Source organism: Bubalus kerabau, chromosome 10 (assembly GCF_029407905.1).
Source record: "Bubalus kerabau isolate K-KA32 ecotype Philippines breed swamp buffalo chromosome 10, PCC_UOA_SB_1v2, whole genome shotgun sequence".
NCBI lineage: Eukaryota > Metazoa > Chordata > Mammalia > Artiodactyla > Bovidae > Bubalus > Bubalus kerabau.
The window spans coordinates 44,770,522-45,923,954 of record NC_073633.1 but is presented as its reverse complement, the minus strand read 5'-3'; the positions used below and the strand labels follow the sequence as shown (position 1 = coordinate 45,923,954).

The 1,153,433-nt window shown below is 36.9% G+C and overlaps 2 protein-coding genes, 2 long non-coding RNA genes and 1 pseudogene across 4 annotated transcripts; 4 read left to right on the top strand and 1 right to left on the bottom strand.

Annotated features, from left to right (window-relative positions):
* Positions 1-220,952: 220,952 nt before the first annotated feature.
* On the top strand, positions 220,953-1,140,120 carry MDGA2 (MAM domain containing glycosylphosphatidylinositol anchor 2). The gene is made up of 17 exons (XM_055537535.1): positions 220,953-221,232; positions 602,292-602,431; positions 700,732-700,906; positions 767,323-767,519; positions 782,532-782,664; positions 812,362-812,631; positions 871,703-872,032; positions 906,686-906,979; positions 1,002,314-1,002,583; positions 1,045,419-1,045,567; positions 1,082,982-1,083,159; positions 1,088,040-1,088,060; positions 1,095,499-1,095,654; positions 1,096,218-1,096,376; positions 1,125,947-1,126,077; positions 1,136,794-1,136,899; positions 1,139,571-1,140,120. The coding sequence occupies exons 1-17, from the start codon at positions 220,953-220,955 to the stop codon at positions 1,139,657-1,139,659; spliced, it is 3,078 nt and encodes a 1,025-aa protein (XP_055393510.1). The 3' UTR covers positions 1,139,660-1,140,120.
* Positions 223,556-265,126, bottom strand: LOC129621291 (uncharacterized). Its single transcript, XR_008699184.1, has 4 exons — positions 265,007-265,126; positions 262,864-262,902; positions 244,363-244,595; positions 223,556-224,182 (listed from the first exon to the last, which is right to left on the bottom strand). It is a non-coding gene; the product is annotated as an uncharacterized LOC129621291 (long non-coding RNA).
* LOC129621289 (thymosin beta-4-like) lies at positions 292,116-292,235 on the top strand. The gene has a single exon (XM_055537536.1). It carries the CDS (start codon positions 292,116-292,118, stop codon positions 292,233-292,235), a length of 120 nt encoding a protein of 39 aa, XP_055393511.1.
* Positions 336,748-385,723, top strand: LOC129621290 (uncharacterized). Its single transcript, XR_008699183.1, has 4 exons — positions 336,748-336,842; positions 339,414-339,611; positions 385,235-385,389; positions 385,550-385,723. It is a non-coding gene; the product is annotated as an uncharacterized LOC129621290 (long non-coding RNA).
* LOC129620716 (14-3-3 protein epsilon-like) lies at positions 963,266-993,518 on the top strand (annotated as a pseudogene).
* Positions 1,140,121-1,153,433: the final 13,313 nt, after the last annotated feature.

Genomic DNA, 1,153,433 nt, shown 5'->3' with positions numbered 1-1,153,433 from the left:
GTGTATCACAGGGAAGCCTGGAGTCCTACAGTCCATGGATCGTAAAGAGTCAGACATGACTTAGAGACTGAACAGTAACAACAACAAGGTTGATTTCTAGTATGTTCCAAACACTTGTCTAAATTGGAGAATAGAGCAACGAAAAGGAAAACAACGAGAGAGAAAAAAATTGCCTATTTCATTATGACACTGTGAAGAGATTGAAGAGACAAAACAAGGACTCAGAGAAAATGCTTGCAAAATACATATTTGATAATGTACCCATATCCAAATATAAAAAGCACTCAGAATTTGACAATAAGAAAGCAATAATCCAGTATCTTTCAGAGCACATGAATTCATTTTAATGAAGTCCAGTTTATCAGTTTTTTTTTTCTTTCATGAACCATGTTTTTTATATTGTGTCTGAAATCTCATCAATCAACCCAAGATGTCCTAGAAGTTTCACGGATTTGATTTTATATTTGGGTCTACAATCTGTTTTGAGTTAATTTTTATGAAAGGTATATCTGCATCTAGGTTCAGTTTTGATAAATGGATATTCATTTGCCCCAATGCTATATGTTGAATAGGTTTTCTTTTCTAGATTTTCAAGGAAATTTCAATATCCTTGAGTTGATTTTACATGGTGTTATGGCCCAAAATGTGATCTGTCGTGGCGAATCTTCTAAGTGAGCTTAATACTATTGTATTATGCTCTTATTTGAGGAAGTATTCTATAAATATCATTTAGATCACATTAATGATAGTGCTACTAATGCTTTTTATATCCTTACTAATTTTCTTCGTGCTTGATCTATCAATTCTGATAGAAGAGCACTGGAGACTCCAACTGTAATAGTGGATTTGTGTTCTCCTTTCAGTTCTGTCAATTTACTTTCATATATTTTGAGGTGTGGTTATTATATTTATGTACATGCAAGGTTGTTATTTCTTTTTTGAGAATTGACCCCTTTATTTAAGGTTCCTCTTTAGCTCTGATAATATTCCTTGCTCTAAATTCTACTTTGCTTGAAATTAATATAGCTACTCCAACTTTCTTTTGATTAGTGCTAGCATGACATCTCTTTCTTTACCACTTTACTTTTAATTTATTTCTGTTTTAAAGTTAAAATTGCATTTCTTTTGGACAACATTCAATTGAGGTCTTGTCTTTTTTTTTTTTTTTACTCTGATAGTCTCTCTCTTTCAATTGGTATATTTTTAGCAATCCCATTTTAAATGACTACTGATATTATTCTACTTTCATCTATTCCTTGTCTAATTCATTCCCTCCCTTTCTAAATACAAATTTCTGACCTATATCATTTTCCTTCTGTCTAAATAACTTCTTTTAACATTCTTTTCAGGGAAAGTCTGTTAGGCATGACTTCCTACCACTTGTGTTTATCTGAGAAAAATATATATTTCCCTTTAACATGTGAAATAATTTCACCCAGTATAAAATTGGTGTTTAAAAACTATTTAAATAAGTTATTCCATTCTCTTCTTGCTTGCATTGTTTCTCATGAGAAATATGCTCTTAAGTCTTTTTCTTGTTCATTAATTGGTAATATTCTATACCACTCCTTTCTGGTTTCTTTTAAGAATGACATGCTTAAGTGTGGATTCTTAGGTATTTAACACACTTGGTCTACTATGACCTTCCTGGATCTGTGGTTTTACATCCTTCCTTATTTTTCAAAAGTTTTATGTCATTATTAATTTGAATATTTTTTCTGCTTCAGTTTCTATTGTTTTTCTGTCATTCTGATATTGTGTTTGTTACATATTTTGAAATTGATCTATAATTCTTTGGTATTCTTTTTTCATTCTCTTTCCTCTCTACATTTCAGTTTGAAAATTTGCTATGGACCTCTCTTTAAGCTCATGAATTCTTTTCTGATCTATGTCAAGTCTACTGATTACCCATAAGATGTTTTTTTCATTTCTCTTGCAGTGTTTTCTGATTTCCAACATGTCATTTTTATCATTTCTTAGACCTTCCATCTCTATGCTCACATTACCCAGTTTTCTTGCATATTGTACAATCTTTCCATTAGAGCCGATTTGTTGACATTTTAAAATGTTTCCCCAGTTGTGTACTTTTCTCCCCTTTGTTATCTACTTCCATCTGTGACTGCAGCATTCTCAATCTATTTCCTTGAAGCCCAGGTAGCTCTTTACTATGTTCCCTGTGTCACCTGTTAAGACAAAAAGGCTAGAGGAGAGTAAAATGGAAATGAGTCCCTTCCTCCTGTTGAGATAAGGCTCTAGCAGCCTTTTCTGCTGGACATTAGTCTTTGGTTAAGCAGAAGTCTCCAGGATATTTAACAATGGTATCTGTTTCCATCTCTGAGATATTTCTTGAATCTTCACCATGAGAATCTGTTGAGGCTTTTTCAATAAAACCTATGAGAGTATACTGCGTTCATGCACACTAAGTCACTTCAGTCATGTCCAACTCATTTAACCTATGGACTGAAGCCCACCAGACTTATTTGACCATGGGACTCTCCTAGGCAAGAATACCAGAGTGGGTTGCCATGCCCTCCTCCAGGGGATCTTCCAGACCCAGGAACGGAATCTGCATCTCTTATGTTTCCTACATTGACAGGCGGGTTCTTTGCTACTAACACCACCTGGGAAACCCGGTGAGACTGTAGGGGCCACCCCAAAACTGAAGCCTATGGAAGTTTCTCACTACCATTATAGCCTACATTAGGCCTCAAGCACATCATTAAAATTGCCATTTCAATTCAGTTCAGTTCAGTGGCTCATGTCTGACTCTTTGTGACCCCACGGACTGCAGCATGCCAGGCTTCCCTGTCCATCACCAATTCCCAGAGCTTACTCAAACTCATGTCCATCAAGTCTGTGATGCCATCCAACAATCTCATCCTCTGTTGTCCCCTTCTCCTCCTGCCTTCAATCTTTCCCCGGACTTTTCAAATGAGTCAGTTCTTTGTATCATGAGGCCAAAGTATTGGAGTCTCATCTTCAGCAGCAGTCTTTCCAATAAATACTCAGGACTGATTTCCTCTAGGATGACTGGTTTGATCTCCTTGCAGTCCAAGGGACCCTCAAGAGTCTTCTCAAACATCACAGTTCAAAAACAACAATTCTTTGGTTCTCAGCTTTCTTTATAGTCCAAATCTCACATCAGTACATGACTACTGGAAAAACCATAGCTTTGACTAGACAGAACTTTGTTTGCAGAGTAATGTCTCTGCTTTTTTTTTTTATTTAAATTTATTTAATTGGAGGCTAATTACAATATTGTATTGGTTTTGCCATACATCAACATGAATCTGCCACGGGTGTATCCTGTCTAAATTGGTCATAGCTTTTCTTCCAAGGAGCAAGCGTCTTTTAATTTCATGGCTGCAGTCACCATCTGCAGTGATCTTGGAGCCCAAAAATAGAGTCTCTCACTATTTCCCCATCTATTTGCCAAGGAGTGATTGGCATCTTAGTATGCCATCTTAGTTTTCTGAATGTTGAGTTTTAAGATGACTTTTCACTCTCTTCTTTCACTTTCATCAAGAGGTGCTTTAGTTCTTCTTCACTTTCTGCCATAAGGGTGGTCATCTGCATAACTGAAGTTATTGATATTTCTTTCAGTAATCTTGATTCCAGCTTGCGCTTCATCCAGTCCAGCATTTTGCATGATGTATTCTGCATATAAGTTAAATAAGCAGGGTGACAATATACAGCCTTGACATACTCCTTTCCCAATTTGGAACTGGTCTGTTGTTCCATGACCAGTTCTAACTGTTGCTTCTTGACTTGCATACAGATTTCTCATGAGGCAGGTCATATGCTCTGGTATTCCCATCTCTTTAAGAATTTTCCACACTTTGTTGTGATGCACACAGTCAAAGGATTTAGTATAGTCAATAAAGCAGAAGTAGATGTTTTTCTGGAACTCTCTTGCTTTCTCGATGATCCAGCAGATTTTGGCAATTTGATCTCTGGTTCCTCTGCCTTTTCCAAATCCAGCTTGAACATCTGGAAGTTTTGGTGCACATTCTGTTGAATCCTGGCTTAGAGAATTTTGAGCATTGCTTTGCTAGCATGTGAGATGAGTACAATTGTGTGGTAGTTTGAACATTTTTGGCATTGCCGTTCTTTGGGATAGGAATGAAAACTGACCTTTTACAGTCCTATGGCCAGTGCTGAGTTTTCCAAATTTGCTGGCATATTGAGTGTAGCACTTTCACAGCATCATCTTTTAGGATTTGAAAGAGCTCAACTGGAATTCCATCACCTCCACTAGCTTTGTTTGTAGTGATGCTTCCTAAGGCCCACTTGACTTCACATTCCAGGATGTCTGGCTCTAGGGAAGTCACACCATTGTGGTTATCTGGGTCATGAAGATCTTTTTTATATAGTTATTCTGTGTATTCTTGTCACCTCTTCTTAATATCTTCTGCTTCTGTTAGGTCCATACCATTTCTGTCCTTTATTGTGCCCATCTTTGCCTGAAATGTTCCCTTGGTATCTCTACATTTCTTGAGAGATCTCTAGTCTTCACCATTCTATTGTTCTTCTTTATTTCTTTGCATTGATCACTGAGGAAGGCTTTCTTATCTCTCCTTGCTATTCTTTGGAACTCTGCATTCAAATGGGTATATCTTTCCTTTTCTTCTTTGCCTTTATCTTCTCTTCTTTTCTCAGTTATTTGTAAGGTCTCCTTGAATAACCATTTGGCCTTTTTGCATTTATTTTTCTTGGGGATTGTCTTGATCACTGCCTCTTGTACAATGTCACAAACCTCCATCCATAGTTCTCAGGCACTCTGTCTATCAGATCTAATTCCTTGAATCTGTTTGTCACTTCCATTGTATAATTGTAAGGGATTTGATTTAGGTCGTACCTGAATGGTCTGGTGGTATTCCCGTTTCTTCAATTTAAGCCTGAATTTGTCAATGAGGAGTTCATGATCTGAGCCACAGTCATCCTGGTCTTGTTTTTGTTGACTGTATATAGCTTCTCCATGTTTGGCTGCAAAGAATATAATCAATCTGATTTTGGTATTGACTATCTGTTGATGTCCATGTGTAGAGTATTCTCTTGTGTTGTTGGAAGAGAGTGTTTGCTATGACCTTTGTGTTTTCTTGGCAAAACTGTTAGCCTTTGCCTGTTTCATTTTGTCCTCCAAAGCCAAATGTTCCTGTTACTCCAAGTATCTCTTGGATTTATGTCACCAGTGGCATCTGCTCTAGGTAAGCAGATCCTGACTGACTTTCTGGATATGTCTGTCTCTCCAGATTTGGGGTGATAGTCTTACTTGTCCACTAATTCTCTTATGGGTCCAAAAAATATTGCTTTTCAGCTGTCCAAATTTTTCATATTTTAAGGATGGCAATGAAGACTTCCAAGTTTTTTAAATATCAGAACTGGAATTAGAATTTGTACTATTTTTAACTAACTAAAAAGTGTCTAAACATTAAGTAGCTCTTTAGTGATAGATTTTATGGATGTTTTTTACTTGGTAATATACATGTTTAAATACAGTCCCAATTTTCTTCACTGAGTATATAAAAGCATTAACAATATTGAGGCAAATAGCACACATTTATCAAAATATTATAATATGACAGTATCTCTGGGAGTGTATTTGGAGCAAATTAAAACATAAAAATAATAATATGCATTTTCAAAGCAAGATGTTTTAACTTTTTATCCCTTACATAAAAATAAAGGATTTTACACCTTAATTTCTCTCTACTTTTTGATTAAAAGAGACTATTATGCATGTGTTCTTAGAGTTTGTTTCTACCTTTTACCAATTAGTCCCCAGTTAAAATGTTAGTCAGTTTTTTCCATAGATGTTGTTTCTTTTTAAACTTTTTTTCCAGAAAATAAAACTGAGGTCAAAGTTACTACACATACCCACCCAATACACAATGCAAAATATAGAAGTATAGAGCAGAAAGTGGAAATCTTATAAATTATTCTATATACATTTTGAAGTCTAATGCTCATCTTGGCTTCTGCCAGTGACCCTTTTTCTTTCCCATTGCCTTTGGAGATATTTTTTTATATGATCATGCCATTTTGAATACCTGATTCCATATTTTACTAGCTGTTTAAGACTCTCTTTACTAAATTAATGACTCTATTTATTATTTCCCACTAGTGATAATATGACTATCAACACTCCCTAACTTTTAATTCATTATAGGGCTTCTTTCAAACCAGAGTGGAAAATTAAGAACAGCCATCTGTTTTGGCATTGTGTCATAAGCAGAGTGAACCTTCTAAGTATGCATTATACTGTCATGTGGCCTATAATCCAACAAGTTTGCTCAAAGGGATGTTAGTGAAGGCTGCTTAGCCATGTCAGACTCTTTGCAACCCCATGGACTATACCGTCTATAAAATTCTCCAGGCCAGAATGCTGAAGTGGATAGCCGTTCCCTTTTCCAGGGGTTCTTCCCAACCTAGGGATCAAACCCAGGTCTTCCGCATTGCAGGTGGGTTCTTTACCAGCTGAGCCACAAGAGAAGCCCAAGAATACTAGAGTGGGTAGCCTATCCATTTTCCAGCAGATCTTCCCAACCCTGGAATCAAACCGGGTCTCCTGCATTTGCTGGCAGATTCTTTACCAACTGAGCTATCAGGGAAGTCCCAAAGGGATGTTAGGTTTCATGTTATGAAATATATTATTTCTATGTCTACCATTTACAAAATAAGGCAATTACCTTAGATAAGTCAGATAAAACATTTTATTTTAAATCTTAGAGAAGTAAGTGAGTCTGCTGAATCAAGCACTATTGTTCCATTTGTTACTGACTCAGCTAATTAGCAGGATTGGATTTTGTGAAAGTGAAGATTGCTTAAAATTTCGAATCTTAACAGCCATTTAACATGAGGTAGTATTAAAGATATATATGTAACAACACACTTTACTGGTATTATATTTGTCCCAATAATTGCTTTAAGGTGAAAATTTTACCATTTATTCTTTCGTCTAATAAACACTGATCATCTAGTAAGTACCAGGTAAAATAAATTGAGGATACAATACTTGTCAAAATCAACATAACCTCTTCCCTCAAATTTTATAGTCTAGGTTGAAAACACATAAAAAGGAAATAAGCAATTAAATTAGTCTAAATGATTTTAGAGGATAGATAAGAGCTCATCTACATATGACTTTAATTTTATAAGCTATTCCTAATGATAAAGACTATGTAAAAAAAAAAAGTCACAGAAAACCATATGGAAATCTTTTCATCTGCAAAAGTGAAGATATATGTACTATATTACACCAAAATACAAAACATATATTAGCAAGCCAATATAGATTAAAATATGTTATCATCTCACTAGATCTTATTTAATTACATAGAAATGTTTTAAAGTAGCAAAATAAAATAATTACATAAATACATAACCTAGATATATGAACATAGTTTCTGTTCTGAATTCTGTTAGCTAATGCAAAATGGAAGCCAAAACTAGTTATATAATTTAAATCATTAGAAGGCAAAAACTAACAAATGCTACCTAAAAAGATTATTATATTTTAGGACTAAAAATAACACATCATATACTTTTAGAGGACAGGTGTTTGGGGGAAGAAACACTGCACTGAATTTTATATGCTTAATGTTTAAACTATATTTACTGCACATTGGTAAGTGATATAAATAAACTTTAAAATAGAAAAATATTTGAGACATTTTGTACATTCATAGATACTAAAATTAACCGATACAGAATGTGACAAGCTGATAGAAAGAAGTAAATATTGGGCCATAACTGAGAAAGACAGGAATGTTGGTTGTTTGAGGCTATTCCATGGAAGTGAATTTTAAACAGAAATTCAAATAAGAATAAACTTCTCACTGGGATAAGTGATGTAACATATTAAAGAGTTTGTACATTACTGGAAACTAACAAAAAAATTAAAGCAAAAGGGAGAGTCATAGGAGATGAAGCCAGACAAGTACAGGGACTTCATATTATGCAAGGCAATCTAGGGCATGGCAAGAAGTTTAGAATTTTTTATGAATCATAAATAATTGAATTAGTTTAAGTAAAAGTATGACTTTTATGAATCTTATTCATATATTCTGACAAATAGAAGAATGATGGTCATGGGGAGGTAGTGAGGAGAAGAGTGGATGAAAGGAAGTCAGATAGTCCTGAGGAGAGATGGTGGCTGCTTGAAGTTGAGTGGTGTCAGTGAGGACTGAAAATAATTTTAAGAATTTTAAATGTATGTGAGGGAATTCTAATGTTTCTGGCTTTAATAACTAGATAGAGGTTAGTTCCATTAATTGAACTATGAAATCTTTGGAAAGTGTAAGTTTGGAGGTGAGAGAAGGGAGACTCAAGAGTTTCAGTCTAGGTCAGATCAGATCAGTCGCTCAGTCATGTCCGACTCTTTGCGACCCCATGAATCGCAGCACGCCAGGCCTCCCTGTCCATCACTAACTCCCGGAGTTCACCCAGACTCACATCCATCGAGTCAGTGATGCCATCCAGCCATCTCATCCTCTGTCATCCCCTTCTCCTCCTGCCCCCAATCCCTCCCAGCATCAGAGTCTTTTCCAATGAGTCAACTCTTTGCATGAGGTGGCCAAAGTGCTGGAGTTTTAGCTTTAGCATCATTCCTTCCAAAGAAATCCCAGGGCTGATCTCCTTCAGAATGGACTGGTTGGATCTCCTTGCAGTCCAAGCGACTCTCAAGAGTCTTCTCCAACACCACAGTTCAAAAGCATCAATTCTTCGGCGCTCAGCCTTCTTCACAGTCCAACTCTCACATCCATACATGACCACAGGAAAAACCATAGCCTTAACTAGACAAACCTTTGTTGGCAAAGTAATGTCTCTGCTTTTCAGTATGCTATCTAGGTTGGTGATAACTTTCTTTCCAAGGAGTAAGCGTCTTTTAATTTCATGGCTGCAGTCACCATTTGTAGTGATTTTGGAGCCCAGAAAAATAAAGTCTGACACTGTTTCCACTGTTTCCCCATCTATTTCCCATGAAGTGATGGGACTGGATGCCATGATCTTTGTTTTCTGAATGTTGAGCTTTAAGCCAACTTTTTCACTCTCCACTTTCACTTTCATCAAGAGGCTTTTGAGTTCCTCTTCACTTTCTGCCATAAGGGTGGTGTCATCTGCAATCTAGGTATTTTAAGTTTAAAATGCTTTTGAAAGATCTGAGAGTTTAGGGAGGCAATTGTACGTAAGGTCTACAGTTTGAGGGAGACACCAAAGCTGAAGAGATTAAGGTAAAGTAATTAGCATGTCATTACTACATACAGACTTGGGAATGGATGATAATACCTAGAGAAAGAGAGTTAAAGTAGAAAAGAGGATCCACAAATAAGCCTTGACATACTCCATGCAGAGGTCACATGGGATTGGAAAAGAGAAGAGATTGAGAAGTAGTTGAGAGCTAAGAAGAAAATTAGAGTGAAGGGTATTACAGAGAGAAAAGTATTTCATGCACAAAAAGAGTGGACAAATATGTCAAATGTTCTTTAGTTATTGAGTAAGACAGGATCAAAAGTACACAGTGGATTTAGTAACATGGAAGTTTTTCAACTTTGTATTCCTCAATGGAAGAATAAAGCTTTAATAGAGAATATAATGGGTTGAAATGATGATGGAGATAGAGGTTCTTAAGAAGGCATTTGTTCATAACTCTCTAAAATGTCTTTCTCTCTAAAGGGAAGGGAGGAGACATTATATGAATGAGGATAAAGAATCAATGAAGTTTTTGTTTTAAAGATTTTTTAAAAGATATTCCTACTTCTTGTAATAAGGGCTCCATGCAGGCTATTATACAAATGTCACCCTTAAACATTATTTTAAGGGATAGATATAACATAAAGAGATTGTAATTGAAATTCTTATATGACAAAATTTGTAAAATATTGAGCTCCACTATCTCAAAGTGAACTATTTCCATCCCTATAGATTGACTAAATTCATTACAAAATGAGGTTTCAAGGGTATCAGACTTCTGTTTATAAGAAGATTAATTCATTCAGTCAGCAAATATTTATTGAGCATCTACTCTGTGTGAGCACTGTTCTGGACACAGGCAAACATGCCATCAAGTAACTGAACAAACAAGAAAGATACGCTTATCACCTTAAAAAGTTATACATTTTAGTGTCTGAGTAGACCTGAAGGGAGGTATATAGTTATGCTCAGCCAGTCTACTTTCCTAAATCACTGCTGCTGCTGCTGCTAAGTCGTTTCAGTCATGTCCGAATCTGTGTGACCCCATAGATGGCAGCCCACCAGGCTCCCCCGACCCTGGGATTCTCCAGGCAAGAACACTGGAGTGGGTTGCCATTTCCTCTCCAATGCATGAAAGTGAAAAGTGAAAGTGAAGTCGCTCAGTCATGTCCGACTCTTAGTGACCCCATGGACTGTAACCCACCAGGCTCCTCCATCCATGGGATTTTCCAGGCAAGAGTACTGGAGTGGGGTGCCATTGCCTTCTCCCAAATCACTAACACTCATAAATCCTTCAGTACTGTAAAAATGTCATAAATCTACAATAATAAAAGGCTATGATTGTTATGCAATATTGATTAATAGAATGGAACATTTAGGCAATAACCAATAAAACATGATCAGTGAAGCAGTATATGTAGGCTACAACCAATAAACAAAATATTTACAAATATGCCAAGTACTAAGAAACAAAAATATGAAAAGAGAAAACAATTTATGGATGAGGACTTCCATGGAAGAAGCTATTTAAGTAATATGTTTAGGAATCTGTTCTTAAAATGTCCTTTTGCTTTACCTAGTTAGGAAATTACAGTGTTATTTCCTTTTGATCAAATTAGAACTTCACAAATAATTGAAAGAGCATATGTTATACATATATATATATATACCCAAAGGGAAGAGGGAACATCCATTACTTCCCAGCCATATGAGTGAAAAGAATAAAAGACAGTTACACTCAATTTAGTATATACTAACATTGAGTTGTGGTCACTCACAGATCAAGCCTAACTGAAAGATGTTCTGATTAGTGTTGATAGAAGCACCATGCATAGATTGGTATCAGCTATACAACTCATAACTCAAATTTAGAAGCAAACTTTCAAAATTATATTTCAAAGATGTGGGCATGTCTGAAGAATAATCTGTTCCAGTACTCAATGAATATAAACATCCCTGAATTAATATAATAACAGGATGTTTTATGGCTTTTCAGGCAGTGCAGTGGTAAAGAATCTGCCTGTCAGTGCAGGAGATGCAAGAGTTGCAGATTCAGTCCCTGGGTCGGGGAGATCCCATGGAGAAGGAAATGGCAATCCACCCCATTATTCTTGCCTGGCAAATTCCATGGACAGAGAAGCCTACTGAGTTAGAGTCCATGGGATCTCAAAACATCCAACATGACAGAGCAACTGAGCACAGAGCAGCACAGGATGTGATATGGGACTACAACAAAGTAAAAAGCTTCTGCACAGCAGAGGAAATCATCAACAAAACTAAAAGACACCCTACTGAATGAGAGAACATATTTGCAAATGATATATTGACTAAGTGGTTAGTATTCAAAATATGTTACAAACACATACAATTCAACAGCAGAAAAACAGTCCAATAAAATTTAAAAAAGCGGGGGGTGCAGAGGAGCTGAACAGTTTTCCAAAGAAGACATACAGATAGCCAACAGGTACACACAAAAAAAATGTTCAACATCATTAATTGTTGGGAAAATATAAATCAAAACCAGAGTAACACTTCACACCTGTTAGAATGGTTATTATCCAAAAGGCAGGAAATAACAAGCATTGGCAAAGATGTGGAGAAAAGGGAATCTTCACACACTGTTGGTGGGAATGTAAATCGGTTCAGTGACTTTGGAAAAACATTGGAAACTCTTCCAAAAATCAGGAGTAGAACTACCAGCTGGTCCACCGATGTCACTTCTAGGTATTTATCCAAAGAATATGAAAAACAATAATTCAGAAAGTTATATACATCCGTATCTTCATCGTTGCATTATTTACGATAGCTAAGATATGGAAACAACCCGTGTCCATGAACAGATGCTATTATACACAGACACACACATATGTATACACATCAGTTCAGTTCAGTTCAATTGCTCAGTCATGTCCAACTAGGCCACCCCATGGACTGCAGCACGCCAGGCCTCCCTGTCCATCACCAACTCCCGGAGTTTACTCAAACTCATGTCCATTGAGTTGGTGATGCCATCCAATCATCTCATCTCTGTTGTCCCCTTCTCCTCCTGCCTTCAATCTTTCCCAGAATCAGGGTCTTTTCAAATGAGTCAGTTCTTCACATCAGGTGGCCAAAGTATTGGAGTTTCAGCTTCAGCATCAGTCCTTCCAATGAATATTCAGGACTGATTTCCTTTAGGAGGGACATACATACATATAATAGAATACTACTTGACCATAAAATGATTAAATCTTCCCATTTGCAACAACATGGAAGGAACTTGAGAAGTACTGTTCCTGAAGCACAAACTGGAATCAAGATTGCTAGGAGAAAATATCAATAACCTCAGATATGCTGATGACACCACCCTTATGCCAGAAAGCAAAGAACTAAAGAGCCTCTTGATGAAAGTGAAAGAGGGGAGTGAAAAAGTTAGCCTAAAAAGTTAGCTTAAATAAAAGAAGTCAGAAAAAGAAATACTATATTATTTCACTCTTCTATGGAATATAAAAATAAAACAAGCAAAATTTAAAAAGAAATTAACTAACTAAACAGAAACAAACACATAGATACAGAACTTAAAAATATTTTACTTGAACAGATAATGACCTAAAGTAAACCACCAACGTAACAAAATACAAATAATTTAAAAAGTAAGTAAGTAAGCCATCAAAATTAAAAATCATTGAGTCATAACCACATATCAGAAACTGTGATATCTTATTTAAATTAGTATAAGTCTAGTGTGCCAGGCACACTCCTGAGTCTTTTATGTATTGCTATAGCATCACTATGACCAAAGCTAGTGGAGGTGATGGAATTCCAGTTGAGCTATTTCAAATCCTGAAAGATGATGCTGTGAAAGTGCTGCACTCAATTGCCAGCAAATGTGGAAACTCCACAGTAGCGACAGGACTGGAAAAGGTCAGTTTTCATTCCAATCCCAAAGGAAGGCTATGCCAAAGAATGCTCAAACTGCCACACAATTGCATTTACCTCACACGCTAGAAAAGTAATGCTCAAACTTCTCTAAGCCAGGCTTCAACAGTATGTGCACCAAGAACTTCCAGATGTTCAAGCTGGATTTAGAAAAGGCGGAGGAACCAGAGATCAAATTCCCAACATCCGTTGGATCATCGAGAAAGCAAGAGAGTTCCAGAAAAAAAATCTACTTCTGCTTTATTGACTATGCCAAAGCCTTTTACTGTGTTAAATCACAGCAAACTGGAAAATTCTTCAAGAGATGGGAATACCATACCACCTGACCTGCCTCTTGAGAAATCTGTATGCAGGTCAGGAAGCAACAGTTAAAAATAGATATGGAACAACAGACAGGTTCAAATTGGGAAAGAAGTATGTCAAGGCTGTATATTGTCACCCTGCTTATTTAACTTGTATGCAGAATACATCATGCAAAATGCTGGGCTGGATGAAGCACAAACTGGAATCAAGATTGCTAGGAGAAAATATCAATAACCTCAGATATGCTGATGACACCACCCTTATGCCAGAAAGCAAAGAACTAAAGAACCTCTTGATGAAAGTGAAAGAGGGGAGTGAAAAAGTTAGCTTAAAATTCAACATTCAGAAAACTAAGATCATGGTATTCGGTCCCAACTCTTCATGGCAAATAGATGGGGAAACAGTGGAAACTGTAACATTTATATGTTACTTTGATAAAAAATAAGGTAAAAGGTATTGAAATTTATAGCATATTTAATGAAAAATAAGCACTTAGAGAATTAAATACAATAGAAATTAAAAAATGATAATATTCATTATAGGATAGAAGTGATAAAAGCTTGAAAATCTCCAAAAAGATAGATTTTTGAAAAGTTTAAGATAAATAATAAGAAACAGATGATTATATCACAAAGTTCATCACATAAATTCCAGAACAAGCAAAATAAGTAAAAGGTAAGAGAATATAGATGTCAAAGCAGATAAGGTCATTCTGAACCAGTTTTCTTCACAGACTCATCTATTGGAAGCCTTCACCCTTCTACACACAAGCCTGTAAGTCAATCTCATCACTTGTTTGGTTTTGTTCATTTAATTTCTGAAGATCTTCATGCTCTTTGACATCTGGATCTTCTCCTATGCCCTTTTATTATGCCTAGAAATTCAACTCTGGTTACCTTAGGTCTCAGTTTTGATGTTTCTCTCTGGAAAATTTCACTGGTATCTTCCTACTTTTCTTCTGGGCCGGGGTTCCTCTTGGCACTCTCCCCTATTTGAGCAGTTGTTAAGCTGTCTTTTTTATTCTAATTTATATCCCAATCTCTGCCTGTTATCCTCACAAAGGCAGGAATGTGTTCATATTCTATGCCATGGCTGTGAAAACAAAACACATTTTGTTTTCCTTTAATAAATGAATATTCTAGTTATAACTATGGAGTAAACTTCTCTTAGAATCTGAGATGATAGACAAAAACAAACAAAGCTATTCTAACGTAGTCTACTTTGCTTGCTGTTCCAGTTGCGAGAAGATCAAAGATTATTTTGCATACCTTCATAGTGTTGTCAGATGGTCTGATATCTTGCTTGAAATGTAAAATCCACTGTGATGCTTAATTATCATAATATTACTACCACAATCCTAATTTTCTCAATTTCTTATATAGATGTTGCCATAATCATATCGCATTCCTCTACTACAAACTTATTTTTCCACAATACAAAACAATTTGTTTAAAGCTTAACTTTTATGAATCCTTTCAGAAATTTTTCACTTTCATTATGTTTGCCTCAATAGGTTCTCTGTGCTATGTAAATAAAAAAGTAGGCTATAATACTATTGAAAGTTAATTATATATGTGATATCTGTCCAGTGTTTATCAACTCCATGTATGTTTATAGGTGCCTTTTACAGAACTACTAAAGGGCATATTTCCTGTATCATTCTTTAATGTAAATCAGTAGTTCATGACCATTTCAGTCAGTTCAATCACTCAGTCGTGTCTAACTCTTTGTGACCCCGTAAGCTGCAGCATGTCAGGCTTCCCTCTCCATCACCAACTCCCAGAGTTTACTCAACTTCATGTCCATTGACTCAGTGATGCCATCTAACCATCTCATCCTCTGTTGTCCCCTTCTTCCACCTTCAGTCTTTCCCAGCATCAGAGTCTTTACAAATGAGCTCGTTCTTCACATCAGGTGGCCAAAGTATTGGAGTTTCAGCTTCAGCATCAGTCCTTTCAATGAATATTCAGGACTGATTTCCTTTAGGATGGACTGGTTGGATCTCTTTGCTGTCCAAGGGACTCTCAAGAGTCTTCTCTAACACCATAGTTCAAAAGCATCAGTTCTTCGGCACTCAACTTTCTTTATAGTCCAACTCTCACATCCATACATGACTACTGGAAAAACCATAGCTTTGACTAGATGGACCTTTACTGGCAAAGTAATGTCTCTGCTTTTTCATATGCTCTGTAGGTTGGTCATAACTTTCTTCCAAGGAGAAAGCATCTTTTCATTTCATGGCTTCAGTTACCATCTGCAGTGATTTGAGAGCCCAAAAAAATAAAGTCTGTCACTGTTTCCCCATCTATTTGCCATGAAGTTGTGGGACCAGATGCCATGATCTTAGTTTTCCGAATGTTGAGTTTTAAGCCAACTTTTTCACTCTCCTCTTACACCTTCATCAAGAGGCTCTTTAGTTCTTCACTGTCTGCCATAAGGGTGCTGTCATCTGCATATCTGAGGTTATTGATACTCTCCCAGAAATCTTGATTCCAGTTTGTGCTTCATCCAGTCCATCATTTTGCATGATGTATTCTGCATATAAGTTAAATAGCTGGGTGACAATATACAGCCTTGACATATTCCTTTCCCAATTTGGAACCAGTCTGTTTTTCCATGTCTAGTTCTAACTGTTGCTTCTTGATCTGCATACAGATTTCTCATTTAAAATAACAGTTTGTTAACTGATTTTAAAAGTATAATATTCATGCATAATTACCAAGAAAAAAATATCAGAAGTGACAATATCACCTACCAATGAATTACATTTAGAAGCTTATTCTTCAACTCATAAAGTAAAATAATTTAAGAATTTTTCTCATAATTTATACCCAGTTTTTTTGTTAATTATTCAGAAACTATACCAAAAACCCTAAAAATAGGAAATTTATTATAATTTTTCTTTTAGCTGATAATAATTAATATTTTTGTGTGTGTTAATTTTTTTGAACAAGAAAAATGTACTTTTGCACCTTTGTCAAAGCTTTTTTGTCTAGTAAATCAGATTTAAATTCAGATGAAGTTCTTAGAATGTTTGCTTGCCACCTGGAAATGGTCTCCCTGTGGATACTGCAGACACAGAGAGATTAATGCCACGATAAAGTACTCTGAGAATCTCAGAAAACATTCTTGGATGGAAACAAACAAACAAAAAAAGATAAATAGTACCAATTTTGAAAAAAAAGAAAGAAGCCGTATTGAAAAACACATTTATATCTGAGCAAGTAAAATATACCCCAATTATCTAGTATTCTTGAGAATCACTATTTCAACAGTTGAAAGAAAACTCAAACGTGAAATTCCATGATTATTTTTCATCAATATATTTTTAAAATAATTACCGTCTTCATTTATCTCAACAGTCTGGAAATTTGTTGCTCACAGTTCAAAGTGTTTCCTAACATGAACATAATATTTAAAAGAATAGTTCAGAAATTGAATATATTTGCAACATTATCATTTTTAAGATCATTTCTATCAGAAGACACAAGAGTTTACACCATTTAGTCATGATATTAGTTTTCTATTGATTTGTAATGTTGATATACTAGATTCACATACTAGGAGTATTAGATTCTAAATAGTTTATGTTTTAAATATATCCAGGTAACAGATTTGTTTCCAGGATAAGCCACACATTCAAAATGTTTTAAGATGGTTTTCATCTATTATTACTAATTTTTACTGAAAATAAATCTATGTCACTTCTTTCTGCTATTAAATGCATGGATCACAGTTAACATTGTGATGTTTTCTGAATTTAAATAAAAATATATTAAATAATTTTGTAAGCTCTTTCTTTAGGAAATTCTGACTAAAATAAACCATATAAAACCTTATATATTTTTAGATTATCAGAGCCTATCACAATTATCTATTACTGCTATATTTTATAAATTAAAAAAAAAAAAAAGAAAAATCTAGATTTCTGGAACTTCCCTGGTGGTCCAGTGGTTAAGTCTACCACACTTCCAATGCAGAGGTAGCAGGTTCCATCCCTGGTCAGAGAACTAAGATCCCACATGCTACAAGGTGCAGCCAAAATAAAAAAGCAAAGAGAAATTCAAATTCTTAAATATGCTTCTAGCCCTGTGTATTTATTTGAAAGGCAGTGCAAAATACAAATTGAGTCCTTTAAAGGAATCACTTGGGAAAGTAACAAGGACTAACTCCAAGTAATATGAGATCAAATTCTGATAAGAAAAAGAGTTTGCTAGTTTATGTTTTAAAAACTTCTTTTTAGAAAAACCTGTTAGATAGGGGAGCAAGTTAAGTGACATGTCTGAAGTAGAACAGAGAGCAGAGTCAGAGAACAGTCAAAGGCATGTGGTGAACTGTGACTTCAACATATTGTGGATTGATATGAAAGGATGCTGGCATCACAACCTGCATCTGCTGCCCTGACAGGATGCAACATTCTCAAAATGCTTGAAGTACCCACTACAACACTTAATGTCAGTGAGGAACGCTGAATTGCTGGAAAACTTCTTTTTCTTATTACTGTGGGACTTTCTCAAGATTTTGCTTATTAGACTATCTTTGAGTTTAAAAGAATCTCAAACTTCAAAATGCATGTCCACTTGTTAGGTAGGAAATTAGGCATGAGCAATGAGGGGTGGCCTAGCTGAAAAGGATGCAAGCTAATCTCTGAACCCCATCCCAATACACCCAGAAGAACTCATAGATATGCTACAAAATAACCACAGAGGCTTTTCCAACTCCTGCACTTGTACCCTAAGGACACAGTGGATAAACTAATCACAGAGGTTTTCTCAAATAACCGTAGGCAGCTAGAAGCTCATTAAATATTCTAAAGTTCATAAATATTCTACACATATATACATCTGATTATAACAGATTGAATTATGGGAAGACATACACAATAGAACCTGTTGTATAACTTGCAATTGTCATCAGCCTTGAGCACATGCCTATTTGCATTCCTTATCTTGATTGGTGGTGGGTAAAAGCCCTATTTTGCACTGGGCACAACGAAAAGGAGGAGATGGGAAGCATAAAAAGGGAGAAGCCAGGAGGGATTAGCACAACAATGACTCCTTTGGAGTCCCCTGTGCCCATGTCTTGGGAGTGTCTATCTAACAAAATATCTGTTTTTAACTGATCTGAGCTGTAACTTGTCTGTTGTTTTAAACCCTGTAGTCTGTTGTTCCAAATTTTTATTGCAATAAGAATAAGGGAAAAGAAATAAACCAACCTGACACACTCATATCTTATATATAGATGATATATCATATATCAAGTCATAATTAGCCTACAGTTAAGACAGTATTTTTTCATTTCCAAAGTTACCTTTATTTATTTATTTATTTATGTTTGCTTATTTATTTCCACACATTTTGCTTTCCTCAAGGTTTATAATGCTTTCAAAAGTGTTTGGTATTCATGTATATGAGAGCAAAGTAACTTAAGGGCTAAAATTCCAACACTAACTGGCTCAGCCATCTTTTTGCATATTCACACATGCGGTCTTTCAATTAGCTATATTCAGGAGGACATTCACTATCAGATAGATTGCTAATATTATTTTGCTCTTTAGCCAATTGTTTTATTAATACTGATATTCATTTCATTCAGTCACTCAGTGGTGTCTGACTCTGCAACCCCATGGACTGCAGCACCCCAGGATTCCCTCTCCATCAACAGCTCCTGGAACTTACTCAAACTCATGTCCATTGAATCAGTGATGCCATCCTACCAACTAATCCTCTGTAGTCCCCTTCTCCTCCTGCCTTCAGCCTTTCCCAGCATCAGGGTCTTTTCAAACAAGTCAATTCTTTGCATCAGGTGGCCAAAATATTGGGGTTTCAGCTTCAGTATCAGCCCTTCCAATGAATAGTCAGGACTGATTTCCTTTAGGATAGATTGGGTTGATCTCCTTGCAGTCCAAGGGACTCTCAAGAGTCTTCTCCAACACGATAGTTCAAAAGCATCAATATTATGGAGCTCAACTTTATTTAAATGTTCAACTCTCACATTCATACATGACTACTGGAAAAATCATAGCTTTGACTAGATGGACCTTTGTTGGCAAAGTAATGTATCTGCTTTTTAATATGCTGTCTAGGTTGGTCATAGCTTTTCTTCCAAGGAGCATGCATCTTTTCATTTCATGGGTGCAGTCACCTTCTGCAGTGATTTTGGAGCCCCCCCCCCAAAATAAAGTTTCTCTGTTTCCACTGTTTCCTGAACTGTTGGCCATGAAATGATGGGACCAGAGGACATGATCTTCGTTTTCTGAATGTTGAGTTTTAAACCAAGTTTTCACTTTCCTCTTTCACTTTCATCAAGAGGCTCTTTAGTTCTTCTTCACTTTCTGTCATAAGGGTGGTGTCATCTGCATATCTGAGGTTATTGATATTTCTCTTGGCAATCTTGATTCCAGCTTGTGCTTCATCCAAGACAGCATTTCACATGATCTATTCTGCATATAAGTTAAATAGGCACGGTGACAATATAGAGCCTTGACGTACTCCATTCCCAAATTGGAACCAATCAGTTGTTCCATGTCTAGTTCTAACTGTTGCTTCTTGACTGCGCACAGAATTCTCTGGAGGCAGGTTAAGTTGCTCTGGTATTCCCATCTCTAAGAATTTTCTTTTTTTTATTTTTTTTAATTTTATTTTATTTTTAAACTTGACAATATTGTATTACTTTTGCCAAATATCGAAATGAATCCACCACAGGTATACATGTGTTCCCCATCCTGAACCCTCCTCCCTCCTCCCTCCCCATACCATCCCTCTGGGTCGTCCCAGTGCACCAGCCCCAAGCATCCAGTATTTTCAACAGTTTGTTGTGATCCATAGTCAAAGGCTTCGGCATAGTCAATAAAGCAGAAGTAGATGTTTTTCTGGAATTCTCTTGCTTTTTTGATGATCCAACAGATGGCAATTTGATCTCTTGTTCCTCTGCCTTTTCTAAAACCAGCTTGAACCTCTGGAAGTATATGTACTGTTGAAGCCTGGCTTGGAGAATTTTGAGCGTGTAAGATGAGTGCAATTGTGCAGTACTTTGAGCATTCTTTGGCATTGCCTTTCTTTGGGATCGGAATGAAGACTGACCTTTTCTGGTCCTGTGGCCACTACTGAGTTTTCCAAATTTGCTGGCATATTGAGTGCAGCACTTTCACAGCATCATCTTTTAGGATTTGAAGTAGCTCAACTGGAATTCCATCACCTCAACTAGCTTTGTTCATAGTGATGCTTCCTATGGCCCCTTGACTTCACATTCCAGGATGTCTGGCTCTAGGGGAGTGATCACACCATCGTAATTATCTGGGTAGTGAAGATCTTTTTTGTTCAGTTCTTCTGTGTATTCTTGCCACCTCTTCTTAATATATTCTGCTTCTGTTAGGTCCATACCATTTTTGTCCTTTATCGAGCCCATCTTTGCATGAAATGTTCCCTTGGTATCTCTAATTTTCTTGAAGAGATCTCTAGTCTTTCCCATTCTGTTGTTTTCCTCTATTTCTTTGCATTGATTGCTGAGGAAGGCTTTCTTATCTCTCCTTGCTATTCTTTGGAACTCTGCCTTCAAATGGGAATATCTTTCCTTTTCCCCTTTGCTTTTCACTTCTCTTCTTTTCACAGCTATTTGTAAGGCCTCCTCAGACAGCCACTTTGCTTTTTTGCATTTCTTTTTCTTGGGAATGGTCTTGCCCCCTGTTTCCTGTACAATGTCACGAACCTCCGTCCATAGTTCATCAGGCACTCTGTCTATCAGATCTAGTCCCTTAAATCTATTTCTCACTTCCACTGTATAGACATAATGGATTTGATTTAGGTCATACCTGAATGGTCTAGTGGTTTTCCCCACTTTCTTCAATTTAAGTCTGAATTTGGCAATAAGGAGTTCATGATCTGAGCCACAGTCTGCTCCTACTTGATTTCACATTCCAGGATGTCTGGCTCTAGGTGAGTGATCACACCATCATGGTTATCTGGGTCATGAAGGTCCTTTTTATATTGTTCTTCTGTGTATTCTCACCATCTCTTCTTAATATCTTCTGCTTCTGTTAGGTCCATACCATTTCTGTCCTTTATTGTGCCCATCTTTGCATGAAATGTTCCCTTTGTATCTCTAATTTTCTTGAAGAGATCTCTAGTCTTTCCCCTCTATTATTGTCCCCTATTTCTTTGCATTGATCACTGAGAAAGGTTTCTTATCTCTCCTTGCTATTCATTGGAACTTTGCATTCAAATGGGTATATCTTTCCTTTTCTTCTTTTCCTTTAGTTTCTCTTCTTTTCTCAGCTATTTTAAGGCCTTTTCAGACAGCCATTTAGATGTTTTGTATTTTTCTTGGGGATGGTATTGATCACCACCTCCTGAACAATGTCATGAGCCTCCATCCATAGTTCTTCATGCATTCTGTGTATCAGATCTAATCACTTGAATCTATTTGTCACTTTCATTGTATAATTCAAGGGATATGATTTAGGTCATACCTGAATGGTCCAGTGGTGTTTCCTAAAATTTAAATTTCTTCCATTTAAATCTGAATTTGGCAATAAGGAGTTCATGATCTGAGCCATAGTCAGCTCCCGATCTTATTTTTGCTGATTGTATAGAGCTTCTCTCTCTTTGGCTACAAAGAATATATTCAATCTGATTTTGGTATGGACCACCTGGTGATATCCATGTGTAGAGTCTTCTCTTGCATTGTCGGAAGAGGATGTTTGCTGTGACCAGTGTGTTCTCTTGACAAAACTCTGTTAGACTTTACCCTGTTTTGTTTGTATGCCAAGGCCAAATTTGCCTGTTATTCCAGGTATCTCTTCACTTCCTACTTTTGCATTCCAGTCTCCTATAATGAAAAGGACATCTTTTTTGGGTGTTACTAGAAGGTCTTGTAGGTCTTCATAGAACCGTTCAACTTCAGCTTCTTCAGCATTACTGATTGGGGCATAGACTTGGATTACTATGAGATTGAATGGTTTGCCTTGGAAATGAACAGAGATCATTCTGTCGTTTTTGAGATTGCATACAAGTACTGCATTTCAGACTCTTTTGCTGACTATGAGGGCTACTCCATTTCTTCTAAGGGAATCTTGTCCACAGTAATAGATATAATGGTCATCTGAGTTAAATTCACCCATTCCAGTCCATTTTAGTTCATTGATTCCTAAAATGTCGAAGTTCACACTTACCATCTCCTGTTTAACCACTTCCAATTTGCCTTGTTTCATGGGCCTAACATTCCAGGTTCCTATGCAATATTGTTCTTTACAGCATCAGACTTCATGTCCATCACCAGTCATATTCACAACTGGGTGTTGTTTCGCTTTGGCTCCATCTCTTCATTCTTTCTGGAGTTATTTCTCTGGTAGCATATTGGGCCCCTACCAACCTGGGGAGTTCATCTTTCAGTGTCCTATCTTTTTGCTTTTTCATATTGTTCATGGGGTTCTGAAGGCAAGAATACTAAAGCAGTTTGCCATTCTCTTCTCCAGTGGACCACATTTTGTTACACCTCTCCACCATGACCCGTCCATCTTGAATGGCCCTACATGGCATGGCTCATAGTTTCATTGAGTTAGAAAAGGCTGTGGTCCATGTGATCAGTTTGGTTAGTTTTCTGTGATTCTCCTTTTCATTCTGTCTACCCACTGATGGATAAGGTTAAGAAACTTACAGAAGCTTCCTGATGGGAGAGACTGACTGAGTGGGAAACTGGGTCTTGTTTTAATGTTCAGGGCCATGCTCAGTAAATCTTTAATCCAATTTTCTTTTGATGGGTAGGGCTGTATTCCCTCCTTGGTCATATCAAAACATAAGTGCTTCACACAACAGTGTAAATCAATTATACTTCAATAAATTTAAAACAAACAAACAAACATAAATGCCTTTAACAAAAGGCAATTGATGAGTTTGAGCAAGCTCCAGGAGTTGGTGATGAACAGGGAAGCCTGACATGCTGCAATCCATGAGGTCCAACATAAATAAGCAACTGAATTGAATAGTTTATACTGTCAAGGTTAATCCTTTATTTAATAAGGATATCAGGGATATGAATGTGCTGGTTGATCCTAGTTCTTCTCTACTATGAATTGCAAATCATGAGTAGACCAAATGTTGAGGCCTCACTAACATATGAATAAATATAAAGTCATGTTTCCATATTACAGATATTTGTGTTTCCTCCTCATAATGCTGCATCTCAAACCAAGCAAAACAGAATGCTCTCTTGTTATTTACTTTGAATCTAAAAAGGAGAACGTCCTTTGTTCTCATAATGTAGTGAGTTCTCTGTAGTTGCGACTCAGGGTCTTCCTCTGCTGCTGCCCCAGCTCCCCCTGTGCATTGTCATTGCCCCTTAAATCATCCCAAAGGAATGTCCTATTTCACCTGCCAATGGAGTTTCTTAAGAAATAAGTAATAGCCTCATCAGGGATGTTTCTCCTGATACTGCAAAAAGGTCTCACTCTCTGTGATACAAGAATAGGCTGGGTTGTGAGTGCAGGCAGAAAAAAAATGACTACCTTTTCAACTCTGAGCCCAAATTGTTCATATGTTCCTCAAACCACAGTATGTGAATCCAAAATTTCAAGAATATTCTCATAAAGTAAGTTTTTCTGTCTCTTCTCTCAATTACTTATAACATGCAAGCAACTCTCAAAAGTAAAACTGAACAACAAAAGCCACCCATGAATAAAAATCAACAGCAAAACCACTCATGTCCTAAGGAAATAAACTCTCTCCATTCAAGCACACACAAAAATGTATTTCTCCCATTTTCTCACTTCACCTCACAAACAAATGAAGCAAACTTCCTTAAACATACAACTCCAGTACATGTACACCTACAATATATATTACTTCTGGTATAATTCCTGGTTAACAGTGTTCCTAGACACTGGCTAAATCCAAAGTCCATTAAGGTGATTTACCTAAAATGAAGGACCTTGCTCCTAATATAAACTGAAATCTCTACCTCAAAAGACAAGTGAAAATACAACTTTTAAATTATTATTTTTCCTACCTTTTGTATAAGAAATAATAGGTTACAGTCTCAACCAGAGTGCCCCATTGCATATGAAATCCAAATGCCCCTGTGAAACTTTAAACAACTTTATTGGCTATGACTACTCCTGGTTAAACTCTAGGAGAAGCCTGCCAAACAAATGTTTACCCTTGGATTAGTAAAACACTAGTTCAAATCATGTGTTATAAATTGTTGTATTGCTGTACAACATAGCTAACTACTTTCCCCCCGCCCCCCCCTCAGGAGGATTTCACTAAAGAAATTAAATAGCATGCATCAAATATTTAAGCATGTGTCAAGCACTGTGATTCCCTAGGGGCTCAGATGGTAACGTGTCTTCCCGCAATGCAGGAGACCTGGGTTCAATCCCTGGGTCGGGCAGAGCCCCTGGAGAAGGAAATGGCAACCCACTCCAGTACTCTTGCCTAGAAAATTCCATGGATGGAGGAGCCTGGTGGGCTACAGTCCATTGGGTCACAAAGAGTTGGACACAACTGAGCAACTTCACTTTCACTTTCAAGCACTGTGTTAACGGCTTTACATTATTATGAAAACTCTTTAGCATGATGAAAATGAGGATTTGCAGAAACTGAAACGCAGAGGGTATGTGAAACTGGAGGGAGAGGGAAATGGCAACCCACTCCAGTATTCTTGCTTGGAGAATCATGTGGACAGAGGAGACTGGTGGGCTGCCATCTATGGGGTCGCACAGAGTGGGACAGGACTGAAGCAACTTAGCATGCATGCATGCTTTGGAGAAGGAAATGGCAACCCAATCCAGAATTCTTGCCTGGAGAATCCCAGGGACAGAGGAGCCTGGTGGGCTGCCGTCTATGGGGTCATACAGAGTCGGACACAACTGAAGCGACTTAGCAGCAGCAGCAGCAGCATGAGAAACTGGAAGTTCTTAACCAAGAAGGAGAAAAAACACACATGGAATTACCAATGAAACCAACAGAAAAACAACATGAATGTGAACTCGTGATTGTTGCCTCTAATTCATCTGCACCAACAGCAATCTTGGCAAGCCTGACATAGGCTAATGCCCTTCTGTGATTGCTTTTAACTTAATAAACTCCAAAACATCTCCTTCCTTGAAGCACCATCTCGGAGATACTCATCTTGAAAAACTGCTTCCAGTTTGTCTCAGAGCTCTCTGATGCACTGCCGTCTTTCAAAGTCATTTTTTCCTCCATGTTTTAGATAAGTTTTATCACTGTTTTCTACTTTACATTTTTCCACAATGTCTAATTTGCCATCAATCATATCCAGTGTATGTTTTATGTCATCCATTGTAGTTCTCTTTAAACCTTCCGTTTCTCTACTTACCATTTTTGATCATTCCTCAAACTTCCTGAATATATAAAACACAGTCATACTCTTTCAAAGACCTTTTCTACTAGTGCTATCATCATTATCAAAGTCAGTTGACAGATTTTTTCCACGTGAAGGTTATCATTTCTTTGATTTTTGCATGGCTGGAACTTTTTATTGGATCCTAGACATTATAATAGACATGAATTTGAGCAAACTCTGGGAGATAGTGGAGGACAGAGGAGCCTGGAAGGTTACAGTCCATGTAGACTGTCAGACACGACCTAGAGACCCAACACCAACAACAATAATACATTTTAAATTTTGCTTTGTTAGGTGTTGAACATTTTTGTATTTCTATAAATATTTTTTAGCTTTATTCTGGAATATAGATACTTGGAAACACTGTAATCTTTGGGGGCTTGCTTTTAAACTTTTTTGGATGGTAATATAATAGCATTTATTCAAGGTTCTATTTTTTTTTTCTCTCTCACTACTGAGTACATTACAATATGCCCCATGAATTATGAAGTTCTCCACTTTCACGGATGGAAAATGTACTATTTCTAGCCACGTGTGAGCTCTGGGGACTATCCATCGAATTCTTTCTGCCAATTCTTTTCCATATTTGGATAGTTTCTTCCTATGTGGTTCCTGAGCAGTGCTCAACTAAACATTTATGGGGTATTGGAATCTCTGGAGTTTTCTCTCTATTCCTTTCTCTTCTTTATAGTACTCTGAAAGAAATTCTAACTGGCCTTCACAGACACCCAGTTCTATCATTTGTACTTAAGGAGACTTATCAGGCTCCATCTTGCTTCCTTTCTCTGTTCCAACATCTGATATCTGCTACAGGCAGTAAACTGGAGTAATTGTTGGGTTCGCCTCATTTGGTTTCCATCTCTGAGAGACCATTGTTCTCTGTTGCCTATTTTCAAAGTCTTGAGAATCATTGTTTCATCTATTTTTATTGTTTTTAAAATTGTTTCAGCTAGTGTTATAGATTGAAAAGTGAAAGTGTAAATGTTGCTCAGCCATGTCTGACTCTTTGCGACCCCATGGACTATAGCCTGCCAGGCTCTTCTGTCCATGGGATTTTCTAAGCAAGAATACTGGAGTGGTTTGCCATTCCCTACCCCAGGGGATCTTCCCAACCCAGGGATCAAAGTGGGTCTGATTGTCTCCTGCAATGCAGGCAGAATATCCCTTCAAATTCACATGTCAAGGTCCTAACGCTTAATGTGGCTATATTAGGACATGGGATCTCTAAGGAAATATTTAAGTTTGAATGAGGTCCTGAGAGTGGGGCCTTTGAGCCAATAGGATTAGTGTCCTTATAAGAAGAGACATCAAAGTGCTTTCTCTCTTCCTCTTTCTTCACCCCACAGGAGCACAGAGGAGATACGATATGAGGACACAGCAAGAAGGTAACTATTTACAAGCCAGAAAGAACTACCTCACCAGAAACCAAATCTGCTGGCCCCTTGATCTTGAACTTCTGGTCTCCAGAAGCTTGAGGAAATAAATTTCTAATGTTTACACCCTTCAGTTTGTGGTATTTTGTTATAGCAACCCAAATGGATTAATACAAGTCTCATTCCAGTCAGTCTATCTTGGCTAAAAGCAGAAGCTGCAGGTAAGTAGTTCTAACTGCTCCCAGGCACAAAATCCATAGGCTATAGTGATACAGAGAACACGGAGGTGAAAGCACAGAGCTTGTATCAGCAAGGCCCAGTAATATTAGCACTAATAACATTCATCAAGCATCTAATCATGCATTAAGTACAGTGTTAAAAGCTTTACTTTTATTATATAATTCCTTTCTCTTCAAAAATCTAGAGAAGTCTAGAACTTCTACTCAAAGTAACATTAACTCTCCCTAGACATCTAAACCTCCATAGGCAGTGGTGGGAGGATTTGTGTGACCCAGTTACCTGGCAGGATCCTTATGCTTGATTTATCTCTCATTTTTGACACCCATTCTCCCTTGATATATACAAACTGGTTTCATTAAGTATCCAATTTCACCAAAGTGTTACAATTTATAACAAGTCAAGTGAATGCCAAAATTAATATATTTGGAATTAGCTAAAATTAATATATTTGGAATTAGCAGCTTAGCAAGTAGAACAGTAACAAATTAAATACACCAGAGTAGTGATTTAGAAAACCAGAAGTCATATCAATAGAAAATATTGAAACTGCAATAAAGAGAAAAAGTATGAAAAATGTAGAAAAAGTCATAAGAGACTTGAAGGACATAGTAAACATTCTATACGTATGTACATGGATGGAGAGGTGGAAGAGAGTAAATTAAAAGAATTATGTGAAGAGAAATGTCTGAAAATGTTCCCAAAATCATGAATGACATCAAGCCACAGATTCAATAAGCTCTGAAAATCCCAAAAGATAAACAAAACCACTCTAACATGTATCATAGAAAAACTGCTAAAAACCAAAAGCTAAATGGAAAATGTTAAAGCACCAAGAAAAAAATGGGTATCTTATCTTCAAAGGAGCAGCAATAAGAAAGAAATTTTTCTCAATAGAAATTATGAAAGGCAAAGGATAATGGAATGACACTTTACAGTGTAGAAAAAAAATAACGGCCATTCTAAAAAGCCCATGATCAATGAAAACAATCTTCCAAACTACAGGTAAGATAAATATGTTTTCAGACCAACAGAATGTAAAAGAACATTTTTTTTTTTGCCAGAAAACTTGTACTTAAAAACAAACAAACAAAAACATGCTAAAGTGAGTTCTGTAGGAAGGCAGGAAGAAAATAATCCAGATGGAAACAAGGAAATGAAGGAAGGATGAAGAGCATATTGATAGGAGAGTAAATGTAGAAAAAAATATCATTAGGTATATATTGGTCACATTTATTTATATTTAGGACATCTCTGGAATGAGCACACACACATCAAATTTTTATTTCAACATCCCTTATTTCAATTGACTATACATCTCAGACTCAATGTGTACACAGTAGAAACCATGGTCTTCCTTCCAAAAGTACTGCTTCTTCCATAACTGTCAGTATCCTGGTAAATGGTAACTTCATCTTTCCAGCTATTCAGGTAAAATAGCTTGGAGTCAACTTTTACTCCTGTAATTTTTCTTTCATACATATTTATCTCCAAACTTTCAATAGGAAGGCTATCTTTACACTACTTTCAGAATCAAATGACAGCACCTCCACTATTAGCAGTCTAGTCCATCTTTTACTTGGATTGTCTTCAGTTCAGTTGCTCAGTCGTGTCCGACACTTTGCAACCCCATGAATCGCAGCACGCCAGGCCTCCCTGTCCATCACCAACTCCCGGAGTTCACTCAGACTCATGTCCATCGAGTCAGTGATGCCATCCAGCCATCTCATCCTCTGTTGTCCCCTTCTCCTCCTGCCCCCAATCCCTCCCAGCATCAGAGTCTTGTCTTAATAGCATCCTAAATGACATCCCTGCTTCTCCTTTCCCTGTACATATAGTTTATTCTCAAAACACAGCTAGGGACATCTTATCCCAAACCTAAATCAGATCTTGTCACTGCTAAAAACTTTCAGCAAGTTTCCATGGCATGTGAAGTAGAAATAGTTTTTCAGTAATGTATAAGGTTCCCCTAAATATGCTTATTTTCTTGCTATCTATCTGGCTCTATTTTAAAATATATCTGTCTTTTGCTAACCACTCCAACCACAACGTTCTCTCTGCTTTTTTCTCAAAACTCCAAGACCATGCCTGCCTTTGCAATGTTCTTTGCTATTTCCCCTGCCTAGCATGTTCTTCCCCCAGATATATGCACAGCTACTTACTTCAACTCCTACATCTCCCTTAAATCTATTCTCGGATACCTTCCTATTGGTCAAGTCTCCAGACCACATCATTTTCAAATGTAACCTCACTCAGCACTCACATTCTTCACTGTTTTATGTATACCAAAACACTTCTCACTGTCTAAGAATCCATGTATTCTACTTCCTTTGTTCTTATTTGTTTTCCCCAAATGAAACCCAAGTTCCATGTAGGTAGGTATTTGATATATATCTTATTACAACTAGTGTATCCACACATGGAAATAGAACCAGGGAAAGTTAGCCTCCCAACCATATTTGTTCAATGAAAAGAAAGCCTTTAGCAATACTTGAAAGTATTATTTTTATAATACACATTTCACAGATGTAGAAAGCAAGGTAAATAATTTTGTTAGGTTCACTAGTGAAGAACTGAGATTGGAAGTAATACCCAAAATAATACAGCTCATATTGCTTTACTTTGGACTGTATATCTCCGCTCTTGCAGAAGGAAATGGCAACCCACTCCAGTACTCTTCTGTGGAAAATTCGATGGATAGAGGAGCCTGATGGGCTACATTCAGGGGGTCGCAAAGAGTCGGAGGCGACTGAGCAACTTCATTTTCACTTTCATATATCTTCCCAAACCTCACTTCAAACTTCTGATAAAGAGGATTTAATCAGACCTTGTTTTCCAACTGAGGAGAATCTGAGCTAATATCCACACACACGGAGTTTTTAAGACAGCAGTGTAGTACCCATATAAATATTTTTTAGTACACTTATTCTGAGAGAGCTATTCTCTTAGACTATCTAAGCTGAAATCAGTGTCTATTTATTGGGCCCATTTAAGAAGAGAGGCAATAAAAGATATTTGAGGGACTTCCTGGTCTTAAGTTGAATTAATCAGAACACTCACTGGGATTTTTGAACTTGAGATGTAGTTAATGGAGTCTAAAATTTTAAGGGATATATCTTGAAAGATATAGTAGCCAGCTTACTCACAAGAGAAGCAAAGATGGTCTTCAGAAAGAAAGCTAAAGATGAAGCAAAACCAGGGGAGCCGAGTGAAAAGAGTGAGAGTCGTTTAATCATGTTTCCAGCGCACTATTTTCCTTATTGATTGTTAGCAAAATGTTATAAAGACTTTTCCCATAATATGACATAAACATTTTAAAGGTTCTTTACATTTAAAGTCTGTCTTCATTTGAAATCTATTTTTTTCCATTGTGTAAGAAAAAATATAATTTTGTATACATGTGAAAGTCAATTGCCAAAATATAATTGTGCTCAGTCTCTCAGCAGTGTCTGACTCTTTGTGACCCTTTGGACTGTAGTCTTCCAGGCTCCTCTGTCCATGGGATTTTTCAAGCAAGAATACTGGAGTGGGTTGCCATTTCCTTCTCCAGGGGATCTTACTGATCCAGGGATTGAACTCACATCTCCTGCGTCTTCTGCATTGCAGGCCAATTCTTTAACTGCTGAGTCATCAGGGAAGCCCAACTGCCAAAATATCATTAATTAAATTGTTTCTATTTTAACAATATGACTTGAAATGATATCTTAATCAAAACAATTTCTACAATACAATGAGTTTTAGACATTTTAATATGATATGCTTTCTAGATGAGAGCTGAAGTATTGCCTAAAAAGAACCATAATAAATTTCTCAATATCCTTGGGCATACCTATGACTATTGCCTTGAGAACTTAAAAAACACATGTGTATCAGGGGAAAATGTTCTTACTTTTGACCTGTTTAATAAGTACATATTATGGTTTAATTTATCCATCAATAGCAAAATATTTTATTTTTAAAAAATTGCATTGCAACATTTATGATATATTCTCATACAAGTGGGTAAAAATTTAACATTTATTAAAAGTGTAAATTAGTCAATAATTATATAGCATTGACTGGCATGTTTCCATATGTGGGATTTCTGACAAAAATCCATGTCTTCTTCCATTGAAAAAGATTAGCTTATTTCTTATTAACCCAGGTGTGAAATTTTAAGGGTAATAATCATAGAAGTAAATCACAGAGTAGCATATTTCTACATTTCTTCAGTACATATCTTATGATTTGGGGGGAAATAGTTGAAATTTACATGAATATTTCCTAATTTGATAACAATTATGCTTTATTGGAATAGTATTTTCTATTGTTTAAAAATAATATCACTTACTAAGAAGAAAGTATTTTTCTAGAAATAATATTACCTCCTAGAAATCATTCAAGAAAGTATTATCTGAATATACACACAATAAATAGATGATAACCAATATGTGGTACCAAATAGAATAAGACACAGCTCAACTATAGTTTATCTCCTTACATTGTACTTTTGCCTATCTATATTTTAAGCATTATAGAAATGTATTCCAATGTTTTCAATATGAAGGGTAATTGATAGTCCTTATTGTGTGATGCTTCTTTTCCTTCCTTTCTTTCTTTATTCATTCTTTAGTTTTAAAGTTTTACATTTTTGTTTATATGCCAATAAATGAATCACTTTTTACCTAAAGATTTAATTATTTTCCATATAAATCATTTTTCAGATCATTAATGAAGCTAATGTTAAGATTGATCCCTAAATCAAGTCCCTCCAATTTGATGGTCTGTTATTTTTTCTTATTCTTTGCTTAGTCTCTTTCATAATATTGTCAATCTTGCTGAAAATCCCATTGGGCAGGTATGACTTAATTTTTCAAGCAGCATAATATGAAAATATGAAATAGCTTTAAGTGCTTTATGATAATTGGATTCAGTTCAGTTCAGTTCAGTCGCTCAGTCGTATCCGACTCTTTGTGACCCCATGAATCGCAGCACTCCAGGCCTCCCTGTCCGTCCCCAACTCCCAGAGTTCACTCAGATTCACGTCCATCAAGTCAGTGATGCCATCCAACCATCTCATCCTCTGTCATCCCCTTCTCCTCCTGACCCCAATCCCTCCCAGCATCAGTCTTTTCCGATGAGTCAACTCTTTGCATGAGGTGGCCAAAGTACTGGAGTTTCAGCTTTAGCATCATTCCTTCCAAAGAAATCCCAGGTCTGATCTCCTTCAGAATGGACTGGATGGATCTCTTTGCAGTCCAAGGGACTCTCAAGAGTCTTCTCCAACACCACAGTTCAAAAGCATCAATTCTTCGGCACTCAGCTTTCTTCACAGTCCAACTCTCACATCCATACATGACCACTGGAAAAACCATAGCCTTGACTAGACAGACCTTTGTTGGCAAAGTAATGTCTCTGCTTTTCAATATGTTATCTAGGTTGGTCATAACTTTTCTTCCAAGGAGTAAGCGTCTTTTAATATCCTAAAGCAGAATTCTACCATTGCTTACAAAACTTATTTATAGAATTATTTATCATTAATATAAGGAGATTATAATACTTATTAATCTAATCTATTTTAGTATTTTCTGCTCTAATAGATATATAGTAAAATAAGTCAGAACATGATTATAAGTTGCACCAAGCCTTTTAAAGCTTTTTATGAAAAGTCTTAACTCATTCACTTGTACTTATTGAATAAAAAGCTGGTTCTTTTTTTAAGTTTCAGTTCAAACTATCCCCAACTAGTTCAATATGATTGTTCAATTCACCCAAAATATTCATGAATTTACTAATTGTCTCTAAAAAATCGTGCAGCTCATTTCATAGAAAGACACACAAACACAGTCCTCTAAACATGGGAGATCTTTTATTTCATTTAGAAGAGGGAAGATATTTAATGGTTAATGCATTATCAATTTTCTCTGGACACTTCCTATAGCCTATAATCAATGTTCAGTAGGTTTGCCAACATCCACTGGCTCATAGAAAAAGCAAGGGAATTCCAGAAAAACATCTGCTTCATTTAGCCATGGGCTAAAGCCTTTGGCTGTATGGATCACAACAAACTGGAATATTCTTAAAGAGATGGGGATACCAGACCACCTTACCTGCCTCCTGAGAAACCTGTATGCAGATCAAGAAGCAACAGTTAGAGCCAGACATGGAAAAACGAACTGGCTCCAAATGGGAAAGGAGTGCATGAGGGCTGTATATTGTGACCCTGCTTATTTAACTTATGCAGAGTACATTCTGTGAGATGCTGGGCTGGATGAAGTACAAGCTGGAATCAAGCTTGCTGGCAGAAATATCAAGAACCTCATATATGCAGATGATACCACTCAAATGACAGAAAGTGAAGAGGAACAAAAGAGCCTCTTGATGAATGTAAAAGAGGAGAGTGAAAAAGCTGGATTAAAACTCAACATTCAGAAAACTAAGATCATGGCATCCGGTCCCATCATTTCATGCCAAGTAGATGGGGAAAAAATGGAAACAGTGACAGGTTTTATTCTCTTGGGCTCAAAAATCACTGCAGATGGTGACTGTGGCCATGAAATCAAACGATGCTTGCTCCTTAGAAGAAAAGCTCTGACCAACCTAGACAGCATATTAAAAAGCAGAGATGTTACTCTGCCAACAAAGGTCCATATAGATAAAGCTACAATTTTTCCAGTAGTCATGTATGGATGTGAGAGTTGGACTGTAAAGAAGGCTGAGCACTGAAGAGTTGATGCTTTTGAACTGTGGTGCTAGAGAACACTCTCGAGAGTCCCTTGCACTTCACAGAGATCAAACCAGTGAATCCTAAAGGAATTCAACCCTGAATATTCACTGGAAGAACTGATACTAAAGCTGAAGCTCCAGTACTTCAGCTACCTGATGCAAAGAGTTGACTCATTGGAACAGACCTTGATTCTGGGAAAGATTGAGGACAGGAGAAGAAGCGGACAACAGACGACTAGATGGATAGGAGATTGAGCAAACTGTGGGAGATAGTGAAGGACAAGGAAGCCTGGCATGGTGCAGTCCATGGGGTTGCAAAGAGTTGGACATGACTGAGAGACTGAACAACAAATTAGGTTTATCAGTCAATTTTCTTTCATTGATAAATTTTTCCTAATATCCCCTTGTCTTCTCAAAGACAAGTTTTGTTAGTATAAAAGTAGGCCTTTCTTTTTCTCTTTATTGATGTAAGTTTTGTACGAATTTCTTTTATTTTTCAATAGATAGATATTTCTACTTTAACTTACCAAAGAGAAGAAATTGGTTTTATATGGTTTAACTGCATTTGAATAACAAAGCATATAATCTTATAGTACTATTGATTCACAATTATACAACAATTCCTCAAATCTAAATTAATGACATTAGCCCAGGCACTGTCAAATATTTTTAAGACATAGAACATGTTTTTCAAATGAAATCACAGGAATACCTCAGGTTATATATAGTTAAAAGCAGAATATCTCCAAAACAGATTCAAGGGAGTAGGGGTCTGGAGGTCTCCCAATGTTTGTCTCCAGACTTCCATGCTTCTCAATTCCACACATACTAAGGGCAACTCCAGAAAACTATAATATGGTGAGAAAATCAATTTATTGAGAAAATGGGTATGTATATGTATAGATTAAGAGATACATATTCAGAGATAGATGCATAGCCTATGCCAAATGTTAATAGAATGGTGGTTAAACATCCATGCACTCACATGCACACACACATATTTATTCCGAAAATCTGAAAGTATTGTATAGATACAGAGCTGCTTCTATGGAAGATTCTACTCTATTAGCTGGGATGTACCAAATGTAACTTTTCTAAGGGATCTGAAAATCTTCTTAAAACCTGTGTGTGTCCTTCAGTTCAGTCACTCAGTCATGTCCACGTGTTTGCGACCCCATGAACCATAGCACGCCAGGCCTCCCTGTCCATCACCAACTCCCGAAGTTCACCCAAACCCATGTTCATTGAGTTGGTGATGCCATCCAGCCATCTCATCCTCTGTCATCCCCTTCTCCTCCTGCCCCCAATTCCTCCCAGCATCAGGGTCTTTTCAAATGAGTCAGCTCTTCGCATCAGGCGGCCAAAGTATTGGAGTTTCAGCTTCAGCATCAGTCCTTCCAATGAATATTCAGGACTGATTTCCTTTAGGATGGACTGGTTGGATCTCCTTGCAGTCCAAGGGACTCTCAAGTGTCTTCTCCAACACCACAGTTCAAAAGCATCAATTATTCGGTGCTCAGCTTTCTTCACAGTCTAACTCTCACATCCATACATGCCCACTGGAAAAACTATAGCCTTGACTAGACGGACCTTTGTTGGCAAAATAATGTCTCTGCTTTTCAATATGCTGTTTAGTTTGGTCATAGCTTTCCTTCCAAGGAGTAAGTGTCTTTTAATTTCATGGCTGAAGTCACCATCTGCAGTGATTTTTGAGCCCAGAAAAATAAAGTCAGCCACTGTTTCCACTGTTTTCCCATCTATTTGCCATGAAGTAATGGGACTGGATGCCATGATCTTAGTTTTCTGAATGTGGAGCTTTAAGCCAACTTTTTCACTCTCCTCTTTCACTTTCATCAAGAGGCTTTTTAGTTCCTCTTCACTTTCTGCCATAAGGGTGGTATCATCTGCTTATCTGAGGTTATTGATATTTCTCCCGGTAATCTTGATTCCCGCTTGTGCTTCTTCCAGCCCAGCATTTCTCATGATGTACTCTGCATATAAATTAAATAAGTAGGGTGACAATATACAGCCTTGAAACTCAGTTATGTCTGACTGTACTTGTAATTAATTTCATATTGTGATTTATATATGACATATGAATGATTTTTGTGTTGTATTTATTTTCCAGTTGAATTTAATGTGCTTGACATGATAATAGTTTTGATATATCATTGGAATAAACTCTTATTCCAAGATGCTTTGTGACCAAAATTTGTTTTTCTCTCTTTTCAATCAGTTGTACTGGAAAATCTTAAGTGAATACTTGAGCTAATCCAAATAAAGAAATAAAGCACACAAGAAAAGGCCATTTGTGAGAGAATTTCTCCAGAATCCTTTGAAACTAGAAATATGGAAAATAAATTAATTCTTCATCAAAGTAAAACTAAATCAGAAAATGTATTTACATAATGGTATTTTACAAAATACAATTCATTCTTATATAAAAGTAAAATTACATAGTTATTAAATAGTGGTATACTCAAAGCCTCTTTCAAAATATGTCATCAATTTCTGGACCATATAGCTTCACAAATTTAAGTTGCTAAAAAGTATATTTCAATATTAACCAAAAGTTAAGTACAGAAAGCTTGGCAAAGTAAAATTGTTCTATTACAACCCATGTCATTTTGTATGTTTCTTTTTTGGAGACTTCCTTATATATTCGATAAAGTTTTAAAACTTGGTGTATTGTAGGGACGTCCCTAGTGGTCCAGTGGTTAAGACTCCATGCTCTCAATGCAGGGAGCATAGGTTCAATCCCTGGTTGGGGAACTAAGGTCCTGCATACCACAAGAGTGGCCAAAAAAATATAGTGTATTATCTGTATAAATGCACATATTAGACTAATGATTTTAATTACTCAGAAAGAACAGCCAAAAAACTTTTTCCTCTTGAATATGGTCAAAATTTGAAAGTAGAACAAATATAATCAATCACTTGGTTGAGGGTGATGTGATAGTATTGTTAAATCTAAGACTTTTAGGTTTGGTATGATCTGTGCCTCCTATCGGAGAAGGCAATGGCATCCCACTCTAGTACTTTTGCCTGGAAGATCCCATGGACGGAGAAGCCTGGTAGGCTGCAGTCCATGGGGTCGCTAGAGTCGGGCACGACTGAGTGACTTCACTTTCACTTTTCACTTTCATGCACTGGCGTGCCTCCTATGGGCTTCCCAGGTGGCTCTAGTGGTAAAGAACACACCAGCTAATGCAGGAGACATGAGACGTAGGTTTGATGCCTGGGTAAGGAAGATCCCCTGGAGGAGGAAATGGCAACCTACTCCAGTATTCTTGCCTGGAGAATCCCATGGACAGAGCAGCCTGGTGGGCTACAGTCCATGAGGTCACAAAGAATCGGACTTGACTGAAGTGACTAAGCACACATGTGCCTCCTTTGGGCCCAGAGAATATAGGTTCCTGGCCGCCACTGGGTCCATGCCTTAAAGGGCCCAGATCAGGCTCTCTTTCACCCATGATTTTTGTCATGTTCCTCTCTACAATGTAAAAAGTCTTAAGTGTCAAGGAGATGACATTCTACCTGAAGTCCTGTTCTTCCTTTCAAAACACTATGAATATCCAAAAACCTGGAATTCCCTGCCCCAAAGCATACTGACTACTACAAGCCAGGGTATTCTGACTACTGTAAAGGTTTGTATACCTCTAAATTTGAAAGTGGGGCTTTCCAGGTGTCTACTGGTAAAGGACCTGCCTGCCAACGCAGGTGACATAAGAGATGCAGATTCAATTCCTGTGTCAGAACAATCCCCTGGAGAAAGAAATGACAACCCACTCCAGTATTCTTTCCTGGAAATCCCACGGACAGAGGGGCCTTGAAAACTACAGTCCATAGGTTTGCAAAGAGTCAGATACGACAGAAGTGACTTAGCATGTATTCATGCATGCAAACTTGAAGGTAGTTAACAGGTAGTTGTAGGGTCAGGGGTGAGGTGATGCAAAGCCATGAAGTGAAGTGAGTAACTCAGTTATGTCTGACTCTTTGTGACCCCATGAACTATACAGTCCATGGAATTCTCCAGGCCAGAATACTGGAGTGGGTAACCTTTCTTTTCTCCAGGGGATCTTCTCAATCATGGATCAAACCCAGGTCTCCTGCATTGTAGGTGAATTCTTTACCAGTTGAGCCACCAGGGAAGCCCAAGAATACTGGAGTGGATAGCCTATTCCTTATCCAGAGGGTCTTCCAGACCAGAAATTGAACCAGGTCTCCTGCATTGCAGGTGGATTCTTTACCAGCTGAGCTACCAGAGAAATAGAGACATGGTAGAATTTCAGAAGCTTTTTTTTTTCCTTAACATCACATTTCAGCATAGAACTCTGAGTTCAAGAAGTGCAATTTCAAATATGAATTTCTAGGATTTTTATGAAGATTTTATCAATGCAAAACCATAGAATATATTTTATATTGTAGACAGTTGCTGCAATTTGTTATTTTCAAATATTTATACATATATTATGTGAACCTTTCTCCATACTCTGGCCTTGCAGCATAGGCATCTCAATATTGCCCATAAACCGAAAGCAAGTAAAGGAAGAAACACACTAAGAATAAGCCATTTTAATTGACAACAAATTTCAATGGTTTAGTTTCCAAATATTTGGCTTTAGTTTGTTTTCCAATTCTGGGTGTGCTAAATTGGCAGTTCACATGGTCTAATGCAATAACAATAATGGATCATTGCTCAACTTCCCATTGTATTTTGGGATGGATGACAATTAAATGTATAATATAAAATTATTCCTTTTTTAAATATTCACAATCATATTTTATAGCATATTTATCATACATTCAGACAGTATATTTTAAAATAAAAATTTTCAAAAAATTTTAGTGCAAAATTCTAAATACAATTACCTTGATCTGAATGGTAAATGACACTGAGGAAAATAAATCACACTTTATGTGAAGTCTTATATATGAAAATAGAAGACATAATATCTTACTTATTTGTGCCGCAGCAGATATTGAGTTACTCAGAAAATTTTAAAATATTTTCTTAGAAATTACTCATGAGGTAAATATATTTTATTAACATAAGAACTCTGAATGATGATATAAATGCAAAAAGTATAGAATAATAGGATTTTGATGATCATGACTTACATATGATTATATTTTCATGGACATTGTCTCAGCACCAATTTGATGTGTGATTGATATTTAAAATGTGTTGAATGGAATATATTTTCAAGGTTCATTTATTCAAGATGAGGTTCAAGTCACATAAAATATAATTTCCTGTGAATTATAAAGGCAAAACGGTCCCCTGAAACACCAGAGTTCATATAGATTCGTATAGTAGAGTTCTTTTATTAAATGATAGTATATTTTTAACCAGTTCTTTTACAGAGCTAATAAAAAAAAAGGTATACTCTATAATCTGATTATTCAACTTAATCTCTTCAACCAGCACCAAGGGAGGATGGATATTTTTTCTCCTGAGCTTTTCTGTACTGGATAGGTGTAGCAGAGAGAAGGAATGGAATTATACTGCTTGAAGGCTTTATGAGGCAGAATAACATCATTTGAAAGTAGACTGTAATAAGTTAAAAATACATATGTGTGTGTGTTATTTGTGTCCAGTTCTTTGCGACCGCATGGACTGTGGCCTACCAGGCTCCTCTGTCCATGGAATTCTCCAGGCAAGAATAATGGAGTGGGTAGCCATTCCCTTTTCCAGGGTATCTTCCCAACCCAGGGATCAAATCCAGGTCTCCTGCATTGCAGGCAGATTCTTTACTTTCTGAGCCACTAGCAAAGCTCTGTGTAAAGATACATAGGATAAACCTAAAAGAAACCACTAAAATGACAAAAGAGGCCTTCTAGCTAATGCACTAACAAAGGAGGTAATTACAAAATAGATTCTATTGAATTTTAAAAACGTAGGCATCCAGGAAGAGGGAAAAGCAGACAATGAATTGATAGGCTAAGTACAAAACAAATAGCAAGATTGTAGATTTAAATATAATTAATTATATTGATAGTTATTTTAAAGGAAAAAAAAAACTGTCAAACCATCACACTTGAAAGACAGATATGATCTGACTGGATTAAAAAAGATAAGACCATTGATATTTGGCAAAACTAATACAGTTATGTAAAGTTTAAAAATAAAATAAAATTCAAATGCAAAAAAAAAAAAAAAGATAAGACCCATCTATATGATGCCTAGTTAAAAAAAAAAAAAAAACTTTAAAGACATCATTAAGTAAAGTGGAAAAGCAACATATATTGCTGGCTCCTCTGAACTGCAAATGTTTAATAAAACTTGCCATTTGGGGGCTTCCCAGGTAAAGAACCTGCCTGCCAATGCAGGAGACATGAAAGACTCAGGTTGAATCCCTTGGTCGAGGAGATCCCCTGGAGGAGGGCATGGCAACCCGCTCCAATATCCTAGCCTGGAGAATCCCATGGACAGAGGAGCCTGACTGGCTTCAGTCTATAGCATTGCAAAGTTGGACAGGACTGCAATGACTTAGCACACACACACATGCCCTGTTTTTACCATGAAAGACAGAATCTGCAGTTCACTCTGGAACACGTTCCCAGGGGGTGAATGTCAAGGACACAACTGGCAAGCAGACAGCATTGGCCCAAGTGGATTTAAATGGATTTATGCATATCCAGGTTTGGCTCTGCATATCGAGCAGTTGAAGCCAGTACAGCATATACTATAAAGGACTGAAACCAAAAATGTTATGCCAGTTGGAACTCTGGTGCATTTCACCACATCAAGTCACTCACTTCATTGCCTAGTCAGGGCAACTATATCACAGTCAATGGACTAATCACGTTCCTTGTCACCCTCAAATCAATGGGTTAATAGGAAATTGGAATAGACAAGTAAAAATCTGCTATTAAAGCTAGTGGGGAATGGTAAGGAAAGACAAAGAAAAGAGTTTTTTTTTTTTAATACAACCCTCTAGTGTTGTGCTTTCCAACTTAGCATGAAAGTGACTACATTATATAAATTATAAGGAAGATTTACATTATATAGAGTGTTATTCTATTCGGTGAAATTGGAGATCAGGAGCAAGAAGGTGATAAAGGATCTTAGGAGAATTCTCCCCTACAGGAGCACATATTCCTTTGTCAATGTCAGATGCCACATTCCCTGGACCAAGCTACCATTAAGGATCCCAAAGCTAGCAATTTTTCAAAATAAAATACTTTGTCTACAGAACTGAACTTCTAGCACTCTAGTTTTATCTTATTTTATAAAATACGCTATTTTCATCTTTGAACCTGATTATATACAACATGATCAATGAATACCAAGTAAAGAAATATTAATCTATCTCACAAAATGTCTGACAAAAATCATAACCCTGAAAATTTATATGAAAATTGGCCTGTGTGTATGAAACAAATTAAGCATTTAATAAAGTAAAATAACATGGGCTTTGGGGTACCAAAAGCACTGAAGATGGTTGCAAGTCCATTACTCAATAGTTCTTTTAATTAACTTATAAAAATTAAGATTATGATATTTCATTCCACCAATTTTACATTCCATGTGTAGTCACAACTGAATCTCACATCATTCTTGCTCTTTTGCTATGTGACTCTGCCATTCTACCTTTGAGAGGTAGAGAGAGAAATCCCTCTCCCATGAATATAGACTGGCCTTGGTGACTTGCTTGTAACCAATATCAGGCAGCAGAAGTGATGCTACATGACTGTTGAGAATGGGTCATGAGGAAGCCAATGGCTTCTGCCTAGGTTTCTCAGAAGGCTTGTTCCATCCTTGTGAGAAGCCTGAATCTCATGGAGAAGGTACACATAAGATCAGTGGACAGCCTCAACCAGCCTGTACTCCGACTTACCCTAGACCAAAACCACACACCTGAATGAAGTCCCTAGATGATTTTAGTGTCCAACAGTTCAAATCACTCCTGCTATTCAAGTGGGAAGCTGTCCATCATGGCTGCAAACATTGTAGAACTGAGACAAGCCCCCATCCATACAATATGAATTCTTTTTTTTTAATTTTATTTTATTTTTAAACTTTACAATACTGTATTGGTTTTGCCAAATATCAAAATAAACCCGCCACAGGTATACATGTGTTCCCCATCCTGAACCCTCCTTCCTCCTCCCTCCCCATACCATCCCTCTGGGTCATCCCTGTGCACCAGCCCCAAGCATCCAGTATCGTGCATCGAACCTGGACTGGTGACTCGTTTCATACATGATATTATACGTTTCAATGCCATTCTCCCAAATCATCCCACATTCTCCCTCTCCCACAGAGTCCAAAAGACTGTTCTATACATCAGTGTTTCTTTTGCTATCTCATATACAGGGTTATTGTTACCAACTTTCTAAACTCCATATTTATGCATTAGTACACTGTATTGGTGTTTTTCTTTCTGGCTTACTCCACTCTGTATAATAGGCTGCAGTTTCATCCACCTCATTAGAACTGATTCAAATGTATTCTTTTTAATGGCTGAGTTATACTCCATTGTGTATGTGTACCACAGCTTTCTTATCCATTCATCTGCTGATGGAAATCTAGGTTGCTTCCATGTCCTGGCTATTATAAACAGTGCTGCGAGGAACATTGGGGTACACGTGTCTCTTTCCCTTCTGGTTTCCTCAGTGTGTATGCCCAGCAGTGGGATCGCTGGATCATAATGCAGAATGTATGAGTATAATATAATGGTTGTGGTTTATATCATCAAGATTGGAGTGGTTTTGAAGATGAAAGAATTTAACATAACATGTAAAGAACATCCCAGTTGTTAGGCTAAGGGTTAATTTCTTTCTTCTATTTCTCCTTAGCACAAAAGTTCAATGAACCAAATTACAGTTGTTTATACACCAAAACCATAAAAAAAGCAAAAGAGGAATGATAAAATAATAAAAATATACACCTTTGGATAGAGCACTGAGTATTTTTAATTACTGTTTTAATAGCTTATAAGCATGTTATTTTAAGGTATATAAAGTATATATAGTGAATGAAATAAAAATTCAATTTAATTTAATATATATTCAATTTTTCTATGTAGTTTTTTTCCTTTTTTAAAGGAAAGACTTGTTTTCTTTTGAATGTTAGCACCCAGTAATAATGATGACTTAGTTCCACAGTGAAGTAACTAAGCCTTGATTTATAGGAACACAAGTTAAGTAGGAAACCTGCAGTTTTCTCAGCATGATCCTTGCATAGTGAACACTTTGGGACAACACGCAATTTCATTAAATCATTCCTCTTCCAACCAGTCTAACTACTAATTCACCACAGAGCTTTCTCTGAAAATGTAATCATTTGGTTACTTTCTATTGTGCATACTTCCAAATACATAATGTGTTGAGCTTTCCTTAAAAAAGCGAATTAGGTAGCACCAATTTGTTCAGGATGGTGCACTAGTTCTAGGAAAAACATGAACTGACCTTTCAGTGAAACAGGACATAGTAGCCTTCACTTTACTCCATTTTTGTATTCTGGAGCCAAAATTAAGTTTTCACTCTCTAGAAGCATATTATAACAGATGTGAGATTTCTGTTTTTATATCTGAAGATTAGAATTTATGCATATTAAAAAGGTTTCAATTTCCTAAATATGAACCATTGGTGCTGCAATTTAAAAAATCTTTTAAATGCTTTCTTTCCTTCAAAGGCAGAGAATGACTCTAAGTATAGGGAGCAGACTCCTGTCCCCATGGTTTATATGTTTGTCTCTCTCTGCCATCTTAGGTTGGCATGAGCCATGGTACCAACATGCTAAGCCCTTTTCTGTAACTGACTCCCTTTAGTTCAGTGGGTAGAGTTCCTAAGGCAAAAACTATCTTCTGACTTGGGCTGGGGCTCGATCCCTACTCTTGTTCTTCCATTGTAAGAGACAGGCCAAGCTTGTGAGTGCCCTGGGTCATGCAGGATAGGATCTGTGGTCAAAGGATAGGTGAGGAGCTGTGGGCATGGGTCCTACCCCCACTACCTCCATCTTCTCTCTTCCCCATCTTGCCTCTGTAGTGCCAGAAAACTCTTAGCATCTGGCAAAGGGGGTACTCAGTTCTTTTCCTTTTGGTTTTGCTGTCCCCCAGCCTCCTTTTCATGTTTTTATAACTGTCACCAATTTAGCCACTATTTAAATTGTATATGTTGTTCCAAGGCACCTGACCTGTCCCTTAAGTGAGCAATGCCTGCCCTTGCATTGTAGTGAGAAGCTATTGTCAAGGCTATCCTTCTGTATCTGAAATTGCTTGTTTCAAATAAAGAGTTAAAATTGAAAAAATAAATTCCTAAACATAGATAACATGAAATGATAAAAAGACTAAAACCCTGATGCTGGGAAAGATTGAGGACAGGAGGAGATGGGGACAACAGAGGATAAAATGGTTCGATGGCATCACTGACTCAATGGACATGAGTTTGGGTAAACTCTGAGAGTTGGTGATGGACACGGAGGCCTGGTGTGCTGCAGTTCATGGGGTCACAAAGACTCGGACATGGCTGAGCAACTGAACTGAACTGGACATTGAAGTATATAATGATTGCTAATAAGCATTTCCTAGCCCACTCCATCTTCAGGATAAAAATCAAATCACCTTAATTTTTTTAAAAAGTATCTCTCAAAAACTTGTGGGAACTTTAGTCATCTTAAAATCCTTCCAAATGATCCAGAACAATTGAAGGCTTTCTGGCTATGATGTGATATCTAACTTTATTCCTTAATCATGTAATTGTAATTGTGTCATTTAATTATCCTTCCCCCTCATTGACCTAGATTTTGCATCAAAATAGTTTTCAACATACCTAAAAAAGAATTTTTATTGGGAGAATATTACATTCTCCATTCAGTTCAGTTCAGCCCAGCCACTCAGACCTGTCCAACTCTTTGCAGCCCCATGGACTGCAACACACCAGGCCTCCCTGTCCATCCCTAACACCCAGAATTTACTCAAACTCATGTCCATTGAGCCAGTGATACCATTCAACCATCTCATCCTCTGTCAGCCACTTCTCCTCCCTCCTTCAATCTTTCCCAGCATCAGGGTCTTTTCAGATGAGCCAGTTCTTCCCATCAGGCGGCCAAAGTATTGGAGTTTCAGCTTCAGCATCAGTCCTTCCAGTGAATATTCAGGACTGATTTCCTTTAGGATGAACTGGTTGGACCTCCTTGCAGTCCAAGGGATTCTCAAGAGTCTTCTTCAACACCACAATTCAAAAGCATCAATTCTTCAGTGCTCAGCTTTCTTTATAGTCCGATTCTCATACCCATGCACCCATACATACTAATGGATAAACGATAGCCTTGACTAGATGAACCATTGTTGGCAAAGTAATGTCTCTGCTTTTTAATATGCTGTCTAGGTTGGTCATAACTTTCCTTCTGAGGAGTAAGCGTCTTTTAATTTCATGGCTGCAGTCACCATCTGCAGTGATTTTGGAGCCCCCCAAAATGAAATCTGTCACTGTTTCCATTGTTTCCACATCTATTTGCCATGAAGTGATGGGACCAGATGCCATGATCTTTGTTTTCTGAATGTTGAGTTTTAAGTCAACATTTTCACTCTCCTCTTTCACTTTCATCAAGAGGCTCTTTAAGTTCTTCGCTTTCTTCCATAAGGGTGGTGTCATCTGCGTATCTGAGGTTATTGATATTTCTCCCAGCAATCTTGACTCCAGCTTGTGCTTCATCCAGTCCAGCATTTCTCATGATGTACTCTGCATATAAGTTAAATAAGCATATTGACAATACACAGCATTGACCTACTTCTTTCTCAATTTGGAACCATCTCCGGTTCCAGCCATCTCGTTGTCCCATCTCTGGTTCTAACTGTTTCTTCTTGTCCTGCATACAGGTTTCTCAGGAGGCAGGTAAGCAGTCTTGTATTCCCATTTCTTGAAGAGTTTGTTGTGATCCACACAGTCCAACGCTTTAGCCTAGTCAATGAAGCAGAAGTAGATGTTTTCCCTGGAATTCCTCTGCTTTTTCTATGATTCAGCAGATGTTGTCAATTTGATCTCTGGTTCCTCTACCTTTTCTAAATCCAGCTTGAACATCTGGAAATTCTTGGTTTATGTACTGCTGAAGCCTAGCTTGAAGGATTTTGAGCATAATCTTGTTAGCATGTGAAATGGGTACAATTGTATGGCAATTTGAAAATTCTTTGGCATTCCTTTCTTTGGGATTGGAATGAAAACTGACCTTTTCTAGTCCTGTGGCCACTGCTGAGTTTTCTGACCACTCCCAATTCAAGACACCATTGGATTTAGTTCCTGGCAAGGACTTGCTTCCTGGGTTGCAAATGGCAATCTTCTATTAATACTTGCATCTTCACATGGTAGAGACAAAGCAGAGAGAAAGGCACAAGTTCTCATGTCTCCACTTACAAGGGCACTAATTGTAAGGGCTCCACCCTTCTGACCTCATTACCTTCCAAAGACCCTCCTAATACCATACTACCACCTTCTAATGCCATCATCCATTACTTTGGCCATCTCATGCTGAAGAGTTGATTCATTGGAAAAGACTCTGATGCTGGGAGGGATTGGGGGCAGGAGGAGAAGGGGACATCAGAGGATGAGATGGCTGGATGGCATCACTGACTCGATGGACATGAGTCTGAGTGAACTCCAGGAGTTGGTGATGCACAGGGAGGCCTGGCGTGCTGCGATTCATGGGGTCGCAAAGAGTCGGACACGACTGAGCAACTGAACTGAACTGAACTGAATGCCATCATATTGGAGCATATTAGAATTTCAACATATGAATTTTGGGGCACCCAGACATTAAATTCATGGTATATTAATTACTTAAGCAGCTATTTGAAAAGAGCAAAGTTAGCAAGTGGAATAAAAAAGAATAAAGATGAGAGTGAAAAATCAAAGAAATGGAAAACAAAAAGAATAGAGAAAAGCAATGAAAATAAAAAGCTATCTCTTTGAAGAGACTAGTAAAGTTGATAACTTATTAACAGCACTCAGGAAGCACAAAGAAAAGACTTTTTTACTAATATTAAAATTGAGAGTTTCTTTAAACATCAAATAATGATGTGTTAATATTGTGAACAAATTTGTGCCAATTAATTAAGAATGCTTGATGGCTTGCAAATTTCTTAAAAGACAGAAATTAACTATGATGGTTTAAAAGAATCAGAGAATCTGAATAACTCTATCAATTAAAAGTATTTAATTCATTATTTAAAAACTTTTCCACAAACAAGGCATGGATATCTGTTCATACTAATCTATTTTGCATTGTATTAGAGATTCTAGCCAGTATAAACAATAAGTAAAATACATAAAGGAAATAAAAGGGCATGCAGAATGGAACAGAAGTAGTTAAACTGTCTTCTTCACAGGTACATGGTTAGCTATAATATCCCAAAGAATAGACAAAAAAAGCTTCCAACCACTAAGTCATGAACTTAAGAAAGTCATAGTGGGCATGATCACTGTGTTTGTGTAGAAAAAATGAAATATAATATTTAGGATAGAATATATCTTAAGCAGTAATATCAAAAATATACATTGGAATAAATTTAACAAAAGGCTTGTGAACTCCCAAATTTAAACACAGACAATTTTGCTATGAGAAATTAAAGAACATTTAAATGAATGGAGGCTTATACTATGTTCATGGATTGGAAGACTCAATCATTGATGTGCAAATTCTTCACAAATAGTTCTGTGGTTTCGGTACAATCTCAATTAAAATATCAATAGGCATATTTGTAGGCAAGCTGACTCTAAAATTTATTTGACTGTAAAAAGAACCTAGAATTGCTCAAAATAATTCTACAAAATAACAGTGTTGGAAGACTTACACTATCCTACTTCAAAAGTTAAAGCTACAATATTTAAGACACTGTGAATTGGTGAAAGTATAGACAAATAGATCAACTACAGAGAACATTAAGTCCCTAAATGAATCTCTACATATAAAATATGTAGACTTTTGACAAACATTCCAAACCAGCTGGGGAGAAGCTAGGGAGAAAAACACTTTTCAACAAATGTTGCTGGAGCTAGACTTCTTGCATAAATACAAAGTCATAAACTTTTGCTCATCAGAAGTCACCATAGAGGAAATTTTTAACAATGTAAGTGACAGAAATATTTATATATATGTGTGTGTGTATATATATATATATATATATATGACAAAATACTTTCATCCAACATGTAAAGGACTGCAACAAATCAAATTTAAAATCAAACAATTTTGGACAAAATATTAAAAAGATACATATTGAGTCTTTATCATCTAACATACTACTGCAGTCACTGAAGTTACCAACACTAATTTGAAAACTGAGGGGTACTTTTTTTGGCACTCTAAGTCAATTTCATTCAGTAATTAAGGGGAAAGTTGCTCTCCATGAAATGAATTCACTCACATCACAGTATGTACAATTACTTAGAAAAGGAAGGAAAGTAAATATTAGTCTCTACACTTTTCCTCATGTTAGAGAATGTAAATTAAATTAATACTAGTATAATGAAAATTTACTGGAACATCTACTCTATGTCCTTCAGTAAAGTTCAAAAATATTTAGTTTCAAAAGCATTTCACAAAAGTTCTTTACACTTTCAGTCATGGTTTAGGCAGTGGTTGTATCTAGTCTCATATACCTTAATCTTTAAATTCCCCTAACTCCTCATCAGCATCCCCATTACAAATAGTCTCTTGGGCACCAACTAATAACCTAAATGTTTCAGGAAGCAAGCAAGCAAACTGACATTATTCTAGAAGAAATACTTAACATATGTGCTGTATGGATACTTAAAGGTATCAGTTACAGCAAAGCTGTTTTCTGTGAGAGTAAAGTTGTTGCCCCTTTCAAAAAAAGGAAAATAAATTATTATACTTGGTCAGAAATAACAGTATGCTCTGTTAAATAACATGTGTTCACTATGGAGAATAGTATGGAGATTCCTTTAAAAACTAGAGCTACCAGATGATCCTGCAATCTTACTCCTGGGCTTCAGAGAGAACCATAATTCAAAAAGATACATGCACCCCAATATTCACTGTAGCACTATTTATAATAGCTAGGAAGTGGAAGCATCCTAAATGTCCATTGACAGTGAATGGAGAAAGACGATGTGGTACATATATACAATGGAATACTCAGTTCAGTTCAGTCGCTCAGTCGTGTCCAACCTTTGCGACCCCATGAATCGCAGCATGCCAGGCCTCCCTGTCCATCACTAACTCCCAGAGTTCACCCAGACTCACGTCCATCGAGTCAGTGATGCCATCCAGCCATCTCATCCTCTGTCGTCCCCTTCTCCTCCTGCCCCCAATCCCTCCCAGCATCAGTCTTTTCCGATGAGTCAACTCTTTGCATGAGGTGGCCAAAGTACTGGAGTTTCAGCTTTAGTATCATTCCCTCCAAAGAAATCCCAGGGCTGATCTCCTTCAGAATGGACTGGTTGGATCTCCTTGCAGTCCAAGGGACTCTCAAGAGTCTTCTCCAACACCACAGTTCAAAAGCATCAATTCTTCGGCGCTCAGCCTTCTTCACAGTCCAACTCTCTACTCAGCCATAAAAAATGAAATAATGCCATTTGCAGCAACATTGATGGGCCTAGAGATTATTATACTAAGTGAAATAAGCTGGACAGACAAAGACAAATATCATATGATATCCCTTATAGGTGGAATCTGAAAAAAACTTACACAAATGAACTTATATACAAAACAGAAATAGACTCACAGACATAGAAAATAAAGTTATGGTTACCAAAGAGGGAAATGGGGAGGAATAAATTAGAAGCTTGGGATTAAAATATGTACACACTGTATATAAAATAGATAACTATCAAGGACTTACTGTATAGCATAGAGAATTATACTCAATATTTTATAATAACCTATAAGGGAAAGGATTCTGAAATATATGTATATATATATACATATATATATGTGTGTATGTATATAACAGTCATTTTGCTGTATACCTGAAACTAAAGCAATATTGTAAATCAACTGTATTCAACAAATAAAAGACAAGAAAAAAATAAACAATAAACGTATTCAGTACTTTACTAAAGCTACAGTAAGTTGATTGCTTTAAAAAATTAATACCAGGTATTAAGAAATCTTATTTCACATAACTATGAATTGTAAATATGTATTTATTTGTACTTTTATCATTGCATGCCTAATACAATTACTTATCATTTCTTAAGTTTATAATATTCACAAATATCTCAAAACATTTCCAAAGATATGAAACACATTGAACTTTCTTATAATTCAGACCTATACAAAATTCACTTTATTCAGGGTCTTTCTGCCTCAGTTCTTCAGAATATGACCATAATCTCCTATAATTATGAAGTACTTCATACATTGAACAAGTTTTACAGTCCACTAAAAAGCTAATTAATGTTAAGTTCAAATTGGTTCTCTCACACTGACATTGCTATGAGTAGTTGGCTTGGCTCAAATATAAAGTGCACATTCCTTTGACCTTATATAACCAAATGCAAGGGTAGCTCATTAAGAGAATTTTAGCATTTTTCTTGCATGGTATTTTACTAATGCTTGGCTTCAAAAGCAAAAAAGAAAGGTGGAGGAAGGGGTTGCAAACTAGAGAAAGTTCAGGCAAGGTCAAATACCATATGCAGTTTAATGCCTCTCTTAGTTTGCTCTTGACATTGGGCAGGAAGCAAATCTCCAGAAGTCAGATGTCATAAAGAAAAGTGCTTACATTTTCTTCCCTGTAGTAATCTTTCTAATTTTGCCTTTAGAGCATTCAGCCTAAGATTATTTAACTTTACTGAGAATTTGCACAAAGCAATGGTCTTTCCATGTCTTCCAGTGAAATGTGTATTTAAGTATGTGTATTAGATAGTGAAATGAAGTGAAAGTCGCTCAGTAGTGTCCTTCCTACTCATTGCGAACCTATGGCCTCTATCAGTTCAGTTCAGTTCAGTCGCTCAGTTGTGTCCGACTGTTTGCGACCCCATGAATCGCAGCACGCCAGGCCTCCCTGTCCATCACCAACTCCCAGAGTTCACTCAGACTCATTTCCATCGAGTCAGTGATGCCATCCAGCCATCTCATCCTCTGTCGTTCCCTTCTCCTCCTGCCCCCAATCCCTCCCAGCATCAGAGTCTTTTCCAATGAGTCAACTCTTCGCATGAGGTGGTCAAAGTACTGGAGTTTCAGCTTCAGCATCATTCCTTCCAAAGAAATCCCAGGGCTGATCTCCTTGCAGTCATAGTCCATGGAATTATCCAAGCCAGAATACCAGAGTGGGTAGCCATTCTCTTCTCCAGGGGATCCTCCCAACCCAGGAATCGCACCCAGGTCTCCCGCATTGCAGGTGGATTCATCACTGCCTGAGCCACTAGGGAACCCTAGATGCATCTTTATGGCCACTTCAAATCCGCCTGGCCTCACCTCCTCCTCCTTCTGGCCATCACTTCATTGCACACTTTGACTAGCTTGTGAAAATGCACCTGGCAGTGCCTTTCCTCACGCCAGTGCTCCCTGCTGCTGCTTTCCTCCTATAAGATGCGTGAGTTACCTAGAAGTGTGGAGACTTCGCATCCATGAAACAACTCGTCCCAATGGTAAAGTTTTCTCCCATTCTTCAAAGTGTAAGGAGTCATGAGCTAATTTCATAAGACCCCTTAAAAGGTCCACTGGATAGAGATCAGGTGACCAGTAACAAATCCCAACTTAATTTTGTATCCTTGGATAGTTTTCTCATTTTTCTATCTTATTTCTTTACTCCTGTGTCCTGGAATCATTTTCCAAATAAAACACCTATGTGCCAAACTTTCCCTCTATCATAGCTTTCACGGACTTCAGATAAGACACTGAGCAATGGGCACATAGAGAGTTTTCATTAAATATGATTGTCTCATGCCTTATGATATGATAAATGCTCTGAGAGTAGTTTCTAAGTTTTTTATTTCACCAAAATGCATTTTTTTTAATGCATAGGACTACAGAGTATCACCAACTTTTAAAAATAGGTATGGATATTTAAAAACAAAACAAATAACATACTAGGTTCTAAAATTTTGCATATACCTGAATCTAAGAAATCCCTACCTGCTGGGGTATGACTTTGGCAAGTTGTTAACATCCCCAAATCTCAGTTTTCTCATCTATAAAATGGGTATAATAACAGCATACCAGTGACACAATAGATAATGAAGTGCATTAGATATCTCTTGTTGCATAACATGTTCACCCCAAAGTAAGTGGCTTAAACTATTAACCACTTCATATCCTCGGGATTCTGCAGTCTGGGCAGGGATCAGCAGAATAGTTCCTCTGGGACTCCCTGTCTTTGGATCATTCATGAATTTATCATCCAGGAGCTTCACTAGATCCAGGTGGTTCAGGATGGCCACCCTCACATATCTGATGGTTAGCTGGGCTGCCTTGATCTGTCTTCTCCTTATGGCCTCTTTGGAGGACACTTAAATTTTCTTACATTGAGGTAAAAACAACCCTCCAACTGGGAAACAGTGGAATCTTTAAAAACACCTTGAGGCTGAGGCTAGGAGGTAATAAAAATGTTATTTGTGCCACTTGCTATTGGTCACAGCAAATAACAGAGCTTAAAAGGAAAAGGAATAAACTCCACGTTTTTATGAGAGAAGCAAAATAAATACGTGGCCCTTTTTTAAGGCAGCCACCATAGGAGTGGCATATGTAAATAGTGCTGACTGAAAAAATATGGTCCAATGTGAAAGTTATGAGGTAAGTTTTATCTGGGGCAAAATAAAGACTATAACCCAAGAGACAACATTTAAGATGGTTCTGAGAAAGTGGTGGGGGGGAAGGCCAGTATACATGTGATTTTGGTTAAGGGGGAGTAAATGCAAGCCCATATTTTTCACAGGTTTCTGCTAGTCTCATGAAGGTTACTTGTAGTCAGGAGAAGCAGACTTCACCATGAAGGACTTCAGTGCTTTTCTAGATATGAGAAGATACAAAAATCGAGCTCATAAAATCTCCTGAAAACATCTATTTGAAGACCTGTGCTTTCAGTTTTTTCCAGGGCGGAACGTACCTCATCACATCTCCACTGTGAACTCCTTTCAGGTGGTGGTGTAGGTCAGCAGTTGCAGCAGTTCATTATTTAACCCTTCTACCAGTAGATGACAAGTGCCAATTTGTAGTGATAATAGGTAAGAACAGTGCCTGGCACATAGTCTCTATTAATTAAAAAAAAACAAAACTATTTCACTATAGTTCAGTTCCTTTATAATTATTTTACAAAAGAACAATTAATTTTTCTTAAAAATGTGTGAATTTCATTATCTGAAAATAAAGAATAATTCTTTATATTTAATCAATTTAGCTTAAAAAAGCATACTTTTTTATCTCATTTCACATAAAGTATTAAGTACATATTTATATGCATATGTACGCATGTGCATGCTCATACACACACACACACAAATAAAAGCAACCCTAGTGCCAGTATCAGCAGCACCAGTTTAGTAATTACTAGTCAAAAGTATCAGTTTTCCTTTTAAAATTCAGCCAGAAGGAGTCCAGCTGACCTACTTTTGCAAAGAAACTCTTATCACAACATGACCATCCCAGGATTTCCATAAAATTTTCTGCCTCATCAGACCTAGAGAAGCCAAATACAAGGAGAGTACATCTATTCTATTTGGGAATTGAAACAAATGGCAGGGTTGGAATTATGTAGTTTCTTATTCCACAAATGTTCCTGAGCTTCACGTGTGAGTTCAGGCATTAACACAGTGCTACTAATGAGCACAAGCTCCATCTGAAACATTTTCCTCAGAACACATGGCCAAGTGTCAAGTTCTTGTGACTTCCTAGCACCTGCCTCGATGTAAAAACGACATTTTCCTTTGGGGGGTTTCAATATTATATGAATCAATCAGGTGTGTGAAGACTTTTAACACATTTTATTATTCATGAAGTACTTATATAAAAGTCTAGGCTATTTTTACTCTGCAAAAATAATACACTCTACACCCAGCCAGAAGCTGCTGACTGCTCGGACTCTTGACAGGAGACTTTGACTGACCAGGGAATGTTGGTTCACCAGCGCCTTTGGTGGCATTTGATGCCATCACTTGGTTTGCTGAACTTCATACTTCATCTATGTGTGCCCAAGTGCCTGACCACTTATTCTGTAGAACTGACCTCCTGCCAAGATAACCTATTGTATCCACTAACTTCCCTTCCCCTCCCTGACTTTTCCACTCCCACCATGTGACCCTTCCATTGTTGAACTATGATGAAAGGATTCAAGTGACTGTGCAATCAGGGCAGTTGACCTTGCTGTTCTACTACTTATCTATTAATATCTATTTTCGGTGACTAGGATCAACTATACAAAGATTGTCTCCAAACAACAATGAAAGTCCACCGGACACTCTAATTCATATCCTAACATGTACATTATGATCTTGGTTGCTGCTACTGCTGCTAAGTCGCTCCAGTCATGTCCGACTCTGTGCGATCCCATAGATGGCAGCCCACCAGGCTCCCCCGTCCATGGAATTCTCCAGGCAAGAACACTAGAGTGGATTGCCATTTCCTTCTCCAGTGCATGAAAGTGAAAAGTCAAAGTGAAGTTGCCCAGTCGTGTCTGACTCTTTGCGACCCAATGGACTGCAGCCCACCAGGCTCCCCTGTCCATGAAATTCTCCATGGATCTTGGTAGGATGCAGCTAAAAGCTTCATTAACATGAAGAAATCACCTTTCAAGTATTTATGATCAGAATTTTTCCAGGACATTTGTACCTGCCTTCCAGAATTGATATAAAGCCGATAATATATAAATGCCAAATTTTGTGCCCCTAAGAGTCAGACATGAATGAACAACTAAGCACAGCACAGCACAACACTGCGCCTAGGTCTTGCAAAAGGAAGTGGAAAAGCCATACGACTCCAACTCCAAACCAGTACAATATTTTTGAAGGCACTCTGCACTTTCTATTCTAAGTGGTTACTTAGCAGAATTAGCTTATTTAAAAAGTTGAACTCTGTGAAAAGTGTTTAGAATTCCTACAGTTTTCAATGATTCTTATTTTACCTGGTATATATTTTCATGGAAATCAAATAGATCAGATTTTTCTAAGTATAATTTATACTGGTAAGGGAATTTTTTAATATGTAAGGAATACCTATAAAATAATGCCTATTCTATTGTCGTTACAAACTACAAATGAAGAAAGAGATGGAAGAGCTAGCAATTATTATCTAAACACTCAGGTTAAGAAATCTAGCTATTTACAAATTATTCTTAGTTATCAATAGGTTCAGTCTTAAATGGACTTTAGTTATTGAAAGCAAATTTATTTAACAGTTTTGTATTATTTTCAAAGCATCATCATCAAGGAAAAGCACATAGTCTTAGTAAAAAAAGGTGAACAAATGTAAATGCAGGTGAATAGCAAAGGATTAAAAAGCAAATTCAGCAATTCACCAAGTAGGAATTTCTGTTTAAAAACCCTTGAACAATGTCACTTATGTAAATGTTTTTGCAGCAGACGTGGCTTAAATTTGAGAAAGAAGAAAAGCAATATAAGAATATTTGCATTGTTTTTGAGAAAATTTGATTTCTGTCACTGGGCTTGCTCAGGAATAAAATGTTTTCTTCTAAATATCAATGTTGTTAAAGAAAGGATTATTGCAGGGTAAGTGGGAACAAAAAGTAAAATTCCACTATAGGAATTAAGGTTAAACTAGAGGCAGATGTCTATAGAATGGAAAAGAAAAGACGAAAGTGAATCATGAGTTGGATAGGAGAAAAAGAAAGCAACATGAAAGAAATTATGCAGAAGAAATAAAAATCAGGGAAAAATGAGTCTGGAAAACTATGTTGCAAATGTTAAGAAAACCTTACAAATAGTGATGATAATACAACAGTGAGGTATTTGTCAAAGCAGCATTTCAGCCCTCTGAAACAAGCCAAGAGGAAGATTACAGATAAATCAAGACAGTTCTTGAAGAACCATTACCACATTTCCAATGAGCTGCAGTTGGAGGCCAAAATTTAACTCACCACTGAGTACTTCTGTAATTGGATTTGGAATATTTGCAGTGATAAATAGTCTAGTAAAAATATTGATTGGAAGAACAGTGCAAAATGGAAAGATCTAGGAATGTCACTATGACCAAAACCTGGGGCTTAAATTCCAGCTCCAGCTCTTAATAGCAATGTGACCCTGAGCAAATTATTTCAATGCTATGCACCTCAATTTCTTTATCTGTGAAGTGACATTTTAACTGTCTCATTCTGTTGTGAGTAAAATTATTAAGTCTAATAAATTTTAGTAATTAAAGATGCCCTATCTAGGCACTGCTTGGAGGAGAAATACTTATTCTTGAGTGACTATAATATCCCTTTAAATCAGTACTGTAGTGTCCATCTCCTCTTCCTTTTTGTTTCTTAAAATTAGGAAAGCTTAAATAAAAGTTATGAAAATGACTGAATCTAATATGACTAACATTAGAGTATTTAAATTTGTAGAATGATAATTTTATTATAGAATTTAAGAGTTTTAGGAATGATAGGCAAGAAACTACTTAAGTTTATTCCTTTTATAGCTTAGCCTCTAATACAGCAATTAGGCATTTTATTTTCTCTGTTTTATGCAGTATTCTTAAAAGACAAGTGAGCAATAAAAATTCTATTAAAGAGTTGCATAATTAATTTTTGAAGGTTATAGTCCCATTCACTACTGTAAAACTTTTAGAATCATAGCAACTTAAATTAATTACAAAAAGGCATGTATTTTTCAAATTCATATACCAGATGTTAACCTTATGGAGAATTTCTTAGAGCTTTTCTTTTTATTCATTAATATAGAATCATCAAACAGCCCAGAGATTTTCCTCCAAGAGAATGTACTTTTTTTTTATTTATTCACCACCCACTTTTCAACACTTACAGTGGAGACAATAAGAACCATTAACTTTAGAACTACTTACACACCATTTATTCATCCATAATGGAATTTTGGTGATTCAGGAAAGGCTCATGTAAAGATTATTAGGATGTGACATGATCAGATCTATTTTTTGCGTTGTAACTGGTAGTTAGTCTTTCAGGATTAATCAGACTGGAACAAAAATGGGTAAAAGGAGGCCAGAAAGTAGTTGACACAATAATCAAGGAGTGAGGTAGACTAAATTATGAGATCATTCACAGCATAAGCAGCATACTACTCAGCCTGGTATTCTTTTATAAACATTCAGTATAACAGTTCTTTAATTAATGTAGGAAAAGACTGAACTAGGATTACTTGAGAAGGATTGGTAGGTGATTTAAAACATCGTAGAAAGCTTGCCAGCAGCATCTGAAAAATAACTGTCTATAGAGACTCATTGGAGGAGGCAGTGGCACCCCACTCCAGTACTCTTGCCTGGAGAATCCCATGGATGGAGGAGCCTGGTAGGCTGCAGTCCATGGGGTTGCTAAGAGTCGGACATGACTGAGTGAATTCACTTTCACTTTTCACTTTCATGCATTGGAGAAGGAAATGGCAACCCACTCCAGTGTTCTTGCCTGGAGAATCCTAGGGACGGGGGACCCTGGTGGGCTGCCATCTATAGGGTCACACAGAGTCAGACACAACTGAAGCGACTTAGCAGCAGCAGCAGAGACTCATCAAATGGGAAAGACAGAACTATGAAGGTTCAGGGCTAGGAGAATCAAGTTAATTAAGAGACAGACTAAGAAGGCACAGTGGTAAAGAATCTGCCTGCTAGTGCAGGAGATGCAAGAGACGTGGGTTCGATCCCTGGTCAAGAAGATCCCCTGAAGAAGGAAATGGCAACTCACTCCATTATTCTTGCCTGGAAAATCCCATGGACAGAGGAGCCTGGCAGGCTACATTCCATGGGGTTGCATAGAGTCGGACAGGACTGAGCAACTGAGCAGGCAGGCAGATTAAGAAAAAAAGTAGAAGTTTGGGGTTGGAGGATAACTATTTTTACAGGTTGAATTTGTCCACTCGTAGGCATATACCTGGGCTTCTCAGATGGCTCAGCTGGTAAAGAATCCACCTGCAATGCCAGAGACCCCAGTTTGTTTCCTAAGTTGGGAGGATTCCCTGGAGAATGCATAGACTACCCATTCCAGTACTTTGGGGTTTCCCTGGTGACTCAGATGGTAAAGAAAACTATAATTCAAAAGATGCATTCACCCCTATGATCACAGTGGCACTATTCACAACAGCCAAAACATGGAAGCAACCTAAGTGTTTATCAACAGATGAATGCATAAAGAAGGTGTGGTACTTATACAATGGAATACTACTCAGCCATAAAAAATAATGCCATTTACAAGTTGAATGTGAGGTACTGTCAAGACATTGGGCAAAAGTGCCCTTCGGAAAAAGTCGGAAAAAGTTAAGACTGCAGAAATGTCCTTACAAAGTTAATTTATCTGGCACTAGTGACTTAAGCTCCTTTAATATGACTCAGTGCTCTTAAACAATCTCCTCACCTGTCTTGGGATTAATTTCTATGTCATTATGATTTGTTTCAGATTACCAGTTCCTAGCAGAAATTGAAGGAAAATGGGAACTTAGTCTAAAATGATATAATGTGGACAAGCCTCAAACCACATAATTTTTTCCCTGTATGTTTTCTTCTTGAACCATGTCCAAAGCATAAACAAGACTTTTTCAGTTTAACACTATCACTGTCTCACTCAAATATAAAATACCTTATCTGGCCAAAGCAAATGCTTTTTTCAATATAACGTGTATATAATATTTATGTCTATTTCTATAAATACTGCTTGCATTATCCCTCTAATAAATTTTAGCTTTATTGAGATATAATTAACAAAATTGTAAGATATTTGATTTTATATTTTTGGCCCCAAAATCACTGCCAGATAGTGAGTGCAGCCACAAAATTAAAAGATAGACACTTGCTCCTTGGAAGAAAAGCTATGGCAAACCTAAACAGCATATTAAAAAGCAGAGACATCACTTTGCAGACATAGGTCATATAGTCAAAAGCTATGGTTTTTCCAGCAGTCATGTACAGATGTGAGAGTTGGACCATAAAGAAGGCTGAGCAGCAAAGAACTGATTCTTTTGAACTGTGGTGCTGGAGAAGACTCTTGAAAGTCCCTTGGACAGCAAGGAGGTCAAATCAGTTAATCCTAAAGGAAATAAACCCTGAATATTCATTGGAAGGACTGATGCTGAAGCTGAAGCTCCAATACTTTGGCCACTGATGAGAAGAGCTGACTCATTGGAAAAGACCCTGATGCTGGGAAAGACTGAGGACGAGAAGAGAAGGGGATGACAAAGGATGAGATGGTTGGATGGCATCACCAATTCAATGAACATGAGTTTGAGTGAACTCCAGGAGATAGTGAAGGACAGAGAAGCCTGGCATGCTGCAATTCGTGGGTGGTAAAAAGTCAGACATGACTTAGTGACTGAACAAAAACAACAAGATATTTGAAGTATCTATTATGGTGATTTGTTATGCATATATACTGTGAAAGGATTCCCACCATGTAGTTAATTAACATACACATCACCTCTATACTTGTCTTGGTTACTGTTGATGAGAACATTCAGTTCTATTCTCTTAGCATATTTCAATTATATTATACAATACAGTGTTACCGATTACAGTCACCATATTTTACATTAGTTCCTCAGACCTTATTCATCTTATAGCTAAAAATGTATATCCTTTCACCAACCTGTCTCTATTTCCTTTACTCCCTAGCCCCTGGCAATTACTTCTTCATTCTCTAAGTTTGACTTTTTTTTTGTTTTTGAGAATCCACACATAAGTGATACTATACAGTATTTATTCTTTCTTCTTCCCATATTACTGTAGATTCAGTTCAGTTCAGTCGCTCAGTCATGTCCAACTCTTTGCGACCCCATGAATCGCAGCACGCCAGGCCTCCCTGTCCATCACCAACTCCCGGAGTTCACCCAGACTCACGTCCATCGAGTCAGTGATGCCATCCAGCCATCTCATCCTCTGTCGTCCCCTTCTCCTCCTGCCCCCAATCCCTCCCAGCATCAGAGTCTTTTCCAATGAGTCAACTCTTCGCATGAGGTGGCCAAAGTACTGGAGTTTCAGCTTTAGCATCATTCCTTCCAAAGAAATCCCAGGGCTGATCTCCTTCAGAATGGACTGTAGATTAGCTACATCCAACTGTGAAAGACTATGGCTTCTGTCTGGCACCATTCATATAGTTACATGCACTAGGTCCCAGTAACTCCATTTGCCTCTTCAAGTCTAGTGTTGGTAAAGGCCCCCTGCTGTGATAGTCCTATGCTATCAATACCCCTTCTTTAAGTAGGTTCACCTCTCCTTACATTATTTGTTTTGAATATGCCATTACTTTCCTGTTGGCACACAGAGAGCAACTGAATGGATAAATGAAGTTACAAGTGTCAAGTGCCTGGCACAAATTAAGTTCTACCAAAAGAGTTACCTATCATTAATATCCCTAGATATTTGAAGTACTTCTACAAAATAATTACAGCTGATAAGAAATAAGTTCTAAATGATTAATATAAAATGACTAATTTAATACCATAACTATATGAGGTAGCTTCTTTTATTATTCTTTAGTAAAGAGTAAATTGAATAATAGAAACTAAGTAATTTGCCAAAGAATGTACCTCTAGTAAGTGGCAAAACCAGAATTTAACCTGCCCATCAGGCTCCAAAGTATTTGCTCCTAACACCGCCTATCTTGTCTCGTGTAAGCCCTCAACCGAGACATTCTACTGGAGATCCCATGCTGGTTACTGCAAGCCCCTCCCCCCTTGTCTTTCACCATCACTTTCCCAGGGGTCAAGCCCAGCAGATTCCCTAGTGAGCCCCATGGAGTGAGAGTTAGTGGGGACTCCCAAAAAGTGACCCACAGCACTGAAGAAGACCACCCTGGGCTCTCTTTTTCCACTGGAGAAACTGTCACTGTGTTATGCCAGCGCTGTTGGTGTGTAGCTGCTCCTCTTACCCTTATCGTGGCATCCACCTTGGTATCTGTAGTTCAGAGGGTGCTTCAGAATCACCCTGTGTTCTAGGATTCTTTCAGTGGTGGTCTGTCCATGAACAGTGGTTGTTGGTTGTTCTTCTTGTAAGGAGAGCAAATTCACAAATGACTCATATAGGCATTTTAGTGCTGCTGAAACTATAGATAATCATTAGTGAAATGCATTTCACCTGTAACCTGTTGACCCTAATCAAGGTCGTTTTAATTGTAGCTACAAAAGACTTGCCTGTCCTCCAAGCAGCACATAACCTAAATAATATTTGCTGAGTTGTTTTCCAGTAACTTGGAGTCAGCTGTGTCTAGTTTGAGCCACAGAAACTAGACAGAGCTGACTATAATAGTTACACAATTGTTTCTCCCTTTCCCAACACATTTACACACGTTTCCCCCACCTCAGACCATGCTGATTCTTTATTCTTTATCCCCAAAATACCCCTGAGCCCCTTGCCTTCAGGGAGGTGGATCTGAGAGTTATTCTCCAGTGTTCTTGCTGAACTGGTTTTGGAGTCAACCCAGTCTTTGCTGTAAACCTCAGTGTCCCAGCATTTGGCTTGCTGTGCATTGGACAAAATGAGCCTAGTTTGTTAACAATATTACTCTCCTCTGAGACTGTGGTTTTGAAGTCTATTTTCATTCTGATATGTCATTAGTTCAATATAACCCTGTTCCTCTCTTCACTTATCTACACACACATACGTATACAAATCTGTCTTGTTTCCATTCACCCTCGTAGTTGATTTTTGTGCTGATATAAAATTTCTTGACCAAATGGTAGACTATCTTGCCTCCTAAAATATCAGTTCACATGAAAGTTCACAGGTATGCACAATGCACCAAGAATGAAAGCAAAATTAAGAACTTAAATGTTCATGTTTTAGTAGTACAACTTGAATATAACAAAAAATCAGATATTCTTAAATGATGCTAGTACAGAGAAAAAGTGATAGTTACTGAGTTAAATCAAGCATCTGATAAAAAATGTATTAGGAAAAAAGATCTCCAAATATTGAGCATATATTGTCATTTCAAATTATTAAACACAATAACATAATTAGAGACATAATCTTAAATCTCAATCCTATGTAATATCTGTTTTGAAATAAGGATATCTTTTAATTTTTATTGGATTTAGTTTAAATGAGATATAATTATAAAGTAACAATATATTGTACATATTCCGCATGTTATTAACTTTAAAATATATTTGTCTTATTTCCTATGTTTACTTGTACTATATTCATGTCTCCTAATAATAGTACTATTTGTTTTTCTCATGAGGAAAGAACTTGACATTTTGGATATTAGGAAATACTTGCTCTAATGAAATAATACTTCTCTAAAATAGAATTAATTTTATTTATCTTACTTTAATATTCAATGCATATAAAATATAACATAATCTTTCATGAAAATTAATGTATATTAAAGACCTTTTCTATGAGCCAGATATTTTGCTGGTTACTGTGATTAGAAAAAATGAGATTTAGAATCTGCTTCACAAAGCTTAACACCCAGTAGGAGAAATTCCAGAGAAAGCAATGGCACCCCACTCCAGTACTCTTGCCTGGAAAATCCCATGGACGGAGGAGCCTGGAAGGCTGCAGTCCATGGGGTCGCTGAGGGTCAGACACGACTGTGTAACGTCACTTTCCCTTTTCAGTTTCATGCATTGGAGAAGGAAATGGCACCCCACTCCAGTGTTCTTGCCTGGAGAATCCCAGGGACGGGGGAGCCTGGTGGGCTGCCGTCTATGGGTCACACAGAGTCGGACACGACTGAAGTGACTTAGCAGGAGAAATTCAATATGAGAATAAAACATCTCAATAAAGGAAGAATGAGACATCCTGAGGGTCCCCTACCAGACAGAGACATGAATAGAGATTAGAAATTATCCTAGAAAGTTAAAAGAAGAATTAATCATTTGAGCTGTGTTTTTAAAAGATTTCAAGAATGGGAGAGCATGAGAATGAAGAGAGAAGCATTTCTAGTGTAAAGAACTGCTTAACCTCAAGGACGGTGACAAAGAAATGAAAGACATGTGCAGCCTCACCAAGCTCACCTTCCTCTAGGGCATGATGCATACCAAGCATGATAGGGGAGAGCAATCCATGAACAGCAAGGTCTTGACAACTGTGTAGGGTCTTGAATGCTAGCCAAGGAGTTTAGATTTCTTTGTTGAAAAGCCAAGTGTTTCTGCTTTAGAAAATTTTTAATGTCATTAGCGTGTGGAATGCATTGAGGGTAGAGGAGAATAATGGCAGAGAGACCAGTTTAAAACACCCGTGGTGGATTCATGTTGATGTATGGCAAAACCAATACAATATTGTAAATTAAAAAAAAAAAAAAATCCAATCGTCAATGTAGGGAGTAATGAGCACTTGAATTCTTATAATGTCTTTGTGAATGTGAAGTTGGAGAAATATGTAAGAAACATTTGGTATGTCCAGTTTAAAATCCATAGGGACTACATAGAATAGACTAGCCATATTCCCTCTCAATAAAGTGTTTAACTAGGTGACTTTCTACTTTTCATTTGAGACCCTCTATGAGTAAATAGTTTGTTTTTACTAAGGCAAGAGAAAACAAAATCTGGGTAAGAAACAGAGAGCAAGAGTTTTAGGAACAAAGAACAGGTTTAAGTAAAGGGGCAGTTATTACAAAGAAGAATTGTGATGGAATTTACCTGACAAGTAAAGAGCTCCCTACAAAGAAAGGAAGACTACCCTGTAGGCAAGGCTGCCTTTGTATTTATAGACACTGACTAGCCCTTAGGCCTTGAGAGCACAGCCCCTGGAAAGTTGCCCCTCAGGCTCCCTATACTTCTGTAGGACTGACCTTTCACCTGCAGACAGCCATAGTGACCCTGACCCACATGTTCCGCAGGAGCCTCACTGCTGGCTGCCACATTTATGTCTGCTTTCAATACCCATCCAAAGTGATTTTCCCAGACTTCCAATATCTTCCAGCATTTAAGGAGTTGAGGTTCTTTATGTACCAGTAAATTGTTCTGGTTGTGAATGGCTTGCTCTAGACAAGGCTTAAGATAACTTGGAGCATAGCAACCCGAGATCCCTTAAAAACACAGAGGGCAAATAAAAATAGTAGTTAATGTTGTTAATGAGCAAGAGCATTCTTGGCATCCAAACAAGTTTGTATTTCTTAGGAGGGCAGTAGGCTGTGGGAGTTTAAAATCTACTATAAAAAAAAAACCACCAAGCTGCAGTGCTATTATCTTTCTATGCAAATTTTTTTAATTGCCCAGAAGTTTCATGTTTATGGAAAATTTGTTCTCATTTCTCTATATTCATAGTAATATGAAATATCAGCTGTTTATTCATTAGAGACAGTTGGTTCGTGATCAGTTTGAAAATAAATGTGAAAAATCATTGAGCTGGTTAACAGCAATAACAAAAAAAGAATATAACACATAAACTAAATTTCTGATAAATGTATATAGTTTTTTCTTAAATAGTTTAATTAGTCACTCATAATGTAAGAACATTTAACTTTCCTTTATTATGGAAATATTCAATCAGAATATTTTCCATAATTTTGTAAATAACTTCTTATCCTTAAGTAAAAGTATCAAAATCTCCAATTGAGTTATTGGTTTAGTAGAGTTTAAAATTCAAACAGCACTCTAAAGATGATCTTATTCCGTAAAAACAAAAAAAATTGTAATAATATTTTATTCTTACCACTATTGTCAAGATTTAATTGCATATATTAGGATAGATGAAAATAATTTGTCCCAAAAGATAATTCATTTTGAGCCAAAGAGGAGACACCATTTGAGACGAAAGATCAAAGCATCCCTACCTACCAAAAGGGATGTATTTGCTAAATTAATAAAATGATAGAAAAATAATTTTTATATCAATTTTTATTCATCATTCTCAAATTTACAGAAATCTGAGGGTAGAAAATGGAACATAAAAGTTGTACATAAACAACTTTTAGATATGTTTCTTAAAAGAGATTAATATACATTAGAGTCAAACTTAATACCATCTTCCTCAGAATCTTACACACACAGTATAATCATCAATAGTTACAGTAGAAACATAAAAATAAGGTGATTCTTTAGGACTGGTATACAAAAACAGAAAACTTCATATTTTGTATTTCTAATTTTCTAGTGACATATTCTATGACATTGGATTCTATATAAAAATTTATGAATATAAAAAAGTTTTACTAAAACTCTTCAAAAATTAAAAGGGCTTACATTACTAAATAAGGGAGAGATTTTTAGTGTATAAAGTTTCATTTATTTCTCACTTTCTAATGTAAATATACTGAGGAAATCCATCTATTAATTCTGCTTTTCCCAAATGCCCTTTGTATGAGTTTGTCTACTATATGAGATTTATATAATTTCACTCACTATAAATAAGCTAGGAAGAAGAAAGTAATATATGGTTTTAATTTTATAGAGAAAAAATTTCAGGAAAATAATTTAAATAATGATACTTTAAAATAGCATAATGTAGCCACTAATAGAATATCTTACAAATCACTTGAGGGTAAAATAGAAAAGAAAATTAATACTTATAGTAAGAGAGAGGAAATGCAAGAAAATTAAAAACTCAAATACATAAAATGACAGGCCAACATCAGTTATAGCAGTACATGTAAATATGTAAGAATCCTTTGCTTAAAAAGTTCTCACATTGATCTAAATACTAAAGTTATACACATTATATAAGAGGTAGATCTAAACAGTATAGGATCATATCACTATGAAAGAAAAGGAAATTAAATATCTAATAAAATGGGATCAGTTGAATTCATTATATCTCCACAAGATATACTCATTAAAATAGTGTCCTTGAAGAAAATACAAGGTTATAGGAAAATGCCAAAAATGTAATGAATAAAAAAGATATTCTAATATTATGTGGATAGTCTAAATATAATATAAATGTGTCTAGATATTATTTGTTGCTGCCTTTGTTTAGTCACTAATCCTGTCTGACTCTTTGTTACCCCATGGACGATAACCTGCAGGCTCCTCTGTTGATGGGATTTCCCAGGCAAGAATACTGGAGTGTGTTGCCATTTCCTTCTCCAAGGGATCTTCCTCACCTAAGGATCTAACCTGCATTAATCTCCTGCATTAGCAGGCAGATTCTTTACCACTGAGCCACCAGGGAAGCCAAGGGTAGCTCAATATAGAGACAGATTATAAATTGTTCAATATAGAGACATAGAGATATTATATATTTACATAAAAAAGAAAACAACAAAGATACACACCAAAATATTAATAGTCATCAGATATGATTGGTGGTAGTTTTCTTCAGATTTTTGGTATTTTCAAAAATATGCTTTCAACAAATTTTGTTTGTATAACATAATAAAGGGTGAGGAAGGTAAGACACATTTGCTTTGTTTCCTTTTTAAAATTTGTATGCAGGTCAGGAAGCAACAGTTAGAACTGGACATGGAACAACAGACTGGTTCCAAATAGGAAAAGGAGTTCGTCAAGGCTGTATATTGTCACCCTGTTTATTTAACTTGTATGCAGAGTACATCATGAGAAACGCTGGACTGGAAGAAGCACAAGCTGGAGTCAAGATTGCCGGGAGAAATATCAATAACCTCAGGTATGCAGATGACACCACCCTTATGGCAGAAAGTGAAGAGGAACTCAAAAGCCTCTTGATGAAAGTGAAAGAGGAGAGTGAAAAAGTTGGCTTAAAGTTCAACATTCAGAAAATGAAGATCATGGCACCTGGTCCCATCACTTCATGGCAAATAGATGGGGAAACAGCAGAAACAGTGTCAGACTTTATTTTTCTGGGCTCTAAAATCACTGCAGTTGGTGACTGCAGCCATGAAATTAAAAGACGCTTACTCCTTGGAAGGAAAGTTATGACCGACCTAGATAGCATATTCAAAAGCAGAGACATTACTTTGCCAACAAAGGTCCGTCTAGTTAAGGCTATGGTTTATCCAGTGGTCATGTATGGATGTGAGAGTTGGACTGTGAAGAAGGCTGAGTGCCGAAGAATTGATGCTTTTGAACTGTGGTGTTGGAGAAGACTCTTGACAGTCCCTTGGACTGCAAGGAGATCCAACCAGTCCATTCTGAAGGAGATCAGCCCTGGGATTTCTTTGGAAGGAATGATGCTAAAGCTGAAACTCCAGTACTTTGCCCACCTCATGCGAAGAGTTGACTCATTGGAAAAGACTCTGATGCTGGGAGGGATTGGGGGCAAGAGGAGAAGGGGACGACAGAGGATGAGATGGCTGGATGGCATCACTGACTCGATGGACGTGAGTCTGGGTGAACTCCGGGAGTTAGTGATGGACAGGGAGGCCTGGCGTGCTGCGATTCATGGGGTTGCAAAGAGTCGGACACGACTGAGTGACTGATCTTATCTGATCTGATCTGAATCATATAAAGAAAGAATTTGAGTCATCTCTTGGACTCAAAGTTCATCGGCTCTATTTTGTTTGTTAGAAAAGCATTAGTCAATGTTTAAAACAATTAGTAACAAGTTACATGTTATTTTGTCCTAAAATTTTATTTGGTAATATTTGGCAATATTTTATTCCATTACATAGTCTACATTTTCTATTTCTGAGCTTAAACATGTCATAACATATTTCCACCATTATTTGTCCCCATCTATATGGATCATTGATAGATTCTCTGTTTCAAAATATTGTTTTCAACATTCTAAATTTCTTGTGTTAGAACATATTTCTTCAGTCCTAGAAGACTGAATTTAATTACAACAGTTTATTAAACTATCATATGCATATTAAAGGATCATTTAGTAATGGTTTATACTTTATATTACACTCTTAACTTTAAGTAGAGTCATTCCTAATTATAAATATCACTTTAAACCAGGGTTTTCCAACACTGATACTATAGACTTTAGACTGGATATTTCTTGTTGTGGGCTGCTGAGTTAAGGAAAGAGTGATAAGATTTGGAAAGGGTTTCATATACATAAAAGATTATGGAAGAAGGATTTGAGAGCATTGTAATTTGTGTCATTTACTGAACCATGTCACTGTTTCAAGGCTTTGAATTGTTATTTAATCAAACTAATCTAGGTGTTGCTATGAAGGCACTTTGTAAATGTAGTTAATATCTACAATCAATTGATATTAATCAATCTTCAATCATTGGATAGGCTTCATCGAATTAGTTGAAAGCCTTAGGATGGAAAATTGACATTTTCTAGGGAAGAAAATATTCTGCCTCAGGACTGCAGCATTGACTCCTGCCTGCCCTACAGATTTCAAACTTGCCAGTCTTCATAACCCACAACCCAAATCATGTGAACCAAGTCTCTCCCTCTGTGAGTGTGTGTGTGCCCTATTGATTTCGTTGCTCTAGAGAATGCTGAGTGATACAGAATTGGTACCAAGAGCAGTGGTTCTAGAGGAACAGAATCTTAAGAATGAGTTTTGTTTGTTTGTTTGTTTTAATTAGTTCTGTGATTTCTGGAATAGGTTTTCTAATCAGATTAGCTTTAAAGGCACTCATGACTGGATTTCCAGTGCTAAAGAGGGTACTGATTAGATGTAGATAGAGGTAGAGGTAGAGTTATTATGGATAATGTCCTATTTTTCCTGGTTCTCTGGAGAACACTCACTGTTACAGTGAAAGTGACGTCGCTCAGTCGTGTCCGACTCTTTGCGACCCCGTGAATCACAGCACGCCAGGCCTCCCTGTCCATCACCAACTCCCAAAGTTCACCCAGACTCACATCCATCGAGTCAGTGATGCCATCCAGCCATCTCATCCTCTGTCGTCCCCGTCTCCTCCTGACCCCAATCCCTCCCAGCATCAGAGTCTTTTCCAAGGAGTCAACTCTTCGCATGAGGTGGCCAAAGTACTGGAGTTTCAGCTTTAGCATCATTCCTTCCAAAGAAATCCCAGGGCTGACCTCCTTCAGAATGGACTGGTTGGATCTCCTTGCAGTCCAAGGGACTGTCAAGAGTCTTCTCCAACACCACAGTTCAAAAGCATCAATTCTTTGGCGCTCAGCTTTCTTCACAGTCCAACTCTCACATCCATACATGACTAATGGATAAACCATAGCCTTAACTAGATGGACCTTTGTTGGCAAAGTAATGTCTCTGCTTTTGAATATGTTATCTAGGTTGGTCATAACTTTCTTTCCAAGGAGTAAGCGTCTTTTAATTTCATGGCTGCAGTCAGCATCTGCAGTGATTTTGGAGCCCCGAAAAATAAAGTCTGACACTGTTTCTGCTGTTTCCCCATCTATTTGCCATGAAGTGATGGGACCAGGTGCCATGATCTTCATTTTCTGAATGTTGAACTTTAAGCCAACTTTTTCACTCTCCTCTTTCACTTTCATCAAGAGGCTTTTGAGTTCCTCTTCACTTTCTGCCATAAGGGTGGTGTCATCTGCATATCTGAGGTTATTGATATTTCTCCCGGCAATCTTGACTCCAGCTTGTGCTTCCTCCAGTCCAGCATTTCTCATGATGTACTCTGCATATAAGTTAAATAAGCAAAGTGACAATATACAGCCTTGACGAACTCCTTTTCCTATTTGGAACCAGTCTGTTGTTCCATGTCCAGTTCTAACTGTTGCTTCCTGACCTGCATACAGGTTTCTCAAGAGGCAGGTCAGGTGCTCTGGTATTCCCATCTCTGTCAGAATCTTCCACAGTTTATTGTGATCCACACAGTAGGTTCGCACCATCCTAATATGCCTTCCTACTTCATTCCCCCACTCTAAACTTACGCACAAATGTACCAATCAGGGGTCATTCTTGAATCCATTTTTGCTCTTTTCCTAAAAAGAATTTGTGTGTGTGTGTGTGTGAGTGTGAAGTCGCTCAGTCATGTCTGACTCTTTACAACCCCATGGACTACAGCCTACCAGGTTCCTCCATCCATGGGATTTTCCAGGCAAGAATACTGGAGTGGGTTGCCATTTCCTTCTCCAGATCTTCCCGACCCAGGGATTGAACCTGGGTCTCCCACATTGTAGGCAGACACTTTACTGTCTGAGCCACCAGGGAAGCTCAGCAAAAAAAAAAAAAAAAAGAAAAAGAATTTAATCTAACAAAAAAAACTAATGGAACCTTTGAAGAACACAAACCCTATAGAAAAAAGTCAACAAACTGAGTAATAATAAAGCATGAAGAAAAATTAATGAACCTGAGAGCATAATAATTTAAAATAAGCAAAATAAATCTCTTCCTCCAAGAGATCAGGAAGTCTACTGTAACATAGAGTGAAGCCAGATCTTTATAAAAAGAGATTGTCCAACTGTTAAATATAAAATGCAGAAAATCTAAAATGAAAATATCAAATATGAATTTAGTGGTAAAAAAGCAGGTTGCTAAGTTAAAAGATCAAAAATTTCTTTTAGAAAGTACTAGAACAGATAAAATAAGCAATATGAAAGAAAGTTAAGGATATAAGTAGTAGAATAAGATGCAATAATATCAAAATGATTGGTGTCTTAATATGTGAAGAAAAAAACATAAAAGGAAGGAAATCTTTTAAATAATAAAAATTCATAGTATCTAAGAATTAAGGAAACATAAATACTTCAAAAGAATTTCTCACTCATGCACGCACACAATCTTGATAAATAACAGTGAAACTCATGAATATCTATAATAATGTGACAGTTCTCCTAGTTTCTAGGAAAGAGTGGATCTGACTTAAAGCGAGTAACAGTTTGCTTTAGGTTTAGATTGATTGAACAGGATGAATCTGACACTGAAGCAAGAAAACAGTGTAACAGTTACATCATTATGAAATTACTGGGAAAAAATAAAAGTATTTAATGGCATAATTTTACACTAGCAGATTCTCATGTAAAGAAATACAAAAAAATCTCAAAAGTTTAACAAAATAAACCTATGTGAAATTATACATGGAGAAAATAGCCAAATAAGGACAAAAATAAATCCAAAAGGATGCTAATTAATACATGTTTATTAACATTCTTAATAATGTCAGGTTGAGAAAATAGGATACTGAACTGAGTACTGTCTAAATATGTATTAAACAAAAAATGTTCAAAAAAACAGATAACAAACTCAAAATGATACCAAAATTGTGCTTTGGGAGGTTGAGGTAAAGAATGAACAATCAGGAAATAAATGCATGCCAGGTATATGGAGAGGAAGAAAAAATTATGATATCAAGAAAGTTGTAAAGAAAAAGTTTTTAAATGAACTTAATAAATTAGATACCAAATGAGGCACAAAATATAGAATTTATAAATTCTGTATACCTGCAAAAAATTGCATCTATTCACTTACTAAAATAAATGTAAATGAGTTAGGATAACTTACCAAAATAGAAATTCTCAGAATGGATTTATAAAACCAAGATCCAGCATTATATGATAAACAAAAAGCTTAGAAAGAGGTGGGAGGTGGGTTTTAAAAGCTTGATAGTAAAGGAATGGAAGATGATATGCAAGAAGAAATAAACCAAAGAAAGACAAGAATAGAAATTTTAATATTAAATCATCATGAAAGACAAGTAATATGATCTCTTAAATATAAAGTATCTATAAATGGAGAAAATCTTTTTTGACCTTGGAGTCACAGTTTTCTCTGACAAGCCACAAAAATCACTAATCATTCAATTAAAACTTAGATTATATAAAGAAATTTTGCAATTCACTAATAAAAAGACAAACCCAATGAAAGCACATGAGTAAATTCTTAAATCGGCACTTCAAAAAATATATATATAAAAGTGGCCAGTAAGCATATGAAATATGTTCAACATCATAGCAATCAGGAAAATTACTTAAAACTACAAAGAGATGCTACTTCAGACTCAGTAGAATGACTAAAAATTTAAAGACTTGACAACACCAATTGTTGGCAAAGATTTAAGCCAACCAGACTCTTAAATTGCTCTAAATTGCACAACTACTTTCTAAAGCTTTTTGGCAGTTAAGTACCTATTATATGACCAAGCAATTCCACTCCTAGATATTTATACAAGACAAAATGTCAAAAGAAGACATCCAAAATGTTCATAAAAGGTTTATTCATATGTCCCCAAACTGAAAATGGCCCAAATGTCCATTAATAGGAAAATGGATAAGCAAATTGTAGTATGTTTATTTTATGTCATATAATTCAGCAATACACATGATAAATTACTAATACATGCAACAACATATAGATGATTCTCAAAAATATTATATTGAATAAAAAGTCAGATACAATAAAGAATGTACTGTGTTACAACCGATTACGTGTCAAGTGACTCAAGAGACAACTTCAGACAATGAAGAGGCAACAGTATCAGAGAGGGAAGGCTTGTCTCTGCAGGCAAGGCTCAGTGAAATTAGACTTCAGACACTAAAATGTATCTGAATGCACCAAAGTATCCCACTTCAATTTTTAGAGTCTCACTGTTTTCCACTAGATGCCCTAATATTTTTTTTTTTTTTTATGCTTACATTTTACTGAGTTCTGCTGTAAACATGGTATCAGTTTTTCATAAGATACTTTAAATTCTTCAGTTAGGCACCAAAGTCCAATAACAGAAAAATCATTAAATTAATTGTGACAGTCTATTTTGGTGATTGTTAGTAGATAGTAGTAGATGCCCTAGATTTAAATAAGATATTTAGGGAACCTATAAATTCAGCTTAATTTGTAATTTGGCAACTCAGAGAATCAGACTGTGTTTCTGATTTTTGTATGTTAACATATGCCTTCAGGGATCAGATTCTATTAGGGGAACCATAAGAGATATCTTATCTTCTGATAATTCAGTTAGCAAGGAATTGTAAAGCTCTAAGCTTATCATTTTATTTTCCCTATAAATCCTGTAAGGAAGCTAAAAATATCTAGCTCAACACACAGTCTCTTTATGACTTAATAAGTGCTTATTTATTCTAAGTGACTCCAGGCAATAATACAAGTAGATCTTTCACAAATATGTGTCATATATTACCACTGCATTATTCTCTGATCTTAAATTTAAGTATCTGTAGGGAAATTTACTATTTTTAAGCTATACCAGATCAATTTAACAATATCAGCCTTCTCTTTTCTTTAGAGTCTGACCTTTAACATCTCCAGGTAATATTTCTGTATTTAGTACAAGAAAAAATAACCCATTCCAGCTAATTAAACAGAAGGGGATTTATTGCAGGGTATTAAGTGGTTTAGAGAATTTCTGGAAAGACTGATGAGATTGAAATATGCTTGAGATGGTAGTAATGGGCCAGAGGCCACCCCAAAGAATTGGACCTCCAACTGCTCATCTAGCCAAGATCAGGTGGCTGCCTGTCAAATTGGAAAGCTGCCACAACAGTATCTCTTGCTAAATGCATGTTGCCATTGCGTGAATTAGTTTATTTATGAGGGTTAATAAGATAATAAGAAGGGTAGTATAGAAATTGCATTAGTTTGTAAGAGTTTTTCCCAGTTTGTCAATCCTTCACACAGAAAAAAAGGGTCATGAGGGACTTCACTTTCACTTTTCACTTTCATGCATTGGAGAAGAAAATGGCAACCCACTCCAATGTTCTTGCCTGGAGAATCCCAGGGACGGGGGAGCCTGGTGGGCTGCCGTCTATGCGGTCGCACAGAGTCGGACACGACTGAAGTGACTTAGCAGCATATGAACAGTCTATTGCAGGAAGCACCATTAGGTGGCGCTCTTTCCCTGAACATAGTACCACTCACCCCGACCCTTCTCCTGGGCTCAGTTTGTCTGGTATTCAAAGGGCTTAATATGCGGTTTTCTTCCATCTTTGTGTACGTTGTCCTTACCTCAGTAAAATAGCATAACAAGGATTTTGAGGTACACATCTATCACCTTATATCAGAAAATTCTGTTCAATGGCCTGTTAGAAACTGCATTTTTTTCAAAGGCATTTTACTAGACCAACCACTCTATCCATTGTTTGCATTATATGTTTCTGATTGCTGCTGCTACTGCTAAGTCGCTTCAGTCATGTCTGACTCAGTGTGACCCCATAGACAGCAGCCCACCAGGCTCCCCCGTCCCTGGGATTCTCCAGGCAAGAACACTGGAGTGGGTTGCCATTTCCTTCTCCAATGCAAGAAAGTGAAAAGTGAAAGTGAAATCGCTCAGTCCTCTCCAACTCTTGGCGACCCCATGGACTGCAGCCTACTAGGCTCCTCCGTCCATGGGATTTTCCAGACAAGAGTACTGGAGTGGGGTGCCATTGCCTTCTCCAAAGTTTCTGATTACAAGATCCTAATTGTATCCAGAGCATGAAAAGCAAGAGAGTTGGGCTAAAGTGGTTTTAGGTTTTCTTAGTTTTAGCATACTAGAAAGCAGTGGGAATAGCTGTTGGTTCAACCAGTCTAAACTATCAAAGAACAGGCTGTTGGCAGCTTAATCAAAGAAACACAAAGTCACAAGAAGTGAAAAAACAGAAATACACAAGAGAAAAATCCCACCAAATGCTTCACAATTAAAAAAAAAAAAAAAAAGGCAGGAAATTCTACATTTGCTTTGCAAATAAATCTGATGCCATGCTATTACTCTGCTGCTAAGTCACTTCAGTCGTGTCCGACTCTGTGCAACCCCATAGACGGCAGCCCACCAGGCTCCGCCGTCCCTGGGATTCTCCAGGCAAGAATACTGGAGTGGGTTGCCATTTCCTTCTCCAATGCATTAAAGTGAAAAGTGAAAGGGAAGTCGCTCAGTCGTGTCCGAGTCTAGCGATCCCATGGACTGCAGGCTACCAGGCTCCTCCGTCCATGGGATTTTCCAGGCAAAAGTACTGGAGTGGTTCCTCTACAGGTCATGTAAGATGTTCTCTCACCTCTTACTCCCCCTTCTCTACTCCCACAAATTCTGAAAGAGCCCTCCCACACCCCTGCACTGAAGGCTGGCAAGTAAAGAGAACAAATGTGTCAAGAAAGAGAGGTGTCAAACCTTAACTGTTCCTTCTATTGCAGACTTCTAAGTCCAGAGTAGACTTTTCCCACTAAGAAGGGGGAAAGATTTGAATTAAGGTTTAAGTTTCCTGTTTAATAATCTTAGGTTGACCAAAAAAGGATGGGATGTTTCACTCAGGGCCAGGAAAGAGGTTTTTATATAAGGAAATCACAACACCTGAAGTGGGGAAAATAAGAATTGGTCTTTTGCTTGACTCCTACTGTGTACATCTCATTCAAGAAACCACTTATGTTATGCTAGATGACACCTAGATGCTAGACTGTTTCCAATTTTTCACTTTTTGATAATATGATCACACAACTATGGCCATGGTATAGCTTTATTAAGGGCAAAATATACTTGCTCTCATCTTGACATTGACTTGAACATGGAATTTCTTTGGCCAGTGGGATGCTATTGGAGGTTATAAATAGAGACTTGAAATGTAGTTGTAGAGCTTGGCTTGCCTTCTTTAACTCTGATGATTCACTATAAAAAGAAAATACCTTCAGAAAGTCCCCTCTCTTTTGGACTGGACTGCACAATAAGACACGTGGAGATGGCCACATGCACTGTGCAACTGCTAGACCCAAAAGATTGATCGTCATAAGGTACAGACCCAAGCCCGAACCTGAATTCAGTCTGTAATCTGGAGCTGGGACCCTGGAGCCTGGCTTCTGAAATACAGCCTACACGAGTCACGAGGCAGTCACTCTATAATTCATGACTATGAAAACTAATTTTTAACATTTTTAAATGACTGAATCTGTGAGTGGTTTGTCATATAGCATTATTGCAGCACTAGCTGACTGACACACATCTAGAGTTCAATTAAATAATTTTACTCTCGACTATAATACATTGCTATATCATCTAGCTTAGGAAAACTGACAATGTATTTTGACTGAGGAGTTGTTGAAAAATGTTAAAACCACTGTGAGAGAAATAATTAGAAAATGATGATTTTCATAATTTAAAGTATGGAGTAAGAGTTTTTAGCACACCTGAGGATACATTTTCTAAGCTTGCAGAAATCTATCTTGTGTTTGCACAGTATTTCTCTTTTTTGTTATTTTGAAAACTAGGTGAAAATATTTTAATGGATGGAAAAAATCTAAACTACTAATAAATTTATAGGGGAAATTCATCATTTTCTAGAAATTTTATCAAAAGTAGCATTTAAATAGAACTCATATTAATTATACCAATCACCAAAGATATTTATGAAATATAATACATTCAAATTTCATATATAAACTAAATTTCACATATGATTTATTTTGACCCTTATTACAAGGCTGAGAAACTCCTGTTTTAATAATTATTTTTCTTTTACAGACAAGAAGACTTAAGACTTTGCTAAAATGTTAAAAGATTCAAAATTTATTTATTTACTATTTAAATAAAATATGCTTTTAATATATTTAACAGATATACTGAAAATATTTAAGTTTTAGAACTGACAATATTATTTTTCCTCACCATTTTAAAAGCACCTATCTTAGCCACTTTCCTAAACATCAGTACTCTACATGCGTCCAGGTGATAGTGGGTTAAATGTAAGCCTAAAGTTAGCATCAGAGAATTCCTTAGACAAATCCTTCAAAGTAAGACTATAATCCCTATTCTTTAAAATAAAGAGTACAGTAAGAGTAATCTATTAAAATTGGTCCCCTTGAAAGCATGAGTGTCCTTTAATGTACAGAGAACATTTTGAGGAAATACACTAACATTTTTTATTTCCCTTAATGCAAGCTAACTGAACTGAAAAAAATAAATAAATAAACATAGTTTATGAGCTAGTTGCAAAATCTAACAAGCAGATTACTCCATATACCAAGAGTAAAGTAACAGCAAAGGGCAACAAGAATGGCAAATTATCCAGGACCAACGTAATGGTTGTATGTGAGCTGAGAACAGTGAAGTGCTTTGCTTTTGAAACGCAACTACAACCCCGTCATGCTCTAATACCCCACAGGCAGCAGAATGATTGAAACCAATATTAAATCGGACAGTTCTGGGGAGTCTCTATTTAGCAACAGCTGTATGACTAGCACAAACCTAATATTGTAGAACTAGATAGATAGTGAAACAACACATAATCTTTTGGTCATGGGGCACTGTTACATAAATGCATCTGTGTTGTTCATTTGAGTGCTGCCAGCAATGGTTTATTAGATTAAAACAAAGGGACTAAAGTAAAAACTACACAACATGCAATTGTAATAAACTTCCACTCTACACAGGTGTGTTAGTGTGGTGCTTTCATCTGCTAAAAGCTGTATCTCCTTGTGAGGCAAGATTAGGATTTGGGGAGTTAAAGATCTGAGGGCAATTCTCAGCTCAACTCCTTACTCCTAGTTTGAACAAAGACAAATATTAACTTCCTCAATTGTCAATTCAGTTCAGTTCAGTTGCTCAGTTGTGTCTGACTCTTTGCGACCCCATGAATCACAGCACGCCAGGCTCCCTGTCCATCACAAACTCCCAGAGTTCACTCAGACTCACATCCATTGAGTCAGTGATGCCATCCAGCCATCTCATCCTCTGTCGTCCCCTTCTCCTCCTGCCCTCAATCTTTCCCAGCATCAGAGTCTTTTCCAATGAGTCAGCTCTTCGCATGAGGTGGCCAAAGTACTGGGGTTTCAGCTTTAACATCATTCCCTCCAAAGAAATCCCAGGGCTGATCTCCTTCAGAATGGACTGGTTGGATCTCCTTGCAGTCCAAGGGACTCTCAAGAGTCTTCTCCAACACCACAGTTCAAAAGCATCAGTTCTTCAGCACTCAGCCTTCTTCACAGTCCAACTCTCACATCCATACCTGACCACAGGAAAAACCATAGCCTTGACTAGATGAACCTTGGTTGGCAAAGTGATGTCTCTGCTTTTGAATATGCTATCTAGGTTGGCCATAACTTTCCTTCCAAAGAGTAAGCGTCTTTTAATTTCATGGCTGCAATCACCATCTGCAGTGATCCTGGAGCCCCAAAAAATAAAGTCTGACACTGTTTCCACTGTTTCCCCATCTATTTCCCATGAAGTGATGGGACTGGATGCCATGATTTTCGTTTTCTGAATGTTGAGCTTTAAGCCAACTTTTTCACTCTCCACTTTCACTTTCATCAAGAGACTTTTTAGTTCCTCTTCATTTTCTGCCATAAGGGTGGTGTCATCTGCATATCTGAGGTTATTGATATTTCTCCCGGCAATCTTGATTCCAGCTTGTGTTTCTTCCAGTCCAGCGTTTCTCATGATGTACTCTGCATATAAGTTAAATAAGCAGGGTGACAATATACAGCCTTGACGAACTCCTTTTCCTATTTGGAACCAGTCTGTTGTTCCAGGTCCAGTTCTAACTGTTGCTTCCTGACCTGCATACAAATTTCTCAAGAGGCAGATCAGGTGGTATGGTATTCCCATCTCTTTCAGAATTTTCCACAGTTCATTGTGATCCACACAGTCAAAGGCTTTGGCATAGTCAATAAAGCATAAATAGATGTTTTTCTGGAACTCTTTTGCTTTTTCCATGATCCAGCAGATGTTGGCAATTTGATCTCTGGTTCCTCTGCCTTTTCTAAAACCAGCTTGAACATCAGGAATTTCACAGTTCACCTATTGCTGAAGCCTGGCTTGGAGAATTTTGAGCATTACTTTACTAGCATGTGAGATGAGTGCAATTGTGTGGTAGTTTGTGCATTCTTTGGCATTGCCTTTCTTTGGGATTGGAATGAAAACTGACCTTTTCCAGTCCTGTGGCCACTGCTGAGTTTTCCAAATTTGCTGGCATATTGAGTGCAGCACTTTCACAGCACCATCTTTCAGGATTTGAAGTAGCTCAACTGGAATTCTATCACCTCCACTAGCTTTGTTCGTAGTGATGCTTTCTAAGGCCCACTTGACTTCACATTCCAGGATGTCTGGTTCTAGGTCAGTGATCACACCATCATGATTATCTGTGTCGTGAAGATCTTTTTTGTACAGTTCTTCTGTGTATTCTTGCCATCTCTTCTTAATATCTTCTGCTTCTGTTAGGTCCATACCATTTCTGTCCTTTATCGAACCCATCTTTGCATGAAATGTTCCTTTGGTATCTCTAATTTTCTTGAAGAGATCTCTAGTCTTTCCCATTCTGTTGTTTTCCTCTATTTCTTTGCATTGATCGCTGAAGAAGGCTTTCTTATGTCTTCTTGCTATTCTTTGGAACTCTGCATTCAGATGTTTCTCTCTTTCCTTTTCTCCTTTGCTTTTCACTTCTCTTCTTTTCACAGCTATTTGTAAGGCCTCCCCAGACAGCCATTTTGCTTTTTTGCATTTCTTTTCTATGGGGATGGTCTTGATCCCTGTCTCCTGTACAATGTCACAAACCTCATTCCATAGTTCATCAGGCACTCTATCTATCAGATCTAGGCCCTTAAATCTATTTCATATCTGAATGGTCTAGTGATTTTCCCTACTTTCTTCAATTTAAGTCTGAATTTGGTAATAAGGAGTTCATGATCTGAGCCACAGTCAGCTCCTGGTCTTGTTTTTGCTGACTGTATACAGCTTCTCCATCTTTGGCTGCAAAGAATATAATCAATCTGATTTTGGGGTTGACCATCTGGTGATATCCATGTGTAGAGTCTTCTCTTGTGTTGTTGAAAGAGGGTGTTTGCTATGACCAGTGCATTTTCTTGACAAAACTCTATTAGTCTTTGTCCTGCTTCATTCCATATTCCAAGGCCAAATTTGCCTGTTACTCCAGGTGTTTCTTGACTTCCTACTTTTGCATTCCAGTCCCCTATAATGAAAAGGACATCTTTTTTGGGTGTTAGTTCTAAAAGGTCTTGTAGGTCTTCATAGAACCATTCAACTTCAGATTCTTCAGTGTTACTGGTTGGGGCATAGACTTGGATTACTGTGATATTGAATGGTTTGCCTTGGAAACGAACAGAGATCATTCTGTCGTTTTTGAGATTGCATCCAAGTACTGCATTTCGGACTCTTTTGTTGACCATGATGGCCACTCCATTTCTTCTGAGGGATTCCTGCCTGCAGTAGTAGATGTAATGGTCATCTGAGTTAAATTCACCCATTCCAGTCCATTTCAGTTCGCTGATTCCTAGAATGTCGACATTCACTCTTGCCATCTCTTGTTTGACCACTTCCAATTTGCCTTGATTCATGGACCTGACATTCCAGGTTCCTATGCAATGTTGCTCTTTACAGCATCGGACCTTGCTTCCTTCACCAGTCACATCCACAGCTGGGTATTGTTTTTGCTTTGGCTCCATCCCTTCATTCTTTCTGGAGTTATTTCTCCACTGATCTCCAGTAGTATATTCGGCACCTACTGACCTGGGGAGTTCCTTTTTCAGTATCCTATCATTTTGCCTTTTCATACTGTTCATGGGGTTCTCAAGGCAAGAATACTGAAGTGGTTTGCCATTCCCTTCTCCAGTGAACCACATTCTGTCAAATCTCTCCACCATGACCTGCCTGTCTTGGCTTGCCCCACAGGCATGGCTTAGTTTCATTGAGTTAGACAAGGCTGTGGTCCTAGTGTGATTAGATTGACTAGTTTTCTGTGAGTATGGTTTCAGTGTGTCTGCCCTCTGATGCCCTCTTGCAACACCTACCGTCTTACTTTGGTTTCTCTTACCTTGGACATGGGGTATCTCCTCACGGCTGCTCCAGCAAAGCGCAGCCGCTGCTCCTTACCTTGGACCAGAGGTATCTCCTCACTGTCGCCGTTCCTGACCTTCAACATGGGATAGCACCTCTAGGCCCTCCTGCGCCCCGCAGCCACCACTCCTTAAATGTGGGGTTGGTCCTCCCGGCTGTCGCCCCTGGCCTAGGGCATGGGGTAGCTCCTCCTGCCTCGCCTCTGACCTCGGACACAGGGTAGCTCCTCTCGCCGCCACCCCTAACCTCAGATGTGGGGTAGCTCCTCCTGGCCACCCTTGACCTCGAACTTGGGTAGCTCTTCTCTGCCGTTCCTGCGCTGTTGCAGCCTGGCACTCTCGGCTGCTGCCCCTGACCTCGGACGTGGCGTAACTCCTCTTGGCCGGCGCCCTTTGGGCATGGGGTCCTCCCGGCTTCTGCTCCTGACCTCGAATGTGGGGTAGCTCCTCAATTGTAAAAGAAGATAAACAATTGTGCATTCTTAAAAGAGTGCTTTGAGATATATCAACTAATATATTTATATTAAGCTCTTAACACAATGACTAGGACATGATAAGTACTTGAATATATTTTATCTTTTTATTACCAATAACCTGTTTTCTTACCCACTTTCTTAGAATTTGATATTTTCAGTTTATGTTTTAGATCACTTAATTAGAAAACACATATTTTTAGTGTGCTTAGGGAAAATGTCAAATAGGCAGAAATGATAAGGAGAGGAGAGAGATAAAGAAGAATCCAATAAAGAGGAAAGATCAGTGTAATAGCCAGTAAGGTTTTGCAGTGTTCAGAGAGTTGAGCTGGTATGGTAGTTTAATAAGCCTAGAAATCAATGAGCACAATACCCTCATTAAAACCCAATAAAACATGTCTTGTTCTTCCTGACAGAGAGAGACAAAACCACCATTACTGTATTCATGTAGATCAGTGGCTCTAAACCCTGTAACAAATATTTTCTAAAGTTCCCTTTACTGCCTGCTGCTGCTGCTGCTAAGTCGCTTCAGTCATGTTTGACTCTGTGTGACCCCATAGACGGCAGCCCACCAGGCTCCCCCGTCCCTGGGATTCTCCAGGCAAGAACACTGGAGTGGGTTGCCATTTCCTTCTCCAATGCATGAAAGTGAAAAGTGAAAGTGAAGTCGCTCAGTCGTGTCCGACTCTTCACAACCCCATGGACTGCTGCCTACCAGGCTCCTCTGTCCATGGGATTTTCCAGGCAAGAGTACTGGAGTGGGGTGCCATCGCCTTCTCTGCCTTTACCACCTAAAAAGGCATTTATAGAAAATATAACCTGAAACCACACATAAGAATAACTAAATTGCACATTATTAATGCAAATTTATACATTATATTGATTCTCTTGAATCAATATAATGTCCTAACTGTAAAGGAAAGAATAAGTAGCTACATTAAAAACCTAATGAAGTATTGATAGGTTCTTGTACCTCCTTATAGTAGGTTTGAACTTAAGATGTGCTTACCATAAGTGCAGGAAAATGGAAGAATGGAGATATGTATGGACACTAAAACAAAAACCAATGTTAGGTTAACTGATAGTTGTTAATTGTTGATAAGACTATTAACGATGATAATTGCAAAGACTGTAGTCCAGCGATATCCAATATGGTAACTACTAGCCCCAGATGGCTATTGAAATATGGCCAGTGCTACTAAATACTGAATAACTAACTTTATTCAATTTTAATTAAATTAGGTTTTTATTAAAAGCTAAATTAATGTAAAATAGCACAATGATGTTTACAGTATTAAATACAGGTTGAAATAATTGAGGGATATAGTATGTTAAATATAATATATAATTAACTTTAACTTCCCCTGCTTTTTTCTCTTTACAATATGACTATAGAAATGTTGAAATCACATATGTCGCTCTCATTTGCAGCATGCATTGTGCTGCTATAGACAAACTGAGTGATAAACCTCTGGGGACAGAAGCAGAGTAAAATTGATTTTCAATAAGGAATACCCCCAGTTTGTTTCCATATATAATTTCTATCACCAAGATGAACTATTTCAATAGTGATTTCTAAAACGTAGATTTATTTCTGCATTACAAAAATTAAATTACTTATATATACAATCTAAAACAATCTTTATTAATGAAATTCAGGGAGAAACCTAAATTTTATCTATGCTATTAAAGGTGTTCAAAGGATATTAAAAGGAAGCTCATGTTTCCTCTGCTAAAATGTGTGTATTGATATTGGTACTTTTGCACTACAGCTCTGGCAACCCTTTCAACCAAATATGTTGTTGAAAATCTAGAGTAATCATTTTCTTTCTGAAGAAGTGTGTTTAAGTTTTAACACCATCCAAACTCCTTCATAATTAGATTGAATAAAGTATGACTTGGCCCCAACAGTGGTTTACGGCTCAATTAAATTTTTCTGAAAATCTTGGCTAAAATGTTCTTCATTTGTTTCAAATGAATTTATTACTCAATCTAGTTTTGTAAATTAAACTGAAAATTTTAAATCTAACCACTCTTTCTAGTAGCCATTCAGATGAAAGCAATCTATTTGCATGTATCTAACTTCTGCAAAGATGAAAGCTATAAAAATGTTTGATGCAAAAGCTAATTTTAAATAATAATGTTTGTTGACAAATCCTGCAATAGTTCCATTCACTGTGAGATTGATATTCATTTCTAGAATCTTCTAAAGGATTCTATTTAACTTTGCAAACATAAATATGTCCTCGATATATCATTTTTGTGATATCTGAATTGTGATACTTAATTTTTCATTTAATGAATTCTTTGATAATTTCAAATAATAAAAACATTTTTAACTTTACATTGAAGTCAACTTACTTTCAATTTCAAACTCTTTTTATTACCATGGCATGGTTTACTCTTAATTTTATTAGTAACATTGAATGCAATCTTAATTGATTTTGAAGTATTTCTTTAACATCCCTGATGTCAGTAAATAATATTATGAATTATTAAAGTACCTAGAGCTATTAATAATCAGCTCTATATCCACTTTGTAGACCCATCATAGCTGCTATTGAAGCAGTGACATTGGAAAGCGAATAGGTTTTCACATGAGAGTCTTAAGAGCTTTGTGAATTTACAATCTCTTTTTATCCATTATCAGTAATTTTGAAAGTAACATTTCTATCATTAATTTTTAATCCTACAAACCTGACATATATAAGCAGTAATAATTCATTTTCACATAGGATGTTTCATCCGTTGTATGAAAATTTCCTTTACTACAGTTCATTACACAGTTGATCAACATTTTTCACAATCTCTTCAAGCCTTCTTGATACTAAATCATTGCTAAGTAAAGCACAAGATTTTTTTTTTCATTTGAACTTCTTTCTATACATAAAACAATCTACTAAACAGCTAGACTCATTTTTAAAATTTTCTTGGTTTTACATACTTGTAATATATTGTGCCATCCTGTAAGAAATAAATAAAACTTTAGTCCTATGAATCAGATATATTTAAAGCAATCTGGTGACATTAATATAGTTTTCAAACTTTTCTATAAATTTTGGAAGTATCATATATCCCTGCTAACATAATCAGTGTGTTTCTTAGTAAAATTTGTATGAAATTTCACTAATTTTTATTGCTTCATTTAAAAATGTGTTCACAGATTAGAAATATAAGAAATTGCTCAATTATTGGACAAACTACAAAACACAGTGTTACATAATAACCTGAATACCATTGATATATTTTCTTCATATAGTTTTAAACAAGAACTTTTAGAAGTATATTTACGCTTACTGACCCTGAATATTCACTGGAAGAACTGATGCTGAATCTGAAACTCCAGTATTTTGGTCATCTGATGCAAAAGACGACTCATTGGAAAAGTCCCTGATGCTGGGAAAGATTGAGGGCAGAAGGAGAAGAGGGCATCAGAGGATGAGACGACTGGACTGTATCACCAATGCAATGAACAAGAAATTGGGCAAACTCCAGGAGATGGTGAGGGACAGGGAGGCCTAGCATGCTGCAGTCCATGAAGTCACACAGAGTCAGACATGACTGGGCAACTGAACGACCACAAAAAGCGCTTGCCAGGCGGTGCTAGAGGTAAAGAATCTGTCTGCCAATGCAGGCGATGCAAGAGATGTGGGTTTGATCCCTGGGTCAAGAAGATCCCCTGGAGTAAGAAATGGCACCCCACTCCAGTATTCTTGCCTGGAAAATTCCATGGGCAGAGGAGCATGGCAGGCTACAGTCCCATGGGGCTATGAAGAGTTAGACATGACAGAGCAACTGAGCACACACTTATATAAAGAATCTCTAAAAATGTAATAATTATAAATACAAACTGAAAAAGTATGTTACATTGGTGGCTCAAATATCACAAGCAACATTACCATTCTAATATAATTTTCCAAAATGGAAAGTGACTTTTGGCAAAATTCAAACAAAACAATGGACAATGTCCCTTTGATATATAGATGAAATCCAGGAAAATTTGGTATATATTACAACTATGAAAAATATTTTATATATGCCTATAGAGTTATTTCCTAGGGTCAGGTAATTTTAAGTGGCAATGAGGGACATTCAAAATTTGTATCCAGAGAATTTTTTAAAATATACAGTACTTCTCCATGCTTTGCGGGATGTCTAGCATTCTTGGTCTCTATCTACTAATGCACCATCACCTTTAATGATTTAGCAATTAAAGAAATGCCTCAAATAAATCTCCAACAATTACCAGACAAGGTGTGCTTGTGCCCCCAAAGAGAGCACTGAATAAGATGTAAGACAGTGAATTCTGCTATCCATGTAATAACTATTGCCATGTTTGCCTCTAATCTACTGTTTAGTGTTCTTTTATATTCAGTAAGTAAATTTGCTATATCTCAGCCTCTTTCATAGCAGGTGGTATTAAAGTTGGCATTATTAAAAATTCACTCTTTGAAAGAAACTTTTTGGTTTGTCACAGAAAGATATTGGGAAACTTTTTATAAGTTTATAAGAATCAATCATTTTTTAGCAAATTTATAAGAATGACTTATTTTTTTCATTTCTTGTATGCAATGCTCTCTGTAATGCTATTTTCATATTTTTATACCATAACACCTAAAATGTGGGTTCATCTTTATATATCTATTTTACAAGAAAAACAATTTTTAGCAAATCTTAGAATGACGACTATATATTTTATCATTAAAAAAATCAGTGTAGCATTCCTCCATGGCACAAATATAAAAAGGAATCATTGGCTTGTTTCTGCAGCTAATATTTGTGTCTGTGCCTCAAATAGAGGAAGGAAGCTAACATTTAATATGTACCTAATACTGGCAAAATATTAAAATGATTAATCCTTGCAACAATCCCAGAAAGCTATTTTAAAATTAGGAAACAAATCTCAGGAGATTGAATTGCTTTCACCAAGCATAGTCAAAGTCAAGTTTAGTGAAGTCTTTCTACTCTACCATCATGGAGTGCTCCAAACTAATCCTCTTAAAAGGATACCTTATAATAAATACCAGAAAATTTCCCCAGACTATCAAAATGATTTTGGAAGTTGTGTTTCAGTGCATCAATTATTATCATAATGCATTATCATTATTATTTTAATGTTCTGCCCTCTTTACTTATTGTCACTCAGCTTGTCTCCTGTTGAAGCATCCTGCTAGTCTTAATTATGCGCCCTTCAATGTAATGAGCATGGTGGTTATGGCATATAAGTGATATGTTAATACTCTCCCTATGTTTCTTAAAGTCTAGATTAACAACGTGGATTTTGAAAAAAAAAATAAGCCAAGGTTACCGTGTTTTATATTTATATGAAAATACTTATTTTCCTTAAGCCTGTAAAGTGAAAAGTTGCACTATGATAAGTTTTAAGGATCTTGAGGGTTTCATAATTAGAACCGTGGGAAAATCCCATTTCTGAAGGCACATCAGACCTATTGGTGTGAACTAAATCCATTTACTTCCTTTTCAACTAATGCTTTTCAGTATTTTATTCCCCTAAGATTCTGTCTGTAGCCACATTTTCTTTTGAATACCCATAAATTATTCCACTCACATTGGTTTCATTGAAAAGCAGTGTTTATAATGGGATAATTTGGAAAGCTATTTATCATCTCACTCAGGCTTTTATCCTTCTCTTACTTGTATCTGCATTTCTTCTTCCCTTTAAAGAGAGAGTTCCAGCCCAACCAGGATATTCATTAGTTATTAATATAAACTTGTTTAGTCCATTTGCTCCTGTGATGATTTATACACTTTCTCCTGCAGTTTTACTTTGCTAATTGGTCCAGTCAGTCTTTCTTCCCACTGTTTCTTTTCCAACCACCTTCCCTCAAATTTCTCATCATGGTGTGATTTTACAGTGTTAGAGAACTAACCATAATGTTAGAGAGCTAAACCTTCTCCTGCTTCTGCTGTAAATTCCCCAGTAATTAAAATAGTCTACATTATATTGGTAGGCAGAATTCTTATCCTTCAATTAAAAAATAGATTTAGGGACTTCCCTGGTGGTCCAGTGGCTGGGTCACCGTGCTCCCAGTGCAGGGTGCCCAGGTTCAATCCCTGATCAGGGAACTAAATCCCACATGCTGCAACTTAGGAGTTCACGTGCCATAATTGAAAGAGTTGAGTTCACATGCTCGTATGTCACAACTAAGACCTGGTGCAGCCAAATAAATAAAGAAAATACATGTTTAAATAGATCTAGACCCTCTATGAAGGTAAAAATTAAAGATTCCTGATTATCATCATTATCATGCTCTCTGGTTTCTCATTTTCCCCAACACTTCAACAATATCTCAAACCCACCACAGAAATAAAAGTTCCTAATATTAATGAGGAAAAGCTGCATAAAATTGCCTCTTTTCCTCATTCTTCATATTGAAAATCTTTAAATGTGTGTTTGTATATGTGAACATATGAAGCCTTGATTCTTTATATTCATAAAGTTCTTTCACTCAGTGGATATTCAATAAATGTTTGATTTTTATGAAGCAATTAGTTTGTAGAATAAATATTGATAAAACTCAAAAACAGTTGTTATTTTCTACCTGTAAAATAAATAAAAACTTATAAGTTGGATGCTGTATATATGTTTTGGCTCATGTGGTACTGACTGTGATGAAAGAAGGTGATAGGTAAAACTTGTAGGGGAAAAGGCAGTCTCTATGATTTTTAGATATAAGAGGAAATTTAGATATAATTGGAAAGAGAATTGATGAATAGATGCTGCCTATTTTGACCATAACACAAAGCAAGTAGCTTAATTTAAAGGGAGAGAGTAAGAAGAAAATCAGATTACTAACCTTATAAGTGAAGTATAATATTAAACTATTTAATAGGAACACAGTATCATACTTTTAAGATATGCAGCAAAAACAGGTATCAAATTTTTGAAAATCAAATTCACATTTATTATTAAAATCTGATATAAGGAAATTAAAAGCAAGAATCCAGAAAATAATAAGTTTTGCACATAGTACAAGAGTAAGAAAAACTAGGGGAAAAAAAAGACCATAAGTACAACTCAGTTTATATTTGCAATATGTATATTGGAATACTCACTTTTGTATAATTAGAAATAAGACTGAAAGCAATTTTAAAACATTTTATAAAGGACTCTTCAAAAAAAAGACCATAGGAAAACAAACATTCCAGTATAGATTCTCCAAAAATATACTTTTACTAAATCATTTCCAATCCTTGTATTCAGACTCCTTGCAGTTTTCATTGATGTCTATGGAATAGAGAAACCACATATCTGCCTGTTAAGGCACAATTTTACAATGACTACTGGAAAGTAACATGCTTGAACAAACATACACAATATGTTCAAAATGTTTACCCTCACTAGAAAGATAAAACAGAAAAAGATTCACTAGTATAATTAATGAAGATATAAATATTTAATATCACAAATAAATGCACGCACATGAAAACAACCATAGATGCCTTGGTTATCTCTGGGCTTTCTGTCCTATGATCCAGTTGTTAAATGTTGTCAACTCACTTTGCTTGTATGGAAAATAGGGATAGCAAATTTATTTCCAGAGCTATTATTTGGATTGAATGAAATACAGTGTGAAAGCACCTGGAACAGTATCTGGTGTATAAGAAGAACCAGCAGTTGCCATACGATTACTAAGTGCTCAATAAATAAAAGTTATTATTAATATTACCTTAGGGACTTCCCTGGTGGTCCAGTGGCTAAGACTCTAGCTCCCAATGCAAGAGGCCCAGGTTCAATCCCTAATAAGAGAACTTGATCTCACATCCCACAACTGAGACCTGGCACAGCCAGATAAATTGAAATCAATAGCAACAACAAAAAACTACCTTAATTATTCCACAGTGATATTGTTCTATGACTCAAAGTTTATTTTTTTTTAATTTTTTTTTTTTTACTTTACAATATTGTATTGTTTTTGCCATACATCAACATGCATCCGCCACGGGTGTACATGTGTTCCCCATCTTGAACCCCCCTCCCACCTCCCTCCCCATACCATCCCTCTGGGTCATCCCAGTGCACCAGCCCCAAGCTTCCTGTATCCTGCATCGAACCTGGATTGGTGATTCATTTCTTATATGATATTATACATGTTTTAATGCCATTCTCCCAAGTCATCCCCCTCCTCCCTCTCCCACAGAGTCCAAAAGACTGTTCTACACATCTGTGTCTCTTTTGCTGTCTCACATACAAGGTTGTAGTTACCATCTTTCTATTTTTTTTTTTTCCCCCTTTGGATTGCATTTATTTATTTATTTATTTTGTTGTTGCATTTTTTTATTTTATTTTATTTTATTTTATTTTTAAACCTGAAACACTATATTAGTTTTGCCAAACATCAAAACGAATCCGCCACAGGTATACATGTGCTCCCCATCCTGAACCCTCCTCCCTCCTCCCTCCCCACACCATCCCTCTCCATATATATGTGCTGCTGCTGCTAAGTCACTTCAGTTGTGCCCGACTCTGTGTGACCCCAGAGACGGCAGCCCACCAGGCTCCCCCATCCCTGGGATTCGCCAGGCAAGAACACTGGAGTGGGTTGCCATTTCCTTCTCCAATGCATGAAAGTGAAAAGTGAAAGTGAAGTCGCTCAGTCGTGTCTGACCCTCAGCGACCCCATGGACTGCAGCCTTCCAGGCTCCTCCATCCATGGGATTTTCCAGGCAAGAGTACTGGAGTGGGATGCCATTGCCTTCTCTGAGTAAGTACACTAGGAGCTTGAAATATGAGCAGATGTGTGAAGTACAGGTGATGACTAAGCAAGCAGCTTTAGTATACTATATTGGTGTTTTTCTTTCTGGCTTACTTGACTCTGTATAATAGGCTCCAGTTTCATCCACCTCATTAGAACTGATTCAAATGTATTCTTTTTAATGGCTGAGTAATACTCCATTGTGTATATGTACCACAGCTTTCTTATCCATTCATCTGCTGATGGACATCTAGGTTGCTTCCATGTCCTGGCTGTTATAAATAGTGCTGCGATGAACATTGGGGCACACGTGCCTCTTTCCCTTCTGGTTTCCTCGGTGTGTAAGCCCAGCAGTGAGATTGCTGGGTGGTATGGCAGTTCTATTTCCAGCTTTTTAAGGAATCTTCACACTGTTCTCCATAGTGGCTGTACTAGTTTGCATTCCCACCAACAGTGTAAGAGGGTTCCCTTTTCTCCACACCCTCTCCAGCATTTATTGCTTGTAGACTTTTGGATCGCAGCCATTCTGACTGGCGTGAAATGGTACCTCATTGTGGTTTTGATTTGCATTTCTCTGATAATGAGTGATGTTGAACATCTTTTCATGTGTTTGTTAGCCATCTGTATGTCTTCTTTGGAGAAATGTCTATTTAGTTCTTTGGCCCATTTTTTGATTGGGTCATTTATTTTTCTGGAATTGAGCTGCAGGAGTTGCTTGTATATTTTTGAGATTCGTTGTTTGTCAGTTGCTTCATTTGCTATTATTTTCTCCCATTCTGAAGGCTGTCTTGACTCAAAGTCTATATGGTAGAAAGGATCATTGTTTTATTCCTGTCTTTGTTTATTTCCTTCTCTTTAAAATTCTGGAAGAATATTAATTTTTTAATGTAATTCTAATATATACTTTTGACCAGATTATATATAATATATTTGTGATTAAAGATTTAATTAGATCAAAGTTTTTATAAAAATCAATCACTACTTTGGTTATGACCTTAATAACTTGGCCCATAGCAGGAATCTAAAAGGTCAGCTTTATAATTATTGTGACAAATCAATCAATATTTTATTTATATGCAATTTTAACACACTGGCTTACACAAATCCTCTCTGTCTTTCATGTTCAACATGACCTCAAAATTGCAATTAAGACAATTAATCTCTGAAGTTTAGGGAGTAAGTATGGAACCAAGTAGGAGTGCCTTTTGAGAAATGAGAAGCCCCTAAAGAAATGCTGATTAGTTCATTTATAACATCTAATCATTTTCATGCTTTCCCTGACAAACTTCTCTCCCAGCTATTGAGGTAATATAAATCCCACTCCTCTCCTGAGATTTGTTTTACAGCAAATTGAATATATCCAACTCACTTTTTTCTTTCTCCTACACTAGTTTCGTTTATCACTGAATTTTCAGTATTCCATGTCAGATATTCTATATGTGACAAACCAGTGCCCGTTTTTCTTACAAAGCTATTTAAATTCTCTTATTACTCTGTGTGGTCTATTTTGCTTCCCCAAAACTCTTCTCGTATTTTGAATGGGCTCTTTGAAACAAAGAATCCCAAAGGTAATTTTTTTTTTCTTTGCTGTTTTCTTTTTACTACAAAAGTATATAAGTTCTAGATGGCAGTGTGGTAACTCTTGAAAATCTCCTCTATATTGGAAGAGTTTATGTCAAATTATTTTGTCAACAAAATCTGGCACCACCCAGGGCTATGTTGGGCGTTTGTAGAGAGATATAGTTCTGAAACGTTCTGGGAAAGCAATCACTTCTGCATTGTCTAGCCTGAGGAATCTGCACTGCACTTGTTTCTCCAGCTCACAGATCTCACCTGCCGACTGTCATTTTTGGAAGGGCCTTGATTGCAAGTGGCCTAAGCTGTGGAATAGCTCCTGCAATTTATAATTTTCTCTTTTTAGTCTATTTTGTCTATCTTTAACTTTTTCTCCTGGGATAAAAACTTTTTTTGCTTTTGTTGACTCCTGGGAACAAGAAATACAGATATTTACATGGTATTTTATTAGGAATTTAAATTATCACTTGTTTATATGATCACTGAGATTTTACTTTTTTTCCCTAATCTCATAAAGCCAATGTTTTATTTTTATTGATCCTCTTCAACCAGAGTTATTTCACTTTTAAAATACATTTAGAAATCACAAAGCTTTCCAAATCTCTCTTAGCAGTGTTTCAAGATTTGTGTATAGAAAACACACTCAACAATTGCAACTAGGTCAGATAGAAACTCCTGGAGAAGTAGGAAATATATCTATCATTTTCATATGCTTATTACTAGGAACCCATCTGATATCTTATTAGTGTTGAGTTTGGGGTTTTTTTATTTCCCTTTCCCTTAGCTAATGACTTATTTATATATTGACTTGCTCCATGAGATTTTTGAGGGGTGAAAAAAAAAAACAGTAAATGAGCACTTAACTGGAGAATAAAACAGTATTCAAAAAATGTACTCTTCTTATGACTTATTTACATATTGACTTGCTCCATGAGATTTTGGGGGGGTGAAAAAAAAACAGTAAATGAGCACTTAACTGGAGAATAAAACATTATTCAAAAAATGAAAGTCCTTCTGTTGAATTAACAACTTTGAAATAATCATTGTGTCATGAATTAATTGCCAAATGACATATGGCTCCTTAATCAGCATTGTTCACTGATGACTAGACCATAGAGCCATTGGACTTGCAGATGCAGGTTTTGACTTACTGTGGCTTATAATGTATGAACATCAGTGATAGGATGTTTCAAACCACAAAATTAAACTCTGATTTTACATGCTTGGATAGTACTGGTCTGCATGGGAAAATGAAGTCCATTTTTCTGGAATTTGTTTTGGATTTTTAAGTGAGATTTTATATGCAATAATAGATACATGTTAAGCCTTCTTTTAAAAATTCTGTATATTTAAAGATAACGCTGCTAATGATGTAGCTAAGATTATTATAGTGCTGATCCTAAACTACATCCCTCATGTGATTTACTGAAATGCATCTCCATCCAGAAAATACCAGCTCCAGTACTGGTGTGCTACAATTACTAAGGTTTTCATAAATAAAATCACTATTTTGAGTTAAGACATTATCTCCATAAAAATCAATAAATTTTAGAATAAATTAAAACATTATCCATCTCTAATAATTTGGAACCAAATGTAATAATTTGGTAATAAATAAGTGTTATAGGCTTTTAATAGCAACTATATTGCCAATATCAATGGACTTTATAAATATATATTATTGATATAAAAGATGGATATAACAAAGTTGCCTAAACTGCAGTGAAGAAACAGCTTTTTGAGATAACCTGAAAAATCCGATCATGTACTTTTTTCACCTGTTTATTTTACTTGAATTTTATTTATAGCATCCTCAGAGAATTACTTTCTAGTGTATGAAAAATTAAAATAAGTCTCACAGAGGTAAAGTGACTTTCAGAACTTTAAACAACTAAGTCAATAAAAGAGCTAACATTATAATTTAGTTCTTTTATCTTCTATTATAGTGCATTTTCCATCAGTCTTTTGCAAATTGAAAAAAGTAAAATCAACCCATGGTAAGAATATATTTTAGGTATATGATAAACAAAGCCTGTATTTCCATCATAATCTCTAAGAAAAGTATCTTTGTAGAATAAGACAAATTCTGGCTTGCTGGCTTCCTGATTCTTGGATTACTTTGTTGAAATGGATCTCAAAATCACAGTTCATTGCCACAGATGAGAGTAACATTTGGACATATCTGCTGCTCCCTGGATTTGTTTCAAGGCTAAGTTTGGCAATCTCAGGACTACCTGAGACCTGTAATAAATCAAGAATGCCATCATGGTAAACCTTGCTCCCAAACTTAAAGAAGTGGAAGAAATAAGATAAGAAGCCTATGAACTCTTACCCTTACACTATAATTCTACTTATTATTAACTAGTGATCTCCCAGACATAATAGTTCAAAATATTTATCTTATCTTCAGTGTCACTTGTATACACATATCATGCAGCCCTTAGTGATCATGTGCCACTATGAAACCTCTCTTTTTATATGTCTTTTAGCTCCTCAGAACATCCTGATACAAGTGATATGTATTTATGCCTATGTCATTCATAGTACAGCAAGGCAAAACCTTTACACAGATTTTGAATTATTTTATGACAGTTTTTGATAACTTGATTTATTGGATTTGATTTAACCCACTTAACATTTGAAAACATTACCAACTTAGAAACATTGCTTTTTTAATGTATATCCAGATAACATCTTTTAAATAATAGCACCTATTTTTTTTCCAAAGATGATGCTTTACATCTGAACTAAATACTGTCCTCTGGTTGTTTCTTACAGGGGTGTGGGTTAACAAGTCTGAAAAGACTGAATATGTATAGTACAGTTAACAAATAAGTAAATATTAATAGATGGTGAATGTTGTGAGCTAGGTTTATCATTATTGGAAAGAGAGTCACATGTAAGCAAGGATAAGGGGGACTAGAATGAACCATATGGGATGGATTAGAGTGAGAGACAGTTGTATGAATCCATGTTTAGCTTGGTTCTTCCCTGACAGCTCAGCTGGAAAAGAATCTGCCTGCAATACAGGAAACCCTGGTTTGAATTCTGAATCAGGAAGATCCCCTGAAAAAGGGATAGGCTACCCACTCCAGTATTCTTGGGCTTCTCTTATAGATCAACTGGTAAAGAATCTGCCCACAATGTGGGAGACCTGGGTTTGATCTCCTTGGGTTGGGAAGATCCCCGGGAAAAAGGGAAGATTACCCACTCCAGTATTCTGGGCTAGAGAATTCCATGGACTGTATAGGCCATGGGATTGCAGAGTTGGATAAGACTGAGCAACTTTCACTTTCATGTTTAGTTTGATATAGATACAGATATACAGATAGATAAATAATTATATATATTGTACATATGCAAATTAGTATGCTAATAACACCTGATACAAAGAACTGACTCATTGGAAAAGACCCTGATGCTGGGAAAGATTGAAGGCAGGAGGAAAAGGGGACAACAGATGATGAGATAGTAGGATGGCATCACCTACTCAATGGACATGAGTTTGAGTAAGCTCCAGGAGTTGGTGATGGACAGGGAAGCCTGACGTGTTGCAGTCCATGGGGTCACATGTCTGAGTCGCACATGACTGAGCGACTGAACTGAAGAAGCAACAATGATAGGGAATTAAGTCTACCTAGCTCCCAGATCTTTGTTTATCAAACCATTCTCCAATAAAAGGTATCAGGTCTCCTGGGAGAAATGGCTTAATCGAGGGGTGGCTTAGGCAATATACAAAATGAACCTGGAGCATCTTGTAGTGCCAGAAAGGAAATGATTAAAAAAATAAAAGAACAGAAGTGTTGGCAAATGCCAAATGGACACAGGAGCCTAACTGAAAGAGCTCCAAATGGCCAAAGCTACAGGAACAAATTGACCAATTGCTCAAAGCTGGAACTACTACGTAAGTCCGTATTAACTTAAGTAATTGAATGAATAAATGTGAGAGAAGAGATAAATGTACTTTACTTAAGAATTCCAAATTATGTAGCTATTCCTTCATCAAGGAGGAGGAGCTTAACTTCTTCACAATCCTTGAACATTAATTGTACCAAATAGTGACTCACTTTTGATAGAGTATGGAAGAGTGGCGTGACTCTGGGGTGGAGAAACCTGTCAAACACTACTTTGGCCAGGTGACAAAGGTCAACATCAACAGCACTGGTGCATTGCATGTGCCTTTAACACAATGTGAACAGAATGACATTTCACAATGTGATACTCTTTTTACACAATCCATTTTCTTTATGGTATTGACTATACTTTTGTAACATGAAGGCTTTTCTTACACATTCCTACTGATGCTCCCTTTTATTATTTATCACAAGTGTTTCATGAGTAAATACTTTGAGCTTCTAACTCTGTCTTGGATAAACTTTCTGGAGGAATCAAATGACATTACTTTTAAAATAATAATTAATACGTTTCGGTTTAAGTCTACTAAAATGGTATTTGTTTTCTATTTGCATGTCTGTTCTCTCTTAATTGTCCATCTTTTCCTGATATCTCCAGAATAAACTGATATTTTTAGCATTCCATTTTATCTCCTCTGTTGATTTTTAATCATGTATTTTTGTGTTATTAATTTTGTGCTTTCCTTTATGCATTTTTAATTTATCAAATCTAACTTCAAAAGTAATCTACTACTTTAAAAACTATGTAAGAATCCGACAAAAGCTTACTCCAAATTATCACGCTCATGTTCTTTGTGTCCTTATACTTAATTCTGCATATGCTATAGATCTCAAAATCCATTGTTGTTATTTTACTTTAAATTGTCAATAGTGCCTAAGAGAGATTTAAAGAGATATTGATATATATATAAACATAGGAACATAGATGTAGATATTTAGAAATATATTCACTTACATATTTGCTTTTTCTGGCATTCTTCATTCATTGTATACAGCCTGAGGAACTTCTTTTTACATTTCTTGTAGTTCAGTTTGCATTAGCAGAATTCTTCAAACTTTTGCTTATCTGAACATGTCTTTATTTCACCTTTATTTTAAATATAGAAATATAGAAATCTCTGTGCATGATTTTTATTTTCCCACACTGCTGCTGCTGCTAAGTTGCTTCAGTTGTCTCCAACTCTGTGCGACCGCATAGACAGCAGCCCACTAGGCTCCTCTGTCCCTGGGATTCTCCAGGCAAGAATACTGGAGTGGGTTGTCATTTCCTTCTCCAATGCATGAAAGTGAAAAGTGAAAGTGAAGTCATTCAGTCGTGCCCGACTCTTAGCGACCCCATGGACTGGAGCCTACCAGGCTCCTCCGTCCATGGGATTTTCCAGGCAAGAGTACTGTAATGGGGTGCCATTGTCTTACTTCAGTTCAGTTCAGTTCAGTCGCTCAGTCATGTCTGACTCTTTGCGACCCCGTGAATTGCAGCACGCCAGGCCTCCCTATCCATCACCAACTCCCGGAGTTCACTCAGACTCACGTCCATTGAGTCAGTGATGCCATCCAGCTATCTCATCCTCTGTCATCCCCTTCTCCTCCTGCCCCCAATCCCTCCCAGCATAAGAGTCTTTTCCAAGGAGTCAACTCTTCCCATGAGGTGGCCAAAGTACTGGACTTTAAGCTTTAGCATCATTCCTTCCAAAGAAATCCCAGGGCTGATCACCTTCAGAATGGACTTGTTGGATCTCCTTGCAGTCCATGGGACTTTCAAGAGTCTTCTTCAATGCCACAGTTCAAAAGCATCAATTCTTCGGCGCTCAGCCTTCTTTACAGTCCAACTCTCACATCCATACATGACCACTGGAAAAACCATAGCCTTGACTAGACTAACCTTTGTTGGCAAAGTAATGTCTCTGCTTTTGAATATGCTATCTAGGTTGGTCATAATTTTCCTTCCAAGGAGAAAGCGTCTTTTAATTTCATGGCTGCAGTCACCATCTGCAGTGATTTTGGAGCCTCAAAAAATAAAGTCTGATACTGTTTCCACTGTTTCCCCATCTATTTCCCATGAAGTGATGGGACTGGATGCCATGATCTTCGTTTTCTGAATGTTGAGTTTTAAGCCAACTTTTTCACTCTCCTCTTTCAACTTCATCAAGAGGCTTTTTAGTTCCTCTTCACATTCTGCCATAAGGGTGGTGTCATCTGCATATCTGATGTTATTGATATTTCTCCTGGCAATCTTGATTCCAGCTTGTGCTTCTTCCAGCCCAGCGTTTCTCATGATGTACTCTGCATAGAAGTTAAATAAACAGGGTGACAATATACAGCCTTGACGTATTCCTTTTCCTATTTGGAACCAGTCTGTTGTTCCATGTCCAGTTTTAACTGTTGCTTCCTGACCTGCATACAAATTTCTCAAGAGGCAGATCAGGTGGTCTGGTATTCCCATCTCTTTCAGAATTTTCCACAGTTTATTGTGATCCACACAGTCAAAAGCTTTGGCATAGTCAATAAAGCAGAAATAGAATGATGCTATTCCAAAATTTGGGTTCAGTCATTTCTGGTAAGTAATCAGCAGCACTCTTAATGTTGTTCCACTGTATGTAATGTCTTTCTTTCTAGATGTTTCTCCTTCCTGGACTCCAAATGACATGCTGCATGCATGCTCAGTCACTCAGTCGTATCGAACTCCACAACCCCATGGACTGCAACCCACCAGGCTCCTCTGTCCATGGAATTTTCTAGGCAAGTACACTTGGAGTGGGTTGGAGTGGGTTGCCATTTCCTACTCCAGATGATCTTCCCAATCCAGGGACTGAACCTGTGACTCCTGCATCGGCAGGCAGATTCTTTACCAGTGAGACACCTGGGAAGCCCCAAATGACGTGCTAGACTATTTTATATTGTCCTATATCTTGAAAGCTCTGTTCTCTTGCTCTCTCTCTCTCTCTTTTTTTTTTTTTTTACTGTTTTGACTTTTGCTATTTAAATTTGAAAAATTTATTTGCCCTATATTTAAGCATACTGATCACTGATTCTTTTCTCTGCTATATGCAGTCTGCTGATAGCTCATAGGAAGGATTCTTCATCTCTGTTACCATACTTTTCATTTCTAGCATTTATATTTGAAATTGTACAGGAGGCAGTGATCAAGACCATCCCAAGGAAAAAGAAATGCAAAAAGGCAAAATACTTGTTTAAAGAAGCCTTACAAATAGCTGAGAAAAGAAGAGAAGCTAAAGGCAAAGAAGAAAAGGAAAGCTATATCCATCTGAATGCAGAGTTCCAAAGAATAGCAAGGAAAGATAACAAAGCCTTCCTCAGTGATCAATGCAAAGAAATAGAGGAAAACAGTACAATGGGAAAGACTAGAAACCTCTTCAAGAAAATTAAAGATACCAAGGGAACATTTTATGCAGAAATGGGCACAATAAAGGACAGAAATGGTTCGGACGTAATAGAAGCAGAAGATATTAAGAAAAGGTGGCAAGAATACAAGGAAGCAATATACAAAAAAGTTCTTAATGACCCAGATAATGATTATGGTATGATCACTCACCTAGAGCTAGACATCCTGGAGTCCAAAGTCAAGTGGGCCTTAGGAAGCATCACTACAAAACTACTGAGGGTGACGGAGTTCCACTTGAACTATTTCAAATCCTAAAAGATAATGCTGTGAAAGTGCTGCACTCAATACGCCAGCAAATTTGGAAAACTCAGCAGTGCCCACAGGACTGGAAAATGTCAGTTTCACTCCAATCCCAAAGAAAGACAATGCCAAAGAATGCTCAAACTACCGCGCAATTGACTTATCTCACACACTAGCGAAGTAATGCTTAAAATTCTCAAAGTCAGGCTTCAACAGTACATGAACTGAGAACTTCCAGATGTTTAAGCTGGATTTAGAAAAGGCAGAGGAACTAGAGATCAAATTGCCAACAACTGTTGAATCATGGAAAAAGCAAGAGAGTTCCAGAGAGACATCTACTTCCACTTTATTGACTATGCCAAAGCCTTCGACTGTGTGGATCACAACAACCTGTGGAACATTCTTAGACAGATGGGAATACCAGACCACCTGACCTGCCTCCTGAGAAATCTATATGCAGGTCAAGAAAAAACAGTTAAAACCAGACATGGAACAATGGACTCGTTCCAAATTGGGAAAAGGAGTACATCAAGGCTGCATATTGTCATCCTGCATATTCAGCTTCTATGCAGAGCACATCATGTGAAACACTGGACTGGATGAAGCAAAAGCTGGAATCAAGATTGCTGGGAGAAATATCAAAAACCTCAGATATGCAGGTGACACCACCCTTATGGCTGAAAGCACAGAGGAACTGAGGAACCTCTTGTTAAAAGTGAAAGAGGAGAGTGAAAAATTGGCTTAAAACTCAACATTCAAAAAATGAAGATGATGGCATCCAGTTCCATTACTTCATGGCAAATAGATGGGGAAACAATTGAAACAGTGACAGACTTTATTTTTTGGGGCTCCAAAATCACTGCACATGGTGACTGCAGCCTTGAAATTAAAAGACACTTGCTCCTTGGAAGAAAAGCTATGACCAATCTAGATAACATATTAAAAAGTAGAGACATTACTTTGCCAGCAAAGGTCCATCTAGTCAAGGCTATGATTTTTCCAGTAGTCATGTATGGATGTGAGAGTTGAACCATAAAGAAATCTGAGCATAGAAGAATTGATGCTTTTGAACTGCCGTGTTGTAAAAGACCCTTGAGAGTCCCTTGGACTGCAAGGAGATCAAACCAGTGCATCCTAAAGGAAATTAGTCCTAAATATTCATTGGAAGGACTGATGATGAAGCTGAAACTCCAATACTTTGGCCATCTGATGTGAAGAACTGACTCACTGGAAAAGACCCTGATGCTGGGAAAGATTGAGGGCAGGAGGAGAAGGGGATGTCAGAGGATGAGATTGTTGGATGGCATCACTGAATCAATGGACATGGTTTTGGGCAGGCTGTGGGGGTTGATGATGGACAGGGAAGCCCGGCTTGCTGCAGTCCATGGGGTCACAAAGAGTCAGACACGACTGAGTGACTGAAATGACTGACTGAATCTTTTATAATATCTATTCCTCTGATGATACATCCCATCTGTTCATTCTTGCTGTTTTCTGCCTTTTTCTCTAGATGCTATGATGTATTTGTCATAGTTACTTTGAAATAGCTGGTCTTTTCCATGAAACCCTTTAACATTTTTATCATGGTTATTTTTAAATCACTGATTGATAATTTCAATGCTTCCTGCCTGATTCATTGTTGATTATTAATCTAGTTTTCTTTCTTATTATCTAATAAATATCTCTTAAATGTCATAAAATTGTTAAAAAAAAATAGAGTCCAAAATAAATAATACATATGTGTACAAAAAAGCATGCTCCTTCTTCTAAATCAACCCCATCTGCATTTGAGCCTTGCCTAGAATCTGTTGCTGCTTTTGTTATATTTAGTTCAGTAAGGTCTCAAATTATTTGAAGGTAAATTCAGAACCTTTCTTTTAGTAGACTTAGGTTCTGAATGCCTACAGCATCTCTGTTTCTCTGTCCTCAGACTTCATTAGACTCCATGATCAGGCACCTTGGAGAGTTTTATATCATCTCTGTTTCCCACACCCAGACACACATGTCTTCTGCCTCAAGCTCACTGTAAGATCCAGAGTGTCTATGGAAATTCTGTCCCTTCGGCATGCTTCTCAGCACTCAGGTATCTTTGTGCACCTGCATCTGAAAGCTTACTCTCAGCTCTCCTTCAGAAATAAACAGATGCTGTCTCCTACTCAGTAGAAGGTGTAGAGGCCTAGAGATTTTCTCTCAGTTATCCCTCCCTGCCTTCACATTTTAGCAGGCCATCACACTATCATACGATGAGTTCCTTAAGTGCATAAGGATTTCTCTTGGTGTACTGTCCTCCCCTCAGACTTCAGCATTCTCTACATACCTGAATCCCAGGTGGAATCTGTCTCAGCTCTTCTGTGCTGGGCACAATTTTCTCCTTAGTGCTAAAAGAAGCTTGTGGAAAAGATGTGGCAGGTAGTTGCAAATTTTCTTTGTTTCTGCCTCCCTGGGATTCTAAACTGTCATACCAGCACATTATCAGTCTTTAAGAACTTATTAAAGGGATCTGTTTTCTCCTTAGTCACAGCTATGATGGCTTCTTTCTCCTCCTGCTGTTTCACCAGGTAAAAAAGCAGACACGGGTCACTTCTCTTCTAGGTCAAGTCAATTACTCTGTGCATTATAATTCAATAGGTAACTTTGCATGTTCATATCTCTGTGAGTGTATGAAACTCTGACTTAAAGATTCTTATTGCTAAGGTGGAGGAACATTCTCTTGCAACTCTTTCTATATCCGAAGTGGAAGGAAACAGAAATCCTCATCTTTTATTTCTAATGGACTCGTTTCTTCAGTAGTCTTTTTGAACAATGACTCATGAAAGATGCTTTAAATTTTTAAAATTTTTAAATTAGTTTCTCTTATTCCTAGAAGCTTATTATTTTTAATTTCACTAAAACTTTTGAGATACCCAGCGGTGGGATTTCTCAGAAGAATATACAATTTCTAGGCTCTAGATTTATCAAGTCTCAAGTCATGAATCCAGTGCACAGAAGTTGAAGCAGTATACACTGCTCAGAAAATATTCTCATTCCCATAGGAATCACAAGAAATATTTCCCTACATGTGAAACTAGAATAATATTGCTACAGAACTAAAAGAAGATTATGAATTTTAAAATGTAAGTACAAAAGTCCATGAGAGACTAAGGTAATTGCGGGGACATAAAAAGTCGTGTTGAATACAAAGATTTATTGCTTATGCCAAATCTTCAGAGTAATAGAAAACTAGTGCAATTCACTGAAATAATAAAGGGTCCATTTATCAGACTTTACATAAAGAACTGTTTAAAGCTTAAAGGAAGCAAAATAATGTTCTTGACATAACTGGAAAATAAAATATTACCTGCATTTTAAAATATAATCTCCTTGAATACAAGTTTGAAAACTTCAAATTGATTTTTTAAAAATTACTGATAGATGGTTTTATCATCAAAATAGATATTCAGTAAATTCCAAAATGCATATAACTATCCCAAGGTATATGCATTCCAAGGAGGAGAAGGGGGACAACAGAGGATGAGATGATTGGATGGCATCACTGACTCAATGGACATGAGTTTGAGTAACCTCCGGGAGCTGGTGATGGACAGAAAATTCTGGCATCCTACAGTCCATGAGGTTGCAGAGTCAGACACAACTGAGCGACTGAACTGAACTGAACTGATCCCAGGGTAATAAATAGATGGTACTGTATTTCAGTAATACATTTCTAATTTAAAAAATACATGCTGCTGCTGCTCCTAAGTCGCCTCAGTCGTGTCCAACTCTGTGCGACCCCATAGACGGCAGCCCACCAGGCTCCGCCGTCCCTGGGATTCTCCAGGCAAGAATACTGGAGTGGGTTGCCATTTCCTTCTCCAATGCATGAAAGTGAAAAGTGAAAGTGAAGTCACTCAGTTGTGACCAACTCTTCGCGACCCCATGGACTGCAGCCCACCAGGCTCCTCTGTCCATGGGATTTTCCGGGCAAGAGTACTGCAGTGAGGTGCCATTGCCTACGAAATCAGTAACGTTCTGAGTTTGCAAGCAGGCAATTCAGAACTAAAGGGAAGAGAAACAAATACTTTAGTAAATATTAATATAGATAGATAATAAATGTTGACTACAAACTACATTTTCTATTTAAAAAATCTCTCATGATTTAATCATGCAGTACAAAAAGACTGATTATAACTGCAATATGGGTAACTGAAATTACTCTATTTCTGAACTTAACCTGAACTTAAACTATTTACTATGTCCTGGCACTGGCACTGTTATATCATAACTATTTACTTATCCCAAAGTGCATCTTACAGAACTTGTGACTCAGAGGTCAGCATCTTGGCCTAAGACAAATACTAGTAGGGCATAGTTTCTGAATCAAATGTGGTTGACTTTTAATTCTATGTTCTGAGAAAATAAAATTTGGAAGGAGTAGGATCAGAAGGGTAGGTAAAGGAGGCCTGACTTCAAAGATAATAAGTTTTCTGTGAAACCACAGAAAGCTGACATAAGAATGGGAAAAGCCTCAAACAATAAAATTCTCTCAGGAACCATTAAATCTATTCTTGGCCACAAAGAAAGGATACAAATATTCTGGCAGCTCTCCACACTAGTTATCTAATAGTAAAACAACTTAGGCAGGGATTTAAAATATTACCAAATCACTAAGGGCCATGGCAGGAAGCATCAATCAAAGGAGGCATAAAAATGCCTCATAGTTGAGCCTAGGGGCTCCTTATAAAATAAAGTTTGGTTAAAACATAGCTAGAGATCAGCAAATAGCTTGAATATCCTCCAGCAATGCTCAAGGCAATGAAAGAGTTGACTCTGTTCATATACGCAGAGCCAAGATATTCAAGCAGTAGTAAGGCTGACAGTTTAAAGACACAGAATGAACCTGAAATACAAATCAATTGAAAAAGGAAACAACCTTCTACTTTTCTGTCTTCCTCATGGTACTTATTGCTCCCAGAATATTCGTTATATTAATTAAGGATTAACTTTACACGTGTTAACTTTCTAAACACAACCCACTAGTCACAATCTTTATAATATACAGTGGCTCAAAAGAATGCTCTTCATTTGTATCAAAGCATTTATTTATGCCATTCTTACATAGCTGTTTGAATGAGAAAAATTAAGAGCTTTGTATCTGGGCTATATCATGACAAAGGGCATAACTGAGTGGAAATAGAATTTTGAATATTAGAATTCAAACACCTAGATAAATATATATATATATATATATACACACATATACAATATATGAAGTCAATTATGAAATTAAATGGATATTATCATATCATGATGAAAAATATGTAATATAGCTATGAAATGTTGAAGTTTAAATGCTATCTTATAGGGAAGAGTATTTTCTCTTTAAAAACTCTGCCTATGAAAACTAGCAGTGTAGGTCAGTAAGTATAATGTTGTTTCAAAATGTATCCCAGCAGAATCAAATCTAATAATAAATTCTTTTTCTCACATAGAAAACTTGTTAATATAGACAATAGTCTATGGATATATATGTGAAGCTTTAATTTTTAATCATGGTGAATGATTTGTCTTCAAGTATGGCTCAGTGGTAAAGAATCTGCCTACCAATGCAGGAGACACGGGTTCGATCCTAGGTCCAGATGATCCCCTGGAGAAGGAAATGGCTACTCAACGCCAGCAATTTTGCCTGAGAAATCCCATGGATAGAGGAGCCTGGCAGGTTATAGTCCATGGGGTCACAAAGAGTCAGACACAACTTAGTGACTAAACAACAACAACAACAGAAAAGCCAACCACAAAGTAAGAAAATATTTATTACTTTACTTAATGAGAACCTGAAATTAACCAGTTACCCTTTCCACTATGTGACTTGAAAATCAAGAATCTGGATCAGGATCAGTGTTAGTTTAGTTTGGGATTTAAGGGACAGGAAACTCCAAATTAAAATAAGGGTCAATACATTGAAATTTAATTATTTATTACATAAACGTTCAAGTGCATGGTCCATGGCCAGAAAGATGCTCCACAGAAATGGAGATCCGGTGTCTTTCTATCTTGTTACACTATTTTTATATTGCTTCCATTCCTAATTCACCTTATAGCATAGGATTGCATTAACTAAAGCCATGTTATCTTCATCACAACAATAGGAGAAAAGGGAGAGAAAGAAGCTATTGGAATTTGCATATCTTTAACGACCTGATAGCAAGTAGCATCAAGAAAAGTTGGTATATTTTAGCTTTATTTCAAGCATCCATGAGCACAGCTAAAATTCAGAAAGCCTATTACAAAGAAAAGCGTGAAAAACCTGTTCCTTCTGTAGTATTCCTGTACTGTTCTTGTTTTTCCCTAAGATATCAAGTGATATTGCCACAGCGGCAGCAGTCACATATTTAAAAGATTTCCTTGAATGGCATAAATGCCTTGCACACTATTGTCTAGAAGGAGACCCCTCTTCCCAGTGCTCCATCAGGAGACTCCCAACTATAACTCATTGGTTAGAACTATGTTACGTGTCCACCTGTAGTTATGTAAGGACAGTTGTGAAAGCAAGGATCTGTCCCAGAGAATAAGACTGGTTTGAATGATCAGAACCAATGATAATCGATCCTCTTATACTAGGAACATTGGTGTCAAAAGAAAACTAAAATTTTGTTAGTAAGCAAGATTGGAGTATAGCTATTGAGTAAGCCATGGTGTTTGTCACTATGGCAGTGTTTTGAGTGTCTGGTTAAAAGTGCAATGACATATTAAAGTCCAAAACATACATTTCAGTTTTGGAAAGTAGCATTAGTGAAATTAGTGGAACCGGTAGGGAGGAAAAAAGGAAGGGAAGAGGGTAAAAAGGGAGGGAGGGAAAGAAAAAGAGGGAGAGAGGGAAGGAGGAAGGAAGAGAGAAAATCAATTTTTTTATTTCTAAATATTGTTTTGGTTAAATAGGAAATGTAAAAATAATATAACATATTAGAATTGACTGAAACTGGGAATAAAACATATAAAATAATATTTGATGTTGCTGAAATTTTTCAGAAAAAGATTTTCTGAAGTATTTTATGAGAAAATAAGAAAGATTGAAAAAATATTTATTCAACATTGGAAGCAATGATAACAATATATCAACTCAAAATAAAAGAAATATGCAAGATGAAAGTGAAAATTATGGGGTAAAATTCAAGCAAGTTTTAGAACTAGACATCTAGTAACCTTGGTCTTCCCGGGTAGTGTTAGTGGTAACGAACCCTCCTGCCAGCTCAGGAAATTTGAGACAGAGGATCAATCCCTGGGTTGGGAAGATCTCCCGGAGGAGGGCATGGCAACTCTACTCCAGTATTCTTGCATTTAAATCCCATGGACAGAAGAGCCTGGACGGCTACAGTCCATCGTGTTGCAAAGAGTCAGACATGACTGAAGTGACTTAGCATGCACTCATCTAATAACCTAATATGCTATTACATTAAAAGATAAAAGTATATAAAAATTTCTTTAGATACCAAAGAAGAATTGGAAACAATAAGTATGCATTCTTTATTTAAAAAAAAAAAATCAAATGACAAACTAAGACTAGAAGAAAATGCCTTTAACCTATTAAAGACTATCAGGAATCAATAAGAAACTCCTTATTAAGAGTGAACAACAACAAAAAGCCCCAAATCATCAATTATTATTCACATTATTCTTCTAATAAATTTAGTAATAAAATTAGAGAATTTAGTAATCTGAAAAATGAAAAGTTAATGCAAATGATAACAATCACTATCATTGATAGAAAATACAAGTACATAATCTAACATAGTACATTAACTCTAATAGTAGCCAAACTTATGAGAAAACTCAGCAAGATGCAAGACAAAGTACAACATTTGTGTTCAGTCATATTCGACTCTTTTTCACCAAATGGACTGTAGTCCACCAGGCTCCTCTATCCATGGAATTTTCCAGGCAAGAATACTGGAGTGGTTACAATTTCCTCTTCCAGGGGATCTTCTCGAACCAGGGATCAAACCTGTGTCTCTTGAGCCTCCTGCATTGGTAGGCAGATTCTTTACCGTGTGCCACCTGGGAAACCCTAAAATATACCATACTCTATACCATATCTTTGCTGTCTATAATATTATCAGAAATAGCCAGCTTTTAAAAATGGTAATGTAGAAGTATTTTATTCACAACAAGAATAAAATAAATAACAGTACAACAAACTAAAAATTAATCAGCAAGGCTTTCATAAAAAAAATTAAATCTTTACTTGAGAAACATAAAACATGGCGAGAGTAAGTAGAGAGAGATTATATTCCCAGAGAAAAGAATCAGTGTGTAGAGAGCTCACTTCTTTTCTAACCTACATAAATATAGTACAATTAAGCTTCTTTCACCCAGTAAAATCTGGATCAATGGCTGTCCTTAGAATATAAACTTTACAGAGTTCCTAAAATTCAAATTGGAGGTGCTGGAAAAACCTCAACAAACAGTTGACCTGAAAATCAGCAAAAAACTTTGCAAGACTTCCAATTTCAAAAGATATGCATGAAAACATCATGGTTAGATTTAAAAAAAATTCATGATTTCAATTATCACTCTCCCAACACAGAGCAATGAAAGCCACAAGTCCAACTGGTTCATATTCCAATTGGTTCATAAAACTGCTGCTTATACTAGCATGCTTCAAGTTGAAAAGCCAAGGAACTTATTTTCAATAGTGGTTAATGGTTCCACTGAGCCAAAGAGATAAGCCAAACCAGTGACAGTAAATTTAATGTAATGCCAACAGCAATCCCAAGGTAATTTTAAGTTGAAAAAACAAATGATTCTAAAGTTAGTCTGAAAGAATAAATATACCAATGTTGAAGAAAAATTAAATTAGGTAGTTATACCAGTTAAATTTTAAAGTATATCTATAAAGACAGTATTGTTAAATAAAAAGATCAGTCACAGCACAAGACAAACTCATCAATGGGATAAAACAAATTACAGAAACAAATTCACAAGGAAATACAGGATTTGATGAAGCATCAAAGGTTGTGATATTTGTTCACAAAATAGTGTTGGGATAAGTGAGTATAAATTTGGAGAGAGAACATCTTTTATATCTGTGCCTCATACCATAACCAAAACAATCAATCAAAAGGGTTAAAATTATAAGCACTAAGATTTCAGAGAATTCTAGAAAAACATCTACTTTTGCTTCACTGACAATGCTAAAGCCTTTGGCTGTGTGGATCACAACAAACTGGAAAATTCTTAAAGAGATGGGAATACCAGACCACATGACCTGCCTCCTGAGAAGCCTGCATGCAGGTCAAGAAGCGACAGTACCAGACATGGAACAACAGATTGCTTCAAAATTGGGAAAGGAGTATGTCAAGGCTGTATATTGTCACCCTGCTTATTTAACTTTTATGCAGAGTACATCATGAGAAACACTGGGCTGGATGAAGCACAAGCTGGAATCAAGATTGCTGGGAGAAATATCAATAACCTTAGATTTGCAGATGACACCACCCTTACGGCAGAAAGTGAAGAGGAGCTTAAGAGCCTCTTGATGAAGGTGAAAGAGGAGAGTGAAAAAGCTGGCTTAAAACTCAACATTCAAAAAATGAAGATTATGGCATCCAGTCCCATCACTTCATGAAAAACAGATGGGGAAACAGTGGAAACAAGTCAATCCTAAAGGAAATCAATCCTGAATATTCATTAGGACTGATGCTGAAGCTGAAGCCCCAATACTTTGGTCACCTGATGCGAAGAGCTGACCCATTAGAAAAGACCCTGATGCTGGGAAAGATTGAAGGCAGGAGAAGGGGACAACAGAGGATGAGATAGTTGGATGGCATCACCGACTCAATGAACATGAGTTTGAGCAAGCTCTGGGAGATGGTGAAGGATAGGGAAGCCTGGAGTGCTGCAGTCCACAGGGTCGCAAAGAGCTGGACTCAAATTTACGACTGAACAACAACAAAGATTTCAGAAATGCAAACAAAACACAGGTAAATTTTTAGAAGGAATATCACCATATATTCTGGTGAAGTTTTCTTGTAGGCATAGGTAATCAGAGACAACAAAAGGAGTGCAGTAGATGGATATAAATTACCAGATCCTCAGCACTCTGTAAGAAAACTCAGGATAAATCCTTGCAGGAAGATATTTCATCCCTATTTTTTTTCCTGAGCACAATGATTTGAAATTCTTGTCAACCATTTAAAATATAGATAACCTATTCTATAATATTCAGAAAAGTTATATTCTTTTTCATCTTGAACTCATATTTCCATTTTAGTCCATCACTAAATTTCATGTTAATACTATGTTGCTTTATCTTTAAAAACTCTTTTATTAAACACCCCATCTTAATTCTGCCACAAAATATGTACACAAAATAAAATTTTACATTTTGTTACACATTTTGTTATATAAGGCTTTATCAAAGTGTTTTTCTTCTAAATTGACTTTCATTATAATTATTACTAGTAATTGATCTTGGCATAAACATATTACTCATTTAACAAGCAAACAACATAAAATTAACATTCAACATGCATATCTCAATGAGATTAATAAAGCAATTTTTAATTACTAAACTTATCTATGGATAAATGTGAGTTCTTTCTAGAATATGACAGTTTAGGGCTCACCTGATGGCTCAGACAGTAAAAAATCTTCCCACAGTGTGTGAGACCTGGGTTTGATCCCTGGGTTGGGAAGATTCCCTCGAGGAGGTCATGTCAACCCACTCCAGTATTCTTGCCTGGAGAATCCCCATGGACAGAGGAGCCTGATGGGCTATGGTCCATGGGGTTGCAAAGAGTAGACACGACTGAAGGACTAAACACAGCACAGACGGTTTATAATCAACCCTACTGATAGCTTTCATTTTATTACTTGAAGCAGTAAAGAAACTTATTCATCTGTATAAGTTGATAAGAATGAAAGAGGTTTTATTTTAACAACATCACTCAGTTCTTTGAAATTCTTCAGAATTTCATGCCAAATAACATGAAAGTCTATTATCAAAAGCTATTATTAATTATAAATCAGTTGATTAGGTTATGGTTTAGATTTGTAGAAAGCAAATAACATGAAGCAACCTAAATTACAAAATTTTTATCCAGTAACTAGTATCATTCACTGTTTTAGTTGGGAGGAAGTGAACTTAATTATATGATCAACTTGACTGAGGTAAGGGATGACCTGATAGCTGATAAAACATTATTTCTGGGGGTGTCTGAGGGTGTTCTCAGATGGGAATAGCATTTGATTGATATACTGAGTAAAGAAGAGTGCCCTCCCAAAGGCAGGTGGGCATCACCCAATTTGATGAAGGCCTAAATAGAAAAAGGTAGGAAAGGTGAATTTGCTGAATTTTCACTTGGGCTGAAATATCCATCTTCACCTGCCCTCTGGTATCACTCTCCTGGTTTTAAGGTGTTAAGACTAGAATTGGGATTTACACTATTAACTCTCCTGGTTCTCAGACCTTTAGACTTGAACTGAATTGCACTGCAGGACTTCCTAGTTCACCAGTTGGCAGATTTTGGATCCTGGGACTTCTTGGTTTCCATAATTATGTAAGCTAATTCCCATAATAAACTTCCTTTTATACATATCCATACATATCCCATTGGTTGTGGTTCTCTGGAGATCCCTAAAACATCACTATAATCAATCTAAGTTTAAAATCACCATTAAAATGTATGTCAAAAAGGCATTTGGTTAAATTTTTAACCATGTAGATTGGGTAAGTTAGCAGTTGGAGAATCAACAGGAAAACAACATCAACAACCAGAAACAATAACAACAAAAAGTTTTCATTAAACTGCATCGATTTGAAATCAATACTCAGTAGTATTCTGAACTGTGAAACACGGGAGGCATTCTAATTAAAACATGAAGCATATTATCACTAACACTTTTCAGTTTTCTAAGGCAAGTTCCAGCCAATGAAATCTCACAAAATGGGAGAGGTGGAGACTCACTACTATTGGAAAAAAGCAATTAAAATCATCAATATAGTAGATTATTTGTTCACTCACTGACTGATAAACTAAAGACAATCAAAGAAAAGGTAAAATAGACCTAAGAAGCAATTTCAGCTGGTTATCGAATGAAGAGATTAGCATTGACTTGATAGACTGAGTAAAGAAGATTGCACAGACCAGTGCAGGTGGACATCATTCAGTCATTCCATCAGATGGACTGGCAGAACTAAAAAGTCAGAGAAAGGTCAAATTTACTCTTTGCTTGAGCTGGACATCCATCTTTCCCTGCCCTCAAACGTTGGGTGTCATAGTTCTCGGGGCTTGCAATTCAACTGAACCTAGGATTTATATCATTGGCTTCCCTGGTTCTCAGGCCTTCACGTTTGAACTGTTCTACACCACCAGCTTTCCTTCAAGCTCCAGCTTGCAGATAGCACATGATAAGTCTTCTCAGCCTCCATAGTCATGTGAATCAATCCCTCATAAAGAAATCTCTTTCTATATATCTGTATCTATATATCCATATGTATATCCTATAGATTGTTTCTCTGAAGAACCTTCATTAATACAAGATGGACCACCAAATATTAAAATAGGTAAATAACAATTGATTCTACCTGTTATTCTCTCTCTTTAGTGCATCTTGTTTAACTTGATATAATAAGAAAAGTCTTGTATTAGGTGCTTTTTATGTACCCCTCCAAATTAATTCTCTTTCCTTCTTTACCCTGCTCTCTGCTCTTGTATGCTGCCTTGTATCAGAAGTCAGTGGGCTTTGAAGCCTCCTGATTTCTCTCTAGCTTCAGCTATAGGAAGCCCTAGCAGATTATATGGAGGAGAGAAGTGAAAAAAGTCTGGGTTTTTATTCTGGATCTTTATTCTCATGGATCTTTCTGCTTTAAGACAGCTCAGACTGGCTGTCCCAAAACAAAACTGCTCATTTCTAAGCAGCCTTGTCTACAAGATTAACTTTACTTCCAGGGCTCAATAAGTCCTCCCTTCCCTTGTTCCTGTGGTTAAATGGTAATGTCAGCTTCTTGGCCCTAGTTCTCATTTCATTCTTTGTGGTTCTTCTGTACTTCCAACATTCCCCTTTAATTAGGCTCTTTGTAAGTAAACTGTCTTCAAAATTTCTAATTTTAGCATGTCATCTGCTGAATCTTGACTGAGACAGAATTGGAGTTATGAGGATATTTTAGTTCTGTTACAGGTTTATTAATTTAATGTTTTTACATGTTCTTAGCTTGAACTTTAAAGATTTATTTGTCAGATGATTTCGAGCTGCAGATTAATTTCATTCAATTCATGAAAAACTGTCCAGAATACTACCAAATTAGCAAAGTCAATTCTCATTTTCAAGTCAAACATCCAATTCTTTCTCTTCGTCTCATAAGGTCCAATTTAATTTATCAATTTGCATAAATATGTGTTTCAAGGAATATTATTAAAAAGATTGAGAAGCAAATAGTGACACACATCTTGAAAGACAAATTAGTAAATGCTGTGCATTCAAGATTGAAGTATCATACATCTGACATAATGATTTTATTTATTTTATTTAAAATTATAAAAATTACATGCTGTAAAGAGCAATATTGCATAGGAACCTGGAATGTCAGGTCCATGAATCAAGGCAAATTGGAAGTGGTCAAACAAGAGATGGCAAGAGTGAATGTCGACATTCTAGGAATCAGCGAACACAAATGGACTGGAATGGGTGAATTTAACTCAGATGACCATTATATCTACTACTGTGGGCAGGAATCCCTCAGAAGAAATGGAGTGGCCATCATGGTCAACAAAAGAGTCCAAAATGCAGTACTTGGAGGCAATCTCAAAAACAACAGAATGATCTCTGTTCGTTTCCAAGGCAAACCATTCAATATCACAGTAATCCAAGTCTATGCCCCAACCAGTAACGCTGAAGAATCTGAAGTTGAATGGTTCTATGAAGACCTACAAGACCTTTTAGAACTAACACCCAAAAAAGATGTACTTTTCATTATAGGGGACTGGATGCAAAAGTAGGAAGTCAATAAACACCTGAAGTAACAGGCAAATTTGGCCTTGGAATACAGAATGAAGCAGGGCAAAGACTAATAGAGTTTTGTCAAGAAAATGCACTGGTCATAACAAACACCCTCTTCCAACAACACAAGAGAAGACTCTACACATGGACATCACTAGATGGTCAACCCCGAAATCAGATTGATTATATTCTTTGCAGCCAAAGATGGAGAAGCTCTATACAGTCAGCAAAAACAAGACCAGGAGCTGACTGTGGCTCAGACCATGAACTCCTTATTGCCAAATTCAGACTTAAAATGAAGAAAGTAGGGAAAACCACTAGATCATTCAGGTATGACCTAAATCAAATCCCTTATGATTATACAGTGGAAGTGAGAAATAGATTTAAGGGCCTAGATCTGATAGATAGAGTGCCTGATGAGCTATGGAATGAGGTTCGTGACATTGTACAGGAGACAGGGATCAAGACCATCCCCATGGAAAAGAAATGCAAAAAAGCTAAATGGCTGTCTGGGGAGGCCTTACAAATAGCTGTGAAAAGAAGAGAGGCAAAAAGCAAAGGAGAAAAGGAAAGATATAAACATCTGAATGCAGAGTTCCAAAGAATAGCAAGAGGAGATAAGAAAGCCTTCTTCAGCGATCAATGCAAAGAAATAGAGGAAAACAACAGAATGGGAAAGACCAAAGATCTCTCCAAGAAACTCAGAGATACCAAAGGAATATTTCATGCAAAGATGGGCTCGATAAAGGACAGAAATGGTATGGACCTAACAGAAGCAGAAGATATTAAGAAGAGATGGCAAGAATACACAGAAGAACTGTACAAAAAAGATCTTCATGACCCAGATCATCACGATGATGTGATCACTGACCTAGAGCCAGACTTCCTGGAATGTGAGGTCAAGTGGGCCTTAGAAAGCATCACTATGAACAAAGCTAGTGGAGGTGATGGAATTCCAGTTGAGCTATTCCAAATCCTGAAAGATGATGCAGTAAAGTGCTGCATTCAATATGCCAGCAAATTTGGAAAACTCAGCAGTGGCCACAGGACTGGAAAAGGTCAGTTTTCATTCCAATCCCAAAGAAAGGCAATGCCAAAGAATGCTCAAACTACCGCACAATTGCACTCATCTCACACACTCGTAAAGTAATGCTCAAAATTCTCCAAGCCAGGCTTCAGCAATATGTGAACCATGAACTTCTGATGTTCAAGCTGGTTTTAGAAAAGGCAGAGGAACCAGAGGTCAAATTGCCAACATCCTCTGGATCATGGAAAAAGCAAGAGGTCCAGAAAAACATCTATTTCTGCTTTATTGACTATGTCAAAGCCTTTGACTGTGTGGATCACAATAAACTGTGGAAAATTCTGAAAGAGATGGGAATACCAGACCACCTGATCTGCCTCTTGAGAAATTTGTATGCAGGTCAGGAAGCAACAGTTAGAACTGGACATGGAACAACAGACTGGTTCCAAATAGGAAAAGGAGTGCGTCAAGGCTGTATATTGTCACCCTGTTTATTTAACTTATATGCAGAGTACATCATGAGAAACATTGGACTGGAAGAAACACAAGCTGGAATCAAGATTGCCGGGAGAAATATCAATAACCTCAGATATGCAGATGACACCACCCTTATGGCAGAAAGTGAAGAAGAACTAAAAAGCCTCTTGATGAAGGTGAAAGTGGAGAGTGAAAAAGTTGGCTTAAAGCTCAACATTCAGAAAACGAAGATCATGGCATACGGTCCCATCGCTTCATGGGAAACAGTGGAAACAATGTCAGGCTTTATATTTCTGGGCTCCAAAATCACTGCAGATGGTGACTGCAGCCATGAAATTAAAAGACTCTTACTCCTTGGAAGGAAAGTTATGACCAACCTAGATAGCATATTCAAAAGCAGCGACATTACTTTGCCAACCAAGGTTCGTCTAGTCAAGGGTATGGTTTTTCCTGTGGTCATGTATGGATGTGAGAGTTGGACTGTGAAGAAGGCTGAGCGCCGAAGAACTGATGCTTTTGAACTGTGGTGTTGGAGAAGACTCTTGAGAGTCTCTTGGACTGCAAGGAGATCCAACCAGTCCATTCTGAATGAGATCAGCCCTGGGATTTCTTTGAAAGGAATGATGCTAAAGCTGAAACTCCAGTACTTTGGCCACCCATGCGAAGAGTTGACTCATTGGAAAAGACTCTGATGCTGGGAGGGATTGGGGGCAGGAGGAGAAGGGGACGACAGAGGATGAGATAGCTGGATGGCATCACTGACTCGATGGACGTGAGTCTGCGTGAACTCAGGGAGTTGGTGATGGACAGGGAGGTCTGGCATGCTGCGATTCATGGGGTCCCAAAGAGTCGGACACGACTGAGCGACTGATCTGATCTGATAAAAATTACATAATATATCAATATGCATTTTCCCATTATTAAGTTGTAATAAGTCTATGCTATGCGTATTGCTAGAATTTGTCATTTATGAAGCAAGGAGTATGATAAAATACATAATATTTCTTTATACTTTTGGCGTTCAGAATAATTAAATAATCATCAAGAATGAAAATTAGAATTTTTTTTGGCTTTCAGAATAAGTAAATCATAATCAATAATGAAAATTAGAAATAAGTTCATTCAGTTTATTATACATCAATCACAGTGAGAGTGTAACAGGAAGGAAGGACAGGGGTCTCCAAATGGAGGAAATAGGCTGCAAGTGTCAGACATTTTTTATCTCTCTCTTAAGTGGTAGGAGGAAACAATCTAGTGATAGATAGATGGATAGATTTTTTTTTTTCCCTTCTCTATACAAATTTAAAAAGAGGTTTCTCTTAAAATACTGTGTTGCCAATACTGGTTCCACCTAAATTTAACTATTCTCAAATCTTGAGTTAACCAATGCATTTTTCTTGTGGAAATGTTTGTCTTAAGCTATGTTACTATACTAGGCATTTACCCGAGACTCTGTCTTCAAGTCGGTTCCACCTAATGGCTCAGAACAGACTTGACAAACCAGTATTTTATACTTAGACATTGTTTCCCTAATCTGTGTAAATGAAACTATTTGTATGGTATTCTGCCTTTCTACAAGATTCAAGTCAATCATTTTATGGCCTGGGATGACTCATCTGGTGCCAAGATTATCCCAAAATACATCTTATGGATGAGGGGCCTGGTCCCATTCTCTGAGTTTTAAGACATTCCTTTCTTTCATTAACAGAGTGCTAGTGACTATATATGGAGAAGGCAATGGCACCCCACTCCAGTACTCTTGCCTGGAAAATCCCATGGATGGAGGAGCCTGCTAGGCTTCAGTCCATGGGGTCACAAAGAGTCAGACACGACTCAGCGACTTCACTTTTACTTTTCACTTTCATGCATTGGAGAAGGAAATGGCAACCCACTCCAGTGTTCTTGCCTGGAGAATCCCAGGGAAGGCAGAGCCTGGTGGGCTGCCATCTATGGGGTCGCACAGAGTCGGACATGACTGAAGTGACTTAGCAGCAGCAGCAACAGTGACTATATAACATCCAGCTAAAAACTAGCAGGGGGGTACTCTTTCTGCCCCCTTCTGATACCTATGTCAGAAGCTTTCTCCATCTCCTTTATACTTTAATAAAACTTTATTACACAAAAGCTCTGAGTGATCAAGCCTCGTCTCTGGCCCCAGATTGAATTCTTCTCCTCTGGAGGCCAAAAATCCTGGCATCTTTTAATGGTTCAGCAACAACCTTTCAATAGTTTCTTATATATTTAATGAAAAAATTATCTATTGCTAAAACTAATATATCTTATAGTCAGAATACAATTTGAAAATTAGAGATATAAAATATTTAACTTCTTCTGAGTGTAAAAAACTTGAGTTGACTGTCATTGGAGATATCACCTTTGATATGATTTAATAAAATAGGTTTTAACTTCCTTATTAAATGTAGTGAAACTGCAAATCAAAAATAAATTTCTCTCTCACACACACAAACATACACAGAGGTTTTATATTGAGACCATTTGCCTTGAAAAATTTGATGTACAGCATTCTAGATACATTTTTAAATATTTTTAACAATGGTGACATTTATTCTTCAGTTTGAAAGTGCTTTTGAAATGGAGCAAGACCAAGGTCCTCAGCCTGTCTTCTGTGTGTGGAAAAAAAAATAATAAATAAATAAATAGCCAACAATGAGTTTAATCAGACAAGTGAGAAAATGCATAAACAAAAGAAAACAGTCAACCGAGACTGAATAATAGTTTAGTCATTAAGCAAAGTCCAGGATCTCAAGGACCTCCTCCTCCTCATGGGCTGTAGGTAATATTCTGAGCCTTTTGAACAGCGAGCAGTCAGACCCCACTTTTGATAACACTTTCATTATGAGAAAAGTATTGAGAATAGCTTAAAGAATTGCTTATGTTTAAATACCTGGGGTTAGAGAGGATGGAAGATGCTGTTAGAATTAAATAATTTCTTTATGCTTTCTCTTGTTCTCAGAGAATTCTCTGTCAAGTGTGATACATTTCTTGCTGGTAGTCAAAGCTTAGAAGGTGTGTCATTAAAAGAAATCTGTCATCAAATCTACCACCCCACTATCCAGTATATCAGATTTGTTATTTGCCTGATGTCAAATATCACCAATCAATGAGCATGTTTTATATGATTCATATACTTTGCATAAATGATAGAAGCAGATATTAAGCCCTATGGGTTTGGGTGGCATTAACTAAATCATTAAAAAAACTAAGATCATGGTATCTGGTCCCACCACTTCATGGCAAATAGAAGGGGAAAAAATGGAAGCAGTGACAGATTTTATTTTCTTGGTCTCCAAAATCACTGCAAACATTGACTGTAGTCATGAAATTCAAAGATGCTTGCTTCTTGGGTATGAGAAACCTAGAGAGTGTATTAAAAAGCAAAGATATCACTTTGCCAACAAAGGTCTGATAGTTAAAGCTATGGGTTTTCCAGTAGTCATTTATGTATGTGAGAGCTGTACCATAAAGAAGGTTGAGCACTGAAGAACTGATGATTTTGAATTGTGGTGCTGGAGAAGACTCTTCAGAGTCCCTTGGACAGCAAGATCAAACCAGTCATTCCTAAAGGAAATCAACCCTACATAGCCACTGAAAGGACTAATGCTGAGCTGAAGCTCCAATAATTTATCCACCCCTAGTCAAGGCTATGGTTTTTCCAGTGGTCATGTATGGATGTGAGAATTGGACTGTGAAGAAGGCTGAGTGTCGAAGAATTGACGCTTTTGAACTGTGGTATTGGAGAAGACTCTTGAGAGTCCCTTGGGCTGCAAGGAGATCCAACCAGTCCATTCTGAAGGAGATCAGCCCTGGGATTTCTTTGAAAGGAATGATGCTAAAGCTGAAAGTCCAATATTTTGGCCACCTCATGGGAAGAGTTGACTCATTGGAAAAGACTCTGATGCTGGGAGGGATTGGGGGCAGGAGGAGAAGGGGACGATAGAGGATGAGATGGCTGGATTACATCACTGACTCAATGGATGTGAGTCTGAGTGAACTCCGAGAGTTGGTGATGAACAGGGAGGCCTGGTGTGCTGCGATTCATGGGGTCATAAAGAGTCAGACACGACTGAGCGACTGAACTGAACTGATGTAAAGATGGGTTTCCCTTGTGCCTCAGCTGGTAAAGAATTCTCCTGTAATGCAGGAAACCTGGGTTGATCCCTGGGTTGGGAAGATCCCCTGGAGAAGGGAAAGGCTACCCACTCCAGTATTCTGGCCTGGAGAATTCCATGAACTATACAGTCCATGGGATTGCAAAGAGTCAGACATAACTGAGCAACTTTCACTTTCACTTGATGCAAAGAGTCAACTTACTAGAAAAGACCCTGATTCTGGGAAAGATTGACAGCAAAAAAAGAAGGGGACAGCAAAGGATGAGATGGTTGGATAGCATCACCGACTCATTGGAAATGAAATGAGCAAACTCCAGGAGATAGCAAAGTGTACGGGAGCCTGGCATGCTGCAGTCCTTGGGGTTGCAAATGGTTGGACATGACTTAGCAATTGAACAACAAAGACAACATTTGGCAGAATGACTTAAAAGTATAGGTAAGTCAATGTAAGTTTACAAAAACAAAACAAACTTCAGTTTAAATTACCCCACTTTCATGATAGAATGTGAACAGGTAGTGCAGTCTTTGGTGGGTCATGTTTAACTGTTTTCCCAATGCTTGATTTTCAGTAAGAAACATTTCGTTGTTATTTATTTGCTACATTGTATCTGGCTCTTTTGTGACCCCACAGACTGTAGACCGCCAAGCTCCTCTGTCCATGGGATTTCCCAGGCAAGTATACTGAAGTGGGGTGCCATTTCCTTTTCTAGACAATCTCCTGACCCAGGGATCGAATCTGAGCCTCCTGCATTGGCAGGCAGGTTTTTCACCACTGAGTAACCAGGGAAGCAGATGAAGCAGTTTACTTTGAGTTTAATGGAGGAATCAAAATGCTCTATCAACAATAAAAGATAGGGTTCCACTGCTGTAAGTGAGGGCTTCCAAGGTGGCTCAGTGGTAAAGAATCCACCTGCTGAGCAGGAGACACAGGGTTCAACCCCTAGGTTGGGAAGATCCCCTGGAGAAGGAAATGGCAACCCACTCCAGTATTCTTGCCTGGAGAATCCCATGGACAGAGGAACTTGGTGGGCTACAGTCCAATGGCTCGCAAAAGAGTCAGACATGACTTAGTGACTAAACAACAACTGTAATAGAAGTTAAGGAAATTATGGGAAAACACATTAAAATATGTGCATTTAAAATACATAGTAATAACTCAGGCAATGCATATTTAATCAGTTCAATGTTTTAAAATTATGTGACAGTGAATTTCTTATCATTGGTTCTGTATCATAAGGTATACCTGTGCCAATGTTCCCAATAAACTTCTGAAGTGTGGAAGCATGGGATTAAAGTCTTTTTAAAAATATTACACAAGAATCCCCAAAGTGGCTGAAGGGGGAAATTTAGCCACCAAACATGGTACTCAAGGACCTGTCAGGAGGGAAAGAATAAAAATATATTTATAACATTAAGCAATAATTGATCTCTGGTTCTAAGCTAAGCAGATTTCTACCTCACAGGGGGGGGGGAAAAAAAAAAGCTGTTGTCAATAATGATGAAGTTGTTTCATCAACCTGGTGAATTTCTACCAAAGTGGTGACCCTTTCTACCACTCTCCAGCAGCAGCAAGGTGGGTGAACAGTTTGTATTTGCATATTTAAGAATTTTCAGGGGAAACGATCTGTCTTTTGTTAAAATTAAGAACTGTATAAATGTGTGCGATGCTAGGGATTGCAACTATCTTTCTTTGGCTTCTGAAAAGTGGCTTATTCTAATTGCAAGATCAAAACCAGGTATAATATATGTTTCTGAATGGTCATAGTAGATTTTTGCAATGTTCTCATACTTAGAGATATAATGCCATGTATAACAGCAGAATGACAATGTGGCTAAAGAATAGCTCACCAGAAACATTCAAGGCAAACAACTGGTGGAGAAATGTGACCCAATATTTCCACCGGGTTCTTAAATCATTGCATGTTGGCAGTAGATTAGGGAGAAGGAGAGAAAGAAGAAAAAAAAAAAATAGGTAAGAGAGATAACCCAAGAGCTAGAAATAATGAAGCTATAGGCATTTCAAGTGACTTAAATAACTCCTTTTTATCAAATTTCACCTGTGTGTGCGAGGCAGTGTTGTTCAACATAACAGTTGAGAAGTAACTGTGTATTATTGATGGCTGTTCAGGCTCGTTCAGAGGGAGGAAAAGCTGAGCACTTCTCCGGTGCGGCTTTATCTCCGTGAAGCAGCAGCTTTGGGAACGCAGGCCCTCCATCCGTGTTATAGTCTGATCTCAGCAGCTGAGGAACAGCAGGTGATAGATTCCTAATCTCTGGGGAGCTGGAACAATCAGACAGCAAAGAAAAAAATACCTGGCACAAATAACTCATTGCATCACCACTGTTTACCTACCTAGAGCTCTTTGGAAATTATGCATTATCAGTTTCGAATCATACAGCTGAAGCTGCCTGATGTTTGAAGCTGTTGTAGTGTTTGGCTGGTAGCCTGAATTTTAGTGGGTTATAGATTCTAGGTGTTTTATGAATATTGTGCCTTTGATGCTTGTTTTATTTCATTATAATGGACACCACTTGTGTTATTCTGTGCATTAAATTTTGCACAATTTGCCCTGTATGAGTAAACATGTGGTTTGGGTGAATATTTTTGTACAAGTAGAAGGAAGAACTTTGAAAGAATTCCATTTTTAAATGTTCAGTTGTTACTGTTGCTTTAATGAGCTGTTTTGTTTCTGCCTATCATTCGATCTGCTTAATGGGAAAGGAGAGCAGGAATTTGTTTTTTTCATATTTAGGTAGTCTGATACAGCATCTAAGCTGGAAAAGGGAACATATAGAATTCCTTGGGATTGATCAGGGGTCTGCATAATTTTTTTAGGTATTCCTTTTTACTGGTCTTTATGTAACATGTAAATATATTCAAAACTTTTTAAAGGGCTGCAGATGGTTATTATGAGATTTTTTTTTTTAAGTTAAGCTTACCAAGTCATGGAAAATTGATGAGTTAATGAAAGAGAGAGAGAGACAAAAATTGTCAACTATGAATTGGTGATGGTGAGTAAAAGATTTAGAAAAGTATACTATAAATGTGATATGTCGAGCCTTTTTCCCAGCTGAGTATATGTCTCTCACTGGTTTCCCTTCATATGCTACTGTGTGAGTGCAAGTTCCATAATCTATATATATCTCCCAGTTTCCTCACATGAAAAGTATGCAAAAGAAGATTAAATAGGACTATTGTGAGGAGTAAATGAGATAACCCATATTAACAACTTAGAATCATGCCTGGCACATGGTAAGTGCTTAGAAAATGCTAGCTATTATCTCTACCCAATTCCCTTCCCCAGAGTCACCAAATAAAAAACCAACTTATCTAAATTATAAACTCAGGAATTCAACTACAGGGATTTAGTCACTGGACTATGGTTCAGTAAAGTCTATAGAATACCTAACACTCTATATTCCTTCTGGTTTTCAATGACAGTTGTGCAGGTTTCAGGGAGTATAATATGGCACTCAAGAGAGGCATAAAATTCATGCTCAAATTGGGAAACAGTTGGCAGATGAAGAGACTTTTGAAGTCTTTTGTAGTGTTGGCACACATTGCCTATTTTGGATTTAATTAAGACTTCAAAAATTTAATTTTCTTAGAAGTAGTGTCCTTAATGTTCACATCCAGATACATTATTTTTGTAAATAAAATTCTTGGCCTTGTAGAGTAGCAGAGTATGTCACTCCAAAATGCTCCACTTTGGCATAAGGATTATTTTGAGCTGAAGGCAGTTGAGAGACATTAGGTACAGGAAAATCTCTCTGCACTACCCCTATATGTCTGAAAGTATTAACAGGACATAAATTTGCAAATACGTCTCCTCTCCCATCTCTACCAGGCAGGACAGATGTTAAGTACCAGGGACAACTTTGCAGGCGATGGTTTAGTCACTTGTGTCCAACACTTGTGACCCCATGGACTGTAGCCTGCCAGGCTCCTCTGTTCATAGGATTCTCCAGGCAAGAATACTGGAGTGGGTTGCCATTTCCTTCTCCAAGGGACAACTTTAGACCTCTGTCAACCTGGAGACTGTAACAGTGGAATCTCCATAACAAACCTTGCTAAAAATAGTTCTTATCTAAATCATTAATTTTCATTTTCCATATATCTGCTTTCCTACAATTTGCCACCCTAGAAGCTCAAAGTCCTTTTCCTTTGTCTTCCTACTTCTCTAGAACTTTACTGTCTTCTGTTAAGGTGCTAGTAAGCCCAAGTTCCAACCAGCTCTTGGAGTTACTCATCTCTAGGTGTTCTCATGTGTATGCATGATGCAAAAACTGTCTGGGGAGGCCTTACAAATAGCTGTGAAAAGAAGAGAAGTGAAAAGCAAAGGAGAAAAGGAAATATATAAGCACCTGAATGCAGAGTTGCAAAGAATAGCAAGAAGAGATAAGAAAGTCTTCCTCAGCGATCAATGCAAAGAAATAGAGGAAAACAACAGAATGGGAAAGATTAGAGATCTCTTCAAGAAAACTAGAGATACCAAGGGAACATTTCATGCAAAGATGGGCTCGATAAAGGACAGAAATGGTATGGACCTAACAGAAGCAGAAGATATTAAGAAGAGATGGCAAGAATACACAGAAGAACTGTACAAAAAAGATCTTCATGACCCAGATCATCACGATGATGTGATCACTGACCTAGAGCCAGACATCCTGGAATGTGAAGTCAAGTGGGCCTTAGGAAGCATCACTACTAACAAAGCTAGTGGAGGTGATGGAATTCCAGTTGAGCTATTTCAAATCCTGAAAGATGATGCTGTGAAAGTGCTGCACTCAATATGCCAGCAAATTTGGAAAACTCAGCAGTGGCCACAGGACTGGAAAAGGTCAGTTTTCATTCCAATCCCAAAGAAAGGCAATGCCAAAGAATGCTCAAACTACCGCACAATTGCACTCATCTCACATGCTAGTAAAGTAATGCTCATAATTCTCCAAGTAAAGGCTTCAGCAATACATGAACCTTGAACTTCTGATGTTCAAGCTGGTTTTAGAAAAGGCAGAGGAACCAGAGATCAAATTGCCAACATCCACTGGATCATGGAAAAAGCAAGAGAGTTCAAAAAAAACACATCTATTTCTGCTTTATTGACTATGCCAAAGCCTTTGACTGTGTGGATCACAATCAACTGTGGGAAATTCTGACAGAGATGGGAATACCAGACCACCTGACCTGCCTCTTGAGAAATCTGTATGCAGGTCAGGAAGCAACAGTTGGAACTGGACATGGAACAACAGACTGGTTCCTAATTGGGAAAGGAGTATGTCAAGGCTGTATATTGTCACCCTGCTTATTTAACTTATATGCAGAGTACATCATGAGAAACACTGGACTGGAAGAAACACAAGCTGGAATCAAGATTGCCGGGAGAAATATCAATAACTTCAGATATGCAGGTGACACCACCCTTATGGCAGAAAGTGAAGAGGAACTCAAAAGCCTCTTGATGAAAGTGAAAATGGAGAGTGAAAAAGCTGGCTTAAAGCTGAACATTCAGAAAACGAAGATCATGGCATCCAGTCCCATCACTTCATGGGAAATAGATGGGGAAACAGTGGAAACAGTGTCAGACTTTATTTTTTTGGGCTGCAAAATCACTGCAGATGGTGACTGCAGCCATGAAATTAAAAGACATTTACTCCTTGGAAGGAAAGTTATGACCAACCTAGACAGCATATTCAAAAGCAGAGACATTACTATGCCAACAAAGGTCCATCTAGTCAAGGCTATGGTTTTTCCTGTGGTCATGTATGGATGTGAGGGTTGGACTGTGAAGAAGGCTGAGCGCCGAAGAACTGATGCTTTTGAACTGTGGTGTTGGAGAAGACTCTTGAGAGTGTCTTGGACTGCGAGGAGATCCAACCAGTCCATTCTAAAGGAGATCAGTCCTGGATGTTCTTTTGAAGGAATGATGCTAAAGTTGAAACTCCAGTACTTTGGCCACCTCATGCAAAGAGTTGACTCATTGGAAAAGACTCTGATGCTGGGAGGGATTGGGGGCAGGAGGAGAAGGGGACGACAGAGGATGAGATAGCTGGATGGCATCACTGACTCAATGGACGTGAGTCTGGGTGAACTCCGGGAGTTGGTGATGGACAGGGAGGCCTGGCCTGCTGCGATTCATGGGGTCGCAAAGAGTCGGACACGACTGAGCTACTGAACTGAATTGAACCAAACTGAATATGTCTCTGGTCAGTTTAATTTCTGGACTTTAAAAAGTGGGTCCAAAAATTTAATTTCTGGAGAATCTAGGAAGGTAATTCAGTTCAGTTCAGTCACTCAGTTGTGTCCTATTCTTTGCGACCTCATGAATTGCAGCACGCCAGCCCTCCCTGTCCATCACCAACTCCCAGAGTTAGGAAGGTAGAAGGGAAAGAATTTTTCCTCCTCCCTAGGATAATAGGTAAAGATGTTATGTGTTTCTAGTGTGTTACATTTTAAAACTGCGTTTTTGCATAGTTCAAGAAGAGGTAATTGTTACAAAAAATTAAGGAGCTATAGTAAGGCTCCATTTGTTCACTCACTAGTTAATATTTAATATTTAGTGTTTTAGTTAGCAAAACTTTGATTTGTATACAACAGAAATTCCTTCTGTGCAGAGTATGTAGAGACTGCTCACTCAGCTGATTTCAGTCTTTTATATTTTAGAGTGAGTTTATTACACAAATTCTTTTAATGTTTAGAGATGATTAAAAGGAAAAATACCATGAAAAAGATGAGTGTCACAAATTGGAAAGGGGCATAGTTAGGAAGTATTAGGCAATTAGAATATGAAATAGGAGTCCAGAATGGCTGTGGCTAAAAGATAAGAAGGGGAGAGCCTGTGAAAATAGAACAAAGGAAGGTCCGAGGACTGGAGTGAGGACCTCAGATAGAACAAACAACACTCCTGGCTAGCCCAGTTTACATAGAGCAGGCCCAGGGAAAGGAAAAGACATATAAAAAGAGGAGCCAAAGGGCCGGGGGTCTCTATATCTCCCTCACGCTGGGGCGCTCCCTCACTTTCTTCTCTTCACGTCTTTGAGTCGGCATGCCCTCATGCCTCGAGGATGGATTTTCCGGCTATTTTCTAAGTAAAATAGAGCTGTAACATGGAGCTGTAACACTGATCTGTCTAAGAGCTATAACACAGTCCATTCAAGACCTAAGAGCTATAGCATGGTCTGTCCAAGACCCAGGAGCTGTGATGTGCCAAGGGCTTTAATGTCTGTTACTCCAAATCTTTGTTGTGACGAGACAGAACCTAGGAGCATACACTCGCCTGACAGAAGTAAGGTGATATAACATGGAAATGTGAAGTACTACAGAAACTTTTTTCCCTCTTTATAATTCTCTAGAGTCTGCCCTTCTGTACTCAAAGTCAGGGTGAGGCAAGGAACCCCCAGAGGCCACTGCAAAGGGACAGTCTGGGGGAAGGAATGAAGTCCAATAAATCTAGGTCATCATAATTTAACAGAGGGATCATGAAGGTAAATCAGAACTGGGAAAACCCAGATTACATAAAAAGAATAAAGCTCTTCACCAGTGCCATTTTGAGCCATGTGTGATCCTGGGGCAAAAGCATAAGTGTGCTCTCTAATATGCACTTATCTGAAGTATCAACGAATTCCATTTTTTTTCCATGGAAAAAAGTTAATAAAAGCTCTGCTGCTGCTGCTGCTGCTAAGTCGCTTCAGTCGTGTCCGACTCTGTGCGACTTCATAGACAGCAGCCCACCAGGCTCCCCCATCTCTGAGATTCTCCAGGCAAGAACACTGGAGTGGGTTGCCATTTCCTTTTCCAATGCATGGAAGTCGCTCAGTTGTGTCCGACTCCTAGCGACCCCACGGACTGCATCCTTCCAGGCTCCTCCGTTTATGGGATTTTCCAGGCAAGAGTACTGGAGTGGGGTGCCATTGCCTTTTCCGAATAAAAGCTCTATAATAAGACATTTGTAACTAGATATAAAGCCATACATTGCCCAGTTGCTCCTATGCTACTGTCCATCCTCATTAACCCACTCCATGCGATGTGACAGAAATGCAGCCGTGCCAGGAAACCAGGCACTTGTTAGAAATAATTCTTTAATAAAATAAAATAAAAACTATTCTTTCTACCCAACACAGGGTCTTAGATCAATGATAATCTTTCTTTATTTATAATTATGTTCACCATAGATATTTTTTGGCATTGACTTTTACTTTTAAAATATTGCATTAAAAAATGTTATTTAACTGCTAGATTATTTTGGTGCTCCCTCACATTTTGGGCTGAGATAAATGCTTTACTTGCCTCACCCTAAACATAACTCTTTTGCTCATACACAAGTTTCCAGATCAGTAGAAGTAAGAGTAACAGAGGAGGACAAAGCAATTATAGAACTGGGACAGTAATATCATAATTACATAGAGAGAATTTTATGTGTGGTTCATGTTTTCTTCCTCATCAAGCCTGTTGTTTGTCATTCTTTTTTATTATATTTCCACAGAGATTAGGACTTCTATCACCATGTTAATTTGAAGTAAAGACATTCTGCATCTTTGTCATATTTGTGGTATTAAAGGAAATGTTTCTAATGTTTCACATTAGGAATAATATTGCTCTAGTTGTCAGTTATTGTTTATCAGGTTAAGGATTTATCATTGCATTTTTTTCAGCTATTAAGTGATATTTCTCTTTAATCTGTTGTCATATTATTAATTATATTAATTGATTTTCTAATATCAAACTATCCTACCATTGTTTTGATTCGCTGCTAATTAGATTTTTCTACATTTTGTTATAGGATTTTCTAAGTTTATCATTTTCTTTTATCATGTTATCACCTGAAACTTATATCAGTATTATACTGGATGGACTCAAAAAGGATTCAGAAAGCATTCTTTCATTTTTTTAGCCACTGGTGTTTTATACCGAATTTAAATGATTTATTCCTTAACATTTTGGTAGACTTCACCATAAAACTATTGAAACTCTAATTTTCTTTGTGGAAAGATCTTTAAATTCTGGATCTATTACTTAAAGGCATTTCAATTATTCCTTGTAAAATTTGAAAAGTTATGTTTGTCTATGTATTTTTTCAATTTTTCTGCTTTCAAATTTTTTAGCAAAGTTTTTATGGTTCTATTTCTTCTAATATCTATTTTGCTAAATTGTGATCTTCAAGAAATATGTCCATATCATCAAAATTTAATTTTTTGGTGGGATAAAGTTGTTGATAATATCTTCTTATTACAGTTTTCACATTTTCAAGATCTGTAGTGATATCCCCCTTCCTTTCCTGATATTTTAAATTTTTGATTTCTGGATTTGTTGATCAGTCTTACTTAAGGTCTGTCACTTTGGTTAATCATTTCAAATAAGGAATTTGTTGCTTTGTTGAGTCTCACTTTTGCATATTTGTTTGCAAGTTTTTGATGTTGCAGGTCATGCTCTTTGGGAAGCAGACCACAGTGAAATTTAGCACAGGAGGTTGATTAAGCAGTGTTCTTAGAATTAACTGCTGCAGAAGGGAAAGAGTTAAAAGACAAAGGAGGTGGGTTATTTACAAAAAATCTTCAGTGTACTCCACAGAGAGTTTCAAATGGCATTTTAGAGTTCTGAGATAATGGGACTCGGCCGGGACTTTATACCCTTGCATCCACAACTGGAAAAGACCCTGATGCTGGGAAAGAGTGAAAGCAAAAGGAGAAGGGGGCAGCAGAGGATGAAATTGTTAGATAGGATAACTGATTCAATCGACATGAATTTGAGCAAACTCTGGGAGTTAGTGAAGGACAGGGGAGACTAATGTGCTGCAGTCCTTAGGGTCGCAAAGAGTTGGACATGATCTAGTGACTGAACAACAACAAAACACAATTGTGCTTCAGGGAAGGGAGAAGAACTTCCAGAAAGACAGTTCCACCACTCTGTGAGCTCACAGAATAATAGCTAAGTAAATAGGTGTTAAAGTACATGTCCACTTTGGAACTTAAAATACCAATTTTTAAATTCTACTCAAATCCACTTCCACACATGTGTTAGGAGTAGCAGCTTCTCCCTAACTCTGGTGTGCTTCTGTTTTATTTATTTATTCATTTTCCTATTGCAAACTCATGGGAGAAAAAAAAAACACAGCTACCAACTGTGTAGCAGATCTCCAAGCTGTGACTGATACTCAATATCACCCTCCTTATCATGGACTGAATGTTTGTTTCTCCAAAAATTCATATGTTGAAGCCCTAACCCCAACCTGATGGTATTTGGAGTAGGCACCTTTGGGGGATAATTAAATTTAGATAAGGTATTGAAGGTGGGGCCTCCATGATGGGATCACTGTCCTTATAGGAAGAGAAAGAGAGACCAGCGCTCCCTTGTGCTCTTTCTCTCTATTAGATACGACCCTTATCTTGTGAGGACATAGCAAGTTTATGCAAACTATCTGCAATGCCAGGAAGGCCCCTCACCAGGAACTGAATCTGCCAGCACCTTGATCTTGGACTTGCAGCCTCCAGAACTGAGAAAAATAAATGTTTACTATTTAAGCCACTTAGTCCAGAATACTGCATGATAGCCACCCAAGCTGAAACACATTCCTTAACTACGGACTTCCATTTCCTTCAGTCTTAAATAGCATCTCTGTTGGTTTCTATGACCTAACTTTGGATAACTCAGACCTTCATTCATGAGGCTTCTACAACCTTAGTCTCTATGCCTTCTCAGGCACCAGCTGCTGTATTATTGCATTTACTCTCAATATTGGACAGTGAGAGACATTCAAGTGGATCAGTTCAGTTGCTCAATTGTGTTTGACTCTTTGCAACCCTATGGACTTCAGCACGCCAGGCTTCCCTGTCCATCACCAACTCCTGGAGCTTGCTCAAACTCATGTCCATTGAGTTGGTGATGCCATCCTACCATCTCATCTTCTGTCGTCCCCTTCTCCTCCTGCCCTCAATCTTTCCAAGCATCAGGATCTTTTCCAATGAGTCAGTTCTTTGCATCAGGTGGCCAAAATATTAGAGTTTCAGCTTCAGCAGCAGTCCTTCCAATGAATATTCAGGACTGATTTCCTTTAGGATGAATTGATTGGATCTCCTTGCAGTCCAAGGGACTCTCAAGAATCTTCTCCAACACCACAGTTCAAAAGCATCAATTCTTCAGTGCTCAGCTTTCTTTATAGTCCAACTCTCACATCCATACATAACTACTGGAAAAACAATAGCTTTGACTAGACAAACCTTTGTTGGTATTGTCTCTGCTTTTTAATATGCTGTCTAGGTTGGTTATAACTTTTCTTCCAAGGAGTAAGCATCTTTTAATTTCATGGCTGCAGTCACCATCTGCAGTGATTTTGGAGCCCAAGAAAATAAAGTCTCTCACTGTTTCCTTCGTTTCCCCATCTGTTTGCCATGAAGCGATTGGACCAGATGCCATGATCTTATCTTGTACAAGAGCTCTACCTTTTCCTGAAGCTCAGATCGACTAGTGTCTCCAGTATGGTGAACTTCTCACCTGGCTCGTTGGAAAAAATTGCCCAAAGTACTCAGGAAAAAGTCATAGCTTAAGTTTGTCCCAGGGCCAAGTGCATTCTACCTTTGTTAAATAACTGGGGTGATGTTGAGTTATTCCTATTTAAAGATCTTGCTTTTTGACTCATGTATTCTAACTATTGAGAAAACAAAACCAGATTAGGTTGTTGATTTAGAATAATTACAAATCCTAGAAAATGACATGCCATCTTTGCATGGTCTCATGTCTGAGCTAAGCACCTCATTGGAAATGTTAACTGCCCATGTCATTGTTGTACCCTGTGACTGATTGCTCTCCATGCAGAATGGTGCTATTAGGCTATTAGGGAACTTGGTGCTTGTCTCTGTATGTCTGGATGTCATGCAGTGGCAATAAACATACTGGTGTTGGAGATAGGGAGCCCATACCATGGAAAGCATGCATAGACTCCTTCATACCAACACAGTTCCCATTTTCACATGCCCATCATGCCAGCACTTTGAGGTTGCTGTCAACTGAGCAAGTCACTCTGGGAACCAAGGGGGCTTTTTTGTTTGTTTGTTTGCTTTTAGTACTTTAATTCTTCTTCCAGAGTTAGTGTGCACTGAAGAATGTGAACATTTATAACATCTAATATATAGGTTGGAGCAGCATCCTCAGATGTAGAATATGCCGCCTCCTATATCCAAAAATTCTACCTAATGTTGGGCTTCCTTCCTGATTGTGAGCAGTGCAATAAGTAACCATTTCTCCTTTACTTTTAGATATCCCATGATACCCCAAACCACTGAACTCCTAAGTTTCACTAATCTGGCAGCCCTTATTTTTTATTGTACAGGAGAGAGATTAATCTTCTTTATTAGTATTCAATTGTTCAATTTACCATTTACCACCTCATCTTCGTTAAGTTACATTGGCAAATATGATAAAAACCAACCGACTACATATTTTTTGCATACATTTCTGGATTACATTCTCTTTCACTAATTTAAATACCCACTGTCACCTATCATACATCTTAAAATCAGGAACTGTGTGTTCTTCAACATTGCTCTTCATTTTTAAAGTCACTTTGACTATTCTAGGTTCTTAGCATTACATAGAAATTTTAGAATCAGCTTGTCAGTTTCTACAGAAGTCCTGCTAAAATTTTAAAGTATTAAAAATTCAGTTTCATTGTTTTCTGGATGGTAGTGTTTCAGATGTGAAATGTGCTAATATTCTTATTTTGACTCCTCAGTAAATAACATGTTATTTTTCTCTAGCTGCCTATTTTGCTGGGTTAAATCTAAGGTTAGGGTTACTGTCAGCTTGATACTTTTAAGCTTTTTAGGGTAGGTTTAGAGGATTCTTTACCTAAGGATTACTTTAACTGAGGTACTAAGGCATGACCCCTCTGATGTCTCCACTGGATGTTCTGGCTGGCTTGAAAGCAAACATTTGAGCTCAAAACAGCAGCACCCTGTTTGAGCTCTAGAAATTATTCACCTAAAAGCTGCCAGCTTATTAAATTTCTTCCATGCAAGTACAACTTAGTATTTAGTAACAGACGAAAGGAGGCTTCTTTGTGTGTTCCTGAATATCCTTCTCCGGATATTTCTTTTTCTTTGGTAATCTGCTTTACATATGCCACATTCCAGGTATCTCAGGATCCCCTTACTCTGATCTCTGAAATCCAGTGAGATCATGTCAGCGCTCAGCCTTCTGCAGCACAGTTTGGAAAATACTTCCAGGCAGATCATGGGGCTCATCTTGCTTATTTCTTTTTTCCTTGGACTACAATCCTATGTTGCCCATTATCCTATATCTGAAAGTATTCGGCTAATACATTTTCTAAGTTTTCTATATGTTTATAGAAAACTCCAGTCCCTGCTATTTATCTTGACTAGAGCAGTGTTCTGTATTTGCTCATTCTTGATAACATTTTGTAGTTTACTGATTTTGTGACCCACCTATTATTTGCTTAAACATTTTATATCTGATCTTTCTACATTCAATTTCTAATCATTCCAATATCTGATGCCATTAGGAATCTAAATACTTATTGCTTCTGGCATCTCATTCACTATGGCTTGATTTATTTAATTTCAACCTTTGGCTAGTCTAAAATCAATGCTTCACCAGGAGGTATAAAAAATTATTTCTCCTAGGAGCTTGGTTTTGTAAGAACTGCGACCAGGCTTCCTAACATACTGTCTGGTTCCAAGATCAGCTCTCTCTGGCTTAGTCTTAGAGCACAATGCTGATAGCAGCGTTTATCTCAGACTAGCTCTGTCTACCTTTCCCTTTGTGTCTTGAAGGTAGTTTACTGTTCCTTGACTCTTTCTTAGGATTCAGGTCATTTTTTTGTATGTTTGTTAGGTTATTTATTCAAGGGATGCTTAGAGATTTATCTATTTCCCTTTAAGCACAGCAATTCATTGAAATGCAGATTTTTTAATAAACAATATAGACTCTTTTCCCTCAGTGGGTACTTATGTTGATTTTAAAAGTCTTTTTTATATCTGGTTTTACTACAATATATCAATGTGTAATTTTGTTTTATCTCACTCCAGATTCAGTGTGCTTCTCAAAATTAGGATTCATACAATTTACCAATTTTTTAAAAAATTCATAGTTACTATCCTTTCCCCATTCCATCTATCCTATTTTATCATCTTTTTTTCATCTTTTTTCTCTCTCAAACTCACTTTAGCCTATGCAAAATCCTCAACCCTTTATGTTTGTTAATGGTCTCTTGGGAAGGGTTTTTGTTTTTTTTACCATTGTGTCAGAAGCTACAATTTGTTTCCTCAATATCCACATTCTCCTTTTAGTAACACAATTCTTAAATAGGTAATTGTCCACCCACATAATATTTTCCAGGCTTAGGTCTGAACTGTTGTGTCCTCCCCAAACCCATATGTTAAAAACCTAATGCCCAAGGTGATTAGGTCATGACAATGGAACTCTCATGAATGGGACCAGTACCTTCATAAAAGAGGCTTCACAGAGATCCCTTGTGCCTTCCACCACAAGAGGATACAGGGAGAAGGTGCAGTCTGGGAAGTGCGTGTGTGCTAAGTCACCTCAGTTGTGTCTGACTTTTTGCAACCCCATGGACTGTAGCCCGCCAGGCTCCTCTGCCTATGCGATTCTCTAGACAAGAATACTAGAGTGGTTTGCCATGTCCTCCTCCAAGGGATCTTCCCAATCCATGGATCAAACCTGCATCTCCTGCTTTGCTAGCAGATTCTTTACATCTAGCACCACCTGGGAAACCACATCTGGGATGTGGGTCCTTGCCAAACACCTAATATATCAGTACCAAGATCTTGAACTTCCTAACCTCCAGAACTTTAAAAAATAAATTCTCTTATTTATAAACCATCCAATATAAGATATTTTTTGTAGTAGCCAGAACAGACTAAGACAGAAGTCTTCAGCTAGTTCCAGCAAGTCACCCTCAAGTCTTCCAGCTGATACCACAAACAATGTGGAAGCAGAGACAAACTATCCCATCAGAGACTGAGTTCATAACCCAAAGAAACCATGAGGTAATGAGATTTCTGTAATGTAAGCCACTAGGCAACAAGGAATACAGTCTTTAGTTCTTCACACTCCTTTGACTGGATCATTTTTTCTCTTGCTTTGTGATTTTGTATTTAGAACCCATTTTGGAGGGATTTGACCTGAAAAGACACCAGAAGAATGTTAACACCAGATTGTTTGTATTTGTTATTGTCAGGTGAGTGCAGGGATTCATTGATCTGTGTACAACTCGACATTGATAGTTTTAGCTTAAGAATTCCCAGATCATAATTGTTATATAAATTTGAACCCCAAGTTTACATGAGGTGAAAAATCCATTGTCTTTATTTACATTTCTCTGAAAGCATTACTTGATACAATGATTTGCATATAGGTGTTCTATGTTGGGGGTGATCCCAAGAAATCAGAATGAGAGAGTAAAGATGATAAAGCAAGAAAAGATGTGATACCAATAAAGGGCAGGCTATTGCGCTATAGTCATACCTGGAGGTAAGTGGGGCTCAAACTTCCAAAGGGTCTTCTGAGATACAATGTGGGATGTTCCTCAGAATCTTGCCTTTGAGGGAGGGAATTGAGAAATATTTTTCCTGATTCCCATCTTCCACTGACTGAGGATTGTTCAACAAGTGCTATGGGCTTCAGAAAAAAACTGGGGGTAGAAGGTAATAACTTGAGATGGGAAGTCTGCTAAATGCACAGAAAGTATCACCATCACTGGAGCTGAAATTGAAGATGGTTCTAGAGCACATGATATAGAGAGAGCCCCTAAAGCATCTGCTATACATATAATTCCAAATACTAAGGGGGATATTTTTTACTCTCCATCTAGAGACCCATGTGAATGCAGAGTTCCAAAGAATAGCAAGCAGAGATAAGAAAGCCTTCCTCAGCGATCAATGCAAAGAAATAGAGGGAAAAATAGAATAGGAAAGACTAGAGATCTCTTCAAGAAAATTAGAGATACCAAGGGAATATTTCATGCAAAGATGGACTCAATAAAGGACAGAAATGGTATGGACCTAACAGAAGCAGAAGATATTAAGAAGAGGTGGCAAGAATACACAGAACTATACAAAAACGATCTTCACGATCCAGACAGTCATGAAGGTGTGATCACTCCCACTCACCTAGAGACGGACATCCTGGAATGTGAAGTCAAGTGGGCCTTAGAAAGCATCACTACTAACAAAGCTAGTGGAGGTGATGGAATTCCAGTTGAGCTATTTCAAATTCTAAAAGACGATGCTGTGAAAGTGCTGCACTCAATATGCCAGCAAATTTGGAAAACTCAGCACTGGCCATAGGACGAGAAAGGTCAGTTTTCATTTCAATCCCAAAGAAAGGTAATGCCAAAGAATGCTCAAACTACCGCACGATTGCACTCATCTCAGACACTAGTAAAGTAATGCTCAAAATTCTCCAAGCCAGGTTTCAGCAATATGTGAACTGTGAACTTCCAGATGTTCAAGCTGGTTTTAGGAAAGGCAGAGGAACCAGAGATCAAATTGCCAACATCTGCTGGATCATTGAAAAAGCAAGAGAGTTCCAGAGAAACATATATTTCTGCTTTATTGACTGTGCCAAAACCTTTGACTGGGTGGATCACAATAAACTGTGGAAAATTCTGAAAGAGATGGGAATACCAGACCACCTGACCTGCCTCTTGAGAAACCTGTATACAGGTCAGGAAGCAACAGCTAGAACTGGGCATGGAACAACAGACTGGTTCCAAAAAGGAAAAGGAGTTCGTCAAGGCTGTATATTGTCACCCTGCTTATTTAACTTCTATGCAGAGTACATCACGAGAAATGCTGTGCTGGAAGAAGCACAAGCTGGAATCAAGATTGCAGGGAGAAATATCAATAACCTCAGATATGCAGATGATACCACCCTTATGGCAGAAAGTGAAGAAGAAATAAAGAGGCTCTGGATGAAAGAGAGAAGAGAGTGAAAAAGTTGGCTTAAAGCTCAACATTCAGAAAAGTAAGACCATGACATGTGGTCCCATAACTTCATGGCAAATGGATAGGGAAACAGTGGAAACAGTGCTGAATTTATTTTTATGGGCTCCAAAATCACTGCAGATGGTGACTGCAACCATGAAATTAAAAGACGCTTGCTTCTTGGAAGGAAAGTTATGACCAAACTAGACAGCATATTAAAGAGCAGAGACATTACTTTGTCAACAAAGGTCCATGTAGTCAAGGCTATGGTTTTTCCAGTAGTCATGCATGGATTTGAGAGTTGGACTATAAAAAAAGCTGAGCGCCGAAGAATTGATGCTTTCGAACTGTGATATTGGAGAAGACTCCTGAGAGTCCCTTGGACTGCAAGAAGTCCATCCTAAAGGAGATCAGTCCTGGGTGTTCATTGGATGGACTGCTGTTGAAGCTGAAACTCCAATATTTTGGCCACCTGATACAGAGAGCTGACTCATTTGAAAAAACCCTGATGCTGGGAAAGATTAAGGGCAGGAGAAGGGGACAAAGGAGGATGAGATGGTTGGATGGCATCACCGACACAATGGACGTGGATTTGAGTGGACTCCAGGAGTTGGTGATGGACAGGGAGGCCTGGCGTGCTGCGGTTCATGGGGTCACAAAGAGTTGGACACGACTGAGTGACTGAACTGACTGACAGAGACCGTGTCATAATAATAATAATTTTTAAAAAAAGCTTTTGGTTTATCTTAGTTGCTGGTGGAAGGACTATTTTTAATTCCATCACTTCATTGACAACTGATCACTTGTGGATCCCAACTTTAGAGGGAAGACTCAGTTACAACTCATTACCAGCATCCCCACTTCCTCTTCTATTCTGATGTGGACACTGGAACCAAGCTACTAAATTAATTTCTTAATTTTTTACTGTTCCCTGACAGTAAAGCTGCAACATCAGCTTATAAATTTACCACTCTACTCTTCCAACTCTTCATCAATCTGAAGCATAGATATTCTCTTCACTGAAAGTTCAGCTTTATATTTAAAATATTTGTTTTCTAGTGTTTTCATCCAGTATTTTAGGTGTTTACAACAGGAAAGTATTGAATATATCTAGTCAAACATGTTAGCAAAATGGAAACCCCTATCTTCTTGCTTGATTGCCATATGGAAATTGTTTGAGAAAAGAAATACTAGCCTGTCTGTCATCAAATTCTAATCATTCTCCAATGATGGAGAAAGCATTTTGAATACAAAGATCCTAATAGTATTTCTAAAATAAAATTTGGGACATAATGAGTCTGGGGGTAGAATGAAAGGGGATGGGACTGACATGCAGGACAAAGTCATTTTGTTTTGGCTGTAAATGTAATTCCCTAATGTTTAGCCTAAGACTGAAACCATACTTAATTTCAGGCTAAATGAATAGAGCATTGCAGTGATCATCTAAATAAATCATGCCAAAATAAGACATAAGTGTGTTTTGCATATATTATGTAGCTATTCCAGGATACTATTTATTTTCAGAGAATATTAGCACAGGGTTAAAACTGTCTCGTCATCCAAAATTTCTACAATTATAATTTAAGTATATTGTAGTATTTTATAGCCTTTTATCCGGAGATGAGAGAAAAAGGCATTTACTCGTCTCCATTTTATACTTCCCCGGGCTTCTTAGCAAGTGTCCATTTTCACCTCTTCCTTCTGTTGCTAAGGAAGCTTAGTTCTCTTTGCTATCTCTGACAGGTTTTCTTATCTAAATTGTTAATCATAGTTGAGGCTCTCCTTTGACGAAGTGCAACTCCTTGATACCATAAATTAATGCAAATCTAGTTATCAAGATTTTTCTAGTTCTTACCCTTTGCTTCTAAAGAAGTCCTAATGTTTGAAAATGGCCAGTGGTTTGCAAGACTGACCACACATTAAAAATCAGCCCAAGGGCCTCCCTCGTGTCTCAGTGATAAAGAATTGTGCCTGCCAATTCAGGATACATTGGTTTGATCCCTGACCTGGGAAGATCCCACGTGCTGTGAAGCATCTAAGCCTATGCGCCAGAACTATTGAGCTCTAGAGCTGGGGAACAATTACACATAAAGTTAAATGTTGATGACTTTTTAAAACTGAGATATATTTATCATACAACATTATGTAATTTTAAGGTGTACGATACATTGATTCCATACATTTATATTGTAATATAATTCCTCAGAAAAAGTTCTAATAAATGAAAATCTAGAAACCAGGAAATGTCATTTAACAATTTGTGCCTTAATAAATTTGGTAAGGAGGCAGTTTAGGGAAGGCTTATAGTATTTGTAGTATTAAGCCTTAGCAGGTATTAATTTGATAGCTAAATAGAAATTGAGGAACATCCATGAGAAAACTCTGTAGAAAGCAAGGCAAGAAAATGTAGACAGCTGACAGAAATAAATTTTAGAAGGAGATTTGGAAGCACATTATAGTGTTTCAGAATATCAGTAAGATTTTTGGTACTGTCCTTTTCTAGTAAAAGGGAAGGGAAAATTTGAGTAATTCTCAGAAGTTCCTCATATCTGCATATTTAAACTATGCAGTTCATAAATTTGCTCAATGTTCAACTCCATGAGTAATCTCAAAGTACTGTAACAGTTCTTAACTTCACATGTAGCATAAGATTATTTTAGCTAGGAATATTCAAAATTATGAATATGACATTATAGATTCATATAATCATCTGATATTATGTTTTAACGTTAAGTGGACACACTTTAGAAATAGAATATTATTGTTCATTTAACCAAACACTGAGCTGATTGGTTCATAAGAAAAAAAAATCTCTTCATCTGTTTATTTGATATCCACTACAATTATTTTTTATTAAATGGAAAGGGAGCTCTATAATGGGATTTGATTCATTCTAACTAAACTTTTCATGCAGCAAATATTCAACATATTTCATGCCATTAAATTTATTTGGTCTTTAATTTTTCTTTATATGCCATATAACCATTTCAACTATAATTCTTTTTCTCCAACATAATTTTTCTCATTTGAAGTCATATGAAAGTCTAGACAATATTGAAAAATATAAGAACATGAAATATAAAAATATATAGAACAATGTCAAAACCAACCCCAAACTCACAAAACATAAGCAATGTTTTTAACAATTACAATGACATGTGCAGAGCCAAGTATGTGTTCAGAGTCATGTGTTTCTTTTAAATAACTTGACCTTAGTGCTAAGCCTAGCTAAAAATGTGGATGTCTCCTTTTAGGGTGATTTTCTTCTCTTGAATTCCCTGCAGTCAAGCACATGCCTTTATAATTATAAACATCAGATGTAATTTAATATATTTGATCATCTACTGGGATGCAAAGGAATATCTGTTTTCTGGTCCAGAAGCCTCTTTACCTTCGCAGATTCACAGAGACAAGAAGAGTGCCTCCACGCTTTACTCAACAGGAAAACAGCCACCTAATCCCACCTACAAAGAGTATGTTTAGCTCATACCTGGGCGGTGGTGAGGAGGAGAACAGAGGGGAGAGCCAAGCACTGGAGCCTCTGCCCTCTCCCTCTCTACCCATTTCCATCCAGTACTAACAATACCTGAACTTAAGTCATGGAAAATTTTTAATGACTTTGAGAACAAACATATTGTAGGTTGCAAATTTGAATATTACATTTAACAAATAGTTTCATGTATTTAACAAGTATTTTCCTGAAAAACACCACAGTGGAACAATATTCATTTTCTTTTACCATCTTTGAATGATAATTTTGAACATAAAAATCAAGCTTTCTAAATTCCATATATATGGAATTTAGAAAGATGGTAACAATAACCCTGTGTACAAGACAGCAAAAGAGACACTGATGTATAGAACAGTCTTATGGACTCTGTGAGAGAGGGAGAGGGTGGGAAGATTTGGGAGAATGGCATTGAAGCATGTAAAATATCATGTATGAAACGAGTTGCCAGTCCAGGTTCGATGCACGATACTGGATGCTTGGGGCTGGTGCACTGGGACGACCCAGAGGGATGGAATGGGGAGGGAGGAGGGAGGAGGGTTCAGGATGGGGAACACATGTATACCTGTGGCGGATTCATTTTGATATTTGGCAAAACTAATACAATTATGTAAAGTTTAAAAATAAAATAAAATTTAAAAAAAAAATCAAGCTTTCAGTTATACCCTGAAAGTCAGTTTTCCCTAAAGATGTTTATTGTCTTAGGAAACTAAACTAAAGGGATCTTCCTCTTTAGCTATATACATAAAATCTGTTATATAATTTATATTGAATTTAACAAGGAATTAGGCAATATATTATAACATAGTCTGCTTGTAATAGGGAATGGCAGTTTTGTTTAATGATTATTAAATAGCTTTCTTGTCAAAATACATCATCAATACACATTATTAAACTGTCATGGAATTTGAAACACAAACTACATTGATCATTTCCTTTTCATCTTCCTCATATTTTCCCTCTGCATCATTGCACACAAGTGACACCTACAGAAATCTGGTTGCAAAGTTACTCACTACTTTGAAGCGGATGCCCACCAGAGCTTGATGGGCACAGCATCACTCAGGTTCCTTCACATCTCTTATTCCAGAAATTAATCACAGAGAATGGAAAAGCAGATTATGTGTTTTTTTCTTCCCTGGAAAATTTAAGTTCAAACTGAATGCCAATTCTACCATCGTGCATTATCCTCCCAACTACGAGGGAAGGCTAATAATTAAATACAACTTAGAAAGTGAATTGATCCTGCCCTGCAGCATAACTTCTGTCAAGTTGGAGGAAACTATTTCCAAAATATGGGAGTCAGGATAAAATGAGTTGAAATACAAATTTCATCCTTATTTCTATTGTATTATTGCTACCCTGTTTCCTCCCCAGGACTGTCATACTTCTATAAAATGAAAGCAAATATGATTCAATCGCAATAGAATAAGCACAACCACAAGAAGGAAGCTAAAATGACATATCAGGAGTGACATGAGATATGATTTAAGGAAAAAATCTTACTTGCTTTTAAGAAGTCATTGTAGATGTATTAGCAAATGATGACAGCTTTCCAATGCTTTTCATGGCTCTCATTATAAACTTTATCTTAGCTCTCCAACACGCTCAGTAGTTCTTTCCAGTTATTGTTACTCAGATTTCTTTTTTACGGGACAGAGGTTTGAATGGATACCATTCTTTATTTTTCCTGAAATACAAAAGTGCAATAATAAAGTTACCTTATAATTTTTTAAAGAAAATTACAGATATAAAAATTGAGAAATATTTCCTTTGAGAATCTGAACCTAAAATCTTAGGACAAAAAATGAAGTCTAAAGCTGATTGCTGGATGATGGAGAATTATGAGCTATTTCCCAGTGTGTGTGTGTGTTGTATAAAATTTTTATAACTTTATTTTCATTTCCATATTTCCATTAAAATGAAGTAGTATTTTCTCAGAAGACTCTAGTTTGCTAGGAACTCATAAAATTAGAAACTAGAACTAAAAAAGAAATGGAGGGAATCACATTTAGCTCCTCTTTATTGCTTATATCAGCATGATATAACAGTGATGAAGCAGTAGTTCTCATTTTGATCTTTGAACTCCTATATATGTACGGAATTTCAGCTTCAGCAATCAAAATTGTGTTTGCTAAGGATTCATTATATTCTTTTGAGTAAATATGTACAATAATTTGACCTACAATGTTCTTTTATTTGTATTCAACTCTCATTGTCTTCAGTGATATGCTAAAACCCAAATGGGAAGCAATCTATCTCTGGGTCAACGGATGCCCAAATGACAGTACAAAACATATCAGGCACATTTGGACATGAGGTATAGCTCAGTGATTATTATATTTCAGAGTGCAATACTCCTTTTGTGCATCAGGCAACTCATAACTTATCAGTGTTCTGAATATTTTTACAGTTAGGTAGCTTGATTATTTGCCATTTTAGACCACTGACAAACAGACACATTTCTGTCTAAAAAAACTAAACTTTGTCATCTTAGTTTCATATAGTAATAGAAATAAAACTAAACTATCGCTTGATAAATAGATAAATTAGGTAACAGGGCCTAGCAATTGACCTACATATTAAGTTGAACTGTAACCCAGTAAACAGTTATCTTTTGTTTGCCCACGGCTGCTTTGTTTATGATTGGTGCCTGCAAAAGTGAAATCTTGCCTTGGCCTCAGGAAGTAACTACTACTGTGTTGAGAGCACAACTTCCATGAGTGAGTCCTGCAGAGCCTGTTGCGTGATCTCTCTTGGTTTAACACACGACTTGCTGTTGTCAGCACCTGCTCTTCTTCTCTCTGCCCATTTTAAGTATATGCATGGTGTCTACTGATTGCTTTGGCCAACCCTAACAGCTGAGATTCCAACTAGAGTTTACGGTTCTCTTCCCCCAGAGACATACTCTAGATTTCTGTAAGATATTTATATTACCTTTTCTAATTAACTTCTCTGGAAGTAGTGAGTCTTGTTCTTTAGTGATTTCTACTCTATGCCTTTTACACACTTGCCAATTGAGCCTCGATTCTGAAAGAATTTGTTTTTTTGACCTATGACTATGCTTGTTGTTACAATATCTTATATAACAAAGGTGTCTGCAAGAGTAGATCACAATAATGAGTGATCCCATACAATTCACCCATTTAAAGTATACAATCCAAAGGTTTCCAGTATATTCATAATCACTATTCCACTTTCTGCCTCTATGGATTTTCCTATTCTGGATATTCATATAAATGGAGTCCCATAATATGTAGCTTTTGTATCTGATTTCTTTCATATAGCTTGATGTTTTCAAGATTGGTTTATGTGGTGTGTATCAATACATCATTCCTATTTATTGCCAAATGATATTCTGTGTTAATATATACCCTATTTAACTTTTCCACTTAAAAAAAAAGAATGTGAAGGGAAATTATGTATGTCAATTCAAGTCACATTTTTAAAGGATATGAATAAAACTTTCATGGTAAAAAAAATAATGAATGTGTTAGCCTTATTGTTTTAAACTATAATTTATTTTGAAAAAAAGAGCTTTTTTGAAGGTAGAATTCTATTGCAGAAACCCTTACTATGTTGTTATGCTTTGTCTCCATGTTGTACTCCCCCAATTTAAATAAAAACACCTTCAAGGAGGAGACCATAGGAGACAAAGACAAGGAAAAAAGACAAAAACGAAAACAAAGGTTTTGAATTGAGTAGAATAGAAAGGCAGATGGCAGCTCACATAAGAATGTACTTTGTAATAGTCAGAGCTACTCCAAATGGAACAATATAACTCAAGAACAAGTAAGTGAGTTTGAGAGATGAAAATACAGATTAGCCAGTCACTGAATGGTGGTGCTATATGTGAGTCTTAAAATATCAGAGCTAGAGTGGTTTAGGATATGATCTATAAGATAATTCCCAATTCTATTTTATAATATCTTGCAATGGTAAAAGCAGAACCAAGATTATAATATCCAGGTCTTTCCAAATGTCATAGACCCTTGCACAATGTGTTAAACTTTTCTCATCCTCAATACACTCAAGCGTTAAAAAGATAAAGCTTTCTTTCAGTTCTGTGGTGAGGATTAAAGAGAAAGTTTATAAATATCTCAAACACTTTATTTGTAGGCAATGTTATAATTTCACTATAGCTTACTAAAAGTGTTTGATAAGACCCTAAAGGCTACCTAGTTCAAGTGCTTGAATTTTCTTTACAGAAATTTTATTGCCAAGTGACTATGTAATTCAGTAGTTGTAAAATTTTAAAGGCTTCCCAGATGGCTCAGTGGTAAAGAATTCTGCTAATGCAAGGAGAATCAGGAGACACAGGTTTGACCCTTGGGTTGGGAAGGTCCTCTGGAGGAGGAAATGGCAACCCACTCCAGTATTCTTGCCTGGAAAATCCCATGGACAGAGGAGTCTTGGGGGCTACAGTCCATGGGGTTGCAAAGAGCTAGATGTGACTGAAAATGCACACGTACACAACATTTAAAACATAGGAAAATTTTTGTTTTAATCTTATAAAAGCTGGGTCAATAAAATATATAAACATGAAGCTGTTTTTACTGAGTTAGAGACAGAGATTACTTATCCTACCAATTTGCCTCCTTTCCCATCTAACATCCTCTGAAGTTGAAATAATAATCACTGATTATTAATACATCTTTACAGCAACAAAAGTCTCACTATTTTTAAAGACAATCCTTTTTTTATTATTTGAATAGCTGCTAGGATCAGAAACCTCTTTCTGACAGGCATTCTCAAACATTTGAAAACAACAAAAATTAGTTTCTTCCAAGTCTATCGTTCAAAGTAAAGCTCCCCAATCTTAAAGAACATACTTCATACACACTTTTAAATGTCTCTAAATCTATCGAAACTCTTTTATATTATTTTAGTTATCTTTTTTTTTTTAGGCTGTGCTATGCAGCATGCGGGATCTTAGTTCTCCAACCAGGGATCAATCCCACACACCCTGAATTGGGAGCATGGAGTCTTAACCACTGGACTGCCAGGGAAGTCCCTATCTTGTTTTAGTTATCTTAATGCTATTACTTTAATATCCCTGGTTATTCTGGAATAAAGCATAATAAGACTATGTCCTCTCTTATTCTCAAAATATAACATAAATATGTATGTTTTTAGAAATGATATACCACTATTGACTAATTTTAAGATTTCTAACTAAAATTCCTAAGACTTTTAAAATATACACTGCTGCTAAAATCTAGCTGTCTCATCTTGAATAGGCAGGTTATTTTTTTCTTTTAACCTAAATTTATTTGATTCTCTTGCTAAATTTGTAACTTGTATAAATAAATATGATAAATTATTAATCCAAATTCTTGATTAAAAGTATGGAACAAGATGGGTGTAAATACAAAGCTCATGGTGGCAACCTCTCTCCAGGTTGACAATGAATGATTCATTAGAACTTTAGTCTAATGATTCATTAGAACTTTAGTCTAACAGTCTTTGAACACTGTTATTTCAGCCCAACCAAAGCCACACAGCTCCTGTGTGGTGGCTTTTTTTTTCACCACAGATGAAAAAAAAGCTTCTATTTTTCATCTGATACACAAAAAACATAGGCAGGCATGTTCACAAGTTGATTTAAAAAATGTTCCTGTATGAAGTTCATTGTGCCTCCATCTTCTGGTATTGTAACTGTTGAGGCAAAAGGTAAGTTTAAGTAAATAGTATCTACTAACTATTTGTTACAATTCATATCTTGGACTAGCACAGAGTCAGCATATTTGTTATATGAGTAAGAGGTAAGGATGCTTAACTTTTGGCATACACAGAATATGAGGCATGGTCACTGAATGATGGTACAAATGTGTACTTCATATTACAACAGAACATTTAAGTTTAACAATTTACTTTGTAGTGATAGTTATGATGAGAAAGGGATGCTCTTTATCACAGAAGAGAATGACCTTGCAATTTGTATAACTGCAATAAAATCTTCATGTGAGACAACTGACTTGTTAAAAAGCATGTCTACAAAATATCAAGAATAAAAGTTTTGACCAGTAAAAGGGATTAAAAATTATAGAGAAGATGGACAATACAGTGTATAAAACAGCCTACAAGTTAGCTTTAGCACTGATGAAAATATTAAGTGTCAGATCTTGATTCGAGAATGAGATAGGCTGTGAGGACAATGGTCAACATTGAATTCAGATAAATAGACTAGTTCTGAAAACATCGTGAACACGTAGAATATTTCCACAGAACATCATGCTTCACATTTTGAATGACAGTCATTCTCTTCTTCAATGGGAAGTTAAGCAGCCTATTTCTAAAGAAAACAGTCATTGGAATGGAAATATGGATGTCTGGGCTAATACAAAAATACAGGTCAAAATTCAAGAAGGAAAATTGAAAGTGTCTGATGCCCAAAAGGATACATGCTTTAAAATCATAAGTGAAGCCAATACTTTATTTCATCTGCATTAATGATGATCTTTATGCATAATTCATTTCATAAGACCAAAATGTCAATCAAGCTTAGTATGTAGAATCCCTCCATTGTTTCTAAAATTCAAGTTGATAAATCTTGAACATCTTTGAATCTGTTTTAAAAAGAATATGTCACAGGTTTTGAATATAATTTCAAAGAAAACATTTAAAATTGTTAGATCAACATCCTTCTGCAAACGCATTTATGTATAAATACCTGTATTTATTCTTGTTTCCTTTTCCAAACGGTCTTTAAATACAGGAGGATCATATTTTGAAGAAGTGACTAGCCTCTCTAAAAGGCTGATAACTTAAACAGCAGTTATTTTTCAACGGTACAAGCTTCTGGAAAGTTTATTTTTAAAAATCATTGGCATTAGTTCCCAAAAGTATATTAATTACTTTAAATATAATTTCAAAATAGTAAACACCATAAAGAGAAGGAATTTTTATGGTTGAATTAATATGCATACACTCATTATTATATGCATTAATTTATGTTGTCAGTAATTTACTTGCTCTTATATTATTATGAAATTAACAAAGAGTGTTTTCCACTTAAAAATCGTGGGGCTTTGATAAATGTTTATCTCCTTTTATTTAAATAATTTCTGAAATGGAATAAACTTTTAATGGACTTCTATAAAATTAGCTTTTAATAACCTGTTTTTAACTATAACTAAAGGGCTTTATTTTCCATTTTATTTTTTAATAACCCACAAAACAGACAAAGATTTTAATATAGTAATTATTCATCTGGCATTTCATTATAAATTCCATTTTATAGGAACTGGCTGTTTTATTCTGATGGGTTATTAACATTAGGGCAGATAAATTGAGTGTTATTAATAAATGTGTATATCTCCATGAAAATAGTTACTGTGGGTTAAGGAAGAAAGAGTTATGACTCAAATGTTTGATATTTTTATGCAACAGTTCCAAGCAAATTATTTTATAACCAAACGATTTTAAACTGCTGTACTTCGTGGTCTATTTAATCCTGTAAATTATCATATAGTAGAATGGGACATAGAGAAATATTTGAATATTAAAGTTCACTTGTCTTGAAATCATATATTATTGTGCTAATTTTTTAAATTATTAACAAGATTATATTTTTAATTTTTTTGACAAATCTTATCATTATCTACTCTGCAGGCAATGATTTAGGCTCTGGAGCTACCCCATGAAGAAAATATCTTAAAACATTCCTTTCCTCAGTCGTACACTCTAGTGCATATATTTGAATACATGGGTTGGAAGTGAATGTCAGTTCACTTCCTCATAAACCATTAATATCTTGATGCTGTTTGACAACTCCATCTTCTTGATTTAGTCTCTCTTGGCTCTACCTCTTTGCCAAACTGTTTCATGGTTCTTTTCTACTTGCTTGCTGTTAGTCTCCTATGTTAGCCCCTTTTTCATTACCTTAAATATTATTGTTTCTAAAAATATATCTTTTGGTTCCTTTGTCCTTGTATACTGTTGCTCTGAATATTTCCATTTACCTCTGAGGTCTCATAATATCTTTATGTACGTTGTATCCAATTCTAACCTCTGGTCTAGTCAATAACTTTGAATTTCAAATTTACTGCTTCCTGATCATATTCAGCTATGTACTTCAAAGTAAAATTCAAGGCAAAAGCATTGTGTAAGGCAAATAGGGTACCTTAAATAATACAGGATCGAACCCGAGTCTCCCACACTGCAGGCAGATTCTTGACCATCTGGGCCACCAGGGAAGCCTCAACTGATAAACAGTAAGTTTATCAATTGAAACTTTGGTAGCTAATAATGTTTTAAATGTTAAATGCAAGATTATCAGTATGTACTGCTGCTGCTGCTGCTGCTGCTAAGTCACTTCAGTTGTGTCCGACTCTGTGAGACCCCATAGATGGCAGCCCACCAGGCTCCGCCTTCCCTGAGATTCTCCAGGCAAGAACTCCAGAGTGGGTTGCTATTTCCTTCTCCAAATCAGTATGTACATATATTAACAAACCCATGGCAGTAAAAATAGCCTTTAACATATCCCTCCATCTGTAATGTTGGCTTGGTAAATGAGCAATACAATTATAAAGCATCTGAATACAATAAATAATTATCAGAAAGATACAGATTTGTGAAATGTTACAATCAAGAATCTAGGTTTTTACAAGAATATCCATTGCTTTTACAAAATTTCATATGTAGAAAATGTGTTCAGGTAAAAATCTGTAATTACACCATCACAAAAACAGAAATTATATGTAAAATTAATAATAAAATTTTATTACTTAGAAAGTTTTATATATTCTTCTGAACAATATCAAAATCATGTTTAGAAAACCAAAACCATTAATATACAGTTATAAATTGAATACTAGATGATTTAACTCTGGAGTAATTTTTAAATATGAAGATAACATTAATAGAGTTCATTATTAAATTTAAAATATATGTTAATATTATTCATCATTCTTTAGTGAAAGTAGAATAATTATGTAATTTTTAAAATTCTGAAAATCTTTGATTAAACTGATCATCTATTTCTGATAAAACTCTTGACCAACTTAATATGGAAAGATACTTTCATAGTATGACAAAGAATAAAATTTAAGACAAATTACTAACATCATGGTTAATGAAAACAATTTTAAGATATTTTCATTAAAATTAACAGAAAACTGAGCCCCTAAAGTTCTGCAAGAAAATATAAATGAAGTTAGTTTTCTTTTCCTTTTCTCTTTCTTTGGCCACTTTTATTTTATTTTATTTATTTATTTATTTTAATTTTATTTTATTTTTAAACCTCAAACACTGTATTAGTTTTGACAAACATCAAAACAAATCCGCCACAGGTATACATGTGCTCCCCATCCTGAACCCATTGTATTGGTTTTGCCATATATCAACATGAATCCGCCACAGGTGTACACGTGTTCCCCATCCTGAACCCCCCTCCCTCCTCCCTCCCCATACCATCCCTCTGGGTCGTCCCAGTGCACCAGCCCCAAGCATCCAGTATCATGCATTGAACCTGGACTGACAATTCATTTCATGTATGATATTACACATGTTTCAATGTCATTCTCCCAAGTCATCCCACCCTCTCCCTCTCCCACAGAGTCCAAAAGACTGTTCTATACATCAGTGTCTCTTTTGCTGTCTCACATACAGGGTTATCGTTACCATCTTTCTAAATTCCATATATATGCGTTAGTATACTGTATTAGTGTTTTTCTTTCTGGCTTACTTCACTCTGTACAATAGGCTCCACATTCATCCACCTCATTAGAACTGATTCAAATGTATTCTTTTTAATGGCTGAGTAATACTCCATTATGTATATGTACCATAGCTTTCTTATCCATTCTTCTGCTGATGGACATCTAGGTTGCTTTCATGTCCTGGCTATTATAAACAGTGCTGCGATGAACATTGGGGTACACGTGTCTCTTTCCCTTCTGGTTTCCTCAGTGTGTATGCCCAGCAGTGGGATTGCTGGGTCATAAGGCAGTTCTGTTTCCAGATTTTTTAAGGAATCTCCACACTGTTCTCCATAGTGGCTGTACTAGTTTGCATTCCCACCAACAGTGTAAGAGGGTTCCCTTTTCCCACACCCTCTTCAGCATTTATTGCTTGTAGACTTTGGGATCATAGCCATTCTGACTGGAGTGAAATGGTACCTCATAGTGGTTTTGATTTGCATTTCTCTGATAATGAGTGTTGGCCATTTTTATTGATGTATAGTTGATTTGCAACATTATATTCATTTCAGATGTACAGCATAGTATTCACTATGTATATAAATTATATTTCACTTAAAGTTATTAAAAATAATGGCTATATCTCCCTGTGCTATACAGTATATTCTTTTTGCTAATATATTTTATGCATAGTAGTTTATAGTAGCTCATAGTAATGCAATACTCCTAACTTTTCCTTCTTTTCTTTTCTCTCCCCACTAGTAAGCACTAGTTTGTTCTCTATATCTGTGAATCTGTTTCTGTTTTGTTATTTACATTTACTTGTTTTATTTTTTAGATTCTTTTTTAGATTTCTTATATAAGTGATAGAATATTTGTCTTTGATTTATTTCACTAAGCATAATACATAATGCAGCATCTCATTTTTATGGTTGTGTAGTATTTCATTGCACATGTCTATGTATGTGTGTACATATATACATATACACATATATACAAATATACATACACATACACACATGTGTGTGTGTATCTTTTCAAATTAGGCTTTTTGGTTTCTTTGGATATACCCATGAGTGAAACTGTTGGATGATATGGTAACTTTATTTTTAGTTTTTTAGAGGAAACTCCATACTGTTTCCCATAGTGCCTACATCAATTTGCATTCCCACCAACAGTGTACAGAAGTTTCCTTTTCCCCGTATCCTCTCCAAAACCTGTTATCTGTGGTCTTTTGGACAAAAGCCACTCTGACAGCTATGTGGTGATATCTTATTGTGGCTTTAATTTGCATTTCCTGATGATTAGCAATGTTGAACATCTTTTCATATGTCTGTTGGCCATCTGTATGTCTTCTCTGTAAAAATGCCTATGCAGGTCTTCTGCCATTTTTTTTTTTTTTCATATTGAGTTGTATGAGTTGTACATATATTTTGGAATTAACCCCTTATCAGCAATATCATTTGCAAATATCTTCTATTCAGTAGCTTGTCTGTTCATTTTGATGTTGGTTTACTTTTCTATGCAAAATCTTTTAAGCTTAATTAGATTCCATTTGTTGATTTTGGTTTTTGTTTCTTTTGCCTTGAGAGATAATCTTTTGCCTTTTTTGCCTTTGTCTTATTTCCCTTAGTATGATTGTCTATATGTATCAAACAAATTTAAAAGTTTTAAAAATAATTAGAGAATTTTACAACATATCCCTTAAAGCATAAATATACAAATATCAGTGCTTTCTTTATTATCAGCAAATTTGATAGAGAATTAAGATAAATGATATATATGGAATTGTAAATAAATTTTAAATGCTTAAGAATAAATTTGAAAAAAATGAGTAAGATCTTTGTAAAGAATAATTTAAACTTAATATAAAACATTCTCAGTAGTCTTTATACTTCTATCTCTATCTCTTTTCATAGTTCAGATCAGCTTCTGACCCAATCATTTTTCTTCCTGATTTTTTATTTATTGGCATTCTCTCCTAAGTACAATATATTTTCCATGGTGTCTGGGATATTTCTTTTTCTATTTGCATGCTGTTGAGGTATCCTTGAACTATTTTAAAAAGTATTTCAATGTTGAATGAATGATCAAATATATATATGATTTTATTCTTATGAATTCCGGTTGTTATTGCCAAGATCCATCATCATCGTCCCTACCATGATCAGTGCAGTTCAGTTCAGTCACTTAGTTGTCTTCGATTCTTTGTGACCCCATGGACTGCAGCACTCCAGGCTTCCCTGTCCAATCACCAACTTCCGGAGCTTATTCAAACTCATGTCCATCGAATCAATGATGCCACCCAACCATCCCATCCTCTGTCATCCCCTTTCCCTCTTGCCATCAATATTTTCCCACATCAGTGTCTTTTCCAATGAGTCAGTTCTTCGCATCAGGTGTCCAAAATATTGGAGTTTCAGCTTCAGCAACAGTACTTCCAATGAATATTCAGGACTGATTTCCTTAGGAGAGACTGGTTGGATCTCCTTGCAGTTCAAGGGACTCTCAAGAGTCTTCTCCAACACCACAATTCAAAAGCATCAATTCTCTGGCACTCAGCTTTCTTCCTAGTCCAATTCACATATTCATGCATGACTACTGGAAAATCCATAGATTTTACTAGATGGATTGTTGTTGGAAAAGTAATGTCTCTACTTTTTAATATGCTGTCTAGGTTGGACATACTTTATCTTCCAGGTAGCAAGTATCTTTTAATTTCAGGGCTGCATTCACCATCTGCAATGATTTTAGAGCCTTCCCCTGACAAAAAAAAAAAAATCTGTCATTGTTCCCACTGTTTCCACATCTATTTCCCATGAAGTGATGGGACCAGATGCCATGATTTTAGTTTTTGAATGTTGAGTTTTAAGTTAACTTTTTCACTCTCCTCTTTCACTTTCATTAAGAGGCTCTTTAGTTCTTCTTCGCTGTCTGTATAAGGGTGGTGTCATCTGCATATCTGAAGTTATTGATATTTCTCCCAGCAATCTTGATTCCAGCTTGTGCTTCTTCCAGCCCAATATTTCTCATGATGTACTCTGCATAGAAGTTAAATAAGCAGGGTGACAATATAAAGCCTTGACATAATCCTTTCCTGATTTGGAACCAGTCTGTTGTTCCATGTCCAGTTCTAACTGTTGCTTCTTGACCTGTATACAGATTTCTCATGAGGCAGGTCAGGTGGTCTGGTATTCCCATCTGTTTCAGAATTTTCCACAGTTTGTTGTGATCCACACAGTCAAAGGCGTTGGTGTAGTCAATAAAGCAGAAGTAGATGTTTTACTGGAACTCTCTTGCTTTTTCGATGATCCAACGGTGTTGGCATTTTGATCTCTGGTTCCTCTGCCTTTTCTAAATCCAGCTTGAACATCTGGAATGTCATAGTTCATGTACTGTTGAAGTCTGGTTTGGAGAATTCTGAGCATTACTTTGCTAGAGTGTGAGATGAGTGCAATTGTTCAGTAGCAATCTCAAAAATGACAGAAAGATCTTTGTTTGTTTCCAAGCCAAACCATTCAATCTCACAGTAATCCAAATCTATGCCGCAACTAGTAATGCTGAAGAAGCTGACGTTGAACAGTTCTATGAAGACCTACAAGACTTTCTAGAACTAACACCCCCAAAATATGTCCTTTTCATCATAGGGGACTGGAATGAAAAAGTAGTAAGTGAAGAGATACCTTGAGTAACAGGCAAATTTGGCCTTGGAGTACAAAACGAAACAGGGCAAAGGCTAACAGAGTTTTGCCAAGAGAATGCACTGGTCACAGCAAACACTCTCTTCCAACAGTACAAGGGAAGACTCTACAGATGGACATCACAAGATGGTCAATATCAAAATCAAATTGATTATATTCTTTGCAGCCAAAGATGGAGAAGCTCTATACAGTCAGCAAAAAAAAGTCCGATAGCTGACTGTGGCTCAGATTACAAACTCCTTATTGCCAAATTCAGACTTAAATTGAATAAAGTAGGGAAAACCACTAGACCATTCAGGTATCACCTAAATCAAATCCCTTATGATTATACAGTGGAAGTGACAAATAGATTCAAGAGATGAGATCTCATAGGCAGACTGCCTGAGGAACTATGGACAGAAATTTGTGACATTGTATAGGAGGCAGTGATCAAGACCATTCCCAAGAAAAAGAAATGCAAAAAGGCAAAATGGTTGTCTGAGGAGGCCTTACAAACAACTGAGAAAAGAGAAAGGAAAGGCAAGGGGGAAAGGAAAGATATACCCATCTAAATGCAGAGTTCCAAAGAATAGTAAGGAGAGATAAGAAAGCCTTCCTCAGTGATCAATGCAAAGAAATAGAGGAAAGCAATAGAATGGGAGAGACTAGAGATCTCTTCAAGAAAATTAGAGATACCAAGGGAGCATTTCATGCAAAGACGGGCTCGATAAAGGACAGAAATGGTATGGTCCTAACAGAAGCAGAAGATATTAAAAGAGGTGGCAAGAATATACAGAAGAACTATACAAAAAAGCTCTTCATGACACAGATAACCACAATGGTGTGAGCATTCACCTAGAACCAGATATCCTGGAATGTGAAGTCAAGTGGGCTTTAGGAAGTATCACTTTGAACAAAGCTAGTGGAGGTGATGAAGTTCCAGTTGAGCTATTTCAAACCCCAAAAGATGATGCTGTGAAAGTGCTAAACTCAGTATGCCAGCAAATGTAGAAGACTCAGCAGTGGCCACAGGACTGGAAAAGGTCAGTTTTCATTTGAATCCTTACCACAGTGAACAAATACAAATATCTTATATGCATATTTAATATTACCTTATGGACCCAGGCTGCTGCTGCTACTGCTGCTAAGTCACTTCAGTCGTGTCCGACTCTGTACGACCCCATAGACGGCAGTCCACCAGGCTCCCCCGTCCCTGGGATTCTCCAGGCAAGAACACTGGAGTGGGTTGCCATTTCCTTCTCCAATGCATGAAAGTGAAAAGTGAAAGTGAAATCGCTCAGTCGTGTCCGACTCTTAGTGACTCCGTGGACTGCAGCCTATCAGGTTGCTCCGTCCATGGGATTTTCCAGGCAAGAGTACTGGAGTGGGGTGCCATTGCCTTCTCCGTGGACCCAGGCTATATGTGCTCAAAAAATAAAATTGATATAACTGTTTTAGAATGAAAATATATGTTTGGTTCAGTCTTACCATGAATTTAAAACTCTTTATCTGTAAAGTTGGGCCACAGCATACCACCACTAAAGAAACTTATTTACATGTTTGTTGAAACAGATAAACTGGACTACAATGCACTCTGACCATGCAAAACATCTATTCCAAGACAAGAAATAACTATTATTCTTACAATTTTAAAGACAATAACTGGGTGATCACATATTGCCTATATTTTCATACACTGGGAAATCCTTATAGAACAGTGTTCCAGGCAGTTTTCTTACAGCAGTGAAAAATATCCTTGGACTTGTTTATTCCTTATAGATAACAGAAATGAGACCAAAGTTATCAAAAGCAGAAATCCTGGAATGGCAAGTTGAGTACAAAATTGTAATAAATCTGTGGCACAGGATAGCATTCATCTGAAAATTCTGAAGTACAAACTTCTCACTCAAATTAATAAATATTAAAATGACCCTTTTCCAGAATCACTGAAAGTTGTCTAATTTGTCCCGAACTTTAAAGATGTCTGTGTCTATACACGGAATTATGGACCAGTAGAACTTGTGTTAGAAGTCCTTCCTCCCTCAAAAAAGTCACAGGTAGTTAAAAGAAAAAAAAAATAATGTAGCCATAAAATACATAAATGAATTTAATTACCCATGAATAATTCCTTATGTTTTCTATGAGGCCAAAATCTTTGGCCTGCATAGGTGAAAATGAGCATACTGGCAGCCTCAAAACTGTAAGATATATTTGAAAGACATCAAAATAATAATGCATCAAGAGAGGAAAGTTAACCTTTTAAAAATTAAAAGAAAAATTTAAATTTCTTAATGACAAGATGAGAAAATAATTAACCATGCCATTACAGAAAAAGTCATAGAATAAGTACTGACAGCTGCAACCCAAAACTAAACAGTCATTACTCAAACTGAAAAAGAAGAAACAAAAGGTTACACTAGGGCAGTAGTGTCTATCTTAGGGATTTAAATGCAATTTTAACTGCTGTGTACTACTCTATTATGTATATTATATTCTCTTAACATATATTGCAATATTTGTATAAAGATGTAGATACAATTATATAAAATCATCTAATTTTTCTTTTGTGCATAAAATTATTATACAAAGTTGTGAAAATAAGAAGCTTAAATATTTTTAAGTGGTTATATAAAGGTCCGTCTAGACAAGGCTATGGTTTTTCCAGTGGTCATGTATGGATGTGAGAGTTGGACTGTGAAGAAAGCTGAGCGCCGAAGAATTGATGCTTTTGAACTGTGGTGTTGGAGAAGACTCTTGAGAGTCCCTTGGACTGCAAGGAGATCCAACCAGTTCATTCTAAAGGAGATCAGTCCTGGGATTTCTTTGGAAGGACTGATGCTAAAGCTGAAATTCCAATACTTTGGCCACCTCATGCGAAGAGTTGACTCATTGGAAAAGACTCTGATGCTGGGAGGGATTGGGGGCAGGAGGAGAAGGGGACAACAGAGGATGAGATGGCTGGATGGCATCACTGACTCGATAGACGTGAGTCTGAGTGAACTCCGGGTGTTTGTGATGGACAGGGAGGCCTGGCATGCTGTAATTCATGGGGTTGCAAAGAGTCCGACACAACTGAACGACTGAACTGAACTGAAATAGGTATGGTAGGCAGACTTTTAAGATGGCTCCCAAGCATTCCTGCCTCCTGGCATTCACATCCTTCTGTAATCTATCCCTTTGAGTGTAGGCTAGAACCAGTGACAAATGGAATATGGCAAAGGCAATGGAGTGTCACTTCCATGACTTGGTAACAAAAGAGTATGACTTCCATCTTGCTAGCTGACTTTCTCTCTGTTGCCTTCTTGACTTGCACACTTTGATGAAGCAAAATGCAACAAGGAACTGAGGACAGCCTCAGGCCACAAGCAGCAATGAACAGAGGACTTTAGTCTAACAACCCCGCTGCTGCTGCTGCTAAGTCACTTCAGTCATGTCCAACTCTGTGCCACCCCACAGACTGCAGCCCACTAGGCTCCACCATCCCTGGGATTCTCCAAGCAAGAATACTGGAGTGGGTTGCCACTTCCTTCTCCAATGCATGAAAGTGAAAAGTGAAAGTGAAGTCACTCAGTCGTGCCCAACTCTTAGTGACCCCATGGACTGCAGCCTACCAGGCTCCTCCATCCATGGGATTTTCCAGGCAAGAGTACTGGAGTAGTTGCCATTGCCTTCTCTGGTCTAACAACCCAGGAGGAGCTAATTCCTGCCAACAACCATGTAAGTGATATTGGAAGTTACTCCTTTCCTAGTCAAGCCTATACATGATTCCCCAGCCCTTACATTTGGAATGCAGTCTTGTGAGAGAAGAAAAGGACCAAGCTAGACTGTGCAGAAAAGCCTGACTCACAAAACTGTTGCTTTAAGGAACTAAGTTTTGGGGAAAATTGTTATGCTCCATAGATAGGTAATACAACAAGAAATATTTATTTAGCACTTACAATGTGCCAGACATTTTTCTAAGTGCTTAGTTAGCATCTATTAAATTAATCTTTTAACCTGCCTTATGAGATTAATGTGATTATTATCACTAACACATGCAGATACAACATCCTCAAAGTTAAAGCATCCTCAATTAGCAAGCAGAAGATATAATCTTTGTTCATAAAAAATACATATGCTCTTAGCCATTCAGTACTGCCTTCCACTTAACTCTAACAATAGCTGTCATTTGTAAAATTCTTGATGAGAGAGAAAATTCTCTAGCTTCTTTCATTCTATCATTGAAGCAACTATTTTTTAATCTGGTTTAAAGAAAGATCAGGACCTATCCTACCTGATTTCAAAGTTTATTTTAAGCTACTGTAATCAAGATAATTTGGTAATTTTCTCAGGATAGTTAAATAGATCAGTCAGAAAGAGAGAGTACAAAAATGAGTCTATGTGTATATGTTCAATTGATTTTTCACAAAGGCACCAAAGGAAGTTAATAGGAAGAGGAAAGCCTTTCTTAAGGAAAAAAAATTTGAATAACTGAATACATTATAAAAATATTCTCACTTCCTGTCTCATGCCATACCTAAATATTTATTTGAAATGGATCACTGACCTAACATATAAATTAAAATTATTAATCTTATAAGAAAAAAAATATTAGAGTATTTTCTCACAACTTGGGTAGGAAATGATTTCTTAGAACACAAAAAGCATTTACCACAACAATAAAAGCTGGTAAATTGGACGTATTCAATGTGAAGTCTGCTTATCAAAAGATATCTTTAAGAAAACCAATAGTGGAGTCACAGTCTGAGAGGAAAATATTTAGAACACATATATTTGACAAAGGACTTATATCCAGGATATGTAAGAAAATCCTCAGTTCAGTTCAGTTGCTCAGTGGTGTCTGACCCTTTGCGACCCCATGAATCACAGCACGCCAGGCCTCCCTGTCCATCACCAACTCCCAGAATTCACTGAAACTCTTGTCCATCGAGTCGGTGATGCCATCCAGCCATCTCATCCTCTGTCGTCCCCTTCTCCTCCTGCCCCCTATCCCTCCCAGCATCAGGGTCTTTTCCAATGAGTCAACTCTTCGCATGAGGTGGCCAAAGTATTGGAGTTTCAGCTTTAGCATCAGTCCTTCCAAAGAACAGCCAGGGCTGATCTCCTTTAGAATGGACTGGTTGGATCTCCTTGCAGTCCAAGGGACTCTCAAGAGTCTTCTCCAACACCACAGTTCAAAAGCATCAATTCTTTGCACTCAGCTTTCTTCACAGTCCAACTCTCACATCCATACATGACCACTGGAAAAAACCATAGCCTTGACTAGACGGACATTTGTTGGCAAAGTAATGTCTCTGCTTTTCAATATGCTATCTAGGTTGGTCATAACTTTCCTTCCAAGGAGTAAGCGTCTTTTAATTTCATGGCTGCAGCCACCATCTGCAGTGATTTTGGAGCCCAGAAAAATAAAGTCTGACACTGTTTCCACTGTTTCTCCATCTGTTTCCCATGAAGTGATGGGACCAGATGCCATGATCTTCGTTTCCTGAATGTTGAACTCTAAGCCAAACTTTTCCCTCTCCGCTTTCACTTTCATCAAGAGGCTTTTTAGTTCCTCTTCACTGCCTGCCATAAAGCCCCCTAAATTTAAAAATGGGCAAAACATTTTAACAGAAACTTTACAAGATGCATGAGTGACTAACAAGCACAAAATAGTGTTCAGTATCATTAATAATCAAAAACATGTAAACTAAAAGCCATTAGATACCATTCCCTCCTACTAAGTTGACTAATTTTGAAAAGATTGAAAATACCAAATGTGTCTGGGGATATATGGTCCCTTGAATCCTTAAATATTGTTAGTGGGAGTTTATAATGGTATAACACTTGTACAAAGTGGCAGTTCCTTAGAGATTCAAGCCTACGCTTACCCTGTTAGTCAGCAATTTTACACATAGATATATTTTCAAAAAAACATGAGTCCATATGACCCTCCCTCCAAAAAGTTGTAAGAATGTTTGTGACATATACACATTTAAGGTCTGTGCATTGTTGTGTGTGTTAATGATATTAAAAAGTAAAAAAAAAAACAAAAAAAAACAAACAAACAAAAAAAACCCTTCATATACAGAAGAAAGAAACTCATAGATTAAATAATTTTTGTTATCTTGGTTTCTGCTATACAACAACGTGAATCAGCTTTAAGTTTACATATATCCCCTTCTTCTTGAGCCCCATCCTCCCCATTCCAGACCTCTATGTCATCACAGACCATGGAATTGAAGTTCTCTAATGGGTTTTAGAATAAGCATTCTTTCTTCAAATGAAGAGTTATTTTAACAGTTTTATAATTTACAGTGAGCTTGGAAGGAATGATGCTAAAGCTGAAACTCCAGTACTTTGGCCACCTCATGCGAAGAGTTGACTCATTGGAAAATACTTTGATGCTGGGAGGGATTGGGGGCAGGAGAAGAAGGGAACGACAGAGGATGAGATGGCTGGATGGCATCACTGACTCGATGGGCGTGAGTCTGGGTGAACTCCAGGAGTTGGTGATGGACAGGGAGGCCTGGCGTGCTGCGATGCATGGGGTTGCAAAGAGTCGGACACGACTGAGCAACTGAACTGAACTGAACTGAATGAGTGTTAACTGCTGACAGCTGAGTAATGCAAGGATTCCATCGTTTTCAGAAAATTTGTAGAGAATGCTTTCCTTGGATCTATCTACAAAAGGCTCTCAGAAGTTAACCTGGGAAGAAGTCTCTCTAGAAACACAAAATCAATGTGTACAGTATCCTGCAAGGTGAGTAACTGATCAGTATTAGGGACAGTTATGTGGAAATAATTCCTAATAAAGGACTGTCATCAGTGGCCAGTCATATCACTTGGCTTAGCCCCTTGTGTTCTTGCTTGAATCTTAGGGCAAAAAGGATACAATAAAAACACAAGTAAAACTATTTTAGTCTGCTATTGTGAAAGCAAAGTAAGTGACAACACTGCAGGCAAGTAGCTTCTGTGAGAAGAAGTGATGGTACTGGTAGAATTTGTTTTGAAAGGAGTGTGTCTGAAATGACCAGCACATCTAAGCCTCGGTTATGGACAAGCAACAGGCATGATGGCACCACCTCTGATGGGCTTAGGCAAGAATTGCCATTTCTTTCATCATCAGAAATGGAAAGCATCACTATACAATGCTGGATATGAGAAGAATAGAATGGAAGGTGCTAAAGGGTAATTAAAAGTGCACATCTGGAAAATTTAAAGATTTAAGCATCATTGCATGATGAAGAATTAAAGACATACAACTATAAATATATCCCCTTACTGTACATAAATAAATAGAAATCAGGGAAAGAATAGTATACAATATACAAAAATGTTAAAGATGAAACATTTGATAATAATATAAAAAAATAATAATTTTACAGAACATAGGAAAGAATTTGCTCAGGGCTTGTAAGCAATAAAGCATTAAAGAGTGGTGGTATTTAATGGATATTCATTATATTTCTCCCAAATAGACAAAGCTTCAAAGTTAAGGTTAGAATTCCTGAGGTTCTGGCCTCCTCTTTCTGTACTCCTCACACTTTCTGCACAGGAATACATCCATGTCCCAGCTTCATTTTCTGTCTCTGCTATGACTTTAAAATGCATATATTCATTCCAGACCTCTCCTTTGGTCTCCAGACCCATGATTTCAAATATCTATATTTTGGATATCTAAAAAGTGACTTTGGATGATGGGTGAAATAATTATTATGTCTCCTAGTACCTTTTAGTCTGTTGTCATGAGTACCTCCTTAACCTAAACCATTATCATTTCTCACTAAGAATCTTTCTCCAGACTCCTAATTCATTTCCCTCCATCCATTTTGGCCCCGCTCACCAATTTGTTTTCCATAAAATGTAAGATACAGAATGATATCTTCAAAATGCATATATAACCATGTCACTCTGGTGTTTAAAACACATCAACAGCTTCACACCACTTCTAGGATAAATAACCTGGCATGAAAAGTCTTTCATTGTCTGGCCCCTATCAGGTTTTCAAGACTTGCCATAACTGCCATAACTTCCTCCTTATCTTGGGGCTTGAGACACGTTGGCTTTTTTTCAGAGCCTTATATTCAATACTTTCTATTCACTTCAAGACTTTTGCTAAGCCCTCTTCTCTTGCTTGGAACCTTTTTCCCTTCTCCAACCCCACTCTTGTCCCATCCAATGCCACTATTCTGAATTAACCCTAAATCCTTTTCATAAGTAACCATATTCATTGAGCCTCTCATTTTAAGCTAAATACACTTTAGTTTATTTAGTGTATGTATAACATACACTTTCAGAGAACAACATAAAACTTCCTTTTTGAGAACTGGTGTAAGTGTGAATTGTATGTTTATTGACACAATGATTAGTTTAATGTGTACCTTTCCAGTAAGACTGTAAGCTCCACAAGGGAAGAGACCCTCCCCTCACTGGTGTTTATTAAGCAATTAATCCCCAACATTGCCTAAAAATATTTGCATGTAAATTTTGGGAATATATCATAGAAACTACTTAGTAGTAGCCCTCACAGCAACTATAATCGTGTACTGTCATGAAAACAGATTCTCTCTCTTTGAAACAGGGCTACACATATCCATTGCCATAGAAACTGGTGCTTTTCCTTTTTTCCTTTATGTGCAAAAATAATAATAATAATAAATAAATCATTTTTTGTTTAGATTTAATTCAAAACAATATACCCACATAGGATAATTTAATAAGAATGGCTCAGCAATTCTTAAAATTTAGGTAGGCATTACTCTGATGAACAATTCATAAGCAACAGGCAGGAGGGTCCTGATGTTAGCTTTCACTAGACACAACCGGAACAGCTATCATGGCTCCTCAGAACAGGCGAAATACTTTACTCGCTTCCGTGACATTGGACAGTGTACAGCTATCTTAACGTAGCTCAACTCCCTGATTTGAGCAAAAGCATGTAGAGAAACCCCACAGTGCTGACTTGGACTATCTCCATAATCTCTCAGATCCAGTCACTTTATTGCCCGCCCTACTGACCATGCAGTTCTTTCCTCTTCTCAGGCTGGATAATGCTTACCTACTCTTCCTGAGGTCAATGTTGTCTAGATCTTACTCCATCCTAATATTCAATCAGATAATCTTATTTCCTCATGTTCCTCTGATCAAATTATTTTTTCCTCTGATCAAATGCTTTTTTTAATCAACAGTTTTGACTTTCAGAATAACTATACTGATCTGGCTCTCAGAGCCTATCTTGGAGTTCTGAGACAAAATATTGACTGGATCTTTATCTTCACATTCCTGCCATAACAATTTCACTCTTCTGTAGATGGTGTGTCTCTAACTGCACAGAGAAAGAGAAATGCAAACCCAAGTGTTACAGTATATCATCTCTCTTCACACGTTGACTAAGCACTTTCCCCTCATGCCAGAGGAGTGAGACACGCATCTCAGAAATTCCTCTCAGTAAGTCTGTCTTCCTTCGCTCACATAGTCAATGAGGAAATACTTCTGTGAATTGCTTGAAAGGTAAAAACAGCCAGTCCTCATTTGCCGCTAGTGTCACACTTACAGTATGAGTAAATGGAATATATTAAAAGAATAGTCCTCCAAAGAGAAATCTAAAGACCATTTAAGGTACCATAAGGAGAAATAACTTTAATCACAAAGAGCATTATAACTAGATTATGAGGTACTGTGCTTTATGTTTTTTTTTTGTATTAATCTCATTTTAGGTTTCATTTTATGTTCCTGCCTTTGTTTTTTTTCTTATTTTTCTCCCATCTATTCTTATGCTATTGAATATTTTATGTATTATTATAAACTGTAAATTTCCTTTATGTATTTTTGGAACAAAATAGTGTATAACTAACTAGGCATTTGGTACATAAATAGGCTAGTTCAGAAAACGTTAGCGATATATACATGCATGCAGAGAGTGGAGTAGCAGATTGGTAGCAAGTCAAATTCAACAGATCTTTGGTAATATTTTACCTGAGTACTTATTGCCCATGGAAAATACTTTTGACCTTTCACAAGATATATTCTCAACCAAAAGTTCTTCATATGCATTAAAAGCAGGTGTTTTTACATGGCTGTGAAAGTCACATGGGTGTGAAAACATGAAATAAACCGAGAAAAAAATATCTCCACTTTGGGAATGTGGCATCACAGCTGCTATGAACATAACTCTTTGCATGGGCATATAGGTCATAGAGAAATTGAAAGAACTATTCATATCAAATAATTAGCAAGAGAGACATTAATTTCAAAAACATATAGGAAAAAATAAAATGAGATTCCCAAACTTTTGGCCAAAAGGATGTACAGAATCAGAATACAAAGAGCAAAAAATGAGAAGTGAGAAGACTAAAACCTCTATTTCTATATATTAAACTAAATGTCGGGAGAGAAAATACAAGGTTAAAAAAAGACTAATAACAAAATATAGCACATATCATAGCTCAGACTGCTATGACAATATACTACAGAGTGAGTGTCTTAAATGAGAGGCATTTAGTTCTCATAGTTCTGGAGGTCGGGAAGTTCAAGATCAAGGTACTGATAGATTCAGTTTTTCGTGAGGGCCCTCTTCCTGGCTAGCAGAAGGACACCTTCTCATTATATCCTCACACAGTGAAGAAAGGAAGCTCTTGTTGTCTCTTTCTTTTCTTGGAAGGGCACTAATCCTGTAATGGAGCTCTACCTACATCATCACATTTAAACCATATTACTTTTCAAATGCCCCATATCCTAACACCATTACATTGCAGATTGGTGATACAATACGTGGATTTTGAGGGGACATAAACATTCAGTCCATAGCAGAGCATGTTTCAAGAAAATGGAGAAAAGAGGATGCAGTCAAGCAGAGAAGCCTGTAGGACACACACAGGAAAGAGCGTGGGATAAATGCCAAAACACGGAAGATGTTATAGGATACTGAGAGTACGTATTTTCATAGAATCAAAGGTCTGAGAACACTGTGCTTCAGTTAGCAAAGAGTTCAAGAATGAGACCTTGAGAAGGCATCAAAAGCTTACTTCAGCAATAATAAATAACTCCCCTGGAGTGATGCAGGAAGTAGCCAAACTGAACAAAATCTATAACTCTGACAGAAATTTAACAACACACAGAAGGAAGATAAAAATGGAGAGAACTACTATTCACTGAGTAACATGTAGATCCCAAATTCTAGCTAAATACATTGCTTGTGTTCTCTCATCCAGGGCTGCAAATATTCTAGAAATAATAATAGAGTAAAATAATAAAACAAAGATATTTATAGCACTGTCACAATCAAGATATGTTTCAGTCATTTAAAATAAACTGTCAGAAACAAGGTTGAGGATTTACCATACAATTAGTTGGACTCTCCAAAAATGCTAAGATTACGAAAGACTAAGATAGAGTGAGGAATTGTTCCAAATTAAAAGAGACTAAAAGCACATGACAGCTAATAGTAACAGAGTGTTTTATGGAAATTAAATAACAATACTGATATTTTCTAGATTATATGAAATCTTAATGATATTTTTCAACTTTTTAGAGTTTGTGGTTTGTATGATTTAATTTTATTTCTAAATAAATATTCAGTCATGTTTTTACTTTGTAATGCTGTATTCTTTTTCTTCTATGGGACCCCTGAAATGTATGTGCTTCAAGCCCTACAATGTCTTAATCTTCTCCTAGAAAAGAAATAAAAGGGGAAAAAGTTTTTATAGAGCAGGCATGTGCTCTGGTACAGTAAAGAAAAGAAGTTGGGGTGTTCATCTAAAATATGCACTAATGTGGCTGAAGTGAGTCCAGATTTTTAGATAAATACATTTAAGCTTTAATCTTGAAGATCAATACATACTATTTAAATGCTCAATTAATGTCTACAGTGAATGTATACACACAATAGACACAAACTAAAGACTTAGTTTAATAAAGCAAAACTTAAAGATCTATATTATTAGAATTAGCTTTACAGAATCACTGGCATTTTCACTAAAGTAGAGTGAATCTTTAGGACTGTTCTGGAATGTTTAAACTGTGATAGGGAAAAACTAATTTAATGAATACAAAAGTTATGAACAACTAAAAACTGGATTACCCTAGATATTTGCATTTAATTTTCTAGGCTCCTTTTTTATCCTGTTCATCTGGTATTAGGCAATTCTGTGATGACAATGTAAGTATTTGTACACACAAGCCCAAGAAAAAGGTTTAGGCTTCTAATGTTTAAGCAACTAAAAGTTTTCATTCATGGGCACAACTATATTGACTTTCTTCTTTTACACAAGTAATCCAAGGAAGAAGACCTGGCTTTCTTCAAATGTCAGTTGTTTTTGAAAAATCAACATTCATGGTCTATAACCATTCTGATTCTAATATTGCTCAATTACTTTTTGTCCATTTGGATTCTCAAGCTATTTCTTGGTTCTGTTGTCCAAAAACTAGGCAGTATTTATTACTCATTGACAGAAAGGCATATTATAACCCCATTCACTCCAAGAAATCTCGGTAATGAAGTCTAAGTTCAGTTCAGTTCAGTTGCTCAGTGGTGTCTGACTCTTTGCGACCCCATGAATCGCAGCACGCCAGGCCTCCCTGTCCATCACCAACTCCCAGAGTTCACTGAAACTCTTGTCCATCGAGTCGGTGATGCCATCCAGCCATCTCATCCTCTGTCGTCCCCTTCTCCTCCTGACTCCAATCCCTCCCAGCATCAGGGTCTTTTCCAATGAGTCAACTCTTCACATGAGGTGGCCAAAGTACTGGAGTTTCAGCTTCAGCATCAGTCCTTCCAATGAACACCCAGGACTGATCTCCTTTAGGATGGACTGGTTGGATCTCCTTGCAGTCCAAGGGACTCTCAAGAGTCTTCTCCAACACCACAGTTCAAAAGCATCAATTCTTCAGCGCTCAGCTTTCTTCACAGTCCAACTCTCACATCCATACATGACCACTGGCAAAACCATAGCCTTGACTAGATGGACCTTTATTGGCAAAATAATGTCTCTGCTTTTGAATATGCTATCTAGGTTGGTCATACTTTCCTTCCAAGGACTAAGTGCCTTTTAATTTCATGGCTGCAGCCACCATCTGCAGTGATTTTGGAGCCCAAAAAAATAAAGTCTGACACTGTTTCCACTGCTTCCCCATCTATTTCTCATGAAGTAATGGGACCAGATGCCATGATCTTACTTTTCTGAATGTTGAGCTTTAAGCCAACTTTTTCACTCTCCTCTTTCACTTTCATCAAGAGGCTTTTTAGTTCTTCACTTTCTGCCATAAGGGTGGTATCATCTGCATATCTGAGGTTATTGATATTTCTCCCAGCAATCTTGATTCCAGCTTGTGCTTCCTCCAGCCCAGCATTTCTCATGATGTACTCTGCATATAAGTTAGATAAGCAGGGTGACAATATACAGCCTTGACGAACTCCTTTTCCTATTTGGAACCAGTCTGTTGTTCCATGTCCAGTTCTAACTGTTGCTTCCTGACCTGCATACAGGTTTCTCAAGAGGCAGGTAACGTGGTCTGGTATTCCCATGTCTTTCAGAATTTTCCACAGTTTATTGTGATCCACACAGTTAAAGGCTTTGGCATAGTCAATAAAGCAGAAGTAGATGTTTTTCTGGAAATTTCTTGCTTTTTCCATGATCCAGAGGATGTTGGCAATTTGATCTCGGGTTCCTCTGCCTTTTCTAAAACTAGCTTGAACATCTGGAAGTTCATGGTTCATGCATTGCTGAAGCCTGGCTTGGAGAATTTTGAGCATTACTTTACTAGCGTGTGAGATGAGTGCAATTGTGTGGTAGTTTGAGCATTCTTTGGCATTGCCTTTCTTTGGGATTGGAAGGAAAACTGACCTTTTCCAGTCCTGTGGCTAGTGCTGAGTTTTCCAAATTTGCTGGCATATTGAGTGCAGCACTTTCACAGCATCATCTTTCAGGATTTGGAATAGCTCAACTGGAATTCCATCACCTCCACTAGCTTTGTTCGTAGTGATGCTTTCTAAGGCCCACTTGACTTCACATTTCAGGATGTCTGGCTCTAGGTCAGTGATCACACCCATTATGATTATCTGGGTCGTGAAGATCTTTTTTGTACAGTTCTGTGTATTCTTGCCACCTCTTCTTAATATCTTCTGCTTCTGTTAGGTCCATACCATTTCTGTCCTTTATCGAGCCCATCTTTGCATGAAGTGTTCCCTTGGCATCTCTAATTTTCTTGAAGAACCTACTAAAGCAGCTACGCTCACTGCCTGTCACAGAGAACCAGTGCTCTAGAGCAAGGCTTACAGCTCTCCATTCTTTGATCAAAAAGTAAGCTTTCCTAAGCTTCTGAGGGGCTTCCCTGGTACCTCAGTAGTTAAGAATCCACCTGCCATTGCAGGAGACATGAGTTCAATCCCTGGGTTGAGAAGATCCCCTGGAGAAGAAAAAGGCAGCCCATTCCAGTACTCTTGCTTGAGAAATCCCAAGGACAGAGGAAACTGGCGGGCTACAGTCTATGGGGTAGCAAAGAGTCAGACACGACTTAGTGACTAAACAACAACAACAGTGCTTCTGAACTGAGCCCTGTCTTGGCACCAGAGACATCTGGGCAAAACAAAACAAAACAAAACAAAGAACACTTGTTGGGGACCTACACCAGTAGGTCAGTAACAACAATAGGATCTGTAAAAGTAGGTATGTAATATATTTTATTCAATTGCATATTTGAATATAGACTTCTGTTTTCCTTACAAGTAAATAAATATTTTGAATTTCAATGCTGCTGCTGCTGCTAAGTCACTTCAGTCGTGTCCCACCCTGTGCGACCCCATAGACGGCAGCCCACCAGGCTCCCCCGTCCCTGGGATTCTCCAGGCAAGAATACTGGAGTGGGTTGCCATTTCCTTCTCCAATGCATGAAAGTGAAAAATGAAAGTGAAGTTGCTCAGTCATTTCCGTCTCTTAGCGACCCAATGGACTGTAGCCTACCAGGCTCCTCCGTCCATGTGATTTTCCAGGCAAGAGTGCTGGAGTGGGTTGCCATTGCCTTCTCTGTTGAATTTCAATACCCATTTCAATTCTTCCAAATGATATGTAAATCCCCTTCCAAAAAATTCTCCCTTCATATTGTGTATTTGCCACCTGCAGGAGTGTTCAAAAGATTTGAATATTGTTTCTTAGTAACAGTCACTCATTATCTGAAATACATGATGCTAAACTTTAAACTCATTAGCCACTCCATTAAAGGGGTCTTATTTAAAGGATATCTTGTTCCTGGCTTTTTTCCCCTGGATAAATAAGATACCAACAAGGTATTAGTTGGGACTCCCTTGGTGGCTCAGACGGTAAAGGATCTGCCTGCTGGAAATGTGGATCAAGAAGATCCCCCAGAGAAGAGAATGGCTACCCACTCCAATATTATTGTCAGGAGAATTCCTTGGACAGAGAAGCCTAGCAGGCTAAAGTCCATGGGGTTGCAAAAAGTTGAATAAAACTGAGCGGCTAACACTTTCACGAGGTATTAGTTACACTTATCTGTGACATCAGCCATCAAACTCACCAACAAACTGTGACTATGAAGCAAGAGATGAGCCTTTAGAAAAGAGCACTGAAAGCCTGTCAAAGTTCCATTAAGTACTGATTCCTCTGGGAAGGCTGCCTTCTTAGCATCCACTCCCTGACATTGATTAGAAGCTTGGGATCTAAGAGCAGCTCACTGTTAGTTAGCCCTGAAATTGCACCCTGGAAAAAGATACACAGCATCTGGCTGAATTCTGTCAGAAATTCTTTCAAAGCAGGGCCAGAGAGAAAGATTCTGTATCTTATTTCTGTGGCCAACACACTGTTAATTTCTAATCTGCTGCAAAGATCTGATTAGTCAATGAACATATTTTGTTGATGAAAGTTCCAGAAAACAATTAAAATGCAAACTACTTTGTTTTGGAAACTATTGATGCTGTCTAAAAGACTTGCATCTGGCACCCTAAACATTTCAGCTTTCATCAAATGCTGCATGTGCCAGTTTTTGGCCATCCCAGTTCTTGATTATTCTCAAATTTTTTTGGAAATAACCAAAGGACTAATTAGGTCACTTGTAGCTTGGCTTCAGTACCAGGTCCAGGATACCAGCTGGAAATGAAGGCACTTAGGAGAGCAATCACCATGTCTAACGCTGCTGCCTGGCTCTGGGGATGATTGACATTTCGAGAGCTGAACAAGCTTAACATTGAATGAAATGCATTGAGGCAGAGCTGACACTAAGAAATGAATACATTTGTTCTACAAATATTTGCCAGGCATTTGCTATGTGCTATTCATTGTGCTAGATGCTGAAGAGAGAAAAGTTAACATGAAATTCCCCGCTGAAAGAAATCATAGCCTATGGATTTAGACAAATATGTGATTTACAATATAGTATGATAAGTGCCACACTGAGGCCAAAGAGGGGGGTGGTTTATTGGAATATAAAGTAGGAGCATCGAATTAATTTTAAAAGAAAACGGAATGCTTTGAGGAGAAATATCATTAGGCGTAGAGGGTGGCTAGGAAAGAAGAGCACATGGAAAGAAGCATGACGGTAGAAAACATGGCAATTTCTGGGAAATTAAAAGTTTAGAGTATGGGGTACAAGCACCTTACTGTGGCCTTTGTGTTGTGTGCTCAGTTGCGTCTAACTCTTTGTGACCCCGTGGACTATATATAGCCCACCAGGCTACTCTGCCCATGGAATTTTCCAGGCAAGAATACTGGATAGGGGTGCCATTTCCTACTCCCAGGGATCTTCCCAACCCAAGGATCAAAGTTGTGTCTCTTGTGTCTCCTGCACTGGCAGGCAGATTCTTTACCACTAACTAGCACCATCTGGGGAGAAGGCAATGGCACCCCACTCCAGTGTTCTTGCCTGGAGAATCCCAGGGATGGGCGAGCCTGGTGGGCTGCCGTCTATGGGGTCACACAGAGTCGGACACGACTGAAGCGACTTAGCAGCAGCAGCAGCAGCAGCAGCACCATCTGGGAAGTCCAACCATGGCCCTTAATCCTCTGCATTATTTACTTGCATCTCACTTTTTTAGCATCCTTTAAGTGATTATTGTTTCTCAGTTGCTCAGACTTTTGTTCAAATCCTCCAGTACTCCAGACTCTTCCTGACTCAGTATTTGTCCACGTGGTTCTGCTGTGATTGGGTCAATCTTATTGTTCACTTCAGCTTAGATATCACCTCCTCGAAGTAATATTTGAGTGATAACATCTCCCTTATTCTCCATCATGGCAACCTACAGAATTCTCATATTAATATGTATTTCATTTAGTAATTGCTTCATTTTGCATTTGTTTACTGCCTATTTGTTGAAAGTTTTAACCTTGGCCTCTTTCTTTTCATGCCTCTAACTTAGTTATATTTAGATAAATTTTGGAAATTGATTTAATGGTCCCAGATGAAAGCAATCTAATGTTTTGTTAAGTTTGATAAAGATGATATTATTGTTGTATAGTTTACTTAATATTATGTGCATTTCATCATTCACTATGACAAATAATAATGATAGATTTCCTGAAGGTTTATTAATTTTTAGTATCTAGATAAGCATGGAAATCCCATAGACAGAGGAGCCTGGCAGACTATAGTCCATGGGCTTGGAAAACAGACACAACTTAGCAACTACACAACAACAAAAGCATGAAGAGAAAGTCATAATACTCTCAAACACTTGTAATTTCTTCTCAGGAGACTAGGTGTATACCACTTAAGGGCAAAAATGACCAGAGTTTCATAGCAAGTCAACATTAGAGCTCAGGTTTGAAAGGGTTATACCCATAGACTTTGGTCTGAAACTAGGCTTGGTTTATTTTCATCACTCTTTGCTTAATATCTTCACAGGTGAAGATATTTCACATTAAAGAAAAATACATGTCTCTCAAAGCTATCCTTGTTCAAAGAAGTCCTTTTTGCATTGCAGATCTTAAGTTCTTATTATGAGCATCCTGTACAAGCTGGTGCCTGATCAAATAGTATCAGAATTATGTATTTATAAATTTCATTGTCTCATAAAAATTTATGAGTCCTCAGACATGATTAGAAAAGACCAGATACTCAAAGAAAGAAAATTTAAGTAAACACTAAGAAAAAGTGACATAGTAAATGGCCAATAAGAATAACAAAAGAGAACTGGACATTCACAAACTCAAATAAGGTAACATTTAAAGCATCTTTAAGAAGATAATGTTCTTTTATATATATATATATATATATATAATATTCTTATATATAGTATATATGTATTTATTGATGTGGATCATTTTTTAAGTTTTTATTGAATTTATTGAAATATTGCTTCTGTTCTTTATATTCTGGTTTGCTTCTGTTGTTTATATGGCCATGAGGCTTGTGAGATCCCAGATCCTGGATCAGAAATCAAACCTGCACCTCTTGAATTGGAGTACCATTGGAGTACCAGGGAAGCCTCCTGAGAAGATAATATTCTTAACAGCTTTTAACTGATAAAAATCTTCTGGTAACAAAGGATATTTACTCATTTTTCTAGCTGTGCTCATATCAACTATAAAATTGGAATCTGTTTACCTTAAGCTAAAAAGAAAGACATGAGGGCATGCTGATGTTATGACTGTGCTTCTTTGATGTCCTATAACCTTAGTAGAATACTCTGATTCTGAAGAGTAATTTTTTTATTTACTTCTATTTTATGCATATAGATTTTATTTATCAAGTTCGTTAATAGAAATCTTTGCATGATGTCTGATCACTCCCTAAAGAATACAACCTGAAGTTTACCTCATAATTCTAACACAGTGCATATACAGAAAAAAACTGGCCTTAAATATATAAACGTCTTTTCCAGGGATAATATATCATGAGAGAGTTTTTCTTGGAGACCAGGAAATTATCTATTGAAGCAAAAAGCCAGCCACATCCCAGTTCTTTACAGACATTCTGTATTTTATTGTTTATCCAAACATCACAGAAAACATAACTGGGATTGGTGTAATGATCTATTTTCTTATTGCACTTAATTTCTGGCTTTGTATGGTAAAATATGAATTTTTAATTCTGCTTAAGGAATAATAACTTTCTAGCTATTTTTAAGAAAAGCATAACTTGCCAAAAATATTAAGCAAGATAGTGGTTTTTGTTGGATAATTGTTTTATGTGTCTCCTATAATCTTCAGTTTTTGTTATATATTTGATTATTACATTTCAAAGATATTAGGCAATTCAATTGACAATATGGTTTATTTGGGGGAAGGGATAGTATTCCTAAAGCCTTTATCATGAATTTATTTTTATACCACAATAAAATGTTGTGGTTGATTCAATACTTACAACTGCTGGTAGTGAAATCTAAAAGGCCAGAGGGAAACAACTGGCCCTCGGTCTTCACTGTGGAGTATAAGCTCCATTCTCTCCCAGCAGAGAGGCAGAGCTAGACCACAGTGGTGCCTCATTACTCATACTCTGGGCTTACTTCATTCTCGGTTTCTCAGCCAGCAGAGTGCAGTCAAACACATCAATGTTGATAGCACTCTCTAAAAAAAACTGACATATTTCCACTGTTTTCACAATGGCTGGATTTAGACAGTAGAATATTTAGAAGGTGTACTGGTGGAACACAAAGCAGGTTTTTGTTTTTTTTTAAACCACAGGAAGTATTTAATAATATTACTTCTACATTTCTTAATATGGACATATATTCTCTCCTACCAGTCACACACATACACACACTCATTTTTTGGCTCATCTCAGGTCCCATGAGTCAAAATTTTCATAGGTTAGGCTGAAGAATCTGCAGCTTTATCAAGTAAATAAAAATTTCAAAATCTACTCTAACAATCTCATAACAGACAGTAAGGCTATCTGTCCACATCAGTTCAAGAATTTCAATGATACTTAAAGGGATATTTACTACCAGACATAGAGGGGAAATATCTTACTTGCCTAGTTAAGCTCTGAAAATATTCTAAATTTACTCAATTAATGAATAACTACAACAATTTAAGCTATGACAGACCTAGTCTATTATATAATCTTAATAACAGCACTACATGTATTGTTTTTATGAAAATTTTCCCCAAATATTAAGATTTAATTCCATTATTTTAAGTTACTAGAAATGTGAATGTTAATATCTGTCCCAGCTACTAACATCTACCAACTGGTAAGTGTATGCAATTTTGCATATTGCACATTTAAATGTGAACCTGTTCTTTTGTCTATTCACTATCCATCATCATGCAATACTCCAAAAGGAGCAACCTTAAATTTTGTTTAAGGTATGTTTTGGGGGTGGATATAGAAATAGCTGCTAGCAGAGATTCAGAATTTCATAAAACACAGAGCAAATGGAAGAAAATATGGTTTTATATTTATTTGATTTGACTTGATTTAGATAAATTGGGTAGATTGAAAAAAATTTAAGTGACTTTATGTTTCTGTGAATTGACAGGAGAGGTGAAAGGAACTGGCCTGTTTAACCACCTTTGTAAGAAGATTGATAAAATGTTGTAGTTAAAACTAATACTTGGCAGTAGCAAGAAGCTCATAAACCTGGAATGACTTGAGCTCTTCATTTAAAAAAGGCAAATGGTTAAAAAAAAAAAAAAAGGCAAATGGTAAAATGGACTCATTTCAGCTTTTAAATTTAAACTATAAAAAAGAATAAGAAATGAAAAACACACATTATATAGAAAGAGAGCAAGAAATGCATTCAGAAACAGTCTACCTCAAGGTGAAATGAGTAACCGCACAAAAAAGCCAGATAATAATTCTTATAAATTGTGATTAATCAAATAACACTGTATATTTTATACTTATATAATTCTACTTTATTATATACATTTCCTATCAGTTAACCTGATCTGTAAAATAACTGTCACCCAGTATAATTCACCATTATTCCTTGATTGTTTTTGTTTGTGCAACAGAGGAAAGTGAGCAGAAATTCAATAAAGGAACTAATAGTAGAATAATCTTTACTCTTAAGAGTTTTTAAAAAATAAATCCCTAAAAAAGTCAAAATTTGGAAATTATATAATATAAGTATTAAAACATATCTTTTTCTGAATTATAAGATCTTAGATATGACAAAGAATAAAAGTGATGCATGGCTTCCCACAAAGTCATGTGCTACAGCAATTTTTGAGAGGCTCTAAATTATAGCAAAAAGTACCCAGCATAAGAGTTATGTTTCAGCTTCAGTTCAGTTCAGTCACTCAGTCGTGTCTGACTCTTTGCGACCCCATGAATTGCAGCATGGCAGAACTCCCTGTCCATCACAATCTCCCAGAGTTCACTCAGACTCATGTCCATCAAGTTAGTGATGCCATCCAGCCATCTCATCCTCTGTCATCCCCTTCTCCTCCTGCCCCCAATCCCTCCCACCATCAGAGTCTTTTCCAATGAGTCAGCTCTTCCCATGAGGTGGCCAAAGTACTGGAGTTTCAGCTTTAGCATCATTCCTTCCAAAGAAATCCCAGGGCTGATCTTCAGAATGGACTGGTTGGATCTTCTTGCAGTCCAAGGGACTCTCAAGAGTCTTCAACACCACAGTTCAAAGGCATCGATTCTTCGGCGCTCAGCTTTCTTCACAGTCCAACTCTCACATCCATACATGACCGCTGGAAAAACCATAGCCTTGACTAGACAGACCTTTGTTGGCAAAATAATGTCTCTTAAAGGCCTACAATTTATAAAAATTTCCAACAAAGATTCTCAGTAGTCTATTTGGTCAGCTAACTGTTGGTTGGGGGATATGCTTCAGTGACACCACCTGTGATTCTAAGTCCTCATCCTTTCATGAATACAAAATAAATTGGGTTAGTCATTAATCCTACTTTTTGTACCTTCATAACTACAGAGCTTCAGCCCTCTTCCAAGAGATTCTCCCCACTCCAGAATCTACAGACCATTGGATTATATCCCCAAAGAGGCACAAAATCATCAGAACTAAAGCCAGCTCCATGCTCTGTTTAGCCCACTCTTCTATTTCCTAATTAGGTATCAATTCAGAGCACTACTCAGGATAATTAGAAAAGACCCTGATGCTGGGAAAGATTGAGGACAGGAAGAGAAGGGGGCAAGAGAGGATGAGACAGTTGGATGGCACATCAAAACAATGGACAGGAGTTTGAGCAAACTCTGGGAGATGGTGAAAGACAAGGAAGCCTAGTGTGTTGCAGTCCATGGGATCTCAAAGAGTTGGACATGACTGAGCTTTTGTACAATAACAACTTGGGCTAATGCTTATAGTACTGCTAAACTGCCTCAGACAATGGTGTCATCTCCATTGTCTGAAGAAACAATGAAATGTCTTCTTAATCTTTATTCTGCTTCTATACAGTAGAGACTCAAATTAATACAGACTTAAGGGACATGGCTTTTTTCAGAATTTCACACAGTTGTTTACCCCCACAGCATACACTGCTTCCAGCATGTCTAGGTCAATGCAACATGCAACACAAGAAGCCTCAGAATCTGTTGTTAAGGCTGCCTCATCAATTCACACTTCATCAAGGTAGAGGTCTCTCTAAAAATTCTCAGTCCCACCAATTGTCATAATTCTCAGCTCAGTCTTTTCATCCTGTATGTCTACATGTGCCACTCCACTATTAAGCATTCAAACATATAAGTGAGAAGATATAGATAAACTAATTGTCAGGAAGATGGGGTAAAGCAAGACATTCCCTATTTCTATAAGCCATGGTTAGCATTCAGTTACCATAGAAAACTCAGTTGCTACAATGTATAGATAATTAGAAACAAATAAGTAGTATCTACTTAACAAGTGTGTTCAACTTAACTTGGGTTGTTAAATATCCAATTTCATAATCTCTTATGAAAAATATATTTACCTTTCTCAAAAATTTACCTGGAAATTTTCCATGGTACATTGCCATGATCATGATTTTGATTATCCTCTCCAACAACAATATCAATACGAAAAACAAGTTCTCAGGCTTTTCTTACATATTGTTTTTTCCTGCATGGTACTAACATTTCACATGCATTTCATGTTTCCCAGGATGCTCTCCTTTATTCAATATTTCATCCCCAGACACTAGGAGCATATCAGGAGTAGAGTGGACATTTGCAGTAAATATTTTTTTGAACAAATAGATAAGTGACCCCATTAGTTTGTTAGGGCTGCCATAACAAAATACCACAGACTGGGACACTTAATAGCAATTTCTTTTTTCACAGTTCTGGAGGCTAGAATCCAAGATTAAGGTGATAACAGGTTTGATTTACCTGGAAGTTTCCTCTCTTTGACTTGCAGATGGTCATCTTCTCATAGGATATTTTCTCTGTGCATGCATCCCTCATGTTCTTTTGTGTGTCTAAATTTACTCTTCTTATGACAACATATTGGATCATGGCCTACCCTAATAGTCTCATTTTAATGGAGTCACCTCTTAAAAGACCCATGAGGTTTGAGTGAGTGAGTGCAAATCATTCAGTCATGTTCAACTCTTTGTGACCCCATGGACTATACAGCCCATGGAATTCTCCAAGCCAGAATACCAGAGTGGGTAGGCTTTCCTTTCTCCAGGGGATCTTCCCAACCCAGGGATATAACTCAGGTCTCCCACACTGCAGGCATATTCTTTACCAGCTGAGCCACAAGGGAAGTCCAAGAATACTGGAGTGTGTAGCCTATCCCTTCTCCAGGGAATCTTCCCAATCCAGGAATTGAACTTGGGTTCCCTGAACTGAAGGCAAATTCTTTACCAACTGAACTATCAGGGTTTAGGGCTTTAATTAAATTCAACAAGAATATTAGAGGAACACAGTTCAGCCCATAGAATGAGCTATGAACATTTAAATCACTCATCTAAAACTCAAAATTACAATAAAAGAGACTATGGCTAACTTATGTGTAAAATGTTATTACTATCTATTGACATGTCAGTATTCATGCACATACTACAAGAAATCTAAATGTTTTATTAACAGAGAAAAAGCTTTGTAAATATAATAAATTTTAATGGAAACAACCAATAAATTAGCTCAAATGTCAATGTGTGTATCAGGAAACTAGTTAACAGCTTGCAGCAATTCTTAGGGAATCTTTTACAAGTATATTAAGTAAGGAATTCTGAGAGAAAGTGTGATGAATGAAGAGTGTCAGAGATGACCAGAAAAGTGAAAACAAAGCTCTAGAGTATCTACACCCAAGGGCAATATTTATAGTTAATGTTAGGCAGTTAGAATAGTAAACAGGAGTCCAAAATGGCGGTGGCTAAAAGACAAGGAAGGAAAAAGCCCGTGAAAATAGAACAAAGGAAGGTCAAAGGAAGGTCCGAGGACCGGAGTGAGGACCTCAGGTAGAACAAACAACACTCCTGGCTAGCCCAATTTACATAGGGCAGGCCCACGGAGGGAGGAAAAAACATAAAAAGAAGAGCCAAAGGGTCGGGGCTCGCTCTCTCTCTTCTCTTCGCGTCTTTGGGTTGTCATGCCCTCACACCTCGAGGATGTATTTTCCTGCTATTTTCTAAATAAAACTGAGCTGTAACATGGAGCTGTAACAGTGATCTGTCTAAGAGCTGTAACGCACCAAGGGCTTTAATGTCCGTCGCTTCAAATTTTTTTTGAGACAAGACAGAACTGAGGAGATTACACTTGCCTGATAGTTAAGAACTTAGTTATATAGATGGGTTCTGTAAGAACTTTTAATATAAGCATTATAAAAGAGAAGCAAAATCCTGCAGTGGTTAAAAGCAGAGGCTAGGAGCAAAGCCAGTCCGTAGCTGGGTCCCTGCCTTGCCACAGCCTGGCCGTGATTTGGACAAGTTGCTTCATCTTTCTGAACTCCTGTCTTCTTCTGTAAAACAATAATAACTGGAGATTAAAAGAAATAAGGTAAGTGAAGAGCTTTCCACAGTGGTTAGAGAATAGTAAATATTCTATAAATGACAGAAAACAGGATATTAAGGATATAATTAAACCAAATGCTAAATATTTATTTCACATTAACATATGATTAAGAATATGTGGTTCATTTGGCACATATTTAGTTCCCAGCTCAGAGCAAGAGATATAAGAGACTGAATCATCATCTTTTTCATCATCATTAGCTATGTTTTAGAATTTATATACTCTGTGAGACAAAATATGCTTTAAGTTTTATGTGCATGATCTCATTTAATGCTCCTTCTACACACACACACACACACACACACACACACACACGCACATATTATGGGACAGGTACTAACCTCATCTACATTTTTCAAAAGAAGGAAAGCAATTTTCTGATCATATACTTACTTATAACTTAGGCCTTTATGATTCCAGACTGAACTTCAGTCCAGCAGTTACTGTCAATTGTTAATAATATTTAGATTGAATCTGGAGAAGCCAACTGCAGAAATATGTTAATAAGATTATTAAAAATGTTCAGTTAAATATGTATTAAGATTATCTATTTATTGGATATCTGATCAAACAAAAAAGTTAAAGGTTTCCTCTGTGTCCTATTTTACAAAGAGGACATAGCTGCCAAATAGACAAGTTGACTTTGGACATATGCTTAAGAAGGCAACCAATCTACAGGTTCTTTGACTTAACTGGTGTGGGCCATGAGATGATCCTCCCCGAGTAACTGCCTTAACTATTCACCATGAGGAAAGCCTCTGCACTGATAAAGAGATAATTAATTGAAGGGAACCCATGCCCATTCTTTTTGCTTGCCTTCATCATTGATGTGGAAAGACAGGATGCTTGAAGCAGCGTAAATGATCTTATCACTACGACAGTAAACCCAGGAACTTATCAGAGGTGTTGGATTCAACAATACTGGAATAACAAATATTAGGGCTTCCTGTTATCATTCTTGAATTAATCATCCCTATGTTAAGCCAAGTTTAACTGAGCTTTCTCTTATTGGAGACTGAAAGTCTCCCTGAATGACCCAAGTTTGCTATATTGTGCAAAAATCCTGAATAATCAAATAAGTTAACTGTGATAGCTCATTATATTCATCGTTTTCTCTTCAGTTTACATCAAGATTACTATATTCCTTCTTTAGACTATGGAAAGTTGCTCTTACAGAAAAACTATTTTTATGTGTGACTAAATTAACATAAATGCCCTGGGCAAATGAAATATTTTAGCAAAAATAATTTCACAGATGATGTGAAAATTTTCCATGCAGTGCTAATTATGGTTATATTGCCCATAAAACAATTTTTTTCTATATTCAGATCAATAGTGTGTCAAAAAATTTTAAAAAATAGAGAAAAACTACTTCTTGCCATGACTGTAAATGATAGTTTGGCTAAACAGATTCATTTTGAATGAAGTAGATTTTGTCTGTACTGTTTCATCATCAATAATAAAGAATTCACTCTGTTTTTCTGCAAAATTTTCACATGATATATTCTAAGTACAAACTTTTCAAAATTTGGAGACTTGATGGCACATACACTGGATGGAATACTTTTGCTGACACTGTCCCTGGTACTTCCTATCCCTGAAATACTTTCTGAACTTTTGAAGTTATCATCACAGAGTCACTAACACTATGGCCTCCAGTCATCTGTACCATCATTGACATTCCTTTTAAGGGCAATAAAAGAACAACAGAAAACATTCAGAAGGCAAAAAGACACACTATTTCCCCTAAGAGGTATATAGCACAAGATTCTCAAGCAGAACTGGGTATGTATACAAAAACTCAGAAATGCATCTCAGATTTGAAGTATACCTTTACCCATAGCTAAATAAATAGTTATTTTTTAAATGCAAGCAGTTAATACAGACTAGACACCCATGAGACTATGCATAATGAGTTACTTTCAAAAATCATAGACTTTTTTTTCCTCATACCTTCACAAACCCTGCGTAGTATATACTGTAACAATCTGAAGATAGGTAATGTACTGTAACATAAAACACTGTGTGTTAACCAATCTCCACAGATGTTTTAAACTTTTAGGCTACACAATCTTATATCTATTAAAGTTTGACAACTCCTTATTAGGAGGAATTTTCCATTATGCTATGTTTATATTTTTCCTGTTATGTATTCAAATGTAATCTCCTTTATGTTAATTTTGGCAACACTAGATGATAGTTGAGGAAATTGAGGCCTGCAGATAACCACTTGAGTGAACTTAAAATCTCATTCTTTAGCCCTAGTCAAGCCTTGAAATCTAGCTGACTGCTTGAGTATTGAGAGACCCTGAGTCACAATCATTCGGCTAAGTTGCTCTACTACTGGAAGTTCAAAAACTGTATAATAAATACAGTAAGTTGCTAAGTTTTGAGGAATTTGTTACACAGTAATATACAACATATATGGATATAGACTGAACAAAAATTATTTTCTTGACCATAATAGCTAAATTAAAAAGGACTTAAAGACTGATAGCTGAATTCACTTTGTGGTATTCAGAATCCATGGTATTTGGGTATTTGGTAATAGTGCTTATTTCAGACATTTTTTTTAAGTCTGATCATTAAGGGGTTTTTTTGCCTTTTGTGCAACAAAGTCTCCAGTTAATACAGCCTTATAAGTCTGTTTATCCATCTAATTAGTTGCCTGCTTATATATTTATCTGTCTATCCATTCATTGATATATTTCTCTATCTAGAGATTTGGACCAAGTGAACCCTATCTGAATATTAACAGCCAAGATTATTAGGTCTAGAGACAGCAAAATCTTCTTGCATGACTGATTCTATCTTCAAGAGTTTAATTTATTTCTTAATGTGCTATTCATTATACACATACTTTATGGTCTTAAGTGGTGAAATTATAGCATACAGTCTCAGGCAAGGAAAATGAAAATAAAATATTTGAAGGCAAGAAAACTCTAAGTAAACAATAAAAACAAGGCAATTATAGTCTAATCAATCTCTACTGAGGCAGGTATACTAGGGGATTTTTGTTAAAATAGGAGGTTTCACTTTATCCAAGTCACATTTTATTAAAACTTTTCTTGTTTGGACAAAGTAAAATGATAATTTTATATTTATTAATGTTAAAAGTGCAGAAAACCAAATACTGAAATTAGGAAAATTTTCCTTACAAACACAGAAACTTTTTCAGGAATGCACAATAAACGAACCTAAAACTTAATAGCTTAAAATAATAACAAAATATATATTATTTCTCATGATTCTGCATGAGATGTATAAGGCTGGATGTATCTGGATTTTTGTTGTTGTTGTTGTTAGTTGTATTTTGGTCCCTGTAGTCTTCATCCAAGATGACTTAATTGTTTAATATGTGTGGAAGAGCTGAGAATAGAGATACTCTCTTTTATTAATATCCTGTAGCCTCTAACTGTGCCTAATTTCTTCACACAATGATGGTCTTCACACAAGATTTTCTACATGGTGGCTAACTTCTGAGAGAAAGGAAGCAGAAGCTGTCACTTCTCTTAAAGGCTAGATCCAAAACATACAGATTTATTTTCACAGAATTCTATTTGTCAAAGAAAGCTACAAAACCAAACCAAATAGAACGATAAGGGTAATAAATTTCACCTCCTGATATGAAGGGCATCATGTACATGCCCGAAAGGAAAAGAATTGATGGCAAATTATCTTAAGAGGATATCTACTCCAGTTCACCCTCTGGCCACACAATTAACAATCCTCCCACATTTGAAACACATTCTTTGTATGCACACGTTCAGACCTCCAAAGCCTCAGCCCATTGTGGCACCTGGCTCAGACATGGAATCCAGTTTCTCATTATCTATGTCCTTCTAGAAACACGAGTGCAATTCCCCAGGATCAGAGACCTGTGAAGAAAGACGTTATCTTTCCTCTATGTACCCAATGCACATTAGTAAAACAGCATTTTAATTTCTAATTTCTGCTATAACAAATCACCATAAACTTAGTAGTTTAAAACAACACAAATATATTCTCCTACCATTCTGAAGAACAGAAGTCCAAAATCAGTTTCTATGGGCTAAAATAAAGGTCTTGGCAGGTCTGCACTTCTACTGGAGTCTGTAGAAATCTGTTCCCTTGCCTTTACCTGCTTTGGAGGCAGCTAGCTTTTCTTGTCTGCTGAACTTCTTCTTCTTCAAGCCAGCAGCGCGATATGTTCAACCATCTCTCTTTCTCTCACCAAAATCCCTGCTTCTATTTTCACATTTTCTTCCTTCTGACTTCGACCCTGTGGCTTCCCATTCAGAAAGACTCTTGTGATTATACTAGGCCACAAGTCTAATCCAGGATATTCTTTTCATCTAAGATTCTTAAGTTAATCACACCTGCAAAGACACTTTTGCCATGTGAAAGAACATAAGTTGCCATGCGGTGAATAGGATGAATCCCATTCAAGAAGGGGTAGACAGATGGCTAATATCAGACATTAGTCCATAGGAATTCTGAAATCCAACAGGGAATAGTTCCCCTTGCCTCTGGAGAAGGTATAAGGTATGTTTCTTGGCTAGAATATATGTGTGCTCTTTGGAAATGATTTTACATGATGCTTGAGTTCTTTCCACAGTCTCTTGTCCCTACTGTCTGAGTTATTCTTTCTTTTTCCATTAGAAATGCCTAGTATTTTCAAGTGAGTAGCCTTCTCAGTCTGCTCTCTGCCCATAGACATTTTCATGCCTTAAAACCTCTCTTCCATTTGTTTTTTTGGTTTTTTTTTCCTGACTCTGTTTCCTTTTAGTCCACCATTGATGGCAATTTTGACAATAAATTCTCTTGAAAACATTGTCGATTTCCTGTGAAGCTTCTTGGGGGTTTATTTCATTAGATCAAAACCATAATTATAAATCTTTTTCTGGTAAAGATCCTTTATGTCATTTTATGAGATGGGGTACTGTGGCGCTACGCCTTTATGACCTTAAGACTGTTAGAAATACTTTTGTCTAAATACAAGGCTCTGATTCTAGGAACTGCCTTAAATATTCCTGAGTTCTTAACTCTCACTTATAATTGACCTTGAGTCCATGTTTTACTAGCAGTACCCTGTATTTGGTCTTTGCCCTGAGGACATTTTTACTTTGAAAATCTTTTGCTGCTTGGAGGAACAGGTAACGTAGCTCCAAAATTCTTGTGTAGTCTCCTTGAATATTACAGTATTCCTTCTCTGTTTCAACCTTTTCTTGCAATATCTTATTGTAGACAGTCAAAGAAAGCCAAATTTACTTGCTAAATTCTGCCTGACAATAGATGTATCCATAACTTCATTAGGTCCAATTTTTATTTTCCATGTCAGTAATTGTTTTGATGGGAAGCCCTGCTGGTTCAGTGGTAAAGAATCATCCTGCAATGCAGAAGATGCAGGTTGCATCCCTGGGTCCATAGAGTCATAAGAGTTGGATATGACTGAAGCAACTGAACACACATGCATGCACTTTCCCATATGTATATTTTACCTCAATCTTATTGGGCTTCCCAGGTAGCTCAGTGGTAAAGAACCCGCCTACCAATGCAGGAGATATGAGACATGGTTTTGATCCCTGGGCCAGGAAGATCTCCTGGAGGATGGCTTGGCAACCCACTCCAGTATTCTTGCCTGGAGAATCCCATAGACAGAGGAGCCTGTCAGGCTACTGTCCATAGAGTCGCAGAGAGTCAGACACAACTGAAGCAACTTAGCACAGCATACACAGCACAATGTGAGAAACAAACCCAAAACTTGGTTGCTTTTTTTTTAAAGCACATTTATTATTTCCTATTATTTGGCAAAATCAGATGGGCTAAGATGTGCAGCTAGTTTGTGTTACACTGTGTTACTCTGGGGATGGATCATGCAAGACAGCTTCTTCTTTCCCAAGTCTGGTGTTCTAACTGGAAAGTATGATATAGTTTGTGATGTATCCAACTTCAAATCATGGTCATAATTTTTAATAGACTATTTTTTAGATCAGTTTTAAGTTCACAGAAATAGTCAGCAGGAGGTACAGAGATGTCCCATATTCTCCCTGCCCACAAAAATGCATAACCTCCACCTTTATCAATATCCTCACCAGAATGTTACATTTGTTACATTAGATGAACCTACACTGACAAACCACTATCACCCAAAGCCCATAGTTTACATTAGGGTTCATTCTCCAGGTACCTTCTGTGGATCTGGACAGTTCATGATGATATATACCCATCATTACAGTATTACACAGAGCAGTTTCACTGCTCTAAAATTCCTCTGTGCTCCATGGTACACATTTTTTTCAATGTTTAACAACTTGAGGTTTTAATTTACATCTGAAAAATATTTGACTCTAAAAAGCTTTATGGACTAAAAATCACAATTATTTACTGATTCTAAAATCACCATAAACCATATATGAAAATAGAATATTTTACATTATCTTAATTTCTTACTTTAGTAACTTATTATAGAGGGACCTGGAATATATGATCCTCTAGTTTCCACAGCTTCTAAATTCCTTATACTTTATTTAAAATAAATATACATGGTGTATGAATAAAACCAAAAAGATGACTAAGCCCTAAATCCACTCTATTGATGGTGATCACAGTGTTTTTAAAGAAAGTCTGATTTGCCATCATGACTCTGTTTCACATAATTCATTAAGATGATCATTTTATAGCTGCCAGGTGGTAATTTTTTTATTTAGCTAGTATCCTGGAGTATGTAGGCCACAGGTGTTGAAAATAAATCTGAGAAGTTGCTTTTATTTTTTATTTTTCTACAATGTGAGTTTGTTGATTTTGTTTTGAGTTAAACAACATCTGGGCACTCTTCCTATTTTGGATGAATCTTCTTGAGAAGCAGGAATTGTTATCAATCAGATATTTCCACTTGGGAGTTTGAATCTTGAAATCATAAACCAAAGTTGCATAAATGGTAAAGATAAATTCTCAAGCAGTGGGCATTACGATGACAACTCCAGGGATATCATGATGGGTTTAAAGCAGCAATGTCTTAACCAAATAATTTATGTGACAGAGCCTTTTAAGCATGATCTCTTCTATTAGTCTTGACTGATTTAACCTAATTTCTGAATTTAACTCCCCAATTTTTTTTCAATTTTACTAAAAACAACCCAATAATCTTTCAATAAACTGATTTTCTGGGTTAATAAGGATCAGTTTTTTTGAGCTTACAATCAAACACTCTGATTTATACACATGGTTAATCAGTTTAACCCAATTTTGTATATTAATATATAACCAGAGTACACCCAAGCTATTTCTTTTATTAGCTACACATTGTCCTCCAAATACTGTTAATATGTTCTCCAACAGGTAGTCTATTGTATCAGCAGAGCCATTGTTAAATTGCCATGAAGATTTTTTTAATCTCAATGATTTTATTTATTTTACAGTGTTCTTAGATGAAAAGAGCTCATTGTTTTTGTAAACTAGTGATCAACAATAGAATTTAAAGGAGAAGCAGCTATCCTTTGGCAAATCACATAAATTAAAATTAAAAATTCTTGTTTATTTAGATATTTAGGAAATTGATCACTTGTATGAGTAGAAACTTCTAGAAAGCTGAGTATTCATCCTTTCAAAAGTCAAAATATTATTTCTATCATTTTTACTCATTATTTATTTTCAAGTTTTTATTGAAAAGTATACCAATCACAAATGTTTAGGTCTGTGACTTTTCACAAAATGATCACATCTAAATAACCAGCATCAAAATTATAAAGCAAAATATTACATCCACATAGTCCTTTCATATAATCCTTGGTTACTTCCATTTGTGTGGCTTTATTTCTGAGTTTGTTTATTTAACTTTAATTGGTTTTGTTTTCTTCCCTGCTTGACTATATGTGAGAAATTAACATTTGCTTCACCAATGTTTTCTTCACTGCTTGTAAAACAGAAAGTTTTCAATAAATGATCTGTAACTGAGAAAAATAATAAATACATTGGGGAATGAAGTTGCATGAATAATTTAAATCCCCTATAACTGTTCAAAGAATATCTGATTCCTAGATTTCTCCTGAGTCCCTAGTAATTAATTGATATTTCAATATTTTAATCCCTGGTAATCCTGTTTCTCTAGTGATCACAGGCTGTTTGTTGTTATTTGTGTGTGTGTATGTTTATGTGTGTGTTCAGTGGCTCAGTTGTGTTTGACTCTTTGTGACCTGATGGCCTGTAGCCTGCCAGGCTCCTGTACATAGGATACTTCCAAGCAAGAATACTGGAGTGTGCTGCCATTACAGGGGATCTTCCCAACTCAGGGATCGAACCCAAGTCTCTTGAGTCTCTTGCATTGGCAGGAGAATTCTTTACCGCTGGCACCACCTGGGAAGACCTTGCTGCTGTTTGTGGACAGGTTTAACTGGTATGAGATCCTGTTGTCTCTTGGTCAGTGGAGATGACTTTCACTCCTCCAGCAGCTCCTCTAAAGCTGTACAGAGTGGGCACATTGCAGCTAACTCTTTTTAACCTTCCTCCAGAAGTCAATATTTTCTTCAGACTCCAAGAAGTAGCTTTCTCTGAGGCTTTTTTTTTTTTTTCTTAATCCCTAAGAAATACTTTAATTGAGAAGACTGGACTATAAATTAGAAAGCATGTCTCACAGGAAACTCATTCAGTTCAGTCGCTCAGTTGTGTCCGACTCTTTGTGACCCCATGAATCGCAGCACGCCAGGCCTCCCTGTCCATCACCAACTCCTGGAGTTCACTCAGACTCACGTCCATCGAGTCAGTGACGCCATCCAGCCATCTCATCCTCTGGTGTCCCTTTTTCCTCCTGCCCCCAATCCCTCCCAGCATCAGAGTCTTTTCCAATGAGTCAACTCTTTGCATGAGGTGGCCAAAGTACTGGAGTTTCAGCTTTAGCATCATTCCTTCCAAAGAAATCCCAGGGCTGATCTCCTTCAGAATGGACTGGTTGGATCTCCTTGCAGTCCAAGGGACCCTCAAGAGTCTTCTCCAACACCACTGTTCAAAGGCGTCAATTCTTCGGCACTCAGCCTTCTTCACAGTCCAACTCTCACATCCATACATGACCACTGGAAAAACCATAGCCTTGACTAGATGGACCTTTGTTGGCAAAGTAATGTCTCTGCTTTTGAATATGCTATCTGGGTTGGTCATAACTTTCCTTCCAAGGATTAGCGTCTTTTAATTTCATGGCTGCAGTCACCATCTGCAGTGATTTTGGAGCCCAAAAAAATAAAGTCTGACACTGTTTCCACTGTTTCCCCATCTATTTCCCATGAAGTGATGGGACCAGATGCCATGATCTTCATTTTCTGAATGTTGAGCTTTAAGCCAACTTTTTCATTCTCCACTTTCACTTTCATCAAGAGGCTTTTGAGTTCCTCTTCACTTTCTGCCATAAGGGTGGTGTCATCTGCATATCTGAGGTTATTGATATTTCTCCCAGCAATCTTGATTCCAGCTTGTGTTTCTTCCAGTCCAGCGTTTCTCATGATGTACTCTGCATATAAGTTAAATAAGCAGGGTGACAATATACAGCCTTGACGAACTCCTTTTCCTATTTGGAACCAGTCTGTTGTTCCAGGTCCAGTTCTAACTGTTGCTTCCTGACCTGCATACAAATTTCTGAAGAGGCAGATCAGGTGGTCTGGTATTTCCATCTCTTTCAGAATTTTCCACAGTTTATTATCATTATTCAGATGTTATTTTCTCTGGTGCCATTATATTTCCTCTAATTATTTCCCAAACTAAATGGTTTTAATTTTGATAACAGCAGATAAATAGTTATATATGTCAAAAGTAAGAGTACAAACCAGCATTTTACACTGTCCACAAAAAAATACTCTGATTCACATTGGTATTTCTAAAAATAAAATATGTTACAATGTATCACCCTAAATTATTTGGAATTATATTACTCTATTAATTATTTATCTAATAAATCTCTTTGGTAATCAGAACAGGTAGACTAGAACCCTATTACACAGTAATTAAATTACATGTTAATAAAAAGTGTGGTTAAAAGTTTATCTGTATTTTGTCATTTGACTAATAAGCCCTTACCTTAGAGATGTGAATAGCATTTGTTCAATATTTCTGTACAATTCTCTTCCAAAATAAATATATTACGTGCATAACATTTGATATTTGAGGAGCTGCTAGTACCTGAGCCCTCTTCCTTTGTTTGGAGATTTCTCCATTTTATGAGTCTTGATTGCAAGTAAATTCCTACTCCAATTACAAAAGCTGAAAGTGTCAGATTCTGAATTACCCATTTCTTCTGACAACCTTGATTCAGGAATATATCTAGATTTGGCCAGGTTTATAAAGCTCCTGGGTGTGTGAGTTTTGAAGTAATAGCCCAAAGAAGTAGACCTAGTAGAGAATTCTTGAGAGGTGGCAGGTCTAAGGTTCTAAGAACAACAGTGTTCAGTACCCAGTGTATCACTGGCAACATGAACTGTGGAACTGTGTTTCTACCAGAGTAAGTAGTAATTTTGTTTGGAAAGAATTTAGGCTGTGGGCATAGCTTCCTTTTCTTTTCAATTTCAAGAGTGTAGGCTGCTCCTTTCTTGGTATTTCTGTGAACAATTTGATATCCTATCAATAAAGGGATTTTTTGTTGTTGTTTGCTTAAGTTGCCAAAATCAGCTTATGATGGCTGTATATAAGGAAACCAACTGATAAATTAGTACCTAACATGGCAGCAGAAGTCCAGAAAAATGAGAGCATTTGGGAATAGTATAGGCAAAGTATGGCAGAAGTAACACCATTTTAGGCATAGTTCTTAACTGCCTTGGTATCTTTCATTTCTTTCCCTTTGAACAGTTTGCTTTTAGAGTAATATTTCCAGGAACCCACTTTCCATTCCAGGAGAAACCCAAGACCTACAGGGAGGCCAGAGGCCAGTGTTGCAGTTGAGAACCCCAGGGGTAGACCCAGCACCAACTACCAGCCATATGAGTAAGCCAACCTGGACCTCCACAACAGTAAACCTTCATGTAACTGCAGCCCACCTGACTCAGTGCTACAACAGCAGGAGACACTCAGGAGACAGTCACTCAGCTGCCACTTAAATTATTACCTATTAATACCTGTACTTCATCCTTTCTAATCAGAATATCATCAATTTATGGAGACTGTGTGTGAGGATACTTAAGATATTTGCAAACTATGTTATGGCAGAGAGCAGAAGAGTAGAAATAGTTCTAAAGTATAAAAATGAGGATGTATTATTGATTGTTAGAAAAGGTGAACTTTTAGTGGTCCCTGTAATTTTTTTGTGTGGCGAAAAATGAATAGGCCAGATCAATATTTGCAAACCAAGTCCCAAGGGCTGTTTTGATTTACTCCAGTAAAAATACTATACTTGCATTATTGGCTGCAAAGAGTCACCAAAGTTATTCTCCAAGATCTATCCAGGTTTTGCACAGGCCAGTCAAGTTAAATGAAGATGTGATAAGTATAGTTTCGCTTTATCTCTACAGTGTTTCATAACAGTACAAATCTTTGCAATTCATTCAAGGATGTACATGGCTTCTGGCTTAATATTTGACTAGGAGGGAGAAATCTAGGGATTTTTACTGTGGTCTTTATCTATGGGTCACAAAGTTGACCCAGGGATTCTGCCAGTTCCCCAGTAAATCTATTTCAATTACATATTCAAGAACTACTGTGAGTTAAACTTGGAGTAAGACTCTGGCTTTCCCCTACCTACTGTCAGCTTCTGCTTTGACTGGTGAGCCATAGCGGCACTTTAGGTGGAAGAGAAATTACCTGGAGAATACTGATTTAAAGAGAGTCACAAGGGCTGCTGCTATGGAATGGAGAAACTTTTCAGAGGCATGAACTTCTAGTCTATGAGACTTGGTACTGTGGTGAAGGGTACCAAGCCTTCTGCATACCTATCCATTGGCTGTCATGTGAACCCAGAACACCCTTAAAGGAAAAGAAGTCCCTTCCTCGTGCTCTAATCTTGCAATGGCCTTCCAGTGCCCTCTATTGGTGAAGTCTAGCATTAAGTTACCTGAAAGGAGAAGTGTCCAGAAGGTCCAGGGTCATTAAGCAAGGCAAGACAAGATGGATTTGGAGCTCAGAAGTAATAAATAAATAACACCACTGACAAGGTTAACTAAATGAGAAGTGAGTGAGTAGAGCTCTCAAGATGGATTTTAGAGGGTAAGAACAGTTATATCCTTTGTAAGAAATAACAAAAATTTCCCATTGCATTAATAATCAAATACGGAAGGTAAATTCTGTGAATGTCATTTGACCTCTCTCCCCACCAACACAAATATTTTTGCTAAGTCGCTTCAGTTGTGTCCAACTCTTTGTGACTCTATGGACTGTAGCCCGCAAGGCTCCTCTTTCCATGGGATTCTCCAGACAAGAATACTGGAGTGGGTTGCTGTTTCCTTCTCCAGGGGAATCTTTCCAACCCAGGGATCCAACCTGAGTCTCCTGCCGCTCTTGCACTGCAGGTAGATTTTTACCACTGAGCCACTGGTGAAGCTCCGACACAGTATTTTATGAAATTTTAAGTTGTTGGGGGGTACCAAACACAAATAGAATATCTTTTTCAATCCTTTAACTTTCAACCAATCTATCTCTTTGTATGTAAAATGAGTCAGTTCTAGATAGTAATATTTGGATGATTTTTTAATCCATCTCTGCATTTAATTTGAAGCATTTAATTCATAAATATTTACTATTATTACTGATAAAGAAACATTCCTACCATTTTGCTACTTGTTTTCTATAAGCCTTGTGCTTTTTGCTTTATACAATTTCTCTTTTACTGCTTTCTTTTGATAAAACTGACATCTTCTAGTGTATTATTTTAATTCCCTTGTCACTACTCCTGCTATTTATTTTTTAGCTATTTTCTTAGTAGTTTTACTGGGGATTACAATCACTACTTATAACAAGGTTACCAGAGAGGAGTGGGTTGGGAGGTAGGGCAAAATAGGTGAAGGGAATTAAGAGGTACATCCTAGCAGGTATAAAATAAATAAATTACAAGGATGTAAGATACAACACAGGGAATGTAATTAATATTTTATAATAACTCTATATAGATTGCAACCTATAAAATGTCAAATTGCTGTGTTGTACGTGTGAAATTAATATTGTAAGTCAACTATACTTCAATAAAAAATTTATGACAGAAGGAAAATTTTTTAAATTCACAAATATATAGAAGTTAAACAACAAACTCCTAAACACCAATAAGTCAAAGAATAAATCAAAAATTACACTAGAAAATACTTTTATATGCTTGAAAGAAAACACAACAAACCAAAACTTATGAGATAAAATGAAAGTACTCAAAGGGAAATTCATAGTTGTAAATACCTTCATTGAAAAAGATTTTGAGTTAATAACCTAAACTTCAAACTTGAAAAACTAAAATTTAAAAAAGAGCAAACCAAACTCAAAATAAGCAGAAATAAGAAAACAAAATTAAAGAATTAACAACAATCCTTATCATATTCTACCCTCAATCCCTCCCCCAAAAAAGAAGAAAACATTTTCTAACTCATCCTATAAGACCAGTACTATCCTGATATCAAAGCTAGACAGACAATAAAAGAAAAAGGATCACAAATAAATAATTCTTATTATGACAGTCCAAAAATCATCAATAAAACTAAACACAGGATCAGTGGTAAAGAATTTATCTGCCAATGCAGAAGACACAGGAGATGTGGCTTTCATCCCTAGACTGGGACGTTCCCTTGGAGGAGGAAATGGCAACCCACTCCAGTTTTCTTGCCTTGGAAATCCCGCGGACAGAGGAGCCTGGCAGGCTACAATCCATGGGGTCGCAAAGAGTCGGACATGACTGAAGTGACTAAGCAAGCACACCACGACCAAGTAGGATTTATCCCAGGAATCCTAAGATAGTTCGACACATGGAAATTAATTAGTGAAATACACCATATTAATAGAATGAAGAAAAAAACCCACATTGTCATCTCAATATTTACAGAACAGCATTTTACAAAATTCAACTTTTAAAAACATTCAACACACTAGAAATAACATGGAACTTCTTCAGTTGTGTAAAACACATCCATGAAAATGTTCCTAACATCACTTTTAACAATGAAGAAACTAAAGCTTTCCTCCTAAGACTGGTGTCAAGACAAGGACATCTGCGTTTACCACTTATACTTTACAACATTATAGTAAATGTTCTAGCCAGGGAAATTAGGCAAGTAAAAGAAATGAAAGACACCCAGCTAGAAAAGGAAAGAAAATCATCTGTATTTGTGCTTGATATGATCCATGATTTTATATATAGAAAACTCTAAAGAAATCACACATACACGCACAACTAAGCCTAATAAATGAGTTCAGCAATTTTCAAGACACAAGATCAATATACAAAATTTAATTGTATTTTTATACAATTTTAATTAACAAATCTTAAAATGAAATTTAAAAAAACTTTATTTACAATAGAATCAAAACAATAAAAACTTGTGAAAAGAATTTAAAAAGGAAGTGCAAAACTTGCACACTAAAAACTATAAAACATAGTTGAAAGAAATTAGGGACTTAAGTAAATGGAAAGACATCCCATGTTGTTCCTGGATTGAAAGACAATATTGTAAGTTGACAGTATTCCGCAAATTTATCTACAAATTCAGTGTAACGCCCACCAAAATAAAAATCTGGTTCTTTTTTCTAGAAAGAGAAAAGTTGATCCTAAAATGAATATTAGGACACAAGGGACACTAGGCAGTCAAAACACTCTGAAAAAGAAACACAAAGGCTCACACTTCTGATTTCAAAATTTACTACAAAGTTATAATAATAGAAACATTGTGATTCTGGCACAAGGATAGATATATAGGTCAATGGGATAGAATTAAGAGTCTAGAAACAAACCTATAGCTCTCTGGTTAGCTGATTTTCAAGAAGGATGCCAAGATCATTCAATGAGGAAGCATATTCAGCACATGGTGAAGGGGCAACTGGCTATTCACATTCAAAAGTATGAATCTGGATTCCTACCTAACACTATACACAAAAAATTAACTCAAGACGGAACAAAGACTTAAAAGTAAGAGGTACAACTATGAAAACTCTTAGTTGGAAACATAGCTATGAATCTTCATGACCTTGGATTAGGCATCAGTTTTTAAATATAAGACCAAAAACATAAGCAACAAAAGGAAAAAATAGATAAATTATACTTCATCAAAATTTAAAATTTTATGCATTAAAGGACACTATTAAGAAAGTGAAAAGACAAACCACAGAATAAGAGAAAGTATTTGTGAATAATATATCTTTCAGTTCAGTTCAGTTCAGTCGCTCAGTCATGTCCGACTCTTTGCGACCCCATGAATCGCAGCACGCCAGGCCTCCCTGTCCATCACCAACTCCCAGAGTTCACTCAAACTCTTGTCCATTGAGTCGGTTATGCCATCCAGCCATCTCATCCTCTGTCGTCCCCTTCTCCTCCTGCCCCCAATCCCTCCCAGCATCAGAGTCTTTTCCAATGAGTCAACTCTTCGCCTGAGATGGCCAAAGTACTGGAGTTTCAGCTTTAGCATCATTCCTTCCAAAGAAATCCCAGGGCTGATCTCCTTCAGAATGGACTGGTTGGATCTCCTTGCAGTAATTATTCAGAATAAACAAAAAATATTAAAACTTAACAAAAGATCCAATGAAAAAGCAGGCAAAGAATCTGAATAAACATTTCTCCAAGTTAAAAAAAAAAAACTGATGAAGGTAATTTTGCAATATACACAATTATACCAAATTAATAAAGTTCTTTCTTTACATATGTTTATATCTTTTAAAAGACTTAATTTTTTAGAACAGTTTCACAGTTACAGGAAAATTAAGGAGCTACTTACAAAGGAGGCTTCCCTGGTGGCTCAGTCAGTAAAGAATCTGCCTGCAATGTGGGAGACATGGGTCTGATCCCTGGATGGGAAGATCCCCTGGAGGAGGGCATGGCAACCCAATCCAGTATTCTTGCCTGGAGAATCCCCATGGACAGAGGAGCATGGCAGGCTGCAGTCCATGGGTCGCAAAGAGTCAGACACCACTGAGTGACTAAGCACACACATACACTTACAAAGGGTTCCCATATAGCCCACACCTAGTCTCTCTCAGTATGAACGTCCTACGTCAGTATAGTACACTTGTTACAACTAAAAATGAGATTAACACATTAAGTCCACATTTTATTCAGATTTCTTAGTTTTTACCTAATGTCTTTTTTCTATTTCAGGAACCCACTCAAGATACCACACTATTGAGCTGTCATGCTTTCTGAAGCTTCTCTTGGCTGTAAAAGTTTCACAGACTTTTCTTGTTTCTGGGGACCTTGGCAATTTTGAGGAGTATTAGTCAAGTCTTTGGTGGGATGCTCCTATATTAGAATTTTCTGAGGTTTTTCTCATGATTGGAGTGGCAGAATTTCTGCTATATAAGAATTCCAAGAACTTTCTGTCACTGTGTATGTCACAGGAATTCACTCTTTAGACTATTAGTCTCATCAAGAGACTTTTTTTAATAGTGAAATATAACTGACAAATAAAATTGTAATACATTGAAAGTGTAAAGTGTGATGATTTGATATACATATACATTGTGTAAGGATTTCCCACAAAAATCTTATCTAAACAACCCCTTCTTGATTTTTGTTTCTACTGATACAAGACTCTGCCCTCAAGTTTCCTAGAAGATATTTTGTTTAACTGAAGGGATTTTTGAGTCATACCTTAATCTCTCAAAGAGATCTTCTGAGGTTCTTAGGAAGGCTTTTAGGGTCACACCATCAGCATTTTCTCCAGAGTATTTTTGTGATAGTGAATTTCTGAACTTCAATATTCTTTTCCATCTGGGTGGACTGATAGTTTCCTAGATCATCAGTTCTGGTTCTCTTTTCTTTAATAATGTTTTCATCAGTTCATTTATCTCCTCTCAAATTCTACTATAAACAGGAAAAATAAACCAGGTCACATCTTCAACACTAAGCTAGGAAATCCACACAGCTGCCCATAGTTTACATAATCAGTTCCTAATGGATAGAGTTGCATTCTGTTCTTTTGCTATTACAAATAGGACTACAGTAGATTTTCTTGTGCATATGGTTTTTCATGTATTCTGTTAGTATGTGTCTGAAATAGCACTAAAGAAGAACTGCTGGAGAAAAGGGAAAATACCTATATCATTTGCCAAATTACCTAATTTCTCTCTTTATTTTTTAAGTGATTTTTGTGCTATATGAAGACGCCTGTTCCCCAAGTCTTGCTGAGACAGTATTTTCAAAATTCAGCGTCTACCACTCTGATAGGTGAGAAATGGCATTTTAGCACAATTTTATTTTGCATTTGTTATCATAGGAGAAAGTATTTTCCCCTATTTTTAACCTTTTCATTAACTTTTTCAAGACTATTTTCTGGGTATAGGATATTTAACTTCTTTGAATACTCTGAAAATAGTATTACATTGTCATATGGCTTTAATTTTGCTTTTCTGTTTGAGGACTCTGGCTTTTGTCCTATTATGACCTCTGTGACGGTATTTATCTTTTTTCCCTTGAGATGTTTTTGTCATTTTTATTTTGTTGTTGTTGTTATTTTTAGCACATTTACCTTGTTATGTGTGGGTACATTTTCTTCATTTGCTTTTTAATCTGAGGTTTATGTCATCATCAGTTATTTAAATTCGAAGCTAGTACATCTTTAAATCTTTAATATGTTCCTTTTTTCCTTTTTGGACCTCAATTATGTTTGCATAGGCTTTCCCGCTCCGCCCCCCCTTAAGCTGCTATCTCATATGTTCTCTTCTGTGTTTTTCCACTCTTTAAAACATTCACATTTATTTTGAAAAATTTCTTCTGATTTTTCATCCTGTTTAGAAATCTCTCTTCATCTGTATCAAATGTATTATGAAACTCTTCTTTGATTTCTTGATTTCAGTTTCTGAATTTTTCAGTTGCAGAAATTAAACTTGGTTTATTATAATAGTTACTATTTCTGTATCAATTATCCTTTCATTTCCTTGAATGTATTAAGCATAAATACTGCATTTTTTTTTTTAAGGTCAGTTTACAATTGGTTCTGGTGTGCAGTCTATGCATCAGCAATTCTGCTAAGCTAAGTTGCTCCAGTCGTATCCGACTCTGCGTGACCCCATAGACGGCAGCCCAGCAGGCTCTCCCATCCCTGGGATTCTCCAGGCAAGAACACTGGAGTGGGTTGCCATTTCTTTCTCCAATGCATGCAAGTGAAAAGTGAAAGTGAAGTCACTCAGTTGTGTCCGACTCTTCGCGACCCCATGGACTGCAGCCTACCAGGCTCCTCCGTCCATGAGATTTTCCAGGCAAGAGTACTGGAGTGGGGTGCCATCGCCTTCTCCTCAGCAATTCTAGACTCCTTTAATTCAATGTGAGCTAGAGTTTGTTGTTGTTGTTGCTCAGTAGCTAAGTGGTGTCTGACTTTTTGCTACCCCATGGACGGCAGCACGCCAGGTTACCCTGTCCACTATCTCCCGGAGTTTGCTCAGATTCATGCCCATTGAGCCAATGGTGCTATATAACCATCTCATCCTCTACCACCCCATTCTCCTTTTGCCTTCAATCTTTCCCAGCATCAGGGTCTTTTCCAATGAGTCAGTTCTTTGGATCGGGTAGCCAAAGTATTGATTCAATATTATCATTTAGACCCAGTGAGGGCTGGTTTATTTTAGTTTAATCCTTACTCCTAACTTACATTTATTTGGTGTTCTGGTTCAAACTTGGTATTTTACTAGACTCTATGATGTGGTAGGCCTAAGATCACAAATTCTGCTCCTCCAAGTCATTGAGTATGTTGAAAATCTTGCTTCTCATTCTCAGCCACTTCTTTACGAATGTTTAACTCTTGTTGGGGATAAGTGGCTACAAATTCTGTGGTTGGTTGGTACACTGGGTTTTCAACCACTGTCAGATATTGGCCTTGCAATTCTCACTGCACTGTTAATTCTCTTGTCTATATCAACAGAAGAGAGAAAGACAAAGAGATAAATGTAGATTAAGGCGCAGATATACAGAAATTTATATTTGAACTCCTGATTGTGCTCTCATGGAAGTGTTGATCAAAATTAACTAGATTGTCAGTACCAGGAATGAAGTCCCCCCCTCCCCCCCCCGGTGATATTTCTTAACAGGCTCAAATGAGCCATGACAGCAGTGAGATCTGAGAAAGAAAAAAATATATTTAAAATTAGTTTTGTTTTTTTCATCTATATATGATTAACATACTTGGAATTATTTTTCGAGAGCCAGATTAATGCTAGACAATTTTACTGAATTACTATTTTGGGAAAATTCATGCTCCTAATTTTAAAAAAAAATTATTGATGTATAGTTGATTTACAGCATTGTATCTAATTTTTGCTATACAGCAAAGCAATTCAGTTATACATGCATACATATTATTATATATATTCCTTTTTGTGTTCTTTTCCATTATGATTAAAAAAAAAAAAGATTGTGTGACACAGAATTACAAAGAGTTTTGGTTTTTTAAAAATATTTACTTATTTATTTTTGGCTGTGCTGGGTCGTCATCACTCCGCAGGCTTTTCTCTAGTTGCGGTATGCAGGCTTCTCATTGCAGTTGCTTCTCGTTGTGGTGGCTCCTCTCGTTGTGGAACACAGGCTCTAGGGCAGACAGGCTTCAGTAGTTGCCCGAAGTGGGCTGAGTAGTTGCAGTTCCCAGGTTCAAGAGCACAGGCTCAGTAGTTGTGGCACACAGGCTTAATTGCTCTGTGGTGTGTGGGATCCTCCCAGATCAGGGATTAAACCTTTGTCTCCTGCATTGGCAGGCAGATTCTTTATCATTGAGCCACTAGGGAAACCCTCCATTATGATTTATCACAAGAGTTTCTGTTTGTTTGTTTTGGCCATGCTGTGTGGCACATGGGAGTTTAGTTCTCCAACCAGGGATCAAACCCATACAGCCTGCAGTGGGAGCTTGGAGTCTTAACCACTGGACCTCCAGAGAAGTCTCTGTCACAGGATATTGGATTTAGTTCTCTCTGCTATATAGTAGGACCCTGTTCGTACACCTTATGTATAACATTTTGCACCTGCTGATCCCAAACTCAATCCTTCCTGATTCCACACCCCCCACCTTGGCAACCACAAGTCTGTTCTCTATATTTGTGAGTCTGTTTTCATTTTGTAGACATGTTCATCTGTGTTATATTTTAGATTTCATATATAAGTGATATCATATTTGTCTTTCTCTTTCTGACTTACTTCACTTAGTATGATAATCTCTAGGTCCATCCACACTGCTGCAAATGCTCCACATTTTTGTTATCCATTCATCTGTAGATAGACATTAAAATTATTTCCATGTCTTTGCCATTGTAAACAGTGCTGTTATGAACATAGGGTTTATGCCTCTAAATATTTTGTTCAAAACTTGATTTAGATGGATAGACTGGACATCTGCAAGGAATGAATTTAGTAAAAACATGGATATACTTTAAATGCTTATTAATTAACCTCCAATTAAAATAGATAAATTTATATTAAAAAAATAAAAATAAATGCTTAAATGGCAAGTATTTGCTACCTGCAGAATAAACTATGTGGACAAGAGAATTTTCATTTCTGCATGCTGGAAGTTAGTGTTTCTGAGAGTAAAGTCTTTAGGTAGTTTGAAAATTAAGATCAAAATAACAGAAACAATATTTTCAATACATTATCACAACTGTAAGCTTCTTATATGCAATATCACTTTGTACTTAATTTTTAACAGTAGATAAGATATCAATATTTGTGTTTACTTGAATTTTTTATTAACTAAATATGATTATGTTACTATTTGAATTTTAAGAATGTATATTTGTTTCATATTATTAAAGGAGGAAAAACATTAACATTTTATTTCAGGCCTAGAATTTCTCAAAGATTGATGATTAATCAGATAGTTTTTATCAATTTCCTATTTACAATTCAATTTTTCTTTTTAAAAATTATTAATTCAAAATGGAAAAGGAACATAAAAGGCAAGCATTATCCTGAAATTGAAATAAGTAGCTTGATGAAGTTCACTATCAGTTCTTTATTTCTGTGTTAACAAGAAGAGGACTACATTTTAGCTGAAAAGATAGTACACTGAGTCAGACACTGCAATAATTGTCTCCTTCAGGCATTTGTCTGTCAAATAAGGAAGTATCTAATGAATATGGAATTACTCTACACTGTAGGGAAAGGCTGTTCCAGAAATACACTGCATTATGTCACTGTTAAAATTAATTACTTGAAGTACTTTATAAATTCAAAAATAGTCTTTTAATCAACAGATGTATCTTAATAAAAAATTTGCATTCCAAAATGCCTCTAGTCATCCTAAAATATAACTTTCAACATAGATTGTGACTTAAATCCAAATAAAGCAATTACTTGCAGACTGGGTTAAAGTTAGAATATAATGCTATAATAAAAGGATACTCTTAATGTAATTATTGGATTTCTTAACAAAATAATCCAGTTCAGGCTGGGAAAGAGTAGTCATTCTCTAAAAGCTAGTATGTTTTTTACATGATCTTTGAACACAGGATGCTGCCTTTCCATTTAGTCCAAAACCATATAGTGAAAATATGCTTTTTTATTCCCTTATTATACATGTCTTTTCAATTCACTAAATCCAGGTTTTAGTTCATTTCTAAATTGAGAAGAGAAATTTCCAACAAGTTTTAGAAAAAATTATTTGCATGTTTGTATGTTAAGTATGGTAGAGCTGGAGAGCAGTTTTGCCTTTTGATTCGACTTAAGAATATACAATAAATCAGGGTAGATGTAGAGGTAAAATGACAGAACGTGTGTTATTTGCTTAAAAGACTCCTGCAATCTAGAAGTCAGATTGGTATTTAATTCTGTTAGTGTGAGCAGTAATTGAAAAAATATATGTGTGTGGCAGGGATGGAAGTTAGGGATGACGGTAATATTTTATTTATTTTATCTGGATTCTGGTTACAAGGATATGTTCAGTTTGAGAAAATCCATTTTGCTATAAATTTAGAATGGTCATTTTTTGTGTGCATATTACAATCTATGAAGATCTTAAAAAACAAAAAAATAAAATAGGATATGTAAAAGTATAGTAAATATGAATATTTATCAAAATTGGATGGCAGTTGCAGAATTATTCACAATAGCCACGATATAGAAATGACCTAAATGCCCATGAAAGGGTGACTGTATATATATAACAGAATATTATTCAATCTTAAAAAAGAAGCAGATCCTGCCATTTACAACAACCCCAGAGGACATTATGCTAAATGAAATAAGCTAGACACATAAAGAAAAAATATGCATGATCTCACTTGTGTGGAATCTAGAAAAATCAAATCCATAGAAACAGAAAGAACTGTGGTCAGCAGGAGCAGAAGGCCAGGGAAATAGATAGATATTTGTCAAAGTGTACAATATCGCAGTTACATAGGATGAGTAAGTCTAGAGCTCTAATGTTTAGGCGTGACTATCGTCAGTAATACTGTATCAAATATGGGAAGTTTGCTTAAACAAGTAGATTATAGGTGCCCTCATCACACAAAAACATGGTAACTACGTGAAGAAGTGAGATGTTATTTGATTGTAGTAATCAATCACTATGTACACGTATACCAAATAATCATGTTGTACATGTTAAATATATGGAATTACTATTTTAAAATAAGTTAAAAGACACTAAAAAAAGAGACTGGATGATAGTACATGTGAATTTTTATATTCTACATTTAGAATTCTGAGATATTTTCAAGTTTTCAAAATAAAAAGGTTTTCGAAATGAAGTAAAATAATACAAGGCAGACAGCTGATTCAGCAACCACTGTTGACTTCTTGAAACTTTTACATGGAAAACTAGCACTATTGTAACTGAGAAAAACAGTGGCTTGGAGCTGTATTTTATTGAAGTGTTTGCTTGGATAGATCCATTTCTAAAAATTAGCACTTGCACTATATGCCAATGCACTGCACATATACCCTCTGGGACTTTCCTCCTATCTTTGATGGGGTTCCCTCCAAAGCAGAACCAGGTCCTAGGAAGAAATAGGATTAAGAAAGGGAGGTCAGGGAGGGAGGAAAGCTGACACAAGATGCAGTAATGAATGAACACTACTGTGGGCAACTGGGGTTTAGACTTGTTTTCTGCTGGGAGAACTTTTCCACCAAGGAATGAGGAAGCCAAGGCATTTGTCTACCAACAAATGTCCCTTATGGTTGGAAGGTTGTTTCTGTGGGCATTAATTCCTGTGCATTTCTGGCCTGCTCCTTGACCTACTATTTTTCTATAGCTAGCAAATATCCTCACACTGAAGTGCTTGAGGTGGGAAACGGATTTTGTATCCATGAATTCTTTATTAAAAACACAGGTGACCTCCAGAGTGGACCAAGAGAGAAGGCCAGAGCCTTCTACTATTGCTATTTGAAGTGTTAGTTGCTCAGCCATGTCCAATTCTTTGCAACCGCACGGACTGTAGACCATCTGGCTCCTCTCTCCATGGAATTCTCCAGGCAAGAATACTAGACTGGGTTGCCATTCCCTTCTCCAAGGGATCTTCCTAACCCAGGGATCGAATCCAGGTCTCCCATGTTGCAGGTAGAATTCTTTACTGTCTGAGCCACTTTCCTATTTATGGATTTAACATATACTAAAAATGAACAAGGGCTTCCCTTGTTGTTCAGATGGTAAATAATCTGCCTGCAATGCAGGAGACCTGGGTTTGATCCCTGGGTTGGGAAGATCCCCTGGAGAAGGAAATGGCAACTCAGTCCAGTATTCTTGCCTGGAGAATTCCATGGAGAGAAGAAACTAGTGGGCTATATAGTCAGTGGAATCGCAGAGTTGGATAGGACTGAGGGACCAACACTTTCACTTTAAAATGAACAAATGCTTAAAATGAATGAATATTACTACTCATCTAATGACTTTTAATCTATAGTTTGTGCTTTAGATTCCTTTCCTTTCATATAAAGTTGATGATAGACAAAATAGGAATGTATAACATATAGGGTACAAGAACTTTGTATGCCCTCATGGTTCTGAGCATTTTCTCTAAGATTCTGAAACAAGAATTCTCTTATTTTCAACACTGATGACATGTGTTGAATCCATCTCAGTTTCATTTCTATTTCTCTAGAGTGAGATCTGTATTATAAAAGATTTCACCTGTGGTTCCATCATTCTCTTTATAGATCTCTAGTAAACAATAAGGACAGCTTAACAGAATTAAAAAAAAAACAAACTAAAGAATAAAACCCATGGAAAAATGCTTTATAACTACCAGGTAACAATATGAAGAATGATACTACTTATTTTGGGTTGTCTATAGAATGGAAGTAAAGAGAATAAATAACTTAATCTAAAATAACTCTAGGGGCTTCCCTGGTTGCTCAGTGGTAAAGAATCTGCCTACCAATGCAGGAAACACAGGTTCGATCCCTGATCCAGGAAGATCCCCCACAGAGCAACTGAGCCTGAATGACAACTCTTGGACCTGTGCTCTAGAGCCCACAATGGCAACTACTGAAGCCTAGGGTCTATGCTCTTCAACAAGAAAAGCCACTGGAATAAGAAACCTGAGCACCTCAATGAAGAGTAGTATCCACTCATGACAACTAAAGAGAAGCCACATGCAGCAACTCAGCATAGTTAAAAATATGTTAATAAAACTATAAATAAATAACTCTAGAAAAGTAAGTGTGATAACCATTTAAACAATATGTGGCTAATAGACCATTAATACAGCCCTCTGTATGGAAAAAAAATGTGGAAAAAGTTAAAAATTAATAGGTAAGTAAGCTCAGTTCAGTTCAGTTCAGTCATGTCCGACTCTTTGCGACCCCATGAATTGCAGCACACCAGGCCTCCCTCTCCATCACCAACTCCTGGAGTTCACCCAAAGTCATGTCCATAGAGTCGGTGATACCATCCAGCCATCTCATCCTCTGTCGTCCCCTTCTGCTCCTGCCCCCAATCCCTCCCAGCATCAGAGTCTTTTCCAATGAGTCAACTCTTCGCATGAGGTGGCCAAAGCACTGGAGTTTCAGCTTTAGCATCAGTCCTTCCAATGAACACCCAGGGCTGATCTCTTTTAGGATGGACTGGTTGGATCTCCTTGCAGTCCAAGGGACTCTCAAGAGTCTTTTCCAACACCACAGTTCAAAAGCATCAATTCTTCAGTGCTCAGCTTTATTCACAGTTCAACTCTCACATCCATACACGACCACTGGAAAAACCATAGCCTTGACTAGACGGACATTTGTTGGCAAAGTAATGTCTCTGCTTTTCAATATGCTATCTAGGTTGGTCATAACTTTCCTTCCAAGGAGAAAGCATCTTTTAATTTCATGGCTGCAATCACCATCTGTAGTGATTTTGGAGCCCAAAAAAATAAAGTCTGACACTGTTTCCACTGTTTCCCCATCTATTTCCCATGAAGTGATGGGACCAGATGCCATGACCCTAGTTTTCTGAATGTTGAGCTTTAAGCCAACTTTTTCACTCTCCACTTTCACTTTCATCAAGAGGCTTCTTAGTTCCTCTTCACTTTCTGCCATAAGGGTGGTGTCATCTGCATATCTGAGGTTATTGATATTTCTCCCTGCAATCTTGATTCCAGCTTGTGCTTCCTCCAGCCCAGCATTTCTCATGATGTACTCTGTATATAAGTTAAATAAGCAGGGTGACAATATACAGCTTTGACGTACTCCTTTCCCAATTAGGAACCAGTCTGTTGTTCCATGTCCAGTTCTAACTGTTGCTTCCTGACTTGCATACAGGTTTCTCAAGAGGCAGGTCAGGTGCTCTGATATTCCCATCTCTTTCAGAATTTTCCACAGTTTATTGTGATCCACACAGTCAGAGGATTTGGCATAGTCAATAAAGCAGAAATAGATGTTTTTCTGGAACTCTCTTGCTTTTTCGATGATCCAGTGATGTTGGCAATTTGATCTCTGGTTCCTCTGCATTTTCTAAAACCAGCTTGAACATTTGGAAGTTCATGGTTCACGTATTGCTGAAGCCTGGTTTGGAGAATTTTGAGCATTACTTTGCTAGTGTGTGAGATGAGTGCAATTGTGCGGTAGTTTGAGCATTCTTTGGCATTGCCTTTCTTTGGGATTGGAATGAAAACTGACCTTTACCAGTCCTGTGGCCACTGCTGAGTTTTCCAAATTTGCTGGCATATTGAGTGCAGCACTTTCACCGCATCATCTTCCAGGATTTGAAGTAGCTCAACTGGAATTCTATCACCTCCACTAGCTTTGTTCATAGTGATGCTTTCTAAGGCCCACTTGACTTCATATTCCAGGATGTCTGGCTCTAGGTGAGTGATCACACCATCATGATTATCTTGGTCATGAAGATCTTTTTTGTATAGTTCTTCTGTGTATTCTTGCCACCTTTTCTTAATATCTTCTGCTTCTGTTAGGTCCATACCATTTATGTCCTTAATCGAGCCCATCTTTGCATGAAATGTTACCTTGGTATCTTATTTTCTTGAAGAGATCTCTAGTCTTTCCCATTCTGTTGTTTTCCTCTATTTCTTTGCATTGATCGCTGAAGAAGGCTTTCTTATCTCTTCTTGCTATTCTTTGGAACTCTGTATTCAAATGGGAATATCTTTCCTTTTCTCCTTTGCTTTTCACTTCTCTTCTTTTCACAGCTATTTGTAAGGCCTCCCCAGACAGCCACTTTGCTTTTTTCTATTTCTTTTCCATGGGGATGCTCTTGATCCCTGTCTCCTGTACAATGTCACGAACTTCCGTCCATAGTTCATCAGGCATGCTATCTATCAGATCTAGTCCCTTAAATCTATTTCTCACTTCCACTGAATAATCATAAGGAATTTGATTTAGGTCATACCTGAATGGTCTAGTGGTTTTTCCTACTTTCTTCAATTTCAGTCTGAATTTGGCAATAAGGAGTTCATGATCTGAGCCACAGTCAGCTCCTGGTCTTGATTTTATTGACTGTATAGAGCTTCTCCATCTTTGGCTGCAAATAATATAATCAATCTGATTTCAGTGTTGACTATCGGGTGATGTCCATGTGTAGAGTCTTCTCTTATGTTGTCGGAAGAGGGTGTTTGCTATGACCAGTGTGTTTTCTTGGCAAAACGCTATTAGCCTTTGCCCTGCTTCATTCTGTATTCCAAGGCCAAATTTGCCTGTTACCCCAGGTGTTTCTTGACTTCCTACTTTTGCATTCCAGTCCCCTATAATGAAAAGGACATCTTTTTTGGGTGTTAGTTCTAAAAGGTCTTGTAGGTCCTCATAGAACCATTCAACAAAACAGACACTTAACCTTAGGCTAGAATCTGGAAGTCATTCAGTTCACTTCAGTTCAGTCACTCAGTTGTGTCTGACTCTTTGTGACCCCAAGGACTGCAGCATGCCAGGCCTCCCTGTCCATCACCAACTCCCAGAGTTTACTCAAATTCATATCCATTGAGTTGGTGATGCCATCTAACCATCTCATCCTCTGTCATCCCCTTCTCCTCCTGCCTTCAATTTTTCCCAGCATCAGGGTCTTTTCAAATGAGTCAGTTCTTTGCATCAGGTGTCCAAAGTATTGGAGTTTCAGCTTCAGCATCAGTCCTTCCAATGACTATTCAGGACTGATTTCCTTTAGGATGGACAGTTTGGATCTCCTTGCAGTCCAAGGGACTCTCAAGAGTCTTGTCCAACACCACAGTTCAAAAGCATCAGTTCTTCAGGACTCAGCTTTCTTTACAGTCCAACTCTCAAATCCAAACAGTACTACGAGAAAAACCATAGCTTTGACTAGATGGACCTTTGTTGGAAAACTAATGTCTCTGCTTTTTAATATGCTGTCTAATTTGGTCATAACTTTTCTTCCAAGGAGCAAGTGTCTTTTAATTTCATGGCTGCAGTCACCATGTGCAGTGAAGTCATTGACATAAAGAGAAGCAGTTTGAGGAAAGAAAAAAAAGAAAAGAAGAAATCTACTCTGGATTTAATCTTTAACTAAAGTCAAGTGATTAAGAAAAAAAAAAATAAGAACTATGCTTTGTACATTCCCCAACTAAATGGTACATTTCAGGTGCACACATTCTGGAAAATATAGCTCTACAACTGGACACTGAAGAAGGAACAGATATAACAAATCCTGTTGCATCATGCTGGGAATTGTAATCTTCACCCAGTATCTTTGGTTAGAACCAGATATGCAAGTAGTAGAAAAATACCTTGAAGTAATAAATAATTGCATGGCCTGTTCCTTGTAAAGGCTATATCAGTCTACTCCCTACTATGACTCTCAGAAGAGAGAATTTCACCATTACTTATGTAAAGAGAGAGTAGGACCCAAGACAATCCATATTTTCTATTAACAAAAATTAAATCCTGATAAATCTAAATGTTCATTAAATAGAAAAATAATCAGCATTAGACTAATAAAAAATTATTGCAGCAAAAGAGAAAGGGAATGGATGGAGGGAGTACACCTTCGACAATAATTTATTGTGATATCTAGAAGGAAATCACAATTACTTATTTGACAATTTTTGTAGCCCCCTAAGTGTCAGGGGAGGCATAAGAGGAAATAGGATGAGGTAAAGAAAGCAATAAATGTATTATCAAAAGACTTCAATGATGATTATAAATTAATGATAAAGTTAAAGTTCCATTTGACTCTAGTGTGGATATCCACTGCTGCGGGCAATCAAAGCAGTGATATGGACCAGAAGTATGTGAAACTTTCTAAAAACACAGAGGAAAATAACAAATTTGAAATAATAAGAAAATTAATATACACACATACTATCAATCTTGGATATATGAAATGTATATATTGAGAGAGAGCAAAGAGTAAATATAGATCAAAGTGTAGTTGTTCCCTAAAGAATATAGCCAGAATAAACAGAGAGGATATTAGTAAGAGAAAACATTTCAAAGGTGAGAAAGGAATTACTGACATTTAAGGTATAATTGCTGGAAAAAGTCCTTACCTAGATACATCCTGATGAAATATGTGAATCATAAACATGAAGTAAAAATACTTAATGCACTTAGGGAGAAGAAGCAAATATCTATAGCAAGTGAAAAGTCAAGCTGAACTCAGACCTTTCCTCTGTAATAATATTGACAAATCATATTGCCACAGCAGGTATCAAAATATCATTAGGACATAGTAGGTAAATGATCTAATTAAGAAGGTTGTTTTGTACATTAAAATCTACATATACAACTTTGTGTCTTACATTGAAGATTACATTGTATTTCAGAATCCATAAAATATTAACTCAGAAGAAAACCATCTAAAAGACCACAGGGACCATTTCAACAAACATAAAATAACTAAAAATTGTACAGTCTACATTTCTCATTATGAAATAATTAGCATGGAAGGTAACTAATCACAGCAAATATTTTTAAAATTCTTCCTGGCAGCTTTTCAGTTAACCAATAATTCAAAACTACAGTTAGTACAGTCTGTATTCAAATTAACAAGAAGGACAGCATATGTCAAAAATACAAACAGCAAATTCTATACTGAAGACGTATAAATCTAAATACTTTTGTCAGTAAATAGGTAAGAATAAAAATAAATGAATTATTGAATCTAAGAAGCTATAATCGGAATGCCAAAATTATCTCAAGTAAACTAAGATAGGAATAATTAGAGATGAAAACTAATATAAAACTTAATTAGGAAGCATGAACTAGTGTGATTGACAGGTAAGTCTGAAAGCTGGTTGACTAAAGAGACAATAAAAGATGAAACTTGAAAACTCACAAAACTTATAAACTGATATACATACACACAAAAAAATTAAAAGTACTAAGTTTTGAGACTAAAAAAATTGATATAAACACAGATCTAGAGGAGATGTATATTACATTTTAAGACTACACTACTCAAAAAACTGTAAACATTAAGAAATACATGACTTACTGATACCATAAATTGAACAGACTAACAGAAATGCCCATCAAAAACATGCAGGTCCAGATGACTGTCACAGACCTTTCTGTAATAATTTTTATGATCTTCTAGTACTCTTGCCTGGAAAACCCCATGGACGGAGGAGCCTCGTATGCTGCAGTCCATGGGGTCGCGAAGAGTTGGACACGACTGAGCGACTTCACTTTCACTTTTCACTTTCACACATTGGAGAAGGAAATGGCAACCCACTCCAGTGTTCTTGCCTGGAGAATCCCAGGGACGGGGGAGCCTGGTGGGCTGCCGTCTATGGGGTCGCATAGAGTCGGACACGACTGAAATGACTTAGCAGCAGCAGCACTCCTAATAATTAAAACCTTCCCAGTTACCCTACTGATTACAAGTTACCCTAATGATGAAAAAAGAAATTTCAGATTAATTTTAAATGAGTATAAGTACAAGAAGATTCTAAATAAAATTATTAGTAAACCCAGAACTTTATTTAAAGCCATAATACATTCTTACAGAAATATACACAGAGATATTTCAACATAATAAGACCTTGTGCTTCAGTTTCCTAATCTATAAACTGAATAATGATAATTTCTACCTCATAAAGTAATTTCAAAGATTGAATGTATTAATAAGTTTAAATGACTTATTTTGTTTATAATTTCTCAATGAATATCTATTATAAATATTAATAGCAGTTAAAATTGATTGTACATCAAAACTCATAAAAGTGGTTTTAGATCAGATAGATTTGTATTCAAAAGTCTACATCTACCAATGAATTTAGCCTCTTTACATCTCAGCTTTCCTCAAGTGTAAATGGATAATGGTATGTCTTCTAGCTTTATTATGACTAAATGGTATAATACTTAGCACGTTGTCTGTGTGTGTGTGTGGCAAAGTCGTGGGCAATGCTTTGCAACCTCAAGCACTGAAGTCCACCAGGCTCCTCTGTCCTGGGGATTTTCCAGGCAAGAATACTGGAGTGGGTTGCCATTTCCTACTCCAGGGGATCTCCCCAATCTAAAAATCGAACCCGTCTCCTGTGTCTCTTGCATTAGTAGGTGGATTATTTACCACTGAGCCATCTGGGAAGTCCAGCATATTACAAATTTTCATGGTAATTGTTATTGTTCATTTGTGATGGTTTATTTTGTGTCATTTGACTGGACTAAGACACTTAGCTAAATCTCTGGTATTTACCTGGATAGCTGGTAAAACATGATTTCTGGGTGTGTTTGTGAAGATGTTTCTGGATGAGACTGAAGTGAAGTGAAGTTGGTCAGTCGTGTCCGACTCTTTGCGACCCCATGGACAGTAGCCCACCAGGCTCTGCCGTCCATGGGATTTTCCAGGCAAGAATACTGGAGTGGGCTGCCATTTCCTTCTCCAGGGGATCTTCCCAATCCAGGGCTCGAACCCAGGTCTCCTGCATTGCAGACAGACGCTTTTACTGAGATTAACACTTGAATACATAGACTTGGTTAAAAAAAAAAAAAAAAAAAAAAAAAGATTGCCCTCCCCAGTGCAGGCAGACATCATCCAATCCTTTGAGGGCCTGAAGAGAATGAAAACGCAGAGGAGGGGCAAATTTCCTCTCTTTGCTTGAGCTAGGAAATCTACCTTCTCCTGTGCTCCAGTATCAGCTTTATTGGTTCTAGGGCCTTAGGATTGGGACTGGGACTTACATTATCAGCTCTCTTGGGTCTCAGGCCTTCAGAATTGGACTGAATTACACCGCTGGCTTTCCTGCTTTCTAGCTTGTAGACAGCAGACCAAGGGACTTCTTGCTCTTCATAATCTCATGAGCCATTTTCTAAAATAAATCCCTCCCTGTGTACATCTATATGTATCCTATTAGTTTTTTCTCTGGAGAACCCTAGCATATCATTACAATAAACTTAGGTTTAAAACAATCACAAAATGATTACAATTTATGCCAAAAAGTTATTCGGTTAAATTCATCAGCCATGTAGACTGGGTGAGTTAGGTGAGAGAAAAACACCAAATAACACAAACAAGCCTTTCATTAAACAGGGAATTATGCATCCATTTGAAATCAATACTCAATGGTATTCTAAACTGGGAAACACTAGAGGCCTTCTAATTAAAATCTGAAACATGTTATCACTAACATTTTTCAGTTTTGTAACAGAAGTTCCTGCCAATAGAATCTTACAAAACAGGAAAAGTGAAGACTCATTACTACTGGAAAGCAGCAATCAAAATCATCATTATTAGCAGATTAGATGATTGTCTCCCTAACTGATAACTCAAGACAATCAAAGAAAAAGAAAAATAGACCTAATAAGCAATTTCAGATGGTTATCAAATGAGTATACAAAAATTAAATAACTTTTCTACATACCAACAATAACCAATTAGAAAATGTAATTTTTAAAATTTCTCATTCATGGTAATGAAGTACAGTTTTACAAAAGTGTACAAGGCATACACGACCAAATCTCCAAAAAAGTATTATGAACTTGAAAAAGTCTTAATGAATTCAGAAACAGTTCATATTCCTGGGTGTATGCAATTTTTTTTTTTCCTGAACTCTGAAATTGACTGTAAATTTCATATGGTCAGTGCCCAGATAGATTCAGTCATAATTAACTCAACATATCTGTTGAATATAGGCTCTTTTGTCTCTTGGGATAGTCTGTCTTTCTCTCATCTGTCTCTCTCTTTTTCTCTTTGAGTTGCCTAGGAGCTTTCAATTACACTGAGAATAAAATCTTCTTTTTCTACTGACACATAAAGTTCTTCATGAGTTGGTCCCTAATTACTTCTCAGAAAGTCTTCCTTCTCTTCCTTCAAGGTATTAATCTGTAAAAACTCTTGGTTTTCTTTCTATCTGTAGATCTCTTTATATGGTGGACTTTTTATCCCTCAGGTCTAGCTCAAAATTACTTTCCTAATGATATTATCTACTCGAATCTCCAACCCTTTAATAGTCTAACACAGCACTGTTTTTTTTGTTCGTTTTTTTTTAAGTATTTGTTAAAGTGAAAGTGTTAGTCACTCAGTAGTGTCCAACTCTTTTGAGATTCCATGGACCGTAATCTGCCAGGCTCCTCTGTCCACAGGATTTTCCAGGCAAGTATATTGGAATGGGTTGCCATTTCTTCCTCCAGGGGATCTTCCTGACCCAGGGATTGAACCTGCGTCTGCTGTGTCTCCAGCACTGCAGGTGGATTCTTTACCCACTGAGCCATTGAGGAAGCCCAAAGTACTTATTGCAAAATTATCCTAATTGTTTGTTTGCTTGTTTGTTTATTGTTCAATAACAATATATGAAATATATGTCTCCTCCCATTAGAATGTAAGCTTTTGAAACAAACCAAATGTCCAACAGATTTGAACAATTGTATCACATTCATACATTGAGATGCTGTTCAATCATTAAAACTGTTGCTGAAGATTATTACTACCATGGAAAGATGTCACTCTATATTGAATGGTGAAAAATAGGATACAAAATAGGTAAAAACATTTATCATTCAAAATACATCTTTAACAATTATCCCTCCCATAAGCCTAACCAAGAGATTTATTATCTCAGGGAAAGAGAATTAGGGTATATGTTCTTTAATTTAAGATAGAGAAGTGCCTTTTTAAAGTTAACACTTCAACATGTCAAAAGCCAGGCATTTGCACTCGATATGATGCTTGACACCCTAACAGGTTACAGAAGAAATTCAATACAGTCAGACCACACTTTTTAAAAGTAGAGTGACATGGAAGAGAATGAAATGGAATGGAATAGAAAAGAACACATCAAAATACTCCACTCCTGGTAAGGGTAAGCCTTTTATGAGAAAAAGATGCATTTTGTGTGTGTTTGTGTGTATATATACACTGAGTCATCATATTAAATGCATTTATTGCTGTGGGCTGAGGTTTAAAAATATGGAAAGAAAAGAAAGTCTGATGACTGCTGCTCCAAGTGAGTTTCATTTAAGGTAGATAGACAGGAAGAAGAGGCCAATTTCCCTCTTCCGGTCACAGGAAAGTAAGAAAGAGAGAAAAAGACAAAGTAGGAGGTTTCCTCTTTCCAGGCTTTTGCTAAATAGAGGGTGTCATTAGAGAGATGCAGGGGAACACACACGTCTCTGTAGACTTGTACTTAAATTCTTCTCTCAACAGCACAGCCTCCCCACCTCTTTCTGGGGTGTGCGGAAGCAAAGTCAACTTGGAACTAGGACTCCTTCAAGTCCAGGTTCCATGGTCCTTTCTAGTTCCCTGAGAAAGGACATGATAGCCTATATCTTAATAAATATCATTCCGTTTAACTTTCACATTTTCCTCTCAGTGATATAGTTTACGGATATGGGAAGTCATGTGTTACTAAGGCTATGGTTATTTGATTTGTCCAAACTTGGAAAGTGTGACCCATAGTGATTTAGAAGAATACTTCCTACAGAAAAAGGTTTAAGATAGACATTCCAGAGGCTTCAGCCAAATAGCCTTTGTGTAGCCTGTTGCCCAAGGGACACACATGAGTTCCTCTATTAGTTTGCTAGGGCTGCTATGACGATGCACCAAAAATTGGATGGTGTATAGTAAGAGAAATTTATTCTCTGGCATTTCCGGAGGCTAGAAGTGTGAAATCAAGGAGTCAGCAGGGCCATGCTCTCTCTGATGCTGGGGGAGAACCTGTTCCTGCCTCTCCCCTGGCCTTTTGGCATCCCTTAACTTGTAGACGCATTATTCCTGCCTCTGCCTCTGTTGTCACCTGGTATTCTCCCCTGTGCGTGTCAACTTCTGTGATGTCTTTTACTAAGGTCATTAGTTATGTTGGATCACAGGCCGACCCTACTCCATCATTACCTCACCTTAACTAATAACATCTGTTACGACCCTATCTCCAAATAAAATCATGTTTTAAAATTCAGAGAAGGACATGCATTAGAGGGACACTATCCAACCCACCACAGCTCCCTGTGCCTCTTCTCTTCCCCCCATCTATTAATATTTTGTATTTTCACTTATTAACTCTCAGCGGGAAACCCACTTCAGTATTTCTGCCTGGAGAATCCCATGGACAGAGGAGTCTGGTGGGCTATAGCCCACAGGGTTGCAAAGAGTTGGACCAGACTGATGCAACTTAGCATGCATGCATGCACGCACCCGTCAACAACCATTATTGTTTGCTTGGCTGCTCTTACTTTGCCAGTTTGATGGCATACTGGGTTATATGTCTCTCCAATCTCCTAATAAACCATCTCCTACCTACATGTTTTGTTTTGTTTTCTCCCTCCTTCAAGGATCTTCCCTCTGGAAACTCTCCACCCCACCCAGCCCTGCATTCCTTTGGATCTGCTCCTGAACTTAGAACTTCCATGGGATGGTTTGCCTTCCTGAGTTGCCCCAAGTAGGGTCACCTGGTCCTATTCCCTTAGTAATTTATTTATAAGGGACCAAATTGTACAGCTATAACTGCTGTTTTGAAATATTATCCCATAATCAATTTGTTTCTGACCTCCTGTAATTCTTGCTGCTCCAGGATTCTACATTTACTGAAGTTGAACATCTCTTCAGAGAAAAGGCAGAAGCCAGGGAAAAAAGAAGTGTCAGACATTTGAGAGGAAAAAATGTTTTGGGGGGAACTCCTAGACCCAGGCTCTAAATTATTAAGCTTTAGCTTGGAAGATTCAGACCACAGCAATTTTTCTATGAACCACAGAGTAGGTAGAAGGCAGGACTGAAAGGAAATCTATTTTTCCCTTTAGAAGGAAGGTGAACACTCCTCTGCCTTGGGGATGCAGGGAGAATGGAGGACCATAGAGAGAGATGAAGGAAAAAGAGAGGCGGAGTTGGAAGACAGGTCTATGCATGTCTACATGTGCCTGAGGGCCTCCTTGTCCTCTCATGGTAGCACAGGGATTAGCCACCTTCTTATACTTTAAGAATTCCATCATATAGAAAGCTTGTTTTTTGAATCTTTTCCTAACTCTCGGAAGACAATGCCTCATAGAGTGCAAATCAGGACTTCTACAAATGAGTAGAAATGTCAACACAGTATATTCAGGTAGAGAGAGAATGAAGAATAGCGCCATTTGATTTCCTAATGTGGGTCATGGGTGGCAGATCCAGACAGTCCTGGTGTCTACAGCACAGCATGGGTTTATACTTCCACGGCTAAAGGTCTGGGAGAAGTTTGAGGTGGGAAGGAGGTAGGAGCTGAGTCCTTATGACTCGGAGCCAATGGGGTCAGAGCACTGGGTGCAGCAGGGTAAGTTGCAGACACCCAGTGATGAAGTGGAGGACAGCATCACTGAACGGAAGATATCTGTCCTTATTATCAGGACAAAACACGAGCCAACCACTAGTACGGTAAGGACAGGGAGAAGAGCATATAAGAGAAACCCTGGAAAATAAAGTAATTATCTGAGAGAGACTAAGTTTTAACCAAGAAGAGACTGTACTTCCTTGAGTTTTTCTAATAGCTAGTTGATATGAGTAGCCTGTTTGCTATTGAGTTAAAAGTTGGTATTATATTGATTTCAATGTTGTAATGACAAACTGAATCTACCACCTGATTATGCCACAAATTTCCTTTCCTTTATTTCCTATTACATACATATCTGTAAACTGCTCCAAATACAGAATCTTGGGGGGTAGTTTTTGTTCTACTCTCTTGTGGTCCTTGATATCTTTGTGGCTTAATCAAATCACTTGTCAGAAACAGTGGGTTTCTTTATATTTCCACCCAAATTTTCTAACCCAACATTGATGTTGATCTTTAATCTGGTCTACTAGATGTGTGACCTTTAATCTGGTCTTTAATCTGGTGACCAAGATGTGTAAGCATCACTTACTAATCTGTTTTTAAGACAGTAAAGCATGCATAGTGATAAGCAGAAGCTTCTCTGCTTTAATATTTAAGCTGTTGAGTTCTCCAAGGATACATCCAGGGATGCAGCAGTTTCAAAAAAAAAAAAAATCTTGAAGTAGAATTGTACTCTCAGAATTTCAACTTATCAGCTATTCTTAAGTACTGAAATGCCAAACTGTTACAGATAAACTGTGGAAAGACTTCAGAGTTCAATGTGACTGGACAGAAATGGGACAGATGAACTCTGAATAAAAGCAAGTGAAGTAATGCTTTTAGAGAAAAGCATTTCATCATCCTTATGAAACCAAAGGTTCCAAGCTGTCAGCTAACCTCAAAATGGAGCCCATTCCAGTTCAGTTCAGTTCAGTTCAGTTGCTCAGTCATGTCCGACTCTTTGCGACCCCATGAATCGCAGAACGCCAGGCCTCCCTGTCCATCACCAACTCCCGGAGTTCACTCAAACTCATGTCTATCGAGTTGGTGATGCCATCCAGCCATCTCATCCTCTGTCGTCCCCTTCTCCTCCTGACCCCAATCCCTCCCAGCATCAGGGTCTTTTCCAATGAGTCAGCTCTTCTCATGAGGTGGCCAAAGTACTGGAGTTTCAGCTTTAGCATCAGTCCTTCCAATGAACACCCAGGAGTAAGCTCCTTTAGTGCTCTCCAACAATTAGCAAATGTTGATGAAAAATATTAACAATAATCAAAATTATAATAATGTATTGCTTAAGCCAGGTGCTGAGCTATGTAACACTCATGTATTACTTTATATAAAACTCTTAGTAACCTCTTGCCCTTTTCATTGTATGGGATACGGGAAATGTCAAGGTCACACTGACATCAGAAATTCAAGCTCAGGGCAATCTGATGTCAAAGCTCAGACTTTTACCTACTGTGTTACATACCCGCGCACAGAACATCTGCTCTGGAACAAATCAGCATTGGGTTTGTTCCCTAAATAGTATCAGAATTATAATAATAGTGCAAGGGAGACATGTCAGAATAAGAGTAAATCTAGGGCAGAGCTACTAAAGTCAGAAGACTATGGTATATTAAGACAGACCTTTAAAACTAGTTATGGGTTAAAGATACAAACTGTAAAGAAAACATGAATGTTTCACAAGATCCCGGAAATCTACAACTAGAAACTAGCAGACACTTCTTTCTATCTTGAAAGAAGGAGGGCCTATGAGAGGGAATGCTCTTCACCAAGTGAGTTAAAAACTCTCAGAAGTTTGGTATTTTAAGCTGATGACAAGAGTACTAAGAATCTCAAAGACCTTGTCTCATGCTTTCTGTCTCTGCCTCAACTTTCCTCTGTTTGTCAGGTACTCTTCACTGGCAGCTACAATATACCTGAGACCTTAGCCCCATCATCTGGCAACAAATTACCTTGGCATCCTCTCAAAACAATCCTCTTCTAATCAGCCTCTCCTGGGCATCTCTTTTTTTTATTTGGACCCTGGATTTGTTATTTCTAGGGATTATTCTTTGAGTACCTTGCTGTTTCCTTGAGTCATAGGTCTCCTTGACTTCTCTCAGGCCATACAAAGCAGATCTGATGTCACGCCTTATTTCTAATATTAGCAGTTACCGGTTCTCATTGACCTTTTCATTCTCACTAAAGCCCTGTCAAGGGATAATACTATTTCCCAAAGTGAAATCCTTGTCTCATACTTGTCACCAGTGTCTGGGTTCTGCTTCTTATGAACGATTGCAGCCACCCACCCTGTCTCCTGGAAATGACGTGCGCGGAATCCCTAATGCTACGCTCTATGTCTCTGATAGAATATCTATCATCTGAAACAGTCAATTCCATGTGATGCTGCTTAGACTTCGAAGCTTGCATGCTGGAAGCTATTACTAAGTAGGAAATAAACCAGGTGAACAGGCATTTGGCTAAATAAAATTTATCAGCATAGAAGACTATGCTCTACAGAAGTTGTTCTAATTTAGGGTTAATCAAACTTTGTTGTCATCTAGGTTAACTTTAAAGAGAGCTGGTCCATTGGGCAGAGGTTGAGGAGGTGATGTTTCATGGTCTCAGGTACAAGTCTGGGCCATAGAACAGTGAGCTTGTCTTGACTGACTTTGGAAAATATCATAAATATATTTAGCTTCAAGATTAAAGGAGCAGGCCAGGGATACAAATATGTAGCTAAATGAGGAATGACTTAGGGAGCTTTATATTCCTAACAAGCCATGATATGAGCCAGAAACTTGTGATCATGAAGAATAAAACAAGCATAAAGAAGAATGGAGCAACAGGTCAGGATGCACAATTCCCCAGAAATTACTATATACCATTGATAACTTTTACATTCTTTTTTGACTTTATAAACTAAAAATGGAATAATTTGTATGGGAGTCTAGGTGATTTAAAGATCCATAAGGGCTTCCCTGGTGGCTCAGATGGTAAAGAGTATGCCTGCAATGCAGGAGACCCAGGTTTGTTTCCTGGGTTGGGAAGATACCCTGGAGAAGGAAATGGCAACCCACTCCAGCATTCTTACCTGGAGAATTCCATGCACAGAGGAGCCTGGCAGTCTACAGACCATGCATGGCATTGCAAACAGTCTGACACCACTGAGCGACTAACACTTTCACCTTCAAGGGAGTAGCCATAAATAATATAGAAGACCTGGTATTTGCTCTGTGGGAAGAAGCTAGATTAAAAAGAACAGATACATTTGCTACTGTTGGTCTGATTTTGCCTACTTACCTGTTTCTCCTGAGTTTTTAGTTTTTCCCATTTCTGTCCCACTATCTTGAGTGGATTTTGTGTCAAACTGTGACACCCTGCATTACACTGCCTCTCTCATGCTAACCAGGATGGAACATCTTGCTTATACTGGAGGACAGAGATAGAAATTTAAAATGACACTATAGTCAGTAAAACTTGAATGGGTTATTAAGTTAATTAGGGCTGTCAGAGGAGAGACCCTAAATTTTCCTGGCTTTGTCATCATAAATGATAAAGTGTCCATTGTTGCTCCTGTCAGAAACAGAATAGTAAGTATTAGTCCCTGGTAGTAATGAAATGTGGACTCCTCTGAGGTTCTATACAATTTCCATATTCACTACGCAAAATCCAAGAAGCTGGTGATTCTTAAAGTGTAGAAGAGTGCACTAATTGGGCCACAAAGATTATCCTGGTCCTGATTTCATTACAGCCTTCAGATCTGCCTTCTGGAGCATCTGTTCTTCTCTCTGACAATACAGCTCCCTGATTGTCCTTAGACTTAGCTCAGGCTCACCACCTGGAGGCCTTCAACAGTTGGTGCTAAGGTACGGCTGGATACATCCTGATTATTTAGTCAGGGCATCCTCAACACTGTTAACTTTTAAGGAAACGAACCAAACAAAAACCGTGATTGATTTAACTGGCCCATTGTGTAAGTAATCAATCTAGTAAATTCATAGGAAAAGAAAAAACAACATATTAGGTACAGTGCCATTTTTATTCTGTCATTTAGCCTAATTAATGGTCGCACGTAAAATCTGCCACCATTTGCCCTGGGAGTTTCTTTATATAGCACTTACAGTGTCAGGACTTCCCTGGTGGCTCAGACTGTAAAGGATTCGCCTGCAATGTGGGAGACCTGGTTCGATCCCTGGGTTGGGAAGATCCCCTGGGGAGGGCATGGCAACCCACTCCAGTATACTTGCCTGGTGAATCCCCATGGACAGAAGAGCTTGGCAGGCTACAACCCATAGGGTCACAAAGAGTCGGACATGACTAAGCACACACATATAACGTTGACAGAAGTAGTGGTGCCTGCGTGACCCTGCCCACTAGATAGTGTCTTTTTTGAAGGGATTCTGTCCTGTATATCTTAAAATGTTCAATATCCAGGATAAGACTTGTCCCAGAGTAGCTATATCTGGCTGTTTCCTCAACCAAAGTAAACTATAAAATGACTGGGTTCTCTAAGTTCTCTAAAAGCTCCAAATATCTCAGTCAGGAATGCTGGGGGCTCCATGGGTGTTTGGTCCTTCCCTAGGAAGAGGTATGCATTACATGGAAAAGAAAGGCACTAAATTCCTGAAGCTTCCATCCTGATGTGGCAGGTTAAGCAGTGTCATCCCCAGTAGAGATACTGACTTAGTTTGGGGTTCCTTTGTTAAAGTGATATACGGACTTTTGGGGATGATAAAATATTTCCATCTAGAGTCCTGCAGTCAATCAAATAGCCTATGGTTCCATAAATAAGAGTCAAAAAAGGACAGTACAAATATACAGGTGAAGTAGTATTTCAGAACACGAAGGCCTAAAATCTGGAAATGCCTCATGGACAAGACACATTATTAGCAGCCAACTGAAAGTGGAGTTGCACTTGCGACTACCCTGGAAGCTGCTGCAGTATGCAGGAATCACCTACTTCTAAAAGACTGATATACTGAAACGGAAGACAGTCCCCCTCGGCTGACCCCTGAGCGGACCTTAGCTGACCACTCACTCCCCTTCACAAATGCCACACATTGAGTTTTGCTTCTAGAGTGATAATTAATTACATCTATGTGAAAGTGGCATTTCATAAACAAGGGGTCTTAACACTAAGGCATCCTTTGGGATCTTCTCAACATTAGTCCTCTTAACTTGAAAACACAGAGCATAAACAGTAGCTCACATTCAGTAAAAATAATATGCATAATTCACTTATGTGAGGAAAAGGACCTTGGTGGAAACAATGGGGACTATTCATTTCCTAGTGCTAGGAGGTAACACCCCCATCCCCCGCGCCCTCACCCCTCCCAGCCTGAGCAGAGGGAGAGGGACCCGCAGTGTGTTATACCAGTCTATTATGGGAGCGGATAAATGAATACTATGCTCCAGATTTTCCATAGCAATTACTTTTTTTTAAAACACATGTATAAATGCACGTTTTTAGCTATTTTAATCACTTCCCTATCCATATGTTGTTTGAAAAGTGAAGAATATATTCGACAAAGTGGACTGCGCACAGGAAGCACTAATTATTGTGGCTACAGAAATCACAAACCACTACTTATATTCCCAGTTTTCGCCTATTAATTTTAGGTGAACTATTTCTACACTGGTTCCAGTGTAAATACAGGTGCTTTGCATTTCCTGAGCCTTTTGTAACTATGAATTTCTTAAGCTCCTCCAACATCAGGGCTAGCTCTGCCCCAATTAGAGAGACTCCGTCTTTCAGAGAAAAGATTTTTCAAAGCGGTTAACTTTCGTAGGCGACATTGCATATTAAACATACTAATCTCTGAACTCTTAGGTGTTTTTCCCTAAGAGCCTTCATTGCTGTGATGGCCATATTTCTCTTTAAAAGAACAGATATAGGGAAGAAACGGTGCCGTTCCCAAGCGTGGTGGCCTGTTCTGCCCTCTAGTCAAGCAGAACGGATCCTGGGAAACCTTGGGCGGCGAGGAGGGGACGGTGTGTCCTGTAGTTACCCGGGGTCTAAGGTGGTAGCCGGCCTTTCGGCGTGCAGACGCCAACAGCGGAATCAGCAATGATAACTGGCTTCCTCGGCCGCGCAGGTCCGGGAGGTGGGGGCGAGGGGCTCACGGGGAAGGCTGGAGGCCGGATGCCGCCGGCCTCGCGGAGCCTCTCGGCGTTGTCCATACTGATGAGCTCCTGGGCTGACACAGGAAGGCAGAGCTGAGGAGGAGCAGAAGAGGCAGAGGAGGCGCGGAGGAAGGCAACCGAGCCGCGCACCCGGCTTTGACGTCGCCCGGCTGCGGCTAGCAGCTCGCGCTCTCAGCACGTAGCGCACAACGTGACCACACACAGCCCTCCTCTCCGGCAGCCTGGCAGCTCAGCAGCCCGCTCTCGGCTTCGCCCTCCTCCTCCGTCTCCTTTCCGCCTCCGCGGCGCGCACCCCCGCGCACACCCAGGGATTCCGGCCGGCGTCGAACCTTCGGCGCTCCGCCGCCCAGCCCGGGCACCTCTGCCGCAGCTGGGGCCCAAGCGGCGGACACGCAGCCGGGGTCCTCCTCAGGCAGCTGCTCTCGCGTTCACCTCCGGATGCCAGCACTACGTTAGCTCAGGCGGGGAACCCCTTCTGCGGCTCCCTCCTCTAAACTCCCGCCTGTCCCGACCGCCCCCATCCCTCCACCTGGCGGGGGCAGCGCGGAAGCGAAGAGGACGCGCGCGGAGCCGGTGGGCACGCGTAGACGTGTGTGCGATCCGGTCTCTTCTTGGCTTTCTCCCTCTCTTGCAAGTGGCGGTGCCTGGACTCTGCTTTCGGCTCCCGGAATTGGTGCGGCGGGCCTGAGACCCCTCTTCGCTGGCTGGGCGCTCAAGGCTATTTTGGAGAACAGTGGCGGCGGTGGCAGCGGCGGCAGCTGAGGCTGGTGCCCGAGAGAGCTCCAGACGCACACTCTGCGCCCTGCCGGTCCCTCTCCTCCTTCTTCCCCCTCCTCCCTTCCCTTTCTCCCCACCCCCGAACCCCTAGTCCCACTCCTCCTCTTCCTCCTCCTTCTCTTCCTCCTCTCCCTGCTCGGCGATGCGAGCCTGTATCGTGTAACAGGATTGGCGTTGCAATGGCAACTGATGGAATGGGGGAAGGCAAGACAGCAGGGCTGGGGGCTCCGGACTGCGGACCGGCGGGCCGCTGCCGCCGCTTGACGCTCCTCCGGGAACCTTCGCGAGTTACTTTGTAAAGGCGAACCCAAGCGAGGAAGCCCCTGCTCGGTGCCCCGAGTCAGAGGCCACTTCCTGCTCCCTGGCTGCCCGCGCCAGGCTCGCACCGCTCGGCACACCCGGCCCCTCGCCCGCACCCGCCGCTGGCCCAGCGCGCCGCCGCCGCCGCCGCTGCGGAGACTCGAGCCGGCTCCCCTGAAGAACCCTTCGCCTCGCGGCTCCGCTTCCCAGCACGCCCCCCTGCTCCTCCCCGGCGTCTGCGATTTTCCCAGGCGCCCGGTGTGAGTGAGGCGTGCGTGGAAGTCTGTGTCAGGGTATTGTGTTGTGTGAGTGTGTGTGTGTCTGTGTGTGTGTGTGTGCGTGCATGAGTGTGGGGTGTGCGGGGCTCCTGCGTTCCGCTTTCGGCCGCCGCCAGGAAAGGACGGACGCACAGCGCTTCTCTCTTCCGCGAGCGATTCCCGGGCACCTCGTCTCGGCTGAGGCGCGAGCGGAGCGCGCCCGGCTGGCCGCCGGCCTCCAGAAGATCCCGCTGCGTCCCCCCCGGGCTGGATATGTTCATGTTCACGTGAAGATGGATTTAGTGTACGGTCTCGTGTGGCTGCTGACAGTCCTCCTGGAGGGAATCTCTGGCCAAGGAGTGTACGGTGAGTGGAATCGCGACGCTGTCGTGACCTTGTGATTCTTAGGTAAGATAGGCTGGTGAGCGAAAATGCACGACTCGCGCCGTTCCGGGGCCCCTCCCGGCGTGGCTTTTGATTTACACTTCATCACGTTATTGGGAGCGATAAGGAGGCAGCGAGCGCGCTGCGGATTGGGCTGCGAGCCGCTCTCCCAGCGCCTCGGTTCGGGTTCAGTGTTGGGTCGAGCCGGCAGCCCCGCACTCGTGCGAATGAGTGACTTTGCACTTGATTTATCCCCTCTGGGGACCGGAGCTCTAGCGGTCTTGGGTTTAATGATGATTGGGCTCCTTGCAGGCTTTGGCGTCGATGTCGCCGTTTCCCCCGAAGGGAAGCTTGGAATGTGACCCTAGTGAGCTTCCCATTGCTCTCTGCCCTCCATCCCCCTCCCCCAGCTTTCTCCTTCCCACCTTTTCCTTCTTTGAGGGGAGAGGGGGGAGTGGAATGCCTCTTTGACTTGATTTTCCGGCTCAGGAAGTGGGTTGACAGTCGAGTTACATCCTGCACCAGCCGTTGCCATGAGCACTGACTTGGGAGGGGAAAATAGAAGTCAAGATTCTCGGTGCCAGACGCAATTAAGGAACATGTTTATGTGAATGGATGAGCAAATGCATGAATGAACGGACAGCCAAGTCCGCGCGTCTCGGCTCCGGGGCAGGACGCAAGCTCATTGCAACTGGAACACAATCTCAGTTCTCTGGAAAACCCAGGGCTGGTCGGGCTAGGATCGAGAGAAGGGCAGGCTTGTTAACTCGGATGTTTTTAAGTCCTCAAGAGCAAATCCAGGTTCCTTTGCCTGTCAGCAGTTGGCATCCTTGCTTTCGGGATTGAAAGATATACACACACACACACCCCCTCAGGCTTTGGCTGAACTGAAATGTACGTCTTCTCCTGGGACAAGCAGGCGGTGACACAAAGGAAAAATAACTTTTGTATTCTCGAGGTATGGTGGAAAGGTTAGGAGAACAGCCCTTGAGGGGACAGTAGGCCGAGACTCCCCCAAAGCATCTAGGCTAAGGCCGACATCCAGAAAAAATGAAATTTGCACATCAACACACCTCCCCGCCCCCAACCCGACCCCCGGCTTGTGATTTCCATTTCCCTAGGGGCCGAGGCCCCAGCACCACAGAAGCTGCCCGGGGGTAAAGGGCATGAGTGTCTGTGGCAGCGCGGACCTTAGAAGTGACTTCGGAGTGGGCGCAGATGCCAGGGGACCTTGAGTCCTCGAACTCTGGGAGCCTAGAGTGCGCAGTGGGCAGCTGCTTGCGAACCGAGGCGCGAAATCCGACCGAGCTTTGACTCCCCTGTGTCTGGTCCAGGGCTAAGCCGTGCTGGGGGTGGATGGAGAGGGTCTGGAGCGGAGAGCACTGGTCTGTGCTGAGCTTCTGCGGCCACTCCCCTTGCCTGTCTTCCTGCCTCCCTCCTTGGCTCTAGTCAGGAGATCCTCACTCTCTCCCAGCTCTAAGCATCTGATTATCTCCTCTCTCCGCACTCCCTCTTTCCAGAATGAAATTGAGAGCTTTCTTGGTGGTGGTGGTAGCGCTGCTCTTGCTGGTGGTGGTGTTGCATGTAGGAGAGAGTTGCCGAGACTCTCCGGAGATCTTACCCGCTTGGCTGATGGCAGGAGGTGGGGCCTTGACTAGCAGGAATTCATTTAGAGCTCTTTTGACTTTTGCTGGACACTGATGTCTGGCATCTGAGAGTGGCTGGGATTGTAAGGGCGGACCAATGTTGCAGATAAACGATAGAACCTTCTCAGGAAGCTGTTCCCTAGTCTGAGAGAGTCTGAATTCTGCTTATCCAAGTCTTTATTTCTCTCCCATTGGTTCATATTAACCCAAATAAACAGAGGGGTCTTTTTTTTTTTTTAATGTGTGTGTGTGTGTAGGAGATAATGAGAAGTGAGACAGTTGGGTGGGGGGTAAGGGATGTTTTGGAACTGTCTGGATTAGAGAGGCAGTGTTCCATTTTTCTGTCACTTTTTGCCATTTAGATTATTTGCCCTGGCAAGTTTCATATTGGGTAGTGGCAAAGCATAAGATCTAGGACCTAGAACAATTGCATCAAAATGAGCCTGTGCTCAAGCTGATTGACATTAAGGGGGGAAGCATTTCTGCTACTGAGCTGATCTTAGTTATGAAGATAGTGGTCTTCTTCTTCTTCTTTTTTTTTTTTTTTTTTTACTGTTGGTGTGGTTATTAGTCACTTAGCTAGGAATAGAATTGGCTTTGTGTGAAAATTAGGCAGCATCTCTAGTCGTTATAAATGTCATAGCTATTAGATGGGTGAAAACTATATTTATCTATTATTTTTCAAATCTGTCTTTTGTGTCACAGAAGTTAGATTCTCAAAGTGGGTACCCCTAACCTTCAGCATCAGTGTCCCCTGGGAACTTGTTAGGAATGCAAATTCTCGGACCCCTCCCAGGCTTTCTAAATCAGAAATTCAGAGTGTGGGACCCACATTCTGGGTTTTTCACCTCAGGTGATGATTATGATATAAGCTAAAGTCTGAGAACCACTGATAAAACTGCAAATTCCATTGCTTTGACTTTGTAAACCATGACCTTTCTTAACCTGAAGTAGCTTTATTTTCATTTGTGGAAGCATTTATGGGGAAGAGAAGATTTTATTTTTATTTAGGCTTAAAACATTGATCAGCTGTAAAATAGACATAGATAATAAGAGTTAGTGTAAGATTACAAAAAGTATGTTTTGAACATTTTACATAAGGAGTCTTGAAAATAATTTAATTTAAAAAAGCAGGACAATTATAAATAGACACATCAAAGACTCGGTAGGAACTTTGCTAGCATAAAAGTCTATGCCCCTGTATACCTTTATTTACCTGTATTTGCAGATCTAAAACCATCCATGGTACACACAAAGGATTACTTCTTAATTTTGTCTTCCAGTAGCTAGATTCAAGAGGAAATAAAATTATTTTATAGGTAGTTTAGGCAAAATCATTTCATTGCGGTCTAAAATTAATTACAAGATTTAAAAATATATCACTGTGACTTTTCTTCTTTGAAATAGCTGGTCAGTCCCTCACTCTTCTACTGCTCGCCTGGAAAATTCTGAGCATGAAATTCAGATTTTTTTAAAGTAATTGGGAATATTTGTTTTAATGCATAGTTTATATTGTCTCGAGTTAACTCTAATTGTCTTCCTGTTGTGCTTGATCTGTTTGGTCCTTTGTGAACTACTTAAGTATAGAAGTTTCTGCTATGGAACTAGGAACTTATCGTCATTTATCTGGGAATATTGCTTAGCAGACTCAATTCATAGTAGCTGAGATTTGTGGATATGTGGCATATGGGTAAGGAAGATTATCCTTTGATTTATATCTGCCTGTCTACCATTCACCAATGATTCTGATGTTATTAAAAAGCAGTTTTCGAAATGATATTTTTCTCTGTAGATATCTATATTTGTGCAGTCTTCAGAATCAGTTTCCTTAATTATATATTGTCCCATCTTGAATTTAAAAAAGTTATTTGTAGTCAAACCTTTTTAGTAAAATAATCTTGGAATTGTAAAGTTTTATTTTAATATTCTTTTTACTATATTAAACATCACTGAAACTAAAAAGTCATTAAAGAACTGTGAACTGGTACCCGTTTTTGACATTGTGAATTTTGTTGCACTAAACCCATTGCGTTAAGCTTAGGAAAACTAGTAAACATAGCATTCAGGGTCGAAATGCAGACCCCAGTTAAGTGTATACTAGTGCAATACTTAGAGCAGAGTGATCCAAAGCATTTTCCTAGTTTTTAAAGCTTTCTTTGTAAATTATTCTGTGGATGTTTTACTTGTTTTTTAGAGAACCTGTTGATGATTACATAATTTTGAGAGTCATATCTCTTGTAAACTTCACAATTGTCTTCTTTAAGAAGGAAAAAAAATACTATATTTTTTACCTGTGACCTATTATACTCAGAATTTCCAAGGAGGTTAATAAAAAATTATAACTGCTTTGTAATCACTGTTGTTGTTTAGTCACACGCAGTCATGTCTGACTGTTTGCAACCCCATGGACTGTTGCCCATCGGGCTCCTCTGTACATGGGATTTCACAGGCAAGAATACTGGAATGGGTTGCCATTTCCCTCTCCAGGGGATCTTCCTGACGCAGAGATCAAGCCCTCATCTCCACAGATTCTTTACTTAGCCACCAGAGAAGCCTTATAACTGTATTAGTGCAGGACAAATCCCCACTGCAATTGAAAAACCAAGTAAATGACTTTGAATAGTTTTTAAGGGGAGCCAAATCGACTGATGACTTGGTGTCTTAATATAGTTAATGTACTGCCCATAAATAGCTTGCAGGATGTGCTAGAAACAGTAAATAGAATAAATTTATCAACACATATATGACAAATTAGCAAGCTATATGCTCTCAATTCAAGTAATATCAATTATTCTTACAAATTTTAAGAATGACACCTCAGGCAGTAGCTGACAGAAAAGATTGGTGGAATTCAGAACCAAAGGATAAGGTAGAGAAGAAGGATCTGGAAGATATTTCACACTGTCAGTGGGTTGAATCTATTATGTACAGCTTGACCCAAAGGGATAAAAGTGCTTTGGAAGGTCAGTTGACCATTACATCTGGTCCCAGAATATTGCCATCCTCATGGCAAGATTATCCCAAGGTGCAATGAATTGTGATTTTTAGCCCGTTTGAGTTTGGAGAAACCTTGTGATCAGGTACTGCTTTTTGACCAAACACATATTTAGGGTGTCAGTCTATGGGAGGAGGGAGGATGGACTTTACTGAATGTTGTTTAAAAAGTAACTCTGAAGCTCTTTCGTATACAGTTAGCTTTAACCTTTTCTCTTCCCACTTCTCACTCCACTATCCCTATGTACACCTGAGAACACACACACACACACACACACACACAGCACATCCTTAATCATCACCACTTTGGTCACCATCACAAGAAAAAGTAGGCTGTCCTTTGTATCTCGAGATGATTTTTGTCCATTCAAAGTTGTCCTTACTGTTATGTTACTGAAAATTCACATGCCAGATGAGCAGATTATTTTATACAGTATTAATTACTCATGTCCTGTTTGTCTCCAGGAAGCCTCTAAGTGATTTATTAAGTATTTTAGATTGACCAGGTTGCACATCAAGCCTAAGAAATCATTTTCTAGTGAACAAATCAGTGAGGATGCCAGGGTCCTGACAATTAGGAATCAGAGGTTAAAAATTTAGGGGTGAAGCAATGCTGGTAAATAGATGTCATAAAAGAAATTCAAGGAATGCATTTTTCTTCATCATCTTTGCTTAATTTTATTGCCTCTGATACCAACTCTTCTTACTGATATTGTAAAATTCTTTTCGTTTTTGTTTTGTAAGGCAAACTACCTTGAACTGATTTTGAGAAATGGGGTATGAACAAATTCTTCAGGAAAAAATGTGCTCTGTATTCTTAAAATGTACTGTTTTAATGTGACTAGGGTAAGACTCATGTGGATGCAGCTAATTGCATTAGCCTATGGGTTCAGTTTATGTCTTAACACATGTATACCTGTGGCGGATTCATTTTGATATTTGGCAAAACTAATACAGTTATGTAAAGTTTAAAAATAAAATAAAATTAAAAAAAAAAAAAAGATAGTGTTAGGAACCATGATCTTGGGTTGCTTTCCATCTATACAGATAATTCATCATTCATGTTCTCAGGCCTGGTTCTCATGCTTTGGGAAGAGTCTTGGAAGAGATAGGCTCAAGCCTTGCAATCAACAAAATCTAAGGCAAAGAGCCGGTTATACCCTCCTAGTCCTGGAACTGAGCTCTTGGCAGCTGCAGTGAACTAAAGGAATGTGCTATCAGCTCCCAGTTGAATTGGGGAAGATCTTACTTTCCCTTTTGGCTTTTTGGAAGGACAAGCAAAGTATTATACTGAATGCATTTCAAGTATGAATAGGGTGAACGTTTTTAGCTTCACTGTAATTGCCGTTAACTGAATAGTCCCTCAAAATGAAATTTCATTTCCTTGCTTCAGTGACTGTCAATGTAAATATATTACTTCGAGCAGACTGAATAAATGATTTCATTCATAGAGCACTGTATCCTATTTTTATTTTCAAATCCAATTAATAAACTTTTGGTTCTGTAAAATCATAAAAGTTGCAAGTAAGAAGAGACTTTATGATGTCATTAAATCATCTCACTAATTTATGACACAATAGCTTTGTATTATGCTCGTCAGACAGTGGTCCTATGTTCTTTGTGACTTTTCTTTACAGAAAGAAATTTCACAACTCTTTTTCCACAGTCCAGACTCACTCACTGGAATGATACTTTTTGCCATCTTGCTAAAATTCCTCATCTTCTTTATTGGGGTATGCACTTAGTTATTTCCCATTTTATGCCAGTACAATTCCATTTTTGTTCTTAACTATACCACCTTGAACTGATCCCAGTTAAGCTTTTTTATATTGGTTTCTTACTACTCTTCCAAGATACTATTTCCAAGATACCATTTCTAATCTTTGTTTTAAAACATTTTATTTTCTTCCCTGTTGATGTAATTGATTAATTCAAGAAGAAAGATGATTTCCATTTCATAATCCAGATCATACATTTCCCCAGGAGTTCACAGAAAAGGATTTCAAATATTAGGAACATTTTTTTTTCTTTGGCTGTTACACATTTACCATAAATTTATCAGTTAAAGACATATTATGGTAGGAGTAAAGGTATTGGAAATTATGATGTAACTTATTCTTTCTTTTAGTAAGTTACCTCTATGACTTTGCATAACGATAGGAGACATCAGTTTCTTATTGTTCCCCGACAAAACTGTACCAAGGACTATTATGTGGTTAGCAGATGGGGTCAGATATGTGACATGCTACCATCGCTGCAAGCAGCATATTTCTTGTCCTGTTTTGTTGTAATGAGAGTGGGAGGGATAAAAAAATAATGGAGTGACTCTGTGGAAAGGGAAATACATATATATATATATCTGAGAGAGGAAGGGTTGGTTCATAGCTAGGCCTCCCACAGTACTAAAGGACAGTATAAAGGGCACGGACATCTCAAAGAGGTGAGCAGGAAATCAGATGCTAGCCTGAAAACAGTATCGGAAAAGTGTATCTGCCCTTTAAGTGGCAGCAAAAACAGCAAAAAAAATTTTTTTTTTAATTAAATAGAACTTTATTCATGCATGTCAAACAGAGGAAGAAAAAAATGGCTACCATTTGACATAAAGGGGTCTTCAGGGAGATTTTTCTGTTTTCCTGAATGGGAAAAATGAAGAATTCTTAAATAGGGCCTAGTGGACCAGATTATGCTACCTGCTAATTGATTGCACATAAGGAGAGATAGACATAGATTAAACACTGGGACATTCTCTCTGTTATTTCTACAGAGCTGTGAATTGAATCCAGGCCAAACCTCAGGTCCACTTATTACTGAAGAGTTGGAGGCCCCCATGAACTCTGAGTTTGCAAGTTAATTGAGGAGATAAAGCCAAGTGGAAAAACAATCAAGACTGAGAAATACACAAACATTTGTGCCAGGATAGGAGAAAGCACTGATAGCTGCCATGGTTGGAGGAAACTTGAAAAAGCTGGTACATCATGATTTGAATCTTTCAAGTAGGTTGGTGGTACATAGGTAAAAAGGAAGGAAAGGGCAGTGCTACAACATGGATTCCAGCTGTAGGAACGGGGGGCAGAGAGAAAAATAACCCTGCAATTTTTTGTTGTTGCTCAGTAGTTAAATCGTTTCCGACTCTTTGTGACTGCATAGACTGTATGTGGGGTTTTCCTCCTGGCATGCCAGGCTCCTCTGTCCTCCACTGTCTCTCGGAGTTTGCTCAAATTCATGTCTGTTGCATTGGTATTGCTACCTAATCATCTCATCCTCTACCGCCTTCTTCTCCTTTTGCCTTCAATCTTTCCCAGCTTCAGGGTCTTTTCCAATGAGTCAGGTCTTTTCCAATGAGTTGGCTTTTTGCATCAGGTGGCCAAAGTATTGGAGCTTCAGCTTCAGCATCAGTCCTTCCAGTGAATATTCACGGTTGATTTCCTTTAGGATTGACTGAATTAATCTCTTTGCAGTCCAGGGGACTCTCAAGAGTCTTTTCCAGCACTTGTCTAGTATTAAGCCTAAGCAGTTTCTCCAAAGTTTACTCCAACTAGAAAAATGTGTCCATCCTTTAACCTTTGGTAACTCTCCCTTCCCAAAGCTTGTAAATCTGTGAAATAAATTTTACTGGATAATACCCTGAAACTTGCTCAGGTATTTGTGTCCACCAGATTCCTAGATTTGTGTCTGTTCAATGTGAAGCCACCTAACCTGCTCATCAGAAGATAAGACAGTTATCTCATAAGTTCCTGTAGGATACTGAGCCCTCCCCAATTCCAGGCAGCCTTGGGAAGCTTTGAACTTACGTAGGGGATCCTTTTGGAGTTAAAGTCAAAGACTTATCAAAGCTTTTTTAGACTGTCTACTACTTAGAAGCAGTGAACTGTGAGTCCAGAATGACTTAAAACATCATGTTCTTTACAAATGTACAGCCACTGAGATGAATTCATTGCCCTTAAGAAAAGAGAGATATGTGCTTTTATTATTATTTTTAAAAATTCTCATTCAGAGAAGGATGATGTAGTTGAAAACTCTTGGTGAACTTGGGCTTTCTTTTCATTCACCTGCTGCTGTACTGCATGACCACAGGCAAAAAAAAATTTTTTTCTTAATCTTTCTACCTCTCAGTTTCTGTATCTAATAAACTTTTAGGAAAGTGGACTGTTACATAAGGAAAATATAAATAACAGCAAAAATAAAGTATGGTTGCATTTTATATCTGGAGGAGAGGGAGAGTACATAGCGACTGTCCTCTGTCTTAGAAAGGCACACTCAGGGGTGCAACAATTGGACTCTAGTAGGAGTGCCATTTGGTTCTCAGAACACAGTAAGGGGGCAGGAAGTAATAGACACCAGGCAATTATAATCTGGAAAAAATAATTCTCATTTGTCAAAGAGAAAATAACTCAGGTGGTATATTTTAAATAGTGCACAAGAATGCCATTTGATAGTCTATCTTGTATACCTCTGTGTTTGGTGTTGCTCCTTGGGCTATTCTCTGAATTCACGTAACCTTGGAGTTTGTCCTTTTGCTCCTTAATGGTGGGGGTGGGGGTCAGGGTGGAGAGCTGGTATCCCTCCTCATTTATGAGCTCCAGAGACTATTAATGTCACCCTGACCTTATCATAATGAGTATATTTATATGTGTTCAAATATGTGTATAAATATCCCTTTTGTATCAAAGAGTAAGGATAGTCTCCATATCATGCCATTTTGAGACTAAATGAAAAATAGCACTATAAAAATGATACATCCAAATGGGAAAAATAGGGATTTATTTGTAAGAATACAAGTAATTGATAATTTAAAAATAAAACCAGATAAAGTGAGAATAAATCATTAAATGAAGCTATCACAGATTTATTGTGTATTTGCACAATTGCACTCATCTCACAGGCTAGCAAAGTAATGCTCAAAATTCTCCAAGCCAGGCTTCAACAGTACGTGAACCGTGAACTTCCAAATGTTCAAGCTGGGTTTAGAAAAGGCAGAAAAACCAAAGAACAAATTGCCAACATCCGTTGGATCATCAAAAAAGCCAGAGAGTTCCATAAAAATATCTACTTATGCTTTATTGACTATTCCAAAACCTTTGACTGTGTGGATCACAACAAACTGTGGAAAATTCTTCAAGAGATGGAAATACCAGACCACCTAACCTGCCTCCTGAGAAATCTGTATGCAGGTCAAGAAGCAACAGTTAGAATTGGACATGGAACAACAGACTGGTTTCAAATTGGAAAAGGAATATGTCAAGGCTGTATGTTGTCACCCTGCTTAATTAACTTATATGCTGCTGCTAAGTCGCTTCAGTCGTGTCTGACTCTGTGCGACCCCATAGACGGCAGCCCACCAGGCTCTGCAGTCCCTGGGATTCTCCAGGCAAGAACACCGGAGTGGGCTGCCATTGACTTATATGCAGAGTACATCAAAAAACTGCTGAACTGGGTGAAGCACACGATGGAATCAAGATTGCCAGGAGAAATATTAATAACCTCAGATATGCCGATGATGCCCTTATGACAAAAAGCGAAGAAGAACTAAAGAGCCACTTGATGAAGGTGAAATGGGAGAGTGAAAATGTTCGCTTAAAACTCAACATTCAGAAAACTAAGATCATGGCATCTGGTCCCATCACTTAATGGCAAGTAGATGGGGAAACAATGGAAATAGTGACATTTTATTTTTGGGGGGCTCCAAAAGCACTGCAGATGGTGACTGCAGCTATGAAATTAAAAGACACTTGCTCCTTGGAAGAAAAGTTATGACCAATCTATACAGCATATTAAAAAGCAGAAATATTACTTTGCCAACAAAGGTCCATCTAGTCAAAGCTTTGGTTTTCCAGTAGTCATGTATGGAGGTGAAAGTTGGACTATAAAGAAAGCTGAGCACTGAAGAATTGGTGCTTTTGAACTGTGGTGTTGAAGACTCTTGAGAGTCTCTTGGTCTGCAAGGACATCAAACCAGTCCATCCTAAAGGAAATCAGTCCTGGGTGTTCATTGGAAGGACTGATGCTGAAGCTGAAACTCCAATACTTTGGACACCTGACGCGAAGAACTAACTCATTTGAAAAGACCCTGATGCTGGGAATGATGGAAAGTGGGAGGAGAAGGGGATGACAGAGGATGAGATGGTTGGATGGCATCATTGACTCATTAAACATGCGTTTGAGTAAGCTGTGGGAGTTGGTGATGGATAGGAAGGCCTGGAGTGCTGCAGTCCATGGGGTTGCAAAGAGTTGGACATGACTGAGCAACTGAACTGGCCCAAAAGTGAGTGACTAAAATTGCTGTTTCCCATCAAGTCACGTAGTTATTAAAAAAGAAAAAAGTATCTGTAGAATTAAATGATAAGTCTGGGACCTTATACACCATTGAAAAATGCATTTTTGTATAGAATGGATTTAAATTGTCCTTGGTAAACACTAGTTTCTACTTTTCAAGGGTGAAAGATAATTCAACTCGATAATACCCATTCACATAATTAAGTACATAGGAGAAATTCTTCAGACTAGTTTTATAAGTGTCAGATTATTAGCTCTATAATGGCTGGGAATGTTGGTAAGGTTCTGTAACCAAACCAAAAGGTCATCTTTACTTAAGACTTTAAACAGACAACAAAATTATTAGTTGAAAGTAATTTTGCCCGTTATATGGAATAAACAATACTAGCTTTGCTAGGCATGTCACTTAAGCGTATGCACACAAGTGGATTCTGTGACACACACAGGTTTAGTAGATGTGTAGTTCTGTAGTTGTCAGTCTTATGTTGGTATATATCAGAATTAGTGAAGTTATTATCAAGAAGTTGTATAGTTATGGTTTTTATCCTGGTTCTGAACTTGTTTCTTCTTTTTCATGGCTTATTCTTCACCATTGCTGTGATTCTTCTCTTATTCTTGTCAGTTCAGTTCAGTTCAGTCACTCAGTTGTGTCCAACTCTTTGGGACCCCATGAACTGCAGCACGCCAGGCCTCCCTGTCCATCACCAACTCCCGGAGTTCACCCAAACCCATGTCCATCGAGTTGGTGATGCCATCCAACCATCTCATCCTCTGACGTCCCCTTCTCCTCCTGCCCTCAATCTTTCCCAGCATCAGGGTCTTTTCAAATGAGTCAGCTCTTCTCATCAGGTGGCCAAAGTACTGGAGTTTCAGCTTCAGCATCAGTCCTTCCAGTGAACACCCAGGGCTGATCTCCTTTAAGATGGACTGGTTGATCCTCTTGCAGTCCAAGGGACTCTCAAGAGTCTTCTCCAACGCCACTTATTTTCTTGTATTCACTTATATTTTTATTTAGTTCGTGTTTCACACTGGACTATATTACCTGTACCCTTTTTTTTTTTTGGTTCAGAGCTGCTGTATTAATATTAAAGTTCTCTGTTTTAGTCCATAATTAATCAAACCTCATTTGGGGCTAATTTTGTTCTTAGTCATATGTAGGTTTGTGTAAGTATAATTTCCTAAGGAGGCACAGCTCTATTCCATTTTGACCATTCCCTGCCTTATTGCAATGATATAATGACAGAATCACTGTAAAGTTTGGGATTTAGAAACTTACCCCTTTTTACCCAAGACAAGAATAACTCCCAGTGGGCTGCAGGCTTTTCACTCAGAGGCTCTTTATCCTCTGATGATTTCCTGTGTCGCACCAACAAGCATCCCTCCAGTCACAGCAGCTGGGATTCAAAGTGGCCTTCTTCCTGCTCCCTGTGATTTCATGATTTACTGTTGAACTCAATTATAATGATGTGATTTTGCTTGATATTTCAAAAAGCATTTAAGTTTTTAATTTTCCGTCATCATTTGAAACTCACTGGTTAATGTCTTAACTCTCTAAGTTTACTTATGCAAAGAAGTAAATACTTTGAAACCTTTACATTTAGTTACCTCTCCAGCTTCAGAGAAAGTGTAAAGAAGATATCCATCTTTCTATCTACACACAAACTACACCTATATTTGTATGTAGAGTATATATGTATATACTGTAGACTATATACTCATATACGGTAACTCTCCATGTGAGTGTGGGAGTGTATGTGTCTCTGTTTTCTGAGTGTGTCTTATGGAGCAGTGACTAAACTTTAGGCTGAGCTTGAGGGACTGGATGTCTTTCTTGCTTCCCTTACAAAGCTGACTCTGATTTAGTGTTGAGTTCAGGATCTCCTCTAAGATTCATTTTGTTTTTAAATATCTTTTGTGATAATTCCTGTTTGTACTATTTCCAATTTGCCACATTACCTCCAGAAAATCCCATTACTTTTTTTCCTTCTGTATTTTTGCAATTGACAGAAGAGAAGTGTTTCTTAGCTGCATAAGAGCAATACATGTGAAGTTTATTTAACCGGCAGTATCAGATCAGATCAATCGCTCAGTCGTGTCCAACTCTTTGCAACCCCATGAATCACAGCACGCCAGGACTCCTTGTCCATCACCAACTCCCGGAGTTCACTCAGATTCATGTCCATCGAGTCAGTGATGCCATCCAGCCATCTCATCCTCTGTCGTCCCCTTCTCCTCTTGCCCCCAATCCCTCCCAGCATCAGAGTCTTTTCCAATGAGTCAACTCTTCGCATGAGGTGGCCAAAGTACTGGAGTTTCAGCTTTAGCATCATTCCTTCCAAAGAAACCCCAGGGCTGATCTCCTTCAGAATGGACTGGTTGGATCTCCTTGCAGTCCAAGGGACTGTCAAGAGTCTTCTCCAACACCACAGTTCAAAAGCATCAATTCTTCAGCGCTCAGCCTTCTTCACAGTCCAACTCTCACATCCATACATGACCACAGGAAAAACCATAGCCTTGACTAGATGGACCTTTGTTGGCAAAGTAACGTCTCTGCTTTTGAATATGCTATCTATGTTGGTCATAACTTTCCTTCCAAGGAGTAAGCATCTTTTAATTTCATGGCTGCAGTCACCATCTGCAGTGATTTGGGAGCCCAGAAAAATAAAGTCTGACACAGTTTCCACTGTTTCCCCATCTCTTTCACATGAAGTGATGGGACTGGATGCCATGATCTTCATTTTCTGAATGTTGAGCTTTAAGCCAACTTTTTAACTCTCCACTTTCACTTTCATCAAGAGGCTTTTGAGTTCCTCTTCACTTTCTGCCATAAGGGTGGTGTCATCTGCATATTTGAGGTGATTGATATTTCTCCTGGAAATCTTGATTCCAGCTTGCGTTTCTTCTAGTCCAGCATTTCTCATGATGTACACTGCATATAACTTAAATAAACAGGGTGACAATATATAGCCTTGACGAACTCCTTTTCCTATTTGGAACCAGTCTGTTGTTCCATGTCCAGTTCTAACTGTTGCTTCCTGACCTGCACACAAATTTCTCAAGAGGCAGGTCAGGTGTTCTGGTATTCCCATCTCTTTCAGAATTTTCCACAGTTTATTGTGATCCACACAGTCAAAGGCTTTGGCATAGTCAATAAAGCAGAAATAGATGTTTTTCTGGAACTCTCTCGCTTTTTGCATGATCCAGAGGATGTTGGCAATTTGATCTCTGGTTCCTCTGCCTTTTCTAAAACCAACTTGAACATCAGGAAGTTCACGATTCACATATTGCTGAAGCCTGGCTTGGAGAATTTTGAGCATTACTTTACTAGCGTGTGAGATGAGTGCAATTGTGCGGTAGTTTGAGTATTCTTTGGCATTGCCTTTCTTTGGGATTGGAGAAGCTCTATACAGTCAACAAAAAAAAGACCAGGAGCTGACTGTGGCTCAAACCATGAACACCTTATTGCCAAATTCAGACTTAAATTGAAGAAAGTAGGGAAAACCACTAGACCATTCAGGTATGACCTAAATCAAATCCCTTATGATTATACAGTGGAAGTGAGAAATAGATTTAAGGGACTAGATCTGATAGAGTGCCTGATGAACTATGGAATGAGGTTTGTGACATTGTACAGGAGACAGGGATCAAGACCATCCCCATGGAAAAGAAATGCAAAAAAGCAAAATGGATGTATGGGGAGGCCGTACAAATAGCTGTGAAAAGAAGAGAAGCGAAAAGGAAAGATATAAACATCTGAATGCAGAGTTCCAAAGAATAGCAAGAAGAGATAAGAAAGCCTTCTTCAGCAATCAATGCAAAGAAATAGAGGAAAACAACAGAATGGGAAAGACTAGAGATCTCTTCAAGAAAATCAGAGATACCAAAGGAACATTTCATGCAAAGATGGGCTTGATAAAGGACAGAAATGGTATGGACCTAACAGAAGCAGAAGATATTAAGAAGATATGGCAAGAATACACAGAAGAACTGTACAAAAAAGATCTTCACGACCCAGATAATTACGATGGTGCGATCACTGACCTAGAGCCAGACATCCTGGAATGTGAAGTCAAGTGGACCTTAGAAAGCATCACTAAAAACAAAGCTAGGTGAGATGATGGAATTCCAGTTGATCTATTTCAAATCCTGAAAGATGATGCTGTGAAAGTGCTGCACTCAATATGCCAGCAAATTTGGAAAACTCAGCAGTGGCCACAGGACTGGAAAAGGTCAGTTTTCATTCCAATCCCAAAGAAAGGCAATGCCAAAGAATGCTCAAACCGGCAGTATAGTGATGTATAAACTTGAAGCCCAGTCACTTGCATACCCAGAAGACCATCCCTCCTGCTCTGGTAGCCAGGTCTTTATACTGGTCTTTCCTCTTTTCCAAAATGGGATTTTAGAGCAACAGACAGATCTGTCTTCAAGTGTGGATTCTAAAATATATTTTTAAACCAAGTTTAATTTACTTGGATTATCTATCTTCTTTTTCCATCTATCATTGAAAAATAATCAAACATTGGATATCATAATTTTTTCATAGAATAACTGCATTTTACAAGTGCCTCCTATATGCCACACCTTCTACTAGGAGTTTTATGTACATTATGCCATACTCTATAATCTTTAAATGAGGTAGATGAGAAATCTGAAACTGATCAAGTTTAACTAACTACCATATAGTTACTAGTGGCTGAATTTGAAATCAAATATAAAGTGGATATCAAAATAAATATTTGTATATATCCTTATATGTATTATCAAATTATATTCACATATGTGTGTGTAGACCTACTATGACAGAATCATACAAGTTACCTGAATCATTTTGTGCCATTTATGAGACATTTCAAACACTCTATATTTGAAATGCAGATTGGGTATAAATTCTAGCTTTTTGGCCAAGAAATATATATATAGGTAGCTCATGTCAGCACTTCACATCACAATTTTCTTACTTAGAAAAGGAAGATATGATTTATAATTTCATTTTTTTTAGAATCAAAATGCCCATACTGAGGGCTCTCTCTGCTATAATTTATTTTTGGAGTGGTAGGATATTTTAAGCACATTCATAATTAGTGACCTGTAAAAATGAAGACATGGCTCTACTAGATATTCTGCAGAAGTAGTTATATTCGTCCATGTAAAATAGGAAGCGTTGTGCTTATAAAAACAACAACCACTGTCAAGTGTAGCTCTTACTTCCCCGCAGGCTGATTAACAGTCACTGGCCTTGGTAAGATTGAGAGTTAAATGTGGTATCTGGCCTGATTTTTGCCTTGAATTCCCTCCGGGTATTGCTTAGGCATTTTTTTGCAAAGTTAATTGAAGAGACTATATCAACGGGTTTCTTTTCTTGAAAATCTTGTGCTCCAGAGGACAGTTGATTGCAAGCTCTGCCCTTCTCTTAGCTGCCAGGGAGTTCCTCAAACCTCAAAGCTTACAAATCAGTGCAGTTTAGTGATTTGTTTTAGGCTTTTAGCTACAGCATTTGCTACTATAAAAGTGATTTTTTTTCTATGCTTTTTGAATGTGGTTATTGTGTCATATAGTATAACCCTGTACCATTCTGGCTATTGTGTGATTGATACAGAAACTGCTTCGATAGGAAACCATTTTAAGAGAGAACAGGAAAGGTATTATATTCAGCTGTAGTGCCATGCATTTCTAAACAGCTGATGTTTTCTTTAACTGATCACCACCCCCCAAATTTTCAGAGGCAGTTGAGGCTTTAGAACTTTAACTCTTAATTCGGTCTGGTTGCCAGAGAAGTGCCCTGAAATTCATTATGCACTCGCAGTTCACAATTGGGAATTCATTAATTTTTAGTATAACTGTGTTATGATTGTTGCGTTTTAAAGTCAGACCTCTTTATTTGAGGAATATGGAGAAACATCGGTTTTGTGAATTTTTATCTGAACAGTGCTTCTTCATACTTGAGCCAGATACTTGAAACTAGTGGTCTGTGACTATCTGCACACTGGAAATTGTGATAATGTTGTTAAATGGAGTGTGCCATCATTTCTTTTGAAATTTAAAAATCTCAAATTAAATCACAAACTTTTGTAAAGGAATATAGTGAAAGATGAATGAAATCATTGTTCAAAAGTGTTTAAGCATAGATTGTATGTTTTTACTGCTTCACATGTTTAATGCTGTATTTCAGAGTACTTACAAAAAATAGTGCTCCCTGTTTTTGCATCTTTCTTTTCTTCTTATTTTTATGTCTTATGATACTTTGGAGGCAATGGTCTGTTTTGGATGAAGTTGCACAGTGTCTTAATGATTTGGTATAAAATTATATACCTAAAGATTTAAGTTTGTCTGTATGTTATGGCTTATAATTTAATCGAATATTATATATATTAAGGGCTTCTCTGGTGGCTCAGATGGTAAAGAATCTGCCTGTAGTGCAGGAGACCTGGGTTTGATCCCTGGGTTGAGAAGATCCCCTGGAGAAGGGAAAGGCTACCCACTCCAGTATTCTTGCCTGGGGAATTATATGGACAGAGGAGCCTCTGTGGGCATGTGTATGTTATGGTTTATCATTTAGTTGAATATTATATGTATTAACAATATTAATTCAGTTGAATGTCTAAAAAAGCTGGAATAGATATTCTTAGAACAAAGGATGAAATAGCTTATAAAGTTGAAAATCGTATTTAAATATCTTTAGTTGTGTCAGAAAGTAAAGTCTATATATTTTTAAATATTATTTGAAAATTGCTTAAGAATCTTTTCTGGTGGCTTAACTATCGACTGTTTCTCATTCATTGTACATAACTGTCATCCTCCCAACAATTATTGTGATATCCCAGAGGTTTTATCATTATCTTTTTTTTTGGTTTTATCATTATTAATGAAAACTCAGCATTTGTACAAATGGGAAGTGTTTGATAAAGCAAAAGATGAAAACTGGTAAAGCAAACTTCCAACATAGTATTGTGTGTTGCTCTGAGGGGATTGAATTTGAAGTTGCAAGTGGAGAAACAACAGGTGAGTTAGTCTGATCATGATATTGGCCCCCAAACAGGGAGAATCAGCTGGAATCACTTGATCACTATTACAAGGAGATAGGCCTGCATCATGGGAATTTGGAGAAGGCAATGGCAACCCCTCAAGTACTCTTGCCTGGAAAATCCCATGGATGGAGGAGCCTGGTAGGCTGCAGTCCATGGGGTCGCTAAGAGTTGGACATGACTGAGTGACTTCACTTTTCACTTTCATGCATTGGAGAAGGAAATGACAACCCACTCCAGTGTTCTTGCCTGGTGAATCCCAGGGACGGCGGAGCCTGGTGGGCTGCCGTCTATGGGGTCGCACAGAGTCGGACATGACTGAAGCGACTTAGCAGCAGCAGCATGGGAATTAGTGGAATGGATCAAGGTAGGATAAGGTGTCTGCTTGTCGGGGGTTGAGAGGAAGATTAATGTGCAGGTGGTTTCCTGGGGAGTATTAGTTGCATAGTTATATCTGATCCTGTGCGACCCTGTGGACTGTAGCCCACCAGGCTCCTCTGTCCATGGGCTTTTCCAGGCAAGAATACTGGTGTGGGTTGCCATGCCTTCTTCAGAGGATCTTCCTGGGGAGTGCTCTCTTGGAACTACCACTGGAAGAGAGGGAGGGAGCTAGCATTCAGCAGACAGAGAAGTTGAGCTGTGACTCAGTTACAGCAGAGTCTCAACTGAGTGAATGGGATACTGTGAAGTTGGAGTAGACTTCAGAGATGTCCCAGATAGAGGAAAACCCCTTTTCACCCACCGCTCCTTTTAACCAATCACTGGGTGTGGACTGCCCCTGGGGAAGACATAACATATCTCAGGATGAGATGGCTCCCTTGGATTGAAGGTGAATCCTAGGAGGAACTCAACCGTGAAAGCTTAGGAGGTAACACTCTTGGGAGCTGGGGGAATGAGTGTCTTCATGCAGAAAGGGTTCTGGACAGTGCATCACATCTTCTATACCTGTCCCCTTAGGGAGTTCATATTTTTTTGCTTATGAAAGTTCATCACATCTGGTACCCAGTCCTCTAGAAGCAGGCCTCTTTTCTCAGTGATACATACAAGAAGAAAGTCTGTGGAATGAATTTCAGTCCCTGCTGCTATCCCTGATCTCAGAACCATCATCATCCTTGATCTCTGATATTCATTATATCTTATTTTTTAAACCACCTTTTCTAGATCTCCCTTACCCACAGTGAACAACTCTGATGGGCTGGATATCAAGCACAGAGAAGTGACCCCAAAGAGCTTTGGATCCTGGTAACTGTGTCCTTCTCAAGCTACTTCTGCAGCTGTTACATTTGTCAATTTGCTTTCAGAATTAGGAGGGAGCATTGACAGATATTTAAGTGGGTCACCTGGGTGCCTGCTGTCTTCTTCCATCCTCACATTAAATTTATAGTAGTCTTGCCTTCTCTTAACAATCAGGGTTAATTGTCCTTGCCTGGAAGGTAAGGTAATTTTCTTGCCTGCTTGTCTTTTGCATGGGAATGCACAGTGGCTAGGTGGCAACTGTCACAGGAGTTTGAGATCTTTGTTCTTTTGTGGAGGTTTTTGTTACTCCTCTGGAAGCTAGGACATCTTAGCCACTTAGAGTCTATACTTATGGGGAGTAGAAGCACAGATACCCCAAGTGGATTACTGGGAGTGAAGGTAAATTGGACCCTTGGACTTGTGTGTTCTACTTGCTAAGGACACAGCTCCACATGATTGTGTGCTAAGTCGCTTCAGTCACGTCTGACTCTTTGCCACCCCATGAACTGTAGCCTGCCTGGCTCCTCTGTCCATGGGATTCTCCAGGCAAGAATACTGGAGTGGGTAACCATTCCCTTCTCCAGGAGATCTTCCTGAGCAGTGATCGAACTTAGGTCTTCTGCACTGCAGGTGAGTTCTTTACTATCTAGTCACCAGAAAAGTCCACAGCTCCATACGATGGTCATTAACTTAAGGTTATACTACTCCTGTGGGTGTGGTGCCTGATCCACTCAGGGTATTATCCCCAAGTTTCTCTCTCAGCTGCTCTTTTAAAAGACTGTTTCATCATTCTGTCAGATCAACAGCTTTTGAATGGCAATGGTGTGATATAACCAGTGGATTATATGATCATATACTCACTGCTGTACCTTTTCTGTTTTTTTTTTTTTTACTCTTCAGTGGGTCCCCATGTTCAGTGCAAGGTTATGAGGGATCCTGTTTGGGTAGATAACATATTCTGTAAGTCCCTGGATTAAGGTACTTGCTAAGGCCCTGTAGGCAGTAAATACAAACCCATACCCAGACATACCCAGAATATGTGTCTGTTCTTTCATGTCTGAATGGAGTCCAGTGTAGTCAATTACCACTGAACAGCTGGCTGGTCTCCTTGAGGAATGGTGTATATCAGCGTAGGATGGGCATTTAGCAGCAGCAATAGCTGGATAAGCGTGATGAATGGGAGCCTGTGCTGCTCAATCTGCTCATAGTGTCCGTACTTTTCACTGTGGCTGCTTTCTTCTTGCACCTCTCGAACAACACTGAGGTGACTGACAGCAAGCTGACTGATGTCAACTGATCAAGTCATTCTGTCTATTTGGCCGTTAATTGCTTTACTCTAATTACTATTGCTCTGTAAAAAGCTATCCAAACTTAGCGATTGAGAACAGCCACTTTATTATGTTCATGGATTCTGTGGGCTTGGAATTCATACAAGGGACAGTGAGAGTGGCTCATTCTTGTCCCATAGTTTCTGGACTCTTACCTATTAAGATTTGAAAGCAGAGGGTGTCTTGACCTCTCAGGACTGGAATCGTCTGGGGATGTCTTTATTCTGGCCGAGAGCTAGAACCTCAGTGTGTTGGCAGGTGGAATGCCTACCTGTGGTGTCTCCATGTGGGCTTTCCCATTGTTTGGGTTTCATCACAGCGTGGTGGCTGGATGCTAAGAGCATGTGTGCCTGGAGAATAGAAGAGGTCTTCTGGGATGTTGCTTTGAAAACTATGTGCATCAATTCTATGTGCTTTTGTGTGAAGCAGAGACTAACGTCCATCCAAGTTGACAGGCAGGGACTATAGACCTCCCTAGTTGATGGGAATAGTACCAAGTTCACTTTGCAAGAAGTTCACATTGCACATTGTGCAACTAGAGAAATTGTTGCAGCCTTCTTTAGAGAGTACAGTCTGCAACATGACTCATGGTGGATGCTCTATTGAGGGCAGTAACATGGTAGACAAAGATCTGTCTACTTTGTGCCCACTCTAGGTCTCCAGCCAACCAACCAGCCAAGCTATTCACTGCCAATAAATACACAAGTAGATAAGTATATATTCTTACCTCAGCAACTTCTCTTTGCACACACAGTGTATGATCACTGAAGTTGTGTCCATGGTTACATTTCTCCTCACTGCTGACTTTGAATGGGCTTCCCAGGTGGCGCTAGTGGTAAAGAACCTGTCTGCCAATGCAGGAGACATAGAAGATTGGGGGTTTGATCCCTGGGTCGGGAAGATCCCCTGGAGAAGGGAATGGCAACCCATTCCAGCATTCTAGCCTGGAGAATCCCATGGACAGAGGAGCATGGTGGGTCACATCCCATAGGGTCACAAAGAGTCGCAGGGGACTAAAGCAATTTGGCATACTGACTTTGAAGGCACCCCCTAGTGGGGCTTTAGGGCAGGTGCAGTGTCTTTTTAGTTTGTACCACATATCAAGCCAGTGTTCCCTGGTGGCTCAGAGTCCACCTGCCAATGAAGGAGACCTGGGTTCGATCCCTGTGTTGGGGAGATCCTCTAAAGGAGGAGATAGCAACCTACTCCAGTATTCTTGCCTGGGAAATCCCATGTGCAGAGGAGACTGGAGGGCTATAGTCCATAAGTTGGACATGACTTAATGACTAAACAAAAACAACAACATCACATAAAGCCAACCCATCTAACCACCATTTTTGGACTTGGTGGTTAGAAGGGACTTCTCATGTTGTCACAGGTGTGAGTTGTGATTAGTGAGCCACTGTTCATTATTCAGGTAGATGTAGGGGTCTGGACCACCTCTGCATGTAGCTCACTTATGCATTCTCTACTTGTGCTCATTCCTAGATATTCCATTTTTATCTAATAATGGATTATTTCTGGGCTTGCTTGATCTTGCATGGCTTGACTGACAGAATCCAGCTTGTAATGGACATTTTTGGCTACAATGTCTCTTAATAGCCTATGATCAGGCACTCTGCCTAAATGAGGCTCAGGACATCATACACTGTTTCCAAATTATTTTTAATTCTCTACTGCAAATGGTTTGCTGCTGCTACTGCTAAGTCGCTTCAGTCGTGTCCAACTCTGTGCAACCCCATAGACGGCTCTTTAGGTGTCTGTGTTGTAATTCTCTTACTGGGGTTTGTCATAAATTCTATATGGTATTTTCTCCCACGACAGTTGTCTAGTACCATGGAGTTTTGTGGAATCATTTTGCTGAAATATCAGGATTTCTTCCATAAAACCTGTACTTTCTGCAAAGCCTTTGACTTCCCTATGGCCCATTCCTACCCAGCATCCTTCTGTCACACATAGTCAAGTAGATGAGAGCAGTGTTCTTAGAGTAAGACATGTTCCCTCCTGAATGGAAAGAGGCCTGATAGGGATTTTACTTCTTTCTTATTGATGAATAATGTGAGATGCAATTGTTTGTCCTTTCCTTATGCAGAGTTGTCCTCTTATTACTCAGATATGAGAGCCCTAAAACTTTCATTGTTAAGGTGTTTATTTTGCATTCTCTGAGCACATGTGTTTTACTAAGTTCTTGAAGTATTATACTTGCTATTTTTGCTTATCTGGCTCACTTAGTAGGATGTTATTGATATAATCAGTTCAGTTGTTCAGTTCAGTTGCTCAGTCGTGTCCGACTCTTTGCGACCCCATGAATCGCAGCACGCCAGGCCTCCCTGTCCATCACCAACTTTCAGAGTTCACTCAAACTCACGTCCATGGAGTCTGTGATGGCATCCAGCCATCTCATACTCTGTCATCCCCTTCTCCTCCTGCCCCCAATCCCTCCCAGCATCAGAGTCTTTTCCAATGAGCCAACTCTTCGCATGAGGTGGTCAGAGCACATGGACCAGGGTAATACTTTGTATAATGTCCATTAAGTTCATATCCTTATGGACTGTATTATGGCAAAGGATGAAAAGCTTACTATGGTCTTGAGTCAGGATGGTAGATACATACTGCTGTTTGCCCCATGCGAGTGAGAAGTGTTTCTGGTTCTTCTTCTTGATAGAGATGGGCAGGAATGCGTTTCCTAGATCAGTTGTCAAGTACCATGACCTAAAGTTGTATCAATCTGCTCTAGTGAAGATACTGCAACCAGCCACACACTGCGATTGATGCTACTACTTGGTTGAATATCTGGCAGTCCACTCTCATCTTCCATCATCCATTTGGTTGTTGTGTTTACCAGACTAGTGAATCAAATTAGGACATAATGCCTCATTTCAGGTTTTAAGAGTGGCATTTATATCATCCATTCCTCCCAATAGACGATATTGTTTGTGATTTGCTAGCTTGGTTTATGGAGAAGGCAATGGCACCCCACTCCAGTACTTTTGCCTGAAAAATCCCATGGACGGAGGAGCCTGGTAGGCTGCAGTCCATGGGGTCACTAGAGTCAGACACGACTGAGTGACTTCACTTTCACTTTTCACTTTCATGCGTTGGAGAAGGAAATGGCAACCCACTCCAGCGTTCTTGCCTGGAGAATCCCAGGGACAGGGGAGCCTGGTGGGCTGCCGTCTATGGGGTCGCACAGAGTCAGACACGACTGAAGCAACTTAGCAGCAGCAGCAGCTTGGTTTAGGGCTGAGATAATAGACATTTTAGAGAATCCCTCACCCTAGCTACCACTCCGCTGCTTTTTATGATTAACTGTGCCAGCATTGCTACTGATGCTTAAGTGCTTCGATCTGGCCTCTGTTATTTAGAGATCCTATCGTTCCTACTGCTGTCAGGGAATCCAATTCTGTAACGACATCTCCTACTGTCAGTTCTGACCACAGCAACGTCAAGACCCCTGGTACAGACATAGGCAGTTGGTGATTTGTCTGGCTTTAAATAGAATGTGCACTCAAGCTTCCCCACTCATTTAACCTTTTAGAAATATTCTTTTTTTAGTCACTCTATGATAAGAGTATAGTGTTTGGTCTGGTTAGCCCCATTTTCTGGAGAACCCAGAGATAATGTAACCCCTATGTCCTTCCTCCAAATAACCAGTAGTTTCAGTAACATTTAAACATACTCCATTGTCATATACTGTATTTTTACATCTGACCAATTACACATTTCTTGGTTTCTAAGATAATTGTTATGGGACTAAATTGTGTCCACAAAATTCATATGTTAAAGCCCCAAACCTCCAGTGTTACTTTGTTTGGAGATTAAGCCTTTAAAATGGTAATTAAAGTTAGATGAGATCAGAGGATGGGACTCTAATAAAGCAAGAGGACTGCTGTGTGTATGTAAGAAACCATACCCACACACAGGTATGGACACAGCAAGAAGGTAGCCATCTGCAAGCTAAGGAGAGAGGCCTCTGGAGAAAACAATCCTACCAGCACCTTGAACTTGGATCTCCAGCCTTCATAACTGAGAGAAAAGAACTTTTTGTGGGTTAAACCCCCCAATCTGTGTTATTTTCTTATGGCCGTTCTTGCCAACTAACACAGGGCTCAGTAAAAGAAACTACTGTGATAGCACACGTCTATCCCCCTTACGAGAAATAAATTTACTCTGTCTTTTGATCTACTTTTCCATTATATGCTATGTTTCTGGCATTTCTGTAACCTCTGTGTGGGTGTTTTCTTGGTGTTTCTTATTCTTCTTACAAGGACAAAAGTCCTCTTGGTTTACAGTCCCATCCTTCTGATTTAATTTTTTAATGACCTTTTTAAAAAATTTAATTTTATTTTAATTACCTTTTTTAAACTTAGTTTATTTAATTTTAATTACCTTTTTTTAAAGGCCTAATCTCCAAGCAATGTAACATTAGAGGTTTAGAGCTTTAACAGATGAATTTTGTGGACACAATTTAGTCTGGAACAATTCTCTTGGAAACCAAATGTATAATTGGTCAGATGTAGAAATACAGTGCATGACAATGGCGCATTTTTAAATGTTACTGAGACTACTGAGTGTTTGAGGGAAGGATAAAGGGGTTCCAAGGAAATGGAAATGGAGAATCCATTTCCTTGATATTCCCAGCTTCTGGAGGCTGCCCATATATCAACCCATGGCCCATTTTTCCATCTGCAAAGCTAGCAGTGTGGTGTCTCTCTGTGCCCTTTTTCCATAGTCACATCTTCCTCTGGTTACCTTGGATGAACCCTGAAAATCCAGGGTGTTCTTAGTATTTTAAGGTAGCTGGTTGCAACTCTAATTTCATCTGTAACCTTAATTCCTTTTTGCCATGCAAGCTAATATAGTCAATTTCTGGGGATTAGGATGTGGAAATCTTTAGGGATGGGGCAGTGTTCTGTGAACAACAGTAATAAATTGATGCCAACCTTCCATTGTTTTTCTCAAATGCATGGGTAGTCCCTAGCAATAACCATCTGAATCTGCACTCCTTATAATTACTATTTATCCCAGCCTATCAGTACCTGAGACACTGCATACTACTTCCTCTTGCATGTCATTATTTCTGTTCGTCTAGGTAAGAGAGAGATAAAATCACAAAAAGGTCAAGCAGTCCTCATCACAGATCTCAGCAAATCTCAGCAAAGAACTGTTGCTTCTGCAGTATTCCCGTGATGAATTTATTCTATGAAAGTAAAACTCACTCAATTGTGTCCAACTTTTGTGACCCCATGGACTATATAGTCGATGGAATTCTCTAGGTCAGAATACTGGAGTGGGTAGCCTTTCCCTTCTCCAGGCAATCTTCCCAACCCAAGAATTGAACCCAGGTCTCCCTTATTGCAGGCAAATTCTTTACCAGTTGAGCACAAGGGAAGCCCAAGAATACTGGAGTGGGTAGCCTACCCCTTCTCCAGCAGATCTTCCCAACCCAGGAATCGAACTGGGATTTCCTAAATTGCAGGTGGGGATTCTTTACCAACTGAGCTATCAGTATAGAATTTATTCTATACTCCTGGGATTTGTTACTACTGTTTCTTGTTTTTTCTATGTCTTATGTTCTCTAGACAACACATTTTTTATTTTAAAGGACCTTAACTATGGCAATTTCAGGTTTTCTTATGTTGAATTTTTTTTCTTGCCATCTAATAGTCTTACTGGCAAATAAGGCTCTGCCAGGATAGCACCCATACCCACCAGTGCTCCATGAATTGGTTGTTGGAAGTAAGGGGGTGAAAATGGACATTACATGGTCTGTCCGTCAGTATCATCTTCTCTTCAGCTTGGATCTGGCTCTGACGTCTAGCTACCCTCTGTGGTAATTTTGATCATACGTCCCAACTCTTTAGGTATTTTGAGATCCTGATTTCCGAGTTTTAATCCTTATTCTTTTGAAAAAAATTTAAAATGGTATCTTTTGTTTTTCTGTGAGGTATGTGGACCCTTAGTTCCCTGACCAGGTATCAAACATGCATCCCTGGAGTGGAAGCGTGGAGTCTTAACCACTGGGCCACCAGGCAAACCCCCAAAGTGATGTATTTTTTCCACTCTAAATTATCAGTTATTGGAGAAATATGTGTGTGTGTATGTATGTATATGATACTGAAAAGGTACTTACAATTTTAAAAATTATTTAAAAAATTATAAGGTACTGATTTCTTATGCAACCTCCATTTTTCTGGTTTGCCAAAATTTTCCAAGACTTATTTTCTCTCAAGAAATAATTATATAAACCCAAAGTGACTTTCATGGCATCTTCATAAGTTTTACATTGTAAAGTACAGCCTAATTCTATTTTAAAACATATATATGTTATAAGTATGGGATAAATTAATATTTTCAGATAAAGGAAAATTACTTTGTGAGTTTTCCATCATTGAAGTTAGTCCTGTTTATCCAAAATTTAAGAACAGTTGTATGTCATTTGATACTTTTATTGATAGTTGTATATATATAATGAAAGTTCAGGTGACTCTCTAAATAATTTATTATGTTATTTTAGAAGCTTTATACTCAGAAATAATAGGTGAGATGAATATTGTCTATATTAAGTTTTCTGTAAATAACTTTCTTTATTCCAAACAGTTTGAGATGTTCCAGTAGTACTTTGTAGTAAAGGAAAATAATATTTTCTAACAAGGAAATCTTTTTCATAGATAATGCTTATCAGTGTGTACCCTGTGCTCAGTCACTCAGTCGTGTCCCACTCTTTCTGAACCCATGGACTGTGGCCCGCCAGGCTCCTCTGTCCATGGAATTCTCCAGGCAAGAATACTGGAGTTCGTAGCCATTCACTTCACTAGGCGATCTTCCTGACGCAGTGATCGAACCCAGATCTCCTACATTGCAAGCAGATTATGTACCATTGAGCCACCTGGGAAGCCCCAAAGCTTATCTGTATCCTTTGCTAATTCCTCCTCTTCTCGGTTTCCAGATTTTAGGGATTCTCAGAGTTCTGTTCTTCTCCCTCTTTTTTCCTCACTCTGCACCTTCTTGCCTTAGGCATATTGCACACCATCTCTGTCTGATGACTTGCAGACCTTTATTCCATATCAGATCTCTGATCTGAGCTCCAGTAGGTAACTGCCTCTTTCACGATGCCACCTTAATTCCTCAAATGCAACAAACTTAATATGTTGAAAGCTATACTCTTGATCTTTGTCTAAATCTTTCTCCTCAGTTTTCCTGTTTTTATTAAAGGTCACTCTCATCTACACAATAGTTCGTATCATCTGCCTGGAAGTCATATTTGACACTGCCACTTCCTTCTCTCCCGTTTAACCAGGCCGCGGGCAGGTCTCAGATGTGCTGCCGCCGTCACCCTGGTCCCTGTCATTGTTTGTCGCTATAGATGCAGCTCTTTACGTTTGTCATAGAAGCAGTTGTTAAAATCTTAGGATAGTGGACAGTAGGGAAGTTTTCCAGTACAAAGTTACCATTTTCTTATTCATCCCTTAAGAAAAATTTACCCCATAAGCTTTTAGTGAGCACTCGAAGTTGCTATGAGTCATTTAGGACTATGGAAATAATTTTTAGGTTATTTTAGCGAGTATACAGACATTTTACATAATTAATTTTAGAAATTTTCTATTGCACTGATGTTTCCAAATAAGTAAGTATGCTAGGTATAAGACATGAGGTAGAATACATAGATAAACCATCATCGTTGTTAACATAGTACCTTCAGGTACAATAATTGTTATTGATATGATTTTAGGCAAAAGTAAATGATCTTTCTTCCATTTCTGTTAGCATTTTAAAGAAGATATATGTAAAGATGATTTAAAGAAGTTGAACTCACATGAAGAGATCAGAAAATTGAGTAGCCTATTTTATGTACCTTCACTTAGGTTAAAATTTGGAAATATATTCTGCTGAGAACATTGTGTGATTTTATTTATTTAGTCTTGCTCTATCTAGAAAGGGTATCACTTCCCTGTTCTAGTCCCTTGTCTGCCATTGATCCTTCCCTGACTACACCAGCCCATTCACATCACTGTGAAGCTGAGCTTTCCTTGCACTTGTATTTCAGTGCTTCTGATTTAGTACTTAATTGTTCTCTATTTATCTTTGGTTACAGTTGTTCATTGAGTGAATCATTGTTAGATGTTATGTACATAGCCTAGTACTTCCTAGACATTCAGGAAAATATTCAAACAGTTTTGAGAATGAACTTTGTCCTCAGAAAACAAACATATACTCCCATTGACAAGACAAGGAAATTCATAACCATGCCAATGATACCATCATTTACTGAGAATGAACCTTGTGTTAGAAACCATATTTCATAAATTCTCAATATAGTCTTTTCAGAATATCCAAATTCAGCAGAGGAAGCCGAGTCTCAGACAGATTGTATAGTTTTGAAAAGTTATGTAGCTAATAAGTTCCAGAGTCCAGATTAGAAGCCACAAGTGTTGAACACCACAATCTGTATTCATGCCTCTTAACAATATAAAATTGCAGGGAAAAATATCAATAACCTCAGATATGCGGATGACACCACACTTATGGCAGAAAGTGAAGAGGAACTAAAAAGCCTCTGGATGAAAGTGAAAGAGGAGAGTGAAAAAGTTGGCTTAAAGCTCAACATTCAGAAAACTAAGATCATGGCATCTGGTCCCATCACTTCATGAGAAATAGATGAGGAAACAGTGGAAACAATGTCAGACTTCATTTTTGGCTCCAAAATCACTGCAGATGGTGATTGCAGCCATGAAATTAAAAGACGCTTACTCCTTGGAAGGAAAGTTATGACCAACCTAGATAGCATATTAAAAAGCAGAGATACTACTTTGCGAACAAAGGTCTGTCTAGTCAAGACTATGGTTTTTCCTGTGGTCATGTATGGATGTGAGAGTTGGACTGTGAAGAAAGCTGAGTGCTGGAGAATTGATGCTTTTGAACTGTGGTGTTGGAGAAGACTCTTGAGAGTCCCTTGGACTGCAAGAAGATCCAACCAGTCCATCCTAAAGGAGATCAGTCCTGGGTGTTCATTGGAAGGAATGATGCTAAAGCTGAAACTCCAATACTTTGGCCACCTCATGCAAAGAGTTGACTCATTGGAAAAGACCCTGATGCTGGCAGGGATTGGGGGCAGGAGGAGAAGGGGACGACAGAGGCTGAGATGGCTGGGTGGCATCACCAACTCGATGGACATGAGTTTGAGTGAACTCCGGGAGTTGGTGATGGACAGGGAGGCCTGGCATGCTGCAGTTCATGGGGTCACAAAGAGTCGGATGCAACTGAGCAACTGAACTGAACTGAACTGAACAATATAAAATAGCACATCGTGACATGGGCAGAGAATTGGAGGTTTTTCATGAAACATAGTTTGAAGTTGTGTGTGTTTGAATACTTGAGAATACAATTTAATTGGTAGGCACACTTTATTGTTGTTTTGTAAGCTTTTAAAAATGTGTCCATTTTAATAATAATTTCTTTATAATTGAGAAAATAAAATGATAAAAGATGCTATAAGGTATATAGCTGGTTTTGTGTTTTATTATATTTCATTTTTAATTTTCTAAAGCTTTTAAAACAGTTATACAGCATATATATATATATATATTTGGGACATATGGATATCAAATATCTATGTTATTTTGTGGTTCCACATCAGTATTACTCTACTGCATGGAATAGTGTAAATTAAATGTTAAAATGAGGAATATGATTACTTTTGTGCACAAAAGGAGATCATATTTTATGTAGTATTTCTTAAAGGCTAAGATTTGTTTATCCAGTTAAGTTTTTTTCATTCAGGATAAGAAATCTTATACTCAGTCTCTAAGCCAAATGGGTACTTCCTGGGTGGCTCAGTGGTAAAGAATCCTCCTGCCAATGCAGGAAGACATTGGAGATGTGGTTAAGATCCCTGGGTACTAGGTTAATGAGAACTTAAAAACTGTGTAATAACAAAACAGACATGTCTAACAAGTCCTTGAAAGCAATTTTTTTCTGTTTAGAATTTTCACTTGCAGAAGAAAAATAAAGATTGATCACTCAGAAATCCTTACAGGTAGAAGAGAGGAAAAAGATAGTTCCTTTTCAAGAATGATGTAGTAGAGGCTACATTATTTTTGTAAAAGCAGCGCATTTATTTCTGATTACTGCTGTAACTAATTACTGTAAACTTAGTTGCTTAAAGAAGCTCATATTTGTTATCTTAATAGTTCTGGAGGACAGAAATGTGAAATGGGTCTTACAGGCCTAAAATCAATGTTTTCACAGCATTCATTTTGGAAGTTCTAGAGGAGATTTTCTTTCTCTGCTTTTTCCAGCTTCTAGAGTCTGCCTAGGTTCTTTGGTCCATGGCCTTTCCTCCATTTTCAAAGCAGGTTTAGTATTTTTCAAATCTTTCTCCTACTCTAGCACTCCTAGCTAAATCTTATGAGAAGCTTTGTGATTCTATTGGATCCTTCCACTGGAAGATAATCTAGGATAATCTTCACATATCAACATGTATAAAGTAATCACATATGCAAAGTTCCCTTTGCTATATAAGGTAACATAATCACAGGTACCAAGAATTAGGATGTGGACATTTTGTGGGGGGGGGGGTAGTTATTCTGTCTACCACAATCAGATTCTATAATATAGAGTAAATTATTGTTTTTAATATGAAACCATATGTTCATAATTCTTACTGCATGTGTATAGATGCTCTAATAAAGTAATTTAAAATTAGCCATGAGAAAACTCACTTGCTTTATGCTCTGATCCATTGAATGACCCTTTAATGACTCATTTCCTCCTTTTCACTATGTAAATTATACACAACTAGGAGAGTGCTTGATAATGAGCTTTTAGCAGTTACTGCATTACAAAAAGACTTAGTTTTTCTCACAGTTTTTTTTCTATTCAAATAAAAAAAGAGTGGAGAATCCTAACCATTTTATTTTTATTTTAGCACTGGTTATCCCCAAGTTTACCATTGCAGAGTAAATGGAAGAGATTTACTAAAAATATTTTCGTTATTCCAGTAAAAAAAGATTATTATTATATAAAGAAACTGCCAGTCAAATTATGACTTCTTGATATTTTTATGTGCACAACAGAGCTTTAAAGGAGAGATTAAGAGCTTCCATCAGGTATGTTAGCAGTTGGTACCTTCTTGTTTTCCAATAGTTTGAATGCTTGGTGATAAAAAGATGCAAGGTTTTATTTCAGTAACTAGGATGCCATTTCCTTGCATGTTAAACTACTTCTGGAGATGAGTTTTGAGGAATTATTGGGAAGAAACTGCCATTTCATATTTACATCATTAGTTTCCCTACAGCATACCTGATGGGCTTAGAGAAATCAGTGATTTGCATATGCATGTCCAAAAATGGTGAATGTTAGTGATTTCTGCATGATTTTTATAATGATTGACAAGAAGAACCAGAGATACTAAAACATTCTGCTCATTAAATATCTTTTCAACTTTTGATAGACATTTTGTTAAAATCGCATAATGTAGTACTTTAAAATATTTTCCTTTTTTTTTCCTTTGCTTCATGAACAGAATTTGAAATAAATGAACATGCACAGAATTCATTATTTGTTTGGCTGTTTCTTTAAGAGTAGAATACGTTTCAGCATAGGAAAGGAGTATAGTCATTGTGCTTTATCCAGAATAACAATAATAATAATAAAGCAAAAGCTTATATAATGCTATTTGCCAGATAATAGTCCAAATGTGTTGCACATATACATATGTGTGTGTATATATATATACATATGCATATATATGTACATATATGCCTAATTGTTATCCTCATTTTATAGATAAGAAAATAACACAACGATTAAATCTGAATTACATAACTGTTAAATATCGGCTGGGGTTTGAACTCAGTCAGTCTGTCTCAACTCTGACAATCTGAGTCTGAACTCAAAACAAATCATTATTGTATTTTAAAAATATTATTAAACAGTAATCCTCATGAATATGCAAATAATTCACCCCACATAGACATCTTCTGGAAGTTAAATTTACAAAGTTAACTCTTTAGGTTAACAGATTGGAGTATAGAATTTACAAAGTTAACTCTTTAGGTTAACAGGTTGGAGTATAGAATTTACAGTTGGGCTTCCCTGGTGTTTCAGATGATAAAGAATCTGCCTTCAATGAAGGAGACCTGGGTTTGATCCCTGAGTCTGGAATAATCCCTGGAGAAGGAAATGACAGCCAACTCCAGTATTCTTACCTGGAGAATTCCATGGACAGAGGAGCCTGACAGGCTACAGTCTATGGGATCACGAAGAGTTGTACATGACTGAGCAACTAACATATACGTACACGTTTTAATGTAGCTATTTAGGAGTTGTAGCCTTAGGAGCCCTATGGCTGCTATACCATATTGGTTTAGAGGGACATTGGTTGATTGAAAAGGATATGAAGCTGTGTTTGCCTAGTAATGTGTGTGAAGTTGAGAAAATGTTGATTTTGATTTGAGAATGAGTGGGAGCTAAAACTCTGTACAAGTTCTCCTGCAGAATGGCTTATTGATATAGGTACTTGTCTGTTTCTCATCTGTTGGAAAAACATGTTTTTGAGCTTATTTTGTTGTGTTGAAATGCACACATGTTTAGTGTACACAGTTATATAGTGCTTACTGTCTACCAGATATTTTATACAGTTCACGGGGTTCTCATGGTGAGAATACTGCTGTGGTTTGCCATTCCCTTTTCCAGTGGATCACATTTTGTCAGAACTCTCCACTGTGACCAGTTTGTCTTAAGTGGCCTTGTATGGCATGGCTCATAGCTTCATTGAATTATGCAAGCCCCTTCACCATGAAAAGACAGTGATTCATGAACGGGCAAGATGATTGCTTCTTGGCAGGAAAGCTAGATAGTGTATTAAAAAGCAAAGATAGCACTTTGCTTACAAAGGTCCGTATAATCAAGGCTATGGTCTTTCCAGTAGTCATGTATGGATGTGGGAGTTGGACCATAAAGAAACAGAGTGCTGAAGAATTGATGCTTTCTAACTGTGGTGCTAGAGAAGACTCTTGAGAGTCTCTCAGATAGCAAGGAGATCAAACCACTCAATCCTAAAGGAAATCAGTCCTGAATTGGACTCATTGGAAGGACTGATACTGAAGCTGAAGCTCCAATACTTTGGCCACCCTGATGTGAACAGCTGACTCATTGGAAAAGATCTGATGCTGGGTAAGATTCAAGACAGAAGGAGAGGAGGGTGACACAGGATGAGATGTTTGGATGGCGTCACCAATTCAATGGACATGAACTTGGACAAACTCTGGGAGATGGTGAAGGACAGGGAGGCCTTGGTGTGCTGCAGTACATGGGGTTGCAAAGAGTCAGACACGAGTTGGTGACTGAACAAACAAACATATATACCAGATTCTGTTCTAAGTGCCTTGAGAATAATGATTTATTTAATTCTTATAACAATACAGTGAGACAAGTACCACAATAATCCCCATTTTTCTGATGAGAGGACTGAATAGCAAACTGTCCAAGGTCACTGAGATAATAAGTGACAGACCCAGGATTTGAATCTGGGCATTCTGTCTCCAGGGTCCATTCTCTGTATGTAAAGTAGTTCAAATCTGTGGGAACAAGTTTCTCTTGGGAGAGGAGCCGCCGCCTCCTAATTTAGCCTAGTTCACACTTGTTCATACTTTCCTGTCACAATTGGAATGAGGTAGCTAAAAGCTATGACATCCCACTCCTACTCCTTAACCCTTGGGTTCTCATCTGTAGATTGTACCAATTCTCTTCTGTTCTCTCCTCTCTTCTCTACTGTCCTTGCCTCTCCTCTATCGTTCAAATAAGTTGGATAGACTAATGGACTGGTAAATGAATTTATGTATGTCTAAAGGGGCATTTTGTGTAAACTATCTGAGAACTTCATGGACAGAGAATCCTGGTGGGCTACACTCCATGGGGTCCCAAACAGTTGGACACAACTGAGCAACTGAGTATGCACTCAGGCACCTGAGAATCTTAAAGCTAAAATTGTTATGTAGGAGTGAAGTATTACAGTAAAACGTTCTGATTATTTCATTTTAGCTTGGAAGGTTATCATAGTATTCAGCCTAAATTGTTTTGTAAGAGGATTAAATCCTTACAATGACAAATAACTTGTTAGAGGATTGCTGCTGCTTATCAGTCTTTCTGTTGATTTCTTGTTGACCATTGTCTGGACTTTTGAACTCTTGGTCATCATTCAACTCTCTGTTCAAATACTTTCCTAGTGGCTCAGACAGTAGGGAATCTCCCTGCAATGCAGGAGACCTGGGTTCTATCCCTGGGTCAGGAAGCTCCCCTGGAGAAGGGAATGGAAATCCACTCCAGTATTCTTACCTGGAGAATTCCATGGTCAGAGGATTCTGGCAGGCCATAGCCCATGGGGTCACAAAGAGTTGGACACAACTTAGTGACTAACACTTTCACTTTCACTTTGGCATCACTTTCCTCTGCTGGAGTTTCTCTCTCACTTCTCTTTTTCTCTCATACTTGACCTCTTGTTGTAGTGTTTTCATTAGTCAAACTTTTACAGTCATATTTGCATTTAGAAACAAGTAAAAGAAGAAATGCTGAGATATTTCTAGAGACAGTTATTGAATCAGGGATTACAACTTTCCAGAGTGAGCAAAGTTGATAATGTAAGTGAAGAAACTATTGGTTATGTTTTGGAATCAGATTTGCATACACTTGGCAACGGGACCTGTTTTGTGCTTTAGACCAGGCATCAAAGTAGGTATCTGTATCCCTGGTTAGAATATAAATTTCTTGGCCTGACTCCAACTATACCAATATTAGACATATTTAATTTGCTTTGGATGCATATAGATGTATAGGTACACATGTATATTTTTGCAGTTTCTTAGTTGAATGAATAAAACAAAATGTTGAATACCTACTTGCTGTGTTTCATTCACTGGGAATAATGAGATGGATATTTATTCTTGCCACTGAGGAGCTACTTGAGTAGGAGAGACAGAAAAGTAAAAAAAATAATTGTACACTTAACGTCTTCAAGAAATGTTTGATACATACTTCCTAAGTGTGGATTATACTAACCTCTCTATGTGTAGTTGTAAACCAGAGAGGTGGTGCTCCTGCCTCTGTTAGGCATATGCTGTGGTCTTATGTGATATGTGCAATGAGAGAAATGCACAAAGAACCTGATAGCTCAAGACAGGAAGACTTCTTAGAAGAAATGATGTCTGAGCAAGTCTTCATAAAACTATCAATAGTGTTGAGTGGGGTGTGTGTTTCAGGTGGAAAGACCTGCATGTGCAATAAGTCAGCCCTTGGAGACAATGAGTGGAAAAGTACTGGGGAGCAGATGGATAGGGATGGGTGAGAGCAGGAAAGAGACAGAAGAGGCTAAAGAAGACATGGGGTCCGTATGATGTGAGGCTTTATGTGATGTGGTAAAAATTGATTTGTAAGCATTTTAGAAGAATATAGGAAGCCCTCCACAGATTTCCAGCAAGTAATATGACATAGTTTAACCTTAAAAGACAATAGCACCTACAGCAACATAAAGGCAGCCATGTGGAAGGCTATTAGGATATAACTGCAGGCAAGGAGGACACTTAGTCACTGCAGTAAACCTGCTAAGGAAAGACGTGCACTGACATATTTGTGTCAGTGTTAAACAAGGGAGGATTTACTGAAGAGGCAATTAGAAGAAGGAGCCCATAGAAGGTAAGAGCTGGATATACATGACGACGTGATTCTCAAATGCTTGGCTTATGTGGGTTTCATTTTTTAAGATTTGGAATATAAAACAAGGGAGCAATTTACAGTTAAGGGTGAGGGAAGAAAAAAAATAGGGAAATATTTGATTTACTTGTGAACATGTTTTTTGTACATGTTCAAAGAACCTCAGAGTCAAAGTGAACATACCCCATTAGAGCTTTGGCTTTGGAAATCTGGAGAGAGGTCTGGCTTAGAGTTGTGCATTGCCTTGGGGTCATTCATTTAGCATATATTTACTTACCATCCATTCTGTGCCATGTACTATACTTAAAGCTAGCAATTCATTGATGAGAAGGCAATGACCCTTTTCCCCCAGGAACTCAGAATAGAAGAGCCAATAAGGATGTCTGGGAGTCAAAAACATGTAGATATATGGGGTGATCCAGGCAGTGTTTCCACTGAGAAAAAATAAAATTACACTATGGAATTTTAGGAAACACTAACATCTAATGGATTGATGATGCTGGAGAGTTCCTTGAATAAGACCAAGAAGCAGTATTTTGGATGGTAGGAGTTGAACCAAGAAAGTCATGGAAAAATAAAATAGTATGCTATGTGAACTATAAGGAAAGGTTTAACGAGAAGATGAATAAAAGCTGACATTTTTATTCAGAATTTAAGAGGTGTTATATAATACCACAACGAGAGGATTCACAATATCATTCAGCAGAATTCAGCTTTGCAATAGTTTGGGATGAAAATACAAATTAGATTGGAGCTCATCAGTGATTATGAAAGGAGAGAGTGTATTTAGTTGTATTCAAAGGGGAAGAGGGTAGACATGAGAGAAAGGATTTATCCATGTCTTGGCCAGAGTAGACCAGATAATGAAATACTTTGAGGGGATGATGTATGGAGATGGTGTCAGCAGTACTTGATAATATGTTTCCTTGTCAAGTTTTTAATTGAATGTCATCCTCTAAAGACATCGTTATCATAGTACCTAGTCTAGTGGTGCACCTAGTCTAGTGGTGCAAAATAGGCAACAAATTTATATCTGTATCTATCTATACAGATTGAAAAAAAGTGGAAGTGTTAGGCACTCAGTTGTGTCCAACTCTTTGTGACCCCGTGGACTGTATCCCGCCAAGCTCCTCTGTCCATACAATTCTCCAGGCAAGAATATTGGAGTGGGTAGCCATTCTATTCTCTGGGACATCTTCCCAACCCAGGGATTGAACCCGGGCCTCCTGCATTGCAGGCAGAATCTTTACTATCTGAGTCACCAGGGAAGCACAATCTATACATATACATAAATATTTATATTATCAGCTGGTAACAGTACTACAAAGAATATAAATTAAGATGGGAAAATAGGGAACAGTGGCAGGAGGTTCCTCTTTAAAGTACAATAAACCAGGGAAGACTTCTGGTGGTGACATTTCATCAGAAACTTGAATTACATGAGGAAGCTAGGGCAGAGAATTCCAGGCTGAGGGTACTCTAAGTGCCAAAACCCTGATGTAGAAATGCCTCGTGTGTTCAAAGACTATCAGGGAACTGCACAGACCTGCAGGAAAAAAAAAAAAAAGACCAGAGAGAGAACCAGGGGCCAATCAAGTAAGCCTTGAACATCATTAAATGTGTTACACATAATAAAGACTGTTAACTATTATACAAAGCATATTCTGACTGAATGTAGTGGAGATCATGGGGCCTGAATAGAAGTGTGAGATAATCTATTACAGTTTTTAAAGGGATGACTCTGGTTGCTGGATATATGGTAAACTGGAGAGAATTGAAATTGGCTGAGAGAGGTCCATTAGAAGGCATTTGCCATAGTTGAGAAAGATGATGTAGTTTGGATCAGAATTGGAGATGGTATGAAGATTCACAATTTGACTTTCTGTTTTGAAAGTAGGGGCTAATGGGATTGGTTATTGCACTGGCTGTGGGTAGGAGAGAAAGAGTGGAGACCAAGAGCTCCTTGGGAATTTCAGCCTGAGTAATTGTGCAGAATTAGGCTGACTAAATTTGAGGATGAAATTTGGGAGTCTGCAGTTCTAATTCTTACCTAGTTTGGGGAATTGCAGGTAGGCATTTGATGAATGTTTCCCTTAGACTCAATTTCATATTCAAGGAAGCACAGAGGAAAGGTTCTATTTAAGATGCTAAGAGTCACTCTAGGTACTGTTTTTTGCTAAATTTTTTTCATAGCAGAACCAGATTTCTTATTTATCATTTGCCTTTGAATCTTCTCAGCTCCTCCTATTGCTCAAATTAAATTTATTTTTAATGATTTTAGCTGCAAAATGGATTTTACATTCCTATCTAGAAATATGCACACATATCCATATGTACGGGCATCTTTTGTGGAGGTGCCCAGGTTTATTGGCATTCATTTCTTCACTACTGAGTGTTTCTGCCTCTGGATGTCAGGGGCTTCATCTAAATTCTTTGTGTTAGGCATCATTAGGCCAGCTTCTTTGACTGTTGTAGCTTTGAAGACCATAATCACATGCTCAAAGCCTGGTAGGATTTGATTGAGAATGATGATGACGAAGGAGACAGTAAGCAAAAAGAATCATGGTTATGTCATTTCATCTCCTTGGGTAACCACATAGACATTTAATCTGAGCGTGTTGCTGTTTGCCTTGCCAAGGGCAGTGTAGGAACAGAGCTATGCAATTAGCATGATAGTTCATTCAAGAATAACAATGAAATGAGACCAGCTAGAGTTTAGGATTATATATATTGCATCTGAAGTCTGACATTTTGCCGTATTTAAAACCATCTTGCAGTGAAATCAGATAGCATTTTCTATAGTCACTTGATACTAGCTTATGTTTTATTTAATATACTATATAAGGATACTTTTATGCAGAGCTATACACATTTAAAGGGCTTCCCTGGTGGCTCAGATGTAAAGAATCTGGCTGCAACGCAGGAGACATGGGTTCAATCCCTTGGTCAGGAAGATATCTTGGAGAAGAGAATGGCTACTCACTCCAGTATTCTTGGCCTGGAGAATTCCATGGGCAAAAGAGCCTAGCAGGTATAGTCCATGGGGTCACAAAGAGTTGGAGACGACTGAGTGACTAACACTTTTCTATACACATTTAAAATCTACAGAATTTTGATTTTTTTTTTAGAGGTAGGACTGATGTGATCTTTCTTGGGAACTTTTTAACCTTCAAAATTCTTTCTGTAAAGTCTCTGTAGGGATATCATTCTTAGAAAATTTATTTAAAATTATAACCTGTAGTAGTTATTTTAGGTGATTATTTTGCTGTGTTGCTCTGGAGAGAACTAAACCATTAAAAAGTTAATTTTCTCTCAAAATATTTTTATATTCTACTCAAAATCATTTTATTTTATTGATATTTTTTGTGTTAGTTATTTTAACTAATTTACTGCCCAATGCTAAATGGTTTATTCATAAATTAAAAATTTTGATACCAAATTTTTAACTGTGGGCATTATAAACACAGACATATTCTCCTAGTGGATAGAGTTAGACGTTCTGGATTTATTCTACTTGTATTTGAAGCATGTTTGTTTCTCTGGCCAGCTGAGTGATCTTGGGCAAGGCAAAATCAACTCTGTATACATATCCATATCCATGTAGACAGGTATGTTTTATGAGATCTTGTTTCTGCATGTGTAAATGAGGATATAATACCAGACTTCCAAAAGTTGAAGGTTAACATGAGAAGAATGCATGTACCATACATCTTATGAGGCTTAGCATGTTGAAACACTTTTTTTTAATTCCTGAAATTTGTTGGGTGTACACTTGTATACATTCTTTTACTAATGCTGGTTTCTGGATACTATCCGTAAGCTATCTTCAACTGATGTAACTGTCTCTAGCCTTACAACAGTTTTAGTAGATTTTGCTCTTATGTTTGATTCAAACCTAAAACCAACAGAAGGTGTCTTCTTCATTTGTATTCAGGGAAGGCAGATTAGACTGCCTTTTGGTTTCGTGTTTTCTTTCCAGTTATACTTAGACATTGTTGCTTTTAATAGTAAGATTAATATTCCATGTTATCTTTTGCTTAAATTCAAGTTATACTTTTAGAAGGATACCTTTATTTAAGGAGTTTCTGAGTCTGAGGGGAACAAAGTGCTTGAAAGTACTGTGTTACCATGAATAGATCAGACGTAGTAATAAAATATCCCTGTTGTAAGAAATTATTGTCCTTTACCGGCAAGCCTTTTCCCTCAGCAGCTTTTTGAAAAATGTTCCGATTTATCCTGTTCCCTCTTAGTTGCTCACTGAGAATTTTAAAGTAGGCGACTTTTTGAAGAAAGATTTGCTAGGGTCTTTACTTTTTGTCAGCGAGTTGAATGTCCTTCATTCGCTTAGATTGTGTCTTGCATAAGTGTGTCTACTTTTACCGTTTCTAAATTAATACTTTTCTACCATATTTTTGAATACCTCATGCACTGCTTCGGATGAAACCTAAGCTCTATGGAAAGTAACAACAAGGCATGAATTTTTCTTGACAGAAGTCAGCATTTAAGGGCCTTTTTGTCCCTTAAAGTTTGAGTTGCAAGATTAGAAAAATTAGCACTTCTGATGTCAAGGACCACTGAATTTGGGGATTGTTTTCTGTGAAGATAGATTTAATTAAGGTAATAACCATAGTCCTTTCTGTCCACACATTGATAAGGTGTTGTCACTCTGGTATCATAATACATTTGGTAAGTAAGGAATAATGACATCTCATGACATTTGACCCATTGATGTTATATTTATAAATGAATGTCCACCTCAGAAATTATTTTTTGTACAAGTATATCTACTTTAAAAAATTATTATTATTTGTAAATCATCTGTTTTGTGTCAGATGCTATGCCAAGCCATATGAACTTAGAATACTAATAGTCATGTGTGAATGTGAGAGTTGGACCATAAAGAAAGCTGAGTGCTGAAGAATTGATGCTTTCCAACTGTGGTGTTGGAGAAGAATCTTAAGAGTCCCTTGGACTGCAAGGAGATCAAACCAGTCCATTCTAAAGGAAATCAGTCCTGAATATTCATTGGAAGGACTGATCCTGAGGCTGAATCTCCAATACTTTGGTAACCTGATGTGAAGAGCCAACTCAGTGATAAAGACCCTGATGCTGGGAAAGATTGAAGGCAGGGGGAGCAGGGGACAACAGGATGAGATGCTTGGATGGCGTCACCAACTCAACAGACATGAGTTTGAGCAGGCTCCAGGAGTTGGTGATGGACAGGGAAGCCTGGCGTGCTGCAGTCCATGGGGTCACAAAGACTTGGACACTACTGAGCAATTGAACAACAACAGCTTTTATTGTATTGCACTGATTCTGTTATTTGTCTCATGTAATCCTAAAATATAGATACTAATCTCATTTTGTTAGTGGAGAATCTGATGCTCAGAGAAAAAAGCGACTTACCTTAGGTCAACTTCAAGATGAAGAATTTCAGGACTTTCTCTTAGGAAAACAGAATGAAATTCACTTCTTGTACTGTACTTTTTAGAGAACTTTAAATAAGAAAAGAAAATGTATAAAACCTAGCTCTGATTAATATTGAGTGATTATACTAACATTTGTATGTTGTATACTATATCTCTTCCTGTTTTAAGTGCTTCTCATCTGTAAATATATGTAATGCTTACAACCACTCTATTCAGTAGGCATTATTATTACTCATAATAATAATCTAGACAAGAAATTTGAAGCTCAGAGATGTTAAATAAGTTGCCTGAAGCCACACAGTTTAGTACATGAGGCGTTATGATGTGATTGCACAGCCTGTTCTTAAATTTAGCTCTTTCACATTAATGGCCTCTTTTAAAATGATTCAGTTAAAGGACTGGTACATAATAATAATTAACACGGGAGAATCTAAGGACATTGTGCCTTTTACCTAGCATTCTACATAGTCTTCATTTGTGACAAATAAAAAAATAAAAATATTTTTCATGCCAGGTAAACTGTGGCTGCATAACTCACATAGTCAAATTAAGTGGTATTGAAATCAGTCTTTCTAATTGAAGTCCTGTGCTTTGGACTTGAGACATAGAAGTAATCATTTTATTTTACTAAAAATACAGTTTATAAAAGCCCTTCTTTTCTATTGGAAACCAGACTCACAAGCAATTGTTTTTTTCCAGAATGATAATACTAATAAACTTCTAGGACTGATTTTTACATTTGGGAAACTTTAAAAATGGACAGATATTATAATAAATATACATGTTTCCAATAATTTATTAAAAAGTGACTTCACAACTATACAACTCTTATAAATTATTGCCTAGCCATACTCTCATCTATTCTTCAATATGAACATGCAATCAAACCTTGGAGATATTGTGAGTTCAGTTCCAGACCATTGCAATAAAGCAATATAGCAATAAAGCAAATATAGTAATAAAGTGAGCCACATGAAATATTTGGTTTCCTAGTGTATATAAAAATTATGCTTATAGTATACCATAGTCTGTATTAAGTGTGCCATAGCATTATGTCTTAAAAAACAATGTACACACTTAATGTAAAATACTTTACTGCTATAAAATACTGACCACCACACAGGGTTGGTTGTTAGAGAGAGACATTCAGTTTGCAAAAAACCCCAATACCTGTGAAGTTCAATAAAATAAGTTATGCATGTATCATTTCCACATAATTGAAATCAGTATGCTTTTATTTGATATTATATAGCACATAAAATGTTTATGATATGATCATAGTTTTAATTTTAATTTTAAGGGGTACATATGATCTGCCTTAATACACTAAACTCTTTCCTAATTTTGAATATAGTTTCCAGTTTTTCCTTTCTATTTTGAGAAATACTACAATAAACTTCTTAATGCATTTAGCTTTTTTCTCCTTTCAGAATATTTCTTAAAGTGAATTTCCAGAGGGAGGAATACTGGGTCAAGCTATACAAACATTTTCCACATTATGTTCCAAAAGACATGTGCCTTATTTTCTTTCCTAAAGGATCCATTTACTGGTTAGGTACACATTGCTGTGTATTTCATCCTAGAAAAGAATAATCTATTTTTCAAGCCTTTCATCTCCTCAGTATTTCAAGATTTAGAGTTTCTCATCTGAGCAATCTTTATCCAGTTAATACTGTTGGCACCAACCCTTAGATTACAAAAGCCCAGGGATCTTATATCTAACCTACAGGGTTTTGAAGGTGATTTGGTTAAGAAATAGATCCAGGGACAAATATCTGCCTTACATTTAAGGTGGATTACCAACTGAAATTTGTAGTGTCTTTGTAGTATTATCAGTAGAACTTTGCAGCTTTCACATGGCCTTTGTAAAATAAGCACAATGCTCTGTATAGTTTACTGTTGAAATTAGTGATATGACACCAGTATTTTAAAATATATCAGAATTCCTCAGATTAAAATTTGATGTTTCTTTTATATGTCCATTTAGCATTCTGTCAAAAATTTATCTATGTAATTATTTATACTTTACATTTACTAAAATGCATATAACATAAACTAGCATCTCAAATTAAACATATATTTTAAAGATTATTACTTAATGATTTAATTAATACACATACACGCACTGGTTATTATTTCCAGAAGTAGCAAGAAGCTTTGAGAAGCACACAGTCCATGCAGTTGGAATGGTTTCTTTTTAATTCTGAACCCCCTGCTCCTTTATTGAGCTAATATTTAACTGGTACTGTTACTGGCTTGTCTCTGTGCCAGATGTCAGGACTTCAGTATTAAGTAAAATGGACATGATCCTGACCCTCAGAGGCTTCCACATAGTGGGAAATAAAAAGATAAAAGACTTAGTCATTCTACATAGTGAGGTCAGTGATAGGAGCAGTACAGAGCATGATAAGAATACTTAGAATACTGACCGAAAACATTTCTGGGGTCAGTGGAACCTTTCCAAGAACATGTGAATAATAATATTTATTGACAGTTAACATGTGCTGGGTAGTGTGTCAACCACTTTATAAGCATTCTTTCATTTAAATTTTATGTAGTTCTGTGAGATGAGTATTTCTATTATCCTCATTTTAAAGATGAGGTGACTGTGTGTTGGGGGCCGGCATGAGGCACTCCGCCCATGGCAAAGGTCATGAGGAAGGAGGCTCGACATACGCAAAGGCGGGATCGAGCCTCAGGAGTCCCCCTGGAAATCCTCGAGCATCTACCCCCATAACCAGAGCCTGCCTACTTTACTACTTTGTGCTCTCACCTACACCTCTGACTTTACGGGGGGCTGTCCCCCACCACCTCTTTCGGAGAAGGAGTTAACTTAAAGCTCCAGTTGATAAAAACCCCTGGGAGTGACAAGAGTGTTTTAACCTACAAACTCCTCTGAAGGTTCTCTAGCCTGCCTGACAGGCTTGTCCGGCCACATGTGATTGCTCACAGCCTCCCAACCATGAGAGGCACAAGATGCTTTGAACCTTCTAAAAACAGGTTCCTTAGAAAAGTTAGAAAATTATTAGTATAAGTATAATGGGCTGATTAGAAATCATATTGGTGAAGGGTTTTTCATTTGTTGAGCCAATGTTTACTGCTAAGTCTCCACATCCCCTGCCCTTATACACATTAATGAATATATAGAAGAAATAAGTATTAACCTTTGATATTAATCACGTTAGACCTTAGGCTAAGTAAATTCTTTCCTTAACTAAAACCCACTACACCCTCACCCTATAGGAATGTAACTTTATTTGGGTGGCGTCTGTTTTAAGAATAATCACCCCTGGAGAAATAAGTGTCCTGGTTGACTGACCGCTGTCACAAGGAGAGGGTCGTAAATTGTCAGCAGGCCCCCTGGCCAGAAGATGATGTAACACCCCGAAGACCTCTGTATACATTTGTATGAAGCACCTGACTTTGATAAAAGTCAGGACTGCTGACCCCGCGTGACTTTTGCATAACATCTCAGTGTATAAAAGTAGACCATGGAAAATAAAGAATTGGGATCAGTTCCTCGAAAGACTGGTCTCCCCATGTCTCTCTCTCTCTCACTCTGGTTGAGTTTCCATCTGGAGCGCGGAACCCACCATGCTTACTAATTATGCCTGGGCTTCTAAGATCCGACCAGGGAGGCCTCAGTGTCTCCTCTCCTTCGGGAGAACGGAAGGACGCCTGCGGCCTACGTAAGTGGTGCAAGCTTCTTGTCTTGAAGTTTTATTGGTCCCCTGCGTAAACCAAGCTACTCAGCCTCTTTTCTCCACTGAATTTTCCTCACTGAGCTATCCTTATTCTATTCCTTAATTAACGTTTAATTAAGCAGTTGTTCCCCGACCCTCGCCTAGCCGTCTCTCCTTCGAATACCCTGGATCAGCTGGGGCTGGTCCCCGGCAACTGTGAATTAGGGAGGTTAAACAACTGTCTTATATACACTCAGTATGAAATGTTAGAATTCCTACTCAGTCACAGCCTGAGTCTGAGATGTGAACACCTACTGTAGAACTGTCACCTGAAAGATGAATGAAGCGTTATCCATAAGGGGAGACAGACTGGGGCAGTGAAGAATGAGAAAAGAAGTCTAGGCAGAGAAAAGAGCCTGTGCCAAGCTGTAGAAGCCAGAAAAGACATGACAAATTGAAGGGACTTTAATAAGTTCATTATAGATATTTCTTTGAATATTAAAGAGAAAAAACCTGAGATGGAGCTACAAGGAAAGCAGTGATCAGTTTATGAAGGATCTTCTAAATGAAGGCAGTAAGTTTGAATTTTATTCTGAGGAAAATGTGGGGCCATTGAAGAGTTTCCTCAAGCAAAGTGCCATGATCCAGTTTGTCTTTTACAATGATTCCTATGATGACCATGTGCAGATTATACAGTAGAGGGAACAAAAGTAGAAACAGAGGGGACAGTTAGGCGTAGTCATCTAGGTACGAGATAGTGGTTACCAGGTAGGGGAGTGGCAGTAGAAGATGATGTCAAGATGGTATCTTTGAAAGTCAAGAGGATTTAAAGCAGAGACATTATTTTGCTGACAACGGTCCATATAATCAAAGCTTTGGTTTTTTCAGTAGTCATGTAGGGATGTGAGAGTTGGACCATAACGAAGGCTGAATGCCAAAGATTTGATGTTTGCCAACTGTGGTGTTGGAGAAGACTCTTGAGAATTCCTTGGACTGCAAGGAGATCAAACCAGTCAATCCTAAAGGAAATCAACCCTGAATATTCATTGGAAAGACTGATGCTGAAGCTAAAGCTCCAGTACTCTGGCCACCTGATGGAAGAGTCGACTCATTAGAAAAGACTCTGATGCTGGGAAAGATTGAAGGCAGGAGGAGAAGGGGATGACAGAGGATGAGATGGTTGGATAGCATCACCGACTCAATGGACATCAGTTTGAGCAAGCTCTGGGAGATGGTGAAGGACAGAGAAACCTGGCGTGCTGTAGTCCATGGGGTCGCAAAGAGTCAGACACAATTGAGCTACTGAACAAAAACAACAACGATTGGTTTAACGTTTTTATATGGGAGAGAGGGTTCAGGAATGTAGTTATGTTTCTGGGATGAGGCCACATCATGGCACTCTTCATTACCAAAGGGTAGGATGCATAAGATAAGAAAGAGTGTTGGGAAGATTCTGAGTTTAATTTTGAACATACTAAGTTTCCATAGCTTGGAGATGTTTAATTTATAATAAGGTATATAAATCCACAGTTGAAGAGAGATTCGAGCAGGGTATCAATACTGGTGATTCACTTTCCTAATGGTGTTTATGTGGGATTCATGTCTATGTAATATATAGGGTGAGAGAAATACAAGGAGGAACATCAATATATGGGACAAGAAGCCTTCAGATTGAGAAGGACCTTCCAAATTGTAGGCAAAAAGCCCAGAAAAGTGCAGTGTTGCAAAGAAGGAAAGAAACCAGTTGAAAAAGGGAAAGATTAAGAGTCAAAGGCTGGTAAGATGTGAGGTATTGGATGAAAAGGGAGATCTATAATTTGGGTAAGAGTGGATTTCATTGAATGTTGTGGTAGAAATCAGACTGGGACATGAAGAGGAGAAAATGTCAAAAGCCCTTTTGGATAACTTGGTGAAGAATTTGGATGTGATGGGTATAATAGAATAGGTTAGAATGGTTTATGGTGACAAAGAAAGAGGCTTTGGGGGCTTTGTTTTAAAAGATAGGAAAACCGTGAGGATTTTAAAATGGATATAGACATGAGTTGACCGGGAGGGACAAGTTGAAGTTAGAGAATAAAGAGACAACTGTATATTCAAGAAGCTTCCAGGGAAGGAGTTGAAGGTGGGGCTGGGGAAGAAGGTGCTCTCTTGCACTTAAGGGAAAAGAACTGACCTTAGGGGTGTGTGACATTAGAATTAGAATGAATAATCTCTGATGTAAATTGGGGGGAAAGTGAAAATTGGGGGAAAAGAGAATATTATTAGAGCTCAGTATCAAGATTATAGTTGTGACAAGCTGCTGCTGCTGCTGCTGCTGCTAAGTCGCATCAGTCGTGTCCGACTCTGTGCGACCCCATAGACGGCAGCCCACCAGGCTCCTCTGTCCCTGGGATTCTCCAGGCACAAGTTGAGGCAGTCCCTATTTGATAGAGCCTACTTTCCTTATGAAATAAAAACTGAGAAATGAGGTCCTGTATTTACACTGAGGGGAAGTGGATGAGGAAAGAGGTATTCAGATGCTCCAGAACCCCGGCTCTCAGCTTTCACTGACTCATCTAAGGGACTTTTACACTCACTGTGGGTTTGATCCCTGGGTTGGGAAGATCCCCTGGAGGAGGGCATGGCAACCCCCTCCGGTATTCTTGCCTGAAGAATCCCACGGACAGAGGAGCCTGACGGGGCTACAGTCCATGGGGAAACAAAGAGTCGACATGACTCAGTGACTAAGCACATGAAGACCAAACACCTGGCTATTTAAGTTAGAACCTCTAAGAGTGGGATCCAAGAATTAGTCTTCTTAAGAGCTCTTTGACTGATTCCATTGTGTAAATGTGATCGACAGCTATTAACAAGATTTACATATCTTTACAAAGAAAAATAGGAGCTGTCTTGCTCTGTGACCAGAAACATTTGTTTCATTTGTAGAATGGGAATAGGACCTACCACACAAGTTTGCCTTTTGGAATGGATAAGCACAGGGATAAAGCAACTAGTATAGTCCTTGGAATATGGCACATCCTCAATAAATATTGTTTCTGTTCTTTTGTACCCCAAATGAGGACTCTTAGAAATGTGTTTCATTTCTAATACCTGACTGTTCTGCACACTTAGGACATGATAATAGTTGTCATGACTTCATTGATCTTTCCCGATAGCCCACTGGGTAAAGAATCCACCTGCAGTGCAGGAAACGCAGGGGACACAAGTTCAATCCCTGGGTCAGGAAAATCCCCTGGAGAAGGAAATGCTTCATTGGAATGAAGGGAATAGATGTTCTGGATGTTCCCTTTTTCTTTAGCATTATCACAATAATTCATTTTCAGACAATGTACACTAGCCTGTTTTCATGTTTGACTTTGTTTTTAATATTAAGACACATGGGAGTATTTATCTCCTTTGAAAGAAAGTTCTCTGTTGTTTAGATAATTCTATAAGCAAAGAAAATTTAAGACTTTTACTGAATAAAAAGACATGAAGCAAGGATAGTGTATGGATCAACTGTATTATCTGTCATTGTAGTACATAAAATTTGACATACAAACTTTGATTTGTGTATGTGTGAGATGTGTGCACATACACACACAACACAGATATGTATCTAATTTCATCCTGAAAATGTAGCTTTTGCAATATGAAAACAGTCTACTGAAATTATTTATTGTACCATGTAATTCACAGTTACAAAAACACTGAACATTTTGATGTTTGCATTACAGAAATGATTTTCACTTAACTCCTCTCAAGCAACTACTCGTTAAGGTTGACTAGGCTTTTGGTATACTCATTTTATAAAGTGCAATTAAAGTAGCTGAGCAACTTTTTTTTTTTTAACATATGCTTGTGTGTATAATTTTTTTCCTTCAAAAGTGACATATATCTTTTCTTTCCCTTACTGAACAATATATCAGAAATATGAGCTTAAATCTAGATCATATTCTGTGAGCTCTAGTTACATGTTCTTTTGTTTATTTATACCCTTGCTATTCAGGGTATGGTCCATAGATTGCTAGCATCACACTTGGGTGCTTGTTAGAAATGCAGGCTCCGTGATCTCACTGCGGATTTCCTGCATTTGAATGTGCACTTTATTTATTTATTTTTTTTTGAATGTGCACTTTAATAAGATCTTTTGGGTGGTTTGATTCATAATAAAGATTGAGAAGCTCAAATGCCTCAAAAGAAACCTGTCGTTTCCCATTAGACATTTTCTAATGCGACACAGAGGAAGGAGAATGCATATTTCTTTAGAAAAGGGTAGGTGTTTAATTTAAAATACTTAACTATGCAGTATGCAAAACTGAGATACAAGAGAAAAAGTAATAGGGTTAAATGTTTGTTGGTGTAGTATGCTGAAAAGCAACTCCCAAAGTCAGGTGGATAATTCCTTTATTCTAAACAAACATACTTTAAAAAATATCTATTTATTTAGCTACACCAGGTCTTAACTGCAGCATGAGAAGTCTTAGTTGCAGCATGTGGGATCCAGTTCCCTGACCAGGGATTGAACCCAGGCCCCCTGCATTAGAAGCATGGAGTCTTAGCCACTGGACCACCAGGAAGTCCTTATACTTTTTTCCTTTTGCATAAGGCATCTCTTCTTTCTCTGAAACTAGTTACACTTTTATCCTACAACATTTACGGTCTGGACCAATGCTTATAAGGATTAGCTCCCGTTTTCTAGGAAGACAAACAAAATTATCATGGTGTTGCACAAAATGTAGCATATTTACCCTCCATCATATTCTCTCTTGACACAAAGAGATCTTCAACAATGTACTTGTTCTCTTCAGGCAAATATGGACCACAATACTAATATTAAGAAAAAGAAACCTGGACAATAACACCAATATATCTGGAAACATCCATTTAACTCTAATTAGAATTGCTATTACATATAATGCTATTGAAAAAACTACATGCTTACATCTCCACAACATCAATGTGCCACAAGTCCTTTATCTGTCACTTTTATCCACATAAATGCTAATTTTTCTTCTTGTCACAGAAGGGTTTGCCGTGAAGCGGACCCTGAGATGATATGTAGCAGTCAAGATGTTCATGAGGGAAGGCTCCTCAGGTCAGCATCTATGGAAGTGAAGAGAAAAAAGCAAGAGTGGGTAAAGGGAGAAGCTGAATGATGATCCAGTCCCTGGCCTACTTCTGTGGATCCCATGGAGAGCTATATACGATGTCCAGCATTGTCTCCAGTCGGGGTGAGACTGGACCTTTGGACACCAGAATGAAAATGCCTCTGTAGGTAAATGAGAGTCAAAACATACTGGTTTTCTTCAGCTGAGGCCATCCCCAAAGTGAGCTGATAGGGAGAGTCATCTTCCTGCAACACTCCTACCAGCTCAGGGAATGTCTTCACTCCTAAAAGGACATCCTTCAGCATGTATGGATAATCAAAGAAAGGTTGATACTGTTCAGCATAGTTTTAATAGTAAGATTTTGATCTGTCTTTGACAACTGCCTGCCTACTCATTGATCCAATATTAAGTGAGACCCCACTATGGGTAGTTCTGCACTGTACAGTTAATTGGTGTTATAAAGTCAGATAAAATCATTCCTCAAGAGTGAAGATACTTAGTAAAAGAGGCTTTGAGCTCATTCAAGAAGTATTCTCGAGCCTTACTCTGCACCAGCCACTGGGACAAGCACTGAGTCTGGAGTGATGAGCAAACCCAACATAGTCTCATTAAACAAATGGTCATAGAGATAAGTACATGATGGCACATTTTGATAATTACTGTGAAAGAAAAGCAAAATATGAGAAGGGGTGAGAGGTGAATTTTCCTGAAAATGGGATTTGGGTAAAGACTCGGAGGAAGTGTCATGTAAGATGAGACTGGAGATAAGCAAGGGCAAGGTGGGGAGAAGAACACTTAAGACACCGGAAGAGAAGATGCTAAACCTGGGAAAAAGTTCAGGTTTTCTTCTTCTGTCCCCAGACTATGACAGGGACATAGTAGGCAGGAAGAAATATGTTACCAGATCAATAAGGATTGAGGCTTGGGCTGGGCAAGTCATGTAGCACCCTTTGGAGGCTGTTGTCCAGAATTCAGGGGGCAAGTCTGGACTATTTTTTTTTAGTAATATGATTAGATTTACAATTTTTTTTTTAAAAAAAGTAATACCCTAGCTGCTATGCAGAAAATAGATTTAAACATAGATTACTGACTGATAGGATGTGACAGTTAGGAGGATGTGGTGAGAACACACAGGAGAGCATCTAATCAGACTGAAGGGCAAACTAATGCATGAGGGAAGCTTTTAAGTTTCAGTGAGCTCTGCTGTACCAGCGAGGAACAGACAAGGATCCTAGGTGAAGAAACAGTGTATTAGAGTTTTACAGAAGTTTGAAACTCGGTCTCCAGTCCTGGGCTCCTCTAATTAACTTGATAAGGATGGCAGAAGAGTCTGGGGTTAAAGAAAGGATGGAAGCTAAGTCTTACGAATTCAGAGGTTGAGGTAGGAATTTTTCTTCTATTCTGAAAACTGTGAAACACTAATGAAAACTATAAAGCAGAAAAATGACAGTCTATTGAGCATATTAGAAAGATAACACTGATGGTCATGTGGACTAAAAATTGGAGAGTGGTAAGGTTATCAGTAGGGAAACGGTTAGAGAGATGTTTCAGTAATCCAGATAATAAGTGAAGAAGTCTTATTTTAAGACATTGAAACTGAAGAGGAAGGAACAGAACTTAGAACTCTTAACTCTGAGTGCATGTATGTCTCTTTTCAATGACCAATTTAATAGCCAAAAGTCATTGAGCAATTATGATAGTTGCAAACCACAGTTAGCCCATTTCAGACCTGAAAACACAATATAAATTTTGTGTATCATTGCTCTTAGGGGTATATTATAGATATTAGCATTGGTATGTGAGTACAAGGTACAAGGTAGTTTTAAAATGAGACTAAGTAGAACATCAAATTGCCAACATCCGTTGGGTCATATAAAAACTGTGGGGGAAAAAAAAAAAGATGGGACTATCAGAGCACCTAACCTGCCTCCTGATAAATATGTATGCAGGTCAAGAAACAAAAGTTAGAACCGGACATGGAACAACGGACTGGTTCCAAATTGGGAAAGGTGTACTTCAAGACTGTATATTGTCACCCTGCTTATTTAACCTCTATGCAGAGTACATCATGAGAAATGCCAGGCTGGATGAAGCACAAACTGGAATCAAGATTGCTGGGAGAAATATCTATAACCTCAGATATGCAGATGACACCACCCTTATGGCAAAAAGTAAAGAACTGAAGAGCTGCTTGATGAAAGTGAAAGAGGAGAGTGAAAAAGCTGGCTTAAAACTCAATATTTAAAAAAAAACAAAAAACAAAAAACTAAGATCATGGCATCTGGTCCCATCACTTCATGGCAAATAGATGGGGAAACAATGGAAACAGTGACAGACTTTATTTTCTTGGGCTCCAAAATCACTGCAGATGGTGACTGCAGCCATGAAATTAAAAGATGCTTGCTCCTTGGAAGAAAAGCTGTGACAGACCTAGATAGCATATTAAAAAGCAGAGACATTACTTTGCTGGCAAAGGTCTGTCTAGTCAAGGCTATGGTTTTTCCAGCGGTCATGCATGGATGTGAGAGTTGGACCATAAAGAAAGCTGAATGCTGAAGAATTGATGCTTTTGAACTGTGGTGTTGGAGAAGACTCTTGAGAGCCCCTTGGACTGCAAGGAGATAAAACCAGACAATCCTAAAGGAAATCAGTCCTGAATATTCATTGGAAGGACTGATGCTGAAGCTGAAACTCCAATACTTTGGCCACCTGATGTGAAGAACCGACTCAATGAAAAAAAAAACCCTGATGCTTGGAAAGAGTGAAGGCAGGAAGAGAAGGGGACAGCAGAGAATGAGATGGTTGGATGGCATCACTGACTCGTTGGACATAAATTTGAGCCAGCTCCAAGATTTGGTGATGGACAGGGAAGCCTGGCATGCTACTGTCCACGGGGTTGCAAAGAGTCAGACACAGCTGAGTGACTGAACTGAACTGACTGAAGTAGAAGATTGTTATAAAGTCATTTAGTGCAACAAAGAATCTTGCATCCTGTAGTTAAATTAACTTTATTTTTTGCTTATACATTATTGAGGATCATCTGTGTTCTTTGTCTATATCTTTGCAGCAGATATAAGAAGTTTGATCAGGTTTTCATGGAGACTACTGTAGTACTCTATAATAAATCATTCCAAGATGAATAAAAACCTATTGCAGAAACAACTGTAGTATAACTTGAAAAGGAGTCATAGATTTCAGGAGATATGGCTTGAAGTTCTTAGCTGTCACTTGCAACAAAATCTTGAACAAATCATTTAATTTTTAGGACCTAAGAGTTGGTCAAGGCAAATAAGTTCACTTACTCTACAGACAAGGAAACCTAAACCTAAAAAATGAGAGTTTGAGTGATTTCTTTAATTTCACATGTCAAGGTCATGGTCAAATCAGATATAAATGAGTGCTCCATTTAATTGTGATTATAATAGAAATATATACACACACACATACACACACACACAGGCAAAGGTAAAATCAATCTGTACATAATCAACTTATTTTGCATTTGAAAATACTTTTATATGGTGCCTACCATACTATCCCCTTATTTATATGTAGTACAATCTTTGTTTTATATGAAAAGCATTTATTTGATATAAAGTAGATAAGCAAAAATGTATATATCCTAGTTTGAGATCAAAGAAACTGTATTGGTTCTGACTTCCACCACTTCAATGTGACCTTGATTTTAATTTAAAATTAGAAGCACATAGGAAGATTGTTTACCATCTATTTCATACCCTGGAGCTGTTTTCAGCTGATTGAATATAAGAATATTCATTTATTTTTCAGGTCCTGGAACCAACCATGTGGTTCTATATATATCCTTATAATTGGATAAAATGTATAGTTGTTATTTCTCAAGGGTGAATAAAAAGATCTCCAAAACTAAAGGAATAAGGGCCTTCAACCTTACTAGGTTGAAGATGTAGCCTTTAAGGTTTACAATGATTAGATAAAACTATATTTATATCATAAATGTACACATTATAGCAAAAGCAATGCCTCAAAAATGAGGATAAGACTGACATAGTAACTTCCTACAGAAAACTGTTCTCCCTGGAATGACCGGGAGGAGCCAGCCATTGGCCTATGGTTTGGAAATCACAAAAGGAGAATGAGATGATGGGTAATTTCAGTATATGCTGGTATTATATCATATAGGTAATCTGCCTCTGTTTCTGAGTTTTCTGCATATATTTATTAAGAGGCACATATCAAAGGAGTAATAAGCTAGGTTCTGTTATAATTCATCACAAACTCACCTTGGAACCTAAGGCAAGTTTTAAAATTTGCACAAACCTCAATTTTTTCCAGTTGCAAAACAAAGATATTAATAGTGGTTTCCCATTAACACACATGGTAATGTCAATTAAGTATTTTTAATGAATATTAAAACATTCAAACTTAAGTGCTTGCAAATAAAGTAATAATAGAGTGTTAGATCATGTAAGTTATCAGAAGGAAGTGTTTAGTATATCCTGGTCATACCTGTAGAGAGCAGTTCTGTCAGATATTGCATGGAACCTAAATTTTTTACAAAGCCATGCTTTTGCTTCATTGAGACCTCCAGTTCCTGGAAAACATATGTTTTTGATGCATGTATCTATGGAAGCGCAATCATCCTTTTATTTTCCTGATGGAATATTATCTTCATCGTATTCCATAGCAACATCCACATCCTTGCCAATATCCACAATTCCATTTCCTTGTTGGCTTCAGTGTACCCATCTGGCATCAGAAACTACTCTGGCACAAACCACCTGTCTACTTTCCTGTGAGCATAACCAGTCTGAGTATCACTGTAGAAAATCACTGCACTCTGAGTATCGATGCCACTCTACTGCTATGCTTTCCAGTAAGTCAGCAATAGTGCCTAGAAAGCTTCCGAAGTTCTGGTCAGCTTCCTCACTCACTGTCTGTAATGGCATCATCCGTTGTTACCTAACTCCCTAAAGGTGGGTTTTATTCCCTCTGCTCCTTTCAGTTTAATGAAGAAAACTTCTCAACAATTTCTGTGTTGTTTCAAAGTCACTGTGCTTTTCTACATGGGAGGACATATAATTGCTACTTTTCATTTTTTTTCCTTCTCTGGAAAGACAGAATTGCCTCATTCACAGTTGTTTCCTTAATGTGTATCATTATGTCTGACTCACAGTTAAGTGTTCAATAAATATTTATTGAGTGAAAAAGAGTGATGACATCATTTTCTCCCCACTCCTCTAAATCTATTCTTCTGCCTGTTATTCTTCTCCCTCTCTTCAGGTTACCTTTTTGTTACCTTTTCTTTTGACTTTATTTAATACATATTTATTAGGTACCTGTCATTCTTCTAGGCATATCAGGAGTTACTGCTTAGAAAACACATAGTTCTGTTATTTGAAGAATATAAGAAAATGAAACAGATAACCTGTGGAATAATGCCGACTTGACAATGGCTCACACGTATAGAATGTTTCCTGTACCAGCACGGCGCTAATCACCATTCACATTCTCTTATTTAAATTAGTTATCACTATAAACCACGATGTATTGTACTACTTTTCTCTGAGTTATACTGGGATAGCAGATAATCTCAGAATGTCAGGGGCTTACAATAATATATGTTTATTTTTCATTTACCTGTGAGGTGTGCTTTAGTTGTGATTGTGCTCTGTATTCTTCTCACTTTGGGAACTAAGCAGAAGAAGCAGTTGCTTATGGAACATTCTGTTCTTGTGCTCACATTCTGTTGTCCAGGGAAAGTCACATAGTCAAGCCTGAAGCCCATGTTTGGATATGTTCTTGAGAGTCCCTTGGACAGCCAAGGAGATCAAACCAGTCAATCCTAAAGGAAATCAGTCCTGAATATTAATTAGAAGGACTAATGCTGAAGCTTCACTACTTTGGCCACCTGATGTGAAGAACTGACTCATTGGAAAAGACCCTGATGCTGGGAAAGATTGAAGGCAGGAGGAGAAGGGGACGACAGAGGATGAGATGGCTGGATGGCATCACCAACTTAATGGACATGAGTTTGAGCAAGCTCCAGGAGACAGTGAAGGACAGGGAAGCCTGGTGTGCTATAGTCCATAGAGTTGCAAAGAATCAGACACAACCGAGTGACTGAACAACAAATACAAATAAATGCTATCAGCTAAGGTGCATGGTCAAGAAAATTAAACAAAAGAGGCAAGTATTTGTGACTAATATGGAGTGGGCACAGGAGTTCTTATGGTTGTCTGATTATTATGAAAAGATAGAAGGAAAAAGAAAATAATCATTAAGAACTAGATGTTAATGCATTTAATAATTTGGGGATTTGTAAAAGGATTAGGGACTTTGAAAAAAGGAAAATATAGTTCTAATAAGGCAAAAGTGTAAGTGGTGGTAAAGGGGGTTGGGAGTTCATGAGATTGGTCTGTGATGACAAATGTATGTATTCAGAGATAATGATTGTTGCATTGGTCAGGTAGTAGGAAGGTGACTGGAATTGCAAAGTAGTTGTTCCATTTAAGTAATATTCAACTATTTGCTACATTAAAGTATTTTAGAGGTAAATGACTGAAACTAATTTTCGGCATTGGGGATACTCAGTGATTACAATTGTAATTAGGCTTCAGGTGACAAATAGTGGGCAGTTTTTCCTGTATGTGCTTCACATTGCCTTGATTAGACTGGTGGTGCCTCAGCCAGCCAAACTCAGTCAGAATGAACACAAATATCCAATCATGCATTTCCAGGGGATGTTCACATTTGCTGTTCAAAAGACCAGAAGCCACTGACTTTAATTGCCCTGCTCTCTCCTCAAACCCTTATCCTGCAATCAAGCCATAACATGGCAACCAGATTCTTACTTTCTTGGTAGATGTTTTGGACACTTTGAAGGGTTAACTGTATATACTAATTTTACTATTTAGAAACTAAAATGTTCTGAGTTTTGGGGACAAAATTTATGGTACAATTAAGCAGCAAGTAATTAGGTTCTTCTGATTTCTCATTAATTGAGGAAAGAGGAAAAGCATTTGTAAGCATATAACATATACCTACAATTAAATGAAATGTATTTACATGTCATTGGATCTTTATGATTTAAGAATTTAGAAGTCAGATTTAAAAAATTAAAAAATATTGCTCATATAGAATCAGCAATGGTTTCTATTTCTTTTAGGGAAAAAGTTTATGCGGTGTTGATTTGGTATGATATATTGGGAAATATATAACTGGTGTGTTGCTGTTCATGAGGTTGCAAAGAGTTGGACACAGCTTAGCAACTGAACAACAACAATTGGGAAACTGAGAACTACATGCCTTCTTTTTAAAATTTAGAGATGTGAACTTCATGGGATGTTTTAATTTGTACTTGCCAAATATTTTCCAAAATAAAGTTTTTTTTTTTTAATGGTACCTTTATATATGTTAACAGCATCACCATGTAGTCCACTAAGTATCATCTTGTTCCACATGTCCTTGAAGAGGCTACAGTGTCTTGACTGCTACCTATTGTTGTAATTCAGAAACTCAGTTATTTTTCTCTTGAATTAGAAATAGTGATGAATGACTTATTATATTGATATTAGCTTCCTGATGATTCATTTATTTATAAAAGTTGGCATCTATTTGGTGCCTTGGATTTCTTGATATATGTACTATTAGATCTAAATTCATTTCATTCTTCAATATTTAACTCTAGATCTCAAATATCAGCATTAAGCCAAGGATTGTATGTGTATCTAGTCTGGAGCTTCCTGTGACCCTTTTATCGAGGTCTCTTGTGGAGCCAAGATACGAAGACAGGTCTGTGCCAGCTGAATCAAGTAGATGGCTGTGTGCTGTGATGAGGACAGCAGCAAATCAATCTCTGGGTCAATCATGCGCCACTGTTGAGAGTGGAGCAGCTGTGGCTAACAAAGTAATAAGTTAAATTGCAATTGCGTTTAAGATCAGTGTTGAAAACCTGTTCAAATATTGACTGTGTGGGGGGAAAGTGTCCAATCAGATGACTGCATTTGTCAGAGGAAACAAAACATAAAATCAACAGCCTTTTTAAATGTCAGTCCCCAGGCTTGAAAAGGGCACTGGAGCTCCTTATGCTCAGCTTGTGAATACAGGCAAGTACCTGTTCATCTGTGAGTTGTGCTATGTGGTCTCTTGAGAGCCTTCCGGGCTCTGTCATTCTGAGATTCCATCTCTGCCATCGGAAGGCTGGAGAGGTGTTTCCTGGAGCTCTTTATCCATGACTGAATATATGGTTCTAATTCTTGGCTCCTTCCAGCCTTCATTTGATGTTTGGTTCTAGAGAAGCCTTTAATTTACATTTGAAATTACCAATATCAGTTTTAATGTGCTTAAAGCTCAGCTTACTCATTAAAAAAATATCAATCAGCTAGTCTGTGAGCAGTCTACTTCATGATATTGACAATGCACCTGACACTATTCTGTGAAGAGTATTGTTTTATTCATATGACTTATATATTGAGTATCATTGTTAGGCACAAAAATTTGTAGGTACTATGTATGAATGTCTTCTTAGTATCTAACATAATGCTTGATGTGTTACTTACCTTGTTTTCCAGCAGAGAAAGTATTGCTACATCTATATAAAATTAGGAAATTGTGGCTTAGAGATACTATTATGTTAATGCATCAAAAGCAATGTAACCCAGAGATTTCCACTCCAGGGTTTTGTTCTTTGAGCTTTCAGACCTGAAAGGAGGGGCCGAGGGAAGCTAGAGCCCCTGGATGGGTCCCATCTGACCACCATGAAAGGATTTTTTTGTTCCTTTTAGTGTACTGTACAGATGTAGTCCCTTATATGATTGCCATCAGTGGCGAGTCTGGAAAGCTCCAAAGCCTTCTAAGTTGTGGTAACTGCAATTTCAGCTCTAGCCTACTTGCGTTCAAAGCTGTATTATTTTGCCTTTTTTGGGTGACTTATTTTGTTTTTAAACTAACTTTGTTCATGCTCTGTGTTTAAGGGTTCTTTCTAATTTTGTGGCTGTTTAAAAGTACTAGAATAGTAATTGCAGCAAGGCAAATGAAAAGAAGAAATCCAAAGTAGATAAAATAGAATTTTGTTTTAGCTAGAGGGCTTACTTTCACCAGACTTGGAATATATATACTGCAGCAAGAAGAGTACCAGTGGAGAATTTTAGAGAGTCTCAAGAAAGGATGTGTAACTTTCAGGGAAGGATGAGTGGTGGAAACATACTGATAGATAACTACGCATCCATGGGGGGAGGGAAGGGAGGAGGGATAGAGAGCAGAATAAGAAACTATCTTGGAGAGTGTCAGCCAAGACACTAAATGTATATTAACATATAGTGCTTCCCTGGTGGCTCATGGTAAAGAATCCGCCTGCAGTGCAGCAGATATGGGTTCAATCCCTAGGTCAGGAAGATCCCCTGGAGAAGGGCATGGTAGCCCACTCCAGTATTCTTGCCTGGAGAATCCCATGGACAGAGGAGCCTGGCGGGCTACAGTCCATTGGGTGCAGAGTCAGACGCGCGACTGAAGCAACTGAGCACACATGCATGCATATTAATTATATATTTATAAATTCAGTGTATATTTATAAAATCAATATAATATATATATATGTAGTCTTGGTTTTTTATGAAGTCTAAGAACTGTAGTGAGCGGGTAGCTTTAGTGCAGAAATAATTTAAACTTGTAGTGGTTATTGATAGTAGTATGCAAATTCACTTATTTCAAAAAAGACTGATAAAATTTAAATAATCTTAGAAATGCTTTATTATTCACCTCGCTTATCAGATTATATCTGCTCTCTACTGTGTAGAAAAAGATTAGATCGTATGGATGCATATGAATTTAATTCCTTAAAGTCCGTCATTTAACGATGAGTTTATTCCAAAAGTGATGCCGTAAAATCAGTGCTGTCTGATGATGGATGTGTTTTTTATTGTGATGTCCAGTGAGCATTCCATATATAAGCTCATACAAATGTGGAAATAAACTTCCATTGGCAGTCCATTATTTTAAAAGTTGCTGTGTTGTCTTTTATGATGACTTTGGTGAAAATTTTAGAAATCAGTGGGGTTTCAGTTTTCCCATTTATGTAACAATCTCCAAAGTAAGAGAAGTCGCTGTTTGGCCCATTATGTTATACTTAGAGCAGACCCAGTAATTAGCAGTAAAAATATAGAGACAGTGTTTGAAAACTCAAACATGCCTCCAGCAAAAGGTTTCTGAGCTAAAGAAGTACTTGCTTCAAAACTACACAGGCAGGTGGGGAAAGAGGAAGCAAGAGTTTAACAGCATTATAAAATCTAGATTTTTTTCTTGTTAATTAAATATCTATAAAATAATAAATCACCTGTTGTCTCAAAACTTATATGAGTAGCATAAATGACAAACAGACAGTGTTAAAATAAACCCTCTAACAGGCTAATTCAAGGTTTACTGCCAGGTACAAAGTAATCTGGACATTTTAGCAGAGATCAGATAGTACACGGATACTCACTTTGATTCTTCAGTCAAATTTAACAGTTACACTCCATCATATTTTACTGTCTGCTTCAAAACTGGAGTCAAATGTATTTTAGTTATAAGATATAACCTTATAGGGCTTACTGGTCTTATGCTGAGGTTTTAGTGATCTTGATTGCTCCTTGTCACTCTCTTATCTCTCCTCCCAGGGGAGATGCAGTGACTTTTCTGCTTGGTAAGGTTGGGAGGAGGAACAGGGTCTACTCTTCAGTGTTTCCAGTCCCACTTGGAGTAGTGCCAGAAAACCTACACAGGAGGCGAAAGCTCAGATCATTGTGTGCAATCTTTGTGGAGCTGGTTAGTCCATGCAGTTCTGGGATCAGTATCAGAAAACCCATTTGCTCACGGATATCAGCCACATTTTACAGTTTCAGTTTTATCAGTTGTCAAGGTGAGATTTGGTTTTATTTCCCAGTTCAGAACTCAGACTGGGGAGAAGGGTGATATTGATTAGATTCCTTTGAATTCTAATAGTTCTCACCTACACTGGGAGGAAGGTGGCTGAGGGTTTGAGATTGTCCACTAGAATCACTGGAATAGCTTTTAATAAGTGCATTTGGCTTTCTCTGTCTCTCCTCTCTCCAACTGACCTCACTCCCCTTCAACCCCTGTAAATACCCACACTGAGAACCCGCTTGTTGAAATACCCACTTATGATTTTGCTTAGTGTAGTCTTGCACAACCCCCATTTCATTCTCTGACTATCCCAGGCTCTATGCTATGAATGTCTTGTCTGTTAGCTCACGCTAGAGTCATTCACTTTAGTGGTATCTTGGACAGTCCCTTAATGCTCTGTGTAGCCACTGATCTGGATAACTGGAATTATCCTTAAAATATTCATGAATTTAAAATGTTCCATTATTTTTAATAAATATACATTATTATAGAGTGGTTGAAATAGTTGTTTTGGTGGGAATCAAAAGCACCATTAAATCAAATGTTATTTCATGTTCTGAATAGTATCATTTTTTTATATTACTTTAACATCTATTCCTGAGGAGGTCAAGAGAAATAAATTATATTTCCTCATCTTGTTGATGGCCGTAGATGTATGAAAGAGCCAAATCCTTAATAGGTACAATCTTTTAAAAAAATTTAAACCCCACATGTAGTGAGTACTGTTATTGGCACCATTTTATAGAAGGAGGGACACGGAAGAACTAGGTCACTGTTAAGCCCTAGAAACATATGTCTTACTTAACATCTTCTGAATGTTTTGAATGAACTAGTTGATGTTTGAGATATATTTTAAAAATTGCTACGATTCTTGTTTAGCATTTTCTTCTTATTTTACCTAGTTAAAATGATGAACCAGTAGAGATTTAATCTGATTAGGTAGCATTTTAAACCTTGCTGTACTGGAGGGTTCTAAACTAGGAATCTTGACAGGTTTTCACTTGTAGGTATTTCTGAGAATCAGTTAATTGTGAATACATCTAATTAATATGAATTAATTAAAGAATGTTGTATGAGAATTAATCCATAATTATTCCATTGGTTAGCATAATGGATATAAACATAAATAACATGAATACATGCAACAAGGTCAGTAGTTGTCTTAAATAGGCTTTCTGATCTGTAATTGAGTGGAGTGTATCTGAGGGAAAACATTGGTTTAAAAAGTGAATAACCTGTTTCTGGACAGATTTAACTTTTTTTTATGAGGAAAAGAGGTTTTTAATAGGTTAAAGTTTATGACTTTTTTTTTTTAAGTTTATGACTTTTATTTATACACTTTAAAAACCTTGTATACTTTATACTATATAAAAAGTTTATATATTTTTAAATTGATATAGTTAATATACAATCTTTTATTAGTTTCAAGTGTATAGCAAAGTGATTCATTTATGCATACACACACATGTATATATATTCTTTTTCAGGTTCATTTCCTTTATATGTTATTACAAAAAATTGAGTATAGTTCCTTGTGTTATACAGTAGGTCCTTATTGTTTACCTGTTTTACATATAGTAGTGTGTATATGTTAATTCCAACTCCTAATTTATCTCTCCCCCTTCTCCTCCATTCCCTTTGGTAACCATTAGTTATTTTTTTTTTTTTTTTATGTCTGTGAGTCTGTTTCTGTTTTGTAAATAAGTTCATTTGTATCATGTTTTTAGATTCAGCATTTAAGTGTTATCCTATGAGATTTTTTTTTCATCTGACTTACTTCACTCAATATGATAATCTCTAGACCCATCCATGTTGCTTCAAATGTCATTATTTCATTCTTTTTGATGGCTCAGTAATCTTCCATTGTTTATATGTACCACATCTTCTTTATCCATTCATTAGGTTACTTCAATGTCTTAGCTATTATAAATAGTGCTGCTGTGAACACTGGGATGCATGTATATTTTTAAGTTAGAGTTTTCTCCAGATATAGGTCCAGGAGTGGGATTGCAGGATCATGTGGCAACTCTGTTTTTAGTTTTGTAAGGAACATCCAATTTTTTGTTGATGGGCGGGGCTGTGTTCCTTCCCTGTTGTTTGCCTGAGACCAAACTATGGTGGAGGTAATAAAGATAACTACTACATCCTTCACAAGGTCCCATGCATGCATGGCCACACTCAGTGCCCCCAACCCTGCAGCAGGCCACCGCTGACCCACACCTCTCCCAGAGACTCCTGGACACTCACAGGTGAGTCTGGGTAAGTACCCAGCCAGACCTAACACAGCTCTGGTTCAGTCTCTGTGGGGTCTCTGGGTCCTGGTCAAACAACAGGGAGGGAATACAGCCCTGCCCATCAACAGAAAATTGGATTAAAGATTTAATGAGTATGGCCCCACCCATCAAAAGACCCAGTTTCCCCCACAGTCAGCCTGCCCCATCAGGAGGCTTCTATAAGCCTCTTGTCCTTATCCTCTGAGGGCAGACAGAATGAAAACCACAATCACAGAAAACTAATCAAACTGATCACATGGACCACAGCCTTGTCTAACTCAATGAAACTATGAGCCATGCCATGTAGGGCCACCCAAGACGGACAGGTCATGGTGGAGAGTTCTGACAAAAGATGGTCTGCTGGAGAGGGGAATGTCAAACCACTTGAGTATTCTTGCCTTGAGAACCCCAGGACAGTATGAAAAGGCAAAAAGATATGACACTGAAAGATGAACTCCCCAGGTCGGTAGGTACTCAATATGCTACTGGAGAAAAAGTGGAGAAATAACTCCAGAAAGAATGAAAAGACGGAGCTAAAGTGAAAACAGTGCCCAGTTGTGGATGTGACTGGTGATGGGAGTAAAGTCCAGTGCTGTAAAAAGCAATATTGCATAGGAATCTGGGATGTTAGGTCCATGAATCAAGGTAAATTGGAAGTGATCAAACAGGAAATGGTAAGAGTGAACATCAACATTTTCAGAAACAGTGAACTAAAATGGATTGGAATGAGTGAATATAATTCAGATGACCATTATATCTACTACTGTGGGCAAGAATCCCTTAGAAGAAATGGAGTAGCCCTCATAGTCAACAAAAGAGTCTGAAATGCAGTACTTGGGTACAATCTCAAAAATGACAGAATGATCTCTGTTCATTTCAAAGGCAAACCATTCAATATCACAATAATCCAAGTCTATGCCCCAACCAATAGTGCTGAAGATACTGAAATTGAATGGTTCTATGAAGACCTATAAGACCTTCTAAAACTAACACCCAAAAAAGATGTTCTTTTCATCATAGGGAACTGGAATACAAAAGTAGAAAGTCAAGAGATACATGGAGTAACTGGTAAATTTGGCCTTGAAGTACAAAATGAAGCAGGGCAAAAGCTAACAGAGTTTTGCCGAGAGAATGCACTGGTCATAGCAAACACCCTCTTTCAACAACACAAGAGAAAACTCTACACATGGACATCACCAGATGGTCAATGCCATAATCAGACTGATTATATTCTTTGCAGCCAAAGATGGAGAAGCTCTATACAGTCAGCAAAAACAAGACTGGGACCTGACTGTGGCTCAGGTCACAAACTCCTTATTGCCAAATTCAGACTTAAATTGAAGAAAGTAAGGAAAACTACTAGACCATTCAGGTATGACCTAAATAAAATCCCTCATGGTTATACAGTGGAAGTGAGAAATAGATTTGAGGGATTTGATCTGATAGACAGAGTGCCCAAAGAACTATTGATGGAGGTTTGTGACATTATACAGGAGGCAGTAATCAAAACCGTCCCCAAGCAAAACAAATGCAAAAGGCAAAATGGTTGTCTGAGGAGGCCTTACAAATAGCTGAGAAAAGAAGAGAGGCTAAAGGCAAAGGAGAAAAGGAAAGATATATCCATCTGAATGCAGAGTTCCAAAGAATAGCAAGGAGAGATAAGAAAACCTTCCTCAGTGATCAATGCAAAGAAATAGAGGCCAACAATAGAATGGGAAAGACTAGCAATCTATTCAAGAAAATTAGAGCTTCCAAGGGATCATTTCATGCAAAGATGGGCACAATAAGGACAGAAATGGTATGGACCTAACAGAACCATAAGATATTAAGAAGAGGGGCAAGAATACACAGAAGAACTATACAGAAAAGATCTTCATGACCCAGATAACCATGATGGTGTGGTCAATTCACCTAGAGCCAGACATCCTGGAATGTGAAGTCAAGTGGGCCTTAGGAAGCATCACTACAGACAAAGCTAGTGGTGGTGATGAAATTTCAGTTGAGCTATTTCAAATCCTCAAAGATGATGCTGTCAAAGTGTTGTATTCAATATGCCAGCAAATTGGAAAACTCAGCAGTGACCACAGGACCAGAAAACGTCAGTTTTCATTCCAATCCCAAAGGAAGGCAATGCCAAAGAATGTTCGAACTACTGCACATTTGCACTCATCTCACACACTAGTAAAGTAATGCTCAAAATTCTCCAAGTGAGGCTTGAGCAGTATGTGAACCGAGAACTTCTAGATACTCGAGCTGGATTTAGAAAGACAGAGAAACCAGAGGTCAAATTGCCAACGTCCATTGGATCATATAAAAAGCAAGAGAATTCCAGAAAAACATCTACTTGATTGATTACTGCTTTATTGATTATGCCAAAGTCTTTGACTTTATATATCACAACAAACTGTGGAAAATTCAAGAGATGGGAATACCAAACCACTTTAACTGCCTCCTGAGCAATCCATATGCTGCTCAAGAGGCAACAGTTAGAACTGGACCTAGAACAACAGACTGGTTCCAAATTTGGAAAGGAGTACATCAAGGCTGTATGTTGTCACCCTGCTTATTTAACTTATATACAGGGTGTCTGTGTGTATATGTGTTTATTTGCTCAGTTGTGCCTGACTCTTGTGACCCCATAGACTGTATCCTGCCAGGCTCCACTGTCCATGGGATTCTCCAGGCAAGGATGCTAGAGTGGGTTGCCATTTCCTGCTATACATCTTCCTGACCCAGGAATTGAACCTGGGTCTCCTGGATTGCAGGCGGACTCTTTACTGACTGAGCTACGAAGGATGCAGGGTACATCATGTGAAATGCTAGGCTGGATGAAGCACAAGCTGGAATCAAGATTGCTGGTAGAAATATCAATAACTTTAGATATGCAGATGACACCACCCTTATGGCAGAAAGTGAAGAGGACTGAAGAGCATCTTGATGAAAGTGAAAGAGGATATTGAAAAAGCTGGCTTGAAACTCAACATTCAAAAAACTAAGGTCATGACATATGGTCCCATCACTTCATGGCAAATAGATGGGGAAACAATGGAAACAGTGACAGACTTTATTTTCTTGGACTCCAAAATCACTGCACATGGTGACTGCAGCCATGAAATTTAAAGATGCTTGCTCCTTGGAAGAAAAGCTATGACCAACATAGAAAGCATATTAAGAAGCAGAGACATTACTTTGCCAACAAAGTCCATCTAGTCAAAGGTATGGTTTTTCCAGTAGTCATGTATGGATGTGAGAGTTGGACTATAAAGAAAGCTGAGCGCCAAAGAATTGATGGCTTTGAACTGTGGTGCTGGAGAAGACTCTTGAGAGTCCCTTGAACTGCAAGGAGATCAAACCAGTCCATCCTAAAGGAAATCAGTCCTGAATATTCAATGGAAGGAATGATGCTGAAACTTAAGCTCCAGTACTTTGGCCACCTGATATGAAGAACTGACTCATTGTAAGAGACCCTGATGCTGGGAAAGATTGAAGGCAGTAGCAGAAGTGGCTGACAGAGAATGAGATGATTAGATGGCATTGCCGACTTGATGGACATGAGTTTGAGTAAGCTCTGGGAGTTGGTGATGGACAGGGAAGCTAGGAGTGCTGCAGTCCATCGGGTTGCAAAAAGTCGGGTTGACCGAGCGACTGAACTGAACTGAACTGAAGGAACATCCGTACTGTTCTGCATAGTAGCTGCAACAATTTATAGTCCCACCAACAGTGTAGGAAGGTTCCTTTTTCTCTACACCCTCTCCCGCATTTTGTTTGTAGACTTTTTAATGATGGTCATTGTGTTCATTCTGACTGATGTGAGGAGATACCTTATTACATAGTTTTTACTATTTAATCAAGTTTATATACTTTAAAATAATGTATATGAATTTCTTTCAGAATTGCATAAATTCTGTTCATAATTCTTCAGAGTAGCGAAGCTATATTTAACACAATTCCAAATATAGCTCCATATATATATATATATATATATATATATGTGTGTGTGTGTGTGTGTGTGTGTGTGTGTGTGTATGTATAATACATATGTTATAGATATGTTCTTATCTGGTGAAAGAAATTAAAAATATTTCATATAAAAGTACAAGTAAAATATCCTAATAAGTGCCTGAAGTTTGATTTTTGGTGACATATGGAAGTTAGTTATATGAGATTGAAACCTTTTCCTAATAAAGAAAATGATATGATCATCTTGTGTCATTCACAGCGGAAGTCAGGAGAACTATATATAAATGTATGTGCAGAGAGAATGTAAGTCTGTATCCTAGGCTGTTCAGTTAGGATTGACCCTCACAGTATGAAAGGAATCCCTCTTTCATGATAAACAATATTGTAGGAAGTTCACAATTTGTCTTTTGAAGTGTGAGTGTGTTTGTACATGCGTATGTAATAAATTAGGTAATGTATGCAGAGTGTGAATTCAGAACCTCTCCCTCAAAATATGCATTCTCATCTCTTGGTGAATATCTGAAACTACATTACACAGCGTGCACATTTCTTTGCTTTAAGACTTCACTAACGGGTTAACATGCAACAATTATTTCCTTGGGAGATATTCTAGGCGGTTTGCCATCTAATGAAAAACAAGGCTATTAGGACCCAACAGAGCTGGTACTGACTCTTGGTGGTAGTTGGCTGAGTGGCCATAGGCAAGTTATTTTTACTCTAAGGTCCTAATTTGCTCTTCAGGAAAATAAGGTAACAGTGGTTACTTCAGAGTTGATGTGAAAAAGAAATAAGAAAATTATAGCAATTATCACAGTAATTGGCATATTGCTGTTGTTCAGTTGCTCAGTTGTGTCCTACTCTTTGCGACCCCATAGACTGCAGCATACCAGTCTTCCCTGTCCTTCACTGGAAGATGCTTAAAACTCAACATGAATGGCTGCCTGAAGCTCTTCCCTGACTCCCATTTTCTCTTATAGGAGAAAACATGGTATGAGTAGGTCTTCAAAGGATGCTGAGAAAGGAGGGTCTGCGAGGCCCAGGAGGAGGAAATCCTGCAGACAAACTTGGTCCACTTTTAATATGGTCAGACTTAGATTTTAGGAACGTACTTGCCTAACAAGTCATGAACTGACCCCATATTTTAAACTGGATATGAATTTTACTTTGTATTTTTTTACCTGAGGAAGTAGAATGTTTAAAGTATACTCCACTTTATGTGGATAATATGTTTCCTGAGCCAGAAATGTTATTTCAGCACTTATTTCAGGAAAAAAAACAAAACAAAACAAAACACCTTATACAGATAGCACTTAAAGGGCATAAACAGTTACAAATTACTTGGAGAAGGTTGAAGGCTTTTCAAACAGGAGCACATCCAAATAACTTTGCATGGCCAAAAGTGAAAAGTATCAGATGATAAATGCTGTATAAGATGCTTAAAGACAATTCACTTTTTGGGGTTAATGAAAGTTAAAATGCACATGCCAGTAGTTATAACCTTGGGCGTCTAGAACTTTGACAAGCTTAAGAAAGTTATAGAACCTATTTTGTGGTTGTTTTAAAGCTTATATATATAAATGTTTTCATTTTAAAGTAGAGTAAAAAATAGTTCTTTTATATCAGTGGTCTTTCCATGAGGGTGCATAACCTCCTAAATTACTTACGTGAATTCTCTGCAGTGAGTTTTTATCCTGCACCTAGTAAATGTCACTCTCCATTCCAGAGACAGGCATTTGATGAAACACAGGAAACAGGTACAATATAGAAACGTATAGTTTAAATATAAAATAAATGTAGTGAGTCCTGTAGAAAAGTAATATTGGGGTACAGATTAGGGGAAACATATTTCTTGGATTAAGTATTTATTTTGACCTGGAAAATATTTCTACATAAGATGGCCAGAGTTTTCCCCTCTAAATGCTGTACTCAGGATCTCCAAATAATTGTTTATATTATAGTTCTGGGGGCTTCCCTGGTGGCTCAGACAGTCAAGAATCTGCCTGCAATGCAGGAGACCTAGGTTCAATCCCTGGGTCAAGAAGATCCCCTGGAGGAGGGCATGTCAGCCCACTCCAGTATTCTTGCCTGGAGAATCCCATGGACAGAGGAGCCTGGCAGGCTACAGTTCCATGGGGTCACAAAAGGTCAGGAACAATTAAGTGATTAACACACAAATGGATTTGGTGGGGTCTAAACAGAAGTTGTGGAGAAGGCAATGGCACCCCACTCCAGTACTCTTGCCTGGAAAATCCCATGGATGGAGGAGCCTGGTAGGCTGTAGTCCATGGGGTCGCTAGGAGTTGGACACAACTGAGCGACTTCACTTTCACTTTTCACTTTCATGCATTGGAGAAGAAAATGGCAACCCACTCCAGTGTTCTTGCCTGGAGAATTCCAGGGATGGCACAGCCTGGTGGGCTGCCGTCTATGGGGTCGCACTGAGTTGGACACGACTGAAGCAACTTAGCAGCAGCAGCAGCAGGAGCAAACAGAAGTTGATTAATCACTTGTCTTACTGCTGCAGGAAGATCAAGCTATATTAAGATGATTAATTTCTCACAGTTTTGTCCAGAAGATGGTGGGGAGGTCTTCATGAATGAACTACTAGCACCTATCAACCATTCCTGAGCCAGCATCCATAAGGAGTGGGTACAACTGTGCTGTTCAGTGATGCCTTCTCCACCGTGAGGTATAGATATTACTTGATTTTATATGGTTCACATTGAATATCTCAAGCCATTACCACTTGTGTGGTCACAAGATTGCAAAACAAGCTCATGGTGATTTTTTGGCAAGATTTTTAGCTTTTTATATTTTTCTCCCATTGGGGGAAAACACTCAATGCTGTAAGTAGATCAGTACTCGATCTTATCACATTATAAACATAATTTTCCCAGGGGGCTGGATTAGGCCATTTCCTATATACGCAAGACCATTAACCTGTTTTAAGTAATTGAATAGCTATTGACTACTAATTTGAACATACTGAGTTAAGTTAGCTTATTAACCAGTTTTCTGAAATGCAGTCTCACATCCCTTCTGGCCTACACAGTACAATCAAAACCACTTCGTCTGGATGAAGGACCCTTGCTTCTGTGTCTGTGTGTTCTGATATCCTTTCCAACCTGTTCCTTGCAGGGATCCTTGTCCTTTCTGCCATCCTCGTTTGGCTCCTTGATAAGTTGTTACTGATCAGCGCTGCTACCTCTGACCCTTGCTGCCCCACCATACAATGATGTGAACCATTTCCTGGCTACAAATGTTAGTCTTAGGCTCTTGGCAGTGGCCACAGTGCAAACCAGACTTCACTCGCTCACAGCTAGCTCCCCTCCCTCTGCAACCATGTCTGACAAACCCCATAAGGCTGAGGTAGAGAAGTTCGATAAGTTGAAATTGAAGAAAACACAAACACAAGAGAAAAATGCACTGCCTTCAAAAGAAACTATTGAACAGGAGAAGTAAGCAGGGGAGTCATAATGAAGTCACAATACCTGCACTGCCAGAATGCAATGTACATTCCACAAGCAATGCCTTATTTTACTTCTTTTTGCTGTTAACTTTATAAGATGCAAAGAGGTTGGATCAGCTTTAAATGATTGTGCTACCCTTTTTCACATCAAAGGAAGTAGAAATACTAACAAGTGTAGGCCACTTCTCTCTCTTATCTGCCTGTCTGACTAAAAAGAAAGGAAAAGTTGGTGAAAGAGGAAGCTGGGTGGGACCACAGTGAACTTTAGAGTAAAAAGCAAGCTGGTCCAAGATGCCCTATGGGCTGTGAAGTACAGTTTAGAGTGCCATTTCCTTTTTGTTAAGGTGATTTTAAATACTGGAACGTGCACTTTTTAAATACACAAATAAAAAGTTTTAGAATGTAAAAAGAAAATGTTGGTCTTAAAGGGCACAGAAGAGTGTGTTAAAATTTTTATTTTGCCTAAGCTAAGTAGTTCTGTTGATATATAGCAACTAAAATAACTTTATTCTTTTCCCACTAACAGCAGTAAAACTGAAAGTGAAAAATAAGTGAACAAAGTTTGTATATCATAAGTTGTAATGTCCCCTTGTTCCATAATCAACAGTGAAATACCTGTCTTTATAAAGATAAACATGAAGATAAAAGACCTATCTTCTTGTGCTTTGTTTTCTCCTTTTTCATACTCCAGTCTCTATTATCAGAGACTAAAGCTACACAGATTCAGAAACAACATATATCTGGAGACAAATGTCAAGTAATTTGTTTTCTCCTGAAATATGCATTGTAATAGAGAAATGCATGCTTATTTTCTTGGACATGTATTTCTTTTTTTTTTTTAATTTTATTTTATTTTTAAACTTTACAAAATTGTATTAGTTTTGCCAAATATCAAAATGAATCTGCCACAGGTATACATGTATTTGTTATAGGAAATCTTAACATTAAAAATAATTTGATTCTTGCTATTACCCAAATAATCTTTAGCAAACAATAACCAAAACTTTTTGAAATTCAATTATTCTACAGTTCCTGGGCCAATTAAAATTTTGGACGATTTGGTTACTCTAGTGTATGCATGTTTTAAAAAATTTAAAGCTTCCTAGTTTTACAACCTCTTCAATGCATGATATTGTTTGTTAATATTCTTTAAACTGGGCTTCTCCGGGGCTCAGTGGTAAAGAATCCGCCTGCAAAGCAGGAGGTGCAGGAGATGTGGGATTGATCCCTGTGTCAGAAAGATCTCCTGGAGGAGGGCATGACAACCCACTCCAGCATTCTTGCCTGGAAAATCTCATGGACAGGGGCCTTCACCTTCCAATGCAGGGGGTGTGGGTTTGATCCCTGGTGGGGGATTTAGGATCCCACATGCCTGACAGCTCAAAAAAAAACCAAACATAAAGCAGAAGCAATGTTATAACAAATTCAGTAAAGACTTTAACAATAATTCACATTAAAAAACATTAGGAAGGATTATAGCCCTCCGGAAGCCTGGAGGGCTGCAGTCCGTAGGGTTGCAATGAGTTGGACGTGACTGAAGCAACTTAGCATGCACACATTCATTAAGCTATTGATAAAAGTTTAAGCAATAGAGCAAATTGGTGAATTATTATTTTTTTTAAAAGCAAAAACTAAAAACCAATTCTTTGTTGTTCATGGAGTGAGACATTTCAGTTTTGCACAAGAAGCATGCTTTCTGACTCACAGCAGCTCTTTTTGTCCTACAAACTGTTTCTTCTCAGTGGGAAGCACATCATATCATACATCTTTATAAGTGTACTGTGTGTAGTAGGAAAGGGTGGTGCCTTGTGAAAGTGGTGTGGGTGGATCTGCTTACACAGGCAAACTGTACCTGTAGTATTTAGCCTCAGATGTGAGGTTGAGGCTGGAGGCTGCAATTCTGGGCTCACTCTACACAGTTAGGTCTCAATTACCTCTTCTGATGAGGAATAGCAGATATCTCGTGCCCAACATGGTGATTTCTAAAGTACATTTTTTAAAAGATATTTTTTGATGTGAATCATTTTTAAACTCTTTGCTGAATTTGTTATAATATTGCTTCTGCTTTATGTTTTGGTTTTTTGAGCTGTGAGGCATGTGGGATCCTAAATCCCCAACCAGGGATCAAACCCACACCCCCTGCACTGGAAGGTGAAGTCTTAGGTGGCTCACACAGTAAAGTCTGCCTGCAATGCAGGAGACCTGGGTTCAATCCCTGGGTTGGGAAGATCCTGTGGAAAAGGAAATGGCAACCCACTCCAGTATTCTTGCCTGGGAAATCCTATGGACAGAGGAGCCTGGCAGGCTACAGTCCATGGGTCGCAAAGAATCAGACAACGACTGAGCAACCAATACTTCTAATCACTGGACCACCAGGGAAGTCCCCTAAAGTACATCTTGAACATACAGAATATGTATTTAGCGTTTGGATTAAATTAAGTTCCTTTCTGTTCAGTTTAGCAGTCACTCAGTCATGTACGACTCTTTGCAACCCCATGAATTGCAGCACACCAGGCCTCCCTGTCCATCACTAATTCCCAGAATTCACTCAAACTCATGTCCATCGAGTTGGTGATGCCATCCAGTCTTCTCATCCTCTGTCGTTCCCTTCTCCTCCTGCCCCCAATCCCTCCCAGCATCAGAGTCTTTTCCAATGAGTCAACTCTTCGCATGAGGTGGCCAAAGTATTGGAGTTTCAGCTTCAGCCTCAGTCCTTCCAATGAACACCCAGGACTGATCTCCTTTAGAATGGACTGGTTGGATTTCCCTGCAGTCCAAAGGACTCTCAAGAGTCTTCTCCAACACCACAGTTCAAAAGCATTAATTATTGGGCACTCAGCTTTCTTCACAGTCCAACTCTCACATCCATACATGACCACTGGAAAAATCATAGCCTTGACTAGACGGTCCTTTGCTGGCAAAATAATGTCTCTGCTTTTGAATATGCTATCTAGGTTGCTTATAACTTTCCTTTCACGAAGTAAGCGTCTTTTAATTTCATGGCTGTAATCACCATCTGCAGTGATTTTGGAGCCCCCCAAAATAAAGTCTGACACTGTTTCCACTGTTTCCCATACCATTTAAAAAGAGTTTTGTGGCAAGATCTAAATTTCCCTTTGTTTTCTGAGTCCTGGTTTTGATAGAAAAGGAAAGTGATTCCAAATTGTGTGATGTGTCAGGAAAAAGGTACATGGTATGAGTTTTTGACTGGTGAGGCAGTCAGTTCTGTACTCGCTGTCTGTGTAGTTCCTTTGCCAATTCATACTTTATGGTAACATATTCTAGGTGCTAAGGACATAGTAGTGAGCAAGAAAAGGAAGGTCACTGATCTCAGAAACTGCATACTTTAGTTGAGAAAAATAAAAAGTAAAAGAAGAAAAATATTAAAAATTCAGTTAGTGATTTGAGCTATGAAAAATTTTATAACCTTGTTAATATGTAAAAGATTAAATGGGGAGGGGGCACCATTAAATACAGTGATTGGAGACAACCTCACTGAGAGAGCAACACAGAGAAGAGACTTTCATGGCAGTCAGGAGACAGTCATGGGCGTGAGTTGAGCATGTTTGAGAAAAACCAAGACCAAAATAAAGGAGAGAGTTGAAGGAAATGATGAGAGACAGGAAAGAAGATAGATTACTTAGATACCATATTATGAAATACACTAGTACTATATAATCAAATAGCAATAGTGATTATTGGAACCTACTGTAAAAGCTACTTCTTTTGGGGAGAAATGCTTACTCTTCTTTGACTTGTGAGAAGGAATTTCATAAACCTGCCTCAGAATTCATGTTAAAGTTATTTTGAGGAGTTCTGATACTCATTTCTTTCATTGTAACCATTGTAAAGGCACTCCCCAAGTGGCACAGTGGTAAAGAATCCACCTGCCAATGCAGGAGACTCAAGAGATGGGGGTTTGAATACTAGGTTGGGACGATTCCCTGGAGGAGGAAATGGCAACCCACTCTGGTATTCTTGCCTGGAAAAATTCCATGGACAAAGGAGCCTGGTGGGCTACAGTCCATGGGATTGCAAAGAGTTGGACATGACTAAGCATACACACACACACACACACAACCACTGTAAAGCTGATCTATGAGAACATTGGATATTACCATAATTTTGTTCCCTTGAATATTTGCTGGGCTGATTTGATGTGATTTTCCCCGTCCCTGTAAATGATGTTATTCTATCTATAACGTCTTATAGAAAAAGTTTTTAATTTCCTCTTTATCTACTAGCTGACTCATCCATCCTTGTGGGTCCATATTCTTCTCTTGTAGTTAGGACTTCCTTGTAGTTATAAGAAAAAACGTGTGTGTATGCATGCATGTATGTGCACTTACACAAAGATACAAACACACGTGTTACCACTGAGCTCTTTTGTTTCTTATCTTTGGATCAGATCAGATCAGATCAGTTGCTCAGTCCTGTCTGACTCTTTGTGACTCCATGAATCACACCACCCCAGACCTCCCTATCCATCACCAACTCCTGGAGTTCACTCAGACTCACGTCCATCGAGTCAGTGATGCCATCCAGCCATCTCATCCTCTGTCATCCCCTTCTCCTCCTGACCCCAATCCCTCCCAGCATCAGAGTCTTTTCCAATGAGTCAACTCTTCGCATGAGGTGGCCAAAGTACTGGAGTTTCAGCTTTAGCATCATTCCTTCCAAAGAAATCCCAGGGCTGATCTCCTTCAGAATGGATTAGTTGGATCTCCTTGCAGTCCAAGGGACTCTCAAGAGTCTTCTCCAACACCACAGTTCAAAAGCATCAATTCTTTGGCGCTCAGCCTTCTTCACAGTCCAACTCTCACATCCATACATGACCACAGGAAAAATCATAGCCTTGACTAGACGAAACTTTGTTGGCAAAGTAATGTCTCTGCTTTTGAATATGCTATCTAGGTTGGTCATAACTTTCCTTCCAAAGAGTAAGCGTCTTTTAATTTCATGGCTGCAGTCACCATCTGCAGTGATTTTGGAGCCCAGAAAAATAAAGTCTGACACTGTTTCCCCATCTATTTCCCATGAAGTGGTGGGACCGGATGCCATGATCTTTGTTTTCTGAATGTTGAGTTTTAAGCCAACTTTTTCACTCTTCACTTTCACTTTCATCAAGAGGCTTTTGAGTTCCTCTTCACTTTCTGCCATAAGGGTGGTGTCATCTGCATATCTGAGGTTATTGATATTTCTCCCGGCAATCTTGATTCCAGCTTGTGTTTCTTCCAGTCCAGCGTTTCTCATGATGTACTCTGCATATAAGTTAAATAAACAGGGTGACAATATACAGCCTTGACGAACTCCTTTTCCTATTTGGAACCAGTCTGTTGTTCCATGTCCAGTTCTAACTGTTGCTCAAGAAGCAGTTCAGGTGTTCTGGTATTCCCATCTCTTTCAGAATTTTCCACAGTTTATTGTGATGCACACAGTCAAAGGCTTTGGCATAGTCAATAAAGCTTTATTTCTTATCTTTAAGCAGGAAAGTAATGATTGCCTTCATTCTCTCTCATGGAGGTTAAATAAATTAATGTGTTTATAGGTAAATGCTGTTACTCATTAAAAGTTTTGGCAATAAGGAGTTCATGATCTGAGCCACAGTCAGCTCCCAGTCTTGTTTTTCCTGACTGTATAGAGCTTCTCCATCTTTGGCTGCAAAGAATATAATCAGTCTGATTTCGGTATTGACCATCTGGTGATGTCCGTGTATAGAGTCTTCTCTTGTGATGTTGGAAGAGGGTATTTGCTATAACCAGTGCATTCTCTTGGTAAAAATTTGTTTTGTACTCCAAGGCCAAATTTGCCTGTTACTCCAGGTATCTCCTGACTTCCTACTTTTGCATTCTAGTCCCCTATGATGAAAAGGACATCTTTTTTGGATGTTAGTTCTAGAAGGTCTTGTAGGCCTTTATAGAACCATTCAGCTTCTTCAGCATTACTGGTCGAGGCATAGACTTGGATTACTGTGATAATGACTGGTTTGCATTGGAAATGAACAGAGATCATTCTGTTGTTTTTGAGATTGCATCCATGTACTGCATTTTGGACTTTTGTTGACTATGAGGGCTACTCCATTTCTTTTATGGGATTCTTGCCCACTGCTGCTATATAATGGTCATCTGAGTTAAATTCACCCATTTCAGTCCATCTTAGTTCTCTGATTCCTAAAATATCAGTGTTCACTCTTGCCATCTCCTGTTTGACCACTTCCAACTTATGTTGATTCATGGACCTAACATTCCAGGTTCCTATGCAGTATTGCTCTTTGCAGCATCGGACTTTACTTCTATCGCCAGTCACATCCACAACTGGGTATTGTTTTTACTTTGGCTCACTCACTTCATTCTTTCTGAAGTTATTTCTTCATTGATCTCTAGTGGCATATTGGGCACATACTGACCTGGGGAGTTCATCTTCTAGTGTCCTATCTCCTTGCCTTTTCATACTGTTCATGGGGTTCTCAAGGCAAGAATACTGAAGTGGTTTGCCATTCTCTTCTCCAGTGGACCATCTTTTGTCAGAACTTCCACCATGACCCTTTCGTCTTGGGTGGCCCTACATGACATGGCTCATAATTTCATTGAGTTAGACAAGTCTGTGGTCCATGTGATCAGTTTGGTTAGTTTTCTGTGATTTTGGTTTTCATTCTGTCTGCCCTCAGAAGGATAAGGATAAGAGGCTTATGGAAGCTTCCTGACTAACTGAGGGGGAAACTGGGTCTTGTTCTGATCAGGGGGGCCATGCTCAGTAAAATTTTAATCCAATTTTCTGTTGATGGGTGGTGCTATGTTCCCTCTCTGTTGTTTGGCCTCAGGTCAAACTGTGGTGAAAGTAATGAAGATAATGGAGACATCCTCAAAAGGTCCCTTGCTCCCACTGCCACACCCAGTGCCTCCAACCCTGTAGCAGGCCACCGCCGACCCATGCCTCTGATGGAGACTCCTGGACACTCAGGGGCAAGTCTGGGCCAGTCTCTTGTGGGGTCACTGCTTCTTTCTCCTGGGTGCTGGTGCACACAAGGTTTTGTTTGTGCCATCCAAGAGTCTGTTTCCCAAGTCCTGTGTAAGTTCTGGTGGCTCTATGGTGGGGTTAATGGCAATCTCCTCCAAGAGGTTTATTGCCATACTGAGGTCTGCCACACCCAGAGCCCCTGCCCCTGTGGCAGGCCACTGCTGACCCGTACCTCCACAGGAGACACTCAAACATAGTTCTGGCTCAGTTTCTGTGGGGTCTTTCAGTCCTGGTGTGAACAAGGTTTGTTTGAGCCCTCTGAGCATCTCTGGTGGGTATGGGACTTGATTCTAAACACAACTTCACCCCTTCTACTCTTTTGCTGGGGCTTCTACTTTGCCCTTGGACATGGAGTATCTTTTTTTGGTGGGATCCAACATTCTCCTGTTGACGGTTGTTCAGCGGTGAGTTGTAATTTTGGAGTTCTTGCAGGAGATGAGTGAATGTCCTTCTATACTGCCATCCTCCACCGTCTTTTGTAGATTTGATGTGAAGATGGTGCCAGTGTGAAGAATCCACCTGCCAATGCAGGAAACAGACATGTGGGTTTGATCCTTGCTTTGGGAAGATCCCCTGGAGAAGGAAATGAAAACCCACACCAGAATTCTGTCCTGGACAATGCCATGGACAGAGGAGCCTGGTGGGCTATAGTCCATGGGGCTGCAAAGAGAGAGACATGACTGAGCACACACACATACACAACTTACTGCCAAAATGAGACTTAAATTGAAGAAAGTAAGGAAAACCAATAGACCATTCAGGTATGACCTAAATAAAATCCCTTATGGTTATACAGTGGAAGTGACAAATAGATTCGAGGGATTAGATCTGATAGACAGAGTGGCTGAAGACCTATGGACAGAGGTTTGTGATATTGTACAAGAAGCAGTGATCAAGAACATCCCCAAGAAAAAGAAATGCAAAAAGGCAAAATGGTTGTCTGAGGAGGCCTTACAAATAGCTGAGAAAAGAAGAGAAGCTAAAGGCAAAGGAGAATAGGAAAGATATATCCATCCGATTGCAGAGTTCCAAAGAATAGCAAGGAGAGATAAGAGAGCCTTCCTCAGTGATCAATGGAAAGAAATACAGGTCAACAATAGAATGGAAAAGACTAGAGATCTCTTCAAGAAAATTAGAGATTCCCAGGAAATATTTCATGCAAAGATGGGCACAATAAAGGACAGAAATGGCATGGACTTAACAGAAGCAGAAGATATTAAGAAGAGGGGCAAGAATACACAGAAGAACTATACAGAAAAGATCTTCATGATGCAGATGACCATGATGGTGTGGTCATTCACCTAGAGCCAGACATCCTGGAATGTGAAGTCAAGTGGGCCTTAGGAAGCATCTCTGTGAGCAAAGCTAGTGGAGGTGATGGGATTCCAGTTGAGCTATTTCAAATCCTAAAAGATGATGCTGTGAAAGGGCTGCACTCAATATGCCAGCAAATTTGGAAAACTCAGCAGTGGCCACAGGACTGGAAAAGGCCAGTTTTCATTCCAATCCCAAAGAAAGGGAATGCCAAAGAATTCTCAAACTACCACATAATTGCACTCATCTCACATTCTAGCAAAGTAATGCTCAAAATTCTCCAAGCCAGGTTTCAACAGTATGTGAACCATGAACTTTCAGATGTTCAAGCTGAATTTAGAAAAGGCAGAGGAGCCAGAGATCAAATTGCCAACATCTGTTGGATCATCATAAAAGCAAGAGAGTTCCAGAGAAACATCTATTTCTGCTTTATTGACTATGCCAAAGCCTTGGACTATGTGGATCACAACAAACTGTGGAAAATTCTTAAAGCGATAGAAATACCAGACCACCTGACCTGTCTCCTGAGGAAGTAACAGTTAGAACTGGACATGGAACAACAGACTGATTCCAAATTGGGAAAGGAGTATGTCAAGGCTGCATATTGACACCCTGCTTATTTAACTTATATGCGGAGTATATCATGCAAAATGCCGGGCTGGATGAAGCACAAGCTGGAATCAAGATTGCCGGGAGAAATATCAATAACCTCAGATATGCAGATGACACCACCCTTATGGCAGAAGGGGCTTCCCTGGTAGCTCAGATGGTAAAGCATTGGCCTACAGTGCGGGAGACCTGTGTTCAATCCCTGGGTCGGGAAGATCCCCTGGAGAAGGAAATGGCAACCCACTCCAGTACTCTTGCCTGGAAAATCCCATGGACCCAGGAGCCTGGTAGGCTATAGTCACAAAGAGTTGGACATGACAGAGTGACTTCACTTCACTTCACTTATGGCAGAAAGTGAAGAAGAACTAAAGAGCCTCTTGATGAACGTGAAAGAGGAAAGTGAAAAAGTTGGCGTAAAACTCAACACTCAGAAAACTAAGATCATGGCATCCGGTCTAATCACTTCATGGCAAATAGATTGGGAAACAATGGAAATGGTGAGAGACTCTATTTTGGGGGGCTCCAAAATCACTGCAGATGGTTACTACAGCCATGAAATTAAAAGACACTTGCTTCTTGGAAGGAAAGCTATGATCAATCTAGACAGCATATTAAAAATCAGAGACATTACTTTGCCAACAAAGATCTGTTTAGTAAAAGCTGTTTTTCTCAGTAGTCATGTATGGATGTGAGAATTGGACTATAAAGAACTCTGAGCACCAAGAATTGATAATTTTGAACTGTGATGTTGGAGAAGTCTCTTGAGAGTCCCTTGGAAAGCAAGGAGATCCAACCAGTCCATCCTAAAGGAAATCAGTCTTGAATATTCTTTGGAAGGACTGATGCTGAAGCTGAAAGCCTAGGGCTTTGGTCACCTGATGCAAATAACTGACTCACTGGAAAAGACCCTGATGCTGGGAAAGATTGAAGGTGGGAGGAGAAGGGGACGACAGAAGATGAGATGGTTGGATGGCATCATCGACTCGATGGACATGAGTTTGGTAAGCTCTGGGAGTTGGTGATGGACAGGGAAGCCTGGTGTGCTGCAGTCCATGGGTTTGCAAAGAGTTGGACATGACTAAGTGACTGAACTGGACTCAAAATATGAACCTGAGGAAACTCTTGTTAGTGGGCACATGCCAATAGCATTGGTAGAACAAAATACTTTAAACTGTAGAGAAAAAATGAGAAAAAAAAAGTGGGATGAGAATCAGAGTATATTTGCTGTGTTTTCCTCTATAACAAACTATCCCCCAGGTGTTTAGTAGCTTAAACACAGCTATTCATTGTTCCTGGGATGTTGCGCCTGGTGCAGTGGTTCTTCTGCTGCTCTTGCCTGCACTCTGTCTTACAGATGCGTCAGCAGGGGGTCACGTGGGACAGGTAGTCCTATCTTCATGTTGTCTTTCTACCTCCAGGAAGCCAGTCCAGGATTCTCTTGCAGTATGATGATCTCAGGGTTACAAGAGGATGAGAAAGAGTCTTTCTTGGAAATTGCTGGGTATCATTTCCATGAAAATCGCAAAACCTGCCCAGGTTCAAAAGGGATTCTGCTTCCTGAGGGAAGGAAATGCCCATAAAGTGTGACTATTTGTAATTTGAGAAAACTAGAGTGAGATCAAGATTCTGGAGAAAAGAGGAGCAGAGATGAGAGTAGTGATGGGAAAAGGGGAAAACGGAAGGAAGGAGGTGCATAGGAGGAGAGAAAAGTGACATCTGTAGTATCCAAGTAAAAGTTACCAGTATTCCTTTCACATTTTACTCCCATTTGACTCAAGGACTATCAATCAATTACGTGTATGTGCAGCAAAGTTTTCCAAGGATTTAGAGACAATGAGTATGGAGTAGGGAAAGGAAGAGAAAGGAAGGCAGCAGAGAGAGACTGTAAGAGATGAATGGGGAAGAGGAAATAAATCCATTTCTAATTAGCTCAGTCTTTGGACAAGTCAAAGCATTTTCTAACCGGCATCTTGCAGAATGTAGATCTCTTATTCCTTCAGAGGAGCAACCTGACACGGGAGCATTTTCAGCATGACATCAAATAACACCCGTTTTTGAAGCAGCACTTCTTTGAGCAGTGATGATTTTATCTCCACTGTACGTAATTTGAGGATGTACTCCATGCTTTGGACTAATACATCACTGTGAGGAACGAGTACAGACTGATGTATTAGTTTAATAATGCATTCAAATGAAATCGAGTAGTTTCATTAATGACTGGGAAAAGATTGTAAAAGCAAAATCAATTAGTGGTAAGACAGAAAATTAGAATCCCTTTATTTAAATCATGAAGATGGAAAAAGTAAAAATATTGCTTGTCTCTGTTTCTTGGCAGACAAACTGTGTTGTTGGTTAAAGAGCCATGGTCCTGTTTCTTATTGGGGTAGATTTTATGTAGGCTCATTAATCTAAGCCCCTAAATTGACCAGATGAACTTGCAAGGATAAGCAGGCTCCTGTGGCTTTGTGTGGGCAGTAATTGAATGAAAGTTCTGTATAGGCTCTATTTAATGTATGACTTATAGCTCATGTTGTTTCCTTTTTCACTGATAGCCTGAAGCTTTCAGACTTAATAAGTACCTCACTTGGACTCCAGTGATATATATCAGAACAAAGTTCAAAAACATGCAGCATTCAATGTAACCTTCTGAATTCTTGGGCCACTTGTATCCAGTACATCATGTCATCATGTTTCATAGTCCTGTGCAAGAGAAGTCCTGAGCTCTGTGCAAGGGAAGCATGGGTGATGGGCTAGTTTTCTCCCCAAGCTCCGTCTTCCATCAGGTTTATATACTACAAACAGATGGTTACATTTTCTTGCCTTTGGAAGCCTCAAGCAAAGAATTTAGGTGCTTATAATTTTCCCCTTTCCCCAAAGATATTCCTCTTTAAAGTCTTCTTTGCTGGAAATAAGTTTTCCATAGAGATCTAGCGGTAAACTAAATATATGTAAATTTCAACCTAGTAAGAGAGGAAATATAGGTGGTCTCTTTTTCCTGCCGTTTTTAGAGGAATTGCAATTGTTTGTGTTTTACAGAGCTTCAGAACTGTGTAAACACCCTCAAAAAAAAAAAAAAAAAAACTAAAGTGGAATTATTCTATACTGCTTTAATGAGTGATGCATCTGTTCAAAGTTAATGCTGCTCATTCCTCTTGGCACTGTCTGATCTAAAAGCAGGCACTAATTAGTGCTTTTACTGCACTCACTCTGTGCCGGACCTCTTGGTCTCAGCTGTCTCTTTGGATTTAGACTAACTGGTCTTCATGGTACACCTTTGTGATTGGGCCTGTCAGTTCGTTGGTTAGTTGTTTAACATTGTCATTCCATAAAAACATTAAGTTGCTGGTATAAGATGGCTCAGTGGATAAAGAATCCACCTGCAGTGCAGGAGACACCAGAAATGTGGGTTCGATGCCTAGGTGGAGAAGATCCCTGGAGGAGAAAATGGCAGCCGACTCCAGTATTCTTATCTGAAAAATCCTATGGACAGAGGGGCCTAAAGAGTTGCAAAGAGTCGAACATGACTGAGCACACACACACTTTGATAAGATTGAAGTAAAATGCATGCTACTTATTTAAAAAATAATTCTGTTTAGGTTTAAAGTAGTCATAGATTTCCATAGTCCTGAGAGGAGCTTGCTTAAATTAAGTATGTAGCATCGACTGTGGCATTCCTGTTCTTTTTAAATGAGTGAATTTCCTTTAGTGCTCTTACCTAAAACAGTACATAGTATCTCCCGGAAAATAAACCTAAACCAGAACTCCAAAGCTAAAAGAGAGAATATAAATTTTGTCTTTGTATGGATTCATGAGACTTTCTTACATTTAAAAGAGAGTTCAAGTTTTACTGAAGAATATCTGTTAGTATGGACCCAGATACACACAAGCTTGCTTTCATTCCCAGAGCTACATATACACTGGGTTAACAGATCCAAACACTATTCACTGATGGAGCTGCGTCATGACCTATGGCCTTGTCTCAGATGCCATTGAAACTGGAACAAAATATCTTTTACCCATAGTTTTTAAGAACAAAATTTGAGTTTCATCTCAACTATGCATGTAATTCTAACAGAGTCTTATCTTTCTTATTTAAAAAAGAAAGAATATTTTATTAAACCATTTAGTTGCAGTACAGTGCAAAAGGAAGTGAATAGAGTTGTTTCATCCTAGACTATTGACTAATAATAGAATATAGGTTTATATGTAAGAATCCTTTATAATTTAAGGGCCATACATAAAGCTCTTGCTTCCTGACATTTTCTAATCTTCCAGAAAAATAACTACTTTGAATCAATGCACTTTTTAAAAAATTCTGTATCTAGGATGCATAAGACTATTGGAGAAAGTCAGAAGTGTTGATTTCTAGCACAGCAGACACATAGCCTGTCACCTCAGACAGGTCCTGAGTCTTGCTCTGAAATTAAGGCTGTTCCAGTTTCTCCTCGTTACTCTCTGAAGCTCTTACCAAGAACCAAGATGAAGTCGCTCAGTCGTGTCCGACTCTTTGCGACCCCATGGATTGTAGCATACCAGGCACCTCCATCCATGGAATTTTCCAGGAAAGAGTACTGGAGTGGGTTGTCATTTCCTTTTCCAGGGGATCTTCCCAACCCAGGGATCGAACCTGGGTCTCCTGCATTGCAGGCACACGCTTATCTCTGAGCCACCAGGGAAGCCCCTGAAGCTCTTACAGACCTTCAGTATTGCTTCATACCCTCTGTAGGACTCCTCAGATTTAGCTGATGGTATCAACTAGCATTTATTCTGCAGAGTAAAAGGAGCTCATCAACCTATAACCTAGTTGATGCTCAAAAATATTTGTTTAATTAAATGGTTAGTGTTTCTGTTTGAGTTGATATCAAAATCAAATATTCCATCAGCTTCTACTGTCTTTGGAAATCTTGTGATAACAGACTTGTAGATGCTAGACGTTTTGTGGCACATTTCTCTTCATGTTGCAAGAAGATGCTAGCAATAACAGCATGTAAATCTAGTATCCCTAAATTAAAATTCCTTGTTAAAGTTGTTCATTCAGTCAGGGGAAACTTACTGGTTAACATAACTTTTCAGTGTTTGAAAATGAGTTTTATTCAGCTATCAAAAAGACACTTAAGGCTGCCTTTTAGCAACATTGATAGATTACACCAATTTAAGTGAGCTTTTTCTAGCTTTTTTTTTTAATGATCTGACATGCAGGCACATATTTCTGAAGTAGTTATTAAGGACAAGAGTGACTGAGGCTGTTACTCTGGACCATAAGCATCCCCACCTGTGGGTTTGGGTGCATTTCTTTGGTCCCAACAGCCTGACACTCCGAGGAACCAAGACTCCTGAGAGCCCTTGAGAAGTAAAACAATTCTATTACATCCAAAAACAGTCAGTTCAGTTCAGTTCAGTCACTCAGTGGTGCCCGACTCTTTTCAACCCCATGAATCACAGCACGCCAGGCTTCCCTGTCTATCACCAACTCCCGGAGTTCACCTAAACTTATGTATATTGAGTCGGTGATGCCATCCAGCCATCTCATCCTCTGTCGTCCCCTTCTTCTCCTGCCCCCCAATCCCTCCCAGCATCAGAGTCTTTTCCAGTAAGTCAACTCTTCGCATGAGGTGGCCAAAGTGTTGGAGTTTCAGCTTCAGCATCAGTCCTTCCAATGAACACCCAGGACTGATCTCCTTTAGGATGGACTGGTTGGATCTCCTTGCAGTCCAAGAGACTCTCAAGAGTCTTCTCCAACACCCCAGTTCAAAAGCATCAATTCTTCGGCGCTCAGCCTTCTTCACAGTCCAACTCTCACATCCATACATGACCACTGGAAAAACCATAGCCTTGACTACACGGACCTTTGTTGGCAAAATAATGTCTCTGCTTTTGAATATGCTATCTAGGTTGGTCATAACTTTCCTTCCAGGGAGTAAGCGTCTTTTAATTTCATGGCTGCAATCTCCATCTGCAGTGATTTTGGAGCCCCCAAATATAAAGTCTGACACTGTTTCCACTGTTTCCCCATCTATTTCCCATGAAGTGATGGGACTGGATACCATGATCTTAGTTTTCTGAACATTGAGCTTTAAGTCAACTTTTTCACTCTCTTCTTTCACTTTCATCAAGAGGCTTTTTAGTTCCTTTTCACTTTCTGCCATAAGGATGGTGTCATCTGCATATCTGGGGTTATTGATATTTCTCCCGGCAATCTTGATTCCAGCTTGTGCTTCTTCCAGCCCAGCATTTCTCATAATATACTCTGCTGCTGCTGCTGCTGCTAAGTCACTTCAGTCGTGTCCGACTCTGTGTGACCCCATAGACAGTGGCCCACCAGGCTCCCCCGTCCCTGGGATTCTCCAGGCAAGAACACTGGAGTGGGTTGCCATTTCCTTCCCCAATGCATCAAAGTGAAAAGTGAAAGTGAAGTCGCTCAGTCGTGTCTGACCCTCAGCGACCCCATGGACTGCAGCCTTCCAGGCTCCTCCATCCATGGGATTTTCCTGGCAGGAGTACTGGAGTGGGGTGCCATTGCCTTCTCCAATATACTCTGCATATAATTTAAATAAGCAGGGTGACGATATACAGCCTTGGCATACTCCTTTTCCTGTTTGGAACCAGTCTGTTGTTCCATGTCCAGTTCTAACTGTTGCTTCCTGACCTGCATATAGGTTTCTCAAGAGGCAGGTCAGGTGGTTTGGTATTCCCATCTCTTTCATGTAGTCATTAATTCAATAAGAGTTAGGTAAAGTATTAAACTATCCTCCTGAGACAATTGTACAGTATTAGAGAGGAGAAAACATACCATAGCCATGTAGCCAATACAGCTGCAAATCAGATATATCTCCTTTCCTTGTAAATTTGAATTACATTTATTTATTCTATATGGTATAAACTGGAAACTAAATCAATTCTTATTTTCCATCTCTGATAGTGATACTACTGAGTATATTCAGAACATAAATAGGTTGTCCGCCTAAGTCTGTATTATGTTCTAAATCGCTGCAGATGTGTCCTATTCTTTGCGACCCCGTGGACTGAGGCAAACAAAATCAGATACTTATATAGAGCCTATTCTTTTTTATGGAGTTAAACTGATGGATGGAGTTAAATGAAAAACTCCTGACTCCATATTCTAAGCACATGCCACTTTCTGCTACTTCTTGGAAGAAATATTGAATGCAGTAAAATTCTCAGCTGTGTGTAAGTGATTTGAGTTCCCTGTATTGCTTTTTCTTTCTGTGCCTAAGTTTACATCAGTAATTATCTTAATTTGATTTGCTGCCATTTGAATAAAATAGAAAAACAAAACAAAACAGGACTTGTCTTAGTTTCCAACTGACTTCATTCTTTCCTGCTAGCAGATTTTCTGTCTAGTTATGTTTCAGATGGAATGATTTGACAGATTCCTTTTAAGTTAAAAATCATTGACTCAATTATGGAATATCCTCCTTGTTCATAATGATACTGTGAAGCATACCAGAGGAGGACAGACATGATGTCTTTCCCAAGTGATCTTATTATCTAGTTTAGGAGATGAAATAAACTGATGGGAAACAAATAGAGAATGACATGCTGTTGGTGTTGCGTTCCAGTTTCATGATTCCTTCTACTAAGCTATATTCTGTCTAGGTATTAAAAATAACCCTTTCTTATAATGCAGCAGTCCCCAACCTTTTTGACACTACAGAATGGTTTCATGGAAGACAATTTTTCCATGGATTGAGGGGAGGGGTTGGTTTCAGGATGAGTCAAATGCAGTAGGGTTTGTGCTCCTATGAGAATCTAATCCGTCTGCTGATCGGATCAGAAGGTGGAGCTCAGGCAGTAATGCTAGCAAGGGAGCAGGTGTAAACACACAGGAAGCTTTGCTGGCCTGCTGCTCACCTCCTGCTGTGCAGCCCAGTTCCTAATAGGCCATGGACCTGTATTGGTCTGTGGCCTGGGTGTTAGGGACCCCTCTTATAATGTATTTGCAAAAGTTAATTCTCCTAGTTCATTGTTTCTGTGGAGAGAAGCACTGAACTACATTGAGGGCAAATAATCTAGAGATGATTACTGCTTTTTTCCTTTTAAATTATTGTTATCATTTAAAATATATGTAACATACTATTTATCAGTTTAACCATTTGTAAATGTACACATTCAATGTCATTATATACATTCATAAAGTTTTATAACCATCACCACTGTGTACACTCAAAATTTTTTACCTCTCCCAACCTAAATTCTATATCCATTAAATAATAATTCTCCCGTTTCTTTTTCTACTTTCTGTCTTAATGAGTTTGTCTATTCTAGATTCTTTGTCATAAAATATTTGCACTTTTCTGTCTGACTTATTTTACTAAGCATGTTTTCAAGGTCCATTCATACTATAGTATATATCAAAATTTCATTCCTTTTTTGTAGTTGAAAAATATTCTATATGTATACATCATATTTGCTTTATCCATTTCATCTGTTGATCGACACAAGTTATTAACACCTTTTTGCTATTGTGAATAACTGATGAAATTTGGTGTACAAACATCTGTTTGAGTTCTACTTTCAATTATTTTAAATGTATACCTAGGGGTAGAATTTCTGGATCATATAGTAGTTCTATGCTTAGCTTTTTAGAAACCATAAACTATTTTCCACAGTGGCTACACCGTTTTATATTTCTACCAACAATGTATGAGGATCGTAATTTCTCAACATCATTGCCAGCACTATTTATTTATTTTATTGTAGCCTTCCTAGTAGATATGAAGTGATATCTCATTGTGGTTTTGATTTACATTTCCCTAATGACTAATGATGTTGAATGCCTCTTTGTGTGCTTATCAAAGCTTTCTTTTCCAAAATATATACTAACACATACTTTGTGTCTAGACCTTATAGACACAGTGTTTGTTAAGCTTTATACATGATGTCCTAGTAAATCAGTATCTGTCCTTTCCCAGGGCTTGAAGAATTATACCTGGAATGGCAAGTCCGGACCCTGTTCTTATTTTATTTTAAATAAATCTTCATATATGTAACATTCTTTTTGGCTGTAATCTACTAGATTTTAAAAGAGGAAGCCATTGTAACAGCTGTTGAACCCAAGCAAGGGTATATGAAACTGTTTTAAAGTTGTTACAGTAATGATGATTAGGGAGAAGGATGTTAGCAGAGATCATTTTGATTCAAATAACTATTAACTTTTCATTTTTATATTTATAAAATATCTCTTTTGAAAGGGAACATAAAGTTATTTTTAAAAAATTAATTTCTAAGATGTAAAAATACAAGGTTAAGGGTCATAATAAATTCCAAGATATCCCAAAGGTTAGTCATATTATAGTTGGAATATTTTACTGACATTATTGTTTTTAGTTCATTGAAAAGTGTTGGTGAATTTGCTAGAAAAAAAGAAAAAGTTTCATCTAGGATATTTTCCCTATTGAGTTTTACTGAAAAATAATGTTTTCTTTAAAAAAAATGGCCAGACTTCTACATAGAGGTCATTTCTTGACTATGGAAACAGACAGTCTTAGTCAGTCTGTGAGAAATAGTTCTAGAGAATTTGTTTATTTTGATGATTCCTTTATCTTTTCTTTAACTGACTACCTACTAAATTTAATCTTAAAGGAAAATTTTTCGTGACTTCAGCTTCTTAAAGAAAGGTCTCTTGATTGCTCGAGCACACCCATCTCTCACAGAATAACTCAGTCTTCTACAAGAAGACTTTGATGGGATTTTGAATGTGTGGCCTCGGAGTGGTGATACAGTGACTCAATAACACATTAGCACAAATGCTTTGTTTGATGTGTTAATAGTGAAAGAAAGTGAAGTCGCTCAGTTGTGTCCAACTCTTTGCGACCCCATGGACTGTAGCCCACCAGGCTCCTCCGTCCATGGGATTCTCCAGGCAAGAATACTGGAGTGGGTTGCCAGTGTTAATAGCTACCACTTAATGAAGAGCGGGACTTTTACAGAATGTCCTTAGGCATCAAAACATATTGGTTTTGGATACAGTCTCTTGATTGGGACTTGAATCAAGACTCTGAAACCTACTAATTTTTAGAACTTGAGAAAATTGCCTCATCTCTACAGGACTAGTTTTGCATCTGTAAAAATGGTTAAAGCAAAATACTGACATCAGAGGGGATATTCTGAAGATGAAATAAATGATCCAAGTAGCAAAATGTCTGGGAAATACTGTGTTCAGGAAGCATTAGCTGTTGATGATATTGCTTGTAATTTTTGGTAGGAATATGAGGCATAGAAAAATGAGAGGACAGAATGTATTCCTGGGAGGACACAGAGTGGGGAAAGTAATGCTGAAAGTGGAGATGGGTGGGTGGGTGAGAAGCAAACTGCTTAATAATTGTATCATGTACCTGAATATAGGAGACATAAAAGAAAACATAACCAAGAAAATAAACCAAAAAAGATAACTTTCAAGAATGAATCAGGAATACCTTTGGAAAATAATGGAGAGCTAATTCCTTGTGTTCTTAGGTTTCAGTTCTTAGAATGAATCAGTTGCATAATTAAAAAAAAAATTCTCATCAAATTCTACTTCTTGATTCCAGAATTATTAGCACCCTAGGCATTGGAGAAGGAAATAGCAACCCACTCCAGTGCTTTTGCCTGGAGAATCCCAGGGATAGCGGAGCCTGGTGGGCTGCCATCTATGGGGTCGCACAGAGTTGGACATGACTGAAGCGACTTAGCAGCAGCAGCAGCAGGTCCACCAGAACTTCCCTGGAGGCTCAGGCGGTAAAGTGTCTGCCTACAATGTGGGAGACCCAGGTTCAATCCCTGGGTCAGGAAGATCCCCTGGAGAAGGAAATGGCAAGCCACTCCAGTACTCTTGCCTGGAGAATCCCATGTACAGAGGAGCCTGGTGGGCAATAGTCCACGGGTTCAGAAAGAGTCTGACACACTGAGCGACTTCAGTTTCACTTTTTAGAGTCCTTTTGGGTTTCTTTTTTAACTTTTAAACAAATTTTATTGAGGTATAATTAACATACAATAAAATGCATCCATCTGAAGTGTACAGGTCAACAAGTATTGACAGAATATGTGCACGTGTGTTAATACCCCTATATCAAGGTATAGAGCACTTTCACTGCCTACCCTCCCAAATTATTTGGTTTTTCTCGGCAGGTCCTCCACCTTAGCCTCAGGCAACAACTGATTAGGTTGAATTTTTGTTGTTGTTTTAGAATTTCTATAAATGAAATCATACAGGATATTCTCTTTTTTTGCATTCAATTAAATTTTTTTTATATTGCACAAAAGACACCAAGCACAAAGTTAAATGATAAACCATAGACTGAAAAAAAGATACAACACGCAAATTATTTTTTCTCTACTATGTAATTAATAAGAAACACCCAGATAGTCCAACAAAAATATGGCCAAAGAATTTTGACAGGCAACTCACAGAAAAGGATATCCAAATGGCCAAAATGTTTAGCATCATTAAAAATCAGATAAATGCAGATTAAAATGAAATTTTAATGTCACATTCTTCAGGAATTTCAGAAACTAAAATCTGAAAATAATAAATATTGGTAATAATGTGAAGAAAACAGAATTCTCATATACTACTTGTGAACATTAAGTCCTGGGCAAGGCCTTATAAAATTTTAAATGTATATATACATTTAAAATATATATATATGTACATATATATATATATATATGTACCAGGAGTCTTGCACAGGATACTCTTGGCAGCATTGTTTGTATTACCAAAAAAGAAAAAAAGGAAACTTGAACAAATAAATAGAGGCATTGATTTGATGGCTTTTAAAATTAATTAAATCTATAAGGGAGAAACTATAGTCCATGGGCTAAGTCAGTTCTATGCATGTTTATGTATAATCTGTAAGTTAAGAATGGTTTCTGTATTTTTGTTGAATGGAAGGAATATTTTAACATTTTCTTTAAATACTGGATTGGCCAAAAGTTTGTGTTTTTTGGTACGATATTACAGAAGACCCAAACAAAATTTTTGACCAATCCAGGTTTATTTCTGGATATTTTACCATTTTATATGATATGCTTTTTAATAGTTAAATTATTTTGTTGAGCAGGGAAGTCCTATAAAGTCAGACTTGTTCTTATAGAAAAGGCATCATATCTCATGCAGACCATCAATTTCTGGTTAGGGCTTTGAAAACTACTAAATCATACAGGAAAAATTGAGTTAAGGAACAGAGATTGCTATATGTCTACATGCCTCTGCCTAGCATGGGACCTATCTTGGCAACTCATTTCAGGTGATACACATTTAAGTTGCATGGCTGAGGATGGCGCCTTCAGGGTATAATTAATGCCTCTCACTCTATTAGGCTGTTATGCCCTCGAGTGAATTCTTCACTTGGATTCAACTCAGAACATAGTAGGATGAGTTTATGTGAGTTGCTTCTTTTTAAAATATTTCTTCGAGTACAGTCATTTCTATATGTTCCTTCAGTGCTAAGGATCAGCAAAGAAACTTGGTTGAGAGTGTCTAAAGGTTCATCTTTTGTAAATTCTATATATATGCGTTAGTATACTGTATTGGTGTTTTTCTTTCTGGCTTACTTCACTCTGTATAATAGGCTCCAGTTTCATCCACCTCTTTAGAACTGATTCAAATGTATTCTTTTTAATGGCTGACTAATACTCCACTGTGTATATGTACCACAGCTTTCTTATCCATTCATCTGCTGATGGACATCTTATGGCAAAACTGATATAATATTGTAAAGTTAAAAAATAAAATAAAAATTAAAAAAAAAGATCATCTTTTGAACATCCCAGTTATTGCTGTTGCTTATGCCAAAAATCATCAGGGTTCTACAGTATGCATAAGTTATTGTTAGGCACTTTCAGCAAGTGAGAGAAGCTGAAGTTATGGGCCTTGCTCTAGAAGAGTGTGTATTTGTTGGAGTGGGATTTGTGAAAGAATCTAGGTATTTAGCTAGACCTTGAATATAGATAATGTTTTAATTGTCAGGAGTTAGGAGGCATTCTCAGATGAAGGAGGAGAGTACCAATGAAAGCCAAAAGGTTGGAGGATATGGAGGAAATTGACAAGACAGGTAAATGTGATGTACAACTTGTAATCGTTCTCATCCATTTCACTAGAAGTAACTTGAGAACAAAGAGGCTTCCTTGCCCTACTCTATTCTTAGCAACTAGCACAGTGTTAGGTATACAGTAGGTACTCAATAAATGTTGGCTGAAAAAATAAAAAGGGTACATGAAACTTCATGGTGAGCACAGAGACTAGAGGGGCCTGGCTCTGTCTCTATTGTGCTTACAGTCAAGAACCACATCCTTGTGTATAAAATGAGCACAATTGTTTCTGACATCTGAGAACATGAATGCCTAGGAGGTAGCTTCCCCCTTAAGCCCTGAGGAGCACTGAACCTAAAAGTCTATTTCTAAAAAATGACAAATCCCAGTTTTACTCAACCTGAATCTTAATGTTTCCATTAATTGGTATTTTTTGATTGAAACAACTATGGCCCTTCAGAGGAATCTGTAGAAAAATCTACCCTCTTATTGGAATGTTGAATTTATTTACAAGCTCTCAAGGTATTTTACTTTCTAACACTTTAAGCTAAAAATTAAAATAAGATTAATCATCGAAACCAGAGTTATTCTAGAAGTATGTCAGAAAACAAAGTAACATAAAGAAAGTGAAAGTCACTCAGTCGTGTCTGACTCTTTGCCACCCCATGGACTTAGTCCATGGAATTCTCCAGGCCAGAATACTGGAGTGGGTAGTCTTTCCCTTCTCCAGGGGATCTTCCCAACCCAGGGATCGAACCCAGGTCTCCCAACATGGCAGGCAGATTCTTTACCAGCTGAGCCACAAGGGAAGCCCATTGCATACAGAAGGATATCTATAGTCATGTTCTTACCAGAGTCCCAAACTGGCTCTTTAAAAGTATGAACATTTAGTCTAATGTTTATCTCAGACAAAACCTGAAAGAGAGCGAGCCTTCATGTAGGAGTTAATTATATTTTACAAGGACTGTTGTTCTCAAGCCACACTGGATCTGAATTCCTTAACTGAGGAAGAGAAGTGAACTGATTGATTTTTGAAAAGTGTATTTTTTACTTTCTAAAATGCCTTGAGCGCTTTTAAATATTTTACAAATTGTTTTATGGTTTTTATTTCGAAAAATACAATTTTACTTGGATGAGGAAACTGCAACCAACTCCAGTATTCTTGCCCTCGAAATCCAGTGGACAGAGGAGCCTAGTGGTCTACAGGACATGAGGTTGCAAAGAGTCAGATGTGACTTAGAGACTAAACAACATGGATGTGTCAGTTTCTGTTATGAGAGTACTATAAGAAGCTAAATAATTAAAAGCATTATTTGTGATAAAAATTTTATTTCATAGTTTTTATTTTGAAAAATGTTTCATTCTAAAATACTTCTGGCAATTTTATAATTTCACTAGTATTTTCAGTTTAATTAGGTTTTAAATATAATTTAAACATGTATGTTCAGTCAGGGCCTTGACTGAACTGTCTTTACATGGCACTGGCACTGAGCTTTCATATTGATTGAGCTGGTGCAAAAACTTAACAGGTAAGTTAGAGCATGAAAGGCAGTTGTCCAGTCCTAGCAGTCAAGCCTGGGAATCTTCACGCCAGAGATTAGCAGTTTTCCATTGCCACAAGGAAGCAGAGCAAAAACTTTCTTTTGTAAAACTGGCACTAAATTTAATGAGTCCATAGAAGAGAATCATTCCTTATGACATATCAGAGTTTTGTCTGTTGACAGTATAAAGATGAAATGTCCTCTCCTGTTCCAAAATTAGCCTATAATTGGGTTAAATTGACATTTTCCTTAACATTTCATCATTATTTGTTTATTATTCATCAAATTTCAAAAATATTGTTTGGTTAAGTCAATTTAAAATTTTCTTTGTCTAATGGATGGGCAGTGAACAAATTACAAGATACCATTTGATATTGTTGCTATAATTGTCCTAAGATTCATACTGCATATAAACATTTTTTGGTTTAAGTGATCTGTATTATCTTCTTTGCATTTTAGTAACTAAATTCACAATAATGAAGACATAACTTCATTTTCTGTGTAAAATATTCAGTTACACCTAGTGTTCATAATCATGCCCTCATGAATTCATCACATCTTAAAGTCTCCATCTCCAAACACCATCATCTTGGGGGTTGCGTGTGCACATGCTAAGTGTCTTCAGTTGTGTCCAACTTTCTGTGACTCTATGTGAGTTACTTTCTTTAACTCACCAGACTCCTCTGTCCATGGGATTGGATTCTCCGGGCACAAATATTGGAGTGGGTTGCCATTTCCTCCTCCAGGAGATCTTTCTGACCCAGGGATCAAACCCACATCTCCTGCATTGACAACTGGGTTATTTACCACTAGAGTTACCTGGGAAGACTATCCCACTGACCATCCAGCCTCACAGAGATTGTACAAATTGAGGCTAAGAAAGAGAATATTTCTTGCCTCATGTTTTGCTAAGTTGTTTGCCAAAGCTGAATGATGCAAGCGTGGAGCAATGGGGCTGATGTTGGCTGTATACAATTGGAAAAAAAGTGCAACAATGTGTGTAGGAATAAACTAAAGAGGGAAGGATAGAAGAGGAGTTGGGAGAGAGAAATTGATTCTGAAAGTCAAAGTGAATTAATGATTTATGGCAACCTTTTAGGCACTTTATACTTCCTAGTTACGGGAACCAGTCAGTCACTTTTGCTGTTATTGTCAGTTGGCTTATCTTGGGTCTCTCGGTTGTAAAAAAAGAGCCCTAAGTATCAAACAGGTCTCTTTCCTGAGCACTTACTATGGACCAGACCCTGTTCTAAGCACTGTGTGTATATTCTCAGTTAATCCTTACAGTAGCTTTATAAGATGTGTTCTGTTATTTCCATTTTATCGGTAAGAAGACTGAAGTTTAGAGATAAATAATTTGCTCAAGTTTAGATACTTGTTAGTGGTGGTGGAAGGAGACTCTTTAATGTGAAGTATGAGTTCATTCATAACCTGGCCTTGCTCTGGAAGCTGGTGGTGCTAATGCCTTAAAGAGAATGTTGGCAGACCTACATCTGCAAAGTTGGAGAAAAAGCAGCCACCACCTAGCATACACAGTTTTGTTCCCTACAGCACCTGTATACTGTCTTTCAAATAATCACTTATTCTTCAAAGATTTTCTTTGAATGCCAAATTACCCATTTAGAAAAAAAGATTCTAAACTTCAATAGATTATGTTCAACCAAGGAGAGATATCCCTGTGTACATATATGTTTCCTAAAGTATATTGGAATCTGGACATTATGATTTTTAAGTCTAAATGAACTATTATAAGGGACCATTAAAGAGGGAATTTGTTTTTACTAGAATAGGGAAATAAGATTCAGAAAAAGCTGTGCAGAATGAAGTCAGTAGGAATACATGTGTGCTCTTTGGGGTGAAGAGGAAGGCATTCCAAGGAGATGGAGCACTTGCAAAGGCATGAAACCGAGAAACAGAATGCACACCATCAGAACTGAGAGTCAGCTTGGCTGAGTTGTGAGATATTGATGATTAATTTCATGGAAAAACTTCCGTGGGAATCTAAGAAGTCTGAACTCTGTCCAGTAGAAAACAAAAAACCATTAAAAATTATATGCACAAAGATAACATAAGAAGACTTAAAATGAAAAGTGATTTTAGTTGAGGCAAGTTGGGAGGTCAGGAAGGCCTTGAGGAGACTTTGTGATAATCCAGACAGGAGGCTCTAAGTTTCTAGGCCAAGGTTGTAGCGGTGGGGATGGAGAGGAGGGGATGGATAGTAAGAGACACAATAGGACGTTGAAATGCATGCTTTTGTTTCTGAAGTGTGGTTTTTTTAGTTGTCTGTACTACAACGATAGAACAACACCTTCCTCCATATAACAGTTGTAAACAAAGCTATATCTTATATGTGGTTTTGATATTAAGATTACATCTACACAGCAAAACATTATCAGGTAGCAAGTATTGATTGAACAATCATCATATGTACAGATTAAATGTTAATCCATAACAATTAGATGATTATCCATGGGTGTGATTAGGTTTTATATTTTCTAAAATTAGATTAAAAATTATTGTCAAAAGAGACCACATTTGATTCATTTACGGTGCACTCAATGCCAAGCACTGTCTTTGGAAAATAGGAGGGGCACAATTAAAGGTTGCTTAGTGAATGAAAAATGAACACATATCAGGGGGTTAAAAAATGTGAAAAGTTTTATTTAAAAAAAAGATGATTATTTTTTAAATAAACATCTATATGTTTCTCAAATAGCCAACCTCTTGTCATCAGGAAGATAACTAGCTAAGGTGATTACTTTTTATCCTGACACTTTGAAACCATGAAAATACAGACTACAGGGTAATCAAGAATAAGTAATTTAATTGCCAAGTGCCTCAGTTTACTAATTAGCATTGTAAGGATAAGGTTGTCTTCCCTCTGCATCACTCAGATGTGTTGAGGATTATGTGGGTTTAAAGTAATTAAAAATAAAAGTCTGAATGGACAACTAAACTCTTCAGAGAAAGTGCTGTTTATACACAAGGTAATAATTTCAACTTCTAAAGACAGCTGATAAAGAATTTGTCTGAGAAAGTAATCACATATTATCTGGGGATCTTATTTTGGCCTGACAACAGAAGCAATTTTATATTATTTTAATCCAAGACCTAAATACAAGGATTTAAATAAAGAATAGATAATGATTAATAAACAGGTATATTTAAAATCTATCATTTCTCCATCCCCTTGAGAGTTACAGGCATGTGATTTTGTTGATGGGACATAAAACTTATATCAAATTTTCAAGGTAGAGAGGGCTCAATATGTATATAGTTGACATACATACATATAGACATATATATATATATATTTCAGTAAAATCTTGTTTATTCACCACCCCAAAGTCTGATACCCTGATGCCTCTGAAAATAAATTAAGAATCAATTACACAATTTTAAAGAGAATTGTCAAGATGAATCAAAGGCTCTAATTCATATTTAAGCCAGGAATTGTAAAGCTCTCTGGTTCCACTGGATAGCTGCTTCTTGTCACTTGGAGCTCAGCATAAATCCCACCTCCTGAGAGAGGTGTTTTCCCCAGTCATCCAGTTTAATCTGACTGCCTGCTCTCACGTCATTCTGTCTTAAGTCTCTGCATCACACTACATTTATTCATTTATTTACTTGCACATTATCTGTTGCCCCTTAAGCTCTGTGAGGCTGTTTTTGCTTTACATCTTTCTCTCGGGTTCCCAAAACAATGCATTGTGGGTTCTTGGTAAAGATTTAGTTCAGTTCAGTTCAGTCACTCAGTCATGTCTGACTCTTTGCGACCCCATGAACCGCAGCACACCAGGCCTCCCTGTCCATCACCAACTCCTGGAGTTTACCCAAACTCACGTCTGTCGAGTCGGTGATGCCATCCAGCCATCTCATCCTCTGCCCTCCCCTTCTCCTTCTGCCCTCAATCTTTCCCAGCATCAAGGTCTTTTCAAATGAGTCAGTTCTTCTCGTCAGGTGGCCAAATATCAGAGTTTGAGCTTCAACATCAGGCCTTCCAATGAACACCCAGGACTGATCTCCTTTAGGATGGACTGGTTGGATCTCCTTGCAGTCCAAGGGACTCTCAAGAGTTTTCTCCAACACCACAGTTCAAAAGCATCAATTCTTCAGCACTCAGCTTTCTTTATAGTCCAACTCTCACATCCATACATGACCGCTGGAAAAACCATAGCTTTGACTAGATGGACCTTTGTTGACAAAGTAATGTCTCTGCTTTTTAATATGCTGTCTAGGTTGGTCATAACTTTCCTTCCAAGGACTAAGTGTCTTTTAATTTCATGGCTGCAGTCACCATCTGCAGTGATTTTGGAGCCCCCCCAAATAAAGTCAGCCACTGTTTCCACTGTTTCCCCATCTATTTGCCATGAAGTGACAGGACTGGATGCTATGATCTTAGTTTTCTGAATATTGAGCTTTAAGCCAGCTTTTTCATTCTCCTCTGTCACTTTCATCAAGAGGCTCTTTAGTTCTTTGCTTTCTGCCATGATGGTGGTGTCATCTGCATATCTGAGGTCATTGATATTTCTCCCGGTGATCTTGATTCCAGCTTGTGCTTCCTCCAGCCCAGGGTTTCTCATGATGTACTCTGCATATAAGTTAAATAAGTAGGGTGACAATATACAGCCTTGATGTATGCCTTTCCTATTTGGAAAGATTTAGTACATAAATGAATTATGAATAAAAAATATAGGTGGGATGGATAGACTTGAGAATGAATATCTGAAGTTTTCATGAGATGGTGTTATTTTCCCATCAAAGAGTGTTGTCGCAAAATAAGATACATATTTGGTCACTTTCCATAGTTAGACATTTATAGAAATGATAGACTGAGTTGAACATATCAAAGCAGTTGAAGTGGTTACTAATTATGAATTAGGAGAAAATACTTGGCAAACAAAATATGATCTTATTAAGAGTATAAAATAAGAGTATAAAATAACTTCAAGGAAAACTGGTTAATACTTGGATTTGCCAATCTGTTTGAGGTAGGACAGTGGTCCTCTAGCTAAAGCCAAGCAACTATACTTGCTGCACTCACTCTACCTTTATTTAAACTAAGCAAAGGAGAAGATGCTATACAGATTATATTTAGAAATGTAAGTTGTAGTGTTTATCCTATAATCAGTATGGATACCTCAAATTTATATTAAAAATGCCAAGTGGTATAATTATTGAAAAATAAATAAAACAAATATAGGTTCGTGGAAAATGCTTAAAAATTGAAATTTGTATACAGAAGAAAGGCAAATCAGCATGAAATTTGGAAATATTTCCATCAAAAGGATTTAAAATAATTTCAGTGTGAAAGAATTCCTATTCAGCTACATGAAAAAGTCATTTATTCTCAGCATCACAGTTTTAAAACATGAACTTACCATGATTTCTATTTTGATGTTGCATTTTTTATGAAGATACACAGTTTTATGAAAGCATTTTCACTACACTAACATGGGAGACTGGCCATTGGAAAGATGTTTCTTACCTGGGTCTTTAATGGCAGCTTGTGAAATGATAGAGTGTCAATAATGAAGAGTAAATAATGAAAAAATAGTAAAATCATAGCTAACAGTGAATGGTTGCTGTATACTGAACATAGTACTATGGACTTTATCTCATCTTATTTAGTCTTAACAGTATGAACTAGATACTGTTGTTATGCAGGTTTCACAATTGACTGTGTTTGCAGAAGTTAGCTTACTGAAGGTCTATTGAATTTCAGAGCTTGCATGCTTAACTGACATTGTTTTGCCTAAAGTAATGAATGCACCTGTAGGCAGAATGAGGGGAATGAAGATGGAAAGTAATTATTGAAATACCATGCTCATTAGTCAGGTATATACAATAATTAGCCCTAACTAACAGCGTTCAAAGACTTTTAATAACAAACATTTATTTTTCCTCTTAGGTCCAAGCCACTCCACTGTGTTTTCATTTTGGGACCAGTGACTTCTGGGATAGCTTTCTCATGAAGGAGCAAAAGAGCAGACAAATTTTGTGTTAACTGTAGCCTCTGTTTTAAATAGCTAAATTGTCATTTCTGCTCAGATTCCAATGATCAACACAAGTCATGTTACCAAGCTCAGAATCAAGGAGGTGAGAAAGTGATTTCCCCACACAGAGTGAGAATCATGAGTGGGACCATGCCCTGTATGTATTCCATATGATAAACCTTCTGTGTTCTTCCCACATTTATCAGCTAAGTGGATCCCGTAGACTTTCTAATTTCTTTTTGAGAGACTATATTTAAACATATTACCCTACAAACTTAATTATTCACAATCCCGAATTATCACGTGTGTGTATGTGTGTGTGTGGGCTAAGTCCCTTCGGTTGTGTCCAACGCTGTGTGATGCTGTGGACTGTAGCCTGCCATGCTCCTCTGTCCATGGGATTCTCCAGGCAAGAATCCTGAAGTGGATTGCCATACCCTCCTCAAGGGGATCGTCCTGACCCAGGAATCGAACCCATATGTTTTCTGCGTTGACAGGCTGGTTCTTTACCACTAGTGCCATCTAGGAGGCCCAATTATAGTCTTCAACCAGGGGCTGAGTTATTGGAAACTTGAGGATTGAGGGAAATTAGTGGGCAGAGGTGGTATGGAAATACTACCTCCACAGTTATATACTGCCCCTACCACCACATTTTGTTGAGGACTATTGAATACTTTCCTAAAAATATTGCTAACCTCCAGTAGACCCTAGTGAAGAGAATAACACAGGATGGGTTGGAGACAGGAAAAACATTTTTTTCCTGTGTCTGTGAAGATAAATTCTTAGAGCTTTCATTAGCTGGAAAACTGAATTAAGGAATAAAGGTTTTTAAAAGCAAATTGCTGAAGAAACTAAAGGCACTGTGATAACTTGTGTTTCCTGATTTCAGATGATTAAAACCTTGCCTTGCCCAGTGATTGAGTCATCGTGGCTTTAAATTTGTTAGCAATCATTGTTCTGTTCTAAAACAGTGTGAGTTGGAGGGAAGTCTGTGACACCAGGCAGCCACTGTTGACGTGTCCCTTTGATGTGTGGCCTGTGGAGAGCAGCATTGTCACCAAGTTGACTAAGAGCAACAGGCATCATGTTATGTGGCAGTAGCATTCTTTCTCATAATTGCAAACCGTGGGGTAAGAAAACCAGTGCCTTGTTCTGATTTAAAACCTCAGGAAAATATAAATCCGTATTGTTTCAAAGAAAAAAAAATATTTCCAAGGGATATGCTGGCATTTGTTTCTTTGTGTTCTCAAATGTGTAGAAATAGCATAATTTCTACTCTTTCAGAGATCACTTGCAGGCAACTACTTCTTTTCTAGATTCCTTTTCTACTTATCTCATATTGTCTCCTCTTATGGTTTATAACAGCAGGTTGAGTGGAAGCCTATTTATATGATTACAATTTATGACAACTAACTCACATGTAAAAGCTTGAGCCATAAAATAAATAAATAAACATAAAATAGAGTAAAATAAAATAAATGGAAATAAAATAGAGTTGGGTTCAAATACTTCCTCTAATACGGGAATTAAAACTCCTCTCTTTTGGACCTACTTTGTAAACTGCCGTGTGCTTGCTCATTCGCTCAGTTGTGTCTGACTCTTTGGGACCCTTTGGACTGTAGCCCACCAGGCTCCTCTGTCGATGGGATTCTCCAGGCAAGAATACTGGAGTGGGTAGCCATTTTCTCTTCGAGAGGGTCTTCCTGACCCAGGGATCAAACCTGTATTTCCCGTGTCTCCTGCATTACAGGTGGATTCTTTACCATCAGGGGAGCCCTACTTTGTAAATTAAATAATAGTATCATGCCTTGAATATAGTAATAGGTGCCCAGTAGTTTTTAGTGATTTCTATTTCTTTTCCTAAAAATTGTTTTAACTAGAAAATGGACATGCAGAAAAAACTGTCTACCCTACATACCATGGGGCCCATTGGATCTAATTTTTTATTTTCTGAAACTCTTTGTAAGTCTTGATATATTATAAATGTTATTCTTAGAAGTTTTCCAAAGGACAAAGAGAACATTTACTTGTTTATTTAATTAGGGTAGAATTCATCATGTCTTATAATTATCATATGGGTCCATTGGGCCCTTTTATAAATCTTAGTTATATTATGGAATATAGTGATATTATTTTTCCCATATCCTAAACATTTTGCTATTTAATTATCATAAGAATTAGTTAATTTTTCATCTTTGATTCCTAACTATCCTGAAAAAGACTTAAAAAAATAAAATTAAGGGAAGATGTTTCACAATTATTAAATGAATCAAAAGATGAATGGAAAGAGACAGTAGCACTTTAGACTTTAATGATGTTGATGAAATTTCTTTTTTAAGTGAAACCTCAGACCATGAGTCTTCAGATTATGATAGTCTAGATGAATTTTCCCCAAATCAAGAATAAGTAGATGAATAATGCATTTTTAAGGACAAAAATAAATGTAGCATTTTCATTTCATTTGGCATTCAACTGGAAAGATTTAATCATGTAATACTTTATTACAAAAACCTGATTCACCCCATTTTGATGAAAGTTTATCTTTTAAAATATTTTATACAAACATTCTCTTTAAAATAGAGGTTGATATGTTTAAAATCTTACGACAAATTGTAATAAAGTTTTACTGTCTCATTACACTTTTGTCAATTATTGATAAAACTTAAAATATATTTATATTTTAAAAATTGAATGAAGATGGTAAATGGTAATGATTAGTTTTTTCTGGTATGTTGAGGGTAAGCACTTCATAGACTTTGACCTAATATTGTACTCCCAAAAATTTGTCCTAGGAAAATATTTCAACCCAAGGAAAAAGAAATTCATTGTGGCACAAAAATGGAAGCAAGATTAATGCATAACATATAAAATCCTTTAATAAGTTATGATATGTCCTCTAACAAGGATAATTGTGAACACCATAGAAATTTAGAAAACTATTTATGATGCTGAGTAAAAGCAATAGCATATTAACTGATATATAATGATTATAGGTGAATTAAAAGGAAAATCATGAATTATGGTGTTTTTCAATTATAAAAAAGAAAGCAAATTATCAAAATTAGCTAGGCTGAATTCTTCCCTACCTTGGTCATGTCTTATTATCATTGCTTGTTTGGGGATCTGAACTCAGATTTTGATAATTTCCACAGAGTAAGGTGGAAGTTCACCTTGCTTTGGGGACATTATGAAGTCATTTTGCTTAAACAGGTTATTTCTATTCTTCAATTCCATCCCTTGTTTCTGTTAACTTTTTGCTTCCTAGAAATACGCACAATAAGATGGAGGAGGAAATGGCAACACACTCCAGTTTTCTTGCCTGGAGAATCCCATGGACAGAGGAGCCTGGCAGGCTACAGCCCATGGAGTTGTAAAGAGTCGGACATGCCTTAGTGACTGAGCACATGAGTAACGTTACAGTTTTTCTTCAAGAACATTCTGGCTAGGCAAGAAAGTGAACTTTCAAAGAAGACCAAGACGTTGTTTTAAATTTGAGAACTCTCCATATTTTATTTAATGCTCAATTATAAATTCTGGCCTATTTTCCCCCTTTATAATTAGGTTGTAAGCTTTCTGAAGGCAGGGATGGTTTCCCAGTTCATATAGGACCTGTGATAAAAATCACAAAACATGTATCACAGATTGAATGAACCTAAATGCTTCTGTGAGAATAAACCTGGTTTGATGAGAACAATGTATCTTGAGATAAGGGGAAGTGATTAAAGAAAACTAAGTCTTCTTAAGGAACTGTAATGTGCTGATCATGTAGATGAAAATTCTACAGCTATTCTTAATGGTAGTTTTCACTACGATTTGCAAAATATCTATTATTATCCTTATTTTTAATAGTTGATGAAATTTAGGCTCAAAAATGGTGTTTGTTCAGGATCAAAGTGCTGCTAAGTTTCTAAGCCAAAATTCTAACACTGGTCTACATGCTCCATACATAGTGGGCATACTGTTCACTATTCCAAACCATGAAAAAACAGAACAGAAAAACACTGCTTACTAATAGGTTATTCTCTGAGTTTGGTGTGTGCTAAGTTGCTTCACTCATATCCGACCCTTTGTGACCCTGTGGACTGTAGCCCACCAGGCTCCTCTGTCCGTGGATTCTCTAGGTTGCCATCCCTTCTCCAGGGGATCTTCCTAACCCAGGGATCAAACCCATGTCTCTTACAGCATTGGCAGACTGATTTTTTACCTCTAGAGCCACCTGAGAAGCCTCTGAGTTTGGGAACACATACAGTTATCCATTAAATTGGCTTCCATCTTTTACTAATGACTAAACAGAGAAACAGAGAAGGCAATGGCACCCCACTCCAGTACTCCTGCCTGGAAAATCCCATGGATGGAGGAGCCTGGTAGGCTGCAGTCCATGGGGTCACTAAGAGTCGGACATGACTGAGTGACTTCACTTTCACTTTTCACTTTCATGCATTGGAGAAGGAAATGGCAACCCACTCCAGTGTTCTTACCTGGAGAATCCCAGGGACGGGGGAGCCTGGTGGGCCACTGTCTATGGGGTCACACAGAGTTGGACACGACTGAAGCAACTTAGCAGCAGCAGCAGCAAACAGAGAAAATGTATAATTAATTATTTGACTAGTCCAAGGTTGTATAGCAGTCCACTTGGTAAAGAGGAATTAGCCTTGATTAGGTTTTGATCCTCAGTTTTGTGTCCTATAAAATAGTCTATTTGTCCTTAGTAAGCACACCTGCTAACATGGTGTCTTTACAGTGAACCATCTTGTTACTACTTGAAGGTACTTGGCTGGCTGTCGCAGCTCTATGGGCATATGTTGCTTTGCGATAAAGTTCAAATAACTGGGAATGAAAATAGAGCTATAACTAGGTTACTACAGCAAACATTTCAGGGCTTTTTTCCTTCTATTTTTATTTGGAAATGGGATAGCAGGCCATGGGTTTGTGTTAGCATTTTTATGGTGTGCACTCCAGAGAAGGTAATCGCAAGATTACAGAAACACTGACCTTGCAGTGGAGATTGGGAGTACATTTGTGGAGTTTATTTTATAAGGAAAGGAAAAATATTTATGATTTGAAACAACTAAAGACTGGGAAATATCACACCCAAGTTAAGTTAGTGTGCTGAAATTTCTTCCTGACCTCATTAAATCTTATTTCCCTTTTCCTACTGAATTTAATAAAGTTTCCCAACCTCCACAGAGTTGCCATAGAGGGAACTTCTGTAGGACAGAATTTCTGTGATATGAATACCTTTTTTTTAAGACTACAAAGTTGAAATGAAAGAGGAAACATACTGATGGAGAAATTAAACCTAGCAAGCATACATTGCATTTTTTTGGAACGGGCTCTGAGGTTAAAGTTAAGTGAGCATTTGGCTCATAGTAAATTATTAATATTGTTACTATCAATATTAACATTTTATCTCCCCCCCCCCGACAATATCCAGCTAGTATATTTATGCTAGGCTCTGTTCTCATGTTTGTTCCTCCTTGTTTTCCAATATTGCTAGGTTTACGCTGGTGATTGACACGTGGGAAATATGGCGGTTTGATTTTTATACTGATTGAAATGATATTTGTACCACCAAGTATAGCCTGATTTTGTGGTAAGACATAGATAACGAGATGAAGAGTCAAAATTACAGAGAAGACGGAATCCTTTTTAGTTCTTAAGATCATATCAACTATCCACATTAAGGATGCATTGTAATAGCAGTTTTTAAAATATTGATCTGTACTTTACAAAGATAAATTATCTATAGGATAAGCTGACTTTTGAATTTATATATTTATATTTACAGCATACCTGTTTCATGAAAACTTTGAGATTGTTTTAAGAAATAGGAATCTGTAATTAAATAGTAAAATACAAATTGAATTTAAAAAAAAGAAAATATGTTTCAAATAGAAAGATGCCATATTATAAGCAATGTAAGCATATTATAAACGTTGTGTGATTGATGCTCAGATTTGGCTCTCAGCTTCCAGAAAGCTGGAGTTGGGATTCAGGAAACAACAAACATGGTGTAATTATGTAGCTTATAATACTGAGCCAGAATATATATATACACCAGTTTTTCAGAGGAACCAGATATTTTTTTTAGCACTGAATCCCAAAATGTATCATGTAGGTTTTTATGTGCTGGATATGAATTTATATAATAGAGTCCTAAATTATATTTTACATAATATGCCATATTAAATTTCATATATATTTTATGACCCTCAAAAAAATGTAAGGGGGACAATATTAAAGTATCTTTCAGTAAAGGTGATTCTGTGAAGGCAAAACTAATACAATTCAAATAATATCCTTCTATAATAGCTGATTTTAATCTCTAATAAAATATAAAGCATTGAGGAAAGGATGAGTTATACATATTTTCCCTAAACATCACTTCTTGTTCTTGAATGGTAATGGATGACAAACATCTGAGGTTTATTATCTGATGATGACCTGGGATGTTGGCATGACAGAATTAATCTATGCCTGGAAATGTTGTAAGTCCTATATTTATGATCACCACGTTTAGCCAGTTAATAAGTGATTCCAAGTGACATGGTGCACTTTCTCTGTGAGTCTGCGTAGTGTTTAATACAGACCAAATTATTTCAGTTACTTGCCAAAAATAATGCTTTAGCTTTTGATAGAATTAATATTGAGCTCTTATTTCTTTGAACATTTAGATATTAGGACCAGGGTGGTTTTTTTTTTTCTATTTTATTTGAGAGCTATCCATTATAATGATTAAAATTATGTCATCAGTATTTAAAAGGATATTACATTTCCTGTGCTAAGTTATATACTGAGTGCGTTTTGTACAATGGACAATGATAATTAGAAATTATCCTAATCTGCTTGCTTCAAAATTAACTTGTAACGGTAAACTCAGGAGCAAGTCTTACTGAAATAAATAAATAAACAAAAAAATATTGTGTTCTAACAGTAGAGCACTGTTAATCTTATAATACTGACACACATATACTCACTCACCTCTGTTCTACAATGGCATAGTATAGCCCCAATCCAAGCTGTAGTGTTGGTTTAGTTGCTCAGTCACGTCTGACTCTTGCCACCTCATGGTCAGGCTCCTCTCCATGGGATTTTCCAGGCAAGAATACTGGAGTGGGTTGCCATTTTCTTCTCCAGGTATCTTCCTGACCCAGGGATCAAACCTACGTCTCCTGCATTGGCAGGCAGATTCTTTACTGCTGTGGTACCAGGGAAGCCATGATGTGGGTAGGGCCACAGATACTGATCATCAGCAGGAACAAAAGTCAGTGAGTATCCTAGTATCTGTTTGTGTTTAATCCACTCTCTTTCTTGGTCTGACTCTAGCTAGCTAAAGAAGCACAGTGCACTGAACCCAACTTCTCTATAAGAACTTGCCATTGATAAACTACTGTCTTTGGTTGTATCTGTATACATCACTTGAGTTTTATCATCAGCAGAACAAAGGGAAAGAACAGTGGGGAAAAAAGGCAAAGGATCTCAATTTGGGTTTGAAAGTCCTTTTGGCACAGTCCATGAACTTCAGAGTATTTTCTTCCTATAATTTCTAAGCTTTACCCTCTATAGGTTCATCTTTCTAGGATTTTAAAAGACATGGACATTCTACAAAGAAATCAATTCTTAATTTTAAAAACAATGTTAACCAATTCATGACTTGTAAAACACTCCTTCCATGTCGTTTCCTCCAATCCGCTCTTCATGTGCTTTTAGCTGATTTTTCTACTGCTTGTTAACAGCAGCTGTGTTTAAGCAGCTGGAGAACACATCGGCCAGTAAATGCATGCTATATAGATATTTAATACCACTTAGTGCTTTATCAGGCAGTACAACCTCTAATTAGTTAAACCACAGAATACCCGAGCACATTAGGTAATTATTACTTTCCCCCCATTTCACAGATAAAGAAACTGAGCATGAGAAAGATTGGTTTTCTACTAGATTCTCACAGTTAAAATGAAGACACATATAAGCCAAATGTAGGGTTTGTTAAAAAATATGCTATCCAGTAAGGCAGCAAGCCCTCAGGATTCTGGCAATGAAAAGTATACTAATGTATCTGCCTGCATTATCCAAGGATTATAATGTGATTAATAACATTCTACTTTTCCACGGCTAAAAATAGTATGTGTCTATTATGTTGGATTCTCTACTCAACAGTTCATGCTTGGAAAACACTCACTAAAAGAATAATACTATTTCTTTTATTGTTATCTTGATCAAGTTTCATAGTATTTCATATTTTCATTGACAATTTGATGGAGTTGATATCTATTATTGTTTCTAGAGATAAAAGTAGGCAGAGAAGCAAATTCCTTAATGGTCACGCTTAGTTACAGAATTAAGCTAGAGAAATAATCAGTTGCAGAGAGGTTGGTCATTGTTTTAAGGGATCTGTTCAAGGAAACACAAGTCCATGGCAAATTAATTACATTGTTTGATTCTTAGGATAATTTCTGCCTTTATTGCTTTGGGCTTAAGAAAAGAATCAGGAGGTAAGGAACCTTTGTATCAAAATAATACAAAATTGAGGAAACTTGTTTTTTGTATGTAATTTAAATGAGTTTGCTGGTCTGGTTGGTTTACATGGTTGAATGATGCTGTCAAGGACAGAATCTCCAGTCTCATTAATATTTGGCTGGTTAATTTCCACTGATTAAAAAAAAAAAAACAACAACAACTTTTCTGTACCTTCAACCCTGGCTTTTCATTTTCCCAGGAGTTAGGCTGGCTATATTGAGTATAGAGTTAAGATCTCCCAAACAGGAGACTTGAAAAGATTCTATGCTGCTTCTTCAAGGTTTCTGTGGAATTTCTCTCTGAAGGATTGATTTGTTATTTGGTCCTTTCTAAGGTAACTCACCAAAAAGCTGAGTATTAACTGAGGAATACTGCCAACTCATTAGGTGAATGTCTTTAGTGACTAAGTCTAATGTTTTTTTTGTGGCTCAGCTGGTAAAGAATCTGCCTGCAATGTGGGAGACCTGGGCTTGATCCCTGGGTTGGGAAGATCCCCTGGAGAAGGGAAAGGCTACCCAATCCAGTATTCTGGCCTGGAGAATTCCATGGACTGTATAGTCCATGGGGTTGCAAAGAGTGTCAGACAGCTGAGTGTCTTTCACTTTCTAATGTTTTAACTGGGTCAGAATTTTTTAAAATGGTCCAACCAAAGTTCGAGTTATATTTAAAGCATTGTTATAATTTTATTTTAATTTTTCTGTTAATTCTGGGGTATATTTGAGAGAGAAAACAAAATTCCTTTAAGGTTAAAAACTTAAAGCATCTTACAACTGGATACTTTCTAATAATATATGTGTATAAAACAAATTTTTCATTTTTTCCTTAAATTGAATCATGGGCAGAATTAAACAATTTAATTTTAAACATTTTTCAGTTTTCATCAATAATGTGGTTTGTTTTGCCTAAACAGTTTATTCAACATTTTAAAGCTCTTGCTTTATGAGTATAACTGTAAGTCTTTAAAAGCACTTTTTGTTTCCCAGGCTTAAGGTGAATTTTTTCTTAAAACTGATCTTGAAATTAATATATTACATATTACTAATTGTATGCCAGTGGAATTCAATACCATGAGAAGGGTCAATATGTGAAATATAATTGTTTGAATTTTCAGCTAGATTACTCTTAAACTATTTAATCAGTTAGTATGCTGTGAACTTTAAGTACTGGAAATTCTGACAGAAATAGCCTAAACAATAAAGGTATTTCTTATCTCCAGAATTTTGTCAGTGCTCAAGAATTGATTGTTGACTGAACCATATCACTGGGGGCTTTCCAGTATCATCCTTGATGTATTAGCCTGCTCCTCAGACTCTTTTCTGTGGTGACTACAAGATGGCTGAATTTGTGACCTGGGACTGTATGTTTTTGGTTCATATTTAGTGAGAAACAGAGAACTTATTTCCCAATTATGGAATGTAAATCTTCATGTTTATCTGACTAGGTCAGACTAATGGCAGTTGCCATGTTAATTCTAAACACTGGATAGCTCAGAGCAATCAAGATGCATTCCCTAGAAGCGGTGATGGGGTGGCTATCTGAATAAAATTCTGTATTGAAAAGAGGAAAACAGGAATTAGATTTTGATCCTAAACACTACATATGTGCATTTTTTAAAAATCCAGTGTCCTTGTTACTCTGACGTCAACCTTAGTTTTTCTGTAGGACTTCTGATTATGAGAGAGTTATTTTGTAAAACAAATAAAGGCCTCAACAGCAAAAAGAACACAGAATTTGACTTTATTTATTTCAGTAACCATCCAAGTTTATATCTAGAGTGGCCATAGTTTCATGGTTTAGTTAAATGTGATAGAAGGAACTTATGTACCAATAGGAAGTAAGGGTCTCCAGATAGTGGTCATAGTTCATGAGCAGCGGTGCTAAGTTAAAAAAAAAAAAAGTATATAGTTTATAACCAGCAAACTAAATGTTGACCACATCAAAGCAAAATTGATCACATGAAAATCCTGTGTTTTAAAAAGTTATTTTCACTTCAGCAACAATTTCAAATATGCCAAGCTTATCCTGGTACATCCTGTACCCATTGATAGAAAAATAATTTTATGAGTCTACAAAGATTTCTTAATACAGTTATCTAAATCTTCATTTTTATTCTCCCCAGAGAAAATAAGGTGAATAGTTTTGGGGAAATTTCTATGATATGGAAATTGGAATAAATGACTATATGCATAGATTTTGAGAGTTCTGAGCCATTTAGCTACCTTTTCCAAAGACAGATTTTGAAGTTTTTCTTTACTGTTCAGAAAAAATGTTCTTGTTTTTTTTTTTTTTTTTTTTTTTTGGCAGTGACTTCTTTTGCTAAAAAATTGGTTATTAATCCATAGTCCCTACTGTCATATTTAGGATTTAAATGCTGCTGCTGCTGCTGCTAAGTCGCTTCAGTCGTGTCCAACTCTGTGTGACCCCATAGACGGCAGCTCACCAGGCTCCCCCGTCCCTGGGATTCTCCAGGCAAGAACACTGGAGTGGGTTGCCATTTCCTTCTCCAATGCGTGAAAGTGAAAAGTGAAAGTGAAGTCGCTCAGTCGTGTCTGACTCTTCGCGACCCCACAGGCTGCAGCCTACCAGGCTCCTCCGTCCATGGGATTTTCTAGGCAAGAGTACTGGAATGCGGTGCCATTGCCTTCTCTGGAATTTAGATGAGGTTGTCACAAAAAGGAATTCACAAATAATTGCGTATGCTCAGCTGCGTCTGACCTTTGTGACCCTGGGGACTGTAGCAGGTGAGGCTCCTGTGTCCTTGGTATTGTTCAGGTCATACTGGAGTGGGTTGCCATTTCTCCTCTAGGGGATCTTCTCTACCCAGAGATCAAATGTGCATTTCCTGCATCTCCTGCAGTTCAGGTGGATTCTTTATCATTGAGCCACCAGGGAAGCCCTCACAAATAATTCCTTAAATTGGAATGATTTGTTCAGTTTTGTATTTTATTAAAAAAATTTAAAAAGCGACTGATGGTGGTGAATGCTTTAAGTGGACAGCGGTAAGGGAAGCTGAGCAGTCTTAACACTCTGACTTGCAGTGCAGGAGCAGAATTCCCCGGAACAGCAGTTGGTTGATGGCTTTAGTCTGTATAGACAGCATGAGGTCCATAAAACCCACATGTGATTTTAAAACTTTTAACTTTAATGACCTTCCTGTGTCATAACTCAGGCAGGCTGGAACAAAATCCATACTGTTAGCAGTACTGACTAGTGAAGAAAACAAGGACACTGGGATCCTGTGGAAACATGAGAGTGAGCCCAGGAAAGCTATAGGGCTGGCTGCTTATCGGGGACTGGTATGGGAGTAACCTGGAAAGTCCACAGATAGCATCCAGGTGCTGGGAGCATGCCAACAAGCAGAGAGACAGGAGGTTTTAGAGAATCTGACAGTTTAAAGCAGCATTCCAGCCAGGCCTAGGAATAAAACAAATAAAATACATCTTACTGACACAAGGAACAAGATTTTGTTTGTTTATTTTATATGTAGCATGTATATATAATATATATCCATAATCTGTCTGTATCTATATACCTGTGTATGCATACACAGAAACTAAACCAATAAAACAAAAAAACTATAGACATAATGTCAGGATAAGTGAGCTGTCCTTGGTTTAGGAAAGTAGACCCAGAAGCCTAGGCACATGGCCTCAGGGGTGTGAAACACTCAACCTTCCCACTAATGCTAATACTGTGAGTACTAGATCTCATAGAATAAGACTTAATTTCACCTTACTCATCAGTGTTTTGTCTATAGAGGCACTCCTTGTGGTTGGTAGGATTGGCTTAGAAAGTAGGTGAGATTTAGCTTCTAGATGAAGAGCTCTGGTAGCTAGATGTATGATGTATTTGTCCCTCATTTGATAAAGATCTCATTTTGGTTAGTCATAGGTAAAGCTCACCATCTCATTCTATTATAGACCTTGTTTGGGATAAGGTCTATAATAATACAAGCAAATACTTATCTATGATGAATGTTTGAATTATCTTTGAAAATATTTAAAAAATAATCTTTATGTTATCCTTTTATATAATACTTTATTCATTAATATTTTTAAAGTGATTACTTATTTGAGACATCTGCATAAAACTGGGGCTTCCCATGTGGTATTAGTGGTAAAGAACCTGCCAGCCAGTACAGGAAACAAAGAGACATGGATTTGATCCCTGTATTGGGAAGATCCCCTGGAGAAGCAAATGGCAACCCACTCCAGTATTATTGCCTAGAGAATGCCAACTTGAACAACTTCATGCAAAACTATTTTTCAAAACCATATATATATAATACACACACACACACATATAAAATAGGTATATAAAATTTTTAAGAAAATGAAGTACAGTTTACAGATTATAGGTGCCTATTTTACTCCCTTAAGAAAGATAAAATATCTGCATGCAGGAAAATCTTTAATCAGGGTTCTGTGAGAAGTTCTATCATTAAAAATAATCATTTATCAGCACAAACTCACCCTAGGTTTTATTATAACTGTCATTATATAATGTATATTCCCTGTTTGCCCTAAAGGAAAGAGTTAAATTTATAAACACTCATAAAAGTACAAGCATACTGTCATTGACTGGGAGTCAACACTTACTGTAATAGAGGCACAAAAGTCATAAAAATGGACAAAGAAGATGTGCATATGTATGTTCTTCCTCACGATAGAGGCAAATTATAAAATTCACTAGACTGCTCTCTTTTGTCAATTCATATCATTGATTGCTAAAATACAGAGATGTTTACTCATTATTTTTGGATTCTTGACAGTTGTTCTTCATTTTGTTTAGGTATAAATAATATACTCCCCCAGAAAACTGCGTGGTGAGTCAGTCATTTTCAGTAAACATTATTTTTCTATTGAAAATATAACTTCCTCCAGATGTTGGGTTAAAACCAAAATTGGCGTTTAACCAGTGTAGACCTAAAATGTGAAGATATCAAAGTGGAAACTTATTTTTTCTTAACCCTGGCTGCTTTTACTACAGATCTTTTAAAACCAGGATTGGAAGGCGTTTGAAGAATAATGTTATTTTAAAAAGCATTACACTTCTATCCATAGGCATATATGGGAATTATCAGGGTTTTTATCCAGTGATGAATCTTATTTTCTGAGGATGAGAGACGCATAGTCTCATATTATCAGCCTTCTTTCTGATGCTCCGCTCCACTTGCTTTCATTTTCACTGTCAACTATTCCATACGATTCTATTTTTAAAAAATCCATGATGACTCATCTTCAGAAACGTGGCAGTTCAGACTTATATCTCAATTACGTGAGATAAGTGAAAGAATTTTAATGAAAAATGTAGGTAATCCAGGAATCAATTTATTTGACTTACAGGTCTGTTTGTAACTTTTTAATATGACAGTGTGGAGAGGTGAGTTTTGCATGTACAAGCCTACAAAGGGAGGTCAAATCAAAATGTGTTAAAAATTACTCACAAATCAATCACACGTCCACATGCATGTGAGCATACACACAAATACCAGTTCTAGAACTGACCCAGAATAAGTATACTGCTTCTTTTTTTTTTTTTTTAATTTTATTTTATTTTTAAACTTTACATAATTGTATTAGCAAAACTAATACAATCATGTAAAGTATACTGCTTCTTAACAAGCAGACCTTTTGTTCAGTGTTACAGCCAAACTACCTGATACAGAACATGCCTTACTAATCGGTACTTAGTAAACATTTGTTGAATGAGTAAAGAAATGGATTTAAGTTGTATACAATGTAAAATTTGTGAAGAATTTTAAATTTTGAGCAATAACTCCAAGCTTCCTAGCATTGTATCTGCCCTCCCTCTCTTCCTTCCCTGCCTTGGCCTGCCCAGATACTGGAAATGTCCTCTCTTCTCCTCTGGTTCTTTTTGTTTTTGTTCTCTGATTCTTAAAGACCTATGTGTAGGGCCTTTAAGATTGATTTGTGAGCCTGAACTATCAGGAAGTTTTATAGATCTAACACTTCAAACAAGGGATGTTAAAACCAAATCAGTTGACTTAAAAATAAATTATATCCTTTGTCTAAAGTTTTCCCAGGGATAAAGTAACAAACCAATATCTGGAATGTCCCTAATCTTACTAGGATAGGATGGTTTTTGTGGTTGTTTAGTCACTAAGTCGTGTCTGACTCTTCGGGACCCTTTGAACTGTAGCATGCCAGTCTCCTCTGTCATTCACTATCTCCCAGAGTTTGCACAAATTCGTGCCCATTGACTTGATGATGCTATCTAACAATCTTATCTTCTGCTACCCTTTTCTCCATTTGCAATTAATCTTCCTCAGCATCAGGGTCTTTTCCAATGAGTTGACTCTGCATCAGGTGGCCAAAGCATTGGAGCTTCAGCTTCAACATCGGTTCATCCAATTAATATTCAGGGTTGATTTCTTTTAGGATTGACTGATTTGATCTCCTTACTACTGTCCAAGGGACTTTCAAGAGTCTCCTTCAGCACCACAATTCAAAGGCATCAGTTCTTTGGTGCTAAGCTTTCTTTATGGTCCAACTCTCATGTCCACACAGGAGTACTGGAAAACCCATAGCTTTGACTGTACGGACTTGTGTTGGTAAAGTGATGTCTCTGCTTTTTAATATGCTGTCTAGGTTGGTCATAGCTCCATCTTCTAAGGAGCAAGCCATCAAGTTAAAAGCCATCTTTTAACTTGATGGCTGAGTCCCTGTCTACAGTGATTTCGGAGTCTAATAAAGTAAAATCCAGCACTGCTTCCACTTTCCCCCCCTTCTATTTTCCATGAAGTGATGAGGCTTGATGCCGTGGTCTTAGTTTTTTGAATGTTGAGTTTTAAGCTAGCTTGTTCTCTCTCCTCTTCAACCCTCATCAAGAGGCTCTTTAGTTCCTCTTCACTTGCGGCCATTAGAGTTGTATCTGCATACCCGAGGCTGTTGATATTTCTCTCTGCAGTATTGATTCCAGCTTGTGATTCATCCAGTGCAGCATTTTACATGTTGTACTCTGCAAGTAAGTTAAATAAGTAGAGTGACAATATACAACTTTGTTGTACTCCTCTCTCAATTTTGAACTGGTTTGTTGTTCCATGTCTGGTTCTAACTGTTGCTTCTTGACCTGCATACAGATTTCTCAGGAGATAGGTAAGGTGGTCTGGTGCTTTAAAATCTCTTTAAGAATTTTCCACAGTTTATTGTGATTCACACAGTCAAAGACTTTTAGCTTAGTCAATGCAGCAAAAAGATATATTTTTCTGGACTTCATTTGCTTTCTGTTTGATCCAACGAATGTTGGCAATTTGATCTCTGGTTCCTATGCCTTCTCTCAACCCAACTTGGACATCTCAAAGTTCTCATTTCATGTAATGCTGAAGACTAGCTTGAAGGACTTTGAGCATTATCTTGCTGGCATGTAAAACGAGTAGTTATATGATAGTTCGAATATTCTTTGGCATCGTCTTTCTTTGGGATTGAAATGAAAACTGACCTTTTCCAGTCCTGTGGCCACTGCTGAGGTTTTCAAATTTGCTAACATAGTGAGTGTACTTCAACAGCATCATCTTTTAGGATTTTGACTAGCTCAGCTGGATTTCCATCATCTTCACTAGCTTTGTTCATGGTAATGCCTCCTGAGGCCCACTTGACTTCACATTCTAGGATGTCTGGCTCTAGATGAGTGACCACACAACTGTAGTTTTCTGGGTCATTAGGACCTTTTCAATATATTTCTGTGTATTCTTGCTACCTCTTTTTAATCTCTTCTGCTTCTGTTAAATCCTTGCCATTTTTGTCCATTACCTTGCCCATCCTTGCATGAAATGTTCCCTTGATAGCTCCAATTATCTTAAAAAGATCTCTAGTCTTTCCCATTCTGTTGTTTCCTCTATTTCTTTACATTGTTCATTTAAGAAGGCCTTCTTAAGCCTTCTGGGATGTTTATTATCAGTTAAATGCTAAAATGTGTCCATTCACAAATTTTTGTAAGTTTTATTTCCATTCGTTTTATAAATCTTACTCCACTGTGATGACTTTTTTGTTCCTGTTTTGCCACTGAATAATAATTCATGACATGTGTTTTATGTACCTACTTCAGATAAAACAATGAGTTCTGTGCTGTGAGGAATAGAAGGATTTGGTAGACCTGATTTTGCCTGCCTAAGGAAGCTGCACCATTGTGCATAGTTTGTGGGGCTGATGTCAGAGCCTGTGGCATTTACCGGGTGTGTGTATCTTTGGACCAGCAGCTTGGTCTCTCAGTCTTCCTTATTGATGAAATGGGGATAATTCATGGGCACAACACAAAGTTTGGGGATAGGTAAACCTTTTTATATATGGAAATTTTAACAAACTATAGAATACCACATAACAATATTAAATATCCCAGAAACACTTAGAAAAGAAGTCTATACCCATTAAGTGTTTTAGTTTTTATTGTAGGGGAAGTATCTTGTTGCTGCTGCTACTTAGTCACTCAGTTGTGCCCAAATCTTTGTGACCACTTGGACTATAGCCCTCCAGATCCCTGTGTTCATGGGGCTCTCTAAGCAAGAATACTTGAGTGGATTGCCATTACCTTCTCTCGAAAGTATCTTAGAGGCAAAGTATTAACAATAGCATGCATTTACTGGGCATGTATCATATGCCAGGTGCATTTTGCTTTAAACTCGGATAGTCATTCCTAAAACTCTGTGAAGTTAGGATGATTAGAGCTCTACTCTGAAGATTAGGCTATGGAGGCTAAAAACACTTCACTTGACCACACTCTTCCAGCCAGAATTCCAGTGGAGAAGCACAGATTCAAACCTAGTCTGGCTTCATGGCTCTGCCTCTCACAGGATAATATTTTGGAAATTACTTTTGCCTATACTCTGGAAAGGTGGCTTTTAAAAATCCAACCTTGGAACATGTGTGGAGTTCTCTCAGTGGGGATAAGATTCTGACAAGGGCTTTCCCAACTCAGGGAATTGAGTGCAGGAACTTTCAGTGGTGGGAAGGTACTGGCAGGTTTGGGAATGACTGGTGTACTTGTTTGGTGAGAAATGGGAGGGAATGAATGATAGGTTCTCATAGTTCCTTAGGTCAGATCGTGGAGTCATACAGGTCAGTGAATGGAATTTGATTTAGTGGAAAATGGTCCCATAACCTGTGCTGTGTGGCACTTGCAATGACAGAACCAACTTCAAATTCAGAGATGGGGCACAGCCTAAGGACCAGTAATGGAGAAATACAGCTGAGCCTACCAACAGAGATGCAGCCAGAGTGGAAGCAGAACCGGGCCTCAGGAAGGTGGTAACTGGAAGGAAGTTACTCAGCAAGACCGACTGCAAGAATCTGAGCCCCAGAGAGATTCTAAATTCAGAAATGTCAAGGTGCAAAGTAACGGAAACCTTCAAGCCCAAACAGCAGTTTTTCTAGGTTGCAGCCTGTTTGCGGAACCACTGCTTGCTCTCAGTGGTGGTGGGGGAGTGGAAGGATTCTGGGGTTTACAAAGGGGGTGGACGTGGAAAGAAGGGGAAAAGATAGAGCAGTATTTGTTGAAAAATTGCTGTGATCATAGGGTAAGAGATGGATAGGGGACACGAGTTAGAAGGAGCAGTTTAAAAAGAAATCAAACAGTTTTGGCCAACTGAGTTACTTTACCATGGGAGGTGAAGAAACAGTGATTCTCATTTTCATTGGCTCAATATTGCTTCGATTTCTTTTGAAAAATATGTCTCTTGTAATGTTGAAATAGTAATTTAAAGTAACTTCTTAAACATCATGATGAAGGATTCTTACTTACACTACTACTTTTGAATCATCCTCCAGAGTATATAGTGTCAAGTAGCCCCAGCACACATGTTGGTCAGAATAAAGATGCTGTGTCTTTCTCAGACTTAGGAGTATATATTGTTAGTTCCATTTCACGCTCAATTTCATGAGTCTCTATTGTACAGAACTCACAAATGCCACAATCCCACACCCCAGTTTTCATGAGCATGCAATCCCAATGATTAATAATATTGCAGTGCTAAGGAATGAAAAGTTATGGAAAGCCAGGGTTTCTGGGTTCTAATTCTAGTGCCAGCTAGCTTTGTGACCTTGGTTTAAAATATTAGAGAGAGATTTGCCAACTGAAGCCAGAGAAAGCATTGGCAATCCTTGTTTACTTTCCTCAGTCAGTCAGTGAGAACGTATACAGAATGAAGCCTATCTCTTGTTGCCAGCCTGTACTCTGACAAAGGCAATAGGCCTGTTCTAATAATCTCCTTCCTGTAACATTTATAGGACATAACTCAGCATTTAGAATGTTGTTTTTGACTGAGCTGAACTTACTTATTTGTATAGATTTGACCTTATTCTGCAATTCTGCTGGGGAAAATTAGAAAAGAGAAATATGAGGAAAAAAAGGAAAGAGAGGTGAAATAGATAGTGACATGACAGCTTGTGGCAAATAACTTTTGGCCTCAGTTTCTACATCAGCGAAAGAAAGGAACTAAAGGAAGTGATTACTTTAGACACTTCCAAATGTGAACGTCTTAGATTCTGTATTTGAATATAACCAAAATGTGCTAATACAGGTGATTTAGGATAGTGAGGGAGAAGGCAATGGCACCCCACTCCAGTACTCTTGCCTGGAAAATCCCATGGACGGAGGAGCCTGGTGGGCTGCAGTCCATGGGGTCACTAAGAGTCGGACCTGACTGAGCGACTTCACTTTCACTTTTCACTTTCATGAATTGGAGAAGGAAATGGCAACCCACTCCAGTGTTCTTGCCTGGAGAATCCCAGGGACAGCAGAGCCTGGTGGGCTGCCGTCTATGGGGTCACACAGAGTCGGACACGACTGAAGCGACTTAGCAGCAGCAGCAGCAGGATAGTAAGAGTCCAGTTTCAACCACTGATTCTTAGATGAAATGGGAAACTAATATCTTTACAGTCAGAAGATTGGATCAGCTCATATTAAAGCACATAATCTTTTAAAAATTATTTATTATGAGTACAGTTAGGGAACAAAGATTTATTAAAAAGTACTGGTAATAAAATTAGCCTGCTGCTTGGAAACTTTCCTGAAGAATCATTAATTTTTCAGCCATCCAGTAAGCCTATAGATACACATCGTCATCTGTCTGGGATAGTTTAATTCTAATGCTGCTGGAGTGGTTTATGAAGACAAGATGATATTTCATGGGGTTTTTCTTTGTATTCCTTTGAGTTTATGATCTTGTTCTTATGCACAAACATACACACTCAAAACCCAACAAACATACATTTCAAAAAATAGTCTTCAAGTTATTTTTCCTAGCAGCCAAATTTCCATCCATATCTTCGTTTTCCTATGAAATAAAATACAGAAAAACTACTTAGGTGCAATATACTCATCATCAGACAGTCAGATGGCAAATGTTGAGTGTAGCTCAGAGAAAGAAACTCAGCCCAAATCAGTAACATCTGTAATGGAACTCCCACTCTGAGCTCCAGGACACAGGCATCCAGGGAATCAAATGCTCTTACATAATGGACAGTGATTTCAGTAAATGACCACTCATTGGAAGAAAATGGATTTCTTAAATGATAGCAGAAAAAAATAGGGGAAGGGTTAAAATAGCAAGATCCAAACTAAAGTATATAGAACTGATGTACTCCTACCTGAAAATAAATGGAGAAGGAAATGGCAGCCGACTCCAGTATTCTGGCCTGGAGAATCCCATGGACAGAGGAGTCTGGCAGGTTGCAGTCCATGGGGTCACAAAGAGTTGGACATGACTAAACGACTAACACTGCCTGAAAATAAATACAATGTGTGTGTGTTACTCTCTCAGTTGTGTCCGACTCTTTGTGACCCCATGGACCGTAGTCCACCAGGCTCCTCTGTTCATGGGATTTCCCAGGCAAGAATACTGGAGTGGGTTGCCATTGCCTTCTCAGGGGATCTTCCTGACCCAGGGATCGAACTTGTATCTACAACATTGCAGGCAGATTCTTTACTGTCTAAGATACCAGGGAAGCTCAAATAGAATGCTTGATTTCATTTTATCTGTGACTTTACTATTAGGAAAGTATAGGGTATTTGCAAATTTTCTTCATGATTAGTAAATAAATATTTGTTGAACACCTAATATATAGAAAACAATGGAAAGTTCTATAGATGCAATAAAGTATAAGAAAACCATATTCTCATATAAACAAGTAAGTTACAATCCTATGAAATCTCTGATGAATGATTCTGGATGAGTTCATATCAATAAACTGTGTGTGGAAGATCATGAACTTATGGTCCTTCAGATAACTTAAATTTCAATAATATGGGATTGCTTAAATAAATTAATTCATATGCGTTCAATGGAATATAATGACACTATTAAAATGTTTTTGATGAATAGTTAATGACTTGATAAAGTATTTAAAATTGAATGTATTTTTCTTCCTGTATTATAAATTGCATGTGTGTATATGTGTGTATATATGTGTATATGTGTGTACATAGGAAAAATTAGAAATATTTCAAAATGTTGATAGTATTGAGACAGAGATGACAGTTCTTTTCACCTTTAACATTTTCCAAAATCTTTCTGATGATCATATATTTATTTCAAAAAAGGAGCTATTTAAAAATTTAACAAATAATAAAAATATATCATTTATTTTCCATATTACTTATTTATATCAAATAATGAGATAAAAGACTAAGATAGAATAGCTAGGGAGGAGGTAAGAAAACTAGGAGAGTTGAAGTCTTGAAATATTGTTTTTAGAGTAATTTAAGAATAAACTCCAAATGACTATAACTCTTTCAAAAATGAAGTATATTTTCCTATTGGAACAGAAAATATAACTTGAGTCCTTTTGTAATTACTGTTGTTGATGTTATTTCTACCTCAGCTGCTTTCTTTCCTCTTATAGATAAAATAATTTCTTCAATAAAGATAGAGTTTATTGAAAAAGGACAAATGGAAATTGATCTTTTACCTCATGAGTATTCCATAAAAAAGAAGACCTTAGTAGACATTTTTAGAAATATGCTTACAACTTCTTTTAATCTTGTTTGTTTTATTTTCCAGTCTGTCAAGGAATAGTTATGAACATGTTGTAATATTAAGCTCTGTAGGAGACCTGACTTTGAGTCTGTTTCTGTTGCTTTCTATTTTTTGTCTTAATTCTCAGGAGACACTAGATTGTAACATATATAAAATGTATAATAACGCAGAAACCCTCCCTTGGAGATTAATATGAGATCAAACTTGGGGAAAGGGTTAGAACCATCCAATAAGATGCCCAAGACACCCTTTATTTAAATTAAATGCTATTAAAGTATTTTGTGAAGACTCAGAGGAGCAATATCTTTTAGGTGGATTGTGAAGAAGTGAGAACATCACAATATATATCCCGAACAGCAGTTGCACTTGGTAGAGATGTTTTAATAGAAAAGCACAGAAAGCAAAAATGTTTATCCCCAGGCAAAAACGAGGCTTAGTGACTTCTGAGCTGGTACTGGCGGGCTACAGTCCATAGGGTTGCAGAGTTAGACATGACTCAGGAACTGAACACGCATACAGTCAGAAATCATTTTAATAGGTTAAAGGCTGATAAAAAGGCAAAAGGAAAACTACCTACCTAAGCTGTCTGCAGGCAGAATTTAAAAGTATGTATATTTTGAAATATGTTTTGAGTCAAAAACAAAAGCTCTCCTCTGATATGTATTCAATAAGTAATAATTATAGTATTAGTTTACTTTGGAAGGTGTCATATTATGCTTAATTTCTTTATAAACCTCTTCTGGTTTGCATCTTTACTTCAAATTTAAAGTATATTTAATAAATTAACATTAAACATTCATGATTCTCATTTCAACACATATTTTAGATGATAAAAATACTCAAGATGCAAAAATGAATGAGACTGTGTGTTTTGAAAACACTGGGTTGGTTTTCCTCCTTGTGCTGCAGAGAGATCCATTCAGCTAGGTGGCCAAGAATCGACTTGGAAAGGGTAAGGATTCTGAGAGAGGCTCTCTAACTATTTCAGTGTGCACCTTAGGCCAATCTCTGGACTTTAAATTCAATGAGGAGGTGTTTTCTTGGTATGTTATCTGGTTATCAAAAATGAGATCACACTAGGCAGAACTGGATATAACTAAGAGAAAAATCATTGTCCCTTCTGGCAATGCTCACATAATTCCAGGAATTCTGCCTTGCTGCTAAAGGCAGGGACAATGACGGTTACAAAGACATAGTCTCAATAAGACTATGGTGAGACAGAAATTTAGTCATATTTATTTGTGAATTAAACAGTGAAGTAAAAAGTGAAAAAAAATCAGCCAACAAATCATATTTTGACTTATGCAACATCTAAGGATTGCTGTGATTTTGCTTTTTCTTCATCAGATTTTCAGTTTTGCTGGTGGGTTTTTTAGAGGTACTAGAAATACAGGTTTAACGACAAGTCTACATTTCTTGCAATAGTAATTTTCTTTTTATAGTGCATAGCCTTTGTATGCTTGATGCTATTGATTCTGTAGAAAGTGACAGAAGTATTAACATACAGAGCTGGCTTGCCAAACATACACAACTGTATCTTATAGCTACTTCTGCTAGCATGGGACTTTTTATTTTCACGAGAAGTCACAGAAAAGAAAAGAAAATGCTGTCTAGTCTTTAATTTCTTGCTTAGGAATGACCACTAGATAGTTTTAGAAAACATTTTATAGAACCAACTCTGCTAGGGTATAGGTAAGGGTGGCTGGGAATGGGAATCAGTAAAATTTAGAAAGGCAGGAAGAGTTGCTGATCTACAGTTAATGGATTCTAGTTGGAATATGCTGAAGCCAGCAGGACATCAAGAAAGTGATACTAAGCAATAAATTAAAAATACATGCTGATAACTTAAAAGTGGGTTTAAGAGTTGAGAAACAGGTTAGAGGGATAGTTATATTCATCAGGTTGGGTTCCCATAAAAAACATACCACAGATATAGTGCTTCTTTTCTTTCAGTTCTAGAGGATGGAAGTCTGAGCTCTGGGTGCTAATACTGTCCGTTTTCCGGTGAATGCACCCTTCTGTGCTCGTAGATAGTCTCCCTCTCTGCACATGCCCACATTGTCTTTCCTTGGCACATATGGGTGGAGAGAGAGCTATCTGGTGTTTTTATTTAAGGACACTGATATGTTGGATCAGAGCCCCACTCTTACGTACTCATTTAACCTTGATTATATCCTTATAGGCCCTCTCTCCAGTTACATTGAGTTAAGGATCCAACGTATGAATTTTGTGGGGGGAGACAATTCAGTTTGTAACAGAAACCAAAGCCAGGGAGGAGGTAGAATCATCAGTGCTTTAAATATAAATAAATGAGATCCAAAGGAAAAGTCTGGCAGTCAGGAATAATGAGGACTAAATAAAAAATGATTGACTCTAATATTAAGATATCATAATAAGAGAAGATCTGGAAGAGCGAATGTTTTTGTTGTTCAGTCACTCAATCATGTCTGACTCTTTGTGACCCCATGGACTGCAGCATGCCAGGCTTCCCTCTCCTTCACCATCTCCTGGACCCTGCCCAGACTCATATCCATTGAGTCAGTGATGCCATCCAACCATCTTGTCCTCTGTCATCCCCTTCTTCTCCTGCCCTTAATCTTTCCCAGCATCAGGGTCTTTTCCAATATATTGGCTGTTTGCATCAGGTGTCCAGTTGGAGCTTCAGCTTCAGCATCAGTCCTTTCAATGAACATTGAGGATTTATCTTCCATAGGATCAACTGGTTGGATCTCCTTGCAGTCCAAGGAACTCTCAACATCCATACATGACTGCTGGAATAACAATAGCTTTGACTATATGCACCTTTGTCGGCAAAGTAATGTCTCTAATTTTTAATATGCTGTCTAGGTTTGTCATAGTTTTTCTTGCAAGAAGCAAGTGTCTTTTAATTTCATAGCTACAGTCACCATCAGCAATGATTTTGGAGCCCAAGAAAATAGTCTGTCACTGTTTCCATTATTTTCCCATCTATTTGTTATGAAATGATAAAACTGATGCCATAATCTTAGTTTTTTGAATGTTGAGTTTTAAGACATCTTTTTCACTCTCCTCCTTCATCTTCATCAAGAGGCTCTTTAATTCCTCTTCGCTTTCTGCCATAAGAGTGGTGTCATCTGCATATCTGATGTTACTGATATTTCTCCTGGAAATCTTGACTCCAACTTGTGTTTCATCCAGTCTGGCATTCTGCATGATGTACTCTGCATATAAGTTAAATAAGCAAGATGACAATATACAGTCTTGATGTACTCCTTTCCTATTTGACTTAAAAGGCAAATGTGTAAAGCAATAATTTTAAAACTGTACTGATGGGTTTATAATATATAAATTTGTATGACAATTGAAGCAAGTTTTTTTTTTGTACTTTGAAATTGAAATTGACTTTGAAATTGACTAAACATTCAGTCCATAACATTTAACAATTCAGATAACCAGGAGAGAAAGGGCAATGCAATTTAAAGGAGTAAAAGAATCACAGATAAGTCCTGTGAGAACTGGAATGTTTGGAAATAGAAGGGAAGAGACTGAGAGACAAATAAAGAACATAAATGAAGGAGCATAGTTTTATCATTTTATTTCATGTGAAAAAAAATGATGATTTTCTTTTAATACAGATACATGGTTTATAACTATGCTTGATTGCTTGCCGGGGTCCAGCCCCGGCTGATCCAGGGTATTCGAAGCGGGGACGGCGTCGGCGACCTATTTATATTTATTTTTTCATCAAAGATTCAAAGAGTAATAGAATGAGGATGGCTCAGTGAGGAAATTCAGTGGAGAAAAGCGGCTGAAATAAGGATAGCTCAGTAGGAAAATTCAGTGGAGAAAAGAAGCTGAGTGGCTTGGTTTACGCGGAAAATCAATATAACCCGTGACACCAGGTTAGCTCTGACCACGGAGGCCGCAGGCGCCCTCTCGAATAGCGGAAGGTGCCCCACCTTAGACACCTTCTCGAGTGGGTCTTAGAAGCCCAGGCAAATAAATGGTCGCAGAGGACATCCACGCTCCAGATGGACGCTCAGCCGGAATTTGGGAGAGATAGTGACATGGGGAGACCAAGTTTCAGTGAACAAGGCCCGCACTTTATTTTCCAAAGTAGTTTTTATACCTTAAGTTATGCATAGAGGATAATGGGGGAAGGGGTAGAGTCATGCAGCAAGCCAGGCTTTTTTCCTGTAAACTTATCATATGCAAAAGTTCAGGTGATAGACATCATCTTCTGGCCCGGAGGCCTGTTAACATTTTAAGAAACTTATCTTTCTCTAAAGGTGATTATTCCAAAGTCAGGCGCCAGCCTTCCAAAAAGCATTGAACAAAGCTGCATTTTACATTTCTATACACCCATTATATCAATCAATACACTGCCAAGGACACAGTAGGTAAGGAGTATGGAGACTCAGCAGCAAACATTGGCCCAACAAGTGAAAAACCCTTCACCAATACATTTTCTAATCAATCTTTTAACTACTCAAAGGAATCTGTGTTTAGGCAGTTTAGAACATCTCCTGCCTCTCACAGTTGGGAGGCTCTGAACAATCACATGTGGCCGGAAAAACCCATTCAGGCAGGCTAGAGGATTTCCAAAGGAGTTTGTAGGTTGAAACACTGTCACATCCAAGAATTATTAACTGGAGCTGTAAGCTAACTCTTTTTTCAGAGAGAGGTAGTGGGAGACAGCCCCCCGTAAAGTCAGAGGTGTAGGTGAAAGCACAAAGCAGAAAGTAGGCAGACTCTGGTTTTGGGGGTAGATGCTCGAGAATTTCCAGGGGGACTCCTGAGGCTCGATCCCGCCTTTGCGTATGCCGAGCCTCCTTCCTCATGACCTTTGTCATGGGTGGAGTGCCTCACGCTGGCTCTCGGCAGTGATAGGATTCCAGTTGAGCTATTCCAGATCCTGAAAGATGATGCTGTGGAAAGTGCTGCACTCAATATTCAATATGCACTCAATATGCAATATGCCGGCTCCCAGCAATTGCTGGTATTATCAAATTGCTGCTAAGTTGCTTCAGTCGTGTTCGACTCTGTGTGACCCCATGGACGGCAGCCCACCAGGCTGCCCTGTCCCTGGGATTCTCCAGGCAAGAACACTGGAGTGGGGTGCCATTGCCTTCTCCGATTATCAAATTAAAACTATCTAATTATAAAATTTATATGCATAAATGCTTTTCTGACTCTGAAGTTTGCATGACATTCTAACCCAAGCCAGATCTGAATTAGGTCTGTGCTGATTCTGTGATTAGCAGATATCAGAAACTGAATATTTTTAGCCTTGACTCTCTCAGTCATGAGAGTTGGCCTGTGCCTGGCCACAGTGTTCATGCTTGTCTCATTTGTCAACGCATGGTATAGTTATGGTATGTATATGGTATATTAAACATAAGTTAAAAATCTGATTATATATTCTTTTAGGAAAAGTCTGTCTAGATTTTATGGCATTAAAATTATTGGAGTTTATTCACATGATTCCATGTTTTTTCTCGGTCGGGCATAACAGATACATATTTAATGCTTAAATTACTCAGATGATCTAGTTCAGACTTTTTTTAAGAAATATTATGTGAAAGTGGGACCAAATGTAATTTCTAATTCTGCACATGAAAATCAGTCATTATTACCATGGTTGTAGCAATGGTTATTTTTAAAGGACACCAGTGATATAGCAGTAACTTTACATTTAGCTTCTGCAAAGAATTACATTTGACACAATTTTAAAGTGTAAAATAATCTTGTTTCAAACTTGTTTAAAAATCACTTTGCTTCTTTGAAACTGAAGATATTACTATTCATGGAAATGAGGGCATATTGTAGGCAGTATATTTTTATACCATTGTAAGGACCATGAAAATTATGTGTATTTAATTAAATTTTTTAGCAATTGTGATGGTTAATGGTAAGGTAGAAATTCTTTTTGAACTACTAAGATTATGAATATGAAATTTAGCTTTAGAAAATATATACTATTCTGCTGTTTATTATTGTTCAGTCATTAAGTCGTGTCTGGTTCTTTGTGACCTCATGGACTGCAGCATGCCAGGCCTCCCTGTCCCTCACTATCTCCAGGAGATTGCTCAAGTTCATGTCCATTGAGTTAGTGATGGCATCCAACCATTTCATCCTCTGTCACCCTCTTCTCTTTTTGCTTTCCATCTTTCCTAGTATTGGGGTCTTTTCCAATGAGTTAGCTGTTCGTATCAGGTGGCCAAAGTATTGGAGTTTCAGCATCAGTCCTTCCAATGAATATTCTTTAGTCCTTCCAATACTTTAGGATTGATAGGTTTGATCTCCTTGCTGTTCAAGGGACTCTCAAGATCTTCTCCAGCACCACAGTTTGAAAGCATCAATTCTTTGGTGCTCTGCCTTCCTTATGGTCCAACATTCACATCTGTGCATGACTGTTTGAAAGACCATAGCTTTAACTATATGACCCTTTGTTGGCAAAGTGATGTCTCTGCTTTTTAAAATGCTGTCTAGATTTTTCATAGCTTTCCTTCCAAGAAGCAAGCGTCTTTCTAATTTCATGGCTACAGTCACTGTCCACAGTGATTGTAGAACCCAAGAAGATAAAATCTGTCACTGCTTCCACTTTTTCCCCTTCTATTTGCCATGAAGTGAAGGGACCAGATGGCCATGATCTTAGTTTTTTTAATACTGATTTGTAAGCCAGCCTTTTCACTCTACTCTTTTACCCTCATCAACAGGCTCTTTAGTTCCTATTCACTTTCTGCCACTAGAGTGATTTCATGTGCATATCTAAGGTTATTATGCAGTTAACAGTTTTTATTGTATGTATTCATGATGGGGATGAAATAATTTTCTACAAAGAATGACCATCTTTTAGATGTTTAGAGCTACTGATACCATCCGTATATGTACTACAAATAAAGTAAGTAAATTGAGGTTTTGTTTTATTTGCTCACTTGTTTTTAATCCCACCGCTTTTGCTTTGCCCCACATTTGCTCTATGATAAACAGAAATTTCTGAGCTTTGGAACTAGTTATGTGGTTTATAACCAAAACTCGAACAAAGATTACTGGTCCATCTAATTTTTTAACTAGATTTCTCATCATCATTAAATGAATATATAAACATGTTTTTATAAAGACTCTGCCATACACAGGATATTACAATATATAAGTCAAGTTTAATTCTCAGACATAAATCTTCATTTAAAATGCACTCAGTAAGGATGTTTTCTCATTTTAAACAACAGTATGATTATATATTTGCATTAATGGGCAGTAATAGCAATAGCATGTGATACTTGGTGGTTATCGCCTTCTCTCTTCAGTGCTAATATTTTTGATTTATCATATTTAATAATAACAACTACAGGTAAAGTGAGGGATATAATTTATATCCATGTACAAATACTCAACTGATGCCAAGTAACTTGCTCATGGGCATATCAGGAGGAAAGCACAGGGCCAGATTTTAAATCAAAGACTTCTTACTCTAGGGCCTCTGTACTTAACCTATTTTTAACTTTGAAAGAATTTCATAAAGCAATAACCAGTTTTCATGCTTATTCATGGATAAACCTTGGAATGTCAGGGAGTTGTGAAAATACCATTTCTGTGTCAGCGACAACCAGTTCATCTCCTACGTCACCATTATTTGGCATCACCGATTCCCAACCCCTAATCTCCCTGCTTTGTATTTCTCTTCAGGCCAAATCCTGGGGGGAAACTCATAAAAGCACCTGGGAAAAGAAAAGAGGAAAGGTGAGGAAGGAGAGGAGAGCAAATTCCTAGAGTCTCTTCATTCGGTCTTTGGTTCTTTTGACCACCAACAGAGAGATAGAAAGTGTAGGCAGAAGGGTGAACAGGCAAAGGGCCAGTGTTCAGATGTTTCACAGACTGTAATTAATGCGGCGGGGCTTCCCTGGTGGCTCAGACAGTGAAGAATCTGCCTGCATTGCAGGAGACCTGGGTTCGATCCCAGGGTTGGGAAGATCCCTTGGAGAAGGGAATGGCAACTCACTCTAGTATTCTTGCCTGGAGAATTCCATGGACAGAGGAGCCTGGTGGCAGCTGTTGACTGCAATTCTGTCCACGTTAACTCCTGCTTTTTATATACAGTCTTGCTGGCTTTCTGTCTTAAAATGCTTAAAATAGACTGAATCCAGTTTTTCTCTTGAGATATAGCTGAGTCTTAGTTCATTCTCTAATGTGCAAGAACCCACTACAGGGCTTCATCTATTGTTTAGCTTTCACTGTCTTATAGATGGCTTCCCAGGAGGCGCTAGTGGTAAAGAAGCTGTCTGCCAATACAGGAGACCTAAGAGACGTCGGTTGGTCCCTGGGTAGGGAAGATCCCCTGGAGGAGGGCATGGCTACCCACTCCAGTATTCTTGCCTAGAGAATCCCATGGACAGAGGAGCCTGGTGAGCTACGGTCCATAGGATTGCAAAGAATTGGACATGACTAAAGCGGCTTAGCACGCACATATCTTATAAATAAAGAAAAAATAGATTGAACTAAAATGGAGCTGGTTTATTCCAGAACCTCTCTCAGTAATTTGTGTGAGATGCCTTCATTAAATACTCAAGGGCCTAAGTACATGCATCAGGAAAGTATACCTTGAGGAGAATTTGTGAAAACAGGCTATGCAGTTCCTGTGTGTGTTCAGGAGGATAAGCATTTTTGAAATAAATGTGATAACTTAAACATGAATTCATTCAGTGTACTGAGCCTAAAAGGAACCAGATACTGTTCTAAGCACTCAGCCTCAAAGTGAACAACGTTAAAGGCCTTGGCTTTATGGAGGTTCATTGAAGAAAATAAAGAGGCTAATTTAGGAACTAGAGGACACAAGAAACACCTTTGAGGTTTTAAAGTAATTAGAAGCCCCAGACCCTCAGCTCCAGACCTGGAGCCCTCCTCCCACTACTCTTCTGTGTTGTCCAGACTCCACCAAAGACCTCTTGTTGGAACCAAAGGGGCTTTCCCAGGTGGCTTTTAGGAGTTTCCATTTCTATGCAAAGTATTTTCTCCCCACTATCTGTAACCTCTTCCCTTATGAATAATCATATAATTCTGTTTGCATTTATTTCAGGGTACAAATATACCATTTATAGTAATTGTTTCATTATTCTCCTAAACCCAGTTAAGGTTTCCTTTTCACCATCATGTTGTTGTTGTTCAGTCGCTCAGCTGTGTCCAACTCTTTGCGACCCCATGGGATGCAGCACTCCAGGCTTCCCTGTCCTTCACGATCTTCTGAAGCTTGCTCAGTCTCATGCCCATCGACTCAGTGATGCCATCCAACCATCTCATCCTCTGTTGTCCCCTTCTCCTCCTGCCTGCAATCTTTCTCAGCATCAGGGTCTTTTCCAGTGAGTCAGCTCTTCACACCAGGCGGCCAAAGTATTGGAGCTTCAGCTTCAGCATCAGTCCTTTCAATGAATACTTTACCATCATAAAAGTTATTTAAAGGCAAGAACTGTGTCTTAAACATCTAAATATTCCCTCAAAGGGCCTAGTACAGATCACATACTTTGATTAACACAGGCTATTCATAAATCAGGCTAGTGTATTGTTTGACAGATATCAGTAAACACATGATGCTTCAATTGTTCACAGTACACTTGATGGACATAACTTTCAAATCCTTTCCACTATCATCTTCTTTATTTCTGTTGGTAGCACACTGCTGTGCTTGAGACTGCTGCTGGGTTTTCGTATTATCATTATTAAATGTTCAGTGTAAGGATCCAAGCAGGTTGTTTTTTTCTCTTTGACCATGACAGAGTTGTTAAATGTCATTGATTGACACTGCAGATTTCAAATGTGTTTTAAGGTGGAAAGCTCTGTTGGCAGAAATTCACCTGTGTAAATAATACATCATAAGTAGCACCCTGCCTAGTTTTCCTTGGCTTTTGATGTGTATAGACCTTTAATCTATGGCTTTCGTTCTTGTTTACAGTGTATACCAAGTCATGAACGTATTCCTTTTTGAAAAATAAAGTGTATCTAGCACATGATCCCTGCCCCTGCTCTAATCTTTTCTAATCTATGAAAACATGAAATGTTTTCAAACCAAATATTGAGTCTATCTGACCACAAAATGGAGATTTCCTTTTTAAATAAAAGTGTGTGTTGATGGGTTTTATGGTACACAGTTTAAATTGCTTCCCAACCATTAAATATGCACACTTAAATACATTTCAGGCTTAGCCATTAGCTCTTAGTGGTATCAGAATATTTTGTCCTTTTATTTCCACAAATATTATTAAACAGACCCAACAGTAACTTAGAATTGATTCATCTATATGAAACATTTGTCACAGAATTTGACAGATTTTACAATAGTAATATAAAGCCAAGATATTTCATTTAACTACTGAACCTGGTGTTGCATAGTTGAATAATAAAAATGATTATTCTCTTCTGGAAAAAAATCAATTTTAGTTGGCCCAGATCATTTAGATCATTGTTTTATACCTACTTTTCTTAGTACTATTCTACTGGTGAATTAGATTAAATTTAGAAAAGATTGCTTTACATTTAAAAATAAACCTTAAATAAAGCCTAAACCTGCATATCTCTGGTAATACAAAGCAGTTATTGGGTCATCTTTCATATTGGTCCTGTATTGTGACTCTCATGGTATCTTTATTTCTCTCTACAGATTTGATCCCACTGTATAATCTTTGTAATCTCCAGTCAGATTGGCTGGGAGAGCCCATCTGATTAGCTTTGTTAATTAGAATCAATGTGATTGTTTCACATTGATCTTTCAGGAAATTAAAAACATGTGCCATTTAGGAAGCACATATTTTATTACAGTTGTTAGTCCATGACTACAAGTTTGAAATATACAAATTGTACATTTTATATCTGGAAAGTAAATTAAAGGCTGCTCTCATCTGCTAATTGCTGTTGTTCAATTGCTCAGTTGTGTCCTACTTTTTGCGACCCCATGGACTCCAGCATGCCAGGTTTCCCCTGTTGTCCACTATCTCCTGGAGTTTGCTCAGATCCGTGTCCATTGAGTCCATGATGCTATCCAATCATCTCATCCTCTGCCACCCACTTCTCCTTCTGCCCTCAATCTTGCCCAGCATCAGGGTCTTTTCCAATGTGTCGGGTCTTTGCATCAGGTGGCCAAAGTATTGGAGCTTCAGCTTCAGCAACAGTCCATCCAATAGAATATTCAAGATTGATTTCCTTTAGGATTTACTGGTTTGATCTCCTTGCTAATGGTTTTGTAAAAATCAAAAGTGTTTAAAAACTAGTCTTATAACTGTTAAACCTGAACACGATTATATTTTTGATAACTGTTATTTTCTCACTGGTGATATTAACCCCAGCATTTAGTCTGTGATGTATTTTCTAAATGTTTCAAACATTTGGACTTTATCTTAGTTCTTTTGATTATGTTTGCTATTAGAACTTTGTATGAACAAATCCCAAACCTCTAAGATATTCTTGAGGAGTAGTGAAGAAGCTTGGCTAAACTTTTCATTGGTAAATATAATGGCAGATACCGGGTTAAAGAAAATTAATCAGTTGTGTTTATCACAAGTGTTCTCAGAGCCTTTATATGTTAATAATATACTTTGCGACACCTGCAGAGAGGGTTCTTAAGCTACCCTCCCCCCCTTTTTTTGCTTAGAAAATCTCACTGGACTAGTGCTCTGCTCTATCCACTTTGCTGAATGATATTTTAGTGCTTAATATCTATCTTTCATAGCATCTTTCAAACATATCTCCCTTGATGATTTATAGATTTTTATGGGGTCTGGTGGCTAGATTAGATGATTTATGACTATAATTCTAGGAGGGTTCATGAGAGAACTCATGATATTTTTGAATTATCTGAGTAAATTCATTTGAAGTGGCAAGAATAAAGGTCATTAACTTATTAACCATGGGGAAAAACTGGAAAATTGATAATGTCACCTGTTCAGAAGTTACATTCCATTCATCACTTTGGACCATGCCTGTGTCCTTAACTCTTTTAAATTAGAATATTAAGACACTTTAACTAACTTCCCCCTTGTTTAAGTTTTAGTGCTTAGTCTCTGCTTTACTATATCTTTAGGCATTAAGTCTTAATTATAGTTATTTACAGCTCAGTGAGCTTTGTGCCTGAGGTGACTTGATATACTTTCATAATTGAAATTATTAATCATTTTATTTTCTATTATCTTCTGTTCTTCTACTTCCCATGCTTGTTAAAATGTATGTATTACTTTTTAGAACCTGAGAAATAAAATACATTTATAGATATCTTTTCTAATTCAACACAAAGCATACTACATTTTTGCATTAACCAGTTTTGATATTTAGAAATAAGTTGATAATATAAAATATGAGAAATAAAGCAGAAATTTTACAACATTTTAGGCATTTAGTGTCAAAATTTTTAATCTAACATAATTGATTTTTTTATTCCATTTAGGTTATGGATAGATAATCTTTCTTAAAAACTTTTTATCAATACAAAACCTACTGTTTTAAAACCTAAATGATGTTATTATGTCTTTGGCCTTGAAATGATTTTTAAATGCTGTTCATCTTTAAACTATACTGTAGTCTAAAGGCTAAAGTAGTATTGACTCTGAATTTACTGGTAGGAACATGAAATATTGTCAGGGTTTCCCTGGTGGCTCAGTGGTAAAGAATCGGATGCAATGCAGAAGACCTGGGTTTGATCCCTGGCTCAAGAAGATCCCCTAGAGAAGGGAATGGCAACCCACTCCAATATTCTTGCTTAGAGAATCCCATGAACAGAGGAACCTGATGGGCTACAGTCCATAGGGGTGACAAATAGTCAGACACAACTGAGTGACTAACGCTTTCAAAGTTGAAAGATCATCAGATAGACCAGTTGTAATCAACCTCTATCTTCCGTTGTGTGCTAAAGGACCAATCAAACGTGCCTCCCAGAGGTTTTTATAAAACCGATGGAGAGTTTGCTATCCATATATCTTTTCAGAAATAAACATGAATTTTTAAATGTATGGAGATCAGCCCTGGGATTTCTTTGGAAGGAATGATGCTAAAGCTGAAACTCCAGTACTTTGGCCACCTCATGCGAAGAGCTGACTCATTGGAAAAGACTCTGATGCTGGGAGGGATTGGGGGCAAGAGGAGAAGGGGACGACAGAGGATGAGATGGCTGGATGGCATCACTGACTCGATGGATGTGAGTCTGAGTGAACTCCGGAAGTTGGTGATGGACAGGGAGGCCTGGCCTGCTGCAATTCATGGGGTTGCAAAGGGGCGGATACGACTGAGCTACTGAAGTGAACTGAACTGAAGGGTATCATAAACAGAAATTATTAGTAGAATATTCCTTTCATAAACTATTAGGGAGAAATAAGTGCTTTGTTGTAAATAAATATTTCGTGTCTTTAACATACTCTGTCCTCTTAGTTATTTACTGAGTCCCTGTAGTCACAGAACCATGGAACACAAGCAGTGGTTTAAGACTGGAGTCCATTCTTTTGCTTCCAAGGGATACTTGTTAACAAAATAATTACTCGTTTCTTAAATAATAATATTCTATGGTAAAAATGAGGTTTTAGTGCCAGAATTTGACTTCTTTTAGAAGACAAGCTTTTGTGTTTCTCTCTATTAAACAGAGATGGTTTCAGGCTACTCTGGGGAAGCACAGCCAGAGGCCTAGGGGACAGCTGGGTTATTGGAAAGTGATAGAAAGACTTGAAAAAGGTGGCATGTTTTCTAAGGAAACTCAAATTCTATAAGAAAATTAGAGGTTGGGGTTGTAGAAATTTAATCAAGTTCTCAGAACAATCAAGAGATACAGCCTTAATTCAGTTCTGTTTTTTAAATTCCAAAGCAGATATTTCTTCTGAAAATTTACCATGTGTAGGCTATTGGCAGAAAAGACTGAAAGAATAAAGAATATAAGAGGACAGAGGGAAGAGATGTCTTTATGGGAGCCAAATGTGATAAGAGAGAGGACTGAAACATTGATTTGAGCATAAGTTCAGGAAACATGCATTTAGAAATCAAGCATGGTATTTCCATAATATCACAGTAAGGGAACATCATGTGTTCCTGTCTGTCATGGCTGCTTTCAGGCTCCAGGTATATTTTGTTTGTTTTGCAAAAGTGTTTTGGTTTTATTTGTGTGTGTGTTGTTGTTGTTGTTCTTAAATTGAACCAGTACCTACATTACAAAGTAGAAGATATACCCCAAAGTCTTGATTTCCTGCCACTTTGAAAAGTTTTAAAATAGCAAGGATTAGGTCTTATTCCTTTGTGGCCACAATTTTCAATAGAGATGATAAACAGCTAACTCCCTTCCAACAGGACATGCTTTCTTCCCTTCACCCAAGGACTCACCTTGGCCTGCTTCAGATATTTATATTCCCTTGTTGGCATATGTGGGCATTTGAATTTTTTAATTTTGAGAAAGTCAGCAATGATCTGATCTTAGATTATAGAATAAAAGTAATTCCATATGTATTTACTGATTGCCAGGCATCTGTCAGGTACCGATCTAGGACCTAATGTATAGGACAGTGAAGAAGTCAGAAAAGTTCCTCTGTGGAGATTCTGTTCTAACGTACATATGCCATTACGTAATCTAATTATGTAATCAACTAAAATATATAGTTTGTTTGTTATAAGTGCTAAGGAGAAAATAAAGGTGGAAAGGGGACAGTATCACTGGTTTCTATTTTAGGCTGGGTCATTAGGGATGGTCACCCTCTCATTAAGACTTTCCATAACTCTCCTGTCTAAATTGAGATGGTTACATTTGTGTAAGAACCTAAAGAAAATAATCCCTGTGACTCTTTGAGGGATAAGTCTTCCAGGCAAAGAAAAAAAAGAAAAAATCAAGGACAGATGCCCTGAATGGATTTGCTAGTATGTTAGATAAACATTAAAGAGGCCAGTGTGGGGTCGGGGGAGGAGTCGGAGGGGTAAATTGGGTGATTGCCTGGTGTGAACCTGTAAGAGAGGTAACAGTGATTTCTATTTGAAATGCCTTATAAATAGTTAGCACTCCAACTTTCACTCTGCCTCTGCATATGAACTGTATTAGGCCCTAAAGAAAGTGAGTTTATACCGAACTTGCTCTAATATGTCCCAGTTTTGTAAAGTACAAGTAACATAACCTGTGCCCTCTACCTCTATAGATACTCCATTGCAATAGATTGGTTAGAAGAAAGGATGCAAGTTGGACCAAAAGATAAGAGAATCCAAATGATGAAATGCTAATCCTGATCCTTTTTTGATTGTTCAGTGCTATTTCAGTGATTCATTCATTGCCTCTCAGCTCCACATCTACCCTTCATTACCTGCCCAGCTATAGTGGAGTTAGGTCCTTTACACAAAATTAAGCTTTGTCAGTAGAGGGTGCTAAAGCAACATTGCTGAAGGAAGAGCCTTTCCTTACTAGCTCGCATGTTAAATCTGTTTTGCTCCTTACTTGTATTGCAAGAATGCTGGTGTGGGAACAAACAGTGGTACCCTGTTTCAACCCTATACCCAGAGCATCCAGTCTGATGCATCATCTTGCTGTAGGTCTCCCAGTGGGATACTGCATATAGTAATTCTCCTGCTGCTCTGCTGGTGAGCAGGCTCTAATACCCTGACTCCTTCAGTATGCCCACCTGCTAGCCCTGAGCAACCTGTACCCCAGAAGGTACACCCTGCTTGCATAGCAACTGTAAAGCAGCTCTGGCCTGGACGACTCGGTGGATTTCATCAATTATATCTGTGTCCCAGACTGGGAGAACTCTCCTCCCCTGTGCAGTTTTACCTTCTGCAGGTACTCTCCCTCAGCTCTAGAGTTTTCTCTAGAGCTCTCAATAAGCCTTTGTAGATAACTTAAGTATTCTTTATTATTTAACAACTTAAATAGTAGTTAATTTTATTTGCTGTACATCCTAATTATTGGTATTAAACTTTGCCTGTTCAAATCAGGATATAGTTTCTGACCGCTGATTGGACCACAAATGTTACAGGTGATAGAGCAAAATATTAATGCTGAAACTTAAAGATGCATGTTTATTTTGTCAGTATTCTCAAGGATATATCAAATTGAAAAAATCAGCCAAAATGTTACTTGAGTTGCATTATCAGAAAACTCAAGAGTAAGACGAGCATGACAGGTGGGATAAGAGAGGCAACTGATACAAGTGTGCAAAGCACTCTTGACAAGCAAATTGAACTTAATAAGGAATAGAAAGGTATAGTTTAATTCAGCGACAGGCATACTTATTGAGCAATTTTTACATGTAAAGCAACTGTGTTACTTGCTCTGAAACTCACAGTTAAGTGCTGGCAGCCGGTAACTGCTGGACTGAGAAAAACCACATAGCATATAAAGAGAATTTTTACCTTTCAAGTAATTTAGAGTCCTATGGGAGAGAGTGGAGAAGGAAATGGCTACGCACTCCAGTATTCTTGCCTAGATAATCCTGTGGACAGGGGAGCCTGGTGGGCTGCTGTACATGGGGTCGCACAGAGTCGGACATGACTGAAGTGACTTAGCATGCATGTTGGAGAAGGAAATGGCAACCCACTGCAATGTTTTTGCCTGGAGAATCCTGGGGACACAGGAGCCTGGTGGGCTGCTGTCTATGGAGTTGCACAGAGTCAGATATGACTGAAGTGACTTAGCAGTAGCAGCAGTAGCATGGGAGAGACAGTATGAGCAAACAGTGGTGGGGAGGGGTGGGGAAGAAACACACACACACACACACACACACACACATGCAGAGTGACATCATGATGTAGTAAGACCTGTGATGGAGGTGACAGAGCAGAGATGTATCAGAAAGGTCAATTATACCAGTCATTGAGAAGCAGTGATGTTTTGAGTGTGAGCAAATTTTCAGTAGAGAACCCCGTCTATAAATATTATATTGTTACCTTTATGTATAGCACTAAGTATCAGTAAGTTAATTTGTAAGACCACTTAGTCTCACTGTAAGACGTAAACACTTTGACCTATCACTTACTATTCTTGAACAGTAATTTACTGAATCACCTGTTAGTTGAGTAATCAAGTCAACATCTTAGATGCTACTCAACACTTATGGAATCATTTGTTGGCCAGATTGTCCAATCATAATTAGAAGAAAATAATTAATTCACAAATTTGAAGTACCACACCAATCACAATCAGTCAAACTTTAATAATACATTAGTGCAGACAAAGCTCCCAATAATTTTATTTCATCAATAAGCCATGTATATCCAGGGCATACATTTACATATGGTTAAAATGTGTAGCGACTTAGCAGCAGCAGCAGCAGCAAAATGTGTTAGCACAGATTCAGAACAGCATACCTTTATTTAACTATTGCCTCTTTTAAATAATTAGGACTTAAACCCCTCCAACATTGTAATTTAAATTTCAAATAGGAAAACACAGAGGATCTATTTATCTGAATCTGCATGGCCTTAAACATCAGTGCTGGTAACAGAGCTTTTCATTTAACAATATTTTGTCCTATCATATAAATAATACATTAGGACATGAAACTCCCCACCTGTGTTATTATTCATTATGTTTTCTTGGGAAGTTTGATTCCTAAATATTTACTAGTATGAACTCATGGGGTTGTTTTATCCTTGAGGAATATGTTGAAATCTTTATCTTGTTCTTTTGAGGCTCAGTGAACCCTGGAATTAATATGGTAGCTGAAATAGGGGGAAGTTTTTTTTTTATTTCTATTTAAAATTAATTAATTAATTTTAATTGGAGGCTGATTACTTTACAATATTGTGGTGGTTTTTGCCATACATTGATATGAATCAGCCACAGGTGTACATGTGTCCCCCAGTCCTGAACCCCGCTCCCACTCTCCTCCCCATCTTTGGCACAGGATCAGTGTATCTGTTCCATTGTAAACAAATGTTGGTCTACCTCTGATGAATTTAAAGAGTAATGTGACACATTTTAGTATTGTAACAAGCTTTTGCTTATTTTTAAGTTTTTAAAATGAGTAGGTACCAGTGGATAATAGTAGGCCCCAGGTTTCCTCTTCAGATTAATTCTTGAATTGCACAGTAAGATCTCTCTTCGTTATCAACAGCTGGTGCAATTTGTTATGGCGCATTTGAAGGATCTTTCATTTCTAGAATCTACAGTTCTTAAAATTCTTCTTAAATTCTTCCACAGTCACTTGGCCTCTTTTCAATGTCTTTTTTGTGGATTAACCAATTTAGTCTGCCATTCTTTCATGGAGTGGTCTATAAGCTTAACTACATGCTTAGAGTTAGTGTCATACTTAACTTTTAAATAGACACAGATGTTGTCTGCTTCTTTTGCTATAAGATTAACTTTAGGGCAAGATCATACCTGTATGGAAATTAGATCACTGAAATGCCTTGATGGCCAACTATAAAGAATATTCATGCTGGACTGTCAGTATCATTGGTAGCTTAGATAAAAGCATTTTTTTTTTTTTTTTTACTTCTTACGAAGAAGTTATTAGTAGTTCTGAATTGACTTGCTGGAACTTTTGCATATCATTAAAAACTTTCAATTATGTCTCACAATCTCATAGTCGTATCTGACTCTTTGCAACACCATGGACTGTAGCCTGCCAAGCTACTCTGTCCATGGGATTTTCCAGGCAATAGTACTGGAGTGGATTGCCATTTTCTTCTCCAGGGATCGAACCCGGGTCTCCTGCATTGTAGACAGACGCTTTACCGTCTGAGCCACCAGGGAAGTCTATGTCTCACAGTGGTATGGTTATATTCTGGTATTTATTCTTTACCACTGTTTCAAGGGGTATGCTTATTGACTTGTGTGCTTAACTAGTTAATGGAGTACTTATAAACTCTTACTCTGAGTAATAGAATACTTGGAAATTCACATCTACTTTAGCAATGTAAATCTCACAGAAACTTTCATACTTCACAGACATCAGATCAGATCAGATCAGATCAGTCACTCAGTCGTGTCTGACTCTTTGCGACCCTATGAATCACAGCACACCAGGCCTCCCTGTCCATCACCAACTCCCAGAGTTCACTGAGACTCACGTCCATCGAGTCAGTGATGCCATCCAGCCATCTCATCTTCTGTCGTCCCCTTCTCCTCCTGCCCCCAATCCCTCCCAGCATCAGAGTCTTTTCCAATGAGTCAACTCAATTATTGGACTTCCCTGTGGCTCAAGTTTGCAGGAGACCCGAATTAAATCCCTGGGTCAGAAAGCTCCCTGGAGAAGGAAATGGCTACCTACTCCAGTAATCTTGCCTGGAGAATTCCATGGACAGAGAAGCCTGTCAGGCTATAGCCCATGGGGTCACAAAGAGTCTGACATGACTGAGCAACATAACATTCACTTTTCAAGACAATAATTACTTTTTGTGTGTGTGCTAATGTTAACAGCACATCTGAGCACATAATGCCCAAGGTTACAGATAGTCTTTGTCTATAAATATTGGACCAACATCTGGAAGGGAAACATATATCTTAGTTCATTCAGGCTGTTATGACACAATACCGTAGATGGGGTGAATTAGAAACAAAAGAAATTTATTTCTCATGGTTAGAAGTCCAAGCCCCTAGCAGATTTCATATCTGGCGAGAACCCGCTTCCTGATTGATACACAGCTGTCTTTTTGCTGTGTCCTCACATGGTGAAAAGGGCAAGGAAGCTCTTAGGGGCTATTTCTATGAGGATGCTAGTCCCATTCTTGAGAACTCCACCCTAGTGACCTGATCACCTTCATATACCATAATGTAGGGGAGTAGGTTTCAACATGCATTTATGAGGAACACAAACATTCAGTCCATGGATGCATTTAAATTTATTTTTAGTAATGTGTTTGTACATATTTGGTAATTTTCACTTCCTTAACTGTTTTTGTGGTAAGTTAAAGTATTGCCCCTAACTTTTCACCATAACCATGTCCAAGCCCTTGTCCTTTGTTTTGAGTCCCTGTAGTTCTGCAAACTAGAGTTAGAAATCCGTTTTTTGATTTGGGTTTAAGCAGATTATGTGCTTGGATCAACGAGATTTTAATAGAGTTTGGGAGTGGTTTGTTATGCATTACTTTTGTGGCTAAAATTTAGGTTTGATTATGTATATGCATTGACTTTAAAACTATTGTACTAGAAGGGGAAGCAGAAAAATTTTACTTTGGCATCTATTTCATGTTTATTTGTCCTCTTTTTTGTTTTTGCTTTTTTTTTTTTTGTCTATGAGTTATTTTTATAGGACATCACCATTCTGAAGACCCATTATCTCCTATTATTTTGTCTGTCGTGATTTTACTGAAATCCACTCCTCTTCAACTCAGAGCTACTGCTCCCACCTCTTTTGTAACCCAGAGCTGACTAAACCCTGTCCTTGTCATCCAACTCCCTTATAAAATGTTTCAAAATAGTCCTTTCCTCTGCCTGCTAATGTCAGACAGGACGTTACTTCCATTCCAGTTAAACTGTTTGCACTTGATTTAACTTTTCAAAGTTAGGAATTAACCTTTAGAAACTAGAAGTTCCTGACTGCATGCCCAAGAGAGGAAAACAAAATAGCTCCTTCCAGAACAAAGAATCTGCCCTAAATAGGATTTCTTGTTTCTATTATTGGTATGACTAAAAGCAAATAGCTGTCAGTTTTAGGTATAGAAGTTTGATCTTTATTATTAGTTGTCATGTACTCTTACTGAGTTGGTCAATCAGATGTAGCTACAAGAGGAGACAGAGGAGAGTCTCAGGACAAAGTTAAGTGTGTTATACTCACAGATCTTAGAGACTGGAGGAAGGACACATCACACACGACCACATGGAATAACAGTAGGGTATCAGGAGTCAGAAAGCAGAAGCATGGCAGAGTGTAGGCCAGTGGCCTTTATTAGGGTTTCTGCAGGAAGGACAAGTCAGGGCAGGGAAGCAGTTTAAGAGTGGCTAGTTTGAATAATTTAGGTGGGCTTTGAGCTATAAGACTAATCTCTAGTTGTTGGTATTGGAACTGGGGTGATTAAGGCAAAGAAATACAGCCTCCTGGGGTTAAAGGTCCCCAGAGAGGAGTAGTGTTTGCATATCAAAGGCCTGCTCTTGGCTGGGCCTTTTGCTGTCTCTAAGAAAATCCACTAAAGGAGAGTAGTCTCTCCCAGCCAGAATGATTTCAAAAAATGTCAACTTCATAGTATACAGGACATTTTTAAAAACACACACACATACATTCACACTACAGTGGTTATCATGTCTTTAGGAAAAAGAAGATCCAGTGTCAGTGCAAGAAATTGTATAGTTGAAATAAATGGAATTTATATTGCTGCTTTTTAATTTTTTCCTTTTGCTAGACAAGAACTAAAATACGATCTGAATCAATGCTCAACACCTGGAAGTCCTAAGGATGACAAATAGATTCTGAATAAACAAAAAAGAAAACATGTTGTCATATTAATGTGACATATTAATTATCGGTCACATAATCTTTCACAGTTCAGTTTCTAAGTTTGAGGCACAGTCTATGTTTCCCTACCTGAGTGGCTTTCACCAAAGACTGCAAGAAGGACAGTGGTATTGTGTTCCTTGAGTTCTATATAAACCGATCTGTGAGACACTCAGGCTCTTCAGTTTCTCTCCACATAGTCTGGAAGTTCCCGGGGAGGCTCTACGTTACATGCTTCACTGTGGTCCTCTCATTTATCACCTACTGTCTGACATGTTCTACCTTTCCTGCTGTTGGTGCCTAATATATTCTCCCAGAGCCCTCAGACCTAGTTCAGGGAACCAGTGTTCTTATCAAAACAACCTGTGCCCACGAAGCGACTATATTTGCTGGTGCCAAAGCTGTCAGATTCAAAGCCAGCACTTTTCATTGTTAGTTGTTTTTTTTATTGAACCTACCAGTCTCCCAATCACTGCACTTCTTTCCTAGGATTTATGTATAAAGACCTGAATACTGGACCACAGATCAATCAGAGTGACAAATGTTTTCCCCACCTTAAAGCAATCTTACCTCTTCAGTACAAGCTCTCTGTCCTTGAACCTCTGTTGAGTTTCACATCTCTTCCATAAGGTATTTTTTTCCCCACAAGTTTTCTCTAACATGAAGCTCCCAAGGTACATCCAGACCCATTTGAATACTATGGTGAAAAGGTTTAGGCTGATTAAAATAGGACCTCCTGTGAAATATAAAGAATTTCTTCCAGTGATGAATTTGGCCAGTTGTATTTACCATAATTCAAGGAATGTCATTTTTGCTTTCTGTAATTACTAATCAAAGAGTAGAATAATAGTTAATACTATTAAGCAAATAGATATTTGGGACCTGCTATGCTTCATGTCTTTTGCTGAACTCTGGAACTAATAAAATGATCAAAAACAAATATAAATAACTAAATAATTGTATAGTCTACTAAGGACATATATATTCATTAGAATACATTCAAGTGTTAGGTAAGAGTATATCAGGGCATAGGCAGTATAATGAGGTCATAATTCTCAAATTTGCAAATTAGAACATAGTTAGGGTCAGGAAGATCCCTGGAGGAGGACATGGCAACCCACTCCAGTATTCTTGCCTGGAGAATCCCACAGAAAGAGGAACCTGAGGGGCTATAGTCCACAGGGTCACAAAGAGTCAGACACGACTGAAGTGACTTAGCACACAAACGCACACAGGGTACTATATACTTTTAAAAATTATATTCTGAAGTGAAAAAGTGAAGTGTTAGTTGCTCAGTCATGTCCAGCTCTTGGTGATCCTGTGAACTGTAGCCCTCCAGGCTCCTCTGTCCATAGAATTCCCCAGGCAAGAATATTCGAGTGGGTTGCATTTCCCTTCTCCAGGGAATCTTCCTGACCAGGGATCGAACCTGGGTCTCCTGCATTGCAGGCAGACTCTTTGCCATGTGAGCCATCAGTTATGTTTTGAGCATCCTTCCTATGTTTGTAGAGGTGAACAAACATAAACTTTACTACTAGTATTCCTCCAAGCATCTAACCTGGCCCCTAGATAGATGTATGTAAACCTTATTATCCAAATATGTATGTCAGGTTGGAATCATTATAGATCAATCAGTAAATCCCAACACATATATTAAGAATCAACTTACGGATTTTCTGTGTGTGGATACTGTGGGAACGAGGAGAGAGCACAGGAGTATATACAGCTTGATCTGTGCTAAGAGTTTGTCACCTGATGGGACTTGCTTTCCTCCCTGGTATATATTTCCCCTTCTCTTGACACAGTACCCTGATTTTTCTTTAAAGGATTCATCTGCCCCATTCTAAGCCTTGTGGTGTGGGAAGACTTGAAGCTGCCTCTGACTCAGTAGGCCCATCTCCAATCCAGTAATTTTGTTAAGGGTGTACATCTGACCTAAATCAGAACAAGAGAGAAGGAACCCCAGGATTTGTGTGGAAACTCTCAGAAAAGATGTTGTCTTCTGCCCTGGAGTGTGTGATGTGAGGACTGGAGAACTATAGCAGATGCAGTTGTGTGCTGCTACCATGAGGGAAGGACAGGATGTTGTTTCATTGGCCACAGTAGAAAGGCTAAAATGTAACTCCTCCTGTGCAAGGTAGAACATGGAAGCACAATCAGATGCACAGCAATGTTGTAAAGACTTTCTGTGAATTAATTCATTTAATCCTCACAACGATGTTATAAGTTGGTGCTACTATTATCCACATTTTATAAGCAAGGGACTGAGGCTCAGATAGGTTTAAGTTATACACCTAGTAATACTGTAGTTATCTGATGGCTGTCTAAAATAGTGCAAATAATTCCCTTTCCCTTTTAATATGAAGCTTCATTAGATACTGGCTTTTGCAGGCCAACGTGACGTGCACATTTTGTGATTGTACATCTTGTATCCTCATTTTGAGTGATCGTATTTGAAGTTTTGCTGAAAGAGTGGTACCTAACTCCCAGATGTTACCTCTTCCACCCTCGCGTGGATGCTGTCACTCAGTCATGTGGGACTCTTTGTGACCCCATGAACTGTAGCTTGTCAGTCTCCTCTGTCTAAGGGATTTCCCAGGCAAGAATACTGGAGTGGGTTGTCCAGTATTCCTACTCCAGGGGATCTTCCTGACCCAGGGATCGAACCCACATCTCCTACATTGGCAGGCGGAATCTTTACCATTGAGCCACCTGGGAAGCCCCTTTGACCCTGGAATTCAGTGTTAATTTTCCAGGCAATTTTAACCTCCTTTGGAAAATTAATTTTAGTATGGGAACTTCATGGAATGTAGATAACCTGGGTTTAATTAATTAATAATTTGGATAAGGAAACCTTTAAGGTGAATGCTAGAAGAAAATCATTCTTTCTTTTATGTGTCATTTTGACTCTGCTCCTTCGTTTTCCGGAGAAGGCAATGGCAACCCACTCCAGTGTTTTTGCCTGGAGAATCCCAGGGATGGGGGAGCCTGGTGGGCTGCTGTCTATGGGGTTTCACAGAGTTGGACACAACTGAAGTGACTTAGCAGCAGCAGCAGCAGCTTTATGTTTCTGAGTAGTAAAAGTTCAAACTAATGAAAACATGATCCCTGTATGGAAGATGCTTGCAATTGTATAAATATCATAGCCATAGATTTCCTGCAACTTCTTCTGTGTAACTGTACAATTGCTTTGAATGACAGGATTTCCAAAATAGAAAAGTCTCCAGCTGTGATTTGCAGAACAACATTTGGTCAAACAGGTAGACTTATTTCTTACCTACTGAAAAAGATTCTTCCTGCAGGTTGAGTTCTGGTTGACCATTCTCAGTGTTTTTCATGAAAGAAAAGAATTCAGAAATTCAGGTCATGAGTTCAGAATGCTGGAACAGAGCTCTCTGTAAAAGGTCACTAAGAGTGTGGAAATAATGAAAAGTGGAAAAATTTTCCATTTTACCTTTACAAAAACAGCGTTTTTTTTTTCCTTTTTTATTACTTAGTGAAATATTCTCTATAAAACACAAATAATAAGTGTTCATGGTAGATTTTGTAGTTTTTTCAGGATAGTTCTACAAAAGGGGGTTTGGTAATATGGTAACTCACTGTATTGTATTAATAGATGTAGTGTGTTACAAAAGAGTCTTTAAAATATTTCTCATTGATACTATAGAGGATAATGATAGCTACCCCTTCCTTGTCCAGAAAACTTTCGGAAACAGTTTTATGGAATAATATTGTCTCTACCCCTGATAAGGCGATGGCATCCCACTCCAGTACTCTTGCCTGGAAAATCCCATGGACGGAAGAGCCTGGTGGGCTGCAGTCCATGGGGTCGTGAAGAGTCAGACACGACTAAGCGACTTCACTTTCACTTTTCACTTTCATGCATTGGAGAAGGAGATGGCAACCCACTCCAGTACTCTTGCCTGGAGAATCCCAGGGATGGGGGAGCCTGGTGTGCTGCTGTCTATGGGCCGCACAGAGTCGGACACGACTGAAGCGACTTAGCAGCAGCAGCAGCAGCAGCAGCAGCAGCATTGTCTCTACCTGAGTGGATGTTTAGATAATTATCTCTGTGTAGTAGATGATTTGTTTTACAAGATAAAATGTTTTGATAATCCTTACTCATGAGCTTCCCAGTTTGGTGCAAAAAGACCATTTATTTTAGGCTAATTATAAAATTTTATTTGATTTAGTCAATTCAGCCTAAAAGCTAATATATCTGAAAGAAAATAAGTTTTAATTTAATCAATAATTTCTATTACACAGATCATTAAAAAATAAGCTGGTTAAATGTAACTTTTAGACATTTCATTATATTGAATGTTGTTGGCATAATTTATCTATGATTCCAGTGAATGTTTATTTTCTAATCTTTTTATCTGAAAATCTGCTAGAAACCTACTCTCAGGCAATTATAGAAGAGACTGTGATTTCTATCTTCAGTTGGAAGATGGAAAGTTGCTGCAAGTTTCCACAGCTACTAACTGAAGAGCTTCCGTATTTGAGACCCTTAGCAGTATGTTTGGAGTTTTCAGCTGGTGGTAGTGGTAAAGAACCTGCCTGCCAATGCAGAAGACATCAGAGATGCAGGTTTGATTCCTTTGTTGGGAAGATCCCCAGGAGAAGGGAATGGCTACCCACTCAAGTATTCTTGTCTGGAAAATTCCATGGACAGAGGAGCCTGGAGAGCTACAGTGTATGGGGTCACAAAGAGATGACATCACTGAGCGACTAACATACACAGCACTGTGGTTGGTTGATGGAGCATATACTGTTCTGTGAACAGCTAGAGTATAAGCTTCAAGGGGCAGGAACAGTGTCTGTTTTGTTCACTACAATACTCTGCTTGCTGTGCTTCATGCTCTGCCCACAGTAAGCAATGATTAAATATTTATTGAGTGAAAGCTTTGGAGGGCAGAGATGGAATTTAGCAGTGCTGTGTCTGGATACAGGAAAAGGAACATTAGCCTGTTTGGGCACAAACAGATAAGAGATGGCCTAACTTGGTAGCAGTTCTTATGAAAAAGAAGTATTGGTTTTATTTGACCATAAAATTTAATGTGCACCTGCTCTGAAATATGGGTACACAAGTGTTTGGCATGATCATATTCTCTACCATAACATCCAAGGAAGGGATCTTATTTTGTTAGCTTCATGTTCTTCTGCCTGCATTTTCAGTTTCTGCCTTCTTATCGTTTCCTGCCTTTAGTGTCTAAACATGCCCAAGTCTCTCTAGAGTTAAAACTAAATAATTTACCCACTGCTTTATCTCTTTCTTCCTTCATGACCAAAGATCAAGGAGAATAATTGATAACTGATGTCTTCCATTTCTCTTTTCTCGTTTCCTCTTACCTCTGTGAAACCTGGGTTTGCACCACTGCTCTACACAAAATAGTCCCATTTAAGTCACTCATGCTGGTATTGGGCTTCCCAGGTGGCATAAGTGGTAAAGATCTCACCTGCCAATGTAGCAGACTAAAGATATATAGGTTCAATCTCTGGATCGGGAAGATCCCCTAGGGGAGGGCATGGCAACCCACTCGAGTAGTTTTGCCTGGAGAATTCCATGGACAGAGGAGCCTGGGGGGCTATGGTCTGTAGAGTAAGACACTACTGAAGGAACTTAGCACACATGCAAGCACATGCTGGTGTTATGAGGGTCCAAAGAAGAGGGGTTTTCAATAATCTTTGCTGCGTTTTTAACCTTCAGCTCATGTCATCCTTTTGAAACTCTGTTCTCTTGCTCATGGAGTCTTCAGTTTCCTCTTTTCTCACTACCCCAATCCCCAGTCTCACTCCTCTCCAGCTTTTATAAGACTTTAGCTTTTTACAAGGTTCTCACCTCAGTTTTCAGTCCATTGAGTGTCTCATGAACACATGCTTCAAAGATAATCCTTTCCACTGTTAGTATTTTTAACACATCATATATGCTAATGGCTGCCTTTTTCTTTCTTTCCTAAGTCAACTGAAAAAAAAATGCACAACCTATAAGTTGAGAGTTATGTTTTATTTGGTGGACTTCCTGAACATTTCAAGTCCAGTACACAGCATCTCAGATAACTGACAAAACTGTCTCAAAGAGGCCAGGGGGGAAGTCGTGATATCTAGAAAGTTTTTGCAACAGAACACCAGGTCATTGGACCATTAAAGGATTACTGTTAGTAGAAGAAAATCAGATATCTCTAGTTAACGAGTTTAGTGCTTTTCTATATATGGGAAGATGCAAAAGTCTGGGCTCACTAAAACCATTCCTTTGATATGGACAGCAGTCTGAGGCTAGTATCCTGTGTATTCTCATCCTGAGTTTGCACCACTGGGTCTGGCTACAGTGTCTGACTGCTACATAGGCTTGGCAGTGAGCAACTCAATTTGTCTCCATCCTGAGTTCCATGAAATTAATATTCGTTTGCTCCTTGGAAGAAAAGTTATGACCAACCTAAACAGCATATTAAACAGCAGAGACATTACTTTGCCAACAAAGATCCATCTAATCAAAGCTATGATTTTTCCAGTAATCATGTATGGATTGGAGAGTTGGACTATAAAGAAAGCTGAGCACTGAAGAACTGATGCCTTTCAACTGTGGTGTTGAAGACTCTTGAGAGTCCCTTGGACTTCAAGGAGATCCAACCAGTCCATCCTAAAGGAGATCAGTCCTGAATATTCATTGGAAGGACTGATGCTGAAGCTGAAACTCCCAAACTTTGGCCATCTGATGTGAAGAACTGACTCATTTGAAAAGACCCTGATGTTGGGAAAGACTGAAGGCAGGAGAAGGGGACAACAGAGGATGAAATGGTTGGATGGCATCACTGACTTGATGGACATGAGTTTGAGTAAGATTTGGGAGCTGGTGATGGACAGGGAAACCTGCTGTGCTGCAGTCCATAGGATCACAAAGAGTTGGACACGACTAAGCAAATGAACTGAACTGAACTGAGTTCCCTCAAGGCTCACCATCTGGGTGGCTATAATGTGATGGTTTAATGGTTGTAACAACCTTTGTTTATTGATATAGCAGTTGGCGTTTTAATTCTCACTTACCTCCTATCCTCCTTTTCTCTCTTCTTCCATCCTTCTTTTGTTCTTTCCATCATCTAACCATAAAAGTCTTGATGGATAGATAGTAAAATAGTCTGTCTCCTGGGTGAGAGTCAAGAGGTAGTTTCTAGTTCATTATTCATAGTTTTATCCCTTTTCTGATTTTTTGAAAATGAATGTGAATTACTATTTTAATTAGAAGTTAAAAATATTTCTAATTAGAAAAACAAACAAACAAACAATGAATCTGCTCAAGAGTAAGTGCTTTCTTTGACATACCCACTATCACCTCACACACTTAACCTTACTCTCTGTGTTAAGTGAAGTTCAGGGTGGGGATCATATCTTAATCATCTTAGTAAGTTGTTTAGCACAGGGCTTAGGATTTAGTAAATATTCAACAAACATTTTTGAACTATAATAAGCTCACTGCACCCTGCACAGTTGAAATGGCATATTCAAATCTTGATGTCTTGATGACATGGGTGAAAACCTTATGCAGACAGGACATGGGCCAACATTCTGGAGTAAAGGGACCATCATGGTGATCCCAACAATCATTCTAGTTTTCCATCACATGTGTGCCTGGGTGCATACTCAGTCTCTGAGTCGTGTCTGACTCTTTGCGACCCCATGAGCTATATAGCCCACCAGGCTCCACTGTCCATAAGATTTTCCAGGCCAGAGTACTGGAGTGGATTTCCATTTCCTACTCCAGGGGATCTTCCCGATCCAGGGATTGAACCTGGGTTTCCTGCATTGGCAGGCAGATTCTTTACCAGTGGCCACCTGGGAAGCCTCAGTTTTCCCCCACAGAACTTGTTAATTTTCAGTGAAGGGAAGAGAGGCTGAGGGAAAGTGTCAGCCAAGGGGCTTGCAACAGACTTGCTGAGCTGGAGAGAGAAAATTTAACACTCAGCACTGTTGAGTAGATCAGGACATGAGGAAGAAATCTCTAAGAACTGAACCAGCAATAATATATGTGATTTCTTCCAAAAATATTTTTCAATTTTTAAAAATTTATTTATTTTAATTGGATGCTAATTACTTTACAGTATTGTAGTGTTTTTTGCCATACATTGACATCAGTTAGGCATGGGTGTACATGTGTCCCCCCATCCCAAACTTCCCTCCCACCTCCCACCCCATCTCATCCCTCTGGGTTGTCCCCGTAGTACTGGCTTTGAGTGCCCTGTTTCACGCATGGAACTTGGACTGGTCATCTGTTTCTCATATGCTAATATATATGTTTCATTGCTATTTTCTCAGATCATCCCACCGTCTCCCTCTCCCACAGAGTCCCAAAGTCTGCTCTTTATATCTGTGTCTCTTTTGCTGTCGTGCACATAGGGTCATCGTTACCATCTTTCTAAATTCCATATATATGCATTAATATAATGTATTAGTGTTTTTCCTTCTGACTTACTTCACTTTGTATAATAGGCTCCAGTTTCATCCACCTCATTAGAACTGACTCAAATGTGTTCTTTTTAATAGCTCAGTGATATTCCATTGTGTATATGTACCACAACATTCTTATCCATTTGTCTTCTGATGGACATCTAGGTTGCCTGCATATCCTAGCTATTGTAAACCCTGCTGCGATATCTGTCTCTTTCCATTCTGGTTTCCTTGGTGTATACGCCCAGCAGTTGGATTGCTGGATCATATGGAAGTTCTATTCCCAGTTTTTTAAGGAATCCCCACACTGTTCTCCATAGTGGTTGTACTAGTTTGCATTCCCACCAACAGTGTGAGAGGGTTCCCTTTTCTCCACACCCTCTCTGGCCTTTATTGTTTGTAGACTTTTTCATGGCAGCCATTCTGACTGGTGTGAGATGATACCTTCTGGTGGTTTTGATTTGCATTTCTCTGATAATGAGTGATGTTGAGCATCTTTTCATGTGTTTGTTAGCCATCTGTATGTCTTCTTTGGAGAAATGTCTGTTTAGTTCTTTGGCCCATTTTTTTGATTGGGTTGTTTATTTTTCTGGTATTGAGCTGCATGAGCTGCTTGCATATTTTGGAGATTAATTTTTTGTCAGTTGCTTCATTTTCTATTATTTTCTCCCATTGTGAAGGCTGTCTTTTCACCTTGCTTATAGTTTCCTTCGTTGTGAAAAAAGCTTTTAAGTTTAGTTAGGTCCCATTTGTTTATTTTTGCTTTTATTCCCATTACTCTGCGAGGTGAGTCATAGAGGATCTTGCTGTGATTTATGTCAGAGAGTGTTCTGCCTATATTTTCTTCTAGGAGTTTTATAGTTTCTGGTCTTACAGTTAGATATTTAATCCATTTTGAGTTTATATTTGTTTATGGTGTTAGAAAGTATTCTAGTTTCATTCTTTTACAGGTGGTTGGCCAGTTTTCCCAGCACAACTTGTTAAAGAGAATTTCTTTTCTCCATTGTATATTTTTGCCCCTTTGTCAAAGATAAGGTGTCCATAGGTGCATGGATTCATCTTTTGGCTTTCTATTTTGTTACATTGATCTGTATTTTTGTCTTTGTGCCAGTACCATACTGTCTTGATGACTGTAGCTTGTAGTAATGTTTGAAGTCAGGTAGGTTGATTCTTCCAGTTCCATTCTTCTTTCTCAAGATTGCTTTGGCTATTTGAGGTTTTTGTATTTCCATGCAAATTGTGAAATTATTTGTTCTAGTTATGTGAAAAATACCATTGGTAGCTTGATAGGGATTGCATTGAATCTATAGATTTCTTTGGGTAGTATACTCATTTTCACTATATTGATTCTTCTGATCCATGAACATGGTATATTTCTCCATCTATTTGCGTCCTCTTTGATTTCTTTCATCAGTGTTTTATAGTTTTTTATATATAGGTCTTTTGTTTCTTTAGGTAGATTTATTTCTAAGTATTTTATTCTTTTCATCGCAATTATAAATGGATTTGTTTCCTTAATTTCTCTTTCTGTTTTCTCATTGTTATCATATAGGAGTGCAAGGGATTTCTGTGGTTAATTTTATATCCTGCGACATTGCTATATTCATTGATTAGCTCTAATAATTTTCTGGTGGTGTCTTTAGAGTTTTCTATGTAGAGGATCATGTCATCTGCAAACAGTGAGAGTTTGACTTCTTCTTTTCCTATCTGGATTCCTTTTATTTCTTTTTCTTCTCTGATTGGTGTGGCTCAAACTTCCAAAACTATGTTGAATAGTAGTGGTGAGAGTGGGCACCCTTGTCTTATTCCTGAGTTTAAGGGAAATGCTTTCAGTTTTTCACCATCGAAGATAATGTTTGCTGTGGGTTTATTGCAGATGTCTTTTATTATGTTGAGGTATGTTCCTTCTATGCCTGCTTTCTGGAGAGTTTTTATATCATAAGTGGATGTTGAATTTTGTCAAAGGCTTTCTCTGCATTATTGAGATAATCATATGGTTTTTATCTTTCAATTTGTTAATGTGGTGTATCACATTGATTAATTTTTAAACTATACATGTGCATGGTGGAACTCCTAGAAATCAACTAGAAACCTCTTCCCAAAAGACCACAATGGTTAGCAAAGAAATCAGTATCCTGGTGGTCATAGTAAGAGAGAAGTTAGAGTTTAGGGCCCAAAAAAGTAGAGTGGCCCTTGTCAATTTCATAGGCTTTTAGTCATGCCAGAAGTACTAAGATCTAGGAATAAGGGTGAACTAGAAAAAAGACAGTGGCACCCAACTCCAGTACTCTTGCCTGGGAAATCCCGTGGATGGAGGAGCCTGGTAGGCTGCAGTCCATGGGGTTGCTAGGAGTCGGACAAGACTGAGCGACTTCACTTTCATTTTTCACTTTCATGCATTGGAGAAGGAAATGGAAACCCACTCCAGTGTTCTTGCCTGGAGAATCCCAGGGACAGAGGAGCCTGGTGGGCTTCCATCTATGGGGTTGCACAGAGTTGGACATGACTGATGTGACTTAGCAGCAGCAGAAAAAAGACAAACCCTAACAAAATCCAAAACCCATGGTTAACTGAATATACCAGTAGTCTACTTGCCTTCCAGAGTAAAATAAAATTTGGCCTGGAGTACTCTTGCCTGGAAAATCCCATGGACGGAGGACCCTGGTAGGCTGCAGTCCATGGGGTCGTGAAGAGTTGGACACGACTGAGCAACTTCACTTTCATTTTTCACTTTCGTGCATTGGAGAAGGAAATGGCAACCCACTCCAGTGTTCTTGCCTGGAGAATCCCAAGGACGGGGGAGTCTGGTGGGCTGCTGTCTATGGGGTCGCACAGAGTCAGACACGACTGAAGCGACTTAGCAGCAGCAGCAGCAGCAGCAGCAGCTTGAACCTTTGCAACAGTATTTAACATATAATACCTAACAGTCATTTAAAAATTACCTCATATGCACAAAAAGAAGTCTAGAAAGTTAAAAGTAAAAACAAAATTCTATAGTTGGAGACCCAGAGGATGAATTAGATATTGGAGTAATATATCTGAGGATAGGAACTTTTAAATAACTATGCTTAATATTTTCAAAAAAAAGAAGAAAAAAATGCAGAATTTTCCTAGTGAACTGGAACCTGATAAATGCAGTGGTTGAAAATTAAAGATCCAACAGATAGGTTAATAACAGATTTGACATGTCAGAAGAGAGGATTAGTGAACTGGGAAATAAATGACTAAAAATATCTAGATTAAAGCCAGAGACAGATAAGGCTGGAAAACGAGGAAGAGTATTAAAAAAAAAATAAGTGGCAATTGCCAAACATAATTTAGAGTTTTAGAAAGAGAGGTGCAAGAGAATGGGAAAGTATCAATGAAAATTTTCAAAAACTGGCAGTTAAGCCACAGGTTCAAAAATCTTCAGACTCCAAGGAAGTAGATACAATGACAAATCATACCTAGGTGTATCATAACCCACTGCAAACAAAAGGAGAAAAAATAATAAAAGCAGTGAAGCCACATTTTAATTTTGTTCATTTTTGAGTTCCATGTGAAGGTGATTGATGGTGATTGATGAACTGGATCATGTCCATTGGCAAGTGTACACAGATCTTAAAACCACCTGGAGACTGGGCCTAGAGACCAGAAAATAATAAGAAGGTGAAAGAAGTGGGAATGTTGAACCAGAAAAGAGTGGGACAATTTTGGTAGTCTTAAAATATTTGAAGTGTTGTCAGGATGCAAAGGCAATTTACTTGTTCTATGTTATCCAGGGGACAAAGCTAGGATGCACGTTGAAGGGAAGCAATTTGTGACTCAACACAGGAAAGTTTAATAAATAGGCCTGGATGAAAATGGAACAGTGAACTGCCAAACATTGGGAAATTTTTAAAACTGAGATTTTGATGACCAAGCTTCTGAGAGGTAGAAGGTATTCTTAAACTGAATATGAATTTAATGAGCTCTCCTCGACTCCTTGCAACTCCAAGGTTAAATAATTCTGTAATGTGCATTCCAAGTGAATGATTATTTTTATGACTACCACTGATTTAAGAAGTTGTTCATTTAATTGTTAACTCAGCAAATGTTAGTGAGTACCCACTTCATGGAAGGCCTCATCCCATGCAGAGGGGCTGGCTACTAGGAGACATAAGACACAGTTTCTGGCATCATCTGAATCATGAACTTGAGAAAAGCCTATTCTTGAGAGTTTCTATCTTATTCAGGTCACTATAATATAACTTTGTACAAGGGGAGATAGGACATATATTATTAAAACAGAGCTAAATAGTGTAAAAGAATAATTTATTCTCACTAAATGTGCATTTTATTCCTTTTTACAGAGGAGATTACATGCTGTTTGTCAAATTGAACACAACTGCTATAAATATAACCCTTTTCAGGACAACTAGGTGATCTTGGCATACTGTTGCTTCAAAATTCTGGAAGGCACGCTTGGTGCCTCAATATTATCAGTTTAAACAATCTTGTGTTTCTTCAACAAACCCTAATTTTTGTATTGGTTGTTAATGAAATGATTCCAGTTCTTTGTCATGAAGTGATCAAATAAGTCTTTTTGTGCTGGTAGGAAAAAAAGATGTTATTAATAGTAACTTTTAAATGCATTCTCTGTGCCATTAAATCAAAATCCTCTGCAATTATTTTCTACCCCAAACATTTTCTCCTATTAAATCTAATGGGATTGACAATCTTTTATGTTATCATTTTAATAACCCCGGCTGAGGGGTTGGCTTACACTGTGGTCTATAATATGTGATCATGTGATCTATAGTATGTGATTATGACACATATCTTCATAAACGTACTCTTCATACCAAATTCTATTTTTAAAAACTGTCTTCATAGTAGAAAAGAGGTTTTACATTTTGGAAGCACCTTTTTTCTTTTTTTTCAACTGGAGGGGAAAAATAAGAAAATACCAAGCATCTCAGGTCCTTTTTATCTGTCCTTGATTTGCCCTCAAACATTACTGAAAAATATTGTCAGTTCCACTGCCTGAAGATTGTTTTCTGGAGAAAATGAATGTTTCAACTGTGACATTGTGTTCCCATTTGATACACCTTTCAACTTGTAAGCTTCTGAAGAAAGAAATAGGGATGTTTTGTTTCAGTCACAAACTAAGCTTCTAATATGATGGATGGCAAAATAAAAATGGAGATGTCCTTTCGTTGAGATCCTGTGCTGAAGGCTTAATGAACCTATGCATAGTCAAGCTGTAAACCCATGTATAGGCAGGCACGTAAGCCAGGCATCAATGTGGGGCAGGGTGTCTGGAGGTCAGACCAGGGTGCAGGTGCCCTTGCCTTTCCATCTGTCTGAATGGTCCTTCCTTGTCATCATCCCTCCAAGTTTCAAATGAATTAGGTCCAGAGAGTCTCAAGATTTTATGGCCTGATTACAGATGTAACCTGCCTATGTTCCACACTTCAGTCTGTCATTTCTTTTTTCCACTTCAAATAGGAGATTATGTTTAAAGTGTACTGATGTAAGGGGCTTCTTTCCCTAAATTGCTTTAAATTAAAAAAAAAAGATTAGAATAAAAATAATAGCCAATAGCTTAGAGTCAGTGTCCATTAAATTATCTTCAACCTCTATGGTTTGTGTTACCCTCCTACTGTGTATCCCAAATTATTTCATTGGTTCAGATTAATGTAGGTTTTCTGTTAATAAAATTGGGTACTATGGAGTGCTGTGTCATTCAAAACTGAATGAACAAGATAAATGGACTTGATTGTATTTTAATTATTATATTTTGGGGACTGGTCTTATTTGGCCTTTGCTTAACAGGGCAGATGGTCTGTTTCTTATGTTAGGAGCATATTGTTAGCGTTTGATAACTATATAAATGTGTACAACAATACCAATGAGCCAACTTGAAATTAAGTTTTCTAAGGGCAGCTTTACTTTGTTGATTTGGAGTTCGAAAATTTGGGTTATTTTGTGATTGAATAACATTCTTGAATGCTTAATGCAGGGCTATATTTACCTTGATTAGCTCAGCAATTCACTACACATTATTTCCAAAGATGTTAATCAGTATTAAATGAAAATAGATTGAATTGCATCTGAAATTGTGAAGACTGCCTGAAAGTGTCAGTCTCTTTGGGAAATTGAAATTCTGGCATCTTAATGAATATAACCTCATTATGGAAATACTGTATAAGAAAAATGGGTTTTAGAAATACTATAAGCTAGGGATACATTTCTGAACATAATAGTTACTTTTAAATTAATTCAGTGCTAGAATTATTGATTTAATTCCAATTGGAGGAAATAACCTGTGGTATTTTTTTAGATATTATTCCTTCCAATGGATAACATTTGAAATTTAAAAATACCATCTCACTAGTTATTACCTCATTCATTTCTTCTGGACTGTTCAAACATTAAAATTTTAAATATTCTCCCTGATCAAATGGCAATGACATTGCTCAAAATTGCATCTCTCAAGTTATTTAAAGCAGGAAGAGAATTTATTTAGTGAACATATCCAACTGAATATAGCATTTCTAAGTACATGTAATTTATAAAGTATGTGTGTATATACATATTCACAAATATGTTCTTATTTTGGATATTCACGTATGAAAAGACAATGTTACATTGTTTTTATTAACCTATGTAACACATTAAAAGCAGACATTTATACTGCAAGAGAAAATCATTGACTTGCCTATAGAAAGAAACTGAAATGAAAAAGTTTCTGACCATGGGCTAATATTTATAAGTTTATGTATTTCTCTTAGTTCAGAGGAGTATTTAAAGTAAGAGGGAAATAGGGAAAGTATGTTCTCATTGAAGATTTGAGGTTTATTTATCCAAAAAGGAAGTATAAACATGCCTAGGAAGATAAAGTTCCAGTATTTTAAATATGAAGCCATTCTAAAAAATGGCTCTAGCGTTTTGGAGGTTGTAACTAACATCAAGTTTCAAACGTGAGCTCCCTTCATTACTGTCCTTGGTCCTTTAGTTAAAGTATTAAACTCTCTGAGCTTCAGTTTTTCATCTATAAAGTGAGACTAATTACAGCTGCTGTATTGTTTTTTCTTTTTTGTTGTTTTTTTTTTTCTTTTTGTAAGAGAAAGGGTGGTAGAAAGATCAAGATGTATAAAACTTAGCAGTGTACCTGATGGATGTTCTTATTATAATTACCCTTAAATGCATTCATTACGAGTCAGGGAGCTTGACTGAGTACACTGAATAATGCTGAAAAGAAAGCATGTGAGAGTGTCCAAGAAAAATTCACCAAATTCAGTTTCTATTGCCTTATTCAATAATTGAATATTAAAGATGCCAGTCATTGAACCAAAGATTAAGATACCCTGGAAGGAGGAAACAAGTCTTTTCATGAAAAGATTGCAACTAGATTGAGGAAGGTGGAAAATCCATTTTAGTTTCTGTATGTGTATGTCTACAAAGTGGAAATTATCTTTGTTAATTGTTATACCTATGACAGTTTTACTACCCTTGAGTTTAAATCAGTGACAAAGTATCAGTGTTCTTCAATAGGCATTAAAAAAGACAAAATTCTGATGTGAATTGAAATTCATTCTGTATTAAAATTGTTTTACAAAATGTTTTCCCTTACCTCTGGATTGCACAATTTCTATACTTTAGGAATAGTCAGTAGTTAGTTTTAATTTGGATTCATCTTTTAACTTGAAAGAAATTTATTGGAGGCTTTCATGTAATGAATCCAATAGTTGGGAATCATATTTCAAGGAGTGGTCACTGATTCCTTCAGTGTTTTGACGTGTACATTCATTTCTAACATGTCAGGTGGTTAATTTAAAACACTTATTGATTCTTGATTTTTGCTTGGCTGTGAGCTCGTGTATTTTAATGGAGTTGTTAATAAAATGTCAATTTTCTCCTGTTCTGTGTTCTGTATCTATTTTCTGACTACATTTGTAATCTGTCATAGGAAAAAAATGGCTAATATAATTTCTCAAGACTTGCAAACTACTTACACTTTAATGTCCATCTTATAGATTTTTGCATTAGAAAGTTCCCATGGGTTCATAATATGTAGCTTTACTTACCATTGACATCAGCCTCTTCTGGGAAATTAATCCCGTGAGTTGCTCTACTAGCAGCCACTGTGCTTTGGACAATCATTTTCAGTGTTAAAAGATTTTTAGACAGCGGTTTTGTTGCAGTGGCTGTTATTGTTTTTTTCTGTTTTGTTTTGTTTGTAGATATCCTTGAGTGCATTGTGTTTAGCTGGTTTCTGAAAACAAATTCATTGAGTTTGAAACATATGGTGGCTTAAAACAGGAAAGGAAAACAATTAAAGAAAGAACAACTCATGGTGAATGTAAATCCTTTGAAAGCTCTTAGCTACTGCTGAGAATTAAGTGAAGTTGGAGGATTTAACAGTGCTGTGTTTCACAGGTAATGTGACTTAGAGGTCTACACTTCAGAGTGCCTGAGGTCTCGAATCACCCAATCTACCAAGCCCAATACATAGACGTGGAGCTCTAGACTTTGCCAATCAGAAATTAAATTTTTAAAAATTTGAGTGAGCTCCAGTTATGGTCCTCCTCATTCTCAAGCAGTGAATTCAACTGGCTGGCTTCATGGAGAGGGAGGGTATATTATTAAGGAGAGTAATGGCCTTCCAACTCAGTGCAATAATTTAGCTGTGATAAATATTGGAGACGGAGAAGGCAATGGCAACCCACTCCAGTACTCCTGCCTGGAAAATCCCATGGACGGAGGAGACTGGGAGGCTGCAGTCCATGGGGTTGCTAAGAGTCGCACACGACTGAGCAACTTCACTTTCACTTTTCACTTTCATGCATTGGAGAAGGAAATGGCAACCCACTCCAATGTTCTTGCCTGGAGAATCCCAGGGATGGGGGAGCCTGGTGGGCTGCTGTCTATGGGGTCGCACAGAGTCGGACAGGACTGAAGCGACTTAGCAGCAGCAGCAGCAAATATTGGAGAGAGGGGGAATATTTGTGAGACTCTTTGTTTCTTCTTTAATTCTAGAAAAGAGGGAGAAAGTTCTTAATGAATTGGAAATCATTATCTCACAAACTATAGTTACTTATATACCCGAAGGTAAGAATGCCTGTGTATGGTATAAACTTTGTTTCCTGCAGACTGAGTGACTTAGAAGAATTTTGAGACAAAGTGACTTATAATCATAATGAATTATAAGAAATAGAATATTTCCATTGCTCTTCTAAGGAAAAAAAAATCAAATGAAATCTTAGGACAACATTTTTTGCCACTCTTGTGCTTTCTTTTATTGCCCATTTTTCTGAGAAAACAATCAACCACTTCAACAAAGCATCATGTGTAAATTTAAATTATTTCCCTTAAAATTGAGTTGCAATTTAATTGACTAAGTGAGCAGTATTTTTTAAGTAGCACACTGTACATAAAGTTGCAATTTTTAAAAATTGCATGAGAAAAAATAAAATGAAGCTCCCACACCAGGTGGCCAAAAGTATGTTCATCTTCCCTCTGATGAAATCCCATGAAGACTGAGTCAAAAAGTCTGAATCAGCCCTTTAAATTAGAACATAGCTATGTATGAAATATAAAATAGGTTAAGCACTAAAAATAAAATTGGATAAAACATTTTTAATTGATGGGCTTTCTCTGTTTGTATGTTTTCTATGTTTTACATTAAATAAAGATGAATATTCCATAAAGATACCAGTGCTTGCTAAAATAGGAAGCAAAAGAGCACTAAAATATTTAGGTTTAATAACCTGTTTTTTTTTTTTTAAAGAAAAACAGGACATGAAAATAATAAAAATGATGATGACCTAGCATTTAACCTGGTTCTGTGTGTCTCCTGAATATGTGTGTGACAACTCACAGTGTCTCCAGACCTTATATAAATCAGGGTGCTGCTCATGACGCCTTAGGTCTCTTGGGTAGCCATTTGTCAAATTCCTGTAAGTGATTTTAATATATTAGTCCTCAACTTTCCTTTTTTTTTTTTTTTTTTGAAGAAGCTTCTCTATGGGGATACCTAATGTAACAGAATATCAAATAGAAAAACAAAGCATGAGGCAAGTGTAAAATAACAATATTTTGGGAAGCACACTGTTACAAATTATCTGTTACAGTGTATGATATGTACATCAGTAACAGAAAGCCTAAATAGTATTTTGTGTTAAACAATTACTGTCATATAACAGTTTGTACCATTTTTTATACATACATAAACATGTATCTACATATAGATATGGGAAGATGCCCTGGAGGAAGGTATGGCAACCTACTCCATTATTCTTGCCTGGAGAATCCTCATGGACAGAGGAGCCTGGTGAGCGACAGCCCATAGTGTTGCAAAGAGTCGGACACAACTGAAGTGACTAAGCATGTGTAAATATAATTTTAGCATATAGTTCCTCTATAAATTATATATATATAAACATGTTAAAAATTGTATGATTGTTTTCTTTTTATTCAGAGGAAATTTATCATATCTCTTCTATTAATACTGCAATATCTATGAAGTCTATTGACCTCCCAACCACCTACCCATCCTCCACCCCCACAAATTTAATATACTTTTCTGGGTAGATTATTCTGCATCTAGAATTTTGAAATATCATGTAGTCAGTTGGTGAATAATTATTTCTTAACCCATCTTGATAATATGCATATATGTGCTCTTTTATATCAGCATACTGTATCTCCTCACTGTTTATTGGTCCAGCCGCTTACAAAATATGTCATTAGTTCAACTACATAATGGCCCCTGACACCTACCACACACACACACACACACACACACACACACATATATACATTCCCTCTCTTTATTATATGTCTTCCTCACCTTACTTTTTTATACTGTTGGATTTAAAAAATAATAAAAACTGAAAAGAAAGAATAAGGAAAAAGTGAGGAAATTAAGACATGCAATATGTTGAGGGCATGTTTTCTTTATACCAAAAAATTCTAGTTTCCTGGCTAAGACCTAATACTTTGGTAAATAAGGAGAAATGAATGCACATAATTAGATTATTAGGCATTTTTGTAATTTTATGCATTCAAGTATAAGTTATTCTTCATTATATCTTAACAATGTCATGTCTTCAGTACCCTTATGCACAAATATGTTATCAATAAATAACAGACAATCAAGAGGTGTCTGTGTACTGTTCAAGTTCATCGAGCTAATTCCACAGCAGAACCTAATTTAGAGTTCATTGCCTCTATCTTTATGGAATGGGCTAACTTTATCCTGATCATCTAAATGTAGTGTTTTGCATATAATATGGCTTCTCTGGTGGTTCAAATGGTAAAGAATTTGCCTTCAATGTGAGAGACCTGGGTTCGATCCCTGGGTCGGGAAGATCCCCTGGAGAAGGAAATGGCAACCCACTCCAGTATACTTGCCTTGAGAATTCCACGGACAGAGGAGCCTGGTGAGCTACAGTCCATGGGACATTTAACATATGTGATTTATTGGTTCTCTCTGGTTTGCAAATTGCTTATTTTAAATGAAAGATTTAAGAAAGGTTAATGTTTTTGAAAGTTATAACCTACTTTGTAAATATTTTGCTGTAAATATCCTCATTTCCTCTCTCTCTCTTTGTACCCTTGAGAGGACGGTACACAGAGTAGCACACTAGTGTCTCTGCATTGACTTTTGCTGAAGAATGTATTTTGACATTGTAATTTCCCTTCAGAGCTCTGGGGTATGTTAAGCTTGACTTCTCTCCATTTGTGTCATTGAAAGACTCCCACCTGCAGTCAGAGTTAAACTGTAAAGTCAGGTGTAAGCATTTTTGGCAGGTATGATTTTTTTTTCTCATGTACTTGTGAGAAAAAAAAAAAAAAAAAACAACTAAACCTAAGATTCCTTTTATCTGACTGACATTTTCAGTCCAAAAGGAGGATAAATAGTCATATGTGAAAACATTTGTTGATGCTTGTAAACGATTTGTTACTATCACAACTACTCTGAGTCTCAATCTGCCATGCCTTCTGATTCAACTTCTGATTGTTTCTCTGATGAATGTATTTCAGTAGGCAGTTTTTTGGTAAATATAACATCCATTATTTTTGTCCTTATGTGTAAGAATATATTTTCTGATCGTTTTCTAGTTTGCTTTTTAATTGGAAATCTTTTGCTTGCATGTGGTGGAAAATCTAGCCCAAATTGGCATAAGAAATAAAAATTAATTTGACATATATCTACAGAATAAGCCTTCCCTGGTGGCTGATATGGTAAGGAATCCGTCTGCAGTGCTGGAGATCCAGGTTTGATCCCTGAGTCAGGAAGATCCACTGGAGAAGGGAATGGCTACCCACTCCAGTATTTTTGCCTGGAGAAATTCCATGGACAGAGGGGCCTGGTATGCTACAATCCATGGGGTCACTAAAAGGGTCACAACTGAGCTACTAACACTTTCACTTTTCATCTACCAAATAAGGCCTTTTACTGACTTGAGACACAGTTTGAATTACATATTAATGAGGTTATCCATATTCTGGCTTTTTTCTGTAATTCTGCAGCTGTGCACACTGTGTGCCGGTCTGATACTCAGGTCGTCTTCTCACGTGGTGGCCACAAAGGAGCCAAACCTCATAACTTCACACCATGAAGTCCAGAGAAAGAGAAGGCAACTGTTCTGGTAGCTCCCCCACAAAGCAGAGGAACTGCTCTTCTGGCAGCCCCGGTGAATACTGCCTTATGGTCCATTGACTTGATCATCCCTGAACTGAAGTCTGCAGCCCAGAGTATGGAGTTTACTACCTGGTTTAAGCAATGTGGCTTTTCTGAACCTGAGGCTCAAAAAAAGCCTGGAATGATATTACACAGATTGGCTATAGGAAAGTCTAGGTACTGTTGATGAGAGTTTAATGGAGGTTAGTTATTGAGGAGGTAAGCAACAAATGTCAGCTCCAGGACTATGCATAAAAGACCATTTTACGGACAGCTTATGAAAAATGTATCAATTTTTTAAAATGTCCTATGCATTTATATTTAGTGATTTCACTTGGTAAAGTGGAAGGTAGAGGGAGGTATTAGTAATATGTATAAAAAATTGGTGAAAAAGCTAATTGGGGTCCACTACAGCCATAAGCATCACCTATAGAAAACTTTGTAAATGCAGTCAGTATGTAAGAAAAGGTAGAGTCTTTTTTTTTAATTTATTTTTTATTGAAGGATAATTGCTTTGCAGAATTTTGCTGTTTTCTGTCAAGTTTCAACATTAATCAGCCATAGGTACACATATATCCCTTCCCTTTTGAAACTCCCTCCCATCTCCCTCCCCATCCCATGCCTCTAAGTTGATACAGAGCCCTGTTTGAGTTTCCTGATCTTTTGAATTGGGCTTAATGATTGAACTATGGTTATTATCCATTAACTCTGGGAATGAAGGGTCTCTACCTGCATCTCAGAAAATTCTCTTTGACTTAAGTTTCAAACAATGGAATTCAGGCAGCCTTAAATCTAGTAACTGGATGTGGTTTTAGCATTTATTTGGTAGCTCAGAACTTGGAATGAACACTTAGATATTGATTCTGTTCTATTATCAGATTAGAGGATTTAAGTAAAGAAAATTGGGTGAATTTTTCCTGAGTGATACAATTAATAAGTGGCCGAAACAGTATTTGCACCTTGCAGTCTGTGCTCTTCATTATTGGCTACACTGGCTTTCAAACGTTGTATAGTTCTTCCTAAAAAATACTCTGGTACTTGATGCTTTGTTCATGTTTCCAGACCTGCCCACCATGGCTTATATATCTATATAAGCTGAAGCATAATATTCTAACACTTGAAATAAACCTCTCAAAACCAGAGATTCCAGTCTCTGTCTTAAGTACTTATTTGATGTTTGGCATCCAGCCACTGAATATTCATTCTCTTATTGGTTTGCGCATGTTATGTGTGTGTGTGCAAGTGTGTGTGTCTGTGTGTGTTGGGGGTGGGATTCCAAAATAGCATGGCAGGAAACAATGCTACGCTGATCTCTGTGTGAATATAAATAAGAAGGTATTTCCTCCCCCTGCTCTTACTCTGCAGACATGTGGTCATGTGACCCAGGCCCATAACATGTGCACTTTATATCTTCATGTGTGCAGGGTATTCACAGGTAATTCACCATGGTGGTAACCAAACTGAGAGTTCGACAGCACTGCTGAAAATTACTGTGATGATGTCTGGGCTGGCATCCTAAATAGCTATGCCTATGGCAAGACCTTGCTGTATAATCAGTGGCCTGGCCCCTCATCTAGGCCAAATTCTCTCCTTCTAGTTAACTGTATGAGCTACTGTAAATCCTGAAATAAATTCCTTTCTTGCTTGAGTTATTTGCTTGTCCATGTGTGCATGCTCAGTTGTGTCCAACTCTTTGTGACCCCATAGACTGTAGTCTGTCAGGCTCCTCTGTCAATGGGATTTTCCAGGCAAGAATACCAGAGTGGGTTGCTGTTTCCTCCTTCAGGGGTTCTTCATGACCCAGGGATCAACCCTGTGTCTCCTGTATCTCCCGTATTGGCAGGTAGATTCTTTCCCACTTTGCGCCTTCTGGGAAGCCCCAGTCATTTTCTAATTCTGACTGTAGAACCACTTTTTCTGCTCTTTGTTCTTCAACTTACCTTCTATTTATTTAGTCAATCTTATAAGAAAATACAAAGTAGGCACAGATACAAAAGTAGAACTTTGCATATATGAAGAGATAAAGTATAAGTAATCTTTATTTCAGAGATAGCTATGCTTAGATTATTGTCACAGCAGATGAAATGGGAAATATCAGGGCAACCAGATAGATGAGGAAAAAAGAAATAACTTTGGGAGAACTTTTAACATTGTTGTGACCTCTTGTAATCAAGAGAATTGGCAGCTTAAGGGGTACCTGGAAGTAGCAGAGAAAGAAATTGAGAGGAAAAATGATGTGTAAGAGGAGGGATGTTATTCATAGGTGGTCATTCAGTTATAAGGCAGAATTTACCTTATACAAGTATAAATTAAGTACCACCTGTATAAAGTGTACTACAAGGCATGGGATCTGACCAGACGTACACTGATGATAAAATTACTAAGTATTCTTCAGGACCCAGGACTGATATTAATAGATTTGTGTGTTACAGAAAAAGTCTCAAAAGAGTTTCTGGTGCTCTCCTTTGCAAAACAAAGATTTGAGGTACCTATAGAGTCTTTCTTCTCCAATCATCCTAGGAGATTCAGAAGGAAAACAGAATTTCAGAAGTTAATGTTAGCCTGGGAGGGCTTTTTGATCTAATTTTACTTGCCTCCCAAGCCCATGAGGAGATCCCAAATAAGGATGGCTTGCATATATCATGTTTCTCAGGAACTGGGGAGCGTTTACCCACCTATCTTGTTTGACTTTGAAGAAAGAGAAACACTGTAGGGGGAAAAAAAAAGAAAAACATGTGTTAGGTGAAGCTTTCTCTTAACCTGGTAATTATAATGAGTACCACTTTACCTCTCTGAAAAACAAACAAAATGAAAATTCAGTAAAAAGTCTGTTAAGGTACCCTAGCTAAAACCAGAACTCTTTTTAAAATGTTCTTTGCTGTTAGCTTCTGAGTTGCTCCCCCTCCCTTCAGTGTCACTACATACTTCATGGTATGTTAACCAAGTAGAATATTCCTAGAAATCAACAAGATTTGTTGAGCATTTACTATGTTTTGGAGCTTCCCCGGTGGCTCAGAGGTTAAAGCATCTGCCTACAATGCAGGAGATCTGCATTCAATCCCTGGGTCTGGAAGATCCCCTGGAGAAGGAAATGGCAACCCACTCCAGTAATCTTGCCTGGAGAATTCCATGGATGGAGGAGCCTGGTGGGCTACAGACCACAGGGTCGCAAAGAGTCAGACACGACTGAGCGACTTCACTTTACTATGTTTCAGATATTATACATTATCTCAGTATCTCTCAGTATTTAGATCCCAGCGGCATCTAAAGGTGCTTAACAAAGAACAAAGGTACAAAATCAATGAATGTTAAGTTGGTTGATGGCTTACTGTCTTAATTTGGAGAAATCATTTCAGTAAATTTTTACAGTATTAGAAATGGAGGTCCCTGGTGGCCCAGCCAGTAAAGAATCTGCCTACAATGCAGGAGATGCAGGTTTGATCCCTGGGTGGGGAAGATCCCCTGGAGATGGGAATGGCTACCCACTCCAGTATTCTTGCCTGGAGAATCCCGTGGATAGAGGAGCCTGGTGGGCTACAGACCATAGGGTTACAAAGAATCGGACATGACCGAGCAACTAAGCACAGAAATGAAGGTCAATTAGTTTGTAACTTAAGACATAGTGGGTACTAACTTAATATGCTTCACAGTTCTTGGAATTTCAAATATTCTGCAGCAAACACTTATGTATGGTTATGATTTTAACATGTTAGGTGGTGTTTACATTGCAACTGATTCTGCTTTCTATTACTGAATGAAATGCTTAATTATCCATTCATTTTTTAGGCTCCCAGATTATAATTCTATTTCTCTACATGGGTAGATAAAAGATCACTAAATATGCTAAGTAGAAATGGATTTAGTCATCTAATATTTTTTATGTGAGGAACCTTAGAATGAAAATATTAAATTATCCCATGAGTTTACTATAGTAATTATTTCAGAAAATTTCTTTCACTGGAAGCTCCATTGGGACATAAACTATTCTATTGCTGCTTTGTTCATTGCTGTATGGACCTATAGAAAGTTTTCAGTATGTCTTGGAAGAATTGAAGTGAATTCTTCTCTTAAATAGTTTGTTAATTTTCCTATTTTCAATTAGCAAGCACTTTCATCACAAGTTTTACTTAAATAACACAGCTATCTAAGAAATACTGTTTTTGTAAAATTCTTGCAGTGGATTAGATTTGTTTGAAGGAAATTAATATACTATAAACATGGACTGGATACAACAGAACAAGATAGAACATTCTTACTAAAATGTACATAAAATAAATGATATAATAATTAACTTTGGGAGTATAAATATTATTAAAATTTTTCTTGAATGCCATTTAGTTAGATTTTTTATGGCATTGACTAGAAACATAGCAGAGTTTCAGAGTTTGGCTCTGTATTGTGCAATTTAAAAAAGAGGATATGTTACATGACTGTGATAACATGGGTCATATTTTCTCCCATTCTTTCATCCAACTCAAAGGTGGCTGATAACCTTACAGTGAGAGAAAGCCATGGATTTTGAGTAGCTCTACAGGGAATCTGCTGTATAAGAGACTGACATCAATAATTTCAGCATTATGCTGTCATCTCTTAAGAAAATCATTGAACTGTGGATTTTAATTAGCATTTCACAGTTGAAGTACTGTTAAGTATGGACCTTGGCATGGACTACGATAGATTTATGATGTCGATAGAACAAGGCATCTCTTCATAAGTCATTCAAATCTTTGGCACTTGAAAGGTTGATACCATTTCAGTAAGTAAAGTGGAGAATTTGATTTATGACATTATAGTCCTTTCATTTTGGAATCTCTTTGAATCTTTATGAGCAGTTTTGAACTATCATCAGATTGAGATCATATTGAAAGTTTATATTCAGTGAATTAATATATATACCAAATATTTTAATGATTTTCCTAATGCATAAAAATCAGAAAAATTTTATAGTGGATAAATTTACATCAGCCTTTTTTTTTTTTTTCTAACACATTCAGTTTGACTCATTGTTGGAGGTCAGAGTCAGATAAAGACAAAATATTCTTATTCTTTAATATTTTTATGTGTCCATCTATATTACTGAATTTAGGAAGAAAATAAAATGTTAAAACAGTTGACATGCTGGTGTTCCCTGGGCAGTTTTCAGTAGCTCTTACAATGACCTATGAAACAGTTTCACGTACCAGCTCTATGACCCTTGACAAGGACTTCACTTAACTGAGCCAGTTTTATTATTTGTGAGTTATTGTGCTTATGTGTCCAAGATGGCTAGAACATTTGGGGTATGTAGACCTGCAAGTACTCATTATAAACAAACAAGCAAAAAAAAAAAAAAATCCTATTTCTTTGAGGAGCAGACCTGATTATGTGTACTTCTGCAGACTGGTCATCATTCCTTTGCACTCTCTTCCTGCTCCTCTTTATGCTCAGTACAGTGAAGATAGGTTTTCAGCTTGAACTGGCTGCTCCATCAGTTACATTTATATTTCTGGTATAAAAGTGTGTTTGTGTGTCTGTGCTCTGTGAAACGTCCTACCTTTCCTCTTCTTTTTCCATGTATATAATACCGAACACTTTTAAATAATAAGTTACTGGAAATATTTTTATTCTCACAAAAATACATGGCATGTTTAGGTCCATTAGAGTTGAAAAAAATCAAAAAAGGGCAAAAATATCCCAACAACAACCAACCAATCAGCACTCTTATATGTAAACTCTTTGCACATGAAAGAATTTTTTTAAAATATTTATTTAAAAGAAAAAATCTATATTGTAAATAGTCATATTTTTCTGTAAACATAATTGATGTTCGCTTTATGGTTCAGTCTTTCAAAATTAAATTTCTGTTAGTAGTGAGGTTTCCTTTGGGCACAGTTTAAGTTGTCTTTTGCAATCATGAATTCAATTTAATGAAATTTGTATCCTGAGGGCCTTCTTCCTGCTTACTCCAAAATCTGAAGACACACTAGGAATGAAACACTTCATGGAATTAAATGTATGTAAGTAGATTGGTAGACATATATCAAACCAATAAAAATTAGAGAAGTATAGATAATTATAACTGTATAAAGGAACTAAGGCTGGACCATGGAATAGAGACGGCTGCTTTAGCTAAGATAGCTAGGGAAGTCTGTGCCAAGAAGATAGTATCTGAGCTGAGATTCAAAGTATGGGAACAAAGAACTCATGTTCCAGACTGAGAAAATGACAGGTGCAAAGTTCCTGAGGTAGGAGTATGTTGGAGGATGCCAGGACAGAAGGAAGGCATATTTGATGGAAGGTAAAACGTGATGACCGGAGAAGGCAATGGCAACCCACTGCAGTACTCTTGCCTGGAAAATCCCATGGACGGAGGGGCCTAGTAGGCTGCAGTCCCTGGGGTCACGAAGTCAGACATTTACTGAGCAACTTCACTTTCACTTTTCACTTTCATGCATTGGAGAAGAAAATGGCAACCCACTCCAGTGTTCTTGCCTGGAGAATCCCAGGGACGGCGGAGCCTGGTGGCCTGCTGTCGGACTGAAGCGACTTAGCAGCAAAACGTGATGACATCAGAGAGGCAGGAGCCAGGTCCTGTAAGAACTTACGGGACAACCACAAGGACTTTAGATTTGATTGCTGTACCAAGGGGAAGTAATTGGAGGGCTTCCCATTTGTCCTTACATCCCATGGTGACATCAGTCTTTTGTCCCACAAAGAAAAGGGGGAGGAGGGATAGTAAAGGAAGCATGGTTATTTGAGACTGTGCTCATTATGTCATATTTTGGAAAGAGACATTGAATTCAAAAATTAAAATAAATGAAATTACACAGAGATCTCAAGCTAACAGAAAGGCTATAGACCAAAAATAAGATGAAGTTTATAATACTGCTAACCAATAGGACCTTGGGGGATGTTTATTTAGAGCAATAGGTTAAACATGGAAGCTCTGCCTCTCTGTCTCTTTCTCTGTGTTTGTCTCTCCCATGTTTCATTGTCTCTCTCACTCTTACATGGGCTTCCCTGGTGGCTCAGATGGTAAAGAATTTGCCTACAATGTGGGAGACCCAGGTTCTATCCCTAAGTTGGGAAGATACCCTGGAGAAGGGAATAGCAACCCATATATACAGTATTCTTGCCTGGAGAATTCCAAGGACAGAGGAGCCTGGTGGACTACAGTCCCTGGGGTCACAAAGAGTCGGACACGACAGAGCAACTAACACTTTCACTTTTCATTCTTGCATACAGGGCCTCCCTGAACTTCCTTCTTCTGTGCTTTCATGACACTTTCCTTGAATGAGCTCATCCTCACTCATGGGTTACCACTGCATTTATAATCCCTAAACTGATATATTTAACTCATTTTCCTTAGTTCCGAAATAAATATTCCAAGGGTGTTACTGTATATATTCACACTCATTCCCACCCTACCCCATCCCAGCAAAGTGTATTCTAGTATTCTTTTTTATATGACAGTCTACCAAATTACTCAGTGTTGACTAATTTCTCATCCAGGCTTTTCTATTTTTATCAGCCCTCTCCTATAAATGGTGACTATTTTTTTTAACTTTCTCTCTTTTTTTGTCTAGCCCTCAATAACTCAACTTTTCTCATAGAAACCTATCTATATCTGTAACCATCTCAATTCCTCCCCTGTGGTCTTGTAGGAAGTTGTGTCATATTTTGCCTAGACTGTTATATGCATGTGTGTGCATTTATCTTATTTCCACCTATACTGGGGAAATTGCTTTCAAAAATATGACACAATCTCTAAACCATCTACCGGATCTCAATTCCATGTAAAAATAACCACCCAAAACAGATAATGAAACAATAAAAAATAAATTTCCTTATCTCACTCTTGCTTAAAGACTTAGTTTTTATATACCAACAATGAATGGAAATATGGAGATCAATGTCATCATTTTAAAAAAAATTCTATTTCTCATACATACTCCAAAAATGAGAAAAATTACCAGTGGAACAGAAATTGAGGCAACTGACAAAATTAGAAAATACTTGCTTGGTACTAGTTAAGTCTGGATGACTCCAGTATTTTTAGGGGCATTAGTAAACCATTGGAGATGTGTACAATGTATTTATATTTAAAAGGACAAAAAGTCTAGTACAACAATAATAATACGTAGGTTCAGTTCAGTTCAGTTGCTCAGTCGTGTCCGACTCTTCGCGACCCCATGATTTGCAGCACACCAGGCCTCCCTGTCCATCACCAACTCCCAGAGTTCACTCAAACTCAAGTCCATCAAGTCGATGATGCCATACAGCCATCACATCCTCTGTCATCTCCTTCTGCTCCTGCCCCCAGTCCCTCCCAGCATCAGAGTCTTTTTCAATGAGTCAACTCTTTGCAAAGTACTGGAGTTTCAGCTTTAGCATCATTCCTTCCAAAGAACACCCAGGACTGATCTCTTTTAGAATGGACTGGTTGGATCTCCTTGCAGTCCAAGGGACTCTCAAGAGTCTTCTCCAACACCACAGTTCAAAAGCATCAATTCTTCGGTGCTCAGCTTTCTTCACAGTCCAACTCTCACATCCATACATGACCACTGGAAAAACCATAGCCTTGACTAGGCGGACCTTTGTTGGCAAAGTAATGTCTCTGCTTTTGAATACGTAGGTTAGATACCAGCATTGATTCCTTTGACTTGTTAATTAGATGATTAAAGGTGCTTAATAGTGACTTAACACCTGGAGCAACACATATATGCATTAGGAATAAGACATGCAACAGGACCTCAGTTTCTTAAGTTGCTATTGTTTTTGCCTGTTTATTTATATTTCTCTTTTAACTAGACTAGAAAAGCTGAAGTTTTTTTTCAATAATAGTGCATATGCTGCTGCTGCTAAGTCGCTTCAGTCGTGTCCGACTCTGTGCGACCCTATAGACGGCAGCCCACCAGGCTTTCCCGTCCCTGGGATTCTCGAGGCAAGAACACTGGAGTGGGTTGCCATTTCCTTCTCCAATGCATGAAAGTGTAAAGTGAAAGTGAAGTCACTCAGTCGTGTCCAACTCTTAGCAACCCCATGGACTGCAGCCCACCAGGCTCCTCCGCCCATGGGATTTTCCAGGCAAAAGTACTGGAGTGAGGTGCCATTGTCTTATCCGAATAGTACATATAGTATATATTATTTCTACTTAGATTAATATAACAATATGACTTTTTAAATATTTTTGACTAATTTGAAAAAGCAATGTCTAGATTATAAAATACATTAAGTTAATCTCATAAGTGAGTTGGATGACTCTATGTGAAATACAAGTATATAATAATTTATTAAATAGAAATAATATATAATATAATATATAATAATATAATAATTTATTAATGAATGTACATCACCCTAGAGGAAGCCTCTAGTGGCATTCTGCTGGGTTCAATTTTCAATTTTGTCCTTTAAATATTCTTGTTTATTATTTCAAAAGGGAGATTCATAGTGTAATGATAAAACTCAAAGCGGTGATGAATAATCTGGGTATAGGATTGGTATGCACTTATTTTCTCAACAGGTTGGGAAAATGAATCATTCAGGTAAAACTGAATAAGAATTAATACTAAATCTTTCACTTAGATAAAAATTGAGCTGCACACATACAGACTAATAACAGCATATTTTTTAGAGGCTTGATAATTTTAAATGACTTATTTCATTTTGTTGCTGTTACTTATCGTTATACAAGAAGGTCCCATAGTAAGCTTTGAAGCTAGCAGAAGGTTGAATTAGTTTTAGCATAATATTTTGATTGTAATAGATAAGATGAGAGTTCCTGATTGTTCCACACTGATCAAAATCTCTTTCCTTCTGGCTGTCTGCAGAATATGGGTATGTAGGTCCCCAGTATGGTAAATGATCAATATGGGAAAGGTAGTGCAAACAGCTATATCCGAGATGACTTAAGGAACTGGAAATGGCTAGTCTGGAAAGGAAACTTATAGGAAACATAACTGTCTTCGAATATTTGAATTGTAGTCATGTTGAAAAGGAATTATCTTTATACTGGGAGCTTTCTCTAGAGTGTTGAAATGATTGTACTACTATATTAGGAAGACTTCTGAACAAATAGAGCCATTCAAAAACAGGATTATCTTTCACTGATGTCAGTAAGTACCTGGTGATATTTAGACAGAGGCAAGAGAGGTGTAGAGGGATTTAAGCATGAGGGTGAGCTGGCTGCTATAGACTTGCAATCACTGTTTCAATCACTGCTTCAGTTCTCAGATTCCGTATTGGAATGGAATAAAGAACAACCTAGGCAATAAACTTGGAGATCTGAAGTCCAAATTCAATTTTCTTCAGTTCCTGACGAAATTTCAGCAGCAAGAAAAACTGTATGAATTATTTAGGCAGTTCTGATAATGAAGATAAGACCCATGTTAGTATTATCTGGAAACATTCCTTTAAGTATAAAGAAAAACACTAAGAGAATAATACATTACCTTTATTACTAGGGGCAAGTTGAAATCACTATTCAAAACTTTTCTTTTTCTGTCTGATAATCTATAGTTAACATGTTATAGCTACTTGAAAGGAACTTAGAGTGAGAGATTTATCAACTCTGTTTTATCTAGGATCAAATGTGGATCTGTGCAATCCTGTCCTCTTTCCTTTTCAGGTCTGACCTGTTTTGTACATTCTTTACATTTGAGGTTATACTGAGCTATTTTCTTAACTTATTTTTGAGCAAATGGTTTCTAAACTCAAGTTTCAGTCCTGCTTTCTTGCTAGTTCTTCTAAGTTTGTAACTTAGAAGAATGAATGAAATATATTCATTATATGTTTATGAATATATATTTTATATGAATATATACTTATATATAATGAATATTTTTTTCATAAACTCTATTCATAATTCCCCATTTTATATCCTTTTCCTTATTCTGTGTTACCTAATTTGAAAGGAACCCAATCTCTGTTGTCTCCTAGGCTAATATCACAGCTCAGTAATCTGTTATAACTGAGATTCTGTGTTCTTTACAATTTACCTTCTGTTCTCTCTTTCACCTTCTCTTACACATGATATTAACTAATTTAATCTTGTCATCTGTTCTTACTTCATTCCATTAGATAAATCCTTTTCATCAAATTATAATGAAATAACTTGGAAGACTTCACAGTAAGTGGGAAAAAAGGAAACTATCTTCTTTTCTATCCTTCTTTCACCTACTGAAGTCAGTAAACAGCAAAATGTCTAAACTCATCCTGGCATTCAAGCATAGCATAAAGTCTGAATGTTCAGTGTCCAGAATGACTTGCTCCAGGAAATCATTAAGGACCTTGGTTCCGTTCTTCTCAAGGCCCCATATTTAGAGCACTTTTTTTTTTCACAAGTGTTCTTGAACTCTATTCAAATGCTGGAAACATTCAGCCTGTGAGAAAGGGAAAGTGAGAGAAACGAGGAAAATTCAGGGCAGGCAATTTCATCTACAGCAGAAAAAGGGGATTTGCATTCATGTGCCATGACAAGACATTGGTCACATGGCCACATCTGACTGCAAGCAAGGTTGAAAAATATAGTTTCTAGATGGGTGGCCAAGGGAAAAAATTAGATTTTTGAGAACACAATTGGCTGTGTCCTTCACCGTCTATTTTTCATATGTCTTTTTATTCTCTATCTCATGCATCCCCTTGCTATGCCTTTGCTCTTCCTAGTCAATCTGTTTTGATGTGCTTTCTGACATCCAAACTCAATTTGTCCAAACAGTTTATGTAGAAACACTATTTTCTTCCATGGAGAATGTTTGATCACTCCAGCTAAAAGTAATCTACTGAACTCTCTTAGATATTTTTTTTTCTTCTGTACTTTCTTATCACTGAAACCTATATTTTATTAGTTATTTGGGTGCATGCCTTATCTCACCTACAAACTACCTGTTCAAAGATAATAGTACCATTGCTTTATTAATAATTTTCTCTCATTCCACTCAGAAGAGTGTGCTTCATGTATCATTTCTACTCAGTGTTCATGAGTAACATGGCTATTGTTTTTCTAAATTTAGGTTCAAAAAATGAAAAATAAATAAGCAAGATACATAGTGGAAATATGTAGAATAAAGGAATGCCTTGATAGGGATTATGAATTATTCAATGGATAAATGAATCTGGATTTGAACTCAAATTATATTCTTTTATTACTTTTGCATTAATGTCACAAGAGACTACAGTACAAGTTGAGATTTGAAGTTTAATTGAAGAGTAGGATTAGTCTGAACTTTGCAAATAATGGCAAAAATCCTAGGAAAAATTCATACACAAAAAATCCTAAAACTTGTTTTTACTAGAATGAATTATAATGACCTAGATAATTCATTTTTATATGTAGGAGTTTATTTATTCATTTAACAAACACTGAGTGCCTAATGATGCAACAGGCATTATTATAGGTCTGCAGATAAAACATGAAAAGGGCAGGTGCTAGCCTCACTCTTCACCTCATCATATTATAACATGATATGAAATATAATGTGATATGATACAATATGATGGAGGATGGATAAGATGGACATTGAAGACATTAATATGCATATCCTCATCTTTTTTGAATATTATCAGAACTAGTGAGCAGTAGCAGTCTTTTAGTACTCAAAAATGATTTCTATGACCAAAGAACTATTTAAGAACTATTAAAAAAAGAATTCTCAAAATGAAAATGTGAAAAAAAATAAATCACTATTCAGTTAAAATACCAAAGTCTTATAAGAATTCCTTTAGATTTTTTAAAAATTTATTTATTTTTTAATTGAAGGATAATTGCTTTACAGAATTTTGCTGTTTTTGGTCCTTGACCTTCCTTAACCTCAGATATTTTCAATATTGAGCTTCCCTGCTGGCTCAGTGGTAAAGAATCCATCTGCCAATGCAGGAGACCCAGGTTCAATCCCTGGGTAGGAAGATCCCCTGGAGAAGGAAATGACAATCCACTCCAGTATTCTTGTCTGGGAAATCCCATGCACAGGCTACAATCCATGGGGTCACAAAGAGTCAAACGTGACTTAGTGACTAAACAACAACAATAATATTTGATATTAATTTTATTATAGAATAATCATCAAATATTATGTCACTCAGCTATAAGAAAGGGCATCATAAAGTTCCATGTACATTAAGTTACGAAGATCTTAGGTTTACACATTTTATACATCTTTTCTTTAGTGCACTACTCTTTAAAGAATGAAACCCCTTATTTGGAAACAAAATATAGAATTAAATATTCACAAATTTGATACAGGCTAACCACATACACATACACACAGGTATATTACATAAATATTATTTGTACAAAATAATCTCAATTGGAGAGAAATTTCTGTGACTGATTTAGGCCTTTAAATGGTCTATTAGTCACAGGAGTAATTTGGCTTTTTAAAAAACTTTTAGAATAAACAAGGAGTTCAGTCAGTTAGGAATATATGAGGAAATTTGTGCAACATACTTTTTGCCCTAAATTCAAAATGATATGAGCCTCAGACTCATGTGTGGGGATTGTGCATATTGTCATGTGTATTTTCTCCTGTTCTTTTCTGAGCATCTGCAAATGATTTTTCAGTGGAAGTAGACTTGCAGATAAGGAAAAAAAAATACTTTTAGTGTTGATATATTTTCTTTTTTTTTTTTTAATTTCTTTTTTTTTTAATTTTATTTTATTTTTAGACTTTACATAACTGTATTAGTTTTGCCAAATATCAAAATGAATCCGCCACAGGTATACATGTGTTCCCCATCCCGAACCCCCCTCCCTCCTCCCTCCCCATTCCATCCCTCTGGGTCGTCCCAGTGCACCAGCCCCGAGCATCCAGTATCGTGCATCGAACCTGGACTGGCAACTCGTTTCATACATGATATTTTACATGTTTCAATGCCATTCTCCCAAATCTTCCCACCCTCTCCCTCTCTCACAGAGTCCATAAGACTGTTCTATACATCAGTGTCTCTTTTGCTGTCTCATACACAGGGTTATTGTTACCATCTTTCTAAATTCCATATATATGCGTTAGTATACTGTATTGGTGTTTTTCTTTCTGGCTTACTTCACTCTGTATAATAGGCTCCAGTTTCATCCACCTCATTAGAACTGATTCAAATGTATTCTTTTTTAACAATGTCTACTACTAAATCTCACATATTCTTTCATCTTTAAAGTTACAGGTACATATTTCCCAGTGGTTATCTGGGCAAAGATAAATGCCAGGACACAACAAGAGAATGGACACTTTTAGGAGACTAAATTAGATCTGATTGAAAAAGAAAATCTATTTGTAAATTCTCAAGCATGGAATTTGCAGTGCCTACGAACTGTCTTTTCTCAGAAGGCAGAGCCTGGCTGTCCTGATTTAGTAAGTAGAAAAACTCATCAAAAGATAAGTGCAGGCTCTCCTCCTTTTGTACCTTTTATTCCTCTCCTTATCTTTGGAACAGCCAATCCACACTCATCTCTGTTGCTGGAAACTATAGATGTATAGACTGATGTGGCAATGAGCTGTAGTAGAAATGCACTGGTAGATTCCAGCAGTACACATTAAAGTAAATCCATTACCTGCTTACAATTTGTAAAACACTCTCTTGTTCTGGAAGAATAGGAAGCATAGAGTTTATATATATTGTGGCTGTAGGTAGAATGGCATTAATCTGACTGAATAGTTTTAATTCTGTATAAGTCAGAGTAGGCAAGACTATCCTTGTCATAGGTATACCTATACCTATGGCTGATACATTTTGAGGTTTGATACATTTTAGAAAACAACAAAATTCTGTAAAGAATTATCCTTTGATTAAAAATTAAATAATTTTTTTAATAAAAAGACTATCTTTGTCTATGTAATAAAAATACTTTTTCAATGATTTTTTCCAAAAGTAAGAAATAGATATGCAAGGTCTGCATACAAAGGTTACATACAAAGGTCTGCACACAAAACTTACCTTGATACCTCTTATACTCTAGTATTTGCTATGAACCTAAGATCTCAATCTAGCAAAGACCAATCAGTGGGAAGAGAGCCAGGTTCATTTTATGCAACTTTGTTCCATTACATTATGGACCAGCTCCAGCTGGAGTGATTAGGAAGAAATATGCCTAAATAATGAACACACACCTTTGGTTTTAAAAGTGAACAAGTTTTAGCTATGCTGGAGAAATATGAACAATTAGCACATGATAATTAATACAATGAAAAGAAATCCTACAGAATAAGGAAAGTGCCAAATTGTCAAGTATTTAAATTGTGGGCATGATTCATAAACTGTGGTTTTATAAACTATGAATGGTGAGGCCATGACAATGATTAAGGAAACTTCTTTCTTTTTTCAAGTTTTCAGACCAAAATATGTATGGATACACAGGATGTTTGTGTGACAAAAACTGTGCTGAAATCCTTCCTGTTATACATTTTCCCATCTTTCAATTCAAGTCTTGAGATGTTTGTTTCTTGATATTTTTATTTTGCCAAGCATTGGGTATCTTTATTTCATATGCTTTGCTACTGTGGAAGCATTTAATAATAATTTAAATAATGCCATTTTTTTCCCCCTGACTTGAGTGTATCTTAAATAGATCCTTTGTGAGTGAATACCTGAGGAGGAGTTTTCTTTGTTCCCTTTGTGCAGTCCTGTTTCTCTGGTACCTACCATGGTGGAAAAGGCATTGTGAGCACACACGTTTATTCACAACAGAGTACAAGGATGAGCACTGGTGTAACTTCGGAAATCAAGGGTCTTCTAAGTCTGTATTGTTTCAGTAACAGCTTCATGATAAAAAGAATTTGTTTGTCCTTGGGTCAGCATTTTATTGTAGAAATATTAGCTCAGTTAACAAGTTAACAACACATATCATTAGAGTTGATAAGAGGGGATAATTGCTTCAGAATACTTTGCAGAAATGAAGAGAATCACACCATAGGAAATGCTGGTATCTGGATGCTGATAGGAAAGTCAAAGGTTTGTAATTACAGTTGACTCTTCAACAATTCGGGAACTTAATCTAAGTATAACTTCAGTCCCCCCTCCATTTCCATGGTTCCTTTGCATCCTTCCATTCAACCAAGCATGGACACTGGAGCACTGCAGTATTTGCTCTTGAAAAAGGCCCACATTTTTAAGTTGCATTTAAGTTGACCTGGACAATTCAAACCTGCATTGAGAGTCAACTACTTTATGTTTTCCTGGTCAGCGTCTTGTTTTCAACCATGCTTCTTTTACTGTCTGTTTTCTATCTTCCAAGTGAAGCTTGTTGAATAATTACTGAAATTTTGGAAAGAGCATTCAAAAGAGAACATTATAACTGATTCTTAAAGTAATAGTTACCAGAACAATAATATACAAAATGAATTACTGCAAATTACATTGTATTTTTCTATTAATTTGCATCAACATCAGACACGTTTGTCAGCAGTCGTGGTTTATCTTGATTCAGTACACACTGACCCTGTAACTTTTTATAGTGTCCCTAAATTTGCATACATCAGAAATTAATATAAACAGATATTCTTAGATAATAATCACAATTTGAGAGGATGTTCTAATGAAGTAATTTTAAAAGGAAAGATATTCTAATAAGACTAGTTATTTTATACTAATGTCCTTATTTTTAAATGTGAACTTTAATATCCTATTGTTTTAATCAGCACATACGCTATTCATAGAATGTAATTTTTAAAACCATTATTAAATTGAAGCACAGGCAAATTCAACATATTATCCAAAATCCCTCACCAAGTCAATGAATGATAATAAGTGACTTGTTTAAGTGAGTCTCAGTATTGAAAGACTTGATATTGAGAATCTTCAGTTCAGTTCAGTTCAGTCGCTCAGTCGTGTCTGACTCTTTGCGACCCCATGAATTGCAGCACACCAGGCCTTCCTGTCCATCACAAACTCCCGGAGTTCTCTCAGACTCATGTCCATCGAGTCAGTGATGCCATCCAGCCATCTCATCCTCTGTCGTCCCCTTCTCCTCCTGCCCTCAATCCCTCCCAGCATGAGTCTTTTCCAATGAGTCAACTCTTTGCATGAGGTGGCCAAGTACTGGAGTTTCAGCTTCAGCATCATTCCCTCCAAAGAAATCCCAGGGCTGATCTCCTTCAGAATGGACTGGTTGGATCTCCTATCTTGTTCTTAATGAACAATATTGAGGATTGCTAAATTTGTGAGACAGTAGTGATCTGTGAAGAAAATGATGCAAATTTCAAACCTTCCACTTTACAGAGATTATTATACTTAAAAATGATATGCCAGTGTATTTAGTTGTAACTAAAATGCAAATCAGTCTTCCTTTTAAAATTACTTACCTAAATTTTCTCTCCATCTTTCCAAAATTATACTTACAATTTTGTAAAAACAACAAGTAAATTCTAAGGATATTATTTGTTCTAGTTGTGATACTAAAAATTCTTCTCAAGCTTTCATTCACCTATTCATTTGGTTTAGAAAATTGGCTGAATTATAAGAAAATGACAAATTATGAATACATTTAGTAAATAAATACAAAAATCCTAATTAGTAAATATACCAAGTATGTAAAGAGACAATTTACAAAACATGTAAATATCAAATAAACTTTGAAAAAATATATGATCTCCTAATTTTCAAAGTGATTAAATTAAAATTAGAGTAAAATAAGTTTTCAACCACTAAATCAGCAAAAGCTTAAAAAATGATGTAACCCAATGATTATGATAGAATAGCAAAATGGATATTTACATACACCGCCACTGAGAATGCAAATTTATCTAGCCTCTTCGTAAAGCATCCAGAAATGGAGATCTGAAGCAGTGATATTTCTGTCTTTCTATTCAGTGATCACCATCCTCCTGACATGTACAATAAGACTATTAAAATCTGCTTTAGCTATTTAATCATCACAAATGCCATTCCATGATAATAGGAACAGTAGTTCTTTTCCATTTTGGAGATTTTAAAAATGAGGCTATAAGGAGTAAATAAAATTTCTCAAAACCATGAAGATGGTAAATAGAGGATACATAATTTGAAAACAGGATTGTCTGACTCCAGACTTGGTTGATTGGATTTATCAGGTCATTATCTGTGGAGGATTTATAGATAAAGTCAAAATAACATGCTCTCTAGTTTAACATAGCAGTGTTGCCAAATTTTTTTTCTAAAAGTTTTGTTCTAGATCCTCTGAGGAAATGTAGCTTTGGCCATCATCTGCAGTTTAAAAACAGTAGGATAGTCATCAAACTATGGTCATTATGGAATGGTTTCAGGAAAACAAGGTTTATTTAATACTTGTTACATAGATTTACATATGTTATAGAGTGTTCGGTATCTATATCTTTCTCTTGAATGGCACCTTCTTTCTGAAGTCTTATAGATTATATTCAGAAATTTTAAATCATGAATTCCATTGAACCATTTGCATTGGTAATAACAAAAAGAACCAATAATTTAAGTGTAATTATTGATAATCTATGGGATGGGAAAATATTCCAAGATGGAATTTAAAAGATATTTGAAAGTTACTTTTTAAGATATGGAATTAAATGTATAATAATATAATATAAATATACATTAAATATATTATTAAATATAAATAAATATATATTAAATATTTTAGATGATTTTAATATATCAGAATTTCAGATACATTTTAATGGAAAAATGTTGTATTTATCTATTAAAATCTTTCTGAGATGAAGACACAATTGGATGTCATTAGTACTATATATTTGGCTTTCCATTACCTGAAAATATTGAGGTTTTTATATTAAACATTTCATAAATAGTTTAAAGCATAGCATTAACAAATGTAAGTAAGTTATATTTATGAGAGCTATCACTTAATTACCTTGATTCTAGTGATAAAAGTGATATAGTAGTTTCAAAATTTGCACGGACAGTATGGAAACTCTGATTTTAGAGAATGTAAAAAAGTGAAAGAGAATATCTCTAGAATCATGTAAAGTAAGTATTCAAGGTTTTGTTTTGATTCTTGGAAGATCTTGCTGACCTACCTTGAATCATGAAATAAAAGATTATATTGCATAAATCTGGTATCATGAAGATAATTTTATTATTGCTAATAAGATTCAGGAAGGTCTTGGATGTGGTTCAGAACATTAAAAAAAAATTACCCATATCTTTTCAATAAATTTGCCTATCAGAAAAGTTAAACTCAGTTCTTATTGAAAATAAGCTCAGATAATGTGGTCTGAAATTGATCATATTTTAGCTTAACGACTGGGATGAAAAATCACTTAGAAACTAACCTTTATTGAACTGAATGAATGAACTCAACCAGCCATAAGTAATCTTTCCTTCCACTGAAGTAGCAAGTTTTCTCTGAATTGCTTTTACCATTTCTCCATTTCTGTCCTGATTGATAATTTTGGACATACATATCAAGACAACTCATTGTAAGCTCATTGAGAGCATATTCTCTGTCTGATTAATGTTTATATTTGTCTCAAAAGCTAAGCTTGAACCCACAAGGATCAGTCCTACAAGACTGCCACCCACTTCAGATACCATTCAAAAGCCCAGGTTTTTACCTGGACTTCTGATCTACTGGCTATAAATCAGCGATTCCTATGGCCTCTTTGGGTTCAATTAATTTGATAGAGTGGCTCACAGAACTCAGAGGACCTTTTTCTTATTGCATTACTGGTTTATTGTAAAAGAGTGTAATATAGGAACAATAAGTTGGAAAAGAGGCATAGGTTAAGTATGTAGCCGGGATGGGGTACAGAGTTTCCAGGTCTGCTCTGGTGAACCATTCCCTCTGATTCACCACATGTTAACCAACCTGGAGGCTCACCAAACCACATTCCTTTGGGGTTTTTATGGAGGCTTCATTGTGGCTGTGATTAGTCACTCAGTCCTGTCTGACTCTTTGCAACCCCATGGACTGTATGCCACCAGGCTTCTCTGTCCATAGGGATTCTCCATGCAACAATACCAGAGTGGATTGCCATGGCCTCTTCCAGGGATCTTCCTAATGCAGGGATCAAACCCAGGTGTCTTGCATTGCAGGTGGATTCTTTTCCATCTGAGCCACCAGAGAAGCCCAGTTTAAGGACTTCCTGATGCTTTACATACCCATTATATCTAAGCTATTATGTTCAGTCAAGAAGTGGACAGTGCCAAGTTCACTTTGGAAGAAGTGAAGTGTTAGTCACTCAGTTGTGTCTGCTTCTTTGTGACCCCATGTACTGTAGCACACTAAGCTCCTCTGTCCATGGGATTCTCCAGGCAAGAATACTGGAGTGGGTAGCCATTCCCTTCTCCAGGGGATCTTCCTGACCCAGGGATTGAACCCAGGTCTCCAACAAGCCAGCAGATTCTTTGCCATCTGAGCCACCAGGAAAGTCCCGAAGGCTTCATTACAAAGGCATAATTGATTAAATTATTGCACATTGGTGATTGATTCAATCTCCAGTTCATCTCTCCTCCCTGTGCAAGAAATCAAGCACTTTTAGTCCTATACTTCTATTCGTGTTTTGAGGAACCTGGCAGTCTATAGTCCATGGGGTGGCAAAGAGTCAGACATGACTGAGCAACTAACACTCTCACTTTCACTTCTCATGGTGGGAAAGGTCTTGTATGAATAATTAGACACCCACTTCATCTTTATGGTTCTGAAGCTATTTCAAGAGCTAAGGAAAGTAATGTCTCTGTTTTTTAATATGCTGTCTAGCTTGGTCATAGCTTTTCTTCCAAGGAGCAAGTGTCTTTTAATTTCATGGTTGCAGTTACCATCTGCAGTGGTTTTGGAGCCCAAGAAAATAAAGTCTCTCACTGTTTCCATTGCTTACCCATCTATTTGCCATGAAGTGATGAAACTGGATGCCATGATTTTAGTTTTTTGAATGCTGAGTTTTAAGACACCTTTTTTCACTCCCCTCTTTCACTTTTATCAAGAGGCTCTTCAGTTCCTCTTTGCTTTCAGTCATCTGCATATGTGAGGATATTGATATTTCTCCTGGCAATCTTGATTCCAGCTTGTGCTTCATACAGCCCGGCGTTTTGCATGATGTACTCTGCATATAAAAGAAAGTGTGAAAGTGAAAGTCACATCTGACTCTTTGCAACCCCATGGACTATACTGTCTATGGAATTCTCTAGGCCAGAATACTGGAGTGGATAGCCTTTTCCTTCTCCAGGGGATCTTCCCAACCCAGGAATTGAATCCAGGTCTCCCACATTGCAGGCAGATTCTTTACCAGATAAGCCACAAGGGAAGCCCAAGAATGCTGGTTTCGGTAGCTGGTATCCCTTCTCCAGCGGATTTTCCCGACCCAGGAATCATACCGGGATCTCCTGCATTGCAGGCAGTTTCTTTACCAACTGAGCTATCAGGGATGCCCACTCTGCATATAAGTTAAATAAGCAGGGTGAAAATATACAGCCTTGATATACTCCTTTCCCAGTTTGGAACCAGTCTGTTGTTCCATGTCTGGTTCTAACAGTTGCTTCTTTACCTGCATATAGATTTCTCAGGTGGCAGGTAAGGTGGTCTGGTACTCCCATCTCTTGAATAATTTTCCATCGTTTGTTGTAATCCACACAGTCAAAGGTTTTTATTTCTCAGGAAATTCCAAGGGTTTTATAAGCTGTGAGCCAGTAACCATGGAGAAGGACCAAATATGTATTTCTTACAAATAACAATATTGCAGAGATAGAGATTTCATACAATTTTTTAAATAGATGAGTGAATGAAGAAATGATCTCTTTCTGGTCATCTCTGTCATTCTGGCTTTAAAATCAGAAATGATAGCAAATTTGATTGGTGTATGGGTTTATTACAATAAAAACAACTAGGTTAATATGTTAGTACTGGGAAATTAAAGATTAAATGAAAAATTTGTGTACCTTTACTTGAACTCACTTCCTCTTGGCATGAGGAAGCATTGGAAGGAAAGGAATTTATATTTGTGACTCCTGGTTCATAGAGAAAAAATGTCCGTGAATGGTCACAGATTGCTGGAGACTCTGTAGACAAACATACTTAATGGTAAAACTCAGCTTCTAAGTGATGTCATTGCCATAAATAGATTATTGAAAAGTGGATATTACCAGGAATGTTTGAAAATATTACCAAGATTCTCTGGTCAAAAGTGGTAGCCTTTGTTAGAGAATTTTTTTTAAGAGATACTACTTTATAGTTTGAAATGAATAATAGCTTTAATATCTTTTTCTTTAAAATAGACTTGTTACATAGCAAATGTGGTATAAACATAAAATAATAATTGTGTAGCAGATATTTATCATCCTGGAGTATTCCCGGGGTTCTCCTGAGAATGATTGTTAACCACTGTTATATATTTGAGTTACCAGACAAAACTTAAAAAAAATACAAAAACATCTCCACCTTCTTAGGCCCCCATTTTGATCTCCATATTTGTCATCATTAGATCCATTTATCAGCAAGTCTCTTGGTTAAGCAGAGATTTTGGGAGATGAAGTGCTAGTCTCTCCTTCCTGTAAGCATTTTTAATCTTCTCACTTAGCTTCACATAGGTGAGAGTTCCTCTCTCCCTTTTTTACCAGAGGGAAAAGGGTATCTTTCTCATTGTGCATTTTCCGTTCATCACAAGACCTTCAAAGAGACTCTAGGGAGCAATTGGTGGATTGATGTTTGGTGGCAGTGGGGCTGGCTGTGCTTAACTCAGTAAACTTTGTGTGGAATTTGGTTCTGGCTTTCTGTATTCTTGCACATCTCTTTAGAATACAGACTAGTTGATGAATTTCATTTTCAGCTATGAACCTTAATCATAATTCTTAGATAACAGAAAGAATTCCACTCAATATCCTCCTATAATTATTTCCTAAAAATCAACTGTCTTTAGAGTGATTGATTACATTTGTTTAGGTACCCATATGTCTATACATCTACCATCATATAACAAGGGCCAATTCTCCTAGTGCTTTAACAGACAAATAAAGCAAGTCATGAATAGTTTCTAAAATGAAAGCACTTATAACAGATGTCTTGTCAGAGATCTTGTGAAACCTTCTCCCATATATCATACACACAGCTTGTCTGTAGTGGTACACACACTGGTCTTAGTAGTAGTGAATCATAGACGTGGGTTCAATCCCTGGGACAGGAAGATCCCCTGGAGGAGGGCATGGCAACCCACTCCAGTATTCTTGCCTGGAGAATCCCATGGACAGAGGAGCCTGGCGGGCTACAGTCCATAGGGTGACAAAGAGTAAGACATTACTGAGCGACTGAATCATAGGACCCTTGGAGAGGGTTCTCCAGAGTCCACCATAACAAGGTGATTGTTTTGCTTATTACATCTAATCTAACATGCTTCATTATCACTTAGTTCATGTTTTTATTTATTTATTATTTTTTTTTTTTGGCCATGCTATGTGGCTTGCAGAATCTTAGTTCCTTGACAAAGGATTGAACCTGGGCCCTTTGCAATGAAAGAATGAGATCCTAACAGCTGGATTTCCAGGGGATTTCCTAGTTCATGGTTTTAGATTCTCATGTTTTTTTTTTTCTTTGTAAATTCTTATTTTATATTTCCTTTTGCTTAAAATTCTACAAATTGATACTTCCAGTTTTACTTCTAATATGGGTTTTATCATCTCTCTTTATTCCTACAAATATATGAAACATTGTGAAAGTGAGATTCAGCAATTATTAAGTCAATGTGATCTGCATAGAGGAATCAAGCTATACCATATGATTTGGTTTCAAAATGAATCTTCACTTAGTCCTCAAGGATGTATTATATGATGCTTTCCATCACCCATTATAGAAGAATGGCTTATTTTCTTGAATGTATTCAGAATAAAATTATTTTTCACAGCTTTTTCATTTCTTTAGCTTCCAATAGTATTTGCTTTAAATGAAATGTTTTCAAATTACTGAAGATGATTCCTCTATACATGCACAGTATTGTTAGCATAGTCAGTAGAGTTCAACTTCTCTGCAAGCAGGGAAGTGATTTTGTTTAAATAACAACAAAATCTAAAATTCAAAAACATTTTATATGAGCTAACCCCAAGAGTTGCAATTTCTACATAGTTTATGAGCAAAAAGTCTCACTAGTCTCATTGTTGTAAGTGTTCGTTTGGGGAATAGATTTTATCTTGGTGTTGACAATACCATCTTCTCATTAAAGCAGCAATCATTGTCACATTTCCATTTTCCAAATTACAAGTAGGTGCACATAGTCATTCTTTGTTAGGATACCTTTAGAAAACAACCTGCCACAAAAGGGTATGAGTGTGAAAACTGCTGAGTAATTTTCTGATCTTGAAAGTTGCATAGTTTCTAGAAAGTAACCCACTAAGTTATAAAGAAATGCTGATGATTAGCTTGAGCTATGTAAAAAAGAAAAACTTATCCCATGGGAAAAAAGAGAGTTGAAGACATGTTGAAACTTCATTAGATGTGGAAAGTAACAAGTGCTACCCAGCTGTCTCATTGAGCATTTCCATGACTTTGGCACTATTCCACGTGCTGCCTCAGTTTTCCCTTTATAAAGAGCAGATGGTAGCTGTTGTGAATGCTTCCAGAATTTTTATTATATTTGTTGTTGTTGTTTAGTCACTAAGTCGTATCTGACTCTTTTGTGACCACGTGGACTGTAGCCCCCCAGGCTCTTCTGTCCATGGGATGTCCCAGGCAAGAATACTAGAAGTGGGTTGCTGTTTCCTTCTCCAGGGGATCTTCCTGACCTAAGGATTGAACTTGCGTCTTCTGCTTGGCAGATGGATTCTTTACCACTGAGCCACCTTGGAAACCTGTGTGTTTATTGTATTAATGGCATTATAAATTTGAAAATTTTAAAATTATCTTATGCAAATGTTGTCTATGTAAAATAGTGTTTGAATCATCAGTGTTGCTTGTCTGTCTTGTTCTGATGTGTTGGCATTTCACAGAGCGCTGCGACCTTCACCAAATAGATGGGGAAGAGAATTAAAGTGTTAACCAAAGAAAATAGCACTTAGGAAATGTCTATTTTTTTGTCAGCAATTAGTTGTCTGTCAGTTCTTTGAATAAGATGTTCAAGGATGAAACACAAACTAAAAGGCTTGTTCAAGATAATAAGTAGATGAATCCTTTTAAGATACACCAAGAAAAAGTTATCATGAATTCAGTATAAAAAACATAATTTAATGAACTTCATTTATAAATTTAAAAAGAAAAACTTTTAAAAATATGATTTAGTTTTGTAAATGTTAGTTCTTATTAAGCTTACCTAATTGTTTTTCTTTAGCCATCACAGAAATGCTGGTTTCTTTTTAACCATTTATGTTTTTAAATCCCATCAGTCCTCAAAATCATTATAGCATAACAGGGAACTTCAGTGGTCCATATATCTAGATACAATTTAGCTAAATCTACATAAGAATAATTACCAGGAACCACATTTCCTAGTTGGATTGTTTGGTCACTTACCATAACTTGGTCCTATGCTTTATATAAGGGATACCTCTTATTAGCTAACAGGAGATACTGCAGTCATCTCTCCACTTCAGCTGATTATGGTATGTGTTTCTAATGACACATTTTTTCTTTCCTTTTCCTAGTCAACTTGTGCTGTGCAGAAATGGATTCATTAGTATCCTTTGTTCATTATGTACTTTCAATACTGTTCCAAGCCTTTACTTATTTATTATTTACTAAGAAATCTGAGCACTGAAGAATTGATGCTTTTGAACTGTGGTGCTGGAGAAGACTCTTGCAAGTCCTTTGGTCTGCAAGGAGATCCAACCAGCACATCCTAAAGGAGACCAGTCCTGGGTGTTCATTGGAAGGACTGATGCTGAGGCTGAAACTCCAATACTTTGTCCACCTCACGTGAAGAGTTGACTCATTGGAAAAGACCCTGATGCTGGGAGGGATTAGGGGCAGGAGGAGAAGGGGATGACAGAGGATGAGATGGCTGGATGGCATCACCGACTCGATGCACATGAGTTTGGGTGAACTCTGGGAGTTGGTGATGGACAGGGTGGCCTGGTGTGCTGCGGTTCATGGGGTCGCAAAGAGTCAGACACAACTGAGTGACTGAACTGACTGAACTTTTTTATTTGCTTATAAATCTCTAATAAGCACTCACAAACCACACACATATTGAAAAGCAGAGATATTACTTTGCCAACAAAGGTCTGTCTAGTCAAGGCTATGGTTTTTCCAGTGGTCATGTATGGATGTGAGAGTTGGATTGTGAAGAAAGCTGAGCACCGAAGAATTGATGCTTTTGAAGTGTGGTGTTGGAGAAGACTCTTGAGAGTCCCTTGGACTGCACGGAGATCCAACCAGTCCATTCTAAAGGAGATCAGCCCTGGGATTTCTTTGGAAGGAATGATGCTGAAGCTGAAACTCCAGTACTTGGGCCACCTCATGCGAAGAGTTGACTCATTGGAAAAGACTCTGATGCTGGGAGGGATTGGAGGCAGGAGGAGAGGGGATGACAGAGGATGAGATGGCTGGATGGCATCACCGACTCGATGGACATGAGTTTGAGTGAACTCCGGGAGTTGGTGATGGACAGGGAGGCCTGGCGTGCTGTGATTCATGGGGTCGCAAAGCGTCGGACATGACTGAGCAACTGAACTGAACTGAACTGAACCACACTGAAAATAAAAACTGGGACCTTGACCATGATCTACTTTAGTTATGTGCTTCTCCCTCATCCCATTTCTTTTCTATGTTTATTTTTCTGTTATTCTTTTTCATATGGTTTTAACTCATTAATATATATGCCTTAAGTCTATGTTAATTTTTTTTCACCTTATAAAAGGAGTGGCCTGTGTTTTCATGATGCATTCTTAGGAAGTCTTTGTATCTGTCACAAAGTTCACATGTAAACTAGTAGAATTATAGGAGGCAAGATATTAAAAGCATAATGATTTCCTTGAATTTGATCTGTGAACAAAATGCCCAGGCCTGTTGCTTCTTTGAAAGGGGAAACTAGTCAGCTTATTTCTGTTGTTTTGCAAAAGTTGGCTTTGTAAAGAGATTTACTTACTGAAGTTTTGAAATTTAAATGGTTCCATTCCTCTCTGGCCTAAGTACACTCTGTCTTGGTTTGAAATCTCACTTGTCAGTACATACACATGATTGACAAGACAGCTCATAGGGTGACTGGATTCTCTAAAATATGCACTTATACTTAGAATACACAAGACTCTAACCAGGCTAGAGAATGAGTGACCTGGAGCAGTCAGACAGCCCAGAGAGCCCCCAGGGCTCTATAGAAGGAAATGATTCCTACAAGGTGATAGACAGCTTGCATTCAAACAGACATTCCTAATTCACCAATAATTTTACTTTCCTACTCTAGCAATGCTCCATGGATAAGAAAATCATTGTATGATATATGAAAATAAGTGATAATTTAAAATCTAACTATTTTCAATATGGTGCAAATTAGACTTTTATAATGAACATTTTGAGATATTGCCAAAACTAAAGGAAAAAGGGAAATCTTGGAAATGCTAGGAAGAAAGGTTAATTGTCAATCAATCTAAATTTATGAAACAGCAAGTGAAGGGTTAGTTTTTCTATTTATGGTACAGCTTCTAAGTTTAGAAATAAACTACCAAATACATTTTAAAAGTGACATTAAGCAATATTGGGCTCAAATAATTATCTGATATTTTTTCCATTATTCTGTTCTCTGAAGAGAGCATTATAAGACATGACAATGGAGCCAAAGTGCTAGTAACATGTGAATATGAACAGCCATGAAATGATAAACATTCTCATTTACTGTGAGCCTGCTCCATACCACACTCTTTCACTTATCTTTTATCATTCAACCTATACAACTCTATTGATTATGTTGTATAATTTTTGTTTCATATATGAAGAAACTAAAGCTCAGATATATTTAGTAACCTACCCAAGGTGTAAGTTTTGATAATGTACTGCCCATATTCCTGGTTATGGAAAATATGCTAAATCTTCTAAAGTCAGACGTAGATGGCTTAGACTTATATCTGGTTGAATGTGATCTACTGCATCTCTTTTGGGATCAGAAACAGTAACCTTGTTGTACATGAACATATGTCAGGGAATTTGAATAAGGCAGTGTTGCATAAGGCACTTACATTCTTTGTTTTGAACAGGGTCTGTGATACTATTTGCTTTCTCAAGGTTTGGCTTAGGAAGAGATAAGTGAGAAGAAATTAGCAATCATTCAAACTGAGCAGTTATTTTTCATAGCATATTATAAATGTAGAGACTTTTATATTTGTAATGTTGTGAATTGATGATGAATGCATGGATCTTGTCAAGCACATTTACACATGAAAGTGATACAGGGGAAAAAAAGAAAAAACTTGAGTGCTAATTTGGCATCCACATGTCAATTTGAAGAGCTGTTTTGGACTGTGGAGATCTCCATAGAGTTAACACCAAGCAGGAGAACAAAATTAACAGATAGTGTTGCTTCTATTGACAGTTTAAAGAAAACTTTGTTATCAGGCCCTCCTGAAAATGAACAAGCGGTTTTTGCAAGTTTTGAAAGATTCTGTCGTAAAGCATTAATAAATGAATCATGCTTTTTTCTAATTAACCAGTTGTCATCAAAAAGCTGCTCTATTCGATGGACTTAAATATTATACTTAAAAAAAGAATATTATACTTTAGTTTGCAACCATGTAAATTATTCCCCTATAATTGTATGAAATTGTATAAATCGTATGAAATGTGAAAAGTGAAAACCAACATTTATCAGTTTTTAAAAGTAAATTCTTTGAAAATATATAAATATTTATTTATTTATAGTTACTGGTCCATAATTTCTGTATCATAATTATGACATGACTTGATATGATAAAGCTGAAGCATTGTTAAAAAAATAATAGCTAACTTAAAAACTGTTGCAAAGTGATTAAATCTATGTAGCCATACATTTTCATTTGGAGATTTCTTCCACTCAATTCTCCTTGAATTTATTTTATAAAATAACTAGGTCTTCAGTGGTTAAGAACCTGTCTGCCAGTGCAGGGGACATGGGTTCAATCCCTGGTCCAGGAAGATTCCACATGCTATGGGGAAATTAAGCCTGTGTGCTGCAGCTGCTGAAGCCTGTATACCCTAGAGCCTGTGCTCCACAGCAAAACAAGTCACCCCAATGCGAAGCCCATTCATCGTACCGCAACCAGAGAGTAGCCCCTGCTTGCCGCAACTCGAGAAAGCTCACATGCAGCAACGAAGACCAGTGCAGGCAAAAGTTTAAAAAAAAGAAAGAAAGAAAAGAAAAAAAATATTAAAATAATTGGAAAAAGTTTATTTTGAAATATATGAAAATGAAGATTTTACAGCTATTAGAAAAAATTTGTACCTCAAGGGTTATCACACCAATAGACTCCTACATTTGTCACCAATACTGAGCAGCGAAAGTAAAAATTGCTGAGGAGTGAGAACACTCAAATGCATCTTGGGGTCTAAAATATGTCTTTGGCACTTGTCTTTATAATAGCACACTGTTTAGAAAACGAAGTCTCAAGAACTATACTACAGGATGAAAATAGATGCCAACCACTCATTGCCTGCTGAGATTTGCCAGTGTGAATGGAAAGTAAAGAGTAGTACTTGTGGGAAAATGAGGTAAATATGAATATGTTAACAGATGGAGAGCCACTGTTATTTTGACTTCTGTGATGCACTCATGAGCTCTCAGCTTTGTCTAAACCATCTGTACTTCTCTGTACATACATGGTGGACTTCTGTACTGTGTGAGACAAGATTTAAAGCAGTTTTCTGGGGTAAGTTTTTGAAATGTGGGCTCTCAGAAATAAGAATGATTCTTAAGATTGGAGCCTCTCAACATTACAGGTCAGCTTTGGACATGATGTTGATGGGGCACGAAGAGTTGAAAGAAATATTAAAAGCAGCTACAAAGATCATGATTATGGTGATTGTGTGTGTCTGAGGCAAACTCTTGCTCATCAGTGTTTCTGACTGAAAGATTGACAAACTCAGGCCAATGGGTATAAGGCAGGAGGAAGAACAACGTGGAAATTATAAAATATGTGGTCATTGAAAGTAAATGTCATATGGAATAGCAGCAATACAAGTTAGCAGATTAAAAAAAAAGCCTTTGAGAGGTGTTTTAGAATTGTGGAAAGGGAAGGATGGGTATCAGTAAAAAGACTCAAAAGGCTGTTTCCATGGTTATAGTTGCCAAGATATGAAAGAAATATAAGTCAATCACTTCAATTTTTTTAAAACTTGAAAGTATTTCATGAAGTACCAGTTCAATATTGTAAAATAATATTCATCATATTGTAAATTGGAAAGGAAAAAATTCTTTAGAATACAAAGGGTTGAGATAGCTGAAAGAGAAATTGTAGTAATATCCTCTTTTTTCTCATTATCCTACATCCCATCCTTCAGCAGACCTTCTTGGCTATACCTTCAGAATATATCTACAATCTGACTGCTTTCTCACTACCTCTGCTAGTAACATCCTGATACAAGCCCAGAGTATCACTGTAGCTTTCTAATAGGTCTCCCCTGTCCACCTTGCTTCCTATAGTCTATCGATATAGAAGTTAGAATGATCATAAGCAGGTAGTCAGTAGTATTGAATGAATGAATGCATGAATGAATGAATGAATGAAAGGAGAATGAAGAGAAAGATATCATGATATGTTTTTCTTGTTTCACAATCTGGAAACTTAGATTCAAATTGTTTTGTAAAATAAATTAGCATGCTTTTACATTTGAAAATTAGAGAAGTCTAGATTTTGTGGAGTTGGAATGAGCTGTAGTCTAATGCTCTCTTTGCCAAATGAGGAAGCTGAGATCCAGTGACACAGGCAGGATGGTGCATGTCATAGTTTTATTTAGATCTGGGACTAATTTACATTCCAGTGTTCCTTCCAGTATACCGTACCACTCCCAATATGAAAATGAAAACTATTGGTAAGGAATTGATTGGCATCCTGTGTCATTCAACATGCTGTTTTGTAAAAGGTTTTATAGCAGAAACTTTATCTTAGGGAAACTTCCCTCTATTCCCTTCTTCCTAAAGGAGTGTTATTCCTGAGACAATATGATTTTTCAATACCTGAGAATTAAAGCTTCCAGAGTTAAAGTTTCCCTTGTTTGCTTTTCACCTAGAAATTATAATGCCTCCCAGAGCTACCTGGGGAGCCACACTACATTCACTATTACAACCTTATGATAAATTCTAACTAGAGGTGCATGAGTGTTAGTCACTCAGTTGTGTCTGACTCTTTGCAACCACATGGACTGTAGCCTGCCAGGCTCCTCTGTCCATGGAATTCTCTAGACAAGAATACTGGAGTAGTTTGCCAATTCCTTTGCCAGGCGATCTTCCCAACCCAGGAATTGAACCTGGGTCTCTTGCATTGCAGGCAAAATCTTTACTATCTGAGCCACCAGGGAAATCTAACTTCAACCTACAGAGTCTGTTAATTCACTGCAATATATTACTAAAGATACGTTAACCAAGACCTACCCCTATATTATAGAGACTTCCCTGGTGGCTCAGATGGTAACGTGTCTGCTTGCAATGCAGGAGACCTGGCTTTGACTGCTGGGTTGGGAAGATCCCCTGGAGAAGGAAATGGCAACCCACTCCAGTACTCTTGCCTGGAAAATCCCATGGACAGAGGAGCCTGGTAGGCTACAGTCCATGGGGTCGCCGAGTTGGACACGACTGAGCGACTTCACTTCAACCCTATATTATAGTCCTTGTATGTCTTTAACCTTATGTAAATATGGGATAACAAAATCATTATATGTTTTCAGCTATTTATTTCTGACAGTTCATATATTTCCTCATATACAGTACACATTAGATATTTTCTTTTTATTATTCAGAAATAATCTATGCTACTTCTAGTGAAATAGTGTTTTAATTTTCATCAATGGAAAAAGAACCCTGATATGATAAGACCTGGGCCTTCCCAGGTGGCACTAATGTTAAAAAATCTGCCTGCCAGTGTAGGAGACACAAGAGACACAAGAGATGTGGGTTTGATCCCTGGATCAGGAAGAGCCCCTGGAGTAGGAAGTGGCAACCCACTCCAATATTCTTTCCTGGAAAATTCCATGGACAGAGGAGCCTTGAGGGCTACAGTCCATGGGGCTGCAAAAAGTTGGACATGACTGAGCATGGCATTGCAAAATTACTAAGTCAAATATAATTTCAGAGCTGTAAGTGTTTCAGTGCCTTTGAAGCCCTTCTACCTAGGATAGAGAAACTAAGAAAAACATTACTTCTCTTTTATGTGCTTTATCTGGTAATAAAAAGGACTTAAGTGATTATATGACTTTGGAATTATTTGATTACTTTCCTCTGTAGGTAGAGAATGGGTATTTTTGCACCAGATCTATTTTACACTCAAGGCACAGAGGAAACATTGTTCTGAAAGTTCAGGATATTAGTGTCTGTTAGAACTTCTTCCTCTTGGCTATTAGCATGTTGGGCAAAATACCTTGCATCTGTAAACCTTGTTTTGCTTCATGGGCAGCCATACCATTAGCAAATTTCATTTCCTGTAAACTGATGCATCATGTAAACACTGTCCAAAAAAACCTCTGATAGTCTATTCAGTTAATGTTGATTTTAAAATTTCTAAGTGGAAACTGTTTTCTGCACATTGGAAATAGTACTGGTTCTTTGCCAAGACAGATTTCCTCCTACACTTACCACTTTCTATGTGGCAAAGGGAGTAAAAGAGTAGGAGGAGTAACGCTAGCATCTTTTCTTAGTATCACATTAACTTAGGCAGAGAATTGGACCTCTTTAACTCATATTTGCAATGGCAGTGCCACTACTTAGGTACCGCTAGATTTAATGTTAGAAAGTTCTTATATAAAGACTTCTAATATCTTAGGATTTTAGTCCCCATTCTTTATCCATTTCTATTCTCAAACACTATGAGATTACCATTATAATAGCAAGATAATTATTACTATTAGAACAATTCTCAAGGGTGCTTCTCCCTATCAGTGTAAAAAAGAATAATATAATCATCCTATAATGTGAGAATTTTTATAATACCACATTGTCCTAATTACTACAGGGGGATTTACAATACCTCATTCTTCTTAAAGATTCCTATTTGGGCAAAAAAATTAAAACAACAACAACAAAACCCTCACAATCTTCTCTTTCCTAGTTTATCTTCAATTCCAGGTTTCAGAAGCTACAGTGGTTATTCAGGAATCAATATTGGTGCATGCTAAGTCACTTCTTTCGTGTCTGATTCTTTTCCACTCCATGGACTGTAGCCCACCAGGCTCCTCTGTCCATGGGATTCTCTAGCCAAGAATACTGCAGTGGATTGCCATGCCCTCCTCCAGGAGATCTTCCTGTCCCAGAGATTGAACCCGCATCTCTTAGTCTCCTGCATTGGCAGGCAGGTTCTTTACCACTGGAACCACCTTGGTAGACTAAGCTTATCTGTTTTTTCCTGTTATGGGGATGATAGTTAAGTGTGTTTTGTATCTTCGTCATTTTGAAGAAAATGTGAGAAAAAAGTATTTTTTCTTTTGCATAATATTAATGTCATACTCAACATCTACACTGTATTCTCTTGACAGAAAATATTGGATTGTTAGTACTTGCTGCTTGAAATATTAATTCTTATGATCATTTTTTACCAAGTAATACAAGAAATTAGGAAGTAAATGTCAGTTTGTTGTCAAATATTTTATTTTAGACAAATTAAAGGCATCATTTTCTTAGAACTGTTGTTTCTTAGATATAAAAGACATTTGATGGGAAAAATTCATTTGACATGTTAAAGTAGTCCCCAAGAACGTAAATGCCTTAACTAGAAACAATTTTAGTCCAATTTGTGCACTTCTTAGATTAACTGTAAACACTAACATATTAGGTTCTTTTCTATGGAAATGTTTTATTCTTTATATGTATTTATGCATTAATTTTACATGTGCTAAAGACTGATATTTAAAGAACTTTCCATTAGAAACATTTAAGTAAATATTAAGAAGGGAAAGGCATTAGGTATGAGATAGTTACTAAATAATTAAAATTGTATGATTTTATATGTAAAGGAGCCACATTTAAAACATATTTATGCCTAAGTTTTGTGTAAAGCCTTTGAGAGGGATGAACCTGAAGGGAGAGAGAACAGAAAGGATGTTATTGCATGACCTTTGGAAGATAAGATGTGAACCTGAACATTGTCAAGGGCTGTAGAAATGGAGCAGACGTGATCTGACTTTGGAGAGACTGTATGAACTGGAAGCAATAAACTGGTGGTGGTAAGATGATTCAGATTTTTGTGTGGTTGGCTCAGAGCACGACACATCACTGGGGGAAGGAATATAGGATGTGTTATAAATAATTACTATCTAAAATCACTTGTTTCTTGTATTGTGTGAATGTTTTTCTTTACTGATGAGAGAGTGAATGTTTATTGGTGGATATTTAGAAAAACATTTCACCAAAGGGGATGTTTGCATCATTAAATATTTATGTCCTGTTTGGAAAAGTGAAAGTCATTCAGTTGTGTCCGACTCTTTGTGATTGTCCTTTGTATAGGACAATAATTGCTGGTAAGGAATAAACCTGTAATTAAAATTAGATGCCAAGAGGAGGCAGGAGATCCTTTAACAGTTCATACAGTTTGCAGCTTTGAGTCTAGAGATGAGGGCATTCAAAGTGTTGTCAATGTGTACCTTACCTTAGGACCTAGATTTTGAATTGATGCAAACCTCATTGGAATCGTCATTCTACTTTATATCTCAATAGGAAAGTGGTTATCAATTTTGAAGTATTTCTGAGTTTATATCAAGATCAAGTATTCATCTATTTGACTTATAATTAGGATAATTATTATGTTTATATGCAGTGTACATTGCAAATTCAGGTTAGTTCAGTTTAGTCGCTCAGTCGTGTCCGACTCTTTGCAACCCCATGAATCACAGCATGCCAGGCCTCCCTGTCCATCAACAACTCCCGGAGTTCACCCAGACTCATGTCCATCTCATCCTCTGTCATCCCCTTCTCCTCCTGCCCCCAATCCCTCCCAGCATCAGAGTCTTTTTCAATGAGTCAACTCTTTGCATGAGGTGGCCAGAGTACTGCAGTTTCAGCTTTAGCATCATTCCTTCCAAAGAAATCCCAGGGCTGATCTCCTTTAGAATGGACTGGTTGGATCTCCTTGCAGTCCAAGGGACTCTCAAGAGTCTTCTCCAACACCACAGTTCAAAAGCATCAATTCTTCAGCGCTCAGCTTTCTTCACAGTCCAACTCTCACATCCATACATGACCACTGGAAAAACCATAGCGTTGACTACGTGGACCTTTGTTGGCAAAGTAATGTCTCTTCTTTTCAACATGCTATCTAGGCTGATCATAACTTTTCTTCTCAGGAGTAATCGACTTTTAATTTCATGGCTGCAGTCACCATCTGCAGTGATTTTGGAGCCCAAAAAAATCAAGTCTGACACTGTTTCCGCTGTTTCCCCATCTATTTCCCATGAAGTGATGGGACCGGATGCCATGATCTTCGTTTTCTGAATGTTGAGCTTTAAGCCAACTTTTTCACTCACCTCTTTCACTTTCATGAAGAGGCTTTTTAGTTCCTCTTCACTTTCTGCCATAAGGGTGGTGTCATCTGCATATCTGAGGTTATTGATATTTCTCCCGGCAATCTTGATTCCAGCTTGTGTTTCTTCCAGCCCAGCATTTCTCATGATGTACTCTACATATAAGTTAAATAAGCAGAGGGACAATATACAGCCTTGATGTACTGCTTTTCCAGTTTGGAACCAGACTGTTGTTCCATGTCCAGTTCTAACTGTTGTTTTCTGACCTGCATATAGGTTTCTCAAGAGGCAGGTCAGGTGGTCTGGTATTCCCATCTCTTTCAGAATTTTCCACAGTTTATTGTGATCCACACAGTTAAAGGCTTTGGCATAGTCAATAAAGCAGAAATAGATGTTTTTCTGGAACTTTCTTGCTTTTTCGATGATCCAGTGGATGTTGGCAATTTGATCTCTGGTTCCTCTGCCTTTTCTAAAACCAGCTTGAACATCTGGAAGTTCACAGTTCCACGTATTGCTGAAGCCTGGCTTGGAGAATTTTGAGCATGACTTTACTAGCGTGTGAGATGAGTGCAATTGTGTGGTAATTTGAACATTCTTTGGCATTGCCTTTCTTTGGGATTGGAATGAAAACTGACCTTTTCCAGTCCTGTGGCCATTGCTGAGTTTTCCAAATTTGCTCGCATATTGAGTGCAGCACTTTCACAGCATCATCTTTTGGGGGTTGAAATAGCTCAACTGGAATTTCATCACCTCCACTAGCTTTGTTCGTAGTGATGCTTTCTAAGGCCCACTTGACTTCACATTCCAGGATGTCTGGCTCTAGGTGAGTGATCACAGCATTGTGATTATCTGGGTCATGAAGATCTTTTTTGTATAGTTCTTCTGTGTATTCTTGCCATCTCTTCTTAATATCTTCTGCTTCTGTTAGGTCCATACCATTTCTGTCCTTTATCGAGCCCATCTTTTCATGAAATGTTCCCTTGGTATCTCTAATTTTCTTGAAGAGATCTCTAGTCTTTCCCATTCTGTTGTTTTTCTCTATTTTTTTTGCATTGATCGCTGAGGAAGGCTTTCTTATCTCTTCTTGCTGTTCTTTGGAACTCTGCATTCAGATGTTTATATCTTTCCTTTTCTCCTTTGCTTTTTGCTTCTCTTCTTTTCACAGCTATTTGTAAGCCCTCCTCAGACAGCCATTTTTCTTTTTTGCATTTCTTTTCCATGGGGATGGTCTTGATCCCTGTCTCCTGTACAATGTCACGAACCTCCATCCATAGTTCATCAGGCACTCTATCAGATCTAGTCCCTTAAATCTATTTCTCACTTCCAAACTCAGTTTAATTGAGAAAAAATGATCATTTATTGGACTGTTACAAGAAATAGGTTATGTAACGATTCTTACTCTCAAAAATCATTGTTTTAAAGTGAGCAAAGTGGATATTTCCTTTTGATGGAGCCAAGTATAGGGAACTACAGACAAATCTAACTTGCCTAAAAGAGCCAAAGGTGAAGTTCTCTAGAAATTAGCTGCCATTTCAAAGGCTTCAAGATGCCAAAAAATTCCCAGCACTTCAAAGCTGTGTCTTTTCCTCATCTATTTAGCATGCTGTGTCATCCACTCATGAAATATTCTCCACTGAATTCCAAACACAGGAAATTTTTTCAACACATTCTTTGAATTCATTGTTGCTAGATAAGTACTGCCCTTGGATATAAAAACATATATAAAGCCATATTTGTAAATATAATTGCATTTCATCAAAAGTAGCATGGAAAGCATTATTTGATATTGCATAAGTATCTTAGTTTTGGCCACCAATGTGTCCATTTAGAATATGTTCAATATGTCTGTGTTTTGAAAAATAGAAAGTTTAGCCCTGAAGTTTGATTGCTTTAGCATATGGAAAACAAAATTTCTACCCAGTCAACTGCAGCTATTTAAACTGAACTTTATTTTCGTCAGAGAAAATATGTAGGGTTGATTTTTGCCTTAGGCATCGTGAACTAAAATACTAGAAGTGTTGTCCATTTTAAAAACAAAATCAATATGTTTCAGCAGCACTGAGTTTATTTTTAAGTACCTTAAACGCCGCAGGATGTTGTGGGAAGGTCAGTGGTCTGGAAATAAGAAGGCCTGAACTGAGTCCTCTTACTAGTTAGCTGTTTAACCATGGACAGACACCTTGACCTTCAGGGACACAATTTTGTTCTCTTTAAAAGACAGATTGCATGATGTTCTCTCAGGGTGCTTGGTGCCACGTGTATGTTTGACTATCTATGGAGTATCATGAGTGGTTTCTTGATGGAGTTGGGCAAGATCCTCTCACACATAGAATCTATGAGGATCTCTCTCTCTTCACTTATAAATGAATAAATATCATTCTCATATCTCAGACGAAGGATTAATACAGAAAAATGAAAGTTGCTACAGTGGAGGAACATGAGTCAACTATCAGGTACGATTTGATGTACAAAAATAAAACCCAAGGTAGAATCAAAGTTGAAAGCCAATAATTATTTAAATCAGGTAAAAGCAAAAGTCCCATGGGACAAAAAGTCAGAGTTACGGTCATAAATGAAAATTAGGGTAAGGGCCTGAAAAATCAAAAGAATCACATATGGACTCTGTTTGAGATATTCAAATGTAGCAGGAGCATGTTTTCCATATTAGGCCTTCATTCTTCCTTCCATTTCACAATTTTCACAAAATTTCATTACATCAGTTCAGTCGCTCAGTCGTGTCCAACTGTATGTGACCCCATGAACCGCAGCACGCCAGGCCCCCCTAGCCATCACCAACTGTCGGAGTCTACCCAAACGCATGTCCATTGAGTCAGTGATGCCATCCAATCATCTCATCTTCTGTTGACCCCTTCTCCTCCTGCCCTCAATCTTTCTCAGAATCAGGCTCTTTTCAAATGACTCAGCTCTTCGCATCAGGTGGCCAAAGTATTGGAGTTTCAGCTTCAACATCAGTCCCTACAATGAACACCCAGGACTGATCTCCTTTAGGATGGACTGGTTGGATCTCCTTGCAGTCCAAGAGACTCTCAACAGCCTTCAACACCACAGTTCAAAAGCATCGATTCTTCAGTGCTCAGCTTTCTTTATAATCCAACTCTCACATCCATACATGATTACTGGAAAAACCATAGCCTTGACTAGGCAGACCTTTGTTGACAAAGTAATGTCTCTGCTTTTTAATATGCTGTCTAGGTTGGTCATAACTATCCTTCCAAGGAGTAAGCATCTTTTAATTTCATGGCTGCAATCACCATCTGCAGTGATTTTGGAGCCGAGAAAAATAAAGTCAGCCACTGTTTCCACTGTTTTCCCATCTATTTGCCATGAAGTGATGGGACCAGATGCCATGATCTTTGTTTTCTGAATGTTGAGTTTTAAGCCAACTTTTTCACTCTCCTCTTTCACTTTCATCAAGAGGCTTTTTAGTTCTTCACTTTCTGCTATAAGGGTGGTATCATCTGCATATCTGAGGTTATTGATATTTCTCCTGGCAATCTTGATTCCAGCTTGTGCTTCCTCCAGCCCAGCATTTCTCATGATGTACTCTGCATATAAGTTAAATAAGCAGGGTGACAATATACAGCCTTGATGTACTCCTTTTCCTATTTGGAACCAGTCTGTTGTTCCATGTCTGGTTCTAACTGTTGCTTCCTGACCTGTATATAGGTTTCTCAGGAGGCAGGTCATGTGGTCTAGTATTCCCATCTCCTTTAAAATTTTCCATTTAATTTCGTTTCCATTTCAAATGAATTTTCATTTCATACTTGGTACTATTTTAGCTTTCAGGGTTATTTAAATTAAAATCATGTTTTCTAACATCCAGAAGCTTAAAGTGCTTTCAAATCTAATTTCTACAAACTGAACAGAGATTTACTGAGTGTTCCTTACACGGAAATCATTGTATCAAGCACTTTACATGTATTATTTTATTTAATATGTGTGACTTTATAATCTGGAAGCCATGATTAAACTTAAAACCTAAGTATTAAGGAGATTGCTCATTGGCAGAATTGGCTATCCATACCTGATCTGACTGTGTCCAAAGGTCATGTTATTACACATTTTAATATTTTTCCCACTATAAAACTATATTAAAATGTCCACATTTGTTATTGAAAATGTATAATGCATGATTAGGGAAAAGAAGGCTAATTTAAAAATATGCCACCTCATGCTAAATGATAAACTCTATGTCCTTCAGATTTCTTCTAGACACACTTATATAGAATTTACCTATATAAAATCAATTTCTTTTCTTCACCTGGGGATATGTTTATATATTTATAGGTCAATAACTGTTCATAAGATTAGATTCTGATAATATATATGATATTTTATTAAGTAACCCCTGATAAATAAGCACTAAAAATATCTTGTCTTGAGAACCCCATGAACAGTATGGAAAGCCAAAAAGATAGGACACTGAACCATGAACTCCCTAGGCCGGTAGGTGCCTGATATGCTCCTGGATATCAGTGGAGAAATAACTCCAGAAAGAATGAAGGGATGGAACCAAAGCAAAAACCACACCCAGTTGTGGATGGGACTGGTGATGGATGTAAAGTCTAATGCTGTAAAGAACAATATTGCATAGGAACCTGGAATGTTAGGTCCTTGAATCAATGCAAATTGGAAGTGATCAAACAGGTGATGGCAAGTGTGAACGTCGACATTCTAGGAATCAGCGAACTAAAATGGACTGGAATGGGTGAATTTAACTCAGATAACCATTGTGTCTACTAATGTGGGCAAGAATCCCTTAGAAGAAATGGAGTGGCAATCATAGTCAACAAAAGAGTCTGAAATGAAGTACTTGGATGCAATCTCAAAAACGACAGAATGATCTCTGTTCATTTCCAAGACAAACCATTCAATCTCACAGTAATCCAAGTCTATGCCCCAGGCATTAATGCTGAAGAAACTGAAGTTGAATGGTTCTGTGAAGACTACAAGACCTTCTAGAACCAACATCCAAAAAAGATGTCTTTTTCATTATAGGGTACTGGAATGCAAAAGTAGGAAGTCTAGAAATACCTGGAGTAACAGGCAAATTTGGCCTTGGAGTACAAAATGAAGCAAGTCGAAGGCTAACAGAGTTTTGCCAAGAGAACGCATTGGTCCTAGCAAACACCCTCTTCCAACAACACATAAAAGACTCTACACTTGGACATCACCAGATGGTCAACACTGAAATCAGATTGATTATATTATTTGCAGCCAAAGATGGAGAAGCTATTAACAGTGAACACAAACAAGACTGGGAGCTGACTGTAGCTCACATCATGAACTCCTTATTGCCAAATTCAGACTTAAATTGAAGAAAGTAGGGAAAACCACTAGACCATTCAGGTATGACCTAAATCAAATCCCTTATGGTTATACAGTGGAAGTGACAAATATAGTCAAGGGATTAGATCTGATAGAGAGAGAGCCTGGAGAACTATGGATGGAGGTTCATGACATTGTAAAGGAGGCAGGGATCAAGACAATTCCCAAGAAAAAGAAATGCAGAAAGGCAAAGTGGGTTTCTGAGGAGGCCTTACAAATAGCTGAGAAAAGAAAAGACGTGAAAGGCAAAAGTGAAAAGGAAAGATATACCCATTTGAATGCAGAGTTCCAAAGAATATCTAGGAGAGATAAGGAAGCCTTCCTTAGTGATCAGTGCAAAGAAATAGAGGACAATAGAATGGGAAAGACTAGAGATCTCTTCAAGAAAATTAGAGATACCAAGGGAACATTTCTTGCAAAGATGGGCACAATAAAGGACAGAAATGGTATGAACCTAACAGAAGCAGAAGGTATTAAGAAGAGGTGGCAAGAATACAGAGAAGAACTATACAAAACAGATCTTCATCACCCAGATAACCACAATGGTGTGATCACCAACCTGGAGCCAGACATCCTGGAATGTGAAGTCAAGTGGGCCTTAAGAAGCATCACTATGAAAAAAGGCTAGTGGAGGTGATGGAATTCCAGTTGAGCTATTTCAAATCCTCAAAGATGATGCTGTGAAAGTGTTGCACTCAATATGCCAGCAAACTTGGAAAACTCAGCAGTGGCCTCAGGACTGGAAAAGGTCAGTTTTCATTCCGATCCCAAAGAAAGTCAATGCCAAAGAATGCTCAAACTACTGCACAATTGCACTTGTCTCACACGCTAGCAAGGTAATGCTCAAAATTCTCCAAGCCAGGCTTCAACAGTGTGTGAACTGTGAACTTCCAGATGTTCCAGCTGAATTAGAAAAGGCAGAGGAACCAGAGATCAAATTGCTAACATCTGTTGGATCATTGAAAAAGCAAGAGAGTTCCAGAAAAACATGTTTCTACTTTATTGACTATGCCAAAGTCTTTGACTGTGTGGATCACAACCAAGTGTGGAAAATTCTGAAAGAGATGGGAATACCAGACCACCTGACCTGCCTCCTGAGAAATCTGTATGTAGGTCAGAAGCAACAGTTAGAACTGGACATGGTACAACAGATTGGATCCAAATCGGGAAAGGAGTACATCAAGGCTATCTGTTGTCCCTCTGCTTATTTAACTTCTATGTGGAGTACATAATGCCAAATGCTGTACTGGATGAAGCACAAGCTGGAATCAAGATTGCCAGGAAAAAATATCAATAATGTCAGATACACACAGATGACACCACCCTTATGGCAGAGCCTCTTGATGAAATTGAAAGAGGAGAGAGAAAAAGTTGGCTTAGAACTCCATATTCAGAAAAGTGTCATGGCATTTGGTCCCATCACTTCATGGCAAGTAGATGAAGAAACAGTGGAAACAGTGGCTGACTTTATTTTGAGGGGCTCCAAAATCACTGCCGTTGGTGACTGTAGCCATGACATTAAAAGACGCTTACTCCTTGGAAGAATAGTTATGACCAACCTAAACAGCATATTAAAAAGCAGAGACATTACTTGCCAACAAATGTCTATTTAGTCAAAACTATGGTTTTTCCCTTAGTCATGTATGGATATGAGAGTTGAAGTATAAAGAAAGCTGAGCACTGAAGACTTGATGCTTTTGAACTGTGATGTTGGAGAAGACTGTTGAGAGACCTTTGGACTGTAAGGAGGTCCAACCAGTCCATCCTAAAGGAACTCAGTCCTGAATGCTTATTGGAAAGACTCATGCTGAAGCTGAATTCCATTCCTTTGTCCACCTAATGCAAAGAACTGACTCATTGGAAACAACCCTGATGCTGGGCAAGATTGAAGGCAGGAGGAGAAGGGGATGGCAGAGGATGAGATGGTTGGATGGCATATCCAATTCGATGGACATGAGTTTGAATAAACTTTGGAAGTTGAGATGGACACTGAAGCCTGGTGGTGAGGCAGTTCATGGGATCGCAAAGAGTCCGACATGACTGAGCGACTGAACTGAACTGACTGAAAAATATCTTTAAATTGTTCTAGTGCAAAATGTTCTAAGTTTATTACCTTTATGTTTAAACCTTCATGAATATTCTTATTTTATTATTTAGGATATTCAGGATAAAATTTTATAAATTTTTAAGAGCTTTGTTACATTTTGACAAGTTGTGTTCCAGATAATTTTTTTTAACATTTTATACCCCTGACAAGTATGATGCCTCTTTCCCTATGTCTAACACTAGATTTTAAATATATGTGCATATTTTATTCCTTTTAACAATTTGTAAGTTTTTATGTTCACAGATCTTCATTGCTCAGATTAAACATTTATGTCTATGTTTTTGAGCTAATTAAAGTTTTTAAAAATTAATTTTGTCCTTGAACTTTTCCATTTTCTAATGGAATTTTTATTTTATTTTTTGATGTCAGACTGAATTTTACTGATGAGTTCTTTCTTGTTAATAGGAGAAAACACATTTCAGGTAGAGAGCAAGTATACCAAGCATCCATACATAGGGAATAAAATTTAAATTTGCTACTAACAGATGTATTCTAGGTCCATCCTTTTCCCTCATTCCTGCCCGAAGTAGAAAATTTCCTCATGTGTTTAATCAGTCACTGTAAATTCAATCTCCCCAATGTTTCCTGAAGCTCTGCCTCCCTTTCTTTTCTACCCTGCTGCCTCTGCTGTTAGTGCAGGCTCCTTTTCACTTCTTGGACCATCGCAGTAGCTTTCTTTGAGCCTCCAGCTTTGCTTCATTCACGCTGTTCTCTAAATGAGCTTCCTGAAACACATATCCTAGTCCATCATGGAGTTCTAGAAATTTGCCCTGTGAGTCTTTTACATATAATGATATTAACTCTTTGACTTTATAGTACAAGTCCCCTTGCAGTTTGTCCTTTACGTTTTAACTTTCTTCATGATGCTTTTTCACATTTCAAGTAGGTTAGTAATTATGTAGTCAATTTATTTTCTTTTTTATTCTGCCTTTGGTTTCAAAGAACTTTAGTTTATTTATTTTAGTATTTTTAATTAATTCTTATTGGAGTACAGTTGTTTTACAATGTTGTGTTAGTTTCTTTCAAAGAGCTTTATTTCAAAATATTAAAGTCCTTGCTCTTTCAGAAATTGTCTTGGAGTACATTTATGGTTTCTTTAAATGCCTAAATGCAACATTTAAAGAGATATTATTTATAAAATAAGAGAGACTTGTCATACTCATGGCTGATGGTTCAAATCTGTCTTATTCCATGGCTTGGAGAGAGACCTCCGGTGCCTTAACTCAAAATGAAGGGAACTGGATGCACAGAGCAGAGCAGAGTTGCCAACCATCAGGGCTGACTGAACCTTTGCCCTGTGGTCTGCTCCTGGCTCCGATCAGTGACTCTCTCTCCTTTTATTTGCTTTGTCCTCATGCCTTGCTTCCTGGTCCTTTGTTACACATGGACTTTCTCCACCTGGTCTGTCTGTATTCTCCGAACACTTCCCTAAATGAACCTCTTGCCTTCTCATGTTCAATTATACAAACTTATACTTGGCTCTTAAATTGGCTGGAGGATACTATCAACAACAAAAATAAACAGTCTTGAGGAATTTTTTTTTTTTTTTTAATCTAGCACAGAGATTCTAGTAAGCAGCCTTCAAGTACAAATTCACTGAATCTCAGAACCATTCAACAAAGTTGTTGTTCGGTCGCTAAGTCGTGTCCAACTCTTATGATTCCATGGACTGTAACCCACCAGGCTCCTCTGATCATGGAATTTTCCAGGCAAGAATATTCGAGTGGGTTGCCATTTCCTCCTCCATGGGATCTTCCCCATCCAGGTATCAAACCCGAGTCTTCTGCATCTCCTGCATTGGCAGGCTGAGTAAGCCACTTGGGAAGCCTGATATTAAAATTCTTTCCAGCTAAGGAAATGAAAACACAGGCTTTTAAAGTTGCCTAGCTGGTGAGATAAAGGAAAACCCCGCAGCCCCTCTTTCTATACTCCTCCAGGGTGATCAAGTTCCCCAAGCCTTGCCTGACTCTTTGTTGATGTCATTTTTAGGTAGGGACCTGATAATGTACTAAAGCTGCTGCTGCTAAGTCGCTTCAGTCGTGTCCAATTCTGTGCGACCCCATAGATGGCAGCCCACCAGGCTCTGCCATCCCTGGGATTCTCCAGGCAAGAACACTGGAGTGGGTTGCCATTTCCTTCTCCAATGCATGAAAGTGAAAAGTGAAAGTGAAGTTGCTCAGTCGTGTCTGACTCTTAGCGACCCCATGGACTGTAGCCTACCAGGCTTCTCCAACCATGGGATTTTCCAGGCAAGAGTACTGGAGTGGGGTGCCATTGCCTTCTCTGATAATGTACTAAAGCTGCTCTAATCATTCCATCCTTAACAACCACTGGCATTAACTGAACCAAGCTTGCCTCTGTGGAGGCTGTAGAACTAACAGTCTACTGCCTCACTTCTGAAAATAAATGACTTATGTTTACTGAGAAGGGTTTTGCCTTACAAATTATTTTGTCATCCAGTGACTAGTATGGCAAGTCTCACAAAGTAAGCACTTGATAACTGTGTGACAGAAGTGACGCATATACCCTAAGAATTAAACATTCTATGTTCAAAATTGAGCTTTACCTTTTAGTTATTGGCAGACATAAGAAATTGTTTAAGCTTATGATTTTAGTCATAAAGTGGGTCATAGTATATGATCAAGAAAAAAGGATAAAAATCTGAGCAAGTGACAGCCACAAAAGTGTATATGATATTTTGACTTATAGTTTCAGATTATCAAGGAATTTCAGGTGCTAAGTAGCTCAGTCATGTCCGACTCTTTGTGGCCCCATGGACTGTAGCCCACCAGGCTCCTCTGTCTTTGGGTTTTCCCAGGCAAGAATACTGTAGTGGGTTGCCATTTCCTTTTCCAGGGGATCTTCCTGAGCCAGGGATCAAACCCATGTCTCTTATGTCTCCTGCATTGGCAGACATGTTCTTTACCTTGGGGAAACCCCAAGGAACTTCAGTTGCTTTAAATCATCATTTCACTTTTTAAAAATCTTAAGATATTTAATTTAAAAGTTATGGATACCTATATATGTATGGCTGAGTCTTTTCACTGTTTACCTGAAAATATCACAACATTGTTAATCGGCTATGCTGCTGCTGCTAAGTCGCTTCAGTCGTGTCCAACTCTGTGTGACCCCATAGATGGCAGCCCACCAGGCTCCTCTGTCCCTGTGATTCTCCAGGCAGGAACACTGGAGTGGCTTGCCATTTCCTTCTATAATACATGAAAGTGAAAAGCGAAAGTGAAGTCTCTCAGTTGTGCCCGACTCTTAGCAACCCCATGGACTGCAGCCTACCAGGCTCCTCCATCCATGGGATTTTCCATACAAGAGTACTGGAGTGGGGTGCCATAATCGGCTATACCTCAATACAAAATAAAAAGTTTAAAAAATTTAAAAGCCATTCTTAAAAAAGAAAAAGTTATAGGGTAGCTGTTTGATAGAATAGTATGCAATCATAACTAATGACATTAAAGTATGGAAGATCATAGGAGATGAATGTTAAGTAAAAAAAAATGAAAGCTAAAATTATATATATGCTATTACTATGGCTAAAATATATATATTTAATAGCTAAAACATACATATACACATAACTCTAAGATGAATAAGCAATAATAGAACCATTGGGTTGGAATAATGGGATTATTTATATGTTTTCTCCTTTTCTGAATTATCATTAGTTTTGATATATTACATTTATGGAATTACAAGAAAAACAAGACTGTTCCCCAATGTCCGTGATGTAACTTACTTTATTACCTTGAATAAAAAGGATTTCATTCAGTATTCACTGAAAATATAACAATACCATAAACATTTTATTTGTGGAAGCCTGATCTTGTAACACACTAAAACTTATTAGGAAAGAGATATAAATGATTTTTCAGCTACTGTCTTCCAATTTAGTAAATTATTATCCTAATACAAAATTGGAACTGTTATGGAATCCAAGAATCATTGTATTTGTCAAGCCTTTAATGTTTTCTGCATTCATAAGAGTTTATTACTAAATTAATCCCCAAAGAGAAAATATACCACTAAAATGATTCAGGCAGTTTTAAAATTTGGAATTATGTGAGAGTTAACTGTGCAAATTATCTAGTATTAGTTATTTTATTTTAGTTGAATAAATCAGTTTAACCAAAATGAGGTGTTTCTAAATGAAAAGTAGAAAGCATTTTGCCAAAGAAGTTCTAAAAATGGGAAAAAGGCTGCCATGATTATTTTTTAAATAAATAAGCATTTCACTAAATTATATTTCTTAGACTTTTTCATATGTTGAATTTCCTCCTTGTTTTGCTTGAGTTGACTTTAAAATATGTTTAACTAGTTTAATATAGAGTGGAAATAAGGCAATGTATTTTTAAATGTCAAGATAATTTTATAACTTTCTCTCACTACTAAGTGATTTAGCACAGACTGTGTTAAAATGATAATGACAACATCCAGAGTCTGTTACTAAAAAAAACCAAAAAAGTCCAAAAAACTCTCCATTAATGCCGTTAGTCATGGGAAATAGAAGAATGCTCTAGAATCTCTCCCCTTCTCTTCTGGCTTCTATTCTGAGAGCCATCTAGCTTTACCTGGAGAGATAAAAAAAGAAAAAACAAAAATACCCTCATTCATTTTTTGCACTTGTTGTTCAGTCACTCAATCATGTCTGACTCTGCAACCCCATGGAGTGCAGCATGCCAGGCTTCCTTGTCCTTCACCATCTCATGGAGCTTGCTCAAACTCATGTCTGTTGAGTCAGTGATGCCATCCAGCCATCTCATTCTTTGTCATCCCCTTCTCCTCCTGCCTTCAATCTTTCCCAGCATCAGGGTCTTTTTTTGCACTATCATCACTCTATAATATTTTGGGATACTAAAACAGTGGTAACAGTGATTTAGAACCTCCTCCCCAATACTACCCCAGGTGGAGAAGAATAGTAATTTTTCCTTACCACTCCACTACAACCTTGAGATTAGACTTGTAAACAAATCCACCATTGCTGATAATTATAACATAAATCCACTTCCTAAAACTTTCTATTATAAACTTTAGGAAAAAATAATGTCTCGTAGCTGAGTATAAAGTCAACCTTGATTTGATGCTTTAATTAATTGATACCAATTTGGCACTGGAAATACCTTCTCCTGGGAGAGCTTTTCACTCATCTTGATCGACCTGCCACCTGGAAGCCCTTCAGTGGAAGTTCCATTTAAACTAGAGAAACTGATCCCATGGGAAACTTCATAAAAATCTGCTAGCTGACACTGTGATAGAACTGAACATTAGTGAGCCTGGTTGTGGTGTCATTGTCTTAATTTCTTTCATACAGAAGAGAGACAAGCGGAGCATGAGGGAAAACTCTATCTACCTTTATAGGCATTAACTCTAGGGTGCCCTTCTAATATGACAAGAAGATGCTAATTTCTTCCCATTTCTAATCCAAATTAAGTTCAGTAAGTCTCTTGAGAATTGTTACCTCAACATATTTGAGTATATTATGACATCATGTAAGTCATTGTTATGTGATTTTTATATTTGTCTGAACTATTTTATATATATATATAATAGAACAGAATCATATTTGTTTCCAGAGCCTTCCTCTGGATATAAAACATGAAAGAAAAATCTTTTTTTTCAAATTTTCAGTCCTCATGTGAAGCAGATTTGACATTTCAAAGGTAATTTTAAGTGATTATTATTTGCATAGTAAATTCTCAAGATTTCCTATATGCTCAGACACTTTGCAGTGAGCTAAAGTCATTTGAAAAGCAATGCACCTGGCATTTACATCCTAAAGAGGTGCCAAGCTTAACTAAAATACACTTTAAAGATTTTCTCCATTGGTTTAATCTAGATTTTAGTGCTATTTTTAACTCCTTAGTTAAAGGAAAAACTAACCATGAGAACTTCAATTTACAAGGTCAGGTGAAGCTCTACTAGGCATGGATAAGGATTCCAACCTACTTTTGTTTTAGTTGATTTATTAAGTATTGTTTAGATTTGGATTAATTTTGGCCTCAGCAGCCAACCCTCATCATAATCAGAGTTACTATCCATACAAGTCTTTACTTGAAGAAGCTTCAGAAAGATAAAAACTACTTACTTCTGCTAAGTCACTTCAGTCATGTCAGACTCTGTGCGGCCCCATAGACGGCAGCCCACCAGGCTCCCCCATCCCTGGGACTCTCCAGGCAAGAACACTGGAGGGGGCTGCCATTTCCTTCTCCAATGCATGAAAGTGAAAAGTGAAAGTGAAGTCGCTCAGTCGTGCCTGACTCTTAGCGACCGCATAGACCCCAGGCAAGAGTACTGGAGTGGGTTGCCATTGCCTTCTCTGAAACCAACATGAGCATCCATCAACTTTGGAGCTGCCAGAATTCTAGTCAGTTTGTGATTCCCTTAAAGAACAAATGCTTGTCTCTTTCCCTTCATTGAGATACATCTTGAAGATTATGGATAGGCAAGACCTCAGAAAATTTCACAAGGTGTCATGAAGTTGGCTTGAAACCATCCTAAGACTGCTTTTGTCACTGTCACTCACCCAGAAATCTTTGGATTATTGGACTTCTGCAACACTGGCTTGGTTGCCCTCACCCTTCAGCTCTTTTCTCCTATACTAACCTAACAGCAATGCCAAACCCACATTGCTTCCACTCTGTAAGCTACAACCTTGGTAAGCTACTACCCTCCATGGCTCTCCATTACTATAAGACCAGATCCAGTTTCCTTAACTGTTTTCCAGTGTTTCTCACTTTCTGCTCCATCTTTATATAAAAATTTTACTATGTGACAGATACTCTATGAATAGAATTTTTACTTTAGCCATGTTTTAGGTATGGAGTTAAAGTTTATTTTATATGCGATGTTGTAGCTAGTTAATGGTTAAAATAATATTGAATTATACACACACACACACACGCACACACCATATATATGAGTTAAGCTCTGTTTCTAACTACATGCCCATAGGCAAATACTCATTAAGTCATCATCACAGCCTCATTTGTCCCTCATTTTACAGATAGGAAAACTGAGGCACAGGAAGCTAAATGCCTTTCTCAAGGTCAAAAAGCTGGTAAGTGGAAGAGTGAGAAGCATCCCCAAGCAGTGTGGCTCCGAGAGACTGTCCATTTCCCCACTGCATTACGGCATTATGCTGCTTCTTCAGCTCCTTCACAATATTAAAAATTATGCCAAGCTATCAAAACCTTTAAGTGATGCCCTCATTCATGCCATTGTAGGGCATATTAATGGTGGGAAAAGGATGAAAGGTGACAGTCTCTTTTCCCAGAGCCCTTATTCAGAACTTTATTGCTTGTCATGCTGCAAGATTCATGTCTCTCCATTTCCAGATTTTCCACTGCTTGAAGCTTAATTGTGTTTCTTTTGCATTCCTGTACCACATATACTTCCTATGTAATTTGATCACTCAGCTGCCCATATAGTCAGTCATGGATACAAAGTATTGCTGAGTCTGAGGAGGATAAAGGAAACCTTCCTCTGAGCTCTGTTGCTTTTTTCCCCCCTCTCTAACTACCAGCCTTGTTTTGGCTTTTCCTTTTTACCATTTTGGCAGGCATTTATCATAAATCTTTGTGGCTTTTTGTAGAGAAAGTAGTAATTTATGATCTTGGTGCCATTTTGAAGAATAGAGTTACCTCCTTAGTGGCACCCTGACTATACCTCTTTAGTCATAATTGCTCTGGTTCACAGTCACTGAGTTGGTGGTTTGTCCTAAACACTTGGCCTCTTTCCTTCTAGCAGTGACTCAATTGCCCTTTCTCTTTTCTGCAGTTCCCTCAATCACTTATGTTGTGCACAGGAAAGCACAAGCTTCAGAAAGTGAAATTAAAGAGATCTGTCAAAAGAAAAAAAGTATATATATATATATATATATATAATGTAATGTGGTGCTAATATATGGTATTAGTAATATATCATTAATGAATCAAATGTATCATGTGTTTGCATATGTATATACCCACATATTTCAAAGGATTAATTTGAAGACTTCCCTTTGAAATATCATTTTTCCATGTTATTATAAGATTTTTTTCTTTTTTTTAATTGAAGGAAAATTGCTTTACAATGTTGTGTTGGTTTCTGCCATACAGTAATGCGAATCAGCCATAATTACACATATATCCTTTCTCTCTTGAGCCTCCCTCCCCTCCCTCCATTCCACTCCTCTAGTTGATCAGGTACTTTGTCATTCATATAAGAGGAGCTTACTTGTTCTCAAGTTGAAAAGTTGAAAACTAAACTACTGTTTGTCTTACAGTAATTATTCTAGTGAGAACTTGTGACTAATGTTATAAAATTCTTAGGTTATGCACATTGGTGATCTGTCCTAACATTCCTCTCAACCAAACAGTTGGTCATTAAATTGAACTTTCAAATACAACATTATACTTTAAGTTGAAAGTAAAAGTGAAAGTCATTTAGTCATGTCCAACCCTTTGCAACCCCATGAACATACAGTCCATGGAATTCCCCAGGCCAGAATACTCGAGTGGGTAGCCTTTTCCTTCTCCAGGGGATCTTCCCAAACCAGGGGTAGAACCCACATCTCCCGCATTGCAGGTGGATTCTTTACCAGCTGAGCCACAAGGGAAGCCTAAGAATACTGGAATGGATAGCCTATCTCTTCTCCAGGGTGGATTGTCCCTACCCAGGAATCGAACCAGGGTCTCCTGCATTGCAGGTGGATTCTTTACCCACTGAACTATCAGGGAATCCATACTTTAAGTTATACCCATATAAACTAAAAGGATACCATTATATAAGAAATGATTAGAAAAAAACCCTAGAATTTCCTTTCTATTGCTGGAAAAGGGTCAAAAACAATAATGTGAGGATTAAATGATATGAAAATTACTTTGCACAATGCCTTGCATATAACTGGTGGTCATAAAAGTGTATATTTTATTTAACAATACTGTGTATATGTTCTTGTCTCCAGAAGTTTGCTTGGAAGTTAAGTGTTCTTAATTTTCATCTTCTTGCTAAAATGAATTTCCCTCCATTTCAAAGTTCACCTTAATCGCTGTGTGAAGACTTAGCTGAATAGTTAGTCTCACATACACGAAACCAGGCTTCCCAGGTGGCACAGTCTTAAAGAATCTGTCTTCAATGTAGAAGACATGGGTTTGATCCCTGGGTTGGGAATATCCCCTGGAGAAGGAAATGGCAACTGATTCTAGTGTTCTTGCCTGGAAAATTCCAGGGACAGAGGAGCATGGAGGGTTGCAGTGCCCAGGGTCGTAAAGAGTCAGACATAACTGAGTGACACACAAACACGTGAAACCATATTTCCTTTTCATTGTTGTTGTTCAGTCACTCAGTCACGTTCGACTCTGTGACCCCACGGACTGCAGCATGCCAGGCTTTTTTGTCCTTCACCATCTCCTGGAGCTTGCTCAGATTCATGTCCACTGAGTTGGTGATGCCATCCAACCATCTGTCCTCTGTCATCTCCTTCTCCTCCTGCCTTCAATCTTTCCCACCATCAGAGTAATTTCAGTGTCACATCTTTTTGTAATTTCATACTGTTCATGGGGTTCTCAAGGCAAGAACGCTGAAGTGGTTTACCATTCTCTTCTCCAGTGGACCATGTTTTTTTCAGAATTCTCTACTATGACCCGTCTGTCTTGGGTGGCCCTACATGGCATGGCTCATAGTTTAATTGAGTTAGACAAGGCTGTGATCCATGTGATCAGTTTGGTTAGTTTTCTGTGATTGATTGCTTTTCATTAGGTGTCTCATTTGGATGATATATGAGTGTATATATTGCATCACATGCAGTTAGATGGACTGCTATATTATGGACTGTTACTGTTGTTTTCGTTTTGGGATAGCTGTGCCCCATCTTTTTCCACCTAAGTTGCTGCTGCTGCTGCTAAATCGCTTCAGTCATGTCCGACTCTGTGTGACCCCATAGATGGCAGCCCACCAGGCTCCACCATCCCTGGGATTCTCCAGGCAAGAACACTGGAGTGGGTTGCCATTTCCTTCTCCAACTCATGAAAGTGAAAAGTGAAAGTGAAATCGCTCAGTTGTACCCGACCCTCAGTGACCCCATGGACTTGAGCCTTCCAGGCTCCTCCGTCCATGGGATTTTCCAGGCAAGAGTACTGGAGTGGGGTGCCATTGCCTTCTCCGTCCACCTAAGTTATGAACATCCTAAACACAGGAGCTGACTTACAGTCCATACAGTATTTACCATTATACTACATGCTTGGAGGCAAGCATTCATGTGATTTTTTTCAGGAGTTTGTACATAAATTATTCTCAAAGGAATGTTTGTTTTGTTTTGTTTTTTCAGTGAAATGGGGTAAGGAAATACAAAAGCAATTTTAATGAAAATTTGCTGAAAACTGTTATATATGATATATTGTTTATTTTATTAGTATTATTTTTTGCAGTTCTTTACTCACCTTTTCAGGAATTGTTTGATGACTGAATATTCTTGCTCTTTTCTATGACTTAGAGATTGGCATATTTATTTCTCTGACACATATACATGAAATTTCTTTTTAAAAAAGTTCTTCAAAGTTTTTGTTAGCAAACCACAACTACACATAAATGCTTCGGTTTTGCAAGTAAAGTCCAGCTATGTGTGCTCTGAGCATCTGATGTTTGAAGAAAGTGAAAGTGAAAGTCGTTGAGTCCTGTCCAACTCTTTGTGACCCCATGGATTATACAGTCCATGGAATTCACTAGGCCAGAACACTCGAGTGGGTAGCCTTTCTCTTCTTCAGGGCATCTTCCCAACCCAGGAATCGAACCTAGGTCTCCCGTATTGCAGGTGGATTCTTTACCAGCTGAGTCACAAGGGAAGCCCAAGAATCCTGGAGTGGGTAGCCTATCCCTTCTCCAGCGAATCTTCCTGACCCAGTAATCCAACCGGAGTCTCCTACATTGCAGATGGATTCTCTACCAACTGAGCTATCAGGGAAGCCCTGTGATGTTGATATGTGGCTAATATATTAAATAATTTTAGGATGAGAGGTGGGAAGAGGAGAAGCCAGAGTAATTGTTTAGTATTGATGTCACCTAGGCAAAATTATCACTTACTTTAGTCAATTATTCCCATTTAAAGAAATGTTTCATTCAGTTCAGTTTAGTTGCTCAGTCATGTCAGACTCTGCAATCCCATGGACTGCATCATGCCAGCCTCCCTGTCAATCACCAACTCCCAAAGTTTACCCAAACTCATGTGCATTGAGTCGGTGATGCCATCCAACCATCTCATCCTGTTGTCCCCTTCTCCTCCTGTCCTCAATCTTTCCCAGCATCAGGGTCTTTTCAGATGAGTCAGTTCTTTGCATCAGGTGGCCAAAGTATTGGAGTTTCAGCTTCAGCATCAGTCCTTCCAGTATTTGAATATTCAGGGCTGATGTCCTTTAGGATGGACTGGTTGGATCTCCTTGCAGTCCAAGGAACTCTCAAGAATCTTCTCCAACACCACAGTTCAAAAGCATCAATTCTTCAGTGCTTAGGTTTCTTTATAGTCCAACTCTCACATCCATACATGACTACTGGAAAAACCATAGCCTTGACTAGATGGACCTCTGTTGACAAAGTAATGTCTCTGCTTTTTATTATGCTGTCTAGGTTGGTCATAACTTTTCTTCCAAGGAGTAAGCGTCTTTTAATTTCATGGCTGCAGTCACCATCTGCAGTGATTTTGGAGCCCGATAAAATAAAGTGTGTCATTGTTTCTACTGTTTCCCCATCTATTTGCCATGAAGTGATGGGACCAGATGCCATGATCTTAGTTTTCTGAATGTTGAGTTTTAAGCCAACTTTTTCACTCTCCTCTTTCACTTTCATCAAGAGGCTTTTTAGTTCTTCACTTTCTGCTATAAGGGTGGTATCATCTGCATATCTGAGGTTATTGATATTTCTCCCGGCAACCTTGATTCCAGCTTGTGCTTCATCCAGCCCAGTGTTTCTCATGATGTACTCTGCATAGAAGTTAAATAAGCAGAGGGACAATACGCAGCCTTGAAGTACTCCTTTCACAATTTGGAACCAGTCCAGTTCTAACTGTTGCTTCCTGACTTGCATACAGGTTTCTCAAGAGGCAGGTCAGGTGGTCTGGTATTCCCATCTCTTTAAGAATTTTCCACAGTTTACTGTGTTCCACACAGTCAAAGGCTTTGGTATAGACAATAAAGGAGAAGTAGATGCTTTTCTGGAACTCACTTGCTTTTTTGATGATCCAACAGATGTTGCCAGTTTGGTCTCTGGTTCCTCTGCCTTTTCTAAATCCAGCTTGAACATCTGGAAGTTCACAGTTCACACACTGTTGAAGCCTGGCTTGGAGAATTTTGAGCATTACTTTACTAGTGTGTGAGATGAGTGCAATAGTGTGGTAATTTGAGTATTCTTTGGCATTGCCTTTCTTTGGGATTGGAATGAAAACTGACCTTTTCCAGTCCTGTGGCCACTGCTGAGTTTTCCAAATTTGCTGGCATATTGAGTGCACCACTTTCACAGCATCATCTTTCAGGATTTAAAATAGCTCAATTGGAATTCCATCACCTCCACTAGCTTTGTTCGTAGTGATGTTTTCTAAGGCCCACTTGACTTTACATTCCAGGATGTCTGGCTCTAGGTGAGTGATCACACATCGTGATTATCTGGGCCATGAAGATCTTTTTTGCATAGTTCTTCTGTGTATTCTTGCCACCTCTTCTTAATATCTTCTGCTTCCATTAGGTCCATATCATTTCTGTCTTTTATTGTTCCCATCTTTGCATGAAATGTTCCATTATTGGTTTCACTTATTTCCAGAATTATCATGTTGATAATTATCCTTTGAGTCCCTGAGCATACAACTTCCTATTCCTTCTTGGGGGGGTTTTTAGTCAGTGACTCTTAGATTGAAGTGGTTATTTTAACAGGAATTTGTGTTTTTAACCATAACTCCTCGCAGAATTTTATATTTTTAAAAATTACCTCAGGCAATTTTTAATATCCAGCGAATTAGGAAAGCATCTGTATGAAGTAGTTATCCTTCTTGCCTGCTCCCTTCATTCCTAGTTACAAATCCTTGTGGACATTACCTACCGCAATCACTGGTTTTTCTTGGAGCATTTCTTGTGCGCTAGATATAGAGGTGGCAAGACAGTTAAAGTTTATTAAGGTTCTTTTAATGGCAAAGACCTAAGAGGGCTGTTAGCTGGTGAACTGTCTTCATCACTTACAAGGTATTTCTAATTAGAACAATTTACTGTCCTCAGTTAAATACGTAGGGTTCCCACAGATTTCAGTTTAGAGACTGTTTCTGAAAGCACATTCCTCATGTATGAATTTCTTTTGTTCTTTGTTGTTTCAGTCTTTTCAAAGTGTTCCCCTTTGAAAGAATTCGAAATTGGGTTTCTGGGAAAAGCGAACAGCTTTGAACTTCAGTGGTATCATTCACTTCACATGAAAATAAGAAAACCAGTGTCATATATTGCTCAGATCTTTTTCATTAAGTATCTTCCTTTGGTCTTTTTTTTTCCCCCTTGTCTTTTTTGATGCCTTATTGTGGTTGTCTGTAGTCTGCAATCATTACAGGTATTTGTGGGCTGGAATATATTTGAGCCACTGAGCACAGAGTCTGTGAAGGAGCGAATGCTCTCAGTTGGAAGCCACTTTCCTGAGAAATAAATGTACCACAGAAAATTTAAATTGCTTCTACATTTTTGGACAGTGCTTTCTCTTCATAAAAGTAAGATATGCTCTTTGTTGTTATTTCCAGCTCTGAATTCCCTCTGTTCTAAGATGTTTACAATTCTCTTTCTTATATCTAGTTTGAGTCAGAAGTTGGACCAGATGTTCTTCCTGGTGTAACTGCCTGGATGGACTGCTGGTTTTGTGCCTCTGTCTCACGGTGTTTTTTAACTTAAGCTGCAGGCAACTATGAAAGTACTTAATTTTGACTCTCTCATGGCATAATTAAGACACTCTGGGGTTATTCCGCTTAGACTGCACAGTTAGCCTCCTCCTATCATCCTCTTAGTCGATAGCTGGTGCCAAGTAACCACCTGAGTGGGTGCTAGTGGTAAAGTATCCACTTGCAATGCAGGAGACGTAAAGAGACATAGAGTCGATCCCTGGGTCGGGACCATCCCCTGGAGGAGTACATGGCAATCCTCCATTGCCTGGAGAATCCCATAGACAGAGGAGCCTGGCAGGCTACAGTCCATAGGGTCACAAAGAGTTGGACAGGACTAAAGCGACTTGGCACGCACTCACAGCCATCTAAGTAGAGAGTGTTCTTAAAACACGGAGGGGCAATTGATAAGCGGCTTTACGCTTGCATGACCAAAGTGTATTATGCCATCAGATTTGGAAAGCAAGATTCCAAGATTTTCATTTTTTGTTTGTCTTTTAAATCAAATCAGAGGCATTGCCTTTGTAAAATGTGAAGCTCTGTTAAATATTGAGCTTTCTTATTTAAATATTGATCATTAATGTTGGAACAACTATGCAGATAATGAATATATGTTCTCAGTCAAGCAAGTGGGATAAAAATCACTTTCTTGGGCTGCCTGTATCTACTCATGGGGCTTGTATACCTCTAAAGTTAGCAGGGGAGATGTTCCAGGTGAGCAGATATGGATCAGGAATGCCATTTTATCCTTTGCCCTAATCTCTTTGAGAGTTTCTGCAGAGAACCATGGCCTCCTGGGTTCTGTTTTCAGAGCACTGGAGAATGCCGTTATGTAATACCTCATCTTCCAAAGAGGGTGCACCCTTGAATTAGCTGCATGGTGGGTCCTAGATTACCCAAATATGATTGCTAGATAAAATATTATTTAAGTCTTCTGCTTACTTGCACAGAACTTTCTTTTTTGTCTTTGGTTATGAATGTTGCATGGATTTTGAATGCTTTCCTCTTGTAGGGTAATTCTTTCCTCTGTCTTCTCTTTGTCTTTCATCTCAGTGAACAACTCTAGTGTATCAGTTTTCTAGAAATAGACAAAAATGTACCAAATTGTAAACATTGCAATATAGTGCTTGTTTTTTTTATATATCTCCTTTCAGTTTTAACGCATTTCCATTATTTCTATTTTATTTTCAAACCATTTCAAAGTCATTTCCTATCTTCCACTTATTATTTTTCATAATTTCAGGCAGATCAGAAACAGTATTTATTACATATGATTTAGGATCACTTATAGAGAATCAAAGATTATAACACACCAAACAGGAATGAGATGCTCTCAGAACAAGTTCTGTGTTAGGCATGTCTATAAAAAGAGTGTTGAAGATCTCTTGGGAGTCAATTTTAATACTGACAACAGGTACAAATGAAGAAAATGGTATTACCATTTTTTCACAAAAGATCAGAATCAGAGCAAGTGAAAATATCTTATTTTGTAATTTTTAAGTTCAAGAAAAGAGATTCAAATACATAAATATCCACTCTAGATCATACAATCATAAATTATCTGGGTTTTTTTTGAAATTATGAAAATATTGTGTTGGCCAGAAAGTTTGTTTGGGTTTTCCACATGTTATGGAAAAACCAGAATGAATTTTTTGGCTAGCTTAAAACTTTTCTCTTTTTCCTGCTAGTCTGAAAATGATTCTTCTTCTTAACACTTTCAACAGACCTTGCAGAAGTAGTTACCATAAGAGTTATACTAGTTCATTTTATTATTCTTAATCTCATAGAATTTTTGATAAGAACAATAGCATTTGAGACTTACAAAATTATGAAATAATTACATTTAAATTTCTTGAGTTTTTTTTCAGTTTTTTTCATTTCACCTTAAAGGTTTGATATACCCTTTCTAACAACTTTCTGCTATTAAAACACACACACACATACAAACACAGAAAGCAGAAAATAAAAATAATGGGAAAAAGGAAAGGAAGGTAGATAGATTAGATAGATAGATGGATGGATAACACAATTCTGAAGAAAAAAAATGAAACTAGCCATTAAACAGTGCCACAATCTAGGAGGGATTCTTTTCCCTTTACAATCGTACAGCCCAGTCACATTTGGGCTTCGCTGGTAGCTCAGCTGGTAAAGAATTCTGCCTGAAATATAGGAGACCTGGGTTTAATCCCTTGTCTGGGAAGATCCCCTGGAGAAGGGAAAGGCTACCCACTCCAGTATTCTGGCCTGGAGAATTCCATGGACTGTATAGGGTTCGCAAAGGGTCCAACACGACTGAGCAACCTTCACTTTAACTTTCAGTCACGTTTATTCTTGGAGATTCAGTGCCTAGACCATGGACAAAACCAGGTCACTGTCTTGTACTCCCAACCCCCACTCTCTGCCAGCTTTCTGTGTTTTCTTCTTGGGAAAGTCAGAGTTATTTCCCTTTAACTTCTCATTGGTAAGTCAGCAACTCAAAGATAACAAGAGAATTTATTAGAAAAGGGATGGAAGGCATTGCATAGCCTACTTGAGGTTTATTTCCAGTGCATAATGTTTTGGATAATAGTAGAGATAGGCTGAGCCATGATGGTTTAGGGATTTTTCTGGTCAAAGAATATAGACTGCCTCAAATTCACTAGGATGTAAACGCTTCTCCTGGTTAAAGAACTGTTGGAGGGTAGAAGAAAATACACTTTCATCCCACAAAGCCAGACTAGATACATTTCTGGCCATTACTGAAAACTGAACTGGAAGCTCTGCATATCCGCCCTGCCATAAAGTAGAATATTCTTTCAGTTCCAGAGGACAGTGAGAATAAAAAGATTAATTCACACATATCTTGCTTCTGTTAGAAGACTTTCTGAATATGTCATTAACTTAGGATATCAGAGCAAGATATCAAAAATTGGAGAAGGGCAGGCTTATAGAAAAGATAGAAAAATTTAAAAATTATAAAAATAGGTAATATCTTTTTAACCACTTGGAATAATAATGTACTTGTGAAAATAATTTTCTATAGTAACAGTGAATGATTTTTAGAATATATCTACTAACTATTGTCATTAAAAAAACACTACAAATTAATAAAAAGGAAAAGAAAAATGACCATACAACCTGAGACTAGTAAGTCAAAATAAAAGATCAAACATATTTTAAAATATAGACTGATTTAAGCTAATATGAAATAAGGAAATAAGCTAAAGTTTTTAAATAGCAGATTAAAACAGAAACAAAATAGCATAACTAACTCCAAATATGATAAAATGAACAGTAGAGTTAACAAGTACAGAAAATCAAATAAGCAATAGAGAGAAATATTTGTTGTTGCTATTGTTATTCAGTCACTAAGTCACGTCCAGCTCTTTGTGACCACCTGGACTGAAGCATGCCAGGCTTTCCTATCCTTTGCTCTCTCCCAGAGTTTGCTATGATTCATGTCAATTGAGTTGATGATGCTATCTAACTACCTCATCCTCTGTCACCCCCTTCTTTTATCTTCAATCTTTGCCAGCATCAGGGTTTCCAGTGAGCCAGCTCTTCACATTAGGTAGCCAAAATATTGGAACTACAGCTTCAGCATCAATCCTTCCAATGAACATTAGGTGTTGATTTCCTTTAAGATTGACTGGTTTGATCTCCTTGCTGTCCAAGGGACTCTCAAAAGAGTTTTCTCTAGCACTACAGTTCAAAAGCATCAGTTCTTTAGTGCTCAGCCTTCTTTATGGCCCAACTCTCACATCCGTACATGACTACTGGAAAGACTATGGCTTAGACTTTGATATACAGACCTTTGATAGCAAAGTGATGTCTTTGCTTTTTAACAAGTTGTCTAGGCTTTTGATAGCTTTCCTTCCAAGGAGCAAGCATCTTTTAATTACATGGCTGCCAGTCACCATCTGCAGCGATTTTGGAGCCCAAGAAAATAAAATCTGTCACTGCTTCCATTTTTTCCTCCCCATGAAGTGATGGGACCTAATGCCATGATTTTAGTTTTCTAAATGTTGAGTTTTAAGCCAGGTTTTTCACTCTCCTCTTTCACTCTCATCAAGAGACTCTTTAGTTCCTCTTCACTTTCTGCCATTAGGGAGGTATCTTCTGCATAGCTGAGGTTGTTGATATTTCTCCTGGCAATCTTGATTCCAGTTGTTATTCATCTAGCCTGGCATTTTGCATGATGTACTCTGCATATTATTTAGATGAGCAGGGTGACAATATACAGACTTGTTGAACTTCTTTCCCAATTTTAAAACAGTCAGTTGTTCATGTCCAATTCTAGCTGTTGCTTCTTGACCCGCATAAAAGTTTCTCAGCAGGGAGGTAAGGTGGTCTGATATTTTCAACTCTTTAAGAATTTTCCATAGTTTTTTGTAATCCATACAATCTAAGGCTTTCATGTAGTCAATGAAGCAGAAGTATATTGTTAGAAGCTATTTAAGGCTTCTTTGGAGAAAATGCATTTTCTCCTCCCTTTCCATTTTTTTCTAAATTATTGTTTATATTCTTCCAAACCACTTGTCACATAGCACCTTGAATTGGAATTACTTGTCTTCATGTATTAATTCTCAATTGTATTTTAATATGGAATTTAATGAGTTTGCATTAGTGTAATCCTCACTGCATTGATCAAATATTTGCAGAAAGCATGCCTTCTAAAATATATGCTGATTGCTAATATATGATTAATATTTTCTCCTCTGGGAAACCACATACGAACAAGAAATACTAAATCTTTCTACTCCAGACTGATAATATCATGTTAATACAGTTACTGTTCATACAGTTTACCTAACTCCACTAAGTCAGCAATCCCGAACCTTTTTGGCACCAGGGGCCAGTTTCTTGGAAGACAATTTTTCCGTGGGCTTGGGGAGAGGATGGTTTTGGGATGATTCAAAGCGCAATAGGATTTGATCTTCTTAGAAAATCTAATGCTGCTGCTGATCTGACAGTAGGCAGAGCTCAGGTCATAATGTGAACAATGGGGAACAGCTGTAAATACAGATGAGGCTTCTCTTACCTACCACTCCCCTCCTGCTGTGTGGCCTGTTTCCTGACAAGCCATAGCTGGTACTGATCCAGGCCCTGGGGACTGGGGACTCCTGCACTAAGTAACCCAGTCCTTTTCACCATACATTTCACTATAATTTGTATGTGCTTCATCAGAATATTCCTTCATTCAACACACCAACTATTGGATTCAATCAATTATTGTACTAATCATATGTCAGCTTTGGCTCTAAATATCTCATTATACTGAAATCTAGAATATAATTGTATCCTGAGTCTACAGATAGCATGACATTTTTTAGGATGTGTTAAGTGGTTTTCTTGTTTACTTGCTCAGTAAGATTAGTGCTATTTTTTAAATAAAACACATTCACAAACTAAGGGCCACCATATTTCTACTGCTCTTCTATAAAACATTAGGGAAAAAAACTGCTCTTGAATTATTCAGACATCATATTTCTTTCTTCAAAGAGGTGACTTCCTCTAATCATTTGCATTATTTTATCTCTCACATAGGGACATTCTAACTTGTCATTTGTCTTCTAATTCATTTCTCACCCTATAGTTTTACATCTCTCTAACTCTATAAAATTGACACAACTTCTTGCTAACACTGACTCAATTATCTGGTTTAGTATAAATGTTATAATCTGTTCTTGAAGACTTTTCCATGATCATTAATATTGTAAAATGCCCTCCCCTATAAAGCCTTATGTAAAAGGCTTCTCCTTCTATCATCTTCCTTTTAGTTACATTTGATAAAAATTCATTTAAGCAACTTCACATTTTATTTTCCATATCCCATTGTCACTAATAATATAATATTTAATCTGGGATTCATTTTCACCCATCAGTGTAAAAAAGAAAAGCAAAAGTGCCATGTTTCTGTGGCTTATATTTTGCACATCAAAATTCTTCATAACTCATATTATTCAATATTTCCTCATATCCTTTTAGATTAATCTATATAATATACCCCTCCTTAGGGTACTTTTACTTCTATGCATTATCAAAGTATAGAGAATATATATTCATAAACACCTTATATTCCTTTTTGGTTCATTATTTTATACAACAGGAATGTTATACTAATAATGTGCTTTGTCATTCTTGTTTTAACATAATGTCCATGCTCTGTACAACCTAATGTTTTAAAAGTTGTTAAATGATAATATTTTCCTCATCCTTTTTGACTATTGAACAAAGCTGAAAGAAAAGATGTATGTATGCTTTTTCAAACACACTTATGTATCCACTTCTCCCCTGTGCTTATTAGTGTTCCTTTGTCAAGGCTGTCTTCCCAACATTACCCATTGCCCCGTGTTGATGTATCCTGATTCTTCACATTTTATCTTTTGAAATCAACTTTGCTTGGAGGAGTGTGAAATTATCTTACTCGGAAGAGTGAATTCCAAATCTGAGAAGATCCTGAAAGATACCATTTTTTACCATTTGTTACTTCAGGCGGTCATTCAGCACACTTTCGGGTCCTTTAATTTCAAGCATCATAATAGATGCCCACTAGCAAGCTCTCAACTGAAGTCTTTTTATGGGGACACCACTATTGAAACTGAGAAATGATTATGTAGCTCAGAGTATCCAGTACATATGTAAAAGCTTGCTCTCACTGAGTATGAAACCTACACAGAGAGTTAAAAACAACTACAACAGGAGAATGAATAATAATTTTCATTGACCCCTTAAGGATATTAAGTATTATAGAGCTAGCTTTTTGGTAGTCATAGGTCTACATTTTAGATATTTAAAATACTAAAGAAATTTGAGGTTGTAAATATACCACAGACCAGTCATTCCTCTTTCTAAAAAGCAGTATGTAAAACTTCATGATTTATGGTAAACAGTACTACTTTTCTCACCCACCTTCTCCTTCATCATAAATACACATTGATGCAGTTTGGAGGGGAAGAGGAATTCTGTCACATGAATTTCATTTGCTCTGTGAGACATCAGAAATTACAGTCTGCTGCCTACCACACTCTCCCACCTCCCTGGATGAAATAGAGGCTTTGATCAATCACGTGGATCAGCCATCTGAAGAACAAAGCAGCTACATTTATTAAGCTAAACCTCCCTATTGGGGCCTGTTTCACAATTCTAGGAGCAGAGGGGGTATGTAGCCTATCCAATGACAAATCAAAAGATTTTCAAATACTGTAAACAGTAATTTTAGCATGACATTTAACATGTGTTACCTCATCTTTTTAAAGGCTTATCTATGTGGCTTTAATTTTCTGTGAGATTAAAAGCCTTGCAGAAGCAGAGATAGCCTTTATTGAACTATTAGCTAATAATACTAATTCACTATGCCTGATGGATGTCAATGCTGACCCAAAGGCAGATCTTGTCAGATATCTCCAGCTCTTTCCAGTTCTTTAGTTCCTTTTATATATTGACTAGGGATTAGTCAATTATTTAGTTGTTACCAAAGTATTGAAATTATATGTCTATAAAGCAACTTTTATCAGAATGATATTTCTAAAATTTAATTAGTCATATTCTGAAGATATTTACTCTTTGGAGATTTCAAACCTTGTGCTTTTCAGATTGGCCCATAGATGACAGAGTTAGAGGGAGGTACAATTAGGAGGGAAGAGAATAGTAAACATATTGAGAAATAAGTAAAAGACATCTAGAAAGCTCAAGATTTACTTAGTATTTACCATGTGAGGGAATTATTTTTTACTGAGTAGCAAGTTCAGTTCAGTTGCTCAGTCATGTCCGACTCTTTGAGACCCCATGAATTGCAGCTAGCCAGGCTTCCCTGTCCATCACCAACTCCTGGAGTTCACTCAAACTCACGTCTATCGAGTAAATAATGAATTTGTATAAGGTACAACTTTTGGAGGTAGTGTTGTAGCTTAGACAAATTCATTGTTTTTCAGAATTCTGCAATTTAGGTCTTGAATTTGTCAAAGACAAAAGACCTTAAAATAAGTTGAAACTTTATAGCATCTGTTTGTAAAGAAGATTTTTATATTTTAAATTAAGAGGACAAAAACCAAGGGGACTTAAGACATATGAGAAATTTGGAGTAATCAAAAACTAAGCTCAGGCCCAGTCTGCAGTTGATCACTCTTGAAAAGCAGAGTAGCCTTTACTTAAAATTACTCTTTTGACATTTCTTCCATTGCCATAAATGTACCTCGTAATAGAGTGCCCAATAAATTGTAATAATATTATTATATTATTATAGGGCAAGAATGTGTGAAATACTTTAAACTTTATTAGAGAAAAGGACATTATCATAATTTTTATTGCTCAAAGTAGATTAACTGTTATAACAAATTAACCCTAGGATGTTAGTGACATAACATAATAGAACTATATTTCTCACTAATATAACAGTTACTATAATGTGCTTGTAAAGTTGGTGGCCTTCCACACTGTGATCCATGGACTTAAATGCCTTTAATTTTATGTCTCTACCATCCCCTCAGCATTGGAGATTTTTTTTTTTAACCATATTTTTGTCTTTAACCAGAAGACAAGAAATAAGAGCATGATGAAGATATAACAGTTCCTCAGCTATTTCAGTTTAGAACTGACATGTTCACTTATGCAAACATTACTTTATAGAGAATTAGTTATTTAGATGCAGTGAGTCTGGGGAAAATACCCTTAGCTGATCTTGTGCTTTGCAGCAACACGTATCTTTGTTGGAAAGAGAACACAGATAGCATGGTGGAAATTCTACATAATTCACAAGCTGTCTAATCTCTGTACAGGGATCTTCCATCTATGCTGTGTGTGTGTGCTGGCGGGGAAGAAACACAGAGAAACTTTTAACCTTCTTATGCATGAACACCACACGTGATAGCATACTTGTTACCACTCAAGACTGCTTTGTCCATTTTTAAAGAATTGTATTACAAAGTTTTCTTTTTAGCAACTAAAACACATATCTTCTTGAATCCCTTGGTTCCTAATGTGTACCTTATTGAGCAAATCTAATACTTTTCTGCATGAGGATTCTTCAAATATTCTTCAGACACAAAGAAATTGTGTCTCCCTGTACCCTCAAACTTATACACAGTATACCCTATGACTTGTATCATCAATCTCCAAACACTGCTGAGTCTTTCCAACGTCTTCTATTTCTGTATTTTTCTATTTGTCCAGTATTTTCTCTGCATGAAATGGCAAGTATTTTATTATAATATATGTTACTGAGTTTGCATTTACATAGGGGAGGATAAATAAAACCTGTAACCAGGATCAAAATTTCATTACATGAAACAGGTAGATACCTAATGTATCCATAGTCAATTCTGTGTAGGTACCAAAAGATAGATGCACAAGGAAATCTGTGATTAAAATTTTCCTGATTACTCTAGGTTTTTGGTCTATTATCTGCATCCATTTCTCCATCCTGGTAGACTGGTTGACATGTTTGTTGGCTTCAAAGGTTCATTTAGATTAAGATTTGAAGGAGGTTTCAATAGAAAGTTCCATTTTGTCTTTTCCCCAAACCACACCTTGCTATCTCTCTCACCTTCCAAAGACAAGGAAATTCATGTGAATGTGTTCCCAGGCTCCACTTTAATGCCAGGTGTATATATAATTGAAATTTACAGAGTGACCAGAAAGTTTTTTTAAAAAATTAAAAAAAACAATATTTGCCCCAGTTCAGATTCATATGATCACTTTATTCCGTCCACAAAACCACTAAAGTTTTTCCCTTTATCACAATGATCCCCATTGGATATTTTAAAGAATTTTTAATGAACTTGGTCCAAATCAGAGACCTTCCTCCCTGGTTTGGAGAAGTTGAGCTTAAGGTTCTAAAGTGTGCTATTTCAGTAAGTCTTTATAATTTGCATATAGTAAGCCTTATTCCAGTGATTAAGAAAGAGGGATTGGGAGGAGTTGTAACAGTGACGAGCTGTGGTACTTTTTTCTAGCATGGCTGCCATCTTAGCATCTCTTTGTGGTAAACTGTAGTTACTAACAGATGTGTGTCTCTCTCACATCCCTCTGATGAGTTAGGGAGCAAACCAAGTTGAAAACACCTGCCCTATCCAAATGTTCATCCAGTAGTGCTCCAGGTAACTAAGCTTTTTGAATTTGAATTTTTAAGTTCATTTAAAAAGCAAGACCTTCAGTTCTCTATGCCATTAAACTTTATTATGAATTCCAACAGCGGCCATTTGAAAAAAATTATTCACAATTTTTGCAACTGCTGTGCTTCCCTTCAGCTTGAAAATATGTTACCCTTATTCATATTTACTCACAGAACATTTCTTCCATTGTTATAAAGGCTGTAAGTAATTGTCCTTTAGGTTAAGATTACAGTGTCTTAATTCTAAGACAAGAATGTATTAATTAATACTGGTAAATGAAATATAGATAATCTCAAATGACATGTGGTAAAAGAAAATAGCATTATTTGACACTGATATTTTAAAATTTTACCTTTATATTTGTTGTTATTCAATTACTAAGTCTTATCTAACTCTTTGGACAGACCCCCATGGATTGCAGCACTCCAGGTTCCTCTGTCCTCCACTATCTCCTAGCTGCTGCTGCTGCTAAGTTGCTTCAGTCGTGTCTGACTCTTCACGACCCCATGGACTACAGCCTACCAGGCTCCTCTGTCCATGGGATTTTCCAGGCAAGAGTACTGGAGTGGGGTGCCATTGCCTTCTCCAACTATCCTAGGGTTTGCTCAAATTCATGTCCATTGAGTCAGTGATGCTACCTCACCATCTCATCCTCTGCTGCCTCCTTCTCCTTTTACCTTCCATCTTTCTCAGCATCAGGGTCTTTTCCAATGAGTCAGCTCTTCACATCGGTGGCCAAATTATTGAACCCTCAGCCTTAGCTTCAGTTCTTCCAATGAATATTGAGGGTTGATTTCCTTTAGGATTGACTGGTTTGATCTCCTCACACTCCAAAGGACTCTCAAGAGTCTTCTCCAGTACTGTAATTTGAAAGCATCAGTTCTTCGGCACTCAACCTTATCTATGGTCCAACTTTAACATCCATACATGACCACTGGAAAAACCATAGTGTTGATTATATGAACCTTTGTTGACAAAGTGATATCTGTACTTTTTAATATGCTATCTAGGTTTGTCACAACTTTTCTTCCAAGAAGCAAGGGTCTTTTAATTTCATAGCTTCAGTCACCATCCGCAGTGATTTTGGAGCCCAAGAAAATAAAATCTATCACTGCTTCCAATTTTTCCCCTTCTATTTGCTGTGAAGTGATGGAACTGAATGCCGTGATCTCTGTAGATGGTTTTTCTGGAATTCCCTTGCTTTCTCTATATATGGGCTTGCTAGGTGACATAGTGGTAAAGAATCCTCCTGCAATGCAGAGGGTGTAAGACACATGGGTTCAATCCCTGAGTTGGGAAGATCCCCTGGAGGAGGAAATAACAACCCACTCCAATAATCTTACATAAAGAATTCCATGGACAGAGGAGCCTGGTGGGCTACAGTTCAGGGGGCTGCAGAGTCGGACAGGACTGACCATGCACACACTATATATCGGTAAGAATATAGCAGAAGATTACATCCCAATTTTTGACCCAGCAGCTCCCCTCTGCAACTTAATTTAGGCTGGAAGTAGATGATGCTCCTTTACACGATTTGTGAGATACACCTTTTCTCCAACTGCCTTGACTTAAGGTGTGTTTAAAAGGTCTTTGCTCAGAGGATGCAAAAAGAGAAAAGTGACAGATCCACACAACTGTGTGTAAATACAATGGGAATCTAATTTTTGCTACCAAGTGTTAGGTAGCTCTATTTAAATAAAGTGCCAGTGAACTTCAAAAGTACTAAGAGCTATTTACCCTCAAAATATCCTCACAAGAAGATATAAATTAAGAACATATAGGTTGTCAATAAGGATTATAAAAATATGAAACAATTTGACTTTATGAAATGCTGTTGAAAATAGTAATTGTTCTTAAGTCACCAGTTTTTTCTTTTTGCCTAAGAAACCCCATGTTTAGAGAAATATTCTGGTGCAGTTCTTAGAATATTTTTACAATGAATGAAGTAGTTTGTCAATATTAGCCTAGGCAGTTCTGTTTTTGCTTTTCAGAGTTGTATATGTTTAGAAATCTTGAAACTTAAAAACTTTTGCCATCTTCCCTTTTATCTTTTGTGATTGTTATTTGTAAGATAATGTTAGTGACTTTGCAAGTGTGTTTAAGTTTCTCGGGTAAATCTATATTATTGAAGAATATAAACTGCTGCTGCTGCTGCTGCTGCTAAGTCGCTTCAGTTATGTCCAACTCTGTGCAACCCCATAGACGGCAGCCCACCAGGCTCCCCTGTCCCTGGGATTCTCCAGAATATAAACTAGATGACTTCAAAACTCACTTCTATTTCTAAACAAAAAGTTATTCTCCTTTGTAATAACACTCCCAGCATGGCAAATCCTCATTGGTCCCTACTATGAGAAAAGACTGTGGCAAGGCACAAACATTTGTTAATAAATTAATAAATTAAATTTATTTATTTATTTTTTGGATGAAACTGGAGCCTATTATACAGAGTGAAGTAAGCCAAAAAGAAAAACACCAATACAGTATACTAATGCATATATATGGAATTTAGAAAGATGGTAACAATAACCCTGTATACGAGACAGCAAAAGAGACACAGATGTATAAAACAGTCTTTTGGACTCTGTGGGAGAGGGAGAGGGTGGGATGATTTGGGAGAATGGCATTTAAACATGTATAATATCATATAAGAAACTAATTGCCAGTCCAGGTTTGATGCAGGATACAGGAAGCTTGGGGCTGGTGCACTGGGATGACCCAGAGGGATGGGATGGGGAGGGAGGTGCGAGGGGGGTTCAGGATGGGGAACATGTGTACACCCATGGCGGATTCATGCTGATGTATGGCAAAACCAATACAATATTGTAAAGTAATAAAAAAATAGCACACACACAAAAATAAATTAATTAAATTTATAATTAAAAAATAAATCAATTTATGATTGATTTATCATAAGATCATAAATTAATTTATAATGTTCTCAGTTAAATCTGACTGAGTTTCTGTAAGAAAATCCTCATTTATTCCTGTTTTAAGACCATATACAATATGGATTTAAAATATGAATTGTACTTTTGTGAGTTTAGTGGAGTGTTTAAATGGAAGTAAATTCTTGAACATAGATAGGGCAGGGACTCCAGAGGCAAAAAACAAAATAAGTGCTAAGAACCTTCACATTGTAAAGAAGGGTACTGGACAACTGTTTCAGGACAGGCAAAAGCAGTGGCAGAATACCAGTTTAGTGCCTCTTAGCTATTCATCTACTTCCCATGTACATTAGAAGCTGAAAAACCAGAGTTAAGATCCCTATGAATAGAATTGGGGAAATGCTTCCTTCTCACCTCAAATTGCGTGAGAGGAGTTTTTTTTTTTTTTTTTTAATTTTATTTTATGTTTAAACTTTACATAACTGTATTAGTTTTGCCAAATATCAAAATGAATCCGCCACAGGTATACATGAGAGGAGTTTTAAGATGTCAATCACAGATCTTGTCATGGATCTCCTTGAATCTAGAAGAGTCCAAAACTCTGATATTTGTTTCCATCTGAGCAATTCACAGGCAATAGTCTTTGGCTTGAGCTGCAGACTTAACTTGGAGAAGGCAATGGTAACCCACTCCAGTACTCTTGCCTGGAAAATCCCATGGACGGAGGAGCCTGGTAGGCTACAATTCATGGGGTTGCGAAGAGTCGGACATGACTGAACGACTTCACTTTCACTTTTCACTTTCATGCATTGGAGAGGGAAATGGCAGCCCACTCCAGTGTTCTTGCCTGGAGAATCCCAGGGACGGGGGAACCTGGTGGGCTGCCATCTCTGGGGTTGCACAGGGTCGGACACAACTGATGTGACTTAGCAGCAGCAGCAGCAGCTGACTTAACTGTCTACTAAAGAGGTTATATGTTGGGAATGAAATCACTTCTGCTGATGATAGGAACAAAACTCCTAATTTCCCATAAACTATAACCAATTACAGAAGATGGAGCCTGTCCAGAGTGAATTTAAAAGGGCTTCATATAGAAGTGCCGTGTAGGACAGTCTCTGTGGAGTGGGCTGCTACATGTCCTGGTAGAGAGCTGAGGATTGACATCAGAAGTGGCCAGTTTGAGAAGTGAACTGCCACAGCTCCAGGCACTGTGAAGAATTCCCATGTAACCCACAGAAGCATCCAAAATGAGACAGCATTTATACTGAGAACCTACCATTGGAGGAAGACCCACAGCCAGATAGCATCTGAAGAAATGGAGAAAGATCTCTCCTTTCCCTTTCCTTGGCCCCTTCCTTCCCTGATCTGACTCCCTAAATGGATTCCAAAACATTGGTTGGGGGCAACGACAGGCAGTGCGGCTAGGAATGGGAAAAGATTCTGACCTTTCCTCATCTTCATCAAAATCTTCCCAGGCTAATCAGTTCCAAGGTTAGCTTAGGTAGGAAGTGGAAGAAAGCATTAAGTTCTATTGAAGTTAGGAGTTCCCTAGACTAGACATTCTTATTGCTAAAACGGTAATATTTATTATGTGAGAGCAACATAAAATATTTTATTATCTGAAACTAATAGGAAAATATTTCATCCATGAGTTAGAGAAGAATGAGTCCCTGGGTCAAGTTTAAGAGAACAGTGAGGAAAAAAAAATAAATTGTTTTCCGATTACATGCCATTGAGTTCAGCCCATTCCATATAATGATGAAAGTCACTACAAGGATGCATGAAATTCATTCCCACTATGAGAAGAGAATTCTGGTCTGCCCCACTTAGGTCTGTAGGACAGGGGGATAAAGTGAACCTGTTGGATATTAGCATCACATATTCAAATTTGACCTTGGAAAGTGGCTGCTCTCCAATCTGACCTTCCCCCATTAATTTCTTTCTTACTTTTTCTTCGTACACCCACATGCCTTGGCTCAGGCTTTTTAATTTAGCTTAACACTAGGACAAAGCTGAGAGAGTCAGAAGAGGGGAGTGGATGATCTTATTGACAAGTGGGGAGAAACTATCTTTTCATGTCAGTCCTACAAGTGCTCCCTACTTTTATATTTAGTATCATTTAGAAGAAACATGGGTCAAAATGTTTCTGATTCCTCTTCTTTCACAATGAGCTGTACCCCAAAAGGTGAGGAAACCAGTAATGTGTCCATTTAAGCAGCTTTCTTTTCATGCTTTATGCCTGTGGATAAATTCTGGATGACAAACACATTACATTTTTGCTAAAAGCTACTAACTGCATAAACTTCCACCCAGATCTCTTGTATAATCTGCTCACACATAATTTACTAAGGTGTTTTTGCTTTGTTACAGCAAAACATGTGCTCATATATATCTTCAGGTAAAATTTCTCAGTTGACAAGCCATTTTTATTAAAAATTCCACATTGGGCTAACTCTGATACAAGTTCTTTTTTTTTAAGGCAGTGAGTATAAAATTGTGGGCAGTTATTTGTATCTATTACTTCTACGAACATTTTTTTAAGTCATAAATAATCCCTTCCCCTTCTGTTGGCACATAGAGACAAGCTCTAGCAGTTTGAGGGGATAGGCTTGTGAGAGTTCTTGAAAAAAAATTAAATGACCAAGTAGCCTAAAACTACAAAGCTAGGCAATTGTCACATACACAGAGTATTGGCCCAGATTGCTTTCTGTGTCCTTATGAGAGATATGGAAATAAATTGTATTTTGTTCCATTGTGTTCCTTTCTTTTCTGTTTGCCAGTCAGCATAGCCTGTACTACTGTGGTATCAAGAAATTGAATTGCATTTCTGAATCGTTGCTTTGCCTTTTCCTTTTGCACTTATCCCTGCCCTAGACCATTCACAGAGGAGCCGCATGGCATTCACTGAAGCGGCGCACAGTGACTTTGCTCTCCCCCTGCCCCCATTTTCCTGACTCCCCCAAAACTTCTTCATTTTCTTATTTTCTCTCTTCCTAATTGCCATCGCCTCAGGATTTTTTTTTTTTTTTTTTTTGGTCTTATTATGTTTTGTCATCCCGGTGGTTGAGAAAGAATTGATAGAGAAATTAAAGTTCTTTTTAAAAGGGGACATATATGTATACCTATGGCTAATTCATGTTGATAGATGGCAGAAACCACACTATTGTAAAGCAATTATACTCCAATCAAAACTAAATTAAAATAATATTTCCATGAACTCTATCCTTATCATAATAAAAATTGAAATGAAATTGGTTAAAATGAAACTAATTAAAAAGAAAAAAAACCTTTTTGTTGCAAATAGATATAATTAAAATATAAGGTATAATTTGCAAGTTTAATAATTTCACTTGTTACTTTTTCAAGTTTTAAAAGATATATGAGAAAACACCTTTATTTTCAGAACACATAGATGCTTATTCTCTAAATGACATTTATAAACATAAAAGATTGCTACACTCAGGTAAGAAGTAAAAGTCAGTCTCTCAGTCGTGTCTGACTCTTTGCGACCCCATGGACTATACAGTCCATGAAATTCTCTAGGCCAGAATACTGGAATGGGTAGCTGTTCCCTTCTCCAGGGAATCTTCCCAACCCAGGGATGGAACCCAGGTCTCCTGCATTGCAGGCAGATTCTTTACCAGCTGTCACCAAGGAAGCCCACAGTCAGGTGATGGAGGTGCCAGAAACAGATATTCTTCCATGACCTTGCTGCTGTTTCAGTGTCTTATTCCTTCATTTTTCTTTTTCCTATCCTCCTTATCATAGCTTTGCTGTGGGTACCAATTGCCCAAGTCTGAACTCCATTTGTTTTCAAAGAGGGAGAAAAGGTCACAGTAGAATAAAGAGGCAGCAAGATCTATGCTTCTACCCTCAGCTTTGTCCATGCCTGGAGAATTCCATGGACAGAGAGGAGTCTGGCGGAGTATAGTCCATGGGGTTGCAAAGAGTCAGACATGATGGAGATACTAACACACACACACACACACACACACACATGCACAGCTTAGATTCAGCACTTAACATTTCTCCCATGTTCTTTCTTTATGCCTACTCTGTAGGATCCTTCCTACAGAGAAGTTACTGTGAGGAAGGATGTTTTTCTCTTTGAAGTATATTCATCTTCTAATAGGCAAACTAGGTATGTGGCAATATTCAATGAAATTATAATATATAATGATTCAATGTATAATATCTATTTTACATCTAAGAAAATAAGTTTAGCTAATAAATCCAATCTTATTGACCCCTCATGCCATACATAATTTTACCCCTATTCCAAGCTAAGGCTATGAGGCAGAGTCTCTAGTGTGTCTAAATACCTGCTTTCACCAAATTCACTTTTCCTTTCTGTTAACAATTCTAGTAAATAACCAAGGCTCCAATACAAAGTGACTCTTTAGAAAACCCCAGAAGTTATACATGCATGCATTATGGGCAATAAGCCAAGGAAAAGTTTTCATCTCCAGAAAGGTGTCTACAGGAAGGGAAACCTCTATCATAAGCAAGATGATCTCTCATTTAAACAGGTTCTTCTTCAGTGTCTCTTAAATGCTAGAGACTGTGCTATACACAAAAACTTAAGACCTGCCCTCAGTGAGGTTGTAATCTCGTAGATATAGAATAAATATGGAGAATAAAGAGTAACCCCAGAACTATGTAAGAGGGAAAATCAAGACTGCCAGAATCCTCTGACCATGGGTTTCTCTAGGCAAGAATACTGGAGTGAGTTGCTATTCCCTTCTCCAGGGGATCTTTCGGACCCAGGGATCAAACATGGGTCTCCTGCATTGCAGGTTGATTCTTTACCATCTGAGCTACTGGCTCAGATATAATAGCACCTACTGTGTAGAATCATTGTGAGGATAAATACATTGATGCTTAGCTTCTGCCTTCACCACTGGCCTCCTGGGCCAGTCTTCTTGTTCACACCACCCCTGTGCTCCAGCCTTCAGTGGGGACTCTGACCAGGTCACGTGTGCCCTCACTCCTGGCTGCCCCCCTTCCCATTCCCTCTTCCATGAAGGCTGAGCCTTCAGACAGCCACCTGCCTGACTCTCACTTATGTCCCTCCCCCAGTCATCAGCGAGTCCAGGATAGCTAGCAAAGGACTCATTATTTTCTTATCCTGTTGATTTTACTTTAGTATTCGAATTAGACTACATTCTTCCTCTGTGTGTATTTATTACTGTCTCTCCACCTTACTATTACTGTCTCTCCAGCTTACTAGAAAGTAAGCTCCAGAACACAAGAACTCAACTCTTTATTCATCATTATGTCTGTAGTATCTGGGACAATGCCTAACATGAAATAGAACCAAAATAAGCATGATTTCAATGAACATAGGAACAAGCAAATAAATGCTTTTGAATCCCTGAACAGACTGCTTGTCACATAATAACTCAAATTATGTTATCCATTATTATTATTATCAATATGATTATTACAAATTGATGCCAACCTATGATAATTCACACAGTGAACAGCGTGTCTAAAACAGTTTCTACACCATAGTCCTATTTATTTTTTCTGCTATATTCTGAGTTTTTTTCCCCAAGTGAAACCTTGAATCAATATATTTGACTGGTTTATATATTTTCTGAAATTAAATTGGAAAAGATATGTTTTGTTGCACAGAATGTGTGCATCTGACACTGTAATTCTATCCCAGGATATATTGTGGTAGCTGTTTCGTAATTATTCTCAGCTTTGAACTCATGATGTTGGGTCTAATTGATGTTTCATTCAAACTTTGGGTACTAGTTTGTGTTTGTATTAACACCATTCTATCTATTGGCATAATAACCTGTATCCATGTATGAAGTTTATCAACCAATTTTTTAGTTTTCTCTCTGCTAGGTGTCATATGTTGTACGTACCTGTCATTAACCTGATTTTCACTGTTAGTTCCATATGAGAAAAATGAGTCTTTCTGGTTCAACAATGCAGTCCTAGTACTTATAGGTATTCAGTATATGTTTGTTGAGTATATGTTTGTTGACACAATATTTATTCATGTACTTATTTTGGTAGTTAAAACTACAGGGAGGCCTGGCGTGCTGCGATTCATGGGGTCGCAAAGAGTCGGACACAACTGAGTGACTGATCTGATCTGATCTGATCTGACTCCTTTTTTTAATTTTCCCAATAAGTCCTTCAATATGGCTAAAAAATGCCTTGCTTCAGTCACTTATTTGACTTTTATAGTTTATGTTGTCAAGTGATTTTATAGGGTTTAAGCAAATTTATTTTCCTTGTGTCTGGATTAGTTCCTAATCTTCTGTGCTATCATTTCTAGCTATGATTTCTCATCAGATTTCAATCGCTTAAAGTCGCCATACTATTTATAGCTGATAATTATTCTGTTACATCCAAGAGTGTGCATCTGAAAAAATTGTTAATATCAATTGATGATGTTTACGATTCCTCTTTCCTTCATTGTGAGAAAGAGTGCTGGATATTCATGTTTTGTTTTCTTATTCAGTTTGTGGCTGTTGCAAAAAGCCTGGTTGAAACTTTCAATGTTTAAAGTGGACAAAATGTGCTTTGGTTTTTCCTCTGGCCTAAGGAAGTAGTAACTTCATCTTACTTCTCCTCTGTCAAAGCCAGCTGTGAATCAGACTATTTTAGAAATCACTCACTTCAAGATAAAAGTGACCACGTGGCTACAATTACACTTCTTTGCAAGGGTGCAATTTGAATGAGGTCAGTGGAATTTCAGTCATCATGAAATAGCCATTGGGTCTTCAGTGCATCCCTGCCACAAGCTTTGCCCCATTCCAGTTTTGCTCCCTGTATTTGCCTCTATGACCTGCTGCTCTAGTCTCTGCATATCACAACCGCTTATGTTCTTGTCACCTTGGAAGGCTCCTCCTTGACTCCCTCTGACCAAACTCACACATTAAGGATCTCCCCAAGGGCCACCTTGGCCATGCTGCTTTGCCTGGCTTCCCTGTTCAGAGTTCATCCACCTCACCTTTCAGCTCCCATAAACCTTTATTTATAGTTTTTTTTTTTTTTTTTTAAGCATATAGTTTCTCCCGTGCTTTACAGTTGCTGTGCACAGATCTGACATTCCAATTACACTGTGATACCAACGGTAGAGAATATTTTAGAATGTGAATTTGCAGTCCCTAGATGGAATCAGGGCTTGCCATGTATTCAGTCCTTAGCTGTGATCTTGAATTTAATTCTACTTTTGGAAGGGATAAGGGAGTGAAATAGAAGTGAAAAGAATTTCTATGTAATAATGCCTTGGATTCCAGGGAAAGCAACTGCATCTTTCCCTCATCTATGTATAACGAGGAAGGCAAAGAATATCGTTAGACTGAGAAAAAGGTCATTTTATTTTTTGACATTTTTCTTTCCAGGGAACCTCTGAAAAACTACAGAAAGGGTAGAATCGTGCTGAGTAAGACAATGGGGTTTATATTAGCTTTTCTTTTATGAAATTGGAGCTACCAAGATACAAACTAGATTAGTCTATTTTTTTACTCTTTTCTAAGGAGATTGTGTGTAAGATTGCCCAGCAATTCATGATTCTTCCAGTTTTAAGGTAAACAGTCACTTGTATCTAAGATTGCCCTGTCTCTCCCCGGATCAGACCCCAAGACAAGGCTTCATGAGATGATGGTTTCTTAGAAAGTACTCCTAGGAGTAAGGAAATGGCACAGGGCAGGACATGTAAGGATGGAATTTAAACAAAGTTCCATAGAAAGTACGCTGGAGTCAGCCCCACAGGGGTCTCTGGAGATGGTGATGATCACACTTCCGAATGGTCCTCTGAGGGCATGACATCTATATGTCATCAGCAAGATCTGCCCTCAAGGGTGCATCTCTTCCTGGGTACTTGCAAAGCCGAGTCCAGAGGCTGGAGGGTAGCCCTCGCCCAGGGAGCCACAGGTGCCTGTTGCTGAGAGTGAGGACATGTCGGAGCCAGCGCATGTGCTGGTAAATGATCAGCACATCAGCACAGGTGTGGGAGGGCGTTGACTTTGCTACAACCTCAGCCTGAACTCTGACATCGGTTTCTGCCAAGGATCCTGGCCCAAGAAGGGAAGCTGACATAGGTGGTACCCTCTAAGGGCAAGCAGTAAGAAAGTACACTGTCTGTTGAGGGTTTACAAACGAACATAAAATAAAACTGGCTAAAAGTCAGTCTTCTTTTTATTGTCACCATGCACCAGCAATTCTGAATACTGTCGCTGATGGAATGCTTCTGACTCCCCTTTCTACCTATCCCGTGTACATTTACTTGGTGTGCTGCCATCCTGGCCCACTCTTAGGTACTCAAGTATATAAAATTTTAATTCCTACCATGCTTTAAAACTGTCGCTCAGTCGTGTCTGATTCTTTGCGACCCCCTGGTCTATACAGTCCATGGAATTCTCCAGGCCAGAATACTGGACTAGGTAGCCTTTCCCTTCTCCAGGAGATCTTCCCAACTGAGGGATCAAACCCAGGTCTCTCGCATTGCAGGCAGATTCTTCAGCAGCTGAGACACAAGAGAAACCCAAAAATACTGGAGTGAGTAGCCTGTCCCTTCTCCAGCGGATCTTCCCAACCCAAGAATCAAACCAGGGTCTCCTGCATTGCAGGTGGATTCTTTGCCACCTGAGCTATCAGGGAAGCCCAATATTTGGACAATATATGTATTTTTTTGAATGTCATTGCAATAATTGCAATGACATATATTTCAAATTATTTAGTAGTTGCAAATTATTTAGTAATCTTTTTAAACCACACAGAAACAAAACAAGAAACAAGAGAAAAAAATTTATGTACCTATGATGTATAAGATGTGTCTTTCTACAACTGAATCATCACAGGCATAGAGGGGGTGGGGCAGCAGAGGGACAGGACATTTGATCCAGCATTTAAATTCGTTCATTTCACAAGTGTTTCTTGAACAACTGCTGGGTACTGATTGTTGTGCACAGTGTGATAAATGATTATGTAAGTATAAATTGTTATATAAATATGTATAGGATACATACATACATAAAATGCATCTTATGTATGCACACTCAACTATCTCAACTATGCATACATCTATCTGAACTGTGGCTCATTTCTTTATTTGACTTAAGTCACTGCTATGTCTCTCAATATAGCCTGCTATATTTATCTCCATCATACCAAACTCTTCTAAAGAAAGACTCGTCTTGCCTTTGGAATAACTTTTCTTCCTTTTTTTTTTTTTATTAACCAAAGCACTACTGCAGTTCATTTCAGCATTCTAAGCAAGACAGAAAGACCTAATTCACTACAGAAGCCTAATGCATAGTTAAATTCTGCAGATTATTTGCTAGTGAGTCAGCCTATTTACCAAGATAATTCAACTTGCAAATTAGTCATGTAGAAAGATTTAGTTGGTGAGGACAGAGTAGGCACATTTGCCCTAAAAATAGACACACTATGCTTGTTCCTGAAGCAGTACAGTAGCACCACACATAAGAGACACAGTGAGACAGCGAGAGACTTTTTTTTTTTCTTTACTTATCCAAATATCAATTCCTTTCCCTGATAGAGCTTGGAGCATGTTGCCAAGCATTTGTGCCAGCTTTTTTTTCTACATTGGCAAATAACCCCTGGCCCATGCTAATAAATCAGGCAATAGCAGTGCCAACTGGTCTGTTTCTTCTTTCACTTTTTGCGTTGCTGACATTTCCTTCTTTCAGCTTGGGAGTCTCAGCTGCAGGGCTAGAGCTGCAACGTATTTTTGGCTCCTGTCTCTTGAAAATGGCATCATGGAACTAGAGGAGTAAAGTGCCATACTGGCTTATATATATGAGGAGTGGAAGGTACTTAGAGCCTGACTGTTGCTGTTCAGTCACTCAGTCGTGTTTGACTCTTTGTGACCCCATGGAGTGTAGCACACCAGTCTTCCCTGTCCATCATCTCCCAGAGCTTGCTCAAACGCATGTCCATTAAGTCAGAGATGCCATCCAACCATCTCATCCTCTGTCACCCCCTTTTCCTCCTGCCTTCAATCTTTCCCAGCATCAGGGTCTGCCGGGAGCCGGCATATTGCATATTGAGTGCATATTGCATATTGAGTGCAGCACTTTCCACAGCATCATCTTTCAGGATCTGGAATAGCTCAACTGGAATTCTATCACTGCCGGGAGCCAGCGTGAGGAACTCCGCCCATGACAAAGGTCATGAGGAAGGAGGCTCGGCATACGCAAAGGCGGGATCGAGCCTCAGGAGTCCCCCTGGAAATTCTCGAGCATCTACCCCCCAAACCAGAGTCTGCCTACTTTCTGCTTTGTGCTTTCACCTACACCTCTGACTTTACAGGGGGCTGTCCCCCACTACCTCTCTCTGAAAAAAGAGTTAGCTTACAGCTCCAGTTAATAATTCCTGGGTGTGACAGTGTTTAACCTACAAACTCCTTTGGAAATCCTCTAGCCTGCCTGAATAGGTTTTTCCGGCCACATGTGATTGTTCAGAGCCTCCCAACTGTGAGAGGCAGGAGATGTTCTAAACTGCCTAAACACAGATTCCTTTGAGTAGTTAAAAGATTGATTAGAAATTGTATTGGTGAAGGGTTTTTCACTTGTTGGGCCAATGTTTGCTGCTAAGTCTCCATACTCCTTACCTACTGTGTCCTTGGCAGTGTATTGATTGATATAATGGGTGTATAGAAATGTAAAATGCAGCTTTGTCCAATGCTTTTTTGGAGGCTGGTGCCTGACTTTGGAATAATCACCTTTAGAGAAAAATAAGTTTCTTAAAATGTTAACAGGCCTCCGAGCCAGAAGATGATGTCAATCACCTGAACTTTTGCATATGATAAGTTTGAAAGCCTGGCTTCGATTAGGACCAGGAACTGCTGTCCTTGCATGACTCCACCCCTTCCCCCATTATCCTCTATGCATAACTTAAGGTATAAAAACTACTTTGGAAAATAAAGTGCGGGCCTTGTTCACCAAAACTTGGTCTCCCCATGTCGCTCTCTCTCCCAAATTCTGGCTGAGTCTCCATCTGGAGCGCGGAACCCACCATGCTTGCTAATTATGCCTGGGCTTCTAAGATCCGACCGGGGAGGCCTCAGTGTCTCCTCTCCTTCGGGAGAACGGAAGGACGCCTGCGGCCTACGTAAGTGGTGCAAACTTCTTGTCTTGAAGTTTTATTGGTCTCCCGCGTAAACCAAGCTACTCAGCCTCTTTTCTCTACTGAATTTTCCTACTGAGCTATCTTCATTCTATTACTCTTTGTATCCTTAATTAACGTGTAATTAAGCAGTTGTTTCCTGACCCTCGCCTATGCCGTCTCTCCTTCGAATACCCTGGATCAGCTGGGGCTGGACCCCGGCAAGGGTTTTTTCTAATGAGTTGGCTGTTCGCATCAGGTGGCCAAAGGATTGGAGCTTCAGCTTAGCATCACCCTTCCTGATGAAGGACTGATTAGGAATGTTTGAAATCTTTTGTACAAATATAACGTGCTGAGCTATGAAGTCAGAACAGTGTCCCCCATCAGGTATATCCAGTGATATTTTATATATTGAATATTTCCACTATGAGAGTTGCAAGGTGAATCTAAAGCTTAATGGACACTGTACCAACCATTCTTTCTAGAGAGAGACATTCACCCTTAGTATGTTCTTGGTGATCCTCCCATTGCATCACTGCAGAATCTTACCTTCCTCTTACATTAAAGATGGGTTAACATGTTTCATTTCAGATTATTCTACTTTTAGGCTTTAAATCTGCAGTGTAAATTGGAGAAGGCAATGGCACCCCACTCCAGTACTCTTGCCTGGAAAATCCCATGGACGGAGGAGCCTGGTAGGCTGCAGTCCATGGGGTCGCACAGAGTCGGATACGACTGAGCGACTTCACTTTCACTTTTCACTTTCATGCATCGGGGAAGGAAATGGCAACCCACTCCAGTGTTCTTGCCTGGAGAATCCCAGGGACGGGGGAGCCTGGTGGGCTGCCGCCTATAGGGTCACACAGAGTCGGACACGACTGAAGCGACTTAGCAGCAGCAGCAGCAGTAAGGAGTTAAATCAATGTACGAACAGCAAATAACAGACTATAATTAGTAGATGGATCCATTGTATCCAGTCTGTCCACTGGTGTTTCTGAATTACATCCTAATGTAGAACAGTATGTGTTAATAATAATTCAGTCCAGAGTTACTTCAGAATGAGGTGCTGATAAATACAGAGCCATGTGTGTATTTGGCAAACTATTCATAATGGGAGAAGGTTCTTGACTCAGAAGACTGGTGTTTTATGGGGAAAGACACTGTGCATAGACATGACCTTATGCAGCACTCAGGAAAATGTTGCCTTTATTAGAGTATAGCATGACTTCTCGTAATAAACCAGTGCTCGAACTCATTAATGAGGCTTCTTCAGCAAATTACTCTTACTGTGGATATGCTTGCATATTGCTGGACTGAAATACCAAAATTTGCATTTGTTTTTCCAGCTGTGCTTGTTTGTTTAATTTAAAAGATCAGCTGTGAAAGAAATTCTGATCATACTCTTTAAAGTACAAGAATGACCCCAGTTTCCTGATCACATTTGAAAACTCATTTGTTTTACACAGTAACTTCCTGTCATTTGTTGCCTCCATTTTGCCCAGTGCACTGTTCAAAATTTGGGGAACCCATTCTGTGTACAAACTGTGGGTGGATGAATATAAGTCATGGGAAAATACTATAACCACTGAAGAAATAGAGGTGGTATTGTCTTCTAGCAACTTGCCATTTTTCTGTAGTGGCAACATACACTAGATATGGTTTGAGCAATTGGAAGCCTATTAAAGCTATGAAATACAATACAAATAATAGCTAATGTTTATTGAAATTTACCATATGCTCTGGGATAGGCTAAGTTTGGGTACATGATAATATTTAATCCTCTCAACCCAGTTGAAATATCTGAAGTCCAAAAGGGTTAAATATCTTGCTTTAAGATTTCAGGCCTGGTAGCCAATATAATTATCCATTAGGGCAGTGGTCTCCAATATTTTTGGCACCAGGGACTGATTTCATGGAAGACAATTTTTACACAGATGGTGGTGGATGATTTGGGTATGATTTAAGTGCACTACATTTATTGTGTACTTCATTTCTGTTATTATTACATTGTAATGTATAATGAAATAATTATACAACTCACCATCATGCAGAACCAGTGGGAGCCCTGAGCTTGTTTTCCTGCAACTAGACAGTTCGCATCTGGGGCTGATGAGAGAGCAACGGGGCACAGTTGTAAACACAGATGAAGCTTCATTCACTCTTCCACTGCTCACCTCCTGCTGTGAGGCCTGGTTCCTAATGGACCACCCGGACTGGTACCAGTTGGGACCCTGTACTTTAGGGTAGGGCCATGTTTCTATATAACTATTTTGGACTGAAGAGGTTACTTCTCATAGAGGTAAGTTTAAAGAAACTGAAAAAAGGCCTACTTAAATGATTAAGTACAGTGCCCAATCTTAAGAAGCTTTCCATGCAGTGGTAAAGACAGAAATCAAGCAGTGTGACACTCTCTAGTCAGCATTATACAGACCGAGAAGTGCAGTGGTGGGGTCTGTGTGCGACTATGATGAACACAGAGGAGCCTACACAATGTAGAGTAGATACCACGCTCCTTCATGCAGGTGCACATGCAGTGGGCTTGTGTCCAGAACTCAGATTGGAGCTAGTGCCCTCCCTGAGAAGGCAACCGGCTGCAGGACACTTTCTGCAGTTTCCCTGGAAACCTGGGGCATTATATGTTGAGTTGACCGAGAAAGTATGGAGCAGTTTAGAAGGTGAATGTGTCTATTTTTCTTCTCTTTCTTCATTCTACTCTCTGAATACTACTTGGGGGTCCCCTCTTTAAAGATACTATGTATGCATTTATATAATTAGATATGTAGTTTATATATAAATGATGCATAGTATTATATACTATACTATATGCATATAGTAATATATAATATAAATGATACTATGAAGTGAAAAGCAAAGTGAAGTGTAGTGAAGTCGCTCAGTCATGTCCAACTCTTTGCGACCCCATGGACTGTAGCCTACCAGGCTCCTCCGTCCCTGGGACTCTCCAGGCAGGAATACTGGAGTGGGTTAACATTTCCTTCTCCAGGAGATCTTCCCAACCCAGGGATCAAACCTGGGTCTCCCGTATTGCAGGCAGATGCTTTACCATCTAAGCCACCAGGGAAGTCCTAAATGATACTATACATACTATATTTAGAAGGAAATGCTGTTTTCTATGCTTGTCTGCATTACTAGAAACATAACATGTATGGAATTCAGTTTATACACAAGTGTGAAACATATATCACTTAATGTTAAACCTATTTCTACCCCTGTTCCACTAGAATGCCTGAAGTATTCATCCAGGACTGAAAAATTTCAACCATTTTTTGAAACCCAAATCTCTTATTATCAGCTTCCATTCATCTCCTTGAGAAGAGCCACCTCTCAAGTATGAAAAGGGAAGACTTGGGCTATTAGAGATGTATTTTCATGGATGAGTTTTCTGTGAGATGGCCCAGTTTGAAGAAAACTTTGATTTCTGGACTTAAGCGTTGAAGTACTGGCTGCATAGAATGCACAGTGGAGCTTGAGGAGGCCTTTTATGACAATGATAGGCTCTCTGACAAGAAGTAACCAGATTTATGATGAGAGAGAAGAAGGGAAGGAGCCCTAGAATAAGGCTGAAGGTTTTAGATAGGTCAGGTGGGAACACTCTAGATATTCCAGGAGAAACTGAATGATGCAAATACTGTGTGATATGTCATATTCTGTCAAATTCATAAGGAATTAATTTGAGAGGGCTGAGTTAGACTCTTTTGGTAACTGGGCTATGCATGCATGCATGCTCAGTTGTGTCCGACTCTTTGCAACCCCATGGACTGTAGCCCATCAGGTTCCTCTGTCCATGAGATTTTTTCCCTGCAAGAATACTGGAGTGAGTTGCCGTTTCCTACCCGGGGGCTCTTCCCAACTCAGAAATTGAACCCACCTCTCTTACATCTCCTGCATTGGCAGGTGGATTCTTCCCACTGAGCCATCTGGGAAGCCCATAACTTGGTCATGAAGGAATGTCAGCCTCCATCACCATGTTAGTGGCAGGGCCATAAAGCCATGTGTTCCTCAGTACAGGAAATCCTTGGCAGGACAGGTGTTTTTTTAATAAGCTTTTAAATATTTCCTGGTGTTACCATGAACATAAATGGCAATTTATGGTGACCGTAGAAAGTCTTACAAAACAAGTTAGTCATTTTGGAGGCAACAATAGCCATACTTCATAGGTCATATAAAATGCAAGTCAGGTTGTTAAACTGTGAGTAAAAGGTTTTGTGAGTGAAAACAACTAAGTTCAAGACAGCTGATTCCCAGGTTGTGCTAAGACATGCTTGCCCTGGTTCACATTTCAGAGTTCATACTTTTACAAATATGTGGGTCTGTTGAGATGTGTGCATAATTCGTCATTCACAAAATGATGAGAAATTTAGAAGAAAAAAAAAAAAGCACAGTAGACAGAAATACTTGCATCCAGAAATGTCTGGCAAAACACAAAGGAAATCTTTAGCCAGAAAGTCCCATGGACAGAGGTGCCTGGCAGGCTATAGTCCATGGGGTCACAAAGAGTTGGACACGACTGAGTGATGAAGCACAGCACAGCACGAGGGACTCATACTTTTAGGAAGGTGCAGCTGCCTTTCCTTGAGAGTGACACTCTTGTCATTCAGTTGCCAAGTCGTGTCTGACTCTTCACAACCTCATGGACTACAGTGCACCAGTGATACTCCTGCTGCTGCTGCTGCTGCTGCTAAGTCGCTTCAGTCATGTCCTACTCTGTGCGACCCCATTGATGGCAGCCCACGAGGCACCCCCGTCCTTGGGATTCTCCAGGCAAGAACACTGGAGTGGGTTGCCGTTTCCTTCTCCAGTGCATGAAAGTGAAAAGTGAAAGTGAAGTTGCTCAGTCGTGTCCAACTCTTCGCAACCCCATGGACTGCAGCCCACCAGGCTCCTCCGCCCATGGGATTTTCCAGTTAAGAGTACTGGAGTGGGGTGCCATCACCTTCTCCGGTGATACTCCTACTAGAGCTAAATAGAATAACTATATTGTCCATGGAAAATGCAATTTTGTACTATTGTAGGATGAATTTTAATAAAAGCACAATATTGCTTTCCTTACTGGGTCTTGAAATATTGAGACCAGAGTGACCAAATCAGAATTTATGTGTACTATACTCCCATGTTATTCTTCAGATACTTATTTGTGGGTCTGCCATTGATAGACAGATTATACATATAGATAGAGTTATCTTATCTATAATTTGTGATTATCTTGTCTTCTCCTAACCATCTATAAATAGCTAGTTGTTCTCTCTTTCATATGTGGGGAAGATATTTCCATGAGTAGGCAGTTTCTTTTCCAATGTTTAGATACTAAATCCTTGTTTTCTCTACATTTTTCTTTCAAATTACTCCTACATACACAACACACACATTTGTCTGTGTTTATGTATTAAATAATTTTACCCCCATGGATAGAACCATGACCTAATTTTGAAATTAATCATTTTTCTACTTATTGTTGATTAGAAAAATAAGGAAAAAAATAAAAAGTCTTTAAATCCCTAGGTAATTCATCTCTGTTGGTCATTTTTCTCCCTTCTCGATACTAACTTACATACACCTAATACTTATCAGTAATGACTGGGAGACTAACATTTGCTGAATACTGGTCTACATGTAAAATATACTCTGCTAGGCCCTTTACGTGCATTGTTGGTTTCATTTAGTCATCAGAACAACTTGACAGATCAGGAAAATGAAGCTCAAAATTTTAAATGATTTACCCAAGATCACGGAGCTACTAATTAATTGTCAGAGCTCAGACTTGAACCCAGTGCTTGTTTTCTCTCTTTCTCTGTCTCCATGCATGTGTGTGTGCGTGTGTGTGCATGTGTGTGTGTGTGTGTGTGTGTGTCTTTCTCTCTCTGCTGTTCAGCTTCAGTATGGTGATGAGATGGAAACAGAAATTTAAGATTTTTTTTTATGCATCAGTATTCTTTACTTTCTTACTTATGTGGTTTTTAAAGAATCATGTGCTAGAACTCAATATGGTATTTCCTACTGAATTTTTCTGCTGATTGAGATTGTTAAACCAAAATATATGTTTGTATATGAGTGTGGACATACACATACACACACAGTGTTCAAGAACTAATATATGATTTATCTGCTTTAATCCATTATTTAAAGCCTTGTTTAATTTTTGAGAGAGCAGCTCAGAGAGATTGTTCACTTTTCCAAAGATGACTGAGTAAGTTAGGGACATAGGTGGGCATTTGAACCAAATTCTCTTGACTTCACTGTTCTTTCTAATGCCCTACATCTTCCCATGTGTGTCAGGACTTTATTACCACTTAAACAATCTAATGTGTACATTAGAAATACCTCACTCTTAAATATGTATGATTATGATAGAGGTGATTCTGACTCAAAATGATACATGGCATGTGTTTCTTTCAATTATGGTTTTCTTAGGTTATATGCCTAGTAGTGGAATTATTGAGTCATATGGTAGTTTTATTCCAATTTTTTTGAGAAATTACCATACTTTTTCCATACTGGTTGTATCAATTTACAAAGCAGCACTTTTTATAATAGCTAGGACATGAGACAACTTAGATGTCCATCCAGAGATGAATGGAAATAGAAATTGTGGTACATATATATGATGGAATATTATTCAGCTATAAAAAGAACACATTTGAGTCAATACTGATGAAGTGATTGAACCTAGAACCTATTGTACAGAGTAAAGTAAGTCAGAAAGAGAAAGACAAATATCGTATATAATGCATGTGTATGCAACCTAGAAAGATAATACTGATGAACCTATTTGCAGGGCAATAATGGAGATGCAGACATACAGAACAGACTTGTGGACACAGTGTGGGAAGGAGAGGGTGGGACGAATTGAGAGAGTAGCGTGGAAACATACACATTACCAAACTTAAACTAGATACCAAGTGGGAATTTGCTGTGTGACACAGTAAGCTCATCCCAGTGCTCTGTGGCAACCTAGAGGGGTGGGGTAGGGTGGGAGATAGGAGGGAGTTTCAAGAAGGAGGGGGCACATGTATACCTGTGACTGATTTGTGTTGATGAGCGACACAAACCAGCACGCTATTGTAAATCAATTATCCGTCAACTAAAAAAAAATTTAAATGATACACAAATTTTATAAAATTGTATAATCAGTGCAATGTGGAGCTAGAGGTTCTTATAGCTAGAGATTCTTAGAGGAGCTGTACATGGCCATGTGACTTGGGTAACTGGTCTTTTCATGTTTCTGTTTTCATAGGTTAATGTATTTTATAATTTCACAAACTAATATGAAAGATCATATCCTCCACCTGTCTTCCCATCACCTAGTTATCAATAAGCCAAAGGAAATAGCAACTAATAATCTCATAGTTTTAATTTTTGTCATTTTAGGAGAAACATGATGAAGTGGTATCTGATGTTGGAAAACTGCAGAAGAAGGAAACCTGGAATAGGGAGAAAGAGATAGAGTATAAGAATAAAGATAGTTAGGAGGATCCAGCCAAGAAGTAGCCCAAGTGTGATGGGAATTGCAGCAACTCCCAAGGTAGATCTTCAAACACAAGTTCTCATTTAAAGTTATTAGGCAATTTAAATTTAGCTTATCTGATAAATCTCATAAGCCCTTGTGTATTTCTGTAAATTTGCAAAATCCTCATCCTTGAAAAATATGGTTCAATGTTAATATACTGGGAGCACCTGCACCAACACTGAGATTCACATTACAAACTTCATATTTGGGGATATCAATGTTGAGAACTACCTGACAAAACTAGTTTCTAGTGATAGTGCACATATGCACCTAGAAAATAAGATGAAACCAGGTAAATCCTCACTGGATATCTGTAGGAAATAAATATAGAAAAAAAGTGACCTAAAAGTACAAAATAATAGTATGTATCAACATCAAATCCTGAGAATACTTTCTAATGGAAACCATTAAGAATAGCCAATATCATGTTATTAAAATGTTTAAGAGTAAAAGAAATACTAAACACACACACACACACACACACACACACACACAGACACCATTAGAGGCTGGACACTTCCAGGAACAAGTAAGATTATTTTCTGTACAGGGATGTTGAAAGGCATTAAGATATTTTTCACTAAAGTGTAATTTAAAAGCCCCCTTTCCCAGAGAGCTTAAGGAAAAACATGTTCATTTTAGCAACTTTGATATACTATTCTGAGCCACCAGGTATACTTGTGTGATTTATCTATATATGTAGGTATCTGTCTGTATATCTAAAAGAAAATGATGTGAAAAATCTAGATGTCCAACAATAAGGGATTGATTAAATTAATAGTATTTGAAACATGTAACCTTTAAAGTATGATACAGATTTATATTTACAGAAGAGGAAGGAAATACATAATATTCTGCTTTGAGATGAACAGCTCGCTTTGGAATTCTCTACCTATTGTGAATTTTTGTGTATTTCTGTAACCATAGGAAAAAATGTCTGGAAGTAAATATACAGCAGTGGTAATAGGTTAAGACTATGAAGTGAAGTGTTTGTCACTCAGTCATGTTTGACTGTTTGCGACCCCATGGACTGTGTGGTCTGCCAGGCTCCTCTGTCCATGGAATTCTCCAGGCAAGAATACTGCAATGGGTTGCCATTTCCTTCTACAGGGGATCATTCCGACCCAGGGATCAAACCCAGGTCTCTTGCATTGCAGGCAGATTATTGTCTAATCCACCAGGGAAGCCCATCGAACATCAGAAGTTCTTAAAACTATGTAATAGTTTAAATAAAAACACTGCTGAATTTGATTTCTTTTCAATTGGCAGTATTTAAATAACTCTACTTAGTTTTAATCCACATAGGCTTCCCGTAAGCTGCTGTCATGCTGCTATTGTCAATATAGCAAAATGATAAAAAAAAAAAAAAAAACTTTTTTTTTTTTGTATTTCAAATGTGCTCTCTGAAGGTCAAACAAACAAACAAACAAACAAAAAAAACCTTATTATTCCTGCTTCCCTCAAAGCCAGAAACTGATGGCAATACAAAGATTTAAGGAAAATGATTGAATTTTTGGTTATGGAGTAGCAAGAGTGAACTGAGGGGTGGTAAATAAAGGGAGAGGAAAGATTATTATGATTTTTTTGATGTTTGGGCTTATAGATACTATGTTTTCAATATTAAATAGTCTTTGTTATTCTTGTTCAGGTGTTCACTCATGGACTGCTGCATACCAGGCTTCTCTGTCCTTCACTATTTCTTGGAGTTTGCTCAAACTCATGACCACTGAATTGATGACGCCATCCAACCATCTCATCCTCTACCATCCCCTTCTCCTCCTGTCCTCAGTCTTTCCCAGCATCAGGGTTTTTTCCAGTGAGTCGGCTCTTTGCATCAGGTGGCCAAAGTATCAGGTCTTCAGCTTCAGCATCAGTCCTTCCAATGAATATTCAGGGTTGATTTCTTTTATATTGACTGATTTGATCTTGTTGTCCAAAGGACTCTCAAGAATCTTCTCCAGCACCACAGTATGAAAGCATTAATTCTTCGGTGCTCAGCATACTTTATGGTCCAATTCTCACATCCATACATGACTACTGGAAACAACCATAACTTTGACTAGACGGACCTGCTTTTTAATACACTATCTAGGTTTATCATAGCATTTCTTTCAAAGAGCAAGCATCTTTTAATTTCATGGCTGCAGTCATGAACTTCAGTTACTCTTAGCATCACCAATTTGATCAAGGGAATAAGGAAAAAGAAGTCTCTGGATCCAGGTTCTCTATGTCATTTCGTTATTATTTATCTAAACATAAGTTACAAACACAGGAAGTCTCCTCACTCTCTGAAGTCTCTCCCTTTTTTGCAAAATTCTCAGTGGAAGCAGAACTTAATTGCAATTGAGTATTTGTCAGGAAGCTAGGTGGTAGGAGCCAAGAGATGGAGTTAGAAAAGCACAGCCATTTTTCTCTTTCCTGGGACTTAATGTGATGCCAGATACTTTCTCAAATGGTGAATTTGTTTGAATTGTCTAGCAATTCTTTCTCTCTTAGAAAGTGCCAATGAACAGTGAGTTAGGGGAAGCTTCATGTGGTTCTGCTAAACATTTGATTCAGTGCAGACTCTGTGAGAGATGTGCTTCTTTCTCATTATTAAGAGATCTATCGTTGGAACATGCCAAGATTAAAATTTATCATGCTGTTAGTCTAGATCTATGGATTAGCTGCACCTAAGAAGGAAATAAACTGGTGCCAAACTCCTAAGAAAGATAAATTATTCCTTGATTTCACTAAAACACATTTATTGATCTTGCCAGATTTTTCTTTCTTCTTTCCGAATCGCTATTTTAATTTGATGATCAGCTCACGGAGAAACTTTTCTAGGGATGATTTGCATTGAAAATATATCATTCTATTTTGAGTGCCACTTCAAAGTCAGTATATAATTGGAAATTGAGGAAAAAAAGTATTTTTTTTCTCACTTTGTTGTCTGCATTACTTATGAGTATGGATAATTAATCTGAAGAATACCATATCAGTATCATTCAGTCCTTCTCATAGTGAAAAAAGATGAATGTTCCATTCTAAAGTTTGTGTTTCACTGAAAATGTTGCTATGAAATTATTTTAAGATTTCAATGAAATTTTCATAGTAAATTATTATTCTCTGTTATTACAAAATAAGAAATCCTGGTTAGCCTAAATAGAGACTAATTTTCAGAATCAAGTTTATATTTAATTCTTATTAGTTGAGATGTGCTGTTATTTTCAAAATGAAAAGTGTTATTACCTTAAAAAGAATGAAGTTTTCAAGAATCTGCTTCCAAAACTCTCATACATAAATTTGTTATATTCTGATATCTTATTATCATCAGTCAAACCCAAATAATAGGCCCTACTGGGACAGCCTACTTTCAGCTGAGCTTTTCCCCTGTCACTGTTCTATATAGAGAGCTTTATATATGTGCAGCCATTCTGTTATATATGGAGCTTTTCCCTATGATTGTTTCTTTCTCACATGCATGCACTATACATGTGTGTGTGTGTGTGTGTGTGTGTGTGTGTGTTGTGTGTGTGTGTATATATATTGAAGAATAAAATGGTAACTCAGTTCAGTATTCTTTCCTGGAGAATCCCATGGACAGTAAGTCTGGCAGGCTACAGTCCATGGGGTCACAAAGAGTCAGACACAACTGAAGTGACTCAGCACACACGCAAACAGTTAATTGGAGATTACAAATGCCACTATAAGTGAAGGCAACTCACTCAACTGTGGGTACTAATTTACAATGTAAGTTGTTGTCAACAGACTTTATTTTTTTAGAGTAAATTTTAGATTCATAGCAAAACTGAGCAGAAAGTACAAAATGTAAAATTTAATCATCCAGTTTAAAGAGTGGGGAAAATAAGTAGAGTTTTCTAAATTTAATGATAAAAGTTACTTAAAGGCATTTATATTTATCTTTCAGTCAAAGGGCCTGTGTAAATGGGAGTGATGGTGCACATATCACATGAGTAGTATAAGAATTTTATGTGGTAATCTATTTAATATGTTAATCCTGGTGCCTAGCAAATAGGAAGCTGAAGCTCCAAAACTTTGGCCACCTGATGTGAAAAACTGACTTATTGGAAAAGACCTTGATGCTGGGAAAGATTGAAGGCAGGAGGAGAAGGGAACGACAGAGGATGAGACGGTTGGATGGCATCACCGACTCACTGGACATGAGTTTGAGCAAACTCCGGGAGTTGGTGAGGGACAGGGAGGTCTGGCGGGCTGCAGTCCGAGAGACCACAAAGAGTTGGACATAAGTAAGTGACTGAACTGAACTGAGCAAATAGAAAGAACTCATTAAATGTTATATTTCTGATATTTTATAATGGGAAATGCATAACAGTAGAGGTAAGTTCAAATTATGGCTTTACTACTAATTATCTACTGAAGAAATTTGGTCATATTTCAAATGTTGCTTGGGGTGCAGTTTTTCTCTGCAAAATTGAGGGTTTCTGAGTAATATTATTTTATTACAGAAGTAAGATATACTTTACTTTTTACATTTTTGAAATTTTATTGTGGACAATAAAACTAGGAAAGTTAAAAACAGGCAAAGAATTAGTCACTGGAAAATTGTCTCTGTCTATATTGCATTTTTTAAAAAATGGCAGTTTATAATGCTGCTGCTGCTGCTAAGTCGCTTCAGTCATGTCCGACTCTGTGTGACCCCATAGACGGCAGCCCACCAGGCTCCTCTGTCCCTGGGATTATCTAGGCAAGAATACTGGAATGGATTGCCATTTCCTTCTCCAGTTCATGAAAGTGAAAAGTGAAAGCAAAGTCGCTCAGTCGTGCCCGACTCTTAGCGACCCCTGGACTGCAGCCCACCAGGCTCCTCCATCCATGGGATTTTCCAGGCAAGAGTACTGGAGTGGGGTGCCATTGCCTTCTCCAGAAGTTTATAATACATATCAGATAACTAAAGACTGAAAAGTCCTGCAATGAAGAAACCTCTTCAGATTTGCCTAATGCAGCTTTCTATAACATATTTGACTAAACCTTATTTCAAATACCCTTGTTAACCTCCCAAGATATTACTACTTTAAGGAATAAAGTGAGGGAGATATGAATGTAGCTAGAACATGATTTATATAAACTTCTTTATCTAGTGAAGATTAGCATTAACAATCAGCTCTTGAAAGAGAATACCCATTAGGTCTGCATAACTCTGAATAATTTGGCCTATCTATGGGTATTTGTGCACATGTCTATATCTGACACTTAAAAAATATTTTGCAGGATAATTGGGTTTCATATGGATATTTTTATTTCATTGTTTTGTACTTTAAAAAATAGGGAGCCCAGCCTGGTGCTCTGTGAAGACCTAGAGGGGTGAGATGGGAGGAGGGTAGGGAGGCTGAGGAGGAAGGTGATATATGTATAATTAAGGATAATTTTCATTGTTGTATAGAAGAAACTAGCACAAGATTATAAAACAATTTTCCTCCAATTAAAAAATAAATGTTTAAAAATTATAAAAATTATTAAAAATCTATGACAAAAGATAAAAGTCTATTTCACCTTCAGCGTTATACAGATATTCTTGAATTAATTTCCACATGTGATGACTGAGGAAATCTCATGCTTTTATGTGAGGTCATAATTCTGCTTAAATTTTGTTCAGCAGTTGATATGTTTCATATTATGTTGTCTCACGTGTATCTGCCCAGTTAGATTTATAAGTCCTTGGAATAAAAAATCTGTGTATTTATGTTGCTTTATACGTACTTTCTGACTCCTCTCCTAATGCCATTATAAGTAGAAGGGATTTCTCCATGGTGTTTTTTAGCTGAAAATGTATGCCTAAAGAATGATATGATTTAAGTCTAAATATTAATATATTTATATTCTTAATTATATGAACAAAGGCCTTACAAATTCCTGATACTCTCTGTGTACTTTTGAAAAAGGAAAAAAGACATGTTGTCTCAAATAAGAACTTCAGTGAAAGAAAATGCTATATGTTAATACATTGAGAATTGCTCTCTCGGTCCTGATACCACTAACATATGTAACATAGTTTAAATAAATCACATTCTCAATAATGAATTTTGAAGGAAGACATTTTGAAAGCTCTAGTTTAAAACTATTACCCTTATTTTATTTTTTTGGATGACCTAGGTAAATGCAGATAAAAATTTTGAAGATAAATGATTATTGAAGAGGTTGTTGGCAGACCAGGACCCAAGTGTTAATATAATTTTATTCATCCATTTCTTCCCTATTTATTGAGTTCCTGCCATATGCCAGCCTATGCTAGACACTGGAATACAGAGATGAATGGAGAGGCATGACTGTTTCTTCCTGCCCTTAGGAAGGCTGCCCTTATGGTCACATGGGGAAGGCATGTAGTAAACCAGTAATTATAGATGCAGTTGTCTTTTCAAAAGAAAAAAGGCAAGGTGTAAACAGAGCTTAATAACTTGTGGATCAAAAGTGTTTGAGGAGAAATATTAATTTGGGTAATTATAAATGGTCACAACCACAATCCAAAGTTCTTCTTTCAAACCGTTTTGACGATATTAGCCATAGAACCTTAGAACTGGCAGAGTTTTCCTTCTGAGAAACAGAGGTCCCTCTTTAGGACACTTGGTTACTTCATCAGGACTGTCTTCTAGAAACACTAAGTACTGGTGAAGAAAGCAATTGACATTCCACCTGATTGGGGAATCACAGAATAATCTTTTCAAAAACATTCAAACTGAAGGCATAGGAAAATAGAGAAGACAAGAAAATGAAAATAATTTAGAATTGCTTTGAAAAATGTTTATACCCTGTAAAATAATCAACATGTGTATTGCTAGTTTTGAAGTAAGTAGCTTGATATCTTAATGGAGATATTCCCTAAAGCGTTATAAAACCGAACTCAGGACTGAAGAGACTGAAGAGTGAAAGCTCCTCACTAAAGGAAATTAGAAATTCTGGATCCAGGACATCAGGGAATTGAAAGTGCTGTGGGGCTGATGCTGCCATTGGCATTGTTATTTCATGAAAATGGAATAAAGCTGTAGACTTGAATTGTAAGCACACAGAGAAAAATGAAATCATCTTTTTGTTATTCAAAGCAGACAGAGCATTCTCTGCTATTTAAGTTTCTCATCTAGTTGTGCAGGAAATAAATGCACGTGCTAATTCAGGAATGTTGAAGCTTTACAGAACATAGCCTAAGATGTGGTCGGTCACTGAAACAATTATCAGGCATTGCGGAAGTTTTGCATATGTTTGGAAATCATGGTGGGCATATCTGAAATTAGCATACATATCCATAATTGTTAGTCTCAAATTAATTTTGTACCATTACTAAATGAAGACAGTATAAGGCAAACATATTTCTTAAAAGATATACAGGGTGTTCTTTGTATCTGAATAGGAATCATGGCATAAAAAAGACTTTGTGGGCCAAAAAAAAAAACAACAAAAACACTAGTTCTTTAGTTAGGAGATTACTGTTAAGATCCTCTAGTTTAGGAAATAATCATTTAGGAACAACCTATCAATTATCCAGTAGATGACCTTTGTTATTCCTGTCAAAGCTCCATTTTTCTATATTTTCAATTTTATCCAGAGTTCAGTTGTATGATCGTTCTCAGGTACACTTTGTCTTGAGACACTTGCTTAAATACTGTCCAATAATCTGTCATTTGTAGACGTTTTATGTTACTGGTACTATCAACATTGTTCTTTAATTTGTTGCTGAAACAGATTATAAACACTGAAATTTATAGAATGGGGATTTGTAGCTCTATGAAACTCTGTCTTTTGAGTTCATAGCTCATCAGTTGATTTTTCAGTTTCAAATTTAACATATGGTTTGTGCTTTGATCAATTTTTTAAAACTGCTCCTGCTAAGTCACTTCAGTTGTGTCCAACTCTGTGCGACCCCATAGACAGCAGCCCACCAGGCTTCCCCGTCCCTGGGATTATCCAGGCAAGAACACTGGAATGGGTTGCCATTTCCTTCTCCAGTGCATTAAAGTGAAAAGTGAAAGTGAAGTTGCTCAGTCGTGTCTGACTCTTAGCGACCCCATGGACTGGAGCCCATCAGGCTCCTCCATCCATGGGATTTTCCAGGTAAGAGTACTGGAGTGGTGTGCCATTGCCTTCTCTGTTTTAAAAACTAATTCTAAATTATCTCTGTGAGGTAAAAGAAGATAGCATATATTCTCATTGTTCCATTCTTTTTATATTTATTTCCTAAAATAATGTATCTCACAGATAATGATAGGGTCCCCTAAGGATGGCAAGAATGGGATGCTAAGCACACCACAAAGATATGTGGGGAATGGGTATATCATCATATATATGTTGAATAGACTAATGCTGTTTCAGCCTTCCAGTTCCTTTCCTTGGTGACAGTTCTAACTCAGTCCTTGTAAATTACCTGATGTATAGAAGAGACATGCATTTTGGCTTTCCTATTGGTGGTGTTTGAAAAAAAAAAGACTCAAATTTATTTTTCATGCAAAACTTTAGCCAAATACAGTTCCTTTTTTAACTTTGTTTTGTAGTCAACTGACTGGACACCTTGGAATATGGAAGGAGTGGAGCGAGAAGGACAGCTAAAAAAGACCCTACATCATAGAAGTTCCAATGTAAAATGTTAGAAAACTTCAAACTGAAAATTTGAGTGAGGAAAACAAAATTCGACTCAGTATAAATTATGCCTTTAATATAAGCTTCTTTTCCACTTGAGCTTTGTTTTTCAAAATTCTTATATGAACTTCAGAAGTACCTTGGTGATTCTCTTATTCTTCAGGAGTCATTGTCAATTCAGTTGATTTTACTTTTGCTAACCTAGAATCTGGAGGCGGGAAGTAGGGGTAACTGGGAAACAAGAGAAGACTGCCACTTTGCTAATAAAAACCAAAAGAAAACCCAGGCTTCACTAGGAAGAAAGGTAACTGGAAGGTCAGATTTGCCTTTTAGTCTATAGAGATTTTTCTCACAAATGAACTCAGGTTTTTAATTTATTGCTATTACAGAATGCTGAGAATGCTTTACTAAAGGAGAGAACAGAAAATTTATGAGTTTAGAGATAAAAATCAGAAAATGCAAGTCTGGCAATTTAGTAAACAGAAGAGAGAGTGTGAATGTCTGTGCCATAGCACATAGAGGGCAAATTTTAGGTTTTAGGAAGAGATGAATATTCTGTTTAGTGACATGACAACTTCAGAGAATAGTGTCAAAGTTGTAATATACAGGTTTTTATAAAAAGTACAGTCATCACACCTCCAAAACTGTCAGGTGCTTGATTTCTTTAATTTGGAAAAATGAATTTAAAAGTTAACACAATTAGTAAACAGTTTGACACCAAAGCAAACATAAAAGTAAGCAAAATGCACACTCTTAAATTTCTGAAAAAGTTAAGGACATTTAGGAAATATAATCTGGTTTCACAATGAAAGAATCATCTCTTTCTATTAAAATTTATCTGTTAATAGTAAGTAAATGTTTTTAGGCATCATAGTCTGCTCAGACAGTATAGAATCTGCCTGCAATGCAGAAGACCTAGGTTCAACCCCTGGGTTGGGAGGTTCCCCTGGAGAAGGAAATGCAACCCACTCTAGTATTCTTGCCTGAAGATTTCCATGGACTGAGGACCCTGGTGGGTTATAGTCCATGGGGTTACAAAGAATTGAACATGACTGAGCAACTAACACTTTAACTTAAGGCATCATGAAAGAGAGATTTCTCTTAAAATATGACACTTTTCCTCACAAATATCAGTTAATGTATATTTGATACCCAGTAGTAGTTCAGTGATATATCAGGGGTACTCACAAATCTATTAATGCACCATTATATGTGAAAAAGGCTGAGCACTGAAGAATTGATGCTTCTGAACTGTCGTGTTGGAGAAGACTTCTGAGAGTCCATTCTGAAGAAGATCAGCCCTGGGATTTCTTTGGAAGGAATGATGCTAAAGCTGAAACTCCAGTACTTTGACCACCTCATGCGAAGAGTTGACTCATTGGAAAAGACTCTGTTGCTGGGAGGGATTGGGGGCAGGAGGATAAGGGGACGACAGAGGATGAGATGGCTGGATGGCATCACTGACTCGATGGATGTGAGTCTGCGTGAACTCCGGGAGTTGGTGATGGACAGGGAGACCTGGCGTGCTGCGATTCATGGGGTCGCAAAGAGTTGGACACGACTGAGCAACTGAACTGAACTGACTGATATAAGCAAATATTTTCTGTAGATGTCAATAAAATTTGATTTTACCCTTTCTGTACTGAAAATCAAGAAACTCAAGGAATTTCCTGTCCAGTTTTGCTTTTGTTTTCTTTTCTTTTTCTGCTTGACCATATATTAAGGAATAGAAGTTCATGAAATATGTGTTCTACTTCCATCTTTTTCTGGTAACATGAATCACAGTGTTCAAAGCTGTTTGTTTTGTTTGACTATCCATTAACCAGTAAAGGCAGATTTTTTCTCCACAGTTTGAAGTTTTGATTTGCTTCCGACTTTTTAATCTCATAAGATAATTTTTAATTTCTTCATACTCTTTGAGTAACAAAGTTTTAAAATGTGTATATTACAGAGGGGTACTAGCATGAAGTTCTCCAGATCTATTCCAATGCATCATACACAGAAAAGGTTACTGAACCTGGACTTGTCTGCTCACTTGTGCATAGTAAAGTCAGTCACCTGACACGAGGTTTGGTGGAGGAAAGTACAGGGTTTATTGCAGGGTACCATGCAAAAAGAGGCTTCCCACGTGGCACTAGTGGTAAAGAACCTGCCTGCCAATGCCAGAGACATAAGAGACACGGGTTTGATCCCTAAGTCAGGAAGATTCCCTGGAGGAGGAAATGGCAACCCACTCCAGTATTTTTGAATGGAGAATCCCATGGACAGAGGAACCTGGTGGGTTACAGCCCATGGTGTCACAGTCAGACACAACTTAGTGACTAAGCACCAACAACAAGCAAGAAGAATGGGCAGCTCATGCTCAGAAGCCTGAACTCCTGATGGCTTAGGGAAAGGCTTTTAAAGGTAGTTTGAGGGGGGAGGCCACAGGGTGCATGATCAGTTTGTGCTCAGTTCCTGGATCGATTGGCATCAAGGTGAACTTGGAAGCTTCGTTAACCGTCTGGTTTCAACTGGTCTGGGTTTTACATGCATTTGATCAGCACTTTTAATCTGTTGGGGGTCCTGTAAAAACAATTTAGGAATATGTATCAGATCTTTATCTATATCTTTCAGGGAACTGGGAGTTCAGTGACTGCTCTGTAGCTGATTTATAATATAAGTCGTTACCAGTTTCTTGACCTAACAGTTATTCTTTGTTTCTCAGTCTTTACATTTCCTAATCATTAACTCTTGAGCCAGCCGTTTGAGACTCTGGGGAGTCCTGGAAGACTAAAGCAAAAGCCTTTTATTTCAAAGTACAGGGACAGAGGAGCTTGTATACAGTTTCAAAGATAGATGCTCAGATTTTTTAAATAACAAAATTTCAACCAAGTAAATTTGAAGATATGATTGGCTTTATGGAGCAAGTCAGGAATGGGGCAGCATCCTGTCTAGCAAGTAGAGAAGTGCTCCAAGGCACTCTACAACATGGGAGATTTTTGTAGACAGCAGGGGAAATTTGCAGTTGTTTTAGGTTTAGGCAACCTATCCATGGAGGACAGAAGGGGACTGTGGCAGATTACCTCACTAGTGCTGACCTGATCATTTTAGACTAACTTATTAGAATACATTCCTGAAGAAAGTTGTAATTGAAATTAGGTTGGGTATTAAGTCTTAGTTCACTTAGTTTACTTAGTTGGGGATGGACAGGGAAGCCTGGCACGCTGCAGTCCATGGGGTCACAAAGAGTCGGACATGACTGAGCAACTGAGCTGAACTGAACTTACTTAGTTTGGTTATTAAGTCCCCAGTTTGCTGGGGCTTAGCACAAGTGACTCCATTTTAGGACTTTAGGACTCCATTTTAGGACTCCATTCTGTCTTTTTTTTTTTTTTTTAATCAGTTGCATTAGAGGTTATTGAATGTCCATGTAAAATACGACATTTTCCTATCCTGTGAGTTGTTTCTAGGAACAACAGAGGAGCTCTCTTCCTATCCTTTCTCCAATCTGCAGCCTGTTTGCTTCACCAAATATATTTGGATGACTCCTTTCTGATTTTCCTTCTTTCCCATTCCTCATCTCCTCTCCTTTTTTTCTTGATTTTACTATCCTTAATGTTAGTTTAAAGATCTAAGTCACCCTTAATGCTAATTCATTGTATAATTTTCCCACATGTAGAATTTATTGGAATCACAGTAGATACTGTTATGCTTAAAATAACATGGAATATTAGGAACTAGTCTATTTCTTTCTCTTACATTTGAATACTTTATCATCATCATTATCTTGTTACATGGTCTTGTTACTTTACCAGATTTATTTCTAAAAAGATTCATGCGAATTGATGACTTGTCAGTTATCAAGCTTGCATTGCTTATGTGACTTTCAATTTAAGTATTCTGAAAGTCATTTTTAAAAATTGGTTAAAAATTGTTACCATATATGTTACATATAGGTATATGTCTACATGCACAAGAATATGCAGATTTTAGATGATTTGATCGCTTGTACAGTATCTATTTTGTTCTTTCTTCCAGTCAAAACCCATTCATATAATTTGCTAAGTAATGCTTCTTATATTCAGAGCCCATCATTCTTTTACTATTTGAGTCATTTCTTTTTTCTAGCTTTTATTTACTTATATCTTATTACCTTTGTATAACTTTGGGTTACCTTTCTTCATATATGAATGTTCCATGTATTCCCTTAAAAAACATCTCAGCTTTTAGTAAGTATGCTTAGCCTCAGAGATAGGTCTCTCTTGCCCCTCAAAAGTGACCCTTACAGGAGAATATTTCTTACTCCCTACTCAGTTATCAAACCAATTCTACAACTGTCAATTTAAAATTTAAATTTTAATATTTAGTATATTTTACTGATGGAGAAGGCAATGGCACCCCACTCCAGTACTCTTGCCTGGAAAATCCATGGATAGAGGAGGCCTGGTAGCCTGCAGTCCATGGGGTTGCTAAGAGTCGGACACGACCAAGCGACTTCACTTTCACTTTTCTCTTTCATGCATTGGAGAAGGAAATGGCAACCCACTCCAGTATTCTTGCCTGGAAAATCCCAGGGACGGCGGGGCCTGGTGGGCTGCCAGCTATGGGGTCGCACAGAGTTGGACATGACTGAAGCAACTTAGCATAGCATAGCATAGCATAGCATATTTTACTGAATAATAGATTTGGTCTTGTGTATATTGAGAGATATGGTATATTTTATTTACATGATTTTAGAATTTAATTAAACTAATTCACTTGATGCTAAAATATACTAAGAATGTATCAAGGGGAGCTCCCCAGGTGGCTCAGTAGGTAAAGAATCCTCCTGCAATGCAGGAGACAGTTGATCCCTGGGTTGAGAAGATACCCTGGAGGAAGGCATGACGATCCACTCCAGATTCTTGCCTGGAGAATCTCATGGACAGAGGAGCCTGGCAGGCTACAGTCCATAGGGTCACAGAGTCGGACGCGGCTGAAATGACTGAGCATGCATACATGCATGTATAAGGGAGCAGTGAACCTGTGTAAGGAATATGTCAGGAAAGGTCTTGATTGATAGAAATAAGAATACAAGAGTCCTAAATCCAGTTAATCAGATTCATTCTTTTGTGCTCAGGTATGTTATTTAAGACAAGACTACTTGAAGACATATTCAAATCATTTTTCTTATGATTACTGAATGTATGTTTAAGGATCTTGACCATCTTACTTTCTTTAGGGCATGGCTGTTGACTTCTTATTTGGTCTTTCAATATCTGAATCCTTGTTAAGACTGAGAGAAAGCTCCCTTTGCTAAATTATTCTCTCATGTAAGCAATATTGATAACATGGGGGCAGTGTGTGGTTTTTCTCTGCCTTTGCATTTAATGCCATTTCAGCTTGGAATCATCTTTCCTTTGCTGGTCTCTGTAGTTTTTCTTCAAATGTAAGTATCAGCCTGAAAATCAACTTCAACATTGGTAGATGGATAACTGATATACCCTATATATAAGTGAATGACTCGTTCAAAGTTACACTTCTTAAAAGTAAACTGGAACTATTTAGCTATGTGTCTGAATCCCTCTTTAATTTCCCTTTAACATCTCTTTAATCTTTGTTTAACCTATACTTTCTATATAGGGCAGGAACTATATTATTATAACTATATTATTATATAATAATATAAATATTATTCCAGTTTCTGTCCCCAGAATTCATAGAGCACTTAGATTAAAAGAGCATACTATTTTTTGGTCAAATGAACACTCCCCAATGAGCTGATTTCCTTGACAGCATTTCAGATGCAATATTCTTCCTGTTCTCTCAAACCTAGGTTCTACTGTTTCCTACCTGTTTAGAAAGCGAAGTAAAAAACTTATTACTCTAAGATGTTAATAAATGATGACTGTATATGTTTATCTTACAAAACCCATGTTTGTTTGTTTTATTTTTAATGAGTCAGAAGCTGGGTTATATAATAACAAAGACATAAATCTCTACTGGTGAAATTTTAGGTAATCTGGTAAACTGGCTATGAAGATATTTTGACTGAATGAGCCTTTCAATCTGGAAAAACTTTCATTTCCTTCAAATTCAACCATGGTGGTGACTGCCTACTTTATTTGTGCGCAGTACTTTTGGGACTTTGCAGTTTATGAAGGGAATTCCATTTTGTACAATGCCTTGCATGTATTCTGTTAAGATTTATATGGTGATTCTTATGGGGTTAGTAAGATTGACACATTTGTAATTAAAGAAGAGCCTTACTACATTAGAATAAAAGTGGAAAGTAAATCTTGAAGATTAAAGTAATTTAATTTACTTTATATTGAGCACGAATATGTGTATAAATATAGATACCCAAATTCCAAATAATATGTATATAGAACATATTTTCAACAAGGTAGAATGACTAAAATTGGTTAAATTATAAAATGTATGAGGGCGTTTGCTCTCCATGAGTATGAGGCAATGATAGATCTTTGAGTTTGTTACTGAAAACACCTCTGTTGATTAATCCACGCTTCTTTATATGTTATCATACAAAATTATACATACACTTCAAGAATTATTGGTGTAGATATTGCTCTCATCTTGAATCCACTTGGGTTTATTCAATGAAGAGTTTTCAAAATAAGTTTTCTCATGTCAGAATAGTGGCATTAGTTTTAAAGGGAATGAGGGAACTAAAGAATGACCCTAATGAAAATACCCAAATTTATATGTAAATATACACAATCATTTGGGCTTCCTTGGTGGCTCAGCCTGTAAAGAATCAGCCTTCAATACAAGAAACCCGGGCTTGATCCCTGGGTCAGGGAGATTCCCTGGGGAAGGGAATGGCTCCCCACTCCAGTATTCTTGCCTGGAGAATTCCGTTGACAGAGGAGCCTGGTGGGTTACAGTCCATGGGGTCATAAAGAGTCAGATAAGACTGAGCAACTAACACACACACACACACACACACAAACATTTATATTTTAACTAAAGATCTTCAAACAAAAATTGAGTCTTCTTTTATTTGTTATAGATTTAAATTTGAATTCTTGCAGTGTTAGTAAAATGACAGTTGCATTAATCTTAATTATTGTTCTTTTGACTGGCTTTTATCTCTTTTTCAATATCTATTTTGTTGCATCTAAATTTTTGTTGGGCCTTGGTTACACAGTATGAATTTAAATCAGGACAGAACTTCATAAATCTTAATAATGGTCAAATGTGCAACACAGTAGTAATGTATACAATGAAATATGAATCAAAGAAAGTAATTTTGAAAACTCCAAGCTCCTCAGGTTTTATATCCATAGGTATAGTGTGCGTTAACATTTTTGTAGAGCTCTAGTAAAGTTTTTCTTTAGTTTTTACTTGAATTAATGAATCATCAAGTGTTTACCCTCCATGTTGTTATGTCTGTGTGAATATATATTGTGTGTATGTATATATATATCAAGAAACTTATTTCTAAAGACTGATTTGTGATTTAGCAAAGAAAATTATTTTTGCTATTAGTAGCTAACATTTATTAAAAACATTGGTATGTATTAAGGATTTTTAATGAATTATATAATATAACTCTAAAAACTAATCTATGAAAACTAATGATGTGTACATTTTATCATTTTCATACTCTGTTGAGGATATGTAATCTTAGAAAGGATTTTATATGGCTAAGGACACAAAACTTGTAAGGGACGGCTCTTGGGTTATAACAAGGTGCTGTTTGTTACTAGCTAGTGGTCTTGACTACCACATTCATGAGCTATTGGAGATGGAGAAATTTCATTAAGAATAAGGAGGTTAATAATACTCTAGGACTGTAACTCCATTTTATGCAAACTTTTTCAACACAACCTTATTCCACTGATATTTTACACTTCTCTTAATTTCTATAGGAAAATTTATTTTCTTTTGGCCTTAGGAAATGCGACTTATCATTTTATAAATGTCATCCTCTGAATAGACTTTCAAGTCCCAGAGAGCATGTATCTATTTCTTTTCTTTCCTTGGAACCTGAAAGACTGTGACAGAGCACTGTGTGTGTTGTTGACATTGATGACAGAACTAAAGACAGAACTCCCCAACTGTGTCCCAACACATCTCTAAACTTGCTGTTGCCACAACTGATTTACTTCCTCTCCACTCTATTCCCTTGCTTGCTTAATGTCCTTTTGCAACTTTTCTTTATTTGCATATAGAACAGGCCATTTGGGCTTATTATTGCTGTGATGAATAGACCATCGAGCAGGCTGGCCAATCTCTTACCTTTTGTTTGTGTTCCCCTTGTAAGTTGTTAAGTCCCTCCAATTATTTTGTAGACATTTTGTAATCTTTCCCTCATAAAATCATTGAGAATATGGGCAATGCCTTTATTTTTTCATTTCCCTTTTTCATGTAACATCTATTGTTCCCACTATGCTTTCCCTTAGAAGCAGAGAGCTTGTCTTTTTCATCCTTAGAAACTCAGTTACTTAATGCAATACATAGAACACAGTAGGGACTTAATAATAATTTTCTGAGCTTAATTTTGATAATGGACAAGCTCACAACTTTAAAAATTAGGCAGGCAGAGGTTCTATCCTGTGTACCTGGAGTTTAAGAATGTGCTTTCCTGTATGTCTAAAGTTTGTGTGCATGCATGCTGTGACTTCAGTTGTGTCTAACTCTTTGCAACACTATGGACTGTAGCCTGCCTGGCTTCTCTGTCTATGAAGTTTTCCAGGCAAGATTACTGGAGTGGGTTACCATTTCCTTCTCTAAGGCATCTTCTTGACTCAGGGATTGAACCCATGGGTTTTTTCCCACTAGTACCACCTGGGAAGCCCATCTAATTATTTTACCAACAGTCAAATAATTTGTAGTCTAATGAAAACCTTTGCCATTTGATAGATGTTTAATATTGATAGGTCAAGTTTAATATAAGCTTGAAATACTGAAACGTAATTTAATACTCAGTATGCATTGGAGAAGGAAATGGCAACCCACTCCAGTGTTCTTGCCTGGAGAATCCCAGGGACGGGGGAGCCTGGTGGGCCACCATCTACGGGGTCGCACAGAGTCAGACACGACTGAAGCGACTTAGCAGCAGCAGTAGCAGCAGCCTGATAGAATGTTATTTTTCTCACTAAATAAAAAGGTTTGACATTACACAATTTTCTGGACCACTGAATGGTTCTGAAGAAAATCAAATGAAATTTCAATGAGGGGTTGATAGCTTTAAAAGCACATTAATGAATGGATAGCTGAGAGATTCCTTTATTTGTAATATATTCAGTTTTCATAGAACCCATGAATTAAAATTTTTGTCTTGGGACATCCCTGGCAGTCCATTGGTTAAGACTCTCTGCTCCCACTGCAGAGGTTGCAGGTTTGATTCCTGGCTGGGGACCTCAGATCCTGCATGCCATATGACCAAAAAAATAAAAAAAGCCTTATAATAAAGGATGATGTTGGTATGCAAAGTGGCCTTCATACACAGAGAGCAAGGAGAGATTGGAGAAAGACACAGAGCACTCCAGATTGGCAGGGGACTGGCTTAATGAGCAAGAGAACTTAGTTATTATTAGGCTTGTCTTGGGTAGTCACATGACAAGTAGATCTCCACACCTGTCCTCTCAAATCTTAAAAGTTTACCCTTAACAGGGTTCAGTCACTATACACAGCCTAATGGTCTTAGCAACACATTACTCTCTCAAGGCTGTGTCCTTGCATCAGCTCACTCTGGGAACAATAGGCAGAGTGTACATTCCAAGGACATGCTAGGGGATGAGGAACCTCTAGTTTCCTTGGTCCATTTCACAGGTCAACCAGTGGTTAAGGCCTCATGATCACTTCCTCCAACAGATGAATGCAAAGCTGTTTTGCTCTAAAGGCCTTTTCCCCAAAACACACCTTGAAATTGTCTGAGCAATGTGTGGCTTGCTTTGTGTATGTACATCAGTAGCATCTGTAAACCTCAGGGCCTCTTTCCCAGGGAAATTCAGGGGTCTGGCATTGGTAACAGTCTGGAGGACCACTTTCATTCCAACTTGTCTCTTCCACAGAAAATCTATCAGAATGATTTATTTTTACTGCATAATTTAGACATTATCAGCCATTTACAACATTGTAAAACTATTTTTGCCACTTGAAATATTTTCATTTCTATTTTGTTTTTCTTCTAAGTAATTGTAGAACTTCCTGTCTCACGCTTTTCACTGCTTCACATGATTCATCCTTATCCTTTTCCATGGAGGCTCACAGATACTTCATATCAAACAGACTGAAAACAGTTATGAGCTTCTGATGGCTGCATTTTCTGTCTTCATTCCAGAAAATGTTACCAGAAAAAATGGGAACTGGACTGCACCTGGGTTACTAACTCTGGGGCTTTAGGTAAATTTCTTAACTTAGCTTTGAGTTTCTATAATCTGTAAAATGGTAATACCCCTAATAAGAGTACCTATTTCTTAGAGTTGTTGTGAGGAGGAGTTAATACATTCACAGTGCCTGGTACATAGCACTCCATAGAAAACCTGCCTGAGCAATGAGGTATTATCAAATGCCCTAAGGTAGTCAGGGCTCTGATTCAAAGATAAGAGCTTATGCCTCATGGTTCATCCTGGAATACATGCATTGATAGGAAAAATGCATAAATTCAACAGACCAATAAAGCAGATGGCTGTATTCTTCCCACTTTCCACGTAGATTACTGCTGACATTTTTCTTACCTAATCCTACATGAGCCTACTACCAGTTAATCTTTTTCATTTCCACATGCTTTATTTTCCTATTCTCTGGTATTACATGAGTTTTTCAATTTATAGTTGTTTTTTGTTTCCCAGTACCTACTCTTAAGTTCCCAGAGATGCAATGAAATTTAAGAGATGTAGGTCAAAAGTTTGGATAAACTTGTACTTAATCATTTTAGTGTATATAAGGTTTGGCTACAGTCTGCCTACCTGGGCTTAGAAGAAACAGCTTTAATTCCAAGTCACTCTGGAATGTTCCAACCCAACCACAAGCCACTTTTATATACGCTGTTTCCTTTTTCCCAATAGAATGGGATTCTGTAGTGTACTTTCAAGGCTTGGGGCTATTTTTTATTTCTTTGTCTAATTGCTAACTCCTGGCCCATGGCGGGGTCGGGGGCCGGAGAGAAAGAAACTTCTATCTATTCCTATTATAATTATATGAAGATTAATTAATATTATCTTATCTTTCTCGTTGCAACTCACAAGTGTTCCTTTTCTGATTAGAGATTTGCTTTTCCTCCATTATTAACTGTGATCAAATATCTCTGCAAATGATTATTGTCAGTATATCATTCATTGTCTGAAATCACTTCTTATAAGTTTGTTACAGAGGCACAGTTTAAAAAGAGTGAGGAAGTGAACCTCAAATATATAAAAACAAAAAGAAAACTGGTAATTCCTATATCAAATTAGTACAATATAGTTGAAAGGAAAGAACATAAATAAGTTCTTGGTTGTTGGAATACCTTTAACATTTTTGCTCATAAAATTTGCAAAAACTAGAAATAAGTGATAACTTTCTCAGCATTTTTTTTTTAATCTTCCTCTTAAGTAAGTTTTAGGAAACAAAGGCTTACCCTGGATAAATGATGCTTCTCTGGGTACTAAATGGTTAAAGCTGTTAGGCCTGGAGATTAATTTATAGGTAGGTCTACTAAGCAGTGATTAGAATGCAAAATGGTCCTTTCTCACACCCTGACAAGTTTCTTGCTTGAAAACAACAAGTATTAGTTGGCTTTTGTTCTTGTTAGAATAAGGGTAGGGCAGGAAAAAAAAAAAAAAAAAAAAAGGTAGTTTGATAGGAAACTCTGTTCAATGTTATGTGGCAGCCTGGATGGGAGGGCAGTTTGGGGAAGAAAGGATACATGTATATATATGGTTGAGTCCCTTTGCTGTTCACCTGACATTGTTTGTTAATTGGCTATAACCTAATACAAAATAAAAGGTTTTTAAAAAGTAGTTAAACAGAATCTAATTTATAGTCTGGAATGATATGGTCCTTATTATTGCATGGAAATCAATTGTGAAACAAACTTCTTGGCTTTGAAAGGTTTTTGCATCTCACTCCTAAGTGATATGTGAATATTCTTCCACCACCCACTTTTCTTTTTTGGATTGTTCTAGGCCTTTTCTTTAGAATGCTCCAATCCAAGAAGGGAAAACCAGTGAATTAAAATCTAGGAAACAATATTCCATTTAGACTGTCTTTATACTAGTGATTATACTATTCTTGAGGTTTTTCTTCTACTGGAAAACAAATCAAAATAATATGAACCTGATTTTCACATCTAGGTGTCATCGAAGTTGTTTGAATAATGTAGCTTCTGAGAGAAGTGGCCTGGAGGACTTCTGGTGTGTCATAAAAGATAACTCTTCTCAGAAGTCTGGATTGTACCTACAGTACAGATTAGAGATAAGGCTGGCAGCATGTAGCTTTTTATTAGGCTCATCTGAAAATATGCAGTTGCCTTTTTAAGAGTCCAACTTGAAGTCTAGAAGGAGAGAAAAAGTAAGCAGGTCATTTCAGACCAGAGAGTGTGATAAGTGCTATGAAAATAGTGTGATGTGTTGTGATAATTAAGTAAAGCTATCTAAGTGTGTCACAAAAGCTTCCTGAAAAAAGAGGTCCTTAAATGTTATACATTCCTATAATGTCATATTCCTAAAATTAAAAACAAAACTATTTCCAGAAAAGGATTCCTTATCATCTTTATTTTCATTAACTTAATTCAAACCATGGTCATCTTTTGTGTGGATAAATGAGCAAATTGTGGACTTATGAACAAGTCTCCTGATCTCTGTTCCTGCTCCCCTAACAACCTGTTCTCAGGACAGCAGCAAGATTGGTCTCAGAACTTGTATATTAAATCATATCACAAAACCTTTCAGTGGATTTCTATTTCACTGAGTAAAGGCTCAGGTTTCCAAGGGCTGAGATGGCAAATGTTCTTACCTCATCTCCACTAACCCTGTGCAGCCCCAACTTACTCCTGCCCAGCTATACAAAGCTCCTTCCTCTTCCCCGACATGCCAGGTCTGTGTTAGAGTCTTTCCAATAGCAGGTACCTCTGTTTCCTTATGTTAACTTGGCCAGCCTTCTTACGTCCTTTGTTCAAATCTTACCTTCTTGATGAGGCCTAACCTGGCCACCTGTTAATGCTCCATCTGTCCAGTCTCCTGGTATAAGTATTCCTGATTCTTCTGGCCTTACATTAATTTTGATTTTTCCCAGACCATTCAATATCTTCTGATATAGCATCTAATTTAATTATTAATTATACATTTTTTATTAGTTTTCTCTCGCTGTCAAGACAAATTACCACAGATGTAGCATCTGCTTCAAACAAGACAGATTTATTATCTCCCCATTTTGTATGTCAGAAGTCCAGATTGGCTTGCTGTTTTTTCTGCTCTGGATTTCATAAGGCTGAAATCAAAGTGTTTGTCACTTGGGTTTTTGTCAGAAGATTTGGGAAGAATAGACCTCCAAGCTCATTCAGGATCTTGGCAAACGTCAGTTCCCTGTGTTGATGTACCTGAGGTCTCATTGACCTTGCTGGCTGTCAGCTGGGGCCACCCTTAGATCCTAGAGTTCTGTCTCTAATTCTTGCATGTGGTTCCCTACATATCAGAGCCAGAAATGGCTCATAATATACTTTTTAGTTGTGGAATATCTCTGACTTCCCTTTTTGAATCATCTCCCTTCCATTTACAACCAGAAACAATTCTTTTTTGTGGGCTCATTAAGTTAGATGGGGTCTCCAGATAAATCAAGATAAACTCCCTATTCTAATGTCTACAACCTTAATTATATCTGTAGAGTCCTTTTTGCCATGTAGGGTAACAGAGTCATAGGCTCTGGGGATTAGGGTATGCACATGTCTGAGGACCCATTGTTTTGCTTCATACATGTTGTCTGTTATCTGTCTCTCCCTACTAGAATTAGGAAAACCTCACGCAGATACACGTCTCCATCTATTTTATTTACTAACGTATTCAAAATGCCTAGAAGGAAGTCTTTCTGCTAGTAGCTGCTTAATAAATATTATTGAATACACACTTTCATTTTCACCATAATACTATGGTGAAATGTGCAGTTAATTAGTGGTGAATAGTGAAAAATTCAGAGAAAAAATAGAGAATTAATTGTAATTCTCTATATAGAGAATGAAGGAAACAAGTCTATTTTGTATACATATTTTAAGTCAGAATCTGATTACGCAAATTCATTACTTTAACTTTCTCTAAGAATATACCATATAGGAAATCTACTAAGAGCCAAAGTCTAGTTGTAGACCATATTTTCAGGGGTAAAATTGATGTGGGAAGTAACATTTAAATATTTCATGGTTAATCTATAAAGAACTCACAAAAATTCAATTGAAAAAAGTGATACATATGAATAAACAGTCACAGAATAAATACAACATGTTTTGTTAATGTTCACTAAGTACAAAGAGTAGAAAGAGATGAAGAAGTAACAACCCAGTTATTACTAGAAATACTTCATAGCTCTATGTTATCTATCCTCTTTGATGCATAGAAGAAAATACAAATGTAACTGGATGTGAAGACTAGAATATGTTATGTTTCCTCTTTGTTCCCAACTTTCTTGGATAAATTCTGCTCCTCAGGTTTTATATGTTTTGTTTCCATATGTACTGCTGTTTTTTAGTGGTCACCTAATAGGCCATCCTTAATTGGTAGCACACTTAATTACATAGTTACCATATAGTCAATTATTTGTACCATATTTGCACTTATAATTTCAAAATTTTGTATTGTTTTCATTGCTTTGCTATGTTAGAATATGCAACAATGAACTACTTGATTTATATATGAGTTTCTCATTATTTCTTAAGAACAAATTTCTGACTAAACTGTGTAAAATTTATTAGGTTTATTGAAAATTATCTTTATATTTCTCCATAATGTATCACTAATTTGCGGTATGAGAATATAGCTTTTTTATGTGTGTTAATTCTCACAATGAAGATCATCTCCTTTCTTGCTTCTGGTCTTGTCTTTCGTTAAACCACTTGCATAGAATTTCCACCTAAAGATACCAAAGAATTTCAGTTTCTATGGACCAGGCTTGAGATTTATATTTTATAGAAAAAATTTGGCTGTACATTTTTAAGTTTAAAGTTCTTAATTGTTTCTCTTTTATTCCAACATTGACTATGCAGATGCTGTTAATAATGCTGAATTATGCATGAACATAGATAATTTTTGGAAACAGTCTTTGTGGTGTTATATCTGTTGATTGAATTATGTGATTGCTTCATATGTTATTTATATTATAACTGTTCAAGCAGTTTATATCTCCCTCTTATTGTCTTCATGCTCCAAGTATTTCAAAGATTATGTAAAATTATGTGACAAAAGGTATAGACTCTAAAAATAGAATCTGTAACTGTCAAAGTGATTCTGCAGTTCATAATTCAAGGAAAGGTGTTTGGAAAATACTCAGAAATTGGACAAACTACTGCGCCTTCAAAGTCAAGTGTGTAGATTTGTTTGGGGATTGATGGTTTTGTTTTCTTCCACTGGTCAGGATAGTAATATTGCTTAACGTTACTACTCCCCTTATCTTTGAAAAACATGCAAAGCATAAAAGACATGTCAGGAAAGGGAAATAAATGATTAATTCTCAGACATTAAAAAAAACAGCGTGTAGCCATCTTTTTTATGGTTTAAGACTGTGGAATTTATAGATATGACAGAATATTACAATGTAGCAGTAATGCATCAGAGTTCATATTCATCAGGAGAGAGACAAGTATAAAACACAAGATGAGGCTATGACTTAAATTTTATTTAGGAATTCAGTTAAGATGAAGGACACATTACATCTCCTTGATTTAAAAGGCAATTTAATTGATCACTTTGTATTTTGATAAAGTTGCATCAAGGCACACTTGTTATTAATCATTTTTACAGAAACATAAGAATACATGTGTATATCAGAGAATAAATATATGAGAAAATGTTTTGTGAGTTATAACTTAGAAAGCACTGATTAATTAATGATTGCTATAAACATTATTCATTGCATCAAATTCCAAAACTTAGAAATAGTGTGTTCTGAAACTGAGCTGCAGTTTGTTTATTCATTTTTGCTATCTTAAAGGCTTTATTATACAAACAGATAATCTAAGATATATTTTAGCGTAAAATTAGAAGTTTGCTTAAAATCCTTAACATCTATGACATAATCACTTTCATAAAAATTTATAGGAAAGTTAAATAAACCAACAACCCCATAATAGCTTAAAAATGGTAGATATAGAAAGCTGCTGCTGCTGCTGCTGCTAAGTCGCTTCAGTCGTGTCCAACTCTGTGCGACCCCATAGACGGCAGCCCACCAGGCTCCGCCATCCCTGGGATTCTCCAGGCAGGAACACTGGAGAGGGTTGCCATTTCCTTCTCCAATGCATGAAAGGGAAAAGTGAAAGTGAAGTCACTCAGTCCTGTCTGACTCTTAGAGACCCCATAGACTGAAGTCCACCAGGCTCCTCCATCCATGGGATTTTCCAGGCAAGAGTTCTGGAGTGGGTTGCCATTACCAAATTCAAACACAATTTAGGAAGTCTTGGGAAACTTTTATAAGGAAATGACAGTTAACAGAGGCCTTCAAAGATAAGCATCAGAGAAGACTTTCCTAGGAGTCCCCAACCTCCAGGGTCTAATGCCTGATGATTTGAGGTGGAGCTTATGTAATAATAATAGAAATAAAATGCACATGATAAATGTAATGCACTTGAATCATCCTAAAACTTTCCCCACCCCTCTCTGTGGAAAAATTGTCTTCCAAGAAACTGGTCCCTGGGGCCAAAAAGGTTGGGACCACTGTCTATGGAATGGAACCTCCATAAGATTGAAGGCATGAGAAGGCAGCATAACCTCACAGAGGAGCAAAACAGTTGTGTGAACTGGACTAAAAATCCATGTTGAAGGTTAGCAATAAATGAAACTAAAAGGAAGGAATAAGACCTTAAAAAATGTGCTTGCTATTTTGAAAAAACTGCATCCTGATTGCCAAATAAAGTTGAAAAGTAATAATTTTGGGGGGATCTGCATAAAGAGTGAATGAGTGGTTGTTGTCAGGGGTGGTGGTCATAGTGATAGAGATGGTTGAGAAAAGGCAGTAAGAACTGTTAGCAGATTGTATAATAAACTGTGATAGGTGGCAAGGAGTAGAGTTGAGGCACTGGCAGCAGAAATGGAGAGGGCAAATTGGAATTTCGAGAGATTAGTTGGTCGAATGGGTGGTCCCTGGTGTTCAGTTCATTGCAGTGGTGAAAGGGAGAGGGAAAGATCCCAGAAGACTGCAGTATTGACCTTGAATGTGATCAACTAACATTCATCTAGACAGCAGAGAAAAGGCAGTTTGCAGAATAGACTGATAAGGAATGTCCAGAGGGGAAAGGTGAAGAAAGTGGTTTGCAGATTCTGTAATGGAAAATGGAAAGAGCTGTAGGGAGGAGAAAGACAGTGTGAAATGAAGCAGAGATACCAACTTGGATAAGAAATGAAAATGCCCAATTGAATTAGCATCTGGGGAGTCTTTGGACTTGGCAAGAGTGCATTTGTAGAGTTGGGAAGGATGAAACTAAGTTAAACGTGTTAAGGATGGAGGGAGGCAACTGGAGATGAATCTCAAAAAGTTAAGAAGAGAGCATAGCTTGGTGGCTGGGGAAAGACAGTGCTGAGAGAACAGCTGTTGTTTTTAACCTGAGAAAAAGTTCAAGAATGATTTTATGTTAAGGGAGAAAAAGCAGGTCAAGAGGGAAAAAACTATATTTGGAAGGGAGTTAAATAATGGTGCCAAATAGCTAAAGAGATGAAAAGGTGAAGAATATTTACCCACAGGAGTAGAAATTCTTTGCTAATGAAGCCGAAAAGAACTTTCAAATTAGTTATCATTCTTAATGGACACTTTTAATATGTTCTTGGTATTCCATTCTGTTCGTCTGTAATTTCCTGATGACACACCATTTTTAAGGTAACATGAAACCTGTGTACCTGATATTTTGTAAACTACTTAATGCTATACAGATGCAAAATACTAAAGTAAAACAATTTATATTCTTATCCTTCTTTTTGTTCTTTTTTGACATTCTCCTCTGTCACTTCTTTTTACCATACTGTTCCAGCAATATTACAGAATAAATATATTTTATGGGCAAGAAAGAGAACTTCTGCATCATTTACAGAATTGCATTGGGGAAATAATGTACTCCTTGGTGAGGTGGAAATGTACTTGTACCTGAGGTTAAGTTTACTCCCCTGCTTGCAGCAAATAAAAGGGTAGCAGGATGTGTGTGTGTGTGTGTGTGTGGTCTGTGGATTTTTTGTTCTGGCATGTCAGTCCTTTGTTGGTTTGTGAAAACCTAAATCAGATTTGTGGAAACATAGTGACAAAAAAACGTCTAGCTTGTGATTTAACTTCTTTCTATCCTTCTGGATATACTGGAGGCTCCTTAAGTCTGGATCTCTGCGTTTAATGCCTTTTAAAGATGTGTTGACTACTTGTGGCAGATCTATGAACACAGGCATAGGGAAAAAAAATGTAATTTACAGAACAAGAAACATGAAAAAGTCTTAAATACTCCTAGTCTATATGAAATAAACATCAATAAACTACCTGTTTGTGATAACTTTTGCCACAAAATGGATTTTGATGGCCATTGATTTTTCATACCTTTAGGCCATGTCCTAAAGTCAGGTCTTCACTTGTTATAAGGTATTTGGATTTTGTTTATTTATTGCCTCTCACCTGCCACTCCTTGAAAATCCACTGCATTAAGTCAGCTTCACAATAAAGAAACTTTGTCTCTCAGCACACATCATAATTTATTACTTAATTAAATCAGCAAATGCAATCAGTGGCCCAGCCAGAATCTACTTTGGCTGTCATGGGTTTCCAGAAAAAGAACTCTCAGTTGATTGTGGTTGAGACATGGCTGGGGAGGACAGACACAACTTCTGAATGGGTTGATATGATTGAGTGCACAGAGCCTGACACACAACAGCAGTAGGTTATGCCGGGGCTTGTCATTTGCCACCAGGTTGCCTGGTACCAAACATCATTGGGACCCCAATTCACAGTTTGGTTACATTTCATCATTCAGTGTTGACTTGTAAACATAGCCAAGCTGTATAGTAATTCATTGGTAAAAATTCAAGCAGTTGGTGACTAAACTAATGCTAACTTTAGTCATACTGCTGGTGCTGCTGCTGCTAAGTTGCTTCAATCGTGTTCGACTCTGTGTGACCCCATGGACTGCAGCCCACCAGGCTCCCCAGTCCCTGGGATTCTCCAGGCAAGAACACTGGAGTGGGTTGCCATTTCCTTCTCCAATGCATGAAAGTGAAAATTGAAAGTGAAGTCACTCAGTCGTGCTCGACTCTTAGCGACCCCATGGACTGCAGCCTACCAGGCTCTTCCACCCATGGGATTTTCCAGGCAAGAGTACTGGAATGGGTTGCCATTGCCTTCTCCAGTCATACTGATTGTTCATAATTATTAGGCCATGTTAGCGCTTTTCTCTGGCAAACAGAACAAACCTTGGTTTGCTCTCTCTTTCTCCCTTCAGCTCCCATGCATCTTATGGCTCTGAATCTTATCTTACAACACCCTGGCAACCTAAGCTTTCAGCGTCTGTTTAAATTATTCACATTCATGTCCTCCTCCATTCCCTCTTTTACTTTTTCAAAGGCTAAAGTTCCATTCTGTCTTTTTATCCCAAAAGTGTCTACTGGAATAAAAGGGTACAAGAATTAATGATTAACTAAATAGATTAAACAAAGAATGAGCAGTTGTTTTGTTACTTTTTTCAATAGTTTGTGCATTTATTTGGAATATTTTTTTTGACGTTCTTTGATTAGGCAAGAAAAATACCTATAACACTAGTGGAAACACGGGGTGGGGGGAATATTTGCCTTAGCATCAGTGATTTTAAAAGTGATGTGTTGTTTTTCTTCCAATGATTTTATTTGCTGTTCAGTTCAGTTCAGTTCAGTGGCTCAGTCATGTCCGACTTTTTGCGACCCCATGAATCGCAGCACGCCAGGCCTCCCTGTCCATCGCCATCTCATCCTCTGTCGTCCCCTTCTCCTCCTGCCCCCAATCCCTCCCAGCATCAGAGTCTTTTCCAATGAGTCAACACTTCGCATGAGATGGCCAAAGTACTGGAGTTTCAGCTTTAGCATCATTCCTTCCAAGGAACACACAGGACTGATCTCCTTTAGAATGGACTGGTTGGATCTCCTTGCAGTCCAAGGGACTCTCAAGAGTCTTCTCCAATACCACGGTTCAAAAACATCAATTCTTTGGCTCTCAGCTTTCTTCACAGTCCAACTCTCACATCCATACATGACTACTGGAAAAACCGTAGCTGTAGATGTTAGTGATATAAGTTCTGTAAAATCCATTTTATTATTGGCTAAATGTCACTGGTAGATTTTCATTTGGAGCTAGATATCAGTGTACAAGTATGGGGGACAGAAAAGGCAATCTGAAAGCTGCTGCTGCTGCTGCTAAGTCGCTTCAGTTGTGTCTGACTCTGGGCAACTCCATAGATGGCAGCCCACCAGGCTCCTCTGTCCCTGGGATTCTCCAGGCAAGAATACAGAAGTTTGTTGCCATTTCCTTGTCCAATGCATGAAAGTGAAAAGTGAAAGTGAAGTCTGTCAGTCATGTTCGACTCTTCGACTCCTCGCCACCCCATGGACTGTATCCTACCAGGCTCCTCCGTCCATGGGATTTTCCAGGCAAGAGTACTGGAGTGGGTTGCCACTGCCTTCTCCAATCTAAAAGACTATTCTGCATAAAAGGTAAACATTCCAGAAAATAATTTTTAAAAATGATAGTCATGACAAGAAGAGTAAATGCTGAGTAGCTGAATATAAAGTTGAGTGAGTCTGCGAAAGAATTCACGCTAAATGATAGAGTTCTGGTAGCTTGGGACCAGGAACTAATTATATTGGAAAATAAAGATGTTAACATTAAATCGGGAAGAAAACAGAAAAAAAAAATATAAGTATACAAGTTTTCAAAAGATTTTTTCATGATAATCATGCATTTTCAACTGTCATAGATCCAGAAATTTTCTTCTGTATATGAATGTTCTGTCAACAAGATTATTTTTACCAGAACTTTATGCATCTAAACTGGCAAAACACCGTCAGTGGGAAACAGGACGTAAATTGGAAATACATGCTATTTTTGTGCCATGGTCAGCCTTTTAGGTGTCACTGCTTAATTATATACTCTCGGTACCACAGTAAGAGACTTGGCTGATGACCAGACCCACCTCCTTATGGATGCCTTTTTTGACCACATCAGCTGACCCATGGTGATTTTCCTTTCTTCTAAAATCCTAAAGCTTGCTATTTTTATATCCTAAATTTGACAGTTACCATATATTATTACATAGTATTGCTTTCCTTTTAATTCAGACATTCTTTGTTTCCTGAACTTTTTATAAACTCTTCATGGAAGTAATGAAACATTTATAAAACATCCAGTTTTTGCTGTGTGTTATTAACACATGCTTCATCAGTCTGCCCTGGCACGTGGCACCTGTTTTTTTTTTTTTTCTTTAGGAACTTTTATTTTTTAAATTGTCTTCATTAATTGTGTATTTTATTCAGAGAGTTGGTGAACCTATACTTGCAAAGCCATGGAAACAAAATTCCCTAGGAAACCCAGGCTCTGGCACCTGTTAATGTGTTAGGTCGGTCCTGTGGAAGAGAAAGGCATTTTTCTCTACAGCCAGTAACGTTAGTCAGCTATGGTATTCAAAAGGGTCAAAAAATGTTGTTCAATCATAGTTTTCTGAGGTCTCAAAACAGACAGAAGTAAATCTACTTCTAAGATAATGGAGAAGTGGCTACTTATTTTGAGAACAAAGAAGCAAATCCTGGATGTTATTATCCCTCCTTCTCCCTTTTCCTGTTATGCAAATAGACACTCCCAATCCTATAGGGCTTTACCTACTTTTCGCACTTTGCAGTCTCTGTTGCTCCTTTCTATTTTGGTCCCTCTGTGATTGTGTACCATAAACTCTTTGTCAGATCTATTCCTCTTCCTGTCCCTCCTCCTCCTCCTCCCTGTGACCTGTCCTTCTCTATGCTGCTCTTGAAGATTGTTGCATACTTCTTTCCTTTGTCTCATCTTTAACCTTTTTTTTCTTTCTGTATATCTAACTATAAGTTGCTTCTGCAAATTTTCCTTACTTGTCGATGATACCAGAAATTATTTTTAATAACAAAATTTTTGACAAAACCTGATATTCTTTCTTGACTGAAGAGGAAAGAATTCCTGGAGACTCAGAGGTCCCATTAGATGAATTCGAGTAGACTTTATCTGTTGAAAAAGTGAACATTGTTCTATAATGCAAACAAGTAAAATTGCTTATTGAGTATACAGTTGTATGTAAATGCAGTTGTGTACAGATATTGGTTAGTCTTCCCTCAGAAAATTTGCAATTTTCTTACAGAAGCACCAGTATACAGATCTAGAAGTAGTTACATACTAAATTGTATCTTATAAATGATATACAACATAAAGATTCAAAATCAAGAAAACTTGATGTGGAATTAATTAACTAGGGAAAAATGGAACGGATAACACATGTGCTGTGCAATGAGGGAAATTTTGAAACAATGTGATGTGCTGCAAGTTGCCTCACATATAGTATCAAGGAACCTGACAGGTTCAAGATATACCTCTGCTACTTCAGAAGTTTTCTCTTAGGGAAATCTTTTATAGTCTTTGAACCTCAGTTTTCTCAGATATCATGGGAATAAAAATGCTGGCTTAATCGTGGTGGTCATTTCTAAAGTACTTGTGAACGGGCCAGAAAATACATATACAGTTTCTATTACCTTCATGTGTGTGTGCGTGCTTAGTGGTGTTGGACCCTTCCTGACCCCATGGACTGTAGCCTGCCAGGCTTCTCTGTCCATGGGATTCTCCAGGCAAGAATACTGGAGTGGGTAGTTATCCCCTTCGACAGGGGATCTTCCCTCATAGCAACCCTTAAAAGAATGCTTTTTCCCCTACATAGCATAACACATTAAAATGAAGCTGAGGAAGGTTAAAACATATTCCTAAGCTCTCGGAGGCAGGAGTTAGTAGAGCTGAACTAGGAGTCAGACCTGCCTGGCTTCATGCTGCCTCTTATAAGATGGTTGCTAGAATTAAAGCATGTGAAATTGTTCCTGTAAAAATAACCTTGATTTCTAAATTTCAAGAGTTTCAGAGTTATAAGTAAATGGGGTAGACTGTCTTTAAGCCACAGATTTTTATCATGGCAGTTTTGGGCCTAGACAGTTAATTGAAGGGCATTACAGTGGAGGTCAGGCTTCCCTACTGGCTCAGGTGGTAAAGAATCTGCCTGCAATGGGGGAGACCTGGGTTCGATCCCTGGATTGGGAAGATCCCCTGGAGGAGGGCATGGCAACCCGCTCTAGTATCCTTGCCTGGAGAATTCCATGGACAGAGGAGCCTGGAAGGCTACAGTCCCTGGGGTCGCAAAGAGTCGGACACGCCTGAGCAACTAAGCACAGCACAGCACGCGGTGGAGGTCGTAAAATCTGGAACCAAACTACTGGTGGCTTTGATTCTTGGATCCAGCACTTACAAATGACTTTAGTCGTGTGGAAATTTATGGTGCCTCAAATGCTTTTCTGTTAAATGAGGATAATAACAATCCTGTTCTGTAAGGATAAAATGGGAATATATAAAAGTGCTTAGAACAGTATGTGGTACATATTAACTGGCATGTTAAGTGTTAGTTACTAAACTAAAGCTTTCTGCTTTATTGACTACGCCAAAACCTTTGACTGTGTGGATCACAATAAACTGTGGAAAATTCTGACAGAGATGGGAATACCAGACCACCTGACCTGCCTCTTGAGAAATCTGTTTGCAGGTCAGGAAGCAACAGTTAGAACCGGACATGGAACAACAGACTGGTTCCAAATAGGAAAAGGAGTACGTTAAGGTTGTATATTGTCACCCTGCTTATTTAACTTATATGCAGAGTACATCATGAGAAACGCTGGACTGGAAGAAACACAAGCTGGAATCAAGATTGCCGGGAGAAATATCAATAACCTCAGATATGCAGATGACGCCACCCTTATGGCAGAAAGTGAAAAGGAACTAAAAAGCCTCTTGATGAAAGTGAAAGTGGAGAGTGAAAAAGTTGGCTTAAAGCTCAACATTCAGAAAACGAAGATCATGGCATCCGGTCCCATCACTTCATGGGAAATAGATGGGGAAACAGTGGAAACAGTGTCAGACTTTATTTTTGGGGGCTCCAAAATCACTAGATGGTGACTGCAGCCATGAAATTAAAATACTCTTACTCCTTGGAAGGAAAGTTATGACCAACCTAGATAGCATATTCAAAAGCAGAGACATTCCTTTGCCAACAAAGGTCCGTCTAGTCAAGGCTATGGTTTTTCCTGTGGTCATGTATGGCTGTGAGAGTTGGACTGTGAAGAGGGCTGAGTGCCGAAGAATTGATGCTTTTGAAGTGTGGTGTTGGAGAAGACTCTTGAGAGTCCCTTGGACTGCATGGAGATCCAACCAGTCCATTCTGAAGGAGATCAGCCCTGGGATTTCTTTGGAAGGAATGATGCTGAATTGAAACTCCAGTACTTTGGCCACCTCATGCGAAGAGCTGACTCATTGGAAAAGACTCTGATGGTGGGAGGGATTGGGGTCAGGAGGAGAAGGGGACGCCAGAGGATGAGATGGCTGGATGGCATCACTGACTCGATGAATGTGAGTCTGGGTGAACTCCGGGAAATTGTGATGGACATGGAGGCCTGGCATGCTGCAATTCATGGGGTCTCAAAGAGTTGGACAGGACTGAGCGAGCAAGCAAGCAATGAGTATAAATATGACTCTAATTGTAGTCACCGTAGCCATCTGATTTATATAAAATAAAGAAAGGAAAAAAAAAGAAACCTCTAAAGTTCCTTAAGTTTAGAAATATGCTTATTAGAAAAAAGTTGTTTATTCACTTAAAGTTATAAGTCATGTGTATTATTGGAAATTGATTTGTGTGTTCCTTTTTGAAGATTAATGCACAGTTTACTACCTCACCTCAATTTCACCCAGCCCAACACTTATGAAATATGTACATTACCTTAGGCTTCAGAAAATACTCAGACTTTGAGTTTAGTTTTCTCCTCCCTGCTTACTACACACAAAAGTAAATATGGCAACTAGTGGCAGAAGTTGCTAGTTCCTGCCTAGTTAAAAAAAAAAAAAATCTTATTTATTTTCTAACTGATGTACATTTAAACATTCTGATATGTTGGGAAGGAAGAAGATTTTCCTGTCCCCTGTAGGTTTTTCTGGCTGATCTGAAAATTAAATTGACATGATACATATTGCCTGGAGAAAATCAAATTTAATTTTGTAAATATAAGAATCCTACATACTGGAGAGGTCACAGACCTCAAATACATGAAAAGTTCAAACACAGAAAGATAGAAAGAGGTATGTATGTCATTTTGAGCTAAGAAATGGGATATGGATTGGAGTTTCCAAGGAGAAGAGGGTCATTTCAGGAGAGTTCCATAAGAGAAAGAGCAGATGTGTGGTGTCTAGATGTTTGCCTTGCCATTTAGATGGGGCCATTTAGATACAATTTATCTCTGGTAATATCTCTTTTGCTGGGAAATAGCCCCAATTTAAATTCTTTTTAGAAAGTTAAGGGAGGGGCAGTAGTTTCTCTTAAAACTGCAGGCAGGGTCTTCTTTGCCTATAGCTCACAACTAAATGTTACTTTACATAACTTTGCATTTATAATTAATAATGTTTAACTTAAAAACTTTTTTATTGGTTTTGGTTTTGAGCATAATTTATGATCTTAAAATATTTTTGGTCTGATTGGACACTTTACCTATTAACAATGTGAAGAAAATCCACATATTTTAATAGTTATGTGATTTGTGAGATTCTCAAATTAAACTTGTAATTTTAAAGAGAACCACCAACTACAAGTAGAAAAGAATGCATGTTAGAACATACGAAGGGAAATAGGTATTCTTCACATTCTATACCAGATGTATCCACCCAAATGGCAATACAGTAGCTTATCTGGTTTGGCATTAAAACTTCTTGCTTTCTGTTATAGTCAAATAACTGCTTCTGTGATATGGTTTCTGATTTGCTTAAATTGCTAGCATGGTTTAGATTACTATCAAGATGGGTTTTGACTGGCAAATATTAGGAGTCAGGGACATTTTCCAGAATGTGTCAGATGACTTCTTGCTGATCTGTTGTGCTAATTCAAGAAACTTAGGTTCTAGTTCAGGCTTTAACAAACAATTGTCCTTCAGTTGGTGATTCAAAACCTTACTAGCCTGGTTGCTTTAATTAAAAAAAAAAAAAAAGTAAAATATATATTGTCTACCTTGATGGATTCTTTAAAGGTTCAAATGAATAAACAGCTGTAAAAGCAATCAGTAAAAATAATGTCACACACTTCCAAATATATAGTGTGTTTTACTACATATGCATGTACATATACATATACATATTTTTCTTGTGATGGTAATTATCTTTGTGATAAAACTAATGAAAATGTGCATTTTCAATTTAATGGAAAGAAAAGACAGGGCCAGGGAAAGGTAGGTTAACAACAATTTTGTCTTAGGGGAACATTATTAAACAGGCTTTATTTTGCTCCTTCTGTTTCTTAAACCACTGTCCAGCTCAGTGTTCTCGTGACCAGCTGGTCTGTTTTTAGCATGGGATGTCTCATTTCCCGAGAAAACCTTCAGACCTTGGTTAATGAGTATGACTACATAGTCAGTTTGCAAACACACTTTCTCACTTCCAGTTCAAGCGTAAATCACAGAATATTCTCAGTATTGAACTATGGACAAGTAGCTGAGGATCTTGCAGTTTTAGAATGTTAATTATTGGTATCACATTCAGACTTGATCAGTGGCTTAGTCATATCTGACGCTTTGAGACACCATGGAATGAAGCACACCAGGCTTCACTATCTCCCAGAGTTTGGTCAATCTCATGTCCATTGAGTCAGTGATACCATCCAACCATCTCATTCTCTGCCCTCCCCCTCTTCTCCTCCTGCCCTCAGTCTTCCTCAACATGAGGGTCTTTTCCAGTGAGTTAGCTCTTCACATCAAGTCACCAAAGTATTAGAGCTTCAGCTTCATCATCAGTCTTTCCAACGAATAGTCAGGATTGATTTCCTTTAGGATTGACTTATTTGATCTCTTTGGAAGGGACTCTCAAGAGTCTTCTCCAACAGCACAGTTTGAAAGCATTAATTCTTCAGCTCAACCTTCTTTCTGGTCCAACTCTCACACCCGGACATGATTACTGGAAAAACTGTAGCTTTGACTGTACAGACTTTCACCAAAAAAGTTATGTCTCTGCTTTTTAATACACTTTCTAGGTGTGTCATAGTCTTTCTTTCATGTAACAGGCATCTTTTAATTTCATGGCTGTGTCACCATCAGCGATGATTTTGGAGCCCAAGAAAATGAAGTCTGTCACTGTTTACACTCAGACTATTGACTCCCGAAACTTGTACAGGTTTGAGGTAGAGGGGGAAAAGTTCCTACAGAAATAGTATATAAAATAACAAATAAAAAGCTTGAGGTAGGGCCTTGTACAAATAAGAGACTTAAGATTAAGCTTTATGGGAAATTTGCTTCTGTTATGAAAGTGTTAGTCGCTCAGTTGTTTCTGACTCTGAGATCCCATGGACTGTAACCTGCCAGGCTCCTCTGTTCATGGAATTCTCTATGCAAGAATACTGGAATGGGTAGCTATGCCCTTCTCCAGGGGATCTTCCAGACCCAGGGATTGAACCTAGGTCTCCTGAATTGGCAGGCAGATTCTTTACTGTCTGAGCCACAGGGGAAGCTTTTGGTTATAAATCCACCTCCCCCCCATTCACCCACAAATTAAAAGAAATAGTTTTTAGCTGTTGAATTTTCATTTTTAAATAGCAAATACATTCATGCATTAAATATGCAATTATATGTCATTTTAAATAGAGAAGCACACTTTTTTTAAACTAAAAAAAAAACAAAAACCTAAATTCTGAAAAAATAAAATGCATAGAGATCTGGTCTGGAGTTTTCAACAGTATTTGGGTGTTACATTGCTGCAACACATTACCCAGATTCTCAAGGATGTAAAACGAGTTAATGCTTTGGATCTTGCAATTGAAGCAACTCTAAAGTTGCTTTTCTTCCTCAAGCCTGTCAATCAGTAGAGAAAAAAGATTCTGGCACAGGTAGATACATGTACTTCTTGTTGCAATTCTTTTTTATTATCAGTTCTGTTTAGCTAGCTTGCAACAATTTAAGATTCATCTAGCAAACACTTTAGTTTTTAAGACGTTGGAAGACTAACTTCTCTTTTAGCCATAAAAGCTTCTCAGAAAACATGAGACTGATCTGATATTCCCCAATAGAATTTCCTTGGCTTATGAAAGAAATAAAAGTAATGAGACCCCTAAACTCACATTATTCCCACACTCCAGAGCCTTTTCATCTCTCTAAATGTGATTTTTATTCATTCAGGCAATAATAGAATTGTGTGTTTTTTCTTTAAATTCAGAAATCTCATTCATCAGATTTTTTTCTTAAATATGGATATATTTTCTTTTTTTGTTTGTCAAGAAGTAAATCTGTCTCTGGACAGCAAGTTTAAGTCAAAGTATAGGCTGAGCCAAGTTACCATGCACAGCTGCTCTCTTCCTCTGTTCCCAGGAGATGCTCACAGGCCTTTGTTCTGGCCCTTCCTGCCTTCCAAGAGGCATTGCTTGGTATGTGAAGCTCCAATAAGGCCATTATGGACATTTTGGCTATAAATCCACTACCTTATTTGGGGCAGGGACTATATTTATTTTGTTCACCATTATGTCTTTCACTCAAAGATATTTGTTAAATGAATAAAACTTTTGCTGAAATTTGGCCTATACTCAAAGGCCTTACTGCATGAATCTGTATTATAATAAACATTCTGATGTAGGTCAGCATGAACTATCAGCAAAAATTAGATTTTGCATTATAATGTACTATGACTATAATTTCCCATCACTTTAATGTTGGAACATTTGCCTAATCAAATAATTGCAATTAATCATTTCTAAGCTTTGCTTTTTTTCACCCTTTACTTTGATAACTAACAGTCTTTTTCCTCTCCTCAGCTTCACCCTCAATTAATTTTGTATATGTGTATTTATTTATTTTTTATTTATTTACTTTTCCATCATTCATTTACTCATTTACACATACATTTTTGTACAATATTTTTTATTGGATTATATGTAATTGCTTTGCAGTATTGTCTTTGTTTCTGCTGTACAACAAAGTGAATCAGCTGTATATATACATATATCCCCTCCCTCTGATCCTTCCTGTCACTCTCCTATCCCACCCATCTGGGTCATCAGAGAGCACTATTCTGAGTGCTCCCTCTTAAAGTGTTTCTCCCTCTTAAAGCAACTTCCCACTATACACACTTATTTGATGCTACCCTTAGGTGGCTCAGATGGTAAAGAATCTGCCTGCAGTGTGGAAGACTTAGATTCTATCCCTGGATCAAGAAGATCCCCTGGAAGAGGAAATGGCTACCTTCTCCAGTACTTTGCCCAGAGAATTCTATGGACAGTATGCTGCTGCTGCTAAGTCACTTCAGTCGTGTCTGACTCTGTGCGACCCCATAGGCGGCAGCCCACCAGGCTCCCCGGTCCCTGGGATTCTCCAGGCAAGAACACTGGAGTGGGTTGCCGTTTCCTTCTCCAATGCATGAAAGTGAAAAGTGAAAGTGAAGCCGCTCAGTCGTGCTTGACTCTTAGCTACCCCATGGACTGTAGCCCACCAGCCTCCTCCTTCCATGGGATTTTCCAGGCAAGAGTACTGGAGTGGGGTGCCATTGCCTTCTCCTATGGACAGTATAGTCCAAGGGATTGCAAAGAGTTGGACAGGACTGAGTGACTAACGCAAAGCCTTTAGGCAATCTCAGAATTAAAAGACTGGCATTCTGAGAGTTTGATAAGATCAAAGGGAGCTTAGTTTCATGTCACTGTCTTATAAGCAACTTGCACATAGATATGCCCCAAGTAATCTTATTAAACCTTCTATCCTTTTGGGTGATGCATATGAAAATAAGTAACAAAAAGAGAAGAAAATATTAATAAAGGAAATAAACTTTAATTTTTTAAAAGATTAGATAGAAAATAGAAACTTTACTTAGAAAAAAATTAAATGGGAAAAAAATTAAATGGAAAAAAAAATAACTTTTGTTTAATGCCTGTCAGCTCCTCATATGAAATTTTTGAGATGAAGGGGGTTTATAGTTCACAACAGCCCACTAAGGAGAAAATGGAATGTCTGACACCAATTATATATACATGAGGATTCCTAGTATTTTCTGATGTTGACACCGCAGATTAAGAAAACATTTATAGATACATGTACCTCATTGTGGGCATGACTTTTAGAGATAAACAAAGTCAATCTGACATTTTATGAGTGACAAAACAAAGATCAGAAAAATGATTTGTCTTGATTAGTGGTTGTATTTATATGCATGCTTGCAACTAGAACAATTTAACAGACTTCAGAGCGAGGTGAGGAAGGCATATAACTAGAGAAGCCCGACTAGATGGCATTCACAGGGTCCCAAAGGTTACCATTGCCTTGAGTCTGACCTTCATAGCCTCACAAATTCGGGAATTCTCTGAATGGATCGTCCCTTTTCTTAAAAAGCAGTATCACACTCACCTACTCCCAGAAGCTGATACATAAAATGCCAGCCAATTTAATAATGAGAAACCACTGTCTCTGAACAAGAATTCTGGAGCAGGCCAGTGCGTTTTCTTCCTTCAGCAAATCTATACTATATGCATTTACAATCAGAAGATGATTTGGGCAGCATGAAATCAGAGCAGAGTGTGCAGCAAAGGGAGTAGTTAATTGCTTCCATAGTCTGGTCAGGAAAAGCTTAACAGAGGAGATCAAACCAGAGGAGTAGGTGAGTCCAGCCAGAAAGGACAGCACCTTAAAGAGGTAGAATCAAAACTACGGTGTGACTAGTAGTGTCGTTTGACTGTAGAGTGTACAAGGGCTGGCTGGGCAGGGGTCGGTAGAGCCTGGACTGGCAAAAGCTCAGTTTGGAAAGGTGGAAAGGGACCAAACTTTGAAAAATCTGGCCCAGTCAATGTTAGCAAAGATAATTCAACCAAGGGGACCAAGAAGGCAGGCAGAGAGATGTTACCCAAAAACTAGATTCACCTCTTAGTGGGTGATGGGCCAAAAGACACAACCAAGCCAAAGGTCAGGAGAAGAAGGGTTTATTATTACTTGTTGCATGTAAGGAGAACACCCAGGAACTTTCACAAAGCAGTGCCTCCCTGAGCAGTAGAACTTGGCAAGTTTTAAGCTAAAGGTATATAGATATTCATAAAGAGGCTTGGGCAATCACAGAGTCCAAGCTTTCCTTGATTGATGTCACAGGGGTCAGAAAAGGTCAATATCATCTTCTCATTGGTTCCAGTTGATCTGGTGATTGAGAACTTCAGGCTAATCTTTACCATTGAAACAGAAGTAGGAGTCTTTACAACTGATACATTATCTTTGCTATTGCTACTTCACTTGCCTGATAACAGGCAGTGTTTCCTCACTCTTTTATTCCCTTAAGATCATTAATTACTGAGACCTGTTCAAGGATAAACATTGTAGCCAGGATTTGCTCACAGAATGACTTAGGCCAAAAATGACTTCACTTTTGTTGAGAAAGCTATGCCTGGTTCTCTTCTTCCAGGGATCCCTTACCCTGTGTCAAGAGCTGGTGTTGGGACAATATAGTTAAAAAACAAAATATTCTATCCCAGAAAACCTTTGAACTGTTAAAAAATGAACTGAGGCACTTTACATTTTCAAGAGTGTATTTGAGTATACATCTATATGAGTCACGCAGTGCCAGACTGAAAGTCTTTGGGACACTCCACTAGCAACAGCTAAGAGAGGCTTTTATAGAGAAGATAGAGAAGCAAAGCAAGAATGTTATTTGATTGTCTCTAGCCTAAGTGGTCGGAGAAGGCAATGTCACCCCACTCCAGTACTCTTGCCTGGAAAATCCCATGGACGGAGGAGCCTGGTAGGCTACAGTCCATGGGGTTGCTAAGAGTTGGACACGACTGAGCGACTTCACTTTCACTTTTCACTTTAATGCATTGGAGAAGGAAATGACAATCCACTCCAGTGTTCTTGCCTGGAGAATCCCAGGGACAGGGGAGCCTGGTGGGCTGCCAGGCTCCTGGTGGGAGCCTGGTGCGACCCCACAGACCCCGTCTATGGGGTCGCACAGAGTCGGACACGACTGAAGTGATTTAGCAGCAGCAGCAGCAGCCTAAGTGGTTGCTTTACCTGGGAAATCCTTGTTGGCTGTTTGGGATTGGTGGTTCTTAAGTTTCATTTTCTTGGACTCGACTGCTTTGACTCTAACATCAGTTTTGATTGCTATTAAGGCACCTCAATCTAATGGTCCCTTCAGTTAATTACTTTAAAATCACAAGTGTAGAAGAGAAAGAAAACAGTTTCAGTATTGAATAAGGATTAAACCAGAATATGATGTGTCACAGGCAACCTGCTAAAAGATTGCAAAGAAAGAAAGACATCTCATCCTTTCATAAAGAGCTATCACATACATGTTCTCAAGATATACAATAATTAGTCTTCAGGTAAGAGGACTCGAAAACACCAAGTGCTACACGTAATTCATCCTAAATTCACTTGATAATTGGGGTGGCCATTTGTGTTAGCTAGTTGGCTTTATCCAAAGAACAAATAATTTTTCTGACAGAAGTAGTTTTGGTGCTAGGGTTAGGCACCTACCCACCAAACAGAAACTAAGAGATAGGGTATCAGTTTTCATGATAATCACACTTCAAAGGGTTGATTGTCCAGTTCTTCAAAGAGACATGGCTGTATTGTGAAGCTGGCAGGAGGCTTACCATGCTTTCAAGAAGAGTTACGTACAGCAAAGTGTTTCAGTTATACAATGTTGTAAATTGACTATACTTCAATTAAAAAATAAAAAGAGCTACATACATTTCAAAGAGAAGTTCAGTTCAGTTCAGTCGCTCAGTCGTGTCTAACTCTTTGCTACCCCATGAACCACAGCACGCCAAGCCTCCCTGTCCATCACCAACTCCTGGAGTCTCCCCAAACCCATGTCCATTGAGTCTGTGATGCCATCCAACCATCTCATCCTCTGTCGTCCCCTTCTCCTCCTGCCCTCAATCTTTCCCAGCATCAGGGTCTTTTCTAATGAGTCAGCTCTACGCATCAGGTGGCCAAAGTATTGGAGTTTCAGCTTCAACATCAGTCCTTCCAATGAACACTCAGGACTGATCTCCTTTAGGATGGACTGGTTGGATCTCCTTACAGTCCAAGGGACTCTCAAGAGTCTTCTCCAACATCACAGTTCAAAAGCATCAATTCTTCTGCGCTCAGCTTTCTTCAGAGTCCAACTCTCACATCCATACATGACTACTGGAAAAACCATAGCCTTGACTAAGACAGACCTTTGTTGGCAAAGTAATGTCTCTGCTTTTTAATATGCTGTCTAGGTTGGTCATAACTTTCCTTCCAAGGATTAAGTGTCTTTTAATTTCATGGCTGCAGTCACCATCCGCAGTGATTTTGGAGCCCAGAAAAATAAAGTCAGCCACTAAGAACTTAAAATATTAACACAAGTTTTCTTAAGAAATTGCTCCAAGAAAAGAGAGTGGGAAGAAGCCTCTCCCTCACTTTCAATAGCGAGAATTAAGCCTCTAATTTTTAACTTCTATGTGTGCCCTTAGGAACAGTTTTAGATTGAGAGTAAATTAGTTGATTAACTACCTGAAACACTGAAATCCAAGGATTTTTCAAAAAGGGCTGGGACAATGGAGAGTCAAGAGAAAAAACTCTTTCTAGCTCAAAGAGGCCAGTCCTCTAAGTCTGAGAGTATCCTCAGTATTGGAGGAGCATATTGAAGGAGCCAGCCTACTTTGTTTTCTCTGTAAGAATCAGGAAATTGACTACTATATAGTTAAATGGCCTCTTTCTTATTATCTTTTTAAAGTCAGTTGGCCTAATGCTTAAAATGTTGTTTGTGTTTGAGAGAGTTATGTTGGAATCCTCTGCCCTTAGGCATTTTGAAGCACTTGACTCTGGCAACAGTTTTTATTCACAGCTCTCTGGGAATTTCCCCTCCCCCCAACTTTTTTTACCCTGAGGCTCAAGGGCTGCAAAGTAGGGCATAGCTTTGTCTAATTCTTCTTGTGCAGAAGGTAAGACTACTTTGCTCTCTTAAGGTTTTTTTTTTTCCCCGAAAAAGGAAATTTGTCAAGTCCTTTGTAATTGTTCATACAACACTCTATTCATTTATCCCATTGTCTGAACACATTCCTAGATAGCAATGTTTTACCTTTATTTCTTGTTTTTAAACAGTTTTACATTTTTTCCCCTTCCAGTTTTATTGAGCTATAATTGACATGTAGCACTGTGCAAATTTAAGATGTGAAGTATACTGATTTCACTTATGTGAGAATAAAAAAAAAATTAGTAAACAGAGGATGTTGCTGCCATCAAGCTATCACATTATTGCCACCAGATGGTGTACATTGTGGGAATGCAGGATGAGAGGCATAGGATACTGCCCCCCACCCCACCCCTCATAGCTGAGGTACATATTAAAGGAATGATTTCAGTGAGCACAGACCTTGCCTTTTTCAGAGAGATATACAGAAAGGGCTTCCCAGTGGAATCTGCCTACCAATGCTGGAGAAGGAGACAGAAGAGATAAGGGTTAGACAGATCCCTGGGTTGAGATCTTCCTGGGTCTGGAAGATCCCCCTGGAGGAGAGCCTGCTGCTGCTACTGCTAAGTCGCTTCAGTCGTGTCCGACTCTGTGCAATCCCATAGACGGCAGCCCACCAGGCTTCCCCGTCCCTGGGATTCTCCAGGCAAGAACACTGGAGTGGGTTGCCATTTCCTTCTCCAATGCATGAAAGTAAAAAGTGAAAGTGAAGTTGCTCAGTCATGTCCGACTCTTAGTGACCCCATGGACTGCAGCCCACCGGGCTCCTCCATCCATGGGATTTTCCAGGCAAGAGTACTGGAGTGGGGTGCAATTGCCTTCTCCTAGCAAGCCAATATTCTTGCCTGGAGAAACCCATGGGCTGAGGAGTCTGGCAGGCTCCTGCCCATAGAGTTGTAAAAGACTATGTAAAATTGAAGTGACTTGGCACAGCAGGTACGTAGAAAAATCACTAAAGTAATTAACTTGAGATATTGAGATATCTTATTTTCTTTAATTAACAGTAACCTTTTGATGTTTCAACTACCTGATCTTTGTTGTAAAAACTCCTGTATATCCTGGCTCCCCACCTTGCCTCTTCAGAGTAGTCTCTCAGTTATTTGAGATGCTCTATCCCAAACTTAAGTCCTCAGTTTTGTCCATTGAATAAAGCATAACTCTTAAGTTGTGCATTTTTCTCAGTCAACTCATACATTATAAAATTATTTCCACTATAAGTTTAGTGAACATCCATCATCTCATATAGACAAGATATAAAAGAAAAAGCAAAAAAAAAAACAAAACCCAAACAACCCTGTTTTTCCTTGTGATGAGAATTCTTAGGAACTAATCTCTCAACAACTTTTATATATCACATACAGAAGTTTTACTTTTGTTTCTCATGTTTTACATTATATCCCTAGTACTATTTATCTTATAACGGGAATTCTGTACCTTTGAAATGCCTTCATCCAGTTCCCCTTTCCCCCAACCCCAGCTTATGGTAACCACAAATCTGATGTTTTTTACTATGACTTTGTTTGTTTTTAGAATATAACTGACCTACAACACTTGTTAGTTCCTGGTGCAAATATTTCTATACATTTCAAGAAAGCCGTTTTGTTGGTTTTTCTTTTTTTTTTCTTTGAAGACTGCATTACAGCCCGCCCCCCCAAAAGGGAACAAACCAAAAATATATTGGTTGGAATGAATATTTCCATATACCATTTTAAAATCACAAAATTAGTACGTTTAGCCTAAGAAACATAAAAAATATATTACTCATACTTTTCTAGTCATTATATGTTAGTTTGTAAACTTTAAAAAACTAAACTTATTTGTATAATGCCCCCTCTATTTTAGGAGTCAACATGCTTATATGTTTACATATATTTTCTCTCTATGCAAAATTTATGTAACATTTGTGTTTCTACTTCATGGATCAAAATGAATATAGTGCTAAGTAAAAATTATTATCTAACACAACTATGTGCTAGTAGCATGTTGTATGTATTGGTAAATAAAGAAAAAGTAGAGACTTGATGCCAATCACAAGAGTTACAATCTTGGCAATGAGATGTGACTAACAGACAAAGACAAAGCCTCATTAGTGCAGACTTCTGTAGCTCACAGCCTCTTTAGCAGTGGGATTTCTGAGACTCAGAAATCAATAAGGGATAATCTTAGAAGACATCACACAGAAAGTGAAATGTGACCTTTACTATGAATGATAGTCAGTGTCTTGTTTGGGACCCCTGGTTGCAACTAACAGAAAACCATTCAGCCAGCTTAAAGAGAAAGCAGCCTGTACTGAGAGGAGGTGGACATGGTCATAGTATGATCAGGAGTTACACTTAGGTCTCAAGAGCTGAAAGCCACAGTGGCCCTGTGCTAACCTTTTCTTTGAATCTGGGCTCATCTATTCCAATATTTTGGCTACCTGGTGCTAAGAGCCGACTTATTGAAAAAGACCCTGATGCTGGGAAAGATTGAGGACAGGAGGAGAAGAGGGCAGTAGAGGATGAGATAGTTGGATGGCATCACGGACTCAATGGACATGAGTCTGAGCAAGTTCCAGTCCAGGAGATGGTGAAGGACAGGGAAACCCAGCATGCTACAGTCTGTGGGGTCACAAAGAGTCGGACATGACTGAGCGACTGAACAACAGCAACAGATTCCCCTTACCTGCACTTTTCTGTGAACATCTGCATCACTATCTCCTTTCTCCTGGAATAAGCTTAGTTTATTTTCAGCACATGAAGGAGAATTACAACTCATTCTCCAAAATCCTAAGTTTTTATATCCTCAGTTTAAGTGCCTGTCAAATGTTGACTGGCATCTCAAACTCCTGATTTCAGTAGCTTAAGAGTTTGATTTGGTCAAGCAAGGTCAAAAGGGCAACCGGGTTGGATGCTGCTGCTGCTGCGCTGTCCCTTCAGTCGTGCCCGACTCTGTGCGACGCCATAGACGGCAGCCACCAGGCTCCCCCGTCCCTGGGATTCTCCAGGCAAGAACACTGGAGTGGGTTGCCACTTCCTTCTCCAAACCCGGTTGGATGACTGCCAGGAAAACAACTCTTAGAAAAGAAGTAAGGTAGGCAGGATACAGAGTGTGCAAGTAGAGATGGAAGCGGTGGGAAGGAGCATTGGTAGATGAGAGGGAAAAGAGTGTGTTAGATGGGGTGGGCCTTTCTATGAAGGGCGCATTTCATTTACAGAAGACTGTCTTATTGAAAGACTATTGAATCTGACAATGTTTCAAAAGGGAGAGACAAGTAGCAAAGACTATTAAGGAACAGGATGTTACAAATCCTTCCTTTATTCCCACTCTGTGGAGGATCTCTTAACTTCTCCCCCCATGTCCTGTCCAGTAGCAGGAGATACCAAATTGTGTGGGGCCGAGTCCTGAGACAGGGCATCTGGGATTAAGGCTCCCCTGAGTGTTAAAACAAAACAGGAATCTAAGGCTTCCAGTTCAGTTCAGTTCACTTCAGTCACTCAGTTGTGTCTACCTCTTTGCGACCCCATGGACTGCAGCATGCCAGGCTTCCCTATCCATCACCAACTCCCGGAGTTTACTCAAATTCATGTCCATTGAGTGCTAAGTGGCTTCAGTTGTGTCTGAGTCTTTGTGATCCCATGGACTGTAGCCCACCAGGCTCCTCTGTCCATGGGATTCTCCAGGCAAGAATACTAGAATGGGTTGTCATGCCCACCTCCAGGGGATCTTCCTGACCCAGGGATGTGACCTGTGTCTCTTATCTCTCCTGAATTGGCAGTAGGTTCTTTACCACTAGCACAGGAAGCCCCACAATTTGTCTGTGAAAGTGAAAGTGTTAGTTGCTCAGTTGTGTCCTACTCTTTACGGCCCCATTGACTATAGCCTGCCAGGCTCTTCTGTCCACAGAATTCTCCAGGCAAAAATTTTGGAGTGGGTTGCCATTCCCCCTTCCCCAGGCGATCTTCACAACCCAGGGATCGTTGCAGGTGGTTTCTAAAAAAAGAGTCTGAGCCACCAGGGAAGCCTGAGCCAGCCATAAAGAAAGACTGGTTTGGATAAAGTCCAGGGGTCTGCTTACATATAAACATACCCTTAATCTACAAAAGTAGTGAGATCTATAACTTTTAAAGTTGTCATATCCATTTTACAGAAAGTATAGAGTATATCAGATTAGAGTACAGGATGTGTTAATCATTGACACAAAGATATTTAAAGTGCAAATATGTTAAACAGTATCATGCCCACATGATGACATTTGAACAAAGAAGTGTTCTCTGTTGTAAAATTTTTGAAGCATCTAAACACTTTGATTTACTGAAAAGCACAATTTAGAGCAACTTTCTAATATTTTCTCTGACTGAAATTATTTACATCAAGTGTGTATGAGAAAGTTACAGAGAGAGAGATTGATGAGAAGAAGAGATACCTAGTAGACAATGATGAGAGATAAGAAATGGAGAGCTATTCTGATGTATTGACCATAGAAATCCAGGATCAGTTTTGCCTACAAAATTTTGAAGAAACGGTTAGAGAAACCCTTTTATTTCCTAAGGCTATAGAGTAGCCAGCTCCTAAAAATAAATTCTAAGAATAGTATTCAGAAACTACAGGGTCATTACAGGTATCATAGTCATGTCCTTTGAAGATGACTTTGAAAAATAGCACTCACTTATGTGATGTATATAGTCTGTTTATATTTGTTTTGTTATTTTTAATTTATTATATTTTAAAACATTGTTGACTTCTTGCCAAGTGCCATATGTACTATCTTTCATTTACTCCTTATTACAAAGCCAGTGAAGTAACTATTAATGCCCCCATTTTGCAGATAAGGAAAGTAAGCTTCCAAGATCACAGGGCTATTGAATGGTGGAACAGGATTTGAAGCCAGCAGTCTTCCTTGTGAATCAATGCTTACAACCGTGTCTGTACATGGAGTCGTTACGTGGCTCGTATGTAATCTGAATGAAGCACATGCATAGTTGTGGAAGCTGCTTCATTTTGTATTTGATTTGAAAAATTGTAAGAGGCCAACCTCAACAGGTATTGATAGTTTGGTACTTGTCCCTCCATTTGTCTCTTTTCTTTTTATGTGTTTTCACTCTGCTTCTGTAGCTAATCAGTACCTTTCAGCAAGGCTAGCATTTTATATTGTCATTTCCTAAGGACTCTTTCACCTTGTAATTGTCACTTCTGTTGCTATTTTTTTCTGAAATGATTACTATCTTCACATCTTTGAGGAATGGTGGCCATTTAACTGTGAAACTAATGGTGATGATTATCTCTGTGTTAACTACGTATTATCAATCAATGGTTGCATTTTTTCCTCTGCTAGAATCCACCATAATCAGTCCCTGTGAAATCAGAATCCTCGAGAATATTATAAATGAAGTCTGTACTTTAAAAAAAAAAAAAAAAAAGATTCTGATGGACATGATATGGATACCTCTATTTCATTATACTGTTCTCAATGATAATCTGCATTTATTATTTTTTACTCTGTCGTGCATTTAACGCTTCCAGCCCCAGGGTTTATCGACATTATAAAGATGAGTAAGCAGTAGCCTCAGTTGTTATCATCACTGATTTTTTTGGACATCTTAGGGATAATTTGTTCATTGTGGTCACACTAAAGCTAGCCCCTTCTTCAACAGTGAGCAAATATGTGATTTCTCTGCTCTGGACACATAGAGACAGTGAGGGCATTGCTAATGGATGAGCAAAGAAGGAGGCTAGAAGGAATCACTGATGGTCACTAGCCTTGTTTTTGAAATATGTAAAACATTACAAGGAAAATGTAGCTTTATAATGATTGGTGTCCATCTTTTCAATAAGAGTATTATAACTCTGTCTTTGAAACAATGGCCTATGTATTCACCATTCTTCAAAATATTTTTGATTGTTTGAATTTTTAATCTGATAAGTATTTTCACATACAAAATAAAATGCATGTGGCCTAACATCTCTCAGGAATAAATTACACTTATCACTTATTCAGAAATGCCTTTTTAATTTTTAGTAAATGTATTTTACTGTGTTTTAAGGGGATGAATGTCAACTCTTAATCTTGATAAATGTGACTGTTTTCAATCAATTTTGTTTGCACTCAGACACTACCAGGGGCACTGTAGATATTTATATCTATATAGTTAAAATCTTTAGGTTTTAACACGCAGTTTATTAAAAACATGTATAACAAACCCTTAGAAATAAAATATAATTTTATACTTCTAATTAGTTCACAAATATTTATACATTATATATATGAGATGGTCGGTATTCTCTCCCACTAGGGCTCTACAGATTGTTCAGTCGCTTTGCCCAAGATTACACAAGCAGCTAATAGCACAGCTGGGACTTTAAATCATGTCTGCTCACATTAAGAACAGTGTTTGCTCTCTTTTAGGAAAACCCTAGCAAGACAAATTTGAAATAGCCGAAGACATCAGAAGTACTCGTTGTAGGATTGCTCCATTGTTATGGGCTCAGCTATCTTTGTGTTCCCAGGTTGCATAGTTTCCTGATTAGCTCTGCAGTGTTCTGTTCATCTGGTTCACTTGACTGGGCTTAACACCCCCATTTGTTCAGTGACTTTGAATGTGTTTTGCAGTATTTTCTTCTCTACTGGAGTGTCTGTAAGTGGGTATATCAGGTGGGATGGAGCCACTGGGAGGGAGCTGTGTGGCAGTACTGTGCATCCAGCCCAGCAATCAGGAGCAGTGATTCGGATGGCAGGATGTGGTGAAGTTGCCCTTTCAGCCATACTGCAGAACACAGAAATATGAAATAGTCCCGATTAGGGAGGGGGAGATGCAAATAAAGGTAAATCTGGTATAGTGCCAAGTGTAGTCACATACCAAGGATAAAACAAGAGAGAAGGGAAGGAAGAAGAATATAGAATAATACACGGAATAATAATTCTATGAGAAATAATCTAGAAAATGTATCTTCAGGAAAAACAGAGTTTGCACATTCAAATTTTTCCAAGTTTTAAGATTATTATGAAGTTTTAGATCATCATGAATTTAATTAATTAAATTAATTAAGCAAGTTTAGGGAACTTATCCTCGTCACAGCCTCACCTTGGAGTTGAACTTTGGAATTGTCTGGATTCTGCAGTCCCTGTCATGGCTCAGCAGCAACTCTCATAATGTTCTTTTTTTTTTGACTTAGTCCTTCTACATCTATCAGTGCTGCTAAGGATGAAATCTCTACTTTCTTCACTGCCTCCTGGATGCTTCTGTTACATCTATATAAGTTTCTATGTTATAGTACTTTATCAGTCACTAAATATGTATCTGGGATTCTCAGGAGGTGCTAGTAGTAAAGAAACTGCCTGCCAATACGGGAGACATAAGAGATGCAGGTTCAATCCCTGGGTTGGGAAGATCCCCTGGAAAAGATCCCCTGGAAAAGATCCCCATGGAGAATCCTATGGACAGAGAAGCCTGGCAAGCTATAGTTCTTAGGATTGCAGAGTCAGGCATGAATGAAGTGACTTAACACACAGCACGTATATCTAATATTAAAATGTCTGATAGAATAATTGTTGAGATTAGTCACTAACAATATAGAACACCATTATGCTGTATGTATCTGTCTATGGAATGCCATACATAGTGACTTTATGCCAGACTGGCTCCAAGGACTGGCAGTCCATAGGTGGCAACATTTTGTCTCAAGCATGATCACAGCTGATCAGATATTCTCCACAGAGTGGTTGTGCATGATAAATTCTTATGAATCTGTGTTCAGAAAAAGGATGCGATATGTTTCAATCACTTTTCACTTAGTACTTTATTGCTTCCTTAAGTAATCAAAGATTGTACACATTGGTTAGTTAATACCTGAAATTTATTAGGTAGGCATTCAGTATGCATTAAATGTGTTAATTTAGTGTCTATTTCTTCAACTTCTGAAACCTCTGCTTCAACTACACCAGTGTATAATGCCCTAATTTCAGTTTCCATATTTCTCTTCAGTGTCTTTTTATAGGTCATGCTAAGTCACTTTAGTTGAGTCTAACTCTGTGCAACCTATGGACTGCAGCTGGCCAGGCTCCTCTTTCCATGGGATTCTCCAGGCAAGAATACTGGAGTGGGTTGCCGTGCCATCCTCCAGGGGATCTCCCCAACCTAGGGATCTAACACATGTATGTTACGTCTAACCTGCATTGATAAGCAGGTTTTTTACCACTAGCACCTCCTGGGAAGCCCCTCTTAATAGCCATCTCTCTTCCACAGACAACCATAACTTTTCTGTCATGTTAATTCATTACTTCCAAGGCTCACAACTCTAAAATTTGTCTCATGAAATCCAAATAAATAACCTTTTCTTTAATCTATCCATGTCTTTATTTTGTATTCCATCAATGCTCTTAAAGAAAAATTATTCATGAGACTTATTGAAGACAGTAATGCAGACTTTATTCAGGGGCCTATTACATGGGATTTTGTGAGGACAGAGATCAGACTCAACTCAAAACACAACAAGGAAAGGTAGGAATTGATAGCCAAGTTGTAAAGTAGGGGTCAGTGGATGGAAAATTGCTAAGAGGAAATACCACATATCTGGTGAGGATGATTCTGGCTGAATGACCTAACAGGATTCTTGTTGAAAGGAGGCCAGGGGTATAGACATCACCTGGAGAACTGTGGGGGATGAGGAACTTGATCAGATTTTTGAGGATGATCAATTACCAAGGTGGGGGATTCTGATTGGACTGACAATAAGGTTTTTGTTAATATTGGAATATGCAAAGGAGAACATAAAAGCTCAAATACAGGGTCTAGTTGAAAGGAGAATTCACAGGATCCTGACTAAGGTTTGGTCAAGGAGATATATATATATATATATATATATATATATATATATATTTAATCATTTCTCATTGGTATTCTATGCTTAAACCCAAGTATTAAAAAAAAACTAAGATCATAACATCCAGACCCATTACTTCATGGTAAATAGAAGGGGAAAAGGTGGAAGTAATGACAGGTTTCTTCTTCTTGGGCTCTGAAATCACTGTGGGTGGTGACTGCAGCCATGACATCAGAAGGCGATTGCTTCTTGGCAGAAAAGCTATGTCAAACCCAGACAGTGTGTTGAAAAGCAGAGACATTACTCTGCCGACAAAGATCCATATAGTCAAGGTTATGGTCTTCCCAGTGGTCGCATACGATTGTGAGAGCTGGACTGTAAAGAAGTCAAAGTGCCAAAGAATTGATGCCTTTGAACTGTGGTGCTGGAAAAGACTCTTGAAAGTCCCTTGGCCAATAAGAAGATCAAACCAGGCAATCTTAAGGGAAATCAAACATGAATACTCATTGGAAGGCTGATGCTGAAGCTGAAGGTGTAGTATTTTGGTCATCTGGTGAACAGCTGACTCATTGGAAGAAAAGTCCCTGCTACTGGGAAAGATTGAGGGCAGAAGAAGAGGGTATCAGAGGATAAGATGGCTGGATGGTATTACTAAGGCAATGGACATGAACTTGGGCAAACTTTGGGAGATGGTGAGGGACAGGGAATCCTGGCTGTGCTGCAGTCCATGGGGTCGCAAAGAGTTGAACACTACTGGGCAATTGAACAACCACAACAATACTTATGCTGATTTATTTTTTCAACTGATTAAAGTTAATCTTCAGGAAAGTTCATGTTTGTTATTTTGCTCTAACTGAATGTGAAAGTCCCTTCAGACTATGCATTTTTATATTTTTCAGCAACCTTCTCTAGAACCTAAGTCAGTTTCCTTCGCAAAGTGACTGTTTCTGTAAACTCTTGCTTAGGAAATCATTAAATGGTTTTACTAGAAAACTGTGATTTGGATGGATGCTAAGATGGACATCTCGTGCAGAGCAACTGCATAAAATAAAGGGGCCAAAGGAAATCATCAAATATTTCCCAAATTTTAATATATCTTATTAAGGAGAAAATAAATAAGTACAGGCAGAGAAGATAGGGTTTTGAAAGTTAGCATTAAATAGAAATTATTTTTTTTAATTTGTGCTTGTAATAAATTTATAATTTATTTTTAATTGAAAAAGAGAACAAACCTAGGTCTGAGTTTGACCAATAATAATTAGGTTACACAGCTGTAATTTTTTTTTCTCCTTTTTGTTACCCATATGAGCCTTTATGTGCAGTGGACATGTCAGTACAGATGATAATGATATTTATAAGGAAAACAAATGTGGAATGAGTATGTGTAAAACATTTGGCCAATTTATAAGAAGTGCACTCTAGTATCTGTTGCATTTTTTACCTTTTTGCAGTACCTCTTGACATTATGCACATAGATTTTCAAAAATAAATGATCAAAAGCCCTAAACTCATTCAAATGTAGTTAGCATAAAATAAAATTGGTGAATGTACTTTGAGATTAAAGCACTGGAATAAATTACATTTTCTATTTAAGTGAAATTCTAAAAATACCTTTTCACTATTTTGAAGAAATTTGACAGAAATATTTTCTGTCTTATAAAGTGAATACAATGGAATTTTATTTTCCTAATGGTTCAGAAGGATGTGACTTTTGTACAGATAGTTAGAACTCAATTGATTGACCTGAGAGTGAACTAATTGAAGAGGAGCAAATCAAGACTTACAATTGGTCATAGACTATCCACTGAGCACACAGTACTTTCTACACATGTGTGCTGTGCTTTTTCAAGAAAAGCACACACAAGCCGTACAAAAGAGGAAAGCAATAGAAGGAAATAACATCAGAACTTTAATAAAAATACAAATTTTTACATCACAAAGTCTAAAAGCTATTGTTTTAGAGGTTGAAGAAGAGAGACATGACTCACAGTTAGAAATATTAGGAAAAGTTTTACAAAGTAGGTAAAATTTTAGATCTGGGGACAGCTATAATGTCATTATATTGTTAAATGCAAAAGAAAATTGTAAACTGTTTATAGTCATGGAAGCAGAGAAAAATAAGTTAAAAGTTAAATCTTTTTTTTTTTTTAAGTTGACATTAGGAAAAGGCAGATTTTGGGAAAACAAGTTATTTCAAATATACGTCAGTTTTACTAAAATAAAAGAAAGATGAAGCCAGGTTAAGAAGGCTCTTAAAGGTGAAGTTTAAGCATTTTGAGTTTATTTGTCAAATTAATCCCATAACCTGGCATCGAAGATTTTTGAGGAATGAAGACATGAACTATGCTTTAGAAAGATAAAACAGGCTGTCCTATGTGGCAAAAAGATCAATCAACATGATAAGGGTTTTTATTAAGATGGAAATTGTGGGCTAAAATGGTTAAAAAATTAACTATTATTGAGTCACTTTTTAAAAAGAAAGCACTATATTAGACTTTTTTTTTTTTAAATGATGACTAAGTTAACCCCCTTGCAGAACATATACTCTCTTCAAATACTCTACAAAACATATACTCTCTTCATATACTCTACAAAACATATACTCTCTTCTTTACTTTGTCAGTCAAGAAATAGATTTGGAAAGATTAAGAAAGTGACCAAGTAAAAACTTACAAAACACTTGAGCCAAAATTCAAGATAAGCTCTATTTGACTTCAAAATTCAAGCGCTTACTATTTTAACACTGAAAAAAGCATTTTTGTAATGTTGTTAAATGATGAGTTATCAGGGTAAGGCCACGTTAAAAGAAAACTGAGTTGAAGACGACTATGCCTCTTTAGGGGAACACTGGAGAGGTAATAGGTTTTATATTTAGTCCATCTGACATGTAATAATATATAGGTATGGGTAAAAAATATATTTTGGAAGACATACTATTAAAAATACCAGTTTGGAACAGAAAGGATCACATATTTTAACACTAAATAATAACTTTAATCAGGTTGAGGAACAAATGTGCATAAAACCATAGAAGAAAATCCAGTCTGTGTTTCTTCCAGCACCTGCAACTTTTCCTGGTTCTTATATAACACCCCTAAATTGATCTGTCACAGATTTGGAAAATATTTTGGTGTTTAATTTGAAAATGTTCGTGGCTGAATTTACTGCCAAAACCATGTTTGGAAAACTGTAGTCTGAAAATAGATATTCATGCAGTAATTGTAATCCCCCAGGGAGTAAAAATAGATCTGAAAATGTTAAAAATTTGAATATTAGAGACTATCAGGGGCCCTGCCCAGACTGAAAATTATTCTGTCATATTTTGCTTGTGCCTGACAAGCTTGTTTATACAGAACCAGAGAGAAGAACTAAAAATTGAAGGAAAAGACATCTGAATAGTCAAAACTGAACTCACAATATGTAACCTTTTAAGGTCAGGTACATTATTCACTAAGATCACGACATCCAGTTACAACACTTCATGGCAAATAGAAGGGGAAAATGTGGACGCAGTGACAGATTTCCTTTTTGGGGACTCCATAATCACTGAGGGTGGTGACTGCAGCTATGAAATTAAAAAAACACTTGCTCCTTGGAAGGAAACCTATGAAAAACATAGGCAACATATTAAAAATCAGAGACATCACTTCGTCAACAAGTCAAACCTATGCTTTTTCTAGTAGTCATGTATGGATGTGAGAGTTGGTCCATAAAGAAGACTGAGGGCTGAAGAATTGATGTTTCCGAACTGTGGTGCTGGAGAAGATGCTTAAGAGTCCCCCAGACTTCAAGGAGATCAAACCAGTGAACCAACCCTGAATGCTAATTGGAAGGACTGATGCTGAAGCTCCAATACTTTGGCCACCTGATTTGAAGAGCCGGCTTATCGCAAAAGCCCCTGATGCTGGGAAAGATTGAAGGCAAAAGGAGAAGGGGGAAGCAGAAGATGAGATGGTTAGATAGCATCACCAACTCAGTGGACATTAATTTGAGCAGACTCTGGGAGATAGTGGAGGACAGAGGAAGCCTATAGTTTATGGGGTTACAAAGATTTGGACACAATTTAGCAACTGAACAGCACCAACAAACATTTTTCATGGGAGTTCATGCTTTCTCTCAAACAAGATTTATTCTTTTGTTGTACATTTAATGAGATTTACTTTCAAAGAAAACTAGTGAGAAATCAGAACTGTTTTAAACCTTTTTTATGTTAATATGATATTTAAACTATAATATATCATAATAGTAAAGATGACATTCATATTATTGACTATAACTTTCAAAACAAATATGCCTTATTTTTATTGGACCCTGCTGAAAAATTCAAGTAAGTTTAAAAAATATATAGAATTGTTTTTCTAACCAAAATATCTAAAGTTGAAAAGAAAGCATTGACATTTTAAGTGGAAATTTTCAACCAACAGGAAATTTTAGTAATATGGAATACCATATTCTTATTTGATGATAGATTATAAGGTACTTGATTTACTGAGCATAACACTTAAAAATGAATTTTTAGAAGAAACTTGGCATGCTCCAGAAGTAGTCATCCTAGTTTCTTTTTTTTTTTTTTTCAACTTTATTCATCTATCATCCATATACCATATAATTCATCCACTTAAAAGTGCAGAGTTGAATGATTTTTATTATATTTGCATGGTTGTGCAGGCTTCCCTGGTGGCTCAGCTGTAAAGAATCCTACTACAGTGTGGGAGCTGCAGGAGACATGAATTAGGATCCCTGGGTCAGGAAGATCCTCTGGAGAAGGGCATGGCTACCCACTCCAGTACACTCCAGTATTCTTGCCTAGAGTATCCCATGGACAGAGGAGCCTGGCATGCCACAGACCATAGGGTCTCAAAGAGTCAGACAAGACTGAAGTGACTTAGCATGGCATAGCACATGGTTATGCACCCATCACCAGCATCTAACTTTGAAACATTTTTGTCCCCCTCAAATGAAACCTTGTACCTGCCAGCAGATACTCATTCTTCTCCTCCTCCTGTCAGTCTCCTCAGCCCCTGTTGTTAATTTAGTCTGTAAGTCATGTCTGACACTTTTATGACCCCAGGGCTGTAGCCCGCCAGGCTTCTCTGTCCATGAGATTTCCCAGGCAAGAATACTGAGTGGTTACCATTTCCTCCTCCAGGGATCTTCCTGACCCAGGAACTGAACCCACATCTCCTGCATTGCAGGCGGATTCTTTTCTACTGAGCCGCCAAGGAAGCCCCCGCTTCAGCCCTAGCCAACTATTAATCTACTTCCTTTCTCTATAATTGCCTTTTCTAGATAATTCATTTATAGGTATGATAATCTATGTATTTTTTTGTGACTAACTTCTTTTACTTAGCATAGTGTTTTTAAGGTTCACCAATGGTATAGAATATATCAGTACTTAATTTCTTTTTATTCAATACTACTAAATATTCTATTGAATGGATATGTCCTATTTTATTAATCCATTCATATAGTTGATGGATATCTGACTATTTCTACATTTTGGCTATTATAAATAATGATCCCATGAATGTTTGTTTACATAGTCTCTTGAATATATTACCTAGCATCACAGATATTTTTAAACTGATATGCTAGGACTTGATTCACATACTTAATTGGTTACCAGTAATAGTCCTTTTAAATGTCACAGTATTTTTCCAAATTAGTTAAATGTGTTAGTGTTGAGATATATGTGGGTATATGTATATATATATATATACATATATATAAATAAAAAGCAATTAATAATCTTCTCTACCCTTTCTTCTTTTCATTAAGCCCTCCAAATATCCAAAGGTAATAGCCTAATGTATATCATTCTATATCCCAATACTGTTCTCTCATGCTAGTGAATTTATAAAATATACATACAAACTTATACAAATACAAAATTATATTTGCACACATATGAGGGTTTGTTGTATGACATTTTGAAATGGAATAATCCTGGCGTTTGCATTTTTCTGCAATGCAAATTGTTTTTCTCATTTAAAAACATACCCTGCATATATTTCTAAGCCAAAAGATGTAACTCTAACTCATTCTTCTTAATGATGACACAATGTTCCATAAAACTGGTATAACAGAATTAATAGAAACATTTGCCTCTCATTGAGTATTCAAATTTAGTTGCTTTGCCTTTTAATTTTTCACAACTATAAAGAAAGCTACAGTAATCATCCTTGAACATATACTTTTTATAAGTAATATATTAACTTCTATAGGCTTGCTTCCATAAAACAGAGTGGCTGAGCCAATAGTCATCCTTAATTTTTATATATGTTAAATTTATTTTCAAAAATATATACAGCAAATCATACTCTCAACCAGCAGTTCATGAGAGTAACTGTTTCACGGCCTCTCCACAATCCAAAGATTGATATAGTCAATCTTTTTTAAATTTGCCAATTTTATGTGTCTATTTCTTTGTGGATTTAATTTTAACTTCTCTGACTGCAAGGAAAGGGAAAATCTTTTCATATGTTAATTAGCTATTTAAATTTCATATTCTGTGAATTGGTAATTATTTCCCTTTGCTCTTTTTCCATCAAGTTTGTTTGCTTTCTTCTTGCAACTTATTGGAGCACTTTATATTTTAGGGATATTAATATCTGCTTATTATTTGTGATGCAAATATTTTATCATTTGTTTTTGACTTTGTTTTTGTCTTTTACTATATAAATCTTTTTAATTTGCTCATATATATCTATTCTTTCTTTCAGTCATTTTTCTTTGCTCAAGAAAGTTTTTCTGCCTTCTAGTAATAGGATTATTTTCATACTTTTTAAAAAATTTAATTCATTTCAGCTAGTGTTGCAAGAAGGGGGACCCCTTCTAGGGTCCAAAAGTGAGCTCTCGTCTAACACTTGGAAATGAATTGTCCCAGGAGACATATGTGCTGACAAAGCAAGAGATTTTACTGAGAAGGGGCCCCCCAGGTGGCGAGCAGTAGGGTAAGGGAACCCAGGAGAACTGCTCTGCCAGGTGGCTCACAGTCTTAGGTTTTATGGTGATGGGATTGGTTTCTGGGTTGTCTTTAGCCAATCATTCTGACTCAGAGTCCTTCTTGGTGGTTCACACCTTGCTCGGCCAAGATGGATATCAGTGAGAGGGATTCTGGGAGGTGGTTGGACACCTGGTGTCACCTTTTGACCTTTCCTGAATTCTCTCTGTTGGTGGCAGCTTATTAGTTCCCTGTTCCTTATCAGGACCTCCTGTTATAAAACCACGCATGCAAATGGTTACTATGGTGCCTGGCCACGGTGGGCGGTTTCAGTCAGTGTGCATCCCCTGACACTAGTATCATGTTTAAGCAAAAGAACACAATGTTTTTAAGATATTCAGTAGTTAGCTGCTGTTAATATGATATACATTTTCTTCACAGTCCCTTTTGTAAATATCAAATGCTTTTTAAAATCTCAGAATATTTTATAAAATGCAATTGTACATATGTCTTTATGTTTGAAAATGAAAAAAATGATAGTATATATTATAAATGTTTAATTCAAAAAACAGCTACTAACAATGCTATTAGATATATAATGTAAAGTAATACTAATAGATATTTTTAACCAAAAGGAGGAATATTGATTAATATGATGCTATGATATAAAATATTCAAGTTGTAGGTCTAGATGTTATCTTGGTGTACATTATTTTCTGGTACCCTTTCAGTGGAAACAAGAATCCATTATTTTTAAAGTTGGAAAAGCATTAGCACTATGGAAAAACTTTAGTTTATGTGAAACGTCTAGATTAGTACATTTTTGGGATGAGGGAATTGCAGGAATATTATCATCTTGGAAACTACTTTTTTTGCATTGTTATCCTGGAGCTATTTATCTGGTTCTTTGTTTCTCTTTGTTCTATTCAGAATATAAAAATGTGCCTGGGGTTAAAATGATTAATCACTATAATGTAAATATTTTATGAGAAAACATATTAAATCCTAACTTGAATACAATTTATGGCTGGACAGAGTCAGTACATTAATTTAGTGGACTAACAGATTGATATTTCCAATAAGTAACTTCCAAAAGGGTATATATTTGAAACTTTATATAGTGACTTTAGGTTTTATAATTTTGTACTAAAATTTAGTAGTTCTTTCATTGAATTAGAAAGAACAATATTTAAAAATGGCTCATGCATACTTTTTAAAAGATCATAATTGTTACTCTAATAATAAAATCTCTTAAACTAGACAGTTATGAAAAAAAATTTCCATATCATACCACTGAATTTCGGCTTGTAATTTTGTCTCAGAGAAGAATAAAAGTATCTTCCACTTTTCAAGTTTATTTTAAATTGTAAAATTATCATTATATATACTTTTTCATCCCCTATTTTATTCTGGTTTCTTTTACAAACTTTTTCATGTCAAGAAATATTTTATAATTTATTTTGTGCTGTCTACTAAATATGAAATATATATTTAAATCTTGATGATTTTGTTATAAAGTTAGAGATATAAAATGTGAACTCAGGAAGGTATTAACTAGAACAGAATAAAAATTTTATAAATGTTTAGATAGTATAAAAACTTTGTGTAAAAGATTTTTATACATACACAGAATATTTGTGTAAACTCTAGTGTAAAAGCCAATACTTTGGCTGACTCATTGGAAAAGACCCTGATTTCAGGGAAGATTGAGGGCAGGAGGAGAAGAGGGCAACAGAGGATAAGATGGTTGGATGGAATCATGGACTCAATGGACATAGTTTGAACAAACTCTGGGAGACAGTGAAGGACAGGGAAGCCTGATATATGCAGTGCATGGGGTTGAAAAGAGTTAGGCATGGCTGAATCACTGGACAACAAATGCTTAGAAGAAGTTGGGGTGGGCTATCTGACATTAATAGTTTACAAAATTACAGATGGACAATGTTTATGAATTTAGCACCATAGTGAATATTTCAATGACTTCAGTTTGAGTAATATACAATATAAACAAAATTATTTAAGTGAATAGCATAATCTCTAAATTAGTTTGACAAAAATATTTAACATAGACTGTTAGATCTTGTACATAAATTTCTTTCTAGATGTCCAAACACAAAATCTTACATTTATACATATTAAAACAATAAACAGAATATTGCAAAATATTCATTCAAAATTATATCAACTCTCTTTTCCTAGAAGAGGCGTTTTTGTCACCTGTCTTAAATATCCCCCATCCATGCATACATGCACAGCCTTCTCTATATTCTTAATCTACTTTTGATTTTTTCTTCAAAGCATTTGTCGACACATACCATTATATTATATAGTTATCTGTTACTCTCTCTTCCCCAGGAATGTAAATTTCATGGGAGCAAAGGCTGTTTCACTCTTTCATTCCAGCAAAGGCTGGATCCCATTACCTACACCAATACTAAGCTCATGGTATCTTAGTAAATAATCCCTGAGTGAATTATTGAGCAATTGAGTTTATTATTCATTGATTGTTGTTGAGAGAATAAGATTACCCTATAAGGAAAAACAACAATAAAGAAAAAAAAAGCCTGGTACATTACTTCTTATTTCAAAGTAAATGTCAGAATGATTAAAGAGTTATTTATTTTAAAAAATGACCACAAAATTGAATAAGGAGTAATGTTTTAAACATTAAAACTAGAAACATCACAAAGGAAATTGGTACTTGTATGATATGAACACCACGGTTCAAAAGCAACAATTCTTTGGCACTCAGCTTTCTTTATAGTCCAACTCTCCATACATGACTACTGGAAAAACCATAGCTTTGACTAGATGAACCTTTGTTGGCATAGTAATGTCTCTGCTTTTCAATATGCTGTCTAGGTTGGTCATAGCTTTTCTTCCAAGGAGCAAGTGTCTTTTAATTTCATGGCTGCAGTCACCATCTGCAGTGATTTTGGAGCCCCCCAAAATAAAATCTCTCACTGTTTGCATTGTTTCCCCATCTATTTGCCATGAAGTGATGGGACCAGATGTCATGATTTTAGTTTTCTGAATGCTGAGTTTTAAGCCAACTTTTTCACTCTCCTCTATCACTTTCATCAAGAGGCTCTTTAGTTCTTCTTCACTTTCTGCCATAAGGGTGGGGTCATCTGCATATGTGAGGTTATTGATATTTCTCCCAGCAATCTGTATTCTAGCTTGTGCTTCATCCAGCCCAGCATTTCTCATGATGTACTCTGCATATAATTAAATAAGCACAGTGACAATATACAGCTTTGATGTACTCCTTTCCCTATTTGGAACCAGTCTGTTGTTCCATGTCCAGTTCTAACTGTTGCTTCTTGACCTGCATACAGATTTCTCAAGAGGCAGATCAGGTGGTCTGGTATTCCCATCTCTTTAAGAATTTTCCACAGTTGTTGTGATCCACACAGTCAAAGGATTTGGTGTAGTCAATAAAGCAGAAGTAGATGTTTGTCTGGAACTCTTTTTTCAATGATCCAATGGATGTTGGCAATTTGATTTCTGGTTCCTCTGGCTCTTCTAAATCCATCTTGAACATCTGAAAGTTCACTATTCACATACTGTTGAAGCCTGGCTTGGAGAATTTTGAGCATTGCTTTACTGGTGTGTGAGATGAGTGCAATTGTGCAGTAATTTGAGCATTCTTTGGCATTGCCTTCCGTGGGACTGGAATGAAAACTGACCTTTTCCAGTCCTGTGGCCACTGCTGAGTTTTCCAAATTTGCTGACATATTGAGTGCAGCACTTTCACAGCATCATCTTTTAGGATTTGAAATAACTCAGCAGGAATTCCATCACCTCCACTAGCTTTGTGGTAGTGATGCTTCCTACGGCTCACTTTATAATACACTTTAATGCACTTTATAATACAACTTTAATTCAGTGAACTCTGAATTTAATTTCTTACATTAAGGACAGTGTAAACCTTGAATAAATTAAAAAAAAAATAAGGTTACCCTTTAGAATTGTTGGTGTTATCATAGTTACTATTTATGACAATTAGATGAAATAGTTGGAGTTATATATCTTAGATCCTAAATAAAAAGTGGTGTGAAATTGCCATTGACCAGCAGTATTTCATGTTTCTTTTCACAAGTGTATAGTTGAAAGCACACATCTAATAAGGAAAATTCTAAATCATTTTATTTTTCAACTATGAACTTACAGAACAAAGATCCAATTAACTGTGTAATTATTCAATTCTATTTTCCTTTGTATCACCATCTAACCTCCATGCAAGAAATATTTAATTTGTGGATATATCTTGTTGAAGTTAGTGTTTACTATATCTATTGCATCATTTATTCATTTCAGTTCCAGATTATTTTGGCATATATTCCTTTTTTTTTTTTTTTTTCTTAAGAAGCATGGCTAACATAGGGTAATTTACTTTGGTACTTTAAGGGAAAAATAATAAATTTTCTGTTTCAAGGACAATTTGCCTTTGCAAAGATATATTTTTACTTTCCCAGATAATAAGAGCATTGCCTAAGTAATTGGCAACCTTCTTTAGAGTCACCCTAACTCAAGTTTGGAGAAATACCAAAAGGTATATTGGCCAAGTAAGGGAATTAGGTAAAGCAGAGAAAACTGAATTTAAAAAAGGGGATTAGAAGATCAAGACCCACCTCCCAGAATATTGGAAATAAAAGCAAAAATAAACAAATGGGACCTAATTAACCTTAAAAGCTTCTGCACATCAAAGGAAACTATTAGCAAGGTGAAAAGACAGCCTTCAGAATGGGAGAAGATAATAGCAGATGAAGCAACTGACAAACAACTAATCTCGAGAATATACAAGCAACTCCTACAGCTCAACTCCAGAAAAAGAAATGACCCAATCAAAAAATGGGCCAAATAACTAAATAGACATTTCTCCAAAGAAGACATACAGATGGCTAACAAACACATGAAAAGATGCTCAACGTCACTCATTATCAGAGAAATGCAAATCAAAACCACTATGAGGTACCATTTCACACCAGTCAGAATGGCTGCGATCCAAAAGTCTACAAGTAATAAATGCTGAAGAGGGTGTGGGAAAAGGGAACCCTCTTCCACTGTTGGTGGGAATGCAAACTAGTACAGCCACTATGGAGAACAGTGTGGAGATTCCTTAAAAAACTGGAAATAGACCTGCCTTATGATCCAGCAATCCCACTGCTGGGCATACACACTGAGGAAACCAGAAGGGAAAGAGACACGAGTACCCCAATGTTCATCGCAGCACTGTTTATAATAGCCAGGACATGGAAGCAACCTAGATGTCCATCAGCAGATGAATGGATAAGAAAGCTGTGGTACATATACACAATGGAGTATTATTCAGCCATTAAAAAGAATACATTTGAATCAGTTCTAATGAGGTGGATGAAACTGGAGCCTATTATACAGAGTGAAGAAAGCCAGAAAGAAAAACACCAATACAGTATACTAACGCATATACATGGAATTTAGAAAGATGGTAACAATAACCCTGTGTACGAGACAGCAAAAGAGACACTGATGTATAGAACAGTCTTATGGATTCTGTGGGAGAGGGAGAGGGTGGGAAGATTTGGGAGAATGGCATTGAAACATGTAAAATATCATGTATGAAATGAGTTGCCAGTCCAGGTTCGATGCACGATACTGGATGCTTGGGGCTGGTGCACTGGGACGACCCAGAGGGATGGAATGGGGAGGGAGGAGGGAGGAGAGTTCAGGATGGGGAACACATGTATACCTGTGGCGGATTCATTTTGATATTTGGCAAAACTAATACAGTTATGTAAAGTTTAAAAATAAAATAAAATAAAAAAAAAAAAAGGGGATTAGAAGATCAAGACGCACATGCTTGTAATTGGTGCTCTTGTTTAAATTAAGATTTGTTTGGCAAACTATGGAAGAAAAGAATAACAATTTTCAGAATATTTTCTCCATAATAGTCTAGTGGCTAATGGCCCATCATTCTGTGGTTTTACTCTGGGAAGGTATTATGCACAGCTAGACAATTTGTCATTTGGTTACCTGAGAAAGAGTATTTTTGGTAGTACTAGAATCAAATTAGGAGAAGGCAGTGGCACCCCACTCCAGTACTCTTGCCTGGAAAATCCCATGGATGGAGGAGCCTGGTGGGCTGCCGACTGAGTGACTTCACTTTCACTTTTCACTTTCATGCATTGGAGAAGGAAATGGCAACCCACTCCAGTGTTCTTGCCCGGAGAATCCCAGGGACAGCGGAGCCTGGTGGGCTGCCGTCTATGGGGTCACACAGAGTCGGACATGACTGAAGCGACTTAGCAGCAGCAGCAGCAGAATCAAATTAATTCTATATGAAAGTAATTATAACTTTAATTTAAAGTTTATCCTAGCTAGTTAAAAGAATTTGCTACACTTTAGTCTCTTACAAGCATCTTGGTTATATGACCTCTTAATTGATTTCTTACTTTTTTTATGGTCCAGCTAAAGAGAAGTATCAAATACAATCAACTTTATCAGCATTCAGTTATCAGATCAGAAATCATATTACATTAAACCGTATCTAGTATCTGTCTTCTATTATTTACTAGAAATGATGGATTTCATGAAGAGGTTTTATTTTATTTTGTCTCTTAAATATAACTCAGAAAACAAGTCTGCTTTTCCAAAGTGAGAAACTTAGAACATTTTTATGCCCTTTCTGAATGTTGATGAGATTTAAGATAATTTTAGGACTGTAGGTTGTGTAGTAACCACTCCTATTTAAGAAAGTAAGATAAAAATAATTGCTTCGGTAATTGACATCTGTGTACCTAAATGAAATGGGAGTCAAAACCAGGTGATTTATAATTTAGATTAAACGGGTTTCAAGGCGCTAGTGGTAAAGAACCCTCCTGCCAGTGCAGGAGACATAAGAGATGTGGCTTTGATCCCTGGCTTGGGAAGATCCTCTGGAGGAGGCTATGGCAACGCACTCCAGTATTCTTGCCTGGAGAATCCCCAATGGACAGAGGAGCCTGGCAGGCTGCAGCCCATACGGTTGCACAGAGTTGAACAAAACTGAAGCAACTTAGCATTCACGCATGAATACAGTATCACTGGCTTTAAGAAAGACATTTTTAGATATATATATCTCTAGGAAAGATTTAAGTGATTTTGAAAACTCTAGGACTTTATCTTACTCTGAAAGAAAGATGGATAGGTATCATTGCAAATACACAGAATATTGTGAAATTACTCACAGTATTATGATGTGAGTTAATGAGTGAGTTAATACTACTGTGTTTTAATGCTTACTATAAGGCAGAATTAAGATAGCTCAGTTATATTTCTATTTCTCAGTGTATGTTAGCAATTATTAGCTAATAAGCTCCAATTGCGTTATTATTCGTAACTCTCAGTCTTTCATTTGATGACAGACGATGTGGCTTTGAAACACATTTATTTGTAACAGTTCTAACCATATAGATTAAGCTTTCTGTTATTAGTTCTTACTTTTACAGACAAATCAACTTTTCTTTTTTTCTTCTGTTAGAAGCAAGACTGATGAACCAAAGTCAAAGTGAAATGACTGCATTTTGTTTAAACGTTTGTAAAAACACAGTATCACACATAATGTTTAAGGTATACCAGCTTGCTTAGATATAAGTATGTTTATATGGATTGAAGTTTATATAATATTTTAAAAGCTTCTGATGAAATAATCACTTGAACAAAGGCAAATAAATGATAATGATACTAAAATTGAAAACTATATTGATTAAATATAAATGAATTGGGATGCAAATTAGTTCATTTATATTTAATCAGTATAGAGTTCTTCAATTTTACTATCGTTATCATTTATTTGGCCTCACTGGTTCACTGGACATGAGTTTGAGCAAGCTCCGGGAGCTGGTGGTAGACAGGGAAGCCTGGCGTGCTGCAGTCCATGGTGTTGCAAAGACTTGGACATGACTGGGTGAATGAACTGAATTGAGGATGCAAATTTAAGCAATATGTAATTTAAACACCCATGGCTGATTCATGTCAATGTATGGCAAAAACCACTACAATATTGTAAAGTAATTAGCCTCCAATTAAAATAAGTAAAATTAAAAAAATAAATAAAATTAAAAACCAAAAAATATATATATATATATACTTGTATAATCATTGTAACAGATGAACATATTATATTGGCCATTTTGTTGTTGATTAGTCTCTAAGTCTTGTTTGACTCTCATGACCCCATGAACTGTAGCCCACCAGGCTCCTCTGTCCATGGCGTTTCCCAGGAAAGAATACTAGAGTGGGTTTCCATTTCCTCCTACAGGAGATATTCCAAATCCAGGAACTGAACCCAAATCTCCTGCTTGGCAGGTGAGTTCTTTACCACTGAGCCATCAGGGAAGACCATTGACCATTTTGAAAATGAAAATGAAAGTTGCTCAGTCCTGTCGAATTCTTTGTGACCACATGGATTATACAGTTCATGAAATTATCCAGGCCAGAATACTGGAGTGGGTAGCCCATCCCTTCTCCTGTGGATCTTCCCAATCAGGGACTGAACCCAGGTCTCCCACAGATTCTTTATCAGCTGAGCCACCAGGGAAGCCCATTTTACTGGCTAATGAATCCAGCACTTACTACATCATCGCTGCTGGTAAAAGTAAACAGAATGAAGAGAAAAATTAGGAAGGAATCCCCATATTGCTGTTATTTTAGCCTTCACTAAAAAAGACCATGGGAAACAGGTTCATCCAGGCTAATGCCAGTAGGCTTAGAAGGAATTATTCTTCCTTTAGAGAAACTCTAGAACTCTGAAGTTTTGCAGACTTATGACATCAGACCCAGATGTCCTTGAACATTCACATTTTGAAATTCACTCAGAAAGAGAAAAACAAGCATTATATATTAATGAATCTAGAAAATGAATTGTATATTGATGAAACTAGAAAAATGTTACAGATGAACCTATTTGCAGAGCAGGAATAGAGAACAGAATGTGGACAAAGCAGGGGAAGGAGAGGGTGGAATGAATTGAGAGAATAGCATTGACATATATATACTACCACATGTAGAACAGCGAGTGGGAGACTGCTATGTAACACAAGGGAGCCCAGCCCAATGCTCTGTGATGACATAGAGGGGTGGGCTGGGAGGTGGGAGTGGGGTGGGTGGGGCTCAAAAGGGAAGGGATATAATATGCTTATGGCTGATTGACATTGTTAAGAAAACAACACAACACTGTAAAGCAATTATCCTCCAATTAAAAAAAAAAAGTTTCCTCTGCCCCTCCTGAAGAATAGGGCTCTTCAATCCAGAGTTCTTGTAATAGTTTTCCCAACTTACCTTCAAGACCCAAGGCCCTAAAGCTCTCAACGGGGGAAATTTGAAGTGTAGAAAAGAGCCCTTGAATGCTTCTAGTGATATAGGAAGAATAGGTCCTATTGTGAGAACTGCAGTTGCTGAAAATGTGACTTTTAAGAGTGATTTTGAACTGGGGACTTTTCCCTCTTCTTTTCTCCTTCATGCATGGTCATTTAGATTGTCTTTATGATTGAGTTCTTGGCACCTCAGTTCTAGGAAAGATTTAAATAAATTAAAAGAGCTTCCGAGAAAAGCCACAAAAAATGATGAAAGAGTTGGAAGTATTGATTTATGAGAAAAGATTAAAAGAATGGATATGCTTTGGCTTGGCATCAAATTAGGATGTGGTGGCATACTGGAGCTATAAATATTTGTAAACAGAAGGAGAAGGAAAAGTCTTTACAATGGTCCAATGAAGCAATATGTTATGCAAGAAAGAGAAAGTTAAAGACTGTACTTAATGTCCTTCACTGAGTCTCCTTTGTAGGTATTCTGGCTGTTTCTGTACTTGGAAGCAGAGTGAGTTACCATTCACAATCTGAAACAACTGTCTTATGCTGCTTAATGTGAGAGAAAAAGGAGAATAAAAGTGAGGAAATAATATTTGAAGAAAAATACTGTGCAGTGTCACGGGGTGTTCTTGGCCTTTTCCAAGTTTTTTCTCCTGGTACTAACTGGTCATGACACTAAGTAGCTTAGGAATGGCAGAGGATTGTGTTGTAGGCAGCATAGCTGTGGTGATTCTGCCCATTCCAACATAATCAGCTCTTTAGGTTTCATGGGGTAAAGAGCTTCAGTCCTTTATTATTGGTGAAGTTATCTCTGCCTCAGCAGCTGTGCATACTGCTAGCTTCCGTGGGTAAACCTGGACAGACAAGAAAGACAGGTGTGGGCCACCAAGGGGCACATTTTCCAGCTGTGCTCAGAAAGGCATGTCTTCCTTCTAATGCAGAAGGAAAAAAGTGAGCTTCATTGTAATTCTTTCAGATATAATATACTTTTGAGAAATGGATGGAGGTGAGGAGGTGATGGACTTGAATCTTGTTTGATTTCTCTGATAATAGCTCGAGTGCCTGTTTAGTTGAAATTCCATTGAATAGTGTAGAAATCAAACTACAGTTTCCCCAAAAGAACTTTATTGTGTTTACAGATGGTTTTCGTTCAAGTTTTCTTAGTTGTTTCTTAGAATTCATAAACATTATATTATGAAAGTACTATTTTACTTGGTGATTCAATTTTAGATGAGACCATGAAATTCTGTTTTTACCTATAAACTACTAATATTCCATTTTGACTTTACTAAGCAACTCTCCTCACACTCTTTGTATAAGAAATTAGCTTTAAGATCCAACTTAGAATACCAGGGAATGTTTAGATCTCTAGAGAGTCAATTCCCCAGTGAAAATTTGTGCAACACAATTTAGCATCAGTTGCATACGTTTTCATTTGGTTGTCATTTAACAGAAGAACTATACTCTTCCGGCTAATATAATTCATGATTAGCATACTAGTGGATTCAGTATTGAAGGTATACATGTATACCTATTATTTGGAGATAGCATATATATGCATTGTTGAATTAGGATTAATAAAACTCAGAGAAAATCACGACAATGATTATCTGAAATAAAGATGACAGTGTCAAACATTTGGGAATGCCCAAATTCTATGTGAGCTTCATCTATAGCCGTGTGATTCAGTGTAGGTGATCTATCTTTTTTTTCCCCTTTAATTCAAAATTTCTAAGAATTTCATTTTTATTCAGGCAGCTCCTGTTTTGAAATGTATTAGCACTTTTAAGTATCTGTTCTAAATTTAAAAGGTGCAAAGCAAATGAAATATACATTAGACATGCACTGAGTATTAAAATATATATTCACATACAGAATTAGACTAGTACTTCCCCAGAAAAACTCACGTAGCTCATCTGTTTTGTCTTCAGGTCTCTCTCCCTTTCCTCTCTCTCCCTCCTTCCTTCTTTCTCCTCCCTCTCCTCCTTCTCTTTCTTTGTCTCTTATTCTGGCCCTTGCTTATAAAATAAATGTTTACCAATTCTTTTACCGTGCTGCATGGTTTTGTGATATAATTCAATAAGTAGGAGCTGTTTGAAACTTGGATCCATCATCAGGATTTGTTATAAACATACAAATTTGATACAACACAGGTATTCAAGCATTTTTAATAGAATTGTACATCTAAAAGTGTATGCAAAATATATGAAAATAAGATATATGCAAATAGAGGAAGGCATTCCTGCATAGTTTGTCATATTATCAATGATGAACACAGACTCTAATATCTTTATCTTCTATGTGTTTTTTCCTGAGGGAAAGAAAATAATGCTGTTTTGTGAGCATATAAAATTGTGCTACAATTTTATGGTTGTGCTACAGTTTTAATGATTAAATTATTAATTATTTTTAAAGGTTTACTGTTTTTGCAGCAAGAATTTATATATATATATATATAAATTTTAAATTATCATGCAATTTTAGTTCTAAGTGCTTCTATAGTATGAGATTTTACTGCCAGTGTTCAGTCCATTAGTCTCTGATGTATTTATTTTGAAGTAATTTAGGGTAAGTAAAATGAAATAATACCTATTGTCAAAACCATTGAGAAAGCTTCAATTTTTAATATCATAATAACTAGCAAAATAACAGACTGATAAGAGATAGCAAAATATAAAAAAAAGAGTTTTATTAAACATGATAAAATATCCCTTCAAAAAATTTGGGGAGACTTAGAAGCTAATGACTTTTAGTTTTTGGTTTTTTTTTTAGTTTTACCTAATAATTTTGTAAGCTTATAATTCAAAGAAGTCATTTATAAAAAACATAAAATAAAATGGAGGGGAAATCTATATAAGGCAGAATAAGAAATAAAAGTAAATGCAACCAAGAATATTAGTAATTAAATTTTCATTTTTTGGTGTGTACTTGGTATAGTTGATCCATACCTTGGAAAGACAATAAACACAAAATAATCAATCATTAGACTAATTAAAAATGGAATGACTTAATGTGTTAGTATATATATATATATACACACACACACTCAAGATAGTCAAAATTATTTCTTTTATTTTTAAAGATTTGTAATTTACTATGAATCATAACCCTAGAGAAGGAAATGGCAACTGATTGGCATAGGGAAGATTGTTGTTGTTCAGTCACTCAGTCATGTCTGACTCTTTGCAACCCCATGGACTGCAGCATGCCAGGCTTCCCTGTCCATCACCAACTCCCGGAGCTTATTCAAGCCCATGTCAATCGAGTCTGTGATGCCATCCAACCATCTCATCCTCTGTCGTCCCTTTCTCCTCCTACCTTCAGTCTTTCCCAGCATCAGGGTCTTTTCCATGAGTCAGTTCTTTATATCAGGTGGCCAAAGTATTGGAGTTTCAGCTTCAGCATCAGTCCTTCCAATGAATATTCAGGACTGATTTCCCTTAGTATTGACTGGTTTGATCTTCTTGCAGTCAATGGGACTCTTAAGAGTCTTCTCCAACACCACATTTCAAAAGCAGCAATTCTTTGGCACTCAGGTTTCTTTGTGGTCCAACTCTCACATCCATACATGACTATTAGAAAAACCATAGCTCTGACTAGACAGACCTTTGTCAGTAAAGGAATGTCTCCACTTCTCAATGTGCTGTCTAGGTTTGTCATAGCTTTTTTTTTTCCAAAAAATATATATATATTTAGTAATTTGTAATTTAAACAGAGCCTTTACATATATAATCTCATCTATTCCTCACAATAATTCCGTGGGATAGATAATAAGTTATAATACATGTAAGAACATGTCACATTTGTTTTTGAACCCCTATGTGTCAGGCATTATACTGAGCATTTTATAAGTGTTCTCTCAATTAGTTCTTATAACTTATCTCCACTTTACATAAGAAGAAAACAAGACTTAGAGAAAATATGAAAAGTTTATTTTTCCTTGACTTCCTCCTAGCACTTGGTGCCATTGAACATTTCCTTATATTTTAGATTCTATAACATTGCTCTTTCCCAGCTATATACCCATATGCCAGACCATTTTTTCTGAGTTATTTTTGTGGGCTCTTTACTCTGTCCATTCTTTGCATGTTAATGTTATTCATAAGGATGTCCTTAACACTCTTCTCCTCTGCTTCATATTCTTTCAGTGAACTCTTAGACTCCCATGACTCATTTGCACTGTATGCTGATTTATTCAAATCTTTATTCCTGTCCAGATCTCTGTCCTTTGTTTTATGTTTAGGTGCGGTTAGCAGCTTAACTTCAAAATGTTGAGGTCTGAATGCAAAGTCTTCCAGAAAACTCATATTTCCTCATGTGTTCTCTAAGCCAGACACCTTGGGATCATTTGTCCATTTGACTTAACCAATTTCCCCATTCCCTAATGCCTGCCTCCATCACTAGTCAATAAAATGTAAATTCTTTAATTCTACTATCTAAATATCTGTTCCATTGATCCCTTTTATCCATTCTCATTAGCACTTTTTCTTCCTTTTTCTCTAGTATATCATATCCTTATTTCTTACTGGAATTATTGCCACAGTCTCCTAAAAAGTATTCTGATCTCCATCCTTACCTGCTTAACTCATTACCCACAATTGCTAACAGAATGACTTTTTAAAATGAACATCTGACTATATCACTTATAGGCTTAAAATCCTCCAATGTTCTTAAAGTCCCAACTCCTTAATGTGGCTACTGAGCTCTGTTTAAATGGTTTCCAACTTAACGTGTGATCACTTCTCATTCCTTTCTCTATGTCCTTTAGAATCAGCCTTTCATTTCTTTATGTCTACACTCCTGCTCCAACTCTTTGCCTTTTCATGGATTGCTCCCTGGGCTTGTGGTGTGTTTCCCCAGCCCAGTTCTCCCTCTACCAGGCTCATCTTTCTGTTCTCAGATTAGGCACCAATTTCTTCTCAGCCTTTCTTGAATTCCAAGATAAATAAAACTCCTCCTACTTTGTATACTTCACCATATAAACTCTTTCAGCTTTATAATTGCTTGCTTTTCTGTTTTTACCTTATATGAATTATATTCTTTAAGGATTGTAAGCTTTGTGAAGGTGGTAAATATGTCCTTATTGTTCATCATTAAATCCCCAGCACTTAGAACAGTGCCAGACACAATAAATGCTTAATAAATATTTCTTGAATGGGTTACTAAAAGTAAGTGATATGCTATAATAAAATTGTAATTAAATGACACATTTATTTTAGTCGGAGGATTAATATGCAATTTGTTAAATGTTTTATATACATTACACCATGTGATCTTAAAGACAGTTCTCTGAATAGAGGTACTATTTGTTTTATACAGAAGAGGATTGAAATGCAAAAATAAAACAAACAAAAGAAAACAATGACTTGCCTAAAGTAAAAGCTAATGTTTAAAAAAATAGAATTAGAGCCCCTGACTTCTCAAAGCAGCCCCTGGCTGCTTTTGGTGTATCTCACTGGCTGAATTTTGGAAGTGCTAGAAGTACAAAATTTTCATACATTGTTTATTAGACAAGTCTGTAGTAATATAAGACACAAACTAGTATGGCTAACTGATTAGTACTAACAATAAAACAAGAATAATAGTTACCATTTGTTGAATATTCGCTGTGTTACTTACTAGTTGTCCTTCAATTGATGTTAGCTTAACTACATGAACTAATTCACTTTGACTAAACCCATTAAGATACCACATGCAAATGTATTTGTCTTTATAATGAGAAGAAAACAGACAATACATGCTTCACTTCTACAGAATATAAAACATCTAGTATTTGGGTTAGCTAATTTATGACTTTTCTTTGAGCCTCATTGTAATTCATCCGAAGTCTTACAGCAGAGGATCCTCTTGCTGTGGAAATTGCCAGATCTCAGTGGTTTTATTGTTTAACCAAGGTTCATTGAGAATTTGGCTGGTGCGGGGTGGGGGCGGCAACTTAAATTTTTAAATTGTAAAGACACTATGTAGTTAAGAGTTGTCAAGTTACTAGGAGTTCCAAACCATCTTTGAGGTTTTTTTTCATCTTTTCTTTTCTTAATACTTCACTTACAAATGGATATGTAAACTATTCTTTGAGATATTTATTTACATAATAAATATTGGTATAGTCCTTTAAACTCATTGTTTTATAGAATGAGCTTGTAATTCTTACCTTCCTATTCATAGCATGTGTGAGAAGTATATTTTATTAGAAAAGGGACAATCTGAAGACCATCTTTGTTTCCTATTGGGGCATTTCCAGATTGGATGAAATCTAAGAAGAGCCATCTGTTGAATATTTAGTATTCAGAATGGTAGAACTACTCCTGGCATCTGGTTGTGCCAAGTTCTTGCTAAAAATAAATATCAAATGGAATTTGCTTCTTTTTTCATTGGTTTTGAACTCTCCTAGAAGATGTTGTAAATGCCCAAGGGAAAGAATATAGGAGAAAGAAATGTAGGCGTTTAATTTTCATTCACAAAATATTAGGTTGAATTTTAAAATCAAATATGCCAAAACTTTTCTTTCATTTCTCTGTCTCATCTATTTTATATAAATTGTTATGAAATAATGATTACCAGTCATTGATATTATGCTTATCACCCCTCCTCCCCAACACACACACACACTTTTCCATATTGGGTATATTAAGTTGTAATTTTATGGTAAAGTAATAAAAATGTAAAATTACAATATTTTGTGGCTCTTCAGAAAGTATTTTTTCATATTTAACTTTTGGTCATTGGTGCAAAGTCTTAGCTCTCAAATATTAAATAGTGCTCTATTAATAAAAATGTCTCACCAAATTGAAGGTACATAAAAAAGAGATAAACTGAATTAATATATATTTTATATAGGATAGTAAATATTAAATTCATCATAAGAAACTGTTAAGAAGTTTCATAGAAATATCTGATCCCAAGGAGCCATGGGGCCAGTTTGTAAAAAATGGTAAAGACCACACCAGACTTCCTTTTTTATAATCTGCCCAAATCAGTTTAGTTCAGTCGCTCAGTCATGTCTAACTCTTTGTGACCCCATGGACTGCAGCATGCCAGGCTTCCCTGTCCATCACCAACTCCCAGAGCTTATTCAAGCCCATGTCCATTGAGTCTGTGATGCCATCCAACCATCTCATCCTCTGTTGTCCCCTTCTCCTCCTGCCTTCAATGAGTCAGTTCTTTGTGTCAGGTGGCCAAAGTATTGGAGTTTCAGCTTCAGCATCAGTCCTTCCAATGAATATCCAGGACTGATTATTTCCTTTAGGATGGACTGGTTGGATCTCCTTGAAGTCCAAGGGACTCTCAAGAGTCTTCTCCAACACCACAGTTCAAAAGCATCGATTCTTCGGCACTCAGCTTTCATTATAGTTCAACTCTAACATCCATACATGACTACTGGAAAAACCATAGCTTTGACTAGATGAACGTTTGTTGGCAAGGTACTGTCTCTACTTTATAATATGCTGTCTAGGTTAGTCAAAGCTTTTCTTCCAAGGGGCAAGTGTCTTTTTATTTCATGGCCTCAGTCACCATCTGCAGTGATTTTGGAGCCCCCCAAAATAAAGTCTCTCATTGTTTGCATTGTTTCCCCATCTATTTCCCATGAAGTGATGGGGCCAGATGCTATGATCTTAGTTTTCTGAATGCTGAGTTTTAAGCCAACTTTTTCATTCTCCTCTTTCTCTTTCATCAAGAGGCTCTTTAGTTTTTTTCACTTTCTGCCATAAGGGTGTACATATCTGAGGTTATTGATATCTCTCCCAGCAATCTTGATTCCACCTTGTGCTTCATCCAGCCCGGCATTTTGTATGGTGTATTCTGTGTGTAAGTTAAATAAGCACGGTGACAATATACAGCCTTGATGTACTCCTTTCCCTATTTGGAACCATTCTGTTGTTCCATGTCCAGTTCTAACTGTTGCTTCCTGACCTGCATACAGATTTCTCAAGAGGCAGGTCAGTTGGTCTGATAATCCCATCTCTTTAAGAATTTTCCACAGTTGTTGTAATCCACACAATCAAACTCTTTGTCGTAGTTAATAAAGCAAAAGTAGATGTTTTTCTGCAACTTTCTCTCCTTTTCGATGATTCAACGGATGTTGGCAATTTGATCTCTGATTTCTCTGTCTTTTATAAATCCAACTTGAACATCTGGAAGTTCACAATTCATGTACTGTTGAAGCCTTGCTTGGAGAATTTTGAGCATTACTTCGCTAGCATGTGAAATGAATGCAATTGTGCAATAGTTTGAACATTCTTTGTCATTGCCTTTCTCAATCTGCCCTAATCCCAGACTATATATAGTATATTGTTATTAGTCATCACACAGCTTGTAAAAAAATTCCCTGATATTGACTAGAAGATGCAAAATTGGAAGAGAGAGAGAGAAGCTCACTTTCTTCAGTCATGTTTCTGGGATAGCAAACTAGTGTAAAAGGAAAGAATAGTTTTAAAATTGGCTCTGGTTTTGTCTGACAAAACATTGCCTCAAGACTATTTTTTTTTGTATTATTGAAGGGTAGTTCTTCACACAAAAGAATGTCAGTCAGCCCTACCCTGGTCAATCTTTAACGATAGGATGAGAGACAAAACAGTTCTCCTGACAGCATCACAGAGTTAAAAATTACTTCGTGTATGCACACGCCAAAACTAAAAATGCTCTTCTCTTTATGAAATAAAGAAATCTCCTATCCCTCTGAAGACATGTTTTTGATAAATGCAAGGATAAAGAAGCAGAAGGAAATTGGAAGGAAAATGAGGGAAACAATTGTGGTTGAGCATGACTGTGTATAAACAATGATCAGCTATTTGCCCTCTGGGAGGGTGACAGGGACAGCTCAGTTAATCCTAGACGTGCAGAGGCGCACATGCTGTTCTAATTTCTTTGAGAGTCAGGGTAAATGAATAAGCTGTTAAGAGGTGAATTCCATTATCAAATTGAATGGAATAACTGTTGTGTTTTTAGAAACATATGGCTATTTTATTCTGAATTATTGCATATTACCTTAACTGTTTTCTTTTTTAATGCATTCTAAAATGCATACAGGCCATATAATTGTGCAATGCTTGAATACACAGGGGAAAGAAAAGCCACAAAGCACTAGGGAAAGTTTGAACAAATCAGTTAGTAAAGCAATATGAAATTATCATAACCTAAATTCAAAACATTTTTTAGGAGGAGAAACAACTTTCCTGTTGTGCATGTATGTTATTATATTTAGATAATGAGTGAAAATGCCATTTTTGTTCCTTGGGATCTGCCTTCTTTGTTAGAGAAAATATTTTTACTCTGTTCCAGTTAATTACACCATATCAATTTGAGATAAAGCTAAAAGAAAGCCATCATGAAAACATTAGAGTGAAAAATGACAAAAAGAAGTAAAGAAAGGGAATGGAAATACCTTAATAAAATAGATAAGCGAATTTTAGTGATGTTGATGGAAAGAATAGATGTATTTATTTTGGACTCAAAGTTAGGTTTTTTAGTTCAGGTTGTGGCCTCCTTTCAGCTATGGGAATGCTCAATTCATCCCAGACTCACCACATCTCATTACCACTTATAATTTAAGTGACATTGCCTTCTTGATGTGATGCCAAGTATTCAATAATGTCTAAAACATTAGACCATGTTCATTTTAATGTCTTGAGACCTTATCAGAAAGGTCATTAGGAATCGGTCCTTCTCAAAGTAACTTTAGCTATTAATATTTCATGAATCCATCAACGATGTCTTGAGCACCTGTCCCCCGGGCTATGGCCTCCCTTTTCAGGTATAAGTCCCTTAGGGATCCTCCTGGCCTTCTAGTCTTGCTACCTGCTTTTCCCACTCTAGTGATGGCTTCCTCGAGCTAGTGCTCTGCCGAGCAAAGCTGCCATTACTCTGACTTCAGAGGAAAGGATATGGTTTTCATTCATCTGTCCCAAGTACGAAATGACTTCTTGTTTCTTTCATGCAGAACCTAGCCCTCATGTCTCTAAGGAAGCTTTCTGTGGTAACAGAAGAGAAATACAATATGGAGAAGAACTTACTACAATTGTAACTCCTCTCAGGCCACCCAAATACAGATCTGTTTCCATGAAGTCTCTCACACACACACTGCAGTCGCTCAGTCGTGTCCGACTGTTTGCGACCCCGTGGACTGTAGCCTACCAGGCTCCTCCGTCCATGGGATTTTCCAGGCAAGAGTACTGGAATGGGTTGTCATTTCCTTCTCCAGGAGATCTTCCCGACCCAGGGATCGAACCTGGGTCTCCCTCATTGTAGGCAGACGCTTTACTGTCTGACAACAGGCTGCTTTTAACTTTGCTCATAGGCCACTTCATGACCATACCATGTCTCGGGCAGTTTACCTCTCTAAGGGAGAACCCCCTCAATCAAGTGTTACATCTTTAAACTGAGGGTGCCTTCCTGAAAAAGAAAAAAACTCTTCACAAGACTTCACATATTCTGTCTCATTATGAATTCTTCCTAGTAAAATAGGTAACTTCATTCTGTACTGAGAGAAAACCCACCACCAACATTATCCACAGATATAAGAAAACAGTAGTCTGAAAGGAGTACATTTCTCTAGTTTTGGATTATTCAGTGTGAGGCAACAGGGACTATAAGAACTTGGGCTGTGAAGGAAGCTCAGCTTAGCTGCTCACTGGCTATGAACTTCTGTTTCCTTATCTGTAGAATGGAAATAATGATTCTTCATTTCATATAAGAATTATCATATAAGATATGATATATACTATATTATATATATTTAAGTATATATATGACATATACTTCATTTCATATAAGAATTATAATATTTCATATAATTATAATTCATATTTTATATGAATTCTTAATTTCATATAAGAATAGGATAGACTACGTATAGTTATATAACATTTTATCTGAGCTGGGCATACATTTTAAATGTTAAAAAATATTTTAAAATGCAATCTCTATGTAGGAACTCACAGATCAGTTTATGAATCTCTGAATAAACCAGCTCACGTCCTAGTAGCAATCTCTCCTACAGGGTCTTGCCACTGTTCTCTCCAGCTCACTATCTTCAGCAAATAGCTGCTCAAAGAATAGCACAGGTGACTGCTCAAGAACAGCCAGTCACTTCTAGGGAAAGGGAAGCAAGAAACACTTTTCCCCAAAGAAACATCCAAACTTGCTAAGGTGAACATTTTAAACTCTTACAATAAAGCTGCTGGTCAGATATATCCTTACATACTGATAATGTTAGTGCATGATCAAAGCTAACCTTATTTGCATTGAGGTATCTTCCCTATTTTCAGACCCTCTTGAGAAACTGAGTATATTGTTTTATCTTTGCATTAACACACCAACAGCAACAACAACAACAAAACAACTTAAAATTTACCCCAAAGTAGGAAATGACCTACCAAGAAGCAGATAAGTCTTATATTTTTGATATGATTTCTTTTCCATTTTATAATTATCAGTGTTGAAAAAATAATCAGTTTTATTCACTTCACTGTACAACATCTATCACAAAAGATTTATTTGGTTATATACCATTGCATCAAGAAGTCCAGAATTTTTGTATTTTTATTATAGTAGATACTATTAATATTAATATCCTATTGTACTATTAGTAATGCCCTAATGTACTATTGACCCTGATGCTAGGAAAGATTGAAGGCAGGAGAAGGGGACGACAGAGGATGAGATGGTTAGATGGCATCACTGACTCGATGAACATGAGTTTGAGCAAGCTCCGGGAGTTGGTGATGGACAGGGAAGCCTGGAGTGCTGCAGTCCATGGGGTTGCAAAGAGTCAGACATGCTCAGCGTGTCCTGAACTGAACTGAATGTACTATTACTTGTATTCCCTAAAAAACAGTTCCCCAGTCCAGCCTAGTATGTGGAACTGTTCTTTTACGTATCATTACATTTCAGTGGTTCTTAAAAAGATAATTTAAAATAAGATCAGTGTAGGGGAAAGTGCAAGATTATCTGATAGCAGATGAAACGAATTGCGTTAGTACATGGAAAGCAACAGCAAGTTGCCTCCAAAACTTGAAGATAAGAAATTCATTGAAAATAAAGTTATAGAGTATTAAATATAGAAGGTGATATCAACCAACCATCTGTATAAACAACCCACCTGAACCAATATTCTGTAAGTGATGGTTCTGAAATCACAGAAACAATATTATCACAAGCAGGGAGAATTTCATGGCACTGAATCTTGACTGTTTGAATACATAATCCGTCTGAAAGTTAATTCTAACTCCAGGATGGCAAGTGAATTTCATTTAAAATGACAATTATAATCAATTGATAGTGAGTGCAGTGGGCTACTTGCTACTCTAAGACTCAGTCCAGATTTATCACAAAAGAGAGCTAGAATTGACGTCTGCCATCTTATACAGTCAAGGAATGGCAGCAAATGATTTGCCAATCCTCTGGGTACTCTATCTTGTAAACGCTATGTTTACAAACTCTAGGAGATCAGGAATTTTTTTTAAGGCAATTGGGAATGAATTATTGGTTTGGTTCTAGTGCTAAAAAGTGAGAATGCCATCACTATCAGAAATCCATCTGGAAAATATATCCCTGTGGCTGAGATGGATTCTATAGGCTGGCATAACTAGATGGTACTAGCTATTGATGTCATCTATTTAATTACCTTGGGCCCCAAAATGATGACTAAAATCAGTATTCTGGATATTTTTTATCCCCTGTAGTCCTTTACTTGATTGGAGAGACCACACTGATCAAAAATTTCTTTAGTACTCATATTTCTCATTATAAATTAACAGGTAGGAAATCTATTTATACATTGATTTGAGCAATAATGTGTTGAGAGTTTGGTGAGCCAGAATTTTTCTCATTGAGTATAACATGCTGTGATCTGTGGTTGTGAAAATTAAATGATTGCTTTTGAAACTGATGACCTTAAACTATGAATGTCCAGTCAAAATCAAGGCCTCCCCAAGTGGCCAGCTAGCCTCATTGCTATTACATCTTCACTTTATCCTAAAAAAGTCTAAAATCCAAAGCAATGTGTTACCTGTATATTTATTTTTAGAAGGCACATGTTTGATAAATTATATTATTTTTAGAGGCTATATAAGTTATGGTGTTTGTTGACAATTCAGAATAGTCGCATTAGTAGGGGAAACACCTATGTGTATACAAACTCATATATATATGTATACAGATATAAAAACAAATATATATGCTTACATAAATATAAATTAGTCTTAGAAATTTTGCCTTCTCATTTAAATTTTAATATGTGCTAATCATTATACTATTTTCAAACTTTTATAACTTGTTTTCCCTCTTCATGAGAAACATGAAATCTCTTTCAACAATTTTAACTTAAGTTACAAATTTATAACTAATGATTAATTTAAACCAGAATAAAGTAGACATTTTTTTTTCCTCTTAAATATTTCATAGGCTTGTAGAAATTTTCAAAATATCCAACTCCTCGTGAAGGTAATGGCTAATTGCCCTCTGTTAATTAGTTTAGTATTTTGTGATTCAGTTTTAAAGGACTGTATATCATATGAACAATAATACACTCCCTTAATGTTGCTTCACACTGAGAATCAGAAATGAAAATAGTGACAGCTGGGCTTTATGTGTTTGTGAACGTTTTAGAGTTGAGGAAGCAAATCATCATATCTTGTAGATTAAAAACCTAATGTCTTGAATTATAATGCTTCTGTGAAATATCCTTATTTGAGTCAACAGATTCCTTTTATTTCTCAGTAAAGAAGTTGTCATATTGTGGGTAGAATTTTGAGGGATGTGTGAACCTGCAGATTGTTTACTGTAGGTTCTTGACAGATTGACTAAAAGATCCACTTTGTTCTTAACTGGTTTGAACAATGTTTTCCTAAAACTGGTTGTTGGTTTAGGTATTATATGGACACTGACTTAGGTTATAATTCCAAACATACAACTGAGTTATTAATATGTTTTCTTAAGACAGAAATTAATATTTATGGCTTTCAGAAAACAAAGAACTGGGGCTTTGGTAGAACAAAAGTAATCTGATAATGCTAAGAGGACACATTATGTTCTCTACTTTGAACAATGTTAGTGGACTTTTGAACAATAGCTTATGCTAGTATCAGAACCTATAGATTTGCATAAGCCATTTAGGATATAATCAATACTTGTTACTATTGTCCTTAAAAACCAAAGTATAATAACTATGTCAAATCCATTTCTCTTGCAGTGCTTGAAAGCTTTATAAGTTATGAAGCACTTATCAAATTTCATTCTTATTTAATTGCACTACAAAATTGCATAAGTCAGTGAGAATGTGATCATTCTTTTACGTTTAAGATTGAATATCAGAAAAAAAAAAAGAAAAAAAAAGATTGAATATCAGGAATACACATGCATATAGACAGACTTTAGAGCCCACTTATGTGTATGTTACTAACTAGGTATATAGCCTGTTAGGGTACACATAGCAACATGTTCCTTTGCTAAAAAGAATCCTTTTATGATGTCATCTAGCTCTTAAGAGAGATCTTCAGAAGCTATGTACTTAACATATCCTACCTAGATAGTTAAATTATTTCAATAAACCTACACAAACTGACTATTTAAAGCAAACCATATCAAATGCAATAATATATCATTCACTCTAATCACATGTTCTAGTTTGATGACTTGTTAATTAAAAAGAACAAATACACAATTAGGATAAAACGGCTATTGAAAACCAGGCTTGTCTCTCCTAGATAATTTTAAAGAATCAAGTAAACATACAGATTATTTTAAGATGCCTTCAAAACAAAATTGTTCTGTTACACCATACAATTATTTAACCAACTCTCAAAAGAAAAATCAAACTATGTAATAGAAACTATAGCACAGTGTTCTAGTGTGTGTGTAATTAAGAAAATCATAACCTGAAGATTGAAGAATTTTAAAAATAATTATTTATAGACTAGCTTATTCCAGAATTCAAGCTGGTTTTAGAAAAGGCAGAGGAACCAAAGATCAAATTGCCAACATCCGCTGGATCATCAAAAAAGCAAGAGAGTTCCAGAAAAACATCTATTTCTGCTTTACTGACTATGCCAAAGCCTTTGACTGTGTGGATCAAAAGAAACTGTGGAAAATTCTGAAAGAGATGGGAATACCAGACCACCTGACCGGCCTCTTGAGAAATTTGTATGCAGGTCAGGAAGCAGCAGTTAGAACTGGACATGGAACAACAGACTGGTTCCAAATAGGAAAAGGAGTACATCAAGGCTGTATACTGTCACCCTGCTTATTTAACTTATATGCAGAGTACATCATAAGATGGAGAAGGCAATGGCACCCGACTCCAGTACTCTTGCCTGGAAAATCCCATGGACAGAGGAGCTTGGAAGGCTGCAGTCCATGGGGTCGCTGAGGGTCGGACACGACTGAGCGACTTCACTTTCACTTTTCACTTTCATGCATTGGAGAAGGAAATGGCAACCCACTCCAGTGTTCTTGCCTGGAGATTCCCAGGGATGGGGAAGCCTGGTGGGCTGCCGTCTATGGGGTCACACAGAGTCGGACACGACTGAAGTGACTTAGCAATAGCAATAGCAATACATCATGAGAAACGCTGGGATGGAAGAAGCACAAGCTGGAATTAAGATTGCTGGGAGAAATATCAATAACCTCAGATATGCATATGACACCACCCTTATGGCAGAAAGTGAAGAGGAACTCAAAAGCCTCTTGATGAAAGTAAAAGAGGAGAGTGAAAAAGTTGGCTTAAAGCTCAACATTCAGAACACTAAGATCATGGCATCTGGTCCCATCACTTCATGGGAAATAGATGGGGTAACAGTGGAAACAGTGTCAGACTTTGTTGTTTTGGGCTCCAAAATCACTGCATATCGTGATTGCAGCCATGGAATTAAAAGACGCTTACTCCTTGGAAGGAAAGTTATGACCAACCTAGACAGCATATTCAAAAGCAGAGACATTACTTTGCCAACAAAGGTCCATCTAGTCAAGGCTATGGTTTTTCCTGCAGTCATGTATGGATGTGAAAGTTGGACTGTGAAAAAAGCTGAGTGCTGAAGAATTGATGCTTTTGAACTGTGGTGTTGGAGAAGACTCTTGAGAGTCCCTTGGACTGCATGGAGATCCAACCAGTCCATCATAAAGGAGATCAGTCCTGGGTGTTCATTGGAAGGACTGATGCTAAACCTGAAACTCCAATATTTTGGCCACCTCATGAGAAGAGTTGACTCATTGGAAAAGACCTTGATGCTGGGAGGGATTGTGGGCAGGAGGAGAAGGGGACGACGGAGGATGAGATGGCTGGATGGCATCACCAGCTCAATGCACATGAGTTTGGGTGAACTCCGGGAGTTGGTGATGGACAGGGAGGCCTGGCGTGCTGCGATTCATGGGGTTGCAAAGAGTTGGACACGACTGAGCGACTGAACTGAACTGAACTGAGCTTATTCCAAATAAAGTAAGGAATGTGATGATATGCATTTTTTTCTTGATATTTTATATAATATCATACAGCAGTATACAAAATTTGATCATGATCACTGAATACTGTCTAATCCTAAATCTAAATTTAGATTTAGATTATGAACCTAAGGGGAAAAGTGGCCTAGACAATGGCCATTATCTGAAAACCTTATTTATCCTTCTATTTTTGTAATCTGTTTCTCCTGCTTCATCAAAGCAATTTCTGATTTTTCTTAATTTTATTTTTACAGCTACTTTCTTAATAAATAGTACTGTGTTATCAGTTGCTAGTAGCCATACCTTAAAAAATTTAAAAGTACCTCTTCTCGTTCTCATTCTCATTCTTTACCTTCTTTCCTTTTTTCTTTCCCTTCTTTCCTTCCTTTCTTCTTTCTTTCCTCTTTTCACTTAGTAAGTGTGAGAGCTTGGTTTTTTTTTGTTGTTGTTGTTTTTGTTTTGACAATCAGATAGATGGGAGCTTTAATGTATAAGCAGATTTATGTCATATTGATCACAAAGAAAATTTGCCCAAAAAGGTCAACTATTGCTTACTTTCCTCTTTGTTCCTCAAATGAGCCTGCTTCCCCCCCACCCGCACCCTCCCAGGCTGTTAGTAGCACCCAAACCAGCAGATTTATAGTCAGGATGAAATCTTAACTGCCATGTTGTAACTGAAGGCTCTTTGGGTTGCAAATATTTTAGTTAGAGAATGTAGGCAATGTAGAACGTTGAACATGGAATGTAGAATGCTAAATAGCAAATGAACTGTTTGGAGCTAGAATGATTCTTAAGCAGATGCTTCAAGAGTAATATTTTTGAATGATACATTTTATGGCTATATGTGTGAAATATATTAAAGTATTATCATTATTGAAGCTCTTTGAACAACTAGATTCCCTGATTTAACATAGTCTCTACATTTTTCTGGATTCAATTCCTGGGCTGGGAAGATCCCCTGGAGAAGAGAGCAGTCACCCACTCCAGTATTCTGGCCTGAAGAATTCCATGGACTGTATAGTCCATGAGGTCGCAAAGAGTCAGATGTGACTGAGTGACTTTCACTTTTCACTATTACCATTTTATACATATCACCTTTGTTTTTATATTTCATTTAACTGGTAGTTTTTATGAGAAGCTGAGTGAATAATATAATTTATATGAAAATATTATCACCATAATTTAATGTAACATCACATTCATAACCAGTATTAGAGTTTGAAATGTAAATGGAATCAGATATTAGAAGAGAATGAATATTTGTACTTTTGCTTCTGGTAAAAGAGAAGACTATCCCTGAAGATAGATATATATTTCTTTTCTTTACATTGGCATGCTTATGAAAGGGGTGGATGAAATAAAGATGGTTATTCATTTAGTGAATATTTATTGAGCATATACTACTGTGGGCATTGTGCTGGGTACTGTGGAAAAAATTCTGAGACCAATTAAAAAAAAATTCTGAATTCATTTACAGTTAGGAAATAGAAAAAAAAAAGTACATAAGCAAAAAATTAAGAAATAAGTGAAATAACTACCCATGTTTTGAGTACTATGAAAGAAGCATGCTATATGATGTGGTGGAGATCTTGAGGGAGCCTACTCTTCTTTGAAGAGGTGACATTTAACCTGAAATCTTAAACCCTACCATTTTTAAGCCAGTGTGTTTATATAATGTCTCTCACCGTAAACCCTGAGATGCTAAGATCCTAAGCAATTGATCTAAGGCAGTGATGCAAAGTGGCACGTTCATTTAAATAAAATCACCTGTGGCTTCATACTATTGCAACAGAGGAGCCTGGTGGGCTGCAGTCCATGGGGTTGCTGAGAGTCGGACACGACTGAGCGACTTCACTTTCACTTTTCACTTTCATTCATTGGAGAAGGAAATGGCAACCCACTCCAGTATTCTTGCCCGGAGAATTCCAGGGACAGGGGAGCCTGGTGGGCTGCCGTCTATGGGGTCACACAGAGTTGGACACGACTGAAGCACTTAGCAGTTTTGTGGGCAAGTTACCTAAACTTAATAAAGGAGAATAAATAATGCCAACTTAAAGGATTATTATGAAAGTGCAGTTATTCCTTCTATCAAATATATTTCTTTTTACCATGTTCTTACTGCCATTCTGCATTTTCAGCTTCTCTTCTCAGCTAAATTTGTGGTGGCTGTGTACTTGCTGCTGCTAATTTCTCTCCTTCATTCTTTCTCAAAACTACTACAGTCAGACTCCATTACTCTTTCCACCAAAATTGTGCTGTTGATGTCAGTGATGACTTCTGTATTGTTAAATGTAAAAGTAAATTCTTAGTCATCATTTTATTAGTCCGTGAGAAACCACTTAACATCGTAGTCAATCATTCCTTTCTTTTTTTTTTTTTCCCTCTTGGCCTCCAGAGCCATTGAATTTATATTTCTTCATTACCACTCTTTCTCAGCCTCCTCATTTTCTCAGGAGTTGACCTTTTCCCTCTATTGTCTGTTTTTACTCTAGGCCTAATGTGAGTTGATATGTGAATTATACCTAAATATATATATCTTTAGCCCAGACTTCTCCCTGAACCCCCAAATCATAGATCTAGCTACTTATTTGGCATCTCTATGTGAAGTCTGAGACATCTCATGAATGTACAATTCCTGACCTTTCTCCTGGCCCCCAAACTTCCTTTCCAGTACATTAAAAAAAATCAGTATTAGTGGAAGCTCGATCACTTCATTACGCAGGTAGAAATTTTGGAGTCATCCTTGAATTCTCTCTAGGACCAGCGTCATGAGTATGTGACTCTGTGATGCAATCACACAGGGCTCCACACTCAGAAAAGTTCTGTGCTTGATTTATTGTTCTGCTTGCCCTGCATTGAATTCCTTAAATGTTTTTCAACAGGAACTGCATCTTTTTATTTTGCTCTGAGTCATGCAAATAGTGTTGCTGTCCTGGCCCTCTCTCTCTTATACTCTATAATCAACGGTCCATGTATCATCCACTGTTGTTTCTTGTTTGAGTTAAACTGACAGCATCCTCACTGGTCTTCCTGCCTCAAGTTCTGTCTCCCTTTAGTCTATTTTCAACACAACAACCAGAGTGATCGTGTGTGTGTGTGTATTGTATGTCAGATTATATCTTTCTGCTGTTTAAATTCATCTCATGACTGTGATAACATTCTACCTTGTTCAGCCATTATGAAACAGTCCTCCATGATCTGATCTCCTATAACTGTTGACCTCATTTGCCATTCCTCTCCCCTCAGTTGCCCTGTTCAATGAGAGCATTTTACCTTGGGTCTTTGCTTTGCTGCTTCTGAATCCTGGAAGGCTTCCCCCTACCTATCCCAGTGGCTCTCTCTCTTCATCTTCATCAAGACTTAGCTCACGTCTTCTCTTCAGGAATGTTTTCCATAGCCACTCTTGAAAATTGCAGCTCGTCAACCTCAGAAATTTTTCTTTTAAATCTTATTGTTATATTCTTTATATATTTTTTCTCTATAATACTTACCACCAAATACCATGGCATATATATTTATCTCACTCTGTCTCTGCTACTACCATGTGGAAGTTATGAAGGCAGTTTTATTTTTTTTCTGCTTTTTCATTGCTGAATCCCAACATTGTGAGAAGAGTAAGGGGTTAGTACATAGTAAATATTAATAATAGCTTTTAATAAATGAAATTAAATGAAGCATTATACATAAAGGACATGCTTTTTGCTTTATAGTAAACCCTTCCCCAATATAATAATTTATTTCTAAATATTAAAAAAACACTCAATTTAAAGGTAGATGAGATTTATTTTAGCAATTATGCAGTATAGCTCCTTAACATTTTCAGTAGGAAATCCAAGTCTCAAAGATTTTAAGGGCTTTTTCAACAGATATTGCTCATTCTATGTAAAGACAGATTTGGTCTTGACCTGCACCCCAGGGATCCTTCCACCACATAAGACTAGCTTTCTGAGCAATCACAGTCTCTTGCATTTGATTCCACTTGAATTATCAATCGTGTAATAGCCTGAGTTCTTCTGACACTTAAAATGTAGTCAGACACCAGTAAGATGTGCATTTTGCTTGCAAAATCATCAGCAAAATATAAATAATTCAGGTAACCTAATGCTCATTTGTCTTTAACCTTGAAATAATGCAAGATATTGAGTGATATATTTAAATAATTTTTAAATATAGCCACTATTCTCTTATGTATTTTGACTTGATTATCTCATTAATTCTCTTAATAACCCTATGAGGTATCATTTTTAAACTTTTAAATTTGTACTGGGGTATAGCTGATTAACAATATTTTCATATTTTTCAGGTGAATAGCGAAGGGACTCCACCATACATATACATGTTATCCATTCTCCCCTAAACTCACCTTCCATCCAGGCTGCCACATAACATTGAACAGAGTTTCGCAAACCATACAGTGGGTTCCAGTTGGTTATCCATTTTAAACATAGCAGAGTGGTGTACATGTTCATCCCCAACTTCCTAACTATTCCTTCCCCTATCCCTCCCACCAGCAACCTGACATCCCCTATATGTGGAATTGGAAAAGAAATTGATACAGATGAACTTACAAAAAAGAAAGATAACTCACAGACTTAGAGAATGAATGTGTGGTTGCCTATGAGGGATCATTATGCCTCTACTTCTGATGAGAAAACTAATATTTAGGAAGATCCAGTGACTTACCTGTGGTTATGCTATGCTCTGCTATGCTAAGTCATTTCAGTCATGTCCGACTCTGTGCGACCCCATAGACGGCAGCCCACCAGGCTCCCCCGTCCCTGGGATTCTCCAGGCAAGAACACTGGAGTGGGTTGCCATTTCCTTCTCCATGTGATTATACAAGAGGTAAATAAAATTAGAACTTAAAATAATGCTCCCTTACTCTAGAAACTTGTATTTTTTAAAATGACACTATATATAATAGATTTACTGCACTTAAACTTGCAGATTTCCTACTAAAAGGATTTTTAATGCATATATATATATATATAATATGTTTCACCATGAAAAAAATAGGTCTACTCTATCTTAAATCTAGACAATTAAAAAAAAACAAAAAATAAAAAAACTTTTCTCCAGTGCAGCTGTGCTGTAGAGTTCTCCCTCAAAAAACCAGGAAATTTTTTGTTTTGTTTTTGTGTGTCATTGGGAGATTTCAAACCTTCCTAGCTATCACCTTTTGAATGTGATGAATCACGACTCCACTCTAGACTTATTTTAAGTTTGTCATTATCATCTCTGTTGAGAGCTGTGATTCCCTCAAAGTCTGAACATCAACATTTTGCTAGAGGGAATATCTTACCCACAACTCAAAATACTCAGGGATCTAGAAATATTACTTGTTAGTTTATCACCTGGAACTGGGAAGTCATGTCAAACACAAATTACTGCAATTCATAAAGTGTAATTTTGGCAAGTCACACAGCTTATGGGATCTTATTTTGCAACCAGGGATTGAACTTGGGCCCTCAGCAGTGAAAACACCAAGTCCTAACCACTGGGCCACTGGGGAACTTCCTAAAGTATTTTTTTAAATGTGGCCTTAGGATACTGTTGTTTCTTATTCATTTGTCAGTTCAAAATAGGATTTAAGACTACCTTTAATATTGCCACACTTTACTTACTAAAATAGATTTAGAATTACTTTGTGAAATAATTTCCTTGTTTTGTTTAATAAATGACTTATTCCGTTTGTGCATGTGTGAGCATCAGAGTGGAGGGTGAAGACTGGGAGGAAGGAGAGAGGAAGACTTAGTTTTGTTTCTTGGGCTAGCAGTGATAGAAGCACTACTATTAAATGCAGTAAGTTTCAAAAATTAATTTTGTAAGTATTATGGTAAAACGAAGATTCATATTGTTAAACAAAAGTGGTTAGATCATTGAATTATAGTTTTGAAGACATGATTATGAAAATGAATATTTTAGACTTTTGGTATTTGCTGTAATTTGGAATAATGTTATGTACTATGACTACATATTTGGGCTTCCTTGTTGGCTCAGACCTTAAAGAATCGGCTTGCAATTCAGGAGACCCAGGTCCTATCCTTGGGTTGGGAAGATTTTTCATGATAGGCTTATAGTTTTGTGTGTTAACTCAAATTGGCTATTTGAATTCTTTTTGTTATCATTGTTTTAGTGTTGTTTGGACCCTACAGCATGTCTGAGTTTTGCTAATGAAGTGCTGACATGCCATTGCCAACTTCAACTGGAGTAAAGCCAGGGTGGTCACTTAGCCAATTTCCAAATGGAAATCAATCACTAATTATCTGAGCTTAAGAGCTTATGGGAGACTTCAGCATTGTCTATGCTTTAGTTTTCCAGAAGAAGAAACTGAGGCTTAATGAAGAGGACTAACTTGTGCAGGATCACAGAGAGTTAGTGGAGGAATTGAGACTAGTCTCTAGTATTTATGGGATGAATGAAATGGTCTTACAATCAAATTTAACATTGCTATTTTATGTTTGTAAACGTGGTACTGCTGCTGCTGCTGCTAAGTCGCTTCAGTCGTGTCCGACTCTGTGCGACCCCATAGACGTCTGGCAGCCGACCAGGTTCCCCCGTCCCTGGGATTCTTCAAGCAAGAACACTGGAGTGGGTTGCCATTTCCTTCTCCAGTGCATGAAAGTGAAAAGTGAAAGTGAAGTCGCTCAGTTGTGTCTGACTCTCAGCGATCCCATGGACTGCAGCCTACCAGGCTCCTCCATCCATGGGCTTTTCCAGGCAAGAGTACTGGAGTGGGGTGCCTACAGGTCATTTTAAAGATTTGTACTGTGACCAGACATGAGAAAACCTGGATTTTGTTTCCTCTGATTCTATTATTCATGTCTCCTCAAATTTTTTGATTTCTTTATGCTGAAATATCCCTATGTACTAAATGAGAATTGGTTTATTGGATTTTCTTTTAGAAAAAGATATCTGTGGGTCCACTGTTAAAAGAAGAGAGGACTTCTTTTTAAGCATTTGAGATTTACAAATGAAAGCTTACCAATAAAATAGAAAGTTTACCAATCATTAATGGCAAATATGTCAGTGATCTAGTTAATTTATGAAGCATATACAAAATAAGGCAGCTAGTCTTCGTTAATCCTATTCAAATAATCTAATAATCCTATCCTTCCGATAGTCCCAGTAGGCTAATTTATTAACAAAAATCAAGTAGCATCAGTAGCTTTCCAGTAAAATATCAAACTAACCAGAATAATATCAAGTGACTTGTTGAGAAACACTGCATGAGGCAGAGTAGGATGAAGTGGGAGAGTCTGTAAGGCAGTTGTGTCAAGATGCTCATTTTTGTGAAACAGAACTTTTTTCAGATGTCTGTGTTTGTAAACTAAACTGAGTAGAGGTAAATTACAATACTGGTTTTTACAGTATGAATTTTATTTTAGCACCTTTTTATTCCTTGGCATAATGACATGTAGAGTGATTTTTCTGCTCCTTTTCCTTTCATGCTCACACCAGACTGCTCAGGGCTAAATACAGAAATTATGTTTTCTTTTTAATCTGAGCATTTGATTGAAGAATTATGTCATCTTATAAGAAGAGTACTTTTTCATGAAAATATGTTCTCTGATCTTGAAAGCAATATTGCCCTTTTCTGAATTGATATATGCTTATGCAGCTATGTATGTTCATCTTTAATCTTGACATTTTTAAATTAATATTTAATGAATATCTTCATGGATCAGTACTGCAGTTCACAAAAGTTTCATCATAAAAATTTTTATTAGTAAACCTGTTTCGTATTAAGAATTGAATTTTTAAATACCTATTTTAAAAAATGAATTTTTAAATACCAATTTAAAAAAAAAACAGTATGAAACAAAGGGCCTTGGCCCATTTTCCGCATATCCCCAATCCCTGGCAACTACTATTGTATTCTTGACTTCTGTGAATTTGACTATTTTAGATAACTCATGTAAGTGGAATCATGCAATATTTTTTCCTTTTATGATTGGCTGTTTCATTTAGCAAAATGTTTCACATTTATCCACGTTGTTGCAAATAGCAGGATTAGCTTCTTTTTAATGCTGAGTAATATTCCACTGTATGTGTATATCACATTTTCTTTATGCATTCATCTATTATTCACTTATTTTGGCTATTATGAATAATGTAGCAATGAAAAGGAGAGTACGAATATTTCTTTAAGATTTGATTTCAATTCTTTTGAATATATTAATACATCCAGAAGTGAAAATGCTGGATCATAAGGCAGTGTGGACGAAATGGAGAGTTGTTATTCAGGGTGCCTACAGTGTCAGCTATATTACATGACCAGACTTCTGCCATACAACATAGTAACTAGAGTTAACAATGCTGTGTTGCACACTTCATAATTTTTTACAAGGGGACATCACATATTAAGTGATTTTACTACATATACAAAATAAATAAGTGAACCAAGAAATATCTGGGAAATGTTGGTTGTGTTTATTCCCTCACATGTGGTGATGGTACCATGGATGTTTGCATGTGTTCAAACTCAATGAACTGTACACATGAAATATAGTCAGAATTTGTAAATCAGTTATACCTCAAAAAAGCTATTAAAATAAACTAAAACTAGTCCAGCCTGAAGTTCATTATAATGGATAAATCCTGCAGCTCTAAACCTCATAAAAGCATGCAGAGACATTGCATTATCCAGAAATATGTAATTCTTTCATTGACACTGTCTTTCTTTCTTTACTTTTTGAAGATATTTGGATTTAGATGGGCAAGGATATTCACTCAGTTCAGTTCAGTCCCTGAGTCATGTCAGACTCTTTGCGACCCCATGAATTGCAGCATGCCAGGACTGTCCATCACCAACTCACAGAGTTCACTCAAACTCATGTCCATCGAGTCGGTGATGCCATCCAGCCATCTCATCCTCTGTGGTCCCCTTTTCCTCCTGCCCCCAATCCCTCCCGGCATCAGAGTCTTTTCCAATGAGTCAACTCTCTGCATGAGGTGGCCAAAGTACTGGAGTTTCAGCTTTAGCATCACTCCTTCTAAAGAACACCCAGGCCTGATCTTTAGAATGGACTGGTTGGATCTCCTTGCAGGCCAAGGGACTCTCAAGAGGCTTCTCCAACACCACAGTTCAAAAGCATCAATTCTTCAGCGCTCAGCTTTCTTCACAGTCCAACTCTCACATCCATACATGACCACTGGAAAAACCATAGCCTTGACTAGATGGACCTTTGTTGGCAAAGTAATGTCTCTGCTTTTGAATATGCTATCTAGGTTGGTCATAATTTTTCTTCCAAGGGGTAAGCGTCTTATAATTTCATGGCTGCAATCACCATCTGCAGTGATTTTTGAGCCCCCCAAAATTAAGTCAGACACTGTTTCCACTGTTTCCCCATCTATTTGCCATGAAGTGATGGGACCAGATGCCATGACCTTCATTTTCTGAATGTTGAGCTTTAAGCCAACTTTTTCACTCTCCTCTATCACTTTCATCAAGAGGCTTTTGAGTTCCTCTTCACTTTCTGCCATAAGGGTGGTGTCATCTGCATATCTGAGGTTATTGATATTTCTCCCAGCAATCTTGATTCCAGCTTGTGCTTCTTCCAGCCCAGCGTTTCTCATGATGTACTCTGCATAGAAGTTAAATAAGCAGGGGGACAATATACAGTTTTCACATACTCCTTTTCCTATTTGGAACCAGTCTGTTGTTCCATGTCCAGTTCTAACTGTTGCTTCCTGACCTGCATACAGATTTCTCAAGAGGCAGGTCAGGTGGTCTGGTATTCCCATCTCTTTCAGAATTTTCCACAGTTTATTGTGATCCACACAGTGAAAGGCTTTGGCATAGTCAATAAAGCAGAAATAGATGTTTTTCTGGAACTCTCTTACTTTTTCAATGATCCAGCGGATGTTGGCAATTTGATCTCTGGTTCCTCTGCCTTTTCTAAAACCAGCTTGAACATCTTTAAGTTCATAGTTCATGTATTGCTAAAGCCTGGCTTGGAGAATTTTGAGCATTACTTTACTAGCATGTGAGATAAGTGCAATTGTGATGTAGTTTGAGCATTCTTTGGCATTGCCTTTCTTTGGGATTGGAATTAAAACTGACCCTTTAGAGTCCTGTGGCCATTGCTGAGTTTTCCGAATTTGCTGGCATATTGAGTGCAGCACTTTCACAGGATCATCTGTCAGGATTTGAAATAGCTCAACTGGAATTCCATCACCTCCACTAGCTTTGTTCGTAGTGAAGCTTCCTAAGGCCCACTTGACTTCACATTCTAGGATGTCTGGCTTTAGGTGAGTGATCACACCATCATGATTATCTTGGTTGTGAAGATCTTTTTTGTACAGTTCTTCTGTGTATTCTTGCCACCTCTTCCTAATATCTTCTGCTTCTGTTAGGTCCATACCATTTCTGTCCTTTATTGTGCCCATCTTTGCATGAAATGTTCCCTTGGTATCTCTAATTTTCTTGGAGAGATCTCTAGTCTTTCCCATTCTGTTTAAATGCTTCCTCATTTCACTCATTCATATTTGAATGTCAGAAAGGAGATTGTAATAGTCTGTGGTTCTTTGAGAAATCACTTACATAGATTTTGGGGTCTAAGTATAAAATATTTGAATTTTTTCTGTTGATGCAAAAAATCTTTATGATATAAAAGGTCTATTACCTTATGTCATGATTGAAATGGACAGGGGAATACAAGTTATTCTGTTTATACCTTGTCATAGATAAAAACGTACTGTACATTTAAGCCTCACTTTTCACGGGCATAACTTAATTTTACTGTCAGAGTACTGCTTTTCCGGATTAAAGTTTACCAAATGTTCATAGATTATGCCTTTTAATGTTTTATTGAATTATGGGATATCTTATATAAATAATCCTTGGAAAATATATCCTCTTTTCTCTTCATTTCTTTGTATATCCCAGTTATTCAAAGCACAAACTATAGCAGCTAATGTGTCAAGTAGAATTTATGTTATATATATAGAGTAATGTACCACAAATGTATAGAAGAATTCTCATGTATATCAATTTTAGGTCTAAATATGTAAAAATAAATCAATTGATATATAAAATGCTTAATATAAATGAAAATTTTTATTAGGTAATCTGTAAATCACTCATAAAAATGACAGGAATGGAACCCACTTAAAATTGCTATTTATGAAATATACATGTGGATATGGTTACATTTATTTTAATATTCTTCCTTTTAAATTGGTATGCCTTAATATTTCTAGCCTAAATGGTTTTCCAGCAGCTATTTCTAGAAAATAAAATAGAACAATGTCAGTCTGAATATTATTGAAATGTTTGTGCATAAGATATTTTACATCTAAGTATTTCATGTCTTTGATTTTGCTTCTTTCTACAAATAGAGAGGACTTTATTTCACTCCATATTTAATGTTTTGAACTAAATTTTAAAGTCTCACTCTGACTTCCAAAGAAGTGACTTTGGGGAAATCATTTAATTTCCTTTTGCTTCAGTTTTATCATTATAAAATGACTGCTAGCTTACCTAGAGTTTTGAGATAATTAATTTTGTATCTGTTTCTGATTATCCCTCAGTGTCAGATTTTACATATTCACTAACAGCAATTAATATGTAATAGTCAACACTTGGAATTTTTACTATGAGATTTTGAGGCATTATGACCTAGTATTTATGACTTATAGTTTTCAAAATTTCTTCAAAGTCAGAACATTCAGAAAAAGAACTTACTGAATGATCATAAACATCTCTACTTTTGTTTCTGTAAGAAAATAAACCACACTTGAATCGTATAGTACGAACACATACTGTGTTTATTCATGGGAAGTGAGAACTTCTAAAGTTTTCCATAAACTCAGACACATGCAGGTATTTTTCTATTTCGGCAATTAGGAAGATTCACTTGAACCTTCCCATAGCAGTTTGACACCATCTCTTGTGTTCTTTTCCTTTTCTTCCTTTTCTGCTTTTCTTCTCCCTCTCTTCCTCCCTTTCTTTGTCTTTCTTCTTTCTTGACATACTTAAGAAAATAAACCCCTAGGGCATACAAGTACTGCTTTGGTTTTAGGTAATTCATTTTTTTTTTTTTTAAGTTTATTTATTTATTTTATTTGGAGGCTAATTACTTACAATATTGTAGTGGTTTTAGGTAATTCTTAAACAGAATACAAAGTTTAAGAAATAATGATAAACAAGACTACTTGAATCCAATGAAAACAACAAAATCTTGCCTTGCTTATGCTATAAATATATGTAAAAAATGAGTTGATCCAGTTCAACACTTTGGCAATTCAGAGTGGAAAAAAGAAATGGGGATCTTGCTGCTGGATGATAATTTGAAACCTAGAAAGTTTAAAAATTTTTTAACTTTGTTAAAAAATCAACAAAGCAAACAAAACCCTGTCAGAACATTGATAGAGAAAACAGTCACATGCATAAAAATGATGTCCTTTATCTATAATTGAGGGCACAGTTGGTGGCCTGTGGGCTGTTGCATACCTGCAGATGTGTGTGGACTGGAGTACAGAATGCCTGCCTGCACAATGTCTCAAAGGTTTTTGCATCAGTTGCCAGCACTGAAATGGGAGGAGATTTCACACACACACACACACACACACACACACACACATGCATACATTTTCCTCTTGTCTTTAGAAAAAAAAAGAGATTTATGAACAATGAGACCATATTCTCACCTGGCCACTACTTGTTGGTGTGGAGTAAGAGCACGTACTTTTCCCCTGCGTTTCATATTTCACTGGGCCAATTCTTTCTGGTTCTCAGCATAACCTACCTCTCTCTTCCTATTGTTTCTGTCTTCTGGTCTGTCCCAGATGATATCTGATGTGTCCCCTTAAGCATTTGAAAAAAAATTTCCCCTAGTTTATAATATACACACCATTAAAAAAATATGGATTGGTTAATGGGACATCACATACATGTTGTTTATCAAGTAATCAGTTAAGATCAAAGCCCAGCCTCAGTTAAGAATTTTCTCACATCTGCTCTGTTCAGGTTATCCAAAATGTGAGTGTTAACAAATGTTGCCATGATTCTCATCTCATTTCTTTGGGGATGCAGTGCCCTCTAAAACACTTGCATTCTCCTTTATCTTAATTGGCTAGACAGACAGCAGATTCTAAAAGAACCCACTACTTATTTTTCCAAAACCCTGAGGTTATCCACTTATGTTATTTCTTGTCTCATATTTATAATGCTAACTTCAATAAAATATTTTGTGCAAGGCTACTTCTTTGATGATTGTTATTTATGGCATCCTGTATCACTTCATGGGAAGTAGATGGGGAAACAGTGGAAACAGTGTCAGACTTTATTTTTTTGGGCTCCAAAATCACTGCAGATGGTTACTGCAGCCATGAAATTAAAAGACGCTTACTCCTTGGAAGGAAAGTTTTGACCAACCTAGATAGCATATTCAAAAGCAGAGACATTACTTTGCCAAGAAAGTCTGTCTAGTCAAGGCTATGGTTTTTCCAGTGGTCATGTATGGATGTGAAAGTTGGACTGTGAAGAAGGCTGAGCACCGAAGAATTGATGCTTTTGAACTGTGGTATTGGAGAAGACTCTTGAGAGTCCCTTGGACTGCAAGGAGATCCAACCAGTCCATTCTAAAGGAGATCAGTCCTGGGTGTTCTTTGGAAGGACTGATGCTAAAGCTGAAACTCCAGTACTTTGGCCACCTCATGCGAAGAGTTGACTCATTGGAAAAGACTCTGATGCTGGGAGGGATTGGGGTCAGGAGGAGAAGGGGACGACAGAGGATGAGATAGCTGAATGGCATCACTGACTCGATGGACAATGAGTTTGGGTGAACTCCAGGAGTTGGTGATGGACACGGAGGCCTGGCATGCTGCAATTCATGGGGTCGCAAAGAATCAGACACGACTGAGTGACTGAAGTGACTCCTGAGAGAATAAAAACAAAAATAAGTAAATAAAAAGCAAAACCGGCCGATACACATGCATCAGGGACACAGGTCTTTCAGACAGACCTATGAATTCACATCCACCAATTTGTTCCAGGAGTATGGCAGTGCGATGAAAAGTGGGAATAAGGAGGGCTCTTCTGATAGTGCTTAAAGTGCATGAATAGTGAAAATAGGCTTGTATTACTTAAAATCTTTAAAATTCAGCATGATATTAGCATCAATTTTGGTAGTACGCACTGAAAGATGAACAATAGATCCTCTGATTTATATGTTCTCTGCACACTTCTGTTTTGAACTGCCCTCAGCTGATCATTGAAGTTTCCCTGGGTTGGTAGAAATAGAAGATTTCACAGTAGGAGATGAACACTGTGTAGAGAAAAATCTTTCCTTTTCTATTTCTTCAGGAATTTGTGCCTAAATCCACATTGTGTTTCAGACAGTGCTTAGCACTTTCATTTATTCCTCTCTGCTGCTGTGGAGTTCTCAGATGAAAAAAGTGTGTGTGTGTGTATGTATAGACATAAAGTGGTGCTTAAATATTTACCTCAATCCTCTATCATGAACGAGCTTCTAGACTAAATTTGTTAATGTTACCCTGGGGTAACAAGTATTTTTGTTCTCCAGAAACAAATATATGATAGTACATTACTCTATGTGAGTCTATAGCTGTAGGTGGTAAAACTTAAACATTGAGTATAATGTGGCACTCGGAGAAGGCAATGGCACCCCACTCCAGTACTCTTGCTTGGAAAATCCCATGGATGGAGGAGTCTGTTAGGCTGCAATCCCTGGGGTCACTAAGAGTCGGACACGACTGAGTGACTTCACTTTAACTTTTCACTTTCATGCATTGGAGAAGGAAATGGCAACCCACTCCAGTGTTCTTGCCTGGAGAATCCCAGGGACGGGGGAGCCTGGTGGGCTGCCGTCTATGGGGTCGCACAGAGTCGGACACGACTGAAGTGACTTAGTATAATGTAGCACTAGATTCCTGTGGTTTCAACCCTTGCTTCCACTTTTTCCTTAAAATGTGAACTTTTGTTGTTGGCATTCCCTCTTCTTTATTCAGAATTCTTCCATGCTAAATGATAATGAGAATGATACACACTATCCAAAATTAGTAAATGTTAAATGAGTAATGTTATATGAAATATGTAACACAGAGCCAGGTATATTAAAAAATAAAATATTCACACACATATGCATGTGTATATGCTATATTTATGTTTTGTGTAGTGGTTTACATTATAAATAAACTATGATGGTAAGCAATTCTAAGAGCCTTGAGGAGTAAAGAAATATATTTCTGGAAAATGAGTACACTAATCTGGACTTACTCTGCATTAGGATTTATTTGTTGGCAATAAAGGTTTATACATGTCTCTACCTGCCAAAATCATTGATTTTGTGGTAAATGAGAGGCAAGACAATTCCAGCCATAAGGCAATAGAAAAGCAATAGAAAATGGAAGCCCAGCAAGCCTCCCTGTTGCTGAGTCAAATGATGTGCTTGTTTCTTACATTCAGATAAGCCTTAATTCACATAATTCTGTGTCAAAAACTAGACTGTTACATATAAAGGCAGACAAATGTGCTGGATATTCTCCTATTATTGTTTTCTTATTCACTGTCTTCCCTTGTCTACCTCGCTCTGTTCCATGACAGGCAGCCCTATGTGGGCTGACTTGACTGGGCTCCCTATTCATCCAGGTTCTGACTTGATTAGGCCCGAGGGACCACAGGCCCTGATTGGTCCTTAGAGGAAGTTGGAGCTGGTTATTTCACTAGCTTGCTAGGGGACCACAGTTTGTCAGTGGCTCTGTTCTCTGCCTAATCAGTGACTCCTGTGGGTTTCCCTCTCTGTTCATTGATCTGGCTGGATTCAGACTACTTGTCTTTCCTTGCCCAGGTGGGGGCATGACTTCCTACTTTTACTGGTCCTGGCGGTCTTCACTGCCCTTGCTGTTTCCCTTAACTCCACCTATTCCTTGCTAAACAGTTTCTTCATTACTATCTTTTCTAGCGTGCTTTTTTGAGTGTGGCATCTGATTCCTGACAAGAACTTGACTGATACAAATGTCTTCAATGAAACAAAATTAATGATTTCTCTGTAGAGAGGAAGGAATGATAGATTATTCTACTCCAGAGATCGATAGCACTTAATATCTCTATTTATAAAACCAAGACAAGCCGTAACCAATTTGCCTGAATTTTTCTCTCTCTGTGATTAAGAGTTTCTGCAACTGTGTGTTTTGTATAAACAATATATCTTATTGTTGCCTAAGGGCAAAGGAATGCTATGGCTTGCATTTTAGAACACCTGGTGTGATGGCATCATGGAGAGTGACTTGAAAAAAGATAAAACTGAAGGCAGAAACATTCATTTAGAGACTGTCATGCAGTTGAGGTAAGAGATGAGAGTAACTTTGATCAGATTAGGAAGAGGAAAAGGTACTGGAGAGGAATAATTTGGAAATTGCTTAGGAGGCATTAGGGCACAATGGTTAGCATGTTACCTGCTCTGTGACCCTGGGAAAATAATTTCATCTTTCTGAGTCTTAATTTCTTCATCTGCCAAATGAGGGGAATGGTACCTATCTCAGAGTAAGGATTAAATTAACATATGTTAAGATACATAGTATAGCTCCTGGTACATAGTAAGCATTATATAATATACACCTTAAATATTATTAATATTAATAGCACATTTGTGGATGTGAAAGGAATGTGTATGGTGAAGAGGATGTGTATGGGAAGTCTTGCAGATATATAATTTGGTGCAGTATGTGATTTTTTGCTGTCATTTATTGAAGTGGATAATTTAGCTTAAAGTTCAGATCTTCAATATTTTGTAATTTCTATTAATTTCATTTTTAAAAAAATTTGCATTGCTACCATTTTATATTAATGTCAGATGCTATCATTCCTATGCTCAAAATATAACAAAATAAAACCCAAATTCCTTTAAATTCAGGTGTATTCTAGGTATCTTCCACAATGACTATGTCTTACGTTGATCCCTTTATATCTATGGGGCTTCCCTGGTGACTGAGACGGTGAATCTGCCTACAATGCAGGCCATATGGGTTCGTTCCCTGGGTCGGGAAGATCCCCTGGAGAAGGGAATGACTACTCACTCCAGTATTCTTGCCTGGAGAATTCCACAGACAGAGGAGCCTGGAAGACTACAGTCCATGGGGTCGCAAATAGTCAGACACAACTGAGCGACTAACACTTTCACTTTCACTGTATTTATGAGATTCCTCCATATTGCCCTAGTGAATCTTTCTTTTGGTTCTTCTCACCTGAATTGCCCTTTATATAACTTTATCTGATTTCGTCTTGTGTATCCTCAGACATCTGTGCCTCTTTATTTTTTTGATTATATGGTGTTAACTATCCATAATAGTTATCTAGAATTCAAAGTTCTCACTGGTTTAGCCCATCTTTTATATTGCTTTATTTTCTCGTTGTACTCCATTAGCAGCTATTTAAATATCCTTGAGAGTTTTGATTTATTTTGCCTCTGAGCTTTTGTTATAACTATTCCCTATGATTGATATATATCCATCTTTTCTATATGTACCCAAGAAAATACCAATCATTCTGCTGAGCTCATCAATCTGCTTCTCGAAGAGATGCTCTTCATATCCCCTTCTCCCATTTAAGTTATGTTCTCTCTCTTCCTCCCTTTCCTATGTTATGCTAAGTGAAGATACATTATAGTATTTCTCAACGTGTTCTTAAATTAGAAAATAAAATCTCTGATTATGTATGAATGTCATTAATACAGGTTCTTGGGTGTCCTGATCCAAAAGTTTCTGATTTACCAGGTCTGTGTGCTTTAACACAAGGTGGCTCAATGGTAAAGAATCCGCCTGCCAATGCAGGAGACGCAGATTCGACCCCTGGATGGGGAGAGCCCCTGGATGAGAAAATGGCAATGCACTCCAGTATCCTTGCCTGGAAAATCCTGTGGACAGAGGAGCCTGGTGGGCTACAGTCCACGGGGTCACAAAGAGTCAGACACAACTTAGTGACTGAGCACGCATGCACGCCTGCATGTATGATGATCAATGATCAAAGAGAAAAGGATTGACACTGCTCAACACCCAGCCTCAAAGCTCCTCTCTTGGTATGCATAATTTTCTCATGATTGAAATTTCTGCCCCTGAGATGAATAGATGGATGCAATCATCTCAACTACACTTGGTTCATGACGAGAACATTGCTGAGTTCTCAATTTCAGTTTCTTAATTAAGGGTAAGTTGGGAAATATGATCAGATCTTGAATGGCCAATGAAAAAATCAGAATATGTCATGTCTTATACCCGTATCTTCTGTGCTAATTCCTTCTTTCATTTGATCACATTCTTGTTCTTTCACTTCTTTCTTATGTCCTCTCCTGCTTTTGCCAATTTTTACTTCCAAAACTGCTGCAACACAGTAATCATGTTGTGGTATTTACTTCTGTCTTAGCACTGTTCTGCTTTATGTTCAGATACACATGACTATTTTTTCTTGATCCATTTTCCCAAAGTTTGCTCTGTCATATGTATAGTCCACATCTTTTAAAATTAGTTACTCCTGCTGCTGCTGCTGCTGCTAAGTCGCTTCAGTCATGTCCGACTCTGTGCGACCCCGTAGACAGAAGCCCACGAGGTCCCCCGTCCCCAGGATTCTCCAGGCAAGAACACTGGAGTGGGTTGCCATTTCCTTCTCCATAGTTACTCCTAAGGCTGACTAATTGCTTGATTTCTCCATCTCTCTCATACAATACTGAACAACAACACTTAGATTACTTATCATCTTTTCCTCTTTTATCAAGTTAAGATAACCACTGATGAGAAATCAAGGGGAAAAAAAAACTCACGTCTTAAAATTTTCAAACAATTTACAAAAGATGACAATTTAATCATCCTGTGTTAGAATCTGAAATATGCAAATGTTCATGGTTGGAAGGAAAATATGAATGAATTTGTTTCCTTTGTATTTCCATCTTATTTTTCAAGTAAACTAAGAAGAAAAAAATGAAAAAAATTATCTTATAATTTTGATATGATAATAATTTGGCCCAATGGTTCTCGGTTAGATAGGTCCACAGAGAATTCAAGGTTCTGGACTAATTTCAACTGAAGAAAGAAAATATTCTGAACATCTCCAGTTGGAAGGTAACTTTTACATTTTCTGAGTGATTAATGGAATGTGCATTTTTAACATGCAGTCCCAGTGATTTTGGTACAGCTGGTCCCTGGGCAACACTGAGATATCTGATTCTCCTCACTGTACTTTGGACTTCTAGGAAAAAGAGAATAATGTTTTTTATACTTTTGTATCACTCACAGATCTTGATGCAACATTTATATAGAGTATCTACTCAATTAAATATTTCCTAATATGAACTGAATGGAATGATTCAAGATTTAGTTTTTCTCAAATCTACTTCCAAGCTATTTCATACTTTCATTCTTATCATAGTTCTTTTTGGTTGAAGTTTTTCCCTCCTTTGCTTTTTCCAGCCTCTACTTTCAAAGTTGATTGCAAATTAATTCTAATTGAGGATATTATTGCAGTTGAGAATGTTTAGTAACTCTGTAAGTTATAGAAAGCTTTCTTTTCTCTTTTTTTTTTCCTTCTTCTCCTATGTAGGAAATGAACTATTTATTTTATCACATCTATTAATCAATTTTAGCCACAAGTTATTTAATGAATAACTGTGGTTACACCCTTATGGTGGAAAGTGAAGAGGAACTAAAAAGCCTCTTGATGAAAGTGAAAGAGGAGAGTGAAAAAGTTGGCTTAAAGCTCAACATTCAGAAAATGAAGATCATGGCATCCGATCACATCACTTCATGGGAAATAGATGGGGAAACAGTGGAAACAGTGTCAGACTTTATTTTTTTGGGCTTCAAAATCACTGCAGATGGTGACTGCAGCCATGAAACTAAAAGACGCTTACTCCTTGGAAGGAAAGTTATGACCAACCTAGATAGCATATTGAAGAGCAGAGACATTACTTTGCCAACAAAGGTCCATCTAGTCAAGGCTATGGTTTTTCCTGTGGTCATGTATGGATGTGAGAGTTGGACTGTGAAGAAGGCTGAGTGCCGAAGAATTGATGCTTTTGAAGTGTGGTGTTGGAGAAGACTCTTGAGAGTCCCTTGGACTGCAAGGAGATCCAACCAGTCCATTCTGAAGGAGATCAGGCCTGGGTGTTCTTTGGAAGGAATGATGCTAAAGCTGAAACTCCAGTTCTTTGGCCACCTCATGCGAAGAGTTGACTCAATGGAAAAGACTCTGATGCTGGGAGGGATTGGGGTCAGGAGGAGAAGGGGACAACAGAGGATGAGATGGCTGGATGGCATCACTGACCGGGTGGACGTGAGTCTGAGTGAACTCCCGGAGTTGGTGATGGACAGGGAGGCCTAGTGTGCCGTGATTCATGGGGTCTCAAAGAGTCGGACACAACTGAGTGACTGAACTAAACTGAAGCCCTTTATTTTGAACTCTTACGTGTAGTCAGTCAAAACTGTCATCTGGAACTATATACAGTGTAAATGCATGACTTCTTTCTCCCTGGGGTTAGCCTTATCAAAAACCTAACAAAGTTCACTGCAGGACAGTAGGTAAAGTTATTCCCTAAAGAAGAGGAAGAATCTTTTACAATCCCAAAATTTTCTCTCTGATTCTATGTCACAGACTTAGGACCATTTGCTCCTTTGTTGTTTGTGGCAATGGCAAACTTTATGTTAATACTAACCATCTTGCAGAGGAGGACAATATACGTGCTTGTGAGACCAGGTGGTGGTGGTGGAAATGATACATTACCAGACTTGACCCAGTGCTGATAAATATTCCCTGTATTTGCATCATGGTTTGTGGGTCTGAAAAAACTCATTCATACTTTAGGAAAATGAACAGACTTAAAAAAATAACACTCAACTCCTCATTCAGTTTAGTTGCTCAGTCGTGTCCAACTCTTTGGGACCCCATGGACTGCAGCATGCCAGACCTCCCAGTCCATCACCAACTCCCAGAGTTTACTCAAACTCATGTCCTTTGAGTCGGTGATGCCATCCAACCATCCTCATCCCCTTCCCCCACCTTCAATCCTTCCCAGCATCAGGGGCTTTTCAAATGAGTCAGTTCTTTGCATCAGGTGGCCAAGTATTAGAGTGTCAGCTTCAGCATCAGTCCTTCCAGTGAATATCCAGGACAGATTTCTTTTAGGATGGACTGGTTGGATCTCTTTGCTGTCCTAGGGACTATCAAGAGTCTTCACCAAACCACAGTTCAAAAGCATCAATTCTTTCACACTCAGCTTTCTTCACAGTCCAACTCTCACATCCATACATGACCACTGGAAAAACCATAGCCTTGACTAGATGGACCTTTGTTGGCAAAGTCATGTCTCTGTTTTTTAATATGCTGTCTAGGTTGGTCATAACTTTTCTCCAATGAGCAAGCGTCTTTTAATTTCCTGGCTGCAGTCACCACCTGCAGTGATTTTGGAGCCCCCCCCAAATAAAATTTGTCACTGTTTCCATTGTTTCCTCATCTACTTGCCATGAAGTGATGGGACCAGATGCCATGATCTTTGTTTTCTGAATGTTGAGTTTTATTTTTTTTAATAAATTTATGTCTTTTAATTGGAGGCTAATTACTTTACAATTTTGTATTGGTTTTGCCATACATCAACATGAATCCGCCATGGGTATACACGGGTTTCCCATCCTGAACCCCTCTCCCACCTCCTTCCCTGTACCATCTCTCAGGGTCATCCCAGTGCACCAGCCCCAAGCACCCTGTCTCATGCATTGAACCTGGACTGGCGATCTATTTCACATATGATAATATACGTGTTTCAATGCTATTCTCTCAAATCATCCCACCCTCGCCCTCTCCCACAGAGCCCAAAGTCTGTTCTTTACATCTGTGTCTCTTTTGCTGTCTCGTATATATGGTCATCATTACCATCTTTCTAAATTCCATATATATGTGTTAATATACTGTATTGGTGTTTTTCTTTCTGACTTACTTGGCTCTCTATAATAGGCTCCAGTTTCATCTACCTCATTAGAGCTGATCTAAATGCATTCTTTTTAATAACTGAGTAATATTCCATTGTGTATATCTACCACAGCTTTTGTATCCATTCTTCTGCCGATGGACATCTAGGTTTCTTCCATGTCCTGGCTATTATAAACAGTGCTGCGATGAACATTGGGGTACATGTGTCTCTTTCAATTCTGGTTTCCTCGGTGTGTATGCCCATCAGTGGAATTGCTGGGTCATATGGCAGTTCTATTTCCAGTTTTTTAAGGAATCTCCACACTGTTCTCCATAGTGGTTGTACTAGTTTGCATTCCCACCAACAGTGTAAGAGGGTTTCTTTTTCTCTGTACCCTCTCCAGCATTTATTGCTTGTAGACTTTTGGATAGCAACCATTCTGACTGGTGTGAGATGGTACCTCATTGTGGTTTTGATTTGCATTTCTCTGATCATGAGTGATGTTGGGCATCTTTTCATGTGTTTGTTAGCCATCTGTATGTCTTCTTTGGAGAAATGTATGTTTAATTCTTTGGCCCATTTTTTGATTGGGTCGCTTATTTTTCTGGAATTGAGCTGCAGGAGTTTCTTGTATATTTTTGAGATTAGTTGTTTGTCAGTTGCTTCATTTGCTATTATTTTCTCCCATTCTTAAGGCTGTCTTTTCATCTTGCTTATAGTTTCCTTCATTGTGCAAAAGCTTTTAAGTTTAATTAGGTCCCATTTGTGTATTTTTGCTTTTATTTCCATTACTCTGGAGGTGGGTCATAAAATATCCTGCTATGATTTACGTCAAAGAATGTTTTGCCTATGCTTTTCTCTAGGAATTTTATAGTTTCTGGTCTTACATTTAGATCTTTAATCCATTTTGTGTTTATTTTTGTGTATGGTGTTTGAAATGTTCTAGTTTCATTCTTTTACAAGTGGTTGACCGGTTTTCCCAGCACCACTTGTTAAAGAGATTATCTTTTCTCCATTGTATATTCTTGCCTCCTTTGTCAAAGATACGGTGTCCATAGGTACATGGATTTATCTTGGGGCTTTCTATTTTGTTCCATTGATCTATGTTTCTGTCTTTGTGCCAGTACCATACTATCTAGATGATTGTTTTTTGTAGTATAGGCTGAAGTCAGGCAGGTTGATTTCTCCATGCCATTCTTCTTTCTCAAGATTGCCAAAGCAATCTTGAGAAGTAGATGTTTTTCTGGAGCTCTCTTGCTTTTTTGATGATCCAGTGGATGTCAGCAATTAGATCTCTGGTTCCTCTGGCTTTTCTAAATCCAGATTGAACATCTGAAAATTCACGGTTCACATATTGCTGAAGCCTGGCTTGGAGAATTTTGAGCATTACTTTACTAGCGTGTGAGATGAGTGCAATTGTGCGGTAGTTTGAGCATTCTTTGGCATTGTCTTTCTTTGGGATTGGAATGAAAACTGACCTTTTCCAGTTCTGTGGCCACTGCTGAGTTTTCCAAGTTTGCTGACATATTGAGTGCAACACTTTCACAGCATCATCTTTCAGGATTTGAAATAGCTCAACAGGAATTCTATCACCTCCACTAGCTTTGTTCATAGTGATGCTTCCTAAGACCCACTGGACTTTGCATTCCAGGATGTCTGGCTCTAGGTGAGTGATCACACAATCGTGATTATCTGGGTCATAAAGATCTTTTTTGTATAGTTCTTCTGTGTATTCTTGCCACCTCTTTTTAATATCTTCTGCCTCTGTTAGGTCCATACCATTTCTGTCGTTTATTGTGCCCATCTTTGCATGAAATGTTCCCTTTGGTATCTGTCATTTTCTTGAAGAGATCTCTAGTCTTCCCCATTCTATTGTTTTCCTCTATTTCTTTGCATTGATCGCTGAGGATGGCTTTCTTATCTCTCCTTGCTCTTCTTTGGAACTCTGCATTCAAATGGGTATATCTTTCCCTTTCTCCTTTGACCATTGCTTCTCTTCTTTTCACAGCTATTTGTAAGGCTTCCTCAGACATCCATTTGGCCTTTTTGCATTCCTTTTTTTGGGAATTGTCTTTATCCCTGCCTCCTGTACAATGTCATGAACTTCCGTTCATAGTTTTTCAGGCACTCTGTCTATCAGATCTAATCCCTTGAATCTATTTCTCACTTTCACTATATAATCGTAAGGGGTTTGATTTGGGTCATACCTGTATGGTTTAGTGATTTTCCCTTCTTTCTTCAGTTTAAGTCTGAATTTGGCAATAAGGAGTTCATGGTCTGAGCCACAGTCAGCTCCCGGTCTTGTTTTTCCTGACTGTATAGTGCTTCTCCATTTTTGACTGCAAAGAATATAATCAATCTGATTTTTGTATCGACCATCTGACCAATTCCTCATAGATCCTAAATTATTATGCCATCTCAACCCAAATGGAGAAACTGAGTACCCATGGATGATAAATAGAATCTGAAATGTGGCTATGCCATAGAAGTTACTTTCTTCATACGCAGGTCATTTTTTCTGGAAAGTGTCGCATTAGAAGTCCTGCCTTGTCTATTCCAGCACTGTTCCTGTAGGATACAATCAAATTAAAATTCTGTTTTTCTTTGTCAGTTTGTGTGATTTCATCATTTGATGATTTCATCAAATGTTAGCAGTTAGTTTCATTGTTTAATCTCTTATTTTCCTGTTACAGGGCACTGATATTAAGATAATAATAATAAGTGGCTAAACAAATTACATTGCAAACACTTTCCAAAACTGTTGTCAGAGGGTAAGTTAATTTTGACATTTGTCAGCAAAATACCAAGGATGAGGAAGCTTTAGTTACATGTAGGAACCCTCAGCTTTCCTCTGCTTACCACTGGTTACTCTGCTGTTTATAGCATTTCCTGCAGTGAAGTTAAACCTGTGCTTAGTGACATATGGCTCATGTCTGGTCAGCCAGTGTCTCCACTGACACTGAACCAATCCCAATAGAACACTGTGAATGGAAAATGCTTTTCTTTGTATAGAATATACTGAAATCTGTATTTGTCTCTATCACTCTCCCTTCACTCAGTTTACTATTACATTCAAAGTTTGGTGTTTTGGGGGGAAAAAGTCATTTTTAGCATTTTAATAACAAGTAGCATACATATTTCTGCCTAAGTAGAATGCTGCACACTGTTGTAAAGCTATAACTTCCAGAACTGAAAGGGGCCTTGTTAAAATAAATTATTACAGAATGTATTGTTAAGTAATTGCTGTTTTCTTTGTGAATATATGTGATCAATATTCATAAACAAGTGAGATGAAAGTAAGGGTGTGTCAATTTTTCAGACAAAAAGATTGTGAAAGATTGGGTAATGCAATATGATTACTTTTTTTATAAATATCACTGTATTGCATTTTGTAAGCATCTTTGACTTGTATGGCTAAAACTGTCACAAATAGTGTTGGAATTTTTCTTTTTTCTCTGGTTTGGAAAAACCAAGTTGAGAGCCACAGGGTAATAGTTGGCTGTTAATGATCTTTAGTAGTTCTTACTAAATCTCTCTGTAGCACAGAAAATACCAAAGAATTGGGGAAAGTTGGTCCTTGGATCAGGAAGATCTTCTGCAGAAGGAAATGACAATCAACTCTAGTATTCTTGTCTGGAGAATCTCATGGAAAGAGGAGCCTGGTGGGCTACAGTCCATAGCGTTTCAAAGAGTTGAACATGACTGAGCACACATGCACACATGCACACACAACCTTATTCTTAGGCAGAGACAACTTGCTTTGAACAATGACAAGCCCAGCAGCTAGAGGCTGGGTTTCAATTTCCAGCCTTTAGTGCAACTGATATGTAACAGCAGCAGTGGAATATATCCTTTGGCCAAGACCTTCCATTTGATAAAACTTGTAGAAATTATAATATGTGATGTTAATAATGCTCCATTGAATTTCATCTGTGTCAAAAAGCAATTAATTGCAAGACACATAAAATATCAACAGACCCTTCCTTTACTGGAGTGACCTTGCTTAGGCCTGCCACAAAAGGAGGAACCTCAAAAACAAATGTATAGGGTTACTCAGCACTAACTGGAATGTCATCCTGGTGTGTGTCTGTGTGTGTGTTTTCACTCTCAAGCTAACTAATCACTCAGGGGCCACAATCGACTCTGCCATCTTTCACTCTCAAATGTATCATTCTAGTCACATACAGATATTTTTGTGTCCTGAGAAGGTCCCACACTTACCATAGTATTCCATAGGATGTCCTTGATATTCCTCAGTCAATGAAATCCTTCCCTGTGTCCCCTTTGACCACCATCTCTTATAAGTTTGGTTTAGTTTTATATGGATTACAGTGTTCCATGGGTAAATGGCAGAGATAGAAACTTTCTTCTAACTTCAGTGCAGATACCCAAGACAGTCTTAAATCCTCTAGTTCAGGCCATCCCTTCCAGGAAAAACTAGAGGGGAATTTTTTATGTTTTTGATAAAAATTTTAGATGCTATTTAATATAACCATCTCTCATTGAATTCAAGTACAAAATATTTGACTTCTTTGCTCAGAAAACTCCCTTGTTTTTAATGGTATTCTTGATGGTACTGGCCATGAATTATTTAGCATGTTATCCAAAGGAAGGAAGGAAAGAAATGGGAGAAGGAAGACAGAAAAAATAGCGAAGAAGGAAGGGAGAGTAGAAGAAAAAGGAAAATAGAAGGGGCTGAAATGAAGGAAAGATAAGTAGATGCAATTATTTCATTCCCATTGAAGATGTTAGTTGCTCAGTCATGTCTGACTCTCTGTAACCCCATGCACTGTAGCCTGCCAGGCTGCTCCATCCATGGGATTTTCCAGGCAAGAATACTGGAGTAGGTTGCCATTGCTTTCTCCACGGAATCTTCCAGACTCATGGATGGAACCTGGGTCTCCTGCATTGCAGGTGGATTCTTTATTGCCTAAGCCACCAGGGAGCCTATCATTATATAGTTAGGTGGAAATGCCAAGCTATAAATAGCCCATCCCATCTTTCTCACTAATTGTTCAATAGTGTGTTAGTTTCCTAGGGATGCTATAACAAAGTGCCACAGACTGGATGGTTTAAACAAGATAAATGGCTTGAAGTTTAAGACCAAGGTATTGGCAGGACTTCTATTATGGAACCAGTTCCATTTGTCCCATTGGCAGCAAGCGAAATGCTGAGATTCTGAGGTTTATAGCCGAAAAAGTTTATCTATGAGGCAGCGAAGCAAGGAGACTGGAAAACAAGACGCAAAGCTGCCTCCCCCAAAGTGAGGAGGTTAGGATATATATGGGATAATTTGGGCAGGCTTAGGGGTGGGGAATGGAGAAGTACTCTTGCCACTCCAGTACTCTTGCCTGGAAAATCACATGGATGGAGGAGCCTGGTGGGCTGCAGTCCATGGGGTCGCTAAGAGTCGGACACGACTGAGTGACTTCAGTTTCACTTTTCACTTTCATGTATTGGAGAAGGAAATGGCAACCCACTCCAGTGTTCTTGCCTGGAGAATCCCAGGGACCGGGGAGCCTGGTAGGCTGCCCTCTATGGGATCGCACAGAGTCGGACACGACTGAAGCAACTTAGCAGGGGTGGGGAAAGGTGATTGGAGGCAGGGAAGACAGGGAGGTAACTAGTAATCCACATCTTGTTAGGGGTCTCTGCATGTTCAGGAAGGATGCTCTGAGTAAGATTGGAGGGTGGAGTTTTCCAGCTAGGGCATCTGGCCTAGTTTTGGAGGCAGTGGCTCCCACAAGCCCTAACCAGCTCGCACCAGGCAGGGGCTGACTCCAATCCTGTGAATCAACTGGATCTGTGAAGCTGCGAAGGTTTTCAGTTAAAGAGTAAAAAACTAAATAACTAAAGTGAACATCATCTGTGAAGGCAGTTTAAAAGTAAAGGAGTTTTAATAGGCTGTTTCTCTATTTGTTGTTCTGTAAGATAGGCTCCCCTGGTGGCTTAGAATTAAGGAGTCTGCTTTCAGTGCAGGAGACATAGGAGAAGTAGGAGATGCAGGTTTGATCCCTGGGTCGGAAGGAGGAAGTGGCAACCCACTCCAGTATTCTTGCCTGGGAAATCCCATGGGTAGAGGAGCTTGGTGGGGTGTAGTCCATGGGGTTGCAAAGAGTTGGACGTGACTGAACCTACATGGAAAATGAGCTCAAGAATTTCTGTTAGTTATCAGTTTTTGTTGACCTTTGTGGGACAGTTTCACTTTTCAGGGCTCTGAGGAAGAATCTATTCCATGCTTCTCCCCTAGCTTCTGCTGGTTGCTGTCAAGCTTTAGTGTTTTGTGGCTTGGCTGCATACATCATACCTAATCTCTGCCTTCATGTCCATGTGGGAAAGGGAAAGCTTTCAGGGTTTTCAGAGTCCTGTTAAGCAATTTGATTTTGAAAGCATCAGGGAGCCATTGAAGGTTCTTAAGTAAGAGGTTGATACAGTCATTTTGAAATATTGCTAGTGTGCTGCCTGGAGATGCAATTGGAAAGAGGGCATCAGTTAGGTTGCTTTTGCAGTAGTCTTAGTGAGAGATGATTGTAGTTTGGGGTGGTGAAGGTGGAGGGAGGGTGCTGATTAACAGGGTAAGGGCAGGGATGAGTTCTCCATGTCTAGTATAAGCAACTTTTTTTGATAGTTTTGCCCTTTCAGTGACATAGGAGATCCTGAAAAAGACTTTTGTTTTGTTTTCCATGTTTTTTTTGAGAGAGTGTTGAGGCCTAGATTAGATTTTGGATATATTGGAATATAAAGATACTCAAGACAAACGTTGAGTAGCCAACTGGATACATAGGCCCAGAGAGCAGGCCTAAGGTCTATGTTGGCCAGATGAATTTGTGAGCCATTTAAATAGATGATAGATATGTCATTCTACAATTTAATGTAAGTGTCCTATAGAGTAAAAATGATTGAGAAGAACCCTGGGTGGCATATAATGTCTTTGCCTCTTTTTTTAAAAGATAACCAAATTGGTAGGGCCTACCTCCCCTCCCTCCCCACCCCCACCCCCCCATATAAATGACCAGTGGGAAAATGTGATCATTCTAAGGGAAGATTTTTTTAGTTTTGGTAAGCACTGTAGGAAGCTTTTCTTGAGGAAATATCTTGAGAATGTTAGGCAGATTCTCAAAAACTCTGAAAGCCCTTAGCTCCCTAGCACACTGTTAGTCATCTCTATCTCAGGAATGATAAAAAGTCACATATTTAAACATATTACCTTATATGAAGAAAAAAGTTAGAGACAAATATCTGGTCAACATGAGTTCAGTGTTTTCAGTTGAGGTTTTCAGAAATATATACATACATATAACATGTCAAAGACTTAGTCTTCTGTTTCTCAAAGTTATTTCTTGTTCTGTTTATTTAAAAAGGGAGTTTATTTCCAGAATTGAATTATGTAACAACAGACTGGTTCCAAATAGGAAAAGGAGTACGTCAAGGCTGTATTTGTCACCCGGCTTATTTAACTTCTATGCAGAGAACATCATAAGAAACGCTGGGCTGGAAGAAGCACAAGCTGGAATCAAGATTGCCAGGAGAAATATCAATAACCTCAGATATGCAGATGACACCACCCTTATGGCAGAAAGTGAAGAGGAACTAAAAAGCCTCTTGATGAAAGTGAAAGAGGAGAGTGAAAAAGTTGGCTTAAAGCTCAACATTCAGGAAATGAAGGTCATGGCATCTGGTCCCATCACTTCATGGCAAATAGATGGGGAAACAGTGGAAACAGTGTCAGACTTAATTTTTTTGGACTCCAAAATCACTGCAGATGGTGTTTGCAGCCATGAAATTAAAAGACGCTTACTCCTTGGAAGGAAAGTTATGACCAACCTAGATAGCATATTGAAAAACAGAGACATTACTTTGCCAACAAAGGTCTGTCTAGTCAAGGCTATGGTTTTTCCATTAGTCATGTATGGATGTGAAAGTTGGACTGTGAAGAAAGCTGAGCACCGAAGAATTTATGCTTCTGAACTGTGGTGTTGGAGAAGACTCTTGAGAGTCCCTTGGACTGCAAGGAGATCCAACCAGTCCATTCTGAAGGAAATTAGCTCTTGGATTTCTTTGGAAGGAATGATGCTAAAGCTGAAACCCCAGTACTTTGGCCACCTCATGCGAAGAGTTGACTCATTGGAAAAGACTCTGATGCTGGGAGAGATTAGGGGCAGGAGAATATGGGGACGACAGAGGATGAGATGGCTGGATGGCATCACTGACTCGATGGACGTGAGTTTGAGTGAACTCCGGGAGATGGTGATGGACAGGGAGGCCTGGCGTGCTGCAATTCATGGCTTCACAAAGAGTCAGACACAACTGAGCGACTGAACTGAACTGAACTGAACCTTTGTACAAAATCCTAAGTGAATATTTTGAGAGCCTGTATAGTTATTTACTGTTATATTCAAGTTTTTTTATTGTTAAATAAAGTAGAAACAGATATTCATGTTTTGTTGCTCTTGAAGTTCTCTTCTAAGTATTTGGCTAGAGGGTATAATCTGAATTATTATTGTGAGAAGCCATTAATTTCTTGTCATAATTTGATATACTAATGTAGGTCAGTGACAAAACACCACTTAAAGGTACTGGTAGCTAATAGGAACATATTGACATGAGAACTTGTTAGAAAGGCTTTTCAGTGTAAATTAAGGAACATTTGATATATGTCAAAATAGCTCTGGAATTAGACCCTCAGGTCTCTCATTCTCAGCCCTTAATTAAAATGGAGACTTCATCTGCATAATAACATTTTTGGCTTCTGTTATTCATTTTCGGTATTGAAACTTCAGTATTGAAAATGTCACTTTATAATTTTTTTGGATATGTCTTTGAAATTTCTACAGATGTTTGGCTCTACATGATTTGTGCACTGAGTACTAAAATATTATTTCTAAGAATGCTGAATGTAGTGATTAATTAGACAAAAGCCTATCTGAAATGTTTTTCTGTTGATAAGTACACTTGTTATTCATTTGGTATTTCCTTACTTTTATTTATTTAAAATTGGTTTGTGACATTAATTAAGTAAATTAAATAGTATTTACCTTGTTATTTTCCCATGTTTACTTTTGAAAAGCATCAGTTGAATCTAAATTTAGATTCACTGACAAATTTGATCATTTCATTATGTGAGCAATTTACATAAAGTTAGTGTCACTTTTTACAAATGTTCTTCATTTCTAGTTTTTTTGTTTCGTATTAGTTACTGGGATGAGAATTTGTTATAATTTTATTAATCAGAAATAATATTATTCCTGCAATGTTTGTTCCATACATGAAGATTTTAGGCTGCTAAGAAAAACTAAAATTTTAAATGCTTAACGCTAGAGCTGTGTACTATGGTAAACCCTAGATATGATTACCTACCATTATTGCTACTATTATTCCTGCAATGTTTGTTCTATACATGGAGATTTTAGGCTGCTAAGAAAAACTAAAATTTTAAATGCTTAATGCTAGAGCTGTGTACTATGGTAAACCCTAGATATGATTATCTACTATTATTGCTACAACTGTATGAAGTAGAAAGTCATTTCATCCCCACTTTATACATGAAGAAATTAAGATTATTTTAGTTTATATGCTAATGTTTCCAACCCAGGAAACCCAACTCCAAACCCAGTACTTTAAATTAGCAATATCAGAAAGATTCAATTCTTGCTGTTAGAGACTTTTTAATTAAAAGAAAAAATATATGTATACACACCTGTATATACACCTGCGTGTGTGTATATATCTATCTATCTATATATATAGATATATACACACACATATATTTATCTGTACACACATGCATATATCTCCTTATACATATATCGAATTTGTACATGTGAAAATTTTACATGTACATTTGGAAATATTAATGGCTTACTTACACTTGCTGCCAGCTTTGATGAGCTGAACATTGTTCTAATGAGCATTATTTATCATACTGTCACTAAATCCTCTGAGAGAGGTTTTATTTTTAATTAGTTTTACAGATAGCAAAACAAAGGCACAGAAAGATCAGGTCACTTGCTCAATGTCACACAGTAAGTGTCATAGTGGGAATTTGAACCTGGACACCTCAATTCAGAGCCCTTGCTTATAATCACAGCATTCTGTGTGATCTACACTCTTCTTAAATTTTTAAAAAAATCAATGACATCAGCATTTTTATATATCAATAAATTTGGAGCTACATACCCATGTTTAACGTGGGCTTCCCTGGTGGCTCAGGAGAGGCAGGTTTGATCTGTGGGTCAGGAATATCCCCTGGAGAAGGGAATAGCAACTCAATAGTTTTCCAAATATTCTGGTGTTTCCAGTTTTTCACTTATAAATACTGTAGTGGAAATATTTGGAAAAAAAAAAAAAAGAAGAAATATTTGTTTGTGCACCTTCTGGCAGTTTGTCTCTTTAGTCGTTTTTGTTTTAGAGGTGGCCCAAATGTTATATATACATTTACGTTTGGAATCTAAATTGGCAAACTGCATCCTCAAAAAACTCTACTGATTCTCATCTAACAATCATGGAGATATATATTACCTCAGGATTACTCTAACATTAGGTTTCATTTATTTATTATCTTTATCAATATCTTTGGCTAAGCAAATACTATAGTGGTTTAAATTTCTTTAAAAATTATCCAGATTGAACAACACTGAACATGTCTTCAGACCACTTGTGTTTGGAAGAATGTTTGAAAGGCACTGATCCATCTGTGTTACAACCCAGACTGCTTACAATCTGCATAACTCATTTGGTTTAACATCAAACAGATATGATCTCTTAGGTTCTGCAGAGAAAATTAGAAGGATGTCAAGCATAATATCTGAGGCTAGGTGGATGGTGCTAAGAGAATTTAAGCATAACAGTTTTATATTTAACATAAGGGGCTATAGGTATAAGCAATTGTTTATAGATTTTTACAGATTCCTTTGTTTGCTCAAAAAAATCAGGTAAATATTAATTAGAAGTTCGTAATAGAAAAAAGCAGGTTAAAGCTATAAAATTAAATTTAAAAAACCTTATGTACTTATTAAGTGTTGTGTATCACCCATGTTTTTGCTAGCACTCTTAAGATATTAAGGTTTTATGATACTGCAGATTTCTCATATTGTTTGTTTTATTAACAAATCCTGACATTAATAACAAATATGACAATTCTTAGAAAAGGTATTTATGAATTCATTTAGGAGAATGTGAAACATGAAGTGGAGAGCAAGGTCTTGCTTCATGGAAAACTCAAGGAGCACAGGTGATTGAGCAGGAAAGTGAGCACGCCAGGTCCTGACCTGAGATGAGAGGGGTGTGGGAGAGATGACAGGTCTAAGAGCTTTCCTGGGGAATGCTGTTTCACACTGCATAGAGGTGAACCACTGAGATATTTAAAAGGTCAATTTCAAAATTTCATCCTCAAATAGATGGAAATTAAATTGTCTGAACAGAAACTGTGGGCATTTCCTCAGTTCTCCTGTGTATAGTTCTTTGAAACGTTCAAGCTTAAGTACAAAATTAGAAGTTGAGTGATAATATTTACTAATAAGTGCTTATGTTTCACATTTAATGGTTTATAAAAATGTTTTTACTTTTATCTCTTATGGTACCAACTAATTTAATAAAAATACTCTTTGTCTTTGGGAATATAAATGATTGATAATTATTTTTTTTATTCTGGTGTTTTCCTCTAAATTCTAAAGACATAAAGTCTATCCTTTAAAAATGAGGATGCGGCATGGCATTATTTATATACATACCTACGTACATATATAGGCTTCTCTAGTGGCTCAGCGGTAGAGAATCCTCTTGCAATGTAGGAGATGCTGGAGAAATGGTTCAGTCCTTAGGTCAGAAAGATCCCCTGGAGGAGGAAATGGCAACCCACTCCAGTATTCTTGCCTGGAGAATCCCATGGACAGAGGAGCCTGGTGGGCTATAGCCCATGGGGTTGCAAAGAATCAGACACGTCTGAGCACCCACACACATGCACATACATACATACATATATATGTGTGTACATATATATATATATGTATCTATGAAAGTGTTAAATATATATATATATATATCTATGAAAGTGTTAGACTAAACAACAACAACACACACACACACACACATATATATATAAATACACACAACACAATTTGTTTCTAGAGAAAGACAGCTGTGAATGTGAAAGTGAAAGTTGCTCAGCTGTGTCTGACTCTTTGCGTCCCCACGGACTATACAGTCGGTCCATGGAATTCTCCAGGCCAGAATACTAGAGTGTGTGGCCTTTCCCTTCTCTAGGGGATCTTCCCGACCTAGGGAAGACAACTGTAGATGAAACTAATCTTTGAATATTCACTAACCTTCAATGGAGATGTCTTATTTTTTCAAATGTATATTTAAAATACACATTTTAGGGATTTAGAAAGAACTACCAAATGTGTCAAAAAATACCAAGCTTTGCACAAGTGTCTGGTGTTTGCTGAGTTCTTAGTCTATGAATATTGCCTGGTGGGATTGGAATCATTATGGCTTTGTGATAATTGCTCTTCCCTTTAGTTCTGAAGGAGACTTTGGGTTGTGTCATTATCACACAGATTCCTCTGTGCTGGAGTTTCAAGGCATTTTTGTAACATGTTGAGGGACTTGTCCTTCTTGGGGCTAGTCACACACAGCAGTAGTCATTACTCAATGGAGAGAAACAATGGGGAAGTCAGCAGGCCAGATACTCAAAATCCTATGTCTGCCGTTGCCACTCTTGGAGAAGCAAATTGAAGTTTTCATTTTTGGCATATTCTTTAGTAAATATCATTTGTTTTGTTGATGAGTTAGACTGAAAGAAATAATAGTGGTCTCTAAATAACCAAATAGTGATTAAAGTTAGAGCACAATGATGATACTAATTTCATTTTAGTTAATATTTGCTGGGGCTTTGTAGTTCTTTCCAAGAAAGCTGAAATGCCCTTAATTTTAGAGGAGGTGAGTACATTTAAGTATACATTTCAGTCCAGAGTGTTTAAAAATGATGTAATTAGTACCTGTGGGTTCAGGCGTCCTGATCTCATAAGATGTGATAATTGATGAATCAGAAAGATTTGGTTCAAAGAACTTTAGAGGGTTCACTGAGCACATGATATATAACTGTAGACATTATTAAGAGGAAGCCTTATCACGAAGTTGATTTAGAGGGGGTAAAACTTACCCACGGTTTTAAAGATTAAATGCTGTTCTCTCTCATAGCATTATAATAGTTTCTCTGCCTCCTTCACTATGCTTCCAAGATGACTCAAAGCATGTAACAGAATGGTACCATAAAAGCAAGAGGAGTCTCCCTTCTGTCTTTTCCATTTTTTTTCCTTTTTTTTTTTTTTTCTATTTATAGTCTATGCCCTAGCCCCCAAAATTTCTGGAGTAGTTGTTTTTGTTTTTTTGTTTCTTGTTTTTGTTTTTCCTACTAAAATTTACTGATTAGATAGAAACATGACTCAGTCTTTAGTTGGAGACATTTCACGATTTGGCATTGGATCTGATATAGAAACAGGAACTTGTGCATAGTATCTCACATTTCCACCCTCTTAGGGAAAGCTTAGTTCACCACAATATTTACCTTAAGTTGTAGCACAAAGCTTAGCTCACATAAGTCCTTTGTAAATACAATACAAGGTTAATGAACTATTTGATAAGCTTTCAAATATTGCTTACATATAGGTCGTATATTTCTCCTGGGAAATACTGGGAAGAACATAATGAATGGCGGAATGGCTTGGGCTGGGAATATCCATGTAGAAGCATGGATGGCTATGTATGTCAGACTTAGGGACCCACAGTTCCTCTCTGGTACACATATCAGAGGTTGTCAAATGCTGTATTTGAAAAGAATGTTAAGAACCATAGGTTCAGTGAAACTTTTTTTTTTTGTATCTATAAAACATACACGAGTCTTTGAAGTTTTAGCTTTATATTATAGGTTATGTTTTGAGATGAAAACAAAAAGGTTATTTCTGATGAAATCTGAAGTTGTTAATGTAGAAACCTTAATTTAATAATATTTATAAGTTTTATACTGTTTCATTTAAGACACATAAGAATCAAATATGTCATTTTGTAGAAGATGATTTAGATTAATATTTTGCCATTATGTATTCAGCTTTTTGTTGCAAATAGCTATATCCCACTGAAGCAACTTAGCACGCACACACTCAGTTTTTTGTAAAGTTAGCACCTATATTCAAGAATGCTTTAAGATGACATTAAAAGATAATTCTTTTACACAAAACATTATTGCTTTTATTATTGTTTTTAATATTAAAATTTAAATTGCTTATGTTCTTTTCTGTTTAACTTTAAACTTTCATGAACATAATTACATTGTTATTTACTGTCATTTTCTTTAATGACAAACTTTCTTCATTTTGTTAAATAGTATCTATTACATATAACAGATAACTTGTTTTTTAATTAAAAATATAAACTCTTTGCTTTAAATTCTTGACTAACATTAACCTAAAAAATCAGATAAACATCTGTTATTTAGGAAAAATTAATAGCTTCTTTCTAGAACCAGAGGCTTCAGGGTTTAATTTTCTTACCTTACTCTGGGCTTTGCAGAATTTCTCAAGGCAGCTCAATTAATTTATAACAATGCTGCTCAACATGTGCTGAGGAAATTATACAAAATATTCAAAACCTTTCATATTCAGAGCCTTCACCAAAGTCATACTGAGGTAGATATGATCTTCTTTTGATTAAATCCAGAATATGATCAATATGATCTTAGTACTTTCACTTTATAACTCATCATATTAAAGATAAAAATGGTGGGCAAGCATTCAGTGTTAACCAAGTATGAAGGATAAGGGTAAAGGAAAATAAATTCACTTTGATGCTAAAATAGTAGTTAATTAAAAACAACCAAATGAGTAAAAGCCAATTATAAATAATCTGCAAAATGTTTATATATCAAGATATTGTCCTATTTGGGATTATTTAAATGACAGTGACAGAAGGATTTTAACTATTTTTTGCAGAAATTATTGTAATAGACATAGAAATTGAATATTCTGCTATCTGCATGTTTTAATATATGCTTACATTCATGTTTGTAAGAATAATAGTGGGATATAATAATAGTTTATATTATTTTGAAGGGTAGGACAAATGTGTAATTTCAAAAGATCCTTATAGTTGCAGAAATGAAGGCAGGCAAACTAAGATTGAAGGAGATATAAGGGATCGAAATAATGACAAAAATTAGCAGTTGAGCAAAGAAAACAGTTTTCTATTTTTCTTCCTTATTCTTTTATAAACACAAAAGATAGGGTTGGTGCCAGACTGCTATGGCCTGAGGATTGCAAAAACATGCAAAGTGTGGCATAGAGTGGGTACCATTAGTTCCAATCACTAGGCTGTAAAGCAAAGATGAGAGGAGACCTGTAATGAGAGGATAAATGTTTTGTCTCCAGTCTTTAATATGGGAGAGATTAAGCATATTTATATGCTGTGAGGATTAACTTTGATTTTTTTTTTTTTTTGGAGTAAAGATTAGACTGTTTTGAGCGATTTCTGCATATAGGATACCAAAGTTACAAGATTTAAACTTGTAAAAGAGCAGAAAGATAAGAAAAAAGGAAAGAAAATAAAGAAAGCCAGATTTTAGGGAAAATTAATTTTATAAGCATGATGAAAGATAGTAGAAAAATAGTATAGTATGGCTAAAAGTTACAGTTTATGTCGGAAATACAGACATTATGGTTTGTTTCTTATAATGCAAATAGTCTTTGTAATCCTGAGACATTTGTATAGTATTTTAGAATGCTTAATTGTATGCTTCCTCATTTTTTACATATGGGTAAACCTCAAAGCAGTTTTACCTTTCGCCTGAAGCTTGGTTGACCCAGGAAGACTTTTATCCTTCTCAAACCTCACCTCCTTCATCTTTTCCCCCTGTTGTTCTACAGCCTCACTTGAAATTTCCCAATGCCTTCCTAATTATCATTGGCAGTGATCTTTTGTTTATGCTCCTCCAAATCTGTTGTAAGTGACAGTTTTGGACAATTACCATCCTCAAGCATCTCTTTGTGTAACTTTTGAAGCATTACATTTTATTTGTAATCCTTCTGCCTCTGAGTCTCCTTTCTTGGCCTCACTGTATCCATATTCACATCCACACCAGCTCTGTACCAAGAATTCACATTCCTTATGATTTTATCATTATTCTCTTAATTTCTCACTCTACGTGCTCTGTTTTAGGGATTGCATCTGTTCTATTGCTGTCAAACATCAGCTACCATTTAAAAGCTCTAAATCTTTATATCAAGCAGCAACTTTTCATTTGTTGGCCAGCTCACCATCAGCATCTAAAACTAAAATTTTCACCTCCTCTCCCAAATTTTCATATTCTCCGCTTCCTTATCTGAATTTGTTATATTAAATATATATTGATATAATGAGCCTAAGGAGAAAGATATCAGGCAAAAGAATTGTCACCAAGAAGAGGGATAATTATAGAATATACTCAGAGAAAAGTAAAAATATTAGTCACTCAGTTGTGTCCAACTCTTTGTGACCCCAGACTCCTCTGTCCGTGGAATTCTCTAGGCGAGAATACTGGAGTGGGTTGCCATGCCCTTCTTCAGGGAATCTTCCCAACCCAGGGATCAAACCTGGGTCTCCTGCATTGCAGCAGGTTCTTTATTGTCTGAGCCACAAGGGAAGCCCCATGCTTGTAGACATAATACTTAATTTAAAATTTGAATGGGAAATCATTGTGGAAAAAGGAGGGAGGAGAAGACTTATGTAGTATTTTAAACTAGTAACTCAGTAACCCCAAGTTACCTTGAACTAGTGTAGCAAAGTGGTACGACATTACTGGAACTTGAATTCCCAGAGAATAGTTGGACCAGGGATTTCAAGGATATGCAAAAGTACAATACTCTTGCTTGAAGTTGTTAGAGGAAAGAAAACTCTTATTATGAAACTTATTAATGGCTAATAGCAGCATATCCTTCAGGAACATGGAAAAAGCTTCTCCCTCAAAAACACAGCATGTCTAAGTCCTCGCTCTTACAAAGCACTCCATTATTTGGGCTCAGATCCCCTCATTTTAAGTCTGTCCCAACTGTGAATAATGTGGAGCCCCTACTGATCAAGAGAATATTTTTTATTAAAAAAAGTCTTTCACCTGTTTAACCAAAATATTAACTTCAGTGATATCTGAATTCATGTTCCCTCACTCCCACATCAATCAGTCCTCAAGCCTTGTCTAATAAGAACTCTCAGGTATGTTTCTCCCATCTTTTCCATTGGCAGGGCCCACGGTCTCTTTCCTATGCCTGGAGACATTAGGGTAGATTGAGAGAGTGGCACTGGTCTGGAGGTTTTGAGTAGATTATAAATTTGTGTGGATCACATTTTCATGTAGTTATTTCCTGAACACTGCAGACAGTATCATGTCAAAAGACATGATTACATGCTTTTGAACACACTATTTCCTTTCTCTGGAATGTTCTTCCTCTTTTGCCTCCACTGCATGTATCTTTCCAAACCTTGTTAAATGTCATTGGCTTCCTGAAACCTGTCGGAATCCCCCAGGCAGATTTAGTCAGTTTCTGCTTTGTCCTGTTGTAGTACTTTTCACTTTCTTCTGTTAGATAACTCTTCTGTTCAATTGTAATTTTTGAATGATTTCTGTATGTATACAAATTGGTCAGACCCAATAGGCTGAAAACACAATAGGCTGTGGCCATAGAGGGCACCGCTCATAGCATCAATCTTCGTATCCTTAGCACATAGCCTCATGCCTCATCTATAGCAGTTGCTCAAAAAATATATGTTTGAAAGTCTTTTTATGAGATAAAAGGCTAAAATATGCTCTTGCTATTGCCATTGGGGAATTTATTTGTGTTCTTTCTCCAGCAGAATACAGAGAGAATTTGGTATGACTTTGAAAAGTATACTCTAACAAGATAAGAGAATGTTTCTCTTTTGTCCTTTTAGGCTGACCTCTTGAGCCCAAAGCCAGTTTATTCAGATTAAGGGAGTTGATAGAATTAGTGTTAGGAATGATTTTATGTAATGGGATTTGGTTTACTGCAAGCAAATTTGGATGAATATGAGTCTCTTGCAATATTTTAACATTTTAATTCATTGCTGACTCTATAGGGCAAAGGGGATCATAACCCTTAGTCCAATAAGGATGATGAGTTAAGATTTTTGTCTAACAAGGCAGAGGATAAAATATGTCTTGCTTTAGATATAGTACTGCAAATTGCATTTGTATTTAAAGTAGGCAAATTCAGTGTTCTAATAGTTGATATTTTTGCTAAAATAGGAGGTTAGAGTCCTTATAGTGATATATGCTTAAAAATTATGAATTATTTATTAAATACCTACTCCGTGCTCTGAATTAGGTAATGTGGAACAGATGCTCAAAATGATGTTCATTTTTGTAATGATGTGCTTCTTATCAAGTTAGAATGTTAAGAAAAAGGAGAATCACTGGGCAATACACATTTCCTGGTAAAAAAGAGAAGAAAATCATTGCTAAGTAATTCAAGAAGCTTTTGCAACATTGGTCCAAAGATCAGTGTGGGAATTCTATATGGGGGAACATCATGATCAAATAACTTGAATTGTCAGTGTTCTTTAATTTTCCACTGATATTGGGCTGATGATACAGAGAAGTGATATTTCATGTTGAATAGTCAATATGTGGCCCATTTACGGGGGACTAAATGCCATGTAGGGTGATTTGGACTCCGTGAAATTTCATGCTGTTTAGTTACTCAGTCGTGTCTGACTCTTTGCAACCCCATGGACTATAGCCCCCTAGGCTCCTCTGTTTGTGGAATTTTCTAGGCAGGGATACTGGACTGGGTTGCCATTTCCTTCTCCAGGGGATCTTCCCCAAGGGATGAAACTCAAGTCTCTTATGTTTCCTGCATTGGCAGGTGGATCCTTTACCATTAACGCCACCTGGGAAGTCCTTCTTAGGCAAAATTCAACATAATGAAAAAAGAAGTTACGACATATTGTTTGGGAAATCATAAGATTTTTTTAGGGATTGGAGACAGGACAAAAATTGTGACAATGTTACACTGGCTAGGTTTGGAACAATTATACAATTAATATTGTTGATCTAGTTATGGTGCTGTAACTACTTCATGAACTTTTTCTCAATCTTTTTTTACCCCCTAGTCTAGTCTAGATATAGTTTAGGAGTTATTTAAAAGTGCTTTGACTTTTAGAATTAATAGCATTCTATTAATATTATAGAATTAATAGCATGAGTTAGTAAAGAAAGCCTAGAACCGGTGGTCCTGGTCTCATTGAGGCCACAGCTAGCTGCAATCCTGTTGCCAGGTCACCTGATGTTCTCAGACTTTCCTTCCATAATTCGGAAATAAGATCATTGACCTGCATGAATTCTAAGACCTTTCAGTTGAGCTTTCTGCAGACCAAAAGAGTTCATGGGAGCTTCCAAAATGTTCACATTATCATTGAGCTTCTGAAGTACTGACTATATATTTTAATGCATACTAGGTAAAGTACATCTTTAACACTTATAATTTGGTAGAATATTCCCCCTCCTATAAGATGGGTGGAAGGCTCAATATATAGGCAATTGCCTCTTCCAAGAATGTGTTAAAATATGGAAGAAAATAGCAGAAAATTAACCCTTGTAGATGAAGACAGTGTGCTTACTGTATAATTTAAACTTTTAAAATAAAGCTACTTATTTGCATAATGATTCTTTGGAAGGATGATCCTTAAAATAATAATACTATTCATTGATATAAAGCAAAAATAACATTGTAAATTAATCTAGAAAAGATGCCATGTTACTATATAATTAGATATATTAATAAACATGTGAACTATCACTTGTTAGGCTAGAATATTATTTGGCATAGAAATATATTTCAAGGTAATGAATCTCTATTTTCTTCCTTAACAATTTTCTATTTATATTTTGAAAGTGTTAATTGATTGTCATCAGTTTGTTAACCTCCATAATATGTATACAGTTGTGTGACAGATGTTTAAAAATAAGTGGCTTTCTAATATTATGTATCTAAATTGAAGTTTAAATTTGATCCTGCATTTAAAGGTTGAAGAACAGTACTTTGCTTGGATATCCAGAAAGAAAACGGAAATAACTGGTTGTTTTATTACTATTATTTACAAGCAGACTTCTCTGTCTTTCAGTTTGAAATTAAGAACAATAACAAACTTTGCCCTTTTCAGCTCTTAAACTCTAGGAGAATTCTATACATTCTTGTTATGTAAAACAAAGTATTAGTATTGGAAACTATTCTTTTTTTATTTTCAGAACATAGGTTGTCCCAAAAGAAAATTTCCTATAAGTTGGACTTATAATAATCTTATTTCCTCCATAAATCACCAAATTTATCTGTAAATTTAACAATATTCATGATCTTTTAAATGTTAAGTAAAAAATTCCAAATATAGTCATATTAATTTTTAAGCAACTACAGTCTCTGCTGATAATACTGCTGTTGAGGCTGAGATTGCTATCAGTAAATTCTTGAGATCATTGTTCTTATATACAGACAAAGCTTTTTCTCCAATCACAACAAATTTTTCTTCTCTATTCCAAATATATTACAAACAAAATTGCTGAATTCACAAATGGGGATGATCTCCAATTTGAAGCTAGTCACTTACAGTAATCTCCTTGATGGCAAGAAGCCTATCCTATTATCTAAGTATTTCTCAGGACCAAAAGAGTTTTTGCATATAATGGGTTTCCTATGGGCTTCCCCAGTGGCTCAGTGGTAGAGAATCTGCCTGCAATGCAGGAACTGCAGGAGACATGGGTTCAATTCTTAGCACATGACAATCTGCTCCATTATTCTCGCTTAGGAAATTCCATGGACAGAGGAGCCTGGTGGGCTCTATAGTCCCTAGGGTAACAAAGAGTAAGTCAGTGAGTCCTAGACAAGTTTTATAGGCCCATGTAGCATTGAAGTAGGAGAAATTGTACTTAGGAATTTATACAATTTCATGAAAACTAAGTCTATCTTGAGTCAGAATTTTATACTTAGGCCTCAGTGATCTATGATCGTCACCAGTGGCTTTTGTTCATATTAATATAGGAGTCTATAAATATTGAAAACTAAGTTGATACTCAATTTCTGACAGCTAAATCTTCCTATTCTTTAGCTTCCTAGTTTTAACACAGGACTTAGAACATTAACAGAAAAATGGAAATGTCTTTAATTTAGATTACTTTTTCCTTTGAGTGATCTTTTTCACCACCATAGTCCCTGTATCACAGACGGTAAAGAATCTACCTGCAATGCTGGAGACCTGGGTTCTATCCCTAGGTCAGGAAGATCCTCTGGAGAAGGGAATGGCAACCCACTCCAGTATTCTTGCCTGGAGAATCCCACGGACACAGGAGCCTGGGGGACCACAGTCTGTGAGATTGCAAAGAGTCGGACATGACTGAACGACTACTACTACTATATAGACTTTGGACAACATCCTTTACCAAATTAAATTTTATATTTCAGAGATGAGGGGAACTATCACATTTTAGCAGTCAAGTTTTATTACAGGTCTTGTAATGATGGTGATTTCCTGAATCACCAGTTTTCCTCAGCACCCTATTCCCATTTTCCATTTTCAGAATGTGTTGGCGACTTTTAGATAAATTTGAAGCTTTCTGTCCAGCAAAATGTTTAATCCCTTGAGGATGTTCAAAGTGTTAAGACTGATGGATCTGACAGAGCTAAAGTCTAATAAGAATTGCCGTTTACAACCATGATGATTCACTGGATGACAGTTTATTTATCTTTTTACGTATCTTCTTTCTGATTCAACAGCTCCCCCCACGGTTCGTATTGTGCATTCAGGCTTGGCCTGTAACATTGAAGAAGAGCGCTACTCAGAAAGGGTCTACACTATACGGGAAGGGGAAACCCTGGAATTGACCTGTCTAGTCACGGGACATCCACGTCCACAGGTGAGTCCCGAACCGTGAAATTGTGGAAAACTCTCTGACTTGTCTTGCAAATCAGAAAAAAAAAGTATATATATATATATATATATATATATATATGTTTATTTTAGACGATTTAGCTAAAAATGTATATGTGTTTGTGTGTGTGTATGTGAAATCCATATTATATGTGCAATGTAGGATAAGGGTAGCAATCGTTGAACATTCAAGCTTAAGTAAACATGTAGAATAGACAAAAAAATTTTTTTTGTTTTAGTATTGTGAGAAATTTAAAAGACACTAGTCTAAGGAAGCTGTTAAAAAAGACAACTGCAAAAATATCTCTGTCAGATAACAATTCATATGGCAATGAGTTTATTTTAGAATGTGGAACATGATTTCATGATGACATAATTGCAGTGGAGGAGGCGTTTGTTCTAAAAATGTGATGCACGAGGTCACAGGTACTTTCCTTATTCCTAGTCATTATATTCAGAGAAAACCTTGAAAAACAGATGTTTGCAGGTGCTGTGTGAATTCAGGTTCTCAGAGTCAGCAGCTACAGCTTTTACAAGTTAAGTACCAGGAACAGAAATTGAGACTTTCAAGGGGCACTAAAGTGATAAATAATGAGCAAAGAAAAAAAAATTGTACAAGTGAAAAAAGCGCTTAGATAGGAAATAATATTGTTAGGTTATGTATCTGTGATTTAAAGATTTAATTCAGATCCAAAATTATCAGGATGTTTTATTCATTAATTGCCAGTTATTATTGTTGTATATTTAACCTGACTGGTTCAAAATATAGATTGTTATTCAACACAAACACTGTTATGAAAAAGAAGTCTCATTTGGTAGACAAAGTTATATATTTTATTTGTATTACAGAAAAAAATTCCAGTTAACACATGACTGTACAGGGAAAAGTAAAGAACAGTGTGAAGATTATAAAATCTCCCATCATTTTAATCTTGTCTTTTGGTCTTGTCATCGTTTACTCTTTAATTCTCAAGGATGTTTTGACTCTGCCATTTTGACCCTGAAGAGCAAATTAAAATAAGCATGTGAACTTTATAGAATGAAGCAATGGATTGATGAGACCATGAGTAAACTGAAATGGTGAAATATGTTTTATAAACATATTTGAAAAAATGGAAAACAATAAAAGTAATCTAAAAATTATTTTAAAATATTAAGATCCATAGTGGCTAAAATTGCAAATTATGATACTTTCTAAGAACTGAAAATTTATTAAAGAATAAATTTGTCTCAATAAAATTGAGTTATAGAAAATTTGAGGTTTACCAGTTAGTGCAGTTATAAAGAATCCGCATGCCAGTGCAGGATACTCATGAGACGTGGGTTTGATCTCTGGATCAGGAAGGTCCTTTGGAGTAGGAAATGCCAACCTGCTCCAGTATTTTTGCCTGGAAAATTCCATGGACAGAGGAGCCATGAGGTCACAGAGTCACACATGACTGAGAAACTGAGCATACATACACAGAAAATTTGACCCAATGAATTAGATTTGGTAGAAAAAAATGATTGCCAAACTAAATACACAAGCCCCGAAGCAATAATTGTTGAAACATGATGTAGGTAAATAAGTTGATATTTAAATAGCATTTTTATTTAAAAATTTGTATAGAAAATAATGTAGTCCAATTAAAATAATTTTAGTTATATTAAAAAGTGATACCATTAACTCAAGAATATTATCCCAAAGAAAGTTCAGTGTTGTTATTATTTTTTTAATGTATATGCATAGAATAAAAATTCCAGAGTAAAAAAGTTGAAATCAAAACAGGAATGTCCAAGTAAACCTAAAAGAAGACACAAGAGAATACTCACTGATGATCCCCTTATTCTTACAATGACCGTACCAGATTCTGCACATTCTGAACTAAAAATACAACTTACATTTTAATTCATCCAGCTATTCTGCTCCATCTTCATACTTACATTCCCTCAGTTTCAGACATTTCTTATTTTCTCCATACATCTTCCCTTTCATGCTTCAGCAATCTGGAAGGAATCTTTGAGCTCTGAGAAATCTAAAAAAAGTTCTGAAAAACAGAAGTAGATTATTGCCTTATTCATTTTTCCTGATAAATTCCATTTTTGGAATCATTTCGGTGTATTCTAATCCTATTAAAAATGTATTATTTTGGGATCATTATTTCTTCATTCCTAGAAGCAATTCAGGTGTTTGCAGGTGAATCAGTTTCAGTTTATATTGCATCTCTGGAAAATTAACTAGGCCTCTTCTTTGTCAACAAGCTGTATAAGGAAGGCTGACAAAACAGCTGGGCCTTCACATCCTGTCCAAACACTAAAGGGCGTGCTGTTGGCAGCTGGTTTTCTCAGGATGAATTTTCTCGGCTGATACCATGAACCTGAAAAGGTTTTCTTACTCCTTTGTTTAATCTGAATATGATAATATTTGGAAATGCAGTGAAAAAGAGAAGTTCCTCATTCACTTTTCAGATTTCTTAATCTGTTACCTATTTCTCTGGCAATGAGAGTCATAAGGATTTCCATTTCCACAAGTATTCTAAGGCAGCAATGTAAAATTTCTTTAAAATAAGTGAATAAATTCAGTACATAGCAGTGGTTATGAGCGTGGGACTGCCTGGGTATAATCCAGGATCCTTCTTGACTACTAGCGTGATTTTGGGAAAGTTCCTTAACCTCTCTGCTCTCTGCATCTCAGTTTTCCTGTGTATATACAATAATGGTAACCATCATATCTATACATTGACTCCTTTCAAAAGTTAAATGCAGGTTATAAAAATATATGCACATATGTTACATATGTACATATAAACAGATGGCACATAATAAAATATATACTGGCTTTTTATTATTTTAAGTAATTTATACTTGGTCTCTACTGTTGAACATATTTGAAATAAGCAAATTTTAGAAATGGTTCTTAGCATTTATGTAGTCTAAATTAGATGCATTTCAATAAATTTCACTATTTTTGTGTTTTAATGCATTGCAGAGCCTTTGCATCTCTGTTAATTAACTTTTCTTAGCTTGTGAGGACTGGAACTAAGTCCTCCTCATTTAAGAAAGGCTTATTATAAAGATATTAATATATGGAAAAGTAAGAATGGAGACAAGGGTTTGTCAATAAATCTACCAACCTAGTGTTATTGTACCTCTGTACATTCATAATTTCAGAATTCAGCTAATTACACTCTTAATTTTCCTTTTCTTTTTTCCCTTCTTTTCTTTTTTCCTTCCTTTTTTCCTTCTCTCCTTCTCTCCTTCTTCGTCTTTCCTTCCTCTCTTCTCTTTTAATGTTATAAAACCAGTAATAAATAAATTACATATACAGTTCTCCTATAAATGATTTAAACAATAGGATATTTAACAGACTGGATCTGTTTACTGTATCGGGTGAGTGACTGTCCAGCTGAAACAACTTTATTGAAAAAAACAATATTTTTTCAGTATATCTTTGGATAGGATATGGGAAGGTCTAGGAGAAATATCCAAAAATTTATTAATCACAAATTTCATATCAATAACTACCTTCACAGTTTTCCCCATACACACATAGACACAAACACATACGCACAGAAAGTCTCACCCCCTGATGATATACATCTTTATTAAGTTCATGGTTACGTGGGGAAAATGTACTCCCATAGCTTGTTTAGGAGATAGCTCTTATAGCCTTTCTGATCATTAATATCATGCCTTCAAATAGTTTTGTTACTATTACTTTTAATATAGACTATAGAAATACTCTTTTGGTTCAACACTAATATACTGTACAAGTACTGATACTTTTTATGCCCAGTACATCAGCATTAACCAAAGACTTTTTAACATTTAATAAAAATCCTCATGAATTTAAAGGGTCATTTTTCTTCCTGAGGAGAGGAAGAATTTATTTACAGCTATTTCAGAGTTCATCATTTGTTTAATTCCATAAACAGTTCCTGATGCTTAGAAGAAACATTTATCAGACAATTCCAGATACTTGCAAAAGCAACATTAGTCAATGTACTTAATGAGATAATACACGTAGATCATTTAGCAGAGTGCCTAGCAAAAAGTAAATACTTAGTCATCATCGTATTTCTGATTGTATTACCAATACAAAATAATATTTTTTCTATAAACTTAATAATTCTAAACTATTACTGTCATCACTACTCAGTTGCAGGTAACCCAATAGAACAGGTAGGGTATTTCTTACTCTCTCATTCAAGTTGGGCTCGGTCACAAGCATGGATTTAGCTCATGTATTTTGAGCTACCTGTGGTCTGGGCCAGTAGTTGTGTCTACACTGGAAAAAATAGACACACTTCTGATACTAGCTAGTATGTAGCTAGTCATCTGATAAGTGACCGCTTTTCAATTCTCAAGGAGGATTTAAAATTTGCTTTTATGTGAGATGGACAGCAGGGCACTTGCACAGTTCTGCCCTAGCTCAAGATGAACTGTCGCACTCTGTGTAACATTATAGTGCACAGGGAACTTGAGCATCTTCATAATCTATGTAACATTATACTAGTCCATTATATTGATTATAACACATCATTTTGCCTGCTCCGCAAGCATGATGATCTAGAAGATTTGATGCTGTTTATGGATAATGTGTGGATCTTTTATTAGAGTCCTAAGAATAGAGTCACAGCAGAAACCTTTAGATTCTAGAACAAGACTAGACTTTCTACAGCATAGTGCTAATTGCTATTTGAAAAGCTGCTCTTTGGTCAATAGGAAGTAGGATCCAGCTGATACCTGCCCCCTTGGTCAGGTGATTTTGTAACACATTCTGCTTCTACATGGTTCTTTGGAGGGTCCCAGAAGAATGGAGCCCCAGTCACTCTCAGCAATGTCTAGCGTAATAACACTTTGTTTTATTGGTTTTTCTCCTTCTCTGTGTCACTGTTCACAGTCACCTACTTTGCTTCCCTGGAATTAATTCTGAAAATAAACTACTACCTGTAATCTCTTGTCTCAGATTTTCCTTCCTGAGGCAACTCCAGGATAAGACAGTACCTGTCTTCTGGACTCAAACCTCATGAGGAGCTAGCATATTTATCCACCTAAGCTTAGTTTGTGCTTCCTTGCTGCTGACCTAATGTTGCTTAATTCTGATTCAGGATTATTGTACTTCTACTTTTCTTGAAGACTTGTACAGGTAAACCACATGTCACTAGCCAAGGTAGGATGCTCAATTAAATTCTGCTTTTATTTCTTAAGACTTTTATATAATATAATTGGCATGGCTGTAGATTATATTGTCCTCACTTATTTCCTCTTGAAAAAAATGTTGTGTACTTGAATTAAATCTATGCATTGAAAGTTTGCAAGGATTGTCATGTGATGGAGATTTCCTATATAAATACCAACTGAGGATTTGTTTGGTTTTAACAGTTTTGCCTCTCATAATCAAAATTGGATCTCCAGGGTGATTGGAAAATGGATCTCAAAGCAAAGTCAAAATTATTGGATATACAGATCACATGGAAGTTTGAAATTAGATGTGTCTTTTTGAAATCTGCATTGTTCAAAGAAAAATATAATATGTATGAGTTATGAGAACATAATCATTATTTTATTACAGCAGTTGACATGAAATAAGCTTTTTAAAATGATCAGGGCATTTTCAGAAGATAGAAGGAAATCACTATTGCCTATCAATATATAGTTGAGGATCTATTGGTTGTATTGTACATAGTTAACATGGATCATTTTAAAATAAATAGCTGTGATTCTTTTAAAGTAGAAGTGTTGTATAACTACATAGACATTGATGATTTGGTTTTGTATTTTTATTATTAGAAGAATACTCCCATTGATATACTTTCAGTATGTATTAATTGATGTATGAGGAGATTTCTAAGTGATAGATACCCTACAATATATATTTTTCTTTGATTTTTAATATTTTTTGTAGTAGTTATTGAGTTGTCAGGGCTTCCTTAGTAGCTCAGCTGTTAAATAAGCCCACCTGCAGTGCAGAAGACCCTGGTTTGATTCCTGGGTTGGAAAGATCCACTGGAGAGGGGATAGGCTACCCACTCTAGTATTCTTGGGCTTCCCTGGTGCCTCAGCTGTGAAAGAATCCACCTGCAATGTGGGAGACCTGGGTTCGATCCCTGGGTTGGAAAGATCCCCTGGAGAAGGGAACAGCTACCACTCCAGTATTCTGGCCTGGAGAATTCCACAGACGGTATAGTCCATGGGGTCACCAAGAGATGGACATGAGTGAGCGACCTTCACTTTAACTTGCTGCTGCTGCTGCTAAGTCGCTTCAGTCGTGTCTGACTCTGTGCAACCCCATAGACGGCAGCCCACCAGGCTCACCCGTCCCTGGGATTCTCCAGGCAAGAACACTGGAGTGGGTTGCCATTTCCTTCTCCAATGCATGAAAATGAAAAGTGAAAGTGAAGTCGCTCAGTCATGTCCGGCTCTTAGCCACCCCATGGACTACAGTCTACCAGGCTCCTCCGGCCATGGGATTCTCCAGGCAAGAGTACTGGAGTGGGGTACCATTGCCTTCTCCATCACTTTCACTTGAGCTGTCAACAAAATCTAAATGCACTAATTTCAACATAGTCTTAATGAATTTTTTCATGATGGGATGATAATAAATTTCTCTATTTTCAAGTTTATATATTATATATATATATATATATATGTATACACACACACACAGAGAATGATAAACTCATAATACAGTGTGAGTTTTGGGGGCACATTCAATGGTAAGCATTCATTTATAGTTGTATGAATCCCTGCTATTTTAAAAAGGTAGTGTGAAAACAAATATATTAATAGTAATGATCTACTTGTGATCCTATTGAATCAAGTTTACCCTCTTCATTTCTGGCTAGTATATTAAAGATGCCAATTAAGAGAATTGAATTTAGTTTTGAAACTCCAATTGAATGTACCACTCCTTAGGTTTACTTTAAAATATTGAGATTTGAGACTTAGCTTCAATAATTTTAATTACGATTATAGAAACAACTACCTATCTAGTTCTATGTTAAAGAATATGCTATCAGTTGTAATTAATAATCTATACAGGTGCTGGTTGTAAGCATGACACATTTATTTCAAATTAGGCTCATCACAGCCTTTTCCTGAAATTCTCAGAGATGCTTCAAACAAAATCAATAAGTAGTAAAACCTATCTATGATCTGAAAAAGTTAACTCATGCTACACAAAAAAGTGCTTGTGAAAAACAAGTATTTCTAGGACTGAAAAATGAGAAAATAGTTATTCGGAATGACTCAATTATTATTTTTTTTAGAATGGTTAATCTTTTATTTTGATTTTCTTTTAGTGCCAGTCTTAACAAAAACCTAAAGATAACATTTATTTTCCTGACAGTTTTATCTGTTTCAATCAACAAACATTGATCTTTTCCTTTTTCCCAGGGAACATGAGGAATCTTTATTCAATAAAACTTGGTCCCTTCTTGTTTACTTACTTGCCTTTGGCGATGATGTTGGATCAGCTTGAGAATAACAAAATCCTTAGTTAATTAGTGTCTTCACTGTTAGGTGTCATCAGTTCAGTTCAGTCTCTCAGTCATGTCTGACTCCTTGCAAACCCATGGACTGCAACACCCCAGGCATCCCTGTCCAACACCAACTCCCGGCGCTTGCTCAAACTCATGTCCATCGAGTCGTTGATGCCATCCAATGATCCCATCCTCTGTCACCCCCTTCTCCTCCTGCCTTCAATCTTTCCCAGCATCAGGGTCTTTTCCAATGAGTCAGCTCTTCTCATCAGGTGCCAAAGTATTGGAGTTTCAGCTTCAGCATTAGTCTTTCCAATGATTATTCAGGACTGACTTCCTTTAGAATGGACTGGTTGAATCTCCTTTGGTCCAAGGGACTCTCAAGAGGCTCCTCCAACACCACAGTTCAAAAGTGTCAATTCTCCGGTGCTCAGCCTTCTTTATAATCCAACTCTCACATCCATACATGACTACTGGAAAAACCATAGCTTTGACTAGACAGACCTTTGTCAACAAAGTAATGTCTCTGCTTTTTAATATTCTGCATAGGTTGGTCATAGCTTTTCTTCCAAGGAGCAAGCGTCTTTTAATTTCATGGCTACAGTCACCATATGCAGTGATTTTGGAGCTCAAGAAAATAAAGTCTCACCGTTTCCATTGTTTCCCCATCTACTTGCCATGAAGTGAAAAGACCATGACCTTCATTTTTTGAATGTTGAGTTTTAAGCTAACTTTTTCACTCTCCTCTTTCACCCTCATCAAAAGACTCTTCAGTTCCTCTTCACTTTCTGCCATAAGGGTGATGTCATCCGTGTATCTGTGGTTATTGATCTTTCTCCTGGTAATCTTGACTCCAGCTTGTGCTTCCTTGATAGCTAAGTTGGTAAAGAATATGCCTGCAATGCAGGAGACCCTGGTTTGATTCCTGGTTTGGGGATATCCACTGGAGAAGGGATAGGCTACCCACTCCAGTTTTCTTCGTCATAGTAATCTGTATTTCTTAAGATTAACTTTTAGGCATCCAGGTATGGTATAGTACCGAATCTAACTGATCTTTTACATTGCTTTTATTGCTGTTGTTGTTCAGTCAGTAAAGTCGTGTCTGGCTCTGTGATCATATGGACTGCAGCATGCCAGGCTATAATCAGAACAATTTACCATCTTGAATAATTCTTCACAGTGCCATCAAGAAGATGAACTATAGCCAGTCATTTAATAACACAAAAGTATTACATGTGTTATTATATAAAATGCTTGTAAACGCATTTCATAGATATTTAAATTCTATATCAGCTGAAGTATAATATTAGTTTAAAGTGAAAAGTGAAAGTGTTATTCATTGTGTCCGACTCCTTGTGACCCCATGAACCGTAGTCCGCCAGGCTCCTCTGTCTGTGGAATTCTCCAGGCTAGACTACTGGAGTGGGTTGCTATTCCCTTCTCCTGGGGATCTTCCTGACCCAGTGATCAAACCCTGGGTCTCCTGCATTGCAGGGAGATTCTTTACCACCACCAGGGAAGCCCAATAATAGCCTGAAGAGAACCCTAATTCCAGAATTGTATAAGTGTCTGAATTTCATGGTTGTACATTGTGTTAGTTTCCTAGGTCTGCTACAATACAGTCCCACAAACTGGGTGGCTTAAAACAACAGAAGTTATTCTCTCACAGTTCGGAAAGCTACAGTTGTGATATCAATGTGTCAGCAGTGCCCGAATGCTGTCTCTAAGATTCTAGGTAGAACCCTTCCTCACCTCTTCCCAGTGTCTGGTGGTAACCATCAAGATTGGTGTCCACTGGGTCTCAGCCACATCATTGCAATCTGTGCCTCTGTTGTCACCTGTATGTGTGTGCGTGTGTGTCTGTCAGTCTGTTGAATGGCATTTTCTTCTTCCTATAAGGATACCAGTCATACTGGTACACTCCAGTAAGATCTCATCTTAGCTAATTACATCTGCAATAGCCCTGTTTACAAATCAGATCACATTCTGAGGAACTGGCATTTAGTATTTCAACATATCCTGCTGCTGCTGCTGCTAAGTCGCTTCAGTCGTGTCCGACTCTGTGCAACCCCATAGATGGCAGCCCTCTAGGCTCCTCTGTCCCTGGGATTCTCCAGGCAAGAATACTGGAGTGGGTTGCCATTTCCTTCTCCAATGCATGAAAGTGAAAAGGGAAAGTGAAGTTGCTCAGTCGTGCCCGACTCTTAGTGACCCCATGGACTGCAGCCTACCAGGCTCCAACATATCCTAGGGGCACACAACTCAACTCATTTGTCATTTTAAATTCCATGGTTTATGCATATACTAGGGCTGCTTTTAAAGAGCACATTATATATGCAGTGACTATTGTGCATCATTAATCTTCAAGGGATTTACAGTGTTTTGCCTAATGATTTAGTATTTGTTGTCCCACTTGCCTACACCCCTTCCCCTTGGCCAGCTGAGTCAGTGGCTTATTTGTCACCTCTTCCATAAAGCCCTGGTTGATCAAAGATGCTTGCTCAAGTACCCTTTCTATGCGATCCCAGAATACCAAGCCATTTCTTACCATAATACATCATAGGATCCTGCTTTGGGGAGTGAGTGAGATTTCAGATTCTGCAGCAAAATTCCATAGTTTCACATTTTACCTTCTCTACTTTTTCAGCCCTGTGAATATGGGTAATACTCAGTTGTCCAAAAAATTCTTTTGAGTTTTTCCATAACATCTTACAGAAAAACCCAAATGAACTTGTTGGCCAACTCGATATATTTAACTTCCATTTCACTTGTTTTCCTCATGTACAAAATGACAATTGTAGTAGTAAACATCTGTTCATCAAGGATCAAATAAAGCCATGCAAGGGGAGACAAAAATCGTGAATAACAATGACAGTAATGATAGAAATAATAGAATAATCATGTCGCTTTTCTGTTTCCTCTCTCTCTCACTGAACTGTAAACTCCTAGAAAACAAAGGGCTGGGTCCTGCATTCCCATTTTCTATCTCAGAATGAACATACGTCATGATTTGCCTGGGACAGACCTGGTTTACAGCTAGTGCTCTGGTACATTTGTTGATGTCATTGTCTTTCAGTTCCCAAAAGTATCCTACTTTGGAGGATAAAATATATGGAACCATAAACATAAAAGTTTTCACAGAGGGGTTCTCGATTATTTATTAAAGGAGTAAATGTGGCAGGCATTATCACTTGGGGCTAATTGTTGAATATTTTAATTAATTTGTTTCCTTTTTAGAAGTCCAAAAGTGTGTTTGTAAATGCCTGTGTCATTTACCTCTGAAAATTAAGCATTTAAGGAAATCTTCAATTCACTTGTGTAGGCACTGTTGGAAGCCACATACCTCAGTGCCTTCAAGGTTGCATTTAATGCTCCCTTGGTAGTCTCCACGAGTTTTTAATGTGTCTTCTTATTTTACTACCCAGCAAGAATTTAAAGACATTTGGGAAATGGGGCTCAATAATATGAAGCTATTATAGCTCTGTAGTTGGAGAAGAGTCTAGTTTTAAACCCTCATGCCACTTTGACAACAATACACTTTTTTTTTTTTTTTATTATAGATATAAAAGGGCAACATTGGGGACTCAAGTGACTGTAGCATATTCTTAAGTTACAAAAACCTGGTAATTCATTGCTTGGACTTTGTTACTTTAAACTACAAAGTCATAGTATTATGTCTAAATAACATGGAAAAGATGGAAGTGTAATTTTCATCAGAAAAGGGAAAAATTAACATCGATATAAAGTAGAACAGAATTTGAAAAGTGTATGCTAAGACATGTTTGACCTCATATTGTCAACTGGCCCCACTTAATTTGGCTGAAAGGCTTTGAGAGAGCATAGTGTCAAAGTTGTACATATGGTAAAACAGAAAATCCAAAGAGAGTTAGTTCTTTTGTAAGTACAGGGAATTTAGATGCATTATATTGAATGGATGAACCTTAGGCACTTTTTCTCACATTTGAATTCACCCGAGAGAAAAATGCAATGCCTTTGCCAATATTTTAGTTAACAAAACAGGTAAATATTCCAATACTGTGATGTTCTGTACATCAATACATGACATTCTGTAATGTTGCGTTTTTCAGTCTGAATATTGCCAGCAGTTTGATTTCTTCATAGATTAAATTGAAAACTACATTTACTTTCTTATTAGACACATGCATACTCTAACTCTACAAGTGCCCTCATAATCACTTGTCTACTTGAGATTTTGATTTGCTCTGACTGCTTTTTCAGTTCAGTTCAGTTCAGTCTCTCAGTCGTGTCTGACTCTTTGCGACCCCATGGACTGCAGCACGCCAGGCCTCCCTGTCCATCACCAACTCCCGGAGTTTATTCAAACTCATGTCCATTGAATCGGTGATGCGATCCAGCCATCTCATCCTCTGTTGTCCTCTTCTTCTCCTGCCCTCAATCTTTCCCAGCATCAGGGTCTTTTCCAATGAGTCAGTTCTTCGCATCAGGTGGCCAAAGTATTGGAGTTTCAGCTTCAGCATCAATCCTTCCAATGAATGTTCAGCACTGATTTCCTTTAGGATGGACTGGTTGGATCTCCTTGCAGTGCTTTTTAGTAATCAAAATAAGTCACACACTTGGCTTGTGACTATTTAATGTGGCTGCCTAGTATAATTAACCCAAAAAAATGTAAACCAAATTTTTTATTGATTTATATAATTTTATGGGTCTCTCTCTCTGTGTATCCATGGGTACATACTTGATACTTCTTGAACAGATGGTGGCAGTTACTAGTAAGCTCTTATGTTACATGGCCATTAGTTGGGTTTGTACAAGGAAAACAGAAATCATTGGGATTATTTCAAACTTTTAAGTTTACAAAAAACAGCAAAGGTTTACTGTATAGCACAGGACATTATACCCAATATCTTGTAATAACTTATAATGGAAGATAATTGGTAAGAGAAAGCAGTGAATCAAAATGCTGTTCACCCAGAGGGATGGTATGGGGAGGGAGGAGGGAGGAGGGTTCAGGATGGGGAACACATGTATACCTGTGGCGGATTCATTTCGATATTTGGCAAAACTAACACAATATTGTAAAGTTTAAAAATAAAATAAAATAAAATAAAAAATAGAAATAGAAAACAAAATGCTGTTCACCTGAATCTAACATAATACTTCATTTGTTTATTTATTTATTAAAAAAAAAAAAAAACCTCTGAATTTAAAGCTGAGGAAATTTAACAAGGGAAATGAATTACTGGGAATAGAAGAGGCTGAGAAGGAAAAAATAATCAATACATGGCTCTTCTATTTTTTTTTTTTCTTTTTAATGTCATCCATTCTCATGCCAGTGTCAGTCTGTTGTTTGAAACCAGTGAGAGTCTGGGAAAATATATATAATCTGCAAGTGTTTAGCATCTGCTGAGTGATACAGAGCAAAGTTCAGTTCAGTTCAGTTCAGTTGCTCAGTTGTGTCTGATTCTGCGACCCCATGAACTGCAGCACACCAGGACTCCCTGTCCATCACCAACTGCCGGAGTCCACCCAAATCCATGTCTATTGAGTTGGTGATGACATCCAACCATCTTATCCTCTGTCGTCCCCTTCTCCTCCTGCCCTCAGTCTTTCCCAGCATCAGGGTCTTTTCCAGTGAGTCAGCTCTTCGCACCAGGTGGCCAAAGTATTGGAGTTTCAGCTTCAACATCAGTCCTTCCAATGAACACCCAGGGCTGATCTCTTTCAGAATGGACTGGTTGGATTTCCTTGCAGTCCAAGGGACTCTCAAGAGTCTTCTCCAACACCACAGTTCAAAAGCATCAATTCTTCAGCACTCAGCTTTCTTCAGAGTCCAACTCTCACATCCATACATGACCACTGGAAAAACCATAGCCTTGACTGACGGACCTTTGTTGACAAAGTAATGTCTTTGCTTTCTAATATACTGTCTAGGTTGATCATAACTTTCCTTCCAAGGAGTAAGCATCTTTTAATTTCATGGCTGCAATCACCATCTGCAGTGATTTTGGAGCCCCCCAAAATAAAGTCAGCCACTGTTTCCACTCTTTCCCCATCTATTTGCCATGAAGTGATGGGACTGGATGCCAATCTTAGTTTTCTAAATGTTGAGTTTTAAGCCAACTTTTTCACTCTCTTCTTTTACTTTCATCAAGAGGCAAAGAGGAAGCCCTAAAAACAGATTTATGAACAAACAGGTCACAGGAATCCATCACAGCAGTGGAGAGGGGTACCACCTGGGGAATGCTGGCTGGCTTTCCAGGCAGTTTTCCACAGATGGACTTTCACCTTGATAAATAAGGCCACATTAGGTTCTAATACTCATGTTGTGGGATCACAAGTCTGGTTTTGTTCATATAATGAAAGAAGATAGGGATGAATTTGCAGTTTCTTAAGTTATAAAGACTAATACACATACAAACAATACAAAAGTCAGGTTAGGCATCTATAATGAGAAATGCAGTTGCAGATTACAGCAAATTATTCCACCTGTAAATCAGTGTAGGTAAACTACATTCAAAGCAAAATATTGATCAAAATGTCAAAATTTTAATGTGCAATGGCAAATTGATTGAACATTGCTCTTGTATAACAGGATCACTGTCTCAGTAGGCAAACCAATCAAGAAGCCAAACAAAAATCCTGTTGATTAGCAAGAAATTTCAACTGGAACATCTGAAGCCTGTCTAATCTATTTTGAGGTAGGAGACCATAAGGCTTGAGTGCAGTAGTAAAGATTTTTCTCTCTTTTGGACAGTTCCCAATTAGATACTGCATGCCAATCTTTCTGAAAGCTTATTTTTCTGTTCTCAAGGATGACCAATTTATGTTTTGATTGGCCTGTTCTTTCTTTAGTTTTAGTATTAATACATTCAGTTACATAGTCCTGTCCCAGAGATGTGCTAATGTGGTGCCTTCGTTATGCTGACCTTGCATTATCTCTATTCTGTATTGTACTGCTTAATGATAACTGCCTTCTCTGAGGACAACTTAGCTTCTATATTTCTAATTTCTTTAGGATGGGTGCACCTTATTAAATTTTATTAGAATCCCAGTACTCTTTCAATATATTTTACCCTTTTTCTGCAATTAACACATGTGCAGACTGAGCCTGGAGAAGTTAAGTGACTAAGTCAAGGCTACTCAGATTGTTTAGCCATAGAGACTAGATGGTGTCTGTCAGACTGCTGACCTCATACTCCTGCTCCACCAACTCTGTGTTTCTAAACGCATATACCCATTCTGTCCCCTTCTAGTAACTTCACTTTTCAACTTGATAACCTGAAAATTAATTTATTTGATCACTACTTAGATTGGCTTTTATTATTACCAATTATAGGCATAGCCTGTGTGATTTAAGTTGTGGTTCTCAAAACAACAGGATCAGTGTCATCAGGGACTTGTTACAAACACAAATTCTTGCTGAATCAGAAACTACAGGGGAAGAGTGTGCAACATATGTTCTAATACATCTTCCGGATGATTCTGATGCATTTTAAAGTTTGAGGGTCATTCATTTTATGGATTTATATAGTGATGCAGTCAAGAAAATCCCAAGAAGCTCATACATAACCCCAGGGTTATGTGGGTCTTAGATATTTACCTATCTTATAAGAGATACTGTGTGCATATTATTAATTTCCACAAACGGCATTATCCAGCAGGCAGGGACAATCCTTTTATTGTCACTGAGGTCCTCCTACTCATTACACTTACTGAGTCTTTGAAGGCAATTCTCTTCCAGAGTATAGTTAATATATGATAATACTTAGTAGATTGTTTCAGATTTGCTTCCTTAGACATAGTAGAATGTAGTGGTTCGTTATAACCTTTAGGGAAATATAGATTTAGGTTTCACATTTGTCTTTCTTAAAAGGTTTATATGAGTCTTAGTCAATCAATCATGTTCAGTTCTTTGTGATAGCATGGACTGTAGCCTGCCAGGCTCCTCTGTCCATGGAATTCTCTAGGCAAGAATACTGGGGTGGGTTGCCATTCCCTTCTCCAGGGGATCTCCCCAACACAGGGATCAAACCCAGGTCTCCTGCCATTAGAGGCAGATTCTTTACTATCTGAGCCATCAGAGAAGCCTGAAATTTCATAAGATACATAAGGAATTTGAGCACAGTGCCTGGCAAAAGTCAGACACTAGTGTAGGTGCTAAATCACTACTGCTAGTATTAATAGTATTACACAGAGTGCATACTACTACCGGCAACTGCTGCTGCCTTTGACACCAGTGTCTGCTTTTCTGTGACTCACAGCAGCTTATTTCTTTGTTTCTCACAGCCCCTTTATTTCTCATGCAATCCCAAAAATGTATTCTCTTGTATTATGATCTTAATAAAAACATATGTAGTAAGGAGATTCCTTTAAAAACTAAACATAGAACTACCATATAACCCTGAAATCCCACTCCTGGGCATATACCTGGAGAAAAATCACAATTCAAAGATACTACACCTTTATGTTCATTGCAGCACTATTTACAATAGCCAGGACATGGAAGAAACCTAAATGTTCATCAACAGAGAAATGGATAAAAAAGACATGGTACATATATACAATAAGATATTACTCAGCCATAAAAAAAGAACAAAATAATGTCATTTGCAGCAACATGGATAGACCTAGAGGTTGCCATACATAGTGAAGTCAATTAGACACCAAAAGAGAAGTATATGATATTGCTTATATTTGGAATGTATAAAAAGTGTGCAAATGAATTTACAGAACATAAATAGAGTTATAGATGTAGAAAACAAACATGTTTACTAGGGGATAGGGAAAGGGGAGGGATAAATTGGGAGAATGGGACTCCAATATATGCACACGGATATATATAAAATAGATAACTAATAAGAAACTGATATGTAGTACAGGGAACAGTATTTAATAATCTGTAGTGGCCTATATGGGAAAATAATCTAAAAAACAAACTGGATACTTGCATATGTATAGCCAATTCATTTTGCAATATACCTAAAACTAATACAACATTATAACTCAACTATACTCTAGTAAAATTTTTTTTTAAAAAATCAACAGGATTTTTAAAAATTAGGTAGGCTTACTCCAAAATTTGTGTGGGAAAAAATAAGAAATCAAATGTATCTAAACATTTTTATAAAATAGTAAATTAATAGGAGCACTTATGCTGTCATATTTTAAAACATATAACAATAATTAAAATATTAATAGCATGGCATTATTGCATGAATAGACAGACTAATAACAGTTTATGAAGCCCTGGAAAAAAATATGAAAAACAAACAATGTAGAATAAGAAACAAAAATATGAAAGAAACAACAAAAAAGAGAAATATGAAAAACAAACAATATAAAATAAAGATGGTATTTCAAATCCTTAGAGAAAACATGTATTGTTTAATAAGTCATTTTAGCTTAAAATGTTGTCTTTCTAAAAGAAAGTACATTTAAATCTTTCCCTCACATTTCACACTGTTAAAAAAGACATGGTAAATCTATTCATGGAAGTCTAGGCATCTGTGAAAGGATGATCATCATCCTACTTTAGAACAGAATAATTTCTATGGTTGAGACCTGTCTGTCAATCATCTATCTATCTGTATTTATCCCTATACAAATATTTTGATATTTTTAGAAATAATGAAAGAAAAAATAATGAAAATAGTTGCCATTATGGAATGTAAGGAACAAGGATGAAGGGGCAGAGGTTAACCTAGATATATTTGAATGTATTTTATTCTATATTTGTGATGTTGAAACTATGTATTTTCATATAGTTTCAAAAATTATTCATTATTTTTAATTCATAAATTAAACATAATTGAAGCAAATTAACTGAAGTCAATATCAAGGTGATAGAGTCACAAAAGGAAGGAAGAATGATCTCAAGTTATTTTAAACTATAGTCTTTTGGTCATATGTTAGTGGGATTATATCCCAAATGGGGGCAGGGAGGAAGAACTGCAAACAAAGACTAAATTACTTTCAATAGGCTTTTATTTTTGTACTATTATTATTGTTGTTATTTTGTTGTTGTTGTTTTCAAGTGAAATAATAGACCCTAAAGATATCCAAATTCAGACTTAAACTGAAGAAAGTAGGGAAAACCACTAGACCATTCAGGTGTGACCTAAATCAAATCCCTTATGATTATACAGTGGAAGTGAGGAATAGATTTAAGGGACTAGATCTGATAGATAGAGTGCCTGATGAACTATAGACGGAGATTTGTGACATTGTCCAGGAGACAGGGATCAAGACCATCCACATGCAAGAGAAATGCAAAAAAGCAAAATGGCTGTCTGGGGAGGCCTTACAAATAGCTGTGAAAAGAAGAGAAGCGAAAAGCAAAGGAGAAAAGGAAAGATATAAGCATCTGAATGCAGAGTTCCAAAGAATAGCAAGGAGAGATAAGAAAGCCTTCCTCAGCGATCAATGCAAAGAAATAGAGGAAAACAACAGAATGGGAAAGACTAGAGATCTCTTCAAGAAAATTACAGATACCAGGGAAATATTTCATGCAAAGATGGGCTCGATAAAAGATAGATATGGTATGGACCTAACAGAAGCAGAAGATATTAAGAAGAGGTGGCAAGAATACACAGAAGAACTGTACAAAAAAGATCTTCACGACCCAGATAATCATGATGGTATGATCACTGACCTAGAGCCAGACATCCTGGAATGTGAAGTCAAGTGGGCCTTAGAAAGCCTCATTACGAGCAAAGCTAGTGGAGGTGATGGAATTCTAGTTGAGCTATTTCAAATCCTGAAAGATGATGCTGTGAAAGTGCTGCACTCAATATGCCAGCAAATTTGGAAAACTCAGCAGTGGCCACAGGACTGGAAAAGGTCAGTTTTCATTCCAATCCCAAAGAAAGGCAATGCCAAAGAATGCTCAAACTACCGTACAATTGTACTCATCTCACACGCTAGTAAAGTAATGCTCAAAATTCTCCAAGCCAGGTTTCAGCAATATGTGAACCGTGAACTTCCAGATGTTCAAGCTAGTTTTAGAAAAGGCAGAGGAACCAGAGATCAAATTGCCAACATCCTCTGGATCATGGAAAAAGGAAAGAGAGTTCCAGAAAAACGTCTATTTCTGCTTTATTGACTATGCCAAAGCCTTTGACTGTGTGGATCACAATAAATTGTGGAAAATTCTGAAAGAGATGGGAATACCAGACCACCTGACCTGCCTCTTGAGAAACCTGTACGCAGGTCAGGAAGCAACAATTAGAACTGGACATGGAACAACAGACTGGTTCCTGATAGGAAAGGAGTGCATCAAGGCTGTATATTGTCACCCTGCTTATTTAACTTATATGTGAGTACATCATGAGAAATGCTGGGCTGAAGGAAACACAGGCTGGAATATTATGATAAATATCAAAATAACATTGGATTGAATCTAGCACATAGATGACAACTGAGTCTGCAGAGTGACATAAATCAGAGCTGGACAGGGAGAGTTTTAGTTTGGAAAGCATTTTAAAGCAGATAAGCTAAATATCTAAATACCTAGAAAATTAATTAACTGTGATATAACTAATAAATAACTGTGTCAGTGTAAGATCTATAGCATGTTGATTTGACCCATTTATGTATTGCAATATGATTGCATTTCTAGCATTAGCTAGCGCCTTTATTGTGTCACCTGATTCTCATTGTTTTTGTGTGGTGACAATGTTCAAGAATTAGTTTCTTAGTAACTTTGATGCACATAATACAGTACTGTTGGCTGCAATCACCAAGCTTTGCATTAGATCATCAGAACTTAATCATCTTCTAGTTCAAGTTTGTACACTTTAACTTCTCCCCACTTCTGTCACCACCAATTTCTGGTAACCATCATTTTCTCTGTTTCCGTGAGTTCAGGATTTTTAGATTCCACATATTAGTGATATCACAGAGTTTTCTTCTTTCTCTGTGTAGCTTATCTCACTTAGTGTACTGCTCTCAAGGTCCATCCATAATACAGCAAATGGCAGGGTTCTTCTTTCTCATGGATGAATAATATTCCATTGTACATACACACCATATCTATTCATCCATTGACAAGACACATAGGTGTTAACTATACCTTGGCTATTGTGAAAAAAACTGTGTTAATATGGAAGTAACTTATCTTTAGGTTCTGTTTTTCAAATGTTTTTTTTTTTTATGATCAGTATTATTATTTATTTTTTTTAATTTTATTTTATTTTTAAACTTTACATAATTGTATTAGTTTTGTCAAATATCAAAATGAATCTGCCACAGGTATACATGTGTTCCCCATCCTGAACCCTCCTCCCTCCCCATACCATCCCTCTGAGTCATCCCAGTGCACTAGCCCCAGTCATCCACTATCGTGCATCGAACCTGGACTGGCAACTCGTTTCACACAATATTATACATGTTTCAATGCCATTCTCCCAAATCTTCCCACCCTCTCCCTCTCCCACAGAGTCCATAAAACTGTTCTATACATCAGTGTCTCTTTTGCTGTCTCGTACACAGGGTTATTGTTACCATCTTTCTAAATTCCATATATATGCGTTAGTATACTGTATTGGTGCTTTTCTTTCTGGCTTACTTCACTCTGTATAATAGGCTCCAGTTTCATCCACCTCATTAGAACTGATTCAAATGTATTCTTTTTAATGGCTGAGTAATACTCCATTGTGTATATGTACCACCGCTTTCTTATCCATTCATCTGCTGATGGACATCTAGGTTGCTTCCATGTCCTGGCTATTATAAACAGTGCTGCGATGAACATTGGGATACACGTGTTTCTTTCCCTTCCGGTTTCCTCAGTGTGTATGCCCAGCAGTGGGATTGCTGGATCATAAGGCAGGTCTATTTCCAGTTTTTTAAGGAATCTCCACACTGTTCTCCATAGTGGCTGTACTAGTTTGCATTCCCACCAACAGTGGAAGAGGGTTCCCTTTTCTCCACACCCTCTCCAGCATTTATTATTTGTAGACTTTTGGATTGCAGCCATTCTGACTGGTGTGAAATGGTACCTCATAGTGGTTTTGCTGTGCATTTCTCTGATAATGAGTGATGTTGAGCATCTTTTCATGTGTTTGTTAGCCATCTGTATATCTTCTTTGGAGAAATGTCTATTTAGTTCTTTGGCCCATTTTTTGATTGGGTCATTTCTTTTTCTGGAGTTGAGCTGTAGGAGTTGCTTGTATATTCTCAAGATTAGTTGTTTGTCAGTTGCTTCATTTGCTATTATTTTCTCCCATTCTGAAGGCTGTCTTTTCACCTTGCTAATAGTTTCCTTTGATGTGCAGAAGCTTTTAAGTTTAATTAGGTCCCATTTGTTTATTTTTGCTTTTATTTCCAATATTCTGGGAGGTGGATCATAGAGGATCCTGCTGTGATGTATGTCAGAGCATGTTTTGCCTATGTTCTCCTCTAGGAGTTTTATAGTTTCTGGTCTTAGGTTTAGATCTTTAATCCATTTTGAGTTTATTTTTGTATATGGTGTTAGAAAGTGTTCTAGTTTCATTCTTTTACAAGTGGTTGACTAGATTTCCCAGCACCACTTGTTAAAGAGACTGTCTTTAATCCATTGTATATTCTTGCCTAGTAGAAGGAAACAAATCATAAAAATTAGAGCAGAAGTAAATGCAAAAGAAACAAAAGAGACCATAACAAAAATCAACAAAACCAAAAGCTGGTTCTTTGAAAGGATAAATAAAATTGACATACCATTAGCCAGACTCATCAAGAAACAAAGGGAGAAAAATCAAATCAATAAAATTAGAAATGAAAATGGAGAGATCACAACAGACAACACAGAAATACAAAGGATCATAAGAGACTACTATCAACAATTATATGCCAATAAAATGGACAATGTGGAAGAAATGGACAAATTCTTAGAAAAGTACAACTTTCCAAAACTCGACCAGGAAGAAATAGAAAATCTTAACAGACCCATCACAAGCACAGAAATTGAAACTGTAATCAAAAATCTTCCAGCAAACAAAAGCCCAGGTCCAGACGGCTTCACAGCTGAATTCTACCAAAAATTTAGAGAGGAGCTAACACCTATCCTGCTCAAACTCTTCCAGAACATTGCAGAGGAAGGTGAACTTCCAAACTCATTCTATGAGGCCACCATCACCCTAATACCAAAACCTGACAAAGATCCCACAAAAAAAGAAAACTACAGGCCAATATCACTGATGAACATAGATGCAAAAATCCTTAACAAAATTCTAGCAATCAGAATCCAACAGCACATTAAAAAGATCATACACCATGACCAAGTGGGCTTTATCCCAGGGATGCAAGGATTCTTCAATATCCGCAAATCAATCAGTGTAATACACCACATTAACAAATTGAAAAATAAAAACCATATGATTATCTCAATAGATGCAGAGAAAGCCTTTGACAAAATTCAACATCCATTTATGATCAAAACTCTCCAGAAAGCAGGAATAGAAGGAACATACCTCAACATAATCAAAGCTATATATGACAAACCCACAGCAAACATTATCCTCAATGGTGAAAAATTGAAAGTATTTCCTCTAAAGTCAGGAACAAGACAAGGGTGCCCACTTTCACCATTACTATTCAACATAGTTTTGGAAGTTTTGGCCACAGTAATCAGAGCAGAAAAAGAAATAAAAGGAATCCAAATTGGAAAAGAAGAAGTAAAACTCTCACTATTTGCAGATGACATGATCCTCTACATAGAAAACCCTAAAGACTCCACCAGAAAATTACTAGAACTAATCAATGAGTATAGTAAAGTTGCAGGATATAAAATCAACACACAGAAATCCCTTGCATTCCAATACACTAATAATGAGAAAACAGAAAGAGAAATTAAGGAAACAATTCCATTCACCACTGCAACAGAAAGAATAAAATACTTAGGAATATATCTACCTAAAGAAACTAAAGACCTATATATGGAAAACTATAAAACACTGGTGAAAGAAATCAAAGAGGACACTAACAGATGGAGAAATATACCATGTTCATGGATTGGAAGAATCAATATAGTGAAAATGAGTATACTACCCAAAGCAATTTATAGATTCAATGCAATCCCTATCAAGCTACCAACGGTATTCTTCACAGAGCTAGAACATATAATTTCACAATTTGTATGGAAATACAAAAAAACCTCGAATAGCGAACGCTATCTTGAGAAAGTAGAATGGAACTGGAGGAATCAACCTACCTGACTTCAGGCTCTACTACAAAGCCACAGTCACCAAGACAGTATGGTACTGGCACAAAGACAGAAATATAGATCAATGGAACAAAATAGAAAGCCCAGAGATAAATCCATGCATATATGGACACCTTATCTTTGTCAAATGTTATTTTTAATGTCAGTAAAAACATTCATAAAAATTTAAATATTAAACATAATAACTTCCCCTTATATTCATCATAAAATTGATTATATAATATTTAATAAAGTATACCAAAGAATTAATTTGCTTTTTCTTTTAGTGACTAGATAGATAAATGTGTGAAAATATTCTTTTAAAAAGGTATTGGATTTAGAAATAATTGCAAATAGATGGGGAAATGGTGGAAACAGTGTCAAACTTTATTTTGGGGCTCCAAGATCACTGCAGATGGTGATTGCAGCCATGAAATTAAAAGACACTCCTTGGAAGGAAAGTTATGACCAACCTAGATAGCATATTCAAAAGCAGAGACATTACTTTGCCAACAAAGGTCCATCTAGTCAAGGCTATGGTTTTTCCAGTGGTCATGTATGGATGTGAGAGTTGGACTGTGAAGAAAGTTGAGTGCCGAAGAATTGATGCTTTTGAAGTGTGGTGTTGGAGAAGACTCTTGAGAGTCCCTTGGACTGCAAGGAGATCCAACCAGTCCATCCTAAAGGAGATAAGTCCTGGGTGTTCATTGGAAGGAATGATGCTAAAGCTGAAACTCCAGTACTTTGGCCACCTCATGCGAAGGGTTGACGCATTAGAAAAGACCCTGATCCTGGGAGGGATTGGGGGCAGGAGGAGAAGGGGTGACAGAGGATGAGATGGCTGGATGGCATCACCGACTTGATGGATGTGAGTTTGGGTAAACTCCGGGAGTTGGTGATGGACAGGGAGGCCTGGCATGCTGCGATTCATGGGGTCGCAAAGAGTCGGACATTAGTGAGCGACTGACCTGAACTGATAGTTCTTTTTATTATTAAAAATTATACATCAAAACCAGTTATCTGGTAAAGCTGTATCTAGGGTACAACATGTGTGTGTTAGTGGCTCAGTTATGCCCGACTCTTTGCGACCCCATGGACTGCAGTCCACCAGGCTCTTCTGTCCGTGAGATTTTTCAGGCAAGGATACTGGAGTGGGTTGCCATTTCCTTCTCCAGGGGATCTTCCCAACCCAGGGATCGAACCTGGGTCCCCTGCACTGCAGGCAAATTCTTTACCGACTGAGCTACAAGGGATGTCCAAACTACAAGCCTTTGTTGTACCTACAAGGGTACAACATAAGCCTGTTGTACCTACAAGGGTACAACATAATCTGAGTTTAAAAACGAAGAAAAAATGTGTGCTTGTGTGTGTTTGGAGGGGTCTAAGAGTTAAACATAAAAAATGAAAAAGACTAAAGGAAAATATGATTCATTGTTTTGTTTTTAATCTTAGAGTAAGGAAATCTTTTTAAAGATGAAACCCTGATGCCATAAACAAAAAACTGGTATGTTCTGGTGCACTAAATAATAATAATACAAAATAAGTTTTGGGAAGAATTCTAAATTAAAAACATGTGCCAAAGTGGGAAAGAATATTAAAATATTTACTATTCATATCTAAGACAAAGGTAATGCTTTCAGCAAAATAAAAGCAGGGCATATTAAGAGAAAGTATTGCAGCTCAAGAGAAATAAATTCAAAGAATGTGATTAGGCAGAAAAAGAAACACAGATGTCTCTTAAAGAGACCAAAATTAGCTTCTTTAGTCCCTAAGCTGTATCCTACTCTTTGAGACCACATGAACTATAGCCTGTTAGGCTCCTCTGTCCATGGCATTTCCCAGGCAAGAATACTGGAGTGGCTTGCCATTTCCTTCTCCAGTGGTTCTTCCCCACAGTGATTGAATCCACTTCTCCTTCATGGGCAGGCAGATTCTTTACCACTGAACCACCAGGGAAGCCCAAGATTAGCTTAGTGTGACACATATAATAAGCTTGTAAAATTGAAAATGGAGGCCTTTTAAAAATTCTGTTAAGTTGGCTAAGATAAGTAGTGATTTATACCTCACTCTCTGCAAGTATGTGAGTGAATGAATAATCTCATTTATTTCTGGTGTAATATAAATTACTAAGTTTGTTGTCAGTTTCAAAATGTAATTAAAAGCAATGAATCTAGATTTTGACAGAAATTATATTTCCGTACATTTATCTTGTTGTTTAGTTGCTAAGTCGTACCCAACTCTTCAACCCTCTGGACTGTATCCACCAGACTCCTCTATCCATGGGATTTCCTAGGCAGGAATGGCCAGGGCCATTTCCTTTTACAGGGGATCTTCCGAACCAAGAGATCAAACTTGCATTTGCTGCATTAGCAGGTAGATTCTTTACTGCTGAGCCCATCTGGGAAGCCCTGCATTTACCTTATATTCTCATATATGTCTCTGATGTTACATAAATATGGATCAAAGATTTTTATTGCAACATTTTTATACTAGCAAAAATATAGAAACATCTTTTGCTAGTATAAAAATAGAGGAGACAAATAAATCCATTAACACACATACATGCTCACCATCCCATAAAGTATACAATTGAATACTATGAAGTTTTTAAAAACAATAAAATCTTTATACATATTCTGAAGGTATGTTGTTGCATAGTGTCCCAGGATATATTGTTAAATAAGTGAGGGGGAGGAGGAGGACAAGACAAGGGGAAAAACAGAGTGCTAACATCGGTCTGAAAAATTCATGAAATAGCCCTGAAAGAACATACAAAACAAAGAAATAATACCATATCCTATTTTTATCAAGGGAGACATAGGATGGAGGGAAAGATACTTATATTTAACTATATATATTTCATGTTTCTTTGAATTGTAAATTTATATATATATATAAATTATTCTTTAACTTAAAGTAAAAAATAAGTAATATTCCCAAAACATTAGTGAGGATAAATTAATGCTCAAAATTCTCCAAGCAAGGCTTCAACAGTACATGAACCGAAAACTTCCAGATGTTCAAGCTGGATTTAGAAAAGGCAGAGGAACTAGAGATCAAATTGCCAACATCTGTTGGATCATCAAAAAAGCAAGAGAGCTCCAGAAAAACATCTACCTCTGCTTTATTAAGTACGCCAAAGCCTTTGACTGTGTGGATCACAACAAATTGTGGAAAATTCTTAAAGAGATGGGATTATCAGAACACTTTACCTGCCTCCTGGGAAATCTGTATGGATGTCAAGAAGCAATAGTTAGAACCAGGCATGAAACAATGGACAGGTTCAAAATTGGGAGTTCAAAAAAGGAGTACATGAAGGCTGTATATTGTTACCCTGCATATTTAACTTATATGCAGAGTACATCATGTGAAATGCTGGGCTGGATGAAGCACAAGCTGGAATCAAGATTGCAAAGAGAAATATAAATAACCTCAGATATGCAGATAACACAACCCTTATGGCAGAGAGCAGAGAAGAACTAAAGGAGTGAAAATTTGGCTTAAAGCTCAACATTCAAAAAACAAAGATCATGGCATCCAGTCTCATCATTTCATGGCAAATAGTTGAGGAAACAATGGAAACAGTGTGAGACTTTATTCTGGGGGGCTCCAAAATCACTGCAGATGGTGATTGCAGCCATGAAATCAAAATATACAAGACATTTGCTCCTTGGAAGAAAAGTTATGACCAACCTAGACAGCATATTAAAAAGCATAGAGATTACTTTGCTGACAATTCTGTCTAGTCAAAGCTATGGTTTTTTCAGTAGTCATGTATGGATGTGAGAGTTGGACCATAAAGAAAGCTGAACGCCAAAGAATTGATGCTTTTGAACTGTGGTATTGGAAAAGACTTTTGAGAATCCCTTGGACTGCAGGGAGATCCAACCATCAATCCTGAAGGAAATCAGTCCTGAATACTCGTTGGAAGGACTAATGCTGATGTTCCAATACTTTGGCTACCTGATGCAAAGAACTGACTCAGTAGAAAAGACCTTGATGCTGGGAAAGATTGAAGGCAGGAGGAGAAGGTGACGACAGAGGATGAGATGGTTGGATGGAATAACCAACTCGATGGACATGAATTTGAGTATGCTCCAGGAGTTGGTGATGGACAGGGAAGCCTGGCTGCAGTCCATGGGGTCGCAAAGAGTCACAAACGACTGAGCAACTGAACTGAACTGAAAGGAAAAAAAAAAAAAGTCTTAGTCCAATGAGTCTCTTTCAGTAAGCTCACTGCTTGGTGCAGGTCTTCAGATGCCTGAGCCAGAATATGGGGCCCTATTTAATATTTCACTAAGTATCTTGGATGGTTGACAAATCTTTCTGTTGCTATGCTCCTGTCAGTTTGTGATGGAAGTTGGTTTCTCTGAGTACATAAAGGACCTCCAAGGGAGCAGTGTGCCCTAATGCCACGCCAGCTTTCCAGTATCAGTTCTAGCCTTATGAATATATATTCCAAGGTTTATAATGTCATCATTACTACTGTAAATTTTTAGGTTTCCCTGGTTGCTCAGTGATAAAGAATCGGCCTGCCAATGTAGGAGACACAGGTTTGATCCCTGGGTTGGGAAGATCCCCTGAAGAAGGAAATGGCAACCCACTCCAGGATTCTTGCCTGGGAAATCTCAGAACAGAAGAGCCTGGGGGCTAAAGTCAACGGGGTTGCAAAAGAGTTGGACAATACTAAGCAAGGATAACTATCATTTTACATATTAAATTCACTCCCAGTTGCTGTAGATACTTCTCTGGTTTTCCATGTTCATTCTTGTAGCCATGTAGATTATGTATCTAAGAGGTTTTTCTTTCCTTTCTTTATCCTTTAACCTCCTCTGTAATTCCTTGAGCTTCCCCTCCCTAACTCTGTTTTCTCCCTCTGCTGGCTGCTGATTGTAATCCTCCTGCCTGTCGTATTCTTCCTCTTCACTCCATCCCTGGGCCAGCCCTGGAAAATGTCTGCTCACTCTGTCACACAGCAGCACCATATAGGGAAATTACATACATAGTGTGAGGTTTGTGGTTATCAGCATTTCCAGGAAAATTGAGGGAGTAGGATTTGTCAGCAAGTTCAAAGGTGTCTAATTCTTATTGCCAAGACATTAAAATGGTGCATTAACAATTTAAGCTTCTAGAGCTTTTAATTAATCCTTGTTCAGTCCTGCTATGTTCCTTGCTCCTTTCATTTCTGTTGGAGAACATTTCATAGTTCTGGTGGATTAGGTCCAAGTGACTTCTGTACTTTTCCCTAGTTGATATATTCAATTTCCCCTAATTAGTATTAAGCCTATTATTTGCAATTAAATAGATTTCTTCTCTCAAATCTGTCTCTGGTCAGGGCCCAATCAAATGCACAGGAATTGGTTAGTGGGTATATGTGTTCTATATTTGTTAGTTAAATTATTTATAATTGTGCACCCAACACATAGTTATGAAGTATCTTCTAGTGCAATGCTAATCAAAGAAAAGTGATCAAGGTCTGAATGTACAGTTAGTTATTTAAGACTGGCCTCCTTGAAAAATAGAAATCCATCTTGTTCATTATTTATCCTCATTGCATATCCTTGTCATTGTTGATCTTCTATCACAGTATCTTAGATCAAGTTTCCTGGAAGCAGTTACTGAGATGAAGACTGGTTTGTAAGGGATTTGCTAAGGAAGTGCTCATAGGAGAGACTGGTAAAGATGTGGGGAAACAAGGGCAGAGCAGAAGGAAGCCAAAGAGGATGTGATATCAGGCAAAGGCCCTTAGAGAGTGGCTTCAGCCTGATCCTGGGGAAAGTCTACAGTGTAAGTTATAACTTCCAGGCTTCCTAGCCCTGATAGCATCAAGGAGCTTAGACTCTCATTGTAGATTAAGACACAGAGAACTTCATCAAAGTTGTAGGAACAGTAAAAATAAATCACTATAGGGTTCAAAGGAAGAACATATTTTTTTTTTACCACCTTTCCACAGAATTATCATACTTGAAAAAAAATCTTGAGATCTAGTTGACATTTTCCTAGATGGAGTTTGGAATCCCGAGTAATAACTAGGATACACAAACTGAACTTTGCCTTAGGACCTTCCAGTTAGAGGACGCGAATCAGTTAATTATTTAAAAGAATATATTTTTTAAATGTTTGCATCATATGGTCCTTCTTTTAGAACAAATACTCCTTAAACTGAACTTAACCTAATATTGGGTTAATGATACTGTTTTGGGACCTATACTGTACATTATAAAACTGGGATGATGGTGTGCCAAAGTTATTAAGTATGACTCTGTGGGAATCTCCCCTGTTCTGTACAAATAGGGGAGGATTTCACAGTGCATCATGCTTCCCTGTCATTCCTTGCTCTATTATCTTTGCATAGAATTAGCTTCTTAATTTGATTATTTCCTACTCTTTATTTGAGGCCAAAGCCCAAATAGTATCTTAGATATGACACCAAAAGCACAAGGCATAGCAACAACAATAATAAAATTGATAAATTAGACTATGTCAAAATTAGAAACACATGTGCTGCCAATAAGACCAAGAAGGCAGTGATAACCCATGAAAAAGAGAAAATATTTGCAAGTAATATATCTGATAAAGAACTTGTATAGTGAAAGTGAAAGTGTTAGTTGCTCAGTCATGTCTGATTCTTTGTGACCCTATGGACTGTAGCCCACCAGACTCTGTCCATGGAATTCTCCAGGGAACAATACTGGAGTGGGTAGCCATTCTTTTCTCCAGGGGATCTTCCAGACACAGGAAATGGACTCAAGTCTCCTGCATTGCAGGCAGATTCTTTACTGTCTAAGCCATGAGAGTATATAAGAAACATTTATGAATCAGTTATTAAAAAAATCAATTAAAAAACAGGCAAAGGATCTGTATAGACATTTCTCTAGAGAAGATGTACAAATGGACAATAAATACATGAAATAGATGCTCAAATCCTTAGTCATTAAGGAAATCAAAACCTTAGCAATATAACACTTCATTACCACTGAATTGGCTAAAAACAAAAAGAAGTATAATAACTAGTGTTAGTGAGGATGTGGAGAAATTGAAACCCTCTTACATTACTAGTGGAAATGTAAAATGGTGTAGCCATCTTGGAAAACTGTTTGGCAATTTTTCAAAAAAATAAACATAGAGTTACCATATGACCCAGGAATTTCACTCTTATGTGTAAATATACTTGAGAAGTAAAATCAAGTTCACAGAAAATATGTGCACACAGATGTTTTTAAAGCACTACTTACAGTACACCAAAGAGGAAACAACCCAAATATCCATTAACTGATGAATGAGTAAATAGAATATAGCACATTCATACAATGGAAAACTATTCAGCAATAAAAATAAATGAAATAATAGCACATGCATACAACAGGATGAACTTTGAAAACTCCAGGTAAAAAAAATGTCAGTCATAAAAGACCACCTAGTATATACTCCAGTTTACAAGCAAAGTCCAGAATAGGCAAATCCATAGCCATAAAGCAGATTAGTGTGTACTTATGGCTTGTGAGGATGAGAACAGAAGGTGGTGGAGGCAGATGATGAATGGACAGCTAATGGCTACTGAATTATTTTAGAGGGAACCAAAATAGTCGAAAATTTGGTTTTGATGTTGGTTGCAAAACCATACAAATATATTAAACATTGAGTTGTAAACTTTAAATTAGTGGATAATATGGTATGTGAATTATTCCTCAGTAATATCTCAATAAAGCTGTTTTCAAGAAAGCCCTCAGCTTAACTGTGGCTTCTAGAAAAAATTTCTTGAAACTTAACTTGGAGCTCATTTCCCTTTCTTTGTGTTGCTGGTGTATCTATATTATCAGTCATATTGCATTAAAATTCCTCATGTGGATGGCTTTACCTCTAAGCTAATAGTTCTTCAAGATCAGAGACTGTTGTTTTTGGTCAGTCACTCAGTTGTGTTTGACTTTATGCACTGAAGCATGCCAGGCTTCCTTGTCCTTCACTGTCTCCCTGAGTTTGCTCAAACTCATGTCCACTGAGTCAGTGATGCCGCCCAACCATCTCATCCTCTGTTGTTTCCTTCTCCTCCTGCCCTCAATCTTTCCCAACATCAGTGTCTTTTCCAATGAGTTGGCTCTCTGAATCAGATGGCCAAATATCAGAGCTTCATCTTCAGCATCTGTCCTTCCAATGGATATTAAGGGTTGATTTTCTATAGATTGACTAGTTTGATCTCTCTTCTCCTTCACTTTTTTCCTCTCCTCCTTCTCCTTTGGCTCCTTTCTCCTCCCCCCTTCTACTTTCTTCCCTTTCTCCTTTCCCTTCCTCTTTTTCCTCCTCCTCATAATAACTATTGCTATTATTATTTTGCCAGAGTCTAGCATAGATGTAACCCTTTTGAGCCTATTTACAATTTTATAATATTAAAATCAATTTTGAAATACTTAGGGACAGTTAGTAAGTAATCATTTCCTTACTGTTGTTGTTTCGTCTTCAGTTGTATCTGACCCTTTGTGGCCCCATGGACTGTAGCCCGCTAAGCTCCTCTGTCCTCGGGATTTCCCGGGCAAGAATACTGGAGTGGGTTGCAGTTTCCTTCCCCAGGGGAATCTTCCCAATCCAGGAATCACACCCACGTCTCCTCCATTGCAGGCAGATTCTTTACCACCAAGCCACTGGTAGAAAATGCCATGCGTAATACTCGTTTTTTCTTTTTTTAATGTAGGAGAGGTTTTGCCTTGAAGTTATGGATGATAAAGACAAGTTTCAAGAGCAGATAATCAATATTTGCATGCAAAAAGTGATAGAATATACTGGGCCATTAATGTCATGGTCTTATGAAAGAAAAATCAGATCAGATTCAATTTGATTTTTTCTCATAGTATAGACTTTATCAATTATGATTATTTTATCTTTTTTTAAAGCACCATTAAACTTTTCAAACGCTGTTAATTTTCTCTGCCTTTTCCTTTCCTCAGTATACTTGAAAAGTATACTGAAAAGTGTATTGAACAACTAAAACTTTGTTACTCAAATATTATTTTATGGTTTTATGACAATATTTCATTGTCATCTTATTTCATTAATAAAATGAATATAATTTGATATGACTTGTGAAGACATCTTTATGAAACTATTATAAATTTGTTTTACATTAAAAATTATTCTCCAAGAAAATAGAAAGTCCTTTACCTCAGTGATTTTCAAGATTTTGTGAACTGAACTCTTCCCTAAACAAAATCATATTCAAAATCCAGTATATAAATCATATAAGAATAGAGTTATTCTCCTTTTTAGGAATTAAGAAAGAGGGTCAAGAGACCCAGCCTCTAGCCACAGTGCTGTCTTGGGCCACCTCCAAAGAATGCCTAAAACTCCTTAGAGTGAAAAACCGTGCCTTAGTTAGGTGGAAAGTAGGTCTTTGCATCTCTCTGCACCTGGGGTATTATATTTTTTATAGTAACCAATTACCTTGAACTAAGCTAAGTTAATGGCATTTTGCTAACTGATTATTAAACACTGTAACCCATCTCACATGCATATTGTTTTATCTAGAGTATTTTTTATAAAAAAGCATTAATAGGTTAACTCAGTGGTGATACATTGAGCTGATAAAAACAGCTATGAAATGGATAGCATGTAATATGTTACTAGAAATATTTAAAGTGCCAGTTTCCACAAATGGTTCACCTGAGTAAAAGAAAAAAATCAGGGTTATTTTTACAGTAAAATTATGTTATTCCTTTTTTTCCCCTTAATTAAAAGTGCTAATAGGAGAACAGAGTAAAGAGTGGAGTAACAGCTGGCATGGGGATTGCTTATAACCTGAATGTGACTTTGGGAATGAATGAAGAGGGAACCATATCCATCCACTCCTTATCTTCTTCTTGATCTCAATCTCTCTTTTCTCCTTGGATCACATACCTGAGTATCTGTCTCATCTCTGCTGTTCACCCAGAGTAGAATCTTCAAATAAAGCTCTAGCTTTAATTTCAGTTTCCTCATCTAAGCAAGAAAGATTATGATGCCACCTTCCTCATGGGGTTGCATGTTATCTAAATGATACAGTCCATGTAAAGCACTTAGCAGAAAGTCTGGCTTGTAATTAGGGTTCTATGAATATTAACAGTTGACCTTCAACTAGCTGTTTCTTTTCCCTCTTTTCTCTCTTCCTTAAATTTCTTTTTAACATTTACTGTATTTCTCATTTTTACTTACTGATGAAAAAAATTGCTGAGCATTTTTGTTTGACATCTGAAGCCTTTAATTTGGGTGTGCTTTAATAAAATAGTTTAAAAGGGGAAAACAAAGCATTATTACTCATGAATATTTAAATCATAAAAACTGGTCTGCACAAAATAGTGAAATATCAACACTGAAATTAATAAACAATGTTTTTCCATATGATGTGATTCAGTAAGTGTGAAGTCCTAGATTAAATAGTTTTTATAGAAGTTAATCATTCTTATTGGAGAAAGAAAATTATTTTAGAAATTCAGAGGAAATAGGGAATTAATATTTGCCTTAGGGAATCACTTATAAGTGCATTTTTTTATTAATGATTGAAAGTTATTTATAATTTTAATAACTTTTAAAGAAGTATTTTCTAATGTTCTTGGAGTTGATGTATTTAAAGAAAGTAATAGTTTCATAAGCTTAAGTTACCTATTCAAAATTAAGAGGTACACAGCCAGTCAAGGGCCGGGATAGTAACTCTGAGGTTATCATTCTTGCTACCCTTTGATGCCTCTTTCCAGGCTTCCAGGGTCTTTTTAAATCACAGTCTCTGTTTTTTCCCAGATTCCACTTATACTCGTTTGTCATCCTCTTTTATGGAGGGCCTAGAATCATAGTTTAGACTTTTAAATTTCATCTGTATTTCCATTTTTAGAAAGAAAAAAAAAGCTATACACACTTTTGGATAGCAAGCCAGCAAACTTGCTCACATGGTTTCCTATACTTTTGTAGGTATTTTCTTTTCAAAATTGGTGGGAGGAAGGCAGAATTATATTAGTGATTTTAAGTGTACTTAAAAGATTAAAAATAAAATGGAGGCAGGCATTCAGAGGTGACGTTAACAATAATACTAGTGGAAGGATGATTGAAAGGGGAGTAGCCAAGGCTTTGGGTGAAGGAGAAAGTTACTGATGCTGATACTGAGATTTGGAACCATTTTAGATTCCTCTCTCTCACAGTTAGGATCCAAAGACTTGCACTGGCTACTGTCAAAGGATGTGCCTTCGTGTCCAAGTGAGGAGTCCCATGCAGGGAAGACAACAGCCTAATGAGACAGAAGAGGACAAGTCACTGTCTCTTTACCTCAAGAAAGCTTCTGGAGATAGATTTAATCATGCTAAACACAGATTTTCTCCATAAGAAGAAATCACGTGAAATCACGTGAAGTAACAGATCTTTGTGGTTTAAAAAAAAAAATCATATATTCCCAGCTATTTATCTTAACTTTGGGTGTATAGTGACACATACTCACATGCTCATATACACACATGCATAGAATCTGTCCTAAGCAAAATTAAGTATATAATAATTTGTAACTTTCTTTAAGTGATGATCATCCCTCTATAAACTGTTTAAGTAGTTTAGTGTTTTTCCACCAACAGATTTTGTCCTAAAAACACTGTGAAAGAACTTGATTATAGCCCACTTCTAATCTCAGGCCACCTTATCATTTTAGTGATACATAAACCAAGAATATATATAAAGAGTTTCATCATTCCTTTTCTCCAATAACATTAATTTATATTCTCTGAATATGCTAGACTCTTTATTTTACATTTTCTTGGCCTGTTAAATAATAGACAATGAAGCTCTTTTCTCTCAGGTTTCCTAAATGACAGATGCCCATGTTACCAACACGGATATGAATGCTTCTCTTCCTAGTTACACCACTTCAACAGGACTGATGTTGTCTAGCTTATGTAACCATTTAGTTTGTTCTATTAGACAAAATCACGATTGCATATACATGAGATAGAAAATTCTGGTACTCTGAAAAGAGCAGAAAAAACTACCTTGCCTTTTTTTTTTTAAGAGCACAAATAACCTTGATATAGTGTTTAAGTATCTAATATTGCTTAATGGAAAAAATCCATGGTACAGTTCAAACTAAATGAAATAATGATGTAAGTTAGGGTGCTCCTTCAAAGAGCATCTTAAGTAGATACTTATGCTCTTCTGAGTTCAACCCACAGCAGCCATGCAGCCTCAGAGCTTGTTATGGAATTTCATATTCCTTTAATGGAAATGGCTCCATGCTGTGCTTTCACTTTTCCAACTGTGGCAGTAATAGTTAGTAATCAAGTCATAATGTAATAATCACAAGTACAGGGAAATGCTGGCTGATGTAATAGGCTGCAAGGGGAAAGCATAGCGGTATTTTTCCCGACTTCATTTCACCAGTCTTTTTGTTGTGTGTTGAAAGAATCTAGGCTCCTAGGTTAAAAACTGCCCCTTGAAAGTGTCTATACAGAAAGACCATATCGTTTTCTTATTCCTACTCAATTTTTCTCATCTGAGTACTCACAGAGACCCCAAAATTTGGGAATTTTAAGTTGACATCTGAAAAATCTGTATGCGGGGCATTTCATTCTTAATTCTCAAGTCCCTCACACACGTTACTGAAATTAGTGAAGAGTATATCAGTAAAACATTTCTATTCAGTATCGTGCAACTGTCCAACTTCTTTCAGAAGCTGATTATTTATAATGTTTCAGGAATTTTCCTAACAAAATCTACTTGCTTCTTAGAAAATAAAAGTATTACTACAGCTTCTTGTATTATGATCCCCGAAACTGTTTCAGTTAAGGTAGAGTCCTCTAACTTAGAAATGTAAAGTATATACTTGTTCTGTAAAAACTATCTGGTCCACTCTGCATTTTTTCAATAGGGAAACTGGTGCCTGGGATGTTAACTAACTTTCTCTGTTCATACTTGAAAGAGTGGTATGAATGAATACGGTTAATGATGATAACGGATCATTTGAAATGAACTGTTGTTTCTCTCTACAAAAACAAATATATTACATAAGCTATCTGAAGAAAAAGTTTGTACAAAGACCCATGAAGTACAATTATACAGTATCAAGCAGTGATCTTGTTAGAGTGTATTTTCCTTAATTATATCATTCAGCCATTTCCAACTGATTAATTGCATGAAGTTGTCCTCCCATTGGACATTTCCTTGATCAATAAGGACTTCTTTCTTCCTCAAGTATTAAGCAAGAGGTCTTTGTTCATAGGGGTGAGCCTTGCTTCAAAGTCCTCTGTGAAAACCATATAATTACCCTTTCTGAAAGTTCACCTATGCCATTTGGCTTTTATGAAAGACTTACATTCATACCTATTTTTAATTAATCAAAAGAAATCCAAAGAGGATTTTCACTTTTACAAAAAAGCAGTTACCTTACCAATGTAGATCTTTCAGGGAGGAGGGAGGAGGGTTCAGGATGGGGAACACATGTATACCTGTGGCGGATTCATTTTGATATTTGGCAAAACTAATACAATTATGTAAAGTTTAAAAATAAAATAAAATTAAAAAAAAAAGCAAAGTAACATTTATGGGAAAAAAAGAAGGGAGGGGGAGGGCTAGCAGGGGAAGTCTATAATCACAACAGTGTTAACACCTTTTAAAAATTAAAACTTATGAATTTGAATCATATTTTGCTATCGTTGTCATTTCCTCTGCAGTTTTTATCCCTAAACACTGATTCCTGTCAACCTTGACAATAACATATTTAATTCCTAGAGTTCATGCTTCATGAGTGCTGAGAATGTTTTGTGTGTAGTTTGAAGTAGAGTTTATGATAGTATTCTCAGATCATCACAGGTCAGAGAGAACTTTGTAACCCAGATTGCATTCTGCTTCATAAATAATTGTATCATCTTTTGACACAGAAGAGATCTGGATTATATCTAGACTTTTGACAAAAACAATTCATGTTTTAAAAGATAGAGGATCTGAAATCATTTTCCATCTTGCCTTCTCATTCATTGCCACATGTAAGGACAAATTGTCTCTGAATTCTATTCCTTGGCTGTTCCTGCAGCCCTGTCTTGCTTAAATATCTGAGATATTCCAGTCACTGCTCTTGTAGTACTATTCTTTTTTATTAAATTTTCCAAAATTCCTTTCATGCTGAAAATTCCATTCCTGTATATAAAAGGTAAATAAAAGTTTTTGAGGACACTTAAATAGCTTAAGCCTTGGTCATATTACTCAAAGTACTTAAGGAAAATAACTAATGTTTAAAATTCAAAGAAAAGTGAAAGGACATTGTTCAAGACAACCAATGAAGGTTTCTTAAGTACAGCACATTTCTTAAGTAAAGCACATTTTGGCTATAATGATGAGCACTTTACTTTTCAGGTATACCTTTGACCTACTAAAGGCTTTACATTTTTTAAGAGTTATTTTAAAAATAAATCAAATTATTAGCCATCTATATACTACTTATAATAAATAATGTGGGTAACCATAATAATACAAAATAAAGTCAAAAATGTATAAAACTGAGCCTTTTAAAGTTGGTAAAAGAAGCAAGAGGAGACCAGATGGTGAAGTAAAAGTTCATGAACTCACCTCATCTTATAAACATCAGAATCACAACTAACTGCTGAAAAATATAAAGAAAAAATGCTGGAACCTATCAAAACAGATATATCCAAAGACAAAGAAGACGCTATAATGAGGTGGCAGGAGGGGCACAATCATGATAAAAATCAAATCCCATACATGCCACGTGGGCTTGGAACCTGGAAAATAATTATACCACAGAAATTCTTCTACAGGAGTGAAAGTTATAAACCCCACAACAGGCTCTCTATCCTGAGAGTCTGGCAGTGGAAGGAGCTTCAAAGAATCTGGCTTTGAAGGCCATCAGGTAATGATCGCAGGAACTCCACAGGATGAGAAACAGAAACTCCACTCTTGGAGGGCACACACAGGGTCTTGTGTGCACCAGGACCTGGGAAAAAAATGACAGTGACCTCATAAGAGACTGGGCCAGACCTACCTACTAGTATTGGAGGGTCTCCTGTGCAGTTGGCGGGGGGCTGTGGTTCGCTATGGGGATAAGGACACTGGTGGTGGTAGTTCTGGGGAGTACTCTTTGGAGTCAGCCCTCTTGGAGGCTGCCATTTTCTCACCGAAACCCAGGCCCACCCAACACTGCAGGCTCCAGTGCTTGGATGCCACCTGCCAAACAACCAACAGGTTGGGAACACAGCCCCACCCGTCAGCAAACAGGGTTCTTAAAGTCTTCCTAAATACACAGTTTAAAACAATCTTGTTTATATATAGACTACTATTCATAAACATTATGATGACCTCATGATAACCTCAAACTGAAAATGTACAAGAGATAACACATAGAAATAAAGAACAAAGAATCCAACACAATGCTAAAGTTAGTCATCAATCACAAGAGAAGAGCATGAAAGAAGAATGGACAAAAAATGACTTATAAAAATAAATCCAAAACAATTAACAAAGTGGCAATAACTGCATATATGTATCAATGATGAATTTAAACATAAACAAGTTAAATGCTCCAACCAAATGACATAGACAGGTTGAATGGATACAAAAACAAGACCCATATATATGCTGTCTACAAGAGACCCACTTCAGATCTAAGGACATACCAACTGAAAGTGAGGGGATGGAAAAAAGCTGTTCCATGAAAATGGAAATCAAAATAAAGCTGGAGTAACAATACTCATATCAGACAAAATAGGCTTTAAAGTAAAGACTGTTTCAAGAGACAAAGAAGACCACTACCTAATGATCAAGGGATCAATCCAAAGAAGATATAACAATGGTAAATATATATGCACCCAAAATAGGAGCACCTCAATTTATAAGGTAAATACTAAGAGCCATAAAAAGAGAAATCAACAGTTACACAATAATATGGGGGACTTTAGCACCTCACATTCATTGATGGGCAGAACATCCGGACAGAAGATCATTAAGAAACCACAGATCTTAAATGGCATAGTAGACCAGATGGACTTAATTGATATTTATAAAGCATTCCATCTAAAAGCAGAAGAATACACATTCTTCTCAAGGTCACATGGAACATCCTCTGGGTTTGATCACATGCTGGGCCACAAATCTAGCCTTGGTAAATTTAGGAAAATTGAAATCATATCAAGCATATTTCCCAACCACAATGCTACGAGATTAAAAATCAATTTTAAGAAAAGAGAAAAAAACAGTAAAAAACATAAAATTTTTAAAAGAAAACGTGTTGGGGGGGATGATTTGGGAGAATGGCATTGAAACATGTATAATATCATATAAGAAATGAATCGCCAGTCCAGGTTTGATGAAGGATACAGGATGCTTGGGGCTGGTGCACTGGGATGACCCAGAGTGATGGTATGGGGAGGGAGGTGGGAAGGGTGTTCAGGATTGGGAACATGTGTACACCCGTGGAGGATTCATGTTGATGTATGGCAAAACCAATACAATATTGTAAAGTAATTAGCCTCTAATTAAAATAAATAAATTTAAATTAAAACAAATAAAAGAAAACTGTGGGAAGAAAAAACACTGCACGTTTTGTGTATAATCTATAAAACACTGATATTGGTCAGATATGCATAACTTAAAAAACATCATTTATAGAAAATAATGGAAAATAAAATTATCCTGACAAAATTTCTGTTTGCCAAATTTAACCTGAGAAATTTGGAATCAACAGGCAAAATGAACACAAAAAACAACCAGTGGTAGAAATCCCAATTAAATTTTGAAATGAACAAAATCAAATGGGTGAATCAAATTTTTTTATGTAATTAACATCAGACATGATAGACTGAAATGAAAATATTCAACCAGAAGAATGTAAATCACTTAATTTCTTTTTCAAAGAATTAACTTCACCTTGCAATCTTAATTTTAAGGTTTGTTTTCACACTTAAAATATATTTGTGTTGGTATAATTATTATTAAACTATATGTATTCATCAAAAAGGATCACCTTCAGGACTGAAAGTGCAGGAGTCATTTTCTTTCCATTTATGTTTATACTTATATATTTAGGTTCTTGAAAAGGACTGTGTGACCAAGTACTTTGTAGTATTATCCCCTTATAATCTGCAGAACAAACTCATCAATTCATTCCACAAATGTTTATTGATTGCCTTTACTATTTAAGCCTCCATATTCAGAGCTGGACATATAGAGATAAATAAGATAGACATAGTTTCTGACCTCACAGAACTAACAGGGCAATTATAATACAGTGTAGTAAATGTTTTAAATGGAGAATTTCTGGATATCAAGAAGGTAGGACATCTCACCTAGGCTGCAAGAGTCTAGAAAGTTTTCCAGAGTAAGTGACTTTTAAGTTGAGAATTAAATAATTAACCAGAGTAAACCAGGAGCATTGGAGAAGGGTAGGAACAGAAGATTAGCACTTCAGACATAAGGAAACACCTGTCAAAAGCAAGTTGGTGAGAGCTTGGCACTTTCAGAGAACCAGGAGTCAGTCACTATGAAAAAGTGGAAGCTGCAATGCCAGAGCCTAATGAGATAACAGGGAACAAATTGCAGAGTTTGGGGAGGTCTGTCTAAGACTCTGGGCTTAATGTGATCCATCACTGAAGTAGTTTAATTAAGATATTGATAGAATCAGACTTTAGCTTTAGAGCCTATTCTTCCTATTCACTGAGAAATGACAGAGCATGGTGATGCAGAGTACAGTGGCAAAATGAATGGAAAGGAAGCTAAGTAGAAGATTATTTCAGTTACCCAGGCCAGAGGTGAGGGTGACCTCTACCAGGGTAGTGACAGTGGAGACAGCAAATGTTGGACTCATGTTAGAGGTATAACCAATAGGATTTAGTCACTGAGTAAGTGTGAGGGTGAAGGATTACACAGCATTTAGAAAGTGTAGCGTTTCTAGTTTGAACACTAGGAGGATGACATAGTGAATTAGTTATCATAAGTTTAATAAACACAGTGGAGTAAACAAAGGTCTTGGGAGTTAGCCAGAATTAGGTTTTGGTTCCAGTTTTATCCCTACTATTATTTGGACTATTTACTTAGTTTATTTAAACCTTATCTGTTTGTTTGTTTGTTTTGTATCTTTACATTTCTTTTTCTTTTTTTTTTAAAGTTTACATAACTGTATTAGTTTTGCCAAATATCAAAATGAATCTTATCTGTTTCTTGACCTATAAATTGGGGTTAGCAGGGGTACCTCCTACATGTGATTGTAAGGTAGAGTGAGGTAATAAAGGTAACAGCTTAGACCAGTGCCTAGCAGTAGTGTTAGCTATTAATAACATTAATTTTAATAATATTAGTGAAGATTTTTGGAGAGTGGAGATTATGATTTTTGTATCCCTTGTGTAGAAAGTATTGCAATATGTGATTTTCTTTTTAAAATGCTTGGTTAGGAAATGTGGAACTTCTGTGTTATTAAGAATTTGGTCCCACTAGTTTGGTCAGTATTAACATGAAGGCCTCTGAGGTGAAAACAATTATGCTAATGTCACTGGTCCTCACAGAAGACTTGTGATCTCTCTAGTTTTCAAAGATTTGCCCAGCCATTTAAAAAAAAATTGTCATATCATAAATCAGCCAGTTTAAAGGTATATAATTTATAAAACAAGATGAAACACTGGCTTCCACAGTGATGTCAAGTTTATGCCACTACATTTAGTCTTTCCTCCATGAACTTAAAAGCAAAGAAGATAGTAGAATACCATGAGTATAATACCAGCTACCATGAGTAGAGAAGTTAGCAACCAATTAAAAAAAAGAAAAGAAAAAAAAAATGCCAAAACTGTGGAATGTATTTAAATGTTTGAAATATGGATTTTGCTATCATGAAAATATTTATATGCATATATTAGCATTTAAATATTAATCAATTGTTATAATGCAGGCAGTGGTATGCCAGAGCCAGCTCTTAATGGCTTGTGAAAATAATTGTTAAACATGGAGACTATTAAAAATTAAATGATATGATCTTACTATTGAATAAATTACATTAAAACTGAAGATAATAAATCATCAAAACTAATCACATTCTAATTATTTTACTGCATCTTATTAGTGATGATCTTGAAGTTATTTATATCTGCTATATTTAAATGTTGGAAATGTTACATAATGCTGTATTATGCATCTCTTCTTAACTCTATTCTCAATGTCATTATATTGGTAATTTGCAATCAGCCCCATTGGAAGTATTTGCATCACAGAAATTGGTAAATGTTACAAATCAAGACTTTTGTTTAATTTTGTTTGGTGAGCTGGTTGTTAAATATTTAATAGCCCGCCACTGAACAAAGGGGTAAGTTAGGGATCAAACTCTTGTAGCAACTTTAAAAAGAAAACAATTATAAACATTTAGAGGGAAAGTCTAAAGTATTTTTAAAGCTAATCTGAATGATATTGACTAGGGGGAAGTCAAGGAAAACACTAATCACTACGAAATTTTAAAAAATTCTTTGGCGCTTCCATAGCCAGCAAAGCTTAGAATTTACAAAACTTAGTTTAGTTAAGCCCTGTGTTGTTGGTAAGGCTGAGCCACCAAACTTGTTTTTAAAGATATTCTCCTTCAGCAGTGTCACAGAAGGAAATTTTATTGTGTTCAAAAACATGCTTTAAAAGTATTGAAAACTGCAGCTTACCTAAATTTTTTTTTGCCTACTTGGAGGAAAGAACTGTGAATTTTAGTAATAATTATTTCATTGGTTTCTGTTCAACATCTTTTTTTTTTAATTAATTAATTTTTTTTAATTGGAAAAAAGTTGCTTTAAAATGTTGTGTTGGCAACAAAGGAAACTATAAGCACAGTGGAAAGACAGCCTTCAGAATGGGAGAAAATAATAGCAAACAAAGCAACTGACAAAGAATTAATCTCAAAAATATAAAAGCAACTCCTGCAGCTCAATTCCAGAAAAATGACCCAATCAAAAAATGGGCAAAAGGACTAAACAGACATTTCTCCAAAGAAGACATACAGATGGCTAACAAACACATGAAAAAATGCTCAACATCACTCATTATCAGAGAAATGCAAATCAAAACCACTATGAGGTACCATTTCACGCCAGTCAGAATGGCTGCTATCAAAAAGCCTACAAACAATAAATGCTGGAGAGGATGTGGAGAAAAGGGAATCCTCTTACACTGTAGTTTACAATGCAAACTAGTACAGCCACTATAGAGAACAGTGTGGAGATTTCTTAAAAAACTGGAAATAGAACTGCCATACGACCCAGCAATCCCACTGCTGGGCGTACACACTGAGGAAACCAGAAGGGAAAGAGACACGTGTACCCCAATGTTCATCGCAACACTGTTTATAATAGCCAGGACATGGAGGAAACCTAGATATCCATCAGCAGATGAATGGATAAGAAAGCCGTGGTACATATACACAATGGAGTATTACTCAGCCATTAAAAAGAATATATTTGAATCAGTTCTAATGAGGTGGATGAAACTGGAGCCTATTATACAGAGTGAAGTAAGCCAGAAAGAAAAAACCAATACAGTATGCTGCTGCTGCTGCTGCTAAGTTGCTTCAGTCGTGTCCAACTCTGTGCGATCCCACAGATGGCAGCCCACCAGGCTCCCCCATCCCTGGGATTCTCCAGGCAAGAACACTGGAGTGGGTTGCCATTTCCTTCTCCAATGCATGAAAGTGAAAAGTGAAAGTGAAGTCACTCAGTCATGTCCAACTCTTAGCGACCCTATGGACTGCAGCCCACCAGGTTACTCATCCATATATATACTAATGCATATATATGGAATTTAGAAAGATGGCAATGATAACCCTGTATGTGAGACAGCATAAGAGACACAGATGTATAGAACAGTCTTTTGGACTCTGTGGCAGAGGGCGAGGGTGAGATGATTTGGGAAAATGGCATTGAAACATATATATTATCATATGTGAAATGAATCGCCAGTCCAGATTCAATGTATGAGATAGGGTGCTCAGGGCTGCTGCACTGGGATGACCCAGAGGGATGGGATGGGGAGGGAGGTGGGAGAGAGGTTTAGGATGGGGAACACATATACATCTGTGGCAGATTCATGTCAGTGTCTGGCAAAACCAATACAATATTGTAAAGTAATTAGCCTCCAATTAAAATAAATAAATTTATATTTAAAAAAAACAGGGGCAAAAAAAATGTGGTGTTTGTTTCTGCCATGCAACAACTGGAAATAGTCAAAACTATATGTATATTAATATCCTGTCCCTCCTGAGTCTCCCTTCTACCCACCCCATTTTACCGCTCTAAGTCATCATAGAGCTCCAAGCTGGGCTCCTTGAGTTATATAGAAGCTTCCCACTAGCTAGCTATTTTACACATGGTAGTGAAGAGGAACTAAAAAGCCTCTTGATGAAGGTGAAAGAGGAGAGTGAAAAAGTTGGCTTAAAACTCAACATTCAGAAAACGAAGATCATGGCATCTGGTCCCATCACGTCATGGGAAATAGATGGGGAAACAGTGGAAACAGTGCCAGACTTTATTTTTTTGGATTCCAAAATCACTGCAGATGGTGACTGCAACTATGAAATTAAAAGACGCTTACTCCTTGGAAGGAAAGTTATGACCAACCTAGATAGCATATTCAAAAGCAGAGACATTACTTTGCCAACAAAGGTCTGTCTAGTCAAGGCTATGGTTTTTCCAGTGGTCATGTATGGATGTGAGAGTTGGACTGTGAAGAAGGGTGAACACCGAAGAATTGATGCTTTTGAACTGTGGTGTTGGAGAAGACTCTTGAGAGTCCCTTGGACTGCAAGGAGATCCAACCAGTCCATTCTGAAGGAGATCAGCCCTGGGATTTCTTTGGAAAGAATGATGCTAAAGCTGAAACTCCAGTACTTAGGCTACCTCATGCGAAGAGCTGACTCATTGGAAAAGACTCTGATGCTGGGAGGGGTTGGGGACAGGAGGAGAGCAGGAGGACAGAGGATGAGATGGCTGGATGGCATCACTGACTCGATGGACATGAATCTGAGTGAACTGCGGGAGTTGGTGATGGACAGGGAGGCCTGGCGTGCTGCAATTCATGGGGTCGCAAAGAGTCGGACATGACTGAGCAACTGAACTGAACTGAACTTAGTGTATATATATCAACTCTACTTTTTCAATTCATCCCCTGCTCTCCTTTTCCCGCTGTGTCCATGAGTCTGTTCTCTTCATCTGCATCTCTATCCCCACTCTGCAATTATTTTTTAGATCCCATATATATGCATTGATATATGATATTTATTTTTCTCTTTCTGACTTACTTCACTCCATTTAATAGACTCTAGGTTTGTCCACCTCATTTCAACTATCTGGTAATGTCTATAAAGATGTTAATTTGCCAAAGATTTGAGAACATAAAAACTGGTGATATTTTTAGTGACCACAATAAAAATGAAGCCCAGAGGTACAATTTTAAGAGAGATATTCAAAAACAGTACCAATCTTCTCCTTGAAAACATCTCAAATTATTAAATTATTCCCCAGGGACATTCCTTTTGGCTCAGATGGCAAAGAATCTGCCTGCAATTTGGAAGACAGAGGTTCAATGCCTGGTTTGGGAAGATCTGCTGGAGAAGGGAGTGGCAACCCACTCCAATATTCTTGCCTGGACAATTCCATGGACAGAGGCTATCTTCTATGGCATCACAAAGAGTTGGACACGACTGAGCAACTAACACACAGGGACATCTTGATTTAAAGAGCTTGCTTCTTGATTTTATTCATGGATTCATGGAATAGTAATAATATAGGAAATTTTGTGAAAATTTCCTTGATGAGATCATATGAGAAAAGAAAAACAAAGACAGCTTAAAATCCACATACTTAAATACATCTTGGTTCTATAGATTAAGTTCTAAGATTTGATATTCAGTTCAGTTCAGTTCAGATCAGTTGCTCAGTTGTGTCCAACTCTTTGCAACCCCATGAAGCACAGCACGCCAGGCTTCCCTGTCCATCACCAACTCCCAGAATTCACCCAGACTCACGTCCATTGAGTCAGTGCCATCCAGCCATCTCATCCTCTGTCATTCTCTTCTCCTCCTTCCCCCAACCCCTCCCAGCATCAGAGTCTTTTCCAATGAGTCAACTCTTCGCATGAGGTGGCCAAAGTACTGGAGTTTCAGCTTTAGCATCATTCTTTCCAAAGAAATCCCAGAGCTGATCTCCTTCAGAATGGACTGGTTGGATCTCCTTGCAGTCCAAGGGACTCTCAAGAGTCTTCTCCAACACCACACTTCAAAAGCATCAATTCTTTGGTGCTCACCCTTCTTCACAGTCCAACTCTCACATCCATACATGACCACAGGAAAAACCATAGCCTTGACTAGATGGACCTTTGTCAGCAAAGTAATGTCTCTGCTTTTGAATATGCTATCTAGGTTGGTCATAACTTTCCTTCCAAGGAGTGAACGTCTTTTAATTTCATGGCTGCAGTCACCATCTGCAGTGATTTTGGAGATTAAGCAGTGCCAATTCTCTATGATTCAACTTAGAGAAATTTAAAGCCATAGTATCTGAGTAGCTAGGATGTCATTAGGAAGATGCAGCCAGCCAGCCAGGCGAAGGCTATACAGGGAGGAATTATCCTGGTGTATATTCCTTTATTCAGTGTCTGCCCCACAGCCTGGTAGGCCACACAACTCAAACTTTTCAGTAAACTTGTAGGCTGACTCATGATGACAAAACCCACAATAATTTCAAGTTTTCAAGCAGAAAGATTTTTCATTTATTTATCCATTCATTTATTTATTTAGAGAAATTGAGCTGGTAAAGTGGTAGTTTCATTCTTTGAGTAGAATATTTTTTCCTTACTTGAAAGCTGTAAGGAAAGCTACATTTTGATCAAGCGAGTTAGGTTTATGGTTCAAGATAAAATGACATTAGGTTTCAAAAATCTGTTCTATTTGTCTCTGTAGAGTAAAATCCAAGGTCCCAAACCCTGTCAGAGCAAATATGAAGACTTTTGTATCATATTTTTCCTGTGCTTGATCAGGGACAAAAAGATGAGGATATTTTTTTTTTTTTCCTTTTTTTTTGGTGCTGGGCCTTTAAGAACTGCACTTTATTTTATTTATTTTTTTATTTTTGGCTCTGTTGTGTGACATGTGGGATCTTATTTCCACAACCAGGGTTGGCACCCATGCCCCCTGCATTGAAAGTGTGAAGTCTTAACCACTGGACCACCACCAGCGAAGTGCCCCATCTTTGTCTTTTGACTCTAAGTTATTAAAAACTTCTGTCCTTCAGATTGATGGGCTTGGTGGAGTTGTGGAAGCAAATTCATGGGAGAACAATATTATGATTTTTATTTGTGCATATTTTCAACATTTTATATTTAAATATACTTTATATTTAAATATATTTTATATTGTACATAATAAATAATGATAATAGTCAACAGTATATAGTGCAAACCATGTGTTGGATACTTAAGAGCTTTAAACACATTTGATGTTTAAATCAAATTTGAACATCATTTGATGTTTAAAATCACTCTTTTGATTTTTAAAGTAACTCATTTGATGTTTAAAATAGCCTTGTAAGAAAAATACAGATGAAGCCAGATTGGTCACATAATTTGTCCAGAATAGTGGACCTGAGATGCACACCAGGTTGTCTGGCACCAGACTATGTTCTTAACTATTACATCATGCCAGTTCCCAAAGGTAATTTCTAAGTATAATTAATAGATGAATGAATCCACATGCATTAGTGAACAATATCTATTGATACGTCTGTGTAAGTCTCAGCGGGTTCTTTCTGATTTGGAAGAAACTTTCACATGTCTTTGACTATACCATACTCTGATCTGCTTGTTGTGTGCCCGCTTTTGTAGTCGAAATGTCTATGAGTAATCATGATTCACTGCTTACAACCACTTCCATGTATATTCACGTTTTTGAAGTGATTTTTTGACATCATCTGTAATAATCTTAAGGTCACTTCCATAGCATTTACTGTCATGGGTTAATGAGTGTTCTTTTCTTAATAACTAATATAAAGACTGGAGAATTCTTCACTCTGCTTGCGTACTGTGGAAAAAAAAAATTCTCTGCAAAAGTTTTCAGTATAGCACGCTGCTCCTTGCCTGTTTAGTTTACTCTTGTTTGTCTATATAACACAGGTAGGCTTATAAGACAAGGACACCTCATTCAAGGGGAGAGGTTAGTTTCTTTCATCTGAGCATGGCAAGCACCCAGATGGTTAAACATATGCAACAAACCAAGAGTAATTCAGAAAATAACATCAAGTGTAAGGAGGAAAAACCTTTTTTTTTGAAGTGAGATTCTTCCTCAAGGTATTTTTGCTGCTGTACTTGGCATGTTGTTAATAGAAATATTACTTTGGCTATTTTAGTTCTAGTCTCCATACTTTTGTGATGTAGCACTGTGACTTCAGCCATCTGTTTTAACATCTTATGATATATCGTTCTTAGCTGCTTTTAGCAGATGAATCTTTCACAGGGAAGTTCATGAAACTCGATCCTGTCTTCTTTATTACATCACCTTTTTCCTTGTTAAAATTAAATGGATATCACAGAGCTAACTTTACATTCTACTCTTCACCACGTACTTGAGATAAAACAGGGAACAGTAAGATCAAGTTCTTGTAACAGTAAGATCAAGTCCTTGTAATTGTAAAAGATTCTGGCTAAACATCAATTTGTCCATTCCAGTATAAATTTTGGGTCTTGTTTAAATTCTGAACTTGGAATTAAAAAAAATAATGAAACAAAACAAAAAAATCTTGAAAAGTATGGTAGGGAGCAGGCATCAATATATTCCATGTTCTAAGAGCTGCTGATTGACTCGTCTTTTAAACTGTGTTTCTCCAAACCCTCTGAACCTTCCTAAGCCTATGTGGCTTTCACTGTCATTGCTATGTGATATGACACTGAAGTAACTTGCTTTTTCTCAACATTCATGCCATTTTTGTCAGTATTATTAACTGAGTGGGCTAGAATGCTAATAACTTTAAATAGCCCACTGGTTGTCATAGTAACTGATATTAAAGCTAAATATAAGTTTCTTTCTTGGATTTCACATTTAAATCATTGCTAGTATTTGCATTCTTTAGAAACTGTATGGGCTGAGCATGAACTTTGTATAAAAAGGACAGTGAAAATTTAGGTTGATAGAGGAGTTGATACAGTGGCATCTGTTTTTAGCCCCAAGGTTATGATTTGTTCAGACTCAGCCCAGCTTCATTAGATGTATGTTCAGAGAACCCAAGAAAGATGCTGGTCTAAATGTTGCAGGGATTATATGGACAAATTTTTACTTTTAAAAATTGTGTTTATTCACTCTGGGCATTTTCTGTGCTGCTTTTCTCTTATTTATCTTTGTGATGATTTTTTAATGTTTCTGAACTTTTTAAAATTACAATCTGAGAACCAAAATGAGAGAGCACACATTCAAGAAATCTCTGTAAGACTCCTAGATACTTCCTATCTGCTCTCTGTCTTAGGTGAATTCTGTTCTTCCTGTCTAAGGGCTCAGTAAAAATTTTACTTCCTGCTTAAAACCTGACTTTCCCTTTCATTTCTCCATTGTCATACTTTTCTAACATATGTGCACTGCATTGAGCATACAGAAATTTTTATAGTTCTAGAAAATCTCTGAGAAAAGGCAGAAACAACCTCTTTTCCTCTCTCTTATATGCTGCTGCCAAGTCGCTTCAGTCGTGTCTGACTCTGTGCAACCCCATAGATGGCAGCCCACCAGGCTCTGCCGTCCCTGGGATTCTCCAGGCAAGAACACTGGAGTGGGTTGCCATTGCCTTCTCCATTGTGTGAAAGTGAAAAGTGAAAGTGAAGTCGCTCAGTGGTGTCCGACTTGTAGCGACCCCATGGACTGCAGCCTACCAGGCTCCTCCATCCATGGGATTTTCTAGGCAAGAGTACTGGAGTGGCTTGCCATTGCCTTCTCCATCTCTCTTATATATGTATATATAAATTCTTCCTTTGTCAGATATTATCATGTTACATTAATTTAAGGAGCTCTTATCTGGAGTTTTTAATCTTTTTCGTCAGTCAGTTCAGTTTTCTACATAGCATTATATTTTGGGCCAGGCCATCTTGATCCCCCCCGCCCTTAAATCACCATTTTCATACCTAGAACCAATTTGAAGCTGAATGAATGTTCTCCCTTGATCTCTGGAGATGCAGAGTTATTTTCTTTCTAGGTTCCCACGCTTAGCTTCCAGAAGAAAGAACAGTCTATTAGCAGCAGCAGCTTTATCTGTTGAATATAGATGAAGTATGCTAGATGTTGGACAGTTTTGTCAATCTCGTACATAATATTTTGGTGGTGACACTGGCCTCTCCCTCCCCCACCTTCTTGAACTAGTTCTGTTATGAATATGCAGTATTCTGCTCAGCTCCTGGATCCCTCTCAACTCTCAGATCCCTCAGTTCTCAGAATTCATTCTCCTATGACAGCAAGTCCTTATTTTTGAAAGCCAGTTTTCTATTAAAAGAAGATAGATAAATAGATAATCTCTCCATGCCTCTCAGTGGCAGCATCTGCTTTTAGTGTTAATCATGTAACAATGAAATATTAGTTTGTGGGTTGCCAAATAATGTTATAAAGAAAAAGGGTTCTGGGTTCAAATATGGTTTAGAAAATACAAATTAAATAAGCCAAACAGGTTTCCTCCCCAGAGACCAATGAGTATTGTGAATTTCTTCAAAGGGGAAGAACAAAAACAACATTTTTGAAACAAGTTTACTTTGTAAACATTTTAGGATGCTCATTTATGTAGACTTACTTTTTTAAAAAAAGTTCAAGCAATAACTTCAAACAAGGGTCAGTAGATAGAGAATGTTAAGGAAATTAACCTTATTATTTTCCGGTTCCTTACACTTTCCTAAAATTGATGTGCTTGAGGAAAATGTTGGTGGTATTTAAATTCTTTTTCCCCACTCATGATAATTCCTCTTATCCCTTTCTATAAAGAAAAAAATTATAGTTCACAACTTTGATCTTATTAGTACATTATTTCTGGAGGGTGAAAAAGTTTTTAGGGCACAAATGGAAATAAGTCTTGATGTTCAAAAAGTGAGTATCTGTGTTTGGGTAAGAAATTCTACTGCAACTAAGTTGGTTTTTATTTCTTTTTCTTTCAAGAAATTTAAGGTGAATCTAATAGAGTTATCAGCTGACAGGTTACTGAAAGTAATTTTTGATGATGCACCATAGTACTAATGATATTATTCCCAAAGCTTGGAAGAATTTCAAAGAATCAAATTCTTATATTCTTATTCATATGAGCAAGTTTAAAGAGGAAAAAAATATATGAAGGTACCTGGTTTTTCAAAAGTCTTTTAGGAGCCCCCAAAGTGTGTGGAAACCACAATTCTACCTAATACTTTTTGGGAAGTATTGTTCTACGATTTAAGGTTCTTATTCTCATTTTCAGGTTCTCATGTCCTTCCCCTCTTCTCAGGCTAACTGGCTCTGTCTTGGTAGACCTCTTAAAGAACTATACATGTGATTAATTATACATTAGTCAGATAACTGGTAATATCTTTAGGATTCAACCATTACAAATATCTCAGTGAGCAACATATGTGCCAGACACATTTCTAGGCCCTGGACAAAACAGCCATGAATGAACGACCCAAATCCCTGTTATCATGGATATTCTAATAAGGGGACACAGATAATGGACAAATATGTAACTAAAAAATGAATAATAGATGAGGAGAACTGGAAGAGGTAGTCAGGGGCAATTTCAAGTTTCAGTAAATTGTTGGGAAAAACTTAATGAGAAGCTTGTATTTGAGCAAATACCTGAAGGGAAGTAAGGGAGTGAAGCAAACATTCCAGAAGAAATAGCAAAGACAAGATCCCTGAGGTAAGGTCACCCTAATTATTGATGAGGAAAGAAAATATTCTATTTAAAATGACAAGTAAAATCACTTTGTTCACTGTTGGAGTATAAGAATATTTTTTTCTCCAGAGAAATGACTTTTTTTTGTTGTTGTAAAATATCTTTTTTTTTTTTTTTTTAATGTGTAAGGTAAGCACTTGAGTGCATGATTTGGTTGGAAAGAAAGAAGCAAATAAATAAACTGTTTTACCAGAGAAATGTACTGAAATTTGATAATAAGGGGAATCACAGAAAGAGAGCAGGGGAGTCAGATAGTGAGACAGAAGGAGAGAGGAAACAGAGACAAGATCACTGATTGTATGGTTTTGCTAAGTGTCAGCCACTGATAAATTCCTGATCGGAATGAAGGGAAAGGGAAAGTGGCTGGAAGGTTTTTAGAAGCGACTTAATGGATATAGAGTTTCGGTTTTTCAAGATGAAAAGTTCTGGAGATCTCTTGCACAACAATGTAAATATGCTTAACACTACTGAACTGTACAATTGAAAATGGTTAAGTTGTTAAAAAAAAAAGCTATAGAAAACAGTTGTTTGTTTTCTTCTTTTATTGAGGCATTAATCACACTTTTCTTTCTCCTTACCCTTTTGTCAATTCCTCCCAATCTCTATTAGCAATTGCACCATTGTATAATAATAATATTAATTGCCTCTGTATTTATTTGTCTTTCCTTTGAGATTGTATGCTCCATGAAGGCACAATCCAAGGTCTAGTCTCCCTTGCATCCCCACAGTTTGGTAATGAATGATCCATAACACATATCTATCACATCTTGCTAACTATATTGAGTGAATTAAGAATAAAAACATCTGCCATTCCCTCTATCACCCAGCAATTTCAACCCAACCTAAAAAAAAAAAAAAAAAAAAAGGGAAGAGAAAGAAAGAACTAAATGGGGAACAAGAATCAAAATTATCAAATCACCAAGAGGTACTCAGACATCATATTCATTGGACAGCAGAGCCATACCATTGCCTGAGCAAGTTTTTCATCCATTAACTATTTTGTAAATAGGATAGACTTTAATTTTCATGAACATTACTCATAGTTGGCTGATCTTGAATAGCAAGTGATTTTCTCAATTTCAAAAAGTAAAGGAAGCTGCCAAAGAAGTATTGACTGAGATATTGACCATATGTTAGATTTTTCCTATTTTAGGCATTTCTGTTTTTCTTATTACTGTTAGAAAAGTGTTTTTTTTTCTTGCAAACTTAAAATATGTAACATGTCACATGTAAATGTTATTTTCTTCCTTTTCTGAAACATCACTTTCACCTATCCTTTTCCTCACCTTTTGCTGTCTCTGTCTATATTCTAACATGCAGATATGTATAGCATTTCCATATGCACTGAGCTTCTAATTCAGATTGTGATTCCAAACTATGCTGCTGTTAACACTCATGTTTTATCACCAAAATGAAATAATAGTGGTATGTCTCAATTTGAAAGAAAAACACATTAACATAATAAATTTTCTTAATTCTACATATTTATTCTATAAATAATTTTAAAATTTACTGCTATAACTAGCCCAATAGATTATGAAATAATAAGTAGCTAACCCATAATAATAGAAATGTACAAAATTGTAATTAAATACACGCAAGATGGTGGAGTAGAAGGACATGTGCTCATCTTCTCCCTCCGGAACACCAAAATTGCAACTAGCTGTTGAACAACCATCAACAGAAGGATTCTGGAACCCACCAAAAAGATTCTCTATGTCCAGTGACCAAGGAGAAGCTGCATCAAGACTCTAGGAGGGGTGCAATCACATTAAAATCAAATTCCATACCTACCGGATGTGCATGCATGCGTGTGCATGGGTGCATGCTAAATTGTTTCAGTTGTGCCCTACTCTTTCAACCCCATGGACTGTAGCCTGCCAGACTCCTCCGTCCATGGAATTTTCCAGAAAAGAATACTGGCTCTTCTTGGCATGCTCTTCTCGGGAGAGGGGGAAGGGGATCTTCCTACCCTGGGATAGAACACATCTCTTACATTTCCTGCATTGGCAGGCAAGTTCTTTACCCACCTGCCTGATGGGCAACTCACAAAGTGGAGAACAATAATACTAAGGAAGTTCTTGCACTGTTGGGAAGGTTCGAGGCTCCACATCAGACTTCCCAATCTGGGGATCCTGCAAAGGATCTGGGAATCCCTAGGGAACCTGACACTGAAGGTTAGCAGGGTTCGATAACAGAATTTCCACAGAACTAGGGGAAACAGAGATTCTTGGAGGGCACAAACAAAGCCCTGTGTGCACCAGGACCCAAGAGAAAGGATCCATGTTCCCAGAAAAGACTGAGTCAGACCTGCCTGTGAGTATTTGAGGTTCTCCCATGAAGGCATGGATCAGCAGTGGCCTGCCTGGAAGACAGGGGGACTGGCAGCAGCAGTCCTGGGAGGCATGTGTTGGTTTAAGTCCTTCTGGAGGTTGCCATTTGCCTCACCATAGAGCCTATAGACCCCAGAACTGGGTTGCCTCAAGCCAAACAACTAAAAAGGAAGGAGCACAGCCCCACTCATCAGCAGACAATTGGATTAAAGAATTTCTGAGCATGGCTCTGCCCCCCAGAGCAAGACCCAATTTTCCCCATAGTCAGGCCCTCACATCAGGAAACTTGCAGAACCTCTTATCTTCATGCGTCAGAAGGCAGACAGAAGAAATAAGAACTACAGTCTCACAGCCTCCAAAACAAAAACCACAATCACAGAAACCTAACCAAAGAGATCACATGGATCACAGCCTTGTATAACTCAATGAAGCTATGAGCCATACCTTGTAGGGCCACCCAAGGTAGACGACATGGTGGAGACTTCTGACAAAACCTGGCCGCTGGAGAAGGGAATGACAAACCACTCAAGTATTCTTACTTTGAGAAACCTATGAACACCATGAAAAGGCAAAATGATACAACACCAGAAGATGAGGCTCCCCAGGTCTTTAGGTGTCCAATATACTACTGGGGAAAAGCAGAGAAATAGCTTCAGAAAGAATGGAAGATGGGTCAAAATGGAAATGACACTCAGTTGTGGATATGTCTGGTGGTGAAAGTAAAGTGTGATGCTATAAAGAATGATATTGCATAGGAACCTGGAATGTTAGGTCTATGAATCAAGGTAAAGTGGACATGGTCAAGCAGGAGATGGCAAGAATAAATAGAAATTTTAGGAATCAGTGCACTAAAATGGGTGGGAATGGGCAAAATTAATTCAGTAGACTTAGCTACTACTGTGTTTACCTGTGGCGGATTCATTTTGATATTTGGCAAAACTAATACAGTTATGTAAAGTTTAAAAATAAAATAAAATTAAAAAAATAAATAAAAAATGAGCAGAAAAAAAAAAAAAAAGAATCCCTTAGAAGAAATGAAGTAGCCCTCAGACTCAACAAGAGTCTGAAATGCAGTACTTGGGTGCAATCTCAAAAGCAACAAAAAGCTCAGTTTGTTTCCAAGGCAAACCATTCAACATCACAGTAATCCAAGCCCATACCCAACCACTAATGCTGAAGAAGCTGAAGTCAAATGGTTTTATGAAGACCTACAAGACCTTCTAGAACTAACACCAAAAAAAGATGCCCCTTTCATCACAGGGGATTGGAATGCAAAAGTAGGATGTCAAGAGATACCTAGAGTAACAGGCAAGTTTGGCCTTGGGGTACAAAATGAAGCAGAGCAAAGGCTACCAGACTTTTGCCAAGAGAATGCACTGGTCATACCTAACAACCTCTTCCAACAACACAAGAACGACTCTAAACATGGGCATCACCAGATGGTAAGTATTGAAATCAGGTTCATTATATTCTTTGCAGCTGAAGATAGAGTAAAGCTCTATAAAGTCAGCAAAAACAACACCTGGAGCTGACTGTGGCTCTGATCATGAGCTCATTATTGCAAAATTCAATCTTAAATTGAAGCAAGTAGGGAAGACCACTAGGCCGTTCAGGTATGACCTAAATCAAAGCCCTTATGATTATACAGTGGAAGAGACAAATAGATTCAAGGCATTAGATCTGATAGACAGAGTGCTTGAAGAACTATGGACAGAACTATGAACTCTTAACATTGTATAGGAGGTGGAGACCAAAATCATCCCAAAGAAAAATGAATGCAAGAAGGCAAAATGGTTGTCTGAGGAGGTCTTACAAATAACTGAGAAAATAAGAGAAGCAAAAGGCAAAGGAGAAAAGGAAGAGAAGAATGCAGAGTTCCAGAGAATAGCAAGGAGGGACAAGAAAGCCTTCTTTAGTGAACAACGCAGAAAAATAGAGGAAAACAATAGAATAAGAAAGATCTCTTCAAGAAAACTGGAGATGCCAAAGGAACATTTAATTAAAGATGGGCACAGTGAAGGAAAGAAATGGCAAAGACCTAACAGAAGCAGAAGAGATTAGGAAGATGTGGCAAGAATACACAGAAAAGTTATATAAAAAATGGTCTTAATGACCTGGTAACCAGGATGGTGTGAACACTCACCTAGAACCAGACATCCTTGAGGGTGAAGTCAAATGGACCTTAGGAAGCATCACTACAAACAAAGATAGAAGAGGTGAAGGGATGCCAGCTGAGCTATTTCAAATCTTAGAAGATGATGCTGTGAAAGTGCTGCACTCGGCATGCCAGCAAATTTGGAAAACTTAGCAGTGGCCACAGGACTAAAAAAGTCAGTTTTCAATCCAATCCCCAAAAAAGGCAATGCCAAAGAATATTCCAACTCCTGCACAATGGCACTCACTTCACATGCCAGCAAGTTTATGCCCCAAATCCTTCAAGCTAGGCTTCAGTAGTACATGAATTGAGAACTTCCAGATGTGCTATCTAGAAAAGGCAGAGGAACCAAAGATCAATTGCCAGCATCCACTGGATCATAGAAAAAGCAAAGGAATTCCAGAAAAACATCTACTTTTGCTTCATTGACTATGCTAAAGCCTTTCACTGTGTGGATCACAACAAAGTGTCGAAAATTCTTAAAGAGATGAGAATACCAGAACACCTTACCTGTCTCCTGAGAAGCAACAGTTAGAACCGTACATGAACGACAGACTGATTCAACATTGGGAAAGGAGTCCATCAAGGCTGTTTGTTGTCATCCTGCTTATTTAACTTATATGCAAGTTACATCATATGAAATGTCAGGCTGGGTGAATCACAAGCTGGAGCCAAGATTGCTGGGAGAAATGTTAACAACCTGAGATATGCAGATGATACCACTCTAATGGAAGAAAGCAAAGAGGAACTAAAGAGCCTCTTGATGAAGGTAAAGGAAGAGAGTGAAAAAGCTGGCTTAAAGCTCAACATTCAAAAAACTAAGATCATGGCATCCAGTTCCCTCACTTTATGGCAAATAGGTGGGGAAAACAAGTGGAAACAATGGCAGATTTTATTTTATTGGGCTGCAAAATCACTGCAGATGGTGAATCCAGCCATGAAATTAAAAGACATTTGCTCCTTGGAAGAAAAGCTGTGACAAACCTAGACAGTGCATTAAAAAGCAGAAACATTACCTTGCCAACAAAGGTCACTATAGTCAAAGCTATGTTTTTTTCTAGTAATCATGTATGGATGTTGGTTGGACCATAAAGCAGGCTGAGTGCCAAAGAATTGATTCTTTTGAAGTGTCATCTTGGAGAAGACTCTTGAGAGTCCCTTGAACTGCAAAGTGATCAAACCAGTAAATTCTAAAGTACATCAACTCTGAATATTCTTTGGAAGGACTGATGCTGAAACTGAAGCTCCAATACTTTGGCCATCTGTTGCAAACAGCTGACTCATTGAAAAAGACTATGATGCTGGGAAAGGTTGAGGGCAGGAGGAGAAGGGGATGAAAGTGGATGAGATGATTTGATGGCATCACGAACTCAATGGACATGAGTTTTACCAAACTCTGGGAGACAGTGAAGGACGGGGAAGCCTGGTGTGCTGCAATGCATGGAATTGCAAAGAATTGCACATAACTGAGTGACTGACACTTTCACTTTCATATATATATATATATATATATATATGTTTAACTGTATAAATATGTTGTCTTCTGAAGTACAGAAATAGTAACTCTGTCTGGAATAGCAGGAAGATATGCTTGCTGTCCAGTATAAAAAAAAAAAAAAACAAACAAAAAAAACAACAAACCTATGTTCTCTAAGCTCAAGTTTTCCTTCCAATGACACGTGTGCAAATGTCATCTGGCCCTTATTTGAAATAGAAACTTGGGAACTGGAGCCAATGCTGGCACTCTGTTGACTGCTAATGCTGTGATTAAAAAGTGAAGTGAAAGTGAAAGTCACTTGGTTGTGTCTGACTCTTTGCGATGCCATGGACTATACAGTCCATGGAATTCTCCAGGCCAGAATACTGGAGTTGGTAACTGTTCCCTTCTCCAGGGGATCTTCCCAACCCAGGGATCGAACCCAGGTCTCCTACATTACAGACGGATTCTTTAACAGCTGAGCCACCAGGGAAGCCCAAGAATACTGGAGTGGGTAGCCTATCCCTTCTCCAGCAATGCTGTGATAGCAATATTATAAGACAATTTTTTTTCCTCTCACCTAAGAATAATAAATCGGAGAAGGCAATGGCACCCCACTCCAGTACTCTTGCCTGGAAAATCCCATGGACAGAGGAGCCTGGTGGGCTGCAGTCCATGGGGTCACGAAGAGTCAGACACGACTGAGTGACTTTGCTTTCACTTTTCACTTTCATGCATTGGAGAAGGAAATGGCAACCCACTCCAGTGTTCTTGCCTGGAGAATCCCAGGGACTGGGAAGCCTGGTGGGCTGCCGTCTATGGGGTCGCACAGAGTCGGACACTACTGAAGCGACTTAGCAGCAGCAGCAGCAAGAATAAATTCTTTTACCTCTCACTCAGGAGATTCTTGTCTTCTGCCAGTGTTCTTTTAATGGTAGTAGGCTATTTCAGCTTGTTAGTTTTCAAGTAGGGTAACAATCACAGCCCCTTCTCAGATCTTGAGAACCACTAATAATAATATTGAAAAGTTTACTGTACAAAAGAGAGCAAGGAAATGAATGTTCAGGTAAGACCCTCTTGAGGTCAAGGCGCTGAGACATAAACGATAGTTTTATAGGAATGATTTTAGCAAAAGGATCTTGGTGGCATTGTGGCTCCAGGTAGAATGAAGAGCTCATGAGACAACTTAGACTACAGAGAGTGAGCTCGTCATAAAAGAAGGCTTGGAAATGTTCAGTAGGACATATCCTAGACCATTTATTTTTCCACTCATAAATTACATTATTTTATCCCCTAATATCTTACATGTCCATTATTTAATATATCTTTTGTGTGTTCCTATTATTTATCATGTAGCGAACTACCTCAAAACGTAGTGTCTTAAAATAATCATTTTATTATAGCTCATTATTTTGTGAGGAATTTTGTTAGACTTCAGCTAAATGATTCTTCTGTTTTTGTTTGTTTGTGTTTTGTTGTTGTTTTGCCAAAGTTATTTGGTGGCATTTATTTAGTAGTCTCCTTGGAAGGAAAGTTATGACCAACCTAGATAGCATATTGAAAAGCAGAGATATTACTTTGTCAACAAAGGTCCATCTAGTCAAGGCTATGGTTTTTCCAGTGGTCATGTATAAATGTGAGAGTTGGACTATAAAGAAAGTTGAGTGCTGAAGAATTGATGCTTTTGAAGTGTGGTGTTGGAGAAGACTCTTGAGAGTCCCTTGGACTGCAAGGAGATCCAATCAGTCCATCCTAAAGGAGATCGGTGCTGGGTGTTCATTGGAAGGACTGATGCTGAAGCTGAAACTCCAGTACTTTGGCCACCTCATGTGAAGAGTTGACTCATTGGAAAAGACTCTGATGCTGGGAGGGATTGGGGGCAGGAGGAAGGGGATGACAGAGGATGAGATGGCTGGATGGCATCACAGACTCGATGGATGTGAGTCTGGGTGAACTCCGGGAGTTGGTGATGGACAGGGAGGCCTGGCGTGCTGCAATTCATGGGGTCGCAAAGAGTCGGACACGACTGAGCGATTGAACTGAACTGAACTGATTTAGTAGTCAACCCGTTCTAGATGATTCAATAAGGCTTTACTGACATGTGTGCTGCCTTGTCAGAAATGGTTGAAAGACTAAGCACGCTGTGAAGGATACTGCAGTCCCTACATATGGAATCTCTGGAATGATAGCCACAAGGGAGTTGTACATCCTATAGAGTGGCTTGAGCTCTCAGAATGTGTTTCAGAGAATAAGGGGGGAGCTGAATAGCCTTTTATGACCTAACCTTGAAGAAACATGGCATCACTTGTGCCCATTTGCTGTTATTCAAAGCACTTACAAAGTCTGCTCACATTCCAGTGATAAAAGCACAGATTCCAACTTTCAATGGGAGAAAACCAAAGGATTTTGACTGTGTTTTAAAATTACCACAATATCTTAAATCCTATTTTTTCAATATACATATATGTGTGTGAAGGGTGTATTGATTTAATAAATGATAGATAAGAAGATAAGTAAATAACACAACTTAAAAATGCAGTGCTATCCAGAATTCCCCGGTGGCAGTCCTGCTCCCAGAATCCATCAGGCCTGCCCCCACATCATCTTTTGCAGACTTTGAGTAGTCCAGAGAACTATTCTGACTTCAGCAGTTAAGCATTGCTGTGAGAAGATCTATGCTGGTGTCGCTTTTTTTTTGCCGCAGTCTAAGGGCAGGAGTATATTGACTCAGTGTATAATCTAACATAAAACATTAGATACAACTGTAACAGAGACGTATTCCTTCTACCCCAGAATTTTCCTTCATTATCCTATCTCTCTCTCTTTTTTTTTTTCTTTCTTTTTTCTTTTTTCTGTTTTTTTTTTTTTTTTTTTTTTTTTTTTTTTTTTTTTTTTTTTAATTTTATCTCTTAACTCCTCTTCCTGAGACTCTTTAAAGGCATCCCTTAGTCCCTCTGGTCACAACACTGATAGACCGTGGGTCTTCTCTTAGAGCTGCTTGCACAGTGTGAAGGTCTGTTTCCTGCCGTAGAAGCACCAGGTCACAGGTGCAGGGTTTCCGGTTGCATCCTCTCATTACCAATTTTTAGGAACACAAAGTGTTACATAACAGAAAATACAAAGAACAGACCTTTATGAGTTTTTTCAGCTTTTAAGCTCATTCCTGCCCTACTTTTTATAGGAATATCTAAATCTGTTTCTCTCTTAAAATAAAAATAAGGGAGCCTCTGATTAATCCCTGTCTCATCTTAACAGATATAAATCCCTGTCTTATCCAACAAATTCTGAAGAAGGTAGAGTGACCATAAGGATTTCGATAGAAAAGATGAACTGAAGCATGAATCTAACTTTTAGGTTTTAGACAATGATATTAACATCAAATATACTAATTTTTTCTAAGTTCTTATAGCAGTGTTTAAATGCTGTAGCAGTGTTATTTGAAATTATTTACTTTGACAAACCTAATAGTTTGTTGCTTTTTGCACACTATTTTGTTTTCCAGCCACTAATAAGATTTATGATTATTCTGATGCTCAGGGATTGTATGTTTCTCCAAATTGGAAGCAAAACAAAAATAAACAAAACCAAGACACTATAGTTTTATTGCTGCCAACCACCTGCCAATTTTAAGGCTCATTTTATTACTATAAAACTGTATAACTTTAACAGGACATTAGGGATTTGTCATGTAAATTTTTAAAGATCATTTTCTTTTTGGCTTTGAATACTACCGTCTGAGTCACTTCTTGTAGCTACTGTCTAGCTCTGTTTTTCTGCATATTCATGGAGAAAATTATCTTCTTTCATTATTTTCCTAAACTTTTAAACGTGACATTTCCTCCATTGCTTCTATGAAACTTATGTAAGATGTGAAAAGGGGTTCTCTCTTTACATTATGTTTCATTATTGCTGTTATCCATCTTATGAATCTCATGTTTTTCGAGGAGTCATCATTTTCTTCTCTTTTCATAATACATAGTATACTTATTCTTTAATGTACTAATTTATACTTTCACCTATTTAACAAATTATATTGACTCTATCAACCTGACACTATATTAGGCATATAGAATATATACATATTTAATTCTATACCCCCGTCCTTCCTGAGGAGCGCCACATCTGGCTCCCTTGCTTAAAAGCTACCCTTCTCCCTCAGTCTAAGGTGTACAGATGCAGAGCCTCTTATCCTGCAAGGCTCTTATTTTCTTTGTGACCAAACTGGTCCTGGCTCCAACAAACCAGTTAAAATACAGCCTGAAGAACAGTTTCAGTATTAGAAATACAAAGTATTTGTATTTAACAGAAATGTATCAGCAAAAAAATCCAAACCATTTATCTGTTAACTAAGGATCCCACTGAGTAGCAGTAACCTGTTCTAGTATCACCTGCCCTCCTGTCTCTTTCAGACCCAGGACTGCGGCCCTGCCTCTGCCCAGTATCACACATTCAAGGACCTTTTGGCTTTTGTGGTTTTTATTTGTTGATATTATATATTCAAGTGTTTTAGTTTGCATTTTGTTTTTGTTTTCTTCTTCATCTACCCTCAGAATTCATGAGTTACTGATTCTTTCCTGTAGCCTTTCTTTAGTTTCTAGTAGAAACCTTACAAACTTGAACATTTGAAAAATAAAAGGAATAAATTGTCCTGTTTGTGAAATTTTCTGACCATATTCTTAGATCTCTTTCCTGGAAAAAGTTTTGTTCTTCTAGGGTCACAGATATTGAGTATGTGACTCATTCCATAATTATTTAGGAGTTATTTAGTCAAACTTCCACACCTGTCAGGAGTTCCTGAATGTTGGTATATATACAGTATCTGTTCTAACATGTGAGTATTTTGAGTTGCATGCAGGGAGTTTAGGAAATGGTGGCCTCTAGAAAGTGTTGAGATAGGTTGTGTCTATATTTCTGAGTGACCTGTTAATTCCTCTATATTTCTACTCATGATGATGATATTAGAAATATTTTGAAATGATTGGATCAGGACCTTGAGAAGGACTGATAAATTTGGGTCTAGCTATTAAGGGGAGAGGACTGAAAAATGGAACTCATCAACAGAGATTAACAAGCAATGCTTTGCACAAAGCTGGTGCTCAATGTATGTAAAATAAATTGACAGAAGGTAAATATATTAATAAAATCAAATCACCAATGAGCTTGAATATCAAGTTAATGTTCTGAATGGGCTGTGGAGTGAAGAGGATGGCACAGCACAGTGTAGTATGTGGAGCTGAAAAGACCTGGCTTGTGAATCAAAATGCCGTGAGTTTAAGCTCTTCTTTATTGATCACTAGCTTTGTATGACTGTGAACAAGACACTTGACCTCTCCTTACTTCAATTTCATCATCTGCAAAATAGGGGTAACAATGGCAACTACTTCGTAGTGTTGCTATAAGTATTAAATGAGTTAATGTTTTTAAAGCGTTTTAAAAAGCACTCCTAGAGTTAGGTAATATAAGTGGTTGCTATTATCATTCTATTTAAGCAGAGAGTTGCAAATAAGAGTAAGATGTTAAAATATTAAACTTTTAATTAGGTAAAAAAGTTTTTTAATGTTTATAGCAGTGTTTTCTTTTGTGTTGGAAATAAGAATAAACTTAATATTCTATATATTTGCCAAAAATATGACCACTGTACCTAAAGTCTTATAATTTGCTTTTTTCATGTATAATATATCTTGGACATGTTTGCATATGAGGATATATACATATATATATATATATATATATATTTGCTTTCATAGTTGTTTAGAGTTAGGAAGGAACTTTGAAATAATTTCTTCTACTCCTCTCCCTCCATATTATGGATTGACTGTAGTTTACAGGAGAACTGCAGTTTTTCAGATTCCTTGTTGTTGTTGTTCAGTTAGTCATGTCTGGCTCTTTGCAACCCCATGGACTGCAGCACATCAGACTTCCCTGTCCTTCACTGTCTCCTGGAGTTTGCTTATACTCATGTCCATTGAGTCGGTGATGCCATCCAACCATCTCGTCCTCTGTCATCCTCTTCTCCTGCCTTCAAGCTTTCCCAGCATCAGTCCTTTCTAGTTAGCTGGCTCTTTGCATCAGGTGGCTTCTTAGAAGCGTGCAGTTTGCAATCCTATACGGGGTGTCATATTCAGTATCTGGTTCTTTTGTTGTTATTTAGAGTGACTTGGGCCTCACCAATGCAAAGAGGAAATAGCTCTTGCTATTATAAAACTTCCAATTCTCTATAGCGGACAAAGCCTTCACCTGTGTAATCATGTGAAATATTGCAAAGAGAGCAGTGGCAAAAGTAAACGTGAAGTAACATAATCTTTTTAAACCTAGTTAAAAATAATGGATTGAATACATGTGTTAAGACTATTTGTTATAAAGTTGTAAAAATGACAATTTGAATGGGGAAGGAGACTTAAGCAAATAAATCATTGGAATATAAACAGCAGCTGGGCAGCAGAAAGGGGGAAAAGAGAGCTGAATTCTAAGCCAGCATTGTTACAAAAGAGAAGGAATGGGATTTGCCTTACAGGAGCCTTCCTTTCCAACATCACAGCCTTGTAAACTTACTGTATCAGGTATCTGTAGAAGTGGCATACATGCTAAGTTGCTTCAGTTGTGTCCGAATCTTTGCAACCCCATAGACTGTAGCCCACCAGGCTTTTCTGTCCATGGGATTCTCCAGGCAAGATTACTGGAGTGGTTTGCTATTTCCTCCTGCAGGGGATCTTCCAGACCCAGGGATCGAACACAGGTCTCTAATGTCTCCTGCTTTGGCAGGCGGGTTCTTTACCAGTAGTGCCACCTGGGAAGCCCTGTATAAGTGGAGGAAATAGCAAAACTAAAAAAATTGGGAAAAGTGGCTGAAAACTGTTAGAAAAGCAATTAGACCCTGATCCTCTCTCGTGAACTCTGTGTGGTTGATAGTTCTTCGTCTCACACTCTGACAAAAGATAAATATGTTATATTTTGAAAACAGCAAATGAGAGAATCTCTGCCTAGGGAAAGGAGAGGGGCACTAAAGTAAAACAAGGTGAGCAAATGAGCGTTGAGTGCTTAAGTTGAGATGCCTCATACCCAGCCCTAGCTTCCTGCCACCTCACATCCAGGATGCTGGAAGCATGGTGTACATACTGCAGGCATGAAAATGGAAGCTGTTTGTATAGGTAATCTTGGGTGGATGGGCAGAGAATCTTGAAAATACTGATATCACAGGTCCCCAAATGGCTCAGAAGATCATCATATATAAAAGACCACAGTTAACAAATTCCATGCATGGGCATGGAATTTCCAATCAACTTTTTGATATTTTACTCTTAGTATGAACAGAGAGCTATAGACCACTACATAATTAAGGAAATCATACAAGATGAAAGGTAGAGGTGGAAAAAAAAAAAGGAAAACTATATATATAAGGAGAGATGCTAAACAGGGAGTGAAGTTATCTTCAAACCTTTTTTTTAGTAATCTTAGAGTGGGCTTTCCCATGTGACACAGTGGTAAAGAATGCGCTTGCCAATGTAGGACATGCAAGAGATCTAGGTTAGATCCCTGGGTATGGAAAATTCCCTGGAGAAGGAAATGGCAAGCCATTCCAGTATTCTTGCCTGGAAACTTCCATGGACAGACAGAGGAATCTGGTGGGCTATAGTCCATGGGGTCGCAAAGAGTCGGACACGACTGAGCGACTGAGCACTAGTGGCAGAGAACTTGCCTGCTAATTCAGGAGACATAAGAGACAAGGGTTTGATCCTTGGGTTTGGAATATCCCCTGGAGGAAGGCATGGCAACCTCCTCCAGTATTCTTGCCTGGAGAATCCCATGGACAGAGGAACCTGGGGGCTACAGTCTATACAGTTGCAAAGAGTCAGATATGACTGAAATGACTTAGCATGCACTTAGTCTTAGAGTGATAAAACATACTTTTGCATCCATGAGACAATAGTATTTGGTTTAAAATAGTTGTCAGACATAAACGAACTATTGGAAATTAAAGATCAGAGAGTTGTGAGAGAAATCTGAATAGGAACTTTGGAAATTCAGAAATATCAGAAAGTAAAACAAGCAATGAAGTTGAAATTAGGAGGAAAAAAAATAGAGAATTATTCCAGGAGGTTCACCATTTGAATAATATAAGTCTCAGAAGAGAAAAAAAAAGTAAAGAGTGAAAATGGAGAAAAAGTAATTATCAAAGAACTAAAAAAACTAGACCACTTTCTAACACCATACACAAAAATAAACTCAAAATGGATTAAAGATCTAAATGTAAGACCAGAAACTATAAAACTCCTAGAGGAAAACATAGGCAAAACACTCTCCGACATACATCACAGCAGGATCCTCTATGACCCACCTCCCAGAATATTGGAAATAAAAGCAAAAATAAACAAATGGGACCTAATTAAACTTAAAAGCTTCTGCACAACAAAGGAAACTATAAGCAAGGTGAAAAGGCAGCCTTCAGAATGGGAGAAAATAATAGTAAATGAAGCAACTGACAAACAACTAATCTCGAAAATATAAAAGCAACTCCTACAGCTCAACTCCAGAAAAAGAAATGACCCAATCAAAAAATGGGCCAAAGAACTAAATAGACATTTCTCCAAAGAAGACATACAGATGGCTAACAAACACATGAAAAGATGCTCAACATCACTCATTATCAGAGAAATGCAAATCAAAACCACTATGAGGTACCATTTCACACCAGTCAGAATAGCTGCGATCCAAAAGTCTACAAGCAATAAATGCTGGAGAGGGTGTGGAGAAAAGGGAACCCTCTTGCACTGTTGGTGGGAATGCAAACTAGTACAGCCACTGTGGAGAAGAGTGTGGAGATTCCTTAAAAAACTGGAAATAAAACTACCTTATGATCCAGCAATCCCACTGCTGGGATAGAGACACGTGTACCCCAATGTTCATCGCAGCACTGTTTATAATAGCCAGGACATGGAAGCAACCTAGATGTCCATCAGCAGATAAATGGATAAGAAAGTGGTGGTACATATACACAATGGAGTATTACTCAGCCATTAAAAAGAACACATTTGAATCAGTTCTAATGAGGTGGATGAAACTGGAGCCTATTATACAGAGTGAAGTAAGCCAGAAAGAAAAACACCAATACAGTACACTAACGCATATATATGGAATTTAGAAAGATGGTAACAATAACCCTGTGTACGAGACAGCAAAAGAGACACTGATGTATAGAACAGTCTTATGGACTCTGTGGGAGAGGGAGAGGGTGGGATGATTTGGGAGGATGGCATTGAAGCAAGTATAATATCATGTGTGAAATGAGTCGCCAGTCCAGGTTCAATGCAGGATACTGGATGCTTGGGACTGGTGCACTGGGACGACCCAGAGGGATGGTATGGGGAGGGAGGAGGGAGGAGGGTTCAGGATGGGGAACACATGTATACCTGTGGTGAATTCATTTTGATATTTGGCAAAACTAACACAATATTGTAAAGTTTAAAAACAAAATAAAAATTAAAAAAAAAAGAACTAAAAGACTTTCCCGTATCATAAAAAGACCACAGGTGAGAAGGTGGGCTTCCCTTGTGGTACTAGTGGTAAAGGACCCCCCGCCAATGCAAGAAACTTATGAGATGTGTGTTCAATTCCTGATTCGAGAAGATCCCCTGGAGAGGAGGGCATGGCAACCCACTCCAGTATTCTTGCCTGGAGAATCCCATGGACAGAGGAGCCTGGTGGATCCCAACGAATAGGACATGACTGAAGCAATTTAGCACGCATGGACATTCTTAGATTACAGCTGCTAAGGAAATTGAGAAAGCAGTCTATCCAGATTTGAAAGGTAGATGCTTTTGCATCTTCCATAAGAGAAGTGAATGTAATAGTTAATGTATTTGTATATACTGAGATATATAAGCATATTGTTGACAATTGAGAATGAATTAGTAGTAACTGTATAAAAAAGAGATCAGACAAGCAAACTCACAGTAATTTATTTCAAGGAAAGCCAAAACTGGAATAAGAAAGTATGGATTACATAGCATCCTCTAGAGCTCAGCCTTGAATAGCATTCTTACAGACACAGTACTATAAACAGAGTGATTAAGCTAAAACAATAGACATAATTATATTTCAGAATATATGGGGATAAGAAGTGTGTTTTATGTCTAATACGTGTGTCTTTGTGGTAAGGGTGAGTGAGTATGGGCAATGGAGAAGAATTCCCATTTTCTACAATGGGATGCCAATACAGAGTACTCTAATAAAAAAGTTAGAAGAAACTATATAAATGTTATTTAGGTATGTGGAAGCCAATGTCATAAAAATAAACTAGAAGAGTTGATATTTATCTTCTCTGATAGGCAGGGAATGAGTTCACAGGGTTTTCGGTAGCATTTGTATTTTAAAGACAAATTTCTTAAAATCATTTGCTGCTAAATTATACATAAATTTTTTTAAAGAAAATTATAAGAGGGAAGTGGATGTTTTTCTACAATTTTATAATACTTCCAGATTCCTCATAGCTAGATTTTAAGAGCAAAATCTGAGGGAGAAAATCATCCAAAAGTCTGTTTTACTTGGGGAAAAAAAGAGCCTTTGTTTTCTGTTGTTTTATTCAGGAATTTGAAGAAATACCTCAAGAAAAGTTACAAGAATTTTATATTATCACCTTTACCACTGTTTGTTACAGAACCGATTCCTTTAGGAAGTGAGGGTGAGAAATTCAGGTATCTTTTAATGATGGGTTGGAGAAGTCCTGGCACCAGCGTAGGAGTAGTTTACTTGTCAACGTATCTTTAAATCTGAGGCTGCTAGCAACAAATCTCCATGTAAAAGTTAGCTGCAAATTAACTATTCATATCTTGCGGCCATTTTTCCTTTGCTCCCTGTCATCTCAATGATGCGGAGACCATGCTTATTCTGTTTTTATCATTATACAAGAGACGAAGGGAACCAGAGACTGTTTTGGGTAGTGTGTATAAAAATACATAGACACAGAACCCACACTTTCAATTGCCTTTTCAGAATATAGCATCTTCTATCCCTTTAACTGAGATGTTGTTTCGTTGAAAAATGCTGCCTCATCTATGTGCCACAAACTAGACAACCATTTGCCTTGAAAGCTTGACTCTTATTTTACAGAAGCTTTGAAAAGCAGTGTTAACATAGATACAAGAATCACACTGAAAGGATAAGTGGAAAATGATTTTAAAGAATTTAAATGATTATATTTACAAAGGTGTAAATAAGATTATTTTAACATGTATTGGGTATGACAATATACGTGATCAAAAAATATGTTGATACTGAAAGCCAGGGAGAGGCCTTCAAAGAGCAAAGACTGTTTGCTGACTGTAGCAAAGACTGCAGCAGAAAAGATGGATACACCAATTAAAAAATTGCAAGAATATAAAATTGCATACAAAGAATCTTATTTATTTAACTCTGGAAGGTGCATGACTTATAATGAAAGTACATTGCTTAAAGGAAAATAGAAGACATATCACATTAAAATTAATAAACCTATATTATCTTTTCTGCTTCAGTATGGTGGGCATTTGTTCATTCATTAAACTGCTGCTGCTGCTGCTAAGTCGCTTCAGTCGTGTCCGACTCTGTGCGACCCCATAGACGGCAGCCCACCAGGCTCCCCTGTCCCTGGGATTCTCCAGGCAAGAACACTGGAGTGGGTTGCCATTTCCTTCTCCAATGCATGAAAGTGAAAAGTGAAAGTGAAGTCACTCAGTCGTGTCCGTCTCTTAGCGACCCCATGGACTACAGCCTACCAGTCTCCTCCATCCATGGGATTTTGCAGGCAAGAGTACTGGAGTGGAGTGCCATTGCCTTCTCTGATTCATTAAACTAATTCATTGTGATTCCATAGGTAGTTTTTATGGAGACTACCTTAGATAGTTTTTAAAAATTAATAGGTAGTTTTAAAAGCCTACTCTGTGTCAGGTATTCTGCTAGCTGCTGAGGATAGCATAATTAAAGTGAGAGCTAAGTTTCTGCCCTCAAAAGCAGAATGTTAGGGAAGTGGGAAATTTATAAGGAAGCAATTGCAAAGCATGATAAATGCCATCAAGGAAAAATCATCAGGACAGGAATGAGTAGAATTATAAAATTATTATTATTTTTTTAATTTTATTTTATTTTTAAACTTTACATAATTGTATTATAGACCTATAAACTGAAACTTAGAATAAAGTGTAGCAAGAGACAGAGGCAAAACTTAAGCATGTTCTGATGTGATGCCATTGGGACATGGTTTCCAGTTACCACTTGAAATGTAGTGGTTGGTTCCACCAGGATTTAATATCCTCTAGGCAAGGCACTATTTCATAGAACCATTTAATAATTATGTAATCATTGAGAAGATCCCCTGGAGTAGGAAAGGGAAGCACAGTATTCTTGCCTGGAAAATCCCATGCACAGAGAAGCTTGACAGGCTACAGTCCATGGGGTTGCAAAGAGTTGGACACAACTGAGCGACTGAGCACACATAAAATTATTGAAAAAAAGAGCTGCTGGTGTGTATGGTAGAGGGTGTATAGTTGAAGTTAACAATTAATATATGGTAGATGAATATTAGCTATAGGTTATTGGAAGAAAACATTAGAGTAAGTTTTTCGGGTGGTTACTGCCAAGGAAACAGTAAAGCATTCTCTCATCATTAGCCAAATCCTATCTCGTTTTTTGCTTCTCAGTTGCCCTCTGAGTTAAGTATAATTGTTTCCATTTTGCTAATGTGGAATGTGAAGTTCTAGGAAAACAGAGTAGCTATACCAGAGTCAGAGTTATACAAATGGACTGCCACTTATCTCTCTAGCAAATCAGGCTTATTTGGGATTGCAGTTCAAGGTCTGCAAACACGATGCACCACGTGCAACAAGGAGAGAACTCCTTTATCCTTGGGAAAAGGAAGTTGGGAGAGATATAGTAAATAAAGAGTCCATTGGAGGAATTGAGAGTTTGAAGTACAGTGACTTTCATTGGCTGAATTCCAACAGTCTCTTATTGACTGCACTCTGGCCAGGAAAGAAGAGGATGTTCTTTCTTCTTCCTATTGGACTGGACTATCTTCCTGGGAAATGAGAGCTCTCTTTTCTGGCCTCTGTACTATTTTAACTTCTGTTCATTAATTTCTTACCTCTCCTGTATTGACCACTGGGTTCTTTACCACTAATGCCACCTGGGAAGCCCCTGTTCATTAATTTCTACAGCAAGATCACAAAGCAATTATAATATAAAAGGGATCTCAATCTAGCATTCTATATAAGCAGTATTTTATTGTTCCCTTGCCTAAAAAAAATTATTGATAGATAAACATTGAATTGCCTATTTGGGTATTAAGCATTATTGTTACCCTAGTGGGAAAGATCTTAGAATGTATAATAGAGTTTTATGATACTATGAAATACTTTAGAAAGTAGGACAATTAATCAGAGAAAAAGGTTGGTGGATGAAAGAGCCTGGGGAATCTGTTGTACTATTTCCCCATAGAAATTCATACACATAATTTAGGTCACAAATAATTTACAGGAGACCTTTTCTTTTGGTTTAAGGATGACCTTTCATTAAAGGAAACCTCTTTGCTAAGACAATGAACTAAAGAACCTCTACATCGTTCATCAATGTCAGTACTTTATACACACACATGTTTTTTCTTTCTGTTGGCTCCAGAAGGAATTGACATTTTAATGGGCAAGATAATATGGTTCTGCAGCTGGTTGAAAGAATCTCTGTGGAGATCAATTCAGTTCAGTCGCTCAGTCATGTCTCATTCTTTGTGACCCCATGGACTGCAGCACTCCAGGCTTCCGTGTCTATCAAGAACTCCGGGAGCTTGCTCAAACCCATGTCCACAGAGTTGGTGATGCCATCCAACCATCTCATCCTCCACCATCACCTTCTCCTCCTACCTTCAGTCTTTCCCAGCATCAGGGTCATTTCCAGTGAGTCAGTTCTTCATATAAGGTGGCCAAATATTGGAGCTTTAACTTCAGCATTTGTCCTTCCAATGAATAATCAGGACTGATTTCCTTTATATTTGACTGGTTGGGTCTCCTTGATGTCCAAGGGACTCTCTAGAGTCTTCTCCAACACCACAGTTCAATTCTTCAATGCTCAGCTTTCTTTATAGTCCAACTCTCACATCCATATATGACTACTGGAAAAACAATAGCTTTGACTAGAAGGACTTTATTGGCAAAGTAATGTCTCTGCTTTTTAATAAGCTGTTTGGGGTGGTAACAGCCTTTCTACCAAGGAGCAAGCATCTTTTAATTTCATAGCTGCACTCACCATCGGTAGTAATCTTGGAGCCCCCCAAAATAAAGTCTTTCACTGTTTCCATTGTTTCCCCATCTATTTGTCTTAAAGTGATGGGACCAGATGCCATGATCTTAATTTTCTGAATGTTGAGCTTTAAGCCAACTTTTTCACTCTCCTCTTTCACTTTCATCAAGAGGCCCTTTAGTTCTTCTTCATTTTCTGCCATAAGGGTGGTGTCATCTGCGTATCTGAGATTATTGATATTTTTCCTGGCAATCTGATTCCAGCTTGTGCTTCATCCAGCCTGGCAATTCACATGATGTACTCTTCATATAAGTTAAATAAGCAGGGTGACAATATACAGCCTTGACATACTGCTTTCCCGATGTGGAACCAGCCTGTTGTTCCATGTCCAGTTCTAACTGTTGCTTCTAGACCTGCATACAGATTTCTCAGGAGGCAGGTCAGGTCAAGTGGTCTGGTATTCCTAACTCTTTAAGAATTTTCCACAGTTTGTTGTGATCCACACAGTCAAAGCCTTTGGCGTAGTCAATAAAGCAGAAGTAGATGTTTTTCTGGAACTCTCTTGCTTTTTCAGTGATCCAACAGATGTTGGCAATTTGATCTCTGCTTCCTCTGGCTTTTCTAAATTGAGCTTGAACATCTGGAAGTTCATGGTTCATGTGAGTTTAAACCTGGCTTAGAGAATTTTGAGCATTACTTTGCTAGCATGTAAGATGAGTGCAATTGAATGAGTGCATTCTTTGGCATTGCCTTTCTTTGTGATTGGAATGAAAACTGACCTTTTCCAGTCCTGTGGCCACTGATGACTTTTCCAAATTAGTTGACATGAGTGCAACATTATCATGGCATCATCTTTTAGGGTTTGCAGTAGCTCAGCTGGAATTCCATCACCTCCACTTGCTTTGTTTGTGGTGATGCTTCCTAAGGCCCACTTGACTTTGCATTCCAGGATGTCTGGCTCTAGGTGAGTGATCACACCATCGTGGGTATCTGGATCATGAAGATCTTTTTTGTATAGCTCTTCTGTGTATTCTTGCCAACTCTTCATATTTTCTGCTTCTGTGGAGATACCCTATAGCAATAGAAATATGTGTGGCTCTGCATCAAAAATAGATATAGGAACCTAAGTGAAACTAGTATTTTCACTGTTTTCCCTTTTGTAAGTCCAACTTTAAAGCAAACACTTGACTTTAGTAGAATTACTTGATGCAGTGCCTCTCCCCAAGTCATGGTAATGTTCCTAGTAGTTGAGTTACACCTGTTTAAAGGAAGCATTAAAGTGGCATTTTATATACTCAGCCTTGAAGCATCAAGTGAATCTGAATCCCCATCTTCTGGTCTGGGCATCCAATCATGAGTTGCTTGCATAGAGTGTGTTTAGTCACTCAGTCATGTCCGAGTGGATTGTCAATTCCATGGACTGTCATCCTCCAGGCTCCTCTTTCCGTGGCATTCTCCAGGCAAGAATACTGGAGTTGGTTGTCATGCCCTCCTTCAGGGGATCTTGCTGACCCAAGGACTGAACCCATGTCTCCTATGTTTCCTGCATTGCTATGTGGATTCTTTACCTGCTGAGACATCTGGGAAGATCCTCATAAGAGTTAGTGAGTAAAATTTGAAAACCTGCAGTCATTTCATCAGATATATCTAGGCTAGGCTTTTTTCATATAACCCATTTTCCAAAAACACACATACACTCCTTTTCATACTCTCTATATGTATAAAATTTCTTAAATTCAGCTGACTAAGCTGAATGTTATGAAGAAAACATCTGACTAAATTAATTGCAATAAAGTGTGAATAATTACCAGACCACCTGACCTGCCTCTTGAGAAAACTGTATGCAGATCAGGAAGCAAAAGTTAGAACTGGACATGGAACAACAGACTGGTTCCAAATAGGGAAAGGAGTACGTCAAGGCGGTATATTGTCACCCTGCTTTTTTAACTTCTATGCAGAGTACATCATGAGAAACACTAGGCTGGAAGAAGCACGAGCTGGAATCAAGATTGCCAGGAGAAATATCAATAATCTCAGATATGCAGATGACACCACCCTTATGGCAGAAAATGAAGAAGAACTAAAGGGCCTCTTGATGAAAGTGAAAGAGGAGAGTGAAAAAGTTGGCTTAAAGCTCAACATTCAGAAAACTAAGATCATGGCATCCAGTCCCATCACTTTAAGGCAAGCCCCACTTCCACTTTAAGTGGAAACAGTGGCTGACTTTACCTTTCTGGGCTGCAAAATCACTGCAGATGGTGTTTGCAGCCATGAAATTAAAAGACGCTTACTCTTTGGAAGGAAAGTTATGACCAACCTAGACAGCATATTAAAAAGAAGAGACATTCCTTTGCCAACAAAGGTCTGTCTAGTCAAGGCTATGGTTTTTCCAGTGGTGATGTATGGATGTGAGATTTGAACCGTGAAGAAAGCTGAGTGCTGAAGAATTGATGCTTTTGAACTGTGGTGTTGGAGAAGACTCTTGAGAGTCCCTTGGACTGCAAGGAGATCCAACCAGTCCATTCTGAAGGAGATCAGCCCTGGGATTTCTTTGGAAGGAATGATGCTAAAGCTGAAATTCCAGTACTTTGGCCGCCTCATGCGAAGAGCTGACTCATTGGAAAAGACTCTGATGCTGGGAGGGACTGGGGGCAGGAGGAGAAGGGGACGACAGAGGATGAGATGGCTGGATGGCATCACTGACTCGATGGACGTGAGTCTGAGTGAACTCCAGGAGTTGGTGATGGACAGGGAGGCCTGGCGTGCTGAGATTCATGGACACGACTGAGTGACTGAACTGAACTAAACTGAAGATCACTTTGTTTTATCAGATACTTCAGTGACAAGGTTAGAATAACTGAATGTACCCAAGATATTTCAAGGAATGAAATGTTTAGAGAGAAAGATTGTTGCTATACTTCAGAAAAAAAATATATCTGTACCATAGAAAGGCTGATTTACAAATTTTATTTAAAATTTATTGTTTCAAAAAATGAGGATGCCATAGCAAATGTGTAAGCAAAGGATGTAAAAAATCTAATGAAATGTTTATTAAAATAGTGACTTTTTAGACAGATAATTGAATTTATAATGATCTCATTTGGCAAGCACTGAAGACATTTTTTCTAAAGAAGAAATGTATTTTCCAATACATTATTGTTTTATTGCAAATGTAATAATAAAATAACTATTTCACTTACTGCTCCTTTTGATACACATTCCCTTGAAACTTTAAAAATTAATGAAAATCTTCCTCAATTAAAAGTGAATGTCTAGTATTATGTTTATATTGAGGAAAAGTTTTATGTTTCACAATAAACTGATCAAAAAATATTCCTTGCCTTTTCCTCTGTAAAAACATCTTCTTGAGGAGGCTGATTTGCTCATCTTTAAGAAAGTTTAGAAATCATTTTATGCCACCTGATGTGAATAACTGATTCATTGGAAAAGACACTGATGCTGGCAAAGATTGAAGGCAGAAGCAGAAGGGGATGGCAGAGGATGAGATAATTGGAGGGTATCACTGACTCAATGGACATGAGTTTGAGTAAGCTCTGGGAGTTGTTGATGGACAGGGAAGCCTGGCGTGCTTCAGTCCATGGCGTCGCAAAGAGTCGGACATGACTGAGTGAATGACCTGAACTGAAGAGGAGTTGTCTTATACATTTTGTCTTCCTTATACATTGTGGTCTTCAGGATCACACAAAATATGCTTTGGTTCCCCTAGTCAGTGTAAAGCTTTATTAGACCTTCATTAAACTTCAAGCGATGCAGAAGATAATTCTTAGATAACTTTCTAGAAATAACCCAACTATATAAATGCTATAATGGAATATTTGATGAAGAATAGCAGGTAATTGCAGAACTGAGCACAGATTATATACATCAGATGCTTAAAAAATGGTTTCCTATTTTGGATTTTCTACTTCTTAACTTATTTTTATTTTCTATTAATTAAAAATATTCCTCTATATCCCTCTGTATTATTTGGAGTCCTCTGGGTTCGTTATTTTTTTTTTAAATCAGGTTTTGTTTTGTTTTATCTTGTTAAGTTTTATTTTGTTTTTACATCATTAGGTATGGAGAAGTTACTGGAATGTATTTCCTTTTTATTACTGAGCTTTCCACTTTTTCTCTTCCTAAAACTGCTGAGCTTTAAACTCTTTTCATAAAACTTCTGTGAATAAAGTGCCCTTCTGGGAACATGGTGTTTTCACATTTATTTGAAGAGGTCTATAGGGTAACTTAAAGCACAGACATTTAAATTAATAATGCTTTTATTATTGCTGAATGGGTAACCTGTTTTTTTTTTTTTTTTTTGGTGTGTGTGTGTGTATGTGTGTGTGTGAGCTTGTACAAAGCTGAGTTTCTTAAATGGAGTGCAGTATTCCCTCAGAATTACATGGAGTGTTAATGAGGCCCTTTATACTTTCTAATGACCATCCAGGGAGTTGGGAAAAGGCAAGTGGATGCCATATATAAAGAGGTGAGCATTAAGCACCTGCAAACAGTGAGACACTCTTTTGGGTTAGGATACAGACCTCCTGAATCCCAGACGTCAAGTAATAAACAAATAAGCATATATTCTGCTTTCTGACATTAAGTGTCCTGAAGAAATCTAAACTAGATAAGATGATTGAGAGTAACAGAAACCACTATTTTATATAGGATGCTCAGAGAAGTCTACAATGATTAAATGACATTTAAGCATAGCCTTGAATGAAGTCAAGAGAAAGGAGAACAGCAAAGACACAGGGCCTGAAGCAGAAGGAATATTGGTGTGCTTGAGGAGGAAGATCAGTATGACTGGAATCCAGTGACTGAGAGGTGGTTGATGGAGATGAAGGAAGATAGAGGGCCTGATGAAAAGGGATTGGGTTCCATCCTACTTGCAAGGTGAAACTAAAGAAGAGTTGAAGCAGAAGAGGGAATTTGTTGCTCTGTTCAGGTATACTGGTGACATTTGCAAGGGGGCTAATTTTGGAATTGGTAGAAAAAAATGGATCAAACATATTTCGAGTGAAGTTTTTGTTGATAAATATTTGTATGAGGGTGAGAGAAGAAGAGTAGTCAAGGATGATTCAAGAATTTTGGTCTTAGGAGCTAAACAAATGGTGGGTGCCATATATACAAACAAGGAGTTTTGACTACTGAATTTTTAACAGTAAACTTTAAGGACCTCTACATCCTTTATCAACAGAAATGTTTGTGTAACAGATCTTTGGTTTCTAACATTTTTGTGCTAAAAAGTGAAAATCTGTGATTCATTCCAGAAAGATTATCTGGATTCTTGTGTCTGTTTCATCTCAAATTTTGATGAACAATGCAAGTCAGTTCATTATGTCATAAATTAGACTTCTTCAGTTTGCTTAACTTGATTTTAATTTTTATCAGGGAACTAAGGTGTTTTAGATATCATGACCTTACTTTCTTGGATTGGGTTCAAGAAATATGTGACTTTTTTTTTCAAAGCTCTACTTTTTATGCACCAGAATCTCTGGTATTCTGAATTAATAATAAGTCTGTCTAAATTAGATTTAGGTTGTGAGAAAGGGAAAACTTGCCTTACTCTGGGGGAGGCAATAGCTATTTTTACAGGAACCTGAATATTATAAGTACTGCATATTCAGGGTGTTTGCACTAGTAAGTTATATTAATAGGTAACTCAATAGCAGATTTCTAAGAACTGGGTCACAGAGAATTATTAAATCGGTACCTTATAAGTTTTTTTTTTTTTTTTTACAACTTAACTTATATTGCAAAGCAAAGTTAAAGAGTGAATTTTCATGAAGACTCTCTTCTATATTTTATGGCCTGGATCAGGGAAGAAGGAAAAAGTTTCTAGAAATATTAGCTTTTTTATCCTTAAGGCTGATATTGCCTATTAACTTGTTTTAAATATTTCAAACAAGTTGGTTATTGGGTATTTTAACACTTTGCTAATGTAGAAAAAGCCACCACAACCTTTATTCCCTCCCTGAAGACACTGAAGAGGCTATTCATTCATTTAACCATCATTATTAGTGTTCTGTATGGTGCCAACAATTATTGCATCATCAATCCTTACCCAACATCTAGGGAAGCATTTGAGAAAGTAATCCAAGTTAGCATTCATTGTGCTTTAATGAATGGAACCTATGGGAAATAACCTATGGGAATAACCTATGGGAAATGACATCTTGTCTACTTAGCATTCCTTCATTCCAGAAATAATGTGGGATTCTCAATCTACTTCCATCAATATTGTCTATTTATGACTTTTCTCAAGCACTAACTTCTCCTAAACAATTCCAACTAAAGGTATTTGCATCCTTCACTTTTGTTCTTTGGGACACTTAAAATAAAATCATCTCCCCACAGTGGACTCTTCTCTGTAACCCTGTTTTCTCTGACAGTGATTCTTCCTCTCTTTTACCTTGACCCTTGACCCCAGACTTTGAAATTGGTAAAGTCCTTGATTTGAGGACCATTTCTGGGTCTTCAGATCTAGCATCTTGAGTAGCCACTGAGACCATGTAGGAGAGTTAGTTTTTCTTGGCAGGAATCTAGACAAGTAGGAAGCAGGAGACAGGAAGAGATAAGATGAATACATTTCTCTTTATTTCATTTTTCAGAGAACTGCAATGAGAGTATGTTTCCAGTCTGCAAATCTTGCAGATAATCCTGCAGGCAGAAACAGGCGCAGCAGGAGCAACATACCTTTTCATTGCCCTACGTTTTTCCTTGCCTCAATCACACCTTCTGCTTTTTACCCTCCCTTCATTTCCCTAGACTTGCATCTCCCAAAGAAACTGTCAACAATGTCTTGCTTTGGGCACTGCTCTTTCTAAAGGATTGGGACCAAGATAGATGGCATTGTTTTTCTATTCATTTAGCAAAGATTGTAGAGAATAGAAGGGTTTATAAAATCTCCTTCTGCTTACACTGTTACCATCAGTTGTTCATATCATTATTTCTATTATTAGTTCTGAAACAAAACAAAACAAAAACTTTTTTCAGAAGACATAAAACCTTCCCCCCTCCCCATGATTATTCCAGGAATTAAAAAAAAAATCTATCCCTGGGCAAAACTTGTAATAAATGCATCGTAAGTGAATACATTGAATGGTGAGATTTCACTAATAGGCTTTTTGGCATGTCATAGTATGAAACAATGCAAAAAAATTTGTGACCTGATACGGATATATAAGATTTGTGTCATTATTCTCTTTATTTCCCTCTAAAATCTAGTAGTAGTTGATTTTGGATAGTAAGCAATTTTAAAGACAGTATTATAAGTGATACTTGAAAGTTTTCTCTTTCACATACTTAATACATTCACTCTTTTAAAACCAATAAGATAATGAAGATTTTGATCATTTTGGCATATCCTATAATTGTATAATTAGATATCATAATTGCATGTTCAAATGATTACACATGTGAACACTAATTTCTTAAGTATTCACAATTATTTTAACTATGTAAATAAACCGTAATTGACTGAAGTGACAAAAATCAAATAAATACTTCCATCAAAAAATTTCACGGAAAAATAAAAATACATATTTATTGAAATTACCTCTCAGTGAACTCTAGCATTTTCTGTTTATTAGAAGTTTGATAGGAACTGTATTAATTTTACAGTAAGACATAACAAGATTGCATCTTACCTGAAATAGTGAATGTATAAGTTTATTAGAAGAGGCAAAAATCCTTTCCATTAAATGTCATGGTAGCATCTTAGAATGTACGTCATCTCCTATTATCTGTTCAGTTCAACATGCATTTATATGCTTCTGGTATTGTGTCCTCAACATGAGCCACTGCTATCAAGTATTGACTATTTGAATATATTTGCTATTTGGGGGCCTCTTGGCATTAGGCATAGAAGTTAACAGTGGTTGATGTACATCTGGAACAGTGAGATCTTGTGCATGTGTGTGCCGTCACTTCAGTCACATCCGACAATTTGCAATCCCATGGACTATAGCCTACTAGGCTCCTCTGTCCATGGTGATTCTCCAGGCAAGAATACTGGAGTGGGTTGCCATGTCCTCCTCCAGGGGATCTTCCTGACCCAGGGATCCAACCCGAGTCTCATGTCTCCTGCTCAGATGGTAATGAGATCTTAGGTACTTATAATTTTCTGTACTTAATACATATTTGAAAACCACTGATGAGAAAACTGTGTCCAAACTTTAATTAATAGTTGAGAAACAGTATCTACACCTCATGTTATTTTTTATGTCTTTGTTGTTTTACTGGAGAACATATGATTGTAGTTTCATATAATTGCATATATATAACGAATGTAAATATGTATATATAAATATAAACATTTTTATATATTGAATATATACTTATATCATACATAAAGTATTTGTACACACATATTATTGGGGCAGTATCCAGAATTATGAGAGGCGGGTTACGTATTAATATCTCTGTCACTTGCTATGTGATTTTGGTTTCAGCCTTGTTGTGGCAAAGAGGTTTGTATAACTCAAAGAAGCTATTATCCATATCATGCAGGGCCACCCAAGACAGATGGGTCATAGTGGAATTCTAACAAAACATGGTTTTCCAGTAATCATGTACATATGTGAGAGTTGATCCATAAATAAGGATGAGAGTTTAAAATTGATGCTTTTGAATTGTGGAGCTGGAGAAGACTTTTCAGACTCCTTTGAACTTCAAGGAGATCAAACCAGTCAATCCTAAAGGAAATCAACCCTGAATATTCCTTGGAAAGACTGATGATGAAGATGAATCTTCAGTACTTTGGCCACCTGAAGCAAAGAGCTGACTCATTGGAAAAGACCCTGATGCTGGGAAAGATTGAAGGCAAAAGGAGCAGAGGGTGACAGAGGATAAGATGGTTAAATAGCCTCACCTACTCAATGGACATGGATTTAAGCAAACTCTGGGAGATAGTGGAGGACAGAGGAGCTTGAAGTGCTAAAGTCCATGGGGTGGCAAAGAATTGGATGCGACTTACTGACTAAACAGCAATTACAACAAAGTCTACAATAAAGTTAATAAAAAGAAATCAAGATATTTATAAAAGATATTTTATATTGCTATGTGTTCTAGTTTTATTTTGAACCAGTCAAGTAATTGAAAACATTTTAGGGGTTACTCTTAATACCTCAAGGGGCAATAAGCTGAGTGAGTTTCATCTGTTTCAATTACTTTCCTAAAGGACATCAATTCAAAGTATAGAGCTGTTGGTAACATCCATTGTTAGAGGCCCTATTTCATGATTTTAAAAATGTTTGAATTCCCCCCAGTTCTAGTGGGTAAGAGTGAAATGTTCTCAGGAATTTCTTAGTGAGTCTGAACTGAAAGTCATGTTTTTGTTAGTGGAGTAGTCTTTTAGATAAGAAATTTTGTATGAGTCTTTTAATAAGTTTTTAAAAAACATAGTTTTCCTGTGGTTGTGTAAGAAATTCTAGAGCAGCCTCTCTTTGTTTGTACTAATGTGACCAGTAGTCCTGTCTATTATCCATCCCATTGGGCAGCTGGATTTTATGCTGCTCATTTATATCTATGGAATAAATATTCTAGTATCCAGAAAATACTAATGTAGGTAAATCCAAGGAGAGGAACGTGCTTTTGGAGGTTGGGGGCCCCTGGTGTGACAAAATAGTGCTGACATTACTCTGCTAAGCCTTGCTTTGAAGGTGAATCTGATGTCAGATGAGAGTGAGGAGAAAATGGCTGTTATCAGTCAGGTCTCAGTTATAGATAACAGAGTCTATTCTAGCTAGTTTCAGCATAAATGGATTAATTGAGGTAATTAATTGCTTACAAAGCTAATTTTAAGGGCTGCAGGAGGCTGTAAGGCTGTTTCTACTGGAATGACTTCCAGCGTTTACCCACCAATGAACTGTTTCCTCTTTTAGAATCACAAAGTAGTTTCTTTGCCAGTGGATTAAAAAAAAAAAAAATGGATCTTAGTTATGATTGATTCCTCAGAAAATATCTTTCTTCCCACCTAATCTGTTTCTGAATTTTCATTGATAAAGCAGAAATTCTGTTTGCAACCTTAGTGCAAAGGAATCTGGTAAATGTAATTTTTAGCTTTCTGGCTTCAGATTGTAAGAAGGCATCCTACTCAGAAGTTGAAAGAGATGCAAGCAACCAATGAACTGTATCTTGTGGTCCAAGGGGGCAATTATATGGGATGATTTCACATTCATCTATCTCTAGAAACAATTTGATCTTCACTCTATTTGAACTTGGTGGCTCTGTGGTAAAGAATCCTCCTGCCAATGCAGGGGATGCAGGTTCCATCCCTGGGTCAGGAAGATTCCCCTCAAGGAGGACATAAAGCCCACTCCAGTATTCTTGCCTGGGAAATACCATAGACAGGTGAACCTGATGGGCTTCCATCCATGTGGTCACAAAAAGTCAGACGCAACTTAGCAACTGAGCACACATGCTCATATTTGGACAAAAGTCAAAATCTCAAACTTATCATCAAGGATGTAAGTCTTGAAATTGTCAGCATGTTGAAGATATTATATCAATTTCCTGTTGTTTGTGGAAACCACTCTGGCTTAGGACAGACTTCTTTGTAGACCTCTTCTAACTTTAAAATTCTTCTCTCTTTTTAGCCCGGCAAACAGATTCTATTCTGCAGAAATCTTATTCTGCAGAATAAGAATAAGAATATTCTACAGATATTCTTATTTCCTTCCTGTCGCAGAAATATTCAGTCCTGAGAATCACAGGATAATTTTGTTCTTTATTGTTCATTTCCATTTAAATTGGGAAAAACAGTCTGGTAGAAATATAAATTAGGCTTTCCTGGTGGCTCAGATGGTAAACAATCTGTCAGCAACGTGGGAGATGTGGGTTTTGATCCCTGAGTCAGGAAGATCCCCTGGAGAAGTGAATGGCAACCCACTCCAGTATTCTTGCCTGGAGAATTCCACAGACAGAGGAGCTGGGCAGGCTACAGTCCGTGGGGTCGTGAAGAGTCAGACATGATTGAGTGACTAACACTTTCATTTTTTTTTTCAGAAATATAAATATGTGCCAGAAATATTACAGTGTGTTGATAAAGTTGAATGATGTGTTCTCTCTTTACTAAGAGTTTAGGCACCATCCTTTTTTCTGTCTGTTCTGAGAGAAAAATTCTTTGATCTTCTTGAATCAAAGCTATCAGCCTGAATTTCTGTTAGTAACACCAGTGCATGACTAAAACCAGACTGATTTCAGAGAGAACGTCCCCATATACTCCTTGTAGGACCTTGGACAAATCACTTTACTGTTTTCAGCATCAGTTTTCTCATCTGTAAAGTGGGGCTGTAGTACCTAATTGATATGACTGTGAGAATTAAATGAGATATCATAATAAAGCATTTTCCAGATTAAACTGTTGGTAAATTATTGACTACTTTTAGTAGAAATTCAGAGTCATACAGATGCTTGATAAAATCCTTAACCACTAGTTATTGATTGTATGGTCTTAGGAAAGGTATTATAGTTAACCTTTTTGAATCTCAAGTTAGTAATTTGCAAATTAAGTATAATAACATTTTCTTTTAGGCTTTTTTATGAAGACAATTATGCAGAAGTGACTATATAGAATCTAACACAATATTAGTTCCCATATCTTCCCTGTCTGAGCTTTATCCAAAATTGAAACAAGGCAAAAAGAAATTCTTGCAATATTTTACTATGACATTAATCTAGAGGGCAGAAATGTTTCAAGTATGTTTGAAATTAGCACACCATTAATACTCTCTGATTTGTAGATCCTGAAATTAAGCCACTTGCTTGAATATTTAAATGGACTTCTTTCATTTTTATTATTTATAATGCCTCCGTTTGGTTTTGCATGTCTTCTTCTGATAGCTTTCAATCACCTGGATGTTGCCTCAAGTTTAAATTCCAAGTCAACAGCTATGAGTAAAGATCATTTGTGTTGTAAGGTGCCCATAAAGTATCTTACTCTTCTTATTCTTGTTTTTCTAAAAGTTGCTCAAATGTTTTAGGGGAAAAGTGTGTGATAAAGATTTTTCCGTAGATTGAAAATGTACCCATAGGAATTGAAGATGTTAATTTCTCTTTCTAGTTTCAGGTGCCCAGAGAAGTACAGAGGGACAGATAGTTTACTCTCAAGTATATCCTTAGGCCAATTCAATGTACCTTTCTTTCAGTATTTTAGATGAATTATTAGAAAACATGAAATAGAATTGTACTTTATTATATATTTGGTATAATCTGGCTAAATTTATTTATTAGGAGAAGGTCAGAATATCATAATTACGAACATTTCTGCCAAGCCTACATGCCAAAAGACATTGTCATTTTTCTAAAGTGTGTTGGTGTTTTTTCAGCATTTCAAATAGCACAAGTTCATTTTGTTATCTTATGAATAAATTTAAATGCAGTTTTAGTAGGGTGCACTCAGAGTGAGTGAGGCAGAGCAGTTTTTTTTTATTACATTTCTAATACTCTGCAGTGTTGGAAATACTGTTAATTTAGATTATATTCTATTATAAAATCATTAAAGAATTTGCTGCTTTGCTTTCAGCAAGGTTAAGTGTGATGGTGAAAAATGCCCCATAAGAAACCCATAGGGAAGAAAGTAGAAAACTAGCTGTTCATCAGCAACACTGAAAAAATACTTAATAGTTAAAATTTGTGGTTAAATAAATATTGATTATTAAGTATAAAAGTGCTAAATTTAAATCAGAGGAAACTTTTAAAGTTCTGGAAGAAACACTATAGTGAAACTTGACTACCCTCCTGTATATATTCTCAAATAGCCAAAAAAAAAAAAAAAAGTGTTTGGAATATACTGTATGCCATTACAGTACCTGCTCCTTCATAAAAATAACATATTGATGATTGAGTTGTAAACACTCAGTGTAAGGATTTATTTATTTTTTAACCAATGGTTTATTCTCTGTCTTTTGAGCTGGCACTCTGATCTTTTAGATGCCTTAAATAGAGCATTTCCAATATATACAGTTTATTTATTTGAATGCTTCTAGTTATTTCCTCAAGAGTAGCATTTTGATTATTTTGCATTTGGAAAAACAAATCAAATGTTTATAAGGTCTGCAAATGTTAAAAATGGATTTCTTATTGTTTAATTTTTTTCATGACAAGTTGTCTTTGTCTGCTAATTACCAAATGCAGAAATAATAGTACTTTAAACAAGATAAGGTTCAATTCTGCCTAGAAAATGAATCTAGATGTCAAAATTATTGAGATAGTATGATCCCTTCATGGTGTCATGAGGGACCCATCCTTAGCACATATGACTTCTGCCTTGGAGTTAGCTCACAATATAAGATGCGTTCTGCAGCCCTAGCTATCACAGTTGAATTTCAGGCAGGAAGGAAGAAATGGGAAACACAGAAATGGGTCCATGCCCTTCTCTTTTAAGGAGTTTCTTTAGAGGTCCCTCACAACACTTCTGCTACAAGGTATACATATGTACAGAAAGAATAAATCTACCAAGTCTGAGAATACTGTACTTAGAAAGGCCTGCTTGAAAGGTTGGTCCTTGCTTGGCATCTGGAAATTTGGATTTCAGGAAGGGTTGCTCCAGTCCCCCTCTGATTAGAATGGTTCATTGTGCTTAAATTTTTTCTGCAAACAATATGATTGGCATGGAACACTTGCTTTACTTTTGCAGATTGAATTTTGATATAGGCAGGGCAGACGGAGCCTATGTGACCAGACCCAGTAAAAACTGAATCTCTAGTAAGCTTCCCTGATAGAATATTTCCTAAGTGTTGTCATTAGCTAGTGCTGGGGGAGTTAAGTGCCTCCTTGTGACAACATGGGGAGAGGATTCTTTTAAGCTTATTCCTGTTTCCCTTTAAATGTCATCCCCCCACATCACATTTCTCTTTTATTAATTTTGTTTTGTATCCTTTCACTGTAATATGTCATAGTCATGAGTATGACTATATCACAAGTCCTATAAGTCCTCTGTGAGTCATCAAACCTAGACACGATCTTGGAGACCTCTTGAAAAAAAAAAACATGAAAATTCAGTAAATGACTGAATGCTTACTCAGTCACTTAAGTTATAAAACACATTTTAAGGTCTATCACAGATGTGATTTTTTTTTTTTTTGGTACAAAGATTTTAAATTTTTATTGGCCTTCTCTTTTCATCACCATGACTGCAAAGTTTTGGATCTGATGACTGGAAGAATGGAGTTGTCATTAACTGAAATCGAAAGATGGTGAGCGTTTGTTTGGAGGGAAGATCAAGAGTTTATATCTTGATCAATTTTGGATATGTTACATTGTAGACAGAGAGTAGGTGGTGGTGCCAGAAGACTGGATTCAAGAGAGAGGACTCAACTACAAATATTAAATTAGAAGTCATCATCACGTAAGTGGCATTTAAGGTACAGATGGGATGAACAAGGTAGTGAGTGTAGATGGAAAGGAACAAGCATTATGGCCCTCAGCATACATTTAAAAGTCAGGGAGATGAGTAGGAACCACCAAAGGAGACTAGGAAGCAGTGGACAGTAAAGTGCAAGTGAAAGTTGCTCAGTTGTGTCAGCCTCTTTGCCACCCCCTATACAGTCCATGGAAGTCTCCAGGCCAGAATACTGGAGTGGGTAGCCTTCCCCTTCTCCAGGGATCTTCCCAACCCAGGAATCAAACCCAGGTCTCCTGCATTTCAGGTGGAATCTTTACCAGCTGAGCCACAAGGGAAGCCCAAGAATACTAGAGTGGGTAGCCTATCCCTTCTCCAGCAGATCCTCCTGACCCAGGGATCAAACCGGGGTCTCCTGTACTGCAGGCAGATTCTTAACCAACTGAGCTATCAGGGAAGCCTGAATGGACAGTTAAGGAAGCAGCAAAACAAATCTCTTTCCAGTCACCTTGTGGAAACTTGGGAGAATATATCTTGCTGTTTTTTCCCCCCTGTTTTTTATAGCTTGCATTGCTGTCCAGTCGCTAAATCATGTCCGACTCTTTTGTCACCCAGTTGACTGCAGCACGCCAGGCTGCATGGCCAAAATACTGTAGCTTGAACTTTAGCATAAATACTTCCGGTGAATATTCAGGACTGATTTCCTTTAGGATTGACTGGTTTGATCTCCTTGCAGTCCTGGGGACTCTCAAGAGTCTTCTCCAGCACCACAATTTGAAAGCATCAATTCTTTGGCTCTCAGCCTTCTTTATGGTCCAATTCTCACATCTGTACATGATTAGTAATAAAACCGTCACTTTCACTATACGGACCTTTGTCAGCAAAGTGATGTCTTTGCCTTTTAATATGCTGTCTAGATTTTTCATAGTTATCCTTCCGAGGAGAAAGTGACTTAATTTCATGGCTGCACTTGCCATCCACAGTGATTTTGGAGTCCAAGAAAATAAAATCTGCCATTGTTTCCATTTTTCCCCTTCTATTTACCATGAAGTGATGGGACCAGATGCCATGATCTTAATTTTTTGAAACTTGGCTTTTAAGCCAGCTTTTCACTCTCCTCTTTCACCTTCATCAAGGGGTTCTTTAGTTCCTCTTCGCTTTCTGCTATTAGAGTGGTGTCATCTGCATATCTGAGGTTATTGGAAATGAAGTCAAATCTTTACATTTTAATCATATCTGAGTACATTTAGCATGGTGTTTGATATTTTTATGCCAGCTGTATTGCAATGTTGATTCATTTAACACCCTATCTTCTAAAATTTGGATGGTTTTCTGATAAATTCATAACTCACATTACCAATTATTTTGTTTTCATTTTTTTTAATTTTATTTTATTTTTAAACTTTACATAATTGTGTTAGTTTTGCCAAATATCAAAATGAATCTGCCACAGGTATACATGTGTTCCCCATCCTGAACCCTCCTCCCTCCTCCCTCCCCATACCATCCCTCTGGGTCGTCCCAGTGCACCAGCCCCAAGCATCCAGTATCGTGCATCGAACCTGGACTGGCAACTCGTTTCATACATGATATTTTACATGTTTCAATGCCATTCTCCCAAATCTTCCCACCCTCTCCCTCTCCCACAGAGTCCATAAGACTGTTCTATACATCAGTGTCTCTTTTGCTGTCTCGTACACAATGTTTTCATTTTTATATTATTTTTCTCCAACATTTCCAGCTCTCTTGAATGAATTTAGCTTTATAAATTTACTTTATTCCATTTATCAAATTTTATTCTTGTCTTAGATAGTACGACTGCTGATTCAGTAGGAATTTAAAATTTGACAATAGAGAAGTACCATTTGATATTTTCTTCTAAATTCATCCATCCATATTCAATGTATAATCCTATGTTTATAAAGATAAATGAAAATATTAATATTTAGATATTAAATTTATTAAAATTATAGAATTTACCCCAAAATCCCTCTGTTATATTTCAAAATGAACGTGTCTGAGTAGACTCAGTTTTCATTTGAGGAAATGTTTATTAAAAGTTCAACACCTCAATTAATTGAAACTCATTATATTGTGGGTGCCTTGTGGAGTGGGATTTTTCTCTTATTTATGTTTCATTGTCAGTAGAATTATAGTGCTAGTAATCCATTCAAGCAACAATGATTTTGTTAATTATTCTCATATCCTAGACTCAGTGCATTGGATTGGAGACACCAAAATCAAGAACAGTCCTTGATGTTGTAGTTTATTAAAGGCAAAATAGTTGTCTTACGTCTGGTTCTTTAGAAGTAGAGTTTGAGATGAGAATTCAAGTCCAAGGCGTTTATTAGGGAAACGCTTTTAGGAGATACTGCTAGTGGAGTAAAAAAGCAAGACAGGAAAAGGAAGAAGCCAGGCAAGGGTGTGATTTTAGGGGATTAGCCTCAACTCGATCCTGTGGAAGGAGCTCTAGAGTGTAAGTTATGCTTCAAAATCTGTCCTAAAGGAGACAAAGGGAGTTGGGCTTACATAGTCACTAAAAAGCCATTGGATAGAGAGGAAAATCTCTAGCGTTTCTCAGACTCTGCCTCTGAGAGCAAAGTGGCCCCACAGACCCGAGACCTTCCAAATGTAAGAGGGCATCCTTAGGAGATGCACATGGAAAGCACAAAGGGACTACGTGAGATTCAGGCAGAACACGTTATCTATAACATAGAAATAGCTAATTTATATGACACATAATGAGAACTCTGGCAGAGAGATTTGCAAGGTGCTACGGCAACACTGAGGACAGGATGAAATAGAGTTCTATGGGAGAGGGAAGACTTTCTAATAAAATGATTTCTGGAGGATCAGAGGGAGTTAACTAGATAATGAGAAGGAAAAAAGGAGAACTTTCATTTCATGAGGATCCTGGTGTACAAAGGCACAGACACATAGGAAAAAAAAATTCCTACCTTTCAAGCCTGTCGTGGGTTTAAAATCAACCAATAAAATTAAAAAAAGCATTTTATTTACTTTTATTTTTTTGAGCTTTCTTTTTTTTTAATTTAATTTTATTTTTTAAACTTTACATAATTGTATTAGTTTTGTCAAATATCAAAATGAATCCGCCACAGGTATACATAAAATCCTGTTACTGGTTGTCTGGAGTCCGTGATTAATATCTTAGTTATGCTACCAAAAAAAAAAAAGCCTTCAACGAAGCAATCTGCAGTAACCCCCAACACTTTTTAAAGCATTTGCACCAAAATGTACCCTCTTCTGTCACCTTTGGTTTGATAGACTGCTACCAGGTCCTATTGTAGTTCCCCATACACAGGTAGGAATCAACGTTGTTAAAGATAAACACAAAATTTACTTAGTATCTCTCACTGCTTATTTTCACAAGAGATGAATAAAGTCTTCAAAGTTTAAGTTCAAAAGAAAAGCCACAGTCAAGAGAATAATGAGAAAAAAAGTGTTTTCTCTGCTTTAAGGCGTATCTCATTTTCAGAAATACTCATGTCCTCACCTCAAAATTCTCCTTTTGTTTCCAATGCATTTACCATAATGATTCCTTCTCCTTCACCATTCTATTCTTTGGCTGGTGAGAAGACCCCAGGTTGATGTTCAGACTCTCTTTTCTTTATTGCCTCCCTGAGCTTCTTATTCACACTACACACTTTAAACAATTCTTCCTTATCACAATGTGGACAATATTAACAGATAATAACTCTAACTTGTAGGAATCTTTTGAAGTTCTAAATTATTTTTAGTAGTAGTCATATTAGTGATAGCAGTGATCTCTAATATTGGTCAGCATGCTAGAAAAATATAATGTTCATGCACAGAGTGAACAAGTTTTCGATTCCCAGGTGTCTCGGTGGTAAAGAATCCACTTGTCAGTGCAGGAGACTCAGGAGATGCGGGTTCAATCCCTGGCTTGGAAAGACCCTCAGGGAGTAGGAATTGGCAACCCACTCCGGTATTCTTGCCCGGAAAATTCCAAGGGCAGCAGAGTCTGGAGGGCTGCAGTCCATGGGGTTGAAAATAGTTAGACACAGCTGAGCACACACACACAGTCTACAGAAATTTTCAGGTTAAAAATTTGTTGCTTTGACAGAAAATTTTTGTATAATATTTAGAAACAAGAGTGACATTTTTCTATCATTTATAATAGACTGATACAGTTTATGAAAAATTGAACCCATATGATCTGGAGTCCTGTTCTATTCAGCGTTCTATTTATTGTATTGAGTAGCTCAAAGAGAACATATTTTCTCTGTTATTTTCCCTGATATTAGTGCAGGATAAGAGGATAACTTTTATTTTCAAAACTGTAAAGAGCACTGTTACTCATAATCATACCTTTATGCTTTTTCAGACTATCACTCTGGAAATGACAAGAGCCATGACTGGCTTTGTTTAGTGCCCAAAGGCTCTGGTGGCAAATCACCCCAATAATTATAGCAGATCAGATGATGTTTATCTTACTTTTTCTCTGGATGTCTTTTACAGATAAAGTAGCTTTTTTTCAGAATATGAACAAGGCTGGGACAAAGCTCATATTTGTCATTATAGATTGACCTGAAGAGACAGGAGAATAAAGCCTAATGCCTTGACAACTGATAGAAACTACCTTTAATTCACAAAACTCCTCATTCACTAGATGTTAATTAAAGGGGAGAACCTAGAAGTCTGAGAATTGTCAAGGGCTAACTACTTATTGAGTTTGTACTATCTATGAAATGCACTCTTTTGGATTCACCTAGGTCTCTCTCTGGTCTGCACTTCAGGTTTTTAACATTTTCTTAAGCTATTTTAGTCAACAGTGATTTTATTTAAGACTACATAAAAATAATGATGTTTCAGAAATATCATTATTTGCAAAAAGCAAAGTAGAAAATTCTCTGATGAGAGTTGGGTGACTCTAAGTGAAGTGTTATGATCTGCAGCCTTGGAGTATCTCCAAGCTGTTCCTTTAGATTATATAGTTACCATAAAGAGTATCCCCCTAAAGTGTGACAATCTTTCTTTTTCTGTACATGTTATTTTTATGGAAATAAAAAGGGTTTAAATACAATTATATTTAACAATGCAGCATATCTGAGTAGTGAATGTATTTTATTCCTGCTTTGGGACTAGCAAGTTGTCCCAAATAACCCATCTCCTCTTTTCCAAGAGCTATAGAATTAGATTTTAGAAGAAACCTGGGAGACAGGAGCTCTGTGTAGTAAAGAGTACACTTCCCAGCCTTTCTGGTAGCTATGGGTGGCGCTCTGTCTATCGGAAGTGAGCCAGTGTCCTGAGGCAATATCCTAGAGCCTTCTGTAAACCCAATGTGGTAGGCACTTTTTTGTCTTTTCCTCTTTTCTTCTGCTAGGATTGGGATGTGCAAACTAGATTTGTAGCTGCTATTCTGGGCCTTGAGGTCCAGCAGCACATGGTAGTGCAGGCAGTTTCAAAGAGCCTGAGTCCCTGAGCGGAGTCATTAAATTCTCACTGGTCTGCCTCACTCCAGATTTTTTTTTTTTTTTTTTTACATGATGGAATCTAAATTTATCTTGTATAAATCTCTGTTCATGTGTCTATCTTACAGCTGAATTATATCCACCTTCCCTCATAGCTCAGTTGGGCTTCCCTGATAGCTTAGTTGGGGAAGAATCCACCTGCAATGCAGGAACCCCAGTTTGATCCCTGGGTCGGGAAGATCCGCTGGACAAGGGATAGGCTACTACCCTCTCCCGTATTTGGGGGCTTGTCTTGTCGCTCAGCTGGTAAAGAATCTGCTGGCAATGCAGGAGACATTGGTTCGATCCCTGGCTTGGGAAGATCCCCTGGAGAAGGGAACGGCTACCCACTCCAATATTCTGGTCTAGGGAATTCCATGGACTGTAATAGTCCATGGGGTTGAAAGAGTCAGACATGACTGAGCAACTTTCATGTGTCTATCTCACAGCTGAATTATATCCACCAACACCTCAAGTTTCAACTCAAGTTCTACATTTAATCTGTAAAATTAATGAATTAATATCTACTGAACTAATCAGGATTGGGATGCAGAGTTGAATTATCCATAAAGTATGTCTATGGTGTGTGTGCATGTGTGTGTGTGTGCATGTGTGTGTGTGCATGTGTGTGTGTTCTTCCTTATCACTCCATGTTTATCAATTAAAGTTTGGCTGTTAATCATAGAAACCACCCCCCTCCCAAAGTATGATGTAAGATAGAATTGTATTTTTCTCCTATGTAGAAACCCAGAAACTATACATAGTTCAGGTTAGGCAGGTGAAACTCCCATGATGTCAGAGATTTAGATTCTTCTGTTTTATGGATTCTCTGTGCTTGACTTTCATTCCATATCAGTTCAGGGTCCAAGATGACAGACAGCGGTAATGTGCTGAAATGAGCAAAATGTGGAGGGGTGCTTCCCTATAAGAATATTTCTTCTTGAAACACACTGGCAAGAATGTAGCTGAAATGGTAAATGCCTTTGTTTTGGGCAACCTTGTGCCTGATGAATACTGTGGGATTCAATTTCTGTGGAAGAAGGAGAAATCAACATCAGGGAATGGGCAGACTCTAACAGATTGTAATAGTTTATTGTAATAGTTTGTTCCTTCTGCTTGGAAGCCTATACAGTCTCCTTTGTAGAGTTTGAGGTCACAAGTTCTATCAGAGTATGCCTGGGGTTTCTTTATGGGCTTCCCTGGTAGCTCAACTGGTAAAAAAAATCTGTCTGCAATGCAGGAGACCCCGGTTCAATTCCTGGGTCGAGAAGATCCACTGGAGAAGAGACAGGCTACCCACTCAAGTATTCTTGGGATTCCCTGGTGGCTCAGCTAGTAAAGAATCCACCTGCAATGGAGGAGACCTGGGTTTGATCCCTGGGTTGGGATGATCCCCTGGAGAAGGGAAAGGCTACCCACTCCAATATTCTGGCCTGGAGAATTCCATGGATGGTATGAGGGTTTCTTTTCTCATCAATTAGATGTATAACTTGGTAAACCCCCTTAATGAGTAAAGTTATCTTTCCAAAACTCAGGAATATTTCCTTTCATTATTTATCTTTTTAAGTAGAGGGGGAAAAACCCTTTCCATAAGTGATTATTTTGTATTCTTTCTATACTTTTCTGGTTTTTCTATTTCACAACTGCATTGTATTTTTTTATTTTAAACTTATTTATAATACATTCAATATTTGTTCATAGTAAAATTAAGTGTAAATAAGAATTTTAAATAAGAAATTTTTGAAAAGAATATTTTACATATTCTTTTCTTTTACCAGTCCCACTCATAGAATTAATCAAGGTTAAATTTTGTGTGTATTCATGTGCTCCATTTATGTATTAATATTTATTAACATGTTAGTGCATGCCAGCATGCTAAATCGTTTTAGTCATGTCTGACTCTTTGCAACCCTATGGATTGTAGCCTGCCAATCTCCTCTGTCCATGGGGATTCTCCAGCCAAGAATACTGGAATGGGTTGCCATTTCTTTCTCCAGGAGTAACATATTAGTATATATGTGCAAATGCATTTACACACATGTACTCTTTTTACACAGATGAGAATAGTCTCATTTTTTGTTAGCTTGATAAAACATTTTGTATGTTTATTCTTTCCATTTCTCTATTCAGTTCAGCTTTAGAGTCAATTAATTTGTCACCATTTCCCTATCTTTTGATAGTGTATTGTTTTCAGTGTTGTACTATTACATAGACATTTTATACATTCTTGTGCAAATGTTAGGTATATTTTAACTAGATAATTGCTAGGTCCAAGTCTGAATGTGTTCATTTTTTGGACATAATTTACTGGATTCTGCTCCAAAAAGGAAGATTTTACCATCTTACCCTTCTGATCCCAGCTATGAAACCTCAACAGCACAAGCTAGTATGAGATAGTGTTTGTGGCCATTCGATAGGTGAAAGTTGGTTTCTCATGCTTTGATTTACAGTTTTAAAAAGAAAGAAATTGAACATCTCTTTACTTAAATAATGCCAATTTGTAGTTCTATTTTTTCCCTTTTCTTTTCTTATCCATGAACTTACTCATCTAGTATACTATGTACATATACATATATATTATATATATATGTATATATTATGGAAACTAACCCTGAATTCTGACATTTTTAATAGTAAATTGTCTTACATAATTTTTTAAAAAAGAGTGACATGTTAATCAAGTGATAGGTTTTTTTTTTTTTTAGAATTTGTATTAAAAGCCCTGCTCACTTGAATAATTGTAGACAGATCACTCCATATTTTCTTATGGAACGATTTCAATTTTCTACTTTGAAATCTTTATTGCATCTAGAATTAATTTTGATATGAAGGGTGGGTTAGAGAGTCAGCTTTTTTTTTTCCATTATGGATATATAGTCAATTTCCCCAACACCACTTACTAAACAAACTTTCTTTCCACTTTTCATTTAAAATATTTCCTGTATGAAATCCTAAATTATATACATATTTCTGTACTCTTAACAGTGTTCTCCTGTGTGGTCCCTAGATCTCTCTGGGGACCCTGTGATCTTTACAGGGAGTTCATGAAGAAGAATGTTTCTCACTGTGCTGCTTTTGTAGTAAAGGAAGATAAAACAGGCAGCCTGTTAGCACAGAACAAAGCTGTGGCATCAAATTGTACTAGCAGTCTTTGTATTCTTCGCTAATTCACTACTATTTACTCACAGTATTAATAATAATAAAAGCTCAGTGTCACTATTTTTGATAAATCAGTAAAAATCAGTATTCATTTTTTAAAGATTTTTTTAAATGTGGTTCATTTGTAAAGTGTTTACTGAATTTGTCTTATATCTCTTGGTCTTTTTTTGAGGTATGTGCTGGAACAAACCCCTGCCCTCTACATTGGAAGATAAAGTCTTAACCACTGGACTCTCAGGGAAGTTCCAGTATTAATTTTTAACATCTTAGAACACAGTCACTATATTTTTAATATCCTAAGTGGCAAAATGGAAAATTCCTAAAAAGGATTTCTGCTGCTTACAAAAGTACAGAGTTTGTCTCAAGGCAAAGTCTTGTATGAATGAGTTTTGTGATGAATTACCCACTTTTTTTTATAGATTTTTTTTTTTTTTTTTTTTTACTTAAAGGATGCTTTTTATACATGGTTATTCAGACTTGGGTATTTGGCAAATATTTCCTCAGAAATGAATGAAATGAACCTATCATCCCAAATAAAACACCTTAACAATGGTTATTGCTTATGATAAATTTCACATATTTAAGAGAAAATTTAGAATTTTTGAAAATCTGCCAACAGAAGCATGATAGCATGGTAGACACGTATACTAATTTCACCAATCCTTATAGAAGACTATTCTATGAAGACTGATGATATTAGTGTATGTGAATTGTATTATATGTTGAGCTATCTCAACATCTGGAAGATCTTCATAATTCAATGAGTTCATATTTTCCAGATGACTAATCTATGTTGCTACAAAATCATGCATGAGAAAATGATCTATTAAAAGTGCAAGATAGACCAATGGGTTTTAGTGTCACAAAGAGCAAAAAGGGCATTGATATGGTTTTCTTTTTTTTTTTTTAATTTTATTTTATTTTTAAACTTTACATAATTGTATTAGTTTTGCCAAATATCAAAATGAATCCACCACAGGTATACATGTATACATGTGGTTTTCAATTCTATTTTGCAAGTAGGAAACTAACACTGACGGAATTTTACTGTAGTCTCAAGGAAGACTGTCTACAGTTATCTAAAAAGGCTATTGAAATACTACTCCCTTTATAGCCAGTCCCCAACATGCTGCCACAGATTGCATGCATATGTTGATATAATTATCTAGCCGGCTTTTTTTCTCTAAAGAAGATACGAAAGAGATTTGCAAAACTATAAAGCAATTCCATTCATTTTACTCAATTATTTTTGTCTTGAAAAATTAAAAGTGTTCCTTAAGTTAATGTCTTCAGTTTATTAAAATGATTTAAAATGAGTTAATAACACATAATTTAACATTATCTTAGTTTTAGTTTCTACTACACTGATTATGAATAGATATAATTTAAATAGCTAAAGATATTTGAGGTCATTAATAATTTTTAATAGAGTAAAGGTATTCTAAGATCAAAAAGTTTGATAGTCTATATCATAATTTCTTCTCTCACTCTTTTCTCTTTCTTTGTCTCTCTCCCCACCTCACCCCCACACACAGACACACACACACACACACACACGCACACTCTTATTCTCTACATCCCCCAATTCCTGGACAATTACCAGTACTATAACAGTATTCTAAAACTAAATTATTGTCTTAATATCATGTTTTTAATATCCAAAACTTATAGGCCATTTCCATAACTCTTTTGATTCTGAACTTACTTTTTATATTCTGAAATGTTTATTTTTAAAAATCAATATTGGTACCATATTGTGATAGTCAAGGAAAACTTGGCATTTAATAGGAATTGTGTTTTATTTACATCTTAGGTAGAAATATATATATATATGAGAGAATTGGCATATATCTATATAAGATATACAAAGCAAAAATATGTAATTTGCTTGTTCATTTTAATCTTTTTTTATTTTGTTACCTATAAATTTTGAAATTTAACTTAAAATAGAACCCTAGATTTTCCCATGGAAATGGTATTTATCAAATCAGTGCCCATGTTATTCTTTGTCTTTTTATGATAATATTAATAATTAGCTTATGAACTACTTGAAATCAAGAATCACCCCATTTAATTTTTATATATATTTTCTGTAAAAAGTTTTGGATAAATATTTGATATGTATTTTTATGAATTACTCAACTTTTATTAATTTCTAGTAAAATTTTAACTTCACACACAATTAAGGGCAAACATGCATATATTTATACTGATATTGTAATGATTTGGAGAATTTCTTAAAGCTGCTTAGTGTCATTAGATTGTAAGTTTGAATTAACATTGTATCAAAATAGCATAAATAATAGTAGTATTAAATGATTTAAATTTTGATAACCCACTATTTAGTTGCATTTGTCTATGTTTCTTCATTTGTGTTAGCAGAGGATTTCTATCAGCAGAGTTACAACCTAAAAATAAATAAAGCATATATTATACAGCAGGGAGAAGGAGAGATATAAAACTGAATCTTTTTACATCCTGTTTTGTATCACTTTACAGTACCATCACCTGGCTTTTGTTCAGGTTTATATAAGCTAAAATACACAAAAGTTTACTTGAACGCTAGTCTTTATTTCTAGTAAAAGCCAAATCTGATGTGCACAGCTGTGTTGAAAAGAACAGTATTGTTTATAACAGAGTATTTTAGATATTCAAAGTGCTTTGGCAATTTAATAGCAATGTTCTCTTTGGAAAAGTTTACACATTTTTTGAAAATAATTATTGATATAAAGTGAATTCTAATTATCAAACAGACAAGTTATTTGTGGGCTTATTACAGCAAAGCTATAAAAATGAAATAAAAATCATTCATAACAACCACGTGTATAAAATTACACATAATCTCAATAAGCTACTCTGGTAATATACTTTAATTAACCAAATCAAATAGAAAATATTGCATAAAATAATAAAACATGTCCAAAAAGAAACTGAGAGCCTACCTCTTGTTCCTATGCTAGGTAAATAAAAAATGCCTTACAGGGTTTGGAAAATAGAATTTTAGGTGCTCAAGGAAAAGAAACTAATCCATATTTCCAATGTACTACTTATATTTAACTTCCTTTGTATATATTAATATTTTTATTGTCCTTCACACTGATGAAACTATGGATGAACTCTGTGCAATTGAGTTAGAATTATATGCACTATATAATGATAACTGCATTTACAATTTTATAATTTTATTGTTATATAAACTTTTCTTCTTAATTTTCAATAACTTGCCAAAAATGGCACTGTAGCAGTTTCTGAATGCCAGCTCTCCAAATGAGTGAAAGTGAAAGTTGCTCAGTTGCGTGCGACTCTTTGTGACCCCATGGACTGTACAGTCCGTAGAATTCTCCAGGCCAGAATACTGGAGTGGGTAACCATTCCCTTCTCCAAGGGATCTTTCCAACCCAGGGATTGAATCCAGGTCTCCCACATCTCAGGCGGATTCTATACCAATTGAGCCATAAGGGAATTCCCTCCATATGAGTAATTAGTATTTAATTTTTCAGTGAGAAAGCCAACCTAAAGTAACAATCTTTGTTGATGCTTGCTCAGATCAGGTGGACCAAAACAGCAGGAAGTGCCTCTGACAGATTCCAAGACTCAAGTGTCTTCAACGAGACTTTGAGGATTACAAATATTCAGCGACATCAAGGAGGCCGCTATTACTGTAAAGCAGAGAATGGTCTGGGGTCCCCAGCGATAAAGTCAATCAGAGTGGATGTGTACTGTAAGTAAATGTCCCAGAAATCTATAATTAAGTCAACTGCAGATATGTTTTGTCCTACAACTATTTTTATTGTTACATCTATTGAGAAATACTAGAGTTTGTTCAAAAAAATAGAGATATATTTAGTTGAGAATGACGTCTTTAACGTTAAGATAGCTCATTTAGCATATTTCCTGTAGAATCTCCATTAGAAATTTTCACAGTTTTTATGATTAAATAATACATATTAATTATAGAACATTTAAGAATTAGATTAAAACAAAATAAATATCACTGAAAATCCTATTAATGACTATTAGTGTTGAAGGTATATACTTTTTATCTCTCTATATAAGTATATAAATGCCTATTTATATTTGTATAAGAAAAAATCATGCTGTGGATATGGTGACTGGTTTGTTAACTTAACCTATGTGAATTTCAGTTATTCTTATTTTGTAAAATGCACTTCATGAGTGAACTTACTTGAACTGGCTTGGAAAAGGCCAAAATCTCTGTGTAGACTCTGTTTTGATCCAATTCTGTTAAAAGTAATCAGTACCTAGGGCGATGCTGAGCCTCCTGGAATGTGTTTGTTGATTTATTTTTTGTTTTTGGTCTCATTTTTCTGCTCTTGGCTGTTAGCGAATATATTTAAAGTCCTCTTGGTCTCAATACTGTCTTCCCCACCAAAAGAAATTAAGGGCCTACATTCAGTTCAGTTTTTTGTATAGGTTTCTATTGCTCCATTGTCTTTTTTGCAAATACTTACATTTTATTTGTTAACTTTTTAGTGTTACAATAAAAAGATGTTTATATTTAGTGATTCAGATATAAGTAACAAGTGAGGCGTTCTCATTTTTTTACCCACCTTTCATTCTTTCCTTTTTTTCTTTTCCTTTCAATACAGGATATAGTTGCATAGTTAGGAAAGTGACTGAAATTACATGTGGTTGACCAGATCCTATGCTGCATCTCATGTAATTGTTCAGGTGACTGACAAGTGAGTGACAGGGTTGCATTTGTGATTCACCTTCCACATTCAGGTGCTTTCACTTTTCCTGGAAAGGATGAAAGAGAAGCCCAAGTCCCAATCCCTCTAGAAATTCCCAGACCTTCAGGCATGACCTGGAATAATTCAGGCATCTGTATCCCAGAGGCTGCTTTCTCCCTGTTCTTATGGGCCTTCTGGTTGGCCTTACATGTATGTTTCTGAAGAGTATATCCTCTGCCCACCTGCCTCCCAATCAAATATTTATGGTAATATACACTTTTAAAAAAGACTATGTATAGTGTTTTGTTCATATATAATTTTAAATGGCACTAAATTTAATTTAAATGAGTCAAACACTTTTATAATATAACTTTGGCTACCTCATGTGAAGAGTTGACTCATTGGAAAAGACTCTGATGCTGTGAGGTATTGGGGGCAGGAGGAGAAGGGGAAGACAGAGGATGAGATGGCTGGATGGCATCACTGACTCGATGGACGTGAGTTTGAGTGAACTCCGGGTGTTGGTAATGGACAGGGAGGCCTGGCATGCTGCAATCCATGGGGTCGCAAAGAGTCGGACATGACTGAGCGACTGAACTAAACTGAAATGAATCTAACTTTTAGAAAGAACATACATGTGATTTTTGTTACAATTATGGTCATGAAGTTTTATAATACACAACTTTGATACCTTAGACACAATTCTAAAATCTTAAAAGTTCTAGTGATTGAATGGATGTTTTGTTAAATATTATTAGTAACTTTTTGCAGCAAAAGCTTATGAGAACTAGTTTGGTGGTGACATCTAACCTGAAATGACTTGAATGCAAAAATAGAAAATACTTTCTCTTCTTTATTTACCCTACTCCATCTGAATAATCATATGTTTTGCTTTGGAAATAATGTGTTTGATTACACAGTATTGCCACAGAGCCTGCTGGGTGTGTTATATAAAACAAGGAATATGTACTGTAATATCTTCCTAAAATCTGAAATATTCAGAAAAACATTTCCCTACGATTTTGAATAAGAGATTGTGAGTTGTGTTCCCACTGCAATACATTTGATAAAACAATAAGATTGTATTGCTGGACTAAAAATCTAATACAAGAGAGAAATGGCATTTTAAAAGACTTTCGAAAAGAAGCTTCTTTTCTCTTCTTACTGCAAAGCCTTTGCAGCACTGCTATGCATGATTCTCCCTCTTTTCTATTTGCTCAGGGCCCTGCTGCCCACTCAGCTGTGCCGCAGGATCTCAGTTCACATTGCATACTTGGGGGGAACTGACAGCACAAGGCACCTCGCTTCCCCAGGCCCTGTTAGTCTTTTAAGGCCGGTGTCACCTTCCAGCAAACCATGCTACAAGGCGCTAGTTCTATTACCTTCTTCTTTGATCTACTTTGGGATTTTTCCCACACAACCTGAACTTGACAAACATCTTATTCTTTGTTGTGTAAGTGAAATGTCATGGTGATGCATACCATAGTGGAGTACGACTTTCAATACGTTTTTGATGACAAGGATTTAGTAGAAGGCTGTCTAAAATTATATTACTTGAGACAATAACATGTATTCAGAGAATAACATGTAAACAAGTAGTCCATTCATATGGACTCTATGAATAAATGTGACAGATCTTTTGGGGAATCTATGTTTTATATATAATCTACAGTTTTTAGGCTCAAGTATGTTTTCTTTACATGAATATTTATTCTTTAAAACCTCCCCTATCATTGTCAATAGGAACATGAGTAACGTATTAGTTCTAGATTGAAACTTGACAACCTTGACATCTAAAATTGGTTTATAGTCTTAAGATTCATCTGTTATTTGGATTTTGATTTGATGTCAGACTGGTTGATTGACTAGAAATTCATTTTTATAAACCATAAACAATTGAGCAACTTTACTTCAGGTGCTTTTACCTTAATTTTGAAAAATGCAAAAATGATAGGAATAATTTTGTGTTTTTTAATGCTTTAAGCCATAGTTTTAGGATCATCAATACACTATACATTTCTATTTCTTTTTCTAAACTGGTTCATCCACATTGGTAGAACTTGAAATAGTATAGGCATAGAATGCATAGATCATGTTTGCAACAGTCAGCTGAAGTGGACTATGGCTTAGATTTAGCAAAAATTCTAATAAATGGCACTAGAACTTAGCCTTGAGTTCCTCATGATAGTTTGTCTTTTAAAAATCTTCTATAAAGTACCAATTTTATAGCCATCCTGGAGAGATTTCATAACCACAAAAATGTATATCTCACATTAAACCCCATTCAGTGATCGTAAATTTCTAGATTTTATGGCTAATACCATCCTAAAAAAAAATTATTCTGATAAGGAAATTTATTTTCTGAAGAGAAACCTGCCACAATGCTGACTGATATAAAATGAGGTGATTTTATTATATAGTAATATAAACATATTTGTGATACTGTGTTAATATTTTGATCAGTTTGGGAAGACTTTTTAATTTGAATTAACAATTCCTTCCCACATAATTTTCTAAAATGTCTTGTAGTAATTGGACCTTGTAGGTTCCATAAAGAAACTACCAAATGTACTATTATTATTCTCTTTGCTGTTTCAATCTAGAAAATAGTTTACTCAGTGCTACTGTTTGGAGAAGATGTACCTGTTTTTCAGTTTATCATGACCTATGATTCCTTTCTAAGCATTTCAAAATGAATATAATTTCTTTAAAAAGTATATTTATAAACAAACAGATTTCATAACCAGATAACTTACATTTAAAAAAGAAATCTTACCTAGTTATTTATACAAATATTTCTGACCCAAAGCTACTCAATTACAATTCTTCATTTGCTGGGAAATAGCTTCTGAGGGTCTGAATACTAACAGCTATATGTTTAAGAAAAAATAAAGAGTTAGTTCTACTTAAACCTACTGTTTTCAAAATATTCATTCTTTGTGTCTTCTCCCTGAAACTATGCTAAAACAATAATAAAGGAATACAACAATAGCCAAGCATGTGAACAGTGATAGAGAAAGTGGAAGAGGAGTTGACATAAAAACAATTTTGTAGGAAATAGATCAGGAAATGACCACTGTTCAACATACTGAAGAAAGCTTGAATCAAAGCTGTCAGTATGGAGGATAAAATGTGGCACAGAATTATAGAATCATTAAAAAAGTCAGGAATTGGAGACATCACTTAGCTTTTAGACTGTCAGTCAGTCAGTTCAGTCGCTCAGTCGTGTCCAACTCTTTGCGACCCCATGAATGTCTCATGGTGACAGATAATGGGCCTTGCCCACTGGGAGCTTACAGTCTAAGTTGTCAAATTACTAAGCTGTCAGATGATTTAAAAACTAGGCACAAGATATAGTGGAATAGATACTGTACTTAAAGTTTGATTAGACTTCTGTAGGAATCATGAATGTTTTGGTCAACATTGACAAAATATTGGCCCAGGAAAATTCCAGAGAAAAACAATATTTGAGGTAAATCTTGATGGAAGTAACGCTGTGACAGTGGCGGTGAAGTGAGAATACATTCGGCAGAATATACAGGATGAAGGAAGTCCCAGAAATACTATGTGATTATTACTTTTTATAGAGAATTAATATCAGCTGATATTAATATAAGCAAGTTTTATTGGTTTGTTTTATTTTATTGTTATTAAAGAAGTATATTTTATGTGTCTAGACTACAAATAAGTTTTAAAAAACATTTAGTAATCACTGGCAAGTATTTATTTTAAAAAATGAATATACTGAAATATTAACTGTTCCAATTAAATCTTATAAAATGAAAATCCATTATATACTTGCTGGAAAATGCACATAAATTTTAGCCTAAAATTTTGGCAACAATTAAAATATTCCTCAAAATATTATCACTTATCTGTTATACATTTCAGTTCTGTTCAGTTCAGTTACTCAGTCATGTCTGACTCTTTGCGACCCCATGAATAGCAGCAAGCCAGGCCTCCCTGTCCATCACCAACTCCCGGACTTCACTCAAACTTGTGTCCATCGATCGGTGATGCCATCCAGCCATCTCATCCTCTGTCGTCCACTTCTCCTCCTGCCCCCAGTCCATCACAGAATCAGGGGCTTTTATAATGAGCCAACTCTTTGCATGAGTTGGCCAAAGTATTGGAGTTTCAGCTTTAGCATCAGTCCTTCCAATGAACACCCAGGACTGACCTCCTTTAGAATGGACTGGTTGGATCTCCTTGCAGTCCAAGGGACTCTCAAGAGTCTTCTCCAACACCACAGTTCAAAATCATCAGTTCTTTGGCGCTTAGCTTTCTTCACAGTCCAACTCTCACATCCATACATGACCACTGGAAAAACCATAGGCTTGACTAGATGGACTTTTGTTGGCAAAGTTATGTCTGTGCTTTTGAATATGCTATCTAGGTTGGTCATAACTTTCCTTCCAAGGAGTAAGCATCTTTTAATTTCGTAGCTGAAATCACCATCTGCAGTGATTTGGGAGCCCCAAAAAATAAAGTCTGACACTGTTTCCACTGTTTCCCCATCTATTTCCCATGAAATGATGGGACCAGATGCCATGGTTTTAGTTTTCTGAATGTTGAGCTTTAAGTTAACTTTTTCACTCTCCTCTTTCATTTTCATCAAGAGGCTTTTTAGTTCCTCTTCACTTTCTGCCATAAGGGTGGTGTCATCTGCATATCTGAGATTATTGATGTTTCTCCTGGCAATCTTGATTCCAGCTTGTGCTTCTTCCAGCCCAGCGTTTCTCATGATGTACTCTGCATAGAAGTTAAATAAGCAGGGTGACAATATACAGCCCTGATGTACTCCTTTTCCTATTTGGAACCAGTCTGTTGTTCCATGTCCAGTTCTAACTGTTGCTTCCTGACCTGCATATAGGTTTCTCAAGAGGCAGGTCAGGTGGTCTGGTATTCCCATCTCTTTTAGAATCTTCCACAGTTTATTGTGATCCACACAGTTAAAGGCTTTGGCATAGTCAATAAAGCAGAAATAGATGTTTTTCTGGAACTCTCTTGCTTTTTCGATGATCCAGCAGATGCTGGCAATTTGATCTTTGGTACCTCTCCCTTTTCTAAAACCAGCTTGAACATCTGGAAGTTCACAGTTCACATATTGCTGAAGCCTGGCTTGGAGAATTTTGAGGATTACTTTACTAGCGTGTGAGATGAGTGCAATTGTGTGGTAGTTTGAGCATTCTTTGGCACTGCCTTTCTTTGGGATTGGAATGAAACTGACCTTTTCCAGTCCTGTGGCCACTGCTGAGTTTTCCAAGTTTGCTGGCATACTGAGTAATTCAGTCTAAATACAAGTGGTTTAAAATCTATATAAGAAGAGTTACATTCCCAGATCTTTCACATTTCACACAGTTCAACACCAAACTATCTCTGTTCTCTTACCAACTTCCTAGTTAAATCCCTACAGATGACTAGAAATTTATTTTTATGATATGTCCATCCAGAGAAACTTTGTTCTAAGAAATGTGAAATAATCAAAAACAAAAGGCAATATACTCTTTAATTAGAGTTATTAAATGTAAGTTTATATACTCTTCACAGCCCCTTTTCACACTTGATTCTGAGAATGCCTTTCTGTAGGAATATTGGAGAACCTATCTAGTAAAACTGATGAACTCTGGATAAACAGCTACAGATCCTGACAAGGTGATCCTTGGTGAAACAGGGATACACTAATACACTCACAGTGAAGGCCACTATTGATCAACAGAGCTACCAATAAGCTGTTTTATAACTGAGTGTTAGGTGTGAGTATACCAGATGACCAAATATTTGAGACAGTCATCTAAAAAACAAGGGAGAAATCAAGAAAAAGAAATGGGGAAAAAAACTCAGGAAACAAAAATGCTTCAAGGAGCAGAACTACAAAGTAAATGACAGTTATATATATTTTTAATTAGTATTCCCAGAGAAAAAAGGGAAATGTTGCAATCATATAACAAGAATAGGAAAATAGAAACAAGGAATTTTCAGAGGACATCAATGAACTCTTAGAATAGTAAAAATGTTACTATATAAAATCAATAAAAGGGGTGGAAAATCTTACAGAGAATAAAACAATCAAAGGGATAGAAGAAGGAGAAGATAATAAAATTAGAGAATTTGTCCAGCTAATCTAACATTTGAATAGAATTACAAAATAAAAAGAGATTAAGAAATTATTTTCTAAAAAATATAAAACTATCTCATATTTAGACAGGGAGAAAGCAATGGCACCACACTCCAGTACCCTTGCTGGGAAAATCCCATGGATGGAGGAACCTGGTGGGCTGTAGTTCATGGGGTCGCTAAGAGTCAGACATGACTGAGCAACTTCCCTTTCACTTTTCACTTTCCTGCATTGGAGAAGGAAATGGGAACCCACTCCAGTGTTCTTGCTTGGAGAATCCCAGGGGCGGGGGAACCTGGTGGACTGCCGTCTATGGGGCCGCACGGAGTCAGACACGACCTAAGTGACTTAGCAGTAGCAGTATTTAGACAAATGTTTTCAATTACAAAGCTTCCACTACGTGTCTAGCACATAGAGTAAGCAAGATCTTCATCAAAACTCATTCACTTGCAATTTAAAACACTAGGTCTTAAACATTTCCAATGAATTTTTCATTTTTTTTCCCCAAAATAATCATATATCAAGAATTAGGAATCAAAATGACATAGTAAAAGTTAAGAAGCTAGGAGATGTCTGAGTAAAACTTTTGAAATTCTGAAGGAAAATGGTTTTCAAACTAGAATTTTCCACCCAACCAGACATATTTTTTCAGTTATTAAAGAAAAAAAACATTTTTAGATTTCCAATTTTTTTCTGCTATGTTCCTTTTCTTTTGACACTACTTTAATGAATGTTCTACCAGAACTAATTTAAAATATAGGGTATTGTATATAAGAGAGTATAGAATGGGCTCCCAAAGTGATATTGAAGCAAAACACCATGATGATAGCTATGCTGTGGAACTCAAGAACATTCAAGACAGACTGAAGCTGCCAGAAGAGCTTTCATGAAGGATGTCTTCATAAAAGAGATGCAACTGGTGGATCATTTGATGTATTAGAGAAGGATTCTACACTTCTCATAGAAAAGTTGATAATATGGTAATGATGGGTGTGTACATGATTGAAGAAACAACTTGTGGGTGTTATTAATGAACACAAAAAAGTTATTTGAAATGAATTGTAATTGAAATATATTACAAAATTCAACTCTGAAGATAGACTTGTGTAGTCAGTGGTAATAATAGCAGTTGACTTAACAAGGGAGAAGGCAATGGCATCCCACTCCATTACTGTTGCCTGGAAAATCCCATGGATGGAGGAGCCTGGTAGGCTGCAGTCCATGGGGTCGCTAAGAGTCGGACACAACTGAGCGACTTCACTTTCACTTCACTTAACAAGTAGGATGTAAATATAAGGAATATGGGGAAGGAGGAAAGTTGGTATAAGAGAGAAAAAAACTTCTCTCAACAGGTAGAAATCAGTAAGCCAATGTGAAAATGGAAAAAAAGAATCTGTTAATAGCAGTTGAAGTGAAGTGAAGTGAAGTGAAGTCGCTCAGTCGTGTCGACTCTTTGCGACCCTGTGGACTATAGAGTACCAAGCTCCTCTGTCCATGGGCTTCTCCAGGCAAGAATACTGGAGTGGGTTGCCATTTCTTTCTCCAGGGGATCTTCCCGACCCAAGGATCAAACCCAGGTCTCCTGCTTCGCAGGCAGATGCTTTACCCTCTGAGTCACCAGTAATAGCAGTTAAACTTCTATAAATATGAAGGCAAAACCAAGAATAGTTGCAAGATGCATTAGAAAAGGTTGCCTTGGCGTATTAGAAGTACTTGAGGTTGTGTTTTATATACTTATTTGACTTTCTAACTTATGTGCATGTATAATTTGATAACTTTCAATTCATAAAATATAGATTTGAAGATTTTGCCTTGAGGCATTGTTATTAAGCTCCTAGAAGTGAAAACTAATCTCATTCCAAATTTTATCAGAAGATTGTTGTCAATTCTAATTATATTTACACTTTTCTTTAATTCTCCATAAGAATTGACACTTCTGATATTTTTTAAATTAATTTATTTTTTATTGAAGGATAATTTCCTTACAGAATTTTGCTGTTTTCTGTCAAACCTCAACATGAATCAGCCATAGGTATACATATATCCCCTCCCTTTTGAACCTCCTTCCCATCTCCCTCCCATCCTCTAGGTTGACACAGAGCCCCTGTTTGAGTTTCCTGAGCCATATAGCAAATTCCCATTGGCTATCTATTTTACATATGGTAATGTAAGTTTCCATGTTACTCTTTCCATACATCTCACCCTCTCCTCCCCTCTCAATCTAGAAAAATGGTACTGAAGAATTTATTTACAGGGCAACAGTGGAGAAACAGACATAGAGAATTGACATTCTTTGATATTTGACACCAACAAAGTTGACTGAAAAGCTTTAAGAAAAGGATAGACGACAGCATAGGGAATGTTGTTGCCACATTCTAACTAATTCCCCCCCCCAACCAAAAAAAAAAAAATTGATAGAGTAAAACTCTTTCACAACCATTTGTTTACTGGTGGTTTATGATGAAACATTAACAAAGTAAAGTTTGACCCTTCTTCATGCAACAAATATTTGAGAGACTGTTCAAAATATAATCCCATTAAATTTTGTGAGGCTAAAAAGGAATTTATTAATATTATAATTTGTACCTTCATTGAGTTTGAAGTACTTAAGGAGACAACATGAAATATATAGTTTATTTAAATGGGACATAAATGTTAAGCAAGAAAATAAATAACATGCATAACACCACACAACATGAATGATGTGTCAGACGGAGCCGAAAATGTATAGCGAAATGTTACTGTGGCCTCTGATCATAAAAGAAGTAGGATTTACATTGAAGCTTGAAGGATGGGGTTTGATATACATTTCTGCATGTCTTTTGGCATTTTTTTGTCCTGAACTCTCTTTTTCAAGGCTGTTTGTATAGCAGACAGCCTTATATGTTAGAGGTTGTGTCTGCCTCCAGGTCTGAAGAAGATTTGCTTCCTGATCAGGATATTGAAGGCAATGTCTCCCTTAGGGGCAAAGATTAGGCAGGTTTGCTAGCAGGACCTTTTAAAGATCAGAAGTTTCCTAAATTCAGAATTCCTTAACTGTGTCACAAACTGATACAACATTTATCTAGACTCCTTTCACATTGCTCCTATTGAAACTGAGGGAGAGAACTTATAAAGTTCTCATCTGAGACTTGGATAATAAAGTCCTAAGTTCTGACCCAGGAGTCATCTTCTGTCAGCTTCCATGAAGTTCTGGCAAACTAATGTTAGCTAGTAAATTGAAAAACATACAACTCTTCAGAGTTCTTGACACAATAGATTTAAATAAGTAGAGGGGAAAGCCAATGCTCTTCTGTAATGAGTGAGCTGTCTGATTAGAAATACAGAAGACAGAACTGTGCTTGGGGGAACAGTGACTCAAATGGTGGGTTTAGAAGAAAGAAAGCTTAATTTGCAAAGTGGGCTGTCATATTGTGTTAAGATTTTACTGCTAACGTTTTCAGATGATATGAATGACCATCTGCTGTTTATGTGAAATGTAAAATGAAGAAATTATAATTTTAGGACTTCAGAATTACTGATGAGAGCCAGCATTCTCCTAATATTAATACTGGTTCACTTGCCCAAAGAAGCAATGGTCACTCAAAAGACAGTATCTGTCTTTGGAGGAAGAGAGTATAGTCTATGTAAAAAAAAAGTAGATTCACAGAATTTTGAAGTTCTCATACTGAAATAAATATTACTTTGAGATTCTTAAGGGCATTTAAACAATTTTTTGAGAATATGTTTCTGTAATTCTTTCACTTATTCTCAGCCATGACTGTATTGCTCATGGGGTAATGGAGGTCATACAACTTTAAAGGTTAGGGTTTGATTAAAACATATTTTTAAATCAGAAAGAAATTAGATTCAGGGGCATTAGCTTAATAAGTTTCCATCTGTGCAGACACTGTTCACACATGAGACAAATCTTTTCCAATATCTATTAAACATAAGCCTTCTAAGGCATCTTATTTCTGAACATACTACCCACTTTCATTTCACTTAGGTAGATTGTTGCATTTCATTATATTCAGAACAAGTGGCAAACTTTTTGTCCTTGTCTGTTAGATTTGTTTTACCTGAGAAACTAACGGGAAATTAGGATGACATGTTATCAATTTATTCTTCAACTACAATTTACCTGTGTTAGAAAGAATGGTAAACTTCACAGTTAAAAAATATTGACAGTGAGTTATTTGAGTTTATTTTCATTAGACTCACGAACATGACTTCTGGACAACAAAGTTTAGAAAGAGGTCTACAACAACTAATGGGGATTCTGGTAGCAAGATAAACTCTGGAAGAAAAATAATGTCTTAAATCAATCTCATTAAGCATAATTGTCTTAGCACCACCCCTTTTCCCCAAACATCAGCCTTGGATTTGGAAGGTCTTAATGAAGTTTGATGTGGTAATTACAATGCTTATTAAAAATGGGTTGCTGTCATGGTAATTAGCCTGTTAATAAATTTCAAGACAAAATTTTGCAAATTTTTTGTATGCTGCCAATGAAGAATGCTTACTTATCAGAGTTATTTACTCATGGGAAACATAACCAATCTAATTCCCAAGTAGTATTGGCATTACCAATAAAAGAACTTAATAACACACAAAAAACCCTTCAGTGAAAGCCACAGTGAGAATGTAGAGACTCCTATCAAACCGTGTCAACATCATGCTGAGAATACTTGAATTCCTGTAATCTTAGATATGAATGGGCAGATAAAGCTATATATTACATTCCTTTTAAACCCATCTAATTTCTTCTGCTTAGAGTCTTACATAAAGTATACTTAGCTACTGTAATATATCTTCAACTTACAAATGCTTGTCCAGTTCTTTGTGCCACTTTTATAGATTTTTAAAAAATGTCAATGCCTTTCCTAGAATTTTTAGTATGCAAACATATGTCTACTCTCCCTTTCAGGTGGCCATTTAGAATATTTTAACAGTGGCATTCTGACCCCCTGCAGTTTTTTTTAAACTGATTTATTATTTCCACTTAATTTATTGTTCTTGATATGAGAAAGTTTCCAAATATTTTAACTTATAGTGGGCTTTCATATCACGTTTAAATTTGTCAATATTTCCCCAAACAACTTTAGATATCTGCTAATCCATAGTGTAAATTGGAAGTGTAATCCATATAATCAAGAAATTTACTTTCTTGATAATAAAAATATTTGACTTTTGAAAAAAAAAGCAATAATATTTTCACTGTATTGATTTGAATTTGGCTTGTGGAAAAAATATTTTTAAGTAGACATTTGAAAATGTACATTCTGTTAACATATTTGTGCAGTTAATCGTATTGTAGCCTAAAGGCAAAATATTATATTTCATCCTACTTAATTTCACCTTATTTTTCACCTTGGTGCTGCTGCTGCTAAGTTGCTTCAGTCGTGTCCGACTCTGTGTGACCCCATAGATGGCAGCCCACCAGGCTCCCCCGTCCCTGGGAGTCTCCAGGCAAGAACACTGGAGTGGGTTGCCATTTCCTTCTCCAGTGCATGAAAGTGAAAAGTGAAAGTGAAGTCACTCAGTCGTGTCTGACTCTTCGTGACCCCATGGACTGCAGCCCACCTGGCTCTTCTGTCCATGGGATTTTCCAGGCAAGAGTACTGGAGTGGGGTGCCATTGCCTTCTCCAAATGCCTAATAAACATTGCCTATTTCATACCTGTTCACTGCTTCTTATTCAGAGAACATAATAATGGAGGAGTTGCTTGTAAACCAATTTAGTCATATCTTTATCAAGCCTTCATTATTGATCAAACACAACCTCTTAAGCATTATTCACAGAGCATCTATAGGAATCCTTTCCTGATTCCATAGACACAACAAAAGTAGCTAGAAGCAACTTTCTCTCAGTTGCTCTGCACCTGTTCCTACTGCCTTTAGGTCCTTGTGCTCATTCATCCTGATTCTGAAAATCCAAAGCTTTCAAAACTTTCTGGACTGGAGGCACCCAAAGACATTTCCAATTAAAATCAGTCAGTTTGCAATTTTGAGGACCTGCTATATGGAAAACATTCTAACTAGAAGCTATTGTGAGAGATTAAAGAAAAATTACAAGGCCTTTGCCTTAAAAAAGTTAATAATTAGTTAGAGATTTGAAAAATAGCCATAAAGACAACATGGTTGAAGAATAGGCTGGCTAGTAAAGTGAATATGTGTATAAAAAATACTAAAGAAAAGTGATACAAAATATGACATCAGTTAGAAAGTCTTTCCATAGGTATATTAAGGAATTCAAGAAAATAGATACAATTATTACATCAATGTGCATTTAACTGCTTAGTTGTTAGTTGTGTAAAACTGAATTCTTAAACAAACTTACTTACTGATAAGTAAGATTGCTGGGAGAAAGATCAACTACCTCAGATATGCAGATGATATAACTCTAATGACGGAAAGCAAAGAGGAACTAAAGAGCCTCTTGATGAAGGTGAAAGAGGAGAGTAAAAAAGCTGGCTTGAAACCCAGCATTCAAGAAACGAAGATCATGGGATCCAGTCCCATCAATTCATGACAAATATAAGGGGAAAAAGTGGAAGCAGTGACAGATTTTCTTTTCTTGAGCTCCAAAAATCATTGCAGACTGTGACTGCAGCCATGAGATTAAAAGAAGCTTGCTCCTTGGAAGGAAAGTCATGACAAACCGAGACAGCATATTAAAAAATTAAGTCATCATTTTGCCAACAAAGATCTGAATATTCAAAGCCATGGTCTTTCTAGTAGTCATATACAGATGTGAAAGCTGGATCATAAAGAAGGCTGAGCTTAGAACTGATGATTTTGAGTTGTGGGACTGGAGAAGACTCTTGAGAGTCCCTTGTACAGCAAGGAGATCAAGCCAGTCAATCCTAAAGTAAATCAACCCTGAATATTCATTGGAAGAACTGATGGTGAAGCTGAAGCTCCAATACTTTGGCCACCTGATGTGAAGAGCTGACTCATTGGAAAAGACACTGATGCTGAGAAAGACAGGGTAGGAAGAGAAGAGGGCGACAGAGGATGAGATGGTTGGATGGCATCCCTGACTCAATGAACATGAATTCGAGCAAACTCTGGGAGATAGTGAAGGACCAGGAAGCCTGGTTTGCTGCAGTTCATGGAGTTGCAAAGAGTCGAACATGACTTAAGTAATTGAACAACAAAAGCAATGTTTTTCACAAATATTGAATATTCTGATGAGCAACTATGTTAATATTTTTATGCTTATATTTACCAACAAGTGGAAGCAAAGTCTTTGTATCCAAATGCAGTAAAAGTTCTTTCTCATATCTAAAAAGTATTTTTAAAAGTTTCATCTGTCATTTCAAAATGATAAATTCATTAATTAAATGGAGTAAAAGGCCCTTGAGAAAACAGACCACAGAAATCTCTGTGAAATTGCTTAGCCTAAAATCAAATGGCAGACATGTGTTCCTACTGAGTGAACCAGAGATTTGAGATTGGCATTCAGTGTTCTGAGTTCCAGTTCATTGACTCTCTGAATCCAGTTTTCTCCCTGAGGATAAAGTCTACTACTTTCAAATCTAGATTGCATACATATTTCATTAAAAAAAGAAAAAAAAGCAATATATTTATAAAATAATGTGAACTAATAAAATGATTTAAATGTATGAAGATGTATGAAGATGTATTCTGAAAATGTATGAAGATGTTTAATTAGATTTGTTTCACATATTTTTAAATCTAGAAAGTTCTGAGTCTCACTGAAAGGATAAGTAAAAGTTTGAATAGTAAAGTATTGCACATGAAGCTGTTATGTGACTAGTAGTTTCTCTAACTTTATTAAGAATGTATTATACTCTCAAATTTATAACAGTCCCAAGAAAATCTAGCAAACTTTGCTTCTGCAGCTCTGTCTATACCATGAGTCAGATTAAATTATTTGAATTATTAATTCTTGGCTACCTTTATAAGATAAGGTAGACAGATTCTTGTAAAGGGTAAAAAAGTGATTAGATTTACACAAACTAAGAAGTTGTTTAAAATTAAAATGAGTCCTACCTCCAATATTAAAGCAAATTTATTTAATTCTTTTTCTTTTGACATTTAAAGAAAATAGTTCTTTTCAGTCTGGTCAAGGACATGAAACATCTTACCTTTCTTTGTTTTTTTTTTTATTTTTTATTTTTTATTTTTTTTAATTTTATTTTATTTTTAAACTTTACATAACTGTATTAGATTTGCCAAATATCAAAATGAATCCGCCACAGGTATACATGTGTTCCCCTTTCTTTGATACTTCATATTTTGAAAGACTTAGCTCTGTTTTCTTGATAGAGGGAGAAGTTTAATTAACATTTTTAGCATCTGTCCCAACTGCTATGTGTGTGTGCCAAGTTGCTTCAGTCATGTCCAACTCTGCGTTCCCATGCACTGTAGCCCACCAGGCTTCTCTGTCCATGGGATTCTCCAGGCAAGAGTACTGAAGTGGGTTTCCATTTCCTCCCCCAGGGGATCTTTTCTGGCCCAGAGATTGAACTCGTGTCTCCTGTATCTCCTGCATTGGCAGGCAGATTATTTACCACTGAGCCACCTGGGAAGTCCCATACTGGTATGAAAGTGAAAGAGAAGTTGCTCAGTCCTGTCTGAATCTTTGGAACCCCATGGACTGTAGCCTACCAGGTTCCTCCGTCCATGGGATTTTCCAGGCAAGAATACTGGAGTGGGTTGCCATTTCCTTCTCCAGGACATCTTCCCGACCCAGGGATTAAACCCAGGTCTCCCACATTGTAGGCAGATGCCTCACCATCTGAGCCACCACTGGTATGACTGAACACCAAATATTGAAGTATCTGAAACATACACCTACTTTCAAACTCTTAAATTGAAAGTGAAATGAAAGCAGTTAAACCTTGGTAGAGAAGAGTACAGTGGTTTTTGTTTGTTAGATTTATTTTGTTTTTGTTTTTTAATTCACTGTCACTTGGGTTTGTCACTGGGCTTAGTATATAAAATCCATGTTTTATGAGGTAACTGTGAAGCATATATGTATTCAAGGCATCCAGATGGCTGTGAATGAAGTAAATGAAGGGTTTGTTCAATTTCAAACATTTTCAGGTGTCCATCCCTAAGTTACATTCAAAATGTGGAGTGAACACATAAAGAAAGGCGTTTAGAAATCTTTTCCAATTTTCAGAATGAGCTAAATTAGAGAAAGGGTAACAGATGCCGTTTTGTAATCCCACCTCCACTATTTTATTCTAGTCCCTCATCCGAACCTCACACCTGGTTCCTGTAGACCTCTTCTACAGCAGCAGTGCTCCCCTTGAGTTTATATGCGTATCATGGCCAGATCAATCTCTCTTCATTCAGGGTTCATCATAATACTTGTCACCAAAAATTCTGCATTCATTCTGTTCTTTTTCACTCATAACCCCCAAATTCCTTGTGCTTGTTTTTCTCCTCCTTTTTGACGTGTAATCCTTCATCTTCCCAAACCAGTGTTCTCCCCAGGTCTCTTCTCTTTCCCCTTCCGCCTGTTCTAGCTGGCCTCAGCCCTCTCCTCTGCTGAGGAGCCTGGGCTTCCTTCCGCCTCCGCACTGTGTTCCTGTTGTGTCTTCTGCATCCTTCTCCCCTCTCTTTTGTCCAGTTTCCCAACCTTGTCTACCATTTAGGATTCCTTGCTGACTGCTTGAATTCTTTCTTCATTTCCACTCTTGGAAATTATAAGTTCATTTTTTTTTTATTTTGTTCTTCAAATAGTGCAATTATCAGGCTCTTTAAGCTACAGGTCTACAGTATGTTTTGTACATCCTCCAGGCTATTTCACAATTCAGTTTTTCAGATTTTTAGAAAAGTTATGATTAATATACAGTACTTTTGTAACATCACCATGATGAAAAATATTAATATTCTATTAATATCACCCTCTCTATACCCTGAGTTATATCAAACATGAAGCAGGAGAAATGAACTTTATATATAGACTCAAATCATTTGAAGGCAATGTTTGTCATCAAAATAGTCAAGTTGTATCAGATTTTGTTATCAAATGAGTTATGAAAAATCTTTGCTTCAGAATTGTGTAGAAGAAATTGTTGAATCATACATAAAAATTACAGATCTGTGTTAATATTACTGTGTACATTGACAGGTATTATATAATGATTCATAGCTGTAAATTTTGTTTTTGTGAAGGTCTTTTAAACACCCAGAGAGCAAGGATCACCTTATGTTGTTATTTAGTCCTTTCCAGATGACCAGCTCAGTGCTGAATTAGCATAAGGGTATAAGAAACAGGTGTTTGTGGAGGGATAGATTAGTTTCTGAGAGGCACCTAGAACCAAAATCAAACTACTTCATTTAATCTCATTTAGAATGTACATTTGAGTGTTTAGGTTTTCTTAGACTTCTGGCCCCTCTTTTATGACCTCCAAATTCTTGATAAATAGCATATATAACTTAAATCCTGTGGTTCCCCATTCTAGTCATAACATTGCCAAATAAATATTAATAATATGTAAATTCTTTACTGTGTTTTTTTTTTTAAACAACTGCTTAACAATTGTGTGCCAGTGAATTTCCTCAGAGTAAAGATACAGTCAATTAAATGATGGTATATGTTCACTGGGAAAAAGAGAGCTTCTGATAGAGGCAGTTCACTGCAAGAAGATGCTATGCTGTAGTTGGAAAACTCTGAGTTAGAAAACTCAGTTTCTTTCCTTTATTTTTTTTTTCTTTATAAGTATGAAGCAATGTTGTCAACAAGGGGGTGACATCTGGAAAACAATGCCTTTGAATGGTGTGCTTTGTGGAAGTGAAATTCTACTTTATATGTTATCACACGCAGTGAGCCATTCAGTATTCACTCAATAAACAATTCTTAACTGGTGTATGTGTGGCAGATTTTATATCAATCTTTGTTGGAAACAGAGTGTTATACAAAATCAACACAAATCATATCATGAGAGAGAATACGATCCAGGAGAGATAGGTAAGATACTTGCTGAAATGCTGAGTTAAAATTGAGAAATCATGGTTTCATGTCTTCTTATGTTGTCCCTGAAACTTTCTAAATTATGAACTTTCTAAATTATGAATAAAGACACAAATTTATTGCATCTCATGGGTTTTTCTTTTTTTATAAATGAATAAATAGAACTAAAATATCCTTAATTGCCACCAGAATTTTTATATTCTTCGATTCTGAATATTTTATAGAAAGATTGCTTCAGATTAAACAGAAAGCATTTAGAGTGAAGATTTTGAGTAAGTGCTGGGGCATGGAAGAGATTAAAGCTCTATTAAACAAAAACTTACTTTTGTCCCCTAAGAACAGTTCTTAATAATTATAACTATATTTTAGTAAATATTGTGGGGTACCTATTAGGCTTTGGGATATTAACATGTATAAAGCATACTATTAGTTGTAGCCGCTTTTGCAAGTATGAATAGGCATAAGCTCATAAACACAAGGCATATTACAGAAGTTCAGGGAGTTCACTAAATATTGGTATGATTGAAGGAAGAAAGCAATAAAGGAAGAGAAGACTTAGATCTGTTGAGGTGAAGAAGGGAGAATATTTCTGACTGGAAGAATGGGACTGGCCAAGGGTGAATGTGGGATTATATAGTTAGGAGAGCTTGATTCTGTTACTTTGGTGGGAGAGAAATTTGGGTAAAGGTTACAGGGCAAATATTTTCTGGATATTTGGGCAGTGGCCTGGAATGCAAACTTTAAGTGGTTTACTTATTATTGTGTGGGGAGTGAGGAGCCCTGGTTGAAATGCTGAGCAAGGATATGTGTATTCTTTGAAATGTAGAAAGAAAAAAAAAATCAGTAGAAGTGTGAAAGATGCAGAGAGAAAGCAAGAAAGGCCTCATTTTCTGCACTGTGACTTGGATCACTCAATTTAAATAGCTTTTTGGAGTCTTTACAGCACGATGTTTGGTATCATGGTGAAGTTGTCTTAGAATGATGTAATGTTGGCAATAAAGAAACTCTGGTAAATTTTAATCTTTTAGCATGTTATCTTTCACGAACTCAGCAAAACATTGTGAGCCTGAGCTGTTTTAAACTATTATCAATAAGTGGGTTTAGTGAACACACATTTTTGAGGGTCTACTTTTTATAAAGCAATACTGAGTGTGGAGTGGGTGTTACAATTAATAGGAATTTTGAAAAAGAATGAGAGAGTATATTTTGAAGAACCAAAACATAGTCTCTGTGCTCTAATTTGGAGGAGAATGCAAAATCTATATGAAATGAGGTAACAGTATATGTGCATGCTCAGTGGAATCCAAATCTTTGCAATCCCATGAACTGTATCCTGTCAGGCTTCTCTGTCCATGGACTTTTTCAGTCAGTAATACTGGAGTGGGTTGTCATTTCCTCCTCCTTGGAATCTTTCCAACCTAGGAAACAGATTATATTTTAGAAGATGTAGTTTTTCTTTTTGTATTACATGATTTTCTTTCTCATTGAATTTTATCTTTTTGAAGGACATATCTGCATAACTTTAAAATAACAGTTCTTTTTTTTTCCAATTTATTTTTTATTGGAGGTTAATTGCTTTACAATATTGTGTTGGCTTCTGCCATACAACAACATGAATTAGCCATAAGTATACATGTGTCCTTTCCCTCCTAAACCTCCTGCCCACCCCCCACCTCTCCCACCCCTCTAGGTTGTCACAGAGTTCCCTATGATCATAACAGTTATTTTTAATGTATTGTTCCTGAATTTTCTCACTCACCGTAGTAAGTTCTCTCTTCTACATAGTCTCTCTTTTTTTTTTTGTTATCATCTGTTATCCTTTTTTTTTAATTTTATTTTATTTTTAAACTTTACATAATTGTATTAGTTTTGCCAAATATCAAAATGAATCCGCCACAGGTATACATGTGTTCCCCATCCTGAACCCTCCTCCCTCCTCCCTCCCCATACTATCCCTCTGGGTCGTCCCAGTGCGCCAGCCCCAAGCATCCAGTATCGTGCATCGAACCTGGATTGGCAACTCGTTTCTACATAGTCTCTTATTGCTACGTGTTAAGTCTGTGGTGTTAGACTAAAACAGAAATGAATCACTATAATTGATAATTTTTACTATAATTGATAGAAAAAAATGAGATGGAATGACCCCAGTTAATGTGCATATAAAATTAATTATTAAACCTTTCAATAAAAATTATATGGCCCTGTCAAAATGTTTACTATGTATGAGCTCATTTCTAATTGTAGGGTTTTTATATCTCTTCATACTTCTTTTTCCAAATATTACACTGTGCTCACCCTAATTTTTCCTATGGACACCTCTCAGAACTCAGCATTCCACTAACCTTGTTTGAAGACCCCACAGATATACATCTGCTTCTTTGCAACTAAAGTGTGTCCTTAGGAGGTGTTGTTGGAGAAGCTTCTTTCTTCTTCATGGTCCTGAAGCCATATTGTGGTTCTTCTCTCTGGTTATATATCTCAATCTCTTATAGACCTTTAAAAATTATAGATCCTAGTCAACCTCCAGATTCAAAACTAGGTATCTGCCTCAAAGTTTTGAACTTTTTCTACTTTGTCAAAATCCAAAGCGTTCCCTTAATGTTTTTGAAAATCGCCCTTATTTGTTGAGCCTTCTGTCTCCTGAGCATCTGCTTCTCTGTCTGTATCACTGAGCAGTCCTTTTTTGCCCAGTCAGGAAGCATGGCCCATTTGATTTTACTCAAAACTCCATAATTACCAAGTTTCCATGATCACAGTAAACTGTACTGAAACTTGTCCAGCTATGATGGAAGCAAATTTGCATCGCAGAAATACAAACAGCTTTCCCTAGACTTGATGGAATCATTGATCTTGGGTTCTCTCTGTGTATTCAGATGTTTTGTGTCTTCCTGGTGCCTTTCTTCCTTCCCTACATTCTTTTCCTCTTTCTTTCGGTACAGTACAACAGTCTCTCCCACCTGTCACCATTTCCTCCCTCATGAAAAACAGCATCACCTTCCTCTGAAATCTAGTGGGCTCTGTCTCCAATCCTTCCAATTTCACCTTCACCTTGATCACCTATAATTGTATTTTCAAAGGAGTGATTTCCTTGAGGGAAGTAGTTTCAGGTAGTAGATTAATAAAATTCCTCTACCTCAGTAGAGTTTCATAAGGAATATCTGGATCTCTGTAACTGCACAGTGCCTAAACAATATCTATGATTGACTCTGCTTGCTTATACTTTTTATGTATAGGTATGTTGAGACCATAAGAGCAAACATTTACCTTCAAGTCAAACATGATGACTGATAACTCTTTCAGGTGTTTTAAACACCTGAATTGTAAAGAAAAGTTATTTTCCAGTATTGCAATGATTTATCTTAACATTGTAGTTAGTTATTATTATAATAATTATATAGAAAGCAGCTCTTTAATGATCATGTCCTAGAATCAAGGTCCATCTAGTCAAGGCTATGGTTTTTCCTGTGGTCATGTATGGATGTGAGAGTTGCACTGTGAAGAAGGCTGAGCGCCGAAGAATTGATGCTTTTGAACTGTGGTGTTGGAGAAGACTCTTGAGAGTCCCTTGGACTGCAAGGAGATCCAACCAGTCCATTCTGAAGGAGATCAGCCCTGGGATTTCTTTGGAGGGCATGATGCTAAAGCTGAAACTCCAGTACTTTGGCCACCTCATGCGAAGAGTTGACTCATTGGAAAAGACTCTGATGCTGGGAGGGATTGGGGGCAGGAGGAGAAGGAGACGACAGAGGATGAGATGGCTGGATGGCATCACTGACTCAATGGACGTGAGTCTGAGTGAACTCCAGGAGTTGATGATGGACAGGGAGGCCTGGCGTGCTGTGATTCATGGGGTCACAAAGAATCAGACAGGACTGAGCGACTGAACTGAACTGAACTGAATCTGGACACTACAGTCAGTAGAGTGGCATCCTTATGACTACAGACATTCAGTCAAGCTGCTGGGTTCCAATCCTGGATCTACCCTTGTCAAACCTGTTAAGTGGTGTAACCATATAATCCATTTATTTTCACTTTTTGAATACCATGCAACTAATTCTGCTCATTTTGAAAATGGAGATGATAATAATATCATATATATATATATATATATATATATATATATATATATATATATATGAGTGTGTGCTAAGTCACTTCAGTGGTGTCTGATTCCTTGTGATCCTTTGGACTGTGGCCACCAGGCTCCTCTGTCCATGGGATTTTCCAGGCAAGAATACTGGAGTGAGTTGCCATCTCTCCTCTCTCTCTCTCTCTCTCTCTATATATATATATATATTTATATATAGAGAGTTGTTTCAAGGATAAAATTAATCAGGGCATGTAAAGTTCCTAAATCAATGGCTGACACAAAGTCAAAGCTCAGGAAAGTCTTTTTAATTACTACTGACATGTGGCATGATAGGGATATAACAGACTAAGGAGTAATTTCAGGTAGGATAGTCATCATTGTCACCATTTGAAACTTTATACCAATTGATATCTGAGAAAATCACTAAGTTTGCAGGTCCCTTCCAAGGGTTAGGATTGTTAAGTGAGTTAATCTAATCACAAGAAACCATCTACACAGTTACTAGTTTTATGACTTTGGACAAATTGCTTAATTCCTTATTAAAGGGCAATGATAATCTAGTCCATATAGTTGTTATTGCCTAATTATCACAACTGCATTTACTAGCATTAACCAAGTGCCCACTATTTGCTCAGCAGTGTTGAGCCCATTTTAAGGATTTTACTATTTCATTCTTACAACTGTAAAGGTACATGGTAAGAATTCAGTAAAGGATATCTAGAAGAAAAAGTCTAGGAATGAAAAGAAGAGGCAGTGGGATGTATCATATTGATTTTATTTGTTTATGTATAGGTGCAAGAGACTTGAGCACATAAAATAATTATATCATGATTAATATTATTACTACTCAACAATAATAAAAGTTAACATTTCATAGCATTTACTATGCACTAGGCAGTATTTCAAATACATCATATGTTAATTTATTAAATTTGCACATTTTTCATTTTACAAATAATGAAATTGAATATAAAGAAAGATAAATAGTATAAGACAGCAGGGCTATTTGATGGGATACTGGAGGAAATACAATAAAAACCTCAGATAGGTTACTTGAATAAAATATAACTTTCTTGCTTTGTAATACCAAGACAGGAAAGAAAAAAATCGAGAAAGATACAGATTAAGTAGGCTGGCAGTGGCTGAGAAGGTGAAGACGTTTTGGTGTACTAAAATAAAAGCCATTTGATGAGAATTTGGACAGAGACAGGCTTAGAGGGCTGAAGAAATTCTGCATATCTGAGCATTTGTGAGGCATGGGAAATGCTGTTTATTTCAAGGAGGGTAGCTTGTGAAACATCATGAAAAGCTATTAGTTTTATCTGTAGGTCCACCAGGCAAGGCAGAGGGAAACAATAGTGAGGCCACGTAGGAAAACAATCTGGGTTTATAATTGCAGGGATAGGCTGCCTATGTGTCATCTCAAGTCTGGGTAAAACATTGTTAAAGGGTGACTCGGGTAGAATGAAAGTTACCATCAGTATCTTAATTACCTTTCAGTAGAGGTAATTAAGGAATTTAGAGCTAGTGAGGATTCATGCAGCACTGATATGGATATTGAAATCTCTGAGTCTGATGGAAGGAAACATGGAGGAAGAGGTTGTAAACTCTTAAGGTATAAAAATTTCCTTAAGAAGTTGATGGAATAGACAGTTCAGCAGATGATGCAATATGAATAAGGAAAAAGGAGAAGCTGCATTTGTTTAGTTTCCTGTGCTATACAACAGGACCCTATTGTTTAACCATTCTGTATATAACAGTTTGCATCTGCTAATCTCAAACTCCCAATCCATCTCTATCCCACCCTTCCTGATTTTAACTTTATTTTAAATGGAGCTTTTAATTCATTATTTTCCTTTATTAGGCATACATTGTTTCTGGATGTCTGTCTATAGCTCTCTGCTTTAGGTCTCTGGCATTTAAGAAATCTAAAATAGATAGGTAGTGGGAAGTTGCTCTATAACTCAGGGAGCTCAGCCTGGGGCTCTGTGACAACCTAGAGGGGTGGCATGGGGGCTGTGGGAGGGAAGCTCAAGAGGAAAGGGATATATGAGTGGATATATGTATACTTATAGCTGATTCACTTTGTTGTAGTACAGAAACCAACACAACATTGTAAAGCAATTCTCCTCAAATTAAAAATAACTATTTTTTTAAAAAAAGATGCTCCATAAATTGAAGAGAATAGACAATTTGCTTATAAGTTCCTTAGCTGTCTTCCTATCTTCCAGTTGTCAGTTATGGACTGAAGCAAACTGTGAATCATTGCTGCAATAGCATTTTAAGTTTCTTTCCAAAAACTTTAGAAAACTTTGCAGATTTAAGTCTGTATTAATCATTTCCACATAGTCCAATAAAACTGTTCATTAAACACAACCTGTGGTGAGATATAGTACAAATTCTGGTCCTTAATGTCTTCACATTTTGATGATAGGTGTTTTCAGAGACTGAAATTTTAAATTAAGAATTTAAAAGTGCTCCTAGGGTACATAAGAATATTTCCTGTATTCCCTAGCCAAATTACAGTATTATTATCTTTGCACTGTTAAGCCACAATTTTGTTGAAAAGACGATGCTTTTCAAGGTGGTTCAATAAATATAAAAACTATTGCCAACAGTGATGGAAATTTGAAGAATTAAATGCAATAATAGAATCTCAGAATATAACTGATGTATACATAAAAAGAATACAATTTAAAGTTGAAAGAATGAAAATTTTCACCCCACTGTTTTTAATATAACATGTACTACCAAGATTTCCTCTTCTTGGCTCTAAAATCACTGTGACAGTGACTGCAGCCATGAAATCAGAAGATGATTGCTTCTTGGCAGGAAAGCTATGACAAACCTAGACTGTGTGTTGAAAAGCAGAGACATCACTCTGCTGACGAAGTTCTGTATAGTCAAGGCTACAGTCTTCCCAGTGGTCACATATGGTTGTGAGAGTTGGATCATAAAGAAGGCAGAGCGCCAAAACTCCTGAGAGTCCCTTGGACAGTGAGGACATCAAGCCAGTCAATCTTCAGGGAAATCAACCCTGAATACTCACTGGAAAGACTGATGCTGAAACTGAAGCTCCAGTCTTTTGATCACCTGATGTGAGAAGCTGACTCACTGGAATAGTCTCTGATGCTGGGAAGGATTGAGGGCAGAAAAAGAGGACATCAGAGGATGATATAACTGGATGGCATCACCAATGCAATGGACATGAATTTGGGCAAACTCCAGGAGATGGTGAGGGATAGGGAGACCTGGCGTGCTGTGGTCCATGGGGCCGCAAAGAGTCAGACACAACTGGGCTACTGAACAGCAACCTTTATTTAACCATTATACTGAGGTTTGTGCTAAAATACAGGGATTCTACTTTAATGCACAGGAGAGAAAATGTGAGAGTTGTGTCTTATATCAAGCACATTCATATCACAATCTTTCAGAATACATCAAATAAATAAGAAAGTGGTATTATGCAATAAGAAAAATGAACAATGCATTTGATCCTGTCTCTATATTTATAGTTAAATAACTGTGAGAAGGTCATAAATTGTTTTTAAAGTCAGGTTTTCTGTTGCTAAAAAAGGAACAATAGCAATAACTTTTGCAAAGCTGTTATGAAGAAAGAGAAAGAGAGAGAAGAAGGGAAGAGAGGACAAATATTTATCCATTCATCTAATTATCTAATTGCAATTCTAGGGTAACTTAAAACATCTTTACCTGTGTGCTGTCTCTTTATCTGCATCTTCAGTTCAATACTGGAGTTTTATTATGGTTTTTTGGTTTCTTATGAGCTGATTGCTTTACTTCATCAGGCTCAAGTATTTATCTTGAAACTGTGCTTCCTAAGGAGGTTCCCAGGGGCCAATTAACCTAGTTGAAAAAGAATTTTTCAGTAATCTCTCTTAGACAAAGGAACGATCTCAAGATAACTATTTTTATAGGGCACAAAAACTTCTGTGTATGAATATTGTAAAAGGGTAAAAATATATCAAAACAGGTGCGTTAACTGAACTTTCATATAAAAAACAACTTATAATTGAAATTTTATGATTAAAATGATGATACAGTAATACATAGAACATAAAACTAAACACTTTTGTTAAAACCTTTATTATTGGTTATTCAGCCAAAACAATGGAATATTAATGATCCATATGAATGAACTTGAGCCTGGATCTTCTGAATTTGTTATTTTACTAAATTAACATTTCACCTCATATATTTAATGGTATGTGTGGAGATTATTTTTTTCAGAATATAATTTTTTTAGAAGAATATAATTTTGTCCAGGATACAATATGAGTGAGTGAAGGTCGCTCAGTCATGTCTGACTCTTTGTGACCCCATAAACGATATGGTCCATTGAATTCTCCAGGCCAGAATACTGGAGTGGGTAGCCGTTGCCTTCTTCAGGGAATCTTCCCAACCCAGGGATAGAACCCAGGTCTCCCACATAGCAAGCATATTCTTTGCCAGCTGAGCCATGAGAGAAGCTTAGAATATAATATATTATAATGCAAACACAAATATGATACATATCTAGGAAATATTCTTATACATTCCTTTGAGGTACAGTGTTCTGGGCAAGTGGTTGTTGAGGCAATTTTTTTTTTCTGTAGAGAGTTAAAAAATATATTCTGCTGTTTATGTTAGTGGTTAATGAGCAAAGTATTTCTTCTAAGTCTAATTAGAATTACTCTTTGATAAATATACTCTAAGACTAAATTAGTGGAAATCTACTATTTAGAAGCTCATCTCTGTCTGCTGCTTTTATGTTTAAAGTAATTTTAGACTGAAGGGGATCAAGAGGTACAAACTTCCACTTGTAAAATAAATAAGTCGTGGGAGTGTAATGTACAGCATGGTGACTACAGTCAATAATATTGTATTGCATTTTTAAAAATGCTAAGAAAGTAAATCTTAAAAGTTCTCATCACAAGAAAAATACATTATAACTTCGTATGGTGACAGATGGTAAATAGATTTATTGTGGTGATGATTTTGCCGTGTATACAAATAACGAATCATTGTTGTATACCTGAAACTAATATAATCTTATATGTCAATTGTACCTCAATGAAAAAGTGATTCAAAAAAAATAACAAGTGACTAGATATTAAAATGCCATTTTCAGGGCAGGAGTCACCAAGATTCAGTCAAAGAAAAGCATGCACAAATGTCTCTTCGTAGATCTCACACTCATCTACACAGGTAATGGCATTGCCTTCCTTTATTATTATACTAATTGCAAAAAGTTCTCAAAGTCTGCCTTTGTGTACAGTTCAGATTTCAGCTGAGGAGACCTCATTTATCCTATAGCTAAGATAGCTGCTTTCTCTGATATGCTCAGTAAGATGCAGGCAGTAGATTACTCACTATCTGGGGTGATTTTTCATTTGTATGAACTGTGACACTCTGTACGTTTGATTAGCATCTAGGTTTCTCTGCTTCCTACTCCTTCACTGTGTGCTCCACAGGTAGGTCCATATTACTGTGTTTTGAGTTTGAGAAGGAAAGCTAAAATGTGTGTGTGTGTGTGTGTGTGTGTGTGTGTGTGTGTGACATTACTAAGTATTTTCTGACTGCAGTGCATTAGATTTACCATTTAACCATGGTGTGTTCATTAATTACAAAGGTTGAACAGCAGATGTAGAAACAAGTAGGCAATTACAACCTATTATTAGTGAGAAAATTCAGAAGGCATTATTATACTTAGCTTGGTAATCTGCTAGCTTCATGGACATAGAATTCTTTTCTAGTAAAGAGTTTCGCAAGAAATTGAAGCAGGTAATTGAAACCTTAATCAAATGAAGACATAAACTATAGATGTGACAATGACAATTTTCAAAAAGATAAAATGGCCCTGAGATAGCCTTTTCTAAAAACGGATACCATAAATAAGCATTGATGGTAAAATTTCTAGCATTTCCTCATTTTTTAAGCTTCAGAAATCAATGGTTGTATGTAGAAAGCACTTTTTGTTCTCTTGAATGAAATAAGTGGTACTAGTTTAGGAGATCTGTAAAAGATGTTTTTAAATGCTTTCAAAAAAGAAAGAACATTATGGCAGTTTTCTAGGGTTTTCATATTATTTTAAAAATTCTGGCATCCTAATATAAACCGGTTTCTGCTGCTGCTGCTTTGTCACTCAGTCATGTCAACTCTGCAACCCTATGGACTGTAGCCCACTGGGCTCCTCTGTCTATGGAATTCTCCAGGCAAGAATGCTGGAGTGGTTTGCCATTGCCTCCTCCGGGGATCTTTCTGACCCAGGGTTCGAACCCATGTCTCCTGTGTCTCCAGCATTAGCAAACAGGTTCTTTACCACTAGTGCCACCTGGGAAGTCCATATATATAAGTACATACAAATATATAATGTATATGTAAAATATAAAATGCATTTGTGTATACATAAATATATGTGACACTAGCTAAGTTCATATACTAAAAGTATCTTTTAAACTTTTGAAAATCACTTTTTAACATTTCAGCTGAAAAACTATCTACCTTCCCTAAATCTAAGGTAACAGCATGTAGAACAAATCTCAACTTCCCACATTTGGAAACAGTTACATAAATGAGTGCCTTCTGAAAAACCTGGAGAAAAGTACCCTGACCCCAACTATATTGTTTCAAACAAGATAGTGTAATAAGATTGAAAACTACAGTGTACACGCAAGTCTCCTACATTGGGTTTTCTACTATATTACTCCAGCAACTCATAGCTGTATTCTACTGTGGATGTGAAAAGAAAATTGATTTAGATAGTTCTGTGCTAAGCCATATTTCCCCCCACTGGAACAATTTCTGTTAGTAATGTTCATTTCATAAAGGGGAAAATGGAAAGAAAAGTGCTCCATGGTTTATACGCCATGATGATCTTCCAAATATTAAGAGTCTAAATGTTATATAATGTCATACAGATATGATAATCTCACAGCAATGCATTTATTTTTTTCATAGCCAAAGATAATATTTTAAGGATGTGTCATGTCTGAGAACTTTGACCTTACATTCAAGTTGATCTGTGAAGCAGTTTATTGAATTTGCTGATGTTTATATATTTCCACCATAGATCTATGAGAAAAATTCTAAAGGACACTTGCCTTGAAAACAGATGTGCTAATATAATAATATAAAAAGCAGCATGTCTTGACTGCCTAATAGTTCAGCCCAGAGAATAGGCAGCCCTTCCCACCCACATAATTGATTTCGACCTGGCTTGCTATCCTGGGAGGCTGTGTATATTAAAGTCAGTGAGACTTGTTACACATTCATGCTATTTTACCACAGCAGCATTGCAAAGGGTCATTAGGTTCCAACTCGTAGATTAGCAAAGTGGCCATTTCCAGGCACTGCATGGAAGCAGAAGGAAGATGCTGTGCATTCCAATTTGGATGGGATCAACTCTAGCCTCACATTGGATGTTATGGCAGGTCAAACTGATATGAATTTATCACGGGCTGTTTGTTTAGTAAATATAGAGGCCAGAAGACTGAGCAGTTCTGTAAGATGTTGCCACTACCCTACAGTGAAAGCCACAGATTAATGAGAGAAACAACTGGACCTGGCAGACAAGTGAAATTCTGGAGAAGTTATCGAGAGAGTGACATTTTACTAGGGTGTTAGAGCGTAACCTCATTATTTCTTTTTATTTCTGAACTGATGTGCTTTTTAGGTGTTAATTATCACCAGATCAGTGAGAGAGACCACCAAATATGATGATAAACCTATTAAATCCATCTCCTACCTAACATGGTGATTGAATGTTTAAATCTGTTCCCTTGAGAACCATGTACTGAGCTGTGCTTCTCACAATCAGGGTTTAAATAGAAATTGAAATTTAGTCATTACTTCCATGATTTAGGAAAGATGTTTGGGCTTAAAATTAAACGATGCTTGTTTGCCTAATGACATAGGTTTGTTTTCAGTCACCATTAAACTTGAAAATCAATAATGATTTTTTGTTTAAGAGGTGATTGGGAGGAGGAAAAGTGGATGGGTTCAACCATCTCCATGTTATACTAGGAAGAACAGAAATGACAGCTGACTCAATAACTGTAGTTGCCAAGAATAATATTTTTTTGCCTATATCTAGTGACTTTGTGCTAAGTCGCTTCAGTTGTGTCTGACTCTTTGTGACCCTTTGGACTGTAGCCCACCAGGCTCCTCTGTCCATGGGATTCTCCAGGCAAGAATACTGGAGTGGGTTGCCATTCCTCCTCCAGGGGATCTTCCTGACCCAGGATTGAACCTGCTTCCCCTATGTCTCCTGCATTGGCACTCAGGTTCTTTACCACTGGCACCACCTGGGAAAGCCATCTAGTGACTTTGGTGAGACTTAAAAAGAGGTACTGAGCCAACTGTATCCCATGGCTCTGAAGCAATAATTCCCATGCTTTCTTGTCAAGTCACTCTGGGAAGAACATTTTTCATAAAGGAGCAGTATGAAGGCTTCAAGCTGCTCCTGCACCTTGGGGAGTGACAGTTGCAGCAACTGAAAAGTAATTATTGATAAACTTTAGTGTGTAGGTGTGTGTGTATGTGTGTGTGCGTGTCTGAACATGCATGCCACGGGAGGATAAGGTTGCAAACTCAGGATCCCATAGCTGTCAGCTCTCCTGTTTGCTTGCCTTAAGTGAAAACCTCTCAGTCAATGAGCTGTCTTTGACAGCAGCAGCAGAACTTCTCTTTTCTAAGGCTAGTTTAAAGTATGATGAAGATAGCGCCTGGTTGGGGTAGAGAAGTAGCCACAAACATAAGCATCACAGATTTGTGCTGTCCTTACCTGAAGTTCAGGAATTTTGTGAGTAAATGTTTTTCAGTAGGTTGTATGCCTAGAGTCAATTTCAGAGGGTTGGAATGTGTGTTGCCTTCTTTGGGAGAGGATTTGTTGATCTCCTTGCTCTGTCATGTTAGAAATTAATCCCCTCTAGTTATCTTTTTGAATATATGAAGAATATTTCATATTTATTCTTTTTAACTTTACTTCTAGAAATAGTTTTACATTCCTGTGGTCCAGTTTATTTTCCTTTCCCAGTGTTTATTGTTGCATCATAAATTACTCCAAACTCAGTGGCTTAAAATAACAAATATTGATAGCTCACAGTTAACAAACATTTATTATCTCACAGTTTATGTGTGTCAGGAATTTCATCATGGCTTAGCTAGGTCTTGGGGCTCAGGATTTCTCACAAGGCTGTAACCAAGCTGTGAGCCAGGAGGACTATAGCCATCTGAAGGTTTGACTGAGTAAAGATTCACTTTCAATCTTAAATCATATGATTGTTGGCAGGCTTCATGACACCATTGGCTATTCCCCAGAGATAAAAGTCCCTTATCACATGGCAGCTCACAACACAGTAACCTGTTTCTCATAGACCAGACAAGCAAAAGGGTGGGAGTGGATATCCAAGAAGAAAACCACCATGTCGTTATAACTTAATCATTGAAGTGAAATCCTTTTACTTTTGCTACATTCTATGTATTAGAAGTGAGTTACAGCCCATGCTCAAAGGGAGAAGCTTACCCAGGTCATGCATACCGGAAAGAGGGGTCATTGGGATTCATTTTAGAAGTTTCCAATTACCACGAATGGGAACTTTAACCAGTGGCTTTAGTTTTTAAAGAAAAATTAAAAAAGACAGGTTACTTAGTCAGTTTTACAAAATCTCAAATGGGAAAACTATTTTATCTTTGTATTTTCATGTAAGGGGATTACATTTGCATAATTTGATAGAGTATTTGGGAACTCTAGAAAATGTAGAGATACTAGAACAAACACCTAATGTCTACATCCTACTTTAATAACAGAGCAAGGTCAGTGTAGCTAAAATCCCCTGTGTACCCCTACTTTCTTAGGGATAATTTCTGTTCTGTCTTTGGTGTTCTTTTCAATATATATTTTTATGATTTTATAATATATATGCATTATTTAACAATATACTACTATTTTGCTTCTTTACCCTCTGTTTTATCTGTTTATATGCTCCCAAGGATATATGTTAAAGGTCATTGAAAAAAGCAATAATCATAACAGCAGAACAAGAAAAGGGAGAATTCATATTTATTACTAAAATGGAGATGAGCACTTTGGTATATTCATAAAGCTAAATATTATCATAATGGAAATAAATGAACTGGAATCACATATTAACATGAATTCATCTCACAAACCTTAAATTGGAGATAGAATATCTTAAATAATATATATGTTCACTCAACTAATTTTTAAGTGGTTTAATATTATTCTTGGTTACTCATTTAAAATGTACTTACAGAACTTTTTTTATTGGATCACTAAAGGCATTGTGTCATCTAATATTCTATTGTTCTTCAGGTCACCAACTAGTTATGTGAGGTAATTAGAAAAAATATTTCTGAAAATTCCTGGCATGTGTTAGCATTTTAATGACTAATTTCAAACCCTGTCTTAAGAATATGCTCATTGTACATGGTAGGTGTTAATAGGATATATATTGATCCATTCAGTTTGAAGTTTGGTGTCCTGGAAACAAATTCTTTCTTGGTCTTGTCTCATCTTTCATTCTGAATGCTTAGACAGATGATGTATTTGTGCCCTCATCTCCCCACCTCATTTTTCTGCCTAACAATTGGGAAAATTGCAGCAGCTGTGGCTAACTATTTACATTGAAAATAATAACATGTGTAAATAGGATCTTTCTAACTCTTCATTATTGGCAGCAGAAATAAGTGGGAATATTGGCCCAGCCTCATCATAGAAACAGAGCCACATCCAGAATGAGATAAAACAAATGATTATAAACTCAGAGCAAAACAAGAGAACAAATTAACAAAAGAAGGTGGTAATAATGTAATCAACAATACACGATCATCCCAGAAAAATCCAAGCGATCCAGTAAATATATTTCTTTAGAGAGAGGATTGGGCTCCATCTGTTGATTTACAAATCCAGAGTAATTTGAGAAGGATTGAGTGACTATCGGTCTCAGTCAAAAGTCAGCTTGTATTTAAGGCATATCAAGATTCAGTAGAATATATGTTTAATAGCATGAATTAGACCATGCTATTCAAATCCATGTCTGGGTTTGAAATTCAGTTCAGTCACTTAAGGGTTATACCATCATGAGAAGTTTCCTAAATACTGTAGTTTTTGCTTACTTGTAATCTTCATAACCTCATAAGATTTCTGTTAGTATTGAGTTAGTATTGATAAAGCTTGTAGAAAAGGAAATAATCTTTAAGCATTCTATAGATTTTAGCATTTATTATTAGACATATAGATTGTATGATTTCCTAATTATTTGAAAATGGTTAATGTATTATTTTTAATGAAAATAATTATGTTTCTAATAATGTTCACCTTACCCATATTAGATATATATTTACCTATAGTATCTATTAATATTAGAATTAACTTTCTAATTAATAATTATAATTATTAAATAATGTCATCAAAATGTATTGCATTGGACTCCCAGCATTACATGGAATATGAGACAAAAATTTTATCTTTCTTATCCAAGTTTTGATTGTTTGCATTTGTTACATGTTTTTGTATGCATATATCATATGTAGTATTTTTGTATTTCAGTAATTAAAATATTATGAAACAGAATGCACTTTCTACAGCTTAATTTTTTTTCTATTCCACATAAGTTTTTTTGGAGTTATCTAAGTTAATACATTCAGAGAAGGCAATGGCACCCCACTCCAGTACTCTTGCCTGGAAAATCCCATGGACAGAGGAGCCTGGTGGGCTACAGTCCATGGGGTCGCTAGGAGTCAGACATGACTGAGAGACTTCACTTGCACTTTTCACTTTCATGCATTGGAGAAGGAAATGGCAACCCACTCCAGTGTTCTTACCTGGAGAATCTCAGGGATGGGGGAGCCTGGTGGGCTGCCGTCTATGGGGTCTCATAGAGTCAGACACGACTGAAGCGACTTAGCAGCAGCAGCAGCAAGTTAATACATTAAGGTTTAGCTCATTTATTAAACTATAGTACAGCAATCTCACTGAGTAGTGTGATACTAAAACTTTTCTCTAATTTTTTGCTAGGAACTAATTGAATATTAGTATAAATGTCTTCATATGCACATCTGTAATATTTTTCAATGTATATATCTAAAAGTAGAATTACTTGGTCTGAGGGTGCATCTTCAACTATATTGAACTATATTGTTCAAATACTCTTCAAAGTGGCTGTGTTAAAATTCATTCTAATAAGGAATTTATTGGATGTTTTGTTTCCCATATTCTTGTCAGCAGTTGTTACTTTGCCAATCAAAGAGGTCTTAAATGGTATCTTGAAAGTTTTTATTTGATATTTTTAATTACTAGTAAGGACACATACCTTTTGCATATTTATGAACACTAGCCTAGCTTTTCTGTAAGTTAGCCTTCCATACAATTTCTCAATTATTTTTAGACTGGTCATTTTTGTTGTTTTTCATTTTAAGAAAGACCTTAAATTCTTTTAAAATTAATTATTGTAATATGTGTTACAAGTATCCTTTCTCAGACTGTTACTTTATTTTTCTTAAATGAAATCATATGGTATTTGCTCTCATGTGACTAGCTTGTTTCACTTAACATAATACCCTTAGGGTTAATCAACACTTTTGCATGTTGCAGAATTTTCTCCTTTTTTAAAGTTGAATAATATTCCATTATATGTATAAACCACATTTTCTGTTTTATTTATTGATGGAAATTTAATTTTGTCCATATCTTGGCTGTTGTAAATAAGGCTGCAATTACTTTGAGGGGTTTTGATATCCTGATTGAAATTCTTTTAGATGAATATTCAGAAGTTTGGTCAATGGATCTTAGGGTAGTTCTATATTTAATGTTTTGAGGGATCTCAATACTTATTTCCATAGTGGTTGCACTGTTAGGCATTTCTTTGTAAATTTGATAATTTACAAAGGTTTCCATTTCTCTACATCCTCAGCAATACTGTTGACTTCTGCTGTTTTGATAATAACCATCCTAATAGGTGTGAGGTGATACCTCATTGTGATTTTGATTTGCATTTCTCTGATGATTAGTTGGTGGTATTTAGTTGCTAAGTCGTGTCCCATTTTTTTGATGATTAGCGTTTCCCTGGTAGCTCTATCAGTAAAGAATCCACCTGCAATGCGGGAGACCTGGGTTGGGAAGATCCCTTGGAGAAGGGAATAGCTACCCACTCCAGTATTCTGGCCTGGAGAATTCAATGGACTGTAGAGTCAATGGGTTCACAAAGAGGTAGATACGACTGAGTGACTTTCACTTTCACTTATGTTCACTATTTGTCATATATCTTTTGGCCATTTTAATATCTTCTTTGGACAAATGTCTATTCAACTTATTAGTCCATTTCTAAATAAAGTTTAGTTTCTTTGCTACTGAGCTGTATGAGATCCTATGTGTTTTGGAAATTGACTCCTTTATCTATTATATGGTTACAAATATTTTCTCCCATTTCACAGGTTGCTTTTTCACTTTGTTATTTGCTTCATTTAGTTCAGAAAAATTTTAGTTTGCTGTAGTCACATTTGTTTACTTTTCCTTCTGTTGCCTGTGCTTTTGAGTCATATCAATGAAATCGTTGCCAAGACCAATATCCAGAAGCATTTCCCCCATATGTTCTTCCAGGATCTTTACAGTTTCCAGTCATAAACTTAAACCTTTAATCCATTTTTGGTCGATTTTTCTGTAAGGTGTAAGATAATGATCCAATTCCATTTATTTGCGTGTGGCTATACAGTTTTCTCCTGGCAATCTTGATTCCAGCATGTGCTTCTTCCAGTCCAGCATTTCTCATGATGTACTCTGCATGTAAGTTAAATAAGCAGGGTGACAATATACAGCCTAGACGAACTCCTTTTCCTATTTGGAACCTGTCAGTTGTTCCATGTCCAGTTCTAACTGTTGTTTCCTGACCTGCATATAGATTTCTCAAGAGGCAGATCAGGTGGTCTGGTATTCCCATCTCTTTCAGAATTTTCCATAGTTTATTGTGATCCACACCGTCAAAGGCTTTGGCATAGTCAATAAAGCAGAAATAGATGTTTTTCTGGAACTCTCTTGCTTTTTCCATGATCCAGCAGATGTTGGCAATTTGATCTCTGGTTCCTCTGCCTTTTCTAAAACCAGCTTGAACATCAGGAAGTTCACAGTTCACATATTGCTTAAGCCTGGCTTGGCGAATTTTGAGCATTACTTTCCTAGCGTGTGAGATGAGTGCAATTGTGTGGTAGTTTGAGCATTCTTTGGCCTTGCCTTTCTTTGGGATTGGAATGAAACTGACCTTTTCCAGTCCTGTGGGCACTGCTGAGTTTTCCAAATTTGCTGGAATAAAGATTGCCGGAAGAAATATCAATAACCTCAGATATGCAGATGACGCCACCGTTATGGCAGAAAGTGAAGAGGAACTCAAAAGCCTCTTGATGAAAGTGAAAGTGGAGAGTGAAAAAGTTGGCTTAAAGCTCAACCTTCAGAAAACGAAGATCATGGCATCCGGTACCATCACTTCATGGGAAATAAATGGGGAAACAGTGGAAACAGTGTCAGACTTTATTTTTCTGGGCTCCAAAATCACTGCAGATGGTGACTGCAGCCATGAAATTAAAAGACGCTTACTCCTTGGAAGGAAAGTTATGACCAACCTAGATAGCATATTGAAAAGCAGAGACATTACTTTGCCAACAAAGGTCCATCTAGTCAAGGCTATGGTTTTTCCTGTGGTCATGTATGGATGTGAGAGTTGGACTGTGAAGAAGGCCGAGCGCCAAAGAATTGATGCTTTTGAACTGTGGTGTTGGAGAAGACTCTTGAGAGTCCTTGGACTGCAAGGAGATCCAACCAGTCCATTCTGAAGGAGATCAGCCCTGGGATTTCTTTGGAAGGAAGGAAGCTGAAGCTGAAACTCCAGTACTTTGGCCACCTCATGCGAAGAGTTGACTCATTGGAAAAGACTGATGCTGGGAGGGATTGGGGGCAAGAGGAGAAGGGGACGACAGAGGATGAGATGGCTGGATGACATCACTGACTCGATGGACGTGAGTCTGGGTGAACTCTGGGAGTTGGTGATAGACAGGGAGGCCTGGTGTGCTGCGATTCATGGGGTTGCAAAGAGTCGGACACAACTGAGCGACTGATCTGATCTGATCTGATCTGATACAGTTTTCTCAGCACCATTTGTTTATCCTTTTTCTGTTGTGTATTCTTGGTACCTTTGTTGATTAATTGACCATGTATTCATGGATTGATTTCTGGCCCCTGTGTTTTGTTCCATCGGTCTATTTGTCTGTTTTTCTGACAGTCTGATACTCTTTTAATTACTATGGTTTTAAATTATATTTTCAAATCAGGAATGTGATGTTACCAGTTTTGTTTTTCTTTCTAATGATTGTTCCAGATGTTCACAGTCTTTTGTGATTCCATATTAATTTTAGACTTGTTTTTCTATTTCTATAAAAAATAACCACTGGAATTTTGATAGGGGTTGTATTGAATATGTATATCTTTGAGGTTCATGGATATTTAACAATATTAATTCTTCCAATGTGAACATTGGATATGTTTCCATTTGTTTATATCTTTTAAAATTTCTTCCATTAATATTTTGTACTTTCAGTGTATACTCTTTCATCTACTTAGTGTATTCATAAGTATTTTATTTTGGGGGGGTACTATTGTTTTTGGTACTATTGTAAATGGGATTGTTTTCATAATTTCCTTTTCAGATAATTGTTAGTGTATAGAAATGCAACTGACTTTTGTATGTTGATTTTGTTTCCTGTAGTTTCACTGAATTCCTTTACTGGTCCTAAAAGTATTTTTAATAAGGGTCCCTAGTGTTTTCTATATATATATGATCATATAATCTGTAAACAAGGATGATTCTGTTCTTTCTTTTTAAATTGTATTTATTTTATATCACTTTCCCACATCTGATGAGCGTGTTTGCAGATAATTAGGTTAATACATGTAAAATGTTTAAAATTGCTACGCAGCATATATATATCATCATTGTCTTTCTGAAAAATAATATTCAAAATTATACAATAATGACACACTTTATCACTATCAGTACTTTTGCCTTATTTTATTCATATTAATGGTGCTGCCATAATATTATCATGGTTAATATTTGCCTTTTCTTATGCATCCTTTTCTTTAAAATATTTTATAGCATTATTTTAACATTTTATTTAGGTATGTCTTCTGTAAAGACCATATCATTGGACTTTTGAAAAGAAAATTCTTAAATTATATTATCAACTTACATTAGTATTATTAACATATATTTTACATTTCTAGCATTATTCATTAATTTCATTTTATAGGGATGCTTTGCTTTATTTCCTTTATATGTTTTATTTGTTCTAGTTTTATTTATTCTTTTCGTGTATTCTAAAATCACACATTCTATTTTAATAGATAAACCTAGATTTTGGTGTGTGTATTCAACCTATGTTAAACTTTAATCAGTATCTCTGCTCTCTTCATAATGCATGAGTTTTAGGTATCTTTAACTCTTTAGCTCAGTCTGGAGGAGGAAATGGTACCCCACTCCAGTATTCTTACCTGGAAAAATCCATGGGCAGTGGAGGCTGGCAGGCTACAGTCCACGGGGCCACAAAGAGTTGGACACAACTGAGTGAGCGTGCACGGGCATACACACACACATACACACACACACACACCATACTTTAGTTCATAAAACATATCTTTTACCTTGACTATTATCTATTTAACGGCATTTTCAAGGAGGGTATGGATAGAATGACATTTATTCTACAATGCTCAAATTGATTCTGATTAGCTAAACTTTCTTTGAAAATGCAAATTTTGCTTGTCTTACATGTTAGAAAATATTGCAGCAACGTTGGAGGGAGGGAAAGAGGAAATGACAGAGGGAAATGGAGAGAGAGACTGAATAGAAAGCTGCATCTGGACCACATGGCTATTTTGTAAAGTGATCCAAATTTATACCAGTATCAGTTTATAAAATTTGTCATCATATGGGTTGATTTCTAATTAACTACATGGACAAAAAAATGTTCTAAAATATCCCAATAGAGGTCTAATTTGCAGCTGTTTGATTGTTTTCCCTACTATTATCTGCAAAGCAATTATGCATGAATAAAGACTGCTTGACTAGCTTTCAAGGAAATATTGACCATTAACACATTTTAATTAAGGAATATTGAAGCAGAGAATTTAAATCAACAAAATAAATAATGTTAAAGGAGGTTGAAACTTCAACAGTAAGAAATGCTAATACCTATGCATAAATATTTCTGTTTCTTTCAGAATAAGGAGATACATAGGTAGACATCCATGTATTTAGTTAGATACACACATATATGTATGTGCATATCATTTAAACTTAATTTATATAAGATATATAATGAATGTATGATAAATATAGTGTCTGTGCTAAATCAAATAAGGGGTTTAAGCCATTATTTGAGGGGGAAGATCATTATTTTATGTTTGTTCATAGAATTGATATCTGAACCTTAAATATCAAATAAGAGTTAGATATGCAAAAAAGGGATAGAGATTTTCAGGTAGAGGCAACTCTCTAAGGCCCAGAGACGAAAGAATTCAGGGAGGCAGCATAGCCCACATACATTTTGATTTCTGGAAGACTTGGATTTGAATTCTGATGTTGAACTATTTTGTAGAAGTCATTTAATTTCTAAAACTCTGATGAATTCCAATGATAATATTATGTATATCAAAAGTATGTTCTATCGGTTTGATCTGTTTATGTGTGTATGTGTTTTGTGCAGTTATTAGCCAAGAGTAAGTGACCAATAAATATACTGTCAGTTATTATTGTTATCTTTGCTGTAATCATTGTTGCCTGTTTAAGACCCTGCAGTTATTTCAACATAACTTGAACACATATAAAAATTGAGTGATATGATGGTGGGAGACAGCAGTCATCTAGGGAAGATTATGACCTGCTTTATAAACCTCACGAAAACATATGAACATTATTTTGTGACATTTGACAGCTATTGGGGTAGGGGTCTAGTTCAAAATATAGAAACTCTCATTTGCTATATTGTAATGAATGGATGTAGGAATATAAGGAGTGAAACTAGAGGGAGAAATACTTAAAATATAAGCCAGAGATGCCTAAATTGTGGTGCATGCCTAAATTTGGTAGATGCAATAGAGATTGACATGTTAGGCTCTAAGATGGACTTAGGGGATAGACCTTACTGGCTTAGAGATTTATTAAATTCAGCTGTTGAATCAAGGTTGATGAAGACATCTTGAACATGGTAAATTTGGTCTATGATGACTCTAGTCCCTAGAATGATGAACACAGAAGGATATAAAGGGAAGATGATGAGTCCAATCTTACACATGTATAGATAACAAATGTTTAGAGAAGAACAAAATGTACATGCATAGCAAGTGTTTGCTAAACTGGATTTTGGTTCAGAAGAAACTTCAGCTCAACATTCAGGTGAAAATGAAGTCATACTTCATACCATGAACTGGGTGGCTTACATAACAGCAGTTTGGTATCTCTTAGTTTTGCAGGCAGGAATTCTAAGATCAAGGTCCTGGCAGAGTTGGATTCTGATGAGGCTTCTCTTGGCTTCCAGATGGTTGCCTTCTCACTTTATCCTCAAGATGGCATTTCTTCTATGCATGCACGCATGATGTCTCTTCCTCTTTTAATAAGGACATCAGTCCTTTGGGGTTAGGGACCCACTCTTATAACTTCTTTTAACCTTAGTTAACTCCTTAAAGGTCATATCTCCAAGTATAGTCATATTGGGCTTCAATATTCACATTTTGGGGTGAACATATATTTTGGGGTGAACAGTTGATACTCAACAGTATCAATATAAGGTGAAAATTCTGATAAGTTGTGTGATAAAAAATGCCTCAATCAAAATTTAATCACGAGAAAAATAATCTACTTTTAAGACAGCTCTTTTCAAAGAGATAAAATAATCTGTTATACTATCCTGATGTCACAGGTAAACAAGAATCAAAGCTTATGGGGAGTGCTTTCCCCTAATGGTATGTTCTTGGTACAATTCCTAGCATATAATAACATGTTGAATTATTGTTGTGAATTAATGTTGAAAGAAAACATGGCTGAAGTTCACCAGACAATAAATGTAGACAATTAGAAATTTATATTAGGGAACTGAAAAATCAGTTACTTTCAAATTCTTAGTATAAATATGATGAAATTAAAATTCAGTCTAACTGCCTTTTACAATGTCACACTCTTAATGAATAGAAAAAGTGGGTCTGGAATTAATCCTCCTGTTTTATTTCACCTATGATATTTAATGATATATGATGATGGATGTAATGTTATTTGCAAAGCAAAGTATAACAATAAAAAGTAAGAGAGGAAAGGAAGAGAAAAAGGAAGAGAAAGGGAAGCTATATCCACTTACTAAATAGGAAAGAAAATTAAATCATTGAAAACAGAAAATTTAAATTGTATCAGCTAAAATGAACTCTAACTTATGAATCTAAAATGATAAGCAATAAGCTATAGTTTTTAAAACTCACCAATCAAGATTATCTTAATATATTTATGATTAATTAGAAAGCAAAAAAATAAATTAATTAAAAGAATGGAGAATAGAATAATGCAGTCACATGATGAATAAAAACAGAGAACTACTTCATTAGAATCTAGTAAAACATTAACTGATTAAAGTGTGTCTCTTGATATTGCCATGTTTAGGAAATCCAAATTAAGTTATTAAGAAATGATGCTCTTCTGGTTAAAACAGAATATAGAATCATTATTTGCTTGAATTTGTTGTAACTCCTCCACTAGAATATTTTGATGAATTTATGAACTAAAGAGCCTCTTGATGAAAGTGAAAGAGGAGAGTGAAAAGTTGGCTTAAAGCTCAACATTCAGAAAACTAAGATCATGGCATCCGGTCCCATCACTTCATGGCAAATAGATGGGGAAACAGTGGAAACAGTGGCTGACTTTATTTTTTTGGGCTCCAAAATTACTGCAGATGGTGATTGCAGCCATGAAATTAAAAGACGCTTACTCCTTGGAAGGAAAGTTATGACCAACGTAGATGGCATATTAAAAAGCAGTGACATTACTTTGCCAACAAAGGTCCATCTAGTCAAGGCTATGGTTTTTCCAGTGGTCATGTATGGATGTGAGAGTTGGACTGTGAAGAAAGCTGAGCACTGAAGAATTGATGCCTTTGAACTGTGGTGTTGGAGAAGACTCTTGAGAGTCGTTTGGACTGCAAGGAGATCCAACCAGTCCATCCTAAAGGTGATCAGGCCTGAGTGTTCATTGGAAGGACTGATGCTGAAGCTGAAACTGCAATACTTTGGCCACCTGATGCAAAGAGCTGACTCATTTGAATAGACCCTGATGCTGGGAGAGATTGGGGTCAGGAAGAGAAGGGGACAACAGAGGATGAGATGGTTGGATGGCATCACCTACTCAATGGGCATGAATTTGATTAAACTCTGGGAGTTGGTGATGGACAGGGAGGCCTGGCGTGCTGCAGTTCATAGGGTTGCAAAGAGTTGGACATGACTGAGCAACTGAACTGAACTGATAAGTTTAAATAATGAGGTTTAGCAATTAAATATTTGTCATAACTTAATTTAAAATGTTTACCTCCCTTTGTGTTTCCATAGAAACTACAGGTTTGTGCTTTGTTTCCTTTTTATATTAAAATTCTATATATCAGCAATAGTCTATTAGAATATATAGTAAAAGTATATCTGATTTTATAAAGAAAGCTCCAAACTTTTAATGATGCATAAATGGACTTGAATTGATTCAGATATATATTATCAATGTGGCTTAAGAATCTGAATAATATGAATAGACAGAAAAATAATTTGAAATTGAAACTCTAAAAGTTGACATTTACTTAAAAAATAATTGTGATATACAGTGGAACTATATGTAACTTTGTTCTGTATTTTTTCAAGTCTCCTGTAACTACATTGTCATGTTTTCATAATTTAAAACGTAGGAAAGAAAGAAAAAAAATAAGAACCTGAATAGTATGGAGATGGTCGCTCTTCATAGATACCCAATAGTTTGTTTGGAATAATAATCAGATTTAAAAAAACAAAGAAAATATTATGAAAAATGAGAATAATTGCCCTCAAATGTTATTGTTATATTAAATAGTAAAGAATTACTTACTACAGATGTAAATAGAGGAAAAACAATAAAAATTTCAAGTAATGGTGAACCATAAATGAAAACACAGATTTTTTAAATTACATATTTGAACTTGATGACTCGTTGATTTTCCCTTCCCATAACATCGTATATTTAGAATTGTTTGTTTAATATTTGTTACTTATAATTATTTGTTTAATATTCATCTTCGTGTGGACAATCACTGTGCTATGACCACAATTTTTTTTCCATGGCCTAACAAATGGCCAGGCATAGTAGATTCTCAATTAAAATTGTTTATCAAGCAAGTTAACATTCTAATACATAGAGTTGTTTTCATCATCTCCCAAAAGTTTCTGGTGATCTTCATTGCTCATAAGAATATAAATATGTAGAATAAAAACATGTACTGCTCTAACAACTTTGAGGGGCTTCCCAGGAGGCTCAGTGGTAAGGTACCTGCCTGCCAATACAGGATATGTGTGTTCAATCCCTGGATCAGAAAGATTCCATGAAGTAGGAAATGGCTACCCACTCCTGTATTCTTGCCTGAGAAACCCTATGGTTAGAGGAGCCTGGTGGGCTACAGTCCATGAGGTTGCAAAGAGTCGAACATGACTTAGAGGCTGAGCATGGACACACACAACAACTTCAAACTCCTTGCAATTGCCTGTGTATACCATATTCTTTTATACCTCCAAGTGCTTGCTCATCCCTCTGCTAGAAAAATGTTAGCCTCTTCACTTTTCCATCCTCAGCTCGTGTCCTCTGTATTCCACCATCAGGCAAAATCTGTTGCTATTTCTGCCTTGGATCTCTGTAAAATTTTGGATATGTTATATAATCGCATATCTATAATATAAGCTGTCTCCCATCATTACCATAGCACCTTCTACCTGAGGATGTTTATTTTTCTTTATTTTCTGCTTCACTGAGTTGTGAGATCTTCCCCAGTAGTCATTTCCTTTAGTTATTTTTCTATTTTTGTACTAGCTGAATGCTTGATACACAAATGGTAGACATGAAAGAATTTATAGAGTAAATGAATTAACATCAATGCATTTTGTAAAATTTCTAAATAGACTAGGGAGAAGATATTTTAAATACCTGCAAAATACCAAAGTTAGAGACAAAAGACAAAATAGTCAAAGGTTTACTAACATAGTACCAGGTTTAAATACCCACTTATGAATAGTGAAAAAAGGTCAAAGTCAGCCTGGTGGGTTTGGCCTGGTAGAGATGCTTCTGAATACTTTTTATTTATGAAAGGAAATAATTGCTCCAGAGAAGGCCTGGGATTCAGACTTGCCAAATGTGCATTTTCTTTGCTAAAGCAGAAAATGACACCTATTCATTTTCTTTGAAACACCATAGTAGTTTAGTTATGAATTTTAATACTATTTAATGCCTTTTAAAAGTTTCTATTAAGGAAAATGGAGCTATTCTGGACTAAGTTTTTTAGATTTCAGAGTCAGCACCTAATTCCCTCAACATGTGTTTTATATTCCCTGAGATGCATTCAAAGGGAAATCTTTGTAACACTGTTAGCCACAGAGCAGAATCGGTTATGATGAAATTTAATATATATATTTATAGTTAATCTGCTAAGCATCTCTATTAACCTTTGGCCTTAAGCAGTTGACAAATGGAAAATTGGTAAAGAATATATACATATATATAATAAATTGGCATATGATGTATTTTTAAAATACTTTTTAGTATAGTTTTAGTTAACATTTAGTATGGAGAGATCCCACCCAGCTTACTAATTTATCGATCATTTTGATTGATAGCCTCTAGTTCTGCTGAAACAGTATGTCTGACCAAAGTCAATTATTTGATTCCTCATAGTCACAAATCTTAGATTCTTCTGTCATTCTCAATAGCAGAACACTAGTCCCTAACTTCCTTTCCTTCTATGTTTTGGCAAATAAAGAAATGGCGTGAGGCATTGTAAATTCACCCCCATGCTGATTCCATCTCTGTGATGCTTATGATGTTCTTGCTAAAATTCTCATTATTTTGATGGAGATTGCTGTATCTCTTTTGTGGAAGTGGCAAAGGGTTGCTATTTGGCTATTAAAAAAAAACAATTCTTGGAAATCCCATAAAAGAAAAACAAACAGAAATGGTAGAGAAGAGGAGACAATTCTCAAAGATGTAGACCTAACCCCATAGCATCCTGGCAAATTACCTATTCACATGTGTGGCTAAGTCATTTCAGTTGTCCAACTCTTTGCAACCCCATGGGCTACAGCCTGTGAGGCTCCTCTGTCTGTGGGATTCTCCAGGCAAGAGAACTGGAGTGGGTTGCCATGCCCTCCTCCAGGGAGCTGTGCATTTTGTGTAATTAAAATATACACTAAAAATAGTCAGTCATGTTGGAAATGCAATTAAATTATTTGCTTGGGACATTATAGAAGCAGCAGTACACCCATCATTCTGAAACCACTCTACAAAAATTCTCAGATTTTACAAGATTTAGAATATAAAATGAAACAGTTGTGTTTAAAGTAAAATGGTCACCTGTATCACTCATTTGTTAAGGAAATCTAAATCTTTTTGTAGGATTGGCCATCCCAAGTATTTCCAGTAACTCCCTGAGATGCTTGCATGTATGATTCAAAGATGTTTTAGCCCCTTTAAATCTGGTGTCCCAGAATGAAAGACTGATTTAATCAAACCACCTCCTACAGCTTGGAAATTGCTCAGTTCTGCTACTCTTGCCTTCTTTCTGCTCCTTTGGCCTCTGATATTTGTCTCTTGTGAGAAGGTTGCTCGCTGATACTGATTTTCTCTTGCTGGTTAATCTCCAGTACTCTTTTCCCTCTCTACTCAATCAGAAAGTCCTTTCTGCTTTTCATGATCAGCTGGTTTGGTGGTGCTTCCCTCAGCAGAGCTGATATCAAGAGAAGACACAGGAGCAGAGAGAGGTTAAGTAAGTTGCCTTAAATTGCAGTATTAGTAAAGACTAGAGCAGAGATCTGGGAGATTACCTGTTCTCTGTGTAAGCAGCAAGTTAAATTGATTCCTATTCACCTTTAATTGGAATCAGTTTCATTCTGTTACTTTTTAAACAGGTATCAACTTCAGTAATAAAGGTGGGTGGACTCTCACAAGTGGAGCTTGCCAGTAGTGACTGCGCAGAGTCTACATTTGGCAGTATTGCTAATTTCCTCCGATTTTCAGAGAGCTAAATCCAGACCATTAGGAGACGGCAGCTGAAAGCATAATCCTATATGCTGGATACTTGGCTAGACTGCCTGATATATTCTAGCTGACACAAATTGTCTTGTCTGCCTCTGTGGAGTCCCTGCTGATTAGTTTTTAAATTAATAATTAGAATGAGGAGCATTTGGTAATCAGTAGGAGGTGCAAAGCCAGTTCTTTTCTTTGTACCATCAGGCCAGCATTGGAGTCGTATGTAAAACACTCTCTTTATCTCAGGTGAGTTTTTTGTTGAGCTGATTCATGTTTGCCCTTTTTTCAAAAATAATAAGCTGCTTCCACTTTTGTTCTTTCAGACATTTTAGTCTTCACCTAGGATTCCTCTGTTTTGAGGTATTTTTATTTTACTCCCAAAGACCTATTCTTACATAATGTGTTACCAAAGATACTTTTCCCAATACCAGAAAGGTGCTGACACGTGTATTATGGATGACTAACCAGGGTTGTTAAAAGCAGGAAGATACATGTTGTATTTCCTTGAGAAAATAGAAAAGGTAATTAATTGCATAGAAATATATATTTTTTGGAATGAAGAATTAAGTAGTATATATGTATTCACTATTAAACCATTAAAAATTTCTAAGAATGAATTAAAGTAATGGATTAAAGCAGTAAACAGGGCTTACTTACAAAGCTGAAGAAATCAAAATGTAGAGCAGGTGTATCGTGACCTACAAAAATTGAACTATCTTGCTAATCAGCCACTGATGCTATTCTTAGGTATGAAATAAAATAGGAAGTAGGACAAAAAAAATGTGTGTCTTTATCCTGCCTATCAATAAATGCGTGAAGTTTAAGAAAAAAAAGGCTTATTAAATGTTCAAAAAGCTCTTTTGTCAGGACTCATAGCTGCAAGAGTGACAGAACAGTTTGCCTTGAGTCTCTTTGTATCTCAGTTTTGGCAGAGAACGTGAAGGCTGAGATCAATTTCATTTCAGTTCAGTTTAGTCACTGAATCGTGTCCAACTCGATGCAACCCCATGGACTGCAGCACGCCAGATTTCCCTGTCCATCACTAAATCCTGGGGTTTCAAAATCATAACCATTGAGTTGGTGATGCCATCCAACTATCTCATCCTCTGTAGTCCCCTTCTTCTCCCGCCTTCAATCATTCCCAGCATCAGGGTCTTTACAAATGAGTCAGTTCTTTGCATCAGGTGGCCAAAGTATTGGAGTTTCTGCTTCAGCATCAGTCCTTCCAATGAATATTCAGACTGATTTCCTTTAGGATGGACTGACTGGATCTCCTTGCAGTCCAAGGGACTCTCAAGAGTCTTGTCCAACACCATAGTTCAAAGCATCAATTATTTGTCACTCAGCTTTCTTCAAAGTCCAACTCTCACATCCATACATGACTACTGGAAAAGCCATAGTTTTGACTAGACAGACCTTTGTTGGCAAAGTAATGTCTCTGCTTTTTAATATGCTGCCTAGGTTGTCATAACTTTTCTTCCAAGGAACTTCCCTGTTGGCTCAGATGGTAAAGAGTCTGCTTGCAGTGTGGGAGAACTGGATTTGATCCTTAAGTCAGGAAGATTTCCTGGAGAAGAAAATGGCAACCCACTCCAATATTCCTGCCTGGAAAATCCCATGGACAGAGGATCCTGGAAGGCTACAGTCCATGGTATCACAAAGAGTTAGGCACACCTAAGCGACTTCACTTTTGCTTTCTAGGTTGGTCTTAACTTTTCTTCCAAGGAGCAAGCGTCTTTAATTTCATGGTGCAGTCACCATCTGCAGTGGTTTTGGAGCCCCCCAAAATAAAGAATATTAGAGATACCAAGGGAACATCTCATGCAAAGATGGGCACAATAAAGGACAGAAATGGTATGGACCTAACAGAAGCAGAAGTTATTAAGAAGAGATGGCAGGAATACACAGAAGAACTGTGTAAAAAAGATCTTCATGACCCAGATAATCACGATGGTGTGATCACTCACCTAGAGCCAGACATCCTGGAATGTGAAGTCAAGTGGGCCTTAGGAAGCATCACTATGAATAAAGCTAGTGGAAGTGATGGAGTTCCAGTTGAGCTATTTCAAATCCTAAAAGACGATGCAGTGAAAGGGCTGCATTCAATATGCCAACAAATTTGGGAAACTCAACAGTGGCCACAGAACTGGGAAAGTTCAGTTTTCATTCCAATCCCAAAGAAGGACAATGCCAAAGAATGTTCAAACTACCACACAATTGCACTCATCTCACACACTAGCAAAGTAATGCTCAAAATTATCCAAGCCAGGCTTCAACAGTATGTGAACCATGAACTTCCAAATGTTCAAGTTGGATTTAGAAAAGGCAGAGGAACCAGAAATGAAATTGCCAACACCTGTTGGATCATCAAAAAAGCCAGAGAGTTCCAGAAAAACATCTACTTCTGCTTTATTGACTATGCCAAAGCCATTGACTCTGTGGATCACAACAAACAGTGGAAAATTCTTAAAGAGATGGGACTATCAAACCACCTGATCTGCCTCCTGAGATATCTGTATGCAGGTCAAGAAGCAACAGTTAGAAACGGACATAAAACAACAGACTGGTTCCGAATCCAGAAAGGAGTACTTCAGGCTGTATATTGCACCCTGCTTATTTAACTTCTATGCAGAGTATGTCATGAGAAATGGTGGACTGGATGAAGCACAAGCTGGAATCAAGATTGCCAGGAGAAATAACAGTAACCTCAGATATGCAGATGATACCACACTTATGGCAGAAAGAGAAGTAAAGAGCCTCTTGATGAAAGTGAAAGAGGAGAGTGAAAAAGTTGGTTTAAAACTCAACATTCAGAAAACTAAGATCATGGCATCTGGTCCCATCACTTCATGGCAAATAGATGATCAGTTTAGAAGTTGCCCAGTACCTCTTGCAAAGTGAACTGCTAGACCCTCCATGTCAGCATCTGAGACTCCCCATTTCTGTTCTATAAGCAGTTGAGATTGGGACCTAGGGATGGAGGACAGGAATTCTTTGTTGAGAGTGCTTCATTGAACACTCTAAGGTGGATTAAGATGGTAATGCTTCCTCCAGCCAAATGAGAGGAATTTCAAGAGTTTCACCTTAAGATTCTGCAGACTTTTTCATTTACAAAAGACAGGGCTCCATAGTTCCTACTCCTTCTCCTTCACTCATCATGTCTACAGTCCTGAAGGAGTTTAGCCCCTGTGGCTAGTGAGAGTAGGAGGGAGGAGTCAAACAACAACTGTTGGCCAAGGGAAAAACAGGAGCTAAGTAAACCCCCCACACCCTCCATTTGTTGCTCTCAGACTTTCAGGATATCAAGCTTAATTTAGTATACAGCTGGAGGCAATGGAGAAAGTCTTAATTTGAAAGTTCACAGGTCTTCTTTTTAAGTTATTGAACTGGACATTTTAACTATAAAAAGGGGACTGTTCCTGTGACTGACTACAGGGAACTCAGAAAGCTGTGAAATATGTCCCCCAATTTTATCCAATAGCAGGAAAAGAAGTAGGCTATCTAATGACAGTGGCAGAAGGAATAAAGTTGATTTACTGCTATTAAAGACTGCTAATTCAGTAAACCGCCACATGTAAGCAGGAAACTTCGACTCTGGCAGATTTAAACTGGATGAATGAATGAATAAACTTAAATTTTGTAGACTTGCCTTCAGGCTTCAGAATGAAGTTTAGAAAACAATCAGGGACAAATAAGGGTAAATGACATGGGTGGCACACACCTAATCCCTCCACAAACCAGTGAGGTCGGGAAAACTACTTTTGCAGGCAAGGTGCACAGAATTTCCCAAAGTGCCCTGCTGTGGCTCCTGTCAAACACTGGCTTCTGCCACTAGCACAGTTCTCCCTGCTCCCCAGGAAACTCAGTATTGTTGCTGCCACCTCCACCACATGCTGTGAGAACAAATCTTTTCTTTGCATGAATAGCTCCTTATTCAAAGTTTATGGTTGCTGCTGAATCCCATGGATGGAGGAGCCTGGTATCCAGGGGTCACTAGGTGTTGGACAGGACTGAGCGACTTCACTTTCACTTTTCACTTTCATGCATTGGAGAAGGAAATGGCAACCCACTCCAGTGTTCTTGCCTGGAGAATCCCAGGGATGGGGGAGCCTGGTGGGCTGCTGTCTATGGGGTCCCACATGACTGACGCGACTCTGCGCGACCCCATGGACTGCAGCCTTCCAGGCTCCTCCGTCCATGGGATTCTCCAGGCAAGAGTTCTGGAGTGGATTGCCATTTCCTTCTCCAATGCATAAAAGTGAAAAGTGAAAGTGAAGTGGCTCAGTCGTGTCCAACGCCTAGTGACCCCATGGACTGAAGCCTACCAGGCTCCTCCGTCCATGGGATTTTCCAGGCAAGAGTACTGGAGTGGGGTGCCATTGCCTTCTCCAAAAGTTTAGGGTGGATGTATCCAATTGTGTTTGCAATAATACCATGGTTTATCATATAGCCATTTGAACACAGTTACTCCATTCTAGTCAAGGCTATGGTTTTTCCAGTGGTCATATATGGATGTGAGAGTTGGACTGTGAAGAAGACTGAGCGCCGAAGAATTGATGCTTTTGAACTGTGGTGTTGGAGAAGACTCTTGAGAGTCCCTTGGACTGCAAGGAGATCCAACCAGTCCATTCTGAAGGAGATCAGCCCTGGGATTTCTTTGGAAGGAATGATGCTAAAGCTGAAACTCCAGGACTTTGGCCACCTCATGCGAAGAGTTGACTCATTGGAAAAGACTCTGATGCTGGGAGGGATTGGGGTCAGGAGGAGAAGGGGACGGCAGAGGATGAGATGGCTGGATGGCATCACTGACTCGATGGACATGAGTGTGAGTGAACTCTGGGAGTTGGTGATATATAGGGAGGCCTGGCATGCTGCGATTTATGGGGTTGTGAAGAATTGGACACAACTGAGCGACTGAACTGAACTCCATTTCTATTAACACCACCCTGGCCCCTTAGACAGCCATATGAACAGGTCTCCACACATTCACTGTTGCCACTTGCTATTCAACATCTTCTTGGGGTTGCAGCTTGAGCAACTTTATTAAGTCAAATTTGCTTGTGGTACACCTTTATTAAACCCTTCAAAGGCTTCCCACTGCCTAATATGCTGTATGACCTGGTTCCACTGAGCCCTGTCTAACTCTCAAGCTTCACCCCAGGTTTCCCTCCATTTCTCTGCCTTTGCTTCGATCATTGCCACTTTTATCTTAGTTTCTGGAATCCACAAAGCTTCTGCCCATTCCAGGGGCTCTGAATACTCCACACTTCGTCTGAAATTCTCCTCAACCAGCCCTTAACAATTCCTCCCGTGATGCTAGACTGATGTGTTCCCTTTTTACAGGTTCTCATAGCATCCTATACCTTCCTCCTAGCCCTTATCATAATTATAATTCAGAATTTTTACTAATCACTTATTTTGGTAATTAGTGCTCTAGACTTCCTTTCTTTTTCTCCCTCCCTTCCTCCTTTCTCTCTCTTTCTTCTTTCCTTCCTTTCTTTCCTATTGAAAACTTAGTGCCTAGACTACTGCCTGGAAAATGAGAGGAGGAATATGGTGAATGCTTATGAAAAATACATGATGTCATAATATATATGATATAAGCAAGAAATATATTTAAAATGTATGCAATCTGAATTTTGGACTGAGAGATATATATCCAAATTATACTTTCATCTAGATTATGTTTTTTTAACATCCTTCCTTATACTTTTCCATATTTTTCTATTATTTGGATAGATAGCAGATAAAAACAAAAAACATGTTTAAAGAAACAGTTCATAATATCTCATCAATGTTCATTATTACTTGAATATATATATATATTTACCAAAAAGTACACAATTTTTACTTGGATACACTGTCCCCTTTATCTATGTTGAATAATTTGAGACATTTCTTCATTGATATTGCTTATAAACATATATCTCTGGGAACAAGAATGCTCTCTACTCTCTTTACTTTCTAGTTAATTTATGCAATGTGTATGGTCATATGGTCATACAGAAGGTACTTTTTTGAAGTTTATGCTACAGAGTTCACTGAATTATAATAGAAATTTAATTTACTACTGATATGTATGTTTTCAAATTCACTTCTTTAAATAACTAAGTAATGGAGAAAACAGAAGAGTTACAAAGTGCTATACATTATGATTTTGTTTTCTGTGGATATCAGGGTTATATTAGGAATAATGATTTTGTTAGTACATATAACATACCTTGCTGAAAAGTACACTTAGAACACAGAGTCATATTTATTAACCAGAGATATTTTCTTATTTTCATGAAATTAAATTAGTCACTTCAGATTAAGAATGATGAACAAAAGAGAGAGTTATAGATGAATTTTTATGGCAGAGATGGAAAAATCTTAACTAAAATTTAGCACATTAACTAGCCAGTAGAATTATAAGTGCAATAAATATTATTAAAAAAGGTCTATTCAAGGATACAAAAATTTTCCTGCTATGTGAAAAGGTATATGCTCATTACCAATAGGTGTTTTAAAAGCATTTAAGACAATTTTGCAGCCATCTTAACTTTAAAACAAATCTCTATTTTGATATTTGACAAAACTAATACAGTTATGTAAAGTCTAAAAATAAAATAAAATTAAAAAAAAATAAATCTCTAAATAAATTAGAAGTAGAAAGAAAAAAAAAAACCTACTTAAACTAAGACTATTCAGTTTAGAAATCCTAAATGACAAAAAGAGAAAACTAAAATAATTTCAGGTAAAATTAGGATCCAGTATGGATGCTTGTTTGCACTCTTATTTTTGATATTGTCTTAGATTTCTAGTACACGTTCTAAGAATGGAAAATAAAATTATTGATGAAATTATTTTAAAAATTAAATTTTGCTGATACATTATAAAATAACCTTTTTAAAAATATAAGTGTATTTACTACACATGTATATATTTATATAGAATATGTATATATAAATTGTATATATATATATATATAAATCAAGAGATGGGAATCTTTACGAGAGTAAAGACTTCGTGTGCAAACAAGAAGAAAATGAGGCAGACTTTACCTCATGATACCAACCAAACCTATACAAGACAAAATAATCATACTTCATTATATTCATATGTATATAGACAATTAAGTTGCTTCCGTATCCTGGCTGTTGTAAATAATGCTACTATACAGTGGAGCACATGTATCTTTTCAAATTAGTATTTTCCTTTTCTTTGGATGTATACTGAGGAGTGGAATGAGTGGAATTGCTGGAAAACATGGTAACTATTTTTAGTTTTTTGAGGAACCTCCTTACTGTTTTCCACAGTAAATAGCACCAATTTATATTCCCATCTACAGTGTGTAAGGGTTCCTTTTTCTCCAAATGTTGATTGATCCTCATCAACATTTATTTGTGATTTCTTTGATGATAGCCATTCTGACAGGTGTGAGGTGGTATCTCATCGTGGTTTTGATTTCCATTTCCCTGACAGTTAGCAATGTTGAGCATCTTTTCATGTGCCTATTGGCCATCTGTATGCCTTCTTGTGAAAAATGTCTACTCGGGTCTTCTGCCAAGCTTTTAATTGGGTTGTTTGATTTTCTTTTTTTATATTGAGTTATGTGAGCTGTTTGTGTATCTTGGATATTAACCCTTTATTGGACATAGCATTTGTAAATATTTTCTCCCATTCAGTAGGTCTTTTTGTGTTGGTAATAATTTCCTTTACTGGCAAAAGCTTTTAAATTTAATTAGTCCCCATTTAAAACATTTGGCTGCATTTTTAAATTATAGAATGTACAATGTATTCTAACCAGTGTGAGTAGATATGAACAAAATTTGAAAGAAGGAATCTAAATCTTACTGATAGCTTCTCTCTTATAAATGTCCCACGTTAAGAATTTGGCTATAAATACTCATTGTGTCTGTTTTGTTTTATAAATTATATAAAATTAGTCATTGTTCAAAAATCACTATGCAGAAAAACATATGAAGTATTTCTTGTTTTCAGTATTTGTACAGAATTTTAGATAAATTTCTCATTTATCTAAAAGATGGTGCTTTTGTATTTGTATCTGCACAGTGTACTACAAACTATTGACATAAAAGCTTTGTTTATAATAAAGTGCCTTGTTCTTAATTATTGATATATCTAATAATGATTCAATTAGTTTTTTGTAACCTCAAAGCAACTTAATTTTATTCAAGTTAGTCTGTCAGCATTATCTATTGTTATGTACATCCATCCTGTAGTTATAATAGTAACATACATTTTTACCCATAAAATGAAAAAGTAATATACTTGATTAGCTTTAGTGCCTATGAGTTTATTGTATGGTCATTTTCCTTAAGAAAACACATCTGGATTTCTTTTGCATACGATTTTCGGAACTTCCCCGAGGGAAAGGCAACATCCAATGCAGTATTTAGTGTGTCTTTGCCATCTGGGTCTTCACATTCATTTGGTTTAATTCAAAGATTAAAGACAGAAAAATTGGACCAAATGGTGGAATAAACCCCTGTGGAAAACAGGCTTCTGCTGTGATTATTCTTGAGATTAATTGATTCTTTAACTTGTAACTACACCCATGACTTCAGTTGCAGTTAATAACTGATTAACCATAAGCACATAGATTAATTGTGCCAGTGCATACTGGGAGATGAGAGTTAACTCCTCATGCCACTAGCGTATCCCAGTTTAAGTGGAGAATAGACTAAACAAATGCTTCCACAACTTAGTTAACTTTATCTCAAACAAGGATAGCTAATGTATGTAAGAACTAATTTTGGATTTTTACGGTAAACTATCTTGCATATATATAAAGAGAGGGAAGGATTAGAAATAATTCCAAATTTTCTAGCATAAAAGACTGAAAGCTTGAATGAAGACATTTAAAAACAGACATACTACTGATAAAGGAAATCTTAAATAATGTTGAGTTGTAAAAACTCATATCATAATTATATCATAGAAATGACCATTATTTATTTAGGCAGCTAATTAAAGCATCTATCATTTTCCTAGAACTCCCCATCATTTTATTTTTCCTTGTAAACTACTGACTATTCCCCACTTGTGTTTAAATATATGTCTCTCAACTTATAAGAAAACAAAACAGTGAAAACACAGCAGGACTCGTGATTGCATGCTGTATTCTACTTCCCAAACTCTTTCTTGTCATAGCCAAGTTACCTGAAATAATTATATACATTAGTTATTTCGTGTTTTTATCTGTCTTTCAAAGGGCGTCTGTGGTGGCTCAAATGGTAAAGAATCGACCTGCAATGTGGGAGACCTGGGTTCAATCCCTAGGTTGGGAAGATGCCCTGGAGAAGGGAATGGCTACCCACTCTAGTATTCTGGCTTGGAGAATTCCATGGACAGGGGAGCCTGGTGGGCTACAGTCCATGGGGTTGCAAAGAGTCGAACATGACTGAGCGACTTTCATTTTCAAAGATACGGAAAAATGACTACTGGTCCCACAACTCCACTGGCACAGCTCTGATGAAGCTCACCAGTAGTATATCTCTTGCCAATTTTAAAATCCCTTTCCAGTTCTGTTCTCACCTTGATTTTGTTTCACCATTTATCCTGTTCTCCAATCCCTGTAAGGGCATTTTAAAATACTTTTAAAGTCTATTTTCTATCCCAGTGATTTGTTTTGTCTCCACCTTTCTCATCACTTTTTTTCCTCTGTCTTTTTCATATATCTCCCTTATTTTATTTATTTATTTTTGGCTCCACTAGTTGTTGGCCAGAGACCAGAGCTTTCTTCTTTGTCCTTTCCTCTTTTCATTATGCACACTTCTTGAATTGTATCATTGCCACACACAGAATATTGGTGTCTCCTGTTCAACATCTGTAGCTCACACTTCTCATTCTGGTTCTATTTTAAAACATTATGATTAAGAGAGTGATAGGTACTTGACATTGAGCATGATCTAAACAGAAATAGCTCCTTTCTCTAATCACGTCTTCCTTCACTCCATCCTCTGGCCAGATATAGGTCTATCATTACATTTCCTATTTCAGTTAATGCACTGTCTGCTGCCAAGCCAGGTCCTTCTTAAATTCTCACCTTTTCTTTAGCCATATATCCTACCAGTTACCCAGTATAGTTCATGTAAGCTTCTAAGCTTAAGAAAGGTAGTTTTCATCATCATTTTATTTATATATATATATATATATACTGACAAATTAAAGCCATATATATACATATATATGTGTGTGTGTGTTAGTTCATGTAACTAATATATTCATGTAAGTCATATATATGTAACTTACATGTCAGTTCATGTACGCTTAGAAGCTTACATGAACTGCACTGGGTAACTGGTAAGATATATATATATATATATAGCTTTAATTTGTCAGTTGCTGGCATATTTAATCAAAGAAAAAATTTCCAGAAAATTATTTCAATTAGAAAGGGATAGGTAGCATTTGTTAGAAAGAAAAATGAATTTTCCTTAGGCTTTTCATTATAGTACATATGTATAGCATTATTGAAAATTGACATTGAGCATATAGTTAAAGATTTATCTTCATGTTAATTTATTAGATCATTATTGAGTACTTTTATCCCTATGCCATTTCTAAGAATAAAACAAGACTAAGATATAGATCCTATGCACACTGGGCTATGTTTTATAGAAAACTATATTAGGTTTGTTATTTAAAAATATATAAAATATTCATGATTCAAATATTGCATTCAATGGTTTATTTGATAAATATGAAAAGTTTGACCTCCATTAAATTTTATAAAATCAATCTCTTGGTTTGAAAAAGCACTTTGCATTTGTTGATGAATATCATCTCTAGATTTTTGAATTTTACCTACTTAGCTTATAAAACTGAAAGAAATTTAAGGAGAAGAAATAAATGCCAGTAAAATATCATCAATAATGTAAGATAGCCCAACGTGGTTTGCTAAGAGTATCTAAGCCACTAGTGTGAAAATTGATGATGAGTAAATGTAGAAAGTTATCTACTGTGAAACAGTATAGCAGGTACTCTATATCCTGGGAGTGTTGGAAGATCGTGACTCTCAAGTGAATCCCTCTCATGAAACTACCTCAGCTGCCTAACCCAAGTTCAAGCCTCATCCCTACCAGGCCTAATCTAGTAACTGATCGTTATCCTTTGTAGGACAACTCTGAAAGACCATCTCAATTCTGGAGCTCCTCTGGATCATATGGAGACTTTGTAGTGATGTATCACAGTTTAACTCCCCTCACTACCTAATGCTATCTTCCCCCCTTTTTTTCTTTTCTGCACATAATCACAAAAATTGATCCTGAGAGCACTACCCTGTAAATTTCCTGAAAGTATATCTTCATCAGAGAATCATATTTTCAAGGAATAATTCTAGATGGTCTGAGGAAGTAGAGTCTAAAATAGGATGTTAGATCACTCATCAGCTCACTAACCAGCTGGCAGTGAGGATCCCACTGCTGGTGGTAGGTAGACCATGGATAGCCTTTGAATGCTATAGAGGTGAGATTGTTAAAACCTTCACAGATGGTGAACAAGGATGGGTACCAATGGAAGGTAATGCTCTGTGAATTCAATATCTTTGGCTTTTGAGGAATTCAATGGAAAGTAATAAGTACAATATAATCCATTTCTGCTGAGTTCTATTTATACAGTGAAAAGAAAGAATAAAAGACTGAGTGTGATTAATCATGAGTTGAAGGTGATATGTGAGGATAAGAAAGTCTCTTTAAGAATATAAAGAAAGTCTTATCTTCTTTAGCCAGAGGTTATAAAAGCTGATAATAAGGCTTAGAACTTATTTAAAAGTATAGCAGAGTTCCAGAGAAGTGTGACTCCTCAGCCTCAGCAAATTGGATCTGAACCCCAGCTGGGAATAAGTAGAACCCTGACTTGGAGAGGTGGGCTGTATCTGAGTTTATGGTCTCAAAAATGTTGAAAACCTAGATTTTCTTAAACATTGTGGACCTACATAAGTGTACCATTTCTTCCAATTGGAGGGTATAACTTCCATCCCACTTAAAGATGTTGTAGAATCTTCTTCCTTTTGTGGTAATATGTACCCTTTTTAGGGTATATCCTCACCTTCATTTCTTACAAGCAAATTAGCATGTAGGGTCAACAGATGACATGATCTGGCATGGAAATGCTTTGTTTCTAAAGGAGAGGAAGAGCCTATGCTATCCTTCAAATGAGCTGCAGACCCTATCCAATATTTTCTAGTAAGAATCAAGAGAGTACACAGGGAGTAGGATCCTGAGGCTGCTGTACCAAGTGGGGCTGACAGTAAGATGGACTAAGATTAGAGATGGAGAATAAGATCAAGTGGAGAGAAAGAATAAGAGTTTACTGATGTGGGAGCATTCTCCCATAATATAAGATGCAGACCCTAGCCAGGATAGCAGGAGATAGTTGCTGCTGTTAGGATGGTGTTTGGAAGCTTGGGGAAAGCAGTGAGCCCCACAAAAAGAAGTATATGTGCCACAAACAGTGTGTATATAGAATAAAATGAGATCAAAAGACCCATATGTAAGCATGCTAGAATGAATTTACTACCTAGACCCTAAACATGTCATCAACTCAGTATATTTTATGTAAAGGCTCAAAAGACACCACATTTATTATATCAATAGGAATGTGCTGATGATTGAGATGCAGGCATCACTGAGACTTAGGGGTGACTGCTCTTTGCAGACAAATGTTCATAGTCGGAGATGCTGTTACAGAATTGGTCTTCCTGATACCAATGGGATGCTGGGATTACAGAATAATAGTGGGGAGGTGACAGTTCAAATGCATCCAGTGCACTAGACTCACAGAGAGTTGTGTGTGTGTGTGTGTGTGTGTGTGTGTGTGTGTGTGTGTGTGTGTATGTGTGTGTACACATGTGCTTGTGCCCAGTTGCTTAATTGTGTTCAACTCTTTGCATCCCCTCCATTGAACTTTCCAGGCAAGAATACTGGAGCCGGTTGCCATATCCTACTCCAGGGGATCTTCCTGACCCAGGGATCTAACTTGCATCTCTTAGTCTCTTGCATTGACAGGTGGATTCACCACTAGCACATGTAGGGAGCCCACAGAGAGCTCTAGAGATGGTCGATAGAACATAGCATCCCTTGGGGCAAAATAAGTGGATAGTCAACAAGGGTATTGCCTCATCTACACAGTTAAAACAGATGGATAATCAGGAGGCTGAATATGGTGATCTAATAAAAAGTCAAGACTCCTTATTCATTGTTGAACATGGTAATTTTCAGACACCAGTGTCCTGAAATACCAGTGATGCATTGGGTTTTGTCATATCTACCAAGCACTCAGTCATAAAATAGGGCAGGCTATCAGTAGTCCATCATCATATGGAAGCGGTACATCTAAGATGAGGCATGACCAGGGCCAGAGTGCCCAGGAGCGCTGTACAAGCAAGTGCCCAGACCCCCATGACAGCTGTCAGTGTTTTTCCAGTTTCTCTCTCTAAAATCATAATGACCATTATAGAGGGTGTCTTTTGTGGTAATAGTAGGGCAAAAAGGCTAAGCTTATTTCATAATGAGTCAGCTCAGTACACGTGTGCAGGCTGGAAATTGGATTGTTATTTCAGGAGAACTCCACTCTGTGGTGTCCTTGATAGACAGGTAATAACAGAAAATTATCTCAGTGGATAGAACTTTGACTTGGGCAGTGTACCTGGTCAGTCGTCTTGAGTGAACAGGGGAGATATGCTCAAGTATTTGAATGGACCTGTGGGTGTGCCATGAAATATTGAACATTTGTATTGCATGCTAATGAGCACCAAAAATTATCTACCATAGAAGCAGCACAAAATAATGAAGTTGACAGTAATGCAGACAGTTGATACCAACCAGTTTCTGTCATTGGCTGCCCATAGTTGGGACAACAGACTCATGAAAAGAATAGCTATAATGATAGGGAGAGAGGCTATGCATAAGTTTTAAATTTTGGTTATCATTCATGAAGTTTGGCCTGTCTAATGTCACTGTTGCTGCTGCTAAGTCATGTCAGTCGTGTCCGACTCTGTGCGACCCCATAGACGGCAGCCCACCAGGCTCCCGTCCCTGGGATTCTCTAGGCAAGAACACTGGAGTGGGTTGCCATTTTCTTCTCCAGTGCATAAAAGTGAAAAGTGAAAGTGAAGTCACTCAGTTGTGTCCGACTCTTTGTCCCCATGGACTATAGCCTACCAGGCTCCTCCGTCCATGGGATTTCCCAGGCAAGAGCACTGGAGTGGGTTGCCATTGCCTTCTCCTGTAATGCCACTACTGAATATATAATCTGACAACAATAGACACCACTTCTTCACGATAAAGCATTATCCATCAAAAATGCCAACCAGTAGATTATATTAGAATGCTTTTTTTTAACCCTGAAAATAACAGTGTATCATATTGATTGAATTTGATGTGTACTCTGAGTATGAACTTTTCTGCTGACCTTAGCCAGCATCAGTCCAATCAAAAGCCTTTTAGAATGTTTTATTCTTAATACATGATCCTACCTAAACACCCATGGGACCAGAAGCAAATTTTATAGCAGTTAAGATGTAGCAGTGGGAACATTGCTGTGGGAATCTCTAGTCATATCATATTCAATACCACCTAAAAAATTTACTTACTAGAGTGATAGAATAGTCTTCGGAGGAGGCATCTAAGTCTTGGAGAGATAATATCCAGTAAGGAATGGGTGCCATCTTCCAAGATGCAGTATACATCCTAAATCAATGACAGTCATTTTATGATGCTTTTATTTCCATTTCTTTCTTTCTTTTTGGGGGGTAGGGGGTATTGGTGGAATACATAGGTTCCAGAATTAAGTAGGGACCCTACTTACTACCATCATGTTCAGTGATTCTCTTGGGGAATCTATGTTTCCCTCCCCACAGTGCTGGTTTCTGCCATTTTAGATGCTCTAGTTCTCAGAAAGGGAAAAAGCTTTTCTTAAATGACACTGCAAGAATCCCATTAATCTTCAAGAGTTGGCTGCTGTTACTTTAGGCTTCCTGTGTCAGGAAATAGCAGATGCGAGGAATCACCATCCTGGAAGGAGTAACTGGCCCATATGGTCAGCTTGAAGGTAAGATTGTTGTTATAAAAGAAGGCAGTAAGAATATATTCCTTACCCAGTTGATCCACTGAGCCGTTTCTTGCTATTCTGTTGTCCAGTTTTGGTGGTAAACAGACAAACGCATCACTAATGGCTTGAGAAGAGCATGCTTACCAGGGGCTCAACATCCCCAGTGACAAAGATCTGGTAGTCTCACTAGGTAAACTACTTATATCAAAAGATGTACCAGCCCAGGATGAGAGCAATCTGGAATGATAATAGTAGAAGGAGATGATGATTATCATCCCAAGATTCCCCGGGAAAGGTGACTATCGAGAATCCTGGAATAGCTTTTCTCAGATACAGTGACTTTTTGTATCTGGTAGGTAGATCTGAGTGGATGCTGAAGTGCACTCCCAGATCCTTTCCTCAGGGCTGAAGCACTTATTCTGAAAGCCACTAAAACTTTTAACATTGATGACTGTCAGCTAACTCCTTCTCTAGAAATTATCCCAAGCCAGACAGAACTGCCCCTTCCAAAGTTGAGGAGAACAGGACACTTGCCAGGACTGGTTGATGAGGGAAAGGGTTGACATATAAAGGTTTAGCTTCCTTGTCTTAAGGCAGTACAGCCCCTCCAGTTTGGGAGGACCTCAGGCTCCAGATCTTCTCTAGAGTTATTGTGAAACTTAGATGCAACTGCTGTATTATTCCACTGTCCTTCTTAACCAGTCTACTTCCTTCACTCCCTCATGAGTGCTGAAGATAATTTCCACTTTCTGAACACATATCTCTGTCTTAGAGTTTCTCTTCCAAGAAACCTGACCTAAAGCAAATACACACCTTCAGTCTATATTCAGTAATATAAATAATAGATATTAAACATATTTTTAAAGGATATGTATTTCTATGTCACTTAAACTATCATATATGTATATATGTATGTGTACATAAATGTATAATCTTACTTAAAATATTTTTTTAGCCATGCCATTATTTGACTTGTCTAACAGAAGTCTTGTTTTTGGCTTATTTGGTTTTATTTGTTTACTACTTTCACTATTACATCTTTTTAGATTTTTAAAATAGTAATAAAAATAACAGACAGAAATGTCTTATACTGTACAGGAAGGTAACCCTGAGTGGCGTATTTGTTTTTTAAGTGTAAAAAAAAATCATCCTGGAGTTTTCTGAAATAGAAATTCCTAAACATGGGTGAATCTAACAGGTAATTCTGCAACACAGTGTTTTGTAAACCATTGTCATAGGATCAGATTTTCACCTGACACTTATCCAAGTCAGGGAAGAGCATGTTTAAAGGATTGTTCAGCTTGGGTCTATTCTGACTGCAGTTATGGACACCACTACCTAATGTGAAAAGAGCTAGGGATGCATCAATGAATGGAAGTTGAAAAGTACAATACTATTAACTATTTAGAACCCAAAGAGCGTTACCATTGTTACCCTGTTTCTCATTCAAATATATTTTGTTCCAGAACTTTCCAACTGCAGATTTTTTTAACAATATAACAAAGTTCATATCTCTAAAAAGAGACTGTAACTAATAGAAATTATGTTTTGAATAAGAGAAAATAAGTTGCTTACAACGGACTCACAGTACCTTTTTTTCAAGCCACTGAGATGAAATTCAGCTCATCAGTCTCCTGTAGGATTTGATTTATATGTTAAAAGCCTAATCATCAAATAAGAGACCATTTGATGAAATTTAAAGACCTTTAAACATTTCATGGTAATGATGCTGGGATCCTTGAATACTGCAGCTTATTAAAACCAGGCATATATTCCTGTACAGCTAATAGAATGAATATAAACTGAAAGTTCCTACAGCTTTTCCAAAAAACCAGCAGTTGTTCTCTAAATTTTCACTACTAAAATTAGAGGCCATTGAGGTAGCTGTGAAAAGATTCTAATGTTGGATAAAAAATAAGAATATTGCAAAACTAGATATCTAAGTAGGGCTGTCAAGCAATTCATATTGGAAAAAAGCTTTTTAAAAACTGGGTAAATTAGGAATTTTGTTCTTTACTTTGATTCCTTAAGGAAGCACTTAGTTTTACATTTTGGTTGCCTTTTTATTATTTTAACACATAAGTATAAACTTTTTGTGTGTGTTTATTTTAGTTGAAGTATAATTGACATATAGCATTATATTATTTCCAAGTATACAATATAATGATTCCAATTTGCATACATTGTAAAATGATTGCCACAATAATTCTAGTTACCGTCTGTCACCATACAAAGTTACGAATTTGTTTTCCTTGTAATAAGAACTTTTAAGATTTACGCTCTTAGAAAGTTTCAAACACACAGTACAATTGTTTTAAAGCTAATACATTCCTTGATTTCTTTTTCTCTTAAGAACCTGGGATATGCTGTATCAGAGGTTGGTAATCCGTGCAGAGTGTGGCCCATGAGCCAAATCTAGCTGTGGCACATGCATTTGTAAATGAAGTTTTATGGAGCTCAGCAACCTTCATCTTTCATTCATTTACCTGTTGTCTTTGGTTGCTTTCCCATTATAATGATAGAGTGTATCACAGTTGAGATAAAGACTGTGTGAACCACAAAGCACAAGATATTCATAAATTGTTTCCAGAAAATATAGGTTAAACCCTGTCATGGATACTGGAGAAGGAAATGGCAACCCACTCCAGTATTCTTGCCTGGAAAATCCCATGGACAGAGGAGCCTGGCAGGCCCTGGTCCACAGGGTCGCAGAGAGTCGGACATGACTGAAGTGACTAAGCACACACATCGTGGATACCCCTTTTTTAAATTAATTTTTATTGGAGTATAGTTCCTTTACAATATTGTGTTAGTTTCTGCTGTATAACAAAGTAAATCACACATATATCCCCTCATTTTTAGATTCCCTTCTCACAGAGCATCTAATAGAGTTCCCTGTGCTAAACAGTAGGTACTCATTAGTTATTTTATACCTACTAATGCATATGTGTCAATTCCAGTCTCCCAGTTCATCCCACTCCCTCTCCCCCTTTTGGTGTCCATGCATTTGTTCTCTCCATCTGTGTTTTTGTTTCTGCCTTGCAAATAATTTATCTGTATCATTTTTCTAGACTACACATATAAGTGATATTACATGATATTTGTTTTTTTCTTTCTGACTTACTTCACACAGTATGACATTCTCTGGGTACATCTATGTTGCTGTGAGTGGTATTATTTAATTATTTTTAATGACTGAGTAATATTCCATTGTATATATGTACCACATCTTCTTTATCCATTCCTCTGTTGATAGACATTTAGGTTGCCTCCATGTCCTGGCTATTGTAACTAGATCTGCAATGAACATTGAAGTGTGTGTCTTTAATATCTTTTTGAATTATGGTTTTCTCTAGGTATATCTCCAGGAATGGGTCATCTCGTAGTTCTATTTTTGTTTTTTGAGGAACCTCTATACATTTCTCCACAGTGAGTGTATCAATTTACATTCCCACCAAAAGTGTAAGAGGGTTCTTTTTCCTCCACACCCTCTCCAGAATTTATTGTTTGTAGATATTTTGATGATAGCCATTCTCAACGATGTGAGGTGATACTTTATTGTAGTTTTGATTTGTATTTCTCTAATAATTAGAGATGCTGAGAATCTTTTTGTGTGTTTGTTGGCCATCTAGATGTCTTCTTTGGAGAAGTGTCTATTTTTTGGTAGATCTTCCCCTTATTTTTTGACTGAGTTGTTTATTTTTTTGATACTGAGCTGCATGAGCAGTTTTTATATTTTGGAGATTAATCCTTTGTTGGTTGTTTTGTTTGCAAATATTTTCTCTAATCTGAGGGTTTTCTTTTTGTTTTGCCTATCGTTTCCTTTGCTGTGGAAAAGCTTTTAAGTTTAATTGCATTCCATTTGTTTACTTTTGTTTTTATTTTCCAGGAGGTGGCTCAAATTTATATCACGAGTGTTCTGCCTCTGTTTTCCTCTAAGAGTTTTATAGGGTCTAGCCTTACATTTAGATCTTTAATCCATTTTGAGTTTATTTTTGTGTATGATATTAGGGAGTGTTCTAATTTCATTCTTTTATTTATAGCTATCCAGTTTTTCCAGCATCATTTATTGAAGAGAGTGTGTTTTATCTATTGTATATTCTTGCCTCTTGTTGTCATAGATTAGGTTACCATAAGTGTGTGGGGTTATCGTTGGGCTTTTTATCTTGTTCCATTGATCTGTATTTCTGTTTTTATGTTAATATCATACTGTCTTGATTTCTGTAGCTTTGTAGTATAGTCTGAAACCAAGGAGTCTAATTCCTGTGTATCCGTTCTTTAGGATGTACGTAAAACAGCAAAATTTTAGTTCCAATATTCAATAATAGAAATATTAATGCATTTTAATAGTACTTTCTGCTAGTACATTTTAAATCAGCCAAAGTGGAATATAAAATCTGAGATGAAGGAAAATTTAAACTGGCACAAGGTCATATTTTCTTATTACAAAGGTTATAATAATTAATAAACATATATTATTTTATTTTTAAAATATATTTTATGAATTGGAAAAGGAAGTATGGTAAAGTTAAGAGTCAACTGAGATGCTTGGTTGACTATTATAGTCATAGTTGACTATGACTATAATTCATTGGCTAACCTCCTGAATTTTCTGATCTCTCTCTTGGAACTCTGTTTTATGTGGCTGTTGACAATGTATTAGAAATATGTAGTCATTTGTACTATTTCAGCAAATAGAGATCTTAAGAAGCAACTATTATTTGTCTTTACCTTCTATCATTGGAAATTTCTCTGCAAATGACTTCAATGAACTCAATAAAAAAGAGTCTAATTAAAAGTAATACATTCAATTAAGAAAATTAATCTTTGGTTAAGTTTTATATGTTCAGTACTTTAAAGCCCTATAATTCATAACACTGTTTTTATGTTTTCTAGATTTGGATGATCCAGTAGTAACTGTTCATCAAAGTATAGGTGAAGCTAAAGAACAGTTTTATTATGAGAGAACAGTGTTCCTCCGGTGTGTTGCCAATTCCAATCCACCTGTGCGGTACAGCTGGAGACGGGGCCAGGAGGTATTGCTACAAGGATCTGATAAAGGCGTTGAGATTTATGAACCCTTCTTTACCCAGGTAGGAACTGATGTAATAGTATTTCCACCCCACTCTGCTGGATACTTTCCTAACTCTGGCAGCATTGCAATACTTCAAATACTTTTATATTTGAAAAGATAGTTGTTGTTGTTTTTTTTTAAAGCAATATATATTTAGTTGAAAGGTCAGAGGACTCAATGAAAGACAGTTTGTTTCTTTTTCATGTAGTAGTTACATGTATCAAGTTACCTCTTGAAAACAAGTTAAATGAATGTATCCTAAATATTTCTTTGTCCATAGGTTTGCCCGGATTTCACCCTAAAGTCCATAATTATACATTGGCTGTCTGCTTTGTTTTCTTTTTTTGTGAGAAATATTTCTTAAAATATTCTGATTCCCACATTTGCAATGGTAAATTCACTTTAAGAAAATGAAGAAATGTATTTGAAATATGTTTGGTTTTAGGGGAAAAAAATCTATCAAATTTTCTTTGTTCTTTTTCGATTTTGGCTTAGTTTAAGAATAGAATCATAATTATATAAAAGTTAATATACTTAGTCATCAAAAACTTATTTAATAAAAAGAACATTTGAATTAATTTTATATAGAGTGCATGTAATATGGAACATTCTTCTGTAATGCATTTTTTAAAAATTTTATTGAAGTGTAGTTGGTTGAATTAATGCTTCTTGAGGAGACATGGAAGTTGTGGGAATTTTTGAATGCTGTAATTATAAAGATATTTTTTGACATTTACAAAAGAACACAAACCTAACTAACAAAGAAAAGATTTTAAATTAAAAAAAATGTACTTGGAAAAATTTTCAAAGTAATTGTGACTATTATTTTTTTAATTATATAGGTAACAAGATAAACAAGAATCTGACTACACTGTTAAAGTTTGAGGCATCAAATGTCCATAAGGAGAGAAACATATAACTAAATTTAAAATACTATAAATATATTAACTTCAGAATGTTAAAGATTTTTACATTTCACATCACAGCTTTCTAATAATATAAGATTATCCTGAGATTATAAATTTCCCATCATCCCATTTTTTATTAAATGCAGCATTAAATACATATTTCAGTTCATTATGCAATTTTTACTAAAATTCACTGTTTTTAGTTAGCAAAATAACTTAAAAATTTGTTAACACTATTTAGTAGCTTGATGTCCCTAAGGTTTAGAAATCTGAATAAATGATCACCTATCATCTATTTGTTTCTTCTATTGTCAACTTCTTTTAAAATATAGATGTTGTTAAAATTCAGAAAGCATAATTTTCTGTTCACATGATATTTACCATACTAAGGCAATTCTAAACACATATTCACTAAGTACTGAAGCACCATAGGCAGCTCTTACTTGAAGAAGGGTCTTGTCACTTAAAAATAAACACATGAGTCTTGCCCAAATTTGGGAGAAACTTTTATGTTTTCCAAGCAATTAAGAATTTGTTTTAAAGCTTTAAATAAGCACAATCAAATTTTTCATTCATTCTTTTAAATTTGTTGCTGTTTCTGTGTTAGCAACTCAAAGAACCTATCTTAAAGAAGCTCTCAGACTAGTAGCTGTTGATTCTGCCTTTTAAAAGTTACTTATTTTCTCTTCCTTCTTTATGTTTCTCCCACTCTTTAGGAGAAAAGCAACTTTTTAATTTGAACATTTCAACACTGATACTTTCTTTGATGTAAATATTATATTGTGCTACATAACACATGCTTTTTCTGCTTTTTACTGTACTTGGGACTCTGCTGTTTGGACCCTTCAAATTAATTATCTTAAAAAAGTGTTTAAGAAACAAATTGTTCTTAAAATTCTGTACTCTGTATTCGCCTGCTGTAACTGATAATTGCCAATAGCATATAATTTTAGTTTACATTTTAAAATGTCTTTCCTGCCTTTGGTTACTTGATTATTTTATCTCTGCTCCTAAAATGGCTATGTATTTATATTTGTCTTAAAATTTATATATAAGCAAGAAATACTTCAATATTTTTATGTAATATATGTACTTAATTTGTTCATACTAAACATATTTTTTGTAGGCAAGATTGATAAAACTCTCAAACAGCAGCACATGGAAAGTACTTATGACAGAGAATGTTGGCTTTCTCATGGACAAATGTTATTGTCTTTCTTCATACCACACAAGCTGAAATATTGCACACAAGTCCAAGTATTGTGGCCTACAAGACCATTTTTGATCTTGTTCCACCTTGTTCTTGCTTATCTAGCCTTCTATACCTCATTCACTGTTCTAGTCACACCCACTATAGACATGCCCGGGGTCTGCATGTTCTTGATTCCTCCAATTAGAATGCTACTTAGATAACATGGCAGGGTTCTTCTTAACACTGAGAACTCATCACCTGAGAAAAGCTTTCCCTGACAGATCTATCTGAAGTAACATCTCTTCCCTTTCAGTTACTCATCCCTAAAACTCAGTTTTTTTGTTTTTATTTTTTTCTACAGCACTAAAATTATAAAATTATCTTATTTGTATATCTGGACATAAACTCAATAATTATAGTTACTTTGTCTTTTCAATAACTCACATGGTGCCTGACACATGGAAGAATCTCAATGAATATATTGAGCCAATATTCCCATGAAGATGTCTGGATTTTTAACTAAGGAATGTGTGCTTAGTCACTCAGTTGTGTCCTACTCTTTGTGACCCCATGGACTAAAGCCCACCAGGCTCCTCTCTCCATAGAATTCTCCAGTCATGAATATTGAAGTGGGTTGCCATGTCCTCCTTCAGGGGATCTTCCCAACCCAGGGTTCGAACCCAGGTCTCCTGCATTGTAGGTGGATTCTTTACCATTTGAGCCACCAGGGAAGCCCAAGGAATAGTTAAAATTATTAGTAAATCCTGAAACACTCTCTACAACTCTTCTTTTTCCCCACTAAAGAAAGCTTAGTGAAATGTGAATGAGAATGATATTAAAATTAAATCAATTTTAGTGTATTTAATTTATGAACTGTTGATGATTTTCTTGTTGTAATTTTTAATTGATTTCTAGTCTAATTTCACTGGGTGGGAAAGTTTCAGTCCTTAGAAGTTGAGTCTTGCCTGTGATGTACTTCCATGAATGATCCTTATGTACCCACAAATTGTGATTCCAAGATTGTTGAGTTTCAGTTGGGTCATATTTGTTAATTTTGTTGTTCAGGTATTCTACATATTTCCTGACTTTTTGTGTCTGCTGTTCTAAAAGCTGTTGAGAGAATTTAGTTAATGTCTGTGACTGTGACTGTGGATTGGTCTCTTTCATCTTCATTGTTATCAATTTATGCTTTATATATTTTGAAAATATATTGCTAGAACTTGCACAATTAGAATTTTTATATCTTCCTAGTGGATTATCTGGAGAAGGAAATGGCAACCCACTCCAGTATTCTTGTCTAGAGAATCCTGTGGACAGAGGAGCCTGGTGGATTGCTGTCCATAGGGTCGCACAGAGTCGGACATGACTGAAGCGACTTAGCATGCATGCATGCATGCATTGGAGAAGGAAATGGAAACCCGCTCAGTGTTCTTGCCTGGAGAATTCCTGGGACAGAGGAGCCTGGTGGGGTGCTGTCTATGGGGTCGCACAGAGTCGGACACGACTGAAGCGACTTAGCAGCTGCAGCAGCAGTGGATTATCTGAGCGTATTATCTTTCTGATATTATATCTTCCTGGTAAACTATCACTCAGAAATGTACTACTGGCAGTGTTTCTTGCCTTATGTCTGTTTTGTCTGTCATCAATGTAACTATACACGCTTTCCTTTGGTTGGTGAGCCTCTTTAGCGGGTGGGGGAGGGTAATAAATATTCATCTCTTTACTTTCAAACTTCATATTTGCAACACATTGCTTACAACCAGAATATAGATTTTGTTGTTGTTGTAAGCCAGTGGATCTGTCTTAACTTTTAGTACATTTAATCCAATGACTAATATTGATTTTTTTTTTTTACCATGTTAGGCTCTTCTTTTATTTTATTTCTCTCTCTTCTTGCCTTCTGGGTTTATAAGATATTTTAATTATTTCATTTTATCATCTATTTAACTAAACTTTAAAATTATCTGAATACCTTTTATTGGCTACCTTAAAAAATTACACCATGCATGCTTAATTATTACTTTAGCTCTTCTTCAAGAATGATAGAACTTTAGAATAACTTAGCAATATTTACCCTTTTTATATTTTATGCTATTTTTTGTCTAGTACTCTAATTCTACATATATTTTAAAATCAACAAGATTTTTTTGTCCTTTGAAATAATCATTATTCATTTAAGTTTACCAATATATGTCCTTTTTTCCATGTTGCGTTGTTTTTTATGTGTAAGGAAGCATTTGAGCTTCAGCTTTTGCAGTTGGATATACATGTGTTCTAGCAACATTTATTGAAAAGGTTTTTCTTTCATCACTGAATTTCCTTGGCACTTAAATTGAAAATCAGTTGCCCCTATGTATTAGAGTATTTCTGAGCTATTTATTTTGTCCCATTGATCTATATGTTTTTATTTAAATACCACACTGTGTTAATTTCTATAGATTTATAACAAATCTTAAAATGAGAAAGAATAAGTCCCTTAACCATGTTCATCTTTTTCAAATTGTTTTAGATGTTTTCACTTCTTTGTATTCCCACTTAAGTTTTAGGATCATCTTGATTTCTGTGGAAAGTGTGATAAGATTCTGAGTGAAGTTTTATTGAATCTGTAGATCAATCTGAGATATTAAAGTTATAGAATGGAGGATAATTGATATTGGCAATGTATTAATACCAAGCAAAAAAAAATCTGATCTGCTCCATTTTGGTTTTGTCTATCATGTGTAGTATTGTTCTATGAAAATTCAAGAGCATATGTAAGATTTTTCAATACCATTTTTTAATTTTTTAGATACTGCTTAGCGTATTTTCATGTATATATGGATATTTATCATAAATGGATAGGAAGCTAATCATTTATTTAAGAAATTCTCAAGGGTTTCTTTAAAACAAATACCTCTTTGGTTAAGGGGTGCGTGCATGCTCAGTGACTCCGTTGCATCTGACTCCTTGTGACCTCATGGACTGTAGCCCACCAGGCTTCTCTCTCCATGGGGTATTCCAGCCAGAATACTGGAGGGATCTTCCTGACCCAGCCATCAAACCTGAGTCTCTTGTGTCTCCTGCATTGGCAGGCCACTTCTTTACCACTGCACCACCGGGGAAGCCAGTTTTTGGTTTTGTTTATCTACTGGTCCATAGTATGTTTACTTTTGTGCAGAAACACAAATGCAGATGCCTACTAAACTATCTGGTACTGTAAATATGTGATCTGTGGGGGCTAGTATGAAAATAATAACTGGTTAGGCTTTCTGTGTACCCACTCCAGTGTTCTTGCCTGGAGAATCCCAGGGACGGGGGAGCCTGGTGGGCTGCCATCTGTGGGGTCGCACAGAGTCGGACACGACTGAAGCGACTTAGCAGCAGCAGCAGCAGGCTTTCTGTGTATGCTCGCTTTTTAGAAAACAATATACGACCTGTTGCTGCCAGAGTTCTATATCTGACCATCAGGGTTGCCATTTTGAAGTTCTGCTTGAGTCCACAGTTTTTTCAGGAGGGGAGGACACATATGATAACATTACTACTTTTGTATAATTGCGAATATAGGGAATTATAGAATAAGCAGGATTTCTCTAAAAGTTATCTTGTATGAAAAAATTAGAATTAACACACTGATAATTCCAGGGCTCATTCCAGCCTCTAGGGCACATTTTTATAATACAGACACATAGGATGTAAAGAACACTTATTTACAGGGAAAGAACATTTATTAACCCATGAATTTATTTGATAACAAACAGCATTCTCTTTAGTACCTTCTAGCTGCACTGGAAATTTGGAAGCATGGTGAACTGTGATCATCCAGGAGGAGAAAGGAACACAGTAGATACAGCTTGTGGTCTCTATTTTTACAATGATAAAACAAAAATTTTATGTAGGTTCTAATTTACAAAGTTAATCATATCTAGATTTTCCCTACATTGAAAGGTAACCCAAACATTTCTAAGCAACTATTCAGAATTGTGTAATTGAAATGAAAGCATCGATTATTTGGGGTATGTATCATAGTTGCTTTAGATTTAAAATTAACTTTGCTTTGTATCTTTAAAATGCTTCCCAATATTGAGGTTTTTCTTTTTCTTTGCCTTCCTGTAATGGCTTTGCAGTTCTTTATTTTTTTTTTAATTTTATTTTATTTTTAAACTTTACATAACTGTATTAGTTTTGCCAAATATCAAAATGAATCCGCCACAGGTATACATGTGTTCCCCATCCTGAACCCTCCTCCCTCCTCCCTCCCCATTCCATCCCTCTGGGTCGTCCCAGTGCACCAGCCCCAAGCATCCAGTATCGTGCATCGAACCTGGACTGGCAACTCGTTTCATACATGATATTTTACATGTTTCAATGCCATTCTCCCAAATCTTCCCACCCTCTCCCTCTCTCACAGAGTCCATAAGACTGTTCTATACATCAGTGTCTCTTTTGCTGTCTCATACACAGGGTTATTGTTACCATCTTTCTAAATTCCATATATATGCGTTAGTATACTGTATTGGTGTTTTTCTTTCTGGCTTACTTCACTCTGTATAATAGGCTCCAGTTTCATCCACCTCATTAGAACTGATTCAAATGTATTCTTTTTAATGGCTGAATAATACTCCATTGTGTATATGTACCACAGCTTTCTTATCCATTCATCTGCTGATGGACATCTAGGTTGCTTCCATGTCCTGGCTATTATAAACAGTGCTGCGATGAACATTGGGGTACACGTGTCTCTTTCCCTTCTGGTTTCCTCAGTGTGTATGCCCAGCAGTGGGATTGCTGGATCATAAGGCAGGTCTATTTCCAGTTTTACCAATACTTTTCTTTTTGCTTATCAGGCTACTGTGTATGTATATGTATTCTTATGTGTTAATGATTTCTTAGACTGTTGTTTCCAAAAAACTGCTATGTGTACTTTATTAGGAAAAAAACTTTCCATTTTAGTTTTGTTTGTTTTGGAGCACTGCAGTGATATTTTGATTTATTTTCATAGACTCTAAGGCCTCTGTGGCTACATAGTGTAAATAAGATCCAGTTAAAAATGATTGAGATCTGTTTCGTACAAGGTTCAGGCACCTTTCTATCAGAGATACAGAGGTTACTAGGCAAGGCTCCTCCTAACTTTGATATTACGGGGAGAAAGAGAGCATTCAAGATGGAAAGCATAGCATGTATAATATACAGAACGATGGTAATATCTTCAAAGATTGGCCACCCCTCTGGTTGGCTGGAATAACGATTGGTATATGGGGGCAACAGTGGACCACAAAGCTGAAAAGATATATTGGGACTATATATACTGTGGATGGATTCGAATGACAGATCATAATCTGCTTATTTTTAATATTAGAGAATTACATTTGTTTTAAAGATATATGTTTTGCTGTTCAATAACAATGTCTTGTTTTTAATAAAATAGAATTTCTAAGATAATGGGATACATCTGCCTCACATGCACATTCATACTAAGTTAATAACTATATCAACTTGAATTGAATCTTTATTTTACCATACAGTAGAAATATAGAACCTTGACTGTACCTTTTTATAGATCATGCTTTCAGAATGAAATTGATCTGTGTTCCTTAGGTGGATATGAATTAATAAGCATATAAGTCTAAGAGGAATAATTATGCTTTTCATACTTGTACTCACTTAATACTGGGTGTGCTGGACAGCATATATTGTTATCTATTTAGAAGTAAATAAATTAATTAACTTTTAGAGCTAAAAAATGAGTGTGAATTGACTTTTTTTCTTTTTATTAATATATGAAAGTATTAAAAGAAAGTTCAAATTCCTTTTCTAAGTAAAATAGCAATACTGTTTCAGGTTATGGGTATTATTTCATTAGGCAATAATCACCTTTGGTAAGGGGCTTCCCTTTATTTAAAAAGTAGTTTTAAAAGTTTAAATCTGTGTGTTTCAAATAATCTTGTGAATATTAAAGAAACTTGTACTTAAATTTTACAAAATACACGTATTCTTGCTATTTCTCCAGAGCTTTTATAAAGATGTTCATGACATCATCTTGTGCATTGTAATTACACCATCTAATTGCAAGACTGAACATATTTACATCAATTATGTAATTAGTTATAATTAGGCTAATTAGACTAATTATACAATTAGACAATGATTAACTGAAAATTCCTTTTTACAAATCATAGAAATTCACATGAAAATATAAATCATTTTAGTTCAACCCAAATAATTCTGCATTCATATGATAGCTTAACCTTGGGAGACGGTGGACCTAGAAGTCACAGTAAGTTATTTCTCCATCCCATCTGTCCTTCTCATGTGTTCACTTTGCTGCTATGATCTGCATAAGAATTAACTAGGATATGCTATACATAAACCATTATATTTATTGAACCATATCTGTTGGTCTTTAAAGTGTACGAATTATCTCAAAAGTAAAGTTTTAAAAACTCACTATTACTATCACTACCTAGTTTATAGTCTTTATTTTTAGATAACATAAACACTAGCAGCATTTCTAACCACAAGAACTCAAGTATATATAATATTTCAAGAATGCATTCCCTACAAGAATGACCTCTTTATTTTAACGGCCAGAGCTTCATTGCTATTGGTTTGAATGTACTTGATGGTTTCATCAGTCCCTTGGGGCTTGCTTCCTATTTACCTTTGCTTACTAATAGTGGGCTGTTCAACTCTTCTGTGGATGGTCCCTAACTCAGCTTCTTAAGTCTATCGTTCATCTTACCCTAATATTAATATTTTTTTCATTCTTACTATTAAAATTAGAGTCAACGTGGTTCAGAAATTTTTACTGAACACATTATGTTCAGAACAAAGAGTTGGATCTATTCTTTTATTTTTTAAAATTTTATTGGACTACAATTGATTTACAGTGTTGCATTAGTTTCTGCTGTGTGTGTGTATGTGTGTGCTCAGTCATATCTGACTCTCTGCAATCCCATGGACTGTAGCCTTCCAGGTTCCTCTGTCCATGGACCTTTCCAGGCAAGAATACTGGAGCAGGTTGCCATTTCCTACTCCTGGAGATCTTCCCAACCCAGGGATTGAACCTGAAGTAAACCATCTTTATGTATGCATATATCTTCTCTCCTTTGGACATCCGTCCCACCTCCCATCCCATACATCTAATTCATTACAGAGCACTGAGCTGAGCTCCTTGGGCTTTACAGCAGATTCTCACTAGCTATCTATTTTCCAATTGATTATTAAAAAGTTAATAAGTTTCCAATTGATTATTAATGTGGCAAGTATTATAGAAAGGGCGGAGAAAGTCAGGGGAATGTTATAAGAAATACAACATCATAAGCAAAGGGTAGAATGTGTGGTGGGAAAATGTGGTCTAATTTTTGTAGATTTTATGTTTTTGTACATTTTATTTTTGAGTCATTATAATTATACACTATGAACACCTTACTTCTTGTAGAATATATCAGTGGGAAGACCAATTTTAAGGACATCCTGTCAATCAACATATATTTATTAAGCAATGATACAAAAGGCTCCCTATTCAGTATTCTGAGTGATATAAGATGACTCTGCCACTACGGGTCTCATGATTCAGTTAAAGAACATGTCAGCACGTTGAATAATAACTTACAACCAAATACTAAAGAATGAGTTATAAATAGATATTTTTGGTATAAAAATGTAATAGAAGTTACAAAGAAAGAGAATTTACTTCTGAGAAGGTCAGAAAAGACTTTGCTTGTTTGACTTCATATGAATAGAATGCTAGATTTCTAATTTAAAAAAATAGATATGCAACAAAGGTTTACTGCATAGCACAGGGAACTATAGTCAATATCTTGTAATAACCTATGATGCTGCTGTGCACCTGAAATGTTGTAAGTCAACTGTACTTCAATAATGTATACAATATATTTACAAAAAAATAGACTTTACAGAGTAGATACAACTTTTTTTTAAACTGCACTTCAGTTTATTGCAACTTAAAAAGATTCATATGAAGGAGTAGTTTTCTTTAAAAAAAACAATAACAGAGTTTAAAATTATGAAAAGTCATCTTAAAATAGTGATGAACTAACTTGGTGTGAATAAATATTAAATAAAAATAATAAATGAATACATAATAAATTAGTTTGTGTGAGGAATAAGGAAAAAAAGTAAAAATTTTCTTGGACTGCATGGGGTATCAAATGAGCCACTGAAGGTTTTTGAAATAAACTTTCAGAGTAGGAGAGCTATTCAGGGTTTTCTAGCATGACAATCAGAGAAGGCAATGGCACCCTACTCCAGTACTCTTGCCTGGAAAATCCCATGGATGGAGGAGCCTGGTAGGCTACAGTCCATGGGGTCGCTAAGAGTCAGACATGACTGAGTGACTTCACTTTCACTTTTCATTTTCCTGCATTGGAGAAGGAAATGGCAACCCACTCCAGTGTTCTTGCCTGGAGAATCCCAGGGATGGGGGAGCCTGGTGGGCTGCTGTCTATGGGGTTGCACAGAGTCAGACACAACTGAAGTGACTTAGCAGCAGCAGCAGCAACATGACAATGACATGATGATGATGCTTATGGTGGGAGTATGCAGAGTGATTAGAATAAAGTAGAACAGCAGTTCTCAATAGTAGGCAGTACATTACTTTAGCCAAAATAGACACTCAAGCTGTGTTTGTTAAATTCATGGTTGATGAGGGTCTACAGCAAATAACATGGCTACAGATTGAAAAGTAAAGGCCATTTATAAAGAAAAAACTAAAAAATAATCTAAGGCATTTGATGCCATTGAATGTGAGGTAATGAGATACAATGAAGAGTGAAGTATGACAAGAGTCTTGAGTCTGGAATAGGGGAAAATGATGGTGGTCATCATTAAAATGTAGCAGAATGTCAGAAGAGAAAATTTACATGAGGTGAGGCAGTAAGTATAAGTAGAGTGCAATGATGAGCTCATTGAGTTTGTATGACCTTCTATGTATTGCTGATGAAAATCTTTGTCAGGCAGTTATCAAAATACATAGATGAGGTCAGAGGTAGAAATGGTGGGCGAGGACATTCATAGAGAGGTCAAGGGGAATCCAAGAGAGAACAAATTCAAGCTGGAAATGAGAGACAAGTCTAACTTGTTTGTTGGCAAAATATGAAGTGGCTTTTTTGGGGGTAGGAGCTCTGTATTGCAGGAAGAGTAGAAGTCAGTAAAGGAAAATAACAATAAAAAGAAGAGTCAGAAAGAATTAGAAAACCAAGATAGAATATCTTAAGAGATCCAGATGGGATGTGGAGACACTCAAGTACAAGAGTGTAATGTAATGGCTAGCAAACATTGCAACTAAAAAGAAAGGAAAATTTTGGAAAAGCAGAATTTCATTAATTGCAATACTATTGGCCATTTTTCCAAAAGTGTGTGTGTTCTGGCTTAGAAATTTGTTAGGTATCTATACATAAATGCTAATTGAAACCATGATAATGCATCAGATTGGTCTAGAAAAGTAGTAATAGAAGAAGTTTGCAGACTAAAATTTGTATACTAGAAAATGAAATAAATGTAACCAAAATGTCTCTAAATTATTTTATTTATAGTTTTTTACCTACACACAAGGTGCTGTCAAAATAGCAAAGGTAATCTAAAGTATTAGAGGGAAGTGGAGAAGTATACACACATAAAAAGGAAATGAAGATTTATTAAGATTTATTAAATTTTAACAAAAGAGATTATTAGTGACACTGAAAGTTTCAGTGAAGTGTTGAAAAAATATCCAGAAAATATGGATTAAATATAATTTGCCAGTGGAAACAGAAACAAGGAACACTGGCAGAATATAATCAATTCTATGTAAATACAGCGACTTTATCATCAAATATGCATCTAAATGGCACCATTTATTCTTTTATATATTTAAGAATTGTTATCACTGCCTGGCTCATTTTAGAATACTGACTATATTTATTAATGTCTATTGAATTCATATCAGATGCCAAGCAGAAATAAATTCTGGGGAAATAAATATGTATAAGCAAAACGTTGAGTGGTGAAATATAAGTATTCATAGTATTTTTAATTGCAAAAGAATTTGTTTAAAAAGTATCTCACCTATGATAAATCCTCTGCCAGGTGCTTAGGACTGGAGAACGAAATGGCAACCCACTCCAGTACTCTTGCCTGGAAAATCCCATGGATGGAGGAGCCTGGTCGGCTGCAGTCCATGGGGTCGCTAGGGGTCGGACAGGACTGAAGCGATTTCACTTTCACTTTTCACTTTCCTGCATTGGAGAAGGAAATGGCAGCCCACTCCAGTGTTCTTGCCTGGAGAATCCCAGGGACAGGGGAGCCTGGTGGGCTGCCATCTATGGGGTCGCACAGAGTCAGACACGACTGAAGCGACTTAGCAGCAGCAGCAGCAGGTGCTTAGGACATACTACTGAGAACAAGACAGACATAATCTCCCCCCTTACTAGCAAGGGGGGAGTATGGCAGAAAATAAATCCATTACCAAAATAAGTGGAAAAAAGAAACTGTGTTATAACAAGATATAAGCAGACCTCACAAGAAAGGATTCCTCTTTTTCCAGAAAGTAAGGAAAGACTTACCTGTGGAACTGAGGAGTGTTGGGATTGAAGAATGAGACAAAATTTGCTATGCATAAAGTAAGGAACCAGGCATGTGCAGAGGGTCTGTGGCCACAGGAAACTAAATATATGGAAGGCATTAGGAAAATGAGAGGAGACAGGAGAGGCGAGGAAAATGCAGGTCACAAAGGCTTGACAGTCATGTTAAGAATTATTATGTTTATTTTTAAGAACAATAACATGGCATTCTTTTGATTTAAGCAGAGAGAGGGCATAATCAGATTTCCATGTTAAAAAAAAAAGTCCTGATTCTAGATTAGATGATCATATTTGCTTGGATTCTTAAGCTATACTAAGCACAATCAAATTTCTCAGCTGAATGTTGGGCTTAGAGCATTACATTTAAATATAAATAAAAGAATGTTCAAGATTGGATGTGTTGCAAGGTCAATAAGAGAATCTGAGATGGAGATACTGAATATAAGAATATGAAATAATAATTGAAAATCTAAGATTCCTGTTGCTAAAAAAGAAAGAGAGAGTAGATTTAGAGGAAGAGACTTGAAGTCTATTTCGGGATATGTTGAGTTTTAGGTATCTACGAGACATAAAAATAGACAAAATTCACGTAAAAACTTTGTTGTATACATCTGAAATTGAGACAATTCTGGAATAGAGATAAAGACTTGAAGAAAAAGACAGGAATATAGGGCTTGCAGTATAAATTCATCAGCAAGGATAAAATCATTTAAGGAAATTTTATGAAGTGTGATTAACTGTGGAACAAATAGAATTCCAGAGAATACCAACAGTCAAGTGTTAAGGGAAGAAAGAGAAGTAAAGAAATCTAAGCAATGATATTCAGAGGTACGAGGAGGAAGATGTAGTATCTTGTTCAAAAAATTATCTGAGTCAACTGGCTCTAGTATAACATACTCTTCCTCTATGCTTTCTAACTAAGCACACTTTTATATGCATTGTATATAGATAATGTGAAAGCTCTGTAATATATTGAGAACATGTTTTAAATATAAATTCTAGAACAACACATACTGACTCTTTGTATTTTCTGTGGGGTGTATTTGCATCTGCTTATACAGAAAAAATGCAATGTCTTTCATACAAAAAGTTCAAGATATGATTATTATTTATCCTAGAGAGGAAAATATTGTTTTAAGGTGTGACTGTTTTAAGACTGAATTTTACCAATGAATGAAAGGAGTTAGCCAAATGCCTATACACACTGAAGAATATTCATTTGGCATTTCGAAAACACTGTGTACCTGCCTATGCTTTTTTTTTTTTTTTTTTTTGGCGGGGTGCGGTTCTTTTCTTTTTGTTGGCAAATGAATAGGCCATGTCTTACGTATTAAATCACTAAGTATTCTGATTCTTTTGAATAATGTATGAAAGTATTGCAATTTTTAGGACTTGAATGAAGTCCTTAAGTAAAATAAAAGAAACACATGGTTCTGTACAGATGTTATCTGGAAAAATTAACATTTTGAAAATTGCTATACCAAATAAGATGTCATTGGGAGACATTTTTACCATCTCCATAATTAAGTTACTTGTGAAAGGAACTATTTTGAGAGATGCATTAATAACTTTAGCTGGTAAAGAAAAAAATCCCAGGAGACCTTATTTGAATTGGGCAAGTTTTTTTCATTATCTTATTGTTGTTGGTGGTTCTTTTTATCTTTTGCATAATTTCAGTGTTTTTGTATGGGCTTTTTGGTTCATCAAGAGTGGATAAGACATTTTTGGCAACTTGCCTAATTTGAATCTATCTGCAATCCTGCAGATTTACTCAGGAGATTTAGACTTTAAAGTCCTGAATGTAAAGTAACAAGAACAAAAATAATATAAAAACATCATGAATACTCTTTAAATGCAGTTTTAGATCTATCATCTGCCATTGCTCCATATACACAAAATATTTATGTATATAAATTTAATTATCTACTGTTAGATTGACTTCATTAACTTTGTTCTACCAACAGTGTTTCATTTATTGTCTCATCTTCAGAATCCTTTTCTTTCATAACATTTCATGTTGAAGTCTGCATAGATTACACTGTTTGTTGAATAGACTCCGTTATTAAGTACACTGTTCTGATCTTTGCATAATAATTTGCATGACTACCACCAGAAATAGATCCTCCCCTTAGGAAGCTGGTTTGCAAAGAAATGGTTATGAATTTTCATTGTTGTTTGTTAGCTTTTATCTCCAAGCACATGGCAGTATGATTTTTAAAAGCAATATATTTTTAAAATTTAGGGCATTTTTCTTAAATAAATGACAATCTTCCATATTCTGATAATATGATTTAAAATACAGTGTCATGATTCATCCATTTATTAATTCGGTTACCACTAACTTTTTCTAATGACTTTTTCTACATTTTCAGGGTGAAACGAAGATCTTAAAACTAAAGAATCTTCGACCACAGGACTATGCTAATTATAGCTGCATTGCTTCAGTGAGGAATGTATGTAATATCCCTGATAAGATGGTGTCATTTAGACTTTCCAATAAAACAGGTATGGAACTACAATCTGAATGTTTTATGTTCATTATCCACAACAAATGTTTTAAAAGTCTCTATAACTTTTTAACAGACCAAACGATTTCTATAGTATATGTAGGAACAGTGTCTTTTCTTTCCAGAAAATTCTGTGATACATGAAAAAATTTTTATAATTGGAAACTGTAAAATTTAACTGCAATAGGCTCCCCTGTAGGGCATTTGTTTATATAGAAAATCAAATTATAATTCCTTAAAATAATGCTTTCCTAGATATCACAAATCAGCCTATATTTTTTTCAAAGAAATTTCAGAGAAATACTAGATTTTTCATATGAAAACTTATGCTCCAAGTTGCTAAAAGTGTTTTGTGATTCCAAAGCTGAGTAAAAGAGCCTTTCCCTTACTACGTTTAATGTCAAGAAAGCTAATTGATAATTTCTGGTAGGTATTTTTAGGAAATTATTTTTGTAGAAAATGTCAAAACATTAACAAGATTTCCACTTAAGTTAGCCTGTGTTTAGTAATATAGACCTCAGAATAATTGCAAACATGTTGAGAAGAAATGCTTGAATGAAAGAGCAAAGAGAGAGCATGTGAATGAGCTACTTTTGTAAGTTTGTATATAAAAAAATCACCATAATAAATTAGAATTTGAATGGATTTTGAGAAATTTTCAGTGGCAATTAATGAGTTTTTTATCCTGTGTTATTATATTAAAAGTATAGTACTTTAAAAAGTGCTTTACCCATTAACAAAAACCTTGAAAACTGCAGGTTTTGGTTTTCTTCAGTTTAGGTCCTGGGTCTGCCACTTATTAGCTCTTATTAGATCTTGTTGAGCAAGTCACTTTACTCTTCTTTGCCCCAGTTTCCTCATAAACTCATAAAGTTATAGGAAAGGATTTATGAGTTAATGTATAAAGAATATGGGACACACTTATTTGTTCCTTTGACAATAAGCTAGTAGTCAGCAACTCCATCTACTCATTTGGTAGAATATTAAATCTAGGGCTTTTTGGAAAGATGAAAAAATTGTGTGCTCATACTTTTACCTTTAAAAGGTTGGTTTTCATTCCAATCCCAAAGAAGGGATGCCAAAATGCCAACGAATGTTCAAACTATTATACAATTTGCTCACTTCGCATGCTAGCAACGTTATGCTCAAAATCCTTCAAGCTAGGATTCAGCAGTATGTGAACTGAGAACTTCCAGATACACAAGCTGGGTTTTGAAGAGTTGGAGGAACCAGAGATCAAATTGCCAATATCCTTTGGATCATGGAGAAAGCAAGGGAGTTCCAGAAAATCATCTACTTCTGTTTCGTTGACTATGCTAAAGCCTTTGAGTGTGTGGATCACAAGAACTATGGAAAATTCTTAAAGAGATGGGAACACCAGACCATTGTATGTGTCTCCTGAGAAACCTATATGCAGGTCAAGAAGCAACAGTTACAATCAGACATGGACAACCAACTTGTTCAAACTTGGGAAAGAAGTACAACAAGGCTGTATATTGTCACTCCGCTTATTTAATTCTATGCAGAGTACATCTGCTTTTTTAACTTCCATGCTGGGCTGGAGGAAACTCAAACTGAAATCAAGATTGCAGGGAGAAATACCAACAATCTCAAATATGCAGATGATACTACTTTAATGGCAGAAAATGAAGAGACCCCTCGGCTCCATCCTGGATGCCTGAACCATAGTTACTCCATTTTGATTTTTAAATGCATCCTTTTTATTAATGATTAAGGCAAAGGTACAGTGCATGTTGACAGACGATAAGACAGGCTGTTCTAGTTCAAGCCAGATCATGTGTAAGCCAAGCTGACTTCACCATATCTCAATGTGTGTGAATATTTCTTCAATTCAGTGAAATGAGGAATAGCATGATAGTGGATATATTATTACTTATGTTACAGCCTTGCATTTGAGAAGTGCTTTATTAATTTTAAAAGTATTTAATGCTTATCATTTCAGTTTACCTTTATAACTACTGAGATGTAAACAGGTGGGGTTTTTTAGTCACGTGTTTTCCCATCATCTGACACATAACAAACTGACCTACAGCAATTAAAATATTTTCATTTGGACCTACTATATATCACAAAGTACTCTGCTCAGAACTGTATAATAACATATAAGTGGGAGAAGAATTTGAAAAGAATAGATATATATGTATACCTGAATCATTCTGCTGTGCACCTGAACCTAACAGAACCTTGTTCAACTATATTCCAATATAAAATGAAAATTAAAAAAAAATTTTTTTTATTTAAGAAGTATCCTCATTGGGTTGTTTTGAGGATAAACTGAAGTAAGACATACAAAAATTCTTAAAGATTAAAGTACAATAAAATTGCATTTTTTTTTTATGCTGAACATATGTGTCATTTTATTACTTTCCAATTTCCACAGCTAAGAAGGGATGGAGATAGGCTTGGTCCCAATGTTTGAAGGGTTATTTTAAAATAGGGGACTGACGAGCTATTCAGATCTTTTTGTGAATCTGAGAAAATGAACTTAAATCTCAGCCATAGTGTTTTATTAGAAATAAATGATTTATCCTAAAGTGGAAAGGAGAAGATTATCACAAGAAGTAATAGGCTTTCCAACTCCTAAAGTCTTGTAAAGCAGCTGGATGGCTATTTCCAAGATTATTTTTAACAATCATTAGCTCAGAAAGCAGAGATTTGACTACCTGTCCCATGAAGAACACAAGATCACTTTCTGGTCCATTATTTTTTAAGCAAAAATATTATATGTTTAGACTGAACAAAGTATTATTCTCTTTTATGAATATTTTGAATATTCTCTTTTATAAATATTTCACAAAATTTAGATTGACAGTCATTACAAAATGAGCTTCAGAGTTATGGTAAATAATCGAATTGAAAAATATGAACTAGTACCTTGTTTGATTCTGTGTTGACATAGTCAGATATGTCATGTGCCTGGTGAATTTTTGAATTTTTCATATTCAAATCAGGTTTGCTTAAGCACATTTCCTCTCTGGTTGTGCTCAAAGTTAGAAGAGTCCATGAATTTCAAATAAGTTTTCATCATCTCCATGCAAATTGGTCTGTAAACTAACAAATAAGTCCATAGTTTTACTACCATTAGGAGATCCTAAGTCACCACTGCCATAACCAATATGAGAGTCAGGTATTTTTAAGTTTTCCTTCTTGTGAATCTCTAAATAAAAAGTTCTCACACTTCTTAGTGTACACAATGTCAAGGAAAATGTGTAACTTATTGAGGGAAAAGATATTCTATTATAAATATTGTAACGTTTGGTTAATCTCCTTTGTAATATACTTAAGAAAGTATAACTTTGGAAATATTAATAATTTTTGTATAGAGATCAAATAATTTACTAAAAATGTATATTTTGTATAGACAAAATTTCATTTAAATATCTTTATAGTCAAATAAACTTTTAAATTTCAATCACTCTATCGATTGGACTTGCACAATGCCCAAATGATAAAGCATGTGAAGATGGAAATAATGTCTACTGTGGATGAGGGTTTCTAAAAGGTTTTGCAGCAGAACAATTGCGTTGTGTAGTATAGATTCCTAAGCCTATTCCACACCTACTGAATTAGAATTTCTAGGGAATGACCTGGCAATGTATACATTTTAACATATATAAATGCTTTGGAAAACAAATGTCTTTATTGTCAGACTGTTTTCCATGAAACTCTTAACATTTGTGAATAGAAACTCCCATTGATAAAAATCAATATTCTAGACCTGCTTAAAAAAGCAACTGCTAGGTGTCATTTTAAAAGTCAGTGTCATCTATAGATTTACCAATAATGTGTTTTCTTAACTTTCTTACTATGAATTAGCATCATAGTAGAGCTTGAAATTATATATCAGTCAGGGAGTATCCAATCATTTGTTGCTCTCTGTTGACTACTTGCTATGCTATGAAAAATTTTCTGTTACATAAATATTATTATTATTTATCATACGAATCTAGCTGTCTTAGACCTCATCATGAACAATTCATAGAATTTTATAAAACATAAGATAGCATGTTTGTTGATTTTCAGTTGTCATAACCTCATAGCAAGGTCTAAAAATCATTTTGATAGTTTTTCAACTCCCTTTTGGAAGAAAACGAATATTACATTTTGATTTGTAAATTCTTAATGTCCTTGTATTTTTCATAGTTTATTAAAATAAACCTGTTCAAATTTGAAAATTTAGAATATTAATAAATGAAAGTATATTTTTAAATATCATAATTATGGTAACTATAAACTGAAATTTCTCAGATTATGTGTATTTCTAACACGAGGACACCTATAAATTATAATAAAACAGATTTAATTTATTTTAATATATTTCAAGCACTTATATGTTGATGACATGATTTCAAATGCAAATAAGAATTAAGCATGTTATTTTAGGATGAAAAACATATTTTGTACCTACTTGGGAGGTTATGATGAATTCCATAAAGAAATAAAACAGGTGGGGCTAATTTTACTAAATTATATAGGTCTTCTGATTCAGTCTGCTCAAATTTGGCATTTATAAAATTATCCAATTAGGATGTTTTCCATAAATGTGTATTACATCTAGGAACCAAGTCATCCCAGAAATATTACTGACTATAGAAATATGGGAAACATCTACATCCTCCTTCTCTTCTGCTTTCTCTCTTTCTTCTTTCTCTATTTTTTTCCTCTCTAATCTGTCCCAGTAAATTTTACCATGGAAAAAGAAAGAGGTTAGGAAACATCTGTTCCCTTCATTATATAACCATTATCTGTTCTTATTATTTTATATAACCTGTAGAACAGTTGTAATGCTCAGCAATTTCTGTGAGACCTAATATAAAATGTTGTGTATGCTGTGATCTATTCATGGTAGTTCTCTTCTATGTTTAGAGGAATTTAAATTATCTAAGTGTTATGATTAAATAAATAATACTTCAGTTATTGGAATTTTATGGAGTTATCTGTAATAGGAATAGTGTGGACATAAGCACCTTCTCTTGTAAAATAGTATATCCCATTCTCATATATAACTAGTAAAAAGATGAAAGGAAATGACTGGGAGTATATTTATGAGTACTAACCTCATAAATATTTCTTAGCCGTGTGTATATTTGAACTTCTTTCCTTTAGGTGAGCTCCACAGCATCTAGCCAAACAGGTTATTAGCACCACTTATTAAAAGAAAAAGAAGAAACAGAAGGAAGAAAAAGGAGAAGAAGTGTAAAAAATGTTTTATTTTTTTATAGTAAAATCTTGGGAATATGAATGCTTTAGCAGATTTTTTAAAATTATACATAATGCAGGTTTTCTAAACAACAGTATTTACTACTAAAGACACCAAAAGAATACAAGCAATACTAGTACAATATTAATGATAGGCCATATAATTAGAGAATGAGATGTTTCCTACAACTCTCTTGCATGAATTTTGAAGTTCAAAAGCCTAAGGTTCATATTTGTTTTTCTCAAATTAGAGATTTTATTTAGCTTCTCTAAACTTGTTTTTCCCCTCTTTAAAATAGAGATGACACAGAGATCCATATTATTTTTTTTATAGACTGTAAATGCCCTTAAATGAAAAACTTTTAGAGATTCCAGCACATAACAAATCCAATAAATAGTAGTCATCATTGGGCTTTTAACCTTGATAATGGAGATAAAGAATAAAATTGGTATCATCAGTAATCATGGTGAGATGAGGACAAGAATCTTAGATTTTTGCTAGGATATGGTATATAGCTTCAGTCATTGATTACTAGTCTTCAAATAAAAATTACTTTTATCAGTGGATAAATTAAGTACTACTATTTTCCAGAAAAATCTATAAGAATGAATACTTCTTCTGTCATATGTCCATCAAACTATAATTGACAAAATGTTTATCAGAAATATAAAATACTATTGTGTGAAAGTGATAAGGAATTAAATAAACTTGCACTTTTGTTGATATGTAACAGATTTTTCGTCTGCGTGCTCCATCATTTCCTATGGTAATTGAACCTATATATGCCCTATCCTCATTAATGTAGCTTCATAATATGAGCATACAGATCTTGAGTATGCAGTGAATCTGGGGACAGAAGCAATGGTCATTATGGGGCTTCAACTTTGGTCTGTCTGAGACTATTTTCTGAATAACAATGTGACCCAAATTTTCCAAAATTCTATTATCATAGTAACAGAAAGTATGCATATTTCTGGGATCTCTCTACACCTGTGCATTTTATTATCCTAGCAATGAATTTTTCAAGTTCACTACATCCAAAGTGAACTTAGACTGTGAACCCTTATATACAATATTCCTCATAAACTATTAACTTGTCCAGAAGACATCATAACTCAGATATAGTAGATAGCTAAGCAAAGATTAAAAAAGAAAAAAAAAAACAACTGTTAATCAAATGAAAGGCAACACTATCATAAAAAGGGTATAAATTATTGAAATCCTATTTTTAAAAGTGAAAGTGTTGGTTACTCAGTCATGTCTGATTCTTTGCAATCCCATGGTCTATAGCCTACCAGGCTCCTATGTCCATGGAATTCTCCAGACTACTGGAGTGGGTAGCCATTCACTTTTCCAGTTGATCTTCCCTACCCAGAAATCAAACCCAGGTCTCCTGCATTGCAGGCAGATTCTTTACCATCTGAGCCATTGAAGAAATATCACTGAAGAAATATTGCCTTACAATTTAACCAAATACTTTGAAGTATGTCAAATAGTCTGTATTTTAGCAAACATCTAGAACAATTCATTGATGGTATTTCCCAGCTTTACACAGTTATTCTTCAAATGCTATTAAACTATAATTATAATTAAACAATTTAAAAGTTATTTACAAGAGTAAAGGAGTTCAAGTCATGTGATATTTCTTTCAGCAAGTTGGATGAGATCATGCTAAAATAAAGTAATAGAATTTTTACACTTTAGAACAATTAATTTTTTGTTTTTGTTTTTGTTTTTTTAAATTTTATTTTATTTTCAAACTTTACATAATTGTATTAGTTTTGCCAAATATCAAAATGAATCCACCACAGGTATACATGTGTTCCCCATCCTGAACCCTCCTCTCTCCTCCCTCCCCATACCATCCCTCTGGGTCGTCCCAGTGCACCAGCCCCAAGCATCCAGTATCGTGCATCAAACCTGGACTGGCAACTCGTTTCATACATGATATTTTACATGTTTCAATGCCATTCTCCCAAATCTTCCCACCCTCTCCCTCTCCCACAGAGTCCATAAGACTGTTCTATACATCAGTGTCTCTTTTGCTGTCTCATACACAGGGTTATTGTTACCATCTTTCTAAATTCCATATATATGCGTTAGTATACTGTATCGGTGTTTTTCTTTCTGGCTTACTTCACTCTGTATAATAGGCTCCAGTTTCATCCACCTCATTAGAACTGATTCAAATGTATTCTTTTTAATGGCTGAGTAATACTCCATTGTGTATATGTACCACTGCTTTCTTATCCATTCATCTGCTGATGGACATCTAGGTTGCTTCCATGTCCTGGCTATTATAAACAGTGCTGCGATGAACATTGGGGTACACGTGTCTCTTTCCCTTCTGGTTTCCTCAGTGTGTATGCCCAGCAATGGGATTGCTGGATCATAAGGCAGTTCTATTTCCAGTTTTTTAAGGAATCTCCATAGTGGCTGTACTAGTTTGCATTCCCACAAACAGTGGGAATTCTCCACACCCTCTCCAGCATTTATTACTTGTAGACTTTTGGATCACAGCCATTCTGACTGGTGTGAAATGGTACCTCATTGTGGTTTTGATTTGCATTTCTCTGATAATGAGTGATGTTGAGCATCTTTTCATGTGCTTGTTAGCCATCTGTATGTCTTCTTTGGAGAAATGTCTATTTAGTTCTTTGGCCCATTTTTTGATTGGGTCATTTATTTTTCTGGAGTTGAGCTGTAGGAGTTGCTTGTATATATTTTTTTTTAATTTTATTTTATTTTTAAACTTTACATAACTGTATTAGATTTGCCAAATATCAAAATTAATCCGCCACAGGTATACATGTGTTCCCCATCCTGAACCCTCCTCCCTCCTCCCTCCCCATTCCATCCCTCTGGGTCGTCCCAGTGCACCAGCCCCAAGCATCCAGTATCGTGCATCGAACCTGGACTGGCAACTCATTTCATACATGATATTTTACATGTTTCAATGCCATTCTCCCAAATCTTCCCACCCTCTCCCTCTCCCACAGAGTCCATAAGACTGTTCTATACATCAGTGTCTCTTTTGCTGTCTCATACACAGGGTTATTGTTACCATCTTTCTAAATTCCATATATATGCGTTAGTATACTGTATTGGTGTTTTTCTTTCTGGCTTACTTCACTCTGTATAATAGGCTCCAGTTTCATCCACCTCATTAGAACTGATTCAAATGTATTCTTTTTAATGGCTGAGTAATACTCCATTGTGTATATGTACCACCACTTTCTTATCCATTCATCTGCTGATGGACATCTAGGTTGCTTCCATGTCCTGGCTATTATAAACAGTGCTGCGATGAACATTGGGGTACACGTGTCTCTTTCCCTTCTGGTTTCCTCAGTGTGTATGCCCAGCAGTGGGATTGCTGGATCATAAGGCAGTTCTATTTCCAGTTTTTTAAGGAATCTCCACACTGTTCTCCATAGTGGCTGTACTAGTTTGCATTCCCACCAACAGTGTAAGAGGGTTCCCTTTTCTCCACACCCTCTCCAGCATTTATTACTTGTAGACTTTTGGATCGCAGCCATTCTGACTGGTGTGAAATGGTACCTCATAGTGGTTTTGATTTGCATTTCTCTGATAATAAGTGATGTTGAGCATCTTTTCATGTGTTTGTTAGCTTTTCAGACAAGCAAAAGCTGAGAGAATTCTGCACCACCAAACCAGCTCTCCAACAAATACTAAAGGATATTCTCTAGACAGGAAACACAAAAATGGTGTATAAATTCGAACCCAAAACAATAAAGTAAATGCCTGTATATTTTTGAGATGAGTTGTTTGTCAGTTGCTTCATTTGCTATTATCTTCTCCCATTCTGAAGGCTGTCTTTTCACCTTGCTAATAGTTTCGTTTGATGTGCAGAAGCTTTTAAGGTTAATTAGGTCCCATTTGTTTATTTTTGCTTTTATTTCCAATATTCTGGGAGGTGGGTCATAGAGGATCCTGCTGTGATGTATGTCAGAGAGTGTTTTGCCTACGTTCTCCTCTAGGAGTTTTATAGTTTCTGGTCTTAGGTTTAGATCTTTAATCCATTTTGAGTTTATTTTTGTGTATGGTGTTAGAAAGTGTTCTAGTTTCATTCTTTTACAAGTGGTTGACCAGATTTCCCAGCACCACTTGTTAAAGAGATTGTCTTTAATCCATTGTATATTCTTGCCTCCTTTGTCAAAGATAAGGTGTCCATAGGTGCGTGGATTTATCTCTGGGATTTCTATTTTGTTCCATTGATCTATATTTCTGTCTTTGTGCCAGTACCATACTGTCTTGATAACTGTGGCTTTGTAGTAGAGCCTGAAGTCAGGTAGGTTGATTCCTCCAGTTCCATTCTTCTTTCTCAAGATCGCTTTGGCTATTCGAGGTTTTTTGTATTTCCATACAAATTGTGAAATTATTTGTTCTAGCTCTGTGAAGAATAATGTTGGTAGCTTGATAGGGATTGCATTGAATCTATAGATTGCTTTGGGTAATATACTCATTTTCACTATATTGATTCTTCCAATCCATGAACATGGTATATTTCTCCATCTGTTAGTGTCCTCTTTGATTTCTTTCACCAGTGTTTTATAGTTTTCTATATATAGGTCTTTAGTTTCTTTAGGTAGATATATTCCTAAGTATTTTATTCTTTCCGTTGCAATGGTGAATGGAATTGTTTCCTTAATTTCTCTTTCTGTTTTCTCATTATTAGTGTATAGGAATGCAAGGGATTTCTGGGTGTTGATTTTATATCCTGCAACTTTACTATACTCATTGATTAGTTCTAGTAATTTTCTGGTGGAGTCTTTAGGGTTTTCTATGTAGAGGATCATGTCATCTGCAAATAGTGAGAGCTTTACTTCTTCTTTTCCAATTTGGATTCCTTTTATTTCTTTTTCTGCTCTGATTGCTGTGGCCAAAACTTCCAAAACTATGTTGAATAGTAATGGTGAAAGTGGGCACCCTTGTCTTGTTCCTGACTTTAGAGGAAATGCTTTCAATTTTTCATCATTGAGGATAATGTTTGCTGTGGGTTTGTCATATATAGCTTTTATTATGTTGAGGTATGTTCCTTCTATTCCTGATTTCTGGAGAGTTGTGATCATAAATGGATGTTGAATTTTGTCAAAGGCTTTCTCTGCATCTATTGAGATAATCATATGGTTTTTATTTTTCAATTTGTTAATGTGGTGTATTACATTGATTGATTTGCGGATATTGAAGAATCCTTGCATCCCTGGGATAAAGCCCACTTGGTCCTGGTGTATGATCTTTTTAATGTGTTGTTGGATTCTGATTGCTAGGACAATTAATTTTTAATTTTAGGTTGCAGATTTGCAGACCTTGGCTTAGTACTTAATAAGGTTCTATTGTTCTAGTGAAACTTCTGAGAAATGTGTTATTATAGATAATAATTCAGTTGCTGGAAATGCACTTTAAGGTTCTTATAAAGTTTTGAACTTGCCATGTACAACTTGTAGTTTGGAATATTTTTATGATCATTCACTGACAAAGTTGATTTATTTATTTATTTATTTTTTAATTTTATTTTATTTTTAAATTTTACATAATTGTATTAGTTTTGCCAAATATCAAAATGAATCCGCCACAGATATACATGTGTTTCCCATCCTGAACCCTCCTCCCTCCTCCCTCCCCATACCATCCCTCTGGGTCGTCCCAGTGCACCAGCCCCAAGCATCCAGTATCGTGCATCAAACCTGGACTGGCAACTCGTTTCATACATGATATTTTACATGTTTCAATGCCATTCTCCCAAATCTTCCCGCCCTCTCCCTCTCCCACAGAGTCCATAAAACTGTTCTATACATCAGTGTCTCTTTTGCTGTCTCATACACAGGGTTATTGTTACCATCTTTCTGAGTTCCATATATATGCATTAGTATACTGTATTGGTGTTTTTCTTTCTGGCTTACTTCACTCTGTATAATAGGCTCCAGTCTAATACATTACTGGATCTCATGATGATATACAATAATTTCCATAAGTGCATGTAGCTAATCCCATATTTTTTTTTTACCCAAAATCCTAGAATAGATTATATCAGTGGTCTTGAGGGTTTCCAACCATCCAAGTTTGTCCTGGACTCAATGAAGGTCTCACATCCTATAATCTCAAGCAAGCTAGTATAACTGGCCACTTAATAATCTAATTCACATGCAGCCTACCCTCGTATGGAACATGAGTCTCAATGTCAGTTGTTAACACTGGTTCACATGCAGCTTTAAGCAGCTCTACATAAAGAAGCGTTTGTGAGAAAAACAAAGGTGTAGATCCTGACTCTCCCCACTTGTGTGACCAAGTCCTTTGACTCTTTGAACCTGCTTTTTGCTAAGCCATGTTGACAGCGTGCTATGGGTGGATAATCAATTGATAGAAAAAGAATATTTACTCTCAGATTTCATTTTTATTTGCATGGTAACACTAACATCAATGGAAAATTAGTTGAAATGAGATGGCTACAAAGAAGTAGATACAGCCTATATGTACACAGATACTCTTAAGCTCCAACATTGATGCAGGCAAGTTTCAGGCTTGCAGAATTTGATAAGATTAATACCTCATTGTGCTGTTGTACTTTCATACATGAGGCTTACATTACTATTTGAGAAAAAATAGCAAACAAATAACCCGTGGAACTCATGAACCTTCTTGAGAACATTTTTGCAAATCTTGAGCCCTCAATATTTTGTTTAAAAAAGTCACTGGCAGAGAGGTTTTCATCTCATTCAAGAGAAGATATATTCTTGGTCACTGTCCTGCCTCCAGCTCTAAGACATTTAAAAATACACATTTCCCCATAGAACTTTACCTTATTACACAAACTGAAGATTAAATGATATTGTATTTAAATTGCCTGGAAAATGGTGGGCTCTAAGTATTGTGGTGGAGAAGGCAATGGCACCCCACTCCAGTACTCTTGCCTGGAAAATCCCATGGATGGAGGAGCCTGGTGGGCTGCAGTCTATGGGGGTCGCTAAGAGTCGGACACAACTGAGCGACTTCACTTTCACTTTTCACTTTCATGCTTTGGAGAAGGAAATGGCAACCCACTCCAGTGTTCTTGCCTGGAGAATCCCAGGGACGGGGGAGCCTTGGTGGACTGCCGTCTATGGGGTCGCACAGAGTCGGACACGACTGAAGCGACTTAGCAGCAGCAAGTATTGTGGTATTATGGTTGTTAGATTAAAAAAAATTACCATTGTGAAGAAATCAATGAGGAGTTCCAAAATCTCATTTAGCTCTTTGGTTGTCCTTTTTTACTTATTGAAAGTATCAGTGTTACAGTAGACGACTTTGTACTTTTCAGCAGAAATATTAAATCACAAATTCCAACTTTTTCAATGGTTACAGAAATAAGTGAATATCAAATATTGTATACTCATTAAATGTAAATTATCATATTTAGCTGTGCTGTGCTAAGTTGCTTCAGTTGTATCCTACTCTTTGTAATCATGTGGACTGTAGCCCACCAGGCTCCTCTGTCCATGGGATTCTCCAGGCAAGAATACTGGAGAGGGTTGCCATGCCTTTCTCCAGGGGATCTTCCCAACCCAGGGATCAAACCTGTGTCTTATGTTTCCTACATAGACAGGTGGATTCTTTACCACTAGTGCCACCTGGGAAGCCCCAAAATATCATATCACTAATATGTGTATTAGTAATGAGTAAGTTTTTACATTAGTTCTGCCAAATTTTTATAAAACCTTTTGGTAATGTACTTACTCTCATAATGAAGAAATCAATACAATTTATATTCCTACCCTTTCTTAAAATCAAGTATACTAATCAGTACCAAGTAAATGTAAATTTTAAAAAGAAGTAGAGATTGATTATTATCTCATCAGGGAACACTTCTAGAATAAATTTTCTAGTTTAAAGAACAGGAAAAATGCAAACAACTTTTGTTGAGGGAAGGAATGTGCCATAAATATCTGATTTTTTTCCCACTGATATTCTGGTATGATGAAATACACATATTATTGTTAAAACGTCATGCTGAAATATTTGTTTTTTCAAAGAGTTCTGACCTTAACCACACTTCTCATATGATTTAACATCCTGTGGTGTGGCTAAGATTAGCCTTGCGGCCATTGCTAACTTAAATTCATACAATCATTTGAGCAACATCTAGACAGAATTTAAAAGATTCACATTGGTTCATAAAGGCTTTGAATTAAATTTGAAAATTAACAAAATCCACACAGTAGTCCATATCCTGAGAGTAGAGTATCTCGGGTATTGTTACAGGGACTAAAATGAGAGAGCTGAATTGGAGCATAATGATAGTTGATCAGAAATTTGACTTTAAGTCTAGATTTTGACTGTAAGTCTAGATGCAGTTTGTACTTTCGGTTTGCTTTTGGGGCACTTATTTCCAGAGCATCACAAAGATTTTGGCTTTTCCCTCCATTTTCTTTTTTTTTTTTTGCAACATCTGTTCTAGGAGACACATTTTTTTTTTTTTTTTGAAACAACATACTCTTCTTTATTTTCTTGCTACTGTTCTATTGCTATAGAAAATAGATATGTCCAATTGTTTAGTAATATGCCTTAGTTCATGTTTTGAGCAGTATTTCTTTCTTTTAGGTCCTTTTAGTCACTCTTCCCTACTTGGTATATTGTACTACGTGACCATTTTTTTTTTTTTTTGACTGCACCCTTCAATCACATACTGTCGAGTGATTGTGCGGTAAAGTCAACATTATTGATTTCTGATAGACACACTGTGTACTAGAGATTTATGGATAGTAGCCTTGTCCTCTTGTTCAGTTCAGTTCAGTCGCTCAGTCATGTCCGACTCTTTGTGACCCCATGAACGTCATCACGCCAGGCCTCCCGGTCCATCACCGACTCTTGGAGTTTACCCAAACTCATGTCCATTGAGTCAATGATGCCATCCAACCATCTCATCCTCTGTCATCCCCTTCTCCTCCTGCCTTCAATCTTTCCCAACATCAGGGTCTTTTCAAAAGAGTCAGCTCTTTGCATCAGGTGGCCACAATATTGGAGTTTCAGCTTCAACATCAGTCCTTCCAGTGAACACCCAGGACTGATTTCCTCAGTTAATGGTACCTATTTCCCTGCTTTGACAAAAAGGAAAATTATCAATAAACTGGGTGTACAATTTTTTGGCATTAATAGATATGACACTTTGTATGAAGCTACTCTTAAGTTGCATTTTGATTTTGCATTGCAACATTGTGCACAGCCAAGCAAGAGGCAGAATTTTTAGTCAAGTAAAATACTACTAGGTAGTGGTTTGTCTTTAGTAGGATCTGGCAAGATAGGTTTACTTTGTTTTACCCAAAATAGTTTATAGTTCTAAAATGGTAAAATATAGGCAATTTCATATAGTTTGACTTAATAAGTAACTGTAAGTAAGAAATTTTTTCAAAATGATTATCACATATTGAGTACAAATTAAAATATATATTTTCAAAGTTGAAGGGAAAAGACACAACAGGAAGTAAATGAACAGGCTGTTAGAAAAACAAATAGTGTGATATAGGTTCTTATAAATTTCCCTGGGATTGAATCCACTAAGATAACTGTCTGAGAGGTATGAAATGGGTGAAAAGAAGTAAAACTCCTTCTATTCTTAATTGTATCTTTCTATTTCTCTTGGTGTTGATCATGAATACTTAACTAAAGTCCTGCCTCACTGCATTTTGTCTTTCAGGCTTAGAATTAGGTCAACCTGTTGAAAATTGTAACGTTTATGTCTTTTCCATTTTGGAACCATAAGGAAACAGCAATCAGATACGGTATCCAGGTAGAGTTATGACAGTGTGGACGACACAGCAAAATGATAACTAGATTTCAGAGAAGCTGAAAATTCAGTGACTATGTAACAATCTGTGTGCTAAGCATTGTTTTGTGTGTTTAAGTCAAATGTTAAATATGAACAGGTTTAGAAAAGCATTATTATATGTATACAGTTCCACAGTCAAAGAATATGTAATATGGATTTAATTCTCAAGTCACTGGAGAGTTTAATAGGCAATTCAATACATATCAATATTAAGATGAAGAAAAACAAAGCATAGTTCAACATTGCAAACAAATGGTAAGTATTTGTTTCCTCTGCAAAGATATTTCATTAGTGCATATTAATCATGCAGAATGGGAAATATGGGTTTAGCAAAATCTATGTTGAAAGCATCGGAACTAGAGAGGGAAAATTATATTTTCAATAGTTTTGAGAAATAAAATATCAGCAGGACATTTTTTGTACATGCATTTCTCATGTGTCAAGAGGATTTGAATTCAGAGGTGATTCAGTAAATGTTTTATCTTTTATATTAAAATCGTATTTTAAAAGTTCTATTGGCTTTTAGTCTTTCCTTAAGCAACATTTTATTTTGTGCAGCTTTTTTAGTTCCTTCACATATGTTACACTACAGTATTATCTTACTCAAAAAAAGAAATGCCTCCCTTATAATATAGCTGCATTGTCCCAGAATATGGCAACAGTATATTTAAAAGTACTCTGAATGTCTGAAATCCCAAGATAAGAAACAGCTATTTTTGACTCATGTTGCAATTAGGTCTCTAATAAAATTCTTAACCAGGAGTTAGTATTTACAGTGTGTCAACATGATACAGTACTGACACCGATTACAAGGTCTAGAGTTTAAAATTGTCATTTTTCTGAAGTGCAAACCACAATTTTGTAGTTTTGTAATTTAGTCCAATAAATTGGGTCCTGCTGCTGCTGCTGCTGTCGTGTCAGTCGTGTCCAACTCTGTGAGACCCCATAGACAGCAGCCCACCAGGCTCCCCCGTCCCTGGGATTCTCCAGGCAAGAACACTGGAGTGGGTTGCCATTTCCTTCTCCAATGCATGAAAGTGAAAAGTGAAAGTGAAGTCGCTCAGTCGTATCCGACTCTTAGCGGCCCCATGGACTGTAGCCTAGCAGGCTCCTCCGTCCATGGGATTTTCCAGGCAAGAGTACTGGAGTAGGGTGCCATCACCTTCTCCGAAACTGGCTCCTAACCACACACAAAACTTGGAATCAAATCCCTCTTCTTTGGCACATTCATTTTTAACAAACTATGCTCTGATTCAGCCTCTCTTTTCCTTTCTTTTTCATTTAATTAACTGTGGGGAAAGAATATCAATGTAAGCACAAAGTAAATAATAGTTAATTGTTGTGTACTTGAAAGGAGAACATCTCCTAAAAAACATATTTAGCCCTTTATAAATGAAAATGTACATAGTGCTCACATTTCCCAGGGCAGGCCTTGATTTATTGAAGCACCTCTCATCTCCTAGAGTTAGATTCCTCACTCCAACATTTTCAGGCTGCAGCAGAAATTCCAGCTAGAAAGTTGTAATAGATACTTGGTAAGGGCTGAGGTACCCATGATGCAAGTGCCATTTGAGTTGTGACCCAATTCAGCAATCAAGATATGATATTCTGTTTTATGAAACTACTTCTAGAGGCTAACATAAATAATCATTTTAATGCTTAAATGTGTTAAATATGAATGTATGCATGATTGATATACTTTGATTTATTTAATCTGACCGTTGGTCCAGTATTGTATTTAGCAAAATATGACCACTTTTGTCCTTTGCAAAGTAGTATTTGATAGTTTACTTTAGAAGCACCAGCAAAAGGCTCTCTCTCTTTCTCCCTTTTTCTCTCTCTTTATTCCATGATTAATACCTGAAGATACGGCTATATTTCTTCTTTTCTTGCCTTTTAAAACTGTACCTGCCTAATCTGATATTTTAAGATTGACAGTTGAAATAGAAGAAGACTTGGTTAATAAGTTCATCTTTGTGAATTTGCTTGCTATTCCTTGTAATAATACACTTGTTTTTCTTACTCTTTCCTTAGTGGCATGCTGTAAGCTACACTGTTGTTCTCCATTTTCCTGTCTAAGGAATCCTTTCCTTGTTGAAATTTCTCCTCCTTACCTTGTGAAGTCTGAGAACTTAAATAAATCAGCCCATTATAGTTTTGTATAAGTTAGAAGTGAAAACACTGAGCAATGGCCTCAGAGCCTCTTTTACCATCACTTCAGAATTTAGGCTTTTAAATCATGCCTTAGGGGGTTCACAAGACCTTTTTGTCTGCTATTATAAATGATAGAGATTTCTATAAGCCTGACTAGCAAACTATGTCTATTTTTTCCTTCCTTAGGCTTTATTATAATGGATGATATTAATGTTATCCCTTCTATTAGACCTGCAGAATTAATTCTTCCTCTGGCATAAATATCACCAGGAATTTAATTAGAGCTTGAAAATTATTAACTTTATTTCACTCTGGAGTTTATTTACTGTGTTTATCCATCTGAAGTGAGACTGCCTAGATTAGAATCTCAGCTCCGGAGCCATTCACTATGTATGTTGCCGTGGCAAACTTATCTACACTGTTTCTCAGATTGGTACTAAGTAAAATAGGTAATAATACTAGTCGTCTCATAAAATTACATAAGAAATATGTGTAAAACTGATTGAAGAGTGCCTGGAACGCATTAAGGTCTGTGATTGTCTCCATCTAATTGCAAACAGCTCAGGGCAGGATTTTTGTCTGTTTTGTCCTGTTACTTCCAGTGCCTAGAACAGTCTGACACAGAGTTGGCTCTTAATAGATATATGTTGAATTAACAGTTTTTATTTAAATAAAACATAGGTTATTCCTTTGTTTGCCATCAATTTATTTAGTTGCTATCAATGACCTGGCTAATTAAGCTCATGATGTGATTTCTAATCTTTGCTGTCTCTTGGAACCAATTTAGATATATGAGTAACCTGAGTACAGATATGTCATAAGATTAGGAGACTATATGCCAAGGTTTTTTCCTAATCAAGGTAGAAATTTGGCCTGGGCAGTACTTTGGAAACTAATAAATTCCCCTGGAGAGGCAAAAAGAGTCCCAGCGGAGTTAGATCTGTTCAACATTATTCTTTAAGATTAGCTATGAGTCACATTAGCCAAATTACTATAAAATGAAACTTCCATTGTGGTCCAGTGGTTAAGACTCTGTACTTCCAATTCAGGTGGCATGGGTTCAATGCCTGGAATGGGAACTAAGATCCCACATGCCATGGACTACAAGTGAAGTCACTTAGTCATGTCCGACTCTTTGCTACCCCATGGAGTATAACCTACCAGGTCTTCTGTCCACAGGATTTTCCCAGCAAGAGTACTAGAGTGGTTTTCCATTTCCTTCTCCAGGGGATCCCGACCCAGGGATCGAACCTGGGTCTCTCACATTGCAGTCAGATGCTTCACCATCTGAGCCATCAGGGAAACCTATGCAGTGCAAGTGCAGCCTAAAAAAGAAAAAGGTACAAGAATTAATTTAAAAATATTAAAAAAAAAATCTAACGTTTATAAGACCAATAAGATGGAGTAAGAGACTGACTAATAAGAGAATGCCTTTTTGCACAATCCCTCTATATTATAATACTGGTTGTAGAAATGCCAGCTGCCTCCATTTCAGCAGCTGTGATGGCCAAAGCAGAATTTTATTGTCTTGTTTTCTTTGCTACTCTAATGAGGCCTCAAGAAGTATAGCTAGGAGACCAACACCAGATGGTTTTAGAGGTGATGTTTTTATCTGTTCCGCTGCTATATCATTCTTAAGGAAGAACCTTAAATCTTAACTGAGTTTTTAAAATTCTATATTGAATTACCCACATGCTGTCCTCTTATGACAAATGGCTTATGCCTCTAGTTTTGGTATCAGGGACATAATTGATTTAATCAGATGGTTTATAATAGTAATATGTTTGCTGAAACTGAGCAAAAAATTAAGTACAAAGAAGTATAAATAATATGCTGTAATTATTTTTGTGAGTGGTGCTCTAAATTTTGATAGAGAAATTCTTTGCTATCATCTTGTTAGTGACATAAAGCATGGTTAAGTTTAGATGGGTTAAACAATGAAAAACCTGAAAGGTCTTCATAACTAGTACTTTTTAATGAAAGGTTCATGAAATTCTGAGTTTTTCATGCTGATTTTTTTTGGGGGGTTAAGTTTATGACAAATAGATCTTATGTGGAGTTTCTGTTCTGTAATCTTTAAATTCAGCATTTTTTTCAATAAAACTTTATTGAGCTCACAGTTCTTTGTGAACAATTTTATGAGTGTTCTTGTTACAAATATGAAAACCATCACCTTTTTACAGATAATTCAATTCTTAAATATTTCAGAATGAAAGGGGAAGGTAAATATTCTAATGATGGCTTGGGTATGTGACTAGAATGTTCAAACTACCGCACAGTTGTGCTCATTTCACATGCTAGCAAAGTAATGTACAAAATTCTCCAAGCTAGGCTTCAGCAGTGCGTGAACTGAGACCTTCCAGATGTTCAAGCTGGATTTAGAAAAGCAGAGAAGACAGAGATCAAATTACCAACATCTGTGGGATTATAAAAAAAGCATGAGAATTCCAGAAAAATATCTACCTCTGCTTCATTGGGTATGCTAAAGCCTTTGACTGTGTGAATCACACCAAACTGTGGAAAATTATTAAAGAGATGGGAATACCACACTGCCTTACCTGCCTCCTGTGAAACCCGTATGCAGGTCAAGAAGCAACATTTCAAAATGGACATAGAACAATGGACTTGTTCAAATTGTGAAAGGAGTTTGTCAGGGCTGTCTATTGTCACTGTGCTTATTTAACTTACATGCAGAGTACATCATGTGAAATGCTGGGCTGGATGAAGCACAAGCGGAAATCAAGATTGCTGAGAGAAACATCAATAACCTCAGATATGCAGATGACACCATCATATAGCAGAAAGCAAAGAGGAGCTAAAGAGCCTCTTGATGAAAGTGAAAGAGGAGAGTGAAAAAGTTGGCTTAAAACTCAACATTCAAATCAAAGAGGACACTAATAGATGGAGAAATATACCATGTTCATGGATTGGAAGAATCAATATAATGAAAATGAGTATACTACCCAAAGCAAGCTATAGATTCAGTGCAATCCCTATCAAGCTACCAATGGTATTTTTCACAGAGCTAGAACAAATAATTTCACAATTTGTATGGAAATACAAAAAAACCTTGAATAGCCAAAGCAATCTTGAGAAAGAAGAATGGAACTGGAGGAATCAACCTGCCTGACTTCAGGCTCTACTAGAAAGCTACAGTCATCAAGACACTATGGTACTGGCACAAAGACAGAAATATAGATCAATGGAACAAAATAAAAAGCCCAGAGACAAATCCATGCACCTATGGACACCTTATCTTTGACAAAGGAGGCAAGAATATACAATGGATTAAAGACAATCTCTTTAACAAGTGGTGATGGGAAAACACGTCAACCACATGTAACAGAATGAAACTAGAACACTTTCTAACACCATACACAAAAATAAACTCAAAATGGATTAAAGATCTAAACGTAAGACCAGAACTATACAACTCCCAGAGGAGAACATAGGCAAAACACTCTCTGACATACATCACAGCAGGATCCTCTATGACCCACCTCCCAGAATACTGGAAATAAAAGCAAAAATAAACAAATGGGACCTAATTAACCTTAAAAGCTTCTGTACCACAAAGGAAACTATAAGCAAGGTGAAAAGACAGCCTTCAGAATGGGAGAAAATAAGAGCAAATTAAGCAGCTGACAAATAATTAATCTCAAAAATATACAAGCAACTCCTGAAGCTCAATTCCAGAAAAATAAACGACCCAATCAAAAAAATGGGCCAAAGAGCTAAATAGACATTTCTCCAAAGAAGACATACAGATGGCTAACAAACACATGAAAAGATGCTCAACATCACTCATTATCAGAGAAATGCAAATCAAAACCACAATGAGGTACCATTTCACGCCAGTCAGAATGGCTGCTATCCAAAAGTCTTCAAGCAATAAATGCTGGAGAGGGTGTGGAGAAAAGGGAACCCTCTTACACTGTTGTTGGGAATGCAAACTAGTACAGCCACTATGGAGAACAGTGTGGAGATTCCTTAAAAAAACTGGAAATAGAGCTGCCATATGACCCAGCAATCCCACTGCTGGGCATCCACACCGAGGAAACCAGAACTGAAAGAGACATGTGTACCCCAATGTTCATTGCAGCACTGTTTATAATAGCCAGGACATGGAAGCAACCTAGATGTCTATCAGCAGATGAATGGGTAAGAAAGCTGTGGTACATATACACAATGGAGTATTAGCCATTAAAAAGAATACATTTGAATCAGTTCTAATGAGGTGGATGAAACTGGAGCCTATTAAACAGAGTGAAGTAAGGCAGAAAGAAAAACACCAATAAAATATACTAATGCATATATATGGAATTTAGAAAGATGGTAATGATAACCCTATATGCGAGACAGCAAAAGAGACACAGATGTATAGAATAGTCTTTTGGACTCTGTGGGAGAGGGAGAGGGTGGGATGATTTGGGAGAATGGCATTGAAACATGTATAATATCATATATGAAACAAATTGCCAGTCCAGGTTCGATGCATGATACAGGATGCTCGGGGCTGGTGCACTGGGATGACCCAGAGGGATGGTATGTGGAGAAAGGTATGAGGGGGGTTCAGGGTGGGGAACACTTGTATACCTGTGGCAGATTCATGTTGATGTATGGCAAAACCAATACAATATCGTAAAGTAATTAGCCTCCAATTAAAATAAATAAATTTATAATAAGAAAAATAAATAAATAAAACTCAGCATTCAAAAAGCAAAGACCTTGGCATCTGGTCCATAACTTCATGGCAAATAGATGGGGAAACAATGGAAACAGTGAGAGACTTTATTTTCTTGGGCTCCAAAATCACTGCAGATGGTGACTGCAGCCATGAAATTAAAAGACACTTGCTCCTTGGAAGAAAAGCTAAAACCAACCTAGACAGCATATAAAAAGCAGAGACATTGCTTTGCTGGCAAATTTCTACAGAATCAAAGCTATGGTTTTTCCTGTAGTCATGTATGCATGTGAGAGTTGGACCATAAAGAAGGCTGAACACTGAAGAACTGATGCTTTTGATTTGTGGGTGTTGGAGAAGACTCTTGAGAGTCCCTTGGAATGCAAGGAGATCAAAACAGTTAATTCTAAAGAAAATCAATCCTGAATATTCGTTGGAAGGATGAATGCTGAAGTTGAAGCTCCAATACTTCGGCCACCTGCTGCAAAGAACTGACTCATTGGAAAAGACCCTGATACTAGGAAAGATTGAAGGCAGGAGGAGAAGGGGACAACAGAAGCCCAGATGGTTTGATGGTATCACTGACTCAGTGGACATGAGTTTGAGCAAGCTCTGGGAGATGGTGAAGGACAGGGAAACCTGGCAAGCTACAGACCATGAGGTGGCTGAGTTGGACACAACTGAGCAACTAAACAAGGGTATGTTGTGAGGAGAGCTATTATGAGCTGCTATGTTTACATAAATCAAAGCAGGAAGGAATTCAATTGCTTTGGACAAAAACTAGGAATTTGGTAAAGAAATTTTATTGACATTTGATCATAATAAAGTCATTTACCTGGTGAATAAGCAGTTGAAGAAACTCCCAGGCAACAGGAATAGCAAGTTCACATTATGCTGATTTTGTGAGGAGGGCATCTTTGCAAATTGGCCCTATCCCTAAAAAGCCGGTATCTTCTAGAACTGGAAATTCCTTGGAAAACAGATCCCTTGGTTGGAAGTGCTTTTTAGCTTGGATTTTCTTTCCATGAGTGATGACCCTCAAGGATTCTGCTGCAACTGCAGATGACACCCACTTCTGATAAAATTGAATGAGACCATGTTTTGCCAATTTCACCTGTTGGAAGGAACAGTAAGGGATTGTTGACCAAAGGACGGAGATATGTGTGGTGATGATGTTTTTCCCATCATGTTTTAAAAATATTATAAAGAATTTTCAGGCCATTAAGTATTAGTACCCCAGCTATTAACATAACTTATTGACTAAAATAAGCTTTGACTTAATCTTTTGTATTTTTGCTCACCTTGGAAACCAAGTTGTAGTTCTATTTTTTTCTGTTATCTTGTTTAATGACTGGATTCAGATATATATAAAACCCGTGTTAATTTATAAAGTCTGATTTCATTGAAGAATACCTATTGGCAAATTTCTTTACTCATTGTTCTGTGATGGCATAAATATTCTGGTCAAGAATAACAAATGCACCCAAAATCAGAGAACAGGAGATGATTTAAATATGTGAAGTCACCCAAGACAATGAGAGATAGCAGGTTTTTGTCCTGCTGCGGCTGCTGCTGCTAAGTCGCTTCAGTCATCTCCGACTCTGTGCGACCCCATAGACAGCGGTCCACCAGGCTTCCCTGTCCCTGGGATTCTCCAGGCAAGAACTCTGGAGTGGGCTGCCATTTCCTTCTCCAATGCGTGAAAGTGAAAAGTGAAAGTGAAGTCGCTCAGTCGTGTCCGACTCTTAGCGACCCCATGGACTGCAGCCTACCAGGCTCCTCCATCCATGGAATTTTCCAGGCAAGAGTACTGGAGTGGGGTGCCATTGCCTTAGGATGTAAAACTGAGTGCAGGAGCTCTGGCTGTTTTGTTCACTGTTATATTCCAGGTGCCTGTCACAGGCCTTGATACACAGTAGGTGCTCAATAAACACGTATTAAATGACTATGTTGAAAAGTGTTATACTGGGCAGAACAAACAATATCTAAAAGCATTTATTCCTAGTAACAATAAAAATAAGCAATAAATAATATTTTGTTAATCAAACAAAACCTATCTAGTGAAACTCTTTTTGGAACTGATGCTATTATGCAGAATGTCTCTTTTAGGAAAATTTTATGTTCCATGAAGCAACATATGTATTCTGCTTTCTCAATCATTTGCAGGACTGTCTGTGCTATGGACATTTAAAAAAAAAAGTGAAAAATGCTTGTTAGCTTCTATATCTGTAGCAGAGGCTCTCTCATGCTCTAGAGACTATTTATGATTGCTATTCAAATATTGTCATATCCTGGAGCATTGTTTTATAGAATTTCCTAGTAATATATTATTCCTGGACTTCATGAGAATCAATCAACTTGTCAATAATGATAATATTAGAATAATAACTTCAACTACATAGGTGGATTATTTTGAATTTTCAAATCAACTTCTAATATATTCTCTCATTTTTTATTATATGAAATGTTCATTGAAATGTCTGTTTAAAATGAATTTCAATGAAATGCACAAAAATATAGTGATTCTTGTATCTCAGTTAAATGACTTCTTTTTGCAAGAGAAATCTTATTCCTCAAATCTGTATGTATAGCATGTCTCTCCATATAGAAGCTAGACTTGGTTTGTCTAGCATGTGAGTATTCTTTCACTTTGAAAAATGTAGATCCTTGGAAAAGAAACAGAAAGTTAATTGTATATATTTTCACTTCCTCTTCCTTTTATTCATGCTGTGCTGTTACTCATTTTATTTTGTGCTTATATCCTGATGAGTAAATGTGCCCCAACTCACCACTAATTTCTTCCTTTTTTTCTGTATACTTTTCACATTATCTCCATGTGGCCAACTATTGGTCATTGAACTTACACAGAAAGGGTGCCCTAGGAGGCTCTGTGACTGCCTTGCTCTGGAGGTTATTGTTTCTTTTGACAGTTTCTTTTCCATGTCCTTCTGTCTGAAAACTCTCTAGACTAATCAATGTGTTCAGACAATGGAGAATGTTGGGACATTAAAACCCATAGAAGAGTCCTTAACTAATGAGGGACAGGGGTTGGTAGATAAACACCCCGGTCAGCCTCCTCATTTTTCAGAGGAAAAGTTCGAGGATGTGTTCTTTCTAGTTTCCCAGAGGGTTCCCAACAGCAGGGAGTCAGGTTTCCCACAGTGACCACCACTCATTCCTGTTCCATTACTGAATGTTTTCCCTTTCTTTATCTCTTCTCTACTCCTTCAATATGCTTCCTGGGATCTTCACCCTAATGATCTACTTATATCAGGACCGGATTTTGGGATGATTCAAGCCAAGACAAATACCATCCTAGCTATGGATTTTTTATTATAATTCTTTCTTGTGAGTTTTGGTGATGGTGGTTGTTTTTCTTTTTTTGGTTTGGTTTTTATGTTCTTCCTTCCTTTTGATTTTTCTCTGTGACTCAATAGTCAATTTCCTTTCAATCAAGGAATTATGTGTCTTAGGGTATTTCTAACTCAATATAAATGGCAGCTTTTACTGTAGTTAACTACTTCACATCCATTTATTCAGAGTCAGGGATAGAAATCTAAGTTCCTTTTTAAAAATTGCCCAGATCCATGGAGGGCTAAATCTCTAAAAATATAAGATGATTATTATTGCATTGTTTTCATTTTTTTAAGAAATGTTTATTTTCAGCAAGCTATTATGTTAGGTAATAGCCAAACAAAGCACCAAAAAAAGTCACTGACCTTGGCTAAAATAGTATTTTCTTCCTACAGAATGTATTCTTAATTAACCCCAAGCTAAACCTTTGTATTGCCCATCCAGAGGACCTCATGAGGAACTGACTCACTAAAATTAATGGGTATGAATCCCTGCCTACAAACTCAGGTTTGAAAGAAATATATCTTTATTATTCTATAATTTAACTTCATTTTTATTTCAACTATCTATTTTGCCATAATTTCAGAAATTGGTAACATGGATTTCCCATTTCCACCAGATTTTGTTTAAATTCTAGGGGTTGCTTTTATTTCACCATGGTGTGGGACATGAGACTTGGATCTCTGAAGGGCATGGATCACCTAACATCTCCTTCATTCCAATTGTCTTGTCACATTCAGTTCTGACCTATCTCTCCGCTTCTTCCATTCCATCATCTAGGGCTGGGGCTGTTCCCCTGAGGCATGGAGCCTGCCCCATGGACTCACTATGTCTGTCTAGCCAGTCACACTTAGTGACCTCAACCAAGAAGGGACACAGCGATCCTCTTTACTCTTGAATATCCAAATGTTTGGGATTTGGTGTGGGAGCCAAGAAGCCCGTCCTCTTTCTGTCGCAGATCCACTGAAGTAACTGTTGCTCAACCCAAAAAAAACTTTTCTTTTTGTTTGCCAGGAGGGGAGGAGCTGAAGAGAACTTGGGAAGAGTTCTCTTCCTCAGAGAGATTTCCTAAAATATACTTTCCATGTTATAGTTATTAAAGGGTTTAGGATTTTGGAAAACAAAAACCACAGACTGTTTGGTCTCTCCTCTCTTTCTTTTCCCTTCCTTTCTTTTTCCTTTCTTTCTCTTTGTTTGCCTGTCATTATACTTCATCGCATCCCTCCCAGGACCAATAATTTATAGATCTATCTATCTACTGTGTTTGCACCACAGAGCATATCAAACATGCTAGAATGTTGACATAATAATCTTAAGGAAAGAGTCAAGTCTCTGAGACAATTGCTATGATGACCCATGCCTTCCATCATTGAGTGCTGGCAAGATTCTCATTCTGAAAGTCAGATGGGCACTTATTTATGAGCACTGTGTACATAGAGTATTTATGGCTGATATTGTGTGTCATGTTAAAAACGGACTTCGTTGGAATAATTTTTATGTAATTTGAGCCATTTGGTGATAACTATAAACATGTTTAAAATCATATGTGATGTTTATTTTATTTTTTAATTGGGGTACAGTTGCTTTGCAATGTTGTGTTAGTTTCTGCTGTACAATGAGGTGAATCAGCTATATGTAAACATATGTTCCCTCCCTTCCCTCCCCCTAGTTTCATCCATCGTCCATTCAATGCTTCTTCACTTAACTTTAACTGCCTTTGTTTACTTTATGTAGTTCACCTTTTTCTAATTTTTACATTGGTTTGATGAACATTCCAAATAAAAACTAACATACTGTCCACTCTGTTTTTCTCTTGTCCCTTTTTAACTTCTGTGTTTCATTTCTTTATTAACTTAAAAATGAACTTCAAATAGTAATCCGTCTCTCACATGTTGCTGTGAAGAATGACTGGATGTTTAGATCCTGCAACATGGTTTTGACCAATGCTCTTGTCTCACGGTTATAAGGAAGCTGATGATCTCAATGGCTTTGTACATTTGTTCTTATGTAATGATGGAGTAGTTCAAGCAAAGCATGCAATAGACATTTAAAGAACACTCAGCCATGTACATGATTTAATGCGATGAGATCAATTTTTCTTAGTTTCCTAATTACCTATGTAAGTACAAAATAAGAAACAGCGCATGGAATCAATGTGGTCGAAGAGTTTAAAAACACTGTTTAAAATAATACCATTCACTTGCAATTCACTTTTGCCTGAGGCGCTAAAAAAATGCTGAATCTTGAAAAAACAATAGTTTCAACTTCCAAATTAAAAATGTAAAGCAAAATTAATAAATTTTTTATTATGTGTCCTCAAAATATACAAGTATATTTAAAACAACTCATCCTTATACAAGTCAATTTCAGGGGCAAATATTTCTTGACTTAATATCACCATTGTGTGTTTCCATAATCTAAACATATACTATTAATGGTCCTTAGGCCTTGGGATTTTTAATTTACTAAAACATGGTGTAAAACAAATGAGTCTTATTAATATAACTATTGGACTCTCTAGACTTGTGTTTTAACTAAATACCTTTGTAAAATTATACTGTTTACCTCAAACTGGGCTGTAAGAATTTCTACTACTGTTTCATAATGCTGTGTCAATAAATAAGTATACTATCTATTTTTAAAAATTTTCATTAGTAGTATCTTTTTATCAGTTTAGCAATATTAAATAGCATTTTGAAATACTTTCTTTTCTACCAAACTCTGCAGTGCCTTTTGTCTCATTTTAATTTTATGACTTTCCCAACATGTTTTTAATCATAGATTTTAGTAGTCAGCCCCTCAGAAGGGTAATTAAAATACTTTGAAAACTTGTATATTACTTACAATGATGTTAGAAAGGCCAACAGTGTTTAAAAATGTCACCCAGGCTTTCTATCCCCATTACACAGAACCATAATTGTAACATGGAATTGTTTTCTTATTCTCCCTTGGCATCTTTTTAAATTTGTTTTTTATTGAGACAGCACTGACCTATAATAGTCTATGAGTTTCATATGTACAATACTATATTTCTACGTCTGTATACCCTACAGCAAGCTCACCACCCAAAATTTTGTTTCCATCTATCACCATACAGTTGATATCATTTACTTATTTCACCCTTCCCCTACTCCTTTCCCTTTGGTAATCAGCACTCTGTTCTCTATATCTACTTTTTTTTGGGGGGGGTGGCTTGTGCATTTCTTTTGCTTTTTGGTTATTTTTTTTATACTCCACATATGAGTGAGATCATATGGGATCTGTCTCTGAATTATCTCACTTAGTATAATGCCCTCAAGGCACACCTATGTCCCCAAAGGCAAGCTATATATACAGTGGAATATATATATTCATTTGAATATTTATATATTCCATCAAGGCAGAATACTGAACCCCATAGGGAGTTTACCTTTCATTCTGAGAAAAACTCTCTCCAACTCTGAGCTGAAATTAATATCTAAAAGCAGTTAGACAGTACAGTTGAATACTTTGTATTCCAAATATGGATAGATTTCAGTTTTAAATTTGGCCTCAAATATTTATGAATGTATGAACTCAAATATTAACATAATGCATTTCTTCTGTTCTTATTTAGTAATGTGCTACATAGACTGACACTGTGATATAGGCAGAAAAGAAAGTACTGTGTCTGAACAGATTTTTGTGCAGTTTCTACTTTCTTTGATGAAAAGTCTGCAGTAAAGCATTTTTTATTGAATGGATATTTATCTACATTTTTTGTACATGAAAATTTTCGAACAACTTACTTTGGAGATCGGTAAAACTCAAATGTTGGAGTGGTGGCCATCATAGTTTGGTGACTATTTTTGAAAAGCAGTTTATTTGCTTCTAAGTTTTAAAAGAGTGGTTATGAGAACTCACACTGCCTAAACTTTCTGAACAGAGGTTAGAGCTGAAATATTGGAGATGCTTTAAATTACATGATTTTGTTATTCCTTTCAAGATGAAAAACTAGGCCCACTGCCTGGTAAAAACCTCTGGCAATCTTTTTCCTTACTTGATTGTGTTCAGTTTGCAAAATATGTATCATTTGACCTGAGGATGATCTTGACCATGAAAATACAAGAACTAAACAGCTTCAATATTTAAACCTGGAAGGACAAAAACAAATGGTGATTGTCAACATTAAAAGAGAAAGGGATTTTTGTTTTAAAACTTTAATTCTTCTCATCTTTCTAATTGTGAAACAATAATTCAAGAATACATAAAATTTAATTCCCCTCTCCATGTGTAAGATTCTTAGTAAAATTCCACAGGTTTATGCCACATAATTAAAATAAATAACCATTCTATAAGGTTTAAATTTGATCAATACAATAAGACTTTGGCACAAGAGAACAGTATTTCATTTTAATTGTTTGTGTAAATATGAAGCATACTGTTGAAGTCTAGCTCTAGTAGATCTAAATAGGTGCATGTTCTTTTGTTTGTCTTTTAGCGTCTCCGTCAATTAAACTCTTGGTGGATGACCCTATTGTTGTAAATCCTGGAGAGGCCATAACATTAGTATGTGTCACGACAGGAGGAGAGCCTGTACCATCTCTCACATGGGTCAGGTCCTTTGGGACTCTGCCTGAAAAGACTGTTTTGAATGGAGGAACTTTGACCATACCTGCCATCACCTCAGAAGATGCTGGCACTTACAGCTGCATTGCCAATAATAACGTGGGAAACCCTGCAAAAAAGTCCACCAACATCATTGTGAGAGGTGAGTTTGCCTAGAGAATGTTACAGAATAAATTTCTAGGTTAGCCAGGCTATGATAAAGCAAATAATGTTTGTAAATAATGTTCTTTAATTATAAAAGTAACCTAATATCTCTGAGTCTTAATAACACTGCTTTATATTTGCTTTGAATAGTTTTCATAACACATTCTTAGTGATACTGTGGAATAGTTTTATCTAAAAAAAAAGAAAAAAAAGCTTAAAACCGGGGGGAGGAGCCAAGATGGCGGAGGAGTAGGACGGGGAGAACACTTTCTCCCCCACAAATTCATCAAAAGAGCATTTAAACGTCGAGTAAATTCCACAAAACAACTTCTGAATGCCGGCAGAGGACATCAGGCACCCAGAAAAGCAGCCCAACTCTTCGAAAGGAGGTAGGAAAAAATATAAAAGACAAAAAAAGAGACAAAAGAGGGAGGGACGGAGTTCCGTCCCGGGAAGGGAGTCTTAAAAAGAGAGAAGTTTCCAAACACCAGGAAACCCTCTCACTGCCGAATCTGTGCCGAGCTTTGGAAGCACAGAGGGCAACATAAAAGGGAGGGGAAAAAAAAAAAAATAAACAATTAAAAATCGCGGATTGTGAGCCCTACGGTAACTCCCCCAGCGGAGAAGCAGCGCAGACGCCTGCACACGGCATTAGCAAGCGGGGGCTGGGCAGGGAAGTGCGGCACGGGCTGTGTCCCTTAGAGTAAGAATCGGGCCGAATGTCCTGAGCGCTATCTGAGCGAAATAATTTGGGCTAGCAAACCAGACTGTGGGATATCTACCACGCGAAAAGCCAGCCCTAACCTAAGACACCGCCAGGCCCGCGCACAGAACAAAGGACTGAACAGAGATAGCCAGCTGCAGACCTTCCCCCTCCGGTGACAGGCAGCCAGAGCCGGAAGGGGGCAATCGCAGCCCCAGAGAGACACTATCTATAAAACTGTAAGCAGGCTTCTTTGCTAACTAAAACTTCTTGGGGGTCTGGACGGTCAACAGCTGCCTGAGAAGGTGCGCCGGTTTTACACCCAGATAACCGAGTGGCGGGGAGGCGATAAGTCGCAGCATTGGCGCCCGCCAAACACCTCATCACCTGAGCTGCTCGACCTGGGAAGAACACAAAACGCAGGCCCAACCGAGTCTGCACCTCTGAGGACTACCCGAGTGCCTGAACCTGAGCGGCTTGGACCTGGGAGCTCAGTCCAGGGCCGGCCTCTGATTGTTCCCGGCGGAACAACCTAGAGCCCAAGCAGTGTGGGCAGGGAGGTTACACGCGCCGTGAGCGGGGGCAGACCCAGTGTGGCCGAGGCACTTCGAGCGCACGCCAGTGATATCTGTTTGCAGCATCCCTCCCTCCCTCCCCACAGCGCGGCTGAACAAGTGAGCCTAAATTAAAAAAAAAAAAAAAAAAAAATAGGGTCCTCCACCGACCCCTTTGTGTCAGGGCGGGAACCAGACACTGAAGAGACCAGCAAACAGAAGAAGCTATAGCAGAGGGAAACGCCTTGGAAGCTACAGGCCATAGATTAAAACCCTGTGGTTACTACGGATTACATAGGAAGGGGCCTATAGATCTTGAGAAATATAAGTCGGACTGAGGAACTGCCAAAAATGAACTGAACCCACAATACTCACAACAAAACCAGAGAAAGACCTAGATATATTTTTACTATTTTTATGATCAATCTTTCTTTCTTTCTTTTTTTTTTAATTAAAAAAAAATTTTTTTAAGTCCTCTATTGTCCTTTAATTTTCACTTTTATAACTATTACTTTGCAAAAAAAAAAAAAAAAAGACCCTATTTTTTTTTTTCTTCTTCTTCAGCAAACTTCATATATATATTTTATAATTTTTTGACCGTGGTTTTTTTTTTTTTTTTCTTCTTTTTCTTCTTTTCTTTAACATTGCATTTTTGAAATTCCAAACTCTACTCTAGATTTTTAATTTTAGCCTTTTGATATATGTTATCAATTTTGTACCTATAGTTTTTATCATAATTGCTGTGACTTTTTTTTTTCCTCTGTTTCTTTCTCTTCTTCTTTTATATAACATCGTATATCTGCAATTCCAAACTCTACTCAAGATTTTTAATTTATGCTTTTTGGTATTTGATATCAATTTTGTACCTGTATTTTCTTTATAATTTTTGCGACATTGTTTTTGTTGGTTTGTTTGTTTTCTCTCTTTATTTTTATTCTTCTTCTTCTTTTTTTTTTTTTTTTTTTTTTTTTTTTAACGTTGTATTTTTGAAATTCCAAACTCTACTCTAGATTTTTAATTTTTGCTGTTTGGTATTAGTTATCAATTTTGTACCTGTAGTTTCTTTATTACTTTCACGACCTTGTTTGTTTTTCTTTGTTCGTTTTTTCTCTCTTTCTTTTCCTTCTCCTTTGCATTAACATCGCATTTTTGAAATTCCAAACTCTACTCTAGATTTCTAATTTTTGTTTTTATGTATTTGTTACCAATTTTGTACCTTTAAGAACCCAATCTTCAGGACCCATTTTTCACTAGTGTACGAGATTACTGGCTTGACTGCTCTCTCTCCCTTTGGACTCTCCATTTTCCCCACCAGGTCACCTGTATCTCCTCCCTAACCCCTCTCTACTCTACCCAACTCTGTGAATTTCTGTGTGTTCCAGACGGTGGAGAACACTTAAGGAACTGATTACTGGCTGGATCTGTCTCCCGCCTTTTCATTTCCCCCTTTTATCCTTCTGGCCACCTCTGTCTCCTGCCTCCTTCTTCTCTTCCCTGTATAACTCCGTGAACATCTCTGAGTGGTCCAGTTGTGGAGTGCTCATAAGGAAGTGACTACTGGCTAGCCCACTCTCTCCACTATTGATTCCACCTCATCTCATTTGGGTCACCTCTAACTCCCTCCTCCCTCTTCTCTTCTCCATGTAACGCTGTGAACCTCTCTGAGTGACCCTCACAGTAGAGAAACTTTTCATCTTTAACGTAGATGTTTTATCAGTGGTGCTGTATAGAAGGAGAAGTTTTGAAACTACTGTAAAATTAAGACCGATAACTGGAAGTAGGAGGCTTAAGTCCAATCCCTGACTCCAGGGAACTCCTGACTCCAAGGAACATTAATTGACAGGAGCTCATCAAACGCCTCCATACCGACACTGAAACCAAGCACCACACAAGGGCCAACAAGTTCCAGGGAAAGACATAACAAGCAAATTCCCCAGCAACAAAGGAACACAGCCCTGAGCTTCAAGATACAGGCTGCCCAAAGTCACCCCAAAACCATAGACATCTCATAACTCATTACTGGACATTTCATTACACTCCAGAGAGAAGAAATACAGCTCCATCCACCAGAACATCAACACAAGCTTCCCTAACCAGGAAACCTTGACAAGCCACCTGTACAAACCCACACACAGCGAGGAAACGCCACAATAAAGAGAACTCCACAAACTGCCAGAATACAGAAAGGACACCCCAAAATCAGCAATTTAAACAAGATGAAGAGACAGAGGAATAGCCAGCAGATAAAGGAACAGGATAAATGCCCACCAAACCAAACAAAAGAGGAAGAGATAGGGAATCTACCTGATAAAGAATTCCGAATAATGATAGTGAAATTGATCCAAAATCTTGAAATTAAAATGGAATCACAGATAAATAGCCTGGAGGCAAGGATTGAGAAGATGCAAGAAAGGTTTAACAAGGACTTAGAAGAAATAAAAAAGAGTCAATATATAATGAATAATGCAATAAGTGAAATTAAAAACACTCTGGAGGCAACAAATAGTAGAATAACAGAGGCAGAAGATAGGATTAGTGAATTAGAAGATAGAATGGTAGAAATAAATGAATCAGAGAGGATAAAAGAAAAACGAATTAAAAGAAATGAGGACAATCTCAGAGACCTCCAGGACAATATTAAACGCTACAACATTCGAATCATAGGGGTCCCAGAAGAAGAAGACAAAAAGAAAGACCATGAGAAAATACTTGAGGAGATAATAGTTGAAAACTTCCCTAAAATGGGGAAGGAAATAATCACCCAAGTCCAAGAAACCCAGAGAGTCCCAAACAGGATAAACCCAAGGCGAAACACCCCAAGACACATAGTAATCAAATTAACAAAGATCAAACACAAAGAACAAATATTAAAAGCAGCAAGGGAAAAACAACAAATAACACACAAGGGAATTCCCATAAGGATAACAGCTGATCTTTCAATAGAAACTCTTCAAGCCAGGAGGGAATGGCAAGACATACTTAAAATGATGAAAGAAAATAACCTACAGCCCAGATTATTGTACCCAGCAAGGATCTCATTCAAGTATGAAGGAGAAATCAAAAGCTTTTCAGACAAGCAAAAGCTGAGAGAATTCTGCACCACCAAACCAGCTCTCCAACAAATACTAAAGGATATTCTCTAGACAGGAAACACAAAAATGGTGTATAAATTCGAACCCAAAACAATAAAGTAAATGGCAACGGGGTCATACTTATCAGTAATTACCTTAAACGTAAATGGGTTGAATGCCCCAACCAAAAGACAAAGACTGGCTGAATGGATACAAAAACAAGACCCCTGCATATGTTGTCTACAAGAGACCCACCTCAAAACAGGGGACACATACAGACTGAAAGTGAAGGGCTGGAAAAAGATTTTCCATGCGAATAGGGACCAAAAGAAAGCAGGAGTAGCAATACTCATATCAGATAAAATAGACTTTAAAACAAAGACTGTGAAAAGAGACAAAGATGGTCACTACATAATGATCAAAGGATCAATCCAAGAAGAAGATATAACAATTATAAATATATATGCACCCAACACGGGAGCACCGCAGTATGTAAGACAAATGCTAACAAGTATGAAAGGAGAAATTAACAATAACACAATAATAGTGGGAGACTTTAATACCCCACTCACACCTATGGATAGATCAAATAAACAGAAAATCAACAAGGAAACACAAACTTTAAACGATACAATAGACCAGTTAGACCTAATTGATATCTATAGGACATTTCATCCCAAAACAATGAATTTCACCTTCTTCTCAAGCGCACATGGAACCTTCTCCAGGATAGATCACATCCTGGGCCATAAAGCTAGCCTTGGTAAATTCAAAAAAATAGAAATCATTCCAAGCATCTTTTCTGACCACAATGCAGTAAGATTAGATCTCAATTACAGGAAAAAAACTATTAAAAAATCCAACATATGGAGGCTGAACAACACGCTGCTGAATAACCAACAAATCACAGAAGAAATCAAAAAAGAAATCAAAATTTGCATAGAAACGAATGAAAATGAAAACACAACAACCCAAAACCTGTGGGACACGGTAAAAGCAGTCCTAAGGGGAAAGTTCATAGCAATACAGGCACACCTCAAGAAACAAGAAAAAAGTCAAATAAATAACCTAACTCTACACCTAAAGCAACTAGAAAAGGAAGAAATGAAGAACCCCAGGGTTAGTAGAAGGAAAGAAATCTTAAAAATTAGAGCAGAAATAAATGCAAAAGAAACAAAAGAGACCATAGCAAAAATCAACAAAACCAAAAGCTGGTTCTTTGAAAGGATAAATAAAATTGACAAACCATTAGCCAGACTCATCAAGAAACAAAGGGAGAAAAATCAAATCAATAAAATTAGAAATGAAAATGGAGAGATCACAACAGACAACACAGAAATACAAAGGATCATAAGAGACTACTATCAACAATTATATGCCAATAAAATGGACAACGAGGAAGAAATGGACAAATTCTTAGAAAAGTACAACTTTCCAAAACTCGATCAGGAAGAAATAGAAAATCTTAACAGACCCATCACAAGCACGGAAATTGAAACTGTAATCAAAAATCTTCCAGCAAACAAAAGCCCAGGTCCAGACGGCTTCACAGCTGAATTCTACCAAAAATTTAGAGAAGAGCTAACACCTATCCTGCTCAAACTCTTCCAGAAAATTGCAGAGGATGGTAAACTTCCAAACTCATTCTATGAGGCCACCATCACCCTAATACCAAAACCTGACAAAGATCCCACAAAAAAAGAAAACTACAGGCCAATATCACTGATGAACATAGATGCAAAAATCCTTAACAAAATCCTAGCAATCAGAATCCAACAACACATTAAAAAGATCATACACCATGACCAAGTGGGCTTTATCCCAGGGATGCAAGGATTCTTCAATATCCGCAAATCAATCAATGTAATACACCACATTAACAAATTGAAAAATAAAAACCATATGATTATCTCAATAGATGCAGAGAAAGCCTTTGACAAAATTCAACATCCATTTATGATAAAAACTCTCCAGAAAGCAGGAATAGAAGGAACATACCTCAACATAATCAAAGCTATATATGACAAACCCACAGCAAACATTATCCTCAATGGTGAAAAATTGAAAGCATTTCCTCTAAAGTCAGGAACAAGACAAGGGTGCCCACTTTCACCATTACTATTCAACATAGTTTTGGAAGTTTTGGCCACAGCAATCAGAGCAGAAAAAGAAATAAAAGGAATCCAAATTGGAAAAGAAGAAGTAAAGCTCTCACTGTTTGCAGATGACATGATCCTCTACATAGAAAACCCTAAGGACTCCACCAGAAAATTACTAGAACTAATCAATGACTATAGTAAAGTTGCAGGATATAAAATCAACACACAGAAATCCCTTGCATTCCTATACACTAATAATGAGAAAACAGAAAGAGAAATTAAGGAAACAATTCCATTCACCATTGCAACGGAAAGAATAAAATACTTAGGAATATATCTACCTAAAGAAACTAAAGATCTATATATAGAAAACTATAAAACACTGGTGAAAGAAATCAAAGAGGACACTAACAGATGGAGAAATATACCATGTTCATGGATTGGAAGAATCAATGTAGTGAAAATGAGTATACTACCCAAAGCAATCTATAGATTTAATGCAATCCCTATCAAGCTACCAACAGCATTCTTCACAGAGCTAGAACAAATAATTTCACAATTTGTATGGAAAAACAAAAAACCTCGAATAGCCAAAGCGATCTTGAGAAAGAAGAATGGAACGGGAGGAATCAACCTACCTGACTTCAGGCTCTACTACAAAGCCACAGTTATCAAGACAGTATGGTACTGGCACAAAGACAGAAATATAGATCAATGGAACAAAATAGAAAGCCCAGAGATAAATCCACGCACATATGGACACCTTATCTTCGACAAAGGAGGCAAGAATATACAATGGATTAAAGACAATCTCTTTAACAAGTGGTGCTGGGAACTCTGGTCAACCACTTGTAAAAGAATGAAACTAGAACACTTTCTAACACCATACACAAAAATAAACTCAAAATGGATTAAAGATCTAAACGTAAGACCAGAAACTATAAAACTCCTAGAGGAGAACATAGGCAAAACACTCTCTGACATACATCACAGCAGGATCCTCTATGACCCACCTCCCAGAATATTGGAAATAAAAGCAAAAATAAACAAATGGGACCTAATTAACCTTAAAAGCTTCTGCACATCAAAGGAAACTATTAGCAAGGTGAAAAGACAGCCTTCAGAATGGGAGAAGATAATAGCAAATGAAGCAACTGACAAACAACTAATCTCCAGAATATACAAGCAACTCCTACAGCTCAACTCCAGAAAAATAAATGACCCAATCAAAAAATGGGCCAAAGAACTAAATAGACATTTCTCCAAAGAAGACATACAGATGGCTAACAAACACATGAAAAGATGCTCAACATCACTCATTATCAGAGAAATGCAAATCAAAACCACTATGAGGTACCATTTCACACCAGTCAGAATGGCTGCGATCCAAAAGTCTACAAGTAATAAATGCTGGAGAGGGTGTGGAGAAAAGGGAACCCTCTTACACTGTTGGTGGGAATGCAAACTAGTACAGCCACTATGGAGAACAGTGTGGAGATTCCTTAAAAAACTGGAAATAGACATGCCTTATGATCCAGCAATCCCACTGCTGGGCATACACACTGAGAAAACCAGAAGGGAAAGAGACACGAGTACCCCAATGTTCATCGCAGCACTGTTTATAATAGCCAGGACATGGAAGCAACCTAGATGTCCATCAGCAGATGAATGGATAAGAAAGCTGTGGTACATATACACAATGGAGTATTATTCAGCCATTAAAAAGAATACATTTGAATCAGTTCTAATGAGGTGGATGAAACTGGAGCCTATTATACAGAGTGAAGTAAGCCAGAAAGAAAAACACCAATACAGTATACTAACGCATATATATGGAATTTAGAAAGATGGTAACAATAACCCTGTGTACGAGACAGCAAAAGAGACACTGATGTATAGAACAGTCTTATGGACTCTGTGGGAGAGGGAGAGGGTGGGAAGATTTGGGAGAATGGCATTGAAACATGTAAAATATCATGTATGAAATGAGTTGCCAGTCCAGGTTCGATGCACGATACTGGATGCTTGGGGCTGGTGCACTGGGACGACCCAGAGGGATGGAATGGGGAGGGAGGAGGGAGGAGGGTTCAGGATGGGGAACACATGTAAACCTGTGGCGGATTCATTTTGATATTTGGCAAATCTAATACAGTTATGTAAAGTTTAAAAATAAAATAAAATTAAAAAAAAAATAAATAAAAAAAAAAAAAAAAAAAAAAGCTTAAAACCCAAATGTGGCATAGAACATTATGCATTGTTATACAGATTGGGTATAATTTTAAGGATTTAACAAATGTATCAATTTAATGTTTAATAAACATTTATTGAATCCCTATTATATGAAGAACCTTAAACTGTGGGATTACATTGAAATCTATACATTTCCTTGTACTCAAGGATTCTACTGTCAGAGAGTGAAAAATAAATGTATCAATTTAGAGCCATATGATACAGTGTTTGGCAAGCATAGGCAAAAGCCATGGGCATAAAAATAAAAGTTATAGTAGTTTCTGGCAGATGTTATTAGGGAATATCTAATAATTTGAATTAGGTCTTGTAGGCTGGGTAGAGTTTTAACAGACTGAGATTAGCTAAAGTTATGGAAAAATTAGAGTTAGGAAAAGGTAAAGTTTATTTGAGCAATTGATGTAAAAAGTAGGTGGTGACCTACTGCTTACGTACCACTACGTCAATAGCAGTGATTTCTATAGCTGGTACACTGGCGCTGCATGTGGAGGAGATGCTAACTTCCCATTTCAGAGAAGGTAAAGTCACTGTGCGAGGAGCGCATGCTTCTTGTCTCACTTCACCGGCTTGGCTCTGGCTTCAGGATTGAGGATGGATACCTGCGCCTCTAAAGTTAAAATAGATATCCATATGGGCCTCTTCTAGTAGACAAATGAAAATTTCTCCTGATGGAAGATTATGATAACAAAATATAATTGGGTATATTGAGATAAACACTTGTGATTTTGTGAACATAGACTAGTAGTTTTAGTGACTATAGTTATCTGTTACCATCTAAACTATCAGAAATATACTATTTGGTTAAAAATACACTCCATTCAAAATACCGCAAGATGTTACAATGTAAACCAAGACACTGCAGATACTGCATTATCTGCCACAAAATTGTACTCATACAATATGTATTTAGCGATTGTACTTAGTAATTGTCAAATAGACCATTATCTTAGGATCATTATAAAATAAAACTTCATGCCTATTCAGCTACTGCAATGTTGTCTTATGAAACCGAATGTTACTGAAAGAAGTATTGTTCATACTTAGGTTTGCTTTTAAACCATATAAACCATATATCAGCCATTAGCATGTATAACAAGGAAAATCAGTTTGATTAAATTGTTCCTAAAACTTCAGACACAGAACCAGCCCAACTTCTAAGTCAGTTTTCATATCAATCTTTCGTGACTATGGTCATTTCAATTTCTAAATCTAGTTCAATCATAGAGTCATCTGCAACTGTATTGAATTCCTGCATATGTGGCAAAGTGTCCAGCATAGTGGTGTTGCTCAGGGACCCTCCATAAGGAACTCAGTCAATTCACAGCAAATATCTACTCCTAGAATGATTTGCTTCTTCCTAGCCCATCTAGCAGTTTTCATCTGTGTTCTTACTAAAGATAGTTTTCAGCTTTGACATGAATGACCTAAAATAAATAAACCCTTATAATGTATTTCTTCAATTTATAAATTCTCTTTTATGCCTTTAATTTACCTGGTGTCAATTTACATAGTCATACTACCAGTAGAATTTCTCAGCAGTAGCATTCACATAATGTATAAAATTGAGTTTGTATGTAATCTTGCTGAATATAGAAATAGCCTTGGTTAACAAGTCCTAGATTAAATTGTGAGGAGAAAAACTGCTACAGTAATATGAGGCATTTGATTTCTGCCACAAAGGGCAAGAAATTCAGTTAAAGAAAAAATGGTTTTCTTCTTATTATAGCAAATAAATTATTTTCAAGTCTTTTGAATTTGTAGAACTCTGCCATATCTTAGATTAACTGTGTCATGGATACACAAAAATAGAACTCTGGGTTCATTTTCCCCCATTCCTTTCCATAATTAAATCAAGAGCCACAGACCAGGTTTTCTAAGCAAGCATGAGGATAGTCTATGCATAGAGTTTCCACTATCATTTGAGAATATCCATGGACAAAATAAAATTGTAGGGAGCAGACAGGAAAAAATAAATTCTAGAAACATTTCTGAATGTGTCATTTGCTTTTTTAAAAATAGAAAACACTTTAAATAATGTAGTTAACCATCTATGTAGATAGATTCCTCCATAAGAGGAATCTCATAGGTTTTAATGTTTTGTTGGACATTCAGAAACAGAGCCGCAATTCTTTTCTTATGATCTTTTAAGAGATTATAGTGATTAAGCTACATTTCTCCCAAGTCAGAAGAGAAGTTCCTTCATACATTTGATTAGAAAATTATGCTGTTGTCCTAGGTACCTGTTGGTGAGCTGAGCTCAGTTCCCACTTTCCCACCCAAAGTCCTCTGTTGTTGTGAGTCACCGTATTTAGAAATGCCCACATTTCTCTTCTGTTATGAATTGAATGAGCCACTGTGTTGAGCAAGCATGGTTCATAACATGATCAAGACATTACTATATTTTAGTGTCCTGCAGTTTTTAAAATTTTTGTTCAGTGGCTGAATCTTGCCCTGCTTCAGAAAAAAAAAAGTCAGGCAGATCCCATGGACCTTTGGTTCATTTTTAGAAATAGAGTCCTGCAGTGCATTCAAATAACAGTCATACATTTAGTTCAGAGTTTTGTATGCATGCTGCAAAATAGTAATACAAACCCTAAAGGAGATCAGTCCTGGATGTTCTTTGGAAGGAATGATCCTAAAGCTGAAACTCCAGTACTTTGGCCACCTGATGCGAAGAGTTGACTCATTGGAAAAGACTCTGATGCTGGGAGGGATTGGGGGCAGGAGGAGAAGGGGTCGACAGAGGATGAGTTGGCTGGATGGCATCACTGACTCGATGGACATGAGTTTGAGTGAACTCCGGGAGTTGGTGATGGACAGGGAGGCCTGGCGTGCTGCAGTTCATGGAGTCGCAAAGAGTGGGACACGAATGAGTGACTGAACTAAAATGAACTGAACCTGATGTAATGGAAAGTTTTCTCTCCTGCACAGCTTGGGGCAACTTTGGGCTGGAGACCTTCAGTGGGCAAGGGAACAGGGGACTAGTCTGGTTGGCTTCTAATTGTTTGTCTATTTATCCTCTGCCCTTCTCTCTACCAACCTGTCCCTGAACTGATAGCCAGATCCTGATATTCCTGGCTTGGGGTAGGGTAGGAAGATTTCTCAATATAATTTTGTTTTTCTTCTGTGGCACATTAATGGACTCTTCCATGATGGCTCAGTGGTAAAGAATCTGCCTGCCAACGCAGGAGATATAGGTTCAATCCCTGGGTCAGGAAGATCCCCTGCAGAAGGCAATGTTAAACCCATTCTTGCCTAGGAAATCTGGACAGAAGGACCTGGTGGGCTACAGTCCATGCAGGCTCAGTCACTTCAGTCATGTCCAACTTTGTAATCCTGTAGACTGTAGCCCACCAGGCTCCTCTGTCCATGGGATTCTCCAGGCAAGAATACTGGAGTGGGTTGCCATGCCCTCCTCCAGGGTATATTCCCACCCCAGTGTTTAAACCCACATCTGCCTGCATCTCCTGCATTGCAGGTAGATTCTTTTACCCAATGAGCCATATGGGAAGTCCTACAGTTCATGGGGTTGCAAAAGAGTTGAACATGACTTTAATGACTAAATGACACTCATTTAGTGACTAAATGACCACAAATTAGAAGAGATACACAAATGTGTGTCCCAAGGAGAGATCTCTAGTCATGCATTGTCCCAAGACCATCACTGTGCCATATTCCTTGAGCATTTTGTACCTTATCCCTCCTGCCTGTCTGCTGAAGGCTTCTCTCTCCTCGAGGCAGCCAGTTCAACAAGAGCCCAAGACAAGAAGCCCATATTGCCTCTCCTCCCTGTGTGACTCACCGCTGTAGGCAGAAGTGCTTACCAATAAATGCTGCGAGAGCACAGAGATTCCAGGGTAGCAACTCTAGCCTATGGCCACACAGGTTTTGATTTCCTCAGATATGTCCAGGCATCATTTCAGCGAAAATATTTCAGTGCTTTGGCTGGTCCTATGAAATGCCCCTAAATAGGCCTGAGATGAAATAGGCTCCCGGCTGCCTTCAGCCTGAGAAGCGTCATCTCACAGTTTTATTCAAAGATATGTGTCCAGTCAACTTTCATCTTTGATACTTTTCTCTGTGCTTCAGTTCAGTTCAGTTCAGTCACTCAGTCGTGTCCGACTCCTTGTGACCCCATGAGTTGCAGCATGCCAGGCCTCCCTGTCCATCACCAACTCCTGGAGTTCACAGACTCACGTCCATTGAGTCGGTGATGCCATCCAGCCATCTCATCCTCTGTCGTCCCCTTCTGCTCCTGCCCCCAATCCCTCCCAGCATAAGAGTCTTTTCCAATGAGTCAACTCTTCGCATCAGGTGGCCAAAGTACTGGAGTTTCAGCTTTAGGATCATTCCTTCCAAAGAAATCCCAGGGCTGATCTCCTTTAGAATGGGACTGGTTGGATCTCCTTGCAGTCCAAGGCACTCTCAAGAGTCTTCTCCAACACCACAGTTCAAAAGCATTAATTCTTCAGCACTGCGCTTTCCTCACAGTCCAACTCTCACATCCATACATGACTACTGGAAAAACCATAGCCTTGAGTAGACGGACCTTTGTTGGCAAAGTAATGTCTCTGCTTTTGTATATGCTGTCTATCTTGGTCATAACTTTCCTTCCAAGGAGTAAGCGTCTTTTAATTTCATGGCTGCAGCCACCATCTGCAGTGATTTTGGAGCCCAAAAATAAAGCCTGACACTGTTTCCACTGTTTCCCCATCTCTGTGCTTAATTAGCTATAAATCCCTAGAATCATAGAATGGAGTTCCTTTCACTTTTGAAAATTCTGCATAAGAAGGAGATTTGCCTTATACTCATTGTGAAATTCTGTGGATTTTGTTCTCTGTCAAGAGTGAATCAGGAAAAGTCTATTCTATTATCTGGTTTCACAAGAATATAGAAGGATTATAAGAATTTTCAGAATTTCTAGCTGATGTTTTTATGTGATCATCAGTAAATCCTTTTGATTCTATCTTAGAACTATATTCTGAATGGGACCATGTCTTGCCAAGTTCACTGTTGCCACTCTTGTGTAAGCTATCAGCATGTTTCCCCTCATTGATTAAAATAGTCTTTTTATTAATCTTGTTTCTAGTTCAGCCTCTGTTTTAGAAGAGGCTGTTTATCCACTATATTATATAAGGTGGACTAGGCTGAGTTATTGGAGAAGGCAATGGTAACTCACTCCAGTACTCTTGCCTGGAAAATCCCATGGATGGAGGAGCCTTGTAGGCTGCAGTCCATGGCGTCGCTATCGGACAGGACTGAGCAACTTCACTTTCACTTTTCACTTTCATGCATTGGAGAAAGAAATGGCAACCCACTCCAGTGTTCTTGCCTGGAGAATCCTAGGGACGGTGGAGCCTGGTAGGCTGCCGTCTATGGGGTCGTACAGAGTCGGACACGACCGATGCGACTTAGCAGCAGCAGCAGCAGCTGCAGGCTGAGTTATATAAGGTAGACAAGGCTTCGCTGGTGGTTCAGTGGTAAAGAATTTGCCTGCATTGTAGGAGATGCAGGTTCAATCCCTGGGTCAGGAAGATCCCCTGGAGAAGGAAATGGCAACCCACTCCAGTCTTCATGCCTGGGAAATCCCATGGACAGAGGACGCTGTCGGGATACAGTCCATGGCATCGCAAAAGAGTTGGACATGACTTAGGGACTAAACAATAACAAGAGGCTAAGATAACAAATAGACCCATACATGTAATTATCCAAAACAAAAATCTTCTAGTTTTTATCATGGAAGTCTTTAAGATGTTCCCTAGTTGATTATGTTGGCAGTGGCATTGTATATGGGATTGGTGTGTGAAATGGGTGCATGTAGGAGTAGAGAGTCTGTTTCATGCAGTCATTAGGCACCTAGGGTGATGACGTTTCTGTCATCTTCAATCTATGGCTTCTAAGATTGCTCTGAGTATTGCCTCCATCCCTGTCAGCTGGAAGTGGGAAGGAGTTTGAATGAGCACACATGGAAGACTTCTATCTGTCGCATATGTATTAGTTCCAATCACATTCTGTTGGCTACATAGTCTGTTCTGTTGGTACATGGTCACACCATTGGGTGCCAGGTGTAAGAGGGCATGGGTTTTGGTCAACTGCAAACTATCTCTGTTACACTCATTCGAGAGCTATCTCATTCTCCTGATCGGGTCTCCCATGGCTTCCCACTTACCTAAAATGGAATTCACATTCCTTGCTTGGTCATTTCATGTCACTCTCTTCTTTACTCTGCTTTAGATACATTAGTCTTGTTCTTCTTCACAACTTGGGACTTAAACATTTGCTGTTCTTTCAGCCTGGGATGTTAATTTTCAAATACCATCTTCAGAGAAATATCTCCCCTGACTCCCCTATCTTAGATAATCAACCCTTAATCCACTGAATGATCTATTCTTTCTTCTTATCACATAAATGCCTGGAGTTATTTTATACATTTAAACAACTTACTGTCTGTCTATTTCATGGCACTGTATACAGGAAGAAAGAAATTATCTATTTCTCAGGTTTATCAATGACATATACCTGGAGTTTAAAAAATTGCTCATCATATAGTAGATTCTCATAAATAAATGTTGAATAAATTCATCATTTTTTATGATTTCTTCTGGATTTCTATTGCCTGTTGATACTCTTGAGTATATAACAAATAATATCAAAGAAAATTATGAAATTCTACAACATGTTAAATCATATTAAACATTTATGTGATGACTACTCATTTGAAAGGCCACATTGTCCTAATTATCCATTGCTGTGTAATAAGCCACTACAAAACAATAGCTTGAAATGATATAATTTATTTATTTACTCACAAATCTGGGGGTTGGCAAACTTAGCTAAAATATCTAGTACTGTGTGTGTGTATGCTCAGTTGTGTCTGACTCTGCAACCCCATGGTGTGTAGCCCTCCAGGCTCCTCTGTTCATGGGATTATCCAGGCAAGAATACTGGATTGCCATGCCCATCTCCAAGGGATCTTCCAACCCAGGGATCAACAATGTATCTCCTGTGGTTTTTGCATTGGCGAATTCTTTACCACTGAGCCATCCAGGGTCTCATTTAATTGCACTCAGAAGATAATGGGTCTGGCATCATCCTCAAAACTTTTCCAATCAAATGTCTGGTTTCTGGACCAGAAAGTTTAAACAGCTGGGCTCCTTAGGTCAGTCTCTCTTGTCTCTCATCTATTGGTCTCTCATTCCTCTCATTCATTTTCAATAGCCTCTTTGCATGGTTTCTCCACCTGGCAGCCTCAAGGTCCCAGACTTGTACAGAGTCCCAGACTGGGGTGTTTCTATCCTTTTAAGTCATGTAGTATCATTACTACTATTGTCTATTCATCAGCTCAGTGCCAGAGATTGGCCTGGTTCCAAGAGGAGATCAAATATTTTCACCTTTTGGAGGGATATGAGGCAGAGAGTCTGCAGGTGTGTCTTAGAGCCACCACAACAAGCCATATTCTTCATTCATCCTCCTAAGCTGCCTCAGTGCACGTTTATGCCTCTGTCTTTCCCCTTTCCTCCTTAATTTCATCAACTCCTATGTTGAACCATGGCTTCTGCAAAATTGATGTCCTGAACAGATGTCCTCTTTGAATTGTAGAATTTCTCCAGTTTACCTTTGTTGGCTATGATCTTAGATTCCTAATATGGAGGAAGCATTTGGTCAATATTGAAATAGATTTAACTTTTATGGAAGAAGTCAATATGTATTCAGCAAAGCATGAATTTACACTTTCCTAACTGAACAAAAATATACTGTAACCTCCAGGAATATCATAACCTCTGCTCTGAAAAGCATAGATTTACCTAATTCTAGTATATCCACATGAAAGGACTAAGATCTTTAAAAACTTGAGTTTTTATATTAAACATATTTGTTCAGAACTCATTTAGTGGTAATATATCAAATATTAGCACTGCTAATATTGCCAAATGATCTTTAGGATTATTACTGAAAAAATCTTATAATTATAAAATTCTATTAAAAAAATATTAGTTTTTTGAGTATGCTGGTTCTGTTTAAGAAACAGTAATTTTATCGTTTTGAGCATTCATCATGTACTAGGCTACCAGGTACACCATATACAAGAAGTTTTTGATAATTCTGAAATGTTCATGAAGTAAAAAATATTATTATCCCTATTTTAAAGAATAATAAAACTGGAGTAAGCAGTGAAATAACTTTGCCCAAGTACAAGCCTTATTTAATCAGTGAAGCTGAGTTTCAAAGCCCACATAGTATGGCTCAAGGGCCACCGTCTTAACCAACGTACCATAACGCCTTTCAAAATTCAGCCAAGTTTTTTAAAATGTATAACTCCTCCCCCTGTCCCCAGATTGAACTGACTAATGTCCTTTTATTTTCCTCTACCCTTGCCTTACCAAAAACTTACTAAGAATTCTTTCTGGGTTGTAAATTGAATACATTTTTATACACATTAGAAAAAGATCCCCAACACTGTATAGTGCTTCCCATTACACTATTTCCCTCCCCTATATACAATCATTTTTGATTGGAGGAAATCCCATGTTTTTGTTAATCAGTATTTTTTCTCCAGTGATGGTGGGCATACTTCAAGTTCTAACCAACATACTGTTTGTAGTTTAGGATTTTTCTAAATAATATTACATTTGAAGGACTGAGCAAGACTCTGCTACTTTTATTGGCAGATTATTGTACTTTTACAGATTATTGTACAAAATTGTTAAATAATTTCTATTAATGATAAGAGATCAATTGAATTATGAAAGACAAAGATACAAAATAGCTGCACAAATAAGACATCTAGTATAAACAAGGAACAAAACAAGAACTATAAAGTGTGCTCATTGTTTTTGCTGAAAGGTATATATCTATAAGCTATTTTTTTTTTAATTTTATTTATTTTATTTATTTTTTTTAATTTAATTTTATTTTTAAACCTTACATAATTGTATTAGTTTTGCCAAATATCAAAATGAATCCGCCACAGGTATACATGTGTTCCCCTTGATCAGAAATTCAGAGTTGATGGTCAATTTTCCAGAAAGATTTGATCTTATTTAGCTCCCAGTGTGTTTCTAAATGTAAATTACTTGTGAAATTACCAATTACAGGGTGAGCCCAGTTCCTCCCAAGCATTTAGATTAATCGAATTAAATTTCCAGTCATCAATAGTTTTCTTCCATAATCTTTCAATAATAAAAACTGTAATGATAATAGCTGAAATTAAAAAAAAAAACCTAATCCTTTAACATTCTCCAACAGCTAAACTGTTTGCTGTGTGCAGGTGTCCCAATTACTCATGTAGATTAAATGCTCTATTTCTATTTTCCCAATTTAATATTCTGTAGTAATTACATCTCCCCAAAACACCATAGAGAATTTTAGTGTATTATGTTGTGTAGCTCTGAAATTGTTTCATTATTATCTTTTTAAAAATTAATCAGGGCTATACAAAATGTAAAAATTACCAATTTGGTAGTTCTCATCTGAATATAGATAACTCACTTTTCTCTTACAAATGAAATAAATCTAACTTCCTTTGTTTGTTGAAATAACACAGGAGGAATTATAAAATACAATTTCATGTAAAAAGCTTATCTGGATATTGTATAATCTTATAATTAATTTTATATAATTATATACAGACAGCTTAGTCATACATCTTATTTTATTAATACTTAGATTGTCCCACTTAGTAGTTGGAATCTGTCACATGTACTTTAGTCAAAAGGAGATGCATTACTTGGTAGTAGTGCTTTAAATGTCAATCAGTTTTTAACAGCCAGAAAAAAAGAAGCTTATTCAAGTACATTACTTTTAAATTTCTTCTGTTTCTTTGAAGGCATTTATATATCTTTTTGTTTGTTTCATTTTTGGATATCCTACAGTTGTAAAATAGAACCAAAACAATGATATTAATTTGAAAAATCCTGATTCAGATTTTTTATCCTGTTGTTATGGGAGGTACTTATTTCCCAGGCCTACTGTCTCACCACTCTTAGTCTATATGGATTAAACAGTCTGCAGACAGTAAAGTATAGCAGGAAAAAAGACCTATGATATGGACATGGCTTCCTTTAAATTAGCTCCCAGATTATGAATAAAGAGGCTTCTGCTTACTTTCCTCTACAGCAAGAAATTGCAGTTCCTAATTTTCAAGTACTTTTTGCACTAAAAGTCTATGATTCTACACTATCAAAACATACCAGGACCTATGCCCATTTGTGACTTCAGTTCAGTTCAGTTGCTCAGTCTTGTCTGACCCTTTGTGACCCCATGTACTGCAGCACACAAGGCTTCTTTGTCCATCACCAACTCTCAGAGCTTGCTCAAACTCATATTAATCAAGTTGTTGATGCCATCCAACCATCTCATCCTCTGTCATCCCTTCTCCTCCTGCTTTCAATCTTTCCCAGCATCAGGATCTTTTCCAATGAGTCAGTTCTTTGCATCAGGTGGCCAAAGTATTGGAGTTTTAGAATCAGCATCAGTCCTTCCAATGAATATTCAGGACTGATTTCTTTTAGGATGGACTGGTTGGATCTCCTTGAAGTCCAAGGGACTCTCAAGAGTCTTGTCCAATGCCAGATTTCAAGGCATCAATTATTCGGCACTCAGCTTTCTTCATAGTCCAACTCTCACATCCATACATGACCACTGGAAAAACCATAGCTTTGACTGGACCAACCTTTCTTGGTCTAGTTGGCAAAAAAAATATCTGCTTTTTAATATGCTATCTAGGTTGGTCTTAGCTTTTCTTCCAAAGAGCAAGCGTCTTTTAATTTCATGGCTGCAATCACCATCTGCAGTGATTTTCGAGCCCAAAAAAGTCTGTCACTGTTTCCATTGTTTGCCCATATTTGGCCATGAGGTGATGGGACCAGATGCCATGATCTTAGTTTTATGAATGTTGAGTTTTAAGCCAACTTTTTCATTCTCCTCTTTCACTTTCATCAAGAGGCTCTTTAGTTCTTTTTCACTTTCTGCCATAAGGGTGATGTCATCTGCATATTTGAGGTTATTGATGTTTCTCCCAGCAATCTTGATTCCAGCTTGTGCTTCATCCAGCCTGGCATTTCATATGATATACTCTGCATATAACTTAAATAAGCAGTGTGGCAATATATAGCCTTGATGTACTTCTTTCCCAATTTGGAACTAGTCTGTTGTTCCATGTCCAGTTCTAACTTTTGCTTCTTACCTGCATACACATTTCTCAGGAGGCAGGTAAGGTGGTGTGGTATCCCCATATCTTGAAGAATTTTCCAGAGTTTGTTGTGATCCACACAGTCAAAGGCTTTGGTGTAATCAATAAAGCAGAAGTAGATGTTTTTCTGAAACTCTCTTGCGTTTTTGAAGATCCAACCAGTGTTGGCAATTTGATCTCTTGTTCTTCTGGCTCTTCTAAATACAGCTTGAACATCTGGAAGTTCGTGGTTCATATACTATTGAAGCCTGGCTTGGAGAATTTTGAGCATTCATGTGCTAGCAAGTGAGATGAGTGCAATTTGTGGTAGTTTGAACATTCTTTGGCATTGCCTTTCTTTGGGATTGGAATGAAATCTGACTTAATCACACTTTATTTTTGTTTACAAATTTGCTCATACAAATATGTGATTACAAATACATAGTTGTACAGATATGATTATTAAAAAGCATTGAACTTTCAAACTAAATTATTTTTTAAAAAATTTGTTTTAGTTTCTTACCTTAGAATGTTAAACCAGGAAGATAAATGCAAATGGTACTTTCAGTAGATGTTTAAAAGATTTCTTTTCCACACTAGATCTGTATCAGTTGCTGTAAGGGACAGAAAAGGAATGAGTACAGTCCCTGAGCCCCTCGAGTTCTTAAACTTACAGGGAGACAATCAGCAGGGCAACTCACTCCATAGACTGTGAGGAAGATCACAACTTCACAGTAGAATAGGCAATGTGCTGTTGTAAGCTCAGGTGAAGAAACAGTTAATTCTGATTAGGAAGACAGAGGAAAATTCCCAGGAAGGTGGCATTTGAGAAGGTCTTTGAAAAGTGAGAATCCTTTCCTATGTAGAAATGAAGTTCCTCTTTCCTTTTTTGCTCAGAATATTGATGTTAAGTAACTTTTTGAACTTTCTCCATTTTCTTATTTATGAAATATCAGAAACTATTAATAGCTTTTTAAAAGAAAAATAACTGTGCTTAACTTTCATATTTGATAGTAAATATTTTCAGAAATTAGGTAACAAGACGCTTACTCCTTGGAAGGAAAGTTATGACCAACATAGATAGCATATTCAAAAGCAGAGACATTACTTTGCCAACAAAGGTTCATCTAGTCAAGGCTATGGTTTTTCCTGTGGGCATGTATGGATGTAAGAGTTGGACTGTGAAGAAGGCTGAGCGCTGAAGAATTTATGCTTTTGAACTGTGGTGTTGGAGAAGACTCTTGAGAGTCCCTTGGACTGCAAGGAGATCCAACCAGTCCATTCTGAAGGAAATCAGCCCTGGGATTTCTTTGGAAGGAATGATGCTAAAGCTGAAACTCCAGTACTTTGGCCACCTCATGTGAAGAGTTGACTCATTGGAAAAGACTCTGATGCTGGGAGGGATTAGGGGCAAGAGGAGAAGGGGATGACAGAGGATGAGATGGCTGGATGGCATCACTGACTCGATGGACGTGAGTCTGAGTGAACTCCGGGAGTTGGTGATGGACAGGGAGGCCTGGCGTGCTGTGATTCATGGGGTCGCAAAGAGTCGGACACGACTGAGCGACTGATCTGATCTGATCTGATCTGATGCATTTTATTTTGCAATTTTGAAATAATGCCTAAAAGTTAATATTTTGCATTCTTGAGTTGCATAAGATTTTATATAAAAATCTTATTGAATTAGTCAATTTTATGTTTACTGTTTTCTGTTTGTGTTTTCTGTTTCTGCTTGGTTTCCATCCAATATTTTTCTAACACTAGTGCCTTTGCTAAATGCTTCAGGACATCTCTAAATAGAGATAATCAACCTAATTCGTGTATTATAACTCATCTGGACTCGATAAGATGATTTCTTAATTTTAGCTTTCAAAGAATCTTTTATATTTTTTCTTTTTTTAAATCTTATTGTCTCAGCAAATATAGTTATCTGAAAATTCTGTGTGCGTGGAAATCAATGCAGTTGCTCCAATCCTTCTTAGCGAAAATGTATCTGTTAAAATCAATCAAATATGAGTGATAAGTAAGAGAAAATTTATCTGTGTAAAGTTCATAAATTCATTCCAAAACTAGTTAATTAATATCCAAAATCCAAAAAGTAGGAAAATACTTTTAAAAGCTAATGAAAAAAACCAGCTACTTATTTTCTAATTAGAGAACTTTTTCAGTCATGGAAACATTAGGATTGGTCTTCCCATGATTCTTTCTATCATTTCTGCCCCACATGCAGTTATTTAGTTAATATGCACAGGGATAACACAATTCACATTCAAGTTTAAGCCATCATTGAGTGGATGATGTGAGCCCATTGCAAAAAATCAGATAGAAGAGAGTAGCATTTTATTTATCTGCATAGATCAGTGGTTCTCAGTTGGGGGCAGTATTTCTTTAGAGGACATTTGTCAATGTACTGAGTCATTTGGGGCTTCTCAGGTAGCCCTAGCCTACCAGCCCATGTAGGAGATAACAGACATCGGTTAGATTGTTAGGGGAAGATCTCCTAGAGGAGGAAATGACAACCCACTCCAGTATTCTTGCCTGGAGAATCCTATAAACATTGGAGCCTGATGAGCTACAGTCCATAGGGTCGCAAAAAGTCAGACATGGCTGAAGTGACTTAGCATGAGACATTTTTTATTGTTATGATGAGGAGTGTGATGTGCCACTGACGTCTAAAGGGTAGAGGCCAGGGATGCTGTTAAATACTATTCGATATACTGGGCAACCTTCATATTAAAAAATACCTGGTCCAAAGTGTAAATAGTGATGCTATTGAGAAAATCTGGCCTAGGTAAAGGTTTCCCTTATAGCCAGCTAGAAAGAGTCACAAAGCTATACACTGATGTGGGCACACACACATAGTTAATTTCCAAAAACACTGTACATTTTGACACAACATTGATGTCAGATTTTAATCATTCTTGACACATTTCTTAGAATTTCAGCTGTCAGTTGTTCTTAACCTGACTTGCTTGTTTCTCTGCATCTTGGAAAAATGTATCAAGTAGCCCAGCTTTTGTTGTTGTTGTTCAGTCACTCAGTTGTGTCCGACTCTGTACAACCCCATGGACTGCATCATGCCAGGCCTCCCTGTCCCTCACCTTTGAGCAGTGTCTCTTCTCTGTGGTCCGTATTTATGAGCTCCTGTCTCCTGGGTTATAATGATCTTTCTCTGTGAGTCTCAATTGTTTACCTACTCAGTATCTTAGACTCATTCCTCTGAAGCTCTATACTCCATTTGCCAACATGTCTCACTTCACTTGTTAAAATTTTTCCATGTGCTTCCTAATTTTGAAATGTAATATTTACTCTAGTAGTAAATATTAATGTACTAAGATGTGCTGCCTCTCCCAGGTCATCCATTAAGCCCACAGAGTCAATGAACACAGCCAAATAAACACAATTTTTTTCATGTATGGTGCTCTTACATCCTATACAATCTCCATGTTTCCCGTAGCACTAGAAGATAACCTGTCAGATTATCCAAGACATGAAAGTAAGGTGATGGAAAATAAAAAATAGATATTTCTGTAGCTTTTATCAATCATTCTAACTTTTCTCCTAATTTATCTTGTTCGTGTGTGTATATGTGTGTGGGAAATAGAGAGTGCATATGTGGTCAAAAGGGCTTATCTTCATACACTATGGGTTAAATACTGACTGTCTTTACTGAAACTTAATTTGAAGGACTGTTTCTACCGTGGCACATTTCATTTCATTTCACATTGACTATTAATTTATTCTGACGGAAGTAGGAAAACCTGAAAAGTGAGGCATGTAACTGATTGCAGTTGGTCTGTTAATTTAGAAGTTATTTGGCGTGAGTGCTCAGAGAAATGATGTTCACTTCATAACAAAATTTCATCTTTTTTTCCACTCACAGTAATGGTAATCTAGACTTGGTGTCCCTGTGCTTTTGTTATTAGTTTTAATATATTATTGTCACACAGTATCCTCTTGCCTGGCAATAATATAATTTGGGTATATTAAAACACTATCTTAAAAATGTAATATAAAATATGACTATTTTAAGAAGTGTAACAGAAATCATCAGCATGTAAGTATATACCTTATTGGACTTTTACAAAGTGGACACATCTGTGTCTGTAGCACCCTGATTGAGAAGCAGAGAATTAATGTTAATAGCTCTCAGGATGGAGAAGGCAATGGCACCCCACTCCAGTACTCCTGCCTGGAAAATCCCATGGATGGAAGAGCCTGGTAGGCTGCAGTCCATGGGGTTGCTAAGAGTTGGACACGACTGAGCAATTTCACTTTCACATTTCACTTTCATGCATTGAAGAAGGAAATGGCAACCCACTCCAGTGTTCTTGCCTGGAGAATCCCAGGGATGGGGGAGCCTGGTGGGCTGCCGTCTATGGGGTTGCGCAGAGTCGGACACGACCGAAGTGACTTAGCAGCAGCAGCAGCAGCAGCTCTCAGGAGGCTTCTCCCTTGCCACTCTTTCACAGCCTCACTAAAATGTGACTTTTGACTTTGAACGTCCTATACTAGTTTTGCTGTTTTAATGGAATTATATACAATACAACTTATTTCTAGATTTCTGTCCCAATATTATGTTTGTGATATTCATATGCTGTTATGTATAGCAAGATCTTTTAAAATTTTAGTATAATATACCATTGTATGCATAGAACAAAATTATTATTTGGCTATGAATTTTTGAGTTGTTTCCAGTTTGAGACCATTGTGTGAAAAAATTCTGCTCTCAGTACTTTTGGACCAGTCTTTTGGTGAACATATTTCTATTAGATGCATGCATGAGAAGTCTCTTCCGTCACGTCCGACTATTTGTGACCCTGTGGACTGTAGCCCACCAGTTTCCTCTGTCCATGAATCCTCCAGGCAAGAATATACTGGAGTGGGTTGCCATGCCCTCTTCCAGGGAATCTTCCCAACCCAGAGATCAAACCCGCCTCTCCTGCAGCTCCTGCATTGCACACAGATTTCTTTACTGATGAGCCACTAGGGAAGCCCCTTCTATCACATATGTACCTAATAACCATAGGATAAGAAGATGTTGATATCTAATACCAAACAATTTTCCAATTTACACTTCTGCAAGCATTCCATTTGTTCCATGTTCTTGTCAGCACTTAATGTCATATGTATTTTTCATTTTACACATGCTAATTGGTGTCATGGAATCAGAGTATGATTTTAAATTGCATTTATCTTATGATTTGTGAAATGAGTAAATTTTCAAAAGATTTTGACCACTCGATTATCTGTTTTTGGCAATCACCTGTTCAAGTCTTGGCCCACTTCCCACTTTTTGTGTTTTACTCTTCTACATTTGTAGAGTCCTTTATGTATTTGATATGTCATTTATTTAATATATTTATTAAAATTTTTCTTCTACTGTGTGGCTTACCTTCTCACAGTCTTAATGCCATTCTATAATGAATAGGAAAATCCTCCATTTTGATGCAGCTTAAACTATCCCCCCCCCAAAAAAAAAAGGAATTTAAGAAATCTTTTTTATTCTTTTTAAGAAAAATTGTCTTAAACCTAAATAATAAAAATATTCTTATGTGTCCTGCTAAATGTTTCATTATGTTACCTAAATATTTGATGTGTAATTCATTTGAAATTGACTTTTCTATGTAGTTTGAGGTAGGACTAAAGATAATGTTCTGGTTTTTAATTTGCATATCTAGTTAAATCATTACCACCGATAAAATTTACCATTACTTCCCATTACACTGCCTCATCACATTTGTCATAAATTAAAGGATCAAATACATGTGAATCTATTTCTGGATTCATTTCTCTTCCATTTGTCTTTGTTTATCCCTGTGTTAATACTACTATGTCTCAATTACTATAAAATTGTATGGAATCTGGTAGAGCAAGGATTTTTTCTTTTTCCTTTTTCAATGTTGCCTTGGTTGGTCTTGGCCCCATGTGTTTCTATATACATTTTATGAGCAGTTTATCAATTTCTACTTGGACTCCTAAAAAAACCTGAAATTTTTATTTGGACTGAATTGAATCTGCAAATCATCCAATTATTGGCATTTTCTATCCCTCCATTTATTTGTCTTCTTTAATTTCTTTCACAACAGTTTGTGATCTTCAACAGAGTGATCTTAAACATCTTTTATTAGATTCATTCTGAGTATTTGAGAATTTTGTTGTTTTTATTCTTGGCATTGTAAATAGTATCATTTTTAAAGTTTTATTTCCTACCTATTTTAATGTATTTATTTCCTATTTGTTTTGATGCAAATGACTTTGTATATCAACCTTGCTAAATTCAGTTATTGATTTTAATAATTATCTTAGAGTCTCTTGAATTTTCTCTGTACATAATCTCATTGGCTTCAAATAATGAAAGTTATACTTCTTTATATATATATATATATATATATATATATATATATATTTCTTGATTTATTTCATTGCCAAAAATGTTGAAATTGCATGTTTAATAGCAGTAGAATATTATGTACCCTTCTCCCTTTTGCAATGCCAAAGGGAAAGTTTTAAGAATCAAATCATTAAATACAGGCTTGTTGTTTTTATTGTTCAGTCATTAAGTCATGTCCAACTCTTTGTAACAACATGAACTGCAGCACACCAGGCTTCTATGTCCTTTACTATCTCCTGGGGTTTGCTCAAATTCATGTCCATTGAGTTGGTGATGCCATCCAACCATTTTATCCTCTGTTGCCCCCTTCGCCTCCTGCCCTCAATCTTTACAAGCATCAGGGTCTTTTTCCATGATTCAGACAATTTAATGATACTGTTCTGTTCATAGCTGGCCAAGAACTTTTAATGAGTTCTAAATGCCATAAAAATAATTGAATTATTGCCAACAATGCAAGAAAAGAAGAATAGGGGAATGAGGATATGTGGAACATGTAGAAATCAAACATTAAGCAGGAGGAAGAAAATAATAAAAGAGAACACATGTCAATGAAATATACAAAAGCAACAGTGAGACTTAAACAATCCAAAAATGTGTTTTTGATAACATTAACAAAGTTGGTTAATTTCTAAAAGGGCTGATTAAAAAAAATGATAAAAAAAATTCTAACATCAGGTATGAAAGAAGTATCATTACTGAAGAATTTATAAACTTAAAAGGACAGTGAAAGGGTTTTATGAGCAACTTTATGCAAATATATTTGACAAGTAAAATGAACACATTTACTGAAAAACACAGTTTATCAAAACATAAGAAAAAATTTGAAGATGAATACCTTAATATTAATTAAAGATAATGAACTCATCATTTCAAAATTTCCAAAAGAAACATGTCCAGATGACTTCACTAGTGACCTCTATCAAATCTATTGGAATAAACAATGTCAATCCTAGACACACAAACACAATTAGTAATATTAAAGAGAAGAAGAAACTCTGATTTATACTACAAGGCCACCATAACCTTAGTAGCAAAATAGCATGATAATAGATTACATGGAATGAAAATTTATACCAATATCCTTTATAATCATAGACACAGAAATCCTAACAAATGTTATCAAATCAATTCCACTAATATAGAAAGAGAATAATACAAATAATCATGTAGATTGTATCTAAAAATGTGTTGGTTTAGCATTCAAATAGCAATTAATGTAATCACTAGATTACAAAAGCAAAAGAATATTAATATTTCAATTACTACAGTAAAAATCCTGTGCTAAGTTGCTTCAACCATGTCTGACTCTTTTGACCCTATAGACTATAGACCACCAGCCTCCTCTGTCCATTTGATTATCCAAGCATGAATACTGAAGTGGTTGCCATGCCCTCCTCCCAGAGATCTTCCTGATCCAGGAAATGAACTAGCATCTCTTATATCTTCTGCATTGGGAAGTAGGTTCTTTACCACTAGTGCCACCTGGGAAGCCCCACTACGGTTTAAAAAATATATTGGTTACAATTTAACATCAATTTTAGAAATAGAAGGGGTCAATCAGATAAAGCACAAAAACAAAAACCTACTTAATAGTAAAATACTGAACACTTTCCTTCCCAAGACTGACGAGAGAAAGATGTCCTTTCTCATCACAGCTATTCAGCATTATACCTCCTGCAGTTTCCACTAGTGAAATGAGGAAAAAGAAAATCCTGTGGATTATAAAGGAAGAAGTACAATTATTATTATTCTCTGATGACATATTCTTAATGAATCTATGAAAAACAAAAGTTGCCATTACATATGGATAAATTCAATTTTAAGAAAGTTAAAAGCTTTTGTTCTTCAAAAGAAACTACTAAGAAAATAGGCCAGAGATGGGAAGAAAATACCCTCTCACATATTATGACAAATGACTTATATCCTGATGGTATAAATAACTCTTGCATCTCAGTAATAAAAGAACAACCAAGCCAATTTTTAAAAATAGAGAAAAGGTTTGTACAGACACTGGTATGTGAATGGCTAATAAGCACATAAGAAAGTACTCAATGTCACTGTTCATCAGGGAAATGCCAGTTAAAACAACAGTTAAGTCCACAAGATCCCCACTAAAATGGATTCATGAAAATGATTTACATCACCAAAAACTGTAGGAAATGTGGGGCACCTGGAACTTACAAACTTCCAGTGGGAGCATAAAGTAATAAATCCTTGAATAGCATTAGCAGTTTTAAAAAGTTAAGCATAATTTGCCTTATGATATAGCAATTCTTTTCCTAGGCATTTTTCAAAGAGAAGTTTAAATTATATACATAAAATTCTTGTGTGTAATGTATACCATCTTTTTCATATTAGTCAAAACATAGAAACAGTCCAGATGCCCATCATCTTTAAAACAGATAGAAAATAGGCTGTGTTATTTATATAGATATATATATAGTTGAATACTTTTGACAATAAAATGGAACAAAATAATGGTACCTGAAACAATAGGATGGATCATAACAACCATTCTATTTAACCATAGTTAAATAAATCAGATGTACAAAAGTAAAAATTGTATGATTTCATTTATATGACGTCTAGAATAGACAAAATAATCCTTTTTAATGGAAATTATATTAGTGGTTGCTTCTTGAGAAGGGCCCATTCACTAAGATGGGACTTGGAAGAGCTTTGTATGATGATAGGATTTCCTACATCATGGAAATGTGGGTTTCAGTGGTCTGAAGGTGAAAGTGTTAGTCGCTCAGTGTTGTCCAGCTCTTTGCTGCCCCACAGACTGTAGCCTGCCAGGCTCCTCTATCCATGGGATTCTCCCATGCAACAACACTGGAAAGGGTAGCCATCCCCTTGCCCAGGAGATCTTCCCAACCCAGGGATTGAACCAGGTCTCCAGCATTGCAGTTTCTTTACCACCAGTCTCGGCCACCAGGGAAGCCCACTAGATCACAGTGGTCTAGATCTGTTATAATCGATCAGATGGTATATTTAAGATGTTAGTGTTTCATTGTATGTAAATTACACTTCACTACAAAAAAATATATATATAAAACCAAATCCATAAGCATGTTTTCTTTTTCACTATCTTAAGTTTTTTTTAAAACTTAAGTTTAAGTAAATGCAGTATTACTTTTTATTTAATGGTTTAGGAAAGAATTTTCAGGAGAAGCCACTCTCTGGACCTGCAGATTGATTTGTACAAAGATTTTCAACTGCAAAATTTCTTTAGTAAATATAGAACTATTAAATTTCAATTTTTTAAAAATTGGTTTTTCTAAGAACCTACATGTGTTATTTAAATTGTTGAGTTTATTGGTATAAAATTGTTATAAGTACTGTAGTTACTTTTTATTTTTTTGGTTTAGTGATGTGCTGATAAACCAGTTTTGGGAGAAAAAATAACTTGATTTATAATATTTGCCAATATATCATCAGAGCAACCTATTTCAAGTCATATAGTTGGAAGACATGCACATATTTTGCTGTCTTGAGCAGATATGAAGTAGTACTACTTTTGTAATTTGTAATTAAATAAAAATATTGAAAATTTATGTCTTCTTTATTTGGTTTTATTGATTAGTTTTTCTGGAGTTCATTCAATGTTATTAATTAGTGTAAAGGACTAACTCTGCACCTTTATGGTTTTTAAAATTTTTCCTCTGTTGTACATATGTTTTGTATTATAATAAATTCTATCCTTATTTCCTTACTCCTAAACTTGTAGATTCAAAATGCAAATTATTTTAAATCTCTGAGAGCATTGATTGGATTATTACTTTTTAACCTTTAAAAAATTTTCTGTGTAGGCTTTTACAGCTATACATCTCTTTCTAGACATAATAATAACTGTGTCTCACAAACTTTGGTATGTAATATTAATTATTATTATTAAATTTGAAATACTCTCTAATTTCTACTATGTGTCTATCAGTTTTAAAGGAGGGATATCAAAGTCTCTATATACAATTTTAAATTTGTCCATTTCTGCTTTCAGTTGTATCAGTTTTTGCTTCACCTATCTTGCTGCCTGTTTTTTTGTCTATTTGTTTTCAGTTATACATGTTTAAAACTGCTCTATCATTTTGGTGACTTGACCCATTGTCAATATATAACGTCCCTCTCTGAATCTGGCAATTTTCTTTGCTGTGAAGTCTGTCTTATCTGATATTAATTAATATAGCTCCTCTTTCTTGCTGTTGAAGTTTGAATGTTAAGTATCTTTCTTTTTCTTTTTACTTTTAATCTTAATTATATTTGAGGAGAGTTTCTTGTAGACAATGTATGATTGAGTCATGGATTCTTTTTTAATTCACTCTGCCAATCTGTGTTTTAGTTGATGCATTTATACCATTAACATTGAATATGGTGATTGAAATGTTAGAGATTAAGTATGCCACTTATCTCTTGTTTGCTGTTTGTTTTCCATTTTTCACTTTTTTTCTTTTATTTGTCTTTCTGTGGATATTTGAATATAGGGAACTTGTATATTCCAGAATGGGGAGTAGATGTACTTTTCCCATGAAATATAACTAAATTTTAAAAGTCTCCATTTGATTTATTTCTAATGTTTGTGAGTGTATCTCTTTTTCCAGTTTCCCACTCCCACCCCATGGCTGAATTCTAACACTTTTGGGGTTTTTTTTGTTTGCTTAGATATTTTAATAGCTTGCCTGATATGTACTTTGATGTGATTTTGTGTTTATCCTGCTTGGACTTTTCTGAGCATTTTAAATCTTTGGACTTTAGTCTGTTTTCTTTATTCCACTTCTGTTTCCTCTTCACTGATTCTATTTACACTTTTATTTAGAGTTCTATTTAGACTTTCACTGTTTCATAGTTCTTTTTTTTTTTTTTTAATTTAATTTAATTTTATTTTATTTTTTTTTTAATAAATTTATTTTTAAACTTTACATAACTGTATTAGATTTGCCAAATATCAAAATGAATCCGCCACAGGTATACATGTGTTCCCCATCCTGAACCCTCCTCCCTCCTCCCTCCCCATTCCATCCCTCTGGGTCGTCCCAGTGCACCAGCCCCAAGCATGCAGTATCGTGCATCGAACCTGGACTGGCAACTCATTTCATACATGATATTTTACTTGTTTCAATGCCATTCTCCCAAATCTTCCCACCCTCTCCCTCTCCCACAGAGTCCATAAGACTGTTCTATACATCAGTGTCTCTTTTGCTGTCTCGTACACAGGGTTATTGTTACCATCTTTCTAAATTCCATATATATGCGTTAGTATACTGTATTGGTGTTTTTCTTTCTGGCTTACTTCACTCTGTATAATAGGCTCCAGTTTCATCCACCTCATTAGAACTGATTCAAATGTATTCTTTTTAATGGCTGAATAATACTCCATTGTGTATATGTACCACAGCTTTCTTATCCACTCATCTGCTGATGGACATCTAGGTTGCTTCCATGTCCTGGCTATTATAAACAGTGCTGCGACGAACATTGGGGTACTCGTGTCTCTTTCCCTTCTGGTTTTCTCAGTGTGTATGCCCAGCAGTGGGATTGCTGGATCATAAGGCATGTCTATTTCCAGTTTTTTAAGGAATCTCCACACTCTTCTCTACAGTGGCTGTACTAGGTTGCATTCCCACCAACAGTGTAAGAGGGTTCCATTTTCTCCACACCCTCTCCAGCATTTATTGCTTATAGACTTTTGGATCGCAGCCATTCTGACTGGTGTGAAATGGTACCTCATAGTGGTTTTGATTTGCATTTCTCTGATAATGAGTGATGTTGAGCATCTTTTCATGTGTTTGTTAGCCATCTGTATGTCTTCTTTGGAGAAATGTCTATTTAGTTCTTTGGCCCAATTTCTGATTGGGTCATTTATTTTTCTGGAGTTGAGCTGTAGGAGTTGCTTGTATATTCTCGAGATTAGTTGTTTGTCAGTTGTTTCATAGTTCTTTTATGCTCCTTCCTATCTTTGCCTCCTTTTCTCCTCCACCTATGCTTCAATATTTCTTATTGCCCCACCTTCTGGTTCACCAATGCTGTATTTTATTGTCTCTAATCTATTATAAAGCACACTTACTGAGTTAATTTCTTACATAGTTTTATTTTTTCATTGTAAAATTTACATTTGGTGTAGTTTTATAGATTTCAGTTATCTGGTGAAACTTCCTATCTTCTCATTTTGCTTTCCCCAGTGCTTTACTTTGTTAAACATTTTAATCATAACAATTTTATTATTTTTATCTGAGAACTCCAGTGTCTTGATTACCTGTGGTCTCTTGTTATTCTTCTATTTGACTTTGTCCTGTCTCTTGACAAGCCTTATCCTCTTATTGAATGTGTGTTATTCTATGTTAAAAATGACTCAGGATTATCTTGTGTTTGTTCAGAAAATTTATTTTCAGTTTTTTTTCCAGGCAGAGAGTATATAGTTTGATTATCTAAATTCAGTTAGGAAATGACCAGATTGAAGGCTAGGTTGGCAATGATCTGTCTGCTATTTGCCCCACTCCTAGGGCATGACTCTTCACAGTTTTCAACTAAATATCCTATTCACTGGAGCTTTTTATTTGGATCTTTAGCCTCCTACTACAGGCAAAAAAAAAAAAAAAAAACTTGAAAGAAAAGTGGCTGCAGTATGTTAGCTCACCTTTTTGATTTTTTCTTTTTTTTTTTTTTTTTTTTGATTTTTTCATTCTCTGGGATTTTGACTTCTCAGGTTCAGGTTGTCTGAACTGATATTTGATGCTTTCAAAAAAGACTTAAGAATTTTTATTGACTTTTCTAATTTTTCTCCATGGGAGTGATGGTCAACTACAAATGACCCTAGTAAAATCAGAAATGGAAGTCTGATTCAGTATAGTTTTAACAATGATGTGTTTGTAGCAGAGGAGACTGACTATATATTTGAAGAGCAGTGATGATAGAAGAGATACCCCACGTCGAAGGTAATAGAAACCAAAGTAAGACGGTAAGTGTTGTGAGAGGGCATCAGAGAGCAGACACACTGAAACCATAATCCCAGAAAACTAGTCAATCTAATCACACGGACCACAGCCTTGTCTAACTCAGTGAAACTAAGCCATGCCCTGTGGGGCCACCCAAGACTGGCGGAATGTGATCCACTGGAGAAGGGAATGGCAAACCACTTCAGTATTCTTGCCTTGAGAACCCCATGAACAGTATGAAAAGGCAAAATGATAGGATACTGAAAGAGGAACTCCATAGGTCAGTAGGTACCCAATAAGCTACTGGAGATCAGTGGAGAAATAACTCCAGAAAGAATGAAGGGATGGAGCCAAAGCAAAAAGAATACCCAGTTGTGGATGTGACTGGTGATAGAAGCAAGGTCCGATGCTGAAAAGAGCAATATTGCATAGGAACCTTGAATGTCAGGTCCATGAATCAAGGCAAATTGGAAGTGGTCAAACAGGAGATGGCAAGGGTGAACATCGACATTCTAGGAATCAGCAAACTAAAGTGGACTGGAATGGGTGAATTTAACTCAGATGACCATTATATTTACTACTGTGGGCAGGAATCCCTCAGAAGAAATGGAGTAGCCATCATGGTCAACAAAGGAGTCTGAAATGCAGTACTTGGATGCAATCTCAAAAACGACACAATGATCTCTGTTCGTTTCCAAGGCAAACCATTCAATATCACAGTAATCCAAGTCTATGCCCCAACCAGTAATGCTGAACAGTTGAACAGTTAAACAATTCTATGAAGACCTACAAGACCTTTTAGAACTAACATCCAAAAGAGATGTCCGTTTCATTATAGGGGACTGGAATGCAAAAGTAGGGAGTCAAGAAACACCTGGAGTAACAGACAAATTTGGCCTTGGAATATGGAATGAAGCAGGGCAAAGGCTAATAGAGTTTTACCTCTTCATTTTTTAGGAGCAAAAGAGTTGATAGAATATGATAAGATTTGCAGCTGATATATTTACATGGTAAAGGTGCTAAGTGGCAGAATTTTACCATAATATAATATAATGATTGCCACCATAATATAATGATTACCAGCAAAGAAACAATAATTGGCAAATGGCTCAATCAGCAAATAATGAAAACTTTTAATTGAGCAATAAATTCACAGTTCTTTCTTTGCTAATGGAAATGTCTTAATTGTAGGCACTGTGCAATGAAAATAATACATTAATGGATATGTATTTTTCCAGTGATAATTTAGGAACTGTTCATAGTTACCAGTTAATGTGATATAGCAATTTGTGTAATTCAACCATTTTATTTAAGAAACACATCATTTCCAAAAATAAGCTCATGATGGTATTCCCTTGCCAAATAAACTCTAGTCCTTTTTTTTTTTCAAAAGCATTTTGCATCCCAGTTTCCTGCCTGAGTTTCTTTACCCTACAGAAAGAGCTCAAATGCACAAATGATATCTAAGCTTGGCGATTGCATTAATGCATGAGTAATATATTCTTTTCTAAAATTTCTTTTGTTAGATAATATTTAAAATATTATTTAGAAATACTTTATTTTTATAGTATTGATACTTATATCTTTTCAGTAAGTTGTTCTATGCTTCTGTTTCAGTATCTCCAGATTAAGGGCAATATAGTATACATGACCTTCACATAAACCTTTGGAAATGTATACATTTAGAGGAAACAACATTTTTTTAAAAATTGAGAAATAGTTGTTTGCAAGGTAAAACAAAATGAGAAACTTATGCTGTTCCAGAGGCAAAAAAAAAAAAAAAAAGGCATATTTCACAAATGCCACTGCCTAAGGGTGGTATTTCAAATGGTAAAGAATCTGGTTTGCAATGCAGGAAACGTGGTTTCTATCCCTGGGTTGGGAAGATTCCCTGGACTAGGACATAGCAACCCACTCCAGTATTCCTGCCTGGAGAATCCCATGGACAGAGCAGCCTGGTGGGCTACAGTCCAAGGGGTCACAAAGAGGCGGAAACGACTGAGCGACTAAGCAGAAGCACAGCACCGGACTGGGGCAAACAGGAGACGGAGCAAACCCAGTTTTGATTGTGTTCATTCCGTGACTGAATTCTGTGACCAATCTACTCTCTGTGCCTTGAAAAAATTGTAAGATGTCTGGAAGAGTTAAGGTAGACTAGGCCTGAAACTGGAAAATGATGCCACAGGTGTACGGTGACACTAAGAGGCGGATCACAAGCCGGATAGCAACAGATTATGGGGGTGACTGGGATTCAAGAAATAAAGATACATGTTCGGTAAGGCTGAGAGAAGATAAATAGTAATATACAATGAGGGTGGGTTTCCCTGGTGGTTCTGATGAAGAATCTGCCTGCAATGTAGGAGACCCGGGTTCAATGCGTGGGTCAGGAAGATCCCCTGGAGAAGGGCTGGCAACCCACTCCAGTATTCTTCCCATGGATAGAGGAGCCTGGTGGGCTACAGTCCATGAGGTTACAGAGTCGGACACAACTGAGCAACTGACATAAAATTAAGCCATATAGCTCTTAATATTTATAGACAAGGTATTTTTAAACTAGATAGTCAAAAATTGTTTTCTCATTGAAGTAAAACTCATTCAATGCCTTTGTGGAAGAAAATTAGTCTGATCCTGTGTCCTCAAATAAACCGGTACCTATATAAATAAAATAGATCTCTCTTCAACCAGAAATCATTGAATTAAACATACAATATAAATTAAGTAATTTTTACTACTCTTAGTTTCTATCACATTCAGCTTTGTTTTAGATTAATATTTTCTTCTGCATATGTGATGACAGAGAACAGATCTAATGCCTGAATTATGTAACTGATACATAGTATCTGTTTAATTAGAGTTTTTAACCTCCCCCTACCCATAGCTGTTTCTTTCAATTTTTTTCAGTTCCAGGTGGATCACAAATGGAAATTAGGAGGAAAAACAACAATTGACCAAAATAACATAGTATATTTGGTAGCATTTGTTTTTTATCAACACACCGTAAAACTACTTATTATCAGCATTAATACTGACATTTGGATTCAGTAAATATTTTCTATAGTAAAACCAAGTGCACAGGGACAGAGAATCTGGCTGTCCTCATCACTAAGCTTTATTATCAGATTTACCATCAATTACCTATATTTTTCATATTTGATTTGCCTGCATTCAAATATTATTTTGTGCAGGTTTCTACCTCAAGTATGTTCAGAATGAAGATATACTTGAGCTAGTCTTCTTTCCTAAAGGTTAAAGTAATGAAATTTCATTGTGGCTTAAATTTTTCTCAGTTTTAGCAAACAGAAACATTATAATCAAAGCAAGAATTAAATGTGGCTTAGTTCTTTGGAGCAATTACTAGTTTGTACATGTCTCAATCCATTAATGATACATTATCTACCACAGTTTTTCAATCATTTATTATCCTAATTTGTACCCTCCTTCAATGGCTAAAAAAAAATCACCCAAAGAATCTACAAATTAAAGGGAGTCCTTCATTAAGAAATAATTTCTATGTCAAGTGAAGAGTAAGTAACCTTGCTGAAGTTCGGAAAGGTCTCTTCGTGAATGCCAACTGCTGATCAGATATTAGTGATGCCCATAGTATGATGTCCTAAATGACTTTGAGGTATTATATAGTCTGGATAGGAAGGACTGTTAGGATTAATGTGTGATAATGGCTATAGCTATATGAAGAAGTAGGATTAAAAATGTCACATATTTGCATATTTGACATGCTTAGTAGTCAACATAATTTTTTTCAAAACTTTACTTTTGAAAGATTATTTCCCTCATGAAAAATATGTGAGAGAAGTTATCTAAGGTATTCCCTTCGTAACTTTGACTCAAATTTGAGAAGGAATAAACAGTTATATAGATTATGCTGTACTAACATCTAAATATGTGCTGTACTAACATCTACAATATAAATTAGATTTATATTTTAAGCATTTGATGCAGATGTTTTATTTTATATGCTGCTATTGTAAGGAGTTTCTGTCATCAATACTCTGAGCTAATTTAGGGTAAGTTTCTACTTACAACAACACAAATCAGCCATAATTATACATGTATCCCCTCCTCTTGAGCCTCCCTCCCCTCCTCCTTCCCATCCCTCTAGGTTATTACAGAGCACCAGGCTGAGCTCCCTGTTTTATATAGCAACTTCTCACCAGTTATCTATTTTACACATGGTAGTGAAGACAATGGCACCCCACTCTAGCACTCTTACCTGGAAAATCCCATGGACGGAGGAGCCTAGTAGGCTGTAGTCCATGGAACTGCTAAGAGTCGGACACGACTGGGCGACCTCATTTCACTTTTCACTTTCATGCATTGGAGAAGGAAATGGCAACTGACTCCAATGTTCTTGCCTGGAGAATCTCAGGGACGAAGGAGCCTGGTGGGCTGCCGTCTATGGGGTCGCACAGAGTCGGACACGACTGATGCGACTTAGCAGCAGCAGCAGTGTATATATGTTGATTCTATTTTCTCAGTTCATCTCACTCTTTCCTTCCCCCTTGTGTCCCCAGTGTTAATAGCAGCACTATTTACAATAGCTAGGACATGGCAGCAACCTAGATGTTCATGGACAGATGAATGGATAAAAAAGATGTGGTACATATAAGCTCCACAGTTTCTAATGGGAGGCTGTCTTGACTTGGCTGACTTTTGAAGCATATGGCTCTGTAGTTGACCATCAGGGTAGATTGGTTGTCCTGTGTTTACTTGTAGGGGATTCTGACCTCAAAGTTATTGCTGCTCAATATCTTTTAGAATCTAAAAAATATCAAATTTATGGAGGAGTTCAGGTAGGCTTATTTTCAGCTGTTCCTTTAGGTCAGTAGTTTTTCATCCCAAGGCATAAATTAAAATCTGTACTGTAGCCTAAAAATGCAGATCCCCAAACCCTACCCTAAAGTAACTTACTTGGAATCCCTGGGGGATGTGGATCAGATATTGTGATCCTGATGCTTACTTTTAGTTGAGAACCACTGACTCAGTGATCTAAAATCGGTCCCTAAATTGATATAGCATAGTGTATTGCCTCAACCCTCACATATTAGAATCCTCCTTGCTGAATTCCTCTTGGCCTCACCTTTTGAGTCTGTATTGAACTTTTATTTTATTTTTTTTTAAATAGCCTTTCAAAATTGTTCCCTAAATTATTCAAAGGTATTGTTCCCTACTCTCTCACACATGTTTTTTCTGAGGACCTTAGGAGTGGTTGCACTTCCCTTGTACAGTTGTTTTGTTTTTATTCTACAGATCCTGTCACTTTTATAACTGGCTGTTATTGTCGTTTAGTTATCAAGTCGTTTCTGATTCTTTTGTGACCTCATGGACTGTAGCTCTATATCCTACATCCTACATCCATGGGATTTTCTAGGCAAGAATACTGGAGTGGGTTGCTATTTTATTCTTCAGGGGATCTTTCAGATTGGGGATCGAGCCCTCATGTCTTGCATTGGCAGGCAAATTCTTTACCACTGAGCCACCTGGGAAGCTCTTATAATTGGCTATGTTTTCCTTATAATTTTGGCTGCTATAATGTTTAGTATATAATCTCTGTCTTGCCTCAGTGAATAACTATACAGAGGTTTATTGTATTTATTTTTCATATCAACTTCACTCTGGCTTTGCCTTATTTTCCTAACTTGATTCAATCATTAATTCCTTGTTTCTTGTTGTTTTTGCTGCAAGATGCAATATATTAATAATAAATGTTGAAAGTCCTTCTTAAAATATGGCAAGGTATAAATGCAGCCTCTAACTTACATTAAATCCCACCATGCAGAGAGTGACAAGTGATAATTACACATTTACAGCAAACATACTAACTTAAAAGAGTACAACTAGGAGTTGAGATTCAATGAAAGAAAACCAAAAAATGACAGAAAATATAACTATGGAAAGAAACAGCACAACTGCATGTGATAAACCTCATCTTTTGTAAAAGAGATAAAGGAACAGATTAGGAGAGGAATAAACTTGTTTGACTAAGCATATGCTGGTAGTGGAGACAAGAGTTGTTAGTCATCAACAAAGAAAATGGCTGAGACCAAAAAGAGACATGCATAGGCTAAAAATACTCCCTGCAGCCTTTATTAAAGAAAAAATAATAATTCTATCATAATGAGAAGATACCTAGTATCTAACTATGCTGCTGCTGCTGCTAAGTCGCTTTAATCGTGTCCGACTCTATGCGACCCCATAGACAGCAGCCCACCAGGCTCCCCTGTCCCTGGGATTCTCCAGGCAAGAACACTGGAGTGGGTTGCCATTTCCTTCTCCAATGCATGAAAGTGAAAAGTGAAAGTGAAGTCGTTCAGTTGTGTCCGACTCTAGCGACCCCATGGACTGCAGCCTACCAGGCTCCTCCTTCCATGGGATTTTCTAGGCAAAATTAAATTGATTATGATAGGCTTTCAAACCGTAAAGAAAATGAAAAATATGTTCCAACTACTTTCCTAAAATTGGCAGCAACATATGTAATATATTTTAAAATAAATGCTTTTAAAATGCTTACTCTTTTAAAGCTGTAGCCCTAAGATGATATATTTTTAATTGTACAGAAAAAACATTTTATAACTCCAATGCTTGAGTTTTAACTTTGCTGTAAACAAAAATCCTTATCTATTTAAAAGAGGAAAGATAAAAAGAGTAAAATTTTGCAGAATGTTCAGGTAAGGACACATTTTCCAGATCAGCTAAATTTAAATTTATCCTCTATTTGGTTACTTCTATATTTTGTTAATAAAACAAAACATAGAAGTCTAATGTATGGCTCTATCACCTAGGTCAAATAAGTAGATTCAGGAGAATAACTTTTGAGAGAATCTTTAGAATAACAGCATCATAAAACTGTCATTGATTTGCTCCCAAATTTCATGTGGACTTCCTAAGGAATGTGTCTGGCCCATAGAGTATGGTCTCAAATATTTATTTCACTTAAAAGATTATATTTACAGATAAAATAGGAGAAAAAAGGAGAGTCACACAGATATTTCTTACAGTGGTGATTTGTAAAGTTTTAATTGAGGCCCATGGACTCTGAAGTGCTCCATCACATAGCAAGCTAGCAGGTGTTTGGAAATAAGCAAGTATCACTCATTGAGGTGGGTGCAGAGGATTTTACTAAGGGGACATCTGTGCTAAGACAGAAACCATGGATGGAAAAGCAAGTGGTAAAGTAATAGTGTAGACAGAGAAGAGAAAAGAGAAGCACAGATTCAGGACAAAGGAAGTGAAGATAGAGTTGGTAGCTGCAGTTCCTTGGAGCACAGTCCTCACTGCGACGGCGGTTAGAAGTTCTGTTACTGGTGGAAATCAGATCTCATTGGAAGAGGTTAAAGGTGAGTGGTTTATATTTTCGTATTTTGATAGTGAGAAAACAAAAGAGAGTGAATAGGAAGTAGTTCCATGAGATAAAGAAATTGAGGACAGGTTCCCTGTATTATTTAGTGGTTTCTTTGTTTTGTTTTAATTAATTAGGAGATTCTGATCATGTTTATAGATACATAGGATGGGCCTCATTGTGAGGGAGAATTTAAGAGAAAAAGACAGGGAAAAATTGAAGGTGTGTGATAGTCTGTATGGAGCTGGAGTTGAGATCAGGAGCACAGTTGAAGAGGTTAGCTCTGAAATAAGGACCAAACTTGTATCCTCAGAGACAGGAGGAGGAGAAAGGAAGTGATTGGTTGAAATCACAGAGAAATGCCTGCTTCATGGTAACTAGTTGTATTTTTCTAAGTATTCCCTTCCATAATACGTAGTACAATGAATCCTTATCTTTATTACTCTGTAAATAAAGTTATTTACTTCTATGCTTTTCTCGACCACAATGCTCTTCATCCTTGTTCCTTTGGTAGACAGCAGAGTGATAGTTATGTTGGGAGTGCCTGGGTGACATTGAAGAAAAAGCAGCAGACATCTATGGTTTGCTTAGTGTCAGCATACTCAGAGCTTCAAGGGTTAATTTTATCATCATCTCCATTTTACAGATTTAGGAGAGTGGGTAAATTACACAAGGTCACACCACTAACAAATGATGAAATCATGTTCAAACCTAGACATCTGACCTCAGAATACTTACTCTTAACTGTTATATATGTTGACTCTCTTGAGACGCCATTGGCTCTCAGAAGAAAGTTGATGGTCTATGACAATGACAAATTATGACCGAAATTTGCTTACATTCTTAATACTTCAATAGTTACAGTTTCTTAGGTAAAGAGGGGGAAGATACTTTATGTTGGCCACCCTTAACATCCTTGTCATTTTGTGAAGAAATCTAAAAATAATGTGGTTTTATGCAGTTTTCCTCTGGAGTTGGCTGTGTTGAAAGGACTGTAGATGTAGATTAAGCTGTGTGAGGTCAATTTAGACCCTGTTTTTAATGATACTTGTAGGATTTCTTCCTTAATAATATTTCAAGTGTTTTCACCACAGTAAACTATTTCTTGAGGCCCTTATAAAGTAAAAAAGTTATGCTGTGGCCTCTTTTAGCATATTCTTTAATAATTTAATAATCCTCTGGATGAACTGATGGCCTGTCTCCTTCTCCTCTATCTCTGCATTTCTAGAGGATGGAAAGATAATTGTTTTCATTGGGAGCACCATGTGGCTTGGAGGATCTTAGTTCCCTGACCAGGGATTGAACCCGAGGTCCTGGCAGTGAAAGCACTGAGTCCTAACCACTGGACCACCAGGGAACTCCCAAGCATAATTGTTTTCTAGACAGTTGTTCTCAAACTTGACAGTACATCAGTATCACCTAGCAAAACTTTTGGGTATGGATAGCTCAGTTCTACCCCAAGAAGGACAGTTTTGGTGTAAGGGGCACCCAAGAACTTGCATTTCCCATAGGTTCCCAGGTTTTGCTGTTGCTATTGGCCTAGAACCCACACTGTAAATACTAATGCTCTAAACTGTAGATGTCATAGATTTAATTTCAAATAGTATGCATACCTTTAATGTATTCCTAGGCTTATTATCTAATCATTTCCTTTAAGAAGGAGTTAAGAGCAGTTCTTCAAACACAAAAGTCATTGTTTCTGGTAAATGTGTCCTAACACTGTGAACTGGCTTATAGCCAATGACTCTCTAAGTAATGCAAACAGTTGATTTGACATGAGAGATAAATTGTGAAACCATTTTTTTTTCTTAAGATGCTCAGCATTTTTTACTTCTTAAAGTGATATTTTCATTGGGTTTCAGTAACATGTTGAACCTCTGTCTTGTTCTTATAACCAAGCATCCCACTATCCATCTTTTTACAGAGCTTGGGTCCTAGTTTGGCTTGTCTTCTTTCTACTTTCTAGAAGTATGTGAATCTTACATCTATGTCAGCTAACAAAGCAGATATTTCCATATAACCCTCAATATATGACATCTGCAATACCACTCTCCTTCCATGACCACCAATGATAACCTTGCTGGGTCAGTCTCATAGACTGTGAATGTGCACTTACTATTGTGTAATACTTACTGAATACTATCTGGATTTATCTTTAAATTGAGACTGAATACCTGTGTACCTGGGTCATACTCCTTTGGTTCCAGAATGCATGACTCCTTAGTTGCTTCAGTCATGTCCAACTCTTTGCGACCCTATGGACTGTGGCCTGCCAGGCTCCTCTGTCCATGGGGATTGTCCAGGCAAGAATACTGGAGTGGGTCACCATGCCCTCATCCAAGGGGTCTTCCCTACCCAGGGATTGAACCTGCATCTCTTATGTCTCCTGCATTGGCAAGCGGGTTCTTTACCACTAGTGCCACCTGGGAAGCCCTTGGTTCCAGAATAAAATGATGTAATTAACAATCCTGTAATTGATGGACACATCGACAACGAGTTCAGTAAATTACATTGTTATGATCATCATAAGGATGTGGTTATAATGCTGCTTGTTGTGTATTTCACTTATGCAGATTCAGGAGATAAATTCTACTCAGATCTCTGGACCAAGAATATTTTCTGTTTGTTGTTTGTTTGTTAGGAATTGGGGTATTTTGATCTTATAGATATAGTGAAACATGAAATTAGTGTTTTCCTCTTTGCCTTTGTTCCTGTAAAGATCAGAGCCAATTTGTAGCCCAAATAGAATTTTATAGGATATAAAAACATTTCTATACCACCATCATTTTGATCTTAACCCATTTTCTTATTTGCCACAATTTTCTCATTAAAAAGAGGAAAGGAAAACTGTAACATATATTGCTAAAGTTCGCTTTAAAGATATCTAGAGCAAGGTAGGGTGTACTTTTTAAAAGAGAAATGTTATACATTTCTCTTTATAATATATACATTCAAGTTTTAGTTTTAGAGTCAGTCTCTTCAGACTTCACTTCAGCAGTTCTGTCATCTTTTGGTTACTCACAAATCCAGAGTCTTGTCCTGTGGCTATTATCAGAAATCCTAGACCCACAGGGTATTAAATATGAACTAGGGATTACCACATTGGAGGAAGCACAGCTTTATAAAGGGATTAAATTAACCTCCCTAACTCTCAGATATACTTTTACTCATGTGATATTTCATCTGTGAACAATCTACTACAATGTGTGTGTTGTGACCTTAAACATTATTTTCTTTTCATTTGAAACTTTATAGCAATGAATTTCCTAGGCGTATTCAGTTTTCAGGGCTTCCCTGATAGCTCAGCTGGTGAAGAATCTGCCTGTAATGTTTCATCTATTTCAGTAATACAAAAGACTATGGGATAAAAAACCACGATGATGTAAAAGAAAAATTACATCAGACACTTTATAAATTATCAAAGACAGTGATATTCAAGACTGTTGCAAAGAAGTCAAGACTGTTGCAAAAGAGGGGAGAAATACAATGTAACTATGCTGAAACAAAAGAGGGTTTTTAAATTCAGGGATGAGCTACCGGAAAAGTACTGAAGACTTCAGAGGGGAAGTTGGTCAATGCGATTAAGCCATCTGTGCTTGCCAAGTTGTCTTTTCATTTTCAAACTTAGGCTCCTACCCTCCTATAGAAACTGGGAGCTAGAAGTACTATCTCTTTTGATATTTACAGGCATACCTCATTGTGTTGAACTTCACTTTATTGTGCTTCTCGGGTATTGTGTTTTTTTTGGTTTTTGGTTTTTTTTTTTACAAATTGGAGGTTTATATCAATCCTGCATTGGGGGTTTATGTCAATCCTGCATTGAACAAGTCTATTGGGACTATTTTTTTTTTTCAGCAACATTTGCTCACTTTGTGTCTCTTGTGTCATAGTTTTTTGCAATTCTCATAGTATTTAAACTTTTTCATTATTATTATATTTGTTATGGTGATCTGTGATGTTACTATTGCAAAAAAGTTGGGACTTGCTAAAAGCTATGGTGATGATTAGCATTTTTTAGCAGTAAAGTATTCTTTAATTAAGGTATGTACTATGCTTTATTAGACATAATGCTAAATTGCATGCTTACTAGACTATAGCATAGTGTAAACATAACTTTCATATGCACTGGGAAACTGAAAAATTTGTGAATCCATTTATCAATATTTTCTTTATAGTGGTGCTGTGTAATTGAACCCACAGTGTCTCTGAGGTTAGCACTTTTTAAGTGGGTGGCTCCTACCTCCTTGAAAAAGCCATTTCTGGCTTATAAAATTTGCATCTCAAAGGAGCTGAAAAGTTGCTCTACCATTGAAAGTTTTCTAAAGGTAAATGCTCTCAGAGGAAAAGGAAGACTGGGGCCTAGAGTCAGGACAAAACACATCTAATGTTTAGTCACACTGGGGGGAATGTTTACTTGGCTTTGTCAATGGTGTTGACATTTCAGATTCTCACAAAACAGGTTACAATTTAAGATAATATTTATAAATTCCTAGTAAATACAGGTAACTTTCATCTGATCATTCAATATATTTAGGTTATTTACCTTGCTGCTTACTATTAAAAATGAAAGAATGGATTCAAATGATTAAATAATTATTATAATTTAAATGGAAGGTGTGTGGATCTCGTTGCAATCTTTTGTGTGTCAAGGAACAAAACAAATGACAATCTCGTGTGCCTAAACGTGGGCAGCAAATTAAAAGGTAGAAAATTAAATAAAAATTTTGTGGTCTGCAATTATGACAAAGTAATTTCTAAAAATCCTTTCTTTCTCAACAAAGACTAGCTTCACAACAGCTGTTCGAAAGATAAAATTCAAATGAACTAGAGAACTAAGATATGGCTCTTGACAATTGTGATACATGTGTGCAAAGTCAATTATTTATTTTCTAAATATTATACTTCCCTAGTCATAGAAGTCTGTAGAAAGAATTTTCAAGAAGGAAGAAAGAATCAGTAATGTAAAGTGATAGGAAGTATGAAATACAAGTGATACAAACATGGAGAAAACCTGGAAGATATCTTTGTATTAATGAAATAAGAGGTTACTGGTAACCTTTGAGACTTCAGTGTCAGAATAGCACCAGTGAAAACTAGTGTGTGAACTGCCCACCTGAATGAGTGCATTTTGACACAAGGAGACAATTGGCTTTTCATTATTTTTTTTTAAAGAAAACGGAAACAAATAATTTGTAAGATTATTCATTTAGGGAACATCTTCTAAGTTTCAATGTGATCTAAACAACTTTCTACTCTAAGATAAAACATCATATTGTCAGGGGAGTGTAATCTCCTCGGTTCTGTCTCGTCACAACAAAAACTTGCAGCAACAGACATGAAAGCCCTCGGAGTGTCACAGGTCTCAGACCATGTTATAGCTATCAGCTCTCGGATAGACCGTGTAAGAGCTCTCAGACAGATCAGTGTTACATCTCCATGTTACAGCTCAGTTTTATTTAGAAAATAAAAGGAAAATACATCCTCGAGGCATGAAGGCATGCTGACCCAAAAGATGCGAAGAGACAAGAGAGAGCCCCGACCCTTTGGCTCCTCTATTTATATGTTTTTTCCTCCCCCTGGGCCTGCCCTATGTAAATTGGGCTAGCCAGGAGTGCTGTTTATTCTACCTGAGGTCCTCATTCAGGTCCTTGGACCTTCCCTTGTTCTATTTTCATGGGCTTTTCCATTCCTTTTCTTTTATCCACCGCCATTCTGGACTCCTTTTTCCTATTCTAACTACCTAAAACTATTGAAATTTCAAAAGAAAGTGTATAACCTGGGTACAGGTTACCAGGGTACAGGGAGAAAGATTGGTAGATGGGCAGGATCCTTTTGGAAAGGAGAAAATACACAGTTTATGAGACAGAAAATAAGGAAAGCAAAAAAAGTAATGATTTTTTAGTTTATTAATCTCATTATTTTCTTCCAGTTTTCACTACTACATAATCAATTCCATAAATACTAAGGATGTGCAATTTTCTCAAAGATGCCTTTCTAAGTTGCAGTTCATGTTATGGCTATTTCTAGTCCTAAGTTTTTCAAAATTAATAAAAGTATAACTCATCTTGGATTCACTGTTCTTATACTGAATGGGTATATTTAATTTGATAGAAAATGTGAATTCAAAATACCTACTAATTTTTAATGACATCAGTTCAGTTCAGTTCAGTTCAGTCGCTCAGTCGTGTCTGACTCTTTGAGACCCCATGAATTGCAGCACGCCAGGCCTCCCTGTCCATCACCAACTCCCGGAGTTCACTCAAACTCATGTCCATCGAGTCAGTGATGCCATCCAGCAATCTCATCCTCTGTCATCCCCTTCTCCTCCTACCCCCAATCCCTCCCAGCATCAGGGTCTTTTCCAATGAGTCAACTCTTCTCATGAGGTGGCCAAAGTATTAGAGTTTCAGCTTTAGCATCAGTCCTTCCAATGAACACCCAGGGCTGATCTCCTTTAGAATGGACTGGCTGGATCTCCTTGCAATCCAAGGGACTCTCAAGAGTCTTCTCCAACACCACAGTTCAAAAGCATCAGTTCTTCAGTGCTCAGCTTTTTTCACAGTCCAACTCTCACATCCATACACGACCACTGGAAAAACCATAACTTTGACTAGACAGACCTTTGTTGGCAAAGTAATGTCTCTGCTTTTGAATATGCTGTCTAGGTTGGTCATAACTTTCCTTCCAAGGAGTAAGCATCTTTTAATTTCATGGCTGCAATCACCATTTAATGACATAGGATGTATAAATTGTGCTCATTACTATTCTCCTATTCAGATAACTAGTGTAAGATATCATACAGTGATACCATATACATAGTAGCCATACTATGAAATGACAAAGAATATTCAAACTACCACACAATTGTACTCATGTCACATGCTAGCAAAATAATGCTCAAAATATCCAAGCTAAACTTCAACACTACTTGAATTGGAACTTCCAGATGTTCAAGCTGGATTTAGAAAAGGCAGAGGAACCAGAGATCAAAATGCCAACATGCATTGGATCATAGAAAAAGCAAGAAAATTCCAGAAGAACTTCTGCTTCACTGAATACAGTAAAGCCTTTGACTTTGTGGATCACAACAAACTGTGGGAAAGTCTTAAAGAGATGTGAATACCACACCACCTTACCTGCCTCCTGTGAAATCTGTGGTCAAGAAGCAATAGTCAGAACCAGACTGGAACCACAGACTGGTTCAAAATTGTGAAAGGAGTACATCAAGGCTGTTTATTTTCACCCTGCTTATTTAACTTATGAAGATCCAACCAGTCCATCCTAAAGAAAATCAGTCCTGAATATTCACTGGAAGGACTGATGTTGAAGCTGAAACCCCAATGTGTGGGGGCCACCTTATGTGAAGAGCTGACTCATTTGAAAAGACCCTGATGCTGGGAAAGATTGGAGGCAGGAGGAGAAGGGGATGACAGAGGATGAGATGGTTGGATGGCATCACTGAATCAATGGGCAATGAGCTTGATTAAACTCTGGGAGATGATTATGAGGCCTGTGTGCTGCAGTCCATTGGGTTACAAAGAGTTGGACACAACTGAGCGACTGAACTGAACTGAAGAGTAAGAAGTAAAGTGAAATTCTCTCAGTTGTTTCTGACTCTTTGCAACCCCACGGATTGTAGCCTGCCAGGCTCCTCTGTCCATGGAATTCTCCAGGCCAGAATATGGGAGTGAGTAACCATTCTCTTCTCCAGGGAAACTTCCCAACCCAGGGATCGAACCCAGTTCTCCTTCATTGCAGGAGGATTCTTTACCAGCTGAGCTAGCAGGGGATCCCTATATGCTGAGTAAATCATGCAAAATGCTGGGCTGGATGAAACACAACCTGAAATCAAGATTGCTAGGAGAAATATCAATAACCTCACATATGCAGATGACACCACGCTTATGGCAGAAAGTGAAGAACTAAAGAGCCTCTTGATGAAGGTGAAGAGAAAAGTGAAAAAGTTGGCTTAAAACTCGACATTCAGAACACTAAGATCATGGCATCCAGTCCCATCACCTCATGACAAATAGATGGGGAAACAATGGAAACGGAAACAGATTTTCTTTTCTTGGGCTCCAAAATCACTGCAGCCATAAAATTAAGACACTTGGTCCTTGGAAGAAAAATTATGACAAACCTAAACAGCATATTAGAAAGTAGAGACATTACTTTGCAGACAAATGTCCATATAGTCAAAGCTATGGCTTTTCCAGTAGTCATGTATGGATGTGAGAACTGGACCATAAAGAAAACTGAGCACCAAAGAATTTCTGCTGTGACCTGTGATGTTAGAGAAGACTCTTGAGAGTCCCTTGGACTACAAGGAGATCAAATCAGTCCATTCTAAGAGAAATCAATCCTGTATACTCATTGGAGCAACTGATGCTGATACTGAAGCTCCAATACTTTGTCACCTCATGTGAAGAGCCAACTCATTGGAAAAGACCCTGATGCTGAAAAATATTGCAGGCCGGAGGAGAAGGGGGTGAAAGAGGATGAGATGGTTGGATGGTATTATCGACTCAATGGATATGAGTCTGAGTAAGCTCTGGGAGATGGTGAACGACAGGGAAGCCTGCCATGCTGTAGTCTTTGAAGTCGCAAAGTGTCAGACTCAACTTAGTGACTGAAAAGCAACAATACTATGAAATTATTTGTCTCTATTTATGGCATTATATGGACATTTTGATAACTTATAGCTAATATATATTTTCTGAAGATAGGGCTAAAATGGTAAGAACAGCAAAATACTAAGGATGATAGTAATAATATTGTTTTAGTCCACTTCTTTTTCTCCTCTCAAGGAAGGGCTTATATCAAAAAGCAAAATTTATGACCCCTAAAAGATTTTTCTTACTTTAATTTCTACTCAAAATACTTACCTGCAGTTATTCTGAGCAAGGGCATTTAAAAGAGAATTAAAAATTCAACTATACTTTGCTTAAACAATTTGAATGACTAACTGCAGTAATTAGCTTTGAGTAAATTCACAAAGTAAATAGAGCCTTGATACTTCATAATTAAACAGAACCCCAATTTCCTTTCATCATTTAATTCGGCATTCAAATTATGAAGGGTGCTATTTTAAACTACTTTTTGGAAATAGGTGTAATGATTTTTTTTTTTGTTCTTACATTATTAATGAGCTTTCATTCAGACTATAGATTGGCAGTATTTATATAAAAGAAATGAGTATAAGAATAGCAAATAGTATATAAAAAACAAATAAAGAACTTCCTCCCCCATCCATCTTCTAGAAGTTTTAATATACATCATAACAATTTAAATACGTTTTATATCAAAATAAGATATAAATCAGATCAGATCAGATCAGTCGCTCAGTCATGTCCGACTCTTTGCAATATAAATAACTATATATTATTATTATTTACTCAAGCAACTGGGTGAGACTATATTTTAGCTTGTATCAATAATTGCAACTTATACCGATGCAAACACATTTCATTGCTTTTTCATGACAGTAGGATATTTCAAAATGTGCATTTCCAAGATAGGAACAAACTGATAATTCAGTTTGAAGAAGTCCTGGTGGTTTGGGAAAAGAAAGAACCACACTTGTGTTAGTGCAGATACTTTATTTCATGGCTCTAAAGTGTGTTTTGCAATTCATTGTGTCATTAGACACAACTTAAAAAAATCAAGTTATTTCCCTTTTCCTTTATTTTTTTCTAATTATAAATTTTATTTTTACAAGAGAATTGTATTGTGTCTATCATTTTGTGGTGCTTATAATGAAAATGCCTATAACAACAATGGAGTCTAATTTTAGAGTACTTTTAATGATTTTTGTCAGCTAATAGATTCTCTTAATTTTATCCTATGAAATACCAGTCCTGAAAGATAAGATGTTCCACAAATAAAGCGTTTTTATTAAGTATTATTAGTCCCTCTAGGAATATTTCCCCTCCATGGATCACAGTCTTTTCATGGTGAAGGGGCTTGTGTAACTCAATGAAGCTATGAGCCTGGCCATTATGGGTCATAGTGAAGAGTTCTGACAAAACATGATACACTGGAGGAGGAAATGGCAATGCACTCCAGTATTCTTGCCGTGAGACCCCCATGAACATTATGACAGGGGTAATCCAAGTCTATTTCCCAACCACTAGTGCCGAAGAAGCTGAAGTTGACTGGTTCTATGAAGACCTACAGAACCTGTTATAACTAACACCAAAAAAAAAAAAAAAAAAAAAACCAAATTAAAAAAGATGTCTATTTTATCATAGGAGATTGGAATGCAAAAGTAGAGACACAAGAGATACCCAAAATAACAGGCAAGTTTGGCCTTAGAATACAAAATGAAGCAGGGCAAAGGCTAAAGTTTTGCGAAGAGAACAACACTGGTCATAGCAAACACCTTTTTTCATCAACCCAAGAGATAACTCTATACATGCACATCATCAAGTGGTCAATACCGAAATCAGATTGATTATGCTAGCCTGGAAAATCCCATGGACAGAGGAGCCTGACAGGCTACGGTCCATGGGGTCGCAAGAGTCGGACACGACTTAGCAACCAAACCACCACCATGATCTTTGCAGCCAAAGATGAAGTAACTTTATACAGTCAGTGAAAAGAATACCTGGAGCTGACTGTGGTTCAAATCATGAGCTCCTTCTTGCAAAGTTCAGGCCTAAACTGAAGAAAGTAGAGAAAACCACTAAACCTTCCAGATATGACCTAAATCAAATCCCTTATGAATAAACAGTGGAGGTGATGAATAGATTCAAGGGATGAGATCTGGTAACAGAGAGCCTGAAGAACTATGGATGGAAGTTCACAACATTGTACAGGAGGCAGGGACCAAATCCCTCCCAAAGAAACAGAAATTGAAGAAGGTAAAGTGGTTGTCTTACAAATAGCTGAGGAAAGAAGAGAAGCAGATAAGGGAGAAATGGAAAGATATACCCAACTGAATGCAAAGTTCCAGAGAATAGTAAGAAGAGGTAAGCTGCTGCTGCTGCTGCTGCTAAGTCGCTTCAGTCGTGTCCGACTCTGTGTGACCCCATAGACGGCAGCCCACCAGGCTCCCCTGTCCCTGGGATTCTCCAGGCAAGAACACTGGAGTGGGCTGCCATTTCCTTCTCCAATGCAGGAAAGTGAAAAGTGAAAGTGAGGTTGCTCAGTCATGTCCGACTCTTAGCAACCCCAAGGCTGCTTAAATGAACACGGCAAAGAAAGAGAGGAAAACAATAGAATGGGAAAGACTTGAGATGTCTTCAACAAAGAGATATCAAGGAAACATTTCCTGCAAGGTTGGGCACAATAAAGGACAGAAATGGTAAGAAATTAACAGAAACAGAAGAGATTAAGGTGAGGTGGCAAGAATACACATAAGAACTATACAAAAAGGTCTTAATGACCTAGATAACCACCACTGTGAGGTCATTCTCTTAGAGCCAGAAACGTGTGAAGTCAAGCAGGCTTTAGGAAGCATTACTACAAACAAAGCTAGTGGGTGTGACAGAATTGAACTTTTTAAAATCCTAAAAGATTGCTTCTGTTAAAGTTCTGCACTCAGTATGCCGGCAAATTTGGAAAACTCAGCAGTGGCCACAGAACTGAAAGAGGTCAGTTTTCATTCCAATCCCAAAGAAGGCAAATGCCAAAGAATGTTCAAACTACGGTACGATTGTACTCATTTCACATGCTAGCAAGGTAATGCTCAAAATTCTTCAAGCTAGGCTTCAGCGGTATGTGAACCGAGAACTTCCAGACATAAAAGCTGGATTTAGAAAAAGTCAGAGCAAGCAGAGATCAAGTTGCCAACATCTGTTGGATCACAGAAAAGCAAAGCAATTTCAGAAAAACATCTACTTCTGCTTCATGAACTACACTAAAGCCTTTGACTGTGTGGATCACACAGCAAACTGGAAAATTCTCCAAAAGATGGGAATACCACCTTACCTGCCTCCTAAGAAACCTGTATGTCAGTCAGGAAGCAACAGCTAGAACCAGACATGGAAGAACTGACTGGTTCAAAATTGGGAAAGGAGTACATCAAGGCTATATATTGTCATGTTGTTTATTTAACTTATATGCAGAGTACATCATGTGAAATGTCAGGCTGGATGAATCACAAACCGGAATCCAGATTGCTGGGAGAAATATCAACAACCTCAAATATGCATATGATACTGCTTTAATGGTAGAAAATGAAGAGGAACCTTGATGAGCTTCTTGATGAGGGTGAAAGAGGAGAGTGAAAAAGCTGGCTTGAAACTCAACATTCAAAAAATGAAAATCATGGCATCTGGTCCTGTCACTTCATAGCAAAGAGGAAGGGAAAAAGTGGAAGCCGTGACAGACTTCATTTTCTTGGGCTTCAAAATCACTGTGGATGGTGACTGCAGCCATGAAATTAAAAGCTGCTCACTCCTTGGAAGAAAGGTATAACAAACCTAGACAGTGTATTAAAAATCAGAGACGTCACTATGCTGACAAAGGTCCACATAATCAAAGTTGTAGTTTTTCCAGTAGTCATGTACAGATGTGAAAAGTGGACCATAAAGAAGGCTGAGCACCAACGAATTGATTCTTTTGATCTGCAGTGCTGGAGAACTCTTGAGAGGCCCTTAGACAGCATGGAGCTCAAGCCAGTCAATCCTAAAGGAAATCAACCCTGAATATTCCTTAGAAAGACTGATGGTGAAGCTCCCAATCTTTGGTCACCTGATACGATGAACCAACTCATTGGAAAAGACCCTGATGTTGGGAAATTGAAGGCAAAAGGAGAAGAGGGCAACAGCGGATGAGATGGTTAGATAGCATCACCGACTTAATGGACAGGAATTTTAGCCAACTCGGAGATAGTGGAGAACAGAGAAGCCTGGTTAGCTGCAGTCCATGGCTGGCAAAGAGTCTGACACGATTTTACAAATGAACAACAAGAATATTTTAATGTGCATATTAATATGTTCAAAGTTCTGTGGAAAAGCAAAAATTTTACTATCATAGTCAATCCTCAAAGTTTATTTGTTCTTTTTTTGTTCCTTTTTAACATGATTTTTATTAACCTTTTTCGAAAGCATATGAACAAGCTCTTTTGCATGAAATTCCATCTCCTTTATGAAGCCGGGATGAGTCACTGATACCGTGTTTGCAGCTGACTTGCTTATACCATTGTATGTCTAGGACACAAAGTTAGCTATTCAGTAAGTGTGATAGAATGAGGTCTCCTGAGTTTTCTGTACATTAATACTGTTATCTCATCAAATATATTTTGCTCCCTAAACAAAACCCTTGAATCCTGGAGGATATCGAGAATTTTATTTTCTCTATCTTGCTTCCCCCTTGCATCTTAGAACATAAGACTACGAAGCAGGAACAAAGTTAACATAGACAGATCAGACTGAATGGAAACAATTGGAATCTGTAAAGTCAATGCTGTGAAGTTGACAATTAAGTCAACTTTAATCTGTTTTAATGAAAACTGTTAAATACCAACTGTAATGAGGAACCAAGGAACCAGGTTCTGGATTGGGGACAAAACGGGGGGTTCAGGCATGGGCCCAGTCCCCAGGTGTTCACAATCTCTTTAAGAAGACAGGTAGGCATTTAACTCTATTAAGACTGATTATTCGTGTGTGTGTGTGTGTGTGTGTGTGTGTGTGTGTTAGGTTGCTTCAGTTGTGTCTGACTCTTTGCAACCGTGTGAACTGTAGCCCACCAACTTCCTCTGTCCATGGGATTCTGCAGGTAAGAATACTAGAGTGGGTTGCCATACTCTCCTCTAGGGGATCTTCCCAACCCAGGGATCGAACCCCCATCTTCTACATCTCCTGCATCAGCACATGGGTTCTTTACCATGAGCACCACCTGGGAAATCCCCAAGACAGATTGTATCTACTGTCATTTACTATTGCAGATTGCTTTGCTGATGTAATATGTTTCCAGTTCTTTATTTAGCTAGCATCCTGTGGGACTAGCAAGTACTTTTTTCACTCAGATATATTCATTGTCCTTTACAGAGAATACATGAATAGAAGATCAATTTTTATTTATCTGATTACACTATTAATTATCTCTAGATCCATTCTTCTCAGCAACATTTATCAATGTTTCATGTTGACTAGAATCCTACTGAGATGATAATAAGTGATGTATTTGGAGGTTTTTAACTAATTTATCTACTTGGAATGATGGTCAGTGGTCAGTCTGTCTCTTACCATCCTTCTGAAACAGATTCTTAGCAGATGTTCAGAAGCTGATACCTGATATTTCTTCTCTCCAAAGAGATGCTTTCTCATTAAAATTTAAAACATTTTAAAAATGTTATTTAATGTTGTTTTGATGAGATGGCTGGATGGCATCACTGACTCGATGGATGTGAGTCTCAGTGAACTCCGGAAGTTGGTGATGGACAGGGAGGCCTGGTGTGCTGCGATTCATGGGGTCACAAAGAGCAACTGATCTGATCTGATCTGATCTGAGTATACATTGTATAATTCTTGGAACATATGACAAACAGTACATTTTATCATTTTAAATCTATAATGCTAGACAAGATATAATCCCACAGTGCCCCCATTGTCTTTATATGCATATTGTATTCCTGGAAGCCATGAGCATAGACTTCTCCAAAGCCACTGGTCTTTAGCTCAAGGATAAACTCAAGAAGTAATCTAATTTTAAATAATTGAAGTCTGCCTTGGAACTTTAGTCATCCACAAGCAAAAATCCACTTTTCTCTCTAGGACAAGGTCAGCAGCAAGCCGTACCCAGATCTTTGCAGTGGGCTTTCATTTATACACTGGTTTCATTCTATTCAGAAAGTACCTTTGTAAATCTCAAAGTAGAGGGCTTCAGTGAGTACAATGAGAATGTCCTGGCAAGTAATATCTGGAAAGTGAACGCGGGCCAATTGCATTCAGTTCTCACAATATTATGAAAGGGGGCTGTGGGTTATATTGCAGTGTTTCTAAGCTGATTATCCAGAACAGAGGCTCAGCTTGATGCCAGTTCTTTTACATGCATTGCCAGACTAAACAAGTACCTTTTGAGGTTCATCCATCACAATTTATGATACATTAAGCTAAATCTAATGTTCTCTGAAGCTGGTGTTACGGGATTTTCTATATTCAGGCTAAGAAATTGCATTTGGGGAAAGGGATTTCTCTTTTTCTCCATAGAGTTTCTTTAGTTCTACAGAATCTTGTTATGTCTATTGCAGCCCTGTTATATTCTGGTACTAATCGCAGACTGATTTTAAGTATTTGAAATCTTAACTGGTAGCAGGAAATGACTTTAAATTAACATTGCATGAACTACTATAAATTGTTCACTGAAAAGGAGTGTTTAATTATAAATGAAGAAACCTGTTTCCCAGTTGATTAACTATATTAAACACTTTATATTTTCAAAGATCTACACTATTGTTAATAAGCTATTTCTCACAATGGGTCTCTGAGGGAGTCTAATACTATCACCTCCTATTTTTATAAATGATGCACTTGACCCATAAAAATTAGATTGTCCATATTGGACCACATAGAAATGAAAAACTGGAATGGGGCTTCAAGTTCTTAATGTACCTGTGCCTAGTTAACAGAGCTATGCTCTTAGTTTTCTGAGCCCCTAAAGTACGTTAGAAAATTAAGTAAATTTGTCAGATGGCTACACACATACACACACACATACACAAACATACACACACACTTTTTTTTTTTTTTTCCTTTAGAACATTTCTGTTCTGTATGTAAAACCAGTTATTTTGTTATGGAGTAATATAAAAAAAACTCAAAAGAGCTAGCTCTGCAGTCAATTAATCCATGCTACTTATTCTGATATTCCTCACCATTTGCTCATTGCCAGACTGACTTGTCCCTCTTGTCCCTCTCAGAGTCTATCATTTGAGAGACTAATATGATTGACTTTGGCCAAATGGTAGAATTGTCTGATACTGAGATCAACAAATATTTGTGGCAAGGAGTTCAGTCTTTAAAGTCTACTTGGTTATATTGCTTTCTATTAAAAATATAATTTTATTTATGAATTGATTATTACATTTATAATCTTTAATATTTTTACTTTGAATTTTAAAAGTTCTTTCTCATGAATAAAATAGTCCAGGATGTTTAATATAGATATTGATATCTTGTTTTTTTTATCAGTGGCTTTTGAATTGTTTAGTAGTTTAAATCTCATTTGTCTGATGAGTTTGCAGTTCTCTCAACATCAGTATCCCTTTAATATGTCACTGTACAGAGAACAGAGCTAGAAAACAATAGCTACCTCATCAATAAATTTTAATCATTGAAACATCAGGGGTTTTTTTTTGTGGTGTTTGTATATGACAACCAATTTAAAACTTCGGAGTGGAATTGATCCTAAATGTACCTCCATATGAACTTATTAATATGTATATAATTTTTTATTTTTGAAAATTATGTATTATCTGTTTCATCCTTTTAAATGTAGGTTTATTATTTCTCTATAAAAACAGGATAAGGAAAATTCTTACCAAATGAAAGGAAACTTTAGTTTAAAAATTGTGAGTGCTAACGAAAGTAAATGCCCCTTGACATTCTATGTTTTAAGTCTATTAAATAAAAGAAAATGACATTCTGTGATCTTTTAAGTTTGTTTGTGCTGTAGAACGTCAACTATATTTGAATTATATGTGCACAGTATTTCATATCAAATGTGAGTAGCCAGATGTGGAGATTTTTTTAACACATTTCCCTTTCTAGATATAATGTAAAGTCACATGCTTCAGTTCCTTATTAAAATATATACATGTGACTCTACATAATGAATTACACAATTTCTCCTGATTTCATCCTAGAGTCATGTACTGATAAAGTTATGGTTGGAATAAATAAGTTCCATCAGTTGCATTTGGAAGATGTAACATACGACAATGTAAGAACCTGACTTAAATATTTGTCTTCCGGTGATTTTGTTAAGACTGCAGCCTTGTGCATTTTCTAAACAATATTTTGGAGAAGTCTCCTCTGTGGTTCAGACTTCTTTAAACTCATTAAACATTTCATATATTTTAAACATAAGTGTCATATGTACAGGTTAGATAGATTGAACAATAAATTATGAATACACAATTTGCCATATGTAAGGATCGAAGTTATGTCTATTTTGGTCATCTTATGTTATAAGGGTCTTGCCAGTACCTAGTTCTGAATACGAGCCCCATAAATATTTCTTGAATTAAAAAAAGACATACAAACACATTTTGTGATATTCATTTATCTCTTCTTATTAAGATAAAAACAAGAAAGGAGATGAAAATACTTGAGGCTGAAAAGTAAAGAAACTTAAAATATCTCTTTATGATTTAAAAATGAATTTATTTCTAGTGTATTCTCAAATAGTTCTAAATCTGTGGTATTTCCTGGCCTTTTTTGAACTGAGGCAAATCAAGTTAAACTCAAGAAAGTCTACCCAGAATGCAATTAGTAGGCCTCCAATATTTGCAGGTCCTCTAAATTCACAACATTTTTGCCAGTGTCATCATATATTTAGGCTTAATGGTAAAAGAGAATGAACACTATTTTATTCCTATAATTATGTTTCAGTGCATGTGCTCCATTTCATCGTGTAGGCATGATGATGTTGGAGAGGAGCATGGATAGGGTATTGGAGAAGAGAAAAATGTGTACATAAGAGTATTACGGCAATTAAAAAGAAACACAACAAAGCTGTATTACAAACTGAATACCATAGGATCATTCAAAGTTCAGAACTGAAGCCCTTAAAAAAAACAATAGATGCTCTTCTGGCAGTTTCAGGTAGTCGTGATTACTGACACAGGCTATGAGAACAGCAATGACCTTAGACCCAGAAGGCATGTTTTCCAAGCCATCTGCCAAGAGGTTCTTTTGGCCATCTGCATGAGATAGCCAGTAAATGGTTTCTACTGAAGACATCTATGTATGGTGGAACAGAGCTATCATAGCAATTTTTTTGAAAAAACATTCTTCTTCAATTCAGTTTATTTCAATACTATATTAAAGTGCTTCATGAATGTGAAGTGATATGGAGTAACTGAATTCTTACCAAACTAGTTTTGGTCAGCATGTAAACAGAACTTTAAAATTTTCTTTAATATGAAATTTTCACAGTATTTGAGTTATTTGAGAAATGATGCCTTAACAGGTATGACATAGGTAAGAAATTGGGCTTAATGATCCAGATAATTATTTTTAATTCTAATACCTAAATGACTTTATATAAACATATTTCATCATTTGTTCAAAATTCAAAGGCAACAATGTTTAAGTATCATATATATATTTAAAGCATTTTTATATTCCTGGAAAATATTGTGCAATTTATAAAAATCCATTTTAGAGTCTGTAAGTAATTTAGTTACTTCGGTTGTTTCTAAATTACCTAAAATAGTTTTTTTAATATGCACACTACTTGGAAATTGAAGAAACATATATACATTTTATTTTATTTCGTTTTACTTTATTTTAGACCAGAGATGACTACCTATATATAGTGAATTAATCCCTAACATTATGAAAGTAACATTAATTACTTATGGAATTTTTATGTTTTAGCATTAAAAAAAGGACGATTTTGGATCACACCAGATCCTTATCACAAAGATGACAACATCCAGATTGGGCGTGAGGTGAAAATATCTTGCCAAGTAGAAGCTGTTCCTTCTGAGGAGTTAACATTTAGTTGGTTTAAAAATGGTCGTCCGTTAAGAAGTTCCGAGCGGATGGTTATTACGCAGACTGATCCGGATGTCTCCCTGGGAACGACCAACTTGGACATCATTGATTTAAAATTCACGGATTTTGGGACATACACATGTGTAGCATCTCTGAAGGGAGGCGGAATATCTGATATCAGTATTGATGTTAATATATCCAGCAGCACAGGTAAGAAGCATATTTATGATTTAAAAGATGTTCACATTGAGAACCTTTTTTTTTTTTAATGTTGAATATACAAAATAGTGTTCAATCAAGCTAAGAACATTCTTCTTTTCAAGAAGTTTCCTGAAACCAAAATCCTAACATTCTGAATGCCCAACAAATATCATGTTAAGAGACTTTGATATTTGATTAGATTTAGATTTACATGAAGTTTTGTTTAGATTTACATAAGGTTTTACAGAAATAATGCACATAAAAGTAATAATGTGGCCTATAATATATACAGACTTCTGGATTAGATGGTACCAGGTTTTAAATTATTAACTAGGAACTCTCTGTAAAGCCTGTAATTATATTAAATGATAAAGTTAAATACCAAATGTTGAAAGAATTGGGACAATTTTCAGAAAATTGAAACAAACAGAAACTATTTATTCCTAGGAATAAAATACCAAAAGATAATTTGAGTATTAAAATATGTTATATAAGAAATATATTTTCCACCAAGATAAAAAAAGATAAACGTGTTAAAATTATAATCAGATGTGACTCTTTGTAGACCTTTATGTTAGGATCTCTTGACAATGAGATTGACTAAATATAAAAATATATTGGAGTGAAATTTCTTCTATTAATTTAAGACCAAAAATATGTTATCAATTTTCTCTCAATCAAATGAACACCCTTAGGTGAGGAAAATTGCAGGGCTCTGGTATGGAGGACGTATTAGCTTAATTCTTAGGATGTTTTGAAGCCCTGCAATTTTATGAACTGCAATGAGTATGCGTTTGGAGAACTCCAGTGTAGCTTTATTTGTTTTGACAGCTTGTTACTAGACTGAGTTTTAATTTAGAATTTTCATATAATCCGAGGGTGAGTAATATGTGTTGAAAACAAAGAGCACAAATGTAGATTGCAAACATACTCTGTTTTGAAGGAATTAAAATAGTCAACGTCTTCTTTCCAGTCAGGCAGTATTTTGATTGTTGTGTGTTAACAGATGGACTTGTGATTTTGTGTCTTCTCATGATTCCAAATTGCAATACACGCTGAATTTATTTTACTTCTTAAGGGATATAGTCCATACTTCAGGGTGACCAAATGTGCTTGCTTTTCACCATTCTAGATCATTTCTAAGGAATATTCCATTCTAGGGTGATGGATGGTACTTGTGTTTGGAAAGATGTTCTTTCCTAGGTAACAAACAATCAAAAACCACAACAATAACTATTTTATTCAAAATTTGTGTTATCCCTAGGAGATGGACTAATTTTAGGATATATAAGGAAATCTGTTGATATACTCAGTCATCATTCATTTACGTATTTATTCAATCAGCAAATAGCCATTGAATGCCTACATCAACATGCTAGGGGACACCTGATATATGATAATTCCTATAAGAGTAAGACAATTTTGTGAGATCCGTGGAATTTGCCCTTATTTATGAGAGACAATTTTCAAGTGATCTACATTCAATCATGACCATTGCTTTGTTTGTTTGCCTGGTTTTTGCTTGTTTCTTTTTTGGAACTGATGACACAAACTCATATGCAAAGAAGCAGTGTTCCTGTCCAAACAGAGCAGTCTATATACAATTAAATTTAGAGAGAGGAGGGAGGAGAAAATGGAGAGGAGACAAGAACATTATATAATTATTCACCAAGTGAGTCCTAACACTCATTTTTATATAACCTAATAATATTGCCTGTTTGAAACTATGTATTGTAAATTACCAGCATTAATTTATGAAATTTCCAAAAATTTTTACAGGAAAATGCTAAATGATGATCAGAGAAGTAGAAAACACTCAAAATTACCTCTTAGTAATAACCATGTGGTTGTAATAAGGTTTTTTTAAACCATTATCATTTTGTCTGGTCACCAAAGGTGATAATACCCAAAATAAAGGAGATATATTTTTGTTTGTTTGTTTAAACATTTTATTTTGTATTGAAGTATAGCCAATTAGCAATGTTGTGGTAATTTCAGGTGAACAGTGAAGGGTCTCAGCCATACATATATATGTATCAATTCTCCCCCAAAGTCCCCTCCCATCCAGGTTGGAACATAACACTGAGTAGTGTTCTATGTGCTATATAATAGTTCCTTGCTGGTTATCCATTTTTAATATAGCAGTGTGTACCTTCCCCAAATGACCTTCTGCAAATCCCTAACTGTTCCTTCCCCTCCACCCCAACCCAGCAACCATAAGTTTGTTTTCTAAGTCTGTCTCTTTCTGTTTTGTAAATAAGTTCATTTGTATCATTTCTTTTTAGATTCCACATATAAGGGATATCATAGGATATCTCTAAAGGAGATATGTTAAATCTTTTTCCAAAACATTTCCCTTTTCTGCCCTACCCACCACAGACAGACCTGGTTGTCTGTCCCCTCACTTGAGTGGAAACTCCATGAAGTCTGGGAACCTGTCCATATTGTTCATTGTTGTGATCTCAGCCTTTGGAACATTACATGGCACTTAGAAGATAATAAATAATTATTACATCAAAACAGTAAACTAATCTGTGCATGTAGCTTTCCCTTTAGGTTTGCTTTCCTCCTCCTATTATTACCTTCCCAAGATAGACATTTGGTGTTGTAATTCCTGATCATATAATTCTTTACTGACTTTAAGAAAAGTCATTCAAAAGACCAATTTATACTATGATTTAATGTGCTACAACTCTCAGGGACAGGACTGGCTCCATAATTTGTGGTGTTCAGTGAAAAATTGTTAAGGCATATCCCTTGTTCAGAACTTGATAAGAATTTCTTGATGGCAATATCAAAGCATTAAACCAAGTGAGGAGGCCTTTCTAAACATGGCTGCACAGGTGACATGCTTGCAGGGCAATCTGTGCGGGGAATTGTATTTTGATAGAGATTCACAGAAGATGATGTTTAAAGGATAAGTCACTGAAGGAGATTTCATATTCTGTTTTCATGCTGAAACTGGATTTGATGTTTCATTTTGCTCACAGTACAGTAGAATACCACCAGACTACAACATAAAGATCTGTAGACGGGAGATTGTGTGATTCAGTTGGTATCAATAAAAATTGTATTTATCCCTACAAAGTAGGGAAAATACTTAAAGAGTGCTTTGATATGAAATATAGAGAGATTACTGGGAAATAGAGTTTGAATAAGCTATAGGATGCAGGATGCTATGATGAATGGCGTCACTGACTTGATGGACATGAGTTTGAGCAAGCTCCAGGAGTTAGTGATGGACAAGGAAGCCTGGGAGTGCTTCAGTCCACGGGGTCGCAAAGAGTCAGACACGACTGAGTGACTGAACTTAATTGAACTGATAGCATGCAGGAAAATCCTGAACTATATTAATTCTATGAACCACATAGAATTCAGAGGAAATTCCCACAAATTGGGTGAGTGAAGTCAAAGAAAAGGAAACTACTGTTTAGACGTAAGTACATAATGTGAGGCTGTTTTGCATTTTGTTAATTATACTAGTTTAAGAAATTTATAATTGTTGTTTCTTATTTGTTAAACTGTGTATATGTTAAATGTAAGCAAATTTAGGATGAAATTTTAAATTTAAAAAAATCCGAACCTTTGTTTTCCATACAGAATCTTATATTGAATCTTATTTGTTACTGTTTGAATATGCATATATGAAATTCATTAAGAAGAGAATGAGGTACCATTAAGATAGTTCTGCCTAATAGATTGAAAACTGTTTCTTTAAATGACAGAACTGCATTTCCAGATCTGTGTTTGAAGACTTTAATATTGAAATATAAAATATCTCAGGAAGGTAAATCCTAGTTTACAGAATTATTACTATTTATAAAAGACAATGATTTGACTAAAAAAAAACTTAAAAGAGAGAGGCTCCATGTGTTTTGGAGTTTGCCTCCTACATCTTATTGAATAATGAAAATTATGATATATGTGATAATAGATTAAGTCTTCTTTTTACTTTAATTTCTTATTAGAAATATTTTTTCCTCCTGATGCTACAAATATGCAGACTGTTTTATTATGAGTGTTTGTTGTTCTGTCAATTTAGAATTCATGTTCCTTGCAGATTCTTTTACTATGTTACTGCTCTGTGTATCTGGCTCTATGTCTCATGGTGACAGATAATGGGCCTTGCCCATTGGGAGCTTACAGTCTAAGTTGTCAAATTACTTAGCTGTCAGATGATTTAAAAACTAGGCACAAGATATAGTGGAATAGATATTGTACTTAAAGTTTGATTAGACTTCTGTAGGAATTGTGAATGTTTTTGTCAACATTGACAAAATGTTGGCCCAGGAAAATTCCACAGAAAAACAATATTTGAGTTAAATCTTGATAGAAGTAACACTGTGACAGTGGCAGTGAAGTGAGAATACATTCGGCAGAATATACAGGATGAAGGAAGTCCCAGAAATCCTATGTGATTATTGCTTTTTATGTAGAATTAATATCAGCTGATATTAATAAAAGCAAGTTTTATTGGTTTGTTTTATTTTATTGTTATCATTAATGAAGAATATTTTATGTGTCTAGACTACAAATAAGTTTTAAAAAACATTTAGTAATCACTGGCAAGTTCTTAACTTAAAAAATGAATATACTGAAATATTAACTGTTGCAATTAAATCTTATAAAATGAAAATCCTTCACATACTTGCTGGAAAATGCACATAAATTTTAGCCTACAATTTTGGTAACAGTCAAAATAATCCTCAAAATATTATCACTTATCTGTTATACATTTCAGTTCAGTTCAGTTTAGTCACCCAGCCATGTCCGACTCTTTGTGACTCCATGAATCGCAGCACACCAGGCCTCTCTGCTCATCACCAACTCCTGGAGTTCACTCAAACTCATGTCCATCGAGTTGGTGATGCCATCCAGCCATCTCATCCTCTGTCGTCCCCTTCTCCTCCTGCCCCCAATCCCTCCCAGCATCAGGGTCTTTTCCAATGAGTCAACTCTTCGTGTGAGGTGGCTCAAGTACTGGAGTTTCAGACTCAGCATCAGTCCTTCCAATGAACACCCAGGACTGACCTCCCTTAGGATGGACTGGTTGGACCTCCTTGCAGTCCAAGGGACTCTCAAGAGTCTTCTCCAACACCACAGTTCAAAAGCATCAATTCCTCGGTGCTCAGCTTTCTTCACAGTCCAACTCTCACATCCATACGTGACCACTGGAAAAACCATAGCCTTGACTAGATGGACCTTTATTGGCAAAGTAATGTCTCTGCATTTGAATATGCTATCTAGGTTGGTCATAACTTTCCTTCCAAGGAGTAAGCGTCTTTTAATTTCATGGCTGCAGTCACCATCTGCAGTGATTTTGGAGCCCCCAAAAATAAAGTCTGAAATGTTTCCCCATCTATGTCCCATGAAGTGATGGGACCAGATGCCTTGATCTTCGTTTTCTGAATGTTGAGCTTTAAGCCAACTTTTTCACTCTCCTCTTTCACATTCATCAAGAGGCTCTTTAGTTCCTCTTCACTTTCTGCCATAAGGGTGGTGTCATCTGCATATCTGAGGTTATTATATGTCTCCCGGAAAACTTGATTCAGCTTGTGCTTCCTCCAGCCCAGCATTTCTCATGATGTACTCTGCGTATAAGTTAGAAAACCAGGGTGACAATATACAGCCTTGACGTACTCCTTTTCCTATTTGGAACCAGTCTGTTGTTCCATGTCCAGTTCTAACTGTTGCTTCCTAACCTGCATATAGGTTTCTCAAGAGGCAGGTCAGGTGGTCTGGTATTCTCATCTGTTTCAGAATTTTCCACAGTTTATTGTGATCCACACCGTCAAAGGCTTTGGCATAGTCAATAAAGCAGAAATAGATATTATACATTCATGTAAGTATAAATGTTATAGATTGTCAATTTTCAGAGGGCTTGCTGAATAACATTCCATTGCCTCCTGTAGTATTGTTCTGCATCAAGTCCTTTGGTGCTCCTGAGCTTGCATGTGTTCCTTTGCATGACCTGAAAACTTGTAGGTTTATACTAAACTTTGAAGCCTGCATTATGCCTAGAAAATACAAACAGCGAGACTGGTGATCTGTGGAATTCCGTGGTGAGACATCTGGTGGGCAAATATAACAGAAGACTTGATACAAATTTGAAATTTTTTTTTTCTTCCCTGTTAAGGTAGAAGAGTATTTTATAAAGCAGAAAATGGAGCAAGATTTAGAGGATTAAACTGTAGCTAGCAATATAAACATAGGTGCACAGAGAAGGTGACAAATTGAGAAAGTTAGTTTGAAATTTTCTCTTTGCTCCCAACTACCTGACTAGATACTATAATTATGATAGTTAAGTGTCTGTGCAAGTATTCCCATTTTTGAAATGAAAGTTCTTGATAATATAGGACTATGATACACAACTAATGAGAATAGTTAATGAGCATGAGAGCAAAAGACAAATGATTATCTTATTGGATTTACCTCTTTGCCATTTTCAACTTATGGAGGTGTAGAGACTCATGAAATTGTGCTTATTAGAACTAAAGTTTTAGAGAATGACAATAGTGAGTGATAGATCACTTTATACAAGAGCAAGTCATAAGTAAGACTAACACATGTAAGAACTGACAATGATTTGACCAGAGGAAGCTTCCATGTAGCCAAAAAGTTATGGAATTGGTTCCTAAATTACTGGACACAGAAATCATTTTCTTCCTTGACTCCAAAACTGTGAGTTTCAACAAATGACCTCCACACGGAGATAACTGATGGAGAACAGAGAATAGCAATCTTTTTCTGTAGAGTCTAATAGTAAATATTTTCAGTTTTTCAGGCTACATGGTTTCTGTTGCAACTATTCTACTTTGCTAATACAGTAGGAAAGCTGCCACGGCAATAACATGATTGGGTACTGCTTTTTTCTAATGAAACTCTTTATTTAGAAAAACAAGTAGTGGACCACATTTTGCCCATAGGCCGTAGTGTGCTAACCTCAAACCTAGACTTCTGAAACCCTGTTAATTAAGAAAGAAAATCATAACAAACCTGAACTCTGTGAACTTACTATGAAATTAAGTTAAATCTACATATAATTTATTTGTGTATACAAACAGTAATATATTTTCTAATGATTGAGGCAAAAATCTTGGTTATTCCTTATTTCAGATGTCCATGTATGCAGTTGACCCTTGAACAACATGGAGGCTAAGGATGCTGACTTCTGAGCTGTGGAAAATCAGAGTATAATGATGTAATAGGGCCGTCCATATTCTAGATTCCTTCATATCTGAGGTTCCCCATCCTCTAATTCAACCAACCCGAGATCATGCAGTGCTATAGTGCTTGTCTATTGATAATCCATGTAGTTTGAATCCATATGGTTCAAGGTCAACTATATTTTACTGGCTTCTTGTTAAATTAATCATTCTCTGCTAGGCTACCCAGTTTTCAAGGGTTCCTGAGATTACTTTGCAATTGCTCGTCTCATTCCTAGCAGGCAAGATTTTCTGCTGCTGTCTCCATTCTGTTTGTGAACTCTTTCACCATTTTTTTTTCCAATCAATTTCTATATATTTAATTTTGAATGGCTGAGGAAAGAATAAAAAACAAACAAACAAACTTTAAAACAGTGAGACATACTCTGAACTTTATAGCTTCTCCTGCTTATGGAAACATCTGAATGGATGATTGGCTGCTTTTCACATTGGCTTCAGGCAAAGTTTCATACAGATTGTATTTACTCTTTAGGTGTTGAAAATTCCTATCTTTCAGTTGACTCTTATGTTGATTGCAAGGGATATTATATCTGTCCTTGATAAGGGCCAAAAAGAAGGTGAGTATTTTGATCAAGGTGTCAATAGGGAACCTGTCCCCCTAAAAGCTTCGAATTATCTCTTCTACAGCTTTTTCCACTTTCTTTTCATAATTGAAAATGCCTCTTCACCAGCACTGGGACTGGAATTAAGCATGGCTAACAATTATCTTTACTGTGCTTCTTAGACACTCAAATTCCTATAGTGCTTAATGAACTTACCAGAGGAAAAAATGAACTGTTAAATATTATTTTTATTGACCATGTACACAGAACATTCCTTAGGAAATATTCGTCTGTGGCATGCTCATAGAGATACCTAATTCCATTCATTTGTGCTTTCACAGTAAATGGTGGTATTAATGTCAGCCTACATGGCATGCATGGTTATAAAACTCATATTTAGGTATATAAAATTTTACCAAGAAGAAAATTTTATGCTTAATGTTGCCTATCAGAAAATAGGTTTTATTCTGTAAATTAAATGTTTTATATAAAATTCATTTAATAATTTAGAATTATTTATTCTGCTCATGTTATTAGTCTTTCATCATTCTGCAGCTGGTGAAGATTTTCTACATAGGAGACATGTGAACACAACAGTCTAGAAGTGTTGGGAGTACTTAGGGTAATTGTCTGGAATCTGTGTTTGAATGAGCAGTACAATTTTTATTCAGATTATATGTTTAAAATAATAAAAGAAAAAACAGCAGTTTTCTAAAAATGGTGTGAAATGAAGTCGCTCAGTCGTTTCCGACTCTTTGTGACCCCATGGACTGTAGCCTACCAGGCTCCTCCGTCCATGGGATTTTCCAGGCGAGAACACTGGAGTGGGTTGCCATTGCCTTCTCCAACCCCAATCTCCAACCCAGGGATTGAATCCAGGTCTCCCACATTGTAGGCAGACGCTCTACCAGCTGAGCCACAGGGAAGTCCAAAAATGGTGTACTGACACTAAATTAAGTTTGAGAAAATGTCAGTTATCCACATGGGATATTATTTTTATATTATTATTGATACTATCATTTAGCTTCAGGTAGCATTGACTCTTTGGAGCTAAAGTCCAGTTCCCTATTGATATCAGCCATTCAAACAGTCAAAGAAAAAAATCCATGATTGAATATTTTTAGAGTAAGATACCTCCAGAAGGCTTAGCAAATGTCACATTAAAATATGCTGAATGACCTAGGAGAGAAATTGCTAAAATTGCACAAAATAAAGGTGTAGAGATGTGTTAAATCAATTGACAGCACTTTATGGAAGCTTCCTGAAACTTCTGATTTTTTTTTTTTTTTATAAAAAATAGGAAACCCACGACAAGAAATGAACACAGTATTTACAACTTAAGTCATTGGTATTTTTTCCTTCCTTTTGGTATATCTGACCTTTGTTTCACAAGCCCTCAGCCTTAGAAAATCCATTCTTAGTGGAGGAAGATTTAACTTTGAGAGACAAAGGTTAACTGATAATTCAAGTAGGAATAATGCCAAGTGTCCTCATATGGCAAAGGGGAATTAAATAGACCTGTCATCTACAATTCAGGGATTAATTCATTAAATGTAGTGCATTTTCAATCCCCCAAAATATTTATTAAACAACCACTGTAAGGAAAGGGATATAGGAAGAAATAAAGATGTGTAGGATCTTATTCATGGGTTTTATATCCCCAAAACTCAAAAATTTTTATTAACAGATAGTCTTGCATTTGCTCTATAAATTATTAGAGTGATATAGAAGAATACAGGATGAAACTATTCAGTCTATTCCACAAGAGTTACATAAAGCAGGTGGCGTCTGAGCTGGATTAAGAATGGGGATAATATGGCATTAGATCTTTGAAGGAAATGAATGTAATTAGGTCTCCTTCACACAGCCAAGGATGGCCACAGACTTTTATCATTGTAGCAGCATGACCAGATTGGTGTTTGGAGGGCTTATTCATCGGATGAATTTGCAGTGTTCTAAAATGAGATAATTAGAGGAAGGATGGTGAACAATTAGAAGAGCATTCAAGAAACATTTCAGAAGCTTCACACTCAATCATCTGGGGAAAGAAAACCTTCCCTCTGTTTCTCCAATAGTGTAGACTGCCTTTGCATCATGGCAAGGTATTCAGTGAGTCATTTAGCAATAATGTGAAAGAGGAGGCAGAAAAATTTTGTTAGGAAATAAATTAAGGCGTTGGAGATACACATTTCTTTAATGGATGTGTCATGTGAGAGAAAATACAGAAAGCTTGTGTGTGTGTGTGTGTGTGTGTGTGTATACTTAGTCACTCAGTCATGTTCCACTCTTTGTGATGTCATGGACTGTAGCCCACCAGGCTCTTCTGTCCATGTAGTATTCCAGGCAGGGTTACTGGAGTGGGTTGCCAAAAAGCTTAGCTGGTAGAAACAGCATGAGACTCACTCACAAACTGTATCTGAGAAGTGAGGTAGCCTGTTTACATCTTCAGTTCTTTTTCACCACAGCTTTAGGATACTTTGAAGAAACAGAATGGAAAATGGAATATGATTTAAAAAAAAAAAAGAGTCTACCTATCAGAGCATGTGTGTGGTATTTGTGGGTGGTTGGGGTGGAAGTTTATTCAGCTGAAGAGTTTGATAGAAATCAAATGAGGTGCTGAGGGACACACAGCCTCGTTACAGGGCAGTTAAGTCAGTGACCAATGCACTCAAGTCAATTTGAGAAGTGTCTGACTGACATCAGGCAGCTTAGTGTGTATAGAGCCTGGGACTTGGGTCCAGGCCCAAATTTACTACTTAATAGCATTGTGACCTTGGGTCTGGCTAGACCCCAAAACTTCCATCTGTAGAATAAAGGGATCAGCTGGATAACTGATTTCTAAATGGTGTTCCAATGACAACTAGAGATTTCTAAAAACTATCCTTGGGGGCTGCTAAACTGCAGGAGGAAGGGTAGTAACCAGTTAAGAGTTTTACCCTTTTTATTTACCTTCCAATTTCAAATATAACAAAGCCTATCTCTCTCTTTTTTTTATAGTCATTATTTTGTAATAACTTTATTTTTTACTTTAGAAAGTTGATATTTCACTTTTAAAATTTTTATTCGAGTATAGTTGATTTACAATGTTGTGTTAGTTTCAGGTGTGGGCTTCCCAGGTGGCTCAGTGGTAAAGAATCGCCTACCAGTGCAGGAGATGTGAGTCCTATCCTTGGGTCAGTAAGATCCCCTGGAATAGGAAATGGCAACCCACTTCAGTATTCTTGCTTGGAAAATTCATTTGGGCAGAGGAGTATGGAGGGCCACAGTCCATGGGATTGCAAAGAGTCAGACACGACTGAGTACACATGTAGGCTGGATTAGTTTCAGGTGTACAGCAAACTAATTCAGCTATTTTATACACATATCCACTCTTTTTCAGAGTCTTTTCCCATATAGGTCATTGCAGAGTACTGAGTAGACTGCTTGTGCTATCGAGTAGGTCCTTATTAGTTATCTGGTTTTTTTTTTAAACTTTACAATATTGTATTAGTTTTGCCAAATATCGAAATGAATCCACCACAGGTATACATGTGTTCCCCATCCTGAACCCTCCTCCCTCCTCCCTCCCCATACCATCCCTCTGGGTCGTCCCAGTGCACCAGCTCCAAGCATCCAGTATCGTGCATCGAACCTGGACTGGCGACTCATTTCATACATGATATTATACATGTTTCAATGCCATTCTCCCAAATCTTCCCACCCTCTCCCTCTCCCACAGAGTCCATAAGACTGATCTATACATCAGTATCTCTCTTTTTTATATAGAACTTCTGTCTAAGATTATATTTGGACAGAGAATTCTGACTCAAGTTCACAAAACATATATGTGTGCACACAGTAGCAAGCGCACGTAGTTGAAAGCCATTTGCTTAGATGAGTTCTTCCATTCCTTCCAAAGTATGTTATTCTTTTTATGGTTCCAAAGAGTTCAACTTCATTTCAGCATATGGTAATCCCACATTCTGATTGAAGGATGTTAGGTCTGAATGAGGGATTTAAGGAAAAGTCTGAAAGGATAAATTGGTTTGGGAGTAGTTGTACCCTAAGGGTTGATAAGACATCCTCAAGTTTCTGGTGACCAATTAGAAAGTAGGGTTTGATGGTTGAGAGAAAGTTCAGAAGTAGAACATGGACTTCACAAGCAATTTCATTATTTAGAAGTAGATCATCTTATCCAAGGAGAGAATATGAAGCAAAACAAACAAAAATAATGTCCAAGAATATGGTGGAAAAAGCAGAAACCATGCAGAAAAAAAAAAATAGTCAGTGGAAGTCAAGGAAAAAAAAATGCCTTAGTTTGTGTGAAAGACAGGAATATCCAGTGGCATCCTTCATGAACAACAGCTTTAGAGCCTTCAGTACCTTTTCATCAGCATGAAGAGGCATGTGAAAGATTGTATTTATTTCAAGTACTTTAATATTGATGCATAGATTTTGATAATAGAAGCAAGCTCTAATTTTCTTCAAGCGAAAGGATTGGGGATTGAAGGAGGGAAGGTGGGAGAAAAGGAGACAGAAAATAAGGGAGAGAATGAGAGAAAGAGAGATTTATAGACAGTAACAATTACACTAATTCTGTTTTCAGTGAGATCATTTAAAGAGGTGAGAAGGAATATTTGAAACATTTTTAGTTGGCCTTGCCAGGAAGTTGAAAGTTGTTTTGAGAAGCATAAATTTTATCAATATTGATACTGCTTACTTTGAGGAGAGCATAAATGCAAAGATTGGCTGCATTAAATTAATTCTGTTTTCTATAGTAGTTGATAAAACATTAATCATGTTTTTATAGTAGGGTTTTCTCAAAAAATTGAATCTAACGAATGATGAAAATAACATCAGATTTACAGCTTTCTTCTAATTATCATCTTAAAACATCCAACAGTTTTTTTCCTCAAATTTAAGAACAAAGGTTCTATCTTATGTACATGCTCTCTCACTTCAGTTGTGTCCAACTCTTTGCGAGCCCATGGCCATAGGCCACCAGGCTCCTCTGTCCATGGAATTTTCCAGGCAAGAATACTGGAGTGCATTGTCATGCCTCTTCCAGGAATCTTCCTGAACCTGAGATCCAACTAGTGTCTGCTGTGTCTCCTTCTTTGCAGGCAGATTCTTTGACCGCTGATCCACAAGGGAAGCCCCCGTTGTATAGTTTAACAGTGGTTAATGAACTGTTGTCTAATTACTGTGTCATGTGTTGAGGACTTCCTTCACTTGGCAGAATTAAACACTTTTTAAAATTCCAAGATTACAGTGAGATGAGAACAAGTCAATGAGAAATAGGAAGGGATGCCCAATTTATGTTTCCTACACCCTTCATCCATTTATAAATTCAAGCAATGGGGACATGGAAACTATTTAAATTTTAAATGTCTGTATAGACATTCCTCTAATCTATAGGGCTGAACACCATTAGTTAGTTTCCTAATTTGCACTTAAAGTTATAACTACCAATACTTTATGCAAGTTAAAGAAAGAATTGTGAAAATTATATTCATTAACTGATAAAAAAAGTGTCACCATCAAATTTATAGTAGTGAATGGATGTAAATCAGGGTATATTACTAAAGCTACAATACCAGGACTCTGCATCTCTTGCCTAGAGGAGAAGATAGAGATGTGGGGAGATTCACTACTGATAGAATTATGATAACACTTGGGATTTTTATGTTATTTTTAAATGACACTACCAAGCTACCATTATCAATTGAAAAACAGAGAAATAAATAGAAGTGTCCATAGAAACTAGATCCATAGACTAACAGTTTGATCACTATTTTACTTTATGTAATAGCAATAAATCTAGAATCTTAGATCTCTGGCAGTCGATAGAAAATTGTTATAGTGATATAATTTGTTTGTATTGTCTATTTGTTTTACAGTTTGGAATGTCTTCAATCTAAGCTATTTCTTTCAATAACTCCAAAATAGAAGTTAGAACTACCATTAGTGCAAAGGACTTTGCCCTCTAAATCAGCTTACATTTTAATGTGAAAAGGGCCTCATTAGTTTTCATAGTCTTAAGTTTTCATCCTTCATTGTGAGATATCAGTGAGGTTAGACAAGAGATTAAATACAATTAGTAAAGCATTGCAATTAGGATTTTGGTGGCACAATTTAAGGATATTTATGAACTCTGGATATCTATTTTTAAATAAAAGCAAAAGATAATTTGGTCAGGTTCCTAGATATCTATTTTGTAAAACAATTTTAAAATATTTCTAAATGTCTCAGTTATTGGAATTGTTTTTAAATACTGAGGACATTTATAGATTTCCTGGTACCTTTCATTTTATAGAGTGGAAAATGGGATCCCAAAGTTTAGAGGTACTTGTTCACTTCCTATGATCACATCCTAATTCAAGTTTATGATCTCAGATTCCAAATTCAGTATAAGGTTGCAGCAGCTTACATTAAATGAGTATTTCCCTTTAGTATCTCAGGTGATTCTTATATTCAGTTATACCATTTAACAAGGGCCTTTCATGAAAGGATTACTGTAGACAGGTATTAAAATATTCTAAGAGGAATTCATGTAACAGTCTAGTTGGGTTATGTGTTGGATTGCTGACAGAGCACAACACTCTCCCCTACTCTGAGAACATCACTTCAAAGTGTGTTAGGATGTCAGGTTCTGTTTGCCTATCTCCTATCCCTGTCACTAAAATGAGACAAAGCCTTACCCTGTTCTGACCTAGGTGTATAGATTGAACACTATTCTTTTCATCAAAAAAGACCACTTTCAGCATTATGCTAGGTTAAAAATCCTCTAGTGCAATTGAACATGATGTTACTTGTCTTGTCCTAGCTTCCTGAGAAGAGAGGACCCAGGGTCTGTATCTTTAAAATCCTGCCTAACCACATCTAGAGGTGTGTGCTCCTGAATGGTGTAAATTATGTGTTAAAGTAACCTGAGACTATACATTAAAACTTCCAGCGTGCCAGTGTAGATAACATTGTCAATGAAATATTTTTTTTTAACTTTTATAGCAGCATAACAAAAACAGAATAATGCTTGAACTGTAAGCATGTAACTTAGTGTACACACCCAGTTAAAGAAGCGAAGTATTAGCAATGCTGAAGCATTTCAAAATGTTGAACACAGGTCAATTCTAACTGCAAAACCTAGGCCCTTTACAAAAGACACACAGCTTCTCAATAGAACGAGCACAGGTAGTATAATTTCAGGCTCAAGAGATAAACTATGAGAAATTTATTTTTGATAAGTGACTCCGTCTCAGAAAACCCAAATCATGTCATGTCTGCCTTCTTACCTCTTTGACTAAAGAATTAGAGACTGAGCAGTCCAGTTGAGTGAAAGTTAACCTAAGAGACAGCCTAGGCTCAGAAATAAAGAGTTTTAGAAAAGAGAACAAGACGATAATCTCCAGGGGAATGGAAGAACTGAGGATATCAGGTTTCTTTCAAGTACATAAATAAATCAGGTAAATAAATCAGAGTTTCCCAAATTTTAGGGATATTCTATCAGTAATAATAATGAGATTAGAAAGATGTGAACTGAGAAGCATATGATTGCACTTTAAAAAGAGGTTCCATGCACAATATGAAATATATTGGCAATTAAAATATGCAAAGTAGAAATAATAAAATGACAAGCAGTTCAAATGTCTGCACTCTAAAATGCATTTAGTGTGACTAACAGTGCGCTATAAATGAAACATAAGTAGTCCACTTTTACCAAGACTGTCTAAATAATACTTGTAAACAGAATATATTTAGTTGACATTTAAATGGAATTATCCTTGCTTAGGAATAAAATGCAATGTAAAACTACATTAATAAAATGGTAGTAAACTCTATTCATACATTTGTTAGCTTAGAATGAGTTATATGTCCTTCCTATCAATGACATTATATGAGTTTTTAATGTGGCTCCAAAATTAGGCCCATATTTTTGTTGTAGCATTCTATACTTCTACAGAGTGGCAGGTTGAATCATAAAATGCAATCGTGCATGTGTAGAAATTTTCTTAATAAAGTCACCATGTGTTATAAGAAAGATCTATGTTTTATTTGACCAATTATCTGGTAATGGATCTGTTAATTAAAACTCATTTGTTCTAAAGAACTGCCCAGATCTGTTGATGAAACATTGTGTTCACTGGTTTTCACTATGCTCTTGACAAAGCATGAAAGAGCCAGCTTTATTTAGCTTAAAATGTTTGTTAAAATGGTGAGAGTGTCTATTTCCACAGGATAAGGCATATTCATTGGTACATAATCAGTGATGTAGTTAGGGAATTTGTAAACCACAGACATTATTCAGACTGATCATTTATAAAAGGCCAAACAATGTCACATGGATTCTACAAGGAGACAAATGGCCTTTTTATTATAGAAGTAAATTGATTTTTCTAGCCATTTGTCATTGAGGAGTTTACCTCTGTGACCAACAGTTGCTCTTGAAAATAAAATAAACTGTGAATTTCTTTAAAGCATCTTTTTTTTTCTATGCTTTCATTAAGTACCTTTGATATATAGTTTATAGCTTATCCTCTTTTTAATTTAGAATTCCTCATCCGAAGAAGCGATCACATAATTAACATGATCAGACAGTTCATTTTTGCTTATTTGTCCCTGGTTTTCATGGCAACACCCTGACCTTTGTGAAAGTGGACAGCGCTGACATTTTGTCATCCTCATAAGGGAGGGACATATGTATTTAGGAACGTCCAGACCTCATTACTTCATAGAAATAGACTGAGACCTAGAATATCTGCATTATGTGCCATTTTATAATTCTATCCAAACACACAGATCAAGTTATTGTATCTAATGGCAGAAATCTGCAACCTGCTTTCTTCGGATGGCTTTGGGGAATGTCTCTGACTATGCAGATTGAAAAGGTTCATTCCTATCCTTTCCAAAATGTTATCTTCTTCAAATAATGTCATCATCTGAAATGAAACACATATTGCCAAGAAAGCTGAAAATGGCAATGATAATATATATATATTATATATATAATGTATAATCATAATACATATAAAATACTTAATATATATTTATAAGTATACATAATATATTTATATAAAATATATAACTTATAAATAGATCTATATAAATATAAAATATTAAAATATAAATAATATATTTATATAATGTAAATAAATATTTAATTTATATAAATATAGTATATAATTTTATATACATATATATATACACACACATATATTACCAGTCAGTCAGTTCAGTTGCTCAATCATTTCTGACTCTTTGAAACCACATGGACCACAGCACACCAGACTTCCCTGTCCATCACCAACTCCCAGAGCCTGTTCAAACTCATGTCCATCAGTCGGTAATGCCATCCAACCATCTTATCCCCTGTCATCCCCTTCTCCTCCCGCCTTCAGTCTTTCCCAGCATCAGGGTCTTTTCCAATGAGTCAGGTCTTTGCATCAGGTGGCCGAAGTATTGGAGTTTTATATATATATATATATATTCAGTATTTGAGACATCAGAAGTATGAATAAAACAAAATCTTGGCCCTAATATACATATATATACAGAACAATAAAATACAGTCATAGTCATTAATGTTTGTGGTGATTTAGTTGCTAAGTTCTGTCTGACTCTTTGTGACCCCATGGACTGTAGCCCACGAGGCACGTCTGTCCATGGGATTTTCCAGGCAAGAATACTGGAGTGGGTTGCCATTTCCTTCTCCAGGGGACCTTCCTCACCAAGGGATTGAACCTGCATCTCCTCACACATCTCTTTTATTTGCAGGCAGATTCTTTACTGCTAAGCCACCAGTGAATCCCTCATAGTTGTTGATACCACCTTAATAAAAGACAAAGATGAGAATTTTGAGGATTTATTATATGATAGACCTTATGGTCAAGATTTTAGGTAGAAGGCAATGGCACCCCACTCCAGTACTCTTGCCTGGAAAATCCCGTGGATGGAGGAGCCTGGAAGGCTGCGGTCCATGGGGTTGCTGAGGGTCGGACACAACTGAGCGACTTCACTTTGACTTTTCACTTTCATGTATTGGAGAAGGAAATGGCAACCCACTCCAGTGTTCTTGCCTAGAGAATCCCAAGGATAGGGCATCCTGGCAGGCTGCTGTCTATGGGGTTGCACAGAGTCAGGCACGACTGAAGTGACTCAGCAGCAGCAGCATACTGTTTAATACTAAAAAAATAAAAGTGAAGTAAGTGATATTATGCTCACTTTAGTTAAACTAAGATACTGGTTAGGTAACTTTCCCAAGGTTATTCAACTAGTAGGTTGTAGAGCTGAATCCAGGCTGCCAGACCTGAGCCTTGCTCTTTAAAAGTATATTATACAACTTGAAATATTTTTCACCTCACAGCATGCTCTAATGTAACTTATGCCATTTTATTTTTAAATTCTCATTAAATTCTTCTTTTCATCAGCCTTGTTAGCTGATGAGAAAACAAAGACAACCCAAGGTTGTACAGTTACTAAGTGGTTAGTCACTGAGTCCAGGTCAAATTTCTGTTCTTGTACACTTACAACTGTTCTGAACTGTGCATCTCAATTTAAAAAGGCCTTCTGACTTAAAAATGATTATGAACAATGATCAGTTACTGAGAATTCTCCTTATTTATCAGCTTTCATCATGCACACTATAAGTTCTGAAAGTAGTTAAAGGTCTAATTTATCTCTCTTGCCCAGTCTTAAGCATATGTACCTACTTGAGGGGCTGACAAATGTGTATTAAAATGAATTGGTAATAAGTCCTGCTTAGTGCATGTTTGCATATATGCAGATCTGCCTTTGTTACTCCAAAATGTTAATTTAAGCGGTAGTGCATTTATACATATATTTAAATGTATTTAAGCAAATCATGGCACAATATTTTTAGAGTAAGTAGGCAAGAGCACAACTGTATTATGGAATATCAACATTCTATGAATTTGGGACTATCTGAGCTAACTTCTAAGCTCTAGGACTCTCCTGCTTGACACTTTTAGTTTGTATATGTTTAGAATGTGATATTCAACTTTTAAAGTTTAAATTCTTGATCAATTTATTATCCCTAAATAACTATATTTTCCAGCTTTATTCTGCATTATTAAAAAAAAAACATATACCAAATATGATGTCAAAATTAACAGTAGAGAGTTGAGGAATTAGCCCTTTATTTCCCAGAAATGGTTATAGATTGATTATCTTTTCATCAAATGACCTGGTCATATCTTAGTATTTAGGTTGTTAAAAAAGTAATTGCTGTTTTAGACTGTGAATTTTAAATCATTATAACTAGGCCCAAACACATCTTTATTAATCAAAAGAGAAACCATTACCATCAATACATTTTTATCAATGAGAAATAAGTTTTTTTTTCCTGAAGGGTAAAAATCTGTGCTTCAGGATTCGATGAACTCTTGGAAAGTATGTTCTGCCTCCTGTTGGTTGTGGAAGCATTTTCCCTGCAAAAAGTTGTCTAGATGTTTGAAGTAGTGGTAGTCAGTTGGTAAGACATTAGGTGAATATGGTGAATGAGGCAACACTTCATAGCCAAATTCGTTCAACTTTAGAAGCGTTGGTTGTGCTATGTGTGGTAGGGTGTTGTTGCGCAGAAGAATTGGGCCCTTTCTGTTTACCAATGTTGGCTTCAGGTATTGAAGTTTTCGGTGCATTTGCTGAGCACACTTCTCAGATGTAATGGTTTGCCAGGATTCAGAAAGCTGTAGTGGATGGCAGCAGACCACCAAACAGTGACCGTGGCTTTCTTTGGGTGAAACTTTGACTTTGGGAAGTGCTTTGGAGATTCTTCTCAGTCCAACCACATAGCCGGTCATCACTGGTTGTCATACAAAATCAACTTATTGACACCTGTCACAATCCAATTGAGAAATGGTTTGATGTTGTTGCACGGAAGAAGAGAAGATGACATTTCAAAATGACAATTTTTTGATTTGTGATCAGCTCAGAGGCATACCCTTACCGAGTTTTTTCACCTTTACAATTTGTTTCAAATGCCAAATGACCATAGAATGGTCGAGGTTGGGTTCTTCGACAGCTTCTTGTATAGTTTTAAGAGAATCAGCTTCAATGATCCTCTCAATTGGTCACTGTCAACTTCTGATGGCCACCCACCATGATCATCATCTTTAAGGTTCTCATCTCCTTTGCAAAACTTTTTGAACCACCCTTGCACTATATGTTCAAAGCAGTTCCTGGGGCTAATGCATTGTTGATGTTGTGAGTTGTCTCTGCTGCTTTATGACCCATTTCAAACTCAAATAAGAAAATCACTAAAATTTGCTTTACTGTACAAAAAAAGATCTTCACAACCCAGAGAATCACGATGGTGTGATCACTGACCTAGAGCAAGACATCCTGGAATGTGAAGTCAAGTGGGCCTTAGGAAGCATCACTACGAACAAAGCTAGTGGAGGTGATGGAATTCCAGTTGAGCTATTTCAAATCCTGAAAGATGATGCTGTGAAAGTGCTGCACTCCATATGACCAAAAATTTGGAAAACTCAGCAGTGGCCACAGGACTGGAAAAGGTCAGTTTTCATTCCAATCCCAAAGAAAGGCAATGCCAAAGAATGCTCAAACTACTGCACAATTGCACTCATCTCACATGCTAGTAAAGTAATGCTCAAAATTCTTCAAGCCAGGCTTCAGCAATATGTGAATCATGAACTTCCAGTTGTTCAAACTGGTTTAGAAAAGGCAGAGGAACCAGAGATCAAATTGCCAACATCCGCTGGATTATGGAAAAAGCAAGAGAGTTTTAGAAAAACATCGATTTCTGCTTTATTGACTATGCCAAAGCCTTTGACTGTGTGGATCACAATAAACTGTGGAAAATTCTTCAAGAGATGGGAATACCAGACCACCTGACCTGCCTCTTGAGAAATCTGTATGCAGGTCAGGAAGCAACAGTTAGAACTGGACATGGAACAACAGACTGGTTCCAAATAGGAAAAGAAGTACATCAAGGCTGTATATTGTCACCCTGCTTATTTAACTTATATGCAGAGTACATCATGAGAAACGCTGGACTGGAGAAGCACAAGCTGGAATCAAGATTGCCAGGAGAAATATCAATAACCTCAGATATGCAGATGACACCACCCTTATGGCAGAAAGTGAAGAGGAACTCAAAAGCCTCTTGATGAATGTGAAAGAGGAGAGTGAAAAAGTTGGCTAAAACTCAGCATTCAGAAACTAATATCATGGCATCTGGTCCCATCACTTCATGGCAATAAATGGGGAAACAGTGGAAACAGTGGCTGACTTTACCTTTCTGGGCTCCAAAATCACTGCAGATGGTGACTGCAGCCATGAAATTAAAAGATGCTTACTGCTTGGAAGGAAAGTTATGACCGACATAGATAGCATATTCAAAAGTAGAGACATTACTTTGCCAACAAAGGTCCGTCTAGTCAAGGCTATGATTTTTCCAGTGGTCACGTATGGATGTGAGAGTTGGACTGTGAAGAAAGCTGGGTGCCGAAGAATTGATGCTTTTGAACTGTGGTGTTGGAGAAGACTCTTGAGAGTCCCTGGGACTGCAAGGAGATCCAACCAGTCTATTCTGAAGGAGATCAGCCCTGGGATTTCTTTGGAGGGAATGATGCTGAAGCTGAAACTCTAATACTTTAGCCACCTCATGTGAAGAGTTGACTCATTGGAAAAGACCCTGATGCTGGGAGGGATTGGGGGCAGGAGGAGAAGAGGACGACAGAGGATGAGATGGCTGGATGGCATCATTGACTCAATGGACGTGAGTCTGAATGAACCCCGGAAGTTGGTGATGGACAGGGAGGCCTGGCGTGCTGCGGTTCACGGGGTCACAAAGAGTCAGACACGACTGAGCAACTTAACTGAACTGAACATCATTTCCCTAGTCTAAAATAAATATAAAATAAGCAACAAGTAAAAAAATGTAAAGCGAGAAATGCACATTAAAATGATATGTAACATAACTGCATTTATTTAAGAATGTATTCCAAAATCAAATGGCAAAGTCCAACAATGCAAAACCATGATTCCTTTTGCAGCAACCTACATAATTAAAATCTTAGCACTTCATTTGTTGTTTTGACTATTATAATGTCTCCTTTCTTATTACGGAAAAAAAGCAAGTGCTTCTTTTGTGGTCCGTATCTTCCAACATTCTCAGTCTAGTTCAGATTCCTAACTTTTTAAAAGGTTAACATAATTTGAGTTACCGGCAAGCAGAGTGATCTTGGTCTCTTTTTGTTGTTGGTGTTCCAAAGAAAACAAATGTTTCACTTGCAATACTTTACATATTCAGTCAGTGACCATCATTCACTTCTGTATTTCAGATATAAGAAACATACAGTAAGTCAGGAAAGAGAAGTTAAACCCAGAAAAAAAAAAAAGATAGGCTTTCACATCTTTTCCCCAGAATATCAGCAAAACATTGTCTTCTTGACATAGATTTCTATTAATGATTCTATAAAATGTTTTAGTATAAGTTCAAGTTAGAAAACCAGATTATGCGAAGATCATAACAATTCAAGATACTTGAAAACTAAATCTAAGCAAATGCTACATAATCATCCCCAGCTTAAGGCCCATTTACTTATCTGTTTCTGAGGCAGCAAAAATAGAACCTGTGTTTTTTGCAACTGGCCCTGTATCTTGTTTAGCAGAGAAAATATGAATGCCACTCAGGGAATGATTGTCTGTGTTGCTATTTCATCTTATACTCTGTGTTCCACTGAAGCCCTCGGAGACAACTCTTGTGCCATAGCAGCACCTGCTGGGAGAGGGCAGTTGGAACAGCCGCAACTGCTGCCTGCCAAACCCGTTATCCTGATTGAGTGACACTGCATGTCCTCCATCTTCTAATACTAAACCTTCCACAGTTGCTACTCTTCAGAATCTTGCCTCCTCCCACAGATTTCAAATCACTAGCAATACTCTTATAAGATTTTCTTTAACTCTTTAAAAAAATAAGCATTTTGCATGCTTGTGTGTGTTTTATGTGGGTGTATGCATGCCCATTTCCCTTTAGAATTTCCAAAAGCACATATCATGGTATTTTAATCTCGTTTGTTTTTAATGCATGTTTTCATTCTGCTTTGTACTAGATTTATAAATCATTGTCAATCTTGCTTTATTAGCATCTTTTGCTTTATTATGGGTGAGTTAGTAAAAAAAAAATGTGAGTGTCAGTGCAAAAAGGACAGTTTTTATTCACAGCATATGATAAGAGAAGTATTTATACTTATTCATATCATGGACAGAAACAGTAAGCTTGCCATATGGTATGATGGCATGTTTAAAAATGTCTATTTCATATGTGATTTACAAAAAAGACTGTAAGTAATACAAATCTTAAAATACGGGTCTAAACTGACATTCTGTTGTAAAGCCAACTAGCCTTTTCTTTATTGATTATGGAGGAAAGCCACAAAATAGACAAATTACTCACTGCTGCTGCTAAGTCGCTTCAGTCGTGTCCAACTCTGTGTGACCCCATAGACGGCAGCCCACCAGGCTCCCCCGTCCATGGGATTCTCCAGGCAAGAACACTGGAGTGGGTTGCCACTTCCTTCTCCAATGCGTGAAAGTGAAGTCACTCAGTCGTGTCCGACTCTTCGCAACCCCATGGACTGCAGCCTACCAGGCTCCTCCGTCCATGGGATTTTCCAGGCAAGAGTACTGGAGTGGGGTGCCATTTCCTTCTCCGAATTACTCACTACTACCAAATATTTCTAATCTTTTACTTCCTTGCATCTTTACTGTGCCCAAATTAAAATCTAGTGTAAGACCTAACTTTATGAAAACCTATTATGTTTGTGTTTTTTCAGTGAAAAATAGAAAGAGTTCATGTGTAAAAAAAAAATGATCTTGAAATTCATATGCTTTATAACTAATCTCAAATAATCAAGAGGTGATTATTCATCAATAATTTTCTTACTGTGGTTGCTTAGTAACCTTGATTGGTGCTCCATCAATCAATCAAAAATGTATTAAGCACCTCTAAAATACTTTAACACATCACACAATATGGGAGCCATTTCTGAGGAAATAGATAAAATCTGATACTGACCTTAGACTGTTTTAGCTACATATGTAAGGGAGTAGGCATTTTGTCATAATACACTGATAGAGTAAGTCAGACACACTGTTATTCAGAGATGTGGAGCATGATACAAAGATACAGAAATTAGGAAAGACTTAAGAGAATAGGAAATTTCAATTGGGCCTTAGAAGAATTGGCAATCATTGGATGGGAATTATTTTGGAAAAATCATTCCTACAGGGAAAGATGGAAGGCAATGAGTAGGAAATGAGCCAAGTGTTAAGCCAACCAAAGTGAAAGTGTTAGCCACTCAGTGGTGTCTGACGCTTTGAAATCCCATGGACTGTAGCCTGGCACCAGTCTTCTTAGTCCATGGAATTCCAGGCAAGAATACTGGAGTGGGTAGCCATTCCCTTCTCCAGGGGTAGCCATTCCATGCTCCAGGGGATCTTCCCAACCCAGGGATCAATCCTGGGTCTCCTGCATTGCAGGCAAATTTTTTACCATCTAAGCCACCAGGGAAGCCCGAAAGCAGACCAAAAGTAACCTATCTAAGTTGAATAGAGAGCTTTTCACAGAAGCACTATAAATTAATAATGGTGGCAGGTAAGATGGAAAACAATGGGATTTAGTCTAGTTCTAGAAAATGGGGAGCTGCTGACGCTATTTGAATTGTAGAATAATATTTTAAAGGAAGATTAGCTCATAAATAGTAAGATCTTTTTAGAAGGAGAGAGAAAAAATCATCAATTAGATTTTAGCGATTTATTTATAAAGGGGAAGATAATTCAGAAGAAAGTGCAGCAATGCAATATATTATTATACTATAGTAACCTATGGCTCTGGGATATTCTTCATATTTAAAAAAAAACTGCAGAAGTACTCTGTGTGCTGCATATCATATAAATCACCATATTATCTCCATGTTTTTACAAAACAGGAAGTATCTATTGCAACCTTTACTTCTGTCATGAGAAATGAGCTTTTAGAGTGTTTCTGTCTTTCATCAAATATTGTTACCCATCATGGTCTCTGAAAGAAAGCATATATGAGAAGCCCATTATTAAGTGAGTCTTTAGCATGTTGGATTTCTTTTGTCACCTTGAATATCTTTCAAACACATTTTACTAGATATTTTAATTGACACAAATTATTAAGAAAATGATTCAAGCTTATTTGTTTAAAAAAGTATTTTGGAAACAAATGGGACCTAATTAACCTTAAAAGCTTCTGCACATCAAAGGAAACTATTAGCAAGGTGAAAAGACAGCCTTCAGAATGGGAGAAGATAATAGCAAATGAAGCAACTGACAAACAACTAATCTCGAGAATATACAAGCAACTCCTACAGCTCAACTCCAGAAAAATAAATGACCCAATCAAAAAATGGGCCAAAGAACTAAATAGACATTTCTCCAAAGAAGACATAAAGATGGCTAACAAACACATGAAAAGATGCTCAACATCACTCATTATCAGAGAAATGCAAATCAAAACCACTATGAGGTACCATTTCACACCAGTCAGAATGGCTGCAATCCAAAAGTCTACAAGTAATAAATGCTGGAGAGGGTGTGGAGAAAAGGGAACCCTCTTACACTGTTGGTGGGAATGCAAACTAGTGCAGCCACTATGGAGAACAGTGTGGAGATTCCTTAAAAAACTGGAAATAGACATGCCTTATGATCCAGCAATCCCACTGCTGGGCATACACACTGAGAAAACCAGAAGGGAAAGAGACACGAGTACCCCAATGTTCATCGCAGCACTGTTTATAATAGCCAGGACATGGAAGCAACCTAGATGTCCATCAGCAGATGAATGGATAAGAAAGCTGTGGTACATATACACAATGGAGTATTATTCAGCCATTAAAAAGAATACATTTGAATCAGTTCTAATGAGGTGGATGAAACTGGAGCCTATTATCCAGAGTGAAGTAAGCCAGAAAGAAAAACACCAATACAGTATACTAACGCATATATATGGAATTTAGAAAGATGGTAACAATAACCCTGTGTACGAGACAGCAAAAGAGACACTGATGTATAAAAAAAAAAAAAAAAGTATTTTGGATATTTGGATTAGAATTATTTTTATATTGAAGGGAGTTATCAGATTTGCCTTATATCATATGAATGTTTTCTAATGGCCACTTATAAATTCCATATATTAAGGCTGTTTTTCCAAATCTTAGTGGTATGTTCATCAAAATGTGTTCATAGCTGTATGAGGTGCATGATAAATAAAATATTTCAACCATTAGTATGTAAAGGTCTTAAAACATAGTTTATAGTTATGATATTATTCTTAGATTGAAGATACTTAATTGAATGGAAGAAAATTGAGTGGAGTTAGAACCAGATGCTGACAATTTCACTCAGCCACAGGCTTATCTTACTTACCCCATGTGTGTGTCAGTCATTCAGTCGTGTCCGACTCTTTGTGACCCCATGAACTGTAAGCCTGCCAGGCTCTTCTGTCCATGGAATTCTCAAGGCAAGAATACTGGAGTAGGTTGCCATTTCCTTCTCCATACTTAACCCATAGTCCATTATTAAAAGGCATTACTGATATGCCATTGATAACTGTTGCAATTGCAAGCTATTTAGTTCTTTGCATGTGTGCTCAGTCCCTTCAGTCATGTCCGACTTTTGTGATCCTATGGACCCTTCAGTTTCCTCTGTTCATGGCATCCTCCAGGCAAGAATACTTGAGTGGGTTTCCATGTCCTTCTACAGGGGATCTTCCTGACCCAGGGATTGAACCTGGTTATCCTGCATCTCCTGCATTACAGGTAGATTCTTTACCCACTGAGCCACTTGGGAGGCCCATTCAGTTCTTTTAGTTCAGTTGATTTCGCTCAGTCATGTCTGACTCTTTGTGACCCCATGAACCGCAGCACACCAGGCCTCCCTGTCCATCAGCAACTTCTGGAGTCTACCCAAAACCCATGTCCATTGAGTCGGTGATATCATCCAGCCATCTCATCCTTTGTTGTCCCCTTCTCCTGTCATCTTCAATCTTTCCCAGCATCAGGATCTTTTCCAATGAGTCAGTTCTTCGCATTAGGTGGCCAAAGTATTGGAGATTCAACTTCAACATCAGTCCTTCCAATGAACACCCAGGCCTGATCTCCTTTAGAACAGACTGGTTGGACCTCCTTGCAGTCCAAGGGACTCTCAAGAGTCCTCTCCAACACCACAGTTCAAAAGCATCAATTCTTCGGCACTCAGCTTTCTTTATATTCCAACTCTCACATCCATACATGACTACTGGAAAAACCTTAGCCTTGACTAGACAGACCTTTGTTGACAAAGTAATGTCTCTGCTTTTGAATATGCTGTCTAGGTTGGTCATAACTTTCTTTCCAAGGGGTAAGCGTCTTTTAATTTCATGCTACAGTCACCACCTGCAGTGATTTTGGAGCTCCCCCCAAAAATAAAGTCAGCCACCTTTTCCACTGTTTCCCCATCTATTCAGTTCTATACCTCCATGTAAAATCATTTTGTGATTTTTCAAAACCTCTAAATCCAACTCTATCCATGTGTAAGTCTCATGCTTTCAAGAAAGTGAAAGTGAAGTTTTTCAATCATCTGTGACTTCTTGAGACACCATGGACTGTAGCCTACCAGGCTCCTCTGTCCATGGGATTCTCCAGGCAAGGGTACTGGAGTGGGTTGCCATTTCCTTCTCCACATGCTTACAAAGCTAATGTGTAATGTATTGGCAGGGGAAAAAAAAAACAAAACAAACAACTGCTGACTTAGATATTGACAAAGCACTCAAGTGTGAGAGACTATGTTTCCTTGAAAACGATGAGGTCTGAATTAAGGATTTTTCAAACCTTTGAGTTTCAGTCAGTTTGGTTCTTTTGGATTAGTTAAATCTACAAATTCACTATTTACTTGAGTCTTAACTTTTTTACATGTGTTTACATAGACCTAGTCAGCATGGGCATGATTGAATTTTGATTTCTGAGGTTCATTTTAATAAACACAATATATTGTTTTGGTCTTATTTATTTATGTTTTAAATATGAATTATACATTCCACTCTAAAACATACATATGTCTTATAAATTACTTCTCCCTAAATTCAAATATAATTAAATTAGTGCCATACTTATTTTAGCATTTTGAAAATATGAATCTGGATGTCCTTCTGGAGACAATTCCACTTATTAGTTTATTTCAATTTTTGTATTAAAGAAATGCATCTTATTTAAATATCTACTGTTAAAATACACTATACAGATTTATATATTTTAAAGCAATAAGCTGATAATAAGTATATTCTGATTTTTTTCGTTTCTAACAGCATGATATTTTCTCATATAGTTGAGATGAACTAACTTTCCCCTGTATTCTTTTGAATGAGGAAAATAAGCCCGCCATTTTCTGAGTAAAAGCTAAGACTGAATTTCCTCACCTTCCTTCCTAATGAAGAAATGAAAGCATTTTTTTTTCTACACTTGCTTTAGTTTACAGCCTGTGATACAATGGAAAAGTTGACAGGAAACCAGTTTGCTCAAATTACTTGCCTATTTTTTTTTATGTTTGGAATGAGAAGTTTTGGTGCCATATCATGTTTTTGAAGTCTCTTTGATTATAGCATCTCCTACAATAGCATTTTAGATAAGAAAGATCAAAGCAAGGGCAGCGTATTATAGGCTATATATCAAAGACTATACTTATCTTTGTGTTTTTAATAAGGGAGACGTTTTTCTAGCAAATATAATATGAATAAACCAAGCTGTAGACATTTCTTACTTTTCTACTTAATTTGATGTTTTTGTTATGAGAGAATATTTTAATAAAAAATAACTTAGTTGATTAGAGAAAAAGCATGAAAACCATTATGACCAAATTAAATAATATATCCTGTTGGCACTTTTGTTGTTTGTTTTTAATTTATGATTTATCTATCCAAATCTTAAATGAAAGGTGAAAGAAAAGGAAAACTGCAAGAGCCCTTTTTTGACTCTCTTAACTCTCTTTGAGATCCCATGGACTGTAGCCTGCCAGACTCCTCAGTCCATGGAATTCTCTAGGTAAGTATGCAGTAGTTGGAAGCCACTTCCTACTCCAGGGAATCTTCCCAAACCAGGGATCAAACCGGTGTCTCCTGAATTGCAGGCAGATTCTTTACCTTTTGAGCCATCAGGAAGATCCCCTTAACTCTCACATACCTCCCCAGATCTCAATAACTACTACATTTGATATCTATATTAACAATATATTTTAGAGGAAATTCTGCTAATTGAAATAATTGTAGAATTATTATATTTGGTCATTATTGCTTTTTAAAAAATATTCATGATTTTTATCTATCATGTTTATTTCTGTTATGGGCTTCCCTGGTGGGTCAGCTGGTAAAGAATCCACCTGCGATGCAGGAGACCTGGGTTTGATCCCTGGATTGGGAAGATCCCCTGGAGAAGGGAAAGTATTCTGGAGAAGGGAGAATACTCCAGTATTCTGGCCTGGAGAATTTCATAGACTGTATAGTCCATAGGGTCACAAAGAGTGGGGTACGACTGAGCGGCTTTCACTTTTCTTTCTGTTATAGTTTTGGCATTTTATCTTTTCTCCTTAACTGCTTTTGCTCTCTCTCTCCTTCTTCCTTCCTCAGTTATTTCATAACTTCCTGGTTTGTGCCAACCAGAAAAGTAGGGCATCAGGCTTTAGAGATAGAGCATGGCACTCTGTGCCTTCACAGACCTGCGTGGTCAGGGATATAGACATGGGAGAAAATACAGAGTGAAGCCATGAGTACAGGTGAAATGGGTATACACACAATATGTGGTCAAGAAGAGTGAACAACCAGCTCAGCTGAGGGGTAGGCAAAGTTATCACCTAAGTGGTAACTCTGAACTGAATCTCAACACATGGGACAAGCAGGAGTGCTAGAAGACAGGGCCAGACTTGCTGAACACAGGCAAGAACTGCGAGAGCACTGAGGTTCACTGCCAGTGGAACTGTAAGTAAATGACTGTTGTAGGAGTGAGTGATTCTAGAAGAGCGTTTCTAAGACTGTGTTGTCAGACCAGTGTATCTGGACTGACACTCTTGTTGTTATTGAAAAGTGGAGTTTTCATCAAATGAGCTTTGGAAGATAGGCTGCATTAACATTTTAAGTTTCTCTGAGTTCTTGAACCCTACAATACGCTAATATGCACAGTAAAAGTAAGTAAAGTAAGTAAAGTCAAGTCACTCAGTCGTGTCTGACTCTTTGCGACCCCATGGACTGTAGCCTACTAGGCTCCTCTGTCCATGGAATTTTCCAGGCAATAGTACTGGAGTGGATTGCCATTTCCTTCTCCAGGGGATCTTCCCAACCCAGGGATCGATCGAACCCGGGTCTCCCACATTGTAGACAGACGCTTAAGCCTCTGAGCCATCAAGGAATTATATAGCACATATTATAGAAGAGTGAAAGATGAAGAAAAATATACCCAAACTAAAATTTACCAATAATCCCATATTCAGAGAGAACTACTGTTAGTGTTTCAGCGTAGTTCCTTCTAGGCTTTCTTTTCCTCTACATTTTCCCCCGTGTAAGTCTTATTTTCCTCTCTAACTCAGTGATCAACTGCCTCACTGTCTTAATTTGTACATTTGGTATAAACATTTTTACTGACTTCCTATTAACTCAGAGACTACAAAAGAGAGTGGGGGATTCTGCAAATATAAAGGTGAATCATGTATATTCTCCCCTCTAAGAAGCTCTCTGCTGACATTCATTGGCTTGTGTCTTTTCTATATAAAAATATAATATGGTTCAGTAACATCTTTTACTCACTTATTAATAGTGGTTATAGCTGGCCATACTATTCACAAGAATGCTTTTCTTGCTTAACAATATAAATATCTTTATCAATAAATGTGGGTCAGTTACATCATCACTTAAAAATGCTGCATCATAATTTATTATGTGACTATATCATGATTTTTTGTAATAAAATCTGTCAGTCTGATTTCAGTTTATCTTTTTTAATTAAAGCAGTATTAGGATGAGCACTCTCATTGAGGATTGAAATTTTCATAGTGACAGAAATATAATTGCATTTCTGATGATAAATCTTATGACAGGGAAGCAGGAGGACAAGAAGAATTAGACTGGTGACAGAAAGACCACTTAGGACATTGTCTCAAGAAGAAATAATGATGACTTTACTAAGAAATCTTCCTATAGCCATGAAAAGAAATGGGGAGATATAAGAGAGATATTTGATACACAAACCAAAGCAGCTGATTGGAAATGATGAGTTAGAATAAATGCTGAAACAAAGAAAAGTCTATGGTTTTTAATTAGCAGATCAAGTGTCCTCATAATTAGCTATCAACTAAGTCAAGAAATAAATAGTGCTTAAGGTTAAGGTTTAAGGACTTGCAAGAATTTTGGAAAATCATAGTAGGCTGCAATTACAGACTGAAAGAATCTTGAGGTAAAGTTATAATTCTTATTATAACCCTACAAAACAGAGAGATATTCATGAGCACAAACAAAATCTCCTAACAGAAAAAAATATAATAATAATGATAATTTAGAGCATTCTAGAAAATGGAAAATATAATGTGGAAAGAGGGAAGCCTATAAAAACTTAACATTTTAGGACCTTCTTAGCCAAGAAAGTTGCAAAGAAAGGGTTAACTCTGAAATAAAAATTTCAAAAACATCATGGAAAGGGTGAAAAATAAGCTGTATTTTAACTGGACTTTGGTATGTATTTTAAAATGAGCAAATATATTAAAAATAAATTTGTAACTTACCTAGATTAAAACTGAGGTTTACATTTCTATAATTTTTATTACAAAAGGAGAAAAGTTTATCTAACAAATGATTACATTTACAAGGGAGTTTTTTTTTTTTTTAACTATTTAGCATGATAAACTTAAAAAGAATATAGCTAGCCAAGGATCTCTTTTTGTTAGACTGGCCTAATGTAATAAGATCTTTGAATATTCATCTTATTAAATCAGAAAATGGATACTTTTATTAGCCCTCTCCTGTCTTTAATATTTTGCTGTTTGTTCCTATAATCAGAACATTAATACCCTTGGAGTTGGTTAAATATAAATTCTTAGTTTCAAAAATGAAGAAATTCATACTCAGAATGTTTAAGCTTGGCCAAAGTTGTGTGACTTGTTTTTGTAAGAGGTGAAATTTTTCGATTTTAAATAACACTCCATTAAATAATCTTTTAATGTATAATTTATTTTCATTTATTTTGTACAAATGTAAAATAATTTGGATATTTATTTTGCCATATATGGGAATTATTCTAGTATTGTTATATATAGATATTTAAGGCAGATATATAAGATACAACATAGAAAGATAAGGTAATTTGCAACATATGTGTTACATACTCCATCACATTTCTACCTAGACTCTTTTATTGTCCCTGAGATTCCAACCAAGAGACAGGCAGGGAAAACTGTTCCAGTTTGTCCATAGGAACAAAGTAATTATGAGCAAAAGGAGAGGAGTCCAGTGCTAACTCGTTATTCCTTTGAAACACCATAGTTTGCTTGCTAAAGCTTGCTTCAGGGTTCATATCTCTACATCAGCTACCTGCTATCAATTTGCCTCACTTTTAATTCTGCTCAAATCAAAGTATTTATCTTCTCTTATTCTCAGTTTTCTCATTTGTTAAATTTTAATATTAAACATTTGATTCAAGGATGGTCATGAGAATTCATGAAAATGTAAAATTCCTAACTATGCCAGGTACACAATAGAAGCATAATTAATGTTAAATGTTGAGGTTATTGCTGTTATTCTGTATCCTTTCTCATGGAGGGTGAATAAATATTTCAGCTTTTTTTTGATCCTGTTGTTACAAGGTGATGCTTGTTTAGTATTGTATCATTCTCTGGTGATTCACTACAAAAAGAACAAATTATTTAGCTACATTATTTAGTTGTTTATATTTACAAGAGTAAATGATTTAATCATATAGGTTTTTTTAATGCAGCCATATTTAAACATGTTTTTGTTTATGCCATTTCCTAGAATTTATATATATTTCAAGAAGATAGTGATAAACGTTTCATGTTTTCTAATTTCTAAGATGCTGTGCATGGTTAAATAGTTTTTTAAACTAGAAGTAAATGAAGGAATTAAATGGAAAAGTAGACATGAAGATATTTAAACAGCAAGATAATTAATTCTGATATCACTTTGTAAATTTTGTTTTCTATGTATAAGAGAAAAATAGTTCAACATTAGTAGAAAAATATATTAAAGGTTAAATATGTTTGTTTTTGTTCCTGGGCACTGGAGCACAGTAATGCTAGAAGGGCAAATAAAATTTTTGCCTTTTTATTTATATGCAGTATTACCTCCAAAGGGGAAAATGCATGACATTTTCACAGGGATAGAATTATGTGTATGTTTCTGGTTATTCTTATTCTACCATTCTAATTTAGCCCATGCTTTTCTTACAGATCCTCTATTGTATAAATACTTTTGAATTCATATACATTTGTATGAGAAGTAAAAGTCTTCCAGTGGAACAGAAGATACCTTAAAAAAAAAAAAAAACTCATTGAATAATACTTCCCTTTTATTAGTTCATGTTTTCAAGTGTGGTAAAGTTAACTTACTATAAAATCAATCTAGTACTTCCCTGATGGTCTAGTGGCTAAGAATCTGCACTCCCAGTACAGGGGACCTGGGTTGGATCCCTGGGCAGAACTAAGATCCCACATACTGCAACTATAAGCCTGGACACCACAACTACTGAGGCCACGCGCCGCATCTAGAGAAGCCGCCGCAACACAACAAAGACCCAGTGCAGCCAAAATAAATAATAATACACAATTTTTTAAAGTCAACCTAAAAGTGAAAGTGAAGTCGCTCAGTCGTGTCTGACTCTTTGCAACCCCGTGGGCTGTAGCCTACCAGACTCCTCTGTCCATGGGATTTTCCAGGCGATAGTACTGGAGTGGATTGCCGTTTCTTTCGCCAGGTGATCTTCCCAACCCAGGGATTGAACCCGGGTCTCCCGCATTGTAGACAGACGCTTTACCATCTGAGCCATCTAATGAATATCTTTGGTAACATCAGAAATTAGCTTTACTTGAGAAAAGTACATTCTTAAATTATTGAAATATATTTTTCAAAACGCACTTGAAATACATTTTATAGAAACAGCGGCACTGTCATGACAACTTATTTACAATGATCTCAAAACGTGTTCAAGGCAAATCATATGAAATTCAAATGTCAAAAAATACTAAAAATCAAAAAGATTAATACGTTCAGTTGTCAGAGTGTGGCATTGTAATCCATTGTTCCATTTCATTTTCTCAGGGGAGAGAACAAATCCTAAACCTTAGCAGTTTGGTCAGTTTCAAAATCAGTTTTCAGAACTTTGGATTTTATATCAGAGGTTCTTCTTTTCCCCCTTCCTATTGCATTTATACTGTACCTACTAAGTCTATAATATCTCTTATCCCCTTCTTATAGCATCCTTGGGTAAGAGATAATGGCCTAGAGAAGACTGAAAAACTTAATCTTACCTTACTTAGCAAGTAGGATCACTCTTCTGTGCAATGCAGATGTTAAAGACCCAGTTAATGGTTGATAATGACAAATTATGGAGTAGATTGTTGTTATGTTGATCATTCGCGTTCCAGTTTAATGCTTATTTATCTTGCTAATGTTTGAAGTCCTCATTTGAGAACATGAAAACAGTTTAGAATTACTTAAATGAGGGTATGTGCCACTTATTCCCAAGGTCTCTGTAATTTTTGTCATCTGAATTGTCACACTTCTTCAACCAGCAGAAATTGTTTCCTTATGATTTTCTGTGTTTGAATATGCTTTACCAGTATATACTAACCTTGAAAAATTTTCTTTTTCCCATTTCAAGTTCCACCCAATCTGACTGTTCCACAGGAAAAATCACCTTTGGTCACCAGAGAAGGAGACACAATAGAACTGCAGTGTCAAGTAACTGGAAAACCTAAACCCATCATCCTTTGGTCTAGAGCGGATAAAGAAGTCGCAATGCCTGACGGGAATATGCAAATGGAGAGTTATGATGGAACACTGAGAATTGTGAATGTATCTAGGGAAATGTCAGGAATGTATCGATGTCAGACCAGCCAGTATAATGGATTTAACGTGAAACCAAGAGAAGCCTTGGTGCAGCTCATCGTGCAGTGTAAGTACATTTTTCTCTATGTATTTCTATTGGGGGGACAAGGGAAGAAAATTAGATAATTTTTGGAGTTGGATTAGGAACCAATATTTCTACATTATTGCTACCCAATTTAAACTATAATTTCCCCAAGTCTGCCTATTACTTGAGCCAATACACACTAATGGAAAAGAATTGTATTAGTATGTGTGTGATGATTATGATGGTGTTATGTCATTGGTTAAGGCCAAAGAATCAACAAGCCTAATGGTTAAAAACTGGCTGTGTGCAATGAAGCAAAATGGAAATTGGAAGTAATTGCTAATTCAGATTATAATACTCCTTTGTTTTCACTGTTTATGTTTCTGCTTCAGCAATTGCCTGTCCTTTGCCCAAATTATTCACCTATCTCAGGGTGTCCTTTGCTTAAATTGTGGAGACCTAATCATTGCAATGCTATTTTTGCTATCTGAAATTGTAAGAGTAGATTACATAATTGCAGTAATATTGAGATAATTCAGGCAGATATTAGGTGCTGATTTTTTGCTTTACTTTCCTAACATAATTATTTAACTCTGAGAGCTGAATATGATGGATTTTTAACTATTTTCATTGAAAGGGCTAAAAAAATGCTGACATAGTGTGCTTTGTATTTGCTTTTAGTGTAAAAATGCCTAAACTCATGAAATTAAGAAGTTTAACAATGCCACTGGTGTTAGGTTATTAGAGAATGATGCCCTGGTATTTTGGATAGCAGGTGGTGTGGGTTATACTGAAGAGAAGAAGCAAGCTAAGCACAATCTGTTCAAACTTCAGAAATGTTGCTGTAAATTTTAATTGAGGTATTATTTGTTATTTACATGGTGGCAAAATCTTTAAGAAAAAGAATGAAGTGGAAGTAACTATACACTTCAATAAGCAATGATGTTCTTTTCTTTTGTGGTTCTTTCCTAATGCAGAAAATGGAAAATAGAAATCAGTCCAAAATGTCTATTTTTATATTAGTCTTAAAGGTGTTGGCATATTGAATTATCTTACTTTAAATTTGGAAAGATAATTGAAATATGGAAGGATTATGTTTGCAACAGATAACACACATGTTTATGTATGAGGAGTGTGAGTGTGAGTAATGGGAGGAGCAAGGTTCTGGCTGCTGTTTAACCCTTTCTTGTCCCTATACTTTAGAAACTCAGCTTTCAAAGTGCTGTTTGTCCTATAGATAAGCAAACTTATACTTGTCAAGTATCTTACTAGTTTTATCTGTAAAGAATGCAGCTCTTAAATGGTAAGTTCCATTCCACAGTTGAATGTTACCTTTTTTTCTCACTGGCCTTTATACTCATGATAATAATAAACTCATAGGGTAGGAGGTTCATGTGAAAACAAGTTTCAGAAAGAAAAACAAAATTTTAAAGAAACCTCTCCTCAATTCTCCAATAAATAAGAGACACCCTCAGGTAATCAGGACGTGGATACAGTTTGGAGTACTTCATTCTTTTTTTTTTTTTTTTTTTTGGAGTACTTCATTCTTGTTGGTAATCACAGGAATATGTTTTTCCTCTAGAGCTATGCAGGAAGTTTCAGTGTTCCTAAAGCTATTGGGCAATTTGTTTTCCCTCTGCTCACACCTCTCTGTGGAAGCTCTGACACAAATAAAAGCTGTGGAACCCATTGGCTCTAGGGAATTTTGAATTAAAGTTTCAAGAGCCAGGATCTTTAATCTCCATAGAATATACTAACCTCTAGGATTCCTTTGGTGACCAAACTTCCCCTGTTTTTGCTTCCTAATAGATTTCAGATATAATAAGTTCAGCACCAGATCTTAAAATTCAATCCTGTTAATATCAGATGAATTGGCACAGTTGTCTCTAGTGTCACAAGGATGTAATTGACTAAAAGACATCAATAGACATAGGCAAAGCCAAATTCATTTAATGCACAGGAAAAGATCTGCATCCCAAGGTGACTTTGCAGAGCAGAAGGTATAATCTAACAACACTTCCTCTCAGAGGCAAGTTCCCCAGCCTACAAGGAAACACGGCTGGGTGCCAGCAGCCTGGCCAGTTGCTGGTGAGAATGCCCTAATGTCTTTCAAAAAGCTTTCATGTATTCCCAACTCTTTTGAAGAATCTGGTTATGTGTCTGAGCATCTGCCAGGTACAAATAACTGGTAACAACTCCAGAAGCCTTAACTACTTAAGGCTTATTCCTGTAAAACTAGTCATGCAGAAATCTTAATAATATTTTAAAATGATAAACAATTTAACTTTTATGGGGATTTCTTAAAAGAATGAAAATAATATGGTATTTGTGCTTAATTTGGATAGGTGTGCCACATATGCAAATAATTCATATAGAATATAAAATAAGTCATTTCATATACTTTATATATCATATATCCATTTTATATATAAAGCTATGGTTTATGTATTTTGTATTCTCAGCATAATATATTTTATATTATAGCTAGTCAGCAAATGCATGGAGTAAATATAACAAATGAATGTATATATATATGGAATATATATATATATATCTATATATATCTTGCTTCTTGTATAATTTGTTCTTTATTATTTAGGGTTCAGGAATATCTGAGGACTAGCCACATAACAGTTTGACAGCTGAAAATGTTCAAGTGTATGAAGGGAGGAGATGTCAAATACTCTAACTTGTACCTAACACATTTTTCAGTATGTGAACTCTACACTTTAGTTTATTAAGATCTCCTTTCCTAAAATATATTACACTGACAAATTCTGGGACAGTCTATTTTGCACACACACAATATGTATATATACACACAAAATATGTATATATATATATATTAAAAACATATATTTATATATAATTGTATCATTTTTGAAACATGAAAGAATGAAAAATAGATGGTCATAATAGATAAAAACACACAAAAATGTGTCTCTAAAGCATATTTCCCCTTGTTAAGTTTTAGTTGTGTCCAATTAAACAATAACCAACCAAAAGAAGTAATTGTATTAGTAATTGATGAGCAGAGGTAGTAAGGCCTAAGTATAAATAATATAATTGTTTTCATATTGCATAAAAAATGAAACAGTCCACTTAGCTTAATGTTCTAAATCTTCAAGTGAGATTTGTTCTTAGCCAATGTGTTAAAATTATACAGTAGTCATTTTATTAAAACTTTTTAAATTATTTACTATCCCCAGTTAATTTGCTTCTTCTTAAAATGCGTGGATAGTGATTTAGCAAGTGACAGAAGCCTAGAGGTATTTTACACCCTTCTATGTCCTATTAAGAGTAGCTTAATCACCATAATGAAATGGTTTAAATTATTAAATTTTTGTGCACAGTGCTCATTCCTGAAAGCTGAGGCTTATTTTATAATATTTTTAATTTCTACAATAGCAAGTTAGGACAAATGATACAGACTGGAATGAAAAGTTTCAATATAAGGCCTTGAAAAATAGTGGTTTAAAATTCATCTAAATTTTTAAAAATGCTAGATGAAATTGCAACATATATTGTACAGTTTTTAATAACAGACCTTTAAATATTCAGCCACTATTTAATTTCATTCACATTTTTTGAAAATATGTAATAATTCTTTTAACTTGCTTATATTTATTTGAAGCAGTATTAGAATAGATCATTGAAAATAAAAATGTTGCATAGGTTAATCAGTTCATTATTTAAAAATTATAATGTGCATGAGCCTATTGAACAAAACTAGAACACTTTCCTAAACAGAGTAGCTGTAGTTAAAGTGATTTTTACATTTATCCAGTAAAATAATGATCATATAAATAGTAATTAAGTGAAAATGTCATTGGAAGAATATATTCAAATATTTATATTAAATGAAGAAGTCCAGTTATACCTATGGTCCTCTAAAAGAAATTATTGCTCTTTGAAGTGAATATATATATATATATTATATACTGTGATTTTGATTTCATAAACTATAGCATTTTATTTTTAATAAAAGCCAAACTTTAAATGGTTTAATCTCAAACACTGGTAAAATCTTTCAGTGAAGTAAGAAATATTTTAGTGAAGAAATATATTTCAATATATTTTGAGATATATTTTCTTGAAAATCAGCTGAAGAAGATATATACTACATTGGATGTCAGTTTTAACCAAAGCTTTATTATCTGTAGGCACCTACAATTAAAGATATTTCTTTTATAAGATATAAAGCACACACAAAAACTCCAAAACTGACAAGTGTTAAAATGTATTAAGTAACTATCCTTCAGATCAGTTCAGTTCAGTCGCTCAGTAGGGTCCGATTCTTTGCGACTGAACTGAACTCAACTGAAAGATGGTTAATACATTTTAACACTTGTCAGTTTTGGAGTTTTCGTGTGTACTTTCAGCTATCTTCAAATGAGATTCCATGCTCCCTTTACTTACAATTTCTATTTTCCAAATGAAGGAAAACTATGAAAGGAAACAATCAGAGCTATTGAAAGACCCTTGTTCCTCAACTGTTTCCAAAGCAAGACCAGAAATTGTATGAAGAGGAGCGAACCATAGATTAAAGCCATTATCGCTTACTCTTTTACTCAAGAAGCTTATTGAAGAGTGCATGTTTATTTCTTTCAATCAAATGAATATTCAACCAAAGCAGAATATCATGGGCCTTAAAAGGAAAATTAAAGACAGATTGGAATATCATGTAACAGACATGGTGACTATTGTTAGATGAATTACTGAGTAATTTTCTACAGTGTTGAGATATACAGAATAACTGAATTGAACAAATGTAACTTCTTTTGGGGTTATTTTAAAACTATTGTGACTGAATTGATCTAAAGATAATATGAGAGACAAGGTGTTGATTAAAGAGGAAACAAGGGGGCAGTTTGCCACATTCACACAGGGTGATGTTCAAGGCTATACAAGGGGATGTATAAGTAAATGGACAATAATTTTACTTAAAAGAACAAAATAAGCCTTCTAACATAACCTGGAATGCTCTACTTATTCAGATGTATTCTTATTTTTCATATTAATTCATCCCATCCCATCTCTTCTCAGCCTCATAGACACGGTAATTCAATGATGCCTCTATCGTAGACTTCTATACCCCCATTCTCCTCTTCCCACCAGTTCTTCAACTCTTTAACCATTTAAGTCCTGCCTCAGTCCTCCCCCTTTAGTAAGCCCATTAGTTACTGAGAAGGGCCCTCCTTGTTAGAACTTCAAAGTAAAACTGCATTTGCAACATGCCTATTAGATGGCAACAACAATAACATTAGAAGATATACTTCTTTCAAAACCATTGGCTATTATTTCACTGTTGTTGTTCAGTCACTAAGTTGTGTCTGACTCTTTGCAAACTGCAGCACGGACTGCAAGGACTGAGGATGGACTGCAGCACGCCATGCTCCTTTGCTCTTCACTATGTTTCGGAGTTTACTCAAATTCATGTCCATTGAGTCAGTGATGCTATCTAGCCATTTCACTGTTGACTTCATCAAAACCCTCTGTACTATGGCATATAGAATGAGTTTGAACAACACAAAAAGTCCTTCTCATGGATTTATTTCTTTCACCGGTATGACTTGATTCTAAAAGACTTAGTTTACTCTCATAAAATAAATTTATACTCAAAAGTTGAAGACAAACCCTTAAGGTTATTCAAAAGAGTATATTTGATACAGAAATGGTAAGTTCAAGTTTATTTTCTCTACATTTTAGGTAATGACAGCAAAAGAGTATACAACCACTGCCCCTGTATGAATGATAACTTTAAAGAGAGTATTCATTTAAAGAATTTTCTTTGACCCACAGAATCATGGCTTTTATCCCTTACAATGCCTGGTACAGTCCATAGACTGTAGAGTCAGACATGACTAAGCAAACACGCACCCAACCCATGTTATTAAAAGGTAAACTGAGGCATGTTGAAAATTTTAAGCAAGCTCTTAAACTCATATTAGAGCAGAAATTGATTCTGATCCACCAGCACCAAACTGGAAGTGATTAGGAGTGCTCCATAGACAGGAGCTTGTGGCAACACGTATAGAAAATGTAAAAACAAATAAGCAAGATATTGACTGGCTACGGTTTAAAGCCTCCCTGATAGCTGAGTTGGTTAAGAATCCACCCAAAATGCAGGAGACCCCCATTCAATTCCTCGGTTGGGAAGATCCGAGAAGGGAAAGGCTACCCACTCCATTATTCTGGCTAGAGAATTCCATGGACTGTATAGTCCATGGGGGTTGCAAAGAGTTAAACACAACTGAGTCACTTTTACTTTCAAAGTTTCAAGCCTGGTTGTCTGTCTGTGATTGGTCATCTTTAGATTTCAGTTTTGTAACCTTGATCCTTTCATAGGCTTTGATTTTGGTTTGCTTACACCTCAGTCTAATGGCCTCCTTGTTTAATGAATTTAACGTTATATGTATATGGCCCATGGCCAATATCTTAATATCTTGAGCTGCAGTTTTCTATTTCTAAGAAAAGAAAAATATTTTCCATTTTCAATTAACATTTATTTGAAATAACTTTGCAAAGCTTCTAGAATATTGCTCACCAGGCAGCACAAAATAGAAATGATGATTATCATTTTAATGTATCAGTTCTGAAATGTTTTAATGTAAACTATCCATTTTCTTAGTGCAAATTATTCCTCCTCTACCTTACTGTTTCCTGTTTCCTTCTCTAAAGACCCTTTGATCCATTCCTGCTATAACTTAAGGTCTTTGTGGGCCAAAGCAGCTGTTACATTTCTAGCATGAGAGCAGCTGTAAAATTGGTAGATTCTTGATTAACTGATCCATTTCCAGGATCTCCGTACTTGACATAAGGTTAAAGTTAAAACTTTAGTAATAAGAAATGTAAAATTTTATCTTCTCAAGTGAATATAGATTGGGGAAAATATTTACATTTACCAAGATAATAATATTTTAAGCATTCACTTTTCATATTTTAACATGAATGATTATTAAATGGAAGTCAGTATTTATTACACACAGTTCCTTTATTTGAATTAAGTTGCCATATTTGTTCTTCTGATGTTTTCAGAAGTTATTAAAAGCATTAATCAATGAAACCTTGAGGCAGTGTTAATATTTCGAGAACATTAGTATTTGTGCTATTTTCTCCTCTCTTAGCTTCCACATCCCCAAGTAGTTAAGATCTTGTCTTTAAAAAGAAGAAACTAGCCTTATATGATAGTGTACAATTTAAACTGTATAAAATAAACTCTAATTTTTTTTTCTCATGTCAATATGTCATATAAATATCCTTCACTGCATTTCCCAGAATTTTAATGAGAAATTATAATGGAGCTGCCTTGAAAAAAAAAGATTTGTTTAAAGATTTTATTTTTATGTTCCTCCTGAATATTTAAAAATTGAATGTCCCAAGTGGACATGATATTTTGCAGAGTCTTTATGATGAATTTACTTTAGCTGAACTAAGATCATGGCATCTGATCCCATCTCTTCATGGCAAATAGATGGAGAAACAGTGGAAACAGTGGCAGACTTTATTTTCGGGGGGGCTCCAAAATCACTGCAGATGGTAACTGCAGCCATGAAATTAAAAGACACTTGCTCCTTGGAAGAAAAGCTATGACCAACCTAGACAGCATATTAAAAAGCAGAGACATTACTTTGTCAACAAAGGTTCATCTAGTCAAAGCTATGGTTTTTCCAGTAGTCATGTATGGATGTGAGTTGGACTATAAAGAAAGCTGAGTGCCAAAGAACTGATGCTTTTGAACTGTGGTGCTGGAGAAGACTCTTGAGAGTCCCTTGGACTGCAAGGAGATCCAACCAGTCCATCCTGAAGGTGATCAGTCCTGAATGTTCATTGGAAGGACTGATGCTGAAGCTGAAACTCCAATACTTTGGCCACCTGATGCAAAGAGCTGACTCGTTTGAAAAGACCCTGATGCTGAGAAAGATAGAAGGTGGGAGGAGAGGGAGACGACAGAGGATGAGATGGTTGGATGGCATCACCAACTCAATGGACATGAGTTTGAGTAAACTCCAGGTGTTGGTGATGTTCAGGGAAGCCTGGCCTGCTACAGTCCATAGTGTCACAAAGAGTTGGACACGACTGAGCAACTGAACTGAACTGAACTGAACTGCTCCAGCCATCCTGGGTTATCCTCTTGCTTCCTGGTTCTCACTCTTTCAGAGATGGCAATGGGGTATTTAATCTAAGGAAATTGTCAAAGACAATGGAAATTCTCATTCTAAAGTGAAAAGTGAAAGTGAAAGTTGCTCAGTCATGTCCCACTCTTTGAGTCCCCATGGACTGTACCCTTCCAGGCTTCTCTGTCCGTGGAATTCTCTAGGCCAGAATACTGGAGTGGGTAGCCCTTCCCTTCTCCAGAGGATCTTCCCAACACAGGTCTCCCGCATTGCAGATGGATTCTTTAACCTCCCAATTCTAAAGAGCTTCTCAATGCAGAACACCGACAAGATGTCTTCACTGAACTGTGAAGCACAGATCACTGGGAAAGATGATCAGTTCCTCAAGTATATGTATCTTGTAAAGAAAATAAGCACATATTTTTTTTTTCCTGGTGCCGTCTCTGCTTCCATCTTAATGTAGAATACAGCCATAGTTTAATATTTAGGAGAAAAAAAAAACTTTCATTAAAAGTTTTATTTTCAGCATCTATGCAAAAAGAAGTGAGATAGGAACCAGCCAGTTTTAACAGTATAATTAAAAGTATTGACAACTTAACTCAGACAAGTATTTGTTGACTGCTGTTGTCAGTTAAGTACTTCTGCCCACCCCTGTTATGCAGATATGAATTCAAATAGATGATTGTAGAATTTCCATAATACTGAAAAGATGGTTTTCTCTCTTGAAAGCCTTCATATATGTGATTAAATGTTGTTTGAATGAAGGTTTACATTGCCTCTCTCCCTGGGTTATTTTCTTATCCTTCTTCCTTCCTCACTTTATAAAAATACATCCTCTAAGAAAAGTAAACATAAACATGTTTGTAAATATATGTGTGTAACTACAAAAATCCTGTTCCTTTTTAAATTATTTTTAGTGAAAAAAGGGTTTATTCCCTCATCCAAAAATAAATGTATTCCTCCCAAATATAGAATTGAGACATTTTCTAGTGTGCTTTTCTCCCATGAAAATAAAAAGATAATAATAATAAATAAATAAATAAATAATAAATAAAACACACAGAGTTTTACAATAATATATTCCATGAACGTGCTTGTGACTTGATCAGTTTATTTTATAAATATACCTGCCATGAAACATTTCGTGCAGAGGAAAATATAAAGTATGCAAAACACATGAGTTTCTGGTTAGGGAAAACAGCATAAGCACCTTAGAAGTTAGGTAACAATATAAAAAATTGGATGATAGAAAGGCACTTCAGTCAGTGCACGGAACCAGTCAGGAAATGAGAAATCAAAGACTGATATTGTCACAGGAAGACATGATTTCCTATGACTTCAGCAAGAGAGATGCATTTACCAATGTTTAATCCACTTACGAACATTGCTCATATAGAATTTTAGCTTATGTGCTAGCAATTTTTTTCTTTAGGTATTATCAGCTGTTTGAGTCAATATCATATTTTAATATTTAACACCAGCCAAAGAGTTTTGCATATATTATATTATTGGGGATTATATTATATTATGTGAATAACTTTTAACCTAGTAGTGAACTGTTCTATTGTATAACCTACCAGAGGGTCTTCTTAGTTTCAACTACATTCAAACTCAACTCATGGGGTTACTATAGACACATATGGACTCAAATACATTTTTGCAGCTATAAGACAGGAACCACAGCTTGCCAGCATGTCCACCTGTCCCCACTTCTGGGAACACTTGAAAATTGTCAACAAATTTTGATTGTCATAATTAGAAGAGGGATGCTACTGGCATCTAATGAATAGATCTTGTTAATTTTAGGATGCTTGGAGGTTTCCCTGGCCTCTAATCTTTTGGTACAGTAGCACACCCCTCCCTCATATCATGACAATAAAATGTAAATCTAGACCTTGCCAGATGTCTTCTGTACCCATCAGGTATGCTTAATTATACCAGGTATAATCAAAATTATACACATCAGATATGCTTGTGATGGGCAAAATTGTACCCAAAGGGGTATAAATTATACCCATTGAGAACCTCTGCCTAGATGATAGCTTGTGTATTAGGAGACAAGATCTCTGTAATTTGGAGATGGGGACTCTGGCAGAATTCTCTGCCCCACAGGAACCGATGTCTCTTGTAACAAATCTATAGGTACAACTTCCAAAGTCCCTGAAGTTGGAAGAGTCACCAACTACCCTAAGCTCTAATTTATGTCTAATCTTGTCAGACATTAATGTTCCTCTCAATCCAGAAACAACTTAATACAGAAATGTTGCTTAAAAACATAGTTGGCATTCTTCCCTTGTCATGGAGATCAGAGCTAGAACTTTAAAAGAAGGTCAGAGTCTCATGCAGTAGGGATTTTTTTTTTTTTCCAAATGCATCTGTTAAACTTTCTTAGTAATTCTTTTGCTTTAGTGTTTTTCTTCATTTTATCATAATAATTACTTTTGTATAAATTATGAAAGTATGTTTCCAATATACCTTACTTTTTGTCTCTTAACTTGCTATTTGTCTCATTTCCTGTTTTACTGGTGTGCTTATGTTCTTTCTTTGCTGGACTTTCAGCAGGTATCTGGGTTTGGGAGGCAGTAGCTGTATTTCATTCTTGGATCATTTTGATCATCTTATGAATTTCTTTCTTCTGGCAAATGAGTATTTCCTTGAAACTTTAAGGATTCTAATAGGCAAAAGCAAAAAATCCTTCAACAGGAAACTTTGAAACCTAAACTGACCACGTATTGTGAATTTGAAAGACATTCTCTGTTGATTTCACACTTATTAGAATTATTTTAAAATTGGAAATTACTTTCTTCTTAATTACAGAGTATTTCCAAAAGGAAAGGAGTCAAATAATGATCTTGAAAATCGATCAATATGTGGATTTTGTTCTTTAATATTGTTTCTCAATAAATTAAGTATAAGTATTTTTTCTTGAGAAGGACAATTATGTAGCATGAGTACTTAAATTTAAGAGGGATTTAAATATGCAGAATTAATCAGGGGAAGAAAATGTTCAAAATTAAGCAGAAAATAGAAAAACATTTAAGAAAAATGGGACAGTATTTATTCAGTTCAGTTCACTTCAGTCGCTCAGACATGTCCAACTCTGGGACCTGCAGCACGCCAGGCCTCCCTGTCCATCACCAACTCCCGGAGTCTACTCAGACTCATGTCCATTGAAACAGTGATGCCATCCAGCCATCTCATCCTCTGTCGTCCCCTTCTCCTCTCGCCTTCAATCTTTCCCAGCATCAGGGTCTTTTCAAATGAGTCAGCTCTTCGCATCATGTAGCCAAAGTATTGGAGTTTCAGCATCAGTCCTTCCAACGCACATTCAGGACTGATTTCCTTTAGGATGGACTGGTTGGATCCCCTTGCTGTCCAAGTGACTCTCAAGAGTCTTCTCCAACACCACAGTTCAAAAGCATCAATTCTCTGGCGCTCAGCTTTCTTTATAGTCCAACTCTCACATCCATACATGACTACTGGAAAAACCATAGCCTTGACTAGACAGAACTTTGTTGACAAAGTAATGTCTCTGCTTTTTAATATGCTGTCTAGGTTGGTCATAACTTTTCTTCCAAGTTATTTCTTAGCATTTAGTTATTTGTATTAAAATGTATGGTTGAAGTGGTAGACGTAATCTGATTTCTTCAGCTGTTCTGAGTTTCTTTCTGTTTGTGTCAATATGTTCCCTATTGATCCTTCTGTTTGAAGTATATGTTCTTAAACATAAGCTAACTGCTCTGTGTATAACATAAGATACAACATAAGATAAAATATAACACTTTACTGCTCAGTGAAAGTGAAAGTTGCTCTGTTGTGTTCAACTCTTTGCGACCCCATGGACTATATCGTCCATGGAATTCTCCAGGCCAGAATACTGGAGTGGGTAGCAACCCCCTTCCCCAGGGAATCTCCTCAACCCAGGTATCAAACCCAGGTCTCCCACATTGCAGCCTGATTCTTTACCAGCTGAGCCACCAGGGAAGCCCAAGAATACTGGGGTGGGTAGCCTATCCCTTCTCCAGTGGATCTTCTTGACTCATGAATTGAACCAGGGTCTCCTGCATAACAGGCAGAGTCTTTATCAGCTGAGATACCAGGGAAGCACCACAGTTCAGTTAAAAATAGAAGTAATTTAACTATATGAGGTTTCTGCTTGAAGTGCTAACTTGAAATCATAAGATACAAATGTATAAACTTATTGATCACATATAAATAGATACAGATGCATTTTATGAAAATATTTAGAGAGATATAAATACATAGAATGTCTATCAATCTAAATTGGTGTAGGCTCCTTGAAGAGGGCATGTTTATTGAGTGAACACTCATTACTGTTTTTTTCTTCTTTGTCTTTTATGATGTTGAGATGCTAGTTCTGTTTTTACCTTCAAGTTGTGTCTTTATTAGGGCTTCTCTGGTAGCTTAGCTGATAAAGAATCTGCCTGCAATGAGGGAGATTTGGGTTCAATCCCTGGGTTGGAAAAATCACCTGGAGAAGGGAAAGGCTACCCACTCCAGTATTCTGGCCTAGAGAATTCCATGGACTGTATAGTCCATGGGGTTGCAGAGTCAGACAAGACTAAGCAACTTTCACTGTGTCTTTACTGCCATTTGTCTTTATTTCCCCAAATTAGGTTTTGGTCTCATATTGTTCTACTCTGCTGTCTCGGTTGGCAATATAATGATTTAAACTATCATTGCTACACAGATTTTATTCCATGTATATCTGAGACATTCAGACAGCTTCTGTGAAATTTCAGTTTTGTCTCCTAATGAATTCTAAAATTTAATGTGACTAAAATAAGTTTATAATTATGTCCCTTTATTATTTTTCTCCTCTTGAATTCCCTGTCTCACCTTAAAGAATGTCTCTCCTCCCTTTTCAAGTCACTGTCGATGGAATAGTGCTTTCTCTTCCAGAGTATAGCCTGCTCTATCCTTGCAGGAGCCCGCCAGCCATGAGGAGCAGATGCTGTCTCCTGGATTTGAGGCTGCAGCGCTGTGGGGACCTGAGTGATCACCAGACCCAACTCCCTCATGCTGGCACTCTGCTCCTCACCCCAAGAGTGGTTACCAGCTGCCTCCAGACAGCCCAGAACCTCCTGGTAGTGGTTTCAGATCATGTGGGAGGATCCTTTGAAGGGTGGGTGGGCTGCTACTGTTCCTCCTGAATCCTGGTTTTGAACTAGACCTTGCCCAGTGAACTGGAGACCTATGATGTGCTGCTGATGGGGGCAGCAGCTGCTGATGTGAGGACCAGCTCCGTGGAGTTTCTCTGCACCCCTCCTTCCCTGCTGCTGGCCTCAGCAATCCTCATGTGCCTAGATGTGCGGACTGAGTCACAGGGAGTGCTGCCTCCCACCTGAGGGGGAAAAAAATAGAGTCACTATTTGATTTTCCCTTTTTCTAAATATGCCTTTGAAAATTAGAATATTAGATTCTGAAATTAGACGTGATTTAAATTCTAGCTTTGCTACTTTAAACATCATTTCTCTCAATAATTGTTTTTTTTTCAATACCTATCATGAGAGAGATTTATTTTCATTCATTATGTCATAGGTCTATCCAAGGATTAAATTAGATGATGTTTGATATGTGTTTATCCCAGTATTTGACACACAGATGGGTGCATGCATGCTCAGTTGCTTCAGTCGTGTCCGATTATTTGCAAACTTATGGACTGTAGCCCGCCAGGCTTCTCTGTCCATGGGATTCTCCAGGCAAGAATACTGGAATGGACTGCCATGCCCTTCTCCAAGGAATCTTCCCAATCCAGGGATCGAACCCGCATCTCCTGTGTCTCGTGCATTGCAGGCAGATTCATTACCACAGAGCCATGAGGGAAGCCACCTGACTCATCAATTCAGTACAGTTCAGTTGCTCAGTCATGTCCGACTCTTTGCAACCCCATGAATCACAGCATGCCAGGCCTCCCTGTCCATCACCAACTCCCAGAGTTCACTCAAACTCATGTCCATCGAGTTGGTGATGCCATCCAGCCATCTCATCCTCTGTTGTCTCCTTCTCCTCCTGACCCCAATCCCTCCCAGCTTCAGGGTCTTTTCTAATGAGTCAACTCTTTGCATGAGGTGGCCAAAGTATTGGAGTTTCAGCTTCAGCATCAGTCCTTCCAATGAACACCCAGGACTGATCTCCTTTAGGATGGACTGGTTGGATCTCCTTGCAGGCCAAGGGACTCTCAAGAGTCTTCTCCAGCACCACACTTCAAAAGCATCAATTCTTCAGCACTCAGCTTTCTTCAGTCTAACTCTCACATCCATACTTGACCACTGGAAAAACCATAGACTTGACTAGACGGACCCTTGTTGGCAAAGTAATATCTTTGCTTTTCAATATACTATCTAGGTTGGTCATAACTTTCCTTCCAAGGAGTAAGCGTCTTTTAATTTCATGGCTGCAGTCACCATCTGCAGTGATTTTGGAGCCCCTAAAAATTAAAGTCTGACACTGTTTCCACTGTTTCCCCATCTATTTCCCATGAAGTGATGGGACCAGATGCCATGATCTTCGCTTTCTGAATGTTGAGCTTTAAGCCAACTTTTTCACTCTCCTCTTTCAGTTTCATCACGGCTACTGCTAAGTCACTTCAGTCGTGTCCGACTCTGTGTGACGCCATAGACGGCAGCCCACCAGGCGCCCCGGTCCCTGGGATTCTCCAGGCAAGAACACTGCAGTGGGTTGCCATTTCCTTCTCCAATGCATGAAAGTGAAAAGTGAAAGTGAAGTCTCTGAGTCATGTCCAACCCTCAGCGACCCCATGGACTGCAGCCTACCAGGCTCCTCCATCCATGGGATTTTCCAGGCAAGAGTACTGGAGTGGGATGCCATTGCCTTATCAAGAGGCTCTTTAATTCCTCTTCACTTTCTGCCATAAGGGTGCTGTCATCTGCATATCTGAGGTTATTGATATTTCTCCCAGCAATCTTGATTCCACCTTGTGCTTCTTCCAGTCCAGCATTTCTCATGATGTACTCTGCATATAAGTTAAATAAGCAGGGTGACAATATACAGCCTTGACATACTCCTTTTCCTATTTGGAACCAGTCTGTTGTTCCATGTACAGTTCTAACTGTTGCTTCCTAACCTGCATATAGGTTTCTCTAGAGGCAGGTCAGGTGGTCTGGTATTCCCATCTGTTTCAGAATTTTCCACAGTTTATTGTGATCCACACAGTCAAGGCTTTGACATAGTCAATAAAGCAGAAATAGATGTTTTCTGGAACTCTCTTGCTTTTTCCATGATCCAGCAGATGTTGGCAATTTGATCTCTGGTTCCTCTGCCTTTTCTAAAACCAGCTTGAACATCTGGAAGTTCATGGTTCACGTACTGCTGAAGCCTGGCTTGGAGAATTTTGAGCATTACTTTACTAGCGTGTGAGATGAGTGCAATTGTGTGGTAGTTTGAGCATTCTTTGGCATTGCCTTTCTTTGGGATTGGAATGAAAACTGACCTTTTCCAGTCCTGTGGCCCCTGCTGAGTTTTCAAGTTGGCTGGCATATAGAGTGCAGCACTTTCACAGCATCATCTTTCAGGATTTGAAATAGCTCAACTGGAGTTCCATCACCTCCACTAGCTTTGTTCGTAGTGATGCTTTCTAAGTCCCACTTGACTTCACATTCCAGGATGTCTGGCTCTAGGTGAGTGATCACGCCATTGTGATTATCTGGGCCATGAAGCTCTTTTTTGTACAGTTCTTCTGTGTATTCTTCCCACCTCTTGTTAATACCATCTGCTTCTGTTAGGTCCATACCATTTCTGTCCTTTATTGAGCCCCTCTCTGCATGAAATGTTCCCTTGGTATCTCTAATTTTCTTGAAGAGATCTCTAGTCTTTCCCATTCTGTTGTTTTCCTCTTTTTCTTTGCATTTGCTATTCTTTGGAAATCTGCATTCAGATGCTTATTATATCTTTCCTTTTCTCCTTTGCTTTTCGCTTCTCTTCTTTTCACAGCTATTTGTAAGTCCTCCTCAGACCTGACTCATAGATAGTACTAAATGTTAGCTGTCATGTCTCAAACATTCTCTGAATTCATCCCTGCCTCTCCAGTCCCACTCTCATTTACCAAAGGAAGCCCTTTTATCTCCTGCAAGAAATCCTATTTCCCCCATCTCTGATCTTCCCTTTCCCTTCAGAACATTTCTAGCAGATGAATGTTGCTTTATGAGCAAAAACATTTTCAGATGAAAATAACAGAAAGTTCTTTTCTAACTGTTATGGGCAATAAAGTGTAGTCGATTCCAGGAGCTTAAATGTTACCTTCATCTCAACCATCAGCTCAATTCTCTGTGTGTTTGTGTTATTTAGTGGTTCTCATTATTTCCAGCTGTACCTGAAAAAACAGACAGACAAATTTGCCCCTTTTTCTTCTCATCAAGGATTAACTCCAATGGGACATGATTTTCTTGGCCTGAATAACCAAGCCAAATTTATGCAAAACCATGAATGCAAGCATTCCTTGTTCTTTCTCTGTTTAAAAACTCTATATGACTACTCATTACCTGTGATTCAAAATTCAGACTCCTAAATTGAAATACAATATCCTTCACCCTTCTCTGAAATCATATACCATATTCTGCTCAGGGTGAGCAGTTAGTTACCCCTTGTACTTTTGAACTTGCTGTTGCTTGTAATTCAAAATTCTTTGTCACGAATATTCTTAAGAGTCACCTCTATGAACTAACTCTTTACCACCTTCAAAACAGCATTCAAATATCTTTTCTCTAATGGTAACCTCTGAGACCTCCAGCTAGGTGTAATCTTTTTATCCTCTAAATCTGACCTTTCTTCTGTTCTTAGTAATGTCAACCTTCTAACTACTAATTGATAGATAAATTGATAGAGATACAGATATATATGATATGAATCTGTATCTATATCTATCTATGCATGTCTCTGTTCTCCCTTTTTCTGTCTTTTTCTCATTAGAGTATAAGCTCTTCCCTTCATGAATCATAATTGGTTCTTCCAAAAGAGCCTAGAGCAGTAACTGTATTACTTAATAACGATTTGAAATATGTACTTCTGGCTTTGGCTGTTTTTCAGTTACAATTTTGTTAATGAAAATGTTACACTACACATAGTTTTTACCTGAACTGTGAATATGGGCACACACTAGAATAGGGGAGAAATAGACTATAAATTGCGGAGAAGGCAATGGCACCCCACTCCAGTACTCTTGCCTGGAAAATCCTATGGATGGAGGGGCCTGGTGGGCTGCAGTCTATGGGGTCGCTAAGAGTCGGACACGACTGAGTGACTTCACTTTGACTTTTCACTTTCATGCATTGGAGAAGGAAATGGCAACCCACTCCCGTGTTCTTGCCTGGAGAATCCCAGGGATGGGGGAGCCTGGTAGGAGGCCGTCTATGGGGTCACACAGAGTCAGACACGACTGAAGCAATTTAGCAGTAGCAGTAGCAGACTATAAATTGTAGGATAGATTCTGAATCTGTACTGGGTTCTAATTCTAGGGGTGACATTTTAAATTGTATTAGTCTTGTCTTAGTCTCTGCCACTAATTTCTTTATGCAAGTGAAGAACTTAGTAAGGTGATCTCTTAGTGTTCTTGAAGTTTCAAATTGTTAACAATAAGCCATTATAATTAATGTATGTATTAAAGAAAACACATATTCTAGTAACTGTTTCAGGAGTCTCCTAGAAACTACATACTTGAATTAAAAAGAAGATACATGGATGAAAACATTTCATCACATAAGTACTCAGGGTTAAAATAACCCAAATGTCTGTTTTAATTAAAAGATAAGAGTAAAGATAAAAGAAAAGATAAACTAGGAGACTAGAGGCACCTATAATTTTACATGCTTGGTTCTTTTGCATCTCTTTCATTAAAGAAATTGCAACACATTTTAAATCTTACTGGAAAAGCATTCCTGGTACATTTAATGACAACATTTCAGTGCCTGATAAATTAAAATTAAATATATATATAAGATGTTGCCTTGTGCATTTTACCTGAAACTTTCCCCTTTTCTTAATTATGATTAACTTCATTGTATAACAATGATCACTATGTATAATAGGACATATGTACTAGTCTAAGCATTGTATGTGCAAATATATATTACTTTGGAATTACATATTTTTAAAGAATATAAATATATTGTCCAGTATCTTCTTAAAAAAATAACACCGGAATAAGTCAAGTACCTAATTTTAAAATTAGATCAGCTGTTTGCTTTAGCAAGTATATCTTTTTTGAGAAGTTCCTGAGTCTTTTTAACAGACAGAGCAATCTGTTTTTAAAAAAGTTCTGCTTCTAGTACTTTAAATATTAATATATCAGTTCATTTGGGTTAAAAAAACCAAAACCTAATTTGTTCAGGATACATGCTGTATTTGTCTAGATTTGAAAAATATGTTAATTGAAATAACTGTTTTGACCTTGGGCTACATCCAAAGTAACATGTAATAAGTCATGTGCCAATACTAAAAGAGATGTGTTGTTTCCTCCAATAGTCTTCAGTTCAGTTCAGTCGCTCAGTCATGTCTGACTCTTTGTGACCCCATGAACTGCAGCACGCCAGGCCTCCCTGTCCATCACCAACTCCCAGAGTTCACTCAAACTCACATCCATCGAGTCAGTGATGCCATCCAGCCATCTCATCCTCTGTTGTCCCCTTGTCCCCTTCTCCTCCTGCCCCCCAATTCCTCCCAGCATCAGAGTCTTTTCCAATGAGTCAACTCTTCCCATGAGGTGGCCAAAGTACTGGAGTTTCAGCTTCAGCATCAGCCCTTCCAAAGAACACCCAGGACTGATCCCCTTTAGGATGGACTGGTTGGATCTCCTTGCAGTCCAAGGGACTCTCAAGAGTCTTCTCCAACACCACAATTCAAAAGCATCAATTCTTCGGTGCTCAGCTTTCTTCACAGTCCAATTCTCACAACCATACTTGACCACTGGAAAAACCATAGCCTTGACTAGACAGAACTTTGTTGACTAAGTTATATCTTTGCTTTCAATATGCTATCTAGGTTGGTCATAACTTTCCTTCCAAGGAGTAAGTGTTTTTTAATTTCATGGCTGTGATCACCATCTGCAATGATTTTAGAGCCCAAAAAAATAAAGTCTGACACTGTTTCGACTCTTTCCCCATCTATTTGCCATGAAGTGATGGGACCAGATGTAATTATCTTTGTTTTCTGAATGTTGAGCTTTAAGCCAACTTTTTCACTCTCCTCTTTCACTTTCATCAAGAGGCTTTTGAGTTCCTCTTCACTTTCTGCCATAAGGGTGGTGTCATCTGCATATCTGAGGTACTTGATATTTCTCCTGGCAATCTTGATTCCAGCTTGTGCTTCTTCCAGCCCAGCGTTTCTCATGATGTACTCTGCATATAAGTTAAATAAGCAGGGTGACAATATACAGCCTTGACGAACTCCTTTTCCTATTTGGAACCAGTTTGTTGTTCCATGTCCAGTTCTAACTGTTGCTTCCTGACCTGCATATAAAATTAGAGATACCAAGCGAACATTTCATGCAAAGATGGGCTCAATAAAGGACAGAAATTGTATGGATCTAACAGAAGCAGACGGAGAAGGCAATGGCGCCCCACTCCAGTACTCTTGCCTGGAAAATCCCATGGATGGAGGAGCCTGGTGGGCTGCAGTCCATGGGGTCGCAAAGAGTCGGACCGGACTGAGCGACTTCACTTTCACTTTTCACTTTCCTGCATTGGAGAAGGAAACGGCAACCCACTCCAGTGTTCTTGCCTGGAGAATCCCAGGGACGGTGGAGCCTGGTGGGCTGCTGTCTATGGGGTTGCACAGAGTCGGACACGACTGAAGTGACTTAGCAGCAACAGAAGCAGAAGAATCTTACCTTCCGAAAATCTGTCTGTGTGTCTGTCTCTTCCCTCCCCCAAGCCTTGCCATATTGTCTCCCGTCTCCATATATATATGTATACATATATATATATATATATATATATATATCTCCACACATGTATACGTACATGCACACTTTTATGTGATTATAATTTGAGCTTGTTGCTCTTTGAAGATGGAACACATCTTGCCATTGTCTGTTTTAAGTAATCAGACTAGTATACTTTAGAATTCTACATGAGAAATTATTGATCTTTTCCTTTCTGCCTACTTCTGAAGATGAGCACCAAGCCATCCCATGCTATGGAGCACAAATGATCCTAATTTGTAACTTGATCATAATTCTTGGATTTTGACATTGATGACTGAATAAACCAGTGTTTCTTTTTTTTTTAATTTATTTATTTCTTTTAATTGGAGGCTAATTACTTTACAATATTGTGGTGGTTTTTGCCATACATTGACGTGAATCAGCCATGGGTGTATATGTGTCCCCATCCTGAACCCCCCTTCCACCTCCCTTCCCATCCCATCCCTCAGGGTTGTCCCAGTGCACCGGCTTTGAGTGCCCTGTTTTATTCATTGAACTTGGTCTGGTGATCTGTTTCACATATGGTAATATACATGTTTCAGTGCTATTCTCTCAAGTCATCCCACCCTCGCCTTCTCCCACAGAGTCCAAAAGTCTATTCTTTATATCTATGTCTCTTGCTGTCTCAGATACAGGGTAATTACTGCCATCTTTCTAAATTCCATATATATGCGTTAATATACTGTATTGATGTTTTTCGTTCTGACTGACTTCACTCTCTGTAAGAGGCTCCAGTTTCATCCACCTCATTAGAACTGATTCAAATGCATTATTTTTAATAGCTGAGTAATATTCCATTGTGTGTATGTACCCAAACTTTCTTATCCATTTGTCTGCCGATGGACATCTGGGTTGCTTCCATGTCCTGGCTATTGGAAACAGTGTTGTGATGAACATTGGGGTACACATGTCTCTGAATTCTGGTTTTCTTGGTGTTTATGCCCAGCAGTGGGATTCCTGGGTCATATGGCAGTTCTATTTCCATTTTTTAAGGAATCTCCTCACTGTCCTCCATAGTGGCTGTACTAGTTTGCATTCCCACCAACAGTGTAAGAGGGTTCCCTTTTCTCTGCACCCTCTCCAGCATTTATTGTTTGTAAACTTTTGGATAGCAGCCATTCTGACCAGCCTGAGATGGTACCTCATTGTATAAACCAGTGTTTCTTAAGAATCTTATTTGATCATATAGCCCCCAACTCTGGGCTGCAATAATTTTTTGCATATTTTGCATTTTAATTAGTTCATATTCAGAATTTCTTAACACTGATGTGCTTATTCATATGGTTGTTAGATAGAGTCCCTTAAATGAAAAAAACAAATAGATTTGATGATCTGAATATGCATGCTCTTTGTTGACACTAGATCTCAAAATATCAGTGCCTTGAATTTTCAGCTCTAATGTTGAGTGGGGGCTGAAAAGTTGGAGTCAGTCTCTCCATAAAATTCAAATAGAGATTTGTTATTCACCTGCTGCTGCTACTGCTAAGTCGCTTAAGTCATGTCCGACTCTGTACGACCCCATGGACTGCAGCCTACCAGGCTTCTCCATCCATGGGATTCTCCAGGCAAGAACACTGGAGTGGGTTGCCATTTCCTTCTCCAGAATATACTAAAATTGATAGGAATAGAAATGTATATTCTTTCCCTTTTAGCAATAGTAAGTTACATAAATTTAGTGTAGATGAGATGCTAGTTTTTGAAAGTGTCTCATCTCTTTTGGAGAAGGCAATAGCACCCCACTCCAGTACTTTTGCCTAGAAAATCCCATGGATGGAGGAGCCTGGTAGGCTGCAGTCCATGGAGTCGCTAGAGTCGGACACGACTGAGCGACTTCACTTTCACTTTTCACTTTCATGCATTGGAAAAAGAAATGGCAACCCACTCCAGTGTTCTTGCCTGGAAAATCCCAGGGATGGCAGAGCCTGGTGGGCTGCAGTCTATGGGGTCGCACAGAGTCGGACACGACTAAAGCGATGCAGCAGCAGCAGCATCTCTTTTATCTAGTAAATAATTTGACTTTATTTTGAATATAGAATATTGATAGTTTCAAATCTCTTTATACATTGTTAAAACAAAAATAACAAAATAAAAATAACAATGAACTAAATTAAAATTGATGCCAGAGTACAAAAGAACATTTATTTGCAGTATGTTTTTTATGCCTCACCATGATTGTTTTGTATACTTCCACTTTCATCTGTTTTGCTCAAAACAGTGACAATTCTTCCTACATTATAAACTCAAACATTGGCATTGTCTTGACTCCTGGCTTAGTTATGTTTAATTAATTGCTAAATGTTTTATTCTTTTCCAAGGTAATGAAACTTTTTTCTTCTTTCCATGCTAATTGGTATTTAAATGGGAAAGCTTTAATATAATTCAATGAATATTTACTGATAACCTATCAATTTTTGTTTCATAGTAAGGATAATTTTCAAATAAGAAAGAAAAGTAGTCTGTATGCAGGTAAGAGAATTATGTAGTGTAAAATCAAACAGATACTTTGAACATAAGTTATGTAATAGGTACCGTATTATTAAAGAAGAGGTGGTTGTGGTAGCTAATTATGCTTTGTCCTGACAGCCATATTGCAGTATGTATTGTTGCATTTAATTTCACCAATAATGATAGGTATGAATGTATAAAAGTTTTATTTCAATCCTGTTACTTCATTTTGATTCTCTCAGCATAAACTTTATAAAGTGACTGGAGCCCTACAGTTAATTATGAGATGTTTCCTAGTCTGCTTCTCTAATATTTCTGAGAATTTCTGGGGTTCTTAATTCTGTGAATCTCTCAATCTGAATTCCTCCTATGTTCTCAGCTTTCCCATCACCATCATCCCTCCCTTAGCAAATTATAATTTTCCTCTCACATAATTTAATTTATTGGACAAAATCTCCCTTCATAATTTCCCTAAAGTAGTCTTAATCTAAGGTCAAGAGGCAAAAGAGATTACTGAAACTTTCCAGAAGCTGGGCGATAGAGTAGAATGAGTTATCAGAGTTCCTAAGTAATCATCATTATAATTTCCTTCTGTAAGCAATCACTCTCTGGTTGCTGTTTCCTTAATTCCGTTATAAGTGACATCTTTACTTCCTAACCCTGAGACATCAGTAGCAGGCACAACTCATATATATCTTTCTTATTATGCATAGCAATTTAATTCTTTTCATGGTGATGCCCTCCTGTTTAGACTATTTTACGCAGACTAGTAAAAGATATATATTAAAAAAAGACAATTACCCCAGAAAAAGGCATTTCCACAGAATATAATTGCTTGGGGCTTTAAAACAGTACATTTTTACTTTCCTTCTCTGTGTGGCATGTGAATATATGTTTCTGTGTGTTTGTATATATTTGTGTGTGTGTGTGTGTAAGTCTGTGTCTACAGAAAACCATATCAAAAATAGAGCAGGAAGAATGCACTGGGAAAAGAAGAAAGTAACAACCACCACAAGCATTGAATAGAAAATTCAATATAGTGACCATAAAAGGAGAATACCAAAGCAAATGTCCAGATTTTGCTTGGGGGTCCTCTTTAACAACTTGGCAGCATATAGGTCCTACTTCATGCATTGTGTTTTAAATATCACTATAAACAACACTGAAATTTAACCAAAACAAGATGGTAGTGTTAATCTATTTATGTAAAACCTTTCCCTTAAAATTTGAAGCATTTATTTCCCACATATTGGAACATGAAAGTAGGGCTTATCTCTCTAATAAATGAAAACAAAAGAAGAAAATTAATAATTGTATTTTTCAGCTTTATGTGGAATTTTAAAACCATTTCCTTAAGGAATCAAATGAATATGTTCTTCTGCCTTCTTTTGTCAAGTTCACCATTTCATATCCTCTGATTCCATTTTAGATTGAAATCTTTTCATACCTTTTCCCTCATAAATGTTGAATTTCATGTGTGTATATAAATTTGAGAACTCTGAAGTTAGGGTTTGGTTAAATCCTGAGATTCAACCAGGATTTCTCTGGCTTTTTCAGTTCTCTCTTCTTATGTTTGTATCTCTTTCACAGCTGGGTGTAATATAGAATTAGAATGTATTTTATTATATATTTTCCTACTTGATTTAAAATATTGATTAATGGGATATTTTTCAAAAACAACACAAAAATAAAGAGTAGATTTGAATTTTATTCCTTTTCTTTGTATGAGCCTAGAATAATTCTTTTTGACCCCTTGGATGGTGGCTTTTACTGCAACTAGGTTTTCCTAACTCAATCTAAAATGAAACCTGTCTCTATGGGTAGCAAGAGAGCATGAACTCAGGAAAATGTTTTCCTTTGATAAGCTTGAAAAGTCAATTTCAAGGATAAAGTGCCTTGATAAAAGTGAATCAGGGTAGATAAACACAAATGGAAACCAGGAGAAATAGAGTCATACATAGATATATGATATCTACTTTTCCTAAATAAGAAAGGTGGTACCATAAAATACAGGTACTTTGCAACATGGAAACATTCTTTTAAATAAAGAATAAATAGGAAAAATGTATAGAATGTGGAAGAAAATAATAAAAAAGACTACCAAGAAAGGGAAATATGAAAGTATTTTAGGCAAGTGTTTTGGAAGCACTTGTCTGTGAGTTATATAAAATTTGAATAATTTCTATTAATTTTGAACATATCCTAGGTGTATTAACAAATATATCAGAAGTTTAGATTCATGCTTTCATATTTACAAAAAAATGATGATACAGCTTCATTTCAAAAGCAAAGAATCAGACACCACAGAAGTGACGGCGTGCACACACACACAGTGCACACATGTTAGCTATATTCACTATGAATTTCTTTGGTAAGACAGTTTTCCAAGCTCTAAACTGCATTATTGCAGATTCCAAATTAACTGAGTGATAATGATAGTTTTAAGCTCTATTCCTTTTTCCAATGGAAATTTTAAAATATATGCAGGGTAGTCATTGAAACATATATACTAACATCTTCTCCAGTGTATTTATTTTCTAATTTCATATACAATGATAAATCTATGTTCACTATACGAAGTGAAATAAAAATAAAATATCTGAATAATAGACAAATTGTCTAGCCTAGTGTGCTATGCAAACCTTGAAAATCTAATAGATCTAAGGATGCTATAGAATGATGGAACCTACCTTCTTTGAAAAATTAATATTTTAAGTATTATCAATAATATAATTTGGATCATATAAATAAGAACAATTACTCAAAGGATTAAATTGTCATTATTAAAACTATTCATTGTTATCTATGTTTTTTTTTTCTTGTTTTCCTTAACAAAAAATAGACTTATATACATGGTTATACTCCTTGTTACTCTTCAAAGCTCAAATGTAGGTTGTTATAATTATTAGTGTTAGAACTTTCAGTCCCACCTCTGACCACTGGGGAGGGGTGAGAAGCTTGAGATGGAGTTTAGTCACCAGAGGTCAATGATTTAATCAATTGTGCCCATCTAATGATGCCTCGACAAGACCCCACAAGGGTGGGGTTCAGAGTGACCCTGTGGAGACGCTGGAAGAATGGCTTAGCTGGAGAGGGCATGCAGCGCCTTGCCCTTTAGCACACCCTGCCCTAAGCATCTCTTCCATCTGATAGCTCTGTTCCCAGAACAAGTCCCTTATCTAAATTCTTTTAAACAGTTAAGAGAGAGGTAATAAGAAAAACTTCCTGAGCGTTCTTTAAAAAAAAGAAAAAACTAACCAGCCTATGTTAATCCTCGTGCCAAAACGACATATTTTATGGTGGTAAATTTTGTTCCCGTACGAGTAGAATGAGTTACACATTCTTAAGGCAGACCACAGATATATGTAACTTTCATTTAAAACACCAAGCTTAATGAACATAATCTTACCTGGTTAAAAAATGGAAGTTGGCATTCAAAGCACTGACATTTCTATGCAATCTTTATATTAAATAACTGGAATTATTGACTACCTCTCCTCACCTAATACCCCAAGTACTGTAGGAAACAAAACTCGGTTATGAAGTTGTAGTTATGAACTGAAGTAATTAGTTCTGCAATACACAGACTTAAAGAAAAAATTGACTTGCTTATTGAAATATATCAGAAAGATGAATTTGACCCTTATTTTCACTGGGTAGACACCATAATATTCAACCTCAGAGTGTACACATTCAGCTTTAATGTCCTAGAAATTTCTTTTTTTGTATATCTAATTTAAATTCCTTTTTAAGAAGCTCTCAAAAGCTTCTCTGATTATCTCTAAGCTATTTTGTCAGAAAAGTTCAAAAAGCATATATTGAACATGTCAGCAATTGGACTGAGTACTGAGGGCACAAGTGTTATTAAGGTCTAGTTTCTATACTTAAGAATTTCCTATGTGGCTGAGTAGTCAGAATATCCATCATTTCTCTGCTAGTCCGTAAGGGGAAATGTTCTACTGGGGCTTGAGAGTCAGTGGAGAACATCAATAAAGGGAGATTCAGTCTTGTCTACTAGAATGGGAAGAATTAGAAATCTTTCTTAAGGTGATGTCTAAACTAAGATTTGAAGGATGATCAGGACTTAATTGATTGGAGACAGTGTATGGGGCAGAGAAACCAGAATGAGCAGAGGCTTAGAGGACTAGAAATAGCATGTTGTTTATGAATGACAGAGGAAGTCAGTACTGCTAGAGGAAAATTGAAGACAAAGAAGGCACAGCTGTGGCTAGAAAGATACCAGGGAATGAAGCCCTGCTATGCTAGCTACAGAGCCGAGTGTCTCTTCCACTGTCCTCTTGGCCTGAGATACTGAGTTGAAAATTTTTGCCTACACTTAATAGGATTCAGTAAGTATGTTCAACAGGGACATTAAATGCGCTTTTTTACCTGGAGAGATGGAATCACAGTTTAATGTACAAATAGTGCTCGCTCATTTTATCACATTGATCATAGCAAAATATTTCTGAAGTCCTAGTCACTATAGGTCTGATTTTTTTTCTTAAACTTTGTATTTCTAATACAACATATAATGTTTGCTATGTGCTAGAGAAAAGTGGATATTCATCAGGTTTAAATATTGGGAAGATGGGGCCAGAGAGGCCAGTTTACATGTCAAGATTCTCTGATTACCAAAGGAGCTGGAAAGGGTTCAGGTAATCTGATCCATAAGGCACATGTTTAAAGAGTGGTCAAATTGAAGTCACCTGTATTTATGATTTTTTCTGATTATAGTGACCTTAAAAAAACCACAGGGTTTTTTAAAGAAAAATCTTAAGAAAAAGCTAACTTTACTCGGACATCTAATCATTTTATTTGATCATTTCCATAGTTCATTATTCTAGAAAACAGGATAATCTGATAAGTAAAAAAAAAAATTGTATGTGCCAACTCAGTTTATGTGATAATATAAACTAATAGGACTATTGGAGTGCCATACTATACCATTTTATTGATCTATGGAATAAACATTGCATCAAATTATGTTACCTGATTAAGCAAAGTTAACCTGGTGATATTTGCTTATGAAGTTTGAGTTGGGTAATGGAAGTGTTTTTATGTAGTTCCATGTTATTAGGTTAAAAATAGAAAGAATACATGTTAGCTTAAATTGCCAAATAAAATTTAATGATTTAACAGCAAAGATGTGCTCATGGAGGAATAAATATTTGTATTAATTCTAAATAACAATACAGGATCTTAGATATTTTTAAATAAAATGAATATTATTACAAAGAGTTAAGACACTTTATTGAAGGGACTGTGAGATCTCATAGAAAGATCTACAATTTTAACTATACAGTATTTTAATTTTTAAAAACTCCTTTAAGAACATTACTCTGTTTTATCTTTACTTCCAGAGAAGATATTTTGTAGATAATAACATGGTAGCTTAAGAGGTTAAATGACTTAACTAAATCATACACCTGATTAGTGGCAGAACTGGGGCCAGGAACTGTCAGTGTTGTTTTTCATGTCAATACTGCCAAATTCTACAAAATATTCAAATATTTAAGTCTGTGCTGTGCAGAAACATAAACTACACCATGCTCTTTGACTGTAGAGCCCAAAGGATATGAATGAATCAGTGCACTCAGACCAATCCTAGTAATTTGACACTGACTAGGAAAGTGGCTCAGGGAATATCTGGTTTCAAAAACTTATTTCCACATGCCAAATATAGAGGGGAGTTATCACTGTTTATCTACTTGTATGAGCCAGTTTCAGGAACAGAAACAGTTAGACATTAGCTAATTACTCTAACACTGCCTATTAGGAATATTTGATCTACCCTTAGCTTTGGAATTTTTATTTAAATTATACTTTTTTTTTCATAACTGTTCTTCCTTTTTATCCTGAGGACCTATGAATTGTTTTTGTTCCTCTGTGCACTTTTGTCCAAAGCATACATCTTGCCCTCATAAAGTGTGTATAGAATTATACTTAAGTACATTTATATATTATAGGATATTTAAAGGTATGATTATACAGTGGTTGTTTAACATTTGCCATTTTATAATAAACTTAAAATTTGATTTGTAGACACAAATGAAAGTTCTAAATAAAACAAACACATTTAGAAGTTGGATGTTTTCCAAGTAATTTTCATCACAGGAAAATTCACCCTGTGCTTATTTAGGGAAACCTAAATCATATTTGGAAGTGAATATAGTTGAATATTTTTAGAATTTGCTTCACCTAAACTTAATACACTTCCAGCAGAGAAAACAACTCACAGCTTTAAAATGAGTGTCATTTACACACTCAATAAAATACTCTGATACTTATTTATATCAATAAAAGTTCTACCCAAACATCATGATAATTGGGCAGCAAGAGCAGAGATCTAGAGATCATTGAAAAATACCAGTGCTTTTAAATGTTATTACATTTCCCTAGACGCTTACTCCTTGGAAGGAAAGTTATGACCAACCTAGATAGAATATTGAAAAGCAGAGACATTACTTTGCCAACAAAGGTTCGTCTAGTCAAGGCTATGGTTTTTTCTGTGGTCATGTATGGATGCGAGAGTTGGACCGTGAAGAAGGCTGAGCGCCGAAGAATTGATGCTTTTGAAGTGTGGTGTTGGAGAAGACTCTTGAGAATCCCTTGGACTGCAAGGAGATCCAACCAGTCCATTCTGAAGGAGATCAGCCCTGGGATTTCTTTGGAAGGAATGATGCTAAAGCTGAAACTCCAGTACTTTGGCCACCTGATGCAAAGAGTTGACTCATTGGAAAAGACTCTGATGCTGGGAGGGATTGGGGGTAGGAGGAGATGGGGACGACAGAGGATGAGATGGCTGGATGGCATCACTGACTCGATGGACGTAAGTCTGGGTGAACTCTGGGAGTTGGTGATGGACAGGGAGGCCTGGCGTGCTGCGATTCATGGGGTCGCAGAGAGTCGGACACAACTGAGCAACTGATCTGATCTGACCTGACTGGTCTTCTTCCATTCTCTAATCATAGAGAAGAAACAAACTTGCTTTAGTCAAGATGGTAACATTAGGAACAATCTATGTAAAGTTCCTTAAATCCTATAGTGCAGTGTTCACAGGTAAATATCTCTAGTAAGTGATCCACATTGCCCTCACAAATAACAGGATACCATGTAATCTTAATATTGATTAAAATAGCCTTTAGGTTTACATGTAGGTATATAGTAAGCACTTTGCAACTACCAAACTACTTTCTGTTACCTTTACTCACCAGACACACCAAATCCTATAGCAAATGCATCATAACATAGAAGAAATGCAACATAAAATCTCAACCTTCAATTAATTAATTATAATTGATATGAAAAATTGTAGGGTAGCAATAATTTGGACTGGATTTGTGTTCTTAAATCCTTTGTTTTAGATGTCTATAATTTGGCTTTGTCAATATATGTTCTGCATAATCAGTCACCTCTCTGCATTAGTCCTTTTTTCTTTTTCTTTGTAAAAATCTTGACTCATGAGTTGAGTTTCACTTACAAGACCAGAATTTCTACTTCCATATGATACAAATCCTGAAGGAACACTAGTTTTTCAACTTGTTTTCTTTAATCAGTTCAGTTCAGTCGCTCAGTCGTATCCAACTCTTTGTGACCCCATGAATCACAGCACTCCAGGCCTCCCTGTCCATCACCAACTCCCGGAGTTTACTCAAACTCATGTCCATCAAGTCGGTGATGCCATCCAGCCATCTCATCCTCTGTCATCCCCTTCTCCTCCTGCCCCCAATCCCTCCCAGCATCAGAGTCTTTTCCAATAGAACTCAGTTTATCAGTCATCCAGAATGCTGAACTCTATATAAGGAATGTGCCCTCCAAAAAATTTCTTGTGTCTATATAATTTTATGGAAGAAGATGGTTGCATTGAGAAACAGCATTGCCTAAATCACCCTTTAGAGAGCTTATCTAAGTCTTCAGCCTGTTCAGGCCGGATAACCATCTGTTGAGTTATGTTGTTGTTCAGTCACTCAGTGCTGTCCAAATATTTGCAACCCCATTGACTGCAGCAGGCCAGACTTCCCTGTCTTTCACAATATCCCAGAGCTTCCTCAAACTTATGTCCATTGAGTTGAAGATGCCATCCAACCATCTCATCGTCTGTTGTCCCTTTCTCCTTCTGCCTTCAATCTTTCCCAGCATCAGTGTCTTTTCTAATGAGTCGGTTATGTGCATCAGGTGGCCAAAGTATTGGATTTTCAGCTTCAGCCTCACTCCTTCCAATGAATATTCAGGGTTGATTTTCTTTAGGATTGACTGGTTAGATCTCCTTGCAGTCCAAGGGACTCTCAAAAGTCTTTTCCAACTCCACAGTTCAAAAGCATCAAGTCTTCAACTCTCAGCCTTCTTTATGGTCCAACTCTCACATCCATACATGACTACTGGAAGAACCATAGCATTGACTATATGGACCTTTGTCAGCAAAGTAATATCTCTGCTTTTTAGTATGCTGTCTATTTTGGTCATAGCTTTTCTTCAAAGGAGCAATTGTCTTATTTTCATGGCTGCATTCACCATCTGCAGTGATTTTGGAGCCCCCCAAAATAAATTATTTCATTATTTCTATTGTTCCCTCATCTATTTGCCATGAAGTGATGGGACCACATGCTATAATCTTTGTTTTTTGTATGTTGAGTTTTAAGCCATCTTTTTTGCTCTCCTTTTTCACCTTCATCAAGAAGCTGTTTAGTTCCTCTTTGCCTTCTGCCATAAAGGTGGTGTCATATGCGTATCTGAGGTTATTGATATTTCTCCTGGCAATCTTGATTCTAGCTTGTGCTGCATCCTGCCCAGCATTTCACATGATGTACTGTGCATATAAGTTAAATAAGCAAGGTGATAATACACAGCCTTGATGTACTCCTTTCCCAATTTTGAACCAACCTACTCTTCCATGTCTGGTTCTAACTGTTGCTTCTTTACCTGTATCCAGGTTTCTCAGGAGACAGCTAAGATGGTCTGATATTCCCATCTCTTTAAGAATTTTCCAGTTTGTTATGATACATACAGTCAAAGGCTTTTGCGCAGTCACAGAAGCAGAAGTAGATGTTTTTGTGGTATTCCCTTTACAAGTTAAAGAAGAAAAATCATATACTTCTTTCAATAAATGTATAAAAAGCATCTGTTGAAATCCAACAACTTTTTCTAAAAAAGAAAAAAAATGGCAGAAACAATTGTTAGAAAACTAGCAATAGAAGGAAATTTCCTACTTGTGTTAAAAAGAAGAGCAAACAGAGATATCATCATACTTAATGAGGGGAAAATAGTGAATGATTTCTTTCTTAAGGAAGAGATGAGAATGTCTTTTTTTAACCAGGTCTATTCATCATCATACTGGAGATTCTAGCTAGTACAAAGAGACAAGGAACAGAAGTAAATGGCATCTTTGTTGAAAACAAAGAAATATAAAGGCTTTTGTTACAATTGATGTGATGATCTATGTAAAGAATCTAGTAGACTCTACAAAAGATTCTAGAATAATTGAGTTTAGCAAGATTTCAGGATAAAATGTCAATGTATAAAACAATTGTAATTCTATATATGGTCAACAAATACACAGACAATGCATTAGAGAAGAATCCCATTTGTAATAAAATTTTAAAATGAGATGCTACTATATGATGCAAAAGGAAATTTGACAAAAGATGAGAAAGGCCTGCATGGCAAAAAACTTTAAAATATTATTGAGAGAAATTAAAGACCTAAATAAGTGGAAGATATATGTGTTCATGAATTATAAGGCTCAGTATTATTAAGATCTCAATCGTCATCAGTTTAACTTATAGAGATTCAAATAAACTCATTTGAAATTCTAAATTATTTTGGTAAACATCAACAAGCTGATTCTAAAATTCATGTGGAAATATGAAGGAACTACAGTAGCCAAAACAACTTTAAAAGGAAGAACAAAGTTGGATGATCTCAAGGCTTATTGTAAAGATGGTGTGGTTTTCATGTAAAAATAGATTCATGGAACTATTATCTAGAATATAGATAAACCCACGTGTATATGGGACACCTCATTACTGGCAAATGTGTAAAGGCAGTTTATTGGCGAGAGAATAATTTTTTCAACAAAAGTTTCCATAATAACTGAATTTTCAAAATGAACCTTAATACATCCTTTGCTCCACAAACAAAAAATAACACAAAACTTATCATGAATTTACATTTGCATTTTCCTTGTGAGTAATAATGCTTAGTATCTTTTCATATGATTATTTACTATTCATATATCTTTTTTTTTGGTAAAGTTTTGTCCAAAGCTTATGAAGTTTTTATCAAGTTGTTTTCTCACTATTGAGTTTTGAAAATTCTTTACATACACTGGATACACACTTTTTTTCTTATCAAATATATGACTTGCAAATTTTTTGTCCCAGTCTTTCTTATTCTTTTATGTCTCTTTTAATAGAATTTTTTTTTAATTTTGGTAATGTGTATCATTTCTTTATTTTACAAATTGTGTTTTGGTGTTGTATTTAAGAAAGTTTTCCCTAATCTATGGTTACAAAGATTTTTTCTGTGTTTTCTTCTACAAGTTTTGCAGCTTTGTGCAGCAATGAAAACATTATTTTAAAAAAGATATATTTGATTATATTATTTAAAAAAAGCTTGTTCTTTCAATGGCATTGACTGATAAAGGAATGAAAAGACAAACCATGGAAAGGAGAAAAATATTCGCAAATCTAGGATATGTAACGAATTCTCAACTCAATAATGATAAAATAACAATAAAATGTGGGTAAGGTTTAAATGAAGAAGACTCTTGAGAGTCCCTTGGACTGCAAGGAGATCCAACCAGTCCATCCTAAAGGAGATCAGTCCTGGGTGTTCATTGGAAGGAATGATGCTAAAGCTGAAACTCCAGTACTTTAGCCACCTCATGCGCAGAGTTGACTCATTGGAAAAGACCCCGATGCTGGGAGGGATTGGGGGCAGGAGGAGAAGCGGACAACAGAGGATAAGATGGCTGGATGGCATCACTGACTCGATGGACATGAGTTTGAGTGAACTCTGGGAGTTGGTGATGGACAGGGAGGCCTGGCATGCTGTGATTCATGGGGTTGCAAAGAGTCAGAGATGACCGAGGGACTGAACTGAACTGAACTGAAGGTTTAAATAGACACTTCACCAAAGATATATGGAATGCAAATAATCACATGAAAATTTACTCAACATTAGTACTGTATTCGCCAGTTGCATCAGTTGTGTTCAACTCTTTGCGACCCCATGAACTACAGCCCACCAGGTCCTCTGTCCATGGGATTCTCCAGGTAAGAATACTGGGGTGGGTCGCCATGCCCTCCTCCAGGGAAATGCAAATTAAAACAGTGATGTACCACATGTGATGTACTACACACTTGTTGTTTATTAATGGCTAATATTAAAATGACTGACCACACCAATGCTGGCAAATGTGAATAGGTGGAACTCACATACTATGCGATTGGGATTGTAAAAGGTTACAAATGTGGCTAACAGTTTGGTGGGTTTCTTAATCATTAAAAATTCACCTATCATTATGATCCAGTCTCTCCACTCCTAGATGTTTACTAAGGAGAAATGAAGACTTTCATCTACTCAAAGACTGGTACACAAATTCACAGAATCTTATAGCCAAAAACTAGAAACAAGCCAAATGTCCACAGATAGGTGAATAGAGAAACACTGTGGTATGTCTGTATAAGGAATGAACTAAATGCTCACAATAACATGTTTGAACCTCAAAATAATTAGTCTTAGTGAAAGAAGCCAGACAAAAAGAATGTGTGATGCTTGATTTCACTTACCCTGAATTCTGGAAAATGCAAACTAATCTATATTGACAGAGAGCAGATTACCTGGGAATGAGGGGAGTTGGGAGGGAGGAATCACCAAGCAGTGTAGAGAAACATGTGGGTGATGGACATGTCCTCTATCTTGGTTCTGATGATGGTTTCATAGGTTTGTCAAAATACATATCAATACATATTAAACTGTATGCTTTACATGCAGTTTATTTTTTAGTTAAACCTCAATAAAAGTGGTAATACAGGCTACTCTAATAATGCATATATTCATTTCCAAAAAGATCTTACTAGATATGCTATGTAAAATATATTAAATTAAAATTTTAATATAAAATGTTATTGAATTGCTTACTTTCCTTTACCATAACATATTGCTTTACTCCTGATTCAAAAATTCTATAATCATTCTATACTATTTCTTCATGAATTTAGGGATTAGAACAACTCCTTTTACTTTGAAAGCTTATATATTTTTGGGAGCTATATTATAATACCTAACACCTCACAGTTAGCAATTTAATTTGCAAAGAAGTTGCATACATTTTTAAATAATATATTCACAGCTGCCTGGAACCTAGGCTTTTAAAGAAGGTATTATCATTCTTAATAGCAGTAATGTACTCTGAAGTCAAGCTTTCTACCCTTCAGCTTCCTTGTGTATTAAATAGATACCAGAATGTCTTAGTGCTGTGAGAATTAAATCTGCCTGGCACACAGTAAGTATCAAATAAATAGCAGCCATTAGTATTAGTATAGCTTTTCAGTGTAATATATTTTCTTTTCTTACACATAAAATTGCAGTAATTTTTTAAGAAGTAAAACTTAAAGTTGTAAAGAATAAATGACATAAAATCTGTGCAGTTAACAAAGGTCAATGCTAGGATTCCCACCCAGGTGTTTTGCTTTAAATGTCACCACAATTAAATCCTATTCATTGTATCTGATGAGCATATATCCTCCTCATGAAATTCAACTGTCTAAAACGCATGCGGGTAGATAGTGTAGATGTTCTGCTGCTGCTAAGTCGCTTCAGTTGTGTCCGACTCTGTGCGACCCCATGGACGGCAGCCCACCAGGCTCCCCCGTCCCTGGCAAGAACACTGGAGTGGGTTGCCATTTCCTTCTCCAATGCATGAAAGTGAAAAGAAAAAGTGAAGTCGCTCAGTCATGTCTGACTCTTAGCAACCCCATGGACTGCAGCCCACCAGGCTCCTCTGTCCATGAGATTTTCCAGGCAAGAGTACTGGAGTGGGAGAGTACTGGAGTATTGCCTTCTCCGGTAGATGTTCTAGTATGTCCTAATTTGTTAGGTATTTGTGCCCTGCTTGGCTATCTCTACATAAATTTAAATCTGTGTCACGATGATTCAAAATTTCGGAAGAGGTAGAGGGAGACAAAGGAGAGAGAGAATGAGAGATATTGCCATTTTTGTAGTTTCCAAGCTGGCAGAAGAGGAAATATATGGCTTTCCTTATTTCCTTCAGAATATTTTAAATATTTAATATTGGATTTACTGTTGTCCAATAATTCTTATAAGTTTACCTCATTGTAAATATGTCTATCAATAGATTGCAAAGTGGAATAGCAAAACAGACACGTTTTTAGACTTTAGTTATATTAAAAAAATATATTTTTTTGAGATGTTGCACCAGCTTTAGAATCAAGTAATTTTACATCTGTTTGGGCTATTAATGGTAAATCTGTAATTTTGAAAAACCTTTCTAAGCACTTAAACTTAATGATTAAAAAAAAATCAAACCACATATTATGTAACTATCTGTTAGTGCCTGTGTTCTAATATTGCCTATGATTTCACATATCAAAAAAATTATATTGAAGATATCAGCTATTACCTTTATTAGGAGTACAGTGCAAAATAAATAGACTACATTGCAGCTATTTTTTGTTACTTGCTGAAATAATAATAAAATTTTGGCCTTCTGATTCTGCAATTTATACTTAAATCATATTTCAAGTTGCCAGGTTTTAAATTTTACAGAACATTCAAAAGTTTTATTTGAGCTGGAGAATCAAAGGAGTAATGATAATTAGGTTATATCTGAGATTGTATTTTTCATCTATTACATTCCAACTGCATTTGTATTCCACTCTTTTTTTAAAGAGAGATAATTTAATAAACAGTCGATTAGGAAGGTTAGGTTCCAGTGACCTCCCATGGTAGAACAACTTATAGTTGAACAAACTTAAAATTCAACTTGGAAAGGAGTGCGTCAAGGTCAAGGCTATATATTGTCACCCTGCTTATTTAACCTATATGCAGAGTACATCATGCGAAATGCCAGGCTTGATGAAAAACAAGCTGATTGCCTGGAGAAATATCAATAACCTCAGATATGCAGATGGCACCCCCCCTTACGGCAGAAAGTGAAGAGGAACTAAAGAACCTCTTGATGAAGGTGAAAGCGAAGCGAAGTTGCTCAGTCGTGTCCAACTCTTTGCAACCCATTACTGTAGCCTACCAGGCTCCTCAGTCCATGAAATTCTCCAGGCAAGAATACTGGAGTGGGTTGCCATTCCCTTCTCCAGGGGATCTTCCCAACCCAGGGATCGAACCCAGGTCTGCCACATTGCAGGCAGACGCTTTACCATCTGAGCCACCAGGGAAGCTCACCAGGGATGAAGGTGAAAGAAGAGTGAAAAAGCTAGCTTAAAACTCAACGTTCAAAAAATGAAGATCATGGGATCCAGTGGACATCACTTCATGGCAATAGATGGGGAAACAATGGAAACAGTGACAGACTTTATTTTCTTTGGCTCCAAAATCATTGCAGATGATGACTCTAGCCATGACATTAAAAGACACTTGTTTGTCTTGGAAGGAAAGCAATGACAAATTTAGACAGTGTATTAAGAAGCAGAGACATTACCTTGCTTACAAAGGTCCATCTAGTCAAAGCTATGGTTTTTCCAGCAGTAATGTGTGGATGTGAGAGCTGGACAATAAAAAAGGCTGAGAGCGGGAGAATTGATACCTTTGAGCTATGGTTCTGGAGAATAGTCCTGAGAGTCTCTTGGACCCAAGGAGATCTAACCAGTCAATCCTAAAGGAAATCAATCCTGAATATTCATTGGAAGGATGGATGCTGAAGCTGAAGTTCCAATACCTTGGCCATCTGATGTGAAGAGCTGACTCATTGGAAAAGACCCTGTTTCTGGGAAAGATTGAAGGCAGGAGGAGAAGGGGATGACAGAGGACGAGTTGGTTGTATGGCCTCACCAACTCAATGGACATGAGTTTGATCACACTCTGGGAGCTGGTGAAGGACAGGGAAACCTGGTGTGCTGCAGTTCATGGGGTCACAATGTCAGACATGACTGAGTGACTGAACAACAAACTTAAGATTGCATAGGGAAATAGAAATGGGAGATCAAGGTTATAAATAAAGGATTAAGGCCTTTATTTTAAAAGCCTTAAAAATAATTAAAAATTCAATCCACAGTTAAAATCATATAAATGATATTACAGCCATTAATTAGTAGTCATGGGTAATATATAATTAGTGCCCATTTATTATACATAATTGATAAAATAAATTTTAGATTCTTTTGTGGGAAATTCCAAAAGCTATTTGTATCTTTTTATTTTTGCAGAAAATACCTATTTTAAAGGAATTATGAGTGAGTATCTGATCTTCCATCTTTCTCATTTTATGACTTGCTGTTAATAGTTTCTAGCTTATGGTCTTCTTATTGAATTCTGAAATGCAGAAGAGCTTGATCTTGCAGTTTTAAGACTGAACAAAGTTTATGTAACCTTTGCTTAAGGTACTCAGCTTTATTAAACTTTTTGAGCAATATGTTTCTAGACGTTTCTCCAACAGATATGTTTATATAACCCCAGGTCTCCCAAGATAGCTTCATGAATTTAACTTTCTTAGAAGTGGCTAGGTTTCCTCACTCCTCAATGAAATAGAGAAATTGTTTTCTAAGCCTTATGATATTTCACTTCATTTTGTTTTTATTCCTTAGAGCTCTTTTAAAACAATTCTCTTTTCCTTCTCCACCATCCATTTCTCTTTGTCTAAATTTGTCATTTTTGGTTTTCATTTTTTTCTGAAGATATTTCATAGAAATTATTCTTAATCTTACAAAGCCATCAATTTCCTGATAAATATGAAATACATACAAAATATTTGCATTCATAGACCTTTGAATTTGGAGTATTCACAGCAGAATTGATTGTTTATGATATTGATACTTGTCACACCTAGAATTTATCCATCCTAATTCCTTTCCATTTTTATGGAATTCCACAGGTAATACTTGAGAACACAAGAAATACTTTAAATTCCCTTTGCATTTTGAATAGGAATAATGTTGAGCTCACAAGAGGTTTAAAATTAAAGCAATAATTCAGTAATGAAATAATTTCCCTTCAGCAGAAATTCAGTGATTTTTGAGAGCATATGCAAAACTTAGAGAATAAAAAGCTTTTCCTGAAGACTATAAAAATAATACTGCTATCATCATTCTTAGATATAATACTTTATGAAATTATTAAATACTTAAATACTTTATGAAATTATTCACATTTTCCTACTCATATAACTAATGATGTATATGGTCAAGACACTGACCACTGCTTTTTATGTGAATAGATTTTGGCTATAGACCAGTTTTTTAATGTAAAAAATTGGAATGGCATTCCCAGTTTTTTGCAGCCAACTCTATTAAGCACTTTACTTTTATAAGCAACACGTTAGAATTCAAGAAAATTACTCTCTAACTTGTCCTAATTGCAAATTCTTATTATCCTATTATATGACTAATATAAAGGATAGTTTTATATTAATGAAATTTGTTGCACTTTTTTTAATTCCATTTTTGTTTTAATTCGTTTCATAAAACTCTTAATGATAGATTCCTTATATTTATCCTTGCCTTATTTTAATATATGTGAATAAATGAATTTTCACATTCATAAAATTATATTAAAGATGTTTCTGTTGGAAAAAAATCTCTGATTATAATATTATCAAAAGAAACTTTAAAACATTCAGAATAACTAGCACGTGTTTTCTTCTGATAATGAATTCAGCAAAAGATACTGTCCAACAAAGCTATTGTCATAGAAATAAACGCATATAATACCATACCAAAATCACAAAAATTATTTAAATAATCATAGTTGATTAAATGGTACAGTTTTGAAAATTTTGACTTTTAGAATGTGATTTATTAAAATTCCATGAACATTTTATTTTAGTCCAAAGCAGTATGCTAGGTCCAATCCTCAAGAAACTTTAGTTGATCAATAGTCCTTAAATTTTGATATTCAAGAGAATCATTTAGAGAACTTGCTAAAATGTGGCAACCCAGAATCCTACCCAATCTGCCAATTCAGAATATCGTAGGTTATTATCTGGAAACCAAAAACTCACTAGTGGTTCAAATGGACACAATTTCATTAAAGGCATTGTAGTAGATGATCATTTAAGAGAACATAAATGAAAGCAGAGCAAATAGAATTTAATTTTGATTTATTTTAAAATTCTGATTTAATTCATCTGTTTTAAAGCTGTCTCACGTAATTTTCATAAAATAATGTTCATAACCATTTAATGGTATACCTTCCCTTTTTGATTAGAGAAATGTCTTTCTACTCCTATCAGATTTCAGGAATATCGTTTTGTTCTGAGCTATACGAGCTAAATTTGGAATCAAGAATTACAAATATTTAAATTTTATTTTAATACTGATGTTGACAAATGTATGCATCTACAAGAATAATACTGTAATGAGGCAAGGTCTGAAAATAATGTCTTCAGAGAATTGATTAAAGGAACTATCATTTGTGTTTTAAAAACATGAAAAGATTATGAGCAGTTACATTTAATTGAATTTTTCCACTTTGTCAAGTGTTATTTCCTTAGCATCAAGACATGAAATTAATGCTTTATACTTTCCATTCTAAAGGCTTTCTATTTCTGTCTTTTATTTAAGGGTTTTGCTCTTATACTTAAATTTTTTTTTGCATAAATACTTGAATTAACTACTAAACTCTAAAGTGTAAGTGTTCAGAGCCTACATATATAGAACTGAGTACGTTATTGACATTTATTGATCTATGGTTTGATTTTATGTTCATTTTTATGTTGAGACTGAGTTTCTGTGTGGTATTTTTCAGTGTGTTCATGTGTATGTTTGGCTTTCAGTTCATGTGTCATCTACACACTTCTGCCTGGGAGTCAACCAAACGACAAAATTTTAGGACACAGTTCTCTGCAGATTGCCCTTCCTTCTGACACCGATTGCAAGAGTTAGTTCAGGGGTGTCTCCTAAACCACTCTTAGATTCAGTAGTTTGCTAAAAGGACTCATAGGACTCATTTAAAGCTTTGTATTCAAAGTTACAGTTATTATAGGCAAAGGAGATGGATTAAAGAGGAAGGCAGAGGAAGAGACACAGAAGGATCCACCTGTGAGTCTTCCATCGTCTTCCCCAAAGAGCCAGTATGCATTACCCTTTCAGACCTAATGTGTGGCAATATGCATGGAGTATTGCCAACCAGGGAAATTTATTCAGGCTTCAATGTTTAGAGATTTTGTGTACCAGTCATGATTGATTGCCCACCTAATTGAAGTCAGTCTCCACATTACCTAATTCTGTGTAATCCAAAGCTCCCACCCTAAATTACGTGGCCATTCTGGTGTGACAAACTCAAGACTGTCTGGTATGGCCAGCTCCCACCCTGAATAAAGATGTTTCTATTTGTTATGGTGTAGGTATATCCCAGAATCTGAAAGTCAAAGCCAGAACACTCTTGGTCAAGGCTTATTTACTGTTGTGGTAGTTCACGCCCTAAGTCATGTCTGACTCTTTGCCGCCCCATGGACTATAGCATGACAGACTTCTTTATCCTTCAGTATCTGCTGGAGGTTGGTCAAACTCATGTCCACTGTGTGGATGATGTCATCCAACCATCTCATCCTCTGTTAACCCCTTCTCCTCCTGCTCTCAATCTTGCCCAGCATCTGGGTCTTTTCCAGTGAGTCGGCTCTTCACATCAGGTGTCTAGAGTATTGGAGCTTCAGCTTCAACATCAGTCCTTCTAATGAATATTCAGGGTTGCTTTCCCTTAGAATTGACTGGTTTGTTCTCCTTGCTGTTCAGGAGACTCTCAAGAGTCTTCTCCAGCACCACATTTCAAAAACATCAATTCATTGGTGCCCAGCCTTCTTTATGATCTAACTAAAACATCTATATATGACTACTGGAAAAACCATAGTTTTGACTATACAGACCTTTGTCAGAAAAGTGATGTCTCTGCTTTCTAGTATGCTGTCTAGATTTGCCATAGCTTTTCTTCCAAGGAGCAAGCATCTTTTAATTTCATGGCTACAACCACCATCTGCAGTGATTTTGGAGCCCAAGAAAAGAAAATCTTTCACTGCTTCCACTTTTTCCCCAGCTGTTTGCCATGAAGTAATGAGATTGGATGCCATGATCTTCATTTTTTGAATGTTGAGTTGTAGCCAGCTTTTTTACTCTCCTCTTTTACCCTCATCAAGAGACTCTTTAGGTCCTCTTCACTTTCTGCCATTAGGGTAGTATTATCTGCATATCTGAGGCTGTTGATATTTCTCCTGGCAATCTTGATTCCAGCTTGTGATTCATCCAGTCAAGGATTACATATGATGTACTCTGCATATAAGTTAAATAAGCAGGATGACAGTATACAGCCTTGACATAATCCTTTCCCAATTTAGAACCAGTCCATTGTTCCATATTCAGTTCTAATTTCTGATTCTTAACCTGCATAGTGGTTTTTCAGGAGACAGGTAAGGTGGTCTGGTATTCCCATATCTTAAAGAATTTTCCACAGTTTATTGTGATCCACAGAGTCAAAGATTTAGCATAGTCAATGAAGCAGAATTTTTTTTTTTAAGTCTCTTGCTTTTTCTATGATCCAGTGGATGTTTGTAATTTGATTTCTGGTTCATCTGCCTTTTCTAAATCTCACTTTTATATGTGGGAGTTCTCAATTCATGTACTGCTGAAGCCTAGCTTGAAAGAGTTTGAGCATTACCTTGCTAACATGTGAAATGAGGGCAATTTTACAGTAGTTTGAACATTCTTTGGCATTGCCTTTTTTAAGGATTGAAATGAAACTGACCCTTTCCAGTCCTGTGGCCACTGCTGAGTTTTCCAAATTTGCTGGCATATTGAGTGCAGCACTTTAACAATATCATATTTTAGGATTTTAAGTAGATCACCTGGAATTCCATCGCCTCCAGTAACTTTGTTTGTAGCAATGTTTCCTAAGACAAACTTGACTTCAACTCCAGGATATGTGGCTCTAGGGGAGTGACCACACATCCTAGTTATGCAGGTCATTAAGAACTTTTTTTTCTTTGTATAGTTCTTCTGAATATTCTTGCCACCTTTTCTCACAGCTCTTTAAAGCAGAAAGATAAAATCTTGAATGAGTTAGAGATAGCTAACATGGTCCCTAGTATAAAGAACAGTATAGGAAAAAAACTGATAATTTTGTGAAATTCATTGTAAATATTATTTAATAGCAATTTAAATGCATAGGTTTTGAAATTAATTACTCCCCTGGTTGTTCAGACAGTAAAGAATCCACCTTCAATGCAGAAGAACAGGATCTGATCCCTAAGTTGGGAAGATCCTCTGGAAATGGAATGGCTACCAACTTCAGTATACTTGCCTGGAGAATTCCATGGGCAGAGGAGCCTGGTGGTCTACAGACCATGGGTCACAGAGTCAGACAGAAGTGAAGGACTTTCACAGTTTCATTCAGTATGAGAACTTCCCAGGTGGCACTAGTGGTAAAGAACATGCCTCCCAGTGCAGGAGACATTAAGAATGGTGGATTAAATCTCTGGGTGGGTAAGAACCCTTGGAGGATGGCATGGAAACCCACTCCAGTATTCTAGCCTGGCGAATCCTGTAGACAGAGGAATCTGGTGAGCGATGGTCCATAGTGTTACAAAGAATGGACATGACTCAAGCTGCTTAGTAGACACACATACACATTCAGTATGAAACATTTTAGGAATATAACTGAACTAGGTAGTGAAGGAACATTTTGGAATTGAAATGTTGATAGAAGAAATGGTTTTTACGTGTTTTTTTAGCAATTCATATCACTTTATGGATAACTTGGATGCAATTGAAAGATATTCTTAATAAATAGTGTCATTTTATTAAAAGAATGCTCTAATCATCATATTAGTAGAAAAATAAAAAATTTAATCTTTTCCTAATAATCTAACATCTTTTTCATCAGAGGTGACTCTTTTTTAGTGTATTAGAAGAAATGTTGTATGTGTGTATTTCCACAATATATAATCAAAGAGACAAGTCAAGCTCAAGGAATAATAATCCAGTGATTGGAGAAAGAGGTATATAATTTCAGGATATTTGGTTGAAAATGTTTTCATATCACTCATTTTCCTCTTGTCAGTATTAAATATATAAGTGATTAGTTTAGTCAAGGCATATTGCTGTGTCATTAATCAACTTCATGCATAGTTCAAGAATCATTGGGACAATTCTGAAGCTATTTTTGTCTCACAATTCATTGCTTAGAGCTGAGCTCAAAATTTAATTCCTCTGACATATAGAAAGTGACACAATTTACATAGGTATGTTCATTACATAGAAGCTTTTAGCAAAGTACAAATAAGTATATTATTGTTGAACTCAGGTATCTGTCTAACTACTCTGAAAATGTACTGATAAATGATCAGAACGATATGACAGAATATTCTCTTCTAGAGGGAAAATCATTGTACAAATAAAACTAACTGTACTGCTGAGATTTCCCTGGCAGTTCAGTGGTTCAGACTCTGTGCTTCCACTTCAGTGGGCAAGGGTTCAATCCCTGGTCAGGAAACTAAGATCCCACATGCTGTACCACTCATTCAAAAACTACACTGAAACATTTGTACTGGATAATAAATTTGAGCTTTTTTTTTTTTTTTTTTTTTTTTAAATCACAAACTGCTGTAGTATATGGGCTTCCCTGGTGATTCAGTGGTAAAGAATCTGCCTGCCAAGACAAGATTGTAGTGTTCCATCCCTGGCTCAGGAAGATTCCCTGGAGAGGGAAATGGCAACCCACTCCAGTGTTCTTGCCTGGAAATCCTATGGTCAGAGGAGCCTGGTGGGCTATATAGTCCATGGGGTTGCAAAACAGCTGGGCATGACTTAGCTACTAAACAACTACTACTGTAGTATATAAGTTATTAGAAAGTTGTTCTGTGCTGTGTTTAGTTGTTCAGTCATGTCCAGCTCTTTGCGACCCCATGGAGTGTAGTCCTCCAGTCTCCTCTCCATGGGAATTCTCCAGGCAAGAATACTGGAGTGGGTTGCCATGTCTTCCTCCAGGCAATCTTCCCAACCCAGGGATCAAACCCAGGTCTCCCGCATTGCAGGCAGATTCTTTAGCATCTGAACCAACAGGGAAGCACTTAATTATAATAAACATGGAACTGTAAGCTGTAGAAAGAAAACTCTTAAGATTTTTAAAATATTGTTTAAAATTCTAGGGTAATTACTTAAATAGAAAATTACCATGTATTTCTTCTGGTAATGTTGATAGAATTTGCCCAGTCTATTCTATTTCTTTTGACTAAAAATGCAGATTTATTTTCACTGTATATATTTTAACTCCAGTTACTTCCAAACAGTGAAATTTCAATTTAAACTTGGCATTGAGAATTGTTCTCCTTTGCATTTTTTTTTTTTTTTTTTTTTTACTTATGCTCACACCAAGGATTTGAACTGTGTGAGAATTTCTTAATTGTTATTACTGGAAGCAGTTTTGTTGTCATGGTGTATAACTCAACTGCTGATAGCAACTGTCAGTTATACTCTTTGACAAAAAGATTATACTTAAAACTAGCTGTTCTCACCAAATCATCAAATATGAGGTGGAAGCAATTATTTTTCTCCTATTTAAGTCACACAATTATTCATTTTTCTGACTCCATGACAAAAAGCTAACATACAAGGCTCTTTTTGTATTTCAAACTTTGAAAGGGATCCAAAAGAGTCTTGTACTAAACTCAAAGGTATGATGAAAATTATCATATTTTCATTAGTGGATATAAAGTTACCAAATAATTTCAATGTTAAGGCTATCAATGACTGAACTTACCTGTTTGACTTAGGACACAAATTAAAAAAGAAAAGAGATATTAGGATCTATTAAGGTAAATTATTGAGTTATGGCTGGTTTTGCTATTTGACAATGGTTCTGTGTGATTAATTATCTGGACGACTCCATATGAAACAAAATAATTGTGTTCTAAGTACTGAGATGAGAATACTATTTCTTTTCTTTCTGGAAACTATAAGATCTTCTTTATATTTCATCAAGAATTTAAATAATCCTTAGGAGATGACCTTTCTAAAGAAAAGGATGTCTTTCTTATTATTATTTGGTATCCTAAAGTTTCTATTGCTGTATAAATTTCCACAGAACTTTAAATAGAAATATTAAAGAACAGAACAGGAAGTACATTCATTAGAATAAAAAGTGTCTAGCTATATGACCCCAGCAAGACAAGGTAAATATACTAACAGTACTTATCCCATGTTGAAGGGCCAGATGGTAGCCAGGAAAAAAATCACTGAGCAGAAAGCCTAATTCAGTGTGTGCTCTGACACATAGCCACGATCCCATAATCGTTTATGGAAGTGATCAACAACAGCTTGCTCCTGTATTTCCTAACTCTGTTTTATGTGTCTTCTCTATGTTTGATTCTCTATATAAAGACAGCTTAATAACTAGAAGCTTGATCATTATACCTGTTCTAGCATTTAATTTAATAATTAAGCATATTACTATATGTAACACAGCAAAATTTGACGTATTTTACAAATAAAATATATATTTTGTTACCTATCTGTACCTAATATGCTTGCTAGAAATTATTTTACATATTTCATCTTACTTTTTAAAATATAATATTTCAAAGACATAATTTTCCATTGTGCATTGCATATAACTATAGACATTAGCAGAAACTCAAAAAATAAAAGGAATGGTTAACATTTTTGAAAAAAGCTTAACAAATGTCAACAGGTTTTACTACCTGTACCTTTTATAACACTTCTCAACGTCTTTGATTTAAAGTATAGTGTGAATTCTCAAGAGAAGAATAGAACAAGCAGAATTTTCCAAACAAATTTTACTTTCAAACTTTTACCTTTTGATTTATTCAAGAGGTGTATAATGAATACTTGAAATTCCATAGTAAACAACCCTGAATAAGTTTGCTGCTCTCATGGAGCTTATGTTGTTGTAATTAACCTCCTAGGACTAGTGCACTACAGAATCTTTATAGTGTCTTTCAAACTGGGGGCAAGGAAATACATTAAATGCTTCATATTTGTTATTCCATTTAATTTACAAAAAATAAAAAACTTGAGGCTTAAGAACTATTATCAGTCTCATTTTACAAGTGTGACCATGAAGCCTAATAGAAATTTAGTTCACATATTTCAAGGTCATGTGTCTTTGTTGTTCAGTCACTCAGTCTTGTCCAACTCGTTGCCACCTCATGAAATGCAGCATCAGGCTTCCCTGTCCTTCACTATCTCCTGGAGGATGCTTAAACTCATATCCATTGAATTGGTGATGACATCCAACTATCCTATCTTTTATTGTCCCTTTCTCCTACTGCCTTCAGTCTTTCCCAGAATCAGGGTCTTTTCCATGTGAGTAACTCCTTGCATCAGGTGGCCAATGTATTGGAGCTTCAGCGTCGGCATCCATCCTTCCAATGAATATTCAGGGTTGATTTCCTTTAGGATTGACTGGTTTGATCTCCTAGCAGTCCAACGGACTCTCAAGAATCTTCTCCAGCTCCACAGTCCATAAGCATCAATTCTTTGGTACTCAATCTTTTTTATGGTTCAACTCTCACATCCAAACATAACTACTGAAAAAACCATAGTTTTGGCTATACGGACCTTTGAAGGCAAAGTGATGTCTCTGATTTTTAATAAGCTGTCTAGGTTTGTCAAAAATTTTCTTCCAAGGAGCAAGCATCTTTTCATTTCATGGCTGCAGTTACCATCTGCCGTGATTTTGGAGCCCAAGAAAATAAAGTCTCTCACTGTTTCCATTTTTTCCCCCATCTGGTTACCACAGTGATGGGACTGGATGCCATGATCTTCGTTTTTTTGAATGTTGAATTTTAAGACAGCTTTTTCATTCTCCTCTTTCACCTCCATCAAGAGGATCTTTAGTTCCTCTTTGCTTTCTGCCATTAGGGTGGTGTCATCTGCATATCTGAGGTTATTGATACTTCTCTTGGCAATCTTGATTCCAGCTTGTGCTTTATCCAGCCCAGCGTTTCTCATGATGAACTCTGCATATAAGTTAAATAAGCAAGGTGATGATATACAGCCTTGATATACTCCTTTCCCAAATTTTGAACCAGTGTGTTCTATGTTCATTTCTAACTGTTGCTCCTTGACCTGCGTGCAGGTTTCTCGGGAGGCAGGTAAGGCAGTCTGGTATTTCCATCTCTTAAACTTCCAAACTCATTCTATGAGGCCACCATCACCCTAATACCAAAACCTGACAAAGATCCCACAAAAAAAGAAAACTACAGGCCAATATCACTGATGAACATAGATGCAAAAATCCTTAACAAAATTCTAGCAATCAGAATCCAACAACACATTAAAAAGATCATATACCATGACCAAGTGGGCTTTATCCCAGGGATGCAAGGATTCTTCAATATCCACAAATCAATCAATATAATACACCACATTAACAAATTGAAAAATAAAAACCATATGATTATCTCAATAGATGCAGAGAAAGCCTTTGACAAAATTCAACATCCGTTTATGATAAAAACTCTCCAGAAAGCAGGAATAGAAGGAACATACCTCAACATAATCAAAGCTATATATGACAAACCCACAGCAAACATTATCCTCAATGGGGAAAAATTGAAAGCATTTCCTCTAAAGTCAGGAACAAGACAAGGGTGCCCACTTTCACCATTACTATTCAACATAGTTTTGAAGTTTTGGCCCCAGAAATCAGAGCAGAAAAAGAAATAAAAGGAATCCAAATTGGAAAAGAAGAAGTAAAGCTCTCACTATTTGCAGATGATCCTCTACATAGAAAACCCTAAAGACTCCACCAAAAATTACTAGAACTAATCAATGATTATAGTAAAGTTGCAGGATATAAAATCAACACACAGAAATCCCTTGCATTCCTATACACTAATAATGAGAAAACAGAAAGAGAAATAAAGGAAACAATTCCATTCACCATTGCAACGGAAAGAATAAAATACTTAGGAATATATCTACCTAAATAAACTAAAGACCTATATATAGAAAACTATAAAACACTGGTGAAAGAAATCAAAGAGGACACTAATAGATGGAGAAATATACCATGTCCATGGATTGGAAGAATCAATATAGTGAAAATGAGTATACTACCCAAAGCAATTTATAGATTCAATGCAATCCCTATCAAGCTACCAACGGTATTCTTCACAGAGCTAGAACAAATAATGTCACAATTTGTATGGAAATACAAAAAACCTCGAATAGCCAAAGCTATCTTGAGAAAGAAGAATGGAACTGGAGAAATCAACCTACCTGACTTCAGGCTCTACTACAAAGCCACAGTTATCAAGACAGTATGGTACTGGCACAAAGACAGAAATATAGATCAATGGAACAAAATAGAAAGCCCAGAGATAAATCCACGCACCTATGGACACCTTATCTTTGACAAAGGAGGCAAGAATATACAATGGATTAAAGACAATCTCTTTAACAAGCGGTGCTGGGAAATCTGGTCAACCACTTGTAAGAGAATGAAACTAGAACACTTTCTAACACCATACACAAAAATAAACTCAAAATGGATTAAAGATCTAAACGTAAGACCAGAAACTATAAAACTCCTAGAGGAGAACATAGGCAAAACACTCTCCGACATACATCACAGCAGGATCCTCTATGACCCACCTCCCAGAATATTGGAAATAAAAGCAAAAATAAACAAATGGGACCTAATTAACCTTAAAAGCTTCTGCACATCAAAGGAAACTATTAGCAAGGTGAAAAGGCAGCCTTCAGAATGGGAGAAAATAATAGCAAATGAAGCAACTGACAAACAACTAATCTCAAAAATATACAAGCAACTCCTACAGCCCAACTCCAGAAAAATAAATGACCCAATCAAAAAATGGGCCAAAGAACTAAATAGACATTTCTCCAAAGAAGACATCCAGATGGCCAACAAACTCATGAAAAGATGCTCAACATCACTCATTATCAGAGAAATGCACAGCAAAACCACTATGAGGTACCATTTCACACCAGTCAGAATAGCTGCGATCCAAAAGTCTACATGCAATAAATGCTGGAGAGGGTGTGGAGAAAAAGGAACCCTCTTACACTGTTGGTGGGAATGCAAACTAGTACAGCCACTATGGAGAACAGTGTGGAGATTCCTTAAAAAACTGAAAATAGAACTGCCTTATGATCCAGCAATCCCACTGCTGGGCATACACACTGAGGAAACCAGAAGGGAAAGAGACACATGTACCCCAATGTTCATCGCAGCACTGTTTATAATAGCCAGGACATGGAAGCAACCTAGATGTCCATCAGCAGATGAATGGATAAGAAAGCGGTGGTACATATACACAATGGAGTATTACTCAGCCATTAAAAAGAACACATTTGAATCAGTTCTAATGAGGTGGATGAAACTGGAGCCTATTATACAGAGTGAAGTAAGCCAGAAAGAAAAACACCAATAACAGTATACTAACGCATATATATGGAATTTAGAAAGATGGTAACAATAACCCTGTGTACGAGACAGCAAAAGAGACACTGATGTATAGAACAGTCTTATGGACTCTGTTGGAGAGGGAGAGGGTGGGAAGATTTGGGAGAATGGCATTGAAACATGTGTAATATCATGTATGAAATAAGTTGCCAGTCCAGGTTCGATGCACGATACTGGATGCTTGGGGCTAGTGCACTGGGACGACCCAGAGGGATGGTGTGGGGAGGGAGGAGGGAGGAGGGTTCAGGATGGGGAGCATATGTATACCTGTGGCGGATTCGTTTTGATGTTTGGCAAAACTAATACAGTGTTTCAGGTTTAAAAATAAAATTAAATTAAATTTAAAAAAAAAAAAAAAAAAAGAATTTTCCAGTTTGTTGTGATCCACACAGTCAAATGCTTTAGCATAATCAAAGAAGCGAAATAAATGTTTTTCTGGAACTCCCTTTCTTTTTTGATGATAGGTAGATGTTGGCAATTTTATCTTGGTTCCTCTGCCTTTTCTAAATTCAGTTTGTTCATCTGGAAGTTCTCAGTTCACTTACTGCTGAAGCCTAGCTTGAAGGATTTTTAGCATTACCTTGCTAGGAAGTAAAATGAGTACAATTGTGCAATAATGTGAACATTCTTTGGCATTGCCCTTCTTTGGGAATGAAATGAAAATTGACATTTTCCAGTCTTGTGGCCACTGCTGACTTTTCCAAATTTGCTGACATATTGAGTGCAGCTCTTTAACAGCATCATCTTTTAGGATTTGAAACAGCTCAGCTGCAATTACATCACCTCCACTAGCTTTGTTAGCAGTAATGCTTCCTAAGGCTCACTTAACTTCACACACCAGGATGTCTGACTCTAGGTGAGTGACCACACTATGGTGGTTATCAGGGTCATTATGACTTTTTATATAGTTCTTCTGTGCATTCTTGCCATCTCTTCTTAATAGCTTCTGCTTCTGTTAGGTCCTCACTGTTCCTGTCCTTTATTATGCCCATCTTTTCATGAAATGTTCTCTTGGTATCTCTAATTTTCTTGAAGATATCTCTAGTCTTTCCCATTCTATTGTTTTCTTCTGTTTGTTTGCGTTGTTCACTTAAGAAGGCTTTCTTATCTCTCCTTACTGTTCTTTGGAACTCTGCATTCAGATGGGTATATCTTTAAGGCTTCTCTTTTTGCAGCTATTTATAAGACCTTCTCAGACAACCATTTTGTCTTGTTGCCTTTCTTTTTTGGGGGGATGGTTTTGATCACCCCTTCCTGTAACCTTTGTTCATAGTTCTTCTGGCACACTCTCATATGTCTAGCAAGGGATAAAATCTGGATTCATGTCTCAGAACTCTAAAGTACCCTAAATTATACAAAAGACTGAGCCTTTATAATAACCTGCCCTGCATAAGATGCACCATATATATTGAATTTGAAGCTGTAATTTTAGTTTCATAAAATCAATAAACTGAGTTGAGAAAATAGTAGCAGGAAAACAGGCACTAGTGGGCTGTTGAACTTCTGACTTTAATGTTTCTCTCAACACTGAGAGTTCTGTGATTTTATGAAATATTCAAGATCCACTTGCTGAGACACTCTTTGTGGTTCCTGCCACCTTTATCCTCTGCCAGCCAGTGTGGTCCTATGTAGCTAACCATTTAATGCAAGTATAATGCCTGTATGTAGTTCAAGCTCTGATAAAATGCAGTCTAAATGGAACCTATTTGGAAAGAAGCAATCCATTATTTATATTACCTCTATCATTTGTTCTTCCATTGGTACAGTCACTGAGGAGTTAACTGGATGTGTTTTGAGTAGCTCTTGCCACAGACTATTTAAGCTGATGCTATATTTAGTCTCTCCCATCATAGTGCTAACATTATGTAATTCAGGAGATTTTGAAACAGAGATTAGTCATGTACTGTCAACTGCCAAGATTAAAAAATGTAATCTTGCCACCTTGTGTTTTTATGTTTTGTTCATTTTCTAGTAAGAATTTCCTCAGAAACTTCTGTTTTATTTATAAACGTCTGTTTATCTATACATGCATGCTTTTATTTCATTGCAACTGTCTTGTACTGATATTTTAGGCAAGTTCCATTTCCCCATCACTTCACTGTAAATATTTCTGACCCATACAGATGTAAAAGGCCACTGAGACTTGCTAGTAGAATTAGGGCTAACTATGTAGACCCAGTGGAGAAGGCGCTGGCACCCCACTCCAGTGTTCTTGTCTGGAAAATCCCAGGGATGGAGGAGCCTGGTGGGCTGCCATCTATGGGGTCCTCACAGAGTCGGACACGACTGAAGCGACTTAGCAGCAGCAGCGGCAGCATGTAGACCCAGAACACAGAAGTTTACAATGACATTGGGATTTGTAGAGCTTACTGGAAAGACACAAAGAAAGTGAAAACTAGGCAGAGAATTACAGGTGCATGTGATGAGTAAATATTTATTAGTATAAGGTAGTGATTTGCTTGGATTTGCTTCCAATATAAAAGAAATTAGAACAAATCTTGGGTTATGCCTTTGATGTGCTTTCTTTAAAATGAAGGATGGAGGTAACGTTCGCATTCCAGAAACTGCATGTATCATTTAGTGCTGTACACTCCTCGCTCCTCATACATGAGACTGTGTTGTGTTTGAGAACACATTATCCAGGTGTTAGGGTGCAGAAACAGTTGAAAATCACTCATCTAAACATATCTGTTTGAAATGGGTCTCATTCCAACTGGTAAAACCATTATATAACATAAATTTCAATTCTACCTGAGAAGATACAGGTAAATCAGATCCTCCTGAGATTTCTTAATGCTCTGCTTCATTCATCCCTCTTACCATCTTATGTACGGTACCCTTGCTATCATATATTAAAAGCTGTACCTGTTCCTTCTTCTTATTAGCATTTAGTTTTCTGCAAGTTTTTCTGCCACTGTTTAGCTTATTCCTGTCTATGATACATGACATTCTTATTCTGGCATCAGACTGCTGCACTGGGTCTCTGGTGACCTGAAACTCTGTTGTCACACACACAGCATCAGCACCCTTTCTATCAGCCAACATTGCAGAGTATAACCTTTGATTTCCTGGTATCTCAGTTTCTATTAAGTTTTGTATCACCAAATTCAACTTTGTGATCATAGCTGTCTGAGTTGTAGATTCCAAATTAAACTAATAAACTTGATTTTTTCCATCAACTCCAACGTCCTAGCCATTCCATTATATATATATATATATATATGTATATATCTCCTAATTATTCTGCTTAATTTTCTTTGACCCTGATTTTTTATTCCTATTCTTTATAATTTTTGGAATAATCGTTACAATTATCCCATTATGAATCTGAAGACACAATATCCAACCCTACAGAAAGTGGACAAAAGACAACCCTTCTCCCACACTCCTACATGGCCTTGCTAACTAGTACCATCTTAAAATGCCATCTTCATTATGATAGTAGTGAGAGTGTGTACTGAAAATTTGAAAGGTACTCTTTCTTGAAGACAGTTGGTAATGTCATTTAGGACCATGGTTCCCTGGAGCTACAATAAGTTCATATACATTCTTTATGATGGAGTAATAACTCACTTATGACATTTTCAAAATTTATATTTACCCTTTTTATACTTAGGGCTTCCCTGATGGCTCAGATAGTAAAGAGTCTGCCTGCAATGTAGAGACCCGGGTTCAATCCCTGGGTCAGGAAAATCCCCTGGAGAAGGGAATTGCAACCCACTCCAGTATTCTGGCCTGGAGAATTCATTGGCCAGAGGAGCCATGGAGGGCTTCAGTCTGTGGGATCACAGAGTCGGATTCGACTAAGCAGCTAACACTTCCACTTTTTATACTTACTTAGAACTCTGACTGCATATTTCCTCTTTCCTCCTATGCTAATTTTGTCTGCAAGCTGAAATTGTAAATTTCACTGAGTGAATTGGAGGCAAAGGTTGTAAGTGAAAGAATAAAAGAGGGGAAACAGGGAAATGCATAGAAGAGTAGGAAATAAGAGTGGGATGAGTAGGCATGAGAAATTTCAAGGTGTTGAACAGATGGAGGGGTGTAGGTTGACATGAATGGGGTGGGTGTGGTGGGCAGGTTGGAGACAGAAAGCCTTCCTGGGAAGGACCTCTCTAGATTGTTCTCCCACATAGTCCTCCCTGTCTTTCTGTTTTCATGACTGTGTTTAGAGGAAGGGAGAAGAAAGAGAAAATAAATGTTTAGAGTAAATGACGCCAAAGACAGGAGACTGAAAGTGTTCAAATGAATGAGCTTATTGATTGGAGGTATTGGGACTCTCACTTTGCATCCTTTGAATGCTTATATCCATTGGACACTGATTTAATGCTATAATGCTTATTTTAGAACATTTAATATTCTGTTTTTCCTTTCACAGTTAGTTTTGGACACATATTATTTGTCTTTATTTGTGATTATCATAGCCTCTTCACTTTTGTATTTTAAACTCTTGATAATTATCTACTTATTGGTTATAATGTCATGTTGACAATATGTTACTTTTCTCTGAAAGGATAGTAAGTGTATTAGATTTTTCTAGAGTGGATTGAAATGTTATGAAATAGTTGTATTAAACAAATTCAGTCTGATTTCTACTTTTAAAATTAAGACCTTCATCTTAGTCTTCTTTTCTTATCTATCTCCATCTCCATGACATATCCTCAGCTCCCACATAACATCAGAATTACAAGCTTCTAGTTTCCATTTACTCTGGTCTCAATAGATTCTACTCTCTATGACAATTTTTAAATAATATGTTACATGATATTATGTTAATGGTATTAATTTCAGCACTATTATTTATATTTTATTACACCATTACATACTAATATTCACCCTAAATAACTGTAGCATGCTTTACATTAAATTATATTCTAGGATATTCTATCTCAGCACCCTTTTCTGTACATATTTTCCATACCTTACAAGACATAATAATTTATCAGTGAAAAACAATGTTGCTTTTTGGAGGCCCTAATGGTGTTATATTACTATATTTTGATGTAATTTAGTACTGGTTAAAATCCCTAGTACATAGTAGGAACTTAGTAAATATCACTAAAATTCATTTCCATGGATTATCAAAGTGGGTATTATTCTAGCATTTTTGTGAATCTTATGCATATTTAGGAAATTAATTAAGCGAAAATTTTATGTACACTAGTTTTGCTCCTTAAAGTGATTTTCTGTTTTCAGATCATCAAGGTAACTTTCTTCTCAATTTATCAATATGGTAAGTATCAGTTACTTCTTCTGTACCCTGGAACATTCAGAACCCAGGCCTTACACCCATCTGCATAGGAGAGAGAATATCTTAAACTGCTCCACGGTTTCTGAGAAAGAATAAGTCTTGTGGATAATATGAATATGTGATGGTAATGACACTTTTTACCTTGGCCATTTTAATGCCAAGTTCTCAGTTACATCTCAACAGGGCATATCACAAAAAATATTTTGTGACAGAGTCTCAATAGTAATGAGACTGACTCATCATATGTGCTAATGTATTAGCAATGAGAAATTCAGCTCCGTTTGCTCAGCCAGCCTTTCACCCAAAATTCACCTTGAGCATATTAATACTTTAATCCTTTACTTGAGAGAATGATAGTTCAGATAATCTTTCTGTGAATAAATTTCTTAAAATAAGTTGAGGTAAATACAGATTTTGTCAGGTGAACTGCTAATGAATAAGCAAAAAGATAGATAGCATATTGCTGCTGCTGCTAAGTCACTTCAGTCGTGTCCGACTCTGTGTGACCCCATAGACGTCAGCCCACCAGGCTCTCCTGCCCCTGGGATTCTCCAGGCAAGAACACTGGAGTGGGTTGCCATTTCCTTCTCCAATAGATAGCATATTAGACAGACAAATAAATAGACAAATAGACATACAGAGACTGGGACAAAGTTGTAAGCATCACTGTAATAGCTTGAAATCAAATTAAAGCTGCTTTGAGGAAATGTGAGAAGTTGCATTGAAGAATTGTGAAGTTCTTTCCCCAGAATGGTCCTGAAAATCAACAACATTCTTAACCAAGGTTTCTACATAATTTCTGATAGAACATCAGACACTCTTGACAGGTTATGCTAAAAAGTGTAGAACAAGTAAGTTCTATTGACTTCAATAGTTAAATCAGTCCTAGCAAATCAGATATAGCTTACCACTGATACTTAGGGACAATGTATGACGTGTTGGTAAGAAAACAAAGATAGCATGCTAAAAACCTACTTGTGCCTTTTGGGTAGATAATTTCGGTTAGACTTTTAATTTTTCAAAGATGTTTCTCTTTTGGATATTTCTTTTATAGCTTTCTTCCTCAATAGTACCCCATAACATTAAACATGAATTTAATCGGTCTGTAGATGAGAATCAGAAAGAAAATCTTGCACCAGTATTTTCAGAGAAGGTGATTTGGATTTTCTGGGATCAGTGTTGGCAGCTGCTTAGGTTGTCAGCCTTCATATTGTTCTTGCATTTTATGTGGTCATTAGTGCTGAGTAAAGCATCCCAGTGCTTTATAATTAAATGGGGTAGCTTAACCCAGAAAAAATCACTGAAGGGGTTCTTTTTTTTCGGTACAGATAATAAAGGCACAGATGTAAAGGTAGCTGATAAAACTTCTTGTACCAAGGGCTTCTGTATCCATTTGTGCATAATTGAGTTCTGTATATGACACTGCTCGTGAATGGCAATCAATTGATATCTCCATGCCATCTGTTATTTTGTGTTTGTGCCAAGTGCTGGCACCATAGGGTAAAAACAGTGGTTTGTGAGCACTGCAGTGTTCTGCTACTCACTTGAAACCTGGTATTCCAGGAAGGATTCCTCAGGGTGTCAAAGCTTTACAAAATGTAGTGATGCTTTTAAGTAGGCAAGGATAGTACTCAGAACGGTGGTGAATCACTTTTATGGAGCAATATGTAAAACCCAAGAAAACGTAATCCTTTATTTTCTTGGAAAAATGTCCCAGTTGCAGATAGTTAATGGTGACTTGATAAGGTGGATGACACCTGTGTTAATCCTGTAGGATAAGATGATGAGAGCTGTGATTCTTCCAACAGTGCCTCCCTTTTCACTTGAATACATGATTATTGAAATAATGTAGAATTTGTGAAGATGTTCCTTATATATTTATAATCAATATATAATTCTGCCCCATATCCTCTGATGGCCAATTATTTATTAGCTCCAGGGTAAACCATTCAAGTAAAGGTTTGCTCAGTTGTAGGAGAGATGCCATACCTACTCCAGTGTTCTTGCCTGGAGAATCCCAGGGACGGGGGAGCCTGGTGGGCTGCCGTCTATGGGGTCTCACAGAGTCGGACACGGCTGAAGCGACTTAGCAGCAGCAGCAGCAGCAGGAGAGATGCCATATTCCACTACTTACATGGAGAGTGGATTTTCCCATTGTGATCTCATTTTCTTTGTAAGTGCACAGTATCTTGTGTCCAACACAGGCTATTTTGGGTAGCAGTATGTCAGGGAGGGGATGAGTGTGCATTTAAGAAAACTATTAATAACCTCCCTCCAAAAACTTATCTGGCCTAACCACACTATAAATCATTGTAACATACACCCACTAGAATTTTTAAAAAATGAAACATTAGCAGGAACTTTAATAAGATAAAGCAAGATATTTGCTCATCAGTTTAGCATCCTATGGCATCTAAATGCTTGCCTGTAAATTACTTATAAATGAATATTCCTTTATGGTCAGTTCACTTTTTTCCAACATTTTTTCTAGGAGAAACACTTATATTCACAAAATTGTACTGGCTTTCTCAAACAAAATAAGTTAGCAGAAAATAATGTTGACAAATCAATTATTCCCTGCCATGGTACTCTCTTATATTGTTATTACTTCTTTATTCAGTCTTCATATCAAAATGTATTCCTTATTAAAACTGCTAAATTAGAATAATACAACTGAATGTAATAGGAAAAATTAAACTTTTCTTAAAAATACTACTATATGCATGGACCTGAGCTAGATGTTCCCTGCAGTTTAAGAATAAGCTAAGCACAGCCTTTTGGGGCCAATATTGGATGACAGCTATTATTAAACAGGGCTTACCTAGTGGCTCAGATGGTAAGAAATTTGCCTGCAATGCAGGAGACCCGGTTCAATCCCTGGGTTAGGAAGATCCTCTGGAGAAGGGAATGGCAAGCCATTCCAGTATTCTTGCCTGGAGAATTTCATGGACAGAGAAGCCATAGTGGGCTACAGTCTGTGGGGTGGCAAAGAGTTGGATACAACTGAGCAACTAACACTTTCACTTTCATTATTAAACAAGGAAGAGAATATGATACTAATTTTGCACAGTAACAGTGGTCATCACTTGCTGAACATTTATTATGTCAACTATATATAAAGTCAGAAAATATCTAAATATTCTCTCTAATGCTTACAATCACTAATCTCTATATTTATTGAATGTCTCTATCTATAAAATTTCTTAGCATGCATCTTTCATATGTGCTAATCTGTACAGTATATACAGCATATATACTGATATTTTTTATTACTTCTTTTTAACCACTTTCACATCTATTTCATTCAATCTTCATGAGAACTCATTGACAAAGACAGAATTGAGTCTGTACCTAAAATTCACAAAATAGACTAGAAAATCGAACCTGATTAAAAGTATGTGACTTGCTCCCAGTCACCTAGACTCTCAGCTTCAGTAGTAGGAAGAGACTTCTGGTTCCTTGTCTATAGCTCTTTGTACTTTATTCTTCTCTTACTTCTATGTTATTGTCTTCGGAAGGCCCCAAAGCAGAAAATGAATGAGAAAAAATGAAAACAAAAACACACTACTGCATATTGAAGAACAATTCCTATTTAAAAGAAAATTTGTGAGGGAAATTCAACAAACGCTTACTTAGAGATTTCAGTACTAACTACAATTTTGAATGACTGTTACTAAGTTTATGCTAAAATTTTGTTGGTGAAATTTCACTGGTAGTCCATTGTTTAAGACTCTGTGCTCCCAATCCAGGTTTATTCCCTAGTTGAGGAACTAAGATCCCACATGCTACAGGGGCAGCTAGAAGAAATTTGTGGGTGACTTGAGTATTAGGGATGAAAGAGCAAAATATAAACTTCACTTGTATATAAATGTTGTAAATTTGTTAACATGAAATTTAAACATGAAAATAACTTCTAGTTCTTTTATAAGTTGGCAGTTGCAAGCATTTTTTATTGCAATATTTTGATATGGTTGCTAGAGCACATCCAGTTCAATAGGTAAGGAGAAACCACAGTGTTATAAATCAACTATATAAGATTTTAACTGGTGAATGGATGGACTGTGTAAATATTCTTGAGAAATGTGATGGAGATCACTGGATACAAGTATCCACTGGAAATCATTGTCCTGATTTGGACATAATGACATTGATCTACTGATTATAGACATGAGAGCAGGAATCATTTATTTTCCAAGTGGAAATTTTATGGGTGCTTTGATTATATTTTTCATATTTGTATAATAAGGACTTAACACTCAACAGTCTTAGAGAAGAGAATACGCATGGAAAAGGGAGAGATTTCGTAGAAGGTATACTCATGTGTGGGTTTCCTCAGTCGTAAAGAATCTGTCTGGCAGTGCAGGTGACATGGGTTCCATCCCTGGGTTGGGAAGATTTCCTGAAGAAGGAAATGGTGACCCACTCCAGCATTCTTGCCTGGAAAATCCTATCAACAGAAAAGCCTGGCAGGCTGCAGTCCGTGGGGTCACAAAAGAGCCGGACATGACTTAGCAACTAACCAACAACAACATATACCATGTTGCGTCTATAAGCTTTCATTGAGACATTTTCTTATAGGATAGTGCAAAACCTAGGCCAGAGTTATTTTTGGAAGATTTGGCTTCCCAGGTGGCACAGTGGTAAAGAATCTGTGTGTAATGCAAGAGACATAAGAGATGCAGGTTCAATCCCTGAGTCAGGAAGATCCCCTGGAGTAGGAAATATCAACCCACTCCAATATTCTTGCCTGGAAAATTCAAGGGACGGAGGACCCCAACATGTTACAGTCCATGGGGTTGCAAAGAGTCAGACATGACTGAGCACGCACCTTTACCATAAAATTACAGTTAGATAAAGTTAGATAAAGGTAAGCAAAGAAGCTTGAGGAAACCATATAACCTCATTTTAAACATTTCATAGAAGGTAGAAAATACTTATAAATGGAAATAGGATTATTAACACTTCCCTGGAGATTACAATTCTGCTTTATTTACCTACTACAGTTTGAAGAATTAGGAATACATGTCAGATACTGTTTTGAAATACCAGGAAAATTGAGTACTGCGTATAGTATAGTGTTTTAATAAGTGAAGAGTCAAGACTGAGGATGTAAAGGCCAGTAGGTATGTCCTGAAGTGTGGAAAGCAGAAATCTAATTTGAGATATTCATTGGAACCATGCAAATGTTTTATGTATTTATATTCTTGTGTGCTCAGTTGTTCACTCATGGCCAACTCTTTGCAAACCATGGACTGTAACCTGCCAGACTTCTCCATCCGTGGAATTTTCCAAGCAAGAAATACTGGAGTGGGTTGCCATTTCCTACTCCACAGGATCTTCCCAAACCAGGGATCTAACCTGCATCTCTTGCATTGGCAAGTGGATTCTTTACCACTGCACCACCTGGGAAGCCCAATCTATATTGTTACTAATATGCTTATAAAGTATCTTAAAAGTATCTTTAAAGTACTAATATACTTATAGTCTTAAAAGGAGTCTTATAAAGTATCTTCCCTGGATTGGGAAGATCCCCTGGAGAAGGCAATGGCTACCTGCTCCAGTATTCTGGCCTGGAGGCTTTGGACATGACTGAGAGACTTTCACATATAAAGTAATACCAATGCTATTAATTCTATGTTAATAATAAATTAATATTCAAAATAATTTCATTGAGCACCCCACTAGGTATTATGAGGTTGCATTTTGTTGAAGAAGAAAATTAGTCAAAACTCTCTTCTCTATGTTTTTAAATTTTCTATTGAAATGTAACTGATTTGTCACATTGCTTGACAGAACAATTAGCATTTGGTAGTATTATGATGTATAACTTATGTTTTTATTTCTTATCTACTAGCTCGGGCTCAGAGTTTCTTAAAAGGTAGAAAAAAATGTCCTGTGTGGTTGTTTCACATAATTCCTCATCTCAGTGTATCTATTTATTGACATAAATATGTACTTTTTTCCCAAGGTAAGATAATAGGTACTTTAAAATCAGGGATGGTCAGAACTTTTCAAAATTTTGAATATAGACATTTTTATGAAGTCAAATACTAACCCAACTGTGTTTATGGTTCAGTCAATGCATCTATTAATGTATACAGGAAGTCTAGGAAAGGGCTTATTTTTCAAAATCAGTATTTAGTATGAATGTACAGTTTCCAAAATACATCGAAAAATGTGTGAATGGAGATATAAATATTACCTTGCATCTCTGAATCGTTATTCAGGAAAGATTTAGCACTTTTTAATAGGGTTTCTGTAATATTTTTCCAGTGTTTGCAAAGGTAGCATCGCTGACTTCGCAGAAGCAATGAAAACATCTCTTCCTCTGTTACCAACAATAACTCCCGGAAGCTGCAACTTCAGATTTATAGTTACTTGATATACAAAAATTTGGAGCAGATTAAAAAGTGCCTTGCTTCTTCTGCCATTATCACTAAGTAAAATATAGTGAAACAATAGGTGGGATTTTTTGGTAGTTACTAGCTGTTCTGAAGTATATCCTGAAAGCTCCACTATAGGGCCCTGTAATTAATGTCAATAGCATAACACATGGCTATCTAAATTACTACCTATATCTCCCACTTCTACCCAAGCATATTTAATGTACTTCTTGACTATTAGCATGTATGCTGAATGCTTTGTTAAATTATGATAAGTAGAGATGCTCTCCTCTCCCTGCCTTCCTCCCTCTCTCCATGTCTATAAATCTACTCTCTATGCCTGTTTCTCCATTGCTCTCCTGTAAATAAATTATTCAGTACCATTTTTCTAGATTCAGTATATATATGTTAGAGTATGGTATTTATCTTTCTGTTTCTGACTCACTTCACTCTGTATAATAGATACTAGGTTCATCCACCTCATCAGAAGTGACTAAAATGAGTTCCTTTTTATGGCTAATATTCCATTGTGTATAAGTACCACAACTTCTTTACCCGTTCATCTGTTGATGGACATCTAGGGTGCTTCCATGTTCTAGCTATTGTAAATAGTGCTGCAATAAACAATGGGATACGTGTGTCTTTTTCAATTTTGGTTTCCTCAGGGTATTTGCCTAGAAGTGGGATTCCTGAGTAATATGGGGTTTTATTCCTAGCTTTTTAAGGAATCTTCATACTATCTTCCATAGTGGCTGTATCAATTTACATTCCCACCAACAGTGCAAGAGCGTTCCCTTTTCTCCACACCCTCTCCAGTATTTATTGTTTGTAGACTTTTTGATGATGGCCATTCTGAATGGTGTGAGGTAATATCTCACTGAACTTTTGATTTGCATTTCTCTGATAATCAGTGATGTTGAGCATCTTTTCATGTGTTTGTCATCCATCTGTATGTCTTCTTTGGAGAAATGTCTATTTAGGTCGTTTTCCCACTTTTTTAGTGCATTGTTTGTTTTTCTGGAATTGAGTTATATGAGCTGCTTGTATATTTTGGAAATTAATCCTTTGTCAGTTGTTTGATTTGCTATTATTTTCTCCCATTCTGAGGGCTGTCTTTTCACCTTGCTTATAGTTTCCTTTGCTATGCAAAAGCTTTTAAATTTAATCAAATTCCACTTGTTTACTTTTGTTTTCATTTCTGTTACTCTAGGAGGTGGGTCATAGAGGATCTTACTTTATGTCGAGTGTTCTGCCTATGTTTTCCTCTAAGACTTTTATAGTTTCTGGTCTTACATTTAGGTCTTTAATCCATTTTGAGTGTATCTTTGTGTATGGTGTTAGGAAGTGTTCTAATTTCATTCTTTTACATGTAGCTGTCCAGTTTTCCCAGCACCATTTATTGAAGAGGCTATCTTTGCCCCATTTTATATTCTTGCCTCCTTTGTCAAAAATAAGTTACTCATAGGTGCATGGGTTTATTTCTGAGCTTTCTATCTTGTTCATTGGTCTATATTTCTGTTTTTGTGCCAGTACCATACTGTCTTGATGATTATAGATTTGTAGTATAACCTGGAGTCAGGAAGGTTGATTCCTCCAGCTCCATTCTTCTTCCTCAAGACTGCTTTGGCTATTCGGGGTCTTTCGCGTTTCCATATGAATTGTGAAATTTTTTGTTCTAGTTCTTGAAAAATGCCACTGGTAATTTGATAGGGCTCACACTGAATCTGCGGATTGCATTTGGTAGTATAGTCATTTTTATAATATTGATTCTTCCTACTCAGAAACATGGAATATCTCTCATTTGTTTATGTCATCTTTGATTTCTTTCATCAGTGTCTTATAATTTTCTGCATACAGTTCTTTTGTTTCCTTAGGTAAGTTTATTCCTAGATATTTAATTCTTTTTGTTGCAATGGTGAATGGGATTGATTCCCTGATTTCTCTTAAATTCTATATACTAACAATGAAAAATCAGAAAGAGAAATTGAGATGCTCTTTTTGAAGCCTAAATTAGAGTAACTTATTAATTTAAATATTTTCTCCTTATGAGTGGTTCCTGTTAGTATTTTTCATCAGACTATTTATCTTTGTTATGATAAGTCAAACAAGTAAAATAAAACAATGTGGTAACTATATTTGATGATGTAATTTGTAGCCACAGGTATTATAATCATTTTGGTTTTCTTGCTTTGTTTCATTTGTTGTTTTTGTTGAAAATATTTTTGTATAAATAGACAATACATGAAGAGTATTTAACCTTCAAAGAAAATAAGATAACTAAAGAATCCACTAAATATGTACCCCCAAAAAAGCACTTTGAAGGAGCCAGGAGCAAAAAACAGAAAACCATGCAACTTCTACTTTCTAATATTTTGGTGATGGAGTTCATTTTTTATAGCTCTTTGCTGCCTAAGTGAAAGTAAAAGTCGCTCAGTCATGTCCGACTCTTTCAGACCACATGGACTATTCAGTCCATGGAATTCTCCAGGCCAGAATACTGGAGTGGGTCACCTTTGCCTTCTCCAGGGGATCGTCCCAACCCAGGGATCAAACCCAGAAAGACTAAAGCAAAATATCTTCCACTAAGATTAGCCCAAGATTAGGCTTTTCAATTTCATAGCAGGGTTTTCAAGGATAATACTTTTTCTGAGTCCCTCTCTTTATTTCTGAAAATTTCTACATCTACTAAGTTTACTATAGTGTCATTGATCCATAGTATCTAGATATCTAATTTGTAAAGGATGAATGAATTAATATTTCATTTGTCAAAGTAGCAATCTATTAAGTATAGTCCATTGACTTAGAGCAAACACAAAATGCCTATGTATAATAAGTCTATATATAAAATGCAACCTTTAAAATATATTTTTGGCAAATCCACATGGTTTCATGTTTTACCTATTGAGGCTATTTTCAAATAACCATTTCATATTTGGGTGTAGAAATATGGGGTGAAATAAAATAAGTGGATTTTTAAATTATGATTTCTTACATGAACATAGAAAATGAGCAATCTCTCTGTGTTTTTTATTATTAATATTTGTCTATGTGAAAGGAAGAAAATATTAAAAATTTTAACATTCTCATTTTAAGTCCATTTATTTAATGTTTTCAAAGATACTTTACATTATCCTTCAAAAAAAAAAAAGTTAGAGTCTTGAACTCTAGACTAACTACTAAAAGTAACACTATAAAGGATTTCTGAGGATAGGATTTGAAAACTGACATTTTTTTCCTAAAGTTCTAGAGTTAACTTTTACTCTTTCTGAGCTTGACAATAGACATGCATGTGGTTGGGTTAATCCTAATATCCTACCTTACTAAATATAATTTATATAGCACATAACTGAAAACTTGGCCCCCATATTCTTAATAATGTAATTTGGATTGAATATCTCTCAAGTTCTTACCTAAATTCCAAGCAAATGATGAAGTTTGAAAGATATAAAGCAACAGTTTGTGTATCACCTAAAACCAAATTTATTAAAATTGCAATCTCCAACTATCTGCAGATTATCTTTGATAATGACACATATAATCTTAAAGAGCAGATGAGTAAGAAAAGAATATTTCCTTCCTAATTGTTAAGTTATGTTTCAAAAAAAACCCATTTTTAGAACTATTTTCAGCAAAATATGAGAACAAAAACTGTATTAGGCAACTGAGAAAATGAGTGAGCAAATGGAAGACATTAAATAAAACAATAAAGACAACAACACTAAATGCAGTATACTAAACTAGTGGCATTATATGTGCTAATGTCTGACATTATAGAGACTTTTGAGGACCAGCCTTGTTTTATGTTTTCAAAGACTTAGTTGTAAATTTGTTTTCATATATTGCAGATATATAAGGCAAACTCCTGCCTGGCCCTCTAACCCACTGTTAGGCTGCTTTTTTACTTTTTGATTCAAATTATAAAGACAAACCAAATGCAACCATTCGTTCCAGAGGAGCCTATTAAGTGACTGTTCACTATTAGTGGGTGAAAAAACTGGATTAGCCTTTGTTCAGTTTCTGTAGTGGTGATGCACGGGTATCTTCGATCTACTTTATTCTCTTTCCTCTGTACTCAAGGAATATATCAGTCTCTCTTTATTGTGCCACAGACCTTTCCTTCCTAAAAAATGCAGGATGTCTACTCTGTTGAATACCTTAAACTTTCCCTCTTTCCTTTATCTTTGCCAAAATACATTTTCATAAAATGTGTTCTCTGACCTTGCCTTCTGGTTACTTCACATTCCTATTTCTATTGTCTCTTCTCTTTTTTTTTTTTTTTTTTTTGACATCTCCAATAGGAATCACATTTGCTAGAAGAATTCCTGTCACACATGTAAATTCATGTTTCTTATTCTTATATATTATTTGCATATTGGAAATACAGTATTCAACAACCCTTTTTTTAATTGTTAAAAATATAATTTTCTATGTCCAAATAACTTTTTTATAGATCTCTCAATTCTTCTTTAATTCCATCAGAAACTAAATTCTCTTGGGAAACTTTTTTCATGAAACAATTAAGTTGTCACTTCTTAAATGTAAAACTTAATATAAAATATAAAATTTCCTATCCCAGATTTTCAAGGTTTAGTTCAGTGATCATTGGTAAGCTACTACATCTTCTAAAAGCAGATCCTTCTGTGTTATAGAGTCATTTTTCATTATATAAAAGGTGAACTAGATGATTACCATGCTTTGTTGAGTCCTGAAACCTGTTCTAAGGTGATAGGTTAATGAGTCAATCCTGTTTATTTTAAGTTTATTTAAAATTTAATTATTTTTTCTTTTTATTATTTTTTATTGGTGTATACCTATTTTAGTAAATTGAACTAATTTTTAAACTAAAATTTTTTGTCATGCATCAAGTTCCAAAATATAAGGATAGTTACATGATATCATAGTCTATAGACCAAGTTCAAAATTTATTGTAAAATCTAGTATGTTGTTTTTCATATACTTTGTGTTATAAAATCAAACATGAGCACAAGTTGAGGGTATTGAAATTTCATTTTCTGAGAATGTTATTCTGCTCAATTGAACCTACTGGTTGGCTTAGAGTTTAAGTATTATAAAAGGCCAGTTTGATTGAAGTGACTCTTGCTGCTTCTGAGTCTGAAATATTCCTTTCATTGATGAATACCAAGGGCAGTACAGGCTGAGGTTTTGAAGACTAGTTTCTTGTGGATCCTCTGCATCATCACTAGAACTTCATCTCAGATATTGTTTGACTTTGTTGTTAGCAACTCAGTTTTCCAGCTTTCATCTAAGTTTTAATTTTAGCTTTGAGACAAGTTTGTTGAATTATATAGACCCACAAGATAGCTCTAAGAGGCTTTAAAGGGAAATCAGACAACTGACTTCATCAATAAAAATACATTGTATAATTGCTTTTACCAATTTCCTAAGTTTCCCACTCAAATTATCAGCTGAATTTAGCAGTGTGCTGTGATGTAATTAGTTTACATTTTGGTACAACCTCCTTATATTGTCACATAACTGTAACAGTTTTTGCACCAGACTTGAACCTCAAACTATACATTAATTACTAAAACTCTAGATAATTGACCTTAAAATATTTTCTGAATAATAATATTGAGGATACATTTTCTTCCTTTCATGTTGCCCTTTTGTCTCATAAGGCAAGTTCAGTTCAGTTTAGTCACTCAGTCGTGTCCGACTCTTTGCAACCCCATGAATCACAGCACGCCAGGCCTCCCTGTCCATCACCAATTCCTGGAGTTTACCCAAACTCATGTCCATCGAGTCGGTGATGCCATCCAGACATCTCATTCTCTGTTGTCCCCTTCTCCTCCTGCCCCCGATCCCTCCCAGCATCAGGGTCTTTTCCAATAAGTCATCTCTGCACATGAGGTGGCCAAAATATTGGAGTTTCAGCTTTAGCATCAGTCCTTCAAATGAACACCCAGGACTGATCTCCTTTAGGATGGACTGGTTGGATCTCCTTGCAGTCCAAGGGACTCTCAAGAGTCTTCTCCAACACCACAGTTCAAAAGCATCAATTCTTCGGCACTCAGCTTTCTTCACAGTCCAACTCTCACATCCATACGTGACCACTGGAAAAACCATAGCTTTGACTAGACGGAACTTTGTTGGCAAAGGAATGTCTCTGCTTTTTTATATGCTATCTAGGTTGGGATGAACTTATCAGCTGAAGGTTTCTACAATGTCTGTGTTAAATATACTTTCCTCCTAAATTAACAAAGAAGTAAATATAAAAGGTCACCCAGAAAGAATAGGTGTTATGTTACTCTTATTAAAAATTCCTTTTACACTGCGAAATTATTACCAAATATATGTTGCCAGGAGTCCCTCAACATTAAACTATACATCAGATCAGATCAGATCAGTTGCTCAGTCGTGTCCGACTCTTTGCAACCCCATGAATCGCAGCACGCCAGGCCTCCCTGTCCCTCATCAACTCCCGGAGTTCACTCAGACTCACGTCCATCGAGTCAGAGATGCCATCCAGCCATCTCATCCTCTGTCGTCCCCTTCTCCTCCTGCCCCCAATCAATTTTTTAAATTGAGATATAAATGGCATATAACATTTCAGATGTATAGCATAATGATTTAATACTTGTATGTATTGTTAAATGATTGTCATTAGTCTAGTTAACTTCTATCACCACACAGTTATAATTTTTTAATAAAAAAGTAATACTTCAGAGTAATCATCTACCATTTCAAATGTAGGTTGTGCTCTTGCTCAGTCATATTCAACTCTCTGACCCTTTGGACTGTAGCCCAGAAGGGTCCTCTGTCCATGGGATTTTCCCAGGCAAGAATACTGGTGTGGGTTGCCATTTCCTCCTCCAAGGGATCTTCCTGACCCAAGGATTGAACCCGAGTTTCCTGTGTTGCCTGGATTGCAGGTGGATTCTTTATTTGCTGAGCCATATGTACATAGTTTTGAAGTAGAAATAGCTATTTTAAATGCTTGATCCTGTTTCATTTCCTAATATTAGAAAAAGAGCACAAAGAATCTTTGGATACACTATTGTAATTTAGTTGGGCTTGTGCTCCACTTTTTTTTTTACTTCCATTTTTATTTTATTTATTTATTTATTTATTTTTATATGATATTATACACGTTTTAATGCCTTTCTCCCAAATCATCCCCCCCACCTTCCACAGAGTCCAAAAGACTGTTCTATACATCTGTGTCTCTTTTGCTGCCTCACATACAGGGTTGTCGTTACCATCTTTCTAAATTCCATATATATGCGTTAGTATACTGTATTGGTGTTTTTCTTTCTGGCTTACTTCACTCTGTATAATAGGCTCCAGTTTCATCAAAGAGTGATATTGCAGTCAAATTTTCTCTTTTTTATGTTGGTCTTTTGAATAAAAGCGCTATATGTTTAATTTAAAAATTATGGAAATAGTCCAAGTGTTTTCTTCTGACAACAACATTTTTTCTTGTGTGTTTGCAACGTGTCAGAGAATTTTATTAACTAAAACTTGAGGTAGTGTTGGAGACAGTGAGGCAATTGCACTGATTCCTCTGATCAAAGCAATGGAAAAGGGTGAAGAATGCTGCTTCCCAGGGGAGCTATACATAGTGAAAATATTACATGTTGAGGACATTTGGTCACAGTAAGAAGAATGTAGAGAATAAAATGAAACAAACTAATGAGTACAGTGTGGATGGAAAAGAGGATAAGAAGTTTTAACAGAGGAAATTTAGAAGAGAAACAAAGATTTTTTTTTTTTTCTTTTAACAAAAATGAAAAGCATAAGGTTTTGACAAGGTGAATTGTTTAGCATGCAACTCCTCAATTTTATTTTTTATTTAACTTGTTTCTGTAAATCAATATTCAGTAAAGCTTTAATAAAGTCTTTAAACAGATGACTGAATGTGAAACCATGATTCTTTCTGACCCTATGTGTGATTTAATTATGTATGAATTGTATTCATTATATTGTTTCACCCTCATTATATTTTTATACAAAAGATCAAGTCAGAAACTGCAAAACTGTGAACAGATATAAATTTTGTCATTTATAAATCTTTTGGAGAAATCCTTCTCACTTAGTAGATGTTTTTTTAAACTTGTTTTTTTAAAATATTCAACTACAGGGAACAACAACAGAAGCAAGGAGATGGGAAAGGGGATACATCTTTTCAGGTAGCAGCTTTAAAAGAGAGTAACCTAAAGAAGGGCTTCCCTGGTAGCACAGTGGTAAACAATCTGCCTGCCAATGTAGGAGATGCAAGTTCAATTCCTAGGTAGGGAAGATCCCCTGGAGTGGCACCCACTCCAGTATTCTTGCCTAGGCAATCCCATGGACAGAGGAGCCTGGCGGTCTACAGTTCATGGGGTCACAAACAGCTGGACATGACTGAGTGACTGAGTACACAGGAGAAAGCTTCAGATTTGTTGTGATGAATGCTGAAAACAAAAAACATTCTAGTTAAATCAGTGACCATAATCATAAATCTTGAACACTAGTGTAACAAGTTTAATGTCCTTTGCGATTTTATCATGCTACTTCACTAAAATATCTCTTAAACATATCCACGTGCATGTATGTTAAGTAAATAACTACAAGGATTTTTTTTATTTTTTGGAATGTATCACTTTTTTGTTAGTAAGACACTGCTCATACATTTTAAAAAATTATATAGCTGTTAACAAACTTTCCCCAAGTATATTACATCAGATCAGATCAGATCAGATCAGTCGCTCAGTCTTGTCTGACTCTTTGCGACCCCATGAATCGCAGCACGCCAGGCCTCCCTGTCCATCACCACCTCCCGGAGTTCACTCAGACTCACGTCCATCGAGTCAGTGATGCCATCCAGCCATCTCATCCTCTGTCGTCTCCTTCTCCTCTTGCCCCCAATCCCTCCCAGCATCAGAGTCTTTTCCAATGAGTCAACTCTTCGCATGAGGTGGCCAAAGTACTGAAGTTTCAGGTTTAGCATCATTCCTTCCAAAGAAATCCCAGGGCTGATCTCCAGAATGGACTGGTTGGATCTCCTTGCAGTCCAAGGGATTCTCAAGAGTCTTCTCCAACACCACACTTCAAAAGCATCAATTCTTCGGCGCTCAGCCTTCTTCACAGTCCAACTCTCACATCCATACATGACCACTGGAAAAACCATAGATTTGACTAGACGAACCTTTGTTGGCAAAGTACTGTCTCTGCTTTTGAATATTCTATCTGGGTTGGTCATAACTTTCCTTCCAAGGAGTAAGCATCTTTTAATTTCATGGCTGCAGTCACCATCTGCAGTGATTTTGGAGCCCAGAAAAATAAAGTCTGACACTGTTTCCACTGTTTCCCCATCTATTTCCCATGAACTGATGGGACCAGATGCCATGATCTCCGTTTTCTGAATGTTGAGCTTTAAGCCAACTTTTTCACTCTCCACTTTCACTTTCATCAAGATGCTTTTGAGTTCCTCTTCACTTTCTGCCATAAGGGTGGTGTCATCTGCATATCTGAGGTTATTGATATTTCTCCCTGCAATCTTGATTCCAACTTGTGTTTCTTCCAGTCCAGCGTTTCTCATGATGTACTCTGCATATAAGTTAAATAAGCAGGGTGACAATATACAGCCTTGACGTACTCCTTTTCCTATTTGGAACCAGTCTGTTGTTCTATGTCTGGTTCTAACTGTTGCTTCCTGACCTGCATACAGATTTCTGAAGAGGCAGATCAGGTGGTCTGGTATTCCCATCTGTTTCAGAATTTTCCAGAGTTTATTGTGATCCACACAGTCAAAGGCTTTGGCATAGTCAATAAAGCAGAAATAGATGTTTTTCTGAAACCCTCTTGCTTTTTCCATGATCCAGCAGATGTTGGCAATTTGATCTCTGTTTCCTCTGCCTTTTCTAAAACCAGCTTGAACATCAGGAAGTTCACGGTTCACATACTGCGGAAGCCTGGCTTGGAGAATTTTGAGCATTACTTTACTAGCATGTGAGATGAGTGCCATTGTGCGGTAGTTTGAGCATTCTATGGCATTGCCTTTCTTTGGGATTGGAATGAAAACTGACCTTTTCCAGTCCTGTGGCCACTGCTGAGTTTTCCAAGTTGGCTGGCATATTGAGTGCAGCACTTTTACTGCATCATCTTTCAGGATTACAACATCTTGCACAAAGTTGACCATTAACCATTTAAACCTCAAGAAAAATGTAAACAAGGCAATGAGAAGGAAACAGGAACAAAGAATAAATAGATTTTTTCTACCTTATTTGGGTATCAGTTGCAAATAAAATTATAATATTTAAGGTGTAACATGATTATTTGATATATGTATACATTGTGAAAAGATTCTTCCAAGAAGAAATAATGCATCCATTATATCATGTATTTACCTTCTGTGTGTGTGTGTGTGTGTGGGTGAAAACATTTAAGTTATTCTGTCTTAGGAAATTTCAATTACACAGTACAGTGTCATTTACTGTCATGACAATATTATATATTAGATCCTCAGATCTTATTCATTTTATACTTGAAAATTGGTACCCTTTACCAACTTATTTATTCCACCCCCCAAGCCCTGCCAACCACTTTTTAGCTCTATTTTTATGAGTTTGACCTTTTAAATTATAGATATAATCATAGTTATAGATATATTCCATTTATAAGTGATATCATGCAATATAAGTCTTTCTCTGCCTGACTTATTTCCCTTAGCCTTCAAGGTCCTCATGTTGTTGCAAGTGGCAATATTTCCTTTTCTTCTCATGACTGAATAAAATAGTTCATATATTTTGAATATTAACTTCTTATCAGATATGTGGTTTGCAAATACTTTCTCCCATTCCATGGATTGCCTTTTCAGCTTGTTAGTGTTTTTTTTTTTCTGTTTATTTTTTTGGCTTTTTAAAAATTGTTTGTTTTCTGCTGTGCAGAAAACTTTTTAGTTTGATGTAATTCCACTCATTTGTTTTTGATTTTGGTGTCTTTGCTTTTGGATTCAAATCTAAAAACACATTGCCAAGATCAATGTCAAGGAGTTTACCCACCAAGTTTTTTTCTAGGAGTTTTATGGTTTCAGGACTTATGTTTAAGTTTTTAATCCATTTTGAGTAGATTTTTTTTACTATCAAGTAAGTTTTCAGGACACAAAATCAATATAGAAAAATAGTTGAGTTTCTATACACTAACAATGAACTGTCAAGAAAAGAAATTAAGAAAATAATCCAATTTACATGAAAAGAATAAAATACTTGGATATAAGTTTATCCAAGGAATTGAAAGATCTATACACTGAAAACTATGAGACACTGATGAAATAAATCAAAGAAGATACAAATTAATGAAAAGATATTAATAACTCATGCATTTGAATAATAAATGTTGTTAAAATATCTGTATTGCACAAAACAAACTATAGATTTAATGCAATCATGATCAAAATTTCAGTGCCATTTTTTGCAGAAATAGGAACAACAGTCCTAAAATTTTATGCAACCAAAAAGACTCCAAGTATCCAAAGCATCTTGAGAAAGAAAAACAAAGCTGGTGTCATTGTACTTCCTATATTTAGACTATATTGCAAAGCTATATTAATCAAAACAATACAATATTGGCATAAAATCAGACACCAAACCAAGCATGTCTACTTGCTGGACATGTGGCAAAGCCATCCTATGGATTCCTGGTAAAGAAAAGTACAATGTTTATTGAAGAGTACCAATCAAGGAGAATGGGTAGCCAGAGCTCAAGAGACCTGAAATACCCAATATCTTTTAAAAAGAGGTTTTTAAAAACAATGCAAGGGAGAAGGTTGCTGGGTGCCTGATAAGCTCATGCACATTTCCCTGATTGGTTGATGGAGAGGTAACATGGAGGTATTTCAGGAATCTCAATTATCAGTTATCTGGCTCCAACCACTTTGGGGTCTACTTACTGGTTGTCATCATGCAGTTAACTTCTTTTACCTGGTGGAGCATTTAATATGTGAGAAACAGGTCAAAGACACAGCTTAGAATATTATCTATAGCCCTTGAGGAGGAACTAAAGGTCTTTGATTTTGTTTTGTGGTTAAACTGTTATTATTTGATCTTGCTTGACTACTTTCTTTGTTTCTGAATTTTCTTTTAAAAATTGATTTTTCTGATTTAAACTATGACTTCTTTGATTAAATTTGATCTTTGGAACTTGGGGAAGGCCTAGGAGGGTTTTTTTTGTTTGTTTTTTACAAACAAGAGGCAAGGGACTCTGTTTCTGTTTCAGCAGGTCCAATGGAACAGAATATTGTTGTTGTTCAGTCGCTCAGTTGTGTCTGACTCTTTGAAACCCCATGAACTGCAGCACACCATGCTTCCCTGTCCTTTGCCATCTCCCAGATCTTGCTCAAACTCATCTCCACTGAGTCAGTGATGCCATCCAACCATCTAATCTTCTGTCATCACCTTCTCAACTTGGCTTCAATCTTTCTCAGCATTAGGGTCTTTTCCAATGAGTCAGTTCTTTGCATCAGATGGCTAAAGTATTGGAGTTTCAGCTTCAGCATCAGTCCCTCCAAAGAATATTCAGGCATGATTTCTTTTAGGATTGACTGGTTTGATCTCGCTGTTGTCCAAGGGGTACTTTCAAGAGTCTTCTCCAGCACCATTTGGAGAATGGAGCAGAATAGAGAGCCCAGAAATAAACCCAAGGTAATATGGTCAACTAATCTTTGATAAGGGCATCAAGGATATGCAATGGAGAAATGATAGTCTTTTTAATAACGGTATTGGAAAAACTGGAGAACCACATGTGAAACAGTGAAGCTGGACCCTTATCAGTTTAGTTCAGTCACTCAGTCATGTCTGACTCTTAGTGACCCCATGGACTGCAGCACGCCAGGCTTCCCTGTGCATCACCAGCTCCTAGAGCTTGCTCAGACTCATGTCCACCAAGTTGGTGATGCCATTCAACCATCTTATAACATACACAAAAATAAAAATAGAAATGTATTTCTCTTCTGGTTTAGAAGACCTTTATTATCATCATGAATAATGATGTTTCTAGATCTGTTTATACATATATCAAGAATCTAGTTGTGTGAGTTAGAAGGAAAATATTTTGAGCTCCATTTAGATTCTTTCTATGGCTATACTGCCTATATGGACAGATGCTAAGTCCATTTTATTCATAATTAATATCCTAGAAAAATCCAAATAATTAAATCAATTGTTTTATGACAAACACCCTTTAATTATTTAGAGTTGTTTTATTTGTCACTTTCTTTTACACTTAGGAACATTAGAGCTAAATAATAAATAGTATCTATAATCATAAGAAGCAAAACTTCCATAAAAGGCTTGAGTACTGAGTATACTATCATTTTTGTTATGAGAAAGAAATTGCAGCAGTTCTACACATTATGCATCATGTGCTTCATGTGAACAATACAAATGTACCAATATTTTCAGTCACATAACAATCATTCTACACTGTAACTCCAAATGTTATCCTGCTGAGAAAACTACTTAAAATATGAAGTAATGATTATTATCAATCTCAAAGTGTTTATGAAAAGAGGCAAATAATAATTTTGTAAAGTGTATTACCAGATCTTTGGGGTTGCTTTCCTGCTAATTATTTACAAATGCTATAGACTATTTTATTGTTAAACTACATTTTCCAATATTGCCAGCTTCTATGTTCGATTCAGCTCAGTTCAGTTCAGTCAGTCAGTCATGTTCGACTCTTTGCGACCCCATGAATCACAGCACGCCAGGCCTCCCTGTCCATCACCAACTCCCAGAGTTCACTCAAACTCATGTCCATCGAGTCGGTGATGCCATCCAGCCATCTCATCCGCTGTCGTCCCCTTCTCCTCCTGCCCCCAATCCCTCCCAGCATCAGGGTCTTTTCCAATGAGTCAACTCTTTGCATGAGGTGGCCAAAGTATTAGAGATTCAGCTTTAGCATCATTCCTTCCAATGAACACCTAGGACTGGTCTCCTTTAGGATGGACAGTTTGGCTCTACTTGCAGTACAGGGGACTCTCAAGAGTCTTCTCCAACACCACAGTTCAAAAGCATTAATTCTTCCACATTCAGCTTTCTTCACAGTCCAACTCTCACATCCATACTTGACCACTGGAAAAACCATAGCCTTGACTAGACGGACCTTTGTTGGCAAAGTAATGTCTCTGCTTTTTAATATGCTATCTAGGTTGGTCATAACTTTCCTTCCAAGGAGTGAGCGTCTTTTAATTTTATGGCTGCAGTCACCATCTGCAGTGACTTTGGAGCCCCCCAAAATAAAATCAGCCACTGTTTCCACTGTTTCCCCGTCTATTTCCCATGAAGTGATTGGACCAGATGCCATGATCTTAGTTTCTGAATGTTGAGCTTTAAGCCAACTTTTTCACTTTCCTCTTTCATCAAGAGGCTTTTTGGTTCCTCTTCACATTCTGACATAAGGCTGGTGTCATCTGCATATCTGAGGTTATTGATTTTTCCCCTGGCAATCTTGATTCCAGCTTGTGCTTCATCCAGCCCAGTGTTTCTCATGATGTACTCTGCATATAAGTTAAATAAGCAGGGTGACAATATACAGCCTTAACGTACTCCTTTTCCTATTTGGAACCAGTCTGTTGTTCCATGTCCAGTTCTAACTGTTGCTTCCTGACCTGCATACAGATTTCTCAAGAGGCAGATTAGGTGGTCTGGTATTCCCATCTCTTTCAGAATTTCCCACAGTTTATTGTGATCCACACTGTCAAAGGCTTTGGCATAGTCAACAAAGCAGAAATAGATGTTTTTTCTGGAACTCTCTTGCTTTTTCCATGATCCAGCAGATGTTGGCAATTTGATCTCTGTTTCCTCTGCCTTTTCTAAAACCAGCTTGAACATCAGGAAGTTCACCGTTCACGTATTGTGTAAGCCTGGCTTGGAGAATTTTGAGCATTACTTTACTAGCGTGTGAGATGAGTGCAATTGTGCAGTAGTTTGAGCATTCTATGGCATTGCCTTTCTTTGGGATGGGAATGAAAACTGACCTTTTCCAGTCCTGTGGCCACTGCTGAGTTTTCCAAAGTTGCTGGCATATTTAGTGCAGCACTTTCATAGCATCATCTCTGAGGATTTGAAATAGCTCAACTGGAATTCCATCACCTCCACTAGCTTTGTTCGTAGTGAGGCTTTCTAAGACCCACTTGACTTCACATTCCAGGATGTCTGGCTCTAGGTGAGTGATCACACCATCGTGATATCTGGATCATGAAAATCTTTTTTGCACAGTTCTTCTATGTATTCTTCTCACCTCTTCTTAATATCTTCTGCTTCTGTTAGGTCCATATCATTTCTGTCATTTATTGAGCCCATCTTTGCATGAAATGTTCCCTTGGTATCCTCAATTTTCTTGAAGAGCTCTCCAGTCCTTCCCATTCTGTGTTTTCCTCTATTTCTTTACATTGATCACTGAGGAAGGCTTTCTCATCTCTCCTTGCTCTTCTTTGGAACTCTGCATTCAGATGCACATATCTTCCTTTTCTCCTTTGTTTTTCGCTTCTCTTCTTTTCCCAACTATTTGTAAGGTCTCCCCAGACAGCCATTTTGCTTTTTTGCATTTCTTTCCCATGAAAAAGAAATGGAAAAGCTTCTATGTTAGACTAACATTATGTTAGAGACTAATTTACAGTTTGCTTTTGGCACTGTTTCCTCAGTCTGCTGTGTTGGAAAGAACATGGACTTTGAAGTCATGTTGTTTTGGGTCTGAAGTCTGTCACCTGGGCTGTGTGGGATGCTTGAGAATATAGCATCTCACATTTAGTTTCTTTATGTGTAAAATGGAGATAATAATACACATTTTACAAGGTTCCTGTAAGGATTGAATGAGGTAATAAGTATGTGAAACGTGCTGGCACAGTCATATAGAGTAGGTTAATGGATAAGTGTTGCCATTTCAATCTCTATCTTTTCTAGATACATTAGCCAGATCCTACAAACTTCTCAGTCATCTTTTTCCAAGTCCATTCTTTATAATATATTTCCCTATTGAATAAATTAAGCTTATGTAAGACTTGACTAGCAATTCTATTCTTTCTGATACCAAGTAAGAGGTGCGTTTTCTAACACCTGTTCTCTGACTCTCTGACGTCGTCTAGGTATCTAAAAATCAATTCACTTCTGACACTAACTGCCTAGCATTAGTGTAGAGCCTACAAGCTAAAGGGGTCAGTGCCATAAAACTGCTTCCACTTTAGACACCAGTCACAATTCCCAGTTGTCATTCTAACAAACCAACTATAAATTTGGGAGTTCCCATGACTTGGCAGTTCCTCCCATTTGATAATTTTGATAATTTTCTAAAAGGACTCACAGAACTTGAGAAAACACTTTTTCTTAAGCTTCCCAGTTTATTATAAAGGATACAGCTCAGAAAAGCTATGGAAGAAAAGCTATGACCAACCTAGACAGCATGTTAAAAAGCAAAGACATTACTTTGCCAACAAAGGTCCATCTAGTCAAAGTTATGGTTTTTCCAGTAGTCATATATGAATATGAGAGTTGGACTACAAAGAAAGCTGAGCACTGAAGAATTGATACTTTTGAACTGTGGTGTTTGAGAACACTCTTGAGAGTCCCTTGGAATGCAAGGAGATCAAACCAGTGAATCCTAAAGAAAATCATGCCTGAATATTCATTGGAAGGACTGATACTGAAGCTGAAACTCCAATACTTTGGCCAATTACGGAAAGAACTGACTCATTGGAAAAGACCCTGATGCTGGGAAAGATTGAAGGTGGGAGGAGAGGGGATGACAGAAGATAAGATGGTTGGATGGCATCACCGATGCGATCAACATGAGTTTGAGTAAGCTCCAGGAGTTGGTGGTAGACAGACAAGTCTAGCATGCTGCAGTCCATGGGGTTGCAAAGAGTCAGACACGACAGTGACTGAACAGCTACAACGATGTTAAGGAAACTGAACTTTAAAAAGATGAATGAAAGTAACCTGTTTATGTCCATTGAGAGACACTAAACATATTTGAACCTAGGCTAATTTACCTTTAAGACAGCCATTTAGATCTGACCATGTGATACATTGAAGCTTTATGTTACTAAACAGATATATGTTCAAAATACCCATATTTTATTTTTATCAACCATGCCCAAACTTATAAGATTCTTAGATAATGTTGGGTGAGAGATTATATAATAAGATATTTTAAAAAATGAATAAAAATGACTCCTATTAACATGGAATTTATAGTATCAGTGTAAAGATAATATTGTAATATAGGTAAGTATACACAATTTAATATAATCAATGTGCAAATTCTTAGAAGGCAATAACTAATTGCTGTAAATTGATGAGATATATATCTATTTTTATAAAATCTTTGTTCTTCATTCATGGAACCAACCTCCTAAAAGTTTTAGAATTTCCTGAGTGAAAGGATCACCCTTTATTACTTATAACAAGCTCTTTCCAACCATCCTGAATTCATGCTAGTAAGGTGAATCTTGGCTGATCCCTAGATATCTTCAGGATGTGAGCTGGTCTCCAGAAAGACCACGCCATTGTTGGAAGATTGGAACTTTTAGCCCCACTCCTTGACTTTCAGGGAGAAAAGAGAGATAAGAGATCCAAAACAGTGTTCAAACACCAATGCAATTAATTTAATCATTTTTTTTGGTTGCTAATCAATAATTTTTGTCACTAGATAAAAAACTAGGTGGAGTTTCTCAGGTGGCGCTAGTGGTTAAGAACCTGCCTGCCAATGCAGGAGGTATAAGAGAGATGGGTTTGATCTCTGGGTCAGGAAGATCCCCTGGAGGAGGTCTTGGGTAACCCACTCCAGTATTCTTGCCTGGGGAATTTCAAGGACAGAGGAGCCTAGCGGGCTACAGTTCACAGATCAGAAAAGAGTTGGACATGATTGAAGTGACTGAGCACACAAATATAATACTTGATGGATTCAGCGGGGTGATGCAATGACTGGGAATTTGTAAGTTTCTTTATAATAAAGCTAACACAAGAGGCAAATACAATGGATGAAAACATTGTATTATTCACAGGAGGAGAGATGCTTCACTTGCTGTTGACCAAGGGTAGACTTTCTCAAGATAAAAAATCTAAAACATGAGACTTATAAATAGTAAAAGAAAGAGTAAAAGGAAAGAATAAAGAAAAGAACAAATTAGGAAGGAAGAACATCAGAGGTTTGTTGTCCAGAAGGGTTTGTCATACAGAAGCAGGAAGAAAATATATAATTTTAAAGCACAGTGTTCAAGATGAGAGTAGATGGGTATATGGCCAGACCCAGAAATTGTAGGGCCTGGTAGGCCTGGTTAACAAGCAGGGGTGAGTCAATAAAATGTTCTAAGAAGGTGAATAAAGGAGCTGATTTCTCTTTTGAAAGAATATCTGGCCAATCTCAGAAGGTAGAGAGAAGGTCAAAAGAAGAAGCGTGTTGGCCTGGTTGAAGACTGTTGCAGGACATTTGTGGTGGCTCAGATGGTGAAGAATCCACCTGCCAATGCAAGAGGCCAGGATTTGACCTCTGGGTTGGGAAGGTCCACTGGAGAAAGGAATGGCTACCTCCTCCAGTATTCTTGGCATGGACAGACAAGCCTTGTGGGCTATAGTTCATGGGGTTGCAAATAGTCAGACATGATTGAGCAATTAACACACACATGTGAAAGGTAACAGTGGTGGTAGTGAAGACTGAGAGAAATGAACAAACTCCTAATGTATTTTGAAGGTAGAATCAATGTAAGTAACCATCTTTTATAATCACAGACAACATTTTTGAACAAATAGCTGTCATTGATGACCTCTACTATTTAACCATCCTCACACATGCCAAAACCCTGTAAACCAGACTATAAATACATCACAGAAAGTGCTTTCACCATAATCATTATGATATTGAATTTGTCAAAAACAGTACATATTTTCAGTATTAATTCCTGACTTGATAGGATTTGGCATATTTGATTACTTCCTGCTCTTAGAAACAAACGACTACTTTAATTTTTGTAACACAACTCTCTGGATCCGCATATATCTATGCTAGTTTAAGTTTATTTTCTTTTAGGAACTTGTATTTTCCTCAAACTCTGTGATTATATTCAAGAGTAAATTCAAATTTGACATTCTCTATGCCTTTACTATGGGATTCCCAGGTGGTACAGTGGTAAAGAATCAACCTGCCTATATAGGAGACACATGAGACGTGGGTTTGATCCCTGGGTCAGGAAGATCCTCTGGAGTAAGAAATGCAACCCACTGCAGTATTCTTTGGTTATATATAAAACTTATTGGAGTATTCAAACTCCAATGTACAGAGGACTTTGGCAGGCTACAGTCCATGGAGACACAGAGTTGGACACGACTAAGCAACTGAACACCCACAGACACACAATGCCTTTGTTTATACTTACCTTGAGATATCTTAACAACACTATATCCTGCAGTCAGTGCTCCATTCTGAAGTTTAGATCGATGGGTTTCCCAGTTGGCTCAGTGGATAAAGAATCTGCTTACCAATGCAGGAGGTGCAAGAGACGTGGGTTTGATCCCTGAGTCAGGAAGATCCCCTGGAGGAGGAAATAAATGCCCACTCCAGTATTCTTGACTCAAATATCCCATGGACACACCAGCCTGGTAGGCGTCACAAGACTGCATGACTGAGCATGTACACACATTCCTCTTGGCAATATGAGGCATGCATTTCTGAGCATAAAATAGCCAAAATACTCCACAAACCCATTCAATGCTAACAACTGAAAATGCTAGGAAATATTCTTAAAATATTATGAAAGCATTAAAGTGGTAAAATATTATGAAAGCATTAAAGTGGTTGCTAAAAATGCCATGCCAAGTTTATGTGAATATAGTACAGTGAGACTACTTTTGTCCTGGGGGCATTTGCTGATACGGGCAAATTTGAACTTCAGTTTTGATGGCATCTTGGGGCAAGAGGAGTAGAATTCCAAACCCAGGGTGTTTCCTGGGAAAGTGTCTAACAATGGAAGTTGGAACTCAAAGGACTGTTCCAGAGAATAGCAAGGAGAGATAAGAAAACCTACTTACATGAACAATGCAAAGATACCAAGGAAAACATTAGAATAGGAAAGACTAGAGATCTCTTCAAGAAAACTGGAGCTATCAAGGGAATATTGAAGCAAGGATGGGCACAATAAAGTACAGGAACAGTGAGGACCTAACAGAAGCAGAAGCTATTAAGAAGAGGTGGCAAGAATGCACAGAAGAACTATACGAAAAAGTCTCAATGACCAGGGTAACCACCATAGTGTGGTCACTCACCTAGAGTCAAGACATCCTGGAGTGTGAAGTTAAGTGGGCCTTAGGAAGCATTACTGCGAACAAAGCTAGTGGAGGTGATGTAATTGCAGCTGAGTTGTTTCAAATCCTAAAAGATGATGCTGTTAAAGTGCTGCACTCAATATGCCAGCAAATTTGGAAAACTCAGCAGTGGCCACAGGACTGGAAAAGATCACTTTTCATTCCAGTCCCAGAGAAGGGACACACCAAAGAATGCTCAAACTACCCTACAATTGCGCTAATTTCACATGTAGCAGAGTAATGCTCAAAATCCTTCAATCTAGGATTCAGCAGTACGTGAACTGAGAACTTCCAGATATACAAGCTGGATATAAAAGAGAAGAACCAGAGATCAAATTGTCAATATTTGCTGGATCATAAGAAAGCAAGGGAGTTCCGGAAGAACATCTGCTTCATTGACTGAAGTAAAACCTTTGTGTGGATCACAACCAACTGTGGAAAATTCTTAAAGAGATGGGAATACCAGACCACTTTACCTATCTCCTGAGAAATGTGTTTGCAGGTCAAGAAGCAACAGTTAGAACTTAACATGGAACAACAGACTGGTTCAAAATTGAGAATGGAGTATGACAAGGCTGTATATTGTCACCCTGCTTATTTAACTTATATGCAGAGTACACCATGTGAAGTACCAGGCTGGATGAATCACAAACTGGAATCAAGATTACTGGGAAAAATATCAACAACATCAGACATACAGAAGATACCACTCTAATGCAGAAAGTGAAGAGGAACTAACGAGCCTCGTGATGAGGATGAAAGAGGAGAATGAAAAAGATGTCTTCAAATTCAACATTAAAAAAGTAAGATTATGGCATCTGGTTCCATCACTACATGGCAAATAAAAGAGGAAAAAATGGAAGCAGTGACAGATTTTATTTTCTTGGGCTCCAAAATCACTGCAGATGATGACAGCAGCCATGAAATGGCTTTTAAGACACTTGCACCTTGAAAGGAAAGCTATGACAAACATAGATGGTGTATTAAAAAGCAGAGACATCACTTTGCTGACAAAGGTTCGCACTGTCAAAACTATGGTTTTTCCAGTAGTCATGTATGGATGTGAGAGTTGGACCAGTAAGGATGAGGGCCAAAAATTTAATACTTTGAAATCGTGGTGCTGGAGAAGACTTCTGAGAATTGCTTGTATAGTAAGGAAGTCAAATCAGTCAACCTAAAGGAAACTAACCCTAAATATTCATTCGAACAACTGATACTGAAGCTGATGCTCCAATATTTTAGCCACTTAATGGGAAGAGCTGACTCATTGGAAAAGACCCTGATGCTGGAAAAGATTGAAGGCAAAAGGAGAAGGGAGTGGCAGAGGATGAGATAGTCAGCTAGCAACTCCAAATCAATGGACATGAATTGGAGCAAACTCTGGGGGATAGTGGAAGACAGAGGAGCCTGACATGTTGCGGTCCATATGGTCACAAAGAGTGTCACACAACTTAGTCACTGAACAACAATGAGATATTGATGCTAAGAGCTGCCTGTGGACATGGATCTCTAGAGGATGAAGCCATCATCTTTGGCATGAAATATTCTCATAAATAATTTTAAAGGACAATGAGTAGCACAGAGTTAAAATTAACAAAGAATACACAGAAACAAGGTGCCCTGAGAGAAAGTTAAGAGAAAATCTGTCTCAACACTGTAATTAGAAATATCAGACAGTTTAAAACAATTACTTTGTTTAAAGAAATAAAAGGCAAGTCTTACTACCTTTGCAGGTAATGAAAATGTACTAAAACATTGGTATAAAAGTATACCAAAGAACTACACATAACATCTATAAATGAAAATTGATAATTAGTTATTAATAACTAATAACTGATGTAATAACATGATGGATGAGTTTAGCCAATTAAGCAGAGCTGAAAAAAAAATTAGTGAATGAATTAGCTCAGAGAATTTATTCATAATGCAATGCAGAAACCTCAAATGGAATATTTGGAATAGAGATTGAGAGACATGGAAGACAGAATAAAAATGATCTTCAAGTGAGAGTAAAAAGAAAAACATACAGGGGTTATTTGAAGAGTTTATGATGAGAATTTTCCAAAACTTTCCTAGATGAAAGACATCAAACATAAATCAAGAGATTTAAGAAGCCCAATATATCCAAACTAAACATAGAAAGGAGCCTAAACCTAGAAACATTTTACTGAAGCTGTAGAACCTCAAAAACAAAAAAGATTTTGAAAGTAGCTGGAAGAAGAGAAAGGCATTCATTTCACTTCATTTCATTCATTTCAAAGTGTGAGACATTGAGCTTACTTCTCTACAGCAATAATGGCCTTCTGAAGAGAGTGGAATTATATCCTGATGTGCTGAAAAAAAAAAAAATAACTGCCAACATGTAATCCTATATACAAGGAAAATGTCTTTTAAGAATGAAATTAAAAATAAATTTTTAGAAAATAAAGATCAGAAAGTTCACTAAAGATAATTCTATATGATATACTGTAGGCGAAAGGAAAGTGATCATAGATTTGGAAGGTCTATAATGAAAGAAGGAATTAAGTGCAAATAAGGCTTCCCTGATAGCTCAGTTGGTAAAGAATCAGCCTGTAGTGCAGAAGACCCCAGTCGGATTCCTGGGCCAGGAATATCCCCTGGAGAACGGATGGGCTACCCACTCAAGTATTCCTGGGCTTCCCTTGTGGCTCAGCTGGTAAAGAATCTACCTGCATTTAGGAGACCTAGGTTCGATCCTTGGGTTGGGAAGATCCCCTGGAGAAGGGAAAGGCTACCCACTGCAATATTCTGGCCTGGAGAATTCCATGGACTGTATAGTCCATGGGGTCGCAAAGAGTTGGACAGACTGAGCGACTTTCACTTAACTTATCTTACTATAAGCTAGCATATATATGGGTAATTTAAAAAATAGTACAAGTTTAAGGTTATGATAATATTCAATAGTTGTAAAATCAAGACTCAGTAACATACGTCAGATTTACGTATTTACGTAACATACGGATTTAAAGGAGCAATATGTTCTAAGATTCTTATTTTAAGAGGATGGTAAAGATATTAATTGATATTTTTAGATAACTTAAATATGTATGTTGCATGCTCTAAGACAATCAACAAAATAATAGAAACTGTTAAAGTCCCAATGAATATCTGGAAAAGGGTTACAATAATGATATAGTCCATTAATATGAAAAAGACAAAGAAAGGAAACACAAAAAAGAGAAATTATGAAATGAAAAGGAACACTTATACCCAAATATGTCAATATACTAAATGAATAAAGCGAAGTGTTCTGGGTAAAATAAAAATATTATCAGACTTTTTTGAAAAAAAAAAAAAAAAGAATATAACTGTGTGCTGTTTAAAAGAAGTGCTTGATTTTTGCTTCCTGGACGTCAAGTGAGAGACTGAAAGTCCCAGACGCTATCACCCTACACTTCCGTCCATCATGCAAAGCCTGCCTGACCCACTGCTGTTATGGGTGATGGGAGGATCTGGTGTACCAGGAGGAGCTGGCCCAGCCAGCTGAGCAATAGGACGAAACGGTGGAATCCATGAAGAAAAAAGCAGGATTGGATGTGGACTTGACAGTTGAATAAAGAAATCTCTCATCTGTTGCATGTGAAAATGCTACTGGAGCTAAGAGAGCTTCCTGGAGAATAATCAGCAGCACTGAACAGAAAGAAGAAAATGAGGGAGGTGAAGGCAAACTCAAAATGATTAGGGAATATTGGCAAATGATTGGGGCTAAACTAATCTGTTGTGACATTCTGGATGTACTGAACAAACCCCTCATTCCAGCAGGTAACACTGGCAAGTCCAAGATTTCCTATTATAAAATGAAAGGGGACTACCACAGGTATCTGGCTGAATTTGCCTCTGGAAATGAGAAGAAGGAGGCTACGGAGAACAACTTAGTGGCTTTAAAGCTCCTAGTGATATTGCAGTAACAGAACTTCCACCGACACATCCCAGTTGCTTAGGTCTTGCTCTCAGTTTCTCTGTATTCTACTATGAAATTCTTAATTCCCACAAACCATGCCTGCAGGTTGGCAAAAGCAGCTTTTGATGGCGCAGTTGCAGAACTGGATATGTTGAGTTAATAAAACTATAAAAATTACATTTACCATGCAATTATTATTAAATACGGAGAAGCTGATGACACCCCACTCCAGTACTCTTGCCTGGAAAATCCCATGGACGGAGGAGCCTGGTAGGCTGCAGTGCATGGGGTTGCGAAGTCGGACACAACTGAGTGACTTCACTTTCACTTTTCACTTTCATGCATTGGAGAAGGAAATGGTAACCCACTCCAGTGTTCTTGCCTGGAGGGTCCCAGGGATGGGGGAGCCTGGTGGGCTGCCGTCTATGGGGTCGCACAGAGTCAGACACGACTGAAGCGACTTAGCAGTAGCAGTAGCAGTATTATGTAATAATCTGGCACTGTGGACTTCAGACATCAGGGTGATGGTGAAGAGCAGAATAAAGAAGTGCTGCAGGATGTGTAAGATGAAAATCTGTGAGACATAAAAGGCAACAAGAGAAATCACCTCTGAACACTCCACACTCCCCATCCCACCCTTCTAGGAAATCCACCAATGGTCACTGAGAACCACAAAATCTGACTTTTTACCTTCAGTCTCAGAATTTAGGCTCCTGCCTTATTTGGTTTGTTGTTGTTTTTAAACGATTTTCGTAAGTTCTTACAGGCAAGAGTGAATTTCTGTGGATTTCACTGGTCCCAAGCATTAGGTTCTTTAAAACACTAACAAGACTGCATAAGGGCCTTTTCAGCATTACTATATTGTCTCCTGCCAGATATGGCAACAGAGCCATTAGAAGTGAAAGTTACATTTGAAAACCATTAGACTTTCAGGTGATGCAAGCATGTACTGCTGTTACTGCTGCTACTGCTAAGTCACTTCAGTCGTGTACGACTCTGTGCGACCCCATAGACGGCAGCCCTCCAGGCTTCCCCGTCCCTGGGGTTCTCCAGGCAAGAACACTGGAGTGGGTTGCCATTTCCTTCTCCAATGCATGAAAGTGAAAAGTGAAAGTGAAGTCACTCAGTCGTGTCTGACCCTCAGCGACCCCATGGACTGCAGCCTTCCAGGCTCCTCCATCCATGGGATTTTCCAGGCAAGAGTACTGGAATGGGGTGCCATTGCCTTCTCCAGAGACAGGTAAATCACACTGAAGAGATGTGTGTGGTATCATTTTCACTTTTTCTGATTATTCAAGTAGAACTTTATGCCAGTGTTTAAAATTAATTGGATGTTAGCTGGAGGTGATTAAAGGTTGTTTGGGGGATTGTTGTAATGGTTTTGCTATAAAAAAGGGTTTCAAACTCTGCTGAAATATTGCTAAAAAGTATGGTTCTAGTAACAAGTCAACAATCCATGCCTGCTCATCCTTGCCTAATTTTACTCTCCCTTCAAAGCAAGTTATCATTAGAGGTAGTATGAAAAAGCCTGCATCCATGTTCAGTTCTTTCTTTCTTCTCCTACCCTCTTAATCCAGCACTACCCCTCCTCCTTTGCTAACTCAACCTCTTGTTCAATATGCGTAACTTGTAGGGAATTTGTACTACTAGATATATGTCTGACTGGAGCCACAACTACAGAATTTGTATTGTTCTTACTGATACACAGCATGGATTAACATTAAATTTAAAACAAACCTGAATTTAAATGCCAAACATTATCGCAACTCCAACCTTTATCCTTCTAAGATAAAATCTCTACTCTAAACATACAATAAATAAATATAAAAATATAAGAGGTCCTTGTAAAATATAAGGTTACTGAAAGTGCAAAATAGTTTTAAGGGACCAGATCTGATAGACAGAGTGCCTGATGAACTATGGATAGGAAGTTCATGAGATTCTACAGGAGACAGAAATCAAGACCATCTTCAGGGAAAAAAAAATGCAAAAAAAAAAACAAAATGGCTGTCTGAGGAGGCGTTACAAGTAGCTGTAAAAAGAAGAGGAGCCAAAAGCAATGGAGAAAAGGAAAGATATACCCATTTGAATACAGAGTTCCAAAGAAAAGCAAGGAGACATAAGAAAGCCTTCCTCAGTGATCAGTGCAAAGAAATAGAGGAAAACAATAGAATAGAAAAGACTAGAGATCTCTTTAAGAAAATTAGAGATACAAAAGGAACATTTCATGCAAAAATGAGCTTGATAAAGGACAGAAATGGTATGGACCTAACAGAAGCAGAAGATGTTAAGAAAAGGTGGAAAGAATACACACAAGAACTATAAAAAAAGATCTTCACCACCCAGATAATCACGATGGTGCAATCACTCACCTAGAGCCAGACATCCTGGAATGTGAAGTCAGGTGGGCCCTCGGAAGCATCATTATGAACAAAGCTAGTGGAGTTGATGGAATTCCAGTTGAGCCATTTCAAATCCTGAAAGATGATGCTGTGAAGGGGTTGCTCTCAATATGCCAGCAACTTTGAAAAACTCAGCAGTGGCCACAGGACTGAAAAAGGTCAGTTTTCATTCCAACCCCAAAGAAAGGCAATGTCAATGAATGCTCAAACTACTGCACAATTGCACTCATCTCACATGCTAGTAAAGTAATGCTCAAAATTCTTCAAGCCAGGCTTCAACAATACGTGAACCATGAACTTCCAGATGTTCAAGCTGGTTTTACAAAAGGCAGAGGAAACAGAGATCAAATTGCCAACATCTTCTGGATCATCAAAAAAGCAAGAGAGTTCCAGAAAAACATCTATCTGCTTTATGGATGATGCCAAAAGACTTTGACTGTGTGGATCACAATAAACTGTGGAAAATTCTGAAAGAGATGGGCATACCAGACCACCTGACCTGCCCCTTGAGAAACCTGTATGCAGGTCAGGAAGCAACAGTTAGAACTGGACATGGAACAACAGACTGGTTTCAAATAGGAAAAGGAGTATGTCAAGGCTGTATGTGTCACCCTGTTTATTTAACTTATATTCAGAGTACATCATGAGAAACACTGGGATGGATGAAGCAAAAGCTGGAATCAAGATTGCTGGGAAAAATATCAATAACCTCAGATATGCAGATGACACCACCCTTATGGCAGAAAGTGAAGAAGAACTAAAGAGCCTCTTGATGAAAGTGAAAGAGGAGAGTGAAAGAGGTGGCTTAAAGTTCAACATTCAGAAACTAAGATCATGGCATCCAGTCCCATCACTTCATGGGAAATAGATGGGGAAACAGTGGAAACAGTGTCAGACTTTATTTTTCTGGGCTCCAAAATCACTGCAGATGGTGACCACAGCCATGAAATTAAAAGACGCTTACTCCTTGGAATGAAAGTTATGACCAACTTAGATAGCATATTAAAAAGCAGAGACATTACTTTGCCAACAAATGTCTGTCTAGTCAAGGCTATGGTTTTTCCAGTGGTCATGTATGGATGTGAGAGTTGGACTATAAATAAAGCTGAGTGCCAAAGAATTGATGCTTCTGAACTGTGGTGTTGGAGAAGACTCTTGAGAGTCCCTTGGACTGCAAGGAGATTCAACCAGTCCATCCTGAAGGTGATCAGTCCCAAGTGTTCATAGGACAGACTGATGTTGAAGCTGAAACTTCAATACTTTGGCCACTTGCTGCAAAGAACTGACTCATTTGAAAAGCCCCTTATGTTGAGAAAGTTTTGAATATGGGAGAGGAAAGGGACAATAGAGGATGAGATGATTGGATGGCATCACCAATCAATGGACGTGAGTTTGGGTAAACTCTGGGAGTTGGTGATAGACAGGGAGGCCTGGCATGCTGCAGTCCATGGGGCTGCAAAGAGTCGGACATGACTGTTACTGAACTGACCTGAACTGAACCAAAGTATAAATGGATGGGGAAAACATAATATGTAAATATCAACTGAATGAATGCCAAAGTAACTTTATATAAATAGAAGACAGAGTTTTAAATGGTAAGATATTAATAAAGATAAAAGATTATATTTCACAATGATAAATGCTTCAAATAATCAATAACAAAAAGCAGTTTTAAATTTGTATGTAGAATATTTATAAACTTGTATGTAGCATCATTTGTAAATTTGTATGTAGCATCATTTGTAATAGCATCAAATATGTAAAGCAAAAAGGAAACAGAGTTACAAGAAGAAAAATTTTAAAAGCTACATCCGTTTAGAAGTGTTTGACACTTCTAAATTAATCCAAGCAGAATAAATGGGTGGGGGGAAAAAAAAAACCCACAGAAAATGTAACAACTGTACAAGTGATATGGATAGAATTGTTATCAGACTTAACCCAATAGATTCTCATCACATTCCAAACAACAGACTACTCCTCCTTTGCAAGCACGCACAGGACAATAATTAAAAATATACTTGACAATAAAACATTTTTAGCAAATTTCAGAAATTTGAAAACATACGAATTTTTTTCTCTTAATACAATTCATTTAAGCACAAAAACAGGGAGAAAATAAAACATAAGTATATGTTCGTAAAGGGGGGCTTCCCAGGTGGTGCTAGTGGTAAAGAACCCACCTGCCAAGGCAGGAGACAAGCGAAATGGGTTCAGTCTCTGGGTCTGAAAGATTCCCTGAAGGAGAAAATGGCAAACCACTCCAGTATTCTTGCCCAAAGACCCCCATGGACAGAGGAGCCTGGCTGGTTAGAGTCCATTGGGGTCACACAAAGTCAGACATGGCTGAGCAACTGAGCACACATATGTTTGAAAATAAATAAGCACTTGCCTATCAATGCAAAGAAAGAGAGGAAAACAATAGAATGGGAAAGACTAGAGATCTCTTCGAGAAAATTAGAGATACCAAGGGAACATTTCATGCAAAGACGGGCTCTATAAAGGACAGAAATGGTATGGACCTAACAGAAGCAGAAGATATTAAGAAGAGGTGGGAAGAATAAACAGAAGAACTGTACAAAAAAGATCTTCACCACCCAGATAATCACCATGGTGTGATCACTCACCTAGAGCCAGACATCCTGAAATGTGAAGTCAAGTGGGCCTTAGGAAGCATCGCTATGAATAAAGCTAGTAGAGATAATGGAATTCCAGTTGAGCTATTTCAAATTCTGAAAGACGATGCTGTGAAAGGGCTGCACGCAATACACCAGCAACTTTGGAAAACTCAGCAGTGGCCACAGGACTGGAAAAGGTCAGTTTTCATTCTAACTCCAAAGAAAGGCAATGCCAAGGAATGCTCAAACTACTGCACAATTGCACTCATCTCACACACTAGCAAAGTAATGCTTAAAATTCTTCAAGCCAGGCTTCAGCAATATGTGAACCGTGAACTTCCAGACATTCAAGTTGGTTTTAGAAAAGGCAGAGGAACCAGAGATCAAATTGCCAACATTCGCTGGATCATCAAAAAAGCAAGAGAGTTCCAGAAAAACATCTATTTCTGCTTTATTGACTATGCCAAAGCCTTTGACTGTGTGGATCACAATAAACTGTGGAAAATTCTGAAAGAGATGTGAATACCAGACCACCTGACCTGCCTCTTGAGAAACCTGTATGCAGGTCAGGAAGCAATGGTTAGAACTGGACATGGAACAACAGACTGGTTCCAAATAGGAAAAGGAGTATGTCAAGGCTGTATATTGTCACCCTGCTTATTTAACTTATATGTAGAGTATATCATGAGAAATGCTGGGCTGGATGAAGCACAAGCTGGAATCAAGACTGCCAGGAGAAATATCAATAACCTCATTTATGCAGTTGACACCACCCTTATGGCAGAAAGTGAAGAATAACTAAAGAGCCTCTTGATGAAAGTGAAAGAGGACTGGCAACTCGTTTCATACATGATATTTTACATGTTTCAATGCCATTCTCCTGAATCTTCCCACCCTCTCCCTCTCTCACAGAGTCCATAAGACTGTTCTATACATCAGCCAGTCCAGGTTCAATGCAAGATACTGGATGCTTGGGGCTGGTGCACTGGGACGACCCAGAGGGATGGAATGGGGAGGGAGGAGGGAGGAGGGTTCAGGATGGGGAACACATGTATACCTGTGGCGGATTCATTTTGATATTTGGCAAAACTAATACAATTATGTAAAGTTTAAAAATAAAATAAAATTTAAAAAAAAAAAAGTGAAAGAGGAGAATGAAAGAGTTGCCTTAAAGCTCAACATTCAGAAAACTAATATCATGGCATCCGGTCCCATCACTTCATGGGAATTAGATGGGGAAACAGTGGAAACAGTGTCAGACTTTATTTTTGGGGGCTCCAAAATCACTGCAGATGGTGACTGCAGCCATGAAATTAAAAGACGCTTACTCCTTGGAAGGAGGGTTATGACCAACCTAGACAGCATATTAAAAAGCACAGATACTACTTTGTCAACAAAGGTCCATCTAGTCAAGGCTATGGTTTTTCAGGGGTCATATATGGATGTGTGAGTTGTACTATAAAGAAAGCTGAGCTCCGAAGAATTGATGCTTTTGAAGTGTGGTGTTGGAGAAGACTCTTGAGATTCCCTTGGACTGCAAGGAGATTCAACCAGTCCATCCTAAAGGAGATCAGTTCTGGGTGTTCATTTGAAGGACTGATCTTGAAGCTGAAACTGCAATCCTTTGGCCACCTAATGCAAAGCGCCGACTCATTTGAAAAGACCCTGATGCTGGGAAAGATGGAGTGCAGGAGGAGAAGGGGACGACAGAGGATGAGATGGTTGGATGGCATCACCGACTCGATGGACGTGGATTTGGGTGGACTCTGGGAGTTGGTGATGGACAGGGAAGCCTGGCGTGCTGCAGTTCATGGGGTCGCAAAGAGTCGGACATGAGTCAGCAACTAAACTGAACTGAACTGCCTATTAGGTATCCCTACTGTGTGACTAATACGTGCACAAATCTAATATGTCTATCAAGTTCCAAAATACCTTTCCTTTTTCCCCCATCTTCATCTCATCCCCATCATTGTCTAAAGCATCATTTATGGTCCCATGATACTGCTTTAGTTCAAGTCTTCGAGTTTCTTCTCTTTGAGGTTCACACTCCTCCTATCTGCACACTATTTTTTCTAAAAGATTGGTTTACTCATATAAAGCTTTCATTTAAAACTTTTTAAAGGCCTTAAATACCAAGGATAAAATTCAAACTCTGTAACATGATGTTCAAGGATCCTTGACAATCTCTGCTTTTTTTTTTTTAATTTTTATTTCCTCCCAAACTCTCATGCACCTTTTGTACACTAGTTATACTATTATAACTTATACTTCCCTGAACACTCCCTGCTCCCTGTCTCCTCCCTACCTTTGTACCTACTTATCCTCTTACCTGAAATGTCCTTTCCTGTTGTTTACCCACATGACAATTTCCTACATATCCTGAGAGATACTGTTCAAGTATCACATTCCTTGCCTGATCAGTCCTTATGGTATTATTCACTTCTTCACTTTCTACCATAGAATATTTTTTCCTTCCAATTTTTAAATTAGCTATTTAAATCTTTATCTATTGTATTAAGTTGTAAACTACATGCAGAGAGGATTTTTTCTTGTTCATTTTTTCTGTTCTTAGCATTTATATAAGACTCAAAAGTTAAACTTATTAATAAAATTAAAATTGATGTGGTAGCTTAAACATATTTATTGAAAGAAGCAAGAAGGGTCAGTCAGTAGACTGGTTGTGAGAAAGGAGAGCAAAGCTATAAAAAGTAGATGGAATAACACGTAAAGAATATCAAATGGCACATTTGGTGTGATAGTCCTAAAACCTGTTAGCACCTTCAAGGAAGGGTTTTCCGGGTAGAGCTGTCCAGCATTGATACTGCGCAACTCAGGAGGGTGTCATACACATCTCGTCAAGGATATGGTTGTGTTGCATGGAGCAGTCCTGACTGCAGAAAACCCTGATTGGTTGTACCTGATTTCCTTGATTAAATGAATGATGTCATTAGATCCCAGAAAATAAATACTATTTATTATGACCATTGGGAGTCATCATTAAGTAAAGGCCTATATTTTGCCTAACCTAAATGATGAGAGAAGTGTGTCACGCCTTTTGGAAATCTTCCCATCAAAAACAAAAAGATTAGGTACCTAATGTAGCAAGTTCTAATTGTACAGGAAAAAAATTCCCAATTAAGCCAAATAAATGAACCATTGCAGTGGGTTGAAATCCATATCCACTTGTAGTATAATTTTCTGTTTGCTTAAAGCTTACACATGAATATTATAAATTGCTGTCACATTTTTTCTGACCAAATAATTTAGAAAATAAATTTATATACTTGTGTTACCCATATTATTAAATACTTGGTATCCAGAATCCTAAGGACTGAGATTCATATGGGATAATTAGAATTTGCTTACATGAACTAATGGCTTCATCTGCTGCAGAATTTCATGCTAGTGTGGATACTCTGTTTTTATACCTAGAAAATCATTTGGTTGCTAACAGTATAAACCAGAGCTTCCCTGGTGACTCAGACAGTAGAGAATCTACTTGAAATGCAGGAGATCTGGGTTCAGTCACTGGGTCAGTAAGATCCCCTGGAGAAGGGAATCGCAACTCACTCTAGTATTCTTTCCTGGAGAATTCCATGGAAAGAGGAGCCTGGTGGGCTATAGTCCATGGGGTTGCAAAGAGTCAGACATGACCGAGTGACTAAGCACAACACACTATAAACCAAACACACAGATGACAGTTTTTTCTGGGAAGCAGCTAGAAAGAAAAAAAAAAAAAAAAAAAGCTCTTCTAGATTCACCTGAGGCTTCCCAGGTCTCTCAGTGGTAAAGAACCTGCCTGCCAGTGCAGGAGATACAGGAGAACTTGGTTCAATACCTGGATCTGGAAGATCCCCTGAAGGAGGACATGGCAACCTGTTGCAGTATTCTTGCTGGGAAAATCCCGTGAACAGAGGATCCTGGAAGATGACAGTCCATGATGTCACAAAGAGTCAGACATGACTGAGAGACTAAGCACAGACACACGCACCTGCAAATGCTATTTTAAGGCAATTAATCCTATTCACTGCCCACTCCCAGGAATTATGTTTCCCTACCCAGGCCCTGGAGAAGGAAATGGCAACCCACTCCAGTACTCTCGCCTGGAAAATCCCATGGACGGAGGAGCGTGGTAGGCTACAGTCCATGGGGTCGCAAAGAGTCAGACATGACTGAGCGACTTCACTTTCACTTTCACCCAAGCCAAAATCTCCTAACCTAAGTATGTTCTCCACCTATCTGATAATAGCCCTTTCCTTTGGCTAGATATATTCTTGAAAATAGCTTCTCACAGTAAGAGTAGCCACTGGCTTATTGCAGATCACCCGTTTTATCTGTTATAATATCTCTTTCTACAGATCCTCCTGCTGTGGAACCAGCATTTCTGGAAATACGGCAAGGACAAGACCGAAGTGTCACTATGAGCTGCAGGGTCCTAAGAGCCTATCCAATACGGGTGCTGACCTATGAATGGCGCTTGGGCAACAAATTATTGCGGACGGGTCAGTTTGACTCTCAAGAATACACAGAATACCCAGTGAAGAGTCTTTCCAATGAAAACTATGGGGTTTATAATTGTAGCATCATAAATGAAGCTGGAGCAGGGAGATGCAGCTTTCTTGTTACAGGTAAGGTGCTGAATATTTTTCTTTTTTCTTTTTTTTTTTTTAGATCATAGGAGCTTAGGCTCTTGACAGTGTAAGAATGAAAGCATTTTGCAAATCCACAGAGCATATTATGAACAGCTTGCCTGTTCTATTTAGAGTGTCTACTCATTTATTTTCAAGGCAAGTCTATTTTAGTAGTTAAGATAGTTTATGTGCCTATAAAATTGAACAGAAGCTTATGTGAATTTGAATAGATTTGGTGATGAGGTTGGTTATTTTGAGTATCACAGTAATAAAGTGACAAATCTTAACCAGCTTTTTTTTTTTTAGATCAAATTGCAAATATTAACACATATTTTTTCTGCAAGTCTAAAAGCTCTTGCAATCCATTATCTGTGCTGGTTTTAAGAGTGCTTTCTTTTTCTTGTTTATTTATTAACTCAGTGTGTGGTGAATGTACATTTTGTCATTGGCTTACAATAGGATCACAGATATTCAAAGGGAAATCAATATAGTTGTATTTGGTATATAATGAATTGAGAAAATTACCACTTTTGATGTCATTATATTTTACTGTATTTAAAGAGATAGTAAATCTGTGTTAAATTACATATATTTATTTAAATTATTTTTGTAATCTAAATCTCTTATTTTTGAGCTAGGGTTTAGGCATATCTTAAAAGAATATACTCCTTTTCATTATTATTTTGTCCTAGATAAAGTTTGTTGTAACAGTTATAGTGTTTATGCTACTAAAAGAAGAAACTGGATATTATATGTTATCTATAAACCAATCACAAAAATTATGATTAAAATGTTTCAAACTTAATTAAATCTTGTTCATTGGTAATATAAATTCTTATTAATAAGTTCTCACTCATAAGAGAATTCTCTAATATGGATTGCCTTGGGACATTTAACTTCCTGAAATAGGATATTAGGTATTAATAGGTAAAATATAATTGACTAACCAAAGAATATGAAGACATCCTCTCCACTGGATCTTACCACCTCTTGGTTTTGCAATCTCTTTTATTAACATTCAGTTGAACTTAAGGCTTTTCTACTATAATTCTTCAAGTGGACTGTTAAAATTAAAAAATCCCTAGGACTGATACTTACATGATGATCTAATTTTTATCCCTAGGAATATTTAAAAGGGTAAGAGAATGTAATGTATTACTCTAGGGGTAATTTAAATGGCATGATATACTTTCATTCCTTATTTATATATATATATATATATATATTAATTCCAAAGAAATAAGAATCTTTCAAAAGCAATTATTTTTCACATATTGGTACAAATGGAGTACTTTACTTTCTTTCATTATCCCTCCAAAATAAAAATACCCCATAAAATTAACTAAACTCTTTTCTCCAATTCTTTCAGCTTTATACACATTCTGCTTTTCTTTGGTGACACTGTTTTCTAACTTGGACTATATTAGATTATGCTCCTCTGTGAGATTTTCATTTGTTCTTTATTATATGATCCAAATCCTATTTCTTGAGCTAGAAGACAAGCTGAGACTGGAAGAAACACTAGCTCCATTCTCCCATCCCAGATTCATGGGGTGCGGTAAGTAGATTTCAATAGCTGCAGAAAGGGATAAACCTGTTGTGGATTGCCCCATGGAGGGAAAGAAAATAACCCCAGGCATTAATTTGTTTCCAGTGTGCATTTTTCAGTCTTTGGGTCAGCTTCATTTTTTTCAAGATCTCCACATAAAATCTAACAAAGTTTTGAAGAAGAGAAAAGGAAATTATTGAATCCCAAATACAGTATAATTCCAGAAAATATATAAAGAAATTAATGTATCCATAGAATCAGACATCTGGAAGAAACTTTGAAAGGCCTTTTACTTTTTCTACTAAAACATAGCATAATTAGCAATACTATGAATTAGTATATAATATAGAATTAGTAGCAATTCCCCACAATTCAAAACTTTTTGAAGCTATGCAGAAGAGAACTAGGAAATATAATATATGCAAGGCTGCATATATTCATTATGCATGTGTCCTTTACCCAAAAAACTGGTCATTGAAGACAATTCTCTTTCCTTCCTTGAGGCCCAAATTAACTAAGAAACATTTAAAATTTCATCGTTAAAACTATTTTACCAAATTTAAGAACACACTTCCACTTGCTTGTCGTGAATATCAGGTAGTCACCTGAAAGTGGATTTGGTCTGACTGTACATCAAAATGTATAAAGCTGAACACAAAGGCAATGGCAGCCGCATGTCTATATTTATTTTAGCTCCTGGGAAAGCTCAAAAGTTTGGGCCTGTTGTCTTCATATATATCATGAGTATGTGATATGTGTCAGTGTTCAGTGGTAGAAGAGGAGGGTTTTGTTTACTGAGAAGTCAGGCAGGGTGTGAGAATATTTCCCTAGAAAGGAAAACAAGAAAGTGAGCAAGGTATTTTAGGAACAATGACCAGCCTAGCTTGTAATCCACCATCTATGTTAGGAAATATTAACTATAATATTACGAAGTACTGTGTAGTTCATTTATTTTATTTTCTAGTATTGTTATAGTGAAGTTAAGCCTGGTGTTTATTTGTTTGTTTCTGTGGTTTAAGCCTTTGTGATCTATAGCAATAATGCAATCACCATTTTATCATATTTTTCTATTAAAGAATTTTTACAAGTTCTAAAAATAAATGTGGAATTTTAATTTATTAGAATAAATCCACTTTTTATGTGAAATTCTAAGTACATATGTATAAATACATAGACATAAGTATTTTTATATTAATAAATAGTTCTGTACTATTCAGCATGTCACTCCACTGGAGCATGGATTTCACTTTCTCACAGGTCCAAATGCTCCAAATTAACATTTGGAAAAAATGTTTTTAAATACTCCAAAATATGTAGGCACATTCATTATATTATAGATATGAGTGAATAACATGCTAGGTTAGATCCTGGCACACAGCTTGATCCAGAAAAGAAAACCAGGAAATCTGGGATGATGAAACAGATGGCCAAGATGAATGATTAGATGGAAGGACTCTTACTGAATATCATTTCTTTATTAGGAAACAATGAGGATAAAAGGATAGTTCAAGGTGAAAATATGCAGTGGCCTGAATAGTGTCCCGTGTGTGTGCTCAGTTGCTTCAATTGTATCAGACTCTTTGTGACCAATGGACTGTAGCCCACCTGGCTCCTCTATCTGTGGGATTCTCCAGGCAAGAATACTACAATGGGTTACCATGCCTTCCTCCATGGGATCTTCCTGACCCAGGAATCGAACCTGTGTCTCTTATGTCTCCTGCATTGCCAGGCGGGTTCTTTACCACTAGTGCCAGCTAGGAAGCCCAAATAGTGCCCCTCAAGAAGGTAAATCTATGTCCTAGTCCCTAAAACCTGTGAATATCATTTTACACGGTAATGCATGATTAATTTAAGGATTTTGACACAAGCAGCTTTTCCTGGATGGTTGATGTTGGCCTTAAATGCAATAATGTGTACCTTATACATAAGGCAGAGGGAATTTTGAGAGAGGAGAAGGCAATGTGAGTACAGAGGCAGGGATGCAGTTAAACCAGTGTTTCGATAAACTCCTTTCTTTAAAATGTTTCAAGTTAAATAGAACTGCTTTGCCAGATATCCTCAACTCTGATACCCTACTCAGGCTAAACCCCTGCACAATAGGCATAGCAACTTCTCACAGCTCAGAAAAGTTATAAACAGTGGTTGCTTTTACCTCCTAAAGAGCTAACTGAAACAAGGCTATAACTGCTAAAGCCTGGGAGGAAAAGCACCTTGGGAGGTTGCATCACCCCCTGCATCTGTCACTGATGTTGGTTTAAGCTCTACATTGGTAAAGACCCCTAAGGGATGCTTCAAGATTGAAATGTTATGCCCATTATATAATAAAGTGAAGATAAGATGTCTGCAGCAGCTTGATTACACAGGATAACAGAGGAGAGAGAATCTGTTGGCAGATTCTGTTGAAATGCCCAGGTTTAATGAAGATGCACTATGACTTCCTTGAATATGAAAAAATAGGCTATCTGAATTAAAATGCATAGCAACCCACTCCAGTATTCTTGCCTGGGACATCCCATGAATAAAGGAGACAGAGAGGCTAGAGTTCATGGGTTTGCAAAAAGTCAGACATAACTTAGTAACTAAACAATAATGACAACAGTTGATTAATAAAATTTTAAATTACTTATGTCTTTTAAATTATTTAGTGATTGAGATGGTAGTTCTAAACTATCCCATAAGCATATTTCTTTCCTTCAACAAATTTGTTTCTGACAATATGTATCTGTTGAAATTTTATGGATGTTAGTAAATTAAGACTTAAAAGCAGATTGGACAAGGAAAGGAATCGAATTTTTCTGTTTACTTCTTTTAATTAGTTACTTGAATAAAATGTGGAAGCTCTCATGTGACAGTATATACATGGGTACTTATTAAACTATATTTTAAGTCAATTAAAGTAAAAGCAGAATAACATGGTTGTCAATTATAGCCCAGGAGCAAAAACAGAATGTCTTTATAACTTCCAGAGGGTATATATACACAGTTACATATGCAGAAACTTGTGAATCATATAAGATTCAATCAATGAAGACAGTTTTAAATTCTATTAAATGAAAAATAATAAAACAGTGGTGTCTCTTTCAACAGGTAACATTATGTATACTATTAAAATTTTTTATTGCATAACTACAAATTATAATTCAGCATGAAACAACCATTATTGTCCCTTTGCTACTGATTTTCTTTGCAATCTGACAAATATTTAAGTTATTTACTATGTACCTACTGACTGTCAGGTACTAGATTACACCAGAAGTAAAACAATAAATATCCTCTTCTCAAAATCTTTCCCCTAGCATGTATATTTCTGAGTCTTGTCATTTTTATATTTGCACAGTACTCTGCAGCCACCATTTTCTTTTTAACCCTATTGCTCCTGTTAGCCTTATATTCTCTTATCTAAGATATTATGTCCTCTATATATATTTTAACTGCTAGCTGAATTTTTAATCTTTATCTCTTTCAATCTATTTTCTATACTACTGGCCTTTATTTTTCCAGGAAATAGATCTTACTCTTAGTGATAAATGTTTGCGGCTTATAGGTGAAATGCAAACTCATTTTCATGGATCTTTAAACCATTCATTAATATCCTAAAAAAAGTTTATCATTTCTCCTTCAATGCTATCAATTACTTTAAACTCCAGTCAAACTAGATTCTGCTGCCATCTCTTAAGTTACAGAATTTCAGGACTCTGTCCTTTGTTCACATGATACTCTATTCTAAAATACTAGCTCTTTGTGTATTCCTCTACTAGATTTGTGATGACTTTTGTTTGTACCTTGACAAGGATTATATTGACCTTTGCTCTTCAGCCAGATACAGAAATGTAGGCTGTAATAATATATTATTTTACAATTTACAAATAAACTATATATGTTAATATTTATTGAGTATCTGAAAGTATCTGTAAAACTCCGAGTATGGCATCACCAACCGAATGGACATGAATTTGAGCAAACTCCAGGAGATAGTAAAGGACAGAGGAGGCTGGTGTGCTCAGTCCTTGAGGTCACAAAGAGTCAGACTTAGGGACTGAACAATGAAACCATGATTTAAATAGAATAGAAAATTATTTCATTCAGGTTAAAACCTTGAAGTATTATTTCAGAAACTAATGTAGTAGCTCTGTCCCACAAAGTCCTCAGGGGTCCAGGTTCCTTCCATCTTTCTACTTGACCATCATCCGTAGATGGCATATCTCATAGCTTTAACAGCTACTTAAGTAGCTACATCTTCTACTAGCATCTTCTAGCATGTAGAATATGGTTCTACATCTCAGCATATTCCTTCTTTTTTTCCCCCTCTTTTTAATGATGCCACCAAGTAGTGTTTTTTTTTTATTATTATTATTATATTTATCTTTTCTGCTTACATCTCATTGTTCAGTTGCTCAGTCGTGTCTGACTCTTTGTGACCCATTGACTGTAGCCCACGAGGCTCCTCTGTGCATGGGATTCTCCAAGCAAGAATACTGGAATGGATTGCCATTTTCTTCTCCATTGCATCTCATTCAGTTCAGTTCAGTTCAGTAGCTCAGTCGTGTCTGACTCTTTGCAACCCATGAACCACAGCACGCTGGGCCTCTCTGTCCATCACCAACTCCCGGAGTCCACCCAAACCCATGTCCATTGATTTGGTGATTCCATCCAATCATCTCATCCTCTGTCGTCCCCTTATCCTCCTGCCCTCAATCTTCCCCAGCATCAGGGTCTTTTCCAATGAGTCAGCTCTTTGCATTAGATGGCCAAAGGACTGGAGTTCCAGCTTCAATATCAGCCCTTCCAATGAACACCCAGGACTGATCTCCTTTAGGATGGACTGGTTGGATCTCCTTGCAGTCCAAGGGACTCTCAAGAGTCTTCTCCAACACCACCGTTCAAAAGCATCAATTCTTCGTCGCTCAGCTTTCTTTATAGTCCAACTCTCAAATCCATACATGACCACTGGAAAAACCATAGCCTTGACTAGATGGATCTTTGTTGGCAAAGTAATTTCTCTGCTTTTTAATATGCTGTCTAGGTTGGTCAGAAAAATAAAGTCAGCCACTGTTTCCACTGTTCTATTTTGCCATGAAGTGATGGGACTGGATGCCATGATCTTAGTTTTCTGAATGTTGAGCTTTAAGCCAACTTTTTCACTTTCCTCTTTCACTTTCATCAAGAGGCTCTTTAGTTCTTCTTCACTCATTGGAGGCAACTTAATCATAGTGTGATAACTGCTATAAAAACTGTGGGTATAATTTTATTCTAGGAAGATTAGGTAACACACACATATACATGAGATATATATATATATATATATATATATATATATATATATATATATTTTAATTTGCCTTTATTGAAACTGTTTCATGAAATAAAATTGAGCTTGACAAGGAAACTTTAGGATCTCTGGTTTTATCTCTGTAATACTTAACACCATCATTGATCATCAGAATCATCTCTCAGGGGCATGGTCATTCAGATTTAGAATATTTTTTTAATTGGTTTAATACAGATTCTTGAGAGTTTTTAAGCTCTGGGAGATGGTGAAGGACAGAGAGGTCTGGTGTGCTGCAGTCCACAGGGTCACAAAGAGTTGGACATGACTAAGCAAGTGAACAACAGAGTTTTTACTGGTAAACAATGTAATTGAGGATACCGTGTTAGTTACTTATTACAGTTCAACCAATTAGTGCAAATTTAACATCTTTAAACAGCATACATTTATATCTCAAAATTTCTGTGGATCAGGAGAACAGGCATGACTTAGCTAGATCCTGTCTTCTGGATCTCACAAGACTGCAATCGGAATGTTTGTGAAATTTTCATATCTGTTGGCTCAACTCATGTAAGAAGTTGAATCACTTCCAGACTTATTAAGGTTAGTAAAAGATTTAACGTTCTAAAGGTTGCATGGTAGAAGACCCTAGGATTTTGCTGGTTGTTGAGTGAAGACCACTCTTATGTATTAGAAGATTTCTGCAGGTCCTAGAGGTCACCTGTAATTCTTTGTCATGCGGGCTTTTCCAGCATGGCTGCTTCATTTATCAAGCTGTGAAGAAGAATCTCTAGCTCTAGTCTGTTAAGATGGAATCTTAAATGTGTTCCTACGTGCTCAGTCATGTAGAGCACAGCTGTTTGCGACTCTATGGACTATAACCTGCCAGGTTTCTCTGTCCATGGGATTTTCCAGATAAGAATACAGTAGTGGGTTGTCAGTTCCTCCTCTAGGGGATCTTCCTGACCTAGGGGTCCAGGGATCGAACCCACTTCTCCTGTATCTCTTGCATTGGCAGGTGAACTCTTTACCACTAAACCACCTGGGGAGCCCCAGAATCTTATATAACGTAACGTAATTACCAAAGGAACATCCCATCACAATTATTTGCCATACTCAAAAGGAGCGAATTATATACAAAGATATGAAAAGCAGAAGTGGAAATCACTGGAGTCCCCTTAGGTTCAGTCTGTCACATAATATCAACTTTTCCGGCTGCTAGGAATACTCTAAACACAACCTATGTATCCAACTGCTTTATCTATGGCAATATTTAAAGAAATCTCTCATAGTTTATTCCCTTGTCAATAGACATGGCAAACAGGGTTTTACCAACAAAAATTTGCTTGTGACTGTTGCTTTCACCTCTAATTTAGAAGTATATATAGTGGGATTATTCATCCTCTAATTTTCAATTGATATATTACAATATTCAGATTGACATTTTGGGATTACTCTTTTCTCCATATTCAGCACCAGCAGATCAGACAAATAAAAAATTAAATAGATCCTAAAGAACAAATAAAGCAAGAGTGAGACATTTCTTTGAAAGGAAGTACATACTATCACTCTGAAAGTAAAGAAATCCAGAATGAATGAGAACTGTAATGTGCCTAAGACAGGTGCTGGATTATTTTAGCATTATTTAGTTCTAAAGAATGAAAAGGATGAAACAACAAATCACATTTGACTCCAAATCAAAATGTTTTATTCTTGTTTTCTAAAGTCAGACTGAGTTGTATAGTAATGAGATAGAAAATATATTTTATTTTCTTGCAATGCATATGTTTGCACTATTAAGCTGAATACATGTTTGTTAAGTCTAAACATGAACAGCACAACACTATGGGAAAATCATTAGAACTACCAGAAGTAAGAGCAAATGAACTGATGCAAAAGTATATAATAAAATTCCCTGTGATAACTCTAGAAGCAAAAAACATCAATGTCAAATCAAATATTTGGGGGGCTAGAATTGTGTTAAATTTATTAGAATTTACTTATAATGATAACAGATAGTCTAATGGATCCCAGTGTTTCTGTCAGCCTTATGAATTACAATTGTGTGAAAACTGGAGAGCAGAAAATTCATTATATGTGGTAACAACTCAATGTATTCTACGTTGTATAAACTGATTCCACTAATATTCTTTTTATTCAGACAATTCTGCTATGTGTGTAGAAGTGGTATCACCTTTCTATGATGGGTAAGCTAATAGAGGTTAAGGAAACCAAAAATAAAATATGTATCTTCTGACTGCAAATCAAGTTCTTTTTGACACACTTCAGTGACTGTTTTATTAGTGACTCTAAAGGAGTTGAATTTTTGGATAATTAAGCCAGATCAAATGTAGGTCCTGCCACTGCTTAATTGTGGTAGCCATGTCCACTCTATGCGACCCTATGGACTGTGGCCCACCAGGCTCCTCTGTGCTTGGAATTCTCCAGGCAAGAGTACTGGAGTGGGTTGCCATGCCCTCCTCCAGGAGATCTTCCTAACACAGGGATCAATCCCAAGTCTCCTGCATTGCAGGGCACATTTTTTTACCACTGAGCTACTGGAGAAGCCCCAAAATATAGGTGAGTCCATGATAACTCTGAAAAGGTAGAAATAAAAATGTAAATATTAGTTAAGGAAATTAATACTATCATTTAGCAAACATTTTACCAAACTCTTTACTTTAATATTGAATCTAACTTCCCAGGTGGCTCAAATGGTAAAGTGTCTGCCTACAATGTGGGAGGCCTGGGTTCAATCCCTGGGTTGGGAAGATCTCCTGGAGAAGGAAATGGCACCCCATTTCCAGTATTGTTGCCTGGAAAATCCCATGGACAGAGGAACCTGGTAGGCAACAGTCTGTGGGTCAGACACGACTGAGCGACTTCACTTTCACTTTTCTCTCTAACTTATACATTATTTTATACACCAGAGAAGAAAATGCTGATTAAAGAAAAGGTCATAGGAATTACTGTTGATTTCATTCTAGTCCTTTCCTGAGGATTGGGCTGCACAGATAAAGTGAAACCTTTGAGGCTTAGCACACTCTGCTATTTCAGCTTCAGGGCAGAAAAGTGATCAGTTCAGTTCAGTCACTCAGTCATGTCTGACTCTTTGCCACCCCATGGACTGCAGCATTCCAAGATTCCCTGTCCATCACCAACTCCCAGAGCTTGCTCAAATTCATGTTCATTGAGTCGGTGATGCAATCCAACCATCTCATCCTCTATCATCCCCTTCTCCTCTTGCCTTCAATCCTTCCCAGCATCAGGGTCTTTTCTAATGAGTCAGCTCTTTGCATCAGGTTGCCAAAGTATTGGAGTTTCAGCTTCAGCATCAGTCTTTCCAATAAATATTCAGGATTGATTTCTTTTAGGATTGACTAGTTTGATCTCCTTGCACCCACGAGACTCTCAAGAGTTTTCTCCAACACCATAGTTCAAAAGCATCAATTGTTCGATGCTCAGCTTTCTTTATAGTCCAACTCTCACATCCATACATGACTACAGGAAAAACCATAAATTTGATTAGACAGACCTTTGTCCACAAAGTAACATCTCTGCTTTTTAATATGCTGTATAGGTTAGTCATAGTTATTCTTCCAAGGAGCAAGTGTCTCTTAATTTCATGGCTGCAGTCACCATCTGCAGTGATTTGGGAGCCCCCCAAAATAAAGCCTTTCACTGTTCTCATTGTTTCCCCATCATTTGCCATGAAGTGACGTAGAGTTCAAGAAGTGCTGGAGAAAGCTAGATTTTTTCAGCTCATGAAAGAGGATATACTTTCTTAAAATTCCCAACGTCCTGCTGAGATATCAGAATGATTAAGCCTTAGGAATAAGGACCATGCTTAAGAATAAAGGCTTATTCTAGATACTCCTGAACAAAGACAAACTCCAAGCCCTGATAAGATTCATAAGGAAGTAGAATTTGGAAGTAGAGTTCCACCAATATAGATGAGCAATACTTTACATTCTATGTACATCTCATCCAAATAAAATATAAAAAGGCAGAATACAAAGTGTAAGGTGGTCAGCAGGTAAGTGATTTACTTACTAGAATAAACATTGAAATTTTTCAGAAGTAACGGGCATAGTCCAGTTATCTGCATTATATAGCATATATTACAGAGGAATAATGTGGTAATAATTACTAAAATTGCTTAATAAATAATAAAAGTTATCTGACATGCAAAGAAAATAGGAAAATATTGTCCATAGTCAAGAATAACAGTGGTCTTTAAAAACTAACCCTGAGCTAGCCCAGATGCATATATCAAAACCTAGCTATTACAATAATATCTAAGTATTAAAGGAAAATATGTTCAAAGGTTTAAAGATAAATACAGCATTTATGAGCAAGTGGATAAGAAATTTCAGCAGAGGGAAAAAGTCCTCTAAAAACAAAACAAATGCAAATTCTTTAACTAAAATAGAAATGCAAAAATGTACATAGATGGAATAAACAACATATTGGAAAAGATAGAAGGGTCAGTGAAATTGAAGGCAAATTAAATGAGCTGAGACAATCTTATAGATAGAAAAATGATTGAAGACTAAAGAAAAGAGACCTAAGGACATGGGAGATAATAAAACATGGTCTGAGATCATTGCAATTGAAGTTCTATAAGAGATTGAGAGTGGGACCAAAAAAAAATTTTTTTCAAGCCCATAGATTTCAAGTATATTGTGGAACACAAAGCAAGAAAAAAATGTAAATAAAATCACTTCTAAGCACATCATAATCCAATTGCAGAAAACCAAAGACAGAAAAATTTCAAAGCAGCCAGAATAAAACTGACATTTTGAATATATGCATAATAGTTGCCTTCTTGTTAGAAACAATGTTGGCTAGAGGACAATGAAACAACAATTTAAACCTTTAAACCTCTTTGAAATACTGTCAGTTCATAATTTTTTTTCCAGTGAAAACATGCTTTGAAAATAGTTAAATAATTTTTTCTGTAAAATAAAAGCTAGAGAATTAGTAGTCAATAAAACTGCACCACAAAATATGCCAAAGTATATTCTTCACACTAAAAGGAAAAGTTATCAGTGGAAACCAGGATAGCACAGAGAAATAAAGAAGATTCTTTATTTCTCATTTAAGATTTTTTCCTGTGTTTTTTTCTGTGAGTTTTATGTTTTCAGATCTTATGTTCAAATCTTAAATTTATTATGAGTTAAATTTTATGTGTACTGAAAGAAAGGCAAGGATCCAATTTCATTAATTTTGACAAGGGTCTAATATCATTCTTGAATGCAGATATCTGGTTTTTTCAACATCATTTTTTCAAAAGACTGTGCTTTCTCCATTGTATATTGTTGGTACCCTTGATGAAGACCAGTTGAGCACATATGAGTAAAGTTTATTTCTGGGCTACTACACACACACACACACACACATGAACACAAGGAAACTTTTATTTATTACCTGGATTGTGCTGATAGCAACATGAGGTGTACCTATGTCTAAATTTACCAAATTGTATTATGTTAATTATGTGCAGTTGTTTTATATACCAATTATACCTCAATAAAGCTGGGTAAAAATGGAATGATGTTCAGATCCGGTAAATAGGTAGGTAAAGATAAAAGACTGTGTTTGGTTTTTTGTTTTTGTAATTTCCTTAATAAACAGCTGCACAAGAAATGGTCAGAATATTACAGCTGGGGACCTGACAACTGTTTTTATAGATAAAGGTTAACTGGAACATAGCTCTATTCATTTGCTTATATATTGTCTGTGACTCCATTCATGCTACAACAGGAGAGGTGAGTAGCTGTAACGGCAACCACAAGACTCATAGCCTAAAATATTTACCATATAGCTCTTTGAGGAAAAGTCTGTCAATACTTGGTTTGAAGCAAAAACATTATTATAAGTTTGGGTTTATAATATCTTTCTAACTGAAGTATTACAACAATAGCATAAATGATGAGGTTAATTTGAGTTACATTGTTCTAAGTTTATATTAGTTGTGAAGTGGGAACTGAGAAGCCAATGGGACCTCAGAGAAGCATGAAATATGAAGTCTGATATGTTCAATTCAGTTAAGTGATACCATATTGACTGTAAATGGAATCAGTAAGTTAAAGTTGCATAGTTTTTGCCATACAGAGACTTCCAAAAAAATTTTTTTAAGGGTTGTATGGAAGAAACTAAAACACATTTGAATTTACTCAAAATATCATAAGAAAAGCACAATAGATGAACAACAACAAAAACACTGAAGGGACAATGAAGACAATGAGCCACATGGTAGACATTAACCCAATTATATTAATAATTACATGAAAGGTAAAAGAATTTAACACTTCAGTTATCAGAAATCACTGGACTGGATTTAAAAAAGAAAAACAACAAAAAATAGAAGATAGACACTGCTATCTATTAAAAAAAAAACCCAAAAATTAAATATAAAGACACAAAGAAACTGAAAGGAGAGGATTGAGGAATTTATAACATGTAAAGGACACATAAGAAAGCTGACTTGGCTATGTTATTACTAGACAAGTAGAATACAAGAAAGAACAATTGTAAGAATTAAGGAGGAAATTTTAGTAATAGCAAAAGAGGAATTTATAAGGAAGGTTGCTGTGCTGTGCTGTGCTGTGCTTAATTGCTCAGTCATGTACAACTCCCTGCAACCCCATGGACTGTAGCCCACTAGGCTCCTCTGTCCATGGGGATTCTCCAGGCAAGAATATGGGAGTGAGTTGCCATTCCCTCCTCAGGGAAAATTACCCAGCTCTAAATATGTGTGGCTCAAAATCCTTCAATCTAGGCTTCAACAGTACGTGAACCAAGAACTTCCAGATGAAGAAGCTGAATTTAGAAAAGGCAGAGGAACCAGAGAGCAAATAGCCAACATTTGTTGGATCATAGAGAAAGCAAAGGAATTCCAGAAAAACATCTACTTCTGTTTCACTGACTACACTAAAGCCTTTGACTGTGTGGATCACAACAAACTGTGGAAAATTCTTAGAGATGGGGATACCAGACCACCTAAGCTGCCTACTGGGAAACCTGTATGCAGGTCAAGAAGCAACAGTTATAACTGGACATGGAACAACAGACTGGTTTCAAATTGGGAAAGCAGTACGTCAAGGTTTATATGCAGAGTACATCATGTAAAATTCCAGGCAGAATGAATCACACTCTAGAATCAAGATTGCCAGGAGAAATATCAACAACCTCAGGTATGCAGATGATACCACTCCGATGACAGAAAGCAAAGAGAAACTAAAGAGCCTCTTGATGAGGGTGAAAGAGGAGACTGAAAAAGCTGCCTTAAAACACAACATTCAAGAAATTAAAACCATAGTATCTGGTCCCATCACTTAATGACAAATAGATGGGAAAACAATGGAAACAGTGGCAGATTTGGTTTTCTTGGGTTCCAAAGTCACTGAGGATGGAGACTGCAGACATGAAATTAGAAGACACTTTCTCCTTGGAAGACAAGCTATGGCAAACCTATATAGCATATTAAAAAGAAGAGACAGTTTGCCAACAAAGGTCCATATAGTCAAGGCTATGATTTTTCTGGTAGTCATGTACGGATATGAGAGTTGGACCATAAAGAAGGCTGAGTGCTGAAGAACTAGGCTTTCAAATTGTGGTGCTGGAAAAGACTTTTGAGAGCCCCTTGGTCAACAGGGAGATCAAAACCAGTTAATCCTAAAAGAGATCAACCTTGAATATTCATTGGAAGGTCTGATGCTGATGCTGAAGTTCCAATACTTTGGCCACCTGATGTGAGGAGCCAACTCATTGGAAAAGATCTTGATGCTGGGAAAGATTGAGGGCAGAAGAAAGGGGCAACAGAGGATGAGGTGGTTGGATGGCATCACCTACTCAATGGACATGAGTTTGAGCAAACTCTGGCAGATAGTGAAGGATAAGGAAGCCTTATGTGCTGCAGTTCATGGAATCAAAAAGAGTCAGACATGAGTTAGCGACTGCTCATGGAGTGCACATGGAGTGCTAACCAAGATAGACAATACACTGATCAAACAGTTTACTTCTAAAATTGGGAACTAGGGAAAAATATCCATTCTCATTAGTCACAAATATTGTACTGCAGGTCCTTACCACTACAGTAATACAAGGAAAGTAAATAATATACATAAAAAGCAGAAAAGAAGTTAAGTTACTTCTTTTCACAGATTATCTGATTGTTTTTGTAGACAATACTCAAGTGTCTATGAGAAAGTCTACTTGAATTAAGATAATTTAGCAAAAGCATAGGATACAAATTTAGTATATAAAATCAATCATATTTCCACAAAATATCTATAAAAATGTGAAACTGAAATGCAAATGTAAATATACCATTTCCAATGACATCAAAGTGTGAATAAATTTAATAAAATACACACAAGAGATACACTAAAAACTACCCCCAAATTACTAAGGGAAAGGAGCCTAAATAAGTGGGGAAATATCCCTAATTCATGTTTTGGAAAAAATCAATATTGTTTTCATACTTATTCCCTCCACATTGACCTATTGGAAAAAGAACAAAGTTAGAGGACTTAAATTACACAATTTCAAGTCTTACTGTAAAGTCACAACAGTTAATATAGTGTGTTTTTTGTATGAACACATGGATCATTGAGATGGGATAAAGAATCTAGGAATAGACCTTCATGGTTATGATATGGTTATAATAGACCTTCAGATATAATACACATATGGTCAGCTGACTTTTTCAAAGTAGCCTGTGTAATCCGTTAGGAAAGATTAGTCTACTGAATACATTCTGCTAGAACAACTGGATAGTCATATTAAAGAAATAAATTTTAAACAATACCTCACATTACCAACAAGATTAATTTAAAATTGACTGTGCTATAAACAGGGAGAGCTAAAGTTGTAAAATTCTAAAAAGCTTTTTTTAATATAAATTTATTTATTTTAATTGGAGGCTAATTACAATATTGTATTGGTTTTGCCATATAAAAGAAAACTTAAGAGAAGATTTGGGCAAATTTGGAATAGAAAGTAAGCCAAAATATCACTGATCAATTAAAAATAATATAAATAATAATAGCAATACAAGCATCATTCAAACTACAGTCTTTCTGCTCTTCACATACATCATTATAAAAGGAAAAGCTTCCATGTAGAAGCAATACCATATGATGTTTGTCTTTCTTTGTCTGACTTCACTCAGCATGACAATCTCTAGGTCCATCCATTTTGCTGCAAATAGCATTATTTAATTGTTTTTTTTTATGGTAAAGTAGTATTCAGCTGTGTATATGTACTACTGTATTGCACAGGAAACTCTACTCAATACTCTGTAATGACCTCCATAGAAAAAGAATCTAAAAATAAGTGGATATCTGTATGTGTATAATTGAGTCTAACACAACATCATAAATCAGCTATACTCAAGTAAATTTTCAAGTTATTGGTCTAAAGAAACAAACAAATAAAAGGGAAAAGCAAGCCAGAAACTGGAAAAAAGAATATTTAAAATACATGTTTGTGACAAAAGGTTCTTATCCAGAGTATATAAATAATTCTTAAAACTCAATAATAAGACAAACCATCCAATTAAATTTGGTAAGATATTTGAATATACATTGCACAAAGGAGCATACAATTAAGTAACATTTGTATTAAAAGTGAGGCATCATTTGTTACCAGAGAAATGAAATTTAAAACACAATGAGATACCACTACGTACGCATTATAATGACTGAAGTTAAAAAGACTAACAATAGCAACTGTAGGTGAGGATATCATAGTCACTGGAATTATCACACACTATTACCAGGGAGTGTAAAATGGGATTTCTCTTTTTAAAATAGCTTGTCAGTCTCTCACAAACTTAAATATGTACTGACCAAGTGATCCAGCAATTCCGGTCCTAGATGATTACTCAACAGATGTGAAAGGCAAATGTCTCTACAGAGATTTATACTCAAACTTTAAGAGCAGCTTTATTTGTAATAGTGTCTAACTAGAAACAAACCAAATATCCATCAACAGCTGATTGGATAAACAACTTGTGATCTAATTTACTCATATAGCAAAATTTTACTAATTCATAAAAACTGAGAGAAAAATGCATACACAATACATGAATGAATGGATTTCAAAAACAATATGTTGAATAAACACAACCAGACACAGAAAGTGCATGCTTTATGATCCATTTATATGAACTTCATGAACAGACAAAACTAACCCTTAGTATTAGAAATTACATTCTTTGGGGCTGGAAAGTTCAGTTGATTGATTACAAAGGGGTAGGAGACAACTTTCGGCAGTGATGAAAATCCCCTGTATCTTGATGGGTGATTTTATAGTTACATAGATTTCTAGACTCAATGAAATTTGCACTTAAAACACATGCATTTTGCTGTATGTAAATTATACTTCAATAAAGTCTCACTGAAAAAATGGACAGTATTTGACAAATAAGCTAGGGTTGGGAATAGGAGGTGTTTAATGTTATTATATATACACTTTTTCTAATCCATGTTGTGCTGATTCTTTAAAAAAAATCAATTGCTCCTCAAGAATCCTGTGTACCTTTTCCTTCCCCTAACCTCTAAATTACATGCTTTGGAGAAGACACGAAACTGGTTATCTTCATAGTAGTTCCCCTTCCCAGGATAACCGCTACTATCTTTGCCCAAATGTATATCCCTTTCTTTAAGAGATAGTGACTGTTGCGTTAAGAATATTGAACGACCCAGTTCGTTGGTAACAAAGGTCATATATACAAAGTGAAATCAGAAAGATATGAAGCAGATTTTTGGAGAATTACCATTTTGTAAATGATACTGTCACTGCTGGGTAGAATAGAGAGAAGACAGAGATGTCAGCATAACAGGGTAGGACGCAATATTCCAAAACTATCTCTCACAGCTTCCTCATATTATTTCGAGCAGGCATTAGATTCAGTTTGTAGAGGATAAGGAGTTTGAAATCACAAATAGCTTCCCCTGAGAGGAAAGAATCTTCATAATATTCTTTGACACCAGAAAAGAATAAAACAAAGAAGCCCAAATACAGAACTGAACACGTTATGTATATGAATATTACATGTTTAGTATTTCTGTTCTTAAGAGAATGTATAACACTTAGTTCAGTTGGATTTTTTTTCAGTGGATAACAGGCAGTAATAAATCCATCTGTGAAAGAATCAAAGGACTTTTTAAATTCAATGTAATCACAGCCGTCTCCCAACCCCCACCCCCACTCCCAAGTGTCTATTTAAGCACCTGGCCTTTGTCCATCACCCTGGAGAGATGATTAATGGATGAGGACAGTGTAAAACTTGTTCCAAAGATATGCCAGAAACAAGACTTAAGGTAATCAGGTGAGAATTTCCACAGATAATTGCCCACAACCTGATTGATTGTCTTTTCTCAAGGGATATTTTGTGACGTAGCAGTAAGTTGAGAAAGTCAAAAGAGATCTTCTTTTTACAGATTCTTTTTGCATTTAGGACTGGAGGATATAACCAAAATCTTATAACTTTACATTCCTTATGTAAGTGTTACTTAAATCACCTTCTTTCATCATTCCAATGAACTTTGTCTATTTCTAAAGAACTCATCAAAATGACCGTTACTGGTAGCCTCAGGATCTAATTCCAGGCAGATACCAGCTCTGCAGTTGGATCTGGACCTGTGCTTCTTATCAATGTGGTAAGAGCGGTTATTTGTGCTGTAATCTTTTTCTTGCTCCAGGAGACATATTCACAGATCTTTTGGTTATTCTTAGAGAGTCACAGTTATTCAGTTTCAATAACTGGTTTTCTTTATTCACGTCTAAATCCACTTTATTAATTCAAGTTATATGTTTTGGAGAAAATAAATGTTCCTAGAAGATAAACAGCATACCTTCTGGGCTCCTTTCCAACTCTTGAACACCTCTTGCTCCCTGCCTAAATGATATTCAGCACATTCATATTCAGCAATGGACCACCCACATGCGCAGCAGCGGCTCTTGCCAAGAAGTTAATGTGCTTTATAAGTACACCATTGAACATTCAGTCCTCTCAGCCTGAGAGTGGCTGGGTCAGTTCATCCATCTGTTCCCCATCCATGCACACACCCCAACCAATGGTCCTTTCAAGGAACACAGGCTTTTAGATACTTTAGAACTGCTATGTTCTTAGGGAATGTAAAGCTTTAGGAAAGACTGAATTATTTGCAGCTGATTATCTATTCATTACTTCTGAATTAAATACATGTAGTTCTCATTCTAGAGATTTAGTCAGTCCTTATCTTTAGAAATTCCTGACTTGATAATACTCTCAGATAATGATGTAGTATGGCCAATCTGGTTTAGTCCTACAGGTAAATTGTAGTTCAAGTTTCTTTATTCACAGTGGGCAGAGTAAGGAAGCAGGAATCCTTTTGAGAATAGTGGAAGTAGCATCTTATCAGGAAATCCACCAGCCTGCACAGATTGTGTGTGTGAATTAGTGAAAAGGTGCCCCTTTCTTCAAATAGTTGTAACTCCCATACCAGAGCACAAGTGATTACAAGAGAAATAGAGCCTGGATTTCAGTCACCCATGCTAGTGGCAACCCTATCCAAAGACACTGGGGGTTAGAATAAAAGGGACTTCGGACATGGTTTCAGAACGCCACTTTGTTACTCCACAGTTGCTTACTACAGGGCAAGTCATTTAATATTTCTAATCTTTACTTTCATTTTTTTGTGAAAGGAAAATGATAAGAATATTCTCATCCTGCAGGGCATTTTGAACATTAAGAAACATAATGTAATGCAAGTGGTTGACATGGCACCTGGCAAATAGAAAAATCAACCACATGAGTGCCTTTAATAGTCTTATTTTTGCCTGGGAGAGATCAAGCATCTAGAAAGAATTGTTTTGTTCCCTAAACTTTCTCATAATGTCACAATCAGAATATTTTCTGTGTACAGATAGAACACTGGAAGCAGGCTTACAAAGAGGAAGACCCCAGAAGAAAGCATTTCATGAAAATTTTATGAGAAATTGTCCATATACAGACATACATGTGTTATATGAAAAGAAAGGAAAAAATCCTTCAGTATCTGATATTAAAAAGCTGAATAAAAGTAAATTGAATCTCTAATATAACATTGTGTGGTTTTTCTCAAATTCTATTTCAAATCTGAACATTGGTATGATTTTCATATACTGTTTCTTTTACGTAATTCAGATTTACATAAAATTTCCCCACACTATACACTACCTCAAGGGAGAAATTCTCTGAGTGTCCCTTTGATAAAAACTGGAATAGGAAAGAAAAGGCAAGAAAGCCTAAAATCACTAGCTTTTGAATTACATATGAAATACCCTTTGGGGATTCCCAGAAAAAGGAAGAGAAATATTTTGGAGCTTTATAAAAATGTAGGCATTGGTAAATAAGCAGAGATTTTGGTTATTCCATATTTTGGCTCATAAATATTCATATTTAAGGGGAATGCAAATAGTATTTCTGTTTTCCTTCTGGGCCATATAAGTCTTAGTGATTGACTTTCTAAATAAATGATTGCTAGTTACTTCAGTGATTTTCTAGCAGCATTTCTTAAGTGAGGGATGTATAGGACTAGCCAGAGGAAATAGACATGGTCAGAGAGAAAAGGTGCACTCACTACTTTTACAAAACAGCATACTTGCTACAAAATAGATTTGTGCTTAGCCCAGGATTTGGGAGGCTTCCCTGGTGACTCAGCAGTAAAGAATCTGCTTGCAATGCTGGAGACCCAGGTTTGATCCCTGGTTTGGGAAGATCCCCTGGAGAAGGAAATCCCAACCCACTCCAATATTCTTGCCTGGAGAATCCCATGGACAGAGGAGCCTGGCAGGCTACAGTCCATAGGGTCGCACAGAGTCAGACACAACTGAAGTGACTAAGCAACAGGATTTTGGGCCCCATATATATTTAGTCATCTGCTGTTTCTTAATCTGCTTCTGTCTTTAATGAGTGGGTTGCATTCCCACCTCCAGGGGATCTTCCTAACCCAGGGATTGAACCCGCATCTCTTATGTCTCCTGCATTGGAAGGCGGGTTCTTTTCTGCTAGCACCACCTGGGAAGCCCTTTATGCCAGTACATACATAAATATTCTAGAATTGACTCATTAACAAGCAGAGTTGTGATATATGAAAGAAATGGTATAAGTCTTGAAGGGATAGCAAAAGAGAATGACAAAATCAGTCTACAGCTATGGTTGTGACATGGCCAAGTGTGGTTTTTCAGACAGCCACTCTGACCTTGTGCTTCCATCACCAATGACAAGAAAGTTTGGTCTGCCTTGGGAGTATTTGCAACAATATTTCCAAAAAGAGATTTCTAATAATTTTATTTTCTTCTAACATCTTTGAAATAAAATACATTGAGGAAGGTAGGGATGTAAGCCAGCTACCTTTGCAAATTTAAACAAATGGTGTAAACTCTCTTTCTTGTCACAAAATACTCATTTGAATCTTTTTGAGGGATGATCCATAGACTGGACAAGGATAGTAGTCTGCCTTTTATTTCGGTAATTATGATATGCACATTAACTTCCAGGGCTTGCAGTTATATCCCTCTTATATCAATCCAAGTTATATCCCTCTGTATATTTGCCCTTCCAACTTCTGTGAAGACTAAAAAAAAGTGAATATTTGTGGAAGTGCTTTTTAACTGTAAATTCCTATACAAATTTAAGATACAGTTTTCATCTCTCAAGATTCTTCTTGCACCGTGAGCCCATGGTTGCAATGGTAAATTATAATAGCATAACTTTTAGTGGCAATCCTAGACAAATAATTCCAGTAGGTATCTCGAATACTGGACAAAATAGTAGTGAGCAAAAGCCTTGGACCAGCTATATCTTATACAAAGATATAATTGAAGTGCAGAATGTAAGAGCTGACTTTTCTTTTTCTTTATACACGTCTCTCATCCAAAAGTCAACCATCCTTTTTCCCAGAGGAGTGCTCAGATTATTTTTCTTTAAAACATGTGTTTTTTAATACACATAAAACTTACTTAGATATTTCCAAGTAAAATATCAATGGATGTATAATTTTTATTTCAAAACTTCCTCTAATTCCTTAACAATTTCCTATTTATATGCCTAATGTAAAAGCTATTTTTTTCATCAAATCCAAATCACCTTATATATTTTTGGACTAGATCCTAACTTAAGCCAATTTTGGAAAAAAAAAAAAAAACAAACCTTGAGATTATTCATATTTAGCATCATTTTTGACAAAGTACATTCAGGGATTTAGAGTAAAAAGGTCATTCATTTAATTTGAAATGTTATCTGATAAGTGCATACGTTTACTTTATATTACCCAAGACAACTGTATATATTTGGTGTGTAAGCCAATAACTACTTTGCATATATTTTTTTTCTAGGCTGATGCCCAAAAGAGGTCAGAAGCAATTTAACTGTATTGAAATAGTGCTTAATTAAAGTTTAAAGAAACCAAATAGGAACTCATTTAACTTTGTCTAGTTTAGTTTTTTACATTGCTTCAAGTTTCTGTGCTTTTAAACAGTAAAAAGGAAACCAAACTATGGAACTTTTTCTAGAGAATTTTATGTTCTTTTTTTTTTCTTTGTGGGAGAGGGTGCAATGGAGATTAATGTTCATTAAATACTATTTCCCCAGTGTGATACTAGATATTTTATGTAGACTATATCCAGTAATTTTAACAGAATAAATTTTATATTTTGATCCATTTGCATCTCCAGTAATATCTTTTAACTGGGCTAACTTTATGAAATAATTATTATTTTTGAACCCCGAAAACCTAATTGAAATAGTCCTTACAGTTACACATGAATCTATCATTATTTGGCTGATTATACTGTGCTCATTAACTCTTTGTGACTCTTTGCCACCCCATGGTCTGTCTGTCCATGGAATTCTCTAGGCAAGAATACTGTAGTGGGTTGCCATCCCCTTCTCCAGGGGATCTTCCTCACCCAGGGATCAAACCCATGTCTCTTGCATTGCAGGCAGATTCTTTGCCAACTGAGCTACAAGGGAAGCCATTAATTCTATATTCTATTAAATAAAGAATCTTGACTTTGTATGGTGGATCCCTACTCAAATAAAAGCATGAACTCTTCTGAGAAGTGTCATAAATTTGGGGCAGTTTTTTTTTTTACAGTGAGAAACAGATCACATTAGCTTCCAACTGATATGGATATGTGTGGCGTGAGCAGTTAGTTATTTGATAAAATGGACCTTTTTCTTGCAAGAAGTAATAACTAAGCCATAATACTTCTGAAAACCCTACTTGATTGCCTACCTATTTCAATCAGAGTGATTTGCTTCTTGATAACCAAAGGCAGGATTCTTGGTAAGTTCTATAGTCTTTGCACCTGATCATCATTTTCAGTTTTACTTCCTAGAGAATAGGCCTAGAGGCCATATTCTTTGGTCTTATTTTAATGGCCTCTGCCTTCCTAAAGATTAAGGAAAAGGCTAAATTATTAACAAATGAAGATGTCTTTAGGGAAATTTATAAAATTGAGTCTTATGTTCATTCCATGTTTCAAAAAACGAGTTAAAAATGATATTTTAATTTAGACAATTTGAACTCCTTATGGTTAAATAATTTTCCAAGTAGATATTTCTATAAACACATTTACTATACATATCTAATCATTTTAGGAAGTATCTGTAAAGGAAAATTGAATTATATGCTGTTGCTGCTGCTGCTGCTAAGTCGCTTCAGTCGTGTCCGACTCTGTGCGACCCCAAAGACGGCAGCCCACTAGGCTCCTCTGTCCCTGGGATTCTTAAATTATTGAAGAAAACTGTAGAAAGACTAAGTTAAAGTTTTCCACACAAGTCTAAGTATCTTCTTTTAATGTTTTTTGTTTTTGTTGTCGTTAATTAGGAAAAGAGCATTGGTATCTGTGTAATTTTAATGATTTAATAACTGTTACCCTTCATGGTAACACATTTTAATAAGTAGTATGAATTTTATGATGCTATTTCATTAGCATGTCATGAGAATCTTGCTATTTGGTGTTTTTTCCAAATGCATTTTATATGATTATGTTACCAGTCCTAATCAGCTTCACACCTATGCAGATCAAGCAAGAATAATTGAGATTTGTCAACTTCTAGGTAATGTACAAACTCATTATTCTATTTTGCTCTGCATCAATTTTTGTTATTCCAGTAATATTATTTGATGACCTATTGATTATTCCAGTGACTTTCATTTATTTAAATAAAACTTAAAAGGAAATTTGTGGAAAGGCTTTTACTGACAAGACTACAACTAAATTGACATTACTTTTTTATCCTAAAAAATACCCTAAAAATAAATTGAAAGGAATTGGGCTAAAATACTCTTTTCTACATTACAACTGGAAAATGATGAAATAGTCTTTCAAGGATCGACCGAAATCAACAGTACATATTTGAGTGTTCTGTTCTGGGGAGATCTTTTCATCAATAATATTAACAAGTTTAAAAATCTCTTCCCAGTCAACAAAATTTCAGTTAATGTACTAGGGATGACAACTCTGAATAACTCCTCACTCCAGCCCCCAAAAATACCATACAAAGGACCATTTGCATTAAAAATTGTAGCAGAGATAGTTTATGAGTTTAATTATTTTTCTTCAAAACCTCAACCGAAGGAAGAGTATATAAAAAGTGAAGTTTCTGCCATCAAGGTATTTATAATCTACTGAACATACAGTGAAAATAACTCTCTTCAATTTCATGTATGTGTGACTAGTGGAGTCTTGTACTTTAGCTTTTATTCATCATTAAACAAGGTCTTATATAAAATGATTTAAGCATGAGAAATGAGTGCTTTATTTTAGTTATGTTTTCTTTTAAAGGTTTAAAATTGTGATGTTTTAAATATCTCATTAAATCTCTATTCTAAATATATTATTATTTACCAAAAAAATTTTCTTTTTATTTACTGATGTCAATATATCAGAGAATACCATACTGAATACCAAAAGGCTGTAATATAGCAATTGACCACTTTGGAAGGAAAATACACTAAGAACATATTAAATCTGGGCTTTCCAGGTAGCTCAGCTGGTTAACAAACCACCTGAATTGCAAGAGACCCTGATTTGATTTCTAGGTATGGAATATCCCCTGGAGAAGTAATAGGCTACCACTCCAGTATTCATGGGCTTCCCTGGTGGCTTGGATGTTAAAGAATGTGCAAGCAATGTGGGAGATCTGGATTCCATCCGTGGGCTGGGAAGATCCCCTGGAGGAGGGCATTGGCAACCCACTCCAGTACTCTTGCCTGGAGAATCCCCATGCACAGAGGAGCCAGGCAAGTTAAAGTCCATGGTGTTGCAAAGAGTTGGACACAACTGAGTGACAAAGCACAGCACAGCACAGCACATATTAAATCTACATCAATTTGCCCTAGAAAAAATTTTAAACTATTGCTTGTATGTATCTGCAAAGTATAATTGGTACTTTAATCAAATGTTTATGAGATATAAACTAAATTGTCTTCAGTTCAGTTCAGCCACTCAATCATGTCCAACTCTTTCCAGCCCCATGGATCATGCCAGGCTTCCCTGTCCATCTCCAACTCCCAGAGTGTACTCAAACTCATGTCCATCGAGTCTGTGATGCCATCCAACCATCTCATCCTCTGTTGTCCCCTTCTCTTCCTGCCTTCAATCTGTCACAGCATCAGGGTCTTTTCAAATGAGTCAGCCCTTTGCATCAGGAGGCCAAAGTATTGGAGTTTCAGCTTCAGCATCAGTTCTTCTAATGAATATTCAGGACCGATTTCCTTTAGGATTGACTAATTTGATCTCCTTGCAGTCCAAGGGACTAAAGAGTCTTTTCCAACACCACAGTTTAAAAGCATCAATTCTTCCGTGCTCAGCTTTCTTTATAGTCCAACTTTCACATTCATACATGACTACTGGAGAAACCATAGACAGACCTTTGTTGGCAGTGTAATGTGTCTGCTTTTTAATATGCTGTCTAGGTTGGTCATAATTTTTCTTCCAAAGAGCAAGTGTCTTTTATTTTCATGGTTGCAGTCACCATCTGCAGTGATTTTGGAGCCCCCAAAAATAAAGTCTGTCACTATTTCCATTGTTTTCCCATCTATTTGAAATGAAGTGATGGGACCAAATGTCATGATCTTAGTTTTCTGATGTTGAGTTTTAAGCCAACATTTTCACTCTCTTTCACTTCTATCATGAGGCTCTTTAGTTCTTCTTCACTTTCTGCCATAAGCGTGGTGTCATCTGCATATCTGAAGGTATTGATATTTGTCCCAGCATTTTTGATTCCAGCTTGTGCTTCATCCAGCCCAGCATTTCACATGATGTACTCTGCATATAAGTTAAATAAGCAGGGTGACAATATACAGCCTTCACATACTCCTTTCCCAATTTGGAACCAGTCTGTTGTTCCATGTATGGTTCTAACTCTTGTTTCTTGACCTGCATACAGATTTCTCAGGAGGCAGGTCACGTAGTCTGGTATTCCCATCTCTTTAAGAATTTTCCACAGTTTGTTATGATCCACACAGTCAAAGGCTTTGGCATAGTCAATAAAGCAGAAGTAGATATTCTGGAACTCTCTCGCTTTTTCAATGATCCAACAAATGTTGGCAATTTGATCTCTGGTGCCTCTGCCTTTTCTAAATCCAGCTTGAACATCTGAAATTTCATGGTTCAGGTACTGTTGAAGTATGGCTTGGAGAATTTGGAGCATTACTTTGCTACTGTGTGATATGAGTGCAATTGTGTGGTAGTTTGAACATTCTTTGGCATGCCTTTTTTTGGAATTGGAATGAAAACTGACCTTTTTCCAGCCCTGTGGCCACTGCTGAGTTTTCCAAGTTTTACTGGCATATTGAGTGTAGCACTTTCACAGCTTCATCTTCTAGAATTTGAAATAGCTCAACTGGAATTCCATCACCTCCACCAGCTTTGTCCATAAGTGATGTTTCCTAAGGCCCACTTGACTTTGTATTCTAGGATGTCTGGCTCTAGGTCAGTGATCACACCATCGTGATTATCTGGGTCTTGAAGATCTTTTTTGTATAGTTCTTCTGTGTATTCTTGCCACGTCTTCTAAATATCTTCTGCTTCTGTTATGTCAATACCATTTCTGTCAAAACAAGCTCATACAAATCATAAGTCTTTCACTAATATTTAGCCCAGTATACAAGCAAGAAATTTATGCAGATATAGCATTTGTATATGAATCCCCAAATCCAACAGATGGAGCTTCTGATATTCCTTTTGCCTTTTTTGGTATTTCCTGTGACACATGTGATTAGCCCAGGAAATATAGGTTTGGTGTCTTGAGAGTTGGTGTGTAGCTAACTTCCCCTCTTCACTGCTGCCTTGCTTCATAAATATATTTATTGCATATTTATTAAAAATAAGCAATTTCATAGGGCAGATAGAGCTTAATCAAGGCATTTTCAGATGCTTATATACTGCATCCTGAATTTTTAGAAACAAACAATATTACAAACTCTAACATCCCCTAATGATTTATAATAGGGTTTATCATGGCCCATGAGACAAATCCAGCCCACCATCTTCTTTTGTATGTCCTGTGACCTAAAAAATAAATAAATAAATGCTTTTTAATATTTTTAAATGGTGGTCAAAAAATCAAAAGAGCAATAATAATTTAGTAAATGTGAAATGTATAGAATTCACATTTTAGTCTCCATAAATAGCATTTTATTGGAACACAGTCATGTCCATTCAGTATTGTCCATGACTACTTCCTCTTCAGAATATCACAGTTGAATAGTTGTGTCAAATATCTTATGATTACAATTTAAAGCCTAGAATATTTGCTATCAGATCCCTTACAGAAAATGTTTGCTGAAACCCTGGTTTAGAAGTTGGTCTGATAGAGTCACAAGCACCTCAGACATCCTTGAGGAGAAAGGGAGCAAGTTACAGAGTTGTTAACTTTTTCTTCCCTTACCTATAAATATTTATGTTAACGTATCCTTATCAAAACTCTCCAAATAATGTTTTAAATAACCATCAGAAATGAAAACATGTAAATCTGATATTCATATTACAATAACTATCCCATGTATTTTTCTTTGCAAAAATCACCCTAAATATTTCATTGACGGATTAATATGAAAAACACAGGTATGCCTAGGGTAAGTTTTTCTTGGCCAGTAGCATTAAATTTATTTAATGGCTGAAATTTAATTAAAACTGACTTTACTTAGAGATATTAGCTATTATAGCACAATTCTGATTTTTTAAAGTTTATATGTGTGAGAATTGAAACATCAAGATTAAAACAAGACTGTAGTTGCTTTACATTGTTCAGTCTGCTCTACTGGTGGCAATTACATTATATCTAAACCTGGGAAAGAGCCTCTAATCAGAAAAAAAAAATGTTAATTAGAAAATGTTTTCAGGGGTACTTATATATCAGTATAATATTACAATGTGTTGTGTTTTCCTAATTAAGTGTTAAGTATGATAGTATAAATAATTATCATAGAAAAAAGATCAAGAAAGGAATGATAGTCATGATTGGGTACCAAAAGAATTGAAAAGCAGATAAAATATATACCAGGAAAGACATTCAGTTTAAGGAGTCAAAATGTGTGTGAGACTAAAACTAGAGTTTTAGGAAATTTCAGTCACTGGCAAGCTGAGTCACGAGACTATAGGCAAGAGAAGCACAAGCTGGAGAGAAGTTTATTGCTTCATTTATACAAGGAACACCAAGTTAGAAGTCTTTTGATGGTGTGAAGTGATGAGCGGAATTAGATGCCATTAGAATAAACTATAATAGTTACAAACAATAGACAATCTAAGGATGAATCTTCAAATGCAACAGAGAAAAGAGGCAAAGATGAATGGGCAAAGTTTTGTTTTATAAAGAAATTCAGACGTAAATCCCATAACATTTCTTCCAAGTTCCCATTGTTTTATTTCCTTTATAAAAATGCATTGTGCATATTATTAGAAATTTAGCAGTTCATAAATTCATGAACATATATTTATTGAAAATATTATTCCAGTGACTGGATTTTTAAAGAAAAATAGTGCTAAAATTTTTTTGAAGTTTTTCCATGTGGGAAATAGGAGCACTAACTGAAAACAAAATGTTTTTAATTAAGCCATTTTATTGAAGAGTGAGAAACCTGTTTTTTGGCTGTTTTATTTTGAAAGGACATAACCTACAAAAGAAATCACAGTGTAATCACAATGTAAACAAAGCGACTATTCCTTATACTTGAGCAAATTTAACAGCTTTCTACAAAGATCCAGGGGATTTGTAGAGACTGACAGTATTGTCAATATTTTTTGTTATTTATCTAATCAATACACATGTTCTCCAGGGATATAAATTCTAAGGAAGTTCTTGGGTGCTAAAGTGTGGTCATAGGGCAGTCTGCCATTAATATGGCATTCATAGCTTTGACTGCGGCAGAAGAAAATGGATCCATGTGAGGACGGAATAAAACCAGTTGGGCTGCAATTTAAAAATAATGTCCCGATGTCTGCTCATTTGAAAACATATGGGAAGACAAAGTATGGATAAACAGTTCTATGTTTCAAGTACAAAAGCACTTCACCTAAATGATTTAGTTGAGTTATAAATTGTCACGTCTTGCAATTTTTTTTTACAAACTCCAAATAATTATTAACTGAGAGATATCATTGACTTCCCAGCTATATGTTTTTTTATCTTGTGTTTTTGTTTCTTACATGCCTTCTCCAAGTTACCATTGTTGAACAAACCCTTGATGGCATTCATTTTATTGCTTCTGGACTGTCACCTTAATTCTAAGATAAATTGTCACTTATCAGATACAATAATATTTTTGTTAAGTGTTATTTACATACTTTCAATTTTTTAATTCCTTCTTCATATTAATTTACACCTTTCTATTCATATGAAAATTGAACCACCAATTCAGTAATAATTCCTTTATTACTTTTAGTGAAAATATTCACTAAATATATTCACTAAATATTTAGGCCTAATATTCAATGTCAAATAACTAAATACCAAATATAGGTAATAAGATTAGGACATTGATTCTTTTTAAAACAATTTCCTTTGACTTCACAGATCAAATGTTGCAGCCTCAGAGTATGCCTTACGCCATCTTCATGACACTTTTTACATGGCTTTGAATCAAAAGGATAAGCTTTCAATAGAATAGGATCCAAAGAGTTATCATACTTCATTCTTCTTCCAGGATGAGATGCATAAAGTCATTTTTCAACTCAGAGACTCTGGTGTCCCTTTAGTCTTTGATGGTTGAAATTTAAGAGTGTATTCACAGTACTAGTCAGAGGACAAGTACTGGTCAGTTGTTTGTCTGCAATGATTTTTGAATTAATCAGCCTTTATTCATTTTCCAGATCACATTTTTCTTTTCTTTTTTTAAGACAGTCGCTTATTGAATTTCCTGCTGAGGGTTTCTTTCTAATCCAATGCGTTTTCTTCTTTCTCACCAGTTATAGTTGTAAAATAAAAGTAGATTTCTATCACATTCCTGATTACAAGCAGAAAAATCCACATTTCGGTAGAAGCATTTATTTTCTTTTTTAAAAAAGTATCACTTAAGATTCATGTTTAATTTCATGGCTGCAATCACTGTGTGCAGTGATTTTGGAGTACAAGCAAATAAAGTCTGTCACTGTTTCCATTTTTTCCCCATTTATTTGCCATAAAGTTATGGGACTGGATGCCATGATCTTTGTTTTATGAATGTTGAGTTTCAAACTAGCTTTTTCACTCTCCTTTTTCACTTTCATGAAGAGGCTATTTAGTTCCTATTTGCTTTCTGCCATTAGGATGGTGTCTTCTGCATGTCTGATGTTACTGATTTTTCTCCTGGCAATCTTGATTCAAGCTTCAGCTTCATCCAACCCGGCATTTCACATGCTGTACTCTGCATATAAGTTAAATAAGCAGGATGACAATATACAGCTTTCATGTACTCCTTTCCAATTTTGAACCAGTCCTTTGCTCCATGTAGGCCTAACGCTTGCTTCTTGACCTGCACTCAGGTTTCTCAGGAGGCAGGTAAGGTGGTCTGATATCCCCGTCTCTTTAAGAATTTCCCACAGTTTGTTGTGATCCACACAGTCAAAGATTTTAGCGTAGTCAATGAGGCAGAAGTAGATGTTTCTCCGGAATTCCCTTGCATTTTCTGTGATCCAGCGTTGTGGGTAATTTGATCTCTGGTTCCTCTGCCTTTTCTAAATCCAGCTTGTACATCTAGAATTTCATGGTTCACATACTGTTGAAGTCTAGCTTGAAGGATTTTGAGCATAATCTGGCTAGCAAGTGGTGGTGGTGGTGGTGATGGTTTAGTCGCTAAGTCGTGTCTGACTCTTGCAACCTCATGGACTGTAGCCTGCCAGGCTCCTCTGTCCATGGGATTTTCCAGGCAAGAATACTGGAGTGGGTTGCCATTTCCTTCTCCAGAGGATCTTCCAAACCCAGGAACTGAACCCAGGTCTCTTGCATTGCAGGTAGATTCTTTACTGACTGAGCTATGAGGTAAGTCCCTGCTAGCAAGTGAAATAAGTGCAGTTGTGAGGTAGTTTGAACATTCTTTCGCATTGTCCTTCTTTGGTCCTAGAATGAAAACTGACCTTTTCCAGTCCTGTGGCTGGAAATTAGGGTTAGGGTTAGGGTGAGTTTTCCAAATTTGCTGTCATATTGAGTGCAGCACTTTCACAGAATCATGTTTTAGGGTTTTGCAGCTAAGCTAGAGTTCCATCATCTCCACTAGCTTTATTCATAGTAATGCTTCCTAAGGCCTACTTGACTTCATACTCCAGATGTCTGGCTCTGGATGAGTAATCACATCAACGTGGATGTGTAGGTCATTAAGACCATTTTTATACAGTTCTATGTATTCTTGCCACTTCTTACTTTATTCTGCTTCTGTTAAATCCATACTTCCAGTACTCTTGCCTAGAAAATCCCATGGGCAGAGGAGCCTACTAGGCTGCAGTCCATGGGGTTGCTAAGAGTCGGACACGACTAAGCAACTTCACTTTCACTTTCACTTTCTGTCCTTTATTGTGCCCATCATTGTATGAAATGTTCCCTTGGTATCTCTAATTTTCTCAAAGAGAACTCTAGTCTTTCCCATTCTACTATTTTCCTCCATTTCTTTGCATTGTTTGTTCAAGAAGGCTTTCTTATCTCTCCTTGCTATTCTTTGGAACTCTGCGTTCAGATGGGTATATCTTGTCTTTTCTCCTTTGCCTTTAGCTTCTCTTCTTTCTCAGCTATTTGTGAGGCCTCCTCAGACAACCATTTTGCCTTTTTGCATTTCTTTTTCTTGGTTTTGGTCAGTGCCTCCTGTACAATGTTACAAACCTCTGTCCATAGTTCTTCAGGCACTCTGTCTTGTCAGACCTAATCCCTTGAATCTATTTGTCACTTCCACTGTATAATCATAACATTTTATTCAGGTTGAATGCAGAGTTCCAAAGAATAGCAAGGAGAGATAAGAAGGCCTTCCTCAGTGATCAATGCAAAGAAATAGAGGAAAACAATAGAATAGGAAAGACTAGAGATCTCTTAAAGAAAATTAGAGATACCAAGGGAATATTTCATGCAAAGATGGGCTCAATAAAGGACAGAAATGGTATGGACCTAAAAGAAGCAGAAGATGTTAAGAAGAGGTGGAAAGAATACACAGAACTGTACAAAAAATATCTTCACGACCAAGATAATTGCAATGGTGTGATCACTCACCTAGAGCCAGACATCCTGGAATGTGAAGTCAAGTGGGCCTTAGAAAGCATCACTATGAACAAAGCTAGTGGAGATGAAGGAATTGCAATTGAGCTATTTCAAATCCTGAAAGATGATGCTGTGAAAGTGCTGCACTCAATATGCCAGCAACTTTGGAAATCTCAGCAATAGCCACAGGACTAGAAAAGGTCAGTTTTCATTCCAATCCCAAAGAAAGGCAATGCCAAAGAATGCTCAAACTACCACACAATTGCACTCATCTCACACGCTAGTAAAGTAATGCTCAAAATTCTCCAAGCCAGGCTTCAGCAATACGTGAACCATGAACTTCCAGATGTTCAAGCTGGTTTTAGAAAAGGCAGAGGAACCAGAGATCAAATTGCCAACATCCTCTGGATCATTGAAAAAGCAAGAGAGTACCAGAAAAACATCTATTTCTGCTTTATTGACTTTACCAAAGCCTTTGACTATGTGGATCACAATAAACTGTGGAAAATTTGAAAGAGATGGGAATACCAGACCACATGACCTGCCTCTTAGAAACCTGTATGCAGGTCATGAAGCAACAGTTAGAACTGGACATGGAACAACAGACTGGTTCCAAATAGGAAAAGGAGTACATCAAGGCTGTAAATTGTCATCCTGCTTATTTAACTTATATGCAGAGTACATCATGAGAAACGCTGGGCTGGAAGAAGCACAAGGTGGAATCAAGATTGCTGGGAGAAATATCAATAACCTCAGATATGCAGATGACACCACTCTTATGGCAGAAAGTGAAGAAGAACTAAAGCGCTTCTTGATGAAAGTGAAAGAGGAGAGTGAAAAAGTTGGCTTAAAGCTCAACGTTCAGAAAACTAAGATCATGGCATCTGGTCCCATCACTTCATGGGAAATAAATGGGGAAACAGTGGCTGACTATTTTGGGGGGCTCCAAAATCACTACAGATGGTGATTGCCGCCATGAAATTAAAAGACTCTTACTCCTTGGAAGGAAAGTTATGACCAACCTAGATAGCATATTAAAAAGCAGACACATTACTTTGCCAACAAAGGTCCAGCTAGTCAAGGCTAGACAAGATGGGTTTTTCCAGTCGTCATGTATGGATGTGAGAGTTGGACTATAAAGAAAACCGAGACCTGAAGAATTGATGCTTTTGAACTGTGGTGTTGGAGAAGACTCTTGAGAGTCCCTTGGACTGCAAGGAGATCCAACCAGTCCATCCTAAAGGAGATCAGTCCTGGGTGTTCATTGGAAGGACTGATGTTGAAGCTGAAACTCTAATCCTTTGGCCACCTGATGCAAAGAGCTGACTAATTTGAAAAGACCCTGATGCTGACAAAGATTGAGGGCAGAAAGAGAAGGGGACGTCAGAGGATGAAATGGTTATTTGGCGTCACCGACTCAACGGACATGAGTTTGGATAGACTAAGGGAGTTGGTGATGGACAGGAAGGCCTGGCATGCAGGGGGTCTCAAAGAGTCAGACATGACTGAGCAACTAAACTAACTGAACTGAAAGGCTGAGTGGTTTTCCTCCTTTCTTCAATTTATGTCTGAATTTTGCAATAAGAAGTTCCTTATCTGTGCACGAGTTAGCACAGTTAGGTTTTGTTTTTGCTGACTATATAGAACTTTCATCTTTGGCTGCAAAGAATATAATGAATCTAAATTCAATATTGACGATCTGGTGATGTCCATGTATAGAGTCATCTCTTGTGTTGTTGGAAGAGAGTGTTTGCTATAACCAGTACATTCTCTTGGAAAAACTACTGTTAGCTTTTGCACTGCTTCATTTTGTACTCCAAGGCCAAACTTGTCTGTTACTCCAGGTATCTCTTGACTTTCTACTTTTGCATTTCAGTCCCCTATGATGGAAAGGACAGTTTTTAGTGTGTGTTACTTCTAGAAGGTCTTGCAGGTCTTCATAGAACTGTCCAATTGCAACAAATGTTGGCAGCATATTAAAAAGCACAGACATCACTTTGCCAACAAAAGTCCTTATAGTCCAAGCTTTAGTCTTTCCAGTAGTCATGTATGTATGTGAGAGTTGGACCATAAAGAAGGCAGAATGCCAAAGAATTGATACTTTCAAACTGTGGTGCTGGAGAAGACTCTTGAGAGCTCCTTGGACTGCAAGGAGATCAAACCAGTCAATCCTAAAGGAAATCAACCGTGAATATTCATAGGAAGGGCTGATGTTGAAGCTGAAGTCCAATACTTCGGCCACCTGATGTGAAGAGCTGACTCATCGGAAAATACCCTAATGCCGAGAAAGATTGAGGATAGGAGGAGAATGGGGCCAACAGAGGATGAGATAGTTGGATGGAATCATCTACTCAGTGGACATGAGTTTGAGCCACCTCTGGGAGATAATGAAGGACAGGGAAACCTGGTGTGCTGTAGTCCGTGTGGTCTCAAAGAGTCAGACACAACTGAGCTACTGAACGACAATGGTGATGGTCTAGTTGCTAAGTCGTGTCCAACTCTTGTGACCCCATGGTCTATAGCCTACCAGGCTCCTCTGTCCATAGGATTTTCCAGGTGAGAACACTGGAGTGGGTTGCCATTTCCTTCTCCAGGGCATCTTCCTGACCCAGATACTGAACCCATGTCTCCTGTACTGCAGGCAGTTTCTTTATCAACTGAGCTACCAGGGAAACCAGAACAACAATGAGATTCACTGATTTGAAGAGAAAATAGTTATGGTTTCAACAATTACATGTTCTTTCTTCTACCCTACAGAGAAAGGACCGAGTACTGCATAGATATTTATTGTATATTATGTCTAATAGATTGCTATGAGTAATCCACAGCTAGTCTTTGTGTCTAAATGCAGTATATACCTCTGGTTCTTAAGCAATTGACTATTTCAGTTAGCTTTTGCTAAAAATGCATAGAGAGCTGATTCCTGCATGCTTTTTAGAACTCTTTTAATCAGTGCATCATCAGTATTGATATTTGCCATAGATCTATGTAGTTACTCTTTTTATACTAATAAAGACACATTTGAAAAGTCTTAGATTGAGATAAACAAGGTTCTACTGTATAGCATAAGGAACTATTTTCAATATCCTATGATAAACCATGTGGAAAAGAATATATTAAAAATAGAATGTATTTATATATATATATATACATTCATACATATGTATATGCATGTTTATATCCACATCCATATAGCTCAGTCGGTAAAGAATCTGCCTGCAGTGCAGGAGACCCGGGTTCAATCCCTGGGTTGGGAAGATCCCCTGGAGAAAGAAATGGCAACCCACTCCAGTATCCTTGCCTGTAAAATCTCATGGACAGAGGAGCCTGGTGGGCTGCAGTCCATGGGGTCACAAAGAGTCAGGCTTAACTTATCCACATCCATATACCACCCCATAACCATTCAGTTATATATGTATAACTAAATCATTTTGCTGTACAGCAGAAATTAACATTGTAAATCAACTATACTTAAATTTCAAAAAAGAGCAAATTGATATTGTATCTACTCAAGCCATCCTGTGGTATCATTAGCCAAGAATTATTTTTTGTTCATATGAATATATTTTTCATTTTCCTATGCTGGTTAGGTACACTTTTTTTCTAGTATATTCTACAGCTAAGAATGCTATTTTTCACTGATTATACTCATATGTGGGGTCTCGTTTTCAACTTATCTTGAGTTGGCCCATTAACCTCATCTCCTATGGACTTAAAATTCCAACTCCTAAGAGTACAAATGCCAAGAACAATTTTTCTCCCTAAGCTCCTATTCAATGTCTGATTTTCAGTTCTTTTTTTTTGACCCCTAATAAATAATTCCCTTTCAACTTGTAAACTTAGAAATGCATCTAAGAAAGATTTTTGTTGTACTTTAATCGAACATTTTTAGACTAGGAAAGTGACATGTTGCATATTCTTAACATCTCTTTTACTTTTGAGCTTTGTGCATAAAATATTTTGAAAACTCAGTATCCTCTTTTTTGAGAAGCTATTTGCAAAATAGAATAAATTTACTTTTACATAAATCTTATTTAAAAATTTGAACAATTAAATTTTTCTCTATATATGTATTTTATGAATATTTTAAAATTCAAAATCTATAGATAATCATGCATAATGTCTAAAGTTTATTTGCTACTTTAGATAATGACTGTAGTTTTAGGTCAGTTAATCTGAAAAGATGTAAACTCAAACAATGTTGCATAAAATAAAACTGGAGTATAAGAGAGAATGAGAAAAAAAATTGGTGTGCTTGCTAAAAGAACAAAAAAAATGCCTAAAGGATAAAAAAAGAAGGAAAATTATGAATTATTTCCCTGTTCAACCAGCAGATGTCATGTTTGCTTGTCAAAGCCTATGATTATTATAACAGTATTTCCTTAGTATTACTACGTGTACTATGTGCTTCGTACAAAATGAGTATATAAATATTGCATGTGAGTGGCTCTTAAAGCAGAGAGGAAATTTGTGGGTTTTTTTTTTTTTTTTTTTACTTTTAAGATAGATTTCTCAGATGAAGTCAGAAAGTATCTTTCTTTTATCACGTTTATCCAAAAGAAGTATATCACATTTATCCAAAATATAGATATGCTTTCTCTGAGATATAGCAAGCAAGTCCATGTTTAACCATAACTACTCAAAATCATTTCTTATCAGTAATTATTTATTGCTAATCAATATTCCTTATGAACTATCTAAAAATGCTTTTTTCCTCTTTAATTCTAAAAACATTTCTAAAATTCTAAAACAAGGTGATGCAGTTATTCAACTAAAATAAAATTTTATATCAACATCCATATATTGTCACCTTTTCTATTCTGTTCCGTAATGTATCTATCATACAAGATATTGGAGTTGGTAATCTTTATTTCTTTCTCTAATCTAATATTTCCTGAAGATATATTATATATGATATCACTCATACATAATGTAGATATGTCAGTACAAATAAAATATTTCATGAATATATTGAAAAGGCTTTATATTAATCTACCATTAAATATAAAGATGGTGATGATATGTTATGGGAAAATGTGATCTACTTGGAATATTTAAATGAGGGTTAGATTGTATCTTAATTTTTCACAACCTTGAAAATGGGATTTTGATAAACAAATTCATATTATTCACATAGGTCAAGCCAATTGTTTTCTAACTTCAGTGTCAAACTGCTTCAATAATGTGAAAAGGATTTATTTAGATAAACAATCAGTTCTAGGATTATGCCAATTTGCATTTATGACAGGCAGCCAATACTAATGTGCCAGTTACTCTTCTAGCAGTCAATATAAGATAGAAAATCCCATGGATGGAGGAGCCTGGTGGGCTGCAGTCCATGGGGTCGCTAAGCGTCGGGCACGACTGAGTGACTTCACTTTCACTTTTCACTTCCATGCATTGGAGAAGGAAATAGCAACCCACTCCAGTGTTCTTGCCTGGAGAATCCCAGGGACAGAGAAGCCTAGTGGGCTGCCGTCTGTGGGGTCGCACAGAAGCGACTTAGCAGTAGCAGCAGCAGACTATAGATAATATTGACTTGTCCAAAAAGTTCAATAGGGTTTTATCTAACATCTTTGGCCAATCCAATAGAAATATTAAATGGAATTTATAAGTAAATTCAATTGTGCTTAAAACAATTGAAGTAATACAAGAAACAGTAGGCAAATACTTCATAGCAACTTATAGACTTGAGACTGAGCCCTACCTTAAAGGCCATTTTGTTGGCAATCATCCACCCATTTCATCCCTGCTAAATGGTAGTTAGGTATTGACTAAATAACTCTCAGATCAGTTCAGTTCAGTTGCTCAGTCATGTCCGACACTTTGCAACCTCATGGACTGCAGCACACCAAGCTTCCCTGTCCATCACAACTCCTGGAGCTTACCCAAACTCATGTCCATCGAGTCAGTGATGCCATCCAACCACCTCATCCTCTGTCATCCCCTTCTCCTCCTGCCTTCAATCTTTCCCAGTATCAGGGTCTTTTCAAATGAGTCAGTTCTTCGCATCAGGTGGCCAGAGTATTGGAGTTTCATCTTCAGCATCAATCCTTCCAGTGAATATTCAGGACTGATTTCCTTTAGGATTGACTGGTTGGATCTCCTTGCAGTCCAGGGGACTCAAGAGTCTTCTCCAACACCACAGTTCAAAAGCATCAATTCTTCAGTGCTCAGCTTTCTTCAAATTCCAACTCTCACATCCATACATGACTACTGGAAAACCATAGCTTTGACTGGATAGACCTTTGTTGGCAAAGTAATGTCTCTGCTTTTAAATATGCTGTATAGGTTGGTCATAACTTTTCTTCCAAGAAGCAAGCGTCTTTTAATTTCATGGCTGCAGTCACCATCTGCAGTGATTTTGGAGCCCAAGAAAATAAATTCTCTCACTGTTTCCATTGTTTCCTCATCTATTTGACATGAAGTGATGGGACCAGATCCCATGATCTTAGTTTTCTGAATGTTGAGTTTTAAGTCAACATTTTCACTCTCTTTCACTTTTATCAAGAGGCTGTTTAGTTCTTCGCTTTCTGCCATAAACATGGTGTCATCAGCATAGCTGAAGTTATTGGTATTTCTCCCAGCAATCTTAATTCCAGCTTGTGCTTCATCCAGCCCAGTATTTCACATGATGTAGTCTGCATATAAGTTAAATAAGCAGGGTGATAATATACAGCCTTCACGTATTCCTTTCCCAATTTGGAGCCAGTCCATTGTTCCATGTATGGTTCTAACTCTTGTTTCTTGACCTGCATACAGATTTCTCAGGAGGCAGGTCAGGTAGTCTGGTATTCCCATCTCTTTAAGAATTTTCCATAGTTTGTTGTGATCCACACAGTCAAAGGCTTTGAAATAGTCAATAAAACAGAACTAGATATTTTTCTGGAACTCTGTTGCTTTTTCAATGCCCCAGTGTATGTTCACAATTTGATCACTGGTTCCTCTGCCTTTTTAAATCCAGTTTGAACATCTGGAGGTTCATGGTTCACATACTATTGAAGCCTGGCTTGCAGAATTTTGAGCATTATTTTGCTAACGTGTGAAATGAGTGCAATTGTGCGGTAGTTTGAGCATTCTTTGGCATTGCCTTTCTTTGGGATTGGAATGAAAACTGATCTTTTCCAGTCCTGTGGCCACTGCTAAGTTTTCCAAATTTGCTGGCATATTGAGTGCAGCACTTTCACAGCATCATCTTTCAGGATTTGAAATAACTCAACTGGAATTCCATTACATCCACTAGCTTTGTTCATAGTGATGCTTCTTAAGGCCTACTGACTTTGCATTCTAGGATGTCTGGCTCCAGGTGAGTGATCACACCATCGTGGTTATCTGAGTCATAAAGATCTTTTTTGTATAGTTCTTCTGTGTATTCTTTCCACCTCTTCTTAATATCTTCTGCTTCTGTTAAGTCCATACTATTTCTGTCCTTTATTGTGCCCATCTTTGCATGAAATATTACCTTGGTATCTCTAATTTTCTTGAAGAGATCCCTAGTCTTTCCAATTCTATTGTTTTCCTCTGTTATTTTGCATTAATCACTGAGGAAGGCTTTCTTATCTCTCCTTGCTATTCTTTGGAACGCTGTATTTAAATGGGTATATTTTTACTTTTCTCCTTTGCCTTTAGCTTCTATTTTTTTCTCAGCTGTTTGTAAGAACTCCTCAGACAACCATACCTTTAGTGAAGGGAAAATTCATAGTCCATATTCAGAGAGGATTGCTAGAACATTCCTAAATCAGAATATGCATCCTCTCTGAATATGCACTGGCTTTCATCTTTCATAGATCTGTTAAAATATAGTCTGATTCTCTTTCTCTGTGGTGGAGTTTCAACTCTCAGAAAACTTCATTTGCCAGGTTTTGAGGGATTTTTTTTTTCTTTTTCATGCTAAATAGCCTCTGGTTATGATTTTATTCTTTTGTTATTTCTACTTGATCCTATTTTTTTTAAAGAAAATACAAATGATAGCACTAAATCTAATACTCCTTGTATTTCCCTCATGGCTAAGTTACAAAAGCAATCCCCTCTTTCCCTGCTCCCCTCAATTAAAAAGCAAAAATAAAAAGCAATAAATGAAAAACCAACCATTGATACTGTTGCCTCCTCAGTTCAATCTAGACACTAATTTCTAATGAAAACACTGTATATTGACATTACTCACTTAAACAGCTCATTACGTCATTTATACATTTTGGATATTTACTTTTAGTCAAAACCCCTGACTCATTATATAGGCTTCTATCAAATGTACCTCCTCAACAGGTTTGGGAAATTTTGTCTCAAATGCAAGTTGTCAATGACATTTTGGGTATTGATCCCTTCATTCAGTATATTGTGTTCCTCTCATCTAGATTTTACTAAGTGATGTGAACATGAATTTGCACTATCATTTAGTTAGTAATAAGTAAAAAATATACAAAATAAAGAAGCAATAAAACAAATGTGATGGCTCTTTTCCTCCTATGCAAGATAATTTGTATAGAATTAATAATCCATTTTCAATTAAAATGAATGAATATTCATAGAACATTTTTAAAAGCACACAATGTTGATGTAAGACTTTACCAAATGTTATAAAAATTCATATATTTAATTCAATGTATTTAATTTTACTAGTAAATTTATCAGAAATTAACTTCAGTTCATCTAACATTTTTTCCTGGTAAACCTCTCTAGGGTAATAGAGACCATAAATTTCATTCTTAGTCTTCAAAATTCATTCTCTAACTATCTGTTATAAATTCTTATGAATCAGCTCTTGTTTAATCCCTAGATGTTACGTGACTAATGATGAAGAAAAAGAAAACCAGGTAAGAAAATTCCCTGCAAATAGGAACCCAGGAGGAAAACCTCAGGAGGACATTTAATATTTAATCTAATTTCAAAAAAATAAAGTCTGTTGAATAATTTACAATTTATTAAATCATAAATCCAGTAAAAATTGTAAAGCTATCTGAAAGGTCTGAGAAAATGGAAGCAATTTCTAGGAAGACAAAGGCCATACCTCTTTGTTCATTGCCTAGAACACTACTCGCCATTCAATAGACTCTCAATAAATATTGATTTAATAAATAAATGTACTATTGGTAAAATATAAGGTGTAAAAAGTCTATATTTCAGATTATTAATGAGTTGGACCCATAATTCCCAATGATTTGTACATTTTTCAATTTGGCGATTAAAAGAAAAACCTGAGATGGTTTATGTAGGTTACATACACTATGTGTACCTCATGTATGGGGACTTCCCTGGTGGCTCAGTGGTAAAGAATCCACAGGAATCTGCAATGCAGGAGATGCAGGTTCAGTCCCTGGGTTGGGATGATCCCATGGAGAAGGGTGTGGCAATCCACTCCAGTGTTCTTGCCTGGAGAAATTCATGGGCCAGAGGATCCTGGCTCCTGTTAGGCTACAGCCCCTAGAGTCTCAAAGGGTCAGATACCACTGAAGCGACTGAGCACACACACACCTCACATATCCTTAAAATCTTAAAAAGAAAAAAAAATACTTTTGTTGTTGATCAGAGTTCTTGCATTGTTAAGGTTTTGTTTGGTTAGTTTCAATTTACTGACCAAAGACATGGATAATATAAACACAGATTGTCATATTCACTGATTTTTTTTTTTTTGGCAGACTTATCATTCACTTGCTGATAAAGTTTTTGGCTGTTCTGTGATGACCTAAATGGGAAAGAAATCCAAAAAATAGGGGATATATGTATATGTTTAGTTGTTTCACTTTGCTGTACAGAAGAAACTAACACAGCATTTTGAAGCAACTATGCTCCAATGAAAATAATTAAACATATATAAATTTGGCAAGATTATATTTCCAAGCCTGGCCCCTCATGCATTTTAGTCCAATGTAGCTCACTTGATGTCTCCATTTAGATTATTCAAATTGTTCAAAAATAATTTTCTGACCCCCCAAATTTGATCCTCCCATAGCTTTTCATGTCAGTTGATGGAAATTCGATTCTTCTGGTTGCTTACACCAAAAAACTTGTAGTCATTCTTGGGTCTTCTCTTCCTCTCCCACTGTTCATCAAACCTACCAGGAAATCATCTTGCATCTGTTCTCAAATTCTCCATAAATTAACTTGAATTTAATCATATGACTTTTTAAATATAAAAATTACTTATGGAACATGAAGTAGAAAGTAATAAAAGGTACAAAAAGAGTAATTAGGTTTGACTGTAATATACATTTAAATTTAAGGTCTCTTTCTGTTTCTAGGAAAGGCCTATGCTCCAGAATTCTATTACGATACCTACAATCCTGTGTAATTTCAGGTCTCTTTCTGTTTCTAGGGAAGGCCTATGCTCCAGAATTCTATTACGATACCTACAATCCTGTTTGGCAGAACAGACACCGTGTTTACTCCTACAGTTTACAGTGGACTCAGATGAATCCTGATGCAGTGGATCGGATTGTTGCATACCGGTTGGGTATTAGGCAGGTGAGGCATTTAATTATCTTCTTTTGTGCTTATGTGATTCTCTTTGAAGATCTTGTTATGATGATGTGTTGATATAAATTTTAATCATTTTTCAATGAATTTCAGACCATATTTTTTCTAAATCAAAGGTAACAGTACACTACCAAGAACTGTTTCAAATTATTTACAAATCTTTGAAATTAATTTATGCATTTTTACTATGATGTGAGACATACTAAAGTGAGCTTTCTGGAATACTTCATCATTTAGATACACTATATAAATTGCATGGTATAATTTCTATGAAAGAAACTTATTTAACATGTGCTTACATTTACCTGCACTGAGTAATTCTTTGTCTCATTTCCTAGAAATCCTACATATTTTTATTCTCAGGGATTCAAAGTATATCTGATTTTTAAAAGCTAATTTAATGTATCTGAAGAATAGAAATATTTTGGTAAAATGAGAAAAAAACAATGAAGTAGGGTGTTTTCCTAAAGTAGCTGAAGATTATAGGGTCTGTAAAAATATCATAGCTTTTTCAAATGAACCAGTGTTAAATTCAGTTATCCTTTGCTGCTATAAATGATATTTTTTTAAAATTTAAATGTAGGTATTTTCATTATTTCCTGTTATATAGTAAGTTATCTGGAAAGATTGTTTCAGCATAATAAAACATTTTTGAAAATGTATTTGACTATCACATAAGCTGTTAGCTTTCTTTTACATGTTTGTTTTATGCAGAGATTTGTGAAATGTGTTTTCCACTTTCATAGCTAAATCATACAATAGCATTTTGAGTTTCGAAAGTAGAAAACATTGAATTTGCTTAGAGAAAGATTGATCCATCACCACCAATCCATTCAGTCTCACAATCATAAAACTATTGATTGTTTTAATCTTGTTAACAAAGTTATAATAAAAGACTATGCAAGATATATCATTAAAATTAAGATACATTTTAAGTTAAATATTCTTATCCTTCTTGTCTAAGTATTCACAGATCACAGGCATGGTAGGCAGGAATTGTTCATTTGGAAATTTTCTCTATTACCCTTATTTATTTTGGTCCCTAAGTAAATACCAAATACATGCCAAAATTGTTCTATTATACTTGTTAGAATTTAATGGTAATTTTTCTTGATAGGAAGGATAGAAACAAAAAATTCAGCAGCCCTTTCTCCCCCGGTTTATTGGCTTATCTTTTTATTTTTCTTTCTCAACACAGTTAGTGGTTTTAGGTCTTTTATATTTAGAGCATCTTAGCACATTCTTGACTTTAGATACCTCACATTCCTTTCCAAGTCTTTACCCAGTGATTTGGGCAATCGTATTCATCTTTTATTACATGTTTTTAAAAAACAAAGGACCCCAGGTGGCGCTAGTGGTAAAGAACCTGCCTGCCAGTGCAGGAGACATAAGAGACGCAGGTTCCATCCCTGGTTCAGGAAGATACCTTGGTGGAAGGCATGGCAATCCACTCCAGTACTCTTGCCTGGAGAATAACACAGACAGATAAGCCAGGTGGGCTACAGTCTGTAGGGTCGCAAAGAGTCAGACATGCCTGAAGCGACTTAACACAACACACAATGCCAAACTGCAATGTAAAAATGAATCATTTTATTTAAGTGTCTTTTCCTTTTTTCTGGTTATAGGTTGTTCTCCAACATTTGAGTTAGAATTTCATCTTTAATTTCTCACTTTCTTCCTTGGTTATATTTTCTTAAAGTGTCTGGGTAACGGCCCTTTGCTTTCTGTATGCTGAAGAGTTGTCTGGTTACATCTGCAGAATTAATTTACCCAACCCTACTTATCATTCTCTTCTTTTATTCTAAAAGTATTAAAACTTTCATTCCCAAAGTGTCTATTATGTATGCAAATCACCTTCTCTAGAAATCATATTTGATAGAAGAGTTACCAGCTAAGTCCTCCCCCAAATGGAGAGATTTTAAACTTCCTCCTAAGAGGGATCCAACTATTTAAAGTCCTTCCTTCTTGTCCATATCTTGTACTCATTATTAATACACTATCTTCTGTAATATTTTTTCCTGGGATTGCCATGCTATTTTCCAATGAGTTTCTCTTTTTTTTTTTTAATTTTCCTTTCCTGTCATGAACATCTCTAAATTCCTGTCTTTGCTTCCTGATCATAAACCTAGTCTATAACTCCCTGATATGTGGTGACACACACTTCCCAGTCACTGTGTTCATCCTGGTGAACAAATTAGTTAATTTCCCCCCATTCTGCTACACTAGAATGCATTATATTTGCATGCATGTAGTGTATAAATTTCTCCTTACTGTGTTTTGCTGAAATTATGAATTTCTTGCACACCTAGCTTCCAATTCTAGCCAATCTAGCCTTATCATATTGAGTTATATAACCTTGAGTACTATTCAGTATTTCTGAACATACTGAAGCCTTGACTCCTACCTGGGAAGTCAAAGATAATAATACTGTCAGGTAATTGGAGTGTGGAGTAAAATATATTCCCCACTTGTACCACAGGCCAGGTTCCCTTATGCAGGGCACTCCTTACACAAACATCTGTGGTAATTCTTAAATTCATCTTCCTGGGATGTGTTAACAGTTTTTGTTTTTGTTTTTAAGTGCATTTTAAGAGTTTAACATATGTACTATTTTTATTTCAGCTTTATTCAGAACACTGTATATCCTGGATCTAAGTAGTATTCCAAGCCATGATTTTCACAAAATAATTTCTAGCCATTTTTTTTCACTTGTCTTATTTTTATTTCAAAACTATTGTCTTCTCTAATATCCATTTTACTGATTCACATTTTTCTATTCCACTGTCAGTTATTTTAAAGCTTTCTTGATCGGATCAGTAAGCCTGATGCTAATAGTATTCTTTCCAAGTTTGTGAGATTTCATGCTATCCACCAGAGGAAGACATATTTCTGGTGTTACAAACCATGGTTCAAAAAACAATCCTTTTTCTTACAGTTTCTAAAGCTAGCTCTTTACTTGCCTTAGCATTATTTTCTGGTTTTCTTTGTTGTTAGGATTTTCTTTTACATTTATAAACGAGTATTATTTTTTCCTAGGATGCTTTGTTTTTGTTATACTCTATTTTAATTGGTAATTTACCCAGACACTGTATCTTGCCATGGAAGAAAAACTTTGATTTGTCTTTTGGGGATGTTTCAATAAAGAATAATGGCCTTCCACTGTCCTGCCAATGTGAAAGAAAGGAAATGTTTGTAGATATATGATAAGAACAGAAAGATCAAGTATAAACACTACTCTTTTTCCATATTCCACTCCCATATTCTTTACATTTAACCCTTTCATGAAAAATCTTAACATGCAAAAATGGCCTCAGTAGACATCATTTCTTTTGAAGATCCTCTTGCACACCAAAGTTGAGGACCGTAGGGCAGAAGCATTCTAGATACAATGAAATTGATATAATTTTTAAGAATATTCTCTGTTTAATAATAGGAAACAAAGTCATTAAGTAAAATCATTTTTCTATATTATCGTAGAAAATTTAGATTCCTACTTCCTCAAGTATGCACATTTAGATATTAACATTATTTTAAGACACAATCAAATACTAGCATTTAACATAATCCTTCTTTAATTCTGATCTGATGATTATTGTAGTGGAGATTTTATATGACATGAATATGGCCTTTTCATGTCCCAGACTTAGAATTTTGAATCAATGAGCTTCAGAATGTAACCAACGTAACTTGGATGATGTTTAAAGATGTTAGGAATGTAGCAAATTTTATATTTCTACAAAATAAATTTTAAATTTAAGCAACATAAATTTTTAAAAAGGATTTCTTCTCTAATAATTAGTATTTATGTCTTTGACTATGAGACTGTTTTTTTAATGGATTATTAATTTATATTATATACTTTATGATTTTAAAATCATTATTTTACTCTATATTTTTATTTTGAGCCTATATATATAAATAATTTCTTTTATCCATAAATTATCTATATTATCTAATGAAAAGTACTTTCCTTTTTAATATCAAGCATGACTTTAATTATACAACACATTTTTGATTTGCTGAAGCATGAAAAGTAAATTTGACCCTTAAAGACTCATGGTAAATTCAGTTCAAAAGAGCCCACCTTTTCTTTAATCCACAAACTGTTAGAAACTTATTTATTCTTAAATTAAGATTATAAAATCAGTACTGTATCATTAAACTCCTTGCTGGGTGGGTTTGGTAACTATACCCAGCATTCCTCCAAATTTTTGGTAAAATTAACTGACTCTTTTGATTAAATTGTATGGTCTTTATTTAAATATAATGAGAAAAGTTATTTTAGAATTTGATTATTGGCTTATATACTTTTCATAAATGTTGCTGCAGTCTATCTATAAAAAAGCACTAGAATTCTGAAATCACTGCTTTAAAAAACTTAAAAAGAGGACAGCTATTTCATGTGAAGTTAAAAAATTAATGTATGGAAAAAATTTTTCTAAGAATTTTAATGTCCTTAAATTGTACTTTTTAAGCTCAGCTAAGAAATTGTTTAATCTCTTTAGACAGCTACTAGCTTCCCAACTATTTGCTTCTTTTGTTGCTTAACAGGAAAGAGAAAAAAGTTATTTGAGTGTCTGCTTTTTTAGTATCTAAAGAATTAAGAAACAAGCAAAACTGTTTCTCAGAGAAGGCAATGGCAACCCACTCCAGTACTCTTGCCTGGAAAATCCCATGGGCGCAGGAGCCTGGAAGGCTGCAGTCCATGGGGTCGCCAAGAGTCCGACGTGACTGAGCGACTTCACTTTGACTTTTCACTTTCATGCATTAGAGAAGGAAATGGCAACCCACTCCAATGTTCTTGCCTGGAGAATCCCATGGATGGGGGAGCCTGGTGGACTGGCGTCTATGGGGTCGCACAGAGTCGGACACGACTGAAGTGACTTAGCAACAAAAACTGTTTCTGAGTTATTCGAGTATACAAGACAACATAGGTATCATTTAACTCCATTTAACATACACACTCGGAGAAGGCAATGGCACCCCACTCCAGTACTCTTGCCTGGAAAATCCTATGGGCTGAGGAGCCTGGTAGGATGCAGTCCATGGGGTTGCTAAGAGTCGGACACGACTGAGCGACTTCCCTTTCACTTTTCACTTTCATGCGTTGGAGAAGGAAATGGCAACCCACTCCAGTGTTCTTGCCTGGAGAATCCCAGGGACAGGGGAGCCTGATAGGCTGCCGTCCATGGGGTCGCACAGAGTCGGACATGACTGAAGGGACTTAGCCTCAGCAGCAGCAACATATACACTTGCAGAAGGCAATGGCAACCCACTCCAGTATTCTTGCCTGGAGAATCCCAGGGACGGAGGAGCCTGGTGGGCTGCAGTCTATGGGGTTGCATAGAGTCGGAGGACATGATTGACACGACTTAGCAGCAGCAGAACATATACACTATAGGTTCTAAAAATGAAGGATTTTAGACTTTTATACAGTTTTCTTTTTATACTCTGTCTTAGAGACCCACAATGAATGTGATTTTTTGACTCTCATCTTTGGAATAGGGGATATTTAATTGAATAAAATACTTTAATTCACCCTGTTCCTGTCTTACTAAACCTTGACACTAAAATACTTAGAGTTATCATATTCACATTCTTGTCCAGTCAGTCAACAAAACTCTTACTAAATTAATCATCTCATAAATACTGGCTTCCTTGGTGGCTCAGATGGTAAATAATCTGTCTGCAATGCAGAAGATCCCCAGGTTCTGTCCCTGGGTCAGGAAGATCCCCTAGATAAGGAAATGACAACCCACTCCAGTATTCTTTGGAATGCTATGGACAGAGGAGCCTGCCAGGCTGAAGTTCATGGGCTCAAAAAGTTGGACATGGCTGAGCATACACACATATTAAGTTCCAACAAGAGATGCATTCTCTAGTTATGCCTGGATTGATGCATTTCCAAATCCAGTGATTAGTAAAATATTGTGCTCAGTCCACTATTAAGTTTCAAGATTTACTCCATGGACTGAGAACTAACCCAAATGGCAAGCAAATATTTTCTTTAGTTCTTCTGGGCAAGATATACTCAGTTCCTTAGACTTACATTAGAATATATTTCTAAGACTTTTTTTTTAAATAACAAACATATTAATGAGATATTAAAAGTTACTTTATTATGGTATGTGCAAACTAAACTGTATTTGGTAATTCTGATGACTAATTCAGTGCTTTACATAGGAGTGTGACTACCTGAAAATACAACTTCTCAGTGAACATTCTCTCAAATTTCAAGAATGAATCTCAGAGTTGTCTTGAATTGATAACTATTTCCTATTGCTTCCTTTCATTTTAAAATATAAATTACTATTTGTTTAGCTTTATCATTTTCAGTTGTATTTCTTTAGGTTTCTTAAGTTGTTTTAAAATGTGGAGTCATACTTATTTTTACACTATTTCTTTTTTTTTAATTTATTTATTTATTTTACTTGGAGGCTGATTACTTTACAATATTGTGGTGGTTTTTGCCATATATTGACATGAATCAGCCATGGGTGTATATGTGTCCCCTATCTCAAACCCCCCACCTACATTCCTCCCCATTCCTTCCCTCTGGGTTGTCCCAGTGCACCAGCTTTGAGTGCCCTGATTCATGCATCAAACTTGGACTGGTCATCTATTTAATATATGGTAATATACATGTTTCAGTGCTATTCTCTCAAATCATCCCACCCTCACCTTCCCCCACAGAGTCCGCAAGTCTGTTCTTTATATTTGTGTCTCTTTTGCTGTCTTGCATGTAGGGTCATCATTACCATCTTTCTAAATTCCATATATATGTGTTAATATACTGTATTGTTGTTTTTCTTTCTGACTTACTTCCCTCTCTATAGTAGGCTCCAGTTTCATCCACCTCATTAAATTCAAATGCATTCTTTTTAATAGCTGAGTACTATTCCACAGCAGTGTGTCACAACTTTCTTATCCATTCACCAGCCGATGGGCATCTAGGTTGCTTCCATGTCCTAACTGTTGTAAATAGTGCTGCGATGAACACTGGGGTACACATGTTTCTTTTAATTCTGGTTTACCTTGGTGTGTATGCCCAGCAGTGGGATTGCTGGATTGTATGGCAGTTCTATTTCCAGCTTTTTAAGAAATCTCCACACTGTTCTCCATAGTGGCTGTACTAGTTTGCATTCCCACCAACAATGTAAGACAGTTCCCTTTTCTCCACATCCTCTCCAGCATTTATTGTTTGTAAACTTTTTGGTAGCAGCCATTCTGACTGGCGTGAAATGGTACCTCATTATGGTTTTGATTTGTTAGCTATCTGTATGTCTTCTTTGGAGAAATGTCTGTTTAGGTCTTTTCCCCTCTTTTTGATTGGTTTGTTTATTTTTCTGGTATTGAGCTGCATGAGCTACTTGTATATCTTTTAGATTAATTCTTTGTCAGTTGCTTCGTTTCCTATTATTTTCTCAAATTCTGAAGGCTGTCTTTTCACTTTGCTTATAGTTTCCTTCATTGTGCAAAAGCTTTTAAGTTTAATAAGGCTCCATTTGTTTATTTTTGCTTTTATATCCATTACTTGGGGAGGTGGGTCATAGAGGATCTTGCTGTGATTTATGCCAAAGAGTGTTTTGCCTATGTTTTCCTCTAGGAGTTGTATAGTTTCTAGTCTTACACTTAGATCTTTAATCCACTTTGAGTTTATTTTTGTGTATGGTGTTAGAAAGTATTCTAGTTTCATTCTTTTACAAGTGGTTGACCAATTTTCCCAGCAGCACTTGTTAAAGAGATTGTCTTTTCTCCATTGTATATTTTTGCCTCCTTTGTCAAAGATAAAGTGCTCATAGGTGCATGGATTTATCTCTGGGCTTTCTATTTTGTTCCATTGATCTATATTTCTGTCTTTGTGCCAGTTCCATACTGTCTTGATGACTGTAGCTTTGTAGTACAGTCTGAAGTTAGGCAGGTTGATTCCTCCAGTTCCATTCTTCTTTCTCAAGATTTCTCTGGCCATTCGAGGTTTTTTTTTTTTATTTCCATACAAATTGTGAAATTATTTGTTCTAGTTCTGTGAAAAATACCATTGGTAGCTTGATAGGAATTGCTTTGAATCTATAGATGGTTTGGGGTAGTATACTCATTTTCACTATAATGATTCTTCCAATCCATGACATGGTATATTTCTTCCACACTATTTCTATACCAGAAATGTGTCTTCTTTTCAGCAGTTAAAATATTTCAACTGCTATATCTGAAACAATTTTACCTTCAAATGATAAATGTTGAATGTGACAATTATCAATAAAATTACATCAAATTACTGCTGCATGCTTGCTTGATTATGGATTGCTGTTGTTTTTTTCCCCCAAATTTCTGTTCTGTTTTAAAAAGTTCAAACAAGAAATGCAAAATATAACAAAGTGCTTCAGTTGCTTTGCGTGTGCTATTGCTTCAGTCATGTCTGACTCTTTGTGACCCTATGGACCTTAGCTCACAGATTCTTTACCACTGAGTCACCAGGGAAGCCCCTCCTCAGCTTTTAATTTTATAAGTTGTTCAATTATGGTATGATCATATCTTTTTAAATTTTTTAATGATAAATGGAAATAGAATAATTGGATTCAAAAGAATAAAAATGTAAATTAGGAAAATATTTAAGTATAATATTAAATATCAAAACATTTTGTAAAATAGGTATTATCACTCTTGTTTAGGTACAGAACTAATCTTACAGAAGTTAAGATGTAGTTCTTGTCTTCAGAGAGTTTAAAACATATGAGAAGAGGGACTTCCCTGGTGGTCCAGTGTTTAAGACTTCATCTTTCAATGAGGGAAGTCTAGGTTCAATTCTTGGTCTGGGAGCTAAGATCCCACATGTCTCACAGCCAAAAAACCAAAACATAAAATAGAACCAATATTGTAACAGATTCAACAGATACTTCTGAAAAGTGGTCCACGTCAAAAAACTTCAGAAAAACAAACAAACAAACATAAGAGGAGATAGTCAACCAAATAGATACAGGCATGCTCAGTCACTTCAGTCATGTCTGCCTCTTTGTGATGCTGTGGACTGTGGCCCACCAGGCTCCTCAGTCTCTGGGATTCTCCAGGCAAGAAAACTAGAGTGGGTTGCCATGCCCTCCTCCAGGGGATCTTCCCAACCCAGGGATCGAATCCAGGTTTCCTGCATTGGCAGGTGAACTCTTTACCACTGAACCACAGGGAAAGCCCAACCAAGTAGATATCAAACTACAATATAGTTTGATAAGTATGATAATAAGTGTGGTTGTAAGGTATTACTAGAAAACATTGGAGGGAAACCTAAGTTAACTTTTGGATGTGAGCAATGCTGAATGAAAGAAATACTAGCAAACTGATACCAGAGGGTTGAAGAGAAGTTACACATATCAGGGGACTTGGAGAAATTAACAGGTGCCTGGGTACAAAGCCAGCTGGATAAAATTTAAGAAGTGAAAATAATACAGTATATCTAGACCTTTCCTGATAGTTCAAGAGAGAAAGAAGAGACAAAGTGGTGATACAAGGGACTGAGATCATGGAGGGCCATATGAACTGGTCCAAAGAAATTGGACTTTACATTGAGAGAAGTGGGGAGACACATGAAGAGCCAAAACAGAGGAGTCAAGTAATGGTACAAAATAGGGGATACCATAGAGTAAAAGCTGTTGTTTTACTTCAAGTGAAAATTAACAACCTGAATCAGTGCTGCTGCATTGGCAATTGAAGACAGATTCATATGGCAATATGAGAAGGATTTGATGATTAAGTGTAGGTTGCAGAAAAGAAGAGAACATGAAGGCAGAGATGAAGAAACTATTCACTACCTAAGTGCTTGTCTTTAGAAAATCTTAGGTTAAAACATGGTAGTATTTGTTTTCTTATTTTTATATGTTAAGAAAATATTATTGAATATGATTGTTTATATTGAAATAAAAATGAGCTGTTACTGAAATGAATATTAGGCATATATTTAATGAAATATTATCAAGGAAGTATAAAATGATGAAATTTAAAAACATAAAATCTGAAGAAAGCTTCACCTTATAATGTAAAATAAAGAACTAATATATCTATGCAATATTTTTTAATGTTTTAAGTATGCTTAGCTTGCTGCTGCTGCTGCTAAGTCACTTCAGTCACGTCCAACTCTGTGCGACCCCATAGACGGCAGCCCACCAGGCTCCCCATCCCTGGGATTCTCCAGGCAAGAACACTGGAGTGGGTTGCCATTTATTCTAAAAGATATGTGTCTTAATAAGATGATATTAAAAAATTGATAGGAAGTGTTCTTATATTTAGTTAGCTGCTTCTTTGCTTAGAGATACTAAATTCAAACATATACAATAAGGTCCCTGCATATGAACCTTACAGTAACAAACTTTCAAAGATGCAAACGTGCATCACGTATCCAACCTAGAGACCAGGGAGTCATAGCAACTTTCAAAAAATATGTCATGCTTTTCATCAGGCAGTAAAGGCAACTGACAAATCAGGAACAACTTTGTGGCACTTTTGGAAGGAATATAACATCTTCAAGGCCACAGAAACACGTTGACTTTGCTTGGTATAAGTTACAGCCATCACCATGAAAGGATTTGAAAGAATCTTTTCCCACAGTTTGTTCTCTGTTTTTGTGGATTTGAGAAGGTGGTTGAGGAGTCCAAAAGGGTCTTCAACAGCTCAGTGACCCTCAGGGAGAACCTGGACCTAGGTTTGCAAAAGGATGACTTTACTGAACTCCATGCTGTGCCACTGGAAGAGCTTACAGATGAAGACCAGATGGAAGTGGAGGCCTATTGGGGTCCAGCCCAGGCAGGATTCAGGGGTTTCAAAGGCGGGATGGCTTTGGCGATCGGGATACGATAGAATTAAAGATATAAAGAGTGGTTAAATAAGGATAGCTCAGTGAGAAAATTCAGTGGAGAAAAGAGGCTGAATAACTTGGTTTATGTGGAAAGCTAATAAAATTCCAAGATAAGGAATTTGCGTCACCTACGTAGGCTGCAGGCGTCCTCCTGTTCTCCCGAAGGAGAGGAGACACTAAGGCCTCCCCAGTCACATCTTAGAAGCCCAGGCAAAATTAGTAGGCTTGACGAGCCACCACATTCCAGATGGGAATTCAGCCAGGTGAGAGAAAGAACGACATGGGGAGACCAAGCTTCGGTGAACAAGGCCTGCACTTTATTTTCCAAAGTAGTTTTTATACCTTAAGTTGTGCATAGAGGATAATGGGGGAAGGGGTAGAGTCATGCAGTAAGCCAGGCTTTCTTCCTGCAAACTTATCATATGCAAAAGTTTGGGTGATTTACATTATCTTCTGGCCAGGATGCCTGTTAACATTTTATGACCCTTTCTTCAGAAAACTTATTTTTCTCTAAAGGTGATTATTCTAAAGTGAGGCGCCACCCTCCAAAAGCATTAGATAAAGTTGCATTCCTATAGGGTAAAGGTGTGGTGGGCTATAACAAGAAAAGAATTAACTCAAGGGTCCAAGGTTACAAACATTAAAGCTACTACTTATATTCCTATACACCAATTATATTAATCAATACACTGCCAGGGACACAGTAGGTAAGGGATATGGAAACTTAGCAGCAAACATTGGCCCAACAAGTGAAAAACCCTTCACCAATACAATTTCTAATCAATCTTTTAACTGCTCAAAGGAATCTGTATTTAGTCAGTTTAGAAAATCTCATGCCTCTCACAGTTGGGAGGCTCTGAACAATCACATGTGGCCGGAAGAACCTGTTCAGGCAGGCTAGAGGACTTCCAAAGGAGTTTGTAGGTTGAAACACTCTTGTCATGCCCAGGAACTTTATTAACTGGAGCTGGAAGTTAACTTTTTCAGAGAGAGGTGGTAGGGGACAGCCCCCCATAAAGTCAGAGGTGTAGGTGAGAGCACAAAGCAATAAAGTAGGCAGACTCTGGTTTTGGGGATAGATGCTCGAGAATTTCCAGGGGGACTCCTGAGGCTCCATCCCGCCTTTGCGTATGCCAAGCCTCCTTCCTCATGACCTTTGCCACGGGCAGAGTTCCTCACGCTGGCTCCCGGCAGAGGCCCAGAGACAGGACAAAGAAAAAAGGAAGAAGAAGTAACTGAAGAAGTGAAGAGATTCATGATTCATGAAATGGCAAAGGGATTTTCTTTATTTGAGGAAGCACTGTTAATTTTTGAGGCATAGGACCAGAACATAGAATGCTACACAAAGGTTGCAGCTCAGAATGCAATCCAGTGCTATGATGTCATTCTATGATGAGAAAAAAAGAGCTACTATCCAGACGTCACTGTGGTTTTTTTTCAAGAGGATAGCTAGAACTGAATCCAGCAAGGAACCAGAACCTGTGTCATCAAGGTGAAGAGGAATGAGATTGCAGCTTGCCCTCTAGCTGATGATCCTTCAGCTCAACCATCTTCCATCCCTCTCCCTTGTCCAGTTAGAAGCTCTTCTTAACTGTGCACTTGATGCCAGCCCCTGTATGCCAGTTATTGTACTGTATTGTAAGCTAAAAATGTTTTGTTTTTTTGTTTTCATGCATTATTTGTGTGAAAAATACTATCTACCTATTGCATTATGGTACTATATAGCCAATTGTGTTAATTGGGTACCTAGGCCAACTTTTTTGGACTTACAAATAAGTTGCACTTTCAAACATGCCCTCGGAACAGAACTCATTCACGTGTATGGGACTTACTGTATGTTTTTATAAGGTGCTGCAATAAAGGGTCCTAAATTTAACAAAGTCTAGAAGATTTTTTGATAAGAATAGTTTCACTTAACACATAATTTTGTGGGGTTTTTTTCCCATTATGTTATCTCCTCTGTACTTGTATTATCCTTTCTTTGTGTGCATGCACATAAACCTATGCTGAGTTGCTTCAGTCATGTCTGACTCTTTGCTACCCTGTGGACTATAGCCTGTCAGCCTCCTCTGTCCATGGGTTTCCCCAGGCAGGAATACTAGAGTGGGTTGCCATGCCCTCTTCCAGGGGATCTTCATGACCTATGGGTCACTCTTCCCTTAGGTGTCCTGCTGCTGCTAAGTAGCTTCAGTCGTATCCAACTCTGTGCGACTCCATAGACGGCAGCCCACCAGGCTCCACCGTCCCGGGGATTCTCCAGGCAACAACACTGGAGTGGGTTGCCATTTCCTTCTCCAATGCATGAAAGTGAAAAATGAAAGTGAAGTCGCTCGTTGTGTCCGACTCTTAGCGACCCCATGGATTGCAGCCTACCAGGTTCCTCTGTCCATGGGATTTTCCAGGCAAGAGTACCTAGTATCCCACAAATATTGGTATACTAGGTTAAGTACTTCTATATTTTGATACAAAACAATCATTACAATATCAGTTGTTTTTTGGAGAGAGCATGCTGAAAATATGCACCAGGTTTTATAATCCTCCCTGAAAGGAGCACATATCACTTCTGTTCAAATATCCTTGTCCAAAGTAAGCCCTATGACATGATCTGAGGCCAAAAAAGGCAAACAAGTGTTATCTTCATGTACTTCAAGGAATATAAGGATCAAGTATTTGTGAAGAGCTCAAATTCCTACCCAGATCTGTCTCTATGGTAGGCAGTGTTTGACTGAATATATTAAAATATCATTTGAATTTATGCTGAAAATATAATTTCAGAAAGGTCTGCTTCTTTAATTGACTTTTAAAATACTAAAAAAAAGATTTATCTATGAAATTGTACCATTTATTTCAAATAATGAAAGCATAAAGAATTCAAAGACGTTCATGTCTTTACAGTACCTGAGTCAATAAATAAAGATTAGATTATACATATGATCTACGTAAAATGATACTAAAATCTGACACAGGCTTCTCTAAGAATCTAAGCCTCAACATTAATTCTTATTTTGTAAGTAAATGTTATATACTATTATAGATATGTGGAATACAAAGTAAACCAAGAAGAAAAAGTCCACAAACTCATGAACTTTGTATTCTGGTAGAGACCATATCAAAGATACCATAAGATAAAGCAAAATAATAAATCAATAGAATATTATCAGAAATTGATTCATGCTATGCAACACACAGAGACAGAAGAAAACTGGTTATCTTAAAAATTTACTCTGTATTCAAAGAATCTTATGAAAACTTGAGAAGTAACAGGAGGTTTATCTACTTTTTCCACAAGTTCATAACTTTGAGACAATTTTTAAACCATGTTCTCATGAAGTGGACTTATAATTTAGTCTGGTGAAAAGGAATCTAATTTTTAATAATCAAGTACATTAGCTAAAATTAAACAATAATAAACTTTTCCTGCATTCATCATGTTATTTATTCCTAAAAACTAAATGAAATAAAGTAAATAACCTGAAAATTCAATGGCTACATTCATAATCCTTAACTATGTTCAGGAATAAAAGGAAAAATCTGAGTTGGAATACAGTTTATATATGTTGAGAACGTATTTTGACTGGTCAGTATGTAAAAACCCATGCAACACTTTGCAAGGCAGATCACTTGCATAACAAGAATTTGACAACTAAGAGGAACATATGAGATTCTAAGAGGCATTATTGTGTGGACAAGAAGGCCTACTTTCAAAAGGGTTGAGACTCCTAATGCTTCAATTATAACTGTATTTCCTTGCTTATTTAAATAATTATTTTGAATTCTGCATTCCAAAACTAAAGTTATTTAATTAGGATAATGAGCCTAAATAGCACCCCAACCCAAAAAAAAAAAAAAAAAAAGTGACTCAGAGAAGAGTATCAAGCTGCTAAGAGACAGGTGACAAAAGATAAAACTGAGAAGGAAAGAGTTGCCCAAAGCAGCATGCATGATACTAAGAAATAGACAATTAGAACTTTAGCTACTCCCCACTTCAAGATGGCTCTAACTATGGCAAATGGAATTTTTTTGGTGACATTTAATTTCTGAAATTCTGGATGAGGTCTTATGTACCCTGACTTTTTAGCTCATATTTTCTTATAAACACAAAGAACAGTAATGTTAAAGATGATTTTGTTTTTATCACCAATAAATGGTTAAATAATATGTGTGGCTTTATTAACATCTGGTTTCATTGCTAACAGTGGTATGATGATATGGGGGGACATCTGTGGGACATTGTATCAATGATGTTGCCTGGAACTCCTTCTGTTGCCTTTAAATTGGTACCTAATACCCTGCAGCTGAGAACCAAGATGTGCCTCCCGCTCTTGAGTTGATAAGATAGAAACAGCCCTAACAATATACTCAGGTAAAGCTCCTTACCTTGTGAAACTTTCCTTTTTATTTATTTATAAATCGTATCCATAAACAACAACCATTATGATTTCAGAGAGTTAAAAAAAAATGTTTTGGGGGTAAAATCATGTTTTGGTAGTAAGATCATGGAGTAAAGAGTGATATTGGTACCGTATGAGATAGTGTGGTCAGGGGCTCCTTTCTTAGGAGTTGATGTTGAATACAGATATGAGTAAAGTCAAGAATTATGAGCCAGAAAAATATTGAACTTAGAGATGAAAGCAACACATAAGTATATCAGAGGGAAATAAATGTATATGTAAATTATGCATTTTATAATTAGTTTTGCAAGCACTTAATCTGTCAGTACCTATTAGAAAAATAGAGTAGTTTTATTAAAAGAAACAATGAAGGTCCAAATACAGAATTTTTTGTATGAATCTGATTGTTATAATAACAAAAAGGCCAGCTACAGAGAATAAGACATTTTGCTAATTAGAAGCGTGATTAGCAGATGAGAGGACTGATAGAGGATATATTATGTGGAAGATGAAAATGAAGAGTCCACAGCTGATTTTCTAGAAATTAAAACAAGCAAAGAATGAAACTTTATTCATAATTGGGTTTGCTCAATGAGAGACAGTTGTTAATTAATTTTGATGTTGGACTTGAGTTTTTATTAGCTATCTGTCAGTAATCTAAATAATGGCAAAACATTTTATTAGGATGGGCAAAATGTCTCTCTTCTTATCGAGAAAGTAAGATACATCTTTCTACTGAGTAACTGACACAGTAATGCTTATATTAATATATCAATTCAGTAAGTACTAGGCTATCCTGTGGGAATATCACAGTGACAAAAAGATTGTTTGCTATGTGGAGTTTGCATTATAGAGGATAAATTAACCCAGTATCAGACAGTTATAAAGAGCAGTGAGTTCTAATAAATTACACTCAAGTCACTCAGTCATGTCCACCTCTTTGCAACCTCATGGACTGTAGCCTTCCAGGCTTCTCTGTCCACAGGATTTTTCAGACAACAATGCTGAAGTGGGTTGCCATTTCCTCCTCCAAGGGATCTTCCTGACCCATGGATTGAACCCATATCTCCTGTGTTTCCTGCATTGAATGCGTATTCTTTACCTGTTTTGCTATTGGGGAAGCCCATGCTTATGAATGCTTCATTATTTCTGTCACTACCTGAGCAGTTACATTGCTGCCAAAAGCAAATGGCAATAAAATAATTGTAGTTCACTATATTTTACTACCATTTTGTATAGCCAGGTAATATTTTGATATATTTTAATATTTCAGAAATATTGTGCACTCCTTTGTTTTGATTGACTTACATTTGCTTCTATTTCCAGTGTGTATGGGTTTAGTTTGCCTATGCATAATGACGCAAATTGATATCAATAATTACATATGAGATAGTTTTCATGCAATCAGAAGAATATAAATAAAAGTATAAAATGATTTAAAAGATAATGAATACATTTGGCAAATTAAAAAAAAATGAGGCATGGTTTTATTTGTGTTCATATGAAGGTTACTTCTTAGTATTTTCACGTAGATTTCAAGAAGTCCCACATGCTCAAAAATAGCTTTCCCAATCTTGACACGGCACCATAGGATATTGCTTTGAACATTTGAAATCTTTTCTGTCTTTATTCATCTTCTTCTATAAAGTGAGTACTCCAAATAAGGTGAAATTCTGGACTTTTCATCTAAGTTAAAGACTTAGCAATTTATTTCAAAATAACTTAATAAATAATGATCTTGTGAGAATGAAGTGAGATGAAGGATAAGCATCTAGGTGTAGAGAGGAGTCTTCTGGGAGATTGAAATTTTTTTCTGATTATATGTTTTGCATAGGGTTATCACTATATGTTTCCATTAATTTTGTTTTAATAGAGCTGTGACTTTTCAATGCCTTCTTGCAGCTGCAGAAATTCGTATTTAGTTCCAATGGTTATACATGGTCTACCCAGGTAATACTACTTAGGAGACTAGGAAATAGACTTCTAAGAATTCAAGTGTGAATTTTTTAAAAAGCAAGTTTGTTGAGACCTTGTAGTTGGATAAGGAGAGTTCACTTAAGTCCGGAGCATTTAGTCAAGTTTTATCTTATGAGTTTATGAATTTTTTTAGGAATGATATATGCTGTTCATTATTTGTTTTTGTCCAGTACCTAAGTCATTTCCTACTCCTTGCAACCCCAAGGACTACAGCACGCCAGGCCTCCCTGTCACTTACTATCTGCCAGAGTTTGCCCAAGTTCATGTCCATTGAGTCAGTGATGCCATTCAACTTATCCTCTGACACCCTCTTTTCCTTTTGCCTGCAATCTCGCCCAGCATCTGGGTATTTTCTAATGAGTCAGCTTTTTGTATCAGGAGGCCAAGTATTGGAGCTTCAGCATCAGTTCTTCCAATGAATATTCAGAGTGGATTTCTTTTAGTATTGGCTGGTTTTATCTCCTTGCTGTCCAAGGGACTTTCAAGAGTCTTCTCCAGCACCACATTTCGAAAGCCTCAGTTCTTCAGTGCTCACCCTTCTTTACAGTCCAACTCTCACATCTGTACATGATTACTGGAAAGACCATAGCCTTGACTATACAGACCTTTATCAGCAAAGTGATGTCTTTGCTCTTTAATATACTGTCTAATTGTCATACCTTTCCTTCCAAGAAGCAAAGGTATGTCTTCTGATTTCATGGCTGCAGTCATGAAAACATAGCATTAAGCCAGCTGTTTCACTCTCTTCTTTCACCCTCATCAAGAGGTTCTTTAGTTCCTCTTCACTTTCTGCCATTAGAGTGGTATCATCTGCATATCTGAAATTGTTGATATTTCTCCCAGCAGTCTTAATTCCAGCTTGTAACTCATCCAGCCTGGCATTCTCATGATATACTCTGCATAGAAGTTAATTAAACAGGGTGACAATATACAACCTTCACATATTATTCCTTTCCCAGTTTTGAATCAGTCAGTTGTTCCATTTAAGATTATAACTGTTGCTTCTTAACCCACATACAGGTTTCTCAGAAGACAGGTAAGATGATCTGGTATTCCCATCTCGTTAAGAATTTTCCACAGTGTTGTGATCCACACAGACAAAGGCTTTCATATAGTCAATGAAGCAGAACTGGATGTTTTTCTGGAATTCTCTTGCTTTCTTAATGATCCAACAAGATGTTGGCAATTTGATCTCTGGTTCCTCTGCCTTTTCTAAACCCAGCTTGTACATCTGGAAGTTCTCAATTCAGGTGTGCTGAAGCCTAGTTTGAAGGATTTTGAGCATAACCTTGCTAGCATGGGAAATGGGCACAATTGTATGGTAGTTTGAACATTCTTAAGCACTGCCCTTCTTTAGGATAGGAATGAAAACTGACCTTTTCCAGTCCTGTGGCCACTGCTGAGTTGTCCAAATTTGCTGGCATATTGAGTGTAGCACTTCAATAGCATCATCTAATAGGATTTAAAATAGCTCAGCTGTCTCGTACACAGGAGAGGGTGGGAAGATTTGGGAGAATGGCATTGAAACATGTAAAATATCATGTATGAAACGAGTTGCCAGTCCAGGTTCGATGCACGATACTGGATGCTTGGGGCTGGTGCACTGGGACGACCCAGAGGGATGGAATGGGGAGGGAGGAGGGAGGAGGGTTCAGGATGGGGAACACATGTATACCTGTGGCGGATTCATTTTGATATTTGGCAAAACTAATAAAATTATGTAAAGTTTAAAAATAAAATAAATAAAAATAAAAATAAATAAATAAATAAATAAAATAAAATAAAAAATAAAAATAAAAATAAAATAAATTAATTATAAAATAATAATAAATTAAAATAATAATAAATAATAAATAAAATAATAAATAAAAATAAATTAAAATAAAAAATAAAATAAATTAAAATAAAAAATAAATAAAATAAATTAAAATAAAATAAAATTAAAAAAAATAATAAAATAAAATAGCTCAGCTGGAATCCCATTACTTCCACTAGATTTGTTCACGGTAATGCTTTCCTAAGGCCCACATGACTTCACTCTCCAGGATGTCTGACTCTAGATGAGTGACCACACCATCATGTTTATCCCAGTCATTAAGACTTTTTTGTATAGTTCTTCTGTGTATTCTCACCACCTCTTTTTAATCTCTTCTGCCTCTATTAGGTCCTTATATTTCTCTCCTTTATCATGCCCAACCTTGCATGAATGTTCCTTCACTATTTATGGACCCCTAATTCTTTAAAGGAAAACTTGCTAATGTGAACATTGAAACATTTTAACTTGTATATTAAAAACATCTAAAAGATTTGATAAAAATAAATATCTCACATATGAATTTTCTCAATTATTCTTAATATGTTAAAATAATTCTGTTTTTAGTTCCTCATCTGAGAATTATATTAGGTTCAGAAAAGTACTTAGTCTGCCTCACTGACATGCTCTGGGTATATATATATATATATTCTTTTATGGGTTAAAATGTTTAAAATTATCACTTTTATTATTAATGCCAATGTTAATAAAGGCAATACTGTGATTTGTAACAAAATATTTCAAAGAAAATTAAATTCTCATAAATTTTTTGTTTTTATGAAGCTTTTTATAAATTTTTTCTTTTTTAACAAATGTTTATTTTAAAACTACCTCTGTTTACAAAGTAATTCTAATTGACTCAGAATAATTTACAAGCTTATTTAATTTAGCTAGTATAAAATTATTTTATATGTTCTAGATTTGACAATTCTAATTAGATGAATACAAAAGCAACCATCAAAAAATTGCTGTATTTAGTATCATATCTACTTCAAAAAACTGTTCCTTGTAAACCAAACTAACATAATGAATAATCAAATAATGCTTAGTTAATTAGCAAAACCACAACACAAGATAAAGTAGGAACTTTTACACATAACATGATGAGCACATGTATTAGTCTAAGTTCAACTAGTTCTTGATGAAAAATAAGTAAATTATATTGGCCATCTGACACAGTGGCTCTGTAATGGAAGTGAGGAAGGAAAATACTTTCTTTGGAAACAGAATAAAGTTACCTCAAGTCAAGTATAGAATTGGACATTTTGGTCAAGATTAGAAAATAAAACTTTTGAAGTATCAAAATAAAAGTTATTATTTTGAGACAGTAAAAAGTCAAAACACGTAACAAACCATCAATTTTATCTATAAAGGCTACACTGGGCTAACTCTCCCCTAACACTGAAATTAAAAGAATATATTTCCTGACATAATAAAAATGATAATTGTATTTTCTGGTGAAATCTATTAAAATGGGAAATTAGGTTGTTTAACAGAAAAGAGAAACACTGACTACGCTGTGTATATAGCTAGATCTGTATATTCTCAGTGCATTGGAGAATGCAGCAAATGAAGTACTGCCATACAAAGTAGTGTCAATCTTGAGAAAATGCATATTTGCTCCACTGTAAAGTGCTCAATAGCATTACCTTGAACATGGAGCAGATTCTTAGTCATTATTAGTTGATAATATAAGGATATTATACCCATATATGAAACCATGGACTGTAGTCTACCAGGCTCCTCCATCCATGGGATTTTCCAGGCAAGAATATTGGAGTGGGTTGCCATTTCCCTCTCCAGGAGATCTTCCTGATCCAGGGATTGAACCTGGGTCTCCTGCACTGTAGGCAGTTGCTTTACCATCTGAGCCACCAGGGGAGTCATATGAAACCATAAAGATAGACAAATAGCGGGAAGAATTCTGGTACTTGTGTATATACATTCTACATCAACACAATGCCATGACCATTTAGGTGCAGTTGTTTTGGAAAATAAAACAAAAACTCAGTTACAGAAAAATTATTATTATTTAAAATTGTTTTGTCTGCATAGCATGTGAGAACTTATTTCCCTAACCAGGGAACAAACCCAAGGCCCCTGAAGTCAAAGCCTAGAGTCTTAACCACTGGACTGCAAGGGAGGTCTTCAAATTTTTTTTTTTTCATCATAGCAAAAAAGCTTGTATTTTCGAAGAAGATAGTTTTTTCTTTTTCAACCAATGTAACTTCTATGTATTCAAATATATGTTGGAAAAGTATAAAACCATATTTGGGAAAAGATAAAAAAGCACATGCCATGTATAGTTCTTTTTGTGGTGAGTGAAAAAAAAAATGTATCAGGTAAGAGGTAGATTGTGGGATTACATAAATCTGTAAGATTTTATCTGTTTTTAAAGGATATCTAAGAAAAATATGATAAAATATTGATTTCACTTTATTGATAAATACATGGTTATTAGTTTATATATTCTCTATATGTTTCTGCATTTTAACCTTTTTCATAGTTTCAAAAGTATTTAAAATTAAAATGTTTCCATAGTACAGATGGTTGGTTTTTCTGGTCACAAGTCTAATGATCTTCAAACACTTACAGTAAGTATTCAGCCAGCTCAGTTATTAGTAGAAAAAAATAGTAGATTATGATATAGCATTAATAATGGAGCTCATCTATAGAACTAGATAGTACATAATATTCAAATATTCATCAGTTTCAGTGCTGCAGTGGACTTTAAAGACCACCCTCACCACTACTGAGGAAACTGCAGCTCTCAAATTTCTTGATGGGTCCGATAAAGCAACTCATAGTTATAAAATAGAAATTAAAAACAACTAACTAGACTTAGGAGAAGGCACTGGCACCCCATTCCAGTACTCTTGCCTGGAAAATCCCATGGACGGAGGAGCCTGGAAGGCTGCAGTCCATGGGGTCACTGAGGGTCGGACACGACTGAACGACTTCACTTTCACTTTTCACTTTCATGTATTGGAGAAGGCAATGGCAACCCACTCCAGTGTTCTTGCCTGGAGAATCCCAGGGACGGGGGAGCCTGGTGGGCTGCCGTCTGTGGGTCACACACAGTCGGACACGACTGGAGCGACTTAGCAGCACCAGTAGCAGCAGCGGCAGCAGCTTTAGTGACACTGCTTTATTCATTTACTGAGAAAAATTATTTTATCTTATTGGCCATAAACTCACTAACTGTAATGGTTTTGTATCTCAGGAAATTTTTAAATCTAAATTTCCCAAGACTCATAAAAAATGTACACAGAACTTGAAATTATATCTGAAATGTATTAAAAATGTTTTATGTCATATTTTCATTGTCTTGTTCCTCAACCATCCATTTTCAGTTCAACAGGTACAGTATCTGTTACAAGAATTTTGCTTAGTTTCTCCTTATTTTCATTTTTTAATGCCAGTCTAATTAGGTGATTTTTTTTAATTTTATTTTATTTTTAAACTTTACTTAATTGTATTAGTTTTGCCAAATATCAAAATGAATCCGCCACAGGTATACATGTGTTCCCCATCCTGAACCCTCTTCCCTCCTCCCTCCCCATTCCATCCCTCTGGGTCGTCCCAGTGCACCAGCCCCAAGCATCCAGTATCGTGCATCGAACCTGGACTGGCAACTCGTTTCATACATGATATTTTACATGTTTCGATGCCATTCTCCCAAATCTTCCCACCCTCTCCCTCTCTCACAGAGTCCATAAGACTGTTCTATACATCAGTGTCTCTTTTGCTGTCTCGTACACAGGGTAACAAAAATAATGCTTACACAAATATATAAATAGAGATTAGCATCTCTTACTGCATTTTAGGAAAAAAACAATAATATTCTCTTTTCATAATTAACATTGCACAACAACATTGACAGATATTATTGCTCATTCATTAAAAAAATCAGAATGAGCAATAATATCTGTCAATGTTGTGGTGCAATGTTTATTATGAAAAGAGAATATTATTGTTTTTTTCCTAAAATGCAGTAAGAGATGCTAATCTCTATTTATATATTTGTGTAAGCATTATTTTTGTTACTGTCTTTTCTTCTATGCCTATAATTTGAAAAAAGTTTGATGATTAAGACTTTTGTCATATGCATATTGAAATGAAACTATAGTATTTAAATACATTTAACTGCTATATAGCTAGTTTCTATTATATAAAGTTTATGAAAATATATTAACTTGAGGCTTCTCCCTATAGGTGTCAAATTGATTGCCCAAATGGATAACTATTTGTCTACTTAAGTGGTATCATGCTAACGTATTATAAAAAAACCTAAAAATATTCATGGTGATATTGTAGATTTCAACAAAGTTTAGCTGAATAGTTCATCAATGTACCCAGTAAGTGTTCAATAATGTTAGCTATTATTATAAATAACATTCCAAAATCATTGCACTCAGACAATTGGAGCAGGATAATAAGATTAAGTTACTTTGGTGGCAATGTATAGGATGGATAAGAATCAGAATTTACTGGTAGTAAATTTAATGAAAAGGCTGTTAGAGAAAGTTATTAATGAGATGCGGAGGGGTCAGGTAGTATTTGCAGGGTCAAAATACAAGGCTATCAGTTATAAATCCAGAGCATAGCAGTAGTAAAAAATAGATGCAAAGCAGTACACATGCATAAAAGGAAAGGTGTTATTATGATCCCCTTTATATCAGAGAAATGATATGCCAAGATGAAATGCCAAAATCAAAACCCTAAATAGTGATCTATTTTATATCCTGAAAAGAGTATCTTGTGAAGAAAGACAGTGCTTGAACTGCTTAATTCCAAGGTATCAGAGTAGAAATGCATGATGAATTAAGGTTTAGGTTGAGGTGTCCTTGCACCTGCTGATCTAAGCATGGCAAGAAAACAATTAGATTGTTAATTCCAAACTTGATAGGAAATGAGTTTTTCTTCTATAGTGATTTATCACTACCTGCTAAAGAATGATTATTTTTACTGTTATTCATGGTCTTCTGGGTAGTTTTCAGTTGTTTTGTTTCAACAGATGAAAGTAAAAAAAGCATGGTTGAAGGGATACACCAATAACACATGCAAATTTCTTCCTGAGGCAATATAAAATACTCTGTCATTTACTGATTTATGTAACAGTTATGAGCGCAGAGCTCAGCACAAACAGAGCATACATTCATTGGAGTCCTGAAATAAAATTCAAAAGCAGAATCTGAATTCTCTTAAACTGTCAGGACTCACAGAATCAAAACCTTTTGTATGCTTAACCTTCCTCCAAAAGAAAGATTCATTATCTTAAGTCTATCACCCATTGCTATGTAATTCAGTTCAACATAATTAGGCCTTCCTAAGTGTAAAAATTCTTTATCACTTTTCCAAGGGAATGCAAATAAAGTACACATTGATTTGAAAAATTTGTGAAGGCAACATATTAATATAAATAATAGGAACAAAATAATAGTGATCAAGATTAAAAGGGTAGCCTTGAAATTGAACAACATTGAGTTCTTATTTCATCTTTTTCTTCTTATCAACTGTGTGACCTAGAAAAGTTTAGAAGTTCTTTAAGTGTCAGTTTCCTTGACTGAGGAAATAAATATAATAATTCTAACCTCATTGGAGTTTTATAAAAATTAAATGAAAAATAGTGTATAAAATCTTCAGTAGCTAGTATTTTTTAATTCTCTTAGTAGACAAAATTACTTAAATAATTTAGTTGAGTATGACCAACTGTCATACCAAAGTTCCATAAACTGTGGAAATGAATTGAACATACTTTTAGAGGATCAGCCTTTCTTGTGTTCAGGGGCTGAATTAAAAGGCGTACTATACAGAAGTCATCATTTATGCACCCAGCTCCCTGCAGTCAGAATTGGAGGGATCCTAATTATCACTGCAGATGGTGATTGCAGCCATGAAATTAAAAGATGCTTACTCCTTGGAAGGAAAGTTATGACCAACCCAGATAGCATATTCAAAAGCAGAGACATTACTTTGCCAACAAAGGTCCATCTAGTCAAAGCTATGGTTTTTCCAGTGGTCATGTATGGATGTGAGAGTTGGACTGTGAAGAAAGCTGAGTGCCGAAGAATTGATGCTTTTGATCTGTGGTGTTGGAGAAGACTCTTGAGAGTCCCTTGGACTGCAAGGAGATCCAACCAGTCCATTCTAAAGGAGATCAGTCCTGGGTGTTCTTTGGAAGAAATGATGCTAAAGCTGAAACTCCAGTACTTGGGCCACCTCATGCGAAGAGTTGACTCATTGGAAAAGACTCTGATGCTGGGAGGGATTGGGGGCAGGAGGAGAAGGGGACGACAGAGGATGAGATGGCTGGATGGCATCACCAACTCAATGGAGGTGAGTTTGAGTGAGCTCCAGGAGTTGGTGATGGACAGGGAGGCCTGGCATACTGCAATTCATGGGGTCGCAAAGAGTCGGACATGACTGTACGACTGAACTGAACTGATACTCAAAGAAAGTATATAATTAAACAGAATCTTTATGTAAGCTCAATCTTCTTGATTAATTTCTTAATGCCTATGTAAAGAACACCATAGTTGTCAAGTTTGTTCCTAGAATTTTAGATATAGTATTGAAATATGAATATACTGTATTTGCATTTTTAAAATTAAAAATGAGTGTTGTATTATACTCTTTAAAAGAAACTTATATTCCATTTTTAACAGACTCATCACTTGTGTCTTTGTTTTACAATTTTACTTATTTCTTTATTTTTTTATTTTTGGCTATGCTGGGTCTTTGTTGCTGTGTGGGGCTTTTCTCTAGTTTCAGCAAATGGGGGCTACTGCAACAGTATGCGGGTTTCTCATTACAGTGACTTCTCCTGTTGCAGAGCCCAGGCTCTAGGGCACACAGGCTTCAGCAGTTGCAGTGTGTGGGCTCAGAAGTTATGGCTCCCAGGCCCTAGAGCACAGGCCAGTTTGGTGCGTGGGCTTAGTTGCTCCACGGCATGTGGGATCTTCCCAGATCAGGGATCAAACTCATGTCTCCTGCATTGGCAGGTGGATTCTTTACCACTGAGCCACCAGGGAAATCCCTCTTGTGTCTTTAGAATTCATGTTTCTCATAATGGGACCACTTCACCACAGGTAGAGTTACGATAGTTTGACCAGGACCAAAGTGACAATTTTTCTGAGCTAGAACCACCCATATTAATTTGTATTACACATTAACACATGTGCTTAAGTTTGCTGCTAAATCGCTTCAGTCGTGTCCGACTCTGTGCAACCCCACAGATAGCAGCCCACCAGGCTCTCCATCCCTGGGATTCTCCAGGCAAGAACACTGGAGTGGGTCGCCATTTCCTTCTCCAATGCATGAAAGTGAAAAGTGAAAGTGAAGTCGCTCAGCCATGTCCGACTCTTCGTGACCCCATGGACTGCAGCCTACCAGGCTCCTCGGTCCATGGGATTCTCCAGGCAAGAGTACTGGAGTTGGGTGCCATTGCCTTCTCCATGTTTAAGTTTAGATGGGAGTTTTTCCATATGCTCAAATTTTGATAAACTTTAAAATATTTTACTATAATCATAGTATAAAGTGCATCATTATCCAAAAAATGTGAAACCATCAGAAAATGGTTTGGGAGATGAAGTGTAGTTATTAGGACTTTATATTACTAACTCAAAACAAAAAAACTACTCTTTATAAACTGAATCAAAGATCATTTTTGTATTAAATCAATATCTTCATATGTCCTATTAAATATAAGAACTTTTAAATTCTATCTAATTGTGAGTTTAAACTGTATTTTCTGATATAGTTTACATTTATGCCTACAATTCACCATTAAAGTATTACTAACTTCATAAAACCGGAGAAGGCAATGGCACCCCGCTCCAGTACTCTTGCCTGGAAAATCCCATGGACAGAGGAGCCTGGAAGGCTGCAGTCCATGGGGTAGCTGACGGTCGGACACGACTGAGCGACTTCACTTTCACTTTTCACTTTCATGCATTGGAGAAGGAAATGACAACCCACTCCAGTGTTCTTGCCTGGAGAATCCCAGGGATGGCGGAGCCTGGTGGGCTGCCATCTATGGGATCACACAGAGTCGGACACAACTGAAGCGACTTAGTGAACTTCATAAAACAGAAAAGAAATTATCTCATATTCATATAACAAGATACACATATTCTGCAGGGTTAAGAAAAAAACTTTTTTTTCCCCTGAAGCATTCCCTAAATTGTGTTAACAGTTACCTTTCAAATGCCGAATATGTTAGAAAGTATCTAAAGTGTTCATTCAAGGGGCAGGAAAAAAAGACTAGCAAGATTCATTTGAAATTCAATTCATTCTATATGTCTTCTGAGGTACCATATTTAGTATTTTCTCCTTGTTTATATTGTTTTACTTTTATCAGATATTTTTATCTGGGAAACAATAATTATATGTATTTAATAGAATAAGTGGAAATGTAATAATAAATCTAAAGTTAATTATTTACCTACCACTTTGAATTGTTTGTGGTTAAATTAAATAACAAAATAGAATATCCTAGTACATAGCAATCACTCAATAAACATTAACTATTTAAAATATTCTCATGTAACTCTTCCATTATAAAGTCACATTGAGAATGTAAAGTCACATTGATAAATATGTACTAAGCATTTGTTGTTGTTGTTTAGTTGCTAGGTTGTGTCCAAATCTTTTGAGACACAATGGACTGTAACCTGCCAGTCCATGAGATATCCTCAGCAGGAATACTGGAGTGGGTTGCCAATTCCATTTCCAAGGGATCTTCCTGTCCCAGGGATGAAACCTGCATCTCCTGCATTGCAGGCAGATTCTTTACCTCTGAGCCACCACGGAGGCCCACTAAACACTTAAGACTGTATAAAATTCTAGTCTTTACTCAATGTTTACCTACTACAGAAACATTCAGTTCAGTTCAGTCACTCAGTCATGTCCAACTCTTTGTGACCCCAAGGACTGCAGCACACCAGGCCTCCCTGTCCATTACCAGCTCCCAGAGTTACTCAAACTCATGTCCATTGAGTCCGTGATGCCATCCAACCATCTCATCCTCTGTCATCCCCTTCGCCACCCACCTTCAAGCTTTCCCAGCATCAGGGTCTTTTCCAGTGAGTCAATTCTTCACATCAGGTGGCTAAAGGATTAGAGTTTCAGCTTCAGCATCAGTCCTTCCAATGAATATTCAGAACTGATTTCCTTTAGGATGGACTGGTTGGATCTCCTTGCTGTCCAAGGGACTCTCAAGAGTCTTCTCTAGCACCACAGTTCAAAAGCTTCAATTCTTCGGTGCTCAGCTTTCTCTTTAGTCCAACTCTCACATCCATACATGACTACTGGAAAACTATATCTTTGACCAGATGGACCTTTGTTGGCAAAGTATGTCTCTGCTTTTTACTGTCTAGGTTGGTCATAACTTTTCTTCCAAGGAGCAAGTGTCTTTTAAATTTCATGGCTGCAGTCACCATATGCAGTGAATTTGAGCCAAAAATAAATAAATAAATAAAGTCTGTCACTGTTTCCATTGTTTCCCCCAACTATTTGCCACAAAGTGTTGGGACCAGATGCCATGATCTTAGTTTTCTGAATGTTGAGTTTTAAGCCAACTTTTTCACTCTCCTCTTTCACTTCCATCAAGAGGCTCTTTCATTCTTCACTTTCTGCCATAAGTGTGGTGTCATCTGCATATATGAGGTAATTGATATTTCTCCCAGCAATCTTGATTCCAGCTTGTGCTTTATCCAGTCCAGCATTTCTCATAATGTACTCTGCATATAAGATAAATAAGTAGGGTGACAATATATAGCCTTGATGTACTCCTATCCCAATTTGGAATCTGAGTCTGTTGTCCCATGTCCAGTTCTAACTGTTGCTTCTTGACCTGCATACAGATTTCTCAGGAGACAGGTCAGGTAATCTGGTATTTCCATCTTTTGAAGAATCTTCCGCAGTTTGTTGTGATCGACACAGTCAAAGTCTTTGGCATAGTCAATAAAGCAGAAGTAGATGTTTTTCTCGAACTCTCTTGCTTTTTTGATGAACCAATGGATGTTGGCCATTTGATCTCTGGTTCCTCTGCCTTTTCTAAATCCAGCTTGACCATCTGGAAACTCACAGTTCACATACTGTTGAAGCCTGGTTTGGAGAATTTTGAGCATTACTTTACTTTTTTATATTATTCACTTGTTTGCTTTTGGCCATGTTGTGTCTTCATTGCTGCATGGGCTTTTCTCTAGTTGCAGTGAGTGGTGGCTACTCTCTACTTGTGTGTGCAGGCTTCTTATTATGGTGGCTTTTTCTGTCGTGGATCAGGGGCTGTAGGGCACGCGGGCTTCAGTAGTTGCAGCATGTGGGCTCAGTAGTTGTGGCTTCCAGGCTTTAGAGCACAGGCTCAGGAGTTGTAGCACATGGCCTCAGTTACTCTGCAGCATGCAGAATCTTCCTGGACCAAGGATTGAATTTGTGTCTCCTCCATTGGCAGGTGAGTTCTTTACCACTGAGCCACCAAGGAAGCACAGCATTCAATTTTGTAGGGTGCTAAACTCCCTTTTGGAGAAGGAAATGGCAACCCACTCCAGTGTTCTTGCCTGGAGAATCCCATGGACGGAGAAGCCTGGTAGGCTGCAGTCCATGGGGTCGCACGGAGTCAGACACGACTGAAGCGACTTAGCAGCAGCAGCAGCAGCAAACTCCTTTTATCTTATAAATAAAACTCCTTTTATCTGGAGTTCTATTCTAATATTTGTCATCATTTTTCTAGAACTGTATTTTTAACTTCAAGCTGTATTGTTGTTCAGTCGCTAAGTCATGTCTGACTCTTTGCGACTCCTGGACTGCAGCATGTCAGGCCTCCCTGTCCTTCACTATCTCCTGAAGTTTGCTCAAATTCATGTCGATTGAGTCAGTGACGCTATGTAGACATCTTATCCTCTGCTGACCTCTTCTCCTTTTGCCTTCAATCTGTCCCAGCATCAAGGTCTTTTCCAATGTGTCAGCTCTTCACACCAGGTGGCCAAAGTGTTAGTTTCAACTTCAGCATCAGTCCTTCTAATGAATATTCAGGACTGATTTCCTTTAGGATTGACTGGTTTGATCTCCTTGCTGTCCAAGGGACTGTCAAGAGTCTTCTCCAGTGCCACACTTCAAAAGCATCAATTCTTTAGCACTCAGCCTTCTTTATGGTCCAGCTCTCATATCTGCACATGACTACTGGAAAAACCATAGCTTTGACTATATGGACCTTTGTCAGGAAAGTGATGTCTCTGCTTTTTAATATGCTGTCTAGTTTTGTCATAGCTTTCCTTCCAAGGAGCAAGTGTCTTTTAATTTCATGGCTGCAGTGATTTTGGAGCCCCCCAGAATAAAGTCTGTCACCGTTTCCATTGTTTCCCCTCTATTTTCCATGAAGTAATGGGGCTGGATGCCATAATCTTAGTTTTATCTGAATGTTGATCCTTAAGCCATGGCACACACTATATTTAGGAAATCTTAGACTTAGTTTTTTTTCTACTTCTATTTCTTCCATTTTTGGGATCACTGGGCAGTCCTATTTCATTAGGTTGTCACTAAAGACTTTGTTCTATGTACCTAATATTTAGTTCTCAAATTTTTAAATCATCCTTGAAAAATATTTACAAGGTCTTTCATCTATGTACCATGATGTTTGCCAAAGGCTTCTGTATATCCACTTTATAGCCCTCTGTCTGGCAGCAAAGGCTCACCAAGGTAGGCAAGGACAGAAAACTTCATGAAAGACAGATTCACTGAAGCTGTATACCCACCCCATGCTGTCTTTACATGAGGGTTTTTGTTTTGTTTTGTTTTTTAATCAGGTAACTATTTTGATAAGAAATATAAATTAGACAAACTACAGGGAGTAAGTTTCAAAATATTTAAAGCTAAATGCAGATTGACATTCATATACCATGTAAATTTAAAATGTTGATTACAAAAGACAATTGGGAATTTGACATATTAACAAATGCACTTTTTATCTTGTCATTCTCTTTTATCTGCTACCGTCTCATTATTTAAAATCACAACAAAGGAGGATGAGGTTTATAGTCCAAGTACATGAACACAAACCCATAAATGCATAGCAGTACAAAATTAAAAAGATAGTAAATGAGATTTGAATAGATTTTATAAAACCTAAGGAAATCTGGTAGCTTCAAAAGCCTAGATTTTAAATCAAACAAGAGGTCATATAAGTGAGCTGGAGGTGGTTGAGTGAGGAAAGGCATTGAGTTTCAGAATAAAAATATAGGAAGATATTCCAGTGCAAATACACAGAGTCCTCAGGTATAAGGAATATTTTAGTAAAGAACAAGAACATAAGTCCTAGAATTTTCCTGAGAAAGGTAACTACAACCACTTGAATAAGAAAGAAGTGGGCTCACTTTCCCATAGGTAGCTCTGAAAGACTATGGGAATTGCCTTTTTGGGTTTTGCCTGAGGGATCCCTTGAGTATTGTAGTATCCCTTGAGTATTCATAGACTGACTCTGATTTGCAGAGACTAGGGTCTGGTAAGTATTTTGCTTTACTGTGTTATAGGTGAAACAGGATTCCCCAAAGCCCTGAAAAAGGGCAGAAGTGGTGCTTTTAGACCAAAAGAACTTATCATTTGTCTAAGAAAGATGCAGATTTTATACAAATATTGACCATAGGCCAAGGCAGTTGCAAAAACTAGGGATGCTAGTACCAACAAGAAAGAGCCAATGAATTTGACTGAATCGAGAGAGTATCAGGAGGAAACAGTAATCCAAGCGACACTTGTCCCCTGCACCAGCAGGCCAAGGGCACTTAAGCTGGGGTATGGGCTTCCCCTGCCTCTGCCCCATCTAAGTACTTCCCTAGGTGATAACCACTACACAAAGTGATTGGGTTAAGTTTATCAAGTTCAAACCCTGAACATGTTGAGTTTAACTTGGATTGGCAAGAATTAGTATTTCATCAACAGAAATGAGGTAAGTAGAATTCAATTTTAGAAAAATAAAGAATATCCAATTTTGAGGAGAAGCACATTAGTGCATATGAAATTGATACTTTCTCCAGTTACTACTGAATATAGCTTTCTAATACTCTTCTATGTCATGCTATAAAATTATTCTGAGCCTTTCTAGAAGTCAGAATTTCCAGATAATGTGTGTGTTTCAGGTTACAGATCTTAGCATTCAGAAAAATTATGGCTCATTTCATCTTCAAATAGTGAAAAAGGTCCTCTAGACTATGCGAAAGGAACATATCTGCTAGGAAAAGAAGTTACATAATTTTTTTTTAAAAATTGAAATGATAAATACTTTATTGCTTTCATATCAACATGCTCACGGGTATGCTCTGGAACTGTCAACTGTGGTTATGGTTTGGGTCCTATGTTCTTTGGGGTTTTGTGGTATTGCCTCCAAACAGTGGGCTAATGTATTTTCTTTTGTGTATATGCATTTAATTTTCTATTTTTACATTTTGCACAGTTCACTGAGGTATGATATTAAGTGTTTAATTGCTTATTCCTCAACTGCTGAAGTATATACTTTCATTATAGCTGTAAGTTAAAGATTTAGAATCAAAGTTATTGCTTTTTTAATACACATATGAAGTTATATACTGAAGAGTTTTAATAAATAACAGCATCAATGTATCTGCCAACTAAAATTACTTGAGTAGAGCATCTCATTATAGAAACAGAATACCTACAGTCTCCTTTTGGGATCTGTTATAAACATTGAGTGATATTAAATGTATTTAACATCCAGAAAAGTATACCTTGATTAAAATTGCATGCCTTTAGATAATAAAACAATGTTAAAATTCTGTGGGTTTAAACTACTTTTATAATCTGAAATAATAGTACATTGCCCTTAGTTCACACATAATAATTTAAAGTCCAAAGACAAGGAAAGAAATTTTCAATTATATTATATTATTTTATAGAACTGTTAGTCTCCAAAACAGATAGGAACTTTGTAATGTCTGGTATCAGCTATGCATAAGTAAATTACTTTCTGTTGAATTAGGTTTTATGTACATTTTTACCAGTGTTTGTAAATATAGTGACTGTATGCAGTTATCACTGTTAGATTTCCTGCTCCACTCATTGGGTCAGTTGAATATACACTGTGTACTGGAATTTAATCTTGTCACATCGTTATCTAGTTAATGACCAGATGCTATAGGTAAAAAAAAATTAATAAGAAATTGTTCCTGTTTATAATCTATCTGCAAAAAAGTACTATTAACTGTATTATAACTAAATATATAAAAATACTAGTGAAAACAAGGGAGTAATAAATTCTGGGAAAGCAAAGGAGAAGATGATGCTAGATAAAGTAATTTTGGGTGTAACCAAATTTTGTAGCTGCTACTCTCCAGACAACCTTAGGAGAGCTACAGAAACTTCCTTCTGCCTCAGTTTCCTCAATTTATATAATAGGGCTGGTATTAGTTCCTGCTTACTAAGGGTTGTGCTAGACTAAATACAGTAGATCTAATACAGTTAACATGGTGCCTGGCGGAAACATAGTTGCTGCTGCTAAGTCGCTTCAGTTGTGTCCAACTCTGTGCGACCCCAGAGACGGCAGCCCACCAGGCTCCCCCGTCCCTGGGATTCTCCAGGCAAGAACACTGGAGTGGGTTGCCATTTCCTTCTCCAATGCAGGAAAGTGAAAACTCAAAGTGAAGTCGCTCAGTTGTGTCTGACTCCTAGCGACCCCATGGACTGCAGTCTACCAGACTCCTCCGTCCATGGGATTTTCCAGGCAAGAGTACTGGAGTGGGGTGCCATTGCCTTCTCCGACATAGTATGCAGATACATACAAATTACTGTAGCAGGATGTTTTTGTTGTTTATTATCTGATCTGAAATCACAAGTTAGACAGTAAACAATGTAAAAGTATAGAAGAAACCACTAGTATTAATGCTGTGGTCTAGCCTGTCTGTGGAGAAGGAAATGGCAACCTGCTCCAGTATTCTTGCCTGGAAAATCCTATGGACAGAGGAGTTAATGGGCTACAGTCCATGGGGTCGCACGAGTTGGACAAGAGTTAGCGACAAAACTCTAGCCCTGCTGAGCTGCACCAAATACAGACCCTGGATCACCTGCTTCCAAATTACCCTGTAAAGGAGAAGGTGCTTTTTAAAAAATTATGTATTTCTAAACTCACCAAAAAATTGTTTCTAGACTTCACAGAAGCAAAATACTTACTGGTAGCTAAGACTTGGAATTTTTGGTTTTTAATCACGATTGTCCCATGACTCTCATGCTTGCCTAAAAATGAGAACCATTAATACAGAGTATTAACCACACCAGATACAAAACTCCAGAGACTATCAACATTTTGAACTCAGGAAAAGGAAAAGCTGCACAGAAGTGGATGAGTAGCCACAGATGTAGATGAGGGAAGCTGTTGATACAAGGAAACAGTCTTAAAATTCAAGGGAGAAAAAGCTTTAAGAAAACTCATGGTTGCCTGTTTCTAACTCTTATTCTGAAATTCTCTCTTTGAAAAGCAAAGAAATATTTTAGGCATAGGCAAAATAATGTATTTTTATATACCTGCTACCAATCTAAAAAATTAAAAATCACCTGAGTGTTTTGCTGCTGCTGCTGGTGCTAAGTCGCTTCAGTCGTGTCCGACTCTGTGCGACCCCATAGACAGCAGCCCACCAGGCTCCCCCGTCCCTGGGATTCTCCAGGCAAGAACACTGGAGTGGGTTGCCATTTCCTTCTCCAATGCATGAAGGTGAAAAGTGAAAGTGAAGTCACTCAGTTGTGTCCAACTATCCCCTCACAATTGCAAATTCTCTTCTTGATGCTCTCCTATCCCACATGACCAAGTATTTACTATTTTCTGCATTTCTTTATACTTGACTATATATCTATGCATCCCTTTTCAAAGTACATATTTTGAACTTAAATTTTATAATACATCTGCTTTAAAGTTGATTTTACCTCAATATTACTTTTGTTAAATCCATCTATGATGATGTATTGTGGCGTAGGTTCATTTTTCATGCTCTATGTTATGTTTTATTAAAAGTTTACAATTTGATTATCCTATCTCCTACTGATGTTTAGATAATTCTCTGTTTTCTATGCCATAAATATTTCTGTTTCCTGTGTATACAAGTTTATCTGTTCTCATTGTAATTGTGTTTTTATTGCCAAATTGCTCTCCATACTTAGACCAATTTACATACTCAAGACTATATTTTTAGAAGAGAGCTTTCTGTAGATCTCTTGATTTTTTGCATATCATATGTGCAGAGGCACTGTCTTTTTATTCCAGTCTATCTTTTCAAGGTTATTTTCATAGCAAACATCCTTAGAATATAGAGACCTCCTGTGGAGCAGAAGGAAAGCTCATTTAATGTCTAGTATAATGAATATATCTCCCTCTTGGGCAGTGGTTGGACAGATTTGGGTTCTTACTGTCACTTATAAGACTAAAGTCTTTTTAGCTCAGGATCCCAGAGATGTGATACAAACAGAAAGTACATGCAAGATCCAACTAGTCACTTCTTCATCACGGTGGGGGAATAGGGAGACAAAGGGAACTGGTTTGAAAGTAAAGCTTATGCTGTCTTCTGTGTTGAGATATGAATCCTTTTCTCTGCCCCAGTATTCAGAATTCTTCTGCTCATGGCCCATGATACTATTGCAGGCTAACTTGTTTGCTTGTAAGTAGACTAATATCTTACCCATCCACCCTCCCCTGCTCCAGATTCTTGACAGGTATAAATATTCTCATTGTTTTGTGTTAACAACAAACCTTAATTTTATTATCTTTATAAGCTTCTGTTTTTCTTGGAAATAATATTGTGGTTTTAATTTTCACTTCCTTGATTCACAATGAGGTTAGGACTTTTCTGTAATTCTTTGTTTGTGCTTTCTCATTTATGAAATACCTGTTCCTATTAGACTCTTTGCTATTGAATTATTTCTCTTATTTTGTTATAGGGGTTTTTAATACATTCTGGTTAACTGTATTTGTTCTAAGTATCTTTTTTCCAAACCTCTGCCTTTATTTTACCTGTTTATTGGGCAGCACGGATGAGATGAAATGTTTATGTTAAAATTTTGAATTTAGTGTTAATTTCAATTTTAAGATTGACTAATTTATCAGTCTTTTCTTTGTGCTTTTCTATTCTGTTTAAGAATATAACACCTTGTGTGAGATCATAATCACATTCTTCTGTGTTTTTCTAAAGATTTAACTTTTATCTTTTAAATGTATTTGATTTTCCTGAGACTATTCTTTCTAAGATATGTGATAGGGATCACATTCATGTATTTTTTTATATACTCAAGCAATTGAGTGGTATATATTTTCATGTCTTCTATATGAACAATTCCCCACATAAATTAATATAAGGGCTTTCTGTTCCATTTCATTATTTTGTTTGTCATTTGTCTGATCTTGTGCTAATAGCATGTACTTGAGATTTTCATTTCTAGAAATATAGCAGGCTAGTCTATATAATTAACAGTAACCCACCCTCAGAAAACAAGCAAATAAACAAATATATGAAAAAATATATATGTGTGTATATATATATATATATACACACACACACACACATACATATATATTTTATTTCCACCACCCCCCCCACCGGTTGCTTAGCAGTAAAAATCTGTCTGCCAATACAGGGGACACAGGTCTAATCCTTAGGTTAGGAAGATCTCCTGGAAAAAAAATGGCAACTCACCCCAGTATTCTTGTCTGGGAAATCCCATGGACAGAGGAGCCTGGCTGGTTATAGTCCATGGGGTCCCAAAGAGTCAGACATGATTTAGTGAGTAAACAACAACAATGGTATATACATATTAACATATATAGTATATATATTGCTTTTGCCTTCAGTTATTAACCAACCCAGACAAACTTGAACTTTGATTCTTATAGTTTGGCAGTGGTAAGGAATGAAAACCCAAGTCCTATCCAAAGCAAGGGCTTCCCAGATGACACTAGGTATAAAGAACCCACCTTGCAACACAGGAGATATAAGAGACACAGGTTTGATCCCTGGGTTGGGAAGATCCCCTGGAGGAGGGCATGGCAACCCATTCCAGTATTCCTGCCTGGAGAATCCCATGGACAGAGGAGCCTGCTGGGCAACAGTCCATAGGGTCACAAAGAGCTGGACATGACTGAACCGACTTAGCATCCAAAAAAAGAGACCATTTTCATTTTAATCTGTGACACCAAAAGGTTTGATATTTAAAGTAAAAGTGAACCATACTGTTAATGCCCTTTGCAGAATGTCAGAAACAAAGGTACATCTTTAATGAAATATAACTTTGTCCTAGGCCCTAAAGAATCTCCAGCAATAGTATTCTTAACCACATGATCAACATATAGTTAAAAATATCAGAAACATTATTATATAATTCTTTTAATTTCAGGCTGGACAACAGCGATGGTGGGAACAAGAGATTAAAATAAATGGAAATATCCAAAAGGGAGAATTAATTACATATAACTTGACTGAGCTAATTAAACCAGAGGCTTATGAAGTCCGACTGACTCCTCTCACCAAATTTGGCGAAGGAGATTCAACAATTCGTGTCATCAAATATAGTGGTAAGTAGCTTTTTGTTTAAAAGAATTTATTTATATACTAAACTATCTAAAAAGTTGTAACTATCTACCAAATATAGACACAAAGTAAAATTTAACATACTGATTTTCTGAGCCATTAGTCAAGTGAGAAAAAAATCCCGTAATACTTAATCATTATAAATTGTAATATTTAGTTTTGAATATAGAGGTATAGACAAATGCTTAATTAACTTTGGAGATTAACTCAGAGATAATGTCATGAATGTCTTATTATTTTCTATGTCATAGTTATGAGGCAATATGTATACATTTTTTACGAATTCTTAATGATTTTAAAATTTATATCATTAAGAAGTTAGGAAATGTGATTGAATTTTTAAGTTTTTTTCATTTTTTGGAGTAGTTTTAAATTCACATTAAACTGAGTAGGAAGTGCAGTGTTCCCATATATGCCCTCTCCCTTGTCACAGCTTCCCCTACAATCTACATCTTACATTAATGTGGCACATTGTTAACAATTGATTAACAAATATTGTACATTATAAAAGTCAATAGTTTATATCAGGAATCAGTCTTTATGTTACACAGTTTTGCATTTTCCAGAATGTTGGGTTGGAATCATGCAACATATAACCTTTCCAAACTGATTTACTGTATTTAGCAATATGCATTTAAAGCTTTTACATATATTTGTGTGGCCTGATAGCTCATTATTCTTTATTGTCAAGTAATATCCCATTGCATAGGTGTACCACAGTTTGTTTAACCATTCACTTATTGAACAACATCTTAGTTGATTTTTTTTCACTTTTTTTTCCTTTAGAACACTAAATTTAATGTGTATGTGTTAGTGATAGTTTTCCTTTATAAACAATATGCATTTACTATTTCTTTACTATTTAAATGTCCTCCTTAAACAAATGTAGAAAATAGTGTAAAACTGTAACAAAGTTGATCAAAAACTTTATAATAGTTCAAATAGGAATAATGTTGATTGATATGATATTATTTTTTATATATAACTGACAGATTAATATTTTATCATTTGAAATGTATATGCATTTTTTGGCTGAAATTTATAGTGTTCAAAGCCTAGCTCTAAAATCATCAATGTATTTTGCAAGGTTGTGTATGTTTTGTTACCTCAGTGGAATATTTTTCTTTTTGATCAAGGCTTGAGTTTAAAAGATAATAGAATGAGGGTTTTGGCAGCTGAAGTTTTCCATTCTGTTTAGCATTAAGTATGTTTTCCTACTTACGGGGGCAACAGTGAATACTGTCAAAGTAAAAAATAAAGTGAAATTATTAAAACCTCACTAGAGTTATAAGATTACCTGTATTTGCTCTCACCAGTCAGAGTACACATTGGGCATGACAAATTCAATTTTCATTAAAAAATGAAGTATAGAATATATAGTGGAATATTCATACAAGATCAAGGAATATAAAAACATTATAATCACTGCATATATTTTCTTGAATATGATTCTTTTTAAAATGTACATTTTTATCTTAATGATATAAATATTAGAGCAAAATAGCAATTGTTATTCTGTAACCACTTTCATGATTTCATCCAACAAACATCTCAGTATAATTGTCTAAAGTTTTAGCATCAAATATTTTTATAAAATATGAATTATCTCCTTCTAATATTTATGCTCCCTGTCCTCCAAGGTGTAAAACTGTAAACTACGTAATATGGAGGGCACTGGAAACCATAATTAATACTCATTCTTTTAAAGGTGAAGATATTAAGACCCAGAAAGTTCAGTGTCCTGTCACGTTAAACAATTATATGACATGACTAACTGATGAAAACTAGAGATCACTCCTAAATGACAGAAATCTTGACCTGTTTGCTTAGTTTAGGAATTATAGAACTTGTCTTACAGAGATATAGGAAAAATCTTCAGAAACTCAAGTTAATTTTTATTGAAAACTCTGATGTAACAAACAGAAATGAAAAATACATCTGGAAAATCAGTACTGTGTTTAGTTCCAACTTTCTTTTAAACTAACTTTATAACTTGTCATGCTTATTAAAATCTTAAACATTTTAATTGAAATTTGCTTTAATATACTATGGATTTGGGTAAAGTATACTTTAGTGTGTGTAAGCATACATTGTATATAGGCATCCGTAAGAAATTCAACATGCTATTGATAGTTTTAAAGAAGAAACGAAGACTCACTGCAATATTTCAAATTAGAATAGCAAATTTTTACCAGATTAATCATGATGGTTGTAGTGCATTTGCTGACTAAAATATTGCAGAAGTCTCAAAATTCAGTCTGGTCACAGGTAACATGTAGCTGTGACATTGCTTAGAACTAAATTATAATTCAAAGATGTTTACTTCTTTCAAAAACAACATATAAAATTAAAATTTATATTATCCTAATTATAAAATAAATTTAATTTCAATAATTAATTTTCAAATTAAAATATACTGATACCTTGAGGCTTTCCAGCTGGTGCTAGTGGTAAAGAACCCACCTGCAATGCAAGGGACATAATGAGATGCAGGTTTGATCCCTGGGTGTGGAAGATCACCTGGAGAAAGGCCTGGCAACCCACTCCAGTATCCTTGCCTGGAGAATTCCATGGACAGAGATTGGCAGGATACGGTCCATAGTGTTCCAAAGAGTTGGACATGACTGAAGCAAATTAGCACGCATGCACCTTGCAAGAAAGGGATTATTTTTGTTTGTTTTTCAGTGGAACTAATAAATGTATAGTCCTTTCTCTATGTTATTCATTTCATAATTAGCAATGGGGCAAGTACAAGTAGAACAGCTAAAATAATGGGAATATTCTGTCTTCTTGATGTAGAAATAGTAAAAAGTAATTTGTTGATAAACTAATCACTTTGTTAAAATTGATCTCAGTGTACTAAATGTAAAAATTTTATATGAAGATACTTTGTGCATGTTTGTACATTTATGACATTCATTTTGTATTTTACTACTATGTCCAAGTTTAACAAAAGTGCTTAATGGCAAACGCTAGGAACCAGGGACAAAATAGACAATCTTCTGGAGGTTAGATTAGCAGCCCATTTTAGTCTTCAGTTAAGTTCAGTTCAGTCACTCAGTCATGTCTGACTCTTTGTGACCCCGTGAATTGCAGCACGCCAGGCCTCCTTGTCCATCACCAACTCCCGGAGTTCACTCAAACTCAAGTCCATCGAGTCAGTGATGCCATCCAGCCATCTCATCCTCTGTCGTCCCCTTCTCCTCCTGCCCCCAATCCCTCCCAGCATCAGAGTCTTTTCCAATGAGTCAACTCTTCGCATGAGGTGGCCAAAGTACTGGAGTTTCAGCTTTAACATCATTCCTTCCAAAGAACACCCAGGGCTGATCTCCTTCAGAATGGACTGGTTGGATCTCCTTGCAATTCAAGCGACTCTCAAGAGTCTTCTCCAAACCACAGTTCAAAAGCATCACTTCTTCGGCACTCAGCTTTCTTCACAGTCCAACTCTCACATCCATACATGACTACTGGAAAAACCATAGCCTTGACTAGACAGACCTTTGTTGGCAAAGTATTATCTCTGCTTTTCAATATGCTATCTAGGTTGGTCATAATTTTCCTTCCAAGGAGTATGCATCTTTTAATTTCATGGCTGCAGTCACCATATGCAGTGATTTTGGAGCCCAAAAAAATAAAGTCTGACACTGTTTCCCCATCTATTTCCCATGAAGTGATGGGACCAGATGCCATGATCCTCGTTTTTTGAATGTTGAGCTTTAAGCCAACTTTTTCACTCTCCTCTTTCACCTTCATCAAGAGGCTTTTTAGTTCCTCTTCACTTTCTGCCATAAGGGTGGTGTCATCTGCATATGTGAGGTGATTGATATTTCTCCCAGCAATCTTGATTCCAGCTTGTGCTTCTTCCAGCCCAGCGTTTCTCATGATGTACTCTGCATAGAAGTTAAATAAGCAGGGTGACAATATACAGTCTTGATGGACTCCTTTTCCTATTTGGAACCAGTCTGTTGTTCCATGTCCAGTTCTAACTGTTGCTTCTTTAGGAGACTGCAATAATGCTTTCTTTCATCCAGAATGAAATTTTCTCTCAGAGTGATAAATGCTTAATCGATATATACAGATACCATTTTGTCTCTTAGGTTAGATATAGTTTTGTTTTTGCTTCAATAATATTTACAGTATTCATTTTGATATTTGGCAAAACTAATACAGTTATGTAAAGTTTAAAAATAAAATAAAATTAAAAAAAATATTTACAGTATTCATTTCTTTTCAGGTAGAAATCAATTGGCACTGTAAACACAATTAGTTTTTTGAGATAAATATTTCTTCTTGAGATAAATATTGTAAAAATGCAAATGCATTACCTATCATTTGAAAACTGTGTGTGTGTGTGTGCAAGTAATTAAAACAGCATCAAAGTAGCTATTTGTTTTGGCTCACACACAATGACATGATATGAGGATTGCTTTATTTTCATATATACCATATATTTCAAACAGAAGTAGACAATAGCAAAAAAAAACTAAAGTGTGTTCTCTGTTAGATAATTGCATTCATTCTTAAAACACCATGAGTATAGCTTGTCAGCCTCAGTTTTGATTACTTGGTTTTGTTTAACACTGGTTAAGACATAAAAAATCAGCTATTCTATACCTTGGAAAATGATCAAATCCCTTGAGCCATTTAGCATTGATCATTTGGGTACTTTGAGGCTGTTATTGCTGAGTTCCAAAGTAGATTCTATTCAGTCTTCTAGAACAAAATGGATTGCAGATATAATTCTCTCTGGCCACAGTGGGGAAGATCATTAAGTTTTAGTTAGGCACTTATGAGATGCTGATTAGACTTTTATTTATAAAAGACATTTAAGCCATGCTAACATTATTTTTTGCTTTTCTTGTAGCTCCTGTTAATCCTCATTTGAGTAAGTATATTTTCACTTTAAAAATGGCACTATACTTGACAATTTATACAAATAAAAAATGCATAAACATAAAAAGGTTGTTTATCAATTGTTCATATTTGGGTTGACATAGAATGTCTTAGAAATAGTAAAACTGGCGTTAATTGTAAACTTTGAATTCCAAAGCCTATGGACATAAAGACAAATAATTTAATATAGATATTTAACTTTTCCTAAATATTAAGCCATTTTTCCAACATGCTTAACAGTTATTATTTGTGTAACTGTGGTTTATTTATTCCTTTTGTGGCATTGTATATTATTTGTATTGCTATTATTTATTTCTTTAATTTTCACCATTTGATTTCTATATTCAACTCATGAAATATTATATTCACTTATAAAGTTGGTATTTTAATGGTTCAATCAAGATTTTTCACTAATCACTATTCCATATTCCAGTCTTATATGAAGAAAAAATAATTTGATTACATCCTCTTAATAATATTTCATTTTAAAATTAAGAATTGATTTTTGTCCCCTATTTTGTGTCTAGCAAGATATTGTTCTGGTCTAACAAAGAAAGAAGAGCAATCTTTGTACTCTTACTCCTATCCATTCAGCATTCTCAATTTCCTATCCTTAGTGAAGAAAATGTCCAAATCTGTTTTTTCATTTTACTGTATTCTCTTTTCTGTTTTGGCCTTTAACTGATTATATAACAAAGACCAAATTACATAACCTCCATTCCTGCTGTGTTTCCTCCCAAAGATCCTCTTTTACTCTGCTTTTGCATAGCCAAACACTAATACTGAATATTTTTATAGATCTTTATTGTTCACATCTTGCTTCAATGCATAAAAGTTCATTTAATCACCCAATGACCTTTTAATGCAGCTATTCTTATCAGCTCTTTGAGGTTCATTTTTCTTATAATGTTTAGCACAAATGCTTCTTCCTCCACTAATTACTCCCTCATTCTGATTTTCAATTACAGTTTATCTTCATCTATGTGGAAGTTATTTTTTATTTTCTCATATCCTCCAGTAAACTGTAAGATACTTAAGAACTAAATCCATTTCTAGTTTCTCTCTATGTTTCACTATCTTTGTGTCTATAATGGCATCTCATGTTTAGCAGGTGTTCAGTGATCATTTGTTAAAAGAACAAAATACATGACATTTTCAAGATGAATTAATGGCGTAAATAAAATTCTCCCTGGCTTCTACTCAGGGGACTATTGCTAATTAATTACTATATTGACTATGATTCCTTTAAAGGTAAGTTCTCTGACTGCACTTTCAGTGGAAATGTTTAAAAATAGTTATCACAGAAAGATTAAAAGTAAATACAGGGGAAAGTTGACAAGTATTTCAATTCAAGGCAAGAATTTTGAACAGTCTATCTACTGAACAAAATGCATACATATTTATAGACAGGAAGTGACTGCTAACTGATTACCGCAGTCCAATATAATGAGCACCATTATTTTATAGCAGCTGAGAAAATCTTACAGAAGAGATAATATCAAAGCTGGATCCTGAAAGTTTAATAGAGGTCCCTCAGATAAAGAAGGTGAAGAAAGGCTTGCCTGTCATTGAAAAGGAGATCATGTTCACATACATAATAACTGAACAAAGCTCCATTTGTCTGGTGCACAATGTTCAAAAGTTATTTAAGCCAGAAATGTGCCCTAAATATGGACAATATTTATTAGAATTTGAATGTTTCCTTTAAAACTTGTGTCCTTCAGATCGCAGTTATCAACTTCTCTTCCTGAGCAAGGACTTCACATGTGTAAAATGGAAATCCAAATGATGCATTGGATTTTCTATTTTTAAAGTAATTTCCAACATAACATTCTATACCAAAATTTCCATTGGCTGTGTACCTTTTGAATTTTTTTAATGATAGTCAATATGGTAGAATATGAGAGTTGTTTAGAAAAAAGAAATGAGTAAATATTACCTAATGATTTCTCTAAGTTATCAAAAGGAAGTAATTATTTTTATATTTTTGAGAGTCAAATGCATTTTTTCTTATTAATTGATTTTTTTAACCTTCATTACTACCTCCAGATCCCAAACACAGATAACAGTACTTTATCAAAGTCATTCGTTATAGATGTAGGTTCTTAATACACTAGCTATGCATTATTCAGTAAGAAAAGAAAATAGGCCAGTGTGTACAAGAAGGTCATGTTTTAGTTTAGATTTTTGCTAGGGAAAGTTAATTTTTCATTCCCTAAGACTACTTTTACCTACTTTCCTTAAATGCTACAATATTTTAAATTTTGTCATTTATTTTCAAGGTATAACCTACACGTGATAAAATTTACCATATTTTGTGTACACTTATGAAAAAAGAGTTGACCAGTTTAAACAGTCATGTAAGCATCACCACAAGGTTTCATTACCCCTAAAATTTGTGTTGCTTTGTAGTTCAGCTTCCTTGTACCTCAGCCCCTGGCAAACTTGTTTTATGTTACTATTATTTTGCTATAAATTAGCTACAACTTACTTAGTATTTATTCTCCACAGTTTACTAAAAGGTACCTTCCCAGTAATGATATTGTTAATGAAATTGAAGTGAAAATGAAAATGAAGCAGTTCAAGGAAAAAAAAAATCTGAGAAAACACTGTAATTAAAACCATTATGCAGGACAAAGGCTAACAGAGTTTTGCGAAGAACACACTGATCATAGTAAACACCCTCGTTCAACAACAAAAGAGACAACTCTACACATGGACATCCCCAGATGGTCAATACCAAAATCAAATTGATTATATTCTTGCAGCCAAAAATGGAGAAGCTCTATATAGTGACATAGAACAAGACCTGGAGTTCCCTGTGGCTCAGATCATCACCTCCTCATTGTAAACTTCAGGCTTAAATTGAAGAAAGTAAGGAAAACCACTAAACCTGTCAGGTATGACCTAAATCAAACCCCTTATGATTATACAGTGGAGGTAACAAATAGATTCAAGGGCTTAGATCTAATAATAGACAGAGTGACTGAAGAACTATGAACAGAGGTTTGTAACATTGTACAGGAGTAGGTGACTAAAACCAACCCCTAGAAAAAGAAATGCAAGAAGGCAAGGTGATTGTCTTGCCTTACAAATTATGAGGCCTTACAAATAGCTGAGAAAAGAAGAGAGGCAAAAGGCAAAGGAGAAAGGGAAAGATATACCCGGCTGAATGCAGAATGTCAGAGAATAGCAAGGAGAGATAAGAAAGCCTTCTTCAATGAGCAATGCAAAGAAATAGAGGAAAACAATGAAAAGGAAATGACTAGAGACTTCTTCAAGAAAATTGCAGATATCAAGGGCACATTTCATGCAAGGATAGGCACAATAAAGGAAAGAAATGTTATGGACCTAACAGAAGTAGAAGAAACTGAAAAGAGGCGACAAGAATACACAGGAGAACTGTACAAAAAAGGTCTTAATGACCCAGATAACCATGATGGTGTGATCGCTCACCTAGAGCCAGACATCCTGGAGGGCGAAGTCAAATGGGCCATAGGAAGCAGTACCACAGACAAAGCTAATTAAAGTGATGGAATTCCAGCTGAACTATTTAAAATCCTAAAAGATGATACTGTAAAAGTATTGCACTCAATATGCCAGCACATTTGGAAATTCAGCAGTAGCCACAGGACTGGAAAAGTTTTTATTCAAATCCCTTAGAAGGGCAATGCCTAAGAATGTTCAAACTACCTTAAAATTGCACTCATTTCACTTGCTAGAAAAATAATGCTCAAAATCCTTCAAGCTAGGCTTCAACAGTACATGAATTGAGAACTTCCAGATGTACAAACTAGATTTAGAAAAGGCAGAGGAACCAGAGATCAAATTGTCAACATCTGCTGGATCATAGAATAAAGCAAGGGAATTTCAGAAAAACATCTACTTCTGTTTTATTTACTACACTAAAACCTTTGACTGTGTGGATCACAACAAACTGTGGAAAATTCTTAAAGAGATGGAAATAGACCATTTTAACTGGCTCCTGAAAAACCTGTATATAGGACAAGAAGCAACAGTTAGAACTGGACATGGAACAGCAGACTGGTTCAAAATTGGGAAAGGAGTATGTCAAAGCTGTGTATTGTCACATTGCTTATCTTAACTTATATGCAGAATACATGTGAAATGCCAGGCTGGATGACTCACAAGCTGGGATTGTGAGAGAGAAATATCAATAACCTCAGGTATGCATATGATACATGTAATGGTGGAAAGCAAAGAGGAGCTAAAGAACCCCCTAGTGGAGTAAAAGATGAGAGTGAGAAAGTTAACTTAAAACTCAACATTTAAAAAATGAAAGTCATGGCATCCAGTCCCATTACTTCATGGCAAACAGATGGGGAAAAAGTGGAAGCAGTGAAAGATTTTATCTCCTTGGGTTCCAAAATCACTGTGGATGGTGACTGCAGTCATGAAAATAAAAGATGCTTGCTTCTTGAAGCTGAAGCGCCAGGACTCTGGCTACCTTATGGGAAGAAATGACTCTTTGGAAAAGACCCTGATGCTTTGAAAGATTGAAGGCAGAAGGAAAAAGGGACAGCAGAGAATGAGATGGTTGGACGGCATCACCTACTCAATGGACATGAGTTTGAGCAAACTCGGAGAGATGGTGAAGGATAGGGAATCCTGGAATGCTGCAGTTAATGGGGTTGCAAAGAGCCAGACATGACTTAATGAATGAACAACAGCAATGATACAAACATTAAGTATTTCTATTATAATTCTAAGTTATTTCTTAAAATGAAGAAAATGTTGCCAAATCTTTCTTCTTATATATTATTTATAATTGATAAGTGACTTATGCATCATTAACTCTTAAACTACTATTTAGCAATATTTCTTCCAAAAAAGATCATTTGATAATAAAATTTTTAAATGGTTTGAATTTATGTTGGCTTACATATAAAATTATAGTTTATTTGCAATTCTGTTTAATATAATAAAATGATTTCAAGAATATATTTAAATATATATTACATTTAATATGATAATAATTGTGATATGAGACCTCATATATTGGCAGTAAATCAAGTTACTCTTAAATGCCCTTTTGCATTTTATTGACTTACATAGTCTTTAAATCAACTTATTTATCCTAAATATCCACTTCCAAAATATTTATATAGAGTAAGTCTTGTTCTTCATTAGCCTCAAAAAACTTATGTTTTAAGTTTAATTGAGGAGGTCTTTCTATACAGAAGGCTCTTTTAAAAAAAAACTCTTTTGATTGGCATTTTTAACTAAAACCAAATATCATTTGTTGTTAAGAGAACCATATTGTCCTCCAGGTTCATCCATGTTATTGCAAATGCCAGGATAATCATTTTCAAGGCTAAATGATATCCTATTGCATATATCTGCCATAACTTCTTTACTCATTCATCCATTAATGGAAACTTGGGTTAGGACTGTATGAGTCCATGGGGTCGCAGAGAGTCGGACATGACTGAACAACTTTCAAATAATACTATTTTTCAAATAACATTTGACTTCCAAATAATATTATTTTGCAAATAATACTGCAATGAACATGGAGAGCACATATCTCTTTGAGGTATTCATTTCATTTTCTTTGGATGTATGTTCTGAAGAGATATTACTGGATAATATTTTTTTAAGGCAACTTCATACTGTTTTTCATAATAGCTGTACCAATATATATTCCAACCAATAGTATACAAGTTTTCTGTGGTTCCATACGAGTTTTAGGAACTTTTTTTTTTCTATTTCTGTTTTAAAAAAAAAAAAATGCCACAGGTATTTTCAGAGAGGATGCATTGACTCTAAAGATCACCTTGGGTAGAAAAGATATTTTAACTATACTAATTCTTCCAATCCAAGAATGTAAGATGTCTTTCCATTTATTTGTGTCCTCTTTAATTTCTGTCATCAATGTGTTGTAGTTTTCAATGTATAAATCTTTCATATATTTTGCTAAGTTTATTCATAAGTATTTTATTCTTTTTGATGCTGCTGAAAATGAGATAATTTTATTAATTCCCTTTTCTGGCAGCTCATTGTTAGTGTGTAGAGACACAGATTAATTCAGGAGCATGGTTCCAACCTCAAGGGCTCCATTCCCAAGACTATGTCATAAATTTAACCCATTGCAGGGGGAAAATATGGGAGTCTTTATTATTTAGATGTCTATAACTTTGTGAATTGAAGGGAATCTGTACTCAGTTTTTACTTCATTATTTACTAGCTGACATTAGCCAAAACTTTCTTTTCTGTGAACCTCATGAGTTAGTATTTCTGTATTTTTATAGAGTTCTTAAAGATTGAATGAAATAATGCAAGCTTTCTTTATTTTTTTCAGTTAAAGATATTAGTTACTCCTGTGTTTCAAGCAGGGCCCATTCCAGTAAGAAAACCCTTTAATACCTAGAAATATTACTACCATTCTCTGAACTTCTTGTTTGGTCTGAGCTCAGCATGTGGCTGGCATCCAAGAAATCCCAGTTCTTCCACAGGTTCTTCATAAAATCTTTTCATTACTTTGAAGTGAAGCTGCTCAGTCATGTCCAACTTTTGCAACCCCATGGATTGCAGCTTACAAGGCTCCTCTGTCCATGGAATTTTCCAGGCAAGAGTACTGGAGTGGGTTGTCATTTCTTTCTCCAAGGGATCTTCCCAAGCCAGGGATCAAACCGGGGTCTTCCGCATTGCAGGCAGATGCTTTATTGTCCAAGCCGCTTCCCTGTGGCTCAGCTTGTAAAGAATCTGCCTGCAATGCAGGAGACATGGGTTCCATCTCTGGGTTGGGAAGATCCCCTGGAGTATTCTGGCCTAGAGAATTCCACAGACAGTCTACGGGTTGCAAAGAGTCGGGCATGACTGAGTAACTTTCATTACTTTATTTCTAGTGAATTGTAATCATCTGGCAAATCCACATTCAAATAAAGTATGAAAGATAACTACTTTTTAAAAATAATTTGCTATTATCTTTCCTTAAGTAAGCCTCCATTTGTGCAAATGAGTATGCGTGACAGCATCTGCCAACATGGTATGAAATACTGTAGGCTGAGGGTAGATAGCTAAAGTACCATCAGGTAATTTAATTAAGACTGTTTTCTAATTGTTCTGTTTGGATTGTTCCTATACTTGAAGAAGGAAAGTTGGGGAATTCTTCAGCCATAATTCAATCAGGCAGCACATTCTTTATTTTCAATTAGTTGGATATTTCAGAGGAAAATGGTTTGGGTTTAAATTGTTAAATAAGAGGCTGATTTACATATCAAGATTATTTTTCATTTCCATTAAAATTGAAGTAGCTTTAGGTTTAGTTGTCATATTGCACATTATTTTGGCTATGGTGCCATTATTGCAACCTTGCATTATTATTGCTGTATGTTTTAAATTTTTCTTAGAAGACTATTGCAATGTTTGTATTAATTTAACTTATTGTAATTAAAATTTGCCAACAGGAGAATTTCACTGTGGATTTGAAGATGGTAACATTTGTTTGTTCACCCAAGATGATACAGATAATTTTGACTGGACAAAACAAAGTACTGCAACAAGAAATACAAAATATACTCCAAACACTGGACCTAATGCTGATCGTAGTGGCTCCAAAGAAGGTATGAGGGTATGAAACGGTGTGTTCATATCAATCATACTCCAGCCTGGACTTTTAAAAATGCTATTATGCTAAATGTGAAATGCAGGAACACATGTATACTTGTGGTGGATTCATTTTGATATTTGGCAAATCTAATACAGTTATGTAAAGTTTAAAAATAAAATAAAATTAAAAAAAAAAAAAAGAGAATGTTTAGCTATAGATTTAAATATTTTGGAATAAAACATGAAATTTTTTATTTACCGTATCAAGTATTCAGTTATTTCCAAAGTTTGTAATCATTAATTTTCACTGAGAACTTACTGACCTGTATAAAGAGATTAGGAATTTTTTTGACAATTCAAGTTAAAAATTCCAGTTTTGCCTCATTTTTAAAATTTTATTTTTAATTATGTATATTATTTATTTTTGTATTATGTTTACATATATAGATTTTATAAATAAGATGCAGACTCGCCTATCAATTTTACTATTAATATATATGAAAATTCTAACCTCTCAGTGAATTTAAATTTCATGTCACCTACTAATAATTTGTCTACACATTTTGTCTTTTCAAAGGTTTTTATATGTACATTGAGACATCTCGACCCAGATTGGAAGGAGAAAAGGCTCGACTTCTCAGCCCTGTTTTCAGCATAGCTCCCAAAAACCCTTATGGACCCACAAACACTGCGTATTGTTTCAGCTTCTTTTATCACATGTATGGACAACATATAGGTGAGATGGCAAAAATTACTGTTTCTTCTAAAGTAAATCATAACTTGGAACAAAAAGGTTCACAGACACATAGGATGAAGTCAATTTTAGTCAAAGAATATCATCATTAAATTTTTAATGGCTCAACTGCACATTGACAATGAGATGCAAAGAATGTTAGCCCATCATGTTCTAATTTCCCAAATTTAGATTAGAATTTGAAATTTGGGGGCATTACCTACCTCCTCTGGAATCCTAATTTAGGCCGACCTAAATTAGGTTAAGTTCTTCATGAGATCTTCTTGGGACTCAATACCAGCATAATTTACACTGTTTCTTTCCAAAGAAATGTGCTTGGATAATGACTCAATGTATATTAATGACCGTGAAAAGCAATATTGCCACATTTGGAAGACAAGTGCTTTTAGCAATATGTACACATTTGAAATATTGGTGTGATAGCTTCTTGTTTGTAAAGTGTGCCTAACATACGTAGTAGGATTTAAGAGTATCCTTGATCCTGAAAAACATACAAAGTTGAAGACACACTTCCTTCCCTTAAAGATCCTAAGAGTAACAGAGGCTAAGATGAGTAGTTACATAATCATGCTAGGCAGAATACCACATAACCTCAAGAAAGAACCTAATAAACTTGTTAAGAGTAGGGAGGTAGGGGACAGAAGAAGTTCATGCAGATCTACAATTCTTTATGTGTAAAGAATTCTTTATAAAATCAAAACAACTGAACACAAACTGTTTTAAATTTATTTGGCAACCACTTTCTAGCCTGATCTGCATATGTTAGAATATAAGACCTGAACTCATATAAACCCATGTATAGTCTTTATTTATCCAAATGAATATGAACATATATACTATTTTCAGCAAAAATATTATTGTGTTTAATTGTGGGATTCTGTTTTAGTTCTTAAGAACTAAAGAACTAAACTTTAAGAACTAAAACAGATTATATATTACATAAGACACACTCTTAACTATAAAATAAGATAAAATTCTGAACGGTGAAGCGTATCTAGCTCTACAGAGCTTGGCACAGAACTGTGGATCTTTATCTATTTGGAGGATAAGGCAGTGCCTTGGGACAAAGGGAAACGTTTCTCTATGAAGGAAGGGTACATTTTCAATAGACAGAGATAAGCATAGGGAAGATTGTTTTTGTTCAGTCGCTCGGTCATGTCCAACTCTTTGCGACCCCATGGAGAGAAGGGCACCAGGCTTCCCTGTTCTTCACCATCTCCCAGAGCTTGCTGAAACTCATGTCCATCGAGTTGGTGATGCCATCTAACCATCTCATCCTCTGTTGTCCCCTTCTCTTCCTGCCTTCAGTCTTTCCTAGCATCAGGGGCTTTTCTAATGAGTTGACTTTTTGCATGAGGTTGCCAAAGTATTGGAGTTCAGCTTCAGCATCAGTCCTTCAAATGAATATTCAGGACTGATTTCCTTTAGGATTGACTGGTTTGATCTCCTTGCAGTCCAAGGGACTTTGAAGAATCTTCTCCAACACCACAATTCAAAAACATCAATTTTCTGGCATTCAGGTTTCTTTATGGTCCGACTCTCACATCCATACATGACTAGTGGGAAAACCATGGTTTTGACTATATGGACCTTTGAGGCAAAGTGATGTCTCTGCTTTTTAATATGCTGTCTAGTGTTGTCATAGCTTTTCTTCCAAGAAGCAAGTGTGTTTTGATTCCATGGCTGCAATCCACCATCTGCAGTGATTTTGGAGCCCAAGAAAATAAAGTCTGACACTGTTTCCATTGTTTCCCCATCTATTTGCCAATAAGTGATGAGACCAGATGCCATGATCTTCATTTTTTGAATATTGAGTTTTAAGCCAGCTTTTTCACTCTCCTCTTTCACTTTCATCAAGTGGCTCTTTAGTTCCTCTTTGTTTTCTGCAATTAGGGTGGTCTCATCTACACATTTGAGGTTATTGATATCTCTCCCGGCAATCTTGATTCCAGCTTGTGCTTCATCCAGCCCGGCATTTCTCATGATGTAATCTGCATATAACTTAAATAAGCAGGGTGACAATATGCAGCCATTATGTATTCCTTTCCCAATTTGGAACCAGTCCGTTGTCCCATGTCCGGTTCTAACTGTTGCTTCTTGATCTGCATACAGTTTTCTCAGGAGGCAAGTAAGGTGGTCTGGTATTCCCATCTCTTTAAGAACTTTCCACAGTTTGTTGTGATACACACAAACAAAGTCTTTAGCATAGTCAATGAAGCAGAAATATATGTTTTTCTCGAATTATCTTGCTTTATTTTGTGATCCAACAGATATTGGCAATTTCATCTCTCATTCCTCTGCCTTCTCTAAATCCAGCTTGAACATCTGGAAGTTCTTGATTCATGTACTGTTGAAGCCTGGCTTGTAGAATTTTGAGCATTACTTTGTTAGCATGTGAAATGAATGCAATTGTGTGGTAGATTGAACATTCTTTGGCATTGCCTTTCTTTGGGATTAAAATGAAAACTGATCTTTTCCAGTCCTGTGGCCACTGCTTTTTCCAAATTTTCTGGCATATTGAGTGCAGCACTTTCACAGCATCATCTTTTAGGATTTGAAATAGCTCCACTGGAATTCCATCACCTCCACTAGCTTTGTTCATAGTGATGCTTCCTAAGGCCCACTTGACTTAGAAAGATTAGGGTCTGGTAATGAAAAAACAAAATGTGGATGTGAGAAATATTAATTGTCTTAATATAAATTTAACAAATATAAAACTGAAAATTTGTTGTTTTTCTTTAGTCACTAGGTCGTGGTCAATTCGTTGAGACACTATAGACTGTAGCCCTCCAGGTTCCTCTGTCCTTGGAATTTCCCAGGCAATAATACTGGTGGGTTGCCATTTCCCTCACCAGGGGATCTTCCCAGCCCAGGGATGGAACCTATGTCTCCTATATGTCAGGTGGATATTTTATCACTGAGCCACCAAGGAAGCCCCTAAAAATATAAACATTTTCCTATAAATTAATAAATTTGTGCATATATTATCAGCTATTATACTTATTTAAGTGAAGTAATCCTTTTAATAAGTTTGTAAAGATGAGCATCATTATCCATCTTTTACAGTTTAAGAAAGTTTAACCTTTGTGAATTTGTATGAATTACAAAATTGTTTATGCTGGTTTCAAATTCATAGCCAAAATGATTAACCAGTATTCTTTACAATGGAGTAGTTGGTGACAAACTCAAAAAAGGAAACTCCTGTGCAGTGAAAAAAAAATATGCCCTCAACATGAAGTCAGGAAATCTGTGTGGGAATTTGGTTGTAGCACTCAGTCTTTGTAAGAATGTACAGAATTCACTTAAAATATCTGGATCTAGGTCTCCTCATCTTTAAAATATGAATCGTGATTCCTATTTCAGAAATTTGTAGTTTCAGAGCTCCCCTGGCAGTCCAGTGGTTAAGACTGTGCCTTCCAAATGCAGTTGGTATGTGTTCCATCCTTGGTCAGGGAATTAGTAATCCCACATATCTAGCAGCCAAAAAAGCAGAACATAAAAAAATAGAAGCAATATTTTAACAAGTTCAATAAGACTTTAAAAAATGATCACATCAAAAATATCTTTAAAAATTAAGTATGAATTTTTTTAAAAAAGACTGTTGTAATTCAAGTTAAATAAGATAATGTACATGAAATCTTCTCTCAGATGGTAGACACTCATGTTAGGTTACTTTGAATTTCAAAGAGGAGCAATATTAGCAATCATAAAATAATAGCTAATATTTATGAAATACTCATAATGGACCAGGACACTATTCCTAACATGTGATAGATTATTTCTCTTAATTTTTACAATGGACATTTAGACTCATTAAAAATGTTATCCTGTTTTATAGATAATGAAATTAAAATACCGAGAACATTAGTTACCATGCCGATCATATCATAACTGATAAGTGTGTGTTTGCACTTAGTCATGTCCAACTCTTTGCACCCAATGGATTGTAGCCCACCAGATTCCTGTCCATGCGATTCTTCGGGCAAGAATACTGGAGTGGGTTGTCCTAGCCTCCTCTGGGGGATCTTCTCGACTCAGGAATTGAACCCATGTGTAGTGAAGCCATAATACTAATCTGGGAAGCTGGACATGTAGTCTGTGTGCTTCACCTGCAAGGAGACTGTTGGAATATCCTGAAAGCTTAGCTGTTTTGTCAGTCAGGGAAAACTTACTACAGAGTTTCTACAGACAACATGTATAGTGACATCTATGATTTGAGGAAATAAATCTCGTAAGCATAGGTAAAAGTATTTAGAAACAGAATACAGACTGGAAAAGCAATTAAAAAGCTATGAGAATAGTCATGGGTTCACTACAGCCTGAACTATGAAAGGAAATAAATCTCAACACAATTGCCAGACCATTTTATTTATTGTGAGATTACTGTTTTATTACCAGTATAGGATTAGCTTAACTCTTAATTCTTCTCTTTAATCAGGTATGATTTCACATACTCTATTTTGACTATATTTCATGAACTTTTTTTTTCTTTTCTTCCAGTATACCTTGAAACAGGCATATTTTAAAATGTTTTCAAAAAATAATTTCAAGATGAATATTTTGAATTACTTTAATTGAGCAAGCTATGCATTTACCTTATTTGTGAGGCTGGCTTCCTTCGATTCCCTCTCAAATGTTTTGCATATTTATGCCGAGTTTCAAGATAATTTCAGTATACTTTTAACTTCACCACTGTTATTCTTATGCACTTTATTGTCAATGAATGCCAACTTGTTCTGCAGTTTTGTTCTGATTATTTCAAAGAACAGGCAGTTCTCCATTTTTTCCATGTTCTCAAAAATCTACTATTTTGATACCTGTGCCATTTCTCTGCTTGCTCAGAGGCCTAAAGTTTGCAGATATTAGGTATATCACTAGGGTCCCCTCTCAGCAGAAACAATCGAGCTGCTAAAATCTAGGCAAAAATATCTGTCGCAGACATTGACTACTCAGTCAATAACAGTTAGGTGAGTTACCTCATTAGAAAGATACTGCCTGTATCTAAAACCTTCCCTCTTTGCAAATATTATTCTAAGACATTCATTCATCTGTTAACTTGGGGTGGAGGGTGGGGGTGGGCATTTATCATCACTGGTTTTACAAACTAGTCTCAGTTTTATCCATTCTTTTGGAAAACAAGATTCAAAATGATTTGTCCTGGATTTCTAATCACATACTTGCAATTATTACTTCTTGAGTAACCATGAGTAATCTTTGCTCTTTTGATTGGCACTAATGGACAATATATCATTGAAAAGAGTCACAAATTTTTAAATACTACAAAAATGGATGATCAGTTATTCATTATTTATTAAAGTTTCCTTTTTGAAATGAAGTCAAATATGTTATATTATTTATCTATTATTGCTGCATAATAAGATTCTCCCATGTTTCGTGACTTAAAACAATAAAGATTGATGATCTCACATTTTCTGTGGGTCAGGAGTATAGGTATGGCTTAGCTGAGTGCTTGTAGCTCTGGGTCTCTCATGAGGCTGCAGACAAGCAATCAGGTAGGACTTCAGCCTAAGTCAAACACTTCACTTGGGGATGATACACTTCTAAGCTCACCTTTTAGCATTTTGGCAGGTCTCACTCCCTCACAGGTGTTAGACTAAGGATATGATTTCTTGCTGTCTGTTGGCCAGAGGCCTTTCTCAGTTCTTCACCATATGGACATCTCTCTAAGACTGTCTCATGGCAGCAGACTTCCTCCAAAGCAAGTGATCCATGAGAGAGAGCAAATACACGCCTAACATTTGTTATAACCTAGTTACTGGAGTGACATCCCATAGCTTCTGTCTTTTTCTATTTATTACAACTGAGTTGATCATCCCAATTCACATTCGGGGGAGGAAATGATACACAAGTGTTAATCCTAAGAGGTTGAAATCATTGGGTGGCATCTTAGAGATTGTCTGCCACACTTTTACAGTTTCTTGTTAAGTTTTCATCAAAACTGATTTGAGAAAAAAATAAATGAGAGCTATAATGTGTCACCTTTAAACTAACTGTTGATTCATAGGTACATGACACAATATCTGACTATTTGTAATAACATAAGATTATTTCAGCAGTCCTAAACCACAAGTAAGCAATTTGATTCTTGATTAATCAGCTAAATTTCTAACTTTCTTGCAAAGAAATTGAACCTCATATGAGTTCACTGGATATGACAAAAACTTATTAAAAATCAGTAAAATATATATTTCATTTATTTCTAAAAATAAGAATGTGAAATATAAACATCAAACCATACCAGGAATTTAAATATAAAAATACAAAAGACACTTATGAATATAGTCATTGAACTTGATAACAATGATTCAATACAGTTGTGTCTCTAGAAAGCTACTTTCACTATGAAACAAATAGGAAGTAAGGAAAAGGAGGAGTTCATTAATGAAATCTATTCTCATGAATCCTGAGAGGGAGCCAGAAGTGATACAGCAGAGTGAGGTGGATTATATGACGTGGGATTGTAAATAAGAGGAAAAGAAGTTAATAGAAAAGGTAGGTTTAGAGATACATAAAGCAGCATGAAGCAAGTTTCTTGAAGAGATGAGAATTTAAAAATCTAGTGGGGGTTAGCCTTGAAAAAGATACTCATGTCTCTTCCACTGAATTGGGATAAAAACAATTAAAACTGCTTCTGATTCATTCTTTGTTGCAAAAACCAGCAAATAGATGCAAAATTTGTCTTCCTAACAGTTTGTTTTCTGTTTAAAATGCAAATGTTGCATTTTAAAGAGTAAGCCATTTTTAAAAAGTGATAAATGAAAAGAAATACTGATCAGGGATATAGAGAGCTGGTGAGATTAGAGATCAAGAAGTCATTCTTCAGCCTTTTTAAATGTATTTTGGTATAGAATGTTCAGTTTGACTCTCCATCACTTCTTTTTGAAAATACCTTATTTATTTTAATATTTTTTTTTGTTCTTCAATTTTATTTTATTTTTAAACTTTACGTAATTGTATTAGTTTTGCCAAATATCAAAATGAATCTGCCACAGGTCGATGCACGATACTGGATGCTTGGGGCTGGTGCACTGGGACGACCCAGAGGGATGGAATGGGGAGGGAGGAAGGAGGAGGGTTCAGGATGGGGAGCACATGTATACCTGTGAAAATACCTTATTTATTTATTTGGCTGCACTGGGTCTTAGTTGTGACACAGGAAACTTTGAACTTCGTTTCTGCATGCAGGCTCTGAGCTGTGGCATGTGGGATCTAGTTCCCTGACCAAGGATCAAACCCCAGCCCCCTGCATTGGGAGCATATAGTCTCAGCCACTGGACCACCAGGAAAGTCCCTCTACATCGCTTCTTGTGTATTGTACCGAATTAGTCTGCTAACTACTTTCCTTGTTGTCTCTTTAGCCCCAAGTTTCTGGGGGTAAAGATCATTCTCTAAAACTAATAACATAAAGACTTCAGGGATGCATGATCCCCTGGCTTCTCCTTGGGGAGGCTCCCTCGTTTATTCCAATTCTGCATGAATTTCTCCAAATTGATCTGTGTTGTATCTAGAGCTTCTTTACAGTCTCTCTCCTGCTCTTTCTTTTTTTTTTATCCTGCTTGAACTGTATGCTTGGGGAGAGCAAAAACAATGTTTCTTCCCATCACATGGTACTCTGCAAATGTAAATGTTTAAGTGACCTCTCCATCAATATTTATTAAGTAAATGAATGTTTTTTAAAACATATGGTAGAAGTAGTACTTCTCTTTAATCATATAGGTAACTCATATTCTTCCTTCAAAATCCATCTCAAGGACATCTGCTAAACTTCTTCCCCATCATCCCTGCTCATTCTGTTCTCATAACACTTGGTCCACATCTTCGTACACATGTTTGGTACACATGTTTGTTGTTACCCTGACCCCTGATAGACCATAAGCTCCTTGAGAGAAATAAGCATGATTTATTCATATTTAATCGTCTGGAAAAAACAAATTGCCCAATAGACTTTTGTAAATGATACAAACAGGTACTTTAACTTCTAACTTCTAAAAGAGTGAAAAAAAGAGGGAAATGAAAGCATGAGTTTAGGTTGAAAATTGAAAGTAGTTTCACCAAGACCTTATAGGATAAGTTGGAGAAAAAATAGGAGTTAATCATTGACAACTTGGTTGTGAATTCAAGTTTTATGGCAGCTTAACCAAAGACTAAAACAAAAGTGTCGCATATTTCTTAACAATTCAAAAGGAAACTTATCTTTATGAAAGTATACTCAGTACTTGGTGAAAGGATTCAGTGCTGCTGCTAAGTCGCTTCAGTTGTGTCTGACTCTGTGGGACCCCAAGGACTGCAGCCCACCAGGCTCTAACGTTCATGGGATTTTCCAGGCAAGAGCACTGGAGTGGGATGCCATTGCCTCTCTGGAAAGGACTCAGTACCTATAAGCAATATAGATATTGCTACATGGATGTGTGCTAAGTCACTAAGTCGTGTCCGACTCTGTATGACCATATAGACTGTAGCCTGCCAGACTCCTCTGTCCATGGGATTCTCCAGGCAGGAATACTGGAGTTGCCATGCCTTCTTGCAGGGGATCTTCCCGACCCAGGGATCAAACTTACCTCTCTTACTGTCTATTGAATTGCCAGGTGGGTTCTTTCCCACTAGCGTCACCTGGGAAGCCCAAATATTTCTATACTATATAGATACTGCTATACTCTTAGCAATATCTTCACTTAGAACTTTAAGAAAAACCATAAAACATGTACAGTAAAATTGTATATACTAATAGGGCATAATACATTAGATAATAAAATTTGGGTTTTCAGCTGAAATATTGTGATACAGATATGTTGCATTATGAAGATCTAACAAAATGTAAAAATAAAATTTAATGAATCTGAAAAAATTAATGAATCTGAAATTAAACTCTTGATAAGTTTCTCTTAATATGATATTCAGTTTATCCCTTAGCAAGAGCTGAATCAAAGCTTTCTCCATGCTGACATTCAAAGGTTTTTAAATGGAGACTTAAATGTTTTTATATAAGATATAAAGAAAACAAAGGTGACAATCTTTTGCATGATTTTAGGAGTCTGATTTTTATTCTTGTTTTAGGCAAAGATCCTATTTCTTCTGATCAGTAATTTTAAATCGACATTTTTGCTTATATTTCAAATACATTCATCAAACAGAAAATCTGTTCATACACTTTTTTATCACCTCTTTGGATTTAAACACCATGTGAGAGACAGTTTGAGCTTAAAAAAAAAATTAAGATGCTATTATTTTAGGGTCTTAATTACATTGACTATAGAAGTACTTCAGCAAAATAAATGTGTAATTTTGAGACACTTGCATTTGGACCACTTCTCAGAATTAAGGCCCTTGCAAAAGACAATTCTCAGGTAGCTGGGAGTCTAGATAAGGTTGTTTAATATTCTACACTTAAATACAAGAGAATAGTTACCAACAGTGGGCTATTTGTTAATAATTGATATTAAAGTACTCTTTCTGTTAAGAATTAGATAATGCTTCTAGCGAAGTCTTGTTTATAGTTAATACTGCTAATGCCAGTGTCATCAGTGAGGAAATAATGAGGTAGAAAGAAGACGTTAATTCCCTAAATTGCTTTGTTAAATTAAGCTGTATTTTTAAGGGGGTGGTGGATAGAATTTAACCCTGATTTATTACCACTTATAATCAAAATATTATTACAGAACCTTGTCACAGATTCTCCAACAAGACTATATGTAACATCTAGTACATTTACCTTTTAAGTCTCCGATTATGAACCACCAGTTACCCCTAAATATAGTTTCTTCCTACTTAATTATTCATTGATGATGGTATTGCAGAGGAGGAAGAAATTTAACTCTATCTTTCTGGGTTCTGACTGGTCTAAGAATTAAATTGACATGAGAAATGCAGGTCAGGAAGCAACAGTTAGAACTGGACATGGAACAACAGACTGGTTCCAAATAGGAAAAGGAGTTCGTCAAGGCTGTATATTGTCACCCTGTTTATTTAACTTATATGCAGAGTACATCATGAGAAACGCTGGACTAGGAGAAACACAAGCTGGAATCAAGATTGCCGGGAGAAATATCAATAACCTCAGATATGCAGATGACACCACCCTTATGACAGAAAGTGAAGAGGAACTCAAAAGCCTCTTGATGAAAGTGAAAGTGGAGAGTGAAAAAGTTGGCTTAAAGCTCAACATTCAGAAAATGAAGATCATGGCATCCGGTCCCACCACTTCATGGGAAATAGATGGGGAAACAGTGGAAACAGTGTCAGACTTTATTTTTCTGGGCTCCAAAATCACTACAGATGGTGACTGCAGCCATGAAATTAAAATTACTCCTTGGAAGGAAAGTTATGACCAACCTAGATAGCATATTCAAAAGCAGAGACATTACTTTGCCAACAAAGGTTCGTCTAGTCAAGGCTATGGTTTTTCCTGTGGTCATGTATGGATGTGAGAGTTGGACTGTGAAGAAGGCTGAGCACTGAAGAATTGATGCTTTTGAAGTGTGATGTTGGAGAAGACTCTTGAAAGTCCCTTGGACTGCAAGGAGATCCAACCAGTCCATTCTGAAGGAGATCAGCCCTGGGATTTCTTTGGAAGGAATGATGCTGAAGCTGAAACTCCAGTACTTTGGCCACCTCATGCGAAGAGTTGACTCATTGGAAAAGACTCTGATGCTGGGAGGGATTGGGGGCAGGAGGAGAAGGGGACGACAGAGGATGAGATGGCTGGATGGCATCACTGACTTGATGGACGTGGGTCTCAGTGAACTCCGGGAGTTGGTGATGGACAGGGAGGCCTGGCATGCTGCGATTCATGGGGTCGTAAAGAGTCGGACACGGCTGAGCGACTGATCTGATCTGATCTGATCTGAGATAAATTAACAGGAGAAAAATCACACAGAGTTTTGTAATCTGTATACCGGAGAGAGACCCTGTAAAACAGTAACCAAATGACCAAATGAGGAAATGACCAAAGTCCTCATTTTAAATAACCTTCTCTGCTAAAGACAAGAGGATGTTGAGGCTGGGGAGTCATTTATAAGAGGAAAAGCACAGTAATCAAGGGTGATTGTGATGCAGATTTAAGTCATTACCTTCACCATTGCTAAGCCTTTCCAGAGATTTGGTTGTCCTCTTTCTTATGTGGGCTTCCCAGGTGGCTCTAGTGGTAAAGACTCCACCTGCCAATGCAGGAGATTTAAGAAGTGTGGGTTAATCCCTGGGTTAGGAAGACCCATACCCTGGCGGAGGAAATGGCAACACACTGCAGCATTCTTGCTTGGAGAATCCCAAGCACAGAGGAGCCTGGCGGGCTGTGGTCCTTCAGGTCTCAAAGACTTAGAAGCAACAGTTAGAACTGGACATGGAGTTACACAATTGAAGCGACTTGGCATGCATGCAGGCATGCATATGTATGCCCAGTCTTATAGATGGAGATTTCCCTTTTAAGTGTACATGTTTCTTACCAAGCAGCAGCTCCTACTTGCTTTTCAGAGAATTTCCCATTTCTGCTGATTTTCAGAAAATAAGAGGCTTAAAACAATTAATATGCCAAGGAGACATGTTTTAGAGTGTCAAATTCTGCTCCCCTACATTCTCTCAGGCAAGGTATAGTCAGTTCAGTCACTCAGTCATGTAGGACTCTCTGAGACCCCACAGAGTGTAACACACCAGGCTCCCTGTCCATCACCAACTCCCAGAGCCTATTCAAATGCATGTCCACTGCATCGGTGATGCCATCCAAGCATGTCATCCTCTGCCCTTCACTTCACCTCCCGCCTTCAATCTTTCCCAGCATCAGGGGCTTTTCCAATGAGCTGGTTCCTCGCATCAGGTGGCCAAAGTATTGGAGTTTCAGCTTCAGCATCAGTCCTTCCAATGAATATTCAGGACTGATTTCCTTTAGGATTGACTGCTTGGATCTCCTTACAGTCCAAGGGGCTCTCAAGAATCTTGACCAAACCACAATTCAAAAGCATCAGTTCATCGGTGCTCAGCTTTCTTTATAGTCCAATTCTCACATCCATACATGACTACTGGAAAAACCATAGCTTTGACTAGATGGACCTTGGTTGGCAAAGTAATGTCTCTGCTTTCCAATACACTGTCTAGTTTGGTCATAGCTTTTCTTCCAATGAGCAAGCGTCTTTTAATGTCATGGCTACAGTCATCATCTGCAGTGATTTTGGAGCCCCCAAAATAAAGTCTTTCACTCTTTCCATTTTTTTCCCATCTATCTGCCATGAAGTAATGGGACCAGATGCCATGATCTTAGTTTTCGGAATGATGAGTTTTAAGCCAAATTTTTCACTCTCCTCTTTCACTGTCATCAAGAGGCTCTTTAGTTTTTCTTTGCTCTTTGCCATAAGGGTGGTGTCATCTCCAATTCTCAGGTTATTGATATTTCTTCTGGAAGTCTTGATTCCAGCTTGTGCTTCATCCAGCCCGGCATTTTGCATGCAGTATTCTGCATATAAGTTAAATAAGCAGGGTGACAATATACAGCCTTGACGTACTCCTTTCCCAATTTGGAACCAGTCTGTTGTTCCATGTCCAGTTCTAACTGTTGCTTCTTGACCTGCATACAGATTTCTCAAGAGGCAGGTCAGGTGGTCTGATATTCTCGTCTCTTTCAGAATTTTCCACAGTTTCTTGTGATCCACACAGTCAAAGGCTTTGGCATAGTCAATAAAGCAGAAATAGATGTTTTTCTGGAACTCTCTTGCTTTTTCGATGATCCAGCAGATGTTGCAATTTAAGTTCTGGTTCCTCTGCATTTTCTAAATCCAGCCTGAACATCTGGAAGTTCACAGTTCACATACTGTTGAAGCCTAGCTTGGAGAATTTTGAGCATTACTTTACTAGTGTGTGAGATGAATGCAATTGTGCGGTAGTTTGAGCATTCTTTGGCATTGCCTTTCTTTGGGATTGGAATGAAAACTAACCTTTTCCAGTCCCATGGCCACTGCTGAGTTCTCCAGATTTGCTGGCATATTGAGTGCAACACTTTCACAGCATCATCTTTTAGGATTTGAAATAGCTCAACTGGAATTCCATCACCTCCCCTAGCTTTGTTTGTAGTGATGCTTCCTAAGGCCCACTTGACTTCACATTCCAGGATGTCTGGCTCTAGGTGAGTGATCACACCATCGTGATTATCTGGATCATGAAGATCTTCTTTGTACAGTTCTTCTGTGTATTCTTGCCACCTTTTCTTAATATCTTCTGCTTCTGTTAGGTCCATACCATATCTGCCCTTTACTGAGCACATGTTTGCATGAAATATTCCCTTGGTATCTCTAATTTTCTTGAAGAGATCTCTAGTCTTTCCCATTCTAGTGTTTTCCTCTATTTATTTGCATTGATCACCGAGGAAGGCTTTCTTATCTCTCCTTGCTATTCTTTGGAACTCTGCATTCAGATGCTTATATCTTTCCTTTTATCCTTTGCCTTTAGCTTCTCTTCTTTTCTCAGCTATTTGTAAGGCCTAGTCAGACAACCATTTTGCCTTTTTGCATTTCTTTTTCTTGGGGATGGTCAAGGTATTGTAGAAGGATGTTTAAACAAAATTAACAGTGTGACTGAGAAAGTCTGATGTTTCAAATATACATCTCATTTTCAATGTAATTAATAAACAGTATTATTTCATCAATTGAATTAATGGTAAGCAAATAAGTTGAAAGCTTTTGTTTCTCATCCAGTATACTTTTTGAAACTAATTTAACTTAAAATATAAATTTATTGTGATGAATATTTGTATCCTTAGTGATGCTGAAAGCTCAGCTTCTCTGTACACTGGTGCCTAATGAATCTTAGAGACAAGAGTTTTGGGTGAAGTAGAAAATGATAAGGCTTCCCTGGTAGCTCAGATGGTAAAAAAAAATAAATAAATAAATCCCTGCAATTGAGGAGATCCGAGGAGCTTCCTGGGTGGGGAAGATGCCCTGGAAAAAGAAATGGTAACCCACTCCAGTATTCTTGCCTGGAGAATTCCATGGACAGAGGAGTCTAGTGGAATACAGTCCATGGAGTCACAAAGATTTGGACAGGACTAAGCAACTAAACACTCATTTATTCATAAAATGATAGCTTTATTACTTTGCCAGGCAAAGGGAGATGCAGTAAGCTAATGCCCTCAAAACTATGTGTCCCAACTTGGGGAAGATATTGAGAAGTTTTATAGTAATTATTCAAAGAAGGCATAATCATGATTTTTGATGGCCTCTACCTGCATCAGCTTAAAGTGGGGATTCAGTTCTCCAGCCAGAGATTGAGGCCAGGTTGTACAGTGAAAGTACTGAATCCTAGCCACCAGACCAGTGGTCATTAACAAGACCCTGACCCTTGGCTTTGCAGAAAAGAATTCCCACAAAGACAGAAAGTAGTAAAGCAAGTAAAGTATTTATTAGGAGGAAAAGAATACTGTACGTGTGTGGATAGACACACAGGCAGACTTAGAGAATCCCTGAGTCACACCTTTATGGTAGTTTGAATTCTTTTATTGTATATCACTTTCTTTTTTTTGTAGCCAGTCTTTTTGATTTGCCTGCTTCAGAGTTCATATTTGGTGTATCTCAGGATCCACCCATGTGTGAACACGCATCTTTTAGGCAAGATGGATCCTACTGAAGAGGCCTATGGGTAGCCTCCATCAGTAGCATCTTTTCCCTTTTGACCTCCAAGGGGTCTTTCTGTGCTTCTGTATTTAGGGAAGTCTCTTGATTTCGAGAATGACAAATATGTGGTCTGAGAAGGACCTAGCCTCCTCTATTATTTGTACTGAGTTCTTGTCTTGGAGTTTTGGTTCACAACCTGTAGATAGGGGAAATAGGTATAGGAAAGCTGGCTTCCCAGGTGACTCGGTGTAAAGAATCTGCCTGCTGATGCAAGAGATACAGGTTTGATCTCTGGATCAGGAAGATCCCTTGGAGAAGGAAATGGCAACCCACTCCAGTATTCTTGCCTGGAGAATCCCATGGACAGATGAGCCTGGTGGGTATAGGCCATGGGGCTCACAAAGAGTCAGACGAGATTTTGGGACTGAACAACAACAAACAACAAAACCTGGGGCTGTCGTCTGGAGAGGGCTGCACTCTGTTGCCATGTGCTTGTAGAGCCTTCCGAATCGGGCCTTGGTTTATAACGTATTTAAGATGAGCTGGGGTTTCTGGGTTAGTTAGCATGTCCAGAGTAACAATGACTCAATTTAGTGGATGTTTTAGGAGCTGCCCTGACCTTTAAGAGGCCTATTGGCAGCAGGCGATAGCATGACTGATATTTCCAGAGTTTGCCTGAGGTTTTCTTTATAGAGTATGATTAGTCTGTTCATCTTTTCTTGAGGACTGAGGTCTCTGGGACAAATGGAGGTGGTAAATTTAATTCCTAAAGCCTGCTAAAGCTGTTGTGTGATCTTTGCTACAAACGAAGGTCCATTGTCACTCTGAAGGTGGCAGGGCAACCGAAATCTACTTGAGTTGCCTTGTCTGTTCTAGTAGGGAAGGCCTCTATTCATCCAGTAAAAATGTCTTTAAAGACTAGTAAGTATGTGAAGCCCTGGAAGGAGGGCATCTGAGTGGAATCTATTTGCCGGTTTTCTCCTGGGTAAGTCCCTCATCATGGCTAACAAGCAGAGGAGGCTTGACATTGCCTCCTGGATTATGGGTGATGCATAGGGCACAGACTTAAGTGACTCTTTTAATTGTCTCTAGTAACTCTTCCCCTGTAAAAAGTAGGAAAACAATCATAAACATTGCATCTCTCCCCAGATAGAATTCTATAGCCCTTTAATAATTTTCCATTGGTCAGAAAGATTTATAAGTAATTTCTGATCTATGAGCCACCAGCCATCCGTTCCTTCAGTCCCCCTCTATCTGTTTCCCAGTTCTCTTTGGAAGTCAAGTACCCGAGTATAATGTTAGAAGGGCTAAGAGATGCGACTAGAGCCATTTTGGCTATGGGCATCAGGGTTGCTTCCTTCGCTTCCCCATCTGCCCTGTGGTTTCCTTGGGAACTTTGAGAATTTCCCTTTCGGTGCCTGTGGCTGTGGATGACTACTACCTGTTTCAGTTTTTGGATTCTTTCTGTGAGATGTAAGATCTCAGTCTCATATTTTATAGGGAGGTTTCTTGCATTTAGAAGTCCTCGCTCTTTCCAGAGAGCTATGTGGGTACATAAAACAAGGAAAGCTATTTTGAGTCTGTGTATGTATCAAAGGTTCGTCTAGTCAAGGCTATGGTTTTTCCTGTGGTCATGTATGGATGTGAGAGTTGGACTGTGAAGAAGGCTGAGCGCCAAAGAATTGATGCTTTTGAAGTGTGGTGTTGGAGAAGACTCTTGAGAGTCCCTTGGACTGCAAGGAGATCCAACCAGTCCATCCTGAAGGAGATCAGCCCTGGGATTTCTTTGGAAGGAATGATGTTAAAGCTGAAACTCCAGTACTTTGGCCACCTCATGTGAAGAGTTGACTCATTGGAAAAGACTCTGATGCTGGGAGGGTTTGGGGGCAGGAGGAGAAGGGGACGACAGAGGATGAGATGGCTGGATGGCATCACTGACTCGATGGACGTGGGTCTCAGTGAACTCCGGGAGTTGGTGATGGACAGGGAGTGCTGTGATTCATGGGGTCGCAAAGAGTCGGACACAACTGAGCGACTGATCTGATCTGATCTGATGTATCCTTCCCCTAGGGTTAAGACTTGGGTTAGATCTATCAGTTCAGCCTTATGTGCCAAGGCGATTGGTGGCAAAGGTTTTGCTTTTGTGACACTATGAGTGCTCACGATAGCGTACCCTGCCCTCCTGACTCCACCTCTAACAAAACTACTGCCATCAGTGAACTGTTGGTTTTCTACGGCCTGGACTGTTAGGTCAGACCTACAGGCATAGACCTGGTCAAGGGTTTTGAGGCAAGAATATGTTAGGTCTGAGCTTTTGGCAGGCAGTAAGGTAGCTGGGTTAAGAATGTGGCAGATTTTGAGGGTTAGCTCTGGGAAGTCAAGGAGCAGAGCCTGGTACTTGATAAGGTGACCTCCAGTTAGCCCATGGTAGCCTTTTATCACTAAGACCCCTTGCACTTGATGAGGGGTTTGGATTTTCAGCAGCTGTTCAAAGGTAAGCTTATTCGCTTCTTCCATCAATAAATATGTGGCGGCTACCACCTGGAAGCAGGCAGGCCAACCTAGGGGCAGGGAGTCTATCTAGTTGCTTGGAAAAGTATCCTATAGGCTGAGGAGCTTCCCCTAGCTTCTGTATAAGGACCCCCAAAACTGTCCTTTGCTTTTCAGTGACATACAAGGTGAATGCCTTTCTCATATTGGGGAGACCCAAAACAGGGACTCTGTTGAGAGCTTGCTTGATATCATTAGAAGTCTGTTCCTGTTCCCTGTTTCAAAGTAACAGTTCTGTGTCTGGACCTTTAGTGGCTTCATGCAGGAGCTTAGCCATTAGCCCAAATCCTGGAATCCAAATTCTATAAAGTCCTGCCATGCTCCAAAAGGTATAGAGATGTTTCTTTGTCTTTGGAACAGCTTAGGCCTAATATAGCTTGTTTTCTCTTTGGAGATAACTGTCTATTATGGGGTTTAAAATATATCCCAGATATTTAACTTGTTGCTTTGAAATGTGTGCCTCTTTCTGAGAGACTCTATAACCCTGGGCCCCAAAGAAATTAAGGCCTTCGATGGTATTTTGATCTGAGGACTCCATGGAGAGACTAGATATTAATATATCTTCTGTGTACTATAGAAGAACACCTCTTTTTAGGTTTCTTTCCCTTAGTTCCTTTCCTAGGGCCTGAGTGAACAGGTGTGTGCTGTCCCCAACGCCCTGAGGCAATACTGTCCAGGTGTATTGTTGCATTTGGCCTGAGTCAGTATTAGGCCACTCGAGGACAAATGATATTTTGATGAGGAATGGTATACAAGAGGAGGCATCCTTGAGATCGAGTACAGTGAACTGTTTTAACATTCTCAGGGATTTGGGCTAACATACTATAAGGATTGGCCACAAGGGAATGCATAGGGACTACTGCGTTGTTTACTGCTCTGAGGTCTTATACCATTCTATAGACCCGATTTGGCTCAACAACTGGAATATGAGTGTTGTATGGAGACCAGCAGAACACCAAGAGGCCTTCAGAATTTATCTACAAAGTGTTGTAAACCCTTCTTCGCTTTCGATTTTTAGGATATTGTCTCTTGTTAGGATAGGCAGTTTCTGCATGCATGCTCAGTTCCTGTCGTGGCTGACTCTGCAACCCCCTGGACTGTAGCCTACCAGGCTCCTCTGTCCATGAGATTTTCCAGGCAAGGTTACTGGAGTGGGTTGTCATTGCCTTCTCCAGGGCATCTTCCCTACCCAGGGATTGAACCCGGGTCTCCTGTAGCTCCTGCATTGGCAGGAGGCTTCTTTACCACTGAGCCACCTGGGAAGCCCAGGTCTGGCTCAGTCAGAGTTAAAATAAGGGGCTGCTTGGGGCCTCCTAACCTGAGTATGGTTCCAAGGGTACTCAGAAGATCCCTCCCAAGGAGAGGGGTAGGACACTGAGGCATAACTGGAAAGGCATCCGAAATCAACTGCTGCTAAAATTGGCAAGTGAGGTGTCCAGTGAAATGAGTGTAAGACTTTCCATTGACACCAGTCACAGTGCAGCTTTTAGAGGAGAGAGACCCAGTGTGAAAAATTAACACAGAGTAAGTAGCTTCTGTATCAATTAAGAAATTGACTTTCTTAGCTGCCATGTCAAGGACTCCCTGGGGCTCTTCCATCAAAATAGGCATCTGGTTGGGAGGAGCCACCAGAATCCCTGGGCCACCTCAGTCAGTCAGTATGGCCACCTCTGGAGTGGGCACCCCATTTCTTCTTCCAGACTGAGGACAGTCCCTCTTCCAATGACCTGTTTGTTTTGCAGTTTGGGCATGGCCCAGGGGACTCTTTCTGGCAATCTCAGGCCCTGGGGCTGGTTGATGTGCATTTGTAGTAACAGCATTCCCCCTTGTTGGATGGATAGGTAGACTTCATCAGCCCCCTTGGGCTGTCCTGAGGTTGCAAGGCATGGCTGACAGCAAAGATTATCAGTTGTGCATGAACGCTGGCCTGTCTTTTCTCTTGTTGGTTTCTCTCTTTCTCCTTAACTTGGTCCCCATCATTAAATACCCCAAAGGCCACATCTAAAAGCTGGGGCATGGTTGTTTGTGGGCCAAATTGTAACTTTGGGAGTTTCCACCCAATATGAGTGGGAAACTGGCTAATAAAATGCTGTCCCAGCAGAGAATGACCTTTGGAAATGGGGGGATCTGCATGCAATATATTGGTATATTATCTAAATGCCTCCACAAGCCACCCATGAAAGAGGGCTGGATTTTTTTCCCCCTTGGGTCACTCCTTTAGCCTTTTCATAGTTAACTCATTTTTTGATATGCTTTCTCATGCCTTCTAATATACATTGGATCATGTGCTTCTTGGCTTCTGTTCCCTCCCAAGAATTATGATTCCAAAAGTGTTCCTGATTCAGGACTACATCTCTACTCATAGCATAATGTTCAGATTGGACTCTGACAAGCTGATCAGCATGCTCCTAGCTGGTGTCCAGATTCTCTGTGAGCTAATTGAACATCTTCCAAGTTAAATCATAGACCAGGGTGAGGGCATGAAACCCTTCAGTAAACTTACAAGGGTCTTCAAAAATTGACCCAGTTTCTGTTTGTATTGAGCTGAGTCAGTTAAAGTGAAGGTCACGTGTACTCTAATTGTCTCTGCCATTTGTCACTTCCTTAAGAGGGCATAATTTCCCTGATCCTGGGTGATAGGAAGCTCCACTGTAACTTACCCCAGCAGGACTAACTTCTGTTTCTTGGGGTAACAGATGGTATGGAAGGATATAGGGAGGTGGAGTTTGGAATTGGAGGGAGGGACTGGGAGAAGTAGATAGCTCCAGAGATGTAGGGATATTGTCAGGAACAGGAAGAGCTAGGTTTCCTCCCTGGAGAGATGGAAGAGCTTAGAAAGAGATCATCTAAAATGTTGGGAGAGTTTTCTGGTTTTCCAGGTTTTAAATTAACAAGAGCTGTGTAGGGCAATATTTTGGTAAAGGACCATGAAGTCCTGAACATAGGGAATCTCACTCCACTTAACCATCCTGCAGCAATAAAGATCCAATTGCAGAATGGTCTTATAATTTAGAGACTCATTTTCAGGCCATTTTTCTCCATTCCTCAACTTATACAAAGGCCAGGCATTGCTACGGTACAATATAAGTTCCTCTTTTTTTAACTCTTTGATTTAAGAATTTCCAGTTCTTAAAGAAACACTCCAGAGATGTTTCTTCTGGCTTGGAGAGGGATCCTCCCATGTTGAGTAACTTGCAACCAAGAATAAGAGAGTGCTCCTAGAATGAAATACAGTGTCCTGGAACCATTTACCAGGAGGTTTTAACCTGAAGGGATTCAGAGCATTCCCTAAATCCCTTGGATCCCAATGGGGTTTCAAGCATCCTCTCCTCTCCCATCAATTTCTGACACTGTATCTGGCTCCCATGATACCCTGTGCAGGGCACCCAACCCAGAATGGCCAGAGAAGAGCTTTTGAATGAGAGTAGACCAGTTGCCAGGACTTGGAGTGATCCCTTGTCTATAGAGTTTATGTCCTAAGATAATTCTCCCTATTTTGGAGTTTATTCCTTGTGCCTAAGCAACTACAAAGTTTATAATTTGGGCTTCTGGGTAGTGGCCAGCCCAATAGGCTGTCACACATATGTGGTCAGGGAGGTCTCCTGACTTTGAGAACGAGAAATATGTGGCCTGGGCAGGACTCAGCCTCCTCCCTTAACTGTCCGGCTATTCTCATCTTGGAGTTTCAATCGATAGGGAATGAATCTCCTATCACTTTACCCTGGTGGGGCTCATCTACCTCCTATCTCAGTTTGAATTCCTCCTATGGGGCATTTTTTCTGGTTTTGATTTACCTGAACCATGTTTAGTTATATCTCAGGATCTTCACATATGTACACTTGAATCTCTTAACCAAGATGGATTCTACTGAAGAGACCTGTGGGTAGACTAACATCAGTTAGCATTTCTCCCCTTTTGACCTCTAAGGAGACTTTCTGTTTATGTGTAATTGAGGAGTTCTCACGACTTTGAAAATGAGAAATATGTGGTTGGGAAGGGCCCGGTCTCCTTTCTTAGTTTCCATGCTATTCTCATCTTCGACTTTGGGTCTACAGGGAATAAATTTCCTATCACCTTACCCTGGGGGTGGAGAGCATCTACTTCCTTCCTCAGTTTGTCCATGGGCATTCTTCTGATGCTGGGAAAGATTGAAGGCAAAAGGAGGAGGGGGCAGCAGAGGATGAGATGATTAGATAGTATCACCAACTCAATAAACATGAGTTTGAGCAAACTCCAGGAGACAGTGAAGAACAGAGGAGTCTCGAATGCTGCAGTCCATAGGGTTGCAGAGTCAGACATAGCTTAGTGGCTGAACAACAACATTCTTCTGATGGGTTTGTGGTGAGGTAAGTAGGAATCAGTATCATCAACCTTCGGGTCTAACTGGTCTGGGATCTACATGCTTGTAATTGTTCATTTCTCTTACCTGGAAGGGTTTCAATATCTGGAATTAGCTCAAAGATATCTTTGTGTGTATCTGTTGATGGGGAATCAGGACCTTACCTCAAGGCTGCTCTTCACTGCTTATTTCTCCTTGGTCTCACATCCCCTCCCTTCCCTGAGTAACAACAGCTTGAATCTGTCCACTGGAATTCAGGGAAGGACATGGAGGCTGAATGAAGGCTGTTTTCTGTAATCAAAGAAATGGGAGGATACAGAAATACTTTGTGCCCAGGAGCCCTACAGGGCCCTTTGTGGTCTCATTAGGTCTTAGATTCACTCATTTCTAGTCAGTAAGATGAGTTCAACATGCTTTGTGCCTAGTTTAGAGAAATTTAAAGGATGATAGAACTATCCATCAAATAGTCTGTTATTTATTTGGGATAACAAATTGCTGAATAAAATAAAAGTCAAAATGTAATATACAGCAAAAACGCATGACAAGCCCATGCCGTGGGTGAACAAGGGAGAGAACATCTAGAATAGCAAAGTTAAGGAAGAAAGGAAATGTAAGCCATCCTCTAAGAGATGTGTTGCTGAATACAAGCAAGTTAATGTGCCCTTAGAGAGAAGGAGGCCAAACAAATCCACATATCAGTTTGTAGCAGAGAAAAGTTTATTGCAGAACAGACAAGGAGAAAGCACAGCTCAAGCTAAAAAGCCCAAACTCTCTGAAGGTTTTCCAGGAAGTGTTTTATAGGTAAAATTTGGGGTGAGGACTGCAGGGTGTGAGACTTTCTTTTGATTGGTTGGTGGTGAGGTAATGAGGCGGTGCTCCAGGAATCTTGTGTTCAGCCTGGTGTTAGCATTCTCCCCTTGGGTGGTGGCCTTTGTTCCTGCAGAAAAATTCAAAGATATTGCTATGTATATTTCTTCAGGGTACCCAGGACCCTGCCCCATCATTGCTCTTCTGTTTTCTTGACTTTTCCTCCTTTGCTTCTGCCTTTCTTCACTTTTCTGATTAGCAACTATTTGAATCTGCCCTTTGGTAGACCCAGAAGGTCTAGGACACTGAAGCCTTGTTCCTAGAAATAAAAAATGGCGGACTTGAAAAGGATTTGTACCTGGGAGGGCCCCATAGGGTCCTGCTCTGTTTTAGAAGCAAATAGTGACAAAATCTATAATGGTCTCTGACATATATTAGAGAAATAGAAAGTCTTATGAAAGCTATGTTTTAGTAAAATTTTGGATACTGATATAGAGGTTCAACTGGATACAAGAAGGCATGGTAATGACTGGAGAAAGTAAACTGACTTTTAAAATTTAAGATATCATTTCAATTATATATTTAAAAAATAACAATGAAGGGATGCAGCTGTTTCTATTCAGGCAGAAAATAATGATTTTATAATTTCCCATTTTGTCTGTGTGTATAATACAAATGATGTTACCAATTACCTATCAATAGACATAGCTCTTGCCTGGAGCTAGATGATTTTGGCACATCTTGAAGCTCAAATTAATGAGTCTGTATTACTGATTAGAATGAAAACATAATTTATATGCAAGTGATTCCCTAGGCTTTGGAGTAAAGCAAGCTAGAGATTATATGAATTTGGTAATTTCAAATATCTATTCTAAAAGAGTATGCCCATTTTAGGACATATATTTAAATTATTTATCTAAAATATATAAAAAATACTTATAGTAAAATAATTAGAAGCAAGTTTATGTTTAGGACTTAATGAAGGAAGAGAACTTGGTAATAGTAATTATAAATAATATTTAAGCAAATTATATTTTATACTGCAGTTTATATGAAATAGTACTAAAATAAGAATTGTGTTATTGAATAGCACCAGGAATAACTCCAAAACGCAGGTCACAGCTCATGAGATAATACAGCATTTAGGTCATTTAGTCTTTCTGACTGTAATCCCCAAGCATGAGATAAACAAATGTGTCCTAACTCTGGCCCCTGACTCTTAAAGACTGGTGACCAAAAGATAAGAAATAGGAAACCCAGAAGAAAAATACAGTTAAGTTTTGCTTACCAACTTCAAACTTGTTTCATGCACTACATAATGTTTGAAAATCCTTCAGGATGATTAAATATACACCTATTGATATCTGGTGCTTACTAAAGCATAAACACACTGCCTCTGAGGATTTAAAGTTACTTTTAAAGGGTATTAACACAATCCATTATATTCACTTTGGAATTTTCTTACTATAATACTATAATAATGGGCTGAATCAGCTTTGCTGAATTGAATTTCTCTTGAATAGCTTTATTCTGTTTCTCAAGTCCTCACTTTGTTGACCAAGATGATCTGGACATAAATTTAAGTAACTTCTGGTACTGAATTCCCTTTTATCATTTGTCTATTAATAGTATTTTTGTCATCAACTCTAAAATAGACTAGTGAATCAATAATTTGTCTTTATTGATTTGGATAATGGAATAGACATTACATTATAATATATTTGTAAGAACTTATTTAAATCAATTATATTTCTAGTGTCTTTTTGTTAAAACACAAGTAATACTTCCTTTTAAATAAAATCTACCCATAAAATCTATTCAAAAATTAATTCAAAATCTAGGATAATTCAGCCTGGCCTCTTTAGACCTAAGAAAAGTCTTTTCACATAGTACATATTTAGTAAATAGAAATAATCCAAGTTTGAGTTTATATTACATAGATAAAAATAAAATGTTAATAAAAAAGTAAACATGATCACAGGTAAAGCATATTCTCTGAGATAAAATGCATTCACTATTGATATAATAATTATTAGTATTGATATAGTAGTGGTAAGTCATATCTTTTAATATGTATATTATTTCAAAAGTCGGAGAAGGCAATGGCACCCCACTCCAGTACTCTTGCCTGGAAAATCCCATGGACGGAGGAGCCTGGTAGGCTGCAGTCCATGGGGTCGCTAGGAGTCGGATACAACTGAACGACTTCACTTTCACTCTTCACTTTCATGCATTGGAGAAGGAAATGGCAACCCACTCCAGTGTTCTTGCCTGGGGAATCCCAAGGACGGGGGAGCCTGGTGGGCTTCCGTCTGTGGGGTCGCACAGAGTCGGACAGACTGAAGTGACTTAGCAGTAGCATTTCAAAAGTATGTATTTATGTAAGTAAATTATAAAAGACATGGAGTAAACAGTGCTTGGCTAGCCTAATTAAAATGAATAGATCTAAAAAGGATATCATCATTTTATTAACATTTAAGAGATATTGCTGTGTATTGATTTGGTGTTAGAATTGATTCCTCTCACTGCAATCAAAATAGCAAGCCATGCTACCAAGAGAAATAAGACTGTGTATAAAATGTTATTTCACTCACTGCCATCTATTTACATTAGTACTTCATTTACTAAAGTATCCAGTGGTAATTTTTTAATGTATGGAATAACTTGAACTGAATTTGTAGCTTAGAGGAAGCACCTTTCATTTTTTTACATGCAAGCTATTGAAAGACCTCTACTGGGTAAAAAAGCTAAGGTGATACATTTAAGAAATACAAAAAAAAAAAAAAAAAATTAACGTAAGATAATTGATACTTTCCTTTCTGGAAAAGCAATGCAGTTTAAGTAGAAATCAGTAGAAATGATCTTAGTTCATCACAGTTATCACTGTTATAGCTAGAGGCAGGCCATGGAATTGACAAGCAGTCCTTTCCTATTTAATCCCCACACATATTATTTCACTACATAATTTTCAAAAGGTATTTGTTACATAACACTTTGTTCATCCAATGACAACAGGTTCAAAAAATTATTATCACTTTAATGTTTAACACAGTTTATTTTCATCTGGGCATGATTTCCTTGGGAGCGCTCCCCATTGTGGATTCATGTTTAAAAAGAGAATGCAATTACACCACACAGAAATATGTGCTGTGGTGACTTTTCCTTTTGGTATAAGATTGCATATCTGATACACAGGGACCACCACCAGCCAGCAAGAAAAACTGAGCCTCACTGAGTGTCTAGCGAAGATTAATTTAGAAAGCTACTCCCTGTTACAATAGCTCACTGAGTATAGGGGAAAAACTCCAGAAAGTTCGACTCTTAAAAGGCTCAAAGGTACAAATGTTTTTCCATTTATTCTCGATTGTTGAATCATTATATAGTAGTGAAACCTCACATGCAGCTGGCCTATAGCTTTAAATTTTAGAGGAGGAGCTAACAATCCACACCCATGCTGCACATATAAAAGAAGCCCCATTAGTGGTTTTAGGGAAAATGCCACAGGATTATTTAGAACTATTTAAGAAGAATAAAGAGGAAGAAGAGAAAAAAGAGAAAAAGAGAGAAAATCAGGCTTGATCCCACAGTATAAAAAGAAGCTAACAGGTACACAGTAAAATAAGCACATATTGTCAGAGAAGAATTACAATTTATATTTTCAAGAAAGTGTAAAATGAACTGTATGAAACAAACAAACTAAAAAGATAAGAATGATACAACAGTGGAATCATTCACTGTTTAGAATGGAATTAGAAAAGAAGGAATAGATAAAGGACCAAAATAAAGGGGAATTTGATAAGATCAGAAAAGAATGCAACATCAGAAATAATACAGCTGGATCAAGATGATATTAGGAGCAGAAGGATAGAATCCAAATTGTGGGAAATGAATCAGTACTGTACTATGAAGGACAAGCCTGCGATTATTTGTTACACTGATGGAAAAAGATAGAAGATGATAGAGTCTGAAGCAAAAAGTGAACATGCAACATGGAAAGGTAAAACAAGAAAGAAAAGTGGATAATATTATATATAAATATAGATGCATTACTTCTAAAGACAATACTAGCAAATCAAATCAAACCTAATAAGAAAATAGTAGTCTATTACCAAGTTATTCCTGTAGTATACTCATAATTCAACATTAAGAAATGTCTACTGATGTAATCTATTGCATTGAGAGAGAAATAAAGAGGTAGTATTTGATATCTCGATAGATAAAATATACTGAAGATAATGTTTGAGACAATTTATGGTTTATATACTATAACTAATTTCAGTTTCCACAGAAAACTTATGCTAGTTACGCTCATCATCATCATTTACTAGATGAGGAAATTAAGGCCGAGAGATTAAGAGACCACGTCAAGCTCATCCAGTTAGAAAGTGAAAGTTATGATATAAAGAATGCAATGTTTTTATTGTTTAAAAATTAGGTGTTTGTATTTATTCATTTGTGTATAATATGAATACAGGTGGTCTTATGAATAAATAATTAGGCAAAATTGATCTAAAAATCTGGAGGATAAATTACTTTATAACATATAATTGTACATAAGCTGTGCTCATCTCACACACTAGCAAGGTGGTGCTAAAAATCCTTCAAGGTAGCCTTCAACAGTATGTGAACTGAGAACTTCCAGATATACAAGCTGGATTTAGAAAAGGCAGAGGAACCAGAGATCTAATTGCCAACATCCATTGGATCACTGAAAAAGCAAAGGAATTCTAGAAAAACATCTACTTCTGCTTCATTGACTATGTTAAAGCCTTTGATTGTATGGATCACAAAAAAACTGGAAAATTCTTAGAGATGGGAATACCAGACCACCTTACCTGCCTTCTCAGAAACCTGTATGCAGGCCAAGAAGCAAATGTTAGAACTGGACACAGAACTACAGACTGGTTCCAAATTGGAAAAGGAGTACTTCAAGGCTGTGTATGTCACCCTGCTTGTTTAACTTCTATGCAGAGGATATCATGAAAAAAGCCAGGCTGGATGAAGTGCAACCTGGAATCAAGATTGCCAAGAGAAATATCAGTCACCTCAGATATGCAGATGACATCACCCTAATGGCAGAAAGTGAAGAGGAACTAAAGAGCCTCTTGATGAAGGTGAAAGAAGAGAGTGAAAAGCTGACCTAAAACTCAGCATTCAAAAAACTAAGATCATGGCATTGGGTTCCATCACTTCATGGTAAATAGATGGGGGAAAAATGGAAACAGTGACAGACTTTATTTTCTTAGGCTCCAGAATCACTACAGATGGTGACTGCAGCCATGAAAGTAAAAGACACTTTCTTCTTGGAAGAAAAGCTATGACAAACCTAGACAGTGTATTAAAAAGTAGGGACATCACTTTGCCAGCAAAGGTCTGTATAGTCAAAGCCATGGTTTTTCCACGTCATGTATGGATGTGGTAATTGGACCTTAAAGAAGGCTGAACAACGAAGAATTGATGCTTTCAATTCTTTCAATGAGAAGACTCCTGAGATTCCCTTGGACTGCAAGAGATCAAACCAGTTAATCCTAAAGGAAATCAGCTCTGAATATTCATTAGAAGGACTGATGCTGAAGCTTAAGCTCCAATACTTTGGCCATCTGTGAAGAGTGAAGAGCCAACTCATTGGAAAAGACCTTGATGCTGGGAAAGATTGAAGGCAGGAGAAGAAGGGGATGACAGAGAATGAGATGTCTGGATAGCACCACCATCTCAATGGACATGAATTTGGGAAAACTCCAGGAAATAGTAAGGGACGCTGAGGCCTGCCATGTTCTCTATCTTGGCTGAATTGATGCTTACTATAATATATATTGATCAAATATTATTGACTTGTGCATTTAAAATGAATTTTATTGCATGTAAATTATACCTCAATAAAGCTGACTTTTTAAATTGCATCGATTAAAATACTGATTGCCTAGCATTAAAATACCAGATTTTAAAACTCGATGGGTTCAAATTCTGCCTCTGCTATTTTCTTACTGTATGATTTAAGGCAAATTACTGAATCACTCTAAGTTTTCTTATCTATAACATGAGGATACAGTATTAAGCACTTCACAGAATTGTTGAGAGGATTCATTCTTACCTGAAGTGTTCAACATATCATATTATTATTATCCTTATTACTGTTTGTACTATGTGCAGTACATGAGACTGTTGAGATACATCAAATCATGAGACAAAACCTGTTTTCATTTTCTCTTAAGACAATTCTTTTAGGGAAAAAGAGATTTGGATGAAAAGTAAACTGAAAATGAACTAAGACTGATGTTAACTGATGATAAAAAATTCGATAAACTTTGACCATTAAAGACAGTACATGACTACATGCTGTATTCGTTTTCTGTTGCCAGAAAATTACCACACACTTCATGACTTAAAACAACCACACATGTTATCTTAAAGTTCTGGAGAACAGAAATTTAAAATGAGTATGCTGCTGCTGTTGCTGCTGCTAAGTCGCTTCAGTCGTGTCTGACTCTGTGCGACCCCATAGACGGCAGCCCACCAGGCTCCCCCGTCCCTGGGATTCTCCAGGCAAGAACACTGGAGTGGGTTGCCATTTCCTTCTCCAATGCATGAAAGTGAAAAGTGAAAGTGAAGTCGCTCAGTCGTGTCCAACTCTTAGCAACCCCATGGACTGCAGCCTACCAGGGTCCTTCATCCATGGGGTTTTCCAGGCAAGAGTGCTGGAGTGGGGTGCCGTATAATGGAGCTAAAATCAAGATGTCAGCAGGCTTGCTGTCTTCTGAAGGCTCTAGGGGAGAATCTGTCTCTCTGTCATCTCTAGCTTCCAAAGGCTGCTTGCATTCAGCTTGTAGCTCCTTCATTCATTTTTAAAACCAGCAGTGTTGCATCTTCTCATTCACATGACCTTCTTTCCTGTATCAAGTCTCCATCTTAGAAAAAGATATATGTGATTAAACATAGGGCCCACTGAGATTATTTGAAATAATCTTCCCGTCTCAAAATTCTTAATTTAATCATATCTGCAAAGTCTCTTTGCCATATAAGATAACATTCAGAGGTTCTATATAGATTAGCGCGAGATCATCTCCGGAGACCCGCCATGTATGCCAAGTGTCCTAAGAGGAAGATTGGAAATGAAAGAGGAAGAGAAGAGGAGACACTGGAGTATTCCATGAAATTTCATTTTTAAAAGTTTACAAGTGCTCAGTTAAGGAGAAACAAGTATGAAGCCAAAATAAATACACAGAATAAAATTACATTGTTATTTTTAGGTGTTTTAAATGTCTATCTACGTTTGAAAGGACAGACAACCATAGAGAATCCACTGTGGTCTTCAAGTGGGAACAAAGGACAACGATGGAATGAGGCACATGTTAATATATATCCAATTACTTCATTTCAGGTAAGAAAACAACAGTCGTGTCTGTGGATAAATTGTTGCACCTGAGCATAATGTTAAAGGCAGAACTTGAGCAAAATTAGAAAAATAGTATGTAAAAATTCTGATATAAGCATCACAAAAATCACATGATTGTTTCCCTTTAGTTCTAAAAGCAGTGTTATAAAGGGAAAATGCCCTTTTCTTTTATTAAGTAACATTTCTCAAGTAATATGTTTGAATAATGGTCTATCTGAATTCAAATGATTTGCCTGGAGAAAATGTTATCCATTTCTATAAAATCATATGTGTATATTTTGTTCCCTGAAGACAAACAACATAGATTCTTATATAACAGAAGCTGGATAATCAGTTCTCAATCTGAATTTTACTTGATGGAATTTTGTATGCTTTAACAAAATGTGTATCTTTGTCATTTTAGTAATTTATTACTTTGATTTTCAATGTCAGAGAACTTTAAACAAATTGCTTTTATTTGTTTTTATGTAGAAAAGAAAGGCTTAGATAGGATTAAGAGAAAGAACTAGTTGCAAATATATAAAAAATATTTTAGTGTTTATACTAGTGGTCATCATGGCTAGAAACAATTTATCATGAAGCTGTTTTAATGAAGAAAATAATGTAGTTTACTGATTTTAATAACTTTATATATGTGTTTTATATATCAGGTTGAGGTTTTTTTTTTTCATACTGGGGAGTTCTTAATTGCATTTTATGGCATTTAGTAAGGGTATGGAAATTCAGACAGTGTCAATTATGCTAATTTTTAATTGGTGGAATATTCTTTTTTGGTAACCTAATCTATAAAGCTGTAATGATTTTGATTTAGAAATTGCATTACTAAAACTTACCAAGATGATAAGAATGCATTCAGTTGTTCACTCTGGTAAGGAATAATGGAGTAAGTCTAGTTGATTATCTAAAAACACATAAAAACAACTCAAATAGATCCTAATAATTTTTTTCTATGAAAAAGAATAAAATAGTAAAAATGGAATATATGGCAGCATATTATTAAACTAAATTAAACTTGTAAAGATGGAATTCCAAAGCATTACTGATAGAAGTAACCTTAATATTAAAATGTGCATACCTCTATAGGCATCAAAAAAAATCTTTCTAAAAAGACATATTTTTGCTTTCTATATCACTGCCTTAATTAACACAAAATTATTAAATCAAATATATATACGTTAAGCATTTAAGGGAATAGTTATATTAATGTTTCCTTCAGAGTAATTCCTTGATGCTGTAGACATCAATTTAGTCTAAGTACTTCCAAGATGGGTTTCCCTGGTGGCTCAGCGGTAAATAATCTGCCAACAATGCAGGAGACTTGGGTTCAACCCCTGGGTTGGGAAGATCCTTTGAAAAAAGAAATGGCAACCCACTCCAATATTCTTGCCTAGGAAATCCCAGGGACAGAGGGACCTGGCAGGCTACAGTCCATGGGGTTGCAAGGTCGGAGATGACTAAGCGACTAAACCAACACCACCACACCTTCAGGACAGTCATTTATTGTCACAGACAACAACTCAATACTTATTGAGCTAGTACCGTATGTCAGGCACATTGCTAGGCATAAAGATTTAATAATGATTGTTTACTTCAGATTGGTGGGAATACATATCTAAACACATGCATTACATAATGTAATAATGTCAGTAGTAAAATATGCAGAAGTTTCTATGAGAACACATAATGAACAAGAAGAGTATAGAGGAAAAGCAAGAGGAGCCTGTAGCATGGGGTGAAACCTGAACTGGAGAGAGGGATTGCAACTCAGAAAAGGGGCTAATACTAATATCAATGCAGAGTTCAGAGTAAAACATGAAGGTCATATCTCACAGGATTTGTCAGAGAAACATGGAGATGTTTATCTGGAATTTGGAATACAAAAATAAAGACTGATGTGAGATGACATTAAGGAACCTCAAGAGCATAGGCACTGGAGAGTCATGGAAGATTTTACTCAGGGGGTGGGATGGTGCATCACTTAGGTGGTTGTATGGAAGATGATTCAAGGAGGTAGAATTGGGCCAGCAAACCAGTTAGGACACTTGTAAAATTCACATAAGGGATATTGAAGGGACAAACCAGGGAAGTGGTACAAAGAAAAGAGGATAATTTCAAGATATCAGTTCAGTTCAGTTCAGTTGCTCAGTCGTGTCCGACTCTTTGCGACCCCATAAATGGCAGCACGCCAGGCCTCCCTGTCCATCACCAACTCCCGGAGTTCACTGAGACTCACATCCATCGAGTCAGTGATGCCATCCAGCCATCTCATCCTCTGTCGTCCCCTTCTCCTCCTGCCCCCAACCCCTCCCAGCATCAGAGTCTTTTCCAATGAGTCAACTCTTTGCATATATTTGGGTATAAAAACTAGCAGAACATTTTTATGTTGGGAATTTGGGAAGTAGCCATGAGTGACCAAGAAGTTTCTAACTAGAGAATCTTGAGTAATGCCTGTTATTTTACCCATTATCTTAAATAACAAAGAGAAAAAATTCCGGGATGATTAGGGTTATTTCTGTTCTGGACATGTTAATATAACACGCCTGTGCAATGTCCTCTTAACGATGTGCAGAGGGCTATTGTATATATTTTTCTGACACTTTGAAGACAAACATGTGTGTAAGTCATTAGGCGTTATGCGTTCCCCAAAACTATGGGAATGATTGATATTTCCAAGGAAAAGTGTACATATTTGAACAGTTATTAAAGACAGTAGAACCACATAGAACACAAACCAATCATCAATAATAAACTGTGGAAGAACAGCTTGAACCTAAGTAGTATTTTTTAGAGTTACAAGGAAAAAGATCCAGGAAAGTTTGGTGCCCACAGAATTTGAAAACTGTGATTCTCAAACTGGAAAGCAGGTCAAGTCCAGATGACTGGTCCTTACAGAGAGTTCCCACTTAAGAAATGCATCAGGTGGTAAGAAAATTAGGAAACCACCATCTTATCTAAAATTATTTCACTATTCATAATTAAGTGTCTTCACAGTCACTAATCATTTCTTTTGCAATATCTAATCTACTTTCAGGGGATTCCCAAGCAGTGCTAGTGGTAAAAGAACCCACCTGCCAATGCAGGAGACGTAAGAGACCTAGGTTCTTTCCCTGGGTTGGGAAGATCCCCTGGAGAAGGAAATGGCGACCCACTCCAGTATTCTTGCCTAGAGAATCCCATGAACAGAGAAACCTGGCGAGCTCCAGTCTATGCACAGGACTGCGACTTAGCACTCACGAAATCTACTTTTAACTCTACTCGGAGTATTTTTCATCTTAGCTATTATACTTTCCATCTCTTTAAGTTCAGTTTGAATCTTTTTACAAAATACTTTTCATATCTTAAGTTAATGTTTTGAGCATATTAAGTCCAGTTATAATAACTAATGTCTGCTAATGATATCATCTGTGCCAGTTTTTGGTTGGTTTTGATTGATTAATGTTTTCTCATCTTTACAAGTCATTATTTTCTTGCTTTCTTACATGTCTGGTAGTCTGACTGGGTGTCAGACATTGTAAATTTTACCTTGATAGGTGATGGATTTTTTTTTTTTTTTTTGTATTTATTTTGGAGCTTATTTGTGGATGTAGCTTTTTTTTTTTTTTCAAGACTTACTTTATTTTTGGCTCTGCTGGGTCTTTTTTTTTTGTATGTGGGCTTTCCCTAATTGCAGAGAGCAGGGGCTGTTCTCTAGTAGTAAGCAGTGTGCGGGCTTCTCATTGCTGTGGCTTCTCTTGTTGCAGAGCACAGGCTTCAGGCGAATGGACTCAGTAGTTGTGGCCCAGGAGCTTAGTGGCTCAGCAGCATGTGGGATCTTCCTGGATCAGGGATCAAACCCTTGTCCCCTGCATTGGCAGGCGGATCCTTAAACACTGAGCCACCAGAGAAAGTCCTGTGGATGTAGTTTAGTTATTAATACTCAGAAAATTTTTGATAATTTTTGTTCTTGCTTTAAAGATTTGTTAGGTGAGATTAGAATAGTCTTTGCTAGCAGGCTGATTGTTTTTCTTCTGAGTACTCTATCCAATGCCCCATGAATTATGAGATTTTCCCAAGTGTGTTAGCTGGACACTGCTCCCTTAATTGCATCCCTCTGGGCCTTTCCCAGCCTTACATACTTTTCTTTCATTCGAGTCCCAATCAGGACTTTGCTGAGAACTTCAGGGGGTTCCTCTGCAGATGTCTCTTTCTCTCCAGTTCTTTTTTTGCTGGTTTTCTACCCTACATACTCTAGCTGCCTTGGACTCTCAGGTCTCTCCTCAACCCAGATTTTCTAGTAGGCTCTACCTTTGTTCTGCTTTCTTCATAATCTATAAATTCTGTATAGGGCAGTCATACAGCAGACCTCATTTGACTTCTGTCACTCAGGGTTCACTGTTCTTAATTACCTGATGTCGTCTAGTGTTCTCAATACCATTGTTTCAATATTTTTGTCAAGTTCTTTGGCTGTTTCAGTGGGGAGGGTAAATCTGGTTTCTGTTACTCTATCCTAGAGGGAAGCCAATCAAAAAATGAAGATTTTGAATCAATGAATTTCTAAGCTGTTTAAATTACTAATGAAAAATGAAGATAAAATATTTTTTATATTGGATCTCTAGGTTCTTCTATCTCCAAGACATTTCAAGGTCTATTGGCTAAGGATTACTTCACTTCATAAATTTTGATTGTTCAAGGAAACACAACTGCGGCATCCAACCCCATTTTTTAAAATTTAATTTTGTTTTCAAGTTTCTCGTTGCTGTCAACTTTTTTTCCAACTGTTTTTTTTTTTTCCCTCAAAAGCCATTTATAAACTATCAAGCTTCTCAAAAATCTTTCTTTGGTATGTGATGCCTACCAGAAAAATATGGCAAAAAAAAGTATGAAATATATTGCCATATAAATTAAGTTGTGAGAAGTTTTAATATTATTCAAATGTAGGTTTGTGGCATCCAAGGATGTCTTTAATTCAAGTGGATAGGGTTTCTCTTACTTCTTGGAATTTTAAATGAAAAATAAGTGATTCTGAGCCTCTGTTAACATTTATACATTTTGTTTTATTTGTTAGGAGTTTGTATACATTCAAATTAGTTTGATCATAAACTCTAAAAAATAAAAATAAAAAACTACCACTTGCAAAGTTTCTTTGTCTAAGTCTGTCCAATATATTTGCTTAGCTGACAATAACATTATTGTGTAGTGCTTTTTCAGGCAAATAGAAATTTTCTCCTACTAAAATTTCTTTGGGGCTCTTTTTCTAGAATTAATTTAGCATGATCAGTGCTTGTAATGAAAATATATTTAGCTATATTCAGAAGGATTAGGGGGAAAAGTTTCTAAAAAGTAAAATTAATACAGTGTTAGTCTTCCAGTGTCCCTTTTGTTTTATATCCTACACCTAGGAAAATATTTAACTGCCCTTTTTAATCCTTTACTTCTTTCACAGTACCTTTCAGACATTTTCTGAGGGAAAAGTATAGAGGCATTATGAGACTGCCTTTACATTTTCTTAGTCACAGGCAAAAAGAATTCTGGAGATCTTCTATTCTTACACTCTCATTTAAAGATTTGGAAGTAGGCTTTGAGACAATTTATCTTAAATCACACAAATCCTTAACGTTAAATAGGGATTGGAAAAGAGATTATAATGCTCTCATCACATCATTCTGCTTTTATATTTATCTAAGAATAATAACAATCCAGAAAATGTTATCCTTAGTAGACATTGCATGCTTGTGTAGATATATATCTGACATTTTAAGCCAAATTCCAGGACAGTTATAGACATGATGATGGCTCCTGAAGTAACTAACAATTGAAAACATTTTCTAATTGCAGTTGATAGTGCCATCTAGTTCTTTCTGTTTTTGCCAGCAGCCAAAATCTCATGTTATTATTTGAGATTAGAAGCTTTGACAACCAACTGACATGTATCCAGCAAGTTGGACTGGCAGAGTCTTGAGAAGTTACACTCAGTGTTAATATTTATGTAGTTTCTCCAAAAAAAAAAAAAGAAAAACTAAAAATAAAAAATCAAAATTTAGGCTACCCACCTGTTTATTATATTGTTGCTGTTATTGTTCGGTTGCCCAGTCATGTCAGACCCTTTGCAGCCCCATGGACTGCAGCACGCCAGACCTCCCTGTCCTGTCCTGTTTACTATGTTACCTCTCTTCAAATCTCTTCTGTATTAGTTATGGATAGTTCTCCTGCTCTTTGCACTTAAGGGAAAAGGCCATACTCCCCTTCTGCGATGGCCCACACTCTGTGGAGTGCGCTTCTCTCTGCATCTGAACAAATCCACATGTTGCCTATCAAAAAAAAAAAAAAAAAGGGGAGTGGGGAAGGATAGTTATTTGCTGAACCAGTAATAAAATGAAGGTAAAATTATTAATGTTAATAGCTCTTTTCAAATTTATTCACATCCTGAAGTTTTTCCAAAGATGTACACTGTCAGTTTTAAAACTGCATTCCAAGTCTTTGCCTTAGCAGTAATGATCAGAACCAATATATGTCATCAGAAAGAAAACATTTGCAGAAGGCACCATTAATGTTGAAGTCAGATCATCAGAATTGTGTTGTAATCTTTGACTCCCCATCTGCTTTTACTCATTAATGCTACATGTAGCTCTTCCCACTTTTCTGAGAAGTTATATTTGAACATCAGCTCTAATAGCATCATCTGTATTTTCCTACATATTGATATCTATATCTTTATGCTTTAAAGCATTATAAATAAATGTAAAAAACTATCAATCGATGACTTAAATTAATTTTATGTAGTGTAGTTCCAATACAGAAATTCACATATTTTTTTTTAAACTCCCACTAGCATTTACTCACTAGGAATTAATTTTCTGATCATGCAATATTTCTCACATATTAAGTTTGCTGAATTGCATGCACACACTGTGAAAATATTACCATTTTAAATTTGTCACTTCAGTTAAGGGAAACCATTTTAAATAAGATCAGTGTGATTGTGTGAAGAACAGGCTCTGAGTAATTTGAACCCTCTTTCAGGAGACCTAAACGTCAACATTCTCTCCCTGAGAATCTAGATGCCATTAACTGCTTCTTGAAGGCAATTAAGCCAAATGTGTCAGAAGTATTGAAGAGGAAAGGAACGTAGTCTTATCCTTGCAATGTAATAGTAGTCAGAATCATGATGGTACTTAATTAAAATATGACATAATTTAAGCTATTAGAAAGAATTTCTTCTCTGAGTGAATATAATTCAGACTTTTTTCATTGCATACAGATCATATCTTCCAAGTTGAGATACATCATATTATAATGGACTATTATAGTTTCTCATCTTTGTATTTGAGGAAAAAGATGTTTGTCATCAAGGATTTATTTTTAAAAGCACTTGAAAGTTTGACCAAGGTACATCATTTGAATTTAATACGTATACATCCTATCTCTGTTATCTATCTCATAGTCAAAAACAATATAAAGGAGAAAGTGTCCCTTTAGGTCTCTGTCTCAAAGCCATTTATAAGTCTATTAGAATCTATGTGTAATAATAATTCAGATAGCATTGTAGTTGGTGTTCAGAGCATAAAGAGAATAATGTAATAAATATTTCTTTGTGAGAATCTAGTGAGTTAAAAAGACAATCTATATCTTCCCAGTAACAAAGCTGCTATGGAAATTAAAGGAAACAAATCAATACACTGCACAGTATATTTTTCTTTCTTCTTGTCCAAACAGGACCATCAGGAAGGTTACAGTGTTTCTCTAGCCTGTTGGATTGGATCTCCCTATCATCACAAGATTTCAAATAAATATTAAAAATACCAGTTATAACTGTACCAAGAGTTTGATAGTCAAAAGTTATTTTTATCATCCCAGTAATAACTGCTACTAATTCTCTGATTTTTTTTCCACACAATAACTAAAAATATGGAAAGTAATCAACTTTATTCGGAGACAAACTGTATTATCTATAGTTGTACAGATAAATGTAAACAATAAGTTTACAAATCAGCTTTTACTACTTCATTTAGGATCACCATGAAGTATTTCTATAAAAGAGTGTTCTGGATAGAGGCAGTCCTCTGGGCATATGACAATTCAACTTTTGCTGATTTGTATTTCTGCTGTTCATCCAACTACACACTTGTGGTCAACATTGCCAGTAGGCAAGCAGCACACATATTGAAATACATCAGTCAGTCTACTCCCTGACATTTACCATAAAAGGCTCCCCAATACTCCCTCTCAATCTGACCAGAAAAGAAGGGTGGCAGCATCCTTCACGGCCTTGCTGCTTGGAGAGCTTTGTTTTTAGCACAAGCCTAGGTTCAATCTTGTGTTTTTGGTCAAGCTGCACAGGGAGGCAGAAAGAGGGGAAGAAAAAGAGAATTAATAGGAAAAATAGAAGTGTTTAATACTTTAAACTCAGTAACAGAAGTTATGAAATGCTTTGAGCAATGGCAGGATCATTCTTTTACTGAAAGGTAGAGTCCAGCTGCTCACTGCTTAATAGTCAATATAAGGCCAGGTTGGTGGAAAGGAAAGTTTGCATAATACATCCTTCTTCATGCTTCCTTCCAGGATTAAAATTTGACTGGGAGGCAGAAATCTACACTTTCTTCCATTCAATCTTTAAAATACACACATAAAAGAAAAATTGTGATGATAACATCCTACTTCTATTCAGTAAAGTATTTGTTTTGGGGGAAAGTGGAAAATATTTGATTTTGTGGAATCAGACTCATAATAGCATGAATTTTGAGTTCTGACTTTCTCCAAGATAACATTCCATTCATGTTGTTATCTTCAGGAGAGAAGACTCAGCATCACATGACTGAAACTAAGAAGGGGGTGGGAATAACCATTGATTTACTCTTAACATTGATTCTTTACCAGGTAAGCAGCACGTGTTAAAAAAAAAAAAGGAAAAAAGCCCCATTACTTAAAAACCCATGGTTAGGAAAAAGGCAGTACTTTCTCACAGATAGACTGCTGATAAGGGCAATTTTAAATGATCCTGAAGAACCATGTGTTCCAAATAATTGTGTATAATAATTATGTGAAATATATTCATTTCAGCCTTGTTCAGAATAACTGAAAATAATTTTATTGTCTAACAATAATAACAATACATACTGATTAAATAAATTTTGTTCTATCAATAACATGGACTATTCTGCTGCCATTAAAATGACTTCTCCTTTTCCATATTCAGTGCTTTTGAATTTTTATACCATTGATTTTTTATTTAAATCTTTTCTCTTGTAATTTAAATAGTCATCTGAGGGTTTTTTAGCCACTACCCAGATATCTTCCAAAACACCACCCTAAGTCAAATGCAAATTATCATTCCCAGGCAGCCAAACTAAGGCTTCAGTCCTGATTCTGTCTAAGGATGGAGCATTTATACACTGCCAACTTGGTTCTAAATATTTTAACTCTGGTCTGCCATTTTATTTTGGCCTCAGTGATATAAGACAAATTGGATGCTTTTCAAAGAAATGGCTTTGGACACTATTAACGTATAATACTTGTCTAAAAATAGGTAAGCAAGAAACCCTCTCCGTATCTAATTTAATTCTAAATTAAATATAATAATAATAATATAATAAAAAAAACTTCTCAAATCTTTTTATCCTATAAAATCATGAAACTTATCCTCATTCTTATGGACCATATTTAAGTAGGGAAAGGAAAGTCCTCAGAAAAATCACCACAAATTGACCTTTAAGGAGTCATATTAAACCCTCAAGATAAGACAGAAACAAAAAATTTTGTATTCATAAAAATAGACTTTTGCTGTAATTTGTTGCAAAGAAATAAGATTAGAGATCGTATTAAATTACACACATTAGTTTGATGTTGAACATAACTCTTTATTAAGCTAAGTTTTCTTCAGAAGGAACAAACTAGGTATTTCATTTTGGTACATAGAAATTTTTCTGGGAATATAGTCACTAAGTGCATAGGTTACTTTTTCTACCAAAAGGATACTGGAAACAAGGAGAATTTGTGAGACAAGACAGAAAATTTACGAAGAGTCTTATGTCTATAAAAATGAAATAAAAAATTGTTAATTGTCCTTATATTGACTTTGTATCCAGAATTTAGTAATAAATGTAGATTGATTTCATTCCATCTATTCTTTCAACACTGATGTCTTAGGACTTAGTGCCATCCACTGTTCTAGATACTGGAAGTTTGAAGATCTGCCACTAAAAAGACCTAAATATCTTCAAGTATTTAAAAACAAAGCATATGGGGAATATGATTAACTTATTCACTGTGTAAACACTTGTTCTGGGCTTCTGTAAACATAGTACTGGCACAGTGAACCTGGAACTGATTCATCCATAAAATGTATCTTTAATAGAAAGCCAGTGTTATGAGATATGTTTAGAGAACATTGGAGGGAATCTATTTCAGAGAAAAAAAAATTCTTTACCCTTGAAAGCAAAAAGTGATATGATTTGTTTTTTGTAGCTGTTTTTATTCTATTATTCAATTAGGTTTAGTTTTGTTTTAAAATTGTCACAGAGCTTATAAAATGGAAAACTGCTGTACAAAGAAGATCCTATTATTGGTTTTGTTGAGAAAGTTTTTTTGCAAACAAGAATTCTGAAGACTACCAATAATAAATGATACCAGGATTGTCAATTTTAGGTTTGGCTCCTCTATTTCTCAGTAAAAATTCATCTGCAAATCAAAGTTCTACATTTAGGTTTGTTTCGTTCATATTTGTAGCTCATTTTTGAAGGTATTCGAGGTCCTGGCATAGAAGGTGACATTGCCATTGATGATGTATCAATTGCAGAAGGAGAATGTGCAAAACAAGACCTGACGACTAAGAGTAAGTGTCTCTTCTTGGATCTGTTGGTGTGATGTTAAAGTAAAGTAATGACTATTAGGCCAATATGGTCTAATTGTTAAAATGAATTTATTTTTAGTTTGTTTATTCAAAAATTTCCTATGCATGAAACTCTAAAATTTCAAACATATTTTAAAATCAAATTATTAAATCCAGTGGTAGACATTAGACCTCAGTTATTTGACCTAAAATAAAAGTAATTTTGATTTTGGTTCATATAAGGCAAGCACACTTTGATTTTTAATTATGGTTTTTAAATATTTTTTGTTTATATTATTAATTTCCGAGGATTTTTAAACTATTATTAAAATATCTGGCTAATCCAAATAATCAACCTACATTTATATAGCCATGGCTATTTTTATTCCCCCAAGTTCATGAATGTATTTTATAGGTCTAACTTATGCCAACCATTTTAACAGATTCAATCTTGTGATGAGTCTTAGTATATATGTATTAAGTAATGGAGTAGCCTGATTTTTTTCCTGGTATGATTAATCTCCTATGTGCATCACAATCTTGTTTAGTAATTTGGTTTCACTGTTTATTCTGGTTTGAGTATTATGATATAATGATATATTCAAATTGTATTTTTTTCACCAAAAATTCATTTTTAGTAAAAGAGGTTTATATAGAAAATTATAAATAATGCAAAAAGTATCATTTATGTATTGGGCTGTTTTTTTTCTTAAATCCTCATTATGTTATTCATGTGAAGATGAGAAATTTAAAATTATTCTTATGAAAAATTCCTCCACTTGAAGGATTTTCATAGAACCATCTGGAATCTTTAATTTTGTAGTTATTTAAAGAGGTATCAATTAAACTAAATATGTACAAATAACTTATTAATTATTTAACACTTACAAAAACAGCATGAAAATCCACTTTATATAAGTCTAGAGCAAATCAGAGTCTTTGTTAATTGAGTATATTTGGTGAGAAATTATATCAGTCTGTATGTTGAAAGTCAAATTTATACAACTATCCACTGATTGCCCATAAAAACTGAATTGACTCCATTTTTGAATATTGTTAAGAGACAAAAATTAAAATTGTGTATAACAATGAGCCATTTTCCTCATTTTTTTTTCACCTTCTTGTCATTACACTTAACATTTCAAGTAACAATTTTAGTAAAAATTTCTCCTTATGACTGGGTAATTTTGCTTTAGAAAACCAGTAGCTAAATCCAAATGAAGTAGGTTTATCAAATACACAGAAAAGCAAGCATTCTTCTCAGAGGGAAAACAGATATCTTTTGAATTTCACAACATGGATCCATGACAGTAACATTATATTAACTGAAGATAGTTACCATCTTATACAGAAATCTTACATTTTGATAATTAAATCACTGAAAATTATTATAAATCAAATACACTTTCCAAATGTGGAAAGCAAGAGAACATAATTTACTTTTCCAAAAGGAGAAAGGAGAAATGTAGCCATAATGAAATGACCATAAAAACCCATAGGCATTTTATTATTATATGATGGAACAGTTTCATAATCAGTTTTGTTCTCCTAAACTACTAAGTCCAGAAAAATGTGTAACTATTTTAAGTAAGATATCTGTATTTATTGGTGGTATCTTTATTTACCCTCTGTAAATCAGAGAAAATAAATCTAATTGAACAAAAAAAATTCTTTGCTATGAGATAATATTCTATTACATTTGTTTCTCTTTAACTATCACTTTTAAAGTTCATTTTGATGAAAACTGTTGGATGAATATTAAATTTATGTTAATTTTTAAGTGCAAACCAGCTTGGAGACCAAAGGCCTCTTCCTAATTGCTCAGGCTCCCAATCCCTCTCCAGTAGAAAATGTAGCACTCTGGCCATGCTATCAAAAGCTGAGATTGTGTGTCTCTCTGTAACCCCAGCTCACTCCTAGGTGAGACCCATTTTGTAACTTAAGACAGGTTAATGAATTATTGGGTTTGTCCTTGTTAGTCCTCCTAGGTAAACTACACATTCTAAGAGGTATCATCTGGATATGAAATTTAAATTACCAGCTACAGGAGGCATCTCAAGGTTTATCGGTGTAACAATTTTTAGTTAGAACAGACTTCATAGCACTTTAAAAAATTACACTAAGGAGAATATTATTTACCTAATTTACAGATAATTGACTGATCATATATATATATAATCCACTATTTGCAGTAGTTAATTCCTTTACCCATAATAATCCCTACCTAGTTTTCATACAGTAGATTTTCTCTCAGTGGTCTTTAAGCTTAAACATCTCTGAACACTTTTTTTTTTAAAGCTGACCTTTTAGATTTTTGAGAATTTTCTCTGTGTGCATGCCTTCATGTGGCCAAAAAAACTCAGGTTGAGCTAAGCCACAAATTCATATAAATATCTTCTGAACAGGTTTTGTAGCATATCATATCAATTCAAAAATCTGAAAATAGTTTTTTATCAAATTTCTAGGCATATATTCAAGTTATTTTCCTTTTCACTTGTCTTGGAAATGAATCTGATAAATAAAACAAACCAAACCAAAACAACAAATGTTTTCCAAAAATATCTTCTGTGCACTAAAATTGTTTTGTTAGTTCACTAAAGTTGTATTGGTAGCTACATGGGGTACTTAGTCTCGTTTTCCATTTGTTTCTTGGCATTTGTTTCCTTGTCTTTAGATTCCGTTGATGGTGCTGTTGGAATTTTAGTACATATATGGCTTTTTCCGGTTATCGTCCTCATCTCTATCTTAAGTCCTCGAAGGTGACCTTACCCTGGCAGAGGCTATAAAAGATTCACCAGGCACTAGCATGAAGAAAGAGTCTTTGTAAATGGACACTGAAAAAACAAACTACCAAAGATTCCTCCACTGACTACTGACTCAAAAATAAAATAATAAAAACAAATTTTTTAAGCACTGGGGATAAAAAGACATCATGGAAATATAACTTATTCCACACTACAAATAAAAGAAACTCTTGACCTGAGTAGAGAAGAGACCTTCAGGTGCTTCTATGGCTAAAAAGATTACATACAGCATCATCTGGTCATCTGGTTGAACTCGGAAAAAAAAAAAAAAGAGCTATAGAAATCCTTGTCAAAGCACAAAGTCATGGCTGGTTTTGTTTCAAATGAATAGTTTGCTTGTTACTATGGAAACCTAATGGCCTGCCAACGAAAACCTCACTGTAAACAGGGTACGTGAAGAGCTGGCATTTATTTTCCTTTTGAGAAGGTTTTGCATAGAGAATTAAATAAACGTAGGCCCTTTTACCTTTGGTTGTTACCCTTCCTTGACAATAACCCGAACTCAGAATTATTTAAAACATTCTTCTTCCTCCCCACCTTATCCCTACCCCACCTTTATTATTATTATTTGTTTTCCTCCCATGGCTAAGCTAGATAACTGTATGCTGTCTCTTTTTGCATGCACTACTATCCAGGATGGTAAACCTGGGCTTACACATTACACAGGCTTATCGGAGTTTGCTTGCGGCCACTTGAACACCCAAACTAAGTCATCTGTTCCAACGAAGAAACCAAACCACCATCTTTTATAAATTGCCATGGAAACCAAGTGCCTTCAATGAGACAAGCCTGAATAATTTTCAACTCAGAAGCTTGCACTGCTAAGAGTGGTTTGTGTAAAACTATTTTATAAACAAACTACAGAGCCTAAATGTGCAAATTACAGGCAAGACAACAAAGCCGCTTCTGAAGAAGAAAGGACCGAAGCTGCTGCGTAAGCCCATGCAGACGAGATATTTGTTGTTTGACCTCCTAGACAGCCATGGCCTTTTGGCTTATTGTCCATTAGAAAATAACTTCCATTGAGACCAGACATGGGAGCAACACTTTTTTTCTTCCAGGTTATTAAATGGGTCAACCAGAACAAAAGGTTGTTAAGATAATAATTAGCGCAGAAGGTGGTAAAACACAAGCGTGATTTTTTACTCTAACCTCCATTTGAAATGAAATTGGCCCTAGCTTTAGAGGGAACAAGAAAATGTCTGTGAATGCAGTGCATACAAACTCTACAGTGGAACTGGGCCTGAAAAATCTGGCTTTATTCTAAACACTGAGGGTAAAATGCCTCTGCCCTTTAGTCAGACTCTGTGCAAATTGTGAAATATTATTTTATTATTTTGCCAAGATTAAAAAACACTTTTACAAAAAAACAAAAACCTGTAAAAATGATTTTGAGCTACCTGAGGACAAATCATACCTTTAACCAGCCAGTTTTCCAATGCATTGTAAATTTCACTTAAACCTGTTGGTTATGAAAATTTGAAGATCTTTTTCCTTAAATTATCTCAGCTTTTAACTTCATTTAAAAAGACTTTGTCTAAAGAAGAATACTATTATTATTATTATGTTCTCTCAACACCCCAGGATTAAAAAACTGATTATGCAAGTAATTGGGATATAAGTATTAAATTATAACATTTGCAAATATTAATATAAAAAGCACAACAAAATGTAGTGGAAAAATGACAACGCTTGATTTTTTTAAAAGAAAATTCTGTAGAAATGTTTGTGCAAATTCAGTAATTCAACTTAAAAGATAATTTTACAGCTATGTTCAATAAAGCCTCTTTCCAGGTAAGGTATGAAAAGCAGTATGTGTGTTTGTTGAACAACGTTCACTTACCACCAAAATGAGACTAGTTATACAATTTACTGGTTATGTTACCATGGGATAAATCTTCAGTGCTTCATATACTGTAATGCCTGCCGGAAGAAATTCTGATAGGGAATCTCTGATGCACTCTCCCTTATATGTAATACATGTTAAAAAAATCAAACTTTTGAAAGTAAAATATGAAACAAATATGAACTTGGAATTTAATGTGTATTTTCATAGTTAAAGAGGGGACCAGTCTGAATATTCCAGTAGTAATAGAATCAAGCTAACTCAAGTTCTTTAAATTAAGCAGAATAAACAGATGAATTTAAAAACATATTTGAACAGATCAGGCGTATTGAAAAAAATTTCAAAATTATAGTCACCTATTTATTTTATCAAACCAAAGAAATTAAAGTAAACAATATTTGAGGCACTTAGCTTAATATTTACTAAATCTCCCTTCAGCTTGACTTCCATTTTATGTGGCAACTAACCACTTCTCTCCACTCTCCCATATTTGTGAATCATTTTTTTGGATTTATTTTCTGCATATTCATTTCTGATAATATCAATAAAAATATTCTAGATCAAAAGAGAGGCTTAACTCATTATACCTGGCCTTCTTTCCTTGATCTTTATTTGAGTGAGGCTTTTGCAAAAATCACAACAAAACAAAATCTACATTCAGAATATTTGGATATGTATATGTCCTTCCCAGAAAAAGAATCAAGTCTTTTCTCCAAAGTCACCCTGCACAAAGAAACTGCTGTCAGCAAAAGATACAGTTCTACTACTTAACATTCACAAAATACTAAAGTCTTTCTATAACCTTTCACACAGTAAGAATACACAAACCTTCAGAAGTTCATGAGAACTGGCTGGTACTCCAAAAAGTAATTTTGATTAAATGAGAAATTGCAGATGAGTGCCAAAAACAAAAGAGTAATCAGAACTGCAAATCAATCAACTTTATTGGTATGGTAATAAATTAAAATATATAACTCAAATGGGTTCTAGATTGCTTATATAAACCAACAAACATAGAATCAATGTTTTTCACTCAGAGTAAATGTTTAGTTGCTTTAATTGAAAGGCAATGGATAAAAATGCAGAAATTTTTAAAAGGTTGGCATACAGGAAATATAAATTGTGAGGTATTCCCTTCTTTAATATTAGTTATAATAATGACAACTTTAAAGCACTTAATCTGTTTACCAACTCCCTTCCTTTTCCTGATACTTTTGTATATGAGTTGAACTCTCCAGTGTATCCCCCCTTTTCCTTTTTGATAATATTTTAAGTGTAATTGATGCCAGTATTTTGTTGTTGTTGTTCTCTCATAGGAAGGCATTAGACAATGGAGCTTTTAATTTCCTGGGAGAAAGATTATATCATATGATCTACTGCCAGTAGTTGATCCTAATTAATAAGAAGCATTACTCTGTTTCATCAGTTCAAAGCTGCTTGTTTCTCCACATTCTAACATCTCTGCAATCAGGCATATTTTAATTACAACTAGCAGCATTTCTGTGTAGTGATATATAAAATAAGAGTGCATCCTAAAAACAATGGCATCTTAGTTATTGAAACTCACCAAAGTTTCCAAAAGTTTCCAATCCTGCCCAGTGTTATTACTTTTCAATAGAAATAATAGCCACTTCATATTTGTAGGATTTATATTACTTACTGAATACACATTATTTAAAAATAACATAACTTTAATTTTATTCTTTTTAAAAATCTGAGTCTTCTCTTACATACATTATAATACAAACCTAGACCTGCTTTTTCTTTTTTTCCTGCTACCTATATTTTAGTTCTATCATGAATTACAATATGCCACGTACCCCTGGATTAAAATGTTTTCTGTTTTTCTGTGATTCATAGCACTTAATGTGTTAGAAGTTTGGCCTGCCATTAAATTTCTTTCAGAGATTTGAAAAATGCATGGTGCATCACAATATCATGTAATAGGCTAAACTAATGGTATTTCATTTCACCTACATCACAGCATCGACTTTGGCATGGCAATGAATTGTGATAATTACAATAATGAGAATTGCAAACCAGCTGGTCAGTTACATCATGTTAAAAATGGTAAAAAAAAAAAATACCATTCTTTACTTTTATATTTTAAAATATGACAAAATATGAATGACAACTGTACTAACTTTTCACCAAACATGCATTTTTATTTTAAAGACTTTATAATAAACTTATCTGTCAAAATGTGTAATTTGAAGAACAATTAATTTAGTTCCATACTTAAGACTGTATGAAACTGGCTGTGGTGTTTTTCATGATCAATTTTTGTTTGTTTTGATTAGTGAATTGAAAGATACTGACAGACTACATAATCAGAGTTGATAGAATGACTTCAGAGGATTCTATTGAATGCATGTTCTTTATCAACAAACTTTTTTTTTTAATGTGCCTTTCAAAGATCAGAGCCTCTCAACAGACATTTAAACTGGAAAAAAATTGTTCTGAATTCATTTTCTTCTTGGGTGATGGCTACTTCTTACTAATTGCTTCGTCTGCATCTCAACAAGGGAGAAGGTATACTCTTCTTGCAACTGGGTAGTTGATGTCAAGGAGGAGTTATTGCATTTTCTGTGAAAACAATAAAATCATAGGGTTCAATCCCAAGTTATTTCCTTTCCTACAATGCTCCCTTTGTGACTAACTGGCTTGATTAGTTTTCTTAGTGCTTATTTTTAAAAAGCAATGTCTCTGGCATTTTCTACTTCTACTTAGAAAAGCTACTGCAGAATGATTAGAACTTTTTTTCAAATATGGTATAAAAAGTTCTCTGCTGATATCCATAATATTTATAAGTAAATATGTATGTTATTACATAGAAAAACTAAGACTTAAAAACTTGAAATTTTAATGTGATATATGCCAGTTCAGAATCAATCCATCATATGTACATGTCTGTTTGGAAACAGAAGTGAAAGTTAGGTTAGGGAGAGATAAATATTCCATATATTTGTATATGGACTTCTTTATTAACATTAATATAAGGCTTAATAAATCATGATTGGTGATTTCATTATTCTGAATCTACATTGAGTATATTGGAATTAAGGAATTGGAATTCAAAATTTGAATAAGGCAAGGGTTAAACTCTGGGTAAAAACTGAAATAGTTTTTCTTAAAGGAACATTTACAACTGATGAATTTAATTTCAATTGTACTAGTTTTCCATAAATTGAGTTTAAATGTAATCTTATTTTTCAATAAAGTGATGGGAAATTCTATGAAATAGGGATTAGCCTATTAGTTTCAGTTTGTTTTAGTATGGCTCTCAATTGTTGTCCTGGATTTCCAGGATACCATTTTTATTTCTTGAGGCATCAGTATATTTAAATGTATACGTTCAATAAAATATATGCTGTTAAATTCATATCGAATATTAGTTACATTTTAGATCTCAAAGTTTAGATTTAACTTACTTTTCCTTTTGATATTTTCCTTCTGCTAATAGTTGCAGATAGCTGTATGTAATCTTCCCTTGGATTTTCTTTCAATAAATGAAATTATGTTAAATACTCTTCTAGTGTTTTGGGGAAATTTCTGCTGTTAATAAGCACTTAGGTTAGAAACAAAAAGATATTTCGAATAGCAATTATATTTTCAAATTAAGATGAAAATGCCATCATTTCTCTCACTATTGAATAGCTTTTATAGACTCAACACTGCAGTGAAGCACAATTAGCCCATTAAAGATATGTGTTGATTTTTACATCCTTTCTGAGGGATCATTTATAAGATTGTGTTAAACAAGTAAGCACTAAAATTTTCCTGAATAAACTGTGATTTAAGAATGGTGGCTCAATTTAGTAACTGTGGGTTTCTGTATGGTATGTGAAATAACTGACTACAGATTAACAGTACTACTGTTTTCCAGGATCAAAGTTTTAATCACATATTTCATGGAGGCACTGTGCTGAATGTAGGTCTTCCAAGGGAAAATAACAGCACTGCTTGGCAATGATTGGAGTGAAACAAACTATAAGTGGAATCCTAAAACTTGCTTATTATTATTTCCCTGTTGCCTATTTAGCTTAGTTTTTTCCTTCATCTTTGGTGTTATAGCTCTATATCCATTGAAACTTTGGAAATACAGTTAACAGTAATAGACCTATTAAGCATCCTCAGAAATCAACTACCTAATTGCTCCATAACTGCCTATTAAAGTCCTGGTTATTCTTCATGAGCGGTTTTAATAGTCAAATTAAAGACTTTGTCCATATTTGATTCCTATGGTACTTATGTTCTTTAAATTATTCTTTAGTTGTCGGCACATCTGCTTCCCAGCTGAAGTTGTTAACCACCTCCATGGCAAGGACTATGTCTTTTTACAGATTTAAGAGCTTCCAGTTTACCTAGGTTCTACAGAGGTTATTGAATTAATGATTACCAAATTAATTCTTGATTTAGACCTACATTTAAAATAGAACTTATTCAATGAACACAGGAAATAAGCAGTCATGTCAACTTTCAGTTATAAAATCAGTGACATTTCACAGACAGAAGACATCTCCTAGGTGCTGAGAAAAATAAGGAATGGAGGCAAATGAAATATTAGTTTACCCATTTCCAACACAATTTTCAAGCACTTCTTACTTTAAAAGAAAATGATTGTATTTCTTAATAAAAAGGCAAACCTTTTTAATGTTTCCACAAACAAACTAAGGAAAAGGAGTCTAATTCTGCATGTTTTGTGTTAGATGTTATCCTTATACATGAGAATAATATGACATAGAATCCCTTCTCTTAATCAAAATATATTAATTATAGACTGTTATGCTTAATTTTACATTCAGGAGATCACATGAGCTAAATTCAGCCTTAGCTCCTTTCTAGAGTTTGCTGTAGTATGTGTGTGTGTATATATATATATATATATCTTGGGATCCAATCATCCATTAGATTTGAAATGAAGTATATTTTAGTATGCAAATATTTTAGAGTTGAATAATAATGAATTATAAAACTAAGATATTTATTTAGTTCTGGATAATATTTTAGGTATCAAATACAAGATTCTTAAACATGGAACAAAATAATGAGAAATAATTTAATTTTCAAAATTGGTAACAGAGATGTCTATTAATTTTAATATTTTATTTTGATTCTGCTTTGAATTATATGTCTCAATTTCAAAAACTGACACAATTCAACAGCCCAATGAGCCCAAAATAAAAGATGGTACAGTGCTAGTATGTGGCAAAAATGATAATAAACAGTTAATTAAAAAATAAGTAGTACACTGTTATAATTTTTAATGAGATAAACTTGCATCCTTTCTTTTTCATTTACTTTTTGCCAGTATTGTATACAAGAGTGGGATGTTATATGTACTCAAAAGGCTTTTGCAGTACCGGAGTATTCGAGACACTGGAAGGGTATCCATTCTGAGTCAACTCCCACACCAGGGCATGCGATTCCTCACTCAGGAGCCCAGTCCTTTATGCCTGGTGTAGCTTCCTACATTTAGTCTTCTTTCAAACTATAAATATTCCCATTGGGAAAACATACTAGTCCCTATTATTTGGGTGACATTTTATGAGCTCAGTCTTCGAACATCTAGCAACATAGACTGAGAAAACCCTGGACCTACTGGAAGGGGCTAAGGAGCAGGAAGGAGAAACATGCAGAGAGGAGAGGCGTGAGATTTCAAAGACTGCATTCATTTCACAGTTTTCCTGAGGACAGGTCCAGATTACTTATCCAGTATATAAATAAGAGGAATGTCAGGCTGTCAGACACAGGCAAGAGCTCGAAGAACAGAGTGGGAGAGCTTCTGGGATGGAAACATAAACAATGAGGTCACAGAGAGGGGACGATATAAATAGATGCGGATGCTGCTGCTGCTAAGTTGCTTCAGTCGTGTCGGACTCTGTGCCACCCCATAGATGGCAGCCCACCAGGCTCCCCTGTCCCTGGGATTCTCCAGGCAAGAACACTGGAGTGGGTTGCCATTTCCTTCTCCAATGCATGAAAGTGAAAAGTGAAAGTGAAGTCACTCAGTTGTGTCCGACTCTTAGCGACCCCATGGACTGCAGCCTTCCAGGCTCCTCCGTCCATGGGATTTTCCAGGCAAGAGTACTGGAGTGGGGTGCCATTGCCTTCTCCAAATAGATGCGGATGGATGCATTTTAAAATGAAATTGATTGCACCAGATTGTTCACACTAGTAGAAAGGAGAAAAAGGGAAAATTGCACAATCAGATGTATTTTGTAGAGGCGCATAACCTAAAAAATGAAAATAAAATGTTTAGATTAAGTAAGTCTGAAAAGGAGCTACAATACATATATATACAAATATTCACCACATGCTCCTCTTGCTTTCTCTTCCTTCCTTTGCAGTGACTATGTTTACAACATGGCTTCTCTGTCCACTTTCTCTTTTCTGCTTCTGTGGACTCGTAGTACATAGTTTAGTCTGTAGAGTACATTTTCCTTTAAGATGTATTTCAACAAGCTAGTTTCTGTTTCAGACTGCCTCTGTTCATACTCTTTCTCCACCATTTTTTAATTATATAATTTTAGTTAATATTTAATGTCCCTAACAACTCAGTTTCCTCTTCTGTAAAATAGGGATAATATCATAGGACTGCAGGAAAGCTCAAATGACATAAGGTGCATAAGACATTTAATTTCCTAGAATATCAAAGCATTAATGAACACTTTTAAAAACTTTATTTTTTTTAACTTTTTATTTTGTATTGGAGTATAGCCAGTTAACAATGTTGTGATCCTTTCAGGTGAACAATGAAGGGGCTCAGCCATACATATACACGTACCCATTCTCCCCCAAAGTGCCCTCCCATCCAGGCTGTCGCATAGCATTCAGCAGAGTTCCTTGTGCTACACAGTAGGTCCTTGTTGCTTATCCATTTTAAATATAGCAACGTGTACATGTCCATCCCAAACTCCCTAGCTATCCCTTCCTGCGTCCTCCCCCCCAGCAACCATAGGTTCATTCTCTATGTCTGTGAGTTTCTTTCTTTTTTGTAAGTTTAGTTCTATCATTTTTTTTTTTTTAGATTCTGCATATAAAGGATGGCATATGATACTTCTCCTTATCTGACTTACTTAACTCAGTATGACAATCTCTAGGTCCATTGATGTTGCTGCCAATGGCATCTCATCCATTTTAATGGCTGAGTAATATTCCATTGTATATATGTACCACATTTTCTTTATCCATTCCTCTGTTGATGGGCATTTAGGTTGCTTCCATGTCTTGGCTGTTGTAAAGAGAACGAACACTTTTTATTGATAGGATGATATTCTTAGAGACAGAAGAGTAAAGCTGAGAATCATAATGTCTATCCTGTCCACAAGTGTCAGAGCATTTTCAAATTATTTTCACTTTCTCTAATGATTTTACTTCAAGCCCATTTATATGCACACATTTATATATGCCATTAATATGATTTATCATTTTCAAAGTGTTTTCACACACATTATTTCATCTATTCTAACCCAGGAGGATTGGTGACTTTTCCATGGTGTGTGAACTGAGGTGTGATAGACGATGTCCTGTCTTCTTTCCATCATCTTGCCTCTCAGTCTCACTACACGTAGGTGGCCGTCTGTTCAGAGGGATCCAGGACTGAAAATAACAATGTTTAATAAGCAATGTTTTTGGTATTTTATTATACAGGGAGCCTCCATATGATATGAAATCTAAAACAACATTATTTTGTGTATCACTAACAAGGGGAAAAAAACACATCTTTAATATGATTGCAAGACACCATCAGTTATAACAGGCAGTCCTATTTTAAAGATGTTAAATTGTGAAAAAACTGAATCTTAAGATTAATGGAATATGGCATTATTTTTAATGTACTAGATATTGCATTTGAAACTTACAGAAACCTGTCCTGTGTATTATTAAGCAGTTGGATTCTGCCTTAAATGTGAATAAAAATCTCTTAGACTGGTTGTTGAAAATACAGATTCCAGAGTCTTGGCACCAGAGGTTTTGATTCAGTAGGGCTGGAGAAAGGGGAAGACATGGGATCTTAAACAAGCCACTTGAAAATTCTTACATTTGTGATCAAAACAGCCACGATTTGATAGAGATTGGTATAGCGCAAAGAATGGAAGTTCAAATCCTGATTTTTACTGCTAGTAGCTATGTGACCTTGAACAGATGGTTTAAAAGTCCTATGCCTTAGTGTTCCTGGGGACACCATAGAGCAGTCCAGATTCAGACAATCAGGTTCTTCATTACATCATCTCCCTCAGCTCCCTTATAGATAAAATGGGGTTATCTAATTAATGAACTAATATACGTTAAACATATAGGACACTGCTGGTCTTTAACAAGCACTACATAATTCCTTGAAAGTGAAAGTCACTCAGTCCTGTCCAATTCTTTAGGACCCCATGTACTGACTAAATGGTCCCTGGAATTCTTCAGGCCAAAATACTAGAATGGGCAGCCTTTCCCTTCTCCAGGGGATCTTCCCAACCCAGGGATCAAACCCAGGTCTCCCGCATTGCAGGCAGATTCTTTACCAGCTGAGCCACAAGGGAAGCCCAAGAATACTGGAGTGAGTAGCCTATCCCTTCTCCAGCAAATCTTCCACAACCAGGAATCAAACCCAAGTCTCCCGCATTGCAAGCAGATTCTTTACCAGCTGAGCCACCAGGGGAGCTCCAAAATAATTTCTTGCTCATCTGCAAAAACAGGATAATAATAACAGTACTTACTTCATAACACCGGGATGAGTAAATGAGGCAATGCAGCCTAAGAATGTGGCAAAAAGTGGTTTTTTGTTTTTTTGTTTTTTTGTTTTTTTTTTTAGATATTGGCTTAATAAAGGAAGATCTTTCAAATTAAGTTCTTTAAAACTTCTTTTCATGGCTAATCCGTATTTCCTTTTCCTTATCTTGGAGATGGCCAGGGAAGAATGTTCTATAGTATTTTAATGTTCTTATTTATCTGGCATGAAGTATATTAGCCCCTCAAATGAAGTAAGTCCCATGGCATTACTTTATAATATAAAATTTTTGAGTAGCTATGCTCATTTTAGGATACAAACAATTGTTAGAAAAATTAGACAATAGTAAATAAGTACAAGTTTGGCATCCTTCAAAGGTAACCACTCATATTTGCATATGTGTTTATATTCTAGACAGGGATGCTGTTCACTTTTTAAAATAAACTTTTATTTTGAGATAATTATAGATTCACATGTAGTTGCAAGAGATAATATAGGGAGATCCTGTTTCCCCAGTGATAACATCGTGTATTTGTATGTGTATATTTAGTTCTGTGTATTTTTATTACATTTGTAGGTTCATGTATTCACCACCACAGACAAGATACACATTTCTGTCACCATAGGAACCCCTATAGTGTTGTATTTTTATAACCACATTCACTTCCCTTCTGCCTCCCTCCTCCAATTCATCCTATAATCCTGACAACAGTTAATTTGCTCTTCATTTCCACAATTTTGTCATTTCAGGAATGTTATATAGATGCTATCACACACTATATAAATTTGGAGTATATTAAGTTTGCACTATATAAGTGCAATATCTTTTTGCATTCAGCTTAATTCTCTGGAGAATTATCCACATTGCAGCATGTATCAGCAGTTTGCACGTTTATATTGCAGAGCAGTATTGTGAAGCATGAACGTACCTACAGTTTGTGTGACCATTCACCCATTGAGGGACATCTGGGTTCTTTCCAGTGTTGAATTATTACAGACAAAGCTGCTATGAACATTCATGTATACATTGTCTGGTGAATGGAAGTTTCCATTCCCAAGATACATGTTCAGGAGTGCTACTGCTGGGTGGCATGGTAGTTGTATGTTTAGCTTTATAAGAAGCTGTCAAGTTGTTTCCCAGAGTGATCGCACCAGCTTCCATTCCCACCAGCAATGTGTGAATGATCTGATTTCCATGCATTCTCACCAAATTTAGTGTCACCACTTTTTTTTTACTTCAACTTTCCTGACTGAGGTGTCATGCTATCACATTGAGGTTTCGCATTTTCCTAACGTCTAATGAAGTTGAGCACCTTTTCATTTGCCATCTGAATATCCTCTTTTGTGAAATGTTTAGCTGTTTTCTAATTCTATTTTTAAATAGGTGAATTTTTAGAGCTCTTTTTATATTCTGTATGAAAGTCATTTGCCAGATATGTGACTTTTAAGTAGTTCCTCCCAACATACACCTTGTCTTGCCATCCTCTTCACATGGTATTTTGCAGATCAAAGGTTTTAGTCTTGACGAAGTCCAACTTATTTTTTCCTTTTGTGGGTCATGCTTGTGGTGTTGTCTAAGAATTCTTTGTCTATTGCTAGATATTAAAGATTTTCTCTCTGCTTTTTAAAAGCAATGTTGTCTTTATCCTACGATGGAAAATCGGATACATTTTAAGAGTCCTGTTATAATGTTAGGTACATTTATTTTAGTCCAAAAATACTAATATTTTCTCATAGCAATGGTGGGAGATGTTAAAGCAATAAAGGAAGTTAACAATTTCGATATTTTAGATATTAAATCAAAATTTTGAATGTTACATTTAAAGTTATATGATACAACCATATAAAGAGAAGAAAGTCATGTCTCTTCATCTCAAAACATACCCAAAGATTAGTGGTTTCATTTTTTTTTTAATTCTTCCTTAATTTCATTTATAGAAATTGTGTAATGAAAGTCAGACAGCCTGGCAAATAGTCATGTATTAGGTTATTGTGGCCACTTATAACAGTGAGAAAACGTGAAACAATATAAATGCCTATCAGTAGGGAATGTTGAATAAAACTTGGTTGTGCTCTTCCCAAGACTGCCAATTGTATGGGAGATTTCTTCGGGAGCTGAGATCTAACCATGCACTATTGTTCAAAAGTTCCAGGAAGTACCACCACCACAACCAACCCTTCCATTGCTCTGCACCAGCAATCCTCAGCCAATGCACAATGTCCTAGCCCCAAGGAAGAGTAACGACAGGATGCCTGTTCTACAGATTTCCAGAATTCCAATAGGACTAAATTCATTAACAACAGTGTTCCTTCAATAAGAGAAATTTTTTTATTGATTGCCTTTCCTTCCCTTTATTACTTCCTCATATCCCTACTAGAATTTCTTGGAATCACCTTCCAGATAAAATATTGCACTAAACCTTGTCTTAAGGCCTGCTTCTGAAAGAACCAGACTAAGACAATTATTTGTAGGAGAAAGAAGCAGAAATCTCTTTTTTTAAATGGGCTTGAATTTCATATAACATAATTATATTTACTATATTTTGTTGGATTAAAACCTTACATAATATCACACATAGTTTGATATATTTATAAAAATATATATCTCTCAAATTCCTAACATTCTTCCTGTCTGGTAGGTTTTGTTTAGCAAAGTTTGATATTCTATTTCATTTCATTCCTGGGTTCTCAATTTTTTGGACGTTAAACATATGCTAATTCTGTAGTCTGAAAAAAAACAAAACAAAAAAATGTAACAAAAAATCCTGGGGAGACAAAAGGAGGAAAATGACTCAGCATAGGGAAAGATTTTTTTTTTTCCTTTTTCAAAATTGGATCTTTTCTAGATTTAGATGGCCTAATAAAATATAGCTTTAGGCATTCTACATGGAGGCAAAAGAGAGTGAGGAGAAACACCATGTGCTGGCATAGTGAAGACAGGATAATTACCAGGCCAAAATATCACTGAATGTTGCCTGGGGAAATTGGATAATATTGTAGAGTCAAAATATCATCTACTTAATGCAGCATACTTCATTCAAAGTTTAGACTGAAAAATTAATTGAAAAAAAAAGTGAAAACCTTGCTTATAAGTTAATGAAAATGATAACATGTGCATTGATTATGAATAACAATAAAGAGTTTGCATGCCAGGAGGAAATGGAA

What these genes read in the sequence shown, in the direction of transcription:
- MDGA2 (XM_055537535.1), top strand. Translation starts at nt 220,953, where the DNA reads ATGAGTGTGGGGTGTGCGGGGCTCCTGCGTTCCGCTTTCGGCCGCCGC. An exon ending in TAGACTTTCCAATAAAACAG is followed by an intron (nt 782,665 to 812,361) that starts GTATGGAACTAC and finishes TTTGTCTTTTAG; the next exon opens with CGTCTCCGTCAATTAAACTC. An exon ending in ATGCAGCTTTCTTGTTACAG is followed by an intron (nt 1,002,584 to 1,045,418) that starts GTAAGGTGCTGA and finishes TTCTGTTTCTAG; the next exon opens with GGAAGGCCTATGCTCCAGAA.
- LOC129621289 (XM_055537536.1), top strand. Translation starts at nt 292,116, where the DNA reads ATGTCTGACAAACCCCATAAGGCTGAGGTAGAGAAGTTCGATAAGTTG.